General features: G+C 42.2%; 15 protein-coding genes and 2 long non-coding RNA genes across 34 annotated transcripts; 11 read left to right on the top strand and 6 right to left on the bottom strand.

Annotated features, from left to right (window-relative positions):
• Window positions 1-89,617: 89,617 nt before the first annotated feature.
• GATA6 (GATA binding protein 6) lies at window positions 89,618-111,167 on the top strand. Its single transcript, XM_055800719.1, is given in 8 exon segments — window positions 89,618-89,827; window positions 91,227-92,139; window positions 92,141-92,168; window positions 95,654-95,820; window positions 99,148-99,273; window positions 100,703-100,790; window positions 100,883-100,989; window positions 109,507-111,167. Coding segments are annotated over 7 exon segments (1,578 nt in total). The 5' UTR covers window positions 89,618-89,827; window positions 91,227-91,245; the 3' UTR covers window positions 109,675-111,167.
• Window positions 111,168-275,817: 164,650 nt separating this feature from the next.
• LOC114013840 (uncharacterized) lies at window positions 275,818-282,604 on the bottom strand. Its single transcript, XR_003557065.2, has 3 exons — window positions 282,522-282,604; window positions 276,378-276,536; window positions 275,818-276,135 (listed from the first exon to the last, which is right to left on the bottom strand). It is a non-coding gene; the product is annotated as an uncharacterized LOC114013840 (long non-coding RNA).
• Window positions 282,605-300,529: 17,925 nt separating this feature from the next.
• Window positions 300,530-340,555, top strand: RBBP8 (RB binding protein 8, endonuclease). 2 transcript variants are annotated; one of them, XM_055800716.1, is made up of 19 exons: window positions 300,530-300,629; window positions 303,792-304,012; window positions 309,207-309,249; window positions 312,939-313,034; window positions 315,005-315,117; window positions 316,916-316,991; window positions 320,016-320,185; window positions 321,602-321,703; window positions 322,769-322,866; window positions 323,508-323,635; window positions 324,754-325,639; window positions 325,720-325,846; window positions 329,277-329,374; window positions 330,135-330,249; window positions 331,166-331,336; window positions 331,935-332,004; window positions 332,978-333,074; window positions 337,371-337,512; window positions 340,048-340,555. In XM_055800716.1, the coding sequence occupies exons 2-19, from the start codon at window positions 303,901-303,903 to the stop codon at window positions 340,143-340,145; spliced, it is 2,742 nt and encodes a 913-aa protein (XP_055656691.1). In that variant the 5' UTR covers window positions 300,530-300,629; window positions 303,792-303,900; the 3' UTR covers window positions 340,146-340,555. The 2 variants fall into 2 exon arrangements, with proteins under 2 accessions (XP_055656691.1, XP_005243338.1); XM_005243281.4 differs by lacking the exon at window positions 300,530-300,629 and adding an exon at window positions 300,648-301,031.
• On the bottom strand, window positions 315,916-357,224 carry LOC114013832 (uncharacterized). Its single transcript, XR_003557055.2, has 3 exons — window positions 356,927-357,224; window positions 343,715-343,825; window positions 315,916-316,145 (listed from the first exon to the last, which is right to left on the bottom strand). It is a non-coding gene; the product is annotated as an uncharacterized LOC114013832 (long non-coding RNA).
• A 5,719-nt stretch (window positions 357,225-362,943) lies between these two features.
• On the top strand, window positions 362,944-444,576 carry CABLES1 (Cdk5 and Abl enzyme substrate 1). Of its 2 annotated transcripts, XM_055800717.1 has the most exons (10): window positions 362,944-371,019; window positions 407,047-407,118; window positions 409,406-409,498; window positions 416,303-416,380; window positions 426,622-426,721; window positions 428,221-428,377; window positions 429,169-429,272; window positions 438,946-439,052; window positions 439,983-440,190; window positions 441,786-444,576. In XM_055800717.1, the coding sequence occupies exons 1-10, from the start codon at window positions 370,496-370,498 to the stop codon at window positions 441,924-441,926; spliced, it is 1,584 nt and encodes a 527-aa protein (XP_055656692.1). In that variant the 5' UTR covers window positions 362,944-370,495; the 3' UTR covers window positions 441,927-444,576. The 2 variants fall into 2 exon arrangements, with proteins under 2 accessions (XP_055656692.1, XP_055656693.1); XM_055800718.1 differs by lacking the exon at window positions 416,303-416,380.
• A 14,112-nt stretch (window positions 444,577-458,688) lies between these two features.
• Window positions 458,689-521,730, bottom strand: TMEM241 (transmembrane protein 241). Of its 6 annotated transcripts, none has more exons than XM_027795162.2 (16): window positions 521,528-521,730; window positions 516,790-516,836; window positions 514,194-514,271; window positions 509,849-509,930; window positions 506,594-506,671; window positions 505,178-505,203; window positions 503,674-503,725; window positions 502,446-502,494; window positions 500,409-500,454; window positions 499,400-499,435; window positions 494,518-494,544; window positions 492,197-492,231; window positions 490,856-490,925; window positions 488,030-488,123; window positions 462,854-462,918; window positions 458,689-459,373 (listed from the first exon to the last, which is right to left on the bottom strand). In XM_027795162.2, exons 1-16 carry the CDS (start codon window positions 521,597-521,599, stop codon window positions 459,313-459,315), a joined length of 918 nt encoding a protein of 305 aa, XP_027650963.2. In that variant the 5' UTR covers window positions 521,600-521,730; the 3' UTR covers window positions 458,689-459,312. The 6 variants fall into 6 exon arrangements, with proteins under 6 accessions (XP_027650963.2, XP_055656478.1, XP_055656482.1 ...); XM_055800503.1 differs by having other exon boundaries at window positions 505,178-505,200; XM_055800507.1 differs by lacking the exon at window positions 462,854-462,918.
• Window positions 521,731-524,972: 3,242 nt separating this feature from the next.
• RIOK3 (RIO kinase 3) lies at window positions 524,973-536,617 on the top strand. Of its 2 annotated transcripts, none has more exons than XM_055800501.1 (13): window positions 524,973-525,267; window positions 526,277-526,398; window positions 527,241-527,386; window positions 527,517-527,621; window positions 528,148-528,257; window positions 528,976-529,119; window positions 530,000-530,127; window positions 531,280-531,468; window positions 531,924-532,083; window positions 533,116-533,196; window positions 533,285-533,374; window positions 533,724-533,831; window positions 535,325-536,617. In XM_055800501.1, the coding sequence occupies exons 1-13, from the start codon at window positions 525,070-525,072 to the stop codon at window positions 535,424-535,426; spliced, it is 1,683 nt and encodes a 560-aa protein (XP_055656476.1). In that variant the 5' UTR covers window positions 524,973-525,069; the 3' UTR covers window positions 535,427-536,617. The 2 variants fall into 2 exon arrangements, with proteins under 2 accessions (XP_055656476.1, XP_055656477.1); XM_055800502.1 differs by having other exon boundaries at window positions 524,976-525,267; window positions 531,283-531,468.
• A 2,611-nt stretch (window positions 536,618-539,228) lies between these two features.
• RMC1 (regulator of MON1-CCZ1) lies at window positions 539,229-554,230 on the top strand. Of its 2 annotated transcripts, XM_055800499.1 has the most exons (20): window positions 539,229-539,496; window positions 541,799-541,875; window positions 543,332-543,416; window positions 543,805-543,861; window positions 544,907-544,993; window positions 546,198-546,338; window positions 547,956-548,059; window positions 548,529-548,618; window positions 548,718-548,823; window positions 548,920-549,031; window positions 550,147-550,191; window positions 550,608-550,661; window positions 550,955-551,083; window positions 551,393-551,499; window positions 552,200-552,319; window positions 552,489-552,566; window positions 552,709-552,813; window positions 552,902-552,970; window positions 553,088-553,313; window positions 554,053-554,230. In XM_055800499.1, the coding sequence occupies exons 1-20, from the start codon at window positions 539,317-539,319 to the stop codon at window positions 554,130-554,132; spliced, it is 2,052 nt and encodes a 683-aa protein (XP_055656474.1). In that variant the 5' UTR covers window positions 539,229-539,316; the 3' UTR covers window positions 554,133-554,230. The 2 variants fall into 2 exon arrangements, with proteins under 2 accessions (XP_055656474.1, XP_055656475.1); XM_055800500.1 differs by lacking the exon at window positions 554,053-554,230 and having other exon boundaries at window positions 539,230-539,496; window positions 553,070-553,195.
• NPC1 (NPC intracellular cholesterol transporter 1) lies at window positions 554,146-581,348 on the bottom strand. Its single transcript, XM_055800498.1, has 25 exons — window positions 581,076-581,348; window positions 573,943-574,065; window positions 573,329-573,435; window positions 572,591-572,766; window positions 571,532-571,699; window positions 570,653-570,902; window positions 568,735-568,811; window positions 567,747-568,117; window positions 567,158-567,384; window positions 566,509-566,609; window positions 565,472-565,574; window positions 564,356-564,545; window positions 563,763-563,945; window positions 562,972-563,086; window positions 561,899-562,026; window positions 561,669-561,809; window positions 561,022-561,111; window positions 560,718-560,908; window positions 559,820-559,935; window positions 559,134-559,263; window positions 558,542-558,742; window positions 557,441-557,672; window positions 556,354-556,467; window positions 555,406-555,568; window positions 554,146-554,769 (listed from the first exon to the last, which is right to left on the bottom strand). Exons 1-25 carry the CDS (start codon window positions 581,154-581,156, stop codon window positions 554,687-554,689), a joined length of 3,861 nt encoding a protein of 1,286 aa, XP_055656473.1. The 5' UTR covers window positions 581,157-581,348; the 3' UTR covers window positions 554,146-554,686.
• A 6,097-nt stretch (window positions 581,349-587,445) lies between these two features.
• Window positions 587,446-638,697, bottom strand: ANKRD29 (ankyrin repeat domain 29). Of its 2 annotated transcripts, XM_055800925.1 has the most exons (13): window positions 638,511-638,697; window positions 635,845-635,939; window positions 628,550-628,848; window positions 624,005-624,146; window positions 615,760-615,870; window positions 613,853-613,951; window positions 611,502-611,600; window positions 604,507-604,605; window positions 601,443-601,541; window positions 595,548-595,646; window positions 594,990-595,085; window positions 593,831-593,929; window positions 587,446-592,251 (listed from the first exon to the last, which is right to left on the bottom strand). In XM_055800925.1, exons 6-13 carry the CDS (start codon window positions 613,931-613,933, stop codon window positions 592,168-592,170), a joined length of 756 nt encoding a protein of 251 aa, XP_055656900.1. In that variant the 5' UTR covers window positions 613,934-613,951; window positions 615,760-615,870; window positions 624,005-624,146; window positions 628,550-628,848; window positions 635,845-635,939; window positions 638,511-638,697; the 3' UTR covers window positions 587,446-592,167. The 2 variants fall into 2 exon arrangements, with proteins under 2 accessions (XP_055656900.1, XP_055656899.1); XM_055800924.1 differs by lacking the exons at window positions 624,005-624,146; window positions 628,550-628,848; window positions 635,845-635,939; window positions 638,511-638,697 and adding an exon at window positions 621,471-621,512.
• Window positions 638,698-638,873: 176 nt separating this feature from the next.
• LAMA3 (laminin subunit alpha 3) lies at window positions 638,874-761,941 on the top strand. Its single transcript, XM_055800349.1, has 77 exons — window positions 638,874-639,119; window positions 644,353-644,505; window positions 655,214-655,331; window positions 655,862-655,980; window positions 657,507-657,677; window positions 660,741-660,838; window positions 662,302-662,417; window positions 666,858-666,976; window positions 671,559-671,649; window positions 672,686-672,817; window positions 674,573-674,635; window positions 675,945-675,986; window positions 676,118-676,255; window positions 677,091-677,225; window positions 679,786-679,920; window positions 682,032-682,078; window positions 682,995-683,094; window positions 684,308-684,360; window positions 684,780-684,885; window positions 686,638-686,737; window positions 687,144-687,300; window positions 690,506-690,638; window positions 691,907-692,049; window positions 693,399-693,499; window positions 693,617-693,770; window positions 695,162-695,322; window positions 697,470-697,578; window positions 699,788-699,885; window positions 702,081-702,246; window positions 702,650-702,776; window positions 704,071-704,210; window positions 704,592-704,707; window positions 705,290-705,501; window positions 706,328-706,532; window positions 709,092-709,236; window positions 710,011-710,151; window positions 711,532-711,696; window positions 714,069-714,170; window positions 715,113-715,196; window positions 716,124-716,354; window positions 720,110-720,223; window positions 723,881-723,990; window positions 725,861-725,941; window positions 727,355-727,461; window positions 730,086-730,136; window positions 730,527-730,678; window positions 731,217-731,327; window positions 731,423-731,534; window positions 732,074-732,241; window positions 733,381-733,577; window positions 735,045-735,161; window positions 735,698-735,852; window positions 737,217-737,358; window positions 737,956-738,055; window positions 738,433-738,549; window positions 738,633-738,812; window positions 740,612-740,754; window positions 741,817-741,993; window positions 743,132-743,283; window positions 743,382-743,544; window positions 744,029-744,162; window positions 744,293-744,443; window positions 745,306-745,425; window positions 746,333-746,457; window positions 746,811-746,931; window positions 748,116-748,256; window positions 749,046-749,176; window positions 750,076-750,207; window positions 751,834-751,978; window positions 752,258-752,424; window positions 753,531-753,720; window positions 754,024-754,164; window positions 754,969-755,128; window positions 755,249-755,376; window positions 756,874-756,967; window positions 757,311-757,430; window positions 757,612-761,941. The coding sequence occupies exons 1-77, from the start codon at window positions 638,874-638,876 to the stop codon at window positions 757,755-757,757; spliced, it is 10,167 nt and encodes a 3,388-aa protein (XP_055656324.1). The 3' UTR covers window positions 757,758-761,941.
• Window positions 761,942-779,290: 17,349 nt separating this feature from the next.
• Window positions 779,291-816,880, top strand: TTC39C (tetratricopeptide repeat domain 39C). Its single transcript, XM_055798367.1, has 14 exons — window positions 779,291-779,686; window positions 789,334-789,382; window positions 790,888-791,016; window positions 791,956-792,070; window positions 795,529-795,883; window positions 797,226-797,394; window positions 804,594-804,687; window positions 805,519-805,626; window positions 806,152-806,261; window positions 806,944-807,067; window positions 809,457-809,554; window positions 810,495-810,599; window positions 813,559-813,597; window positions 814,264-816,880. Exons 1-14 carry the CDS (start codon window positions 779,541-779,543, stop codon window positions 814,351-814,353), a joined length of 1,731 nt encoding a protein of 576 aa, XP_055654342.1. The 5' UTR covers window positions 779,291-779,540; the 3' UTR covers window positions 814,354-816,880.
• Window positions 816,881-822,325: 5,445 nt separating this feature from the next.
• On the top strand, window positions 822,326-828,904 carry CABYR (calcium binding tyrosine phosphorylation regulated). The gene is given in 4 exon segments (XM_055798373.1): window positions 822,326-822,499; window positions 823,761-823,887; window positions 827,935-828,221; window positions 828,224-828,904. Coding segments are annotated over 2 exon segments (609 nt in total). The 5' UTR covers window positions 822,326-822,499; window positions 823,761-823,887; window positions 827,935-827,936; the 3' UTR covers window positions 828,548-828,904.
• A 1,181-nt stretch (window positions 828,905-830,085) lies between these two features.
• OSBPL1A (oxysterol binding protein like 1A) lies at window positions 830,086-908,564 on the bottom strand. Of its 4 annotated transcripts, none has more exons than XM_055798366.1 (29): window positions 908,415-908,563; window positions 907,623-907,802; window positions 902,918-903,040; window positions 898,204-898,289; window positions 896,002-896,076; window positions 894,775-894,886; window positions 893,577-893,662; window positions 889,885-890,029; window positions 889,067-889,134; window positions 888,942-888,986; window positions 887,851-887,924; window positions 887,709-887,772; window positions 886,649-886,750; window positions 885,104-885,229; window positions 883,866-883,947; window positions 881,132-881,238; window positions 860,413-860,575; window positions 852,018-852,171; window positions 846,912-846,987; window positions 844,270-844,404; window positions 843,857-843,954; window positions 842,944-843,126; window positions 842,337-842,444; window positions 842,156-842,245; window positions 841,779-841,905; window positions 838,376-838,492; window positions 837,471-837,594; window positions 834,914-835,004; window positions 830,086-831,261 (listed from the first exon to the last, which is right to left on the bottom strand). In XM_055798366.1, the coding sequence occupies exons 3-29, from the start codon at window positions 903,036-903,038 to the stop codon at window positions 831,159-831,161; spliced, it is 2,862 nt and encodes a 953-aa protein (XP_055654341.1). In that variant the 5' UTR covers window positions 903,039-903,040; window positions 907,623-907,802; window positions 908,415-908,563; the 3' UTR covers window positions 830,086-831,158. The 4 variants fall into 4 exon arrangements, with proteins under 4 accessions (XP_055654341.1, XP_055654339.1, XP_055654340.1 ...); XM_055798364.1 differs by lacking the exon at window positions 830,086-831,261 and adding an exon at window positions 831,268-834,001 and having other exon boundaries at window positions 908,415-908,564; XM_055798365.1 differs by lacking the exons at window positions 830,086-831,261; window positions 907,623-907,802 and adding an exon at window positions 831,268-834,001 and having other exon boundaries at window positions 908,415-908,523.
• Window positions 908,565-915,223: 6,659 nt separating this feature from the next.
• Window positions 915,224-934,905, top strand: IMPACT (impact RWD domain protein). Of its 2 annotated transcripts, none has more exons than XM_055798368.1 (11): window positions 915,224-917,008; window positions 917,672-917,800; window positions 918,567-918,619; window positions 919,598-919,660; window positions 922,682-922,767; window positions 924,465-924,593; window positions 924,879-924,976; window positions 928,650-928,723; window positions 930,236-930,326; window positions 932,881-933,015; window positions 934,704-934,905. In XM_055798368.1, exons 1-11 carry the CDS (start codon window positions 916,313-916,315, stop codon window positions 934,770-934,772), a joined length of 1,623 nt encoding a protein of 540 aa, XP_055654343.1. In that variant the 5' UTR covers window positions 915,224-916,312; the 3' UTR covers window positions 934,773-934,905. The 2 variants fall into 2 exon arrangements, with proteins under 2 accessions (XP_055654343.1, XP_055654344.1); XM_055798369.1 differs by having other exon boundaries at window positions 915,249-917,008; window positions 924,882-924,976.
• Window positions 934,906-942,836: 7,931 nt separating this feature from the next.
• On the top strand, window positions 942,837-952,148 carry LOC101914833 (histamine H3 receptor-like). 4 transcript variants are annotated; one of them, XM_027795187.2, is made up of 4 exons: window positions 942,837-942,988; window positions 943,424-943,694; window positions 946,240-946,406; window positions 948,721-952,146. In XM_027795187.2, the coding sequence occupies exons 2-4, from the start codon at window positions 943,448-943,450 to the stop codon at window positions 949,510-949,512; spliced, it is 1,206 nt and encodes a 401-aa protein (XP_027650988.2). In that variant the 5' UTR covers window positions 942,837-942,988; window positions 943,424-943,447; the 3' UTR covers window positions 949,513-952,146. The 4 variants fall into 4 exon arrangements, with proteins under 4 accessions (XP_027650988.2, XP_055654345.1, XP_055654347.1 ...); XM_055798370.1 differs by having other exon boundaries at window positions 942,863-942,988; window positions 943,385-943,694; window positions 948,721-952,148; XM_055798372.1 differs by having other exon boundaries at window positions 942,864-942,988; window positions 943,514-943,694; window positions 948,721-952,143.
• Window positions 952,149-954,102: 1,954 nt separating this feature from the next.
• LOC101914653 (histamine H3 receptor-like) lies at window positions 954,103-968,854 on the top strand. The gene is made up of 3 exons (XM_005243292.4): window positions 954,103-955,216; window positions 958,459-958,625; window positions 960,323-968,854. The coding sequence occupies exons 1-3, from the start codon at window positions 954,928-954,930 to the stop codon at window positions 961,103-961,105; spliced, it is 1,239 nt and encodes a 412-aa protein (XP_005243349.3). The 5' UTR covers window positions 954,103-954,927; the 3' UTR covers window positions 961,106-968,854.
• Window positions 968,855-1,050,563: the final 81,709 nt, after the last annotated feature.

The raw sequence follows: 1,050,563 nt of genomic DNA, 5'->3' as shown, positions 1-1,050,563 counted from the left end.
CCCAGAACATCCTTCCACAGGGTGTGAGGATGCACTTGCGGGGTTATAGGGGAGCTAATGTTACAGTCTATAACTTTCCAGGACAAGGAAAGGACTTTAATGTTGATTTGGTCTGGTCTTTTTCTTTCTGTCCGTCTTCAACTATCAAATCTAGGGCTGCCTTACTTTTTTTTCATGTGGCCTGTAATTTTGAGAGGTAATCGATGGAGGCATTACTGCTGTGTCTGGAATTCTTGGATTTGTTCTGTCCTTTCCTATGAAAATTATTAACAGAGGTGCCCTGGGGCTGGCAGGTTTTTCTAGGGAAGACAGGTAAGGGCTCAGCACATCCTAGGTTAAGCTCTTCCCAGTCATAACCAAATGCTAATTTGGGTGATGCTATGTGAGCTGCATTGTTGCACCTTTGCTTGAAGGGTAGATATAGCTTAAGATGTCATGGCAAAATACCGTGTCCATAGTAGCCAGCAGTGAGAGCAGAATGCAGTGCACCCATGACAACACAGTATTCTTCAGAAGTTAGTACATCTGGCTTTTCTTGAAGGGTAGCTAGCCTGAGAGGAGGTCAGTAATACCACAGGCAACCTGGACATAGACCATCGCATGATGCTTGGTACGCAGCCCAAACCTCTAGAACAAAGATGCTAAACAGCTGTGTGTATCCTTGGGTTGGTTATCAGTGGATTAGAAATGAGGGTATCTAAAAGGCGCCAGCTTTCAATGTTCAGATGAAAGTGTCCCTCCCCATGCTTTATTAATTTATTTCCTCCCAATACAGAAGGAACAGCTGAGGGAAGAAGGGAAGCTAACAAGCCTAGCTTATTTTGCTGCGTACTGTATATATGCAGCATTGAAGACCTCTGCAGACAGCTGTGAGTTTGGACGGGCGAAAAAAAGGGGGAGGGGGGGAGGAGATGGAGTTCTTTAATGATGTGTTAGGTTATTGATGGAATTGCTAACTTGGAGGAGAGCTGCCTGCTTGGACCTGAGGTGGGTAGCGTTACCCACAGTAACTGTTTGCTTGTGCATAGTTGCTTTTTATTTTATTGTTCAGGTCAAAGATACAGTGGTGGTTCTGTTAAGTGTGGTGACTAGCTGGGCAGAGCAGCATGGTTCTGCTGAGCACAGCTGCCAAAACTGTGGCAAGCCAAGGGAGAGTGGTTTTTTTATTAGGGACAAAAACGTGGTCTGACACAGCTTTCTTACCAAAGGGAAGGATTTTTCACTTCAGGAGGAAGTTTGGCTGAGAAGGCATTGGATAACTTTTTTTTCAGCTTTGGAGGAACTCCTGTATAAATATGCTTTCCACGAATATAGTAGTTCTGCTTCTAAGAGAGAATGTTAGTGGCTGTGGATGTGGGAAATAATAAGGTGAATAAAATGCTTTAATCGAAGTTAGCAAACACACCTTGCATGCTCACAGCCAGGAGCCATTTGCTCTTGGCTCATGCCATAAGGCAGGCAAAAAGTTGGGGGTTTTTTATAATTTTTTATTGCAAGTATTTCTGGAGTTTCCCTTGATCCTTTCCAAGCCATCAGGTTGTAGTTAAATTAAAACCTACCCTTTTCATTTGGTGGACACTGTGTAATGAGCTATTTGTTTGTGTTCCAGCTTAATCTTGGATCGTTTTGTTTAAGCGTTAAGAGCCTACATGTGTTACAGAGAAACTGTTCTAATCGAGTTAAAGAAACAAGTAGTCTTCTAACTGAGGCCATTAGACTGGCATTTGTTAGCTTTGGTTTCCATGGGTTTCCTGTCATTCTTTACTCAAGTCACTTAGTTCTATTTCCTCTCTTTCCTACATGTGAAACAAGAAAAATGCTGCTTGGAGGTACTAAAAGAAATCTGCTGGTGTATGCAAAGAAGCCTACAAAAGTATAAATGAGTTCCTGAGTAGCTGAAATGCCTCCCCTGCCAGCAAGGCGTACAGTGGTGTGTACCAGCTCAGTTTAGTGTTTTCCTGATGAAAAATTAAACCCCAGTACTAGTGCAGCCTCACAGTCTTGCCAAAGAGCAAATAGGCATAAAATGAACGAATATCTTCTACTGTCCAAGCAGTGGAAATTACTAACTAGTAATTATATACAAATGTGTATTTTATTATACTTAATAAGTAACCATTGATCATTATTTACTTACTAAATCTCTTAATTGAAGAAAGCTGTATTGAATACAGGCACTGAGTTATAATATTATAAGTGAGCTGGCAATGCCAGCTTTTTGGTGGCAGTGTTTTTCTGAATTCCTGTCTCTTGCTGATCTTGTCAGTACACTGAAGCATTTTAGTAATGAGACTCTGAATCTCTGCCTGCCACAGCCAGTGGGTGTCACTGCAAGCATTGGAGTGAGGGAAGAACAATTCTGGGGAGAAAGAATAAAAGTTCAAGTGTAAGTTGTTTTTTTGTTTGTTTTTTTTTAAAGCTAGAAATAAATACAGAAAAATAGATAAATTAAGTCCTTGCTTATTAACTGTGCAGTTGCAAAGATGTTTCTTGAAAAGGTTTTAAAAGGGTTTGAAATGCTTAGAAAAGAGTTTTTAAGTAAGTAGCCCTGATGGCCAAGGCCAGGTCCTCTGGTAAAAGTCATGTCAGTATCAACTTCTGTAGTCACGCTGGCCCTAAATGTCCACTTTCTTCCTAGTGTTGAATGTTACTGATCTCATGGATAATGTTGGTTTAAAAAAGCAAAACAAACAAGCAGAAAAAAAAAGAAAAAAAAACCCACACCGAAACCCAAAAAAACAACCACCCACAAAAACCAGAACAGGCTTTCCTTAAATCCTTTAAAACCACTTATATGAAATTCTTGGTGTTTGCAGACCTAAGTGCTAAAGGTCATTCTGACGCAAAGTGCCCACCTTCCCCAGACAGCTCGCCATCCCCAAAACCAGGCTGGCTCTGAAGCAAATGTCCTTTCAAGCCGAAGCTGGGAGAAGATGGGCTGGCTGAGAGCATATATGCACTCCACCTCCCACCCTCGCACAAACAAACCAGCCGTGCAAGCTTTGAACTGTTTACATGATATACATTACCTAACGGTGCCTGCACTTTTGGAAGGGCCTCTCTTACACAGGTTGTTGCTAAGGCCCGTGTTGTCTCTGCCTGTGTTATCATGAGGATGACAGTTTAAACAGGTCTTATCACTGTGTATTCAATCAAGGTTTATGAGGGCTGATAAAGATGTCACCTAGTTGCTTTGTGTGTTCATTAAAACCCAGTTCCCCAGTAGGACTTTGCTGTATTATGTTCTTTTTTCTTTCTTCACTGATTTTTAGCTATCTTCTGAAGAGAGAGGTATGTGTTAGAAGGGAAGGCGTCACTCTTACTTGAGTATTTCTAGTATTTTTACGGGGAAGAATTAAAAAAAAAAATAGTAGGTTGGTTGACACAACCCTATCTGTATTTAGTATCTTATGTTATCATAATTGCTTATTTAATAATTCAGTAAACTTTCTTACATTTAGCTTACGCGTGGCAGTAAAGTGACTTGTGTGTGCTGTATCTCCTGTGTTGTGTTGCTCCTGAAGGTAGCTCAGGAGGGGCTTGGTGCCACTCAGTTATGATATAAGTTGTAAATTGAGCTTCCATTACAGTCTTTCCTGATAGATGGAGACTGCGTATTTGCAATGCAGAAATGCAAGCATCATTGACTTACTCTTTTGGTTGTATGTCAAAGGTGAAGAAATAGGTAGTCATATAAAATGCATCAGTAATTTTCAGGTTATCTGGTTGTGATGAACAGCAATAGGATGTAGGCAAAGACTGTTGTCTCTCTTGTCCTGTAAGCACGTTCATTTCAAAGTGGTAGGTTCTTTTCTCAACCCATGTCCTTTTCCTAGCTATAGTTTAAAAGAAACATGTTGTCCTAATTGTATCTGATACCATGTCCAATTCTACAAGTCTTCAAAAAAAAAAAATCACATTTCCACAGTGAGCAGAAGTTGCTCGGTTGCATTGTTGTTGTTTAAAATTTGTTGTAAAACAAAACATATACAAGACCATAGTGAAAAATTGTTAGTTGCAGCTGTTTGCTCTATTTTAAGAGAGGGAAATGTCAAAGGAAGCTATTGACTAAAAAGGATTGGCAATATCTAACAGACTCAAGACCCTAGCTCAGGCACAAATCAATTGAGATTAAGCATGTAGGTTTAGGCTCTTTTGAAAAATGGGAAGAAACTGAATATTCAATTGATTCCTTAGATCCTCGGGTCATAATAAATTCCTGTTATTTATGCTGCAGCATCTTGGCGCGCTCTGCATCCTATGAACTTTGTGAATACTAATGGCTGTTGGCATTTCAGAAATGATTCTTTCACTTTGTTTACAATTTTGCTGCTACTGGCAAGCACTGGACTATCAAAGGCTTTAATGCTCTGCATGTGCGTTTCATAATAAAATGTTATTCTATGAGGATAATAACACTTACTAGAGATCAGTAATAAAATGAAAAACAGAGCCTCTCTACCATCACTTGTTAACACTTCTAATGATTGCTTGTTAGCGCTAATTTGTTATATGCTTCCATTTTAGCTCTATGCTGGCTGGCCTAAGCATGAGGCACTTGGATGCATAATATTAAGAATAGCTGTGCTGGCCTACTGATCTCTGCAATAAAAGCTACTGTAGCGTGATCTGGTCTGCTTTTTGTGAAATGTGTTGTATTGGAACCAGTTGTTGACCCCTGCCTTTATCAATTTGCTGTTTGCCTTTAAACAGTAGTCACGGTACTCTCTAGTATTAATTTGCCTGGGATTAAGCTATTTTGCCTGGTGTGCTGGTGTCCCTTTAGCCTTGACCATGAAATACCCTCTGGTCATCCAGTAGTACAGTATTTTTTTGAAGCAGGATTGCTATTTTGTGATGATAGGCTCCCTGGAACATAGCAAAGTGGAGTCCAGTGTGACCCTTGGATCTTGCAGCTTAGCACTTCATGAACACAACACTGCTTTCTATGTTCTGTTCTTCATTACCACTGCAGAAGGAGATGAGGGTCCGCTTCACTAATGTGTTGTGCAGACAAATAACAAATACAGACTTTGCTGAAGACTGTACACAGCAACGTACATATCTGTCTGCCTGCGCTTCTGAAGGAAACTTGCCTGAACAACTCCATCTTCCTTTCTGATTATCTCTAAGAAATCTTTATTCATATTTAAGGGGGTTTTTTTATCATTTTTTCTGTGATTTTTTTTTTCCTCGGTTTTTTGTTTCTTCTATCTCTTCTATCTGCTTGCCTTAGAAGTAAACAAAGAAGAAGTGGTTCTCAACCTCTTTGTTTTGCTTAAAACAGTGGACTATGGGCATTCTAAAACCATAATTGATTTGCCTTTTGGTATTTTTGGAGTTAAAACAGAAAGTGTCTTGATTCCAGCCAATTGCTGAGTTCAGGAAGCCTCATTCATTCAGTGAGCAATTTTGGCAGGGTGTGGAAGGGGAATCTGAAGTATGACAAAGAAAGATACCTTTGGAAGAGTTTCCAGTTTCTGTGCTGAAGTCCCACCCCAGACACATGTGCTTATACAAATTCTGCTAGATTGCTTGAACATGGTTGCCATCCAAAAACTCATCTGGCTTTGAATGTATGTTGATGTTTATTTCTTCACTTAAATCCAGAAAGTTTATGAGAGCAGAGTGTTAGGCTGAAACTGTGGTGATAGTCTAGTATAGAAAAAGAAACTGGCTTAAATATTGACAGTACCAAGAGATCCCTGGTCTGTTTCTAGCTAGCCAAATGGGAAGGCATTCTCAGTGCTGAGTAATTGACCTTTTTCCTTCTGTTCTTCTTTGCATCAGGCAGTATATTCAGTTGTGTTCACACAGCTCTCATTTCAGCCACACCTGGTATTTGTTCCACCTACGATTTCAAACCTTGAATATTGAGCTGAACAGAAAATACAGCTCGCTACCGTTCTTAGCATTGATGGTTGTCTTCACAGAGGGATCTTAGGCTGCTATTGCCCCATCCTTTGGAGGAGTGTCAAGAGGTATCAGAGGGTTGCAATTTCTTGTCCCCTTCCATATTGAGAAAAATTGGCAAATCAGAAATAAGAGGGGCCCTGTTATGGGAAGAGCAGTGAATAACTGCCTGTGCCAGCACCTTCCCGGCGCATGCTGCTGCCTCAGAGGGGGGTGCGTACAACACCGGCAAAAGCATGGCGGTGGCAAAAGCCGGTGGTTTGCTGCGGTGTGTTGTGTTGTAGCCATGACACCTGGTGATAGATAAATGTGTGGGGGCTGTTGCTATGTTGAGGTATGATTAGATATTTATTGGTAACAGCCGCGCTAGTCCAGTCTGAAAGATGACTCAGGCCTCTGCAGATGCTGTTGAGAAGACTTGCTTGCAAGTTTGTAGTATCTGTATGTAGGTTGGTATTTCAGACACTTGAAGACTCACCAGTGGCCAGCCTTGTTAGTCCAGCTCCTATAGAGAGTTTAGTAGCTCCATGCACTGGGAGATCGCCTGCCCTTTTCCATGAGGCTGTGGTAGGCAATCAGTTTTCTCAGTTGAAAAAGAAAAGGAAGAAATCTCCCCATCTGTCATTCTAGAGCAATTGCTTTCAATATTGCATGATTTGTTTGTTCCTGCCCACCAGAAATATTCAGGGATATACAGTGAACGTAAGTTTAGGGAGCAGGCTTTTTTCTTAAGGTATCTTTCACATATCTTTAAAGCAGACCTCAAAGACTGTTGATTGAAAACCGTTACTCTAGAGAACAGAATGGCTAAATCCAATCAAAGAGTTTATCCCACAGGTATTTGTGTACCTCCCTCAAATTTATGGAAATGTCGATAGCACTGATTTATTAACTAGAACCATTCCATTTTTTTCTGATTACCAAAATTACAGTGTGGGCCAGCCACAAAGTTTTGTTGTTGTGACCCTTATCCCCCTTCCCTGCAATGTTACTGCTACTTGTGCTAATCTAAATGTAAATTGTAGGCTCTGTGGGACAGGGTCTGTCCCTGGCATTTGAAACACCACCCTCCCTTCCTTTTGTGTGTGTTTTTTTATTTTTATTAAACATTTGTGCACGAACCTCAGAGCAGAATGCCTATCGCTTGCCTTATGTGCTCCTTGATGATTCCTAAATTCATGTCCTTAATTGAGACCACTCATGGTGTTCCTTTTCGACTATGAATCAGAGTATCTGCAACAAGCTAGCAGCACAGAACGTATTTTAAGATCTTTATGGTGCGTCCCACCAGAGCCTCCTCATTTCCCCTGTGAGCAGGAAAATTAATTGCCTGTGAGAGATGCCTGCTGATCAACGAGCTAGAATTGTTTGGGAAAAAGAAAAAAGAAATGGGTGGGTGGAAGGAGTTACAAAAAGCCAGAGAACACCCTGTAGTTGCTTCTCCCCCTCCCACGAAGAGAGGTCCTGCACCGGCACAGCTGTGGCGGTGGAGCCCAGCCTGGGAGAAGGCTTTTGGATGTGTAGGCCCCCAGCCATAGGAGGGGTTTATGGGTCAAACCCAATACCTGTATGTTACTCCATGTAAATAAATCATACGCCTGTAAAATACAGGCTATAGTTTGCTGCTGGGTCCTGGGGGATCAGGAAGGTAATTTAGCACAGCTGGATGCTTGTTCGTCTTCTGAATTGTTTTTACGGTTTAAAAGAACAGCTTCCTAAATTGCCATCTTATGAAAAAGCAGGGTGTGGGGCTGCACCAGAGCGCAAATGCACTGGCGTCACTTTAATTAAAAAATCTGCTCTCTCACTTACCTTCCAAAACATCCCCGTTCCCTCTAACGGAGGAATTTTTACCTAATCCAAGCGAGCAGCTGTTGTCTGCCAAATGGCCAGCCTGCGCTCCTGGTGGAGTTGGCTGGGGCAAGCGGTGCTCCCCCTCTCCCCTGCTGTGAACCGCTCTGTGTGAAACCCCTTCCCTCAACTTGAACTCCAGCAAGGAGTCCCTGCGGCACACGGAGACCGAGCTAGTCACTGCGGCAATAAATACTTGTTTACAAGGCGCCCAAAGACGATGCGAGCGCCCAACGTGATCTAAGCTGGGGACCCGTTGGAGATGTTGGGATGCTGAAAACTGCTGAGTTGGTGCTAACCCCTGTGCTTAATGGGCCAAGTAATTTTTTCACCACCACCCTCGTCAGTGAAAAAAAATAGGCTTTGGTGAGCCCATTGAAAGCTGTATAAATTATCTGAGGGGCTTTGGAGACTGCAAGTGTGGCATCAGTGCTAATTACAGAGATGCTTCATCCTCAGGCTTCATTGCTTTGGTGCCTGTGATCCCTGTAAGGGAGCGGCCCGCCGCAGACAAGGTGCTGCAGCCCGTGTGCTCAGAAACTGTGATAGATGGGCTGCAGGCACCTGTGCATTCAGCTCAGCTATCCAAGGAAAAGTGGGAAACCGGTTCTGGTGTTTGATCTACGTGGCTAGCAGTTGCAACCTGGCTACAAACCAGCAGTTGCTCTCAGCTGAAAGACTCGCAGATGCTGGCCAGCCTAAGAAAATGTTGTTGCGAGAGCAGTAGCGGTGCCAAAGATTTCGTTTCTCCTTGATTTCTGGTCTATAAAATGCTCAGGTATGTTCTGGCAGTGGGGAGCTGGGATAAAACAGTGTGGCCCAGGGTACATGGTGGACGTGGGCCCTTGTCAGATATATGCCCCCTATTAAAAATGCAAATTGATAAATAAACACTGAAACAATAGGGCTCTGCTAATCCTTTTACAAAGGGTAAATGGCTAATCTGACTCCCTAGCCAGGATGGCTGCTTCACCTTAACAATAGCTGCATTTATACCTTATGTTTTACTTGTAAACTGACATGTAGTGAATTGGAAAGGGTTTCGGCTCACCTGCTTGGTGGGGGAGGGCGGCTAATCCTTTCATGCCCTGCGCACTCGGTGAGCAATGCTGCCATTTGATCATGCTGAAGCAAAAAAGACCAGCGTGGCTCTGCCAAATTTTCAGCCACGTTAGACTCTGTTGTGCTTGTGCTTTAACAATGCTGTCAGTGTCTCTGGTAAGGGCAGAGAGAAAGGTCTATTCATGTCTTCATGTAGCGAGTACCTGAGGGCCTGACCTTCAGAGGCACTGGGCACCCCCAAGAAAGGGTCCTGAGCTCGCTGACTTTCAGTGACCCTGCTTTTCCTTGCTTTGCAAACGTATTGAGTCCTTGCTAATGAGTATTGGCAGCAGAGCACACGTGTGCCCATCTTCAATGGCCTGCTCCTGGGTGACGAGGCCATTGTGGAAAACCAGCAGGAATGGAGAAGGGTCCAAGCACCCTTGTCCACCACGTTGCCCTGATAGGGGACCAGGAGCTTGAGACAGAGGCTGTGTGGTGACTTAGAGAGGTGTATTGTTGCTAATGAGTTGATTGATAGGTGGTGCAGGTCTTTGCCTTGCCTAGCATTCATGCAGTCTTACTAGTTTAACAGAATTGCTTGTGGTGATATTGGGTAAGACCTGGATAGGAGTTTGTCCTCAGTGGCTACAGCTTCTCTTTCTTTCCTACATGCTTTTTTTTTGTTGTTGGTAGTGGTTGTTTGGGGGTTTTTTTCTCCTTTTCTTTTAATTAAGTCTTCAGCGTTAGTTCTGATCCAAGGATACGGAAATAAAAATTTTCTTGCTGTATTTGGTCAGTAAGATGTTTCCACACCCATGAGCCTGTTTGGGAATGAAGGGAACATGGACAATCTATAGCTGTAGGGCAATTTGATGCAGAACGAGGACCAAATAGACAAATCTCAGTAAGCAGCTGACCTGTGGGCTGCTCTCTTCAAAGTAACTGGCTTTATATTAGGATAGAAGAGGAAAATCAGGATGTTCTCTACTTTTTTCGTCCCCAGGGGGATTATATTTGTAATCTCCCAATGTCATGGGAGATTAACATCAACCTATATGCTTCCCAGGAGAAATTGCATCTGGCGAAGCAATTCATGTAGCTTGTATTTAAGGGATTCTTTGGAGAGGGAGGCAGGAGTAGTCATGGGCAAATGTGCTAGAAAGACACTGCAAAAGACTTGGAGGGTATTGGTTAGACATTGCTGGTCTGAGGTCTTCTAATAAGCATCAGCTCAAAGTTAAATCTGGCCAAGTAAAGGACGCTGTAGTTTTTGTATCTGTTAGCAGATTGAATTGCAGACTGTGAGCAGTAAGTTATTATAACTTAAAACCTACTAGTTCATAAAGACCTACAAGTTTGATTATTTTTTAAACACAGAATTTTACCTCAGTTATCTCAGGTTAAGAGTGCTGGTTCCTTTTGCTTTGGTTGACGAAGACAGAGCTGGCATGGGTAACACCAACAGAAGAGTTATAGATAGAAGCTGTTTCATTTCTATTTCTGTCTGGCAAAACTAAAAAACTCATACATGAACTTATTGGCCATGATTTTTATTAGAACTTTGAATCAAACTATTGAATTTGGGAATTCAGTATGTGGTTAATGAACAGCAAATGTAAGTACCTATATCTAAGACGGCAGTCTTACGAGATTTTAATACCTACCCCCTTGTCAATCCAGCCTCAAATACTAAAAAATATTCAGTACAGATTTTGAGGGAAAGAATTATTAAATACATGCAGGCAAGTGACCAAGTGGGGGTGGGGGGGGGGTGGGGGGGTGGGGGTGGGCAGGGGGAAGAGCAAAAACTACTCCTGACAGACTAGCAGGGTTGTTTCCTTTTGTAACCTAACCGTATTTATAGGTAGAAAATGCACATTCATCTTTCACAACTTCATTAAGCATTTATAGGATTTTAATTTCTATTCTCATACTGTTTGAGTTCTGCTAAAACTATTATTTAACATGGGTAAGGAACTGGCTAATAAGTCAATGGCAGTGACTTATGTGGGAAAAAGAAATAATAGATTTGAGGGAGTTTTCTTGGCAGAGTTTCATAAAAATAAATCCGGTGACCAAGATGCATTAATTTTTTCACCAAGCCTCAATGTAGGAGTATGATGACGACCCGGAATTGGAAAACGTTATCCATAAAAAGTGGGATTTGGATCTCCACAAGGAGAATGATATAATCACAGTAGCAGAAGTGACTTGAAATGTAATACTGCAGAAGATAAGATCTTGCAGTGTTTAAGGAGAAATAATAAATACTTTGGCAATGAACTGAAGCCGAAGGGTTCAGAGGAGGTGAAAGCGGGGTGCTGTAGTGAGTCACAGGAAGTTTGAGTTGGATGCGGCATTGGTGCAACCCTTTCCAGGGAAGAGAGGAGCACCGGAGTCGTACCACCGAGCCGGGTGCTGGTGAGAGAGACCTCGTGTGAAATGCTGCATATGGCTCTGGGCAGCTGCATTCGTAGGAAGAATTAAAGGAAAGAAACAGTCTGTGCTGCAAGTAAGTGCAGCATAGGGCTAGCAGAATATAACCAGGAGGGTGGAAAACCTGCTTTAGGAGAGGCTAAACAAGCATCGCTCACACTCAGTCACTACAGAAGGGGAAAGGTGCAGAGAAGAGTAACTGGAACTGAAGGAGAGTGAGTGTAAGAAAAAAATCAGTGAGGTGAGTATAAGGAGTATACATGAGTATAAATTAGCATAGAGCGCTATGAACTGCAGAGAGTTTAAGAGAAAATTCCCACCTTTTGAGCAGTGAGGCTCTGGTTGAGCCTTCTAAGATGAGCAACTTAGACAACCTGATGAACATGTGAAGTATTTAGTCCGTGCATTATCAGGTTGGCAAAGACAGCAGGCAGTCGAGCTGGCAGCGGGCAGGGCAATATTCATTCTAACATTGGCCTGTGTTTGAGGCGTCCTGAGGAAAGAAGGGCAGGAGCAGTCATGAGCCAAAGGCATTGTGCTGGAAGGGCGGAAAGATGTGGAGGCTTTAGGTCAGATAACACCTGTCTGCGGGCTTGGCTGCTCTGCCAGGAGACTGGTATCAGGCAGCTGAGAATAAATGTAGTCAAGTTTGCTAGATGGCAAGTACTTCCTTGGCAGCGGAGAAGAGATGCTTGTGGTAAGTGATGGAGGAAAGACAGCAGATTTTATTTCTATGTCCTTTCTTCATTTTGTGATCTTTTATAGGTTTCATGAAAAGCCTTCATATGTCTGGGCAAAGAAGGTATTCCTGCTTCAGTAGGGGACTTCAGTTCCCAGAAATGCTGCCTTAAATTTTGCAAAGCAAAGGCGAAATGCCTTGCCTTTCTTGTAGCCATCCTTCCTTGCAGTAGGCAGGGGCAGGAATGAACTCGTGAGTGGGTGAGAGCAGCAGCCCTCATGCAGTCTGTAGGGAGCTGTAAATCTCCATGTGGAGTAAGGTGACAACAAAGCACTTGTTGAGCCCATGCTTGAACCTCTGAGACCTGCAGTCTGCCCAGCTGATCCCCTTTTTGGACTGGGAGCACAACCACGTTGAAATTTTCTGTGAGACCCACAAGACTTTTGCTAAAAGAGCAACTGAACAAAGGTCAAACCCAGAAAAAGGAGAAAAAAAAACCAACAAGAAACTCTAAAACCTGTGGGAACAATCACGGAAGGAGAGGAAGGAAGAGTGTTTCCTGGAAAATAAAGAACCTCATTGAACTTTAAATTTAGGCCAGACACCCAGAGTCAGCCCTGTTATGTTACAAAAGCTTAATCCAGCAAAAATGGGGAAGAAAAATAAAAGTTAAAATGCTAGAGAAATGAATGATAATTTGCCTTTGTGTCATGCTCCTTGGCATACTGACCATGCTGTGTGCCACAGAGGGATGCTGTGTACAGTGATCCCTGTGACCAGGCTGCTTGGTTTCTAGATAGAGAAGAAAGGGGAAATGGGTGCAGAGAGGTGAAGTGCCTTGCTGTGGATCATCCAGGAGAGGAGGAATGCAACCCTGGACATGCAGCTGAAGCTGGCCTACAAAATGCAGTTGTTTGTCTGCACAGGAGAACCCCCACTCTGCAAGCCTAAGCACACCCAGTGCAAAAGTTAAAAGCAATCATGGGAGAATTTTTATTCCATATTAAATGTTGATTCACGTATGGCTGAAGCCACCGTGACCTGGAGGGGTGGTATTTGATCCAGCTCCAAAATTGACCTGTAACTCGTGCCAGTTTCCGTGCATGGCAGAAGTCTTCTGATGGAGACCAGTGGTGAAGGGTGTGACCTGGAGCCAGAGCCAGGTCCTCCTGGGGTGCCCCTGTGTGTGGTAGGTGAGTCACTCACTGCCTTTGGGAATAGCCCTCTGCACAGGCATGTTATCAGCACCTCCCTCGCTGAAGCAGACCCCAGGAGCATCACTGGTCAATCACTGCCCAGAGTTACGTGCACGTGTTCAGTTTCTTCTGCTTGAGAAAGGAGCAGCTGAAGGGCTTTAGCAAAGAATTGCTCCCAATCTGGTCCACACCAATGGTAAACAGCTTTTGCCTCTGATCACAAGTGGCATCAAAAAAGACTGTTACCTTTTTTACTGTTGTCTTTTGGTTTTGATCACTCAAAAAATAAGGAATATTTTTTAGGAAATAGATGGAATTTTAAATACATATCAGATGTTTAGGCCAGATGCTTATTGAGTCAATGAATCATTTGCAATTGAGAAATATTTGCTCTCTCCACATGTTACTGACATCAGGAGTGCTTTTGTTATGGAGCATATGGAGCAACAGGTCACTCTCTGAGCAATAGAGTGAACTGAGTCAGATTTTCATCAGCTTTCACTGGAGTGGATTCTCTGAGTTTTGGCTGTTCCATGAGTGAACCACGCTGGTCTCTCCTGGTCTCTCTCTCTCTCTCCCCCTCCCCCTTCCTCTCCCCCTTGTTCTTCCCTTTTATGCAGCTGTATATTTTTCTCAGGCTTCGTTGAACTTGGTAACTTTGAGATCAGTTTGTCAACTTTGGTTTGCCCAAGTTTCAGTTCCATAAGGTGCTAAGCCAAATACAAAATGGTGTAAATCTTGCAGCCAATTTGTGATCGTTAACATAAATGTGAGGAATTGTCTTGAAGTCTGTGAACACTGTTGGGAATTGGGACATCTGTGTCATCATCTCACCAGCAACAGTTCATGTGAGTAACCAATAATCACTATCTGATTTGTTTTCCCATACCTCTGGATCAAGGACATTATCTACAGAACCTCAGAGGTGCTGAAGTTATAGTCCATTCATATTTATAAAATATTTACAGGTAGACAGTTGTACTTCATGAGTTTATTATTATTGTCCTAGCCAGGGCTGTAGAGAAAAGCAACAGTTTTTGAAAGATACGAGTAGCAGTCTTTATCTCAAATTAATGTTAGATATTAAGAAGGTAAAAAGATCTTAAAATAAACTGTGTGTGGAGTTTAGTGAGATATCCACACAGATTCAAAATGTCTTCATTCCTGTGAGAAGCAAATGTACTTATGTGCTGCATCCTAGATGAAATACCATTATATTTTTTTTATTTCTGATCTACATGTTGATTTCCGTTGGTGGGCTTTGGGAGTCAGTAGGGCCACTACTCTTTTGTGCCACCTAACTGATTGAAACTAGCTGTAAAGTTTTGGCCAATATTTGTGTTCAGGTTACCAAGAACCCAACAGCCTTAAGGACTCTGGCAATGAGGAGAGTAACAAGTGTTGCGTTAATCTGGCTTGCTTATTGAGCTCGGTGGGTAGTTTCTTGATGCTATTTTCATGTAAGCGTTTCCCCAAACCTATCTGCCCAACAGGAAATCATGAAAGCGCTAGACATGTGCCAGCTGAAAATCCCTCACTGAAATGCTCTGGGGTTTGATATATTTCTACAGTAGATGCTTTTCTCTGAGCTCATGCATGAAGAAACCTCCCAGGCTGGAGCTGGACCAGAAAGGAGAAGCTAGACAATGTAGCAAAGTTGACATTTTGAAACTATTTCCACTTATTTAAGCAAATGTATTACCTGTTTGAATACCTGGAAGTACTCCAGGACTTCAACAGTTTGTAATTTTCTCTTGTCTAATTCCCCTGTTTTATTTTCCCAGGCCGAGTAGCTGCTGTCTTGAAATGTTCTCACTAGAAAGGCAGAGAAGTCCCCGGTTTTGCGCTGTCTTCGTCCCTACAATAGCAGGACTGGTATTGTGGTGTCGCTGCATTATGCCTCCATCCTAAAAGTCTGATAACGTTTAAGATTCAGGTCTACAGGATGGGAAGAAAGGCTCTGGGCTTTGGTGAGCAGTGGTAAGGGGGTCCTCATCTTGAGGAAAGGGTATAAAATCTAACTGTGGCAGATAGCTGTCAGCACGGGGAACAGGGGAATAAGGAGCTGCTCAAGGGGTCTCACTCTGGACTTTGAGAAAGGATAAAACCTAATGCTTCCTTAAGCAGTGGCCAGACACATTATTGCTTTGGTGGCAAGGGGAAATTGCCAAGGTGTGTGCTATTTAGAAGGGTTTAAAAGCAGCTTGATATATACACACAAGTGCTCTGCAGCATAAGCAGCTGTATTCATCTTAGTGTGTTAAGGGAAAAAAACAACACTGCAAGGGTTGACAGCTCCCCTTCCTTCAGGCTATAAACCAATTTCTTGTTGTACCTTTAATTCCCCTCCTCTCTCAATAACAAAATGATCCTGTTGGCCAGGTGCAATGTCAGAAAGTAGTCCCTGTCAAGCAAAGGCATTGGCCAATGCCCACAAGACTTTATTAAATAATGCAGTACCACAGCAAAATATGACAGAAGTCCAACATTACTGACCGCAAATAAATAAAACACTGGGTTTTGACCATAGGGAAAAAGTAGAGCTATGTTGCGCACAAATCTCTGGCCCTTGGCAGAGGCTGGGGGAAGGGAAATTTAGTTCCTTTCGTAATGTTAACCAGACCTGCTTCCTCGTCAGTGCTGAGCTTGCCATTTTGTCTTTTTGGAGTCTTTTTCCTGGAAGTGGGAAGTGGGAATCCAGCTGCAGGGGTCTAGTCTGCAACCAAGCATAGCAGGAAACATTTTTCTTCCAGCCTTCAGTATTTAGGGTTTCTTCTGTTTTCCCTTTTGCTCAGCGGCAGCCTATACTTCCCATACCTTTAGGGCAAAGCTTTAGCATCAGAATCCTGCACTCTGCTGTTTATCTCTCTGGATTAATAACGTGATTTTTTATATGCTTTCCTCCTCAAGTCACTTCATTAGAGGTGTCTCACATCTACCAGGTGGGAATGGCTTTGCCATTTTTTGTTTTCCTGGGGTTTTGGCTTCTTCATTTGTGAGGAAGGAATAAAGGGTGGGTGGGGACAAATGTTTCCGAAGAAGCCAGCTGAGATATGGGGGCAGGCCTTTTGCAACAGATTAATCAGATGCTTAGGGGACAGAGGTGCTTCAATGGACTCTGGTACAGTTAAGAATAGGTTCTTAATCAGCACCCAGTTTTGAACATTTGAACCAAGACCATAGGATAATGGCTGGATTATATGTCAGACCTAACTCCCACTGCCTTCCACCTCCATGTCAGACTGATTTCCAGTGGGTTTTGCACCACCATATGTTCTATAATTTTGTGTTCTTGAGTTTACATTTTGCAATGGCAGAGAAGTCTCATATGTGCCGTAGGGGCACTTTCCTATTGTGTTTTAGCTTAGCGTTCCTCATCTCAGCATGTTCCTTCATTTAGTTTCTGTCAATGAGGAGACGCTTTCCCACAGAGAAACATCTTCCCCTGCAGCTTGAGCCATGCCTGGGAGAAGGACATCTATCACTCAGTTTGAGCACAGCTCCATCCAGGTGATATTGGCAGACCAGTACAGCTATTTTCTTTACATGTCTGTTGATTATAGTTGGGTCCCACAATTTGGTGACATAAACCCAATCTCATTCATGCTTCTGATGTACTTGCCTGCCCTACTTTTCCTGTCCCTACCTTCACAGTCCTTGAAGAATGACATTCACCATGAGTCAGTATAAATGTAGCCTCGGTAGATCTATGTTCTTGAATGTCCCTCTGTATTTTTGCTCTTTATTTAGGATGAAATGTCCATAGCACTTAAAGGTTGAGCACTTTTGGAAAATAGAGTCCTCATCATATGCCTTTGCCAACATCAGAGGCCAAGGGAAGTTGCCTGATGAGGTGTGTAGGAGCGGTGAACTGCTTGCAAAATAGATGGAGACCTTACAGCATAACCAGAAAACAGTTCCTAGCCATATCAGTTTGCTTTTTTTGCTTAAAACTCCATTCCCTTTCCTTTCTAAGCCATTTGGTTATGGCACTTGATCTTCTCTTACAGTCACTGTAGAACTCATGAAGGTTTGTAGAGGCCACACTGGAGAAGTCGTGTTCTGTTTGAAAACCACTTTTATTTGCACTTTCTTTTAAATGGTATGTAGAAAATTATTCAGTCATATGTGAGGAGAAAAGCTATCATCCCTTGTAACCAAGCAGTTGAATGTTTTATATACCTGGGCAAACATGTTGTAGAAGCTGCAATTAAACATCTTTGTCTGTATAGTAACATCAAGTTTTCAACCTTCATGGCCGCTCATTGGCATTTGCAGAGCATTCCTGCATCATACGGCAACCTTTAGCCCAGCCCAGCACAGACCTTCAGCAAGTGCAAAATCTCTGCCAATCCTGTATGGGGCATATGGTTAATATTACACTATGGCTTAGCTCTTTTTTGTTTGGTTGGGTGGGTTTTTTGCTTTAAATGCATCCAAGTCCATCAGCTCCCATTCAGTATCAGCTTTAGGGCTGCCTGAAAGACTATGTTGATACTAAAAGACAAAGCATCTCATTGCAAGACAGTTGCACATAGGGTTCTCATTATTTCAGGCGCTGCACAAACGTTTTAAAAGGACAGTCCCTGCCCAACGACGTGCTCACCGGCTAAAGAAATGCAGCAGAAAAAGGGGCAGGAGGCAGCGGCACGAAGTAGTCTTGCAGTGACTTGGGTAAGATGACACAGCTGATGACTGATGGGGCCAGGAATAGGACCCAGAAGTCCTTGGACGTGTTGCCGCTCTCACCCACTACGTTCCCAGGGTGGATTGTTATTTTAAATGTTTGTGAAACATCTGCATGTATAAAAGAACAAATCATAAACCAATTGCAGTTTTACGCCTTTCTGTTCTGTCAGAAACATTGTTTTAGCACCAGGGAAGAAGGACAGAAAGATCTGTTAAACAACATCCCATGAGAAATATAAATCTGAGAAAATAATGTGGCTTCTTCATCCTGTCTGATTCCTGAAAGTCTCTCATCCCTTGTAGGATGGTATATGCTCGGTGTCCCAGTGAGTTCCAGAGGAGAAATGCTGTGCTGGGCAGGCGGTGGAGCCCAGCTGGGATCCTGGCAGGGCACAAGAGGGGGGGATGAAAGACAGTGGGTGTCCTAGCTGGCTTGCTAGCGTTTGGATACTGTCACTTCTTTTCCTGCAGCTTAAAGGAGACGAGGGCAGCTCTATGGGAAGTTAAGTCCCTCTCTCCCATTTCCTCAGCCTTGAAGGCAAGTGTTGCCATACCTGCACCTCCTTATTCAAGTTGTTGATCATGTGATGTTTCACCTTAGTGTCTGACAACTGTTTATTTTGCTCTTCTGTGCCCCTGGAATACAGCATGTGCGTGGTCCGATAGGCAGTGCTATAAAAGACCCAGACTAGGCACAATCTTTCATCCAGGCTTATAGCACAGGACAGACCCAGGAAGGCTAGGGACAAAGTGACCGCAACAGCAGGGGAGCACAAAGGGTGCTTGTGCCTTGGGAGGGAAAGAGCTCAGGTGGCCAAAGTGGTCGATGGCATCTGCTCTAGCGGTTTCCCCAGGGTGCCTCCTCATGCGGGGGCAGTGGCAGAGGCAGAGGCGTATGTCAGTCGAGGCAGTTCACAGCTTGCAGTACTGGGGCAGCCCCCCTTTCAGCAGCAGCTGGAGCTGACAGGGATATTGCTGAGACAGGAAGGCTTGTGTCCTCCTGCTGCCACCCCAGTGCAGGGACCCACCAACCTCTGGGACAGGGGAGGTGGCAGTGGCAGGTGATCACGCTTTGAATTGCCATCTGCCTGCTCCAACACTTTGGTAGCACCTTCTGCCTGCAGGTCTCTCGGTTCCCTGTGAGCACGAGTGACCTGGTCCCCACAGCATTCCCACTGACCTGGTATATTTTGTTCCTGCCTAACACAAGCGGGAGCTCTGGCCACCTCAGAAAGTCAAGCCACCGGCTTTCAAACTTATGCACCCAAACAGTGAATGACCCAAATTTAAGAGACTCTTTTGAAAATCTGATTTCTAACAACTTTCCGTGCAGCTACAGCAAACTTCTGGGAAAGTCATCCTCAGGGGCAGGCAGCCACATGTGCAAGGAAAAAGTTAGTGCCCTCCACGGGTAGTTTTAGCATTGAAAAATCGATGGTCTGTGAAGATAAATGTCCAGTAATGTTTCCTGCATCGTTCAGGAGTGTCAGCTCTTCAAGTGCAGATTGAAGCACTGTTGGGAGAGGAACTGTAAAAATCTGGCCAGCCTTTTTCCCCTCTTGCCCACTCCCCCTTTCCCCCTCCCACTGAACATTTAGGTAAGGATAAAAGCTGAGTCCAAGGTTGCCTTTTCTGGGACTTTTTTCTGTGAGAGTAAGGATAAAAGCTGAGTCCAAGGTTGCCTTTTCTGGGACTTCTTTCTGTGAGAACTTTGATAGGAAAGCCAACTAAATGATGGAAAAGTACATAATCTGAGAGATTGCTGAAGGGACTGAGGTATGGGGAAGTGAAGGAAGACAAACTGTTGGTGACTGGTGGTTTTTCCTTAATTTCTAAGTCATGGAGAACACAGAAGTCTGCCTGAATGTGACCATGCTCTAATTTAAAACATGAAGATGAGCGGTTAAAAACCGGGTGCCTAAATCTAAATGCCGTAAGTCTATAGTTAAGAATTTAAATAGAGAGGCTGCTGGAGTCTGTGGCAGGAGACCCCTTTGCTGCAGTGGCTTTGCTGGACTTCTGCTGGATTTTTACAAAATCCCTGAACATCTGGCAGCTCCCGCTGAAGTCTCAGTTAAAGTATTTTTCCACTTCCCTAAAGTGCTGAATTATGGACTTAAGAACCCAACTCTAGGCACCGTTTTTGTTTGTGTGAAAGATCTTGTTACAAGTATAATATAATAAATTGTACTAAAAAGATTTATGGCTTTTTTGCCTTTTTTTGCTAGTGAATAGATGGAAAAAATCAGATTTTCTTTTTTTTTTCTTTTATTTGATGTTTCTCAGTCAGTAGGGTTTGCACTGAGGATTGTGCTAGGAGCTCTCGCCTCCCAAGCTCTTTTCCAAACAAGGCTGTTTACCCTGAGCTGGTGGGCCCGCTTGAGCATGGGCTCTCCTGGCTCTGAGCACGCACCAAGGATGCACGGGGCCGTAGCTGGTGCTCTGTGCCAGCAGGAAGTGGTGACAAGCTGTCCCAGCCCTCAGAGATGAAGGACATGTTTGAAGTCTCCCTCCTCACGTCCTCTTCAGTTTTCAATCTTTCCCATCCGAACTGTGCCTGGAGTGCCTCAGCTCTGCCCGCAATGAATGCCATTTGAGGAAAAAAAAAAAAGACAAAATGCAGAAAAAAGCCTGCGGCCCCGGCAAATCTATGAAATCTTAAGGCAACTTTGCTGACAGTAAAACTTCTGCAGCTCTGGTCCCTCCAGCCAGAGCCATGTTTCATTATTCCTAATTAATAGCGAGTGGAGGGGTGGGTGAGTGGTGCAATAGGTATGGTACCAAAGTTCTGCTTCTCCCGACGCCTCCCCACCCAGTCCCTGCTGTCTCCTGCCTGACACTTTGTCCCACCTTTTGTCACCATCTGTACATGGTTAGCCGGAGAATGTTTATTATATAATTTCGTTAACTTTTGAGCTGCGAGCCTGCCTGTTTGATGTGCCCTCCTGTTAATGCAAAGCACACCATTACTAGTTAATGATCATGAACTGTCATCACAGTCACTTTGAAAAGGTGACAGTGATGAATGGAGCCAGCGGCTCCCAGGGAGGTTGATCACTGAATGGACAGTGAAGTTTATTTAAGCCCTGGCCTGATAATGGCTCTGCATATTTCAGATGGGTTGTTTCCACTCACTTCTGGGATAGCAGGCATTCCCAAAATGTCCACCCCTGCCCCCCATGTCCTGCTCTCTTACAGTAACAAAAAGTCTCCCCCCACTTCTGCATCTGATGCCCTAACTGCTTCCCCATCCCCATCCCCACTGCAGTTTTCCAGCCAAAAGGAGGGAAACCCCTGGGCAAAATTTCCTCCCAGCTTTGAAGAAAGGAAAAGCCCCTCTCGGAGCCATTTCCCGAGCACATGCCCACAGCTGCTCCGCAGGCTGGGGAAGGGGCTTATGCTCCGATTTAACTTACTGGGACTTTTCTGGCAGGACTGCAGCCGCTTGCCTAGCGTGAGGTCTTGGGGATGGAACTAAAAATAAAACCTGCATCTCACTGGGCGTTCCTAACAGGGGCTGGCAGCCAGCACCGGCAGGCCTCGGAGCTGGGAGACAGCCCCATGCTTTCGGGTTGGGAGGCTCAAGGTCCCAGGATAAACAAATCTGCTGGTGAGAGTGACCAGCGTTAGGTCAGGCTAAGGGTCACTTGAAGGTCAAGCCGCCCTGTAGCTTGGATATTTTGGTTGTGTATTTACCTTCCCAATAGGCAGGGTGAATTGGAAGGCTCACTGCTCCGGGTCGTGGAGCCAGGATCAATCTGCCGGCTGGTCCTGCGGGGGGACATCCCTGGGATATCCCCAGGGAAAGGCCCCCGGGAGAGCAGGGGTTTGGTGGCGTGGCTGGGGACAGGGAGGGAGAGGGCCTCTGAAGGGCAACTGCTTTCGCAGTAGGCAAAGCTCTGTGCGTCTGTGAGCAGGCAGAAGGTGCACAGGGTGGTTTATATTGGCGTAGCCTTTTGGTTTTCCTTTTAATGTATGCCGTGTGGGAAACACTGGTGGTAAAAAACAGACGTGGTTTTCTCAAGCTGTGTAAAATCTGAAGCTTCCTCACCTGACAGGAGCCCAGGTGGCCAGATTGTGCTGCTGGAGCCTCACATGTGCAGCAGTCAGGTCCAGCTTAAAGAACTGGAGACTCTTGAAAACCTGAAGAAACGGAGAAAAGTCCAAGACATTCCTCATTTGTCTCTTTCTGACTTTTGAATCTTTGGAAGGTCTGTGTGTCAAGATTTGCTGTGCAGCCAGGAAAGCTAGAAATGCCCTTCCTTTTTCCTAAGACGGAGAAGTGGAGATACGTGATGAAAAGATTCCGATAGAAGCTTTAGAGAAGACGTATCAGCATCCACTAAGAGTTGATAACTGGCAACAGTACAGAAGCTCAGGTGCACTGACCCTCACCCCAGTAATCCAGGGACAGCTCTTCTTGGGACTCTGGTCGGGGTGTGTTGGCCATGAACAAGACAGTGCTTTCTCTGGTTATCGTCATGATTTTAGCAGACAGTACAGCAAAGATACCTATGTGGTGGATGTCCCATGACACATACGGTGAATGTCCCATGAATGCCTCGATGTCCACCTTGTTCTCTCGGCTCACCCACTTGTCAAGGATGGTCCTCCTCTACCTCATGGGGCTCCCTGGAAAGGTTCAGAGGAAGGCTGGCAAGGTGAGATGAAGAAGAAAGGACTTACACATCCATCCAGAGAGAGCAAGTAGAACTCAGAGTTTTACTATGGGTGCCCAGATGAGAGGAGGGAGGGAACCGAAGGACACAAAAAACTGTGTTGGGGATATGAATGACTGTTGCAGCTTGGGTAGGGTCACAGCCTGGAGGGAGAGGGTTAGGGAATTTTTACAGACACACACACATAAATGCCGGAAACAGTTACACCAAAAGCATTTATTGCTACATATTTTTTGATCTGTTGTTCATGTTGGTCACAGGATGCCTGACGCTATTTGGGGGCTTTATCCTCCTCTGAAGGGTGAGAAGGAGCCTGTCATCCAGTGGTGGCTTCTGGATGATCTGCTAGTATAAAGTATTTGTACGGCATGACCAAAACCAGAAGGTGTTAGGTCTTAGTTACACAAGAAAATCATAACAGTTTAAGAAAGTAATGCTGTGTCTAAAGGTTAAACAATATCAAGCCTTACTGTCAAAGCAAAATAAGGACACTGCCACAAGGGAGGCACATTAAGCAGCCCATTTGTAAATTGGCATGGCTTTTTCTGGTAGACAAGTCTATAAACTACTCGCTTATATCTCAAATGGCAAGTTATCATGCACATTTAAGGGGTAACAATGGGCTTTTAGGAAAAATAAATCAATGGGTGGAATTAATGATCGCTTTCATTGTCAAAATAAATGTTTAAAGTGAGCCGCAGAGAGGGAGGCAAATTATTCTCATGAAGTTCTGAGGTTTGGGGGCGATTCCAGGGAGCTGCCCGTGGCAGGGGGCTGTCGCGCCCGGGCAGCGCGGGTGTTCACGGTATTTTGGAGCAGAGCCGTGTCCTTCAGAGGGAAAGCTCCCGGTCGGTGGTGTGCGGGGCGGCGGGAGGCCGTGCATCAGCAGTGGCACTGGGCTTCGCCTGCAGACACCTTCCTCCAGCCTCCGCAGCACAGGGACAGGGATGAAGGGAAGCCATCCTCATCCCCCTGTTGCCTCTTCAGCCCTATGCACCAAGGGGAGGTGACTGTCTTTAAAATTTGGGATGAGGCATTTTACCCCAGGGTCTGCAAACATTTAGACACAAAACTGCTGCTGTTAACTGCCAGCCCATTGTCTGCCAGTGACAGTTTTCTCTGAAAGTCACTTACCAGGGGGTGAATGTTGATTGAGCAAATGAGCACAAAGCTGCCGAAGCCGCTGGCTGCAAATTGTGCTGCTGTTAGTTTAAACAACTTGAATAGAAATGCCATTATCCGGGGAGAGCTGGGGGAGCCGGGAGGAATATTCAGAGAGCAAAACTTGCTGCCAGTGACTAGCACAGTGAGAGGGATGGAGCATTTGGCCTTGATGGAGATGTCGCCCTGGGTATGCTTATTGCACCCCTGCCCCTTCCCTTCCAATGTGATTTAATGCCAGGCTTCTCCCTCCCTCCCTCCCAGTCTTCATTGCTCAGCAGCATTGAACCTGTGCTCCCTCTTACCGGCACAGCCTAGCCAAACCACATACCACCAGTGGATCTGCTCCAGTCTCACCCGCACATCCTCAGCCCTGCACGCTCTGCCTGTTTATTTCCCACTCCTTTCTACAGGTTGGTTTATGCCTTCTGCAGTTGGTGTGCAGGCCAGCGTGGCTGGCTGGTCAGAGGAGCTCGCTGGGCTCTAGCAAAGCTGGGAAGAAGCTCCAGCTCAAATGTGGTTGGAGGGCATCCCCTCACTGGTGTGCAGAGAAACTGCCTTCAAGGTGGGGATCAGAGGGTCTCTGCTCCATGCAAAACACTCACTGACCGCCCACCGCCCCCCCACCTCCCTCCCCCCTCCCAGCTGATAGAAAGTCCATGGGGACAGGGAAAGAGAAACCCCTCCCTGTGCCATGGCTTGGCCACTGCCAGTCTCCAAGGTCTGACTCACAATGCCGCTAGTGTTAACAGACTTTGTACAAGAGCAGCTTCACCTTAGCTGTGCTTGCCACATCCTTTTCTCCAGGCCTTTTCCAGCCTCTGCCACCACAGTCGCAGCCATGAGTGAAGCAGTACCCTTGGCTCGGATTGACAAACTGGTTGACGAAGTGGGAGAAGAGGAATGAGAGCCCTGAGCATTCAAGGGGATGGAGGAACACTGAACCAAATGGAAGATGTGGATGTTGCCTGATTAAACAGCAGTGAAATGAACATTTAAGAGGGATGAAACACCTGATAAGTTAACATTTGTGTTAAATGGGTTCTGGTCTAAGTCCCCTGGCGGGGTAATTTGTGAGTGTGAAGCATTGTGGCTGCAGATAGAGGTGAGCAGGACACGTTATTCATATTATTTTCTCACTTGAATTTGCTCAGAAGTTGGGGATCTCCCTGCCTGGCAGCCCTGTGGGAGTAGCAGTGTCGGTGCCCGGTGTCCAAGTTCCAGGAAGAGCAGGATATTTGATTACGGGAGACAGACGCTGGTAGCTGATGGCATTAGTGCTGTTTTCCCAAGCTGTTGTGAATGCAGTAAAGCAAACACTCTATAAAAAGTGAAAGTCTTCAGCACTTCATACCTGAAGGGTACACCAGTTTGCCTTGCTGCAGGAGGAATGAGGCATCCCACAGCTTGTAGCTCCGTACCAACAGTAACAGGAGCTGCCGAGCTCCTCGTGGAAGCAAGATGTGATTCATACCTCATGCATAGTAAGCTCTAGCCACCAAGACCCTCAAGCTCTGGTTTGAATTAATCGCCTCCACCACACTCTCCACTCTGCCACATGCAGGACCACACCGAAGCCAACACATGGACAGATTTTTGGCAAGCGGCTGGAGTGCTGTGGCAAGGGACAGGGAGCCAGCACTGTCTCTGTCTTTCTCTCCGCAGGTGCCTTTGGGCAGCATCATTCTCCATGCAACGTGGGTGTGTTCACCAGGTAAGGTAGGGAGGAGAAGCTCTCCATGCTGGGAGAAGGGATGGCACCAGGGAGACCTTGCAAGCCCCCCGGGGTGCTTGCAGAGACTGCCATTTGTTTCAGCAGCACAGAGTAGCCATGGGGTGCAGCCTGCCGGGGCCTCATGCAAGTCCAGGTAAAATACTGCTGCTTGTTAAACACCCCTCTGCCAAGTATTGGCACCAGCCCTGAAAGCAGGGGGTTGCCAGTCTTCAAGGGTGGGTGCTGCCCCTCTGCTTGCTCCAAGACCTGGTGCTTCCCACAACATGGTCCTGATGCCCAGGTGATGGGAGGGACTCTGCCCCCCTGCCTTGCACCAAAGCATGTCGCCAGAACAACCTGATCCCTCTAGCACCAGCCTTCGCTCTCATGGCCAGTGCAATGCAACTGGCAAGAGGGGCCAGGGCAGCAGAGCCCACCTGAGTGGGAGTGACGGTCTGTGTGCTTTGGCTGGTGGGTCTGGACGTGGAAAGCATCAGTACAGGGCAGGTCAGGGGGCACCCAGTCATGGCTGTCACCCACACACAAAGGATCAAAAAACTAAAGAGCAAATTTTTCTGTGCTAGCAGGTAAAGCTTCCATGTCATCAGCAATACCTACACCAATAAATTAAATGAGTCTGGGATGTAGCTGGTTTATATCACTGAATTGCTAGCACTGTACCTGCATGGTCTTGGCACACACCAGTTACCACCCCACTGAGGTGAGAACGTTTCAGGTGTTGGCAGCAGCTGTGCCCACCGAGCATGTCAGTTGTGGCAAGTGTGTTTTGAAAGGCCCGAGAACTGGCCATACAGCTGTGAACTGCACTGGGCTAGTAGGCTTCGGGGCCAGGGGACAGCCCTGGAACATTTTATTTACTTACAGAGATGTGACCATCCTTTACTTCCCTGCTGCAGCATGGAAGGCACTCAGCACTCAGCAGAGCTTGGTCCCTGGGACGATCCTGCAGCAGGTAGGCAGCACGGCTTGGAAGAGAGCCCTGACTTCAGGGAAACTCTTTCAGGGCTTCACACCCTTCGGTGTTACACTGTGTTGGGTATTACCCCTTTGCTGCTTCGTCATCTTCCCAGAGCAGTCATTCCTCCTCAGCACTGTCTGCTGCAGCACCTCTGTGCCGTCCACGTCCCGGGAGCTGGTGCTCGAACCTTCCAGCACCGGTGCTCCCCTCTCCCTCATCCTCACACTTCATCCTTCTCCTGACGGACTGTCCACACCTACTCTTGTATCACCTCTTTATGAAAACACATCCCCTGCACTGCTTTTCTGCTCATGAGAGCCACACACAGAGTCACATCGTCACGCGCGTCGGCTGGCACGACCGCACTGACCGCTCAGGCAGGGGGGTGGGCAGGGATACATGCCAACACGGAGGTGTCACCCTGCCACCGTCCACACCGACACCGAGGCAGACAATGCAAAGTGAGTTTAATGCCGTTTTCGTGCCAAGGCCTTCATTTACACCTCAGCTAGTATAGGTGACACCACGTTTTAACAGCTAATTTAATCCTTTTACTTCTCATGCAAAGAAACGTCGCCAGCCAGGGCTGCCCCACACAGACCCATCCTCAGCCTCCTCCTGTGCTCCTGGAGGTAAAAAGTTCAGTGGGACTCTGTGTGTGAAGGGTTTTCAGCATCCCCAGCTCACCGGGGAAACGGGCAGTGTGCAGTGAAGCATCCTCAGGCGCAGGGATGAGAGCGTGCCTGCCCCGGGCTGGGCGGGTACAGGCTGTATGTAGCTCGGGTGCTGGACCGGTGGACAAAGGGAGCCGGTAAGGCTGCTGGGATTTGCGGTTATCAGCGGCTGGGGCAGGAAACATCCCACACCACAATAACCTCAACTCCACCTTATGTCAGCAAGCCCTACAAACAGAAGGACCCAGCCACGGGCTTTTGCACAGCCTGGTACTGTACACCGGAGCCCGCTCACATGGTGAACGGACGGAAAAACAACATGACTGGCCTTTTCTGATGGCAAGCAGATAAACCCTCGCTCCACTCAGACGGGTATTGTTTCCTTCCCACAGGCCTTCTTGCTGCCACCACAGAGCACACGATAAAGCTTTGGCTTTTTATAGGGCTTCTGTTTGAATTTGTGCTGATTTCAATGCAGTCATTCAAAATGAACATGCTTGGTGAATTGTTAATTCAAGTGCCCTGGAACACGGCAGTTAGGAAAAATGTAAAGATTATTATTAACCGGTTAATTCTGGGTACAAATTCCCACCGCCGCTTGCACTAGAATTTCTTCAGTTTTCCACAGCAGTTGACTTTGGAGCCAGGGCTGGCAAGGAATGGAGGGAATATGATCAGATGAAGAGAGCTGTATTTTTGGTTCTAAGGCCATAATTTTGGTCAAACTCTGCCAATATTGCTATTCTCCTGTCTGCTCCACAAGGTGGCTGGGCTCATTGCTCCAGCCTGGATTCCAGTAGAAATGAGAGCAGACATTCACATAGGCTCTGTCAGGTGCTACATCCCAACACAGTCACGTATGGCTAGAGACAGGCTAAGGCAGCTTTTAGACCTGAATCCTTGTGTTCCTTGTTCCCTAAAGCACCAACAATGAGTTCAGGTGTTCTGCTGAATTCTTGGTGTGTTAAGGCAGCACCCCAGGATCACCATCCTGGGATGCTTGCTAATATCCCCTCCCGGTGCTGTGGCATCCAGATGGCAGCCACACACCTGGGCACGCTCAGGCAGGAAGGGAAGGTGGGAAAACGCCCAACGCATTTGGGCAGGAGTTTGGATTTTTAGCTGGATGGTTTAACACAACAGCCTTTGGGGGAAAATGTAGCATAGGTACTCTAACTACTGACAGCCCATTTCCTTGGATTGCAGGAGTACGGGTGTTTGCCTTAATCTGTGCTTCCTACATTATTTTAAGGCTGAATGCTTTCTCAGGAAAAATAAATGGATAATAAGATCTTTGCAATACAGGCAAGTATTATTCCTCTCCCATGTACAGCTCATCCATAGCACTTTCCCTCAGTATGTCCTCCATGCCCTTGTCCCTCACACTCTGGAAAACACCAGCCTCCTTTAAATATTTCCTGAAGCCTGAGGTGACTTCTGTCACTACCATGGTCACATCTAGCTGTATGCATCTACAAGGAGGCGGGTTTCTAATCCTTCAGACCAGTTTGGATATCCATCTGTCGCATACTGCACAGGCTGTTGAGTCTTTTTTCCAATTCAAGTAGGTCTCTGCAGCTGGTCCATATTTTTGGGGTTGGTTTATCTGCAGCAGCTGTTTATGTTTCCTCTGTTTGTGAATTGATTTGTTTCCGCTCTGCTCCTCCTTGCCACGTCCACCACGCTCACTGTAATTCTGCCCACAATAAATTTTTGCCTCCCGTGAAGAGGTTAATTTTGTTTGACTGAAATATGCACTAGGAACATGGGAGTATCTCCCATGTCCTTGTAAGTCATGTGTTTCTCCTCTTGTCCAAAGCCAAACAATACAATACAATTGGAAAAGACACAACAGCCTGGGCTCCGATGCAGTCAGTACAAAGTCTCCGCTCCGTCAGCACAGGCGGCAGTGGTACTTATCAGTGTTCACAAAAGTTTGGTTTGCTGCTGCTGCTGCTGCTCTTGCTGCCACTGCTTGGTTGGGGGAAACAACCAAGTCAGCTTCACTGCACTGGGAATATGAAAAACTCAAGTGAGAAACAGTCCCCGGCTTGAGAAACTTGCAGTCCTGTTAGACAAGACAGAGGCAGGGAGAGGAGGCATGGGGAGATGGGGGCCAGAGCCAGGAGTAATTAAATCCAGGTTCCTGCTCACGAAAGACCCTCCAGGGCTCTTAAGTTGCCCACTGAACCAGACACTAACTCTAAATAGATCTAAATAGCCCCTTTTACTTGATCAGTTTATATTTAAAGCAATATTTTTACATTCCATCTTTTATTTTATTCTGTGCATTTCTGGCAATTTTGTTGGTTGGGTTTTTTTGTTGGTTTGGTCTGATTTCTTGCGGCAGCACTAACTCAATAAGCAGGTAAATTCAAATTGATCTGATGTCTCCCGGTTGTAAGGTCTTTCTGTGGACACACTGTGATCCACCTGAGGAATGGCTTTGCTCTGGTGTCGTCTGAAACTCTCAGGCTGGCATGTGCAGCTTGTGAAAGGTGCCAAGAGTCTTTTGCATAAGACACTAATAAAATTACACACTGTGACAATTGCTGTGGTTAGAGCAACATCTGCTTCCTCTGAAATATCACAAGCATGGAACATACCAGGCCAGAAGGGACAGACTAGGAAAAAAAAAAAAAAGGAAAATCTTCTATATTTAAAAAAAAGATACCCTTCAGCAGCTACAGCGTGTCAGTGGTATGTCCGGGCACCGAGGCTGGCCCAGCACGGGCGCATGCATGCCTCCATGCCGGGAGCAGCGTGCTGGCCGGCGCTCAGCCCCCCGGGAGCCACACATCATCCCTGCAGAGCCAGCTGCTGACTCGTGTCCTTGCCACTGTGCGGGGACCCCCTGTGCTGGTGTGGCAGGAAGACCCCGGCCAAGGAGCAGCATCCTGCGCCTTGGGTCCTCCGCTGCCGTACCAGCCTCATGAGCGCGTGGACCTGAAGTAGAGGGATTGTGATCAGCAACACAGAAACCTGGGATTGAGTTTGTTAGGGGTATATGGGCATATAAATGCCGATATAGATGCATGCAGACTCCAGTCTCGGGTTGGATTGGCTCCACACGGTAAAGCTGGGTCTATTTCTGTCTCTCTTGCAGTTTTGTTGCCCTCCACAGGAGGCACGCAGCGACTCCTCCCGCACTTCCAATCCTGCCCCATCCCCCAGGGAAGAAACGTTTGGAAAAGTTTTCAGCCTGATCCTCCTCCTCATTAAATATAGTACAAGCTTGCAAAGCGTCATCAGGATCACCGGTCAGGGAGCTGCACGTTTTGGTTCGTGGTTATCTGCAAGGTCGGAAAGAAGTACAGCCTGTGTTAGTGAAGGTTCTTCAGCTCTCATGGAGTTTAGACACAGAAGCACATGTTAAGAAGAAAAACAAAATGTGTTAGTCAGTCAGACTTAAACCCCTTCCTGAACTGCTCCCCTTCCCCAAAATTGTTCCTGCCATTTGCAGTATTGATAAAACAGCTACGTTCAATGGAGGTTAGCTTTGATGCAGGCAGGGAAGGTCAGTGAGCAACCTGCCACCATGCAGGGCTCCGAAAATACACTTCCATCTAAATGGAGATTTCCCTGGGGATCTTCAAACTAACAGCGTCCCACCTGACAGAGAATGAGGCCAGAGGATTTTCATGCTAAGAATGTTTTACGATCCTTTGTTCTTTTTTTCTTCATTTTCATTTTTATCTTTTCTTTCTCCCTTTCTCTCGCCACCCGCTCAGCATCACTCCTCCTTTGCTTTCAGTCCTCCCCCATGCTCTGTCCCCACTGCTGTGTGTGCTCTCCCAACCTTTTCCTTCGAGCCTCCTCCATTTCCACGCCAGACTGCCTTTGTTCTGACTGTCCAGGCTCCCTTTGGTCTCTCGGGCTCTCTCCTGCACTCCCTCACCCCAGTCCCCCTCTCCCTCACGCCAAGCCCCTGCCTGTCCATGGCACTGCTGGAGGCCAGCCCAGTGGGTGCTCCCTCTTCCACTGCCACGGCAGTGGCACCACATGTAGCAAGCATGGCAAGAACAAGTATTTTCTACAGCATGAGAAGGGGGAACAGGACGGCACCACACTGGTAACATCACTCATCACCCCTGGGGATGGGCAGCACCTCCCTCAGGCTCAGCCAGGCTTTAACTTGCCATGAGCAGCTCTCCAGCCCTCCTTACATCTCATTCCCTCTGTGTCCCTCTCGCTCTCTTCCCCTGCCTTAGTCCACGTCATTTCCATTGCAACCAGAATACGCTTGCCTTTTCTTTTCTTTAATGAACCCAGGCTGAAATGTGTCAGAATGGTATTTTTAGCGGAAAGCTTGGCAGCCTGGCAGCCCCTGGGCATTTTGCCACAGCGAGAAAAAAACGTGCATCGGCCCGATAAGAATTACAATGGGGTGCTCAGGGGTGGTGAGTGGGAAGCGCCCTGACTGCTGCCTACCTGCTCCGTGGGGAGAGAGAGGGTGGCCATGGGATGGTCCCCAACCCACACTTGCCCCCCATCCTGTGCCCTGCCGTGCAGGATGGCTTAATGCAACCACCCCTGGCCTCTTGTGCATGTTTACAGGTATAGCAGGAGGGCACCCTGGGGAAGCCATGGGATTTAAGTGGTAGAAAGCTGTCGCCTATCTGGAATAGGGGTATTTGCTGGGTGCAATGACACTGTAGGCGCTGTGAATGCAGCACCTTGTTCCAAAAAGTTGCCTTGATGAACGTAGCGGTCAAGTAAAGATGAGGAGGTCAAGCACAGTTCCCAGTATCATAGCCTGAGGGTCGCTCCTTTCCCTCTGCTTCATCCCTTCGGCAGTGCCAGGGCTGGGAGTGAGGTGGTGGCCCCCTCACAGACGTGGGGTGAGCTCTGGGAGATGGCACCATTTGCCCCAGTGTTGTGCCTGGCACAGCTTGCTTGGAGCTGTTGTCCACTGATGTGTCAGGCGAAATATTTGCAAGTGGGGATGGCCTGCCAGGGTGGCTTCCAGCTGCAGTCAATAAGCTGCTGTTGTGGGATTTTGATTTGAAAAATAAATATCACCACGTTAGGCTAATGTTTTTAATATCTAATTCCCCCCTCACATTCAAGGGTCTGCATCTTACTTAAAGAAATGGCAACAACATAATTAAATGTCCTGAGGAATATATGCAAAAATGCCTCTTTCTCCAAGCAGGGCATTTTGGGGAAGGAGGAGATCATATAAGCCAGTGCACCAAATTTGTTTATCTAGCTTCCTGATCACCCTAGCTACCTCTATAGTCAAGGAAGGGAGAGAAACTCCCTCAGGAAATATTTCCAGGAGTAACACAGATGCTCTAAATACTCTTCAAATAGGCCTATCTTTCCTATCAACACCTGAGGGGGAGTAGCTGGCTGGGCATATCAGGGACCAGCAGCTGTGATGACCTTTTCCAATCCACACTGCTCCAGACTTGCAAGGACTGGGCCAGGCAAGCATCATCTTCATCTCTGGACAAATGGCTCGTTGTGCTTCTGTGCAAAGTGGAATAATTTCAGAAGAAGCCATGCCTGAAGGCTGGTGGTGAGGATGTTTATTTGGTGCTGGGTATGTAAGGGTGGCTGGCTGCCTGCATGCATGTGATGGGGGATCCTATGCCTGGAGCACAGAAATGGACAGAGGGATCAGAAGAGGTCTCCAAAAGCATCTGCCCCAGAAGCGATCAACTATACACACGTTGTGCTGTGAAAGATGTTCTTACATCACTCTTAAGGACCCCCCTTACCATTAGAAAAGTTTTTTGCCCTGTCCATTATGAACAGGGGAGCAGATTTGTTCCCCTCTTCATCTATGAGCTGTTTTATGTAGCTGAGGATTGTTACTGCATCCCCATCAGTCATCTGTTTTTCCACCCAGTTCTTTCAGCTCTCATGCGCAGGTTGTGTTTCCCAGACCTGGGCTGTCCCTGAACTGTCTCCAAAGGGTCCACATCGTTCCTGAAACGCATTGCCCCAAACCAGCCACATTGTAACAGCAGCAGCATACCAGGACTGCACTGAACAAAAGTCATTTCTTTGTACCGGCAATGCTGCTTGTTATTCCTTCCAACGTGTTTTTTGCTTTATTACGTTTGGGTTTGGTGATTTAGAGTCTTTTCTACAGAATTGCTGCTTAACCAGCCATTTCCACTTGGTATTTGTTCAGCTGAGTATTCCTGCCTAATTGCAGATCATTACACTCTTTCCCACTGAGTTTTGTCACACCATTTCTCTAACTTGTCAGACCTATGTCTCTTTTTTTCCCCTTTTTTTTAAATTTTCAGTTCTGATCCTCTCTCCCAAATACCTATATCTGCCAGGTTTGAAGTTGCAGTCTATGTTCCCTCACGCTGTGAAAAATTATGCTAGGTAGAGCTGGGCACCAGCCCCGTGTCCTTCTCTGTGTCTCCCCTCTGACAATGAACAACCAACAGCTGCTCCTTGGACTGGGTTATCCAACCAGTTTTACATTGAAACTGTATATTTCTGTTTTGCTTGAAGATATATGAGGCAGCTCTGAAGGCATATGAGACAGTACCAACCCCGCCTCCAGACCATGCTGAGCAGAGAAGATGCTGCTGGCAAGGCAGCTGCTAGGATACCTTGGCACAGACACCCATAGAGCTTAAGGTGTTTTGCAGCTCAGCTTGGCCATGCTTTAAGAAGCCAGGTTTACTCCAGGTGTCTAAAGGGTGTATTGGCACCTGGGCAGAGAAGTGGAGCACCCAACCTTTGTACTTAGGTGCCTCCGGGACCATTAAGGCTTTGTTTAGGTACCCATGCCGGTTTGCTGGCTCCTGCTCTTGCACTGCAGCTCTCCCTGTTAGGCCAAAGGGCACAAACACACAAACTGAAATGATCCAGTGCTCACGTGTTTGGAGATGATGTTCTATACGAAAAGGGCTTTCAGTGTCCAGAAACTGAAATTTTTCTTTTGGAAAACTTCTCTGTCCAGGAAAATACTGAGAACTGTTATCCCAACTTACCGATGAGAACAAATATCCAGATACTGGAAAGGTCTGCAGCCTGCAAGATCCCAGCTCTCGAGCAGCTGCTGGATTTCAGTTACCATTAATGGCTTGTATTAAAAGCTTGCTCCACAAGCCAGGAGTTCGAGCTACTGTGAAACCTGCATCTTGCCTTCCCCTCACCCCTTCCCGATATTAAAACCTTGAAGAGCTGCAGCATACAGAGCAAAGGAGAAAGCAATAGGAGAGCAGCAAGGTCACACATCTGCTGCTTTCCACACTTTCTTATCTCTGACTCCACTGGCTTCAAGGTCTTTCTTTTCATTAAAACAGCTGAATAATTGCAAACTGTACACAAACTGACTAATCTGTGGCCTTCTGCCTTAGCCATAATATGGGGTGTCTGGCCAGGGGAGATGTTTCTTGGTGAGGCTGGGTGAAGGGGCTGAACAAATAAGTGACACTGTGCAAATGCAGCAGGATGATTTCCCTCTGCCACCATCCTTTGGGCTGACAAGCTGCAGGGCATCCACCTGGGGGAGAGTGGTGCCATCAGTGGTGCTGCTGAAAGCACTGGGATGTGACCCCGTCCCACCCACAGGAAAGGCAAGGCCAGCATCCAACCGACTTTGTGGACCACTGCTTTGGAATGACCCCACCTGTGCTGCTTCTGCTTGAGGTTTACTTCATTGGCACTGGATAAATAATAGGCCAGGGCTGGGAAGGGGAGCTATGAACGGGGAGAACTGTGGAAAAACAAAGGATAAGGCATGTTATGGGTGAGGATGCATTAAAAAAGCAAGCAGAAAAGGAGGAGAAAGTACCCTGAATCAACAGGTCTCTTGTACAGCTTAGATTTGTTCAAGCAATGCCAGCCTAGGCTGACCTCAGACCCCACTGTCTCTTGCATTTCTTCATGCCTCTGTCTTTCAGACAGTCGCTTCTCCAATCTGCCCATTGCACACACCCTTGCTGCTGCCTCTGTGGTTGCTGTACCTCAAACAGCTGCCGCTGGGATTTGAAAACCACACCTGTGGCCACCACCCTGCTACTCGTGGTGAAATTCATTAACGGCAAATCATTTGTCATAACAGAATGTAGGATGTAAAAGATCTGTTTCTGGTGGTCGTACACGGCTCCCTGCCTGGTCATTAGTGTTTAGCATCTGGGAATGCAATGATGTGGGAAAGCTAAGGGGTTAGCAAGTAGATGGGGGTGGTCTGTGCTGTGAAAAATTGTATGTGCGCTGAGGTAAGTGGATAAAGATGCTCATGAGGTTCCAAAGCTTTTCCTATAGGAATAGAAATGATTGTGAAAGACGAAAATCAGGAAAAATTGTGTAACAGGTGGCTACTGACAGCAGCAGCTAAACACAAGTGTTAGTAGTTTTAGTCCTTCCTATGTTATTTGTGAAAGGCTGCAAGATGCTGACCGTGCAGCTCTGTTGCCCTCCTGCCTAACGCTGGCCCCACAGCTTCTGCCTGCATTTTGTCCCTGCTGTGAGCCTGGCAGCTTGCCTTTGGTTGAAACACATCTACCAGCAAGGCTGCCACCCTTTGCTGGCACGCTGTTCATCCTCACTGGTAAAAAGAGTTCTTAGTACTCACGTAGCCTTCCACCCTCGCCCCTGCCCCCCACCACCCTTTTTTTAAATCTGGGTTCAATTCCAGCTATTTATATTGTGACACCATTTCCTTCTGAATTAATTTCTACCACCAGCAAGTCAAACCAGCCTTCTTTTAAAAAGCTGAACACTGAGAGATGGTGCCTTTGGTCTGTGTTTTCCTGCACATTCTCCACTGGTTTTGGTGGGTTTGGAAGTGTGGACACCAGACCAAGGGCCAGTAACCCACTAGCACTCCCTCCACTTCCCTGCTCTTACTTGGTGGGATCCCATTACACCCTTAGCAGCCTACCAGAAGAAGTAGGAACAGAGGTAGAGCTTTTTCATGCAACAAGAATGTACAATTCTCCAGGTGCATTATGGGTTTATTTTTTCCAGCTTTTTTTCTTTAAACATTGAGTCTTGACTGCTGCTGGAAGGAGATTGCCAAAGTTTCAAGCTGATCAGGTTTTCCTGCTATCTAGCAAATTTTCTCTTTGTGACAAGTTCTTAGATCAACATGCTGCTTATCTGATAAAATATTTACCAGAGACAACTCCGTGGCACATTGCCCCATCCCATGGTGCAGTTACTGTATCTTTACTCAATTGCTTGAAGACGATAGAAGATGACACTGCAAACAGTAAACAGCACTTTTTTAAAAAAAAGTAAAACCAAACAAAAAAAAAGATTGCCAATGTGCAGGTATTATCTGGGTATCATTCCATGTTTGAACAAACTCCCAGTCAATATGTACTAAAAAATGAGAAAAAGTTGACAAGACCTCTGGAATACCGGTGGAAGTGCTGTGGAGCATCCTGCTAGTCAGAGCTGGACCACTGTGGCAAAATTTGTGGCTTCTCCTAGACAGAGAAAGTTTATTCATGGATTACTAAGTCTTTTAAATTATCTTCCTCTGGGCCTTGCTGCTTGAATATTAGTACCTGTGGACTGACGCCCACTGGCAAAGGAAAAATAGAAGAATAAATAATATGCAAACTAGCAACAGTGACACTCAATATAACTGCAGGATATAAAAAAGCCTGGGTGGAACAATTATTCCTTTTGAAATTTCTAAACATATCATGCAAAAAAATTCCAGTTCTGATGGCACTGAATATATTGAAATAAATCATTAAGTCTTCTGCATTTCATGTGGAAGATGAAATTGAAATATCTTATTTCAGCATTTTTCTCTAAGTAGCTGTAGGTTCTATTCAACTGCTGCATTATCTTCAGCAAAGTGAATTTTCCTGGAATTATCCCAACAAAGTCCTCCAGATTATCCATTCTGTGTTTTAAAATAAGATAGCAATTCAATTTTATACTTTGGAGTGAAAATAGTGCAAAATTTTGTAATGGTAAAATAATCTGCAGAATAGAAACAATCATTTCTAACCACTACTAATGAGAAAGAACAATAATCCAAGTCTGTCAGAGCTGTTACACACATAACATACCTTTGATAAACCTATGGCTAATGCATATCTGCTGATATGGGTACAGACACATGCCTTTTACATATGTATAGCTTCAAACAGGCGGAGGCAAAGCCACCCTGACGTGCAGGACTCTTAGCCTCCCTCTCTTCTCTCCTCCTCACGTTCCTCTCCAAACTCAAAAGTCAGAAAAATACAGGCAGAGCAAGCGTGAGAGTGTCAGGGATGAGTAACCCTAGGAGTCCAAAGAGGTAGGTCTTTCCTGATGAACAAGGTGGGACTCCTGTGAAGATCTGAAAGGTGTCCCCCGTGCTCGGACAGACGATCCAGATCTTCCAGCATTTCCTCAGCGTCTGGCTTGGAGTGCTCGGCCTGAACAAATTGCCTTCCCACCCCCAAACACTTCTGCCCCACTAACAAATGATGATCAGCATTTATTCCAGTGTCCTCTGTAAGGGATTACAGCTGCCTGGGGCCTGAGGAAGCAGGACTGACTCCGCAGCCTTTCACTCCTCCTCTTGTTAGGATCATTCATGTTGCTGCAACACCTTGATGTCTGGGGACCTGTCGATCTCACTGTCAGACATACATACATGCAAAGGCAATGTCGCAGCCTCTGGGATGCTCATTATCGAAGTAGATACGATAGGGCAGAGGCAAGCGAGATCATGTGAAGTCCTCATGGCAGGTCAGATGTAGAAGTGAGCAACGGGACCAGCGTATCCACACTCCCACACGGGTGCCTGAGTTACTGGGCCCAGTTTTCCCATCCTTAGTGCCTTCATGACATCCATCTTCAATCTTCACCCGTGTGGTCTAGAACAACAGGCATTGCCCCTGGAAGACCTTGTCTTTTGGTTGCTTCCTTCTCTGACAGCAGTGTTCAGATCTTCACTTCTTGGCATCACCTGAGACATTTGTAACTAGAGTCTCTCCTTAAGCAGCATCAAACAGTGCTGTGCCTACCAATTTCATGTTCACCCCCTGCCCCAGTGTCCCCCTACCTCCTCTCTGCCCTCACAGTGGGTGCACTTCCAACTTGAGCCTTTCACCAGGTACTTCCTGCAAAGCAAAGCAGCAAGAAGGTTGTCCTGCGAAAGATAACGTTCATCATATCACCTGCTACTGACTACCTCACCTGTGAACTCTTGACAAGGATTTTCAGTCTGCAGCTTGCTTCTGGGGGAGCTCTTCCCCTTGTCAGAAGCTGTAGTGATGTGGAGCTGGCTGTCACCCAAGGCCTACCAGAACCTGCAGCCTGACCAGGACTAACTTCATGCAATGGTTCATTTGTAACGCTTCCCTGCCCAGCACTGGTATCTAAACTGGGCACTGTGGAGGAGGGTTGTTTCATCCTAAGAGAGCTCAAGACTGCATTGTGGAGTGGCTTTGATGGGTTTTAAGACATGTCAGAGAGATCACTGCAAACTGCAAAAAAAGATAAACTATGTCTTCCAGAAGTCAATGACTTCTTTCTTTTCTTCAGGGATTACTGAGGGCAGGGTCACCATCATGGTTAGTAGGGATTTCCATTGTCTGGTGACCCTGTGTCCTATATTTGTATCTGAAAGCACCCATAGGTCCCTGTGCCTGTCCTTCCTCCCTGCCTGTGCCAGTGCCTTCCAGATGGGGAAGCCCAGAGCACTCTGCCTAGGGCAGCAGCCAGTCCATCAATGCAGGGCACACACTTCAGCTGAACCGAGAATCCCGAAGACACTTTTAGACCAAGAACGTAACTTAGGGGTGTGGAAATGAGAGCTCAGGGTTAACGCAATGAGAAGAACTAGGCAGAGCGGACTCTTGAGATGGTATCTCAGGCTGTGAGAATATGGCTTTTCCTTGGCTTACATTGCCCACCCCTGCAACCAGAGTGTTGGAGACTGGAACTGCAGCTACGAGGTATGGTTTTCATTTTCACAGGGAAGATGGAAGAGGTGAGAAGAGAGACATCCTGATTGGAAACAGAGAGCACTGGGGGTCCTGGTGGAGCAGGCACAGCAGTGGGTGACTCCTGCAGGAAGGTCAGGAGGACATGAGGTGGGAAATCAAATCCCTCTGAAGTCACCCTTGCACTGAATGAGACCAGAGCAGAGCAAAATGGAGTGGGATGGAGGGAGAGGTGACGAGGGGTGCCCAAACAGGTTGTGTGGGACCTGACTGCCTGTGTGTGCTAGGATTAACCTCCTGACACCAGGCAGCTGGAGAGATGGTGAGGGACCCTGCAGACTAGGCAGGATCCTGCGGAGGCCTGTTAGCACAGCTGTGTGGAGACAGGTCTTGCAAAAGAGAAGCAGCTGTGGAAGTCAGAGAGGAAAGTCTGCATACAGACGAGGAGGGAAAGAAGGTTGGCTGTGGCTGAGTAACAGGTCAGGGAAACAATTTCAAACCAGGAGGACAAAGCCTGTGTGTAAAGTTACACATCTGTGAAGACATGCAAGAGAGAAATCTTGAGGTGATGTGCAGAGATGTATAGGTAAGAACATTGCTTTCTTAACAAAACCTGGGGACTGAAACCTCTCAGAGACTTCCCTACTCTTCTTCCACTGGAACAGACTCTGGTTTGTTATCAGAAGTCATCTGTCACTGAAGCCAGGCAATCTGGGTAGCTACTGCGTACAGTCGGAGTGGTTTGCTGCTGAAGATATAAGCCACTTTGAAAAGCATCTGCAGAAGTTAAGCAAAGGCCTAGAGAGCAAGAGCTGGTTGGGTGAAAGAGTATAAGTGTTCCTTTTGGAGGTATAGGCTGTGAGTCAGGCATCAGCTGCATAGCTTAGCGGTGGGTCAGAGGAAACCGCTTGTAAACTTCTGACTCAGCGTTTAAATAGTGCCGTGTTAAATGGGTCGTGAATTGACTCTGAGAGTCTGAATTTCAGCATGAGTACCTGTATGTGTTACCAAAAAAGGATTTTGAACCCTGTACCTCTCCTCCATGGAAAATTAGTTCACGTATTCCTTCCATACATAGCTTCAGGTGTCCATCTTTTGAACTGCCATCCAAGTATACGTACCCTTTACTGGAGCAGCAGCTCTGTGGTTTGTTTCAGCAGGCGTAGGATAAAATATGAGATGTGACTGCTGGTTACAACATCAGCTGTAAGGCCAAATTCTGTAAGATATTTCTGGAATGGAAAATGCAGAAAACCAGATCCTTGCAGAAGCTGTGGAAGGGAATGAGAAAACAGGGATGAAGAAGTGGTGTAAAATCCCTCCCTAAAAAGTAAGAGGTAAAGCAAGACAGAAAAATTATTTGTGGCCTAAAAATAAACCAGAAGAAAAACTTTGCAACTGAAGTGAGATTCATGCACTCTTCTCTCAAGCTGTGTTGTCCTGCCTCTGTGATCCCAATATGCTGCTTCACTCTGTAGGCTTGCTATTTTCTAATTCTTTCTTCTTGTGACTCCTTGCCTCTGCATAGCACCCTGTTCCGCAAATATTTAGGGGTGTGAGTTCAGTCATTTCCAGGGTGTTTCTTCAGAAAACTGCATTTCCAGATAGAGCCTGTGTCATGGCTCCTGTAAACAAATTATGGTTAAAGCTAATAATGGCTTTACAAAAATAAAACAATTTTTATTCCAGTTAAAAGCAAAGGTGTGGCTCTCTTGGTGTGGTTTCTTTTTTCCAAAGTCCTTGCAGCATTCTTTTGAGCCATAAATGTTGATCTTCTACGGAATAGCTGTGAACAAATGCAGAAGGACACATACTCTCCTGATCCCAGGGTTCATCTACGGTCTGTGTGGACATCATCAACTGGTACAGTATTTACATTCTTCCAAGGAGAACTGGACCCTAAACTGTAACTATAAATGGTTGTGATTTGTCTCTAGTTTAACTGGTGCAATTACTAACCATATGCTGCATTTTATACTGGTTTAAAGTGAGAAAGTAACTCTGGGCACATTCGGACCATGCATACTAACCCAGCCCAGGGCTAGGCATGTTTGGAAGGGGTTGTCACCTTGGACCCAAGGTGGATTAGACTCCCTCTGGAGCCAAGATGGTCCATGTCAGTCAGCTGTGGGATCTCTGCTCTGCAGTCTCCTGTGGTTCTGGGCCTGAGTTTGGAAGTCACTACTGGGCATGTAGCGTAAAATCATGCAAAATCACTTGTGCCAAAGAAGTTTAACCACGGGCTATGTGGAGGCCTTTCCATGCAGGAGACTTCTTCCAGAGTGATATATCCCTGATGAGCTCCTCAGCTTCTAGAACAGCAGATCCTTTGCCAAATTCATGTAACCTGCTTTAGAACTGACCCTGAGGTTTTCTGCGAACAGTGCCTTTTCTGCAAGAAGAATGGCTGCAGAGGAGCCTTAATTAAGTGGCTCTTTAATTATTTATTTATTCAGAGCACACATTCATTCACATTGTATTCGCTGAGCTTTGGTCAAATCCCCAGTCATTGTCTGTCTGCACACAAGTATTTACCTAAAGGTATGGGTTTAAACTGATTAACTCACACTGGAGCAAGCACCTATGTAGACACTGATATTGGCTTAATTCCTTACTCAGAAGTACTCTGAAGTTGGCTAAGGTCTTGTATGGATCCTCTTCTTTGAGAGTAAAGTGTTTGCACAGTGGCAGAACTCACCTTTACTGGGCTGTACAATGGCCGCGCTAAGCTGATGCAGCGCTGAGGTGCATGAAAGCAGCACCCCTGGAAGTGGGCTGGCTGCTGGGGATCTAGCCATGGAGGACCTCAACTGCATTCTTGGTAGTGGAGACTGGCTTTGTTCTTTCAAAGCTTCCAGCAAGACAATGCTGTTTTAGATCAAGGTGAGCAAATGCTGCTGGTCCCTTCCCTGGTTCGATGTGTTATTGCCCTGTCCTGGAGCAAACTCATTTGCTTTGCAAAGTGCTCACAGATGCCTGGAAGTGGGAAGGGGTAAAAACCCACCCCTTCTGACCCAGCTCCGTTGCTAACGAAGCACACGCACATATTTTCTGCCACTGGGGTTGCCTTCCCACTTGAGTGGATTCAGGCTGCCTCCCAAGTAGTTTAATCCTCCTCACCCACGAGAGAGACTGGAGCAGCAGCAGAAGCACCCAGTTTTATCAGCCACATTTCTTCCTTCGGCTTATCAACAAATGAACTCCCAGTTGGCTTTGTTTGACTTCTAGGGTTTATTGGATTTGTTGCTTCCCTTCTTCATTTTCATATTAAAGGCTAAGGTTGGGCTGTGATCCTGCTACTGTAGCCTGCAGCTCCTGAGCTGATACTACTGGTTGTAATTGCTCAGCTGCCTGATGTAATCACCAGGAGGTATATTGTATGTATGGCTACAGGCACTTCATATTTTCTCCCCAGCCAGAAAAAAAAAAAAAAAAAAGTAGAAGGAGAAAAAAAAAAAAGTCCATTGGCTCTAGGTCTGTCAATAGTGACTAATCAGGTGCTGTACAATTAATTATGAAGGGGTGTCATTTTAAAACAATTCTGAGGTGGGAAAGAACAGGCCTGGGCCCTTTACCTGCTGGCACTGTTTGTGTTGCTAAGCCAATCCAGGCTGCGTCCTCTATTTCATTTACCTTTTAAACTATTGCCCCCGCATAAGTAAACACTTTCTATAAAGTGTGTGTGCATGCATGTATGTAAGTGGGTGGAGGGTGATCTGGGAAACTCTCCACCCTAGAAAAGAAATTCATGATGGAGAGAAAAAAAAAAAGAGCAGCATAATTTGGCAGTAATTTCTGAAGAACAGTAGACGATAATAGCAGGTGGATGAAACAGGAATATCATTAAACAGTCTGGGGCTGAGTCCCAGTAACCAGAATTGCCATTAGATATGGAGGTGAGCGATGTCCCTGCAGTGCAAAAGCAACACAGCCTGGAGCGAGAAGCCCAGGCTCCCTGCCCTGGGTTCCCCAGCAGCCACCTGCCAATGCATCATGCCAAGGGGGCAAATCCCTGTCCTACCTAAGCTGGCTCTCCAAGGCTCTGCTCCTGGTGATGGCCGGCATCTCCCACCCACTCCTCAGGGATGAGGCTGCCAAGAGCAGGATGGACCTCCTCTTCTCTGTCCTGCTAGCAAAAATTAATTGTCCTTTGCAAACCGAAACTCATGCTTCCAGGCAGATGGCAAGGGAACTGCTACTGCCCAGGGCCATGCTGAGGACACTGCCTGGTGAAGTTAGTGTTGGGGGGCTGGAGGGGGAGAAATGTGTTCACAGAGATGACAAAACCTTTGGTTTTATTAGCTTAGTAGAAACAAAATGACAGTGTCAAATTACTAGTGTCAGTCCAGTTTGAGAACCGCCTTGCACCGAGACCGGGATCACACCTCCGGTGCCTATGTCTGGTACTTGGGGCAGCAGCAGAAATGGGCCGGGGAGGCAGAATGGATGATGCTGAGGGAAAGCCTCTGCTAGGACCAGCTCCTTGAAGATGCTGACTGCAAAAGATATCTTCTGGAATGGTTCAAAGGGCAAATGTCATGGGGTCTGGTAGGAAAAATTAGAAATTAGAAATACCCTGTCAAATTGTTTAGCAATCTAATACAGAAGCCCTTTGGTCAAAACTCCTGGCTGCAGTGCTTGCAGTTTTGCTCCACAGGTAAAAAGAAAAGATAAATTCCCATGTAAATGTGTATGCATATGTATTTAATGACATTGCTGTTCACTATAATAAATGTAGGATAAGATGGATTATTCTGGATAAACAATTTATTTACTAGAAAATGTATTTTAGAAGCAAAATGCCAAGACACAACATCTGGCTTGACCTTTTCAAAATCAAGCATGTTGACTTTTATTCCCAAAATCAGTTTTCTTCACTTTATTGGTTAACATTTTAAATTTTAAAAATCATTAGAGAGCACAAAACATTGGTCAAAATACACATATATTTTATTTAGATAGAAGACTTCTAAAATCTTATTAAAGTTATTTTCACAGCTTTGCATGTATCTCAGGATCATTGCTAGCAAATTCCTCCTTTCCCTAATCCTCAAAAAAACCACACTATGTTGGTTTTGTTAACAGTGAAATGTTCAGTACCCTTAACCTCAGTTTCCGTCAGCATTTTGATGACAGCAGCTACTGGATCCCTGCCACAGCATTTCCTTGCTGCAATGAAATGTGGTGGCTGGAGCTCTGTGTCAGAGGACTTTGAAATACGTGAGGGGGTTTATTTTGTTGGGGCTATACAAGGTAAGGGTTGCCATCCTGGCTTAGGTCAGTAGTCTGTTCAATCCAGCATCTTGATTTTGAAGCCTCAGGCGGTCTTGCACTGAGAGCATGGGAAACATTTCCAGGAGAAAGGGCTTTTACTTGAACCGTCCTGGACCCGGGCGGTCCCTGCAGGAGGGCACCCATGGCACCATGCAGTGGGTAACACGGGGTTATACAGCAAAGCAAAATTAACGGATGTAGAAGTGGAGGTTACAACATAAACATATGCTCAGATACTGGTGTAATGAACATAGTATAAATATTTAGATGTATTCCTACATCTAATTCTTAGCCTCATCATTCTTATGTCAAATGGTTTACAAAAGGCAAAAGTATATTTCAGTTGCAGGCATGGCTTCATATTTCTTCAAGTCAATTAAGGCGTCCAAATGTGCTTCACATCCGTCGGCCTCCACTTTGTAAGTGGTACAAACCTGTAGATAATTAAAGGCTTTTCGTACCAGTGACAGTAATGGCATTTTAGGCTGTGGATGGTTGTCCACAGCACATCTGTAGCTGAGTGTCCACCCTAGGAGAAAAGCAGCACCTGTGGCTGTTTGTTCATACATCTCCTATGAACAGACCATTGCTTGTGTCACATGTGCAGACATCACGTATGGGAATAATTAATTATGGGCTGGGATCTCTTTATATTAAGTGTAAGGGAGCACACTGTTCTCAGGGTGTTGCTGTTCAAGCACAGGTCATGCCGAGGCAGCATGTCTCTGACGCTCAGCCCTTGACCAGGTCCCCAGCCCTGCCTCACACAGCTGGGATGAGGACAATGAATTTCCCCAGGCTCAGTGCTGGCACGGCACAGAAACGTGCCATCCCTGGGTCCTGCGAGGGTCCTGGTGCCAGCACAGATGTGGAGTGGTGCCCCGTGGACAGGCCAGCGTCGTGCCGGTGGACGGTCAGGGACATGGTGATGTCCCCACCAGCCGTGCCATAGGGGCAAGGGGCTGGTGGGTCCCACCTTCTTGATATAGCCGCTGTGCCGCACGGCTGGCATCAGCCCAGGGCACCGTTTATTGTTTTGTTTCTTTCTCCGTCTGGTGCTTTTATGCAAAAACTGCCTAACTGACTCCTCAGGCAGGGAGGAGGAGCGGTGGCCTATCCCCAGCTGGCGTGTCCCCTTGCAAAGGGCACAGGGTGGGCAGGTGGCTGGGTGCCACCCTGCCACCTACAGCAGAGAGGAGCCACAAGGTATCTCCCTGGGGGCCCCAACTGGGCTGCCTGTGACGGTCCCAGAGCCCCACTGGCAACTGGGATCAGCCCTGTGCCAGGCTGGGAATCCCCCTTTGGCAGGGAAATACCTACCTGGCCGCTTCATAGTGTTTTTAAGGACAGCGAGGAGCCTTATCACATCTCCGCATCTGCCTCAGATGCTTCACATTCCAGCAATGCTCCGCCAATGTGCTGAACCCCACAGCATCTCAACAAAGTGGGCTCACTGCCTGCCACCTCAGAGGCTGGCAGCCTCCAGGCATGCGCCCAAGCCAAGGGGAACTGCCCTGTCCCTGAGGATGTCCTCACAGAGCTGACAGCAGGTGACACAGCCCTGCCCCTCACCCATGTCAGCGGGACCGAGCATGGCAGCCTTGTCCTGGGCGCAGGGAGGCTGGACTACACGCAGCCAAAGTTCAGGCAAACAGAGGGAAGAGGAGAAATGGTTTCCGAGCCGGCAGCACCGAAGGCCGCTTTGGCCACCTTTGGGCTTCACCTTGAACCATGGCCAGAGCGAGGGGCGCTGCCCACACAGGTGGCTCTGCAGCAGCAGAATGCAGCGGGGTATGCCTCTTGGGAAGCGCTCTGCTCCCAGAAGAGTAAATAATGAATAAATGCATCTCGCAGCATCTTCCAAAGTGCTGATACCTCTCGGTCCGGAGCCAGACTCTGGTGTTTCACTGCCTTGCTGTGCAGTGTCTGCACACCTTGTTCTCCACCTCTCTATCTCCCATATCTGTGCGGTTTCGGGGCTTCTTTCTCTTTAAGAGGAAACTCGGCGGAAGCCTAGCTATTCAATATTGTTTCGTATTATTTGGTTGTGAAACAATTTAATTTGTTTATGACTCTAAAGGTCAGATTTGACTGTTGCCCAAATTTCTAAAGAATAAAGAATGAATCAGGCTGAAGGGTACTTTGTGGCATGATCAGCTGGAGAAAGAGAAGGGGGCTACTGAGAATATTTAACTGGAACTGCAAGGCAAACTTACCTTCAGCTCAGGTTTAAAAGCCTAGTCAATCATTACACATTTTTTATTATTTACCTGGTACAAAATCCCCCCAGGAGAAAAAGCAGAAAAACTCACAGGCCACATTCTTTCAAATTTGTAGTAGCTTGCTCAGCTTTTTTTTTTTTTTTTTCCCCTATATCTCAGGACAGTTGGAGTGATATGGATTTCATTGGTGCCTGGATAGATGAGAAATAAGGTGGAAGCACGTTACGGTTACAGCTCCGAGCAGTGAACATTTGTAACAGTGAAGAGAGCAGGGACAGCCGGGAACTTTGAGAAGGAAGGTAATTCTCACACAGTCATCAGAAGACAAAGGTTGCATTTACACCTGGCCAGAAGGTTTAATCATCTACTATTTCCAAACATTGCAGGCTCACAATCTGTTGTGTCTGAGATCATAAAACATATCACAAACTGGAGACAAGAGACCTGGGACTTGATTGACCAGAGCTTATCTTTTCTTTTTCTTCCTTCTTATTTTTCACTCAATTTTCTGCCTCCCTCACACACATTTCTTTTTTTTTTTTCTTAAAAAATAAAAGATGCTTTGGAAAGGACTTGCTTTGATCAGATTATTCTTAACTGGTATAGCAGGAAACGTGATGCAAAACAATTCTGAAAACCAGGTATTAATGGGCAATTTTAATTCCTCTTTGCTTCACTCTGTCAAGAGCACTTGGGAGACAGATCACCTAGTCGCTAAAACCTCCCTCACAGGCTTGCGGGAAAAGGAGATTAATAGAATCATAGAATGGTTTAGGTTGGAAGGGACCTTAAAGATCATCTTCTCCCAAATTGTGGAAAAGGGACCAAAAATGGGATGTTAGCTACATTTTTGGGTAATATTACACACATTTTTGCAGTTTGGGTCTGTAGCTGGTTTCCTCTGTACCTGTGAGGTTGGCGAGGAGGTTTATTGAGCAAAATCAGGGACTTCCATGACAAAGAGAGGGTCAGGGAATGCTATTTCTGCTTCCTTCTCCCCACTGCCTCTGCAGGGTCATTGCCCTTCGCTGTCTGCCCATGGCCAGGCTGCAGAGAGGAGTGGGAACTTCATGTGGGTGGTGTTTCCGACTGATATTCCTGATGATCTACAGGAGAAAGGGTAGAAGGGCGATGCCCTGGCTCCGGTTTCAGTCTTGCTCAGAAGGGTTGTGCTTGCACCAGGGAGGGACCCTGGAAGAGATGACACCACTTTGCACCTCATTTGGGTGTTACAACTGAATTTATCAAAGCGCTGGGAGGAGGAACTGGCCTGTTGAGATGGAGGATTGCCCTTGCTGACTTCAAAGGGGGCTGGTTTAAACCCTTTGACTTCAGTGGGGTTTGAGCCCCTGGCTGAAGTTAAGCACGTGCTGTTGCTGGGTTGGGACCAACCTTTCTCTGTTTGGAAGGGGAAATAAATAGGTTCAATTTATTTGTGGAATATCGTCACCTACCTGATAATGCCTCTGTACGTTGTATGATTGCCAGATCCTTAACCTTCTCCACTCAAAAAAATGGAGTGGGAGCAATAAGAGGTTCTCCAGAAGCTCATTAATCAAAGCAGGCTGGAGGGCCATCTGCCCCTAGCACTGCCGGGTGCCCTCTGGGTGTCCCTTGCCTGGCTGGGGCTGCCTGCCACCTGATAACAAGAGTGGCATCTTTGATGTTGTTTAGGGCAGCAGTCATACACAATTGCATAATCAAGGTCACTGGAAAATTACACAAAACTTTGCCCACATCTATTGGGGAAAAAGTGAAGCACTTGCAAAAAAAACCACCCCAAACCCACATGAACTTCTGCTCATGCCACCAACATGCCGCTCTGTGTGCATAGCATGTACAGTGCTGAGCTGCCCTTACTGTATCCTAGAAGCATGGATGAAAAAATAATATCCACATGAAGGCAATTCAAAATTTTCTGTGGTATTCACATGAAGTCAGCTCTGTGGTTTTCACTCTCCTTCAGCTACAGTGTCAATTAGATAATGATGCTGTGCAAATACAAGAAGTAATAGTCATGCTCTGCATTGCTGAGTGCTGTCCTTCTGAGGATTTTAAGTCTCAAGGCAGCGAGTTTGGTTTCACATGCCCTTAGAGGCTATGTCTTTCCAAGGCTACTTTAGAGATACAGGAAACAGCCCAGTTGATAATTTATAAATGAAAATGAAAACAAGAAGAAATTTCAGAATTTATCTTCATTAAAAGAGATTTCTCGGAGAAATTTCTGTTATTCCCCCAACAATTTTCTATGCTAATAAATCTGTCATTGAAAAATAGAGGAACTGTGCTGGGGGGGGGGGGTGTCCCCTTTTTAGTTTATCACCTTTTCCTTCTCTCTTGAATTTCTTTTTTCCTTTTATTTTTCCAATTCTTTCTGTGGGAAAATGAAGGGCATGGAGATAGTATAAAGAGGAAGAACTTGTAGCATGAAAGAAGCCAGGGCTCTAAAGTGAAGCAAGAAAAAAAAATGAAAGTGTGAAATGTTTTCTTTTTCCCTAAAAAAAAGCTGAAAAAAGGCTCCTAACCCCTGATTGCCTTGCTGGCCAGGTGCTGGGTGGCAGGGAGGTGTGGGTCCAGCCCTGTTTGCCCAGCTGGACTGGCACGGACTGTGTTTCCTGGCTGCCCCCAAGCGTTACTGTTCCCTGTCCATTCAGTGGGGACGTCTCGGTGTCAGGACAGGGCCTTCTGCAACACCCACCTCTCTGTATTGCTTCATTGGAGAGGATGCTCCATACACACTGGTTTTACACCACTAAAATCTACATGCCACGGAGGTCTAGGTGGTGTTGTGCAAGACGTCGTGGTGCTGCTTTGAAAATCTTACTCCTTTAACTCGGAATTGACATTTCTGACTATGCCCTCCTGCAGCCAAGTCATTTCTGGGTAATTTGAGCGTGTCTCCTTCCAATTTCTGTCCTGTCAAAGCTCTTCGTCTTAAAGCCTCTCCCAGCTTCCTGAAGATGGTGTGATAACTGTCAGTATTTCTGGTCTTGAGAATATTATGGCAGAACTTTTTAGCTTCTCTTTCCATAGACCCAGGTAAATTAACAGTTTGAAATATCACCTGCTGTTCTGTTGCTTCATAGCTTCTAGAGTTCAGGTGTGCTAGAAACCAAGCCATGTTTCTCCTCGTGGTGGAAGGGCTCTTGTATTATTCTTCACATCATAAGTGGAATAATGGTTGGTGTCTGTCATCTTCACTTTAAAAGCTTAAAAGTTTAATGAACCCTTTTCCCCATTTTTATTTGAAAGGAAGTTTTTAGTAAAGGTCCACATTGCTTTCCTAGGCAATGTGTCACATCATCTAAAAGGCAAATTGTGCCCCTTAGTCAGAGCCATAAGCCAGATGGCTTAACTATGGTATAGGTGTTGAAGTGCAGGCACAATCCACCCTCTAGAGTTTGCATTGTGCTTTGGTTTTGCTTTTATATTGACACAATGGATATAAATCCTTTTATTCAGGCCACTGAAATTAAAAGGGTTGTACTGCTTATATAAGCTCTGAAGGGCACTTTGCTTTGTTTTAAGATAGTTTAAATTTCCATTGTCTAATTACATGCTGCAGTAAAAAAAAAAAAAAAAGATCCATCCTCGAGCTCATAAATGCCTGTGGGTACCCTTCCCGCGGCTGGCTTCCCACTTGACATCAGCTACCAGTGCCTCTGATGTCAAAAAAGAGTCACTTTCCAGTTTATTATAGGATAAAACTTCCATTATGACTGACAAAGCATGTAGGTCAATCTCTCCGAGAACTGCTGGTTCCTTGCTCAAGAATTTGATGGATATTAAACATCGTGGGTGGAAAGCAGATAGGAGCGAGCACACAGAGATCTTGTTCTCGCTTTATCACCAGTGTAAGAAAAACTGCTGCAGGCCCAAGCGGTGTGTTTAGCGCTTGTTTCATCCAAGGGTTGTTAAGCATGTTTAGCTCTTGAAGGTTTTCCTCGGCCCTCTGCAGTGTGGCAGAGGTGAGGGACTCATGGCAGGGTGCTCACCACGCTGGGCCAGTGTGCCGAGTCACCGCAGCCATCCCACGAGCAAGCAGTAACAACAAGCAGCAAAGCTGCTGGGTAAAAAAAGGCCACTTGAAAAATCAGATGCTCTGATCCTCACCATCTACAGGCCAGGCTGGGCAGCAAGTGCAGCCCCAGTGCCCAGACTCTCCGGGGAATGACCTTGCCCCCACGGGAAGGATGGCTTTGGCAGTAGGTAGCTGGGAGCTATGCAGAGGCAGCCCCACCACCATGTGACTGTTCCAGCCAGGAGGTACCTTTTTGGTGGGAATTTGCAGGAATCTGGCTAAACATGCTCCTGGCCCGTTGAAATAGCAGAGCAGCCACGGGGCTGCAGGCAGGGCAGGGGTCTGGAAAGGCAATAAATTCAGGAACTCTGCTTGCTTGGCGACTTTGTGCAGAGATGTAACAGTACCAGCTGGGATATACCCCTCTCACGCATACCTCGAGCATTTACTGTCACCCTCACAACGTTTCCTGGATCAGCAGAACTGCTCTTCAGCTATAATTTTTGTTGAAATATCTTGCTTTAAACCTAGAGAGCACCAATGAAGGCCTCAAATCTGTAAATCAGCTGCATTTTGGAAAACAAATCATTGCAGTGGAGTTTTGCCAAGCTAATTTTCTGTGCTCATTCATTATTTGGTTTTCACTTTCTGAGCTGATTTAAACAGACTGCTCTAACTGTACCAGTTACATCCCAGACATAAGCCTGATTTACACTTTGAAAATGTGAACTGCTCCATGGCTGTGTTTCCAGGAGAAAGAAGCGCTATGGAGAGGAATCGTTCGGCAACAACCATAGACCCTACAGACAAGAGCTTACAGGTTGCCTCTGCTTACCTGCTTGGGCTGGGGAGATGTTGTTACTGAAAGAAAAGCTGTAATCAATCTTTCCATGTGCTACAGAGAAGGTGGTGTCTTCCAGGGAGAAAACAAGACAGCTCCAAATGTTGTTTCCCAGGGGAAAATTAGAAGAGGATTAGAAGATACAGTGGAATAAACATCTATGAAGGTAAAGTTACACCTGGAAAAAGAGGTAACAGAGTCGATGTGGCATTAACATCTACAGTCTGGGAAATGGCAGAAATGTAGAGGTAGCGTCCGTGGCCTGGAGAAGAACAGGAAGAAACCAATGGAAAATCTGATAGTTATTTAAGTGTCAGTGTAAAACCCAACTCAACAAAACTGGGTCTTGATCCAGGATGTCTGCAAGAGGCAGTGTGAGATGATGTGATTTCACCAGCACTGAAACAGCATAAGCAGGGAAAGCAATGGGGTTTAGTTTTTGTCCTTTGGTTCGGGAGTTTTTTTCGTTCTGAGGTTTCCTGTGGTAAAGAGAGACAGATATGGTAAAAATATTACTTGATTCAAATACCTACCCTGCACCATTAATAAATGTTATTAACCTTAATTGTGTATTAATTGGAAGTCAACCTGTTAGAAAAACTTTCCCTCCCATTTTCAGGCTTCCTGACACTTTTTTCCCCGTGACTGGTTGAAATTAGATTTTTTAAATTACCATAGCAGGCCAGAGCATCACCTAAAGGAATTTTGTTCCAGTTACAAGCAAGGCAATATGAAAGCGGAATTGCTGTCATGCAGTGCAGTTTCCACCCTTTTTTTGCAATTCCTTTAAGTCTGTGTAATTAGACAAGCTTTGAGATGAACCCCACAGCCTCCTTCTTAGCTCATGTGAAAGCCTTTCAGGCTTGCTGAAAGTTATTACAATAATGCTATATAGGAATGTCAAAAAACACCTATCATTTCAAAGAAGACACAATTGTTTACATCTGTTATAAAGCTTTAAAAAAACAAAGAGCTTTTCTTCAAAGGGAAAATGGGTTTCCTTGTTGTTATTATTGCAGCATCCTTGCTTCCCCATCTTGGTGTACAAACAATATCACTGTAAAGGGAATAGGCATGTGCACAGAAGTATGAAATCTAGGACTGATATATGTATGTGGCTGAAAAAAGAAGCTGGGTATGTAAAATTCTCTGATTTCACATTTGTTCTGGTGTAGGATTAAGGAGATTTAAAATAGATTAACAGGTTCACATAAGAACAATTGTTGTAACTTTCATCAGAATGGTATAATTGATATCCTCTTTAAAACGGTTTGTGTTGCCAGAAGCAGAATGAAGAAGCCTTTGTATAAATTCACATCAAGTTACCTGTGCTAAGACGGCGTAGACCTTCACAAAGTGCTTGGAAGAGCAGCTGACGAAGTTGATGGGACCCCGTTTATTCCAAATTCTGTGAAATTTCAGGTACATTTCTCCAATGGTTGAATAGCAAGAGTGGATTCCCTCGACAAGCTCTTTTATGTGAATAGTAATTAGCAACGGTAAACACCCCACTTTGTAGTTTGAGTAATAATCACATTGGCCCAGATCTGATATTCCTACTGGTACTGAAATTCACTTTAATGAAGTCAGAAGCATGTGTCCCATCATACTTTTTCTACAGAGATGATCACAATCCCTCCTTGGTTATGTCCTTCCTTCAAGTGGATCCCTTGAGAGATTGTTATCTGCATTTCAATGCCTACTTTCCCCTTGCAGCTGTAAGCATTTGGAGCCACATCTTCTTAACATCTTCCTTGCTTTTACTGTTTCCAAGAAGTCATCCTGGTGAGATATCCAGGAACTGAATGTGGTGCCAGGGGCGTTGTGAGTTCCCCAATAAGATGACCGACTGCATTTTACAAGAGTAAGGTTGTGCAAGGATGGGCAGGACAGATGGCTGAACCTGCAGAACGAGTTTCAGCCATAAATGCTCTAAGCACCGTAAATGTTCAGTGGCTTTTCTTTTTTTTCTTTTTTTTTTTTTTTTTTTTTAAAGCTGAAATATATTTGGGAAGTACTTGTTCAAACTACAGACTCAGTCAAATATTAACAAGTGGAAACTGAGGGGGGGGAAAAAAGATACTTTGAAGGGCTCAAGCATGTGTGGGTTCTTGCTGTATTTGCCTAACTATAATCACTGGGGCCACACTTGCGACAGGCTAAAACGTTGCTCTGAATAGAAAGTATACCATAAGGGTTCTCAAATATGAAAGTGGGGCTGGAACAAAGAGCAGGCACCAGACAGACTTCCCCTGTTAACGATTACTGGCCTGTCACCCTGGTGCCAGCAGTCTCAGAAATCCCGTCGAGAGCAGGCGGCAGTATCTCGCCCAACGTGACCGGGCTGCTTTGAAACTCTGCCCACAGCCTCGCTGTATTCCTTGCTACCACCTCGTCACAGGGGAATGAACTTTATCTCTCTGCTTTTAAGTGTGTTTGCTTTAAAGATGATTTACCACACTTGACAATTACCGAATTTCCTAAATTCAGCCGGAGGTATTGTTGTTCTTATGTATCTTGCACCGTGCAAAGCAGTACCTCAGCCGCAGAGCTGTAAATCTCTCAGCATGCAGAAGGTCGCTCTTGACACACGCTGATGGTCTCCCAGTGCCACTTCCCTCTGCAGACCCACTGCTCAAGGTGTCAGCAGAGACATGAAAACCCAGTCTTGCATGAACATCAACCCACCATTGAGTTAGGACGTGTCTCACCGTCTTTGTCGGAAAGACGTGAGCTGCAGAGCTGGTGTGGCAGGGACAAACACACAGCTGGAAATGATCCAGAAAAAGTTTTCAAGCTTGTTTTTATTTCTCCTCCTTAACCTATATTTTAATCCTGTTAATCAATGGGGTAGCATCTCCAAAACAATAGATACACATCAGTAATGAATGTGATCCATTTGGTGCTAATGTGATTATCTTTAATTACATTGCTGCTGACTCAATTACTACAGGAATGCTCTTTCTCCACTTGAATGTGAGGCAATACAAAGAGTTATTGTTTCATTTATATTTTGTTGGGAAAACTACCAAAACCTTTATATTAGAACATTTGACAACCGTGTCAACAACATTGCCCTGGAACTGCTGCTTAATATTTTTTTTATTATTTGTTTTCCATATGTTCATTCTTTTAATCTGTTCTTATTAAAGTCCTCCATGTTTCCGTAATATTGTCATTGTGTTTCTTTTGAAGGAGGCAAGTGTGTGTACTGAAAGATTAGATTATCCTGTTTAAAAAAAAAAAAAAAAAAAGAGAAAAGGGAGAAATGTCTTCAAAATTAAGTACATCAAAAGTAAAAGTAGGTGACAAATGTTAATATTTGCAAAGTGCTTCTGCTTTGATCCTGCATTTCTATTTTTTTAAGAGCTTGACAAATGTGTCCTGTGGTTTGGCTTCAAACCTCTTTGCCTAGTGCTTTACTTGACCCACAGTCCATTTGATCTTCCACTTGTTTTTCCTTCTGTCCAGGAGGCCTCTGGACCTGATAAAAGACTAGTTCTTATCTTGCACTTGCTGCTGTTCAGAGGCATCATTTTTTATTTTTGGTTGGATTAGGTTATTGTGTCTGCTTGCTTAGGCAGTTTCTAAAGAGATATATTCATTTTGCTATTATTATTTGGGATGGGTCCCTTCCCATTTCCATGCCAGTAACGGCTATATCAGATCAGGATCTGGATCAGCCGATTGATTCTGGCACTAGATGTGAGGAAGAGGTGAAAGCTGGAACGGCTGGCTTGGATGGCAGGCTGCCTCTTCATTTCTACGTACAATTCCCAGGCATGTTGCATCCTGTACCTGAGCCTACTATTATTTAATGTTCTGACACTTTCAGAAGCTCTGGGAAGGACTCTTCCAGGTATAAGCATCCTATTGATCATCTTTGGTTTTCTCCCAAAGCTATTGAGCGCTGCTCCAGGTTCCCTCGCCTGCAACCCCGTAGTTATAACTGGAAACTGGCCACAGGTGGCTAAAACACACATGCTTCTACAGCCCCCAAACACCCACCTTAGTCTGCCCCCTCCGATCCCAACCGCCGTATTGTCCATCATGTGTCTGATCTCCTGCCTTCACTAGGCTGCTTGCATGATCCCAGTATTGCCCAGCTCAGTAAGAGCCATCCCACTGCCTGACAACCCGGGCAATGTGGAAGCTGCGTCTATGAATACTTACATTGGCCATAAAAGCCAACACGGCCTGTTCTATAGCATCAGCTCCCCCATTCTCCCTCAAGAGCCCCTGCTCCCAAGAAACTATAAACCACAACTGGGGGAAGTGGAGGTTTCAGCCAAGTAGGCCAGGAGGTGCAGCATCCTCCAGCCATCCCCACCAGGAACCACTCCTCCAGCTCCAGGCACGCGGTCACCTCTCCATGTCTTGTCCTTGGAAGCCTCTTGCTGTGTTAAAAGAAATCGACAATTAACCATAAACTGAAGTCAATGATGCCCACTTATGTGTCAGTCTGGGAAGCATCCCTCCGAATCAAATGTGCCCCCACAACAGGTTGCCCCAGGACTTTAGGTGATGACAGTGAGGTTAGCGTCATTTATGCTGCTATCAGGTTTCAGGAAAACACCTCTGCCAGAGCTCCCATGTGCTGTGGGTTTGTTTTCTGGTGATGTGTTTAGGATATCATTTACATTGCAGATATGTGGCTTCTCTGCATTGCACTCAACTTCTGTCCCTGGAAAAAGGTATTGACACAGTGAGATTAATTCCACTGCCGTTCCAAGAGGCAGGTATGTTTTGATTAAGTGTGAATGTGAGGAAAGAAGGGGAGCAATATTTACAGTGCCTTGCTTAGCAGGATGTTATAAAAGACCTCCGTGGCTGCATTTCTTGCCTTTAATGGGAGCGTGACACCTGCCAGCTCTGTTTCTCTCTCCTGCAGAATAGATGTGATCATGAACGAAGAAGAGAAGGTATGCAGCAAAGCAGACCAGGGTCCAGATTTTCATGGGTACAATTGCCTGCCAATTAAAAAAAACAGACCAAACAAAACCACATTAAAAATCCCAAGAATGAGGAAAACTGTGGTGATGGTACTCAGAGATTCAGAAAAAGCCTAGCTAGGTAAACACTTCATCACCAGAGTGGCCTCCTCTGTGTCTGTCTATCCCTCTCCATTCACCCATTTTTCATGCAGAGCTATTTCCTTTTGCTCTTACAAATATACAAATCCTTCTTCTGGCAGCTTTGCATCTAATACTTTACCCTTAATAAGGCATTTTGCCATTTGTGGGATGGCAGAATGCTTTTCTTCTGGTGAGAACTATTTTGTTTTCTTTAAAAAAAAATGGCACCAGGATTTCGCACCTTTCTTATTTCAGGGAATATCTGCAGCCAGATCAGCTATTACTTTCCAAAACTGTTTTCACAGGCATTTCCTGAAGACAGACTATCAGATAAAATGCTGACTTTAGCCTTTTCTTTATCCTCTGCGTAGGGTATTATTTTATTGCTCTTGTTTGTTTTTGCAGTTTCTTTTTCTGGGTTTTGCTGAAAACACTTTTGCCAGTGAATCAGGAGATTCAGTGCCAGCGGTATGTCAAAGAAGCTGTGCGTGTCTCTGCTGGGTAAGTCTCTGAGCTTGCCTTATGATTTATAGCCAAACTAAGTTAAACAATTAATCACAATTAAGGAATGAATTAGATGTGGGGAATAAAAAAAAAAGGCAGTCTTTGCAAGGATTCCTCTGCTTGGGGCATGCCTCTAATGGACAAAGGCTGTTGTAATGGGCTCTTATTCCACCTCTCAGTCTGCAGGAGTCCAAGTGGAGAGTGGAAAAAACTAATGCTTGGTGTTGTGCTGTGGTCCTCTCCACTGGCTTGCCAGCCTCAGGATGCCAGGAGTATTGTCTATCTACCTCAGAACAGGTCTAGTCAATCTTTAACTTAATTCAGATGCTTCTGAGGCTGGAAGTCTGCAGCTTTTCCACAACAGTTATCAGCAACTGACTGCAAGAAGATGTAATCAGTTACTCCTTAAGTACAGTGCTTCTTTGTGGGGGGAAAAAAACACAACAAAAGAGCCCAAACCATGCAAAATGGAGGATGTAGACTAATACATAATAATATTAACTGTTTTAATAAAAATAAAGATTTTTTCCTCACCTGCAGCCTTCTCTTATGCCCTGTCCCTGCACTGTTACCTGGATATATAGATTTCGTTGTATTTCCTGGAGTGACTTAAAGATCAGGCATAGTCTTTGTGCCTGAACACTGGTGTGCTCAGCAGCAATTGCTTAACTTGCACGAAGATGGACTATGTCATTGCTAAAAGGAAGGGTGTACATGAGTTGGAGAGTCGGGGATCCTGAAAGGCAGCCTCTCCAAGGAGCTCCTCTTTTCCTCAGGTGAACAACCTGCTGTTCTGTCTCTCTGAACTTCAAGCTAATGGGAAATGCATCTTGTAGAAGATGCGAAATTTTGAACCCCATCTCAGCAGCTGCAGCCCAGGGGACGGGATTCATACCGCTTAATTGAAAGTTAGATGTTCAATTTCAGCTAATTGTCCAGATTAAATCGTGGCCAGAGAGATTTAATGGCAAGAAGTGATTTAACCTATTTTAGTCTGGACCCTTATGCTAGGATGAAACAAGCCACTTTGCAGCGTTGCCTATTTCCCCATAAAAAAGACAGCTAACTTGCCTAGACGTGTAACTTTTGCATGGCCAAGAATCTATCCTCCAAATATTTCATATTCTTCACACATGACATGTCTTTAATAGATGATTTGTTCCTTAAACTTTTCTCACTCTCTGGATATTAGAGGAGGGAGAGGGCAGAAGCCTTATGCATGTACAGTGGGTATGACTGTACAAGTGTGTGCTCCTCCACAGCAGGCAGAAAAGGGGAGTGAGGAGGTTCCAGCATCTCTCCAAAGAGCTCTCCAGAGTGCTTGTGCTGTGCATGCCTGCATTACTGCTTCTACTCAACACTGGCATTTTGTTATCTCCTTTGGCTTTTTTGCTTGCTGCAACCAAACTGGCATCTCAAAAGTTCGATTCTGTGTTATCTGACCAGTGTCTCTTATAGTCAGGCCCAATCCTTGTCCTCGTTTCCTGGGTCTGGTTATAATATTGCTTGTATAGATAAGCTATGTAAGTGCATGCATGGGTTGACCCCCTCCATGGACAAGGACTAACTATTTGGTGTCTGAGATGCATTTCTGTGCCTCTGTGTGGTTTTCTGCTTCGGATCTCCTATTTCAGCCCAAACAGGACCCTGCTTGGTGGGAGGTTTCCCAGCACCATGCCTCAGACACAGCCTGACCAAAGAGGAGCAATGCCAGCTGTGGCCGCTGCAGAAAACCCCTGAGGCTGCGCTCATGTGCGCTGGCTCTTCTCGATGCCGTGCAATGTGGGGAAAGTCTGTCTTTTGCTTTTGCATTCAGGGAAGTGTGAGTGGCTTTTTGCCCTGGCTTGAGCAGAGCTGAGAAGCCTCCAGGGAGGATGGAATAGCAGGAAGAAAAGTACACGCAGCAGTTTGCAGAATAGAAACTTTTATAAGTTGGGGTGGTTTAGTGTTGTTATAACACTTGCCAAGGGTAGGAAATAATGCCTTGACCCTTCCCTAGTGCTTCTCAGACAGGTGCTGATACAGTGATGGATGTTACACACACAGGGATAAGGGGGAGACAGGAGGAGGGGCTCATTCTTTCCAGAGAAATAAGTCAGGTAAAAGGTGCAGATTTAGCAGGTCTAGAAATGCTAGGCAAGAGCAGGGAAGGATATACATGACAGAAAGCATGTTAAGAAGAGGCAAATGAATATAGCTTAAAAATAAGTAAGTAAGCAGAGTTAATCTAAAAGCCCAAACTTGAACCAAACTCACATTGGAACTTGAAGTTTGAATGTGCATAGATATCTTATATGAACTATTTTCCATTTTAAGGAAGGGGGGTCATTGCTGGGTCTGACCAGAATTGGCTTGCAAGGTGTAGCACCATGAAGTGTTTGGGCAAGATTTGTAGCCTGCCTTGGAACAGGAAATACTGGAAATCACATGAGAACTTGTGGTGGATTTTTAGTTCCATTTTGGAGACACAAGAGATTTGGTCTTGATCCAGCAAAACAAGTAGCTGTGTCTGACTTTAAGTGTGTGAGTGGCTCCTTTATTTTTGTGGGGCTAATGCAGAGGCTCAGCATTGCAGCAAGTATTACACAGGTAGAGAGAGACCCCACAAAATCCTTCCTTCATGTGGCATTCAGGCACTTGTGAAACATCCAGAATGAGGTGAATGCAACCATCTTGTGAAGTTTTTTATCACTGCAAGCTGCCTGGGTTTTCCCTTTTGCTCAAAAAGATGCCACTAATGTGAGTTATGCAAGTAAAACTAGTAATTTTAATTTAATATTGATCTCTCATGAATAGTTTGTTATTGCCTTCGAACAATTAATTTGTAACCAGCAGGGCTATCTGAACCTAGTGTATTATTTGAGGTACCTGCATATTAGCATTGGTCATCGACTGACCAAGGCAAATCATAAAAGTGATGAGGAAAGAGATTACCTTCTGCCTGTCCCTTCTGCTATTAAGTTTATCTTTCTGCTTGATGCCATAGATAGCAGGCTTGCTTTCAGCAGCTCTCGCCCACAGATGACTGGCGTAGGCAGTGCCCATCACCAGCACAGCCACCTTTTATGTTCTCGACCTTCCCAAAATCTGCCAGAATGGTGGCTTACAGGGCAGAAAAGCTGCTCTTGTGCCCACAGAGCAGGGCCATGGGGTGCTGGGCTCCTCGACGCCTCAGCCTTCCTCCTTGCTCCCTCATCTTCCCTTTGCTGCCTTCTGTTGCATTTGGAGCCAAGCAGCTTAAATGACCTTCATTTCCCCAAGCTGAGTTGTATAATTTTCCTCTTCTAGCTGACTTTGCCTCCTTAGAAATAGGCAACCGGTTCTGCTGAAGAGCAAGTGGTGGAGCCTGTAAGTGAGGGTCCTGGGCAATCTGGGGCTTTTATTCAAGGCTCCTGTAACTCCCTTGGGAAAATGGTCACCACAGCCTTTATTTTGGTGATTAATGTGGCCATAGCCAAATTTACCATAGCCAAATTACCAAAGCCAAACTAATTTACCATAGTTCTTTCTGCTCTGTGCCTGAGAGCTCTGGGAGTTTAGTATTCTGCCTTGTTTGGCTCTCCCATGGTCTTAAATGACAAAATAGCATCTCAAGGAAAAAATGAGGGTTTATTTTTTCCCCAGAATAAATAGTCTTCCATTAAATGTGTCTGAAAAATTCCAGGAGATCCTCTCTTTTTTAACCCATCACACTCTATCAACCCAGTGTTTTTTCTACTGAGAGCAACTGAGGTTTTCACATTCCCCATTTTCCCTCTTGTATTATTACCTTAAACAATGCCTTTTTGGAAAGCATACCCTTTCTGGAGGTGCTTTGTTAAAAAGCAAAACAAAAACACAAACCCAACAGCAAATAACAAACTTCCCCCAAATCCCCACAGAAACAAATAACTTTGAAATTGGAAAGCACTGGCACACGGTGCTTCTGAGCCCAGATGTTACAGCCCAGATAAACTACAGTTGCCCTCCAGTTGCTCTGTTGACTTATTTTTACTTTCCATTTGATGCTCTTCCATTGAGCCCCAAGGTTTCAGGCTCAAGTACCAACATCCACAGAGACCAGCTAGCTGGCAATGACAGACTGGAGTGTGTATAGAAATTATGTTTCCTCTGCTTCCTCCTTCCGTGTTTTGGTAATCTAAAAGGGCTCTCAAGGAAGGTGGCTACAATGAGAAAGGTGTATTAGAGACTATATACTCGTAAATGTGTAGGTAAAGGGAAGGTAAGAAAGACACCACTGAGCTGGAGCAGCTGGCGTGTACTAGGATGAGGGGTTTGGTTTTGGTTTGGGTTTTTTTGTTTTTCCCTCACAAAGACCAGGAGGTGCTGTTTCTCCTCCCTCAGCCCTCATGAGCTTTCTGGGAAGAAGAAAAGTAGGTGCCCCATCTATATAGTACCACATGCCCTTAACTAACCCTCAAACCTTTTTGCAGGGAGAGGACAGCTGAGCTCTTCCATTCCACGCATGACCCTGAAACTCCTTCTTTCCCTCCAGCTTGACTCCCATCTAATTATTTTGTGGTGGGCACCATCAAAATAACCATGCCATGAGAAGGCACCCTCTTTCACCACTCAGTGTTCATGAAGGACAGACAGATGGGGGTCAAAGGAAAAAAATGTGTAGTACTTTCTCATTTCTTTTTAAAATCATACATGACTCTTAATGTTACAGCTTCACCAAGTACTTGAAGACTGTGTTTATAGTCCTACCTTTGGAAGGACCTTAGGCCTAGTGGATTTATTATATCATTGTTTCTAGAGAAATTTCTGTATTTTAAAATATCCTCTGGGCCCATGACTATATAAAATGCTCAGACACTTTCATTGTATTCTGGTGACTATAAATATGTATTTTTTTTTTAACATCCTGCCACATCTGCGGTGTTGATATCACAGGGCCAATTTCTCCTGACAGATACTCCTGGGTAAAGTAGGATCATGCAGCACATACAATTTGTGTGGAGGCAATTGTATATAACTTTCTCTGCATTGTCCTACCAATGACCCCTTCTGTAATCAGGCAGAAATCATGCTCCTGAAGAGTGGGAGGTATTACTGCTTCCATGCTGGCCTGTTCCTGGGCCCCCACTGCACAGACATTGCCAACAGTAACAAATTGCTCTGAGTTATGTGCAGCAATTTAGTGATGTGGACTAGTTATTTATTAGAGAGAGAGCTGAGACACCAGCAAAGGGCAAAAGAGTGAATAAAAGAAAAATCCCAAATCAAATGAAATGAAGCTGTCTCGTCTAGCAGGCTTCTCACAAAACTGATCTCCCATTTCTCACTTCTGGATCACACCTTATTTGTCTAACAGGGGATCACATACACCATTTTGAAAGTAAACCCCTTACAAATAAAGCAATGTCCCCAGGGGCTGTAGATAAAGACTACAGAGTTGCACTAAACTGCATTTCCAAAGGTGGCAAATCCAAGTTTTATTGTTTCTTAAGTCAGTTTCCTAGGCGTAAACCTGGCTGCAATATTGATTGCCTTGCTCAGAGGCACCTTTCAATTTGAAGAAATGTCCTAAAGCCAAGGGACCTCCTCCCATGCACTTCAAAGGAGAAGGCAGCTCAGGAAGAGCGAGGGCCCCGTCTGGTAAAAGCCAGGTCAGCAGAGGCCACTGGAGCAAAGCTGATTGCCAAGAGCAGAAAGCCAGGCCCTGTGCTTGTTTCGACTTGAAATTCCAAATTTAACACCATGGATCTATATTGTGGACATGTCAAAAGTGGGAGAAGAGGTGTTTATGGTGACTCTTTAATGGTTGTATTGATGTGCAAAAGCAATGCCATTAGGTTACTGATCTGTGAAGAGAAATAAGTTTCACTCTCATTGATTCAATTCAGTTTGCCCAGAATGGGTTGCTTGCTTGCTTCCCTTCCACTGCTTAGCAGTCACCCGTATTGATACAGAGGCTTGAAGGGCTGGAGGTGTTCTGGACAGGAAACCACCAGCTCCTGAGGAGCAAAGAGCTTCACAGGCAGGAATGAGATGTAAGAGCAATGGTGAGCCAGACCTGTAAAGATGTGGATAGAAGAGTGGGTGGGAAGAGGTGTTGATGGGAATTGCAGGGCAAAAAGCAGGCTATGGTGAATAAACGCCTCTGTCTTCCCTGGGCCCCTGCCTGGGCACCAGAGCAACTGGATGTGCTTGTGTGATGCACCAGAGGTGTTTTCAGTCGGATCAGCAACAGTGGCACATATCCCTGGGAAGGGAGACCCCAGGAACTGGTGCTGAACTCTCTGCTTATGTTACTCTTCCAAAATCCTGCAGCACATTGTACAAGTGGCTTTCCCCAGGCTTTTTGCATGCAGCAAGAGCACCAAAATAGATGGCCGCTTTTTTAAATAGATATTGATCTGTGAATTCTGATAGGGAAAAAGAAATAAATCTGACCTTAATAGTGGCTACCAGCTGCTATTTGGATCTACCTAATCAGTGTGAGGATCATGTCTCCAGGATAAAGGTTTGCAATAAATAAAAAAGGAGAATGGCTTGATTCAGGTTGAGTCAGCTCCTCCCCAACAAAAACAATGTGCCAAGACCCTGGGCATCAGTGAGGCTTTCAGTTAACAGCTTTGGAGGATCTGAGGGCTGTATCTGCAGGGACTCACCGCTGAGGCTGCAAAGCTATACATTGCTCACAGGTTAGCCACCTGTATGTAAGGCAGCGGTTGTGCATGCCTTCCACAGGAACAATTGCTAGCAGACCACTGAAATTGTTAATTCTGTTTTAAAAAAAAAAGAAAGGATTTTAATAGAAATTTTCTTTTTTGCTGGTTAGTACAGGTAAGTGAACTCTTTCAATTTCCCTCTTTTTGCCTCTCCCTGATGTTTCAACATTTCCTCATCTCTGGAGGTGCACTGACCACTTAAAAGCAAAAATAGGTGGATCCTGGAAATGTTTCACTCACCAGAAAAGAAAAGTCCAGAGAAGAGGGAAGAAAACTTTTCCAGGTGTTTCACAAGTACAACTTCCAAAATCAGTTGAAGAGAAAATCCGGTGAGATCTGAAAACTGGAAATAACGCTGAAAGTCCAGCTCACCCCTGAAATGGCACTTCTCTTACTTGGCCACCATGAGCAGCAATGCATAGGATGCTTCTCCCCACTTCGTGAACACACAGTGAAAATTTATGGGAAGTTGCAGTGTTTCCAGTCCAACATAACGGACTTTAATGCTTTTTATTTTTATAGACATCAGTAACAATGTGTCTAGATCCACCCAAAACCCCAAAGCCAAATCAGCTTTGAGATGGAATGGAGGAATTTCATTTTTCCTCACTTTCACTGCTGGGACAGACAGCCTTCCTCCCTTATGAGGTAATCTAATTTTCACATTATGCTTTATGGGATATCCTTTATTTACCTAATGCTTTCCTGTCGAGTCTTTTCAGACTATGAATCTTGTATATTTTATATACACAAAGGTGACTTTTCCTTCCTTTAATGACCATGGCTTATCAGTGCAGGCAACCGATACTGGACTCATAAATATGTCACTCTTGGGTTTGCAGCAGCCCCTTCTGCCTCATAAGACTGTTCCTTGCTGTTTGCTCCTCCCTTTTGCTCACTACATCTCCGTGGCCCGCTTGTCCCCTCAACACTGCCAGACTCACCATTGGCTGGTATAAATAAATCACTGATTTAAGCTATAGGTGAAAATCATTGTGAAAGGAGTACGCAGAGGAATGTAGTACAAGGTCGGTGGAGCCAGCGCCTTCCGACTCCAATTAAATATTTCCTGTGAGTCTGTGCCAATTGTGCATCTTGTAAGAACATTTGAAAGCGGGAGATTGAACTCCAAGGGACCCTCTCGCCTCGAAACCTGTTTCCTGTTTAACAAGATTTAACAAGTACAACCAAACATGCACCATCAGCAACAAAAGTCATTGTAAACGGCTCCAATGTGCAAAGGTGCTGGGTTTCCTCTGAGCCCCAAATGCCTACCAACCCCGCCAGGCTGTCATGGGACGGCTGCGGTGGAGTGGCACAGTGCCCTGATGCCACAGGACTTGCATAGGCTCAGCCATTTTGCTGAGAGAGGTGGAAGGAAAGAGGGAAAAGGCAGTTTTTTCCAAAGGGGGTCAAAGCTTGTTGGGTGAAAGCTTCAAGGCTTGGTCTCACTCTCCCAGGAGTTTTCTACAGAGGATGTGACAGCATCTGCTCTGTGCTGCCTGCCTCTTCAACTTGAGACACAGCCTTGCTGCTTACGAGATGCCTCAAAGACCTCACCGTGGCTGAAGATATCACTGTGGTGCCTGGGGCAGGCTGTAGCCCAGGCTGAGCTCCCTGTCCAGGTAGCAAAGAGGCCCAAAGCAGACATCAGCCACTGCCAGCCTTTGGATGTGTAATCACATATGAGGAGACTGGTTGTGAGAGCCCCAGAGTTTAGGGAGTCCACAGGATGCTTGCTTCTAGCTGTAAATGCAGCAGTGACACTGAAAACATGCTCGCTGTGGCCAGGCACTGAGAGCACAGTGCTGCTTCCTAGAAGGTTATACAGCCATAGGAGACACCCATCCATCCACACAGATATAAATATATATATATATAAACACACACACTTATTTGTAAAAATATATATGCATTAAAAAAAACATGTCACAGCACTCTCCAAACTAGCCAGCTGCAACAAGGTCTTTTACCATCTCATACCAACATACTCTTCATGCCATCCCTCTGCTGCCTTCTCCTAGTCTCTCCTTATCCCAGGCATGTATTCCCTCTCTGCTTCTTCCTCCTCTCTCTTCCTTGGCTGCTCTCTCTTCATTGGCTCTCAGCCTCTTAACAGAACAGCCACAGCTGCACCTTATCTACATCAGCCAACCTGCCGCCCCTGAAGCCAACACACCGTTGTATATTATCAATGCTAATTAACCCAGCTTCATTCCTCTACAAAAATGTGTGTGCATAAACATCTATATACATCTAACTGGTACAAATTTCTGTGCACTATGCATGTAACTTACACTAGAAGCTCTAGTAGCGTATTTCCTGTACCTCTGTCCCTAGTTCAAAAGGCCTGGAACTTAGGATGAATCCTCCAGGTGCTTCTGAGGTAACAACAACTGGAGCAACAATCCCATCGATTTACTGCAAATCGTAGTGGCATTCGTACACCAGAAAATACACATTTGACCAAAGTTTCCAAGTGCATGGCCAGAGTCTTGCCTCCCTTCTGCAATCAGCGGCTCCTCCCACCTGTGCTGTCCCTACAGCAGCCAATGGTGAGGTCAGGGCCCTGAAACAAAGGGAGGACATGGGTAGACAAGAGCAGAACATGTAAAGTGGAGCTTAATGTGACAGAGACACCTCTGTCCTTAATACTGTTCATGCACTGCTGAAGACATTTCAGCCATGGATGTTAAAACAAGAATTATTTTCTTTAAGGAGGTCATGAACTTGATATGTAAGATACATTAAAACCAATTTTCTTATTGTCAGGGAGGAGGAGAAGCTTGGGAATTTGATATGGGCTCCTCAGCTACATGCTAAATGGGCTATCCTTTATTTGAAATCCATCATTATGGGATATAGTTCAGGTTCGGGGAGGATAGCACTTTTCTGAGAGAAGTCTTCTCAGCCTTTTCCTTGACTCCCTCAGCCATGCTCAGCTGGGATCTGAGTCCACCCTCTCCACCAGCTGTGATGTGTGCTGTCAAAACAGTGCCTCAAAGAAAGGTCTCTGCAAGTCCTTGTCAGTCACCCAAAGTGGAGATGTGCTGGCTTCCCTGCCTTGTGGCTGAGGAGCAGACCCTCCATCAGGGCCTCTGGGCTGGTTTTCCTTCCTCCACAAGCTGCCTGTGACTCTTCCTTGTCACAGGTTGGGGCGGTTTGTCTCTTCCCATGCACTATGTCCTGAGCTTAGCCTCTCCAGTGTCACCTGGGACCTGGCAGCTTTCCTGAACATGGATGCATGCACCAGCAGCAAGCAAGCTCAAACAAGAGCATTCAAACAGCTGGCCCGGTCTTTGCAGGAGCAGGTGCCCGAGGACCTATTCCTATCCCCCACACACCAACAGTCGTGACAAGATGGCAGCCGGCTGCTGAGCCGTGGCAGGTTATTTACATTGCCTTGCATCTGTCACCGGCCCGGCGCACACCCTGTGTCTGCGGGTGGTGAGAGATCAGAGAGGCGACTGCCCCGCATGGGATGCGGGAGGGATCTGTGGCCATGTGTGCTTAGCAGGTTTTACTGACCAAGGCTTTGCTGACCGCATCCATCTTGCACTGCAGCCTGGGCCACTGCCATGCAGATGTGGGGGAAGCATCGGAGGATGTTCCTGGACCTGCCTGCCAGGGACCACCAGGCTGTGTTACCCTGCCCCAGGCTTGCAGGCAAGAAGCCTGGTAGGCCATGTTTCTCCACAAACCCCCTCCTTCCTGAAAAACTGAGAAGGGAGCAAGGCTGGCTGTGCTGTGGCTGGTGCAAGCCAACAGTTCAGTCTGGGGTAGAGCTCGGGTCTGGCTGAGATGGGAAGTGCTCCCAGATCTGCTCAGCTAGGCGCAGCATCAGTTGTTGACACAAAAAGGGGGTGTGAGTCTGCTCTGGTGCCTATGTGCTGAAGCGTCTAGCTCCATCATCCTAAACTGACTTCAAAATCACATGTGAAACCAAGACATTGTACGGTACTCTGCTGACTTCAGCAAAGCCACCCATTCCTGCTGTCTCATCACCGCACAGGGGCCATGTTCTGGGATCTTGGGATCTGGTGCAGCAAGTGAGTTTTGGGGCACTTCTCCGGGGGATGAGCATGCAGGAGGAGAGTGAGACTCCTGCTTGTGAAACTGAGTTCAGACATGCAGCCTGGAGGAGACCTGTGCAAAGTGCAAAGCAGTGGCACGTGAGAAGACTGCACTTCATCCCCATGCATAAAAGGGCTTTGAATTACAGTAAATTTGTACCAATGGGCCTTACTAGAAATGCTTCACGCACTGTTAAAGCACACCACCACCTGTAAGCTGAGGCTGAGGTAGCTCCCTTGGTGTTACATGCTGCACACAGCCTCTGAAAGAAGCAGCTCCCAGCCTAAGGAACCCAAAGCCTCACTAGATAAGGAGGGAAAGCTGTTGTGTATTCCCCTTGTACAGATGGGAAACTGAGGCACGCTGCAACCCTGTTTTCTGAGAGTGTGACTTGGATTTATTCAAGGTCTCTGGAGCACAGCTGGGCATTAAAATCAGAAACTGTGTCTTATGTCTCTACTCAGGAGGAGGAGGGGATGAAGTGACTGGCAACATTTCCAGACAGGCGGTGGAGTGGATTAGTACAAAAGAGGATGCAGATCTGGGCTGTTCAGCTGCCAGCAGAAAGGAGGGGGAGTATGGTTAGGCAGCTGGTGGAGAAACAGGTGCAGAGAAGGTTTCCTGATAGCCGTACTGTCATCCTGCTTTGAACCCTTAGCTCCTCAGTAAATCTTCCCTCTTGGAACTCTCTCGTCAAAGTTTCATTTCCTCACGTTCCTAAAATAGTTCTCGATAAGCGACTTATCCTGCTGGTAAAGCCCTTTTGGTTACTTTCCTAGAAATCTATTTTCATGTTTTCTCACTGGGCTTCAGCTGCTTGCATTCCCATTTAAGAAAAAAATATTGGTGAAAAAAAAATATCCAGCCAAGGCTTAACACAACAAGAAGATGAAATATTTATGTTTAGCAGCACAGCAGGACCTTGTCTATCAACTGAATTTCCAAGCAATGCCATAAATTTATGGTGGTAGAACTTGCACCTAACCAGAGGCTCGAGGGAAGAAAATGTCAAAATAGGTTCTTTTGCATGTAAAGGATCTGCAGGAAACACAGACTTTTCACTTTCAGTGGCTTCTTGCAGGGCATTTTGTCTTCATGCTACAAGCAGTAAAGATGGAATAAAGCAGAGGTGGTCAAGCTGCAGTTTGTAAGGCACAAGGAGCCCTTGTGCCAGGCAGGTGCCCTTTCCGTGCTCAACTCAGAGGTATACTGGGGCTGCACTGGCATAGGGCTCTTGGGCAATCCCAGGTGGTGGGAGAAGCAAACTGGCAGAGTATACTGGGGCTCACTAGTATGTGAGTATCTAGTATCAGCTAGATGGCCTTGTAACCCTGTCCACATCCAGATCATGCCCACCTCATAGGACAGTAGTGGGGAATTGCTGCTATTCCCAAATAATTAACTACAGCCAGAACTCCACCCTCAGCCTTCTGATCCGATGGCATTGTGTTGTCCCACGGCTCTCGCCTGGAAAAGATTTTGACACAGCTATGAAAGCTTGCCTGGGGAAAAGTTGGGCATCCTGCTTTGTAGGGCAAGATCTTTCAGAGACTCATAATAATGCAGGAGCCCAGGACTGTTACAGGAATGGTGGTGCTGGAGGGAATAAAAAGTTTGTGGGTGGGGGGCACTTGGTTATTTGTGGTCTCTTTAGGTCAACCAGCTACCATTCCTTGGGGCAAGTGCAGAGGTCTCTGTATAAAAAGCTACAGTACAACAATGAGAGATTATCTTACTGGGATGGCACCAAAAAATGATGAAGAGTTGGTTCCAGAGTGATTTGGATGCTTTATGGTAGAAGAGTGGGTCATCTAAGGAGAGCTTCCAGGGAAAGAGGCTCTGATCTTAATTTGAGTGCAAAGCTCAGACAGCAGCTTTTGTAACTTCTAAGGACCAGGAAACCAGGTATCAGAACTGTTGGTTTCTCTCCTGAATGATTTTTAGTTGATTTTTAGTGTCTAACAACAGATGAAACAACTAGTGCCAATTCTAAGGCTGTCATTAGTGATACCTGTTTTCATGTGATGTGTCAGGGCTGTTTTGTGGGGTGAGAAAGACAGAATGAAAAATGAGCCAGCCCTACAGGCTGCCTGGAGCCCTTGGGACAATTTATCCAGCCTGTCCTCTGGCCCTGATAGCTTTTTCTCAAGGCAACCTCTTGGCACCCCAGATGAGCTATCCAGTGTTGCAACCTGCCCAGAGATGGCATTTCTTTCAGGGCTCCTGAGACACGGTGGCTGGGAAGAAGTTGCTACTTCCCGAAAGGATCAACCTTTCCAATGCTGGTTCCCTAACCATCCCAGATGGCAGCACCATTTTTCCCAGGTGACAGGCAAGGGACAGGCAAGGGACATGTGTGTGCACACATGCAGCAGCTCATGAGCACCTTGGTGTCTCTGGGAAGCATGGGAAAGACTGTGTCTAGCTGTGTGGGTCTGGCAGCTTGATGAGGAAAAGGAGGCAGCACCCAGCCCTCTGCTCCTACATCAGGAAGATCCAGGGCTCTTCTGAATGGAGACATGGAATGAAGTTCACAAGCTACAGCAATATTCCTTAATAGATAGGTCATCACGGTGTAGCTACCCCATTAGCAAACAGCATACTTCTGTTTTTCATTTACTTCTTCCCACTCAAGTCTGACACAAACAAAAAACACTGCCCCCAGCTTAGCCCAAAGGTGACCCCTGGGCAATACAGTCTCAGAAGCACCCAAACTGCACACACCCTAAACACAGACAAACATTTTTCTAGAGTCGAGAAGTCTTTTGTGTGGGTTTGCAGTGACTTACAGGCATTTGGGAGGGAATCAACCAGGAACCAAGACAGTAATTCCTCTAGTGTACATCAGATCTTAACAAAATAGCTCCATACTGTGCTTCAGCCTCTGCACTCAGACATCTGCCCTGCAAGCAGAAGCCTAGTTTCCCTGGGATCGGCGAGATCCACCATCCCACAGATCACCCTAGAAAATCACATTCTTTTGGTCTGACTACAGACTCTGGATCCAATCACTGTCTCATTCGGGTTAAGGGTATTTTCTCATTGCTTCTCACTGAGTGTCATGGCAGCACAAGAAGGCTTCATGCCAGAATGCACCTAGGAGTGATAATTAAATCATCTTAGAATTCCATTATTTCCATATTGAATATTTAAACATCAATGTTGTAAAATTTCCCGAATTACTAAAGCTGGGTTCCCTAGTGATGTGAGGGGCTCCTCACTGGTACCTGAATGCCATTAAGAATGTTTGTTCCCACTTGTCTTAACTCTAATAATTGCATCAAATTGATTTTAAAACAGTGAATCGGGAAAGTCTGCAGATATAGTTACTTTTTTGTGTATATTAAACATGCAAAATGAAGAAAATTTAGAGTTGTCAAAGCACAATTTCCAAACAGACTTGCATCATTAAAAAGCCATTTAGCTTCGTAGTTCAAGGTTAAGTTTGTTCCCAGAAGATGAGGTAATTTAGTAAAATAATAAAGCTCCCATTAAACAAACCCTGTAATAGAACTGAGCCTTAGCGGCTGCAAAGGAAGGAAACTGCAACTTCTGTCAAAGCACAGGGATGAGATTAGCGTTAATAAAGCATTCCTCACAAAGCAGAATGATAGTATGTGGGGGAAGGCACATCCAAATAGCTCTCATTTCCACAATGTTTCCTCTCAGATATGGGATTTTTAATTAGCCATCGGAAAGAAAACTGAAAGTGTACTTTCTCCTTCTCAGTTTCTCCCTGACTATTAATCTCTGTGCTGAAAACGGTGCCACCAGTCCATCTTATTGTTATTAGCTAGTGGAGACGTAAAAGGATTACATTCATATTCCTTATCGCAGCCCAGAGGTATTTCCTTTGTGTTGCGAGGAGTATTTTGATTAGTTTTGGCTGTGTTTGCAGGGAAGACACAGTTTATATTTTCCACAGCTAAAATAATTTCTAGAAATAAAGGTTCGTTCCAGCACTTGCCGGTATTTATTGGTGGGGTTTCACTGCTGAGCCACAGCCATTCCTTTTTTAACTCCTTTTGGTTTCATGACTAAGTTTGAGGCAAAACACTGATAGCGGGTTGTTCCTGGAGCTGGTCGCTGATTTTCAATGAATCATTTCTTTGAGAAATGCAACTTTTCCCCCCTGCGACTGCACTGTCCATTGGCAGATGTGGATAATCACTCATTTGCAGAGCCACAAGAGGTATTCTGTTGGGAGGGATCTCAGAGGATTACCCAGTCCTTTTTTTTCCTATGTCTTGCCTTCCTCTCAGGTGTTTAACCTCCTTCTAAGGGCACAGGTGATGGCAACTCTCTGGTGTACCTTTAACATTGTCTGTACCCTTGCTTCTCTAGTCTTCGCTGGTGGACGCTTAACATTGCTTGTACCTTCCATCTGCCAGCTGAGAAAAAAACCATTCCTTTTCTCTTTGCAGCAGACTAATTTATATAAATGAAGCCCGTTACCTGAAGACCCACTTACTTTTTCCTTCATTGGATAAGGCAGCCCCAAGATATTCAGCTTCATTCCAGACATTGCAGAGGTGGGAACTGAGCCTGCACAGCAGTTTTGAGGTGGAAGCCAATGCCAGATTGCTCTCACTTCTGCTTGTGTTCCATGGTCCCCTGGAGCCCAGGTGGTATGGGAGGACCATGCAGAGAGTTGTGCGGGGCAGGAGCCATCCTGTCCACCCCACTTCCCACCCACAGCCCAGAGTATGTGCACAGGCAGACAAGCAGTCACGACACTTTTGCTTTTCAGTAGGAAAAACTCCCCGGCAAATCTGGTCATGGCAATTCAGGATGACGCAACTCTGCAGTTCCCTGTGGCTTTTTACCACAAGGAGGGAAAAGAGTAATGTTCTCCTTCCCTTTTGCAGAAAGAGGATGTGGCAGCTGGGCTGACAGCCGACAGGTAAGAGCCATGGCAGCACGCAAAGCCCAAAAGAAGGTTTACAACAACCACTGCTGCTCGCTTGTTGCTGAAGTCTCACCAGACTCACCAGAGGGGGGAAAAAAATTATGGTACTTCACAGGTGTACAGGTTTTGCTTGAGGGAACTGCTGGGAACAGTAACTCACTTTTGGGTATAACAGAGGTAACACATGCACACTTTCCTGCTTGCAGTTGCTAATTTTGCATGACTAAATTAGCTTAGGAAACAAGTTTTTAAAAAGCAAATGCTGGCAAAGTTCCCGCTGGCTTAAGGAAAAGCAGGGCTGCATTCTGCTTTGGTTTATCTTTTGTTTCACTCACAAACCTGAAGTGAGCAGAAGGTTTAGGAGTGCTAACTGGGGTTTAGCAAAGTCCCTAAATAATTTATGATGACCTGTTTTGTTTTGCATGTGGAAAATGAAAAAAAAAAAAACCCAACAAACCAAACCAACAAAGGCAAATGGCCCCCTGATTCATGGATCGTTGTCACCTCAGACATTTCCTACTTTGGCAGCCTATGAATATGGCTGGAGATGAAGGATCAAGGTACACTTCACTGTGAATTTGTTTTCTGGAGCTGTTATTAAGCCCTCCAAGTGCTTTTACTCTCTACAGTTGCTATTACCCTAAACCATACAGGTCAGGGTTTCGCCTGCTGAAGTGACATGGGCTTATGTACAGCAGCCCCCAGGACAGCTTTGCTTTCCTAGCCACGCCATTGCAACATTTCACAAGCAGTGGCAGCCAGCCAGGACTATCAGAGATGCCATGTGCCACACCTCGGGGCTGTGGAGGCAACTGTTGGTACCCAGGGCTGACACAGGCACCTGGAAACTCAAACACTGGGTGCCCGAGCCACCCACAGCTTCTCTTTGTCACCCTATATCCCCAGTCTCCATAGGGTATGCAAGAGCAATGCTCCTGATGTAGAGGAACTTAGATACAGTGAGCTAACCATGTATTTATGGAAGGTCTGGAGCAGATTCCTTCCATTGTTACAGCCTATGCCTCAGAAGAGTCTTTGTCTACTGCAGAAATCTCCCTGTGCCCTACAATCCAGGGAGCAATAAAAAAGGTTTCTAAAAAACGTGGCATGCATAGAGAGCGGTGCTTGAAATTAAAACGAAGCCTTCAGAGAGAAAAGTGAGCTTCCCACTCTGGAAAAATTCCTGATCCCCAGTTTCCCCAAATGCCATGGCAAAACATTATTATCTTGACTCTTCTTATCTCTAGCATGTGTCATTGAAATGGCCTGAATGAAGTTGCTATTTGTAGCATGTAGCTCATGCAAAACTTTATCAATGAAGCCACTTAATTGCTCTTCTTTGGGGTATTACGCAATTGGCTCTTCTGTAGTAGTTCTCCTTGTCAACGCCAAGATCTCGTGACTCACTGTCAAGAGGGAGGCTTCTCCTTCCTGCCAGCTGTAACCAGCTCTCTACCGAGTCCCTGCCTGCTCCTTGCTCCTGCAGACCCAAGGACACCTCCTGTCTTTGTCGCTTCAGGTATGCATCAGGAGCCACCGTATTCAAATGAAGGTAGCAAGGTAAGGCCATTTCCTCCTTTAAGAAACTCTGCAGGATGGAGGTAATGGTAGATAAACTTCCTTATGCTGTTCATGAATATGGAATCGTTTATCATGTAACTGGGAAGTATCGCTTGGGTTTCATTTAGGGACTCTCTAGCCAATGCTGTGTTCCGAACAGATTCTAAAGTAGTGCCAGATAATGCTGTCACCCAGAGAAGTGAGCACATCATTCGTAAATGTAACCCTTACTGGAGGTTAACTCCAGGCTTGAGCCATTCTGCCATGAAACCTGACTGAGGAATCCCATTCACAAATGCGTGGTTCCCTCCCTCCCTCTCTTTTAGTTTAAAAGAGGTGCTTTAAGCTCTGCAAATGTAAAAAGTGTGTTCCTGAATGAGGGCTAGTATGAACAAGGTCCCTTAATGTCATGAAAATTAACTGTTAAACTGACTCCATGATGAGATCTCCTTCCAATAACACACTGCTAAAGCTCAGAAGCCCACTTCAATTCATGCTGAAGGCATTTAGATTTGAAGGTATTTAGCAGGCTGAGGATGGCAGAAAAAAACTGGAGGGGGACTGCCTTATACAGCCTTTTTGGGGAGGTTTCTGTAAGTGCCTGCTGCTGGCAGCTGTCAGGGATGGGATGTGAGGTGAGGGAAGTCTTTGAGGGCTCAGACCAGCATTTCTGTTCTCTACTTCAGATTTCGCGGGTGTCTACATGTTTCCATCCTCTACCATCTTTTTATGTTTACCTTCCTTCTTTTTAGCTTCAGGGGAGGCCCTCGCCTCCTCCCTAGGCACGGGGGCTACATAACACCTCTCACCCTTCATCAGAAGCACTGCGTGTTGTGCTATAAGCCATCTAGCAAAGGGTGTTTGCTTCACGTGGGCAGTCAAGCTGAAACAGCTTCTGGAGGGATTTGCTGCTTTGGTTTATACTGAATTTTATAACAGCTCATGATGTCTGCTCCATCATGGATGCTTCCTGATGGCCAGGCAGCTTCAGCATGCCCAAGGGAATGGTAGCTTTACCTGTGATGCTGCCAGAGCAGCCTTCATGTCTCACTCTGTCAAGGTCTGGCTGGCTTTGCCAGCTACCAGAGCTCAGTCTGCTGCACACCCATAAAGAAAAAAAGTCCAGGAGCTGTTTTTTTATGGGGTTGACCCAATCTGTCAGTCGATGAACCACCTTTACAAGATGCACATGATTGCACACCCACCTCAGTGGTGGTGGAACAGAGCCCAGCAAAGCTCTGCAGGGTGTAGATGAAATGTTCCTTGGCTCACAGTGAGACAAAAAGGTGATAACAGCAGCACCTGGGGAACATTCCCCTTCCCACCTACCACCACCACCTTCTCTCTCTCTCTCGAAAACACAAACAAACCAACCCAATTCGCATTTTCATAGTTGGGAGCAAGTGATTGCTAGATTAATGAGCACTGCTATTTATACCTAAATAATCACAGTCCTAAACAACTGCTTGGAGGCATCAGTATGGAAGGTAAGATTCTGGGCTATGATTTGAAGGGATTCAGGCAGAGCTTGTCATCAGAAGGAAGAAAACACATCCGAACTACATAAATGCTTCACCATATTTTGGACAAACTCAGGGAAGCTGGAAGAGAGATTTGTGAGCAGAGTATGCAGGCTTGGCTTGCTTACCAGAATATGCTGGCCTGAACACTCTTCAGAGCAATTACTTTTGCTATGCAGCTTCCTTTAACCATATTACGTGCCACAGCCCTGTCTGGGACCTCAGTGTGTACTGTACTACCCAGATCCATAGGGTGTCCAGCAACGTTCCTCCCCAGGCCAGTGTGTGAAGAGTCCTTGCAAGCCAGCTCTTCCCTAGCTGCCTTTGGCTGAGTTTCTGCAAAGTGAATCTCTTGGCTCAGTGCAGAGCTTGTGAGGCCACTTAAATCTCTCTGACCTCTTAATGAAGTTTTTAAAAGGTCTTCATAAATCTTCATCGCTAAGAATCGCTCAAAGCCCTGCAGGGCTTCTCTAGTGGCATTAACCACTAAAACAAGTAGACAGGCTCAGGTATATTTATTGCATTCATCTTCATTATTCCATAGGTTTTCCTTCTTTCTGGTCTTTTACATAAGCTACAGCCAGAAAAGGGAGCACAGGAGTGGGAGCTCTGAGCCAATACTGCCTGTCTGGTAGTTTGTAATCATCCACTGTGACTATGTCAGATCAGCCCTCTTCCTGGCAATGTTTTCTGTGCAGGCAGCAACCGTATGCTCATAATTTAGCCTTCTGTATTCAAATCATCCTATTGTTTCTTATTTGGAAAGAATCTGATTTTTGCCTTTCCTCTGAAAGCATGTCTCAAGTCCCAGCCTGAAAGTTCCAAACTGGATTAGTCACCTGCCCACCCTTCTATTTTTTTTGTCTTGGAATTTTGGCCAATTTTGGTAATGGCTTTTTATGAGTAGCATGAGTCTTCTCTGAAATAACTGCTAGCTTGATGGGTATGTGAGGTTTACTGGGAAAATACATTATTTAAAAAAAACCCCAAAACTGTTTACATACCATATATTGTGATCTCCAAAGTGAGTATATAGGTTCTGTATACTCATGTGAGTTGTTTGATACTTCACCTCAAAGGCATGAATGAGGTTCACAGACAAACAGAAAAATACTCCAGAGTACTGAAATCAGTGAGAGCCTGTCGTCCCTGTCTGATGGGAAGGAGTTTAGAAATGGCAGATAAACATGAAGTAGCTGAACATGGGAGGAAGTTTATATCTCACCATAGTTTGATGAAATGGTTTCAGGGCTAGTTCTGCAGACATTGAAGGACCTAAGGTTTCATAGAGCTCTTCAAGTGTTGCACATTCTCATGGTCCAACCTGCTCCAGTCAAGCTTGGTCTATCCCCTTCCATCACAAAATCACACCTTTGCAAGTCAGATGATTTTCAAGGGTGGCTTTTCATTAGGTATTTTGTTTATGCCATCAAGATACAGTAGAGTGCCACAGAAGTGCTCCTTCAGAGCCATTGTGACATCATTTTATTCAAAATTTATTTGTATTGCAAGAAGGCCTACTAACCTCAGGGAGGACTGGAACAGTGCATGTTGAGCAGAAGAGAAGCAATATGCTTGTACAGGCAAACAAGGTCTTCTCATTGAAAAGTCTGACACTGAAGTCTTAAATCTGTGAAAAGTACTGTTCACGAGTAACAAAATCTTCTAGGTCCCCTCCCAGTCTAGGTTAAGACTGGAAGGAATAATAATGGCTGATGAACATGGTGGAGGCTCAAAACCCAGATTGTGATGTGTAAGGTGAGTTACCTGAGGCATTAAAGGAGGGGTCCAAAAACCCAGCTGAATTGGTCTTTCTTCCATTGCCTTCAGTGGGTTCTGGGTGATGTCATGCTGTGATGTCGTCACACATGAACAAGTCAAATGATTGTTTTTAGTATAGGGAACTGTAGGATGGGTTATATGATGTACTGTGTTTTCTGCTCTAGAATGCATTAATTAATAATGTGCTAGGGACACACTTTTACTCTAATGTGGAGAAAATTAGATAGTATCTAACTTCCTGTGTGCTAAAGGCTATGCAAGTTTGCCCAAGTTCTTGCATACCTATATCCAAAAATTCAGATTGGGTTGTAGCTTTTGAGTCCTCAAGAGACAAAAATCACAGGCAGAGTACAGAAGAAATCAAAGGGCCACCATCGCCTGAGATCCACAAAGTGACAGGAAGTTGGAGAGATAAGAAAGGAGGTTTCAGCAAGTGAGTCATGGCCTGCGCTTTAAGAAAAGATGGAAGAACCCCTAATTCTGGCAAAATGACCTGACAGAAGTTCTTACTCAGTCCTGAATCACCTTTACAGCTTGATCCTTGCCATGTAAGCAAAACACATAAGGCTGTGATCAGAGACCCGCCCGGGAACACAGTTGAGGTGTGTGTAGGTATTTGTCACCCTATGGCCACACTGTTGTCCCTGGCCACATGCATGTTCCTAACCCTGTGTCCATTTAAGCCTTCCACTGGACTGAAAGTTAGCCACCTTAATAAATGCCTTTAAGGATATAGGCCTCCTGATTCAGCTGAAGCTTTGGCTACGCTGTGTTTCTCCATGATGTAACTCAGATCTTGAACTGCAAATCTCTAATGTAAATGAACCAGGCTGAGTAGGACAGCAATGCTGGCCCAGCACTTCTGTACCAGGGATTTGCAGCACAGACACTACATGGCTACAAAAACAGTCAGGAAAGGCAAAGTTTAATTTAATACAATGAACTATCACACCATAGTCCCATGATACGCTGCCTTTGGCAGCTGAGCTGCTGCAGCCAGCTCCTGCCACAGATGCTTGCTCCCACCCCTGGCCTGCAGTTTGTCACCTCCTCAGCTGTGCCAAAACAACCGCACGTAGAGCAGCGCTTAAATCAGAGCACTAAAGTGATGGAAGTTAAAAATAAACCATTCTCAGGAGGAGGACAGGGAGGGTTATTTTTAATTGTAATCATTTCAATGGTCTTTCTTCCAGTGTGGTCCCACAAGGAATTTCATTAACACAACAGGGAGAAGGCAGTGGATTGCCCTGGCACCAGGGTGACTCCTTCAGGCAGAAGAGTCCCTCCTGGCAGAGGGAGAGGATTTCTTAAGCCAGGATTGCACCAAGGCAAATATGCTGTAGAACTGCACCTTGCAATGTGTAGAATTGTGCCTTCCCTTCCTGGGTCAAAGTCAGACCCAGGTTTCCCAGACTCTCCACTTGTGATTCTGTCTTGTAGATACTCACACCTTTAATTTTAAAAAAGTATTGTATGCAAGCCACCATTATTATTATTAAAAACAAATAAAGAGACACAGAGGTTTCTTCCTGTTTTATAAACAAATACTCCTTACAATCATTCTGAGTATTAGTCTCCACGATTTGCTATAGTATGGCTAGATGTCACCCACTGAAATCTACTTAGATACAAAATGCATGGTAAACTGAGAATAAAAAACATCAGAAGAGATGGAAAAAAAAAATGTTATTTAATGAAGTTCGTTACATGATCAACAAAGAAAATAATTGTGCATTCCTTAAACAGCATCAGAAGTTTAAGGAAAAGCATCTGAAAAGAGTTCAAAAGGTTGCAGTGCAGCTATGATTTGGAAAACTGCAGAATAATTGAGCAACTTGCTTTTGTTTTTGTCTTGGTCATTTCTGTGCTTTGATAAGCTTTGCTGTGAGCGAGTGAGTGATATGTGCAGAGCCTTGGTCATGTCTTACAGTTCAGGCACCTCAGTGATTTGTTTCTGTTTGAGCATGAAACACATGCACTTGCATCCAAATGATTCTGCTATATTGCTCCAGAGAGGTGCTGTGCCAGTGAAGCATGTGAAATAAAAACAGCCTTCAAACTGCTGTCACATTTTGAAATAAGTAGCTAATTACAATTTTTGGGGTGTTATTAACATTATTAAATGTTTTCTGTAATATTGACTGAGTTCCAAAACACTTTTCAGCAAAATGGGGCAGTAGTTCCATTTCCAGCACACAGAAAAATGAAGTCCCACATCAATCCTACATCTCCTTTGGGACTCCTGATCCATGTGCAGGATCACACCAGTTTCTGGATGCTTGGGTGTACAGGCAGGGTTTAAATATAAATTACTAGACTCTGAGTATGTTTAGTATGTCCTTCAATTCTCTTCTAATAAATAGAGCCAAGGGCATAGTGAGTCAGTTTCGTAATTAGATGATATAATTGTCTCATGAACTCTGTACAAACTACCTCTTCTCTGTATTGTTTTTGCAGTGTATTGTTTTTCTTGAATAATATGGCACATATCCAGTTTATATTGCAGTCAATAAATTACCCTGGTTTATAGCTTGATGGTCCACAAATCTGACATCAACAAAAATAATTAAGTCATTACCCTTTTCAGTACTGTCAGTACTCATCACTTAGACCATTACATTTATTTTTAATTATTAACACATTTTCTTTAAAGAATTTTTTTGCTTTTTTTTTTTTTTTACGAAGGCATAACCACAGATGAACCACTTTGCTCAGCTTTTAACTAACTGGTGGTTCTAAGGTTGACACTAGAGTGTAATGATGTAAAGGAAATTGCGCTTTATTGCATTTTAATTAAATAGGTCAACTTGTGCAGGCCTTTCTCCAGCAAAACTCCCACTGGAGTTTGGTCCTTCATCGTTAGACTTTATTTACTTCTTAAGCTTTAGACAGCAGGTTTCTGCTTTCCTAATAGAGGACTGATAAAATAATTTAACCCATTAAATGGTGTATTTTTTGCATTCAGACTGACAGATGCCGGGAAGCTTCATAATGCTGAATACCATAAAGGATATGCGTTCTTGTCCCTTTTAGTAAAGTGTAATTCTAGGTGTGCTGGATCCTGCTTTTACACAAAGAGTTGGGTGGGTTCAAGGCAGCCTGTGAGCCAGCCCCAGCCTCTGAAACCCCGTGGGGTTGTTGGCCTCAGCTCTGTGCCTGCTGTGGGGGTATGGAACCAGGGCAGCACTTCTTCCTTGTGCTGAGGAAGAGCACGTTTGGGGGCCCAGCTGCCATCCCAGAGTGAGGGGGACAGGGCGCACACCCTATCTTCCAGGCAGCAAGGAGGTGGGTGGGTCCTTCTCCCCTTGCATTTCGCCTGGCCAGTGGTCCCCTCCTTGTTACTGCAGCTCTGGCCTGCTGCACTGACTTGCTGAATCCAAACTTGCATTTTTACTGTTTTCTTAAAAACAGTCACAGAGCCCTGAATGAGGCTGTCACCATCAGCCCCCGCTTCCCATCCACTTAGCATTTCTCTCCAGTTTACCCTCAATCACAACAAAATGGTCAACATATTCTGCTTTCACTGTAATGATGCTGGCTGTAACCAAAATGCCCAGACAACATGAAGGATTCAGTCAAAATACTCACATTTAACATTCAGCCAAGCTATTCCAGGGACAGTCCTGCTCATTTTGTCCAATCTCATTAAATTCAGGGGTCCTCCTTTTCCAGCTGAGGTTTAATTGTTTGCTTTCCTACTCTTTCTGTAGATTCATCTTAGTCAGCTTTATGCTCCGCTAGTCCAAATGCTGAGCTATGGTTGTCATATTTCTGTACAGAATATTTTTAACCTTCTAGTAGCTACAGTTCACAACCATTAAATTGTCCTCTCTATGCTTATTAGAGGAAACACTTGTGGAAGATGTGATTTGATGTGTCACCTTCTGGACCTCAGAGGCACACGTAGTTCCAAGCAGGCACAAGCAAAATACGGTTTTTTTCCATTTCTTACAAGCAGAAATGAAGTTAATTTGTTTGGGAAACTCCTGCTAAGGGAAATGTCATTCAACAATTCTGTTGAAGCTATCAAAAGCAAAACTGAACAGATTTGAAAACTTAGCACAGGTCATGGGCAAGCTTTGTGAGATTAGTAGTAACTATTTTTGTAGATGATAAGAACTAGAATAGAAGTATAGCTTAAATTCTGCTTTTAGGCTGAATTACACCCTCCCTCCAGTTCTATAGTGAAATATCTTGTTCTAGTTAGCCCCCTGTCTTTTTCAGTAACATTTAAAACTTTAAACTCAAAGCACAGACAGCAGTTTAAGCCAGTTCAGGGGCTGTTACCTTCTCTGTACCCTACTGACCTGGCAGAAAACAAGAAGTTTTACTGTGGTTTCTGGTGGCTGAGCAGGGACGAGCTGCTGCGATCTTGGCTTCTGGTCCAGGCGTGACAGACCTTTCCTACCACTCAAGGTGTGAGCCCATTACCAAACTGAAAGAGAGAGAGAAATGCAAAACCCATTGTCTGCCCTCTCAAGATTAACCTTGTTACTAATTTGTGTCCAAGTTGATCTTTTTCTTTAAAGGGTTAAGTAATTAGAAAACAGCGTGAAAATCTTTATTTTGGATAAAAGGAAATGTTTGGACTGATATGAGCTTTTTTGGAGGGAAAGAGTTTGGCTCTAGCATGGAAGCTAAACTTTGATTTATGTAATGTTACCTAAAACTGTTGGTGGTCTGTGGGGAGAGGTACTGCATAGGATGTCCCGTCAGGGGCATTTGGGGGAAAGCCAAAAATAGCTAAAGAAAAGCTTTCAAGCCAGCTGGGCACTACTGAGTTTCTATCTCCCAGCACTCCCAGGGCTCTAAGAGTCTGCCTCTGTTGGACTTAGCTGTGACACCATGAGATAGTACCGCTGTAGCTGCTCTTGTCATCCTTTCTGCTAGGGTCATTGGCCCCCAGAAGTAAGGGCAATGTATGTTTATAGGGCTGTGCTGGCCATGGAGCTGGGATCGGCCATCTCTAGTGTCCATGCGATGGCATGGCATCTGCATCCTAAAAAGTTGCTGTTAAACCTGACAAAGCCTGGTTACTGTTGTTAAGTTCATTACAGGAACTATGGTACTTGCTGAGTTAGCGCTGATTGGGTTTGTTTGGGACCAACAGCTTCCAAGCTGTGGCAGCAGAAGGCTCTGCATTAAGCTGTCCAAATATTCATCTAGGTTTTGGCACGGGATCTGCTTAAATTCATCTTGGTTAAGCTGCAACCATGACTTGAAGGGCCAAGTGGCAATTCTTGTTGCTAACCTCAGAACTGATCCATTAACAAGGTTAATTGCTTCAACAGGTATTTCCGTAGAGGTTTGTGAAACTGGCTTTTCATGCTTTGGTCATTATGAGCGAGGACAACTTCCAGCTGAATTAGTAGCATAAGACCATTTTAGGATCTGGATAAATGAGCAGAGACACAGAAGCAGGGCTATTTATAAGCACTGATTCACATGCACTCAAATCACTGTCAGGAAAACCAACCTACAGCAACATCACAATGAAAATGCACTCTGCAAAGTAAATAAGGTATGTAAATTTCTAGTAAAACTTTCCTTACGTTATTTCACGGATGAATATTACAGTTGTGTGTGGCTAAACTTACATTTGATTGTCATCAGTAAATGCTAAATGCATGATCCGGATACCATCCTGGTTACTGATGGATGTTAGCAGCAAATCCCTGAAGTTACCCTGTCATACTATTGCATGGTATTATGTTCAGTGTTTATTGAAAACACCTAGGTCCCTTTTTTTTTCTTCTTGGAAATAGTCACTGTACAGCCTGCCATCACATTGGTTTACTCTGAGGATTGGTTACTTCAGAAAAAGGCTGCTAACTCTATCCGTATTACAATAGCGGGGCGGGGGGGGGGGGGGGGGGCGGGGCGGGAAGAAACAAAACCAGACTAACATGGGGATTACTCCCCTCTGCTTTGCTACTACTGTGTTAGAACTTTAAATACTAGAACTGTTATGCCCGTCAAGGATGGTAAATTAAGAAACTGTATATCTAAAATGTATGTATGTAAAAAAAAGTAAGAAAGTATTACAGTGTGGAAAAAAATCCTTATGTATATCAGACTACACTGCTTCTTGCTTGTATTCATCTAATCGGAACTAAAATAAAGTCATTTGACTCCTTAAAATTCAGTCATCTGTGTCCTTTTAAGAAAAGTCAATAGTAGCAGTGGAACAATACATTATAGCCACCTAGTTATAAGCATCTTTCGGGACAATCGACTTTTTGATTGCTCTTTTTATTGTTCGAAAATACTGATGTCATTTAATAATTAATTATAAATTCAACGTGAACAGCAATAACGGCTGTACAAAACCAACCTTTTCCTAAAGTAATCGAAAAGTGCCAATTATTTGCACAGCCTCTTTGGTCCTGGAGGCTTAAGCGAAATGGATAAACACTGCCAGTGATTATATGAACGAAATGGAAATTGCTGTATTCACATGGCCAACGTATATATTTATACTTTTAACCGCAAATAGTGGGCTGTGTCCGCCAAGCCATTAACACCCAAGGGGTAGGGGGCGGGGGGAGAACCAAAACCAAAGAACAACGAAAAGTGTAAGAAAAGCAAGAAGGGAAGGAAGGCGTCGCCTCCTCCTCGGTGCATTAGCAGCATCTCTTATCTGTGGGCCGGTGGGATTGGGACCCGCCCGGCCGGGACCTGCCTGCGCGGCTCCCGCCGGGACCTCCATATATCAAATGAAGGTGGAGGAGACGGGGGGGCGGGCGGGCAAAGCAAAGGGGGGTACATGGTTTCGCTTGTCGGTGGGGCCCCACACGCCTCGTCGGAAACCTCCCCCTATGTCCTAGGTCTCTGCCCTACCTCCCGTAGTATGCTTGCACATACCTTCCGAGGCAGAAGCCATCCACCTACTTTGTACGGCGGCGAGGAGCAAGGCTATTAATAGGCTATCTAATTAGTCCGAGCTGTTAACTCTGAAGTCTCTAATTCTGTGATGTGGTTGTTTGGATTTGTTTTTCCAATCCACTAGGACTTGGGTTTACAGAACTGGTCAGACTTGCTTTGGAAGATATTATTTTAACGTTTTAAAACCAGCTTTCATTCAAAGCAGGAACAAAGTCCCCAGATGTTGCGCTTTCTCCCGAAAGCAGCAGCTGAAAACATTATTAGTCCGGATCAAGGGAAGCGTTTTACTCAGCTAAGAGTGCGAATTTCGGGGTTTGATGGGTTTGTTATTATTATTATTTATTTAATTTGGTCTCAGATGTTTCGGTAAAGCAGGTACATGGGAAGGCAAACGGTTTCTAAGGGAAAGGCGAGGGGCTGCCACGATGCCGAGAGGAACCGCATCAGGACCTCAGCAGGGACGCGCGGAACGGAGCTACTCCCGCAAAATGCCGCCGGCAGGACGGATTCATTTTGTCCCGCGGAAAACATTTCGCTGAAAGGTTTTGACCGGTTCTGGTGGTTCATTTTATTGCTCGGGCAGAGAAATAAGAAGGGAACGTTGCGCGGCGGAGTTTGTCCGGCAGGTTTCCATGCAGAAAACGAGTTTTCCTTCGGGGTACGGGGTAGTGGCGACAACCGGCCCAGGGAACACTTGGCGATGGGGATTTTGCCTGTGTGGGTGGGGGTTTTTTTAAGTGAAAAAAAAAAAAAAAAATGAAGTCTCTGCAACCTCTGCTGTGGGTTGGGGGCGGAGGCAAGGTAGATAGCTGCAGATTGGATTTGATATTGCTTAACATCCCTGATAAGGAAGGGGGAAGGTGAGGAGGAGCCCTGCTGCGAAGCGGTGGGGAGGCGAAGCGCGGCTCCGCCGTGCCCCGCGTTCCTCCGTTTCCCGCACTCGCCCACAACGAGCCCTCGCCGCCAGAAACCCCAGAGAGTCTCCCACGGGCTTTCCGTGTCCCACCCAGGAGAAGGGACCCCGAAAGCCTTCCCCGGCACCCCGGCGGGAGCGGGCAGGGACTCCGGGGGGGTCCTCCACTGCCCCGGCCCGGGACCCACCGCGGCAGGGAGGGCGCCGAGCTCCCCCCGCGGCCCCGGGCGGCGGCGGCTCCCGCCAGCCCCGCGGCCCTGTCCCCCGCGGCGAGGCGGCGGGACCGGGGGGAGCGGGGGAGGGGGGCTTTCCTTCTGGCCTCACCCTGCAATGAAAAATAATATATAATGTTTGTCACCGCAAGGAATACATGAAACGCAGCCCCACCACTTCGTGGCGTGGGCATTGAGATACTCGTTAATAAAAGCATCAAAATTAGGGCATTTTAGTCACCGCCCCTTAAAACCCCTTAAAAACAGAGAGAAGCAATAAAACCAAACGTTAGCTCCTCATTTTCAAATGTTTCAAATTCAAAAATTTCCTCTGTGTATGTGTTGGAAAGAGACAAAGTGCGTATGTGCCTGTTGGGCAGAAGCATCTAAACCGTAATCGTGTTTCTTAGGGTGCTGAGAGGGTCCCAGCTGCCTCCCGGTCACCCCGAGAGCCGGGGGGCATCGCCTCGGCCCTGCCCGCCCAGCCGGGGCTCAGCGTGCGGGTACCGCGGAGCGCCGGCTCCGGGGCTCAGGTTACACGGCAACAGGAGCCTCTCCTCCGCGCGTTTTGTTGATTTTAATCCTTTTTTTTTTTTTTTTTTTTTTTTTTTAAGGCTGAAATCATTAACCAGGCAGACTTCGGAAACTGGAGGGAGGGCAAATAAAAAGAAGCTGCAGATCATTATTAAAAAAAATATAACACCAAACCAACAAAAAACCACAAAACCCACACTCGTAGGCACCTATTGAATAAAAGTCCGTGCGGGCTCTCTACTGCCTGCTGCTCGTTTGAGCGTCAGGGGTTGAAAGACACCGTTGAAATCACCCGAAAGCACGACGGCAGCAGGTGACGGGGAGGCCGCTTACTGCAGGGGGGAATAACCGCCTGCCCCGCTCCCCGCCGCCGGGCACGGCTTCGACCGGCAGAGAGCCGAGCCACCGGTCGGGAGCGGGGAAGGTTCCCCGGAGCCGGGGCAGGGTGCCCTGCCCGGGGCGGGGGCAGCCGGGGGGGCCGGGACCCTGCCGTCTGCAGCCAGCAGACAGGCTGGGACACAAGCCCGACCTCTGAGCACACGGCAGCCCTTCGCTAGGAGTTTTGGGGAAAGAAAAGATAATCCCCCCTCATCTTTGTGAACCGGGGGCTTCCCCCCTGGCCACGGGACAAATCTGATCTGTCGTAAAGGTCACCTCCATCATGCCCTTCCCCGGCACATATAGGACCCTGCTGCTTTGGGGGCCGAGTTTCAATAGCCGCTACCCTAACTCCCGAGCCTGTCCCGCTCGGGCCGAGAGAGAAGTGATGAGCAGTGGCAAAGGCCCTTGTCCTGCGGCTGCTGCTGGGACCCCCCTTTCCCAGCTGGGGCGGGCTGCCTTGCCGTGCCTGCGGCGGGGACCCTGGCGGCGGGCAGCGGCGGGCAGCGGGTAAGCGGTCGGCAGCTCCCCGCTGGGCTGGGCGCTCCTGAGCGCTGCCGATGCCCTGATCGATAAGTCCGTTTCAATGTCACAGCCGCTGGGGAATGGAAACACTCCGTGTCGTGGGGTGGCCTTGATAAAAGTGTATTTTAAGTAGCGCGGATAAGCGAACTGGAGAAGGAAGGGGGGGAGCTGCCGGCGCGTCGCCTGTAATAACCGCTACGCTTATCAGCCTGGCCTAAACTCCCCGGCAGTTTCTAAAGTACATTAAGTTACATAAACATGGCTCGGAAAAGAATACACTCCATCCTGCGATAGTCACCAAAGTGACCCCTCGTACCGCCTCGCACCCGAGCCCGCCTCGCCCCCACGGCTGCAGCGCCCCGGGGGCACCGGGGCCCGGCCCGGCGGGCGATGCTCGCTGCTCCCGGGGCTGCCTGGGCCAGGGGACGGGGGGCGTGCGGCGGGACCGGGGCCTTCCCCGCCTCCCCAGTGCACCTCTGGTAAGGGATCAGTTTTGCAGAGACCCGGGAGTGGGGGAAGGAGCAACCACGCTGCGCCTGCACAGGGCTTTCCCCCAACTCTTTTCTGGGACGCTGAAGTGCCCATGAGGGAATTTGCCTTAACTGGATACAAAATCTATTTTTTCCCAGGCTGCTCCTTCCCTCTTCGGCCCCAGCTAGCAGGAGCGACGGTTATGGCGCTGGTACCACCGCCCCAGCGGTGCCTTTCCGCGCCGAGCATCCCCCCACCTGCCCGGCTTTCCTCTACAAAACCGCCCCTGAGCTCTCCCTGCAGATTCTCCCCCGGGTCCCTATCACAGCCCCGGGGCAGGAGACACCCGAGCAGCTCCCGGAGCCCAGGGGTGAAAGTTACGTCAGAAGGGATTTGGGAAGGGAGTGACGTCATGAAGAGTGAGGAACCGCAGGTTATATGATTTGAGCCGTTCGAGAGCAAACCTGAAACGAAAAGGAGTGTAGAGGAAAGGGGTGATTGGGAATGGTTTCCCACTCCGGTCCCAGTTTAAACCGGGTTTTCTTATCGAGTCTATCGGAGGAAATAAAACGAAACTTGTAATCCGGCTATAACGTAAACAGGCTAATCAGCGGTGAAAAAACCCGAGGCGCCTGAAGTGTAAAACACGGGTCACTTTGGAGCCAGGGGAAGAGGCGCCTGCCAGGCCAGCGCGGCGGTTCTTCCTCGCAACCACCGTCACCGCTCGGGCAGGCACCCCCGGCCCGGCCCGGAGCTCTGCCGCCCAACCCCGGGGGCACAGCGGCACCCATACCCTCCTCCCAGCCAGCAAAACCCACCGCTCGAACCCACCCACCCCCGGCATTTCCCTCATTATTTCCCACCCTTAGACGTGTTTGAAACAGCCTCGGGTTTAATTCGAGAAGGGGCATCCGAAAGACTTAAAAGAAATGCAGGGTTTAAAGCCGACAGCTCCCTCGGCGCTTTTCAGCACAGGAATTCGCAGTGGCAGCGCCCAGGCTGGGAAGAAGCGGCGTGGGCACCGACACATGTGCCTTCCCCTGCTCTTGTTGCTCTTCTGCAGGTAAAAACCACGGGAAAATGTTTTAGGTTGCAAGTTCTCGTCGGAAGGCACGCCGGGCGTCCACGGACAACGAATCGCTGCCCTCGCTTGCAAAAGCTTATTTTCTATTTAATATTATACCCACTAAAATACATCTAAAAGTAAAACAAAACAAAACAAAAACTTAAACGTGGCACGGTGACCAAAAGAACAGTATTATTTAAAGAGAACTGACAAGAAAGAAGTATCGCCTTTAATCATACAATTTAATAGGGAAACGGTTTCTCGGGAAAGTGGTTATTTTCCGATCAAACCGCTGCCGCGCTGTACCACAAAAATTAACGAGCACAATAAAACTTCGAGGTCGCAATCGGTCCACCCACGCCGGCACAGCAGATGGCTACAGCCAGAATTTTACCGTACTCCCAGCACTGCGAATTCTTCATCTCCCGTTCATCTTGCCTGGAAAGACCGAAAGAAAAGCCGTGCCTACCCCAGGAGCGACAGCACCGCGCATCAGCAGCTTTGGGCTCGGTTTCTGTCGGGAGGGCTCATGTCTGCCGGGTGCCGAGAGCCGGGCTCTGCTCTAGTCCAGCCCTTTGCCGCAGATGACTCTTTCTGTACAAACTGATGATGACAGATATCCAGCTGATAACCTCTGGTGAACGAAGTTATTTTAATTTCCAGTCACTTTCCTGCTAAGTACCATATCAGTTTGTACACAGCCGAGATAAGAGGGCCGGGGGGGGGGGGGGGGGGGGGAGGAGGGGGGAGAAGAATAAGAAAGAAACAAAGGAAAAATGCCTACTGCCTGCTGCTGGGGTGGACACATCCCACAGCTTGCTTTGGCTTCACCTGACAGTTGGGGCAGCTCAAGGAGGAGCCACATTTTTTTCCACTCGGATATCTCCGTTTTTAACGAGCGAAAATACGGAGATATGGGAGGGCTGGGGGAGACATTCACCTGGTTGCTTAGGGCGAGAGCCAGACGTGCATCCTCCCGGGCCTCAGGGGCCGTCCGCTGCGAGGCCGGGAGGCGCGAGGAAAAAATCCTTATAAAAGGTGAGTGTTCACCCTAAAGAAGATATTATCCGGGAGAGGGAAGAGTGTGTATTATCTCTGGGTTAAAAAAAAAAAAAAAAAAAAAAGAAAGAAAAGAAAAGAAAAGAAAAGAAAGGACTCGGGCATCTGTGAGGGCCAGTCCCCTCTGCTCTTCCCCGCTCCCCGAGCAGGGAGGGGGTCCCGAAGTGCCCCCCGCCCCCCCCCTCCCCTACCGGCTGGCCGCCGGGACTGGCACCCCTGCGGAGCTCCGTGTTTGTTTAGGGCTCGTCGAGCCCAATCAGGGCCGGCTCCCTGCAGTTTTCCGGCAGGGCTGCGAGAGGCGCCTCCTCTCTCCTTTTTATACATGAGCCGCCGGCAGCAGCCGCCGGACTCGCCGCCGCCGCTCTCCTCCGCCGCACTGGATTTACGCCCGCCGCGGCCCCGCGCCCCGGCCCCATGCCGGGCACCGGCAGCAGGTTTGGCCCCTCGCGCCGCCGTCCCCCCACCGCGATTTCCCTTCTCCTTCCCCGCTCTCCTGCTCCTGCCCCTCTGCCTCCGGCCGCTCCCGGAGGAAAGCGGCGCGGCGGCTGCGCCTGGCTGGGGGAGCCCGAGGGAGACTCTGGGCAAACATCCGACGCCGGTGCCTGGAACCCTTATCTGCCGGAGCCTTATCTCCCAGTTATCTCGCAGGAGGGAGACACGTATGTGGTGCCTATTCTCGAGGGGGCTCTGTGTGCGTGTGTCCTGTATTCATGTGCCTATATTTATCTGGAGAGCCCCGAGGCGGGCTGAGAGCGGAGAGCCTCGCCACCCGCTCCTCTTGCTGTCACTTCTCTGCGTCCCCTTTCGCTTTCTGCCCCTTCCCCCAGCGACCGGGCACCGGGGGCTCCTGTGGCTGTCCGGCCTCGCTCATGCTGGCGGCTCCGGAATGCGGCCGGTCTCGGGGTGGAGGTGGGGGGTGGCCCGAATGTTTGCGGGAGGGGTGCCATCCCCCAAAGGTGTGCTCGGGCTCGGGGCAGCCCCCCCGCCAGGGCTGCCGGCTGGCACCGGCCCCTGCCGCAGGCACAGCCCGCCGGGCCGGGCCCCTGCCCCGGCTCGTGTCCCGGCGCCGCCGCGCACACGTCGGGGCCCGGCCCGTGCGCATCTCCTGGCTCTCGGGTGCCTTTCCCTCCTCCTCCTCCTTTCCGTGACCTTGGGCTGGAAATAAGGAAACAAGCGAGGCGATGCGCGGAAAAGCTAACATCGCTCTCCGGAGAAGTAACCTTAAAGGGATCGCCTTACTAATTGTTTTCTCGATGGAACCGAGTCAAATGACTCATTCATTGAAATAACCATAGTAATAACAACAACGACAGCAGCCAGGGAAGGGGCTTTGGCACAGACCAGGAAAATATCCCTCTTCCCCGCTCTCTGTCCCCACGACCTCCCGCCCACCCTTGCCCCGGCGTGCTTCATCTTGGAATCCGCAGCCCGGGATGCGGAGGGAGAGGGCAGCAGCCCGAGCGGCGCAGGGAACAGGGCCGGAGCCCGCAGCCCCGTCCCCGCGGGATCGCGCTCCGCGGGGCGCTGCGCGGCCGACGGCTCCCGTCCCGTGTTGACCTGGGCTGCTTGATCCCATCCCGCCGGGGCGAGGGACAACAGCGCCGAGGCGACATGACTGATTAAGCGCTCAGAGGGTCCAGATAAGCCTTGATGAATCTCATTAAGGCAGGGAGACGGGCTGTCCTGTTTGCAAACTTTGTTATTATTATTTCTCTCTTCCCCCCACCCCCCGCCCCGCTCTTCTGTGTCCTCCTTCTCCGCCCTGCCCTGCGGACCCCCCCTCCACTCCTCCTCCTCCTCCTCCCCTCCTCCCCCTTCTCCATCCACACCCAGCGGCTAGAAGGGGACCTGGATGGCCGTGGCTGAAGGCGGCTGGTGCGCGGTGAAGCGGTGCGCTGCGGACGCCGGTGGTTCCTCCTGCCCGTTCCTGACCAGGCAGCCGCGCCCGTCTCCTCCTTCGCCCTCCTCCTCCTCCTCCTCTTCCTCCTCCTCCGGCGGATCCCAGGGCGAGCGCGGCTCCTCCAAGACTCCTCTGTCGGAGCCCGACGGCAGCCACCGGCCGGCCCCACCGCCGACAGCCGCCGCCGAGGGCAGGTCGCTGCTCGCCCCCTACGTGCACTTCGGGGCCCCGCATCCCTCCGGCCTGCCCAGCTGGGAGGACATCCTGCTCTTCGCGGATTTAGACCAAGCCAACAAACTGATCTGGTCCAGCCGCGGCCCCAAGCTGAGCGCCCTCGGCGCCGAGCAGCCCGAGGACATGTACCAGACCCTGGCCATATCGGCCGCCCAGGGCCCCACGCCTTACGACGGGTCTCCGGGCGGCTTCATGCACTCCACGCCTAGCTCGCCCGTCTACGTGCCCACGACCCGCGTGGGCTCCATGCTGCCCACGCTGCCGTACCTGCAGGGAAGCGGGGCGACCCAGCCCAGCCACCCAGGCGGCGGCCACGCCGTCTGGTCCCAGCCGGCCGCGGAGAGCCCCTCGTACAGCACCGGCGGCGGCTCCCACCCCTCGGGCCGCTTCCCCTATTCTCCCAGCCCGCCGGTGGCCAATGGGGCCTCCCGGGAGCCCGGCGCCTACAGCAACAGCCTGGGTGCCAGGGACCAGTACAGCCCGCTGGCCCGGCCGCTCAACGGCTCCTACCCGGGGCCCTACACGTCCTACGTGGGGCCGCAGCTCACCCCCGCCTGGCCCACGGCGCCCTTCGAGAACTCCATGCTGCACTGCCTCCAGGGCCGGGCGGCCCCCCATCCCAGTCCGGGCACCCAGCACAGGTAAGGCCAACCGCCGGGAGCGCGGGGGGCTGGCAGGGAGGGGAGGGCCGCCCGTGCCGGGGCTGCCCGCTGCCGGGGGCCCCGGGGGTGCCGGGGGGCGCGGGGTGGCGGCGGTGGGTCGGCCCCGGTGCGGGGTTTGCTGGCTGGGAGGCGCGGCGCCGGTGCCGGTGGCAGGACGGCGGTCCCGGGGCCGCGGCTCTTCCGCAGCGGCAGGGGCCTTCGTCGTGTGCGCTGGGCTGGGGGGGACACAGCCCCGAAAAACGGCGGTGGCTGGGGTACGGTGGTCGGGGCTGCAAACCCGCCGTTCTCAAAACGGATCGCCCGGTGTAAGCCTCACTTTTAATTTTCCCAGCTCCGTACGTTCCTGCTTTCCCTAAATCTGGCCATGAAATGTTGACAATTTCACTGCGAATTAACCTTATCTTGTCGCTTAGTGGAAAATCGCAGGAGCTAGCTTAGCCCATGTTGGATTATCTCGACTACAAACCACTTCGCTGCTTCGTAAAAAAAAAAAAAGCAGCAAAGCAAAACCTCGGATATCAACGAGAAACCCCGTTTATAAACTATTGTTAAAATACGGCACCTTCTGATGGAGTTTTACTTTCGCTTCCGAGGTGTCCCGTCTCTTTTTAAAATTAATTTATTTTTTAGTTTAGGAAATTCTCGGTGTCATTAAATTAATTGTGGAAGGGGAGGCTGAACTGCTGTGATTTAATCTGAGGTAGAAAGATTAACGATTATAGCAGCCTCTTCAGATTTAGAGTATGTGTATGTGTATATAAATACAGATGTATAGAGAGGTGTGTGTGTGTATATAAGTACATTTTTATATAAATGTATATTTATGTATGTAAATATGTATGTGTACGTATGCACACTCGCACACACACATTTGATCAGCATTTGCTTTAATCATAAACTACCCACCAGGTAGGTATATTTTATACACACTGGGATTTTTCTCCCGCAGTGCAGTGCTGACAAGATTACATTCGATGGCTTTTCATCTTTCTGTAGGGGTGTCCACAGTGCTCCTCCTGTCTCTCGATGGTACCCGGTGGATTTAGGCATTTTCAGCCTCCCATTTGGTGTTTACTAACATGACAGAGGGAAGAAGACTCAGTTGTAGTGGTGGTAGCAGAAAGGCAGAGCAAAGCCGAGAAGCCGCGTCTCAGGCCGACACGAAAGCAGAGTTTTTAACTGTATTTCCCAAAGTTACAGTGTAAAATTAGGTGATGGAGGAAAGGAATCCTGGGTTAGTGGTTTGTTTTTTTTTTTAGGGAGAGAGGTGGGGTTGGAGAATCTCACGGAAGGGAGAAGAGGGGCGGGGGAGAAGCGGCAGAGGAGGGAAGGAGCAAGGCGCCGGAGGAGGTTGGGGCAGGAGTGCCAGGCCAGCCCGGGAGGGGCACGGCAGCGGCCCCTTCTCCTGGGGGGCTTTCGCCCGCCCCTGCCCCTCCGGAGCCGCTGCCGCGGGGCCGAGAGCCCGGCCGGCCGGGACGAAGTAGGGGCCCCTTCCCCGCGTTTCCCTGGACAGTGCCGCCGGCCCCCGGTGCTGCGGGAGGGGGCAGGGGTCGGCCTCTCGGTGAGAGGCAGGGTGGGTGCAGGGGGGGCCCCATCGCGTTGTAGCAAAGCAGACGGGAGGTTTCTGGTCCCGCAAGACAAAATGCAGCAGCCAAGCTGAAAACACGCGTGTTCCCCTTTCAAATGATCATGTCAGCGGTCAGGAAAATCGTAGCCGCAGTGTATTTTTACGGCTAAGCATTAGACAGTGTGATGCGGCTTTCTTAACGTTACCCGTAGAGTTACTAAAACATTATCTAAAATTAAAACTTCATTTTGCTTTCCTTGGAGATAAATGTATTTCTCACACACTAAGGGGAAAAATATTTTAAAATCCCCGAGAAATATTGTCACGGCAGAATTTCTTTCTGCAGGCACGAAGGTAATGTTATAAAGTAAATAGCTGAGACAAATAACTGTTTAACTTTCAGCGTCCTTGAAGCCTTAAGCATTTTCCTGATTACAGCCTTCAATGGCGCTTTTAGTGCAAAGATTAATAAATCTTAGCGATGTGCTAAGAGCTATGAGCTGACCACGTAAATTGAACTGTGCTCTCTGGACTCTGCCGTGTTCCTGTTCGGCGCCTAATAATTTGCGAACGAAGGGAGGAGAGGCATGGCTTGCGGTGGGTGCGGGCCGAAAGGCCGTTTCTTCCTCAGCCCAGCGCCGCCGTGTCACCGCAGCCCTGTCCCCAAAGCTGCCTGCTGATGATAAGCTCTTTCACTTCACAGCGCAAAGTTAGTAAGTGAAACGCTAAAGAATAACCCAGTGATGAATTAAGGCAGGTAGCGGAGGGGATGGAGGAAGCAAAAAAAAAAAAAAAAAAAAAAAAAAAAAAATCAGTGACGAGGCTGTGAGCCTGAAACAGCCTTTCCCAGCCTCGACTCGAACGTTGCTGCAGAAATCCAAACACCTCCTTCTATTATTCCTGCACAATGTGGCACGCTATATGTAAGATCCGTATTTATTTTTTCCCCCCGAAATATGGAGAGGTGAGTCAGAACAAGAATATAAGGATTCGCATGAGTGAAGGTGTTTGCTTTTATAGGTGGGTTCTCTGTTTTTTGCCGTGCATTTAGACCTCCCCCCACCCCCCCCCCCCCGTGTTCAGTAGCTGTGGGAGCAGGAGGCAGAACACCGCATGTTTTTCCATTTCCTCTGTTTCCTACCAGCTAGCTCGAATCTGACCAAACAGCCGAGGTGAAGTGGTGGCTGTCTTGGCACACCAGAGTTCCAAACGCTGTCTCTGAGTCTGAAGTTTTACTAGTTGCGAGGCATTTAAAAGGGGAGTTGGGGTAAAAACTGCTTGCCCAGCCTCGACCCCGGGGAATATGGGCAAAGCTATCGCTCCTTATATCGCTGCGGCCCGGCTCCCAGGGTGGGCTTCGGAAGCGGGCTATTCTGGAGGGCAGCTACCTCCCCCTGCCCCCCTCCGAAGACCAGCGCAGCCGCCTCTCCGCCTCTGGGTACGGCGGCGGGGGTCTCACCCCTCCAGCGGACCCCGGGCCGCTCCAGCCACGTTCCGAAAGGCCAAATCCCGATGTGAGTGCGGTGCTGCCGGGAGTCGCCGCTCCGCCTGGCCGGTGCCCCCCAGCCTGTCCCGGGCAGCACCGGCTCCGCTCCGGTTTGTAAAGCAAAGGTTGCTCCGGAGCCGGCAGCGAGGCTGGTACAGTTAAAGAATTTTAAAAAGAAAGGAAAAAACCCAAAAACCAAAAAAACAACCAAACAAAAAAAAGATTTTGTAAAAAGTCACCGCATGGCCGCGATCGTGGCCGGGAATTGCTTTCCCGGGGGCTGAACAGCGCCGGTTGCCGGCTCGCCCGGGGCCGGTCTCCCGGCGCGGCGGGGTCGGGGCAGAGCTCCGCGGGGCTCCGCGCCCACCGGCGGCCGTGCCCACCGCCTCTCCCCTCTGCTCCTGCCCCCAGAGCTGCTGGAGGACCTGTCCGAGAGCCGGGAGTGCGTCAACTGCGGCTCCATCCAAACCCCGCTCTGGAGGAGGGACGGCACCGGCAACTACTTGTGCAACGCCTGCGGGCTCTACACCAAAATGAACGGCCTCAGCCGGCCCCTCATCAAACCCCAGAAGAGAGTGGTAAGTGGGGATGGAGGGGAGGAGGGGGGCGAGAGGAGCTGCGCCCCGAGGGACCCCCACTCAGCCCTAGCCAGCGGGAAAACGTGGACAGGGATGGGGGAGCGCAAGCAAAGCAAATCAGCCCGGTGATGCCCCCAGCTGCAAAACAGAACTGGGGCTCCTGACTGGCTTTGAGGGGTGACGGGGCTGGCAGCCCTCTGGGTGCTGCTCCGGGCCCTCCTCCGGGCCCTACGCTGGCAAAATTGCCCTCGGCCCCTGGTGAGCAGCACACCGGGCACAGGCCAGCTTGGCTTTTTGAGTTGATGAATCTTGGTGGTGAGGGGGCATCGGCGGCTTGAACGGAATTTTTGCGGCTGATGTTGGACGTTTCCAACAAAAAAAAAAAAATCAAGGTTGGAAAGTGTTTGTTCAGAGGGCTAGGAATTTCTCCAGACCTGCTTTGTTTGCTGAGAGCTCGATCCTTGGGAATGTAAGCAAGTTTTGTATATAATTCAAAGAAAACCAATTGTTTAAACAATGATAATAGCCTTTGTTTTGTTTTACTCCTAAGAAATGAGCAGCAATTTTTCTAAAAATATACTCCTAAAACTAGGGGGGGAAATAAATAATACAAACCAGAACCCCTGTTTATAACTCAGGCTGGCACTGAATAGGCAGGGAGAAAATTTAACAAGTGGGAACTGCACATTATGTTTAGCAAATCTGGGTGGAGGTCAGCAGAGAGAAAGAATACACTCTTCAGTAATGGCTGTTACCGCGTGAGCCACAATAAATCATGCCGGTATAATCCAAGCTGATGTTTGGACCCTTGTGTATGGAGACAGTGTATCAAACCCATCAGCCTTTCAAGCCCCTTTCAGTCACGCCAGCTGCTTCCCTCCGTGCCTGTTTTCCTAGCGTTAAAACACATCCCGTTTTTTATTTCACAACTGTTCTAATTTAATGCCCTTACGGGAGCGGGGGAAAACGAAAACCAAATGCATGATGATCAGAGAATGCAGTAAGGGCTCGAGAACCAACCCCACCTCTGCTTAAAGACCTTTCTTGTAAGCCAAAGAGTTAATTTAACTTTGAGACAGAGGTTAGTTACTGCTGGGTGCCCGTTTTTTTCTAGCTGGTTGTCCACTAAATTTCATGGCACAAGGTGTTACCTCATTACTGGGGACAAACGCAGCGGACAGGCCAGATCTGCCGCTTGTCTGGTGTAGGAGCTCGACTGGCCACGGCACCCTGGCCCAATGCAGATTTTGATTAGCTGATACCTGGCTCTGGCATTTCTGTCCTTTTTTTTTTTTTTTTTTTTTTTTTTTTGCTTTGATGGAGGGGTAGGGGTGAGGAGACTAAAACAGAGTCAAACCGCAGCCCGATTTCAGCCTGACACCTCGGCAAAATAACTCTGAAATAGCACTGTGTAACAATCCCTTCTGAGTATCCTAGCCACAACTATAAATCAACCAGGACTGTGTGTTCATACAGTTGGAAATATATAGGTGAGAAGGGAAAATGTTTTCAAAATGCTAAACATGTTTAGATTGCCCCGAAGTTTCTGATAAAATTCCTGCAGCAGAAAAGTCGTTTTGGCTTCAAAACATGCCAGCTTCCCCACTGTTTGTTTAGATACGGCAATGACCAAAAGCTATTGAAATAAAATAAATGAAGATTTATACCAGACTGCATACAAAAGAAAGGAAGATTAACAGAGTGAAATGTCTGACAGCATTTCACTTGCAAAGACAGAAAACAAAGCGTATGTGTTAGGACCAGCTTTTTTCTACCCTATGCATGTAAAACTCATATTGAATCGAGGGGCACAATTTGGACACTCTGTGTGTATGTATTTAATGATCAGGTAAAAAATTCTGTTTTCATGAGACCTGGCTTTTTAAGATTATATAGTATATGCATGTATTTCAGCCTGTATTACACTTGGCTGTTTTTTGGGGTTGTTTTGTTTGGGTTTTTTTCCTGAGCAATTAAAAATGGATTACTGATTCAAAGTTACAAAATTCGTATTTGATCTAGAATTCTTTCTGAGCTGTAGTGTAAGATGACAGCTTACTGCTAAAGAAACTTAAACTGATAAAATTCAAGAAAACTTGGTTATTACTCTAGAATATTCTTCATTCTTAAAACTTTTATTGGTTTTCCAAGTGGCAGGCAGCTCTGCAGTATCAAAGGTGACTGAGTTATGTCTAACAACCCAGCAGTAAATGATTCAGGAGGAAGGGCATTGTACCCTTAAGTTAGTAATTTTGGTTATGGGTGCTTTATAGTCAGAATAAGATTAATGCAATCCTTTAAAACTGACTTCTCCATGTAAACTTGTTCAGCTGCCAGAGACAGAGCTAGGCACAGATTTTTTTGTATTTTTTTTGACAATGTGATACTTTGAAAAAGACTAGATTTATGATGTAGCTGGAATTCTTTGCTTGTGATGAACGTAAAAGAGATCACTCATTACAGGGACTTTTATAACCCATTCACCTTCATTTCACATGTTTATGAGGACTGCCTTCACTGATGATATACAGCCTGCAGCCATAAAGCTCCGGGTTATACGGTTATTTCTGATACAAGGTTGCTTCATCTTGGCTCCAAACTCCACGGAAGAGTGTCATAAATGGCTTGTTTGCAGTGGGGACCTTGTTGTCACCCACAAGCTTTTCTGCTGGCTGAGGGGAAACTCTGCTCTGTAAAACACTCTCCCGAGGCATGTTGTTTTTCGCACAAGGGTAAAAGGGGCGATGATGAAAAGATCTTTTTACAAAGACGCTGCCGTTTGTATGTGTTACCCCTGGGACTCCCACAAAAGTTTTCCTTAGCTGTGGTGCTACTGAAGGCAGGTGATTAAAGCAGCTGGTTTTGCCAATGAGTTGGAAGTATTGGTGGCAGGTTCAGAGCTGCCTCCTTGCTCACCACACAGGAGAGAGTGTGCTGAACTGGCTGGAGAGGTGGCACAGCAGTGATGTGCCTTCTCTTCAGCTGGACGGAGCTGTAGTGGAGATGTTTCCTAGCTGTCCTGCTGGAGGAATAGCCAGAGCCTGGAGGTCTGAACAGAGGTCTCTGTGTCAGCAGCTCCCAAACGTGAGTTCTGCCTCAGCCATGCCTGCCCAGAATTGTAGACTCACAGTACCTCTTCATGTCAGCTTTCCAGTCTCTGAAATGAGGATAATCTTGATTTAACTCTGCGACATTGCTGACAGATGCTATAAAAAAAGCTCCTACCATCCCCGCTGCGTGTTAAAGTACTTCTTATAAACTGTAAAGACATAAATCATTCGCTCCTGCCTACCTTTTACATCTGTGTTTGCCTATGCTTGCCTTCAGCCTTCGTCCCGGCGGCTGGGCTTGTCCTGTGCCAACTGCCACACCACGACCACCACCCTGTGGCGCAGGAACGCGGAGGGTGAGCCCGTCTGCAATGCCTGTGGCCTCTACATGAAGCTCCATGGGGTAAGCGGGCGCTTCGCCGAGGGAGATTCCCCGTTAGCTCTGATGCTTCTTGGGGGAAGGGGTGGTCCTCCTGCTGGTGGGTGCCCGGTGATTTCAGGGGGTGTCATTGGGCTTCCTCAGGTCGGGGCAATGTTTCTGTGGATGCTAATGGTCTTGGCTCACAGTTTGAACCGTGGAGTTAACAAATGGTGAACAAAATGGATAAAATGACTGAAAAATGTGTGACATTAGAAAACGGTTATGCCATTTTAGCAAGTTATGCTTTTGACAAGCTATGTGTTTGCTGTTGTAGCTCTCCTGACAGACTGTACAAAGAAACCACCTCTGGATGAGTGGCAGAGGTCTTTTTTCAACCAGGATTCAAACCAGCTCTTCAGTGGGGAAAATAATCCCTAGAACTTTAATAAGACAGGTTTTTTACAGACAGACATAGCCATGCCAGCAAAACTTTAAATGTAATTTAAGCCATAGCTATGCCAGCAAAACTTTAAATGTAATTTCAGACACTAGTAGGCAATAATAAAGGTAGAAAGTAGTTCTATCCTGAATGTGATGGAATAGGTTTTGGGTGAGACTTGGAGCCTGTTATGCCTCTGTGAATTAAGTTACAGTCAAGCACAAGTGTTTGAAGAGTGAGGGCATTAGGAGTGATTGGGACTTGGTCTGGCCCTCAAGAAAAATGTAAATGGTATCACAGGTTTAAAAGTTATAATGATAGTAAGCATATGCCTGAATTGTCTTTCCCCAAACTTGTGCTATCATTAAGTTAACATATATTTTAAGCCGAAGTTTTCTGTATAATTATCATGATGACACAGAACACAAAAGTGATTTTTGAGCACATTTTTCCTATAAATATAAATTTGGATACTAAAAAGCTGTATCACAGGCAGAGCTGCTTATAAGAACAAATACTACATCTATTATGGCCTAAAGCTTCTGTCCTAAGACACTTAACTGACGATGATACGGTTTGCGTAGCTGGTTCACAGGTAGAGAAGTATTTTTTTCCCTCATATGCGTTCTTGCTTTCCATAATCAGCCCCTGGAGGTAATTCCTGACTGACTGGAATAAGGAATCAGAGATCATATAGAACCTGTCCAATTTAATTTCATATGACCTATGGCCAAATGATGCTGGTTTTCCCTAAAAGTGTGCTGTTTTTCTGTGGACTGACTGAGGTGTTGGAAAAACTTCAATTCACATCAAGAAAAACATTTCCCTGCTTTCTTTATTCAGCTAAAACTCTCCATAAAACAACCCATTGCTTTGCCCAGATGAAATGCAAAGTTTTTTTGGAATCAGTACTGTGACACGGAAAATTGACTCACTGTCCAGGCATTTTCAATATGACTATTTGATCTTATAGCATTGATATTAGACTACTTGTACAACTCTGTGATTGGTGTGGAAATGTAATTTTTTTAGGTTCCCCGACCTCTTGCTATGAAAAAAGAAGGAATTCAGACCAGGAAGCGAAAACCTAAGAACATAAATAAGTCAAAGGCATGCTCTGGTAAATATAAAAAGATAAGACAGTTGAGCTGCAAGAGTTTTTTTCCCTGGATGGAAAATATTTGTTTTTAATACCAATTCCTCATCTTTCAGGTAACAGTACTACTGCGGTTCCTATGACTCCAACATCCACATCTTCTACTAACTCAGATGACTGTAGCAAAACCGCTTCTCCCAGCACACAGACTGCAGCCTCCGGGGTAAGCCGTAAGCCTGTATCTGTATCTGTAAGAAGGCCGATCACTGTGCAATGTTATCACAGCTTTTATCTTATCTAGCACAACAATAATCTAAACAAACTTTCCGGTTTTGTTAGCTGATACTGGAACAAGATTTTTGGAGGATATTACATATAGCTGTAAACAGAACAGCAAGCTGAAGTGCTTTACAAACCTCTTAATTAAGATCTATATAATTTTTATGATTACGTTAACTACAGCTTAACCTCAGATGTTTTGTTTTGAAACGTTCAGGTTTTTTCCATTTCAGAGGTTTTCTTTTGGAGCAGAGACAATAAATCATGCCCAATTGAACCTTTCAAGAAACAATTGTGCTTGTACCCCTTTTTTTCTGAAGTGACCTGATAAGAAGTTATAATTCAATTCACTGCTGCTGTCATATTTTCCAAAAGCTGCTTTATATGCTTTATATCTCTATCTCTATCTCTACATCTGTATCTATATCTATATATCTATGCATTTTTACACATTATCCCAAATGACTGGTAAACCCCAGCAAAATGTTATCCTGCTGTATGAAGGGAAACGTGAAGGCTTTTTTTTAAACTAAAATGTGCACTTAAACCCCAACCCAGACCCAGCTGAACTCAGGCTGAGGTGCCCTGCTGATGGCAGCATGTAGGGGATCAACCCTCTCAGAGGGCTCCGCAGGGACAGATCTCAGCATCTGGCAGCACCAAGCTCCAAAGGAGCGCCAGAGGAGCACTGATCATCCCCTGCTTCAGTTCTGATCCTTATTTTGCATTATGTATTCAAACTACCTCAAACTTCCTTTCTTCACTCAGTTAACATGTATGAAAACAAATACTACCGCTAAAGTTGTGAAGCTTAATGTAGATTAATTTCTAACCCCTTGGCTATACATACCCATATCCACACTCACTCCTTGGGCCTTCTGTATCCTTTAATCTGCCACATCATTTCTTTGAAAAGCTTTCCTAAAGTGGCTTTCTCTACTCCTTTATTAATAAAAAGAAGACATTGTTTATAATAACTATTTTTCAATATGTCTCAGCATTCCCACATCCAAATTCCTTTCAATAGTTTAATTCCTGACGTACAAAGTTTCATTGTACGAGGGGAGGAAAAAAAACATTTTTAGCAAATGGGATTGTTCGTGGACTGACAGGGCCACCCAGTTTCAGAGGCACTGGGTTTTGGGTTCGGATGCTGCCAGACAGGGATATTGCTAAAAGGGCTTGTCTTCGCCATGAGAAAACCCTGCCAGTCCAATAAAATATCACATCAAAAAAAGAGAAACTAACCCAAAAATGAAGTGTTACTGGGTTTCAGGCTCCCCCAGTGAACCACTATGCACTGTCTTAGGTTGTCCCCTAATAAAATGCAGCCAAATTTTCCTTACATTTTCCTTACATTGCCTTAAGCGGGACTACCGATCCTGAGGAATGTTGTGAGATTTATATAATGGACAGAATTTGAAGCACAATCCCAGCTGGGGCCGAGGCTGCAGTGGAGGCTGTCGGCAGCACAGCCATGTGCTTGGGGAAGGAGAGACCGTATGAACGAGATCCCATGTCCTCTGTGCTGTTGCCTTCTTGTCTGGCTAAAGCCTGCCTTGCTTTCTGTGGCCCTTCTCCCTAGGAGAGCTTGTCAAACCTGTTATTAATAATCTTTATGTTATAATTTGAATAGTACCATTCATAATTTAATTTTGCCAGGTGGAGTTGTGTGGATACCAGAGGGGAGCAGGGTGGGGGCATGGTCTGTGAGCCAGAAGGCTAGTTGAGAGCGATTAGCAACTAAGAGCAACTCCCAGGGGCCCTGAGGCTGCTCTTAATTACATGGTGGCATCCCCCAGTGCCAGGACTTCAGTTGTCTCTGATTTTTCCATAGCAGATCAGGCTCGGAAAGGACCCTTGCACAAGGGCCAGGGAAATCTGTCCCCTTGTATCCAGCAGGCAGCACAGTAACATCTGCAGAGCGTTTTCCCCACCATGATTTGATCGGATGTGCCCTGCAATATGCAAAGCACTTGCATATTTCCTCTTGTGAAAAATTTCAGGGAAAGGAAGTGATGGAGAGGGGCTGTGAAACATGCTGAAGTGGGGAGGCCGCAGCAGCCACCAGACATAGAGGCATCACCCTAACTCCCTTCCAACCCTACATGAAGGGCCAGTGATCTCCCACCCCTGCACCCCAGCCCCATATGTATGTAAATGAGGATGGGGTTTGCAGGGGAGCGGCTGTCAGGACACGTAGTGGGTAGAGCCATATCCTTCCCTTGGGCTCCTGGCTTTGTCCAAGCACCAGCAATTCAATGGGATGAGGAGCAGGGAGCCTAGAGGTTGAAAGTAGAAAGCGGTGGCTCCCCTTGCCCCAGACATCTGGGAGCCTGACTACTAGTTGCAAAGGGAGTGAAATAATTTCTTATGGGCCTAAATCCTGTGGGAGGGGCTGAGCACTCACAAGGCCCATTGAAGGTGTGGGCAATGAAGGGATGCCAGCATTTTAAAGTGGGGCAGCCTGTAATCTGATCACATGCTGAAGCAAAGATACTCTTCTAAACTTATGTTTTCCTCGATTGTTTTTTCCTTTTTCCATTTGAGTTGAGCCATTGATAGCCCATACATAGAACTGTATTTATTCTTAGAACAGGCAGTGGTACAAGGTGAATAAACTTCTCCAGGCCATGTCAGGAGGGAAAAAACCCTCAGATGGATGAACGCAGGCTCTAATCTTTGGTTGCTCTAGGGAGAACAACATCAACTATTGCCAGCAGTCCTGGTGACGTGGCTGAAACGTGGGCACCTGCTGGAAGGGTGAACCTGGCTCATTCCCTGTGGATTGCACAGCTGGCATGGCAACTTGTTTTTGTTTTGCTCTGTTTTTACTTCTCCAGTCTTTATTCTGTGAAGCGGGGAAAAATGCCAAATTGACATTAGGCAGAGAAATCTGATGACGTTTTAGAAACTGTTGTGTGAAATTCACAGCAATGTTGTTGCTAAATGAAACAGAGAAAACGAATTCCTCTACTGGTACAAAAGCAATTTATTATGCATTTTATGGGAGGCTGCCAAAAGACTTCCCAGTTATGTAGAAATCTAATGGAAATGAAATTCAGCAGAATTCATTTGTGTCAGTAATACTCACTTTTTGCCCTACCTTTCTTTATCTCTTTTAAAGTAAAGAGGGGAGAGCAGAAAAAGAGAAGGGCAGCAATTACTCTTGGAAATGTCTTTGAGACTATCTGTTTCGAGACAGAAATCTTATATGATGCCAATTTTGAAACAGATTAGCAAGAACCCTAAATGTTGATTTTACATTCTAGCTGAGGTTTAAACATTTAAAAGATATGATTAATGAATTGCTGTGGGTGCAAAATTGATTTCAAACATCTAAAAATTTAGAAGTGTTTGGATCAGAGATATTTTGTTGTCCCATTGTAAAGGGGCTATTTGCCAAATTCACATCTGGATCTGGGATTTAGGCCTATTTCTGTTTTCCTAAGCACTGTAAGTACTGGGAGTCCTGTGTTACTAATGTGGAAAAGGTCCAGCTCCATGATATATGAAGTTGCCTTATGTCCCCATAAAAAGAAGATTTGGAGGTTTCAGGCAGCCTGCATCTGCATTTATACCTGCTCTCCCTTTGATGCTGCTGAAACTGTACAGAGAAAAGCTATGCAGAATAAGCTGCTAAAAGAAGGGCACGATCTGTAGCGCACACCCATCCATTTCCAAGCAGGGGCTCCAAGTAGTGTGATTACCAGAAGGACTTTATTTCCTTATTAGGTTAAAAGGCAGTATGAAAACTGCTGTAAAATCTGCTTTTTATGGCAGGACATGGAGGCTCCTTGTGCCTGGGCTGATGTCAGTAAAGGCTCAGCAGCACCAGGGGAGCTCCTCTTTCAGAAGAGTCTACTGTGCCCTTTGCTTCCCGTCTGGAGCTTCCCCAGAAAGACTGGAATCACACACCCTAGAGTAACTTAGGACAGTGGCCTTGCAGGTAAAATTAGCGCTTACTTCCCTTGGAGGTTTACCTGGAGAAGCAGTTCAGGACTGGCTCTTCAGTGCTGTAGGGTGGCGAGTGAGAGAGCTGACTGAAATGGCCTCAGCAGGTGGTGAGCTAGCAGGAAAATGCAGTTCTAACCATCCCCAAAATGCCTCACAACCTGGGCTGAATAATCTGAACAGCTTCTCCTGCATTTGCTTTCCTTTGTTTTCAAAAGAGGGTTCATGAGATGGTTAGAGGTCCTTTGCACCTTTTTAGGCAGCGGATTGGTAGGATATTCACGTAGGTTGTGGGGGAATCGGCCTCCATACAGTGTCTTCCAGAGTCTGGACAAACCAGACACTTGACCTCTTTAAAAAAATCTCCTAAACACCTGGTTGCTGGAATATTGAATGGCCAAGGGTCCTTCAGACTATCTGATGATAAGATTTCAGTGGGTATAGAATAATTTTGTAGCCATCAGGACAGAGTTCTGATGAGAAAGGCTCACCAGCATGGTTGGTAGGACTTTCACCTGGAAAACGGGAACACGGTGCTTCAGTCCTGGTATGAATAAATATTTATCTAAACCAGGTGGAATAAGATCAACAGGAGGCATGAGGAACATGGCAACCTAAAATACCAAATAGTCTGGTAGTCAGAGCATTATGCTGGGAGACCTGATACTCCATTTTAAATCTTCTCTTGGTCTCCTATCTCTTCTGCATTAGATCTCGCTCCTGGACAAAATAAGATGCTGCTTTCTTTTCCCCGCTCAGTTTCATACATTCAGTCATTCATTTTCTTTGCTCTGTGTACATGTATTCAAAAGAGGGCATTTCATTTTGTATCAGAGTGAAGCAATCCAGCTTTTTTGTTTCAATGGGGAAAACCAAGGAAAAAGAGTGTCTTTCGTTCTACCTAAAACTTCTATATCCATATGGACACTTATATTTTGTTTGGTTTTGTTTTATTGCCAAAGCAATAAAGCTAGTTATTCATACAGCCCTCGACAGCGGTGGGGTCATCAGCTTTCCCAAGCCACACTGGAAATTGCCTCCCTTAGGAAATTAGTGAAGTATTAATCACAGGTTTATGTTGCTGTAACACAAATGAGAGATTCAAAGACATGTAAACTTACATGTCAGCAATATAAAGAAAAAGATCAATTGGACTAGCAAGAAATGACAACTTTGTGTACTAAGAGGGTCACTAAATCAGAAAAAAAACGCTGTGGTTTCGCAGTGCTGAGATTTGCTCTGCAGAAAGCAGGGAGTGACAGTATTGGGAGAAAGTGCTCTTAATGGGGATGGCAATTATTGCAGGGGGGCTCAGACTGGAAAATTAAGGACTCCACCACAGTTTGCCACAACACGTTACATGCAAAAGAAGTTTTTGCAAGTGTGTTTCAGCTGCCTATGGTTATTATTTAAGCATAGCGAAACTAAACTAGACTAACTGAGGAGGAAGAGAGTGTCAGCTGAGACTCGGGTTACTACAGACTTAGTGTAATGTCCAAAATTCATGGAGCATTTGGAACCTGTGAAGTGGGTAGAGCAAAGGTCTATCTGATAGAGCAAAGGTCTAGATCGAGGCTCTTTGCCACCCACACCTGTTAGCACAACACCTTACCCAGAGCTTTGGCCTCTTGGCTGTGGAGATGTGGGGGAAGGCTGGGGGTTGGTGGTCCGAGAGAAGTTCCCTCCCCTCTCCCAGCAATCTGTGGTGGGAAGATGGTGCAGGAACTAGTGGGTAGAAGAAAGCAGGAGTCCTTCAGCCAGAAATGCTGGTGGTGTTTCCCAAGTGCTGGCTAGGACAGGTTGAGCAGGCTGGTTTTGATCTGCACGGGGGTGAATTTGGCTCCAGAGTGCTGACAGCATGTTTGGGTATGACATAGGTGCCTAAGTCCCCCTGTGGCTCTGGCTGAGGTCTCCCTGTGAGCATAGTGGACAGGTCCTCTACAAAAAGGCCATCTCAGAATCCCGCAACCTACCTGGGGGGTGCCCCATGACCAGCTCCTGCTGGTTTAGGTAAAAAGAGGAACCTTTGCAGATACAAACACAACTTTCTGTTTGTTTGGGAGGCAAGCTCTTGCCAACGGGCTTCATTCTTTTTTTTCCTCAGGAAGCTGACCTTCAGTTGATGATCTATCCTATTATCAGATTTCAGCAATAACAATAAATCCATTACCTTTTTATTGATAGAGCCAGCAGTTGTCAATTAGAGGAGCTTGTTGACTTCAGCAGCATTGCTCAGCTTATTTATTCCAGCTGAACAATGTTTTCTAATAACTAACTGTAACCTCTGTTGTCTTTCATCCCTTAAGCTGGGGAAGTAAGCACACGCAGGCAGGCTTGGGAGCAAAGCCGTGATTCAGCTGTGTCCTTTTCATGAGCTAAAGTTTGTTTTCCGTGCCTCACTTTGGGAGCTGCCCGAGCTGCCTGGATTTGTCCTGACATTACCGGGGTGGGGTTTCCAGCCCCAGCAGTCCTGCCCAGGTCCTGGCTCAATGGAGGCAGGATCCGGCCTTGGTTGGGCAGGGATGGGCAGTCTTCAAACAGGACGTGCCTCTGTGTCCTCCCTTCTGGGGTGCCTGAGGGAGGGGTAGCTGATAACCCCACATGGAAACGGCAGGTCCCTGCACCCCACCTTTGTAGGGCTGAATCAGGAAAAGGGTGAATTACACTTTCCAAGCCCTGAAAAAACAGGTAGTGATAAGATATTTGCCTACCGGAACAACAGCGGCAAATATGGGCAAACGGGAACCTTTCAAAGCAGCTCCCAGTGTTTTTAGCTCAGGCTGAGCAAACACTGCTCAACTCTAATTTAAATCCTTCTTCACCCATGGGGACACTTGGACTGTTAAAAAAGATGTCTTTTGTGCTAACAGCAGTTTATTTGATGTATTAGAAATAATAATAAAAAGCCTTTTTGAAAAACTGGGCTGATGCAAGACCAAAACCAGACCCAAAGGTTAGTGTGAGACCCACCTCATCAAATTATCTGTTCGTAGTCACAGGGAAAAAGAGTATGGGGATTTGCTGTCACTGATTGGCAATTGTGTATTTAAGGGAGTGATAAAACAGCTTTTTTAGGATTAGAGCTATTTTGGTGCTTTTCTGGGGGCAAGCAGTTGTTCCTTCCGTCTCTGCATTTCTGGGTAATGACTGGCAGAGTGGGATCCCGCTGGATGACTGGGTGGAACAATAGCAGTGATCAACCATTTTAACAGAAGTGAAAGAAAATATAGGAGTTTGGGTTATTTCAGACAAAAGTGACTGCTGGCAATGAGTATCTTTTTCAGAAGGTGAGGTTTGCCCTGGGTTAAGCATGGCAACAAGAACCTTGCACAGCACTGTTTGGAAATTACATTTGAATAAATGACGTCTTGCTTTTCCTATGTCAGGACTGCTAGCTTGGCACGGCTCCAGGAGAGCCAAGAGCTCTACTCTTGTAAAATGATTAAATATGTATACTTTTCACTTAAACGGCAGGCAGGAAGCTTCTGCAATCACAGTTTAGGATAGTCTTTTTTTTTTTCTTCTTTCTTTTTAAGAAATCTCATCCGAAGACTATCCATTAACAAGTAAATTAAGGTTTTAGAGCTGACATATCCAAGAGTTAATTTTGCATGAAGTCAGCTCTTAAACATTTCCTTTATCAAGTGAAAATGTTGCCCCTTCTCTGTCTGGCACTGTGAATTTTTCCTCTTTAGCAGATCTGCTCAGCCTCATGGAAAAAATGATCGTTCCTTTGTCTTTGTAACTCTCCATTTCACTGTTAAAAGAAATGGACTGGTTGCAGCGCAGTTCAGAAGTTCATCTTCGTGCCTACCGGGGCTCCCCTGCGCATTGTCTTGTGCATGTAGGTGGTGGAACAAAAAGACTCTTGATTCAAAGGCATGGTGTTTCTCCACTTGAGATGAAAAGAACACCTCCTTTAGTGGCCAGTCTTACAGGGATAAGGTAGTTGTGGCTAGCGTTTTGAAGGGTGAGGAATGATTTTAGGCATTTCATGGTCAAGGTACCAAAGAAGGCTGATATCCAGGAGGTGCTCCACACCTGCTGCTGGAGAACGGGGAGGTTATCAGGCTTCTTCCACTGGGGAAGCGAGGCTGTCAGTGCCACCACTTCCAGATTACCTTTTTGGTGTTGGCATTTGTGACCCCTTCAGTAGGGGGCAGTGGGACACATGCACATTACCTTCTTCATCGTGGTCCCTTTTCCAGGTTTTTCTGCACATCATGTGCTTTCTTTTCCACCTTGCTGTGAAGATAGCCATGTACTGGTATGCAAACACAGGTATCACTCCCATCAGCGGGGCTGAATGAGTGGGCTGACCCTGAGGGAATTTTTTCAGTTTCAGGATTTTGAGGCACAGGGGCAAGCAGAGGGGAAGCCCTGGTTTTCCACAGAAATCCTGGGATAGTGGCTGTGTCCTGAGCCCACCGTACTACTACTCACACCCCAGTGCGTGCGAAGCTCACCTGCTCAAGGAAATTTCTCTTTGCTCTTTCCCCCACTCCAGGGAAGCTCGTCGGTGATGTCTGGCCCGGGAGAGAGCACCAGTCCTGAAAGCAGCAACCTTAAGTATTCAGGTCAAGATGGGCTGTACACAGGAGTCAGCCTGACCTCCACAGCTGAAGTGACGGCATCTGTGAGACAGGATCCCTGGTGTGCCCTGGCTCTGGCGTGACCTGGTGTGAGAGAAGCTGGATCCCAGCGCTGTGCAGCAGCCCCCAGACGCCCGTGCATGGTTTCTTCTGCAGAGCAGTCATGGTGGCAGTGAAAGTACTGGCAAAGACCATTCCTCTGAAATTGTTTTTGTGCCTTGGCAGCAGAGGTGTTTTTCAGCCTCCAAAAGAGGCTCTGCTGAAGCATCCAGTTCCTCATCTATGCAAGAAAAATACACGGAAAGAACATGCCCACCAGGGGATAGCTAATGCAGCCTTATACGCTCTCTCTCTCTCTCTGAAAAAAAAAAAAAAAAAAAAAAAAAAAAAAAAAAAAAAAAGAAGAAAAGAAAAAAGAAAAAAAAAGAAGAGATAAATCCAGACTTATTCATAAATTTCAGAAATACATCCTTGACTTACCCAGCAGTGCTGCCTGTCTGATTGTATAGTTGTTTTCACTCTTTCATCGCCTTCTCCCTCAAGAATTTGGCAGGAGTTGTCAGTGTCGGGGAGGGAGCAGCAAAGGCTTTAATTACCAGAGATAGTAAGATGCTTTTTAAAGAGTGTCAGACGTGTGTACTGCTCGAGTCAGCGCAGATGTTTTGCACCGAACATTTGATGTCTTTGCCCTGTCGGTTCTCTCCTCCTGCACCCTCCATCTTCAGCGTGCCTTGCTCTTCAGAGCCCAGCTACGCCCCTGGAAGAAATCACAATGTTTGGTACAAGTCTCACAAGGTCCAGCTGTTTAAGGAGATTTTGGTTTTTTTTTTTTGTTGTTGTTGTTTTTTTTTTTTTGTTTAAAATATTTACTCACTTTGCAAGACTGAGATATAACTTTTAAAGTACACTGTGACTGGTGTTTATGAAAGTTCGTATTTTCTGGCTGAACTGTATAGAGTCAGTCAAAATTTGTAAACAGGGTAGCAATCCGATATTTTTCTTCCATATATACAATAATTTTTTTTAAGAAGTGCAATTTGCGTTGCAGCAATCAGTGTTAAATCATTTGCATAAGATTTAACAACAGTTTTTATACGAATGAATGAATGTAAACATTTTAACTTAATGGTACGTAAATAATTTAAAAGAAAAACTTAACTAGGCATCCTTAGGCTTTTTAGCGCAACAAAAACCCATCCACTTTCTGTATTTCCAGTTGTTAAAGCAAGAGTTTCAAAGAACAAGCCTTCTCTCAGGAAAATTGCCCTAGCCATTTGCTCGGAAGTGTAAAAAAATGCAAGTGCATCCCCAGGTGGTTTTTTTTTTGCCATTGAATAAGTATGTGCTGGAAAGAGACAAATCACAATGAAACTTTACTACCTAACTGATACATATGTAAATACTCCAGAAGATATTTAGGCATCTTGAAAAAGTAGGGTGCAATCTGTATAGTGTGACTGACGCATAGTTAGGTTGGTTTCCATTGGTTTTTAAGTGGGATGTCATTTGGAAAGTTGTTTCACCAGAGCTTTACAAATAAAAGGGTATCATTTTGGGATTTCCCCCCGGCCCCGTACACTGTGCCTTCTCCTTTGTCTCCAACGCAATTGTTAAGCTACATTAAAATCTTTGGAAATTTACTTGATAGGGGAACGTGTCTGATGGCTGCAAGGAAGTGCCTGCTCTGTCTAGCTAAGTCTGCAGTGCCTGTGGCTTTTCTACAGCTCCCCTCACTACACCTTCGGATGATACATAAAACTAGGGCTTCCGTCTACCAACATAAGCCCCTCATGGGCACACGGGAGGTTTTTCTGGTGAAGGTCTGGGGAACTGATCCCACGCCTTGTGAGGACTGTCATGGTTTTGCTTGACCTTCACACCATAGCTAAGGGGACTCACCCAGGTCCCCTGTGTGTGCAGGTATCCACCTGTCACCCACTGCAGTTGTAACTGCTGAAGGCTAACTGGGTGGCAGAGCCTGATGGCATTCTCTGGTGGCTAAAGATGAAGGGCAGCAAAAACTGAAGGCACTGCTACTGAAAAGACAAGATGGTGAATTTTAGCTACTGAGGGGAGTGGAAAACCTTGCCCTGGCTTTGAGGACTGGTCTTCTGCATTGCTCAGCTGATTGCAGCAAGACATACTGCCAGGTGTGATTTCGAGCTACGCTGGCAGTACTGTCAGACTGGGAAGCTGAGATGCCCAATCTCCGTACTGGAGTGTCTGTGGTGCATCTCTTTGCCTCTCTAAGCCAGACCTTCATTTGGTGTGAACTGGGACAGCTCCTTGGCCTCCAGTGAAGCTGTGCTGATTTGCACCAGCTGAGACCCTGCTCCTTGGTTTTCCAACCCTGGCAGTCAAGGCCAGCTCCTTACCCTGGGGGTGTTGTGAGGATGGTGGGATGAATACTGCAGCACAGCCCTCGGAGGGGAATGGCTTCTAGCAAAAAGAGGTGAAGCTAAGCCTCACCTGGGGTTTAGGCTGCTCTGGCCAGCCAGGAGTGGGGACCCCCTTCCTGGTGGGGCCATCATGCCAGGCTTGGTGCTGGGCCATCTCATGTCCCTACTCCCTGGGGGTTGATGCAGTTGGGTTCCCCAGCCCTGCTAGCCTTGGGGCCGTGTGGGCTTGGATCTCGTGATTTATAAAAATAAATCCCTATCTAAGTGCAAAGTGAGCCATGCAGAGAAACAATGGGTTTAAAAAGCAAAAGTTGTGGAGAAGATTGCGAGTATATTTCCTTTTGGAGCATTTGTTGGCTTAAGTGCCCTTTTCTGTGATTTTCCAGGGTTGACACTTAAATAGAATAAAAAGCTGTTGCTAACTGGTGTTGAAGAAAGTTCAGCCTTAGCTGAGGTTGGCATCTTTTTTTTCCGTTTTTTCTTGCCAGGGTGAAATTTGGTGTGCCACTCTAAAAATCCTAGTGCAAACTCACTGCTGGCTGTATCAGAGCTGTTCTGCTTGGAGTTACCATTAAACAGGACATTTAGACCAGCATGTCCCAGTTTTGGGCTGCTGACCCAGCAGGAAAAGTCAGCTGGTTGCTGATGCTCTAGCCAGCAGCCTGTGCAAGGCCATGTAGCTTTGAAACCTTGTGGCACAATTTAAGAGGGCTCCCAGGAGGCCCTGATCCCTTCTCAGAACCACCTTAACCCAGAGTCCGGCTTAGGGTGGTTCCTGCAGGTAATAAATTTTGCAGGGGGCATAAGACGATGTCCTATGTGAAAAGACTCCTCTTGAAGCTGAGTCTGAAAATGTTCTTTTAGACGATATCGGGGGGGAAAAAATGAAAAAAACCAAACAAGTATTTCATCGGGAAGGTGTTTCCCATTATTTCTTGTCAGCAAAACCATCAAGAATGAAATACTTTTCCTCCTTGTACCAGAAGCAGGTCAAAATCAGGTTTTCATCTCTGCAAGAGGCCAGAAACTGTAAGAACAGTGCCTTCCTACTCACCAAAGCCACTCTCCAAGTGTACTGATAGCTGGAGCTGCTACTGCTCAAGAAAAAAAGGTTTTGGGTTTTTTTTTTTAGTTTTGCCTTTTAGTGCTGCTGAGCTGGCACGGCTCTGAGCGTGTGAGCTGGACTTTGCTCTGGCTCATACATCATCAATAGCACTGATACTGATGGACAGCCTGGCCAGACGCTTTCCTCACTTATCCCTGTTTCTCTTCAGTGACAGCCCCTGGGATGGGCTGAGAAAGAGCAAAGAAAGAGTTCAACCATGGGTCTTGGTTAGCAGGGGGGCTGAACAAGACAGACTGACCCCAGATTGTCTCTCTAGTACCAGAATAAAGCTTCAGAGTTGACATTTGTGGAAACCCCTCTGCCCCATATCATTACTTGTCACCTTAGCACCTTTTCTCTGGAAACAGCTGAAATTAAATAGGCAGTGACTCAAGGCACCTGCTTCAGGCTCCTTCCCCAAGCAGTACACGAAGGCTCACACTTGTCTGGGTAGCCCCTCAAGAGCAGATTGCTCCTGTCCTGTGTGTTACCTGGGCTCCGGTCTTCCCTAGGTCTCAGGTTTTCTTTTAGTGTTCCCATCTCCCTCACCCATAATCACCTTGTTCCTGTTCAAAGTACTTGAAATAAGTTGAGATCCCTACTGTGGTTCCGAGTGGTATTTTTCAGCACGGCATCGAGGGTGTATACTGGCGTGGCATGAGTGCTGTGGAGGTACGGAGGGGTGCAACAGCTGCTGGGCTTGGGTTGATGACCTGGGTGAAGTGGTGAGAACTAACATTGGACAGGTTGTCCAAAGACAGTAAGAGGTGCCTGGCTGTTTCCAGAACCACAGATGGGCTTGGTTACATGTGGATGATCAGAGGGCAAGGGCCTGGGTGTGAAGTGAGGAGCCAAGGTAGCTGATTTGTTTAGTTTTTTTTGCTGCAAAGCTAGATAGAGCCACGTGCTCAGCCCTGTAATGTTTGCCATCTAGAACTTGGGTAATTTGCTGTCTGTTCCTGCATAAAAATAGTATAATTTCTGCTCCTTTCCAAGAGAAGAAGTGATTTAGGAGTGACACCCTGTCCCTGCTATCACAAGCCTTAGCTGAGCACAGGCTGCAGAAACCCAGAATGGACTTCAACTCTTCCTGTGGGCTCAGAGCTCCAGCGCTTCCTTATCCAGCTGTCCTGAACTTCATTCCTCACAGATCCTCCAGTTCCTAAATCTGTATACACTGGACATTCCAGGGTTGTGTCAAACACACTGAATTCAGTATTAAAATATAGGGCAAGGGTTATTGCAGTGGACCAGCGAGAAGGAAACTGAGGGCTTGAGGAGCAGTTTCAAGTGTCTTCTGCTCCACATGTTGCAAAAGGCTTGATTGGGGTCTTCATTATGTATTGGTAATGTGTTTTGGAAACACAATCTTTCCTTAAAGTTATACGATGAAAGTTGGTGCAATATATAGGAGAGGGGTATAGGATTTACGTGCTTTGGTGGACACGCAGTGAAACAAGTTGTCAGAACAATGTAGTAACCAAAAGTGCTAGTGTACTCCTTGAACAAATAATCAGGAAAATACTGAGTAGAAAGGAGTTAGGAGGTAATTTCACTTTGGGATGCTGCATCCAGACCTGGAATCCACATTTGAAAAGGAAGTTGAAAAATTGGCAAGGGTAGGGAAAACCACAGAAATGGTTTAAAGACAGGGAGAAGCATCTGGCCTTGACAAATTTAAAGACCACAGTCTGCTTAGGGTATCCAAAGGAAGACTAGAAGGTGACTGATGTAGTGAGTCCCTTAACATGGAGAAAACTGTAGCTGCCAACAAGCCTTTGACTTTGCAGATAAAGACATAACAAGATCAAACGGCCAGAAGGTGAAGCTGGATTACTGCAAAAGATAAGTTAACTTCAGCTGAAACAATGAATATAGTCAGCAATGGGAGTGAGAGCAAGGGGTGAAGATGAGTGCTCAGTCTGTTGATGCCTTTGCAGCAAAGCTGGCTGGAAGATCAGCTTTAGCCAACTGAAAGTGACTGGGTTCAGGACTGAGTAAATTACATCTGCTGCATCGTGATTTATAGGCTGGGTTAGTTCCCATTTGGTCTGAAACGGTATTGTTTTTTGGGATGAGACCCAATGCTGAGATCCTGAATTTTTGTCTTTATTAAACACCCCATGGCATTCTTCCTGAGAGCTGTGGTAAACACTGTAGTGCTTTGACCCAGTTTCAGTATAAGTAATTATTTTTTGCCTACCTAAAATGTCCTACTTCCTCTCCAAATCTGTTCTTCATCTTTATTGTTTCCTGTTAAGTACATCCTGAGTTCCACAGAAGAAAGCATTGTGTTTGGAAGTTAAACATAGAAGATGTGAAAATCTGTCACCTCTTATGGCATGGCACGCAGGCAGGGGCTGCTAGCAGCTTGCTGCCTTTGGAGAAGCAGGAAGGAGACCTTCTCTGTAGGCCATGGACTGCAGGGCTTCTGTCTGTGACCTTTTGAAGCTGTGAAGACCACAGCCTAAAGAATGAACAGAGGTGTGTGGAGCGTCTTACAGATGTGGTGATTTTAAAAACAGAGAGCACAACGATAGGTTTCTGTAGTGCACCAAACCCCAGCTGTGATCCAAATCCTACTTTTCTTCTCATGGGAATAAACAACATTAAAAAGAAGAAAATAAATGCTGCTTTTTGTGCCTTGCTTACAGAGGACTCAGTCTTGTGGCACGAGAGGAAGAGGATGTGCCTTGTCTATTTGGCTGGTCATTTATCTGACTCCTTAGCAGTACAGGGGAGCCCCAAACCAGCCTGGCAGGTCCTGGTGAGCGTCCACACTCGAAGGGGTTTTGTGTAAGCTTGGTAGACCTGTGTCTCCTTCCTCCTGCACCAGAGGCAGGAGTGGCTTTGCTGAGAGGAGAGGGGGTCGATTTGGCCAGGGGTCTGGGGAGGGGAGAGGGAAGAAGGTCTGGTGGAGGGGAGATCTTCTGTGCATCAACTTCAGCAACAGGGCCATAGCAGCATCTCAAGGAGCTGCTTGTGGGCAGCCTCTGCTCACTGTGACTCAATGTGCCTGAGGATCAAGAAGCTGAAACTGCCTTTCATCAAGCCTGCAAGAACCTCTGGCAGGCTGGTGACCCCCATTTTCTGTGTGTGTCTGTGTGTGCATGCACGTGCCTTCATTTTCTTAAAATTTGATCTTTTACTCCTCTGTCCTTCTTCTGCCATAACCCACACTTGACAATAGTTGTTCTGTTCTGCCTGAATCCAAGTTTAAAAAAAGAAGTGCTGGGATGACAGGCCATCTCCAGATCAGTGACAGCAGCGAGGAGCAGCACCTGCGAGGTCTGGCTAGACCCCCCTGCCTGGCACGGTGCACACCAGGGCAGGGGCACCTCTCGGGGTTTCCATGGCTTGGACAAGAAACGAGCCATACCCTCTGTTATTCACAGAATCAATGAAGTACACAACAAGGTTAATTTAATTTTATTTTAAACTATTGGGAATATTTCAGCCTAGAACAGGCTCCCCAAAACAGCAGTACTCCCTTTCTTATAATAAGGTGATGTCCTGTAGTTTCCAGCAACTTTGATTTGCCTTTTTTTTTTAATTATTTTTTTTTATTTTTTTATTTTTCCTCAGATCAAGGTGAAAGCCTGGAGACTAACGTTACTATTTTACCAAATGGGGAAAAAATGTTGCTTAAAAATTTGACTGACAAAGTATTTAGTCTTCATTGTAATCACCAAAAGGTTCCATCAATGTTTTTAAAAGAACTGTGGCTACACTCAGAATAGGCATGGAGAAATTACACTCTGTATACTTTAGCAACACTCAGAAAATGAAAAAAGGCAACTTTTCCCAAAGTATTGTTGGGATTAACTGTGTGCTAGGCAGAAGGAGGCCAGTGGCGTCTTTAAAGCTAGAGCTCCCACTTTATTACCCAGTGTTAGGCTTTGCTCAGAGTAGTGATAAAATTCCTGGGACTAAATGAAAGCTTTGTATAAGCAGGAAATTCAGGAAAAACAGCTTGCCTTTCTAAGTCTCCATGATCAGTTTCCAGCAAAAGTAAGAAAATTCAAGCACAGAGCCCAGCCAACTTGGGCTTTGTAAACAAGACACCGGTATCTTAGCATTTCTCTGTGGATCGGTTTATCAGGGAAGACGTGAATAGGTACTGACAGCCATGTGCTATACTCCTTCTCCAATGTAAACCAGTCCTGATCCCACTGCCTTTAATGGTGCATGCAGTTTTCCCTTGTGCATGTAGCTAGGGGTGTGAGCTGGACCACTTGTTTCAGGCTTGCACGACAGGGTCAAATCTGTCACACTGCAAACCCCTTTCTTATCTAAAGCAAAGGATTAGCACTTCTGAAATGAACCCCATATCAAAAACTCAGGCAAAAGCTGAAAGAAACTCATATTTACATCTGTTATGTACCAAAGCACTATAATATTGATGTACACTCTGCTCTCCCTATTTTAGGCAACCTAAAGGTGGTCAGGATATATCACTCATGATTCAATGTTCTCCGTCAATGGGGAAACCTATGGGAGTGAAATGTTACCTCTGAGGTTTCAACCATACACGGTTCTAAGAAATCTTAATCTTGCCTCTCTATCCCTGCAGATTTACACTGAGATTTTCCACATCTCTCCCAGGTCTGCTCTTGCTCCCCTTGCAGTCAGGACTGAAACTCCTTACAGCTCAGTGGCAGAGGTGAACTCCGATTTATAACGACCTTTTAAAGAGATGAGCCCAGCACTAAATTATGGCCAGCTAAAGCAGGAAAGGACATGGGAAGCAGCAAGCTGTCTGGTTCAATGTAAAAGCTGTGTTAGCTGCAAAGGTGAGGAGTGTGTGTTTGACACCTTTGTAATTAATAAGACTACCTAAAGTAGCCACCTAGATGAAGCCCCAGCCATTGGGAGGAGCCTCATAAAAGGCAGGAACTCAGGTTGTTGTTCAGGGGCTTGCCAGGTGCTAGAGGTATCAGGCAATCTTGGCTATCAAAAGCCCAGGCTACCATCTATACCTGGGGGAGGGCAAGTCGACCCCTTGCCATTGAGGCATCAGGCATCACACTCCCACCTCTGCCACCTAAGTGGTGGTGCAGGAGAGCAGTGCCCACCTGGGATGCTGCTGAGAGAGCTTGCACTCGGGGTCCAGAAATTCTGTCCTGAGCAAAAATGGCCTGTTTAAAGGAGAATGAATACTCCCCGTGGTTAAAAAAAAAAGGAATATGTGCTACCTACCCAGCATGGGTGGGAGACAAGCAAGGTAGTAACAGTCAGATGGAGCTCTGCTAATAAAAGACATTGCACCAGAAGGCAGTGAGAATATACCTTTTTAGGGAGAAGATTTAAGGTTAAAGACAGCTGCAGCACAAGAGAAAAAGTAGGATGAACTAGAAGCTGTAGTGTGATCAGAAGATCAAGTCTTTTCAGCAAAGGTTTTTGAAGAGCTTCCATTTCTTGTTCTCATTTCATGAGCTGAAGGTATCTGGTTTTCAAAAAACCCCTAATTTTCATCACAACCATGATCCTTCAATAGGAATATAAACACCTTGCAGAACATCTTTGGTTGAGAAAATGCTCTAGAATTTTTAGTTATAGCTTGTGTTGTACATTTTTTGATGGCAAACTTCTCAGTGGGGCTAAGGGAGATTTATAATTTGCCACACTGTTCGTTGCAATAATTTTGCAGTAATTTTGGCATGGGCTGCACTTGCCCTGCTTGCATCAGAGAATACTTACAGGCACCCGCAGACACTGTGGCTGTTGGCCTGAAGATAGCTGTCCCCACGGGACAGTCCTCCAGAAGTGCAGAACCTGGCCCACAAAGTCTGAACGAGTTTAGAGATGTATAGAGGAAAAAGAGCCCAGATTAAATGGATCTTCCAGGTACAGTAAATCTAGGCAAAGTGGGGACTTCACAAGGGAAGCAGGTGAGGTAAAAGCGTTGGGGAGTGACAGCAGCGGCTATCTGAGCTCTCTTGATCACCTAATCTCATTAGCCACGCTGTCTTCTGCCTCATCAGCAGATGAATGGGGGAAAGAGAAAGCTGCTGATGCTGTATTCCTGGGATGTGACCCTCAGCTGCAGGACAGCACCTGATCAGTGAGCCCCAAGGCTGTCTCAGCCAGCAGGCTTGGCCAGTGCACGTGGAGAGGGCTTCCCCGGCACTGCAGAGGAGGGGGGGTCACTTTCCAGCCACAGATATGATTAGATTTACTCCTCTGTTCTGTGTGCACTATTGTGCTTCTGTGAATTAAACGTGCAGCCAGGGAACAGGGCAGCATCCTTCTATTAATAAATACAAAGCAGATAACTGAAAGAATGAATGTGAGAGTTTCATTGTTTCAGAAGTTGAGCAGCGGACCTGAGGCATGCAGTATGTTTTTAATTAGCATTATTCTTTAAAGTGAGCAATAGTGAAAAGGCTCCTTGCGTTCTCTGATAGCATATTCATTAGCTAATGAACAGCGCTATTATTTTCTTTGAAGTATGCCCTGCTCTGCAGTACTAAAGTGCACAAGCTGGTTTACTGGTAAGGGTAATTAAAGGACATGTCATAAACACCACTGACGTCATGGAATATTGTTCTTAAACCGTCTTTCCAGTTAATTCTTCCACATGGAAAAACAGACGTTTTGCAGCTGACCCTCACCTGGTATCGAGCGTTCTTCATCTACCAGCATCACTGCAGTTTTGTGAATGCACGGCAGCAGAGGATGTAGTCTTGCATTTATGGCTTCCCATGACCATGAATTATATGCGTTTGAAAGCCTTTCAAACACCAGCCTTTGCAAAAGCCTCACTGCTGTGCAGAAGCTTTTCCACAGAACGGGCTTGTGCATGAGTTTCAAAAGAGAGCCTACACCTGTAACCTATGTTATCCAGAGGCAAAGCCCTGCTGGGGGTGGTGAACTCTTTAGAAAATAAGTTTCCCACCACACTTCCTGCACACTTACACCTTCCCTGAAGGTGGAATACAGTCCCTGGCTGAGCAACATAGATGGTACGTACCTTTCAGGTCTTAAATGGAGATCTACTGAATGTATAAGGGGAAGGCCAGGTAGGTTGGAAGAAGTGTAGCTAAATTATGCATTTCAAGCATACTATCTCTATGTAGATCTACATATGGCCTGCAAAATTTGGAGGATCTTCAGCACTGAACTATGAAAATTGGGAATGCTTTGCATCCAGCAGAGCTGCAGGTTTGTAAATGTTGTAGTGACATGTGGATGCATGAGGAAGCAAGGGACCATCAGCCCAGGTGGTTCCTTCTTGCTTGCTTTCCCTCCTTCCTTCTTCCTCTTTTCCCCTTTTTGTCTCTGTCTCTTTTTCTCTCTCTCTCCCTCTGTTTTATCCTGTGCATTTTGTTTTGTTTCTTCCCAGCTAGAGGGTTGTCTCCCATATATTTCTGGACAATTGGGGGACTGGAAAAATCTTTAAATCCACAGCACCAAATAAAACCACTTCCTGATTTTTTTTCCACCCCATTTATTACATTCCTCAATACAAGGAAGTGGTAGCCTCTCTTTGCTGAAGTTCAGGTAGTAGTATCATTCCAGTAACAGCAATAAGTAGGTCATAAAAATAGAATGAGTAAACATCTTCCACTCACACAAATGAAAAAAGATGCATACCAATAGGAAATAAAATGCAAACCACTTCATTCTAGAATATGACAAAATATTTTTAACCATGTATTTTAAAATTATATATTCCTATTTCACTCAAATATGACTGTTTCCAATGCAGATGACTGGCTTAATTTGTAATTTAAAGTAGTGGCCAAAATTCTGTTCTGATTATGAATTAGACCCACTTAAATCAGTATTTACTCTCTGTTCAAATGAAAATTATCAAACACAATGAGATATGTGCTGAGTTGTGCAGCCAGGGTACTCACACGCTTTTGCGTGATTACTACCCAAGCCGGAAAACACTCTGTCCTCCCTCCACCACTGAGATATATATAAGGTGGTGCCTATTTTATGGATCAACAGGGATGAGAAAGCCTCTGTAGTTTTCCTGAAATCTCACAGGAGTCATTCATAGAGAAGACATTTACTGGATATCTTTCAGGTGCCAGGCAATGTCCCAGCTGGTGGACTCCATCAGGATCTCACAAGCGCCAGGACATGGGCAATGGTGTGTAACAGCTTATATTGGTGACTTCTTGGCATGGTTTTGGTTGGGACCCCCTAGCACTTTCCCAGCTGCTGCCCATGGTTAGGGAACAGTGTTTGGCCAGGGGTGCTCCTGGTTTGGGTTGATGCCCCCCTGCTTTGGAGGGTGAAAGAGCTTAGGGGGACACAGGCTGTGTTTTGCGGTACTCCTCCTTTGACTGTTCCCTGGCCCATTTTGTTTCCCAGCATAGATACAGCCCCTGGGTGTGTGTCTGTGGTGCGTGTCTGTCTGCTTGTATGGAAGTGACCTATGTCAAGTCTGGTTGGTGAAGAAAGAAGAGGAAACGTGATATGAAACGTGGTGCGAGTGAGTCTTATGTGACCCTGAGCCAAGTCCTGCCTTAAGACTTGAGGATATTTTTTCATGAAGGCACGTGATTCCCTGCCTATGCAGTGTCAGCACAAAGCAGAGATAGGCCCCAACACGTGACTCTTTAGTGACTAGTTTGAATGGAAATGTGTGATTTCTGAACAGATTTATTGTGCAAGCAAAAATGTATTTGCTAAAGGTTACAGCAACGTATTTGCTCTGAACGCGGAGCTTGGGAAATAAGGACTGCCCCGTGTGACTTTTCATAACACGGTGAAATAAGGTTTGCAGTGTCAGATACCTGTTTGAACTCTGTTGTCCTCACCCCATGGTCTGCAGCAGAGGGACTGGGCAACGGAAGCAGACCGGGGCTGGGGATGCAGAGACCGCTCTGTGCCTCAGACTCCAGCTGCTATAGCCTTTGTGGATGTGGGCATAGACCTACTTACTGCTCAGATGGCCCTGAGGTCTGTGCCAGGTGTGGACAAACAACCTATATGCGCATTGCTCCCTGACCCTGCCAGAACAGTTCTCTGTACCGTGTGTAAGGGGACATAGAGGAGCTCCTTGGCCCACCAGAGTCCCTGGGGTCCTTCTCCAGGCTGTCCTTAAGCTCCTTTCTGCCACCTCCCTCTCAGGATAGCAGGGACTGAGGAGCTTCTGCTGATGAGAATCAGGACTCAGCCTTAGACATTTAATTAGTTATTATCACTTCAGATAGCCAAAATTATTACCTTTTATGCCGGAGGTATCGTATGTTGTATATTTGCATGGCTGGAAGGTTTTTTTTTGGAGTTAGGACTGGGATTCTGCTACTGGGACCATTATCCCTGAAACGCAGCAGCAGAGGAGCTGGGTCCCCTCCCTTCAGAGCTGTTTTGCAAGGTAGATTCAGGAGCACTTCCACTGACGGTAGCTCATAGGCCACAGAGTCTAGTGGGCAACCAACCATCTTGGTCTGAGAGCAGGTGTCCTGGGAGCATGAGCCACGTGGGTGGGTGGACAGAGGTGTCTCAGGCTTTTCGGTGAAGGAAAGCGAATGTGGAGTGCTCTTTGGGGAATTTTCACAAGTCAATATCCACCCTGTCTCTTTTCCCTGGTTTTCCTTTTTAAAGCACTCAAGTGACTGATCTGCAACCTGTAGACCTCAGTTTGGTTTGGAACTGCAGTTCAGATGCACTTGTAGACAAAAATTAAAAACCCCGTTATAGGCATGCTTAGGGTTGGCTAATACAAATAATCCTTTTGCCGGTGTGTTGAATCCAGTGACAGGTCCCATCACTCAATTTCCCTGGCAGAAACACAAGACTTTCTTTTGCTGATACTCCGCTGCACTGTTTGGAAAGAGAAACTCAGCCAACTGCTAAGTTACCTTGGAATTGTCCTTGTACAAGGGAGAATGGGGCTTGATTTGGTCTGGCAGTCTGCTAGCATTTGCTGCCATGGCATTTTTTTGCCAGCCTTCATGACACCAGCAAATGGAGAAATGCTGCAGCACATGTATTTACGGGGGTTTGTTTAGCGTAAAGGGTGTCTGTAGGAGTAGTTTCCTGAAAGGAACAACCAGAGCAGCTGACTTTTCACTGATCCTGCTGATAGTTCCTGCTTGAAATAAGGTTGCCCTGGTCTGGTGCAACATCACTCACCTCCAGCAAGGGAGTTTCAAACTGTTAGGAGACACTTAAGAGCTTTATAAGGAGTAACACATCCACAGGGATCCCTCTGCACCAAACGCGGGATCTGAGCACCGGCAGGCTCTGAAGGAGCTCAGGTCCAGACTGAACGTTGCAGTGGGTTTATGAAAGAAGTCGCTCAGCTCTGTACATCTTCAGACATCAGATTTTAAATCTAGTTCTGCATCCCAAGCCAAGTTAAAGGCAAACAAAGGGGAAATATCCTGAAATAGAAATCAAAATGTTCTCCAAAGTGCTTGTTCTACAAGGCTAGCAGGAGCAGCATCTCTATAGCTGTTAACTTAAAAACATGAAAATCAAAAAGCATTGTTGAAAACTGATTTAAGGGTCTGGGCAGGTTCAGGTGCAAGGCAGGAGATTGAATGTTTTGCCTCTTTGCCCTCCTCGTGCTTTATGCCTTGGAAACCTACCTATGTCTCTGCCTGTTAATGAACATCTGCTTTTGATTGTCACAAACCCATATATTTCAGTAAAATAAACATACCTGATCTCCACTTGGGAAACAGCCTATTGTTTCTGCTGTGCCAGGTTCAAGCATTGCTTTTAAATCAGAGATGGATACTTTTTTCCTCACTTGCCTACTAGTTACCTTTAAGTGCTGAATGACCCCAGCAGGAATAATGCTTCTGTGTTTGGGACTGGCTGCAGGACATGGACTGAAATGTTGCCTTTTCTTTGGTGTCTGATGTGTCCTATGCTGAAGAACTGTCTCCTGGGTATACCAGCTGTTGATGTTAGAGAATAAATACATCTTTCCTATCTCCCCCTAATTCTCTGATAGTCTAGCTGGTCACTGAACTAAATGCAGATGACAACAGTAGGGCTAAAAAGCATGGCCTTACCAAGTCCTGGTCATCTCACCTGGTAACTTAACTCCTGTCTTTACCGGAGCCAAGCAGTTGTTACCGTTGTGGCTGTCTACCTGTCTGTGAGACTTCATGCCTGACAAGAGCCCCAGAAACCTGCACAATAACCAAACGAAAAAAAAAAAAAAAAAAAAGAAGTATGTGCACAGTTACTATGAAAGCTGTACAGGGCAGGAGCTCCTGGGTTCCCAGAGCAGATAGACCTTCACATGTCATGACATGATGTTTGCTGCTTGGTGAGCTATTGATCTTATCACACAGTATGAAAATAACTGTTTCTACACATGGGAGAAGTCAACATATCTTGATTTCGTGTTGACTATTGGACTATATGGTGATGACCATTTCTAGCATTATTATGGTCTTGCCTTATGACACTGCTGACAGCAGCTGAGATTCCTCACCTTCACCTTTTCAGTCCTGGTTTCAGCTATAACTAGCTGTGAAATAATGGGGGTGGGAGTGGCTTTCTGCTCAAGAGGGTACAAAGTTCAAGATTTAATCCTTCTTTTTTGATACATTTATATATTTATTATGTTCTACCTAGATGGTAAGAAAGCATTTGGCAGTCTAATTGTGGGGAAAACTTCCATGTTAATGTACTGATTTAGACAAAGGATCCTTCTAGCCCAATACTCTGTTTCTAAAAAGGGTTACAAAAAACTGAATGCACACTTGGGAAGTGTGAAAACAGGGCAAGTATGTATAATGTTTTCCTTTAATTCCTTTGCACACTTTGACCATTTTCAGCACAGAATGTTTTGGACTTCCCTAGACATTGCAATTTATTTATGTAGTAGATTGCAATGGATCTTTTGTCCAGGGCTTGTCCTGTTCCTCCCCAGGCCCATGTAAACCATGTGCATCCACAGGGTCCTTTGACAAGAAACTGCACAGATCTAGCACCTGCTGCAAGAACCGCCAGCTTTGGCTTGTCATGAACCCAGCTCCTATTAGCTTCATTTGATGATCCCTAGGTCATCTCTGGAAAATACTGTGTGCAGCTGATCCCTGTGAAGACAATTCTGATAAATGACTGTCTCTAATGCCTCAAAACCCCAACAGCATGCTGTCCACATCATGTTGTCACTGCTTATTGGTATTTGAGAAGAGTATGGTTGCCTATATGCAGTGTTGTGTCATCCTCCAGAGGGGTACACACGAAGGCCATGTTCAGCTTGGGAGAGTTAGTCAACAGAAAATGGAGAGAAGTGGTTTTGTCCAGAAGGATGCCTGTGCTGCAGAACTGGCCTGTTTATGCACAGCAGGACTCTCTGGGATATCCAAAAGCATCAGGCCAAGAGTGCAGGAACAATCAGACTGTCCTACACACTGAACCTGCCCAAAGGCACTGGACTCACTGCTGAGTAGAGCAGTTGGCCAAGGGCATGCCATAGCTAGTGTGGGAAAAGTTCCAACTCTGCCTGGACAAAGTACCAGCCAAAAAATAGGATCTCTCCAGGATCCCCAGCTATCTCCTGATACCCCTGTTTGGGTAGAAGTGTATGTTGTGAAATTCTCTGCACCCCCTCTGTTGCATTGCAAGCTTGTAGCTCTCCTTCTTGTCTTACTGCTCACCAGTTTGTTCATGCAGGCAATTTCTGCTTTGCTAAAATTAATGCCATAGCTGTTCTGGACAAAGATCTCTGATTTTCGGAGTATTGGAGAGTTCTTCACCACTTCCCAAATCTAGACCAAATTAAGGACAAGTCTGTGCTCAGATGAGTGTTGTTCCATTCCTGTGCTCTGGTTTCCATGTAAAGATGGTCCAGGCTCTTTTCGAAAGGGTGGAGATGCCTTAGGCTCTGACCAACTGAGTTACCTGTGGGACAAGGGCAAATAAAAATATAGGAAGCCCATAGATATGTATTAACTGTTTGACCGCTGGTATCAGTATGGATCAGCCAGGGACTTGCTGGAGACATGGCCGCTGGTTAACCCTTCCTCTCCAAGGGGAATGCCACTAGCACATGGCTGATGTTGAGGAAGGCTGGAAGGGCTGTGGGTATTTGGTGCATGTAACTGCAGACTGGGGTTGAATTTGTTTGGGGTCATGATGACATATAGAGACACATATGGTCTGGGGTAGGGTCAAAACTTCTTGGACACAACATAGTGAGTGGCAAAAAAAATAATGAATAGACAGTATTCTTATTCAGGTTTCATTTGTGATCAGGATGAAAATGTGCATGATTCCTTTCCTTTTCCCCTTCTCAAGCACCTGCCACTTCCCATCACTTATGATTTGTGCAGCTACAAAAGAGACTGTGGAGTGGGCAGTGGGGAAATACTCTGCTTTTACTTATCACAGCGACTGAGAATAATTCACAGAATTATTCAATGAACTAATATTACTTCATGGTTCTCATTTGAGCAGCATAAGGTAAAGGCTAGAACAGCAGTGCTTACCTTCCCCTACCCCCAAAGGCAAATGAACCATTAACGCTGCAGTAAAGCAGCAGAGCAAAGGTGTGTTTACTGCATAAGGTTGGTCTCATAAAACTGAACTTTGCCCAAGACTGAACAAAATTGTAACAAAGACACTGCGGCAGTTAAAGACATGTTTTTTATAAGGACAAGTTATTTATGACCTTCATCTGATGTTTTATAAAGTTTTAATTTTGTCACACAACATCCGTTCCTTTCATGCTTTGGCAGGAGAGATGTGAGGGCATTAGGACAGATACAATAACCACGTTTTTATGCTTACTTGTTACCAAGCTACCTCCTCCCTTTTAAAGTGTTTTATGGTCAAGTTGCTCTATTTGCATAATTACTGCCCCATCACCATTCAATCAATTTTATGTGTTTCTCCCCCAAACCAATCTAAAATATGATATGTATATAAAAACATCACCCATGATCATACAGACTTCACATTTTGTTATTGCTTCAGGTCAAAGAGATATGACAAAATTACCCTCTGTTATTTCCCCCTCCCTGTCGGCTTCTTTCATCCACAGTTTGGAATCACGCAGTAGCATTGTTTATCAGCAATTGTCTTTTCTGCTGAGTGGGAGACAAAAGAAAATAAGTAATGGAGCAAGTCAAAACACAGCAAGTAACCATCACAGGCAACTATGAGAGCTGATCATTTTTACAAGCACATGGAATCACAAGCAACTGTGCAAATTGATAGGTTTGTCCCACAGACATCTGTGGTAAAGGCAAAAATATTCCTGCTTTCTGGGTAAATTCCAGACTTAGAAATACGTGGTTTCAATGAAATCTGGACTCCAATGACAGGAGAAACTTGGTGGCTCTATTTCACATCTTGGTGAAGTATTAAAAACCCCCTAAGCAAAACCCCTTAAGCTCAAGTTAGATGACTTGACTGACACAAGTGTCATTAGAAGCCAAGATGAACAAATTCTTCTCTAGGTTTTACGTATCAGTAAAGAAGTGTGACACAAGTCATCACTGTTACAAGTTATGCTGACCGGATCTTGCCACCAGTCTATGTGACAGGGAGAAAAATCAGAGATACTACAGTCATTGATAATAAGAGGTATTTCTTGATTTCTTGATGGCAGGAGTTAGCTCCCAGTTATGAATTATCATAGAATTAACAACCTAATGATATTATTTACAATTTTTTTTTTGCTGATCCTTGCTAACCTTTCATCCAAGGCATGCCACAATGGACTTGACTTTTCATCCCTTCTTAATGCAGACTTACTGAGTGTAAAAATCACTTCTGAACATTTGTAGGAGAAATGAAAAACTAGCTTGTTTCCTGCATAAAATAAAATACATCAGTAAGTATACTTATAAAATTTCTCACCTCCAAAAGATCCCAAACAGAGCCAAAAAAGATGTAATATCTCATTTCTGCTGATGAAATAATTTATTTTGTTCTCCTCAGTGTCCAAAGTGTCATGGTATTTTTTGTGTGTTTAGATTCAAACTTTTATGGATCAGACCACAGCACGTTGAAGTGAATGTCAAAATTCCAGCTGATTTTCACCAAACAGGAGTTTACATCTACTTTAATAAAAGGTTTCTTCATTCTTGTTGTTCTTGTCTGGGTGATGTAGTCCTCTGTTTCCTTGTGCTCTTCTTTAGCTCATTGTTGATCCAAACTCCATTATTTGCATGCTGTTAGGAAATAATCCAGTGTGTTTTAAATAGGAAAACTCAAGAAGGAAATGGAAGGTGAGCTGACTGCTATTTGAGGTTTGAGAGTAGGCTATTCATTACCCATGAAATTGTTATAGGTAAATAGCGATTTCTTTCAAACAACTTTCATGGCAACTGTTGACAGTTGCCTTCAGAAAAGCCAAGCCTCACCATTTTACAAATAAAGTGTTCAGTCTTATCCTGAAATGGACAGTATTATCAACAAGCTTCTTTCTTCAGCTCAATAAAAAAGGCTTAATAAAACAGTCTTTGTAAAAAACATACAGTGACAAAAGCAGCATACAAGCTAAGACAAGGTAGATCATTTGACCAACTCTTATTTGGCTGGAGACTTGGGATAGATGAGGAGTGTTGCTGTAGCATGTGCTTGTTTTCCCTCCCATAAGAGATGAAGGTGTGGAGCGACTGCAGATTCTCAAACATCTACCAGGAGATGCTCTGAGGCCTGAGGTGACAGGAGCATGTCTATTAATGAAAACCAGATAAAGCTCCATTTGAGCCGCTTCTTTCTTTCCATTGGTTTATTGATTTTTCAGTTGTGCAGTTTGTGCTGTGTTCTGGATGAATATACCCGTCATATTCATGTGAATATGAAGCTGAAAAGGGAAGCAATAGGACGATGTGCCCTGTGGTGGCACCAGCACCTTCCTGACTCTTCAGGTGACCCACCTGCTATCTTACAGAAGCAAGGCAGCAGCTTCGTTCCCTTGCCAGGCTGAGACGAAGCTGAAATGGCAATCCTGTGATTGAAAGCTGGAAGGATGCTGGGCTGTGAGGTTCTACCAGGGAAATGTTGACTAAGCATTGGCACAGGTTGCCTAGAGAGGTTGTGGTGTCTCCCACCTTGGAGATGTCAAAAGCTGTCTGGGCATGGTCCTGGGCAGCTTGCTCTAGGGGTGGCCCTGCTAGAGCAGAGGGGTTGGACCAGGTGACCTCCAGAGGTACTGTCGTGGTTTAACCCCAACCGGCAACTGAGCACCACACAGCTGCTTGCTCACTTCCTCCCCAGCAGGATGGGGTAAAAGAGAATAGGAAGGATAAAAGAGAAAACTTGTGGGTTGAGATAAGAACAGTTTAATTATTTAAATAAAACAATAAATAAAATAATAGTAATAATAATAATAATAATAATAATAATAATAATAATAATAATAATAATAATAAAATTGTAATTAAAAGGGAAGTAATAAAAAGAGAGAGATAGAGAAATAAACCCCGAGAAAGACAAGTGATGTAAATGAAAAACAATTGCTCACCACCAATCAGCTGATGCTCATCCAGTCCCTGGCCAACTTTCCCCCTAGTTTATATGCTGAGCATGATGTCATACGGTATGGAATATTCCTTTGGTCAGTTGAGATCAGCTGTCCTGGATGTCAACTCCTTGCAGCCCCCGGCCTACTTGCTGGTGGGGTGCTGTGCTGAGCAGACTCTGTGTAAGCTGCTCAGTGATAACAAAAACAAGCCCGAATTATCAACACTGTTTCCAGCACAAGTCTAAACCATAGCCCCATACCAGGTACTGTGAAGAAAACTAAATCTACTGCAGCCAAAACCTGCACAGATCCTTTCCAACCTCTGCCACTCTGTGGTTGTGCAAGTACTTAACCCAAAAGACCACTGCCTCCCCAGCTGAGCCATGCGTGTTCTCCCTCTTCTCCAGGCACTGTTTCCTACCACCTACCAATTTTGCTGGTGGCTTTACAGGCCTTCTGGGATCATGACAGTGTGCTCACTTGGTTGTCCCTGAAAGGCCAGGGTATCATACGCAAATCTATGCACATATAAAGACGTTCAAACAACAAATGTGTAATGCAAAGACTAATCTGTCTTGCAGCTATTTTCCAAGTGTAACACAAGTGACTCTGCTCTGTGGAGCCAGATTCTCTTAGGCTCCTGGGTGCTTTCTTGGACTACTCTTTCTGGAGGGCTAAGCTCATTGCATGAACAGGCTGTAACTCTGCACTTCCCAGGTTGTGGGCAGGGTCTCCTCAGGAGAGAATCCTTGGTTCAGGAAATCACATCCCCCTTCATGTGAGAAAGCCTGAGTTTGTTGACTTTCCCAACACGTTGCTCAGGCTATCTATTTACTCAGGCTTTTTCTGAACGGGTGGGTTTGGTGTGGAGGATCTTTGACATTTCCTTGTGCTTTCATTTCTTTGAGAGATACCCCTTTAAATGCTTACCGGTTTTCAGGCTTGACTACTCGTCCCTTATGACTGCTAATGAAACATGGTAGTTGCACAAAGCTGCAAAAATAATTAAAAAAAAAAAAAAGATAAATTACTCTCCTCCCCACACAAGTCTCTGTACCAGTTCTTTAGTAGTTGAGGGAGGAAACCAGACTTCCTCCTTCCCAGTGATGCCAGACGTTGCTGGCCTGGTCCCTGGCAGTGCCGGTGCAGGAAGCATCCCTCATCCTCAGACACTCACATCCTTATAGTCTGAGGGCAAGCTGGCAGATGAGTGCAGCAGGGCCAGCCTTACCAACAGGAATCTGTCTCCTGTGGAGCACTTTGGAGATCAAAAAGGTTGTGCTGCTATTAGCTGTGCTCCCCACCATCTGCAGCAAGCCAACGTGGGCCAAGGCAGGCAATCCTCCTGCCTAGGGAGAGGGGGGAGGAAGGATGGAGGGAGCAGGGAGAGGGAGATTTTTGGACTGAGCTGATAGCAGAATAAAATATTTTTCAAGCTGTAAATCTATTAGATAAACTAATCTCAGGCGTTACGAGATTCCAGATGAAATGCTGGAATATGCCAAGGTTCTCATTTTTATTTCCAAATGCTGAGTTAATTTGGATCCAAACTGAGCCAAATTTCGCCTTAGTGTAAGCAGGTGCAACTCCACTGGCTTGAACAAAGTTACACCCACTTACAACAGGGCTGGATTTGTCCTGAAGTGATTTAAATAGGGCAGAGCAGATCACAGATGTTTCCAGTGTTTCATCTTTGAACCATGAGCCACATGAATAACAACAACAGAAGTATTCTGTCTCTCTCACACCAAACCATGGCCTGGCGGAAAGCTCTGTTTAAGCACAAGACCTGATTATCTTTCCTTTATTTTGTTAATTTACTGCTGCTTTTACCCACTTTCTTTTCTTCCTCATCCTTGCTTTTAATCCTTTAGTTAATCTGGTATATTTTTTGTGAAAAGCACGCTACAAGAGTTATCTCTATTACACCTCTATGTCTTTCAGATTTCAGTGCAATTAGATATTGGAATAATACTTAGGTTGTAATTTTCGCTGCAATTTTTGTGGACACTGTGTTTTTCCTGTTCTCTGTATTATTTAAAATATAAGGCAAACTGTAATATTGGGAATATATATGCTTCCCACCAAAACCAGTAACTGTTACTATCCTGCACATTTGATAGTGAGGCTGAACATAGAAGCAAAGTTATGTAAAAAAGATAATAAATGATACATTGACTTGGCAACACTACTTGTTTTTAAGATAGGTAATAGGTATATAACCATAGATAGAGTGAAAAACAGTGTAGATACAACTATTGTCTTGAGGTGTTGGGTTTTTTGGGGGGAGCATCTTTTGGATAATTAATTTTGAAACTTATCTCTCTGTCTCCTACTTTGGGTTTTCCCATCACACCACCAAAGGAAGCAACCACCCTGCTGCCTCCAGGACACTGCTGAAGCCTGGGTTGGGCTTGCCATGTGGTTTTCCCTGGCCTGAATGGTGTGGCACCACGGCTCAGGTTGGAGGCAGGATGGTAGGATGGCAGGCACTGCCAGGAGGAGCAGTAGGGTCTCAGCTCCTGAGCAGTTCTCACAGACCCAGCAGGGGCGCTGGGGGAGAGCTCAGGCTCCATCTGGAGATCGGTATCACCTGGCTTTTATTCTCCAACCCGGATTTTCACAGCTCACAACCTCTAACTCTTCCTCCGTGCCCGGCTCGGTGTGTGCAGGACGGTCGTGTGTTATCCGCTTCCTTCCTTCATCGCTGCCTGCCACGGCACAGCCGAGGGAGCCCCGCAGCCTGCAAGGAAGGAAGCCACTAACCCACTGCCCTCTGCCTTCGTGGGAAACACTCTCTGAGCCTTAAATTGCACTTTTGCTGCCTGGGGGGTAGTGGGGAAAAAAAAGAAGTGTGTGCATTAAGTTGCCTATTCATGCCTGGTAACCACTGTGCTCTTCTGACCAGAAGGCCAGCTATTATTTGCATGAGTCAACATTTTTCCCATTTCAGCAAGTCTGTGAGCAGCCCCAGATGTGTTCAGCATTGCAGCCAGAGTGTCACCAGGTCCCTGCCTGCCAGTCATGGTGCACCCTGGGACAAACACCCATGCAGTCCAACGCCAGGGCAATTACGCTGCGCAGGTCTTCATTTCGTCTAACACTGATGAAGCTGTAACTGGGCCTAAGCAAAGGCTCTGCTCTTACCCATGGGAAATGGAAAGGTGCACTTGTCCCATGGGATGGAGGGGTGTACAGGCTGAGACCCTTTCTCTGCTCTGCAGTGTCTCGAGGCTCAGCTGACCCAGGCACCGCAAAGCAGCGAGGCTGGCCGCTCCGCTCCTTTCCACTCCTCCAGTCAGCACAGCTGTCTAATGGCCTGACTGGGTGAACTTTGGACATTTTCAGGGCTTTCAAAGGACACTCACTGTTAAGAAGTGAATCCTTAACATCTGGGAAAATCTAGACCTTCATAGAGATGCGTATGAGACCATCTTCTGGGTCTTCCCAGATGACAAGACACTCTTTTCACACTGTTACTCCAGTAATTTACTCCCGTTGAATTTCAAGCGATATAGGCAGGCTTGCTCCTGTGTCCCTGAATTGACAACAGGCTTTTCAGCAACAACAGCAGTTTTGGCTGCAGAAAGTACTTTAGGTCCAGGCCTGGAGGATGTTAAGCCTCATCTTGCACTTCCCCTTCAGCCATCCCTTTTGTTACTCGAGTTAATATTCTTGGCTAGAGCAGCTCATGCTGAAGGAAGAGGAACAAAACGTTTAGTCTTTTGAGTGATCAGCCTTACAGTTGTTGTTTTTCTCTCACTGCAAAAATTTTACCTCGTCTACATTCAGCATAGGACCTTGCAGGATTCATATCCCAGGCACAAATGAATCTATGTGCTTTTGGACTTCAGTAATACATAACTGTGCACGTGTCATATCAAATCAGTGGCTAAAATGAAGCAAGGTGGGAAAAAAATCCCCTGATAGTTGTACAATTTCTGGCTTTTCTTCCTATAAGTTCAATACACTTAAAATAATAAAAACTTAGAAGAGGCTGGGCAGATATTCAGAATATGATATTGATCTGCTAGCAGACTCCCCTGGGATAAGATTCCTTTAGAGGCATTCAGATTTTTTGCCAAGCTCTACTTGGAGTCTTCAGCCAGTGTCTGTGTTTGAGGGGAAATGTAAATGATGGGAAGTCCTTCCCAATTGGGATGCTAAAATGGATTTGACAGGGGATGGACCCGACTTCATTGTAGAAGCTTCACCATCTTCTTGACACTCTTTCAAATAATTCATAGTCTTGAACATTAAAGCAGCTTGATGATAATGATGATGATGATAACTTCAGATGAGCTAGTTCATCTGAAAGCAGTTACATCCATGTTGCCTGGGCAGGATGCTGATCTGGAGCAACATATGATATCTGCAACCCTGCTGTACAGCATCCCTGGTCAAGCAACAACTAGCCTTACCGCTTCATTTATTTTTCAGCCTAATAAAGCTCAGCACTTCCCAACTTTCATTGATTTAGAATAATTTAAATTATTCTAATAGATAATATAATTTATTCTCATGCTGTATCTTGCCATTTCCATTAATTCTTCTAGAACACTTAATGGAATAAGCTATTGATCTGTCAAATCTTGATTCCTACCTACAGCTCCATACTTCAGCAGCCCTGCTTTTGGCAGAAGCCTGGGCCAGGCAGCCTCCAGGGTTCCCTTCCAGCCTGGATGACTCTGACACAGTCTAATATGTGACTCTTTTACAACGTACATAGGCATCAAGCACCATGCAGGGCTTTTCTGACAACTGTGTGGGATTAGCTTTTGTCACATAGCACGTCTTTTGCACAGCTATTGGTATTTTTCAAGTCCATTGTATTAGCCATCCCCTTCCAAATGCAATCCCATCACCTGGCTTGGCCTCTGTGAAGAAATACTTTCATTAACATCTTCTAAATGGTTCGTACTTTTACTTCAGTAGTCACTGTCTTTGTAACTTTCAGGTAAAATCCTGTCAGCCCTGAAGTTAATATGCATTTGTTCTTGCTTCATTTCTCATGTCAGTATTACTCTTTGGGAGACACACAGGCTTTGGGGTCTTTGCAGTTCTTATTCAGTAGGTAGTGTCCAGTCACTGGGAAGGGGCTCCTGGCATAGGCAGGCAGGGTAAGGAGACACAGGGTCTCTCCAGAATACCCAAAAGTCAGTTTTAAAACCTGTCCTAACACACGCACACACACTGCCTTCTCCTTCATTCAGAGCATGCTTTACAGGCAGAGCAATGCTGTCCATCTCCCATGAACATGTGTGAAGCCTATGGCTGGATTTGCTTCCCCTTAAATTTGGCCAAAAAGAGCAACTTCCACTTTGCAAGTGTTCTGCAGGTGATGGGCACAGGCAGAGCGAGGAACACCTCCCAAGCAAAAGTGCTTGCTGCTGCCTCTAGAGCATGTGTGAACAGAGCGATGAATTCCCATTTCCTCTGAAAACAAGGCAAACTCTGCTTTTAAAAATAACGAGGTCTATTATATATGTGCACAGATATTCGATTTACTGATAAATAAAGATATATGTAAATCAGTAATACACAGGCACCAATTCTGATACTCAAATAAGGCTGTTACAAGTGAAAGGAGAATTTAATCTCATGTTTTCATAGATCTAATCTGTCCCGTTCCTCTGGTTTCTTTGAAATACACAATTACATGTGACTTAGTACAATTGGAAGACATTTATTACCATCATTAGTGGCTTGGGTTGAAATCAGCTGTGAAATTGTGTGCACATTAACTTGCGAAGAACTGAGCAAGCCAGAAACCCTGGGAATTTATTTTCTAAGTGGCTGCAGAGCTCTTTTACTGGAGACAGAGCCACCAACACACACCGCTGATGTGGGCCCAGGGGCAAGGGAAGACACAGAGGAATGGTCAGCCCCCTCACCCAAGCCCTCACTCATGGTTCTGCCCTGGGCTGAACCATCTTCCACCTCCCACCAGGCACAAGGAGACTGAAGGTGCTGGGGAGACATGAATCTTTATTACTTAAGACCAGTCAATTAATTCTGCAAGTGAGAAGGTAAATACAAAAAGACAGGCTAAATCGCTATTTTCACTTTAAGTACAGGTTTATCAAAGAAAACTATGAGGAATGGGAGAACATGAAAAAATCCCACATTCTCATGCATTTCAAGACGGCTAATGAGGCTGAACCTTCTGGGAGATCTTGAAAAGAGCATTATTCCACACTCTCGCTCAGGTCAGGTACCATATTTATTCTTATTAATTGTTAAAATTCCCTAATGTAGTCCTATTGCTGGCTGTGCTTCCTTCCTTCACAATTTATCCATTATGCTGCAGCACTTGGTTCTTCCAGCAAAGCTCCGGCAAGTGCTTGCCACAGGGAATTTTACCGTCATGATGCCACAGACAGCATCACTTGAGAGTACTAAAGGTGTGCCTGGATACACCCCGGCATAGACAGCTGCAGGGGTAGACAGATGAATTATTATTATTTTTTTTTAATAATCACTGCAGCAGGCCAAGCAAGTCACTTAGCAATGAGTAATTATCAAGAGTTGCTTTGAATATTGCCTATGGGGTGAAAAGCTAGTCACATACCTGAGCATTTTGCCGCAAAATCTGTTTTCTAGAACCTTTTCCTGCTTGTCTATACTGATGCCTGCAGCATCTGACAGTTCATTCCATGCCCATGCCATATCCACTTCTATCTGTTCTATGTCTCAAATATCCATCTGCTGAAAGAAAAAAAGCCCTTTCACTTTCTCACAAAGGCGTTGGGAGGGCAAATAGATTAAAGATTAGGAGACAGTGTGGATACTGCAGTTACTGGACCATACAAATCCCTCGGGAATAGGAGCAAGACATTTTTATAAGTTCATGGATTTGTAAAAAAATTGCTTGTCTTCTTCAAAAAAAGCTCGATAAGGAGGAGGCAGAATTTTCTAAGGTCTCACATTTATGTTTCACCTAATTGTTGGTAGTTTGGCAATGTTATTAAACAATGTTGTAGAAAGTTAATTATTTTTAGTCAAGCATTGTAACAGGGCAATAACATTTTCAACAAGAGATCTGTTTGAAAGGTCAGTGACCTCATATAAATTGATAAGCCTTTATAAATATCTTTCAATGCAGGTGGAACAATATTTGTACGTTTATGACAGAGCTATAGAGTTTAGCTTGCTCAAGACCATTAAAGATCTCATGTTTATAGCTGAACCATAAATGTCATCAATGCAAACTGTAAAACTATGCCCACTCGGGCTTGATTTTTTTCAGAAACAGCGTTGCTGGTTTTGAAAATTGAAGGTCACCATGAAAGCAGGAAGCTTTTCATGTACAGAAAAACCTGACAATTGTCTTAGTAAAGTTTGATTTTCTTTTGATTTAACTGAAACATAATTCCTGCATCATCTAGCTTTACACTTTCCAACGCAGAAACAACACTGTAACAAGCATCTTCTTTAGATTTTGGACTCCTGGAAGTAAGCTATTACATGATTACTTGAACTAGGAACACAGGAAATTTCTAACTTCAGTTTTCTCATGTACCAATATAATCTCCTGGACAGGTTTTGCTTTTCTAAGATGCCTGCTACTTATTGTGCCACTAACAGAAAGGTGAGGGGAAAGATATTAAATGCTCTTTTGCAAGGACATCCCAGGTTCATACTGTGTTTGGATTCACATGTGCTAGGTGATCAACATGTCAGGTCTTTATGAATGGAGGAGATCATATACTGAACTATCTCACTGATATTCTGCCTGAAATTTCAAAGCTAAACAATGTCTGTCTTTTACATATGATTCATCTCCTAGGAATTCATGCCTTCATAGCACCTTCTCTAAAACAGGAAATAAATATGTGTTGCTAAGCTACTTTCATGCTTTGAAAAATCCCACTGCCGTTTCCATTGTCCAGTTTGTGTTCTGAGGGCTGTGCTCCATCACAGGGACATTTTTCTCCCATAATGAATACCTGCTCTTTCTACCTTTGCCTTAATTTCTGGTGAAGGCAAAGAGTCACATAGATTCCCTGCATGTTTTGCATCTTACACCTGTGCCAAATGTGCTCTGGCCTCACATTGTGCCACCTGGCTGGGAAGTGCCCAAGAAGATGCAGATGATGTTCTCCAGGCATAGATGGAAATCCTCCAGGCAGCGAGGCACCAAGCCAGCACTGGTGACCTTATACTCCTTGCTGGAGAACTCCCTCAAGAACATGACAATGTCTGGGATGGAACACTTGATGCTCCAGCCAGCGCCAGTGCTTTTGCCTAGCAGCTGAAGTAATCTGCATCTCAAGGATCCACTCCCTCCATCTTTCCATCTTCAACTTGGCTGCATATAAACTTTATACAGTATACAGTTTATACGGTACTACTTCCCAGCTGTACCTCTTAAGAGTAGCTGTGTTTAGGTTAACCAGGTTAGGAGTCATAAATAGGAATAGCTAATGTGATTGTACAAGCTTCCCCCCCCAGATCCTGGTCAATATTGTAACTCTGACCTGTAATGCACTCTCCCAGCAATTCCAGTACTGGGTGTCTCTTAAGCAAACACGGCTAATCACTTCAACAGGTTGCTGACTTTTATGAATTGAATTGCATAGCAAATAGCTGTGCAGTGTGTACAACACTGCCAGACAAGAAAACAACATCATTGTGTAGGGAAGAATGTGCCCCATCTCAAGAGAAGAGCAAAAAAGTGTTATGCTACTTCTTTTAATAGAAAGATGTTACTTGGGGAGGGGGTTGTTTTTTTTTGTTGGGGTTCATTTGGCATGTATCTGAGAAGCTGGTGCTGAAATGATAGGTCAGACACCCAGGGAGCTGGATTCTGGGTCTCCATTTCCCAAAGTGGGCACTTGATGCTGAGTAATGTGTGACAGTGCAGTTGAGCAAAGGCAGATAAAAGCCAAATCCTACAAGACACTTGGCTACCTCGGCAGCAGCAGCCAGACGAAACCCTACACTGAACAAATCAGATGTACGCCAAGACAGCGGCTTTCTCCCAGCACCTAGCTGGGTTTCAGACTCCCCCTTTGCAGCCCCTCCCGGCAGCTCCCTTCCCTTCTACCCTTGCCTTGAAGGCTCAGGGATGCCCAAAGAAAGGCTGGAGGCTGCTGGGGGGAGCATGGCTCATGCCAGCCCCTCCATAATCAAGAAAGGCTTTAACAGCTAGGCTAATCCCCCGTCCAAGGAAACTTCGTATTTTATCAGTTCTGCCTTTGGCAACCTTCTTCCATTTCTAATTTCCAACTCTTGCCCCGGTTCATTTCCATGATTTCAGTCTTGTTGAACCTGAAAGATATTTGACCACATCTTTCTTGCAATATGTAGACTGGATTTACATTATAGTGATTCAGTTTTCTGTAGGTTTTGGCATAATTAGCCAGTCAGGCAAGCTAAACGATAGATTGCTTTCTACCATATGCTCAAAGAGCATCCAGCGCAGTTGGAATACTCTGGAAATAATTTCCTTGCAATTTTCAGCAATCTAATACAAATTCTTGGTAAATGATACATTAGTCACATATTACACAACATGTCTTTCTCTGATAACTTACAGTTCATTTTAACTGTACTAAAAATAGTGGTTATAGCCCTCATTAATTATAAAGATGTGGATACTAAATTGCTACAAAAAGCTTTCATGCCAGGAACTGCAGCTCCCTTGTTTGTGTTTGATGTCTGTATTATGAGACAAATAATGTTTCCTCTTCCAAAACCACAGGGTCTGGCCCAGAAGATCTGGCAAAACTCTTGAAAAAAACATTGGACAGATTGTGGGGACACACAGGCTTCAGAAGGGTCTCTGATACCTAGAGTTCATGAAGTTCCTCTCTCTATCCAGCTGCCCTGAGCGCTGAGGCACAAAGTTAGTGCAGGGAAAGATTGGGAGATCTGGGAGATCACCCCGTGACTTTGAAAAGGAGTCACCTACTATCCACAGCAGATCTTCCCTTTTCATAGTTTAAAAGATGGAGGGAAGGATAGGAAAGTTGCTGCAGGCTCAAAATGAGACTGAGAACCATCTGGTCTCTGTCTCCTACACTTGGAAATGGAGAGTCGGTTGCCCAAAGGCTTCTTACAGGCATATGGCACCCCATCTTCAAATCTCCCCTGGAGCAGCAGCGATGTGGCCTCACAGCACAGAACTGATGATGACCAAAAAGGCTACATCGAGCCCCAGGGCTCACCCCTGGTTGTGCATCACTGGCTTCAGCGAGGTCACGCAGCCGGACACTTGGCATTGCTTGTGGCACTTGCAAGATCTTGATTAACGCTGGAGAGAGCGCGACTCTGCAGGGAATCCCGTTGATTTCAGGAGGCTATTTTCAGCATGTGGGACCAAAGGTCATTAAAACTGGCAGCACTGTACTGAGGTTAAACAGCAATGTCCCTTCAGAAGAATTTTGTTTGGAAATCTATTTGCATCCTGTGGGAACACAGGCAAATGAGAGAGATGATATAAGTCTACAGAAAATGATTGGTGTGAAAATAGTGAATAGGGAACAACTAGCACATTTCTAGAATGAAAGTTACATTTCCACAGCAGCCTAAACTGACCTAAGACAGGCTTTGGCCATCCTGTCTTCCCCCACTAGGCTGGAAATCAAATTAAGAGTACCCTGCGGGTCTAGCTCCATGAAGCAGCTTAGCATGGAGCGGGATGAGCACCTCCTGAGCCTGTGTGCAGCTGAGGCTGGGACCAGGCAGAAGGGCAGGATGCCTTGGCGTTGGTGGGACCTGCCCACCCTACCACGGCAGGCACCAACACCCCTGGACAGCCGGCAGTGCAAACCCCTTGTCTAACACACCTGGTGTAAAGGCCACCATCAAACAAACAAAAGATACTTTTTTCCTGCAGTAATGCAGAACAAAATGGTGGCACTTCTTCCCCCTAGCATGTAATGGAGGCATGAAGTTTACAGGTCTGGGGAGGGGTTAGAGAAATTCAGGGAGAACGAATCTAGCAGCCAACTTCTGAAAACTGAGAAGTTGTGCTGGGAAAGTGTGGTTTCATAAGAGATCTGCTGTTCCCCATGTACCATCTCTTCACCCCTTTGGTGACGGACCAGGGAACTGCTGTCGGGACAGCTCAGACACTGCTGTGCTCACCGGCACCTTCTCCTTGTTCACTCTCATGACTCAGTCTAGTAAAGCATGCACAGAAATTTACTGTACCAGAAGAATGACTCCCTTTCTTGCACTTTTCTCCTTAATTCAGCTTCATCCTATGTGTAATGACATAGGGGTCTTTGGGTATGTGTAAGGTTTCACTGCAGTAGTCATACAGTACAAAAAAAAGACTCTTAAACTGATGCCATTACAATTTCCTTGCCAAAATACAATGGTATAAGCTGGTATAATAAGGCACTCCATGATTTATTGTGATTGAGGGCCAGATTCAGAAAACTGTCACTGCATTCTTCTTTGTCTCAGATTTGATGGATTTTCCTGGGTATTTTGGGGGTTTGCTTTTGTTTGGTTTTGTCACCTAAGTACAGTGGTGACAATTGCTACAAAATGCAGAATTTATGTCCTTTGAGAGGGCCAGTAAAATCAAAACTCTTCCCAGGAAACCTTTTTGTCTTCAAAACCCAGAGGCTCCAACAATGTTACTGTGGTATATTAAAATAGGTTAAGCATTTGCAAAACAGGACCTCAGACATTCACTTCATTAGAAACAGTCAGAAGGCACAGCTCTATCTCAACATGCAGTGCAAAAAAGACAATAATGCTCCAAAGCCCACAGCACGTAAACTGGTTAGTTAATGTGAGGTGGCCACGGGACATTCAAAACAGCCTTGTTAGTTTTGAATGGTCCCATCCCTAAACTCTTTTAAATGCCAGGAGTCAGCTAAAAGTTGGGCATTGTGAAGTTTTCCTGCAGCGAGCGTGAAGCTGAGCTCCTCCTGCTCGTGCCCACGTGCGGGTAACATTCCCAGACTCACTCCAGCAGCAGCGTCTGTGGGTAGAGTAGCATTGAGGAGAATTCCTCAAAAACTCTTGCTCAAGGGCCACTTTGGCTCCTCAGTCTCATGCTGCTCCTGCACTCCTGCGATGGCAGCGACTGAGAAGCATTGCAAAGCTGTTGCTGCATGTAGGCAAGGGATCTGCTGGAAGCGGTCAGGTCTGGAGGTCACCTTGTGGATAGGCAGGGAACAGTAGCCCAGAAGGATGGCCAGGTCATGTCCTCCTGTGCGAGCTGCAGCATCATGCTCTGTTAGATGGGTGCTACCAGCTCTAAAAGCAGGGAGGATCAGGGTTTTTGTAGAACACCTCCCGGAGGAAACTAAGTGCCTCTGAGGACTAGCAGGCAGGTGTTTCCTTTCTCTTTTCTGCAGCCTGGTACCAGCACATCAGAAGCTATTTTTCTTATGTATTCTTCCAAGCTTGACCAGATTAGTCTTTTCATCCAACATGCTGAAAATCACTTGTGCAACAGTTCTTGGGCTCAGCCTTTTATTCATCCCTAAACTATTAACCCAGACCTTACTGGATCTGTACCCCAACCTGTCTGAGAGCCCTGTCTGGGCTGGTAGCAAGTACACAAGGAAGAGGCCTAGAAATTGCAAATGATGTTGCCAGAACTCCTCCATGATTAGAACTATTTTCATACTTTCTGTGCTTTCTGGCACTGGACCTGTCACAGGACTGAGTGCCCCTCTCCTGGTTCAGCCTTGGACACAAGTTACCTACGATTTCTAAACACAGGCATCAAATAAGCTATAATCTGGGGAAGGAATATAAGGGTTCCCTCTTCCCCCAAGGAAAGATGTTTGTAGAGCTCCTGCTGTGGCCGTACCCACTCCTTTGTGTAGGAATGAGCCCTTTTTCTCCCCAGATGAGCGGAACAGGGAGGGTACCCAAGAGGCGAGCCACCAGAAGGATGCAAGAGCGGTCCCTGAAGAGCTGTGGCCTGGCAATTGGGCAGAAGGTCTCTCGTGGCATTGTTTGTGTTGTATGGCTGCTGGATTTCCCTTCACCGTAGGGCTTGTGGAGGCTTTTAATTTAGCACAACTGGCAAGGAGCAGCTGTGGCAGTGGCCATACCAGTTAGCAGTCCCTGAAATAAAAAGCTCCATACAACCTATTTTTGTTGACCGCCTTAGCTGACAGAAATCACAGATTGCGAATTATTTATGCTCTTGTCATAAGATGACCACTGCCTCTTCCCAGGCGACAAGTTATAAAAGACTCATTCAGCAATTTGTTGGCATCTAGTATAGCAAAATCAGTCAGTTCTAAGCTGGTGATGCTAAACTGTCATGGAAATGAGATAAAACTGTATTACGGGCAGGACATTGCCAAGTCATGTTATTACACTTAAGTGACAGCTCCAAAATGAACATAGAGGGGCCTCAAGCTTTTAAACCTGAAACTGTGAAATGGAAAACACGTATTCAGCTGTCTAATCCTAGAGAGCCGTAACTGAAAATCTGCAGGCACCCAGCTTCAACAGGTCGCTGTGGGGGTAGCAGCACTGTATTACTGACCTTAAGTCAGATATCTAAACTCCCTGGATGGAGGGGAGGTGGTGAATTAGGGTTTGAATCCACCTTGTGCCAGTACTTTCTGCTCACAGATGACTTCCAGCTCAGCATGGAGGTATTTTTGGACCATCCTCTGGAAATGCCTAGCCTTCTTCCCTCATGATGGGTTCAGTCTTAACCCGGAATGCTTCATTCTGGGTTCTGCCACTACTGCCCATTACAGGTACTTAATTTGTGGGTACCTAGCCCCTTGCTGGGTGTATCCTAAGGTTTCTTAACTGCACTGAGTGAACATTATCCCACAAATACATGGTTTTAAATAACTTTTTTTGGCCAGTTTTGTATCTCTCCTTTACTGACTTTTTGCAAATGATCCCCTGGCAGGCAAAACGACACATTGTAAGCATATATTGCAGATTATTCACACCACAATTCACACGCTATTCCAATGGGCCCTAGGGGGAAAAAAAAAATCTACTAGAGCAGGACACTGGGAAACTGTCCTTTATTCACTGTTAACTTCAGCGAGGGTGAGGCAGTCCAAAAGGCTGGAGAAAAGTCTTGTGACGTGCAAAACATTCCCTGCTGCTCGTTGGAAAAAATCTGCACTTATTAGAAGGAGTAAGGGATTCCTGACTGATAGAAGAACATGACTCTGCTCTCTGCTGAACTCTCAGCATTGCAACTGGTCTGCGTTTGAGAGTGAAAAAGAACTGTTTCGGAAGTGGTCTGAGACATACATTTCTTACTGCCACCTTATGCTGCAGCAGGAACTGTAGATTGCCTTTCTCCCTCACTTCGTTCTCTCCAATCCCGATTTCCCTGAGAAACTGAGGGACGTATAATGCCTCTTTCCATTTACCCCATCTATCAGACTATTATCAGTTAAAGCCATTTAAAGCTATTAAAGTTTCTGCTTTTACCATAACAAACAGCTTACTTTGTGAGCTCATTCATGAAAACGAAATTATTTTTAGAGGCTAATAATGACAGATAAAGTGTGTGTTATTTTCACTGAACGAAAAATGTCTAATTCTAGGCTTACTGGTGGTGCTTACGTCTGAGCTGCGCCTGGGCCACAGCCTCTGGATGCTGGTGAGGTTCCTCTGATGCCATGCCAGTTTTTCCCCAAGGGAAATTTGTTCTTCTTTTTAGGTACGAGCATCTGCCTATTGTGCTATTTATAACATATTTATTTCACAGAATCTAATTTACAGCTATAATGGCATTCAGAAACACAATGAATGAAATTAATGTATTTTCAAAAATACTTGAAAAGCTTTGGGAATGATAAAGATATGAATAAAGAGATCCTTGAATATGCTGCTGAAATTAAGTCGCATAAAAAATCACATCCAAATTCACTGGTTTCGGTGGCATTATTTCTGACTTTGATATTGATACTGGTATAAGCAAGAGCAGAATTAGGTCCTTGGTGTTTTCCAAAGTCTGGAAGGACATCACGCATAAAACTTAATGCTTTTCAGACTTTGTAGTTGCATACACTCATCTGAATTCTTCTTTTATAATGGCCAAGCCATTAAAAGGAGACCTTTTCTACCCCTCTAGCATGTAGCAGCATTAATAAATCAAATGATTTCTTGCGGGCCAAAGTAAGTTGGCCTGAAAAAAACTTTGTATAATATGCAGGTTATGTAGTTGTGATCTTCTTTACCCTAATAATATGCTTCTTTATACAGCATATGTAATAGCTGTTTAAAGAAAGCATAAAATCAATATTCTTTCAGAAGACAACTTTTTGGTTGAAAAGATGTAGCAATAGCCATGCATGTAATATAGTTTAACAATCTTAAATATTCCAGACAGGAAAAGTTTTTTGTCAAAGTCTCTGACAGTTTAAACTTTAAAGCTTCAGCAAAACTTTTAAACTTTTAAACTTTGAACCTGTTTGAACTTCATTTGATTTATGAATTATTAAACGTACCACTGAAATTCACCGTCTTTATTTTCATCTAGTAAAGATTTTTTGTTTAAAAGCTACAGATGAAGAGTGGGAACTAAGAAAATGCAGCCTGAGGAGATTATAGCCTTGTTTTATCAGAACAGCATTCCTCTCAGCTGTATAAAAAAAAACAAACCCACCAGTAAAATATTTAGAAGTGGGAGAGATAAAGGGCTGAAATTGGTATATACAAAGGGTGGGGAAAATGAATGCTAAACTGGAAAGCCGGATTAAGCAAGATTTTGAAAATTAGATACTTCTAAATTAATTATTTAACTCTTCCTTCACATCATCCCCTTTTTTTCTGTGTCAGGATTAGGAGAAGGGCAGCACCAGGTTAACAGTGTCTTTAACATGAAGTCGAGGGCAGTGGGAAGGAGGAAGGCATTACTTTAGCAAGTAGCTCTGGAGGAAACAAATCTCTGGAAAGGGAAATGCCCTGAATGGCTCCCAGCGTCCCATGCCAGAGTCCTGGCTGTAATTTATGTCGCTGTTGATGGGGAACCTACTTAAATCACGGCACTGAAACCATATAGGCATAAAATGGAGAAGGTCGGTGCCGCCGCTGTAGCAGTATTCACATGCTGCTTATCACAGCTCTCAGGTCTTGTCCCAGTGTGGTCTGGGCACCGCACAAGGATCTTTCCAAAAGCCTTTTGGAAAGTCTGCCCTGGAAAAGGCACCCAGGGAGCATGGCGGTAGTCTGTGCACAGGCGGCGGGTATTTATAGCCTGTGTCTGAATGAGTCTGTACAGATGCAGTTTATCTGGGAGTGTTAGATGCTGTCTGCATATTGATGATCCTTCGCTAGCGGGATAAAAGGAGAAATAAATAGAAGACAAACCTGCCCGTTTGCTATTTAATGAACTGCAAAAGTCTGCTTTGTGGGCTGCTTTGGGGTATCCTTAGCAGGGCTAGCTGAGTTCCCCAGAAAGACACTCACATCCCTGCCAGGAGCAGAGCTGAGCTGTATAACTGCACGGGCAGAGGGCAGGACAGCAGCACGGCTGCACGGCTCTCCTGCTCTCTTCTGCTGGGGTATGGTACCGTTGCGAAGGCAGTGTACAGCAGCCACTGGGAAACACGGGTTGTTCCAGCTCTCCTGTATGTCTTCCAGCAACTGTTGTCACAGGGCAATCACATTAATAAGGCCAAAGATAAAAGGCATAAAGCACATAGGGGAAAGTGAATGAAACTGGAGCTGCATGAACGCTGACATACCAAAACTTGGCAAACATGTAATGTCAACAACGTAAGTTACAACTGAGCTTCTGAACTCACAGCAAAAGGAATAGAAGGCAAAGGTAAAAATGGGGAAAAATTGGTGAAGAGGGAGGGCAGAAACAAGGTACTCCTCAACCCATGTGCATGCAGCCATTACAATAATCCATGCAGCATCCAGCATCAGGTTACACACTGAAAATAAGGTCTTAAATGGGAGAGAAACTAGATAGGTGAGTATTTTTCTCTAATAAGGAGCTTTTTGTCTGTCTGTTTCCTTATACCTTGTTCAGGATGATGTTGTCTTACATAGAAAAGGTGTAGTGATCCTACTTGCTTCCAGGTGGTGCAGAACATCAAGGCTATTCACCGGTGAGGTGAACAACACTGGGACAACGTACATGAGTAGACGCCCCATAGTGTGCCTAGGATGGGAGAATCATGAGCCTTGAGAACTGATTTGAATCAGAGCACTTCAATTTATCTGATGTCAAGTGGGTTTTACTGAGGGGCTGCCTTCAAAATAGGGCTACTTGAAATTTTTTTGCTCTGGAGTGTATTTGCTTAGAAATGCAAAAACCTGGAAGGCTTATGGATAAGGGGAACTGTAGAGAGGTGCAGAGCCCAGCTATGGGACACTAAATCACAGACAGAGGTCTGGACACCAGTAACTGCATTAGTTCTGTAAGAGCAATCACAAGAATTGGGCATTTGGCACACATTTGCTTACATTTCCTGAGCAGAAAAATAATAGCACCATTCCTTTGCAGTGCCAGATGAGTTTGCTCTTTTGTTCTGAGCCATGCTCTAGAGGCTTTTCCATAGCAAATGCATGCAGGGGCACTGGCTCAGGTAAATTAGAGAAAGCAACGGACAGCCTACTGCGTGAAGCCACTATGGCTGCATCCCCTACACAGTGGAAACTCAGCACCCCGTGACTCTGTGGTATTTCAGAACTGACCGACCCTATGCAGTCACCACCCTTCTGCAACACTGTTTCAAACACATAACACATGCTTGAATTCTGAGGACATTTTCTTGATTTCAGAGAAAATTAAATTGTTCAGCCTTACCGTGAAAATTAGGTGAATGGGGCAAGACTTCTTTCCCCCGATAGTTATTTTCACAGCCACTTGCATGTGGCCACGCAAGAGGACTGACATGATACACCATGGCAAGGGTCTCTGCAGCCATTTGTTCCATCACATTTCACTTGTGCTGTCTCTAGGGATGCACTGAGACAATAGTAACTCAAGATGGAGATTGGCTTTAAAATCTGCGTTTTCCTACAGAAGCCGAGAGATAAAAAGATTAAATAATGCCTGGCCCCAAAGCTCAGGAGACTGGCAACCATCTCAGCCCTCAGCACGGAAAAGCAGCTATCTCCCACCCACCCAGTCAACGCCCCTACAATGCATCCTGCGAGCAGGCTCAGGTACAAGGGGCTTTCTGGATGAAGTCATCACAGGTTTCTGTAGAAACACATCCCCTCCTATCCCTGCCAGCTCTGGGATCAATCTCTCGACCAGCAGTGCCATTTGAAATGTGGGCCTGTGAACAGCGATGGAGGCTTCAAAACCGAGCTGCTTGGAGCAGCAGCGCTACCTTAGCTATCTAAGGGTTCAGCAGCTCTGCAGCCGTGGAACTACTACATGCAGTTTTACCCATTGCACTATTTAAAAAATAAACTAATTGTCACTTTGGCTTCCCTGCAGCCTTTCTGTTTTGTGCACAGTTCGAAATTTCCATTGGTGCCCTGATCCAGCCAGGGGCTTTGAATCAGCTCCGTAGGAAATAGGTCAGTCCACAGAGCAACCTGGGCTGTAAAAGCAAGCCTGTACTTCAGGAAACAACCAGACTGTGTGTGTGTGTGTGTGTGTGAAGTTAAAAAAAAAAAGTAAAAAAAAAAAAGTCTTTGCTCTAGGCTTTTCTGTGAAGTCTGTGGCAAAACTCAAGGAAACCGTGTACATCACAAGCATTTTAAGAGAAATATTTAACAGTGGAATTTGTGACTCATGGAAATGCATTTTAATAGTTCTTCCCCAGCACAAAGGCAGAGGAAAACACGCAGCCGGGCAGGTAGAGTGGCTGCCGCTGGACTGGGCTACTCCAGCTTCTAACACACTTGAGCAGTGGCAGAAATATGGATAGCAGGGATTAGACAACACTGCAACGACTTGGGACTAGCAAGGCTGAAAGACTCTGACAACGTGAAGTTTTGACTCATAAAGGACTTTTTTTTAAGCTCTGAGACCTTTCACCTTCTGTTTCCTTTGCCGCTTGTAACCTTCTACGGTCTTCGAGGGACCCCTTCCAGTGCTCCCCCCGGGCTGTGCCTGCAGCAGAGGTGGTCTAGCGTGCCCGTGGGGTGCGTGGAGCGATGGAGGGATGGGGAAGCGAAGGGGCCAGCGGCACCCAGGGCTCCTCGTCCTCAGGGTGCGCCGGTCACATCCCCCACACAAATATGCCTGAATTTGTCCTTCAAAAGGGTGCGGGGGGGACACGCCAGGAGGGGCTGCGGGGGCCGGGCGGTCTCCCCTCCCTCAAGTTTTGGCCGGGCAGCCTCCCCCACCCCCCGCCCCCCTCTATCCCGCGAAGCATTTGAAATATTTCCACCCTGAAGTGGACCAGTTTCTCCCGCCACTTGTAGTGCTTGGCAAACAGCGGCGGCCTCGGCGGCCCGGCACATCCCGGCCCGGCCCGGGCGGGAGCGGGGAAGGTGGGTGCCGGCCCCCCCGGCCCCGGCGCCCCCCCGAGCACGGCGTGGGCGTGCGCCTCCCCCAAGTGTGTGTTTTGGATGAGGCAGCGCATCAGCTGCCTGGTATCAGCGCGGCGGCTCCGGCGGGGCGGGATGGAGCCTGAGCAGAGCCAGGCTCGGGAGGGTCAAGTACAGGTTGCTGCGCAGGAAAGAGCCGGGGGAGGGGAGCCTGGGTCACTCCTCTCTCCGCTGTCTCTCCCTTTCTCTTTTTCCTTTTTTTTTTTCCCTCCTCCCCTCCGTTTTTTCCCCCACTCCCCCCCCCCCCCCCCCCCCCCCCCCCCGGAGAAGGGGATGTTGGGACTATTCCATCAGTGTGGTATGTCTGTGTAAACATCATTAGCTCCTATGAGCTGACACGCTGGAGATTTTCATTTCTTCTTACAAATCGCTCCCTTCCACAATAAAAATACCACGCATATTAGGCTGGATATGTTCGGAGGGAAGATGGAGATGTTTATTCTCACTGCCTTTGATCTCTCACAAAGCAAAAAACGGTTTCGGCAGAAGAATCCCACCGGAGACGGGAGAGGGTGAGGGTCTCCCCGAGGGCGGGGGGGCATGCCTGTGGGCTGGGCGTGAGGGCAGGCCCGGTGGCCTCGCCACGGGCAGGATGCGCTGAGCGGCAGCACGGCACCAGGGCACCATCCTTACCATGGGGGCACCATTCCACACCCCCAGGGCACCAGCCAGCACTCCCGGGGCACCATCCCACACCCTGGGGGCACCATCCCGCACCTCCAGGGCACCATCCCGCACCTCCGGGGCACCATCCTGCACCATGGGGGCACCATCCTGCACCCTGGAGCACCATCCCGCACGCCCGGGGCACCAGCCAGCACCCCCGGGGCACCATCTCACACCCTGGGGGCACCACCCCACACCCCTGGGGCGCCATCCTGCACCATGGGGGCACCATCCTGCACCCTGGGGCCACCATCCCGCACCCCCAGGGCATCATCTCGCACCCCCGCCAGGCCAGCTGAGAGGCCCTGTCCTTCAGCCGGGCTCTCCAGAGGAGCCCAGATGGTCCAAGTGAGGCAATGCTGTCTGTGAAAAATCTGATCTCCAGAGTACATGTGGGAAAAAATTGCCATAACTTTCTTTTTCCCCCCTAAATTCTCTGGTCTCTGGGGTATCTGGCTGCCAGTGGGGTTACTCCACACAGGGAGCTGTGCACGTGCTCAGCTTGGCCGGGCTCCGCAGAGCAAAGCTGAGCCCTGCAGCGCCCAGCAGAGCCGAGCCAAGCATGCTATCTCCCTTGATCCACTCCTTATCTCCGGGAGCAGTTGTGGCAAGCAGGGAGCTCCGGCAGAGAAACTTCCCTCATCCACTTCCCCCTTCTGTCTGTTTGCCCTGGCAGCCAGACAGCACTTTAGTAACCAGCAGATGTCCACACCCTTCTTCTTCCAAAGCCCTCTTCATTTTGCTTGCCTTGATGCCTTGGTAGGCATTACTTGCTTCCCACTCCTTAGTCATTTTTCGGCAAAGGGGGAAGCCCAGTGGGGTATTCTGCACGTAGCAAAGATAAAACCAGTGAGGTCCCTGCAACTGATATTAACATTACAGGTTTGGAGGTAGTCCTTTTTTCACACAAAATATAAAAATGGGATAACGTCAAGGGGAAGGCAGTCCGAGAGAGGCAGGCCTTGGAGAACAACACTCTCAGCTGAACTGGGCTCTTGTGCTTTCTCTGGCTTGTGCTTTGCCCAGCTCACCAGGAGAAGGCAGCAACCTCCGTACAGCGTGCAGGAGTCCTTACAAACCTTTGCGGTGAGACTTCAGCCAATTTTGATAAGCCCTACATCCCAAAGGCAGTTTTGGTCCAGGGACCCACCCAGATCCCAGGCTCTTTGTCTCTTTCTAGTGGGCTCTGTGCACCAAGTCATACAAACAGCTGGGCCCCATGTAATTAAGGCCATCCACAGAGGCCAAGCATGAGGATGCTGGTCCAGACCCTTTTGTCCCCAGCTGTCCCCCCGTGTGTGAGCAGGCGGCAGGGCCGCTGTGCTGAGAGGTGCCGGTTCAGTTGCTAACACAGAGCTGGCAAACACCAAACGTCAGCCTCTTCCCTGCCACAAAGATGATCCCTTTCCAATAGCATGCATGGTGTGTGCAGTTCAAATCCATTAGTCAGACTGCATTGGGTAATCTTTCCTTTTTGTCCTTCGAAGTTTTCTTTTTGTACCTCAAACGTCCCCTCCATAAATCTCCAGGACGAGGGTGTGGGCAGAACCTCCCTCGCTCTGTGTCCAGTTTCCCCAGTTCATCGGCTCAGTAGCCTGGTAAGGTTGTGTCAGAGCATTCAGTTCCTTCCTCCCACTTGCTCTTATGGTGATTAATCACCGAGGGCTCAATCGGGGAGCTTTGTTCATCTATGATGCTGTCTTTTCCCAGGCAAACTGAAGTTATTTGTATCAAGAACAAGCTGTGAGAGGTTTTTAACAGGTCTCCACACATATATAGTTGTGTGAAGGGAAAATCCATGGCTGGGAGATGGCAGGCTACTACTGTGAAGGAGTACTACTGCTTTAGAGTCTACCTATGTATCCAGAGTTGCTTCATGGCCTTCAAGCCCCCAGTTTTAAAGAATCGGCTGAGTAACTCAGGATAGCATCGTGCTTAATAGGTGTCAAAAGTCAGAGGTCAAGCAGAGTTACAATTTTTCCAGTGTCTGAGATTCTAGCCCTCGCTCTTTGAAAACATTTTTATGCCATGTGATTGTAGTCGAGGGACCGATAGGCCTGGAGCCCAAATCATGACCAAATACTGAAGGAGTTAGGAATTCACATTTCTCAGCTAGAGATGAAAAACTGGAGCCTTTCTGTCCACATAGGAAAAAATGCTGAAAATAATTAATTGATTAGGCAGAAAAAATGAAGTAATGAATCCAAAGGTCTTTGTTGAATTCGTGTTATTCCTTTTATCCAAATAAGAAAAATGGAGATCTCAAAATGCAGTTCACTAACCGCAGAGGGGGAAATGCCAGTTTCCAAGTTTGGGGGATTTCTCCTTAAGCAGCCAAACTTGTGATTCCTTTGGTGTAATTTTTTTCCTAAAGGATAAATGTAGTAATTCCAGCATCACTAATACATTAATGTAGGTAATGCTGAAATTACTAGATTGTATGATTTCAAAACATCTAATTTATAAGACAAGATGGTTTCCTTTCCTGCTAGGGCAAGCAGAGTGACTTTACTAACCTGGCTGTTGCATGTCCCACCGTCAGTGTCAGATTGTTCAGCCCACTGAGTGATCCCACAGGCTGAATGCTCCTGCAGCAATGATAAGGTGTCAGTTTTTCAGTGCCAGACATCCATGAATGACATCGTACAGGAACAATGTGCCCTCATTTTTATCACCGGAACTGCCTGAGTACCTAAAAATTATCTTGAGTAAATAAAAAGGGGGGCTACCTGTATTCACTTTTTCTTGTGGCTTCTGCATTTATTTGATGTTAATAGCTTAACAAATAGTTAATTAGTAGAAGTCTATACTGAAACTAATTTTTTTAAGGTAGCATTGATGGAAAGACAATTTTTATTTCATGCATGCTGACAATCACATAAAAATAAGCAATAATATTTAGTTTTTCCTAACCTGGGCTCAGTGAAATAAGCTGTAAATGTCTAGCCAGAACTAACGAGATCTGATCTCAGCTCTGCAGTAGAATCACATATAAACAACTGTTTGATAACATTTGTACAGACCAAAGTTTCTTAAAACCATACAGAAAATAATTTTGAATAAAGGCTCTTAAAAAGCTCATAACTTGTTTGCTGACAGCTCACAAACAGAATAAGCCAGGCCCTCTAGATAAATTATTTGCAATGAATTCTTTGCTCAGATCTAGTTCTCCTCCTCCTCCTCAAGCAGTATTTTTGAAGTGAACAGTCACGGATTACTGGGATTTCCAGCTCCAGAGATCTGCGAGAAAAAGAATTCACAAAAATGAGTGCTTTCCCCCCACCCCTTCATTTTGTACATTAATGTGAATTCCAATATAAAATAAACATGCCTGTTCTAAATTGTGATAGAACAGGGCTCATCAGGCAGAGAGCATCTGTCGCTTCTGTCCCTAAATTAGGACTTGAATGGGTCACCACTGTGAACTCTTGAGGCTGTGGAAGGTCTTGTGGGCAGACTTATTGTGCTAGCCACAAAGCAAATTATACAGGACCAAGAAGGCTTTTCCCAAGGCTAGCTACCAGCAGATAGCTTAAGGAACACAAAAATTACAGAACATTCAAAAATTAAAGTGGAACATTTTAAATGTGATTTTTAAAAATTATACAGATATATGTCAAATATTAAATATAATCAATTTTTCTATGGATATATGAAAAATTTAGAGGGTTGCCTTCCAGTGACAAATTCCTTCACACCCAATGTCAGCTGCAGAAGGGCTGTAGTACCATTTTCCCTTTGTATTCTTTGAAAGCCTTTGGTAATTTCAAAATCACTAGTTATCTTGAGGTTTGCTGTGCGTACATTTTATTTTAATGTTTCCTGATTACAACTATATAAACGGCTCAGTTTCAGGATGTTTCTTCCTGGCACTAAGTTATTCAATATAACTGCTGGTTTTGAACTGCTTTTCACATGGTTGTGTGTGTTTCATAGTGACCCAACAAAAAACCCAATTTTACCCATGTAAACAGTCCAGTGACTTCACTAAATTTGGTAACATGAACTGCAGAGCATCCCACCACCGCCAGCTGTGCCTACACTGTGATCCCCTCTCCCTCTTCTTCCTTTGCCATGCTTCAAGTGGGGGCTGTCCATGTGCAGCCCCAATCCTACGAGCAAATGTGCTGTAGCCTGGAAAGCCAAATCATATGCTGTTTAACAGCTTGCTTGGCATGGCAAGATCAGTGAGATCATTCATTTATGGACAGAAAACCTCTGCCTTTCCCATGGCCCTAGATGCTCTAACTTCATGTTCTCTGAGAATGCTGAAGCCTTTGTGTCCCCTCACATCTGCACCACCTGGCATCCAGATGTGGGGTGCTTCCAGCTGTGTATCCTGTGGCTGTGGAGCTGGCAGAGGGAGCCCAGGGCAGTGCTGAGCTCTCTTTAAGTGATGCTGTAGCAGCACCGCAGACCTGTAGGTGCCATGTGAGAGACAGATGCTGCTAAGAACAAAAGGACTGAAGGCCTGACTCAGCCACTGCTGAGGTGCAGCCAGAAGTGGTGAGGAAATGTTTGCTTTGAAGACTCTGAGATGCAATTCCTTCCTAACAGGGAAGGGGACAAAACAATTCAAACTATGTGCAGAATTCAAGGCCAGAAGAAACCATGTAGCAAGGCATTGCTAGGCTATATGGTATATAACATCATCAGCTGCAATCAGCACCTGTGATAAAGGCCTTTTATATTGCTGAAATAGCATCATTGCATTGTGTTTACTCAGCAGGTGCCACCTGCAAACCTTAGGAACACCTCATTTGTAAGTTAAAAACCCACAAATAATAGGAAGAGGAAAATTGCACTTTTCCATATCTGCCCACCATCATCTCAGAGCAGCACCTGAGGTAAAGTATATTCTGCTTTAAGCAAGAGGAAAGAGTGCAGCATCCAAAATACCAGTGTGGGCTTTGCAGACTGGATGAGAGACTTTCTGTGTGTTTACATGCAGATGCACAGGCAGTCTGAGCGCTTAGCTGTACGTGGGAAAGCTCTCTGTTGCAAGTGGGTACCTTGAAATGACAGCCACATAGTCTATGCTCAGAGTCCTCTACAGAGAGCGTATCCCACTAATGGGGGTGTTTTCCTCCAAGACAGACCTCCTTACTTGCTCCAACTTTCAGAAGATGCCGAGAAGCTTGCTCAGGTATTAACTTCAGTTTGACTTCTTGGTGAATTGCCAAATTTACCACTTTGGTGCAATCGCTAAATACAATTTTCTTCCTACCATTTATGCTTTATCTTGCCCCTAAATGACTCTCTGCTTTGGTGTCAGATTTGTCAGGCTCAGAATGGAAACATAAGGTGGTGTCATCATCGTTGGTGGTGGTAGAAAAATTCTTGTGCACTTTGGAGATGACAAACAGGTTGCTTTTATTTTCATTAGCATCAGCTGGCAGGGCAATCATTATGTGGGACTGGTTACAGCATTGTCTGAAGTCAGTTCTCTGGGCCTGCATCTGGGTCTTCTACTTTGAAATGTCTGGCAAGACCTAATCGGTGGTGCAACTGTTGTTAGACACCCCGGATTTCTCTATTATACGATGATAATCGGTACTTTTCAGGGCAGGCAGCCCTTCAAGCACCTAAAAAAACAGCTGCTGGCTGATTCCCTCTGCTTGTGGGCGACGCACGTGCCTGCGACAGCCCCAGGCAGCCCTGAACCCGGCGCCGCTCCAATCTGAAAGACAGCCCTGCTTGGGAAGGTGTGACTTTTGATTTAGTCGTCCTGCCAGAGACAGTAAGTTACTCACTGAAACCGCTCCTATCCAAATTTCTCTCCAAGGTGTTATCTGGGATGCTGGCTGCAAATGCCAGCTCATGGAGCACTGTTCAGTGGTCACCCTTCCTCTCCCAAACTCATCATTTTTTCCCTGTAAAATTATTTTGCTCACACCTAAAGCTGTTTTAACATTTTAACCAGCTAAAGCGTTTACACTCCTTCATGGGAAGCAGGTAAATGTCATATGCCAGCCACACTCAGAGGTGATGTCTCCTCCTACTGAACCTTCCTGAGATGGCAGGTAGTCTGGGCAGCAGAACAATCCTGCAGCCCTGGGAGGCAGGAAAATGCCCCAGAATTGGCTCTGGGGCCATTTCCTACCAACCTGAGAGCTCCTCTTGTTGCTTCACTATATAGCTCTTAAGTAACATACTCCCTCGCGCATACAGCAAGCTGCCAAAAAGTGATGTCTGATGGAAGTGTGGCACACCGCTGTGACAGAATTGACAGGTGGGAATCTAGACTTAAACTGAGTTTTCACTCATTTTCAGTGATTTTTAATGCTTTTAATGACTGTTTGCTTGATTTGAACTCTTTGTACCCTGGGTTTTCATTTAGAGAAAGACGAGGATCACTTTTTCACGGGGGACAGGATAGGTGTTGTTACAAACTGCACTAGAGGATGCTGCATCACAGCTACTTGCTCTCCCTCCTGCATCAGCTTCTCCCTGTTCTCTCAGAGACGGCAATGTAATGCTTGTTAAAATACTGTTTCCTGGATGGTTCCAAATGTTTCTTCCTAGGGGAAGAAATACTAATATAAATGGAAAACATATCTTTAAATAAAACCCCAACACTTCCAGGCAAACAAACATTAAAACCTGCCACATTCAGTTACACAGACAATGGAAAAGGAAACAAAACAAAAGCATATACTTAATTTTAAGGAAAAATGTAGCCCTGTAGAAGGGCTGTAAGCTGTAAAACAACAAGGTATCTCACAATGTAGCAGTGAAGCCCAGGTCTACGTGGATTCTTCACAAGGGGTATGAAATGCCTCTGAAGTTAGGAATTTTTTTGTTCACAGCCCAGCAATAGTCCTCATCATTAAGTTTTTCTAAATTCTCCCAAACAATTTTATTTTGTGTACAATACAACCTTGAGAGCAGTACTGGAAGATATCTGAATGTCCAGTTCTCAAAACAAGATTTCAACATGCGTCATGTCCCTCCTTGGATTATTTTGGCCAAGGGTGACAGGATCAACCAGAATTCCAGGTTACAGTTCATTAGTCCACGACAGCTAGATTATCTCTGTCTGCAAGCGGGGCAATTCTGACCATATGCATTAGGATCATTAAAACATTTCCTAGGGTACTAGATGCAATTTTTTGTGCCTTTCAGCAAGAATAGAAGCAATTAGACCTGAGCTATAGGTGTAATCAGCCAGCTAAGCACCTAACAATTTATAAATGATGAATTCTGTCCCAAATACAAAATTTTGGATGTGTAAGAGAAGATCCTTTCAACTCAGGATCCTTAGAAATGCACCTTCAAGCTGGGCTTTTTCATACAATTTGGCTTGGTTTTGTGCTAGGCTGGGGAATCAGAAAAAAAAGTGCTTTAACATCTTCCTGAGTTAGTGAAACAAATTATCAAGAGCATGGATTAGTCACTGGAATGCTTTACTCTGGGAAATGGTGAATGCTCCAAAGCTTGACATCATCAGATCAAGGCTGAACATCTTTCAGGAGGGTTGTGTGTTGGACAAGAGAAGTTATTGAGATCAGCTTGTGATTATTTGTACGTCATAAGTAGGAATGGCTGACAAGGAACCTGAAAATGTGATGAAAATCTGCGAAAGCAGATTAGTGGGGTTCCTTATGTCATCTCACGGCGTAACAGAAACATTTTGGGATCAGAAATGAATGGAGTGTTGCCTGAAGAGTGGCTGAGTCAGTACAGCTATCAGCTCCCTCTCTCAGTGCTGCATCAGCTCTGTAGTGCTGACAGCAGTAAAAAACTTGTTTATTGATTGTCAAAGAAGTATGACTTGAATATGCAGTCTTCAAACAGTTAGAAGAGGAAAAAGATGATTTTACATCCTCATCATTCTGGCTATCACTGTGTGTAGCTGCACTGAGCTGATCCAATTACCTCTTCTGTTGTTGTTGTTAAAGTTGGGTTTTTTTTAAGGAAAATTACTCCCATCTTAGAAGAATTAAATACCATCCTGGAAAAGAAAATGTTGACTCAGATAAGGAAAAGGACTGCTGGAAACATCACAGAAAGTAAATTCTGCCTTTTATTTAACTCTTTCCTCCACATTCCCAGGGCAAATGTGAGATGAGAATCAAAAATATGCACAAATTACAGAAACTGGAAAAAGTGAAAGCAAACATGATGCGTGTCATTGAAAAATACCCTAAAATGTTGGAAGAAACAAACATTTTACTTTCCATTCTCCCCAGGCACTATTCTGCAAAAACAACACAAAAACATTTCAGCCTGTTCTAGCAATGACTTTGTAGGACTGACCCCCATGCAGAAAGCCAAAGCAACGTCTGTGGTTCAGATAAGACACAAGAAGTACTATTTTGAAGGCAGCCTTTTTGCACAGGATGAATCCCACTGTTTACGTAGATGCAGGCAGCCCTATCTAAGATGAGACAGACATTATAGTGCCGTCATAGCAGCAATGCTATGGCTGAAGATGCTCTTTCCTATTTCTGGGTTCTTATCACAGGTTTCGTTTGGGGCCCATTGTGCTAGGTATGGTGCAAACGCTTGCAAGTTTTTAATGGCCCTTCACTTATAAAGTGGGGAAGTTTTAAATATGTGGACAGTATGGAAGGATGGCACTTTTGTGTCATTTCCTGTAAGAGCAGGGCACTCAGTAATCAATGACAGAACAAAAAGCCGCAGAGTTAGACAATAGGCAACACATGGATTTTGTTTTAGCTCATGTAACTCGAAAACTCTAAAAAAAAATAATTCAGAAATTTCTGATTTCTCCTGGACTTAGTGGCTCATGCTGACAAATGTGCCTGGTGCACAGTAAGTGATGTGTTTTAGAGTCACACTTCTTGTTACCAGCATATCAGCTATCAAAGGCGGACTCATTTCTTCATTTCCCATGTGCAGCCAGATCACCTGAGCGAGATAGAGCTGAGGGATCTGTCCCACTGAAAGAAGTGGCCCAGGCTTTCGTGGCCAGAAACACAGGAACTGCATGGGCTGCCTGACTTCGGGCAGAGGAACTCACCATGTGCACCAGAAGCATACAAAGCAATACACAACTATCACAGCAGGCCAAATTTCCAGGGGTGCATGGCACCTCTGTCCACTCCAGGGGAGATTTATCTGTTGATTCTTAGAAGGTCTCAGTCTAGTCCTTTTTCACTGCTTTATAGCACATTGTGAAAGCCCACAGGACTACCCCATACTTCTCACTGTGTGTTTTCTCCATGGTCTTTGCAAATTCTGCCATCACTTGTGTCCAGAAGAGCATTACCCATTAGGTGGGTGGCTGAAGACAGGGGCAGGATTTGTCTCCTCTTCAGCTTATTACCTCAGGTCTGAGCTGGACTTGCACAGACCACGTTCATTCATGGGGTTTTTGAGACTTCGTACATCTGAATGGAGCCAGAAAACTCAAAATTTGGGGTCCAATTGTCATTTCATGGACGGAAATTACATTTTAGGTCTCAAGTGGAAGCTAATACTCTAATGAAGCTCTCAGAACCAAGGTAAAGCCCATGTGTGTATACTGTTATGGCAACATTCTTTACACAACATTTATGACTGCAGCTGTATTTTAAAGCAAGATGGGAAATGATTGACTGCCTCAGGTTCTCATCCCCATCCTTGGAAATGTGTGTGCAGATCCCAACCAGCTTAATGGACTTATGGAGTCAAGAGCTACACACCAGAGCCAGTTCTCAGAGGGTTGTACAGAGCAAGGCCAGGGTGCTGCTTGCTGTTAGCACTCTCCTAAATTCATTTTTCTCTTTTCATTTTTTTAGTCTTTCTCCTCCCACACCTTTGCCCTCTTTGCTTTCTGAACTCTCACAGATATTTAAACATTGGCTTTGGTACTGAAACTGGGCCCTGATCTTATGTGAAAAAACAAGGGAAACCTTCTGAAGGAATAACCTAAGTATAACACCAGATAAATTAGAAGTGCTCTCTGCTGTCATTCAGCAAAGCCATGTGCAGACAGAGAACTTTCACAGCTATTAAAAAAAATGTGCTATTCAGTGCAAACTTGCCATCTGGCTCCTAGTGCTGGATTCCACTACAGTGTGCTTCTTGAGATTACACTCATCTGCCAGCCTCCCCCTCGCCTCCCAAGGCACTTAGGAAGACTCTTCTGGGAATAGAAAGTGAATTATTTTATCCCAATCACCATGCAGCTAACTATACATGGTAATTAAACAAAGAGACATTCTCCTTCTGCCATTGGAGGCAAAGGTTTTCTTGCTAGTCATAAATAATGAGTGCTTCTCAGGAAGATGAAAAGATATTTACTGAATAAACTGGTATACTGTTATCACGCTGATGGCCAGGCAAAGATAATCAAGTATTAAAATAGAAAACAAGAGAAAAATATTCAAAGCTGGGGCTTCTTATGCCATCTTTCATGGATGCAGTTATTCCAGATGATCACAAGCATCTCTGAGCACAGAAGAGAGTGGGAAATGTTTATCTCCGATTTAAACAGCCACGAAGACGGTGAAGTCCACCAGGAATGAATGTGGTTTCTGGGACACCTCACCTCCTATGGGCAAGGGAGTAGCTTTATAATCCCAGTGGCCTCAGTAAATAGTGTCTTCTGTATAAATGTTTGCAGGATGAGGCCCTCCTAGCTGGCAAGGTGGGGAGCTTTTCTGTGCAGTTCCCATTGTGTGTCTGGGAAATATTAACATTCAGGCACAGGAAAGTGCTCTTGCTTGTACCAAGCACCGCTGACTTCAGCTGTGGGAGACCTGCAAAATGCAAACCTCCCCAAGGGCACCCACTCATTTGGCAGCTGTCCTCTCCTGTCTGCAGTCCCAGATGACTCACGCTCTCCTCACGCTCTCCCTGCTGCTGGCCCAGATACTCCCTCCAGGCTCCAGCCAGTTTGCTGAGCTAGAAATTCCCAACAACACACCACAGTTCATGCAGTTCTGACCCCAAATCTGAAATTCCCAGATGGTTCAAGCTCTTTTTTTTTTTTTTTTCTGATCTAAAAGTTTAGCTCCCTGATGATTCAAATGCACCCAGTCTTTTTTTAGCATGCATTTGAAAAGCCTTGATAATTTTCATTCACCTGCAACTCCAGTCTTAATGTCAGGGTTGCCAGCTCTAAATAACAAAAAAGGTCATGAGGCGTGCATGCTCACGACTCTGTCCCGCTCTGTAGTCATGACGCTTACTTGAAGAATATAATGAGTGTTTCATTTAGTCTTCTGGTTTTGGAGCCTTAGAATGAACTCAAGTTATGCTTCCAGGACCTTAAAAAAACCTAAACAAACCTCAAACCAAAGAGATCATAGATTCTGAAAAATTCTCAGGACTCCTGGAGCTTAGCATTCGGCTAACCATTCAGTTAACAGGAAATTTGAAATTCCTCCTTGGTTCAGCTGCTTCCTCTTCAAACTTAAAATGACATCACGGTTCAGGATCCCATCTTGAATCTGAAATGTGATGACTGCCCCTTGCTTGGCTGCGGGGCTTCCGAAGTTTTCTGGATCTACAATTTCTGATGCATACCTCCTAATGGAGTTATTCCCCACTGAGTCCTAAACTCTTGCTTGGGTTCCCAGTTGGCTCTGCTTACTCCCGAGACTGAATTTATCTTATCTCACATATGGAGGTCTCTACTGGCTCCTGATCATTGGTTCCTTTTCCTCAAGAGCTGACACTCCTCCATGGTTTTCGACTCTACTTCTCAGTCTGCCAAGTAATATATAGCATGTTATTCATAATTCCATAAATGTGTTTTGATAGACCATTATTCAGTATCTTTGGTCATGCTGATGTCACAGACCTGGTAGTCTGTCAGGCAAACAGTCTTCCATTTGCCAAGACTTTAATGTCTAATGATTAAAAACACATTAGGAGAACTAAATATCCTTGTATCATTTTGAAACTTGTCCCTATCTGGAGGATACAGAGTTTTATGGATTCACACCAGCTATAATTTTGGTCCCTGACAAAATAAACTGCCAGAACATGTCCATCATGTTAGTTTGGTGTATTTCTAAGCTCATTCTCAACATCATATTCAAACCACCCTTATCATTCTAAATCTTCAAGATGATGCTAAGAAACCACCAGCTTCCAAATTCTGCAAAAGAGAGAGCCCACATCTGCTTGATGTATTAGGGCTGGACTTAACCCTTTCCCAAGCAGCCTAGCTCCACCAGGCTTTACAGCCTAGTCCAACAGCCCATGGCCTGACCTCAGCTGCTGCTAAGCCCAGCAAAATGCAGTGACATGGAGTGGACCCCAGCTACAGACAGCAGCAAGAATGAAAAGCAAGCAGGTATCACAAGCTCTGGCTCCCGCTGAAGTCTACCCTCACCACTTGTACAGCTGACACCTTTCGGTGTCCCTTAGCTAGCTGTCAGCATTGCTGTTTTGGTGATACCCCTGCCTACATGACTATGTTGGGGTAGAGCAGAAACTAAGAGCAGAGACTAGACTGCTGATAGGCCAAACTTGGCTCTAGTCTAGTGCCCTATGATTCACTCCCACACCATTGTTGCCTATTAATAATATGCTTTTTCCAAGACACAGAAAATGAATTACTCATAGATAAGACACTGAAAATAAAAACTTGTCAACACTGTATATTTAGAAAGTGACTGTGGGACAAATCCAGGTCAGTCCTCCATTCAGTGTAGAGAATCTAACACCTGAAAGGATTTGCTCTCTGCAGGGGACAGCACCTGGAAGTACTCACCACCTTTTCCTCTTGCCATACATTGGCTAGCTGGACCCGTGGCTGCAACTTCATACGTAATTCCACAGCATGGACAACAAAGCAGACAGGTGAGCTACCAACATTTTTTACATTTTCAACATTTTCATTGTGCCCATGAACACTGAGTTCTCTGCAGTAAGATTGGAGTTTCAGAAGTTTACTGAAACCTTCTTGGTCTTCTGCTCACCTCTCTTCCTTCCTCCAATGCTCTTACACTCCTCGTCTCCTCCTCCAAGAGGACAGAAAGGGAAGCTGGACTTCTGCATCTTCAGCACCAGATGTCCACTGAACTGATGATTTTACCCAGTGTGTACAAGCGTTGCCTTTCAAATGCAGCATCTAAGGGACTGTTTCAGTGTCTCATGAGACAATTTTACTTCGAAGTTTTCAAGGCCAAAAAAGATGGGTTAAAAATGAATGGAGGTGAGAAAACAAAATATGCATATGTCCCAGAAATCAGCTGCTGGGACTTATCCTTGCCGAGATCAGAAATGACCAGTTGCTATCTTCCACCAGTCTCACAGCATCATCTCTGGTTCTCCAGTCTGCGAAAGATCCTTCTTTACATTCAGAAGCTCAGCAGCATGATGCTTCTAGTCCCACAGACTTTTTGGGCATCATATTATGGGCCTGCAATGTGGTTTCAGATATTAACAACTTACGTAAGCAGTTTTCCACTAGGTAGTCAACGCATCCAAGCAGGCTTTGCTTAACAGAACCTAAATGAGCTTAAGATGCTCTTTCAAATCTTTCCTCACCTTTCAGTACTGATGGGTACTGAAGCCATGAGTAATGTTCAGTCAGTTTGTACATGATATCTCCACCATTTCCTCCTAAAGACCTCACAGTGAGTGGGTGCCTCCTGACGTGGAATCCAACTCGCCAGCTTTTCCAGGGTGATGCACTAATGCTTTGATCCTGGATGTTAAAATGTGTATTTTGAAGGATCTGGTGGCCTGGCCAGGTACTGTGACGGGAAGAAATGCTGCCTGCAGAGTTACTGACAAAGATGTTTTTTCAGATGACTCCAGAATTTGTATCAGAATCCTTGCCAGGCATCACAACTCTATTTATTTTCATTTCAAGGTAGAAAATGATACAAAATCACCTATCCCCTACTAACTTGAATTATGCCAAGCTGCATCCAGGATTAAACTGAATTTCTGAGAAATCTCAGATCTGCATAAAGTCTATGCATCAAGACAAAGGGTATGTGAGCAGTTGTAGTGACCATACTGGTAGATTTTCTGGGCTAACTGTTCATTGAGATTGTGGTGGTGATGTGAAAATATCAACTGTCCCTCTAGACTGCAGCTGGGGACATATTTCAAGTCATTATAGTAAAGTATTAATGCTATTGAACAAGTAATTTGTAGGACTTCAGTGAAAAATCGTTTCTATGTGTTTTGTCTCTCCTTGGCCAGAAAGATGAACTGAAAATAAGGAAGGCAAAAAAAGGCAAGGAACGTAATCAGGGAATAGAGAACACTTCTTCTGAGGGAAGACTGAGAGAGCTTACTTAGCCCAGCAGAAGGAAGTCTGAAGTATAAATGTATAAATGCATGAGGTAAACATCGTGAAAGGAGAAAATCTTAAAATAAGGGGTAATGACACTCCTGATGGCATATCCTGCAGTAGGACCAGATCTTGAGTATCTCGGACAAGGCCAAGATGATAGGGTCAACTTCAGAGTCATTGTTAGGCCCAGATGTGCTGACTGCCTGAGTCTCAGCTGAACCTCCAGATATGAAGTGAGCCCTGCTTCTCCTCACTTCCCAGCCTGCCCATCCCTCTCAGCACAGAAAGCCTATCAGCAGTAACCAGTAGCTCTCTGTTCCTCGTTTCTGGCTCTTCAGCATCCCATGCCTTCCCTTCAGCATGAGTGCTCATGACTGATCATGACCTCACTAAACCTTAATATCCTGAATAAATATACAGCTACCAAATTAACAAATGCAGCCTGCTGTCTTGTTCTAGATGTGGCACTGAGGACAACTGATCACTCTGTTCAACACCAGGTATGAATCTTCCTGGCACATCCCATTTTGTTAAAAAGACAATGTTAAAAGGTATTTTGCAAGCATCTCTTCAGGAGCTATCAAGGTAGATGGTGGTCTGCTCAGCAAACAGTGTTACATCAGCGCCATTGCATAGTTTCCCTTTGTATATGATGAGAGATTGATTGTGTTTTGACATTATGGATTGTGATTGTGACAGCACCTAAAAATGACAGCTTGGTTTATCTCCCAACAATTTACAAACATTAATTTCATGATCATGCAAGAATGATGCTCTGTGTTTACCAGAAAATGTGAAAAATCCTTCTAAGAACAACATGCTATGAGTAATAGATTTCTTAGGAAACAACTAGAGTGTAATAAGAGGAGTGTTCCTGACATAAATGCAACCCCTGGCAGCTGTGTCCATAGAAAGCAATGGAGCAAGGCTGGGAATCTGTTTATTTACAAGTGAAGTGTCTTTCCAGTAACAGTGGGAACATTGCAACTTAAAAATAAAAAATGCACACAGAAACACCTTACTGGAATGTACTTTTAACTTGAACTAGACTGGGCATTCATTCCTGCTGCCTCTTTGATATGGCAATAAGCAAGTGAAAGAATGTTCACAGTTTATGAATTCATCTCTGGGAGAAGCAACCCTGAATCCCTTATGAAAAAGATCTGGTTTGCAGTGGGAAGTCCTTTTTGTCCCAACTACTATTAAGTTTTCTTTGCCTGGATTTTCTGCCCTTCTTATGCACCCAAAGGTCTAAGAGACACAGAGAATAGAGGGACTTTCACTTACCCATGGCCAGTTATATGCATGTGCAATATGAGCTCCAGATGCCGAGCTTGGGTGCTTTGGAAGGAAAGGAGATGCAAAGCTACTGCTTGTGAACTGACAGGGAATGGACAGCCCGGACAATCACAAAAAACAAGTCATACTAGGCACACAGACTTGTCATAAGTGGATATGAGTTGCTTCTGAGACAGAACTATTATTGGAATCCTTACTTGGGAAGTTAAGGCCTACAGCTGCAATGGTTTTGAGACACCTACTTGCTTCTTCAGTACCTATGGGCGATACCTTGGTGCCTCGACAGACTCTCTGTGGCACCCAAGCTGCTGTCAAACCCCGCAGATGTCCAGATACTTCAGATGTCTTGACATCCCTTATGTCCCTTGTCTTGCTCCATTTCAGGTGACAGAAAGGCACCTTCATGCAAAAGCCATCCTACAAAACCTCTAGGAAATTGCTGGTGATTTCTGTATTCTCAGCCAGTGCATCCATTCACACTAGCCATCCTCCCCCCTCCAGTTTTGCTTCACAGGATGGAAAACGGGGATGCCCTGTGTGGGCAGCTGACCTGGCTTAGTCTGCAGAAGAATTTCTGCCTCTGGGATTCAAGATGGGGGAGGTGTCATCTCTGACCAAGTAAACTACATCACATACTCAAGTCCTGTTTCTTGCTTCATTTCACTCTTTATTTAGGTCCATGGTCAGGTCTGTTCTGAAAACTCTTTACTGCGTGCATATGTGCCCCCTTTTATTACACATTACATATTTTATTTTTTTACATATTTTATTACATATTTATTATTCATTACATTAGTATTATGACTCAAGGGTAAACAGGAGAGACATTGTAATGCCCATGAATCTGAACCAATTCCCTTTGTTTTCATGTCATCCAATGCACATACTTTACTTTTCACATCATATGTGACACTTAAAATTGATGTCGATCAACTTTTCATATCCAGTGGCAGGGGAGGGCTGAGATCCTCCATGGTTACCCACCCAGACCTCCATCCCATGAACAGTGCAATAGCCTGGCCACGTGCTGTAGACCCAGCACATTGTGGAAACATTGACTTTACCCTGCGCACATGGCAGAGCACAGACATCTTCTTGCCTGCAGCCTAAGTTGCTGCCTGGATCTGAGGAGTACCCAAGGAAAGGAAGGTGGCAGGAACAAGCTGCTCCTGTCTCTCCCAAAACCTGCTGGGGGCTAAGTGGGGAGCAGGTGTGTGTGAACAGTTCATGCTCACAAAGGAAGCCTTCGTTACCATGCCCAGGTATGACTGATATTCACCTGGAGGGGTGTCTGGTAGGATGATGTTGTGGTCCCTTCACAGCAATGACCCAAGTAGCCCACCTGAGCACTCGGGCAGCATGCACAAGAACCAGGTTTAACACTGCCTTTGCCCTCCGCTGTCCGTGCTGCTTTGGATTACCCAGAGAATCTGACTTAGGCAGACCTTGGGCTTCTGTACAAGAGATAGAAAATAGGGTAATTTCAACTCTTACAACACAGAACCGATTATAACCTGAGTCTCCTGGTAAAGGCAGGGACACACTTTGTTGAACGCCTTACTTTTCCTTGGGATCCCCTCCCTCCATCCCAGGATACCTTGTTACTTTCTTTGAAACAGTTTGTATAGAGCGAGGGGATTTCAGGTTTCTGCTCAGTGGACTCAACGACTTCCAACTGCTCGCCGGGGTTTTGATGAGAGGTCGGTGGTTACGGGGTACCAACTGCTCCTTCTGAGCCAGAGCCCAGCGCCTTACTCCCACGGGGGAGCACTGGGGCTGTCACACTGCCCAGGGGAGGGGGCGGCAGGGGAGGGCTGCTACAAACCTGCAGTTTCATCCAAGGTAGAGCAGAAAAAAAGAATCTCTAGTGTCCCCTCTTCACGGTCGCGGTGCCGCCAATAAATTATTAATCTCGACGATTAATTAATGTTTCAAAGAGTGCACTAACGCAGTAAAGATGGGCTAGTTGTTGCAGTACCGCTTCCTCCTTGCACAGCCGCTGCTCTCCCCGCCGTGCCAGCCCTGCTCCGCCGAGCGCCTGGTGAAACCCTCCGGTGCGCGCAGGCAGGCAGGGAGGTCAGGCTTGTTTTGGCAGTTTCAGCTGTATTTATCCCAGATAGCAGCTGAATTTTACCAGTTGGTTTAGCCTTTGGTCTGCAAGAGACAAACTGTTATTTCACTGCTCTTTAAAAACAGCACTGAAGCCGCCGTTCGGAAGAAGGCGTGCGGCGGTGCGGAGGAGCAGCAGCCGGGGCCGGAGCCGTGCCCGCCGGGGCCGGCCGCAGCCAGGGCTGAGCCCCGCGGCGAGCGCCCTCGTGTGCCCACCGCGCCCGCCGCACCTCGCCCGGGGCTCCGCGCCACGGGTGGGCGCCCCCCGCGCCCCCCGCGCCCCCCGCGCCCCCGCCTCTGTCGAGTGTCCCCCGGAAAGGCGAGCCCGAGTCAGGAGCCACTTGGGAGGGCTCCTGAGAGCGGGGCAGCAGCGGCTCGCCCGCCCCTGTCTCCGCTGCCTTGTGTCCGGGCAAAGAAAATAGAAGTCAGTCACAGGTAAAGGCAAAATAAAGCCGTAATAAAGCCAGCCCCGCTCTTCAGGGGCAAGGAATAAACCAGGGAGTGTCACTCTGCTTATGAACCCGTCTGCTGGCACTGTGAAGGCTATCTACACGGTACGGTGGGCTTAATAGATTAATTTATAATTAGGTTATTATTAAGTTAGAGTAAAACTCGGTTTCATTTCACATCTCAGCCCTGGCCTTCTCAGCGCTGGTGCCTCCGTTTGCAGAATAAGAACACTGCTCATGTTTATGTTCTTAGGCTCACTTGAATTTGTTCACCTTGGGCAAGGTTTCTTCCGTCTGACCATAGACCTGCCAGCACACCCGTCTGGCAGGAAAAGGTATGAATTTTTGTTCTTATTAGCAGCTTTCATGCTAAAATCACAGCGAGTCAAATGCAAACCCCAGATATGAAATATAAATAACAAACAATGCCCAGATTGGAAACTTTCTAGAGATTACATTAGACCCTGGAACAGGGCCCCTGCTTCTGTCAAAGAAGTGTTATCTTGAGATTGTCAATGCATGCTTCAGGGTAAGAGTGACTTTGTCCCCAGAGACCCAAGGGAACATAACAAGTGACATCAGTCATATTTTGGAGACTGCAGAGCCTAGTGTCACTAAATGTCAACTAAATCTCTGTACATGGCTCTCTTCAAAGAGTCATTCCTCAAGTGCTGAAAGGTGAGAGGGGCTAACTAAGCCAATTAAAGAAACATTTACTAAGTAGGGGAAGGACACGGTGATCTACAGACCAGGTATACACCAGTCTATTTTGTTTTTCTTTAGCTTCCATCAAGCCCAAAGTGGGTGGGAAAAAATGTCCCTCTACAGAGGTAGGACACTAGTTGACAAAAGGCAGGAGGCTTACGCCAAAGCAATGGCCGTTTCTTTTTCCCCTAGAGCTGATGTTCTGTCTGTTCCACCTCAGCATTCCTCACAAAGCCAGAGACAACACGCCAGTCTGCCCAAACACAAAAATAAAACACCAGACAGGCTTCTTTGGGAAAAGTGGAGTTACATGTGAAAGAGGAATCGCAACTGGAAATTACAGGAATGCTAGCAGTCATGCCATCGGGGCAGATCCTGATCCCACTCACTTTATTGTAAATAAAGAAAGGACCCAGGGACACGCCAGCTATGGCAGCTCCTTATTAGGCCCTTTATTCAGAAGTCTGAGCTTTTTAGAAACAATTAAGTGGAGAGACATTTTATGGTATTGAAAACAAATCTTTGTATTTTCATGGTGAAACCAGTGTTTTTCCTTTTGCAGAAACTGACTCATGTAAAAAGTATCCACAAAGGCATCATGCAAATGTACTTAGGGATACAAATAGACTGGGCTTTGTCAATCCGTGCCCTGTCATTTACAGGCAGGACGAAATGCTGCTTCGGTGTAAGTCGATGGCGTAGTTTTGAGTACCACAGAGGGATGGAGGCAGAGATGCTCTTGCAGGTCTAGCCGAAGCAGTCAAAGAAACAAGCATTAACTGCTGCCCCTGCACTGGGGGATGCCGTCTCCACAACACCAGTTGCTCAAATGGAGGTTGTGTCTGGGCAAAGCCACCAGCTGGGCTCAATTCACCCCCCGCCACAGCTCAAAGTGGCTTCGCTGACTTCGCACTGAAGCCTATTTGCTCACCAAGTCCATTCACTTGGCTCAGCTGAGCACATGGTAATCTCCCACCCAAAGGCACTCGCAGAGAGGAGATAGGCAGTAGCATCTAAAATTAGGAAAGCCTCTTTCTGAAAAAGATCATGAGTCTGAGCTTTAAGGGAAGAATTTGCACACGACAACCTTATCTGGGATCTGAGTTCCAGGCTGTGCGTATCTTGGGTGTTGGTTTAGTTCATTACGGAGATAAGTCTAAGCTGTGAAGTTTGAATCTGGACCAAATTTCTCCATGGTTTGAAAGTGTCTGGCTCCATCGTTTTGGAGTGGGCTGGTCACTGCTACTAGGTCTTTTAACCTGAACAGCAGATACAGATGTAATAAGAAGAGAAATGAACATTAGGAAGTCACTGTAACTGCATCAGGCTGAACCCCCAACACTTTCCAGAGTCTCTTATTTATAAAGGAAGAAGAAATAGTAAAGCATAAACAATAACTGAAACAAATCCAACATTTCAACCAGCACAGTGCACTGACTATGTAGCCACTACAAATACATTCTGCTAGTGCAGGAAGTTTGGGACAAGGACAAGAGCAAAGGCAATTAGCTGTACTTGTTGCAGTTCTGAGGTATTTGACAAAATATTCTTTGATATTTGGAAGTATATAAACTGTTTACTATAATGAATCTGACAGCAAAAGCACGTTCTATGTACATATATATATATCTGTGGCAACACCACTCCACATTGTTGAGGTATAAACTATGGATTATACAACTTCAGGTGACCCAAGATAGGAAAATGGTAAGAGACAACAGAAGGACTGAGAGAGAAAGCAGAAAATATGGAGAGAGGTGGAAGCCAGCGACAGCCCTGTTTAGTCAGCACATGCTGTGAAAATAAAAGATAGATCTGACGCTTGCAGTCGTCTTTTCAAAGGGCCTTTCATTCTTGGGCCTAGGGAAAGTGAGCCCTTTGGGTGAGCAATGTGGATATTCTTCGGGGACATTCATAGAAAATTTGGCTTCTTGTGATAAACGCCTGAGAAGTTTGGCCTCAAGCCTACAGATGTTAAGTAAGAGAAAAAAAATTTATAAATATAAAGCATGTTCCTGAGCCTACTGAATTCCATGCAAGACCTCATCAACGTATCATCTGGCTTTTGTTCAGGCTTAGAGTCATTATTACAATTACTGACAAGAAGCTACTACCACAAAGCAAGGTTTTGCAGGTGAACAAGCGCAGCTCATCTTTTTGATGCATCTCGGCCTTGATTCTTCTTCCAGAGATAACTTTTTTATACAGCCATCTTGTTTCTCTTGGTTGACAAAAAAATCAGCTACTGTATATACTCCATACTACACTCTTCATCATGTTCATTTTACACATACATTGACATCATCCAGACTAGGTAGGCAAGTGTTTGGCTTCATTTTAAGAAATGTTAAAGTGTTAAAAAGCAGCTGAAACTGAAAGTATGCAGACTGGTTATTTTTTGACAGTTCAACAGTGGGTAAAAACATGAATTGCAGTGAAATAGCAAAATGAAAACCTTAGAGTGTGGAGAGGAATAAGAAGGCAAACCCAACCAACCTCCAGTACGACATGTTTCTCAGGACCATCATATTTGAGCATCTCATGGGCTTTAAACTTTTTATCCTCTCAACATGCCTAGGAGGTAGGTGAATGAAAGGCATGCATTTTTCAGGCTCTGCCCAGGACGTTTGTGGTTAGGATGTGGTTGAACCCTGGTCTCCAAAGCCCCCTAGCAAGATTCTCATCCCAGACCGGACTGCTCTTTGGGAAGGGGCAGCATGTGGGCTCTGCAGTGTACGTCCTGGAAGAAGTGAAGGCTGCATCTCACTGCTGCTTTTTACTTTAGGTTAAAGCCAAGGTGGAGGGAGCTGGCAGGAAAGCAAGCATTACGGAAGAAGAACTATTGGAAAGCTTAGAGAAAACCTAGCATGAGTATATAATATTTTTCTGTTTTCCCCGCCTGCATTTGAGGCAGGGCTAAGTGTTTCGGTCCTCTGTGCGCAGAGCTCTCTCCACGCTGCATTTTCCTCCGCAGTGATTTACAGACTGCTCTCCTCTACTTCATTCTCCTTCCCAGAGAGATTGCCAGTCCTGTCAGCATTATCCTCTCTGACACTTTGCTCTGGAAATATTTCAGGATCAGACATGCTTTCCCTGCTTTCACTGACTGTATTTCTGGAAGGGCCATCTACCAGACAACGTTTTGCACCCGAGCCTGATGCCAGTGCCAGAATAGGGATGAGTTAGCAGCCACTTAGTCTGCAGAGTCTAGTACCAGCCTTGCTCTACAAACAGTAGCAAACCTGAAAATCCAGGGAAACAGGAAGCCTCTTGAAGTGCGAACCTTTCCCTTATTCAGACCTTCTGGCTGCAGTTGCTGATGGAAAGGAATTTGCAGCGGGAATTGCAGATCAACCTAAATCTCCAACTAAATATAGCATTGCAGTGGTGGGGGGAAGGAGGGGAAATACAGCAGGGAGGGGGAGAACCAGGACTACTCTTTTGATACACAAAACCTATGTTGAGAGTAGTTAGGCATAATTAATTAGTGATGAGTTTTCAATAGCAGGGTTTATGTTTTTAAATTCTATGTAGAGCAAAGTTGAAGCAAGGGAGATTCTGTGTTCAAAAGACCTATTACAAAGCTGCACATGTTGCGAAAAGAGAACGTGTAAGTACTAAATATTACTCACTGAACAAAAATAAAGTGAATGAGTCATGATATTAAAAAATTCTATAAACAAAAGTTTCGAAATGCCTGGGAAGACTTAACTAATTCAATTGCTAGTCATTATGTTTCAGTCAATGTGGTCTTCCTCTAGCAGGCTTGAAAAACTAAAGGGATGCCAATGGGACCTTAGTGAAAATTGCAGAGGAAAAGCATGTAATACAAGAGCTAAGTGTGCACAATAATGTAATCTCTTCCCCACAAAGCACGAAACATCTGAATGATGTGTTTTCAGCTCTCTCATCCTCTACTGACAAACTTGCTTTGCAAGCAGACATAACCAAAATCATGGATTTCCTGCAGATATGGGGCAGGAACAGGGTCCAGGGAAGACTGAAGGAGTTGGGACTTTCATCTTAGCTTGTGTCAAAAGAATCAAGAACAGAAACACAGTTTTCATTTCAGGAAAATAACAGAGTAACACCTGAAATTGCTTTGCAAAGGTGTGATTTATCATTGATGTCCATCTGGACAAGGCTCACCTCTGTCTTATCTTCCAGTGTCAGTGCAGGATTTGGCAAGTGCTCAGATGGTAGTGAAGGTCCTGACTGAGCCTGAACCTCAGATGGCACTGTTTCAGGATTGAAAGACCTCCAGATTCTCAAAGGTGTTCACTGTCTCTTTTCGGGTATCTTCATACAACTTCTCCCCTCTGGTGTGACCTCACTGACCTTCCAAAATCCCTGTGTCCTCTTGGGTTGCAGTAGATTCATTCTGGAAGAGGTTTTAGTAGAGCTGCTGGGAAGAGCTCTAAAGTCCAGAGTTTCTGAAACACAGACCATGTCTTGACATATATATGACTGCTAAAAGGTACTTTCATCTGTTCCATTTCCATGTCCATTTAGGAGAAGGAAAGCTCCCTCAGGTGCCACATGGAGTCTAGGGGACTTGGAAGGTGAATGTTAAAGGTTTGAGCTAGTAGGCGTGGGCCAAACTCAGAACCAGCCCACCTTGTGCATTGCTTCAGCATTCCAGCTTGCCTTCTGCACATCACGCAAACATAAACCCTAACACCAGTGAGATACGTGGTCGGAATTACACTGGAATTGAGACCCATAAAATTTCCAGTGCCAGAAACTACAGGTCTGAAGTTCTACCATATGCAAGTTATTTTGCTGGTGATGTGATGCTCAGTATCTGCTACTGCACACTGGTTAATGTGAAGCTCAGCTTGACACAGTGGCATGAAATATAGCAAAGGTGACAAAGTTATCTCTGTTCTTCTTTATTGCCTGAATTCAGTTCCAGTGTTTGTAAGACAAAGAACAGTATTCCAATCACAGAAAAAAAAGATTTAATTCACTAGTGCATATGAATAATACTTGAAAAGACAAATAGTGTTTGCTTTAGTTAATATATTGCTCATTAGTGAACCACAATACAGACATTTTTTAAAAGACTGCAATCACCATGACAACCTGATAACATTTAGTCACATCATTTCCGAATATGATTATCCTCCTGAAAAACTTTTCTTTTTTATGAAAACAGAGGGCAGATTTCAAGTCTGTGGTCTGTTTTCAAGATAACCTGTTAGTTCCCTCTTTGAAAAGCATTGTAATACAGTGGGAAAATGGAAGAAGTGAAAGAAAGATATGAGCAGAAGAGGGGGATGTGTATTAAAATTGTAATCCCAAGTTCAAGGAAAATCTTGCTGTCCTACACTGTAAAACCCATACACATTTGCACGTATCATTTAGACTGTAGGTTTTACTTCTAATAGGATCTTCATCATCGTGCTGCAATCCCATGGTGGGCGTAGGGGTTCAGCGGCAGTTAGGTAGATGCCTGAATTCAAGATCAAAGGAGATCAAGACCTTTGGGGACACTCATCCTTGCAGGCCTTCAGGAGCACAGCAGAGCAACCAGCTGCTTAGTGTGAACCCACAGGATGCTTCTGGGCCAGTCCATGGACAGGACTCCTTGTTGACAGATCCCTGAAACTCTGAAAGGCTTGAAATGCCTCTGGGTGCTGGGCAACGGATTGAGTCAGGAGGGTGCAAAAAGTATTGTTGTACTAGAAAGAGTAGGCGGGATGCCTGCTTTTTCTACCATGGGCCATAGCTGGTCCAGGAGATGGTCACAGTGGTACACAAGGCACGGTGGCTGCGGTTCAGCCCCAGTGTGCGATGCTGACCCAACAGAGGCAGGTCAGCCCCCGGTAATTCCCTCCTGGGATGAAGAGAGGTCATGTTTCTCTGCTTTCCTGAGAACATTACCTACTTCATTTTCTGAAGCAAACTGCTTTAAGAGTACAGTAGCCTACGTCTGCTTGCAGCTAACATAGCTAAGTGACATGGCTTGATAAATAGGTTGAATTTATCGGTAACCTCTGCTGTCTTACACTGATTTACTATCATCATCTCAGGCACTGCCAAATTATTATTTTATTGGGAAGGAAAATAGAGGTACCACAAAGTGACACTTATTCCTAAGAAGAATTTGGCAGGCAGCCGTGATAAGAAGGACTCAGTGGCCTGAGTCTGATCCTCCCAGTGGGACTGCTGCAGTGTGAGGATTCCCTTACTAGGATACAGCGGGAGCAGAGCCTGCAGCCCCCCTTGGCTGGCGTCCGTGGCATCTCATTAGGTTAACGCATTTTAAATGAAATGTTTGCAAACTCCAAATGTGTGCAAACTTGCAATCGCCCCCATGATTAGTTGTGATTTCCTGACAGAAATTGTTGCAATTAGATGGTTAAGCACCCGTGCTTCTGGACCAGGCAAAATGACTGCTGGCAAAATCACTAGTCAGGAATCTGCAGAAAGCCAAGAAGATAGTGTGCAAAGGCTGTCGAAATAAATTTGGTCTAGAATCTGAATTAATTGAATTAATATTCAGGGGGGAAATAATGGATTTTTATTGTCCAAATTGATATAGATAAAGGAACCAAACCCATGACTTGAATTCAGAATGCTTTGGATTTAGGGAATTGGCTTGATTTGTGAAGACATGGGGACAGTTGTCTTGAATATATCTGACACTGAGGTTTTGCACCATTATTTCTGACTTCTCCTGGGCGACAAAGGGCAAAAATCACCCCTATACCTTGTTTTCTGGGGAAGCTGGGATGTGATTTCCCCGTTGACGGTGGTTGGTACTGGTGCAGAGCTGCACAGCCGCTCCAAACTGCTACCTCGCTTCATGCCCGCCCTGGCTTCTAGTTTTACACAACAATGTGTGGGACGGGGAGAGTTCATAAGGACTGTTAATAATGGAGGGGATACATAAGATCTTCCCCATTTTTATCCTGACTGCAAAACAACCCGATCAGGAGCTTGAACATGGGAAGGGAAACAGGCAAACAGTCTTAAGCAAGACAGTGCTGCCAGGGGTGATGCTGAGAGGGCCTTCAGGGAGCCCAGCCTGAAAAGCACAGACATCCAGCAGGCTTGGTGGGTGCTCTGCAGCGCTGCAGGTGTCTCCTGGGTGCTGGCTGTTGTCCCCAGATGGATCGTTGCTGGCATACCAAAGCACGCCATGCCTCCAAGCCATTTAGCAGACCGCCAGGGCAGCAGCTTTCTGTGGCAGGAAGAAAACACCTGCAAATAATCCTCTTGCTGTCTCTGCTTTGTGGAGAGAGCATGGCTCTGCTCGGATGGCTGTTGCCCAAACACAGGAGCACTTGTGGTGCGAGACTGGGCCATGGGGAGCATTTGCAGAGCCCTTGCCTTGGCATTAGCTGAGGAGATACCACAAAAGGCTGCAGACATCCAGGTGTTAGGGACTTTGGTTTGCCCGCAGTTGTTCTCAGTGGGATCACACTGCAACATGAGCACAATTTAACCGAAACACATTTGGTGTTTGTCACAGAAGGTGGCAGAGGGCAAGCAGCAAACAATGTGATGTTTCTACATTGGCTTCCCTCACAGGCTCTTGCAGGCTGCTGAAGCGAGAATTTCTTCCTTGGCACTGTACTGGGATGGTATTTGGGAGTGTGTGATCTAAGGCAATGCGGCTCCACACCAGACACCAGCCTCCCACCTCTCAAAGAGATGCTGAGCTCCACTTGGCCCTCCGCATGGTGGGAGTGGGGAAAAAGGGCTAAGGTTTCTTATCTCTTATTTCTTAATTGTATTGCAATATTGTGGCTGATTAAGTACTTGAAAATGACTCTTCATGCATTTTTGGTTTTGCGAGCTCCTTAGGGACAGGTTCTTGTAGCCTGTGTTGCTTTATTTCAGAATGAGTAAAGGAGTCTATGTTAAACTGCCCTTCAGGAATTACAATTATGAAAACCCCATAAAATTATTCAAAATGCCCCTCCATACGCTGTTAATGACACCACGCTAACCTTCTTCTGTTTTTAAATGATAAAAATCTTTGCTCCTGAGCTAACGATGAAGACCCAGCCCAGAACTACACATTTCATAGGAGTTATAAACTCCTCAAGACAAGTGGCTCTAATGGAAACAAAAACAACTCTGTAATGGTAGCAGGTGCAAAATGAAGCAGTACATTAAAAATAGCCTGGCTGCAATTCTCCAGTGGCATGAGTTCTATGTGCATATCACTCCAAAATAATCCATTTATCCTTTCTCCCCATGGTTACAAGGAGCCAGCTCCGTGCTCTGTATGCTGGGGCTCTGCAGGCATGGCTGTGAGAATTGAAGCAAAACCGCAGCCCGCCAGCCAGGCGCTGCCCTCTGCCTTCCTCTCAACATCAAAACCTTTTCCCTGGCTTCTCCTTGCTGCAGGTGGGGGAAGGACTTCAAGAAGGCAATGTGTCTCTTCAGCCTCTGATAAGTGCTAACTTTTTTTCAAAAAGTATAAGGTTAAGTTAATTTGCGTTTCGCTAAGGATGAATTTGGCTCTGGGACTGTTTCTGTTACAGGGTTTAGTGGTCATGAGCCACCCTGGGGTTTGGAGAGCTGAGCAGCTTCCTATGAAAAAAGCATATTTCCCCTTTAAATTGCTAGCATTTTGTGAGCAGAACCCAGCTTTCACAGGCTCCACCCAGCCTTTCTGCAACGTCTGTCTGCCATTTCTTCTCTAGACCCAAACCCTTACTTTGTCCTAGGCTTGCTTGCTTTCTTTTTTTTAGGACTACTTTTTGGTGTCATCTGGTGACCTCACAGGATGATTTTTTTCAGACTCAAAGGCGATGTCAGACTGAAATGCTGCCACAGTGCTAAAATCATGGAGCATCACTCTTTGAGCCCCTGGATCCACCCCATGGGCCATCACCTAGCCTCATCCAAGTGAGGCTTTCATGTGCCCTGTCCTTTGCTGAAGGATCCTCTGGGTCTTGGTTGGCTGCAAGGGTATTCATTTTGCTAAGGAGTGGACATATCTGAATAAAAAATTTTCAGGCAAAATGAAACCTTGCAAATAATTCATTCTCATGCTACTGTTTAGGCAACAGGAAGAGCTGAAAGACACCATTTTAATGTTGTTTATAAAAGCAGCCTTTGGAAGTTGAGTTGTTGATTATTTGTTCCTTTTTGCTTGGGTCAGTTCTCATCCCAGTCTGTTGGTCTCAGCAGACAAGGGTGTTAGACCAAAGAGAAGATCTGGAGTAGAGCAGCTGAAGCAAAGTCTTGCTCATTTCAGTGGGGACAGGGTTTGTTCATAGACTTCAGCATTTTAACAAGCCAGCTTGTGTCTGCTGATCAGTACAAGGTCTGTCAAAGCCGTGGATTCAGAGGATGTCGATGAAGTTCATCTGCTGATGGCTGAACTTTATTTTATCTGGATAAAAGTTTCACAGGGCATTTCCCAGCAGCTTCTGAGTTGCAGTCAGTGAGCCCAGATATATGAGGTCCTTATTGCAGTTGGTTTATATCGCCCATCATAAATCAACTCTTTTAGCGTAAATCAGCTTGTCACAGCTCAGTGTTGTCATGTATGCAGACCTGGGTGACTTGCTGTCATGAAGACTCTCCCATGAAACTGCAGATGCCCTGGGTGCTTGGGGGAACCTGCTTCTGCCCCTGTCCCAGGGGTGCACACAACAGAGCTCAGCTCTGGCAGCCCCCACTGAGCTGCGGCATCTCTCTTCCAGCAACTGGCTCGTGTCCAGGCCAGCATGAGCAAGTCACTTGTGGAGCTGCATGAGAGGACACTTTCACATGCTGTGGTTTACCCACAAGCAGCAAACAGCTCTTTTGCCTAAAATAATACTGCCTTTCAAAGCATGGGCTTCCCAAGCTGTTTGGAAGAGCAGGTTTCACTCCATGAACAATAGATATTCATCATGGTTTTAAGCTAGAAGATGACTCAGTGAGGGGAGTATTTTTTTTTTTTTAATATGACATGTTAATTCACAAGCTTCTAGGAAGCTAACATGCCAAGCCCCACAGGAAGGCTACTTTGACTCTCCAGTAACTGACTCTCTTCTGTGTGGGGCTGTTCTCCTCTGATGGTCAGACTTTGGCTGGTGAGCTCAGTGTTTATGATACCCTGCTGTGGTGAGGAGAAAAAGCTTTATCTGCCCCTCCGCTCAGGTCAGCCAGCTTTACCTGCAACACATGCACTTCAAATGCTCAGGGACTCCACAGAGTCTAAATCAAGAATTTATTCCATAGCACCAGTTTTAGCCTATCAGCACGTGCAGCCTTCTGGAGGCACCAGCAAAGCAACCAGAGATACTGGCCAGCATTTGGTTAGCCAGGCTTTATTGGCAGATGGTTAACATAATGTAGCCCTTCCCCATGGCTGAAGATTTCTGTAAGTTTGGAGGCCTTGCTCATATTCCAAATCCATGGTCTGTTTATATTTTCTTTGTCCTGAACAAAAATTGGCCCCATTGTGTGGGAGCAACACTGGAAAAGAAAAACAAGAAACATCCACTGAGAGAAAATGGATATTGTGGGAGCTGAGGAAATGCACATACTTTGCTGATTCCATTTTCTGATGATGTCAGAGTCAAAGAATATCTCTAAAAAAAACCCCCTCCACAACTTGGAATCAAAAGCTCTGTTCATCACAGGCTCTTGTTAAAAGAAGAAATGTAAACACTCTCCCTTGCCACCCCCCAACCTCCAAGAAATTAAATCTGGCTCCATTTGGATGGACCCTCAGATGGAATTGAGGGTACCCTCCAGGGAGGGAGGTGTTAATGTACTGGGGGAGGGATGGGGAGGGAGGACAGGAAAATTTGATTGTGCTATGTGAAATGCAGGGATTCAAGCTGCTGCTTTTCATGGAGGCTGAAGAAGGGCAGCCTGACACTTTACAGATTGGGTGTAATACACAGGAAATTTGTCCTTTCTGCCAGAGCAGTCTAGGGATAGGGCTACCCTCCCCCCCAACCCCGCCAGCCACTTTGCTTGGCTGGTAAAAGCTCAGGAGAAAAGGGTTAAATAAATGTTTGTGATATGATAAGGTGCTTGTTTATTCAAGGGATGACAGATTATTGGCTCCCAAGGCAGGGTTGAAAAATAGTACAAAGGAGCTGGCGTTCCCTTCACTGATGTGATTTCCTCCTAAGGTTTTGCTCTTTGGTAGGAACAATATGCGCTGGGAATTAAGAGCGATGACTTTATTTCAGACTGGAACAGGGAAACGTAAGAGCTGCTTTCTGGAGTCACTGACTCTGTTTTTGTTTTTGTGGGTTGTGCTTTTTGTTGTTGGTTGGGTTTTTGTTTTTTTGGTTTTTTTTGTTGGTTTTTTTTTAGGTTTTTTTTCCTTTCTGCTGAATTTCTCCCAAACTCTTTGGAAATGGGGTTATCTCTTGTGCAGGAGGAACACCCAGCATGGCAGGCTGACTAGAACACTTCAGATTAGGGGTTTGACCCTTATACTTTGTACATAATTTTCTATTTTATCACCACGTCTCTAAAGCTAGCTCCTGCTTCACTGCCCTTGGATAAGAGCTCAGGTCCTTGCTGAGTGCTGCACAGAAGTCAATAAAAGCTGGGCATTACAGTAGAGCTGACGGCTGCCAGAGGACTACATGCACATCTTGCAGACTGAATTTTCCTCTTGCAAAAATGCTGGTGAAATCCAGAGGAGCTCTCTAATTCGAGTGCAGTGAACAGACTGAGCCACAGAGTGCACCTGGCCAGGCGCCTCTGTGACTGTACCCCAGGGAGCGATGCTATTGCAGGAGCATGGGGCCAGGGCTTGATACGTCCCATGCAGTTAACCCTGAGGATCTGAGCTTTGAGCTGATCCTGGAGATGGCTTGTAGGTAAAGATAGGAAAGGTGCCACTTCACACCAGTTTCAGATGCCCTAAAATTGGCTTTCATTGCCCCTCTGGTGCGGGCTGGGCAAGCTTCCCCCTCCACTGCAAAATGTGTTATGCCAGGGGGCTGGGGAGGACCTTGAAGAGTAGAGTACCACACAGAGTCGGGGTACCCTTCTCTAACCAGGGAGCTGCCTGGGGCCAGTGGTGATGGCAGCAAAGCCCAGATCCACTGTGAGAGTGTCTGCGCACCACAGGGATGAGGGGATCTGGGTGACATCAAGTGTTTCCCATCACTTATGTCACCCTGAAAAGTTTGACGGCCGAATGCCTGCAGCACTGGGATGACACTCCATCAGTGCCATAGTCCAGCAGAGCTCTTCATGTTGAAACTTCACATTATTAGAACAAATACACATTGTCTGGTCACAACACAGCAAAAGGTGAGGGGAGAATTCCTCACCAGCATGAGACATGCGTGACAGCTTAGTGGCAGGGACAGCGGTGGAGATGTGGCTCAGCTGACATCAGCGCCCAGGCTGTCACCCGGAGGCGCAGCTGTGATGTGAAGCCGCACCAAGCTGGTCAATTCAGTGTGCTTCATATACCACGAAAGAGCAGAAGAGCATGCTAGCGGCTGCTCATTGGGAAAACCAGTTCCCATGATCCTGGAGTAAATGACAGTTAAGCCACACATTTGTTCTCAATGCTTGGATCTGGCACTGGATTCCTTTTTGAATGAAAACTATGCCAAACATCTTTTATAATTTTTTTTCCTCAAGCAAATATGCAAGCAATCCAGCAGTGGAGTGCCAGAAACATTTGCTTTCCTTCCTAAGAAGCGGGGTAAAGAAAAAAAAACCACAACCCACACATGCACACAACAAATTTTATTTAAAGGCTTAAAAGAGGCCAGATTACTTTAAACACTGGTAGGAAGGGGCTATTGAACTCTGCTCCTCTGTGTGTATGTGTGCATGTGCAAGGGAAGGGAGAGTAAATATGTAAGTGTTGGGGATATAGAAAGGCTTTCATATTGTTCAGTCCTTTCAGGTACTGCACTGCCTTGCAAATAAATACACATACATAAAAGAAGAAGACAAAAAAAGGGTAAAAAAAAAAAAAAAAGGGTCTAAATCAAACTTTAAGACCAGAACTAGGCTCTTGGAAGGAAAACTCTGACTCATTTCATGGGTAAACCCAGGAGTAAGCTATGGGAGCTAGCAGATCCACATGTGTCTTCAGTGTTGCAATAGTGTGGGCCCAAGCAGCAAAGAAACTGCTCCTAAAATCCTTGGAGCTGTATGCATTCATGGCAAACAAAGATCAAGCAGAAGCAGGGTGCAGGCTGTGCTAGAAGGTGGATTAGTGTTCAAAGGCTGAGGCAAAGGAGCGAGGAGATAAGGTGAACGGCGTCATACCAAAGACAGCTATTAAATGTAGTGGTAATCTGCTGAGCCACAGCCAAACAGAGCCTTTTTGCATTGTTGGATGTGAATAACTCAGGGACAGATGGGGGATGGGGGGGGTGGGTGTGGGGTGGGGGATGGATGGGTGCAGGTCTGTCTGAAAGCTTGTTCCTTAGCGTTTCTAGGTACATGAAGTTCCCTTCTCCTGTAACCTGGCTGGTCCTGTTAGACCTGCTTTGGTACCTGAGCCCACCACCTTGCATGGGACTCAGCTGAACATTTACTTTGGAAAGTATTTGCTGCTCCATGATCACTCAGGTATGGAGTGGGGGTCCCTACCCAGCCCAAAACCCCAAGGAAAAGGGGTCTGTAAACCTTGTTCACCCTACAGCTCCTCACCGCAGCCTCTGCTAATGTAACTTTCCTGTTCCAAACAGCATTTCATCATGAATGCTTGAATAATTTGTACTGGCTTAAATCTCCTTTGACCATCCTATTAAGATATTTCTTTTTAATTAATATTCAGTTATTAATATCGTAAGAGAAACCCCTTGTAAGATTTCTGCTACAATATTGAATTAGCCTCTATTTGGATCTTCTTTCTCTGTGCATCCTTGCTAGGTTTTATGATCCCGTTACATCTGCCTGAATGGTATTTTAACATACTTTCAGCCTCTCACTGTTTCTATGCCTTCCTCTGTGCTGCTGCAACATTTACTAGGACAAGGAAGCCAGATCATCCTAAAACCACGTCCTGTGCTTACTCCCACATCAATGCAAAGGCATCAGTATCATTTTAGCTATACAGGAGTTGTGCAGCTATTAACAAAACCCCTTTGAGATGCCCCTTGCCCCACAGTGCCCAATGCCCATGATGTTTTCATGAGCAGTTTACTCTCTGGTATGCTGTGGGTCAAGTGCTTAGGAAGGAACAGTGCCTATGTATCCAGGAGAATTGTTTGGTGGTTTGCAGCAGGTATTTCTATGGTCTTTTTGAGAGTTTCCCTCATGCTCTGAACTTGAGTGGAGAAAACACTTCCCCAGCTGGGGTGCAGTCCTGTCCCACTTGGTGGAATGAAGTCAGTTCACATCAGGGGCTGAACTGGTTTGAACAAACACTGTGAATCAGCCAGCTCTGCAACGTGTCAGTAGTGTCTGCCGACAGAAATATTCTTACACATGTCCTTCAGGACTTCAGCTGCCATTTATGTTTATCCACAAAAAAAGAAAGGAGTAGGAAGTTTATTACATGCGCATACCCGTGCCCCTACCTATACGAACAAATTATCCCAACCCAAAAAGCAACAGCTCAGGATGCAAACAATTTCTCCTGTACAGGGAAAAAAATATTGCATCAATGGGATTGCATATTTTTAGTTCCAGCGTTTGTTTTCAGGATGCTCTTTCAATTTGTGGGTCAGGTTAAGTCAAATATTTCCATGCAGTATTTCACAGAGAACAGACACCCCTCTGGCTGCTGAGTTATTTCTCTTGTCGGACACAAAGTTGGTCTTTGACCAAGCTTGGGTAACAGGTTAACAGAAAGTCAGGGGAAGGTCTTGTAGGATGCAATATTTCTTCTCTAAGAGACTATCTGGAACCAGGGGAGAAGGAGGTGATGTCCTGAGGCTGCTCTGCTGCACGGGCCTCACCATCCGTCAGGGAGCCGCTGCCCGAGGCTGAGCATCAGCCTCCTCACCAGGGCTGTTGCTGTCCAGCATTTGGGTGGATTCTGAAACCAAAGGCTTGCACAGGTCACAGAAAGTGATGGGCTGTAAACCCCAACACCCAGACGTGTCCAGGGCTGTCCTGCTGTTATGTGATGTGGGACCGGGCATTAAGGGAGCTCTTGACCCGGTCAGTCACCACATCTCCATCTCTCACCCCCACAGGGCAAATTTTCCAGCCCCAAGCACAGTTTCACCATTATCCTGCACCAGAAGTGCCCCACTGAGCGTGACACATGCCCTGTCTGCCCCTGCCTGCCGTGGCAGGCACACGGCCAGCACTTCATTTGCTGATCACTGTGATGGCTGAAAGGCCTTCCTCCTTCCTCTTACCCCCCACCCCTAGGGATCACATGCTGAAAGCAATGATAATTTGGTTGCTGATGCTGTTCGGCAGTGATAGGGATCACAGCCAGTGAGACTTTGATTAGGCCTTTTTGAAGACAAGGCGAAGGCTGCTGGTTACCACATCCCCCTGTCACCCCTAGTCGTACGGCTTCCTGGCACTGCCTCTGGGGCGATGCACAACCTCCGCTTCCCTGGCACGGCTCCCACCCCTCAGAGGTGTCTTTTTGCCCGGCACAGGGGTAATTCCTTCAGCTGCGGGGAAGCAGTGATCACCACATGCGGCCTGCCTCTAGTGCGGGGGCACTAGTCTGGCGGGATGCCTCCAGGCCCCCTTGCCTGCCAGATACGCACAAAGCTGCAGGAGAGCTAATGATGCCATAGCAGCCCCAACTTCTGGAATTTCCTGGCTTTTCTTAATCTTAACATCTCATTAGCGTTTATTCGCAGATGTATATCCTTGTTCTTTTCTCACACAGGCTGCTGTAAATCACCGCTGCCTCTGCTGCAGTCAATGCGGTTGCCTCAGAAAGGAAAGGCCAATTCCCAGAGGCAGGGGACCGCTGCCAGCCCCTGCCAGTGTCTTCGTCACTATGGCCTGAGGCTCCCAAGCTAATTGTGCCATCTCCAGAAGCCAAAGCCAAACCCAGCTCCTCATCCAAATCTCCGCCTCATCATCTTCACCAAACTGAACTCTCAGACCTTCAGGGACATGCCCATTGCTAGCCCCTACTTGGAAGAAGGGCCATCACATCACCTTTTTCAGGAGCAATAGATCTAGCCAACCTTTTGATAAATGGAAGAGGCTTTTGGCAAACATCCTTTGAGCTAGCAAATGCTTTATCTGAATGCAGAAATTGATCGTTAATATCATATGCACTAGAAAGGTGCATAACTTTATTTTTAGCTGAGTAGGAAATACTGAGGTTATTAGCATTGCTATTCAGAGGTTGAAGATCAAGTGGCAAACTGGTTGAAGTGTAAACAGGGCTGGAGTGAGATGAAATAGGGAGCATCTGTCTTCTCCTTATTTGTTCATGGTGATCACTTATAGTCAATATTTTTGCTATGGTGATAAAGCTGCATTTTAGAGATTTGTGGTTGGTGAATTGGACTCCAGTTATTGTTAGAATACAATGTTGTTCATGCATAGAATACAGTGTTAATTATTGCACCAAAAGTAGATGGTTCAAATGATGGGAAAATCTCTTCCACTGGAAAAAAATACTGTTTTTATAGGATTTCATCTCATCTTCAGCAGGAGGCACAAGTACTCAACAATGGAGCAGAGAGGCAGAGGCCTCGGAGACCTGATCGATCACTGCCTTGAACCACAGGTGATTCCTGTTGCCCATCTCTACATTCAACTTCCCAAAACATCCAAAAGAGCAAAGCACGAGCCTGTTACCCAAGTTGCCTCTTCCCCCCTCTGCTGCTGCTCAGGCTTCCCAGGATTTTGCCAGCCTGTCCCCTCAAACCCCTCTTGGAGGTTGGCCCAGGTACTGGGTGTGTGCGTGGCTCGCCATCACCTCACCATCCTTCCCTGTGACAGGGCCAAAGCTGTCAGCAGCACACAAAGACGCATCGGCCATCCCCATCTCTGGCATTTCCACAGGGGTGCAGACCCTCACATTGCAGCTCAGGCCTTGCTGCTGAAAACTGAAGCTCCAGAGGAGACATTTGTCCTCTACAGAGCTTTGCCCTCCCACCTCTACTCGCCTCTCCTCCAAGGCTTCCTCAAGGCACTGTAGTCTCACCCCGAGGCAGAAGACCCTCCTCCAACACCACTTCACCTTTGTGGAGGGTGACTGAAGCGCACCTGCAGGGAGGAGTAACCGTAGTGAAGTGGCTGCTTGCCACTGCTGTCACTGCACCCCTGAGAGCAGGACGGACAGGGTGTTTCACTGAAGGGCACCATGGAGGCGTGGGACCCTGGCTCTGAACCTGCACCCACCAAGAAATACCATGCTCTGGAAAGAAAGGTCAGCCCAGGACAGACCGTCACCCAAGCAATCCCCCGGCAGTCCTTTCCACCCCCAAGAGCTGGTGTGAGCTGCGTGGCCATCCCTGGCCATTGTGCCCAGCCTGGCTGGACACAGAAAGATGTTTGCCTCTTATGCTCCTTGGAGAACATTCCTCAGATAAAACTAGGTTCATAACTCAATGAAATATACTAAATTACAGGAAAGCTGTAAAAAAAGAAACCTATAAACCGCATGCAGATACAAGATACGCTGAAAGACACAACCATAATTCAATATACACCTCATAAGGAATCTTGCTGTACTTAATGTGTACAAAATATGAAGCAAATAATTACATATCAGTGTATATTTCTACAGGCTGTTTTGATTTGGTTTTTTTTTTCTCTTAGCCTGAGATGAAAGCTAGCATTACAGATTTATTCTAGTGGAAATGCTGATGTTTGTGTGAAGTGAACTCTTTCTTTGTTTATATAACCCTGGGTTTTCAGCTACTTTATCAAATAACTACCTCTTCATATTTGCTGGCTGGCAGAAAACCTTAGCTTTGTTCCACAGCTCTAGTTACAGTCGGGATGATACAACAGGCACGTGGTTAAGGGGATATTAAAGCAGCTAAAATATCCTGGGAGGGTTCCTGTCTCTAAAGGTGGCAAATTTTGTGGTGTTGGTCTGTGGGATAAATCTCCCACAAAGTAAGAAGGGAGAAGGTGGTTGTTAGACTCTTATTTGTACAACGCTTGCTCTCTTTCAGAGAGCAAGACAGTGCTCTTAATAATACAGTTTAATTTTGGGTCAGCCCTGAAGTGGTCAAGCAGTTGGACTAGATAATGGTCGTAGGTCCCTTCCAACTGAATTATTCTGTTCTATTCACCTTCTTATCCCTGTGCTGTGGTGTAGCATGACATGACCTCCCAAAGCAGGAGAAGAGGTTTTGCTTTCATACCTTTGCAGCAGTTAAGGACGGCGCTGCTTTTCATTGCCACCACCTCACTTAGGCACTAGAAAGGAGAACCTGTGAGGACAAGTAAAACACCTGTTTTCCTGTAGGTGATGTGAAATTCTGCCCATCCTCCCGAGCTTACTCCCTGTGCAGGTTGCCCTGCCGTACTGCTCACAACCCTACTGGATGCAGCCCAGTGTGGACCCACATTTAATGATGGGGTGAGTGCAACGGGCCAAACTAACAGAAGAGATGTTCTGAGTGCAGTGGGCATTTCTGGCTCACACTGCCCACCTGGCTAACACACATGTCCGTTCCATTCAGGTTACGAGGGAAAGTCTTACAGAATTGGAGCCTAACTTTTCTATGCAGCAAGTACAACTCCTGCAGCCTATTTTAAACAATGGATTAGTAAGCATTATCAGGGCAATCTTACAGCATTTTAATCAACATTTATGCAAAACCACCTTTCATGTGTATATATATCTAATTGCCACTTTTCTTACTGCCCCACTTCTTTCTGTCTCTGGTTAGCATAATTTTCCCATCTTCTTCTTTTGCCCCTCTAAAAAAAGAGGTTGCTTTTTTAATAGGTTGCTTACTAAAGAAAATATGAAATATTCTTTCCACACCTTGGCAAAAGTTGTCCAAAATGAAACAGTGGCAGGGTCATGTACATCCAGATACATCATAGCTGTAAGGGTAGCAGGAGAGAAGCCTGTCTGTAAGTGGGGGGTATGATTCATTTGGATAACAATAGAATCCACTGCCCTTTTCTACCAAATGTTTTTAGTTTGTCTCAAATAAGTCATTGTCTAACTTGTATTAATCTTTCCATCGCTTCTTGAATTATTGTTGGATATTTGAAGAAAATATTTTTGGGGTTTTATAAGGAAAAAAGATATCTGATCACGATCACTTCCAAATAACACTTAACTCCTTGACACAGGGTCAGCAGGAGGGTTCGTGAGTGTGTATGTGTGTGTGTGTGTGTGCGCGCGTGTGCGTGTGTGTGTTTTCTTTCTAATCTGTGAGCTGTTCCCTGAGAGACACATTGAGAACTGGGGCTTGTCTGCTGACATGTTTTACACAGCTGATCCATTAGGATCCTGCTCTTCCTAGCCTCCTTGGCACCGCTTTGATCAGCGACATGTTTAAAAAAAAAAAAAAAGAAAAAAGAAAGAGTAAAAGGCACTTCTCTGATCAGGAATCCCTCCCCTCCACTAAATCATCCCGGGCACTTTAAAGCCATAGGAACCACTGAGGGACCCCTCAGCTCTGCGAGGCTTCACGACAGCTCTACGCTAAAACATCCAGACGTGAGACAGCAACATCTTTTGCCCAGTGGCCTCTTCTGCCCGGCTCTGTGATTAACCTCTTCCCTGCCTGGCAGGGAGCCCCCGCCAGCCCTTGCTGCCACATCTGCCTTCCTGACAGGATGCACCCATAGGGGCTCGGTGCCTATCACACATCCTGGGCACAAAGGGCAAAAGGCAGCACAGCTTCACCTCCCTGCCTGCTTGCAAAAACTTGCCTTGCCTGGAAAATGCAGCTGTTGCAGGATGCTGACTCTCCCTTTCTATTGCGAAGCAGGGGGGTGTCACTTATTTTTGCTGAGCATCTTTCCAAAGATTGGTCAGAAAAGCATGTGGTACGGAGAGGGAAAAAGGAGGGAGGGGATGTTATGAACAGGGGTATGGGTACAGATGCATGCACTTAGCCTGCCACTGGCACCCAGACCAGATCTGTATGAAAATGTGATTGCAGAGATGAGTTTGCAGTACATCTCAGCCAGCCTAACAGCTGACATGAGGCATCAGGGGCACAGAGATTTTGCATAGTCTGTGAACGGTACAAAGAGGCTGAGTGGTGCTCTGTCCATGTGGGAGCATTCCTTGATGATGCACAGAGCAGACATAGCCAGGCTGTGGCCATGTCCATAACATAACCCCTTACAACATATAAACATGCAGCCAGACAAAGCCTCACCGAAGGGTTGAATGAGCCCCTGTGGGTTAATCCCTGTGGCCAATGCTAGGACTTCCCAGGTCCTGCTGAGCATAGCTGCTTGCTCCAGGACAGCTTCTACTTGCACTGGGAGGAACCAGATACAGCAGTGGTTGGAAACTGCTGACAAATGTCACCACTTTACCTTGTGACAAACCCTATACATGATAGACACCATTTCTTTAGCTGTTTGACACCACTCTGGAGTATTAAAAACCCAACACCTTTTTTGGTGCTTGCTGAAGGCACACATATAGAAATGGAGGTAGGAACACAGCATAGGAGCAAGCCCAAGAGGAAAGGGGAGACAGTTGTACAGGGGCCCAGAGGTTTCTGGCAATGAGCGAGTTGGTGACAGCAGCCAGGTGTGCTGCCACTGCTGTGACAATCCAGATCAGCTTCCCCATCCCTCCTTTTTTAATGTCCCTGAGCCTGGTGGGGTCTTCACCTCGCTCACTTGCTGGGCAACTAGCCAGTAATAAACCCAAAGAGCCTGTCTCCTGGCAGGAAGGGAAGAACAACTAACAAAATGGTCACCACTGCCTTCCAAGCCAGAAAGGAGTCTTCACTGTGCTTGTTTCTTGCCGCATTGACACCTCACTGGGATGGGGAGCCAATGAACCCAGGATAATATGGTCGTTTGAGTAAGTACTCTGTGGTGCTCATTAGCAGCAGGTATGGTGCCCTGGTGGTACTAGCACATGGTGGTACTGATTGCTCCCCCATGTTCAGGTCTTCAAAGTCAGTGCAGTTTGCAGTAGATGGAGTACATACCAGACATTGCAGAGATCCGGATGAGTTGTCCACTGCTTAAGGAAATCCCCTAAACCACAGCTCTAGCTGCTTCCCTTCTCCTCACCCATCTCAACCCCCTACACATTAATTCCTTGCCTTTTTTGAGCATTTTGCACTGACTTCAGTGATGAGAGGGACTTTTTGTCCTGAAAGTCCAGTGTGCCCTTTTTATTTGGTTTACAGAACAAATAGGGATAATGTGATGGAAGATCTGCTTTTGACAGGCCTTCTTGAGACTGCTATTTTAACAGAACAGAAGTTGAGGAATCACTGAAATGCGCTTTCTTTTTTCTGTCGCCCCGGTGCTGGCTCACACATTGCTCTGTGATTTCTACATCCACCAACTCTGCAAAACATCCAGCTCCAGCAACTTGTCTTTAAGGCAGATTTGACAGCTTACACAATTTTACCTTTGGCATGAGGCATTTGCCAGAGTTTGAAGGTGCTGTCATCTACCTTGTTTCAGGGAGGTTTTTCCATGTCAAATAGCGGTAGTAAGATATGCCCAATTGTTTGCATTTCACTTCAGAGTCCCTGCAGCCTGCAGGGGACCCCTAATCTAGGTCCCTGCCACCCCACTGTTTATCCTACAGGCCCTCTCTGACGTGGCACCTGTGTGCTTTGTTTGGCAGGCCAGTCTTAGTGGAGAATTTTTAAAAAAAGCACAAACACTCAGAGTCTCGGTTCACTTACACTTCAGTTCAGACCATGGCTGGAGGAGGATCTCTTCAGCTCTAGGTTTTCCTCACAGTATAAATCCCTGTGACTGGATCCCATAAAACAGTCTCATAAGCTCCCTAAGAATTTGTTGGGGTGCCAGGTCCGGCGTGCCTAGCCCTTGCAAAACGGGGTAGCTGAAAGCAGCAGAGTGAAAAAAAGCCAAACAAACACCTTAGTAAAAGCAAGGATTAAGGAAAAAAAAAAAGCCACATTAAAACAACATCCATTTTTTTCAGGCCATTTGCAGATAAATGACCTCCGTTCTTCTAATTAAAGAAAATGTGCAATTAGCTTAATCAGATCTGTGGGAAGAAAAGCAGTCGCCGAGTCTCAAAAGGCAGGTTCTGAGAAACTGCAGCCAACTTTTCCTGGGGCCGACTGGAGACACTACATCAGAAACAGCATGAGCCCTGCCAAAGCCTTCTTCCTGTGAAAAATGATGTTTCAATTTAGGCTCCTGTATATTGTTTTCGTTAATCTCCCTCTCACTTGCTTACTCACTTGATCTCTCTTGCTCTTTGACACTGTAGAGGCATGAAGGAGTATTGTCTTGTATTGATACGGGCATTGCATCCTAATTTCTCAATTAAATGAAGTTGAGTTTATCGTCTTAGTTCCCCATCAGCCTCCTTGTTCTTTGTACCTTGTGACCTGAAGATGGGCTATTTCATGATACTGCACAAAGGTCATAAGCATTAGGAGACTAGAAAACAGGACTTTCGTTCAGGAAAGGAAAACAGGACTTGTGCAATGGGAAAACGACTTGAAATCCTTAGCACTTGTGGGGGTGAAGGTTCTGAGAGGCTGTTGGAAATCCTGAGGAGGAAGCTGAGCTCAGAGATCTGTCCGTCCTCTCTACAGACAAAGTGGGAAACTGCAAATTGCAGGACCGGTTCACTTAACCCTTTACTGGGTGTGTTTGCCAGTGATCTCCTCTTGCTTATTCCGTAGGCATTCGAAGAATAGAAACCAGGGAAGGAAGGAAGGAAGGAAGGAACACACTCCACATAAGAAAAAAATAGCTGTTTTAAAATATTACCTATTCAAATAATTTTAAAGTCCAATCTTCTTCCTAAAAGCAGGGAAAATCTCTTTTAGTCAGGCAGAGTAAAGAGACAGCCCTACGACGATCTTGCAAACCCACAAATTGGGCTGCAACTGGGCAAATGGGGATACAACCAATTATCAGAACAAATAACCCTTATTCTGTCCATTCCTTACTATGCGTTTCCTAAGGGCATTTTCAAGTATGTCACGAGCCATCTCTGCAGCCAAGCAGGGATTTAGCTTTTCTCTGGATGTTGCTCCCAAAAAGTGAGAGAGGGATGCCAAGTCTCCCCTTGTTTACCCATGGAGGGTAGTGTTGGGCTCAGGGTTTGCTGGCTCTGCTGCAAGAGATGAAGACCATGTCACAGGCAAGTAACTATGGCTCCTGTTTGATGCTCTTCTACCAGTTTTTCCTGGTACAGGAAAAATACAGGACAGTTTTTCCTCAGTGTCTGGCCAGTAACCACCACTACTCAGCAAGTGCCTGCTCCTGTTCGTGGCCACCTGCAGTTCAGCCTGTTACCAATGTGTTTTGTAAGACCTGGGCTGACATTTCATATGGGAGCTTTCCGTGTCACCACAGGTGACAACATCCTGTTTTATCCATGTCAGACATCCCTCTTCTGTCCCATGGGAATGACTTTGACTCTTCAGTGAATAACTGGGCTTTGTGGAGAGCACAGCTCCACCTTTACACCTGTACTTGCAAGTGCAGGTGTGAACTGGAGATGTTGCACTAGTTCATCTGGCTGGTGACGTATCTCCATGACCTCCATGTGCTGGCAAAACTCTGGTTGCTCACACTGAGGCAGTAAATACCTCCAAAAGCAGACATTTTTTTCCTGATTCTGGGGGCATAATTTTTCTAAACGCTTCTGCCCCCAAGGTTTTCAATCTTTCTTATTGACATTTTCTAGAAAACACTTTGATTTTGAAATGTCTGTGGGATCTTTTTTCTTTCCTTGTTTCATATTTTTTCAAAAAACAAGTAAAAGCTCATTTTTTCAGCTTTGGACTGCATTTTTTTATTTGTTTACAATTTTTCACCTGAAGTTATATATGCAGTTCTAAACAGTAGAGGTTTCCCTGCTGTTGCCTGTGCTTTCTTGTTGCCTCCTATTTTTTTTCCATTGCTGGATAAGGGGAAAAGTCAGGGTTAAAAATAAAGATGGGGCCCTAAAATATCTCCAAACCAACAATAGGAAACGGATGTGTTTATTTTTTGGTTGGTTTCCAAAAATCCAAAGGAGGTAATACTTTATGTTAAAAATATTTATTAGCTCGGGTAATGAACACATTCAGATAAAGAGCCCGTTACCCAAAGTGTGAGGCAACAAATAAGCTAAACCTTGTCTATTTTACGTGATGTAATGAATGTTTCAGTGCATAACCAAAACCTCTTGACCAGGAGGGAATAATCTACAAGTTGGTGTCACACAGCTCTGTGTGCACCCATGCAATTGGGATGGGAAAAGCATTGCCATCCCACGGGATGGATTCAGCTCTGCTGTCACCTCTGGTCTCATGTGGGGGAAGCATGGGGTACAAACCAGGGGCTGCAGGCAACCCTTGCCCCTGATCTCTAGCAGACACCAGCCTGCAGGGAGGGTTGAGAGAGCAGGGTTTCTGCATGCATCGGCGGGTCCCAGCAGACCCCCAGGGATTTGCCTGGTGTGGAAGGGGCTAACAGGCTCCCCGCCAGCAGCTCTGAAATGGCGAGAGCTGGAGGCTGGCCTGAGTCTCTGAAAACCCCCATCAGTAACATTTCTGACAAGATAAATTGTTTTTTAAATGTGGAGATGACCTTGGTAATCAGAAATAAATCAGCAGGATAATTAAAATTGATGGGTAAGTCAAATCTAGAAAATTTATATACTAGAGCCCTATAGAATAGCTTGGAAATCCCCATAAGTCGGGTCCTGGCTGAAATTTTGGTCCCTTTGCTGTAGTAATTTAAACGTTTCTATTTACTTTGGCACTCCTCTATTCAGTGACTTGGCCTGATCAAAATGCTTTGATATGTCCAGCAAGAATAAAAATATAAAAGTTGAAGGGTAGTATCTTGGTTTAGGACAACTGTGAACATGAAATTTAATCATGGGCTTTGCAAGAGGGACTCTCTAGAACAGACTGGGGGGGAAAGCAATTAATACTGCATTTTAAAAAAAGAGCAGTCCTTCCTTTTCACTTTGCTTTTCAATGTCCTGTAATTTGGGCCAAACCAAACAGTGCTTACGCCACTACTGATGTTACAAGTTCATGTACCGCTGCTGATGTTACGTACATTAACACAGCAGTCACTGGAAAGGAAAAGCAAGTGTGATTTGTTCAGAACACGGACAAAAGAAGAGTACAGAATTAAGCCAATCCTCCCATTACTTTATTTTATTCCCTGCTGTTAATTGCTTTCTTGATACACCCTTACTTTTGTCCTTTTGACATGTAGACTACCATTACACTCCACAGCTACCAGAGTCGAAATTTCTCCCAAGACCCATTATCCCTTACACAATCTTAAATCTGCAGGCGCTGCTTTGACAGTCTTCTAAAACCTATTTACTGGCTTCAGTATAGTTACTCCTGCTTCATATCAGTGCAAGGAAAGCAGAGTCAGGCCAACTCTCTGATCTACTTGAGCCTGACATGTGGCTTACACTGCTTTTATATCAATCAAGAATTTGGCCTTGAGATCTCCATACTCTTAGTTTGACCCAGTGTTGTAAAAAAAAAATACTTCCAAATCTGTGCCTCTCTTTCCCCCTTTCCTTCATCCTTTCCAGACCCTACTGCATACATTTCATGTCTGCAGACTCACCCAAAAGTCCTGGACCTCTTACAGGCCATTTATTGCTTTCTGTTATACTTCATACTTGAGTTTACGCATATCTGCCTTCTTAAAAATGTCTTGGAGAGAATCATCAATTTTTGTAGGGCTGGTAAAGATTTTTTCACTGCAACTGCTCTGAAGTAAAGTTGGGTTTTAGCAAGAAAAGATGCTCTTCATAAAGCATGTCAGGGAGTAGTTTCTGTTTTCCATTGACAAACACAAATGACTGAGAACTGTGTATTGAGATTTTGGTCCCTATAGTAGTCACTTCGTTGCCCAACGTTCCTGCTTTCTACCAGGGTCCGTTCAATGCTTGAGTGATATCTTCAACCCAGAGACCTTCTTTCAAAAGCACTGTCTGTCACTGCCTGTTCCCAGGATCTGAGCAAGGAGTTTGACATGGCATGACATGACAACTCCTTCAGAAGTTATCTGATGGAGTTTCCATCTCAGTTTTTCTTGTTTGGGAAAATATATTTAAGGATTTAATACTCAACATGGGATAGGGTGGTTATTTTCTGACGAGTCTACTTGCAAATTTTTAAAGCCCTTAAATAGATAAAGGTTACAGTGCTTAACTTGGGCAGCGAGCTAACAAACAATACCACCAGTACTAACCAGCTGACAGGGAAGACAAACAGCCAGGCAAAGAGGTGAAGGACTGAGAGGAAGATATCAAAAGAATTACAAATTATATTTTTGGTATGTATATTGAAGATCATTGAAGATCAAATCCAGAGTCACGTAGGTGTTAGATATGATGCAGTAAAGCAAAGTAACTAAGTTCGTTGACATGTGTTAATGAATGATTAATGGTTAACAAAGAAGCTGGGAAACAGCTCAGGAAGAGTCTAGGAGACTTATGGAGGCACACCAGTGAAAAAAATATGTCTTTACTTCCATACGATAAATTGCTTTGATTCCCTGGTTTCCTAACATGAAAGACCCCATGAAACCAGTTGTGCTGGTGAGGAAGAACACAGCCAGGCCATATGAGTATGCTGCATCCAGGTTTGAGCCACCTAAGTATCCTCCTCTGAGCATGGGGAAAGACCCTTTGGATGGCACTCTGGGGAGAACACATCAGGCACCACCTCAGCAGAAGATCTAGCTTACGGATCAGGGAGCAGGGAAAAGGCCACGCCACATCTGCTGCTGCTGAAGGAGATACAGGCTTTTGGGGAGTGCAATGGGAGAGCCAGATGTACGAGACTTCAGTCGCCCACTGTGGAGGACCTGCTTTTTATTAGCAAAGTCATCATCTTGCAGAGACCAGATATGGGTTCAGCCACTGGACGTGCAAGGATTTGGAATTAGCTTAGTCTGCTGTCTCCAGAGGAAACTGCTGCCTCCGAGCAACTAATGAAAGGACTCTCTGCTTAGGATTTACCCATTTGTGGTCTAACCTTTAAAAATCATTAATTAAGTGTAACATTTTACCATCTTCTTACTGGTTTCTTTCTCTCTTACTACCCTTCACCATAATGTGAACTACATTCTGATGTCATGTGATTTTTTTCTGCACTGAAAAACTATGAAGGATTTTTTAGGTTGCTGTTTTTATCTTCCAGACACTTATCACTGTTTTAGGGGGGAAAAATGTAACAAGACTTCAAGCAACCCCCTTCCCCACAGCAATACCTACAGGTATAAATGCAGCTTATTTGGAAATAGAGCGTACAGCAATACGCACATACTAAGCAGTTCAAATTCTGGTCATGCTCAGACAGCAGTTACTGCCATAATTTTCTGGCTTTGCATTAACTCATTGAGCGGGAGCTTTGGCTTGGTTGCAGCATTTTTTCTTGTCTGGAAGATGACCTGGTTAATAGAGGACAAACGCTGGAGCTTCTCTGTTCTCTCTTCTTCCCTCTTGCATATGTACATACACATATTAACATGCTTATACATGTTTTCTGTATAGATAGAACACACACATATATAGTGAACACTCATATATACATATACATATACATATACATATACATATACATATACATATACATATACATATACATATACATATACATATATTATATGTGTGTGTATATATATGTATATAGGCACAGAAATGAAACCCTTTTCTAGTTCCAATGCAAGTGAAGACTTGAAGGGGCAGTCTGCTTCTCTGCAGTAGTCTTATGTGTTTTCATTTCCAGTAATGCAGCAGATGCCCTTAGATCATATGGAGGGGAAATAGCTACATCAGCTGCTTCTGGACAGACAAAATAGACTTTTGTGGCTATAATGTAATGTTTTTCTTGGAATGTATGTTGTGCCATAGGAACAGGTGGCATTACAGGCTCTTGAAAGAACATACTTGGAGCTCAGGTGAAGTGTTATCTATCAAAAACCTAAAAATGACCATCAGCAACAGCAAGGAAATTCAGCACATGCAAATGAAAACAATCAGAAACCTGGCTTTCACCCAAGCAACAGCTCATTTCTACTTCTTTTAGGAGTTACGCACAGACAGTGACCGTCGGCTCACACACGGTAAAACAACTCCAGCCTAAGCAGCTTTCCTAACTGTGGCAGCTCTTCAGGGTTCAGCTGCAGGTATGTTGGGTTGGGAGGATATTGGGCCAGCTCTGATGCAAGACGCTGCACTCGTAGCAAATCTCCTGTCCCTGCATGGGAAATGCAGAGGACCCAGAGAGCAGAGTGAGGTACCAGCCATACCTGCTCCCCCAGTGCTGACCAGGCTATTGGGGCCAGCTCATGACAGCAATGCTGCGTATGTGGCTGGTGCTTCCCTGGGACACTCCAGCAGCCTCTTTGCTGTCACGTTACACTAGTTAAATGAAAAAGGCAAATGATTTAAACACTGCTCCAGGTGTGCCATGCAGAAGTGCCTCATACTGGAACTTTGGACTTGAAAATAAATTAACCTGGGGGCATGATTTTCCAAGACTTGAGTTACAAAGTTCAGGAATAGTCTAAAACTGTTCATGCCATCACTGAAAATCACAGAAGTCAGAGACTGCTCATCACCTCATGTAGTAGTTTACACTGCTGCAAACAGGGGAAACCAGATGTAAAACACTTGACAATGTTGTAAAATGCACAGGCTGTGAGGGAACAGAGAGGTGGCATCTGTTGGTGCCGCTGAAGGTGGAGCTGGTCTCAGATTTGTAAGAGCAGCTGGAGGATGCAGAGAGATGATTTTAAAGCCAAAAAAATCTGATGGGCTGGGACTGTCACCGTTTTCTAAGGGTGGCAAGAAGGCTTCCCACTTCTTCCACACTGCCATTCTGGGAGTCTGTTTTCGGTGGGATACAGACCATTATCCTAAAAGGAAAAGAGAAACTCTGTCCAGAGGACTGGAGCGTCCCCACATGAGAAGGCGAGGAAAGCTTGGAACAGTAAAATGTTGTTGCTAATGACAGTTCTGAGAATTTAAAAAAAATGAAGTGGAAAAAAAAAACCTTCCATGAAACATTGATTAGATGCCAGTTCACATAGCTCTCCTTGGCTACTATGTATTATTTCTTTAAAGACTAATAGATCCTATTCTTGACAAGCGCAAAGCCAGGAGGTGGGATCTTGTCCAGTATTTTCATTTTTTAGCCCACAAGAGGCAATGATTGTATCAGAATATTATTTGTCTGTCCAAATCACATTCACTGTGTGAACCGCTGCAGAGGACTTCCATTCTCAGGAAAAACAGTTCTGCCAGATAGAATGCAGGAGAAACACTCCTTCTCATCCTGGTTAAGCCAGCCCAGTTAGGACAGAATCTCCAGAGCCAACTTTCAAATTTCTATTTACCATTTTTACCTGAAAACCTCTGAACACAGAGCACATTAGATCTGGGATACATGAAATAGTTGAGTGCTCAAACAGCCGAGTCACATGTATGAAGTGGTGAAAATGGTACCATGAACCTCAGGAGAAGGCTGAGGGAGCAGAAATGTGGCTAAGCACATCTGATTTCCCCCCACCTCATGGGAAACATGGCTTTCACTGCATGGTTTCTTTGAGCAACCAAAAGTCAACTCACATGCAAGGAGCTTTGAAACTGAATTAGGAGGTGTTTTAAGAAACATGTGGGAGACCTGTCGGACAGATTGGGTTCAAAGCTTCCATCTCAGTCATCCTATAAAGCCTCAGGGACTTCCAGCCCAGCAAAAGTAGCCCACAGAGATCTTCATGTTCTCAACTTGTCTTCTGGATGACATTAAAGCAGAGGCAGTCCCAAAAGACAGACACTATCCTTAGCCTTGTGCTTATCTGTCTGGGCACATTTTCTCCAGCACTTAGTGTTACCGTATCCTGACTCATAAGACTGGCTTTGCTTTTTTATGAAGCTACCAAAGGGTCCTGGTGCTAGCATGCATGTGAGTGTCCTGATAAGGGTATGACAGCGTGTGGGAGGCCAGAGGCGGGTAATGCCACTGGTATGTTGAGTGGGGAATTAGTTGTGTGTGTGGAATGACCTCTTCTTCCAAAACCTCTCCAAGGCAGAGGCCAAGGGAGAAAAAGCAGCAGTGACAGTTCAGGGTTTAGTCCACCCTACCAAAACTTTCCATCCTCATGAATGGAGCCATTCACTGGATTCTGCTTCCCATTTTGCTTCTGTATCTTTTTCATCTTAAAATAGAGAACTTCCTCTCAGGGGAATAACTTCTGCTGTAGAGCAGCCCCAGTGATGTCAGTGGAGTTACACCAAGGTTGAGGCTGATCCCCATCTCTCATTGCCAGCAGGTTTTCTGGAGTCGGACCTTGAGTAGCACAACTCTGAGAGGCTTTTGCACTGTTTTGGTCTCAGGCCGTTTCCTCTGAGAGCACTGCAGAAAGGATTAAAAAATAAAGGGAAGAACCCATGAAAATGTGGCAGTTGTTTCAGCACAGAAGAGTTTAAAATGGAACCACATTTTATGGAATATTTCACACACATCCTCCCCCTCCCTCAGATTTCAATGTTCCCTTTTCTTCTCTTCTCCCTGTTTTTGACATATTGCCACTGAGTGAAATGAAATGAGAAATAGCCAGGGGCTTGCTCTGACATTTTCTTCCCCACCCCATCCATCTGTCCACCCAGACTCTTCTCAGTTTTAATTTTTAATTTTTTTATTAGTATGGAATGGCAAAAGGGAACTGTAGGCTGTGTGTACTCATTTAATGTAACCCACCCATTCTGCTGTTCCTTGTCACCTTTCTTATCATTCCTTCAGCATTTATTTGGACTATCTAAAGCTGAAAAAAACCCCACCCTCGCCTGCAGATTCACTTCAGATTGACAGGGAGGAAAAAAATCTGGCCCAAACAACTGAGATCAAGAGCTTTATGACCTAGTCCTGCCTAATTTTGAGGTATTTTATATAGCAGAATTGGAAAGAACCAAGAGACACTTACAGCACATGTTCTGAAATACCAAGAATAACAAAGCAAAGGTTTAATGAGTTCCAATGTGTATGTCTGCTGTGAGTAATGATGCTTAATCCTGCTACAAAATAATTCCTTTATATGTTCTTCTGTTTTTTAAAAAATGCATCATAGCTGCACTGGGGTCATAAAAATTACGAATATGTTTTCCCATGGCATGAAGCCATAGCATACTGTAAGGCATTGTGCTGGGCCATTATACACAGCCTGTAATCAGAAACAAATGTATTAAGTGAGATGATGTGATGTTACATGAGAGAAGTGAAAATAGAGCAGGGAAGTGTGATAGACAGTGACTTGGACCACAGCATTAGCTCTGAACAGTCCCTTTCTCTTCAGAGATCAGAATCTATGCCAGAAGAAGTTGTGTTTCTAGATTCTGGTCTAGAAAAGAGAGTCTTCTTGGAAAAGGGAGGAAACAAAACTTGTCTGAGAACCAGGGTAGGCAAAAAATTACTGAATTTCCTATTCAGAAAGAGAAATACTGCTGTGCTGGTGAGGGTGGTTCTTTGTGGTGTGCATTAGCACAGGCTTGGTAGTGGTCTCAGAAATGCAAAGGAGCCCATCCCTCTGCTCCTCCAACTTACAAGCTTGTTGCAGGGGTCCAAATGTTGGCTGTGACATGGTGAGAGCTGAGACTTTGCACCACTACTGCTATTATCAGATTAAAAATGAAACTTGACTCAGATTAGGAGAACCAGAGCAACTCATTTGTCTATTTGACAGTGTTTATTTCCTAAAAAAATAATAATAAATAAATAAATAAATAAATAATTTTTTAAAAAATGCTGTTTGTGACAGCTGCTTTCATTTCCAGGAGTATACTATGACTTTTCAACATCAAAGCTGGATTTTAATTTATTGACCTAACTTTGCAGCACACAGAGCAAAAGGTCAAGTAAAATGAGACTCCTTTGGAAAAATTATAATCACTATTAAGAAGCATATGGGCCATTTGAATGCTCTGACACTTTATTTCCAAGCTCCTTAGAAAGGCCTTTAGAAACTCTTAAAGCTCAGCCACTTGCCCTGTTTGAGAGACGCACAGACTGGGCCGTAACTGCAATGTGCAGGTGAGAGCAGCCTTCACCCCAGCAGCAAAGTATGTTATGCTCCCATTTCCCAGGTGTCACAACCATGGGCTGCAAAACGAGAGCGGTGCCCAGAACGACCTACCTTCTATCCACTGACATTTCCCTGTGACGGCTGTCCATAAGCCGAGACCTCCAACGCACAAGGTTTTTCATCCAACTCAGGCAAAAGCTGTATCAGCCATAGATCCCCTGCAAGACACCATAATTAAAAAGCAGAGAGTGAGACCATCAAAACTTAACCATGAGGGCAGTAGTTCACAAATTATCTGGAAAGCAGATTGCTTGGACAATACTGCTTTCTGCTTTCTTTTTTCCTTAAAACTGCCTGGGTTTATCAGCTGAGTAGAGCACAATGAAGAGTACCAGAGGACCTGGATAAATAAATCCTATCTAATTATTGACAATTATCTTAAAGATTGTCCCAGCAGTAGTTCAGATCCACTTAAATCTGCAAGACAAGCACTTGCTGCTTCTACACCTTCTGTAGGAAGCATCTTGGATTAAAAATCAGTATCTTTGCAATGAAAAAAAAGTTGCTTAATATTTGATATTTTTGGACTGTGCAATACAAATGTGCATTTATGAATCACATCAATAAGCCAAGTGTCTTTATTGTAAATCCTTATGCAGCAGCATTTGCTTCTTTTCTACCCCTGTTTCTCCCTTATGAAACAGTATGGCTACTTTAAACCATAAATAAACACAATTAGGGATTTACCGTAAAGAAAATCTGAATGATGCCCTTTGCTGGTTCCAGTTAACTTCCCCTGCACACGGACAAATCCCCTTAGTGGATGAATCCCCATGCATCTAAAGCTGTTGAGATCCCCAAACACAGGAGGTAAACCATATGAGTTGCATTTGTTTGCTTTAATGAAATGATTGATTTATTGGTCACAAATTCCTCAAAAGCGTTTGTTTTTATCCTCTGGGTTCTTATCAGAGAGGTCCCAACATCAGTCAAAATCACGGCTGTCGTTCACTACGGCGCAGTGCAACTCAAAGGCTTTCCCAGCGCTCCCGGTTAGCGGGGAGCCTTCCCCTACCCGCCCCCAACCCCCCGCATGTTCCCTGCCAGGGCACAGATATCCCCTCATCCTACAGTTGCTTGCTTCCTACAATACAGAATAGAGAAACTTCAAATTCCTAGGTTTGAGGACAAGAGCCTTCCTAATGGAGCTCGAGTGCATTTGCAACACAATAGGTCATTTCTGGCTCGCCTGCTTTCTTTTCAGCTCATGGGACAAAAAGGGACACGCTTACACCATTTGCTTACACTGGTAGGTAAAGAAAACCCTAAATGTCGCATGAGTCACTTGCACTCAATTAATTTCTGCTTGTGTTATTTATTCACGTTTAAGATATGACTTTTTTCTATATGTGACCTTCAGCAACAGAGCTGATAACAAGAACATTACTTTGGAAAAATGAAAGGTTAAACATTAACCAGAAAAATAGTTCTAAGACAAACATTTTGGATGTTGTTTTTTTTCTTTCGTGTTTGGAAGTAACTTGTCACTTCCCCTCTTACCACCCTCCCTCCCACATATTACTGTTGTGCTGCTGTTCCCAATACTTGCTAGATGCAGTAAGCACTTGTGCCACCACATGATGGACTCCTCTCTGCCTACTATGAATCTGTCGGGTCTTTGAGCTGGGTGCAAGCTCTTGCCTGATTAGCCTCTTGTCAACAGTTTCTGGGCTTTCTCACCTCCTAAGAAGCGCACCTGAGAGAAAAGCCCCCATCACTATGCTCTGAGACTGGGGCTTAGCTCTGTGCTCCCTCTTTTTCCCTTGTTGCATGTGGGGAGTGAAGAAAGAAAAAGAAATATATATGAACTGGGGAAGAGAATAAAGGATTGTTTGAGCTTCAAAAACACTGTATGAGTTTGAAGCACTGTTTTTAGCAGATGTCTTTTTCCTCCATGACCCACAAGCTTCACTCAGGTATAACCGCTGTCCCCCCAGTTTGAAATTTATTCTACAGTGTGAGACAATTGGGACAGGGGGGAGGGTGTTGTGCTGCTTTGGTGGTTAAAAAGTCTTTATATAAATTAAGAAAGGACTGAAAACTGAAAAACACTCTCTGCCTTCAAAGCTGAGGGCGTATTTTACCTGTGCATTGATTTAACTTTTGTATGTGGAGACATGCTTGTTGAGTTCCATCTCTGCTCTGAAATTACTTCAGCTTTTCTGCTTTAAGACACTCTCTGATCTCAGTTACAACAACATGAATTGTAAATTGGAAAAAAAAAATCAATCTGTAAATCACTGCTGTTACTTCTGCTTCCATCCATTTTTTGAAGCCCAGAACATGGGACATGCATAGATTTTATTCAGTAAAACAGCTTAATTGCCTGTTGTTTGGTTAATTTGGGTAGCAAAAATAAACCACCAAAAGTAAAGATAAATGAAACAGCTAAGATAAAACCAAAGCCAAACAAACAACAACAACAAACTAAGTGGCTGGAAAAAGGTAACTCCTGCTCTGGGAGTCATTCTGGGTGCTCGAGGCTCCATCTCAGACCACAGCAGGATGGGGGTCCTGGGCTGCAGGGCTGCTGGACCACAGGACAGTGGAGGCAGCCACTAGCCCCCTTTCCTGCTGCCTCCCCTCTGCCCTTCCTGTGCAGCTGATGCTGTCCTCTGTCTTGGGGTTGTTCAACCTGTCCTTCACAACACAAACATTGCTCTACTGGCAGTATTTTGATCTACCCAGATTAAAAAAAAAAACAAACAAACTATAACTATAAACTATAACAAACCTGCAGACAGTCCCAGTGCCTTTACTGATCTTTAATACTATGGACTGATAAAACCCTGCTACTCATCCTTGTATCTCTCTGTTCAGTCTCTCAAGACTTGTAGACAAAGTGGTATCTTGTACCAAAGAATGACACCAGGTTAGACTATGCTGTATAAATAGGGATTTCCTTTCATCAGTTATTATTTTGCCATATTTCAATGTTTTATTAAATATCCTCCTGTCCTTTGCCATGGAACAAGGTAAACAGAAACCTCCTGGTCTTCTTCCTTGGGACCAATTATTATTTCATACCATTTCCTCATGTTTCTCCTTATTTATGTCTCCCACGAGATAATCTGTGCTGGGATAACACTGCCTCACTGGTGTTGCTGATGCAGCCAGTGCCAGAGAGTACCAGAAGCCTCCCAGCATAATTTCTTTGCAGAAAATTTGTAGCCAGGGTCACAGACCCACAAGGCAGGCTTAGCTTAAGGCAACTGGGGCCTAAGCTTACCACAGTGTGCCTTCTCCCAGCCCTCCAAGTCTGGCCCATGCCCTCTCCCCTTGCTCAGCTCCCCACCAAGCCCTGCTTCCCCAGACAATCCCTTCCTGTCGCCTCACTGGGATGGACTTCTTAATTTTTTCCTTAGCCAGCTCCCCTGGACAGACTCTTGGTTTCTCACTGACTTGTGCTGTTGAGGTTTCTTGGCCTAGGTCCCAGGGTTCCTGCTTTAATCCATCCCTTCAAAGAGATTTGGATGTCTGGATAAGCTTCCAAGCCTCTGGATGCTTATTCAAAGCACAAGGCTGGGGGCAAGGGGGAGCATCCCTGAAGGAAGCCAGAGACCATCTACGTACAGTCAAACATCCTTTTATTTTCTGAATCAGAGATACTTCCCCAAATCCCTCAACACCTGTGTGTCAAAATCTGCATTTACTTTAGTAAAAAGGCAAACCCCAGCCTGCACATCCTGAAGCAACATGACTGGATATTTAGATGTACAGATGGACCAGCATCCTGGCAGGGTGTCTGTTGCAGAACTAAAAACTGGGATTCTTTCTTTCAGGAGAGCTTGGGTATGTTTACATATCACTGGGTATTTTAGGGGTGACTCACTACAGAAGTCCCATTTGAAAACAAGAAGGTTCATAGTTTTGAAATGAAACACATCGGAGAGGTGTGAACACAGTAACAGATCACAAAAAAATGTGAGGCTGGATTCTCCAGCCCACAGGAGTCCTGCTGGGGGGCAGCCTGGGCTAGGGATCCTCTGCTGCAGCCAGCCGCTGGCTCTGGGAGCATGGGAAGGGTGAAGCCGCTGTGGGAGCTGGGCTCCGAAGGAAAACTCTTCTGTACCATCTATCCTCTTCCTCGCTTCTGACATTATGGATGGACTGAGAAAGCGCTGTTTGGAGCTATTTCAGCACGTGTTTTGGGTGGTTCTGGTCCTGGTTTGAAATCGTTGGCACCTGCCATGTAACTAGGCGTTTTCACAACATTTTGGCTGTACCCGAATTAGAAGCAGATTTCAGACCCTCTGGCATCAAACCCAGCATTTGCTCGAACCACAATTACTCCAGTCCTTCCCATTAGCCCCTCAGCATTCAAGATATGTTCATTCATAGTTTAGTTTCCTGCTCCAAATATGTTCGCTTTGGGAAAACTGATCTTTATTTTCCATTCAAATGAAGCCCAGTTGTGTCCTGTCCACCGAAAGAACATTCTGGCTTAAAGCAGCTTTAAGAAAACCACTATCTGATGTCAGTAAATCTCTGTCTATGCTATAACTGCTTTAAGTCAGGAAGCAGTGGGTGTGCTCAAAACAACACATAAAGATAAATATTTTCAGTGCCAGGAACGTGAATATATTTTGGAAGAAAACACGGGGGGCATTCTGTGCAGGAAGAGATGAAAACATGTCAGCCTGCGGAGCTTGCCAGTGCCACAGCACACACACGCCAGCTGTCTGGGGAAGCCACATCTTCAGATGGAGAGAAGGAGGCACTGGAGAGTCCTGGCCACAGCACACACGCAGAGTGCGTGGGTGGCTGCTCTTATTACTCGTTTCTTTGTCTTGCAGCAGAGTGGTATGTATTCCTCTGTCTTCTAGGAGGTGAAGGAGCACATCAGAAGACAGATCCCAGACCCATCTCTTTTGCAGGGATGGATGTTGAACAGTTCCTGGGGGCAGCAGAGGATTTGGCTATCTTGCCACGTTGCAATCCTGGACTCCCATGGGGACCTACCCTTGTCCTTTCCAGAGCAGAACAAGTGTTGTCCACAAACCCTTAGACGCTGGTCACACTTTGACCCTACAGCAACATGAAAGCCCTCAAGGAAAAGGCCATCTATCAATCCTGTGGGCTGACTGTGTGTCCCTAGAAAAGCCATTATAACATGAGATACTGGAATAATTCCAGCAAGGCCAAGGATATTCCTAGCCCTTGCCCAGCATGTGCAAGTTAAAAGGGAAGAGAGGTCATTATGCTCTGGTAAATGTATACCGGTTATCAATCTAATTTTTAATCTTGTTGCTAGTTTTTGTCTTACTTATAATGCAGAACAACAACAACAACAACAAAATTTGGAAGTATATATCACTCTGTTACTGGTACTGGAACACTCTTCTCGCCCAAGAGATACCATCTTTTGGACATTGCACTTGTAGGAAAGAGGATCAATCCTTTGATCAGTTCCCTACTAAAAGGCAGAACTTTTTTTAAGCCATGAAGACACACAAGGCAGTAAACTATCATTTTACAGGGTATTTTATCTCATAATGGTAGGCACATCACATGTATCTTTTACTAATGATGCTACTTACACAGCTTCTTTCATCTTAGAGTATCCCAAAGCTACTCATATAGTAAAGTGCTAGCAATGTGAATTGCACTACATATTTTGTCTACCATTCCTCAGACAACTTTTATTCTCTAACTGTCTTGATAATTCTTTTGGGAGGGAAGCAGGAGGCACATGGAGGACCACAGCTCTCTCGTCACTCCTTGCCAGAAGGGAAAAGGCAATGGCAGAGGGCGGCAACAAAGCATATTGCCTTAGTTTGGAGTCTGTCCCCCATGCTGTGTCATTGGGAGATTGTGTGGTGTTAGCAGGGCTGGGGTGGCAGAGTAGGAGAGACAGCACCTTCTCTTGTTCTGAGGAAACAGATGTCCCAGCAGTTTTCCTGCATTTCTCCTTAGGACACAGCCTTACAGACAGGAAAGCCATGATTGCGTACAGTCTCTGCCTTTCGAAAAGTGGATGGGGACGGTGGTACTTATGTGAAGCCACTGGGAATCCTGGCCACAGTAAATCTATTTTAAAAAAACCCTAATTATCAGAATAACCATGTTTTTGTGTGACCTTTGTACATACTTGTTGTCTCTAACGTAGTGTTTAAAGGCTTTGGGCAGAAGACCTCTGTGCTTGCCCTCTCCTCCATATCCAGACATGCCTGTGAAGCCAACTGCGTAAAACCATCATGGATTAGACGTCTGGTCCCAGAGCATCACACTGTACCCAGTATCTCCAGGGGAAAACTGATAAGCAAAAAGGCCCCTCTGGGCTCAGCACCTGCCCTCTGGCCTCTGTGAAGTCACCCATTCCTTGCTGAGCTGCAATTGCCTTTCCAAAGCCAGAGACAATACCCCATGTGCTTAGGGACACTTACGAAACCTAAACGGTCCAGCATAATTCTAGTGGGCACAGACACAGTAGTGGTCTGCTGCCAGGTATACTTATATACTCACATATATATTTTTGTTATATACTCTACCAGGCAGAGTATATAACAAATGAAAGAGAGCAGAGCTTTGAAACTAAGGTCAAGCAGTATGTTAAGACACAGAAGTTAGCCTGACTAAGTCTGGTTTTTCCCTAAGAGGGAGAGCAGAGTGCTGTCCCCCAGAGCCTTCTAACACTGAAGCTTACAATAATAATGAAATCGCCATGGGCCCAAATGTGCCTCCCACACACATCTTGGGTAGGAGCTTACCACACAAGGAGCCCTGCTGAAATTAATGGACTGTGTGTGGATTACAAGATGATATTTGGAATAACTGAGGGTGACCTCAGACATTTTCCCATTGTTGTTCCCACTGCCCATTCAGTGTACCTGGCTTTGAGTTTAACTGCACCTCTCCATGAGGAAATGAATGAAACCCAGGGAGAGAGAAAGAGAGGGAAAACCATTTATATGGGGAAGCATGGTGTAATGGCTGAAGTATAATCCTGGAAGACTTGGTTTCCAGCCTTGGCTCTCCCACTGATTGCTTCTGTTATTTGGATGCAGTTGTCCCATCTCAGCTCTATCCATCTGCCAAAAGGAACCTGTGAGTCAGGCATCCCGGGTGACTTCATGTCACAACACGCACAGCCCGGGTGATGCAGAGCTGGAGAGGAGCCCCTGGGATCCCACCACCCGAGCACTGGTCTGTGCGGGTACGGCTGCTGGAGGGGGTGATGTGGCTGTAGCTGCAAAGGAGGCAACGGCGGTGGCCTTTTCCTGTTTGCTTTATTCCCAGGGGTTATTTCTGGGCTGGAGGGAGGCTGCAGTGTGATGTCAGTGTGTAAACAGGGAGGTGAGTGTCGTCAGGGCTCAGGGGGTGGAGATGAAGGCACGTCTGGCTCCTCGGAGCCCGGAGCAGGAAAAAAAATCAGCACAGATAAAGAAGCATAAGGGAAATGGCAGTGGAGCCATGGAGGAGGCGGCGGGGGGAGAGGGAGAAAAAGGCTGCCGTCCCCATGCAAATTGTTTGGGAAAACAGCGCACCGCCCACTGTTAATTCCCCTGATTAAAAGCGCATTAGATTGTAGGTGTTGGGGACAGGCAGCTGTTTTCAAGGAAGCTCTGGCTCCATCAGGTCCTTCCTCACTGGGCAAGCAGCGGGTCTATCTGGAGGTAAATGTCAGCGAGGCGCGGAGCCTGCCGACGCTTGTCCTCCCTCTGACAGGCCCTGGCCAATGTCCTGCTGCTGAGGGTCGTGGTAATTTACGTCCCTTCTGTGTACATTAACTTATCTGCAGCAGAGCTGGCGGGGCTCTTTCAGCCAAGCTGTCTCCTCTGCAGGCTGGGAGACTTTTCCTGCCTGTGGGACCCGGAGCGGGGACCGGCTGCGCGCCCCTGCCAAGTTCCTGCGCCGGACCAACAACAACAAGCAGCGCCATGGAGCCGGCGGCCGCTCGCCCAGCCCTGCCAGCATCGCCCGTGCCCCCCGTGGACCCCATGTCCCCTGTGGCCCCGTGCGCCCTGGGGAAAGGGGAGCCAGGCAGCTGCTGGAAACCAGGGGTTTGGTTGTAAACCCTTCACTCCGACTCTCCTCACCGATATTATTCTGCTGTTGCTGCAACAGCTCAAATGGTTATTTATTATTCTCAGCTCCCCCAGGGCTCTTTCCCCATCCCTCCTCCCCTGCCTGATGTGGAAGGAAGCAACCTTCTCATGCAGGAGGCAGATACTTCCCACTGGGCTGCACGTTTTGGTGAGCTGGCTGGGGTTACTAACCTTCAGCGTCAGCTTGGAGGGATGTTGATGTACAGGTACAGTGCTATCAACAGCAAGTTCACTCTTAGCCTGAGAAGGTGAGCATCCATCGGTCGTGACAGGCAGGTGTGGAGGCACCATCTGAGTCTTCCTCTGAGCATAACTTTTTCCCATAAAGCAAGGTATTCCACTCACATCCACACGATGAATCTCTCTATCATCCCAACATACAGAAATGAACACATTTTATCATCCATCAGCTCTAAAGAAATTTCCCTGATTGAGAAATTTTGGGGGCCATTGCATTCAGACTCATTTTTTGTGTGATTGTTGCCTTGTGAATCACCGAGTCCTTATTGGAAACCAGGAAAGATGAAGGAAATTCTGCCCACTATACTCCTTTACAAATTCGCTACTATGCTTTACTTGTCTTCAACTAGGTTAGGCAATTACCATTGAAATTACCCATTACCATTCAAAGCCCACAACAATACTGAAAGCAGAAAGCCGCAGTGGCAGACCACATGGTTCAGCCACCTGAACCCACACCAGTTGACCCAGAAAGAGCTGATCTGCCAACCTAATAGCTATTAGGAAAGAGGGGGAAAAAGAATTGAAATCTGTTGCAATATCAGAAAATGTGCCCCCTCACTGTCTTTCAAGGTTTCCTGAATGACCCCCACCAGATGGCTTGCTTTGGTAGCTGCAAAGAGCCACTGTTGCATCAGAAAGCTACCTACAAGCTCTCAAACTGCCACAGGAATGCTGACAACCACAAATTACCTTTCTTCTTCACAAGGATTGAAAACTGTGTCTTCTTAGTAGCTATTGGCTTGATCTGCTGGCCCTGTATGCTTTACATGTACTTCTCAGCCCAGTAATGCTGGAGAAGCTAGTAGGTATGATAGTGACTGTGAGGAAAATTATGGGTGATTTTGTTACAGTCCCAAAGCTCTTAGTGAGAATTAAGCTACTCAAAATAAATAAAAAAAGGATCATGGCTGTGGTTACAAGCTGTATATCCCTGCTTTTGTTCTCCCCAGAAGCTGCACGTCACCCTTTACCAACTTGAAGCTGTGACAAGATGAACAATCCCAAATCAAGGGACAGGACTCACAGTAGTAACTGTGAAATACAAGACCTGTATTTCCTGCTGAGCAGTCAAATGTCATGGAGCAAAGACTGGGGAGAGAGGCCAGCACACACCCTCTCCGAGCATGACGCAGGGCTTGCAAGTTAATGCTGAACTCTGTGTTTCCACCGTTGCCACGCGAATGGGCCTTTAATTCAAGACTCCGTGCCTTCCATTGGGCTTGACAGAAGATGCAGATAGGAGCAGAGTACCTGGGAAATTTGTGTCCGTTGACAAGAGAGGAGAGCAGATGTCTCGGCTGCTGCAATACCCCAGTTCTGCAGCAGCAGCGGCATCTGCAACATCTGCAGTTCTACAAACACCTCAAGTGCTCCTCTCCACGGAGAGCTTGCACAGACTGTTTCTATAGCCATCACAAACAGAATGAGCAATTCAGCACTGTCACGTTGCATGGTTACCTTGCAGACAGAAGGGTGACCGTGCCTCTTTGCGTGTGGGAAAGGAAAACATCTTGCTGGTCTGTTCTTGCAAGTTTAGTTTTTGATGGTCTGTGCTGCCTGCCAATGAAGCATATGGGCTGTGTAGCAAAGGATATTGCAGTGTCTCTGGTTGTTAACAGGAAATTTAGAAAACATATTGACACATCTTTCCCTGGTGTTCAGGGCCAGTCTGAGCTCTCATCCTTACAGCCACACCTGGGCCCCAACAGTGGCTTCTAGTTAACAGGATGGCAGCAAATTTCATGTGTAAGAAGAACATGAAGATTTCATTTCAGAGCTAATGTGTATACTGTCTGTAGGTGAAGGCAGTCTTTGTGCACTGAGGAATTTCAGTGTCATATTTTCAAGCCCTTTTGCATGCTCTGTCTGGAAATACCAATTTCATTTCAAAGGAAACTCCACCTTTGCTGGGAGACACCATCAAAGTAGCCGGTGGCTTAGCCATTGTCTAAGATCCACTGACTTTTTAGGCATCCTGCTGCCCAGGAGGACCTGTAACCCAGTTAAGTGCCTACAGCATCTATACTAGGCCTGCAGAGAGTTAAGCACCTCAGTTGTGAAGCTATCACAACTAGTTTGGAAAAGTGCCTAGGAAAGGACTTTGACTTAAAGCTCTACATGTTAAAGACCTAGAGACTTTATGCCATGGCTGGAGGCAAGATCCTATGTTCACCTGAAAGATGAGAGCCATTTCCTGAAGACAGTCCTTTGTTAGAAAATGTGCTGGCAGTGAAAACAGCAGGAGAACCACTTTTGGAGTCTTCACACTGGATATGTAGGCATTTTTATGTTGAATGTTTCTTGTATCAAGCACTAGACCCTGGTTTTGCTCCTTCAGGACAGCTCTATAACTGCTGGGCAGGCACCCCCGTTCTCTCCTCACCTCTGTACTGTGAAAGTAGCTCAGTTTTCCTCCTGATTTAGGTCCCTCACAGGTTACACAAATAAAAAATTATCAAAAAGTTCACCAATAATTTATTTCATTAAATTACAAATGGAAGTTTCTCACGTTTCCATTTTTCCAACTACTGCCTTGTCTCTCCTAGCAATATTTTTCTTCCACCTCCCATGATGATTTGGTCTGTCTTGCTGGAGTGAACAAGTAACTCAGTCATTTTTCTGGGCTGACAGGGAAGAACTCCTCTGGGTATTCCTGGAAAAGCTGCATTACCCCTCAGCTTTCGCTTTGGCAATAAATACTGTAAGTATAGATGAATAAATTAGGATGGAATCCACCTATCTCTGATCTCCCTAGGTATAAGCATAAAGAAATTTGAATTGGAAAACACAAACCTTGCATAGTCCTGCATCCCTAACAAAGTTCTTCCTTTAAGTGCTGTATTTTTATTTGCAGTGTATGGTAGCACATGTCCTAGGCACTCATCTCTCAGATAGGTACGTGCACAGGAGTGCAAGCACTTGCCAAGGATACGTCTCATCATTTTTCTGTGTAACTTCATGAAATTCCTGGGGGGTAAAAAAAATAAATATCTGGATCATAGCAGGAAGGCTTCTATTCTGCAGAACTGCTTCATGTTTAGTGAAGATGCTATGACTTGATTTGATATTTGTGAAGTTCACTGTGCTGCAGACTGTGCTGTTTGCCACATTTTGACTGAAAACTCACAAATCTCTTACAAATTCAGGCTCTGCTTGTAGGCTTTCATTTTTAAATACAACTCAGTCAACACTTCCCTGGCTTTTCTGCATGTTCTTCTAAAGGTGAAAAGAGAAGAGACTGGGATTTTCTGTGGAAAAGCTGACAACTTTTTTCCATGTGAAGGACTCTCATTGTCAGTGTTTTCTGCTGAGGACAACACAAACACTTGAGTCATGAAGGACATCCCTTCCTTCAAGCACTTCCAAGTCATCATTTGCCTGTGTACATTACTATGTTTAAATCCAGTTTTATGAGTTTTACAGATGGGCAGGAACAGGGAGTGGAGGGTGATGGACACCCAGAGACAGAATAGAAATAGAAGGAAATGATCAACTTGGAGCCCAAGCAGACACGGACACATGTTTCTCTCTGGAAACCACTAGAATGCATCAAAGAACAGATTTAATCACATACAACTGAGTTTGAACAAGTGTCACTTGGATGCTCTTTTCCTGAAACTCCAGAAAAGATTTCAAAGTGGCTCTTTTGTTTCTCACTGAACACCATGCAGTCCTTCTGCCTGTCTTTCTTAAGGCAAAAATCACTGCCAAGTCATAGGCACAGGACATAACTTTACAACCACTTGATGCAAATAATTATTGTCAAGAAGGAGCAGTAGAAAAGAGCTAACAACCTTGCCTGTTTTACGTAGCTGTTTCCATGTATTTAAGTTTTACAATGAGCTTTAGAAGAGTATCAGTTAGGGACAGTGGCATAATTAAAATACAGAAATGCATATATCTAGGTATCTGTATGTTCGAGCTAGAGCAAATATAAATGTTATTGAAAACAAAAATAGTGCCAATGCTGTATGTTCTTCCAGTTAAATCAAAACTCCAGTTAGACTCTGTTTTCAGTTCTTACAGCTGTGCCTCCCAGAATCATGTGATCATACGACAATCTCAACTTTTCCTTCTTCATGTTTACAATGGGAATCTTGAAAATCTGTGCCTGTGGGCCACTACATCAGGATGCAGGGGAACAGGCCCATTCTAACGTTACTTTAAAATCTCCTGGTGTTTAAAAGAATGTCACAATCTGAGGTTAGAAATATCATGGTACCTAGCACCATTTGCTGATAAATCATCAATGTCCATGAAAGTTCATCTCCTTATGTTTACAGGCCGCTGCAAGAGAATATACTGAGCAACCCACACATTCTCTTCCCATCCTGTCTGTGATGCTCGGAGTCATGAATATCCCTTGATCAAGTCACACACAGGATGAGATACTACAAGACTGATTCTCACCCTTGGATTCCTTGTTTTCATTTTACTATAAAAGACCCTTATCCTCGTTAAGCAAGAGCAGGAGATCTTCCATCGGCACACATGCAGCAGAGATCCCTTTGGTTCTGACGGGCTTGTCAGCTTTCCCCACCTGTCAATCTTACCCAGATCCATTTGCATGGACCTGTTGATTTTGTGCACAGTACAGCTGAAATTTTAAACTTTCCAAAAATCATACAAAGAAAAGAACATTTCTGTCTGAAGTACTTTTATGGCAAGTTTCACAAACCCTTCCAATCACATTCGTAGTTGAAACACTGGCAGCTGGGTCTTTGTTGTTTTCTTTTCTCTCTCTCTTCTAGTGACATTGCCAAGCTGTGTTCTAATCTGGTGGGCATCGGAGAAATGAAACAAAAAATAATTGAAAGGCTTCTGGTAAATTTGAATTTCTCTGAGGCAAGGACTTGTGCTGTGAAGCAGTCAGAAATCCAAGAGCTCTCTCCCAGTGCGTGCACTTTGCCATCAAGGGGGCTATGTCATTTCTTTGAAGCAGGCTCTATTTTGATGGGCAAAACACCAGAGGATGACGTAAACCTCTAAGGATGATTACTTGGGTCCTGTGTCCGGCTTATTCTCAAAAAAATGCCTTGAAAATCTTTTAGAGCTGCTGCTCTTTTGTCTGTCAGCAATGAAAACAAGGGAGATGTTACTGGTCACAGAGCAACTGAATCAAAGGATAGGCACTGTGCTAGGAAAAAATTCCCTATGATGTTTTCTTGTCCTCAGTACAACTAGTCCACTTTTTTTCTCAGGAGGTCTTCAGATAGAAGTGCCAGCTTGGTGTACACTATGCAGGATCTAGACAATGTAGTGTGCAGTTTGTCTTGGCCTGACACTGCAAGGTTAGTGCACTCCTCAAGTTGTCTGTGGTCCTAGGGATGTGACCCACATGGAGCTGGCTGGCCAGGCTTCTGGCTGGGCTTTGTAGCTGTTAATGCACATTCAGGACGGGTAGTAGTGTTATATGCTTTCCCCCAGCACCTCAGGCAGCTGGATCTGTGCAGGTACAGAAGCCAGTAAGGGTCTTCACTAGCCCTCTGCACAAGGTCTGTTGCAGGGGTCCGAGGATTTTGACAGTCATGTAATGAAGCTCTTGGTGTTCTTGCCCTTCTGATGACAAAAAGAGGGAAAAAAAGAAATTGAAATGTGTCTGAGAATCATGATGTGTCATAAACCTCTAATCTTAATCTCTGTCTTTTCACGCAATAAGTCCTTGATTCTTCATAATACCCTCCTACACCCACCCACCATTCCCGTTCCTAGAACAAAACACCCAAATTCCCAGCAGTCTTGTGGCAAAGTACCAAGATCAAACTAATAATCTGAGGATTTTTCCACTTTCCCCAAATTATTCACAATGTGACAATTGCTGTATATAACAAAAAAAGTCATACTCATGTTAAAACGCTTGGGTTATGGTTTATTTATCCTATTTGATTCTGTACACACTCCAAAATTACATTTGTCATGGGAATATCTGAGCTTCTTGCAGTGATGCATTAAGAAATGTCTCCCTGTTCCAGCAGCAGAAAGTATGCAGGGGAAGGTAATCTGGAATTAGGCACAAACACAGATACAATACAGAAAGTCTCATTGGTACCAACCATGAGGAGCAGTAAGCTCAGCTCCTGGGAGAGGTAATTTAATTGCCTGCTACTGGTCAAGGTTACTGGACTGAAAAGTCCCTGCTTTCTGTGCAGACAGTTTCCATTCATTATCTAGGGTCCTCTTAGAGTAGAAGACCTTTGACCACGGCTTTATTCCAGAGCTTTAAGGCAAGCTTTTAGATTCTCTACCCAGACCAGAAGAACATGGAGATCATTAACAAGACCATAAACTTTGTTCAGATCCTGATGGGAGGCCATTCAAAGGAGTAGAGGACAAATATGACAAATCTGGAATAGTCTCAGCTGTTGAGGAAACACGGGACCACTTCCTGCACATGCAGATTCTCTGAAGGCTTTCTACATATTGCATTGCTGTAGCCTGGCCAGGAAATGGCACAGGCATGAACAGCTGGAGCCAGACCACTGACTGTCAGAGTGGAAGAAAATATTTTGACCAGCTCCAGGTAAAGTGTACATTATTCCTCCTAACCTCTTCAATAACCTCTAAATCCAAGAATAAAAAAGAAAGTGAAAACCACGGCACATTGCTGAGGACAACTCCAAGGAGCATCACATGCAGTAGAGAGAAAATCAGAAATGTTAAGGCATAGCATAACTTCCAAGGGATGTAAAATAATGAGATGTTCTTCTGCATGTATGTTGATGCAAAACTGACAATCAGTCGGGAGATAGCAGCTGCAGAGGAACATGGCTTTGTCAAACAAACACTAGTTCTGTTCAGCCCAACTTGATTTTCCTCTCTAGCAGGACATGGGTCTTTGAGTTGATGTCACATGTGTGTGCTAGCAAGGCTTTTGACACTGTCTTGTATGACAGTTTCCTAAGGAAACTACGAGAAAGTATGAGCTGGTCAAAACTATTGTAAGGCAGGGGCCAAAGCCACCGGGAAAACTCTGCTCAGAAAGTAGCTGGAAATAGGTCATTGCCGACTGGAAAGTTTCTTTGACTGCAGTTCCACAGGGGTCCATCTTGGGTAACATTTTTATTAAAGACTTGGAAAATGTCAGAAGGGATTTCTCACTTCTTGGAAGAGGCTGGAAACATTTTGGAAGGCTAGATTAGAATTCAAAAGATCTTTATACAGTGAATAGTATTAAGAAAAATATTATCAGTAAGGACTAAAGTACTACGGCTAGAAAGACATTCTCAGCTGTCAAAAAGAAAGTGGGGGGAAGAACTGAATAAGCAACTGTTCTACCAAAAATGAACTAGAGAATGTGGGGGACCACACATTGAGGGTGAGTCAATTTTATGAAACTAATGCAAAAAAAATTCCTCTAAATTACAGGGAAGGGAACACTTTATTTTAGACTCAAAGAAATCATTCCACTCTGCTCAGCACCTAGAAGGCACCTGCCAAAGAATAGTGTCCGTATTGAACAGACAGACATTCATAGAAGACTTGGACTGACTGAGGAAAGTCAAGAATAACCAGAGGTTTAGACAACATGACTTAGAGAGAAAGAATGGGGGAAAAAAGCATGGTTTAGTCCAGAGAGAAGATGTGATAATACTTTTCAAATATATAAAATGCAGCTGCAAAGAGAAGAGTAAAAAGGAAAGTTCCTTTTTTTCATTGCAGATAGAACAAGAAAATGTGAGCTGAAATTGCAGCTTTTTTTTCGAACATAAAATTAAAATTTTCTAATAGGAAAGACAGTTAAATGCTGGCACAGATTACTCAAACTACTGTATTGATGGTCAAGAGTAATTTGGGTGTTCCTCTCTCACAGGAAAATTGCAAAGTTGAGACTTTTCATTTTGGTGGTCCCTATGGTTTTGCAGAGAGCAAGGAATGCAAGAGCACCCTTAATCCATGGGAGAGACTGACCAGTGCTGGTGCATGCCTCTCACCAAGGTGAGCACATCTGATGCCAACTCTTCAAAAATCCTTTCTTCTGTCGGTATCTCCTGGGTCATCACTGGCTTTACCTTTCAGCAAGTAGCCTTAATCTATATATTGTTGTCATCCAGATAAAGTAATCTTAGTCACATTAGCCAAGCAGTAGCACCATACAGCAAGAAGGCTGATCAGAACTATCTGCCAACAATGCACATCATCAGACTAGCAGGAAGATATTGAATAGCAAAGGAGACAGAATTGATCAAGATGGACTTGATAAATGTAAGGTCCAAAGCAGAAACATAGCTTTCTGCCTCTAGTAGTCACTGGCATTTCTCCAAGGGGGACATTACCTTGGCCATCTGTTAACACTCCCAAGTGAAATAGGAGTATCTTCAGGTCAAGAGTGTAAAATGTTGGAGAAAGATGCAGGAGGATGAAAATGGATGGCTGTTTTCTATCTATTGGCAAGGAGAGATCATCCATTAATGCCACTAAAGTGGCTTCAGTTCAGTGTCCTGGTCTCAATCCAAATTGTACCATCTCTCGTGCTAATTCATATCACTACTGCGTAGCAAGGTACAGGCCATATTTCATCTTCCCATCAGTTCCTGGTCTGAGCAAAAGGACATCTATTCTGATCTACAGTATGCCTACAACCAATATATACTCTATACTTCTTCATCCCCATTGGATGGCAAGTTTTTTATACTGCAGATGTGTTAACACAGCTTAATTCAGGAGCAGCTTTTCTCACAGTTCTAGAATGAAATTGAAATACCCTGTTGGTAAACACAAATAAAATGATTCAATAATTGAAGGCCAAGACTGAAATCTTTGTAAGCACTCCTAAGCAATTCCTTAAAAAAGAGATCCATTATGCCCTAACCTGCACTTTGTCACCAGTGTTGTTCCACTGTCAAGGTAAAGAACTGAGGAATGTCTGCAGACTTGTTATGACATTAATCATATTAAACAAGGCATGTGAACAACATCTACAATTAAACTATAGCAATCAAAGGCATAGGAAGCATTTACATTTTGGAAGACCATAGAGGGGTATGTTTTACTTAGAAATCACAAAGGTTTTATCAGTCTGTAAGACAGGAACTATATACACTTCCTTCCTAAAAAGTAGCCCTGTCTCAGGCAGAATTTGTCTGCATCTCCAATGAAGAGCCAAAGAGTTCACAAGGCACTAAAAACTTGACTGTGGTACACAGCGGTACACCCTCTCCAGACCCTAATGAAGTGTGAACAGTCCAAACATATCTCCTAGTATGCACTTCTCTATGGCTACCAGAAAAATGGCCACCAAAGAGCCATGCTAAATATTTTTTAGACTCCCTGTACAGAACTATAATGCCTCCCAAACCGCTGTTTCACCACTGGGAATACTGATGGGCTGACATGAATCACTGATTGTAAATACATCTGCACTGAGGAAGTAAGGTTTTTTTTCCCCCAAAGGGTTTTGTATTTCTACGTGAGAAGTCTGAACGGTGAAGTCAAGATTCCTATCCAAATCTGAGGTTGCTTAGGAACTCCAGAGAGCTCAAGTTTGTACTTAGGGCAAATCAGAAAATGATACTATGCCACCCCACCTAGACTCTGATGACAACCAAATGCTCCCAGATTTTTAAAGTATTTGGCCCTTGGCTCTAACATAAGAACATCTTGAATATAAACCTTCAGTGACTACACACAGCAAAATCATTGTCAAAATACTGCACCTCTGGCTTCCAGTCATAAAGGTGATCACCCAGTATGACTGAAAAGTGCTTCGCATATTTTACTTCGCAGCATGTTTTCCAGGGATAACACTGTGAGAACTCATTGTTCATGTGCTGCTTTGGGCAACAGGTGAGACCTTACAAACAGGGCATGAAGAGTGAATCACATACATATGCTTGCACTTAGGCAAGCATCTGTGCAAGCCACTACTGAAACAGGAAGATTCATTAACTTTGCTGCTGGCATTTGTCTGACCTGTGAAGATGCTGCCCTGTTGCACCAGGTTTTGGCAAATTCAGAAGCCAGGTGTGTTAAAGGTTTATCGGCAGTGGCCTCCTGTCACCAAAGCTTTGTTTTTTTCTTTACTATTCTAAATAATTTTGAACGCACAGTGCAGTTACTAGTAATATTTCAAAGATGATAGTATCTTCCTTGGCTTTCCAATGCTTAAAAAGCATATAAAGCTGTAGATACTGATCTGGTGATTACAGCTGCCTTTGAGCCACAGGTCAGACGGACCTGCTCAGTGGAGTCACTGCTCTCTAGCTTCCCAGCTTCAAGGACACTACTAACAATCCTTCTTCTCGGAGGTTAAGATGGCCTACTGCCACTGTAAACACAAAATCTCACTTACATGGTTGAAAGATTAAATATCTGATTAAAATTTCTGGCTGCTAATTTGTTGAACTTGGCCATAGGGGTGAATTTGAACTACATGATATTCAATTCTACGTGCTCAGGAGTAGGGGGAGGAGAGGAGAAGGGAAATGTTGTATTTCGTGAAACAGCAAGGAAGTCACATTTCAGCTGAAAATCAAGACGGAAGATATGATATTCAGCCATGTTCAAAACAAGAGGTGAACTAAGTTTGGGCAGGTTGTCCTTGGAGCAGCCTCCATGAAGTGGGGCTCCATGCAACCAACCAGAGTGTCAAGTCACTGCAGCCACCTAATGTGCCCTTTTGAGATGCAGTGCCTGCTGCCAGCTACGTGGCTGTAAAACTTTGCCAGAGGCAGAGTTTAGGGATAGTCTGCAGCTGAGACTGAATTCAGCGAGGGATGTCAGGGGGTTAGATGAGGAACTTAACCTACCGCCTGTGCCCTGTTTCATCACACTTAGGAAATATCACTGGGGTTTCTGGTGGCAGATATATCAGTCTCCCTACCCCATTTCTCCAGGATTTGTCCTTCGTAAGGAGACCTGGGCAGCCCATTCCCTCGGGCAGAGTCCTTGAAGGATTTGAGGTGTGCCCAGCCAGCATCGCATGCTCAGAAACTTCAGACAAGTTCTACAGGTTATAATAAACTGCAGAGGATGGGCTTGGTCTTTTCATTACAAGGTCAAGGCAACTCTGAACAATATTTTTTTTCAGAGACAGCAAGCAACTCCTTCCTAACTGCAAATCTGCCCCTTGCCAAATTTCATAATTTGCTTGCTGCAAGCTATGTTAAAGCTCTGCAAAAGAAAAATGATCGGAATTTTTTTATAATGGGAAATGTTAGGCAACTTTAATATAGGAACTTTTGATGCTCCTATATTAACTCTTTATTGTTGTGGCTTAATTTGACATGAAGGTTTCAGCCTTGAGCCTATTACTATTTACTTGGAGCTGTTCTTACAGGACAGGAGCCTCAGCCAAGCATATTTCCCCACAGTTGTTATAATTCACATCGTAAGTATCAGAAAAAAAAATCACAATCTACTTATAGCAAGCACTGCAAGGCCCCCATCACTTCTGCGGCCAAAATTCACTGAAGTAGACATGCTTAAAAAACTACAGATTATATAAAAGCCATGGTTTTGTCCTGGTCTGTTTTACCCACACACCTGTGAAGACATGGTAGGGGATATGACTCCCCAAGCATGACTTATCAGCATTATTTTTAGCGTATTTTCAACAGTCATGTTCTTTTCAGACTCTCTTTTTGCTGCAGCCTTTGTAGAGAATTAACACTGCAACATTTACTCACACCAGCCACATTGTCTCTTTTTCTGTGCAGCCATGACAGAGCTACGTTTTCCCCAAATGTGTGCAAATCCCCAGCATATGTTTTATCTCTTCACATTCAGTACAGTGAGGATAGATCCTGAACAATCATAGCTCAGGCTGGGCAATGACCGATTTGTCTTAATTGGTCAGTGAAAGCTCATGGCATTGCTTCTGTTCCCAGCATCAGGTTTCATTCAACAAAGTCAATGAGACACATTCATGTACTTAAAGTTAGTAAGTATGTTTTTGAATTGGGGTCTGGTTGTTCTTCAGAGCAAATATTGATGTTTCTCCCCAAATCAGCTTTCCATAGCACATTTGTGCCAATAAATATTACTGCTCAAATGGGAAACAAATACACAAAGGTGCAAATACAGCCAAAGCAAATTAATTCAAGCAGAAACCCCTGGGCAACATTTTACTCTGCCACCAAATGGCTGCAGGCAGTGGCTGGGAGGGAGTCTGCTGTGCAAGTTAAATGGCATGAAAATTTCTAAGAGCTGAGAAGCCAGGAACCCTGGGGAGCCCTGGGGAGCCCTTTGCAGTCACTATGCCACCAGCAAAGCATGAGACCTGGTTTCTCAGGGGTTCAAAGCACTCAGAAAACTCATTTAAAAAGGATGTTATTAGGGACACTTGCAGAGGCAACCAGCACACCCTTGATGTTTGCCACCCACAGTTAAAACTGTCCTGCAAATGGGACAGTGTTGCTTATGGGTGCAGGTAGGTAGGTAAAGGCCACCTAGACATCCTTGTCTATTAGCTGGGCCACCAACAGAAAACCAGGGGCAAATCCCAACAGACAAGGCAGGGGGCTGAGCTTCTACTGCTACTGCTGCATAAATTTATTGTCAAAGTATGGTCCATAAACCACTTGCAGCCTGTAAATGCTTTTGTGGCAGTAACCCAACAGGTCGTTTCCATTGTGAACATCCTACTAAACTAAAAGGCACAGTTTTGCCATGGAAGCCCCAGCCGAGCATCCTACTGCTTAGGTGAATATTCATCAGCAAATCTTGGAGGCTTCCATTCAGGAAAGGTTTGGATATTTTTGTTTTCTTTTTCATTGGCCCACATTCTTTTGTAATAGTGGCATGTCCTGTTATATTTATCCCAGCAGTTGCCATACCCTAGCATGGCTGGACAAGCCTGGTCTTCTTTCTCTCCCAGAGATGAAAAAGACATTGGACTTTGCTGCCCGGAGCTCTCTAAGCAGGGAGGAGGAAACCTGCAGTGCAGAGGGAAAGCAGAGAGGCAGACTCAGCACCACACTTCTGAGCAAAATATGCAACTTGATAGCCCAGAAATGTCATTGGCTGGAAGGCAGCCGTTTACCTTTAAGAGTATTTAAAGTATGTTAACTACAGACCAAAAGAATACATTGTAAACACAACATAATAACTCTCTAATAGAGGAGAGAGGTTTTTTATTTACCTACCAGAGACATTTGATTATCAAGCAAAATTGCCCTGTGAAAAGAAAAGCACTCCATCACCTCACAGCCTCGAGTGCCAGCATACCACATGTAACTTTAATGTGGTCAGTATCTGTTTAGAGGTCACTTAAAAGGTAACTATTTCAAAAAATGCATTCATACAAACGTAAGTTTTAATGCCTTTTGTGTGAAATGCAAAAGTTGAGTCTTGAATGCCTATGCTCCTGAAAGATCATGTAGTATTTTTAGCAAGATTAAAGGGGTTAATCCTGGTCAAATTCCACTTTGAATACTTACACTCTGCCTACTTTAATTCTCCTGAAATTTCAGCTGTACATTGTGTTCTCCTTGGCTTTTGCCCTAATGTGTCAGCTTTACCTAGATATGAGTGCATTTCAGTAGCTCATTCACTCACGGGGCTCTCCACCCCAGCCCTCTCCACCCCATACAGCGGCTCCGTACTGCTCCTTTTCCCTCTTCTGACACAACTATTGGGGCCTTGTGGACCATTTCACAAGGACCTGTGAAAAGTCCCTGAACAAAACGGGCTTAGCCAGGCCTGATGCACACCAAGGGATGACATTTTGCCTTTATTTTATTCATCGTTAAGATACCCAGGAAACAAATGTGCTATATAAGTAGGAAGGAGCATTGCTATTAATATCAAGAAGTAATAGTTATATCTAATGCCTTCCTTTTCACTTAACATTTTTGGTGATAAAAGGATTCTAATTAAAAATATAAACAGGTCTTTCACTTTTTGTTTTATACTTATCTTCCACATGTGCTTGTAATAATCTGCCTTCTTGCCAACACCATCTTGTAAATGAGATCCATATCTCAAGGGTTTATGCTGGTTAAATAAACTGAATTCAATAAAACCCATCTTCAGATATTCCACATGTGAGAGTTATTACTACACTAACATGCTACTGTTGCTTCTGTTACCTAGTGTTACAGATGCATTAACTTCTCCCCTTTGCTTGAGTTATGCTCCACTGTATATCTAAGATAAGAAAATGGAGTGCCTGGAGTCTGTTCAGCGTTATCGTATAACAAACAGTGACTTTTTTATTGAAGGATCTCCACGAGCGATACATTTTTTATTGAAACTAATTCAGACGGAAAAGAATATTTAAAGATAAATGTTGAACTAAACTCAAAGTAAGTCGTGATGTTATTTGCCCCCTTTCTCTTCCCTTCCCTCCTCTTTGCCCCCAGCTGGTAAGCCTTGTGATAGTGTCACACAGGGCGGCACAACATTTCTCTGCAGTCAGAGCTCAAAGGTTATGGTGGAGTCTTATAGCTGCACCCAGTAAAGTTGGCATCAGCCTTTCCTGCCCCCTGAAATTCATTCATTTATCAGCCTCCTTGCTTTGAGCACCTCTGCAGTGCTTGCAAGCTGGGTTGTGCTCAACACAAACCTCAGAGGGAACCAAACAATTGTATTGGAGCTCCATGGCATTTCTTTTCTTTTTTTCCTGGATGACTTCTTCTAGCTGTCTGGCTTGAACTTCCTTGCTTGTTACTGCAAAACAGCCTGATCCACTGTGAGGAACTGAGCCCTCGATGTGTTTTCCTGACAGCACTTCTTTCTCAGAAGCACCCTCAGACCATCCACTTATCCAAGTAAAGCTAGACACCCATTTAAAAGTCCCTGCATTTCTTCTAGAATCCTTCCATTGTTGTTTGGAAAAGAGTGTAGTGGACATCTGGGTCTTATTCCAAAGTTAAGGTACAGAGCCCTCTTAGAGTGGAATCCCAAGAGAGGAGCACAAGGAAAAGATCAGTTGCAACCACTCTTCCTAGGTTCCCATGGCCAAGCCCCGCTTCATCTCCATTTCTCTTTTTATTGAGTCTCTCTCCTGTCACCTTCCCAGCAAGCAATCTGCTGCATTGCATCACAACCATCAGATGGAAATCTTCAGTTCATTTTGCAGGGACATGGACAGACTAAAGGCCCGACCCTGAGATACACAGTTGTTTTGATTGGCAGCAAAAGCTTAATGTCCAAAACGACTCCAAATGATGAATTAGGAATACAGAACCAAGGCTCTCTCGAGATGGCCACAAGGCAACTCTTGGCCTGAAAAAAAAAAATAATTAGAACGGCATTGCAAATAGCAAGGCTTCTTTTGCAACATTTATAGCAAGCGGAGGCCTCTCAGGGAAGATTTCCAGGAGCAGAGCCAAATTCAGAAATAAAAGCCAACGAAAAGAAGATTTACACCTCCCTCGAGAAGATAGCCAATAAGATTTCAAGGTGGATTTTGAGACTTTGGCTGCTGAACTACATTGCTCAGATTTTTCTCTTTGATTTTAATGAGGTGAACTAATGCTTTTGTTTACTTACTTGAATAATAATAATAACAGAAACAAATACCAAAGAAGCATCTTTTCTGAGCATCAAGGCCTCATTTCAGGGTTTCATCTCCAGCTAACCTCTCCTATTGGTTTGTATTTGCAAAAGCACATCCTGGTGATGGGGTCAGGGACACTCTGTGCTAGGCACTGTTTAAACCACATCGCATAAAGTCTTTGCCCCAGAGAGTTCACAATGTCTGGTTTGGGTAAGGGAACAGAAATGAAAAAATAAAAAAGAAAGGAGATAAACTAGAAGTAGCACAACATTAAAGTCCCATGTGCCAGTATAAATCACACCTGAGAGCCAGATGGGGATACTGTGTAGAAATATACACTCTCCTGCTTTAGTTCCCTTAGAGGGGTTTTTTGGTCCTATGAGCTACTTCTTGTCTTTTTCTGCAGGAGTATTATGTCCTCTTTGTCCTTCTTGCACCCTCAGCCACTTTTTCTTTGCTTGTTGGCTTGGGGTGCCTCAACTAGACTCTATTTCATTCACTGGTCACATGAGGAAGTGGAAGACTCAATGAATGAGTGAATAAGTCTGTTAATCAGGCAATTACCCTTTTTCCTCATAGGATTCATCCTTATCTTTAAGCAAATACTAAATCCAATGTCAGGAAGAAAAGGTTTCACACATCTGAAATTAAAAAAAACAAGACATGGCAATGTGTTTTTGCTTGAGACTTTATCTATTAAAGAGGAAATTACCTTAGGCTTCTGGTTTTTGCATTTGTAACTCTGAAAAATAAATATGAAACGATCAGAAAATGTTAACTAGCAGTTGTGTGAACAGCAAAGGCATCCTATGTATAGGCCGTGTGTTTTTGGAAAAAGTTCAGTGGCGCTTTGTGAGTGATACTGCTTTGAAGCATTGTATCAAGCCATATCTTTCTGGCAAAGCTCAGATTTTTTTAAGTAGAAAGCTGGGAATTCTCATCCAGGCTCAACAGCCTGTTGTTAGAGGGGGAGCTAAGACCTGGGAGGCACCCCCATACCGTGCCACTTCTGTCATCTGAGATGCTCTGCTGTGCTTCAGGGTAACAGGGTTTCTGACCAATGGCTGGAGCTAAGAAAGAAAAATATCTGAAGGCAGTGCACTAAAACCAACCTCTTTTGTTTGAAGCTAGTACTTGCTGAATTGGTTGGATGCTAGGTCTCAAGCTGGGAGGGGCAAGGATCAGTCTGTCTCTGTTCCCCCTTGCCCTGACAACCAGGACTGCGTAGACTCCTGCTCCAGCCCTCCCTTGGTGATTTCCTTTCCAGGCTGAAAAGCCTTGCTCACACACTTACTGCATATGTGGAAGTGTCTTCCACCCTTTAAGTCACCTACACTGCCCTTCTTGGGACCCGCTCCTCTTCTGCTCCCAGAGATGGAGGGACGATGCACACCTGCACACCACTCCAGGTGCAAGGAAGCCATGGCTCTGTATGGTGGTGGCACCACGACAGACACTGTTTCATTCTGTATGTTTTTCTTATTACTATCTAACATTTGATTTTCTTTTTTGATTGCTACTGAGCACAGGGCTGACTTTGTCACACAACTATTATAGCCCAAGATCTAGTTCACAAGTGATAACAACCTGGTCCTTAACGTTTTACATTTAATTTTCAGATAATTTGCTCCCATGCGCATCACCTTATGTTTATTTACACAGAATTTCATCTGTCACTTTACCATTTGGTCACTCAGTCTTGCAAAACCCTCTGCAACTCTTCACAGCCAACCATCATCTTACTATCCTGAATAATCTAATAACATCCCCAATATTATCTCACCATTAAGCCCCTTTCCAGATCCCATATAAATATTTTGGTCAAGGATTTTAGCACAGACATTCTGGAACTCCACTGATGATAATCCACCCTGCAAGTAAACCATGTTTTCTACTCTGTGCTTCCCATCTTCTAAGCAACTGTTTATGCATACAGGACCTTCCATCCCATGTTTTTTTCAGTTTCTCTAAGAGTGGATTTTGTGGTCTTGCAAAAAGACTTTTAAGAATTCAGTAGATTGAAACAATGGAATACCATTATATATTGACTGACTCCTTCAGAGAAGCAGGTTTTAATAAATAAGATTTTAATAGAATTCTAACACTAAACCTTCCCTTACAAATATCATGTTGACTTTTCCACAGTACAGCGTATTTATCCACATTTATTATGTTCTGTAGAGGAATGAAGGTGGGTTAATTGACATTGATAATGTACAGCTGTGGGCTGGCTTCAGGGCCGGCGAGTTGGCTGATGTGGATAATGCGCAGCTGTGTCTGGTTCCTGCTAAGTAGTTAAATAGCTCTAAGGGGTATGAAAGAGGAGCACTGGATGAAGAGAGACCTGGAAGAAACAGAGGAAGGAGAGAGGGCACCCTAGATGGAGGAGACATTAGAAGGATGCAGCAGGGGCAAGAAGCAGGGTTGACTGACCTGAAGAGTATGGAGAAACAGCACGAACAGTAGATGAACCGTTGAAACCTTGTGGGGGGGGATTGGTGGCTGTGCCAGGGCAAGGTGTGGGAGCTACTTATTGAAGTTAACCTGTTATGGGGTGGTAAAAGCCTTGTTGCAGCTTGATAGTTCTGAGTGCTGCAACAGTGTTCCTCATCATTGTTTCTACTGCTTTGCTGAAATATAGATATCAGGATCACTGGCCTGTAGCTCCCCCAAAATTCACTTGAAAAAAGGATTATTTTTTTTTGGTTAGCACAATAAAAATTTGGTGTTAGTTTGTCAACTACCAGTATTCAGTTGCTGTGCTAGTTTTCAGTGTGAGCTTAAACATCACAGTTTGGTTATTTCCTCCTTGGATTCCTCTACAGCCATTGGGTAAATACCATCTGGTCCTGATGACTTGGCATTATTCATTGTGCATATGGAGCCCATAACCTCTTTCACCAGCACTTCACTTAGAGACAGGTCCTCTGATGAGCCCCTCATAAATTAAGATCCCATTGTGGGAACCTCTCCAGTCTTTTCCACACCTTCTTTTTCGATGAAGCCTTACATTCCTGATATTAAACAATAATATATTACACTTACACAACACTTCTAGTGACAAAGGGTTCTTAATTTTGTTTAAAAATTTGCACAACAATAAATTCCATTGTGAATGAAAAGCAAAAAGGTGGGTGAAAATAATTTCCAAAGCCATTTACCTACCAAAAGGCTGCTGCTACAATGAATCTAGATAGGAAAAAAATTGGCATGTATATTGATTTTTATCTTGTATATATGTCATGGACCAAATACCATCCATACTGTGTGCAGAATGTGGGATCAGTCAGCATAGTACACAAGGTTTTCAAAGCTGACAAAAATCACTGTGATTTAAAGGCTAGTTTAAGTTTTACTTACATACTTTTATTTGCTCAAGTTACACCCCTCCATGGATCAGAACTGTGACAACATCTAAGCTGATACTGGTCCATTAAAATGTCAAGAAAACCCCTCCCTCGAAGGAGGAGAGGGGAAAAAAAAAAAAAAGAAAAAAAAAGGTTGTCAGCTTTCCCAAATAAGTGTAGAAATGATCTGGTTTGGAGCAGTAGAGGCAGTAAGTGTCACACAGCTCATAGTCACTTACTCAGAGGTTTCTGAATTGCTCATGATAAGACAGCATGCAAAGAGCGTGAATCATGAAAAGATCTAACACAGTTTCTAAGAACAATGCTCTTGAAATGTTCTTCACTGTTTAGACACACAAAATCACAGAAAACACCAAGACGGCTGTTAAGGAAGCCACAAATTTGGACCAAAATGCTACCCGTGCTCACTTAGGGAGGTGAATTGGTTGTGAACAGTTTATTTTTTTGAGGAATACTTTGTACTGAGTGATTCATGCCTATCGGTGTACATACTGTAAGACTTGTGCGCAAAGAAATGGTGAAAATTAGATGATGTGTTTTCCCAAGATTTGCTCAGAGCTAAAATCACAGAACTTGGTGGGACAAAAGCTTCTCTGTGTTACCAACACCAAATGCTGCCATTGTATCACTTTTTTCAAATGATATAAAAATTAAAGCCTTGATAAAAAGAACAGATTTTACTCTGTGGCAAATGACTCCTCCAGCACTGTAATATCTAAATGTTTCAAATAGCTGTTGCTTGCTAAACAGATGAGAGGGGAATAATCTGTTTCTGCTGGTCTGCTTCCAATGAGGCACTGAGACTGCATTAAAATATTTCATAGAAGCAAAAAACGTGCTATAGTCACACAGGTCCTTGGCTCCGTATCACTGTTTGCACTGATAATGCTTATGATAACACTGCAAGGTACCTCTCTGACTGTAAAGTAATGAAAAATGAAAACAATTATCGACTTCCAGAGAACTGGTGAGCTTACGTACTGCATAATACAGTAATGTATCGGCAGATAAGTTAGCATTTGGTCTGAAAAATTGTGAAACACAATGTTTCAACACTTTTCCCCTACTGCTAAGGGAGCTTCAGAGTCACAGCAGACAGTTTATTTTGAACATATGGAAAAGATGAGGAATGTCCTCCTAGAGATAACCATCTCTATAACCTGCAGTTGAAAGGATCTTCAGACTTTTTCCAGCTATTAGACATTACTGTTGTATATTAGGTGACCATTTCCCACATGTACTTTTTTATGTTTGGGGGGAATGAAGAGATGTTTAAGTGACTGAATACTTCTACGTCTCCTGCTAAACAGGTCTAACGTTTTCATGACAGGCTTAAAACTGGAACAATCTGATTGTGGATGTGCTAAATTTTATGGCATAAAACTGAAGGGTAAGTTACAACAATAAATGGCAAATTACTTGTTAATGAATATAACTTTTATCTGGTATCATAGCAAAGGAGGAAAAATGAGAAATAATTTCGTTCACAGTAGTGCTTCAGCTCTAAAATGCCTGACTTTACACTCCACCTTCATGAAATTGCTCTCTCTTGATTTAGACGTGATTCTTGGAAGCAGTGCTGATTTTTCAGGAAACTGCAGGCATTGCTAAAGGGGTAACACTTGACAAGAGGCTGGATACATATTATTTTTATGATATTTCGTATTGAGACATCCACAAGTATGTGTGTACATACTCTAAGAGTTGTGCATAAAGAAATGGTGCAATGTTCTGTTCTCACTGTTTCTCTGAGTTTCTTAAAACTTACACAATTTATTATGTCCATTCCCATTCAAATTCAGCAGTGGCAAGAAATCTTTCTATCTTTTAACAGACTAGGAGAGACTGCAGAAGCATGTTGAATACGTGCTTTTAGCCTGAACTTAAGGTTAAAACCAATCACATAGTTATACGTATCAATAATTTTCTTAATTAGTTTAGTTTTAAGTAATAACTAAACTATGTGGAAATGTTTAAAAATACGTTACAGCATTTTACACGACACATTGCAGCTTTATGATAATCATGTTGAATCATTGGTATGGTGAACTATCCTGGTACTATTTGCCTCAGCTATAAATATGGGTAGAGCTACCTGGAGTTCGATGGGAACTCTAAAATCCAGCCTGAAAAGGTGGATAAATCAGATTTTCCACCTGGAGGTCAGTGACAACTGTAAGCTGACAACTAGCAATACCCAAAAGAGGTGTCATAAAACTTGGCTGGTGACATTTGTGTGACCTGGTGCCAGAAATACACCCAGCACCAAGGTGCTCTACAAGGTCTCCCCAGGGGCCATGCCCAAGTAGCACAATGGTACTGATGTCTTTCCAGTCAAAAGTCCTGGTTCGACAGACCGGGTATGAGGAGCAGAGCACAGGGCAACAAAGCACCCAGTGAAGGCAAGCAAGCTATGCCTCCATGTGCTCCATAGTGCCCAGTCTAAGTGTCTGTAAGATCCGGCCCTTGGCAGCACATTGCCCCATACCATGGTATTTCAGTTTCTTTTTGTTCACAAAGAGCTGCAGACCCCTACAGTGCTCTATAAATAATATGTAATTTAACTTGCCAAGGACAAATCAAGTGTTTTAATTTCGCACTCTAACTTAAGATAAGAAAATAAACATGAGCTGCTGGGGAGTTCAGTAAACTTGCTCGTGAACTGGAGGGGTGGAGCGGAGGAGGAGCAAGAGCATGTGAAAAAACTTCAATTCAGTGGGAACTGGATAGAAAAGCATATACAAATTTACACTGCATATGAAAAATTCTAGGAAACCATACTGAAAATATCTGGCTATCACTGTACAAACCAGGAATACATCCTGACACACGAAATTGTATTTGCTGTTCCTAATCCAAAAAGCTTATAGACTCCAATTATCAAAATACAGTAATACTGATTCAAACAAAAGAAGAAAACTTCCCTGCCTTTCATTCCATCTTCAGGTTTCCCTAGTAATTGTTTATACTAAGCCTGGTGCTGAGGAGAAATCTGGTTGACGATGCACTGGCAATGGTAGGTTTTTAGGAGGAAATGCAGATTTATATGCTCTGACAGAGACGGTGATGCAAGAGCTCTGGCCGGGTTGCAACATATTAGAAAGACATTTATTGCATTGGCAACATTTTCTCTCTTTTTCTGGCAATTCACAAGCACTTTAGAACTCTTCAAGAGAAACAACTTCTTCTTTTCAGTCTTGATTCTTCTCAATATTTCAAAGACACAGGGAGTCATCTGGGGAGCTCTTCAGCAACCATACCTTTAACACCCATTTCTCTGTCCCATAGAGCCACCGACTGCATCTCAAACAAGTGGGCAAGCCTGAGTTAAGGAATACTAAGGATACCTAAAATCATGGACTCACAACATGATTTGGGTTCGAAGGGACCTTCAGACATCATGTAGTTCAACCCTGTTGCCATGGGCCTGGACATCTTCAACTAGATCAGGTTGCTCAAAGCCTCATCCATCCTGACTTTGAACACATTCAATGATTGGGCATCCACAATTTCTCTGGGTGACCTCTTCCACTGCCTCACCACCCCCACTGTAAAGTATTTCATCCTTATATCCAATATAAACCTACCATCTTTCAGTTCAAAACCATTGTCCCTTGTCCTGTCACTACAAGCCCTAATAAAAAGTCTGTCCCCATCTCCCTTACAAGCCCCCTTTAGGCACTGGAAGGCCACAATAAGGTCTCCCCGGAGCCTTCCCTTCTCCAGGCTGAGCAGCCTCAGCTGTCCCAGCTTTCCCTCACAGGAGAGGTGTTCCAGCCCCCTGACCATGTTTGTGTCCCTCCTCCGGACCCGCCCCAGCAGGTCCCTGTCCCTTCCAGTGCCGAGGCCCCAGAGCTGGAACAGCGCTGCGGTGGGGTCTCACCAGAGCGGGGCAGAGGGGCCGAACCGCCTCCCTCGACCCGCTGGCCACGCTTCTTCTGGTGCAGCCCAGGGTACGTTTGGCTGTCTGGGCTGCCAGCGCACGCCGCCGGCTCATGTCCAGTTTTTCATCTACCAGTAACCCTAAGTCCTTCTCTGCAGGGCTGCTCTCAAATAAATTTTTTAATCAATCAGTATTTTAATCAATCAATACTTGCTGCTACCTAAATCTGTTTCCCAGAACTGAATTCTTGTGTGAGATACCCAGCTGTGGCACCATTGCTAGCATAAGTGTCATTCCAGTTTTGCTTAACTAATAACCTCAAGTCAAAGCAGAGGTGAGTCCCTCATTTTTTGTTCATACAGATCACAAGTAACTCCATGTAATTCAGTGGATGCTGGGGACCAGGACGTCAGCAGAGCAGAAGGACAGGAGGATCAGCCCCATTGGCTTCCACCATGTCACTTCTGACATCCATTGCTGGGCTTTCAGAGGTAGACCTGCTGTCCCGACATCTAGTACTGGCAACATTTCACTGAACAGCAAGTCTGTTCCATTGTGCGCAGGGCAAAAACGGTGGATGGTTTGGATTGGATCACTTCAGGACTTTTGTGCTCATCAAACTGAGCAGGCATGCGGACTCTCCCCTTTTCTTATGCATTTCAGGAACATGATGGCATGATCAAAAGACTTAGACTTCCAGAAGTGACAGCAGGAAGTGACAATCTGTTAACTAATAAATAGTAGGGGCAGTTAGAAGCATGATGATGTAAATTATCTGAAAGTGCCTTTTCATGACACTGCAGTGTTGTCTGGTCCTGTCTGTGAATCTCTGCAGTAGGAAGCAGGAACTATCTCCAAAAGCATCTTCTAAACATTCCTGTTGTATAGAGTCCAGAAGAAAACCAGGGCATGAACTTTTAAGCTTTGCTTTCTTGGAGTAACCATTCTGAAAAAAGCAAGTTTTATTCATTGGGGCTGTACTTGATCACAGTATTGTGTCAAGTTTCATTAGCTCTGATTCCAGAGGATGATGCATAAAACAGTGAGTTTTTACAACTGGACAGGATTGGCTTGTAATTTTGGAAACAGTTGCTCTAAAATATTTTCTGCAACCACACAAAAAAGGGCAAAAGTGGAAAGGAGTTCACCGCCTGTCTTGCTTTTCAGATTTTCTATGTATTTGTTAGCAGTCTCCAGATAAATGAACACATCTAAATGATGCAGAAGTGCCTCATTACAAAAAGAAGTAATCACAGCGCTACCTGTCTTGGCCATTAGGTACAAATCATACCTAATAACTGGTGAAAGCGGTTTTCTCCCGCTCGATGAAGTGACAGAGCAGAAGTTGTTCCCCAGTTTTTTTATAGATGAGCACACACCCATTCTCCCTAACACTAATCCTAGCTTTCACATTGTATTAATCTGGTATGAGCCCTCACCTAAGGGTCTCACAGAAGCCAACGGATTTAAGTTAGCTTCAAAACATCCATAAGAGGTAGCTGTGGACTATATAGCACAGAAGCACCCTCCTCCTGAATGAACTTTATCCCCCCTGTTTAAAATATTTGGTGACACCACAGAGCAACTAAAGACAAGAAGGTATGGTTAACATCACCAAGCGAAGCTGTGGAAGATAAGCATGGGTGGATGTGTCTGCTGCTTGGCAAGTTCCTCAGGACCAAACTGTTTTGCCTGAAAAAACACAGTCAGGACCTCTGATTTAAGGCTTATGTGAAAGGCAGCACCAGAGCACCACAGTCCTTCCTAATGATGTGCCCGACCAGTTATTTGTTTAGCACTGACTCAGAAAAAAGTAAAAACCACCTCCTGAGTAATCAACCCCACATCCTGAACGATGTAAGTGTATAAATGCTCTGAGATTTCCCAGGAGCCTTTTTTTCTCAGTTTTAAAAGGTAAGGAGAAGGTGTCCCTGCATGAGGAATGGTGTGTATGAGCCCAGTGGCAGATGACCTGCAGGCAAGGGGGTGGATGAAGATCAGCAGAAGCACAACAGAACACACAGGATGGGACTTGGACCCATCCTGCAGCAGCATCTGTAGGGTATGACAGGCTCTGCCATGCACCCAGCCTGGGCAGCAAACCCCGTTGCCTCAGTGGGAGCCCAGCAGTGGGTCAGGAGAGGCAGGTGGAGCAAATGAAAACTCCTAGCCTACGGATGGGACTGCAGATCCTTGGAGAGGAACATAAAGTTTCTTTACACTTCAGTGAGTCTTAAGATATTAGAGCTGAAGGCACCTGGCATGCTCTGAAGTTGGGGTATTTATCCATGGAAGAGGTGAGGCATAGCATGACCCTGGGGGAAAGGAGTTCTGAGAAGAGACCATTTGCTATAGTGATAGCATGGATGTTGGCATCTTCTCAAGTGGATTGCCTTCCTTGTCCTTCCTCCCTGCTTCTTGCCTCTCCAGTCATCTCATTGCTATTCAGGATATCTGGTGGCCAGAAAACACCAAACACCTTTACATCGACCTTGCACAATAAATGGATTTGGGTTTTCTTGAGGGTAAAAGGGCAGGTATCGCTGTCACATTCACGTCAAACCACTCCTCCCACTAAGGAAAATCATAGTAAATGGAAGTTTCATAGAATGACCATGTCTTTATTTTTATCATTCAGAATACAGCTGCTTTTTTTTAAGTTTATATGGAAAATTTGTAATCTAATGGAAAAAAGTTAAACAATTAAAGAAACATGCTTTGAACACTTTCTAGCTTGTACCAGCAGTAAGAATTAAAGACCTTACATAAACAAAAACAAGCTCGGTTTTGTAGGAAAAAGGAGAAAACTTGAAATTATCTCTCTAAAAACTTGAGCTTACATTTGGCAAAGACCACTTGGTATATGGCCTATAAATTGGTTTTGTAAGATCTTTTATCTCCCAAGAGTCTCTACAGTTTCTGTAGTCAGAATCAAGGGCTATTTTAAGAAATAACTAAGTAGGAGGCAACTGTAAAACTGATGTAGTTCCTTGTTCAGTACGCAAACACAGTTTATTAACTTTTCAAAATATAAGATGATTTGATTTTCCCGTGGACCTCTTAGATGGTACCACAATGATTATTATATTCTTTAATTGTATTTGTTTATAGAGGACTACTTCCTAAGACCAAAACCTCCTCCATCACTACTGCTGCTGTACTAATTCTCTGTGTGCTTTACAGATGAGAGGATGGACAGGTTACGGGAGAAACACTAAGGCAGCATGAAGGAGACAAGAGGGTCCCCCAGAAGAGTTGCAGTTTTGGCATTGTCTCTACATTTTGTCATTATTTCTCCCACTGCAGAGTGACACCTTCACTCACTGGCCATGAGAGACATTACTCAGGAGGGTTAGAGATGGCAAGTACAGTTGCAAGGACAGAGCAGTTCCCTCTCCTGGGGCTGCTCTGACACTCTGACAGCTCTCCCTCCTGTTTCAGTCTTACTGCCAGCAGCATTTCCATGAGAAAACGCTGGTTCGGCTGACTGCATCGATTCCACTGAAAACGCCGAAGGAACCCACGGCCGCTGGCCAATCCCTCCCCCCCCCCCCTCCCCTGCACACAGCCTGCGGGCCTCTGTGCGGCCCCAGCACCAGGATTCAAAAAGTCCTGCACCACATAGAAATAGAAAATTTTCAACAGGGCAAAAGAATGTTTCTCTTGCTTTTATATTTCTAAGCATTGCATTTGGGGTGTTTAATTATTTAGAAGAGCAAGACCTGAACTGGACGACAAGTATCAGGTTGCTCAGCTACTTGGCAAACAACATAAATTTCAACATTGTCACAGCAATAAGACCAGTGATAACTCTCTAAATCACCAGTCGACTATTATATGAAAACCACTGTATCACAGATACACAACAAGACGTAATAAGCTGTGTATTACAAAAAGTCATGGTGGTTATTCTAAAAGAAATTAATCTATTCAGGTTTACTGTGTTGAGAATGTTTCATCCATCCTCTGGTGTGTAGAAGATTCCTCTGTGAATCTGTTTTCAAATCAGACTTACCAAACTGAAAATGGAATTCCTTCCCCACTTAGACTCTGTGGATTTTTCTTAATCCCTTTGGCTGTTACGTTGTGGTCTGAAACAGCATCTCTGAACTGCCTCACTGAGACTAACTGAATTTATTATATAATCTCATCTCCCGTTCCAAAAAATTCAAGATCAATCTCAAAGAGCAGTCCTCTGAACTTGGCAGACACTCGTGTGGGAAAGTCTTTAAACAAAAACAAATTTGTTTATGTACTGGGAGAAGGGAGCTCCGAAAGAAGATAACATACGTCGTGAGCCAACACTGCCCTCAGCAGCAGAGCAGGGGTGGCTCTCACAGCACCGGCGCTGCTGTGGGGCTGCAGCCCCTCCATCAGCTGCCCCCGCCAGAGCTGCCCCCCAGCTCCTGCTGGGCACCAGGGACCACAGGGTGGTTCTTGCATCAGGGAAGATGCAGTCTGAGCAGAAAATGGGCAACCAAGGATGCCTGGACAGTGGAACGGTTTCACACAAATTCACTTTGAGTCTATGGACCTCAGGGACTTTTATTTGGAACTTTTTTTCCCAAAATTAATTTAACTACATAGCACCATTGGCTTCCTGTGAGACAATCACAAACCTTGGGAATTTTTTTACTTGCAATCTAATCCCAGTTCTGACAGGCTACATGTCAAGTTTTCTGGATGGAAAAAAAGCCTACACCTACTCAGGGTGCCAGCGCAAGACCAATCCCCCAGTCAGTTCCCACAGAAGTGGTGTGTAAGGACTTTCGGAGTGTGCCTGTATGATCCGCTACACTGAGTTAGTTAGTCCCAGGGATTTGTACTATAGGTATTTTCCCAAACGTGTGCATTGTTACCTTTTTTGGAGAGGAGATTGAAGAAGTATGCCCTTGCTCTAAAAGCGGAGTCAGCAAGCTTTGTTTCACAGACCGAGCTGAAGCTGTGTGGGAAGCCAACAATGGACCTGAAGGACAGGGACGATGCTTTTGTAAATTGGTGGCATGGCTGAGAAAAGATGACCGCGTCCAGTGCTAGTGAGTGAACCTTTCATATTGAAACCATCACCCCTGGGTACCCACTGCTCAGCTGTGGCACAGAACAGCAACAGATGAACCGTGCACATACCTAGTCAGTGAGGCAAAGAGCAGGGCTGCACAAAGTAGTTTTGCTTACTTGGATTAGGGGAGCAGTATAAGTAGGCAGTGAGGGGTTTGCCAGCCCCATAAGGGCTACATTTGCTCCTTGCATGCAGGTGCCAAAACGTACAGCAGTTTCAAGGCTATGTAACTCAGCTATACACATGCCAGAGCAGTCACTGCTGTGATTGCATGGTAGAGATACCCTCTGTCCCACAGGTTATGTTTCCTAGCTGACCAGCAACAGTAGAGACATAATTTCTGAATGATGCGATGATGAGAGCTTAGCATAAGTAAGAATTCTAAGAATCTAAATCAAAATGGTCAAAACAGTCTAAAGTTTAATCTCAGGGGACCACAGCTTCTTCCAAATCTTCCAAAAAGCCATATCCTCTGTGGTTAGATTTGGCTTCAACCTCGATTGGTCTTCAGCCATGAGAGAAGCTGATCTCAAAGTGCTGTGCTTCAAGATGTAAAGCACAGGTTTGCCTGGTGAAAGACCTGCATGTGGCTGGCCCTTCAAGACTCTGTCACTTGATGAGCCCATGTACAATTTTGTGAGAATACAGGGAACTTTAACGTGAGCAAAATACAGGTGCCCCCCAAATCTAGCTATTCATTAGCACAGAGGTCCCAGAGCTTTGGAAGGAACCCATTCCAACTGCAAAGGCACTTCCCTAAATACGCATCCATCAGAGACAGAAGTGGAGCTGATGAGCAATGGAAGATGGGAAAGAAGAGGAAGCCCCACTACCATCTCCTTGCTTGGAAGAAAGCAGTGTCCAAGAAGCTCCATCTTACCATAACTAATTCAGGTGCTCTGAACATGACACAGAGAAATGACACAGCCAGGATGCCTTGACAAAATATCCAGTTGTCCAAGCCTCTCACCATTATTAGTTACACAGATACTCTCCAGATACCCCTGCAAGAACACTCCAGAGCCATAATCTCACAAGAAGCCAACACATGCATGTGCTAGGATTCATTGGACAGCACCAGCTGAAGATGGTACCTCTGCAAAGAAGGAGATAGCTTAATTAATGAATGAATAAAGCTGATGTGTGAGACTGCCACAGAAGAAAGGCTCAGTGACACCTTGTATAGTCAGTTGACCAACTTACAGAACTTGCATCTTCACATGGCAAATCAGGGAGAGGATGGAAATCATAGTGCACCTTGAAGTCATTGCTCAGGCGATGTGTTTTGTGCGGAGCTGTGCTGGGGGATGTGGCAGGATGGAGCCTTCACCTCAGCATGCTGCCTCCTGACACAAAGCATGTTTGGTTTGTGCTCCAGGCAGAATAAAGTGAAGCCTCGTTTCCTGCTGAATAGTAGTGCTTACCTTCCTTCAGGTGCTAAACCCTCTGACCTGTGGGGTTTGGTGCAGTCGCACCCTCAGCACACTTCACAGCTATGGGACCAGCATGGCTGGGGCCATGTGCAGTGCCAAGTATGGGAAGGGGCAAAAAAGTTCTTTTCCTGCAGAGTGAGGGGAAACCCAGTAGAGGGTTTACGAGAGTGTGAGTCACTGTGTGCCTCCTGCATGACTCGGGACAGGGCAGCCTCTTGTTCCGGGGCTGGGCAAAGTCACAGCTTCGCCTGTTATTATTGTTAGTCACAACCCCAGCTATACAAAGTCCAGTAGAAACCACACTTGCAAATGCCTCAACCTGAAATGTAAAATAAACAGTGGGAAAATAGCTGCTACTTACTTTCTCTAAATATACCCTGAGGCCAGATCTGCTTCGACTGAAGTCAAGTCCAGTTTTGCAATCAGCAGCAGCGGAAGTAAGATCCAGTCCTTTATTTGGAGAGATGTTAATAATCAAATTACAGTTTTAATTTGTCACCAAGACAGGGGTGTGATAAGACATTTTGGTTGCTGCTATAAGTAGCTCTGAGGATTGTCAGGGGTTGTTGTAGGTGCTAAAGACTTTGTGACATCCTGGCATGGTGAGGAAGGGACTCTGCGACTCTGGCATATGTCCTCACTAAGGGGAGGTGAAGAAATCCCTCTGGTCCCCCTCCGAACGCTGAGGAGGGACATAGCTGGGCCTGAGAAGCTGCAGGAGGAGTGGGCATAGAAAAACAGGAAGACTGGAAGCCATGGATCAGCTCCATATCAGTGATGTTATCAATATTTTCAATGACTCATCCATGGCTTTTTCGCCTCTGAGGTTTTTATGACATATTCACTTCCTTCATTACCATACAAAGATGGGGAATTTAAGCAGAAAAGGTGAAAAAGTGCTAAGTTAGGGAGTTAGATAAACATAAATATTTTTAGCTTTAGCAAACTCTGGGTCAAAACCTCCTGCACTCATGGACTTCCCCAATGTCATGGATTTCATGGTGGTATATGCTGGAGTGTGCTGGCAGAATGGGTGGTGCTTGCACTAGATGGCCATTTCCAGACAACTATGCATGTGTGACAAGCACATTTCAAATGCACCATGTCCTCCACTGTGTATCTGGCACAGTTCCAATTGCTGTGGTGTCACAGTTAAAGCAACGCAAGCATTTTGAGTTGTTACTGCACCTCACCTGAGGAGCAGGGCCATTCTACTGCACAGGGGAAGAGAAAAGAGGGAGAAAGTGACTGCAACATCTCCAAGTTTCAGCTGAATAGGTGCTTGGGACAAACTCTGGGAGGCATCCAGAGCTGGAAACGCAGTCACTCCCAAGAACACAGTTTAGACACAGTCTGTGTATCTTTTAGCACATTGCATATATTGAAAGTGAAGACTGGTCAGCTTTGTGATTGACTCCAGATAGAGTCAACTGAAGTTTAGCCAGACTTGTAGCTCTAATTCAGCCCTGACTTTGCCAGATACAACCTGCTGTTTGCACAATCTCTTAGGTATTTCTGCACTCTGCTCCAAAAGGGTGTATTAGCTAATGTGCAACCCAAGGTATGTTTGCAACAATGCAACCACAAGGATAAATTTTGCCGGAGCTGAGGCCCACTTAAGTGTTGCCACACAGGGTTCACTAAAGCTTTGGACTCAATCCTGGAACACTGTGCTTCAGCACGAGTACAGATGGACCCCCCTGCATTGTGCCAGCAAAGTGTCAGGGCCTCTGCAGCTCAGTTAATCCACAACCTGGATAAACTGCTCGTGGATAATTGAGAATTTATTGTACACCCATCTAGCACCTCTCTTTTACGGGAGGATAAACACTTCCCCATAAAAGTACTTGTAAACATGAATTCTACCATTATGAAGAGTCACATTTTATATACATTTCCTTGGGTGGTTTGGTTGGGGTTTTTTTTTGATTGTAACATGAATCATGCCTTTTACTGCATTCTGCAGTACAAACTTCAAACACTGTTGGAGTAGAAACATTTAACCAGAAGAGCTGAGTTCGCAGTACACGGCTGGTCACACCCAGACAAGTAAGGGGTGAGATACAAATCACAGCTCTTCAAAATGTAATCAGGGGAAAGCAACACCAGTTGATTGAAGGCTTAATTTTCTGCCCTTGAGCACTGTCCTCCCGATCTCATGTGCCATTTAGCTGTCAGATATTCTTGTTGGGACCTGGACAGCTGTATATGATGATTTACAGTTCTGTGACTGTCCACTGAGAAACAAACTGAGAAATATCAACTGTATATAAAAATATAAAATTAACAGCCTCAGAGGTAAAGGCTTTCCTTAATCCATACAATAATTTTGAACGAAAGTCAGTGTTGGAATGTTCCAGTACATCAGCTCTGGAAAATAAAGCTCACAAACAACAGTTTGAAACCCTCAGTGCTCATCCATAGAGCTGATGGAGTCTGTGCCTTCAGCCCCCGGGTTTCTGTGGTCCAGCTCTTTCAGTGACCTTGACTCTTTAGCTTGCATCTATGGCAGCTGGGACTTTTCATCACTGTCCATGCAAAGACCAAAGAGGACCACTCAACCTACTTTCCAAGTATGGCTGTGTGACCAGACCTCTCACAAGGCAAGGCACTAGGTTGCAGTGACACCCTCTTGCCCTCTTTCTTGCAGCTGTGGGGCTCCAGTAATCACTGTAAGGATGAGGAATTTCTGACTGTGATAATGATGTTGCATGTGTGACTTCTTTTGTGGGCATTTTATGATATCCTTTGTAGTCAGTACAATCTGATTGAGGATTATTTGCCCGTAGCTCAAGCACACACCCCTTATGGCTGAAAAAAAGACACTATGGATCCCAGCTAATAGGCTGAATTGGGAACAAAGCATCAGCTACCGGAACATGTCATTAAAACAAGGTTAAAGATAAAGTAATATTTCAATGAACTTGTGAAGGCATCCATGGTTTGTATCCCGTGATGCAACTGTGTAAGGGGGGTAAAAATGGAAAGGAGGGGAGCAAGAGATGATCTTACCGCAGTCAACAACGTTTAAGTGGTTATCCTGTCTTGGCAAATATTTCTGCTTCTTTTTTTTTTTTTTTTTTTTTCCCTGTAAAGGTATGCTTATCTAGCCATTGCTTCTTGCATTGAGGACAAGGTAAAGGGAGAAGACGCAAACTCTTCCCTAAGTACAAATTGTGATAGAAAGCTCAGAAACAGACTGGCAGTAGTGACAGCCGACGGCATGCCACCACCTGTTTGCAGCAAGACGGTGGTTTTAATTCCTTCTGTTTACTCTCACCACTGTTCCCATCCCCACAGAAAAAAAGAAAATAAATGCCTTTGCTATTTACAGTCTGCATTGAGGGCAGTCATCAAGGTTGATTGTGGCTTTATGGTTGCCAGCCAGCCTCCCTGCTCCAGCAGGTGCCAGGCACCCTGAATTACTCCCATCACACCCTGCTCGGTGGGGCAGTGAGTAAGCTGATGAATTCTGCTTATTTCATCTGGGAGGTAACTGCCTCCCCCTCTCTGCAAGGAACATCCCACGTATAATAAAGGTTTATAGTCAACCAGAGCAAGACTTCAAACTCATTCCTTCCAGATTCATTCATGATGAGGGTGGGGATGCTAGACTGCTTAGCAATGTTTAACTCAACAAATACTAAAATCTCCAGAGCAATGGCCCTTTATCACCCCTGCTTTCTTGAGATACAGAAGCAAAGACGTAGCAAGCATGTCCTGTCACCTTATGGTTACCAGAACTGAAACTGGATGCTAGGTATTTAGTAAAACCCGTGCTAGGAAATCAATGCTATATATTTTAAAAAATTACCCCAGCCACCTAACAAATTCGAAAGACTAAGGGACAGGCCTGTCATAAAAAAGTCCAAGTACTGCTCTGTGACATATAAAGAGAACTGTAACCTAAAAGACGTAGGAAGTGTTTGCTGGGAGTAGTATGTTGAGCTTTGGATGTTACACTTCAAGAAAAATGTGGAACAACTCCAGAGAGTGCAGGAACAAGAATGGTCAGAGATCCTGAAAACATGGATCAGCAAAGGAAAGCTGCATGGACTGAGGGGGAAAAAAGAACATCAAGGAAGAGAGAAAAACAGGCAACAATCTTCACACACACACATTTAAAAAAAACCTGCAAAGAGGAAGGGAATATTACATTATTATACACAAGTAATGGGCTTAAGCTGTCACCAAGAAGATGCAAACCGGAAATAAGGTAGGACAATGACAATGCGGACAGATGGCTGGGAGAGTCTGTAAGGTCTCAGTCATTAGAGATCTCTCAAGTTAGACAACATCTGTCAGCAAACTTCACAACTCTGCAAAAGAGAAGCAGTGTACCATCAACCAAGCTTTCAGGTGACAACTTTAGTTTTCAATCAAAATAAAGTAGCACACAATAGAGCTGCTGCAAGACCCTGAAGTGGGGTCATGGCACAGACAGCAGAAAAGTAATGATTTGTAGCAGATTCTCTCAAATGCTTCCACCTTAACAGGCAAAGCAAGGCAGCCTTTCCCTAAAAAGTTGATTTTTAATTAGTTGGGTGTACACCATATAGTACTTCAACCACTAGAATAGCCTCACATGTCCCACCCCACAAGGTGAGGAGTCATCCAGGGATAACTTAAGGAGATTGTTGTTTTAATACATCAAACTCAAGTGTATAATCTTGCAGATCTGAACCATTAAGCTGCACTAGAGCCATTATTGGCTATTACTGGCTATGGATGAAAAGAAGTATTTTATTTTTTCAAACCAAACAGCAGGTAAGACTATCATTGCATCTGAGAAAGATCAAGGACTCTCCATTGAAAAGGACCTTTTCCCATGTCCTCCAAAGAGGACTTGCATCCCTTAATGTCAGCGCAAATAGTCAAACAAGCTCTTGCACTGTCCTAGTTCACACAGCTGGCATCTGCAGTACGATTAATTTCTTCAAGCGTGACGCTGGAGATCACAAGCAGCTGCAGAACATGTTAGAGAAGTGAAACACCTGTGTTAACATCAGAAGGTCTGAATGGAAAAGGACCATACAGAACTGAAGCAAAACTTCCCATAAACATTTTCAGAATTTCCTACTTCTGACCACTCACAGAAATACTGGAGAGCAAGTGGCACAGCTCCCTCTGGCATGTACTCTCCAGGATTTTGTAAGCTGGAAAGTCCCACTAGGCGAACCGGGATACAAACAAGCACATAAAAGGAAATTGGGGGTGGGGGTGTGCGTTGTACTGCTTTATATGTTTCAACCGGTATACTGATTCACAGCTTCCAAAAATAAATTTTCAGAGGAATTGTTGAAAATTTTGGTTTTGCAGCCCAGAAATAACTGGTGTCAGTGTTTTCCCTTTCCTGAAATTGACCTTTCTTTTCTTGTAAAACAGTTCTGTGTATTTGATACAAAAAAATCATGAATCAATAGCGTCATGGTTTGGGGTAGTACACTGCAAGGCCCCAGCACATTTTACATCCCAATACTTATTAATGGCACACATTGGGCATAACTAAAAAACACTGATAGAATTTTACAAATAATTCTGAAGTTCTGAAATTTGGGTTTCTTACATCAAATACAAGGAGAGCCTTGAAGATGTGCCAAGAGATAGCCACCTATTCCAAAACTGCCAAGACTCAAGGGAACTGGACTGGGATGTGAGAGAGAACCATATTCCAAAAACCTTACCTGCACCAGGTTTCTTGTGGTCTTGAACCTATTTCTGTCAACTGCTAGGAAAGGGCCCTAAGGAATATGTGAGCTGTACCCTTGACAAAAAAGGTCTTGAAATCGACACATATCTGCAATATACTTCAGGCTATCTGAATCAAGACTTCTTTTTTTTTTCAGTGTGCCAGGGTGTCATTAGAAAATGAACTTGCTTCCAGTGGGAATGTATTGGCTACAAAAAGACAAGCAAACCAAAATGCCTGGTGAATTCATGAAATAGGAAAATATCACTCAACATCTATTGGAAAACTGTCAAAACAACTCCCTTAACATAAGCTGGACTTGCATCAAGCTCTCCAGTGTGTTCATGAAAGGCCACATAGGAAGGGGTCAGGCAGGAATGAAAAATTTGCTGACAGATTTGGGGAGCTTTGTACCAGGAGCTACTGCTCCTGGATGGTATCAGAATGTGGTATCAGGTCTCTTAAATGACAAGCATGCTCAGCGCCATTCAGGGCTTGCAAGACGAAAGACTGTCTCAGGTACTCTCTCATTTACATACTTTGAATTGCTTTTAACTTTACAGTGCATTTTAAAATTGCATTTTACAACTAATGGAAAGAAAATAAAGGTAATTTATTTGGAAACTGGCAGCTGTGCAAGAAGGAGAAAGCGTTGCCCATCCCACCTTGTGTTGCTTCGTACCTGGCTCTGGGAAGATCCTGGCTCATTCCAAAGGGAAGAGTCAGCGAGCACAGTGTTACCCAGCAGAGCTGCCCAGGCTGAGCCTGGGAGAGCAGTGCTGCCCAGCATGGACCTCTAAAGGGAGAAATGCTGCTGCGTTGTTTTTTGTTGGGTTGGTTTTTTTTTTTTCCAAGGCAGTCCAGAGTTTGTTAATTTTCATTTGCAGAGCATCGGGAAACCATTTCTGCCAAACTAATCAGCAGCTATCACCCTATGTTGAGGGATACCTCTAGACTCCTTTGGACTTGGCACCCTCCAGACTGGTTTGTCAGATCCCATAAATTTCAAAGAAATTTTTAAAAAAGGGAAAATAAAATAATGCCCTGCTGAACTTTTCTGTTTTGCTGTTCTTGTAACATGCATGAAACAGATCTGACAGGAGAGTTTCCTTCAGCTCATATCTCAGCAGTAAGTAGGGGTATGAGATTTTTTTTCTTTTATTTTTTTCAACAACCTTTACTAAAAATAACTCCTTTAAGACTGTGGAAGGAGATTTCCAGCCGTGTAAGTTCAGATGTGCCTGCGTTCATTCAGAAGGTTGTTCTGGATTTAATATGCACAGCCCTGTCAATACCGTGTTAAGCCCTCTGGCACCAGAGGGTCCAGGCAGTCTCTCTGTATTGTATCCCAACCCCAAGCATCAAGAGGGATGTAATCCATCACATCAGCTCTTGAACCAAAACTGTTGCAATTATATGCTTTCAAAATGGGTCCATTAACCTATCAAAAAGCATTTGAGAAGGGGTGTAATGTTGTCAGTTATTGTTCACGGGGGAGGAGTGAAGATAATTCTTATCTTGCAAATAGATTCATGCAAAACCAATTGCAGTTTGTGTTGCCCTAATTGATTTAACTCGTTTTCTATTCTATTAAAATTCCAGGGTAGGGTGTTCATACACACACAAAGGGTAATGCCATTTCCCAAGAGTGGATTAGAGGGAAAGCCTGCGTCTGGCCCACCACAGGAGCACAGAATCAACTCAGCCATAAAGAACAGAGCACGTTCCCAAGGAAGGCAAGAAATACCAAAGGAGATGGAAAAAGTGGCAAAGGTAGCGCTGTTCATTATAAACAGCAATGGATATGGTAGTATTAGTATTCACACCTCACTTAGGTGCTTCCGTACATCAACAGCTAGTTATAGGTATGTTGAGCTAAGCTGCACCCATGGCACATTTTGTTTCCGCCAGTTGGAAAGAGGCTGGAGAGGCCAATAGCCTCCAATAACCTAGTCATCCTCTTTGCAAACAGGATGACTCCCTGGCACTGAGAACAGTTCTCCATTGGGAAATAATTGCTTCAAGTACGAATAGTGGTTTGCTAAGCTTCACTGAAACAAAGGGCTCCAAATCAGGTAAGTCTGGTTACAAAAAGTTCAGAAACTTGCCTGTGCTGTTTATGAAGTGGGAGGTATGCCCTGTGAGCCCCCACTTTGGTGGAGATCTGGAAGAAGAGATAACTGTGATGGTGACACTCCTTACGGTCCCTGAGTATTCAAGAGAGGGAGTGTCCATATAATTTAAATCCCCAGCATGATGAGATAGGGAACCTTAGGAGTAAAGCCCTCTTTAATCAGGGACAACAGTCCTCCTGAATTAGCCACCCAAATGCAGTACCTGCAGTTAAGCAGTGTGCATACTGGTCATCTGCACCTTCCCAGGGTCAGGGCTCTCTGAAGTTTTCCCAGTGCTGGCTCTGGGGTGCTCAAAGCACTGACGGACCTGGGTCACTGTTCCCCAAGAGGCACAGGAGAAGAGCTGTCCTTGCACAATGCTGAGGGATGGCGCAGCCATTTCCGTGTTCCCTACAAAGCAGAGAAACCCTGGGAGAGCTCTGCTCCTTGCCAACACCACCCTCAGCTGTACCCAGACCCTGCTCAGCTCTGTGTCCCACAAAGAAAACCTGAGCTCCACTGGGTCATTTTGGACAACCCAGAGGAGCATCTTGGAAATTGAGATGAACACATTGAAGTCTCTGGCTTTCTCTCCATTGGCACACCATAGTGCACAACCTCTTCCCAGGTGACACCCCAACCTCTGCCATGACCAGCTACCAGAAGAGAGTATAGGACACAGCCTACACTCTCAAAAATAATATTATCTCCCTTCTGTGGCTCCCCCCAAACCAAATCTCCTGGTGACTCATTCTTTTTCATTGCTGAAAATATTCATCACTGTATTCATTCTGTTCTGATGACTTACATGCTTCAGAAAGGATGCTGCTCCAAAAATAATAGGACAGATTCTTCCTCTAATATTTGCAGTCTTGCAAGCCGCAGTTTAAACAGTGGAGCAGTAAAAATGTGTTCATCTTGTACTTTCCCCCAAAGCAGCTTGTACTGATCACTGCTGTAGACCTCCTGGGCTGCTGGAGGGCAGATCAGAGCTACTGGGGCAAGATTTCTTTCCATCCCTCTATCACCATGTCCTTCCCTGCCCATGTTGCAGCCATGAAGGACTGCATCTTACTTTTTCTTTTTCTTTTAATTATAGCAAAAGAAAAAAAAATACTGCTTTCTCTAAGATATTTTCATTTGCTGTGGAAAAGGGCTAGAAATACACACATTTGGAAAACGAAAGCTGGGAATCTCTTTAAATTCATAGTTCCCTTAGAAGAGTGGGACTGGTGGCTGCAGACTGCATGGAGCCTAAAGGCCAGCTCTGTACAAAAGGGCAGAGGCAGTTCCTGTATGTGCTCCATAACAGCATGACACATCGCAGGGCTTTTGGACAAAGGGATGTATTTTTTATGTGAAATTGTTCCTTAGCTGTATATTTCTTTGTCCTCTGCCCATGGGAATAATGATATCAGGCCAAGAATGAAAGACTCCTTTAAATTCCTCCATGCAAATAGGTTTGCTATTAGTGTTTCTTCCTGACTAGAGAAGCTGACAGGTTGAGGCAATACTAAAACCTTCACTGTAATGAAGAAGGGCACCTGAAGTCCAAATGTTTTTCAACACGCACAAATACATACTGTATTGAGAGCCACCCTTTCCAAAATGAGGGGGGGGGGTACGTTTACAGATAAAATATACTTTAGTAATTCCTCCCTGTCCTATAAACCAAATTGATAAGATTCAAACTAACATTTCATCTTAACACCACTAATACATGTGTGCGAGCATTCAGTTTATACTTTCAATGCAGTCTGTCAGATTAGATCTGTATACCTGCTACCGAATAACAAGGGTACTATTGATTTTTCATCATTTTCAAGTATTTGTTTTCTTCAGTTGAGCACATTCTATTTATTTTGGCACAGGTAGCAGTGAAACCAAGGCAAGAGACTTAACCTCTTTTCAGAAAGATTTAAGCCTTGACAGGCATCAGAGCTTTGTCAAACTGCTTGTTCCCATGGTGGTCTGCAACAGAGTATTGTCTGCTTATTACTTTATTCATTGTTCATTCGTTTAATTTTCTATTTAAATCTGCAGTGCAGAGTACACACAGAGGTGGTGTGCAGGATATGCAGCTACAGTTTTCTTCCAGAAAGGCTTGCGAAGCACCTGAAACTTGAGTGTCTTATGACCCTGGGGCTCAGCTCTGAGGCTTGGTCAGGTACCCACCAGGCACCCTCCATCTGGAGTTTTTGTCCTGCTTTATACTGCAAAGGCACCTATAGTAAACTGCAGAAGCAATTTTTAATATTATTTATACTCAGTAGGAGTTTAACTATGCCTGTTGCCAGGTGGATTTAAAACAAAAAGATCCCAAACTTGTTTGTTGTTTTCTAATAAAACCCACTATTTGACGATTACATGTTCTTCCAGTAGCAAGCACCAGCAGGCGATGCGGTTGCTTTCCAGCCGGACAGGAGCAGGCAGGCTCTGCCTGTGCCAGGCCATTTGGGGCTAGCAGTGCCCCCGGGCAGCGGGGACCACCCGAAGGCTACAGCAGCCTGGTGCCCTGTGTCCTCCTGCACCTAACAATTTAACAGCAATATTGCCCATGGGTATGCCTTTAGACACTGCTGGTGACTCCATGTATATTGTATATTGTGTGTTCAGATTTAACTGTAAACTAAGAACACCACACACACACACATATACATACACATATATATATATATTTGAAACGTCCGAACTACGCTGCCTGTGTTCTCCCTGCTCGGTGCGTACACGCACCTACAGTGGCACCTAGTGGGGAGTGCACGGGAGATGGGCACATGAAGCGGCCGCGCTGCACTGACACACGCTCACCCCACGAAATCCCTAGGACGCTTTTTTCCCCCTAGTTCTTCGAAAGCCCTTCCGGACTAGTGCGTTTTTTTAGCAGGCTTCGTGCTCGCTGCTGCTCCCGCAGTCTTTCCACTCTGTCGGGCAGGAGCTCCTGCTGATGCTCACATTGCTTTTGCCAGAAAGTCGCGGCCACACCAAGCCCTCTGCTCCCTGCTTGTGCACCCATCCTCTGGGACCGCAACCTTCTCCTCCATACAAGCTGGGATCCCTACCTGTCATCCCCTCCTCTTGTGTTTTCCTGCTGGATCTCCCTGAAGGAACCCATCTGCGTTTCCTCCTCCGGGTCCTCCTACCTTGACCTGGGCCTGACAGGTCTCTCAGGAAGGCAGGCGACCACTGGTGTTGCTTCCTGCCCTGTAGCTCTTGCTCCCGCTTTGGCCTCGGAGGAAAGGGCTGCCTCTTACCCAGCAAAGGACTTCCTCCACCAATTCCCATCGCCCTCAGGAATCTCATGTCCCACAATTGTCCCATTTTAGCTGAAACAGCAAAAGGCTCAACCTACCACTTCTCCCAAGGTCCACCCCATGTCATTACAGCATCTGAAAGGAAACACTGAAAAGACATGACGTTCTTGCCAAAAAGCATTTATCTTCTTACCATCTATACAAAAAGGACAACTCTCCTGAAAACCCTCCAAGGCTAGTCTCAAATACTGCAATCCAGATTAGACCTCCTGGTCATCCCAGCAATTCCGATGTAATTTCACTGACTATAGTTAGATAAATTGCTGCTCCAGTTTGTTTCTTGTGCTGTAGTCCCCCTGGTTTATATCACAGCAGTTAAGGCAAGTATTTTCAAGCCTTTAAGGCATCAAGGCGGTATTTTCAAGCTCAGCATTTCCAGCAAGGAACTGAACGATGGGCAGCTGAAGTGAATAGCCAGTCCTACAGGAGAGCTGGTCACGGACAGTTGTGCTTCCCGTGCAAGGCATTACACACTGCAGGTTTGCTTCTAAATTTGACAAGGGGCAACAGAAACACCTGCCAGGTCCCTAGGGTTATTTCTTGTCCCACCAAGGCTTTCCTAAACTTCTCTCACTCAAACTATGAGTCTAGTGAGAGGGTGTGGTCTTTCCTTTGGTTTACCCATTCATTTTCCATTATGGATGAAGTCTTTGCTTCCATCTTGAAGGAAACTTATTGTTGGTGACGTTGTTACCCTTCGTGCCGTATAGCCTGTAACCGTGATTTACAACCTGCTTCTAGCTGCACCATGATTCAGCTGACTTTTCTATAGAGCAGTTGATGTGAACGCTAAACCTATTCAAGACTAGCAGCATTTCTGCAATTCATTCAACTTAAGGAAACACTGGAAATTTATCAGGATGTTTTTACAGCCCCGGAAATTGCTATGGGACTCTGTCACTAACAAAAGAACAGAAATGGCTTGCAATTTTATTGCATTTTTTCATATGCTTTAGGTAATATAGGCCTTTGTGATTTATTCATTTTTTAAGTCAAACTCTGTCCTGGGATGAGAATCTGTGAGGCTTCCTGATCTTGTAATTTTATCACAAGCTTCGCCAATGTTTGGTGTTTTGCTTAAAGCTCCAGCTCTTGGAGTCACTTGGTTTGGCTACCTGAGAACCTCTGTTTTATGAAGAAACCAAAAACTAACTCTGCCCCTTGTAACTGTAAAAAGCAACCACAAAACATTAGCTATATAGCTGCTCACATGCCAGACAGCAAAGAAAAGCTAGATCTTGTGTTTAAATTTCAGGATGTTTTTACACCACTGATTTTGGTTTATGATTTCTGAATCTCTGAGTGCTGTTAGGGATGGTTATCTGGAAGAAAGGTGAGGGGGACAAGAAGCCATTTACAGCTTTTTGTCCCTCTGTTTGCAATAGCCTCAGGTCAGCTAAACACACCAGCTGAAATCAGGCTGTGGTAAGCAAGTCTGACCTAATTTTTTCCCTTCAGGCTCAGTCCTCACCAGCCTACAGAGGTAGGAGTCAGCAAGAGCCAGTTAACCACAATGTGTAACATGGGGCTCCTCTCCCTAGATGTTTGCCAGAGTAACCACACCCAACTGACAAGTCTTGTGATTAAGGTAGAAATTTTTATCATAGTTTGGAAAAGAGGAGCCTGAATGATTTATGCAGATGGCCATGCCCAAACCACAGATAGTACCGTGGTCCCAGGGCAGTACCTGGAACTCCACCAGTGGGCTTTTGCCCTTATCTCTGTTTCTGCCCTGACAGCACTGTGCTGGCTGTCAATCACATCAGCACCAAAGACCCTCTGGCTCTTCGCACCAGATATAGGGACAGACACAGGGAGCTGTGAGCAGCGGCCAGGCTGCAGGAGACAAGACATAGCGATATGCTCATGCTTTGCTCTCACTGAAGTCCCAGGTCTGCTCCACCAAATGTCCCATTGAGGAGGATATCCTTGTATTTAGCCAGCAAAGGAGGAAGGGGATCCCATTGCTGCCTTTCCCTTCCCCAGCCTCACCAGGAGCTGACTCACACCAGGGTATTCCTGCTAAGGTCACACAGGGAGTAGGTAGGCTGTGCTTCCCCTGCACATGCATGGTGAGTGCAGTGTCCCACCTCACCATGAATTTGCCCTCTGCACAGTGAGGTTCATTCAAGCACTGCAACCCACTAGTGAGGACAAGGCAAAGCAGCCTTAGCAGCCGTGGCAGGGAATTACATCATTTGCAATGCTGACCCAACCAAGCGCTCAGGAGAAAGGTGCAAACCACATGGCAGTTCTGGAAAGGGCACCCTTTCTGGTGGCAGCTCTCTTTAAAAATACTGTGCTGGTTTGGGCTGGGGTAGGGTTAATTTTCTTCATAGTAGCTAGTATAGTGTTGTGTTTTGCATTTAGGATGAGAATAATATTGATAACACACTGATGGTTTAGTTGTTACAGTCCTTTTTGGCGCCTGACGTGGGGCACAAAGGTTTGATTAGAATGTGCTAGACCAAATTTCTAACTCTTATTGCTGTTTACCTGTTAATTGGCAGGCTCCTGTGCTTGCCATGGGGCCTGCTTGCCTCACTGTACATTAGAGTCTAGCACTTGTTCATGGCTACTTTTTGCTTTCAGTGCTTGCCCTACTGCTGCACTGCTTATCATCTTACTTTTGTGTCTGGGAACATTTTGATAACAAATTTGATAACAAAAATGGCAGGTGGCCAGGGCATCGCTGCTGTTTCTGTGCTGCTGTACTGGACAGGCTGGAACTCCAGTGTGAACCTGAGTGGAAGGGACTGTGACCTGTGGGTGAGTCCATGTGGGACCAGGACACCCCAGAGCATCAGTGGCTGTGCACGAGGTCATGTGGGAGCATGTCAAAGCATGTGGCCATGAAAGAGCAGGTACACCCCCAGAGGGACTGCAGCTATGGGTAAAGCCATGCTGGAGCTGATATATCTCTGAAGAGACTGTGGCTTATAGATAAGGCTCTACTTTGAAAAGGTACACCCCTGAGGGCCTGCAGGCTGTGGATAGGTCCAAGCCAGAGCAGGGGCAAGGGGAGGAGTTCGTTGCAATTTTAAAACCTAAGGTCTGGTCCAAAGGGACCAAGGGCGGATATTGTAATGGAAATACCTTTAAGTTGTTGTAACCCTGGATTTGAGTCGCATGTTATGGGAGTTACTAGAGCAGAAACCACCTGAAGCAATGGAGGACAAGCCTTACAAGAGGCTTACAGCACAAGTGCAGCAGTGACTTGAGCTAAGCTGGCTTCGGTGCCCAATAACTCCATGCAACACACCACCTCTCCTGTCCTGACTGACCACCTGTCCTGGTTTCATCTGGACAGAGTTACTTTTCTGCTTAGTAGCTGGTGCAGTGCTGTGTTTTGGATTTGGTGTGAGGACAATGCTGATAGGACACTGATGGGTTTAGTTGTTGCCAGGTAATGTTTGTATTAAGTCCAGGACTTTTCAGTTTCTCAGGCCCTGCCAGTGAGACGGCTGGAGAAGCACGGGACACTGGGAGGGGACACAGCCAGGACAGCTGACCCAAACTAGCTAAAGAGGTATTCCATACCACATGACATAATGCTCACTATATAAACTGGGGGAAGAAGAAGGAAGGGGGAGGACATTCAAAGTGATGGCATTTGTCTTCCCAAGTAACTGTTACGTGTGCTGGAGCTCCGTCTTCCTGGAGATGGCTGAACACCTGCCTGCCGATGGGAAGTGGTGAACAAATTCCTTGATTTGCTTTGGTTGCCTGCACAGCTTTTGCTTTACCTCCTAAACTGTCTTTATCTCAACTCACTCATTTCCTCAGTTTTACTCTTTCAGTTCTCTCCCTCATCCCACTGTGAGGGAAGTGAGCGAGCGGCTGTGTGGGGCTGAGCTGCTGGCTGGGATTAAACCACAACAAACACTCATAGCAGTGATAGGAGGGTCAGTAGTGCTTTTGTTAAAGCAAAAATATTCTTTTAGAGCAGTGCATAGTAGGAAACAGCCTTGGCCCAAAGCACTTGCTGCAATTTAATGAAAGATGTTACAAACTGGTGTTGCATGTAAAAAGAGGGAGCAGCAGAGATAACAGGATCACAGTTTAGATAGTTATGTCTTGAGTTTCATGGCTGTGAATTCTTCAGGCTGGGATTTTCAAACAGCCTTATGTAGTTGTCTTACAAAAGGATGGACTTAAAAGAAAAGGTATTACCCTGTTTTTCCTGTCGCATTTGTACAATATCCATAACCTTCTGAACCCTTTACTCACATCCATCAGTACTCACTCCAACAGTGAGTCATGTTATGTCCTGCAAAAAGAAGGCTGCTTGTTTTTAAAACGTGTGGTTTAGTTTCAAAATAGCATAAAATCTTAGTTGCTGATAGAGAGGCCACAGTCAAACAAAAGGACCGATGGACTGGAGCTCAAAGAAATAAACGGCTTTTAGAGATACCAGACATAATTTTTCACACAGCATTCATTTCTGAAGACTTCATTATGTACCAATCTAAGTTTATACGTACCAAATGTTCTTGAGTCAGCAACACTAGCGGGACTGCCTTGTTCCAGTAGAACTTTTGTCCACCCTTATGATGGATTTTCTTAAATAAAAAGTCATCAATAACCATGACAGAATTCCCTCAGTGGACAGACATCCCAGCACACCATGAAGTTGTCTCTCCCAAGAAGCATTTCCACAGGCTTGAGGGAAATCATGAACTGCTTAGGAGGAATGAGGTTCGCAATGGTCTCCCAGCCAGCTGCATCACTGCTTGTGAGCAAGTCCTGGAGGGCAGCTAACGATGCAAGAGCCTAGCAAGGGATGTCAGCAGCAGAACACCTTGCCCAGTTGTGAATAGATGGGAGAGAGAGAAAGAAGGAATCAGAAGATAAAGGTGAAGAGTGGGGAAGTTAAAACTCCTCATGCTTATTGCTTATGGTATAACAATACTTGTGTCCAGAGCTCACAGAGGCAGTCACGAGTAAGCTGAAGGAAATTTCAATAAAAAGACCAACATGCAGCCCTGAAAAGCCTTTGCTGGGGAGCTGTACCAGTTAAGGGCAGTTAACATCTCTTACCAATACTGCCTGCTGTGTTGCATTAGTGATTGCACTACACCATCAGCGGTGGCACACACCAAAGGTTGGCCAAGGACCTGGTAAGGGGGTACAAGGTAACAACTGATCTAGAGTGGAGCAGCCACAACTTTTAAGACTGACCAGCCTGCCTCTCTGATTTTGAAAGTAGAAAGGGTTCGATTATATATATATATATACACACATATGTATACATATATATGCATAAATAGTCCAGAACTGTTTTGTGGCTGGGAAGAGGATTGTGCTCACACCAATGAGCACTTGGCCAAGAGGAGTCCAGCAGAGACAAGTCTCAAAAGAAGAGAGGAGTTGTTACAGACTATAATTACAGTGGAAATGGGCAGCCCTGAACCACGAAACACGAACTCATCACACAGAACAGCCTTTTCAGGTGGAGAACGATGTTTATGGCAGTCTTCCTCCAGCTGCCTCCATGCTTTACCCCTCAGGGCTCCTCACTGTTCCCTTTGGGTAAGTGTCCTGCCTACCTCTCTCCAGAGCTGATCCCTCCTCTCACATAAGTAGCATCAGCTCTCTGATAAGATAATCAAACGAAATGGCTTGTACTGGGAGGCAGCTTAGTCACCATTTTTTACAGAAAGCCACTGTTAGGGACATAACTAGCATCCAAACAAGCAGCCTGCTTTTCAAGAACTACTAAGCACCATGTATATGTCCTGTACATACCCAGTACATAAACATATATATATGTATACAGCCTGTGTATATCCTGGTTAATTTCAGGGGAGCTGTAGGTTGCTCCTCACTTTTGCAAATCAGGTCCTTGGGTACTAAGAATATATTTGAGAAATTAACTTCAGGCTTTTTTTTTTTTTTTTTTTTTGTTTTAATCTTGGCCATAAATTCTATCACTCAGGAGTCAAAACTCCATCTGCTCTAAATTTGCACTTGATTTCATGCACAAATAGCGTTCACACATGTAAGTCCTGTCATTTGTGTGCTCCCAGAGGCAATGCATAAATTACCTATGCACAAAACAAGAGATCGGTCAGCTTTACCTTATACACCACAGAGTAAGTGCACATCAAAAGGCATATTGTGTTCCTGGAATGAGAATGAGTCCTGGCATGGGTCACCCCCTCCATGCAGAAATGCTGCTTTTCTTGGGCACAAAGAAAATCCCTAACAATTTTTTTAAAAAATCTGCCAGAATTAATCTAGCCAGTGGAAGGTTCAGAAGGAGTCAGGGTTTGGGTCAGCACTAACACAGTAGATTTCACAAAGCTGTGTGAAGACTGGTTTTGATCTTAGAACAGACAACAATAGGTCTTCATTAGACATTATGCCCATTTTATAACACAGCTGTGAGAAGCAGTATTAAATACGTTAAAATACTTCTATATGATCAGTATAAATGGAAGTAAGACACATTTAACACCAGTTAGATGAAGACTATTGAACTCGGTAGAAATCACAGGGTTAACTCAGATCAGCCAACATGAAGTTAAATACCGAGTGCTCTTGCAAAAGTGCTAACTGCAAAAGTGTGTTCAGCAGCACGGTATTTCACATGACTCCTTTGGTCCCTCTTCTAGGTGAATTTTTGGTGCAAGATAAGTGCTTCAAAGAAATGGATAACTCTCTTAGACTGTTTTATACTCCAGTCATAATCTGTACAAAAAGCAGGATCATAATGAGAAGCGAGGGAGGAAAGACATTGACTCTGAGTGGATCTTTCCCAGATAAATAAATTAAAAACATAGTAACACACAATGACTACCACAGCTTGTAAATTAAGGGAGTAACTGGTGCATAGTGAGGCACTGATGTATAGCCTGGAGGAGGAACAACTTCATCTGAACTACAAACAATTCATTTAAAAAAAATACTTTGAAGAAAAAAATTGTCTCCAGACCAGCTTGTGAATAGAGCATACTGAAAGGCAAGCCTGATATTCCATTAGCAGCACAAAAATGGAACTGCCCCCCAAGTCTGGCATAAAAATTATTTTTTCTTAAAAATACAGCTGCTTTGACATCTCAAGTTAACTGCTATGGTGCTGCTTGGGCAGGCATGATGCAGGACGGTACACTGCTCTGCACCAGAAAATAGTGCCCTGCACTGGCACCTGAAAATTGTGGTGAAGGGACAAGGGGTGGATTGTGTGTAAATTGTCCGCTTCTGTTCAGTGTTGTGATGCTGTTATTTTGATTTTGGTGTGTGGAATTGGTTGATGTGAGCAAAGTTTGCATCGTTTGTGTGATGAATGTGGATTTTAAGGATAAAGCTCAGGCCAGCGCCCGCTCTGCAGGCAGAGGGCATCAGCTGGTCATCAGATAGCATCTCCGTGGGGTCTGTCTCCAAACTGAGACATCTCAGCTTTGTCAGAGCCACTTGGCTGTCTCTGAGCAGTGATACCCTGTGAGGTGCATGTGTGCCCAGAGGTCCTGTCATCTGGCTTTGGAAAAGGGGAAGGAATTTTCTTTGTCTTAATTTTCTCTGTCTTTCTGTTCCCGAGGACGAAGCTGAAGCCATCACCATTAAGCCAGCTGAGCAGGAACCCTCTAGTGACCCCATGGAAATGTGAGTCCTGGCTTCAGTGAGCGGTAGCCCCCACTCAGCAAGTGTGCAGACAACAGAGCTACAGCTCCACCAGAATAAAGGGGGGCGGAATGAGTCCAACACCTCTTCCTCCAAACTGGCCACAGCATTTTGGGTTAAAGCAACAGTGAGATTCTCAGAGTGGTCACAGGAGGCTAGGCACAGCCCTGAAGGCCTCCAAGAAGATCTCAGTTTCTAGATGTCTTTTTCTGGAAGTAATTTTTTATCCCCCTACTTCACAGATGCTACTTTCTTCCAAAATCCTGGGGCTTTTTTTCTCTTCTTTTTTTCTTTTCTTTTTTTTTTTTTTCACAAGGATAACAAGCAGCCCCATCTGTGGTTTCCTGTTACATTTAATATTTGTTACTTCTAAAAGATAAGGCTAAATGTTCCTTCAAGTCTTACTCAAGATCTGGACAAAGTTTCAACTGCTTTCAAAAAGTAGGTTTTGGCCTAAACATACTTCAGACCCGTGACTAACCTTAAGTCTCTTGTTTCCTTTTGCATAGGCAAGTTTTTGTGGGAGCTACTTTAACATCCAAGTGGCTACAAGCATGAAAGCCCATTGAGACAGAGCTTACAGGTGCAAGCTCTAGGAGTGCGTGTCCCAGCAGGTTTGTTAGATGGCCAGGAGATGCACACACATATATACAAGTGCAGGATGCAGCTAGGTAGTAGAACAACAACTTAAATCTCAGGCTTACACTCAGAAATAAAAACCAGAGTATAACAGGCAGAACTTGGCCAGATGCCTTCTGGAGTTCAATTAAGAAAGACTTTTGACAAAGAATGCTTCAGTATAGACATGTCTTAAGACTTTTTTTCCTCTATATTTTCAGTTGAAATACTGAGAGCAAATAATCTTTTTAATCACTTCCCTAACTTTATAATACACTGTTAACTTACACTGTCTCTGTGCTGGGAGCTCCACGTACAAAACTGATTGACTCCTCAATCATTAAGAAAACATGCAGTACCAGCATTAGTTTGTAACTTTTCAAATCTCGGCAGAGCTTGCATTCAACCTCTCAGCTTTTACTCAACTTTCTTGTCTTGTTTTTAAGTTTGTTTCTTTTAAACACAACTAAAGGAATCTACTCTGCCTCCTTCCCTCCTCAAAACCAGACTTTTGCATCAATCAGTCTCACTGGCACCTTCACCACTAGACTTCATACATTTCTCTGCTGTGACTGCAGACAAGTTCTTTAAAACAAAAACTTTTTAAAATATAAATTTAACAGCATCTGAAGGTTAAATACTGTGCAAAGCGAGAGAAGATAGTGACAGGAGAGCATTCAATCACTGTATAGTTTCTCATCGCAATGAAAGCATCCTTTGAGAGTCTGCCTAGGTGTTGTCTAGCTTGTATGATACAGTGCAGTACCCATCAGCACTTCTGTTTGGAAGCTTGCTTCTTAGAAATCACCAGCAGGCTCATTACTCATAAATCAGAAGAAGGCTTTCAACCAGGCCTGGGAATGTGGAAATGCTGCATGAAGAGGGAGTTCAGTCTGCTCTGCAGCTTTCAGACCAAGGGGCGGCGGGGGGGTGGCTTGGCTTCCTATCCTTGTGCATTCAATCAAGTGAATTGCACAACCATGTTGCTTTGCTCTATTTAATGTAATGTTTCCTGAAATGTCACTCGTGAGTAGTACAAGTTAGGATTGTTGGGGGTGTGTGAGGGGGGTCCACAGTCTCATAGTGTAAAACAAGCTATCTAAGGGAAAAGAGAAGACAGGAAGCTGTTCCTTCCATTGGATACATTGAAAAGTGCCTATGTATTCAAAATGTACTTTTTGTCCGTATAACACCAGGTGTGAGGTAGCTCCTTGAGTCTAGATGGGTCCCCACTGATTTTTAGGAGCCTTTTTCATGTAAAATATCTTCTTGCTGCAGCCAATTTTGCAAATCTTGACCTTAGAATTTGCAGGTAGGTGTTATTCTCTATTAATATTTAAGTAAGTCTCACCTAAACTGAAACACACCCAAGATAAGAAAACTTGGAGAGAGAAGTCTTGTCCTCAGAGGCTCTGGAGGTGCCTTATCCTATCCTATATCCCTTGGAAGGACATAGATTGAACAAAACAGATTGCTCAGGGTCTGTCTTTCTATATGATTTCCAAATCAGGAATTTCTGCAGATGGAAAAGACAACTTTAGTAAACCCCCTCACAGAATCAGGACTTTAGACTCTAAAGTTGCCTTTCCAAAAAGAAAAGTCAAGGCAAATGTTTATTGGTCCATTTTGGAAATGTATGTGTAGAGGCAAAAGATGGTCTCAAAGTCAATCAGCCCCCAAATCAATTCAATGTATTTCAGCTATCCAAGAGGTTCCAAAAACCTGCTGAGGCCAATGGGAGTTTTCCAGTGACACCAGTGCACTTTAGAGCAGAGCATTCACCTTTGGACCCAAAGGTAAGAAGCTTTCTTGTCCTTCTCTTACCTGCTGAGAAACACAGGGTCAAGTTTAGTGCTAGTGTAAAGAGATGTATGTAGCTGAGGAGCATCAGTAATTTAAAACATCTTATAACTGACTCCCACCTGGGAGGATTATGATATGAAATGCACTAGTGATGTCTCCAACCTCTTTTACTATGGAAATGCTGAATAAGCAAAAAGCAGTACATTGGGTAATAGCATATTCCAGAGGAAAAAAAAAAGCACTATTATTCATTCAAATCCATTAACTGTGTTAAGAAAGAAGGTGATTCATTCCAACTCTTCTCTACTTCACTACAAAGCAGCTGGTTTTTAATCATCAGGGATGGCTGTGCCATTGAAATAGAGACTGCTAGCTGGATAACCATAAAAACCTGCCAATTAATTAATGAACTACATATAGCCAAAAATAATAGTGCTTAAAAGCAGCTTGTCCTAGCTCTGTTGACAACGGACATCTGTCTGCTCTGGTAACTATGAAGAACTAGAACCTCAAGGACAAAGCATGTAATATATTGACTGATATCTGTGCATTTTGGAAGATTCACTGGCTGTTCCTTATATTCTTCACATGTTGAGATTCTCTGCCTCTCCATCTGTACTTCTATAATACCCTCACCCAGATTTTGATTCAGCAAGTTGCATTATTAGGGCCACCTCCAGCTACAGTTACTGTCAGCAAAGAGCAGTTGGGGCAAACCCGCTTCTAATTCAGAATAGCACAAAAACCACTATAGTAAAATCATGGAAATTACTACTAGTCAGTCAAAATGGAAAGTAATTGGGCCCCACAATATTTTTCTAGGTGTTCAAGTCATCTCCCAGAGATCCAAAATCCTTTCCTAGCAAAGTGTGCATCAACAGCTTATTTCATGTTATCTTTAACAGAGAAAGCATAAAAGAGGGACCTTCTGGCCAGCTCGGCTCTTTCTAATTATCACCCAGCCACAGAGTTGCTCAGTAGACACTGTGAATGTGCATAGTTCTTCCCACCACTTGCCATCATCATAGCATCACCACCATAGCTTACAAAAACTGTAAGCACAAACAAGACAACCTGTGTATTGTACACTCGATTGATAATGCAAAGTAGTATTCTCAGAGGATGAAAAAGGTGAAGCTGGGTATCTAACTGCTCAAACAGCTGCATCTTAAGTCTATGTGGCCAGTAATCTATCATGTTTCAAAGCCACCTACTGTTCTGCTAGGAAAAGCAGAGGTATTAGTAATTATTTTTCTGCAAATTCTACGTAGCTGGGACTATCTACATCTTCCTTCTTTGTTTGTTTATTTAAAACTAAATGCTTTGACTCTGACTAAGTTGCTGAGAATTAATAATGATACTACAGACAACAGTCAAATGTTATTTCAGTTGAAAGTATTTTTAGAAGTCTAAAAAGAGGCTCTGCTGGTTTTGGCTGGGATGGAGTTAACTTTCTTCATAGTACCTTGCATGGGGCTATGTTTTGGATTTGTGCTGAGGACAGTGTTGATAATACAGAGATATTTTTGTCATCGCTGAGCAGATTACACAGCATCAAGGCCTTCTCACCCCACCCCACCCCACCAGCGAGCAAGTTGGGGTGCACAAGGAGCTGGGAGGGGACACAGCCGGGACAGCCAACCCCAACTGGCCAAAGGGATATTCCATACCATATGATGTCATGCTCAGCATATAGAGCTGGGGGAAGAAGAAGGAAGAGAGGGGATGTTTGGAGTGATGGCATTTGTCTTCCCAAGTAAACATTATGCATGATGGAGCCCTGCTTTCCTGGAGATGGCTGACCACCCGCCTGCTGATGGGAAGTTGTGAATGAATTCCTTGTTTTGCTTTACTTTACTTTACTTTTACATGTGCACACAGCTTTTGCTTTACCTATTGAACTGTCTTTATCTCAGTTCTCACTTTCAGTCTTCCAATTCGCTCACCCATTCCACTGTGAGGGGAGTGAGTGAGGGCTGTGGGGGGCTTAGTTGCCAGCTGGGATTAAACCATGACAGAGGTGAAGATTTGTTTTGTTCCTTTGTTTGGGTACCTGCTCTGTGTATCAGTCTTTCTTGGTAGGTCTTTATTTACTGTCTCATGTCACTTCATTGCTACTGAAACTTCCTCTGAATCCATACGCAGGGGAGAATAAACATCGGTCCCTACAGCAAATTTCATTCACATGTACGAGAGATATTTAAAAAATGAACTCAAAGTTTTTTGCCTCTGTTACATTGCCAAGAGTTCTCAGAGACATTACCTGGATTAAAAAGACATCTGTACTGGATTTTTAAATATTTTAGTGGCAAAAGGTTAAACAATTTGGATTCCAGATGAAGGGAATGATTGCTGTCTGGGTTCACTGGTTTGTCTGAACAAGAACTGTCTTCAATGTGTTAATGAGAGACAACGCCAGGGTAAGACAGAGTAAACCTTGCATAGTCAGTGCCTTCCTGACCAAGGTACATTTTATAGCAAAATAAAGTGTACGCTGCCTTCAGCTTACTTTAAAAGCATAGTCCTGGTCAAGCCTGGGCTGGAGATTTCTTGAATCATAGTGTGTTGTTTGGACTTAAGTGATGGTTTGCTTCGATTTCAACTATTTGATTAATAGTGTCTTTATACCCCTTCCTCTTGTATATCAGGTGAAAAGACCTGCCGAGCAATATGGGAAAATGGTTTCATCAGGGACTGAGTAATACTACAGAAGCTAAAATTGTGTCTATTAGAGACAGAGTGTGAGTGGGAGAAAATGCTGTCTTCTATTTCCTGTCAAGCTCATGGTGGGACTGGAAGAGACCAAATTTCTCCAGGGAGTTTATTTAAACTGTGATACAAAAGTTCTTTGGAAAAGACGAAGGGACCTCTGACAGCAGTCAGCTGCTTTATTGACTGCTGCAGCAGGTTTGCTCTTGGTTTGAACCCCCAGACCAAAGGGTAGCTTGAATGAAGAAGCTGAGCTTGAGATGATGCTAGAACTTGGGGGGAGGATTTGGGGTGAAGGATGCTGGAGTTGACATGAAGTTCTGTGCTGCCCTGTGGTTAAGCTTGCAGTGTCAGAAAGCATTTTGCAGTGGACACAGTGGAACTGAATCTGTTGGTCTGGAGAGCGGTTGGCAGGTATGTTCTCCACGTCTTCACAAAGGTCTTGAGAAATGGCAAAAATGCAGTTTTACCACTAGCAGGTGCAAGAGAAATGCAAAGCCAGAAGGAAGCTTAGCTGCAAGTTTGTGGATCGTCCTTCCATTGTAAGTGATGATTCTTATTGGATCTTATTGGATCTCCAGCACCATGAGGACTCAAGGTTACATCTTTACTAGCCAGTAAAGTAGGCCCAGAGCTGTCGTCTGACTTCAACTTTCAGTCAAAACGTCTTTGCTCCTCACACTCACACCCCATTTCAGGGAAGTGTGGCCTTTCCCACATGTCCTCTGATGGGGACGGTCTTGGCCCACAGCCCTGAATGAGGCCTATGTGTTGTCTGCACAACTATCATGACCAAAACTACACAGGAGCTATGGTACTGGCTCAACACTACAGGCAGAGATGTGCCAGTGCTGCACTTCTGCCAGGACTCGGTTCCGTTTACTCACATAGATGTAACCTAACAGACATCGTGCAGGGTGACTGATGTACGAGGTACATGAGGAAAGCGGCCCAAAATAAGCAGTTTAGCCTCATTTCCAAGAGAAGTTCACGTCCTCTGTAGGCAGCCTGTATCCCTTGCACGTAGATCTTGAATATGTTGACCAGCAAGGTTAGAGCTGATGAACACCTTCAGTTCCCAGAAGCTTCACGGCAAGAAGAGCAAGGATGGGCAATGCAAACAGCCAAATTAGGGTTCTCACTGAGATGAGACCATGATCTCAGCCTCGTTAGAAGCCAGAGGATCCGCCCAGAAAAAACATCTTGCACTTGTTCTACTGTTTCAGCAGAAACCCAGGTCTTCAACCAACCACTGCAATCATCCCATGATGAAACTGAGGAGAAACTGTGCTTACTTAATGCCAGTTTTTATGCAATTACGTATTTTTCTTGATGGCACTTCTACTCAAGCTTCAGTTGACTGCAAGACAGCCCCAAACCTCTCTGCTGTTGTGGAGACCCCTGAGGTGGTAAGAATCTGAAGGACTGTGATACAGAAGAGCTTGAGGTGTGTGTTTCCAACTACAGGTTTTCCAGCGAATTATCAAGGTAAAAAAAATGTAATACAGCCTCACAGATGGGCAGGTTTAAGTTAACAGGTAGGGGACATGCAAAAGTGTTCCAAAATGGTATTTCCAGCTGAGGATCATTTTCCATTGTGAAATGGGTTTTTTCTGGAAACAGCTTGGAGTGAAGAAACCAACCACAGGAAGGACTATATTGTAGCCGTTTGTTTCCTTCAGACTTGAGAAGCTTGTGACTCTGCATGAAAGGCAGCAACAAACTGGATGTTTCCTGCATTTGGTTTTAGATGGCATTGTACTAGCTATTGCAGCTGGTCATTGAAGTTTATGCTAGTATTAGGTATGCAATCTAAAGTTACCATCAAAAATATCCAGGTACCGATTGCAACTTTTTCTCACAGTATTTAGGAATGTCCTGTCCTCACAGTCGGATCACCCCAGTTATTTTACCCATGGTCCTTCTAAGCACTTTGGAGTTAACTGTGAGATGAGAAAAATTCATACATCAGGGATGCTGTAACAAGTAGCAGACAATTGTATTTCGTGTGACATGGATGAGAGAGAAATCCTTTCAGAGTACAGTTATGAATGGGTCAGGAAAGAAAACCTTGAAGGTCATGATGCTGCGGTGTTATGTTTTGGGGGCATCAATTCAAGAGGTGGGAAAGGAGTGAAAGGAGAAGGATAATGAGCAAGTCCAATAGGTTACGCAGGTTTGTCTGACACAGGAAGTCAAGCTGAGGATAAGGCAGACACTCCAGCTGAAGAAGTTTTAACATACCCAAATTCAGTGGGTTTTGAAAGCACCAAGGGAAAGGAGGTTTCTAAGGAAAATACTTGAACTGTGTTTACAGGGCGGGATTTGCGTAAGTCTGAAGAAGTTCATATAAAGCTGAATCACATCGTCTGTGCTCAGCAGACGCTGTCAGTTGGTGGAAAACTGTGCTAGTGAGGGCTAGCAGGAATCTGGGAAACAGCTCTGTGCCCTTGAGATGGCACTTGGGGATCTCAGAGCAATGGAAAGTTTATTTTTGTTCACCAGGCCAGACTATTTTCAGTTTGTATACTATACACATCCATTATTGGTGTGCAAGGCAGCACAACCTGTATTGTTAGCAGATTTCTGTTCTTCCAGTGGGATGGACAAAGAGCTGACGAAAGAGGTTTTTACAAGTACAGGCATTTATTAGCATTTTGACAACTATTTCACAGAGTTGCAGCAACTAGCAAAATCAGCTGATGAAGCGCTAATGAAAACAAGAGTTGAATAATCTGAAGCTATTTCTTCCCATATGATGCCAGGGGATTGTGGGATGTTTTGTGGCATCGTTTTTGAAAGAAAGCCACATACTTAATTATCTAGGAGAACACTGGGCATCTGCTAAGCAAGGACATATGGAAAACTCAATATAATAAGCTGAGAGTGGGTAACCTAGTCGCATAGTTGAAGTCTCATAAGTAAAGCAGAGCAACTTGTGTTTAGCAGTACTGGAAACTGAGGTTATTCCTTGATGAGTAGTAGTATAGTGATATTTCTGGATTCAACCGGGATGAGTAAAACCCTTCACTAATTCCTCTCTTGTGTTCTCCATCCTTTCTGTGGCATTTTTGTAATCTTTCAGTGATCCCTTACATACAGGCTCATTTGGATCATTATTACACCAGGTCTTTTTAATCAGGAGAGAGGAGGGTGAGATAAGAGGATCAAGAAGTAAGTTGTCCTTCTGAACACAGACCACAAATCATGAGCCTCCATCTTCACCAAGAGACAGGAGGAAAGGCCAAGGAAAAGCAGCTAAAGGTCACAGAATGGTCCATTTTTCTGTGTAGTTTCACATACAGAGGTATGTGAAAACAGCTGAGGAAAGAATGGGTAAGTTATGTTTTAACTTTGGATTGAGCTCAGAATTTTGAACAAAAAAATCTACCTACCCTATTTATAGCTAGTCCTGTCACAATATTGTATGCTATTGCAAATTTTTTTAGCTGGCAATCGTTTTTAATAAATCAATGTGCAAGGCATCATTGTAATAAAGAAGTTATAATGAGACACAAAACAAGATTTTCTCTTGAGCTCCCTGTCCTTTTTTCATTGAGTCTCTTTTTCTCCTGTCCTATTAGAAAACGACTAAGTTTATATGCCCATATGCTGAGAGAATGAAATATCAGCATGCCAATGGAAAGCTTTTGTTCTTATGGACAATGTTACAGTGCTGGTGGCCTCTGCAGAAGATAGGGCTGTATTTTTTGACATACAATTACTGAGCCGCCACCAAAGCATAAAACAATGAAGAATTATCATATATTATGTATGGCAAAGCAGATTTTAGCTAGACATGGACTTAATCACCTGAAAAGTTAGCTTAGAAGCAGTTTTGCATTCACTCATGTGCCAGTAAGATTTGAGAGAAAGTAAAATGTTAATAAAAAGTGTTTTAATTGTAAAAGCAATGCATTTGGAATAAAAAGGACTTGCAAACTTATACACATGCAAATCTGGGTACTCCCCTTTGTGACTGCAAATTTCCATTAATATTAAAAGATTTAATAAACATAATCATATGCAGAAAGAAATCACTTTGCCCTGCAATGCAAATATTTAAAGAATGTAAGGCTGTGAACAGGCTCATTAGGGAGTTTAACTCTCTTAATTTGATCTACTTTGTGAAGTCTTAGAAATCTTACTACAAAAATGTGCTCAGAAAAATGCTTATATATAAATCCAAATTTCATTTCAGATATTCTCACAGGTTTGTGTTGCATTTCATTCTAATAATATTAACTCATTTTTTCTCTTTTTTCTGAATACTATGAAAAATGAGTGTTAAATTTGAACATGCTGCTAGCAAACAAAGGGCATGGACTGTCAGCTAAAATTAATGGTCAAAAAGCCACACTTTCTTTTTTGGTTTTTTTTGCATCACTTCCACTAACCTAACTTACATAAATAACCAACATTGATTGCATGCAGAGTTTCACTATCAAATACGGACCATTCATTGTTTGCAAACTACCTATAAGCAAGCAGTTTCATGAAGAAGTTCAACAAATCATTCCGAGTGATGTAAAAAAATTACTCCACCTTTTCACCAAAGTTTCATAATAGGGAGATGTCAACCTTAACAAATGAGTTTTCTCAATTGATGTGCACAAATACATGGGGGAGATTTCAGAGTATTAAAACTGAGTAGTATGCTTCTCGTATCAGGTTTCTTATTGCCTTTTTCTGCTTTGATTATCCAGATGACACAGCTCTCAACTGCAAAATATATAATGGCTGATGGAGCCCAGCAGGACACGGTCTTGTTGTACAAGATGTAAAAGACACCAAGCTTCTCACAGCAGGATCTGGACTTCAGTTCCCAGTCACTTCAGGAAGAAGGAACTGACTCCACTTCATGATAGAAATATCAGTATGTTTATGCTATTTCATTTCTTACAGACAAGCAATTCAACAAAATTCTGTCTGTATATAGAATTGGATCCATTTAACTAGAAATTCACTGTATGCATCAAAGAAGTGTAAGTATCTGTAAAGTGCATTAAATTTCAAGGTAATGATTACATGCACTAAACCCAGATCTTCACAAGCACAGCTCCGCTGATGACAATAGTTGCTTCAATTTTACAGTCACGCAGGATCAGAGCCAGACCTGGGCTGGTTTAGTTTTGCAGTGCCACACAGTCCTTAAGTGGGTAACCATGAACAAGAGGTGAGTTAGACAGCTAAGGGGGCCAGGTCACCTCCTTGGGGAGGTGGAGACAAGGAACGCTTTCAACTGCAGTGGTGAAAGGGTTAATGTTTCCCTGCCCGTGTACTATCAATGATTTTATTAACTTGTTTTCATTCCTTTTTTTTTGTTTTCATTTCCTTTTAATGCTGTTGTTCATTTTCAGTTTCCATTTTTAATATTTTTAATTCAGTTTTAATATCCTCCACAGGAATTTAAAAACAATCTACTCTTTAAAACTTAATTGTAGTGTTTGTTATTCCATAAAAATATATTTTACATTTTCAGATCCAATTTTGTGAAGTAATTGGATAATAAATGAATAATGAGAATAACGAGACCCTTATTAACTTTTTAGTCATTAAACCGACTTAACATTTTAGAAAGAACAATAACTTTTCCAATAACATTCCAGAATAGTGATTATAATTGTAATGCAGCAAAACAAATGTATAAAATCATGCTGTCTTTCTTGGATGGTAGGATGGAAATTTGTAATTATTTACATTTTCCACGACCAGCATAAACCATCAGTGTTTCTCTCCAAGAAGGAACTGTGCCCCCTCCCACTGTAAGGAACACAAACAATCATCTAAGAATTAGTAAGGATGATCACCCAGCAGTGCTGCCAGTCAGTCCTCTGGCAATGAACCTCCTCCTCCTGAGCAAGCAGATGAGGCATCGGTCAGTACTCTGAGTGCCTGCTTGGGGTTCAGCTGGGAACTCAGCTGGTAAATCCAAATCCCACACCTGTTTCCATGTCTGGAAGAAGGCTCCATGAAAGCTCAGGAGACACCACCAGCTCAGCTGTCAGCAGTGCTTCAGCAGCATCCCCGCACCAAGCACAAAGGGCATCTTTTCCCCGGTTTCCCTGAGTTTCCCTGGTGTCAGCCCAGGGCAAGAGGAGATGCTGGAAGTGCTGTAGGGAACCTGCCTCCTCTATCACTCTCCTAATGAAGATCTCCGTGCAGGTGCCTGGCCTGAGCTGGGCTGAGAGCTGTGGCATGGCGGGGCTTTCAGTGCCCAGGGGAGCCTGGCCAGCTGATACTGAGGGACACCTGCTCTTCTTCCCAAGCGTAGATGTGAGCAGAGCCGTCCTGCACCCTTGGGACCTCCCACACCAATTAATGCAGCTTATGATGATGGGGCCGGTCCTGGCTGGGGCTGGGACAGCCTCCTCTGGTACAGAACAGTGCAGCCCTACCAGGAGTGTCTGACACCACTTCCATCTACCTATAGAACTGTCCGCAGGTGGGACCTGGGAACGTACTGCTGTGTGGTTAAGCCTAGCCCTTAATATTGTTCAAAGTACCACTTGGGCACCTCACACCGCTTTACAACTTACTCAGGCCCATCTATCCATCATCCCCATCATCTAATGCTCTCTCCTTATGTTCAAAGAATCCAGGTGAAATCTGGGCGGTGAGAGACTTGAGCGGTGCTGTGAAGCCCCCAGATTATTTGTAACGCCTTACAATAACATACAAGCAGGTGCTTTGACAAAGTGTTGACTAAACTTTTCCTGTTGCTTGATCAGCTAGAAATCTATCAGTACAGAACATCTTCTGGCTGAGCAAGAGATATTTTCCAGCCTCCTCAAGCAGCCCAAGAGGACTGGGCTTCAGCCTGGTTTCTCATCCCAGTTCTCATCCCCCACGCTGCCAATGCAGTTCAAGGAGGAGGTTTTAAATGTGTGCTAAGCCTTAATCACACCAGTGATGCCTTTGAAGTCACAGAGGACTTAATTTTAAACACTGCTCTCCCACAGTTCTAAAATAGCCACTGACACCATAAGCAGCAAATGGCCACAGGGTTTCTCGAGCAGCACGGCATGCCCTGATCGTGTCTCAGGCAAGACAACTTTGGAGGAAAAGTACGATTTCAATGGGAGAAAGAGCACAGGCCTGGCTGCATGGGGCACTCCGTTTTTTATAGCCCAGTAAATGCAATTTATCTTTTTTTTTCTTGAAAGAAGCAGTTGCCCATGGGCTTTCCTTTTCAAGCTTAGGTGTAGTAGGTCGAAAACCAAGAGACAAAAAGGGACAGGTGACAACAATCTTGGCCCAGGACTATTGTGTTTGGCCCAGCTCTGCTGCCCCAGCCACAACACTTGGAGGAAGTGCCACACAAACAGAGGAAGCAGGATTCCGGCTGAGAAGGATTTAGTAACCGCATTACTACGCTCTAAGCACTGATGCCTGCAAAAGATAAAACCTGGGAAAAGACCTCAGGTTCCTACTCTTTATTGTTGCTGCCTGGGATTTAACTTGTATGTCTGAACTATGTACATATTTCACTGATTTAGGTGGGGCGCCATGAACATATTTATACGGGCTGAGACAGTGACAGGACTGCTGATGTTTACAGTAACAGGTTAGAGAGACTTTGCCAAAGCATTCTTAGTTTTTAAAATGATTGGTCTGACCCAGCTCCCTTCCCCTTTTCCATTGTTATTTTGTCTGCTGGATTTACGGAAGAAGGAAATGGTAAATTACAAGAAAAAAATAGCATTTATCTTTCCAGGACGTGTTGCTTTGAACTTGGATGATATTAACATATCAATCAGATTCAGTGATATGTTAAACAAGGTTGTCCCTGTTTTATGGTTCACCAAAGCTGGCAGTTGAGCCATGGCTTTGTCTGCAAGGTGGGCAGGGAGCTTAACTCCACCAGTCTAACTCCTTCACGTGGACATAGCACTGACACTGAGCACAGCGCACTGTTTATTTAATCTGAGTTACACTGACGCAAAATAGTATCCAATTTCATTTGGACTGAAATAAAGTCCAGTTTATAATTTAGTTTGGACTGAAAATTTACCCAGATGAAACTATTTGAATGCAGTGACTATGGCTGAAAATCTTTGAAGGAGGAAAGTGCAGAACAGGGAATATAATGACAGACTACAAACACTCTGTTTAGAGTGGTCTTGTAAGAGGAAATATTTTTGGATGACATTTCCAGTTCCCAATCAAAGCTTGGCCAATTAGATGGAAAATGAATTTAGGAAGGAAACATGAATTAGATTTTGATACAGATGCTAATTCCAAAACTTCACAAGGCTTCAAAGATTTGCCTGCTCCACTCTGCCGTTTCCTGATTATGGAATATTCATTATTTCACAATAACTCTTCAGGCTGGTGGCAGCTTAATTTAACTACATTGCTTCCTTTGGGGATGACTAGAAACTTGTTATTTAAGTGTTAAATGGCAGTACTGAACTGGATAGTGATTGGAACTGGACTGAATTTGATTTACTATACAAAGAAGCATGCCTTGCACCAACCTACTTCAAAAAAATGGAAGAGAGAGACAGTAAATCAAGTAATTACCACAGATAATAGTTCAGAAAGAAGTCCTACCCTTTTCTTTCTTGTCTTTTTTAGGAAATAAGACAGACATCAAAATGAAGAAATATATACAATAATTTTAAATCTCACTTGCTTCTGCGTTCAAATGACTTTTCCTCCCGTATGTAAGCCAACAGTGAAAACAGATCTTGCTAAATAAAAAACATGATAACCAAATAAATAATTTAATAAACAGTAACAATGCTTCAAAAGTAAATTAATCCTCAGGGATTTAAACAAATATAGACAATTTAACTGAAAGTGTGCATTTTTTCTCAAGGAATTGTAAGCTGAGAGCTATAGTGAAATCTTGATGTAATCATAACCATAGCATCTACTATAAATAAGCTGCACACACATTATTGTTGTTTGGAAAATAAATCCATCCTTGGAGAAGTACTTTTAGTTACTATTTTTACACATAGTGAAACTCTACAGTTAATCAGCAGACAGGTTTCACAAATACATTTTCAATACTCAAGCTTCCTATCCACATTTTCCACAACTTTTACATTGATGGGGTATTATAAACTAATAGAAAGGGAGCTACAGTTAAAAACTAAAGATGCCTTAAGGTCAAAGCTCAGGATCACAGCGTAGTAATAATTCTTCAGAAGTGGAGAGAGAGAAAACCCCCAAACATTCTGATTTAAGAAAACAAGTAGCTACAGAAAATGAAGTCCAGTTTCCTGTGGCTTTGTGTGTTGTGGTTGAATTATCCTGTGTCTAACAAGATGCAAACTCTGACTGAAACTTTTCCTATGGTTGAGGCATCTATCAGCTCCTTTTCTCTCCCATGTAGATTTTCTGATATCCAGTAATAATGTTTTGCTCATAATGAAGTGTTTCCCTCAGCAGAAAATTGTCAGGCCCCTCAACTCTGCTCGGCTACTGATTTTCACTAAACACAGAAGAAATTAATGTCGTTTCCTTCGTCAAATAGACTGAAATTAGTCAACAAATTCAAAAGTTATAGAGGACTGAAAGACAGGCGCACAGACTTCATGATGATAAGATTCATTTCTGTATGAAGGATGGTTAAAATTGCAAGTATCTTGGGTGCACTTGCTTTTGTCTCAGACCAAGTTTTCGCTCTCTAAACACCGTTTCCCCTCATACACCAATTTGTATAGGATGTGTATAGAAAAGGTGTGTGTTCTTTTTATAAGTACGAAAAACTGTAGTAATAGTGGGGGAAAGGAATCCAGCACAGGCAGGAATCCTCACACAGAGGAGAGTACAAGATCTGTGAAACTGCTACTTAGTGCAGGTAATTCTGATAACAAGGTTAAGCAGATAGTTTTTATAAGATTTTCTGGTTTGCTTTACTGGCAGCAGGAAACCAATCCTCTGAGGAGAGGAGAGTAATGGGTTGATGGTTTATGCACAATATGAAAAGCTTTTGTTTTGCCTGTATGAACAGAGTCCTGTCTCTGAGCCAACCATCATTGTACCAAGTTTCTAGCCTCCTATTCACTGAATATCCTGGGATAACCTACATCAGCAAAAATAAGGGCTCAAATAAATAAATCTTAATTCCACACTCTTCAGGGGCTCTCTTGCACTTCATGTGAACTCTTTAAGTAGAGAACAAGCTTTCTAGGGCAATGACAAAAAGGATAGTGGAGGACAGACCTTCTGCTTCAGCCTTTCCTTATGTCTATATTCAAATAGACAGTTATCACTTTGGCATTTTTGTCTTTCAAAAAAACATCTCCTTGCTCAGCTTTTGCCAGAAATGTAGGTACATCCACTCTCAAGAAAAGCATGTAAAAAGACAAACAGCTATATTTGCTTCTAAAAGTGCTTTAAGAAAACATCTCTGTATCAGGAATAAAGGCTGTACAGCCAAACCTTGCCAGCAGCTCCTCTGCTATTGCAGGGCATTAGTGGCACTGCCTCCCCCCTTGCTCTCCTCTCTGCCAGATCACCCCGAGTGTGAACGAGAACTTACTGTTGCATGTGGATGAGGCCTCAGAGACCTTCCATGACAAGACAAAGCAACACCAGGGTCTTATTTGGCTACTGAAACAATAATTCAGTGTATGCTTTAAAAATTAAAATCATCTGATGAATTTAAAGATGGATTTCTTCTGGTGACACAAACTTTTACAATGGGGAAGGATTAGCAAACCTGTAAGAATATCTCTTTGCCACAAGAGTTTCCACAATTAACTGAGTCTAACAGATTTTGTCTATGTTACCCAGAAAAAGTACTAGAGGTCATGCATATTGCAACTATGGTTTACCTCAGCCAGTAAAACCAATTATCCTTCACAACCCTCTCTCCATTTTTTCCTAGGGAAACCATTTCTTCTTGGACTTTTGGCTCATGGCATCTGGCTGGGAGCTAGGAATTTATTTGAAAGTCTTTTAAGATGAATCCTTAAGTCAGAATTAGCTTACACAGGGATGTAGAACTACCCCAGAAGAAACAAAAAGCTCTGTCAACAACTCTTTTCCATCCAGCTTTCTTTGAGAAAAAGGAATCAAATGAGCTAAGGAGAGTCTGCCATGACAAATTGGAATCCCAGGGTCCCAAAGCTGGACTCTCTTCATGAGTACAAGAAATATTTGTATTTAGGCATGCAAACCCTCCCTCCAAGGAATCTCAGGTGGCACTTGGGCCTCCATTCAGGAAACTTTAAAGAACATCTGTTAAGGCATTTGATCTTTTCTGAGATAACCACATCTTCTGGTATCTCAAACAGGGAAGACTGAATGGGACCTTTTAAATATCACCTACTTAAGCCTACTTGGCCCCACTGGCCCAGAAATGTCATGATTAAAAATTAAACCTTTCACATAGTTGCTGTCAAGGTTTTGAAACCAGTTGTTGGAAATGAGCACCTGAAGGGCTCTGCTTTTCATGTGCTGTCTGCAAAGAACCAGCCAGTACCAGTGCCAACCTCCATAGGCTTTGATGGTTCTCATCTGACTGGAAGCCCCTACCTCTTCTCCCTTGCTTGATCCACCTGGACTACCCAAGCCATGAGAGGAATCAGTCAGCACAAATTTTCCATGTAATTTACCTGAGATCTTAATTACCAGCCAAATCAAACAGCAGAGGGTTCAGGCAACACACAATCCACTTGGGAATTCACCACCTGCCTGGTTCAAAAAGCATAACCAAAACCACATTGTTTTATAGGTTTCAAAAACAGAAGGAAGATGCAAAACAGTAAGCATTTGATTGCTTTTGCTTCTAGCATACATTCTCTTGTAGCTGGATTTTAACAGAACTACTATGGCAAACTGCAACCTTTCAGTGGCTTAGATTGTAGCTTTGGGTCTATCCTCTGCCTTTTCCCAGAGACGAGACTGACAGAAATTTGATTTGTTCTGAGAATCCAGCCTATCCTATACAGTTAAGGACACTGTGGGAAAAAATCATGTAAATGTCATGGACACAGAAGGAAGAGACAAATTAATGTAACACAGACAACTTATTTCTGATACTACTTTGTAGTGCTTGGCTTGCAAGCTAAATAATGCAGTATTTACATGCAATTCCATTAAAGAAAAAAATGAGGGAGAGAGTACTGGAAAACTTCATGGGTAGTCATCAGGTCCCAAAAACTTAGATCCACAGCACAACCTATGATTTGGTGACACAGCAGAGGACTATTGTCTATGCCCAGCCACCGGAGGGAGATGAGACAGATCTTTACTGAGTACATTTCAAAGCTATTTGTTAGACAGCAAATGAAAGATGAAAGTTGGGAAAGCAGAGTTCAATCACAAATCACAGAAGAAAAATGTATTTTCTTTTTTGAAAACTCTGCTGTTCTTGTTCTCCCTGGCTTCTCTCTCCATCCCCACATCTGTTCCCACTTATTCTGCTCCCATTTTCTCACTGGGAAGCATCAGACAATCTTTACTGCAGGCACAAGTGTCTGTTCCAAGTGTCTTCGAGGGAATACATTCTTAGTCATGCTTGTACTCTACTGGGCGTCCTTGCTTTACATGCAAGTTCGGGTCCACATGTGTCCCAGGCCTCGACTCAGCAAAATACTTAAGCGGAGACCTCACTGTATAGAATTGCTTAAACTCCCAAATCTCTAGCGTGCATTTAATTTTGAGAATTCATTCCATTGAAGCTAGCAGAAATGCAGTTTGCCACTGTCTTCTACTAAGCTGGGGCCTGAGACCTACATATGGCACTAACAGCCAAAAAATGCATATTAATTGTATAGCAAATAGACATTTTTGTTTTAAAGAAATACGTGGTGGCATGAAAGGCTGTTATTTTCCCTATGCTTTTTCAAGGTGAGCTAATTAGGAATTTTCTTCCTCATTTTGTTATACACTCAAAACTCAGAACAAGACATTACTCAGGCTGGCTTGTGAGACTCCTGCCCAGTCTCTGAGTGTCCCTTGAACCAGGGAGAAAAAGTGAGCCCCTGGGGCACCCATGTTGGAGAGAAAAACTTCTTTCTTACTCCCTCACTGACCTTCCCCCAGGGAAGGCTGCTTACTCTCAGCCCTCTAAGTGGTTCAGGTATCCCTTACAGACAAAGCACACCACAACCACTCTGATGGAGGAGGGGGAAACGCCCCAAAACACAACAATGCCCATATTTACCTATTGCTTGTGGATAAATGATTATGATCCATGGCAGAAACAGAGAACTGGCATGGATGGGGAAACATCATTGTAAGACCAACAGGTTGCTGCACAAAACAATGACTTAATAGGCAATGCCTGTAAGCATTTGTTGTATTAATTAATTACAATTAACCTGCTTCAACTACTAGGAAGATTTTCATTCTGTTACAAATGGCAAGTGTTCAGCATGCAATGAAACAGCTAAATGTAGAAATCATCACTCAGAAAAATCATTGTTCTGCAAGAGAACAACATTGTTCTTAGCTCTTCTTTTTTAGGAGAAAAGGAGCTGACATAACAGGACAGGACAGTTCCCACTCAGAAAACATACATGCTCAGGCAAGCTGGAAGGCTGTGTAAAGCAGGCAGCTGTGGAGAGATGAGTAAGTCCCATCCATTCAGAGATAAAACAACTTTTTTTTTTTTTTTTTTTTTTTTTTACATAGGATAGTCTAATGTGGAAACTGCCAATCCTTCTCCTCTCACTACTTCTTTGATGTTCATTTGCTTTAAAATTTTTCCTCTGTGATGAACAACAGAGATTGCCAGTAAGTATTTGCAAGCTCAGCAGCAAAGCAGAAGGAACTGAGGATTTGTTGCTCAAAATGAATCCTTGAAAATGACTGTCTACAGTCATTTCCTCCTGCTTGCTTCACTGTTACGGGATAAAGGAAACCAAACCAAGTACGATGGCAATAGTTATAACAATAACTAATGTCTGCAAAATTTCTGTTGGAGGTTTGTAAGTGAACAAAGAAGCACTCTGAAAGGGATACTGAAGAAGACATTTATTTTTCTCACAGACCACATCTTTTTACTTATACGTTTTACTTGCAAGTGAAGATTTTCTACGGTAAATTTAAACGCTGACAAAATTCCCACAAGAACAGCCAAAAATGCACCTAAACTAGTACCCTGTCCATGAGGGTGGGATTCTTTGGGAGGAGTGCAAGAACAGAAACAGACTAATACAAGACAGTAATATTTCCTCCAGGCGCACTCCCCATCTCAAACCATTGCGTATATTGCACACGATGAACATAGACAACATAACCTGCTCCTTCAGAAGTCAGCCATCCTGGGGGCCCTCCTAGAATGACGTGTTACTTGGTCAAAGCAGGAGGGCTGGTGGTGGCACTAGATGGCACTGGAAGCCCTGCAGTGTAGGCATTTTAACGGTTATTTCATGCTTTACGCGCCATCTGGTGGTGTTACTTTTTCGTGAAAAGACTGGTTATGTGACCCTGTCACTAGCAACCACCACTTTTCACGGTTTTCATTAATTATACATAACCAGATATCAAAATACAATGCCACCAAGTTTTTCTAAACTGAATAGAATTTCCCCTCCTTTCGCATCGTACTTTTGGAAAGGAGTTCAACATGCAATGTACTTACCAATTCTGATTTTTGGCCAAAAACATTCGGTCAGGGAAAGTTTGGCTTACAGGCATGTATGGGCTGCCAAATGCAGTCTGCTGCGGGAAGCAACAGCGTTTCAATGTCCTTTCCTCCACAGCTCTTTGGCGTCTCCTTCTTTGCGCTTCCTCCTGAAAACTGAATCAAATAGGAAGGACAAATCAGAGAGAAAGCCATGGGAGGCAAGAACATGAAGAAGATCAAACGAACAAAATCACACATCCAACATCCATATAGTCTTCCAGCTCGCACACTCCTACCAACCCCCCACCAAAAAAAAAAAAAAACAAAAAAGAGAGAAACAGCAAAGGACTGGTCATGCTTTGCAATATTCCCCAAAGCCAGGAAAGCATCTGATCATCCTTCAAGATGCTGCACAAGAATGTTGACTCCCTAGCAAGGGTTTTCTTCTATGCAATTTTGTTGCAAACCTCCTCATTCCTGACTCCATTCTTAGCTTGTTTGGCCTGAAATGCTTTAGTAACAAACAACATTTTATATCCATAGAATATTCCTCCTAGACAGAAGAGTGTATTATTTGTGTATGTAAAATTCTAGGTTCTGCTTTGCCATTTCCTGGACAGCATCTATTGCAGGGTGTGTGTAACAGATACACATTAAGCTTCCCAAAAGCAGGCATCTCACATTTTGAAAGACTTTTGCACTACTGTAAAGGTTGGGGAGGTGCTTTATTTCAGTCTTGCTCCTGTTGAGGCTGACAGAGAAAGTTCCCTTTCACTTCTTTAGGAGCATGCAGTAGGTTTTGTCTTTTGCTTCTCTCTTGTAACCTGATGCTGCAACAGGACATTGCCAAAGCAGTGTGACAAGGAGGAGCAGCTCTGGCACTGGGAGCTGGTGGGTGACTGGTGCTGGGCCAGTAGCTGACTAAACCACTCCAGATCCTGGCTAGAGACAGGGCAGGGGATTCCACTGGTCCACCTTGAAAGGCAGAAGGGCTAACTTGTTCTTCCTGGGATTACCGACAGTGACACACCAAAGCCAAAATTCAGACTACCCTTGTATAGCTAGCCAACGATCCTTTTACACTGTTATCATCCTACATCACATCACCTGGGGGCAAGGATGCAGCCGGTGGCAGGTATAGGCCAGCACATAGGGTGGGCAGTTCTGCAAACTGCCAGACCAAGCAGGCTAGCCAGGGGAATTCAGAAAGGAGTGTGAAATGGTTGACCTACCTAAAAATGAATCCTCTCATACACATAATGAAGACAGCATTTGCATTAGAAATCCATACAGCTGCTTGGAAAGGAGAACGTTGCCCTCAGGGACAAATCCACTCCCTAACACCCAGCCTTAGCGTCTCCCTCATGCCTGGCCAAGGTCCTCCCCCTCATGAGGAAGAATCCTCCCCCCGAGGCGCCTAAGCAACAGTGGAGCAATCCCGAGAAGGCTGCTTTATTAAATTAAATGTCCTCGTGGGAGGATGCAATTCAGGGTTTTTTTTTTTCTTTTTTTCCTCCCCCTTTTCTTTTTCCAGCTGAAGTTCCCTTCTCAGAGAATACGAAGGACTGCTGCTTTTGTGTGGCAGAATTCAAACTGAACATTGTCTCTTTGTTCTTTTTTTAAAGTCAAGCATGCATAAAAAGTAACAGATTTCCAAAATCAGGTTGTCTTTTCCTTCAGATCTGATTACTCACTCCAAGTTCATCATTAGGATAGTGTAATGTGGATCCGTGTTTTAAGCAGGACTCCCCAGTGAAAACAATGAGGAGTGTCCTGCCTAAATTAATACCACAACATGTCCCATAGAAAATAAATAAAAGATAAATCAAGCCAAGTTAGTTTCATTTAGGCCAAATGTGGGAGTTTTGCCTTGAAGTAAAAACATAGGAATTTGGTCTTGTTCTGTTCTAAAAGAAATTAATTTAAGAAATATATCCTAAATAATCCAGATAGCCAAATGTTTTGCATGTAAGTAACCAGGACTACATCCCTGAAATACAGATGAGGATTCTTTGCAGCTTTAATACTAGGTTTTCTATATGAAATAACAGAAATTCTCAAATCCAATACTTTTTATAGTCAGCATTTTTTTACTTTAGCCAGTGTAAGCCCCTTAACAACACACTCATTTTGACTGTATTATTCTTTGTATGCTGACAATAGGACCACAAATATAAAACTTCTTTGTAGAAACCCCTTAGAAGGTCTCTATTTTTGTAAGGTAAGTGTTTTACTTGGTGAATCTGCCAATTACTTAAATATTGTTCTGTTTACAGGTCAGCTGCATGGTATAGTACCTTTATGGTCTGAAAAATGACTCTAAAAATAGCAACATAGGGCTTGGTGTTTATGATCACTTAGTGACTTAATAACAAATACTGTTTATTTAAGTTTTCTTTAAAAGCTGTTTTTCTAACCTCACGTAGTACAAATTCAGTATAGGATATAAAGGCCAAGCTATATTATCCCAGTATTTCACTGGTGACACCATAAATAAACAAAAAGCAGGTCACATCGTGATGCCCCTCTGTGGTTTCAGTAACGGGACTTTGCACTCTAGTCTGCATGGGTATGGACACCAGCATGGTTACTTCTAGACTGTATTTCAAACCTGGGTCCCACCACACGCTTAAGCTCAATTTCATTTCATGACAGATAGTTTGAATATTAACACTCAAAATGCAGGAGCTTCAGACAAGAAGAGATTTGGAAGCACAGTATTTCTTAGCCCAGACTCAAGCATGTGACAATCCATAGACTATGTTAGCTCATGGCAAATTATCTGTTCTTATGACCAAGCAGCAAAATTACATGGTCAATACAATACAGACAAGTCAGCCTAGGAGCCTTCTAAAAAGGCTGGTGTCTGCAGAAAGACACTACAGGGTATGTAGGCCACTGACCTATACTTTAGGGCTAGAACTGCAGACTCACAGATGAGAAAGTACATTTAGTTTCAGGTAGCTTTCTGGCTTGTGCTCCACCAAGTAAGGAAGATGCAGCCTATCTGACCCAGAATTTCCTGATTCTTCTCAGAGTAAATGCAATCTCTGCCTCTGTCTTAGGCTACATATAGCAAAAATGTAGATCAGTCAGAAAACTGACATGTAAATGCTCCTGACTGAAGCACAGGGAGCAGATTCATTGAGTAAATTCCATTTTTACTCAATGGCTAATTCCACCTCTGCAAGACTGTCCCCATTTTAAGATCATACTTTTCATAAGACAGAAAAGATAGTCAGGATGTCAGAAGGGCTTTCCAGCCTGCCTTTGTTCACTGTATCTTTGCAGCTCTTGGTAGATGCTGAGCAAAACAGCAACGCTTGTTCTGAGAAGGGAAAGTGTGTCAACAAGAGGCAGTGTGAACTTCTCTTCCTACAAATCAGTACTCACTATCTGTGTCGTACCATCTTGCACTTATATTGTTCAGATGGTTTACTGTTACCAAGGGATTTGAGTTGTTTTCATCTAATTAGCTTCAAGACTTTCTGTATACAGCAGCGTCATATAGAGTAACTTTATGATCCACCCGGCTGGGAGAGGTGTACAAGTAAAATTGGCACTGCACTATAGATTGGAAAACTGAAGGGAGGTCACACCTCACCTACTCATACTGTACAGAGCTCTTGTTTGTGTAGGTAAGGTCACTGATGTAGACTAGCCTTTAAACGACTTGCTAAGAAGAAAAATAATATCAGAAAAGGAAACAGAGTTACAAAGTTCTTGACTTTCCAGCTTTGCTGAGACCCATAACTTCTTTCTCATGCACTCCTCCAAAGATAAAAGGCACCTTAACTTTCTTTCACATGCAGAAATTCTCATCAGTATGAAACTCCAGTGACTTGCCTCACTGGCCTTTTAGGGAGTAAACACCTCTTCTTAAAAGAAGAAAAAGGTCAGATTTGTTAAAGACTTCACCGCTCTTCACGGCTTTACTCATGACTACCAGGCTGTTGCAATGTAATGACTCCAGGAGATAGGTCTACAGTCCTAGTGTTAAGGAATGCAATTTGAGCCTTTGCCGGTACAGACATGTCACTGATGCTACTAAAACAAAACTTGAGCTAAAATCTGTTTCAAGTCTTTACTTGCTTGCAATGGAAAGTTTGCTGGCAGCTGTTGTCATCATTAGCCTTGTGGCAATGTTTTTTTTCTGAAGTGTCTTGTGTCTTATTGAAGCTTAACGCTTGTTAAGTTGGGAGGGGACTTTGGGTGATCTGCCAACAGCAGACAATAAAGTGTTCTTTTCTCCTGTTGTAACAGAGTCATAAGTTTTGGTTTATGAATAATGGCAGCTACACACAGTAAATTAAAACACACACAAAAAAGAGGAAAACATGAGGGCTTTTCTCTAAGTAGTCCATTTAGCCCATTACAGGCTCCCCTAGGGTTTTAAATGCAATTGTAAAAACACCTTAATTTTTCACCATTAACTATTTTATTTTCCTTGTAGGCTGAGTGGGAATTTTTATAGCAACATCCCTCTCCAGGGACCATAGTGTTAGGAGCTTTGAGCTAGATTCCTACCACCCCACTTTGCCATGGCTCCCCAGACCAGCAGGGAAAGCTGTGATCTGGAGAACACCTCCTCCTCCCTGCCCAGCTCTCTGGGATGCAGCTGAAATTCATCACCTGCTTGTACACTGTCCTCTGATTTTACATACTCATTATGGATTACTGGGATGGATGGTGGTCTAGCTATTAAATATAGGTCAGATACATCATATCTCATAAACCAACAGAGTTGTATCTCAAAGTGTGCCAGGAAGCCCAGTAAAGAACCACTAAAGCAAATCATGCAGCCCAAAGCAGACTCAAGTACATTGGCCCCATGCAGTGAAGCCTACACACATGGCTTAGAGAGCTCTGTCAGGACCATGGGACCACTGCAGGACATCTGGTAATTCGTTGGCATAAAACATCAGAACCACTTAAGTCCACTAGCTTTGATACAGAGACCCTCTAATGCGTTCCGCAAGCAGATTGGGAGGTCCTATATAATCCTACAGAGTCACACAGTAGCCTCAGACTGTTAGATTTAAGTTTAGGTTCATTACCACACAGCAGGTCCAGTGAAGGCTAATCAGATTAAGATAATTAAAAAGCAACCAGGCATCTTCAGCAGAAAGAAAAAGACTAGAAGTCCAAGCAAGGAGTAGCATGTTTTGCCCTTTGATTGTGGTTTTTCTTGTTTGCTCAAATTGCCAGAGCCCTTGCAGTTACATGGAGAAAACATGGTCAGGGACTGGCATTGTTTTAGCAGTATGAGGAAATTAGACTGTAAAAGAAATCTGTAAGATTTGTGTGATTTAACACAGAGCTCTGTGGGTAGGTTCTGGGATGGAGATTTAGGTTAAATGGGGGATTCAGTTCCTTACAGTGACTCCAGCTCCTCAGGGTGACCTTGCGCCTGCCACTTCATCTCTCTCTGTCTTTTCTCTTCCTCCATATAACAGCCGTGATGATGGTACACCAGTGCCTTACCCTTTTCTGCCTCATGTCCTGGAATGGGAACTCCTCAGGCACTGAGCTGCTGGCATCTGCATGCGTGTGTGCAGCCCAGCACTGCGGGCTCCTAGTGCAGCTTGTCATGGCTCTTAACAGCAGCAGGAAGGCACACAGCACTTCTGTGTCACTGTGCAAGCAAACGCACAGCAAGGTTCACTGCCCCTGCCATGCTGCAGGTAGAAAGACAGCAGGCAATATCCACTTTCTGCACACTTAACAGTGTAAAGGGGATAATTGCCATACATAACTTAAACCTTATGTGTAATTCAACAAAGTGGAATTAATTATCTTGGCACTCGGCCTTGATTCTACTGCTAGCATGTATTATGAAACATACAAACATCATGGAAGTGTTGTTCTATTTGTCATGCTGTGTAACAGATCAGGGAAAGCACTACAGAACAGGAAGCCAACATCTTTCCTCACGCATGCTCTGCCTTAAGCAATCATCTCCTCCAGTAGGGATCTCAGGCAACAGCACTCCTGCTATTAGCAGTCTTCTGGTTACAGGGGGACAAGAAGCAGAGAAATAAAACTCCACCTGTTGTGCATCTGCCTTTCCTAAGCGGCCAGCGCAAGCAACTCGCTCAGTTTAACCCTGGAACCTCAGACCCAGCCAGAAGCCAGCTCAGCCTCCCTGAGGTCACTCACCTGGTAGTCTTTTGCCAGGTTCCCTGCGCTTGCACCTTTTCCTAGCTTTCTTTTGTGGTGCTTGTACATCTTTTGATCTTCCTGCATGATAAAACCAGATAATCTAATTAAAAAAAAATAAGAAAAGAAACAGAAAAGACAATTTAGCATTTGTAACAACAATCTCATTGAAATTGCTCTGGAAGGCTTGTAGCCTGAGCTTGCAGAGGCAGACTCCTCAGGCTACCAACAGAGTCCTTCCTCCTGTTCTGACCCAAACATTTACATAAAAATGGGCAGGTTTATCTCTTTTTTTCTCCTAGCATCAGGATTTTTTGAAAAACATTTCACACGTCAGTTTGTATTTAGGTATTGAGATGGTTAGCCTCCCTGATAGAAGTGCAGAGGTCCCATCTGAGCTGAGTGATCCCTCAAAATAAAGCTAAGGTAATGGCTGCTCAAAATTAGGCAACTGCCATGTTGTCAGGGGCAAAACATTATAAAAAGACCAGCCTATACGGCTGTCCCAAGATAGATATTATGTCCGTTTGCTTTTGAAGTGTCTCTAAAGCTCAGGTTGCTTCCCTCTGGTGCTACAGCTCTGTAAGCAGCAGTAGCATATGTATTTCAAACATCAGTCACTGCTGCAAGACAATGAACAAAGGCCCATGCAAAAGGGAGGAAAGAATTCAGAGCCAAATTCTCTCAGGTCACATGCCAGGTGAGATGACACCAGTTCAGGGCTGTTCACTTGTCTAAACGAGACCCTACTGCCATCTGCCCACATATTTCTATCTTTCCGGTGCTGTCACAGCAAGTCCTTCATTCTTTTGACAAAAAGCCACCTGAACTATTGTATGTGTATTGATTTGGTTGATTTGCTGCCTGTGTAATTCAAAGCATCATTAATCTGATACAGAAAGCACTGCTTGAAAGGGTTTGACTAACTACACTATCAAGTGTCACCCTGGGCTTTAGAGTACAAAAAGTACAGATAGCACAGACAAAAGGGCCATATTCAACCTGGTTTAACTCTTCCAACCTTCCTAACAATTGCTATCAGGTGATCATTCTGGAGTTGAATCAGAGGAAAATCTGGACCATGACAGCAACAGGAAAACACTGCTTGGATAAAGGTTTTCCTGATTTCTTAAGCATGCTGCTTGATTGATACTGCTGAAAATGCTGATGATTGGAAATATTTGTGTTAATGTTTTTTAGATATTGGAATTGTCTGGTTTCTCTGAAGACTGCAATATGCTTAGCAAAGGTACTAATCACTCTCTCCACACAAACAAGATTAATTTATCTTCAGGAAATGAATATGCAGGTTGCCTCTGACCGGTACTGGTGAACTGTTTCATAAGCAGTTGGTGGTAACAGTATAAACACCCCTGACAGTCAGTATATTTAGAGTAAGTAGCAGCAGGCATTTACTTCCACGAGAAGAAAACTTTCAAACTCAAATCCAAATTCTCTGTATTCTTGTCCAACTTCCCCCTTCCTGCACCCTGATTCGCACTTCAGTTCCTGTGTCAGCTGTCATCCCTGCTGTTCCTGTGCCTTCTTTCCTATTCACACCCTAAATGTCACCACTGGTGTCAGCTGCTGCCTTCTCCAACCCTGGCCTCAACAACACTTGTCAACAACTACAGCACATGGTGCTGGGTGCTGCTGTACAGGCAGCTCATCAGTCAAGTGATCTGGAGTGTGCTCTGTGCTCCCCCATGGGGCATTCCGTGCTGTCTATGCTCCCTCTGCTCCTACAACATATGCATATGCAGCCAGAAGTGGACTACTTCATTAGGCCAGCTGAAAAAGAGAGGATGCCAAACCTCTAAGCAGCAGTGCAATAGGCCTGCCATAAGCCTGAAGCAAAAGCTTGTCCAGCTTTACTGCCCTTGATCACTCCTGATATCCTTCACTTCCAGGAGCTCAGTCTAACCTTCCTGTCATGCTTGTGGCAGACAGAAACTCCCACGGTTTTACTGAAGTTAAATATTTGAATTCTCAGTAATTCTGGTGTCCCTTAAAAGAACCTTTGCAAGGCAATTCAATGCAGTAACTTTTGTCCCACAAATAAACTTTTTATGTTAAGAAGGGTATTTTGATCTGAACGACATAGACTAAATCCTGCCTAGTTTTTAAGCCAACAAGTTGGTGGGGAGTCAGTGCACACTTGAGCTTTCACTTTCTTTCACAGCCCACGAATGGGCCAAACATGGTCTAGAAACTTCCAAACAGGAGAGAGGGGGGAAACAAAGTGACTTTTTTTAGTTTTTAAACCAATTCCAGTACCTGTTGAAATCAACCTTGTTGTCCCATGAAATTCACTGACGCCAGAATTTTTTGTTGTTGTTGTTTTTATTCTATTCCTTTGGCTTAAAATCGTGAAAAATGCAAAAAAGAAAAAAAATATTCTGAAGAACATCCACCTGATATTGCTGGTAAACATGGTAGAACACCTATGACAAAATCCCACAACTTCTCTCTGTCACTGAATTACTCTTTCTCACTGATGTTAAGAAAACAACCTGGAGATTAGCCATTGATAAATGGTTTATATTTCCTCAGAATTAAGTTTCCCATTTTACGCTGCAATTCAGACAATTGAGCCCATGTCAGTTTGTCAGTAATGCGTGACAATAGTTTGCTGTAACAAATAGGCCATGTTCCAGTATGCAAATTCCACTTGCATTAATCCTTGTAGTGGTTTGTGTTGAAAATATAAGAGGCAGACATGATTGGAAAAACAACAAAGACATCATCTGAGCAGTAAGTCTGTAACTGTCCAGAATTCTTAGAAACAGCACTGCTGACACTGGGATGTCCCAGGGCTTCTCAACATGTAGGGAAGACTGGATCTTGGCACCCTAAAAAAGAGGATAAAGTAACTCACATGTGCTGATAAAATTCAAGAGCTGAGGGTTTAACCCCTGCTGCTGCAGTGAAGAAAGTGGAAGTAGCAGATTGCTCCTGCAAGGAGATATAACCCCTTCCTCCCCACCGCTCTCACTCCAAAATAGCCACCATCCATTTACTTTGTTGGCCTTTTACTGAGGAGCAGCTAGGTATCTGGCTGCACAGGGAAAGCAGCAATTGTCTGCATGGACAACGAGCACTTTCTGTCCCTTCCAGCAGACACATTTAGGAAGCAGGATCCTTGCCAGCCCAGTTTATAGAACAAGGGAACTTATTTCGTCCCTTGGTTCTGTGTGCCCCCGCAGAATAGAGACAACTCTTTCAAGAATCCTAAAACACCAAACCTAACAAAAAAGAGGAACAAATCAATGAAAGGAGAAAGCAAAACAGGACAAATTTTTCCCTCACCTACACTAAGATCATCGTTTCAGGCTGAAAAATATTTTATGCTCTTCATTGGTGAAGTATTTTGTACCTTAATATATAACAAGGAAGTGTGTTTAAATGGTAGCAGAGCCTAGATCAATACCTCACATGTGGTTTAACACTTTATGCTTTTGTTTCGGTGCCTTTTAAAGCATAACTCAAATCTGAGTCTCTGATATTTGCTCTGAGAACTAATCATATTCCTGTATTTGCTTGAACATGAGCCAGGAGCGAACTACAGACATGAGTGTCAGAAAAAAATATATGACTGGAGGTACATATACACTGTTTGTTCACTATTCCGTATGCACTTTAAATTGCCTGGGGTGGGGGAAGGTGTCATCCAAGATTTTCATTTAGCTCACACGTTTCCATTTACTGATTCAAAAGGGGTTTGTTAGACTGTATTCTTTGCTGTCTGTTAGGTTCCTATTTGCTGCCATTTTATACAGCATACTGTTTGGTCCTGACTGTGTATGAGTCAGCTCAGTTATAAGAAGGTAGGTGGAGAGTCTGTGTTTGGGCTAGGTAAGGAGAATGATAGTTACCCGGTTAGTTTTGGCTAGAAATACATTGTCAGGGTTTGTGTTTTTTCCTTATAAATGTGGTTTTGTTAATTCTAGATGGTGCATCAGAATTATTTTTGTCAGTGTTGCGCCAAAGAAAGAATGGCTTCACCGGTGTGTCTGATTTTACTTTTCCGGATGCATACATAAGAAAACCACATTGCTGATTTGCAAATATGAACACTCAAGGCCTCCACATTGTACAAGTAAATCCATTTTTATTACTCTAGATAAAATTCCAATTATTTTACTTTCAAAAAGACACCTATTAAAATGTGATTTATTTCCTAAAGAAGAAAATACTGGAAGAACTTGCACAAGGGATGGTAGGAAAGTCCCTTTTAGATACTTGAATTATATGGCACCCAATTCATTTACACACTTTATCTAAACAATCACCAGTTTTAGAGGAGATGCTCCAGGTCAAGCTTGCTGATATTTCTGCCCACTTTGTGCTAACCATGTAATACAAATGAATCTCACACATGGGATATCAGCAAGTTTCAATAGATTAACTTAGGTCTCAGCTATACAAGGTAACCACTGCCAAGTGGATTATGGAATGACATCACAGCTCACTAGTTAGTCTACTTTGAAAGTAGGATACACTTAGACTTACAAGTGTTAGTTCAGAAGGGACTAGGGCAAAGTAGCTAGAGCACTGCAAATTCATGCCTTAGCTTACTTCTCCCTAATCTTCCTCTGTCGGCCATACTGATGAAAGGTGAGATGTTAAACTGATTGCATTAAGCAAATCCAAAAAGTTGTCTGATCACTTAAGTTCACATTCAAATTAGAGTCCCTGGCTTAGTTTAGGTGATTAGGAATGCAAATTAATGTAAGTGGCTGTAGATTAATTTGGTCTAGCTTAACTGATTCATTTTAGAAGTCCTTCAACACTGAAATCCTGTAGTATCTGTTTTCTCAGACAGCATGACTCAGAATACTGATGAGCTATCAGCTGGATTCTGGTCTTGTCTTGGGTGGAGGCTCAGATAAAGGTGCCCTGAGCTGGCAGTCCAGGCACAACTGCTCTCTGTCAGGACCTTAAGGAAGTACCAGAAAAAATACGCCTTAAGGCAAATTCCCACTTCCCTTGGAATTTTCAGAAGCCCATAAGTACTTATGGAAACAACAATACCTACATTGTGTCTGTATTGTACTTCTTTTTTTGATCACTAGAGCATTGAAAATACTGTGGTGTTATGCACAGAACAATAACCACAATGCAAAAAGAAACTTGACCGGCATCATGTAAGGAAGAATCACTTCAAAGTTTAAATCTTTCCTGTGCAGGTGAAGAGTTTATGTTTTAGCTATACAGCTTTCCTGAGGGAGCAAAATAAATCTAACACAAAAGACATTGTTACATGACAACTACCTTTTCTGTGTTTGTTTTTTTAAATTGATTCCACCTCTACAGTGATAAACAAGGTGGGAATGAGGAAAATGTATTGTGCCGTTTTGAGAATTACCCCAGTAATGCTCTTACATTTTAGCTGTTCCTCACGGAAGTCAGGCCTCAACAGCATTCATACCATATTAAATAAGGTTTTGGTTGCTGTGCATTTGCTAGTTTTTCAGAATTTTGATCGCTTTCATATATTGAAAAGGTTTAAGCATATGCCCTCTCAGACATGCTACCACTGATGGCTTTGTTTTAAAACGAAACATAGGTTTTGTTTAAAAAAAATCCTGTAGACCCATCACTTTTATTTGCCAGTACTTCAGCTACCCTAATAGATGGATTGTGGGCTGTGCTATTTCTTTAGTAATTTTGGCTTAGAAGTTCCTTTTGTTGAAGTATGGAAGTTTTAAACCAGATTATTTCACTGATGCCTTCCACCAAAAATACCCACAAACACTTTCATTGGCAGAATTGGCTGACAATGGCAAACTTGGGTTCTGGGTAAATCAAGAAGGGGAGTGACAGCCTCTTTGCCATCTGTGAGAGTCAGGGCTCCAGCTGTGTGTCTCAGAGGAAGGTGGTCAGGAGCTCTGCAGAGACCTGTGCTGGAGTAAGGCACCACACCTTCTCTCATCTCCCACTACTCTTCCCCTCCCTGCCAGAAGCTACCTTCTACTGGGATTGCTCTGAAAGTAGCTAACCTATATTTTAAACAGCACAAAGAAGAAATACTGGATGAGGCATAAACCCAAGCCCCTCTGTTCATCCCATTTCAATAATGCTGCTGTACTAGCATGAACATTTTCCTTTTAAATCCTGAGAGTGCTGACAACAGGTTAAGAAATGAAGGTTTCTTACTTACACCTCTGTTGTAGTTGCTGAATATAAACAACTGACCATAGATGACAGAAGCTGAAGAACTGAGAGAGGGAGAGGAGATCAGATGAAACAAGTAGGCCCAATTCACCTCCCTGATAGGCTAATTTTAACAGAAATCAATTTAGTTCATTGTGGTTATGTCAAGACAAGTAACTGCTTGGACACTTAGGTGGAGACAGTGGATACCTGTTAGAGGTCACAAAATTGAATTTAATATAAGAAACAATGACAAATAAGACCAAAAACAAGGCTCTCAAATGTCAGAGGTCCTTTTATCTTCATACAAAGAGCAAATAAAAGGAATATGAGAAAAGAACCAATTTTTTTAAACTTATGGGTATCCATAAGAAACAGAACATTGTTAAGGAATTGGACATAAAAGCTATATAAACACCAGTTTCCCTGAGTTTTCTAAAGGCTACTTGACTGTCCTGAGAGTGACTGCTTTTGAAACAACAGCAGTTAACTTCAGATTCAGCACTTTTTCTCACAGCACATTGCAATTTCAGTATGTGGTAGCTTGCGAATTAGATTAAAAAGCCATTTTGGAGATAGACTGATGAAGCAAGACTGGTCTTATTCTATATATTCTAGATAAACATTGCAGCCTTTGATAAATTACTGTCATTTAGCCTTAGAAGCACTGTCAAAAGGACTAAATATGATGATTTCATTTAAAATGTTCTTATGATTCCTCTTTTCTGCCACGCAACACAGTACTTCAACACGTTTAAGACAAAAGGACACGTCTGACACATAGTGTTACCTGGCAGGCAAGAGGCATGATGGAAAAGCCGTACAAGTCTCCCACTTAATGTGTTTGTCCGAGCACACGGCATTGTTAAGCAGTATGCTTTCCTGCTCATTGCAATGGGATGCTGCTAGACATCTCCCATAGAATCAAATTCACCAGAGGTAGATGGTCACTCGATGACAGCCAGCCAGTGATCTGCTGGATGATGTGCTAAACTGATACAATCATGCTTATAGTTCAAGTCACAGGCTGAAGGTCAAAGCTGGAGGCTTGATAAGTCTGTGTCTTGATTTTCTGCTTTTATCATGCAGGTTAAAGCACGGTCCTGTATTCTGTGTACTGACTAGCACCACAGGGTGCTCAAATTTATCTTTCCTTCTTGCTTCAAAAAGCAAGTAGCTCTCAGCAGCTCAAGCTAGAAACATATACTGGAACAGCCATTTTTTCAAAAGATTCCTTGATTATTTTATCACACAAGAAAGGTAGCATAAGAAGATTAAAAATCTGGCTTCAGTAAAGTCATTAGCAAAGCTCCTTCTAACTTCAAAAGTTCAGAATTTTAACTGAAAGATATTAATTACAGAAGTCTGATGTTCTTTTGAAAAGTTAAAACCTACATTTACTTCCATCTAGTATTTTCCCAATACTCTCCTGCTCTTGCTGTTTCAAAGTACAAGAAACATGACAGACCAACAAAACTGTACGTATTGGAAGAGAAAATGCTGCAAGGAAATCCTGCTGTATGAAGTAACAGAATGTGGTTGGATTTCTCTTAATCTGAACTCTGGAGATGCTTAATAGCAAAGTGGCATTTTAAGTTTCTAACTGAAAATATCTTCTCAGTAACATCAGGTTTCAAACCAAAAATATAATTTCTCACTAAAACTTGAAGAACTGGAAAGCAACAAAAACATACTCTTTTTTTTAAAATAGGCCTTGTGAATAATTTTGGAAAACTAGTCTTTCTTCAGTAAAAGCTTGATTTAAACTATTATTACATTTAGCAATATGAAATACAAAGAAAAACCTAATAAGTTAAGAACATTTAAGCAAGCCTCCTGCAATAGAAAACTGTAGCTCCTTAATAAAACTGTCTGGTGTATTTGTAAAACAGCAGAAAAATGAGTGGTAGATAATTAATTTGGATTTTCCAAGGTCTTTGACAAAGGACTACAGAAGAGACTGTAAGTACAAGTTTAATCACCATGAGGTGGTAAAGTAATTCTCAAGTTTAAAAAAACTGAAGGCATAGAAGACAAAATAGAGAAATAAAATATCTAATTTCAGCATGGGAAAAAGTAATGTGAGGTCCCTGATATCCTATGCTTCCACATCTCCACATAGGAAGCCTGTTGCTTAATACAGTATCATCTGAAAAAGAAGACAAATAGCAGAAAAATATTTGTTAGTCAGATCCCCAAACAATTACAGCAATGCCACTTCTGCTTTATAACTGTCTTTATAGCAAATAGTCACTCTTCTGTAAAGATTAATTTCTACCAAAAAAAAGGCAAAGTAGTCCTAAATGTCTGTAAGAGGATAAGCTGCAATGTTTCATAATAATAATTCAAACCTGGTCAAATACAGGCAATAGACAAGAAGAAAATCCAATGACAAGGGATGTTGATACTTTAGTCAATGGCAGTCTTTTCTGAAATAAGTAATAATCACTCTACACAAAAGTGCCACAAAGGACTATCTGTAGGAAGGACTTTTTAAAATTATGCAAAAATGGAGGTTCCAGTCATTTATGCAATCTCATTCCACAGTAATCATTCAGGTGTAATGGTCTGAGGTGCTTCAGCCACTTTCTATTTTGTTTGGGGGTTTTTTTGTTTCCTTTCTTTACCACTCCTTTCAGAGAGCAGAAAGGAATGTTGGGATTTCCTAGGAATTAATTCTTCTCCTACACTTCCTCACAACATTCCTGTAGCATTACAGCCCATAGTGAGACCTCTCTACACGCAAAAGCTCACAAAACCGATTTCCCTTCTTAAATTACTGAACTGGACCAAATGTTAAAGACAGTCTCGAGAATTGTGGAGAAAGAGGTAGACTGACATCAAGAAGAATAACATGTCAAGGCTTTTTGCTCTCAGAGAAAAATAGCCAAGCTTTTGTATCAGGCTTACTCTTGTAGTAAGAATAGTGATAGTTCTCTTGTAATTTTATTTTTTTTTATATCCTGCCAATGCCCAGCCCTGCTGTCTTAGCTGAGATAAATGAGAAATTGTCGTCATTAGCAAATTAGTTATAACAAATTCTAAACCTGTTCTTGCTCAGAAAAGCATCAAAAAATACTTTAGGTTGCATCCTTTGGCTCACTTGGAGGCGTTTTTCTCTAGCTAGCCTCTAGGTCAGAAATTAACTGCTGCTGCCTCTCTTCCCTATCCAAGGTAGGACTTGGCCTATTTTTCAACATGCCCTTTACGAACCAACAGTCACCCTGTCCTTACAGTGCTACACAACCAGTCAAGAGAAGAGAGATATTACCTAACTCTGATAGGGGTGTGGGGGCATGTGTGTTATCTGAATTTGTTTGTGAAAGTACTGAGCAGCTTTTGATAGCTACGGGGAGGTATGTTGTAAACTCTCTGTAATGAATACTTGTAGACATGAATGTTTGTGCATACCTTCACTATAAGAACAAGTTGAAGCCTGCACCATTTAGATTGTCTTACTTTTCAGAATTGCACCTCTCTCAGCCTCTTCTCCTGAAGAAGATTTTATGTGATGATTGTATAAATTGGAAGAGTTCACAGATAAGCACTATGTGACTCTTCTTGACTAAGGCTGGAGATGACAAACAACTTATACTTTATTTTCAATTGGAAAACCATTTAGGAATAGGTTTGATTTGAAAAAGCATGCATCTGTAAGATCAATTTACTGCAAATTATATTTGAAATAAGAGACGATTCAGTACTTCAGATAATTATACTGCCTTCTTTAGGAGGAAAAGCAATCTCTCACGGTGAACTCCAAGCAACTACAGTATTTGTCTCTGTGGTATATGTATTTTTAGAACTGTAATGGGTTACAAGGCTGAGATCAACAGTCAAGTGATGTTTATCCAAGAATGTATTGATACATACAATGACTTCTTGTCCTATACCTTTGCTTTTTTACATACAAAAAAATTAAATTTCTGTAACATGTGGAAGTGACTATAAAAGCCTAATTTAAGGTCTCACCCCTGCCAGCAACCCTATGTAAGAAACCCCAACTGATGAGAAGCCCCTATTAATCTATAAGGTGTGTACATGGTGGTTTTGGTTTGGGGGAGCAAAAGACTGGAGAGGAGAAAATGTGTTCAAACTCTTCTTTAAGCTATCAAGTAAAAGGAAGAGGTACTTTTCAGACTCTAGTGTACAGTTAAATGCCAAGCCCAATGTCTTTTAAAGGCCCACCACCAGATTCACTGTAAGGTTCCAGGTTTAACAATGAGCTTAGGATAGAGGATATAAAATTTCAGACAATATCTTTTACGAGACCAGCTGACATAGCTGCAAGGAGTAGACCAGCTCTGAAGCACACCAGCCCTCCTTAAGTTTATTAAGCAAGTAGAACCTTTTCCACATTGTATAGTCTAACAGCTGTTTTGGGTGGTAAATTACCTGTGTTAATCAGTTACGTGGTTTATCCAGTTATGTGACACTCATAAAAAAAACTGCAGGCAGACATAGTACATTCACGTTGGACAAGGATCTACAGTTCAAGATGTAGTGCTTATGGAAAGGGCTTTGGAGCCTTTAAAAACTTCAATTTTATGTGGCACTAAGACTGTGGCATATCCAGAACCCAATGTCTCCATCACATCACCAAATTATTCAGTATAGCCTACTGAATCATCAAAACCACTTCCTGCAGCAGATTTTTTGTAAATCTCTTATCCAAGTACTGACCAAGCCCAGCCCTGCTTAGCTGTATGAAATCATAGCCTAAGGTGGTGTGACTGCAAGCAGAAACAGCATACATCTGTCATTTTAGCTCAGTTAGTAATCCAGTTGCCTTCTTCAGATATAAGCCTTCCTTTCAAGGCTGTCATAAGATGTAGTGCTATAGGAAAGGTTGTGTTCCTGTACTGAAATAATCTGAGTATATTCAAGTATCAGCATTTCTTTTACGTATTCTGGTCAATGATGAAAAAACTGCCCATGTGGCACAATGCTGGTTGAATTTGATGGTAACTTCTTGTGCTGACCACTTGTTGTCTAGTAACTATTATGGGTAAGTAAGAAAAGATCTAAAATCTGATAAATGATACCACTGTGAGGTCATTTTACGAACAAACGCTTTCTACAGTTACTCAGAGACTTTGACAACATTGAATAGAGCCAATTTTTTCAAGCCTGAGTGTTTAGATTTAGGTGCCTAAATAAAATACAAGGAAACCTGCCTAAGCATAAATTTAGCAGATTGATTGTATATACCCATGATAACATTTTGAAGTGTTAAACTTCTACAGCTCCTACTGATTTCAGTCAACATCTCTGACAGCCACAACAGGAGATCTGAAAATTATGGTCTATATTTGTATTTGAGAAAAAAAAGTAGTAAGTTTACACAGATGCAGGCTTCTGTTGGGGCATATCCTGATCTCTGCCTACAGCCTGGATAACTACGCTATATGAAGGACTGATGTGCAAGTATTCTCGCCCCCCAGCCATGTACAAGAAGGAGCGCTGCTGCTGCTGCTGCAGCCCATGTGCTATCGTAACAGGGCAGCTGCTGCATCTTTCAGAGAAGCAGGATGTTGCCTCACAAGTAGTTCCTCACAGTTATGGAAGCATGTCCCATACAATCCATGTTCTCTGACCTGTTTCATCTTGAAATATCCTGTGAAATAATTCAGGGTGAGCTTGCGCTGACCTAGGGCTCCACCAAAGTCATGAGGTGGATATTCCATGTGCTAGCTCCCAGAGTACCGTCTCCCACATGTAACAAAGCTATGCTGAATCCTATATATACAGTAGGTATACCTAAAGACTTAGAGCAGAACTGGAAATAAATCTGAATTAGAGCATAATTTGGGGTTTTTTTTAGCTGGTCACACTAAAGATTTGGTGTTATTTGACTATAAGAAACCCGTATAGTTAGTGTTACAAAAAAAAAGGTACTTTCTTTCCTGTTTCTCTTTGTACTTACGTTGGGCAAGACCTCTAGCCCAGTGCATCTGCATATAAAATGAAAGAAAATTTATAACAATAAGATCTTGCTACACTTAACAACGATGTATCATTCCCCCACCCCTCAGTAAATTATTTTGCTGGAGGCTACATCATTCTCTCTGAGTCGTATGTTGGGAGTTGACAGAGGCGTGAATAATTCACCGCGTATGAAGCCTCCCTGAGCCTGAGCTGAGCTGCAGCATGTTGGGCCGGCCTTTGATGCAGACTGGTTGGGCAGGTTCCTGGGCGCCCTGGGAACCGGTCTGACAGGCTTGTTATGCCAACAAATTCTGGTATGATTCCATGCTCTCCAGAATGCAGAAACCTGCCCAGCCAGTTAAATGAAAGGCATATTAGGTTATCCATTGCACATTGTATATATCTTAGGTGCAGCAGATCTCCTCTCGGCATTCTCTAGTGTGGTCCACAGTGGCTTCCTCATCTTACTTACACTTGAGGTTTATAGCTGGAGGGGAAGTCAATAGTAAATATTTATCACCCCGATCAAGAACAGAACTTTTCACAATTCAAACAGAAGGGTGAGTTTTGAAAGTCTTTCTTTAAAATTAATTTAAGATAACCTTAAGCAAAAATTTCTCTTATGCTTGAAGTGGTATAATGGCTATCTCCTTAACGTGTTTGAGTACTGCCCGTCTCTATAGCGTTTGTTGAGAGGATTTTTGTGAGTGCAGCTTTTTGACCCTTCTGTGTGCAGCTCAACATCATCTGCTCTGTTTGCAAGAGTATTTACTGGAGAGATGATGGTTCAATGAACTAAGCATGGGAGTGAGACAGAAACTTCACTGCCAATGACTTAGTATTTTGAGCAAGTCATTTAAGTGTTGCCTGTTGGTCTTGGTTTTTATAGTGTTTTTATAATCCATGTCTCCTAACAGCACTGTTGTGACAAGGCATAGTGCCATTACAGTAAAATGTGTGGTTAGTAATTCTTGCCAGTCTAACGTTTTGAATTGTTCAGTTTTATGGAGGGAGTTAATTAAACTTAGATTTACATATTTAGAATTGGCTTCATGGTAAGATAGGAAAAGTCATTCTTACTGCTTTCTTTCTAAATACTTACCAGAAATTTGCCTGTTTAGAATGAGTAACTGTGGTGGCAATGATCACAAAAAGCAGTCCTAATCATAAAGAGTAGGCAGAGCCAAAAGTTGTACCTGTATCTGCAACTGAATCCTTTCACAAGTTCTGTGTCAAATAAGAAAAATTAAAGAGTGTGAAAACAAAAGCTGTGGAATCTAGTAACTGATTAACTACTGGAGCACAGAAGTACTTGCTGAGCTGAATAGAAAGGAATGAAGACAGGTTTTGTCATGCCTGTTAGGACAAAATAACTCTTTAACTTAAGTAAATGTGAATCTTCTTGCCATAACTACATTTTTGAAAACATAGCTACTTCCATTTCCATGGAAATCTTATTTTTGTCTATCTTTCAGTGAAATAATAACCATTCTCTTTCATGATGTAAAAAAAAATAAATCAGAATCCCCAGTGGACCTAAACCACTAGACACAAAAATATCTATACAGGATTATGTAAGACTTCATGGTAGTCACACAACAGGAAGCTTCAATTATGGAGGTGTTTACTGCCAGCTGTTTTCAGGTTGATGCAAAAATGAACATTATTATTCTTTTGCAGAGTGCCAATAAAAAGGCCTCCTGAGCAGCTTAAAAATTCAATGAATAGCAGATTGAAATGACCTTGTCACTAGCAGCATTGTATCTGATGTAAAAATTTTTCTTCAAAGTGTGGGAAAATGGAAAAGAACATACGGAAAAATTTGTATGCTCAGAAGCTAAAAACATTCATTATAAAAAACATTTATTTTTTATCATTTCTGTTGATATTGTTATCAAGTATGGAAGGAAAACTTGCTAAGGAATAAACCATTTTCAAAAGCAAAAATTACAGCTTTTTGAACTGTATAGTTTACAAAGGGACTCTCTGTAGAACCTGTAAAATGCTACATGAGAGCTTTGATTTCTAAAGCTACACAATTTTAACACAGCACATTTTTTAAATTCAAACTAAATAAATCAGTTTTTTCAAAATACCTCTTGCCATCCTCTCTCTCTCTCTCCAGTTTCTGTGTTCTGTTTTATTTGGGGTCTCCTCAGCTGCTTTTTTCAGGGGGCAGGAAGGGCAGGGGCCATTGTTTGGGGATTTTTTTTCTGAAAACATAAGTAAAATATTATTTCCCATATGTTGTTTCTCTTTTGCTTGTTTTCCTGTCCTGAATTTTGTCATTCATTACAGTAAAAGGTAGGTGGCATGATTTTGTATGCAGATCTGTAAACTTTTACTTCAGCCTTCCAAGCCTGAAACAGCCTCCCAAGGCTCAGATAAATATGCATATCTACTCAGACTGTTCACATTAACCTGAGAAACATTTCCGTCTGCAGCCAACACAAGTAGATGCTGCTGCTTAGAGTCTGAGGACCAGGAAGACTGCACTGGGGTGCTGCAACAGCATCCCTCAGGTTGCTCCCCCCCCTCCCCCCCCCCCAATCAAGGCTCTCTAAAAGACCTGAGAGTTTCAGTGGAATATATCCTGACTGTTTTTGACTACAGATGAGAAGCAATGAAAGCACTCCAAAGAAGAGGGTTTCTTAAAGGGAACAATGTTACTGGCATCAGGGAATTTGATCTTGGCTCGATTTCAAAAGTGGCTATGCAAGCAGCTTGAGAAGAATCACATTCAACTAGTGGGGGTGATGGAGTGGCTCCTCCTTATTTTTCCAAAGAAAGCAACTACCTGTGCCAGACAGCAGTGGTGTGCTCTGTGTGTCCTCCCAGCTGTAAGAAATCATACCATTGAGAGGACTGCCTGTTCCTACACTCCCAGCTCAAATCCTGTTTAGGTAGCAGCTGAATTGTGCCACATGCTTTTATTTGCTACATCTGATGTTGGGCTCCTTTCATGTCCTCGTTGGCAACTGCAACATAATGTTCATTAAATGAACATGACTAGAGAGTTAAGCAAGATATTCTTAAAGATATCCCTAAACGCAGATCTGCAAGTCAAGGAGGTTGTGAGCACACTGGCCATGAATGTATATGTGCTATCTACTAAATATCATATGAATAAATTAGAACTTCACTATTATATATAGATATATATGTATGTATCTATTTATATATACAGGAAGAATGACACATTTACCATGGTGTTTAAAGCAATTCAAATATTTAAATTGGAGTTCCCCAGTGTCATTCAAAGCTGGTTTTAATCTTTACATCCAAATTTACGGTAATAGAAGTAAAAAATGTAAGCTTTCTACTAATCTCTTTTAACTTTATTCTGTATGCATATGCAGCGAGCTAGGTCAGCTTCTCCTACCTGAATGGTTAGAAACACTGATGCAGCCTCCGTACTACCTCCCAAAAAGTGTGTGTGTGTGAACTAAAGGCTAATTTTTATTTTATCTGTGCTGCAACATTGTAGTACTCTTACAATGGAAACTCAGTCATCAGCTGATTTGCTGGTAAATAATCCAATCATTAACAAGGAAGGCATTATCCCTAAAGTATAATAGAAAATCATCAGCTTCACATACTATTAGTAAGATTAAACATTTCAGACCAACCAGGTCTAAAGTGGGCTAGGATTAAACTAGATTCCCTTTTTGCAGAGTTGCTCATGGAAAAGTATTCTGTCACCTAGTTTTATGTGCTGTATTAAGGGTTATTTTGAAATCTGGACATGAGCCATGACACCATAGAAAGTTTCATATCTGTTCAAGTGCAACAATGGTGAAGCATTTTTCCCACAGTTTTATTGTCTAGGTGTGTGTGTTTACTCCTATGAGATGAATGAGATGTAGTTCCAGTTGGACAAGTCAGTTTAAGACATCCAATACAATTGAATGTGGAGTATCAGACTCTTCAGTAGTTTTCTAATATGTTTAATGAGCCAGGGATCTATCCAGTAATTGGTGGCCAAGTATGTGATTATGGGATACATAAAATCAAATAAATTTCTAAGGGAGACAAAGTTCAACTGCCGGTCTTAATCCGTTATCACTTACTGTTGAGTAGGTAAGATTAACACTATAGAAGTCAATGGATTTATACTGCTGTAAAGTTCAACGAGAGAATATGAGAATAAACTGCTCACACAGTTTATGGGGAAATAAAATGGATTATATAACTATTTTCCAGAGTGCTTCCTATAAATAGAAAGAAAGGTACAGTTTATGGTAAAATACCCGAATAATTGGCAAGAGGGCTGTTTTATTGCTACTTATCAGATTGTGTATATATATAAGACATCTCTTCCTCTTAACTCTGAGAAAATTACTACTTTCCTACACCACAAACTTTAAGATTATAGAAGTTTCAAAAGTAGAATAAAAAGCTGCCCACGGGCATTATTTAAGAAGACTAGTAGAGCGTTTATCATAACCTATTGTGACCATTTCTTCCATAACATTTTAGTTCTACCATATGTGTACTGATATGATAATGGATCAAACTTACAATGAAAGTAATCTGCTGCTGAGCTACTGAACACTGATTTATTTTATTTCAGGTGAAAAATAAGTGGCTAAACAATGGTGCGGAATGACCAGAAATGTTAACCACAAGCTTTTTCAAAATACTTAAAAACTCAAGGCACATATTTGATGGGAAACCAAGAGTATTTTCAACAAATTTGAACAACAGATGTAAAGCCTACTTAATCACAGGTCACTTTGGACTGTCTGATGGTATTTCAAAATATTTCAGAAATTTTGAAATAGTATTTCAGATCCCACTTTATTTACGTTGTAAATATGCCACGTTTACGATACTTTCTGGAGACTGGAGCAATCTAACAAGAGTAAAGTGGAACAGCTACTAACAATTACCAAATACCTGAACACCTAAATTTTTCATACTGCTATTAATAATCTAGAAAGCATGTGTTTGTAGCACAGGCCCTTGCAAACTGATCACCATTGTATCTTCTAATCACGCCACTACGCTGTCTCTGCAAGTGTTCCTATACATGCCAAAACGGTCCCATGGAATTGTGTTAAGGCAGAATAGGAATAGTGAAAAGCTGTGTTTTGCTTCTATTTCATTACTGAAAAGAACTACAAACTAACTGTCAAGGGGTCTATCTCACGGCAGGCAGCATGGTTGGTCCCAATGAATGAAAGAACATTGACCTGCAATTTTGGGCAAAAAAAATATGTTGGTAGAAGTCTCTAAAGTGACACAAAAGTTCAGCTGCCTTATGCCATACTAGTTATACGAGCCTACCGGTTTTCATACTCATATAAAACATTAAAATATGTCCTAGGGTGTTCTGCTGTATGCTAATTAACGACAAACACATGGAATCTGTTAAGATCATGGGGGCGGGGGGCGTTACAAATAAGTCTTATGTATGTAAAGCCCAGCAGTCAGCAGAAGGCAAATCCTGTGCAAAGGGTAGATCTGGCAGCACAGCCTGAATATTAGCAAGGCCACTTCTGCCCCAGCAGCGTATCCTGAAGATCTTTACATCTAAGCCAGCAAATATTTCTTTCAGGTAGGTTCCCCCTGCATGGGAAGCCTTTGTTTTAATCCAGGCTCTCTCACACACCCCTTGCTTTTCCATAGTGTTTTACGCCTGCTGCCACGCTTAACTGTGGCACCTGGCAAGGTCTGGCTCATCCCCTTGCCTTTCTCCTGGATGCTCTCTGTGGAAATCCCGAACGCCAGGCCAGTCACAGGATGAGGAAGAAGGCTGGGACAACGCCTGTCGGACGCGGTGGGTGTCTGAAATGGCGGAGCCCGCGGCACCTGAACGCGTGTCAGAGGCGCCAGCCGCCACCGCGGCCGGGCGGGAAGGCAGCCCCCGGGGCAGCAGACCCTTGCGGCCCCGCTCTCGCGAGAGCAGTGCCGAAGCCTCGCGAGAACTGGCCGGACTCCACCTCCCTCCACAGGAAAGGCGCTCGGCCCCGACGTTCCCTTTTCCCGCCGTTTCGCGCGGAGCTGCCGGCAGCCAACCAGGTAACGGCGCGCGCTCCCCTCGCCGCCGCCGCCTGGTAACGGCCGCGAGCGTGCCGCTCCCGCTCCGGGGACGGGTCTGCGCCGGCAGCGGGGCTTCCCCGCGGCCCACAGTTCCCGTGGGGCACGCTGCAGACACCGGCCCTCCGCCCGCCGGGAGCCCCCGGGCAGGGGGCGCGGCCCGCGCCTGCCCGGTCTCTACGTTTCGGAGGCTCCGGCCGGCCTGGCTGCCGCTCGGGGGAAGGGACGTGTGGGACATGCCCACCCCTTTTGCCGTCCGGGCTGGACGTGACACGCCTGGCGGGCGGCCGGGGTGGCGGGAGCGCGGGGGCTTGCTCCCGCCTGGCGAGCTCTCGGGCGCTGGTCATGGTAGGAGTTCTCAGAGCATCCCGGCGTGCCATACGAGTGAGTTTTCTGTATAGTGTTTGTGCAAAGAGGGAAAAAAAAAAAAAAAGACAAAAAGCACCTCTGGGCGGTACAGGAGAGTTGAGTTTGGATGAGCAGCTGATGCTCAGGCTTTTTGGTGGGGGTCAGGGGTTCAGGAATGTTTGTGCGCTCCAGAATCACAGAGAGGCCATGTGTGTCTGTCAGCGGAGTACAAATACAGATAAACAGCTTCAGTGCTTTATCGGTGCTAACTGCCGGCGCTGGTGGTGTGCGTAGGAAGGCTGTCATTTAGGAAGCTGTGCAAAGGCTTACGATGCCGAAGGGAGTTAGCGGTTGAAGGAAGAGGGATATAGAAATATATGTTTAGGTTGTTTCGTGAAAGGGTTGGTCGGGAGGGTAGGAGTAAAGCCCTGCCTGAGAAAGGCGCCGGTCGGGAGAGGGCTGGCATTCTGCTTCCTTCGCCCCCTCGGGCAGCTTCCAGTTCCCTCTCTGTCTGAAAGTGCCCATACATCCAGCTCAGGTGATGTTTTTTTCGTAAGGACTGGAGAATCCTTTCTTAGAACTGGAGACCGAGCTAATAAGCTGACATCACTGAATGCCTTTTACACCTGTGCAAATGCCCAGACCTGTCAAAGGCTCTGGTTGAGCACCTGTTTGGGGCACTCTGTTTGAAGGCAGGTTGAACACCTGTAGAAAGTAATGTGTCATTTCGGGATCTTGAAGTGGGTGAAGCTTGGAAAAATGTGTTGCTCCTTTTTTCCCCTGTTTGTATTCATTTGACATCCTAATCATTTGTGGAAACTCTGAGCAAGTTTGTGATTTTTTTTTTTTTTTTTTTTTTTCTAAAGCTCATCTTTGTGGAAAGAAAAAAGAACCAGAAAAAAACCAATAGGGACTGCCTTCACTAATTCTAGATTCAGATGCCCTTTTCTTTAGAATTATTCACCTGACATAATCAGATCTGAGATAGTGATAGTAAGTTTGTTGATTTCGCTCCACTAGCACTTGACAGAGAAAAAGATAGTTTCTAAAATACTGTTGTTGAAGGCAGAAAAGTAGAGTTTAAAAGATGTTCTTAATGTCACTAGGCAATCAGTTCCACAAAGAAGCATTGTATGATAGCTTGATGTGACTGTACACAAAGTAGAGCATTTCAGCTGCAAAGATGCGAGCAGGTTACTGTTCGGCTTCTGCTGCAGAATTGTAGGCTTGGCTAATTTGAAAAGGTAATTTTATTTTGTATTAAGGACTTCATTTAATATAACAACATTTGCTAACTTGAAACCAGGTATTGAAATGACACTGAATTTTCTATGGACAGAGTGTTAAAGCAAATGTGGGACTACCTATACTGAGTGTTCTGTCAGGTCCATTACTGTGGCATTTAAGTATCCTTATACTAGAGAAAAAAATACAGTTCAAGTGATCCCGTGTTGTTAGGAATAACGCTTTGTCCATTTACTCCATTATTTTTATTCTAAAGACAGCCAAACAGAAAGAAAAGTGACTTGCTTAAGACAGTGCACAGAGATAGGAGAAAGGAGACCAGAATCAAGGCCTCCAGGCCCTACACTAGGTCATGACCACTGAACCGAACATTTTATCGTGGTGAATCTAGGGGGCCAGTTAAATCAGCAGTTGCATTCAAATAGTTTTAAGTTACTTGAAGGCTGTCAAGATAGGGAGTGCAGCTTCTTAACTAATTGTAGACCTTGTATCATCTGAACTACAACTGTAATTTGTGTCTGAAATTTGAGAGTCAATTGCTCCTTTTATTTGTCTGTACAGACATTGTGGTTTGCTTGCTCAGACCGCTGCTTTAGGAATTGTACAAAACACCTTAGTGGGTTGTTTTTTTTTTAGTTGCTGTAATTTATATTACAGAGCAATAGAGATAGCTATGTCAGCCTGGTAATGACACAGCCCCTATTCAAAAATGTTTGTTTAAAATTGGCTACATAAAAATAGGGAAAACTTCAAATGACCAGTTTCACACAGAGGGAACTGAAGGACAGAGAGATTACATGAATATTTCAATGTTGGACACCAGTGCTGATAGAATTGAATCTTACCTTGGCTCAGACCCAGATCAGAGTACCATGATTCCTGTGTAGTTTACCTGAGGGCATCATCTGTGTTAAAAAATCCTTCAATACAAATAAGAATTATGCTGTGATAGTTCTGAGTTGTGTAGGGCAGTCTGGCTTGTAAGATAGAGCTATCTTACTTTGATAGTTCTCAAATACTAATGTTTTGAACATTTATAAATTTGACATTTCTCTCCTATTTCCTTTTCATCGGTGAGTAGGAATCATTTCAATGTAGAATCATGAAGACTTCAGGGGGATGTGAACTTTGCAGAAGGGTGTCGTTTGAATCCATGTTTATGTAAAGGATGTATATACACAAATAAATCTCTGATAAAACTTTTGACAAACACTTTTGGTAACAGCCAGATTTTGGAAGCATGGGTTGCTTCTGGAAAGCAGGATTTCTGTTTAACTGTAGCTTTACATAGGAAAAGAATAGAGACCTAAGCCTCTTAATCTAATTCTTAGTTGATAGCTGTTTAAGCTGGGGAGGGGGGAAGGAATTCTGTTAGTTTATAATTACTTGTAGCAAAATACTTAGCATCTTACACACTTTCAGGGTGACTGTCAGTATATAAGTACAACTCAAGTTGTACAAAGGATAGGCAGTAAGCTTTGTATTTCATCCATGGCTGCAAGTTATACTCTGATAAATGCAAGCATAAGTGTTGTCGATCTGTCATTACAGGCATACACCTGTCTTCAGAAACAGCTTCATAACTATGTAATTTAAAACTTAAAGTGTGAGAGTCTGCCAGTTCTGCAAATAAGTCAAGCTGGGAGCAGAAAAAAGCAAGATGAATGCATCTGGAGGAAGCTGTGGGAGCCCTAGTTCTGCAGAACCTACAGGAGATTTCTTCAAGGACTTGTGGTCCAAACTGAAAGAATGTCATGATAAAGAAGTACAAGGTAAATTGTTAAAGTTCGGGTTCACAGAAGGCTGGCTGCTACCACAGGAAAACTTTGAACCAAAGTACTGCTCAGTCTGCATGGAACTGAATAGATTTTTAATGTCTTATGCAGAAAGTTGGATGGATAATTGCAAATGATCCTTACAGACTGACTACCTAAGCCCAGTCAACAGGATTAGATTTAATCTATCAACAAGTATAAAGGATTTGCTAGGTCGGTGAAAAAAAAAAAGTAACACAATGTTACTTGGGATCTGTGTTTGCTTAGGAAGTATTTAAATGTTACTTTATCATTAATGGATTATGATTCAAAGTTTCCAGTTCAAGTTATTCAATGGAATTTTTTCTTTTCTCTTTGGTTTTAGTCACTTCAGATACAAGCCATTTTAATGTATTGTTTATTTTCCCTAACTTGTGCAAAATACCACTACAAGTTAGTATTAGAGAAGCATTTCTTCAGTTTTTAGCCTTCTAAATTTTCTCAACAAAATTTATGATAGTTGCTTATTCTTACATTATATTTTGTGACCTGTGATATCGATTTTGCTATGCATTGACTGTTAGTGTCTGTTCATTCTTCAGTAGTGCAGGAAATTAATAACACTCAAAGTAAAGATGAATTATTGCACTGTGTATTTATATTCTTATAATATTGTTTTACAAGTAATATTCATAAAATGCTTTGTTACAAGTACTTAATAAGAAGGTAACATTTTGTTCTACTAATCTTAAGTCACACAATCCATTCTTTTAGATGGAAGTAGAACAGTATTTGAATCTTCCAACAAGCATATCCTTATGTATGAAGCAGTATTTATTAGGCTGGAATAAAAGCAGGTGAGATTTTGTGAATTAAGAGCTTTAGTCATGCTAGTGGATCTTTGTAGCCAGACTATTTCCATGGCCTTGGTCGTTTCCACTAGCCTCTAAACAGTTCCAGGTCTGTTCATTTAGGTCCATTTATATCATCACTTCTTAATTGCAAAAAACCTGTGGGGGATTGTTTTATAATGTATAGATGTTTCATACCTGCCACTAAAAGTCTTGACTCAACAATTTGCAACACTGGGCCTTGACACTTTGTGTTAGTAATTAAAAAACAAAAACAAAAAACCAAAAACAAAACCAAACAAAAAACAAACAAACAAAAAAACCTATCAATTTGGCAACTGAAAGATGTACCAGATAGTAGCATTTTGTTATGTTAAAAAAGTACGCGTAACCATATGAAATATAACTTTATATTGTGTTTCACAACAGAAAAAAATCTTACTATTTTTTTTATTACTTTTTCTGGGTTTTTTTCTTTTTATTTGTCTTTTTTTAAAATTATTAATGTTTTTTTGGGGTGGGTGTGATGTCAACTGCAGATAAATGTGGAAGTACTGACAGAATGGGATCTGGCAATCTGTGGCATGTCTGAACAACAAAAACTGAACAAACAAAAAGCTCTAATGTAAAGGGTAATGTTAAGTGACCCCTTCTCTAGTTTCTTGGGATGTGCAGCACGTGATTTTAGAGTTTTGGTTTTCTTTATGCGAATGAAGATACTCTTTAGAATGCATGCTGGGTGTGGCCAGATAATTTTGCCACTAGGCAGTCTTTTTCATGCCTAGCCCTTTGTCAGTATGTCCCACACCGTGTTAGGTAAAATTAGGTCTTCCATGATAACATCAAAGACATGCCTGAAGGATAGTTAATTTTTTCAAAAGGTGGGGATCCTCTTATAGAAAATGGTACTGGAAGATATTTTAGAAACATCAAACACAGGCTTGCCTGGACTTTGCTTGTTTCTGAAGTCTATAAATAAGAATTAAAATTGACTCATGAGTTTCCAATCTAAATGTCAGCAAAAAATTATTTTAAAGGTGGTGGAAGGTGGATTAAGGGAATGTTAGTAGCTGGAGAAAAAGCTTTTTACATGTACAGTGCAGAATGTACTGAACACTGTAATGGTGGAATTTTTATTATTATAAATCCATGAAAAGTAGGATTTATGACACATGGGCTTGAAATGGTCAGGCATATTATACAATTTATGATATGTATATATAGAGAGAATTTAGACTAGAGAACACTTCAAACAGTTTGAAATTGATTTTATTGAATTTTTATAGTACTATATTGTAAAGGGTGTATTTTTCCACTGTTGGCTAAACAAACACAGCTGCTTATTCTTTTAAACTGATCATTTGCAAAAAATTCAGAATTTTGGCACTCTTCAGGCAAAATAGTTATCGCTTTCCCTTAAATTCATTATGTGACAACGGTTAGGACTCCTACAACCCAGTCTCCATTGGGCATGGTCAGCATCAGTTGACTCTTCATGGAATTCAGATGTGCTCAGCAACTAGAATAATGGTCATTAAAATGATATTTACTTATGTTTCCTACCTGCAGAATGTGTGGGATACTTGCGTAGTGCTCACAAATTAGAAAGGAATTTAATAATGCTGTTTAGAAAGTGACTAATTTCTGCAGGTGTTAATAGTTGCATCTAGTTCAAAATAATTATATGGATACTTGCTGCATGTAGGTCTTACTGGCGTGGTTCTTGAGGATGAATTCAAGCCTAAAGCTCTGTACTAAGAAGAAACATATTTCAACATGGCAATGTGAGGAGAGTTTTGTGTACAAGAAATAGCCAGTTTATTTTAAATTATTCCTTACCTCTGAAAAACTAAAGATACCAGTAGATAGGGAAAAAGCCTGTAGTCACAGATGCAGAAACAATTATGAGGGAATCGGTTGTCGTTGATAGATTGCTGTAGGAAAGGAAATGGCTGGAAGCTCCTCAAAAGTAAATAATTATCTACAGCAGGGCTGGAAGGGATGTTAGGAGGTCATCTAGCCCATCTCTATACCCTTAAGGTAGGTTTATGTCTGTGTCATTGTCGACAGAAGCTTGTCCAACCCATTCCAGGAAAACTTCAGCAATAAAGATACTGCAGGCTTTCCAGGCACTGTCAATTTTAAGAAAGTGCATTTAATGCATTTGAAATTTCATCAGAATGGAAACATCATAGCCATTAATTGAAATATTACAGGTAATAAGTTGCAAGCTTCATAAGATAGTGTTATCTGTTTCATTAATCTGCCTAATGATAGTTTAAAGAAAGTTTACATCACTTTAATGGGGACAGTGTCATTTACTAAAGCACTTATGAGCTCTAGTTAAGAGATTTATATAGTCTGCAGCTTGCCTACTCCACAGAAATATTGTGTGCAAGATAAAATTGAATTGGGAATGTACATAGTGTAGTACCACCTAAGTTTATGTGCTCACTACAATGTTAAATAAGGAAATCTGAAAAAGCAAAGCTCTTTAAATGAGTATGCTTAAACCTCCCAGTGCTCTGGAAAAGCAAAAGGGAGAGATTGCATGTGATGTAGTAATTCAATGCTCTTGAATAAATGTAACAAACTGGTTTCCTGCCTTCTCATTGCAGTCATTTGAATTAAGAAAAAATGCAGCCTTTAAGTAACTAGTTTGGTTCCTCCTGATTTCAGGTGAGAGGGGAGATAGTGTTACCTGTAGCACAGTACTGGGCCTTTTGAGCGCTGCCTCTTCAATTTGTGGCTCAGGTTGCCAACGTTACAATCCTAAATACTTGCTGAACAGACTGCCTGTTCATACAGGAGATGCATTGTTGTGCCGCTTCATTCCTTCCAATGGGCGTGGAGCAGCATTAAAAGCACGGTTTATAGGGGTTCTAATTGCAGATGCCTAATTGACTTGATGAATAGCAACTACTTAAAAAAATAAACCCTCTTTCTATGCTGATCTGCATGATAGAACACAACATCTCAGAGGTGTTGAACACTTAGCGATAAAAGAAATCTTGCTGAATTTCCTAATAACTTTTTTTTTTAGTGTCTGTGCATTTGTATCTCATTGTCTCACTGGCATCTTGTAGCAGTCTGTAGCATTCACTGAGGCTCTAGCTGGCTTGACTGTTACATTGTGAGTAGCCTGAAGAGTAAACCTTCTCAAGCAAGTTGTGTTCCCCTTTGAGCTGTTCCCAGTTGATTGTAGTAGGGGAGAGAAAAAAGAAGTCTGTTAACTGCCTTAACCTACATTTTCTATAGTAAGATGTAGTATAGGGTATGTGTTTTGGTTTAAATTCGAAATTGTCAGAAGCTTTCTTCAAAGTGTTCTGGTTTTGCAAGTTTATACTGTTAACCTAAATGACAAATGCTGTTGCAAGAAGGCTTACAAGACACCTTATGTTCTACCTGAAACCCGAAGTTGCTCCCAACTTTATATAGTTTGAAGAAAATATGACCTTAGGAAATTGTTACGTTACATGTTAAATGTTATACCATTGGAGTCTGACTATTTCTGACCACTTACTTAGAATAGGAATGGCTGGCTTATGTGCAGGTAGTATCACATAAATTTCCATAGCACTGCATCCCAGTTGTTAAGCAGTGCCATATGTAAAGCACCTTTATCTTCTTGTCCCTGCACACCCCCCCACCCCCCCAAAACTTTGCAAGCAGATTGGCTGGACTGTCATCTGGCCCCTTCTGCAGAAACCAACAGTTGTGTGTTCTGTGCAGAAGTAAAAAGGTTTGCAAACACATTTAGTATCGTGTGGGCCTTAGTGGGAGAAGGACTGCGGGGGAAATACTATTCCTCAGTTCAACCGTAAGATGTTCTAAAGAAGCTTTGGCTGAGAGGGCCTGGTAGCATACCTCCAATAGAGTATGTTGTCCTTTTGTGCTTTAAATCCTTGAGTCATGTATTTTTGATGTTTCCTTTATTGCATACACATTGTAATTTTTCAGTTCAGTGGTTGGATGCTACATTTCAAGTGTAGTATTACGCATTAATGTGTACACAGAACATATTTTATGCTACTTATGTAGGCATAGTCAATGGAAATATATTAACAGTGCTTGGTATTTGTGTGTGGTTTCTTACAAAGGTGTTTTTATACCCGTTTAAGTGGAAATCTGCTTGTTTGTTTAAGAAGTCTCTATTTCCTAGAGATATAATAGCTATATTTGTTTCCAAGATCCTGTAGAATATACTCAAGAGGTCCAGAATGAACCATTTTCTCTCCAAATTATTGATATTTTTTCTCTTTTGCAGATGTCATTGGCAAAAGGAGAGTTAGTTTATTGTTTCACACTTTTTATTAAAATCAGAATTCTGTAACATGTATTTTTTGCTTTCCGCTTTTCAGGCTTACAGCTGAAAATATCAAAGTTGAAAAAGGAAAGATGCTTGTAAGTACTCATCCTAATGATCTGATTTTTTTTAAAGGAGAATCTGACTTATCATTAATGAGTTGTAATTCTTGTAAGAGCAATTGAGGTTTCATGGGTTCTTCCTTCAGACATGTACAAAACTCTTCTCACTTTAATTCAGCTGAAGTCATCTAAAGATATACATAACTCTTTATAGGGTGTGTAAATTGAACACTAGGTTGGCCTTTCTTGAACAAGTAACTTGTAAGGTTTTCTTATCTACAGTATTTCTAGGATGCCTATCAAGATGTTGACGTTTCAAATACAAAAGATAATTACGGAGACATTTTAAAATTGAGGTTGTACCTGTAAAAGAGAAGTGACAGGACAACAACCCAACTTTTTTGAGAATTTTTTTTTGCTATATATTTGCCTTCAGTATCAGGAGGTGTGCCTTAACTCAGCTTTCAGTCATTAAGTAAAGATTCTGCTAATTTTCACTGAATTCTCATATTTTAAGATATGTGTATCGTCTTTTGCAGTTATTATTTGCTACTTATTTTTAGTTATGTTCATTAGAAGCAACCGGAGGGGTGGGAGAAATCTGAATTACAAGATTCACATGTCCAGTAGAATCACAATATATATTTGCAGCTTTAAAACAGCTCTTGTTTTCCTTCTGCTGACTAAACCCATATTTAATTAAATGATAAGTTATGCTAATGTGATTCTTATTTACATTTTTACTTTAGGTTTCATTAATATTAATGGTAATATTGTATATGACTTGTATTATGACTTGTGTTTTATAAAGTACTGTGTAGGAGGAAAAAAATAGATTACTTGATCTTTTTCTACTTTGGAAAACAATTTAATTATATTAGATATATTAAAGAAGTCAAACTCTTCTTAAAATTAGCAAAAATACTGCATATTTGCATTCCCAGCATTGCTGTCTAAAGTCAAAGTTACACAAGGTTAGTTTTAAAGTGCAGCCACAGCACTATCAAGCAGTTTGTGCTTTTTCAGAATTAGCATTTCTGTCATCATCTAGTCAGTTTTTTTCTCATTATTTCCTATTAGTTTTTTTAGTTGTCTCTTTTTTTTTTTTTTTTTTTAGTTACACTTTTCAAATTGTGTAAGCAGGAAACAACCCTCCCTTAGTCTACAAAAGTTAGGTCATCATGAGCTTTTTTGTACAATAGTAACTCAAGCAACTCTCAAACATTTTTGACAGTTATTCTCTAAACTCCCTGATGTGCTTATATTTCTGGTTGGGAGGGGAAAAAAGGTGTTCTTTCCGTAGAAGTGAATTCCCTCTAGTGGAATCAATCTTTCCTTCTCCTGTAACATGAAGTATGTAAATGCATTTTATAATGATACTGGCTTTTCTGCTATAATTTGATTGTACTACAGTACATACTTAACTTGCTGTCTACTTCTATAATAACTGTTCTGTAATTATAACAGTGACTCACTTCCAGCAAAATTGTTCTTGTTTCTTCTCTCTAGGCTTTTGGAAGAAACTGCCTTCAGTTTTATAATTCCTGTTTTGCTCTCTTCCCTAGATATCTTTCTGGATTTTATTTATCCTTTGTAGTGCTCAGACTCCCCTGGGCTTTTGTTTTTCTTATTTCAGTTAAGTATTGCCCAGATTGCTGGCATTTGATAATCCACAGTAGCACTTTGAGCCTGTACAGTATTGTGTGTACTCATATTTCAGCATCATACATGCACATCTCATCGGTGGAGGCTATAGATAATTGCTTACCATTTTGACTTCTGTCTGCATGGTGTCACCCTGATGCTTGCAGAGCAGGTGCATTTTTGCAGGGTTTTCTTTGCATTTTCTGAGGACTCTAGGCTGCAGAGAAGCCGCTAGAAGATAGCAGTGGCAGCTGAAGGAACAGTTCAGGATAGGATCACAAAATGAAAGATTAACTAATGACATCCACAACAGCATCCAGCTTATTCTGGTACCATCAGGATTCCCTGTATTTACCAAGCAATTCACCAAACCTATAGTAGCGTTTACAATCCAGAGTACCTATATGGCTAACATCCTGTTCCCTTGAATATGTACCTGTTCCTCAAGATCAAGATTTGTCGGCTTTTATATGGCTTCTTGTTCAAACTCCAATACTAGTAGAACACAGTGTGCTATTTGCAGCTGCTGTTTAACTGCGCGTAAGAGTTGAGAAATTATTACAAAAAAAAAAAGTGGCAACAGAGTTCAGTTGCTTATTTGGTCTGTTGGTGAATCTTTAGTCAATTGGAAATAAGAATTCATATGAAGTTTATAAAGATTTTGAGTTCCAAGTTGTATCATGAAATGCTATCAGATCATCCATTAGAATGCAAATAGCGTATGTGGTTTTTATGTTTTAAAGATAAGGTTTCTGAATACTAAGATTAATATTCCAGTATCACAGTATTTATGTTAGTAGATGAAATTATATTAGGTTATTAGATGGCTTTCAGTTAGCAAATATTTGGTGCTATGTTTTATACTTAGAGGCTCCACTTTCCTGGAAAAAATCAGTTTATCATCTTGCTATTTCTTATGTGTAATTCACAAATTAAGTAGTTACTTCACTTTTTAATCTACAAGGATGAAATCTTGCTGTTACTGTTAACTTAAGCTGGTGTATCATGAGTTGCTTCCACATTGTGAAATCTTAAATTGATCGGTTAATTTTCTAGATGATTAATATTATCAGTGATGTGACTGAACACATATCGAATGGTTTAATTATTGTTTGGAATCTTTCTACAATTACTACATTGTAGATACAGTACTCTTACATAGGAGGTCTTGTTCTCCTTGGTGCATCTGAATACCTGAGGTTTAGTATTTCAGACTTGGTAATCAGCTGACAATGAGCACCTTATTTTGTATCCCACTTCAGCATTGGAGCTAATGACTTGTAAATGCTAGGTCAGAGACGGTTCATTATGTAGAGTGCCTTCATAGCCAAAACCATCTGTCATGTTTATCAGGTGTATTGGAATTCTGGAAAAAAAAAACCCTCAAAACCAATAAACTATCAAACAAAACAGCCTCCCCCAAAAAAACTAGTTCCTTCTGCAGTTTTACCATCTTAATATGACATTTTACAGAGTTTAGATGAGAGGAATGGAGTATTAGTGTATTTAAATTTTATTGAGTTTTTTTTTTTTTTTTACAAATACTTAATGTCTTAGAATGATTAAAAGGTAGCTTGACAAAATACTTTAAAACTTCATATTTTAGACCTTCGGTAAGTTACATGAATGAAAGTTACATGAAAGAGAATGAAGTGATTTTTTTAAAAACTTTTTATGGCATAAACATCATAAAAATACAGACTGCTTTTGTCAGATTTCAAATTTTGCCATGGCCTGGCTGTACTTGGTTAATGAGCTGAGGTAACAGGATTGGAATACTTTGTCATCTCTAAGTGAAAGTACAAGTCTTACATGTAATAGCATGAGGGACCATTTAACTGTCTTGTATGTTGTGTATGCAGCTGAAAAGTGTGATATGAGTTAGGAAAGGAGCAGCTAGCTTCTAACTCAGACATTTCTAAAAATGTTCATCAGAAACGCTTGCTTCATTTATCTTCAACTTCATATTTGTGCTGCTGCTAATTGCATTTCCCAAGAAAATGACAGAAAGAATTCTCTATTGAAAGACTAATAACTGCAATTTAAAGCTAGAACTAATTGTTTTCTCTATGTGATTTTAGGGATGCAGAGAGGCTTGAAGAGTTTTATACCAAGAACCAACAGCTCAGAGAACAGCAAAAAGCTCTTCATGACACTATCAAGGTTTTAGAAGACAGGTGTAGTATCTTGTAGCTTTTGGGTTTGTTGTGTTTTGCTCTTACAGAGTAGCTCTGGATACTTCACAAGTTGTGATTTTTTTTTTTTTTTTTCCGAGTAAACCAGTCCTTTTCTAATACAATCTAAATAGTGTGTTTTAAAGAAAAGCGTAGAATTTAGATTCTTCTGACTGAATTAAATTTTTGTTATTTTTGAAGTGCTTAGCTTACTTGGTTCAGTTAAGATAAACAGAAGTTAAATACATGAGATTGGGGGGCAGACAGCCATTTTAAAACACATTCTTTCACATCCAGTTTTGTGGAGGTAATTTTGATATCAATTGATATGTAGTACAAGTACAAAACCCAAGGGTAAATTATATAATATACTTTGAAACTCGTGAAATAACTTACTAGAAATCTTCCATATTTGAGGGGGTCTTCTACCAGTTGTCTCTTTAACCTGCAGGCTTTGTCTTTTGCCTTCTTTTGGACTTAGACATTCTGATCACCTTTCCCTTATTTCTTGCTGTTTAATCTGATATATCAAACTAAAACCAATAGACATGAAATTACAGTGCACTACTTAAAATGATACCTGTTTTGTAAAGTGTACGTTAAATTTGCTACTAATAGTCTCTCAGAAGCTTTCTTGAGAACAGAGATCATTACATAGTACATTATTCTCCCACATTCTTGTGTAATCTCAAATTTTAGAGCTGTGATCCTCAAATTTTGCTTTCAACTCTTGTTTCTCTGTGAAAGGCATTAGGGATAACCTTGTAACTGCACATAATAAACTTCCACAACGCACAGGCAGAAAGACATTTACAGAGCGAATGGACTTCCCTAATCCCTTAGCAGATGAAGTACTCAGACTGTAGAAAACAAAAGGATCATTTAACGTGGTTTAATACATGGGGTTGATAATTCTGTGTTTATTATACAGTTAGTTAGATAAACTAGAATGAAGAGACATTTCAGTATTTTACTTTTTCTATAATTCCACAATATTAAAATACCCATAAACCAAGATGGTTTTTACTTCCAATATTCAACTGTGGAATTGGGAAGTTAGATGTTTTGTTTGGTTGGAGGGTTTGTGGTGCTGGTGGTGGTTTGGTTTTTGTTGGTGTCTTTTTTTTTTTTTTAATTCTTCATGTGCTAACAACAGCAATGCAGAACTCTTTATTAATTGGTCGCTTATTTAGCAGGCAAAAGAGAGTCTGGTTTTTACTTTGGTAATACTGTTAGCTTTTTGTTGTGTACCAGAAATAAATACACTTGTCACCTGTAAAACGGATACACATTACAATGCACAAATGAATGTGTCAAGTAAGATGGAGTAATTGTAACAAGTCCTTTTCTGATAGATGTGCTTTAAACAGCTGATCTAAACAATTGGAGGCAGTGGAGGTAATGCCTCACATGGACTTTTGGAGCCACTTCTAGTTACTGATGTCTAGATAAAGGATTTCACACTTGCTTGATTTGTTAGAGTGAATTTGCTGTTTGTACTTTTTATTTGATTACTTTGCTTAATGACAGTGATATATCAGTCTTAAATGAAGTCATAATATATTTACTAAAATGATTTGCTTGTTTGCATTTGCTTGTATGAACTGAATTTATAATGAATGGTAATTTACATTTGACAGGATTATTAGTAGGACACCTCACAAAGGCTTTCACTGGCAAGGTGTAGAATGCTCCGCTTTATTTAATAAACAATTAAGTAATGCATGTTGCTTTAGAAGTATCCAATACCTACAGTCATATATGCAAATGTTAGTATATGTAGTATTAGATAGTTCAGAAGTCTCAAAATACTACTATGTCAACATAGAAAACAAGAGTACTTAATGGTCTGTGTGGTTGTCAAGAAATTTTCTGTTTTTCATTGTTCAAAAGGCCAGTTAAGTGTGGGTATCTGCTTCACATATGGCAATATTTTCTTAAGAGGGACATTTTTTTTCTCGCTTTTATTGTAGATTAAGAGCGGGATTATGTGATCGTTGTGCTGTAACCGAAGAACATATGAGAAAGAAACAGCAAGAGTTTGAAAATATCCGGCAGCAGAATCTTAAACTTATCACTGAGCTTAGTGAGTTTTTACCCACAAGTCTGAAGAGAAAACATACTATTTTGTAAACTAGCTCTTCATGAATTCCTGTAACTTGATATAATTTTTGTATGGTGTGTTTAGTAAGCCCAAGAAGTTCAGTCAAGGGGATATTTAACTCTACATTCTGAAAATGTGTAACATACCAATTACTAGTCATTTGACCCACCTTCTTAGATTGTAGTGCTGATACTAAAAGTGAACTGATTTGTAAAATCTTGCAGTGTAAACTAGCTACTTTAGATAAAGTGTGGCTGCTTCTGTTTATTCCTACAGCTAAGACATAGAAGGACTGCCAGCTTTCCTAAGGAAACCCTGACTTCAGAAGTAACTGGTGATCACAAAGGAGCAGGTTCAAACAGAAGCTTCCTGGGTTTAGTTTGTGTCCTGTAGCTCGTCTTGGGAGTTTAACGGCAGTAAACCCAAAACCTTCACATAACCCTCTGAAGGCGTAAAGGAATCGCTTTATACCAGGCAGTTTATAGCCAGCTCATTTTGAAATCAGGAAGTAGTATATATGGGGCAGGAAAAAATAAACTGTTTGTTCTAGGCAACATGAGGGCCTGACACAACAAATCTCTTCACAGAGTTTGGGAAGATTGGTTGTATAAAGTGCTAAATAATACAGGACAGGATTTAAAAATGTTGGTGGTGTCTTTACCATTAACTAAGTATTATACCATTTAGTTGTCTTGCTGCATCAAGAACAAGCAGACGTTCAGTGAGATTTTAATATGAGAAATGAAAGACACAAAAAGTAGCTTTTCAGTGCTTAATACATCAATTGTTCAAGGACTTTTAATATTGGATATTTATATAAAAATGTTCTGAATCCTTGAGTTTAATGATTAACAACAAACAGGGTACACCCAATCTTCAAATAAAGCTCTGAGCCTTAAAAATCAAGGTGAGGCGTATTGGGTACAAATCTTCTTGAACAATGTCTGACACAACAGTAGCCTTCCATGGGTTTGGGTTGAGGTCAATATGACTATTTATGTATGTGTTTCCTGCAACTGGCAAAAAAGGTCAGTTAAGAATAATCCAGAGGTAAAATATACAACAAAAAATTAAGAACAAGAAAATAAACCTTAATCTGAACAGAAAAGTTGGGAGCTGTTGCTACATTGATGGTTGAATTTGATGATCTTAAAGGTCTTTTCCAACCTAAAAAAGTCTATGATTGTGTTAGTTTGAGGCAGTGTGGAAAAAAGGCTGAAGGTGTTGCAATAAGCTTGTGTGAAGTACAGACAAAATTAATTCGAAAGTAAGTAAAATAAAAAATTTCTGACTAGTATCTCAAATTCCAAAATATTTAACCAATTTTTAAGAAATTGGGTTTTTGCTCTTCTTCCCAATTAGCTGGTTGCTTCAGTGGCTAAAACCAAATTCTAATTACTTTATACTTCATAGGCTGTCTTCAATCTAAGGAAGCAATTTTGTCCATGGAGCTGTATGAGCAATTCATTCATCTTTACAACATGGTCTCACTTGTCATGTACATGGAGAAAAGTAATTAATGATTATGTAGAGCTGATATTATGATCCAGTAATTGTGACTCCTTTACCTTTTCTAACATATCATTTTACAACCTTTTTAATTACTAGCTTGAAAAATCATTTTGGTAAGCCATAGAGAGGGTGTATGGTATTATGTTTTAAAATTAGTTCTGTTTCCTTAAAGGACCTGACAAAATTAGATATGTTATGATGTTAACATGTGTGCATTGATTTCTTTTTTACCCCCGCCCCCCATCCCCCCCCCCCCCCCAAATTGCAGTGAATGAAAAAAACAACTTACAGGATGAAAATAAAAAGATAACTGAACAGTTCCAGCAATTGCAGAAGGAGTTGGAGTAAGTTTTGAAGATTTTTGCATATTCCCCCCTTCCTCCCCATTCGTCAGCAGTAATGTCTGGGAATATAAATACCAGATTTTAAATCTTTAAAACTTGGGTTTCTTCTTTTTTAATAGATTGTGGAAAAAATAGTCTACTGCCACTATAACAATATAAAAATAGCGGGTTTGTATTGTGCAAAATTTTTGCTTTCTTTTAACTTTGTGCATCTTTTTTTTTTTAAAAAAACTGAAAGAGGAAGACGAATTTGTCATAGAAATTCTGTTTGACTTCATGATTGTTCAAGATTATTTGGGCCACAGTGCACAGCAAAGCCTTATGTCTCATTATTTTATTCCTCTGTTGACTCTTCACCAACTCCTTCCACCTGGCTTAAGACTTTAGAAAAGTAGTTTCTCAGCTATTCAAGAAGTTCCAGGATCTTGCAATACATTTTTTTTTTAATAAAATTATGATAATTTTCCTGACTTTAATAAGAAAAAAAACATAGTAAATTTTGAAAGGAAATCATAAAAATAATGAGCTACAAATTGACTGTCATACTGTAATCTGATATGATAGCAAGAATGTACCATATAATGTCGTGGTTAATATGTGAATGTGGTGCACTGTGCAAGACAGGTAGTATTCCTTGTTAGGCTATGGTCTGCAATCTGAAACTTACCTCAGTCTTGCCGATCCGTGAATAAGTTGTGTGCTTGCATAGGGGGAATGGGACAGGATGTGTGGACTTGATATGCGAGGCTTTTTTTGCATGTAATTTTTTCTTGTCTTTGTCAGAAAGTAACTTCAGTAAAGGAGTAACACAACTTAAAGAGTTCAGTTCAAAATGACTGTGATCCTATTCCTTTGTATTTCTTGGTTTGTCTCCCATCGTTTGCACCTTCATTATCCTTTCTTCTGTATGCATTTCATCTTCTTGGAGTAATACGTTTCATGACCCTAGGAGTACTCCTTTTTAATACAAAGTAGTAACAAATTTCTGTATGCTTCCTCATGTATAATTGCTTCTCAATAATGGTTCCCCTATGCGGCCTGACAACAGTAGGAGGTGACATTAAAAAAATTGACACCAGACATCCATCCAAATTTACTAATTTGGTCCCCAGTCTTGCAGTTTAGCTTCCAGTGAAAATCTCTGGCTGCTATGTAGGAAAGTTGAGAGTGACCAATATAACACAAAGTTACACACTTTGAATGTTAGGTGGCCACTTAAATGGGTGCAGATTTGAGTGAATAAGCAGTAATTAACAGGGATGGTCCTGCTGTTTGTAATATAGCCACTGCATTTTGTTGTTTCAGTTGGACTATAGTCATGTTACTTTAGAATGAACAACTTACACATCATGATGTTATATTGATCTGTGTAAGGTAATGTTTCTGGTGCATCACATGAAATTAGATTTTTGCAATCTTCTGTATTTTGTTACCAAGGTTTAATATTTTAGAAAAAAAATTTATCTAAGGATCCTCTATAAAGGTGAAATCAATGAGGTTGTAGAAGAGTTGATTTATCTGATCCTTTATCAGATTAGAATTTCATTATCTATGGATGGAAATGGAAAGGAAATTTCTGTGAAAGCCTTTTCTGGGGTGTCAGATAAATGTTTCCAGGATTCAGAAATTACTGCATATATGTGATGTATAGTATGTATGGCAGTTTCTTAATTCTTGGTTTGCATGTGGAATGTATTTATAGTAAGCTGATTTGTCATAAGGCTACATGTGCCAGTAAATTTACAGAGAACTCTGTAACAGCTAACTGAAACTTGCAAAGTAACTGGATGAATGTATTGTTTTGCTGGGTTTTTTTGATTTGTGTCTTAAGATATTGTTAGTAAATGATATGGTTTTCCGGTTATGGTGCTTTCTTTGTAAATGTGCTAGAAAAAAGGAATCACAAAATGCCACATTCATCAAGGCTTCATCAGTGCACCAGTGTTTGTCGTGTTCAAAGCTAGCCATGGTAAAAAGCCTAACTGCAAAAATGCTGTTAGTCTTGAGCCAGGCAGCTTTCTACGGTTTTGCATTAAGTTATATTATATAAGATCTTGTAGTTCATTTCAATGCAAGCAGAAATATATTCATATTTCCTCTTCTTCCCTTAGAGCAAATCCATAAATCCTTCTCTTTTATAGTTAGGCAATGATCTTTTGGCCTGTGTTTTCTCTTGAGAGTCGTAAGGAAAAGTGCTACTGCAGAAAGATGACCAAGCAGGCTGAGTTAATTTCCTTGTGTTTTTCTTTTACTGCCTGTTCATTTCTCACTACCACCACCATATGACAGGTAGCAATGCAATTACTAAGTTAAAAGAACTGGATTTAATGCTTTTTGGAGAGAAAAGACGTAGTTACTTGTTATGCTAATTTTTATATACTGACTCTGTCAGCTTTAACGGCATGTTGCAGTGCGAAAGTGAACTTCATAATCAATTTTGTGTTTTACATAGTTTACATTGCTTTTTACACTCCTCTCTGAAGACCTTTGTGAGGTGAACAAGAGGTAACACTGGTGCTGTGGAGGAGGACTGGCTTGAATATAGTGCTGTTTGTTACTATCTAAAATTGTCCAAAAGCTTTTGTTTTCTATTCAAGGCAGTTAGTATTCTTGGGTTATGCAGGGACTTCCATACAGGGAGAGAGACATGCTAGTCTGTCCATTTCAGCATTCTTTCGTTCAAGTGGCACATGTTTCAGAGAACAAGCTAGAAACTCTGTAGTCCCTAGCTTCCTCCAGGGAAGAAGCCTTACATAGTGCAGTAGTTAAATGCTGCCTTCAAATGTGGAGAGCTAGGCTTGTATGCTGTTCTCAGGCTTCGTGGAGCAATTGTGAATTTATTATTAAGATGTGTCTAAAAAACTGGTTACTGGTATTACTTTTTACACACTGTGATGTTATTGAGATGGCTGTATTTTCGAAATTGTTGCTTTCTTGAGCCATATGATTGTCTTGCTTGCTGAAACAAAAGCTCTTCATCTTGTTGACATGGTGTTTTATTTGACCACCTAATTTGGTTTCCAGGGAGCGAAAGCAACAAGCAATGGAATTGGAAGAAGGAGTCATTCTGGATTCTCCAGTTCTGACTTCTTCATTTTCTGTGGTTAATCGTATGAGAAGAAAAAAAGAAAATAGGCATGTCCGATACACAGAACATACACACCCAGATTTGGAACTTGTGGAAAGCAACAGTGGTAAGAGTATTGTGGTTTTTAAAGTTAATTTCAAATATACATTTTTAAAGGCTAAAGAAAAAGATGATGTAGAAGTTTGATGGCAAAGGGTGACACTAAAAGCAAAAGAAGTCTTATGGTTTTTTTGGTTTGGCTTTTTTCCATTTATGCTATAATGCCTGAGTCAGGAGAAAAAATGTCTTCAGCAGTAGCGGTTATATCAGTTATATGCTCAACACTTATCTCAGCCTGCTACTTTTCTTCATCCATATACACGTGCAAATATAAGTTTTCCACCTGTATCTCGTCTGTAACTGCGAACAAAAAGTTAGGGTCTGAGTTCTGTGCGTAGCTATGTCACCACCTAGTGGAGAATTAAGTAAATGTTTTTTCACATTCAGCAATTATTCTGCAATTAATGTTACTAAAACTTGATAGATATCTAATTCTAGCAGCTACGTGATCTTACTTTTTCTAGTTATGATACACTGTATTTGTTTGGTGTCTAAGTCCTGAAGTATTGTGTGCATTCAATTTCCAAACTTTGTTCTGTAATGTCATAGAAATAGCCCTAATGTATTTTAACTGTGAGAAATATTTTGTGAAATAAGGGACTTTATGCTTGTATTTTAATAATACACAGGAAGTAGAATAAACGATCCAGGTGTTCTTGATATTTTAATTTATCTTGTGGAATTAAAAAAAGTATTCTAAATAATTAGATATATTAATATATTATAAGTCTTGACTAAAAGCCTCTTTTCAAGAATAAAAATAGCACAGCTGTGGGGTGAAGAGGGTGGGCTGGTGATTCATGCTCTTAATTTGGCATGTGTAATTTTAGTGCTGTGGACAGTTTCTCCTTTTCAAACATACCTGCTTTTCTCTATTTTCTGACTAAAAAATAGAACTACTAAATTAAACCAAAGTTGTAATACTTAAGAAATGATGTAAATACCGGTCACAGTCAATGGCTATGAAAAGCTGTTGGTGTCCAGATAAAGGATTACATAGCAGAAAGTTGGTCATGCTTCAGATTTTTTTTACCTTTTCATTATCTTAGCTGATGCAGAAAATTATTCCTATGGATGGTTTACTCTTTAATAGTTTTGTTGCCATATTAACAGGTCAAATATAGACTGAATACATACTTTTAATGTGGTCAGTATAGAAACTGATGTAGTCATGTGTCAGTATTGTTTTATGGCTGACTGGCTGGGCTCATACTTGTAAGAGAAAGGATTAATGTGAAGTACTTGTGAATAATTTGTCACAGTGATACCTCAGAATAAAAATAAGCAGATGTGCTTAGGTTACTGGATGTATTGACATATCAAAACTCATGTTCAGGTGTTTTTAAGATCAGGATCATGGTCTGTCTACACAAAATTATCACAACAGGATACCTAATTTCACCATATGAAAAATGTTTCCTAGAGTTTGGAAAAATTCCACTGTATTCCACACAAGTGAACAGTCGCCATGGAGAAGAGATACTAGTGGCAGATACCTGTGATCAGCAACTGTCCCCTGTACCAAGTGAGTGTATTAATAGATTTAGTTCTAATTCTATTCAAAATAAGACAAAAAATATTATAAAACTGAGGTTTCATCTCTTTAAACAAAGGAGCCAGAAAAAGGATTTTGTGTCTAATCACAGAATTGCTGCCAAAATGCCTATCTTGTAATCTCTGTCTGTATGCCACTAGATATATGATCTAGTGGCATAGCATCAGGGCATAGAGTCAAGAAATAGAAGCTCAGTGCAGCTTTTACTGCAGATATCATATAGTTTAGGCAGCTTACCCAATTGTCTTACACCTGATTTTCCAACTGTATAGGAGATAAAATATTCTAAGAACTGCACTTACTGTCTGACATGAATATGTAATGTTTAGAAACAGTTCTGTTAATTACTCCCTTTTTTTGCAATTGTGAATGTGTACAACTCCTAAGTCCTTCTTCATAAACAGTTCTTAGACAAGAACTTCTTGTGTCCTTGCTATTTTTTCTGTGAAGTGTTTAACTATAAATGACTGCGAGAATCAGCATTTTGGAATCTTTTGTGCGGTCAGGGTTGTGGTGGTTGTAGTTCTTGTACTTTCCCATCATATTACCTTGCCCCAGTTCATTAAACTGAGTAGTGCTGAAGTCCTGAAAGAAGGGAAACTCATCTGTTTGTTTTCCTAACGAAAACACAGGAAGAATAATTGTGTCACCTAAGAAATACACAACGCAGGTATTTTACTATAAATATACTTTATCATGGTTGTACATGCTTTTCTCAGACTATTCATGTTCTGCACTGGGAGTTTGAAAAGCAAATTTTACAATGACTTGTCTTTGTATTGTGATTTTGGGGAGTGTATTCAAATTGGAAACATTTTTCTGTGATAACAGCAGTTTGCTCTTTTATCAAAAATTCTTCTTTTGCCCCCCTTCTCCACTTACCACATAATTTTTATCTGATCCAGGTCCAACTGTTTCCATAAGTACCAATTTTAATTCATGATCTTTAGTTCTGTGTTTGTACCATCTGTATTAGTGAAGTAAGATACTATAATGTGTATGTAACTTACTGTGAGCTTCTTTCTACTTGTAAAGATAAACTGAGGATGGGAGGCTATCCTGTCCCAAAGCCATCTTTTAACTTGGCTGCAGTTGTTGCAGAAACAATTGGACTGGCTGTTCAAGAGGAATCTGTAAGTACTATTCCCAGAGTTCTTACATAACCACCTTTTTGTGCCAGTTGTTTTCAAAACCAGGATTTTTCTCTTTTACATTAAAATTCTGCAAAAGTGTTCCGAGTGCCAGTAAGCTCACTTCGGTTTGCTTTTGCTTACTCATTATAAAATTGCTCTATCAAGAAGAGATATAACTGTGCTGACCTGTCTGGGGGTTCGGGAGGAGGGTAGGGGTGTGGTTCCTGCTGTGTATAAAACTTCCAAGTTTAACTAAGACAGTGGACTAAATCCTTGAGTCTGCCAAACTCCCTTTGTGGAGTAATTAAGTCTAAGACACCATAAAAGATAATTTGGTGATGAGACTGGTGACTCGGGTGAGATTATTTCACATTTTTGATGGGCAGCTACAGTGAAAAGGTTAGCGTGCAGACTGGGCTTTTTTGTGTGCGCACATTTGAATGGTGAAATTCTTTAATATCCATAAGATTTCTTTAAAGTTGCTAGTCTAAATTTCATCTCTTTTATTATTTTTCAGTTTTGAATGGTTCGGTTTGAATTGGATCTTCAGAGTATTTATGTGCAAACCTAGCATATTTCTAATTTTTAATTTTAAGAGCTTCTCACGCTTCATTTCTTTGTTTTCCTTCACCACTTGCAAGGAGTCCCAGAGTGTATTAAGTCCTCCCTGCACTAATACTGTTATGAGCCAGGCCCCAGAGAGCATGCAGTCTGAAGACTCAAGAAAACATCCAGCTTCTGAATCAAGAAATGATGACAACAATTTAGGGTGTGTTTTCACTTGGTTATAATAATATTGTTTTAAGCAGGCTTATATGAAGTTTTAGTTTTAGTAGAATTTCAAACCTTCCAGCAGTTTGCTTTAGAAGTACAGATATGGAAATAAATATTTTCATATTATTCAGGCTTCTTTCATGTAAATAACATTAGAAGCAAAGGAACTGAATGGAAAAACTGTGGACTTCATTTTCAGACTTCTGATTTGGGCTTTCTATGTACACAGTCCAGTCCCTCCCTCACTGACTTCTTGTTATTGCAAGGTATCTTCTGAGGCCCATAAACCTGGAGGTCAGGGGCCTGGAGCTGGGGTAGGAAAATGATCATAAAACTTCTTTGCTGACTAGGTGTCATACCAATTGACTGTCGCCCTTCCCACTCTCCTCAGGATGTTGTGGTCTAAACTGAAAATTTTTTTTAGCTCCTATTTGTCATCTTAAATGTATGTTTTATTGATGACAGGTAAAAAACAGGCTACCTGAAAGAAGCTTGCACACGTTTCCTTCACTTGCAGAAGCTTTGAGAATCTGTTGCTATTTGAGATCTATGTCTATAAGATCTATACAAGAACCTAGATAGACTACTATTGCAACCATTCTCACTTTCTTTCCATTTCACTGCATTGAAAGGTAGGGAGGTCCTTTGGTAGAAGAGATTCCTAGGTAGGCTTAATTCTATCACAGAGTCACAGAATGGTCAGGGTTGGAAGGGACCTCTGGAGATCACCTAGTCCAACTCCCTGCTAAAAGCAGGTTCTCCTAGAGCAGGTTACACAGAATCACCTCCAGGTGGGTTTTGAAAGTCTCCAGCGAAGGAGACTCCACAATGTCCCTGTCCTCAGTTCTCAGTTGCATATGGAACAGAATTTCACACTAAAATGAAGGACAAAGTCTGCATTTTGTTTGCCTTTTATGGCTCTAAGTGCAACAGTACTTATTCCTAGACGAAAAATTTATTTTCTTTTTTCCTTCTGTTTTCAGTTAATACTAGCAGCTCTTGACAGCTTTAAAGCAGATCACTGATAGAAAACTTAAGTATTTGTACATCCCTTTCTCTCCTCCCAGCCCCCTGTGTCCACTAGAAAAATACCTCATCTCTCATTATATTCAGTCTTCCAGATCCATCTCAGAACACTCCACCACATGTTGACTGGGATTCTCGGGTAGCCTCTCCTGTTTTTGGAGCTTCTAGCAGTATGAAGAACACCACAAGTACAAGTCATGCCCCTTGTATTTTAGATTCAGGATTGAAGCCTAATCTCAAAACCAATCTCTTCAACAATCCTTCCAGTTCCAGATCTCATAAAAGTAGATCAAAATCTGAAGATGTTGCTTTTGTTGCACCACTGAATCTTGGAAAGGAAGTCAACTCAGTTATCAGCCAGGCCTCTATCAATAGGCAAGTGGTTGTGAAAAAGAATGCTAATGAGGCTGTAACGTGTGTTGGAAACACTTGCACAGCTAAAAATGAGGCGATCAAGAGTGATTTCCTTCTTGTACACCAAAAGCAGCTAGAAGGCAGGTGTGCTAAGAGAAAGAAAACTGAAGATGAGCAAGCAATTAGCTGTGAAAAAACATCCTTCAACAAAGAGAACTCTATACCCTTTCGATCAGATGTTCAGAATATTAATGGGGAGCATACTGTTGATAAGCCCTTGGACCTGTCTGATCGCTTCTCTGGAGTTCGTTGTCAAGAGAAAAAACAAGGAAGTGAGGAGACCTGTAAAAGTAGACTGAAACAGGTGACTCTGCATGATGTTTTTTCACAGCTAGGGAAGCCCATACCTGAAGGTTCATCATCCATTCAAAATGCCAACAATGAGAGCTGTTTGTTTGGCAGAGATTTACAAGACAAATCCTATATACAAGAGGCGAAGCTGGGTAAAACATTCCCAGATAAGAAAAAACAGATTCAAATGAAAGAAGAAGTTTCTCCCTTCAAAATTATACCACTTCCAAGTTCTGCAGAGATAGAACAGCTTTTTGATGATGTGAAGGTATGCTTTTCTGACTTTCTTCTCCTTTGAAATATTATATATAAGTTTTGGGAGATAGTAAAATTGCAATATGTTGTTAGGTTGCCAGTGGCCATGTACAAAATAGAAAGAAAACAAGGACAGGACATGAAGAGTCTGAACCAGCATCTGTACTTCAACCAAACCCTTGTAGACTATCAAAAAATAAAGCACTGCAAAATGAGCAAGGTAACTTGATGAAATGTTCCTTTTATTGCTGCCCTGCCCACATCCAGCTTGTGCTATGGTTCAACAAAATTTTTCATATCTTCTTTTCTCCTACTTCAACGACTTCCTCTGTTCTGCTTCTAATTCAGCCCTATTCTATTCAGAATTTCTCAAGATCACCCCCTACGTTTTCAATCTGTATCTTCCTGGCATGCTTTTGCCACTATATAATATATTATTGGCATTCAACTGTAAGCTCAACAGGCTAGGAATCTTGTTCTTTCTTGTTTATTTAGCATGGTTTACTGCAATGCGTGAATAACAAATACTGAAATAAAATCTCCGAGGTTTGAGTTTAAACTGTCAATATCAAATGCTTGAAAACTGTACTTAAGTATAAGGGTAAGCCATTTCATTAATATTTTTCATTATTGCTGATGATCTGTTAAAGAAATTTGTACCTTTTAATGATGATGAACAAATGCTGCCAAATACTTTTCCTAGGAAGAGTTTAATCATCTTTCCTGTTAAGTGATCCCAGTCTGAAAATTTAAGTGGTGTTGTAGAGTCACTGCTTCTGTACTCCTTAGCTGAGCTGTTAAACTGCATACTTTATTTAGAAATACTTACATTATGAATTTTAAAAAAATCTGTCATTAGTTGGTGTGGCCAGGTAGCTTGGCATCTAAACCTCTACTTCAGTAATAAATCAAGAGCGATCTCTGGAACAATAGCCAGATATTTTTGTGCTTGTTTGTACTTTAAGACCTGACTTCCACATTCTTACCAATCTAATTCTATAGTGAACCAGCTAGGGAAGCCACCCTGCTGGACCTGTTGTTTGTGAACAGAGAAGGACTTGTGGGTGGTGTGATGGTTGGAGGCTGCCTTGAGCATGGTGATCACAAAATGATAGGTTTTGATTCTTGGAGAAGGAGGGGAGTTAGCAGAACTGCTACCTTGGGCTTCTGGAAGGCAGACTTTGGCCTGTTTACGAGAGTGTGGGAGGCAGTCCTGAAGGGCAAAGGAGTCCGGGAAGGCTGGATATTCTTCAAGAAGGAAATACTGAAGGTGTAGGAGAAGGTGGTCCCCAAATGCCAAAAGGCAAGCCAGCAGGGAAGACTACTGGCCTGGCTGAACAGAGAGCTTTGGCTGGAACTCAGGGAAAAAAGAGAGTTTATGACTTTTGGATCAAGTCATCAAGGGGCAGGCAACTCAAGAGGACTACAAGGATGTCAGGTGGTTATGCAGGGCGGAAACTAGAAGGGCCAAAGCCTAAGCGGAACTTAATCTGGCTACTACCATAAAAGACAACAAAAAGTGGTTTTATAAATACATCAGCAACAAAAGGAGGGCTCAGGAGAATCTCCATTCTTTATTGGATGTGGGGGTGGGGTGTGTGTGGGGAAACAGTGATGAAGGAGGAGGAAAAGGCTGAGGTACTTAATGTCTTCTTTAATGGTAAGACCAGTTGTTCCTGTGGTATGCAGCTACCCAGCCCCTTGAGCTGGAAGACAGGGATGGGGAGCAGAATGAAGCTCCCATAATCCAAGGGGAAATGGTCAGTGACCTGCCATGCCACTTAGACATGCACAGGTCTATGGGGATGGGTGGTATCCACCTGAGGGTACTGAGGGAGCTGGCAGAAGTGCTCACCAAGCCACTATTAATCATTTATCAGCAGTCCTGGCTAAACAGGGAGAACCCAGTTGACTGGAAGTTAGCAAATGTGATGCCCATCTGCAGGAAGGGCTGGAAGAAGAATCTGGGAAACTACAGGCCTGTCAGTCAGACCTCAGCGCCGGGGAAAGTTATGGAGCAGATACTCTTGAGTGCCGTCACATGGCATGTACAGGATACTGGAGGGATCAGGCCCAGCCAGCGTGGGGTTATGAAAGGCAGGTCCTGCTTGATGAACCTGAACTCCTTCTATGACAAGATGACCCACCTAGTGGATGAGGGAAAGGCTGTGGATGTGTCTCCCTGGACCTTAGTAAAGCCCTTGACACCGTCTCCCACAGCATCCTCCTGGGGAAACTGGGTGCCCATGGCTTGGGCAGGTGTACTCTGTGCTGGGTTAAAAGCTGGCTGGCTGGCCGAGCCCAGCTGGTGGTGAATGGAGTCACATCCAGCCGGGGACTGGTCACAAGTGGTGTTCCCCAGGGCTCAGTGCTGGGGCCAGTGCTGTTTAGTATCTTTATCGATGATCCGGACAAGGGGATCGAGTGCCCCCTCAGTAAGTTTGCAGGTGACACCAAGTTGTGGGGGAGCGTTGACCTGCTGGAGGGCGGGCAGGCTCTGCAGAGGGATCTGGACAGGCTGGATCAATGGGCCGAGGCCAGTTGTATGAGGTTCAACAAGGAGCAGGGCCGGGTCCTGCCCTTGGGTCACAACAACCCCGTGCAATTCTACAGGCCTGGGGAAGATTGGCTGGAAAGCTGCCTGGCAGAAAAGGACCTGGGGGTGTTGGTTGATGGCTGGCTGAGTATGAGCCAGCAGCATGCCCAGGTGGCCAAGAAAGCCAATAGAATCTTGGCTTATATCTGAAACAGTGTGGCCAGCAGGGTTCCCTAGTGATTCTCTCCTTGTCCTTTGCACTGGTGAGACCACACCTCAAATACTGGGATCTATTTTGGGCCACTCGCTTCAAGATGGATGTAGAGGCGCTGGAGGCATGTCCAGGGGAGGGCAACAAAGCTGGTGAAGGATCTTAGAGCATGAGTCTTAGGAGGAACAGCTGAGGGAACTGGGGTTGCTTAGCCTGGAGAAGAGGAGGTGCAGGAGGGACCTTACTGCTCTCTACAACTCCCTGAAAGTAGGTTGTAGGCAGGTGGGTGTTGGTCTCTTCTCCCAAGTTAGAAGCAACAGAACAAGAGGAAATGGCCTCAAGTTGTGCCAGGGGAGATTTAGGTTGGATATTAAGAAAACTTTTTCACTGAAGTGGTGGCGAAGCATTGGAACAGGCTGCCCTGGGAAGTGGTTGAGTCACCATCTCTAGAGGTATTTAAAAGATGTGTAGATGTGGTACTTAGGGTCGTGGTGTAGTGATGGACTTGGCAGTGCTAGGTTAATGGTTGGACTCGATGGTCTTAAAGGTCTTCTCCAGCCTGAATGATTCTATGAGTGTCTTCTATACAGTATTAATACTACCTGATTTACACAATACAGAGATTTTTATTTGTGAGAGTATTTTATATATTGCATCTCTCATACAAATACAAAGGAGTGGTGTGCTCCGTAAGTACGAGAAAAAACTTACATCTATTTCTAACTCTTCAGAAAAAATATGATTTATACCAAATGAGCATGGTTTGCGAAAAATCAATCCCTGAACCCAAAGATGACTTGATAAAAGGAAAGCTGACTTATAATTTACACACTATATGATGCTGTTGGCAGCATTTTTCTGATTATCTGTCTTTTTTTTTCTCCTCATGTTCTCTGCATCCAGACCTGAAAGATAAACCTTTAGAAAACCTCCAGTGGAGCACAGAACCAGGAGCTGACCTTTCACAGTACAAAATGGATATTACTCTGATTGATACAAAGGTAAACTTGTATAACAAGTCTGCATGTTCTATGATACTGAAAAAAGCCTACAAAAGTAGTACCATGAACTTTATTCTGGGCAGACAAAACGCACTTTCTAACAAAAATCTACATTCAGCTCATTTGATATTTGTTTGCATTCATGAAATGCTTGTTTATGCATAGTACGTTACAGTTAACCCTAAAACATCTCCAAAGTCTAGTTGTTTGATAAGCTCAGTCAGGTGGCTACTCAATATGAAACTGATGTGTTTGGAGGTTGTTTTGTGTTTCTTTTAAGCAAAAAATAGTGTTCTAAGTATGTTACGAAAATGTGCAGAAAATAACTATTATCTTTCTTTGATTTGGGTGCAGGTTGGTTATTAGGATCTGTGAGAATTTTCCTGAAGTCTGTTCATTTTGTCTCACTTAAAGGCTATCTTAAAATCTTATTAATTTGACTGAGTTTTAATTTTTGTATGTTTCATTGTTACTTTTTATCTTTGTAGAATTTAACACGAAAGATTTGAAGGCATTTCTTGCCCGTCAAGTAGTGTAATCCACCAGATAAATGCTTCACATTTGAATTTCAAAACTTGTTACCCTTTTACCTAGACTTTGTCTTTATCATGCAGACATTACTGCAAAAAAAAAAAAAATCACAGAAAGTGTCCAAAAAGATGCCAGTAGCTGTTGTGAAAGTTTTTCAGCTACTCAGCAGTGGCACTGACTACACCAGTTAATTCTGAGTGCAATTGTTGTGTTTGCTTTTTTTATTTAGGGTGGTTCTCAGTCAAGAGTTGGAGAGGAAGTTGTTGATATGGATTATACATATGTTAGTGAAAGTGTGCTATTAAAAAAGAAGAATCAAGAGCAAAACCAGGAAAGCAGTCCTAGTAAGGCTTTTATTCTTTTCCTTTTGGTTTGCTTTTTCCTCCTAAAAAAAAAAAAAAAAAAAAAAAAAGTAAAGGGCATTTCTTTCCCTGTATGAATACATAGTAGAAATTGGTTTGCAGTAAAAAAGCACTGATCTATTTTTGTAGATTACAAAGATCAGTCTGTTTCCTAGTAGAATCAGTGGTTGTTGTTGCGGTTTTTTTACCTTTAGATTAAGAAAACAATAGGATTTGTGCTGAGGTGGAGCCAGTAGCTATGCTTTTACAGTGGTTGGAGTTAAATATTTAACCATATAATAGTTCTGATCTCACCTACAACAATCACTCTTACAACAAACAGCTTTGAAAGTTTGCTGTGTAATCATATAAGACTTTCTATGGGAAGACTTAATTTCATTTCTAATGACATATAAATAGTACTAGTATATTTAATATAAATCCAGATATGTTTATATCACATTTAATGTATGGTATGCGGTGAATCATGGCTGCAGGGCAGTGACTTTTAATGGTGTGTTTTGTTTTTCTAAGCTGTTGTAACTTGATCACATTTCTGTAGTTTATCTCTTACCCACAGAAAGTACTTCCTTCTGCTTGGATAACTCCCTAATTACAAGAACAAAAATTTAATGTATCCATTATTAAGGTTAAAGGTACATCAGAGTGATTCAGCAATTAATCAAATTTTAGAAATGGGATCCAGGTATCTTTATGAAAAATAAATTAGCATTAGCCACATTTGAAAGATTGACAGAGAAGTTGCAGAAAAAATAAATGCACAGCTGATGTTGAGTTAATCTGTACTGGAGCAGGAAGTAAACCTTAGTTCTTTTGTTATACTTTCAATCAGAATGTGCTTTCTTGACTTAAATGTTTGAGAGACCGATTTGGATGTTCATTATGCTTTTTGTAATAGGAGGAGGAAAAACAATTAATGATACCTTAACAGACTTGTTTGATCGGACAAGCCATGAAGAATATGAATCCTGCCTACTAGAAGATGGTCCTTCTGCTTGTGATGAAAAAGAAACTCTTCATGATGAAGAGCAGGATAAGGGAGTAACAGCAGCAAACAAGAAACTAAAGAGTAGGATTTTTTTTTTGCCTTTATTAGCCTGGTTAAACTACAAAAGTTGATTTTTAAATCAGCTCTGTTCTCTAGGAACAAATATGCCAAATAAACCATCAGTTCATTTTTCATAAATTCATGGGAAAACTTTCATTGCAAGGACATAACATAAACAAATATGAAAATTATTTTGATAGCTTATATTGATATTAGATGGGATATGTAACGGAAGTTAGCATAGGAGCTGTACAGCAGAGTGATGCTCACAGGAAACACCAGTATTTGGTTGCAGATTACTTGTGTCCTTTCTTCTCCTTATCCGAGGTTCTGTCAAAGATTTTTGCAGTATTTTGAGCAAACTTTCCTTTGCTATTTTGCTTATCTTTTTCACTTGTCTTGCTGCTGTTTTCTTTGTACGCCAGAAATGCTTTTTGATCACTGGTTCAATCAGTTCTGTAGTATTTTTAGTATCTGTTTGAATCTGTTGTCTCAAGCTGAATGTACATGGCATTTTTGTGTTTCTTAATAGCTGGCTGATAATTTCACAGATGTTTCTCCAGGGAGTCTGTTAACCTTATATAACACGTAATTTTTTGTTTTGCATGTATATTTACAGAACATGAGGATAAACAAGATAAGGCCAAGCAGAAAGCTTTTGTGGAGCCTTATTTCAAAAGTGATGAAAGGTAATTTAGCTTGTTCTGTATAGGCATTTTTAAGGTTCTTTATATCCTCCCTATAGGGAACTTGTTCTTCTGTAAAATAAACATGTTTCTGCATAACATACGAGTGGCTGAAAATGCACAGGTAAAAGTTCTACTGAATTAGATAAAATTATCAGACTAAAGCTGGGGCAGGAGGGAAAAAAAAAACCACATTGAGAATCACACTAGCTGAAGGGAAGAGATTGCCTCTTCTGATTTTTTTATAATTTATTGAATGCAGGATTTTATAATCCATGCTGTTTCTTACGAGCATGTAATCATGCATGAGTTTACAAGTAATCCATAGGCTTTTTGCTCATACAAATAAAAACCTTTCCTTCTCTAGTATTTTTGCCCCTTTTTCTAGGCAATAAATGAGTAATGTGTAACAACTGTACCTCTTAGTGCTTCCTCTGTCGTCTTTCAGTATAATCATCTCTGGTAGTCTGAATACCAAGCCCTTCAGTTAAATAGTTGTTAGCTTTTTTTTACTTCAGCATGTTTTATTTGTAGAGAAAAACATGTTTATTGTTTTGTGAGCAGATAAGTTGAAGAGAATCTGTTCTGTTCTTAAATGCCAACATACGTTCCTCTTGCAGAAATCAGTGCAAGCACAACAGTGTCTCAGACAAAATAAATATTCTACAGAAGATTTATATTTGGGTAATTTTAGTCTAGTAATTACTTCCACACTATGAAAAGCCATAATAATGAAACACACATATCGGGTTATGTAAAAGATCATACTACAGTTAAAAAATCATGGAACATGGAACAGGTTTAGTTACAAAACTAGTCCCATTCAGCTGTAAATGCAGTATGATTTGGGTTTGCAGGTATTTTCTGATATTTTTTTTTCTTGACACTGTCCGTCATTTTGTTCTACATGTCTGGAAATCTCCAGTTTTTAGAAGAAATAAATTTACTATTATGTGAAAATATTTTTGTTTTTCAGAAAGAATACTGTGTTAGATTTTCCTCATATTGAGGTTATTCGAAAAAAAGAAGAAAGAAGAAAATTGGCTGGCCATACTTGTAAGGAATGTGAAATAGTAAGTAGTGCTTTAAAATTTGGTCAGTCTTTCATTCTCCTAACTCTGCTAGCATCTAAATGCTAAGGTCCTTTGAAATTATGAATATGGTTGCATCATCATCAGTACCTACAGCAGCAGAAAAATAAGTGGTTACAAAAGTTGTTTTACTGATTTTGGGGGTTGTTAGTTTGTTTTTACTCTAGTAACTGCATATAACTTAGTCTTAAATTCTTTTGTGTATCTGTATGATAAAACCTTCTCACATCACAGTTCCAGTAAGATTTCTGCTAATAAAAAATACATTAGCTAGTCAAAGAATGACTACAAATTTCTAAGCTTTAGCTCAAAAGCTGTACTGACATTTACAGGTACTGGAATAAGTACATTTTTTAGGTCCTATTGTACCTCCATATATCTATATCTTGATTTGGGTTTTTTTCCGCCCTGTGTTTTCTGGGGTGTCTGTGTTTTCAGATAATTACACTTGCATAGGTGCCAATGTGTATATATGTGCAAATACATGCAAAAATGTTTACAATAGCACATTAAAAAGTATGAAATTTTAGGTTTCATGTTACATCTTCTTTCCTCCCTTTCAAATTGTTAAAATGCTTTCAGATACTTGGTATAGAGATAAAATATTGAAGTAATTACATGGGTAATAAGGACATACTTCATTTGGTCATTAATTGACTTCCAGGCTGAAGTTAATTAGGTGATGATCTAATACATTATGACTTGCCAGAAGAGTGGATTAATGACTGAATAATGATGGATTCTCTGGAATCTTTTCACTTAATTTCCACACCTATATAGAACCAACGTTTTTCATAGATTCTCGTGCCATTCACTTTATAGTCAAGTCACATTTATTTAGCTGAAGAAATTTATTGGAGTATATTTTTAACAAAACACATTCCTGAAAAATAGTTTTGGTAAAACTCATTAATAAAAAGAGTTTGAAGGAAAAAAAGATGTTGGAAAAAAACCACAAAACAAAACTAAAAATACCCAAACCTTTAGTCTCTTTCTTGGCCAGAGAACTGTGTGTTAAGTGTTTTAATTTCTTGTTTCTGTAAGCTACAGATCTTCTCCTCTTGGCAAATCCAGTTATTGTTACTTTCTGGCAAGTCAGAGTGGTAACTATGGTGTTTGGAACATTTACAGGCCTAATTTTACAATATTAGGTTTCTATGTTAAACTTCAGAAAACTTTTGGTTTGTTTTTTTGTTGGGTTTCTTTTTTTAAGTCTCTGCCATTCAAGATTAATGTCTTGGCGTGTGTGGAATGTTTGGCTGTGTCAATGCACCATCATAAAATTAGCTTTGAATTAAATGCCTATGGAAGAAGGGAGTATTAGACAAAGTGTAAATGTTGCTTTAAAAAAGTCTTGGCTTACTTATTAGTCATACGGCTTTGAAAAGTCTTCAAATTCTGAGGAAATATTTAGGGAGTGGGTAGAAATCAGTAGATTGTTTCTGGCCATGTGCTGCAAGCAGTATGAGTGGGGAGAGTGACCTGTCATTCTGAGACGATGTTATCTTCTGCTGATACCAGTCCTTTAAGTCCTTATCTTAAAACTTTGTCGAGGCATCTCAGTCACTTCTCAGTGTAGAACGTTTGATAAAGAGGCCTTGTTTTGGTTTGTTACGAGTTTGCAATTCGATCAGAAAAATTGTATGCAGAGTTATTGTAGCTTGTAAAAGTACCATTTGTTAGTGTGGTGATTAACTCTAGCTACACTTCAGATAAGCAGGAGAGTCAGATGATTTTATATACATTTAGATTACAGAAATTACTTTGTAAGTAACTTTGTGCTAAACCGAGAGGAACGTTTTAAGGGTTTGTTCTCTTTTTGAGACTGTACATTGTAGAGTTCTGTAAATAATTCTTTTACAGTGAAGACACTGCAGGATGAGACTTTGCTTATCTTTTCACATGGAAAAGCCTAACCTGAATTTTTTGTGTGGATTGAAAATGCTGTGGGTGAGATCAATCTAGAAAACAGCTGAGAGACTTTTTGCTGTTTAGCAGACATATGTAGCTTTCTCATTATGTGTCAATTCTAATAGATTTCTAAACAGGAAAAAAAAATTACTGGTTTCTTTTGAATACATGCTTAGCTTGATTACTGATTAGTCTTTTTATTTTCTGTTCCTACAAAACTACTGTATTTTTCATTGTTTGATCCTCAAATATTCCCCATCAATCATAAACATTTTAATTAAAAAAAAAAAATGCAGCACACAGCAAACTTCTAGCAGGCTGATTTCTAAAATTCCAGGCTATTTACAGTACAAACATAAGGTGCACTGTTAATTATGCTTTAAAAAGACTCAGCTATTATTCTATCTGGTTTACATAGATAATGTAGAATTCTTACAATTTTGTTGACTTAACACCATGTCGTTTCCTAACTTTGATCAGTGAAAATTGATGTGTGCTAGATGATAATTACCTGTTATTCTTCTTTCATTAGTCTCTAAATCTTTAACTGAGTGACACAGACATTTTTCCAGCCAGGTGTCTGAAGTCCATCTGCATAAGTGACCCTACTCTGACTCAACCGCCAAGCTACTAATAGCCACTTAAGTTCTGGTCTTGGCATAGACTTTTTCCTGTTTAAGACAGTAGCAAATGTTTTCAAACAAAGTGTCTCCAAATTCAATGACTGAAGGGGGTTCTGCTATCACGAGCGTGGGAGTATCCTTATAGACAACACATTTTGAAGAACCTTTCACTAGGGACTCATAACCGTTCCTCAATATTATCTATGGATCTGGCAGTTTATTCTATCCTGCATACCAGGACTTCGCAGTAGACAGACCAGTAATACGAAGTTTTGGGTACAGCCTGCTAACATCCTGAATCTTGACCAGGAGGCCCACGTGTTACTAGATCATTCCTGTACTAATAAGGGCTTAAAGAGCAGAATTATGTTCTGGTGTCACACTTTGTAGAATGGCAAGAAATATGAAATTATATTGGAGGAGAAGAAAGTGTACCTCAGTTTCATGCAGAGCTGCAGTTTCCACAGGCTATAGAATCACAAAATGAAATGAGTCTGCTCTTCCTATTTTGTGCAGTATTGTCACTGACTTTTTGAAAGCTGTAATTATTCTTTTTCTATACACTAATGAATAATTAATATCTCACAATTTTTTTGGAGGAGGATTTTTATGCCTATTTTAGACTTTCCCTGCCATCTAGTAGGAAAAAAGGAATTCACTAGTGTACTTTACGATTCCAAGTAGGTAGGTTTTCTGAAACACTACCGGTAGATGGGGACAGGAAGTAATCACTATTGACAGGTATATTCTGTTCCTTTTCTCATTACCTCAGTCTAGATCACTTTCCAGCTGATTGAATGAGGTTTTAAACTTGAGTTTGCCTTTTTGAAATATAACACTATCATTTCAGTAGAATTGTTTTACCACTTTTACGAGGGTCAGGTTTTTTGTGCAATCCAGACTGACTTGGCTTGCCACTTGAGGCAAACAGTGCATGTGCTTTCAAAAAATTTTGGCAGTCTATGGTACTGAAGTACAGATTGGTACTTAGAATCACAAACTAAACCAGTAGAAAACTGCATTAAAAATCCCTGTCTTTCTACAGCGCTACTCATGGCAACACCCAGCAAGAAAGTTTGGAGAATATATATACTATTCTTGTTGCAGCTCCCAGTAGAGCTGACAGGGATGAAAGAGTAGCTAGCTGATTTACTATATACTTTAGAGAATGCCCAGCTGGCAGATAGTTTCTAGAGTCCCAGTGTCAAGTCAGCTAATTAAACTAGCTCTTTATTTACTCCTAATTTGAGGGTGATTAAATAGGAAGTATTTTGACTTACGTTTGCTGTTATTACTGTAAAATACACTGGAGATAATTCTGTGGCATGATTTTGCAGTGCATTTATCTACTTTCCTACTTTATTTGTAAATGCAAGCTGAAACTTAGTTTTTAGAAAATTCCCATCTATCTCAACACCTGCACTACTTAGCTTTGTAAAATCAGTCACTAAAACTGTTGACATAAGTAATTGTACACATGCCTAAACCTTGTACCTATGGTATGTTAAAAGGTATAAAGCTAGCAAATTTGCCACCATAGATTATACTTATCTGTAAATTCAGTAAGCTTTTAGGATAATGGCCAGGTGTTTGTCATTTGGATAACAAATTTCTGCTCTTGGCTGTCCTCACCATTATTTTTAGATAACTGCGTTAATAAACAGTGATTGACGATGTCATTGTGCAAAGCAGTTGCTCTGTATGTATGAATTTGTTAACTTGGATCTTTTTTCCTAACATTCAGTATTATGCAGACATTCCAGAAGAAGAGAGAGAAAAGAAACTAGCTTCCTGTTCAAGACACAGATTTCGCTACATTCCTCCAAATACACCTGAAAATTTCTGGGAGGTTGGATTTCCTTCCACCCAAACTTGTGTGGAAAGAGGTTTGTGCAAAAAAGGCTTATGAAGGACTTTTTAAAGCTGACTTCCCCCCACCCCAAAATGGTTCCCTGAAGTTATCTCTAGTTCATAAAGCAGCCTTTCTCAACCTGTCTTGTTGAGGTCTGTTTACTTATTGACAGCCATTATTCTGAATAAATATGGTCTTTTTTTAGCAGCTGCTGTACTACTAGAAGGGAATATAAGGAAACTTTCTTAGAGCCTAGATAGAGAGGGCAGAAATAATTGGGATTTTCATAGAACTTAATTAAAACCCTACATGTCTTTGAACCAAAGCAAGAATTGAGTCAACAATTTGAGTCAAAGGCTGAGGGATTGTACTTACTGAGGCAGCACTGTTGATGTCTTTGTATCTTTAGAGCTCCATAGTACCACATGATAATGGAAATGTTGAATGTAGGGTGTGATTAAATAGTTTTTAATACATATACCCTGCTTGTTAGTGACACGCAAAAGCTGTTGGGCTTTTTTTTCCACTCTGCTTCACAGAAGATTGTTCTTTCTTTCCTAAATAAGTCTAGTAAATTCTAGAGCTTGGTATAAAAATGAGTTTTTACTAATGGTGTTAAAACGTGGTGAGTTTGTAGTGTACTGTATGTAGATTTCTTCAGAAGTGATGAAACTCTGAGGTAAGAAGCCCTGTGTGAACTCTGAGTTATATCTTTATTTGTTCATGCTCTTAGCTGTGAAGCATTAATCTTCACTTATTTTTATCTGTTCTAATAACAGTTTCAGGTCAGGCATAGGAAATGTCAGAGATGTGTGTGTCGTCTTGTGTGATAGTGTTGCAGTATCATCCTTAATCTTTCAGAATGGGGAGCCTTGATTTTTAGGGACTTAGCAATTTTCTTAGTGCAAATCATAGGGCTTAAGATATATTGAGTCGTGTTCATTTAAATTTTAAACTGTATTTCCAGGAAATATGTGTATTCCAAACACTGTTCAGAACTTTAAGCCTCACCTGCATTGTGGGGGCAAATGTCAAATTTGCTCTTGAAGCCCTAGTCAAGTTCTCCCTTCTTAAATATCCACGGCAAAGGGTTAGGCTAGTCACAGAATCTGCAGGCCATTAAGCTTCCTTGGGCTTGGTTAGGCTTCAGGAAAATGGTTCTTTGTTTTCCCATTAATATGTCTCTGGTATCACATAAGGAAAAGTAAATCCCTCAGTCCAGCTAGCCAGCACCTCAGGAGCACTGCTGAATTGCCACTTCCTTTGTGAAGTCTTTTTCCTCTCTTGTGTATCCAGTTAAACAGGGCATTTGGCTGAGGCTAATACATTCTTACTTTAAGTAATGAGAGTTCTCACCACTCTAGAACCACCTTTGGTTCTCCCTCATTATCTTTCAAGATGAACAAATCATAGTCCTTCCTCTTCCAACCTGGTTGCCTTTTACATGTTTCAGCCAATGAGAAAGCTGGTTTAAGCTAGGTACGTCCACTTACAACTTCAGAGGATTGAGATATCCTGTTAGGGAGATTGTTACTACACGTTTAGAATCTACTTGCAACCTTGTTAAAAATAGCATCTTGGCTATCTCCTTGTTTTGCTAGAGTGAGAGCTGTTCAGTTGTTAATGGTCCTCAACAGCATGTCAGAGGCAGGCTTGATCAGCTCTTTTTTGGTAAAAATCCATATTTACAAAAATGCAGCAGGAACACCAGAACGAGTTCCCATGATGAACAATTACAGCTGTCACTCTGAAGTAGCAGGGTACAGAGGATGTGTTTTCTACTTCTTACGGGTATCTTGAACCAACTGTGGTTTGCTGGGTTTCTTAAAAAAACCTGAGTTGCGTAGACAGCATTTTCCAACTATGAAGTAGGAATCTGCTAATCTCACTTCAGCGGATGTTAGTGCTGATGAGCAGTAATGGTTTGACAAAAGCCAGGTGCTGTAACTGATTTGCATAAAATGCTTACTATCAGTGTTAGCTAAATTGAGCATGTTATGGAAATTTTCTATATACTTTTCTTAACAGAGTGCTTTCAAGGTGTGTTTGATCTATAGGTTCATGTTTGGCTTTTTCCAGATTGACAAGTCTTTAATAAACAAGAATGCCCTCCAGGCAGAGGGGTATACTGTGTAACCCACAAAGCACATGTGCCTGAAGTTTTCTCTGTATGACTAGGAAATACATTTTTAAAAGTAATGTTTATTAGTCAACTGAATTTGCAGTACCTACATACCTTGTTACTCTTATGTAAAATCTTCTGTAGAAAAGGCGATGAAAAATGCAATTTTGGTTTGAATAGCTGAACAATTGATAGTTTCCATTCTCTTCGATATTATCTGTCTCTGTTGCATTACTATGCAGTCATCTACTAGAAAGCAGCTGAGTGTTTTTATTCATGATAATGTACCCTGGGTTCTCTAATTTTTTGTCAAGTGAGAACCAGTTGCCATAAAAGGAAAGAAAATTCACAAGTTATTTTTTGAGGGTAAACAAAAAATAAAACTTTAAGTTATGCATGTTTTTATATTGTGTTTCTTAACTCAGATTTTTTTCTTATTCTTTTAAGGCTATATTAAAGAGGATCTGTCTTCCTGCCAACGTCCAAAAAGACGGCAGCCTTATGCCGTAATGTTTTCTCCGAAAGGCAAAGAGCAGAAGACATAGGATAGGGAAGTAAGGCACGCCAACTTGAAGAGTATCTTTCCTGTCCTCGGATATTTATAGTTAATATAAACTTGAAATAAAGAACTGTGTTTTTCCACAATGATAGATAAATAGTTTCATTAAATATGTAAATTTTATAAAATTAATTTGAAAAGCTGATGTACCAGGAAAGAAAACTATTTAATGTATGTTTGTTTCATATTGTGTTAATACATTTTGTATTAATTTTCACACTTGTCAGACAATGAGTTTCACCTTTTTTTTGTGTCTTTGAAGTCAACAGCTAAAATTCCAGCAAATCCTGTATAAACTTTTTGTCAGTGGGTTGAAGTCACTGAAATCGGTTGTTCTTGCAAGGTCTAAATGCCTGTCAATGGGAACACAAATACAGATTTTGTAGGGTGCTTTTATGTTGCACTGGATTTTTTTTATATAGCCTTCCTCTTTTGGCAGTAATGATTATACCTACTTGTAATAAAGCTGTATTAAATATGAAACATATCTACTGTTAATAGTTTGGAGGTATGCAAACCATGTAGTTTAAGTGTCTTAAATTTTGGTGTTAAATGTATAGCACCATGTTTTCCTCAGTGTTTAAATTAGAACATCCGGTATTTTTTTTCTTAATTTGGATCTTAAGCATTGTTGTTTCTAAATTTGGATGGCAGCTATGCACAGAGTTGTCCTAGATGATGGCTGTTGCTGTCCACTAGATTATGAAGGATTCTCCATAGATATTTGAAACTAATATTTTGTAGCAGGGGGATATAGTATCATACTTGCGTTTGGGGAGTAAGAGCATACAGTATCATAGAGACAAGGTAATGCTTTTACATAGGTAAGCAGGCCAAAGATCACTATAAGATGCTTAGGAATAACGTAGCATTCTAGAATAGAATAAAATGTTCAAGCAGCTACAGTCAAGACTTAGGCTCAACCAGTGAGAATTCTCTTTAAAAAGAGATCATAAAGCAAGCAACTATTTAAATGCCTTAACCCAAAATAGAAGAACAGAAATTCATTAGAAGAATAGCCTTTCTATTCTTGTATTTTATATATTTGTGTGTGTATTTAAAAACTTGGTGCATAGGACCATGTAATTCTAGGTGTAGTTGTATAGGAGTGGCAGTTGGCTCTGCAGGTGGAGAGGTTCTGGCATATGCCTAAAAAGAAAACTAAACAAAAAATTAATTTAACATTAAGGAACACAAAATTCTCTTAGGTTGAAATTACAGGCCTTGTGGAAAAATAGAAGATGGTGTATCACTAGGCACTGTCCACATCCTACCTGCATAGTTGATTGATTTGTTTCACAGGGATCCTAAGGCATAGCAAAGGCATGAAGCCAAATAACAGTGAAAACTTCAGTGTTTCCCATATATGCTAACGCATGCTGACAATAACTGTTTACACACTGTATAAGTTCATTTCTTGGAGCAGGTAGTCAAAGAATCCCTCCGAAGGTAAGTCTAGTTTCCTGAAGATAACTTCAAAGAAAATTGACAAGTGCTGCCAAGAAGGTGGAATTCTTGCACGTATCATGAAAATTGTTTTAAGAAAACTGTTACATGCTCTGAATAAATATTTATCTATTTAAAAAAAAGTTGTTGACAAAGTAAGGTAGGAGGGTGCTTTTAACTAGGGAGAACCTTTACAAAGTAGAAGTTATGTCCACAAAAAGAAAAGTACAGGCACATTGAAGCAAATTTTCATGTGATAATCTACAAAGTAGGCTATATGAAAAAGTTTCTTGAATTAGTTCTTAAAAACAGGATTTATAATTATCAGAAGGAGCAAATGTCACAGTAAGTTAGTAGAATCCAGTGGTAATAGGAGCATTCAAAGGTAAGATGATGAGAAAAGTTGGGATTTTTGCAGTGATGTTCACTATGGGAGTGCCTGGAGAACCTTCCCTTGCAGGGCGTGTGGGCAGAGCTGTTGCAAACTGAAGGGGCAGGAAAGGGCAATGAAATGAGTGTCAGGAAGCTGCCGGGGCTGGAGCCTACTCCCATGGATTTGAAGAAGAAATTGCTGACCCCTTCACTGTGACATGGGACTCGTCACTTAAAGCAGCTTTGGTCAAGGAGCACAAAGTGACTAATCTGCCATCAGACTTCAAAAAAAAAAAAAAAAATAAAAAAAAAATTCAAGATCAGTGGAGCTGCAGCCTGATGAGTTTTACATAGTATTGGAAAAGTGGGCTAATCAACAAGAGTATAACCAACAAGATTTTCAGACCTATGGATAAATAGAGTGTGAAAAGACTTTTAAAGGAGAGTCATTCTGATGGTCTTTTAAGCTTTTTGAAAGTGAAAGCATCATCATCTGACAGCCTGTAGTAGAACCAGCCTGTCAGGATATAAAAGGAGAGGTTCTTTCCTAGATGACACCTGTTTGAACCACGACAGTGGGAGGAAATTGCAGTGGAGCTCTGCTAGGACCTGTTTCATTCAGCCTATTCCAAGTGTTGAGAAAGGGTGGAGGGCAAAGCTGAAAGTTGGTTAAATTATTCACTGTGCAAGTAGAACGGCAATGTAGAAAAGAAGGGGGGAATTTGCAAAACAGGAGGTAAGATTCGACGCCTTCACACAAGGAGTGTAGTGTGATAGATGCCAATAAAGTCATGAAGTGTGGAAGCAGTAAATAGGAAGGGTTGCTCACTAAGGGGCAGGAGGTTTAATTACAAGCAGAAAGGAGCGGTTAGATTCTGTGAGGATATTGCTGCTCCGCTAGAGGACAGTAGGGACCTGCTTTTGTGCTTAAAACAATAGAAGTACCAAGTTAGCCATTTTTTTTCAGTTGCCTGTGAATATTTTGATCTCTTGCCTAGCTGTTCTAGTGCCAGAAAATATATTTCACTATTGAGCTCAGACTTCATCTTGATAACCAAGAGATCAATTTTAAAAATCTAGAAACACAAATAGAGACAGAGTATGGTTTCCTTTCCAGAAAGTAAGAGAAGTTCCTATAGAAATACCGGAAGTCTGAGCAACTTTTGTGTACCAAAAAAGGTAACTGAATTTTATGTTTTAGAAGTTCAGTTAAAGATTTTTATTTGCTGTAATTTCTAATGGCAATTTCTAATTATTGCTTACCTATATTTTTAGCAAACTCTTGAAAGAATATACTTTTTTGTTCAGAGGAAATGGAAGGAGAAAGGGAGCCAGTCAAACTCAGCAAGGAAATTCTGCTGAAAAAATAAATTAGAATGTTATGTTCATAATTAGCTTTGGCCGTCTTTGTCCTCTTTATGGCATGGCAGCACGTGACCACAGTCAGTGGCGCTGTCAGAGGAGTGGACTGTCAGCTTTGAGCTGTTTTTTTCCACATCTGTAAGCAGTGAAGAAGAAGGGGAATTCTGGATAAAAACTGTAAACTGAAGTCAGTTCATGTCTTTGGAGGAGATTGGGACAATTGACTAAAACCAATGTTTGAGCCAAGTATTCATGTATGTTTTTACATGAAACCAATGCTCACCAGGTGAGGGGCCGGGGGGAATTTCTTCAAGTGTATTCAGGTATGAGCATCCAAATGGGAATCTCTGAATAGCAGTGCCTGTTGGGTCATACCTCCACCATCTGGCACTCCTGCCAGGGCAGCCACAGCTGTCTTCTAGTCTTGTACTTGTCTCTGACAGTGTCTGAGGATTCAGCTGTGTCTACAGGCTGCCTCTTCTCATTCTGTGAAATAAGGGAAGACTTAGCATAATCGGTGCTAGGATTTGTGCATCTTTTTTAACAGATAACACAGATATATAGATAATGCATTAGCCATGACTGAGAGAACCTGAAGGCTTGAAGTTTGCGTAGTAACAGCTCCCAAAGAGACAGTAATATCTAAAACTTATCCATTTGACATCATCAAAACCAACTAACCAACTGTTAGGATGGGTGTGGTTTCTGAAAGTCAGATTTTCTTAACTCGGATCCAAGATAATGCTCAAGGGTTCCAGCAAAGCTTTTTCTGGACTACCGGAGTACAGAGCATTGCCCCTGTTACTCCTAGTGATTCTTAGCGTATATCCAAGTTTGCGATGCTCAGACACAGGCATAGGCCCAATGATCATACAGCCTTCAAGTTGGTGGCTTAGTGTAATTCCCAAGGTTTTAAAGATGGCAAGTTGATGGCTTTAGCACATCCAGACTGCTATCTGTCCGGTCTGCAAACAGACCTCGGCCTGAGAAACAAGCCTTTGATCATAAAACTTGTCTTGAGCTGCTTGGAGCACAGAAGTCAGACAAATTGTTAAGATGTCCACAGGCCATCTGTGTTTTCAGCCCTGCCTGCAAGGCCAATTTGGTCATTGGTTGCTTTAATTAATTGTGCTTTTGAACTTTGCCTTTCTCACACAGAAAGAATGAATGGCTTGTCCCTAATGAAGCAGGAGGAAAACAATGTCTGTCCGCTGATTAATGGAAACTACTGTCAAAAAAAAAAATAATTCAAGAGAACAAAATTATAGGTGGGGGAAGAGCAGAGGAAGAGGCAGAGGGAGGGGTTGATACATCATGGGGTGCCTGTGGACACTTACTTTTAGAAATAATCAACATTAAAATCAGCCTAGCCTTGCCAGCTCTGATCTTCAAAGAAAGGGCTTTGCTGCATTCAGATAAAACAGTTGTGGGGAATTTAGAACAACAAGCTGATGATACCTTTTGTGTGTGTTAGTGCAGAAAGACTGCTTGGTCTGAACAGATTCAGCCTTTGCTTTGTTCCTGCACAGAGTGAGCGTAAAGTTTCCAGGAGTGTCTCAGTGTACAGGTATGAACAGGTAGCTAGGGAGGGAGGGAGCGAGCGAGACAGTGCAGAAATAAGCTCAAATTGTGACTTAACAGAAGATGGATCAAGCTTGCTTCATGCCCACGTCGAACGGTTTCATTAGATAAAAACTGAAATGTAAAGCGTTTTCCTCAGAATTCCTCTTGCTTCTTTTAGTCTGTGCTTTGTGTGCAGTCTTGGAGGACAATTGCTGTTCCTGTGTGTGAGCACGTGGAAAAATTTTGTGCTGTAGTTTGCCTTCCGTGAATTACTGTAGAGGTTACAAAGTAATGGATCAGCACAGGCTGGGTTGCTGTGTCTTAGAACAAGGGTGTGCTATAAAAATACACCATGCATTTTGACCATCAAATTTGAAATTATGAGTGCTGTACATACAGATAAATCTCTTCTCCCCTCGATGGTCATACTAATATGACATTTTTCCTGGGTTACAATTGTCTTCTGTCTCCTGCTTTTTAATCTTCTCCTTTTTAGAATACTTTTAGGATATACGTGTGGCTAGATATTAGGCATCCTGGGCACAGTGCTTGAGGTGCAAGCATCATCACAGCAGAGCCGTGTGGACACCCAGGTGGTTACTGCATCACCTTCATTGTGAAGAGCGGCACTGGGAGTCTCCAGTCAAGGACAGTGACATCTGTCTCCCACACTTGGCAGTGGTGGGAGGTGCCCTGTCCAGCAGGAACTTCAAGAAGAACATTTGAAGACCGCTTGTCCTTGGGTGGTTTTCGCCTGCATTCCAGCTGCAGCCACGAACAAAGCTAATCAGAGCCTCATGCATAGCCAAGGCTCCTTTTTGGCATCTTGTTAGGAAAATCAGTTGGAGCTCAAGGTCAACGTGGGAGAACAGTTTTTCATTGCAGACAGGAAAGCTGATTTAATCTAAAAGCATGTGTATTTCTTGGGAAGGCACCCCCCAAACTAGAATATGTTTCCGGATCAGAACAGTAGCATTTGGTACATGCCTTTTACACCGGTAAGTGGCTGTGCTTGGAACTAACCAACGCACAAGCAAAGTTGTAAATACAATCTGGTGACAGACATGGGAGATTCAGACAAGAAAAGTGAGGAAAATATCCCCAGAAATAATGGTAGGAAGAGTCCCATGTCTACCTCTATTCCAGCCATTTCTTCTCTGAAGATACCACTACCATGTGTTGATGACACATATTAATACATATTAACTACTGTACCAGAATAAATATAATATTAACCACAATTTGGAAATACAGAAGATCTCCCTTTTTTTTTCTTCTTATTTCCGAGTAATCGAGGTAGTGCTCCTTGATGTTCTTATCTAGGACTTTAAACTTCAGAGTAGAGATCAATTAGGTCTTTCATTTTTTTAATGTTTAATATGCACAACTTTAATAACTGTTTTGAATTAATTCATTTTCACTTACTTAAGACCTTACATCATGTTGTTTATACTCAGCCAACAGCTTCATGTGAAGGCTTTAAAAAAACTCGCAGTAGTAGAAAAGGCAAGACCTTTATATGCCTGTGCTCCAAAGACTGTAGGAATAGACAGGATGCTACGTTGTGGATCAGACACATGGGAAACAAGAAGCAGGGGAGACAGTATTCAGATACAGTCATCAGCTCAAATCCACGTGCTGATGAAAGCCACCCAGTTCCCTCACAGGCAAAATTACCAAGTGGATGAGTCTTTTCAGAACAGTTTTGAATAAAGTGAGAATAAAATAAGGCTCGATAAGAAAGAAATAACGATTTGGGGCCTCTGGGAATCTGTTACATGTGCTTTATTCGTGCCCTTGGGTAAATCAGTTGTGGGAAAAGATAAAGAGATTAAATACAGCCTTTGAAATTACATTCCCAACGACTCACCCTTCTCATTTCAAGAGAGCTTGGGAATTTAAGCTGCAATTGAAAAGAAGCATAAAATAAAATAAAATAAAATGCTAACATTATCTTGGATAATGTGTATCAGATAGAGTTTATATTCTTCTGATGTTGAAAAGATATCCTAGAAGAGGCAATTATTTTAATTCAAATATTCTTTTGCTTAAGCCAGTTTGCAAAAATACAGGTACTCTATCACACAAGTGTAAGGATGAATATAATCAGAACGAAGACAAACAGCTGCAAATCAGAAAAGCTGATTTCCTGTTTTTATTCCACGGAAACATCCAGTATCTCAAATTGTAGTAACATTCCACTTTGAAATAAAAAGCCAAAATTTTCCACAAAATTACATCTACGAGAATTGGTTTTGAAACATTAGACTCCTTAAAGTATTTCACTCTGTCCTAATGCAATTCAGTTTATATTGTTTACTGTCAAATTAATAGAAGCAGACAACAAACTCAAACTCATCATGACAACCCTCCCTGAAATCACTGTGCTCTTTATATGCATCTCTTAAGTGTTTTGCTTGCTGAGTATCAACTTAATACTTTTCAGTTTGCTAGCCTGCCAAATATGCTCCATTAATTGCTAATAAATTAGCAAATCGTTCAGACAAACCAATGGGACTTTGGAAGTTTAGTCCTAACCATTTGACACTTAAGCAAGGAAAAAAGGAAATACAAAAAGTTAAAAAGAATAATTTTTTAGCCATACTTCCCTCCTTGTCTCTTGGTCTATAATAGATAAGCACATGAAATTATCGGAAATATGACTCTCTCCTTCTCAAGCCTGTGTTGAAAGAGTTAATTGTTTAAGGGGAGGGGAGTGTCAAAAAGCCCTTTTTATTCCTTAACCTCTGATTATTGACACAGAGTATTTTCTTAGTGACTCTTGAAAGGTATTAAGCATTCCTGAGGAAGCAATTGCATTTATGTCTCATCTGCTCCGTCTTCTGCCTTAGTTAATGGAGAGCATCCAGCCAGGGGAGCCTTGGGTTAGTGGTGCTTACTGGTAAGCCACTCCACAAGGCACTCATCAAGACTTTGTAAGGCTCTTCTCCATGCTTAGAATAAGCAAAGGAGGCTTTTGTAAAAATTGTATCAAGGCGTTAGATGACCAAACACTTCTAACATAGTATTATGGAAGCTAAGATTTCATAAGTCCTTAAAGGGGATCAATACTTTTGAAAAAAGACAGGCATGTGCTGTGAAGACTGGTGGTCTCCACGCTGTACCAGCTGTTTAAAGTTACTGCATATATGATCTCCTCGCAGAAAGGGGTTCATTTATAAAAGCATTTATGTTCCTTAAAGCAAATGTGAACTAGCACTGAAACAATTTTTTAAAAAATGTATTTCCCTTTATGATGAAAACTATTTCCAGTTCAGTATATATAAAAATGGATCTCAGGGGTTTCTCAGAAGAAATCTTCTGCAGAATCTGTTTATCCTAGAACTGAACCGGGAAGGACATGAGAATATGAACACCAAGACTCAAGGCATTTATTACCAAGAGACTACAAATTATCTTTCCAAATGGGTATATAAACTTGACATGACCTACTCTAGGAGCTCTCACCCGTGTCCCTGTAACACATGGTAGCTCTACTTACATCAGGCAAAGACACCCACAAGCTGTAGTAAGCACTGAGTCATTCTCCTAGAGGGAGCTGCCTTCAATGTACAGTTACAAGATTTGCAGGCGTCTCCCAAAGACCAACACTTCTTCTGTCTGCCACTCTAATTTGCTGCCTAGAGGTAGCACCCTGCTTTAATCTGCCTAACTCTTCCAAGTCCTAGGTGTACGTACCTTTCCAGGAACAAAACTAATGCTTGCCTGCCAAGGCTCATCATCTGCATTCCTTGTGGCAAAATGTTTTCCTCAGCAATTTCCCATTTCTCTCACAATTCTGTATTCAGGCTTTTGGCTCAGAGTAACTTGAAATGTTTTCAAAAGGGGATCTTGTTTCAAAGGGCAAGAGATTCAAGGTGCTCTGAAACGCAACAGAGTTCAGCAACTGGAAAGCAAGGTGCTGTAATTCACATCCCATTGCAAGAAGCTTGACTGTAGGTTGGGGCACTGCCAGAGGGCAACCCACGTGGAGGGAGTTTTGTGTGACGGTATTCTGTGTCCCCAGAGTTTGAGAAGCATGTTATCATAAGGATGCCCAAGACCCCTTTGTCTTTCTGGCCTATTCTACAGCCACTTTCAAAACTCACCATCTGGACAACCCTACTCTGGCGGCTTTCCTTCGGCCATCATACAACTGGTGGCTGTGGAATCATACATATCAAGTTGGCATACTGTATATTAAGTCTTAGTTGCCTCTTTTTCTTCATCTTTTACCGCTCAGGCAGAGGGAACTGCATCTTTTTTACATATTTGTGCTATATACTAACCAAGAATAAATCATGCAAGTGGAAAAATATAAGGAACAAAGCATAGAAAAATAAAATAATGTGATTATGTCTGTGGCTGCTGTTCCCATGGACCTCAAGCAGAACATCTGCTGCTCTGCACATCTTTCATTCTTTTGAAAGGTAAAAAAAAAGCTACAACGTAAAAGACCTGACGTTCCTTGGCCATGGCTGATGCCGAAGTGGAGAATTTTCCAGGGAGGATCTCCGAACTGCCCACTCACTAGCCTATTCAATTTTTTAAGGCTTTGGGATAATACAGGCTCATTTATTGTGCAGAAGTGGCCTGCATGTAACTTCATATCAAGGAGGTTTGATGATTTTTCAACACATGAAATTCCAGGATTTTCCTGGCCTACTGACAGCCCTTCTGAGCTCTTTCTCTTTTGCTACTTACATGTGTGTATTTAGGTATTTTGTTTGTGTTTTCAGGCCATTGCCCTTTCCCATTTTCATTGCTGCAATGCTTCTGAGGGTTGTGATCTCACCGCCAAGCCCACAGCTGCTGCAACACTACAGCTCCAGCCCCTACAATCAAATGCTTGCATACATCTCTGCGTTTACCTAAACAAAGCTTTCAGAATAACCTGGGACGGCAAAAAGCTTTCTGTATGTCAGACCTAGTGTTGTTAAGTCATATGACAAAAGGCTCATGCCCTGACACAGAGGAGCACGAGGCGTGACAGCAGGTGGGGCCACCCTAATAACCTCTCTGGGGACACACGTGGGCTGGGGCTGACATCATCAGGTAAGACAGAGGGAGAAGCTCTCCTGAGCACCTCACAGACTGGGGGTGGCACGCTACGGGGTGCAGGAGAACAACACCTGGGGATGGCACAAACTTATAGGATGTCACAGGGAGGAACCAAAAGTGGTGAAAGGGAGGGATCGTGGTGGTTTGGGGAATAACAAGTGTGGGAAAATTAGGGGATAAAAGAGGCCAGTGGCTGGTCAGGTCAGTACACTTGTCTGGTCGTGCCCTGTGTTTCATTGCTGCTGTCTGTCTTACCTGCTCATTAAACTCCATTTCTAACTATCTCCTGGGTAAGGGGGTCCCTACTGTTGCTGGCAGGCAAGTGGGGTAGATGGCTTGGGAGCCAGGCATGAAAGCGGAGATAAGCCCAGGCCAGATGCATGTGTGACAGCTGGAGGAGCTGGCTGCCAGCAAGGCCATTGGGTCCAGGCCAGCTGCAGGGGCAACTGTGAGGTCTGGAGTCCAATGTGAGACCCGTCTCTGCACACGCATGTCTGTCTGTCTGTCTGTGCCATGGGAGATGCAAGCACCCAGGGCCAGCCACCTGTAGACTGGGTGTCCATGGCCAGTTACTGGAGGGATCCGTAGCCTCTTGCAAGGGAGTCTGTGTGCTTGCAACTGGAGTGGAGCTGGGGCCCTTGGGGGCTCGTGTCCCCCAGAGTTGCCAGCAGCTACTGGATAGATTGGGTGTGTGAGGACAGCTGCCATCCACATGGTGGGTAGGTGTGGATTTCCCAATGGTGTACCTTCATCCTGATCAGATGCAGAGGGAGACAGGACCAGAGCTATTTGGGTTGCTTGAGCAAGTGCTGTGTTTTCTGGGTGTGCTGGTTTAGACTGGGATACAGTTAATTTTTTCCGTAGTACCTTGCATGGGGCTATGTTTTGGATTTGTGCTGAGAACAGTGTTGATAATACAGAGATATTTTTGTCATTGCTGAGGAGATTACACAGCATCAGGCCTTCTCTGCTTCTCACCCCACCCCACCAGCGAGCAGGCTGGGGTGCACAAGATGCTGAGAGGGGACACAGCTGGGACAGCCGACCCCAACTGGCCAAAGGGATATTCCTTACCACATGACACTACACTCAGCAATAGAAAGCTGGGGGAAGAAGAAGGAAGGGGTGATGTTCAGAATGATGATGTTTGCCTTCCTGTGTGACGGAGCCCAGCTTTCCTGGAAATGGCTGAACACCTGCCTGCCGATGAGAAGTGGTGAATGAATTCCTTGTTTTGCTTTGCTTGTGGCTTTTGCTTTGCCTATTAAGCTGTCTTTATCTCAACCCACGAGTTTTCTCACTATTACCCCTCTGATTCTCTCCTCCATCCCACCAGGGGGACAATGATTGAGCAGCTGTGTGGGGCTGAGCTGCTGGGGAGGGTTAAACCACGACATTGGGTTGTGCTGTGTGGCCCCATGCACACAGGTTTTGTGTGTGTGCCTGTTGGGAATTCATGCGCAGCCTGGCTACAGGCCACCCTTACCCGTCGGGCTGCTGAGTCCAGCACCTCCCAACAAGCAAAGTTTCATGAACATCAGAATAGAGTCCCCACATCCAGGGTCTGCTGAAAACAGTGGGGATAAGTGACCTGAAGTCTGGTATTAAATGAGTTTTAGAATATTGGGGTATCTGAATGAAGGATTTCTCTTAAACAAGGAAGATTTACAGACACATGGGGTCTGCCTGGTCTTTGCTGGCGGCTGCTTAGGGATGTGTATGGGGGAAGTAATTTCTAACTGCTGCACTGTCACCTCTAACTCAGCGCCTACACAGAAATAAGAGAAAGAAACTATGGAGGGAAAAACTTGAAGCTGCAACTAGTGCAGAGTCTGCAGCTTCTCCCATTGGATTTCATTATTGCAGGGACATGCCTCCAGGATGGCCGTGCTTGTGGGTTTCATTCTCCCATGCTGCGAGGGATTATACAGCTTCCAGCACAAGATCATCACCTACATGACCTGGGGCTGCAGGTCCCTCCTACTATCCAGTTACCAGGCATTTTCCAGTAAGTGAGAACCCACTGGGAGGTGTCAGTGATAAAAGCCAACCTGAGAAGAACCCTCTCAGTGTCAGCATTGAGAACACTAATAAATCATTTAGCCCAGCACTTCTAAATAACAGTCCCAAAGCAACAATATTTACATAAGTTTCTCCAGCTCATGCACAGATGGCCTCCTACTGCTTATGCTGCGAGAGAGCTCTCAGCGTAAGCAAGAAGCACCCTGAATGAGAGAACAGCTCAGGTTATTTATGGGGACAGTTTGCATGCTTAGCTTCGGGGGCTAAACAGTGCAAAATAAAACAGAGAGTATTTCCTATGAGTCTAGGAATTCTGACCTGTTTCTAAACAAGCATCTGTTTGAGCATCAAAACCATAAACAAGCACAGGAAAAACCTTGTGAAAGCAGAGCAATGGAAAGTTTTCAAAACCTCTTTAAAATCCCTGAGAGCCTTTAAAATTTCTGAGATTCTTTTAAAATTCCCTTTCAAATTCCTGAGACGTGGTATCAAGTGGAAACATCACCTTGGGACTTGCCAGGACAACTGGCTGCGTTGGCTGTGGTGCTGCTCGGAAGAACTGATCCACTGCCCAGCGGAGCAGAGATGGCATGGGGGATGCCTTGTGTTCTCCCACCAGGAAAACAAAAGACAAGGTGAAAGCAAGTCAGCAGTATTCACTTGTCTGCCTTCTGGTCCCAAGTGAGACAGTTTCACTTTACAAGCATTGCTAAGTGTGAATAGCTGGCCCACACTCACTTTCCCCCGCAAAGTAGCTTTTTTAAGTACCTTTTTTTAAGCTATGTATTGATACGAGGCGATCTTGTCACATGAGATGCACGCACAGTTAGGGCTGTGACACGGCCCTGTGCTGAAGGCTTTGGTTGCAGCCTTACGTTGAAAAAAAGAGTAAGAAAAAAAATCTTTCCTCATTTCTAATGCTTTCCATGAAGTAAGTGATGGCCAAAAAAAAAAAAAAAAAAAAAAAAGGAAGAAAAAACCCAGGAGGTAATAAACATGTCAGTTCCAGAGGGCTGCTTTGGAGGTGTCCTTGGGGACAAGCTTGGGTTTACCTGGTCAGGTTTGCAAACTGGGCAGCCAGCATCACTGGGCCTCCTCTTTGTATTGTCACCTCCCATTTGCTTCTGTGCGGGCTGTGCTCCTGCAGGCGGTTCAATAGGCAGATAGCTCACTTAGTCGGAGTCCTACCTGCAGGGTGGGCATGGGCATCCATCCCTGTTTGCATCACACCGTACTGACATCCACCACCTACGTGCAGGTGTGACATTGCTACCACAAAGCAGGAACATCCTCTGCCTCAGAAAAGCTGTACCAGCAGGAGTGTGGAGCACATCTCAACATGATGGTCCCTCAGCAGAGACCACTTCTCAGCCCCCACTGACATTTTCAGCTCCCAGATGAATGCGAGTTAGGATTTAATTCCACCCAACAGCCTCATAATAAGAAACAGATTAAAACCTGGAGGAGCATACTAATTTAAAAAGCCATTACACCAGAACAGTGAATAAGGCACTAGCTCCGTGGAGTACGGTAGAGAAGTAATCCCAGCCCAGAACAATACCATCAGGTGCCGATATCACCGTGTGACTTTCCTTGCAAGACTTGTGTCCCATTCGGCAGCACTTTGCACAGCTGGGGCTGGGCCCTCCTTTGTCCAAGACACTCATCTCCCTGGCTTGTGCCTGTATCCCCAATCTCCTCTCTAAAGCCAGAGTATTTTAACTTTGCATGATCTCTCTTCTCTGGGACTGGGGGAAAGGAAAAGATACATGGTCCCTTGTCTCTCCCCTTGCTCAGACATGCAGTCCCCTTGCCCTGGGAAAGTTACCTGAGACAGCAGAGTCACCATGAACATGGGGTCAGTGAGTCACAGGAGTCAGGGGAGGAAAAGAAGGAAGCTGCTGTACACAGGCAGATGGGCACATGTAGCTTCCAAGGAGACCAATGTAGGAAAAAGTGTATGGGACTCCTGCTACCCCTTCTGTGCTGCTGCCCCCCCCATCCAGCAAAGTTGCAGTGCCCAGAAGGATTAGATCAGTGGGGAAATCAGAGTTAACAAAGCAGGCATCCCTGTCCTAAACCACTGATTCCTTGCCCCAAAGTTGAGTAGCACCGAAAACCTGACAGCATGTGGCAACAAGCATCCCCCATTGTTGCAATAAGGGGCCTTAAAGAAGAGAGGAGACATGGAGGAGAAATGCACACTTTGGGAGAAGCGAGCAGGCTTGGAGAGGCACAGGAGAAGAGTGGCTTAACGCTCAATCTAAAGGAGGCTGAGATGGGACTTCAAATTCAGCTGTCTAGGAGAAGGAAGGCTGATCCCTCAGTTCCACGCTATGTGGCAAAGACACTCTAAAGTGACTGAAACAGCTGGGTGAATGTCTTAAGAAAAAGAAAAAGGATCTCTCTAGCCTCCACTTAATATACAGTCTGCTCACTCAGCAGGCAGACATTTCTGGTGCAGGGATTTACAAAGCACATATCAGGGAAACGAACAGTGAAACATGCAGGTCAGAGTGGGTGGTCAATACGGTGACCCAAATGCAAAATGGCCTGGCACTATCTGTTCCACATCATTGCACCGAGCATTTGTACATGCCGCATGGACGGCCCTCCTCACTGAGGGCCAGATCCTGGCAAAGATCCCCTTTCCCCGTACTGAAATTTTAAAACTATAAGGCAGCTCCAAGGCTTGGTCCATATGTCAAAAATATAGTCATGAGAAGAGCTGCACATCTAGTAGGAGCAGAGGTCCACTAAACCACAGCTGTGACTTAAAGAGTATAGATGAAGACCCAGGTAAAGTATAGCAACCTGTTCTTTGCACCATACAGCATTCCAGCTTCCCACAGTTCGGAGATTTCTGCACCAGAGGTTATGTCTGGACCATTGTCTGGACGTATAGCTTACTCACATCCTCCATGGAGAAGGGAGGCTTGTTCCCGTGTGAAATAAGCAGATATCCCAGTGGAAGTACTAATGAGCAAAACGCCTCCGTGGGACAGCGTGGTCTCACATGCCACAATGCTGAGGGTTGGGAGCATCCTGCCACCCTGTCAAAGGGTCCCAGCTTGGAGCTTGCTAAGGCTCTGACTAGGTAATGGTATCCCCGTGCTGGGCGTTAAAGGAAATATTTCCTTTTTTTCCTTTCAGACTGTGTTGAGGTTGCCTCTCTGCTGTGGGGCTGCCTTAGCAATGCTTGCTCATGGCAGGCGAAATCCAAACCTCTGATGAGAAGTCCCTCCTCAGTCTTGCTTTAGGACCCACCTTCCTCAAGCAGCGGCAACGAGCTGTACACCCAGCAGCAGCTTGAAGCCGGGGAGAAGGAGCAGGCTGGCCAGCAGAAGCTGATGGTGTCCGCATTGCCCTGTGACCCACCTGGAGGTGCTGGTGGACCTCAGGAGGTGCGGCGCTCAGCAGGAGAGCGGTGCTGGTGCTGCCCTTGGGGCACTGCTGTTTGCTGCTGGCTGAGCGAATGTTGAAAGCATAGACCGTTTCCATGAAAAATCCTCAGGAAAAGCGATCTTCTGCCACTGTGCCAAGGAGGGGGATGCAATCCCTAGGGAAGCTCTGCAGGCAGCTGAAGTCTGTGCACCAGCCTTGACTGGCTGGTTTAGGCCAAGCCGGAGAGGTGGAGGCCTTCCTACAGTTCCTTATCCCCTCGGATCGGCACGTGCATGGCTTTGGACACAGGCTTGGATCTGTGAAGACTAAGATTCGGTTTTAATCATGTCTTTAAGGGAATATAACAAAAAGACGTGAGCATATTGGTTTGAGGTTTGAATACCTAATGGAGCAAATACCAACCAAAACCGCAACTGCTATAATTATCCACTGTGTAACAGAGATTTCAGTTCACCGTCACAGTAATTTAAAAAGTAAGGCGTTACCTGCATGTAAATCATAAGAGTATTTTTTAAAAAGGCAATAATCCTAGAACAATTTGATTTGCTCTAGTAACACGTTCTGAAAGTCAAATTTCTACTTATTTATAGACAATAAAAAAGAAAATATTATGCCTGTTTTCATGTGGCAGACTTAGAAAACAAAAAACCGTCACAGGAAAAGCATTTGTGATGGAAAATTACTGTCCTCTCCCTGGGACAGCTCAGCCTGTGAGAAAGAAAGGGAGGGCAAAGATATATTTTTATATATATATATATGTATTCATTGATATATATGTGTATAGACTCTGCATATGTCTTTATATGTATATATTTATATAGAGAAGCAAGAATCATAATTTCAGGAGAAACTAATATGAATATTTTTAGTTAACACAAGAAGAAATAATACTGTTTCTTAGGCTAGAAGGGAGCAACATGTGCTCCACAAATGCACACGTCCTTGGCTGGAGCCCCAGACATTAGCAGTTTTAGTGATGGTATGAATGAAAGGCAAATAAATCCAGGCCCTGGTTCCCACCACCACAGCTCCTAGCACGTGTCCCAAAGACATGAAGTGCATCTGGGTATGGAAAAGCATGCACAGGGGCCTAAGCGCTTCCCCAGCTTTCCCATGGGAAGACTTCAGGGGGGCTATGGGCTCTATAGGAGCCTTATATGCTGCACTCCATGTTTGTGAAAAGCAATTATAATGTCAATCATAATACTTGTCTTCTTTCTGTGTAATAAAGAGCATCCCTAAGAGAAAGAACATCTCATTCAAACTCCTTTGCTCTGCTGCACCCTGTATTTCCCAAGCTTTGTCTAAGCCAATCCCAACAAACCCCGGCACCAACCCCCTTCCTTCTCCATCTGCCTCAGGAGCTCAGCACTTCCATAAGCAAAGCCGTTGTCAACTTGCATCCCAGAAAATCAGCATCCAAAACCATCAGCTGGTGCTTTTGTAAATAAAAAGGGAGGCCCATTGGATAAAACCCATTGGAGACTGGGCAGATGCTCGGCGCCTGTGCGTGTACACATGCACCGTGCCACCTACCTGGGTGGATGAGCAGTGGGCACTGAGGCAAACTTCACACGCAGTGATGCCATCCAACTTATGAGGAAAAAACCCTCCACCAACTCTTCCATAAAAAAAAAAAAAGAAAAAAAAAAAAGCCTTGAACAAACCAGCCCCAGGCCATTTCAGCCAACGACAAAGCTAACAAGCAAATCAAACAGAGAAATATCCCAGCAGACCTCAACTGGCTGAACAAACAAACGGAGAAACTCAGGTTCCAAAGAGCAGGGGAGGTGGATTATGAAACAAGATTTTTGATACAAAAGGAAGCTTACAGCTATCTCTGGTGATTAGACATGGAAGAGAAAGGTCGCTCTGGGTGTCAGACCACACTTCACACACACGGAGGTTATTCAATCAATATTTGTCCTGGAATCACATGCAGCGGAAAAATTTTCAAGTGAATGGTCAGCAGAATTTAACGCTTGTATTCATTCATGTTGTGCTCTTGGATGCACATGTGCTTTTAAATCTAGCACAACCTAAGCTTCAGAATCCAGCAGGTTTTTAAGCAAAATACAGAAAAACCTTGGAATGAAACACTCAATTTGTATAAGCCTTTCAGTTACATCTTTGGCAGGACAGAGACCCCTCAACTATGATTTTAGAAACAGATCTGTGGTAGGAGAGAGATTATTTGAATCTCCATGTTCTGGACCTAACAGGAAAAATAATTTAGTTAAGGCTCCAGAAAGACAACCCTGTCCACAGAAACCTCCCTGAAGCAGAAGGGAGGGATTTATTCCTGCCATCGTTGTGTTCCCGGGCCATGATGCTGCACTGGCATTAGAGGTTTTATTTAGGGTCATGGCAGTAACAGCGGCAAGATATAATCCTCTGATGAACAGACAGCTGTTACCCCCTGCCTTCATGAAAACGATGATCTCAGGTTGAGGATATTGTTGCCTTGAATCATCATATTTTTATTTTATCCCCCCATGAATTTGCCACAGCAGATTGTTTGCTTATATTCGGATCATGAGTTCATGAGTCTTTTTTCCCCCACCTGGCAAGAGTTAAAGGAAATTTGACCATAGGGGCCCTAAGCCTGGACTTTAGAATTTGGCTGCAAATAATGATGATTAAAAACACAAACAAAACAAAACAAAAACAGACAAACCCCAACCCTCTTGCCTAGTGACTTAATGACAAAACACACGCAAGGCACAGCACAAAACCCAGTTCACTTCAGGTTGTGATACAGCTGATGAGTGGCATTCAGATAACTGTCACAGGGGCGAGATGCCTCCCACTCCTTAAAACAGTCGTTTTGTGAGACTGAAGTGAGCTATTAGCGCTCTCTAGGATTGCATAGGGGTTAATTGCAGATGCACAGGGGATAGCCTGGAAGAGGAGAGGAGAGGAAAACTCTATTCAGCACAGAGAGTTACAGAACAAAGGCAAATACAGAGGCAGGGTGGCTGCTTCAAGGCAGAAGCTTTCAGGGACAAGTTTGTTTTAATAGCCTAGCTGGAAATTCACTGGAAAAACAGCTCCATCAGCCCTGGTCAGGAAGAGTGAGGGCAGAGATCATGTTCCTCTGGCAGTCTGTCCTGCCAAAGCAGCCGTGCTCCAGCACAAGACAAAGCATTGCCATATCCTGCATCTGATGTGCTTTCTTCCTTGTGCAGCTAATGCAAAAGAAAAAAAAGCCTCTGAGCTGGTCACACTGCATTAAAGATCACTTTGACGGACTTCAAACAGCCTGCTGAAATCATCCACTGTGCAGACAGTCGCTCTGCTTCCAGGGGAGGTGCTTTGGGAGGGCAGAAGGGTGAGTGGGGAGTGCTGCCCAGGTCAGGGACCACATCTATGTCCAGGGGAAACCCTCTCTCTCCACATGGTGGGTGGAAAACTGGCAACTCCCGTGCTGACAGGGTTTGACATAGCACTGTCCTGGGGCATTCATGGCAAAAATCAGTCCTGCTTCTCTTGCAAACCATTTCTCTTCCACCTGCGCACCTCCTCCCCTCTAAAAACACTCACCCTCAGGGCAATGCTGACCCACATTGCTGCTGTTTGGGGAGAGGAAACCCCCTATTCAAAGTGGGGCATCCTGATACAAAACAAGGTTTATCCTGTAAATGCTGAACAGGGCTGGTACATTTCATGTGGGGAGTTGCTCTTTCTAGGTTTCACCCACAAAAGGCTCTTGCATTTATATTTCCTAACACTTGCAAGGGAATATTCGAAGTGGAGAGGGCAAAGAAAAACCCTTCATGAACATGATCTGCCCCTTCCAGAGCTTTGGCCCTCAGTCTGTTTGGTACTGGGCATTACAGTGTCCTGCCTCACCGCATGCTGTCCTCTGGCTCTGAACTGGGGCAAACCTGCACAGAGTTGAGCACAATTAAAATGATGCTTTGCTCTGTAATATATTTCCTTAAATAGCCACACACTTGGCCTAAAATGTCTTGGCTTGATGCCCTTTAAGATACCAGCTTTGGAAACAATTGCATACTGGATTTGAGCATTTGAAGTTCTGGAACAAATGACCCTACCTGCATTTGTCATCTTCTTACCTTTATGAGCCATCGTCCTCCTGCTCCTCTCTGCAGTCCAGATATGCTTCATACAGAGTGATAAAAAGCAACATATCCCTCACTTATCTTGTTCAGGCTGGCAAGCAAATATTCAAGGCTCAAGACCAGCAGATGGCTATTCAAACAAATTCACATCTTATTGAGTCTACAAAGGATTAACACACCCATGTTTTCACTGTGCAGTTCTCCTGTGAGCTGTAAGGGCTGTTGTAAAGACAGAAGCTGTGAACGGTTGTTTCCAAGGGCACAGTATGATTCATGATATATTATGAAATATTATATTTGGTCCACTGAAATGCTGATTAGGTGTCAGGCAGTTTAAAATTCCTGTACCTTCTTAAGAACAAAAATAGGGGGAGATGACAATGTGACATTGCTGTTCAGAGCAGCATGAAATTTAAACCAGGAAATTTCTTGAGATTAGAGAGAGGAATTTCAATGCTAATTGAAGAATGGCAATTTTCTTTCTCTATAGCCTGTTCCTCCTCACTTCTTTTTCTCACAAACACACTTTCTACCCCCAAAAGTAAGCAATCACTCAGGTGAAACTTTACAGGGAGGTGGGACCTCATGGCTCCTGTGAGCTGCTGAGGTGGCCTGTAACACTAGCACCGCACAAACCAGTGTCGGCAGCAGATCTCTCCTGAAATACGCTTCAAGTTTCTCAACACCAAGTGTCAATCCTACCACATCACCACCAAGACCTTTTCTTGGAGGTTTTTGCCACCGCCTTAAATCTAAATGTGTCTTTGGAACCTTTAGGACTTCTTGGGGCCATCTCACCATCATCTGCCCTGAGCATGACAGGAGAAATGACAGACACAGACGGTCCCTATGCCTTTCACATATGGATGGCTCACCCTGGACCCCTCTCCACACCTCAAGTGAGGTGTAAGGGGAATTGTATTGATGTTACAGCATCAGCAAGGGAAGCCAGGACTATGCCAGCAGAGACAAGATACACATGAACCAGCACTGAGAACAGAGCTAGAGAAGACTTTTGAGCAGTGGTTACAGGAGGGAAAAGATCAGGACTCAAGACACAGCTTTGACATCCTTGTTTCATTTCTTTCCACTAGAAAACTTTATTTCTGGACTCATAGTATGGGATGGGACAAGATGGGACCACACCTGAGGTTTCATTTACATCTGTACCCTTGATGTATACAGCCCATCCAATCCCACTAAACCGCATATTTCCCCCAATTTACAATCTTGCCTTGAAATTCAAGTCCCAGCCTCCCCGTAACTTCCATTCATTCATTACCCGCTGGCAAAGAGCTGCAGGTTAAGTTCTGCCTCCTTCATATCACTGACGGGCATAATGGCTACTTTGCTGGCAATTTTAACAGCTTCAGGTCAAAAATAAAGCACAGATACATTTGATCAGCTTCAGTTCAGGGAATGAACACTCAGAATACTGATTCAAAGAAGTATTCAGCTAGCTGCAGCAGTCGCTCTGGTCTCTGACTGACTGGTCAGACTGATGCTTTTTTTCCCCAGAACCCCTGCTTTTCAAAGCATATTTGAGAGACTTTTGAAGTTCCAGGGTTTTCTTCTGTAAGCATTGCTCCTGCTGCAGGTCAATATTAAGGCAACATAAAACTCTTACAATATAAAACACAAGACCTTGTTTTTCAGAGGAGATAATATATTTAAGGCAAATGTTAACATAAAGCCAGACTTTAATATGATCCCTCACAAAGAATAGTACTTTAATCCATCAGTAGTCCCATTAAAGCCTTTGGGATTACTCCTGCAGTATGGTGCTTTTCAAAAGGGGCATAGTCATTAGGGTGCTGCTCTGGGAAGTTACACCATGGTTGCAAGGAGGGTGCGAACAAGCTTTTACTACTGAGAATCTACTCGTTAGTCCTAATGATGGTTTGAATGTGGCTGATTGCATCTTGCCTCACTGGCAGAGTAGAAAAGAACTCTTTCAATTAGTTTTGAAAATCAATTAATTTAATCTGAATACTGCAGAATACTTGATATTTACAGAATATTTAGGTTTGTGCTAAACCTCAAGTTTTTAGCCAGAAGCCTCTGGCTTTCAGGCAGCTTGTTCCCATAGGAACCCAGTCACACTGGCATTATGGAGATGGCTAAAACATTTCCAAAAACAGCTACCAGAATAATTCTGCTATGTATTCCTTCTACTGCTCCAGTTTGAGTGTATGGATTATGTCTTATTATATCTAGTTGGAACTACATCCCCACAGGACAAAGTGAAATACAGACACACACACACGCACGCACGCACGCACATAAGCACACGTTCATATATATAGAGAGAAAGCCCAAACGTTGTTAATTCCTTTTGGTGTGTATTTGAGCTATTTCTTTTCTTTTCTTTTTTTCTTTTCTTTTTTTTTTTTTTTTCTTGAGGGGCTGGCACAAAAACCAGCAACCTCCAGAGAGTAAATTAGAATGAAACCATTCACTTTTTCCTGTGGAAGAAGAAGGAATTACTACTGCGTCAAACTTCCCAAAAGAGAAACCTGCAGATGCACCAGATATATACCAAATGCCATGCTAGGAAAGCTGTACCCTCCTGCTACATTGCTGCTTCGTTCAGTTTGCTTTCTGGCCCCTAAGTAAGTTTTCTTTTGTACTGAATTTTAGAATGGATCTGACAGATTCTTTCCAGCTCTTATTTCTTTACAGCTTAATGGATTTATCCCTTCCTTGAAGCTCAAGCGGGTTTGTATTTTAGTCTTTTGATTTCAATGCTGTCTCTCTTCCCTTACTTTCTTCTACACTTGAATGCTTCATTTATTTAAACAGCCTCATTGATCTCAACATGAAGATTATTGCACCAAGGTGCTATTCAGCTTGAGCAGAGACAGCAGAAGACTTTCGATCTGTCTTGCCAGGGGATTGCCTTTCCATTTATGTCATTTCCATATGTTGCTTACAAAACTTTCCTGAATGAAAAACACTCACAGGGGAAATGTATCCTGTTTAGACCAATTTTTAGCAGCTTTAATTTCTATTGGATTATGTAAAATGTGCATGTGGCAAGTTATGGTTATTTGAGATCAGGTTGAGCTGCTGTTCTCCCCCGCCATGGCAGCCAGCTGCCCCGGCAGACCCCAGTGCAGAGCTGGGGCACCCATGGCCATTCCTCCCAGGAGCGCGGAGGGCTGGACTCCCTCCCCTCCCAACATGAAGGCAAGCAGGAGGATTTGAGAAGTGCAGGCAGCAGCCCCACGTGAGCACCAGGGCAGCAGCCCAGGGCTGCAAGGAGCCTCGAAAGACCTCCGGGGGGCTGTGGTGGGAAGCCTGCGACCTGACCCAGCCTGCAATGAGACCCCCTGGCCAGGCACATGCCAGCATCAGAGGCATGCAGCATTTGGCAGCTCAGAGGTTTTTGGGGGCAGCAGCTGCCCATGATGCCCCACAGCCCGCAGCTGAGGCTGTCCCCACATCCCCCCCCACCAAGGTCACCACCATTCCACCTTCCTTCTCAGCAGCTCAGTTGCTTGTGCCAGTTTTTTTGGCCGCCCTGGGACAGAGGCAGAGCTGATCTGGCTGGATTTTATTACATTGCAAATTTGCTAGTGGCAAGTATTTTCCTGGGAGTATTGCTTAGAGGATCCAGGCAGGACCCATGCCTCATCCTGGGGGCAAGGAGAAGTGGCTGCAGAGCTCCCAGACCTCCATGCAGGTGCAAGGGTTTTATTTCTCCCCTCTGGTTGCCTGCTTTCCACACTGGCCCACCATGAGTGCTACCCACCAAGGATCTCCCAAAGTTAAAAGGGTTCTGAAACCTTCCCTGAGATTTCAGAGTGAGCCAAGTGCAGCAGTCACCAGATACCACATTGCACGCAGGCTGAAAAATGCCATTGAGCCGAACCCAAAACTCCAGCTCCTGCCGCCAAAGTTTTCCATTTGCCTCCCTCATTCCCCTTGGAGTCACACACCCAGAATTTAATATTTTCAAGAGGAAAAAAAACCCAACCATCCTTTGAACCTTTTTCCCCTCTTTTTCTTGGATATTAAACATTTCCAGTCAAGCGGAACTTGTAGGAGAGTCTCTGAAGTGAAACACTGCACCAGCACGTCCCTCCAGGAACTTCAGATGCTATTTATTTAATGCTTTTACTCATAGAAGACCATGTCTGAGAAGGTGTCAACAGCGTTTTCACCCTCACCCGGCTCCTCAGTCTGACTGTCCTGTGAACTGGAGGATTTTCCTACCCTCGGCAACCAGCAAAGTGAAGGACTTGCTCACATGAATGTTTCAAAAACCTGCAGCCTCTTTTAAAATTATCCCAAGGCGATTAAAAATTAACAGATGCCATGACGAAGACAGATGTTCTTCCAGGCCTTCCTCTGAAATCTTAACGTCCAGTGACTCTGTACTTGATTCCAAATTTTCTCAAAATGCTAAAGAACAGGACAAATCACAGCTGTCACTTAACAAAAACCTTAAAGAACCTCTTTTTAGCAACCAGTCGTTCTGTGCTACTGCAGTTACAAGTTGCTTTTTATTTACAGCACTGCTTAAGGAGATTACCAGGCAGACAGGACATTTGCCCATTCCTCATTTAATAAAGACTACTCTATTTTGAACCTCACGCCTATGTTAACTTATTATGATACTGCAAAAAAGAAATACAAAATCCTGATTTCACAGAAGAAAGCTGCAGCAAGACAAGGACAAACAGAGACAGGGGTTGTTTTCTGTACAAGTGCCCACAGTTTTTGTTTTTCAAGGGAGGGAGGAGCTATGTGGCCCTGTTCCCATTTAATCGCTCCAGTAGAAGCCAGCAATAGCCACATTCCAGTTGCAGTTCCGACATGGCCACCTTCCTTGTTTTGTCTAGTTATCCCACAAGCTCACAAGGCATGGGAGAGCATTTTAGCAGCACCCAGTAAAACAGAGCTCCCAGTTCAGTGTGGGTCTGTAAGGGATCCAATAGCATATAGAGCAAACAAACCACAGCAGCAACAACAAAAAAACCTCAAAGCCAGCTTATGTTGAATGAGGAACTTTAAAAAAGCATGCAAAAAAAGTGTGAGGGGGAATTCATGTCGGATGTGCACGCCCTCAGCCCCCACTCTGCCCCCCGTGTGTTTGCATCAGTCCCAAGGTTGGTATCTTTTCCTCCTGCAGCTCCTTCCCTCTCCACATCCTAACAGGCTGCTCCCTCCTCTGCTCCGCTTGGCTGCTTTGCACCCGTGGCCCAGCAGCTGACTCCCCAGTGCCTCAGAGCTGCTGGGAATATCCCTCCCACCACTCCTGTAGGTCTGGGGACTGGATGTGCTCGGCCCGTTCAGCAAACGCAGAAGGCTGAAGTTCGCTCCATAAAGATATATCCTCATTGGCAGTTTTAGCTGCTAGGCAGGAGTAAGTCCCTAGCTAGCATATGCAAGCTATGATTCAAAGGCTTAAAACTGGACAGAGGTGGGTGGATTTTGACAGAAAGGGCACCTCCTCCTCCTTCCCCAAGCCCCACCTCAGAGACAGAAGCCCACCTCCTGAATTCTTGTCTCGGTCTTGGGATGCTGGGGTATTTCAAAGGAAAGGTCACAAGAATTCCTAATGTGGGTGAAGCAATGTGTTTTTCTTCGTCTTGCCCTTGGAGACAGCATAACCATTTTGACCAAAGTTTTCCAAAAAACCTTTGGCCTGAATTGGATCTAGCATGGATCTAGCAAAGGAAAATGTTAAGTGTTCTTAATAAATGGCTGTTGCCACCAGCTTCACCTAAAGGTACTATTAGTTGGAGTAATGATATGGACGCCAGTTTTGACTTATCTAGATTGCCCTAATTTCTCCTAGAGACAAACGACTATCGAGCTGGCTGTACCACCCCTATGCGCACTACTAGCTTGCTGCAGAGCTCCGGAACCTTTCAAGGCATGCACAAACATCACGCATGCCACACCTCTGACATCCAAAATAACTGGCAGGTTGGGTGCCCTGACCATCCACACCTCAGCTGATCTGCAAACACACCATTTCGTCTTCGCTGAGGGCACCTGCTTCTGCACGCCCTGCCCTGCCGTCACACACATGACTCCAACTATGATGTTAGGCAGTCACAAATCTCCCACTTTGCCGCTGCCATAGATGAATTTGGTTTTACGTTAACTTGGTAGTGTTGGCACCTACCCTGGAACAATGCAAGCACACAAAGCTAGGCTCTTCATAGAGTGGCAAGTGTGGACCTACACCGATCCAAGGAACGCTGCTCTTCAAACAAGGGGACACTCACAGTAGTGTCAAGCTTTTACATTCAAATTAGCAAAGGCAGACCTCAGCAAATAAAACACTGAGGCTCCTGAAAAATCACCAAAGGGAAGCACAAGTACTTAGCATTTCTGAGAATCAGGCTAAATTTACAACAGACTGAAGGTTAGGGCCTGGCACCAAAACAGGCTTTGCTATCCAGACGCAGTGTTAGTCTTTTGTAAAGAATTTGTACTGTCTTTATCCAATTTCCATTCTTAACTGTGGCTCTCACTGAAATGTGTTCAAACTCCCTCTACTTTTTTTCTGCCAGACACTCCTTCTAAGCAGAAGGATTACTGATTTCATATTCCAAGTCTTCCTCCAATGTTACAACTGCTTTCCTCTTTTGAAGTGCAATTTGCTTCTGAAAAGTGACTCTGGGAAGGAAAGAAAAAAGCATTTATAAAGATTGCACACTTCTTGTTTCTCCAAAGTCTTGCACAGTAAGAGTGCTCACAGCTACAGGAAACCTGTTCGACTGTTGGGATCTGATAGTGACATCCATGACCACCAGTAATATCAACTAGTGCGCAGAAGCGTTATTATCAGACTACATCTTTGCTGAACCTTGCGTAACAGCATTACCTGACTGATTCCAACCATCAGAAAACAAGCCTGCCAAAATTACAAGAGACAATTGCATTTATTTTTTCTTCCCCTAGCTGCCTCGGTCCCGCAGCTCTAACAAGTATCAGTGACAATAAGAAACTTGTGTTTGTCACTAAAGCAGGCAAACACTGTGCTGAGGCCATTCAAGAACTGGCCTGGTGACTCACGCTGGTGACTCACAACTGGTTATTCCTGCAGAGTTAACTCTCAGTATAATACAGATCTTGCCTCTAACTCAAATTCCAGGTGAAGTTTTCAATTCACCTGCAAAGGTATTTTTAAGCTTGACTTGGCAGGCGGCTCAGAAGCCCAGCTTTAGCTCAAGGTCTGGGGCCTCTTGGACTGGCTCTTCATGTCCAGCTGGCCGCACGCTCGCACTGCAGCAGGACTGCCCTCATGCTGAAGCAAACCCAAGTCAACATGAGGCTTCTGCACTGGATGAACTCTCCTCTAAAGGCAAGGTACTCGGAGGCACCGTTTGTCCAGTCTCACTTCTCAGACTGGCAAATTGCTGAGCTTTCGTTTTTGTCCCAACTCCCGCCAAGCTCTCTGATCTCTTTAAAGCCAGCCTCTCCAGTCACCTGTGTTAATGGGCCCCCCAAATTCCATGTTGTCTCCGAACACCCACAACTGATGAGTCTGTCTTCTAGTTCTTGGTGCACGGGGTGAAAAAGCCATCGTGCTCTACCACTCCTATTACCACTTGTCATCCAACCGTTTACATAAGCCCGTGACCTCTGAAATAAGAGCATTTGCTTGTACTTGGGTAGAGCTGGTTGGTTGGAAAAGAACTCGGGAGAGGGAAATGATTGAAAAAGCAGTGACAGAATCAAGCTTCCAGAATATGTCTTTTTGGCTTTCCTCCCAGGTTTGCTATTTCCGCTAGTCAACCACTGGTTCCCCATCAAAGAAAAAAGTTTCAACCAGCAAAGTCCATTTGTGTAATATTTCCACATACCCTCCAGCAGACAGGACTACTATAGCATATGTAATCATCTATAGCTTTGCTAAGCACAAATCAAAAGGACATAAGTAGCTGGAAAAAAAATTCACCTTAGGTTGTGCACATTCATTTAAATTTGCTACTAAATGTATGAACAGGTCTAGAGAACCTGATATTCCTAACATGCCAATTATCTTTGTACTCTGGTACCCCACTCGTTATCAAAACCAGCTTCCCTTCAGACTGAAAAAGTCGTACTTTTCTTCTTGCATGTGGCTTCCTCAAACAGATTTATTCTCACATGCAGTAGGAGGGATGTTTTAATCCACCATCAATGTAATTTTTGGAAAAGGTGGTCTGTGCAGACGCAGTCGTCCCCAGAGGTGGCTTGTGCATGTTAAGACCATGGGCATCAGTTTAGGTCCACCGAAGTAGTTAGGCTGGTGAGCACAGACACGCAATTTGCAAAGGTTGCGCTGGTGACAAGGTGAGCTCAGCTGAATGAGCCAAGCTAGCAAAGACCTACAATTTATTCCTGACCCCTCTAATTCTGATGCAAGGAGGTTTGATAAGCTCAACTGTTCACACAAGCATTCCTGACCTCAGAGATAGTACAGTAAAAAATCAGGTGCCAAAAAGCATCTGGATGCACCTGTGGACGAGGTGGGGGGTAACACTTTCCTCTGGGACAGCTCTTAGAGGAGCTCCAGAACAGAGGTGGTGGCTCCATTTAAAACAATGCCTACAACAGACTAAACTACAGAGGTTTAACCCAACACAAATAGTTTTGTGAAAGGACTACACACTTCTGCATGCATAAAAATTGTCCAAGTTAGACCAGCCTCTGGAACCCCACCTGGCATTTCGGTGGTGGTTCTCCTTCCCAGACCTATATCTCATGAGAAGCTGGATTTGGAAAATATGCTCCAGGATTCAGTTGCCATAGCAAGTTTTTAAGCTCCAGAGAAAAATACACACTGTTTCTGCTTCCCTCAAAGATGCAAGAGGAAAAAAAAATCCCACTGTATACCTTTCTCGGCTGTAATGTGGGAGGCCTGAGCTTCATGACCTATCTGCCATCTAGTAGCAGTCCTTGGACCAGATGTCAGCATCCAGTGAACATGCTCTCAGGCTACAGAGCTGGGACATTTCTCTGTTGACCCAGGAGCCCTCCTCCAAAAAGTCCTGAATTCTCTTAAAAGTAGTACTGTCTGAAAAGGAGCATGGAGCTCCTCCACAGGAGCTGAGTGCATCGTTGCCCTGACACCAGACAACTCACTGGCTTCCACTGCAGGGATGGGGCCTCTGGGCAGAAACGGGCATTGCCTGCCCCATCAAAAGGGGGCAGCAGGCCTGCAATTCCTCTCCAAAACAGAAGTTTGAAGGACACTGCAACCATGGAGGTACAGAGCATCCACCCAGCAGGTGGGAGCTGCCAGCTGGGCTCTTCTCTGAAGAGGCGAGTCTAGCACTCAGGCCTACCCACTTCCCATCCAAATGATCCATCTCTGACATGCCACAGGGACAGGCACACCAGTGCCCTCTGTTAAGCCAGCATCAATGTAAACCTCAAGAGAGCAGACTGAAATGAGAATGTCCATCTCAAAATAGCACTTACCTTTCTAAGAAGGTGGGATCTGGGAAACATCCTTGTCCTCCATCATTTCCTCTTCCCTTGCTCACTGCTTCCTGCCCAGGATGCTGCCCATACAGCATCCTTACTACATAAGGAGCACACCCCTGGGACTTGGCCCATTAAAGTTCAGGTTTTGTGGCACTCAGTAAAGGCCAAACATTCAGAAATCAATCCGAGTCAGAGAGCTCCATTCTAAAGTCTCTGAATGCTCAAAAGATCAATTTCAAAAAGATCATGAACCTGGGTCCATAGCCTCCTCCGACAATAGGATTAGGTTCCCCTTGCTGATCAATCTTTTTTAAAAATCAAGTTAGCACGCTTTTGATAAAATTGTAGGGGACATTACGATATTTTGTGAGTTTGGGATGGCTTGTAACTCATCTGCCAACTATAACCGGACTATAAATACAAGTCATTGTAATGTTTTATGAAGAAGGTGCACGTCGCTATCATGCAACAACCATATGCTCTGCTGTTTGTATGGATCTGTTATCCAACCCTTATATAAGCCGTTGATGGAATTATCATCGCAGGACACTTGCAGCACGGTTGTGTGATCAAAGTAAAGTGATGAAGAAACGAAGGAGCTTTGTGCTGAGGTGAGACCGGCCACTCGCCATTCCCAGCCGCAGCTGCAGGAGGAGGGAACGTGCAGACCCACTCAGCTGCACGACAGCCATAACTTCGGAGAGGACAGGGAACACAAATCTGGGGCTTGGGCTACATAGCAGAGGGCAAAGTAAATAATTGCACGTTCTGTGGTGCAGGGGAGAGGGCAGGGTCGGGGAGGAGGCTGAGGGAAAGGCTGGGGGGGCTGCTTTAATGGTTTAGGGAACTCGTGCGACGTTGCCTGCACGCACCCGCCCTGCCCGGCAGCAGGCCGCCCGGGCTGCGCCCCCCGCCTCTCCCTGCTCGCCCTCCGGGTGCCCCGGGCACCGGCCCCCACCCGTGAAAAGCCGCGGGGCAGCACCCCGGCCGGTTTCCGCGGCACGGCTGCATCCCGGTGCCGGTGCCGCAGCCGCGGGCGCGCCGGGCCAAGCCGCAGCCCCCGGGTCCGGCGCTGCCGGTGCCAGGCTCCGACGGCCATGTGCCGTGTACTACGGGCACAGGCTCCACCTTCCCCGGCTCCCGCCCGCCCCCACGCATCCAGGAAGGGAAAAAAGAGGAGGAGGAGGAGGAGGAGGAGGGAAGGGGGTGAAAGGGAAAAAAAAGAGAGCGAGGTTGAAAGGAGGGAGCTCGCCGAGACCCACCCTTCTCCCTCCTCCTCCTCCTCCTCCTCCGGGCTGCTGGCCGGGCTTTTGTTTTCCTCCAGCTCCCCATTTCCCACACGTGATTGCCGTGTTATTGCACAGGGCGCTCCGCGGCGCGGCTGCACCTATAAATACGGAGCGGGCGGGCGGCGGGGGCCCGGGGCAGCGCGGCGCGGCGCGGCCGGGCGGAGGGCACCTCCGCGTCACCCCCATGCATCCCGGCGGGCCGACGGCACCCGTGCCCCGCCGCCCGCCCGCCTAAGGGGGAGGCAGCGAGAGGCAGCGCCCGGCCAGCGGGGAGGGGGGGGGGGAGCCGACCGACAATGGCGGCGGCCGCCACCGCCGCCAGCCCCGGCAGTCCCGCCGCCGGGCCCCTGCCGCCGGCGGAGCCCTGCCCCAGGAAGGGGCCGCCGCCGCCGCCGCAGCCGCCGGCAGCGCGTAGCGACCCCCGCCGCAGGCAGGCCGCGCTCTCCTTCCTCACCAGCATCTCCCTCGACGGGCGGCCCCCGCCGCCTGGCAACGACGGCCCCGCCGCCAGGCCCCGCCAGGTCCCGCCGCCGCCGCCGCCGCCGCGGCTGGGCAGCCCCCCGGTGGCGCCCGCCGAGCCCCCCCGGGCCCAGGAGGAGGAGGAAGAGGAGGAGGAGGAGGATGCCTTCGCCGCGGTGCAGGTGCCGGCCGCCGCCTTCCTGGGCGCCGCATCGGCGGGCAGCCGCGGCCGCCTCAACTCCTTCACGGCGGGGGTGCTGCCGGCGCCCTTCGGCCGCACTAGCCCCCAGGGCCCCGCCGGCGCCAGCGGAGAGCTGGGGCAGCCCGGCCCCGCCGCCGCCTTCGAGCTGCAGCGGTCCCGGTAAGCCGCGCCGCGGGGATGGTGGATGCGCGGGATGCGGGGATGGTGCGCGGGAAGGGCGGGCGGCGGCCGGGCGGCGGGGGGCGGCCGCGGGGAGGCCCCTCAGCCGCGGGGCGGGAGCGCCGGTGGCGCGGAGCCTCCCTCCGCCGGGCCGGCCGGGCGCTCCGCTGCCGCCTGGCCGGGGGGAGCAGCGGCAGCGGCGGGGCTGTGCGAGCGTGCAGGGGCAGGTCCGCCGCGGTGCAGCCTCCCGGGCTGCGACGGCCGTGCACGCCTGGGCGCGAGTGCCTGGAAGTCGGGCTCCCGCTAAGCCGTGCGGGCGGCAGGCTGCACAGCCGCTGTCCCTGGCGGCCGCCGAGCGCGTCTCCCGGCGGTGGTCACCCCTTCCCGTGGCGGGTGGCGGATCCCGCCCGCCCTGCTGCCCCGCTTCATGGGGCCAGCCCTGAGCCAGGCGCGCCGCAGCCGGCTCTGTAGCCCGCAAAGGGGAGGGGGATCTTTGCGTCGGTGTCCACGGATCAGGGTGCACACGCGTGGTGTAAGCGGCGTCTCGCTCCCGCCCTAAATAAGCTCTTTATCTACAAGCACTTCGTGTTCCTCTGGGTTGTGCCTTGCCGCCGGGTACTTTTTGCCTTCTAATTCCCAAAGGAATAACCTCACCTGCTTGAAACGCTGACACTTCTGGCTCAGAAGATGCAGTCATGTAAAGACGTACAAAGGCATATGCGTTAATTGTTCCACGGGTACAAAATTATCTTCCTTCGTTTCTTCAACAGCATACTCGGGTATCAAAGTGGGTGGGTGGGGGGCAGAGAACCGGGGAAGAAGCTGGAGGAAATGACTGCTCTCCCCAAACTCACATCGGGCACCACTCCCACATTCCCCATTTGCCACACTCCCTTCTTGTTTCTCCCTTGGACAAATAGGTAGACTTTGAGTCACATGCTATCGCAAGGCTTTATAAGGGTAATTGAGCGTAGATTGCTCTAGAAAAATCCCTTTCTTAACCAACCAGCTTGGAGAGATTGGAGGTGTTCCAGGAGAAAGTTGTCTTAGCTGTGTTGCCCCACCGTTGGTTGGTTGGTTTGGGGTTTTTTTTCTTCCATCTGGATTGTATTGGTGGCTTTTTGAGCCCCTTTTCAGGTGCTGTGCTAGGGAGCCCCACCTTCCCAAGCAAAATGCCTGCTTGTGGGTTACCACCCATCTTCTCTCCATCATGTGTCTCTCAAAACATTTCCTGCAGTGACAACCCTCTAATTGCGCCGTGGATCACCGGCACAGCAACGTGACACACACACACACGTTTGTGCATTTTGGTCTGTGATGTGGTTCTGCACACTGCTGCCCATGGCCTTCTGAGTGAGAAGTCACCCACAGACCACGATTTTGGAATTCCTTTTTGCTCTTGAACTTCTTACTTGTTGGTGATAAAGTGCTTGGTAGTACACTCTTAGTGTTCAGGAGGCTGGATTCTTCTCAGCTTTCCAAATCAGTTTACTATTGATGCAGGATTCCTGTGTTACCTTTCTGGATTTCCAAGGATCCTCCTGTTTCCTTGCTTGCATGCTTTGATCCTGCACTCAGTTCTGGGAAGGATGCTCAGATCTCACCTGTATCACCTTTTCCCTCAGCCTTTCCTCTTCCCTGTCATTATTTTCCCTTGCCCATGTTTGCCACTCTCAAAATTTTTCCTTCCACAACCAATACTTTTTTTCTTTGTTACATGAGAACTGTGTGAAGTTTAAGAGGCAAAGGTAATTACTGCTCTTATTTACACCCTAGAAGTCCAGCATCATGCAAGTTTGGCCATACTGCGAGCATGCAGACAGGCGGAATGGATAGCCCAAGTCCATAGCAAGGGAGGTCACCTAAGAAATCCTTGTCAGGGTGCCCCTCCAGTGCTATAACACCCTTCCTTTGTGCTGTGTATTTTCTTGTGGTGTAAGATGTAAGGAAAGTGCTAGTTTTCTCATGCTCTTTTATTTTCTTGAGTGCTAGATTCAGCTGTGGCGGAGACCTTGCATTACTCCACTAACAAGTGTGAGGCTCTCTATTGTAGCACTTGCTTACTGCTGGCACTGGTGCAGGAGAGAGCTCTGGGTTATGCCCCCGGCTTTGCTGGCTGCCGTGATGCTGTACATGTGCAGCCTGGGGCAGATTTTGGCCTGCCTTCAGTTGATTTTTTTTTCTGTTCTGGAAAAGGTATGTATTTTTAAACATCAGGAATGGACAGCTGCAGACTGTGGAGGTTGTATCAAGTGTTCGCTTCTCATCATCTCAATGAAAAGACATGGTAGGGGCTCCGATTGCTGGGTTCACTCTTGGCTGCACAGAAGATAAATCGCAGGCGTGCACAGGGCTGGCACAATCCCAGGAACAGAGGGTTCGAGCAGACCTGCTGCTGCTCTCTTCATGGAGAGCGAGGAGCCAAATGCCCAGCATGGGGCCTGCCCTTCTCGGCATGATGGGGTGGGAGTCAGCAACTGCCCAGAGACAGGCATTAATTAGCTCACCTGAAGTAGGATGCAGAGAAGCAGAGAGGAGAATCAGAGATTTTTTTTCTGTAGTTCATGTGGGCCTCTTGCTGTGTCTCCTCCCACCCTTCCACTCCTTGCAAAGGGCTTGAAATTGAGTTTGATGCGATGTTTGACAGACTAGTCCTCTGTGCTGAGAGGTGTAAGTTACAGCGTGAAACCTTTTTCTGTTACAGTATCAGGCAAGACAGGCTGCCCTGTTGTTGTTTTTATTTAGTTTTCAGAAACCATTGTGAACATATAATCAGAGTTTCCCGGCTTTTTTGTTTGTGTTAGCAGTTTGTATAATTGCATACTAGTTTATATTTAACAAGGTTATCATTAATGTGGTTTGGGTTTGTGCTCTATGTGTATTCATAAGAAACAAATGATATAAAAAGAGAACACGGAGCTTCTAGCTGCTCGGAGGCTAGTATGTAATTATATGTAAATGGAAAAAAAAAGCACGCTTGTTCAGAAGTCAGCTTGTTGGTGCCAAAGGCTCCTGTGCTCCTGTCTGGTGCAGAAAAGAGTTTGTTTCAGTTTTGTGATGAATGGGTGGCTGAGGGCAGGAGGCGCTGGAAACTGGGGCCAGGTTCTGCCAGGTTTTCCTTCATGTCAAATTATAATTAATTTTAATAGCTTCATGTTAGTGAGGAGCTCTGTGGAACAAGGTTTCACCAACACCGGTTTAAAACAATCTCAGATCCTGCAGATTAGGTGATGGTCCCAGGTACTTGTTTTTGTCTGCCTACAGTTCTTGTTGCCATAGTTTTCTTTAGGAAGAATACTGCTGTTCCCATATGCGAAGTTTCATTTTCTGTGTAAGCTCTTTTCCAGCGGGCCAGCTGGTTAGAAACGAGTGCATGCTTTTTTGTGGGTGGTTGTTTTTGTTGTTTTTTTTTCCTAAGGAATAAAATCAGGGATTTGATTTGGAGTTTAAACATCGCTTACAGTTGCATTTGTCTGTGTCGTTGTGTCAGGCTTGAAGGCAGATGGGCAGGAGAATTCCTTCTGGGAGCAGCTGGTGCTGGGAAGGAAGCAGGAATATCTGCTGAGTAATCACTGGGGGGAGGTCCACTCAAAAGGACATTGAAGTTATCATGGTCCAAATAGATTTTTCTTCCCAATTTATTAACCTACAAGATTAATCTCAGTTATGATTAGTAAAGCTTGCCAAGATTCTTTGTTTCTACCCGTTAGAAAATACAGAGTTGTGTAAGGCCTCCATACTGATCTTCGGGAGAGATGCAGTGAAGGGAGATGCTGGAACGGTTGACTTGCCTGGCTTTTGTAGGACTTGCAAAGTGCGATGGGTTTTTAGCACTGAAGGAAGCCTCCTGGATGTTGCTGAGGAGCTCTGAATCCACCATTTAGTTTCATGGTGGAGGGCTGAGAGGTCAGAGCCTGGTCCTCCACAGCCTTGGGCGGGCGGGCAGTGCAGGCGGAGCCCACCCCACAGAAGATGCCTCCAAACTGAACATGCTGGAGACAAAAGAAGAGTCTCTCAGAAACAAGTGTCTTACAGGCAGAGTCTTGAAAGAGGAGCAAAACAAAGAGCTGGGGGCACCGTCCACCCTGCGGGGTCATCCCAGCATCAGGAGTTGGCTTGTGAGCTGCTGGAAGCACATCGGACCTTTTGTGTGTGATGGAGACTGCTATTCACTGAACCTAAAGCCCTTCAGGCAGCCTGAGTTTCAGAATGAGGTGGACAAGAATAGCGTGAAAACAGCAATTTAATGGTCTGACAAGTGAATGGGAAGTACACATGCTGAACTAAGTCTTTTCATAGGTGTGTGACCTTGTATACCACTGATGATTGCTGCCTGTAAAGAAGGGGATGCTTACTGACTTCAGCTGTCACTTCAGGAGAGTAAATGGCCTTCCTGTGCTACCCTGAAGAGAGGATGTTCAACAACAGGGTTAAGACTTGGGTAGTAAGGGGTGTTTCACTAGTTGCAACAGCGTCCTGCTCCATCTCTTGGGGCAGGTCCCTCCTGGCCTGTTTTCAGTGCTAACAGGCTCCGTGTAAGGCTTTGATGCTCTTCCTAATAGCTGCCACTCCACCCCAAGTTGCAGGCTGCTCCAGGTGTCCTGGGAGAGACACTGAGTGCACTCATGCCCTTCGGCACCCGCACGCTGAGAGGCAGAGCCCTCATGGTTTCTTCGAATCATGCAGGAGCAGTCGCTGACTGCCGGTGGGCTGTCTGAGCTGTGCAGGTGCTGAGCACGGCCACCCCCACATCACACTGACCAGCATCCATCACTGTTGGTCTCTGCCTGCCTTTTCCCTTGTTCAGGGCACAGGTTTGTGCTTCCCTCTGCTTCCTTTGAAACTTGTGGACATGTGGTCATCTTCCAGATTTTATGTGAAGTTGACCAGTGGTTCAGAAGTCGCTGCAAAACAACATTGCATAGCAATGGACTGCAGAGGTGCATCAGCCTTGTTCTCTTTATACACAAAGCTTTTAAAAACAAATCTCGTGGAATTCTGCTCTGGCATGTTGTAGGCTTTTATTATACTACTTAGCAAGCATCTCTGGCAGATAAAAAGGTAATATTCATCAGACAAGGAAAAAAACCCTTTGCTGTCAGTTCTGACGAGGAGCTGGGACAGAACGTAGTGTTCATGACTACCAGGGGATTAATTAGACGCCTTCACAGAGGCACAGATGCTGAGAGGGAGCTGCATCTGCCGAAGCCTCAGAACCCGCCAGGTTTTGGAGTGAGACGGTCTTGGAGCTGGATGGGTGAGAGGGCTCAGCTTGGGTGGGTGCTCATTAATGCCTGTGAGAAAAGCTGAGCCGGTAACACGTGAAGAGTCGTGTTTGTGTTGGCTGTCTTTGCTGGCTGCCAATTCCAAGCTTTCGATGTCCAACCCTCCCTCGGGAAGTCCCATAGCTGTACCGTGCAGGTGTGTAGCTGGTATGCAGTGACCCCTCATTAGCCATCAGGAGGGTGGAAGAGTGAGACATTTCAGCAGGTTTGCTTATGTGGTTGGGGCATTTCTTTTACTTGAGCTATCTTCTTGCCCTTTTCTTTACCAGCAAAGCTCCTGTGCAGGCAGCCAGACCAGCCTTTTTCCTTAGGAGCCCGCTACATGGCTTTTTGCTGCACAATATTGCTGCAAGCGTCTTGAAGTGATGAAAATCAGTAGAAACCATGTGACTCACCAGCCCTCCAGACCATCACAAAAACGTAGTTTGGTGGTAGATAGATAGGGTAATGACGAATTATAGTTTGATGACAGCTTTTGGATAGGAAGTATGCTTTAATTTGTAATTATTATGACTTTGAGAACACTTCTGGTAGAGTTACAGCTTGACTTTGAACAGTTCAAAACAACTGAAACATGAATATGAGATTCCCAAGTGAAAGGAAAAAACCCCAACCCTCTAGTAATTCTGTAGCTTCCTTGTTTCAAAGAAGTAAATACCAGGTGGGCTGCCCAGAGGCTCTGTAAAGTGGTGAGTGTGACAGCAGGTAAGGTGAGCAGCAGAACCAAACTTTGATTTTTTTTTTTTTCTTTTTTAAAATTTTTGTCTTCCCAATATCAGTGTTTGTAGTCTCTCAGGCAAGTTCTCCACCATAAACATAAAGGCTCATCTTCCTAATTTAACCTAAAAATACGGGAGTTTGGTTTCACACGTTGGGACTTCTACACATTGAAACTTCTATGGACACGAGGTTGTCCCGGGATAAGTATGGGAAATCGGATTCTGTTTGCAAATAGGACAAGCTGGTGCCAACAGAAATCTATATGCGAATATCCACAAAATTCACCTCTGGACTACTACGCTAGTACCTCTGAGGGTGTAGATCAGTCCTTTCTTCTGACAAAATCTCTCTTCCACACCCAGAGTTGCTTTTGATGGCTGTGGGGCTGCCACCAGATACCAGGCTTAGCAGCGCAGCAGGTGCAGCGAGACACAGAGCTGGCTCTTCTTACAACCCAGCTAAAGAGCCCCTTGCCAGTTTGCTGTAGGAAGTACTATTCCTAGAAAATGGAAATGACATAATTTGGCATATGGAGAGTATCTGTCTGCCGGCCTGCAGTTTGCAAATAACACACTTAGAAATTTAAAGAATGGTATTTGATTTCATAAGAAGGCCTTAGCAGAAGTTTTGTTTGCTGCAATAGTAGGGTAAAGAGCTTGGCAAATTAGCTAGGAGAAGAAAATTTCACCTGTGGCTGGAGAAAACACAGTGTGACAGTGGGCCAGTAGGAAACTTTTAGGACTCTCAGGGTTTGCTTTTCAGGCTGCAATATGCAAATTTAGAGGAGTACATATTTAAGGAACTGTAAGGTTCCTCTACAGGGGCTACTGTGTTATATTCGTAGCAGCTGCTTTCCTGTCATGAATGCTAAATGTATTTTCTATTCTCATGATCTATTTCAAAGTCAACATTGCTCTTAGCAGCTGTATGTCAGAGCGTTTGCCTAAGGAAGGTTTTCTATTGTGGAAAATTTCAAAGTGAATGAAAAGTGAAGCAAAGGCTGCCTTCCTTTCTAGCAGAAGTGTTTTTTGTTTTTTTTTTTTTAAAGCCTTTCATGCCATACATGAATATAAAGGGCAAACACATGTTCTTAGCAAGTGGTTGTGTTTTCCTTCATGTTGTTATAGATTAGGCTAGCAGTGTTTGGAAACTGAGGAAAAAAAGATACACCCAAAACAACTGAAATGTGTTTTCCCCTACTTGTCTTGGATGACAGAGGAAGCTATGTCCTTTCTGACCTAGGATCCTGCAAAGCCTGAACTGTACATTTACATATGTATAAAATTATACACTGGTGCTTGATTTAACTGAGTAAAGTTATGCTAGTAAGTAAATCTTGGCAATATCAGGGACTTTACTGTATAATATTCGTGGGATTAAAAAAAGAGAAAACTAGAGAACTTTAATTATAATAATTCTTCAGACAACGATGGATTGCATTTTGGTGCTTCCACAGATAATCATACTACCAAGGTAAATATGATTAGGTTTTCAGATCTACATGCTGTCAAGTTAAATCAGACATAGGCACATCAGTTTATGGGTAAAGGTACTCAAAAGAAGGATAAATTTTCCTGCAAAAAAATAGCCCCTGATTTTGTGTTAAAGGGAAAAACTGTAAGGTGGGTATTATGCTGACTTCTTTCTGCACCACCTCATGCAGCTGGAACTGAGCTGCATATAATGACCAGGGATGAAGCTCTTCAGCTTGCATTTCCCTTTCTTTGGGCTTTGAGTGGGATGTTGAGCACCAAGAAGTCAGTAGTGCCACTCGGTTTGCAACCTGCTTGCGTGCAGGTAACTTTTTTTCCAGCCATCCGCATGCCATCAGCTGTGTATGGCTACACCAGACATAGCTGCACATATGTGCACATATGTTTGTGTAGACACAAAGGACAGAGAAGCCATACTGGGATGCAGTGGCAGTGCCCCAATGCAGCCTCAGCAGGTACCAACCACTAGGTCTGTTGCTGTCCTTGGAGTTGAGCTTGTGCCTTCTGCAGTGTGGGAAGGCTGGTGATGGTCATTCTGTCCTCTCCCTTCCTTGGGACATGATTTCCTTTCCCATTTCAGGATAGAGAAAGAGCCACTGCAGGTACAGGGTCAGCAGCTCCCAGTAAGGAAAGTGGCTGGATTAACATGCAGGAGGCTCTAGCATTCCCAGCATCACTGTTCCTGGTGGGTTTGTCGAGGGTGGAAGTGCGGGGAGAGGTCCCAGCCCTCCAGCAAAGTTGGATCATGTAGAGATTAATATACCAGAAGCGAAGAGAAGGAGGTAAGAGACTCTGAGCTGTCTCCCTGTCTGACATGAGGTGTACATAGAATCATAGAATCGTTTAGGTTGGAAAAGACCCTTAAGATCATAGAGTCCAACCATAAACATGACACTGCCTAGTTGACCACTAAAAATATGTCCCTAAGTGCCACATCGTGTTGGTGTGGTGGCATGGATTTCAATTTCCTCACAATGAGAGGATCAGATGTTACGACCGTTGCTTTTTACAGAGATAACTCACAGCACTGGGGCAGCCTGTTCCCCACCATGGCTGCTAGCAGAGAATCTGATTGTAACCCCAGCATGGTGGTGTGCTCTTTGAAGGGTGCAAGCAGCACAGCTTCACCAGCCTGCTTCAGAGGGAGATTTGCTGCATTTCAGTTTCCTGGGTGCATAGTGCTGGAGGAGGGGGGAGCAGAGCATCACTGGCCCAGGGACCTAGGATGCCTTTGCCACTCAGAGAGGACTGTTGTGTCACTTGGCAGGATGGCTGGTTTTATCCAATACCCCCAGCATATGTAGGGACAGAGAAGGCGGAACCAGGAGATGAATGTCACGTAAGGCCCTTTGCCTTCAGACCTGCTTGTGTTGCATACATACATTTCTGTGTACGTAAATACAGTCTGTACCTGTGGTTCAAGAATCTCTCGTTACTCCTTTTCACAGAGGCGTGGGCTAGGAACCTGCGCTTCCCACCTGGCTGTGCTCAGCCTGTCTGAGGAATGTAACATCAAGCAGAAGCTAGATGTCAGCTGGGGTCTGAAATGTGTCTTGGAAATGTCTTACTCTTGGGTTTTTTTACTCACCAACTTTATTCCTTGCATTTTGTTCATCATACCCCTCTCAGACAAAACTTTTTTCCTGTATTAGTACCTACAGATCCAACAGAAAAGGAGATTAATTTCCTCCTTTTTCTGTTGCGGTTGCAATCAGCTACACCTAAGCAAATGCGAGGTGACAGAAGGATTTTGCCCACGTGTCTGTGGGGTGCGGTGGACTTGCACAGCAGGGAGTGAAGTCCTGGTTAGGTGACAGAGCTACGTGACAAGGAAGACTCCATCTTGATGCCTGGGATGTGGGAAAGAGTCAAGCAGGCTTGGTAGTTACAAGCAAACATCGTAGTTCTCCAGATTTACTTAAGTGAATGATACTGTTTCTGACTGTAAAATACAGAGGTGTTTTTTGGGTAATGGGAAGAGTGGAAAAACAGCTTTCAGATGCTGCAGTGCAAAGTACGGTTTAACTGCTTGGGTAGGTGAGTTGCGCAGGTGCTGCAGCAGGTTATGTAAAAAGGCGTGGAAAGCTCGCCATCTGCTATTAATAGTCTTGGAAGCATGGTCTTTAAAACACAAAGGTATAATTACGTTTTCTAAAATGGAGTTCACATAACCTCCTGTCTTCACCTCATTGTGTTTCTCAGGAGCCTCCTGTATTTTATAAGGCTGTTTTCTTAATTAAATCAAACCTTTTTTATTTTCAGTTGGTGGTGTTGACCGTTTGTAGAATGTCATCTTTTGGCATAATCTATTGCAGAAGTGGCAGCTAAAAGGTGATTACTTAAAAAGGCAGAATTATTTACAGCAGAACAGAGTGCCACTGTCAAGTATCTCCATCATGACCCTTGAGATTTCTTTGTAAAGCCTGTATTTCTCTGTGTGCATGATTCGCCTCAAGATAAAATCCTTTTCTGTTTTAGGAGGCACTCCAGGTACTGCAGAACTCAAGAACAGCCTCACAAATAGCAAGTGTCTGTGCACATGGATTTTAAGGAGCAGACTTTATTGTCCAAGGTTTTTTGCTTCTGTTTGATTTAAATAGATTATTATAAATATTGGTTTCTTGTTTGTTCATTAGTTTCCTTATTGACATAAGGTTATTCAAGTCAAAGAAAGTGCTAGGGTGTAACAGGGAGCAGAGTTTGAGCAAATGCATTTAAAAGTAAAAAATGCAAATGGTATGAATTTGCCAGCACCCTTAAATAGGCATTTTCAAGGTGATATTTTCTGTTGCTGTCCTCATGCTCTGTGTGAAAGTTGCATGGATGATGTGAACAGAAATGCGTGTTTCCTCACAGTGAGTTTTTGAGCTCGCAAGCTTCCTTCTCCTGGAAGGATGTAGCCTTGCAGCAAGAGCAAGGATTTTGTTCATGGTGTGGTACTGATGCTGTGCTTAGTGCTGTACCAAGCTCAGTTATTCCTCCATATCCCTCAGGAGCTAAGCCCCAAGCCCACAAACTGTTCTGTGCAGTAGGGCAGTGCACAACAGTGTGGCTTGTAACTGGGATTTACTCCTTTGGGGAGGATGGGGTGGGAGCAGAGAGGCTGGAATGAAAAAGCCCTTGTGAGCCACTGTGTGTTTGCAAAGGTCGAGGCATCTGAAAATGAACGAGCTCTGAATTAATTGCAGGGTTGCTCTGGTACAAATGAGAACAGGATTAGGCCTGTCTTTTCTGTTCTAGCTGCAGAGGTAATACTTTCAATCTGCCAAGCGATTGCATATCTCAAGTATCTTACTGGATAAATGAATGTGATATCAGCAATTGAGGGTGGCATGGTTGTTCATGTCACTGACAGTTGTCTTGCAGTTGCGGTTCTGTTTTGTACGATCCCCAGGAATATTTCAACAGGGTTATGTCTGGGTTTATTTGGTGTGTATCACTTACATTTGTTAGAAGAAATGCAGCTTTTGAGCGGTTCTTGACCCTCACATCCATGTTCCCAGGATGTGGGGTTATGCTAATGAAGACCTGAGTTCACTTCTCCAGCGTTTGTTCTGAATTAGATGTCAGTCTTGTGTTATTCCAGCTAAAGAGAGCGGAGCAATCGAGCAATTCAAGCTGGGATTTTTGAAGAAGCCTCTGAACTATGAATTCTGAGGAACTCTTTGAGCTCCTGTGAAAAATCTCACTTTGAAAAGACAGCATGTGCTTTTGCTTTATGGGTTTTCACAAATTCTGCTTACCACAGCGTCCGGACATGCCCCCATTTGTACACTTGTCCTTCCTGGCATTTTTTTAGGGAGCGGGTGGGTGGCATTGTGTTAATTGTGGTTCTGCTTTTATTGAAGTTAACAGCACACCTCTGGTTTAATCACTGGGTCAGAGAGCTTGCTTTGTGCCGATACATCAATAGAAATGGATACAAATGCTATTTGTAAAACTTGAAATGTGACTTACGAGGCCATGGCGCTATTAATCCTTTGCATCTTAGCCTGTGGAGGGATGTAGGCCTTAAGAAGTAGAAAACTGAGGTGCAGGCTGTGCTTTTCTAATGCAATGTGAATGTAATTCTCTGACTGCTCTTCAAGCTGTAGTTTCCAGCGTGAGCGTAGAATTGGAACAAAAAAGACATCTCAGAGGCTTGGTCAGCTCCTTGCCTGATGTTCCCATGCCATGCTGTGGGGTGATGATCGGTCCCACCAGGCTGCACTCCTTGTTTTGCACAAGCTGTTTAAACATCCAGCGTGCTGAAACAAAGCTAAAGAAGAACCACCAGCACTATAAATTATTTAAACCTGGAGCCTTTGCAAGAGAATTGGGCCTTCTCCATCCAGAAGGGCCGTGCCCATGTCGCTGAGCAGCATGGCCCAGCAGGAGCGGGTTGGTAGAGCCAGAAGCTTGATGCTGAGGACCAGATGTCCACGCTGCGGATGTTCAGACCAGCTCTAGCCTGGCCCTGTGGCCTGGACACCCAGCAGTAGTTGGAGGACAGGTGCTGTGCTCCTGCAGTGTGTCACCTGGCCTCCTGCCACTGGAGGGGAAGCATTCCTGTTCCAGGGCTGCTCCATGCTGCAGAGAGCAGCACGTTGTAAGCGGGCATGGGCAGAAGACTCGCTTCAAAAGCGTGTCTCTGAGCCAGAGCCAAGCATGACGGAGGTACGCCTGTAGAGTCACAGTTCCTTGTTCTAGGACAAAGGGATTAATGATGAGCTAATTAAAATTTATCACACCCTTCCTTCCACTTGGGTTAATGCAGTTTTTGTTTGGCCCTGTGAATTCAGGTGCCTTCTCCCTAGTCACTTCCACTAGAAATTACTGACTTCCCTTTTTCTACTGTGGGTTTAAAAAAGGTACTGTAAGGAAAATATTTTATTTTTTTGATTAATGAATCGGAGCACTGGGCATCTCGTTTCTTTTTACTGATCCATTGTAGACTTTCTAAATCTTAATTTCTACATGTGTTAGATTCTGTGAAAATGGATTATTTTTTTTTATTACAGTTATTCACATCTTTCCCCTCTGTTTAGTGGAAAAGGTGAAAGAGGAAAACCAAAATTACAAAATCCTGTATCACATGTTGATGGCAGTTTGTGAGCTTGATCAACGCAGAGGTCTACTGTCATATCCAGCATGGTTTTACCCTTGCCCCATGCTGTTTTTAGACACAGACATGCAGTGGCTGAGGAAGTAGTGGTTTCTCTTCACGATGTCTGGGGAGGAGGGCTCATTTGTTTAATGAGAAGAAAGAAGAAAAAAAGCACTTCTGTACAAAGTATAGCTAATTTCACTTTCAGTGGAAGCAATAAGGCAAGATTTTGCCTGTGACTCCTATGGAAGTAGCTACCAAACGAGCTTTCGTGTTGGGTCCCACCCAAGATTTGCAAGAGGGGAACCGCACCAGGGTTTCGCACAGTCAAGGGTTACGCTTCTCCTCTGGCCTGCTGTCTGTGCTTCTCACGTGCACGTTTGTGTTTCTCCCCTTTCCCACCCAGATGCAGGCAGCGTTTGGAGAACACATCCATGCATGTGTCTGCTCTGACCCACCCAAGCACAAAGCCATCTCCCTCTCCCCTCCACATTAGACAAGCTCATTATTGTTCAGGTCTGAGGAGGCAAAGGATGACGGAAACAAAACAACACAAGTTTTGTATAATTTGGGGGGGTTCTGCTGCTGTGGGGGCCATGGCCCTCATGTAGTGGCACTTAGTTCATACTTCTTCCTCTGCAGAGACTTGTGGGAGAAGGGAAAGTGCTGTGGGTGCTTGGGCAGTGGGAGAGATGGCAGCAGAACTGCGTTTTTGGTTCCTTTGCTGGATGGATTCTTTGTAAGGTGCTGCTGCTTCTAGAGGAGAGCTAAAGGCATATAAATGTCCTGTTTTCCAAATAGCAGTTAGCAGATCCTGCCCAAGAAAGGAAATCTTTCCAGCTCTCCTTACTGCTGTGTCACAGGTAACTGAATGCTGCTCTGTTAGCACTTGCATCCCCCATTTGACTTGTTGAACTTGTACAGATGGTTTCCTGCTTTTGGGATCAAGCATCCTGATAACCACTGGCAGGAGCGTTGCTGGCTGCGCCAAGGCAGCTCCTGTGGGAGAACCTGAACATTGGCTGTGGGAGAACCTGAGCATCGGCTGCAGACCCCTGGTTTGCTCCCCTCCTCACTATCGCTGCTGCCTCCTTACACCCTCTTGCTCTGGAAAGCTTCACTGTGGGCACAGGGATTACTTGACCGTTCCTTTTGTTGCTGACACTGTTCTTGCAATCTGCGAGGCTGTGTGGCACCTGTTGGAGCATGGTGGGATGGCTGGAGCTGTCACTGAAGGCTGTAGAAATGCTTTACTTCAAACAGTAGCTGTATGTCCACATTATATTTGTCCTTTTTAGTACAAGCAAATATATTTATTCTGTATTGATAGCTGTATTTATTCTTTATGAGTTGCAGGGTTAAGTTTTTTCCAGTTGCTAAATCACAATTTTTTTCTGTCTAGAACAGCAGCGGTTCTATTCCCAAATTTGTTTTTCAATTTTTTAATTTTTTCTTTTTCTTAAAAACGTTCAAAGCATGCTATGCTTGTTGTGGTTAGGTGCAAAATTAGTTCACATATAATAAAAACAAGGGAAGGAATTAGGAAGGGGAAATACTCAGTTCTAGGGCCTCTTTTTCTGTACCCCTTCTGGCAAAATACAGAGAAAATTTGTGTGCAAGCAAGTTCAAAAGGATGCTTAACAGTTTGTCTCCATACATTGTAGTATTGTCGTCAGGATACTATTTTCTGTGTTTTGCTTACTTACCCAGATACTACTTTATATATAATTTGAAAGCTTTAAGTTACCAAAAATACATTGCAAAATCATATTCTTCCTGAGCTCCTATTTAAAGCCAGAAGAAAGAGGTAAGTATTTACAGATAACAAAATGTATTGTTTTGGGGAGGAATATTATTTCTTTAATTGCCTGTCTGATACCCGCCTTGGAAGATCAAGTATCTTTGGTAGCAGCTTTGTGGTCTATACCCTGTTTGCTTAATATCTGTCATAAAATGATGTAACTGGTACTGGCGTAGGTAAGACCTGAGGTTGTGTTCAACTCCCTGGTTGGGTATTGCAAATGGAAACTGTTGTGTATACATAATCCCATTAGGCAATATTGTTGTTCAAAATACCACCACCACCCCTTTTTTTTTTTTCTTTCCCCTCTCACAACAAAGCTCCTGGGTCTGCGGTGAAGTGTTTTGTGACACATTTTTGAATGGGCCCTTTGCCCTGCTTTCAGTTCTTTAATGCAAGAAGCTTTACCAGGAAACAAGAATCTCTTTCTTCTCTGTCTGTGTTTTTTCAGCTTGGGGCTGTGATGCTGAATATGCAGACAGACACACAAGTCAGATGATCCAAGATGTGTGGTATTATAAGGTTAGCAGTTTCACACGATGATAATTCAAAATCTGTATCGGAGTTGTTAGGTCTGCATTTAATGTCTATGCCATCTAAATGTGTCTTAATCCTTTTTAAAAGATAGACTGCTGTGTGTTTTCACACCCCCCCCCCCCAAGGCTGTTCTAAAGTAAATCTTTTGAAAGAGGTGATTAGTTTGAAACAAGTATTTCTAAATTGGCTGTTCTCATTGATAAAGAACTGTATAAAAATAGAGCCTGATCCTGCAAACACGTGCAGACACATTCAGTCTTACTCTCCCAGGTAACTTGCTGCATTTGGCTTATAAAGTCATTGCCTAACACAGTCAAAGTGAGCGGTTTTGTAGTTTCATTTCAGCATGAGCCCCATCAGCTGAGGTTTCTGCAGAAGTGCATCATTAGTCATGCGGTTAGTACCTTTGTTAAGAATATTGAAGTGCATGAGTTTTTGCAGGATCAGATCAAATTATTGGTATAGGTGACTTTTTTCCAGTTATCAGTCTGGTATATTTTAAAATCTTGGAGAGAATGTGCTTTGAGTGGTCACCTTTGAGATGCTTCTGTAAATGAATGTGTGCAGTTAGTTTTTGTACTATTAAAAGCTGAATATAACTTGTTGCAGCCTGGGAAATTACTGGACACTGAATCAGTGAAGTCTGTGACAAAACCTGATTTTTATCCACAGTGGTGGCAAAACAAAATTTTTTTCAAGGCATTTCATGCTTGATGTTCTCCTTTATATGTTTAGCCTTCTAAGGAGACATGATGAGCTGGTGTCAAAATTTTCTCTAGCTGGTTTTCTGTTGAAGTTTTTTGTTGTCAGTCTGATGCTGCTTACAGAGCGGACTTTTCTGCCTGGAGGTGCCTCTAGGTGATTCGGGGCAATTAAAGGGAGCACTGGCCAAAACCCAGAGGCTAGCTGAAGCAGATACGCTCACAGTTCCAAGATTTTATTTCAAAACCCAAATTATCACCTTAAACTGAAATAGCTACTGGTTTAAGCTGGCACACAGGTCTGATTCTGCTATCATAAAACCCCAATTTTAAGCTTTTTCAGCTTGCAGAAATATGTGGCTTTTTAGATTGAATGGGAGTAGGGGAGCCAGATCCACTCTTACCTGCTTTCAGGGTCTGAACGATTTTTTTCTTTTTTTTTTTTTCAGCATATGCAAGTGCCTTCGGCAGAACTCTGTAATCATATTTGAAAGGTAGCATATGCATGCATATCACGCTTCTGGCTTGGGGAAATGGAGGAGCAAACAACAGATACTGTGAGCTGCCGTTTAGCAGTTTTTAAGAATTTTAGTGTGTTTTTTCATGATGGTTGGAAGAACTAGCAACATTTGTAAATCACATGATCCGATAAAGGGTCTCGTCTTCATCTTTGTTGCAGAGGAAATTGTTCCAATATTGCCAACTTCAAAGTCTTGCCATGTATGATGGAGGCTTTTTGAAGTTGCTGGACTGTTGGGATGAGGTGGAGATGCTCAGTCTAATCTCCTTGCATTCTTTTTGACAAAGTTGCTAACTTTCAAGATCAAAAAGAGATTTAAAAAGATGCAGCCTTAAGGACTTACATACCAGAAGGCAAAAGTAAAACTCTTAAGGATTCACACCAATTTATAAATTTTTAATATGTTTTAGCTTTGTATTTGTTGTTTAAGTGGATAATAGACAGAGTCACAAGTCTCTCGTGCCTTCCGCTTTTGGAAGATCAGCAATGAATACTGGAGGGACTGTATGCACTTGTAGAGTCCTCGCATATATTTTTTCATGGAGATAAGGCTCTCCAAAAAATGCCGAATACCACCATGGAAGTGGTAACAATTGTCCCCGTGATGATGTTGCTTTTAGGCTGTGTCTTCGCACCGCTGGTCAGGGGAGGATGCAACTTCTGAGGCCGATGTGGATACAGCACAGACAGGTTGGGGCAGCTGCAGCACCTTGGTACCAAAGCATCCCCCAGAAGTAGGGGCTGTCTGGTGAACTGCCTCTGTGCCAACATCTCCCGTAACAGCAGCCAGGGTAAGGCAGATGTGAAACTGGAAGACAAGCCAACACACCCTGATGGATCAGCAGTGCGGTTCCTGAGTTCACAGGAGGAGGTGTAGAGAAACACAAGGGGAACCATGCAACCTTCTGACTGTTTAACTTTGTTTTCACATCCTGTACCCCTCCAGTGGTATTTGTGGGAAGGGTCTGGATATGGGGACCCCCTTTGTCCTCTCCTCCCAGAAATTTGTGGTACTGAACTCAGTCTGAGGGACTTCAGATTTTATTTTTTTATTGCTCTTTTTTTTTTTCCTGCAGTTGCCTCCTATTTGGAATATGCCTTTCACCTGTGGACCTGACCTGGTGACACTTGCCCTTCTCAGCAAAACCAGCTGGCTGCTCTGGGGTGTGCTCAGTCCCCAGCAGGCTGTTAACCTGTCATGGGACAGGGTGTCATCTCCTGCTGAGCTGAGGTGTTCAAATGCAGTACAGAGCTTTTCCAAAATTACCTGTTTAGCACAAATATGGGGTTTGTAACGGTGTTTTATGGTCTCACTGGGGGCACTGCCTGTGAGTAGCTCATCACCAGCTCTTGCTGAAGGTAGCCCCAAGAGCAGCCACTTGCTGGGGTTAGGGTGGCTGCAGGGCTGACTGCTGCCCGCAGTCCTGGCTTCGGGGTATGGAGCCAGCCGTGAAGTGTCTGCTTAAAATACCTGGGCTTGGATGACTTGATTTTCGACAATAACAGAATTACTGGCAATAGTAAAAGTACCTTGGAAACCAAGAAGTGGCACTGCAGAATTGTCACAGTGTGTAATGTTGGAGTGGGACAGAGAGGTGCTCCTTGTATTTGTGACCCTTATTTTTAAAAATTTCTCTCCCAGTTGTTGCTGTAGTCTGGGAATTGAAATAAGGTCATGTCTTCTCCCAAATTTTCCTGAAATTAGGCAATGCCACGGCCAGCTCCACAGTCCCTGTGGAGCTGGACGGAGTTATTGGCTGTAGTAGCTTGGGAGGTTGGTGTTACCGAGTTCCCTTTCAGCACATGATTTTCTGTCAATATGTGGTCTGTCAGATCATTTGCCCATTCAGTCAGAGGTCAGAGTGGATGTCTTCCAGACATCAAGATAAATATTTTTAAAATTAAAGGCTTGATTCTGTGAAAACCTTAATGGGTGTTAAGTTATGCTCTGGAGTACTTCACTGGGCTTAAAATGGTAATTAAAAATAAAAACTCAAGAGTGAAAGTTGTCTCTGCACAGGACTTTGCAGCCCGGTGGAAGCTGCTGCTCCAATGCTCCAGCTCCCCAGCAAACCCAGCAGGGATGGGGTGGGATATTTGCAAGAGTAAAGGAGGGTAAGGCTCTTTTGTCCATTTTCTCCAGGACAGGGGAGAGGAAAGTACTCCTGTTTTTACTTTATATGTAAAGGGGAGACCAAAGCTTTCAGAGGAAATACAAGTTTGGGAAGGGGAAGCAGCTGTTTCCTTCTTCCTCCCACTTTCCTCTCACTTCGCTGGCCCTCCCCCATTGCTGGGGGGATCTCAAAATGCTGTGGAGATTTGGGTTCGAGGCTTATTTTGTAGTGAGATGTGTATCGGGAGACGGGTCGAGAGGTATGGCTTTGTGTAATTTCTCTTCTGTTTGTGTTAAGCACGGAGCTGGAGGTTCCTGAGCCCTGCCGTGATGAGGCTGTCATGGGGTGTCAGCTTTTGTGCAGCCTCAGGAAATGGCAATTTCATTGACATGAAAAATAATGTCTCTTGACAGTTCTCGTTTAAGCATAGGATAGATAATTTGGTGTTCCCCGTTTCAAAGAGTCAGTGCTCTGAGTTGCTCAGAAAATTGCCATCCTTTAGCAGGAAGACTTGCGGGTTTTGGGGTGTGTGAAGCAACGTCCACACTCTGCCTGCAAAGGAAGCTTAAGCTGGCGGTTCGAACGACTGTCACGTTGGTCTTCTCACTTTTTTTTTGCAAATGCATGTGGCAGATAACCGGGAGAACTAAATTCAAAGTGACTCCTCATGTGAGAGGTAGGACAGCTCAAGAACACACGGTACAGGCTAAATACGAAGTTTTAGTGATGCCTTGGTACAACATCACACTGTGGCCTGACGGGCAGGGGGAGAGAAACCTCACCACCTTTAAGTGTTTGGACCACTTTGCAAAATACTTTGAAATTAATATTTTTTCCTTTTCTGTCCTCTGCTGGCTTGCCTGATGGCAGTGGCAGAATGCCTCCTGCTCCTCCTGTGGCTACAGCCTGGAAGGAGCTTCTAGAGAATAAAAATGAGGGGTAATAGAGGGTAGAGAACAACAGCATGGCCACGCTTCGTATGTCATCTGTGATGCCTAACAGAGCTTCTTTAGTAGAAGAGATTTCTTCACCGCTGTCCTTGAATTAGTGGGGAACAAGCCTACGAGCAAAAAGGTTTGGATAAGTGAATATTAATGAAAGCTGTCATTAATTATTGCCAGAGCAGACTCTGGGAGAATTGGGTTGCATTTTCAGTGGATTTAAATATAACTTTGCTTATGCAGTACTGTTAAACATTGTTGCAGTATGTCACTGAGAAAGCTCATTATATTTGCTATATAAAGATTATGAATTTTGGGGGTGGGGGATTAAAGTTTTAGCAGCAGTTGCTGTCTTTCATGTGGTCACAACAGCAAACTGTTAAATGTGGAGAAGAGGGGGGAAGCTGTGGGTAAGCCAGATTTGCCGTCTGCCTGGAAACACAATATTTAATGCTGTTAAGCCAAACAAGAGGAAACTCTATGAGCTTTTTTTCAGGAAGCAAAATTTTTCAGAAAGGTGACATGTTCAAATAGTAGGAATTGTTTTTTTTTCCCTGAGTCTTTCATATCATATGTGCAGATGGATATATATGTGTGTGTGTGTATATGTAACAATAAGAAAAAAATTTCAAAGTGATACATTGGCTTCAGGCAAGTCAAAATGCTCAGTTTCCCACAAAACCTGAGAATTTTTGATTTTGCTGGGAGTAGTGGCTAAAATGTAAACAGAATTATTCTTTTTAATTGTAGTTGAGTCAAAACCCAATACCCAGTGACTAGCAGTGCCTCTGCCCCTCTGTGTTGCAGTCTGTGTTCCTGATTGCTGGAGTTGCTTGGCATTTTCAGCCTGAAAAGTTTGCCCTTAGGGCTGTGTCATGCATTTGTTAACTTTTTTTGCTGTTGTGAACCTAAGCATGTCCCTTTGGCCTCCTCGTTTCTGTCAGCAGAAGTCTGAGCTCGGTGCAGGGGAAAGCAGGTCTGCCCTTGCTCTCAGCATTGGTGCGCCGGGGTATGGCCAAGGGGGTTGATGTGCAGACACTGTCCTGCAATGGATTTTGTTCACATGAAGCAATGCTTGCTTCAGCAAGTCATTTGCTGGCCTCAGTTAAAGCAGTGTCTGCAGACTGAGAGCTCTAATTGGACACAAAGCACCTGGTGTATCAGTGATGAAAAATAAGAAACGTTATAACTAGTTATTGTACAACTGATTTGAAACCACTGCGTAATGATGGTGTGTTTGCCATCAGCTTAGGTCGTGAAGCAGCTTTACTGCAGCTTGGAAAATTAGGATCAAAAGCAGTCCTCTGATTAAAACTTCAGCTGTTGAAAGCTCTTCAGAGAGGAAAGATGTGTGAATGCCGACGTATGGGAGAAATTAAGCAGTCTGAGTATGCATCATTCTTGCATGTAAAGAAAATTGTTCATTGAACCACCATGCTAGCTCATTTCTCAGAGCCGCCCTATCTTAACAAAAATAAATGAAACATCAGAACGATCTGGGAGTAAATTGCCTAAAATACAGTCTGTAACGGGTCAATGTATTAACATATTTAGTATGAATTTAGTAGTTTCTGTGGACATGCAGTTGTTCTGCATGTACCAATGTCAGCCTGCAACAGCAGTTATCTTGGTTTAGATTTAGGACTTTCTCCCACATTTAAAAAAAAAAACAAACGTATACTCTATCACACATTTATCAGCAGTAAAATAATTTCTCTCCAAAAAAACATCTGCTTTGTGATATCATCAGGAATTGGTCTCCTTTTCCTCTGCCCTTCACTATAGCAGCATGATTCCATCAGCCTTAGGGAATCCTGTGAGTCCCTTATGTCCTGCCAGGAGGTTTTTAAACACCAGAAAAAAATTGAATGTTTGAACCCATAAAGAAAAATTATTAGGTTCTCTTTTTGCTGCCATGGTGTTGCTTGCTTTCATCTGCATCAAGTAGAAAAGCATCAGCAGTGCTGGAGGTGTGCTGTTGGGTACCTAAAGACTGAATCTGGTCAGTATTGGCCGCAGGACTATTTGGCATCTGTCTGTTGAGTGTGAAGGAATCCAACCCTGTGACTGTTTTAGATGGATACTAACTGGCTGAGTTGAAGGTGCGGCCTGTAGCTGCAGTGGAGAAAGGCTCAGGGACAGATGGGAGCTATGGGAGCAGCCTCTGGGATGCAGGAGCAGCAAGTCTGGGGCTGTGATTTGAAGATTGTTTGGGGCTGATCCCACTAAGGACAGCAGGTCTTTTCCTCCCTCACAAAACCCAATAAAAGCTGATCACTGATTTTTTTTTTTTTCCGCTTATGTGCTTGTTAGCAGGTTCAGTTCCCTTACTTGCCCGGCTGCAGACCTGCTGGCATGATGCAGGGGGTGGGTAGCTGGCTGAAGCAGCACAGTGCCTTTTGGTCACAGCATAAGCTTATTATCATAAATGAGGCCAGTTTAAACCAATTATGAAGCTGTAGTTTGCAGGAGGTCTGCACGGGGGTTGACCTTTACTTCATTTAATCTTATTTTGGTGCCAGGGTGTTCTGTGGTGTCTAAATGTGAAGTTGTCCACAAGGGCAGTTTCTCTGCATATAAGCCTCCAGCTGGGGGCTATTCTGCAGGTAAGGTACCAGAGTTTGATAGATCTTAACGGTGTTCACTTTTTAAAACCTTGTACCCATCTTAGACAGAATTCAGTGTAGTGTGGGTTGGCATCTGTTTAACTGATGTCTGTTTACACCCGGCCCCAGCCCACTTTTGTGTCTTAAAAGTGATGCTGCGTTGAAGTAAGTGTTGCCTGTTGTCTGTGACATGGATGTGATTTATGGTACTGAGAAAGGGCCATGATTACGGTGAATCCAGCTGCAGCTGCCTGCTCCCTTTGTGGCAGCTCCGTTAGCCTACACACCTACAAGGCATTTGCTCAGTCTTGGAGAGGAGTGAGGAGCCAGAGAGTTATGGAAGAACGTAAAATCAACTAATGAGACAAACAAGCAGTGGCAAATATGACATAACCCAAGCTCGGAGGTTAGCATGAGCCTCATACCTATTCAGAAAATTGCCATGGGCTCGGCTGGAGAGCAACAGAAATGCTCCTGGCGATGAGTGCGGCCGTGGCAGTCACATTCCCTTGCCTGTTTATCTATGTTCCCCGGCTGCAAGGCTGATAGGAAGTGCTTCCTGATCAGCGTGATAAATGGAATTTTGCATGATAATTATGTTTACAGCAGGACAGATGTACTAATAACACGTCCCCTAAAGACTTCAAATGAGCTATAAAAGAACCAAATCTCTGCTGAAAATGCTGGCAGCAGTAGTATTAATTGTGTAAGTTACAGCTGATAATTGTCTTGTTTCATTTGAATGAGGCAGTCAGCTATTAATGGCTTGCGCTCTGTAGTACTAAAACAGCAGACTGCGCAAAATTTGCCGGTCTGGGTAATACAGTTATATATTAGCAGTGCATCCTAATGGACATACTCTAGTGGTTAGGGAAGGGAAGAAGTGTTACAGTTAATTTCTAATGCTGTTTCATCTTTTCTATCAAAATACTTGCTTATGTGCCTTCAGGAAGAGAACTGATTTTTCTTATCTACAAATTGTTTGATGTAAGACAATGCCTGCAGTAAAAAAAACAAGCTTTCTTTGTGGTTATTGAGGACTGAAATGGAGAATGACTAATTAACTGTCTTGTTCCACTTATCCCTTCTCACACTGTTGATGTGAATGAAAATCTTACCCTTGTTTTCATGTGTATGAAAGATCCCACTGTTCTGCAAATCTGTTACAGGGCATGCATAAGTGTGCAAATGCAGAGATATACATATATATAATATAGACATGACCTGAAAACCTGTTAGAATAAGTTACTAAGCCTACTTTTTACGATAGCAATAAAATGAAGCCCAAATCGGTGATCATACTAGGTATTGTGCGAGGTTTACAGTTAAATAAAGATCTTGTAGGTAACTAACCAAACTTAAAACCCCGCTGGTCCAAATTGGATTACTTTTTGTGACATCCTAATTCATTTGCATTCCCAAAGCATGTTTCATTTCATCTGTGGTAAGTTGAGCTGCAGATAATATCCCAGAGGAGCGCGCTTCTAGCAGTCCTAACCCACATCCTTTCTCTGGTTGATTAATCTGTAAATCCTTCAAAATTTCTCTCCTATGCTATTGCATCAAAGTATCCCTGATAAAACATGTGAGCAGAATCCTGAAATGTGTTCCCTTTAGCATGAGAAGGATGCTTTGTGTGTTTCATTAAGCAATACTTCAGGATTTTTTTATGGGGAAACAGGCAGTTGACTTTCTAAATAGCGCAAGATGGGTTCCTTGGTTAGCAAAAGAGAGCTGATGGCCTGGAAGAACTGCCTGGAGATGCTCTGTAAAAACTGTAATGTTCCTTGTAACCTTTCATCAACTTAATCCATTGCTAATGAGCTGCATGTTCATTGCAGTTCATTGCAGAGCTTTAACATTGCCACTGAGTCAGATGACAAAGTGATTTGTTTTAAGTTATCAAGAAAAATCCTCCGACTGATGGAGGATGAGGCAGTAGCGCAACTGTGAAAAAAGTCTCAGCCTCTTGTGTCTAAAGGGTGCCGGTGGAAGTGCAGTGATATTGAGAATAGAAAGGAAGGGGGAGACCAAGAAAACGGAAAATCTTTGTTAGCTTACATCCGCATAGGTTTTATCCTTATGCCTGCTTACCCTAGGGAAATGTTAATGTGATTGATTTGTTCCAGGCAGATAGCAAAGCCTGAAATACCGAATCTATCAATTTCTGCATTGGCTTAGTGTTTTTTCTTCCTAAAACCATTTTAAGAGCGCATGTATTTGAACAAACAAAACACCAACAAGAAAAAATACCCCCCAAAAAAGGGTCTCTGCTAAAGAAGAGGTAAGTAAGTTTTTACATCTATAGTCATGGCATTTGCCATCCAAAGGTCTATTACTCTGCCTAAGCTTGTACTTGGCATAGCTACAGTTGTAGTCCCAACACTACTTCTGCCAGACCCTTGAAATCGCTCAAAGTCAGGGTACGGCACCTCATCTTCAAAAGGACAGGCCCCTGCATTGGCCCAGGTTCCTGTGCCAGGTGTTTTTCAGGTCTGGTGCTGTGATACACACCTCTGCTTCCCAGATGTTTGGGAACAGGCACCTGGGGCAGCCAGCTTTGACTGCTGGGAAGATCTGGAAATGTTCAGTGGTGTCTTACACCCTTCTAAATGCTTTGTTAGTAAAGCTTATGGCAGTCCCCTTTGACAAGGCAGAGGTCCATCATCAGATGTGGGAGTGTGGAGGCTGTCCCTGCCTCTGCTCTCTTGGAAGCAGAGGAGGGAGATCCAGTACAAAACTGCCCCTCCTGGGACTTTACTGTCATTTTTAGACCTTTTCGTCCCCACCTCCTATGAGTACAGGTTTTCAACTGAAGTAATGTACAGGGCATATACACTTGCCATAGGCAGCTTAACATAACATTTCTGTTAACAATTTCTTTGTGATGGGAAGGGCTGGGTAGCTCAGATCCTCCAGACTTCCATAAGGTTAGGGTGTGAACCTGTTCTCAATTAATCATATCTACGAGAAGATGGGTTGCAACTATATTACTAATGATTGCTTTATCTATTTGTTTTCTTATACGCACTGTAGATTAGATCAGGTCAAGGGCTCAAGAGACATTTGAAGTGGGTCACTGTGACACTAGGGGTAGGTCAGCCAACCTGTTCCTTTCTTCACTGCGTAATAATGAATGCAACATATCTGTTGGGTGTGCTGGGGAGAGACTGAACGCGTCAGGAATCATCACTGGAGTTACTTAGTACAGCAATCAGTGTGCTTTAAGAGAGCTGCCTGCTCTTGCATCTGCCTGAGCTGCTGCCTCTGGTTCTTCTGGCATGGCATGGCTGCATGTGGAGATAGTGAAGATAGCACTGGTATGGGTGAACCAAGGCAGGGGAGCTCACTGAGTATGTAAACATGAAATTTGGGTCTTGAGGTGCCTTCTAAAGACTAGCTTTAAAAACTGGTCTTAAAGCAGCCCTCTAAATTGCACTTTGTTGGCCAGATTTGTCACTATGAGATGCTTCTTATTGCTCTGGTAATATAGAATATCAGTAGACCCAGTCTAGCAGAGTGCGCTGGCAGTTTTCCTCACTTTTGATGTGTTGATGAAACTATTTAGAATAGAATACAATAAAATATTTCAGTTGGAAGGGCCCTGAATGATCGTCTAGTCCAACTGGCTGACCAAAGTTAAAGCATGTTATTAAGGGCATTGTCCAAAATTTTTGGAGGTTTTTTTTCCCCCAAAACTGATTGAAAACTGGTATCTCAAAACTGGGTATTTGCTGGCCACCAACTAGTTGGCACCCAGAAAAATTCAGTCCGCTAATAATTAATTTACTAAGTAGAGGACTGCTCACATTACCAGAATAAGCATTATTTCTGTACATCCGATAACGCAGCACTTTGACAGTATGTGGGGAATACAAAAGGCTCTACAGTTAGGACCTTTTCATGTCTTCACATCCAGCTGTTTCTGGGGTGGCAGAGCAGTGTGTGTTCCCCCAGTGAGTGAATGGGGACAGTGCCCTTGGAAGAGGCTGTTTGCAGTAGAGAGTAGGGGAGATGCTTTCTGAGCCTCCAGCCTTTGCCAGTTGCAGTGTGTGCTTCTGGGGAAGTATTGGTCCTGGGAAAGGCAGCTCCCCAGCCTGCAGATGTAGGCTGCGTTTGCCAAGGCAATACAAAGTTCATTAGGGTGACTGCTGGGTTGTGAAAACAGGCAGAGAGGCTTCTTGGCAAGCTTCTCTAAATACTGGACACTACTGTACCCCCATACCTTAACAGTGAGCAAATGATACAGCTACACCACCAAATGTTACCAGTATTATGAGGATCTCTGTAATACTTGCTTACAGGGAGTAGGGAGAAATGGGGGTTCCTTATGGAGATCTGATCTCTTAAATGTCACCCTCTAAACCGTGGTTAGTCTTTGTATGTGTACCTGTGATAAGCTGTACTATCGTGTTCGATTTGTAGCTGGTCTTTCACCTTGAGGATCATATGAACTAAATGTTCTGAATGGAGTAAGCTGGTTTCTGAAAACATTTAAATTTTTAACAAAGATCTGTGCCAGAAGAGAGCAACCTGAGGCTGGAAACATGCCAATTATGATATGCGATGCTGAGCAAGGGACCTCAACAGAGAGAGAAGAAAATGATCTAATCCTCTGCTACTATTTGTCAGCCCAGAGTCCAGTAACAGGAAGATGCTGTGTGCAGTCACAGTGGCAGGGACAGAGGGAAAGAGGGAGGTCGTTTGCTTTTCCCAGGGTGATTATGCTGGCAGGCTCCAGGATCTGTCCCTAGTGAGAAAAGCCGGGAAGAACTGACCCCTCTCTTGTGAGCCCCATGCCCAGAAGCTCACAGGTAGTTCTGGACAGTAAGGATCTTCCTTTACCTTAATAATGGATCTTGTTGTACTGTTTTTGAAATGTGTCTCCACTATTGCAAATACATTTTTAAAGAAAAGCATAAGCAAGTTCTATATTTTAAGTAGGTATGTCTTTTTGTACTCAGGTGTCTTTGGCATTAAAACTGACTGTGTGAACTAACAGGAAAGAAGGCACTATTCCCTGTGGATGTAATAATACTTATAATTGTGGCACTGGACTGTCTTGCATTATCACAGATATCCAAAAGTATACCCAGTATTGGATATCTAAGCTATCCAATATTTGACGTCTTTGAAACACACGAATTTTTGCCTGGAGCTTTAGCAGTGCATGTCCAGGGAAAGGAGGGCATTGATTCCTGGGTATGTAATATGATGGTGGGAAAAGCACCCAATCCTGAGGGAATCCATAGCAAATGTGCCCAGAACTAAATCTGAAGTATGCACCAGTAAACACTCTGCCACCACCTGTGCCAGCATTCATATCTCGTGCATGAAATGCCTCATGCTAGCTTTTGCTTGTTTGGTTTGGTCTTTATGTCCTGCTTACATAGGGGACTTCCTTATTTCCATCAAAAGAACTTTATCTAAGCAATTCACAGTGTCTGGGATATATTTTTTTTTTAGCAATGAGATTTACGAAGTGCCTGTTCAGATCTCTTCTAAGTCCACTGTTAAGATGTGAGATTGAAGGATGTGTTTTTCCATAGAGCACATGTGCATCTGCAGGCAAGACAGGGATATGAGGCTGGGCTGTAGACAACCTAAGAAGTACCACAAATGAAAGAAAGGAAAACAGACAGGAAAAGGCAGCAGTTTAAATTGCATTGTTATGTATGCAGGCTGGAATTAAAGTCTTTTTTATTTTCAGATGACTTAATAGTGCATATATGTGTTTCCATGTGTTATGGTATCTACTGCATACAGCCTTGACTTGCAAGTGAGTTTCTTAGTTAATTCCAGAAATTTGGCTGCTCTGAAATACAACATTACGGGATTTGATACTTTAAAACCTGAACTTACACTGTGGCTTACCCGAGTACTTGATTTAAGTGTTGTTTCTTCATTTCTTTTCTTAGGAATAGGTATCCTTAGGATGTGACATTTAAGAGCAGTGTTGCTTGTGGACAGACCTAAATATTTATTGGTTTACAGTGCACAGTGTGTCACGCAGAAGCCATCGAGAAGCTGTTAGATTCATGTTGATCAGACAAAGGCTGTTATGGTGTGAGTTTTACTGTAGAAAAAAGACATAGAGGATTCATGTGTTCTTTACAGTGCTATTGTATCTGCTTTGGCAAGCATTCTTGTTTTCATAAAGACAGATGATTAATCTTGTTGTTTGCTCCTTTGCTAGTTTTGAGTGTCTTTAATTAAGCTGGTGCCCATTGATGTCTTGCCATGAATAGATGTGTTAGGTTATGAGGTAATGGCTGTTCTGAAAAATTTAGCTGTGGCAGTGTTCAGGCATACTCAGAATAAATCACTGAGCACAAAGCTTCTGAAAGCTATCATGTTGCTGCAGTCAGTAAAGTGAAGACAGTGGATTTGTAAATCATCAGTTACAGATAATACAGGATGTAGATTTTAGGTGCTTCAGGATCTGAGAGAGCTCTGCTGTCTTTAAATGAATCTTACTGAATTGCAGCTGCAGCTCCTCATTATGGCTTGGGTAGAGCCAACCGTAGGAGGGCTGGGCGCAGACTCAGCTGCCTGCAGAGGGAAGGTGGTTGGTTTCAAACAAGATCTGTCTTTAATGAATTGGGAATACAGCTGAGTAAGGTGGAAATGAAAGGGCCCTCAAAATCAACATATGGTGGTTACTCTTCCATTCTCGCTACACTCAACCCTGGTTTTTTTCTTTCACTAGAGATTTCGTATCAATGCCTAATTTTGAATGCATTTCCTCCCAGAATCATGTCTTCTAGCAAGAGTAATAATTAATGTATTGAGTTGAATTGTGCAAGACGCTAAAAAAAACCCAAAACCCAGTTCTGCCATGCATTCTGTTTTTCTGTGTGCATGTGTATACACATTTACTCTATAGAAATACGTTGTCAGTGAACAACTTTCATCTCAGCAGTTCTGGTGTAAGTCCCCTGCCTCTTCACAGTGCTGGTATTCCTGGTTTTGTATTTGATATAACCAGACTCAGGTGATCCCTCTGGGACATTGGGACAGAGCCGTGCTAGAATTTTGTGGGCCATTTGAAGGATCGCACGTGTAAAGCTACATAATTGCTGAACAGAGCATTGTGTTGCATTGCCATGCTCTGAAAGGTCAGCGGGATGCTTCAGTATTGTCAGGTTGATTTCCTTCGTTCTCTCCTACTTCTTTCTTTCTGTACTGATTTGACAGGAGTATGGTTTGTACACACACAAAAATAATCCTACCTTCGGAATGGCAATGTAGGTACTTTTTACACTGAGATGTTACGTGCAGACAGGTCAGCAGGCGGCAGTTTGAGTGCTGTGTATACTGAAGCTTCTGCCTTGGGTATTGCAGGAGGAAGAGGCTTGGAGAAGGAGCTGGATGGCAATAGTAGGATACTCAGTGCAAGGGGGAACATCTGGTTTGGGAAGAGTCTAGCATGGAGGCATGTTTATGCTGTAGCTTTCCCCCATCTCCTTATTTTCTGCCTGTCTTCCTGCTTACCCCTGAAGGTTTATGGAGACCGAGGAGCCATTTGGCTGGTGTTTAGTCTTTTAACTGTTGCTAGCTTAAGGTGTGAAGGTCTCTCTCCTTGCAATATGTATCCCAAGGGGAGCAACAGCAAGTTGGGGTTCCTGCTAGCTCAGCATTTCTGCATTGGAGACTTTCCTTCACAGCCCACTGCAGAAGGCTGTGGTCTTAAACCATGTTTGCATCCTGCCTGCACACAGGTGACAGCTAAATGGAGGTGTCTTGGTATGTTCCCTGTGTGTTTGAGTTGGACTGCTGAATTAACAAGGTAACCCATTTTCAGCATGTGCCAGCTGCTTCTAACTGCTGTTGTGGGTAGCCTCACCAGCAACGCTGTGCAGCTTGGAAGTCCGGAATGGAGTTTGATGTCCTTTGCAGAGAATGGCTCCACTGCATAATTATAGTAGCAGGCAATTAAAAACTGCTTTGTATCAGTTTGCGTAGCTCCTGGAAACTCTCTTTCCCTTAATAATTTTTAATAGTCTCAGGGTTTGTTTTTCCTGTGTTTGTCTTCCTGTGATATTGGCAAAAGATAGGAAGAAAATGAGCTTGGACATAGGAATCCCAGTAAAAACTTTGGAGGGCGGGCGAGAGGTGACTCATTAGCAGGTCTTTCATCTGGGTTCAGGCTGGGTCGTGGAGTCAGGGGTCACCAAGTGAATGGGGATTTGTACACAGCTGATGCCTTGTATAATATTTCAGAAGAGTGTATTAATTGACAGTGGCTTAGTCTGGGTGTTTGGGCAGAGGCGTACAGCCAGCAGGCTGGGGAGGAGCCAGGGAGAATTGGCTTTGAGGTTTCCCCAGGGTGGCGAAGGGGCTGGGGACAGGGACATTGCCTGTGTCTGGCAGCTCCTTGCTGACTGCTCCCCTGGCCCAGGAGAGAGCCAGCAGCTGCGTTTCTGTTTATACCCAAATCCACACTCCAAAGCAGTCGGGGGGGAGGATGGTAAATGTACCTTATTCAAAACTCAAGAGTTGCTTGCAAGATATGTTTGTGGCCAGTATGTGCTGAAGAAACTGAATTACTGAACAGCCATGGTTTGTTGTGCATTGTAGACCAAAACTATGTTAATATATGTGTGTATTTACTTGTAATATGTATGTATTTACTTTTAATCTTCCTTTTTTTTCCATTCTAGCACTTAGAAGCCTAATTTTAGATCTCATTGAGTACTCTCCTTGTTTTCCTTATACTGTTCAAACCATTTTGGTGCTGGAAGGATCATTATGAATGAGAAGACAGCCCTAGGGGTTGATGTTCCAGTAGAGGCAGGATCAAGGTGAACCTCTGCCTGGTTTGACCTATTGGAGCTGCACATCCAGAGCATGTTTTGGTAACTCCCCAGGGAGTGTTTGCAAAGGACTGGGGTTGCTTTTGGGCAACGGAAGGTTGGCTTTTGGGCAAGAGCTCCTCTCTGAGCCTGGAGCTGGCACCTTTCAGAAGGGTAGATGGATGGCAGAGGGAAACCCCCTACCTCTAGGCAGACCCTGAGGTATCCTGAACTCATTCCTCACTGCTGCAAATTTTATAATTATTTTCTTTCCACTCCCCTTGTGTACGTATCTAAGGTAGTCTTCCTGTCTGCATAGGAGACACCTTTTGTGATGAAGGCACAGTGAAAATAGAGAATTCAGCATTTTCCAGTGCCAAGCACTCTTGTGCTTTTCTGGTGCTCCCAAGCCACAATATTAGAAATGCGGTTGTGGCCAGAAGGTAACAGCCCCGGTATTTCTGCCTCGTAGCTCTTGTTCATACACATTCATGTTCCCTGGCCACCTGCAGGGAGGAGGTGACCCAGTGAGCATGTGAACTACCGACAGCCTTCAGCTGCTGAAATGGCTTTGCCCTCCCAGTTCAGATGAACAGCAGTCATGGATCCATCATCGCTGCATCTCTGAAGGCATTCAGTTGTCCCAGGCAAAATGGAGAAGCTTGTCCTGAGGGACGCTTTTGTTCTGGGAGCCAGCGACACCCGTGCTACTGACCTCAGCTGTTGTGGGCTTGTAATCTTAACAGAAGCAGGGGGGATCTACGCCCACAACTTTCACCAAAATTAGGCATATTTGAAATGCAGCTTTTTCTTCCTGGTTTTGTAGCTGTGCTGGAAAGTCATTACACATAGATTTATTTTTCCTTATCTCTTGGATTATCATCGGCTTGCTTCCTTCCTTCCTGGGTGAATTTATCCAGTGTTCTGATTACAGCTCCATTTTTTTTATCACCACCTGTCTATGGTGCTTAAGATTTTGTACATTTAATGTGATTGACCTGAGTATTTTGCAGCAGTTGACAGTGGTTGGTTATGGTGAATCTTTTTGCAGTCTACTCACTTTGGCTATTCGAGGTTTTGGTTACAGACCAACTTTATTTTATTTGTCCTTTTATTTTATTTTCTTGTGTGCTTGTATTTTAGTTCATATTTGGAGCTAAGCCACATATTAACCTGACTTTGGAGAGAGGAAACAGACAACATTTTAGGTTTCAAGAAACTTCCAGAGGTTCAGACAGCTGGTCAAAGATACAGCCAGTATGCAAACAGGGTCATAAATATCTTAGAAAACAGCCCTTTAAAATACCAGGACATCAAATATCTCTTTGGTTTCTTTCTTTGGGCTGGGCTTGGAATTCAATTGTAGGTTATTGGTTCTTTCTGGGCTCGTATAACAATTGCGCAGGGGGGAAATGGGAAAAAATTATTTTACATAGGTGTTTAAGGGAAAGTGGTATTACATGATTTTAAAACAAAAAAAGTCCGTAAGTTGCATGAGTCTGTGACCAACAGTGTCCTACAGGGGCTGATTGTTAGAACTAGGAGGTCATCATCTTTCCAGAGCTGAACTGCTTTCTTCTGTATGCGTGGGGAGAGAGGAGTGAGTTTGATATACTTAGGATGTGCTGGTTAAACTAGGAGGAATTTTTTTAAGGCTTTCCATGAATTAGGAGAAATTAACATTTTTAGTGAAACATCTTTCATTTTGTTATTAAGGGCAATTGTATTTTAGTATGTGTTAGCTGGCTGACATTTACTCTGCACAAGTTTTAAAGGATTTTATAATGAAAATGCATCTGCCTAAAGACTTACCCCAAAGCCTGAATCCTGTGTGAGTCAGATAGTGCTATTTTGGTTTTGTCTGCATATACATTTCTTTAACAATAGAAGGATTTTCCCCTAATTATTGCTGAAATAGGACATTTTTTATTATAAAATGGCTTTCAACACAGCTTTACATCAGAATTATGGTGATGTGTGATAGAAGTGTTTAGGTTACTTCAGTGCAATTGTCTACGTATACTGGCTGCTATACCATGTTAATAAATTTTTGAAAAATAGCCCTTTTAGCAGTCAGGGCTTGTCTACACAAATTCTTTCCTGAAGAAAGAAAGATGATAAATTAATTTAAATATTAAACACCAGTTGAGGCAATTAATTTTTAATTAAGACAGTGAAAAACTGGTTTTGCTTCTATGCCCTGGAACACCCTTTCAAAGGCTTTGCTTTTCCAAAACAGTTTTTTTTTTAATGTGTGTGGCACAGGATGTGACTTTGTTCACAGCAGGTAGGTTCATTACTTGGCATTTCTGGTATAATATCCAGCTGTGAGAGCTTATAAAATACTGGTATTTAGGTCATCTTAATTAGACTTCAAAATAAAGATTTAAGATAAAGTGGAATAATTGCACATACTTCATTGCGGCTTGAGCTGCTTCAGTGAAAAGAAGGTGTGATTCCTGGGTAGTATGAACTGATTTCAGCAGAATTGCTGCAAATCATCCTCACCAGTGCTCCTGTGATTGTTCAGGGAGCTGAACTGATTAAAACTAATGATTTTGGGGAGAGGTGAAAGACATAGTAGCTTTCAGCTGGGTTGAGTGGTGCTGGACTGGATATGCTTGCTCTCATTGCTGCTGACACCAGCACAGGGAGGGGATTGGGCTGGGGCAACCCCCAGATGTATCACTGCAGGCTTCTGGGTGACCTATGCTTCTTCATTACTGGTGATTAGGGGGAGGTTATCGGCTTCCTTCCTTCCTTCCTTCCTTCCTTCCTTCCTTCCTTCCTTCCTTCCTTCCTGGACAAATTTATCCAGAGTTGTGCATATGTTCACACTAGTTGAGAGGGAGCTCAGGTATCAGTGCTGCTCACCCAAGCTTGGGTGAGCAAAGACCTTCTCCCCCTTCGTTGTGCAGACTCACTTGCTGTGTTGGGTCCCCAGGGAACTGCAAGATCACTATCAGTGAAATCAGCGTGAGCATTTTTGTGCCAAGAGGGGTGGCAGTGATTCCCATCCAGCCTGTGTTGCATTTGAGGTTAGTAGGCAAAAACTGGGAGGCAGCGTTCCTCATGCTGTTCTTAAGAAGTTGAGACCAGCAAGGGAAGCCAGAGGAATTTGAACAGTCAGAAGGCAACTGGACAACCAGCTGATGAAATGCAGTTGTGTGTATTTCTGCCAGCCAATGCGTTTGCCTTAATAACATGCAAATGCAGGATCTTGAAACCCATCTCTGCAAAGCCATTGGCAGTGTTGTTGAGGATGGGGCATAACTTTGGGCAAGGAGAGGCTTGGAGGGGGGTTGCAGTGGCGGCTGGAATATGCGTCTGGTGTTGTACAAGTGCCCTACGGGTATCTGAGAGGTAGCTAGGGGAAATACTGTGTGACTAGTTTGATAAAATTAGTACAAAGAAGGTGGCAAGGTTGTGTCTCTTGGCTAACAACATGCAATGTGTGCTTTTGGTGTTGCAGCATCACAGGATGGGAGGGTACTGTCATTTAAGTGTGTTATTAAAGCTACTGACGTATAAAGAGCTATTAAAAAGCAACAGGTATTGTCTGCTAAATCAGTGGTGCTGGAGTTGAGAATTCCAACTTCTGTTTATGGACCAATGTAACTGAGAATGGAGAGGGAGCTCCTCCCCATCTGAATTTCTCCCTGTGAGAGCATCTGCATATCCTCTGACTGTGGATAGGGCCAAGGGCGTAGGAGACAGGTGTTTGGTCTCTTCTTCCTTGTCTACACCAGCAAGTTCAGCAACCCTGAAAAGCACTTTGTTTTTTCTTAGCATTTTGAAGGTGTATCCTATCTTGCACCAGATCTTCTAAAATTCTAGTTTAGACAAAGCCTGAGGGGATTTAGGTTTGCATATTTTCCTAAGAGGATTATGCTTCACACTTAGTTGCTCTATAAATTGTTTGAGGGGTTTTTTTATGATTTTCTAAGTACACCAAAAGCCACATGCACATTCAAACAGTCCTTAAATGTGTTGTCTGGGGGTTAGTGATAGAAATATTTTGTTTGAACTGGTAGTAAACTGAATCGCTGAACCTGAGGGTTATTTTGAACTGTAAAACATTCTGGTGGTAATCAGATTTGCAGCACGGCTGCAGGAGCAGTTGTAGCAGTGCAACTGGAGGGGCTAGCGAGTTGCAAGGATTAGAAACTGCTTACACTGGCATTAGAGAAAACAATTTATTGTGAAAATAAAGCCCAGGAATAAATCAATGAGCACCTTTCCAAGCATGGGGGTGCTCTTTACACATTGAGATTCTGGAAACTCTTTGCTTGCAGATCAAGGCAGTAAGGCAGCTCGGTGAGAAGGATATTAATGTAATTGGGGAAGAAATGGTGGTAGCCTCTGAGGACTTTTATCATTTAAGTTCATACTTACTAAATCACTGGCGAGATACTGTACACCTCAGCAGTGGCCCCTGGGGGTGATGGGTGCTGCCACTCCTCGTGCTAGCTGTGTGCTGCAGCATGGTGCCTTTGCTGCACTGGCTGTCGCAGCTGCTTGACACCCACTGACGGAGCAGTTTTGATGATTGCCAGCTTTATTTTTGATTATGTGCCTGCGGGTGGGCTGTATCTTATACATTTATTTTTTGTATTTACGATGTTTTTTGGAGGGCTCGGTGCAGCTCTTTGTTTTGTGCTGTTGTTGGAGCGTTTGGAGGTTGTGCATCAGCAGTTGCTGCTGAAACCAAGCTTGTACTGGGGCTTCTTCCCTGCCCACTAGAAGAGTTAGAAAACTTGAAATGCCAAGATTTCCTTACTTCATTTCACTGAGGGTAGAGGAAGGATCTTACTCAGCTGTAGAAAACTCCTTTAAAACAGGATTAAACTTACCTGTGCTGCTGACAGGGATGGCCAGAGTTGCCTTTTAAACTGCTGGTTTGTCCCCACTGCTGCCAGCTCTACCATCTTTTGTCTCTCTTCAGTCACTCCTCACGGGAGTGGTGGGATGGGCATCACTGAGAAATGAGTGGCATTTATCTGGTAAAAAGAGCAAGGGGCAAAGAGAAGTGTGTCCTGTGGCAGTGTGATAAAATTTACGTCTGCATTATTTTATCGAAGAGCTGTACTTGTAGTGTTGCAGGCTATATACCACAGCAAATGTGGGGCTGGTGTTAAGTGGGTGTTAAACCCTTGAAGGAAGGAAAACCTGAAAGCACAAACTAAGGAGGAGCTGTTGGGAAGTTTCAGCTCCTGTTTTGCTGTAGAAGCTTGTATAGAATAAGTTTGCTTCTGGTTGGGATAAAATAGATTTGGTAAGATAAGCAGAATGGAATAAACCTTATAAATATCCAAGGTGTGGCTTGGCTAGTGAACGGTGGTTTACGGGCTTTACTAAGTAAGACCTCTGAGGACTTTCTCGTGCCCTCTAACCAACGGTGATGTTTTGTGTTCTGTTTTCCCTGCAGACGTCGGTTGATCTCCCAGCGATCTTCTCTGGAGACTCTGGAGGACATCGAGGAAAACGCCCCACTGCGGAGGTCATTTTATTTACTCTGTCTCTCTGGTTACTTGTCTCTAAGGCATGTGCGTGGACAGACTCACTGTTCCTTCCCATGTTGAAAAGTAGCTGGGTGTTCACATTAAGATGTTCTTCATAGTGGGTAAAGGTATTGAAACCTCACGCACTGTGCAAGGTGGTAGGTGACATGAATTACACGTTCCTGGCTTTAGGTTATTAAATAAAAAGTCAGGTTTTAAATAAAATGTCAGGAAGTGAAAAGTCAGATTTGATTAATAGAAGAGTTTAGTTGTCACTAACATGAATGACTAGCCCCTAACATATGTAGTACCTTTGAAAAGTGAGTACAGCTGGTTTAATAAAGTAAGCTTTTGAAAGTTAGTATTTTTACTATCATTTTTAATGGATTTTTATTGTTTGTTTTCTCAGCACATGCAGTCTTATTTTGGTAACCAGCGTTACTGGCTTTGTGTGTTGGCTGGTAGGTTTGTGACTGCCACCTCACTAATAAATCTGCCCCCATATTTGTTGTATCAGCAGCTTCAGTGCAGTTTTATTTCTGCATCCAGGAGTCCACAGCTTCTCTGAGGACCACAGTAATTAGTCAATAGGCAATCCCCTGGGGTGATGGAAAATGGAGCAACTGCCTAACAGTTCAGAAATGGACTGATGAGTAATCTGACCAGTGCATGGTATGCTTTCAGGTCAGCTGTTTGGCGAGGCAACAGCTTAATTTTGCAAGTCTCTTTATCTTAGGACCTGTAATTCAGCTGGTTCGCAGCGGTGTTTAGCCTATAGATTTGTTTATCCACTTGCAGATTGGCTGTCTCTCCCCACCTCGAAGCAAAGACTTAATAGCAGAGGCTGTACTAACTGGCCTATTACCAAGGCTTGATTATTTCTACAAAGCTTGCTGCTGAATGCTTGCCAGCATGTTACGGAGCATTCTCATAATTGATTCAAACATGTATAATTGGCAAAGATAAACACGAAGTATGGTTTGCAAGGCAGTATTTTTACTTGCTAATTTGCAGAATTGGTGGTAGAACCTCTCTCAGTGGTATTTTCCCGTGAAGAAGCTAACAGAGCTAATTGCGACCAGACGGTCAGGGAATCTCATGGATTTTACTAACAGGAGGAAGGCAGAAATGGCAAAGCAGGGGTCCCTGTCTTGGGGTGCATCCCTGCAGCATGATGGCTTTTGGGTACAGCAGCAGGGACTGGCAGTCCCTGGTGGCTTGGGACCCGTAGTCTGTGGTTTTAGTCCCACAAAAGGACCTGTGGGAGTCGGGAAGCTGCTGAACTCTGCCGATGCATAGGAGAGGATGGAAAAAATAGGTTAGGGAGGCTCAATGCAGACAGACTGTGCTGGTTCTGTGCACCGGTCGAGGATGCTTGTCCCTTAGCTCCCACAGATGACGCTGCAGCTGCGGTCCAGCAGCCCTGGCTGCGCACTGAGCGCGGGAGGTCTCCGATGCCTGCGCGCTCCGCCGTGCCTTGCAACAAAACAGCACTGAGATGAAACAGAGAAAGCTTTCACATGTGCTGTGGTTTCAGCTGATTAAAAAGAGCAAGGCTGAAAGCTGGGGGGAGGATATTGCTGTTTGTCTCATTTCTCTTCCTTCTGGCAATTTCTTTCTCTAACTGCAATTTTAAAAGTGCGTTCAGATGTAAAATAGAATTAAAGATTAATGTTTTGAAGAGTGATTTTTTTTTTTTTTTTAATTTTTCCCTGAGGTAATTTATTTTATTTTCAGGTATTTTTGTGCTGTCAGGAATGTGAAGAGTAATATTTAGAGTTAAAAATAATCAGAATTATCTTTGCAAATGAGAGATTTTAAATGTTTCTGAAATTAAAACAAGAGAGAACTTTCCTCAGTAGCCCCTTTGTCAGTAGCAGAGGACTATACAAATGTGTGGGTGTTGGTGTGGTGGGAAAATCGCTTATTTATCAGGTTTTATTTTGGTTTAATTTTTTTCCACTGGAAGCTTGGGCTAAGCTGTCATGGCCATTACAGGAAGTTTTATTTTGCTGAGATTTTGTTATGATGTGTTTTTTTGCATGAAGGGAGGAGTGGTGGTGCCTTTTCTTACAATTATTTTAAATATTTTTTTTTTATTTGAGCTGTCACATTTCCAGACTTATTGTCTTTATTGTTCTTGCTGATTCCTAACACAGGGTGACTTGAATCATTTGTCTTGTCTTTCCTTCCTGCCTTTGTGTAGACTTCTTGGCTGTACAGCAGAGAACTGAGTCCTTTTCTTGTTTTCTCTTCCCCCCCCCCTCCCCGTGATTTATTTTTCAGATGTCGAACACTCTCAGGATCACCCAGACCAAAGAACTTCAAGAAGGTTCATTTTATCAAGAACATGCGGCAGCATGATACCAGAAATGGCAGGTACTGTGCATGCAAAGGCTGCTTCTACAAAGGCAATCCATGGGCGCGAGGGGGAGGGCAGGGTCAGCATCCCTGTGCAAGAGCACAGCATGCCATTGCCGCTTACTGAATGTGATGGACTTTAAAATAGTCTGTGAAGGTGCAGGCTGCAGTGCATGCTCCTTCCTCGAGGGAAGTACGAGTCAATGGAAGTGCTGGCCCATAGATTTTTAAGACCTGTGTCTCTTTCATACAAATACCCTGCGTGAAAGGAAAACGTGCGGTGCTGTCAGAGTAAGCTAGGCATAATCTGGTTGTTTTTCTTTGAGGGTAGTGCCAGGTGCTAAGTGTGAGAGGGGCACATGGCCAAACGTGCCTGGAACAAGTTTAGCAACAAGTGAATGATACTTCAACATCTGTTAGTGGATACAAAGTGCTGGCTGGGTAACGCGCGGCTGGAGGTGGCTGTGGCAAGGTGAGGAGCGGGATCCTTGTCTTCAGGGCAGACGCAGGCAGAGGGGCTCCTGGGGGATGTGCGAGGGGTGCAGCTGCGGCCGCAGCACCCCTGAGCTGGGACCTGCACTGCCCAGATGGCAGCCAGAGGCACTGGTGGGACCTGTACAGCAGCGGTCGGCTGGGACTTCACGTACTGCAGAGGTATGGTGCCTGTCGTCATGCTCCCATCAGCAAAATAGGTTCTTTATTGCAGTATCATCCAGCTCGGAAGTGAAACTAGCTCCTCCCTGCTTATAAAGAAGACATCTGCCCTCTGTGCTTTTTTTTCCCAAGATAGTTTCCCCATGTGCCTTGCGTTTTTATTCTTGTCCTTCCAAACCTGAATAGGTTTGCAATAGCCTACCTGAACAGGTTGCATATAGACCAAACCCTCCCACTGAGAACTGACCCATGCACGTACCTGTTCGCATACAGCTGCCATGGGTGTGAACCACGTACGTTCCTGTGGACCAGCTTGTGCGTGTAGCCTGTGGTTTCCATCAGACATGGAATGAGGTCAATAGAAATTGTGACATTATGTTTGAACCACAGGTTTTATGAATTGAACTCTGGTAGGTGTTACTTGGCTCAAGCAAAATTTTCCTCACATTTGTTCTCAGACGTACAATTAAATGCAGTGAAAGGTAGTAATCAACATAAACGTTGCAGAAGGTGGGATGACGGCTTTTTAGAAACAGCTCTTACAGCAAACAAACGCATACAGAACTGTTGACTGTTGTTTGACTAGCAGCTGATTATTGTCATTACAACAAATACATGTGGAAATCAAATGCCGAAAAGCAGCCCTCTAACTTTAGTCTGTTTTTTGCATAAATAGATGTTTGCTCTAGGAATTTCTTACAGCACAAAATACTTGTAAGTTATTATGCAAATTCCACAGAGAACGAGTAATTTCTGAGATGTGTCTATAAAATACATGCATAAGCCTGATAGAAACATTACCTGCAAAAAAATGAATAAATACTTGATTCATAAACTCTTTTCTCTTATCTTTTGCAAAAAAGTATTTGTAGGATATATGCAGCATTTTATCTTAATTCATAGATCAGCCATTATGTCTGATAATATAACTGATTTTTTTTGCTGAGAAGACAGTGCGAAAGCTTCTGTTATTCGACCGGTTTCTTATCTTTATTAGCAGACACAGTTTTCCAGAATATTTTCACAATCATAGTGAAGATCTCTTAATCTAGCATACAGATACAATTAGCATATGATAGACAGTTTTGGAAGTGCTTTTCATCCTATGGACAAAGAGCCACAGTAGTATTAGCTAAAAATAAAATGCAAAGTCAATACTTTGTGTCACCCCTAAGGCCAGCTAAGTCTAGCAATAAGTAATGTGAGCGCATACCTTGTTTTTATGAGAGATCTGGGTGGTGTTGCAGTTGCTGAAGTTAATAGGCATTCTGGATGAAAAGGACCTTGAAGTTCAGGTGGATCAGCTTTATGTATTCATCGTAAAATCAACAAAGTTTTTAAGTACCTCAAGACATTTAGAGCTGGTGTCCTCCCCAGTGACACAGAGGAGCCACAGGTATTGGAGTGGATAGAAAACCCTTGTGGGGCTCCTTCCCATGCCCAGGACCTCGTCCCAGGCAGCTTGTGCACGGTCGTGCAGAACACAGGTGGTGTGCCAGGCTGCAGTTGGGCTGTCTGAGCTCTCTGCAGAAGTCCTGACCCTTCTGTCACAGCATGTCAGCCTTTCACTCAACTTGAGGAACCCAGCTTTGAAAGCATCTGTCTACACAGGATGTATTTTTGAATTGTGAAGTTGATAGCTGGGCTATAAAATAGCTAGCGCTTTTAGTAATTGTTTTACTGGCTTGTGACTGACAGTGAAGAAAACTGCAGCGTGGATGATAGCTCAGGGCACCTTTCTCTGGTAACTGCCCTTATTTGTGGCTTTCAACCTGTAAAGTGACATGTCCTTGTCCTGTGGTACTGAGAGCTCTTCCCCCTCAGCCCCAGGGATGGCATGTGCTGAGCAATGATGCTCTGGGTCCAGCCTTCAGGAGTCCAGCAGCAAGGCAGGACTGGCTGTGGGAAAAAGAGTTCAGCTATTTAGCACAGAGGAAAATCACCTATACACAGACCGCAGCTTATCAGGCAGTCCTTGTAAAGCTTCCTGTTGATGGTTCTGGGCACTGGTTAAACCGGTTTCTTCAGATTTCTAGGACATGGCTTATTAAAGGAGCTGGAAAATTGCGTTTCCTAGATTGTATTATCAAAGCACTCTTGTAAAATAGCACAAAATTAATTTTCCCATTAAAAGACAAAGACAAGTCAGCCCTGACATACAAATTAGCACACGTAGCCACCGGTGTGTGGTTTTACCCACTTTACTCAGCATTATTGGTGCTATCTTCCCTTACTGTGAAGCAGATTTCCTATCTAGCAGTAACAGGCCACCAAAGCAGCAACCTGAGCCAGCTGAACAAACAAATTCGTGGTGAGAACGGGACAAGAACATTTCTACAGTCATCCTATATAGCAGATAAAAAGCAGTAGAACAATGCTCCTCTCCCACCCCCATGCCATTGCTTTCTTAATTTTTTTGTTAGCACACAGATCTAAGCCCTTGTCATTGTGGAAATGCACACACATGTACTTTTAAGAGGCTGACTGTTTGCATTGTCCTCACAGTTGATAATTACTCTCAGCCACCTTCCCATAGCCCCAGCTTGGACTTGGGAGGATCCAAAATGATGGCTGCTACCCAGGCAGCATCCGTGGTTTCTGTGTACACCTTTGCGTGCAGGGCAGCAAAGCCCTGGTAGTCAGACATCATTGGTCAGGTATGAGAAAAGCGGCTATAGTATTCTGCATGTATATCACGTTGCCTGATCACAGCCTTTTCAACATAGTCAAACCTAGGCAGATGCTAAAAACCCCAGACATTATTCTTCTTCAAGCTAAGCGAATTCCTGATTCTGTTGAGCACCTTGTGCTCAGTAAGGTTTTTTAGTTTCATAACATACACCTCCTTAAAGAAGTAGGAAGATTAGCTTTTACAGTCTCAGACAGTTGCACATTGTCAGAGCTCTCCTGCAAAATAATGGTTGCTCTGCACCATAGTAATTAGTACAACTTCTTGGTGAAATGTGATGATTAGAGAGTTAAAACCTTTTCAGGAAGTGATTTTAAACACGTCTAGGTGGCACAGTGGCAGTCAGGGCTCATAAACCTGCTCTGACTCAAGCTGCTTCTGATGTCGAAGATAACTCATTCAGAGCTGCACATGATCATAGATGCCCTTTGTTGAAGAGTTGAAAGCCAGGAAAATGCTTTTCTCCCATAAACAATAATTGGATTTTCTTGACCAGCAACGGGCTTCCACCACACCTTCTCCAAAGCATACTTTACGGCAAGTTTCTGGACTTTCTGTCCCAGCAAGTCATTGCAGGCTTTCAGAATTTTTTTCTTTTCCTTGCCTGTCACCAGACCTCTAAATGAAATGCTGTTTTATCCCTCGGTGTTGAGCTTCTGACCACTGCCTTCCCTGCTTTTCTTCCAGTCCAGCTCCTAAGGCTGTTTTGCACCAGCTTCCTCCAGCAGCTCTGCAGATAAGGTTTTGTGGCATCATGGCAGTGGAGGCAATGGGCTCCTCTCCTGCTCAGCCTGGGAGATCTTTATGTAAAGAGAGTCCCTCAGTTTATGGAAAGAGAGGCAATACTTGGGTCCCAAGAGAAAGAAGTCTGAAGAAACCTGAGGCTGGGCTGGGGGCTTTTTATTTACCTTCTGGTCTGATTTCTTTCTGATACACAGAGCAAGTTTTCCGGGGTAACTTCCCACTGTTGTCTTTGCTTGTGGACGTAGAAGCACCATTGTTTTTTCTGTTCAAGTTTTAAGAAATGAGGGGGTTTTGTGTAGGGCACTGGTGGAAGAGCTGTATTTCCAGAAGCAACCAGAGGGACTGGAGGGAATACGCTTAGTGCGTACCATGGTTTTCCAAATTCAGAGATGCTTTCTGATGTCAGTCTTGAAACCTGTGCCAAGTTTCATACATCAGCAAACAAGGCTTCCAGTGAACAAGCAAGCTGTTGTGAGTAGCAACCATTCAGCAATAAACAGTGGCAAGCACAAAATTAATCATATGCCAGGTTTTTTTGCTTGTAGATTGCCTTTCTCAAATGTGAAAAATTATTCCCCCCTGCTGTATAACTTACTGCTGCACCATGACACAATCTTATAGGATCTGAGATACTTATCATTGCAGCATTCAGACAAACGATGACATCATACTTTATCTGCTGCAGGATAATGTCCTAATGCTGTATGCATGTTTATTATTAGAAACCCTCCTTTATTAAAGGACAAATACCACTTTGCTATTAAACATGCTTTTAAGGAAGAAAATAGGATTGCTGTAACAGAACGATCCAGGAGAAGGAAAATTGATCATTCTGCATTTTTCCAAGCATTACATGCAGCAGCTCTCTTGGGGTTCTAAACCTTTTCCAAGAACGATGAGTAAGCTGGTTCCTTAAGGAAATAGTGTTTTAATAGCAGCGTAACTGCTACAAGATTTATAGATGCATATGATGGTGTTCGAACAGTCAGGAACAAAACAGCTCACTAGGGGTTTTTGCCCAGTTTTGCCCAGTGTAGGACAAAGGTTGAAAAATTCAGGTGAAATCCTCACTTACAGATCTGTGGCACACAATGTCAGAAAAACCAATGCTGGAGAGCAGAGCAAGGAAGTGCAATAGCCCTGACAAGCATCCTGGCAGTAGGTGCTAGCATTTGGACCCAAGTGGAGATTTTTAGAAAGGCGAAACATTAGTAAATTCTAACTCTAATCAGATCAGAAGATGGCACAAATTGCCATCACTGTGTCCTAGATGAATTCGAGGGGATGCAGCCTGTGGGCCAACTTTAGAGGGAAGGAGGGTCCTTTTAGTGTGCATTGTACAATTGTCAGAGTCCTGAAGGTAATAAGGAAAGAGGGTATATTTATAAACAATCAGTTATTTATTGGCATTTTTTTATGTCTTACATCTTGATCAAGCTTCTCTTGGCTTCTTGCTAAATCTGCATCTCCCAAAACTATAATAATGTACCTATTGGCAGTTCATGCAGTTTTATGGAAAGTGGATCTTGACTTCAAGGTGGTTCTGATGTTGCTGAATGATTATGTCAGAGCTTCATGGCTGAAGGTAGCAGCGTGGCTGTAAAAGGGATAGGTTACTCTAAGGTTTGATTTAATGCCACACCGTGACTTTGCAGATGATGCAGAGATTTGGAGACTGGTTAAAAATATAAGGCGTTTGCTGTGAGTGGCCTGTATTCTGAGATAAGTTCTGTGCAGGCAGGTACTGTATGCTTTCATGTAGCCAAATCCTGAGCTACCTGCCTATAAGGAATGAAGGCAAGCCATGCTTACGGGAGGTGGGATTCATCCCTGACCGTTAGTGACTGAGATAGACGTGGCGCTGGAGGAGAAGGGGCAAGGAGCTATGGGATCTGTGCCTGTGTCCCAGTCGTGTCTGAGTGTCAATGTGACATCATAACCAAGAGGGCTGGTGTGGTCACTGAGCACAGAGGCTGGCAGGTCGTCAGGGCTGGGCACTGATTTGAAAGGTAAGACTGAAAGATGTGATGTTTCTATCTGCCATCTGTGCAACTGCTGAGGCCACTGATACTGCCCAAAGAGGCAGAAGGGTGATGGGGAAAAACTGGAGAAGACTCAAGGAGGAACCTGGAAAACAGCGAAAGGATCTGAAAGCTTAGGATAATGGCAAATTTTGACTTCATCCATGAATCAGGCTATTTCAGGAACAAGAAGCTGAAAATCAAGGGAGTCCTTTGGTTTAGCAGAGAAAGGCCATGACCAGCAGCTGGGAATTCTTTGTCCAATAAAGCCAACCACAGAGTCGTGGTGTCTTACCAAAGGTGGTTGGTGGTGTGTGTCACCTGGGTTGCTGCTGGGTTTGTCTGTTTAGTTTCAGCCATAGCGGTGAATTGTCAGAACAGCCTCTTGCCTTTCTGGGTGAACTCCTTCCACAAGAAAAACACCTCTCCTGGATTCCAAGTAATGTATTCAGTTCTCCCTAGAAAGTTCTGTAGAAGGGATGCAAGTCCACTACTCATTCACTATGTAATGTATGGCACAGGTTTCAGCACTTCTGTAGAGACTCAGTAGCATGATACCCAACCTGTAAGATAAAAAAAGAAGAGGGACAAATCATCTGTGATGGAAGTTTTACAATTATTAATTCCTCAATGGTAACATCTGTTGCTTTGCTTATTGTGGTGAGATTTTTAAATTTTAGTCTTTGATTTCTTTTATTTTCTTTTATATTTTAGAATAGTCCTTATCAGCAGCAGAAGATCCTTCTGTAGCATATTTTCAGTGCTGCCATATCGAGACTGTACCCAAGTCGGGTATGTATATTTATACACATACTACATAGTCTTTCTGGGCCTGCATGTAGACCTGATAACAGACAACAGCATGATGGAGGCTAATGCTTTTACATATCTGCTCTGAGAAAAGATAAATGCACTTAGATATATTTACCTTGTGGAACATTACCAAGTTAAAACTGCAGCTCTCAGTCCCCAGGTTATTTATATGTGTTGTGGTATCTTTGATTATTTCACTGGAGAAAATTCCCCTCTGAAATCAATGTTCTTGAAAAATGCACTGTTTTTATCGTTTCTTTTGCCTTCACTCATCTTCGACAAAACAAGTACTCTAGACAGCACAATTTTTATTTTATAAGCAGTCTTAGCTTTCTCATTCTCTCATGCAAACATGATGCTACTGTATCTAGATTCCCAGAACTATAGAGTAATATTTGGATGAAAACATAATAGCCTTTTAGTGTACATTTAGCCATTGGTCAGATCATTCAGTCAGTGAAAACAGATTATTTTGGCCCTAATGCCATATAGGCTCTGGTTCTGGTGTAGGCAACATCCGTGGAGCTGCCTTGCATCCCTTGATGTGCTGAGACACTAGACCTTTGATAGAAAAGTTTATTCAGATTGAAGCAGTTCTCCAAAGACGGAGAAAACTTTTTGCTATTCCACTGAAACCGCAGAAGTGGAAGAAACTGGCTTTGGCTAGGGGACATTGCCATGCGGGCTGTGGGGCACGGTTTGCTGGGTGCCTTCAGAGGCTCAGCACAAGGCTGGGAAGGGCAGTGGTGGCTGGCGGCAGCTCTGTGCCCCTGGGGCAGAGGAGTGTGGAGCGTGGCCACTGCGGGCAGCTGAGAGTTGCCTCTGGCTGGGGTCATCTCAGCGCCTACAGGGTGCAGAATTTGGGGAAGTATTCAGCTGATACACTGAGGTGGGTTTGAAAGACCAACAAATCGTCTGGAGTCATACTTACCCAGTGCATAAAAGATGCATTTGGCTTGTACTTTGCAGCCATATATTTAATTCGGGAAAATGACTCGCCACAAGCTGCTTGTGCATCTGTAATTCAAAACAAAGGGAGATTATTTTTAATGCACAAAGGAAAGGAGGCACCTTTGTAGGAGAGTTGACTTGCTGTCGGGTCACTTGCAGTAAATTTTTTCCCTTAAACTGGGATGACACGTCAGGCAAATTATTGACTGGCAGCTTTGTTCATTCTTCTTGAGTATACTGTCATTCATTTATGGTCATTGCTCTGTAGAAATGGCCTCTTGATTGAAAATTGAGTATATTTTGAAATGCTGATGACTGATTATACCTTCTAAATTACATCAGTAACAAGTCCCAGCTGCAAACCTAAATTTCAGCATGTAATACCTTGTACCATGCTTGTGCATTGTGCAGCAAGAAGGGCATGGGATGAGAAGGTAGCAAGTGCTAGTACAAAACAATTCAGCCCTGTTCCCTTTGCTAAAAAGGCAAGATTTAAAAAAAAAAATGCCCTCTGTGTTTCTTCCAGAGCATCAGAGGAAGAGAGAAACAATTCACTGGCACCTCCTTTCCAGGAACAGCTGGTGCAAAGGACAGATGAGGCAGTGTAGCATAAACTGTAGCCACTCTGTTCAGGCTGCACAGTGTTTGCTTACTTCGTTGCAGGTTGGATGTGTGGTAGGAGTGGGAAGAGACACTGGTACTCTTTTGAAGCGCTGTAGTGACGGCATCCTTTAGCTTTGCTTTCTTTGAATCTCTGGATTGCTTATGTCTGTCCCTAGGCAAGATGTCCTGGTTTATGTTCTGTAGACGTTACTGAATAGTTTAGGAAAAGAAAAAAATTGTTGTAGGGAACCACGGGCACATTTGCAATCAGACTGGAGTAAGCCCTGGCAGGAGCGGGAGAGCGGGGTAGATGTGCGTGCAGGGGGGACTATTCCATGTGAGAGGAGCACATGGTAGAGCTGCTGCTGCTTCTCCACCTCTGCTCTGACTCAGGGCACTGCAGCCAGTGAGGAAATCTCCAGGCGCAGCTGTGTTTTGGGGAGGCTGCCAGTCTCCATTGTATTGCAGGCAGCACAGAAGAGCTCTACTGTATCAATGCTGGCAGCTAAACTGCACTAACTGATCCATTTTAAAAACCTGTCTGAAGGCAGTTCCTGCAGTCACAGCTAAATTCTGTGTACTTGGCCAGGGGTGGATGGGTCAGCATCGCCCCTTACCAGTGAGGTGCAAGCAGTGTACTCTAGACTGTGGCGTTTTCCCACCCCTTGTGCCAGGGTCAAGCTACAATAGCAGGAGCCCTCCCCAAACCCCCATCTAATGTGAGGATTAGAGAGTTTTTAAGTGGTTGTCCAAATACAAATGGATGTCAGAGGTGCGTGAGGAGGATAGCCATGGAAGTACATGACAGGATGATGTTTGAGCTGTCCCCTGGAATATATTTCCCAAATCCCCCTTCCCAGCAGCCGGGCAGCTGGCAGCTTACCGGAGCGCGGCTGGCAGCAGGCTTTGAAGGGAAACATACTCCAGGGTGGCACAGAGGCTGCTGGTGCTGAATGGTAAGGTTTTCCCCCTGCAGTTTCAGAAGGCTGGTCTGGTGGTACTTGCTGGGGCTGAGAAGGAAGGATGCCATGTGTCAGGGGAATTACTTTGTCTAGTTTTCTCTGTTAGAGTGAAGAGAAGCGAAAAGTGCAAAGCAAAGAGTGACATGGTGGGGAGAAAGAAGTTGTGAACAAAGTAATCACTAGAGTTTTCTGTCATCAGAATTTTATCTGTACCTTGTATCTGATGGAAATCTAATGCTTTAGCTTATAGTGGTTTTGTGCAAGGGAAAAGGGGAGAGTTAAAACTCAATTGACAAAGGTTTTGAGATGTGTTATCTCCTGCTGGGAGGCAGGTACTTTTGTGCATCTGGGCCATCAGTTCTCTCCAGGTCTGACTACCTTAAGATTGCCAGTATCTTTGCTGGTGACATGAAGACAGGCACAGCTTCAGCTGTTCCCATGGCCAAGAGCAGGGTAATGGGCAGGACCAGAGCTTGCTTTTCTTCTCCCATCTAGATAAGCAGAGCAGCTGTGAGCGCAGACATAGCCAGGTGAAAGCAATGTAAGGAAGGCTATACTGCAGGTCAGGAGCTGAAAGAGGCACTGAGCATCTTGCCTGCTGGCTTCCCATGGCTCCCAGTATCCTACAGCCCAAAGTCATAAGTCCCTACACGGGGTTGAGTGGTGACTAAGGGCAGTGATGAGGGGGTTGCCCTGCACTGAGGGCACTGTAGTGGTGTCATTGTCTCTCTTACTAAAATAACAGACACACACACAGAAACTCTCATTATCATTGCAGACTGATCTGCAGAGGCAGGTAGCACCTACAGGATCCAGCAGCCCTGATAATGTCCGAATGCTTGGCTTTCATGATGTTTTTGTAAAAGACCAAGTCATTGTGTGATGCACAGGTTAGAGGCAAAGCAGTTCAGGTGCTAGTGGTGGTACTGCAGGATAGGTTGTACAGTTGCTACTCTTTCTTTCAATGTATTGGAAATTTTCATGGCTAAAGGGTGTTCATGATCTGAATTTTTCTGCTGAATAAAATCTTGCTCACCTGTGAAACAGGCATGCCATTACCACACAAGATATTTTGCGGTAAAGTTTTCAAACAAAATGCATACATGAGGAGATGCAGCAGTGACTACTGAACCTTTTTTGCCATTGTGGAGAGGCATTTGTGCTTTGTAAAAATTGTTTTTCCTCTCCTTTCTCACCATTCACTGATGTTATACTGTGGATCATGTTGACACCCCAGTATTCTCTGATAATACTTACAAACTTGAAGCTTCATACATACTGTTATAGTAATACTATTCTTCAGTTATTTAAACATAATACTTCAAAAGATGGAAGAGCTACTTTGTGAAAGGTATTGAAACTGGATTTCTGGCTCAGCATCTGCTTTATATCTTTCTTGAAGGAGATGAGAATTAATCCACATGTAGTTCTGCAGATAGGCAGAAAATGGGATGTAACGAGAGTTACCAGAGTTGTGCTTTGTGCAGCCCCTGAGCTGCTGTGGTGCATACCTCCTTTGTCAAAGGCCATCACAGTGGAAGCTCACAGCAAGTGGAGTTGAGCCTTGGTGCTGTTCCTCCTTCAGGACAGGGGGAAATGCCTCAGGTCACGTGTAGCAAATAGCTGCCCCACCACACTGTGCTCAGCATATGCGTGTACAAATGCATGCTGACCTGCTGGAGACCCTCAGAGGGGATTTGTATCATGGTAGACCAGAGTGGAGCTGTTTGCAGATGGATTAAACAAGAATTGAAGGAATTACTCATTTGGAGATGGGCTCCAGATGGCTTGAGGTGAATTGGATTTCAGCCCTTTGAGACAGGAGCTGGGGATCAGACACAGCAGATACTAGCCTTTTAGCCATTAGTCAGGTCATGCTCCAGGGTCTAGGGTCACTGCACATGTCCCCAGGGAGGAACTGTGAGCACTCCCTGTGCTGGCTGCAAGGGAATGTGCCTGCAGGTTTCTGCCCACTGCACTCCCCAGCACAGTCTGTGCAAGGGCATTCTGTGGACCCTCCGTGTGGACCCAGCCAGGATGAAGAAGGACCAAGTTCAGCTCTGCCTCCAGGGAGCTACCCTGGAAAAGGCAGATTTCCTTGGCAGGGGAAAAAGGGAACCCATTCTCCATTGCTTGCCTGCTCTTGGAACTTCCCTAGGCACCACTTCTTCAACTTCCAAGGAGATGGTACGACTCTGACAGTCCTCATGGATGTTGTCAGAGTTGCTCCATGTGGCTTGCGGAAAAGTGCTGCATATGCTTGCAGCCAACTGAGAGCAACCCAGTTCTCACTAGAATTTTAAGGTTCGAAAAAGGTGATGGCAGTGTCTGCCCATCACTGCTAGAGGTGTTATAGAGGAGGATGAAGGTACCATACTGTCTTTCCTCCAGGAAACGAAAGTAGCGCAGTTAGTTGGGTTTATGGTTCTGTTGTGGTGGTGTCTTTCTTTCTTTGGCATGCATCGCTGCGGTTCATAATTTAAAAACGTGTTTTTGAAAAGGAACTCTTTAGGCTTGTTTTTGTTAATGGCAAAAACATTCACAGATTGAAATGATAGCTATTCTGATGTTACTTAGTTTTGTGATGTTGTAAAAACCTTTTAAGAGCTTCCAAGTTCCTGTGAAGTCCTGCCCAGACGATGAATCTCAAGGACCTGGGGCAGGAGATCTGGTGGTGTCGCTCTGCAGATGTGGCACTGCAGCACGGCTGGTCTTACCTTCAGCTCTCAGCCACAGGGCTGGCAGTGACTGACTGCCATTGGGGCTGGACGTGATGAGCTACAGAATGGAAAATCCAGAGCATCCCATAGTACATGTCCTTATAAAACCAGCCAGTTCACCTCATCTTTTATTCTTCATGTCACTGCATTAATTAAGTGGTTAGAAACTTACATGCAGCAGGCATAGCTGCTGAATATTGCTGTCTTTACAAGAATATAGGTATTCATCTGACTAAACTTGCCTCCAGTTAAAGGAAATAATGCAACATGAGTAACTGAATGGATAGAAATCCAGGAAATAGGCCGTTCTGAAGTAAAAGCAGTAAGTCGTCAGATAAAAAGAATTGTGTCCTGAGAAATGCTACAAACCAGCTTCATCCAGTTTCCGAAGATAAATCACTGCTGAATTTAACTTTTAATTTAACTAAGTGCTGACCAGAATACTAGTAAGTTCAGTGATGCTGAGAGCAAGAGGTTCTCAATACCATCACCCCAAATAACATGTAGCCACAATGATCAACGAGTCCATAGGCAGGCATTCCCAGTGGCCTTTGTTACCTAAACTGAAATCTTTGTTCATCTTCAGTGTTTAAACTGAGTAAGTCGTGTGCAAAATGAAGCATTTTGGTGAGGTCTTGCACGCCGCACCCCTGCTGTCAGTTACGTGGCAGGTCAGGTAACAAGCATTGCAGTGAGTGTGGAAAACAGGAATATTTACAGAAGTGAAAGCCTCTAAATTGCTATAAGGATAGTAGCAATAAGCACATAGCAAAGCAGGATACTCTGTTCTGCCCTTCCGATTAGTTACCAAGTTCCTCACAGTTCTTCCCCAACAGATTTTTGTATGCGAGGCAGTTTCGATTAAGTCATCAATCTCGAGTGCTTTTCCTGAGCATTTATCATTCTGTAGGCCTGGGGAAGAATAACTACCTGGTTTTAGCTGATAACAGGAAAACCGAAATAGCCCTGCTTTTCTTTACCATTGCCCATTTTCTCTCCTTCTCCCAAATTGAACAAAAACCAAAACCAAGTGCCTATTAGCTTTACAGAAAGACACATAAATCTGGGTTCCCCCCCCCCCCCCCCCCCGCCCCCGCAGGACTTCTCAAAACTAATCATCTGATGTATAAAATTTATAGAGCCACTGTTGCTTATTTGTGTGAGTTGCCTTCTTCCATTAGATTGAAATTAAACAATAATTCTCCAGAAGCTAATAGGTTTAAATTTTGAACTTTTACTCTGTGTTGGGCAAAACATCAGGACAGAGTGCTGACACCTGAATATGTTTAGAGAGAGAAGAAGGGTACTACTGGCCCATTAGAGCCATCTTTCCAGGAGTTTTTCCACCTCCACTCCCTGTAAATTGCCACTGGAGTTGTTCTAAGCAGCGGTCATGGCATTAGGAACTGAAAGCTCTCAGTCAATTAAAGCAGGCAGTCTCAGGCAGCAGGAGATCAGCTGCTGGACTGGCTGGCAGCACGTCTTTTCCAAAGCTGTCACTGTCCTTGTCCTTATAAACAGAGATAATAAGTAGAAATTTACAGTGACAGGTAAGAACAGTATCTTTTCTTTTTTTCTTCTTTTTGTTTTAGAATAATTCTCAACAGTCAGGAATCACTAAGCATAGAGTGACAAAAGACTTGCATCTCTAAATAACAATTACCAGATTCCTTTTTAATAATCTTCCAATAAGCAGAAGGCTTTTTCATGTATCTAGAAATCTATTTAATATTTAATGACCTCCTAAATTATTCACAGGTTAAAGTGTTCAGCTGTTGCTGTCATTTAAAGAGCAAGTGCCCAGCAGGAGTCTTGCATGGGGCTTTGTAGATCACGTCAAAGCGTAACATTTGATTCATTAAAGAAATGTTACACTTCCAAAGGTAACAGCTTCCAACTTACAGTCTGTTTATCCTGGCCTGACTAATAAAAGGCACAGTGAGATTTCCTGTTCTGATCCTTATCTACCTGCTCAGTAAAACTTTTCACCATCCCACAACAAATCTGGGATCTCAAGTCACCTGGTACTGTTCCAAGAAAATCTGTAAACTTTGTTGGGTGGAGAAGCTTCTGGTTCTTTTCTGCAGTCCTGGATAACTAAAACATTATGTTTAGTCTTGAGTGTAGTTTATAACACTGCTCAGTTTTCTGGAAATGGTGTGCACAAATGGAATATCTAGAGCTTGACATTGATGTAAGTCAGGGTAAGTCCCCAGACTTTGTCAGAAACTGGGATCTAGTATTTTACCTCCTAAGGAAATGTCATCCCTGATCTTCTTTATTCCTTAAGCTTTCCCTGTTCCAATAAAGTGAAGATAGTAAAAAGACGTTCCCATGATTTATTTTTGCTTTTTGGTGTCTGCTTGAATCCCTTGAAAACTTTGTTAAAAAGCCCTTTTGGAAAATAAAACCAGAAAATAAAAAATAAGGAAGGGGAGGAAAGAAGTTTTCTTCACTTGAAAGTCTCTTTGCATTCTTTGAAAGCACCTTTTACCACTGGATGTTGGTATGTGCAGTTCCTCCGTCCTATCAGTGATCTAAATAACTTAAACACAGTGAAAGCTTGATTATTGTTATTTGAACTGCTTATCCTCCATATGCCTCTGCCGCATGGGGCCCACTGACTGTGGTGCCACGCTGGGGGCATGTATCCTGAAGAACTCTGCAGTGGTGGCTGTCAGTGCTGGTGCAGTGGCTGTACCCAAACAACCATCCTGAACTGTTCCCCAGGCTCACCCATTTGGAAAGGGCAAAGTGGAAGTATCCCCAAGGTCTTCCCTGGTTGCTCTTGGTGTTTTGGGGGTGTAGGGAGGAAGCAGCTGTGCCAGGCAGCCCTTGGGCTTGCTCTCCCAACAAGAGCTTTGCTGAGGCATTCGTGAGCTTTTCATCTGTAATGGGAGGGAGGGAAAAAGATCAAGGCTTGTCCTGCAACAACTTGATAGAGAACTCAAAAAGGATACAGTAAAGTTGCCTGGGAATTTCTTATTAGGTGTTCACCAAGGTCTTCTACCAGTGAGAGGAGGATGTGTGTAAGCCAGGATGAGCCTTTGCATTTATATGCAGATAAGAAACTGCACATTGTTTAGTACCGATTTTCCTCAAGAGGGGGAGTTCAATTATCTGTTTTATGGACAGGTTTCTCTCCAAACAGTAGTATTTTATTACTCTGTTTTACAACACAAGCAATCATACACTACCTAGAAATGTAGAGCATACATAGAGGAGGGGAAGACGTGAAGTAGTCCTTGCAAAACATCTAGGATGAGGGGGAATGACTGCAGTGTTGTTCACAGGGTCCTGAAGGTAAAATCTTCTTTAGAAACGTCAGAAAGATGGGAAAATGGAAGCATTGATGTCCATTGATCTTCAGCTAATGTCCAGGAATCATTCCCGTGTGTGCTCGCGCGTGCCAGCTGACCCTGCTCCCTGAGCACTGATTTCCTTTCCATCCCCAGAGCTGCTCTTTGTTTTTTAAAAGCTGCTGTGGCGACTCTACAAAGAGTGCTGGATATTCTTTTGATGCATTATGGAGTTATCTATCGTTGTCTGTTAATTATTACGTGGAGAAATATCTCCGTGACTTGTTTTCAGAGTCGTAATGGCATTATTTCTTACTCTATGTCTGTAAGGTTTTGATTGGAAGGAAGCTGAACTGTTCTGATATTATTTCAGGTAATGCAGATATTTTCATTTTTTTGGGGTTGGGATGTTTCTCAGGTTGTGTGTTTCGTAGGTAAGACCTGCTGAAATGGTTACTATTTGGCATTTATCTGTATGAGAAATAGTTCCTTTAAACATGTTCTACACAAGAGCAGAGAGGCTAATCCCATGCTTCTGACAGAGGGTTATTTTTACATAATTATTTGACCAGCCCCTCAGTAACATGATATCAGGAAACAAGAACGATAATGTGACACTGTGCTAAGTGAGCCCTAGTCAAGAAACTAAGAGCACTTTGTTGGGATTAGGAACTTGATACAGTCTTTTCCTTTGTTACAGAAGTATGTTTTCCAGCAGACAGACATGTTGCATTTTTCCAGCAGTAAGATACATGATTTACTGGGCACTCACCAACTGCCGTGTTTCACAGAAATAAAATTCGTGATAGGTTGGAAAGGAAAGACAAGGGAGCAGGGTGTGCAGACACAGTAGGAGACAGCCCAGCCCTGCCATCGGGTGAAGAGCCTGCAGGGCTTCTCCCTGCCTCAGTGTCAGCATCTCTCCCACAGTTTTAAGCACATGATTGGACCTCAGCAGAAATCAGCCAGGAAAATATTGCGAGATAAATATTCTGGAGTTGTGTACAGCTGTCATTTCAGAGTGCAGATTTGCTTACAGTCTTTTTTTACCGTCATTCACACTTTGGTCGTGATGCTAAAGCATAGGATACAGCCTGGTTGTCTCAGGCATCCGGCATTTACCTCCAAAGTGTAAGATGCTGAGTCCTTCTAAAGTAGATCCCCAGGTTTCCATCCTGAGGTGATGGGGAGCTGGGTTTCTCCTGCCAGCCTCCAGCAGGAGGGTCACTGGGCTTGGACAGTCTCCTGCACTTGGAGGAGCAGGAATCCCTCCTGGAGGCTTTCGCTGGCAATTACCTCTGCCCAACGGCATAGGGGACGTGGGTGTGTATCCTGGGACTGTCTGTCTGATGGATATATGGCAGTCAGCTGTTCAAGCTAGACTGTTGAATCTCACCCAAACCGTATATGACTTCCAGTTCCTTCCCAGTGCCAGGTTTCGTCAGAGACATCCAATGATGGAGAACCTTAGGTGTGGTGTGAGGTTCAACCTGGTACAAGGTGAGGGTTTTCGCTGGAATGTATTTTAGACAACACAAGTACTGCCCGCTGGAAAAGTTGTCTGGTCTGTGCTTTGCATTGTCCTGTTTGGATTAATGCTGCTGCCTTATTTCAGCATTGGGTGGTAGAAGGTGAACAAGGCATGTGTATTAAGAGCTGTTTCTGCTCTGGTTTCTGTTTTCCAGGGATGTGAAGCTGGACAGTGGACGCCAGTGCCATTCTACTGGAGTGTGTCTGAAAGAGATAATTGGTCTCGAAGGTGTGGAGCTTGGAGCAGATGGGAAGGTGGGGATGCTTCAGTTCCTACTCCCTTAGGTTTTACGTAATAAGGGAAAAAATGGTTTAACTAATAACAAGCACAAATATAAACACAAACTATAACACAATAGCTAAATCGCAGTAAGCGCAAACTGTAAATGAGCTTAGCAGAAATTCAGGAGGACTGCCCAAGCTGTCAATGCAAACAACTCTATCTCCTTGAGGAAATTTGCCTCTGGCAACATCTGAGTCTGTAAAGCATTACTGAATCGTGCAGCCTTCCCCTGGCTCTGTCAGCAGGTATCACTGCAGAGTATATTGTCAGAGGCTTGAAAATAATTTCTGGTGAGAGCTGTAAGCTGTAATTCTGTTTGCTCTCAGTTTTATTAAATAAAATAAATTTTGCTTAACAGTGTATTTTTCCAAAGAGCAGGAAGACAGTAGTACAAATCTGATGAGTATTTCAAAATCCAAGGGTGCATTCACTTGAATAGAATAAGTTATGAATCTTTAGGGAAAGTGGTCCATTCTAGACAATATATAGGGGAGAGACAATTTAAATCATAAATGAAAACATTTTTTGCTGAAAGTCTGATTTACTTTTTACGGTTCAGTTTACCCAGTCTGCTGTTGCATCTGGATTTAAAGGCCCTAGGTCAATGCTGCTTCACATGGTATGCTCACCTAACCAGGTGCCAGGCCAGACCACAAGCTGTAAATTCCTGAGGACAATCTGGCAGCTTATAAAAAAATGAAAGCTCATGTTTTATTTGATACCTGTTCTGACCTCCTCGTAAACCAGTCTAGAGTCTGAGACTCATTTTTTTTTTTCTTCAATATAATGTTATTTTTGGAAAATAAACCTACGAGAAGCAAGGCGTAGCCCATTCCTGGCCAAGCATACAAGCAGAGAATCAGTACGCTCTAAAAATAATTTTGTCACAATTTATTCATTCACACTTAGTCCATGTTGGGAGGTAGTAAATGATCTTCCACAACCATTGCTATAAACTGGAACTCACTTATGACACCAATAGGACTTTGCCAGACAAAATCCTAAAGGAGAAAAATACCAGAGAAAGTGCTTAAGTTTAGCATCATTCAAGTGACTTGCATCTGGCAGCTCTGTGCTGAAGGACCCATAGAGATGATGCTGTTTCAGTAGAGAAGCAGCTGAAATCTGCTACAGAGAAGGCCTACTGAAAAAAACCCAACCAAATTGACATATTTTTAAATCTGACCCTTGAGTAGGATTTCGTAAATCCAGTGTATTAGAGCTTGTGTGTGGGGGTTTGTTTTGTTGAAGAATTAATGCCTTTGCAAAAGCTTTTTTTGCGTGGATAAACTGACTGCACTGAAGCAAATGTAGGTGACTGGTGTTTATTCATCTGTACCTAACTATTAAATCCAGAAAATCCTCTGCTTATTTGGCTTCCCTTGCTTCCAATTGAGATGCACCAAACACATCCTGCTGTGGCTGAGCTGAGCTGAGAGTAACTGTCTGTTGATTCTGACTTTCTTTTTAGACGGTTTCTTATACACAGTTCCTGTTTCCCACCAACGCTCTGGGAACTCGGAGGAATACGATAGACTCCACCTCATCCTTCTCCCAATTTCGCAATGCAAGCCATCGTAGCCTTTCTTTGGCGAGAGCTAACAGCACCCAGGGGAGCATTGATGCAGGTAACTTCCAAAGAAGCCTTTTAATATCCTTGGGTACCCTGGTGATAGGCAGTTATTATGAAGGACAGACACATGTCATGTTTTAGCATCCTCTTTTGCTTAAATTAAACAAAAGTCTCATGTTGTGGGTGAAACACAGCTCATTCCCTGTTTGTTTAGCAAAGCTGGCTTACAGATGATGGAAAGTTAAGTAAACAAGACTGCTGATGGTATTGACAGCCCCTGATGGCACTCGGCATGCCTCCTCCTGTCACCGGCATTGTTTGTTCTGCCTGCGTCAGGCTTATCGTTATGTTCCTTTGCTATGGAAAATTTACAGTGGCAACATGGTAGTCATAAGCTGAAGGTGTAAATCATACTTGTGACCTTTATTAGGCTGGAAAGGGCTGTGTTTACAAAACCGGGCACAAAACATAAGCCAAAGCAATATATGCTGAAGGTATTTTGGCATATTAAATGAAACAAATCAAAACATCTGCATAAACACGTGAAAACTTGTTGCCAGGGATAAAAGTCATTGTGGAGCTTTATATAATTTTGCAGTTCTCTAAGCCCTAAATTCACATTGACCAGGTAATTCGTAAGCTGTAGGTCCTCTACATCTTTGCAAATTGTACTAGTATTGAAATACTTTTGAGTTTTCAAGATACAGAGAAATCTTTCAACTCTTTCAAAAATCTTGCATGAAGATCACCTTGTGTGTTATCTATGAACTCCTTTGCCACTTGTATTAACTCCAGAGATTCCTTGATGTAATGAATTCCTTTCTTACCTTTATCATCGTTTTATAGGTAGTGACCTGGGAGACTTTGTTGAATATGACCCAAATCTTTTAGATGATCCCCAATGGCCATGTGGCAAACATAAGCGGGTTTTAATATTTCCTTCATATATGGTAAGTGATATGCAAACTTAGGTGTAGAACAGATATGTTTTGGTAACGATATTTTGAAGGTCGAGGTTACGTTTGGCTGTATTTTAAGAAGATTATTATTAATCTACTAATAACAGCTGTTTGGAATGCTTTGTTCTAAATGACAGTTACTTACCAGGACATGTGAAAACAAACTCGTAGAGGTATTACAAAAGTAAACGCTTTTATTACTGCTGTATTTCATAAATGCTTTAGATGAAAGGCTTGTTCAAACAATGCGTTCATTCTTTCACATTCAGAGGAAAAATTATACTTCCTCTAATTGGCATCTGTTATAAAACAGGAGGATGCCCATTAGGGTTTTTCTGAAGTCATGAAGCTGCATTGTGTTTTGATGCTTATCATTCGCTCCTCAGAACAGCACTTTGGTGTCTAGTAGAGCATTTGTTTCCCAGGTATTTATTTCACCTTGGGATAATCCTCCCTTTAATTGTAGCAATTACGAGCAGAGCCTGTCTATTTTGCACTGTATCCAAACCTGTAACAATACAGACTTGTAACTGTTCCTTGATCAGTGCTCTAACTCGGCGTTTTCTGCGGTGAGAGATTTCTGTAGCCTTTTTTCGGTTGCACCAGGTCTGGAGACTTTGCTGTGCTGTTTTGGCAGGACTGTCGCAAGATGCGGTGCCGTCGTATGCATGTAAGCATGAATCTGTCTGAATTATACATCCAAAGTAGTAGCAGGCAGCAGGGAAAAATTTGGTTTTTCTGAAGTGGTGACCTAGCACTCTTACCTATATACAAATAGGATTCGCCACACTGGGATGTAAAGTGTCGTCCATGCTCTCTCTGAACTTGCAACAAAATATATTATTTAAGAAACTGTTAAATTATGTAAAGATATGGGCTTTGTAGGTTCTGTTCTGACCCCACCCTGGTCTTTATTTGATAATAGGGTTCTTGGGTGCCCCTTCTTCAAAATAAATGCACTTTTGTGGCTTCTGTAGGTTGAAGCTTATCTCCTTGCTGGCAGAAGTGTTCTGCCTGTTGCACAGAAAGGCTTAATTGAGCTCTGGGGCTGTGTTTGTGCTGAATTTGCAAATGGGAAGTCCGGTGTGTCCTCTGCTTTCTTTCAACCAGTTTTACTTGTAAGGGTTGGCAAGTTACTTTTTGGCTGCCAACCCACAAATTGTCAACCTTTTGGCAGCTACATCTGGGTGGGAAATTATTTGTTGGGTTTTGATATGGTTATTATCGTGTACAGGGGACTGTCTGCCCTCAAAGAGAAAGGCATTGTTAACCAGCATCCAAAGTAAACATAGCTTTAGGAGACGTGGTTGTGTTTCCAAGGTTCCTCAGGCTGTGAGCGTCTGCCAGGCAATCCAAATCCTCTAGGATCACCTGAGATCTTTGATCCCTTTTCAACTTGGTGTTGAGATGGGCATGGTTGGGTGAGTCAAAATAGAGCAGCCAGGGTAGCGTCCTGCAGGGCAGGTCTCTGCCCAGGAGTGGGTGTTCCATGCCCTCCTTTTCCATGTGCGGGTTAACCACAGCATTTTGAAGTCCGTATTCTTACTTATTGCAAAAAGGAGCTGTCTGGGGATTTCCACTGTGACAGAGCTATGACTACATACTTTAGAGGTGAAAAATGGACTTCAAGGACAATTGTTAAAATCACTGTCATCGTTTATCTAGAATACATCTGCATTGCCAGGTGTCTCCCTGCTTTTTCATTTTCTCTAGGGGTTGGTTATTGCTGTGTCTGCAAAAATGTCTTATTTGACATTTTGGGGTTTTTTTCGTGAATTTGCCTTCCAGCTGTCACTTCTTCAGCACTGCCTGAGGGTCTGCAGCCCTCCTGTCTCCCTCTCTGAAGGCGTGCACTAATCTAAGAAGGATGTAAAGTGTTCTTTTGTTGGTGGGAATCCGGGCATGTGCCATGAGCTCTCTTGCAGGAGCTGCACAGGTTCGCAAGAAACCAAGGACTGGGTGGTGGTTCTTCAGTGCTCAGCTGAGAGATTTCACAAGGGGCCAGTGCTTCCTTCAGCTGAGAAAAGGGAGGAAAGGTAGTGCAGGAGTGTGCTCGGAACTTGCAGGTTAAACAGCATTTTGCAGCTCGGGCTGTGGGTAAGGAGGGCTTGTGCATCAACCTGGTGAATATACAGGGCCATCTTGGCTATGTAGGAGACTTTACTCACATCCATATTAGACTTCCCTCACTCAGCTGGCGTTCCTCCTCCCTGCAGTTCACATCAGTGCAAACAGGAGCATAATAGGCTGTAATTTCAAGTAATTTTCTTCTCCAAATATAAAAATTGTCATATGCTGCAATTAAAGCAAATTGCAGTCTGAGGCCAGTAAGAAACCTGTGTTTTTTTCCTGACCGTGCACAGCCATCGCGGCAGTGACAGACCTCTGCCAAATGACCTCAGAGCTGTAAAGCTGCTGTACACAGATTGAAACCAGCCTCTGGTCCTGAGTGGAGTATAGCTGTAATTACCGCCTCTTGCAAGTGCCAGAGCAGCTGAGAGTGGCTCTGATGTCAGCGCTGAACATTTTTTTGTGTGTGGAGAGCTGCAGCTTGTAATTAAAGTTTTGTTACTTGGCCAGCATTTAGCATTAATGCTTGGCAGCTGCGAGCTTGTAGATGTTCCCTCCCCCCCTCAACCCTTATGGGTGTCAGAGCAATTAATGGGGGGAAGGTGTGCGAGAGGAACGGGAACACGTGGTGGTGCAGATGAGCAAGGTGGGAAGCCGGGCTGCGAGGCTGACTGTGGGATAAAGCTACGTGGACAGATATTACTCCTGGGAGCTGGCTCGTGGTTTGCAGGCCAGGATTTCTCCACTGGTAACACTCAGTTGAGGTCTGTGTGAATGTTGCATCAGTAAACACCGCAGGCCTTATCCTGAGGCATAAAATGGACAAAATGTGTGGTCGGTCTTGGATTTTGCTCTGAAATAACTTGCAGTTAGCACAGGACACATTCCCTCCATTTTTGTGGAGCCTGAGGTTGTTGTCACTGACGTGGGTTTTATAGTCATGTAATTTTACCGAGCTGAATTAGTCCTGACTTGCAGAGGATTTTTAACTGCAAGTCCTCAGCTGTTTTCAAGGAGTAGCTGAGCTTCCTCATTGAAGATAGCTGCAGGGAAGGAGGAGCACTTTGGTTTTGGTGTTTTTTTTGTTGAGGTGAAATTCCTGGCTTCAAAGAATATACACTTCACTGCCGCATGTCTGAAAGTAATGCCCACAAACAGCCTGTCGGGATGATTCTGAAAAAGCAGCTTCAGTACTTTCCCAACACAAACTCTATGGCTTGTTTTAATTGTATTAGTCATACTTAAATTCTGGTCTACCCTGGAGAATTCATTTCGCTTAGTGTTGTCTTTGTAGGAGAGTCTACAATCTCTGCCGCAATATAAACAGTAAGAGGTAGAAAAATTTTATGCTGGGGGGCAGGGGAAGGAGGGAAACATCATGTCATAGTTAACAGATGTCTTCCTGGCTGATACTGCTAAAACAGGAATTCTTGCAGATTCTTAAATCTCTCTAGAATAGGAGCTTTATCTACCAGACAGAGCAGTAATTTCTCTGCTAGAATCTCATGTCAACCAGCGTACATCCAGACCCGTCAGTGCCTCTCTGGCCTCCCTGCATTCTTGCCAGCAGAAACAAACTCCTTCCATGCAGAAGGAGAAAACTCACTCTGCAACAGAACTGAGGCTGACCCTGCAGTCCTGCTTTTGTTGGTAACACAGAAACACAGGAGTGTGTTAGCTGGCTGCTATGCTCTGCTGAAACTTGCAGCAAAAGAAGAAAAGGCCAGATCAGTAGCTTCTTGACTTTGAGTGACCCTTCTGTAATAACATCCATGCAATATCCATCTATCCATGCCCAAGGGATAGACTTGGAGATGGTTTGGGTACTTAACAACAATTTCAGTGTATTGGTTTAATTATGTCAAAACAAATTGACGTCTCTACACCATCAGTAAAAAAATGTGTTGCAGATATCTGCAGTGCTCTTGCAGCGGGCTGTCAGCCTGCATTTGCCAGGTACTGCACTAGTGTCGAGCACAGCCAGGCTGCATTATGAAATATTAGTCCTCCAATGTGATTTTAAAATTAGAACTGCTTGCTGCCCTGGCCATGTAGTCTTAACAAAAGCCCTGCATGATGATATAGCGCATTCAGTCTCTCGCTCTCCTGTTCTGTCCTTCACGAGGAGCATCAAGGTCAGGAGTACTTTGCTACAGCCAGCGTCCTTCGGTGCTGTCACCCTATTCTTCAGGCTGCTTCCGTAGCTGTAAATCAGGCATCTCCAAACTGCTTTTTTATCAGCTGCTGACCTTGTACCCAAAAGTCTCAGGGAGAAGAGTATTGTAGTGCTGGTATATATTCATATTTAAACCCTGTGGTCTATGCTTTTGATGCTATATTTGGCTGAGACTCCAATAAATGACTATTTTGTAACGGTAGCACACTGTATTAATTGAGGATGATTCCAGTGTGTTAACCGTATAAAATAAACTGGCGCCCTTCCATGCGCTTTAATTCACAGAGGTAGTTTTGAGATTGTTTTGTGAAATTCAAAATCTTTCAGTTTAAGATCCTTGAAAGTTAATAACTTTGTAACAACAGAAACACTTTCTTTTAGTCTTCCTTTTCCTTTTTTTTTTCTTTTGGGGTTGGTTCTTTTAGATTATAAATAAGGAATTGCTACCATTTTCCATCACCATTTTAAGTCTCTGCTCTATCAGGATTTCCCATATATATGCATCTTGAGCCATAACTATATAAATTAGGTTGCTGACAGTTTATAACTACATAGCTGGTCACCTATAGTATGCATTAAGGTACCCAGGCAGTGCAGTCATTTGAGTATTTTCATTTGTTATGTGGTTGAGAACTTACCACTGACCTACTGAAAGTCTGTTAAAGGCATCAGTCTTCTGTCTGCGTTATGTGAAGTAGGTTTTTCAGGGGTACACAGTAATGACAGCTGAAGAGAGCCTATCATGTATCTTTCGTTTTATTCACCTATTCTATTCTGATTTTATCCTCCTTAAGCAGGAGATGCAGGCATCCAAGGCTAGATCATCTTTTACTGGTAGCGTGCCAAAGTAGGATTTATTTTCAACAATATTTCATCTTGCCAGTCTTTCCAACCATTTCAGGCATCCTTCCTCCTCCTGTATTTATGAAACTATATATACAGCTTTCCTATGAGAAAGCAGCTGCTTGAAAACGCTTGTGAATAACACACAAACTAACCTCCAAGTTCAAAACTGCCAGTCATGCAAAAAAATGTGTACAGATTTTGGCCAAAGCATTCATCATGTTCTCCAGGCATCTGTCAGCTACCATATATCAAGGCTTTCATTTGTCTTGTGCAACTTGCATCGCCAAACTAAAATACTCACGCACAGATTTGTATACAGAGGATGTGAACGGAGCTCATGAAAAAGTATTGCTGAATACTGAAGTGAAATGTGTTTTGTGCAAATAAGCTGTGAGAAACAAGACAGATGTTTGTGGATGACAGAAGCTGCAAACATTCGAGATTAGAGTATGAGACAGTTTGGTAGTTCCCAGTGCCTTGCTCACGCGTCTGACAGTTCTGGGAGTGCAGGGTGCCTGCCTGGTAGGGAGTAACATTATGTATAAGAAAGCATGTTTGGATAGAAAAATGCTGTGCTCCTTTTAGGGGGAAATATTTGCAAACCCTTCATAAAATTTGGGGCATCGGTGTTGAACAGTTCTCCTACACAGGCAGTACCAAAATTGTTCCGGACAGACAAAGATCCATGCCATTTACAGTCATGTCTTCTCAACATGGCATCTTCGTTTGGGACTCGCAGGCAGCTCAAGTGCAATGAAATGGCCTAAAACAGGGAAGCGTGAACACTGAGCAGGGAGCAGGCAGCAAAGGATGAAGTTAGGTCAGAACCCTTCCATGTCATATCCCAGCTGGTCCTTGTGGGTCACTGGGCCACCCCAGAGGTTTCCTCTGCTCCATCCCTCGTGGGCAGGGGTAGCAGTGAGTGGGGGGCTGCTGCTTGGTGCCGAGCCATTTGCAGAGTGCAGGAATTGCCCTGGGCAGGAGCAGGGTCGGGGACCAGGATTTCATGTAGCCTCATGAGTGCTGTGCCCCAGCCCCAGCGTGACAGCAAGAGGGGTGCTCGAGTACCTGGTCAGAAACAGCTAGCAGGGGTGACTCATTTGATCACTCAACAGACACTAATACAGCGTTGCTTTTAAGTTACCTGTCAACAGATACTCTTTTATTTTTGCTGCCTGCCTCTGTGGTGGTCAGGGTTCCACATGCATGCATTTCTATAGGCAGCAGCTGGGCAAACAGGGTCCCGCTGCCCAGACAAAGTCAGGCTTCTGCAGCAGTTGCGGGGGTGGGGGGAAATCAAAGCTGGGGGGTGGGGGTGGGGGGTGTGCGATGGGATGAAGATTCTTGAGAATAAGGGCAGCTAGCTGAGCTCTCCAGCATGGCACTGACAAGATGAGACAGCTGCCTTAGAGCCAGTGTGTTCAAACATGCTGCCGTTACCCTGTTACATGAATCAAAACCAGCACGCACCAGCTTTCATCTGGATTTCATTATTGTGATTTATATCATAGAGACTGTTGTCTCACAGGAAACAGCAGTATTCAGGGTTGGGGAGGAGAATCTTATCAACAGGACAAAACTGATAAATCTCTGCAATTAAAAATAGCCGTACCTCCTTAACATTTTCAGTTTTAAGCCATCTGCTTAGTCTCAAGCCTCTAAGTGCTTCACTTTAAAGAAAATTTTTAAAAAGCGCTTTTCTCCTTCTAAAGGGAATTTAGCTGAATTCTGGCACTTCTCCCACGGGCTGGAGGAGTCCCAGGTAAGACAGACGGTGCCTGCAGAGCAGCTGTGGGGAAAGGTGCGCCCCGGGGGGTGCTGCTGCTGTGCGCCAGAGCCCAGGGCTCCCTCCCCCTCTGCGCAGTCACCCCCAGAGCTGGAGTCACGCTGGCACCTACTTGTTAGACACGAAGATGACTGAAACTTGCTGTCTGGCATAATTTCTGTGCAGCCCTTACAGCTGAGTCTGGAGGATGGTCAAGGTCCTCCCTCCGCTGCAGTGCCCTTTCCGCTGCAGAGGGGTTTCTGTCCTTTGTGTGAGGTTCCTGTGTGATTGCATCCTCCTCTGTGCAAGGGAAGGTGATAACCTGGAGAGAGCCGAAGGCAAGTCTGCCAGAAAAATCCATGATGCTTTGAGGGAGATAATCAAGATAAACCTAAAGAGCTCTGAGGTAATGGAGAGCGAACAACAGGCAGTTAGGTTTGCAGTGAAGCATGAAATAAGGTGTCATGTAGCTTTGCACAGGAACACGGAGCTCACTCTTTCGAGGATTGCCTAAGACATCCAGAAAATGCTGGTAGTAACGGAAATCATCTTAGTAGTGGGTAGCCCTTAGATGCTACTGAGCATCTCTTGACTCTGTAAGAGCAGCATCGACCGATGTTTCTGTACTTTGAGTAGCAGATGGTGCTGGTCTAAATTATGTTATGTGGCTCGTTTCAGTAGTCCTCTTGTAACAGTACTAAGAGGAACCCTCTTAATAACACATGAAACTCCAGCATATCTGTGTGCCAGGTGAGATGAAGCACATGAGAAGCTGTCTGCAACGACGTGCATGGGTGCGTGCTTAGGTCCAGCCAACCTCTCCGAGATTAAAACCAGGCAGACCCACATATCCATTTGAAGCCTTTCGCTCCAACCCCAGGTAGGGCAAGGTTTCTCCTCCCTGGCTTTTCCTCTTTTATTCAGGCATGATAGCACATTGCCTGCATCAGCATCAAGACAGCATATAAATTTTTAACCTCAGTGGCACTGCCGTGTCTGCCTGGACCCAAGTTCGAGCTTATCTGTGCGCATGCAGGGCAGCAGAGGTGGCTGAAGAGGGTTGATGTGGCTTCCTCCTTTTTGGTGGTTTCTGGAAGCTTTTCTTAATAGGACTGAATTTCCTTAATAAATTATCCTTTTTACTGAGCAAAAATTGGACTAGTGCATAACACGTTACTGTGTTGGAGGGGACTCACAAGCGTTTATACACAGGACAGCAGCAGGAGACTTGTGTGTGATGTGCCCAGCAGAATTACCTGCTGGGATGTAGTGGGGAGCAATTTATCTGGACAGATGATGCTTCTCACACTGCAAATCAAATAGCAGTGGCTCACATTATAAAACATGTGTATGACCGTAACAACATCCCATGGCAAGAAGTTGTGTTTTTCCTCTCTGTTACAGTATGTTTACCTCAAATACTGCTGTGCGCTACTCAGGGGAAACACATGCTCTGCTTTCTTTTAAATTACTGTAATTATCCATTATTTCAGTTTCGTGTTCCCTTCATGCTCATTTTGGATCTAGACAAGAACAATGTCGGATAACAAGAGCTGTCAGATTGCTGTCTAGAGCCGTTACACTCTCTTCTCCCCAAGCCGTTCCATATACTATTTTAATTATTAAAAAAACCTGCAAGCATATGCTGTCAGCCTTCTTGGCTGATTCAGATTCCCATGGGGATGTAATACAGCGATAAAGGCATAACACACGACAAGTGTTTTGCGTGCCTTTTTCCACCTCTTGTTGTTCAGCGGTGACAGCCCTTTACTATAATATAGGTTGATCATAAACAGAAACTGGAAGGGAAAAACTACTTTACTGGAAGGAGAATGCACTGCCCTGCAGACTGCTGCTCTCCCACTGCCCATGCTTGAAGCTGGCTGGGAGCTGGGTGCCTGGGGACGAGGTTGTCCCCTAGCTGCATAAGCTGGGGCTCTTCTGTGCTTCTGTCCAAGGGGCAGAACAGCCAAAGCCAGGAAGAGAATTGACACATCCCCAAAATGAAGGTTGGTTTGGTCGGCTGATAGATTTCGGCCAGGTGAGTGGTGACAGAGAATTTGGGCAAAATGCTACCAGAACGAAGACTGAGGGAACAAGAGAAGTGCTGTGTATCTGTAGATGTGAGCGCTGGCATTGCAGTACTGGCCAGGAGGACTCTGCTATTTGGGGGAATTATTTAGGTTGTGATGAAAAAGAACAGGACGCTCAACATAAAGGAAATAGACTGTATGCTTGAAACGTTGTCCCAGCTCAGCGTTTTTGTCCACTTACTGCCTAACTTATGACGGCATTACTATCTCGCACTCTGCTGAATGACCTGCTGCATAGGCTATTACCGTTTTATCACAAATGCATGCTATGGCAGTGAAGAATCTGTGCCAGTGGTTCCTTTGAAGAATCATTTGGAGAGAAACTGACAGTATGTCCCAGAACCGAATGGAGATATGCACACAAAATCTGGTCATCAGATCAGTTACTGTGATTTGGTTTTGTTTGGGTTTTTTGTTTAGCAAGATGTCATCCACCTACATGTAGCTTAAATTCACTCTTACGGATACTTGGAAGATCTTGATGGGGTATGTGTTGTTCAAGGCTTGTGCTGTACAGTCATCTCAGATTTCAGGTCACTTGTTCTGACAGAGCAGTCACAAACAAATTGTTGCCTTAATTCAGACTTAATTTTCCCCTCTACTGAAAGCGCTGGGACTGACTGGCGCTTGTTAGGTACTCCTTGCTTTTGGGAATTGAGTCATCTTGTTGGTTACAAACTAAAAGAGTAACTCTCTCTTGACCATGTGTTACAGACCACAGTCATAGACTACGTGAAGCCATCAGATCTCAAGAAGGACATGAATGAGACTTTTAAGGAGAAGTTCCCTCACATCAAGTTAACCCTTAGTAAAATAAGAAGGTATGTTGCAAAGCTTGGTAAGGCTGCAACATGATGCATCTGTCTCACATTTCAGTGCAGTTGCTGCCATGTATGAGGCGAGACACAGCACTGATTGATCTTCAGGAGCCGTGACCGGTAGAGGTGCAGAATAAATCAAATGATTGCTTTAATTAGTGGGCTGAGTAAACAAGATAGGGGAATGTACAAACACGCATTGGTCAGGTGTCAAATGCAGCATATAATGAGATGAGGATGCAAGCTGGGCATGCACTATACTAAAATACCCGGAAAAATAACACAACAGTCTCTAAACTCATGACACTTAGCTTAGAAGGAGACTGAGGAAAGAGAAATGCTGACTTTTGTGCCTTGTCCAGAGAGCATGGCCAGAAGCAGAAGCAGTGGTCAGCTTCACAGCAAAGCTGTAGTATTTCATCACTGTTTCCAGGCTAGCAGGCTCAACGTACAGCTTCACTGAAATAATGATAATTTCATTTGACCAAAGTGGCCAGGATACTGAGTCATGTTGCTCTGTAACCAGAAAATACTGCAGTACGTGGAAAGCCTGTGAGTCTGGATTTGCCCAACCATAACCAGCAGCAAAGCTCCATATAGAGCACCAGCAATCAAGCTGTTGTTACTAAATAAATTGTGTGGAGCTTAAGACCTCTGATGAAATACTGTTACTAAAAATGTCAGAGCTTTTCAGTTGCTTTTGTAGTTTGACACAACTATGTGTTGGGGGCAGTGAGGGGGAAGAGTGAGGTCAAAATGCACCATGAAATGTGTACCCAAAACAGAGCGTAAAGATACCTGCCCAGTAAATTACGTTTTCCTTTTCTCCTCCACTTGACTAAGCAGGAATCTATGAAAAGATGACACTTGGGATGAAATGAGAAATGTTTTAAGACACAGCTCACAGCATACTTGTCTGGTCTCTTTACTCAGCTTGAAGAGAGAAATGCGCAAGCTTGCTCAAGAAGAATGTGGTTTTGAAGAGCCCACAGTGGCCATGGCCTTTGTCTACTTTGAGAAGCTCGCTCTCAAGGGGAAGCTGAACAAGCAAAATAGAAAGCTTTGTGCTGGAGCCTGTGTTCTTTTAGCAGCCAAAATTGGCAGTGACCTCAGAAAACATGAAGTCAAGCATCTTATAGATGTACGTATCCATAGGTTACCAGTGTTCCTTCTTCGTGAAGTGCCAGTGTGTGCTCTACACAAGCCCGCCTGTCAGTAGTCATGTTTTCCTCTAGGTTTCCAGCTGTACAGCCAGCTAAATACGTTTTTTTTTTTCACATTTGTATGGAAGTAGTACTGATCAATGTTACTGCAGAGGCGAGGGAAGCTCTTTTGGTGTGTTTGAAGACCCTGGTGTCGTATACTGTGAGGTCTGAGAAGTATCTGACCACCATTCTGTCAGTACAAGTTAAAAGTTAACTCTCAGGAGATTAATTTTGTTTTTAATTATGTTTTCAAGAGTGCCAGTAAGGACTCTCCTTTGAGAGGTAAATGCAGATACTAATTCCAGAGGGAGTCTAATAGACTACCAAGTTTGTATTTCTTTCATCAAGTTAAGCTTTTGGGAAAGAAAACTTAAAAGAAGTGTTTGCATTAGAAAACCTCACCCCAGCGTATTTTTTTGTAGAGTACAGTGTTTGGTCTTTCACCTACTTCATGTGAAAGAGTTAACAGGGGGGAGCGTTGTTCCATAATCCTTCACCAGCACTGAGATACCAATCTGATTTAATGCTGCAGAAGTTAGGCAGGTAGCTGAGCACTTGGCTACAACCAGCTCACTCAGTTCAGGAGACGGGAACTTGGTTGGGGGCCAGGACTGGACTCATGCCCTTCTGCCACAGTCACAGAGCTGGGTTGACAGTTTGTTAGAAAGCCCTCTGAACAACCAGAAGAAAAATCAACCCAGTGGGAGCTGGAAGATCTGGCCTCTCTTGCTATCCTGAATCATCATTCCGTCCTTAAGACACATTGAGCTTTTCAGTGGACCCAGTGGGCAGAGAAGTAGCAAGCCAGGGAGATCATAAGAAGAGGTTGTGGGGAGGGGGGCTAAATATCCATGAACAGCTGCTTGCCTACTTGTAGCATCCGAATCCAGTGAAAACAGCAGAGCAGATGGGAGGTTTAGTACGTTACAGCAGAAAGCCAACTATAAAACCCATTTCATCCCCCTTGAGGAGAGTAGTTTCTGTTACTAACTGTTCTTAGGGTTGTTGAAGATGACATCCTCTGCCTCTGAGGTATTAAGATCAAATGTATCTAATTGCAGCAGAAATAATTTTCCCAATAGGGCGTTGTAACACAGACTGATGCTGAAAGCAAAATCAGTGATTTCAAGCAGTGCAGGGAGTTTGTGGGCAGTTAGGAGGTGCATGCCTTCCATTACACAAGTGATTTCAATGTTTGTGTGAAGCCAGGAGTTCCCTCTTCCTGCAGTGATAATCACTGTGATCATTAGGAGATGTATCTGCTGGAGATGGAATGAGTGAAATGATGAACACGTCAGAAATAGCATGGCTGGCTGAGCTTTGCGTTCACAGTAAGGAGTCAGTACATCCAGTTCATCCCGCTCTCATTTTCTAAACCTAGAGCCATGCAAGGCCAGCAACGCAGAGGTTTAATGACAGCGGCACGCACGTTTTGAATAATGTTATCTTTAAGAAAGCACTAGAAAGTCAAATCCTCATTCACAAAGACTTTTTTTCTTTTCTTTCTTTTTCTACTTGTCTGTCATTGCAGAAACTGGAAGAGAAGTTCCGGCTGAACAGGCGAGAGCTGATCGCCTTCGAGTTCCCGGTGCTGGTGGCCTTGGAATTTGCTCTCCACCTTCCTGAGCATGAAGTGATGCCACACTACAGACGCTTGGTGCAGAACTCCTAGCACTGGCTGCCCTGCGGGGAAGGGGCTCCCGACTGTTCCCGCTTGGCTCTCCTGAGCCACAGTTACTACTGGAAATGCAACATCAGACTCCTAACGCTTCACTCTCTCTCCTCAAAACAGTTTTTCTGGCAACATATAGCAAACACTGCATCAATGTAAGACTCTCAGCTTGGACAAATTCACGTATCGTTACTTTCTCAAAGCAGGTGAAGACTGAGCTGTTGGTAAATGGTTAATGTGCTGAAACTGGGTGGCGACTGGGCCTACCTGTGGGGACTGCAGCTATAAAAGGTGGCAAAAATTGGAAGGGCAGCCTCCATGACCACCCCTCTCTCCATCACACAAACCCTGGAAGCCCACGTGAGTGCATTCTCATAGTGCTTTTTCTACAGACCTGCTGCAACTTCCAAGAGGACTTCTTAAAGTGAAAAAGCTTTTAAAGAGGATATCTTCACTGTGTCAAAAAGAATGTGCCAATCTATTTTTGTATCAGCAATTGAAAGTGCACTTTTTCCTGTGGGGTGTTTGTGTGTGTATCCGTGTGTGTGTGTGTGTGCGCAACACTGAACTGATCTCAGTCCAGGTGGTTGGCTTAGCTGTTTCCAAGTGCATCAGTTACCGATGGTGAAGATCAAGGTGACCTTACGTGTTTACTTCTTGAAAAATGTAACTACTGGAAAAGTGTTAAATGGGATCATTTTTGGACACTTGGTTTTTTTATTCTCTGGTCTTTCCAGCATTGTACCTTTGAAAGGATTACACCACTGCTACTATGAGAGAAGGATCAGCAACTGACTTTAAGTTTTCAGTCACGTTTGTGATAAAGATGAAAGCATTAGTATGAGATTTCCATGTCATGTTTTTTAAAAATATTTTGTGTTAAGCCACATGCGTATTTTTAACCTTCGCACTTTTCCCACTGTGGAGATGGTTAGACTTGCACTCTGTAGTGTTGTATTTCTGTGCTCTATGTTAGAGTGCGTAATAAGCACATTTATTGTGCTCTATCTTAAAACAGTGTTTTATTAAAAAAAAAAAAAAAAAAAGAGTAGGGCTCAGCAGTATAACAGGTGTCTTAAGGCTCCAACAGCAGGGGCATCAGCTATTAAACTTTTGGTTTTTAACAGAATTGACTGTGCAAAACCTAAAATCAGTGCCCATTGAAGTTAGAGGTCCAGTTCCTTTAGACTTTTCAGTACTGGAGTTTTACAGTAAAACTTCTTGCAGCTTCCCTGCTTCTGACTGGACACCCAGAAAGCTGGAGAGTTTCATCCAAGCTCCCCAGTGCTACATACACACTAAGCTAGCGCCATGCTTACGGACATTGTTCAATTGCTGTTATCCTGTGGGATTACACCCCTGTCCAATCTTCTCCCACGCTGGTTCACTTAACAAGCCTTGCCCTTGACATGCCCCACATGGATCTGGTAAAGTCAAATATACTTACGTTTATGGTAATTATATAAAATAAATAATAAACTCAGCCGTGAGACTTTAGCTGAAGCCTTACCTTTCTTAAGTTTGGGAGTGCTTGCTCAGAGTATGGAAAGGGCTTGTGAGCAGATTGTAGAGAAGTGGGACATACCAGAGGATATAAACACACTAATGCTTACTTTCTTTCGCTCTTACTTTAAACAGTTTTATTATTTCCTTCAGTTAGGCCAGGAAACATCCAGTTTCTTTACCAGCTTTGACTCCTTTAAATTCTAGTATGAAAAACACCTGTGTATGATTGCTCTACAGGATCTGCAAAGGTTACTCATGTCAGGACAAATGGGAATTCGTTTGATGCTATTGCTCTCCCTCCATTTTAAGGGGGAGAGTGACTATGGTAGCTTACAGTTACTATTAATACTTATCTAATTACTGATATAGATACATTCCAACAGGAATAGGGAGGAGGGGGTAAAGAGAAAAGCCTGCACTTAACCTCCCCAGTGCAACACCCCAGGCCGCTGCATCCCACACGTTGTTCAGCCAATTGTGGAGCTAGGGGAGGGGAGCCCTTGCCAGCAGCCTGCTCCCTCCTCCTCCTCCTCTTCGCGGCCCCCATGCAGCCCAGGGACAGAGGATCCACGAGCCTGGAGCATGCCTGATGCCTGCGGCTGCCCTGCCGGTTTATTCAGTCCCAAAAGGCAGTGTAGTTGACCTACAAGCCAAAACGGTCTGCGGGTTTGCTAGGAGGGCTTCCATCCTTGACTGCATCCCTTTCCACTGAAGTCGTGTATATACGTTCAAGATTTGCTTCTGATTGCAGAGATCTGTTTCTAATAGTGACCACTCAAGGCTAAGCAGAAGCTTTACTTTTCTATAAAGGCTTCTACCTTTTGCTTTTGAGTCTTGATTTTTTTTTTAATGTTGCTTTATAGTATTGCAGGGAGAAAGCAAATTGTGATTGCAAGATGCAGACTAAAGAATGACAGTCTTACAGTAGTCTTTAGAGACGCTATTGAATCATGCTGTCACATCTTTTGTCTTCTGTGCTGCTACCCAACCCTGATCTACAGTTTACACAGATTTCTGGGATGAAATCTGATTGCTGGAGACTTTCTGCTTTTTTTTATTGTTCCTGTTGTTTTGGGGGCGGGAAAGGGTTTCAAAGTGATGTTCAGTTACAGTTTGAATGTGGAATAAACACTTAAGATGTTGATTATGTTGCACTGTTCACTTAGGAACGTATATAAAGCCATATGATGCTAGGTCTCAGAGCACAAAGCTTGGTCAGTACAATTATGGTTAGGACAACGGGCAGGATTTGCCCCCCTTTTCTCCTCAACCCTGGGAATTCAGGCTGAAGTGGTAGAGGAAATCTGTACCAAACAAAAACCATGTTGATTGTTTTTCCTTTGTCTTACATGGTAATGAGTGTTGATTTACAAATGATTTTAGGTTCAACTTCTAATAGTTTGGAAAAATAATCCATTCCATATCATTTGTTCTGTTTTGAAATTATATACTGTACACTCTACCATGCAGAGTTTATTCCTTTTCTAAAAAAATAAATAAAAGTTTAAAAAAAAGCTTGGAAAACCCAGACTCTTTTCCACCAGTGACAGTATGTAAAATGATTCAGTTCGCTCATCTGTATGTGCCTAATGGCTTTGGTTTTGTCTTCCTCTGGGACATAAAGCTGCTTATTAAGAAGCCAGTGGTGGGGTTGCCCAAGGGCCCTCGCCATCTCCTGGCATTCATCTCCCTGCGGAGCCCTCGCTATCAGGATGTTTCCTCCAGCCAAGATCTTGGAACTTCTTCCCAGACCATTCTTTTGGGTTGAGTTTTTTAAGCCAGTTTTTTGTAGCACCAGCTCCTCCTCCTGGAGCTGCCAGGCCCTGGTTCTCCCAGTCCAAACCATCAGTGTGCAGAAGGACAAGGCACAAGCAGGCTCCTCAGCATTGCTCGTGTCTCACAACCCCTTATTCACTGGAGATTTGGGATATGTCATTTTGCTTTAGTCTAGGTGGTAGTAAAATTTACAACTGGCTGCTGTACCAGTTGTAGTTCACAAGCAGCTGCTTCTGCTTGGGAGGTTGAAAGTTCAGTTTTAGACATTTATGTGCCCACACACCCAATTATCCACCACTTGTTGGCATTCAAGCCGGTTTTTTCCACCTAGGACAGCCATTTATTGTGCATTTTCATTCCACATTAATGAAGATACGCAAAAGGTTTGGCTTCCTACCTCCACTCATCACTGTCTGGGTTCTCCAGAGACCCTCAGCGGTAAATCATATTTGGGGCAATATGAACATTAGCTGGATTTACACAGAGCCCAGAACATACAAATATACAGAAAAAAGCTTTTGGAATCATTTTCCAAAACTACTCACTTAACAGGCAATGGCTTCTTTGGGTTAGTCTATAACATCTTTAAATGATACGACTTCAGCTAACTGCTCCAGCCTCCTAAAATAGGAGCCCACAGCATGTGTCTTTCCTGGAAGCAGTGAGTAGTTTGTTAGGAGATAGTAACACTCTCCCACGATGTTAAAGGAGTTTGGCACGAGGCCCCACATTAAGCATTGGAGGGGAAAAAAAAAAAGAAAAAAGGAAAGGTAAAAAGTAGTTTAGCGAGGTGAGACACTGAGCAATCACAGCAGCAATGCCAACATCACTGGCTGAGACTGAAATCTGTCCCGAGTTACACCTTTGGGGAGGGAGGGAGGGAGGGAGGCAGATTTGAACTTAATTTGTTCATCGTCCATTGTAAACCTTGTAGTGAAGAGGAGAAAAAAAAGAAGAGGAAAAAGAAGCTTCAGGAGCATCCCTTCAAAGTTGCACACAAGCGTAAAGGCCTTTCTGAGATCCCAAACCTGGCTTTTTCCCACCAGCCCCACCGATCCCACACAGCCAGAGCTCCCTGCCTCAGCCCCAGCCTGCTGTCGGGATCCGCGCCGGGGAGAGCTGTCGCTGTAAGAAGAGACCTTGCCCAGCCCAGACCCCAGCAAATGCCAGGACCAACAGCGAGAGAAGCGACACATATTAGTCTGCTGCTGGGAAAGAGCAGGAGCTCTGAGCCTTGAAATGGCCGGTAGACCTTCAAAGCAAGGCGGGGGGGGGGGGGGGGGGGGGCGGGGGGCAAGCAGTGGCAAACACTTCCCCTAGCGAGAGCTAAATATTGGCTATTATCATGAATTAATTTGCCTTTTCTACATGTTCCTCTAACCTGTCATACACCCCTTTCCATAGTCCCATCATCTTAACCCAGCTGGGACCCTTGCCTCTGCTACACTGATATGCAGATGCTCCAGGACTTAATTTCTCAAACCAGAAGAAGCCTTCTAGTTGGCAGTCAAATTTCATTGGCAACTGATTTACAACTTTTTAAGCTCATGTCAGTATTTCATCTAATGTGAAACTGAAATCTTTCCTCTATGGAGATTTTGTGATGGGGATGTTCTCAGCAGCAGCTACTAGTCTTAACAAAGTTCTGGCATGTAGTTTGACGACATACTAAAAGAAGAAAAGAGAGGCAAGAAGCTCCAAGAGCTCCCAAGCACAGTGAAGTGTTGCTTTGGCTAATGTCAGTGGGTATGTCCACCGAGGAAGAAGCGGTGCAAGCCAGGTTTTCAGAACCACTGACATGAGACCGGAACTTCCCTCATTTTCAGTTCAGCAGCAGGCATGAGCCAGCCTTTATACGCCTCCCTCTTTCCTGCCAAGCACATACAGACACCAAGGGCAAGTTACCTTCTTCCTCGCTGCTTCTTCTACCAGCAGCTGGAGGGTTGTTACTTTCAGAGCTGACTGGGAGAGCAAGAGCATGAAGAGGCAGAAGGGCTCATTTACAAACCAGTATTAACCGCCCTGTGTTCACAAACACAGCCTGGGTTACCAGGAATGGATTCTGTTCATTGATTTAGGAGAGGGAATATTGGGATTTTGGCTTTGTTTTTAGTCTGTGCTTTAGACAAGCTTTCCTTCAGGCTGAAGCCTTGCAGCAAGGAAAGATTTGGAAACATCTGGACTACTGCAAGCCACCTGTTTCTCCTCTGTTACCACACCAATTATTTGTGTTGCCCACACGGCTGCACTGCGCTGAGTTTTTACAAAGGGCAAAGGCATTATATCACAGCATGAGAACAGCAGGCGCAGCATCAGCTTTTAGTCCCTCACACCAGAAGTCGAACGGGTCGGGTCCCTGTTCTGGTCCCTAAATCTCTGCCCACCTGTTTGTGTATTAGGAACCCCTGGGAGTGCACAGGTCTCAGCTCTTTCCCCTTCTCTCACACTTAGCCAATCGTCACATACACACAAATTAAAATAAAAGGCAGATAAGATGGCAAATCTCAACATATTTATAGATTGCTAAAGAAAAAGCAAGCTTACCAAGTGGTAAGCACAAGAGATGCATTGCAAGCTGGTCTGCTTCCCCCTCGCAAGGAGCACACAGGGCAGCCCTGGCTGGTAAAGCAGCACACTCGTGATGTCCTCCCGACCCCTCCACACCTCAGCAGGGCCTTGACTAAACTGCCATTACAGATGGGGAGGAAAGATAATGCACCAGGAATAGATTCAGAAGAACGCAGAGCTGAACAGTCGGGCAGGCTGTGTGAGAGAGAGAGGAACAGTTCATGAAATTATAAATCTGCAGAAAACAATGGGAGCGTGTGGTTTCTGGCAGTATTTTCTGCTGGCAACCAAAGAAGCCTGGTTGCATTTTTTTTTTGTTGTTAAAAAAGATAAAAACCTAATGTAGAAACATAGTAGCTGTAAAGTGTTAAAAAGATGGATAAAGAGCTTTTATTTCTAAACTGCTCTCAACCCACTCAGAGCAAAGATGAATTGTCACCATCTGAGCTGGATTAACAGTCTAGACGGTGCCCCAGTCCCTCCCACTTGCTGGCAGCTGGATGTCCCAGCAGCACAGCACACGTGAACACCCCTAAGTGGAGGTCTGAACCCCAGACACCTTCCTCACACCACCCCACATCCGTGGGTGAGATCACAGCCAGCAAGGCAACTGACTCCTGTCGATTAAACTGCCATGTGCAGCCCCTTTTAATCGGGAAAGCTCTGTCTTCAGTGCAGGGCAGGAGTGCGCAGTGGGCCTGGTTCCCACCTGCATACATTGGCTGCTTTTTGGTTGCACGTTGGTGTCAGACCTGGCTGTGCACCCACTCACCACCCATCCGGCTTTCCTTTACGGGGAAACCCACAGTGCTGGCAAGAAGGGAAGCAAGGGGCCATCACCACGGTTGTCCACATGAGCATCCCTAGAGGAAAAGGGATGTTAATCACATGCCCACCTAAAGAAAGGAAAATTGAAGCAATGATTACCCACTCATCATCATCATCTTCATCATCTTCATCATCATCTCTTCTTAAGAAAAGGACCTCTCCTCTCCCACACTAGCTGTGAGAGGACTAAAAGTGTGCTGAACAGCGTGCTTGAAATGCAGTTATTAGCAATCTTCCTTCTGCCTTCAAGGCCAAAAGTGAGCTGTTCAGAGAGGGCTAGGTCTGTGCTCCGACCTCCTGTGATGCAACCCACAAGCTACCTGCACTGTAGCTCCTCATGGAGCACAAGCATTTTAACAAAACATCTCAGTATGATTTAGACATTTCACATGGACAAAGCCCAACACATTTCCAAACATCAGCAGGTTGTTCCAATTTCAGTCATTTCTAGTTGTGAGCGTTTCTTCTAGCCAAAGCTAGACCAACTCAAGCTTATAAGCAATCACAGGGCATTTACATGCACACCTTTCAAAAGCCCGGTGTGCTTTTTGAAGCTCAATATTTAATGCCTGCTCCTGGAGTGACATCCTCCCAGCTATCTTGAAACATCCTCCAATGAGCAGCAGAGACTGGACACCAATCAACAGCTGGGATATTTCCATGGGCAAAGTTTACAATGCACACAAAGCCAACACCAGAACTTCAAAGTGCTCATCTCCCATGACAACCTGAGAAGCTGATTAACGTTTTCTGAATCCAAGACCCTGCAAACTGTCATCTGCCTTCCAGGGTGACCTGTGTATCATCTTGTTTCTGTACAGGTTGGAGTTGAATTAAGACAACAATCTACATAGAAGAAAAAAAATGACCTTTCTTTGTCCAGAACCCAATCTTTTATTTCCTCTAATCTGAGAAAGAAATACCATGCCAAGTTAGACCTCTACCAGTCAGTGGAGCATACAAGGTAACTACATTCAGATGTACTCTCTAAGGAACATTCAGATATCACAGTTTAAATTACAGATCATGTAGATGGGTTAAGAACTATGAGATCTTGTTTCTTCTTTTATTCCGTGTTAGGTGCTTCTCACTTGACTGCTGCTGTTTAGCTGTCTGTTTCTTTTTCTTTATTATTTTTTGGTTCACCTTTTATTATTTTAATAAATGCAAAGATAAGCAGAAAGAAGCTGGTGCAGTGCTGGGAGTTGTGTCTGGCTAACTCTTTCACACGGTGCATCCGGAGCTGCAGACTCCAATCTTCATCTGATTTATTTTAAAAGCCTGCTGTGTCCATTAATGGAAAATTGGACTCTGTTCAGGCTGTGATGGTGTCCATGGACAGGAAAATGGAAAGTTTCAGATTAAAGCTGCAGGAGGCCAGGAAGAAAAATATCTGGTGAATGTAATTGATGGTGGCAGCACAATTATTATGCACAAATATTAAAGAAATGGCAGTCTGTGACCCAAAGCAGAGCCTTAGTTAGAAAGATAAAGGAGGGTAGCATGAAAGTCTGCAAGGAAGGCCATGGGCTGAGAAATAGAAATATTCCTCACCAGCAGGAAGCCCAGACACTTTGCAAAATCGATCTTTTGAATGTATATGGTACGATATCTATCACTGTGATGTTAAATTTGCTAATCATCCAAGTTATTCTTTCCTTAATTTCTTAAAGATCTGAGACGTAGCTGATGACATTTGAACTTCCCCAGTTCACTTTTGTACTCATCACTAGGGTTGAAGAAGTGGTAGGAATCTCAGGGACATCGATCTGTAGTTCATTAAAATAAGCAGCTGAGTAGAGGGAAGAAGTCATGGTAGCAGCCTTTACTGGAGACCTTATCAGACATTGGAGCAGCCCATCAAGGTGTGTGGAAACCCATCTACACCTGGGTTGCTGCTGTCCACGGAGCAGAAGCGTGCAACTGAGCTTAGATCCTAGCAATGGGGTTCTTAAGGGGAAAAATAATAAAAAGCTGGAAAAACAAGCAAAATTGCTGCTCTCAAACCTACTGATTAATTTAATAACAATATTGTCCTCATATGATTTGTTTTGCACTTAGCAGTGTAGCAATAAAGTAAAACAAATATTTATTTTTAGCGTAACTGTAACTATGGTTATTTATATAAGACTACTATAGAATATAGGAGGAGATGAAACCAGTATGATGAGATGGAAGCATAATGGATTCTACACCAAAAAAACCCCACCCCCAAAACTTCAAAACCTTAAAGAGTGCTTCGGCTGAAATCTCATGCCATGGCCTTGCTTTATTGTTTGCTTTTAAACCATTACATGAAGAATAATGATAGAATTCTATAGCAGGAATGTATTTTTGGAGTGGTTCCTATAAGTCCAGATAGACATATCTCCAGCCCATGAAAGAATTTGTCATGAAGTGAGTTCATAAAGTCTTTCAGTGAGACCAGCATGAAAGACATTGGCTCTTCCAGAGTATGTTCTCTTCCCTCCTTTCCCTAAAAAACAGGAACGCTTGCAAAACCCTTCCAGTCTTTACCTTTGGATGAAGTAATTGAGTGGACTGGGAGCTGGTGCAATATAATATTCCATTATTTCCCTCTTCCCAGCTGAATTCACAGCCTAAGACATTCCCATCAGCACAACCATCTATCTAAGGGAGCTGCATCTAGCCTGAAGCCCGTACAAAGTGAACAGAGTATCACGATTGATTGAAAAGAAGTTTTAATTTGCATCAGTGTTAAAGAAGATGTGGTTTATTAACTCACAGTGCAGAACACGGTAGCACACCCAAGTTTCCCCTGGTCTAAAAACCTGTGCCCATTTTCCCACGACCTGCTGAAGCCCCACATGCTGGCACTGAGAGGTTACACAATCATCTCAGCTGTCTCCCACTGCATTTGTGCCTTTAAAACTGACTTTCCATGGTTTCAAAGAGGAGTTTGAACCAGAATGGTGCCCTCATGTCACATCTTCAGAAACAAGAAGAGTGAAAAACATGAGAGAGATTTTGAAGGGAAAGGGGAAGTTAGTTTCTAGCTCTTACACCAATTTCTGTAGCAGGAGGTTAAGGGTTCATCTGTCAAAATTTTCAGTGCCGCTGCCTTTGCACTTCAGCAGTTGCTCTGGTGAACTACACTGCTTTTCTCCAAAGATTTCTGAATCACAGAGGGTTTGTTTTATGGGTTTGTTTGTTTGTTTGTTTTAACCCAAAAGAAAACAATACAGTTGAGTTTTTTCCATCTGAGAGGCTGCGGTAAGCAACTTACCCATACAACACGGCTATTCACAACACAAGCCATTCAATTCTTTGCTCAGCAATTTCAATATTCCACTTTGAATACAGCTGAGCCACATGAAATTCTGTTGTGTAAGGCTCTCCTTGAAAGTAGAGATTTATTTTCTTTGGTTACAGCTCATCAAGTCTTGAGGCTACAACCATCTGTGTTAATCTCTGCACAGTCTGTTCTTATTCATCATCAATAATAAGCCCAAGGAGCACCCATGCTGAAGACAGTATGAACAGACAAGTATAATAAAGAAATAAAAGCTGCCTTGCTGAAATTTTTAGCTTCTGTGTCTATCCTACATCCTAATTCTTTGCATATAACTGGAGACGTTAAATGAGAGAAAACAATTAACTCTGTCCTGAAGGAGCATAATGTTTGAAAGAAAGTTCAACTCCATTTTCCGAGCAGCCATCACTGGAGTGATTTGCAGATCTCAGTCTTTGGCAGTGGGACAGCCAGAAGCAGGATGGCAAAGAGAAGCAGCTGAATGCTGTTTTCTTCTGCCTGCTAAAATTTATTGTGTCTCTTACGCTACAGCTATTGGGGTGTTCTCCCCTATGCTGAAGTTTGCTACACAAGTACACCGGGTCATTCAACTGCTCGCAAGAAAGATCCAGGGCAATGCCTGCATACAACTTTACCTCTAGCTTGATCTCCAGTAACACTGAAAAGGGGTTGGCACGTCTGTCACTCAGCTTAAATGAAGAAACTCACTGGCCTGGTCACGCTAAGCACCCCGGGCAACATGGTGATAACCTTTTTGCTGGCACTGGACTGCCCGCAGGGCTGTAGACTTACGGGGATGGAGGGTCTAAATTAAAATGTCTTCTAATTGCTCTAGCCTGAGTGAACTTCATTTGCTAACTCGTGAACTTGTGGAGGTAACTGGCATGTAGGCACAGGGACCCCTCCACTGAGAAGGCAAAAAATAGGCTGATTCCTAAGCATCAGAAAGGGAGAGATGACTCCTTGAAAGAAGTTTTCCATGCCTTGTTTGAAGCCAAAGCTCATTCCTTGGTGTCCCAGAAGGTGCATGATGGAGAATGAGCAAAAATCCCGTCTGGTTCCCAGCTCCATCCAGGGCTAGAGGGGACAATTAGCAAGGCTGGCTTAGTCTCCACAGCTTTCAAAGGAAGGTCTGAGAAATATTTGCCTTGCGGTGTTTCCCACCCCAGTCAACAAATATTTTCCGTTTTTGTGATGTGACTGCTAATTACAGCAGCTTAGTTCTTACAGTGGGCATTCACAGATCTCCAGAAGATTTCTGCTCACCAACAACTTCATGCTTGAACCATAGTCCTTTTAGCAGAAACTTTAGCCCTCTTGTTAGTTTATCTGGTCTTAGTGATACTCCTTCTGCACTTAGGTATGGCAAATGGTGTTCCCAGCTCTCCACCTTTCCTTTCCATCTCTGTTGCTTAATGACTTAAGGAGCATAATTCCAAACACATTTCTCAATGTGAATATCCATTTCCTCCAAACAACATCAAGCCTTCTCCTTATCAGTTTCGAAGAGGTTGTGCTGGAGGCTTGTTTTGTTCAGCCAGCTTGCCTCAGGCAGGCACTGTTCCTACACAGTATCACAAGGCACGGGATGCCTGCAACTCCAGCATAAACAAACTTGTTGGTGCACCAGCTTTCCTCATTGGCAAGGGGTGCAGAAATCAGAAGTTTAAGTGTAAACACGGATCAAAGTCCTGCAGGAAAATGGGCCTTACACCTGCTTCCCAAGAGGTATTGACCCTCAATTACTTGAACCAACATTAAGTCTTAGGGTAGAGCAACCACCTCGTCACCAGCCTCATCTGTAAAATGCAAGTTTGCCTCCCTCGCGAAATGACATTTGTGGGGAGTCAGGAAAGATACGGGACTGCTAATGGCAAACAGCATGAAGAAAAGTTTGAGCACTCTCAGTTCCTGATGTTACACAGCATCTCCTAACAGTCACGTCTGTGAATGCAGTCATGGGATTTCATCCATTGCCGGGCAGGAGTGTTCAGAGAGGCTTGCGCCCATTTTGCTATATTCTTCTATATACAAGCTTCTCTATACAGGCAACAAGCTGGCAAAACTGAACAAGTTCTGAGCTATATGTTTTTAAACCTTAAAGACAGAGCATAAGAAAAAATATACTAAGTATGCTTTCAGTGTGGTTTTCAAAGAGATTTTGTGTATCATCAAATCAAGAACTTAACATGCCAGCTGGCTACCCCCACCTATTCTGCAAGCCAAGATATTCATTAAAAGGTAGAAGAGCACTGTGTGACTGCTTCCCATCCCAGACAGTAAGGAGGAGGTACACTCCCCACCTCAGTGATCAAGAAGAGACAGCACAACCTTTTCACCAGCGTTCTTCCAAAACATAGTCAATTTTTTAGCAGAAATCAAGGCTTACACAATGCCACTTGCAAAGCATAGTTAAAAACGGGTTAAGCTTCTCAAACTGGGCAATTAATGTGGAAATGGTTACACAGTCTTCTTCATGGGCTCCTCTAATTCTTTTTGGGACTAAACAGACATGTATTTGTAATATAGCTTAATAAAAAGAACCTATGAATAAGCAACACATTTTTCAGCAGCAACTCTCTCCCCATTTTATTATCTTCTGGTACAAAAGTATTTTGGCTTCAATTTTTTTCAGTCCTGTCCCCAGTCTCCTTCCCCATACGCAGGCCTTCTTTTCAAACAAAATGAGCCTGTCCTTGTGTCTGTCCTCTGGAACAGGATTAAAGTTTCACACTGAGCCTTTTGCCTGGTTCACAGTAGCAGATGATCTGTTTGAAAGCTGTTCATTCAGCTTCTGCTCTGGGCAAGACAAATTTGCTACAGAGTTTTCTTCAACCCACCATCTCCTTTAGCTTACAGGCAAAACAAAGCTGGAAGAAACCTTTCCTCAGCACCCAGTACAGCTCCCAGCAACTCACTTTTCTCTAGTACTTAATAAAAGCATCCTTTTCAAAACGTGTCAAATATTGACATCATGTTTTTTGAATTCTTCAGATCTTCTTGTTTGAATGGGAAACAAGAATGTAAATATTTTTACACTCCTCCACCAACTCAGACATAGGTGTTAAAAAGAGCAATAATAAATCAGAACTCTATCCCTTACAAAGCATTTTAATAGGTCCGTTGCTTTTTTAAAAAAATAATTTAAAAAGCTCTTCCTATTGCTTTTTGCTACAGCCACTGGCTCTGCAGATTTTCAGCTTCAGTGTTAAACTGGCACTGAAAGATTGGCATAGATTCTCTTCCAACGCAAAGCACGAGCCACACAGCAATAAGCAATAATAGAATTGCTTCAGTGGTAAGCATCAGGTTCATTTAATTCATTTAATAACATTTTCTGCTGGAAGCTATGCCACAGCCTCCAGATCCAAAGATTGTTTTTGAAACAGCATCTCGCCTGCGTTTTAGTAACCCACTTGTAGTCAGCATCCAGCAGCTTTGCTGCTTCAGTCTTCTTTCGATGGCACTTGGCTTTAAGTAGAGGCTTTTTATCATGAAGGCCAGCCACACATGTGAGCCTGACTTTGCAGCATATAATACAAGCCTTTCCCCAAACCAATTACTTTGGGAGAAAAAAAAAAAAAAAAAAAGACATTTGGAAAATAAAAGTGTAAGCAAGACAAGATCAAAAGCGTATTACGTGATTCAGGACCATCTCTGTCAGAGCAGTTTAACCAAAACCAGTAGGTGTGAAAACGGCATGACAGGACAGTCTCCAGGGACCTGCTGCCTCTCAGAAAGACCAGCACACTCCCATTTCTCTCCCTAGTCTCACATGCCGACAGCCCAAGAACTGGGGAGTGTTCAGACTGTAAGTTCCTTAAATGGCAGATACTGATAAAACCAGAGGTTCTTCCACCATCGAGCTACAGACCCATTGCTTTGCATTCCAGCATTAATTGGTGTTGTGTCTTTGCAATGCAAAGGAACTCCTCCTTCCTCAGAGCTGTGTGTTTGTCACTTTGTATCTTTGACCTGAAAAAAGGTCAATTAGACATAAATAATCCACCCTTGCATATTCCTTTTCTAAATTACTGAACGTAACTATTCACTAGTCTTGCAAGAGCCATCTTGAACTTCTGAGGTTTTCTGCTTCCAAGATCATTACAGCAACCCTGAAGCGTGTTTTTAACCATGCAGTGTCCCTGCTTCCGAGGCAGGGCCAGATTAAAGATCAGGCTGTTGCTTCCTCAGGAAATCACATTTGCTCTGCCCCATCCCCTCCAGCCACCAGCCTCAGCAAGCGACCACTACCTTCCTGCCCTCCCCACGTTTCCCCTCCGCTGTGCTCACCTCCACGCCGGGGCTGTGTGCTGCCAGCACCAGGGAGCCCAGCCAGCGCCTCTCTGTGTGTCTTCTGCCCTGGGTGCTGCTGGTGGGAGCGCACCCTTTCCCAAGGGCAGTGGTGGGGAACCAGGGCCTTCCTGTGGGTGCCCACCCATGGCTCACCTTCAGATTTGTGTGGCAGGCCTGCTCCAAGCTGCCAGCTGAGATGCCGCCCTGGGGCTTTTGAACTGCTGCAGCTCTCCATCTCCAGGCTGAAACCTCCAGCCCAGCACACACGTGTTGACAAAGGCACCACTTGCTCCAACAGCCAGAAGCCCTCCAAAGGGCCTTCTGTCCACCCCCTGCCCTAGAGCGGGACCAACCCTCTGAATGCTCGCTGCTAGCAACGCTCCAGCAGCCCTTTGCTCACAGGCACACCCACGGGGGCAGCTGCCACAGTGGACCCCAGCTCTGCTATCATCTCTACCAAGGCCTGAGGAAGAAGGAAGCCAACCCATGCCTTTAGCACCTTGAGACAACTCTGAATATGCAAAGATGGATTTTGGAAGACCCTCGAGCTCCCCTTCCACCCTACTTTGGGTCTTCAGCAAGGCTGATGAGCCTCACGGTGGTCTGCAGGCATCATCCTCACCTGAAGTACATCAGGTTGGTTCAGAGGGTGCTTTTTCTTCCCAGCCATGCTTGACAGAGGAGCCCAACTCCACTGTTAACTCTGCTTCCTTGATTTGCTTATGTGGCAATCAATTTAAACCTGCAGTATTTTACTTACATCAAGCAGAGCCTTACAAATGCAAGCACATTGCACTAAGGCACAAAAATGAAAGCAGAAGCAAACAGCTCAGTGTTGTTTAATGCATGAAGTTACATAAAATGGTAGTGGACTTGCTATGCAAGGAGATTCAGCAGCTGCAGAGACTGATTTTGCCCAGAGCCCAGGCAACATAATGCCTGTTCCAGCCAAGCAACCTTCCTGCAGCCACCCCAAGCATGCCTTCTGCCACTACGATGCTACAGCAACCCTGGTTGCCGATTTGGCTACTGGCTTCCCACTGAGACCACCCACCAGACAGCAAATGGTTGTGCTGGGGTTTGGTACAGTGCTACGAACAGCACAGACACGAGAGAGCAAGAAAAAAATATCCAGCCTGCAGCCTACCCTTGAAAGTTATGCAAGAAGAGAGGTACACGATGAGCTTTTCCCACAGCAAAGGTTCCAGCTATGATTGCAAAACTTCAGCTATCACACAGGAACTCTTACATGAGGTCTCCTAGGGTCACTAGTCACTTCAAAATCAGCAGAAAGGTAGCATGGCAAGGATCCTATCATATTGCCACGTCTGGCTGGCAGAACTAGTTCTCTGTGAAAAGCCAGCATGCTGCAGCCATCACTCCCATCACTAGCTGAAATTACAGACAGGAAGGCCACGACGGTCCATGGCTGTGTCTTGACTCACCAGGCATGAGTATGGGCTCAACTCCCTGTGCCATAAGGCTCATGTTGGTTTCAGGACTAGTACTCAAGCTGAAGCACACGCTCCTTTCATGCTTGTCCCTCTCTCCTTTTTTCCCAAACCTGAGTTTTACCACCTGGCAAGAAAATGGCTCACTCCAAACTCAAGCCACACCGTGACCCAACATATGTGAACAACATACCAGTATAAACAGGCCTCTTGCAATTAATTGTAATAAGCGTAGGTACACCGCAGGCCAGAGTACTTCTCTGAATTCTCTTTTTTGAACTATAACATTTTTTTCTGAAAACTAATCTTTATGTAAAACTCCCCAGCCATAGAATTTGACTGCAATCCTTTATAAAATTTACCTTCTTTTTAAACTACGGTGTTTTATTTGAAGTTAAAATGTAGCCACACTTTAAAACCCAGGTGGTGGAATTTGTCAGTATGAAGCAGATATGCCTCCGCTACCTGTAGCCCTCTAAAAGCCATGTGTCCTTTCTAGACTAGTTTCCATCTACAGAGATAAGCACTTCCAGAGGGTCTTTCATATTAACACAGTAATCTATTAAGGAAGAATCATCTCTGTGAGAGCACCCCTCTCCTTCCATTGACTATGAAGGAAACTTTGTCAACTTAGGTTAAGGGGCTAACTTTAGGTATCTAACGTCACGGAAACAAATCCCTCTCCTCACTGAAGATTTGTTATCAAGCTCCTTTTACCACGTAGACCTTCCCCACGACATTATCAACTCATCATTTAATATTACTTTCACATAGATTGCTTTCCCAGGCACTAATATAGCAAGACTATGGCTGGTTTCTAACAGCCATTAAGCAACCATAAATGAAATTATTTTAAGAACTCTTGAGATTAATTGCCTTACACTCTTTATGACATTCATTCAAGGTTCATAATCTTTGTTGCCTCCTGCAATAATTTAAGAGACAAACCACTGCTGGGAACAGTACATGTTCCTCCACCCCCTCCAGCTGACAAATATTTGCAGAGTTCAAGAGAAATCTCAGAGAAATGGGAGAGGAAAAAAAATGCACAAAGAGCCATCACTACAGATATTAAGATTTATTGCTGATTTCCCCATTTTGCAAAGCTGTCAAACCACCGCTGTTCCAGAAGGGGATTACTTCCAGAAGCCCCATGGCCTCAGTCACCATGCCAGTTCAGACGACGTGACTACAGACCTGTGTGCAGCAGCTTGCTGCTTACAGAACAGTTGGAGACAAAATCCATCCTTCCTAATCCTGAATTCATGGCAGGATCTGGGCTTTGACATTGTTTGGTACAACCTGCTGTCAGCTTCCAACAAAAAACTGGCGGCATCCAGTGAGGAATGCTGCTTTTCCGGAGTTCAGTTCCCTGTGCAAGGAGCTGCTGCTGAGAGGTTCTCACACAGAGCCATCAGCATGAGGCACTGCTGTTTTTCCTTTACCACATCAATCAGAAATAGTTTGTCTTGTGCTTTGAGGCAAAGGCTCCTAACCATCCTGGCAGCTATGCTGCTCTCTTACCAGCACTATTAATAGCATAGTTGTTCTTTCTTAATAAAAAACCAAAAGGTCTCTTTCCTCATGTTTGGTTGCACTTCTTCATTCTTGCTGACGCGTTTTATTCATGGCAGGGTCTCTAGGCTGCAAGTCAGCTCTTTTCCAGCTGGTGAGATCTGGTTCCTCTTTATGTGCCTGTTCTTTCAGTGTAAACAAGCAAAGCTTCTCCAACTCCACTGATCACAAGGCTGTAAACAAAGTATACCACAAATTTAGCATCAGGCAAGTCCCTCTACTTGATACAATGCCAAACAGCACAACATTAAGACAAAGGCATTACTTTGTCTAAACATTGTTCAACCTAGAGACAGTAACCCAGGTGATTTTTTCATTCATCTTGCTAAGAAAAGGCTGAAACCAAAAATGTCTTATTTAACAGGTCTCATCAGAAACTACCCTTCCTATATTTTAGGGCTGATGGTATTAATGTGAAAATACACATAGAGAAATCTAGATAGAGAAGGTTGCACCTAGTTATGAGAATTGCTGCACACCCACACACCAGCAAGAATTGGAAAGGAAGGCAAGAGAGTTTGAACCTCATTAGGTTAATGATTCCCCCTTGCAATTTCTGTTTGTGTTCTGTCCTGAAAACTTGCCACTTGACAAAGTCAGGAAGAGATGTAAAGCCTAGGTTCTGGGGACTGATAAAATTGGGGAAAACAATTTTGCTCTGGGGACATCCCACTGGTCTAAGGAGGCTGAGAGAAATTAATGTGTCTGCTTCTCTTTGTGAGGAACCTGGTGAAAGAACCCACCCCAGACAAAATGGCACGTGTGCCCAAGTGCTTCCTTCCTGTGCTGCTCACAGCACAGTGGTGGCACTAATGCTCTTCTCCAAGACTCAGGCTAGAAGCAGGGCTCTGAATCAGGATGAATGGTTTTACAAACAAAACCATTCACTGAAATAAGCTACCAACCCACTCAATCCATGCAATAGTTAATCTCCAAATCTCCTCTGTTATCTGTCATAACTGACATACGATATCGATCATATCCTACTGAATATGGTAGGACACCGACTCTTCTCCCCTTTTATAACAGTGCAAAGTTAAAGTGTACTGACCTTTCATCTTAGCCTCATGGCTTAGTTAGCTTACGAAACAGAAAAGCTCCTTAATGAACTTTATAAACAGAACGAACTTCTGTTAAGTTCATTTGTAAGACAGCTTTTTTTTCCTTGGGGAAAAAAAACCCACATGTAAAGCCTGAAAGCTCTCTGGTCTGTAATAGCATTACATTCACTTAAATCTTTGCTTTGGTGAGCTGTTTTAAAAATCATATAATTGCCTTTGTTCCTGAGAGGAACAAACATTGTATAACAATACAGTATCTTACTATTACACAGTAAACAGCCCTGGAAAGTAGATGCTACAGACAGTCTGCAGACAGTCTGCAGAATGTCCAAAGACAGATAGCTTTGAGTGTGGAGTTACCAACAAGGAGCAAAGGGCTGTGAAGGCTGCAAGCTTTTCAAAAAGATCTAAAACACACGAGCCTGTTCACCTGTAATCACTAACAACCTCAGCACTTTTCTCTGGAGAGAGTTAACCCCGATGTCTTGCCTGGATTTCAGCCCCAGTTATAAACATACCCTCTACATTAATTCCTTTGGAAGCTAAGGCTGGATAATGTATTCTTTATCCTAAAGAAAAAACTCCACTGCATATAGACGACCTAAAACCAATAAAGCCTTAGATATTACTCATTTTTTTTCCTCATTTCTACAGTTGTGTTGTTTTCCACAAAATTTTAACGCAGACTTTGAAAAAGAAACCTCTCTCTGATGTATGCTTCTAAAGATTAGACTGGCAATTCTGTACAAGAGAGAGTACACTGCACAGCCTTGTTCTGTAAAAAGGTGCCTACACCTGAATTATTCTTTAATATCTTACGTCCTACATCAGAGAAGAACCCCTTTCTGAAGGACTTGAAATTTCAGGTATCCACATGCCCATGCAACCAAGATTACTAGGCCAATAGAAACCATCATCATGACTTCAAGATGAAGCAGAGCAAAATACATGGCTAAATGTCAAACCTTGATTTACCTTCAATTTACCATATGGCAAATCCTCCAGCTTCTGTTTATTGTGGGGTGACAGCTAACTGCATTTGCCCATCACTGAGAAATTAACGTATGATATTGTCCATGATAACGCTGGAGCAACACTAAAAACCACAGTGCTTAATGATCTCATGAGTGCTTTGCACCTGCTGTCATCTAACAAACTATTTCCAGAGGTTTGCTGATAAGCCAAGGCACTGCTGATGCACAAGCAGTAACAGAACTCAAATAAATAAATAAATGGAATGGTTACCTTTTTGAATTATGACAATCAAAGCATAACAGTGGCCCAAGGGCTAAAGCAAAGTTTCTTTTAAAGGTACCAATGTGTTAATCATTTATATTACTTTCAGTGCATATAGGGCATGTAGTATGTGTGCAGCTATATGGATCCATGTGCTCACATTAAAGCAAAGGTACACATGATTTTTTAGTGTATGTGTCAGTGAATACGTACATATTATGAAAGCCTACCTCTAGCACGCACATGACAGACCTGCACAAACATATGTAAAACATGATGAAGACTGGCAAGTTAATGGCCTAGGCTAGGAGTGTTGTAGATGAATCTATATTAGTTTAGCCTCTTACACACATAGGATACATAAATGTAATCCTAGAACTAAAAAAAATAATAATAATACACATTACTTATTTCAGTATATGAGATTACAAGTGCTTAACATATATATAGGGATGTATATTCACACATTTGTGCATGGGGCTAGTTTGAACTGAGATTCTCCTTCCTGTAACTTCTTTATCACACCTGGAAGAAGAATATGCTAATTCTATTCAGTGCAGAGCTGAATCTTTAGGATAGCAATCAAACTGTAAGGGGGGAAAAAAGGAAGTTTAAAGCTTTTCAAAAATAAACAGATTTTTATTTCCAATAACAAATCTGTCCTCAGAGATATATGCCAAACCCTGTATTTAGTTTTTATTTACATGGCAGAAGCATTTAGGAGCATCAGCCGTGGGCTGGGATTCCCTTTTACTGGGTGCTATACAAACACAGACCAAAAGCATGGTCTTTGTCCAAAGGCATTTGCACCCCAATCCTTTATATCACTACCTAAAAAATTAAGGTTAGATGATTTGTAATGTGTGGCCACACATCACAAAAGCCAGATACAGCTTCGGAAAAAGTTTATTATCATTATTTTGCTACTATTTTCATTTTATGCATTCACAGTACACACCGTGTTAGGGAAACTTGAATGCACTGTACTGGTTAAAAAGATGTTGTCACCAAACCATGACTCCTGTGTTTTATTCTCAATTCTGCCACTAATTTATAGCATGACTTTGAATGGGTCATTTATTTGCCTATTGCATCCATTTGTCTAGCTGTAAAACATGCTGAGTGAATTGCGGTGAGGCTTAATGTCCAAAATGTCCATGTTCTCCCACAGAGGCAGAAGAAACACTCTTGTATTTGTATTACTGTACTGCATCCATCATTGCACACCTGGTTCTCCTTACATGCAAAATATTACTGGCACTAATAAAACCTGACATTTAAAAAGTATTTCCACATGAAGCACTGTGTGGAAATTCATTTTTATTGTTAAGAAAAAAAGCTCATGTAGGCACTTACCAAGAAATCGTTAGTACATTGGCAGTCATGACAAAGAAGAACGGTGATAAACTAGCAGTGATAACCTGTTAAATTGAAAGGAAAAAACCCAACAACATTGTGAACCTGTGATACCACAAATGAAAACTGAAATACTTTTGCTGAAATTAGTTATCTGCAGGTGCAGAATTTTTTTTTTTTTTCTTCTTTGTTTTCTTAACCATTAGGTGCAGTACTTGAAATAGATAGTCAATGAACAGGGGAAATCCAATGAGCATATGTTAAACAGTGAGACATTGTTAAATATCGAGCTTCCACTCCTGCCCAACCGTACTCCTGATGTGCACACACAGACTACATAAGGGCACCTCCTTACCCCTCTGGTGCATGGGAGGTAGGCCAGAAACAGCAGAAAAAGACCCAACAGAGAGGGACACAAGAGCTATGCGGCCAGCTTAGGGCAGGAACCTGGCTGTGCAGCATTGCTGGGAAAGCACATGCAGAACATGCTGCTCGTGAGGCTGGGAAACCAATGGAGAAAACAGCATGACAGTCACACATCGCAGTTCAGTTTTGACTCCTACAGAACCCGGGACACAGCAAAGGCAGGGCAGGGAACCAGAGCAGAGGGTACCTTATCACACACACCCCAGCTGCCCTGGCCTGGAAACCTGCTAGCTTTTATTTGCTAACAGCAGGCTGGGGAGAGCAGTCAGATTCCAGGCTTGAAGCGCCATATATTTCTGAGGAGAATGAGAGCTTGAAATGTGTTTGTGGGTATAGAAAAGCTAAAAAAAGGAATAGGGTTTGGGGTAAAGCACAACGCAACTTCAGCAGGTTTATATTACAAATCTTTCATTACACCAAGGTGCCCTGGGCAGAGAAGCTGAGGCAAATGACTTTATACTTTCATAGTACTGATCCCAGGAACAGCCAGGTCCTGACATACAATGGTTTGTAACAGATCCCTGCCTCAACAGCTACGGAGCTACCACATCTGCAGCCTGCATGCAGTTTTGGACATTTTGTTGCCAGATGGATAATGTAAAATGGAAAGAGTTCAGAGAACAGTGACAGAGTCATTACATGGAAGGATTGATTTTCAGTCAACAGTTAGGATAAGCAATGCCTGTGGGAAAGGAAGACTTGGTAGTGATTTACACATTGGGAAACACAAGCACTGAGGAATGAAAGGAACTATTTAGGATAATACAAAATTGCCCAAGGAAAAGGATGAAATTAAGAAACAAAACATTTAAACAATTATCAGTTAAGATTTCCTAATCGTTGTTTGTCTAGTTGGACTCCCAGGGGAGAGAGCAGAAACTTCATTCCGTAATCTATTACTTGTTAAAACCCTACTACATGTGCAGTAGGGAAGAAAATGCCATTTTAGAGTAGACTCTGTGCACCAGAGCTTGCACTGACAGTTTGTTAGTTGATACCCACTACATCGGTTACGGCCGCATTTTAAAAGGCAGGTTCTGAATCTGCCTGGAGTGTAATCAGTGCAGGATCACAAGCAGCAGCGGATGAAGAAGAGATGGCCGTACATCACTTCTCCAGCCCCACTCTAACAGTTAGCTGGACAGAGGACAATAATCTTAACCTGGCAGTGAGACCTCGCAATGGCAGCAAGCATGACACAGGAGTGGTGGTACTCGATGGGGATTATACAGTGAGTAACTCCTCTGGCTTATTTGGGGATGTTCTCTACTTCAGGGAGATTCAGGCATACAGATTTCTTTTTTCTTCCTAGACATTACAATAAATCACACCCTGACTGTTCTCCATTTGCCTATAGCACAGACATCTTGCAGAGGGAATAAGGCAGCAGATGGACTTGATCCAGGAGGGATACCACAAGACTGCAGATCCACTCCATGCCTGCACAGCAATCAGCTGCTGTTATCAATACAACCACAGACATACCTCCTGATACAAACTATTAATTTATCTGACTTAATCATTTGCATGCTGCTTATCACAGCAGTGTACAACATGGGCAATGCAGTAAAGCTTGAAGCTAACTGAAAACATGAGCTCCCACTCTGGAGGACAAACAAACCTACATACCAGCCCTACTCCTACAGCCTTGTATGTACACACACAAGCAAACATATGATTATGTAGATGCAGCCAAAACAGACTGACAGAAGAGAAGGAGAAGTCACAAACTGGGAGTTACTCTTCAAAACTCAAGAAGATGATATTGCAACTGTCCACATTCAGGTCACACCTTGGCCTGTCTCAATGATAGTCATTTGCAGCCACAGAGAGCTGACACCTACTCCAAACAGTGGAAGCCAACCATGCAGGAGCTGAATCTTTCATGGATTTTACTTAAATACAGCTCCTATGATAGATATCCGTCAGTTCAACTGCAGTGCTCTAAACAAATATCCAGATCTTGTTCTAGCAGTCTGGGTTCTCCCTTTACACACTGTGCAGCAGCTGCACCGAGCTACAGGAACTATTTCTCATTTACATCCGTGTGAATGATTTTAGAAATAACTGCCCTGAACTTATATCCAGACAAATATTCTGGCAGGAGTCTATTATAGACCACCCAGCCAGGATAAAGAGGCAGATGGAATATTCTACAAGCAGCTGGGAGAAGTCTCATGATGGCTAGCCCTCGTTCTTGTGGGGGACTTTGACTTACTGGGTATCTGCTGGAAATACAACACAGTGGAGAGTAAACAGTCCAGGAGGTTTCTGGAGTGTGTGGAAGTTGGTAACTCCCTGACAGAGCCAGTGAGGGAGCCAGCCAGGGGAGATGCCCCGCTGGACCTGCTGTTTACAAACGGGGCAGGGAAGGACTGGTGGGTGATGTGGTGGTCAGGAAACATCTTGGGCATAGCAATCGTGAGATGATAAGAGTTTTTTGATTCTCAGAGAAGCAAGGAGGGAGGTCAGCAGAACCCACTGCCTTGGACTTCCAGGGGGCAGACTGCGGCCTGTTTAGGAGACTGGTTGACAGAGTCCCTTGGGAGGCAGCCCTGGACGGCCAAGGGGTCCAGGAAGGCTGGACATTCTTCAAGAAGGAAAGCTTAAAGGTGCAGGAGCAGGCTGTCCCCATGTGCTGAAAGACAAGCTGGCAGGGAAGAAGACCAGCCTGGCTGAACAGAGAGCTTCAGCTGGAGCTCAGGGAACAAAGGAGAGTTCGCCACCTTTGGAAGAAGGGGCAGGCAACGCAGGAGGACTATAAGGATGTCTCAGGGCTACGCAGGGAGAAAATTAGAAAGGAGAAAGCCCAGCCGGAACTCAGGCTGGCCACGGCTGCAAAAGGTAACAAAAAATATTTTACAAATACATTAGAAACAAAAGGAGGGCCAAGGACAATCTGCATCCTTTATTGCACGCAGGGGGGGAACATGGCCACAAAGGCTGAGGGAAAGGCTGAGGTACTCGGTGCTTTCTTTGCCTCAGTCTGTAATAGCAAGACCAGCTTCCCTCTGGCTGCTCGGCCCCCTGGGCTGGAAGGCAGGGACAAGGAGCAGAACAAAGTCCCCACAGTCCGGGAGGAAACGGTCAGTGACCGGCTGCTCCACTTGGACACGCACAAGTCTATGGCGCCGGGTGGGATCCACCCCGGGGTACTGGGGAGCTGGCAGAGGAGCTTGCCAAACTGCTCTCCATCATTTATCAACAGTCCTGGCAAACTGGGAGGTCCCAGAAGGCTGGAGGTCAGCCAGTGTGATGCCCAGCTACAAGAAGGGCAGGAAGGAGAATCTGGGAAACTACAGGCCTGTCAGCCTGACCTGCCAGGGCAGGTTATGGAGCAGGTCATCCTGAACACCATCACGTGGCATGTCAGGACACCCGGGCGATCAGGCCCAGCCAGCGTGGGGTTATGAAAGGCAGGTCCTGCTTGATGAACCTGATCTCCTTCTATGACAAGATGACCCACCTAGCGGATGAGGGAAAGGCTGTGGATGTGTCTCCCTGGACCTTAGTAAAGCCCTTGACACCATCTCCCACAGCATCCTCCTGGAGAAACTGGGTGCCCATGGCTTGGGCAGGCGTACTCTGTGCTGGGTTAAAAGCTGGCTGGCTGGCCGAGCCCAGCTGGTGGTGAATGGAGTCACATCCAGCCGGGGACTGGTCACAAGTGGTGTTCCCCAGGGCTCAGTGCTGGGGCCAGTGCTGTTTAGTATCTTTATCGATGATCCGGACAAGGGGATCGAGTGCCCCCTCAGTAAGTTTGCAGGTGACACCAAGTTGTGGGGGAGGGTTGACCTGCCGGAGGGCAGGCAGGCTCTGCAGAGGGATCTGGACAGGCTGGACCGATGGGACAAGGCCAACTGTTTGAGGTGCAGCCAGGCCCAGTGCCGGGCCCTGCCCCTGGGTCACACCAGCCCCACGCAGCGCTACAGGCTGGGGCAGAGCGGCTGGGAAGCGCCTGGTGGGAAAGGGCCTGGGGGTGCTGGTCAACAGCCAGCTGGACATGAGCCAGCAGTGTGCCCAGGGGGCCAAGGTGGCCATCAGTGTCCTGGCTTGTATCAGAGACAGTGTGGCCAGCAGGACAAGGGAGGTGATTGTCCCCCTGTGCTCAGCACTGGTGAGGCCGCACCTCGAATGCTGGGTTCGGTTTGGGCCCCTCACTACAAGGAGGGCATAGAGGTGCTGGAGCGTGTCCAGAGACGGGCAACGGGTCTGGTGAAGGGTCTGGAGCACAAGTCTTACAAGGAGCGGCTGAGGGAACTGGGGTTGTTCAGCCTGGGGACGAGGAGACTTAGGGGGGACTTTATTGCTCTCTACAACTCCCTGACAGGAGGCTGTGGGCAGGTGCGGGTCAGTCTCTTCCCCCAGGCAACAAGCAACAGAACAAGAGGAAACAGACTCACGTTGCACCAGGGGAGGTTTAGGTTGGATATTAGGAAAGATTTCTTCACTGAAAGGGTGGCCAAGCATTGGAACAAGCTATTCAGGAAGGTGGTGGAATCACCATCCCTGGAGATGTTTAAAAAATGCGTAGATGTGGTGATTAGGGCCATGGTTCAGTGATGGACTTGGCAGACCTGGGTTAATTGTTGGACCTGATGATCTTAACGGCCTTTTCCAACATAAATGATTCTGTGATTCTATGGTTCCATCTTAGGCTAATGCTAATTTATTACATAAAGATACACAATATTCATTACTGACCATGTAAACAGGAACTAATGAAGGATGGCAGCTCTGGTATCTACAGAGCATTCTTTTCTTGATGCTGTTCTCCTGAAAGAAACTGAAGTGCTGTATTTGAGAAGTGACACAAGTTAAAGTTATGTCACCCACTCCCTTGCAGAGTCCTGTTTATTAGAAACTTGAGAGAAGGCCAATAGCAAAGAAATAGGCATTTAAGAACCCTTCCAAAAACAGGCCTTATCAAAAACAATACACCATTCTACTGCAATCATCCCAAACCTCTGCAAAAATGCAGGCTGTAGCCTTTTGGACTATTACAGCAGAACACTGTTGTATTTTTGAAAAATTATGTAAGAGTCTCTCAGTGCCAAGGAAAAACAAAATGTGGGTTGGAAGAGCACATGAAGTAAGCATGTGTAAGAAAAAAAACAAAACCAAAACAAAAGGAAAACACATTGTTTAAATGTCCACCTTTGATTGTTTAGCTAGAAGAGGAATACATTTAAAAATTAAAAAACAAGTTTTCAGGGAAGCTAACCATATAATTTATTCCAGAGGAATAATCTAAAGTCTAGGGACATAGTTTAGAAGGAAATCTTCTTTTAAGTACATTTCAACATTTTCTGAAGTGTTTTAAATGCATATTTAGTTTTAAAAAATCCTACCTACATCGATGTTTTGAATGTCTTTTAAAAAACCCAACACGTTAAGTGCCGTAATCTTTCTTCACTTTAAAGGTCACAGTTGTCCTCCTAGGCATTCAAATGCCTTAGGAAAAGGAATGAGCTTGCAAGACAGAAGAAAGCAAGTAAAAGGGCAAACTGAAGTTAATGATTTCCAAATATATTTTGGTGCTGAATGTTTTAAACTAGGAGGTGGAAAGGAAAAATTTAGTTAGTTATAACCAGCATATTTTGAACAAAGTTCCCCAAGATTTTGTCATACAGTCACTAATTCTACCAAATGATACAGACTGGATGGTTGAACCCCAACAGTTTTAGGAACATAGGAACATACACTCTGCCTACATACTTGCTTAAAGGTACTGTGACCAGACAGTACTGCAAAAGCTATGTTAAAAAACATTCATACCATGAACATTTCTACAAAATTCTGACACAGCTTTCAGTGATTAGGAAAAAAATCCAAGTGTAGCATCATTTAACAAAACATTTCCATGTGAGCTGAAATTGTTCCTGAGAAATCATTTCAAACCCTTCCTTGCACACAAAAAAAAAAAAAAAAAAAAAAAGAAAAAATACTGTTTTTTACAATAAATCACTCTAATGTGTCACTCCATTGTACCGTGGAAACAAGACCTATTGAAAGAAACACTTTATTAACATCTATTTGCCTTCATCTCAACTATTTCTATAGTTCCAATCATTGAGCGATTTACAAGTAATTTTAGAAATAAACAAAAATCTTGGTATTTCAGACCATGTCTATTATCTCAATCAAACACAGTTTCTAGCTCTTTACAATGTGTATCAGCGTTGAAGGAAATAAGTATGCCCTTGTGATGGATATCTACCTGGGACGAGGCCAGTGCCTAGGAGGAGAGTGGGCTAATCTCCTCCACTGCTGGAGGACATAACTTGCAGAAATCCATCAGCTCAGCCCAACTTACCCTAGATGAAACAGCTTCTAATGTAATGCAGATAGCCTGCTTGAGCTAGGACTGCAGATCCCACCAGGAAGGAGAAGAAAGTTTAGAGCAGCATCACCTCAAGCACAGGGAGAATGCTGCAGGACTGCTGGAACAAAGACTGGACCTGAATAGTTAGGTAACAAAACAGAACAGACAGTACTTCTTTACATAAATACATAAAGTACAGGGAATAAACAGGAATCAGCAGAGAAAAAAGAGGGCAACCCAGCCCTGTGGCTCGATTATGCCACAGAGAAGGGTCTTAAAACAGCATCTTTTTATGAGTTTGTACCAGAAGTGGGGTTGGACCCACCTAGAAGGGGTGGGACAGCACAGAAATACATTTACTCATCACCTACAACCTGGTCCTTAAAGAGGGAAACAAAGCTTGTGAGATCCTTGCTCCAGTTTCTAAACAGAAGCGACATATTTCAAGGAGATTCAGTGACAGGGAAGACCTGCTCATTGTAAACACCGAAACAGAAACAGACAAGGCTGAACTCACTGTACATAATGACCATGGACATCTGAAAGCCCTGGGGTTTGTGCACCAGAGAAATCATGACCATCAAAGATAACTCATCAGAGGTTGATAAGGCATGAACTATGGTACAGCTTTAAGGAAGGACCATGAGGAATCACTTAGGAGGAAAAAAGTCTGTGTTTCCTCAGTGGTGAAATGCCTGTCTGAAAGGCTAAGCTTTAGGTACTAGTATATTGAAGCCTGGCAAAGCAGAGGGATGTGGGGCTCCAGTGTATTAACACACAAGAAGTGGGACAGTCAGAGGTTTCAAACTTCTTGGTTAGAAGAAATTCCCAGATTCAGTTCCTCACATAAAAGGGTGAAAACTTCAAGCATTCCCATCATTCTGGGAACCAAATACAGGCCTGGATTCCATACAACATCCTGCACACATGTCATTTACATTTAAGAAGATGTTCTGAAGGACAACGCAGTGCCCAACTTCAGGATCCAAAGAGAAGAAGGGAGTCAATTCCACAGGTCCAAAGTTTGCTCCTTATCAGGCTGAATTACTGGCAACAAGAAAAATTATGACATAGTTGAAGTGCTGGGTAACAGGCTAAGATCGATAAAGCAGACGTATCCTAATGTGTGGAAGAACTTGTTGCACACTGGGGACAAATCCAGCACCTAAAAGCACTCTTGCACAGGTAAAAAGGAGGCATAGGAAAGAATGTGCTCTCATGCACCTGCATCTGTAAATTTGCTTTAGTAATTCAGGAGTGGAGGGAGGCACTATTAACACTAGCTTTAAAGAGTTCCCAAGGAACTTTGATAGACAGACCACTACACAACTCATGACATGAATGATCTCCTCCTTTCTCCTCTAACCAAATTATGATCAGACAAGAAAAAATGTTCAGAAGAGACAGCAAAATTTGTTTCATAAAAGTTGTTTTAAAAAATTAGAAAAAAAAGAGAAAATAATTTGAAATTATAAATTAATTTAGAATTAGAAATTGATTTAGTATAACAGATAACAGAACAAAGACCGGAGAATTCTTTGCTGAAGGATCTTAAGAACAGGCAAGGTCACTGCTGAGCCAGCTTCCCTATTGGATCTATTTCTTGACCACAAAACATCAGAAAATTCTGGTAATTCTGACATGTGTCTTGAAGACAGGAAGTGACATCCTAAGGGTTCCCGGTACTTGAAAAAGCAGAAACGTTGATCCTGGGAGATACAGAAATGCGAGATTTTGCATTCTGTGCTGCCTTGTCTTCTCTGCAGACCAGCTGTGGTTTTCCCACAGCCTCTACAGTGTCAATCTTGATCAGTTCAAACCAGCCAGCACCGGCTAGATAAATGCGTCATTCTTGACGAAGCTGACATTGATCCCTTCCATCCCTGACTTCACAATTACTTTAGAGAAAGATTTTTCAAGATGTAAAATCTGGCTGTACATTTTGAATATCTAGCATTTTTGAGATATTCAGGAACATGTTTATATAGCCAAGAACATGGATGAGGACATTTTCAAAATTTAGATTCCTATTTAACCTTCCTATCTGGAATGGAAAGATATGGGGGATTTAGTCCAGACATGACCATGATTTGTTAATATTACAAGTATTTTTGTACATACCATATAAAAAGTATGTTTCCTCTCATTCAGTGTTAAACTGTTAGAAAGTTAAATGTCATAGTTCTTGTAAGTGAACACAGAATACTTTACAAAAGTTTTCCTTAGTTTGTGTACACAGAGTCAATCCTTGTAATCTCACTTTCCCAAACTGCCAAAACCTTGGTCCTTACAAAAATGCATCTTTTTTCCAAAGACAGTGTTTTGAAATGGCTCATCAAGTTCACTCACTGTTCAAAATAAATCATTCTATTTATCATGAGGTCATCTTCTCAAAATATCAGGAAAAAGCTTCTGATGTACATAACCTTTGTTTTCATTCTACTGGTGGAATTAAAGCAATGCCAAACTCTTTATAGATATAATACTTGTTTTGTCCCTCTTCTGCATGTTTTAACCAGCTGCTAAGATAATCATAAAAAATCGCCAGGGAAATGGATCACTGTTACTGCCACTGAAAAGAGCTACATCAAGATAATCCAGTACTACCAAAAAGGCAAAAATGACAGCAGGCAAACATGAGTAACAGCACATACTCTTCTGTTTCTTGAGGGAGGGCCACTGAAACAATTCCCCAGATTTCAGAGTTATCACTCTTTTGTATATATGTCTACCTGACAGTAAGCATTGTTCATACATGCACACAAAATCTTGTGTCAGGTATGGAGTTGTAGTAAAAGTTAAACAAAAATCTTCAGAACAGAAAAAAAGGAACAGTTAATCTTTTTCTGTATTCTTTAATTCACATGAATTTTCTAAGCTATTAACACCACTCCTTATTTACATACATTCTTCATCTCCGCTGGGCTACAAGCCATTTCTATCTAGCTCTCTTCTGCTTCGTTACATCCATATTTAAGGCAACCAAACATTGCTAAGTGGGTAACTTCTCTGCACCTTTGCAAGAATACTTCGATTCTGAGAGATCCAGCAGCTACAGAAACAGATGCACAAGGCATTGCCTAGGATAGCCCAATACATGGAAGAACACTGAGGGACCTGGATCTCTGCTGGTTAAACCCTGACTAAAGTGGTCCAGTGTGTACTGACAAGCCTTTTTGAAGCAACCCAGCCTTGAGAGAAGATCTTCATGGGGCAGGTGCTGACTGTGAAGTTTCACAAGCTGCAGAAAGTCAGCAACGCACAATGAAAGGCACCAATGATCACCAGTAAGCTCACAGATTGTGGAAGGGTGGTACCGTCACTGGAAACCTGCTATAAGTCGGCAGCAAAAATTCCTGCTAAAAATTACAAACATCGTACACATCCTCCCTCACAGGAAAGACAGGACAGGACTAAAACTAAATTCAGGTACACCCAGATTCCTTGCAAACTGGGTGGGGAAGACATGGAGAAAAAACAAGAATATACTCTTTTTCTCCCATGGTCTACAATCAAAATAAAGCGCTGTTAACAGCTGCAGATACTGTGCACAGGAGGTCTCTTCCATCCTGCCCAGTATCTGAACGAATCATGCACACAGAACCAGACCAAAATTAAACTAGCATTAACTGTTTAATTTCAGGTCAGCTTTGGGGATGATCTACCACAAAAAGAAAAACTTCCCCGGAAGCTTTTAAGCACACTGCCTATTGCAATGAGAAGGCTTTCTGTGCAGTCTGGATCAATTCTAGAAGCTCAAAAGCGTCTTGTAAACCATCTTCAAAGTGCCAAAGCCAATCTCTGGTTAAAAGTGATACAGCAAATGCAGGCAAAATTCCTCCAACCAACTGTCCTGGAAAGTCTCTTTCCCCTAGATGCTGATTCAGTTGCATTAATCAACATTAATCAACAACCTGTCAGTTTTCAATTTTGTTCTGAGGGTCTGTTGTTACCAACTGAAAGACAACACAGAATCTGCTGTTTAACCTAATGGCTTCAGGTGATAATGCAGCTCCCTGAAGGAGCTCTACTAATAAATCCACCAAGAAGGAAGGATTTTAAGCAGACACACAGCTTTTCCCAAAGAAAAGTAATGAAGCTTTAGCCTTGAACCACCAAAACAATGGCTCTTCCCAAAAGAAACAGCAATACCATAATCCTGCCTGAAAAGCTGAGCAGCCCAAATATGGGAAAGAAACAATCCAAAGTGAAATACGATGGAGAAAGAGGGAAAGCAAAACAGGTTTCATTTGCAATCTGCTCATTAGTTTGAAGGTAACTTGAGCATGTCTACTGCATTCCCCTCACAGCCTGACCAAAGTGCAGACCTGCCCTAAGGGTTTTCATTCCCTGACAGACTTAACTGGAGACTGTCAGTCTATGAAATCAGTAAACAGTGCAATGAGCTTGTGCATTGCAGCATACTTAGGTCCACATTGATCATAGGTGGACTCTGCTCAGCTCTCCTGAAGGAAGAAAACCCTTTAACCCTCCCCAATGCACATGTTGTTACTTAAAGGATAGCCTGGTGATGCTGGCACCATGGCAACAGTGGCACTATGGCAACAGTGACAGCATCAGCAACTTCATGATCCACACAGCTTTGATCCAGCCACGCAGAAGTTTTACCAGCTGCTGTAAATGTCTTTGAGATCCTTTATTTCATATTTGCCTAAATGCCTGCACAGATCTCCAGCTTCCCTAAAGCAGATTTTTATCACAGGACATTTTGGTCCCTCTCTTCTGCTCATTCCTTATATTTTATTCCTCTATTTTTTAAGCATTATTAAAACAATAATGGTAAATAGTTTGGGTAGGTCTCTTCTCCCAGGTAACAAGTGACAGGACAAGAGGAAACAGCCTCAAGTTGCACCAGGGGAGGTTTAGACTGGAGATTATGAAAAATCTCTTCACTGAAAGGGTGGTCAAGCATTAGAAGAGGCTGCCCAGGGAGGCAGTGGAATCACCATCCCTGGAGGTGTTTAAAAAACATGTAGATGGGGTGCTTAGAGACATGGTGTAGTGGTGGACTTGGCAGACCTGGGTTAGACCTAATGATCTTAACGGTCTTTTCCAACATAAATGATTCTAAATTCTAGGGGTTCTTTAAGAACACAATTACTTCTGTGTATTGTGACACAAAAGCTGCCAGTGTTTAAACATGCCTTAGCAGTAACAGTCATATGCCTAATGATACTCATAAAACTTGATAAGATAACAATAAATGAAAAACTTCTAGTGCAAATGAATCTATCTGGTTTCATAGCAAATAACTTCTGACCCATCTTAAAATCATCTACACGTTGTGCTTAAAACATAAAACATACTAAAAAAATGAGGGAGAGGGTAGATCAAATGACAAACACAATTAGCAACCTGCCTTCTAAAATGTTTTCAGAACAGAAGCAGTATAAATGCTCACCTCTAGCAAATTCATCAGAAATTTTAAGGTGTTTTTTTTTTTACCTTATCAGTGCTCAAACCAATAATATCTGTATTACGGAGGAGTACTTCTATTCATCAGCTTTTCAATTGCTATAAGAAAGGAGATTTCTTAATTATCTCTCATATGCATTTAAGAAGGCAGATAATCCTCTGCATTTCTATGGTTAAATACTTGTATGCAGCTCCATTATTTAGAGAATAAGGTATCCATCTTCTACTTTCTATTGCATTTATGAAGATTCTTGTCAGTGCTGCTTTTCATACGTTCTTTTAGTTTCCAGGATACAATGACCAATACAACCAAGATGCTGATCCTGGGAGGGCAAGACTGAAGCAATAGGTGGTTGTATCAGCTTCCTTAAAGTCATTCAGCATCTTGTCTGATCACATTAATACACTGTCAAGGATTAATGTGCAATCCTTTCAGATTAATAGGCTACAGTAACTATTTTTCTAACCCAGAGCATCATGTGAATGCCAAAATAATAGCTGAATTGTGGTTGAATTCAGCATGCTTTTATTCCTCATAAGACAAAGGTAGCCAGGCTATTGTTCCTGCACTGTATGCATCTCATTAGCAGTTTGGCTGCAGGAGAAAATGAGCGATTAGGGGATATTGAAGCTGCGGTTACTAGGTCATTCTGGGACCCAGCTGTGTGCCCAGCCCCACCCTGCAATGGAGAAAAGGCTCAGAAAAGTCCAACTGCCTCTTGCCTCTGAATCACTTCTGGAGAATCCTCAGCCTTCACCTCTTTAAGGTATGTGGCACCTGTTTTACAGCTTTCAGCTATACGAGTATTTAATGCACGCAGCTAATGGATGTCCTTTCTGATTCTTGGCAATACCTTAATTTCCTTGCTTCTGCACTGTCCCTTTCTGTTTTTTAAACCTTATAAGAGCCACCACAAAGAAAGGTACAGTAACAGTCTATGTTGCAGAGACACCTTCCAATGGTTAAGTATAGAAAGTAAAGGATATGCGGGTTACTGATTGTGATAAACAGGATTTGTGTAAGAAATTTCTCCTCTAATGAGAAACAGGATATCATGGTCATATTTACAATAGTTAGATATGAACAAGACAAGACTCTTTTCAGAAAGGCCTAAATCTATAAATGAATAAACATATATCTATCTATATATATTCACACATAAACACATACTATATATAGTATAGAAATGATATATAAACATACATCACTGATGAGACAGGATTGAACTATTACAAGCACATTATAATTTTGCTTTCCTACAAAAAGTGAAAGATATCCTGAGACACTGTAAAGAAAACCAAAACTCTTTGCCCCTTGTAAAACACTAGGATCGGGTTGAAAATTATGGTAACTATTTCTTTTTGAACATCAAGTAGCCACTCCACCCTACCTTCACTCAAACATAAACATCAGACTTTCTGTCATCATGAAGAGAAAACCAAAACAAGAAGTATTTGCCCTCTGCTACTGGAGATAATGGCCAAAACATAAATTTCCCTTTCTCGTGGCTAATGAGGACTTCCTATGGCCAATGGTGGCACTTCACCAGCTAACTTCAGCCTATAGAGTGGTTATAGTACAGAATTCAATTTTAACAGTACCTCTGTTCATATTTAAATGTTTCTTTTAAATGTGACCACTGAAAATATAAACTAGATACTGTTACTACTCCCAGTGTTCAGTTCTGTATAAGGAGACAAAGGGAAAACCCTGCACAATCCATGTATGTTCCTCCTGAAGCATGTTTGCTGATATGGAAACACTATCAATCATGACTAAAACAGGTGTGTGTACATGCACCAGACTAAGAGCATCTGTTTGGGTCAGTTCTGAAAATGAGAGGCACAATCCATGCAGCTGAAGCTTTGTCAAGGAAGGACAACAAAAGTCATTTAACAAGGGATAGAAGGCTTCTTTAGGCCAAATAACTTTTTCTTTGACTTTGCCAAAAAGTGCTTTGCTCATTCTTGCTGCTACAAGACTGTCAACTGATGCATGTATATTTGACCAAAAGCTGAAACATATTTGTATTTCCAGGTTACACCAAACTTAATAGCCAACACCTCCCATTTCCTGTAAATGCTTTGTGCATTATAATGCTTACTGTACTTTTCCTCTGTTGTTTCAGCCTGTCAAGGAGTCTCTTTTCCTTATATTCTGACCCAGAATTACACTGCTCCTGCCATTTAGTCTCTCCCCTGAAACCTCTGAGCTCAGAAGTTGGCAGGGCAATGAGATTCATCATCTTGTTCTTATTTTATGAATTATTGAATATTTGTGTAATGGAGTAAGCATTGCAATGGCAACGACAAAGGCAGTGAAGTGTTTTTACCTATTAGGATCACAGACACCAGCTGGAGTGGACCAAGGGTTTGTTTAATCAAGTATTGGTTGACCAGAGAATTCAGGAGAATTTATGATCATCCCCTAATGCAGCAAGTCTGCAGTCGATGTGCACATCAGAGAAAAAGAGGGATTTGCATGTTGACCTTGGCTGATACAAAACTTACATCCTGTGACATGCAGTTTATTAATCTTTCCACTTCTGTCCTAGAAAGATTTCCACATCATGTCTGCTTCTGCTGAAATGCTAGCGACTCAGTCACTGAAAGCTTTTGAGCAGATCTGAACCTGTAAAAACCATACACCTCTCTTCATTTTTACTCAATCAATTGTCTCAGTATGACCTTCTGTTTGATACCCTGAATTTTCCTGGTCAGTAATATGGTATACTGTGTTAAAGAATTATTTTTTCTATCCCATTTGAAAAGTATTGCTTTTCATTTTTGGGGAGCAGCCAGCTGTTCCAACACTCTGCTGCTGAAAAATACCGCAATAAAATACACTTCATCTTATGTTAAGCTCCACATGAGCTAGCCTTTTGGCATTCCAAGTTACTCTTCACCTCATCTAACCCTTACAAGATCATGAAATAGAGATTACCATAAAGAGACAGAAAAGGCTGATAACCCAGTTAAGAAGACCACACTTTTCACTGTCACACTTAAGCAGTGAATTTAACAGGCTAACTGACAGTTTGCTATGTATATCTGGCACAAAAGGAGTTGGCTCCTTGGGAAAGACCAAGCTCAGGTTCTGTCTACCTCTATCTTACTCCCAAGTGCTAGATGCCAGCGGGTGGGCCAGTAGCCAGATCAGGCAGGAACTGTTACTGTAATTGCCTTGCAGTATCAGGACCTCTGACTAAAGGCGAAAGAGAAGGAATTCCAAACTTCTCATAGGTGGATCATGACCTCCCATAGCAGTGGCTCAGTGGTGACTCACCTGGCATCCAGGGAAGAAAAAAAAAAAAAAAAAAAAATGGCTGGCTCCAGCAGGCAGAGTGTAAAGTTCCTGGCAACTGCGGTCCATGAAGAAAAGGAAAATTGACTTGAGGCAGAACACATTCCAGGAGGCAGAACACATTAGCACTGTGGTGGAAGACAGTATTTTTAAGAACAGACCCCTTAAGTAGCTGTGATAATTCTTCAACGTTTAGCTACTTTGTGTGCACCACTTCATAAATTTTACCAAAGACCAAATTAACCAGGCTGATCCTTTCAATCCCTGTCAGTTTCTTCTCTCTCAAAGCACAAGAGAACATAGTTCAAGGAACCATGACTTCTGAAAGAGAGCTTCAGCAGTGAGGCGACTAAGGCAAAAAACTGGGGCCAAAGGCAGGTATGTTACAGGCTACATCAATGAGTTTCCATGCGTCACAAGAACTGAATGTCTTTTGAAAAGTCACGTGCTTAAGTGTTGCCCTATACCAGATAACAACATCACAAAGCAGACCAGAAGACTGACAGCAAAAAATATACCCTGAGCAACCTAGGAAGCCAACAGTGAACATTTCCACATAGACACCAGGTAGGTGAACACCAGCCCAGCTGTGTACTCTGAAGCCACCTCCACAACTGGCTCAAACGACCCAGATGGGGACTGGCCCATTGTGCCAAGACTGATGATATCTGGAATACCTTGCTGTAGAGGAGGGTGCTGGGTAGGATGCTGCAAATGTTCTCAGTGACTGCTCTTTCCATGCTAGATTACCTGAAGGTCTCACGCTGAACACTGCAGGTTGAGGCCATTGTCATTCAAGACCTGTGCATTTTTTGAGTGCAACTTCAAACCTCTTCTTGCCCCCAGAACAGATCCTATGCATGCTATTTATTTATACATGGAATGGACAAGTGTTGCTGATAGGGTTCAAGGACATTGTCAGAACCAATGAGGATGCCTGCCTTAAGGGAAATATTTTAGTAAAAAGCAATATAACGCATTTTTCCATTGTTAAAATCTATAGAAACATGTGAAGTGCTTACGTTCCTTGTCAGCATTATCGGATGTAAAACATTTTTCTGTCATGACTACTCAGAACTCTGTGGAGGATATCACTAGAACCAAAAATAGCATAGGAAACTTAGGGATGCGTAATCAAGTATTTTTTAAAAATCTGTTAGCAAAAATAGCAAGTTTCCATCAACCTCTCTCCTGCATGACACAGTTTTGGTATTTCTGTGCATGTATAAAGTCCGTTTCCTATTGTATTTCCCATCTCATGACTCCTTTGGGAAAACCTAATTCATAAACAAACAATTCCCAGACCAGATAACTAAATCTCCCTGCTGACCCCGTTCCGTACAACCTAACAATAATAACAGAGACTGCATTGCCATTCTCTGCTGTGTTTATGCTGTTTTAGTAATGATGTAATGGAAAGAAATTAACATGCTATTATTATTATTATTATTATGCTAAGGACTGCAAGGAAGAATTGGTATTATTTAAGATTTTATTTTTCCATTCAAAAACAAAAGCCTTTCCAGGGCTTTATAACCATTCACTATTACAAAAGGTCAAAATATTCCATCAGAAACCTTAAAAAACATGATACTTGAAAAAATGTTTTTTAAAACATGACCACAGCTAATCCATTTTGAGCAATGCCTTTTATAAGCAATGTCACAAGGTTACACACTTGGCCCTGTGGGCCTCAGCAGGCCCTGCGTGTCTCATGCGTGGGAAGTTGGCGACAGAAGTGACTATAGTTGACTATAGTCTTTGGCCTCCCGTTCCCTCAGAAAGGGTGGGGAAGTCTCTGCAAGAAGTCCCATTCCCTTCTCCCCTCTTAGGACAACCATCCATAGTAACACACATGGAGAGAAAACTGGACTCTGCACTCTTCCTGCTAGCCACGGATAGGATGAGGACAGTTCAGTCACCTGAGACTAACTGATGCCTACGGGATTCCCTGAGCACCATGTATTTCAGGGACAGGACACAAGCCATTCAGTCTGTCTCCCCCACAGCCCTATGGCTGTTTGCTGACTTTTGTTGAAAGTCAATATCTAATCCTTAAACAGGTGTACAGAGCGGGAATGAGAAATGAACACACCTGAGATTTTGCAAAAATTGGTTCTGAGTTGGGGAGGGACAGGAAGAGGAAGACCCAGAGACCTGTTTGAGACAGCAGCAGCTCTCTAACATGAGACCTTTCTGAAGAGAGCAACCTGGTGGGTGACATCAAGTGCCTATCAGAGAGGTCAACGATCAGGTTCAAGATTTGTGAGGCTGCCTGGAGACATTTCATCCATGAACGTTTTTAAGAATCAAAAAGGCAGCTAGCGATCCCAATCCTGAAAAGAACAGGGAACCGGCAAGGGAGAAGAATGTGGCTATTTTTGCTCATTTTTGGAAGCCTAGCCTTAGCTAGCTTTCAAACCTTCTACATTAGTATGTTATACAGTGCACAGTTCTCCCATATAATTTTGGCATTTATATTAGTACATTGGCAATGGAAACAATTTCCGAAACAGTTGTCATTCTTTTGTCTTCTCTTTGTCAGATTTACGATTCATGTCCCAGCCTCAGCTCTCCATATGTAAGTAACACCAGGAGACCAAACACAAACATGGGAGATCAGGAATCTGTTATGCAAAGGAACTAATGAACCTGCATCTTCTGCAGTTCAAAATTCTGTTGATTTGACAAAACCTATTTTTAAATTGGCATTTTTCTACTGTCAAGTATATAGAGACGGTTTGTCAAAGGTAGGGGTGAAAAAATACCTTCCAAAGACATACTGCAAGCTAGTGGTTCTGCTGTTAGCTTTATGTTGAAAAGAATGAAAATACCAAATGTACATGATGCACTTCAAATGGATATCATGATGGATAAAAAGAAACAAACAAACTCAGAGCATCTCTCAGGGCTCAATCTATGAATTAATGTCTGCTCAGACTGGATTTATTATATTGAGCACAGATGAGTTGTCCTGCAATACTACCCTGAAGTCATAACACGTAACTTTATGTACTTATTTGTGTGATCATGTCCTGCCCAAAAGCTGTCTAACTGCCATTTTCAGTGGATACACAACTGCAGCCCCACACAACACCTCTTAATGTACATATTAAAATTTGCCACTACCTGAAGGTTTAAAATCTCCGACATTTCTCAGCTATTCTTACAAGGCAGCTTCCTTAAATTGCATTAGTGCCCCAGGGAGCCTGTGCCACTTAGCTTAGCGGTTGTGTAGCACACAAAGGAGTTGTTAGGGAGACTTCTTCCCAACGGTTATATGGTATAATTAGTGTTGGATGCTACAATGTAACTATCAAGCTGTCTCCATGGAAACCACCCAAACCCCTATACTTTTAAGGTTTCAGCAACTGGTCTTTTTTATAGACCCTGAAGATGCAGTTAAGAGCACACTGATTGCCTTATGTGCTCGTCAAGCTCAGCTGAGACACATTTTCTTTTCTAAGATATTTGCATAGTCTCCATGGTGACTCTCAGGAATCAAATGTATGTGTCAAGAATGAATGTACATATTTCACACAGTGAGAACCAACCACAAATCAATAAGGATTTTTACCATTTTTAATTATCTTTATGCATGTGTGTGTGCATATCTGCATGCATAAGAGTACACAAGGCGCGCAGAAGGAAGAAGCTCACTCCTACTCTTCTGAACCCCTTCCTGGCATACTTGAAGGCTTTAGGGTCACAGAAACTCCCTCTCTCAGATTAGGGGTGCACATCAAACCACACTGGTGCCACGGACAGCACCTACCAGCAGAGTCCAGCCAGGCCTAGCACACAACTCCCCCTCTTTCCCAGGGCTTTGGCTTGTGGCTGCACAATTTTTCCAGGTTGGGTGAGCAGAGATGTTGAGACAGCCTTGCATGCAGCGCAGGATCTTTGCCGAATGAAAACACACTGTGTTTATGGAACTCCAGTGGGAGTATATGACATTTTTGCTTTAAGCTTTATGAGGTCCAAGCCAAGAAAGCAATGTGATTTTCAGCCAAGAGTCTCAAAGTCACTTTTGCCTAAGCACAGCAGCAGGCAAAGACCCTACTTCAGTCTACAATATAACCAAGTGGGCAAGTGCCAGATAACCAAACACATTCTTGTTCTGGTTATGATACACGTATAACATTTTAAAACAGATTTTTTAATCCAGAATCCTCTCCCATTAAGGCAGAGATGAACAAGGAGAGCCATTTGCTTCAGAAGCTGCCAATGGCAGGGCTCTTTTAGAGTGGCACTTGTTTCTGCAAGTAAATAGCCCTCAGAAGAAGAAAGGAACTGACATTCTGGACCAGAATATTTTATAGCACTTGCATGCTCAGCAGCAACGGAAGAGGAACTGAAAGATATACAAATAGGAGTGCATGTTTTAGCAGAGGCTTTAAGACTGCAAAAATGTGGAAAAGCATGAATTTGTTTTATTTTGCTTGGTTGGTTTTCCCCTGGAATTAAAGCAAACAAAATTCTCACGTGAACTGCTATCTGTGAAAGAGAGGTACAGTGAGCATAACCAGGCTAGGAGCCCCAGAAGACTTGCAGTTGTGGCCTCTCCATATTATGAAAACCAGGAAGAAGATAATTTCTGCTTTAATAAAAAACATCAGTACTTTTCCAATCTTTAAGAGGGATATAATCCATTTTTTTGTGCTGACATGAAGATGAATCTAGTCTATCCGTTCTCTTCAAGACACCAGGGGGACCAAAGAAGCAGATACACAGACACAAAATAAAAAATCAAAGACTACAGGAGGCGTTCTGAATAGCTGTTACATATTTTGAGGGAAGATTAAAACTGCTGGAGTGTAAGTACAGTGGGCTACAGTTAGTTTCACAGGACCCATGGATAAAATACTCTTTCAGACAGTCCTGCAAAGTTACTTTCACCATGTCTGGCAGTCAGCATTAAACATAGGGAGACCTGGGGCAAACACTTCTGAAGTTAACAAATGAGGAACCAAAGCAGCTGTCAGCAGATGCTTTTATGTATCAGGGAGCCTCCAACACTGTTCAGATACACTAGGGATTACACAATGGTGCATGGGATGGCCACACAGAAAAGAACTGCGTACTCCTGGTGAGATCTATCTAAATTTTCTTCCAACTAATGCATATGAAAACAATGGTTTACAACCATGATGGTGAAATAAACAACTGTATTTCAGTTATCCAACTTCATTTCTTCAGATGAGGGAGGAAGAAAGAGGGAATCCAAAATCCACTGACCTTCCCATCTATTCTTCCTTTTTTATAACAAGCTGTCTCCATAGGTTCGTGTTTGAAACAAGCTGAATTCCCTACAAGTTTATTGGGATAACACAAAACATGATGTGGGAATATGAGTTTTTAAGTAACCAGTATCTTCCTGAAGAAAGTTCTGAAATATCATTTTTCCCTTCTATTCATGACTTAAATTATTTCTGCTGCTTAACTTCTAGAGACTCTAACAGGTTTCATCATCAGATAGATTGGCAGCCTTAATCTAAACAAACTCACTGACAGCGCTGTTTGAGCTCATTAGCGTTCTCACCAGATGCTTCTGTCTGTATATATAAGCATCTCCAGTTTTTCTTTCCAGTACATGACCCATGATACTAGCATAGCTTTCAAATTCAAACAAGAAATCTCAGTACAGCTTCAAATCCTTGCTCTTCTGGGGATTAAATCTGTGCAAGGCTATGACGAAGCATTCCATATTTCTTGGGCTTCTTAAGAGCATTTTTTTTTTGTTGTTTTACAGATCACTTTAGTGACTTTTTGGCATTTCTCACGAATCCATACAGATATGACTAACACACACACTATTTGCTTTCACAGCAATAGTGCAGCGAGCATTTGTCACTATAAATATCACACAGGACTATACACACAGATGAAACATGTGCTTCGTCTGTCTCTGCACAAAGCAATGCTTTGACATGAAAGCTGTCAGAAATCATTATGGGGAGGAATTTTAAAACCTCATACATTGATTAAGTTACTGCAGCCAAAGTAAGTATCATAAAAACAAGTTACGACCCAGCTCCAGTTTTTAAGTGAATGAAAAATTAGAGGGCAGGGAGGCCAAATATGTGGGCTTCATAAAGAATTCTCCTTGAATCTGGAAAGCAGGCCATATCAGATCTCATGGTTAGTTTATTGGTCTCTTGGCACTTAACAAGAAACGAAGCGGTGGCAACAATCTCAGCCCCAGCTCATCAGTCACATAGGTACAAAGCATCCAAATGGAAAACAGATTTTCTGATTCTCTGCACCTCCCTAGAGGCTTGGGTTGCTGTCGGAGGACTACAGCATTCTCCTTTCTTGGCTCATTTGCAAGATAAACATACTCTGGCCTCAAATGCTGCTCCTTTCCAACTGCTGGTGAAAACTCCAGTCAGTCTGAGAGATTAAGAGGATGATCTAGGGCACTACTCAATCCAAGAAAAATGCTCATGTGGGAACTCAAAGCTGTTGTTGTGACCAGAGGGTTTTTTTCCACTGGATCTCATTCTGTAAGTCCAGATTCAAATACTTCCTATCTTTATTCTTTATCCACATTAACTTCATTTCTTCTTCTTCTTTTTTTTTTTTTTTAAAAAAAAAAAAGGGAGTCACACAGATTTTTAGAGTAGTAGTTAAATACTGCTTTTCTGCACTTATGATGACTTAATATGTGATTGAGATAGCCTTCACACCCAGGCAATGCCAGTCTAGATCAGTATGGAGTTTTAACACTTCCAAACACCTGCAGGAAGTAGCGTAAGTGATCAGATAGATAGGACTCTTCTTAACTACCCCATACATAAATTTATAGTTCCTTATAATTACAAGATATATTGTGAGAATTTTATAGGAGCTGGTTGATCAGCCCCTACCCTTGTAGGCAAGCTCCAGTTCAGCTCTTGCTTTCTGCCTATCTGTGTCTGTCTCTGCAGTCTCTTTTGATCTCTGTTCTAAAACTGATGTATAGTGTTTCTGAATCTTTGAAGTATTCACTGACTTCTAACCCAAAATCAGCTGCATTTCAGCACTTGGAGAAGCAGTTCCTCCATGCTCCTCATGCTGCCTCAGATGGGCATGACTGAGCCCTAAAATAATTCTTACAGCAAGCTTTAAAACACTAGTGAAAGACATTAGGGAAACAGCTAGTTTTGATAAAATTATTAGTGCTACAGACAGACCTCATGTCCTTATTACTCATTCCCCTCTTTGAACGCAAGACATATAATTTGAGCACTGGGTTAGAAGCTACAACAGGAAAAGGACTAATTTGCCCTGTTACAAAAACCTTCCTAAGCAAGATAATTACACCATGCACATGAACAAACACAGACTTTTAAGGCTGAAGAACAGATTAAATTATCACAGTGACAGGGACAAATTTTCAGTTGCTATAAAGGCACATAATTTCATTGACAACAGTGGCTAGAACAAACTTTGTCTAACTTATGTCTGGAGTTGGCCAAACCCCCACAAATCTAGAAACCCTTGGACTTTGGTAAAGCTTTGATCCAGTCCAGACTTTGTGGCTCTGATCCACCTCAGCTGGGAAGGACCCAAATCTGCTTAAAATAGATTTCACAACACATCTTTGCCTGCATTTTTTTCCGATAGGTCATAAATACCACACGTAGAACCATTTCTCCTCATTCACAACACCTACCAGCAGAGCCAGCTATTCCCATCTCCAACCCAGAATGTTAAAAAAGAAAAAAAGAAAGAGGCAAGAGCAAGCTTTAATCACTTGACTTGCTACCAAGGAGCAAGAAGAAAGCTAAGGTACTAAAATCTGCACAGTCAGAATATTTGGAAGAAATTCAAACTGCTGAGAAACTCTATGTGACTTGTACTGTCTGGAACAGCTTGCAAAGCACAAGACCAGCCATATCACTCCCTTCTTGTTATCCCCAGAAAAAACGAAGACTCATTTGACTACAGTTTCTAAATAAGCATATTAGGCAAATCTACGTGGGTTTCTTTTTTTCTTGCAAGTTTCATTCACTGTCGTAGGAAAGCTGTGATCACAAACTGCATAGGAAGGTTGTGGTTTTCAGATGACCTGGCTGAGGGTGAGGAAAGTAAAATCTAATCAGGGAAAAGGAGTTTGGCAAGCTCTCCTGACTGCATTTACCACTGATAATTTAACAAATGAGCTGTTAATAACTTAAATCAAGTACAGCCAGACCCTAGATCCACTGATCATAGGATAATTCCAGTAGGAGGGGACCTCACGAGGTCAGACTGGGTTGCCCAGGGCTTTGTCCAGTTGGGTCTTGAAAACCTTCAAAGACAGTCTTTGTGCCCCTGCCTAACTTGTCCTCAGGGTTAAGAAGCTTTTCCTTACACCCAATCTGAACGTCTTATCTTACATGCACACACCAACACACCACTGTGAATAGGCTGGGTCTGTCTTCTTGGTAATTTCTCCATAGCTACTGGGTGGCTGCTGCTTGTTATGTGCTCCCAAAGCTGTCTCTCTTCCAGGCTGAACAAGCCTGGTCCAGCAGCTGTTCCTCACAAGGCAAATGCTTCAGTCCCCTGACTTTCTTGCCAGCCTTCTGCCAAACTTGCTCCAGTTTATCAATGTCTTCCCTGTACTAAGGAGCCTAAACCAACGTTCCCTATTCCAGATGTGGTCTAACAAGTGCTGAGTAGGGGAGCATGATCACTTTCACAAATTTACTGCCTATGCTACTATTAGTACAGCCTAGGATACTTTTGGACTTCTTGGCTGCCAGGGCACACTGCTGGCTCATGTTTGCTTTGCTGTCTATCAAAATCCCCAGGTCCTTTTGTGCAGAGCTGCTTCCCAGCCATCCAGTCTCCAGCCTGTATTATTTATTGCCAGGGCTCTTCCTTCTCATGTGCAGGGCTTCACATCTGTCCTTGCTGAATTTTGTAAGATTTCTGTTGGCCCATTCCTCCAGCCTGTCCAGGTCCCTCTGGAAGGCAACCCTGTTCTTTAGCATTCTTGACTAGTCTTCCCAGTTGGGCATCCTTTGCAAACATGAGTACACTCTAGTCATTAAAGATGTTAAACAGGATGGGCCCCAGGACAAACCCCTGTGCTACTCCAGTTGTCACAAGCCTCCAGTTAGAACAGGAATCATTAACCTCTACATTTTGAGCCTGATCGTCCAAGCATTTTTTCACCCATCTAACTGTTTGTCCATCCAGACTGTAACAGTCTAATTTGGATATAAGAACAGAGTGGGAGATACGATCAAAAGTGTTGTTAATGTCAAGGAAATTGACATCCACCGCTCTCCCCTGTAATGATAATGGTGGGAGTTCTAGTACTGAACTTCAGGGAACTAGTTTTAACTCTTGGCTCTGGGAAGACACACTGGAAACAGCTGGTGCACAGACTCTCAGAAGGAATATTCTTCTCCAAAACTTTCTTTGGAAAGTACAGATTTGTATTACTGGGATTGAATAGGCCAAATCCTTAGCTGCAATAATCTGCCCAGTTCCATTAAATTCAGTCTACATACAGTATTTGATCTTAGCTAATGATCCTAGCTTATTATGCACTGATATTTGTTGCCTCAACCCCATGTACAGGTTGCATAGACAGGCCCTAGGAGTGTCAAATAGGAATAGCGAGGGAAACTAGAGAGGTGTAGAAATTCCTCGGTTTGCCTGGGAGAAGCACAGATCCGCTGTGTTCCTGTGACAGTCTTTCTCTTACCTTTGCAAGAAAACTCCATGCTGCATATTGCCCTGATGTTGTGCTGCTTTTTAGCTTCACTGTGTGCAACATCAGAAAGAATCCCAACAGTCCACTGCAAGGGATGGGGAAAGCTTGTTAATAAAGGCTCTTAATTTCAACTAAGCAACCTCAAAGGCATCTTGGTTTTCCTAATGCAGAACTGCAGCATTAATCCCATTTGGAGAAAGGTGAGTGGTGGACAAAGAGCTTACGTTACGTCTAGTACATCTCGGGTTTTGTTCAGTCAGTGACTAGAGTCTGAGTAATGTAAGTCTGACGCTCTCATGGCTGGTCTCTAATGCACTTGCATAATCAGAAAAGTAGAGATTATTAGAAACATGAGGTGAAATATTAACTTCAAGCATTGAAATGGCTCTGAATAAAGGTAATGCTAATTTCAACAGGAGCCACACATGTTCGGCAACTAACTCACTTCAACCTCCACAGAGCCTTGAACTGAAAAAAATAACCATGGGGAAGTTTCTGCCTGAAGCTTTCAAGCTGTTTAAACTTCATGAAGCCTAAATTCCAACTGGGAAGTCAAATACATCTCTACTGTATACCAAATAGACAGATGACTCAGTAATGCTGGGAACAGAAGACTCCAAAGATCTCTGCTATTAAGGGAATTTTGATTTTTGAGTCATATAGGAAAGTAGTCCCCAGTACTCCTGTAGCCAAGACTACTCTTAAGGAAACTGTTCCACATCTCACTGGACCTCACAGAGCTTATAAGTTTTAGCTCTGGATTTTGTTTCACTTGTAACATACTTACAAGCCACTGGTTGTGAACCAGTGAAATAGTGTAAACCAGCAAGCAGGGAATAGAAAGGGACTTCAAAACATGTGAGGCGCAAACTACTGTATGGCTGGTTGAGAGGCATAAGAGATTACAAAGTGCTGGGGAAGGTGCATGGGAAAGGAGATAGGATCAACACAGCATACAGGTGGTGAAACAAAAGGTGTCTTGGTATTTGAAGAGAGTATGCTGTTCTGGTTAGTGATGCAATGCAGTTGGTCCCCTCTCTGCAATAACAGGAAAGGTGGAAGATGATGACTTCCTAGGTCAGAAGTTCCATGCTGGGCTCCAGCACCTCATCCGAGTGCCATTCCATCCTCAGTACAAGTGGCAAAGGTGTGTCAGCCACATCTCAGTTACAGGTGGTTTTGATAAACCAAACAGTAGGGCAAGATAACTGCCCAGGTCTAGAAGGTAGGATTTCTTTTACACTGAGCCATAACACGAGTCCCCAAAGGAATAACTGCTGTGCCTGAAGCCAAGAAAGTAGATGCTGCTTTGATGATAAAAGATAGGCCCAAACTCAGCTCCCTGTTGCAGAGGATGAAGTGCTGAGCAGTACAGCATTCCACTCTAAGAAACCAGTGAGTTCAATGAAGCAGCATTGCCCAAGCTTTGGAAAGTCCAGTAGCTGGCTTAAGTTCATTCCAGGTCTTCTGCCCTGCAGAGAAGGGCTTTTAGTCAGAGTGATTTGAAGCTGTTTAGTGTTAATTCAGAGATAAAAAGTGAAACAGCTAATTATAATACCTGAAATATTGATGTCACAATTAACGTCAGTTTATTTCATTAAATAAACAGAGCACTTTGCACCTTACTACTTGCACAGGTAGTAGATTTAGCTGCATCAGTTACCCTTACTTTATATTGTACAGGTTTTCCTCCAAATCCTTTATGTCTACAAAGACACTGGATTACAAGATGTAGGAGAGCAACTGAGATGCTTGTTTCTCCATCTAACTATTCCTTTCCACTTGCTGTAGTGTGCACCTACCTACTATACATGTACTGAAGCTGGGGCAATGGAAACAGGAGGCTACAACAGTGGTAAATTCTAATGAAGTGAAAGAGAAGAGTATCTGGGCTAGACAGATATACATTATTACCTGCAGTTAGACCTTGCCTTCAAGAAGAAATAGATTTCACCTACCTTCCATGGAACAACTTATTCATTATTACCTAATTGCAAGTTACTTGTAGCGTGGATAGTCCACCCTTGAAAAAAGCCACTTTTGTACCAAAAAACTGTGTACATGGGGATATTAAAAAATATTGTTAAATATTTTCCCTTTTTAATGGAAAATTTGGATACAAGTAAGAAAATCCCTAACAATCAGGAAATATTTTTGGCATCAGTTAGCATGAAAATATTTTTTTCCCCTCTAAAACAAAAATACTTCCATTTGGCAAAAGACTGGAGGGGAAAGACAGGAATAATTTTTTTTTTTTTGAGATAATTAAAACCTATAGGAAACATTTATGTTGTCCTGTGAGAACTACACTATTAGGCAGTGAACTTTTGCTACTCAAAATAAAGGAATGCTTGTTAAAGCTTTTCCCTTTTACCCAAAAAAAGCATTCTGCCAAATAACCAGATGTACAGGCAAATAAATCCACGTACACCCATATAACGCTGAAAACTAATACTTTGTAATCACCACAAACAGCAAGTTTTACAAGGGCTAATCTGACTTAAGAAGCATTTGAGAGATGCTATTTATCAAAGCGTTGCTACCTTAGTTAAAATTATTTTACTGGTGACTGGGAACTCGCCTGATCAGAATGCACTCACTCAGATAAAAACACATATACTTCCAGCACATTTGAATCTCGGGCCTTCAAATGCATATCCACCGATATGCAGAGACACATATTCTCTGCAGTTTTACTGGTTTATGGCAGCAGAAACTAGTATAACTAAGGTTTTGCACACACCAAAATTTTTAACTGAGAGTCAATGGCATCTCTTATTTTGAAAACATTCACATGTCCTGTTAAAGAGGGGTTACCTGGCGCAGCAGCTGCTATGAAACCTGTAGAAGTACAGGAATGGAAAGTCCAAGGCACTGAAGAGATCACCTGAGGGACAAAGTAATACACTCAGTGGAACACAGGAGAAAAAAATTACCCACTGTTACAAGCAGGGGAACAGCAATTACACGAACATTACTAGTTTAACATTCCTTTGAGCCTTTACAGCTGGCTGACTTTTCATTTATGATGCTTTCCACATTTCTAGCTTGTTTAATGATTTCTCTCTGACCTTGCTTCTAGCCAGTTCCTGCCTTTGGTTGAAAAAGGGGAAAGGGATACATAAGAGTATTCTTTGCTAGTATACAGAAGACCCTGCTTAAGCAACATTTGCCAGTGGGTATGCATGCATCATATCCACTTCTTTTATTATAGAGCTTGTGATAGTTCCTGCTGAAGCAACAGGAAACACAGACATATGTTGGCTGCTTCCCCGTCCGGCATTTGAACTCTGTCACACAGAGCAACTTGAGATGTTTAAAAAAGTTCTCCCAGATCCAAGTAGAGCTCTTGAATACTTGCATTTCCAGGAACCTGGGCCCTGATTGCTCTTGGTAGCAACATTCCCAGGGGTTCTCCAGCTTTCAGGCTCTACAGATTTGGAGGAAACTCCATCTTCCACTTTTTGAAACATAGGACTATTTTGCCTTACTTGTCTTTCTGTCCTAGTGGGGGAATGCCTACATCCACAACATGCACCACCAGGCAAAAGGTGGAATTTATGTTTATTTAAATGGTTTTTCCTTTATTTTTCTGACTGAGCAAATGTATAGTGAAAGCAACAGATGCTCATCTTTATCCTTCTAATTATTAAAATACCAAGATGAAAGGAATATTAGCCACCATCAAATATTCAATTTCTCCATCTTTAGCCTTCAATTTTTTGATACTTCAAATCCTGCCATGGGCTCAAGTGATAAGATACATCTTATGAAAGCAACAAAACAAAATCTCTGCATAGCACTGAGGGCAATGCAGAGAAGAAAACTCAGTTCTATATGGACTTCTGGGACACTGCTCTGAAGAGGACACACTGACCTTGGGAATCCTTGTTATTTACCATGTACCACCTCAAAAGCAGTTCTTTGTTCTTTGTCCCATGCTGCTGCTTTGCAAAGGGAAGCTAAGAAAGGTATTAGTAAATATGCAAATTACACAGTGTTATATACCCCCTCTCTTCTTCCCATCGAAGTCATATTATTGGTCATATTCCTGTTGAATTCCAGGGCTAAAATCCTAAGGGTTTGGCCTCTAAAAATATGCATGGAAAGGAAAGGCAATATAGAAATCTAAAAAAGGAAAAACTCAATCAACTTTACCTGCTGGATGGGATGCAGAGGCCAACAGCACCACACTAAAAAATAAAAAAAAAATATTTTCATACTACAGAATTTATGACATGGCCTGTAAATGGACAGTTCTGTGTTTGTTTTTTCATGGTGAAACTTATTCCAGTTAAGCAGAATAACTGAGGCATAAGCATCAATTAAAAAAAAAAAAAAGTTAGTTGGGAAGGAATTGCCAGGGTCACCCAATACAGTCTCTCATCTGAAGCACAACTATCACCAATATTTGATCATGTCCTCTGTGACTCTGTGATAAAAATCCAGATCTCAAAAACCTCCCAGCATGGAGATTCCACATCTCTCTGAGTAACCTCTCCCAGAGCCACTCTACCCTCCTAGAAAAGAAATTTTTCCTGATGCCCTGTTTCTAGACCACCAAAGCTGCAATTTATGGTGGTTGTTCCATATTATACCATGAACCACTCCTTAGAAGAGTTTGGCTCTGTCGTCTTTGTAACTCCCTTTCAAGAAAGTATAGGCAGTTTTAGGTTGCACCTTCGTTTCCACTTTGTCAGTTTCTACCAGACCAGCAACTTCAAGCTCTCCTTGCAGTAGCCCATGTGCTCTACATCACTAACAATGTTAGTAGCCCTCTGCCAGATCTTCAGTTTCTCAGCACCTTTCTTGAACTGGGAGGCCCAAAACTGAATAGAGTATGACAGCTGCAGCTTCAGCAACGTTCATAATAACTTCTCTCAATCTGACAGCCACACTCCTAATGTAGCCCAGTACATGGTTTGCCTTTATTTGCCATGCACATGCACTACTGCCTCATATAGATCTCAGCATTCACTATTACCCCCAAGTCCTTTTCAACAGACCAGCTGTTCAGCCAGCTGCTGACACCACTGAGACTGAATCTATAAAGAACTGTATTTGTGTCTAGACTTGAGTGTCTTTCTGTCCGAGGATTGATTTCAGCTGTGTACTGATGTCCACTTTATAGGGATGTACATATATTGCATGCAAGAGTCAAATATAGTCTTGTGTGTGTGGCTGTGCATGCACTGCACATTCATGCCCAAAATGTCAGTTAAAGATAGGACAAATGTGCAATTAAACAAGTTTAAAAAAAAATGCATGAAAATAAAACTAAGTACTAACCCAAATGGTGCACACTTTTCATAAAGATACAAGTGAACAAGAAAATCAGTTGTAATGGTTCTTTACCTGGAGTATCACTTAAGATTTCCGAGGTCCTACAAAGACTTCATCCTCTGAGTTTGCAGTATAGGATTTACAGAGCCTTTTTCAGTGCTACTGATTCATCTGCTAAACTTTTTTTTCTCCTATTTTTCTCATTCCATGTTATTCCCAAGGTTAGAAGGCTACAGAAACGTATTCTTCCATTATAAGATGGAAGAAGTATGCATGTCTCCAAAGCAGAGCTACAGCTTTCTCCAGTTACCAACAACAAACATCCATGACAAACACAAAGGACAAAAGGGAGAAGGAGAAAAGAGTATCTGGAGAAGTCGATTCTTGATAAGCAGCAATCACTGCACTTACAAAGGTAAAAAGACATTCATTAATGTCATGAATGCTAAAGCTAGGCAATTTTCCCTGGCTAATTACCAGTGAATTTTACAGTTCACTAGACGCAGTAAAGGCAGCAAAGTGCCAACCCAACCAGCAGAGGAATGAAAGCCTGCTCAATGAAAAGTTAAGGCAGAGAAAGAGCTGGAAGTGGTTCCCAACACGGTGTTATGGCCAGAACACCGAACTTACTGTATATGAGCTACACCCAGTACCTGCAGTAGTACAGTATCATCAGCACGGTGCTTATACCAGGCCAACTCCCTTCTCCAGTGCTAAAACAGTTACCGTTTCCAAGCCTGCTTGCCCTCAGCTGGTCCCAGTTCTCTATGCAACCAGGCTACTGTGCTTCGTGGACTGCCTGCAGCATGCTTTGGTGAATCCCAGCATGATTTGCAGAGGCACTGGTAGCAAACACAAACTGCAAAGAGCATGGAAATCCCATGGCCAAGGAAGCCTTGGGGGGAAGCTTGTCACCGAAACCAGCCGCGGAAGACAATGGGCTGAAGGAGGAAATGGGTCATGACTGACAGGCAGGTGAGTATTTTAGGCTTAACGTTTTAGACAATGTCTTTGAAAGGCACCAGCTGGTACAGTACGTTCACATTGTCAATATTTACATATGTTTTTAAAAAGATGTGGTTGTCACAAAGATTGTAAACAAGGCAAAGCAGATCACTTACAGTAGGTAATTCCCCCCCACCTCTCCTCCCCACACACGCATGCTCTCCCTGCATGGGATGCCAAGGGGAACTCACCATAAACAGGCCCAATTCCTCAGTTTCCTGGTAAAGAGAAGAAAGGAAGCAAAGGCCTATTGCTTTTGACTAAATAACAGAGAAAACAAGATCCTGGCGGGGCAAGTGAAACTGTATCAACAATGATGAGAACTATGACTAAGCGGTGTTTCTCCACTTTGGCTTTCTGCATTATTAATTTTTAAACAAAAAAGCAGTGAGACTGGGAAATGCTCAGACAGAAACTTCCTTCTTCAACCAAAAGGAATTGATAACCCTACCAGACATCCCAGGTCTCAATCCAAAGAAAACACAGCAGGGAAACAAAACCTTCTTTGTGAAGTGCAAGGCAGGTTAAGGCAAATGGGTTAGATGCCATTAAAGCTGTACTGTGACTCTGCTCTCAACAGTCCTCAGTAGAAAAGACATGATGATGCTGTAAAACCAGATTAGGGATTCAGAGGTTTCCAGCAGGACAGCCTGGACATCCAGCTGCAGCAAAAACAAAATCCCTGTGCCGGATTTCTCTGCTCCTCCCCTTTTCCTCTGTACTCAGTACTGAGGGCTGGGTCACCTGTGGTTTTCTTTCTGGCTAAAAAGAGGTTTTGTCAGCAAGAACAGCAGTTTATGCCTGCGAGGTGCCCTTTCCTATAGCAGAAAATCTACTGCAGCTTTTTTAATTCACAAAAGTGACAGATTAGCAGCTTTTACAGAAGCCAGATGTAGTTCAGCTGCACAGGGTAGAGTCTTTACCACACACCTTTGTCAGTGCCATTTAATTCACCATTTGAAACTCTCCTGCTCTAAGTCTCTTGTTTCCTCACCACTGACTGCTAGGCTATCTGGTGTGCCTTTCTGAACAAATATCATACAGTGGCAAATATTGGGATGTACTGAAACTTTCTTCCAGGTTCCCTACAAGAAGTAACACATCTCTATCTGCCTCAGCATAGGAGAAAGTCCAAGATGAGCCACGACCCACTTCTAAGGCACACTGTGTATCCCTCAACATGCCAGGTAGACATTACTGCCCCTCCCCTCACACTACCCCTTACCAGCTAGCTAGGGGGGAGAAGTCTGTCTCCCTCCTCGATAAAAAGTGGGGAACTGAAAAGGAATAAAAGAAAATGGAAGATTACTGGGAAAAACACTAGGAAGTAGAACTCTTACGCAGAAGTCGGAGTGCAGGGAAATACAAAATACTGCAGTAAAAAAGGGTGGTGGGAATAAGACTGGAGGATTAGAGGGAGGTTCCTGGAAGTACATTTCCCCTCTTCTTCCCTGCTCCCTGCCCCACATGCTTAAACACAAGGGAGATGGATGAATAGGATGGGGTTGGGCACTGAGAAGCAACATCACCCCTTCTCTGCATAGCACAGCTCGGCTCTCCCTCCTACACTTGTTCCTGGTCTGGCTCCCTTTTTAAAAGCCATTGAATAATCATGCTGTAAGTGATGAAGCGAGAAAAATGCCACCCTTTCAACATCTGCAAACACTTCTTCAGATCTGTTTTGTTCTGAAATGTTCCTGTTCATGTACCTTTGCTTAAGATGTTCTATCCTCCCAAATTACTCCAGATTTTAAAACAAGAAACAGTGCATGGCATGTAGGGACAGCACACATTAGGAGACACTGCTAATTTCAGCTATAACTCTGGAAGTGTCCAACAGAGCCAGTACAGTTAACGTTTCTTTTTCATCTAAACATGTATTATTTTAATCTAACATATTGGTACATACTAATATCCAGTAGCTCGAGGCAGAACTCTTCATCTGCTCTATCCAGCCAATCTCTACACTCAGAGTACAACTGTGCTTTTGTACTGAACAGAAACACTTTGAACAGCCTCTATTGTAACAAACCTATATATTTTCCTATATTTTCCCATATATTAGGAAAAATTTCTTCACCAAAAGAATTATCAAGCACTAGAACAGGCTGCCCAGGGAAGTGGATGAGTCACTGTCCCTGCAGGTATTTAAAAGACATGTAGACATGGTGCTTGGGGACATAGTTTAGTGGTGGACTTGACAGCATTAGGTTTATGGTTGGACTCGATGATCTTAAGGGTCTTTTCCAACCATGGCTGGAATTGATTCTAAACACTGTCTGGCTGCTTTCTTTTCCCCACACAGCCTCATGTCAGCTGCCTGATCTACATTAGAAATAAGGAGCTATGAAGACTATTTGTAATAGTGCTAAGGAGAAAGTTGCACTGATACCACAGTAGCAAGCTCCTTCATAAATCATAGAATGATGCTCGTACAGACAAGACCACCTGTACACATTAGACTGTCCTGTGGTGGAGGTAGAACTGGGATCCTGTCATGGCCAAAACAGTCCTCAAAAAGCCCTGAATAGAGGAAGCAGCACATGCCTTAATGTCTGTTAAATCACAAAATTTAGCGCTGGGCACCCTCTGACAGGGCTAAGCATACATTTACAGTGACTCTGACCCAGAACTGCCTGTCAGGAGTTAGCACTCATTCAGAGAATGTTCACAATAAAATGCCCTCTACGCAGTGTGATTTAAAAACGCTTTTGACTGTTTTCCACCGGAATTAAGCTTGTGCAATAAAGCTGTGTGTACACATACATACATACATAGCTCTGCATAGCTCTCAAACACGCTGACCAGCTCCATCCAGATTTGGGAAGTGGCAGGCATCTCCAAGATAACTACATGCGCAGAGATCTCACAAAGAGACAAGCCCTGCCAGTGCCTTCTGCAGCAGAAAGATTTCAGTCCATGAGACACTGGAGGATCTTCACTGCAGTGGCATGTCCTGAAGGTTGCAAACAAGGAGAGAGCTTCTGCCAAATATCACACCCTTTCAAACATCAACAGTTATTATGACAAAACAAAACTCTAAAATAAATCAGATGCCACTTATCCCATTGCCCATGGTACTGTTTTCTCTAGGCATGATAAGGTCCAAATGCTATGGACTGTGAGCTTCTCTAACACATAGAAATATATACACACATCTATGGACACACAGACATATAGATATCCACTGACCCAAGCCAAACAAATAAGCATCCAGTCTTCTACCTCCTCTAAGCCACCTGTTTTCCAGCAATTACTTTGCACCATCATCTCACAAGCTACACTGACCTTTAAGGCACTTAATGGTGAAAATCTTTGCAAGCTTTGATAACACATTTTTGCTTTTAAGCAGATGCTGAAAAAAGCCATCTTCCACTTCGCACTATTCCATTGTTGTTTTCTTCTTGTTGTTTTTCTTTAGTAAAAAGAACAGTTTTTAAACACATACCACTGCACCTCACAGTTTCTTAGCAGGAAGTTTCTCCCTTTCAAAATCTTCTAAATCAATAATCATACTTTCCATGCAATGTGGAACTCCTGCTCTCTGCTGGACACAGCTTCACAAATTTCAAAGGATACCATCAACTAACAAAGCAGGAACCCAGCCCTGGCTTTTCAATCTAAGCTGCAAAATTCAGATCTTCAGCCAAAATCTGAATTTAAAGATTCAGGCCCAGATGCAGTTTCAACTGAAATGACAACTGACAACTACAGTCAGGCAGGTGCCAAATGAAAAATCAATTGATTTTACTGCTTGCTTCATGATTCTCCCTTCAACACAGACAAATAGCTGCAGCTCATGCAATATTTCATGGGTTATTTTTGCACACAGCAGCATATTTGCAAGTTCTGTGGCTAATTCTTCAAAACAGTTTCAACAAATACAACTATCTTCTTTGAGTAAAACTGATTTGCTTTGCAATTCACAGTAGATAAAAGACAACCACTGACTTAAACAAGAGCCTACTTCAAGCAAACTGATATTCAGGTGTTGTCAATGTGACCCTGGTGAATAGACACTGGGATCATACAAATGCAAAATCAAAGGCCCACATTACTTACTTATGGAAATCAGATATTTACTCAAACTAAGATAGAAAGAGATACAAAGTATTACCATGTTGATGATGCTCACAAGATAAATGGGAACTGAAGTAACTGTCCTGCACTGGTGTCCCTCATATGTTCCGCTCAAGGTACTTTAATGTGCTCAGACAAGAGCACACATCCAACTAATTAAATGGACAAGAACAACTTTTGTTATGCTTATTTCTAATTTCTGCTCTCTCTTTCATTCCTTTTGACCATCCTTTCCTAGAACTTAGTATCTGTACTCCATAGTGTTCCCATAAAACTTCAACTACCGTTCCAAGAAAAGAGGTCAACATATACAAGACGTGATTATGGGTGGAGGAGAATCTAGTAAAGTCTCTATATGCCTTACTTCAAATAAAGCCTCACAAAAATCTAGTGGAAGCCATGTACACCAAATGTTCTGGCTTATACGGCTCTTTGAGGAAAGGACTGACTTTATTAAAATGCAGGGGTCTCTGGTCAGTGACACAGGATCCTTCACTATGAAATAACAAGTCGCTTTTATATCTCCAGATCAGAAAAACAACTGAAAGTCTGAATTACTCAATCCCATTAACAGCACTCTGAACAATCAGTTATTGCTCATGTTTTTTACATGTCGTACTTTTGTAATCACTACCTCCCCTCCTGGCAATTTTGTACAAGTTTTATTTTCTGAAGTGGGGGATTGCCAGGGAGTTACTCTGTAAATATTATTTCTGGAAATGATAGATCACTTCTGCACATGGTTGTTAAAAAATTCATAATTAACACCTCGTTACCTCCCCAGGTGAATATTGGCATGTCCACCTATAACCAGAGCCAAAAAAATTCAGCTGCTAAGCCATTCAGCTTAGCACTATTCTTTCAGTGAATGTCCTGCTAAATAAATACATTTAAGTAGTGGTAGACATGAGTTACCAAACAAGCCACAGTTGAAAATGAAAATATATACCACATAAAACCAGCAGTGGCGTATCAAAGGCTTATTCATTTTACCTGAATACGTAGTTGATGTACTGTTGGTCCAGGTCACTGGGAGAGGAGGGAAAGAAAAAGGTGTTCTTTTAGTAATGCCATTCATTTGGTGTAAGAGATCAGCATATTAAGTAGTATTATAACACTGTAATATTACATAATATTAATATTATATAACATATGACACAATGTTATGATTAGGTAATACAATTATATGCATAATAACCATATTGATCAATATTATATTATCATTATATTGATCAGCTTATTAATTTACACATTTGCATATTATTTCTGTTGTTACTATGTCATTGGGAGTCTCATTTAAAGTGAAGATAAAGTGAGACTGACTAAAATATACACTCCTTAAATAAAGACGGAAAATGGTTTTGAAATAAATGAGCTTATCCATATTCTATACACACATGTATTATGTACATATATGTAATATGCAGCGCCAACATATCCATCTCCATCCATACAGACCACTGCAGATTATAGACACTGTGACCATGTAATGCCATCTGCTTTCAAAACAATTATTGTCTGACTGAAGTTTTAACACACACGTGGAATTAGTGCAAGGTTTCAAGGTTTTTAAGGTACTCAGCTATTCCAGTCCTGTGGCAAGGCACCAGCTGCTAAACACTTTTGAGACCGTGTCACAAAGGCAGACACTGACACACTCAAACCATGCAGCTTTCAAGGCTAACACAAACATCTTAGTGCCCATGCCAGTAATTAAGGGTTCTTTTTCCAGAACTGAGTCATCATCCTTTGATGATACACTGTTCAAAACTAATTTAGTGTTCGAGTTAGCAGTATAACTATCAATAACCACAGGCTATTGTTATCAACAATAAATAAGGCTCCTCTTGTAAAAGAATTCATTAATGATTAATCAAGAGTGGCCCAGCTCACACTGGTAATGCAGAGATCACTACAGTTTACCTGACTACTATGTAGATGTGTCTCTAACCCTCTTGGATTGCAATCTCTTTCTTTATAAAAGAATATCAAAACACATTACCTTAAAGAGCCAGGTTTCCATAACTTGTGAAATACTTTGTAAGCCCCTGTAATTGAAATGACATGTGTAATTGCCATAACATGCAATCATTCTGACAAACAACGACTTGTTTGGCTGTGGTACCAGTAGACGTGGAACCCCTCTGAAATAGTTTAGCAACATGGCACAACAGATGCCTAAAACATGAGTAAAATGAACCTTCACTTCAAATTAATGGTTTTCAAAGTGTTGCCATCTCAAAGTACTATCATGCTACATCTTTCTATTAGTCGTTCTGACGAGACATCTCCTAGGTCACAGCAACTACAAGGGAGTGTCTGTGTGTCTGTAAACACATGAAGAAAAGCGTTACAGAATGGGTTCTTCAGCCCACCCCATTTTTTTGGTAACCTCTATGATGTGTTCATCTATGTAGACCCCTACAGCTGTTGGCTCTGAGCCATCTTTCCTGTTCAGAGTTCTCTCGGCTCTAGAGTCTCCAGGTTCTTTACATTCTTAACCTACCCACCTCTTGATTAGCTCCCATTTCTATTCTGTGAAAGGCTTTAAGCACTCAAGGAAGGAACAGTATAGCTTCATGCTCTATTTTTTCAGACCCTTTCTTCAAGGCTTTGTTGGGTTTTTTTGATTCACAGAGACAACTAGAACATGAAAAGCAAATCCACTAGGACACTATGTAATAGATGTCCTCAATTCTGCCTCCATTAGACAAGCTGAAAGGTAGAACACGTCCTTTCTCTCATGCTGTCTTGATTAACTGTGCAGTAAGTTAGTTCAACTGTTTGCTCTTTCTTGTACATCTTTATTGTCAGTTGATAGGAAATCTAATTATACAAAAAAAACCCCAACAGTCATATCAACAACTTTCTCTCAAAAACAAGAGAAAATGAAAGATGCTGTATTTTAAACATAAACATTATGTTGGCACTTCCTACACATTTCAAGCACACAGAAGAGGACTCCTGAAGATTCTCTAAGCGGTTTTCCACCTCCATGGCCTAGTACTGCTTTACAAATGAGACCTTTTGGCTTTGAGAAAGCAATAACATCACTCCTTACAACAAACAAGTATTTGAAGTGAAAAATCCTTAGCTTTTTGTTCTATCTAAATGAGTCAGTGTTTACCACCTAACATTTCCTAAAGGAAAAAAAACCAACTATTTCTTATTTATATGTTAACAGCATTTTAGAATGGTATCTCTAGATCTCCCTAGACTCAAATAGATATAAACACATCAACTCTGCCCTGAAAATTTTAAAGTATGAATAGACAAAATAAAGAAGGAATCATCCCTAATTTGCAGAGAAGACTTAACATATGAATGAGTCACTCACTAAGTCTATAGGACAGCTAAGAACCAAATACAAGTCCCCTATTATCCAGCCTACTGCTCCAAAAGACACAAATCTCCTAGTTTAAAATTACTACTCTTGTTTTCTTCAGATTTTCTGGTCTGACCTTCTAGCTTTTCAGGGAAGAATTATGATTTACCTAAATCCATGTTTAGTCTGAAAAAGACAAAAGAAAACATGACAGGCTATGCAACTGATTGTTAAAATTTTTACAAATGCATATGATTGCATAAAACCCCCCCAACACTTCAACATCCTTCATCTGGGAGCATATTCCATGATATTTTAAAATATTTTTGTCAGTTTTTAAATAAAATCAGTGTGAGCAATAAAGCTCTAACTACAAGTTATTGCTTGGGTTTTTTCATGTTTCTTCTCTCCTCCGGAAGAGGTGTCTCTTAGTAAGCAATCACCAAAAACTCCCAGAAAAGCTTAGTGCTAATTAAAATTGTATGTGCATTTTCTCATCCACTGTTAACTGACTGCAATATCTAGTCTATTCTGTTGCTGTTTTCAATGTAAAACCTATAAAAGGAATGCACTTTTTTTATATTTACTGAGCTTCTTCATTCTTTCCAAGTGTTTCCTTTATCAAGAACCTCAAATATCAGTAACTCACAATGAAGCAGATTTCTCCAACTCATTTACTCTTCCTAATTCTTTTTCCAAAAGAAAATGACTTACCAACACAGATCAAGTGAATTAGAGCCCATAAATAACCGTTTGGATCAAACTGCAATAAAGAACATTTACATAAATCAAAGCACATTCATGTAAACACATGTATCACTAGTTCCGTGCAGTTAGCTTCACAAAGCAAGCGCAGTGAGTGGGAGCTATGCTACAAAGAAAGAGAAGACCACTAAAGACTAGGAAGACTGAAGTTTTTCTTGTCCTGCTTAGAGACTTGGCATGTGCCAGTTACCCAGGCTCTCAGCTAGCATTGGCAAGAATAGTTCTATTTCTTTCAGGTATGTACAGCATTTTAAACAATCTGAGCATACAGACCCCTGTCTGTTTAGTCTTATATTCTTGTATTGGCTGTCAGGGAGGGGCAAGAGAATTAGAGGAACGTTGCTAGGGTTTTTGTCTTGTTTCCTCTCCCCCCTCAGCCTCTGCAGTAGCTAAGCAGTCTCTCTCCCCAAGGCTCCAACTAACCACAAAGTATCCAAAAGAGTGCTTTAAACAGACACCTCTCAGCAAGGTAGGCTCTCTTCACAATCAATGGGGAAAAATAAACATTTTTGAGAGGAATTCACCTGGCATATTTTAGATGTCTGCTTCCAGGGCAGACTAATTACACACCAGAAGTTCCTCCTCTGTACCATGGACTATGAAGGGAACTAGTGCAGGTGCAACACTTCTGACGTCTACATTTGATCAGATGCACCCAGACAAGGTCCCAGATTCATCCCACCTGACTTCAGATATTAACTAAAGTATTCAAAACAAGGAAGTAGCCTTCCTAAGTCTCCAAAAGAGAAAAACATCTCCAAGTAATGTATCTTTGCTGGACCGAGTGCTCCCTGGAGGTACCTCCTTTCTTTCTCCTGTAGCTACAGAAGCGTGTAAAGTGATTACAAAGCTAATTTAGGAACCTCCTGAAAGTACATGCAATTAATTCAAACCTAAGTGATTTAGTCTAAGCCCTATAAGAAGTTAAACTGTGGTTTCCCCAGCCACCACTTTCACTGAAGAGCTGTGTGTCCACACTGCTCAGCGGTTTTACCATGGTAAACACACCAAGCAAACACATTAAAAGCAGCTAGACTACAACATAGCGATAGGCAACATTTACAATTCCTTCACAGGAATCCCACCCTAGCTTACAAGTAAAAGCTGCATCCTTCATATGCTAACAAGATGTCAAACATCAAGGTTTCACTAGAGCTGCTTACAAAGCAGAGCTCACCTGTGTGTCACATAAAGGAAGGCACGCTGCTGCTACCAGGAGGAACAGAACGCTGCAGAGGGAAAAAAAAAAAAAAAAAAAAAAAAAAGAAAGACCAAAAGCTTGTCACCTGGATTTGTACTCTCAGCAAAGTATAGGCAATTCCACTTATTTTTAACTGACATTTCATTTGTTTAATTTTTATTCCATATTTAAAAATTAATTTCTGCCACCAAAATTTAAGTTTTACATCATGCATTCTGCATAACTCATACATGGCAAAGCGGTATGAGAAGAGAAGCAGCTCAAAACATCTCAGCAGTGATGAAAACAAGTTTTTGGTAGGGAATATTATTCCTCACTTGCCATCTGGCTTCCCTACGCCACTTCAGAAAGCCAAAATCAACAAATTTCTGGCTGTGAATAGCTACCAAAAAGTTCTTCCACTGTGGTGAATTGCCTATTACAACAATTCCAGCAGAGGTAACTCCGTTAAAAGTGATGGTGTAACTCCAGAACACAGAGCAAAGTGGAAGTGTGTGGTATTACACTAGAAATGCCTTAAGGACAGCACAAGTCCTTCCCTAGTCCACCAACTTGGATTAAATAAATTTTTAACCTGTGGCTGAGTCAGTATTTCTACAGGCTACACTGAATACACTGATGCGGAATTTCTGTGGACTGTCACTGTTAATAATAATAAACATTTGCTCTTGCAGCTTACTTTTCTGCTCTCTAGGGAGTAGGAAAAGGCAGAATGGAGATGATAAAAACCCTGGTATCCTTGACAACAATCCAGTGGTGAAAACAAGGCCACAGTAAATCAGATAATGGAAACAACAGGGAGAGATTAGGAAGATGGTGCCCCTAGGTACACTAAATAATAACCTAACATTTTCCACTTTAAGTACAGCTAAAAGATTACAGAATGTGGAGGACAGCAAATATACATTCTTCAAGGGGATGGGGGGAGGGGGGGGGCAGGAGAATGAAACTTTAAATACACTACTGGCTGACTTCTGTTTGTCCCTTTCTGTCTCCTCTTTGAAGCCTAAACTAGGTCCAATGAGGGTTGGTAGGTTGTGTAGCTTAATATGGATGATTTTCACAGACTGGATATCACTCGCCTTTTCTTTCTCAGGAAAAGTATTTTTAGCCATTTTCTATCACATTAATTATCTTTCTCTTGCTGTTTCAGATTACCCACTGGAACTTCAAACCTGGTTTCCATCTGCTTTCCAAAAACATTCTTACAAGCACTGCTTTGTTATTCAGGAAGACTGGCCTTCTAGCTTTTTTTATTTTCATAAGGAAAAAAAAAAGTATCTATTTAAGCGACTGTAAAAAAAAAAAGAAAATACATTTAAAAAATGTTTAATTATGCCTATGTTGCAATGTAGGCTCACCACCCATGGGAATGTGCCTTACATTCTTCATTGTTTTGGTGTGCCATTATCTGAAGCAAATGCAGAAGCTGGAGCCAAAACAAGTCTGAATCTGAATCTGAGCAGTTTTAAAAGCTTACCTACAGACTTTCAGATGAGAGGTCTGCTGTAAAAAAGAAAGTAAGATTAAAAAATTTAAATTTAAAAATAAAAATGGTGAAATAGTGCTTTCTCCTTCCAAAACCAGGAAAGTGATGACAGCTGATCTAACCGCACTAAACACATTGAAAAATCCAACGAGCAACATTCAACAGCCCCATTACATTCGAGCAGTGCTTCGCACATTTAATTTGAAAAAAAGTACCAGGATTACAGATTAGCCTAGTTCAACCTGATTTATATTTTCAGATTACTTACCAGCAAGTAAGCCAAAAACCAGACATGAACTTTATACCAACTTGAACTATACCAGAACTGGGTATTGTACGTACTCAAATATTGAGCATCCTTAATTAATAAGGTACTACCCCAACCAAATCAGTCTTGGTCTGAACTCATGAGAGTTTCCTGATCCTTTGGTGCAAAATTATTCCCCAGAAGCTTCCCAGAAAGACCTGTGTTTGCATTATCCTTGTCCATAGTGTTGGCTTTTTTTAAAGAGAGGAATCAAGCACTTGAAGCTAAAAGGAAAATATGAAACGCTTTGACAGGGACACTAATCAGAGGACAATGCCACAGGGACATGCCACGGTACACACTGCTATGTCACTTAGGCATAACCTCAGTGACCTCTTCAATTTTATTAGGAGTAGCAAACATGGGGCCATTTATTTGTCTTCTATATACACAACAGATGTAATGAATGGAAGATCCCTTCCAGGGCAACCCAGAGGCCACTGTAGAAACAACTTTGTGATGAATGATTTCCCAGTGTTACCTCACACAGCAACTCTTTGGTCAATTAGAAAAGCATTTCACAGCCTAAAAAGAAGGATCCCCAATGCAGTTTGTGAGAAACAAACCCAGCTCTTACTAAAAGGCACAGAAATTATTCTCCCAGCTTCAACTGGTCTTGGGATAGATTCTCAAGCATTCAAAACAAATCAAAAAATGCGCTGTTCTTCCTGCATTTCATGTGGAGATGTGATTTATCTATAATTACACAATACTCTAAATATATTACACTGGTTAGATCTAAGGACCCAGTCCTCCTCCCTCGCAGCTCAAACAATGAGATTCTTACGTGAGGCATGAGAGAGAAGGGATATTAACTTTTAAAAGGAAAAAAACAAGCAGGATCAAGACAGTCTCAAAAATGCGATCACACTGGTGATACACATTGGCAGTGTTTCATCAACTAAAGGGGAAAAGAAAACATCAATATAGATACTTGCCAACAGCAAAGCTCTCTGGGTGTCATTAATGACTAGCTATCACAGCAAGACTAGAAAAGCACATGGCACTAATGCCCATATTAAAAGAAACCAGGTGTCTTGTAACAGGGCAGTTTATATCACAGGAGGTACCTTGAATGTATCTATTAATAGATCAATTACCTCTTTCTGCACAAACTTCTGGAACCCACAGGTTATAACTTCTGCCGCGTTGTGCACGGTGAGGAACACCGGGATTGGCTGCCGTTGGGAGAGAACAAAAATGTCCAAATCAACCCGGAAAAGTCACACACATAGGAAAGGGCACTCCTTTTAGGGACAGCTGTCCCACATGTTTGTGGTTTTGTGTTTCGTTTTGTTTTTTAAGCTGTAAACCTATGCCACATCTCCTAAAAGGGACTTAGACCTATTCCAGTCACTATTACACGGCACAGGCATCTTTAAATGCTGACCCTGCTTGCTTCTTCTCCCACTTTTGAGTGCTCAGTTGGTTTGTTTGTACACAGTTACCTCAGTAAGATTTGCTCCAGGTTTCTGCCTCTAGTTTTGCCTCTGTTCAAATATCTGCAGCCTCCACAGTAGACAGTTCTCATTAGTCTTCCCATCTCTGTCTACTGGTACTATGAATGCAGTGTGACTCCTAGCAACAGAATTACGGGCAAGATAATTTTAGGTGATTGCTTTCAATTACTGCTAGGAAGAGCTGCCTGATATTAGGGTAGATTTGTAATAGTTCATACACAAGCGATGTTGAAATCATACCCACTGAGGTATCTGGACACCATCCCAACATGAAATCATTAAGAAACAAACCTCAATGATAAAAATAATTAATCAAACACCCATTGCCCGAGGCAAACCCAACCAGAATTAGTGGTTCATAATACTTCCTCCAAATCAGATCCATGGTGTCTCAGACAGTTGAAACAGAGGCAATTCTCTGCCTCGATTAAGATAATCTAAGGACTAAGGCAGTTGCAGGAAGCAGTATTTCCCCACTTGTGTAGAGTATTTAAATCACATGAGTAGAGAATGAGTTAATTTCTCAGTGATGTCCATGCCTTTAAAGTATCAGGTGATATAGCAGCAAATATCTCTTAAATTTGACTTTGCACTCAGAAATCTGTGTTTTCTGGATTTTTTTTTCCTTCCCATAAAGCCAGATAAGCATCGCTAGTTAAACATTTTAAGTCATAATGACAACTGGGGTGGATCCATAAGCACAGCAGTTACACCAAGATAACTTTTAACACCTCTAAATTAGCAAGGAATGAAAACCACTCAAACACAACTGTCATGAATTTGTCAGCTCCAGCTTCACTGGTTCTGAAAACCAATTCTCAACCCTGTTGCTGGACAACTGAACATAAAACCAGACGTATCTGACATAAGCATCCTGAGCCTGACACAATAATAGGAAATACAAGAAATAGCCATACACAAGGAAAGCTGACAGCAGAATTTATGTTCTTCCTTTTGTGAAGCCGATTTGTGGGGATTTTTTTTCCTCCCTCCCTGCTTTTGGCTCTTCCAAATATGTTTTGGAGCCAACAATGGCTCCAGTTTGCCTAGCCCGGTTAACCTTCTCCATATGTCTATTGCCTTTGATGTATTTCCTAAATTTGTGAGTGGGTTTAATGCTTACAAAAAGAAAGGTTTACTGGTTGGGCAAGCAGGGTGAATAGACTCTGTACAAACCTCCCCTCACAGCTCTGCATACTTTTGTTAATGCATCACAGTCCAGAGCTAAGAGTCCTCCTCCAGCTCCAGCCCTGAACTCCTGGGCAGGGGAGACTGCCAGCACCTCTAATGAGGGGTACAAACTGAGATTAAGACTGTAGCTCTGCCAGTATACAGGAGTGTTTGAAAGTGGGTCTCCTTGGATTTGATCCAAAAAGTGCACATTATTTCTGCTTTAGGAATAAACCCACTTGATTTGAGGTGAGCCAACTCAGGTATGCGTTCGGGAGTGTCCATTTTCCTTCTGCCTGTGCCATAGAATTGTTGTGCACAAAGTTACTGTCAGAAAAGCTTCTATGTAGCACTGAATTTAGCCCCAGCACAGGGCACTACATAATAACTATGGCCTAAGCCTACTTGCCCTTTCCTCCTAAAATGGCCACAGAATTAGGCCTCTAAATCCTTACTGACATACAACAAAAAGCCATGCACCTCAAGAAAGATTTGGGATACAAATCAAAACCATTCACAGCCACTCTGCCACTCCAATGCACCTCACTCTTGAAGGACCAGAGCAGGGACAGGAGGGAAACAAGGTAATTTACCAGATGACAAGGAAGTAAGAAGAAATAGCAGAGAGGATGTGATTCATTCCTTCACCTCCCAGGTGAGCAGGCAGAAAAGATGATGCTGCCAAGGCTTTATTGTTGTTTCCAGGCAGGGCTCTCCTTAGGGATCTTTGCTGAGTTTACACCAAAGAAGCCCAATTGGAACTTGCTTTGACAAGGAACCAAGAGGAATTAAATGCAATCACCCTGAGACAGAGCTAATCTGAAGGCACGGGGCTTCTGAGCACATGACTGTGCTTTCCAAAGATCACTTGAGTCCAAGATGAAGCCCCCAACCTTGTTTGTGAGGACAGAGATATTCTGCCCTTTTCTGCCCTACCTCTCCACTGGGATGTTGAAGAGATCACTACAAGCAGAACCTTGTAAAAAAATCTCTTTTGATCCTCCCTGTGGCTTAGGGGCTGGCAGGAGCAAGCTGGCTCTGGACTTAGATTAAGATGCATTGACAGAATGCAGAAGGGAACTAGTGCAGAATCTGGCCTTGCAGATGGCATAACAGCAGTAAAACACTGAGTTTTAAGAATTCACATCACAAATTCTCTTTTTTTTTTTTTTAGGAAAGACTGTATCACTTAAGTAAAAAGCATTCAACTTTAATGAAAGCAGATTTGATATCCTCTAAACATTTGGTAGGTTATTGTGATTCAAATAGATCATAAAACTGATTAATCTAACACTTGCCATAATCTCTTTCCAACTTTCAATTTAGTTTTTCAAATCCAATGGTCTCCATCCTTTTTCTGGAAGGATTTCCCACAGATTCCACAGCCCCACTCCCCCTTTTGCAAAGTTACAGCTAGTAACTTCTTCAGCTTCTTCCCTGCTTGCACAATTCAGACCACAGAGGATCTGTTCTGCAAAACACTGAGTACTCTGGAGAGATGCTGAGTGCTTTGGACTGTCACAGATGTACTTTTTCATACTGCTCTACACTTTGTAGGATTGGACCACTGCTCTAGCACCGTTAACAGTGTATGTATTATTTAAACCCTCTTCCCTTCTTTCCCCCCAACCCAGGGACAGCATTAAATATCTGTTATTAAGGTAACGTGCTTTGCTTATAAAGTAGAGGTAATAAAGAACTGGTTTCTATTTGTGCATTGCTTACCAATCTAGACAGTGCCCTAGAGCCAGCATAAATAATGCCCACAAAAAGTACTGAAGCAGGAAGCCACGACAAGATTTCAGACCTGTGGAAACAATTAAAATACCATTACTTTACCATATTCTGTTTACATGCAGTCAGCAACAGTTGCTTGCAAGGAATATAATAATATGTACATATGCACATGAATTTCAAAGATGTCCATATTAAATTGATTGTCTGATTGTTCAGTATTCCACCCATTTACTAAAGAAGTCTGAGATAAAAATTAATCACTTCACTTAATCCCAGATAGGAACTACCTGTAGATATATCTTCTTTCTTTTAGTCTTTCCCTGGCTCCTCTCTCTCTAAAATTGTTTGCAATTACAATTGCAATTCACAGAAATTACTCCTATTGGTTTTAAGGTAATTTCAACTAATTTCCTTGATGTGCTTTAAAAGGAAGAAAAACTGACAAATGAAGGCATAAAATGGTACACTTGCACAGACAGCACACATTTTCACTATGTACAAATACACTTGCCCACCCACACATTCATTTCTCAGCCAGATTTACAAAGACATTCTTCCTAAAGATCAGATTGTCTCTGTGGGAGCCTATCTCTTGAGATTTCCTAATGATACTCCTTTGACTAAGCCAAACTCCCAGAGGCAGTTTGACAGCTAATGGAGGAATGAAGTCATCAGATTGATCTGATTATTTTTTTTTTAGCCACGATTATTGCAGTAGGGTCAGGTTTCAGTTCTGGAAGAGGGCTTCAGAATTTGCATTTTTCCTTTTTTGACCTTGGTACTTAAAGGGAAAAAGGGATGACGTAGGTGGTAAATTTCAGAGGAAATAATGTAAGATTTTGAGCAAGGGAAGAACGGACTAGCAGTGATCTACAGGCCTGATCCAAAGGCTTCCCAGGACTGAAGATGCTGCTACCCCCGTTTGCTCTTCCCAAGCTTTGAAATAAAGTCAAGAAAAGGTCAGCGAATAATGCTGGTTCTCAAAACAAAACCAAACTGCTTGTAGTTCCTTAATTTGAATTACACTTCCAACTAGCATGTCAGACTTCAAATGTAATTATATGTATCTCTACACTACCACATTTCATGGAAGAGAAGAAAAATAGATCACTAAGCGATGAAATCAGAACACTCCGAATGAAAATAAAACATGTGTAAATATTTGCTCTGGGTTTTGGGGTAGTCACCAGCATTTTTTATAAAACACTGTTCCTTTTAAGGTTATTGACTTCAACTGGAATTTCATCAAGACCAGGATCTAAAACTGTCATGCCTTATTACCAATGAGTTCACATCAGACACCAACAAAAATACCCCCATCCTATTGGAACTGCAACAAATGGAAGAAAGGAAGAGTGAAGAAAAGAAAGGAGGGTTGGGAAGATGAAAGGGACACATAATGAAAACTGAATTTTCATTTAAAACATAAAAACAATCACTCTTTCATGTTCTGCACCACTAAATTCTAGGAATCCCAAATATATCTTCATCTCCAATGCAACACTGAGAAGTGTAATGGAAAAGGACTTCAGATGCTTTTTCCATGATGTAAGGGTAGAATTTTATGCTGCCGAGTGGGAATTTCAGGACTGAAAAAGAAAGAATGCATGGATGTTTGATGTAACATGTCAGCAGCAACAATCTGTCTGATATGTAAACCAATTAGTAGCTTCTTATGTTGGCAATAAAGCGATGTACATGCAAAACAGGAAAGCTCAGTGCCATAAAAGAACTGATGAGTTTGTGGTTGTAGGGCTAGATCCAAAGTCCAGTAAAGTCAACAGGTAGGTTCCCCTAAACCACACTTTGGAGCTTTGATTTAAGCATGACTCTGAGCTGCTGCTTAGCTGTGGGGATAATTCAGCACTATGAGAAATGCCAGAACACACAGGACTTATGCGACTACAAGGGTTAGGCAGGAGCTGGGTGGCATATTGCAGCACTGGAAGCACTATGCAGATGCTACACATATTCCTCTGTGCTCCCCAGAGCCCTTGTTTTGGATACAAGTTTTGCAGACAGTCACCACGCAACAATGACAGTGACAGAGTCCATTACAGCTGGAGGTACTGGGGGAAGCAGATGAAAAGCAGAATATCCACAAAATCTAAGAGAAATCACTCTGAGTAATGTGTTTTTATTTTGTCTTTATTGTGAAGTTGGGATTCCAGACTTTAGACAAAGGGTGATGAACTATGTGTAGTAAAATAATTCTGCTGAGACACTTTGGGATAACCCAAGCTGGCTCAGAAAGCATATGAGATCAGTCCACATGACAGAAATACTGAGACTTTGCAGAAATAAGCAAATGGGTGGCAGTTCATTATTTGAAGCATGACAAGACTGGGGACTCGATATGGTATTCTTAAGTATCCTACACATACACAAAAGAAACAAGCCAACAGATAGATTTAGAGACCAATATTCTATAAGAGTGTAGAAATGTTCTTATCCCAGTGGTAGGGTGAAGAAAAAACATCTTTGGAGAGGGAAGGACCTTGAGAGGAAGTGGTAGACAGAAGCTTTGACACATTATGTTTGTTTGTTGGGGAAGTTTTTGTTCGGTTAGTTTTTTGGGGACGTTGGGTGGTGTGGATTTTTTGTTGGTTTTTTTTTTGTTTGTTTCTTTTTAATACAGGAGATATATGCTACAAGCCCAGTTCAGCAAAGCATTAAAGCATGTGCCTAATTCTTCTGAAGAAACACAGGTTTAAACTCATGCTTAAGTAGTTGGCTGAATTATAGCCAAAACACGTCAATTAATTCTGGTAATTTCATTCGGTCTATTCTTCAACAGGCATTCTGTGTTAGCTAAGACGTTCCTCAAGATTTATTTTAAAAACTTTTCCTACAGTGTACTGACATCTAGTGGCCTGAAGCCTCCATCGTCAAAAAACGAACTAATTTTTCACCTAAACTTTTGGAAAAAAACATCCTTTTCAACAGCAGAAACTGGTTCTTGTCCAGTATTTTTTTAATGTCTTCCAAGCTTTTGAGAAATTGAAAGCATATTTTCCAAGCTGGGAAAAAATATTCAACTTCTTTCATATTTAAAGCAAAAGTAATCGTCTAGTGATGAAAAGTTGAACTAAAAAGGATGTGACTGACAGCTGTAATTCCTTTAGACTATTCTGTGAAGACAAAATCTGCATAAACAATATACATTTGATAATAACCTATATATCAGTAACTGCCACTACAGCAAGGTTTGGACCCTAATCTTGTATCTACCAATATCACTGGCAGCTTTTGCACCAATATCCTCGTTTTATCTACACTGCAGATGAAAGACAGGAAGTTAAATTCTGTTTCCATTTACAACTTCACTTCAGTTTCAGTGGTAATGTAGTCACTTGCATGGACATGAAAACAGAACATTGCCTGGTTGTTCTGACATACATGCAGGATTTCATTCCAAACGAGGAGATTCAGTTTTGCAAGCCAGCCAAACAGAAAATTCATCTGTTGTCACTTGCTAATACAGAATCACTGAAAAAAGTTACATAGCATGGAACTCTGGCAGTCACATACTCCAATCCCCCCAAGCTCCAGAGTGAAGTCACATTACTCAGGTCATTGTCCAGTCAAGTTTTTAGTATCTCCAGAGTGGAGATGCAACAATTGCTGTGGGCATACACCTCCTAAATTATACCATTCTGCAAAATACAGATATGCCACATTCCATACTGCAGAATGGATCCACCTGAGCAGAGTATAGTCTGCCAGACAACTCTTCCTGAGTTGCTGTCACACTCAGCTCAAGCAGATGATCTTTGTCTACAGAGCATCTTTTTATTTGGAGCTTGATTATTATATCAATCCTGTACTGCAACGGCTGCTCTTGCTGTGCAGTTATAAATGCTAGCGTTAGGCAAGGGTGAATGATTCCCATTTATGGGACACAGGTCTTACAGAAAAAGGAAGATCACATTTGTGGACTTCACTGCACTGACATTTTGGGAAAGGGTGCGTCAGTGTTGTTAACTAACATTATCAAGGTTTCTCTTATAATACAGTAACATAATCTAAGGAAAAGATGTGGATAGATAGTTGGATTAAGTTATCCTTACAGTTTTCACTAACAGCTATGCTTTTTTGATTGTCTTATCAAGGTTAAATTGAATCCACTTTATATTAGTATACAGTTAAAAGTGCGTGTCATTGAACATTGATTAGACTACAACGTAAGATCTCTCCCACACTTGTGAAGCAGAAAACACACACACACAGACTTATATTTTAGCAAGTTAGTAACTTCCACAACCAACTTAACTACATCATAAGCCACCTACAGAAAACAAGTATTTAGCAAATACTGAAAACCCTACAGTACCTTGAACACAAGTTTATCTCCACCCAGCCCAACTTCCAGGAGATGTGAAGCAGAAGCCCACCCACTAACGTCTGCCACCTGAAATAGAAGCAAAACAGCTTGTTTGTTCTTGTTAACCACGTGGAATATAACCTTAGAATCCACAGAATTTCTCACAGCACACCCATGACTCTAGTTATCTATTTCTCTAGATTACCAGGGATGCCACTATTCCCCTTTGAATCTCTCATTTTTGTGGGCCTTCACTTTTTCCAAATTTTCTAATATTCTGATGTTTCCACTCCCATTTTAAATGTTTTATAAATTACCATCAACTACAATTACCTTAGTCATCCTACCAAAAACCCCATTTTATCATCTCTCCCCACACAAGGCTTAATAATAACAATAATAATAGTGATGTTACAGCCACGATGACCTGAAAATCAAGCAAGACAAGGTTTGTGACAAGAGATTACTATCTTTTCATACATAAACTGTTACTGTTTTAACAAATAAACATTATTTCAGAATTCAAAGACTCACTTCAGCTGAAGTAATAAGCCCCAAGGATGACGTGTGTAGTCCTCACAGTTTCAAACATTAGCTCTAGGACTTCCCATGGTTCTTCATGCTGGGCTTAGATTAAAAACTCCCTTGAACTCAGACTGCTCACACACACACACACATTTTGCGTAGCAGGCACCACGTGAAGTGTCATCAACAATAACATCATTATGCTGCATGAGCCTCTGATTCAGAGACTCTAGAGAAAACATCTTTACAGCCAGATAACCCTGCATATAAACCACAATACTGCAGTTTTCTCATTGAAAAGGTATGTAACCATTACATACATTCTGCATTGACTTACCTTACCTTAAAGGTGTTCCTTAGTCTATTATGGAGCTAGTATGTGAGGCCTTAGAAATGCTTGAGGATAACTTAAAATCAGTAGTGATGCACACTGATATTTTTTAAGCTTTTAAGTAAGTTATTAGCTTCCTTCTTCCTTAAGCTAGTGGTTTTCAGAGAGGTATTTCATGTTTCTTGGGTGAAAATCCTTAAACAACTACCATAGTTCAGACAGAGATACTGTATTGCAGTGTTAAATCACATTAACATCTGTAACAGGTATAGCAGTGGTTTTATTATTCCCATTCATTGCAATGCATTTAACCAGCTATTTAAAATCTCTCTCACACATATGCAGAATAAATAAATATTCAGTCTATGCAGTATTACATACAGTCGGACAGTGTCAGAGAAGAGCAAGCTCATTGATTCAATGCTACTATCACAGCTCACTTCACCTTTTTTTAAATGAGGAGATATGAGAGCTTAAAGATAGCCCTGATGTTTGCTGCAGGCTTGACCGTGCTCTACTCCAAGCAACTGATTAATTCCCACAAGTTTATTGTGAAGAATTTCCTCTTGTCTCAGTTTTAAGGTCAGAAGTTAATAACACTTTCAGATGCTTACCACTATGCAACATAGTCTTAGATTGTATAGGGAACAAAAATAATGACAACAAACAATAACAGCATGAACTGAGAATAACATTCTTTTCCTCCTTTGCTCATCTGTCATAGCTCTAAATGAAAGTGTACCTGAGCCACTTAATTTTTAAGGAAAGGTCACTTTTAAAAGCCAGAACTTTTGGAAAAATATTAAGATGCTGAGATGCATTTCCAAATAACAGAAAAAGGAAGTGAGTGTGGTAACACAGATACCATAAGGCTTGCCACTGCAATATGGTTTTTACTATTGATTTACCACATATTTTACATACCCTGCTCAAAACCCTTTCCCAAATGATAAAAGGCTTGTCCAAGAGAGACTCCATGTGTGTCAAAACCGAAGAAAGCATATTTAACAAAGCTGAGTACACTCAAAGAAAATGGAGATTCCCAAGGCGATTATTCCTAGAGTTGACTGCATTCCTGGGGCTGCAAGTCAGGCAAAAATATAAGCCATGCCAAGCAGCAGTAAAGGAATTCAAGATATCCAGTGTCTGCAGATTTTACCATTATCTCAACAGAAGAAATGGGGGAAGTCTTGACTCTTAAGTGGTCAGATTTTCACTAAACATCTCACAAATTATTAAAGGCATTAATGGTATATATGGATACTTGACAAAACATTATATTTCTCATGATAAACATTAAGATATGACAGTGACTTCTGATTCAGAGTCACAACAAAGGCTAAGCATGAAAATAAACAACATGGTATTTGTGTATGCCTAAAGATGGGTTTAAGGTCGGTTTTCATTAGCACAGTAAAAGACTACACCACATCTGTACTTCACCCATGAGTGCCATCTCCAAAGAATACAGGCTGTGCTATAATTGCTACTTTCCATGCTGAAGCATAAGACTTTCAAAAAAATGAGAAATGACGGAGTCTATATCTTAATTACATCACCACCATGATGTTTAAAAATTAACCAAGACACATTAATGAATGTTTTACTAAGGCTTCATCAAGTAAGCCCTCTAGACAGCAAAAGCCAGTAATAGCAAGAGGTATTAAAGTTTGCTTCAGCATGGAACAGCAAGACATTTACTCATTAAAGTAATTTTTTAAACAACTGTATCCTTAAAACAATACTTACCCTTGAAAAAGGGTAGGGTAGGTAAATTTCAGGACAGACAGGACATACTGGAAAACAAATAACAAATTAATGGACATCAAACACCTACAGCTTATAACATTAACAAACAATCACAAGAGCAACGAAACACACACACAAAAAAGTTTCTACCAAAATAAAGAAAAAGAAATTCAGTAATTTCTCTTCCCATGCCAGAACTACTGGATGCTGCCCCAGTCACTGTGGAAGGTAGCAGACACTAAAGTACACGGTATGGAGTGGACACACCGAACGATGGAGAGGCGGCTACCTCCTGAATTGCTCTCTCACTTTCTGAGCACACTCCATGCATCACACTGAATGGGAGAAGGATTAACAGGAAGAAAAAAAAAAAAAAGACACAAGCCCTTGTCAATTAAAATCATATCATACTACAGAGGCAACGACATAGGCAACTTTTGGCAGAATCAAGACCAATAATCTTAACACCATTGTCTCCACATAACTAATCTATCTTACAGACCTAACATTCTGTTTACACACCATTTTGTGTGAAATATTAAGCGGTCCAGAAAGCCCTTTGGAGGTGTAATATGGGGTGGGGCAAAGCCTCTGTGTCATGGCTTTAGCATGCTTTGTCAGGGTCTGTGCGTATGGATGCTAGTGTCTTTCCACACTGTATACGTATATATGCAAGTATGAGGCACAAATACATATGCCTTTCAATATGTTTATCAGGACCTAACAAGTTCCTGTAATGAAGTTCATAAATACTGTCACTGCAAAGGAAAAGAATGACTGAAGCTTCCTCAGAGGAGAGGAAAGGTACCTGCCATTCCTTCCAGGAGCCAGCAGAAGCTGTCAATGGTAGAAGGAGAAGCTGAAAGCTTTCAACATAGAGGAAACTGTGCTGAGCACTTTGCAAGGTGCAGGTTTTAGATGTGAGGGATGTTGCTAAGAAGCTGGCATCAATATACAGTGACAAGGCAGGTGGATTCACAACAGGTCATATCACACACACACCTGTCAGAACTGCCATGTGGGTTTTAAATGAGGATGATATACCTGCTCATGTCTATAGCCCCACTTGCATTTACATACCACCTGTAACAACTGAAAGGTCTGTATTCTGGGTATTTTTAACTTTACTACAGTAAAAACCTCGACTCAGGTTTGCAAATGGAGGCCCTATGTCAAAGTCCTTCCAACATCTTCTCAAGTACAGTTACGTCAAGTTACCTTTTGCAATGCACAGAATCACAGAATCATTTATGTTGGAAAAGACCATTAAGATCATCAAGTTCAACAATTAACCCAGGTCTGCCAAGTCCATCACTGAACTATGGCCCTAATCACCACATCTACGCGTTTTTTTAAACACCTCCAGGCATGGGCACTCCACCACCTCCCTGAGCAGCTTGTTTCAATGATTGGCCACCCTTTCAGTGAAGAAATCTTTCCTAATATCCAACCTAAACCTCCCCTGGTGCAACGTGAGTCTGTTTCCTCTTGTTCTGTTGCTTGTTGCCTGGGGGAAGAGACTGACCCGCACCTGCCCACAGCCTCCTGTCAGGGAGTTGTAGAGAGCAATAAAGTCCCCCCTAAGTCTCCTCGTCCCCAGGCTGAACAACCCCAGTTCCCTCAGCCGCTCCTTGTAAGACTTGTGCTCCAGACCCTTCACCAGACCCGTTGCCCGTCTCTGGACACGCTCCAGCACCTCTATGCCTTCCTTGTAGTGAGGGGCCCAAAACCGAACCCAGCATTCGAGGTGCGGCATAACCAATGCCAAGCACAGGGGGACAATCACCCTTGTCCTGCTGGCCACACTGTCTCTAATACAAGCCAGGACACTGATGGCCACCTTGGCCCCCTGGGCACACTGCTGGCTCATGTCCAGCTGGCTGTTGACCAGCACCCCCAGGCCCTTTCCCACCAGGCGCTTCCCAGCCGCTCTGCCCCAGCCTGTAGCGCTGCGTGGGGCTGGTGTGACCCAGGGGCAGGGCCCGGCACTGGGCCTGGCTGCACCTCAAACAGTTGGCCTTGTCCCATCGGTCCAGCCTGTCCAGATCCCTCTGCAGAGCCTGCCTGCCCTCCGGCAGGTCAACCCTCCCCCACAACTTGGTGTCACCTGCAAACTTACTGAGGGGGCACTCGATCCCCTTGTCCGGATCATCAATAAAGATACTAAACAGCACTGGCCCCAGCACTGAGCCCTGGGGAACACCACTTGTGACCAGTCCCCGGCTGGATGTGACTCCATTCACCACCAGCTGGGCTCGGCCAGCCAGCCAGCTTTTAACCCAGCACAGAGTACGCCTGCCCTAGCCATGGGCACCCAGTTTCTCCAGGAGGATGCTGTGGGAGATGGTGTCAAGGGCTTTACTAAGGTCCAGGGAGACACATCCACGGCCTTTCCCTCATCCGCTAGGTGGGTCATCTTGTCATAGAAGGAGATCAGGTTCATCAAGCAGGACCTGCCTTTCATAACCCCACGCTGGCTGGGCCTGATCGCCCGGGTGTCCTGACATGCCACGTGATGGTGTTCAGGATGACCTGCTCCATAACCTGCCCCGGCAGGTCAGGCTGACAGGCCTGTGGTTTCCCAGATCCTCCTTCCTGCCCTTCTTGTAGCCGGGCATCACACTGGCTGACCTCCAGCCTTCTGGGACCTCCCAGTTTGCCGGAACTGTTGATAAATGATGGAGAGCAGCTTGGCGAGCTCCTCTGCCAGCTCCCCAGTACCCCGGGGTGGATCCCACCCGGCGCCATAGACTTGCGCGTGTCCAAGTGGAGCAGCCGGTCACTGACCGTTTCCTCCCGGACTGTGGGGACTTTGTTCTGCTCCTTGTCCCTGCCTTCCAGCCCAGGGGGCCGAGCAGCCAGAGGGAAGCTGGTCTTGCTATTACAGACTGAGGCAAAGAAAGCACCGAGTACCTCAGCCTTTCCCTCAGCCTTTGTGGCCATGTTCCCCCCCTGCATGCAATAAAGGATGCAGATTGTCCTTGGCCCTCCTTTTGTTTCTAATGTATTTGTAAAAACATTTTTTGTTACCTTTTGCAGCCGTGGCCAGCCTGAGTTCCGGCTGGGCTTTCTCCTTTCTAATTTTCTCCCTGCGTAGCCCTGAGACATCCTTATAGTCCTCCTGCGTTGCCTGCCCCTTCTTCCAAAGGTGGCGAACTCTCCTTTGTTCCCTGAGCTCCAGCTGAAGCTCTCTGTTCAGCCAGGCTGGTCTTCTTCCCTGCCAGCTTGTCTTTCAGCACATGGGGACAGCCTGCTCCTGCACCTTTAAGCTTTCCTTCTTGAAGAATGTCCAGCCTTCCTGGACCCCTTGGCCGGCCAGGGCTGCCTCCCAAGGGACTCTGTCAACCAGTCTCCTAAACAGGCCGCAGTCTGCCCTCTGGAAGTCCAAGGCAGTGGGTTCTGCTGACCCCACTCCTTGCTTCTCCGAGAATCAAAAACTCTATCATCTCATGATTGCTATGCCCAAGATGTTTCCTGACCACCACATCACCCACCAGTCCTTCCCTGCCCTGTTTGTAAACAGCAGGTCCAGGGGGGCATCTCCCCTGGCTGGCTCCCTCACCGGCTCTGTCAGGATAATGCATGATGCAATCTGGCAGCTCTCCTAGCCCCTTTCTGTTCAGTCCCTTCACTGCTCCTTGCAGTCTTTCAAATAAATTGTATTATCTCTCCCTACAAACTCTGCTTCATGACTGGACTTCAGTCTATTTCTGGGCATCCTTAATGGCAACTGTACCTTGGAACAGAAACCAATGGCCAACGCTGAGATGGCATTTCATGTTCACCTCCAAAATGCTGCTTTTCTCTAACTCTCCTTCAGGAAATTCATACCCTAATTGCTTCACGAACATCTTTTATTTCAGAAATCTGCACAGAAACACAGACCCACTCTCTGACAAATAGGACAGCAAGGAGTGGTTACTCTATCTCATCCTCCCAGAGAGAAAAAACTACTTCAAACTATGTTTAAACTACAAAATCTTGTTCACAATGTGCCTATCTTCAGCCTGCTTCTCCCTCTGCTTAGGCATTTCAGCAATACCAACAGGCAATTAAGTTGCACAGTGGAAAACAGACTTCTTGTCGTTAATTTTCAGATTAATTAAACTGTCAAGAGTGTCCATGGAAGCTAATACTTGTCTCACCACCACGGTAACACTTTGAATATTTCACATTTTTCCTTTGGATACTCTGTATTATTGTTCCAGTTGACAGATCTTCTTTTGGGATGACTGTGCATTCAGTGGTCGCTAGACACCCAATCATGAAATACATTCAGCATCACCGATGCTTTCAAAGCAGCGTAATTTCTGGCTCTCGAGCTAACGTTTCATTCATTTGAACAACACGATGCCCACCCCTGTACTCTCCTAAGTATGTCAATATGGGCACGTGTGTGTCGTGGGAAGGTACAGGCGGCAGGCACTGAGGAAACCAAGGGGGGCAGACCCAGCTGTACTCGCCGTGTGGAGCGCAGCCCCGGGCGGCGGCGGCGGGCCCCGGGGCTGACATGCCGGGGGGGCTTCACTCGTGGGACAGCCCTCCTCCGGGCTTGCAGGGCAGGGCAAGCAGAGGGCACGGTCCCTCCTCCACGTCCTCCTGGGTCCCCGCTTTTACCTCGCCCCACCAAGCGCAGCCCCCGCTCCCGCCACAGCGGATCACCTACCCAGCGCCCCCGCACTTTCCTCCGCCGCGCCCGGCCCCTCCGAGCCCGGGGCGGCTCCGCGCCCGCCCTCACCTTGTTGGTGAAGCAGGAGGCCAGGTAGAAGAGGCAGAAGGCGAGGCCGCCCGCCGGCCTCTTCAAATACATCTGTCAACGCCCGCTCCGCCGCGAACGCCCCGGTGCGCGGGCCCGGCCGGCGGCGGCCATCGCAGCGACACGTCGCGCCGCGGCCGCTCCAATGGGCACCGCGCTCCCCCGCCGGCCGCCGCCTCCTTAAAGGGCCGTCGCTGCGCCCCGCGGCCGAGCGCGGCCCCGCGGAGAAGGGCGCGGTGCGGGCCGGGGAGGAGCTGGGCGAGAGCCGGCGGCGTGCGCTGGCAGCCCAGGCAGCCAAACGTACCCTGGGCTGCACCAGAAGAAGCGTGGCCAGCGGGTCGAGGGAGGCGGTTCGGCCCCTCTGCCCCGCTCTGGTGAGACCCCACCGCAGCGCTGTTCCAGCTCTGGGGCCTCGGCACTGGAAGGGACAGGGACCTGCTGGGGCGGGTCCGGAGGAGGGACGCAAACATGGTCAGAGGGCTGGAACACCTCTCCTGTGAGGGAAAGCTGGGACAGCTGAGGCTGCTCAGCCTGGAGAAGGGAAGGCTCCGGGGAGACCTTATTGTGGCCTTCCAGTGCCTAAAGGGGGCTTGTAAGGGAGATGGGGGCAGGCTCTTCAGTAGGGCCTGTTGCGATAGCACAAGGGATTATGGTTTGATATGAGGCAGAGATATGAGGGAGTATTTTTTTAAATGATAGTGGTGGAACACTGGAAGAGGTTTCCCAGAGGGGTGGTAGGTGCCCCATCCCTGGAAGCATTCAGGGTCAGGCTGGATGAGGCTCTGATGGAGTTCAACCTGATGGGAGTTGAAGATGTCCCTGCTCGTTGCAGGGGGTTGGACTAGCTGACCTGTAAAGTGCCCTCCAACCTGAACCACTCTGATTCTATGATTCATTGGTGATATGTAAACTATAAATATCCCAGGGAGGTAGAGAAGCAGTGGGAGATGTGCCCTGACTAGTCACCGTCACTGGGTATTCTTTTATTACAGCCTAGGTAAGCCTCTTTCTTCCCAGATCTGATATAAACAAGACAAGGCCCTGTCTCTGCAGTTCTCACCTTGGCTTTGCTTGGGTAATGCAACGTACAGGGCTCTCTGTACCCTATTTTTTAGAGGACAGAGCAAAGCAGCACAGATAAGGAACTGAACATGGCCTACGCTAGGGAGTGAGGGGGGGCACTAACTCATAGACCAGAGGCCAAATCTGGCCCATAAAATGAGCCTGTCTAACCTCTTGTGCTTAGCCTCAAAAGACAAAGTCAGCAGAGCCCAACAGCTGAACAGTCTCTACTGCACCACTGCAAATTCAAGAATTTTGGTCCATCAGATGCAATCCTATCCAGTTTGTAAGGAGGTGGCCCAAAACAGACGTCAGATTTCCAGCACTGAAAGGTTTGTTCCACCCAGGCCTATGGAGATCACTGACATGCCACTGTAACAGATGTGGTAGAGATGGCACGGCAGGTGATACAGCATTTCCCTTTGCAGAGCATGTGTTTATGTAAGCATGTCAAATGTGTATTTTGCAAACAAAGGTATACTTTGTATTGTGCCAAGAATTCAGCCTGTAAAGCTTTAAAAAAGAATACGACAAGTTTACAGACATCTACAAAGACTAATGTAAGCATGTGATAAGAATACCTTTGACTTTTTATTTTAGCAGAGTATCCTTTTAATGCAAAATATTACAGTGGTATTTCTCTTTGTGGTTTTTTTTGCAGTATTTCTTATTGAAAGTGGGAGACTTGAACGAAGACAATATATCTTCCTACAGCAAAATGCACAGACATGTGAATTCTTGCAAGCCACTTACAGTGAGGGATTAAGAATGAAGGTACAAATTTTTGCTGATGTTTATCATGACCAACTTGAATTACATATTAAGTAATTGCTATGTAGCTTTGGAATTATTTTGAGTAATATGAAGGGTAGTTTCTGCTCTATCTAGATTTTTAACTGTGTTTGTTAGGCAATGTGAATGTGTGGCAAATTATTTTGTTTACATGTCGTTTTGTAGATTACTTCTTAATGTAATTCAGTTCAAACCTTGACCCATTCATATAAGAGGTCACGGGATCAAGGCCTGATCAGGTAATATTTAAGAGACTAATACAGAAGACTTATTTCTGATAATGAAAAGCTGAATAAAAAGGCATAGGATTATTAAGTCATTGTTAATGCCTTTTTGAATCAAAAACTACCCAAACCCATTTTCTTAATCAGTGCTTGTACAGCTGTGTTAAAACAATGATTTCTTGGGGCAGCAGGACATTGCTTTGACATTCTGCTCATTTATAAAACTGATAAATTTAGCTAAAGATGATTGAAGGGGCGTGGCAGCAATCTTCACACCCCGAAAGGCAGCTGCAAAAGGAAAGAAATTATTTCTGCCAGGGCTAAGAGGCAGAGAGGATAAGAACCACACTGGTACCACATCACCAGACAAAGCCATACTAGCACTTGGCAGGGCTAGGTTAATGGTCGGACTTGATGTCATCTTAAAGGTCTTTTCCAACCTAAATGATTCTATGATTTTGTAATGCCTCCATGGCACACACCTGTGTCACACCTGCAGGTTGTGTGCTGCAACTTGGGTCTCTCCCTCTTCCGAACAGCCTGCCCTTTAGTTGGGGACTTTCTGCAATAACAAACACTGGAACAGGTTGTTATGGGAGAACGTTAATGTCCGTCATTGCAGGTTGTTAAAGACAAATTAGATGGACTTTGGCCAACTAAGCTGATTCTTGCAGGGCTGAGAGTTGAGAGTGGCTTTTACTGGGCCTGCCCTGGCACCAACGGCTTTGCTAGATGTGTAACAGGGAACTTACTCTGAGCAGGCTGGGGGTGCTGCAGGGGCTGTATGACCCCTGACTGCTTCTCCTGCAGCCAGCCAGCTTCGCTAGGCTAGTTTTCTGGTTGTCACTGGTGGCCGTGATGGCACATTTGTCTATGTTTGCAGATACCTGCTGGTGAGCCAGGCCTGGGGAGGTTTTCAGGCATCACTTCTTTCCTGCTGTGATGCTTGTTTGACCAGACTGGAAACAGTGACTGTGTTGCAGCAAAACACTATCCGGTTGCCCCAGTCCTGCACATGGGGCATTTTAATCACAGTACTATTTCCCAGATAAATGTTACATATAAAACTGAGATGTAACAGCTATCAGATCACACACGAAGGACCTGATTTTGTGTTTACATTATTAATATTAATATTTCCTATTAATAATATACAAAGATTATATATAAACGTGTATATATATTTATACAACATTATTAATATTAATATTTAATATATTGTGGGATCAGGATCAAATTAATTTGCTCGCTTGTGTTCCCCCGCGCCTTCCCTCGGTTCCGCCGTCTATCTTGCGGTGAGCACCGCCCCCGCTGCCATCGCGCTCCACCCGCTGCCGCCGCCTCCACTCGCGGGCCACGCCGAGAGCCTCCAGCCCCCGCCGGTGACCCCACGGCCACCCCGGTGACATCACCGGAAAGGCGGGTGCGGCCCTGTGCCGCCGCCCAATGGGGAGCCTGACGGCAGCTGACGGCAAGGGGCAGCGGGGAGAACCCGGAAGGTTTGGCAGAGGGAGCGTCGCTGCCCGGAGCAGAGCCCCCCCGCTGCTGTTGCTGCGCCGCCGCCCGCCATTGCATGCGCAGATGGACTCGGTCGGAGTCGCCGCCGCTCCCGACGCCGGGCCGGGCCCCGCCTGGCAGAGCAAGGTGAGCGCGGGCAGGGCGGAGGGCGCGGGCGCAGGCCCGCCGGGCCTTAACGGCGGCGGCCGGGCGCTGCTAGGCCCTGGCCCTGGCGCGGGCCGCGGTGTCCGGCACCCCGTGGCCTCCCGCGGCACCTCGACTTGCCGGGGCCGTCCAGTTACGGCCGCCGCGGGCCTGGGTCCCGGGAGGTGGGGGAGGACAAAGGCATGTCGGTGCACGGGCACCGTCTCTGGGCGCCCGTCGCTGACGGCAGGGGGCAGGCACGGCGGTAGCTCCAGCCCGTCTGCCCCTGAGCGGGCTGAGGCCGTCGAGAGCACGCTGTGAAGTGGTGTCAGCAAAACAAGGGTCAGTTATTCCGTGAGGAGTGAGCTGCGTTAAGGCAGGGTATGGCACGGTTTGCTGCTGCCGGCAGTTATCTTGGTGAAGGGAGCTGCTGTTGGACCCTGATAAATGAGTTCCTCCTCTCCAAGCACTGTTGCTGAGCAGGGAATTGGGTCTAAGTGAGTTTAGTTATCAAGGAGGTAGGCAGTGAGTCACAACTTGGTTGGATTTGTCATTTCCCAGCCCCCGCCTCCCCAAGCAAAGTTGTGTGCATGCCTCTGCGTTTTCCAGAGGCTGTTTGTGTTGGCTGCCCTTTTAGGGTTCTAGAAATGGGCGAGCAAGCTGTGCATAAACTATTACTGTTGTGTTATTCCAAGAGAAATTTTACATAGACTGTGTATGCTCGTAAGCAGACTCTCCTGGAAGGCCCTGCCCCTGTCTTCAGAGGGTACTGACAATAACAAGCCAATGCTTTTTTTTCCCCCATTAGTAAGTGAACATCAACATCCTTTCAATCACAGTTCTCCCGATTGAGTTTATGAAACTACTCTTTGAGATATTTTCTGTACTTTAGTTCATCATAATTCCCTAAGTATGGAAGACAAGCTCTTATAAGATTACATGAGCTTATTTTAGAGCCAGTGATAGCTAATTACCCTATTGTGTTGCCACTGAATAAAATGTTTATTTACAGTGTCCATGGGGAGCCCCTAACACAGCATCAATATCCTGTTCCCTTGCTGAGGTAATGAGTGAACAGCTGGCGAAAGAGCTGCAGCTGGAAGAAGAAAATGCTGCTTTTCCTGAAGTGGTTGCGTAAGTTTAAGTCCTGGATTAGTTCACAACTCTCCAGAGTTGTGAAGCCATCCTTCTGTCTCTTGTGTATTTCTTACAGTGTGCTTAATAAATCATGATACAGTAAACGCTTTGCCTAACTCCGCTTCTTCAGGCCTTTTTCAGTGACGATGGTTTCCCCAGTTAAAACTTTTCCTTAGTTTCTCTCCTCTGTCACCCTTCCTTCTTGATATTTTCTTTGCATTGTTTTGAGTGCTCTAAAACAGTCCGTAAGCTGTGTTTTGAGAAATATCAGAAACACTTTTTTTCTTCCTTTTTCAAGACTTTTGTTAACAGTGTACAATGTTCTTTCAAGAACTGTCGGGTGTATCACCTGTATCTTCCTAATACTTGGAAGCTCTAAACATAGACCAAGAGCTTACTAGTTCTAAATTTATACAGATTTTGCCTACAGTCTTTTCTGTGAAGCAGAGCAAAGCAGCACTCTTTGGTTGTTGGGGATTTTCTAAGTTTTTATTAGTTTGTTTATAAACATATTTAAATATATATATATATAGCTACACACATACACTTGTATGCCGCCTTTCGCTTTCATAAAGGGCATCTTAAAAACAGGGCTTATTACAGAATGGAAGGTGAGTAAAAGTTTAGCATTTGCATGGTAAAGAAGTGGCAAAGAGAAATGAAGTCATGCTCTATTAATATTTAGTGTTGTCTGGGAGGGGGGCGAACAGTGTAGATCCACTAGTTTCCATGCAGTTCTGCATGAAATCTTTTCTATGAGTAATGAAATGTTACAAAGAAACATTTCTGTTTAGGTTACTGTATTTAATTTTTTAAGTTTCTGTTTTCATTTTGCATAGTGTTGCTGAAGGACCATTTATTACAGGAGAAAATATTGATACTTCTAGTGACCTAATGCTAGCTCAGATGCTGCAGATGGAATTTGACAGGGAATATGATGCACAGCTTCGGCGTGAAGAGAGGAAGATCAATGGAGATAGCAAAGGTACCCTTATCAGAAGAAGTATTTTTTTGCTTTGGAGATATTCCTGGCACTCTGAGTAGGGTGACAGAGCTGTGAGGAAGTAGCAAACTGCTGATAATCGCGGACATTCTTATTTGTTTTGTTTCTCCAGTCTCTATATCCTTTGAAAATTATCGGAAGGTGCATCCCTATGACAGTGACAGCTCTGAGGATGAGGTTGATTGGCAGGATACCCGTCATGATCCTTATAGAGCAGGTGTGTGGCAGTTCTAAACAATACAGTTTCTTCAGTTAATAGACCTAAGAATATGACATAGTTAAATTAATTGTATTTAACTTAAGGAGACATGCCAGTTGTATGTAAAATCAGGTCACCCAGTTGGGAGGTGTTCTGCAGGAAGCTGGGCGGGTAACTTCAGGATAATGGTTTGGCGGCTGAATCTAGCAAAATAACTATTATAAGTGGAAAGTATTGTGGGATTTCTGTGTCTGTCATCTACATTTGGCTAGGGGCACCTGCACATGATAATTGAATTCCTGTCTTTAACACATCAAAAACATGTCAGACACCCCAGAGAAGATGTAGAAGTCAGTCATAACATAGCAAAAGCTAAGCTGTCACCTTTAGGGTAAGAGAAGACTGCATTAAGATCATAAAATTTGAAGCATTTTATTCTGTTTAATAAATAAAATTGTTACTTTTGTGGCATTATGGAACCTCCATGAGCATTAATTAATGCTTGTTTAGATATAAAGTGACTTATTTTTCTCACTGTTGGCAGATAAACCTACTACTACACCAAGAAAGGGCTTCATAGGAAAAGGAAAAGACATTACTACTAAACATGATGAAGTGGTATGTGGAAGAAAGAACACTGCTCGTATGGAAAATGTAAGTGAAGACTTAGGGAAACTTACTTTGTGTGTAAAACTTGAATGCTGTAATTCAACCAAAGAACTAATGCACGTCCATCTGTGCTACTGTATACAGTGCTGATTATTTTCTTTTTCCTTTTTTTCCATTGGATGAAAGCAATGCAGTGTTTGGATTAGTTATTCAAATTGGCAGTTTGAATTCTGCAGGTTTTTATTTAATAATAATTTGTTCATGACCATGATTCAAGAATCTGCACAGAACTGTTTTGGCAAAACATAACTATCAGCAAGTTTGGTACACAGGCAAATAAAATACCAAGACTGTTTTTGAAAAGCATAGCTATTGTGTAACCTAATTTTTTTTTTTTTAGGTCATTTTGCCTGATGAGCCAAGTAACTTATTGTCAGTCAATTGTTTGACTTGCAGATTTTCAGTCTGTTTATACCTTCTGTTTTCTTTCATGTAAGTGGTGCAACTTCTGCTGATAAGGAAATGCTGCAAGTGCTATTTTTACAGGATGTTAGGTAATCTCATATCAGTTTGGGAAGAACTTCAAGTTCTGTGTTTAGAGCAATATGTTTTTTAACATAGTGACAACAATATACAAAGTAGCTTTCACATAGGTCCTAATTGATCCTAGGTTTTTCCAAATCAGAACGAGAAATTTCTGCTTGTGCCAACTTCTGGTGTCTGCTAGTAGCAATACTTAAAGTTCTGTTACTTCTACTTGTAGTTCGCACCTGAATTCCAAGTTGGGGATGGAATCGGGATGGACTTAAAGTTGTCAAATCAAGTCTTCAATGCCTTAAAGCAACATGCCTATTCTGAGGAGCGTCGTAGTGCAAGGCTCCATGAAAAGAAGGAGCACTCCACTGCTGTATGTTTTTAATAAAATCTCTCTGTATACTTTTCATCTTGTGTAACAACTAACACTGTTTTGGTAATTTTTTGAAAAGTTTCATTTTTAGTAAAACAGTTAAGCAATACCATGTTATCATTGCTGAAGGGGATGGTATCAGCCAGCTCCTACTAGAAAAAGGCTGTCTGTATTTGATCTGCATTACTGTGAGAGCTGTATCAAAATAAGAGCAAGCAGTTGTCATTTTTTTCTCTTTATCTTTCTAAACTTGGCTCTTAATCAGCTACAGTGAATTAACTGTCTAGAAATTATTTATAGAAACCATCCAGAGGACTAGTTCTCTGCAGCTGAACCATGTGGCTCCAAATATCTGTCTTCAAAGCAGGTTTCAGGAAGATGAAATGACCAAGTAAACTCTTAATTTAATAACGTAAGAAGTCAGTTGATAAGCTTTATGGGTGAGTTCAGAGCAGGGCCTCTGGTAATTCTTGCTATGGGCTTCTTTAAATTCGGGTATTTATTGTTACTGATATAAAAGGAGTATAATATTTGGGATATTGTGATTCATGATTTGTAAAGACTTCTTAAAAGCACTGTAGAAAGTGCTCTTGAGCCACAGTCTGTACTTTGTGGAACTGGTAAAATACTGTATGTTCTACACAGCTGATAAGGTACCTGAGAGTATTAAATATCAAGATGATGGTGCTGGAGCACTTCGGCTTTGCTTTATCTGTTCTTTTGGTTTGTTTTGTTTTTTTCCTTCTCTCTGTCAATTGAGAATGCTTTTAATACATTATTCTTTCCACCTAGTTGAACACTTGGGAGATATAAATACTCTAAACTTACTGTAAAGCAAATAATTATTTTAACAAATTGAGTATTGATTTCTTGGCTGTAGGAGAAAGCAGTGGATCCTAAAACGCGTTTACTTCTGTACAAGATGGTCAATGCTGGGATGCTGGAGACCATCACAGGCTGCATCAGCACAGGAAAAGAATCTGTTGTTTTTCATGCATATGGAGGAAAGTAAGTATATTGTTTGTTACTGATGGTAGCTTTAATACCAGAGATGGTTTAAAAAAGCAGAAACTACAACTGTTTGCACTTTTTTCATTCTCGAGGCATACAAAAAAGTTTGTATTTGTGTATATGCAGATAATAATAAAATTTGAAAACCAAATGGTACCAACCATAAACTGAAAAAAAAAAAAAAAAATAATCCACACTTTCCTCCTTGGAGACCATTTAATGAACACTAATATATCCACTATAGCTTTCTGTGGAAAAATATGTACTACTTTTTTATAAAAAGTCCTGAGATTTTGAGGAACTCTTTCCACTGACTTGCCCTAGGCTACAGAGCTATCATGATGATCATAGGCTACCTGAAGATGGTCTTTCCATACAGATAACTGTGTTATCAGCTCCGTGTGTACAGGTCAGCGGAGGTGCTGCTTGTTACTTTTGGGTTACCTTGAGATTAGTGTTGGGGTGCTGTTTGCTTTGCAAGTCATGCAGGAGTCCAGTTTTAAAGATCACCGTGCTGGAAGGGTTGTAGTACGTTAGTAGTGATTGTAGTGCATTTAATTCACTTTCCACTAGTGGTGTTTCAAAAGGAACAAATAAAACCCAAATACAGTTAATCTATTTGGAGATGTTGAGAGAGATGTAAGCTGGGGCGGGAGGGGGGAAAAAAGATGCACTCTTTTTTTGTTGTTTTTTTAAATTGACCTTTGCTTGAGCGATATTCAGGAGTGTTCTTTTGCTCAGTATCATTCAATGGGCAACATCTTTGTGGTGCTTAACAAAACATCGATGCTACCATTATTGTTCTAATGTGAGACCTTTTCCACTTGTAATTTCTTGAAGCAGGTACATCTATTAACGGGCAGGGCTGTTGTTAATATTTTACTTAAATGTCATAGTTAATAAATTGGCAGATGGAACCTATTTGATAAGCAACATACAATGAAAATGCCAAAAGCCAATCATTCATATATAAGCTTAATCATATAATCTTATACTCAACTTTAATTGGTTTCCTAGTTTGATAAGTGAATCGGTTCTTTTATATTAAAAATTGCTGTATTTTGCAATAGTTAAGAACAAAACCACCATGCATTTGCTTGTAAAGATGAGAATAGTTAACTTTGTTATATATTTGACTTTTTCTATGAGAAGTGCATCTGAAGATAAAGTTATACCTCCAGAATGTGCCATCAAAGTGTTTAAAACAACTCTTAATGAATTCAAGAACCGTGACAAATACATTAAGGATGACTACAGATTTAAAGATCGCTTCAGTAAATTGAATCCACGGAAGATTATTCGTATGTGGGCTGAGAAAGAAATGCATAACTTAACAAGGTAAAATAATAAAAAAGTGTAGTTGCCAAATGCCTGTCAGTTTCTTATTCTCTGTTTAAGGAAGATACACTACATCTGGGTAAAAGTTTAAATTGATTTTTAGGCAAACTGGCACGGATTGAATAGCACTCTGGTTTCTTACCATGTAATGAATGGTCAGCATCTTCAGTGATTCAGTGGCAGAATTTACAAACCCATGAAGTTAACACGCTCTAGCTACAAAAGTGATCAGTTTTCAGTGAGTGTTTTTAGATCCACTTACAGCTTTGATCTGAATTTTCCTTTGCGAAATACATATATTTATTCGGTTTTCAGCTCTGACTCTTTGACTCTGGATCAGGTTTCTTACACACAGCTCTCTAAGATTGGAAATGAAAAAGCAGGAACTAGAACCATAGGTGTTTTGGCATTTTTGTTTTGGTTTTCTTAATCAGTATCTATTTTCTGATCCACAGAATGCAAAATGCAGGAATTCCTTGTCCTGAAGTGGTTATCCTTAAGAAACACGTCTTGGTTATGTCTTTTATTGGCCAGGATCAAATCCCAGCTCCTAAACTAAAGGATGTAACACTTAATAGTGAAGATATGAAAAAGGCCTACTATCAGGTTCTTAATGTAAGACAATGCTGATTTCTCCTCCAATTCTTGGTTATATTTTCTTTTAGGCAAAAAACTTGAAGGACAAATCACAATTTATTTACTTTTCAGGATGCTTGCATTGCTTTCAAGATACAGAGTCCAAAGGCTTATTGCTGCTGTTTAATGTGTGACTTAGAATAAATAAAAATTATGCACTAAAAAAAAATTTAAAAAATTTGAATCTTAATCTGAATGGAAAACATGCTGGAATTTGATAACATATTTAGCAGCAGAGGAATTATGAGCAAGTAGTCCTTTTATAGAAGCAGTATGTGGTTTGGAAAATTCTCTGAAGTCTTCAGGGTTTACTGACTACTTAATTTACAATGCTTAAGCACTCTCCAGTGGATAGCCCCCTCTACACCCTCCCGTATAGCAAATCTAGATATCAGAGAATAAATTATAATATAGCATAATGGATACTTTACTTTCCTGTTATCTGCTGTAATTGGTTCAGATGATACATACCTGCGAACTGTCCACTCACTATTACATTATAGATATTAAAAAAAACCCCAACCATCCAAAAATCCAGCTTGATAATATGAATGGTCTGTGTCTCAAATCTTGAGACCAGTAGACCAGTGCAACTGTGTTTCAAGTGTATGTGCATACTAGTTAGGATTAAGTATTTAAAACTGGGAGACTCATTTCCTGTGTGACGGGTGAGAATGACAGGTATATCTAGAGAACATGTTTATCTGTCTCATGCACTTGGACTGGTTGGCAGAGCTGACAGGAGTTTACCAAACTGATTCTTCTGACTTGCCAAAGCTAAGCTCAGTGATAAAAGCTTAGTTTCCTGGCAGTTTTCCAAAATTGTGATGCTCTGTATGGAACTTCATTGAAAAATTTGAAAGAAATGCTGTAAATGGGGTGGGTGACTAGGGAAGGGTGGAGGTTTTTTGGGTGTCGTTTGGTTTTGTGTGTGTTGCATTTTTTTGTTACGGTTGTGCAAATGACAGTTACTTGGGGTGTAGCGTACTTCATTAATTTGTTTCCTTGCAGATGATGCAACAGTTGTATAAGGAGTGCAACCTAGTCCATGCAGATCTGAGTGAATACAACATGCTTTGGCATGATGGGAAGGTGAGCTTACTCTTGGTGTGGGAAGGAAAGGTTTAATCTAATATGAAATGTTAATACCCAGTGAATTGCTATCTCTCTGTGACTACAGGTCTGGCTTATTGATGTTAGTCAGTCTGTGGAGCCAACCCATCCTCATGGACTTGAGTTTTTGTTCAGAGACTGTAGGAATGTTTCACAGGTAGGACCTCTGCATTTGACAGTCTTCTGTTACACTGAATATTTTCCAAGATAGTCAATTCAGAGCTAACTGAAAGTCAACCAATATGTCTGTAAAAAATGATCACCACCACATATATATGATTACTCTTGAGTATTGCCGATACTGATGGTGTTCTTCTTCGAAAGGGATAGTGTGGGAGAAGAAACCAGTACCACTAGAATTTAAAACTTTCAGTTACTTTTATCTGTAAGTCAACAAAAGCAAAAATGTCATTTTGACTAAATACTGTAATTGTAACTTGGGGAAGGAAAAGGAATATTTTGTTTCATGTAGTAGGTGTTTAATGTATGCTTTTTGTATTGACCAGTTCTTCCAGAAAGGAGGTGTGGCAGAAGCGCTTAATGAGCGTGAACTCTTCAATGCTGTCTCCAGTTTAAATATTACAGCTGATAATGAAGTAGACTTCCAAGCAGAGGTATAGCTTTTTCTGTTGTCTTAACATTTTAATTTGGTTAGCCATTGTAATACCTTAATTTTCAATGTTTAGTCTGTATGATTAGCATTTGTGAGTATAATTTCAGCAATCATTCTGCATCTCTTTTTCAGAACTTGATTATTTCAACCTAGTACAAGTATTTTTAGAAACTGAGGTTGACAGACTTCTCCACCCCCTTTCCTGATCCCCCTTCTCCCAAGTATAAAAGGCTTCATGTTGCACATAATTGCTTTTTTCACTGTTAAGGAAAATTTAGTGACCTGTTTTAGTTTAAAAGCTAGTTTTGTTGTCTTTCCTTACATAGGTTAAAGGTTGTGCAGAGAAACAAAAGCTGGGTTAAAAATAATAATTGTTCTACTGCTTATTTTTCATGTTTTAGATTTTAACTGACTTTGAATTTAAAGTTTAAGCTAACATTTTCAACTTTCAAGCCTAAAATCTTGCTAATATGGACTAGGAATCTTCAGTCACCTTTGGCTTTTAATTTTAAAATTTTGGCTGTAACTCTTCAAGGTGTGTGTCGTGATATCAGACACTTATAAAAAATGTGTTGTCAAACATGCCACATTTACTAACTAAAGTAAAGGCAACATGGCAGTTCTACTCTACTTGATTCCTAGTGACAATGTAGGTTTATGCTCGTCCAGCACGTAGTAGGTGGGAGCTTTAAGCTAGTTAACTCCTGGGGCAGGTCCTCAGAAAGAGATAAAGAGAATGCAGTGTCACTGTTCCGTAATCCTTATGTATCAATTAATCAAACAAAACCCAACTCCCTCACTGACTGTGGTGTGAGCATTGGGGTGGGGGTTTGTTGTTGTTTTATGTCATCTTTCGTGCTTATAAATTTTATGGGAAAGACTTACATGGCTGTTTACATAGAGGTGAATTTGAGCAGCCCATCCTTAAATTTCAAGACTTTAGTCACTAGTAGCTAAAATTAATCTCCCCTAGAATACAAGAGGAAGTAATCCAAACATCACAATCTGAAATCAAAATAAGCTACTGTACTGTGTTACTTTGATTGCGTAAAACATTGAGGTGTAACTGTCTTCAGCTTTCACTGTTAAAAAAGGTTGCAATGGATTTGTAATCTTAGTATTACCTGGAATTTCTCTAGTGCTGATGGATTGGCAGAGTTACAGCAGGGGTGTTTAGAGCTGGGGAGGGGGACGCTTCTATACTTTGAGGAATACAGCTGAAGTCTTAGAATCATCCAGGGAGTCCTCCCTGCAACTTGTGCGTTTCAGTTACACAGCATGAAACTACAGAGAGCTGCTCCTTTTACTTTTGAGAACAGATGTTTCAAGCTGTGCTTCCAAAGTATGTTGCTCCACACATGTGACTGAACCATTGAAATAGCATATTGTATATACCCGGTCAGTCATCTAAAGCTACCTTTTAACACTGTTCAGAAGCATTCTGGTGCAGGTATGGTTTTATGATTCAGCATGGGTTTATTTTTGGCTCTCTAGATCGAAGCTTTGGAGAAGATGAATGAAGATCACGTGCAGAATCACGGAAAGAAACTCTCAATGTTTTCAAGCGATGGAGACCCACCTATATATGATGAATAGCACAGAGTGTATAGCTGCTAATGAAACTAAAAACAAATTTGCTGCTTCTAACTATGTTGGTGCAGTGGTAAATGACAACTACTGATGTCAAGAGAGAGTGGTTGACTCTGAATACCAAAATGGAAAACACCGTGAGCATACAGTGATGCCTCAGTGTTTGGTTTTTTTTTAACTTATCCCACCCATCAGGCTGGCACTGTGAGAATGGACTGTCACTATTGCTTTGGATGGTCTGACAACTTACCAGTTGCCCAGTTACATTAGACTAATGTAACTGAGGTGGTCATATTTTGCATGATTCAGAGCTTATATGTTTCAGTTAAAAAAAAAGATAGATTCTAAAGTACTTAGTGGGAAAGCACAGTAGGAGAGTTCCTTTTTTTCTTCTTCCCCCTGATACTTGAAAAACTAATTAGAAATTGTGTGTGGACACAATGTCAGTGAACTTTCCATCCTTCACCACAGGCAAAATGAAAAGTCAAACTATGTGCTGCCATCACATGACAATTTAACAAACCAGTGTCTTTATATATGCAAAAGTCTGAACCTTTTCATTTGAAGTACATGGAAGGTGGCTCTTAACTATCTCTGTAAATACAATTGGGTGTTACATGAGAAACAGATTTGAATCTAGCCCGCAGAGGACTTCCTTGGTGATGTGCCAGGCAATCCTGTTGGCTGCATCCAAGCAGTGTAACAAAAGAGTAAGCTCAGTTAGCTTCACTTTGTATATACAAATGGCTCCAAGAACTCAGTGCAAGGAAAAAAAACCAAGCAAAAAATTCTGTCATAATCCTGTGTCTAAATGAAATTCTGGGTAGAGCATCAAACACCTCAAAGTAATCATAGACTATGAAAACTAAATATTGATTGTCATTATTTTTAGATTAAGCTTTTTGCTTTAAGTGCAAAAAGAGTGCTCACATTTGTCTTTCTCATGCTTTTATTCTTAATGTCAGTTGTCTTTATTTTACAAGTTCTAAAAATCTAGCAAGGTGAACTGATGTAGTTTGGTTTAGAGTTAAGAAATTCTGATCAACTTTTTTAACTGATTGCTGTTTCTGATGCTGCTCTTTATCAAGCAGAATACAGTGTTGCTACATATGGCATTCTCACAGTGTGCTGTGAAAGTGATTTTTAAATATTTTTTTGGTTGGAAAACTGGTGGTGAAGTAAAAACTTAAGATCTTGTTGCGGTGTTCATGTATGGTTCTTTGCATTATACAGGCCTTCATTGATCCTCAGTGCTGCACTAAAGCAGTGTAGGGGTAGGACTCTGCTACTTCATTATAACAATAGAAAAATGACTGTTTTGGTGGGTACTGCATTGACAGTAGACAACGACCTTTTTGCCAGTTTCATCGCAGTACTTGAATTCTCTTCCCTTTTCTAAATTGGACAACTGTCTTGCATTTACCCCTTCTGAAATAAGTCTCCAAAAGATGCAAGTTCCTTTAAGTTTATTCCAAATTGCTCCGTGAAATAATCACCCAAAATGACGATGTCGGGAAAAGAACAGACTAGGTACTGAGATGGAGGTGCTACAGTTACCTAACCCCTTCAGGAAGACTAAAAGCTTCTGTTGTAAAATACAGCCAAATCTCCTTCAGAGGTGGTGGCTTTTAAAAAGGATAGTCCTATTCTAGGCTTATTACAAGTTTCAATACTCTAACATTTCTTAGAGGAAAAAAATGTCTCAAATGAGTTGCTTGTACCTTACACTGTGCTTGTCTAAGAAAGATGCAGATTGTTAAGGGTATTTGCATCAAGTGAGAGGAAGAGAGCAGAAATGAGGGGAAGTGAGGGGAGGAAGTTTTGTGAACTGTCATTTGAAACAGAGGCACTTGCTTGTATTGTTGTGCTTGGACTAAAGTCTCAGCTATAAATTTCTTCTAAAAACTGTCTAGCACAGATATTTTTTTTTTTTTAAAAAAAAGACACCTCACCCCCATCCCCCCACCCAATAAATGAAGCTGTGGTCGTCAAGTCTGTCATTTAAAGCTACTGGGCTCCATTATGTCATCTAAACATCTTTTTCACTTCCAGCAGAAAAACTGGCTCAGGAATTTGCTTTGAGATTTTAAGGCATCTGGGCATGTTGTGAAGTAATTGAAAATGAGGAAGAAGTTGCTTAAACAAGCATTTTCCTGGACACCTTTGAAATAGGATGTTCTAGGATCATTATTAAGCAAATAGAATCTTACAAGTAAATGACAATTTTTCATTTTTAAGCCATTGGCATTATTAACTTTTCTGATGTTATGACTATTGTAATGACCAATTACTATCACAGTAGTTTCAAATTGTGTGTTTATGTATGTGTCTGCTGATTTTTCCCCCCCCCCCATGTACCTCAGTTTCTACTGTCTTAATATTCCTGTTGCAGTGGTAGAAAATGCTTGGTGTCACTTAGGGAAGTAGGAGAACATTGAATGTCAGTAACCTTTCTTAAATTTTGACCTTGGATTAACGGAACTTCTGAAACATGCAATGAATTTTGTATTTTGCAAAAAACGATAAACTTTTAACGTACTTTAAATACTCTGGGAGTCCTTGTCCTGTATAGTTAATATAGAATTGTTTGGTGACACAGGAGGGTTCCACAGAATGAATAGCTTGTTGTAATTCCTAGTTGTGACTTCAGTTTCTCTAGTCTGATGTGCAGCTAGACCAACTGGGTAACAAGTCAGCAAGCAGTCGTTTGCGTGATACTGAGTTAGTATTTGGTACTGAAACTCCTATTTCTCCTCTATTCAGTTGTGCCATTCCAGTCTAATCAGAAAACTTGTAAATGGGTGTGGTCTCAGTATACCCCCACACCCTTTTTTAATATATTTATTTTATTTCCATTCCTAAACTAATAAGCAAATATATAAATGATGTTCTCACACAATTTCTAATTTATACTGTAGGCTTTACAACTAGCAAACTAAGGTGGTAGCCAGTTCTTCAACCAAAAAAACCCTGTTGCAAATTTGTTTTCCGAGCAGATATGCATAAATGCTGAGGAAAAACCTGGACTTTAACTTCAATAATGCTTTATTGATATTGTTCCTGAAATCAGACTCTTTTCAGAGTATGGTTTCCCATTCTGATCTATTGTACTACTAGCCACTAGAAAGCAGTTTCATGGCCCAAAGCAGGATCAGTAGTGAATGCTTTCAACGTTGCTGAAAGTGTGGACAGATTACGGCAGAGCTCTGAAGCAGTTGGTTCTCTTTCCCCCACCTAAAAGTCTTGGGTTTTGTTTATGTTTGAGCAAGCCCAGTAGAACGTTGGGCCAAATGTATTTCTCTTCTGTGTGCCCGGGCTCGGCGTGCCGCCCCCCCAGGCTGGCGAAGCCACCGGTGTCGGAGAGGCCCGGGCCGCACCGCACCGCGGGCTGCGGCTGAAGCGCGGCCCGTCTGCGGGTAGGGGCCGGCCGCAGGGCGAGCTCGGGGCTGCCGCCACCGCCTCTGGTGCGTTGCGGCGTCCCTCCGGGCAGGCTCCGGCTTCCGACACTCGCCCGCGGGCAGCCCCCCGGTGCCGCCGTCCCGCGGCCTGAGAGGCGGGGCGGGAGCGGCGAGGCGCGGGCAGGCCCCGCGGGGCGGGCGGCTGGGCGCCTGTGGCCGTGGCGGGCCCCGAGCCGGGCACCTCTTCCCAGGGGGGCCGCCCTGCCCGCGGGCGGTACGCGGAGGAGGCGGGAGGCCCGGCCGCGCCGAACGGGGGTACTGCGGGGGCGGGGGCTGCCCTGCCGCGGCCCGTGCCTCGCTCGGCGGCCGGCGCCTTTAAGGCAGCCGGTTCCCGCGTCACGTGTGAGGGGAGTGTAAACAGGAAGCGGCCGGCCGGGAGCGGGGGCGGGTTCGTTGGGGACCGTTTTAGCCGGGCGACCTGTGCCGTGAGCCGCCGCCATGAGCCGCGAGCCGCCGCCGGGGGAGGAAGAGGCGCCGGCAGGAGGAGGAGAAGAAGGAGAAGGAGGGAGAGCGAGAGCCGGGGACGGCGGCTGCTACCTGGCGCTGTGCGCGCGGCCCGTGCACTTCGAGAAGGCCAACCCCGTCAACTGCGTCTTCTTCGATGAGGCCAACAAGCAGGTGGGGGCGGCGGCGGGCGCTGCCCTCCTGACAGGCCGCCGGGCGGTGCTTGGTGACCCGCGGATCGTCCCCTGGGAGCTGTGGCCCACCCCCCGCCCCGGGGCTGGGAGGGGACAGCCGCTGCCTTCTGTCAGCGCCGAGCACCCCCCCCCCCCCCCCCCCCCCGATGCCGTCGTGGGTGCCGGGGGAGAGGCAGCGGCCGCTGGGCTCCTCAGCGCTCCCCCCTCAGCGTCCCCCCCCCGCCCCCCTTCAGCGCCCCCTCAGCGCCGCGCTGCGGGCCGGGGTGGCGGCTCCGGGCCTGCTGCCGCCGCCCTTCCCGCCGCTGCTCGGCTGCCCTCCGAGGCGAGGGGTCTGGGGGCGCCCGTGCCTGGGCTTGGCTCCCCCTCGGTTGCTGAGCGCCAGCCTGGCCGTGCCCCTCCTGCGGGATCTCGGTGGGGCGGGGGCTGGCAGCGGGGCGCTGCCTCAGCACCGGCCCTGTGCTACAGACCGTGGAGAATTTTTTTCTCAAGTGCATCAGCATAGATTTATGAGGTTGAAACACCTGCCTTTACTCTCACTGCTGTAAGGTCTTCCTAGAGTTCTTCGGAGTCAGTACTCTTTCTTTCTGTTCCAAATGTCCCAGCATTAGTGGCAAACTTTGTCCCTTCACTGTTAGTTTCATTTCACCAATTATTTGTTCCCTTTTCAATTTATAAACTCAATATATTCATAAAAAATAATATTTGTATCTTTACTTGTGGCTTGGACCTGAGTGGATGCAAAGCCTTTCATTTCTTGGCCTTCGTTCTTTTAAGTGTTTCTCCTTAATATCCCTATGGGCCTCCGAGTATTCAACCTAATATAGCTAAAGGATCCAGAGTCTGTCATGAGGCTTATATAGATGTGGATACATTCCGCTCTCTAATTCTTGTAGCCATTCAGGGACCTCGGCATTCACGGAATTGAAACATTCAAGCTTTCTTGCCTGTGTATATGGCAGGTTTACCATGTGTGGTGTGGACATGATCAGTGGCATATTTGGAGAGGGGTCAGTATTACTGGGTTGTGTTTCTTACTGTTGCACTTTGTTCAGAATTATTGGTGTCCTTTCTTTTTATAAACCATAACCCTATACTTATTTAAGATTACTTAAACATGCCTGTCAGGAGACACTATATCATAATCTGGATTTGATATAACTTCCCAGAAACTGGTTGTTAAGAGCTCAGTTGAAAGAAACTTAATTTCAACTGTAAATTTAATTCTCTGTGTTTTCTTGCTACTCTAAAATTGTTTAGATTCTGATATGTCTCTAAATCATTTGTAACCAGCATTTCAATGACAGTTTGCCACGTGAATGGTCTTCCGAGAGATCTGTCCTTGCTATCTTCTCATCTTGCAAATATTAAGAGAGTGTTGCCTTAATTTTCTATCTACATCAACATTAAAAGTAGTTAAACTAAGTATTCACCATTCTAGTAAGCCTGTGGACTTGTTTGCAATTTATGGTCTTGACATGTATTCCTGCATAAGCACGCTGCGCCAGTAGCATGGCTAATACTACAAAACAGTATATCTGTTATTCTGAGACCCGATCTGTGTGCCTAGTGCTTCTACACATACAACTACAAATAAGGCATCTGCCTGACTTTATTTTTCTAAGCCAGTTAATTTGTAACAGTATGGCAGTATGCTTTTTTTTTTAATGTTGTCTTATTCCAGCTCAATAAATGGTATAGCTCTAGCGGGTTTTATACCTATCTATGTGCAGTTGTGCTAAAGGAGTTCTTTAAGTTGTTAGTGCAAGCTGGCTGAAACTTTTTAGGTACATGCAAAACTGCAGATTACTATTAAACTATTCCTATCGAATAACATGTTCTGACTTCAAGCTTCTGGATCACTGAGTTGCATCTCTTCCCAATCCCCAGACTTATTTCCTTTTTGTTTTAAACCATGCCCTGATGTCTCAGATACTTACAGTAGTACGTGACTTGGGAAAATATGAACGTATTTTTTAAAAAAAGAAAAGCGAGAGGGAAAAGCTTATACACACTTTGACTCTTTTGACTTGCCCAGTAGTTCAGAATATGCCTATGAGACTGTTACAGTACCATTGGAAACCTGTCGACTCTAAGTAAACTTGGAACTCCAGGGGAAGGAATTGATTATTTACTGAATCTCAGTATGAACTAACTGGCAGACCTGTGTAAGAACAAAAACTGTGTTTAGCAAAAAAGTAAAAGGTATGGCTTATAGAAAAGACAGCACGTTAAGGTTATGATTTTGGAATAAGTGACAGGTATGTTAAAAACTTTCTTCATAGGTTTTTGCTGTTAGATCTGGTGGAGCTACAGGAGTTGTCGTTAAAGGCTTGGAGGATAGAAATCCCATTTCCTTCAGGTAAGACACCTGTGTTGTCTTGGGATAGAATTCTGCAATCTTAACATTATGTGGGACTTAGTCCTGATCTGCTGTAATTCAGGCATAAAACTTATAAGTAGTTGTGGTCATCTTCTGATTTTGTTCTTAGACATAATCTTGCAATTAAGATGGCATGCTTTGCCCTCATGAATTTATAGTACTCGGGGGGTGGGGAGTTGCTAGGCTGTGTGTTGGTTTTTTAACTGCAATGTTTTATTAAAACATGGTATATATATGAGAGAGTGTGGGGATTCAAATTTGTGATTACTACAGCAGCAGTGACTTCCAAGGATGGAATTTAGCAAGTTAAACAAAATGCAGTAAACTTAAATGTGTAGAGAACTGTAATTTCTGAATTTCATGCCTGTGATTCAAGCACAGCATTTTCTACAGGTTTTTGCGTTCTGTTTCTTGTTTAATCTAAATTGGCTTCTTTTATGCCTTCTGTTCCTTGAAGAAACATTTTTTTGCAGACTCTGATAACTGTACTTTGAATGAAACTACATTGTGTTTAGAATACCATGTTATATGTGCCTCTGTTAAAGAGTGATGGCTCTTTGAACTCTACTGTCCATATGTAAGGAAGTAGTCTTTTACTCAAAATCTTTTAGTTCAATCCAGATATGGATGAAGCAGTTTGTAGTTGAGGGGTGTTTTCTGTGATCTGTCAGGTATTGCATAGGACTTGTCCTGAAAGTTGCTATTTTTATTTGACTTTCTTACTACCCTTGTCACAAATCCTGAGTGACCTGAAAATACCCAGTGAACTTCAGAGGTTCTGCAGTTTTCCTGCTTGAGTATCTGGCCCTTTCTTTGTCTGGACTGAACGATGCGTACTTGAAGTAGAGCTGCCTTATTCTTGCCAGTTGTACTGATGCTTGTTTGGCAAGAATACATGTATTGTGTTTTGTTTTGTTTTTTTTTAAGTGGAGTGAAAACAGCCTCACTCTCCCTTTGACATCAGAAATTCTTCCAGAGGATGCATCCTAATGGGGAAGTGGGTTATGTTTGTGTCCATTAGCAGCAGTTCTGGAAGTAAAGGAGCTGACTGGAGGATGTTGGTGAACTCCAGACTCACTCGGACAGAACTGAGAACACAGGTTTGGATAGTCCCACAGTCTTCCAGTTTCACACCATAGGCCAACAGAGCTGAGCATTTGCAATAACTTCAGGTGCCAATTTGTGCGACCTTACCCATGTTTTGGTAATGGATGTGTTCAGGACTTCTGAAGAGTGAACTGCTAGTATCTTCCAGTATGAGTTTTGAATCCTGTGCGTGACAGACACAGTCATAAGTATAAAAGCATTTGCATTACTCTTTTTTTTTTTTTTTTTTTTCTTTTTTCTTCTTTCATTGTCTTTTTGAGGGTATATTACAAAGTTCTGTAATAAATTATTTCAGACAATATTTTCGTAGCTTTTTCTTTCTGTATAGGATGGAAGACAAAGGAGAAGTGAAGTGCATCAAATTTTCCTTGGGGAACAAGATACTGGCTGTGCAGAGAACTTTGAAGAGTGTGGTAAGAAACCTACACCCTGCAGACAGGGAATTGGAGCTGGAGATCTACTACAGTACCAGAGTAGAAGCCTCTGAGACAAATGTTCAAGAGGTCTGGTGGCTAACAAGAGCTGTAGTGAAAGTTCCTCTATCATCCAGAGAGGCTGAGCAGGCAACATTGTTGTCTTGCTAGTGTCATGGTTTTAGAAAAAGTAGAGGGGGGGGGAGCCAACTTCAATAAAGAATTCCCTGGCAGGGAATTCCAGGAAGTGGAATATAGTAAGTCAAGTTTTTCGTCTATAGATCTCATCCAAAATAATTTTATAAACTAATATCTATTCTTTTGTATTTATGTACATATCTCATCTGTGCTCTGTAATTGCTAATACCCTTCCTGGACATTTTTGCAGGATTTTTTGAATTTTATTCCAGATAGCCCTCAGCTAGAATATACACAGGAATGTAAGGTAAGTTAAATGTCCCAAGCTTATATGCTTAAGTGAAACTCTAATGTTAGTTACACTACTTACAAGAGAACTAATTGAGATGCCTTCCAAAAGTAAATGAGATACGTAGTCACTGTAACCTGTCTGAATCGAGGTGAACAAACAGGTATTAACGATACTATAAAAAAAACCTTCCTGGTCCAGTCCTGTAATCCTTTCCTAGAAAGGACTGGAAATGCTGGGGAGTCAACAAATGTCCAGGTTTAGAAAGGAGAAGAGACAAAGTGCTGATGATGCAGAAACAGTGAACAGTAATTATAGTAATGCCAGATATGTTAATGTGGATGTTTTACCCTAATGTCACTGGTCAGTGATAGTAAGCTATTACTAGTTTGCAAACTATGTTTGGTATTTTTAAACAAACCTTCTAATTTTTTGATGATTATTTTACCAGAAAAAAAATACTGTTGTCATTGTTTGGTGCTTTCCAGCTTTTAACTAATATAAATTACATTTTGGAGTAGTAGCATGCTAAAGTAAATTTTAAGCATCTGATTCACAGATCCCTTTATTGCTGTAGACTTTAAAGCTGAAGTACTCTGCTTTGTTATTTAGGATTATGTGTCTGAGTACACCGTTCTAGCAAAGCATTTATGGTAGTGTTCTGAGTGAAGTTGTGGCAAATATTTCCACTTAGCTCTTAATTTCTGTCAACAAAAGGAACCTGCTTTTCATGTCAGGAATTGGTTGAATTTGCAGTATGGTTTGAACCAGAAGAACTTGGTTGTGTTTAGGGTGAAAAGAAAATTTGACTGTGTAATAAACTTGTATATCTTACATGCTGCCAAAAATTCAGGTCATACAGTAGTTGTATTCATACATAGTTTTGGAAATCTTTACAAAGTAGCTGATATGTGCTGGGTGTCTAGTTGACCAAAAGTATTAACTCCACGGGTTGGGTAACTAAATTGCCTTTGGTCTTGCGTTCTTTGTTTAGTAATTTTATCTTATCTGAATAGTTAATTTTTCCAAGTAAAAGAGTGTTTGTTTGCTTGTTTGTTAAAAGACAAAGAATGCCAATATTCTAGGATTCTGCTGGACAAGTTCTACAGAAATAGTCTTCATCACAGATCAAGGAATTGAATTCTACCAGGTAATATGAGTAACTCCTATAGGACATATTTAGAGATTTGAAAATGTTAATTTATGACAGTATTTTTAAATTTCTTTTTTCTAGCTCTCTAATTGAGAAAGTGCACTACTAAAAAATGAAGTTCTGCTGCTTTGTTTGCAGACTATGATTTTTATTTTTTGAGAGGAATACCTTTTTTAGGGCAGAGGGAATGTATCATTAACAGGTTATTTAGCACAGCTAACAAAGGGCCTATATAAATGAGTAATGAATTAAGCCTTGACAACTCTAGATTAATAGATGCTCCTGGCTTGTATGGAATGAGTATTTACATCTAATGTGAAACAGCACTTCGTGCAAAACAAATCAGCATTGGTGATGATGTGTGCGTGCTTAAAACATAGCAAAGAACAAAGAATTGACTAGATAGCTGCCAATTTGTAGAAGCGTATTGCTTTCTCCTGTGTTGATCTCGTTGTCTGAGTTCCTTTGTGTTATGTGTGATTACATTTGCATACAGTTTTTCAAGAAGTCTAATAGCCCTTTCTGACCTTTGTGATGAGAAATATAGACTTCCTCCAAAGTTGTGCACTTCCTAATAGTTCCAGTCCTGGAGCTAAGACCCACTGTTTCACATTATTATTATTACTAATAACTAATACTAAAGAAAGGAAATGAAAAAGCAGCATTACTTTCTGCTCATTGAAGGGGAAAAATATATTTGGCACATAATGGGATTATGAATGTCAACTCTGCAGGTAAAAGGATGAAATCAAATAAGTGTGTTTTTGAAGAGAATTTATTTAAGCCCTTAAAATGGAGAGAATCACTTTCTATACTCTTAGTTCTTAAAGTAAAAGATGAAGGAAGCTGGGGAGTGAAGGCAGCAAAGATACTGTAATAACTTTTTATTAAAACATCACTAGTTTTGTCAGGCTGGGTGGTTTTTTCCATTATGGAAAGAACTTATACCCAGACCTGCACGAGCAGGAAGACACAGCACTTTTCAGTTCATTAGAATTAGAGGAGAATTTGATGTACATTTCCTTAGCTACGGTAAATTGGGACCTAAGCTGTAGTTGCCAGGTTTCTGATTTTTAATTCTAGCACTGTAAATGCCCTTGTACTTAACTGTTTCTCACTTAACGTTTCTATCTACTGTGTAGTACCACTTATGCTGTTGGAATCCTGATGGTAATAGAATGCTAATATTCTGTGTTTCCAGGTATTACCAGAGAAGCGAAGTTTAAAACTTCTGAAAAATCAGAGTATTAATGTCAACTGGTACATGTATTGTCCAGAGAGCTCTGTTATTCTTCTTTCGACCACTGTCCTTGGCAATGTCCTGCAGCCATTCTATTTCAAGGTAAAGGGATGCATTCCCAACTTTTTATTTTGTGTGTTTCCTCTTGTTAGGCTGCTGCTTTACTTAAATATTCTACTACTTTCTCTGGATTTCTTCCAAGAGGTGCATGTGTTCACATCCTTGTATGACAATAAGCAAAGCACAAAGTAGAAATCTGTAAGGCAATTCCTGGGTGATGGCTTAAAGTTAAGTAATTTGCTCTTTCTTGTGTCCTCTTTGGAAAGAGGTATGCTGGACACTTGACCTTGAGAAAGGAAAATAAATTAGCGACCCAGTATTTGACAACTTAAGTATGTATTATTTACTTTGAATATGGGCATTTGTACTCTGTAGTATGATAATAAAGCAAAAATAAGGGCCTTGTAATTATAATCACAACCTTCCAAATGTGAGTGGATGAATTTGAAAAAGAAAGAAAAAGGTAGTACTTAAGAAACAACTGTTACCCTAAGCATGAGAGGGCTTTGTTTACAGTATTTATTTTTCTTGGTGTTCTTCCCTGTGGACAACACTTCAGGTTACTGGGAAAAAAAAATTTCTTTTGTCTTGGAAAAAGCTTGTAGTGAGAACAGTTTCTAGTTTTAAGTTATTCATGCAGTAAGATGATATAGAAAATGAGGAAAAAAACCTGAAGCATTTATCTTGGTTCTATCAAAGGATTACAAAGATTTCTGTGGTAATCTAAGGGAAGAGATTAAAAAGAAGCTTATTCAAATGGGTTTCCTGGTTTGCATTGCTTGTGTGTAGGGTCTGTACTGGATCCTGAAATGATGTTCTTGGGTGTTCTTAGGTGGCTGGGTGGAACTTAGTAGCCTCTTGGAGTTTTATTTTTAAGGACTTAGGTCATCCTTCCCTCTCCTTAACATTTTGTGTCAAGTTGTAGCTTGAAGCTAAATAATTTTTATTTTGTGTTCAGAAGGGAATTTTAAGATTTCCTGAGAGCGGTACTGTTCTAAATAATCTTTGAAAACAGAGCTCTAGCAAAGGAGATATTTCTGTAGTGTTCACACTTCATACACAAGAATGCATTAATGAGAATGGGAGGTGAAGTTCAGAAGCAGCTTTGGAAACTGAAAACTTGCTTAAACATAAATTCCATAGGATAAGAGGAAGAGGAGAGAGGAAACCTTGGGCAGGAGCAGGGATATGTTCTGAGCATCAGGCAGATTCTAGAGTTAGCAGGGACAAAAGGAAACCGACTGGTAGGTGGTACTGATATTTTCCGCTTCCCAATAAACAGTTATTTAAGAGTTGGAGCATATACTTTGCTGGAAGAGAGTAAGGAAGTTAAAGAGAACTGCTGTTTAAGATCTTCAGGCCAGTTGTAAATGGGACTTGCATACAAACTTCTCTAAACTTAATTAAAATTAAAATGTTTTCCTCGTTGAAGCTGATGTTATAAAATCAAGATGATAAAGCTGCTAAAATTATAACAGCAGAAGTATGTGTTTAGAATGAGACTCTTCTTAGGGAAGTGTTGAAACCTTTCTTCTTTTCTGCTGTCACCATTCATGGCCTCATGAGGGTGCTGGTGATACAGCATTTGATTAAAGGTTACTCCAGCCCTTTCTGTTTTACGTTTTCACAATTACTATTTTTTTTTCTGCTGTTTAACAGAGTGGAACAATGTCAAAACTATCAAAATTTGAAATCGAGTTACCTGCAGCACCCAAGTCGTCCAAGCTCAGCCTTTCTGAAAGAGACATTGCTATGGCTACAATGTATGTAACTAACTAAGCCTTTCTTGGAAAAGTATGACAGTTAGGGGATGCTGAGGGAAGACAAGAACATTAACATGGTTACACTTGTTTCTTGTTTTAGCAGTACTACTGCTTTAAAATGTGTCAGTTTCTGCCTTGAACAAAGCATCTAAGCAAGTGTTGGGGCAAGGTGGGGAGGGGAAATAAACTGAGAAGTCTTACCTGAAGTTCTTCATTAGTACAGAAATGTTGACGATGTTTCATTTGTGAACTGATATGTTAGTAGACTTGTTCATAGATGCCTAACTTGCATGAGTATAGGCTGTGTGTTGTGATTTATCAAGTACTGTTTTAGCCTTTTGCTTTTAATTAATTGATTACCTGACTTAGGTAGTCTCCCATCTTCTTTTAGTATAAAGTGCATGGCTCTAACAGACTAGTAGAGGAGCTCTTATCTGAAAATAATGCTTTAATTCTGTTATCTTGTTAGATATGGGCAGCTTTATGTTCTCTATTTGAGGCATCACTCAAGGACTTCCAACAGTACAGGAGCAGAAGTAGTCCTCTATCACTTACCCAGGTAAAAGCAGAATGAAGAGCACTAGTGACAATTTACATGCATGTAAGAGACATGTTTCAACAAGACTTACTGACCAGTTCTCATCTCTTGTTTCCCTAGAGAGGGCTCCTGTAAGAAGACACATATTTTAAAGCTGAACAGAACTGGAAAGTTTGCACTAAATGTTGTGGATAACTTGGTGGTAGTACATCATCAGGATACTGAGGTCTGATTGAGTTATATTGTTATATATATATAACTGATTTAGTTATATATTTAGTGGTAAAACACACTTGTGAATACTGATTTCTTCTCATTGCAGACTTCAGTTATATTTGACATCAAGCTAAAAGGAGAATTTGATGGGTCCACTACCATCCATCAATTTGTACTTCCACCTCGATCAATACAACCCTATCAAATACCTGTAGCAGGTAGAACTACTACTAACAAATATCCTAACCCTGTTACCAAGATTATGTAAATGTAACAGCTGGCATACAAGAGTGATTCAGTTTTTAGGATGCTGGTTGCTAACATTTCTGTTACATGTATTTAGGAGAGGGTGAGGGAGGAAAGAAGGTAAGAAGGAATTTAAACAAATCTGTATTCCAAGCTTGTGCCTACCACAGAAATGTAAGAGTTGCTGACTAGAGTGCCAACTTCCCCTTGGTCTTTGCTTTTACACTTCAGAGTTGGTTATTTTCTGGTGTAGGTGGCCACAGCTGTAAAAGCTTGTATGTGCTAAAAAGCACTTCATGATTTTCTGGCTTAAAAGTCATGACTATTTAACTTCCTGAGTCACATAAACTTGATTCTAAGCTTGAATTGTCTTTAAGACCAGCTTTGAAGCAGTGCTAATTAGAAGCAGTGCTAAGCTCAACATTAAGACTTCAGTACTTTGATGCTTCTTGGATTATCTTTCTGTTCTCCCATCCTAGAAGAGTAGCAGATAATTACCCTCAATCTGGAAGTAGCTAGAAATAGCCTGCGCATAGTTCCACTAGCATTTGGCAGAGCAGTGTTGTTATCTTCATAGAAAATAAAGATGCTTCTATAGAAATGATTGTACCTTAGAACCCTAACATCTGAATTTCAAACTCACTAACAGTAAGCATCAACCTGTAGGCAGAGGTTTATATTAAACCTAAAATTATATTAATCCTAAAAATTAGGATCAGAAAGTACAAACACATCTTCCCTTTTAAAGAAACTAAAGTAATTACATACACAGTAATGGAGTCTTATATGTACAGTGTGTAGAATTATAGTACTAGAGATGGAATACTTCTGCATGCATGATAGCACTTGGCTGAAAAAGCAGCCAATCATGTTTTGAAGAATGTTTGCTTTCTCAGTGTCAGACTTTCTTTGCTGATGATGTGGCTACATAAATGAGTATATCCCTTCTGCCTGTGTGCTGTAGGACTGCTAGATGTGTTACAATCCATACTTGCCTTTTCAGTATAAGACTGTAGTTCATATCTTGTTTGGCAGCTTTGCTACACCGAGTAGTACTATTCTTCACCTCATGTTATTTTTTCTGCAGGGCCAGCCTCTGTGACAAGTCAGTCTCCTGTTCCATGCAAACTCTGTATCCTTTAAATACTCCACAAGCATAAGAACCTTAGAATGAGGCTTCACCATGTACCAAGCATGGAAGAAGCTAGCATTTGTTCCCTTGACCCATTAAATCCAGCTTTAGCTGATCATGCATATTTAGACAAAATAGTATGCTTTGTAAGAGACTGTAAGGCTTTCATAGTTGTAAATATGGAAATCTACTACAAGACCACATTTCTCTGTCATTTGAGAGACACGTATGAAGTTACTGAATAGGTATACCATGAAATTGAAGACATAATTTCAAAAATATAATTCAAGACCTTTCATTTACTTTCACCTTTTATTGTAAGTATGGTAATGAGATCCACCTCCACACAGCACTATGAATTCAGTAGCAACAGTTTAGAATCAATGTTAATATGGATGTTTAACTTTAACATTTAGATTCTTCTTCTTGGATTGTCTTTCAACCTGATATTATCATCAGTGCAAGTGAAGGTAAGTGGTGAGCTGTTTGACTGCTGTAATTAGTGTCAAAGGGTGCTAGTTTATACCTTTGGTGCACGAAGCAGCTTAAAACAGAGTGACTAAGCAGATGTACCTAGTAAGATGACTATTCTCAGCAGTGATAACTGAGGATGACCATATCTTTACTACAACTTTTCAGCCATAATGCTGCTCTAAGATAAGTCATAATCTAGATGTGTTCGCATTGAAAGGTGGAAGGAAGAGTTGGATGTCTGGGCCATACCGTATCAGGCAATTCACTTTTTGTTTTACCCCAACTCAAGGTTACCTCTGGAGTCTTCAGGTGAAACTTGAACCTGTAGTTAACCTCTTGCTAGATAAAGGAAAACTAATGGATTTCCTTCTCCAAAGGAAAGAATGCAAAATGGTTATCCTATCTGTGTGCTCTCAAAGTAAGTCCAAATGCTTTGTCTGTATCTTGCTTATTTGTAAATACTCATAGAAGTTAGCTGGACTGTTCTTAGGTTTGAGATGACCTCTGAAGCTAGCCTGGTCCTTGAAGATGTCATTTGCCTAGACTACCCTCAGTCCCCATTCTAAAGGAATTATTTAACAGCATGAAAGAATTCAAGCTTCCCCTCATTTAGTTAAAACACATCTGACATGACTGAAAGCATTTCTTAGAGTAGAAATCACCTGGGCAACATTAAAGCCCCTGGTTATTTCTCCTCATAGTTCTTTTTTTCTTCTTATCTTTTCAGTGCTCAGTGAGCCAGAAAGGGGATCACTGTCTGTGATTGCAACTGTTTTTGACAAACTGAATCATGAATATAAGAAGTACTTGGAAGCTGAGCAAAGCTATACTATGGTAAACCACATTAGCTACAGCAGCTTACAAAGATAGGATAATGCTATTTGCATTTCATGTTGCATCATGAAGGCATGCTCTTTTGACTTAGGAAATTCAGGCCTATCCCCAGGTCCTGGCTGCCTCAAGCTCACAGCAGGGAGTCTGCTGTGCAAGGTGCACAAAGACCTTAGCGCTCTGTTGTGACAGGTGCTGCACAGCTTGTCTCCAGTGTGATAAGTAACATACCCCAGTGCTTGAAAGCAGAACGGGGGTAGAAAGTCAAAGCAACTCAGCATCCCTAACTATCAAAAGTAGTTCCCAAACCACTGATTTCATGGCACACTATACCACTGTACAACATATGCAGCCCTGACGCACCTCAATTACTTCTGTTAATGTCTCAAGTTCAAGCACTAACTCCTAGTACAGCCACATACTAAAAATCCTTGTAAAGCTGAGGGCCTGTGTCGACATACTGAGTCAGCTCCTGGCTTTAATGTATTATAGCACCTATGTAAAATTTTAAAAGCAGTTTTAAATTTAATACAAAAGCCCAAGCTGAACAGCATGCATCCAGTGTAACACAGCCAGAGAGCTGACTTTGCTTAGTAAAACATGCTTACAGTGATATTGCCAGTGAAAAGTCTCTGTAGGTGAGACTTACTAAAACTGTTACTACAACACTAGTTTTCTTTTAAAAAGGCTTTTCTCCTTGTAGGTGGTAGAAGCAGGCCTGAGTAGAAGTAATCCACTCCTGAAACGTCCAGTCCGCACTCAAGCAGTCATTGACCAGTCTGACATGTACACACATGTTTTATCTGTATTTACAGAGAAGAAGGTAAGTTAAAGTACTAGTTTGGCAGCAGTCTCAGAGTAGCAAACCTGACTGCTTGAAATACCCTAATCCTGACAAAGCCTTCTGCAGGCTATTTTGATGCCCATTCTCACAGGTTTGCATTAACAGGAAAAGATACGCAAGTTCTACCTAATGCTTTTTTCTTGTCCAGGAAGCACCTCACAAGTTCACTATAGCAGTCTTAATGGAATACATTCGCTCTCTTAACCAGTTCCAGATTGCAGTTCAGGTAAAGTACTTGCACACCAAGTATATTGCCTCACTCCGTGAGGTCTTGGTCATGTGTCTTAAGTCCTATACAATGTTACCTTCTAGATTATAAAGACTGGTATTGAGACATACCTTTGACGGTCGTCTTTCTGCATTCACAGCACTACTTGTATGAGCTGGTCATCAAAACCCTTGTTCAACACAACTTGTTCTACATGCTTCATCAGTTCCTGCAGTACCACGTGCTCAGTGACTCAAAGCCTTTGGTATGTAAGACAAGTAAGTTCCTACAATAAGCTAGTGCTGGAGGTGGGAAACATCAGAATTTTAAGATTATTTCTACTTTTGCCCTAGGCTTGTCTGTTACTCTCCCTGGAAAGTATTTATCCTCCTGCACATCAGCTCTCTCTGGACATGTTAAAAGTAAGCATTTCAGACTATAGTAACTCCATGTTTACATGTCGGTTAGACTTGTCAAACAGCTTACCTGACCAGTCATTTGTTACAAGCACAGTCTTACAGCTGTGATTGACTTCACAGAGACTTTCCACAGCAAATGATGAAATAGTGGAAGTTCTGTTGTCCAAACACCAAGTTTTGGCTGCCTTGAGATTCATCAGGGGTATTGGAGGACACGACAGCATTTCAGCCCGAAAATTCCTTGATGCAGCAAAACAAGCAGAAGATGACATGCTTTTCTACACTATATTCCGATTCTTTGAACAAAGAAATCAGCGGTTGCGAGGAAACCCTAGTTTCACACCAGGTAAGCAATAAGGAGTTGGATTAAGATACCCGGTTGTACAAACACAACTAAGTCTTGTTTCACTTCCAGTCCAGTTGAGCCTATACAAGATAAAACTCCTCGTGTATTTTAGCCTCTCTCCAAAGTTAACTTGTCTTACCCCTTTGTATACCACGCCCAGGAGTAAAGAGACCAAGGCAAACAGGAACTTGCAGATTAAGCTAACCTGTTTGGCTTGCAGTTGCTTGCACTGCTTAGCTTAGTAGAGCCATTATCACCAATTAGTGCTTTCTCCTGAGGCCAGAAACTGGGTCAAGAAACCTTTGAGTTCAGTCGTTCATTTCCAGAGACTGAAAAAATTCAAGACCTGTTTTATACTACACTTCCTCTTACTTTAAAAATGAAGCGGAACTGCTTGCACGGGCAACATGTTCATAATCACCAGACAGTCTGTAGGCACAGAATCCTACTCCAGGATCTTGTGTCTTGACAGTACAAGAACTCTCACGGATATGAATCTGCTCGTTAGACACAGGAACTAGTTGAAGCATCTGCTTTACCACAAAAGAATACTTGTCACCAGACTGGAGATACCTCAATATTCCACTGCTTTAAAGTTATTAAAATCCTTTAATGCCTTTGAGTAAAGATCTAAGAATTAGTACTTACAGATTAAGTTAAGTGAAACTATACAATCTTGCTTCTCAGTTGGAGTTTTAAAGTTAACTTTTTATTTTGTTCCCCCTCCCCCGGCCCTTAGGTGAGCACTGTGAAGAACATGTCACCTTCTTCAGACAAGTTTTTGGAGAACAAGCTCTCATGAAGCCTACAACATTCTGAAAGACTCTTCCACTGAAATGTATAAACTTAATTTATTGCATTTAAGTAGATTTTTGAACTACAAAATTACTATTTTATAATAAAGTATATACAAGACAGTTTGGCAAATAGTACTAAAAATATTACAACTTGTGATGGCTTCCCCTAAAAAGACAAAAATTGCATTGACCTGCATTTAAAATTAGTGTCAGTGGTGTAGCAGTCCATTCTCATACATGTCACCTCTGTTTCATTGACCAAAAAAAGCTATTCAACTCACAATACAGCTGCTTTAGGTTTCTAGAAGAAAAAGATGCAACCTCTTGAAAACAGAAGTGTTTTAGTAATCTTGTTAACACATCTAGTTTTAGTAATACTGTTACATGAGCCACACTTAGCATTTCCTGAGTTTAAAGCTATGTCCAAAGCTGCAGCTGGTATCTTCCAGTTGAATCTGTGCAGGAGTCAAGTCAGTGGTGGTTACAGTGTGACAGTCATAAAACTTTGCTGCTCTTCAGTTCTTAGGAAGAGTCAAGCTAAGCCACAGTTCAGAGTCCACTGAACACTGTTAAAAACTAGAAGTAGAGGAGTCTCTCCCGTTCCGTACCTCTGGTCCTCTCCTGTGCAGCACGCGTTTTAGCTTTATTTACTGATGGGCCTGAGAGACAAGACAGTTATTCTAAGTATGAACATTACAGCAGATCAGTCAGACAAGAAGCACACGTAATCTTAATTGTCTAGGTCCAGCTTAACATTGACGAGACTTCAGAGACATGCTTCTGCTCAGCTGCAAATAAGTGTCCGCAGCACAGCGGGCAGTAGATGGATCCCCATCAGTCTTAACCCCCCCGCCCTGCCCCATGAGGCTGTGTGAATCTCCAAACAAGAGGCAGCATTTGGACCATCCTTGCTGCAAAGGAAGATTGCTTCTGCAAGTGCAGAAACAGTGCCCCACAGCAGGTGTTTTTGCTTCCACCCACCATCCTGTCCCTAGTTTTAGAGACAATCACGCTGCTGCCCGTCGGGCTGCACAGGTCTAGGCAGCCACCTCTGAAGGACAGCACAGTGCAACCACACTAGACAGGCTATGGTTGCTTCAGTTCAGTACACCTGTAACAGTGAGCTTGCACTGCCACCAGTTAACCCTTGCTTTCCCACAGACTGGCTACTGAATGAGGCACATGCAAGTACTGCTTATGTTTGCAATCCTTTCCATTTGATGGAGAGGAAGTGTCCACAGGTAGCTAGCTATTTTTCTCTGAGGTGTGTTTTAGAGCAGACTGTCAGGTCTTACCTATGTAACTTAGCAGAACTGGAAGAAATATTAGTCCATGTGCTGCTCCCAGCAGAACCATAGCTAGATACATCCTGAAGTAGAATATCTTGAAGATCTGAGATTTGGAAAAAGCCAGTACTACAATTCCTCCAAATTTGGTCAGTGTGATACCACTGAAAACCTGTCAAGAAAAAGTGTTGAAGTGATAATTACATAAAGCCCTACTTATTTGCTTAAAGTTTTTAACATTTGCTAAAGTTCTTTTGCGATTTGAGGTTCCTATATGCAGTATACATCCTTCTCTCGTTAGTTCTTAGAACCAAATCTAAGACCCACTCAGGAGAAGAGTTCAACTTCTTGGTACCACTAGAAACTGACACCACAGGACAGCATCTAATCAGTATGACTAGAAGTTCATTTTAATATGTACAGCCACCTAGGTGTTTTTTTTAACTTTATGAATTTTTACTTCAGGCAGACACAGATAACTCTTACCTGAAGTAACTTGTGTTCCAGTGAATTCCTTACCCGACTTCAGTACCTGCATCACCTGCACAGTCTATTCCAACCCCACCCTGGTCACTTATCTTAGTCTTACACAACAGTACTGCCTAAATACTGAGCCCTGCCTTATGTTCCCAAAGCTCCAGAACAGCCTTTCCTAGCCACTTCTGAGTAACTGGAAGAGAGAAGCACTTAACCTTGAATTGTCCCAGTAAAGTTTAATCCAAACTACCAGTTCAGCTAAAGCTTTTAGCTTTGTTCTCTATTAGGCAGTAGTAACATCAGACTAAAAATAGACATCTTGATCACCCCTGTTATTAGTAGAAGCTTAATTTGACCTTTTAAGAGTTTTAAGTACCCCAAAAAAAAAAAGGGAAGGCTATCCTTGTGACTTAAGGATATTGGTATAGTCTGTAAAGTTGTGACAGCCACTCACTTCCCTGCTGTACAGTAGATACTTACCGAACTGCCCATGTGAGACAGAGCTTCTTCTGCACGCTCTACTCTACTGCCCTTAGTACTAACGGTGAATGCCCTTGTCACATGACTGCAGAATTCCACAGCAATACCACAACTCTGGAGAATGAAGAGAAACACACATGAATCATTTAAATGAGCACTTTGATGGTTCTAGTAGCTGTGATCAGTCCCCAGGATTAAAATGTCATTCGCAGTTACAAGCTCAGCATTTACTTGCTTTCTAGAGGCCACCACAGGTACTGTACAGCATTTTACCATTAGTAACAGACAATGTGATTAAACAGGAATCACAGTGCAAGATTGTTTTGGAGGACAAGTTTCTTGATGTTTAAGCAAGCTGGCTTCCGTATATAGTGCATGCAGTAAACACCGAGATCAGTTTACAGGTATTAGCTGCAACAGCCCTGCTTTAGAACAACACTGAACACACATGCTGATTTGATACTATAGAAGTTCTGCTGATTAAACAGCTGGCAAACCTTAGATTTATCTAGCAGTTAGACTTGCATGAATGTACTCCTAGATTTAACATGAAGAAAGAATTTACTCTCGTAACTTCCTCAGATCTGCCACAAATCTCTGGAGAGCAAGGTAAACCAGAGCACCAGCACCCAGCTGTTACTTACCAAGTTTTGGAGCATTTCACCAAGGCACTCTGCACAGCTGGTTCCACCCTTTTGTGCAGGAACAATACTGGTGCTAGCACAACACAGATCTACTTTGCAGAAGCGCAGAAGCCATGACACTAACTTATGTCATTTACCCTAGGCAAACAACCCTCTGTTGATATGCAACAGCACCTGGCCTACACAGCAGCAATCTAACTGTTGCTGCAGAACAGGAGACCACCACCAGATGCAGTATCACTTACAGTTCTTGCTCTATCAGTATTAGGACTGATCGTCAAAGTAAACCTGTTTTCTACAACTATCTAGATGTATCAATATAGCTCCACTACTGTTGCAATGCCTGTCAAAGTTCAGTAGAAAATACCACTCGGTATCACTTATAAGACACACAGAACTGTTCAAAACTTGGAAACAGGTAGAAGGATGTCTTGTTAACTTACCATGACAAGATTTACTAATGAAACTGCATTCAAGCTGATGCCCCAGAGCCACATCACTCCAAACATGTTGATGATTATCATAGCAATAGTTATTGAAACTACAACAGCAGCCCATACTTCAAAACCAAGCAGCACAGTTGTCACCAGAAATATTGATCCCAAGGAGATGCAGAGGTTAAAGACAGCATCATGCACAATTGTCAGGTATTGTTCGTAGAAGACATAAAACACACTGTGGAAAGAAGAGACATTGTAGTTAACCACTTTCCTTGTTATATTAGCTTCTGTGCCAAGAATAAAGCAGTTTCCTCCTTACAGAAGTCCCCAACAGGAACTGGCTTCCTAGCATCAGTGGAATGACTCCTATGGAACACTGGCTGTTACACAAGTCTTCGCTAAAACTTCAAATAAAGGTTGTATCTGGAAGTCAAGGCAACTCCCACACTTCAATATGGGCAGCTACAGTAGTTGCCAGAAGGCAAATAGGTGCTCAGATAGATTGTGGTATCTGCAGGAACTACCGCAGAGGGTCTGAACTGATCAATTGCACAGTGGCACCAGGACAGATAGGATCCTTTCAAGGAAAGGCATCAGTAGTTCAGCTGTACAGATACCAATTGCAACTCAATTTCATTGTGTTACTCTTACAGAGTCTCCAGTATGTTAATCATGCAAGCTTTAGATAATGAGTACTTCACATCACTGCTGCCTTGGTTTAAATAAGTTATGTTTGAAGTAAATACATTCACATTACTGCTTGCAACTATTCAGGTCAACATATCTGCTTAAGTCAGAACAACTAAACCCTACTATGAAAGCTAGGAAGTGCCCAAGCTGAAGCCAGAGCTAAATGGCTAGTTCACCAACTTTGTAGTGAAGGTCTGGTTTCTTGATTTAAGTTAGATGTCGACCACAGTAAAGAAAAGTTAGTCCTGTGGATGTAGGTTGTCTGTCTGTGGTTTTATAGACGTTCCAGAATCTCTGCATTACCTTCTGTTAGACAAAGCTCAAGACTCAAGTCTAAGATGTTACTAGCCAGTGCCTCTTCTCAGTTGCTTAAGTTGAGTATTTGTCACTAAGGCAAGAAAGATCTAGGCATACCTGTAAGGAAACACTCGGTAGTTCTTCTCTTTGATGCCCATGGTTTCAGTAATGTTATCTGCTATAAGCCGAGCTTTCTTCATAGCATCAATAAAATCAGATGATTTTTTCAGTACAGTATGGTAAGTCATAAAATAAGTAGCTCCAACATCAGATTTGTTGTTTATGAAGTTGACAGCAGAGCTGTATGCAGCATGCCCTCTATATAAACATAGTAGCATTTTAGACGTTAATGTCAGTGAGCACCATTCAAATTTATTAGCTTTTCAAACTTATAATCTTGTTTCTAATGACTTGCAAAACCAATAAAAGTTTCAGAGCACATTTCACAACTACACAGGATATACTAGAACAGACTGACTATAGAACTTTCTCTTTGTATAGGGGGAAGCTGCTGTTCCATTTAGTTGATTATGCATTTGTTTTACCAGTTTTGTTTCAGAAAATGCTATAGAACAGGCGAGATGTCAATGTTTGCATGCCTTTTAGAAGGACAACAGATACCCAACCTTGCAGGCATGAAAATCACACTTCCAGAGCAAGTATCTTTCACATACTGGTCTAAGCAAAATATATAGAATACAGTTCTTACCCTTTGCCACATTTAGGATTAGGGTTGTCCGATAGGAACATTGGCAAAAATGCCATGAAGTCTTTGCCCTGTGGTCTCTGCTTGCCTTCCTGAGTCAGTGGTCGACAATGAACACAGGATGGATCAGTGACTGAAGAAATACAGGAAAAAGGTCAGCTACAGGTTCAAGTATTCTTTATCACAACACTAGTAACTTCTGACCTGCAATACTACAAGATGCAATTCCTTAAAAAGGATTTTCACTGATGAAATAACTCATCAGCCCTGAAATTCCATGTAAAATTTGTAGTCCTTTGTTTATTACTACTACAACAAGTGTTACCAGAGAACTCCGTTACTTGTGCATTATCTACACTAGGTCTAATGAGAATTATACCAAACCGAAGGATCCAAACAAAAATAAAGCATTATGTTTGCGTGCTTTAATGAAACAAGCAGAAGGATAGAAGTTTTTGTAACAAGTTACCTTTTGAGTAGTCATGACATTGACTGCCTAGGTAGGCTGTCTTCAACCTGCAGCATTCTAATAGAATATTCAAGTTCATTCAAACAAATTAGAAGGCAACCAGGAGGTGCCTGCTCACAGTAGAAAAAGCTGTTCACCTGACTCATACCATGATAAAATATTTCAGCTGTGAAACTCATAAACCAAGCTAATCTTCTAGCAACAAAGTGGATGCCAATACCTGAAGCATTGCAGAACCGTCCAGTGGTATTGTAGACTCTGCAACAAGATGACTGCGGCTTCACCCAGTCAAAGTAGTCGTCAATCCAAGATGATGGGGCATAGCCTATCCTTGTGCTAGTGAAATAATGTAACATACCCATCATCAGTACTTTTATGTTTCATCATAAAACAGATGGAACACATCCCTTGATCTCTCCAGTGCTAATTTACAACCATGTCATCTCATTCTGGTCCAAGCTACTTGCTCTCCACATAGTCCCCTGCTCCAGCACCCCATTCAAGGGCCAATCTTGCTCCTAACACTGCAGCTTGCAAACAGCAGGAGCTTCTTCCCTGCCTTCAAGTTCTACCACCAAGCTCAGCTTTCCATGCCCCTGTCCATTCTATGCCACATTCTATTCCAGATATTGTTGCCTCAATTTTCAGCCTTCAATTAGGCTGAAGTAAAGCCACTGAATTACAGTGGAAGGAATCAAGAAGAGACTTCCTTCATTTGTTAGCTACTGAACTCCAGGTGCAATTCCTGCTTAGCCTTGCTAGGCTAGTTTAGCCACCGAGTTTAGACGCTGAGCATGCAAGCTGTTTTCCAGGAGAGCCACACAGAGGTTTTCATGAGTTCTCCTTCCTACCATTCCCAGATTCCTGGAAGGATCAAGCCCCTGTTGCAAACACAAGTACGTCAATATATCCCACCACTCCAGACAGATTTTTTATCCTCATTCTAGGATATCGCCACAGCTTCTTTCCTTCCCCTGGCTCCCAAACCCACAGTACAAAACAAGTACAACAGAGTTAGTTGTACAATCAACAGCTGAGTCTGAAATAAATTAAAAGGACACACTAGTGAGCTACATCTATTCCATGTGACTATGCAGAGAAAAGCATGAAAGACTTACTAGCTACCAATTTCAGCAGCGTTGAAGACTTGCTGGACAAGTGAATCGTTATTACATCCCATTCCACCACACACCATGTTCTGCCCTTCCAAAGAGGTGTAGTTGTGCCCTTCTTCTAGGACAAAGTAGACAGGAGGACCTGCATGCAGGTACTTGCCAAGCTGGCTGAAGTAATCTATTACATAGGAGTCCTTAAAGGGAAAGTTTTGAGTTGCTATTACATAATGTTGAGGTAGTACAAGATGATATCAAGATTTCAATTCAGCCACAAATTGCTGAAGAGCAACAGTATCTTAAGACTTACATCTGGCATTGAGAGAGACTGATCCAGTCCAATTTCTACATTGTGTATAACTGCTGTACTGAATGACAGAACACCCACAAACACTGCTATCTGCAAAAAGCAAATTCATGGAAGTGAGTACTGAACAGAAACAGCAAGCAATAGGAGTAATTTCTTAAGTTAACAGGAACCATGCAAAGAGGCTCTAGTTTAAGTACGCTACTCAGGTCTTAGTACAACAGAGTTCCCTTTGGAGCCATAAGGGAAAATTTATACTTAGAAGGTACCTGTGAAAGATATGCCAAACGCCTTCTGTAAATAAGTACAGTAACCTCTAATAGAATCACAGATTCAGCAACAACTCTAGATTAATGGAGCGTAGGAGCCAACGTGTGCCAATTTTTTTTTTTACATACATCTAAAGTGATCTGATAGTCAGTAATGCAAGTCTGTGTCTGGGCTTTGGACAATCCAAGGTCAAGCCTCTATTTACCAGAGATACTCTTGCAGTTACAAAAGCTTATTCCAATACTCATGCTGAAAGCAAAAATATTAGAAGCTTCATTTGTTTCATTGTTGAAGATTTTTCTTCAGTATTTAGACCTCCAGGCTCACTGCACTTTGGCTCAAGTTTAGATGCCTGCCTACTTTAAACAGAGCATACATACTACTATTGGTCTCATCCAATCCTTAAGCAGATATGGAGAATACAGGTTCTTGAAGAACAGAAATAAGATGCTCTCAGAACGCTGGACCCCACTCGTTTCTTCATTGCTTTTGATGCAACACAGAATATCCAGTCTATTCCTCTGAAAATGGATGAGATGCCAGATTTAGTATGGCTCTGCAGAAGATGCCACCCCTGTTACATGGCAGTTACAGACGCATTTATACCTACCTCTTGACGCTTAATATCCAAGCCCAGGAGACTTACAAAGCAAGTGACTTGAAGAATAAAGTCTATGAGCACAGCCATTCCAGCAAAAAGGGAGAATGTGCGAACTGCTGGCATCGTAGACAGTGTCCCTGAAGAAAGTGACCCAGTTTGTTAAGCAAGCTCCCTTCTCTTAAAAAGGCATGAGTATTTTCTAGACATACACAATTTAAGTGCTAGCCTTAAAGCAGGACAAAGAATCATTCTCCTCAGAGTAAAGCAAGCAGACGATGTAAGCCTGGCTATGGCCGCTGTCTTTGACCTCTTTGCACAGACAATGTTGGTCAAACAAGTGACTAGCTTTAAGACATTTCTCAGTTTCAAAGTCTTGTGCAGTCTAAGTAGGAGTAGTTAAGGACTGCTGTCAAGCAAGATCTTACTTCAACGTTAAGCCACTCAGTGTAAACTGAACCAATGGCAAATTGCATTCCAGGTAAACACTGCTATCTGCAAGAAAAGCAAATTCGCAGAAGCAAGAACTGCGCAGAAACAACAAGTAATGGAAGTAATTTACTAAGTTCAAAGGAACCATGCAAAGAGGCTCTAGTTTAACTATGTTACCAAGGTTTAGTACACCAAAAAAATATTATGAAAGAATGCCAATTCATACTTGAAGGACAGCAGCATAAGATCCATCTCTAACACGCTGTTAGAGTGAACCTCAAACAGATCTGTTTTAGGGGCATTTTTCCAGGCAGTGGCAAGACGACTGAACGCAATATAGGAGTTGGTAATATACCAAATGTCAGGATGCACCAAGGTCAAATTTAGACTGGTCGGTTACGGCAAAAATCAGTAAAAAGCTCCAGCCTTTCAAGCTGAAAATCTTGACATATTCAGAACTAGATCTTTTTAACTGCCGGTTTCTTAAAGCACTACAGTGCCTATCCCTAGCAAAGGTCAAGTTAAACTTGATTATAGCAATGAACAAGTAAACAAAGCTTCCTTGCTTTAATTTTACATTTTAGTCTTGCACTTGTTCTTGCAACATGCAGATATGATAAGGCCTTTATCTTCAAATATTGAAGAAGTCTTACCAAGAAAGAATGCCACAGTCTCCGAAAAAGATGAGAGAAACATACTGGGTGCCACATCTCCCAAGACTCTACCAATCTGTTTATCCAGAGTTTCACCCTGAAGGCGCTCATCTCTCTGTTTTAAGGCAATAATTTATTGGAATTAGGAATCACACAATTTAGGAAGTTATTTCATATGGCGTAAAACCCCCAAAACCTTTTAAACATCTTTGTTTTCACTGTATTAATGTGAGCTAGATAAAAAGCAGATTATCCAATACAAAAGCAGCATGAACATCCCCTGCTGCCTTGCTTCAAACTGGACTTGGAATACAGTATTAAGTGCAGTAATTCAGCCAAAACTACACACTTGCCAGAGGCAGAGCCAGTTTCAGTGGGTTATTGAGCCTGTCAAATTAGAAAGCTAATTATCCATCAAGGCTTATGACACCAAGTCCCTGGTCTGAAGCATGTAGTTTAGTCCATGATTACTGCTCACAATACACTAAAACTACAAGTGATCAGAGAAGGACATTAAAAATATTATTTGTTTGTACATCATCAGTATGTGGACCACAAACTATGTTAAATGAACTTGATTTCAACCAGCAGTAACAAACAGCAGAGACTGTCAATTTTTTTGTGGAGGTGGAATGTATATAATCTCTGTTCTAAGACCACTAGGTGCCCTGTGAGGGTCCAGAGCTGTTCAGACTGGGCTGAGCACTGGAATGCAGGAGACTGACATTTGAAGCCCGTTAACTTGGAGAAGACAGGCATGTTTAGAAGAATCCGTGTGAAAGAATAGATACCTGAAGTGTCTGGACTATAATGAAAATGTTGTCCACCCCAATAGCCAGCACCAAGAAGGGAATTACTTCTATCACAATCAGTGTCACCGGGATTCCAAAGTAGCTGAAAATGCCTATAGAACATGCCACTGAGCTCAGTACAATCAGGATGCCTGCCATGCCCAGGGAGATCTTTGAATCCACCTAAAAAAAAGTTGTAACGACTGTCAACCAAACCGGCATCATCACATAGAAGATAACAGCAAAGGTAACAAGCCATATTCTCACATTTACTGTAGTTACTAGAAAGTTTACTTTTTCTGGTTCTTTTGAAGATCCAGACTTTTAAAAAAACCCACCATGAAGCTACAAGCCTTAAAGCTGAAGTTAACTGCACATCAAGTGAAAACACTTATTTGAGGCTATGAAGCACACATGAATTGTCAAGTATGACAAGGCTAACACTCCCCCTCCAGCTCCTGCCCAACGAGGACTCAATGCTTTAAGATTGAATATCTTTCCAGAAGGCTGATATTCAAGTCACTTAAAGCTAAGAAAAACTAGTTAGCAAGCTGTAGCTTCAGTGTTTATAGATATGAGAACTACATACATACCAGCAGTCTTCGACAGCTCTGGATATGTCCCAAAGCTATGGAGATGTACATAAACATTACAATATAGCTTATCAACACAATGCCAATATCACTTTTGCTTTCGCGATTGATTTCATCTTCAATACTCCGTTCAGCAGAAAATGATATAGTTAAATTTGGATTATCATAGTTCTTCAAAAAGTTAATAAACCTGGGGGGGGGAAAAAAAGTCAGTCACACTTTAAAGGATAAAGCATCTTGTATTAGAAGTAACATAAAATTGCCTTAACCAACTTCCAGGTATCTGTGCGGTACAAAACTGTGCTGCAGCCAGACTACTATTGAGGGACCTTCCTTGTTTTTAAGAGGGGTGCTAGCTACATACCCCTAGAACTCTTAAGTACTAAAAATACACTATACTGAAGTAATTTCCATGTTCTGTCCAGAATTTGAGGACAACCAGGTATCTTGCATAAGCTATTTCAAAGCCTAAGTGCAATTTTCCTCAAAGCTAGACCTAGAAGTACATGCATGAAATACGACTGTGGTTTGCTTGCAGACCTGAAAAATTTATTAGCCCTTACTTCAGCTCTCCTAACTGAAGGGATGTATTTGTGACACAGGTAGACACTAGTTGTACTTAATCTCAGACTTCCCGGTACAGTAGTTTCTATCCAAACTGTTAACCAGAGTAGTTGGCCTGTGCAAGCCAACATCAGCTCTTCAAGACAAAGCGGATTAAAGCTTTAGGTCCTCATCTGGAAGGAAGAGGTCTTTGAAGTTTAAAGTTTGAGAGTTACAGGATAATGTTAGATCTTTCCATTGGCGGTTATCAGTCCGGTAGATTGAAAAGCCTACCTTTGTAATTCTAACCAAAGTAAAATATTTCAGAGCTACTTATCAGCAAGTACTACCGGACTAGATGGCCACTAACAAGACTAGAACTTATGGCCTACAAAGCAGATGTAGTATGCCAGATAAAGTGAACGTCTTGGGACTGGCATAGTCCACCCTTAACCTGTTTTGCTGCCTCAAAACACATGTACTGAGAAACTAATAGTACAGGTGTTTCATGTATCCACATTCAAAGCTGCCCTAAGTAACGTATGCATCTCAGAATACAGGAAGCCTACTTACTCTTTTTCCCATGCCAAGGCTTTCATTAGCTTTCTTGAGTCATTATAGTAGTTGTTGACGGGAAAAGTAATAACAAGAGCTGTAGCATTATTATAGTTATCATCTGTATAACAGAAAAAAAGAATTGACAGGCATTATGAAATGCTAGAGCTTATGTTCTAGTATAGGCTGATACAATTGAGTTTAAAATTAGTATTGTCCACAGCAATCCCATCCCTACAACTCCATTAAATGGAAGGTTTAACACCACCAAGTCCTGCAACACACTACTGAAATAATAGAAACTGATAAGCACTCCGAATTGTATTCACTGTTTACCATGCTCATGGTACTCCAACATTAAGTTGTTGCATGGTTAGACAAGGGGCTACTCTATGCTTATGGCTTTCTATCTAGTAAGAAACAGGATGTGGCTTCCCTAATCACTGTGCCTCTCTTACATACTTAGGTTTTGTTTTACTCAATGCAAGTAAAACCCTACAGTTTAATCAAGAAGGGCTTGCCTTCAAAGGCTGGTTTAGTACATTTATGTTTGATGTATCTGTCAAGTTATGTTTAATTGGATAAACTGCTTGAATAAAATTCTGGCTTTAGAGTAATTATGGAAGGATTTCCTCTTGAACACCTTACTCTTTACTGTTTTGTCAGATCAGTGACAAACCTTTATTCTAAATCAAAAGAGCAAAATACATGCATGTCCTAGCAGGTCAATTTGAGATACTTCAGGTCTTTACCTAGTCCCCCAAAACTAGGGATCCTTTAGCTGGCCCAAAGCAGACTGAACATTTGCATACTTGTCAACAGGACAAGTATGTTCCAGTAATAGGCTGCTTGTATTTTGCACTGCCAGAGTAGTCTGCCTCCAGTCTCTGAAGAGTTATTTAAAATATCCTTACTTACTGAAATTTAAAAGAACTCCAGTTTCTCTGGAGTACCTTTAAACGCATGCGTTAAATGAGAATGCACCTTTAGGGCCAAAGACGGCACACAAGTATGTACTCTCAAGACTTGAACTGCAATACTGTGTTGCCACCTACCATCATATCCTCCCAACACCAGCCATGGGAATACAGGTCCACCAAATGTTCCTAAGCAGGGATCGTGAAGCAAACTTGTGTCATTCAGTGATGCTGGAGCCCTAAAGAGATCAGCAGCCATAACCGTTAGCTTCTGCTTAAAACGGAGGCACAGCACCACAGGACATAAAAGTAAAAAGCTGTTGTAACTGACTATCAAGACAGAAATTAAGACTGCTAGTGATACATAGCACAAGGGCAATGTTTGCTCTGAATTTAGATACAGTCTTAAAGGTCTCTTCCTTATAGCTTTTAAGACAAGAAGTACCTTCTACCCAACTGAACTAGAAACTGAAGTGAAAGCTTCGCAACCACCTTCTGTTACAGAACTTACTCCTCAGAACAATCTGAAACATGTTTAAGGTAAACCAGAGCCAGTGTCTGCACCAAACCAAGTGTAACTGGAAGTCCAATTAAAACATAATTCCTGCTAAAGTACTAGAACACAGAAACACAGGCAATTGATACTAACCTGCAGTTCCATGTAGTATTGAGAGTTTAAAAAGGGGTAAGAAAAGGTTCAAGGGAGTAGTGAGAACTAGCTAGTTTTGTTTGCCAGCCAGATCTAGTTGGCCAACAGTTTGGAAAAGCATGTGATCATACTACGTACCGAACACAGTATAAGAAGTGAGTGTGGTAGTCTGCATAGACAAAGAACTCGTCTCCAATAACATGATCTAGAACAGAATGACTGTTCTGAAAGTAGTTGAGTACACTCAGTATAGTGCAGTTGTTGTTGTAGGGAGCAAGAGGAGCCAGGCAAATGTCTTTCAGCATTACAGTCTCATTGTCAAAAGAAGCAGTTATGTTGACAATAGCATCCTGCAAATCCAAAACCTTGGGGGGGGGGAAAAAAAGTATAGTTTAAAAGCAGCACAAGAAAGTATTTCTGTTGCAAGACAGGACTTAAGTGCATATACTATATTCCAGTTTCCAGAGACAGTGGCACATGTCAACAGAAGCACATTGCTAGACCTATTATTTCTACAGTCACACTAAGAATACTTACAGGGACTTAGCTTGCAAGTCTACTCTAACAAAGATTTTCAGCACAAAGCTTTTATGGCAAGACTAGGATTTTGAATATGAATATCTAGTGATTGCTTTGATGGACACATGGTGTTACAGATGGAAGCCAACTCCATATGGTTATACCTGTTAGGTAGGTTTAGGTCTTTGCTCTTGAAAGTCCCAGTTACCTGATGGAGAATCTCTTTGGTGAGCGGGGGCCCAAAAGGTGTATCTGCTCCTGAAGGGTAAGGTGAATAGGTGTCTGGATGGCTCTTTGGTGCTTGAATAATAAGTTGCTCGGTACGAAAGAAAGGCCCAAAGTGTGTGTCAAAGTACTCCTTTTCCTTGCGAGCTTGGCTGCTTGGGGCTGACCAGAGGTCTACAGGGTTTGTAGTTGCTTTAATATATACAAAGCCTGAGCAGCACATTGCTATGAAGACCACAGAGAAGAGGATAACAGGACGTGGATTTCTGACACAGAAAGCCCCCCATGACGTGAATGTCATCCTTAGACCATTTTCAAACCTTTCACCAAGCCTTTCACCACAGGTAATTTTCCCTGTAAGAGAAAGAAGTCAATGTTTGAGAAGTCAGTTAAGCAGCTTTTGTGACACTAGGAAAGATAAAATTTTATTCTAGCTGTGTTTGTAGTAAGCACCAGAAGCTATGCCTACACTGATGGTCAGACCCAGAGACCAAGCCTTGACTGAGGTCAAGGGGGCAGAAACCAGCTTGTACCTAACACTGCCTCACCTAATGTAAGACCATCTTTTGACAGCAGTAGGCACCGCAAATAAAGGCAGGAAGCAGCTAAAAGATAGGTAAGATTAAGATGAACTGCCTCAGCTGCTACACAAAGTCAACTACAGTTCTTTCATGGCATGCTTTGAATGAATACATAGATGGTTAGAACACGATCAAATCATTTTGGATTCATGTTGTCCTCCCTCTGCCCCAGCTACAAAGCACTCCAGAACTTTCTCTAATAGAAAGTAGGTCCATAAACCATGCACCCAGGGCTTCCAGCAAAATAGGGTTAAGTATGATTCCAAAAAGAGAGACAATTACTAGAAGAAATAGAGTCCTGTAAGAATGGATAAGGTCTAACAAAGCTAAAGCTTCAGAGTCCATCCACAGGAAGGCACCGAAGCCAGCTTTCTCTTATTCAAGACATACCATTGTCACGATGGGAATTCACAGAAAAGGCTATATTGCTGTCAATTGGTGTGTACTCTGAGACAAAGTGCCGCCTCCTGCAAGACAGAGAGAAAGCTATGTTACTGTAGAAAGGGGAGCAGGGTAAGAGTAGAGCCCACTGCTAGTAATAAATTTGATATTTTACTCCTCCAGAATCTAGAGGTGCTGTGTTCCCCTTGCATCTATTCACTCAAGAGCAGCAATCTCCAGCTTTATGATCCTTTGGAACAACTTGCAGCCATGTTAGCAGTCTTAAACTTTTCCAGCTTGGATCAAGCATATGTTCTTTATGCATATTTAGAAGATCAGTAGCATTAACAGCTCAGAATTTTTAAATTGATCATAAGAATGATAATATTTGCAAGAGATTTCTAGATTAGAAATATTTTATTTCAGTCAAACTGCTTGAGCTACACCTACTTAGCCTGAAGAAATGGCGAAGCAAAGGAAAAGGGCAGTAAGGTACATTTTCTGTCCTGAAAGACAGGCAAGTTATAGCACAGAACACTCATGATAGACCTATATTGCTTATACTCATTCCCAATACCCAGGGCAGGAGATAGATTACTGTGAGGAGGCTATTGAATTTAATCGGATCATGGCAACTGTCAACCACATCGCAAACACCCCTACCATTTAATGTAGTTTACTATGCATGTTGCCCAGTACCATAAGGCTACTAAGCATGTAGTAAGCATGTTGTACTCACTATCCCTTTCCATGCAGGTTTAATTCTTATTATACAGCAATTTCAGATTACTGGTCATAACTGACTAATATTGAAGTTACACCAAAAAATACTGCCATACTTAAGGATATTAGGGAGTGGAAGCATCTGGAAAGTGTTATTAAGAAATAATATGTTGTCACTGCTCTGGATTGCTAGCACACCCACACCCAAGCATTTATAGCTACAGCTACTAGTGTACTTCACTAGCAAGTATCACATAGCACAGAAGCTGGCTTGCTGTCCCTTACTTTTCCTTAGCTTCCTATTCTGGAAAAAACTAAACAAAAGCCGACCTTCCAGTAACTATAGCATTTTGTAAATTATTCATGACTTAGTTTGCAATAGGGCAGTGATTGTTTTGTTCAATTATTAGTCCACAGAAACTGCTATGAATTGCATGTGGCTGCTAATACTAGACCTTGCTCTTGCAGCGGTCTTGAATTGACTTCTTACAATCCCATTACCTTCAAGTCAAACTTTTAGTGATTCTTTGCCCTCAGCCACATTTCCTGGCAAACTGAAGTGTTAAAACACTTTCTCTGTTACTTCTGGCTGTTACATGTACAGCATTTTACTGAAACACTGCATGGGGTAAACGGGCCTCTCCACTGTTGGCATTTTCCAGCTCATTCCAATTGCAACTTAAGGAACAAGCTATTTCAAGAAAACAATATGATTGCATTTTTAGTCATATGGGTTCTCCAAGACATTAGTTTATTACTGTACTGACCTAGTCTTAAGCATTGTAAAACCCCACAGCTTCCAAAGAAGTTTGACATTTGAGTATGAAGGCAGTTCACCGCTCCTAGAAAGCAGTGCTTTGAGGTTACCTTAATGCACACCAGCCAAGAACAGACACAGCTGAACTGAGACTTTACTCTTTACCACAAAGGCTTAACATCTATCAGATGAAGCAGATACATTCCCCAGACTTCTACATACTCAAGATCTTGCTTATGAAAGTTGTAGGTTTGTGTATTTGACCCTGTAACTGGGGATGTTATGAGTTACACATCAACTAAACTGTCTTCTTTACTCTCCACCACATTGTTTTAGGGCGTGTCCCAACACCTACAAGTATAAGCATCTGCTATAGAACACAATTTTCAGCTGGGTGAAGAAGTAGAGGAAAAGCAAGCGACTCAGAGCTGAGCATTTTGATTTTACCTGTAACACCAGACTCCAAAAACTAGTGCAAAAAATACAAGTAGAAATCCCATGTAGGAGATCCACATTATGACATATACAGCATCCAAACCAAACAGAAGCCAAGGAGCAGGCAATGGAGGGGGTTGAGGTTTTGGACCGCAAACAATTGAACAGTCCTGACAGCTGCATGGTCCTGTCAAATCATCCACAGACTCATTACAGCCTTTGGTAGCATTGTTCATAGGTTTCATTCCATGGACAGGAACATCTGTGACAAACCACAAGTTACAAAGCCAGTTTACTACCAAGTAAAAATTCAGATCTTCAACAAAACATTCTCAGTTAAATGAGTTAACCCTTTATATGAAAGCTCCTAGCCTCTATATAGGGCAGCTTTTCTTTGCCTTACAGCTGAAGCCACCGCTACCTTTTCCATAGCAGGTACCAACTACTTACGGTTGTCTACTGACTGGTCATGTTTTAGAACACTTCAGTCTGTAAAACCAACAAGCAAATACTTTTATCATCCCGGCAATGATTTGTTACCCCCCTCATCTGTTCAGATCATGATTATGTGCAAAAGTTTCCTTACAAAGAAGTCCTAAAGAATCAGGGTACCACCCTAGTTTCCCCAAGGAATACAAGCTATCTAGTTGCCTAAACTCAGTCCATTGCTTAATGAGTTTTGAGATCTATACAGCAATAAGCTGTAGACAAAGTAAGCATGAAGTACAACTTCCATGCAGAAACAGATTTTTTTTTTTAATCTTAAATTGCTTTGAAAGTCTCTGACTGCAGATATTTATAGCTGGGCAGCTGTTCAGCAGACCAGTACACTAGCTATAGTACACAGCCTTTAACAGAAGCTTCAGAGGCAAGGAGTGTTCAGTTTCTTACCTGAAAAGACAGGAATAATGCTGAAAGGAGTTTGTCCATTGTCTTTGCTAAACATGTACTCAATCCAGTTGGTTGCATTGCAGTCCTTGACATCCTTCCCACAGAGCAGCCCCAGTGCTTTAACATTACTTGATGGAGCCTCCACATCTTTGCAGGCATTATACATTGCTAGGAAGAGTAAACAAAGACAAGAGTCATAAACCAATGTTACTGTTGAGTGAGCACTACAAGCACTTCCAACAGTTACAGACACACCAAGTTCAAAGAACATGCTTATAGCTTTCAAGAGGAAACATCCTAACAATAGTGGAATAATGTTTTCAGTTGTATTTAGAGTATGTAAGGTTGCAGTGCTGTGTAACAGAGTAGGCCTTACTCTTAGTCCGAGTAAGTCACCTGAAGCTGCGTTACCCTAGAACCTACTTTACTGTTTGAGGGGGAACAGCACTTAATATAAGGTTCCATTCAGGGGAAGTCATGACAAATATTTAAGGTACTTTTGACCTCTAGGCCATATATGACTTTCAAGTGTCTCATAACTTGACTAAATATCACTGCACAAAGTAAACAAAGACCGAATTAATGCTTCAAGCTTGCTATAAAACAAAAACACAACCCAAATTTGTTCGTTTTTTGAAAAAAATCTTTGGGTTTGACATAGGACTACAACAGTCCATTCAAGAGCAATGAGTGCCTCTTAGAAAACCACTGTAGTGCACTGTGTACAAACTTTACTATCATATACTTGCCAGACAGTTTCAGTATCAGGTAGGCTTTGGACATTCAGTATTTGGCAACAACTTTGTTTTTCTGAAGTTAATGTCCAGTACGAGCTGCGTCTTCAAAAACACTGTTATTAACAGTGTCAGTGTAATGTCTCCTACCCAAGCAGAGGTTAGTGTTACAACAATTTCAAGGGGGACCTACTGGTACCTATTTGATGCCTCAAACTTTGAAAGACGGTCAAAGAGATGTTTCCCCCCCTCTCAGTTCTTCCTGAGAAAGCATTGGTCTTGTTACCTTGACAAAAGCCTAGGTAAGTTAACACACTTTACTCACCATTTGCAAAGTGTTCTCCAATAAAGTACTGCAGCTCTGTAATGCTACTTTTGTTCTCTTTTGAAATTGGATCATCATAAGGTATGGTGCTTGTAACATTCAAAAAGTCAGACTGATTTGGACTGCAAGTCAGTTCACAGAAGAGGTTTATCAAGTTGTAAAAACATGATGGACATCTGGGTAGGAAAGTCAACAAACAGCAATCAGATTAAGAGATAAAGATGGAAGGCATATTGATCTAATGTACAGAGCAAGCATAAACATTCTGTTCAGACTGACAGAACAAAGTATTTAAATTCTGCAAGTTTTTATCAGCAATACAACATTAGTTGGCACTTAAAATTCCTCAATACTCCATCAGTAGCATCAGCTTCATTCACTAGCAGAACTGCCTACCTCAAACAGCAGACACAAGTAGAATCTGAAGGAAAACACAACTGCTGCTAGCAAGAAGACTTCTGTTAGAACAAAAAACTGAACAGTACTTTATGTCACTCTGAAGGCTTCATTAAAAATACAGTAGCTTGAGACTAAGGTAATGTTGATTCTACCAGCAAACTGAACCCAGACTGCAAGTAGTTGTTTCATGAAATTAAAGGATAAGAAAGTCACTCCAAGAGCTTGCTCCAATAAGCCTTTAAATGAAGTTACCATCTTTTCTACAGTCTGCTTAAACAGAGTCTTATGTTTTCTTATTGCATTACAAAGCTATAGTTGCTTTGCTATTCATTAGCATACCTGGAGAGAAACTGCAGAGGCAGCTGCAAGTTGTTTTTCAAAGTCTGAAGCTGATGAACATCACAGCAAGTGCTAACATTGCCAAAGAATAAACCTGGACAGAGTTCCTTAAATGAAAACAATAGTGAGATTGGGAGTGGAGGAAGGAAAAGCATGTTTAAGACTTCAGAACTTGTTATAGGTATGGGTTCTGCTTCATATTTCAAAGACAGTAGCTGTTGCTGTGGGAGATGCACAGAAAAAAAATAAATCAGTCTAGCCAATGAGATTTTTTAAAGAACAGGAAAAACCACCACATTTGGTTCAAGGCATCACTTCCTTTTAAAAAGCTCCTTCAGATGATCTTTAGTCACCAAGTTCTATATATAGAATGATAATGGAAGGTTATGTTTGTGAAAGCCTGTAATCACATGCTAGAGACCTCTCATTTCTGAACAGTAACTGAGGTGTACTACTCTCATACAGCTGGGGCTATGAGCTACACTTGAGAAAACAGATTATCTGTTCTTTCATCAAGTTAAGACAAAAAAGCTAAAGGTCATAGCACAGGTCCAACAGAACACAATAAAGAACTCCAAAGTGTAGAATTATTTTCAGCTCCCAAAGAAGCTCACCTGCATTAAGTCATAGCCATCCTCTGGTAGTGCTATTGGTGGTCCATCATAAGCACAGTTGTATCTCTTGTCTCCAGAAGCAAGTCCACATTCTCCATACCAGACACACGATTGTGGAAGTACCTAATCAACATGAGATAACCAATTTACTGCAAGAAATAGTTGCCATATTCCTCTGCTACTGTAGAGTTTATGTGCTACCATTCCAAAAGTAATTTGCAGTCCAGATTAGGTAACTTCCTGCCAATTTAAACATCAGCATGTACTACATAAAACACCCATTAACAAAAGCATGGATTTTTTGACAGGTTGCACATCACCACCGATCTCCGGCTCACCTCCCCACCTTTCCTTGCCCAGTCTACAAACATGCAGTACACTTTCTATAGTTAAGACCAAGTATAAGAGTTAAGAAAAGCCTAAATCAATACTTGAAAAGCATCTCAAATATTCAAATATAAGGTGATGTAGAAAATGTGTTCATGCAAGACAATGCATATGATTAGCAGGTTAAATTGTCACTTTAGAGCACGAGTCTGTATGTGGAGAGAAGTATATTGTTTATATGCATTGTATCAGTTCTTCCTGCCACCTTTTAATCCTTCTTGCAAACTCAGTCACAGTGACAGACTGAGGAAGTAGCAGCATAAAGAGGATTTTGAAACATAACTTCACAGCTCTGCACTCACCATAGAATGCCATATATTGTCACAATCTCAAAGGATGCTCTCCACCACTTTCAAACTTAAGCATACAACATTTAAATGGGCTTACAGTGCCAAGTAAATAAAAGCTTCAAGACTGATTTTGAAGCTATTTCAATTTAAAGGACTATGGAAAAAATCAGAAATCTCTTCATATGTATAAAATAAACTGAAAAAGGCTAAGAGCCTCTTGCAAACCTTGTTTTTTGTCCAGTGATACCAACCCCAAGACATCTGAAATCCTAAACCAAAATATTTATTCTGAAAATTAAAACATTTAATACAATAACAAGTTATTTACAGCAAAAGCTTTAAGACAGCTTCAAGGTTTTCCTGTGCACCTGGGCTACAAGTAGAAAGCAGACTGCACAAACATCTACTACACTTCTGCCAGCTCTGATCAGAAGTTTGCATGGTACAGGCAGAGAGATAACCCACCTGTTTTTATCTCCTGAACAACTTTGACCTAACATTTTCAGAGAAACACCATATGCTTACACTGCAGGGACAGACTGCCATGCTTTGTGCTTGACCATGAATAGCACTGTTTACTGACTGGTGAAGCCCCTGAAAAGCTGTATTCAAAATACTCAAGAGCTACCCAGAATTATGCCTCCACAACATCCATTTTGTTCTGAACACCACTAACAGTTCTTCAAAGTACATCAGTAATTTTTATTTATTTTTTTTTAAAATCAGGGACAGTAACCATCAACAGTTTACCTGACCCTGTTTGAATTGTTTCCCCATTAACTTAACCTAGACAACATGGCCCAATTCAAAGTTACTCACTATAAGCCAGGTCCATAAGTCAGTTAAGTACCACCCATCCAGATCACAATCTCTTTTGTCTACTCTTGCATTTCTTTGAACTAAACCTATAACCATCTGCTAAGTATCACCATAATCTTACAAATTAGAAAGCACCCCTTAAGGTGCAAAACACTGAGTGTTTAACACCAGCACAAGCCAAAAAGTTAGTCTCCAGGTTATGGGAATTTATTTACAGAAACTACATTGTAAATTTGTTCATGTATCAAATTAATCTACAGACATTAACACTTTTTGATGCAAATTTAGAAGTCACTGTCTTCACCTCTGCTTCCTCATACCTGTATACCTCAGTGCTACTAGCAAACAATCTATAGTGGGAAAAGAAAATTAAGTGGCTGTATGCACAAGTGTCAGAAGAGACTTAGTCATCTCCTCAAGCAGAGCAGATTCACTGTTATTCCTGCAAAAAGGCAAAGAATTTTTAACTGCTTACTACTGCCTGTGAGAAGAGAATTAGGTATTTCTTCAATATCAGGCTGGCTTCCATGTTTAGTCTAGAATAGGTTATAATCATACTTTCCAGGAGCACTTTCCAAACAAGACTTTCTGTGCTTCATGAAATCTTGTTATTGAACACTTCATTTTTAAGTCCCACAAAGTTATCAGCCTACTCCTTTCAGAAAGATTTAGCTTCCTCCAAAGTAGAAAGTGTGGGAAAATAATGCAGTTACCAGTTACAAAAACGAAAACAAACACAAACCAGAAACCTCACACTTATCAGGGTACTTCTAGCACAGAAAAACTTCAAAAATGTTACTGCCTGATTGGGTAGCTGAACTTTACTTCAAAAAACCAGAACTATCTGTATTTCAAGGTAACACTTCCTTGGTTATAAATGTGCAGATACAAAATAAAATACAAGCTGTATTGTCTATAAGTTTACCTACAAAGGTTTTTTGCCATCATTTTCAGGACAGAACATAAAGCAACTTACTTGTGTATGACACTTGGTCAGGCACCAAAAAGCATTCAGCTAAACACACAACAAAATAAAGCATGATGAGGCATTTTGGACCAGTGTTAGTTTACACCTGTAATGTGAATAAAGAACTTGGAACCATATTAGCGAGGTTCCACATCAATAAAACCTATAAAGGAAAAAGTAACATGTTTATCACTCAGGATTTCAGCTTGTTTAGAAAAGCTGAGCAAGCAAGTTACTTTTAACTGCTAGAACACTTACACCTAGAAGTGCAAGTCTGAAAGCTCCATTTCAGTATTAACACCAAGAATGCAGATTCAGAGACAATCTAAGATTGGGTATTTATGCCATGACCTAGCAGGATCTCACTAATAAAACTCTGAATTTGTTTTCTGAACTGGTAAGCTTTGCTGATCTTTGATTTATAGTGGTTGAATCAAGTCAATAAGCCTAAAGACACCAAATCAGTCAAAGACAGCAGCCTAAAGTCACCAACATAGCTCTCGGACATTAACAAGTCAATAGCATGTTCATCAGTGAGTCAGCCATAAAATATGGGAGAGGGCTGGTCTCCTAGGGTTCAGACGCTATTCAGGGATACTACAAGTAACTAAGTAACTACCCCATTACCCCTGATAAGATATAGCTAGAAGTTCTCCCCCCCAAAAAAACGTCTAGTAAAAGCTAGCTTTACAGAGTAAGACAAGTACTTTGCTCTTTCCATTCTTTCAGAAGAACATTCTTGCACTGGTAGGAAAAGAGGGGGGGATGAGGTAGGTGTAGTTTTAAATAAGTCCTAGTTAACAAAGCTACTGCTTGCAGAGTCAGATTTTTCAAGTCACTTAAGATTTGGGTGAACAATCATCTTTCTTAGACAGGCGAGAGCCCTTGTAGCCCCAAGATTAACAGCGAAATGCTGTGTTGAACTCAACTGCTGTCTGAATAAGACAAGATACTCCATAAGACTAACACAGGGTTGAGTTTGGGTTTGTGATTAAAAAAAAACCACACATTAGTAAGTGTTCCACATTTTAAAATGGCTCTTTCCTAAGTACTTCACAGAGCAATAGCAATATAACTTTAGGCTAAGGCTGCCCCCTCCTGCCCCCAGCGCAATTTATGAACCATATGGCAGTATACTAACATTAGCCTTCAATACATCCCCAGAGTTCAGAAAAGTATATTTCTCCTTCTGGTAAACTCACTCTGAAGAGATATTTCACCTCAGGTCAGAGCTCCAGGAGCCCTAATAACAAATTTGCACACAAACAAGTATGGACATTTCACAACTACTAACATTCTACAAAGGTTCTGTTACAGCTTTCTGGTTCTCAGGCATTATAATTTGTTTGCAAGAAAATTAGCATTCCAACAGATCATAAACACATTTACTTCAGTCGAAGTTTCTTCAATTGCATGTTGAAATAAATCAACCTTCAATGCTTCCACCAACATTAGCCATCACCAACAACGAATATGTAGCTGTCAAACAGACAAAGAACAATGATGATGTTGTATACAGAAACAGCAACTATTTGTAGTGTTGCAAATACCAGATGACAAGTGAACATTGTTCGGCTCTCCAAATTAAAATTAGTAATACATGGAAGAGGCAACAGCATCAGATACAGCTGTTTCTCCTTCCTTCATCTAGAATGGTACATCTGGAATCTTGCAGGGCAAGAAGACACCAGGAAACAGCATACTTGCCTGCTTGCCTCCCCACCCCCACCCCCCCATGCCCCCACTATCTAGTCCACAACCCACTTAATAGCTGGTATTGCCCACTGGATTGAGAAACTGAGTTTGGGGAAACAACACCATGTTACCCTTAAAGGTAACACTAGTTTCTGGAAACAGGTGACCAGGTCAAGTTTGCAACCTGCCCCTGAAGTTACATGTTAACTCACAGTCCTCCCTATGACAGGAGGTCCATGGACTACAGGAAACTTCACAAGCTTAATTCTTATTCCATCTCTTTCAGTGATTTGTTCAGAGGCAGCCAATTCAGAGACAAGCTTTGCCTGCCAAACCCCTCCTGTTCCTTTGCTCATAGGTAAAAGGGACTGTTGCCTTTCAGACAAAAAACCATCAGTAGCTGCTTCTGGTCAGACAAAGCCAGCCCCAGTTTTGGAGCTACCCAAGCACACTCCACATATCACAGGAAGGCCAAGTAGGAAGGGAAAGTTTCAATAACAGCAATAGTTCAGTATCTGTGGGAGTAAGCTGGTGTTAGCTGACAATGACTTATTGGAAAAAATACAGACCTACTGCATGCATGATCAGAAAGCTCAGGGCTCCTAGCTAGCAGCTGTCTGCAGCTAAGGCCATCTGCACAAAAATCTCTGATGCCTTGCAGGGGAACAGTAATACTGCACAACACTTGTTTTGTCTACTGCCCAGCAAAATACTATGCAGTTCTACCAGTCATTCCCTTCAGTCACCTCTCCCCTTCTAAGACAGCTTCCTCACTTTCCATCCAGAGAGACTACAAACAAGTCACTCCTGATTTTCCAGGAAGTAACTTAGTGAAGTGGTTACTGTCTTGTTCTGAAGCTACACTGTCATCCCTGCCAAGCAAGCTGCTCCACACAGTCATTTCAAAACTCTGTGTCCAAGGTCATGAAACTGAACACTGCAGGCCACTTGGCAAGTCAGAGAGCAGCACCTGCCATTAACATCCTCCCGTAGGATTTCAGAAACTCATATATATCCTACAGCTTGGGAACCCAGCTTTCTTGTAGATAAGAAATCTGTGTCCAGCCTTGCTTACCCACTAACTTGACAGCTTGTGGTTTATACAAGGATCAATGAAATAGCTGCCATTAAGCACAAGAGACCCCACAGTGGGACATTCACAGAACAAGAGAAGTTACAAGACTTCATCCTCCTGTAAGTTCATATTTAGAACAGGACTAAGGAAGCCAAGATTTTCAATGTAATTCTTGGATGGCATTAATGGGTAGTTAACCATCAATTAGTAATGGGTTAGCTGGCACAAATCTTGCATCATACACTGTTTGGTGTTAAAGGTACATGCTATACAGACTGAAGACTTCAAGTTCATTGTGAAAGTGTACCTAACAGAAGGATTGCAAACTGAAACGTGACTCTACTCCACTGACTTCAGGTTCACCTCCACAATGCTTCTCTTCTGCAAGCATCTAATACTATATAGGCTCAGCCCAACTGAAAGACCAGCATCTCTTTGAAAGATAAAGGTCCACTTTGTGTAGTGTTAGTCTGAACAAGAGTTAACACCAAAACCCCTCAAATTTTGCCTTTACTTTTGTAAAGCTGAAACCTGCATGGTTAAAGTAATTTTACAATATTTACTTATGAACCACAAAGCCACATCCTCTGCAAGGATCCCCTAAATCTTAGGGGAACTTGTTTCAAGCTCCTCTAGCTCAGTATTCTTCTGTCATCTAAAGGAAAGCATTTTGTCATTTCCTTACCAGCCTAGGACACACCTCATTGCTACAAGATGGTATCTCCCTCCAAAAACCTTACAGAAAGGAGTGTTGGTAAGCTGTGAAGTCCAGTGCCTACCCACCTGAAGATCATGAGTCATTACTAAGCAATCAGCTTCTCCAGTGGTAACAGAGGAATGAATTCCTAGTTCAAGCTCTTCAGAGGTTGTTTGAGGAGGACAGGAGAACATCAGCACACACACAGGATGACAAATTTGTGAGTTTAAAAAGGGTTAAGCATAGAGCTTGACCTAGAAAGTATGTTTCCAAGTCTGTTAGAAGGAAGCGGGGAAAAAACAAACCACCAAGGCTTACAAGACACTCCTGGTTTCTCCAGAGGAGTGTGGAGGCATTTCACTCCTATTGGACTACAGCACAAACAGCACACGACTGACAAGAGAGAAGTGAAGCTTTTACAGTACTTTTTTCCTGGAGTATCAAGAAGTCCAACTTACTCTAGTCATTAGTTTTAAAGGAAACATGTAGTCTTCATACTGACACATCGATAAACAGCAGATACTACTACACACAGATTATTACTTCCAAGAAGCTGTCACCCAGCATAATAAACACTCTAAGCAAACCGAACCAGACAGCGAGGACATATGGGAGCCTCTGCACGAACATGTGACTGTGCGGCCACTCACATGCCCAGGGCATTGCATAACCAGGGCACACCACAGGAACGCGGCATCCCGGGCAGCTGCTGCGTGCAATAGCGGGGCACTAGGGCCGGCCAGAAGTTGGAGCTCGCTAAGCCCGAGCACGCCCGCTTTGGCGCCCAGGTGCTCCCGGGCGGGCCTGCTGTGTCACCGGGCTGTCCCGCACCCCCGCCTCGCCCCGGCCCTCGCCCCCAGCCCGCCCGGCGCCAGCGCGAGGAGCGAGGGAAGGGGAGGGAGCGCCCCACCGGGGACGAGGGGGAGCGCCCCGGGACCACTCGCCCCCTCCGCGCCAGCCCCGCGGCCGGGCCCACACCTGGCGGCGGACGGGACAGCCGCGCCCCTCAAGCCGGTTTCCCCGCCCGGGAGACACCCGGCTTCAGGCTGCGCGGAGAGCCGCCGCGGCTCCCCCCAGCCCTGAAGCACCACGCGGGGGGATGCCGCCCCCCACGGCGGGCACCCGCCGCTCCCTCTCCTGCCGACGGTGCCAGGAGGCCCGGCGCCCCCCACCGCAGGCACAGCCGCCCCGCGGGGGACTCACCCGCGCCGGCGACAGAAGCAGGAGGACGAGGACGAGCAGGCCGAGGCCGCCCCGCCCAGGGCTGCCTTGCGGGCTCCCCATGGCGGCGCGGGCAGGAGCGCGGGGGGCCGGCAGAGCTCTCGGCCACAGCACCGAGAGGAGGCGAAGAGACAGCTGAGGAGGAGGCGGCGGCGGGCAGACGCGGCGGCGCAGGTCCGGAAGGGCCGCTCTCGCCAGGCCGGGCGGTGCTGCCAGCCCCGCCGCCGGCCCCTTCGAGGAGCGGCAGGGGGGACGCGCCCGCCCGCCGCCGCCAACCGCCGCCGCCGCCCCGCCCCCGGGCACCGCCTCCCCCCGGCGGCGGGGCGGGACCGCGCCTCACGCCACGGCCGGGCCGCGCCTCGCCTCAGGGGGCGGCGGGGGCGCTGCGGGCGCGGGTGGGGGGGCTCGGGCGGGTGTCGGTGCTGGAGCGGAGCTGCGCCTTTGCGGAAGGGAGGCTCCCGCCTGGGCTGCGCCGGCAGCCGAGCAGCGGCTTTGGACGGGCGCGGAAAAGTTCATCAGCGTGTTAATTTTGCTTCAGAGTTACTAATTGAAAAGTTCATCAGCGTGTTAATTTTGCTTCAGAGTTACTAATTGCTGATTTCCACGCGTTGGGCTCCGATCCCGCGCGCTGTGGCCGTGCAGCTGCCATGCACGCCGGCTCCCCAGCGCGGCACGTCGGGCTGCTCCCGGGCCCCGCCGGCGCGGCCGCTGCCTCGGGCGGGCGTCAGGTGGCCGGGCCGCTGTGGCGGCCAGCAGGTTCGGGAGCGCTGGTTGCAGTCCGCCGCTCTGTTTGGGGTCTGTTTGTGTGGAATCTGTTCGGGATCAGTTTGGGATCCGGTGGGGAGGAAGCGTAGCACAAGCTGGGTGCGCCGCAGCCTCCCTGTGGTTTCGCCGCCGCTTTATCGCCTTCACGGCCCGGTACCTGACAGCGCGCTGCTGGTATGAAGTATGTAATTTAGCTGATACTGCCGTCTGCTGAGAAAAATGCAGGCTAGTCTTGGTGTCACAGCTTCAGGGGCTAACACGTTGGCCCGGGATCTCTAGAGGGTCACGTAGTCCGACTTTCTGCTGAAATCGGAATCCGGGTAGACCAGGTGGCTCAGGGTTCTTGCACTGAAGCTCTTCAGAGATGGAGTTTACACAGCCTCTTTGAACAAACCGTTCCACTCTTTGACCGCACTTACAGTAAAATTTTTTGCCTGTATCTAAAGAGATTTTCCCATGTTCCGGCTTGAGCCTGTCGCCTCCCCTGCTGCCTTGGTGGCCGCCTGAGAAGCGTGTGGCTCCCCCTTCTCTGCATCCTCCTGTGTGGTAGCTGCGGGGAGCAGGAAGATGCCCCAGGAGCCAGCTTTCAGCTTACGGCTGAGCAAACACAGCTCATGTACTCCAGCAGCCCCAGCCATCGTGGTAACAGTAAACTGGACTTGCTCCTGTATGTCGGTGTCTTTTTCTTTTTTTCTTTTTTTTTATTCTGGGGATCCCCCACCTGGGCACAGCACTCCAAGTCCCAAAGACAGGGGAATGACCCCCAGCCCTTGGCCTGCTGGGTTACCCCCTCGCTGATACAGCCCGTTGACTCATGTTCAGCATCTTGCCCTACCCAGCCACCCCGTTCTTTTCTGCCAAACTGCTTTCCATTCAGTCACTGCCTAGCTTGTACTTTTCATGGGATTATTCCATCCCAGGTGCAGGACTGTCATTTGGCAAGTGCTAAACAAAGGTAGAGTACCTGAAGTTATATTGTGTTTTAATGTTCATGTCATAAATAAATAACTTATGCAGCACTATGCAGCATGATCCTAAAAACAGGGAACCGAGTTGCCACATTTTCTAGACACTCCACGTAAGCAGAGAATGCATGCAGTGGGCATAGCTCGCATAGCTACATGTTAAAAAAATGCAAGAACCTTGTTTCAGTGCATGCGAAAAAGGTGAAAGATAGCAAAACTGACTGAAGAGAAATGGCATTTTCTTCCTGAATGAAGTACATGAAGAAGGAGTGATTTAAGAATCAGGGCTGAAGAACCAATTTATAATGTTGCAGCGACAAATTCTGCCATAAACTAATTAAGTCCATAACCTCACACTTTACCACCTACAGTATGAACAGAGAGAAGAGGTGGTATTTTAGGATTTATCTGAATCTCTATTGAATATCTGTATTTAGATGGCTATCGAAAGTCACACTGTTATTCCAGTGCAGTCCCCCAGAGAGTGCTGCCTGTTTGCACTCACAAGCTAAAGTGGAGTGGTATAGGTGTGAAGACTAACAAACACTAATCAGACCAACCCTATCTTTGGTCATAGAGACTTCTGAAATCTCGTTAATGGCAGGTGTGGAAACTCAAAACACGTATCTGTTTTTATGTTGCCTCTGTACACTGGTAGCCAGCAGACCAGAGCAGGGTAATCCTTCAGTTCTGCTTCAGCCTTTGGTCTTCGTCGTGGCTGCATGCCTTATTGAGGGGGTGGGGATGCAGAGCCGTCTCTAGCAGCTCCTGGGAATTTAAGTGTAGTTGCATGAGCGTTATTGATGATAAAGTTGGCACCGTTGACTATGTCATCTTGAAGTTCTCTCTTTCCTTCTGGGTAGGGAAAAAGTAGCCCTGAATAGTTAACCCAGATCGATGCTGCCAATAGCTCGTTGCCTTGTCTGTGTTACACATGGCCCAAAAGAGACCACCCCCACTCCCAACTGCTCTTATTGAAGGACATTTATCCAGTTATGTCTTATAAGGTTCTCTTTTAAACCCAGGATTATGCACAGCTGTTAGGGACCACCTGCTTGGAAGGCTAATGGGGAATACTTATGGCAGTTCTCAGCAGCATATTCAAAACTGAATTTTGCTGCCCGAGAGACCAATATTAATTCATCATGTAGGGTGTTGCTTGGTGCCTCCATCACACCAAACAAGTCCTTTAATTGTCCATTAGGATCAAATCAGCTTGCTCCCTCACCGGCTACCCTGAATGGTGTAAAGGTGCCTATCAGGAAATGGGTGAAATAGCTGCCTGCTATGTTCTGTTCTATGTCTTTGATGGAAAGCTCTGAGCATTGTCTTCAGAGGTGTAGGCCTTACTGTGTATCCATCGCTTTACTCAATGCTGAAATGAAACCTGTGTTGCCACTTCTAGAAACTCAGGCACCTAGTGGTAATGACCTGGAAATTTTTAGGTGGCAATCTGTCTGAAGAATTACTTCTACATACAAATGGAAACACAGTATGCGATTGCTTTGCAGAAAAATCAGTTAAAATGTCCATTGCTCTTTATTCTCCATAATTTATTATGAACCTGTATTATTTCTATTGCGATAGTGCTCAGAGGCACTTGCAAGAAGTGGGAGCTACGTTAAGCAATGCCCTGCACCAGCACATGGGAAAGCGGGACATTCTCTGTGGATGTCTTGCAATCTGTGAAGACAAGCTGCAACAGGTGGGTGAGAAGTTTCATCCAGTTTCTCACACTTTTTTTTTTTTTTTTTTCAGTAGAGCCTGTCCAAACCACTATAGCTTGCTCCAAGACTGTTTTTCCAGCTAAACCAGAATAATACTTGTACCAAACAAAGCTGGTGTTTCCTATTTGGTGTTGTAAGCAAAACATATTCTTTTCATCAGCTCATTTGTCAGCCTTCCTCACCTGTGGAGGCCTGCTTGCCTTTTAATTATACACGCTCCAATGTACCTGTTACTTTGGTCAGATGTTCTTGGCTTCAGACTTCCCATGTGGGGTCAAATCAGGCAGAGGGGGCTGACAGCAATCTGCCTAATGCTGCCAGTACTCAAATAAACATGTAGTATGTCAGGTGATGCTGAATCAGGTCTTTTTATCTTTTCATCTTTGTATCTGCCCTAGTGTATTTTGATGGCTGCTTTACCAACCTGTGTCCCTATCTAACCTTAAAAGTCGTATAGTCACTCTTTAAGATCACATCCTTTCTGCATTTATTTTTGAAGTCATTGAAACTTGTTCATTTTTATTACAATTCCGTGATGTTTTTTATTGCCTAGCAGCAAAAGCTTGGGACTTGAATTCAAACAATTGAAAGTTTGTTCCAGTTTAGCTACAAACTTGCTGGACGATCTGGGCAGGTCCCAGCCTCTCCAGTGCAATTTCTTCTTCTGTAAAGTGGTGCCAGTTGCATGGCAAGATGTGGCCCAAGAGCTCCACACCCAGGTGTCAACCAGTGAACTGTTGAAGGAAAACACTATAGAAATGCAGCTTACTGTAGCAGTCTGGAGACAGGCTGCACTTGTTGCTGTGAGCAAAGAGGTGCAGTGTGTACCTGTGCCAGATACTGTACGTAAGCACTGATATGCTAACACATTCAAGGTCTGACCTATTAATGGCTGTGTACGGCTCCTGGTTTGCATTAACGTTGGTTGACTGAATCCCTGTGAGCACCATGCTGCCACTTGGTGAGTAACTCTGGGTTTGCTGTCGAATTGGAGAATATGAGCAGAACTGTCATAGGGTCCCTGACAGTACTACCAAAACCTGACTTGGCAGGAGGAACAGGAGGTAGGTTTACCAGCTGCAATTCACCTGAGGAACAGCCTGTTCATGGCTGAACTTGAAGACTTTTTGTCAGTTTTATAACAGTTTTCCCAAGTGAGTAGGGTCTGATGCAGTAATATGGCCAAGGGAGCACCTGCAGAAGCTGTTCTTGGGGTCTCCAGAAAGCGGAATAGTTTTTCTTCCCCTTCATGCAGTCCAGATAAGAAGACCACGAGGTTATGGTATCACTTTTCCAAGGGGATTACATGAGCCCATCCTCATATGCTGGATACAAAGTACATATGCATACATATATACATATATCCCACACAAGAAAATATCTGTGCAGTACATATAAAATTGCAGTCTGTTCCATGCCTGTGTGGTAGGTTAGTGTCATATTCCATCTGTGCACCCAAGCCAGCGAAACATCTGCCATAGCAAAGAGTTGCGTCCCTTATTCCTTCCTGACTTAGTTGTGTTCACCACTGGCACATCCCTGACTGCTCTGCTAATCTCTGCTCCCTGGCAAGGTGCAGCACTATGTAGCCCTTGTGCCAGCTGTGAATGAACTGACTTGACATTAAAAGCTGGACATTAAAGCGTTAGTCCATTTTAAACGCCTTGTCAACATTGTGAGAGCAAAATGGATTATTCAGAGACGACTTAGGTATGTGCCTCAGATTTCGATTTGCTGTTCAGCTACAGCCACAGTTGCTAGGCATATGGTCTTGTTATTGATCCCATGAGAGCCAGCATCTCTTTAAATCACTGTGGAGATAAAGCAAAAGTTGCATTGATTCATATATTTTAAAATTAAGGAGGCTATTATGATCATATAATGTTGGTTCCTGCATATTGTAAAATTTCATCCAGTAATTCCTGCATCAAACACAAAATGTTTCAGGTGAAACACATCTTGCAGACTGAAAAGTAATTTATTTTTTTTCCAAAACTCAAATGATGAAGGAATCATCTCAGCAATTTGTTTCAGTAGATAATTATCCTTACTCTTGAAAATCCACAGCTTGAAGTTTGAATTTGTCTTGTTTCCAGCACCTTGACATTCTTTTGTTACGCTTTCATGTGCAAAATTAAGGAGCCTTTCACTACCAGAAATTATCCTTTGTAGTGATTTAGGCCATGAACAAGTCACAGCACTTTCTCTTGATATTCTCTGAATAGATGGAGATGTATTACTGAGTTGTGGCTGTAGGAATTTTTGACAATGACTGAAAATGTAGCTCATCACAATAGAAAATTGTAGGAATAAGGCAAAAAGTGTGGGACATCAAACACAAGGTCAAAAATACAATTTTCAGTGTAGACTCTTTCCCCCATTATGACGCATAATCCACTGCATACCATAATAAGCGTATCAGCAGGGTGTTGACTTTTTTTTAACTGAAGTAGGTCAGATCAGTGTAAAGATCAGTTTTACATTTAGGAATATAACAAACCAAGACATGTTTGACTAACTGAATAAAAGTATAGTCTTATTCCTTTGGTTCCTAAGTTGCTTTTTATAATCTTCCCTTCAGATCTGACCTAATGGATGTTAATGTCAAGGGGAATCTCTCAGTGATGTCTGTATCTTTGAAACAAACCTTGTTATGTCATGCTAAATTACATTTTCCTGTTCCTCAAGCCTGTGCATTGGCTTTATTTGTTTTGTGAATGTTACCTCATCTGTAAAGACCTGGAAAATAATAAAAGTATAATCAATCAAGCGGAATAGAGCAAAGTTATCTTTACATAAATAGGAAATTAATTATGGTATTCTACAAAGAGAAAGAGTAGACTGCACAAAAGGAAAGAAATATTGAAGTATGCAGAAAAGGTAATCTGAGTAGTATATTAATTTTTATTGAAATGATAGTATGGGAAAAGGTGTTTTAGCAAAGCAACATTCCTGTTGCAGAATATTAGTCTTACACAGAGTTACATAAATTCATATAAGTGTTATCAAATGCATAAAAGGGCAGGTCAAAAGAAACTGTGGAATTCAGAAAATTATGAAACTATCATATTTCCAAGGACCAAATGCAGAGCCACTGTGAGAAGGCACAACTCCATTTAGTCCTGTGTGTGTAATACAATATTCTGTTGCTGGAAAAAAGAGCTTTGTGTATAATCTTTGGACTCATAGCAAACGTTAGCATTTTAACACTGCTGACTCAAGGGTTCCAGACAAAGGCAGTATTTTTATGTCTGTTCAGTGTTCATATTAAGTGAAGTACAAATGGGCCGGGATTTGTGCTACCTCATTCTCTGTACAATTCTGAAATTTCTGAGACAACATGAAATTTGGTTTACTTATGCATTTCCCAATAGTCACCATAACTGTCTGAAATAAAAGCATGAATTTTCTTGCAGTTAGGCTCTGACTCTGAGGCAAATCACCATCGTTGTTAAAGTGCATTAAATATGACTTGCAGCTGTTTTGACCTGGTGCTCTCGTCCTTTCAGCTGTTTCAAACTAAACAAACGTGCATGGGTCATTAGTGAGATGGTTTTGCTCCAAGTGAAGAACAGCATGTGCAAGTCAGGAGGTACAACATTGCCTTTTGTATCACTACTAAATAGATGTTCCTGCACGCTGCACTGCAGCGATCAGCTTAAATGAAGAGCTCTGTGTATTTGGGACCTCTGAGGCTATGATGCTGCCATATCACTTATGGGATGCCACTTCTCTCTGCACCCCACAGGCCTCTCCTTGTGTTCATCCCCATCACACAATGGCTTGATACTAGTGAAAGAAAAATGCTGTATACTTTTCTTTGACTCATTAGTGTAGCCTGTTCTTGGTTGCACATCCTTTGTACTCACTTGCAGCTGAGGGGAAGTCACCAGGCTATAGCACCTGAATAAATCCCAGGTGGAGAGGACAGCAAGCTGGGCCCCTGGATTGGCATGTGCAGAGAGGCAAGCCTAAAAGCAGCGTGCTAGTGGAGCTGCTCTTTTGAGGGGTGCAAGATGGATATATACACATATATGGCACTTTTAGGGGAAAAGAAACCCCAAAACCCAGTTTGGCCTGTTATCTTGTCCCAGTTCTATTTCACATCATTATATGGTACCTACCTTCATCTTGTAGTCTGTGAAATGGATTTGGTGCCCCTTAATTTCTAATCTAAATTTACTCTTGTCTATTGACATGAGCTGATGAACAGCTGCTTCATTTCACTGGTGTGTGAATGAAATAATCTATTTCTCTGCCTCCTCCAGCAATGTACCTTACAACTTACAAAGGTAATGGTGTCTGCAGAGCACTTTGAAAGCCTTACACAAAAGGCACGACAACTATGCAAAGAACTACTGTCAATATTAGTGAATCACTTCAGCCAGGAAAGGAAAGCAAGTTTCCGTTTTAGAACAACAAACCATAGATTATTTACTGAGCACTTTAAAGATAACAGCAGCTACCTAAATATTGAGCGTTAATAAGGTTCCTTTGTGGAAAGTTAAATTCATGGTAGAGAAATGGTATTGCAATCTTCAAGTCCACCTACAGGCAGAATAAGCACCTTTTAGTTACAGGGAACCCAAAGCTAAGACCAAACCCAGCCCTCTCCCCAAAGGCTCTGAGGTGAAAGATGTGCTCCCAATGGGAAGGTTTCCATGCCTAGAAATCCTGTGTTGGCCTTTGCTGAAGCTAGATTCAACTTCAGTCTGAATGGGGCAGAGAAAGACTTTGCTGCCAGTTCTCCACCATGGAGCCCCCACCTCCAGCCTGTGTGCTGTATCAGCCTGTACTAATGAGAGCAAGGAGGGAGCTACAAGCCTCTCCCTTCGACCTGTGCTAGCCTCACATCTCAAATTTTGTTCAGAAATAAGAAAAGCCAGTTATAGCCCAATATGCTCTGTAAGGGACACAGCATCCCAGGTGTTCTTCGCTTGTTGCATGAGAGCCCCAGCTACGGTGGCCAGTCATGGAGGCAGCTGGACACAAGACTTGGAAATTCCTGCTCTAAATGGTGGGGAGCAGATATACATCTTGCCATGGACAGGCATAGTTTAAGCAGCAGCTCTTTGCTGAGTAGCTGCCCCTTTGGGGTGAGACCACTCACAAGAAAATACACCTGACAGAAAGGAAAGCCCACCTGCAGATACACAACACCTGCATGTTTTTGTCTCAGCTTGCTTTACTTCTGCTGTCACAGGACCACTGCTGGCTTGCTCTGCTATCAGGGAAATATAGGAGACCCTCATCAACAGTGGATGCTTCTGCATTTTTTAGGAAGATTGCTTGATGTTTACAGCCTGTCTGATATAAAGCGTATTTATGGCTCACCCAGCATGACTACTGAAGATCCTCTAGTGTTTATCCTCCTTCTTTACAACCATGAAAGTTTTTTTCATCTTAAGAGTGTGGTGGTTCCCAGCTGTTGATCTGAAGAAACTTGAGGGAAAAACGATTAATATTGAGGCCAGGTTGCCTAGAGTCCCTCTAGCATTCTCCGAAACAGTATGTTCATCCTCAACCCACTGGGGACTCCAAACAAACCTATCCTCTCCAGAGTTGCTTGTTAAAGAAGTTACGAGTCCAGTCCCATGCAATGCTGTGAAACATAAGTTCCCAATAAAGCTCTTGAGATTTCTGCACATTCAGTATTTTTTAGTCTTTTGCAGAACTTAACCCTGGATACAATCATCCACTAAGCATCTTGCATAATTATTTGGTTCTGTAGCAGTTTGTCTGCAAGTTTCTGTTAGGCACAATATTATTTTAATTTAAAAATATAGCAGCATGAATTACCTAAACAAATAGATTTTTCTGGTGCCTCCTTATATTGTTGGAAAACTTAAAGCTTTCCTTTCTAATGCTGACTAGAAATTGAATAGCAATGCCAGCTTGCAAGCAAAGGTACACCCACTTCTGTTCTCTTCATCAGAACCCTGACTTACTACCTAACTTACTCACAAAAAGAATAATTTTATGATTTGGTAATATATATGGCTAATTTGCACTAAGTAAACGACATTCATTTGTGCTAGCTCACTAAGAGATTTTTTTTAAACTCACCGAAGCAAAAGTGCAACATTTCAGTTGAATCCTAGACTGACATTTCTTAAGCAGGTAATATTTTATTTCCTTATGATCTTCTCTGTCTTCAACTTCTAAAGCAATTTTTCAGTAATTTGCCAAGGTTTGAAGACGGGTGAAGTGCCTGGATTCATGTACTGAACTAACTTTATATGTTAACTCACTGGAAAACATTGTTTGATGTTTTTTTGTCTAACAGGACATAGTATATAGTGTTTATACTGCAAAAATTGCTGTGTTTTAATGGGGTGCCTTACAGCAACATGGTTAAAACATAGCTCTTCACCAATCATCTACAATTTGTACTGCCTTCCCCAGACAGGCACTAGTAGCATGTCTAAGCATCTCAACCACAACAAAGGCCAAAATTGTTGTTGAGAGTTCATTTTCCATGCCTGCATTAGTTGGTGGACCTGTTGGAGTATAGCTACGTGTAACCCTCTCACCAGCTGTTGAAACACCTGTACATTGAACACTTCTCCATTAACTCCTGTCACAGACCTGGGGAACAAGTGCATTGCATAGTAGCTGTGGGTACCTATCCATAGTGTCACACGTATGCGTATGCAGAACATACATATACCACTTGTACAGCATCCTTGCTGTTGTGCCTGACAGCTAACTTTCTATTGTACTTGTGCCAGTGAATGATATGCCCTGGTTGGTTTGCTCAGTAACCAGTCCTCCCCTATCCACAAAAATGCAGGTATGTAGACTGTAGGGTTGGGGATGGATTCCCATAGCACTGCATACACACTGCAAAATGTTATCAACTGTGTTTCTGTGGCTGAACGGATTGACAGATCAAGATGCTACAACTGACAAGGACATCTTGCTTATTGTTTGGTTGTAGCTTTTGGCATAATTTTTAACACTCCGGATCATTTTTATGGAGCTTCATGCAGTAGCCAAAACATTACCAAAGCCCTGGGCTGGCAGGAGGACTTTTCCTGTTGGATGTCGCAGGTGAGATCTCACTTCTAGCCCCACGTGGCACCTGGAGGTAGAGAGGAATGGTCTGAGCTAGCAGTGTCAGCAAAGGGAGGGCAGTGGCACCATGGGGCTGCTCCAGGACCAACTGCATCCAAACAGCTGTGAGATCTGGGCGTCCTTTTGGCACAAGGGCTGAGTGCTCCCAACCCACACATGCGCCCTGAGGTACCCGTCACAGGTGTGCAGCCACGCCAGTATGGGGACACGTGCCTGAAACGGCAGGACCACTTGCACATGTGGGGATGTGTACACTGCAGGCATGGAGGAGCAGACATCGGTGCTGGCCTGGAGCACAGGCAGAGCTGCAGCGCAAACGCAGCTCCCAGGCCAAACCCTGCTCTCAGTCCTGTGTTCAGTGATGCCAGGCAGAGGCCCCAGCCCATGGGAGGACCTTGTGCATTCAGGGAGCGTGTGCTGGAGAGGCTAATCAGTTCTACAAACTGTTCCAACAAGACCTTCTTGGGCAACCTAGGTTAACTGTCATGCTACTGTGGTCAGGGTGCTTCTCTGTCAAATGGCATTTGCTACAGGGCTGCATTAGCTTTTTCTTTGCTTTTCCTTTGTGCGAAGCAGGCGGAGGATGCGTTCATTTTTTGTTAGTTCTGCTGGCAGTTCATTTGCCTGGAACAAAAAAACCTGAAGGTTAGCAGAAATGAATTATTATTTCCAAAATATGGTTTAAAAGCATTAAAATCTAAAGAAGATTGTACTGGGCATTATAATGATGTGTTTTTTCCAGTGTTGTCTCCACCACTGCTGGAGGTATCTTAGAAATCACCTTTCAGTGTGCAAGTCTCACTTAAGTCTTCAAAATAATCTCAGCCTGGGGTTTGAATGGACAGTTTATCCTGTGATGACTGTTCAGGCTAGATGGTATCTCTTGGGCTCCCTATACTTCTACCCCAGAAGTAATACAGAGCATAGCTGCTGATTTTTTGGGGGAGATGAGGCAGGTTTTTAAGTACTGAAGTCCATAAAAATCCAAGGAAAGACTTCAATTGCTGTGAAATAGTCAGCGCTGTTCTGTAGGATTCATAATAAAACATCAGAGTTTGGTCTTCTGTATGTTTTGAATATAATTTTGGTAACATAAATATATTTATAATGAAGCTCCTTCTGAAAATTGGTAATTCTGTCCTGCAAATGTACTCTGTTGTGCCAAATTGCATGTTATTAAAAAAAAAACAACACAGTAGAAGAGGTTACAGCCACAGGCTTTCTGATACTGCACACCCTTCTGCTGCAAATCACTATCAGTAGCAGAAAAATCTCGCACGTTGCCGTCAACAATCAAAACAAAATGCCTGTTAACACGAACCACTGTGTAAGAGGCTTTATCTCTGCTGCCATCAAGTGGAATGACACAGAAATAACAGGCACAGGTTTCACATTAAATGACGAAAACTTTTAGAAGGGATGTGCTGGATTACTTGTATTATAAACTTCCATTCACGCAGTCATAAACCAGAAGTAAATACCAGACCACCCATTCACCAGACCAAACCCAGCTAGACATCAAATACTAGTGGCAAGTAGTTTATAAACACAAGCCAGTGGAAGACATTTTCATGGAAATTATCGAACATGTAATGTTAAAACACTTTATAGAGTAATACCACGACAAGTTTTCTGCAGAAAAGTTGCTGGTATAAAAGAGTATTCAACTATTTCAAGAAACTAACAGATTTACTGTAAGATAGGGAGAAGATGCATGTAACATGGGATATTTTTTTGCCTTACCAATGTGCTGAATTCTAACCAAGTTTTCTTATCAAAGGCACCCCCACACACATTTCTCTTGCTGCAAAAATATCCTCCTTACACATCTGTATGGAGATATGAATATAATTTATGGCTTATCAAAACAGCAACAAGATCACCCTTTCCCCAAAATGCAACCTAGCTAGCCCATTGCTAGGTACAGTTAACTGTGGTGCTCGGGTGTGAGTGCATGGTTTGGTTATCCTCAGACTGGTGTAACTTCACAGGAACCAGCATCACCAGTGGCACTGCCAAGCATCCTTATAGATGCTTGTATATGGAAATGAGTAGACCAAACAGTGGTGCTTCTGGCAAGGATCAAGAGACAACCATGGACCAGCACAGAAACGTGGGCTGCCACCACCTCTGTGGCACAAATGGTTCCACCGCTCGGTGCTCCCCACCTGCTCCTTGCCCGGGATTCCGTGCCAGGGCATACCTTGTTCCTCAGGCATGGGTCCGCTCCTGCTTCGAGGAGCAGTGCCACTGTCCTCGCATTGCCGCTCAGGACAGCCGCATGGAGAGCAGAGGTCCCATTCTAGAAAATACCAATGGAGATGTTTGTACTGTGCATGGGAAGAAGGCAAAAGGCAGTGAAACACAAATGTTTGCAAAGAACAAAACTATGAACAAGAAAGAAGTAACACAGAAGAGATTAGGTCATCAAAGGTATAGGGTCTGATTTAGACAGGGTGCTGGCAGGCTAGTGGGCTATGAAGGAGATGATTTTAAATGCTTTAATAAAAATTAGAGTCAAGTTCACTTTACCACAGCAATATTTCCTTTTAAAAAATACCCTTGTCAATAGATCAGAGGTAAAATGAACACAGCACTTGCTTCTGCCTGGCAAAACCAGCCATTAGGAAGTGAAACAGAAGTGCAAGCAGTAATGAACCATCTGTGCATTTTATCTTCTTTCTCTGATGATTAATGGTCTCAGTGTCAGACAGCTGAATAGTGATTTTTTATGGCTGGCCTTTTGCTTGTGGCTGCAAACTGACAGTTCAAATAAGTGTGGAAGCTATTTCATGGAATTAACAACGAAGTTAATGCCACCTGGATTTTCACGTACATCAAAATTGCCAAGTAGTTGCATGCACAGAGGCTATCAAAGAATGTGATTTATAGGCACATAAAATTAGATGAGCTATTAAAAAGCAGCTTCCAAATATCTATTATTTTTCAATTAACTTTTTGAATTCAGGGGAAAACAACATCAAGTAGATAATCTGCTCACAAAAGATCTCTTAGGATACTATTTTGCTGACTAAATGTAATAGAGGGCAGGTTATAATGCTAAAAACTGCACTGTCGAGGGCAATCCATTTACAGTAGAAATAAAATCAGATGACGAAAAGCAGGATGATTCCTTCTATGACACAATGGGCTTCCTCATTCCAAATATCAAATTCACAATTTTGTTTAGAAAGATTGTGTGTGGCATTAAAGGCTAAATAAGATAATTTCATATTTCTCTTGACTTTTTTGGGCTCAAGCTCCTTATTGTCTTGCACTAGCACAGTCATAAGTGTCAGGTCTTTCATCAGACCCTTTGCCTTCTTGTGTTTCTGCCTAAAAATCTGTGTTACACTACTAACCTTCAGCAGGCCAAGTGTGGGAGAGAATTTCAGCAACTCTTCTATCACATTGTTGTACCCTTTAATGGCAGCCTTCAGTAAAGCAGTGGTACCATCCTTTAAAAGAGAGAGGAAGGTCAGTTCAGTTGCTACCAACAGTTTATCTGCATTCCCCTTGGCTGGAGGGCAATGCCAGCTCTTCCCCACACCTCTGAGAGGAGAGTCCTCTCTGCTCATCATCTTTGAGGAAGCACCTCCAGAGCATATGCTGCCGGTTTTGGGGCACCTGGAGGATCGTTTCTCCAGCAGGTGAGAACGTCAGGGTAAAATGAACTAGTTACACCATATATCATCTTTGTCTCTCATTTATACGGACATTTCCATTCCCTTGTTCCAGAAGTTCCCTCCTGAAAACTGGCCCAGAAAACTGGCAAAAAGGGACCCAGTGTGGGACTTCAGAGCCTGGCAAACAGGACAGACTCCAGGGACACCAGGCCTCCATTCAGGCAGACTTGCGGCCTCAGGGAAAGCTAGGCGGCATTCAGCTGCAGACAGAGAGCAGGAAGAAGCACTACTCACGTCCCGCGCGGCGTCTCGCTCAGCTCCCCGGAGCAGCATTACTCGCACCACTTCACTGTGACCCATCTGCGATGCAATCCACAAGGGAGCCGTCCCATCCTGCAAGCAAAATAAGACTGCTAATGGTTTCACTTGGAGACCCTGTGCTCCCTGGTATCTTACTGCCCAAGTCTGCCTACTGGAATGGACATACTTCAATTCCTTTTTGAATTTTTTTTTTTAATTGAATCCTGCATCACAGACATATGCAGAATTGCTTCCAAAAGCACATGGGAGCTCAGTGTATCAAGTCAGAACTGCTCCGGTTGTGGAGTAGAGGCACCCTTGGCTGCTTTGTTGGCCAAACCCAGCACATGTGCGTGGCTGTGTGGATAGTTGAAGCCCTTTGGCTTACCAGCTGTGCCTGAATTACATGGGGAAGTTTGAAATATAAAGGCCAAAGTTATCCTGTGTGCTTTGAACTCTAGGTGACTAGATGTGACAGAAGATACAGGCAAATCTCAGCATGCATGGGGAGTTTCTGCAGCTGGGTCCCTGTACATATGGAGTGGAAGTTGTCTATGAAAGCTAAGTAGCAACGCAAGATGCTCATCAGCTTTCAATATTAAGTAACATTATCCACCCTCAGGGAATCTGGTAAAAATGTCCTGCCTTCCAGTGATGGTGAGTATTTCACAAATTTTATCTCCAAGAACTCCAATAGAAAACAAGGTAATTAACAAGGACTCCAGCATGGAACAATCTGGTTTGGAAAAATTGCCCTATGCAATCATTATTTGAGCAGAAAACCTCAGAAAATAAAATGCATATTCAGAATAAAGTAAACTTTGTGATGGATTTCCATCTCAAAGGCAAAGGTGAGTTAAAGCACTAGAATAGTTTCTCCCCACGATTAGAATTTAGTTTTGTGTCTTTTCCTCCTTTTGCTTCTAAATGGCCTGATTCTCCAGACGACAGGAGGACTCCAGCGGTTTTGTGGTGCCAAACTGACTCTCGTGGGCCTTTAACAAAAGGCTCTGCCTGTACGGACTTTAACATAAAAGCGAGGCCTCACGTAGCAGGGTGCTGGCTTCTGCCTTCGGCGCTTGCCAGCTCCCCTCACCACCCTCAGCAGCCCGAAGACTTGGCAGGAAAAAGGAAGACAAAATATACTGGGGCTTTCAAAAGAGCCTTAATGAGAAGTTTCAGAAGAAAACAGCTTTTTACTTTAAATAAGACATTTACACTTTGATCAAAGAAGCAATCTCTCTCCTCAATGCCAGCTGAAGATTCATATGACTTGCTCATGCAAACCGAAAAACTGTTGTTGAACCAGTTCTCTGCTTTCTATGGGCTAGTGACTTAATCCTTTGGAAGAAACAGAAAAGTTATTTCCCCCTTTGATATAATATTCTGATCTTCCTTTTTTTTTCTGATACTGAGAAAGAGCAAATGCACATCCTGAGATCTTTAGTCTTCTCAAATGGTGAAGAACAGGATCTTTGCCCACTCTTGTATCATTTCTCTATAAATTAACCCATTGAAATTAGTGACTGACCTCATTCTAGTATATGTCCTGTTAAAACAATGAGTGTTCTTTGTGATTAAAAAATAACAAAGGCTTTCTTGTATATAGCATATGTGATGTTAGCGTGATGGCAAAAACTGTCCTGCTCCAATTTATAATGTTTTCCCTACCAGTAAGCTGACACTTCACATTTTTTCTAATCTCCCCCCACCAGAGGGCTCTAGAAAACAGCAATAGGGGCGCTGAAACAGCTGATAAAATTTGGAAAACATCTGAGAGCAGCCTACGCAATTTAATCTGCATGAAGAACCAATGCTGCACAAATCCACACTTCTATTTATGCAAGAAATGCAAGCGCAAGCACAGCCCACAGAATAGAACATCTTTCTTTCACTCACAGTGAAGTTTGTAGGAACAACTCTTATTTTCAGGTATAAATGAAAAGGAGCAGAAGGAAATGCAAGTGTTAGGTAACATCACTGTTACCATTAACTCTTCTTAATAGTATTGCTGTTCGACATCATCCTCAGTATCTCAGTTACAGGCTAGATGCAAAAATACATTGTGGGAAAGAATGACTGCCTTGGAGGACTTAGCCTGAAGAGAAGAAAGATGATGAAGTGGATGGTGGGCTCACTTTGACTGTTGTCAGCTTCTCTCTCTGAAGCAAGCAGCATCCAACATGCAGCTTTATGCAAACGCAGGTAGTAGTTATGTGGAGTAGATGAGATTTCTGTCCATTTTCATGTTGGTATATAGTGCAAAAGAGGTATTACATTGTACTAAGAGGCCACATGAGAAGTCCTGTGTAAATAGATACTAGGGCTTGGAGATGAGTCAGGAAGAAAGTGAGAACAGAGAAAGACACAGTTCAAAAACTGCTTTCCTTTCCTTGTCCGTCTGCCCACTCAGCAGACTGCAGACCATTACATTCCTAGAACAATGTTAAATAGCCCATATGTTTTTAATCTATGTTTATTTCCATATTCGATTACAAGATATTATATATGGACTACATCATCTTATATCCAGCAGCCAGCAGTTCCAAACATACTCTGACCAAAACTTCTGATGCTCTTTCTCTTACCCATTAACTAATGACTGCTTTGTAGCTTTGAATCTCAACATTTACTTGACTTGGAGTTTTAGAAAGGGCTAGACTAGGGTGAGAGGTGAAACACCCCTGGAATTCCCAGTAAGGGTTTCCAGGAACAGGAAGCCCCTACTCTCAGGCTACGCAGTCATCTCCTCCACTGTTCTGCCCATTAGTCTGCTCACCACCACTACACCAGCTGAATTCTAGCTAGGAGCAAATTGCTTGCTTGTCTGAAGTCTACACTCTTTATGGGTTTACGGGCTTATATATATACGTATAATTGCATATCATGTGTTAAGAAAAAAAGCATGAATTTTCAGAGTGTTTTGAATCTGCTTAGCCAGTCAGACTAAAGTCTGCTGGGACACAGGTTGCCAAAACAGTGTAAAAATAATCAGCAAGTAATCTTCTCGCTTAGCTTTTGAGTTGGAAAGGCAAAGAAACATCTCCCACACCAGGCTTCAGACACTGCCCCCAGCTCTGTCTAGACAAAAGGATGACAAAAGAATTCCTGCCTGGCTCCGCAATGTCAGAAAGAACAGCGGGTGGCTAAAATCCAAGAGAAATTACATTGCCAGGGAAGAAACTCTCCAGGAAGCTTCACTATTCAGTCTTGCAAGAACTGAGCTGAAGGGCCTTCACACGGACAGCTAGAACCATCTGAGATGCCCTACAGTGTCAGGAGCACTCCCGTGGAAATGGGAGATGGGACACAAGACAGAAGGTGAACTGGTACCCACTGCAGCAGCAGGAAGAGACATACAAGGCAGATGCACATGCCCAGACACATGAATTAAGCCCCCAAATTCACAAGATAGAAAGGAAAACATGGACACCATGAGGAAGGAGAAGCATGAACTCACACCTGGCACTCTGCAGCCCTGCAGTCAGTGTTATGTTGCTTAGAAAAGTTTCCTACAGGAGTGAGGGCAGTGCAGTTTGTAACTGACAGCAAGAGTCATTTGGCATCGAAACTGCCCCATCTAGAGCTACATTCCTCATGACCAACATGCCACCTTCGAACAAAGTACAAATTTGTTTGTTAGTAGGAAAGAGACTGAAGTCCATCCAACCATTACTTTACTAATTAAACAGTAAAAATGTTCCATTTGTTAAGGAAATGTTTCAGATTACACTGCGCCCAAATACAAATGCCATGGATTTATCCAGGCATAATCTTAGCAGGGATCGGAGGTACCCTGAAGCAAAGTAAGCCCATCCTGCCGGAGATGAAACAGAGCCAGAAGGAACATTCACAGTCAAGTCTTTGCCTCAACTAAGATTTTTAAATGCTTCATGAAACATTATGTTGTAGAAATTGGATTAGAGTGCTAAAAAAATATTGTCAGAAAGAATTAGCTGGTGCATTAGAATTGTGGTTAGCAGAATGCCGTTTTAATGGCAACATAAATCTAAATTTAGTTTAGATTAAAAAAGTTAAATCTAAGGCTCCCCAACTTTATTTTGACTGACTCAAAAGGCATTAAAACACACCTTGGTCTGTCCTACATTGATCTTCTAGCCTGCGTCAATTAACAGGTTGTAACATTTCTTAATTTTGATGTTGGGAGACAGTGTGGAGGCAGCCTAGGAGCAGCTAAAGCATCAGTCCAGTGAGCAGCTGTCAGCACAGCTCTGGTGATGGAGAGGTGGGGGGAAAGGCAGCAGGAAAATTACTTTAGTTTGGCCACATAAAACCCTAATACAGTTTCTTTACATTACAAGAGCAGCAAGGAGGCTACACAGACCTACAGATGCAGCAGAAGTCATATAGATCAATCTGTGCTGCCAGGCTATGATTTGTCAGGCTTTTGGTGTAGATGAAAGGAAATACTGCAAATACGTGGCAAAGCTCATCACATGCCACGTTGTCCACTGTTATTAGAGCTTTCACATTAATTTGCTCTTGCCTGCTGATTTTTTACTCGGTGCAGTTGGTGATCACAGCCACCTGGCAGACATACATGACTGATTGCAAGGACAAGACCTTATCCCATCAATTTAAAATGTGCAGTGAAGACCCAGGACAGCTACCTTGCCTGCAGGGTTTCAGCAGGCCACAGAAGAGGCTCTCTTAAAGCAGGCAGATTCCTGGGAATCCCTGTCTCTAACCAGACATTTCTATGTGTTGGGAGTAAAGCTTGCTGTGCAACTCCCACATCTGGCCACTCAAAGCAGCTTCTAAACGTGCTGTTTAAGCACTGATTTTAGAGTCAAGAATCAGCTAAACAATTAAGGAATCCTTTCTTGGGAACCGAGAGAGCTTTTTTATACATCTCTGTGCACCGTGTATGCTTATGTACCCCATAGTTAGTTTAACACCTAGGAAGTCTCTTGCAGCCTTATCTAACACTATAAAGTGATGCAATGTGGATCTAGCCCTTAACCCCCTAGCAGGGACCTCTGAACCAGCCACAAATCTAGCTCACACATATCATTTAATGATCAAACAGCAGTCCCACTGCCTACAGAGGAGCTAATTTCATGCTTACAATTGCCGCTGGTAGTATGTGTTTGCAGGATCAGGCCCACTGCAGTGACTAGCTGTAAATGGGGACAGCAAGGCTTTCCACATCTATCAAGAACTTCCAGAGATGAAGGTAACAGCCAGGCTTGAGTTTCAGAGTGCACAGGGATAACACAAAGTAAAACTAAAAAAAGTAAAAGTAAAAGTAAAAACTCTTGTCAAAGATCAGCTTTGACACTGAAGCCACAGTACTGAAGGCCTGGCGATTTCAATATACCAAACCTAGTACTGTCTCCCACTAGACTTCCCAGATTTTCTAAAGCTTTTCCCAGGATTTTCAGAAGAACGCAGGGATGTGGTAGGCTATGTAGACCCTCACAAGCAACTTGGTGCAACAGAAGCAGCCCAGTAGTTACAAGTGATAGTGCAATGCCCTTACATCAACATTATATACAGCTGGAGGGTTTTATTTTGATTTTGTTTGCTCCCTGGCCCAAACATGCATGTAGTTAAAACTCATTCAGAGGACTGGTGAGTGTTTGATCTGCCTTCATGTGTAAGCTCAACTGGTGCAGACCTAGAACAGAGCTTCCAGTTTCACTTCTTCAGAAACAATCTGGTCTGCACGCAAAAAGAAATGACTGGGGTACTCGCATCGAAACTGCATTTCCAATCTGAACTAAAACATGAATGCAGGCACAGGCACAACCTGCCTTCCAGTGAAACACCTCCATGGGAACCTGATGCCCGGAGAAAATTCCAGTGTTAAATTTTCTTAACTGCAAAAAATTAGACCCCAGCTCTGTTCTGAAGTGTTGAGCTCACCTGCCGTGGCTGGTTAACCTTTGCTCCTGAAGAAAGCAGCAATCGGATGACATCCAGATAGCCTCCTTGTGCTGCCAGGAAAATTGCAGAAGCTCCGTCCTAAGAACAGATACATCCAGCTTATGCTGTGTTGAAATGATGCCATTATTCCACACAAAACCAAACCAAACTGAATCAGGTTCTTATTTTTAAGCCATTATGCCATGTAACAGCAGATATACAGTCACGTTCAAGAAATAATCACCAAAAGGCAAAGTCTGGTTCATAACAAACTATGGTAACATTTTCATTCAGATGCACAAGTGCTGTCTTCCATCATACATCAAAGCCAAGCATCAAGCCACCTGGGTCTGGAATACTAAGAGTCCAGTTCACTGAAGCACTGATCTACATAACTAGAAATTCATTCCTGTATAGTAATATAGGTTCAGTTAGCTTTTATATGTTCATGCAGAAGTGTTCTGCTACATACACACGGTGAAAACACATTCAAAGACTGAAGATTCCAGCACTGAAGTTTGCCCTTGAGGCTCAAGTAGTAAGTACTGTGCCATACTGCTGTGCCACCCCAGCAACTACCATGCCACTGCTCTGGCACATCTTGTAGAAAAGACTTTACCTGTAATACGATAATGTAAAAGTAGCACATGCTAGACAAAATATCTCATAGCCCTATCAGAAACCAGCATTTTCCTGCAAAAAGCTTGTTAAAGAACAAATTGTGAACAAACAAGGGATTTCGTTTTTCCTCAACATTTCTCGTGTAGACGGACTTCATAAAAACTTGTTCCTTTAAACAACAATGTAAAAAAGCATTTTTTCTATGCTTTCATGAAGGTTTTTTGATGAAAAATTTTCAAACAGCATTATAATCCATCCAGCCAACTGGAAGTGGAAATCTGCATTGATGGTGGGACAGGTGTTTACCCATCCTATACCCACAACACTCAGCACAGAGCATGCTAGGGCAAGTTTTCCCGGGAGGTGAGACTTTTCCAGTGTAAATAGAGACGTGAATGAACCCCTTCATTGCATCTCAGATGAGCAAGTATGCATCTCATACCATCTCATGGATATATTTATCACAAAATACAGGGCATTTTAGTGGAAGCCTGTTGTTGACCTTGTTGGCACATCGCTATGTTGGGACCAAATGCTGCTGTCTGCTGAGAGATACTGCTTACCTGCTCCTCTTCCTGCAAAACTCAGCACAGACTTAGTGAAGCATGAACTGAATATAGTGCCCCTGGGACTGAATTCAGAATGTTTGACCTTGATTTCAAGAAAAATGTCCTGGTAAACAAGAGAGGTGTCTGCTGGCACTACAAATGCACACCTCTGGGCCCTCTGAGGGGCTCTTTTCTCCAGTTGCTATGCAGGTATACAAAACAGGGTGATTGTATCACATCCTTTGCAGGCTTACTTCAGAGACAGGTATAGTGATAACTCTTCCATTTAGAAAGTAGACAAGGTCGTGCAATATTAAAAGAGCTCTTTATTGTAGCATCAATCAAGATGGCAAACCTTGGGTTCCCAATCACCCACTTGATTTGAATTGATGCTGTAATGAGAAAGCTATTTTGAGGCTGTAACATATTTTCATAATATTTCACAATATGTAACATATTTCACAATAAATACCATTTAGTTAGGGTATTCTCTCGTCTTCCTTTCTACCCCTCATGTGACTCAATTTAACACATCTGTCTTGATGGTTTTGAGAGGACTACCCAAACACATGCTCAAAATCCCTCTCATTTAGCCACCTGCTAGTGAAACTGCCAGTCAGATACCACTTTGCAAATGCAGCTTGGCTATGTCCCACTAAAGGACCCACGCTAACACTCATTTTCAAGAGATTTTTTTTTTTGTTTTATTAAGCAGCTGTTTCTGACTGGTATTGCCCAGTCGCTGTGAGCAATAAAAATACGTCTCTAAATCCAATTGCAAATATTGCTCGTTTCCAGGAGTGAAAACAAGGAAGTTATTTTACTGCCTTCACTTCTAGGTAAATGTCTGTAGGTGTGGCAGGATGGCTATTTTTAAACCAAGTGGCAGGTAACCCCTGGGATTACGGTGCAGAGGTATGAATCACTGCCCTCAGATTAGAAAGGCAATTACTATTTGCAGAGCAGCAAGGGTGGAACACCCTGCTTCAGAAATACCGAGTGAGGGCAGCACAGAAGTGGGGATCCCCTGTGTGACCAGTGCACAGCCTCCAGTGCACTGGTGGCTTCTGCAGTCACCAGCCCTCAGCTGCCATGCACACTTGGAGGAGCTCTGAGTGCAACAGCATCCTGCAGATCCAAAGCCCATGGAAATGGCTGAAGAAGCTTGTCCCTGGGGAACAACTTTCCCTTTGTCAGTCTTGAGTGCCCTGGGGTAGGAAAGAGTGGTGGGAAGTGAAGGGAAAATCTGCCACTGGTTTCTGTTGAATGCTGAAAAGCTCAGCTTATTTCCGTCTCTGTTGGAGTAAATTAAACCCAGTGCTTCATTGGCTCAGTCCAGCTTTCTGAAAAGTCAACTAAACAACATCAGTTGAGCTATTTTAACCATTCCTTGCCCCAAACATTGGCAAGCTAGAGATACACAAATAACATAATTTTAACTGATTTTTTTTGTAAAAAAATAAATATATTTAAATATTTTAACTTTTACTACTCTTTCTGGCAGAAAACTGGTGAACTGATTCTCTAGTACCTCAGGGGCTTTATAGGTACGCACCCCTCTGTCCGCAATGCAAATCATGGTAGAACATGACATGGTCTTTTGTTCAAGGCTAATGGATAGCACTCACCTAACCCAGATTTGGTACATATTCTTCATACAGAAAATGAACCAAAAGGCAGAAAAAATTCTTTTCTGATTTTGTGCTGCTTCTCCCAGGATCACGAAAAACAGACAGTTAAAAAAATTCACATCTTAGGAGAGTAGAGTACTATAAAACCACAACGTTTGGCAAATGCTTCTTTGTGCTGGAGCCAGAGTATCTGCTGTTGTCCAAACAACAGCACATTTGTTCCACTACTAGTGTTGTCAATATTATCTGTGTCAAATAACTCACGTAAAGTTGATCGTGAATGTTGGCACCGTGCTTCAACAGGGTTTCCACTACTTTTGCATGCCCATACTGACAAGCAGCTAGAAGAGCAGTACCTCCATCCTGTGAAAAAGCAAAGAATAGGTACACTCAGGCAAAAGGGCAGGTGCTGGACTGAGTATCACCATGAAAAAAATCAAATTTTAAGGCTTTTCAGAATTTGGCTCACAGCAGTTCTCTAGTGACCACCTACTGAATCTTTCATAATTTTAGTTCCAAGTCTTGCCACAGGAATCTTTAAACTTGGCTCTGTCACTATAAACATTTTTCTCCTGAGGTTTTTTTAGTGAGGGACAGGAATTAAGAAAATTCTGCCTTTTGTTTCTCGTCTTCTGCTTTCCCACTAGTAGCTTTGTCCCCTTCACAACTCCAAGCTTCTCCATGTTTCTTCCCTTTACAGCCAAATCCCCCACTCCTGCCAAGCTCTTCCTGCTGCTAAAGGACAGCACACCTTTCCCCTGCTCCAAAGCCTACTGATCATCTATTCTTCTTTGGTCAGAACCTCATGCCCTGTCATGTCCTGCCTCCCACCTGTTGACTGTTGGCCTGAAAAAGAGTAGGGAGGATGCATTTGAAAGCATGGTACCTAACTGTGGAAATGTGTATCAGACTAAACCCATGACCTTCAGTGAAAGCCCCATTACTTCTGCTGAAGAAGTGATCCCTGCAGGCAGGATCAACCCCAGGCAGTTATAGTTGCTGCACTCCACCACTAAAGGGAGACCTAGGCACATGCATCAAATCCTGCTTGTAGAGATGCTCCCTTCGGACACATCTGAGAAGAAAAATTGCTCAGTGTCACCGGCAATTGACTCCAAGCCAGCTGAAACCACTGAAATAGCAAATGTGGGTCTTGCCATCTTAAGTGCACTGTGCCCCACTTAAAAATTGCCAGTATTTCTGACACTGACATGGAGAGGGAGTTCTTATCTATTCTCTGGGATGGCACCGTGCCATCGTGCAAGGATGACAGAGACCCCAAGTCACCCACACCAGAGGTCTTCTTTCTCCTTCCCTGCCTTCTCCCAGTCTCAAGTCCTCCCACCACAAGATAAGGTACCTAAAGTATTTCAGATAAATGGTTTCTAGAGCTGTTATTAATGTGTGCAAAAGATTGTGTTTACCCTCACCTTTGTTCTCTGAAACAGCTCCAAAGTTTTGTCTGAAATTTTCCACACAGACAGATATCCATAAGAGAAGTTACAGCTTGAACGGTCAAATGGTTCTTTTATAATGGGAAGTGCCAATCAAATTTATTAATTCGTGGTGCTATTTCATGCCTATAACAACCTCATGAAAACTCAGGCTCTGACATGACTGAGCTAACCTGCAGGGACTGTCTATAGCTACTCTCAAAACATCATGTTCACCTTTCCTCCCCATGACATTGAAAAGCAAACAAGGCTTGAGCGCCAGCAAAGTCACAGATGTGAAGCTGTTATGTGACAGTCTAAGAATTGCATATTAATTCTGGATTGTTTGATTAAAAATAGTGTGTGAACAGGTCAGTGGAGTTGTTACTCTATAGCTACAATGAGTCATTAGAATTTCCTGTTAAATTAAACTACCCTAACTTAATAGGAACTGCCGGAACAAACCACAAAAGCAATCACAATGGTTCCTGGATTAAAAAACACCTTATACACACTTAAGACAATGGCAAAAGCTAATTGCTTGGTGAAACTTATTTCCTGTCTCCAACCAGCTGAAAGCCATTTTGCTCGAGTAGTGTAACCAGAGAGTACCAGACCAAAGGGCTACAAACAAAACCCAGATATTTTTAAAGACTCTTTCCCTGAAGGAAATGGAGAGAGAAAGGTTAATAAGGTAAAACCAGCAAGTGCGGTATCTGGATGGGAGGTCCTCTGTGGAGAGGCAGGGAAGAACAAGTTTTAGGAAGCTTAAAAATACTGAGATTCCCTGTATAGAGTGTAAATACACATGCTCAGTTAGCTGCATATGGGAATAGTTTGTTTAATGCTTTATGGCCTGGGTTTTGTTTTCTAAAATTCTTGTGTTCTCAACAAACTGCTGTTATTTTAAGAATATTGTTTGGTTATTAACATAATTTCTGGAGGGAACCAAATGACTCATCCCCATTAAAAGGCAGGCCTGCAAAGCTAACCACAGTTTGCACAGCAGAGCTGAAGCCCAATGCTTGGAGTCCAACCGTGTGATCCCACCTTGGGAGATGCCACAGCCTGAGGTTTAAGGAGGGAGACACTTTTCTCAGGATATGTCCAAGTGTCTCGAAATGGGGTTCCTGACCAAGTGTTTGGTTAATTCCAGTGAACAGTTTTAGACAGATACATTTCCAAAATATACCATTTAGATCTTTCAGACTAGAGTGACCAAGATTCCCAGACCACTCTGGTCAGAGTCCAGGGATCAGAAAAAAGCGTTGAGTCGTCCCCCATTCCAGCTGTCCATCCTGAATCAGGTATTTACTGGGTCAAAAAAAATTTGGGTAACAACTCCTTGTTGGACTCAAAGATCTGTCCCTGATCTGGAAGACAAATGGGCTCCAAGGCCTGCTCTACTGTGTGTCTCCAATGAAGCTGAATACATTTAACAGAAGAGTCTGGGATTCATTTGCACTCTCTGGGTAGGGGTACCACTGTGACAAACAGAGATAGGTCCTACTGCAAGAAAGGGAAGTTGGGGGCAGGAATCTTTTCCACTGACCATGTGGTAAGACAGCATTCAGTTAAATCAAGGAATTGTCAAACATTGTGAAAGTCCATGGTTTCTTGGGAGGAGAAAAACTCAGCACCCTCTCGCCCCTACTGAGCTTCCATCTTGCTTTTTCTTACACTTTGTTCCAGCAAGCTCTAGCTGGAGACCCCAATGTTTTACAGGCCATAGGGAAGGCAGATGAATCATGGCAGGGGTGGGGGGAAATGTAGTAAATGGCAGAGTTTTAACATCCCTTTCAGCCATGTGATTCCCTCTTTCCTTTTTGGCTTCAGCTGAGATGAGTAAAAAGCTGAAGCAGCATCTTTGGTACTGGCAAGCCTCTTGGAAAGTCTGAGCAGGGCAGCAAGTGGGAGCAGGGACACATGAGCAACCACAGAGGCACTTCTGGGGCGATCGCCCTTCTGCAGTGGTCAGAGTGCTGGTGGTGCAGCTGAGAGGAGGCCACATCACCTTAGGTGTTTATTGCTCGGATGCTCTTTCCCTATCACAATGTAGCTTTGATTAACCCTTCACTGCAAACCCTTACAGCTCAGACAGGAGCCAGTTCTCTCAACTACCTCCACAAATCATTTCTGAAACCATTTTTCCCACCCCGCACAGCCTGCCCTCCCTACTGGCGGCACGCACAGCAGCTGCCAATCTCCCGTGTAAGCACTTGGAACAGCAGCACCCGGTAAGACCGCGCTGCCTGGCGCAGACTTCCCTGCTTCTTTGCCTACCTCCTCCTTCACCTCTGCCATCATCACCTGAAAGTAGTTTTGAATTATTTGGTGTTTTATCATCTCTGAAATATGCTACAAGGGAGGGGAACTGATCTTCTGCAATCACTGCCTGCTGAAAAATAGGCTCTGACATACTGTTCAGCCTGCAGTATTGCTCAGAAAGTGTGGCACCATGCAAACCCTTTTAAGAACCCACATGCTTGTAACATGTCTCATAGTAAGAAACAAGAACATGTTTCAACTTGTGATGCATACTTCTAGGACTGTCAGACTGGAACAATGGAGAAGAATATTATTGAATCCTATGCATTTTATAATAGATAGATAGATAGATAGATAAGATATAAAATAACCTTCAATGGTACTATTTATTCTCTTTACAATATCAGCTATTATTGCTAATTACTTTATTATGCTATGTCAGAACAGGTTTGCTTTGACTGCTATAGTGTATATCAACTCTAATAAGGGGTAACAACAATTGAGTGCCTATATTAAAATAGTTCTCCAGCATTTTCATATATAAGTAACAAATGTAGTAATTACAATTTACAGGAAAAAGAAGATGTTGTGCTTTTCATTTCCTTGTTTTAAAGTCTCTGTTTCCTAGGACACATTCTATTTGCCATGTCTTCATTTATAATAGAAAGTGTTTTGCCAATTGATTAATTTTGCAGTGCCCTTTAAAAACAGACAGGATCAGCCATATCTTTTCCAGCATTGCTCCCAGCTGAGTGCCTTAATTGGAAAGTGCCTTATTTCTGACCTGAAAGGGCATATTGTGTCAACTATATTGTTTCTGGGGTTTGGGGGAGGTGGAGGAGCCTGCTATCTTAGTCCCCTGTTACCAGAATGGTGGTTTGATGGAATAATTCCGAGCTATGAAAGCCACATCATTAAATCAGAAAATTGAACTGATACAAAAACATACTAGAAGGCCAATGGAAGATGCATACTGTCAATGCAGTAAGTTCTCAGTGGTGCCTACTGCTCAGGCACACACTGCTGCACCAAGTACAAGTTAGTTTCCCACCTAGCCTGAGTCTAAAACTTCAGGAGGTTACCAAATCCCAGTCTGGAAGCTGTAAGCACTTGGACTCCTGTGTCTATATCCTTGTTTCAGAAGAAAAGCTGCAGTCCCCATGCAAGGAATGAAAGAATGAACGTGGCAAGTTCCAGGATAGGTCCCAACATTGATGATGAATCTAGAAAAGCCCTCATACTCCTGTTCGGAGAGAGCAGGCCTTTTCAGCAAAGAGGACATGGGCTTGAAAGCGAACTTCAACTTATTAAACCAGTGTCACTTGGATCTTGCACAGATTAATTTTAACGCAACAATCCTTCGTTCAGATTCCAGGAGCCTTTTCAGGCTCTATAGCTTGTGTCGTACTATGAGTGCTGAAGTGGCTGATGCACCTCCTGAAGATGTGATGAAAAGGAGGGAGTTCTTGGACAGGGATATTTGATGCTACTGGAAAATAGCCTCACATACACACTATGTATCAGTTTTTCATGCTATGTCCCTTGTGAGTTGGTGTTGTTGGATGGCCATCTCAACTGGAAGTGGCAGAAAACTGGCCTGGAGAGGAAGAGCAACCTGCAGCTTAAAATATACTTAGGACTAGCACATGGGCCAAGGCAGGTTTAAATTCAGAGGAAGAGGCAGACAGGAGCATGAGGACTGGGAGCCAAGTTTCAAGGTGAGCAATAGTAGTCCCCAAACCTGCATTTGTCCAAAGACGGGAGCCATCAGGAGTGGCTGAATAAAGAAGTATTTTCTTATCATTTAGATCTTTACGCCCTTTTATCTGCCCTAATGACTCACATCAAGATATTTTGCATGCTTGATAAAGGATCATATATTGTCATGAAGGATCAGACAATTTCAAGCCTTCTTGGATTGGTTCACCTTCTGGGCCAAGTCTTGGCCTCTTCACAAACTCCTAGTTCTCAGGCTGTGGAAAGGTTTGGTGAAAACATACTTGCTCCCCTAGACAGAATAAGGTACTCAGGCTCTGTCTTCCCTCCTCACCAAGTTTCCTCCCTTCACCGCTTTCCTTCCCTCTGCAAAAACACTTGCCCAATTGCCTGCTGAGCTGCAGTGAGTAGTCCAGGCTCTTCCTACGCCTGGGACACCTCTCCTCCTTCAGCATGGCTTTGGGGCCTTTTTATAGACCAGATGACTCAAAGGACAGTGTAAGTTCACTCGCTGAATGCAAGAGAAGATAATCCTTCTGAATCTTGCTCTCACCTATACCCTGAAACAAAAGGCTGAGAAGCAACCCTTATTTTAACGTGCAGCTTCTCCCAATAACTCTGTCCTACATGAGATTATTCAGCACTTTAAAATCCAGCTGTTGTATTTAACATTGCAACCTCCTGTGTTGCCAGGTTCCACGGCTGCACTTCATGTTGTGTTAAACAGCCACAATTTCATTCATATTTTTGAATTTACTGATTGCTGCTGTGGTCAGAATTGCTTACCACAAGCATAGCTCCGTGGGGTACCCGAATCCTACTGTATGGGCATGTGTTGACTCTGGCCACAAAACCTCAGGATTTTTAGTCCCAGGAGCATCAGGAGTTGAGTCTCTGATGTTCTGTCAATTCTCTTAGTATTTAAAGCCTATATTTCCAGAAACTCTGGAAAGCAGGTAAGAGTTGAGGAAATCATTTGAATCACAGACTATATAACATCTTCAAAAACTGGTTACTGTGTGGTAAAGAACTATTCCTTCTTCTTCAAATACATCACTATCGCTCCCAGGGTAAGTGACTGGCAAGTGTCCTTCCCAGATTATGGGAATGCTCCAGAATATGGCCAGCATGTCAAGGACAAGAATATTTAATGGATATACACTGCTTTTGGTTCTGTTTGCTGAAGGTAGAGGTGCTAGTACTGCCTTGGGCAAAGAAATGGAGTCAATATACTGCTGTAAGTGATGAATTGCTGTTCTTGATGCTGTTTGCCCCATAAGGGGTGATGAACCAGACCAAGGCTCTGCTGTTTGTGCTTTTGGCTATTCTAAGAAGATTTTGAAAAAGGACCTGTCTGAACAAAGATACAGAAGCTCTGACATGCATTTCACCTTCTTGTCACAGATGGGTAAAGGGGAATTTGGGGAGGACTGAAGCCATTGTACTCTATGTATCTTATGGTGGTATGCAAAGACATCCTAATGTAGGCAAAAATTTCAGTCTATGCAAGTGAAGTACAAACACACCTAAAATGGGTTCCTACCTAACATATACAAAAAGACCCTTTGTTCTTATGTTGGAGGATGGTTTAAGAAGAAAGACTGGTATCACTGTCAAGGGAATGAACTTTGATCAAGTTATGCCATTAAGTTTAGTAGTAAAAGCTAGTCCCAAGTTAATATTTTTACAATATATAACATTACTGATATTACTCAGAAAACGTTCAAGCGAGGAAATTCTTTTATCATCTTCCTGCTGCCATGTCATGTTTCATGTGAATAGGAAGAGATAGCCTTGATTTTCAGAATGTATCAGCATGCAAAACCAGACCCATCATCTTACTTTATTCTTAAATTCAGTGGAGGCTCCAAATTCAAATAGAAACTTCACTACATCGTTGTGGCCTTGCTGTGCAGCAAAGAACAGAGAAGTTGCACCTGACTGTAATGAAAAAATGGATTAAAAAAAAACCCAAACACATAACACAGTTGACTGAAGTATACACATTTCAAATGAAAAAGTATTGAGCATAATCATTTGAATATCAGCTGAAAAGACATGACGGTTTTGAGGACCGCAGAGGACACCTGGTACCTCAGGTCAGTTTTCTTCCCATTATACCAAGAAATCTGTTCAGCATCATACATTTGAGTAAAATCCAAGTTTCACAAGGGGCTTCTGCACAGAGTTTCTAATACACATCTCTTAGGATTCACTCACTTCTAGCCAGTCACCAGATAGGGAAAGCAAGCCCAGAGCAAGAAAAGAACAGTCTTGCACAACAGAGGAACAGCCAATTTGAAACCAACCCCTACTCCATCTGCTACTACAACCTGAGAGAAATAGGAGCATGCGATCATTTTGGATCAAGGTGTGGAAAGACCAGGGAGGTGGTTATTTAGTACAGCAGAGTTCCAGCTGGCTTGGCTCTCCACTGACAAAATGTGACTGTTGTTGGTGTAGTCTCATCCTCATCTCTTGCAGCAGTATCTCCCCATCCAGCCAATCCCTGCAACCATGACCAGCCCTGCAACTCGGGCTTTTCTGTGACCTCACCGAAGAACTGAAATCTCACACTTTATACTAGTTGTATAAAATACTGTCATTAACATGTGAGTAAATCAGGACCCAAAAAATGAATGTCTAAGCTTCTAAAGGCTGGACAGAAGGAAAATGGGAAGGGAAGGGAAGGGAAGGGAAGGGAAGGGAAGGGAAGGGAAGGGAAGGGAAGGGAAGGGAAGGGAAGGGAAGGGGAAAAAGACAACAAGCAGGCTTTCTTGATCTCTCATCCCATATAAAAAGTGTAGGAAAGGGGGGCTACACATTAAATTCACTCCAGTGCCAAAAGCCTTTACAATATCATGCAGCACCATGAGGCCATTTCAAAACCCCCTCTCCCAGAAACATTTATGGGGCTCTCACTTCCCCAACCTTCACAACAAGTTCAAAGAATGAAAGCAATGGTTTGAGTATGTGGATTTAGTTTCAGAACAATGCCATTGGTCTTTAGGGCTTAAACTTCATCTGCTTTGCTTCCCGTCTGCAACAGAGTGATTTTGGATGATTTCAGTCTTTCTTTTTTTGTTGGCTTGCTGAATCAGTATGTCCTGAGTGATACTCAAGAGCAGCTCCATAAAACTGTTCTCAACATTTCCTTTTGTTGCTGCTTTTCGAGCAATATTTACCTAAGGGAAGGGACATGTTTAAATGCATGTTTTGTTGGAACAGGACCCCATTGAAAGACACTGACAATCATGGTTAGAGCAAGTTTAGACCAGTAAGTGCAAAGACACTTATATCATCGAACATGGCATTCACTGACTCAGTAACTTGCAGATGTCAGCATGAGATTAATGCCTGAGTTCCAGGTAACCAAGGATGAGAAACATTGGCTTGTATTGTTAAAGCAACAAGCATACAGCTGTCCTGTACTGCCTGCTGCCATCCTGTGTTACTGCATAGCCTCCTTAAACTGCTCTGCTCTGAAGACCAGTACAACTGTCACTGTCCTGGAGCAATTCTGCCCTCTGTGTAGCCAGCGCACAGACCAGAGTGGCTGCAGGTACTCCTTACAACCATTTGGGTGGAGTATGAGAGGAAGGAACTTTCCCAAAACCTGCTGCTGATACTCCTTCCACAAGCAAGCATGTCATGGTGTGAGAGATGCCCTGAATGCAAAGCAGAGATGCAGGGAAGGGTACAGGTGGTTAAGGTGTGTGATTGTTGAGATGAACTGGCTCACACTAGGAGGCAGAAACTCCACGGCATAATAATCCCTGGTCTAGCAATGGCATCCACTCCATTTTAATGACCAGACCTTGCAAATCAAAAGGCAAAGGACTTCTCCTTATCATTTATCCCATCCAGAGAGCTGTAAATTACTGTGCTAATAAGTAAACTGCAGCTGCATAAATGGTGTAACCCTGGAGGGTTAAACCTTAGATATGACTGCCCCTCACCAACCAGGTGTACTGGAAATATTTGATGAATTACTTATAAGTGTACCTCTGGCATCTCCTTTTCTATTATAATCTCCAGACATCCGGTTCCTTGATGTCCTCAGAACAGACCCTGTTTACACAAGTACTGCACAGCAAATGACAAAGAAGCAACTGGCAAAAAACAGCACACTCTTTTATTATTTGTAATAAACCACTTAATCCATCCCTGTTTGAATGCAGAACTTCTCCTACCTCTCTCTGCAGATTGATATCTGCTCCTTGCAACACCAGTTCCCGTACACAATCTATGTGGCCATAGTAAGATGCCACCATCAGAGCTGTTGTGCCAAGCTGGGAGTAAGGAAAAACAAGTCAGTACCTTCAACAGACACCTCTAGCAACAAATCAGGCTGTCTGGAAGAGAGCACCTATTTTGAAAAGCTGAAGGAAGCTTGTAATCACTGAAAAACTTGCTATAATTTAAAACTTACTATCAAGAATACTTTGAAAATGAGCAGTTATAAAGTAAAAAGTTACAGACTTGCCTGCATTGCTAAGGCCTGACCATTCAATAAATGGGTATGCAATGACTTCACCTTTTTGTCCCAAAATAAGTACCGCAAGAATAACAAGATTAGTTTGCATTTATACACAGCATTTTTATCACAGAATCCCAAGGATCTTTGCATCATTTTCAGAAGAATAACTTTAAACACAGGAGCTGAGTGACTCAGCTGAGTCATTTAATTCTGAGTCATAGTCAGGAGTAAGGTCTGGGTGATTTGAATACTAATTCCCTATCCAAATAACAAGAGTAAACTCACTCTGTGACTCTTCACATTATATGAAAGAACTTTCCATACTAGAACCATGCATTCAAGTTTCCTCAGTACACCATAAGGTCACTGCTCCAGCAAACCAAGTAAGACAGGTGTACGGACAATACATGGAAACCACATGCATAAAGATGAAACCCATCCTTCTAAAACATTCACACACACACCAGTTCAAATTAAAGAAGGAATGTGTGACATTGCAAAAAAGAAGCATGCAGCCTTAATCGTATGAAAATATTGTAGTCTAGAAAATCTGTATGCTTGATATAATTAATAAGTCAGGATATTTTACAGTGCATTGCAGAAATTCTTGACCACAGTTAGCCTTCTTTTGAGAAAAAACAAGCAATAGTGGACCGTATTTCTTTACTCTGATCTCTGTCCTTCATGCCCCCATCTGAACATCCCTCCCTCCCTGTCAGAATGACAGTCATAGCAGCAGCTCCAGAAGTACTGCAGGACACATACTTGCCTACAGGGCAAAAATGAAATGAAAATTAAAAGATAGGTTAAAGTCAATGGGCTCTTGCACTTTGAAGGTATTCAAACTGAGAGAAACTGTGGCTGGTCCATGTTTCAGGCTGGCCTGTACAACTCCTAGTAAGTCAGTTCCAATGCCAAACAAAAACCTGGGAACTTCTTGACCTCAGTTTTCCCCTCCTATTTGCCACAGCTTAGTACTATCAAGTATCTCTCCATATGCTGTAGCAGAATAGGAAGACATCCCCATTATCTGTGTTTTCAACCCTTTTCTAATCTCAAAACTAATTTCAACCCGTGCCAATTACAGTAAGGAATCCCCATGGAATCTAACTGTCATGTGTCTGGGCTCCTCTTTGCTTGGCAAGCTTACTGTGCCTTCATGTTAGTGCCAAGTCCAGGAGACACTGGGGTGGGGGAAGAAGAAGTTAGGAGGCCAGCAGTTCTTGTAATTATGAGGAGCTCTGCTAGCTGACAGAATCATTGCTACCTGGGCTTGGTTGAGTCGACTCTTCACCGTGATCTATTACTACAATGACATTTCCTTGCAAAGAGAAGCCCGAGGTGCTAGGATCAGTGTTTTAAATGTCAGCACCACAACTAACTAGTACACATTTTTGAGTGCTGGCAAATTCCTAACCCCTTGCCACTGATGTAAATCATCACTCTATTTTACCTTGAGTTTCAAACTTGCTTTCTGACAAGAGAAAGTTTTAAATCATCCCTAAGTGCCATAAGACCCTCAAATGTCTCATGTTAGATCCCTGCCGCACCCTGTGCACAGTGGTCTATGGAAAGTGATGTAAAATCAGTGCCGTGGGTGTAGGTGCATTGTGTGCATACGCTGTCTTTGCAGTCCACATCTACTCGCCCACTGTTCAGCAGCAGCTGGAGGAGAGCCAGGTTTCCTTTTCTCGCAGCCCAGAATGCAGCATTGGCAAGTGGTGTTTCCTTCTGGTGGGGGGAAAAAAAAAAAAAAAAAAAAAAAAAAAAAAAGCAGAATTAAAATACTTTGGAAGATATCTTGCACAAACACATACATGCAAATTCTGCATTCAAGCCAGGCAAGTTTCAGCTTAGAGTGCTGTTCTTTCAAAACCAGAGCATGGAAGGGAAGCTAATTTAATTTCTTTGTGCAATTAAAGAGACCAGTCTTCCTGTGCCACCTCTTGTTGTTTCAGGTCTTGCCTGTGTCCATGGCAGCCTATGTCTCTTAGCTTGCTCTGCAACAAGAGACGACGATGCCAGTCCGGATCCACAGGGAAACATCACAAAAAACAACGTGCTGACTGGTACCTCTAACGTCTGATTCTGTAGTGGGGCTGGGCACAGTTAGAGAGGCTGAATCATCCTGCTGACATATCCTGCTGCAGGACATCCTCCTGGGTTTCAGGTTAGCTCTCTGCCATCTCCTTCTTTTCTGCATATGAAGTCCCAATACAGGAAAAGTATTCCTCACGCATCTCCCATACTGTTTGGTCTGCCTCCTCCATGAAATTAACACCCTGTAACTGTGGGCATATAAGATATCTCCTGGGTGATGCTAGGAAAAAAAGGTTAAAATCTTGCTGTCTATAGACTTACAGATTCATTTACTAGGTATGCAAGGCAATATGTAAGGCAAAATTAGGAAACTCTGAAATCTAGATAACACAGGCCACTGTTAAACAAATTGGTAGTAATATAATACTCTCTTGAGGCTTTCTTAGTCCTAGAAACAATGCCACCGTGTGACTTCTCCTAGGTAGGAGCAAATTATCCCTGCCCCAGCATAGGAGGAGGGCAGCAGAAAAAGATGCGGACTTTGCTACTGACTCCTTACGCAGTCCATGCAGGCAGCTGCCAGAATGCTGCCTTGCCAGGTAAGCACCGTGATGGGTAAGTGCAGAGGGGAAACAACACTGTGATGGCAACGGTACGTATCCTAGAGCAGGCTCATGCCACTGATTTTTTAATAAGGTCCAAACCCACCAACAGTTCAGCAAAGCCTTGTTTCACTTATAGTCATCTTGGACCAAAACAGTGTCAAAAACACCCGGGGGCCTTGCTCTCTGGTGAATCCTGCCTTCAGGATAACCCAAAGACTGCAGAGTGGACGTAAAAGTCAATCATTCCGCTTCAGAAAATGTAGTATACACTTCTCTGTCTTTAAATGTCAATGCACACTTGTGATAGAAAACCAGGACTGAATGTTTTTATGGTTGATACTTAAAATGCACACATAGAGCAGAATCTAAATTATTTCCTTGACAGACATGCAGGTAATAAACTTCGCAGAAACCAGCAGACACAAGATCAATCCTGTACGAATCTCTTGCAGATCTGTTGCACTGAGCACTTTCCATGGGTTGCATTTTTAGTATTCTTAGGTTGGAAAACTGGCAGCTGTTAGAGACGAGAGAAGTTTCAACCAGTCAATAAATTATAAGGCACCTCCTTATAATTATAATAAACTGGTAGTGGTATTTCTCGTACCAGCACACATAGGGGCAGGAGTCTGAAAATTTTAGCAAGCACAATAAGCTAAAATTTTGATCTTCCTTTTACAGCTAATACATTTCACCTGATGAATCTGCAGATAATGTTGATCAAAGTCAAGCTAGCAGTTTATACCCTTCTTGCTGGCAATGCAGTAGAGTTTTCCTATCTTTACCCTTACAACCACTAAAATTTTATGTAAAAGCAAACAATTGACCAAAACACACAGTGGCCCACGTTGCCCTTTTTGCTCTGATTTATTAGGCAGATATTTATTTTTAGAGCTGGTAGTTAGGAACATTGTCTTATTGTCTTTATTATTATGATATTCTGTGGCAAGCTATTGCCAAAGAATTATATTTAGATGTTACAGAATGGGAAATCAAATTCCTTACCTTTTATTGTCTCACTCTCTCCCTTAAAGTTTTAGAAAGCTTTGGGGTATGGCAATATATTCATACAGGGAAAGATTTATTTCATTTAGCCCAGTTTTCACTACAAGGGTACAGTAGCAATGTGACTGCATTTTATTATGTCTATCAGGCAACAGCTTTATTGATCAGGTAGGCAGGAAGTAGAATCAATATTCAGGAACTCTTTACACGCTTTCATCAATTTACATGAGGAGAGAACTAAGTTGCTGGTGTTACTCTAGTCTGGAAGTAGAAGTCCAAAGTCTTTAGCTTTACCAGTCATAAATTCCTATCTCTTCCCTCCACACACCCCCCACCCCACCCCCCCCCACCCCCCCCCACCCCCGGTAATTCCTACAGTAACCCTCCAGCAAATTTGTCCTCATACCTTGGATCAGACCCAAGGAATAGCAGAATGCTCCATTGCATCAAAGCCATGAAATCAGATTTTTCCCAGTGGTGCTTTTTACCCAATCTGGAATGACTACTGTCAGTGCTGGCACTTTCCCCTTGTGCCCCTGCATCGCTGGGAATTCCTTGTATGAAAGTACAGTATACAGCACACTCAGACCACCAACCACGTAGTGATTAGATTAAAAAAGCAAACACAGATCTGAGCTATTTTACTTGCTAAGATGAATGGAATGGGCAAAATCATTCAAATGACCTGGGCACCCTACAAGGACAGCCTCAAGGAGTACCACGTGGCAATTTCTCTTCTGCTTTCAAACCTAGAATTTACACATCTGTGCTCTTCATTTTCAGGTGATATCAGCAATGCTGACATCACTGGTAGGCAAAATGTAAGATGCTATTTTAGGAGTAATAATTTGATTAACTGAACAATTTTTGAGCGATAAGTGAGTTTTAAACCACAGGATGTGACATAAGCCTTGACTGCTGTTGTTCAGTTATGAACTCAAACCTCTCTCATCAGATACTTCTTAGGGAGAGGTAACGTGCAATTTCAAGAGATTAACTGCATATAATTTTAATGTAATTCTTATTATAAAGCTAGCCTGCTCCTAAAGCCTCCTTAAAGTAAACAATTGATCCTCAGCATTGATAGTCTGGGAACACAACGTAATAAATGTTTGAAAAAGTGATTAGCTAATAGCTGTGGTGAAAATGACGTGTTTCATTATGTCATTTGCTCCAGCATCAGTAGCTTTCAGGATACAATTTCCTCTACTTCATCAAGATCTCTAAAGCATTATTTCAAACTCTGGCTGTGCTATTAATTTCATTTGTTTATATACTTTTACAAGTGCCCAAAGATGGAAAGCTGGCATTATATTCATGCTATATTCACACCAAGCAAAAATACTTACTTAAAAAATGGCCTAAAGGAAAATATATGTTACAAATCTGGCAAGACCATTTCTGTGCAGGAATGCAGAAAAAATAAAACGTGATAACATATTTATGAGTGTCATCTTAGGAATATTGAGGGGGAAAGTATCAGTTAAATGCTGTGGTCAGTAGCTCCTGCTCCCTGCTTTACCTGTGATGAGCTGTTTGCAGAGAAGTGGGTCACTGGGGTAAAAGCTGAGGTGCAAGAGTGCAGTTCTTAAACAGCGATCTTGAAGATGAAAGGAAAGAGGCAATAGGCAAAGAGAAAGAGAGGAGAAAGGGAACACTACCCTAACAGCTTGTTCCTTTCACTGTCAAAATGCAAGAAAATTCCCTTTACTTTCTGTTTCTAAGTAAGTCTTAATGGAAAGGAGGAATTGGGTAAAAAGTTTAAGAAAAAGAACTGGAAATCAGGATCAAGCATGATATGATGGAAAATGTTAGTGGGACTTAGAAGGAAAGAGAGAGGACTTTATTAGATAGCAATATATCTCATATATAGGATCCTGGTAAAATAGAAAGGCTGTTCAAGATATAAATGTAAGTTGGACAGGCAAAAGCTGGTAGAATAAGAGAGGATATTTGTGTGTATAGACAGTGAGAAAGAAAGATAAATGCTACCTCATGGGTAAGTAGGATAATAAGATGGAAAACATGAATAGACAGTGGCAAACAGAGACTGTAGGAATCCAAGGTAAGTACACAGTCTTCTGAGTGAAAGAGAAAACGCCAAGCAAAAAGACACGGAAAAGAGAGAGAAAGCAGAGGGAGGTGGGGGCTGCAGTTCTCCAGAGCGAGCTGCCTTGAAGGGGGAGTACTTGAGGGAACAGAAAGTAAGAAATAGGGCACAAAAAAGGAGCTGAAAGTAATAGAACAGAAAAGAAGACCTGAAGGACAAGGTAAAAAATCAAGGAGGCCAAAAAAGGAGAAGGGGGCAAGAAGAAGGGGCTGGCATCACCAGGAACATGGGGTTAGCATCCATTAGGGTGGATCCTTGTAAGGGATGAAGGGGGGAAAAAACTCACTGAGGCAGAATGGAGGGACAGAAGACACTAAGAATGGGGGTGGGGATGGGTGAGTGGAAAAGAAAAAAAAAAAAAAAAGCAGGTATGAGACCAATGCAGGACCAAAAAGGGGATGTCCACAGAGATTTCACCACCCATTGTAAGGCTGAGCTGCACTGTGAGCAAAGGTACCCTGCTTCGGTGAAAATTACATGCTTCATTATGCCATTTGCTCCAGCAATGGCAACTTTCAAGATACAATTTCTTCTACTTCATCATGATCTCTAAAGCATCATTTCAAACTCTGGCTGTGCTATTTATTTCGATTGTTTATATACTTCTACAAGAGCCCAGAGATGAAAAGCTGGCATTAGGTACATCGGGGCTTTAACTGCAGGTGGAAACCACCTGCTGTACCACCATTGAACTAACACGGTGCCACCGCAGCACCAGTACTCCTGGAGGGGAAGTTCCTTGACAGGATTGAGAGGCAAGTAAATGAAATAATCCATCAGAGAAAGCAATGCAATGCAAGCAACACAGCAAAGGGCTGGCACAGAGCTGGTGATCAATAAGAGAAGGGCAAGCACAGCATCCAGAAAGCGCATAACTGGGAAGATGTACATCTAGCATAAATATTAGCATCAGCAAATTGCTCACTGCTCTCCTTGCCAATTCATTTTACTAATCCTGTCCTTAGATCAAAAAAAAAAAAAAAAAATTTCAGGCGATCTTTTAAAAATGACTGCTCTTGCATGGGTTTGGACGAAAAAAGTACAAAAAGTGACAGGAAGTGCAGGGAGAGAAGGGAACGAACCAGGCTGACTTCAGTTGCCACCACAGCCTGAAACGGAGAGCACGGACAAACGATACCTCCTAACTATTACACAACCAGCACCAGCAGAGATGATCAGAAAAGTGGAGAGAGGAGGCTCCCGACTGCACCAAAACCCACAGCACTGAGCCTGGCCACCCTAAAGCCGGCGTAAAGCTTCATGGAGGCTCCCGGTTTATGTAACACTATCCATCCATCCATCCATCCTTTGGGGGATGCCAGCTGGGGAAAGCACCCGCTCCATCAGCTGCCACCGCAGCGCACCCGGGGCACCCCACAGCCCGAGAGGGAGGCATGCTTCTCTTTGCTTTCCCCCTGCCCTAAACCGCCCTCGTTTTTCCTACAAAAAATAATACATCGATCCCCAACTGCAAGAACACGACGGAGCATTTCGCGGGCTGCCGGCACAGCGAGCACAAAGCGGGAGGCCAAACGCGCGTCCCCCCGCCCCTCTCCCCACGCCCGGCTCACCTTGAACGACATCCTGCACATCGCAGCGCCCCGCCCCGCGCAGCCCCGCCCCGCGCAGCCCCGCCCCGCGCAGCCCCGCCCCGCGCAGCCCCGCCCCGCGCAGCCCCGCCCCGCGCAGCCCCGCGCCGGTCCCACCCGCGCCCACCGGCGCCCCGTGCAGCGCGGGGCCGGGGCGGGGCCGGCGCCTCCCACCCGCATGACTTTATGCTCATGGGTTTCTGGCTGCTATTCCCCTTAAAAGTTTTTTTGGAGGAGGGGAGTGTTATTGTTGTTCTTGTTGTTCTTGTTATTATTTTCACTATTATATTAATTATTATTATTAATTATTATTTATTATGTATTATTATTATTATTGTTGTTGTTATTACTATTAATTATCAGTACTATTATTATTACAATTACTATTACCATTCCTATTACTATTATTAATAACATATAATATCTGTTATTATAATCATCATTGCTATTATTGTTATTAATGTTATTATCATTATTAAACATTGGCAGCCACGACTCCCCCGCAGCCACCCGTACCCCCTGCTCCAGCAGCAGCATCCCGAGAAGCAAAGACTCCCAGCAGGGACTCGCACCGCTCGGCCACTGGTTCAGACCTGTAGGTCAGGCCTCTGCCGCTCAGGAATAGCACCCAAATGGTCCAAACCCCAGGCACACCCACCGCAGCCCGAGCTAAGGCCACCTCCATGGCACCTCTTTTGTGTTTCACAGCCTTTGCCCTTCATATCTAGGAAAAAACTGCTAAAAGGCATCGCTGGGAGGATACCCAGGCTGTAGCTGCACAGGCACGTGGGGGCAAGTGTTCCTTTACCTCAGGTGTATCTAGCTATCACCAATGCTATCTCCCATGGGTGATGTGCTCTGATTAGGAAGACAGTAAAAGTTCTTAAGGGATTAATTTTGATCCTTTAGAAACGAACGACCATAAAGCTAATAATGCATGTCCTGTTTTGCCTGGCTGCCGCAGGTTTCATTCGAAGTCTGCGTGATTATCAAGCAGGCGAAACAGGGCATGCTCTGGTGGGAGATTCCTGAGTTTCTTTGCTCTTGTTGGTTTAGACTGAGCCCTTAGGGATTTTCTTCTTTTGATGTGCACGCATAAATCCTATTCACGAGAAAATTATGTGTGTGCATTGAAAGTACTTGCACTAAGATCCAAATAGTTTATTCTACAAATCTGTGAGTGGAGGATTTTCTGCAGATTTTTCCCCTGAGGCAATATTCATCTGTGCATGCAGTAAAACAAACTGTAGGCAAGCAGATGAAAGCTGCTAATGGCGTAAACTAATCTCAATATATGGCCTAGTGTGAACTTCATCTTAATTACTGAGAAGATCGAACAAATGTGGATGATCACTCTGATTTTTTCCTTAAATTTAAAAATACTGAATAAACTCAGTAGATTGCATAGTTACAAGTGATCCTTGCTCTGATCCAGTTGCACAGTGATGTTTGCTCACTGACAGGAAAATATTACTAATCTGCACACACTCCCTGCCTCACCCCTGGAAAATCCCTGTATTTATTCAATCTATTGGTAATAACATGCCAAACATTTCACATTCATCAGCCAAAACATTAAATTTTCTGACAAAGAGAAAACAAAGAATTCTCTGGATGAACAACAAAAAAGGAGACTAGTGCAGTACAGGTTTTTTTGGGTCTGTTTGTATTTTAGATTTCAAGGGACAAATTTGAAGTGCCTTTCTCAATTTGCCCACAAAATCTGAAAACCTATGTTCAACTGCACATAGTCTCCTGTGATTTTGCTGTTTTCATATTCAGGTCCAATAATCTGTCAGAACTGTTGAATACAGAAATACATATATAAGGTATATTCTTTTTTGGTGACCATTTGGAAGTTCATGCCAAATGTTTTCATTTAGAAAGTATCTTTTTTGGTGTATATCTGTATCTATTGTCACACTCAAAATCTTGTTTAAATGCAAAGGGGAAACACACCTCATATATATATATATCTCTATATAAACAGAAGAATTTATAATTAGTATAACTGAACCTTAGCAGTCTATTATAATCACTATAATTATTACTAGAGCAGATACGCAGCAGAAAAAGAAAAAAAGTATGCAGAAAAAAATGCAGAATTAGTAATACTAGAGGTAAAACTTATACACACTTCCTAGTTTTTACTCCTTTTCCTGATGCTGTCCTCACCTTTCCCCTCCTCTGCCTGGTCCTAAAGTCGGTGGTTTCATTCTGGTGGTGGTGGTTTGGGATGTTATGGTGAGCTGTCAGCAGCTGGAGCTGGCTGCTGCAGGGAATACGACGTTCACGTCGAGAGCTTGTTCTTCCCCCCTCTAGGATCTGCATAGGGTCGTTTTATACATTTGCTAACATGTTTTTACCTCTTGCTCTTTCTTCACTGGTCTGCAGCTCCCCATTACAACCAAACTGACTACACATGGTGGCTTTTATGTTTGTTAGATACTATTTATTAGTTCATTTTGGTACCCCTAAATCCAGTTTTGTCCAGCTCTAGGTCTGCATTTGTGTACCTGACTATCGGCGAGTTGTTTATAGCTGTAGGGTCACCAGTGCCAAGCTCGTGTTCCGCCTCTTATCATCCCAGGCCACACGCAGGTTCCCTGCATCCTGCACCACCACTTCTCAGTCACACCAGGTCTGCATTTGTCTGCACTGAGGCAAACAGAAGTAAACCAAATTACTCATAGACAGAAGGGCAATTAGAAAAACTGCTCTTAGGGCTAAACCATGTAAAACAAAGTTGTGGGGAGGTCAAGAAAAGTTTGGAGAGAGCAAGCCTGACAAGCCTCACTCCTGAGGCCTTGCAAACTCAGTGCCTGTTACTGGAAGTGGTAATACTGTATTTCAGGGCCACACGGTTACGCTGCCCACATCTTCCCTATTCTTGATCCTTGGCAGGATATTTAAGATTGTGAGATATTTAAACTGGTTGGGATTTGTTACCTGTTTGACAGAACTCATCTGCAGGGCAGAAGGCTGTGTTCCTATCGCCTAGTATTTCATCACAGTGATTATTTCAAATATCCTGAGTCATGGTGTTTTGTACAAATCTGAAGGCTACCTAAAATAAATTGCTTTTAAAAGCTAATATGGCCATTCTGTGTAAGTCACAGAGAAATCTCATCTAAGCCAGAACATTTCAGGCACAGCTATATAGAGAGAATTAAAAGAAGTGGCACAAATTTTGTGTTAGTCAAAACGTTCATTTGGAGATCTCCATGCAAACATCTACAAGTTTTTATGCAAACACTACATTCATTTACATTTGCTTTAAAAAGTAGCAATCAACAAGCAAATACATGTTTAGAAATGTCAACGAAGAGCAATAGAAGTTTGCTTGCTGTGTATGTAAATAACATACACTGTAACTATATTTTAGCCAATTATGGTGGTCAGCATATGGTTGTAACTTCAGTGAGCTCTTCTGCCCCCATCTCAAGAACCTATTGCTAAATTTGACCCATCTTCTAGACTCCAGAGCTCTTTACTGCAGGGTGTATCACACACTGCATCAGCGTAACTGAGGAGATACTGCACTGACAAATATTTCTGCACTAACTTCTCATTCCCTGTATGGCTGCATGTCCGCAGTGTTGATGCATTTGCTTCTAGTATCACCTGTATAAAGACTACTGATGGGAGCCTGTGACATTTATTCTCTGATTATAACTTATTTTTTACTAGTGTCTTACAGAAGGTGGAGATCTTACTATAATGTTATTGATTTCAGCTGTATCTGCATTGTTTTCTTTCCTGGGACATTTGCTTCCATCAATATTTAGTTCTTCAAATATTCAAAAAATGTAAATAGGTTTGTATGCTTTCCCAGAAATAAACTGTTTTATACAATGATTAAAAAGAAAACATAATTTAAAATGTAAATTGGAGCAATCTTCAGCAGTTTCAGTTACAAATTTTGAAGCCTGGTTTTCCCCAGACAACAACAGGAATATATGCCTGGCTACTGTGAAGAGCAAATTCTATTCCTATTTTACTAAAGGTATAAATCCTTTTTGCTTCTCCAGTTCCCTCTGCATAATTTAAAAATCCTGAATCACTGCCTCTTAGAGGACTGTTGTGTGTTTCTGCCTATGACCTCCTGTGCAGGGTTGGGCAAGACTTTGTGCCAAAATCTTAAAAAAAGGTTTCTCACTTTGCCTTCCTTACATTCTCTTGCCTTATAACTCAAAATGCAGACACCCAGGACAAAGGTTATTTTTGAAAGTATCAGCAAAGGCTTTTGCACATCAGTTTTTGTCAGCAAGATTCAGTATCAGCATGCAGTAAGAGAGGAGCTCTAAAACTTCTTTGTCTTTCCTTGTTCTCCAGACCCTTTACGTTGCTAAAATCACTCTTGATCTTGGCTGCACTGCACCGTGGCATCAACCAAGTTGGCCAGCTTGGACACCACCAGCAATTCAGCTGTGCCAGCATGGACATCCGAGTAGACCAACAAATCCATCCACTTGGCTAGCTAAATCAGTTCATGCTGATCTCTCTGGAGATGTCTACATTAATGTTTTAGCCTGGATGAGGAGTACACTTCTGAACTGAATCTCCTGATTGTCTCCCCCTTACTGTGCTGTTGTTCTTATTGTGGAGGGATCTTGTACTATGCAAACTGGATCCATTTTGAACAGAACTCGAAGAATTTCTCCAGGAGCAGACTTGGTGGACTGCAGCTGCAAATGGGTATTCATGTCCTGGGATTGAATAACTGCTAATCTGAATTAAAGCAGACACACAAATCCAACCTGAAATGGGAACAATGTAGATTTCAGGTCCTCAGGACCAACTATTTGCTCTACAGATCCACTCCTGTTAGTCTGCACTACTTGCAAATGCAGACAGCCTGTGTTGTCCAAAGTAGATTGCTACTACTGCCATAGCTAGTTTAAATACCTCTACATTGCAATGCAGTCTTCGGTGTAGAAAAAAATGCCTTATAAACTGTCTGGTACAGCCATTTTGGCCCCCTCTCCTGCCTGAAAAGTAGCCAAAGTCTTGTGCCACTGCTCCTTCGCCTTCCCCTGTGTGTGTTCTCTCATCCAGTAAGAATCTGGGAACTTTCAATATTTGCCCAGTACTTATAGATGTCCTGCAGTACCTACAAATGAGCCACAAAACACCTGGAAATCCTAAGCCTGCCCATTGTGATTTACTGTAGACTTCATGTACGTGTGCTCTATCAACCCTCTATCAGGACACAATGAAACCAGCCTTTTCAGGGTGCATTATGCATAGGCAAATGCATGGTACAGAGCATGCACAATAAATGTGATACTTTCCAAGCATGCTGTATTTGCTGAGCACAGCTTGTGTCATCAGCTTGTACCTGTGCAACAAGAGCGATACACCCTGGAGTGCCTGGGCATGCTCATGCCCTGTATTAACCATTCCTAATCCAGCATGCTATAACACCTGGGAGTATTCCTATGCCCAAAGGGAATCCTCAGCTGCTTCTTGGTTGCAACTTTAAATGCCTTTTGGCTCCTTCACAGGCATTTAAGGTTGAATATATGGGGTTTCTTCTTTAAATGAGAATAGCACTGCTCATGTCATCTGAAACACTTGAACAAGCGGATAAAACCTGCCATGTGTCTCAGGTGGATTGTAATTTATGTAATTAGCTAACCCTGTTTTGCAAAATTCTAGGACATTATGAGGTGAATATTAATTTGAGTCCCATCTATTATTGTTATTCCAACTGTCTTTTAACATATTTTTAGATAATTACTTTCAAAAGGAGGAATGGTGACAGATCAGAGAGGTGTTTCTAAATTAGTTTGGCGAACTGATGTTTTACTTCCAGCATTCTCTTGTGTGTACAAGGACTCTTAAATCATGAAAATGCCAGTACACTTCCATCAATGTGTCACTGTGAAAATGCATAGGCACTCACACACACTAGGTGCCATGCAGTCTTTGCTGCTGAGGTGGTATGTAGTCCCCTAACTTCATCTATTTATGAACAAAAAGGATGCTGTTCATTTTAAGCCAAAATGTTATTCTTTCTAGCACGCTACAGACAAAGATTTCAATAACATTACTCCAGGAAGATCTGACACTTGAGACGCTGAAATCAAAAAGTCCTACCATACAGTGACAACTCCTAGGATTAATTCATAGGTTTGCATCATGTTAATTTGTGCTGTGATGTCTTTCCAGTATATTTGCACCCTCTTTTATGAGACCTGTTTCAGGCTCTGGGGAGCACTTATGTGTGACTCTTTAAGGACTTCGACCTAGATGTGTTGATTTCTTTGTTGTAGAACCTATTTTAATTTGGCAATGGAATATTGCAAAATTCAGAGAAAATTAAGCTATTAATTGAGTGACCGTCAATTTTGCATTACCAGGAACACTACAGTCTTCAACTTGTATATTGCACTTTTTGTGTTAGGATCTTAATTATTTTATTTGATTTTTTAAGTCATACTGGTATCTCTGTTATACAGGTGGTAATGCCTAGGTAAAGGAAATTGAACAATTTTTTCCAAGATCACATAGCAAGCTCATAGAAGGATCGGGACTAGATTCTTTATTTGGTTGAAACATAAACCTCTGAAAAATATCATCTGCCTATATTCCATGTAATATGTTGGAATTTTACTACTAATTCAGTCCCAAAGCCAAAGCACTAGTTGTACAGTGCTCTCTACATGCTACTTCCACTAAGTATACTTCAGGCTTCTTAACTAGAGTGCTTTTTTTTGTGTCAGAGAAACAAATGACTATGCTGTGTACCCTGAAGAAAGTTGTATACTGTAAAGAAACCACAAATTCACATTACAGCTGCTCTGCTAACATCCATCATTAACTCTATCTCCATAACCAGGCAGTGCAAGGTCTCTTGTGCACCTAGCACAAGACATACATTTCATTCCCAGTACTTCATGGGAAAAGTGAAACAGCTAGAAGTTCCTATCCCTTAAACAGCACTGCCCCTGGAAAAAAAGTGTGCTACTTCTACCTTGCTGCAAGAGTTGCAGCAGAGATCTGCTTTGCTTAATAATAATTTGAGTTCCAGCTGCTTCAAGCTGTGTAACACAAACCTCTGTGGGAAACAGCAATCCATTCTGACCACCTTTCATCAGATCCGTTCAAAGGCAGAGCTTCCCATGAGAGCTTTTCCTATGACACTTGACTGCTCTGCCTTCATTGCTGTCCTTAAACAACTTCCATATAATAGCTGAGAACAGATTTAGCAATCCAGAAAGTAAGTCTGTGAAGTGCTGGCAAAAAGAAGTTCCTCCCAATGGCTGGCCCACGCTATCCATTCCTTTCATGCAGGTGATGGAGCTTGGGGCTGAAGCTTCAAGGGTTCGTACTGAGTTCAGGCTCTGACGAGTGCCTGTGCAGAGAACGATGTTTTAAAGAGTGGAAGAAATGAATGGTTGGTCTGTCTTTTCCAGAGTTATAGCAAGTCAGTATATCTTTAAACAGTTCGTTTTTATGCATTTATTTCATTATGAAAGAAGCAGAGCAGTCATTTAAGAAATGCCCGAGTTTAAATAATGTAAACAACAGGAATATTGTAGCAAGTACCCTTCCAGTTAATGCTGAAAAGATGGGGTATTTCCAGCATGTTATTAGCTTTCTAAAATACATTGTATTTTTTGCATTACCTGAAGTTGATCCTTTTACTAGACTGAGAAGTCTTGAAGTTTGCATTATGACTGTACTGGTGAAATTTGTGAAATACTGAAATTTTAGAACAATTTAACTAAAACTTAGCTTCTGACATATAAGATCATAATTAATCTAATTATTTCCAAAAAAAGAAAGAAATGATAAATGTCCTGCAAATAAATTGTTATGATCATGCACTGTTAGTTAATTTAATTTTTTCTTGTTCAAGAAAATGTATTTAAATCATCAGCAATAACTTCAATAAAGCAGTATATAAACTAAAAGATTTTCCATCTGGCCTATCATTTATGTTTATCTTTCCCTTGCTAAACTGTAGCATAACCAGCTACATGGCCTGTTCCTTCTTTTTATAATATTTTAAAAAATACAAGCCTATTTTACTAAAACTACTAGATAATTTACCAAAACTACTAGATACTGTATAAAGAATGTACTTTGAGTTACCCTGTATTTTGTGAGGTATTCTTAGAAATATCTTAATATGATAATAAGGGGAACAGTAAAAATTACTTTAGAAACAAATCCTGCAGACTTCTTAGAAAAACTGTACCAGATATTTTTGTATCCCATAAACCTTTTAAAAACAGAACGGAGGATTTACAAAATTGGACCTCAAAAAGAAGAAGTTCATTTAATAATAGAAATAGTCTACACAGCGCGTTCATAACTGTATGGATTCATCCTTCTAGGGAGCTGTTACCTTGAATCTCTCTTTTCACTCCATGTTTCTTTTGCTGAGGCCTCCCATGATAGGAAATTTCACACCAGATTTGCTGGTATAAGCTGGTGTAAGGACACCTAGCTGCTAGGGACCCTGCAAGTGTTATTAACGTCCTTCACATGGACCTTTGAACTGACGCCTGGGCTAGTGACCCAGGAATCAGAGAGACGTTAGCATTGTACTTGGATAAGTAATACAGTGTAATTTCTGCAAATTGTCATTTGAGTGTTTCAACGAATTTGCTCTCCTGTTTCCTCTTTCCCATTTGTTCCCAGCAAATTAACGCTTTTAGCCACAGAGACTAAGTGATGTGTCAAGGAAGTCAATGAAAGGACTACAGCTACCATCTAAGACTAATTTCCAGTCCAGTGTAAGCACCACCACGCCATCTTTACTTCAGTGTAAATGCCTTTTACTGCTGAACTTAAACATCTCTGTGTTAGCATCCGTACAGGTACATCAGCCTTTAAAATTTTTCATCCTTCCCCTCTCAGTCTTGGAATTTTGGTCTCCTGAAGTTTTATTACTTCAAGACAGCATGTGCAGATTGTGAATCTGTTTTCTTCATCTGTCATTTCCTTTCCCTGCTTATCATCTATATATATTGATTTTATGACTCAGCCTGAAGTTAACTGTTTACCTATTTTCCATCTACTCAGCCAGAGAGCAGCCAGTGAACCTGCATTCAGGTGCTTCAGGTTTGCATGTTTTCTGATTCTATGAATGCCAAGTAACTACTGGCTGATGCTGGTGCAGATAATGAAAACGGCTGTTTGAGTCCATGGAGAATCTAAAGTTGATGGGCAGTGAAGCTCTTGAAATATAAAGGCATATTGAAATGGAATCATATCGTGGCCATTTTTTCTGGGCACTGCTTGTAGATTATTGTATATAACTCTACTATGGGAGATGATGTGAGCCTAAGAACATGCATGATCTATCCCATATGCTACTAGGGGTAGGAAAACCGACTTATTATCTAGGGCAGGGGTTCTCAAACTTTTTAACCAGGGGGCCGGCGCGCGGATGCAGTGGCAGGCAGCCATCTGCAGCTGCTTGGTTTCCCCCCCAACCCCCGGCGGGGTGTGTGTGTGTGTGTCTGTAAATACCGGGGGCCGGATTGAGGACCCTGGGGGGCCGTATCCGGCCCGTGGGCCGTAGTTTGAGGACCCCTGATCTAGGGTTTGCTATTTTTTTCCCACAGTATACAATTGACTCCTATTCTTGTAAGTGGAAGTTTTGCATATGTTCACTAACAAAGAGAAAAAAACCTCAATATAAGAAAACGGGCCAAATTCTAGTTATCTTCCTAAGCCTAAGTAAACAGATTCATTAAAGGGGACACACCTCATTAGCGCTGCACAAGAACCACAAAACTGTTCTGTCTTTAGCACATAAGCTTAAGATTCGCACCATCTCATTCCTGCAAGACATTATGAACAGCAGAACCATATGGGTTTGGTTATTTATTGTCTGTCCCAAAAGCCTTGCCAGAGGACAACAGAAGCCATTGAAGAGCATAACCTCCAGGGTCCAGACACTCTGAGATGTCTCCCGAGGAGCTTACCCTGCTCAGTAAAACTCATCTAGTAGACTGTTTTCATCCTCACTTGTAGAGAGTGGAGGTCCTCAAAAGAAAGGACCTCAGACCTTGGGCTTAGGGTAAGGATGATAGGACATAAGCAAGTTTGATAAGAGTCATCTCTGTACATGCAAGACGGAAACTACTTACGTTGCCAGGTACAAAATTTGAGTTACTGGCTACAGGTCAGTCAGTTCAATTTCTCTGTCTTATGCCTTGCTGGTCAGAAAATCAGTCCCCTCACTGAAAAGAACAAACTTGGCTAAAGAACATAGGGGTACAACTGTATGATAAAATACCCAAACGACAAAATAATATTATAGCAGCACTAAGAAGCTAGCACTATCACATCTCCGAACAAAGTGTCTGATAATTAACATGGCTGAAACCAATTGTTATTAACAACAACAACAAAGTCTTTGTAAGAGTTACAACTTAGAATTATAAATCTCTCTTCCATAGAGAATTTTGATAGTGTATTATACCTGTGTTAGGGAAATCTATAATTGTGCTTAAAATAGCATAGCAAAGGTATTCTCCAATAAATTTTGTGAACATTCACGAGGGATTTGTTTAAGTTTACTATCTTTTCCAACTTCCAAAACCAAAACCAAGTAAATCTTAATGTTCTTGAACTGCAACTGCTTTAAATCTTAAGTCACATTTGTCACCTGATCCGAAGCTGGAATAAACCAATTTAACACTGGAGTCTCCTCAGTTTACACTGCTGAAGGTCTGGCTTCCTACCACATTTAAATGTAGCATTCTATTTAAAACTTAAGAACTTGATGAGACTATGGTCAGGCTAGAGCTGAGGTTGAAGTAAATCTGAGGCAGTGTCTAAATCTGTGACAGCAACACTGCCTAAAAATACAAAAACCTTGCTGAAAACAGATCCCAGAAAAAGTACTGCCTTATTAATACAGATCAGATCATAGAAAACGCTTACAGAGAAAACTATGAAATTCAGATGTCAATCTAATGTAACTAACAGTTTCAAAATCTGTTAAGAGCAGTTTACAAATAAGTGGTTTCCATGAGAAGCTGCTCGGTGTGCTGTGGCAGTGAGTCTGTTTATATCTGCTTTCCCCCGTTATGACGGACAAAGTAGCAGTAATAGCACTGATGTCACTGATGTCAGCAAATAAAAAAACCAGGATGTGAAAAAGAGTATAGTGAGTAGACATTTTATTTTTCCCCAGATGTTTGACCAACAAGTCATTGGGTACTGACCAAAGGGAGCACATGCCTCTTCACAAATAATCAGGCATTATATGACCAAGACTTGTTTTCTTCTTTTTGAACTTTAAGTCCATGAGTGACTCTATAAAAAAGTACAGAAAACCAAGAATAAAAAGGAAATCCATTAAGAAGCAAAACAATAAAGTGGGTGGATTTTAATGTTACCTATTAGGAAGTTTATTCAAGTAAAAAATCCCCAAACAAACAGATACATCAGGCTCTATAGTCAATATAGTGGAGAAAAGTCAAGTGTAACTTGCCTAGGGAATCTTAAGTTAGCTGTAGCTTTAGCTGCATTCCCCAGAGTGTTCCTCTTGACTTATTCTTTGGAACTGGATGCCAAAGAAGTTGTGTCTCACTTCCAGGGTTTCCTTAGCCCCTAGGACACTCGTGAGTAAACATACAAAGATCAAGACTGAGAGGGACTGGCATGGCTTCTACACACTCATGAGGACTCATGTTTTTGCCTTGAAAATGCAATTTGCCTCCTCCCAAATGGGGAAAGTGTTGCAAACTACCAAATATTCACCTTTCCTCCTCTTTTGGATTCGTGCTTCTCAGCAATATAAAGCTAAGTCCTGCATCAGCCACCCAGGCATTTTTAATTTTTTTGTCCACAATCCCATCAAGTCACGAGTACTCACTAGTAAGATGTTTGTAGCTAGAACATTTCGAGAGAGACCTAAAAATCTAAAAAAATTGCATCTAACATGTCATGGACATGGAAAAGCCTCTAATGAAATTTGTTACTAGTTGTGCAGTCTGCCAAAGGTATGCATTCAGACATCAGGCACTAGAGGAGCACAGCAGTACTGTGAGGCGGTTCAGTGAGCAAGTCCCCTCTTACATCAAGGATCACAACTTAGCCTATCTCTAGTCAAAACATTTTTATTATTATTATTTATTTATTTATTTACTTTTTTTTTTTTAAAAATGTAATGACTGGCCTGATGCAGCGGGTTAAGGAAAAGTCTTTCATTAACTTTTCTTATTATGTTACGCAGCAAAGACAAACATGAAGTATCTAGGACAATCAAGAGCTACTTTAGAAGATGGCCGTTTGAGTCAGCCAAAAACGAGATGCTTCACTCTCGTGAGTGAAATGATCTTGTGATGAGAAATACCGTGAGAAACCAGCCAAATTAGATGGCACTATTTTAAGCCTATACAAGAGTGTATTGGTTCAGGGTTGAGCTATGACGAGAATGTGGCTACAGATGTTGCATAAATATTTTGAGAGCCCTTGGAAGGTGAGAGAATTCATAGTGGTTTTTTATTATAAGAATAATTTTTATTAGAAGAATAAACTCAGGAAGCAGAATGTGCGGGAAAATCTTGGTATATGAGGTTCGTGGCTGACTGAAGAAAAGACAGACTTGATATTAGGCTGTAGAGGGATGCTAAGTAAAATGGTAACTACTAAACCACTATGCAACAAGCACAGTTGCATAGTACTGCAACATTATGGAGACAACCAATCATGAAAAAGCTGGAAGAGCATCAACTCAGATACCTGAATCCTGTGAGATGGTAGGACAGAGAATAAGAGAGGCTCCAATTGTATGGATAATAAGATCTAGCAGGCACAGTACAAGGACATTCAGAAATAGATGGCCTGTGAAGAAGGATGGCATCATCCTAGGGTGTACATCCAGAAAGAAACAAGAGAAAAGAAATCAACAAAAGGACAAGACAAAAGTGCAGTTCTGGATAATTGAGTTCTGGATTACACTAAGCGCTGTAGGCATCTAAACTGTTTCTGCTGGCAGAACTGCATTTTAGACCTTGGTCTTAGCTTCTGTGTGCCTCTATTTCAACTATAAAGAGGATAATTTCTCTTTGGCAAAAAGTGATGTGGTAGGGTCCTGAAATACTGTGGTACAAGAAACTCTGCAAGATGCAGAAGATATTGTCATCAGAAGAGCAGACCAAAATGATCTTAACAATGCATCCTTCTTGATGAAATACAGTGAAGACATAGGGCCTGCCAGCACATAAATGTACACTGCAGCATTTTGCCGTTAAACCAGAGCATGTGTGAGTAGCCTTATTTTAGTCTAGGTGTACTGCAAAGATCTGTTAGTAAAACTAATGAAAGTTTACTTATAGACACAAACTGAATAACAATCATGGATCAGCATTTATGACAGGAGATGATAAATGCCTTATTTCCTTGATAAAAACACGGAGCCTAAGCTGAGCTTGAAATGTTCTGGTTGAGTAGTAACGCTCTAAGCTACAGATGTGCCTAACTGATCACAGTTTTGAAGGTGAGTTCCAGTACTTTGCAGAAAGACTCTTCCACACACTAAATCTTTAGGATTGGCTCCAACATAAATGCCAGATATGGAACTTTTATGGGAGGGCAAGATGGTCAATTTAATCTTTAATGATCACCAAGTAGAGACTCAGATCTATCTAACCTGAGAGACTTTCTAGATACCTGCTAGCATACTGGTTTTCAAAGAAAGAGCAAACTCCCCCATCACCTGGTATGGCAATGTGGAAAGGTGAATGTGGTGCCTGCACAGGAATCATAGGTTTTGTTCCTACCTGCTGTGCAGCTCATGCGGTGCAGTTCACAAGTCCTCATACGTGCTAGTTTTGCTGCTCTTAAGTTCTGGGGTGCTTGGTGCCACTTTCCCCTTCCTTTGGTAAATTATATTAAGTAGGATCTAAATATTACCACTAGTATTACTGAGACTATTTTTTCATGTTCTCATTTTCACTGCAGGTTTCTGGTTGGTGAAGTGGATATACCAAGTCCTAAACATGTTATGAAATGGCAGGATGAGATGAGATGAGATGAGATGTGCAATACCGCACATATCAGTAAGATAACAAAACAGAGAAATGATATCAGCAAGGCTATTTTGAAGCAAACATTCTCGACCTGAAATTTTAAATCCATTCTTAAATTAACATCTTTCAAACCAGAAAGTGCAAACACAAGAATGATCTGTAACCACAGTAGTGTAAATGCCTACTAATGTAACATAATGTTTATGTTAAAATAATACATATCCAGAAACACTTTCAGTTACCTGCATTTATTCACTAAAGTGCTCAAGCAAGAAACATGGAAAGCAAACCTTATAAAGGCTGAAGGAAAAAAGGAGAGGATTTACTGGGTGGAAAAAAGGGTCGGTTACCTGGAGAAGAGTGTTTTCTGCAGAGGGTCACTGTCGTGCAAATGCTGATTGCTAAGAGCTGCCAGCTAATAAATTCTTATCTGTGTTTCCGGAACCTGTAATTACAACAAAAGATGACATGAGGGTAAGATGAAGTATTATCCCATGAATTATTGATACTGACCTTTTTACAGGATGGAGTTCTACATTAGATAGGGTGAGCTGAAGCTCAGTAAAGTAAGTACTTTTCTGTGGGTGTCTGCTGGCTTTGGATTTGGCCTAAAATAGATTAAAAAAAGGGTACAGTTTGGAGATTTGCATTCAAGAAAAAATTTCTCACACCTTTGAGGGGGGGGAACAGAAGAATTTCTTCCTCTCTTTTTTTTACCTGATAGGCTAATTTTCTTAATCTTTGCAAAGTTTCATCCCTGTTTTTAACTTTTAGGAAACCAGATCCAAGAACATGTCATTATTTTACTGAAGTGTTAGATTCTTGCTCATATAAGCCATATTTTCTCATGTGATACTTCCCAGCATATTCACTGATACTTTTGTTTGAGGAAGGACATGTGTTTGTGAGCAAGGGGTACACTTTTTGCTGTGCAACCTACCAAATAGCTCACAAGAATCTTTTCTTTAAAGTGAGATCGCAAAGGATCTACTGAGGCTGGATTCCTTACCTGAACTATCCATAAAACTAAGCCAGAAAAAATTGTCAGCTATTACTCTACACAAAAGCAGTCAAAGAAAATTTGGAGCAGATTCTAGTAGACACAGGATTTAGCTCTCCATCTCAAATTCTTAGTTTAGGCACTTATTTTCTATACTTTCACAGTACATTCTGTGATTTTTTTAAAGCTTCATCAAATGTATTTGAATAACCTGGTTTATGTTCTGCTTATTCTCCTAGGCTCATGTTTCTCAGAAAACCCTTCCCAAGTGCTTATTGTGGAGACCAGGGACAGAGGTGCAGAAGAAGAGTTCAAAACTCAAAACACAGAAGTGCTGCTTACAATACCCACACATGCAGAGGAAAGGGAACGCAAGATGTGTATCTAAACCAACTAAAGGTTATTTCTTTTGCATTTGAAGCACTCACAGCAAAAGATGTCTTGGCAGTAAAACTGACAATCCCACCATCCTGAGTCCAATTTGTAGGAATGTACAGGATAACTGGAGTAAACTAATTTCCCCAAACGTTGTGCAAGACAGTAAGTTTCTTTCTGGTTGAAGAGGAGAAAATCTTTCACGGCTTGTTGGATATGTACAGGAGCAACATCTTTCAGAGCTTGCTAAATGAATGTCCAGCCTGGAGATACTCTGACTACTCTGAAAGAGATTGTGCATGATTTTATAATCTTCATAATAGTAATCTTCATCAGTTCCTCTTAATATTGTGCTTTATAATGAATTTCCCTTACCCAAGCATTTCTTTTCTACCAGGAACATGCTCTGCTCAGCTTTTATTCAATATGATTTAATTCCTCTAACAATAAAGAGTACAAGGATGGCAATTTAATGGATGTCAGGCCTTTGTAAGAGCTTGCTTGACCTGGACTTAAAGGCCACTTATGTTAGATACTTCCAGATATCCATTGGTAAAAAGTTATATAATCCAGGATATACTTAGGATTTAACAGGTTTTCAAGAAATAGGTTGAAAAGACCAGTGGATATCCTATCTGATAGTGTGGCATTTTGTTTAATGGAACATTTGAAGATGGTGTTGCTTGCTTTTATTCAAACCTCTCACAGTTTTTACGAAGTAGAAGCTATTGTAGGAAGGGACACGATGGACACATGCAATAAGATAATGTCCTTTCCACAATGTCACTGTTGGAAAAGGAGAGTATTTTTAAGTTGCTCTAGAAACTGAAAGCATTTATGGATATAAAAGCCAAATCTGATATATTTGAATTTGCAGCATGCTACATTTATGACAGCCAACTTTTATTATGGAGGACTCAAAAATTGTCTCCCACAGATATGTCTTGATGGTGTGCTAAATCCACAGTGGCACAAACCCAAGGATGCCAATATTTTCTTGTAGACAGAATCAATAGCTTGTGGCTGGCACTTCCTGAAACAGTACACCAGGGATCTCCCTTGCTAGTGCTGTGTAGCAAAGCCCTCATAAAGTTATGAAGTACTTTGCTGCTAACATGAATCACTCTTAAAATATTATAGGTCTGTGTATCTAACCACATTTTTGAGTCTGAATCCCGCAGATTTTATCAAGAGAACTGAACACGATGTGTGAGAGCGTGTGGTGGTAGAAATGTGAACGAGTATGAAACCTACGATAGCAATGCCCTTAAGCAGTGCAACTCCTGATACAGGTGACATGCTTCCTAGGCCTCCTTCTCCCTCCCCAGCCTCCCCCTCAGCTTCTGTGTTATCCAAAGCCCGTGCCAAATCCCTTCAAAAAGACAGGAGCTTCATTGTCTGCCCTGGATGAGCAGGAACACCCACCTCACCAGGAGCCAAGAACACTGGCTGTGCATTGCAGGGGGTGGCCTGGGCTGCCTGGTTTCCAGCAGCCCAGAGCACTGAAAATCGCAAGAGGAGCAGCGACCGCTGCAGCGCGTTTGCGCGGGGTGTCATCCCAAAGACCTGCAGGCAGCAGCGGGGTTTACCTGGCGTGCAGATACCCCTGCTGGAGGAGAAAGCTGGGAAACCTTGACTTACCTGCCCGTGTGTGACGTGACAGGTCGCGGCTCACGAGGGTGGGATGCTGATGCCCTGAGGCTTGTTCAAAGTACGAACCCGCGCACCTGCCGAGGAAGGGCAGCATCAGACATCAGTTACCTGGAAGGCGCGCACAAGGGGGGCGGCCCCCCCTCCCGCGCCCCGTCCCGCTCCCCGCACCCCGCACGCCCGGGGGGCGCGGCCCGCTCCGCACGGCGCCCCGCTCCGGGTCTGCCCTGGCCCCGCCCCGCGGCAGCGCGCGGGCAGCCCCCCGCCTCCTCCCGCCGCCTGCCCGCCCGGGCCGCCCGCCCACCGCAGCTATAGGGCCGCCCCGGGGGCGGCGAGGGCAGAGCCCGGCGCAGGATGGCCGCGCCGCCGGGCTCCCCGCTCCTCTGGGTCCTCCTGGCCCTCTGCGCCGCGCAGCCGGAGACCCCCGGCTCCCGTGGGACGGGGCTCAGCCTGCACCCGCCGTACTTCAACCTGGCCGCAGCGGCCAGCATCTGGGCGACGGCCACCTGCGGGGAGGCGGCGGGCGGCGGCGGGCGGCCGGAGCTGTACTGCAAGCTGGTGGGGGGGCCGGCCGCCGCCCCCCTGGGGCGCGCCATCCAGGTAACCGGCCGGGCCGGACAGGGGTCGCGGCGCCGGGGCGCCCTTCGCCTCGCACCCTGCTCCTGGCGCTGCGGCGCGGCGGGGGGCGTCGGCGTGTCCTCCGGGGGCGTCCCGGCCCCTCCGGGGGTGCTGGCGGCACCGCGGGGTGCGCCGTGGCGTTTTCTCCTGCTGGGCGTTGCCGCAGCCGCTGAGGGAGCCGGCGCGGGGCGGCGCTGGGCCGGGCCGGGCTGAGGCTGCCCGCGCTTCACCTGCCCGCAGGTGTCCGGCACCTTCTGGAGGCGCTCGCAGCGGCGGCCTCGCCTCGGCCCCCGCCGGTGCCCACGGTGCTCCCGGGGGTGCGGGGGCCGCTCGTCCCGGCGGCGGCTCGGGGAGCAGCCGGGCGGTGCTTCGTGGCCTCGGCGCTCGGCCCGCGGTGCGCTGCGCGGTGCTGCTGCCAAGTAAAGCCGTGAGCCGCGGGCGAGGGCGGGGGGCTGCGCCGGTAACCGCTCGCTGACAGCGGGCATCGCTCCGGGGCGGCGGGAGAAGCGGGGTCCGGCCGTAGTCGGGCGGCTTTGAGGTGTTTTACAGGCACTAAACGTGGGGCTCGGCGTCCGTGCTGTGCGTTGCTCGTGAGAGGGATGCAGAGGTGCCTTGGGGCTCTGACAGGGAGCCCGAGCACGCAGGGCAGCGAGGGTGATGTTCTTTCTTAGCGTGGTGTGAGATGATTTCACACGTTTTACTGCCGTCTTTCTCGTGACTGGCGCAAAAGATAAAACTCCTGGCAAAGGGTTAATGGAAATATATTATTTTTTTTTTCCTTTGGTAGAAACTTGTATAAACATGCCCATTAGAGAGTATGGAAGGAGTAACAGATGCACCGAGCTCTGTGATGTACTGCAGTGGGTGTTCAGTATCTGTTTGATCAGAACTTCGTCAAAGGGGGGGACTTTCCTAAAGCCTCAGACCTTCCAAAGTTATTTCATTTGTATTCTCTCTTGGTGGGAGGAGAAGAGAGCCAGAATGAAGCTGCAATTTGAAAGGGATTTCAAAAGCTTGCAGTCTGCTTCCTGACTTCAGGCAGTACAGAAGGAAGGCAAGTAAGTTTTTAGCCTCTTGGAGGAAGGGTTAGAGTTTCAAAGTCTTGTGAGATGTTTGTATGTTTTAATGGTGGCATAACTCTTAATATCTGGGTTCAGAAGAGATTGCAATGGATAAGAGAGGTTTTTCTTACCATTTTGTAATGGGGATAGATGTTCAAGAGAGGGAAAGAGGACTGAGAAGGTACCGCATACTCCTTGTCATGAGCCAGAAGTGAGCCTGCAGCATCACGCAGCCTGCCTTCACAGTTCATTAGGCAGCCACAGCCAGCAGCGTGCTTTGCTCTGAACTTCTCTCTGCCATGCCTCCCCATGAAGTTTCAGTTTACCTTACATTTGTGCAGTGCCCTCTGTCATAAAAATCTCGAAGTGCTTTGGAGATGCTTACAGGCAGAGTAACGGACAGTTTTACTAATAGGAAGACTGAGTCACGCAGGGGGTATTCCTCTTGTTAAATATTTGCCTCACAGGTCCTAGGTCAGAGGGCAGTTGTGGTTCATGCCTGATTTGAGTTCCGAGAAGGACTACTGATAGCTCAGCCCTGGCACAAGGAAGCGTGTTGTGCCTTTTATAGCATTTGTGTAAGCACAGATACAGCAGCGTCTCTCTCCAGTTTTAACAAAGCCCCATTGAGATACATAACATGAATACTTCTGTGGTTTACCAGTAGCTGTTGTGTTTCAAGAAGAGTTGAAAAGCCTTTCAAAAGTCCAGGGAAATCCCACCACAGAAAATGCGATAGCAGCACAATGTACATGTTATCAAGCTACTCCACCTCACAAATTCAAAGACACTATAAATAACAGAATCTCTTCTTTCGTGGAAGATTGGAGAGAAGTGCGTTAAATTCTTGCAGAAGCTGAACTTACATGGAATGATTTAAAATCAGCGTAAGTATTCACATGTTGTTTCTTAAGAGTGTGAGGGAAGGTTGTGCAGCTTTTATGTAAAGTGATAGGTGTAATAGCCACCTTGTCAGGCCAGTTCAAGTTAAAGAAATGCCATGCACTCAAGACTCTCACTTTTGGGGTCTCTACAAGGCTGGATTGCAGCTATTGCTCTATGAATTAGGGAAACTGGAAAGAAGGTGCGGAGGGTGATCGTCATTTTGTCTGACAAAGGGAACAGACAGCTCTGTTGCCAGTGCTACCCCAAGCACTGAAAATAAGGCAAAGGGAGGAAAGCAGCACCCGTTTCATTTCCACTGCTTTGTCATTGGCCTCTCTTTTTCAGCTTGTCATTTGGTGATGTGTCTTTCAATGAAGCTTGTAGTACCTGGCAAATCCAGAAGGAGCATTTGGAGGTTGTTTAAAGTTCTTCTGCAAGGTGATGGGTGGGGCAGTTCCTTCGTGGGTGGCTCAACTGCAGCTCTTAAGGCAATGCTGGACATACACTGTGGAAAGCTGTATGTTTCCCTTATTTAACACACTGGCAAGTGGGGCAATGACTTAGTAAGAACAGTATTGAGTGAAGAGATGCATGGCAGCATAAAATATTTCAGCGACTGGTAGATAAATGGTGTGCTTCATTTTGTCTGCCAATCTGCTCTTAGTGATGTGCAGGTGTGAACTAAATTTTAACAGTATACCTGCCCTGCTCTGCCAGTGGGCGCAGAACTGCTAGGTGTTAAAAAGCAAACAAATCCTTCATTGTTGTCATTCCTATAACTTACAGGTGAGACATTTTCATCCCTGAGTGTCTCCAGTCCACACCGGTGTATTTCAGCGAACTTATTCGCGTAGTTCAGTTTTCTCCTTCACTCAGGAGAACCAGAGGAAAGGAGGGTAACAAGGTCACCAGCAAATGCACACCTGCCTGCCTGATGAACTGCAGCCAAAATCAAGTCTCCGAGGCCCAGTCTGCTGGAATGGAGATGTATCCTGTAGCAGAAAGGCTGAGCGTGGTGTGCCTGAGATACTGCCAGTGGGAAACTGGGAAGGCTGCTCTGTCCAATAATTTATTTTCTTTCATTTTTTGTTTTGCTGCCTTGTTGGCAGGGTTGCTGGAATGTACTTTAACTGAAACTCCAGATGTTGCAATGAAATTCTTTGAATTACGTGCTCAAGAAGGAAAAATATGGTATCTTGAGTTCAGATCAAGTACTCTGTTACACTGAAATCGCATAGGTGTGTGTAAATGTAACACGTTTAATACTCAATTCTGCTGCTGCAGCTTTTCTTTGAGGCTGTTTCCAGATCGGAGCTGGAAATGCTATAGCAGCAACTCTATATTTCCAGTCTGATCATTGTTGACATGAATTTAGATCTAAAGACCATGTTTCATGCACATCATAAAACTATTTGGGGAATAGTTACACATATGTACTGTTGTAACATATTTATGTCAGAACTCCAAGTATGCATTTGTCAGGAAAGATGTTCTGATGCGGTGGTAACTGCAGTTGCTGGTGCATGGATTGAATTTTCAGTGTATTGATTTTGGAGATAGTGACACAATGTGCTTTGTTGTCACTGCAGAAACTGGCAATGTTGCCTGTAGCTAGCATAGGCTGATGTGGCTGCTGCAGAAAACTGTATCTGAACTTAGTTAGTGTCCTGGCATATTGTAGTTTGTACAAAAATCAGCCAAACCATCTTCTCTAAGAGAGCTGGAGGAGAATCATGTTATAACATGATCCCAGATGTAGTTAACCAGCCTATGTACGTGATGATTTAGTAAGTCTCTAAACAGTTCTTTGAATTCTTAAGAGTTAACCCTCAGCCAGATTGACACCTTCAGTGCTGAATCAGAACAGCTAATGGTAGCCATGTCTTCTGGAAAGAACATCATATTCTGGTCTTTCTAGAAAAGCAGGGTGAGGATGGAGCCATTGCTACATGCAGATACTGAAATAATTTCTACTGATGCAGAAATATTCAGTGAACATCTATGTTTTGTATTTGAAGGACACAAGATGGTGTATTTGTATCACATGAGAATGATGGAGTAGTTTCCAGTCCATTAGTAACTATAGCAGATGTTAAACAAATTCTGCTAGAGATAAACATCTTAAATTCACCAAGCTTGCAAGATTGCACCCAGGAAGAATGTGAGAATCCTAATGTTATTCCTCTGTTAAAAGTGGACAAGTATGATTGCTCCAGTTACTTTACACTGGTTAGTCTGGCAGCAGTGACAAACAATATAACCATTAAGGGGGGTTATTCAATGAAAATGGCATGTTTCTGCTGGGGTTCTACAAAGATCTAAGCCTGGCACAGTTTAGCATTTTCATTGATCATCACCACCCGGTGACTGGGTAAGAAGTGAAAGGGACACTATAAAGGTCCCTTAATAACTAATGACAATGCTTCAACACTAATATTAGTGGACTGTAAAAATGCAGTTTCTTGAAGATAGTAATGCTGCTTTTGGGGCAAGCCAAGATGCCAAGTTAAGACACAATTAAGTTTCCTAAAGTTTATGCATCATTATTGTACAGAAGAGTACCGAGAGCTTTAGAAACTATTAAAGAGAGATTATCGGGGCATCTCCGGAGTGTGGCTTTAGTTGTGGACTAGGAATTGGGTGGTAACTTCTGCAAATGAAAATACAATGGGATTCTTTAAAGGGAAACCTAGAGGGAACAGTCTGTAGAATCCACTGCATTTTCCATGAGTACATATTGTTCAGAAGTCTCCGATTCACCATGTATTGTAATAGCAGGAAAAAAATGAAAGCAGTATTTTAAAATTGTAACACCAAGCATAAAGGCAAGTAACAGAGTATTTTTAATGGTTTTATTAATATCAGGCTATGTGCATATGTGGATATTTCACAGTCTTTTAGGAGAATTGAGGATTATTTGTTTGTTGATCTTAATTCAGTTTTAAGAATCTTTGTTTCATTAATTTCCTGCAGACACAATATAGGTAATTTCACCAAAGTATCAATACATTCATTAATAAAGAAAGACTGACTTACTGCAGTTTCCTTAAGGAGGTTTCTGAAATTTTGATTTGTAACAAATTTAGTGTGTTTCAGGGTATAAGTGTGTAATTTAATCACCAGGGGAATAATATACATTAAAAATTACACTATATAAGGAGAGAAACAAAATTAAACCCAATTTTTGATCAGCACTCTAGTTCAGAATCTCAGGTAACATGCTGTTAAGATTTCAGCTGAGACTGCCTTTTTAATATATTGTGTTTCAGGGACAGTTTTGTGATTATTGCAATGCTGCTGATCCCAGTAAAGCTCACCCGGTAACCAATGCAATTGATGGCACAGAGCGCTGGTGGCAAAGTCCTCCTCTTTCTATGGGCTTGAAGTACAACGAGGTCAATGTTACTTTAGAGCTGGGACAGGTAAGTGCATGAGCTATTGAATGAGATTTGATAATTTCTTGCATTTATTTTTTGCAGGCTTTGCAGTTGAGAGAGGTGTTTGAACAGATGATTTTAACTTCCAGCGTCACAGCTTGTCTGGTTTATGTCCTGTACTTTTTACAAAGTTAACTTCATTAAAGTTGTTGTTTTCCTTCAGGAATTTTGATGATGTGGGTTCTTGCCATTGGCGTCACACAGATTTAATGCCTGTGCTTTCTTGTACAGACACTAACTCGTTAACGTGAGGTTACAGGGGGGACCGCTCAGTTGAAACTGGGGCTCTAGCTTCCATTTCATATTATCCTTTTCTGTGGCCACAGGGAGAGATAGAGATTTCATGATCTCTTACCACACACACGTTTTGAGAATAATGTTTGGAGTCTGCTTTTGCCTTAGGGGTCCTTCTGGTTTCTCTATCATCCAGCAAGATCTTAAAGATAGACAGAAAGATACTGATGACATGGTCTAAAAGGGAAGGGACAGCAAAACCAGCGTAATATGAATTAGTAATATGACAGTAACATGAACACCCATATTTCCTCTACAGGCGATGGGCAAATAGCTGACAGTACAGCCTCTGTATCTGTATTTAAGTCATAGGGATGGATTCTCAGCTGCTGTAATTGGGCACTGATCCAGTGAAATTAGTTACGCTCTGCAAGTTCACACCAGCTGTAAATATGTGACTATAAATATATGTTGGGGGCTGCAAAATATACGTATGCATATATATTTTGGACAGTGGTAACTGTTTTTTGACTGATTATATAGCACAGGATTTTCTGAATAGGCATTCAATTTAGTGGACAGTAAGAGGAGGAATGACAAAGGAAAAATGTTTCTTTTGAGGCTTATCTGCCATTTTATTGGGGATTCAGGTGCAAATTATTTTACATCTTCTGTTACGTGCGCTTTTAATGCTCCTGTCCCTCACATGACTGGAATGGCTCTCATTTTGAGGATATCTTCTTTCAGTGTTTACTTTGGTACCAGTTGGAAAGCGACTCTGGACTCTCTCAGGGAATCCCAAGACAAAAGGTCAAAATGACTTCAGGTCTTGTGATCAGGAAGGAATCATTTTAGTTGGTGGATGGTTGAGGGTTTAGTGAGATTAATGTGATTATTTTTTTTTATTATTATTTTTTACTTCATGAACATTATCTCAGATCTGCATTCAGCTAGTTAAACCTTAATCTCAGGATTTATTTGAGCTTGAGATTCACTTTTGACATTTTGCGTAGTACTCTCACACCCCAGATTCATGATACTAATAATGAAGAAGAAAATTAAATACTATGACAGTTACTGTGCCTGCTCAAGGAAACAGGTAAACACTGAGACCCCAATGCACCTTACCTTATTTCAGTGTCCTAAAAATTAAGAGCTTAGCGTGTGTTAGTTATGCAGACTTTCTCAGCAGTTGACAGAGACAGAAGTTTTCAGAGTGCAATTCTCCCTCCAGTGAGCTGAAATGAAGGTTTTGGTTTTTAAGGAAAAATAAATGTTCTTGAAGTTAGATGTGTACCTAAATACCTTGCAGAACTACAGGCTATAATACTGAAAACATAGTAGGGATGTAGTTTTTCTCACTGAGTAGTTGTCCTTTATTTTGACACAAGGCATCTTTTTCTGCAAACAAAATATAGAATGTTTTTGCATGTGCAAAACACGACAAAGAGTAAGGTACATAAGTGTGCAGGGAAGCAATGGATGAGTTGTAAGTTGGTCATCAAATATTCACAATTAGAGGAAGCAGAACTCAGTGCAATGTCAAAAGCTTTTAATTTACAGTCTTCCTGCGATTATATCTTTACGACTGAGGACGGAGTCCCAGTGGAGCCTTTTGCCATGGTCTGATGACAATACTTAATTGAATAGTTGCACCATGGTGGAAGTTTGAGTGCACACTGCCACAGAGTTGGAACAGAACACGCACCTGCTGCTGCTTCCCTTTCATAAGGGCTAGGGGTGATTTTGATGTCAGAATCCTTTCAGGATGTTAAGTCTTTCTGCTAGAAAAAAAGCTCTTTTTGCTGTATTTGTAATATGAGAAAAAGCAAAAAACCTTAAAGCAAAAGCCCTGCTTTACTTCTCTTTCTGACTTTCTGTACTATAGTTACATTTCTAATCAATCACAGTCCTTCTGAATAATAATTATAATGTTGATCCCTGAGGCAGTCTCTCCATCCTGTTAACATACTGTGGCTATTCCTAACTTGTTTAAAATACTTGGATCAAATGAAGTCTCATTTATTCCTTTAATTGGTCCTGATTTTCCCAGCGTGGTTTTCAACATATTTTAAACTTCTGAATCCAGAATGTCTGTCTGAAGTTCATTGCCCTTCCCCTGACTCTTTAGATTGCCTAATTTTAGCAGGTGTGCCCTCATCTTTGGCTTGCTAAATGCTCAGCAGATATTACAGTAATACTCCCCCAGGTATTTTCCTGAACTCTGTCTTCAAAAGGAGATGAAGGTTAAGGATAGTGTGATATGAAAAAGAAATGTCTAACTGTTGTACGTAAAAAAGCATAGTCAACAAATTTTATTGTTGCTTTTAGTTACACGTGATTTTTTTTTTTTTTAAACTGTGTTTTTATGGCAATAATATAGTGCTGAAACACTGAGGCTCAGTGAAGTCTTGTGCACTAAAATGTTGAGTAGTTTTTATGTAGTGATACTATTAGTCACTGTTGTAAACTAAAGGCACACAGTGGAATGTAATGTCCAAATTAGTAATTTTGTTAGGGAGGGAGGGAAACAACCATAAATTTAAGATAAGTGGTATGGCCTGTGGATGACTTTATGCTTTTATGTTATCTGCCGATTAAAGCATGTAAATATTCTGTAAAAAAGCCTCACAGTTTGGTAGGTCTTCTGAATTGCTTTTATATGGTAGGTATTGCTTATGGGATTAATTTTTTTTATTTGGTAGCAGTCCTCTATGTCCATAGCTTTACAAACAACATTGTTGTTGAGAACATTAACCAGTTTTGGCTAATTATTACGAAAAACATTTGTTCTTAACTTACAAAAGATTGACATAATTTCTTAAAATGTGTCTGAAGTTACAGTTACTTTATATTTTACAGAAAAAGTTAAATTATCCTGTAGGCCCTTCTCCCGTAGGGAGATACTATCAAGGTGATGGGAGATTTATCATAAGCTGCATTGAACTGGGCTTCCAAAACTAGTCATTGCATTCATTGTGCTTGACTACTGAAGACTTTATATTACCAATGACCTTGAAATTAGACCCAGCTCTGGGGTGGAATTGCATAATCTCAATAATAATACTGAGAAGCCCTACGAATTAGGGCACAAGAACCACGCGTAGAGCTTCTGCACTCCTGCAGAACTGCCTCCAGCAGTAAGACAGCCTTTCCCCTGGAACCCCTGCACAGCTCTGCCCCCGCAGCAGCCCCAACCCCTGCTTGGCTTCACACTGTGGAGAACAGGGTCTTTTAGGCCTGGGGAAGGTACAACATTGTCCCTGCAGTACCCAAAAAAGGGGATCCTAACAGCACAATCTTGCGTTACTTTGTATTAGAGAACTCTGGTTCTGAGTATTTCAGTTTTTGCAGGAAACTTGATTTGGGATCACACCACAAATCATGCCACCAAAAAAAAAAAAAGTCAGTTGATTTTTGGCTCATACCACAGTAAGGTGAATCTATTTGTGAACTCTAGATTAACACAACTTCAGCTGATCAAATAGCAGCTGCCTTATAGGAGTTTCTAGAAGTTGTTACCAGGTAATCACACTCCATTTATTCCTCAGTCACACCACGAGCAGCTCTTTCTGAGCTGAGCTGCTAGCCTTTGTCAAGGAAATATTTTAAATACATCCTTTCATGCTCATACATTGACTACATCTTAATAATGTATTAAAGCTTTAATTAAAAGTAAAAGTTTTAATTAAAGACCTTTTGAATGGCTTAGCATTTTTTCTGATGTTTGCGTTAATAGATTTACGTCATTTGCTTTAAAATGTGTTTTTGATGTTAATTTGGTATTTTTCTCAAAATATACAGAAAAAACCTTGCAAGTCTTACTCTCCTTTGCTTTGCTGGCTCTGTCTTTCTCTGGTTCTTCTTCTGCATCCTTTTAGGAAGGTCTTTGTGCCCACTCATCGATCTTGCTTCCTTCCAATGTCTGTGCTTATGCCTTTTCCACCTTCCTTCCCATGCTCGTTCCTGCACATTACTTTCATTTTTCGATATGTTCTCCTAAACACCTCACTTTGCACTCGGTATAGTAAAAGCAGAATCTCTGCTGATAGCCTCCAACCCTTTGCACTTCCTTGTGTTTCCTTCCAGCGCTGACAGTACTGCTGTGTTCTTTTTCCTTTGGGCTGCAACGCTCATAAGGGGACATCTCTCTCTTGGGCAGCTGAGGTCTGAATCGTACAAACTTTTTCCCATATGAATAGCTTCAGTGTTCTGTGAAGAAATAGGCCATATGTAAGAGATAATTATGAGCACTGAGTTGGTCTTTGTCCAAATCCCAGTGGAAAAGTGGCTGCATGAGAAATTTTAGGATAATAACTGACAATCATTGATGTATTTGCCTTCAGCTTTAAAAAAAAAATAAAATCAAGGACTGATTGAATCTTGATAATGGACTACCTTCCTTCCAGAATACTGCCTGTGAAGTGTGGAGAGCATCTCCCTTCTGGTCCTGCCCATTGACTGATAGAGAAAAGACTGAACGCCTCCAGATGTGTCAATGAGGCATATTCACAGGCACTGACTTACATAACTAAATACAGTTTTTAGCATCAGTAGGTAGTTAAATGAACAAAGGATATGAATAAAACTTGTATGGTACTAACTGAACGATGTTGGAAGTCCTGTGCTTATTCCTGGCTTCTGCACTGCAGTCTGTGAAGCTGGCATGCAAGGAATGACTCTGGCATGCTGTGCAGTGGGAGCCTCTCCTGTCACTGTTGATGCGTTGTTAGTGTTGCTGTGTATACCTGTACGCAGTTAAACTGGATGGAATACATGCAGTGTTCTCAGATACTACCCACATGGGATTTTCCCCTGTACCTCTGCTATAGCTACTTTTCCAGGTACCCAGAAGAGTAATTGGCAAATGCCAGAAAGGCTGGATCAGCTCTCTCTGGTTGGCATTTTTTAATATTACAGTTTCATCTGCAAAATACTGTTAGGAGTGTTTTAAGTCTTTGGATCTGCAAGGCTGCCTCAGGTCCTGCTGAGATGCTATTGAAGAAAGAGGGTGCTGACTTCTTTGCGACCTCAATAAATCAAAGCCTTTAATTTTAACCAAAGTACATGGGATTTTTATTTCATTGAAATAGATTGTTACTTTTATGGTTTAGTCTTTGATAAAAAACAATGCTCAAGACCTTAAGGCTTCATGACATTAAGAAGCTAATGGGCACGCACATGCCAACACTGTGCAATCCGTTGCATTAAGGTGTGTTCTGGAGCTGGTGCCAAGCTCAGTTCACACTTCCTTCAATCCCTTTGCTTCAACCCACATCTGAGAATTTTAGTTTATGTACTGAATGGTCATCAGATTTCTGCCTCTTTCTCACTTTCTTTGCTAACATGTTAATCAAGTAGAGAAAGTTTGCATGTCTGCTAATGCTGGGCAACTTTTGCAGAGGTCCTTCAGTGCAGAGACTTCACTGTCTTCTGCGTAATGTACAGTGCCTTGCCACAGTGTCATTATTCAAGAAAATGTCAGAAGCCTAGAAGAACTGTCATATGTGGAGGGAATTTTTGATCGTGTAGATATATCTGCAAGTACAATGCTGGAAACAGCTGTTGTCTGTACTTCTGCAATTCAGATTACATGAAGGAGGATTCTTGTGGTACCTTTTTGAACACATCTATAGAGATCTATAGAATGCCTCGGATAGATAGTCTGCCTGACTTTAGTTGTGTTCTTGTTATTGCCACACTCCGGGACTTTTTATTCTTCAGGAGCAAAAAAGGGAGAACAATCCTTTCGTACCTACAAGGGTAGCACACAGCATGGCAGTTGTTTGCAACAGTGTGTGTTTTTCTGTTGTCCTGGTTTATGCGCAGCACTTAATTGTCATTTCAGTGTTTTAGTATTCAGTTTTGAATTTATGGTGGTAGGAATGCAGCAAAATATGTTATACTTCTGTATATGCATATCTAACTTTCTTCTTTTTGCTTATGTATTTTAGGATTCAAAGAAATCTTGTAAATTCCTCCATATAAAAATTGCTTAAACTTCTAAGGAGAAAATATAGAAAATATTTTAAAGTAGTCTTATTGCAATTTTTAGATTTCTCATGAGGATGCAATGGGTCATAGGAAGTTTTCTTTCTGTTGGGTTAAAATAAGTAGTGTGCGGGCCATTAGATATCATGAATATTGTATCATCATCAATAATGGTACAATGTGATTCTCAATCAATTTAAATGAATTCTGTTAATACAATCTTAAATTCGCCTGTAAGGGCTTCTATAGAAATGTTTCTGTCTTTGTAGTGTAATATTGGTAATTTCTAGCTCTGTATTACAGTTTCCATTTTTAGATGAGAAAGACAATTTGCTGATTCTGCTGGATGATTTTAAAAATCTTTATCTTATTTTTTGTGAATCTTCCAGGCCACTTCTTACAAGAATATTTCAAATCTGAACAAGCTTGAGTGAACAGGAAAAAGTCACGTCAATAAGAAACTGGTTAAATTCCAGCTGTTGACAATCCATCAGGTTTGATCCATGCTGCTAGATTGCAGCAGGGTATGGGGTGAGGACATTTACAGGAGTACATCCTCTTTCACATCTGCATTTCCAGAGTGGATTGGCTTAATTGCTGGAAACAAGATGCTGTTTCTACTTGTAAACTTATTTCTTTATTCATGTAAGGGAATGGTCAGAATCTTGATTAAGCCATATTTAAGATTTTTTTATTGATTTTTTTTTTTTACTATTATAGAATTGCACCAAAAGAACAGTTATTTTTAATGCTTACTTACATTTTTAACACTCCTTTTGAAATATTTTTTTTAATGAAAGGAACTTGACTTAAAAGCAGCCAAATAAATATTTTTTTCCAAAAATGAAGAAACTCCCTTTTTTTTCAAAACTGAATGATAGAAGAAAAACACTGCTTTGAGTTTATTATGCCTTTTTTTCAGGCTAGGTCTTCTGTCAATGCAATGGGATCAAGATTTAAATTAGTCAAATGCAAGCTTAGAAGATGTGATTAAAATTGCTTTTAATGATTGCTTTTCTAGGTCTTATGTCAGCAAGGTTACTCTCTTATCTTTAGTTCAGATTTATTTGCGAAGCCAAGGATTATTTTTCTTCTGTTGTTCCCTCATCAGATCTGGAGACAGATGGTTCATCAGCCTGGTCAGTATTCAGTCATAGTGGAAATCTGGATTTTCAGGTGGTATTCAGCATCCTTGATCCAGGTCAAAACCAAATAAATCATTGGCACCCAAATGAAGCCAGAAACAGAACAGATGAATAGATGATAGGATTAGTGACTAAGTTTTGGTGAGGTATTGTTATTAACTAACACTATTTTTTTTTTATCAAGACCTATCCCTTTCCCCTTTCTGAATGTGACTGTACAAACCTGAGAAGTATTTCAAACTATGAGATGTAAGGAGAGCTGCATGTGAATTGAAGCTTTTCATATGCAGCAGTAGTTCAAAGTTGCCATGCATTTTTTTCTTCCATTTTGTGGTTTGAGTGGAAGCATGCAATGTGTGGTGCTGGGGAGACAGTTCTTTAAGCGTTGGCAGACTTGCAGAGTTCCTGATATAATACACATATTGGACAGTACTTCAGCTTCACGTGCATTGAGTAGTCATAGGCTTAAACAAATTCCACAGCTGCATAGCCGACGTGGCATACAGGTGTTTGATGGGTGCCACATGCTGATTCAGCTGTGTTACTATGGTGTGCTCTCATTTTGGCCACTTTTTTCTTTAGATGCTTATGAAAGGTTATAGTCCAGGGTGACACTGGTGTGTAAGTGAGCTTGTCTCATATTTCTTCAGCACTGTGGAAATGGAATTCACTGCTACTATTTTGCTCACGCTTATGAGAAGGTATCACCTGTTGCGATAGATGAGACGAGACTGGCTGTGTCAGCACTTTGAGTAGCATCTGAGTAAAAGAACATAATAACTGTATGACAAGCTGAAGCAGATGTCATCTGCTTTTTTGGGGAGTAGATATAAGTCCTTGTAATGATTCCACAACGTGACTACAAGCAGTGGTGCCCTGGAGAAGGCAAGGCCTTTTCTATATGCTTCTTTTGTTTTCTCTTGAGCTTTCTAAACAGTTTGGCTTGATTAACTCTGTATCAGCCAACACACAGTGTTATCCACGCTTGTTAACATGCAAGTAAGGATGGGACTCCCAAAAGCCCTAAAACACAGGCTATTGCCTGCCCAGTGCAAACCTGAACAGGACAATACCCCTTGAGAGATTCAGCTGGCCAAAAGCAAGGACATGAAGCACTATTTTTTTAGGAATTTCAGAACTGTTGTGCTTTCCTGGGAGGATACCAGTCTTTGCACTGAATGGCCATACTGGATGACATGGAACACCTGTATGGCCAATATCCCTACTCTGAAACTTGCCAGTCAAGTAGCGGGAGTTACTTAGGCAAAGAGTATCAGAAACTCAGCAAGGGCAACTCTTGCCCCAGTCCCCAAAATATTCACCTATTTCTGACAATCAGTGTAAAGACTTTCCGTTAGTAATTTAAAGGCATTACTCCACCTGTGCAGTCATTGTGCATAGTTGTGGGTTCTGTCATGGTTCTGTCAACAGAATGGCTGCCACTACTTTGCTTGATACTGTTGTCTAGTTAGTCAGTTTCCACATGTAGATACTGTCTGGCTATTTAGATACCTAATTTAGTATCACAGGAGGTGAAGTTGGTGGTTGTTGTGCTGTGTTAAGCGAGCAGGATAAATTCCAACACTAACATGAAAGGAGTTTTTTTCCCCAATTTTTTCTCCGCTGACCTAGGTAACCAACATTCAGCAAATCAACAGTTTCTGAAATATGTTTTAAGGTACAACGACACTTGCTGCAGCGATGACTTGGTGTGTATAGAACAAGCAGTTGCCCTGGGTAGTTGTACATACTGCACTAAATGAATGCCCGATGAAAAAGCTTCATTTTTTTTCTTCTGGGCTGTGAGGTATTATCATGAGAGCATGCTCCATGAAGTGCCTGAACTCCTCCAGTTTCTCTGTGAGAAGGGTTTACTTTCTTATGTGAATATTTTTGATATCTGAAATGGATGTGTGAACATTGAGGCTGCTTGTAGGTGTATGATTGCAATGTGCATGTAGCCATGGGATAGGCATGTGCAGTACTGGTTAGGGACAAATATTTCTAGGTATCTGCTCCACTGTGTTGTTCGCCATTTGAATCTGGCTCTTGGTGGCCCCAGCTGGCAGCTGAATGGGCCAGTCATGGCAACAGTTGCAGTTCCCAGTTTGTGGTTGGGAGCTTGTATGCACTTGTGGTTTGGAGTCTAATAACCTGTGCAAAGTATTAGCTCCAGTGTTACAGCATTTGTGATGTTTGAGCAAAGATAAACTACGTGGGTGTATTTGATGTGAGGGCTCTGGCAGCAGTTACTTGACAGAGCGGGGACTGTAACTCACTGCCATCCCCATCAAAGTGAGAATATCTTGCAAGCAGATGATTCTGGGTTGAAGTTGTTGAGTGGGAAATTCTAGTGCAGGTTCACTTGAATATTGACTGTACTTCAGTATTGGATCACTTTTATTGCCAGTTTATATCCATGTTGTGGTTGTTTAAACTCTAAATGACCCTTAGAATCAATCTGTGTTCAGTCTTTTGTGTGGAGGTAATTTTACTATCTGATTTTTATGACTATGGGCTATCCCAAGAGGCTTACAGTAAGATTTCCTTTCTTGTCAAATCCTTTTTTTGCTGTGTATGGGAGCTTTCTGTCTCTGTGGTCTATTGCTGTGACACATAATGAGCACCTAAAGAAGCCAGATGGGACTCTTGGCCTTGGGAACCTTGAGCTGATGAAGCTCTTTGAGCTGTTTCAGACGATGAATGAGCTACAGTCATAAGCATCTTTCCTGTGTTATTTGATATCCACAAAACTCTGGTGTGGCTTGCTTCTGCCACTTGAGAAGTCTGTTAAGTGGCAAAATTATCTAGAAATATTCTTAAAGTGAGGGAACAGATGGCTATAGAATACTGTCAAATGCAACCAGAGGATTCCCAGTGTAAATGGTGTGTGCGTTTTCTCTTACATCACTGTGATTTTCCTTGACTACAAGAACAATTATGTGATTGGAATGCAACACAAATGTATGAGGATGCTGCAAAAGTATCTTAGTTCAATGATGTGTTGAGATGCTGACTTTTCAAAGTTAATACCCGTAACCCACCCAAGCAATTAGTCATGTGCAAAACAGAGCTGTTCTGAAATGTAAGAGATGGCATTTAACACATCCCTCTTGCAGCTTCCTTAATATGTTGGAGCACGTTGCCAGGTAAGATAGCCAGCTGAGAATCTGGCCTATTATTTTAATGGGAATGAAACTGAAGAGGATAATCTTCTCACTTTACACCAAAGAAAAGGTGTTTATTGGCATTAGTTTTGGTATTGCAGTACTTTCCTAGAGTTCAAAAAGTTCCTGATAAGATCTATGTATTTCTTTTACCAGCTCTTCCATGTTGCCTATATTCTTATCAAGTTTGCAAATTCTCCTCGTCCAGATCTCTGGATCTTAGAAAGATCAGTGGATTTTGGAAGAACTTACACTCCCTGGCAATATTTTGCTCGTGAGTATCAATTTTGTGTCACTTCTCTTTGGTGGACAGGTTTCTTTAACCTTTCACCTAGTAGCAGCAAAATCAGACTGTGGGGCTCACTGAAGATTTCAACTGCAGTGAAGACAGTGAATGTTGAATACATTTCTCTTGTCTTAGCTATCCACAATAAATTAGTTGCAAGAGTGTAACTAAAAATGAGTAAGATATTTTGAAAGTATAATTCAATACATAAATATTTTTGAGTCTGTTGGAAATTTTTGATTTGTTTGTCTTGGGTTTTGGGTATGTCAGAACTACAGTGTCCTTCATCCCATGGAACCCCCAAGTTCCTTGCAGAAATCAAAGTGAAATATAAATGCAAAACCTTGGGGTACGTCCATAGCTTTTTTTTGTGATGGTATGATAAATATTGTGCCATGTCTTGTCAGTCACAGGGGAGAATTTACCTGGAAGCACAGGGGATACTTCTTTGTTAGTTTAAATTTGAACAGTAATGTTTATTTTCGCATATAAAAATGATTTTGTTCTTACTTGACTAGACTCCAAAGCAGATTGCTTGGAACGCTTTGGAAAGGAAGCTAATCTTCCAGTGAGGAGGGATAGCGATGTCCTTTGCACCACAGAGTATTCTCGCATTCTGCCTCTTGAAAATGGAGAGGTAAGTGCTTTTAGAGGTAATGTGTAATGCTGGAAGCAAGCAGCATTGGTTTCAGAAATTTGCTGTTTCAATAAAAACCTAGAACTGGAAGTAATTTTTCAGCTATGACTGCTTGAACCTACATTAGTAAGTCCATAACCAAGCACTTAAGTTGCTTGTGAGATTTTTGGAGGGTGAGGCTCCTCCTAACTTTTACCCTTTGGGGGTGAGGGCTGCTCAGAGCCAACTGTGTTGATTTTTATCATAATTTAGGTACCTCACTTCAACCATATGCATTTGAAGCTGTTGACCGCATTTTCTGAACACTTCCAATGTATATAGCAGAGCTTACTGCATCAGAATTGCTCATGGGATTAAAGGCTGTAGAAACCACTCAAGAATAAGTAGCTATTTAAGAAAAGAATATATAAAATGCTACATGTTTGTAATATAATACATGTGTTTTGAAAATGTTGCTTTGATTTTAGCCATTATTACTTGCTAGGCAGAAGCGTGGCTTGTGTTATCTGTATGAATGTTAAACTCCTGGCTGTGCTGGTGGTTCTGCTGACATTCTCCTTTTACACCTGATGTGGTTAGAATTGAGATCTGAACTCCTCAAGAGTTATCCAGAGTTTTGAGCATATGGATCTGGAGCTGTAGTTTCGTATTAAAGTAGAGTTTGGTTTATTAACATATCTGTAAAATTTTACTAATAAAATATTGTAAAGAATAATTCTCATGAAAGAACACTGCTGGTGCCATCACCTATTATGTTCCTAAAGGAATTCTGCTGCTATCAGAGCTGTCACCATTCCCTTATGTGCTTTGGATTATAGCAGCCATTTGAAAATAGAAATCTATTATCTGGTCAGTTATAAATAAATGAAATTCTCATACTCAGTCCTGTATACACACGCTGGATTGTTAATAGAGATTCATGAATGCTAAGCTACTGGCATCTGTTTCTTTAAAAAAAATTAAAAAAAATTACTGGAGCCCCTGTTTTGAAAGCCAGATAAACCTGCTTTCATGTGAGGGGATTTTCTAAAGCAACACTGTGTACTTTCTTCCATTAATATGCTCCCAGGCACTGGACGTGGTAACAATAATATTTTCCAGGAATGTTTGTGCCTTAACCCAAAAATAAATGTGCTTTGGGAAAGAGCCAAGACCTGATGTTTTTACTCAGGCAAAGCTCCCATTGACACTATCAACTGTTAATATAACTACTTGCAACTATTCCTGTTATTTTTTTAATATTAAAAAATGTACATTTTGTGTGTTATACCTACTGTTTTCAAAACAGATAGAAGCACTTTTGTTTCCCAATGTGCCATATGAGTAATGAGAATTCAGGAGGGTCCAAGACTAACAACACTATTTTTCCTGATGTCCTGGCTTCAGTATGAAATGTGTAGTTGTTACTGCAAACATGCTTAGAAACAGTAGCAAGTTTTTGGTTTCTCTTATTAGTTTTGCTCTGTGTTGCTACTGACACTTGCAGTTGAAATATTTTAACAAAAATGTGCTTACTTCTTTGTTAGATTGTAGTATCTTTGGTAAATGGTCGCCCAGGAGCAAAAAACTTCACTTACTCCCCTAGTCTTCGAGAATTCACAAAAGCAACAAATATCCGCCTTCATTTTCTCAGAACTAATACGCTTCTTGGACACTTGATATCAAAAGCTCAACGAGACCCCACTGTAACCCGTAGAGTAAGTACTGTTTTTGCTGAGATATACTCAACAATCTTACTCAGCGTGTTAAGAGACCAAAAAAAGTGATCTAGATGTTTTCCCTTTGCAACGTACTAACAATTGAAACTTAGTGACCCACCTTTAAATTTGCATATTTTCTCCAGGTTTGTTTGAGACAAGAACTTAATTGGGTCAGCGTAGAGGGCAAGTAAAGATTAATAATTTTGTAATAGACAGTCTTCTTTCCCTGTTTTCAAATACGGAAGGAAGTTGGGTGCCTCATAGGGAGCTATAAGGAGCCAAAGCGGAAATCTTCTAAACTATCTTACACAGAACTGAGGAACTGAATATCCTCAGCTTTATTTGACACTACTTTCCCTTATTTACTCAAAGAAAGATTTTCAGGAAACAGCACCTGAATTTCTGAAGGAACAGAAATCAAAGGGCATACTTAAAAGTTACTGTCTTACCACAAATTGTTTGAGATGCCTAGGTGGTTTCAGTGGATTTTGGGCTATTCAGGAGCTTAGAAGCCAAAGTCCCACTCCCATTCAGTGGGGGAATGTAAGGAAATACAGCTCCCTCAAGGGAACACTGCATAGAAATTCATATACTTAGAGAGATTGCAGACTTCATATTGTATTGTTATTTTTAACCTTTTCAGTTAAAATGAAGATTCAGTAACAATTGGAGGAAACCCTGGGGTGAGGCACCACACAAATGTTTATGAGGGTTTCAGCATTGAAAAACATAAAATTATTCCAGTTACTTGATAGCACTCCTATTAAGTACCTTTATTGTCTTATGTAAATTTTAAGATGTTGCTCACAGGCAGATGTAAAAGCAGTATTTAGTTTTCTTGGCAAGCAGCACAGATTTAATGTAAGAATCTTCTGATGTTATCATAGCCATGGGATGTAGGCTAAATGAATGAAATGTCCAGTGTTTTATTAAACTGTTAAAAGATAGCGCAAGTTTTTATTGTGGAGACCTTCAAAGTCTAGGAAATAGTTAATATTCTTAAGGAAAATCTTTGTGTTAAACTTCCTACAGAAACAGATGAAAACCAGACCAGTTCTGTTCTCCTATCCAAGTAACTGCCTGGCTTCTCCTGTTAATGGTTTAAGTTCACAACACACTAAATCATATCAAGTATATTTTATGTCTACACTGTGGCAGTTTGGCCTGTTAATTGTTTTGGCCTATTAATTGTTTTGGCCTATTGCTAACTGCTGTTTTGACTTATTACTGAGCAGTGACAGTACAGCTGCTGTTGGTACTAAGCATGGCTCTGCAAAGCTCTATGAAACCATAGACCAGGTTGTGAAGACTCTTACACCTAAAACTACTGTTAAATATGTTGGCAAGAGTCACAGTGATAATTTCTAGCTGTGCCGACAACACTGGAAGCTTTTACTTTTAAGTTTTACTTACAGTATGAAAATGATATGCACAGTTGGAAATGAACGTGTATATCTGAATAGAGAAGGCAAAAAACATTTCCTTGTCTGTATATCCCACCTACTGTTCTTCACCTGCCTAGAGCAAAGAGAGCTAGTTGGAAAAGCTCTCTGCCTTGGGGAAGCACCTTGTCTGTGCCGGCCAGCTCCACCTACGTAAAAGGAGAGAGTGTATATGCAACTGAAATTAATCACAGAATGGTTGTTGAGGTTGGAAGGGACCTCTGGAGGTCCTTAGGTCCAACTCCCACTGCTCAGGCAGGGCTACCTAAAGCCAGTCGGCCAAGACAATGTCCAGGCAGCTTTTGAGTATCTCCGAGGAGGGCGACTCCATAACCTCCCTGGGCAATCTGTGTCAGTGCTCAGCCACCCTCCCAGTGAAAAAGTGTTTCCTAATGTTCAGAGGGAACCTCCTGCCTTTCAGTTGATGCCAGTTGTCTCTGGTCCTGTCACTGGGCACCACTGACAAGAGTGCAGCTCCGCCCTCTCAACACCCTCCCTTCAAGTGTTTATACACATTGATAAGTTCTCCCCTGAGCCTTCTTTTCTCCAGGCTGAACAGTCCCAGCTCTCTCAGCCTTTCCTCATAGGAGAGATGCTTCAGTCCATTCATCATCTTTGTGGGCCTTTGTTGAACTCTCCCCAGTATGTTCATGTTTCTCTTGTACTGGAGAGCCCAGAACTGAACACAGCACTCCAGGTGTGGCCTCACCAGTGCTGAGTAGAGGGGAAAGATTGCCATCGGGAGAGTCCTACCACCTACATACCACCTAGAAGGGATGTATTGTGAATGGATTGAGCACAGGACATATATCTGCAGGATGTTCTGACCATTTTTCTCTTCATCCTCCAGTGGCATTAAATATCCCTCTTTAATTTTTCTGGGGCTGCGTAGAGACCAAAGTTTACAGCCATCCCTTTGTTCTGCCTGGTGCTCTAAGTGAGACGAGGAAACAACTGAACTACAAAAATATATGCAGAAGTTACTATTGCTATGTATACAGTAATTATATTTTCATTGAGTTGAACCAATTAAATTTTATCTTCTGTTGCCTGGGTGCCTGCAAGGCATGTGGATGAGATACAGAGTGGTTCAGTTTTGGGTCAGAATTTCAAATCCAGCTTCAGTCATGAGTGATTTTGACCAGGCTGGTGATTTCCATCTTTTTCTAGTGTTAGTGATCATGTCTGACTGAATGGGGAGACTGCACTGCCCAAACCAACATGTCCTGTTTGTTGACCAGACCACAGTCTCACAAATTGATGCTTTGACTGTACTTTACATCTCCATCCTCAACCTGGCTTTGAACAAGCTTTGGGCTTGGGTACTGGCAGCTGCGTAGCTGCTGGGGAATTGAGAACTAGAGCGATATGCCTTTGGTGCGAGCTGCACAACCCTGTTACTATCAGGCACCCCATGGGTATTGGCTGTGATTTGCTGGTACTCATACTGAGATACAGGCATCAACAGAGTTTTGACCATTGGCTGCCTGACTTTGACCCTTTGTAAAGTCATGTCTTTAAAATTCTGATAAGCAAGATTTAACAATCTGATGTTGATATTTCTGACATAATACAAGTAAGTAAAGACCTATACATACTTATTTTGCTTGTTCCATAGTATTACTACAGTATAAAGGACATCAGTATTGGTGGTCGATGTGTTTGCCATGGTCATGCTGAAGTATGTAATGCAAAGAGAGGTGAAAACCAATACCAGTAAGTAAGCTGAACATAACATTAATTTAATAAGAGGAAAACAATACATGCATGTTTTCAAAAGACCTTTTTTATTATAAAATTTTATAGTATTACAGGGATTTTTCATTATGTTTAAAAAAACATAGAATCTGCTAATGATTGACAAGAAAACATTTCAAGAGATATTGTATGTGAAATATAATAATAATAAAGTCTTTACTTAGATTTTTTAATTTTTAATTGAAATAAGAGTTTGGCAGATGGAATAATTTCTTAGAAACTCGGGTCTTTTTGGAAAACATGGGTTGATATCACCTTCCCACAGCAGGAATTAGAAGCCCATCTCAAGAACAAAGTGAACTTCCTGGAGATACTGACCACTATAACTGAGCTCAGCCAAGATCCAATGACTTTTGATCATTACTAGAAAAAATAAAAACAAACCTGAACTAACTGTTCCTTTTCCCTGTTAAGTTTGTGATTTCCATATTGATTTCACAAGGAGTTAGATCAGGGTCCTTGGCTTATCTGCTATAAGGAAGTGACTGTGAGTAATTAGGCTGTCTAAAATGTATTTTAAAAGCCTGGTTTTAAACCAGCTGTTGCTCTTATCCACAGTGGCATTGAAGCAAACTTTTATCAGGACAATGCAATATTTTCAGTTGTGGTCTAATGAGAGTAAGTGGGGAGATGGGTGGTTCCTTTCCAGATGTCTATGCTAGAGAAAATTACAGAATGTGTGAAATCTACAGGAATAGGATGGTTATATTAAAAAAAAAAAAAAAAAAGTTATTGCCCCTTGGTTATTAGACTATACAAATAAGAGAGGAACATTGGAAAAGGCCTCTCCAGTCTCAAGGTCTTTTTCTTCCTGGGATTCAGTTACTATGCATGATAGTAAGACATAGCCCATAATGAAAGCTTGCCCTTCAGTAGGGTATTCAGCTAAATAAAAAAAATGAACTACATTTTCTTGATGAATAGTGTGCACTATTTTAAAAATAATAAGATAAAGTTATGATCTTGGTTTATTAAAAACACGAATAAAATTATTGTAAACAAAGCAAAATGAAAAAGTTATGAAGGCATGCATATAAAGGTGATAAATATTTTGATTTACTGTACATCAACAAGCTTGAGCCTTGGAATGAAACTAAATTAGGATACATCCTAAACTGTTATCTATCATCTTGATTTAATATTCTAGAATAAAGTTTCATAATCCAGTCTATTGAATCCAATTATAAATGTTCTCTATAAGTAATCTGTGCTAATAAACTCACAATCACATGATTAAAGTAATCAACCATGAAGAATTTTAGGAAAGTTCCAAAATGTTATAGTATTACTATTTGACCTCTTTACGTGTGAGCTTAGGTCCTGTCCTTTTCACGCTAGGTGTATGTCTTGGACTGTAATAAAATTAAGAAAAAAACCTTTAAATCCAGCTTCAGTAGAATAAGAGACTTTCATTTCCTTAGGTTTCAGTGCAAATGTCAGCATAACACTTGTGGGGAAACCTGTGATCACTGCTGCCCTGGATATAATCAGAAACAGTGGCAACCTGCAACAGCTGGGAGCACAAACATATGTGAACGTGAGTAGCCTAAAAGATGCTAGGTTAAAAGGGACATTGACAAGAGGGTGGGAGTTAGCCATAGCACACGTGTCCATGGAACGTAACTAGCACACTACATGTTTTAACACCTTTTTTCTGTACTGAGAAAATTCTTTCCATACAGAAATGAGGAATAGATGATGCAGTGAGTATTATTTATGTTCTTCTCTCATACTAAACAATGAAAATAGTCATTTGTGTGAGAATATTACATGAGGAAGCCTTCTTGTACTGCGTTGAGAGTCAACATCTGTCCCCAGTCATAGCTGTCTGCTGACAGATTGTGGATCCCCCCAGCAGAGCAGAGGCTATAGGCATCCTGTACAACTTCAGAATTTGCTTTCCCATCACCCAGCCTCTCGGTGCTCAGATTGCAAAGAGATTGCTCAAGGCTGCCACAGCTTACAGGCACTTGAGCTGCCCTCCATTCTGCTGACCATGTGTAAATGGGCACAAAGGTATACCTGATGGGAAGCCCTGGCAATTCCACACTTGCACCCCTTCCTGTGCTTGCAGTTGGAAATTTGGAGTGCTTTAGCCCCACAGACTGAGTAGTCAAGCTGGAGAAATCCACTGACCTTTCCCCCACTTCCACTGTTGTATTAGGTCTGGCTGAGCCCCACAGCAGCCCTCGCGGTGCTGCGCTTGTATGGGTAGCTGGACTGGCGGTGATAACACACGGGTGTTCTGACTAGTGCTGAGCAGTGCTCGCACAGCATCAAGGCTGTCTGTCCAGCCTTCCTCCATCTCCCCCCACCACTAGGCTGGGGGTGGGCAAGATCTTAGGAGGGGACGTCACCGGCACAGCTATCCCAAAGTGACCAATAGGATGTTCCATATCATATGGCATCTGCTCAGATAGAAAAGCTAAGAAAAAGGAGGAGGAAGGGGGGACGTTCATTATTTACAACATTTGTCTTCTGGAGCAATCACTATGTGGACTGAAGCCCTGCTTTCTGGGAAGTGGCCAAGCATGGCCTGGTGATGGGAAGTAGAGAATAACATCTTTTGTTTCCTTTGCTTCCACAAATGTGATTTCTGCTATAGCTTCATTAAACTGCCTTTATCTTGACCCATGAGTGCTTTTTCCCCCTTATTTTCTTACCCCCTATTCCACCGAGGAGGGGAGTGATAGAGTGGCTGGGTGGGCACCTGGCATCCAGCCAAGGTCAACCCACCACACCTGTGTTTCATTTTTTTGTTATACAAAATAACGGCATGGACCCTCTTTTGGTGGAGGGGCACATACTGTCACACATGGATGTTTTGCATCCTTCTAGCAAGAAACCAAGAGTGTGGTACAGATATCTGTTGCCATCTCTGTACACATCCTGTTCTGAGCAAATGTGTTGCCAGCCTGCAGCTTTCTTTGTCTGGCCTTATTTATTTTCCTTGTCTGCCTTTCCTGAGAGCAGCATAGCCAGTGGGTACAAACCGTTAACAGGGAAACCTTATTTGAAAGCCAGAGTGATGCACCTATATAATCAGTTTGAGGAATAAAGAGGTGGCTTGTTTAACCAAAACTGCAGTACTAAGAGTGAGTATTGGGGGTGGGGGAGGAAGCTGATTAAAATGTTTGATAGAAGATAAGCATGTTGGGACACAAATTTTGGACAATATTTGAAACCTCATTTAAATTCCCCTCTTTGAAAGGAAAGCATTTTCTGCCAGGAAAGAGATAGACAAAGAGCATAAATAATGTCATGGTTTTAGAAGATCATCTACAAGATTCTGAGCCAAAACAACTTCGCTTCTAACTACCTCTGAAGAAATACCCTTTTTAGTATGGATTGCTCCTAGCAGTTTGAGGTGATTTGTTGAGAGCATTTGCCAGGTGCAGACCTCTTTTCCTGGCAGCAGGTAGTGAAGGAATTAAAGCAACCTCGTTAAGCTTCCTGGAAGCTTTAACTGAGGTTCCTTGAGAGAAACTGATTGAAAGAGATTGGTGGAAGCTTGTAGGGATAAACCCAACCTTTTGCTTTGAGTTTCCCAGTACCGTATGCATCAGCAGATGGCCCAGGGTGGTGAGAAGATGCTTGATGAGGTAGAAGGGGGTTCTGTTTCCCTGTGAGAGAAAATGCTATTACTGTAATCAGAGCAAATAATTTCCCACGGCTGTTAGAAGACATACTTGCAAGCTGTAGCTTACAGATGCTTTGGCCCTAGAGGAGAGGAGCTTTTATTTACATCATAAATACTTTCTTTTTCTTTTCTTTTTTTATTAATGTTCTCTTCTTTCCTTTTCTGACTTGGTATCTTGAACCAGCATCTTATATGTGCAATGTTTTATTTTCTTGGAGAGTTATATGCATAAAAAGAACAAAAGATCTTCACAGGCTATCAAACCTGGTCAGGGAACCTAGTCTCAACCTGTCTGGTTCCTGTCAGCAGACCGTAAGGGAACCTGATATCAGGCCAGCACCCCAGCTGTGTTGTTGGTAGTGTCTAGGAAAAGGTTTCCTTGCCCAAAGCTGTTGAGACACAAAGACATAGAGGAGACACAGCAAATGATCCAATTTCCCTTCTCTTGCCTGAATGATTGTGTAGCAAGGCATGGAGAATCAGTTGTCCCTGAGTTGTGCTCCCAGTTATGCCCCATACTTGGAAGAGAGTTTGGAAGGATTATCTCCCATACACTTCCCTTGTTGTAAAGAAAGGGTCAGGACCCTTAGCTTCTGTTTTGAAGTGCTTTCAGGAACCCGTTGATAAGGGTTCCTGATACTTCCAGAGTATCTTATCAGATAAGGATACTTCCAGAGTATCTTATCCCATGGTCAAGATGAAGGGAGGATTTCAGGATTTCCCTAAACATGAAGTCATATCTTTATAAAGTCAAAACTTCAGGAATTTCGTGGGAAGGTTTCCCTGGGGTGCTGGAATATCTATCATTAAAAGCTCACTTAACACCCAGATGCTTGGGGAAGCCTTTTTTGCTTCCTGCATTCTTTAAAAAAAATTTCCCGTTGTTCCTTTCCAGCGAGGAAAGATGGATCAGATAAAAAAGGACAATAAGGTAACTTTATGGCAAACCCATGGCCCTGTCGTTTGATTTATTCTGTTTGCTTGCTGTTATGGTTGACTTCTACTCAGAATTATGTTATAGTTCTGGAAGATTTCAGTGAAGACAGGCAGAGCTTTGCATGACCAATGGGAGGAGATTAGTTTTAACTAAGATGAGATACACACCTCCATCACCCTTTACTCAAACTGTATTTGCAGGAACTAAAAAAGTGTGGAGCTATTTTTCAGATCCATCCTCTTCTGCAAGCAAAGCATTATTGGGCTGGCTCTAGGATTTATATTGCTAGACCTTTTTTGCCAAAGGTAAAACAGCAAAGGGTTTTGGGGATTTAGGTTTCCCACCTTGATGTAAGGAGGTTGATGAAGCCAGCTGATGCCTGTATAAGGCCACAAGTGGATATATCAGTGGATGTATCTCAGATGTTTTTGAGAGATGAATTTCCTAAGCTGAGGCATCTGTGAGGCTGATGTGCCTGCAAGCAAAGCCTCATAGATACTTCTCAATCTCTTCTGAGCACTGCAATATTAACAGCTGTTCGAAGGAGTTAAAAGTGTAGCAGAACATGTGTGTAGAGATGGATTCAGAGCCACTGTGAGTTCAGCTGTTACTTTTATTTGGCTTAACAGAAGGCAAAAGTAAAGGAAAGGAGCTAACCACAAACTACCTAAAGTAAAATGTATCACAGCTGAGACTTTAAACAACCATATACTGGGGAAATGAGTTATCTCAGTCACCTAATTCTATCCTTTTCTAGATAATAATAGTATATTATTATTGGTGGTGGTATTATTGTTACTCATACCATACTTTTTGAATTCACAATTCTCAAGAAGTAGGATGAACTCGTGCTTAAAACTTCTCCGTTCAGAAGACAGCAGCTGGGTAAATGTATAGCCAAGTTTGCTGGTATATCTGTATCTAAGCTGAGTATGAGTTCTTTGATGTAGGTCTTTTTATTCAAATGTGTATATCTTATCTATAATTGTTTATTTTAAATAAAGATTTAGTGCACATGCTTGAGCCAAGATGTATTTTGAGGCATGGAAAAACAGAATAAGCACTTGAACATGTTTTTAGTAATTCTAAAAAACTGCTGAGACCATTCTTCTGGAGCTTCCTTGTTCTGCATTTATGCATAAATATGTAGTTTTGAGATGGTACAACTGTTTCCTCCTCTGACAAGCCTAGCAACACGTTTTCTTCATGTCTACGTGATCTTACCATGTTTCTGGTATGGAAATCCAGTTATTGACAGGTAAATATGTGCGTTTGAGCATACTCCAACATACCTGAGTATATGTATACATTAAAAAAATCTAAGTTTCTTTTTCACCTCTGCTACATTACTAAAATTCTAGCATAATAAAGAAAGCTGACTTGGGATATTACTTTTTCAGCCTGCAATTGCCATGGACATGCCACTGATTGCTACTATGATGCTGATGTTGATCAGCGCCGAGAAAGCTTAAACATCCATGGGTATTATGAAGGTGGAGGAGTCTGCATTAACTGCCAGGTAAAAAGGTCGTTTTGGTCAGTTTAAATAAATTACATTTGAAGAAGGGCTATTGAAGTGGGACTGTGTCTACACCAGCAGTTTAGAGGCTGACCAGTCTCAATAGCTCAATTTCTCTGGTGGTGTCACTGATGCTCAAAGCAGGGAAACAGGTGTCTGAAAATAATTTACATTATACAACATTGCTTATTACTATATAAATTACACATATAAATTGTATTTGTGCTTAGTCCTGAGTGATTCAAATAAAGCTACACAATGCAACAGTTAAATCAACTACAAAAGTTCCCCTTCCTGTTATTACAAAGCCTGCCATTTCCCTACTTAACCAAAGGAAAAAAAATTAACCAAATAAAATTCCAGCTCAGGCCAGCTGGTTCTTTACTGCAGCAAAAGACAGAGGGCTGTCCCTCATCAGCAGAAATAAAGGAGGCTATAGGCTATACCAAGAAGGAAGCTTATAGATATTGAAGAAGCACAGAGTCATAGAAGGGACCTCTGGAAGTCATCTAGACTAGTGCTCCCCTCAAACCAAGGCCACATGCAAAGTTCTATCAGGTTGCATTGAGAAACATCTGGTGGAGTTCTGAAAACTTCCAAGGATACAGATTACACAGACTCTGGGTAATCTTTTACAGCACTTAATTGCTCTCATGGTAAAGAGATTTTTGTTACTGTTCAGTAGGAATTTCTCCAGTTGCAACTTGTGACAGTTAGCTTTTGTCCTTTTGCTGTGCATCTCTGAGAAGAGTTGGCTCTGTCTTCTGTGTGACATCCTCTTAGGTAGAGAAAAACTACCATTAGACACCTCTAATTAGACATCTCCTTGAACATCTCTTCTCCAAGCCAACCAAAGCCATTCCCTCAGTTTCTCCTTACATGTCATGTGCTCCAGCCCCATAACTATCTTAGAGGCATGGTTGGATTGAATCAACAAATGTAAATTTGGAATCAGAGACTTTATACTGTATCTGTCATTAATGGATAACATATTCTCGGAAGGAGAAAGAATGTCTGTCATCCTGAGTAACTTTTGTTCTGCTCTGGCTAATTACTATCAGGAAAGATCATACAAGGCTCTGATCAACTTCGTCTAATCTTGGACTTACCTCTGCTTTGAGTGGGATTGAACTACCTGACCTCCTGAGGTCCTTTACCATCTGAATTATTCATTGGCTTAGTGATCTCAGGGTTAAATACACCCAGACTTATTTGGAAATTTGTCTTCCTTTTGTTGTCAAGTCATCTGAAGTATGACAAACAACTGACCAGAATGTAATTCAAGGGGAAAATTATCACCAAGCCTATGTTCCTATGAAACCTATGCATCATGATTTATGTATTGCCATGTTGTGTATTTAAAAATACAGCTGCATTTAAGCAACAAAAGAAAGGAAATATCCAGTAAAATTTATAGGGTATGTTTTCCATTTTATAGCCACAATATAATCAGATATTGTCCAAAAGGCAGTCAGAAGACAGTAGAGTTATTTTTATTAGCATGAGAAGAAGAAATGTTCTTTGTCTTCTAATTGACTTTTCTGTGCAGAACTTTATTCATGCAGTCTGGTAAGACTTATCATGTTGGTCTTTCCTGTCAGCTCTTTGTTCATGTAAGAACATTTCTCTTATATTGCTTCCAGGATAGAAAAGAGCAAAATTAATCTAAATCTGTGAGTCTCGGTTAGATGACTGATACTAATTGTTTGTAACCTAATTTTGTGGAAGTTACGCTGATTAAATAAGTTTACCATGAATCTAATTATAGCTCCCCACCCCGGATAAAGCACATGGATTTTAATTTACTTTTTCTGCCTGTGTCAGGGAAAAAAGTGTTGGGAATGGATGCTTAAATGAAGAAGAGATAGAATTGAAATGTTGCATACAAAGATACATTCAATTTTTTTAGCATCTGGTAAGAAGGGAGGTCTGAAAATCACAGTCAGACCCCCTACTCAGAGCAGGTCTAATTAGATCAGGTTGCTCAGGGACTTGTTCAGTCAAGCCTTGAACATCTCCAAGGATGGAGATGCCACAGTCACTCATGGCAACTTGTTCCAGTGTTTGACTGCCCTCATGATAAATTTTTTTCCCTAATACCTGATTGGAGTTTTTCATGTTCCAATCTGTGCCTGTTGCCTCTCATCCTATTGCTGTGTACCTCTGAGAAGAGTCTGGCTTCATCCCTTCTGTATCCTCCGATCAGATAGCTGTAGGTAGCAGTAAGTTCTCCCTTCTCTTCTTAATGCTGAAGAGACCCAGCTGTCTCAGCCTTTTCTTGGATGTCATGTGCTTTGGTCCCTCACCATCTTGGTGGCTCTGCCCACCCCTTGTCCACAGCACCAGGTCATCTTATCACAGAGATCAATGAAGTTGATTGGCATACTTTGCCCTAGGTAAATTTATGTTGAATACGTCCAATCACCGTCCTCTCCTTTATGTGTTCTAAGATCACTTGTTCACTGGATCTCCTTCTCCACCGAGCAATGGGCCTAGCTTTTCTTTTGCTGCTGCTGTACTCCTGGAAACCTTTCTTTTTGCACTTCACCTCCCTTGCTAGTTTTAACTCCAGCTAAGCTTTGGCTTTCCTAACTCCACTCCTGCATGTATGGGCAGACTTTGTATTGCCACCAAGTAGCCTGTGCCTGCTTCCACCTTCCATGTACTTCTTTTTTGAGTTTGAGATCAATCAGGAGCTCTGTATTTATCTGTGCTGGCCTTCTACCATACTTGCATGATTTTCTGCACATTGGAAAGAACTGTTGTTGTCCTAAGGAGGCTGTCCATGAGAATCAACTAGCTCTCCTGTTCTTTTTTCCTCTCTAGGCCAGTTTTAGGTAAGCAGATACCTGAACAAGCCAAAATCTACTTTTCTGAAGACCCAGGACTGTATTTCTGCTGTTGGTCTTGCTTACTTGTCTCAGGATCTTGAAATCCACAGTCTTGGGGTCACTGCAGCTGAGACTGCCCTCAACCGTCACATGTTCTTCCTTGTTAGTGGGTCTCAATTTGGATGGAACATCTCCCCTAACTGGTTCATGAACCTCTATATCCAGAAATTGTCTTTGATACTTTTGAAATAACTTCTGGATTGCTTGCACCCAGCTGCATTGCCCTTCTGGCAGATACTGAGGTTGTTAGTCATCCACGAGTACCGAAGCTTTCCCTAGTTCCCAAAAGAAGGCTTCATTTGCCGCCTTGTTCAAGCAGTCTGTAACAGACACCTATTGCAGTATCAGCTGTGCTGGTCTGTTCTCTGATCCCCGCCCTCAAGCTCTGCACAAGTTCATCCCCTGCCCTAAGCTCCAGGGAGAGGCCCAGGCACTGTACAGCCCACACTGGGAGAGCGGCATCCACCTCTGGGAGCTCTGTCTGGGGTGGGGCCTCTGACGTGCTGTGGGAGTTAGCACTGGTAGTCTCCAAAGAACGTGCCCTGCAATGTGTTGAGACCGTTGCTGCACAATCTCCAAGTAGCCCTACACAGTCTTGAGCAGAGATGGTGGTCCCCTCTGTGCTCCTGCCATGCTAAGTGCTGCAGCAACCACTGTTGTTGTCTGCTGTGTGATGCGAGCATCATCTTCCCTGATCTCGTGTCAGCCTTTCCTAGCAGCTCAGATCTGAAGGTGCTAGAGGAGGCTCCTGGCAGAGCTGGAGACGGAACCCAAAACTGCTGTGCAAACTGAGAACCCCAACCATGAGCAGCAGCCAGCCCCAGCAGCATCCTGGGTGCCCTGCTCATGAACTGCCCCACCAGCCCCAAGTGCTGGGTCCCTGCTCAGCCCTGAATTGCAACATTTCCTAAGGAGGAACTAAACAGTGGGTGGGAGCTGCTTTGCTTGCTCCAGGGCAAAGCTTCCCCCTCCAGTTCCCTACTCACGAGACTATGAGCTCTCCAGGATGCCTTGTGACCATGATTTACTCAACCAGTGCATACCATCGGAGCTGCATGCTGCTGCTGCCCCACCGCAGGGGAGAGCTTTGCTGCAGGAGTTGAAACACACTCAGGACTGTGTTCAGAGGGGTGTTACATGGTTTTGCTGTAGTTCAAATTACGATATGTTTTCTGTGTGCCTGAAACACATGTTTAGAGACATATACTTTTCTAATGGAAGATCTGCTTTGTGCTGACCTGACTGATCAGGTTTTGGTTTATTTTGATGTTGCTGATCTTAGGCATAGAATATTCAAAAAAGTAATATATAGTATGAGGGCTAATTTATGATGCAGTTCCCTGAATGATATATGCGTTATGATAAGAAAATACCATAAAAAGAGAGATGTGACAGGGAAAAGAGATTTTTTTCCCCTATATTTTTTTTTAATAGCTCTTTTTTATAATGGTTTAAAGATAAAATTCAGCTGCTTTATGTGAGAACACCATGCTACAGAAATCTGTAGAGGACAGGTGGATAAAGAACACCAAATGATGAGCGCGGTCTTTATTGCACCCATATTCCATTTTTCTCCTGTGCTGATCCTTTCTCAGTTGTATATAGAAACAGGGTAAAGGATGTTATTGTTTCTTAATTCTTCCAAATTTCCCCTTATATCTCATATTCTCCTTTTGTTTTATATTACACAGCATAACACAGCTGGTATTAACTGTGAGAAGTGTGCAAAGGGTTACTATCGTCCTTACGGTGTTTCAGCAGGAGCTCCTGATGGCTGTATACGTGAGTCCTTCTCTGTTAAGTATCTTCTCATGGTGGTGGCGTGGGGAGGGGTTGGCTGTAATCAAGGCATGGGACGCATCCTTTGGGGAGGAAAAATGGTAGAGTGACCAAAAGATGTTGCAGAGCAACTGCAAATGATTTTTTGTGTTCCTTTAGACCCTTTTAAATGTATTTGTATTAACTTATGTGTCATATGAGCCTAAAGCTTCAGACTAGCAGCAGGACAATAAGAGGAAGTAAGCCACAAAAGTCTTCTGAGGAGATAGGATCATGTAAGCCTGGGGTGCTGCTACACACACCACAGCGAGGAGGCCTGACCTCTAGGAAGCTACTCTCATTTCCTACCCTCATGACCTTGCTTCTCTTTGCTCTTTGATGTAGATGTGAGGTATCCTTTGGCTCTTGGTCACTTGAAAAATTTATTCTATAGCTCAAATGGTCACAAGGATCACTACTGTTTTATGCAGTGCTGAACCTAACAACTAATAAATGATGCAAGAGGATAATTACTAATGTAACATTTGAAAAAGAAGACCTGAGTATAGGTGAGAGATAAGGGTTGAATTACAAACAGGCTGAAGGATCCTTGTGACAGGTAGGAGGAAGCTATGGTTTGTTGTGTTTGGGTATTGAAATGAACAAGAAGTCAACAGCTGTGACGTGCTACTAGAATGTTGGACATGGTATATAAGGAAAGGTGGATGGAGCGTGGTGCTTAGCCTAGACCATGAAGTGAAATGAGTGGATGCCACAGAAAAGGTAGTGGCTGCAGTGCTGTGGAGTAATAACATGCAGCTTTCTGAATTAAAAAAACCTAAACAGTCTAAGAAAATAACATGGGTCTTACTTCCAAGGGGTATCACAAAGACTGGTGATATAAAGTACTTGGAAAATATGTAACAGCGTGCAAATGTTAATTCTCCAAATAATGAGGCATTCACATCTGCAAATCTACTATTATAATTCCATGGTGCACTGCTGTAAAAGGCAAATTAATTCTTTTCAAAGGAGTGCCTAATTGCTGATACTTACTTAGCCTGCAGTTGTAACTCGGAGCGTGCAGAGGGCTGTGAGGAAGGGTCTGGCCGCTGCTTCTGTAAGCAGAATTTCCAGGGAGAAAGCTGTGAACGCTGTGCTGCTGGATTCTATGGTTATCCATTTTGTGTGCGTAAGTATTCAAATAAAAATGCCTCTTTCCTGTGTTTTAAATTTCCATTAAAGAATTAACAGTTTCTGGCATTTCAGCTTCATACGTTTACATTTGCTGATAAACCAGTTGTCATGATACTGAAGAGTCTGATTTATTTTACAAAACAACAGTTACTTGAAAATCAAATAGATCATGCTGCATTCTTACAATTCTGAGTTCATTTTAGACATCTTCATCATGGCTACAGCCTCTCTCTCAGTAAGTCATGAACTCTAGTCCTATAGCCCTAGACAAATTGTTTAAATGTGTCTCAGGGCCTTTAGGTATAAAGAGCACTTGGACTAGGAAGTGGAACATGACCGTAGTGAGAGAGAGGGGAGAAAATGGTTATGTGTTCTCCTTAATTTGGGTGGATTTGGAACTTGCATCCCTGATAAACAAAGCTTGTGGGCTTTCAGAGGATTCTAAAATAAACAATTCTAAAATAGTGCCTGTTTAATGTTGGAAGGGCTCTCCTGGCAGAGCATAAGGCTCTCAGCTGTGCTCTCTTACTTCTACTGGACTGCAGATAGGTGTAGATATGTGATTGAAGGAAGGATTCCAGTTTGTTTCAGATTTTTTTAAAAGTGGTTGAAGGAAAGGTGTTTGTAAATCCAAAGGAAACAAACGTATTAGAAAAAACGATGTGATGTAGAACTGCTGAGTGGTTCCATTTATTGAAAATGGTAATAGATGCTATCTAATGCTATTGACTAATTGAAAATCAGATTCTTACTTTAAAACAAGGAGATTAAATTTAAGTGTTGGGAATTCAGAAATTTAAATGGTTTCCCCATAAACAAATTATATATAAAATAACTGAGAAGAAAATGTAATACCAGGATTGTGTTGGCTGCATAAAAGCTTGTGACTCCATGAACAAATTCTAAAAATGCACCAGTGGAATGTTTTGTGCCTTCAGGAGAAGAGAGTTTCTGACAGTTGAGAAACAAGGTATTGTTCTGGAGCAAGAACTGAGGTCTGACTAAAAGAGAGGTACTATGATGCAAATGGAAGAAGAGGGAAATCAATGCAAAACAAAGGGGGAAAAAACAGTGTAAAAAGTTGAATGTTGTTTGAATTCAATGGCTGTGATAGAATAAATCCTCTCTGTACAGTGCATTCTAGATTATCATATCTCATGTATCCTCTTGTTTGTAGTCTAACATTTTTTATTAAGTTCAGCTCAGGTAGATCCTGATCTAGGTGCCACTGATGTTTGTAGCTCATCAACTTTGGATCCCATCTTGGTGGAGGAATGTTTGTTAGGATGTCTTTCCCATTCCTAATATGGAGGATTCTCAAATAAAAAGCACCCAACATGTCATGAATTCTGGCAGTTCAGGTAGTGAGTGATAATGCCACATAGCAGGAGACGGACCTTCAGCTGGAAGCAGAAAATGTGCAATAAATATGGAGCTCCCTAGATAGGTCTCATAATACTGTCTAACGTAAGAAAACTTTCTGCACAAAAGGGTAGGGAGCCAGAAAGCAACCTGGTAGCATTTCCAAATGGTGTCTGGTCTTTCATACTGTTCTTTTGAGATGTCTGTACCTGAATTGGAGATTAAAAATAAAGTGTTGTTCGTAACTGAAAGAAAACTAAGCTAAAGTTGGTTACTAGAGTCATGTGAATATCATTCTCTTTATATTGACAGGAGGTGACTTCGTTGTTTGTCATTGAAATGAATGTGTCTGCTTCAAATACACCTCATTGTTTCTTTTGTTTTAAAGATACTCCTGTATATCCTTTTACTTCTCCAAATCCAAGAGATGCTGTGGCTGGTGACATAATAGGCAAGTTCTTGGTGGTTTTTTTTCCCCATATCACTGTTTTATCCCATGTTGCTATTTTTCGTTGTTTCAGTGGTGCCTGCTCTTTCATGGAGATTTATGTAGTAATTTTGCCACTGTTGGTATTTATCTTTCAGAGAGCCTTTGTTCTTGCCAGAAGTTCATCATAGTGTCATGTTCATATTAAACAGTTTAGTGGGCCAGTTCCAGAAAGAATTATGGATCAAAATAATTTTTCCCAGCCTCTGGCAAACATCTGCAAAGGCTGACCGTCTTGTTTGGTGCTCTTATGAACAGATCCATCAAGACTTTCTGACATGTACAGCTTTCTGACACAACAACTGCTGCTTTGTGGTGTAAATCTCTTTCTTAAGGCTAACTAGCCTCTGCCTCTGGACTGTCCTCTTGCACCTGGCAAATTGTACGTTGCCCTTGGCAGTGAAGGACTTTGATTTCTAAGAGAGCTACACATTTCTTATTTAGCCCACTGCAAAGCTGCCTGAAATCCATACGATTCCCTCAGTGGGCTTATATTTTTTAGTATATGTTATTATACTGCAGTACAGAGACATCATCACAGCTAGCACTTAATCACATACATTCTTGTAACACACTTCAGAATTAAAAAGCCTCAAAATCTTCTTCATATCCTAAAATCAACATTCTTCCCCTTTATTTCTACTAGCTTTACTAGAACTGGAGTTTATGTTGGGAAATGAAAAAGTGTTTTCTTCTGTGAATGTAGCAGACACTGATATCTAAGCAGACAGTACAAATCCATGTATTACAAGTCTCAGTTGTTTTCTTGAAAGTGTCTGCAGTTGCCATCACAGCCCACAAAGACTCAGTCTCCTGTACCACTTATCTCCTTCGTATGGCATCCAAAATAATTGCCCTGGTAGGCCTCTGGGTATGCTGTGTCGCACATCCCCTTCTTTCACATATTTTTAAAAGGAAGAAGAAAGAAAACTCCAAAGAAAAATGAGTAAATATAAACAGGAGAAAACAGAATTTGAGCTTTTTACATTTGCAACAAGTATCATCTGAGTCTGAAGGCATAAGAAAGGCAGCTGCCTCTAAGTGGAAGCATCTGTGTCTGTGGAAATTGTAAATCTGTGCTGGCAGGCTAAGCACAATTACAGATTATTAATTTTTTAAATGAGATTTCCATGTGAGGGTCATACAAATAGTTTTGTTGGTTCAAGAATAATAATTACTTAGCACTGATCTGTTTTTCTCTGCAAAAATACAAGGAGTTGCATGATTTTTCTGCACTAACTTTGTTCCTTTCTCTGTTTTCTTTTGTAACTAGAAGGTGGCTGCAAACCAGGGTATTTTGGCCCCCAGTGTCTGCGTAAGTGCCGTAGTTTCTTTAATGTTTGGAGCCTGCTTCCTGGTGTAAACGCCAGCCATTGGCTTCCAAGTGTAATAGGAACTTTAAGATCGTAACGCTGCAAATGTTTTCTTTACAAATGTGCTCCTCAGCGTGCCAGTGCCACGGCACAGGAGTGCTGGGTGGTGACTGCGATGGAAATACCGGACAGTGCAGATGTCGAACTGGATTTTGGGGTTTTTCCTGCGATGCCTGTGCAGCTGGGTATTTTCATTACCCCTTCTGCCAGGGTAAGCCAAATGTTCCCTATCAGTAAGCGTATTCACAAAATACAGACCCAAGTTTTATGCTGAAGGATGAAGTTCTTTTGCCACAGAGATTTCATAAGGGGCTCTCCCAAAACTCACAGAAGTTAAAGAAGGGATGATGTGATGAGGAGAGATTTCTATCTAAAAATTCCCCTATTTCCTTGATTTCTGTCTGTGATGCAACTGTCAGACTCCAGTCTGGAGCTTCATTTAGTAACATTAATGAAATTTAGAATGCCTTTGGGAACATTTCTATTACTTACCCTTATTTAAAAAAAAACAAAACAAATTTGTGTTTAATTTGGGTTTACAAACTTACTTTGATGCACCATGCTGCTCTTTCTAATCAATAGTAGAAAACTGACTGTTTTAAAACTTTATTAAGTATTTCTGTATTGTCTTTTTAGGCATTTTATTAATGCCTCCCAGATGAGATTGTAAATCCAAACCATAAATTGTTTCATTTTAGTCTTAAAAAGGACGGAACTACTTTCAATAGCTAGCATACTACTTGGGGTTGATAATCAGACTCTGAGTGAAGACAGACCAAGTGCAACACTGATATTGAACCCAGTAGTTACTTCAAGCCAGATTCTTTTGCTCTTTCATTAAGCTCTCCCTCAATGCTGAATTATTACTGATGTGGGCAATCAATAAAAGCTGTTGTGAATCAAAATAAATCTGAAGGGAAGATTTTGGTCCCGTTGCGCATGAGGGGATTGCTTTTTGGTTTTTGTTTTTTTTTCTAATTTCAAGAAAGATAAAAGAAGAGAGCCTGTGAAGAGGCTGCCCCTGAAATGTCTTTTCTCATTTGTAGTGTGCGAATGTAACTTGGCGGGTACCCAGCCCGAAGTCTGCGATTTTCTTGGGAGATGCCTTTGTCGCTCAGGGGTGGCTGGACTTCAGTGTGACAGCTGTCAGCCAGGCCACCACTCATTCCCTGCCTGTCCAGGTAAGGCTGCCAATTGCATGTACAGCATCAAACAAGCCCTTGAAAAGGCAGACAGGAGTGTTTTTCAGATAATGTCTTTGCGGTGGGTGAAGCATTGTTCACAGCAGTAAATGGGCAAGGGATTCTTGTGCCCTACAGTGAAATCTTCATATATTCTAATTCTCTAATTCCAGGGATGTTTCCATAGTAAGGGAGAATTATATAGTCTGTATAGTCTGTTTTCTCACAGCTTGGGTGGTTTTTTTTCATGGTCAGACTGATATAGCCTCAGTCAGCACAGCTGTCTTACTAATAACCAAAGGATTTGAAAGCTGTTTTCACATGGAGGCTTACAGCAAGAGAGCATGCTTGACTACTAAAGAACTGGCATAGCAGAGCTGTGAAGCGCTAATCTACTTTTGCAGAGGCTCTTTGTTTGGTACCTTGTAAAATGTGTGTTCTGTAAATCTGAAAATTAGAAGCTCCCATTTTGTCCTTCATGGTGATTTCTCGCTCATCTTAAGATCGTCCGACAGACACCAAGCCAACCTGTGTCCATGTGATCATGAAATATGAAAGATCTCCATGGGATTTCACCAGTGTACCTGCCACCAAGCTCTAGGCTGCTTTTTACAAGAGAGGGAAACCAATGAAATACAGCCATGAATACCATAATGGTCTTATGTGTGTATGAGGAATGCAGTAAGTCCTACCTGGCCCCTAAGTTTTGTCTGCCTTTGCAGAGAGAGGCCCTTAATCCTTAGTGAATTTTACATTGAGAAAGAATACAGAATATTGCTGAGTTCTGTTATGTGCTTTCCTGTGCAGCTTAACAAGATTTATGTAGAATATTATGATTTACTTTCTTCTATCTCATGATTTTTGATTGTTGACTATGGCAGACTCCTTCCTTTTGGACTAATGTACTTGTTTATCTCCTGTGAAAGGACAACAGAATTCTTTATGCCCTTGCAAAGATTTTGTGGTACCAAACACAATGGGTGGAATGAAGAAATACCACATGATGGTGTCTTTATGGTCTGGAATAGATTAATGTTTTCTAATGAAAAACATAAAATCAGGATTCTGCATTGGTACACACTGTTCAGTGGTTTTAAAATACTCTAACCATTTCTTTTTTTGTTAGAACTGAATCAGGTAGCAGCCTTAAGGTAAATCAAACCTGTACTGAATACGTTTGAACTTTTAATGCCAAAAGCTGAAGAGAGACATGAAAGCTTAAAAGGCGATGCAGAAATAAATTGTGAAAGACAGATAAAAATAGTTGAAAACACAGTCAGTGGGATTACTCAAAACTGCTGCCGTTTATAGCTTGTTCTGTTAAAATAAGCTGCCATGGGTTTAAACTTGAACTAACGCAGCATGCTGCAAGCTGTGGTGGAAAGTGAACAGCCCAGCCTGCTACTCCAGTTTGGAGCTGTCATCTTCAGGGGGGAAGTAGATCTATAACTTTTTGGCTGCTTCAGCTAGAACTGATATCTCTGTTCTTACCTTGTTGAACCCAATAGAAGCTTTACTCAATAGGAGTGATATCAAAATAAAGGCTTTAAATGAATCAGTATTACTAAAATGAGGAGAGAATACAATATAATGTTCATCTAGGGGTGGCCTCTAGTTTAGGTGATGTTTTTGTAAGCTTCAGTCTCCGTATTTCTCTTATACTAACTTCCTAGGAAGCCCAGTGTCTTTACAGGCGTCTTTGAAGTAAACACAGCAAAGTCAGATGTCCTTGACTACAGCAGAAAGAGGAACCAAAAGGGGGAACCAGGAACATGAACACGGAACAGAAAGACAGTGTGTGTTTTGTATTTCTGTCAGTCAGCCATTTCTGTCAGTCATAAAATCCTTAACTGCAACACTTTGGTTTGTACCTGGGGGCAGCTGGGATTCCCAGCTGGGTTCCCATTCATGTACCTATAAAGTGTGACCCTGTGTAATGTCCAGCATCGTTTCAATAAAATAGCACATCTTATCTTATGTGATAGAGCTGTTAGCCTAAATTAGTGGTAACTCCAAGAGAAGTTTGTTGTTATAGTCTGACAACATGCCTTGTGTATTACATGCAAATTGCTGCAGTACACTAGCCTGCTTGTAGAATTAAGGTGTCAGTAGTTCTTACTTTGTGCATCATGAACTTGTGCTTGTGAATCGTTACAAATAAGCTTCTTGTTAGCCATTAGATTTAGCCTAGCTTTGTGGCTGACGTTTCTCAGAGGTTATTTTTTAAAGATGTTAAGTACTTCTCTCATGTGGTGTTCTTTCCATTGTAAGATGGATTTCTGTCCCTTACACTGTTTTTTTGCAAGGCATCAAACTAAATCTCTGAACTGTACATTATAGAATTGCAGTAAGAGCCTGATTATAAGTGGTTGAGGAGGCAATTGCAGTGTAAGCATCTACTTCAGGATGTTTATTTTTGGTGGTAAATTTATGGTTCATCTGGTTTCCTCATGATTGCTTTACATTCAAAGGTAACTTTTTTGGCAATTTCTGGTTTAAGTAACTGCTGGTTTAGATAGGTACCTGTCAGGCTAGTTATTGGGGTTTTTTTTCTGTGTAGAATGTAACTGTGATGCTGTTGGCTCAGTGGAGAATACATGTGGTCCTGGAGGTCAGTGTCTGTGCCATAGTAACTACGCTGGACTTAGATGTGACCAGTGCGCTCCAGGTTATTACAGCTATCCCAGCTGCTTGCGTGAGTAAAAGCCTTTCCTCCTTTAATGGGGTTTGCCTTCTTATTTCTGCAATACAGAAGAAAACAAATTTTCTCAAATATATTTCCATCTAAAACTACTTATGTTACCATGATAGTTTTGTTCCATCCAAAGCCGGCAACAGTAGCACTGCAGATGGCTTCCTGGCAGGCACACACTCTGGTAGTCCTCCCTGGCACACCGTGGCTGTTCCTGTGCTGATTGGGTTAATGTGAGCATGGCATGTGAGTTTGGCCTTGGTGGAGTTGTATCTCTTTTTTAAAATATGAAATCTACAGCTTAGGGTGGACAATGGGCATTTACCTTTATGAGTTCTGGCTCACTTAACTTATAGAACATAAGCTGTGTTTCAGCTGGTTTGGGCTTCTGTATGATACACTGTCCTGTAAACTTTTAAGTACATTAGTGTGTGCTCTTGACATGTGCCAACACTGCACCATAAATTCTAGTCTAGAAGGGCTTAACTCTATTAATCTTCCATCACATCAACAATTTTTACTGCCTATGGGAATCTGTTGATCAGGCACAGAGTGTGAGTATAGGTTTTTCACATCAAGCAGAGGGAAACCTGCAGGCTCTGTCCTTAAAATCAGCAAGTTACTTGATCATTATCAACAGGACTGCTCTTTCCTAGAAGTCAAAAGATTAGTGCTAACTAAGGAATATATCCTCAGAGTTCTGCAATTACTGGTCACCACAACCACAGCAAAAAAATAATCTGACATGTTTGTTCTCTTTCTTTGGGAGACTGTCTACTACTTTACAAAAATAATTGTCATTAATCTTTTCACCCTTAGACTCTATATGAGCAAGGATTAGTTCCCTAGGCTGTAGCAACATTGTGGTTTTTTTTTTTTTTTGTGTGGCATTATTCTTATTTACCCTATGTGTATAAATCATTGCACAAGTGCGACCTTACATAGGAGTCTGAAACAATAGGACTGTTGCATGGTGTATTTCCAAGCTTGCTTCTGGCCTCCTCTGCCCTCAGATCCAAAGGTGTGATGGGCATATTTTGCAACCATATTTTTAAGTGCAGGTCTAATTACAGCATTTGCCTTGTGCTTTTTGTTACCATAAGAAGATCAAGAAAGCAGGAAGCCAAACCCAAGCCTGCTCTTAGGATGGGACAAAGAAGTTGAGGAAGATAGATTTATTACAGTTCCAGATAATCCTACCTGTTTCTGTCAAGAACAGGGGAAGAAAACAATGGCAAGATGGTACAGATCACCTCAAACTCATAGGTTCCAAGCAGGGGTGAGGACCCTGTGAGTTATAGCAGGACTTTGTGAGTTATTTATTGGAAAGAAAAATGAAGAACACTTTATAGACAAATAATATTCAAAACCACTACAGTACTAAATTTTTGGAAGGGGGTTGCTTGGTACCTACAGGGTGAACTCTCCCACCCCGTCTATGTTTGTTGTTGTGTAGCCTGTCAGTGCTCTCCTGACGGTTCCCAGCATGGCACGTGCAATTCCTCGTCAGGGCAGTGCAAGTGTCAAACGGGCATCATGGGGTGATGGTGTGACAGATGCCTTTCTGCAGCTGACAGTTTCCCCTACTGTGAAGGTAACACTTCTGAGGGAAAATCCTGTTTTGGGTCGCCCCTGTTTTTGTTGCAAGGTTCTCCAGGGCAGTCTGCTGCATGCAAAGTTTTACAGAAACCCAATGAAGCATGGGGAGAGAGGAAGGGAGGGACACACCAGGAGCACATATTAGATGAGCTTGTTTGTCATTCTGTATGCTATTTCATGAAGTGAACTATAAGAGTAAAGCCTTTTTTAGATGATGGCACAGGAGCGTTAAGAAAATGTCTCTCAATTCTGTAGGTTAATGCTATATTTTTCCAAGTGACTACTTTGCATACCAAACCAAAATAGTCTAAATCAGGCTAAATACACATTTGAAAAATCATTATTAAAGGCTTCTGCTGGTCTTGAAGTTTAAAATTCTTGAGTCCCTCCAAGGTAATCATACTAAAAATCTCTTTCAAACTCACACCTGTTACATTGTACTTCTGCACCACTACATTCCACAGCTCTGTTTTCAAAAGATCTTTCAATGTGTTTGTTTTTTTTAATTTCATAAGGTGTCAACAGTGAATGTGACCCTTCAGGCAGCATTGGCTCTCATTCTGTAAGTATTCTACCACTGCAGCTAACAATACATGTTAATAATTCATGTGCCTTTGCTGAAAGCATTCACTTCATTGCTCAAGTCCTGAAGCCTGCTCTTAGACCATGAAAGAATTGCATGAACTTATTTGCAGAGTAAGAGTGGCAATAAACTTTGTGTTTTGTTCTGTGACCATACAAGTGCAATTAACTGTTGAGGGTGGGAGGTTTTTTAATCTTTATATATGGAATATACGTACTGTTTATATCTTCTTGGTATGATAGAACACTAACATATACATCATGTATGCATATAAACCTATCCAAGACCGTCTGGTTCTGGGTTGCAACAGGCCATTTCAGCATCAAATTATTCTTGAAAAAAATATTATTTCTTTGTAACTGTTGCTATTCCGCTATTATTGTTATTAATACAGTGATAGTTGTAATTGGTAGTATATTACCAGAAATCACAGTCATTGCCAAATGTGTGGCAAAGACCTAGATGGTAAATCAGACCGATGGAAGAAGTATCTATATAGGCTCATGTATACTGTTATGTGTACCTTCCACCAATAATGGAAGGAGTAAATATGAAAATTAATTATTATTTTAAAGTAAATTTGTTTTTTAAACTTTCTGCAAAACAGTTAATATTTTAGAGCAATTCTAATAAGGCTATAAAAGAATTGGAAAGTACATCCATTGAGGCATTTAGAATAAATTAGATACAGAAAAAATATGTAGGGTGGAACAATCCTGTGCTGATAGTATGAGACAAAAATCTAAGAAGTCTGAATCAGCCTCAGTTTCCACGCATCTGTAAACGTCGGTAAACAGCCTGAGCTGTTAATAATAATAGGTTTTTCTTAGTACTAAAGAGCAGTATGTTTTTTTATGAAACAGATGAACCCATATTAACTCCTTTCTGTCATTAGGGCTATTGTCAATGCCTTCAGCATGTTGAAGGTCCTACCTGTAGTAAATGCAAACGACTGTACTGGAACCTGGCCAAAGAAAACCCTGAGGGATGTACAGGTATGGCTTCATGACATATTTCTTCAAGTTACAGAATGTGTTACATTCCTTTGAAAGTCATCTTTTTTTGCTGTCACCATCTTTGGTGCTCAGTGACTTTCACAACTCTGGTTAACAGCGTGGGTTTTGTGCTCCTTAATTGTAACACCAAATCACCCATGATACCAGCAGTTACTTTTAGAAATTAGACCATAATGTAATGAGTGCTTGCTAGTGCTGGACCAAGGTGTGCTCTGAGTTACAATGATGTGTACTTCATCCAGCCCTATGGCAGTTTTACTGGAGTGAGACGGGATTTCGGCCCTTAACACCAAAACCAGAATTTGGCTCATTGTTTTGAGAAAAAGACACTTTTTCGTTTATTGTCATCTCCTAGCTTGTAGAGGAATGAAAGGCCTTCTTGTGGCCTCAGTGTGACATGTTATAGATTATGTTTATAATAATACTGATCTGTTTGCAATTTTTAGTGTTTGCTAACAGCGAGTGTGTGTTTTTCAGGCAGATGATAATAATAATCTTAAAGATTAGAAAAGATTAAGATAAAACTCTTTAAAGATTTTTTTTCTTCCCAACTATTTCCTTTCTGACAGGTTCTACCACAACAGCCACCTAGATAGGATGAGTAGCCTTAGAGCTGATACCAATATCATTGAATCTGACTCTAAATCTCTAAATAATACACAGTCTAAACATCTCCTCAGAGATTAATTACCGCACCCTTTATGTAATTAATCTTTTCTGCCTTCAGTCACAGAATCAATACAGGGTTTCACCAAACCTCTAAGTCACTGTAGCTCCTTCCCACAATATTTACTTCATTTATAATTCATATGGAGAGTTGAACTGGTCCCAAAGTAGCACTGCAGAATAGAAGGGTGCAGTCAGGCTGGAAAATGCTGTTTTGTATCAATTATGTGAATGTTGCTAAGAAAGAAAAGACATGTAAATCCAAACTCAAGACTGTTTTTGTTAAACAGAAGTTAGAACCCTTTAAAGGACACCAGTAAATTACACATACATGGAAGTCCTCATTCTTTCTTTGCTTTTTCTTCTCACCTTGTGCCAGTATCCTTCTGCTGGTCTGAACCTTCCAGAGTAAAATCTGTCTTGTGGCACTATGACTCAAAATTGCAGATTCAGGGTGGTGGGTTTTTTTCCTGCAAAGTATCTTGGAAAGGTGAAATGCAGATTGTCTGTTTTTTCATCTGTGCAGCATGTCAGTGCGATGTGAGTGGAACACTAAGTGGAGTCGGAGAATGTCAGCAGGTAAAGTGAAATTAAAAGACAGACATTAATTAAATTGATTTTTGTAGAGATAAATTGTTGTAACATTTGGTAAGGTAGAAATGTTAGTCCTGACTATTGCTTTTGCACTTGAAGTGTTTGGTTTTATACAGCAAAGAAACAGTTTTATACATAAATTTTATATATCCTAGGAATGTATAAAAGATGTATACATTCTAAGGATGTATGACATTTCTGAAAATTTTTCATCATCTTGAATTTATATATTTTCTAATCTGTTCATTGCAGATGATAAATGACTGAAGTTATGTCCAGATAATATTTTTTGTTGAGATTTGAATGTTTTTCCTCTTTAGAATTAGAGGGAATTCAAAGTATTGAGAGATTAAAGTTCTGAAAAAGGTGCTGAAACATTTTTTATGAAATTGTTTTCTTCACAGGAAAATGGCCATTGTTACTGCAAACCTAATGTTTGTGGAGATTCCTGTGACACTTGTGAAGCTGGCTATTATGCTCTTGAAAACAAGAATTATTTTGGCTGCCAAGGTAAAATGAATAAAGGGCATCTCTAGTAGCACATTTGTACTTAGAACAAAATTTGGTAGGCTGTATTTTAAAATGTGGATGTATCTGTTGAGTCACTTGTGTGCACAGCATTTTGCACTACTGCTTGTAATTGCTTGTAATCCATGTAACTACTCCTTTGCCTTCCAGAGGGAGAAACTACCAACTGTAGTTCCCAGTGGGGGTTTTGTTTTGCTTTGTTTTTTTGTGGCTCACTCATGAAGAAAAGTGTTCCCCTGAGTTCATTGTCCTTCACCTGCCTTCCAAGGTGCCTTATTTAACACCACTTAGTGCCTGAGGCTCCTCTGCCAAAGCCTGCAGTGAGGTCACACAAGGTGCTGCTGAAACTGCTATCTTATCAAACAAGATAACCGGGAGTCATTCCTCCTCTCGCTCCTCCCAAGTTGTGGGGCCAGGGATGATTGATTTTCCTGCAAGCATTACCTGTAAGAGTGGTAACTGTCTGTTCTGCTTAGCAGTTCTCTTAAGGCCTGCTGCTGCAATAAAACCCCTAAGATGTTATAACAGATACTAGCTTGATTTTTTTTTTTTCAGGTATATTCGTGTACTGCTTTGACCCAGGGCTAAATGTGTTTTCAAGCAGAGGCAGATGTAGCTGCAGAGAAAGTGGTCCTTCTTCTGAAGGATACTTGCTCTGCCATGTGTTTTGAGTGGCCCGGCTGCTTCAGCAGTTCCCTTCCCTCCTTGTCCCCTCACTGTTTAGGTTTGTTAAAATTATCGAAAGCACTTTCACTGACTTCAGTGTGCTTTACAGCTCTTCAGGGCCGGTGCAGAGATTTATTGTTAAAGCACTGAAGTATGTTGAACAATCATTTAATATGTACAAAGTTAAAAATAATGGCCACTGTATCAAACGAAGCTTTCATACTGATGTGTCAACCAAGGAGCTAATGAAAGGGATCTGGTTTCACAAAGGTGTCAAGTACTTTAATTATCCTTGATTTTAGTGAGATTACTGGTGTTTAAAGTCTTAGAAAACAGGATGCTTTTATGCTATGATGTAAATATGTGATTAGGAGCTTTCAACCTTTCAATTCAGCTTGAAATTTTAAACCTAGGCATACTTGTTCCTTAGTATGATGTATTATACCTCGTTACTAGAGGTGTCCTTTAGTTTGTGTCACAAGTCCTGTCTCCTGTAGAAAGTCATTCAATATTGTCGTCTAGTATTGGTTAAAAATATGCATAAGCTATTATATGAATATGTATGTTCTTGTTGTGTGCAATTTTTGTAACATAAATTAAATATTGGGGTACCAGACTCTGAAAGACTAACATTTTACAATTTTGCTGTTAGATTTTGGTTTTGGTTTTGGTTGTTGTTGTTTTTTGCAATAATTATTCATCATGATATTGCTGTAGGAATTCTGACTTACTAGCAAAACATTTCAATGAGTGTTCCACAGAAATGTAGTCCTGCATTTAGTAATGTGGCATGGCTTATTACTTGTGATTTTTTTTTAAAGTGACTTTTGTCACATTCCAAGGAGAAATAAAGAAAACAACCGTGAACATGGGAGGCCAGAAATAATTGCAGCTTATACATGTGTGTTATCATGTGTTTGAAAGTGAGGGGAGTTGAGTCTGAAGGGCTCCAGAAGGAGGAAACAAGTCATTAATGGTATTTAATTAGTGGAAGCGAGGTATGTTTTCTGATAACTTTTATCACTTTTTTTCTGATGGGTTATTTGATTTCTGCTCTTTGCCTGACAGGCTGCCAGTGTGATGTTGGGGGATCCCTCAGCCCGATGTGTGCCGGGCCCTTGGGTGGCTGCCAGTGCAGGGTGCACGTCGTAGGGACGGCCTGTCAGGAGTGAGTTCATTTGAAACTGCCCACAAGTCCCTTGCTATACTTCCGCGTGAGATTCTGGATGTGTTGATAAATAAGCTGGTAAATTGTATTAGCTATTGATAATAATTTTTCTGTGCAGTTTTCTTCTTTTACTTTAATAAGATTTTTTAATTTGTTTCCTTAAATAACCAGTATCTGTTTTGCAATAGTATTGCATATGTATCTATACATCTATCAAGAGTTATATAGGAAAACATGTAAGCTGGAAAACCTTCTGGAAAGAGAATTCTTATTACATCCATCTTATTAGCTGCTATCAGGATTCCTCAGTAGTCAGTAGGTCACCTCCCTTCCACTAATTTATGCTCTTAGATGTAGACCATACGGTGACGGGTAATTCTTTGTTGTTTTTTTTTCTCCTTGAAAGGCCTGAAAAAAACTACTTTTTCCCTGATCTGCACCACATGAAGTTTGAGATTGAAGATGGTATTACTGTCAATGGAAAGGAAATTCGGTTTGGCTATGATCCTCAGGAATTTCCTAGCTTCAGTTGGAGAGGGTATGCGCAGATGTCCTCTATACAAGTAAGCTGGTATTTTGCTCAAGGCTTTGAGGAGAAAACATAGGTGTGTGGTATTTATGTCTCTACGGTACTGCTATGTGTGTGCAAGGTCATGTAGGAGCCAGGAGAAAGGGTGGGATCTCACTAATCTGAACCCTTTGGTGCTGTATCGCTGTTTGAATTAGTGAGTGTTGGTATTATTGTAAGATAATTGCTTGTGCAAACATGTGTTCTGTGAGAAATACACATTTTGTTATCTATTTAAAGAACAGAACTAATAGCTTTAAAGTCTATAATACTAAGTGCAGAATTTCTTGTCAGGCCAAGGACAGCAGAAACATAAGAAAATTGATGCTTGGCTAAATAATTTGAATTAAACAATTCTGTGGCAGACTGTGTCCTTAAGATTTTCATGTACTATCACAGTACTGTCACTAAAGTCCTCTTACACTTGCAACTTACATTGGGCGAGGAAGAGAAAGACAACTTTTATTAGGAATGATACCTTCACATTAAAGCAAACAGGAGAATGTGTAATTCAGTAAGGGAAGCTGTGAGCAGGAGCATATTGGCAACATTTATTTTAGCCTTATGACAGTCTACAAATAAACTAAACAACAGCAGAGGGAATAAGTAAATCACAGGGAGAAAATCACCATAATTTAATTGTGTGAGAAGGCACCTCTCTGACTTTGGACTGACAAGTGAACGAGGATTTAAAACAGTATGTTTGAGCAATAAATGGGATTTCCTTACGCTTCTAAAAGTAGTGTTCTGGTATTGTTGTGGCCAGCCTCTGTAAGTTGTCCAAGGACTAATGAATCACTATAGACTGAGGCACAAGCACATAACCATTGCATAAGCATAGTGATTTCCTTTCTGTTCTTCGTTTTCACTCTTTCCTATTTGTTCTTTTGGTTGTTTTGGTTTTTTTTTTATCCCAGAGCTCATATTTGTTGGATCTTCAGAACTACGCCACATTCATAAATGAAGGCAACTCTCCACTAGCTCAGATTTCTTAACTTCTGATTTCTAACTCACTGCTTTTTGCATTTCATATCCAGTGACATTTATGAAGAGGTAGTGAAAGGTTTTAGTCTCTAGTCTTGCTAAAAGTGCGGATTATTTTGCTTACCTGAATAAAGCTTTTCACTCAGGTAAGAAAGCCAGCTCCAGCCCTCCTTAGTTAGATCCTTGCATAACTGAGATAGATAGTCTCACACTTTTCATTTCAAGGAACTTTTCTAATTTTGACCTAGCTTTTATGTGTCTTCAGGACCCTGAAAAAAGCCTCCTGACCTTTATTTTGCAGAAGACAAACAGTGTTAACCATGTCTACCACACACAAGGCTAGTGTAACAACTTTTTGTTAAAAGAAACCATTTCAATACAATTAAAAATTTTCAAGGTGAAATGAATAAGCTCTGTGTGACCTCAGCCCTGTAATGCTACCGACATGAGTGTTTCATTATAGACTGAGAAGCTGACAGTCGGGCTCAGATTTTAAAGCAGTGGCCAGAGTGGCCTAAGTTTGTGACAGAGGTCAAAGAACAATTTCTCCCCACTCCCTGCCTTTGCTTGAATCCAGACACCAACATCCCTTCCTCCCTCACTTCTCACATCCCTCTTTCTCTGCCTTCACTGTGTCTTCTAGATGCTCCATAAAATCTTAGAAACCATTTTGATAAATCTCCTGAAGCATGTTTATTTCTTTTGCCTTTTCTTTTTTGTTCATATCTATTTTTCAAGTGTTCCCTCAGTGCCTGTCTTACCCATGTGGTATCCTTCAGAAGCTGTCCTCCATTTAAAGCAACACTTGTAAAATGTTGCCTGCTTGTCTGTATTTTCCATTCTGGTCCACTGCCCTTCTGCAGTTACCTAGATTTTAGCTATGCAGTCTCTCAGCTATGTAGATCGCTCAGCTGGGCCATATGTCTATCTTTGCTTTCTGCTTTGCATTTCTATTAAGAAGGCAGATGTCTCTGTGATGATGATGACAAGATTGAGGAATACACATTCAGAGAAGCATATGGGAGCTGGCAGTCTTGCATTTATTGTAGCTTCTAGGAGTAAGAGAAAATGAGGCTTTGTGCTCCTTTCTCAAGTATATGGAACAGAGAAAACCTTTGTGCATTTGGGGAAACAGAATAGACCACAGCGGTGGGGAGGTCACCACACAACAGGCATCTTTGAAAGGGCCAGTCAGTTGATTGTGTTGGGTGAACTGGTGGGAGTGGGAGCTTTAGTATTTAGGATGAAAAGAAGGAAGCCAAACCCTTGAGGTTGCACCATTTCTTATTTTTCCTGGTCCGCCACCAACCGCTGAACATGTCTCTGCCAGTTCTGTGGCTCTGCAAACTAAATAATGGGGTCTGTGTGAATGCAGCCTCCTGTGGGCTCAAGAACTGCATGGCTCCAGAGGTTCAGCTCTAGGGCAAAGACGCATGCATGTTATCACATCTCTAAGAAACTACAGGATGTGGTGGAGGAGCAGAAGTTTCAGTGATGGTCTGAGATGTCTGCACGCTGTGGAGCGTTGTGTATGATCTCAGACTAGGATCTATGGTTCTGGCCTGTTCCTTTGGAATCCAGGAATAGGAATGACTCGATACCATATGCCTTCTTCATGGCACGGGAGAGGAGGGTAAAATACTGTCCATGTGTCAAGGTGCAACATCAACACATTAGTTCAGCTGCTCTGTGCCTTTATGGATAAGCTATTATTCAGTAACAGTTTTATTTCACAGGAGGTTTTGTTCTATATTCTTTTGTAAGCTGCCTGAGGCTTTCTTTTCTGTTATGGAGTTTGTCTTTGCCGAATGGTTTTTCTTTCTCTGGGTGCTAATAACAAATAATATACTTTCCTTTCCTCCTTTTCCCTTTCTTTTTATTTTTCCCAGCCAGAGGTGGTTGTGCCTATCACTGTGGCTTCCCCTAAGCTCTTCCACCTAGTCCTCCGCTATGTCAGCCTGGGCTCAAAAAGCTCTAAAGGGAAGATCTCAGTTGCTGAGGGAAAACATTTTGGCACTAATTATACTTGTAAGTGAATTAATTTTCTCACTAGGCTTGCCTGTCTTCTGTCGTATACCAACATTGCCATTCCACTATATACTTGTTTGCATGTGCATTTTTCTTGTAGGACTTTAGTATGGTGCTTGCATGGCTTCTAACTGTTCCTCTGTTCAGCACTTTATGGCTGTCTTTGTTTATTAACTTCCATTTTTCAGAATGAAGTGAGGATAACTTTGAATGTGGAAAAATCAAACCACTACTTATTTCGCATTATCCTGAGGTATATTAACCCTGGAGGTGAAATATTATCTGGTCGCATATCTGCTTGTCAATCTCAGCCTGAAACAGGTAGGTGCAACTCAACAGTGCAACAGATCAGATGGATGGTAGGACAGAGGAGCCTTTTCAAGATGCACCTAAGTCCAATTTGTAATGTCGCTTAAAGTGCATCACTTTTAACAAGTGTCGATGCTTTTGTGCTTTCCTAATATACATTGGAGTGTAATTGATGTGGCTGTGTTTGCATGAAACCCCTGCTTACAGTATTTGTTTTTTCAAATGTTTGCCAAACTCTGTACTTTCAGTTCTGCACTTGGAAGCTCTGAACTGTGTGTTTTATGAAGCTTTTAAAGAAGGCTAACAGCACTTATTTTGGTTTAGTTGCCTTTAATATTTCAGTTTAAAGGTGGCTTCTGCCTTCATTCCATGAATAACATTTATTTAATGATGAATCCAACCTACCAAGTTAGCTCTGATTACAGACCTCAACAGCATGTGATGCCTTTTGGGCCCTGATAAAAGATAAGTACTCCATATCCTTTGAATGGTAGAGGCATACCAAGCCTATATGCAGAATTATCTTTTATTATGCCTAACCTCAACATACTGATGGGAGATAATGGAGTTTAGTCATAGATCCTTTTAGTAATTATGAGGAGACAAAACTGAAGACTTCACAGATACCACTCAGCAGAGTGGCAGTTGTTTGTGGTCATGCCTGGCTTATATTGCCTGGCAGGCAGGGAACCAGCTTTTGCCTGGGTCCAGGGGCTTCAAAGCGGAAACCTTTAATATTCATAACAATTGATCCTTATGACTTTTCTTTGATAAAACATACTGCAGCTACATTTCTGTTCTACATCATCTCTGCCCAGAAGTTACTGTCAGTTGCTATGTGTAACTAAACATCTTAGATGCTACTGAGAACCTCCAGTATCTGAAATATTTGGCTGAAAGTTGCATGAGAACAGGCCCTGTGTGAGCTGAACACATTGTGAGTCAGTGCAGAGACAGGTTGAATGGAAAATAATGGAAGGGGAAAGTGAAGAAGTGAGCATTTCAGAATATTGCAAAACTGGCCGTTACAGGGGCAGAACTCTGCTTTTCTGAACCAATTTCCCCAAGACTAGCAAGAACAAAGACAACAACCACTGCATTGCTCTGTAGCTTACTGTGTGTGCTCAAATGCACTGTTAATATATACTGACAGAAAAGCCTTGATCAACTTCTCTTAGACCAAGTTTAATGGATGAAGTGATTACTACAGCATACTAAGCAAGTAGGGACATTTTACACAGTCCCTTATTTCATTATTTGTTTTTTTTTCTTGCTGGCAGGGGCTGCTCAGAGCAAAGAGTTTGTCTTCTCACCCAGTAAGGAGCCAGCTTTTGTCACAGTCCCAGGAAAAAGCTCCACAGAGCCTTTCTCACTGGTTCCAGGCACATGGACCATCAGTATAATGGCAGAGGGGGTCTTTTTGGTAAGAAAACAATTGAGGAAAACAAGTGCTTGAAGGCTGTCATGATAGTATTGCTCTGGAGTAACTTGCTGGGAAGAACCCTGCAAGCAATTGAAATTCAGCACCAGTGAAAAGAGTACAGCAGCAGAATAATGTTATGAAAATTTACAGTTCTGCCTCTGATTTAATTTTTTGTCTTCTCTGACTTTCACCTGCTTTAGTTTTCCTGTGCTTACAGACTTTAAGTCTATCTGGAATCTGTACATTCAAAGGATAAAGTAATACTAACTTACAGCACAATTTGTTGAGCATAAATGCTCACAGAATTTCGTAATTCTTATACATATCTTTATGTCATATCTAAAGTTTGACTCATCCACAGGTGACCAAGGCCTTAGTTTCTTAACAAAGATTCTTCAGAAAAGTATTACAAGATGGGCTGTGTGATTAGAAGGTCATTTTCTAAATGTTTTTATCCTCTCATCACTACTCTCAGTCACTGAAAACCAAAAATTTTCTGACAGCAGTTCTGAGAATTTGCTATAAAAAGACAAATTGTTTGAGGTGATCATGTATGAAAAACCTTAAACATGTATGGTCACAAAGACAGCATATTGAAACTCATATATATCTTGTATAGGGTTAATAAGTAGCCAGTATCTTTAGTCATTCAGCCTGGGGCTCTGTTAAATTTATGGAATACCACATAAAATGTTACTAAAGAGCTTGCAACCATATTTCTTGCTGACAGTGACAGTACTTATTGTGCCTGGGTTTTTATTTTTACTAATACCTCTGAAAAGGAATTTATTCATGATCTTAGCCCAACATATTCTCACAATACCAGTTTTTATAAGTAAGCTCTAATATGTTAATTTAAGTAGGCGAGACAGAGCAAAAATACACCAGCTTTTGAAGCACAGCTTAATAGATTACATGGAATATTTTTATAGTCATCTGGGATTTGTGAATCTCCCCTGTGGAGTCACAAACAGTTGAGTTGTGTGCAATGGGGATTGCACTCATAGGTGAAAATCACGCTCAGCTGGCTGTGTGTGACCAAGTTGTGGGGAGGCTCTTTTATGAATGCTGTCTTGTACAACACGTGATGGGAGAGTGCCTTCAGAGTTACCCTGCTTACAGGGCAGCTGCCTTCGTCCCATCCCTATGAAGATATAAATAGAGTGAGGGGGACACATTCTGATGTTACTGGCCCATGTAACAACAAAAAAATTCCATGTCTTGCAGATATCCTCTGTAAAAATTATTTATGTGGTTGGTTTTGTTCATTGCTGCATTGTGAAAGGCTAGAGATGTTCCTTTTGTAATTTTCTATATGATTTTGCATTTGTTTCATTCTTTGTTCTTAGGATTATATGGTGCTGTTACCTCGTGATTACTACGAAGCATCCATCTTGCAGATACAAGTTACAGAGCCTTGCACCTACTCAGGATATGCTTCAACAGAACAGTCAGTATATATGCTACAGAATAAACTAGCGCCTAGCAGTATTGTATTATTATCCGGCTGCACTTGAAAACAATAATAATCCTGTGTTTTGTTTGTTGTTTTTTTTGTGCATGTAAGCTGCTTGCTTTATCAGCATTTGCCATTGGGCACATTTTCCTGTGTCCTTGGTTCAGAGGCAGTGTATTTGAGACATGGGGGAGAATACAGAAGAATACCTGTGCGACAGCCAACTCCTGATCAACCGCTGATGACCCATATCAGTGGAAGAGAGGTCAGATTCCTGCCTGCTAATTATGGTCCCGTCTGTACTGTTGACTATAAACCTACGGGACTAAAATGGTTGCAGATTTACAGCTCAGGATTTGCAGATCTGTAACACATCCCTAAAACAGACTCTGTGCCAAGTTCTGCATTTTATACAGAACTGTAAATGGATCAGTGGAGGCCAATTTATAACTGACTAGAGTAGACATTTCGCTCTGACAAAAGTATTTTATTAAATAAAAATCCCGCTGCTTTAGGCATACTGGCTTGTTAAGCATACTGTTTAATTGCAGCAGAAATGACATAATGGTTTGTCAGCAGAAGTGGTGTACGTACATCACTCTAAATCTCTAAGCTCTTTTTTTTTTTTTCTTAAATAGCTATACTTATGTAAAATATTTGCTTTACTAAAAAAAGAAGCAGAAGCAATTATGCCACTGCTGTAGGTCCATTGAGAGAGAAAAGTATGTTTTATGAGATGAAAAATTATGCTAGAAACGTGTTTGGTAAAAATAAGGTATTTTATCAAGTACATGATAATTACATGTAAAGTGATTATGCCCTCTATTGGGGGTGCTTGGATATTGCTTTTAGAAATATAAAATGTAACAAGAATATTTACAGGCCACAGGCCCTGGTGCTTCATCACTGATGCATGTGCAAAACTTGACTGCTATGAATAATTACAGTGAAGTCAAGAGGGGTGTTGACAGAATTACTTACATGTTTAAGTGTTCATAGCCAAAGGAAATATTGAGAAAAACAGTTTAAATTTGAAAATAATTATATAGCCAACTGTAGCAAAAGCATGTATAACCATGTAGCTTTTCATGCAACTGCTTCGAAGTATCTTGCATCCAATATTGTGTTGAACAATTTGTGCAGGTAAATTAAAATTCGATGCTTCAGAAAGTGGCATAGGCTGTTTGTTGTTTGCTGGAGAAGGTGCTTTCATTTTTTGTAGGGAATCGATATACAGCGCTGCTGTAGTCTGGAAATATTTTTTCAGTGGAGAAGTAGATTCAATTTTTATATGTTATTAAAGATAGCTTAGAGATGAGAGTGGCAGTTTTGTTGTACCATTAAAGTTTCCTTGCTGGTACATTCTGCTGGGGAGAAGAGAGAGAATAACATACGCATTTCCTAGGCTTATTTTAGAGCCTTCCTAGAACTGTTATAATGGCAACCATTTCTTGAACTTGGTTGACTCTTATTAGTGGATGAAGTGATATTTCTAAGCATTGCTTCCATTCTGCTGGATGTCATTTGCTGAGACATTACAGGATTAGCCCTGGACTAATGCTGAATGGCTGGCTTGCAGGGCAGGAAGAGGGAGCTTCCTGCAAGAAAGAGAAAGAAATCTAACAGCTTTTCTCTATTTCAATGATCTTGACCTAGGTCAATTTACAGATGATCATAAATGTTCCTCAAGTCGGTCGCTATGTTCTGATTTTTGAATATGCCAATGAAGAGGATCAGTTATATACTGCTGAGGTAATGATACATAGCCCTGGACCTGTCACTGAAGGCAGAGTAAGAATATATAGTTGTAAATACAGGTAAGAATTCCTGAAGTAACCATTAAATGATTAAATAAGCGTTTGGGATTTAATTATACTTCTAATGTTTTGGAATCCGTTCTGTAGATTGTTTGAATTTTAGTGTGATTTAAAAGCAAGTGCATGATTCTGTGAGTATTGTACAGATTTTTAATTCTCTCTGTGCAATCAGCTCAGTGAATACTGCTACTGCTTCAGTGAACTGTGTTTCTGTACAAAGGTTACTTTTTTATATGCATTTATAAATCCTTATAAACTATTAATCTCCAAGTCCAGTGGGAGAGCATCACTGTTGTTGGCTGCAGATGCCCGCACTGTTTTTATTTAGTTAAAATCGTGTCCAAGGGTTTTGGCTATAAAAAATGTAACAGCCAGCTTTACAATATATTCCCACCGTTTCTAACAAGATCTGCTGAAGAAGTATAAAGCCGTCTGGCATTCTGAGTGTAGCCATCTTCTGGCTGTTAGGCTGTAGGCAAGGTCTTCAGCCAAATGCTTCTTTGACCTTGTTGTCTACTGAGGTTACTGCAGATGTTGCTGCTCGAGAGATTTTGTCTGCCCTGAGGGAGATTGTCTTTGACACTTGAGCATTTCAGCTTATGATTCAAATTAGGATTGTGAACATGCAGATGCTTGTACCCTTGGGAGAGCCTACCCAGTGCCAGGGGACTGCAGATGTCTGTCCTTCTTTCCCGTGAGCCAAGTGTTTGGCAGACTCGAGGCTTAGGGATATTCAGGATGAAATTGCCCAGTAAGAAAAATTCTCATCAGCACGTTTGTGATAACAGAGCAAAGCTATGTGGAACAGTGACTTTGTCAGGTTATTGCTGGGGAAAGCTCTTATTTTAGCCTGTTAAAACTTTGAGCCCCATACTACTTGCTATAAATCTTCCATTTTATTGCCTTTTTTTCCCCAAAAACACATTTTATGGGCCAACGTTGAACATACTTGTTTGTTCATGTGATACACTAAGAACTTGCTCATGAAGATACAAAGAAAGCCTGTGCTACTTCAATGTAGCAATGCAGAAAATCCCTTTTGTGGCCATTCTGCATGAAGCTAATGGTCACGTTGCAAGTAAGTTGTGTGACACCTAGCCTAAGCTGGAAGCTACAAGTCTCTTCTGTTAAAAATTGCGTGAAGAATTACATAGTGAGGTACATGCAGGTAAGAGTCACTTGTATAATCAGGAATATATTGTTCCAGGCCTTCTGACAGCTCTGTAAATTTGATTATTCCAAATAAAACATCGTAAGAGCATAAAACATTGCAAGCTTCCAACGAATCACAAATAAGGGACTTACATTTCTCCAGTCTTAAATGTCCTTAGCCCTGAGCTGACCTTATTTCTGAGCTGCGCTGTAAACAAGAGTGAAAATTCCACATTCTCTGGTTCATAGCGGAGAAACAGAGAAACAGTTGTGTAGTGGTTACAGCTTCTCACCCATGGCATGCTGGCTGGCACAGCTGAGCAGAAGTGCAGAAGAAAGAAAAGAAATTTTTCAAATTAAGAAATTATTCAAAGACTTTAGCGAGAACTTCCTCCTAGCATGTATTTTCCTTTACCAAAAATGCACAGCCCATCTAAGGTAGTCAGTAAGAGGCAAACCAACATTTTTTTCACTTGTACTGAGGAGTCTCTCAGTGTACGGAATAGCTTCCTAAAATCAAGGCTGGCCCGACTGCCATTGTGTGGTGGGAGCTGCTGATCCACACCATCAGTGGCACGTGGCAGTAGTGGAAAGCAGCAGCCGGTGTGTGCTGGCACCTCAAGGAGCATGGCCCAGGCACAGATGTAACACACCATGTTACACAGCATGGAAACCTCTACAGTTGGCATGTATGTGTATCTTTGTTCACATCCTACTTAAAACAGTAGCTCAAATGGGTATCAGAGCTGAAGGTCTGGAGGTCTGGGTAGGTCAACCTACAAAGGACAAGTAGTATTTTGTACGTGGTACATCCTTTGTCTCACTAGCGAGGATACTGCATGTTCATCAGTGGCCAAAGGTAGTTACTGACGAACCAGCAGGGTGGATAGGCACCAGTGGTGAGGCTAGCCAGAAGCTAGGCAGCTGAGCTAGGCAATAGCCTCAACACAGGGCAATGCCAACACGCTCATTTTTAAACCTGCTTTCTGTCTTAGTTTCCTTTGTCGCAGTGTTGTAGTTGATGACAGGAATCGCATTGCAGCCTATGACCTTCTGTCAGATACAACGATACATATTAAGGCATCATCAATTAATTTTCTTCTGGTAAGTTTCTATTTTATTTTCCCCTTTTGTAATACTCATTCCCTGAGTGGGTAAAGAGACACTGTATGGTAATGTATGAAATGATGTATATTAGATGCTTGAAGATGTTTCTTTATATATACTCAGAGAATACTGAGGCAAACTTGATCAGTTCCAAAGACAAACAGAAATGTGGCTTTCCTGGAAAGAGTTTGTACAACTGTCTTGTGCTTTATTTCAGTTCCCCTCTTTCTTTTCTACATGTAATCTTTAAATGAAAAATCTTCTGGTAGCTTTTATACTTCATGATTTTTATAATTTTTTTTCCTTAGCTTTCACTTTTTTTAATCCTCAAAACCCACGTGGGTTTCTTACTAAATTTGGCTAATAAATGCATTCATTTCAAGTATCAAATGCATTCATTAGCTATGTAACTTTTAAATATTTTGAATTAAAAGCCTTCGCTGACCTCTTTTGGCCACACTAGGAATACATTTTTCTGTATACAGTTTTCTTCTGTTTTGTTTGTTTTCCATTTTAGAAACACAAGGTGAATTACAGAGTCGATTAAAACCTAGAGTTGAAACCCTGCTATAAACGAACAGTAGTTTCATGGAAGTGTTAGGATTAACAACCAATATGCTTTTTCCATGTCATGAGGCAGTGTTCAGTGTGAACAAATACCATTCAAATTGTTAGCTCCCTGCAGTGATTGCTGTGCTAGCAAGATGTGTATCCAAAAAACGTTGGTTGATATTGTTAGTTTGTATCTCCATATGTGGAAGTCTCTTGTGCTAAAAAACTCTTTGTTTTTTGTTTCTAAATTCCAGTTTTCATTCTCTGAAAAACTTGCTGCAAGGTAAATGTCAGTATTCTCTTGAGATACAGGAACTATTTCCCCCATGTTGAATGTAGAGACTGTACTTAGCAAAAGATAGAAAGAAGGGAGGAAAGAGCTACTAGTAGTTAGACACTAATCATGGAGTCATTGGCACCAGCTTTGGGGTTAAAGACCCTTGTGTGACCCCCTGTTATGTAGAGGAGAGAGGCAAAGGGGAACCACCTGCGATGCTGGAGTTCAGGAATCTGGTCTAAATAAAGGGGAAATGGAGTTCTTGAGGTCAGCTTTCAAGAGAGGCTCTTACAACTTCATAGTCTTTATTGCACGCTGATGCATACAAGCTCTCTAAACCCAGACCATGTTTCAGACTAAATTTTTGGCACTCATATAATGCAGTTCAAAGCTTCAGAGACTACCTTGTTCTGCAGGAGCCCTGTGGGTCCTAACATGCAGGACAGGCACAATGTTTGCTGCCCATGAAAAGGAACTTTTAGCACTCTGCCTTCTAGCTTATAAAGGGTTTCTAGTCCCTGCTTGCTACTGCTAAAACACAAGCTCTGATCCCTTAGGACCTGCTTCTAAGCTGAGTCACTTTGTACATTAGTGAGTTCTCCCTATGCAATTGTTATTTATATTAATACACGGTGCTAGTTATTTTATACTTATCAGGCATCTTTATTTCCTTTTCAGATAGTTCATGCACAAATTTTGTGACCTGCACTTATGTATTTTATAAATGTAGGTAGTATGTTTTATTAGTGCAGACTGTTGTGTCTACCCATAAGCACTCCAGTATGTCCTTACCACCATGGCTACAGCAGGACTACCACAGCTTCATTTGCTCATGTCTAGTTTTAGTTTAAAAAAAAAAAAATTAAAAATCATATGCAGTCTTTTTTGGCTTTTAAAATGAGCTCTGAATCTACTGGGAGAAATCCTGGTGTCACTGAAACTCACTCCTATGGACTTTGTGCAAGCAAGTGTTTGTGCCTGCATTTCAGAAGGTCTGGGAATTTCCCCAGTCCAAAAGTCTCTAACACCACAGGTGAGGGCTTTTCCCTTCCACCTCTGTATGCTCCTTGCCTAGCTTCTGACCCCATGAGATGGTCTTCTGTCATTCCCATTGCCATACATATACTTAAGTTTTAATTTATTTAACTTCTGAACAGCCAGCGCTCACCTGAGAAGGACAGAGAAAGGCAATTCAACACGGAGGCATTCAGGTGCAGGCAGGTAAAGGGATCCAAAACCTTGTAGGAAGTGCATGATAGAACATGGCTTTGAGCTCAGGTCTCTCCATGCTAAAATTAGGCTTCATCTGTCCCGTTCAGGCCTGGCCATATTATTTACAGTATTAATTATTAATTGTGGCTTGTGCTTATTTTTCAGCACAAGGTTTGCATTGTATCAGCTGAAGAATTTTCTCCAGAATATGTGGATCCTAAAGTACAGTGCATAGCTGCTTACAAGAGTACCCGTGATGGAAGGTAACTTGCTTGGTTTTATCCTTCATATTTTCTGAAGAACCTGAAAGGCAGAGTAAATGGGATTTTAATTCTTTGCTGAGTTGATTTGTAGGCCACTTTTGCAAAGTAGTATTTGTAAAAAAGCTGAAGTGTTAGTGTTAATCTAGACAATATTTGTGCAGGATTTTGTTAATACTAGCCTCTTCCTGGCCATTCTGAACTACTGAGTGCTGATGTATTAGAAAACACACATCTTTCACTTGCTGTCTGGTACGATAGGTGGAGATACATTGCTACTTTGGTGGCCTGAAATGCTTACTGCTCCATCTGGAGTTTCATTCTACTGTTACTGCTTCAGCTGTTCAAAAATGGCTTTAATTTATCATTAGGTAGGGGATGTGACTGCCCTTTCAGACACAAATCCACCAACTCAACTTGGCAGTATCAAACTACCCAACATGTAACCCCCCACTTCACAAATAAGCCATTCCCTTGGGCCCGTATAATAGGTGTGCCCTCAGCATTCATCCCACACAGGAGCGCCAGGTGATCCTTCTCCTCCCTTCTACTTGTATAGGACCAGTAATTAGAGCACTCATATCCAGCTTGGTTGACCCATGGCTCTTCTCTTGTTGTGGAGATCTGAACTTGAACTTCCACTTCCCCCAAGTGGTCAGGTTTGGGTTCTGCAGAGCACTTGCTGTGTCCTGTTGAAGCTGTTCCCCTCTCCGTGTATTTTATTCTTTGGGCCAGACAGGAACAAATTAGCTTCCAAATTAGGGAGCCCACATTTCAGTTCTTGTTGCAGTCCCCAGGATGTCCCTTGTGATGCTGCTCCTAAGGCGTTCTTCCTACTGATCTGGCAATGGGAAGGGCCTCAAAATAAAAGTAAACATCATTTATAGGACTTTGGAGGCAGAAAGAGTTGGTGACTAGCTCTAATAGTTATCCAGACAGTAGCTTCTAATATAATGGGTGAATTGAAATAGAAACAGAAAAATCTGGATAGTAAATTGGATAAAAGCATGTGACTCTACTTGGCTTCCAAGCATGCATAGCATTGAATCTCAGCTTTAATTCTCCTACTCAGAGTATTACAACTGAGAGCAGCTTTCTGAGACTGAAGGTAGTTGTCCTTTACTGCATTCCTGGGCATTTATATTCTGAGTAAAATGGGAGAAAGAGGCTGGGTGGAAAACATGATTTAAAGTAAAACTAATGTAGAAATGTGTACCCTTTACTTTGGTTTTGTGTTTTGGGGGGGGTTTAATCTCTTGTTTTATTTGCATGGTTTACTGTATGTTTATGTGCTGTTATTAAGACCATTATCTGGCAGCATTTTTGCTTTCCTGAAGGTGTTTAGTGTTCACCAAGATGAAAGATGCGGAGTCTTGGCTCAGTTTAACAGTATTACAAGTGGAAGCTGCATGTGATTTCCCACACAGGCCTGGCAAATACGTCTCAGTCCTGGCCCTGAAATGTACTTGCCGTTCCAGTTCTGGGCCTGTCTTGAGCAAAAATTAATCATCGTCTGTTGAGTACTTACAAACAGTGAACAAATACTTGCAGGAGACCCCCAAAAATATTTTTTCCTGCAGTCTTAGAAAATACTTCTCTCAATCAACTTCTTCAGAATTAAATATACCAAGGAAGAAATAGTTAAGCACAGCAGTGCAGGAATAAGGATGCTTTCAAAGGAGCACTGTTACTTATTTTGGCACCAATTCTACAAATATTTGAGTGTATACTTAACTAAGTACTTAAGTAGTTCCATTGACTTCAGTGGGAAAACTTGCATGCTTAAAGGATACACCTATGTAAATATTTGTAGAACTGAGAATTCAGTATTAGTAGAGATTCTGGTGAATGTAACTAACTGGATTAACTAAAATTTAATTTTTTAACAGTCTAAGTTCCCTTATGTTTCATCTTCCTTAGCAAATCCTTTTCATTGAAACTGTTCAGATTATGGAAATTTTGAGTGAATAAAATCAGTTAATGTACATTTTCCCCTTTGTGAATTAAATCCATACCTCTTGTTTTCATTTACTTTCTGATCATTTCCATAGAATCCAAAGAGTAACAGGGGTTACTGTAGCATTATTAATTGTAATACAGTCTAGTATATTGACTTGTGTGAATCAACTGCTTTTCCTTTTATGATGCTTAAGAAATTCTCCTGGCCCCAAGAGTACTTACTATAATTCTGTGTTTAGTGCAACATGCATTCCTTCAGTGTACGAAACTCCACCAGCAGCTTTGGTTTTGGATGCATTCAAGGATGGGAAAATTTCTGAAGTACCGAGAAATATACTCTATGATCCACTGAGTGTCCCTTTACCTTCTGACTCAATTAATGGAGTCACCTTGACACCATTACAGGTATCTCATATTTTGAAAACTTTGTTTCCTAAGTCACAAAGTATGTTCTTGGTAAAGCTAAATAGGTGAAACCCTTTAAGAGAACCAAAACCGAGTGATGTCATATGATCAAAGTGTTGCAGACTGAATAAGCCACAAAGACAATATACAGAAAGAGAAACAAAAATGCCAGCTTCTTTCTAAACTACGCAGTAGTCTGTCACAGACTGCAGAAGAACATTGCTTGGCATGCAGACAGATAGAAGCATGCAGTTGTAATGCCATATTCTTTGAAGATATTTAACTTGCTGAGAGATGCTAAGCCCCCTCTCTTTCATTGCAGGTAGGTGGCACAGAGCAGAGCTCATAAACCCAAGAATATCACGAAGCAAATACACTATCAGAGCTGTTCTTGTTTCTGCAGAACCAGATTACCTTGAGTGGCAGAGTGCCCCACTTGGGCAGATATGTATTTGTGGTACATTTTTATCAGCCAGCATACCCAGTGTTCCCTGTGCAAGTGCGTGTGGATGCGGGACGTGTGTGGTCAGGTAAGCATCTGAATTTTATCTAACTCCTTTCCTTTCTCAGCATTTTGGCATATGGAGTTGTGGTGGGTTGACCCTGACTGGATGCCAGGTGCCCACCAAAGCCACTCTTTATCACTCCGCTCCTCAGCTGGACAGGGGAGAGAAAAATACAATGAAAGGCTCCTGGGTTGAGATGGGGACAAGGAGGTCATTCACCAAGTACTGTCCCGGGCAAAACAGACTGGACTTGGGGAAATTAGTGTAATTTATTACCAACCAAATCAGAGTAGAACAATGAGAAATAAAACCAAATCTTAAAACCTCTTTCCTTTCACCCCTCCCTTCTTCCTGGGCTTAACTTCACTCCCGATTTCTCTCCCTCCTCCCCCTCCAGCAGCACAGGGGGACGGGGAATGGGTGCTTCAGCCAGTCCATCACACGCTGTCTCTGCCGCTCCTTCCCTGTCACACTGCCCTGCTCCAGCCTGGGGTCCCTCCCACGGGAGACAGTCCTTCACGCGTCCTTCCCCCAGGCTGCAGCCCTTCCCAGCCTGCCCCAGCCGGGTCCCTCCCACGGGGCGCAGCCCCTCAGGCACAGCCGGCTCCAGCCCGGGTCCCCCGTGGGGTTACAAGCCCGGCCAGCAAACCTGCCCCAGCCTGGGCTCCTCTCTCCATGGGTCCGCAGACCCTGCCAGCAAACCTGTTTCAGCACGGGCTTCCCACGGGGTCACAGCCTCCTTTGGGCACCCACCTGCTCTGGTGTGGGGTCCTCCACGGGCTGCAGGTGGGGATCTGCTCCACCATGGACCCCCACGGGCTGCAGGTGGGGATCTGCTCCACCATGGACCCCCACGGGCTGCAGGTGGGGATCTGCTCCACCACGGACCCCCACGGGCTGCAGGTGGGGATCTGCTCCACCATGGACCCCCACGGGCTGAGGGGCACAGCCTGCCCCACCGTGGGCTTCACCACGGGCTGCAGGGGAATCTCTGCTCCGGCGCCTGGAGCCCCCCCTGCCCCTCCTGCACTGACCCGGGGAGCTGCAGGGATGTTGCTCTCACATAGTCTCACTGCTTTCTTCTGCTGCAGGTGCCCAGTCTTTTTTACCCCCCTGCTGCCTTAGAAATGTTATCCCAGAGGGCTACCACTGTTGCTGATGGGCTCAACCTTGGCCAGTTGCAGGTTCATCTTAGAGCCAGCTGGCACTGGCTCTATTGGACACAGGGGATGCTTCTAGCAGCTTCTTACAGAAGCCGCCTCTGTAACCCCTGCTACCAAAACCTTGCCACACAAACCCAGTATTTTTTTTCTTCTAGGTTCCTTCAGTGCTTCGTTCTGTCCTCATATATCTGGCTGTCGGGAGCAGGTGATTGCAGAAAACCAAATTGAGCTTGAAATTTCTGAACCCAAAGTCTCTGTTACAGTGACGATACCTGATGGAAGAATGCTGGTTCTGGTATGTTTATTGCATAAATACACTTGGAAATGTTATTCTCAGTTTCACCATTCATTTAGAGATAGATGCAGAGATGAAAGCCAAACAGAAAGAATTTTTGCAATGTTGTGTTTCAGATTTTTAGGATCTTGTGCACTGCTTCTGCTTTATTTTAAATTTTTAAGATACTATACACCGGTTTTATTGTATACTGCTTGTAGCATCACAGCTCTGGGGGGAAAGATAAGGAATATATTTTCCTGGTTTTTTTCAGTTAAAATGTTAGGGGTTTTGAGAAAATCCAGAACACATAATGAAGCAACATTTAAATATATAAATGCCTTAGCTTGTGTCTTTTGCCTTTCTCTGAAATGTACAATTTAGCTTTCTTATTGTTTTAAGGAAAATGTCTTAGTTGTTCCAGCAGACATCTACAGTTATAAAATTCTTGACAAAAAGACAGTGGACAAGTCATTTGATTTTATCAGCCAATGTGGAGGAAACAGTTTCTATATTGAGTAAGCATCGCCTTCTAAAAAACTGAATGTTGATAACAAGCTGGGAATTAATATTACTTTTACTCAATGTTAAAGACAGATGTATAAAATCCCCATCATTGTGCTACATTAAAATGCTTTTTATGGCTTATGCTGGCCCATTAAATTCCCATGAGTCATTTTTCCATGACTTTCTATTGTAAATGAAATTTAAGGTTCGAGCTTTATTGCTCATAGTACAAAAGAAGACAATCTACGTCATCTTTCTGTCTTTGGTATTTCCATCTTTGGTGTTTGGTATTTTGCTTGGCATGTCTGAACTCATATGACTAATATACACACTTTCTTTGAAAAAAATCCCTTACCTGCATGTTCAGAGCCATTCACCACTAATTTAATTAAAGTATATCCTTGAATGTGTACTGATGCCATCCTTATGTCAAAGAACTGCTTGAAAAACAGGATCAGTGATTTATTGAACCACTGCAAAGCATGCTTTTGGGAAATAACATGTTACGGGAAACACGTTGTTATTCCCACGTAATGGGAAATAACAATTCCCAAGTGCCAGTACTTACATGATTTATATTTCAATTTAAATAGCCCAGAAGAATCGTCGGCCTTCTGTAAGGACTCTGTAAGGTCGCTAGTGGCTTTCTACAACAATGGAGCCCTGCCATGTAATTGCCATAGCGCAGGTGCCACGAGCCCTACTTGCAGCCCCCTGGGAGGACAGTGTATTTGCAGACCTAATGTCATCGGTCGTCAGTGCAGCCGATGCCAAACTGGCTATTATGGATTCCCATTCTGCAAGTGTAAGTACATGCTCAGACTTATTCAGCACCTGACCCAACCTTTTAATTCTCTGATTTTACTGCATAGGTACCTCAGCCTCAATTTTCTTTATAGGGCTTGATCATATGAGAGGCTGGTTGAGCCATCTTAGATTTAGCATAGCATAGCTTTCAATTTAAGGCAGAAGTAACTCAATCCCCTTAAAGCACACATAGTTCACGATGAAGTGTGCCTTCACATGTGTTAGTCTGATCAGCCTTAGTAGTCTTACAGCAAAACTGGTTAAAATCCATATTGCCACTCTTTCGGTCAAGTGGATTTTTCTGCGCTGACTGCACACATCATTTCCATGTTAATACTGTTGTATCCCAGTTTACACCTTCCAAGATTTTCCACAGATAATCAGAGACACAGCATTCCTAGTTTCTCATATTCTGTTGTTACTCTTTTTAACATCAGCAGATTTATAGATTATACCAGCAGTCCTCAGCTGCCTTCCCAGATACTATACTTGATGTTTATAAACATTGCTTTGTACAAGTGGTGCCCTTAACACCAGAACTATTTGTTGCTTAATCCTTGGCAGTTTTGGGAAGTGATTAATAATGCTTGTGGGGAAGTTAACCAACCTGTGAAAAGAGCCAGGCACTACAGCTACTCTTTGAAACTACTGTTAGAGTCACATAGTTGGTTTCCATGACCCTGAGCTTAAAACTAGTGACAGAGAGAAAAGAATTATGTCCTTTATACATAAAGGTTGTGCGTGTTTTTTTCATATGCAAGTTTAGTAGTTGATCATTGTCAGTTGAGAAGTGATTGATTTGTAGAACATTTTCTTTGACCTAGTATGCAACTGCGGGCAGCGTCTTTGTGATGACGTGACTGGGAAATGTATTTGCCCTCCGCGAACTGTGAAACCAAAATGTGAAGTGTGTGAGAAACATTACTTCAGCTATCACCCTCTTGCTGGCTGCGAGAGCTGCAACTGTTCAGAAAGAGGAGTTGTTAATGTGGCAAACCCAGAATGTGAAAAAGCTAACGGGCAATGCAAGTAAGTTTGGGTTATCTGCGTTATGATGCACGAGTGGCTTGCCTCGCCATTCTTTTCAGGTATTTGGAGGGGATGTGGGAAACTTATGATGATGGTCAATGCGGATTTAAGCAGCACTTGGTGATAGTGAGGACTCGGCTGTTTCAGGGATAACACCTGCAATATTTTAGTGGAAACTTGGTTTATGCAGGTAGCTAATGGTGGTATTTAGGACTCCTGGGCTTGCATTCTGTTTGCTGGTGACTTGACGTGTCAGTCATGGTAAGTCACCAAATCTCTGTCCAGCTTATGTGACTTATCCGATGTCGGTTAGTAGCAGACCTCAGATCAGAGCTCCTGACTTCTGGACACATACATCATTTGTGATGGTGTACATGATTTCCCGCATTCTTAAAACTTTGCAGCTGACCTTTCACAATCTGATGTCTGGATTTAAGTCCAGTTTTCAAGTATTGTAAAGCTTGAATGTTTGCAATGGATTTTGAGAAACTTTGATGATCTGTGCTGTGTTTATGGAAAATACGGTTCAATTGGAGCCATAGGTGGTAAATGCTCTTAAAATTTTGCTTTCTGTACGACATATGCTTATTTTTCTGTGGCTCGTCATGCTGAGATGAGAATAAATTCTTTAGTTTTAGTCTCTTATTTATATCCTCTAAAACAGGTATAGTATACTCCCGCAACCATAGGGAATGATCTTAATTCAAATGCTATCATATTAGTGTAGTTGAACATTTCTGTTATTTCCTTGGGGAGATCAAGTCCTTAAATAGCAAGTACGAATACTTGATAGCCAGTAGGTTGTGTAAGGCCAGGATTAGTTCAGTTTGATTGGTTTGGCTACATTAGGGTCCTAACAAAGAGAAGTTTGTCCTTCCTGCTCTGACATTAAGCCTGTGAATATGATAGAGAACACTAATTTTCAGAGAATGCTTATATTATTTCCCAAATTTAAATTATTTTCCTAAGTCTGTCCTTTTCATATGAAGTGAATAATTGTCTTATCCCAAGAGCAAAACAGGAATCTGTTTATATTTCAGAGTTGGGGTTCAGGTTTAAAGTGTAGCATATTCTGTAGCTCTCAGTCTGATTAATCTCCACTTTCATTTTCCCCATACAATACAAAATAAAATCAAAATAAATACTATACAAAATTAAAGCAAATAAATAATTCAGTCAGATGAGATCTAGTACTTCAAAGAAAGGACTTAGCACATTTCTACTTGAGTAAAACTGAGAATAATTTTTACAGAAATAGTCACATTTTTCCATTTCAGTGAAAATCTGTATTGCCTGATTATAATGGTGATATTTTTCATGTGCAGCCTGATTGGAAATATCAAAGAAATGATAGCTTTTTGGTAAAAAAATTCGGAAGCAAAATTTGGCATTCAGCACATACTTTTGGACTGATTGCTGAAGTATATAGCTAACTACTACATTCTGATTAATACTTTTCTTTCTGTGGATTACACGAAGTTTGAAGTCTCCATCCAGCGCCAGTTATCTGTGTATGTAGGGTAATGTATTCAGAGATACTCTGAGAAACCTCACCCATTGCTTGGTGACTTGAGTAATTGCTTTCATATATGATATGAAGTGCTGTCTTTGTCCTCATACTTCGACTGTTCGTTTCCATTAAATTCATAGTGTTAGTTCACATATGAATTTGGTGCTGAGATCCAAAGGAGACTCCACCACCAGCTTGCTAAGATTTTTAAAAATTATGTTATCACAACTAAAATGTAAAGATGTGGATGGTGGTGGTGGCAGACATTCTTCATCAATGGATCCTTACTCTCTTGAAAACTGCTTTGGGCTGGTACAGACAGTTTACCAGCATAGACAGGAGGAAGAGGCATCATCAAATCTACATTTTCACTAGTTTTATCAGAACTGTGCAAGTTTGTTGTAAAGGTGGGATGAGGTAGCTGCTGCCATAGAAAGCTGTTCTCTTATCTCAAGCCTTGTTCATAGTTTGGTATTGTTTTTTGTACCTGCTGTACTTCAACTAAACAAATTCAAGGTATTCGGCCTTCACTGTGAGCAAAGTGGATTTTATCCTTTGTGAACAGTTGTAAACTAACCCAAGCCTTGTGGCAGGTTGAAGTCCCCATAATTATTCATATGCCTGGGATTCTCCACCTTTTTGTTAGCAGGTGAGTGCCTTGAGTAATGCCCAGTCACATCCTCCAGCTATAAATCTTCCAGCTCTGCTTACCTATGTTCAACATCCATGTTCCACACCTTGGTGTATAGAGAGAGTAGTTCTGTGCTGCAAGCACTGCATAGCTGCAGAAGTCTAATTCTGTTGTGAGCATTTATATCCTTCAAAATCAAATTAATCTGTAATCACTTCCATGCCTATTTAAAATGTCTCACTATTCAAATCTGAGAACAAACTAACCTGCTGGTCTTTCTCCATGGAAATCATAAAGTTGTGTCATAGCCATGCAATCACTTCAAAGATCCACCTGCCTTTTGTTTTAATCTTCCCTTCCTTGCTCCATTCGTGCTTCCTCTATTGACTCCCTCCTCTGTGTGTGTTTATTGATAAAGATGCAAACCGGGAATAAAAGGACGACAGTGTGATCAGTGTGCTCCTGGTACTTACGGTTTCCCACACTGTGTGCCGTGTAACTGTAACAGAGCTGGAACAGAACCAGATGTTTGCGATCCCCAGACAGGAATTTGTCACTGCAAGGTCAGAGAAATTACTTCTGCGTTCATAAGCATCTTTTTGCACATCAGTGACTATTTTGTATTTAATGGGGTGAATGTAGTGAGTTTATCATAAAGTTTTCACTATAAATTAAATGCAACTGTACAAAACCATTACTCTTGCAGTATGTGCAGAGTTTATCATGGTAGCAGTTAAATGGCATTTTTGAATATGTAATTACGTTGGTTGTACAGGTGGTCTTAGGCTTTGCAAGGTGTTACAGAGCTGCAGAGTAGATGTCCATCGATTCACTGCAGCAGTCTGTTCCCTGCACAGATCCACTTTATGCATCTGCATCTTGGCTTTTGGATGTTAACCAGGTCCCACGCTTTTTTTAGCCATATTATGTCAGTTGACATTTCACCACATCATTATATCCAGGAAATATTCTGTTCTGATATGCATAATTAAATGTGATAAACGTGAACTTTCAGAAGTGACCTTTTATATTGTAGGTTTGGAAAAGCCAGCAGGAGGGTTTTGGTAGGGAAGTTGCCAGCTGTCTCTGACTAATGGTTATTACTCAGTGGTTCACTTTATAAACTAGGAAGACAGGTCGTAAGATAGTCTCCAAGAAGTTACTTTTATTTGCATTTGGAATATGGTGTATCCAGACAATCACACATTTCCATTCATGTTTCTGTACATTTAAATAAATATTCTTTCAGAAGATTTGTTTTATGTGCAGGAGATTTTGGGAGCCTCACCAAAATCAAAAGAAAAGCGCTGAGATTTCTTTCAACTATGCCTTAACAGGAGAATACTGAAGGTGCAGAATGTGACACTTGTCGACCAGGATCCTTTTATCTGGACCCTTCTAATCCCAGGGGATGCACCTCTTGCTTTTGTTTTGGGGCAACCAGCAGCTGTCGCAGCACAAATCGTCGTAGAACCAAGGTGTATCCGATAGGTTTTTTCTTTGCTATTATGAACCTACATCTATTCTATTAAGGAAATGCCAGATTTCTCCCAAAATTAACAATGTATTTTATTAGTTTCTAAGGATGAGAAATATCCTGCAAGCAATAGTGCAGATTTAGTTCAGCCTTTCAGCAGAAATGGTCCTTTTCACCTGTTTGTTTACAAATTACTAGTTGGACTGAAGTTGAGCTGGCCTTCCATTGCTTTATCTTCAGACACTATTTCAACATTAAAGGCAATGATCTCCTTCAAGATGCTTTGATAAGCATGTGTTTCATTTTACATGTCTATATAATAGATGCATTTTGAAACCTAAGAAATGTGTGACAGATTCTACAGAGATTGTAATAATTGTAAAAATTATTTTTCTTCCCTCCCTATAAAAGAGACATGACATCAAGTGTGAGAGAAGAGGGAGAAGCTAGATTTTTAGTAGCATAAATGAATGGTAAGACGGTTGAAGACCAAAAAAAACCCCAAAAAACCAACAACTGCCTGAAACAATGAAAGAGAAAGAAAAAAGAGAAGCAGAGTCCTAGAGTGATGGGTGAGGAGTTTAGTTTAGGCTTGGACTTAGACTAGTTGCAATCCAGATTGTGGCACTTTACTGTCTACAAGCAAAGGATGAAATCTGGCATCAGTGAAGTTAATAGCAAACTTCCATTTGCTTTAGGAAGATTTCCTCTAGTGGCCATTTGTCCTCACCAAAGACTGTTTTTGAAAACATGTCTATCTTTTCGTTTTATTGCTCTGGCCAGCCAAGGGCAACCTACCACAGAACTATTCTGGTACATATGCATTACCCTTTCTTTCCCCCAGCGTAATGATAAATAACAGGATGTATGGTCTTTCATGAAATAGCAGCCACGAACATAAAACATATATTAATGAGCCAAAATATTAGGCTACATTGCCTGCCTCTTCAAAGTATCTTGCCATGTCCCTTCCCTCCCAGTTAACCTACCACAACAGATCCACACTCTGTCTTTTATGTTGGTGTCCTCGATTTGATTTTGGAATGGACTTTAAAAAGCACCTTAAAATTACATCCTTGGGTTTGTGTACACAGTTCATATTCACCTCCAGAAGGGTTATGTCTTCACATGGCTGAAGATAGAATTTAGTTTGCAGGTGACAAACCACATTGCTGCATTCCAAATAGCTTTGGCACCTCTGTCCCACTTACACTGTCTTTTGAGATCCTTGCAATATCCATCCTGCAAAGACTTTAGGCTGGCTCTGAAGGGGTTGCTAAGGGAATTATAGAGGATAAACAATTTATCCTCATTACTTGGTGCTGGTAAAGTTTAATAAAGGATGAGACAAGCTTCTATTTCCTTTTTGTATTTTCATTAGTTTGTGGACATGAGGAACTGGCGCTTGGAGGCAGTGGATGAAAATATTGACATTCCAGTCACGTTCAATCCAGTCAGTAATAGTGTAGTGGCTGATGTTCAAGAGTTGCCTGCTTCAGTGCATAGTTTGTACTGGAAAGCACCACCGGCTTACCTGGGAGAGAAGGTAAATGACACCTAACTCACCTATTCTAATAACATTTATTCATTTTTTGTCAGCATCATTGATAAAAGAGTCTCATTGTTTTTCTTTCATACATTTCTTTCTCTTCCCTCACAAGATTTTTGTCTCTTTCAGCTGTCATGTCAGGAATCACAATATTTTACTTCTGAGTACAATGTTAAAATTATATCCAGTAACACATTATTAATCATCTTGCTTGGTGCCAGGGAGGTCTTTATGTGAACAGCATGGTCAGGACCTATGGTTCAGGGAGCTGATACCTTCAGCTGCTTTTCTGAAACCCAGAACATGCAGAGCTTCCCAATATGCCTGAGTATCCTTTAGACTCCCTATAGTATCTCCTGGGCAGATTTCCAAACAAATAAAAAGTGCTCAGTGGCACACAAAACCCCCACCTTTTGCTTTCGATATGTTGCTTGGGAAGAGCAACACCTGGTTTTCTAAACATCGTGTTCTTTGAACTGCTTGCTGCTCTTTCTACTCGTGCATAGGAGCAGTCTTTTGCTCACATTAATACCTTCGCACTGACCAGGGGGACTTTGCTAGCGGTGGCTTGCAGGCCAGACCCCCAGGTTCTCCCTGTTTGGAGCTCTGACAGTGTCCATAGTTGCCAGCCAGCTGTAGGACACAGGTGTTTCAGATGCAATCTTACTGTCAGACAAGTGAAAACAAATGGGATAGACACCAGAGCATTAAAGATAGTACTTTTGTAATTTTTGAAGTTCCTCTTAGTCCTCATTTTAAAAAGTAGAGAAATGTTTGTCATCCTTCTTTCTTATGCTCAGAGGTACTAAACTTGATGTTTAGTTAGGATGCTTTTTGTTGATGTTAGAGAGGTTCTTGTTTCAATGTCTACAAATTATTTTCCAAAGAAATTTGATGTTTAAGCGTGTTATCTACTACAGTGTCATACCAAAAGGACTTTTGTTGTCCACATAACAAAACATAGGCAACAACCCTTTTTAAACATAGCTATTAAGAGCAGTGCTCTGAGTTTTATGTTCCATGTCACAGTATCTAACTAGGCATGACTTGCTTTTATTTACAACGACAACACTGTCACTGGAAAATAAATCCTGTACATATAGAATACAGAGGATAGTTTATAACACCAATATTTTCCCATTTAAAGAAAAAAAAAAGAAAAAGCAGTAACATAACAGCCTGTCATATGGTGCAGTCCTATAATGTGCATTTAACAGGAAATTAGCTCTAGTTTGAGTTTTCTTGCATTTGTAGGCAAAAAATAGCCAATGTTCCAAATGATGCTTTTGAAAATGCAGTTGGCTGAAGGTAATAGCATTAGTTATGAATCTGTGATCCAAGGAAAAAATTTAGTACTGAGATGTCTGTGTTTTCTTACATCAAAGTATATGGAAAGGAGTAGATTGAATGCTGGTGCTTACCTGCAGAACACCAAAACCTGACAAAGCAGTTTTTCCTCCCATGTCAAAACCAAGTATAAGCTATAAGGGCAAACAGCAAGGGGTGCAAAGCAAAGTACTCTATCTTTGGCAAAACATCTGATTTCACCTAGTACCCACAAACCTTCTTTCTAGACTCTTCTTGGAACAAAAACTGTGTAGGCTGTTCCTGGAGCTCCCTTTCCTTTCAACATGTTTTGAGCTGAGTCACGCATACAGAACCCAGGGAAGCTATTTGTCAGATGATTCAAGCATACTTGCCGAAGTCTATTCTGGGCAGCAGCGTGTATATTTGGTTGGGTTTGAGACTGCATGTAGTCTCCTGTAGTTGAGCCAAAAGAAGTGTGGTTTCAGCTCAGCCTACAGCAGAGGTCTGTTTACAACAGAGCTGGTATCAGCTGATAGCAGTAGGAGTCCCGTCCTCCAGAAGGTGGAGCAGAGCTTTCCAGATTAGATTAATTTTGTAGTAAATTTAGAAAATGCTGGCCTATGAAAGCCACCTTTACACATGTGTTATCTGACTGCTCCTTTTTACCTATGGCTGTCCATAGGGTTCACTACCACTTCCGTTGTTAGTCTGACATCGGCTCTTGAGGAGCCAAAGCTATTCTGTAGGGTCAGGGGAAAAACAACATTCGTGTGACTATGTAACTTCTCCATGACACAGACGGCATGATCCCAAGTATGGGAAAAACCCCCTGATGCAGGTAACCTTCCAGAGAACAGTAATTGCTCAAAAAGTGATGTCAGATACACAAAGTAAACAAAATAGAAATTAATTTATTCCAAGCAATACATTTTTTCAATTTTGTCTAAAGAACAAGGAATAGATATATTACAGTGCTGGAAGATGGGGTAAACTTGAATACAAAGATTATTATCAAGTAGTAGCGCAGTAAAGCATCTCTGGTCTTGTGCGTTTTGTTACAGCTTTCTTCATATGGTGGCTTCCTAAGTTACCAAGTGAAATCTTTTGGCTTACCTAGTGAGGGCATGGTTCTTCTGGATAAGAGACCTGATATACAGCTAACAGTAAGTTTTGAAGTATTATTTTTTCTTTAGAGCAATATCAATACCATGATTTCTTATGTTACCTGGCAATGATGGCAAATTTTGCTCCTGTAATGTGCTTAACTTTTATAGCAACTTGCTACATTTCTATAATAGTGATTTTACTGCATTTTGCTCAAAGCCATCAACAAACCTATCTCTGTTGCCAAAGTAACATATTATTAAGCTTAACTGGCTTGAGAGCAAATAAACCAGGATTTTCTCTGTAAAATGCACCTGTGAAAAAAAATAATAATGCATTGCACACTTGTCAACAAGTATGACCTCAGCTCAGCAAAATATGCCTTGGATTCCATGTGTAATTAATTTCATTTTCTGTGAGAATTTTCTTCAGCATTAAATTAAGCATAATTATAAGGCTTCGAGGGACTGAAATAAAAGAGCATTTTGCTTTCACATATTTTTAATTCAGCCACTTTAGGGCCAAAATTGTAATCTTTTACTGTTTGTTGAAATTCCCAAGGTGGTAGTTTTGTTCCTTCAGACCATCAGAAATATTAATTTGGTATTCTAGGATTCTTGTTGGGAAACACGCCTCATAAAGTACTACAGTAGTATCTGAAGTTGTTTGTGCACTAGCATACAAGGGAGAGTGTTTGAAAATGCAAAAGCATTTTTACTTGAAAATAATAACTAGTTCCTGTGAAAATTGGTCAGCATTAATTTAGTTCTTTGGTGGTTTTTTTGGAAAGTAATAGGCAAAAGCAGTGAAAACCCCGCTGACACGGGAACGCAGTGCTTGCCATGCCACTTTGCTGATAAAAGGACATTGTTTTCCTAGTATTACTTGGTTTTTATCCCCCAAAGAACAGGATTAATGTGCTTCACCCAATTTTATGGCAACTGAACACTTCACCATAAAAAGTAGTGAAATGGCAATGTTATATCCTCCTTCTCACACAGGGCCAGCAAATGAAAGTTGTTTATATGGATCCCAACAACCCACTGCCTGACCGTCAATATTATGGCCGTGTGCAGCTAGTTGAGGTAAGAAATGAAAATGGAATGGCCTTCCCTTTGCTTCACAGTGGACATAAAAAATACACAGCTAATATGTGCAGAAATTCCAAATGTTTGATATAATGAGTATAAACTTAAGTACTGTAGTCCTCAAATACAAACAACATTTTTGTTCTCTCTTCACTGACACATTGAACCTAGGTTCTGGTTCACGCCACCTAATTTTATCACCTCTAAGTTAGCCATCTTGTCCAATTTAGCCCTTAGCAGTCCCTGCAGGGCCAGTGGAGTAATACTGAACCAGTCATCAATGGAAGATGATTCATTGCAGCTCCAGACTGTACTTAATAGGAATGAAATGAACTGTTACTTGTTTTCCTTGGTGTTTAGCTACCCAGTTTTGAATGGGCGTCCAACATTCAGACAGGTGAGCTTAGCAGGTATTATTCCTACCTTAAATCTGTGCTCAGAAGGTCAGACTGGGTTATTTATTTCTGTATCATGTACAGGTCAAAAAGATGTTTCTTTAACATTGTCTATTAGCAGCAAGAAAGCATGTGAAGGCAGCCCACAAAGGCTGGATTTCTAGGACTTTGCTTACTCTTAATAATAAAAGCATTTTCCTCCACCCTTTTATGATTTGATGGGTAATACCTCAAAGAAATTTGTTTGACTGAAGAACCTATATACTGCTTCATTTTTCAATACCTCAAAGCTATAGGTACCTTGCAAAGCAAAGGGTCCATCCCTTTTTACACTCGTTATTTCTTTTTCCACCTGTTCCGTGTTTATGTTCATTATTTTCCTGACCTCTGTTTCACCCCACAGCAATTGGCACTATAGGGGTCTGTTCCATAGAGTTTTTCCTCCCTTTTCCTGTCATCCTGTCTTCTTTGCAGATACTCTTTTTAAGAAGCTGAAGGGCTGTGCTCATTTTGTACCCTTAACATGCAGGGAAACTTCAGGCATGCCAGCAGCAATAACCTTGTGTCCAGAGAAGAACTGATGATAATCCTGTCTAGACTGGATGGCTTACACATCAGAGGCCTTTACTTCACGGAGACTCAGCGATTAACCCTTGGTGAGGTTGGGCTGGAAGAAGCCACCAGTACAGGAAGCGGCAGCATTGCCTACAGTGTAGAGACATGCTCCTGCCCTCCGCAGTATGCTGGTGACTCATGTCAGGTAGGAAGCAGCTGCCTGCATACTGTACCATTACCTTCTGTCTTGCCTACAGCTATACATACTGGTTTAGTTAGAGGAACAAGCTAGTTATTAATTAAATGTGCTTCTTGTAAGCATGTGCGCTTTTGATGGCTCAGGTACTTTCACTAAGAAGCACTGTAGGATTATTCAACTCGTGATGGCTTTTGTGGAGCTGTGAATGCCATTTTACGTGTGTGAGGCACTACAATGCGGGTTTCTTCTGTGATGCCCTATGAGAGGCTGAATAATCTCATTAGATGCATACTTTAATGGAAGAAAGGTCAGAATTGACTTGATGAAAATTTGTGAGACCCCAACACTGGAGAAAATTCCTGGTGTTCCTTATTTTAGCAGGGTCCAAGGCAAGTAGCCTGAACCTAGATAATTCTGGATACTTTACTGGTTTTATAGGAAAATGTTTGAAAGATGAAGTTAACATGTTTGCAAAAAAAAAAAAATGGAGTTATTTTTATGAAAGATAATGTAAACATTGCAAAGTAACACTGTTACCTGAAGAATGGTGGAATCCTAGCCTCAGTTGTATATCCTGTCGCTGATGCTGTTCCTGTAGCTGTAATTCTTTTGGTTGTTTCCCTGCTTAGCTTAAAGCTTGACTATCTATTCCCATGGATAAGCACCCAAGGCAGCAGAATAAAGTACTGGAGAGATAAGCAGAGTACAAAGTGCACAGAATATGAGGAATTATTCTCTCAGAAAGTGGTTGAGGGTTACCATAAAGCAGCAATTGCTGCACTAACCTTGCAAATATTTTTGAAATGAGAATGAAAGAATAATACCTAGACTGGAGCAGCTGCAGAGAGGCTGAACAAAACATTTACGGCTGGCTTATGTCTCATGTGTGCATCCACTACTCAGGGCAGCTATTTATCATCTGTCGAATACCATTTTGGAAATATTTCTAAAAGCTTATTTTTTCACACATTTGATGTTCTGTGCCACACGCAAATTGACAAGCACTGACTGAAATTCCTACTGCCACCCCATTGCTTTCAACATACTGCTTTGATAAATGAAGCCGCTGGGTTTTTTATATAACCTGGTGGAAATACATAGCCAAAGGAAGTGATCAAGACGCTCACCTGGGTAGTTTGTAATGTTTATGCAGCATTACTCAGGCAGTGATTTACTGCTGTAATCACCTAGCTTTGTCTGGCTGCCTTAGGTGGGGAGGAGGTGATGCCTGCCACACCTCGACTTAGGTATATATTGAGCTACAGGAACTGCGGGGTTATTTGTTAACCTGAAGAACAGTAGTATGTGCTGTACAACTTGACTCACATATAAAGTTTAAAGGTGGGGCCCGTCACAGCAGAGCCTCATTAATCTGAGTCAGAAGCTGGAGAAGAAGGGAGAGTATAAGAGAACCAAACACCTAAAGGACAGCAGCATATGTTCACACTGGAGCTAAGGTAAAAGGATGGCCCAGGTGAAGAGGCCAAGGAATGCAGGATGGCTGGTTGTCACGTTACTAGCCTTGGGGCATTGTTTAGCACAAGATATGCAACAGAGGCTATGGTATCCTAACCTTCAGGAGGGGAGTCAGCAGCAACAAGTTCAAAGGGATTTTCACCTGAGACAGGTAATTTGTTTTTTTCCCTTGCTTGCTTCCTTCTTTTTCTTTGTTTTTAAATGAACTAATTTGATAACAAATTATACATTACTTAATATAAAAGTAATAAGGTTACTCTTATGTCTCAAAGTACTTTGCTAACAAAAGCGTGTGCCAGAAGTTTCTTTTAAATTGCTGTTTACTTAAAAACAATCAGCCTGAACTCCTGAGCACTTGAAAGTGCACAGTTTTATCTTTGCATGGAATCGGTTTTTCAGGATCACAAGTGCTGTTTCAGAAACAAAGTGCCCACCTACTCCAAATGTGTTGTTTTAAAGACAGCGTAAATAGAAAACCAAAAAGATGTACAGATTTTTTCCAAATGCATTTGGATGCATCTTTAAAATGAGTGATACATTTTGCTCTTCAAAAAGAGACTTTCAGTAAATAAAAGTTATATGCATTAGAGCCTATATTTTACTTAGTCATGCTGTTTAATGTATTTCAGGCACTGGTTTCTTCAGAAGTTGTGTGTATTGGCTCCCTGTTGTTCAGGGAACATATTCACCCTTTTAAAAATGTATCTGAAAAGTTTTAAATGCCTTTTCTAAATTCAGTCCTTGCTCACACTGGAATCAGTATTAAAAGCTATGGATTATATTTGTATTCTGAATTTATTTATTTATCCCACATGTAAAGAAGGCAAAGGTGCCACTAGCAACGGTTGTTTAAACAGCAATAACTGAATATTCCTTTTGGGATCAGCTCTGGAAGAGTGAATTTTTTTTCTCTGGCAGTTACGTGCTTGATAAATTCACTGGTTAATCCTGCCCCTGCATAAATACTTGAACCTCAAACCACTGGAACATGGTTTGAGACACCATCCCATAAACCCTTTGCACTTCAGATTTGTCCCATCTGTCTTGGTGGTGCAATTGCTGTAAGAAAAGATTTATGGCTTTAAAGTTCAACTGTCACTTATTTTCTGAATGTTGTCAGGGCCAGCCCCTGACCGTGAGGTAGACTTGAGGTATAGGTACTGTGCAGAAGTACGTTGCCAGAGGCAGGAACCTGGGAGATGCTGGCTTCGTGGGGAGCACAGCTTTCTCCCCACTTCTATGCAGCCTCTGATCTTCCTTGCACCACACCAGCTTAGTTACTAGTGAAAAGGAGCTGGGAAATAGGAGGGATAGACTGATGTCCGGTCATTTTGGATGTGGTTAGTGTTCCAGGAGTACGCTGAGCAGAGAACGTGGACATGAATTTTTTAATTGGTCTGTGTACGGGAAGGCTCCATGCCCAGGAAGAATTCCTCGTATTTTCCCTACCCTTGTGCTTTCCCTGCTCATTCCAAGGAAGAACCTGATTTTAACATATTAGTTACTACCTTCCTGGTGTAGGATAACAAACTCCATTTCTCTTGCTTCATTCATAATGTTCTTCTGGTTCAGCTCCCTATTTAAACCCAACTTTGATCTGACAGGCTGTGCTCCTGCACCTGTGCCCTCAATAGCTGAACATTCTTCTCATGCTTCCCAGGTCTCCATGGCAAGTCTGTACTTAGAAATTAGACTGCTTTATGTTTTGTTGTATCACCTGGCTGTGTCTAAGCATGGCTTTGTATAGCTCTAGGTAGACTTATTGCAGACGTCATGATGAATTAATGTAAAAGGTGTCTTGCTAGAAGTATTTCCAAGGAATACACCATAGTTAAATTGATATCAATATTTAATGTAACCACTAGCTATACATGAGATTTCCATATGTTCTTCTTTGAGAACACTGTAGTGTGAATTTATATTCAAATCTTTTTCTGTCATGTTAAAATTTTGTCATGTTAAAATAAAAGTAATGTTCTACATCTTTGTACATAGCCACAGAAAATGTGGTTTGCTCAGAGGTTAGAGTCAAAACGATGAAATCTCCACTACCACAAAGTGTAGAGCACGGGGGTGGGATGAAACTTCATCATCTCCATTAATTTCTATTCACTGCATTAAAATACTTATAATTTAAACAATATGGGCTTAGAAGAGCTTGCAAGGAAATGTACACGTCCACTACTCCTTGGAAATGGCAATCAATTTCAAAATACTCTTCCCATAACCTGTAAAACATACTTTCTGCACTCACTATTTTTTTTTTCTCTCTGCTTACCATCAAGGAATGTGGCCTTGGATTTTACCGTGAAAATAAAGGATTATTTACTGGACGCTGTGTTCCCTGCAACTGCAACGGAAATTCAAATAGGTGTCAAGATGGTACTGGAAAATGCATTGTAAGTAACTACTAATGTTCAAGAAATGAATTGGAAAAAAAAGGAGAAAAAACATTTAGCTTACTGCAGTATGGACTATATAGCACTGTTAAAGTCCAAGCAACTAAACATAATCCTTGTATGTCTCATTCTCTATATCTTGTACTGTAATGAGCCCAAGTTGCATGCACTTACATGTATGTTAAACATAACTGTGAGTGATGAGAATAATTTCTGATCTTTTTTTTGTTTTCTTCTTTCCCTTATGATTTATATTAGCTCATGGTATAAAATGTCATGAAATTAGTACATATGTAAGTGTTTGCAGTTATTTTTAATAAATATGGGTCTTACACTGGCATATGCAGTCCTTAGTTGTACACATATATACTAGGGTTTGCCAATGCTGGCAAATAGCATGTTCATGCATAGCATGGCCTTTGCAGAATCCCTTCTTTAATCAACATCAGTAAATCTCCACGAGTCTTAATTTACATCTAGATGGATTAAAAAATATTGGAAGAAACAAGACGAGATAAAGGGGATAGAAGTTAGATTAATTAGAAAATTTCCACTGTTACAGAAGGTAGTGGGACAGATTTTGCTCCCTGGCCCAGCAAAGCAGCCTCATGGGAGTGGATCAGCCCTCATAGCAATGGAAGTGCGACATTTGGCCGACCGTGCTTCTCCAGCTTATACCCATTGATGGTTTGAATAGTTTGTTCTGAAAAATTCCTGCTTAAAAACTTTTCACTAATTTTTCACTTACTGTGTAAACAAGAACCTTGTCAACACCTTTCATGGTCTTTCTTCTCTGTTATTTCTTCCTTGTTCGCGCTGCATCCGTTCTGCCTGCGGTGCATTCCTGCATGTTATGTCATTCCCCCCCTCCCCCCCGACTTCGTCTCAGCCAACGCTCTCGCTTTAATGGAAACTGTAAAGCAATTCAGCACATTCCGGGGGATGACTTACAGGCTACTGCTTTGGAGAGGCAGGGCAGGCCATGACAAGAAAGAGCTGCAGCAGAGCTGTAAAGATGAGGAGATTTTACTTCATTTCCAGATGAAAATTATAAAGGACAAAAATTGCAAATTTCACCTTTACCTCATGAAGTATGTGATTTAGGTTTCTCTTTATCCCTTCCTTCTCACAGCTGGATTAACTTTCAGATAGATAGAGCTAAATCAATGCTTGGCCCTGGGACAAAATTCAGGATAAGCAAAGTCACCCAGGATAACGTGGTGGAAAATGAAAGCCCAGAGGGCCTGTATTTCCATCATGAGCCTCTGCCTAATATGGAGCAAGTTTGTCTCTGTAGAGGAGCCGTGGGACAAAGTCCTGTTGTGGTGCAGAGAAGACAAGGAGGCTTCCCTGTCCAAAGTGCAGTGCTCACTCGCTTGCCCTCCTTCTCCCTGCTCCTCACCTGAGCACGGGCCCAGTGCCTCAGCATGTCAGCATCGCTGCCATGACAGCCTCCAGAGAGGGCTTTGTGAGCCGAAGCCCAGGCTGACTCCTTTCTCTGTGGCAGCAGTGCTGTGCTCCCCAGCTCAGGCGGTAGCCATCCCACTGACTGCTGGTGGGAGGAGAGGGGTGCAGTGCTATACTGCTGAAAGAGGAGAACAGTGAGGGAGGAGGTGGAGAAGACAGAAAGACTGGTTCTCATGTGTAGGGAAAAGCCAGCCCTCTGCCATTAATCAGGCTTTGTGTCCTTGTGGTCCCTGCCTTTCCTCCTGAAAGGTGCGTTCCCTCAGCAGCAGCGTGGTGCTGAGACTTGCTCATCCCTTGACAGGTTGTTTCATGTCACATAAGCCCATGTACATAGGTGTTTCTGTTGTGGCCCTGGCACGCTCTGCTATGGCGTCCTGATGCCATATGGGTGCGTATGGAGTCAGCTGAGAGTTTTCCTTTCAGAGTTTGCAGTGCTGGATGGTTTGGAGATGCTGTGACCCCAGGGGTGTCTCTGGTCCTGTGAAGGCTGAAGGAAGAGCCCCGAGGGGGCTGCTGCTCTGGCTGCGTTCCACTGTGCCTTGGGAACTCCCATCCTTATATGCCACGTAGTTAAAGGAAACTTTCTTTGCAGTTATGGAGTTGCTTCAGTTTCTATAGACAGAGTGAGCAAAACAAAAAGCCAGGAACTAAACTTGGGGGGGGGGGGGGGGGGGGGAGGTTGCTCCAAGACGAAACCAACACAAATATTTTTAAATACATCTCTTTTACTCTTTTTGTAGTTTAATTTGTTTTTCAGGATTATAAAAGCTGACAGTAATTATTCAGAAACAGTCTGAAGTTTTCCACACGACTTTTGCAGGAATATATGCACCAGCTTTTGTAGAGGCTGCCTTTTAAAATGGTTCCTTTCATAAACGTAGTGTCTTCATGTTACTTTCACTTCTCTAGTTCAATGTCCCGTATGTGAACTAGAGCTTTTCCTGCTTTCCCAGAACCTTTCACAAGTGAGCCACAAATTTAGTTCTTCAACCAAAATGAAAACTAATTGGAGGTTACTACGTGCAGAGGCTGAAGGAAGGGCTGTTGACGTGGTTGAGGGAGTCTGGGTGTGAAGAAATGTAGAGAATGGAGTATACAAGGAGATGGGAGAGACAGAACTGTTTCTCATTTGTAGGGAAAAATGCCCCTCTGCTGCAAGTTATGGTAGTAGGGCCTTCAACCATAGCCCTAAGCTGTCAAGGTCCCTGAAATGCAAGTGTTACTTGCTCAGTGACTGCTTCCAGCCAATTTCCCACTTTCTTTTATCATCTTTCACTTTATTAGTACACCCTCAGCTCTGTGGGATGTTGAATCAGTCTGTTGCACACTGAAGGAAACAGCTGTAGAACTTGGGAATGTGAATACCTCTTCAGTGTTGGTCACATGGAATTTTTATGGCTGCTCAAGATTGTATTTGAACAATTTCTACTTTAAATTAGTATTGCTTTAGGTAATGCAAAAGCAACTTCTTTATTCTCTCCCTGTAATATATAAATTTGTGTGACAATTAGACAGCACCAGGAATAAGAATGTTTCTAAAATAAGATATGATTCCCAACAATTTTACAATGGAAAAAGTGGCTCAGTTATACTGGTTTTAATTGTCTTCCTAGCCTTTGTTTTCATTATTTACTCCATAAATACAAATAACACATACACTGGAGAAAGTACATGAAATGAAATTCTTATCTGAATCTACTAACAGAAATATTTTACATTAATTTAGTGGGATTCTTTTAAGAATGTACTTGGGTTCAATTGATTGCGTGCTTTTAAATGATATCTGCCTTATAATTAATGTTAAGATGCAAAATTTAAAGTTTAATTTAAACATATTGATTTTTAATTGAAATATCAAGACAGAGAGAGTGCATTAGTAATTCCTTAACAAACTATGCGTCTGATTGAATTTCTTTAAAACTATGTTTAATGCTGCTTGTTTATTGATGCTTTTCCACAATAATGACCAAATTGTGGTTTCTACAATTGCAGAATGACTGGAACCAATTTATCCTGGTTGGGAAGGCAGTTTGGCCATAAATGTTTGATTATGTGGAAGGGAAAGAACGTATCCTCTGAGTAGATTAGCTACTTTTTTTTTTTTTTTTTTTTTTTTTTAATAATCATAAAGCCGTATTGAGTGGTAAAGAACTGTTAACTCTCTTGCTTGTCTCTCTCTTCCTTTTGAAGAACTGTCAGTATAATACTGCTGGGGAGAAATGTGAGCGCTGTGAAGATGGTTATTTTGGAGATGCCACTGAAGGCTCCTGCCGGGTGTGTCCTTGCCCCTATACAAACAGGTACAGTAAAAAGTAATAAAAAGTCAAGCAGGGGAGGGGAAAAAGAAAAAAAAAAAAAAGAAAGAAAGAAAAAACCTGCAACCAAACACCAATCCCTACTACCATAGGAAGATAATGATCTTTTCCTGTATTCTGATATTGCTCAGCATAGTGGGGCATCAGACCCATTTGAGGTGTGTTAGACCAGCAGTAACTTGGTAGTCTGTCTCACAGCACTGCCTTTTTTAATAAGTTGAGTATTCCCATTCTCACTCAGTTTCTGAACCACAAAGGCACACTGCTCATCACCTGGGGGAGCCCCAGGCAGTCGCAATGGGCTTATGTATAAAATCATGTTGAGAAATATAGCGTGGAAGCCTTTTCCCTTACTGGACATATCCAGAATCTTTCTTGTTTACTGAAATGCAAGATGTAAGTTATCTTTAGTCTCACATTTAACACCATTACTCTGGGTAGGAGATAAGTGACAATGATGAAACAAGCCCTTTATATGAATTCAGAAAATTTAGTAAGATGCAAAAATAATATAAAAACGTTAAAGCTTTTCAGCATGTATCTAGATTTCTGAAAGTATGGTTGCTCTTCAGGTGGAAGCTCTGTTTGAAGTACAAACATACTGAGCTAAAAAAAATTAATTTCCTTGGATCTAATGAGGTTGCCAGGCTTAAAACTGGGCAGTAAATTGCATTTTGAATGTGTGGTATGTTTAGCCACATTGTCATCATTGGTCAGTTCTGAAACCTGAAGTCTGTTAAAAAAAATGAAGCTAGAAATTGCTAAAGGCACCACATAATATTTGCCAGGTGCATTACCAAACACCAAGTAGCCTTAAGTAGGAGATTTGCACCATCAGAAAATGGACAGGTTTTTCATTTATCAGAGAACTCTGTGACAGATCAGTTTTTGACAGCATTGGTCTTTTCTGCAGGTGCTTGCCTGAGGCTGACTGAATATATTTTTAGTCATATTTTGCTTTAAGAATGCTGAAATATCTAGGGAGACCATAAAACTGCGGTTTCATAGCTGCACATTAGGGTGGTAAATACCATTCCTGACATAGGAAATGCACCCCACCTGGCATTGTTGGAGTTGACAATTTTCCTCCTAGTCAAATTATATGTAATTCTTATTGCAGACATCTTTGATGCACAGACTTGCTTTATCCTGCTGTTCATAAATTAAAAAATGGAAATAGCAAACATGCCCTATCCCTGCTTCACCTCCTGCCTTCTCCTTCCCAGACATTGGCCAAAAAATTTTTCTCCCAGAGAAATTTGAATCTAGATGGGTCTGCTAGAAAGAGCAGACAAAAATGTTCATTGTGTTAACCAGATATACTCTAAAGCTCCCCAAAATGGTGTACAACTCTATTCTGCCTTGGTTAAAAAAAAACAAAACAAAAAAAACCCCAAAACCAAAACAAACACCAAACAATAGCTACATTAAAATATCGTTTAATGTTTCCATCCATAAAAAAGAAAAAAAGCTATCTAAGCAGGAGAACATATTGTCTAGCACAGGCTATTGATTCTTGCCTAGTAAGATAAAATAGCTACCTAGACTTGTTTTATTTTACAACATCACTATTAAGGTTTATTTTAGGCATTCCTTTGCATAGTGAACTATTATAGTCGGTCAGTCCAGAGGGTCAGGAAATTATTATTTTTTAGTCTAAGGAAAGAATTTAGACAAAATATATAAAACTTCAAAGAATTAGTCACAGCAGTTTGTCTAGAGGCAAATTAACTGAGAAGTAATTTGGTGGTATAAAAACTTTTAAATCTGAAAGTCATTTAACTGAGCTTAGCCTCTAGAGAGCAAAACCTATTTGATGATCTGTTCACAATAATATTTTTGCTTCTTCTCAAAGATTTGCAACTGGTTGTGTCACAAACGGTGAAGAAATACAGTGTCTCTGCAAAGAAGGCTATACTGGAATTCGTTGTGAACGGTAAGTGACTTGTTTCTCAAGACCATGGCTTTTGAGGGACACCATAGAAGGAGGTGTGTGCCAATATATGGACGTACACATATGCATAGTATGCACACACTTAAGGAGTATCTATTTATATGAACAGCTGCTATAGCGTGGTGCTATAGTGTAATTCTAGAAGTAAACCCAACACTCCCTGGAGAAATGTAAACAATTATTCACAGACTATTTAGTGACTACACAGTTTTTACCAAAAAGAGAAATGTCAGCCTCTTAGCCTAAGTGCCCTGTGCCTTGCCAGGATAATCCTGTACCCTTTCTGGTAATAATGACTCCCACTTGTTTTGTCCCTTTTCGAGTTAAAAACGTTTTTCCGTTTTCTGCAAGGTACCTGATGATGCTTCAGTGTTCCTAGTTATCCAACAGCAACCATATAATAAACATTATACACCATACCCTTCATGCCAAATCATTCTGATGTGTTCCACACGTGGAGCATACAAAAATACAATGCCAAAGCCATCTCTTTTGCTGGAACATTGCAGCTGTTTGGCAAAGGACAAGAGGAACAGCATGGCAGTTTCAGGCAGACAGAGGAAGCTATTTCACTGAGTTTCAATTTCCGGGAGAATTTAAGCACAGCGGAGTGGTGTTGTCTGGTTTGGAAACCTGAGGCTAATAAGTCATAGCTCACCTGAAGACAGCACCTCCAGTAGGACGTTGTCTTGTGCTTTGAAACTGTTACCTTTGACATCTAAGCTGCAGGTTAGACGGATTTTTCTCTTCCAGATCTAGCTGTACCTCAGCTGCTCATCATGGCCCTTTGATCCTGCATTGCCACTCCTACAGATCTCACAACAGGGTGACTTCTAGGAATATTAGCTAGCCAGTCTGGACAATATATTTTATCTATAAAATATTCAGAGTTCACTCACACAGAATACTTTGCTGGCAGATGGCAAGAGGAGGTATCACCCAGCAGAAGGGTGATAATGTCATTCAGTGCTATTGCTGTTTGAAATCTCAACATGTGCTTGCAGTATGATCCTCCTTAATAGGTGTTTTCTGGTGAGATCACAGACCAGAATGGTGTGGTTTGCTGGATTAAGCCTTGTCAGGGTCTCTGTGTATGTATGTATCTGTGTATATTGTATTTTTTCAGATTAAGTGAATTATTCCTATATGAGCATTGTGGGAGTTCTTTTATTTTGAGAAAAAAATTCTGCAGTACTTGGAAGGATATTTTTAGCATAGTGCAGAGGATACTTTAGGCCAAAAATATACTCTTTTTGTCTAATTCAAGACATGAACTCAATAATTCTTGAAAATTTCTTCTGGAGAATAACTAGGGGGTTTTGTATTTTACAAGGGAAAGTATTTTTCACAAAAGTAGCTTCAAATATTTAATAAAAATTACTTCTATCTCTTTAGATGTGCTCCAGGATATTTCGGAAATCCACAGAAATATGGAGGCTACTGTCAGAAATGTAATTGTAATAATAATGGACAGCTGGCTAGCTGTGACCACCTGACTGGAGGTACGTGAGGGCCTATGAACATGAAAGGGGGTGTTATCTTCTCTCTGGGAAGCAGAGAAGGATGGTACTCTAGATAAATTGAACAGAGGGAAAGATCTAGACTTATAAGAAATGTAGATAATTTTTAACAAAATGTAAGTTTTCCTAAAACACAACATGATGGTAATAGAAGGGCTGTCCTGAGTCATCAAGTTTGCTCCTCTAAGCCATTTTATCATGTATTTCCCTTCATAAATACTACCAATTTTATTCTGGTTTTCTGTTTCACTGGTATATTTTTAAATGCATTATGGTTCCTCTGATTATATGGTTAAGTCATATCTTACCAGTCTGTGTCACAGACTTAGGAAACTGAGAAGCCTTAATATGCCTTTTTTAAATGTATTTGGGACAGATTAGTGACATCTTCAGAGTCTGCATCAGGCAGTGCCTTCATAGGTATCCATGCTAACTGTGTTTACAGTGGAAGTTAGGACCTGAGTCATGGGGCTGTTTTATAAACCCTGCTACATACCATTCTGCCATCTAAGGCGTCCCTGATTTTCCCAGAATCAGTCACACATGTACTCCACTACTAGTAAGCTCTTATAAGAATATTATACCACTGGCATGCATTTGTTGTATCTGTTATAATCCTGAAGTAAAGGGCCTGATCCAACATTCCTCAGACCATCTTTACCTTGATTCACCTCAGTCCCTTGGGATACTCATTTCTATTCAGAAACACATAGGCCACTGCTCCTGAAAAGGATCTTGATTTTCATTCCCCAGTAAAATTACACTTTTCTCTCCCCATAGACAGCTTTTCCTCCTCAGATATTAGTAAAGTGTCAAACTAACAACTGACATTCTCATGTTACTCATTTCTCTGCACTGCTGTTCATACTGCATTCAAGGAGCTGCAAGGATCACCTTTGTCACAGAAATGAGAAAAACAGCAAGTGATGTGAACTGCTGTTGGCAGCTGGTGCAATTTTTCAATAGCTAGTTCTCATTTCATATTTCATCATTGAAGTAATGCATCTTTATTATATTTATACCTTGTGTGGAATAGATCCAAGCAGTGTTTGATGTTTTATCCTTTCTTTTTGAAGCAAACGTTTGCTAGGACAAGCTAATCCAAAAGGCAAAATTCAAAAGCCAGTTTGTTGACAGTTTGTCTCCAACTATATATTCTGATCAGCTGTCTCTTTTCTCTGCATTAAGAATAAAACCTTCTGTGATCATCAGCACAGCATGTTCTATCAGGTTTCTTGTGCGTGATGTCTGGCATTTGGCCAGACTTTTTCATTTCACCATTTCTTGGCTGACGTTTTTTGTGCACAAGTTGTAGCAATAGTTGCATTTAATTGGTACTTCACAGTGACAGCTGAAATGTGTCTGGCGTTAGCTGATTACACAACAGCAGAACTGCATGGGTATTTGAATTACAGAATAATTTCCTTAGTTGTCTTACAAATATATGTTTTGTGACTTGTCTCCTTTTGGCAGCAGCGCTCACTACCAATCCCATTTAACTTCCTGATGACTTAATGTGCAAGTGCCAAAGGAAATGGCACAGCTAGGCAGTTTGTTCCAGGCTGTTTCATGCTGCTGTTAAAGCTCAGGTCTAATTTTATCACTGTAACATCTCACAGTTGCAGGCTGTTGTTGACTCTTGACAGCAACAGCTTATACCCGGAGTGCATCCTTTTCCTTCAGAGTAAAAGACATGCACAGCCCTTTTCATTTTCCAGAGGAGAGGAGGGTGACAGTAGGGCCAAGCCTGTAAAAGGGAGTTGGGCATCAAGATGGGGCGATTCCTGTCCTATATGGTGGCATTTTTAGGAGCCGGTTCCTTTCCTGCCTCCTAGAAGTTAGGATCCCAGGATATTACAATACCATGTGCACCAGGAAAGCGTTAAGCTTCTTATAACAGGGTTTGTAAAACAAACCAGCACACTGGACAGGCAATCACTTGTGCTAGCTTGTTGTAAAGTCTGAGGGCAATGTTTGTTGTACACCACCTGCAGTCCAAGCTCCATGCCTTGGAACACATACAGTGCCTCCTTCCATGCATACACTATGGATTTCTCTCAAGCTTGATTAATCTCTTAATCTTGCGAGCTGTGACAGGTATGAAGAAAAGCCATAAACATTTCTCAGTTCCTTGTGGGTAAGGCATCCTTTGGGGAATCAGAAGCTGTGGTTTGAACATGGATACTGAAGTAGATAAAGGGGTTTGAACCTATGTCCTGGGTAAAATGCTTTAACAGTGTAGCCTTGGCTCCAATCCTGGTGGTGTTATTCTAGGCAAATTCTAGTAATACATTCAGCATATTTGATGTGAGAGAGCCTTCTGCTGCTACCCAAGTAGCATATATTGGTAGGGGAGAGCAGTTTACAGTCAGTTTCCTTCGAGGGATGAAAAAGGTGTTGATCGCAGCAAGGCATAAATGGGAGCTGAATGTTTTGGCATGCTCAAGCTTTCTGGGCCTTTCAGCTTGTTCATGGTGGGTATGGATTTATGAAAGGGCATCACCATGTTTTAATGGCTGGTATCCTTGAAAAGTGAGGGCAAGAAAGTCAATAATACTATTTCTATAAGAAAACTTTGGTTACTAATGACAGTCTTGTGATTTCAGAATGTTTCAATAATGAACCAAAAGATGTGGATCCCAATGAAGATTGTGACTGTAAGTAATAAAATAGAACTGCACTTACATTGCCTTCTGCTTGTTTTGGATACATACTGATGACTCTTGTAGGGGTGGCAGAGTTTGAAAAGGACTGAAGGTGTCTTGTAATTAATCTTTTAAAAGCAAGCATTCAGCCAAACACTCAGAAAAATGATAAAAGAGGTGGTCAGCTAGCCAGATATGAATGAGGCCTCCTCCTAATTTCTGGCTTTGGTCACTCTCCTTAATACTGTAGCCTTTGTTGTTGCCTTTATTCTTCAGGTGGCACCAGGTGACAACTGTCAAAGTGTTTCCATTGCATCTTGTTTATTAATGTACTCAGCGAAATATTCTCTGCACCAAATATCAATAATACGTATTGTTTTCCTTTGCTCATGTTCCTTCCAGCTTGTGATAGCTGTGTAATTACACTGCTGAAGGATTTGAGCACAATAGGTGACGAGCTTCAGCTGATTAAGTCTCAACTGCAAAATGTCCATGCGGGTACCCACACACTGGAGCAGATGAGACGTCTTGAAACACGCATCCAAGACTTAAAGGTAGGCATACAGAAACAGAAGAGTGGATTTCAGATTAAGCAGGTAAGAGCTGAACCTAGGAACTTATGCCATCTTTTTGTCAGCTTGCAAGGAAACATACATCAACTTTTGATTTCAAATACCAGGTGCTGACAGCATGGGGCTTCACCTGTTAGAAGACAGAAGTTTTTATGTCATGCTCTGAAAGAGAATCAGTATCTCTGCTTTTTCTGAGGCCTACTTACCCTGAAAGCCATCTCCTTGATTTTTCCCTATAGCTCTGCCTTTTTCCAGCACTTCATGTCTCTGCATTACCAAAAACCGCCAACATTCCAATTTCCAATACCAAAATTGATCCTAAAAAATGTTCTGTGGTTGGAATAGCAGTTGCTATATACACAGATAAAAAAGCCCAGGTTTTGGGCAGCAATTGGTCAGCCTTCATGTCAGTAATGCTGCTTTTATTTACCTTGGGTAAAGATCTAACCCCATGAATTTTTGCTTTTTGTCTCCTCTGTGTGAGTGATGTATTGGAAATATTGTTTTCCTTTCTTTTCAGGTCTTATTGAAGAATTACCATTCTGTTGTTCGTAATCAAGGTTCAAAGGTAGATGAGTTGGAGACAGAATTCATTAACCTAAATCATGAAGTAAATACTCTCCAGGAAAAGGTGACTTACTAAATCAATTTCAAAATACACATCTCTTGATAATATGCATGCTGTATCAAGATATTTTTAATCTAATCTGTTTTTTCCCTTGGTAGGCTGAAATGAACTACAAAGCAGCAGAGAGATTATTTAATAATTTCGGCCAAACTCATCAGAAAGGAAAGAATTTGGTTTCACACATACAAATAGTTGTCAACAATATACAAGGTAAAAATAGTTTCTAACTCTATAACATGTTTTGGTTTATGGAATCTTTTCAGTTTATTTACAATATTCTTAATTAAGCATGAGAGGTTTCATTAGAAAACTTTATAAATCAGAATTTAGACATAGCTGTGGAATTCACTCTTCCTATTAGAAATCTAATATATAATGCTAGTTTAGGAGCCTGCCTTCCCGATGTAGTGAATAGGGACAGAGAAGCTTTACCACAGGGACATTTAGAGCAACAAATTTACTTTCATCTGGGTTGCTATCATAGGCTCTTTAAAGTTAGAATCTTAAAATTATCGCTGTGAACTTGGTCATTTGGGACAAATTTCAAGCCCAGTGCCATCTTACTAGCTCTGATTGTGTGACATGGGATGCTTTTCAGCTTAATACATTTAATTAAAAATGGATCTGCTTCATTAAGGAATTCAGGAATAGGCATGGGGTTTTGGGGAAAAAACCAGGCCCTGTCACTTGTGTATTTTGCATACTCTTGAGCACATCTTCTCTCTTGACTTTGACAATACATTTTTCAGTGCTCTTGGAACAAATAGCTGGTACAAATGTAGAAGGTAACAACTTGCCCTTGGGAGATGCTGCCAAAGAACTGGCTGAAGCTCAACGCATGATGACAGAGATGCGAAACCGCAATTTTGGCCAACTTCAAGCAGAGGCAGAGAAGGAGCGAACAGAAGCTCAGCTGTGTAAGGGCTTGTTATTTCAGCTTCTTACTCTCAAGATCGACCTTAAATCTGAAGCATTATTGGTTGATTGGGATGGAGTGCAGGGAGGGGTATTTTGCAATGTATCCCTGGGATCTGTAGCAGTCAATAGTCAACAGGAAAGTGATAGTTTTGGAGTGGATTTAAAGGCATTTTTAGTTTGTTACTGAAGAAACAGAATTGAGCTGGGGGAGAAACCCAGTAGAACTTTCATAACAAGATCAGTCTCAGTAAAATAAAGATGTAACTGATCCTAATACACTTACGCAGTGCTTCTGTGTATTGTAATCTATAGGCTATGGTACATACAGCTATTTTAGAGAAATTACAGGTGTAATTTAACAACAAATTTTCAAAAGCTGCTGGAATATTCCAAGGGTCAGATCATACAAAGATTAAGTTTAGAAGTTCTAGTTGCACTAGTTGTACTTCTTTTTATGTTCTCTGCAAGTGTTTGACTGGGGCATTCAGAAACCTGATTCCAGACGAGACAGCAAGAACAGCAAAGTCACAGGCTTATCTCCTAACCAGGGGCATAGCTGAGGAATGTGAAAGACCTTACAAGTGATAGTAATTTCCCTTAACTTTGGACTTTGATAGCTATGTCTAGAAAGTAACCCTTCTGTATCCTATTTTGTAGGCAGTGAAATGGGCACTCTTAAGAGTGTGATTCATTTGACCTGTTTTGTTTCTACCTTCTTCGAGATTAAATGTGCCCCTCTCTCTCTATTGATTACAGAGGAAGCTTTGGTGACTAGCACAGATGTAGATGTCCACATTGTAGATGAAATTTTTGGTGAAATTGTGTTTGTTCCATATAAGAAAAGAAAATAATTCAGTGTTTGCAGATTGACTTCATCCTTACTTAATTTAGAAAGAGCCATATAAATGTTTATTTGTGCTCTGTGTCTGCAGCAGCAAACCAGTGAGCAGATTTGATCCAGTGAGATGCTGAATAACATCTCTGCTATAGTATCACTGAAATTAGCACTGCAAAGGATGCTCAGTATTTCAGATAACCACAGCTTTCTAATACTAAATGTCAAGCCCTTTTGAAGTAAGTTTGTTCTGGTTCCCTTCTTCTCTGAACAAAACTTTTATTTCTGGTCCTGATACTGCAGTACTGGCACGTATTAAGAATGAACTACAAAAGTACCACCAGGAAAATCATGGGCTTATTAAAAGTGTGAGGGATTCATTGAATGAATATGAATCCAAAATCACTGACCTTCGTGAAGCTCTGAATGAGGCGACGGGACAAATCAAGCAGGCTGAAAACTTAAACAGAGATAATGGAGTCCTGTTGGAAGACATCAAGGTACTGTTGGGGTTCAGGAGAAGAAAGTTAAACCTCAGGGCAGAAGAAGTACTTTTGATTGCTGCTTTTTACCTTGCAAAACCAAGTAGCAGTAATTCTTCAGACTTTCTCCAAGGTGCCTTTCCATCTTTTGATATATGTATGGACAGGTATAAATGTAGTCTATGCCCACTTGTGAACTGTTTGTGTGACCAGGACAGTATGACCCAGACATAGCTCTGATGAGAGCAGGGAAGGAGCGTCTCTGCCTGGTACTTCTTTTCAGCTGCCACTGGCCTTTTTGTTTCCTATTCTAGATCAAATTCCTGATGCTGGTGTATTTTTCGTAGTGAGTTGCTTAAAGTATTTGTTTTTAACAGCCATGAAAGACTGGAGCAATAATGTGGGCAAGACTGTTAAATTATTTGGGATTAATATTTTATGGAAGTGCTTCTGTGATCCTATCAGAAAGGTGGCAAGAAATAGCTGTCATTTCTGAGCAGTGCTTAATTTTTAGAGCTGCTGAAATAGTACAAGAAATAATAAATAATAATTTATTTATAAATGATTATTTAATATATATATAAAATAATAGTTTGCTGCAGGACCCATTCTTTTAAATTAATTGTGGGTTTGCTGAAATACATCACTGTTTTAGCACACTTACGTCTATCCAGTTTGCTAACACTGCTCGAACAAAAGAATTTCTACATTTAACTGTCCTTTTCAGTATTTAATTATACCTTTATGTGCATGGACTGTACAATATGTGTGGCACATATCTATGCATGGTTGTTTTAAAAGATGGACTCATCTGTACAAGTCATAAATCTCCTGATACACTTCTCTGGTAGAGAGAGATTTGACAGATTACAACGATAGAAACCCAACTGAAGAGACCTAACGCATCCTTACCTGCAACACCACTTGTCTGGCTGTGTTTGTGGTGTGCCATTGCCCTAGGGCTACACTGTGGATTGTCACAGGGCTGCTCTAGACCAAGGAGCTTCATTCCCCTCAGAGCTTTCAAGAGGATAAGGTGGTGAGAATTCACCCCCCCCTTTCTGGTAAGATCCCCAGATGAAGGGATAGCGTAATCATTTTATTTCTGCCTTTGAAAGAATGCAAAGATCAGGGTAGTCACCAGGGATCTGTTTTTAGTTTCCAGGTTTGAGAGATCAGACACTTAGATGGCCTGCCCTGACAGTTCATCTCAGCTGACCTGTACTACTTTTGCTTTGAGTGCTAATTACTGAGCCACTGTAGGCTGCTGCCAGCTGTATGCTATGCTACTGCAGACTCCCAAGTTTTCTCACCCTTCTAATCAGTAGCATAGCATTAGTTCCTAAACAGTATAGGCATCTGATTAACAAAGTGATAGCACCTTTCATAAATCCTACTGCAAACTAGATTTTAGGTAGATACGGTTTTCCCTGCGTCTCATTTTTAACTCAATCACATGGTATTCAACCTTTTATTTTTCCTCAGAAACAGATTGAGGAGACAAATGTACAACAGAACGGTATCTTGGATATTCTGAACTCTGCCCGGTCTTCCCTGACACAAGCTAATAGTGTACTTGGATTATTGCAAAAGAGCAAAGAGGTATAACTGACATTCTTAAATTAGGGTTTAAAATCCCACTATCTTGCTGTCACTGTAATGGGTAGCATAGCTCAGTGGCTAGGACAACAGGCGTATCTGGGCCTCACCAAAAGGGAAGGGTCTCACAGCCTATCCTGGGTGCGAGAGGAGCCTGCCTACACAGGTTTCTGTAAGAGCAGCTTGTTGAGGGTTGTGGTGTCTGAGCTGCAGATATCAGAGTTTGGGAGAATATCTGTGAGACATACCATAAGTGATTGTGCTATTCTTGTATTTCTTTCTGGGCGATTGCTTTAGCCACTGTCAGAGACAGGATACCGGGGTAGAATGGTCTTTGGTCTGACTCGATTTTTACCTAATGGGTCTGGAAGCATAATGTAATGACTTAGCAGTTGTTTCCAGTAACTTGCAGGGTAAGTTGGAAGGGAATTTTTTTCCCCTTGATCTCCTCTGATGCAAAGTATATGCAGTACTGAAGGAGACAAGAACAAAATCATGCGTGTATATATAAATACACTTTTTTCTTTATAAACCCATAGGAATATGAAAGCCTGGCTGCTCAGCTGGATGGAGCAAGGAAAGATATGAATGAAAAGCTGACAAATCACTCCTTATCAGCAAGCAAAGAACCGTTGGTGGTGAGGGCTGAAGAACACGCCAAATCTTTGCAAGACTTGGCAAAACAGCTGGAAGAGTACGTTGCCATTCCTGTAAATGAGCAATTTTTGTACATAACATCCATGGTTGCAATGCTCTGTCTGTAACTTCACTTGATTTAATGGCCATTTGCAAAGTTAGAAAGAAAATCAGTTTGTTTTTTTCTGCTTCTTCATGATGTACAGATGTTTTCTTTTCTTTTTTCCCCAGAAACCAGGTCTTCCTGTATTTTTCTTGGGTTTTTTTTTCCCCCGGAAGTGAGGACTCCCATAATACACTTTTGCATTACTGCACTAACACTTCATTAACTTCTTACTAACAAGAAAAAGCCCTCATGTATAGAGTGGGAAGATGTTTAGAATATGTCTGTCTTAGTATTATTTCCTGTACTCGTACTCAGGGATACTTTTATGATGTCAATGAATTAGGGCAAATAATTGGAAGAAATGCTATCTTGGCAGTCTTCAGACACAACTGTTTAGCATTAGTGAGGAAAAGACTTCCTATAGTTTTCTCATCTTTCAAGGAATCTTCTAGAAAGGCAAAAATATTATAAACTTCATTTGAATCAAGTGTTTCCATGGTAAAGTAAAAGTAATGGAGAGGGAATTATGAATGAGGTTTTGGAGGCCTTCTACAGTACATCAGAACAAAATTTAAAAAGCGAAATGCTGATTTTTATTTTTCTTTGCTATGTAAATTGTTTCCATTTTGTCAGTACACCAACTAGAAACTCTCAAAAAGTTAGATTAAAAAATACCTAACTCAGCTGGAAAATTCTTTGCTAAAAAAAAAAAATCATCTATTTTTTGTTAGTTTTCAGAGTGATTTTTTTTTCAGTTAACAAGACACTGTTCTCATAAATACAAGGCGGCTACTACTGGGCAGTTGCGTAGCTCACAAGGAGTAAGTAGAAGAGATTTTGTGTGTTGTTTCTGATTCCAGAGCTCCTGTACTGGTTCTTGGGGAAAACACAAGAGGTCTTGTAGTTGTTCCATCTTGTGCCCCATGTGCCACTCCTGCAGGATGTTGAAACAGCCAGAGGCGATCTGGAAGCTGCAGTTCTCTGAACTCCCTGAACTGAAGTGTATCTGGGGGGCTGTGATCGAGGTGGCTTACTGACCTTGTGTCTTGGTGCATTCTCCCTATCTTAATCATGTAAAGACTGCTTTGGAGACCCACAGTTGTGCTTTTCCGCACGCTTGAACTTATCCCATCTTCTGAAGAATTTTTTCATATTGGTATGCCTCCCAGTGTGATTTTTTTTGGAATGAAATTACAGATCTAACTGAAAAACATTTTCTGTACTGGTGTTACTTAGAAAATACTGAGTTCAGGTCTGTTCAGAATACTTCTCAAAGTCTTTGCAGAACGCTGCATTTTTCACCCTGTTTCCCACAGAATAAAGAACAGTGCCAGGAAGGACGAGTTGGTAGGCTGTGCTGTGGAAGCTTCTACTGCCTATGACAACATTATTAACGCCATGAAAGCGGCAGAGGAAGCAGCCAGCAAAGCTGGGAATGCAGCTGACTCAGCTTTATCGGTAAGTACCCATAAGTGGCCAAATGATAGTAAATTTGCTACAGCTAGATTTATTTTATTTTTTTAACTGTCAGAGAGGCACCCAAATCAAAGAGCTCTGTGTCTTCGCATGCCTTATTTGTCTGTGGCCATTATATGAGTTCCTATTCTTCATGTTCATGAATTAGTCTTGTTCAGTACTAAATAGGCTGGGTACCGCCTCTCTGATGTGGCTGTCCCTATGAATACTAACTGTTCCTTTCAGTGCAAAATAAATAGATCTGCATAAGGCAAGCCCAGTAATCACTGAAGGTGATTTCAGGTATTCTTTTTTACTTTGCACTAGTCATACCCACAAGCTCTTCAGCAGAGGAGTAGCATCCAACAGCTGTGTGCTAATAATTTCTTCCTAACGCCCCAAAAATTTCTCTGAAGTTTGCTGAAGACCAAGGCTGTGTTATGCTCAAGTTAATCTTGCTAACTGTTGCTAAAGATTATCTTCACATGAAATCTCTGCCCTTGTAGAGTTGTTTTTTTAAACTGGATTGGGCTATCTCTTTTACTCTTTAAATTTTAATATTATTAAAGCAATCTTACAGTACCATGCTTCTGTTACCAGACTGTGAAGAGAGAAGATCTATCAGGAAAAGCTGCAAGGTTAAAAACTGAGAGCAGTACTCTCTTGAATCAAGCACAGGAGACTGAAAAGACATTGCAAGGTACCAAGAAAATGATAGTAGACGTGTTGGCCCAGCATGAGAAGCTTTCATTGAACCAAAAATTTTCACAGTTCAGCAAAGCTCTGCAGAACATATTTAACCAGAAGAGGCTAGTTCTATTATAATGGGACCTCTTGTGATGGTTTTTTCCAATGGCAAAAAGGCAAGAAAGTAGATTCCCTACTTCTGCTATGCTATACACCTTTGCAGTAGCCCTGTCCAGCAAATCCTCTGCCTTGTACTTGTTTTGCAGTGCACTCAATGCTCAGCGGCAACACGAGCTGTGCAAGAGTGCAGGCTGGTGCTGTGACACCACCTGTCCAACAGGAAGGTGGTATTTTGTTTAAAATTCACACAGGGCATTCACTGTTTTGCAGCTATTGGTCCAACCCTTGGAGACATAAAGCAAAGACTTGATGTCACTGATGGAAAGAAGAATACACTGCAAATTGATCTTGTCACTCTTCAGAATAATCTCAATGGGATAAACAGAGGTTAGTTACTTACTGATCACTTCAGTTTTGCCTCTTTCATCTATGACTATAAGAATCTGCATATGCATTTGTGTGTGTTTCAGATGATATCGACAGCATCATTACCAATGCAAAGGACATGGTAAAAAATGCCAAGGATGTCACAACTAATGTATTGGATGAACTGCTCCCAATGCAAGCAGATGTGGAAAAAATGAAGAGTACCTATGGAAGCGTACAGAGTGCTGGCTTCAGTAAAGCACTGATGGAGGCAAACAATTCAGGTATTGCAGGAGCTATCTGAGACTTGCCAAGTCACTGTTAAGTGAACATTGTCAGTTTTGCAGCAGAAATATTAGTCATCCAGAAGTTAAGCACCTAGCCTAAGCTAGTGTTCTGAGCTTCCTTTATTGCCAGTAGAAAGGGACTGGCACAGCAGAAGATGACTCAGGCCATCCTGTAGTATGTGTTAAAAGGTGATACCATGGCTGGTGTCTAAAGACTTGGAGGCCAGTGACTAGCAGGGTACCCCAGCGTTCAGTGCTGGGTCCAATCCCATTTAACATCTTCAGTAATGATCTGGATGAAGGGACAGAGCATACCCTCAGCAAACTTGCTAATGACACAAAACTGGGAGGAGTAGCTGATACAGCAGAGGGTCATGCTGCCATTCAGACAGACTTCAACAGGCTGCAGAAATGGCCTGATGGGAACCTCATGAGGGTTCAAGGAGAAGTCCTGCTCCTAAGGAGAAACAGTCCCAGGCACCAGTGTATGCTGGGGGGCGGGCAAGCTTGAAAGCAGCTTTGCAGAAGAGGAAGGTCCTGGTAGACAGCAAGTTATACATGAGCCAGCAATGTGCCCTTGAGGCAAAGGCTGAAATGCAGAAGGTTCCCTCTGAACATCAAGAAACACTTTTTGATACTGTGAGGGTGACCGAGCACTGGCACAGGTTTCCCAGGCAGGGTGTGGAGTCTCCATCCTTGGAGATATTCAGAAGCCATCTAGACATGATTCTGGGCAACTGGCTCTAGGTGGCTGTGCTTGAGCACAGGTGTAGAACAATATGACCTCCAGAGGTCCCTGCCAACCTCAGCCACTCTGTGGTTCTGTGATCTTCTACTGCACTGTCTAGAAAGGGACCTAGACAGTTAGCTTAGGCTAGATGTCTGTTAGCTGAAAGTAAAATGCATTGCATAAAGCATGCATTGAATACAAAACAAGCGACAATCACAATCCCAAGAAGCGTCTTTTTTATCTTTTCAGCAACTTTGTCTGATAGTCAAGTGAGAGAAAACATTTTGAGTAAGATAAATACAAGAGCTAGCCCTGCATGTTATTGCAGAGGCATAAGTCATCCCTGCAGTTACAAGACCAGCTTAGAAGTCATATTTAGAAAAATAATAGCTCTGGATTTCTTTTTATCTGCTTTCCGTATCATAGGATTTCAGTCTGCTAATACTTTCAGGCTATTATTTTGCAATCAGTGGAGGTGAAAAATTGTTTCCTGTTTTAATGAAAGTTGAAATTCTCATAGTATCTCCTTTTCTCCTGAAATAAGCCTGCCCAGATACTATAAGGCTCACTACTGAATTGTGCTGGCTAGCAACCCTGACACAAGAATACAAGACATGCCCTACTTGCTCAGGCCAGTGGTCTGCCTGCTGCAGTATTTACTCTCCAGCTGTGGCAGCTGGAGACGCTACTCAGGGAATGCACATAAGCCTGACCCCTGTCTGTTGTACATTATCCTCATCCTCTCCTAGCATCCACAGTCACTGAATAATAATGTTAGAGAGCATATCCCTGTCTGTTCTATTTAATTTTTTCTTCTGGACCTTCATTTATCTAACACATTTTTGGAAGTGCTGACTCTGTCTGCTTCTGCAAATACCTTTGGCCAGAAATTCCAGGAGTACAACATCCTCTGTATAAACTGCTAGTATCAGTGAGGGCTTCCTAATAATGTAGCACTAATGAAAACAGTTCCATCGTCACCCTGCTCACTGCTTTTCTGATAATCGTGTAGTGATACCTGTTTTCCTCCTCCTTTCTATCAATGATATTTTTTCTTTCATTGCAGTAAAAAAATTGACAAACAAACTTCCAGATCTGTTCAGCAAGATCGAAAGTATCAACCAACAGCTGATGCCACTAAGCAACATCTCTGAGAATGTAAATCGCATAAGAGAGCTGATTCAGCAGGCAAGAGATGCTGCAAATAAGGTCTGTACTGAACATTGCAATCATGCTTGACCTCGGTGGTCTGGACACACAGCAGTACTTTTGTTCCTCTTTCTCTTTCTAAATAATTTTGTCAAAATATGTGTGAAAGACCAGACATACATGTCATTCAACAGCACCACCCAGCACTTCAAGTAACTGTGATGATGGGAAGCATAATAATTTATACACAAAAATGAGTGGATGCAGCAGCATCCTGCTCCATCCTCCTCCCACAGGGCTTTTTTCCCAGGGCATCTCTGCAATACTTACCTGTACAATAGCCTTTTGCCTTCCAAAGTACGTTGTGGTGGCTTTGGCAGCAGTGGCAGAGTCAGCTCTGCAGCTTAGCGGCAGGGCTGTTCACCCACACATGGCCAGTTGGACGCTGACACTGCAAAAGAAGTTGTGTAGCCATGTGTTCTTATATCTCATAGCTGCCCCAAGATGTTATGAGTTGGCTACTAGCACCTCCTTATTAGACTGTGCTTTCTCCATTTAAGCAGCTGCTGTAGTTGGTGAAGGGGTAGCGTGGTCCCTGAGAAGCATCTCTGAGATCATCACAAATAACCTGCAGTTAAAATGGATAAGAGAAATCTGTGACAGTGATGTAAATAGCTGTAATAGGATGTGTCTTTGTTAATATCAGAGATGCATTATAATTTCCAACAGATAGTCAAGTCCAGCTAAGTGAAGCATCAGGATGTGTATGCTGACATCTAAATAATGCATAGGCTTGCTCTTTAGAGCTGCAGGGCACATCTTTCCCTGTCCATGTATTGAAGGTAACAATTACTTGACAGAGGCATGGCCAGGGTTGATTAATTGATGTCTGGACTGAAAAAGTGCTGTGTTAAGTGATAAGTATTGATAATACAGAATGCGGTATTATCCAGTCTGTTTCCTAATTATATTGTTTGGTAGCGTCAGAGCCTGTAGTAACTAATGGCTATAACATGACTAGGATATGTAATAGGATACTTTGCAACTAAAGACAACAGTGAAATAAATAGGAGTAGTAGCAAGAGATAGTTATAATGGACTGAATTTTGTTTTTCTTAACAGGTTGCTATTCCTATGAGGTTCAATGGCAGCTCTGGTGTAGAGGTTCGACCTCCAAGCAACCTTGAAGATCTGAAAGGCTATACTTCACTTTCTTTCTTTCTCCAAAGACCTCAGAGAAGATTAGACACCCCCCAGAGGGCATCAAATAAGTTTGTACTGTACCTGGGTAACAAAGATGTAGGTATATTTTGATATTTAATCTGATTTTTAGAACAGACGATATGCTTTGAGAAACAGATGGGAGATGGTTTATTTTAACTGAAGGTTATAGCTACTGTTTGGCCCATTTATTTGTAATTGCCATTATGTAGTGCCAGAAGTGTTTTGTTCGTTTCTCCACCAGCAAAGTAACTTGTTGGCTAACTGACTGCTTTGCCCTTTGATGCTTTGCTGTTTGGTCCTTTGGAAGTTACTTCTCTGGCATAGATACCATCACACAGTCTTGTCAGAACTGACAGTTTCTGCAGCAGTCAGCACAAACTCAGAGCTTTGACTCTTCCCACAATATAAGTCACTGTGAGTTTCTCTGTCGATTAAAAAAAAAGTGATCATTTCAGTTTTAAAATTCAGTCCCTCAGCTCTTAATTTCTTTCTCTTCTGAATATGCAGAATAATACAGACCTGCTTGTGCATTAAGGCTTGCTCAAGCACAGTCATTCTAAAAATTTCCTGAATGTGGTCAAACTATGTATTTTTAAGTCTTCTTACTTGACAGCAGTACGGTATCTGTAGTGAGTCTTGTGGATACACAGAAAGCTGTTTAAAGGTAGTTGTTCTACACTGGATTTCAGCTTTTTATCTCCTGAATATCTGCCTGGGATATCAGTTGTCAGCATTTTAATTGTTAGTTGTGCAATATGGTATGTTGGAGAAATAAAATGTGAATTGTTTGGGAAAATTACTGCTTCCAGTCACCTCAGCAGAAACTATTGTCCTTGACTGAGTGCTGTTCCAAACATGTTTTTTATTTCACAGATGTTGAGTCTAATTTTTAGTAAAGGTGTCATGTTTTCATGGCTTTAGTTGGGAGATGTTACAAATGTGAAAATTATTTTAGCTACTGTTGTTATAAAAATAAATAGCCACACCAGTTTTCAATTAATTTATAGCTATATTCACTGAATCAGTGCAACATACAAGATTACAATTTTTTCTTCCCAGAACTGATAAACTTAATAACAATTCTCATCATTAGGTGAGTAGATTTTTTTATGACTCATGCACAGTATGATGGTGTCTCTAAGGAAGTGCTGCTGTATTATACCCTCATTAACATTAATCATTTATTAATGATTATTTGCTTTGCTATTCTTAGGCTTCCAAGGACTATATTGGTATGGCTGTGAAAGATGGTCACCTTACTTGTGTTTATAACCTGGGAGATGGCGATGTAGAAATAGATGTGCAGTCATTAGTGACTCAAAGCGAAACTGAGGAAGCTGTTATGGATCAAGTTAAGTTTGAAAGGTATATGACCCACAGTGCACAACAATCTTTTCCAAAACCTGCTAAGAACATCTTTTATTAGTGTGATGTGACATTTTGCCTGTCTGTTTTGGTTTTAGGATTTACCAGTATGTAAAGCTGAATTACATCAAAGCAGCAACATCAACTTCTCCAGAGTATGAAAGCCCTTTGACTGCAAGCAGTGGAGGCAGTGACACTCTCTTAAACCTTGATCCCAGCACTGTTGTCTTTTATGTTGGAGGATACCCACCAGATTTTAGGGTACAAAGAGTTGTTTAGTCTTTTAAAGAGATTTCCATGTTAATCATTCTGTTGTTCTTACAAGTAAACGTTGGAACTAGCAGTCTTTCAAAAGCTGTGTAAAAGTTTATCCATGTCAGTAGGAATAGACAGTATGTAAGGAGATGCTGCTTCCTACAGAATCTGTATAGCTTGTAGAATGCTAAAACTCAAAGCAGGGAGTATGATGGTATTTCATCTGCCGAGGACAGCGTGAAACCTGTCCAGCCCAGCTAAGTGCTATTCCCAATCCATCCATATGACTCCAATTTAAATCATGCTGCAGTACCCCTGGAGTGGTATCAGATGGTTTGGATATTATATAGAAAGATATAATAGTTTTGTGATATTTAGAATGTCATGTTCTGTGTCATTATTATTTGCAGTAAGTTTTAGCAGTTATATGTCAATGTAAAATTTTGTTGGCTGATGTTGACGGAGTGTTTTTGATGACACTATTTTGCAGCCTCCACGTAAGCTAGACTATCCTCATTATGAAGGCTGCATTGAATTAGACAACCTAAATGAGCATATTATCAGCCTTTACAACTTCAAGAGGACTTTTAATCTCAATACCACTGAAGTGCAACCCTGCAGAAGGTATGATATAAACACAGAAGTGTTTCACAGTTCTGTAATTTTATCATTATAAAATTATAATGACAGTAAGTCCATGAAGTAATAGTTTTTGCTCTCATATATTCACATCTGTGACATTCAATTATTACAGGTATAAAGAAGAGACTGACCAAAGCTATTTTGAAGGCACTGGTTATGCCAGTGTCACACTGAAAGAACCAAATACCCTCAGCGGGGTACGCTATGAGCAGACAATTGAGACTACTGCAGATGAAGGCATCGTGTTTTTTGCAGCAAATGGGGTAATTCATGGAATGCTTCTGTCTGTTTTGTTGTCCAAGAACCTTTTTTAAAACTTTGCCTACTTGAGAACATGTTAGATTTACTAATAACTGTGAGGAAGTTTCTTAAAAGTGTTATTTTCATGTGTGTGGCAGTTTAGTAGATTCTGCTGCATGTTTAATGTCATACAGTTTAGTTTTAGGTAGTCCTGCAAGGAGCTGGGAGTTGGACTCCATGGTCCTTATGGGTCCCTTCCAACTTGAGATATTCTGTGATTCTGTAATGGCTACTGAATATTCACATTATGGAGGCTGAGAAAAAAATCCTTCCAAGTAGTTCCTCCATTAGGCCATGCAGAGAATTCAGAACTGAGCGTGGGCAAGGAGGATGTAATTTGAATTGAACCAATTTTGAAATATTGCAGTCCTCCAAAAGTGGAAGTGCACTCTTCCCAAATCTAGATACGGGTGGTAACAGAGTAAGGAAGAATCTAGAAAATGACATGGTGCCTTATACCTGCAAAGGTGCTCCAAACAGCAGTGATGCTACTTATCTAATAATATTATAGGCATGTTTGCAATCACTGTGACACGTTCAGGATAATTTCTCAATGCTATAAAAAGTCAGTAGACGTCTTGAAATGACAAAAAGTCCTCTAGAGATTTGGAGAATACATTTGGAGCTGCTGCCAGATCTGTTTATAACATTTTAAAGTAATTATGGTTGATTATTGTAAGTTTTAGTCTGCTTTGTGTTATCTTTCCCCTTCAAAAGCTTTACTGAAGCAACTAGATAGCTTCATTGCAATTAGTCACATGACAGTGAAATATATATGAAACGTTGGCAGTTTAATTGGGTTGGTGTTTGGTCTTTTTCTTGCAGGATCAGTTCATCAGCGTGCTCATTAAAGATGGTCATACTGTTTTTAGATACAAAGTTGGCTCTGAGCCTCCAAAAGAAATAGAAACCAATACAACTGTAAATGATGGAACATATAAACAGGTATGTCATCTTAAACAATCAAGTGATCATTATTTGTAAAAATACATGTTAGCTGAAACTAAACCCCCTGTTGTAAAGTTTAGTTGTGAAGTTTTCCTTTTGTGTTGAGACATCAAGCTGCTGGAGATTAGTTTGGACATGTGAAAATTAATCTTTCTACTGTGCATTCCTGTGAATAAGTTCAGTTTTAACAGAGAAACCACCAAAGAAAAAACACTTTCACAAAGCAATGCTTTATTTAAAGAGAGCTGTGTACCTTGCAATTGTTAATGTTAGTTTAATATTTAGATAAAGTTTTTTAACCAGCTGAGAGTTTATTTCTTCAGGCCAGGCTGATCTTTGCAGACATCATTTTCTGTTGTTGCTTGTCTACTTAGCTTCAGTCCGGCTGTTTTGAATCACTACCAGAGTGAAATCATAGACATTGTTAAAACCTTTGGCTGCCATGTTGATTCTCCCTTTTCCCCTTACTGCATCTCCAACTAAATAGTATAGGTCACAGGGTCTGCTGGAGGGAATCTTTATGCCATACTGGGTGAAGTTCCCTCCAGCCAGCTGATCGACCTAGTCTTTGTATCAGGCAGCAGCTCCGGAATCTTCAATTGCAAATAGAAGGCAATATTTGAGTCCTAGGTGAGGTGTATTTGTAGGGCAATCTTCCTGAGGAAAATAAAACCTCACCTTGTATTTGGATAGTAGAGTGTTTTCCTTAGGCATTTACTCTGGCTAAATGCCCAGATTTTGCAAAGTGCCTTTAAACTACTGCAGTTGTTCTGGATTTAAGTCATTAGTAAATAAAAGGAGAGGAAAAAACCCTCCATTGTGTCCTACTCTGTGGGAGTACATTTAATCTGCTAAATTCTGGGGTTTCCTCAGTGAAGTAATTCTTATTATTCACCTGTTTCAGATTCATTTGGTGCTTGCCCGAAGTAAGAATACTGTTCACGTTAGTCCTGATATTAAAGCCAACATAAAAGTCTTCCTTTTCACTAAGTACTACTTAGGTGGAATTCCACCTACTCTACGGGAACGGTAAGTAACTATAAAAAGACTTTTTATACACAGGGTTTGTATGGAAACTCCATCTAAACTCTTTCGTTAGGCACTTTTTTTCACACTTTGTTCTGGGTGTCTTATGTAATATGAAAATAACCAGCATATAATGCATGATCATAATCTGTGATTTTTGGCTAACGGTGGGACCTCTGTTGGAGTGTATCCTGAAGATTGGGTTTGATCAGCCTGAAGTATGTGTGTGCAAGAAAGATTGCTTTTGTTCTGTTTTTCTATTTCTTATATTGTCAGCATTTACAGGCTATTGTAATAGTGTGTGCTTTGAAATACCAGGCTACTAAACTCTTTTTCCTTGTACTCTCTGAAACCAGCTTTAATATATCCACACTTCCATTCCGGGGCTGCATGAAGAATGTGAAAAACCCTAACACTGCATCTGTTATTTTTGACGAGACTGTTGGTGTCAGCAAGAAATGTTCAGATGACTGGAAGGTAACTAACAAAACCCCTTAAAAACTTCTGCTGGATTTCACGGAGTCTGGTCTGTCTATAAATCCTGGACCATTATGTTTTACTTAGATCAAAAATTATATTTGGTTAACATGTGACGGTAATAAAAGAAGCTGGGCTTGATATAAATATATGGAAGAAAGGAGACTCCACCCCTATTGTGATAGCTTGCTCCAGCACATAGTCCACCTTCTTAATCAATACTGTGTACAATTAAGAATTCATATTTACCATGTAAACTTGTTGGCTTCCAGTTGCTGTTATTGATTAGGCCGGAATACTAAGTTACTTAATACTATTCGGGATCTTTCCTCTCTCCAAGGTGCTTATGCTTCCTAATTAAATGACCTCTCAACCTTTTTTCTTGAAAGAGCTAAAAGACACTACTACCACTGAAGTCTCTCATTCTAAGGCTATTGCTCCACTCATCTGATTGTTTTATAATTACTTTCTGTGCATTCTTGAGTTTTGCCACATTCTTTTTAAAATGGGACAAGGTGACATTTCAGTGTTGGCTTAACCAATGCTGCATGCAGAGATGAAAATTATCCTGCTTCTACTTACTGCTACTTACATGGTGCATGATTCCATTTCCCTTTTTCCTATGGCACTGCACTGAATGCTTGTGCTCGCTTGCTTTCCCTTTGTGGTATCTAAACCTTTCACAGATCAATTTCTTTGCAGGTCATTTCCCTCCACAAAGGATCTGACCTTCATTCTTCATCTGTATCTGTATAACTTCTCATGTATTAAAATGTGTTTTGTTCAAAAGGGCTCAGGTGTATTCTGTCCTATGACTTACACTGTTTCAGTTATGTAGCTCATCTGCACAGCTCTGTACTTATGAGCCATTCCTCCAGCTGCTTACTTTTACGTCCCCAAATGTGAAAAGTTTCAAAGCCATCATGCCGATGTAGCTAGAGACGAACAGCTGATTGTACTCGGCAAGCCTCACCTCCCTTTGGAGTTTCTCAGATCATAATTAATGCTGGTGAAGCCAATTCAGTCAATCTGTTCTGTACTGAAATAATTGTACTTGCAGTTTGCCTTGTGCTTGGTTTTGGCTGGAGACAGTCACAATTATGTTGAGTAGGGCAGTTGTCCCATGTTGCCATTTCTTCTGATTAAAAGGAGAATCATTGAAAGCATTATTATCTCTTTTTCAGCTCGTTAGATCTGCAGCTTTCTCCAAGAAGGGAACACTGAGTCTGAGTGCGGCAGGTTTCCCATTTCCCAAGGATTTCCAAGTTGGCTTTGGCTTTCAGACCATGTCATCGACTGGAACACTCTTAAATTACAATCTATGGGTATGAAACATGTTCCACTTAGAATATGTGATTGCTTTGATTTCTGAATCAGTCATGCCTGTTTGTGACTCTGTCAGTTTGGCATCAGTTTGTGTCCTAAGTCTCAGGTAGATTCCTGTCTTTTAAGCCAAGAAATAGCTATTAGAATCATCTTTTGAGCATGGCATCTTGCACATCATAAGCCAGAGAAACGCATCCTGGCAATTTCTTCACTGGACCAAGAAGCAGTTTGACAAGTAACTGAACTTTGAACTTGAGCCTTCTGCAGAGTAGCACATGCACACTTAACACCACCATCCCAGTAAGATAACTGTTGCCTAATACATTTGGCCGAAAATTTTCCCAGCAAATACTGGCATTCTGCCCACACAGAAATGTTACCACCCGTGATGAAATATGCAGAGGAAACCGGTTGATTTTGGTTATGTTCCCTCAGAAAGCAGGGAAGTTCAAGCAGAATCCCATTCTTGCTGGCTGGAGGAGTTAAGAAATGAGCACACACCAGGCATTTGAGAAGTGGAGAACTGAATCCTCTGCTTTTTGTAAAAATAACTTAAGTATTTAAAAAAACAGTTTAGTATTCAGAGTGCAGAGGTATTTTAAAACAGGAACTGGGCTAATCATTCAGAATTTGGTTTAATACCTGGTACTAAATGACTGAGAAATGCAGTTTTAGTGTAAGAAAATTTCTTTGCCAGAAGAGACCACTAAGAACTGTATTAATGGTAATATCAAGGCGAACTAAAGGCATTTGCAATTACCTGATCGTTTTGTGGGATTCTTTTATAGCCTAATATTCTTACCATCTTTCTGAGACCTGGCTCTGTAGTTGCAAAGATGATAGAGAAGGAAATCGAACTGAAAAAGAAATACGAAGATGGGTCAATGCATTATGTGACAGTAATAAAAACAGACAACACGTGAGTTCAGTTCTTTATCTGATTGTTTTATGTTTTGGTTGGAGAAAGAAGATTAAATTTTTTTGTGACTTGTTCTTTTGGTACACTGCTAAAAATGGCCTCTGTTAGCAAAGGATACTGAAATAACGAATCAAATGGAGATTTTTTGGTCTATGAATGTCTATGTCAGTCCCTGTGATGTTTCAGCTGTACACCTGCATGTCTTTTATAGATTTTTATAGACACTATGCATGTCTTTTATAGATAGTGTGAGTTTTGACTGTTGCTCAAAGCTGGAGCTTTGGAGCTCTTCCCCTTCCCATAGTTTTTACATATGTTACTGTAACATAGGTGGTTAAAGGCCCAGGGAAGAAGCTAATATTGTGTCTCCTTTTTCAATAATGATCTGTTATGCAGATATTGGAAAAGACAATATACTGAAAGATTTTGAAATCATATTGATTTCTTTGGAACACATAAAATGACATAAATGTTAGTTGAAGTGGAAAGCTTTGAATGATTTGCTATAACTTTGGGTTATATATAACTTAATATTATCTGTACTAGTTGTTGCTAACATGTTAAGTGCACCATTTTGACACAAAGGATGAAATCCTGTCCCGTATTTGTCAATGAGAGTTTTTTCATGAATTTCACTTGGATCAGGATTTCACTGTAGGATTGAAGTACTAGTTTCAACTCTGGCTTAGTATCTACTGCTGAAAAGCAGAGCAGTTTCCTGGCAGTCAAAAGAGTACATACTAAAAAAATCCCAGAAGTAAGCTAATGAAACTGTACCATAATTACAATGTAACAAGAAAACACATCTGTCAAATGCTTCTCTCTTTTTGTGTATATTTCATTTAGGTTCATAACTATTTCTTTAGATCTCATGCTTATTTTTATTCATGTTGTTTCAGAGTACATCTACTGGTTGATGATGAGTCGGTAACAGCATCAGTTGACCCTCTCAGAGCACAGGCATTAAATGAACCTATAAAATTTGGTGGAGATAATTTTGAAGGCTGCATTTCAAACATCTTTATAAAAAGGTATTTGGCCTACAAAAATTTCTGTTGCATGCATTTTATCCTGTTTTCTTTCTTTAATCATATTAAAATAACTTTTTGCTAAATTGCTTTTCTTCTACATGTGCAAAGCTTTCAAGAACGTGTAACCTTGCTGCCCCCAAATATTCTTTCATTGAGGTAGACTATACATGGTATCAAGTTGTAATTAAATCTGCTGTTCAGATGTAATGGGATTTTAGTCTGAATCATACCTGTTTAGTAGTCTTTTAATCAAAGAATGAACTCAACATGGTGAATTGCAGTGTCCCAACAAGGCATCCAAAAAGATCTGCTAGGTTGTATCTTCATAGCTGCACAGGGAGTCAGACAATGAAATGAGGAAAGCTTACTGATAGAACCAAAATGGGTAAACAAATGAGAGCATATGTATAGAAACCATGTGCCTGATTTATGTTGTCTGTTTTTTTTTTTCACGTTTATCTGGTTAATAGAGACATCTTACAGGCAAAATTTACAAGCAAAATCAGGCATAAATATGTTCTTTAAAGGAAAGCATTCCTCAAGTCACAAGTGGTGTCCTAGTGGGGCTTTGTTTTAGCTAAGTTTTGACAAATATTTATACATGTGTAGAGTTTACAAAAAATTGTGTATTTTGATTATCATAGACTCACAGTATGGTTTGGGTTGGAAGGGACCTTTAAAGATCATCTAGTCCAACCCCCCTGCCATGGGTAGGGACATCTTCCACTACATCAGGTTGCTCAAATTATATCTTCATTTAAAGCACTGCAAGACAATTAAGTAACCAGTGTATTAACTTTCCCATAAAAAAAAAATTGGAAAATTGCTTTTAGTACAAAAATAGATGGAGAATTAATATTGTGGCTAGTGTGATTGAGTGAATGGAGAACTGGAACAGAACTGAAGAAGTTCAGGTTCTGCTACCACTCTTCTCATAGAAAACCAGGGGCAAGGAGCTTCATTGCTTTTTCTACTTGTAAAGTGTTCTGTAATTTACTGATTAGCAGTGCTGCATACAACTTATGAAATTATAGTATTACTTAACATTATTCTTTATACACACAGGATGTTGGTTTTGACAGTCTTTCTGATAATGTGGTTATAATACTAAAGCTATATATTAAGTTGTGATGGGCTTTGCCCCTTGACAAATCTCATTAAAACATCTTATTTAAGGAGAGGGTGAATCACTGAGTTAGCAGGACTTGATGTTGCCATTTTTTCTTGATCTGCCACTGGTTATGCATAATTAACCAGCAAAGTTTTGTAGTCTGATCCAGAAATCTTCCTCAGGCAAGGCTGCTGACATTTTTTGCCCTTTTTTTTCAATGGAATATTGGTTTATTTTGAATAGATAGCTTTCAGCAAAAGATACTTTGTTTAGAAGAAATGCAAATAAAACATCAGAGTTTTTCCATAGCCAAAAAGAAATGGGCAGAACCAGGACAAATACGAACTTTTTACAGTATCGAACATATATTTTTCATCAAAAAATAAAAATCGATACTTTAATGTCAGGTCACTGGGAAATCTATTTTGTACAGAACATAGTTTTACAATATGTTGTTGATTAGGCTAAAGAAAAGGAATGCTGTGTCACAGCACTTACTGCTTTCATCACTCTAGGTCAGGACAGCTCCCTGAGGTTCAAAATCTTGTTAATTATACTGCAAAGACTGGTGTATTCCTTGGAGTGTGCCGCAAATACAGGAACCTGGAACCAATGCTGCTGAAGGAATTTAAAAATCCTCTCAGGCTTAAGGTGCTCAAGGTATGCTTATTTTTACTGTCATCTTCACTCCATATTGTCTGTACAGCCATGGTTTATAGAACTGAGATTCAGATGTTATTATTTTCCTTCCATCTCACATCTGAAGCAAGTTCTTCCTGTGTTGAAGTTGCATGCTAAACCCATACCTGTCCAGAATGACAACAACTTCTCTGCCATTTAGAGAAGTCTGTTGACTGCCTCAGGTGGGGACTCTTAAATGTGTAGATTGAAATGTTTTTCATGTGCATGCATAGTAAATGTTTTGGTTCTGTCTTACAGGTACAGAATGAAAAATACCTTGAGTATTTGAAAACCACTAATGTGCAAAACCAGCAAAAACACAACTTACCAACCCAGCTAAATGTCAGCAGTGAAGCGTATCTCCTTGGAAACATCCCCAACAGTTTCATATCCTATATGTTTTCTCCACCGTCATCTACAGACAGGTAATACAAATGTTATATGTTCTCCTAATACTTGAATTGTCAAAACTGCTGGAATCTTTGGGTACTAAAGAGTTAGGATTTTCATCTTGCTTATAGGGTGTTGTGACCCAACAGACTTCCCACCTCCTACTCAGAGCGGGGAATCCACTTCATCACTTACGGGCCTGGGTGGTAATCACTAGGACTCACAGTGTGATTAATATGATTACTTTAATGAACACCATAAATCAATGCCCATGAGCAAACTTCTATCCCTTGATAATATTATAATAAGCAACACACAGGAAAGTAAAGAAATAGCTACAGAGTTGATCAAAACATTATAGTAAGCTACAAGCGAAAGAAAGTAAATAGACACAATGACCTGCTCAGAGGGAAAGCGCAGTGTGACAATGATAGGGAATTTCAGGCCAGCTAAGAGGGAGCTCCATAGAGCGCTCTCTGAGTTGTGAGATTTTATACCCTTGCAGTCACGTAGGCTTCTTGTAGAGACAACTTCGATAAGCAAGCCTTTTTTATCAGTTTAGACACAACACAAAGGTGTTACAACACTGGCTGTGTGTTCCCCCTTAGCTGATAGATAGTTTTATCTTTTGGGTTTTGTTCCCATTGAGATGCAGGGTGTGAGCAAGGCATTGTTATCACATATGCACAGTAGGGATCAAGGGACTCAGAAAGGGAGAAACTTACCCGGCCTATGCCCTGTCCTGCTCCTCTCTTATGGCTTCAATGGCAGTTTCCCTTCTTCAGCACACTTCTTTGTTGTTTTTTCCAAATAGCAGCCTGAACCTCACATGGAGCATAACAGAACAGTGCTTCTAAAGGTTCAGGCATATTTTTTTCTCTGCTAGTATTTACCCAAACTGAGTAGATTGACTTGGATATGGTGGAAAATTACAGTGCATATTGATGTCAAGTTCTAAGCCTGAATACGTCAACTTTCATTCACGTTCAGAAATGCAGGCGTTGTAGAACCCTGTGATTCCACCCAAAAGCTATTCTGTGTTTCACAAATCAAGTTTCACTGGCATTTTTCTGGAGTACAGAAAGAATACAAGAATTAACAAAATAGACCTGTATTTGAATATGCTTACTTTCCTCTACAGGTTACTTTTTTCTGTAGATGTACGGACTCGATCATCAAGAGGATTAATAGTTTACATGGAGGAAAGATCTGAGGGCTCTTATATGGCTCTCCACATTTCTAAAGGACGTTTTGTCTTTTCACTTGGCTCTGGAGGAAAACGAATCAAAATCAAAACCAGTATTAAATACAACGATGGGCAATGGCACACTGTAAGTAATATGGCATGGGACCATGATGAAACCACAACTAGCATTCAGCCGGCACAGCCTATTGAATTTTTAAGGCATTAGAAATCTGATTTTGGTCATCTGAAGTTAATGCCGATGCCTGAAATTTCATGTGGTTGACAGGCCTCTGTTATGACGCAACTTATAGAGACTGATGGTCCCAGCATGTTATTTTCAGTTTAAATATTTCAGCAAAATGTGGTGTTTAAGTTAAAGTAAAAAAGGCTCTAGTGGCTTTCATTGGCTTTGGGGTTTTTCATTCTGTTATGTTTGTACCCTGCAAAGGTGGTCTTCAGCGTAGATGGGAAGGATGTCCGCCTTGTTGTTGATGGTCTAAGGGCCCAGCACGGAAGATTAGCAACAAATTCTGCCATCAACATTAAGCCACCAATCTACGCGGGAGGGCTGCCATCACTGAAAAGACAGGTAAGTAACTGACACATACACACACACACTCCTTGTGCTGCACTAATTACATGTGAAAGTGTTAATATGCAGGATCTCCATGCTGAAAAGGTTTGGGGGATATTTCCAAGCACCAAGTGAGCACCATCTGTGACTGGTGTTTGCAGTTGTTCAGATCTTTTCCTCACTTGTTCATACAGATCTCAGCTGGATCCATATTTTCAGCGTGTGTTGCTGAGACACTGATGACAACTGTGTACTCTTTTCATTTCTATTCTTTAAAAAATAGAAAAGACCGAAGTCACATTTGTAATTCCACTAATACCCTTTTCCCACAGAATATTCACCTCAGTGGACTAAGTGATAATCTGTAAAGAAGCAAAGGAATCCTTCTCATTAAGGAATTATGAATGTAGAAGTGGATTTCAATCTGAAATATGTCTGGTTCATATTACTTTAAAAATTGGACACTTAATCATGCAGGGCATTTTATAAACCCAAATGTAAATAAACAGCCTTTTAGGAAGGGAAGGACATACTTGAGGTTTCACAAATCCTGTTGTGTTGTTGTTTTGACACATCATTGGGAAGTATCTGTTCTGCAAGCAGGAGTTATGTTAACTCAAAATCAACTGTTACTTTCCTGTTTTAAATTCTTTTTAAAAAAATTTTGGAATACCTTTTCACTGCATCAGATACGGGGTTTAGGTGCCTTTAGTGCCAGCTGGCTTTCTACAGTCCAACAGTAAAAAAGAACTAATGGGTATTCTTGCTAAAAAAATTGCCGTCATGCTTCAGCATTCATGTTTTGAAATATGCTTTCAGAATATACCAATGAACAGTTTCAAGGGTTGCCTGAGGAATTTGAAAATGAATGGAAAAGTCATGAATGCACTTCAGCAAAAATATGGTGCACTTCCATGTCTGGATGTTCCCATGGATACAGGGATTTACTTCTTTAATGAAGGGGGCTATATCACCATTGGTAAGCTGTGTAGAGATTATGGTATATGGAATTATGAAATATGTGCATGTATAAAGATTATTTTTTTTTATATGGTTTTCCAGTTACCTCCTCCTATGGTCGTTGTTTAATTCTCCACAGGTAATTTGCTGACAGGCCTGGATTTTAGGATTGTATTTACCATTCAGCCAAGGAGTCCAACAGGTGTACTCCTCCATGCTGGAAGCAAGCAAGACAGCTACTTGACTATTTACATGGAAGGAGAAAAGGTAAGTACAATCTGTGTTTCCATTTCAGCTGTATTGACCTCACGCAGCAGGGGGAATTCTGATCTTAAACTCTGGACTTATATATGTTACAACATTTGCCTGTAGGTATAACGTTAAACAACTTCCTCAGAGTTGTTTAAAATGGTCACATGGAAAATTGAGCATTTAACCTGTCTCTGTGCCTCCATTAGCAGCTTCCATTGTTTGCACACTACTTTGCACATGCTTTCTTCACAGTGGTCAGCAGTAGGGCTCAGTCGCAATTTTCTCAGGCTTCTGAGCCTTTGCAAAAACCCGCTGGGGTTTTGGCCAAAGACTACAGAACTCTGTGGCTTATTCCCACTCCCGTGTCGGTCATCATGTGGCTGTACTGATGCTGCTCCATAACCATGTCTGTTATACAACTTGAACAGTCTTGTCTTGTGTTAGCACCTTCTCTAGTTGATGGGTGTGCCATAGTGGTGATTATTATCGCTGTTGCTTTTTCATAATGTAACAGCTTCAGAATGAGAGTCTTGGACTACAAAACTATTGTGGTTGCTGCTGAAGAGACAAATAGAAAGATACCAGTGCTCCACAGAACCTGCTATCTCACAAAAAGGTTTGAACTCGCATGAGTCTAAGCTTCAGAAAGCTCAGCTTTGACCTTCTCTTCCCAGATTAGGGAACTTGGTGTTATTATTTATCTTGTTGTCATCAGTTAATTTCCCCCAGGTCACTAATTCCCATTAGCACATGGAAGCAGGGGCAGCACCAGCTGGGGACTCCTTAAGGGCAAGACTGACCACTTTTTTCAGCGGTAACTGAGATTAATGCTGTCTGTCAGTGTGGACAGGATGAACCAGGAAGCAATAAAAGGCCAATGGCACACTGTCAATCAGGCTGATGGGAAGCAGACTCAGTATATCAGTTACCTAACCATTACCAAGTTTGTCATAACCATCACACCAAACAAGAGTTTGAGCGGAAGATGTTGAAGAAAAAAAAATTCACTTACAAGGAATGAGAAGCAAGATGTGAGAAAGCACAAGTAGATGCTTGTTCAAAATGTCATCATAAATAGTCAGGCTGCAGGCTTCATGAGTGAATTATGAGTAGTCCAAAAGTGTGAAAGGCCAGAGATTTGTGTATTACAGAGATTCTCTGAGGAGATGCCAAACATGTAGATGACTACTTTGGGAAAGGAAGGTGTAGTAGGAAAGACCTTGTCTGAGAGATTATGTTGAAAGAATTAACCTAATTTTTTAAGATTGAGAGGGAGAAACAAAGGTATGTTTTTATGCTTGTAAAATTTGTCAAATATCCTCTGCTTGGATTCTATTAGGGAAATTTACTTTCCTCTTGGAGAGGATAATTTCTGAAATACATATACAATGACTGTGACTCTTAAAACCAGGGGAACCCCAGCCATTACAAGTTCAGTAAATGACTTAAAGTTCTGTATTTTTCTGTTGCTCTTTGCTTGGCCATGGTAACTTAAAAGATAACCTTTTTTAGGTCATTGCTGCTGGAAATAGTGGTGCTGGAGAATTCCAGACATCAGTCACACTTAAGCAACCTCTGTCTGATGGACAGTGGCATACTATTGCAGGTACGTTGTACATACCAGTTCTTCTGAAACTTTGAAAGAATGGTGGGCACAGAGCACTGCAGCTCCAGATTTTCATTAATCATTTCACTTCTGTTTATTCTCAGAATACTTTTTAGAACAATAGAAGTGTCTTGTGTTAATCCAAGGCTTTACATAAGACAGTTTTTCTGGGCTGTATTTGGCCCCAGAGTACCTAGATATGTTGATCCGACTTCAAAATAAAATAAAATCTGTTTTTCCTAAGAGTTAAATTTCAAGGCAGATGCTATCTAAAAATACTGCCATATCTAGCTGATTCTTTAATGGGGTGAGAAAGAGTACTCATTTACCTGCTGCTTTGCAGTCTCTCGGAAGGAGAACATGGTGCAGCTAGAGGTGGGCACACAGAGTAACTATACCAGTGGACTTCCACCCTCTCCTCCTAGACGTCTGCATCAGCCACTCTACTTTGGCAAAATTCCAGGTAATATTATCGCTTCTTATTTTTTCATGTACCTACTGGGTTTTTTTCCTTCCCAAAACAAAGGTCCTTTTCATGCACGTAGTCCTATACCATTCCTCCTCTTTCAAAAGCCTTGCAATAATTAATGCTTTTTAAAACCATTCTTCTTTTATTAACTTGATCTTTACCTTGTTTTTTGTAGCAAATTTGGATGCACTGTGGCTTCCAGTTAAAGACCCATTTTTTGGCTGTCTTCGGAATATTAACATCAATGACAAACATGTGTCCACCAGAAGAATTTCAGAAGTTCATGGTGTAGTGAGTTTGCATGGGTGCCCAGCAAAGTAACTTTGCTGTTCCAGTAGTTTACACACATCAGGCTGGGTCTGCTGAAGTACTGTGTGAATTTGTGCAACATGGATTCCCTTTTTGCTGATCACTGTGTCACTATAATCAGACTGGTTATTCAGAACAGCTGGTGAGCAAATGCATCCTCTGGATGTGGACTGTGCCAAAGCAAATTAAAAGTATTTGCTTCGATAAACTCCCTTTTAAATGTTATTGATTTCCAAGGTAATCCATTGTGCCTTTTGAAATATATGCAGAAAATATTGTATATACCCTACTGGGCCAAATTCTGCTCTCACCTACAACAGCATAGACTTGAGTAACTCCAGGGTCTTAATTTTGGAAATTTGCTTTAATGCTGGTCATCTTGAGAGCAAATTTGATCCACTAATATAAATAATTTTATAAAAATATAAATCTCTGTGGATTGATGTTTATACAGAAATGTACATTAAAGTTAAAAGTAATAATAATAATATAAATGGAGTTTGAAGCACTTTAAGGAATGAAACTCTGGAAGTTTGTTACAATGCTAGGAATTCTGGGGCCAAATAAATGCAGTACACTCTTAAAACCTCTCATTTTCTTGTTTGGTTATTTTAACCTGGTGTTTCTTTTATGTGCTTTTTACAGGCTGCTAAATCCTGCTTGCTTTATGCAGATATTTCTGTAGCTTTAAGAAGATGATTTGCCTGAATAAGCAGGAGTCTGTGATCTCTGCTTATTAGAATCTTGTTGTGGTTGGTTGACCTTGGCTGGATGCCAACCCACTCAGCCACTCTATCACTCCCTTCAGCAGAGCAGGGGGGAGAAAAGAAGATGGAAAAAAAATTGTGGGTCAAGATAAAGGCAGTTTAATGAAGCAGTAGCAAAAGTCACACGTGTGGAAGCGAAGGAAAACAAAAGATGTTACTCTCTACTTCCAATCAGCAGGCGACGTTTGGCTACTTCCTGGGAAGCAGGGCTTCAGTATGCATAGCGGTTGCTCTGGAAGACAAACATTGTAAACAACAAATGTCCCCCCCTTCCTCCTCCTTTTTCTTAGCTTTTCTATCTGAGCAGATGCCATATGATATGGAACATCCCGTTGGTCACTTTGGGATAGCTGTGCCGGTGACGTCCCCTCCTAAGATCTTGCCCACCCCCAGCCTAGTGGTGGGGGGAGATGGAGGAAGGCTGGACAGACAGCCTTGATGCTGTGCGAGCACTGCTCAGCACTAGTCAGAACACCCGTGTGTTATCACCGCCAGTCCAGCTACCCATACAAGCGCAGCACCGCGAGGGCTGCTGTGGGGCTCAGCCAGACCCGATGCACTGGTTATATAAAAACCTCAGAAAGAGAGTATTTTTTCTTGTGATCTTCAGAGCCAGAAAGCTTTTTCTGTAGGCTTTGGGTTTTTTTCTGATTAAACGAAGAGAAGTTATATTAGGAACAGCAGTTGCACCTGCTACAGTTACATAGTGTAAATTGCAGGACGAAACCAGCAAAACTGTCACCTTTGACATTCAGATCTTTAATTTGTACCTGATCATGACCCGTGGTGGTGGGCAGGGTACCATTTGCTTTATTCTTCTGAATACAGGGCTGAACTGAATAGACTTAACATAGCTGCTTCTACCACTACCATTCAGAAGCTGGGTTTTTTAATATAATAGTTGGGTTTTTTCCATTTCCCATATGACAACACTCTTTTGCAAAATTAAAACATTTTCTAAGGCGGGTCCTAGGTGGGAGTAGACATTGATGCGAACAAACCTTCCTTACCACTTAATGCAATGTTTGCTCCCACCTTCTGCTGCCTTCTTGCTCAAGGTGTAGCAGCATGTCCTCTGTGGGTTTGGAATGAGGTGTAGCTGGATTAATAGAAGAAGCCAGATTAATAGCCCATATGGCTTTGGTCATTAACCCCTTATTCAAATATTGGCAGCTTTGCAGGATGGCAAAAGTGTCAGAAAGGCATTCACACCAAATTTTCTGTTGCTTTTTCTTCATGGCAATTCTGCTACAGACAAATCTATGTCCATGCAGAGTTTTTTCATCTGTAGAGCTCTTTTTGGAGGGAATGGGATGAAAGCATACTGGGGTTGAGGCCTCTGAGGGGGCAGAGGATTGGCACATAATGGCAGAGCCCTCCCTCTCCAGGTGCTCTGCAGAAAAAGCTTCTCCTGTATGGCTGCCTACCACGTGGGACAGAAACACCCATCAGCCCTGAGGTGATGGAGTGAGGAAATCATCTTTTCAGATAGCAACAACTGAATCTTTTCCATGCGTAAAGCCCCCTGCCTTTGAGGTAGGTTGTCAAATATTCAGGTGACCAAAACTGTAGAAATACTCAGCTGATTTACTGGCCCTAGTAGGCACTGAAAATTTCCACATGGAGAGGAAGAACAGTTAAACTTTATCAAGCAACTCTCTAGTAACATTTCATATCTCATGGCCACCAGACTGCTCTCTGAAGATGTTCCCTAGTCACAAAAAAGCCTTTTCCTTCTTCCCTTTCCCCCTCAGAAAAAGCAGACATGGCAAAGATTTTTACATCACAGCCTGGAGCCGGTCCTGGATTTCAATTCCCTTCCATCTGATTTGATTTTATCAGAAGTAGTTTTAATGCTGACAAGAAGAAATGAAAAATGCATAAAGACTTGAGTAAATCTAGTTATAATGATTATAAAGTATTCATTCCAGTACAATCCTATGGCATAACAAAAAGGTAGAAAAGTCTCTCTGGTTTTAGGGATCCTGGTGGTTATTTCCCCCTAGTTTCTTGCAGTTGTATTGCTTCCATAGAGTCAGGCTGTCACGCATTGTTGGGACGATCAATGAAAGCCAACTAGAGTTTCAGGTTTTGTACTTTAACATAGATAAATCTATATCAGGCTGATAAACACTTAGTAAAAGGGGTTTTGATCCTGAAGAGCCAGTGGATAATCTTTACATGACAAAATAAGTTGTCCTGTTTAGATTATTCTGATGAAGAATCTTATTACTGAAGAAATCCACATGGACACTGAACTGTATTTCATGTATTATCTGTTCTGTGCTTAGAATATTCTGAATTTTCTCACATGGGAAACAACTGCTGGAAAACAAGAGCCTGAATTTTCAAGTGTTACAAGTTATGAATGGTAGACGTAATCTCAATTGTAAAGATTCCTTCTCTTCAGGTTCACAAGGAAAGATCTTTGTTATATATAATAAATAATTCCCCCAATATATTTTTAGCAGACCAGAAGTGACTAAATCTTGGAGTAAGATTAAATGTTATGAGAATAAACAGCGATGTGAGCCTTGGGTAAACACCATGTCATGGGGTCTTTCTGTTACAAGTAGTAGTTCCAAGGGTTTCACCACCCAAACGTTGCCATTTGACAGTAACTTCCATCAATTATTTACCTCTTTCGGCTATAGTATTTCAGGTGGACCCCCAAATCTATCAGATCCTGTGTTAGAATAAAAGTAACTCCCACAGAAGAAACTTGCCTTGTAATTTTTTATTCTCTAGTCATCTTTACGATTTGCTATTCAAGCCTTTATGTAATACTAATATTTTCAATGGTAAAAACCTCTCAATTCCACTCATCCTTTCTGAGCCTGCTTTATTACTCATTGCTTGTGTTCAAGGGTACAACGGTATTACAGCGTAGATTTTGCTTCATTCACCTTAAGATTAGAAGCAATAACCAAAGAAATGCACATGTTAATGTCTGCTGGCAAGATTTTGCTATATGGTTTGTACCTCTTGAAATTCAAGCTTCTGAGGAAAGTTTTGAGAAGTTTAATGAAAAAGGATCAAATACAGTGTTCGATACACTGAGAGCGCATGGCTAAAAAACTCGTGCTCTTTAACAGTGTGTTTAGATTGCTGTAACGGCTCGTCAGAGTCCCAAATCAATTACATAAGGAGAGCAGAAGATTTCCTCTCTAGACTAAACCACATTGGTATTGCCAGTGCCAAGTCTGTCTCTTGTCTATATTATAAGTATCAAGGGCAAAGGGTTCTCCTCCAGTTAATTTGGATTAGATTTAATAGGATCATGTTATCTGAGGTGGATGACACCAAGGTCTGTGAGTTCCCATTTATTATAATTACAAAACGCAGCCAGATTAATGGGAGCTGAAAGACAGTTGGGCAGCCTAACACTGAGAACTGCAGGCAAGTAAGTGAAATAGATCACAGGGCACTGTAGAAAAAAGCAAATATACACACACACACGAGGAAAACATTCTTCCCTTTAACTGCTTATGAATGCTACTGTAACTTCAGTATCTAATAATAAGAGCTTCCAATTAAAATGTCTTAACAGTCTTCCCATACCTGAGCTTGAAGGGTCTGTACTTTTGCTACTGTAGAGCTCTTGTGTACAACAGAGCCATTGACCTTTCACTCTGTCAGCAGCCAAATTAATTGGGTGAGTTAACTTTCTCCAGTTTTGTAACCACTTCTGCGGAGTCATCTATGAGCCATTTCATTTTCGCTCTTCCTCATGCTAGTAGCTTTGTCCCTTCTGGATTCCTCTATTTGGGTACTTTTCTCCCCTCTGCTTCCTTGCTGACCTTCATAAAAGAGCCTGGAAAATGTGGTCGTACTGAAAACGCTATAAATGCATTATGGCTTGGTAATGAACTCTTGCCTCACTTTTTGCCTCTTACCATTCTCTTTGTGGTTTCCTCTTTTTTTAAAAAAAGTCTCGCATCTTTCTCTAATGATACAAGACAATTTAAGGCACAATGGTCCAGTCTTCTGTAAATCTGTCTGTATTTTCTAAAAATATATGGATGTCCTTGGCAAAAGGAACTACTTTACATTAAAGGGGATAGTGCCATAATACAATGTTACAGCTTCACTGAAGGCATTAAGAGTGCAAGGCATAAGCATAAACCTTGTTTGTGCAGCTGGCCCAGACAGCTCAAAACTGCAAGAGGCTGGTCATTGTCAGAGCTGCAATGAAGCATCCTCTGAGTATAAAGAACAGCAAGCAAAGTAACCAGTGAGTCTTTACCTTCTCTCTGTTGGTTTTGGGGATTCTCTGTAACAATGAAACCAAACTATGGCCTGTTGTTCATATCATACTGTGTCTCCTGGTTTGCAGCTGATAGTATTCCAAATATATAAGGTTATTTTTTTTAAACACACTCCTATAATTATTTTGCACCTCAGGCAATTACTTCGTTTCCTACAGGTTGTTCCAAATGTGAAGCATATGTGAAATGTTCCATGAGATGCAGTTTCTTTGTTAAGATGTCACCCGCTCGTTGATAAAGATTGAGCACTGCTGCATTGTTACACAGAATAAAAAGACAGATAGTTGGCATCACGATCTTTTGTCTCTGTTCAGTTATATTTAAACTGGGAACAGCAACAGATTTCTCTATTGTGCAGGAGCCTATGTCTAAGATTCCTGTTGCAGGAAGACTATACACTGGTAAGAATGAATAATTACATTCATAGGTATGTCAGTAATTTATAAGTTAATATGGAAGAAGAGTGTTAGAATTTAAATCCAAAAAGAACAGTTCAGATCTGGTGTTTGAAGCCTGAAGACATAACAAAGAAAATAATTTTAAAGGATACAGAAATAAAATGGCTCTGCATCCAGCTCTTGCTAACACAGTTTTAATTAACAATGTGTTAATAACATAATGAGCTGAAATCTATTGGCATGAGATATGACTTAATAGAGAATTTATAGTGTTAGGTACAGCATCTGCCATAAATCTTAATTCTAGATCCTTCTCATTACTTTCTGATCAGAATTACTGGCTGGATTCTACAAACCTAGAGAGTCAGTAATACACCCAGAAACCAATTCCTCTGGCTAAGGCAAGGGTCTCAACTAATAAAATTCACTGAGAACAAGGTATCAGATCAGTAATAAAGTTCTAATTTTCCCTTTGCTGTACTCAGTTAAATCAAAGGTAATGACGTACCCCTGGGGACAGTAACCTAAGCAGTAAAGAAGCTGAAGGCCCTCTGGGCAATTCTCCAAGAAAACACTTAAGTGTGATCCAAAGTTCCGTCCTGAGTGGAAAGATCTAACCGCTTCACAGGACTTCGGCTCACACACCTTATCAAAACATGCAGAAAATCTTACATACAGTTTATAAAAAATGTATTCTAAGATATTGCCAAGGTTTCTAAAGAGTTGTTATTGCAGATTAAATCTGTTTGTTATGTAATAAAGGGCAGGGGACAGTCTCCAGAAAACCGAAGACAACTCTTTCTACGCAAATACACATAAATGGGAACTTTACACAAACACAAAGGGTATTTGCATCAGCAATAGGGGTGGAAGCAAGGAGACCACACAGATAAAGCGTTCTGCCTGGTGTCAGTGGTGATGGCAGTGCTGCGGAGGGTGGTCTCACCCCACCTCTGTGAGCCAGTCAGCCTGAACACCCAAAGAGCCCGCCTGGGCTCGCCCCTTTCCCATGCCGCTCGAAATCAGAAGTGACTGCAGTCATCCCACTATGCCTTTACCAGGCTTAAAGGAAAGAAAACCCTTCTAGAATTTTCATTGTCCCTGCATGCAGAACAGTAGGACCAAATTTTGAACTGATTAAGTTGTATTTAGTCGGATTCTTGTAACTTGACATTGCCATGTTAAAGAAAGGAAATGTTCCCACTGCTGAGCCACTTAAAATAACATGTGATCACTGAATCTATGTATATTGCATTTATCACGAAAGATAAAATTAATCAACATGACATATATACTCAGAACAAATTTAATTCAAAACAGACACCACAAAGCCACCAATGATCATCATTGTTATTTAATTAAGATGGAATGAATAGGTTAAACCTTCCAAAGAGACACTGAATGCCATCGACAGAATAAAGGCCAGGTGCATGGTTGGTATAAATCAGCATAGCTTTATTGTTCCTGGATTTGGGCTGATAGGAGAAAAGGTTCAAGACGTGTTTGTGTAGCTTATTGTTTGTAAATGTTGGGAACACAGTTCATAGATCTTGTTAAAAGAACTTTGCTACAAAGAATTAAGAATATTTCAAATCACTTTCTGTGAAAAACTAATGGGTTTTTTTATCAGCACAAGAAAAATGCCTAAAACCCAGATGTCTGAGCCTCGAGGATGGGTAGAAAGAAAAAGACTTTACAGCTAAGAAGGAAAGCTACATAAGAAAAAGCAAGCCTTAAGACTGCTCAGAGAGGACTTACCCCTGCCAAGAGAAACGCCTACAGCAGAGAAGCTAGTTAGAAACCGTGATGTTAGCTTGACTGGACAATTTCAGGGTGCGTGATCATGGCAAGGAGCCCAGCCACTGCTCTCTTCCAACCCGAGACTCGATGCTACACTCCTGGGCAGCTCCTGCATGGCATGCCAGGTGCCCCAGCCCCTCCACAGCCCAGCCTCTGCCTGCTGCAGGGCTGGGGGCCTGCCTGCACCCCTTCCCCTGTGTTGCCCTGGGAGGGAAGCTGGGGGGAACAGCTTTTCTCACACTTCACCTCTCCTCTGGCCAGTTGAACTCACAAATCTCTGTCTGTGATGGGGACATCAGAAAAATGGTGGGCCAGTCTGAGCACATAACAGGAAGGCAAACAGCATGATGCTGCCACTCCTGACCCCTTTTACTTTGCTCTCTGACCCTTTTTCTTTTGTTTGTTGTACTTACAATAATGTAAGGGAACATCTGGACTCTAGTGACAGCAAACCAAATTTGCATGTATATAGCAGATAATTAAGCACGTGTCTATCTGCAGCTGCAAACAGCAATTAGTCATAAGATAGCTTTCCACACCCCTTCCTGCCTATTCTTCTCGTCCCCTCACAGGGCCCTCTCATGCATCCAGCTCCGAGAGGCACTGAGCACTGGCCTCCCTTTTATTTGTGAAGACAGTTGTACAGATGAGCTTAAACCAGGGGTCCTCAAACTACGGCCCGTGGGCTGGATACGGCCCCCCAGGGTCCTCAATCCGGCCCCCGGTATTTACAGAACCCCCCGCCGGGGGTTGGGGGGGAAACCAAGCAGCCGCAGATGACTGCCTGCCACTGCATCCGCGCGCCGGCCCCCTGGTTAAAAAGTGTGAGGACCCCTGGCTTAAACCCTTCAATACAACTTTGACTAGGATGAACTTGTCTGATATATCAATTTCTAGTAGAAACTGCTTTCTGCATAAGATACGATGCAAGTGACCCAAATCCAAACACGCATATCTGCATCCCAGCTTAACTTGGGCTATTAGCAGGTTTCGTTCCTAGTTCCTCCTTTCCCATCTGAGGAAACTGAGCTCTGGAGAGTCGTTTCTGAACACCGATATTTTCTAAGGCTGACACTTCCATTGCTGCAGTTGCCCAGGGCAAATACTGGCTTCTCTACTCCCTGCAGCTATAAAGAAGTTTCCGTTTGCCCAATGGTTTCCACGCTAGGCCTATGAAGGGCATATTATAAAATCTTATCACGTCAAGTAAATACAGATATCCTACGCCTGCCTTTTCAGTTGTAGAGAGTCCACTGGCAATGAAGCCATAGGCAGCTTTTTGTCGCCTACGATAGGTGTCCTCATTTCTCCTGTAATAGAGTCAAATTTTCCAGGCAGCTAAAAGAGAAGTTGCTCAGGGCTGCAACCAAGAGCCACAAGAGTCTTTTACAAAGCACAACAAATTTCTAGTTTGGTAAAAACCAAAGACTGCATTGGATATTCCCCAGAGGATTTCAGCCCCTGGCATCGTATCTTTTCATTTATCTGTATGCTAAAATGGAGTGTGGTAATAGGGCAGGCTTCAGCTAGGACAGCCGCAAGTTGGAGAAGAAAGGGCTGGAGTGTGATCAAAGGGACCGCTGTGCCTCAAGCAGGGATTAGATTCGATTGAATGGCTTCACAATCTGGACAACAGTGATAATTCCATGTGGCCCTTTGCATTTGCTCACTGTATAAGTGAGCTGCCTGATCAAGGCTTTTGTTGAGGTAAGAGTCTCATACCTACATAATGATCTCTGCTGGAGAATTCCTGTGCGTGTTTGAAATAATGTTCCTGGGGATAATTTGCAACATTTCCATTGGATTTACTTGTGTGTGTTAATAGTATGTAGCCATTCCCAGCTAGAACAAATTCACACAAATTGCAGAAAGCATTTCATCAGGTAGTCATTTGAAAATAAAACTTGCAGCTTTCATAAACATATTAAGGCCCAAAGGCATGTTTGAAACCAAAAGTCTGCTTTAAGTATAGGTAATATGAAGTTTCCTGTGCTTCAGTGGGGAATACCAATGTAGGTTTTTTATGAATGTCCTGTAACAACAATGCACAAAACAACCTTGGCTGGCACCAACAAGCACTGTAAGACTGTCACATGCATCTGCATTTCAGGCATAGCTGTGAGTATGGGAGCACATTCCACCACCAAATCCAGACAAAAATGTTAAGGGTTTCACTATTAGGGTAGGTGAACTCATTATTTTTCATTTGGGACCCAGAGAAAGATAAAAAATATGTGGACCTACTTGATTTTAAGCAAATGGAAAGGCTAGACAGACTTGTGGGCCTATGAAACTGGCCAGTAGCGCTGTACTTGCTATGTAACACCTACCTGACTTCAGTAAGACCCACAGCATTTGTGAAGTAGCATGATTACTCATCTCACAACTTCAGTTGTTTAAAATCGGTTATCTAGTCTAGGCTCGCCTTCTATAATCAGAGGAGGGGGTTAGTTACTCCCAACCAAAATGACACCCGCACACCATCTTAAATAAATGCCCTAAGAGGACGAGGCAGCAGCTAACCTAGCTCTGTGCTCCAAGCACGAAGCCTACTGAACTAAGTCCCTGAAGATGGATGTAGCGCTTGATTAGACTTTAGTCCTCAGGAATAATTTGACCACCTTACAACCTAGCTAGAGAAATACCATTGTGCAATGCTGTCAGCAGGCCTCAGTGAAGAAAGGAACAAGCCACAGGGAGCTATCTCCTACTTCCAATTATAGGGAAAATTTGTCATTACAAATGCTTTTGTCACTCATCTTTTTCAGTATTGAGTTACTCAGTGTGGTTAGATCCTGGCATCTCCATATTCCACGCTGTGACTCATCACGATGATAAGACAGTGCTTGGATCTGTGACACTAGGTTTGCCAGCATTTCTTCACCTTATTTTTCAGGTTACCACTGCAAGAAATCTCTATTGAACTCATTGCTTTTGAGATGAGCCAGACACATTGGTGGGATCATATTTTTTCCTAGTTTCTACCTTACACCAAGGAAACTAACATATATGAACTATTTTCTTCAGTGCTTTGTATGACTTGAAGCTTGGGAACCTAAGAAGAAAATGTAGGCTGGACCCCAAGTGAATGGTGCATAAAATAAAGAGGTGTGAGACAGAATGTGTATTTACTTGTACTTGTGTACTTGCAACCCCCCTAACAATAGGTAAATGCAAGAGCTATTAAAATGAAATGAATGGAAGGAAAAAGAGAGGAATGTTTGCTGGATGAATTGCAGTAGAAAAAAGCATTTGAGAAAAATGCTAATGGAATGAAAAATGGGAAAGTGCACTGAGAAAATAGAAGATGATTTCTCCTTTTGCTATGCCTGGAAGAGGTACTCTGAAAAAATGGCCTGCAATAAAAGCATGGCTTTTCTCATTGTATTATCCTGGTTATTGCTGTGCGTAACTCACAGTGGCTAAAATTATGCAACTCGATTTAAGATGCTTGCCTAGTACGTAGCTCTCAGTCTCACAAAATGCTGTTGGTAGAACAATAAATAGTGACTCAGTACAGAATAAGTCACCCACTATGTGGTTTTACAAGGCACTGTGCTGCTTAAGGGCAGGAGTGCTTTCAGAATCCAAATACACTTTAAAAAAATAGGGGAGTTATTTAATTTGTTATTCTGCTGTTACTTTAATGAAAATCTTGTTGCTTATTAAGATTTGTAAGTCACCCCTGTGGTTACCATTACATGCACACAGAACCTTCACTTTGCCATCTCCCTTTATCTGCAATGCAGTGTTTCACTTGCCAATCTGCCACTTCCCATTGTGGAAACTGATCCTGGTAGTCACTGCTTAGAGCAATCTTTAATTCTCAAGAGCGTTTCCCAATTCACATACCTTGATTAACAAGTGTCCAAATAGGAACATTTTATAAACCAAGTCGGACAGAGTACATATTCCAAATAAATGGCCCAAATTTCCAGAAGTGGAAGAGTGGGAAAACCTAATGGTAACCAAAAAAATCACTTATTTTAGAGAACAGAAACCTTGGTCAACAGCATGCTGCTTATTTCATTAAGTACCAGGAGATAACACATACATTCCTGGTTTTGCTTAGTTTCATTATGCAAATGTCAGCTCAAAATCTACTTGGTCAAGCATCAGCTTCCAGTCTCTGAAATTCTCTTTTAAATGTCAGCTACAGAAAATAACCTCACCAAATGACAAATGTATATCTTTTATGTCTGCTTTATAGTTTTACACATCAAAATGTGAAGAAGCTTGCATTCATTTAAATTGACAGTCCATACACATAAACTAATGTTTATGACTATAGAACAACAAATTAAGGCAAAGACGAATAGAAAGGAGATTATTTAAGCACACAGCTCTGTTTAGCTGTTACCTTTAAATAACGCTGCAACCTGAGTGTATATAAATATACATACTGCCTGAAAACACCCTTAACAGAGGATCCCTTCACTTTAGGTTTATACAGACACGATGGCTTTTCTTGCAAATTAGATGGTTATCTAAATTAAATGGTACAACTAGTTATTCTCTTGAGTGAGCAGCAAAAGTGTTCAGACCAAGGCACAAGTTTCACAGCTGAAAACCCAGTATCCAGAAATAAAAATTTTGATATCTGGGGTAGCATCTGTCTCTCAACATGGTTTTTAGGCTTTTTTCTGTCTTACAAGATACGCTGCAGATCATACTGCTTCTTTCAAAAGCCAGTTGCTGTGTCTGTGTGTGCAAGCCTCAGAGAGGAGTTTTGTAAAGAACAGAGCACTATGTTCCAGACAACATGATTAAAATCCCAAAACATAAAGAACTGAAATAATCAAGGACAAAGATATCAGTACCTAAGATAGCGTATATGCAAGGGAAGAAGCTCACCATCTTTGTAGGCATGCTGTCATATACTGCTGACAGAGCTGCTCAACTGAACATACTCTATGTGGTCTATTCCAGTTACAGAAAGTCAAGATGCTTTAGTCTGAGGCAGTTGTAGGCTACTGAATGCCTTGATGTAGCACAGTCACCAATGTTCATGCACAAAATTATTGTGCATTACAATCTCATCAACAGATACGAGAACCAATGCATGGACAACTTAAGTGGCTTGCTGAAAGACACAGATGAGGCAAGGTTTCCTCATATGAGAGTGACATATGACTACCAGGTAGTGATGATATCTTAGACCTTGAAGTGGGGCTCCCACCTACAAGCCTACAGCAACAAGAAAATGCGAAAACAGGACAAAAGAAACATCTGCACAAGAATCCACTGTTTGCAGCTTTTACTAATTCCAGGACAGAGATTCACAGCTCTGCCATGGCTGCTTCATAACCTCCCCCTGCCTCTCAAGCTGAGCTCTTGGATGCCTTTAATACCCAACCATCAGCCCACCAGGTCTTTCTTTCACGCATTCCTTTGTGTTTAACTCAACTACTGGTCACTGCAGCTGTAATTATCTTTCAAAGCAGACTGTAAAGTTAGGCCACGCAGGTATGCCTAGCATCCTCTAGATGATTACCTGAACAATCTGTCTACATAAACTTGTGTTTTGTGTCACAAAAAACTGTTGTCAATGGGCTTTGTTGACTTTTTTTGTCACTAGAATTTTAAACCAAATATTTCCTGCTCTCAGACTAGGGGAAAGAAGGGCAAAAAGTGCAGATTTGAAAACTGAAAAAAAATGTGACATCTAACATGGCCAAAATAAAACCTCTGTAGCTCAATAGAGTCCATTTTTGTAGTGAAGGACTGAGGAATAAGCAAGTGAAAAACGTTAAGATGCTAAATATAAAGCACATATAATGCCGAAAGTCCCAAATGGAAGTAGAAAAATACAAGTGTTGCTGATGCATAATCATTAAATAATCTAATTTCAAATTGCATTATACATCAAACTGCTTGACACCTGTGAGAAAATATTTACTGCTGCACTAGTAAAAATAAGCTGGAGCAAGATGTTATGTTTCTTACATTCCAAACATTTCAAAATACATCCCACAGATTTTTGATCATTTTAGATTACAAGGACTGGAGGGGAGCACTAACACAAAGGGCATTTATTGAAGCTGATATGTTTGCCACAGGTTATCTACATCCTTGCTGACTACTCATTTCTCATCATAAGTTTGAAAGTACAAAGGCATGTCCACAGTAACTGGGCAAACGATTTGTTGGCAAATGCTGTACATATAGTTAGATACACATGTATGTAGATAGAGGAATATAGAGAGAAAAATCATAGAATCGTGGAATCATTCAGGTTGGAAAAGACCAATAAAATCATCGAGTCAACCATTAACCCAATAACAATAATGAATAAAAAAATAACTGCCAAGTCCATCACTAAACCATGTCCTTAAGCATCACATTTCTATGTTTTTTAAGTACCTCCAGGGATGGTGATTCCACCACCTCCCTGCGAAGCCTGTTCCAACGCTTGACAACCCTTTCAGTGAAAAAAACATTTCTAATATCTAATCTAAACCTTCCCTGGCATAACTTGAGGCTGTTTCCTCTTGTCCTGTCACTCATTACCTGTGAGAAGAGATTGACCCCCACCTGCCTAAAGCCTCCTCTCACGTTGTAGAGAGCGATAAGATCCCCTGAGTCTCCTCGTCCCCAGGCTGAACAACCCCAGTTCCCTCAGCCGCTCCTTGTAAGACTTGTGCTCTAGACTCTTCACCAGCCCCGTTGCCCGTCTCTGGACACGCTCCAGCACCTCTATGCCCTCCTTGTAGTGAGGGGCCCAAAACCGAACCCAGCATTCGAGGTGCGGCCTCACCAGTACAGGGGGACAGTCACTTCTCTATTCCTGCCGGCCACACTGTCTCTACTACAAGCCAGGACGCTGATGGCCACCTTGGCCCCCTGGGCACACTGCTGGCTCATGTCCAGCTGGCCGTTGACCAGCACCCCCAGGCCCTTTCCCACCAGGCACTTCCCAGCCGCTCTGCCCCAGCCTGTAGCGCTGCGTGGGGCTGGTGTGACCCAGGGGCAGGGCCCGGCACTGGGCCTGGCTGCACCTCAAACAGTTGGCCTTGTCCCATCGGTCCAGCCTGTCCAGATCCCTCTGCAGAGCCTGCCTGCCCTCCGGCAGGTCAACCCTCCCCCACAACTTGGTGTCACCTGCAAACTTACTGAGGGGGCACTCGATCCCCTTGTCCGGATCATCGATAAAGATACTAAACAGCACTGGCCCCAGCACTGAGCCCTGGGGAACACCACTTGTGACCAGTCCCCGGCTGGATGTGACTCCATTCACCACCAGCTGGGCTCGGCCAGCCAGCCAGCTTTTAACCCAGCACAGAGTACACCTGCCCAAGCCATGGGCACCCAGTTTCTCCAGGAGGATGCTGTGGGAGATGGTGTCAAGGGCTTTACTAAGGTCCAGGGAGACACATCCACAGCCTTTCCCTCATCCACTAGGTGGGTCATCTTGTCATAGAAGGAGATCAGGTTCATCAAGCAGGACCTGCCTTTCATAACCCCACGCTGGCTGGGCCTGATCGCCCGGGTGTCCTGACATGCCACGTGATGGTGTTCAGGATGACCTGCTCCATAACCTGCCCCGGCACCGAGGTCAGGCTGACAGGCCTGTGGTTTCCCAGATCCTCCTTCCTGCCCTTCTTGTAGCCGGGCATCACACTGGCTGACCTCCAGCCTTCTGGGACCTCCCAGTTTGCCAGGACTGTTGATAAATGATGGAGAGCAGCTTGGCGAGCTCCTCTGCCAGCTCCCCAGTACCCCGGGGTGGATCCCACCCGGCGCCATAGACTTGCGCGTGTCCAAGTGGAGCAGCCGGTCACTGACCGTTTCCTCCCGGACTGTGGGGACTTTGTTCTGCTCCTTGTCCCTGCCTTCCAGCCCAGGGGGCCGAGCAGCCAGAGGGAAGCTGGTCTTGCTATTACAGACTGAGGCAAAGAAAGCACCGAGTACCTCAGCCTTTCCCTCAGCCTTTGTGGCCATGTTCCCCCCCTGCATGCAATAAAGGATGCAGATTGTCCTTGGCCCTCCTTTTGTTTCTAATGTATTTGTAAAAACATTTTTTGTTACCTTTTGCAGCCGTGGCCAGCCTGAGTTCCGGCTGGGCTTTCTCCTTTCTAATTTTCTCCCTGCGTAGCCCTGAGACATCCTTATAGTCCTCCTGCGTTGCCTGCCCCTTCTTCCAAAGGTGGCGAACTCTCCTTTGTTCCCTGAGCTCCAGCTGAAGCTCTCTGTTCAGCCAGGCTGGTCTTCTTCCCTGCCAGCTTGTCTTTCAGCACATGGGGACAGCCTGCTCCTGCACCTTTAAGCTTTCCTTCTTGAAGAATGTCCAGCCTTCCTGGACCCCTTGGCCGGCCAGGGCTGCCTCCCAAGGGACTCTGTCAAACAGTCTCCTAAACAGGCCGCAGTCTGCCCCCTGGAAGTCCAAGGCAGTGGGTTCTGCTGACCCCACTCCTTGCTTCTCCGAGAATCAAAAACTCTTATCATCTCATGATTGCTATGCCCAAGATGTTTCCTGACCACCACATCACCCACCAGTCCTTCCCTGCCCTGTTTGTAAACAGCAGGTCCAGCGGGGCATCTCCCCTGGCTGGCTCCCTCACCGGCTCTGTCAGGGAGTTATCTTCTTCCACACACTCCAAGAAACTACTAGTGTTTCCTCAGAAAATCCTTCACAAATGTATCTGGTTTATGAAATGGCTTCGCGTACAAATGGAAAATTCAGGAAAACTGGAGAGACCCTCTAAAGTAGATCAGCAAAAACAGTTAGAGGTTTAAAATGTATGGCCTGCTTGTGAAAGGTCAAAGTGAATGGGTTGTTATTTGTTCTAAAAAGTGGAAGACTAATAGGGCCCCAATCAAGATCCCCTAATGTAGAAACAAGGGTATTGTGTGGCACAAATAATGTTTATATTTTCCAATTTGGGCAAGACAGCCTACCTCACCCTCCATACACAAAACTATTAAGCTTGCATGTTTTAATTTGCTATTACCCTGCTGCTTCTATGACAAAGATGCAATCAATTGTTTTAATTGCTCACTGGAGCAAGAACAAGAGGGAAAATTAATTTGCAGACTCTTCATACTGAAAAGATCTTAAGGACACTTAGACAAAGATTTGTCTTTTACAATCCACATGAAGTTGTTCTGACTCCCCAGAAAGGACTGCTATAGAACTGGTAGATTTCTGGCAATCACTTTGGGCTTTACATTTCATGCTCTCTGGCAATACAGAGCAGGTATTTTTACAACCAAATGTAGATCTGAACTCTGTAGGATGTCATTCCTCTGAAAGCAAAACATTTTAAATTGGCTCTTAAAAATTAAGTAGGATAATCATTTTGTGTGGAAGTTCTTCTGATTAATTTTCATAAAGAAGGCCAGCATGTGGCTGCTGCCTGAACAGAGCAGCTGTTAGTATTTAATACTTGTGTATTCCTTTGTTTTCTCCGGAACTGTGTGCATGTGTTTGGCCATTAGCACATTGTGAGAAAAAAACCCCAACACTAAAAAGCTCTGTCATTTAGTATCCTTTATATAGCAAAAATTATACACCTTCATATGCTTCAGTAAAAATAACTCTGTGTGACAGCACATGAATTTATCCATTATATGACTGATTATATATTGCGTCCAGAGCAACAATAAGTGTGGATAAAAATAAACATCAAATATAATCAAAATATGAAAAGACATATGAAATTGCTGCTACTTGCGCCGTCTCATGTTCCGCTTTCCTTTTTGAATTTCCAAAAACTTTACGTGCTCTGACTCAGCCATCTGTGTGATTCCTCTGTGCAGAAATGCTGCAGCGCAGCCCTTGTTACAGACTAGATGAGAGCAGCCATGAACCCGAGACCGGGACAGAGACTTCAGTCACCTTCCATCTGATAGCTCTCCATACATGAAAGGCTTCCTGTGAAAAACAGGCAAGGAAACAGAACACTTGTGAGAGGAATGGGTAATTGATTGTGGAGTAAAGTCCACTGCAGCAAACAGTGGTTATTCTTCTAGTTGTTATTACTGTAACGCCCTTTAATCAGAGGAAAGGGCCAAAAGACTCAATTTCAGTATCCTTGAAATAAATACTTTGGATGAAGAGGCTCATTGAGCCTGTTTTGTTTTACCAGGCTATGTATGCATACTCCTTCTCTATTGACAGAACAGACCTGTCATTTTGATAGTTATTTCATGTGTGTATCCTTAGGCAGTGTTTAGCCCTTAAAATGACAATGGCTATCAATAGGAAAATGTGAAGAGCCAGCTCTGAAGATTGTCTTAGCTTTGTAATATTGCCTAGTTGCTGTGCTGTATGGAAAATGCATGATGATAACAGATGTAGAGCTCACCACTCATAAATATTTAAGTGACGAGACACAATAGGCAGGCACTTTCATTGTTGCAAAACTCAGAGGTACAGTTTGAGGCACAAAGCCCAGGAACAAGTGGCTTTAGCTATTTAAAAAGTACATTTCCTTAGAAATGTACTTGTGAGCTTAATGATTTTTTTCTTACCAAGTACAGTACGCTCAAAAAAAGAAGATACTCCTGTTAATGTATTTACTAGCTGTTATAGGCCGTCACCAACACAGTTAAGACCCCTCTGACAGCTGGTGAGGAGAAGATGGCTATAGCCTAGATCGTAACAGCCCTTCATAACCACCAACGGGACTGGACCTGATATTTAGCTAGAATAGCAAATCCTTGAAAGGAACTCATAATTACAGAAGCAGATTATGCGGGTTTGTGTCTGAGATTGAAAAAATGTGGGAGATGTCCTTATAATTTTAACTAGTGTTTTCAACATTTAATACACATACACAGTCACACTTTCTGCAACACAGAGGAAAAAAGTTAATTCCGTTATGAAGGATTTAATTCTACTTAAATGAGCAGTGATTCTAACAATTGCTGATTAACAGATACTCTAAATCCACTGCTGAAATTACTTCTCCATCTTAAAAAGTGTAAATTGCACCAGGCTTATTGAGGAGTTCCAGGACACAGGTAGATTTTTGGAACAAGATAGGTAAAAAGAAACCCAGGAAAATCAGATTTAGGGAACTGAGACAAAAGCAAGGGGTTAGATTGCCTCCTCCAGACACAGAGGAAAAGGGTCCTGGGGCAAATGGGAACTAATTTACAGAGTATGAAAATGATATTAAAGAAAATATGAATATAGGCCTCTTCTTAACTCTTTTCTTGCTGATGCTTTAGATAATTTGGTATGCTTTTCTGTAATAATTTATTCCCTGCTACTTCAACTTTTGCCATTGTCTGTAACTTATGGAGTTTATAGTAGAGCTAAATTCCAAATAGATTTACAGAGGAAAAACATCAATGAAAACCAATTTTCAACTTGGGGGACTGGTATGTGAAAATGATGACTTGCAGGACTTCTCCCTGTTAGAAGCACAGACAGGGTAGAAATTTGGAAAGCACGTCAAGGCGGAGAGCACTTGAGTATTGGAAGTACAGCTATGAACTACAACAGCAGTGTCCTGAAAAAAAACCCCAACAAACAAACAACCACCACAATTCTGTATTTCTTACAGAATGTGAATATTGTAGCCACTTTATCTTTCATCTGTCTAACAACTTCTGGGAAACCAGAGTAAAGGTCTTGCAAATTTTAGACCAGTTAATTTATTGAAAGTACAATTCTTGTTCACCATCAGTAACTTTATTGATCTTGAGTAGTTACAAACCAGTCACGTCAATCTGTTTTCATGAGAGGTAGCATAGGCCATGGGTTCTTCAACACTGCACTGCAGTAAGCTGTGAGGCCAAGGGACCTCACAAGGCTAGACACTGACTGGCCCCTCTGCTGAAATTGGTGGCTGATAATTGCTTATCATACTGATGATAGTATGCTAACAGGAATTAAGGAAAAAACCAACCAAGACAGATGCTCAGTGTTGGTAGAGTGGGAAATAAATACAAGCTTTGATCAGCAAATACAAGTCATCCACGTAGTGCTCTGCTCACTGTGACTTCCTCACTCCCCTGGCCATTTTTACAGGCTGAATCAGCGGTACCACATCCTCCATATGAATCAAACTAACTATAACCCATAACAAGACCTCATCTGCCGTTACAGAGCAGGCAGGGAGACTTACAGCCCAGCTGATTTCAAATCCAGGTCTGCAGGAGCATGCAGTATAAAACTGCTGCTGCTCAGCTGTTGGAGTCAAGCTACAGTTGTCATACTGCTTCATTACTGGTGTTCATGTCTTATTCCTCTACTTGAGCACTTGAAATGCAGTGTCATCCTGCCAATATTTTCTGTAGATTTATAGCTGTGTTTCTGGGGAGTTCATTTAGCTATTCGCATCTTGAGTTTCAAAATTAATAGCTAGCTACCAGATAGTTATAAAAGCATTTGTTACACAAAATAGATTATCAGTGCCAGCCCTGAACAAGGTCTGAAGCAACTGGGTGCTAGAAAGATCAAGAATTCTAGCTCCTTGTGCACGGGGACAAAAAACTGCAGAGAGCACACAGCCCTGCTACACTATTGTTCAAACACAGGGGCTAGGAGTCTAGCTTTGGAGAAATAGAGTAGGTGTTTCACAAGGAATTTGGCTCTGCTGCTCCTGAGATATGGTACTTGGAGGTAGGAGTTAGCCTTCTCTATGGCAAGTTCTCAGGGAATCCATAAGACGATTCATTGCTTCTTGATCAAATTGACCATATATGACTAAGGGAAAGGATATTATAAACCACTCTGGCATGAATCCCTGCCCACAGAATTCTGCATAGAAGATAACCTTATAGAAGTAATATTTTTAACCTGGAATGCAGTGTCTTGCACACACCTGAAAGACAACGAAGTGGAACTGCAACCTGCAGCTTCCTTTTAGCAAGGCTGCTTGAATTTCTGGAGTCCAGATTTCACAAATAACCTGTAAATATATGGGAGAACATGCCATTCCCCATTCACGCTGTGCTGACTTCCTGGAAGCCCTTGAGGATTTTTAGGCTGTGTAGATCATGCTGTTTTGGAGATGTGCGTTGCAACAGAAGGCATGTTCTCTTTAAACACCCCTCTGAGTATCCAGCTCTGCTCAGTGAGACAGAGGGGCTGGGAATCAGCCAAAGGGCCCAAATCACAGCAGACAGATTTCAGAAGCCTCCTGGCATTAGACAATTTCACCTTTCAAAAAGTGTCTCGGGAGTTTTTTTACAGAGTATTTCACAAGGCAGAGGTAGGGATTCCCATGAGACACGTACAGAAATATTGCTACTCAATTCAGAGGAAGGCAGATGTTTTTCTTGAGAGGGAAGAGAGGTTGCTACTACAAGTAGAGTGTGGTCCTATTCTTTGTGTATGCTAGCAAGTGTCGGGGGAAGTCTGATCCTTAAAGTTTCACAAGAGCAGCTGGAGCACTGCCCTAGCTGGCTGGAAGCAAACCCAGGTTTTAGGCAATAGCCTTTGTCTTCACCAAATCTAAACACGGCACGGAAAGCTGCTTCCTGCAAAGGAGGCTGGAACCAACGTGGGTGCATTTCCAGTGTCCAGGTACTTGGCCGTTTTGGGTTGGAACGGATACATTTGCACATGTGTACGTTCCCACCCGCCCTGTGTTTGGAAACACCTGCCAGACTAGCCCATACCTGAAGCACCAAACTTGCAAAATACTGATTTTTTGCTGTCATCACCGCAGGCAAGTACACATTGCTGCTAATTACCGTAGGCGTCAAGAGTCAGGGAGTGAATTCCTAGAATACCAGTTTCCTGGGCTCGTGCTGCGCAGGTCACAAAGTCACCATTGTACACATGAGGAAATCAGTCACTGTGCTACTGACCGCGGCCACCGACCAGAATGACTTAAAAAAAAAAAAATCGCTTCTTTGAAAAGGGAAAGCTGCCTTATCAAAGGACTTCAGTGCTTCACACCCACGGCTCGGCTGCGGCCCCAGCTCCCGCACCCCACCCGTGAAAAACCCCAGTGGGTTTTGCGAGAATCGGAGAGCCCGCCCGGCGGGAGGGCGGCCGGCCAGCTGCCGCCACCGGCGCGGCGCGGGGCAGAGACTCCCCGAGGGAACACACCCGAAGGGGGACGGAGCAAGCGAGCTCTGCGCACACCCTCCGAACCGGGCACCGGCGCCCGCCTCCCTCCCGCCGGGGCGCGCCACACCTTCCCCGGTGCCAGGGGGACGGCGCCCGCGGGCAGAGATCCGACAACCGCGGAGCCGGCAGCCAGCACCCGCCGCCCCACCGGGCGCCGCCGCCGCCGCCGCAGCCTCCCCGCGGCCGCTGCAGCCGGCGGCCCCTCACCCGGCGGCCGCGCCGCCCGCCCCCGCGCCTGCGCGGCTCCGTGGCGCCTGCGCGCTGGGGCGCGAGGCGGGCGCCGCTGCCTTTGGAGGACCTGCGGGCGCGAGGCGGCTCGCCGCAGCGCGGGCGGGGGAGCGCGGCCTGGCGGCGGGCGCTGCGTGCGCGGCTCCGTGGGCACCGGGCGCCCCCGGCTCCTCCCTCCGGGCACGCTGAGGCAGCGCCGAGCCGCCCGGGTGGGCGGGTAGGTTGGTAGATAGATTAGTAGGTGGGCGGGTAGGTAGGTAGGTAGGGGGGAGTCGGCTGGGTCCCGCTGCCTCCTCATCGTCATGGCCGGCTCGGAGCAGCCGCCGCCGCGGCGGGAGGACGGGGAAGCGCCGCTGCCCATCGAGGACGCGGAGCTGGCGCTGGCCGGCATCAACATGCTGCTGAACAACGGCTTCCGCGAGTCCGACCAGCTCTTCAAGAAATACAGGTAGCCCCGGCCGCCCCTCCGCCGACCCCTCCCCGGGCGCCTTGCCCCAGCGCGGTGCCGGGCACCCCCCGCCGGCGGCGCCCCGGCCTCCGCGCACCTGTCCCCACCTGCGCGGCCGCGCCTGCCCCGCCGGCCCCTCAGGCGGCCTCCCCGGCGGGCGGGCGGCGGAGCCGTGAGGCGCGCAGGGCCCGCCGCCCCGGGCGGGAGGGTGGGCGCGGGCAGCCTCACCCTGCCTGGCTCCCGGGAGCGGGGGGGTCGGTGCCCCTGGCTGCCGCCTCCTGGGGAAGGGGCGCGCGTGGTTCACCCTCGTGGCCCTGGGTGAGGGGCTGCGGATCCGCTTCGCGGGGTCTGTGCCGGGCTGCAGGGCAGCGCGCTGCGCTGGCGGGGGCGGTGGGCTGCGGCGGGGGGTACCTGTCGCCCTGCTGGAGGAGCGGGGAAGGGCTGGGCGGGGGTCGGCGGGGTCCCTGGCTGGCTGTGGCTGCGTGTCGCCGGCGTGCGTGAGTAAACACACACGTGCGCCTGCGGACGGCGCCTGGGGCTTTGCGCTCCGATGCGCCGATGTGAACCGTGAAGCCAGCACAACGCGTAGCCGCAGGAGGTCCTTGAAATGCTGCTGTGGCTTATATTCAGGCTGTGAGATTATGTTCATAATCGCAACGTGCATCGTGCCTAGGTTTGTGTGTGAGTAGTCATCCGGTAGGCATGGTGTTAACACAGCTTCGTAAGTCAGTGTTAAAGGAGAGATCGCCCATACCTGTGCTTGCTTTTTGTCTGAGGGCTGATGTCTCCCACTCAGGCTTGAGCTGCTGTAATTGCGCATATGTTATAAATAATTAATATGCACTATACTGCTGTTGTCTGTATGATTAAAAAAGATTTTGGTTGACTTAAAATAGCACTTCATTGTGGTGGTGTACTTATGTACTTACATTTTATTTACAAAGAGGATATTTGAAGGTAGAGTGGATGGAGTGAGACAGATTAAGAAAACACCCTGTAATAATAATGGAGTAATAACTTCACTGTGTACCTGCTTCAGTCAAATATTAAACATGTCATTCTGTTTTTAGTGTATAGTGCTGCTACATACACGATACTGTTGTGTAGAACTAACTGGAATGTTGCAGGTGACAAGGTCCTGAATCGGCATTCCTTACATGCATAACGTGCAGCTCACATTCATATGAGGTTGCAGCCTAAGAGTTACTTATTTCTTAAACCTGTTGTAGTTGTCAGTTCTGGGTATCTAAGGAACCTGTGGTTTTGATGGTTTGTTTTTGTGTTGTGTATTTTTTTTAAGGTGCCAGTTAAAGATCGCTTGATGAGGTTTCCCCTCTGCTTTTGTTTTGTGCCTTTGCTTTCTCTCAGTAGTGTGAATCTGGAAGTAGTCTAGTAATTCTAAATATGTGATACTTCTTATATTGTTACGAGTGCTAGGGAGTAAAACTGTTAAGATTGCTATTTTCCAAATGCAGTTTAATTGTCCCTTGAAAGGGTGAATGATGATTTCTTCTGCAAATTGTTCTCTTGGTTATCTAGAAGGTTTATTACTAAGGATTTCTTAAACCCAGAAACTTACCTACTTTTTTTTTCCCCAAGTGTGGGTTTTTCTTTGTTTGATATTTATCAAGAAGTGCCATTAAGTTGTGTACTGGTTGATCTTGGCCTTTAAACACTACCTGCGAGGAATAAGTAAGGATTTCTGCATTATATTGAGTGGTTTCATGATTCATAAATCAATAATCACCGTCTTGGTTTTAACATGACTGTGAAAATCTCCAGCGCTGTCTACCTTATCCCGAAATTCGTAGCAGAGTTCCTCTTGCTGTGAACTAATAGACATCTGTTGAATTGCAGATTAGCTGTATGTTGAATCTTTGCATTAGATGTAGGAGAGAAGATACAGCAAAGTATGCTCAACTTTCTATAAATTTGGATTTTGGTATGCAGTGACGTCCACTTTTTCTTCCCAATGGTTTCTGATTCTATACTTGCCTTGGGTGCATTCTTCCTACAAGGACTTAGTAATGCTATTACATGTTTCTTTGCATAGAGTCTGAAAGGGTATGTTTTTACTGGTGTATGCTTGAGATTATGAAATAGGACCCATCCTAAATGGGACTGGTAAACCAAATGAGCAACTTTTGGAAGCTCTTCGTAATTTAATATGGATGTTTGTAACTTGAAGCACTAGAGCTCAAAGATGTCTGACAAAATGCAGCTTTTTGAACTTGATGTGTGTTGTCTGTATTTTGAGTGACCTTTTATAATAGAACATGTTAACTCTAGACTACTGCCTATGCAGGTATTTTAGCTCTGTTTCAGAAGCTTAAAAGTTATCAGATGAATCGTAGAAGCGAAGGGAGGAAAAGAAATCTTTTTTCTTATGGAAACTGTTTAAGAACCTACAAGACTATTTGGAAACTCAATTAGTCAGCAAAACTTCAGTTTCATTAGCCACATCACTTAAACTAGTTAAGTGTTTCTTAGAAACTACTGGGTTTGCTTCTGCTTTTGATTAATATTTTTCTTCATTTTCCATGTGAAGGATATTGTGAAAAATTAATTCGGATCAAGGCTGCTATCTTTATGGGACAGTAGACAGCCTTGATGAGCCTAAGGACAGCTGTCATTCCAGAGTAGGTAGGATGTGGTTCGTTCTTTGCTCTTCAGTGTTTTTGCAACACCAGTAAATCTTGGCTTTAAAGAGTGGTGGTACTTTGAAGTTATGGCCTATGGAACTATTGTTTCTGTGTAGGGCATGGGAGAGTAGTAGTTTATATTTTTGGTGTTTAGAGCTCATACATACTTATTTAGAACCTGAAGTCAGATGAACATGTCTGTTGTGTGTTCTATTCAACATTTAGTTGGAACTGCTTTGATGATCCCTGTAAAACAGTTCAGGTGTAGTGTGTGACTTGTTTTGTTTTTAATTATACTTGAGGGAGGATATCAGTGTTTGAAAAAGCGATCTGCAAGTAGCATCAACATTTGCATAATCTTTTTTGTGGGTGTTTTTGTTTTTGTTTCTTTATAAGAAGCCCAGATCCTCTACCTGCTAGTGGTGACGACTTTCTGAACATGAAGCAAAACCCAATGGATTTAATACTTTTGTAAATCTGCAACAGACGGCAGCACCACTGTCTTTAATGCTGTGATTTTGTGTTGTGTTGGGTCCCCACAGTGCTAACTCAATTTAAAACCGTCAGGTATCAATCTTTCTATTCAGCTTGATCAATGCTGACACCATCCCAGTTTTCATCGGTTTGAATTTTGAGTGGCTGTGAAAGCTGCAGGAGACATAGAGGTTAAGAAAAGACATAGGCATTGGAGATGGAGCCCACAGTCAACCTGTGGGATGTGAACTACCCTGACACTAGCAACAAATCTGGAATTGGAGTGTTGTTTTTCCCCTTCTAGCTTTGTGGATTCCTAAACATTTAGGAAAAGAAGAAACTGTCAAAAGACCTTTTTTTTCTCTGCTTCTTAAGAGCATTTACAATTCAGAAATTATTTAAAAACTTCCTCCACCTAAGAGAAGATAGTGTCAAATAAAATCAGGAGCTTTTTAGCTGAATGTTGACTCACAACATAAAACGTAACATAAGGGATATTATCTTACAAGAAATCTGACAATCCTCTGTCTCCTACCAGGGAAATGTTTGACTCTGCATGAATGACACTTCTGAGAAGGCTTGATAAAGTTTTCAGTTTGCATCTGAATGAAAAAAGAAATGATGCAAGATGGATAAATATAATGTATATAATAAGGTCATCTTGAAAGAAGAAAATGATGTTGTAGAGGAAATGTGATTCTAAGACAGAATCTTTAAAGACTTGAAGAATAGTGTCAGTGTAGGAAAACATGCTGTACAACCTGATAGGGTAAAGCAGAACATGGAGAAGCATAGAAAGTTGGAGCAAATGGGAAAGTGAGAAAAAAAGAGAAAAACCTGCAATTTTTAAAGTTATGATATGTTAAATTGTATATGTATTAAGACATACAAACTTCCATAGTGGACCAGAAATTCCATTGTGGGTAGGTATTTCAATGTAATATTACCAATCTATAACAGTATATCTGGCTCAAAAAACTTTTGACCCAAATACAAGTTGAAACAAGGTGACATTAAGCTGGCATGGGTCAGCAGCTTGGTTATAGTCCATGTATGGGCAGTCTAACCACTGTTGAAATTCTTGTTTATGGAGTTCAGCAAAGGAACATTAAAAAAAAATTAAGTGATATAGTAGTTGTTTCAGTAGCTTCTCTAAAGATAAGGACAGCAGGGTGAAAACTGACATAATTGGGGGAGAAGGATGATGACATCTTCATTGGCAGTGTGAGAGCAGGTCATAAGTGCCTTGGAAGCAACCCTGTGTGCTTTTGGTTTTTGCAGCGGTGGGCAGATGAGCAGCTGCTAGATGGATACATAGAAGAGTTGAGTTATGTATGAGGGAGGTGATTTTTAGCAGCAATATTCTAAATGTATCCCTTTGTAAGGGAAGATTTCATTGCTTAAGGCTAGGCAGAGCATGTTAGTAGTAATAGTGATGCACATAACTGGAAAACTGATGCTGGTTTTATGTGGATAGATCAGAAAAATTTTAAGTATTCTACAATTTAAGTCTTCCGAGACCTGGGTACATAGTGATGATCACATTGAATGCAACGCTTAGTTTTGTGGCCCACGTGACAGAGACAGGTCTTGTTGCCAAGAGAAGTGGTGAAATGGTAGAGGGAGGCTGGGACATCCGTTTGGCATAAGGAACAAAATCTGGTGGCTAGAAGTCCGAGGGAAGATGACAGGAAGCTTAACAAAAATCTGATTTAATAACTCTGATGTTAGAAGTCAGATTTGGTGGAGATGGCAGAAGAGGTGTGATAGTAAGCGGTTTTATTTTAATGTTGAAGAAATCAGCTCTGAAAGATACAGATATTGTAAAGACTTTTCATGCTTGCTAGTGCACCCATGCTTTGATCTATGTATGGGTTATATTTATTTCTGCTTATTTTAAAATAGTTGGTAGCTGCTTCTATTTTTATCTGTGAACTTACCTGAATTCTTCATTTTTCATTAAGCTTTACTCTCCCACTCTGGAGGAAAATAATTTGTTTTGTTTCAGCTTGAGCACCACTATCAGTATTATGTAGCAGTGCCTGTAAAAGTGGGGAGGAGATGCTGGCAGGTTAATTACATTACTTAAATTTGAACCTGAGCTAGATGGTAGTAGCTTTAGAAGCTGATGTATTTGGAAGTGAAATCCTATCATGGAAATGGCTGTAGAAAAAAAGAAGATACTGTGGAAGTAATTTTTCTTTTGATGTGCTTCAGTTCTCATTTATTTTTTTTATGGTAAAATTGGGCTCTATTATCTCAGCCTTTTTAAACCAAGGCTTAAAACCTTTGAATGTTATCATCATGTGTGAAAATGGCACCTGGCAAACACCTTTCTTCTGAAAGCGAATTAACATCTTAAAGATGTGTCATGAAATGAGGTGAATTAGGGTTGTTTGGGAGGAGCAATGTCTCTCATAACACCAGTTTATATACCTGGAAGAAAGGGCTACACCTTATGACTTAAGTTTAGTTTTATGTTCCAACTTTTTTGATCTGTAGAACCTTTTACTGTGGAATCTTGTAGAAATGGTGTTAATAGCATGGTTTCTTGTAACACAGGTATATTCTGAGTCCTAGTTTCGTGGGTGAGGTACAAACAGTATTTTACAAAATATGTCTGGAGACTGAATTTTTGAATTAAGTCTTGAGATTTTTCTTTACCTGATGGAGTTTATTGCTTCAAAGTAGTGAGGACAACCTGGGCAGTGCAGTGTCCCAGTGTTCATTTATATTCAGTTCCATAACTCCTGTCAACATTAATAAGGCCATTGGTTTGCTGTTAGTATTTTGTCAAGTGCTGCCTCATAGTTTTTTTTGGGTTTTTTTTTGTATCTTAACAACTTTTTGGAATCTGTCAAAAGATATAAAATCATGTCTGGTGCTGACATAAGTTCAAACATATAAGGAGTTTAAGCTGAGGGTTATTTTCATGAATTGTGCTTTTTCTCAGAAACTTACTGTCATTGTTAGTCATGCGTTGGTGTTTACTGGGACAGTCGTGTGCCATTGCAAACTTTTTTCTTAGCTTTCAAGGAAAAGATAACTCTAAACTATTGAAGAATTTATCAGTCAATGTAATATTCACAAAGACTGACCACTAAACACAGTTGTTGTTTAAAATGGATTTTAAACGCTGAGATTACCTCAACAAATGATCTTCCATAAATTTCCACCTGTAGTCTGTACCGAGTGACTATGTAGGAATGTGATAGAAGCATTCCTTATTTTGTTTAGTGATGACACAAACTCTGTGTGAGGAGCTGCTACAGTAAAGTTTGTCATGTTTTGTTTGCCAAACTCCATGGTCTCAACAGAAGCATCTCCCAGACATAGTATAATGTTATGCACCATGTTTTCTTGCTTCAGGGTCCTTATGTGCTACAGCCCATATGTGCTGCAATGACAATGCTTTTTATAGACAGACTGAAAATTAAAAAGAATGAATCTGCAACATTTCACCTCATGTATTGCAGCTGGTGATAAATTCAGAAGAGAATGATGTTCTCAAGGTTTTTGTTGTCTCATCTTTGAATTGTAAACAAGGCTAGCTGTGAGTATCTGAGGGCAAGTAGGGAAGCAGTTTTGAAAAATCAGTTGAAAAGATAAATATTTGGGGAAAAAACTCAGTTTTACTTGAAAAATATATGTAAAAATACTTGGACAAACTTTCATCACTTGTAACAAGTGCTTCAATATCTTTCGTAATATTGGAAGAGCAATTGGCTCTCAACTGTAACTAGCTGGCTCGTTTTTTAACATTGTGATAAAATTTACCAAAAAGAAATAAAAAGGTTTTTGAAATATATATTTAAATGTTCACACACTATGTGCACAGTTAAGAAGAGGTTCTTAAAGTCCTGAAAAGAAAAGAATTTTTTAAAATTTTTTTAATAGCGTATTTTTTTAATTACTATATGTATTGAGCTGCTGGAACAGCATATATATGTTCTTTGATTCTCAGCTGCCTTCCTGTTTATTCAATTTCAGTGGTTTCACTCCCAAACATGGTCATTATTCAAGCTGCTCTGTTTGAAAATACTGTTCCCATAGACAGGAAATCAGTTTATCTCTGAAGCTGATGTATTTAATTGTTTTTAAATCTGCAGTAACTATTTCTAGGATCTCTTTATAAATTCATAGAAAATGAAAAGTAGTCTAGAACTTAAAATGTTTTCATATACAACACTTACTATTAATTCTATAATTCCACAATTTGATTTGTATTTACGTTTTGCTGATATGAATGCACACCTTTCTTGTCAGGTACTAGGGAATACTTGGATGCTACTTTCTTCTGAGAGCCAAATGCATATGTTGCTTAGCTTATTTGATTTACTTAACACACATTTCAGAGGAGGGGAAGAAAACCCACCTCATAATCTTAGTCCTGTTGTGCAAAGTTCTAATATGAGTGTAATACTTACCAAATTTACAAGTAAATTTTTTACAGGTGCTCGGATTCTCAAATTTTAGCTATTCTATTAAAATAATTTCTTTGTATCTGTGCATGCTAGTGAAGTAACATTTTCACTGCGAACGGAAACTTAATGTTCAAGAGATGTGCTCTAAGGATCTTGTTGAGAAGTGCAAACCTAATTACCTATTTAACTATTTCTTATGTCATCTATTTTTATTTTTCTGGTTGTATTCAAAGACTTGTGCTTGAGTACTTTTAATTCACTCTGATAAGCAATCTTTCTCTAACCGTTAATTTTCTGTTCTGAATGGCCTTCAGTATGAAAGATTGATTATCTAGAGATGCTTAGCTGCTTTCCTCCCCAGAGTTGCTTTCTTTCTGTGTATGTAGATCTAAGGAAGCTCAAAAATGCAACACTTGATTTATTTTTAGCTTCCTTGAAGGTATGATCTAAGTGTAACTTTGTACATAAGGATGTAATTTCTTGTGCTGATCTGTTCTGCAGTTGTAGATCCATTAGGTGTTGATAATGTAGTAGGTGTGACCTTGAAACGTATGGTGAAGGTTATGTGCTGCAGTGTATGGTGGTAGTACTGGCTGCTGAATGGGTCCCACATGCCTCATGAGTTGAAAAGTGGATTATGAGATAGCCATGTGCCCTCTGCAGCAAGAGTTCATGCTGAAAAGTGTCAGCTGCAGCAAGTATAACTCGCGTAGCTGAATTCTGGTGCTCTGTGTAACACAGCTGTTAGTAAACAGTCCAGGTACTGAATAGCAGAGGCATATACTGGCAGCTGTTCTTTGGCCGGCCAACAAATGGGAAGAAAATTATTCTTCTCGAGAAAAGAATGAAAAAACGGTGCAAGTTATGTTGAACTCACATTTATATGTATATCCAGAATTGAGGAACATATATAAAAAGGGAAGGTTCAAACCTCCTTTATCCTCCCTGGTTTTCTTTCTTTTTTGTTCATGTCCTTGCTTTTATATATTTACGCTAAATCAGAAAAGGAGGAGGGGGTATGGGAAATATAGATTACTGTCTTAAAAAAAAAAAAAAAAAAACCCACAAAAACCCAAAGTCTTGTATTATAATATGGGTTTAGTACTGGGAATATATGTTGTAATAAACAATATACTACTTTCTCCATATTTTTCAAATGTCTGTCCTATTTTAAAACTCTCATAGGGTGCTTGCGAAATTAAGTTCGAAACAGCATAATTACTGTGCTGTAGCAATACATGTACCTGTAGCATAAAGGTTACCTCTTCTTAAATCCTGGAAGTCAGTGTTTTTATATAACCTGACAGCCCACTGCTGAACAGTGGGGATCAGTGGTACTGCTGAGATCCTGAAAGCTTTTTATTTTTTTTCAATTGCCTTCTGTGTGATGTCACTGGAGCTTCATGGTCTGTGTGACTACAATAACCCTGAAACTTGAAACCTGTCCCATATATTACCAAGATTTTGTTTGCCTGCATTTTCTGTTCTAGCAATTGATTTCACCCTTTTGGAATACTCCAGCAAACAGAATAGGTGAAGCATCTTAAAACCATTCTACATAGTATAGTAAGATGTAGTAAGATGTGTTCTGGACTTGAAACAAAGCAGCTATAAACATGTAAGCTTTGTAAGAAATTTGTATTTCCAACAACTTATGTTATGTGGCATATACATTCTTTTAAAATCTGAACAGATTAACTTGAATTTTGATAGAACTTGTTAACATTTGTCTGCTAGGTCAAAATTTTAGTAATGGATTGCAAGAGAAGAGTAGAACTAGCAGATTTTTAATTTTCTGTAGCTCTTGATTTTTATTTTTATTTTACCTGCACTGAATGTATATTCATGGCAGTGATTTCTCTTAAAAAACCCAAATATCTACAGCTTGATGCTTGAAAAATTTTTTTAAGATATTGTTTAGTGAAAATAATGAAGCTTTTGGCTTTCTGTTTCCATTATATCTTGCAGAATGATGTATTTGTAACTTGATACAAAAAAAATCCAAGATTTGTGTACGGATGTATAAGTTAAAATAAAAAATGCAATATTGATCTTTACAATGGGACATATATGCAAATATAGTTACTACATTTTGTTTTCTTTACAGAAACCATAGCCCATTAATGAGTTTTGGAGCCAGTTTTGTCAGTTTTTTGGTGAGTAGGTGAGAGCAGAGTATACATCTGTTGTGCTTAATGTTTGTATGTGTATGTATTTGTTCATAATGGTGGATACTCTAGCTTGTTTCTTTTTATGAAACTTAAATTTTTCAAATTTTTAGATTCTAGATACATTTAAAACAAGTCATGTTATATAAAACTTGTTTACTCATGTGGTTTAAATAGAAAGTAAAGGTTCTGTGATTCAGCTTCTCAAATGTATGAAATATTTATGTGTTCCATTAAAAGAGCCATAATAAAACCCTGTCTTAAGTGAGCAGTAGAGGTATTATTAAAATAATACTCCTAAATGCCATTTTCCTGATAGCTTTTGCTGTTGAAAACTTTTCCATCATACTGCCAAGTGAAAGTTGTTAATTTGATCTGTTGACATTGCTTCCTTTTTAAATATACAAGAGCTGAGGATATTGATTGACTAAAGAGTCACAATGAGCAGGTTAGGCCTGTTAAATGCTTTTCTTTTTTTATTGTATTAAAAATTAGAATACATTATGTAAAACCTGAGCAGGTGTATTAGAAAAAGTTTGGATCTTGCTTTTTAGACTGTCCTTATTCTGACTTTGCTGCTTAACCTTAGATCGCACCAGAAAATAACTATGACAATACTCCTTTTAAAGACAGAATTTATTATAATATGCCAAAAGTAGGTAAGTTGTAAATGAAAATAATTTGAATTCTCTTTAGTGTCTGTAGACTACGCAATATGGAAAAATATATTGGTTAGGAAATCTCCTGAGGCGCATGCTTGCTTTTAAGTCAGTGGAAAGGAGAAAGGAAAGAAGGAGAATCTCTCAGCCTTGCTTATTTGAATTGATGCACTGAACCAGTGCAACATCACAGTGCAGCATCAGTGGATCTTGAAAATACTTTGCTTAGCTACTGTTCTAAACATAGCAGCAGCACTTCGTGTGCCTGTGTCATTCAGAGCTTTAGTTTAATAAAGCATCAAGAGAATAAGTTACTTGTCCTGAAATTCTTTCTAAATTGGCTCAGCAGTAGTTGGAGTCTGATGTGATTTTTTTTTTTTTTCTTACGTATGTAGGAATTGTGATTATTATTTTGAAAAATGCAATAGCTGTTACTTGTTACTGACTTTGGAGGCCTGTTATTTATATGGATGAATTATATAAAAGGAGTACCTGCACAGATGCGAATCATGCCTTAACATAAGAATAGTTGAAAATTATATTACTTTTTCTTCCATTTAATATCATGTGACAGCACATTCAGTTTGACTGTATATGAAGCTTCAAGGTAAGGGTTTAGGACTTAATATGTTCTGATTTGTCCTGAAATTTTGGTAAAGCTTGTTTGGTATTTCTGTGTAGGTATGTGTATTGATGTGTGTGTGTATTAATACTTCTCTTTTTTTTTTTTGAAAGTAAGTTTTGTCAAGTTTTTATGAAAACTTTTTACTGTCCTGTACCTTCTGTAGAAATATTTGTGATTTTTATCATTCAAACTTGTTTGGTTTTTGGTAGAATGCCATGATGACATTTGAAGAAGAGAAAATGCAACTGGCATGTGATGACTTAAAGGCTACAGAGAAACTTTGTGAAAGTGAAGAAGCTGGAGTTATAGAAACAATCAAGAATAAAATTAAAAAGAATGTAAGAACATTATCTATAAAATTATGAATTGTGTATTGGATAAGTATTTCTGGAAACTTCCCTTCTGTCATCTTTGTATTTTGAATGGATGATTTTAGCTATGTGAAGAGCAGTTGAGATTTATAATAAATTTAGAAATTAAGTAAAATATTTTGCTTGGATTTCCTAATTATCATAAAGTACTCGGGTAATTCATCAGCAGGTTTTGTTGGTGTTGGTACTTATTTTCCTAACACTTCAAATTAGCGATGTACTAAAATCATCTCAGGAGCCTTGTAGTCTGTCTTAATTCAGGCTAACTTTAATTCATACATGCTCTAATAGTGTTCAAAAGGTGTGATGTTGAAGCTGCAGAGTGCTGTGTGCCAGGCATATTTGTTGGGAGTTTTCCTTCCTATTTTAGATTCTTTTCATTCTAAATAATGAAGGAAGCATGCAGATTGAGAACTAGTTAAAGTAGTAATACAGAAATGTCCAGTGAGTGACCTGCCTAGTGTGACATAGCAGATCTATAGCAGAAAAAGAGGCTGTTTCTCTTCACTATTTAGTTTACTTGATAACAAAGTATTGAACCTAACATACTTAACTCTGCTCTGAAGAAGCACTGTGTTTTCCCTGCCACTTGTATATACCCCTTTCTGTGCTCTTCCTAATATCTTTTAGTTGCATGTCTGATGCATTTAGGAATAATTAAGTGAAATGTAAATCTGTTCTCTAGTATATGTGTAAGATTTCCGTATTTATTAAGTAAGATCTTGCTTGATGATCTGTGAGAGAAATTTTAGCATAGTTTTGCACTTCAAAATGCTGAGTTAATTTAGTAGCAATACTACTACTTGTATTTAATTCTGGATTGTGTAACTTGCCAGATTTAGACTAGTATTATGTATTATCTTTGTTAATATTTTTCTGTGCTTTGTGTTTGTATAATCTAAACAGGTTGATGGACGAAAATCCACCCTATCCATGATAGATCGTCTACAAAGACAAATAATTGTAGCAGACTGTCAAGTATACTTGGCTGTGCTCTCATTTGTAAAACAAGAGTTATCAGGTATACTGTTGCTTTAATATTTAGATACATTTTTTGCATTGTAGCTTTTTAATAAAACTTGATCATAAGGTGGCAATATGACTATCAGTAAAGGTGATTGTTTCATAAGAGCGAGCACAGTTCCATTTGAAACATTCCAAGATTAGTACACTTGCAGAGGTTATACCTTTGTGTAGGTAGTAGTATCATAAAATGAGTTTGATTGCTACAGGTTACAGCTTCCTGGTTTTTTCATATCAATAATCCTATTCAACTGATTCTCTTTAGCTAGGTTGGCATTCTTTACGTGTCCCATAGAGGCATTTGAGGAGTTGGTACGAAGACGGGTAGCATTTGTATGCTTTGTGTGTCCTGCAAGATAAGAGGCTTTTAAGTCCAAGCCACTGGGAAAATCCTAATGTCCCATATACATTATGTTCATGACAACTCAAGGAGGTGACTAACTTCCAGTGAAAGTAATTTTAAATGAAGTGTGTTGAAGATGGAGCTACTAAATCAGTTCTTATTCTCTGGTCACCGGAGTGTGTCCTTGCATTCCAAAGAGGTTAATCCTGTTGTGTTGAATACAGACCTCCTTGTCTCAGCTGCAAAGCTGTTTCTAATGTTCTCTTGCGTTCCTTGATCTCTTGCGTAATCTTAAAACATGCCTTCATCCATTTCATTCATAGAAAATATGATCAAGGTCGTATACAAAGTGAGCGCATTCCTAGGCTCTTACCAAATCAGTGAAGACCAAGAGATGGCAGTCAGACTAGCTTGTCAGTGAAAACCCTGCTGCGAGCTGGAAGGAACCAGGGAAATAACATTCAGATTATTTAAAATAACACTTAAGACCTTCAGTCAAGGACATAATGCTTTTTGTGATCTGCAGACTTTATTTCTTCCAGGCCGTGGCATCAAGAATATGTTTGGCTCTAGCTAGCAAGAATTCAGGGGATATTTCTGTCTGCTGTGTGTGTAGTGCTGCGGGGAGGTTTTCTTAAAATTTTTGATGCAGTTCTAGGTTTTCGCTTGTGGGGGTTTTCCTCCCCGCCCCCTTTCCCTGCAAGCTTTTATTGAGGATGGTGTCTGTTTCCTTTCTCTCTTGTCTCAGAGAACTGCAGTGCTCTGCTACCCACTTCAGAACATGCATTGTATTTGGGTTAGCCTACTGAGTGAAAAATACACCTGAAATCTGTAGTTAATATTCCAGGTGGTTAAATGCCACTTCAGTGACTGCTAGTTGCTGAACTATTGCATCTATTGTTTCAGTTTATTATCTTCCTGATTATGTATAAACATCTTTCTTTTATATTGTGTTTCTGTACAGAAATAGTAACCAGATTATTGAAAGGAGTAATTTAAAAAAAAAAAAAGGCTTTCTCCAGAGGCAGACAAATATTTCTAATCAGTGGATGAGTAAAAAATGTCTTGTGTTTTTCTTCCTGGAACAGTTTGACAAGAAGCATATGATGACATGCAAGCTGCTTTCTCATATGCCTCACACATTTTAGATCTTATTTTCCACCCTCGTGGATGTATTACAAATTATAAATTTATACAAATCATAAAATTAGCAACACAGCAACTTATATTAGCTTCCCACAGCAATATTGAACTACCTTTTCTTGATATTTACCACTGCTGTTGTGGATCTGCCTACTTTCAGAAGTTCATGGGGGAAATCAGCTCAGTGATTGGGCTTGATTTAATTTTTATGTTTAAAAAGTCAAAGTCATTTTGATTTGTTAGATTGTTTTATCTTAGTGTATTGAATCTATTAGGGTTATGCTGTTAGTGAACTGTTAAATGAGAGCACACTGATGGAAGTAAAGCCTAAAACTATACTTTTTTCCCACATTGTATCCTTTCGATTTGATGCACGCATCAGAACACATTAGTTAGCTATTAGCAGAAACACTATCTGTAGGATAAGTAAAATGTGGGTTTTTCCTTATTAGTCTGCTGCATCGCTGTGCATTGTTGTATAAACATTCATCTTGTGGTGAATGAACCACATAACTTTTAAAATATTCTGTGCAGCCAAAAAGTGACCTAATTGCTTAAAACTGAAGTAATGTTAGTTTTGTAGTGCAGCTGAATCATGGTAGAGGTTTACTTTTTTTATTATAACGCTTTAATGTGGAGGTCAAGATAGAGGATTAATTTTTTAGTACTTTAATTTCATGTTGACAGAACCCTTCTGTCAAAACTGAGAATACAAATTCTACAGTCTTTCTCAGTGCATTTTCTTAAGACTATCAGATAGCTCCATCCCCTCTTCATACAACAAGAATCCAAAAAGAGGTAATCTAGTCTATGATGGTACTTTGCCTAGATGATTTTTTTGTTGTTGTTGTAATTGGAAGGATTTTGTTAAAGATTCAAAGGCTTATGAAAAATGGTTTGCTATTAAAAGCATTTTGCTTTTCTTTGACACTCTGCACCTGTTGTGATCTAATTTTGGCATCAGTTAAAACACTGATCTCTGCAAATTTGTTGATACCTGTTTAGGACACTACTGCTGTAACCATGCTTTTATTTTCTCTCATTTTAGTTAACTCCTTTTGTCAATGCAGTTCCTAACTCTCAGAGCTCCTATCAGAGACACAAGTGCTGGTGTCTGCTTTTACAGTTAATATGTACAAGTAAATTCAGTGTTGTTTTCTGTTTACCACTTACCATTATCCAAGGATGTGCCATAATCAAGATGTGTGGCTGTGTGAATAGGGAAGTAGGACATCTTCATCTTTTGGTGTATTGTGCCTTTCTTTACCCCCTGTAGCGAGGGTAATGAGACTGAGAATTGCCTCATTTTCAACTGAGAATGCCCCAAACCAGATTTTTAGGGAAATGTAGGTACCCAGCTTGCATTTGAAATTGAGAAATTTAGGCAACTGAAAAATGTTTTAAAGCCATAACATTTATTCATTCTTCTTTTTTTTCCTATGATTTTTTTTTCTTTACTTGTAAGGTGCTGTGTTTGTATGAGGGGCAGGGAAATTACGGTGTTGAAAACCTTATTATATAACCCAAAGGAAGGAGCTTCGGTATTTTTCCATCAACTGTCTTTTAACGTTATTTGTGCTTAAGAGATGTAATCTCTTCCTAGAGCTTTGCTTCTCTCTGTCAGGCAGCCATTTCATCTCTATTCTGTAGTGGAGCAGAATCCAGCATTGAGTTTTTTCATTTCTCTATTTCTTTCTGACAGTTGAATTGCTAGACAGTTGAATTGCTACACAGCTGAAGGGAAGTCCCTTTGTATTGCATGCTGTTTTAAAGTCTGTGGTTGAAAAGCGTTTAAGTTTGTAGTGCCCAGTATAACAGAACTCTTTGAGAGGATAGTAGCTATTACAGAATCCTTTATAGAACAAATTAATGCAAATAGAGCATCCTAGGATTTGTGAAATAGCATTCGCTAGTTAGTATGTTCTACTTCTGAAATATGTCCTTGAAACACTTTTTTCCTTGATTTTTAGCATACATAAAAGGTGGGTGGATACTCCGAAAAGCCTGGAAAATTTACAATAAGTGCTATATGGACATTAATACACTTCAGGAAATATATCAGAAGAAAACAACTCAGGAATCCTTGACTTCTGATGCTGCAAATGATAATCATATTGCTGCAGAAGGTGTAACGGAGGATTCGCTAAACAGACTGAAAGGTGCTGTTAGCTTTGGATATGGACTTTTTCATCTTTGCATATCCATGGTGCCCCCAAACCTGCTCAAAATCATCAACCTGCTGGGTTTTCCTGGAGACCGCCTACAGGGGCTTTCTTCACTGATGTATGCAAGTGAAAGTAAGGACATGAAGGCCCCTTTAGCTACGTGAGTAGCTATATTGAAATGCTTTGGTAGATAATTTAATACTAAAAATAAGTAACTGGAAAAAAGTCAAAACCAAAAAGTCATGTTGCTTTAAAGGAAACAACAGCAGGTAAAATAAACTTGTAGTTTGTTGTTTAACATGCCATGTTTTAGTAAATTCATCACTTCGGAGTGTATGAGGTATCTCTGCTGTTAGTTACTTACATGTATTCGAGGTTTGCTCTTCACTGTATTCTTCAGTACCTGTTATTGTGATGTCTATTAATTTATATGCCAGCAGAATAAATAAAAGCACTCCTTGAAGGCTGAGTAGATTTACCTGAGTTATAGTCTCTGGTATAGAGAGCATACCGTGTTGTATGAGTCATTGATCTCACTTAGCTGTTTATCCTTACTAACAGCCAAATATCTCTTCCTGTGTATTTTTAGTTTTAGCATCTGAGTAAAATGAGTCTTTTTGGAAGAGTATTTTTTGTGTAGCCTTTTCCCCAAGCCTTTGTACTGCATTCAGGTGGTCTTATGAGGCGAAGGGTTAGCCAGACCTAATTTAAACTGCCTTCATAAATGGGTTTATTATCCCATTATCTCCAAATCAGTGCTTTTATTACTGGACCTACTGCAGGTACCATCAGATGTCATTTTTGAAACATTGACAGGAGAGCTAAAGTCTCTTCTGTTTGAGGAGAAGAATCAGATTTCTGATGGGTTAAGAAAGGTTAAGATTAAGTGTTCCTGTTGATTTGGGGTTTTTCTCCTTTCTGGGGAAGAAAAATGGTATTTTTGGAGGTGTTTCCTCCTTCAAATGGTCTTGGAAATCTTTGTGCTCTGCCTTTGTTTCCAGGAGTGATGCAGGTCATATAGATGTCTGTTCTCCTGAACACTGGATGTGTTTCTTTTTGATACTGATTTCAAGTGTGTCTGCTGATGTGTGTTTAGTTTTGTTTTTTGGGTCATCCCTCTGTCATATTGTGTGTCATGTCCTGTGTGTCGTCAGTCGTCCCCGTCCCTCCCTGCAATGAACAATTTGTTTTCAGAGTCTTCCTGTCGGGTTTTTATTTTCTGAAATCTAGAGTTCTAAAGGCCGAACTGCTTTGATGCTTTGAGCTTGATTGTTACCTTACCTTTGGGTCATGTGCACTGAATTGTATGTTCAGGTGCAGTTTAGGAGTACGTTGCTGTATAGCAATAGCATTGTTGTTTGTTTTAAAGCCAGGTTGTTTAAGAAAAGATTAATATCTTTCTTTGTCTGTCAGAGTAATTTAAAAAACTTGCCTGTGTAGGATGTTATCCTTCAGTCTCTGTTTACGAGCTGTAATCCTTTTTACTCTTATGTTTCTTTTAGATTAGCTCTTTTGTGGTACCACACAGTTGTCCGTCCCTTTTTTGCCCTTGATGGCAGCGATAACAAGGCAGGATTGAAAGAGGCAAAAGAAATTCTTGCAAAAAAAGAATCTGCTTATCCAAATTCTTCTCTGTTTATGTTCTTCAAGGGAAGGATACAACGATTAGAGGTATTGCATGTTTTCTTCCTTTTGACAGATTTCTCTTCCCCACCTTTTGTTATTTTATGTTTTTCTGATGTGAATAAACTGTGCAAGCTTCAGCAAATTGTGAGTGAGAATATAGTTACATGGGAAGACAAGAAGAAAGGATTAACTCCTTCCCAGTTTCAAGTTCAGGACAAATCTGCTCATCCACTACTTCTATCTGAATTAATGGCACTTGGAAATTCTTTTTCAGTTACTTGATACATTTGTAACTCTATGCTAAAAGGAAGTGCTTTTGGCCACTCACGAGTTTCTTGTGGTATAAATAGCTATTTCAGTTTTGCTTGTCAAGCTAAAATCTGAGTGTTATCTGCTGAGTACATAGCATTTATCTTCCTCTTTTCATTTTATATATTATTCATATACAGCTAATTCTCTGCAATGATTTCCCTCAAATAACTGCTTTTGCTTTTAAGAGGTCAGACCAGGATGTTTTCTGTTGCTAAGGGTGAGCTCTGACCCAAGCAGAAATGTATTCACTGAAAATGTGTTTGTGAATGCTGTTGCAGAGTGTTATTCAAACACTGCAGCAGCTTCATGAGTTTTGGCTGAGTACTTCTTTAAGAATCTCTGATAATACAAGATGGTGGCGAGTACTTGAAACTATTCAACTCCTACCTGCTGCTTTCATCAGACCAGAATATTTCCAGAGCAATTAGATTAACAAGAAAATCCAACACAAAAGCACAAACCCAGAATGTTCAAACTCTTCATCTCAGCATCATAATGAAAAGAGCTAATCCAGATTTTAATATTTGATGGTTGCTGTTTGCTAGCATTTGCAATTACCTCTCAAATACAGCTTAATATTTTAAGGGAAGTAGCAACAATAATAGAACAAAGCCACAGGCTTCAGTGGCCTATTAGATTTTGCAGGTATATTCTTGCATGGGCTTTGGATGTTGTTTCTCCTTTTTTTTTTTTACTGTCTTTCTGAAAGAAGAGTGCATTTGGGGAATTCCACTGGCACAGGCAAGCTGTCAGTCTTTGAGAAGTACTGCTGTTTTCCAAGTAGGAAAGATTTTAATGGTCTTTGTTCAAGTATATGCACATTCCATTCTTACAGTAAAAATCAAATTTGCTAGGAATAGCTGCACAATGAATGCAAGTGCAGTTAAAAAGGTAAATATGTTGACTACCAGAATGTCATCCCCCCCACGTTTAGTGTAATGAAGAATAAAATTCAGCTGCTTTCTTCTGACTTGCAGGGCAAGCTAGGACAAAAGCGTAAACATAAGTTGTCAATAAACAGTATATGTTCCTATGTGTAAACACAGAGGATAGGTTTGGGATGAATGTCAGTTTTGTGTAGTCAGTCCATTTCTGGAGTACCATTATGTTTCAAAGGAGAGTTCTTAACACGTTGTCTTGTAGTATTTGTGCATTAAAAGATGTCGTATATAGATACCGAAGTTTAACTCCAAGTGAAATAGTTTGTGTGCGAGACAGTGTGGCCATATTAACAAAGTTAGTTAGCTTAGGCAGGCAAAATCCTGTGTGTTATGCTGCGTAGCTGGAACTTTAGTCAGCAGAAAGCTTATTGATTACTAACAGGAATTACAATGTTCCTTTGCTATTCAGGTATTTGTTTGCATGAACCTTTTTCCATTCAGCAGCCTCTTTCCCCTGCCGTCATTGCTTTAAGTGGTACCATATCACTGAGGCTTTGCTGTGTCTAAATGCTTTGGTTAAATGTGTCTGGCTCTTCTGTAGACTCTTATGGATTTACAGGCTTCATTTATTCAAATGTTGTTGGCATCATAGTAAAGGCAGATATGTGACTGGTGTGCAGAAATCCAGTGCAGCTCCCCATGCCACTGCCACTACACTTATGGTTACATGTCTCAAATCCGGGCATGGGTCTTAGAGCGTCCGTTGTCCGTTCTGAACCAGAAGTGCATACGTACTCTATGACTCAACATATTAATTTATAATCTAAATGTCAACCTCATCTCCAAGGTGGGTGAGGAGAGCACTTGCAAAGTCTGGGGAATGTTTAAATGGTCTTCCTTGAAATTGTTAATACACAGGTAAGTTTAAATTCCTTCCACCAGACATGAGAATATTATTTTCAGATGGTTTAATGAAATTGGGAAGTCTGTGCTTTAACCTATATCCACTTAAAAGGGTACCTTGTGCTGAAGCTTATAGATTTTATAGTCTTCAACGTCTTATCTTCTAACAGTTCTGTGATAACATTTAATTGTACATAGATGAAAGGCAGCTTAGACATTGTTACACAGAAGAGCTTGTGGAAGTTCGGATCAGTAATGGTCAGTGTAGGTTTTGTATTGGAGCCTACTAGCACTCAGTCCATTGGATTTCTTTTATAGCCTTTGTTCCTGCATATGTTTTGGGTATGTTTCAGCTGAGCTGATGGTATATTCAGCTTCTGTTAGCAAGTCTGCATACACCTGTATGCTATGTGTGTATGGGTTTTTTCTATGGAGAAAAGAAACATATTAAGAAGCATAATTCAGCCATGGACACTAGAGGAAAGGGAACACTTCAAAAGACAGAAGCAGTTAATGCAAGACTGGACAGTGAGACACAGATCTGACAAAAGAGAAAATTGCCAAGGAGATGGTAGTTGAGGAGAAAGGAAGATTTCATAGTGACAGTGCTGTGAAAGGCAAATGAAGAACATGTAACTGCATAATGCTTCGTGCACCAAAAAGCATGTATGAGTATTAGTCAATAAAAGCCTTAACAGACTGGTTTTCTAAGTGGCAGCCTTAACAGGTACTCTAAATGTGGACCAAATTATTTTTCAACTTTTTTCCCAGATTCACATTTTTTTGAGAAATGAAGTCTGAAAGTGTTTGGAGACTATTGAAATGAATGAGTTAAGGGAAAGGAGAGGAGGATGATCTGGGAAAGCTGGAACGAAAGTGCACCAGAAAGTTAAAGATTGCACTGGTAGGCTGATCAAACGTGCCCCCCCTCCTCCCCCAAAGAGGTGGTTAAGAGACTGCGTATTGAAAGTAGTGGTTTTCCTGACTTCTGTTTAATTCACTTGGCTGTTTTTATGGGCATAGCTATTGCTGTGCTTGACTTAGGATTGTGTGGTACATATTCCAGCCTCACAGGTACTTCTATGTGAATGTCTATTTCTATCTTTGAAATACTTTCCACTAAAGCTGGTAATGATGTTTCAAGTAAGTTGAAGCTACTAAACCCAAGTGAGAATAATGTTTTATACTCATGCCTAAAGGGTACTTAAAAAATATAATCAGTATAGTAGCTGCTGAAACCCACTGGTCTGAAACCCAGTCTAGTAATTATGTTAGTTAATAACAATTTACTTTGAAACTGTTACTTAAAGTGTTGGAGTGTGGCATCATGGCCAGTAGTGAAAGGTAGGCACAGTCGTAGCATGGTAGAAGGTAGAGTAAAAGGTGGTGGTCTAAATCTTAGATATTTCTGCTTTTCAGCTTGCAATTTTGCTTTCTCTTTTTTCTGGTTTTCCTAATCAGTAACACTTTTTAAAAAATTCCACCTGCTTTTTTAAATAGTACAAATCACCCCACTTAGAAATAGTTAAATAGATAGCTTCATATGGAGAGTGGTAAGGGTATAAAGCCAAAATAGTGTTTGACAAAATTGTGAACTGGGCAGGGTTGCTTCTCTTTTGGAATGGAGAGCGGACTCTGGGTATGTATACATAAATGACAAGAAATCTCTGGGGCTGGGACAAAAACCTAAGGCTTGATCTATAGAGTTCAGTTGGTATAGGTGCATGTTAAGAGTGAAGGAAAAAGTACCAAATACTCCAGCTGACAGGCAAAGCAGGTGTGCTACAGTGTGTTTGATGTGCGGGCTGGTGAAAATATGCAGTGTTATTGCAGGCTTAAATGTAATACTTCCAAGTACTCTTGCTTTTTTAGTTACCTTTTGTAGACATCTTGGTATCAGTGGTATCCTTATTTAGAGGTGGGAGGGTATGGCATGCAAAAGTAGCCTGAGGGCAAGAGTAGTAATAAGCATTGAAAAGTCTTAAATGAATTTTCTGGAATGAAGTCATAATAATGTCTTAAGAAATTTTCAGGGCTTGCATAATGTCAAGGTTTATTTTTCAGGAGGTCTGTTGGTTCCTCTAGTTACTTGTTCTAGGCTATAAAATACAGAAACCTAGTTTTAATATGTTTTGATTTTGTGGCATGTCTAGGGAAAATTGGTGGCAGGGGGTATTAAGGAATAGAAAATACAGGCTTTGAAATTCCGCTACAGTGTCCTCCAGTGTAAATTGTCCCCTTTTAGATATTGTTTGCTGTGTTCCTCTTAATTACGAGCATGATGACTCAAAAGCTTTACAAATTCATGGTGCTGATCAAGAATAGAGAGGTCCTGGGAGAGGGAAAGTGTCCTGAGATTTCAGAAGAGCTCTGCAGAGGTGCGTTGGCTCAGGAAACTGCCTTAGCTCAGGAAGCTCTGTAGATGCATAGTCGGTGAATCACTGTGTCTTTGTTTTTAATCTGAAGTCAAGAAATGTAAGATTGTGATTTTCGCATTAGCTTCAATAATCTTCTTCATGGTTATGTAGGTCTGTATAGTAAACACTTTATGAATTAATCTTTTTTTTTGTCTTTGTATTGTATCCAAGAGAGACATGAGTGATGCCTGTTGAAGGAATTACAAGTGTGTGTGTATATATATTTTTTTGAAATCTCAAAAACATCAATTTCAGGTGACAGCCGTGAAGTAACACTTGCAGACTCTTGGGACTTGATAGTTTGTTTCTTCTTTGAAAGAGTAAATGGATAATAATTTATTTTAAGAGTTAACGCTAAGAGTAGAAAATCATGTTTTAGCATGTTGTCGCAATCCCTGGACATGATTGAAACTACAATTATTAAGGAATGTCTCAGAAACATACTTTACTGAACTTAGTGCTTAAACTTAAGGCAGATATTAAAACGTTTGAGAGATCTAGACAATTGGAGAAATGGATTATAGAAGATTGACTATTCACCTAACTGATCTTGTGTATTGCTAGGTGGTCAGTATTTCATGTGGGGCCCCAGGCTGGTGTATGGCATTGCAGGCAGTGATGTAATTGCCATTAGTCATTGCGTGGAATAACATGTCCTACAAATAAGTGATTTATATTTTCATATTGTTTTTAGGTTTTTAGAAGGCAAAGTATCTTCACAGAGGACTAAATATTTAGATCTTTTTTTTTTCTTGCGTTTTCCTCAGAAAATCGGTTTACTGCATTTCTAAACTTCCTAGCTCAAAGATAAAGTTCTAAGCTGATGTTACCTGATTTTATTTTTTCTGTAAGACTGGGCTCATTGCTTTCTAGGAAGTCATGTTGGGGTGACGCAGCATCAGCTGAGTAATGTGTAGTATAGAGAATGTGCTGCTTCAAAAGTAAACAAGGTGTATGTTGCTGGAGGCTCCCTGGTAACTTTAAGGGCAAATACAACTCCCCTGTCTTTCTGTGTAGTATATGCTTCTGCTATGCCAACAAGCATTTAGTCTAATTGCTGTTCTATTTTCTAAGTGTACAGTGTTTATATTGGTACAGCAGTGGATCCCTTTGCTGGCATTTGCGCTGTCTTGATGCAATATATATGATTTACAGTTCAATTGTTACTTAGCAAGTGAAAGTTCTCCCTGGTGAGACAAGAAAGATCTAACAAAATCAGTTTAGAGCGCTGTGTGGTTTTAAGATACAACGCTGCAGATTTCTGCAGGATTTTTTTAATTCAGTTACGGTTGCGTAGATGACAGATTTGCATTTACAAGGGTTTCTTTTACTTAAAAGATTCTTCTGTTGTATCAACGCAATTGTATGTGAAAATAAATATAGGAACACTAATGAAGTGGGTATAGGTCATATTGGGACATATAGTGTGTCTGTATAAAACTAATTAAATGTTGATTTGCATCCCCCTCTTTGTGATGAGTGTTACGGAGAAGTCCCATGCTAGACTGCAGAAACTGGTAATTAAGGTAGTCAAAAGAGCTATCGTTCAAGTTTTTTATAAAACAGTCAGCCTCTTTTTGCTAAGCTGTTGGTAATGAGTTTATTAAAATGTTTTTTTTTCCTCATATGTCGTCTTTCATGTCATGCAGCATTTATGAATTCTCTATCAACTTAAAAGTTTAAATTTTGCTTAAAGTTGTTACTGAGGGATGTGGAAGAAGGTGAAATAGTTAAAAATAAAATTAAATATTAAAGATATCTTTATTGTGCATAAAGTTAAACTTTATTGGCAGATACTAAAAATAAGACTTTTAAAGGTGGAATGGTCATTAAGAGTAGAAATGAGATTATTCAAAAGCTTACTGCACAAACACAATTAATTTAGGTTAGGACTTAATAGAAAATAGAAGGAATGCAGCCAGTGATTTTTAAGGTTGAGAGAGATTCTGAACTGGCTGTAAGTTATTGCTGATCATTACTACGTTATTAAACTCCTCTACTATCCCCTTCCCTCCCTTTTTGAACTGGTGTCCTACATTTCTCTTTTAATATGACTTTTAGAGTGCAAGTTTCTTACCATATGTTTTTAATTTTTACTCTTGTACATGGTAGAACTGATTGTTAATACTTTACAAAGCAAATGCTTTGCATTGTCTGGAGTTTCATTTAAATATTGAGTTGCTTTGTATTGGTGATTTTTACTTTCCTTGCCTCTTATAGGTCAGCTTTTCTCTTGTGTTTTGTATCATGAATATGAAATACATGGAAAAATGTTCACCATGGGACCTCTTTAAGATGCTTGTTTGTTGTCGTAAATAAAGGCGTTCTCATAATTTGCCCATATTTCCATTCAGAAGTGATCAGGTCAAGAAAGCTGGGAGGAAAGAAGCTGGCCAAAGGAATTGCAATATAGAGCTGGTATATTGAATTAGTATTAGCTCTTCTTCAAACGGTTAGCTTTATGGTGGATTTTAGCTCATTTAAAATAATCTGGAGTCTGAAATGAATTTTGAGGTTTTCCTCTCGGTGGGATGTTGTGCCTCCTTCATCTAATGAAACCAGAGGTGCAATCTGTAAGACACTTCATTTATTTTTTTTTAACCATATAGTTATTTTAAATACCTGTTAACAAAAGTCTGAATGTTCTCTTTATCAAAATCAAATTATCCAAAAAAATACAGATTTCGGGCATCTGAATATTTTTTTTTTTTTCTTCTCTCACATTTCTTAGTGTCAAATCAATAGTGCCTTGACCTCATTTCATACCGCTTTGGAACTTGCAACAGACCAAAGGGAGATTCAACATGTCTGCTTATACGAAATAGGTAAGTTGGATATGTTTAATCTATAAATAGCTCACTTTCAAGTTTAGACTAGCAACTTCAGTGAACAAAGTGTGTTGTGTTTGGTTTTTTTAAATTAGGATTTTAAAAAAGGGTTTATAATACTAGCCTTTTGTCTTGGATGGGCTATGGTGATAATCCTGTTGTCTTGTTTGGGCAAGTAGAATTCAACAGGTTTTTCTTTTATGCAGATATAAGGTGATACAAAATCAGAGAGCAGACTGCAGAATCAAGGGCAAACTGTTCACCTACAGAATATTATTAAAAATGAGGAATTAATTAATCTGAATTTGTCTGTGGAATCACCATTTCTGTGCCAAAACCTAATAGGTCTGTTTCGCAGTTTGCAGGACCTATATCTATGAGTCGCGATATAGGCTGTATGTTCTTAATTTGCGTACGAGCCTTTATATTGGAGAAGATGCTTTGCGTCAAGCTTTAAATGTGACTCCTTAAGGGATCTTGTCACAGTGGGGAAGAATAAGGGAGAAAGTAGTACCTTTGTAAGTTTCAGCCTCTGACAAAAATATGGTATTATTTAAAAATAATAAAAAAAGAGCTTTTAGTGTCTGTATAGATTTGTTGTTGGTTTGAAGTAGATTCATTATTTTGTATGGATTCTTATAATTCAACATTTCCCAGTGAATTTAAATCAGGCTTTAAATGTATGTCATCAATTTGTTTTATTTTTAAGTTTTCCAGTTACTGTTGTTAAACTAGCTCCAGCTCTCATAACAGACTCTGTTTCAGTAATGTTGACACCAAATTTGAATTACCGTGCTTTCTCTGAAGTTAAATTAGTCTTGCTTTTAGGTTGGTGCAGCATGATAGAGATGAATTTCAAAGATGCGTTTGAATCCTTTGAAAGGCTTAAAAATGAATCCAGGTGGTCCCAGTGCTACTATGCTTATTTAACGGCAGGTGAGTATATTCACTGTATTAGATAAATGATAAATCGGTGATGTGGTAAGGTTTTGGCACTGTTTTGGTTTTGGAAACTTAGTAGTGTACATCGTGCCTTCCACACTGCCTGCTGCTTATGCAGCTTTATGCCAGAGTTCACTTAGATAATTTCCTTTGTTTATATAATGTACACTTGCATGCGTGCACACGTACATGAATGTTCCCCTCCTGCACCCAATGTGTTCTGATTGCCTGTGTAGTGACAGGTCATATAATAGTGTATTGCAACGATTAAATAAATAAATCCTTAGAGGTTGGGTGATACTAGTTCCTTTAATGGGTATGAAAAAGAAGTATTGACTTGTTAATGATCACAGAGGTTACTTGGGAGAGTTGGAGTTTGCATGTTTTGTCAAATCCCTGGTCTGGATCCTTTCTGGAAGTGAGTGTGTTTTTTGCTGTGACTGTATGGTATCTAATCTTAATTCTTCCTGTTTCATATCCCAGTAGTGTTAACACATTTTTGTTTCTGTGTTGTTACAGTGTGTCAAGGAGCCACTGGTGATGTCGGTGGTGCTCAGAATGTGTTTAAGGAAGTTCAGAAGCTTTTCAAAAGAAAAAACAATCAGATTGAACAATTTTCAGTGAAAAAGGTTTGGTTTAGCTCAGGCTGACTTGTTTCAGTACAATAATTACACTTGGTAATTTTATTGAATTCTTTACCAGTATTTATTTTTGAAGGATGTATCTGTTTTCTGCTGTGTATAAGAATTAGTGGGATGGATTCAGATGGGAAAACAATAGCGTCATGTCTTGTAAGAGCCTAGCAAAGGAAATGTGAATTAGCTGTTTGCTTTACAACTACAGTAATTGTTAAAGATAAAAATACATTATATTGTAGTTGCTTTAGTAATTTTCCTTCTAGCTTAGCCTTTTTTTACTACTTTTTATCTTGTCTTGTTTGTCAAAGCCTTAGTTGTTTTGAAAGCTAGGAGTTGTCCAGGAAATATCTCCCACTGATGATCTTGCAGATGTTACCATTTCAGCATCCAGTCAGTGTGTACTTGGGATTGTGAAATACAGTAAAACAAAACAGACTGCATACAAGGAAGCATTGGTTGTGGTCAATATATAAGCCTTTAAATTAATTGAAAGATTTTGCTTTTTAGTCTTAACATCTTTAAGCTCAGTTACTGTTGACTTTATTTTCATAAAATTGTTGGATGCTTTCATGAAACAGTTAGAATTGCTGTTCGTGGTATAACTTGTGAATAATACTGTGTTCCCTATAAAGGGATCAATGACAGATCTCCCCTCTTTCTCCCCGCCTTGCAGGCAGATAGATTTAGAAAACAAATGCCGACCAAAGAGCTCTGTGTCCTGGCATCCATTGAAGTATTGTACTTATGGAAAGCCCTTCCAAACTGTTCCCTCTCAAACTTACAGCATATGAGCCAAGGTACAATATTATTCTTTATTTGTTTACTTTTGTAAATGAGGTGTGTAATTTTCTTCTGTTGCACGGAGTAGCTGATTGTTGTAGCATGAAAATTTAAACTTACGTGCATGTGTCATAGCAAAGCAGTTTGAGTAACAAAAAAAATATGACCCATTAAGATTCAGCTTAATGCTTTATTTTTACCATTTTTCTAGGTTTTTGGAAGTTTAACTGCCTGCTATGTATGGTCGCTTTTTAACCAGTTACGTTTGCCCATTGTTTAAAACAAAATACTAGCATGATAGTTACTGTCCAAAGTCACTAAGCAGAATTTAACTCATTTAAACCTAGCTACAAAATAATAAAAAATAAAATAAACCTAGCAGTTCGTTTCTGGATGTCGGCTCTCTTCTAAGAGGCTATATGTAGCTTGTGAGGTCATCTATCATACAAAGGTTCTGTTTATCTTGGCCAGTGGGACCATCTTAGAGGTGAAAGGAGCATTTTATAGTTGCCTCTTTCTTAGGCTCCAGATGTCTTTGGATGTATGTCACATGAAGTTTATTTTAGCAGTGTTTATCTTGTTTTCAGGACATCCAAGTGATCAGTCTTGTTTGCATTCTGCAAACAATTTCAAGTTGGTTTATTTTCTAAATTAGCAGGTAATAAAAAATGTCTGCCACTGAGATACTTCCCTTTTTCTGTAATTGTGAAATTTTGGGGACTACACAATTTTTATGTTAAGCTAGAAAACCACCAGTCTTTAACTTGAGAGTTAGGACTGGTTGTGGGATTTTGTTCTGGTTTTATTTTAAGATAATTTGTCTATTTAAATTGTGTGTTGATAGCGGGTTACATTCACATCCTTAGTTTTCTAGTCCCAAAGATAATGCTGAAGACTTTAAAATTAGATTTACTTTATGTAAAAATAAATTTTGGGAATTTTTTGTCTGTCATTTACCTTCAGAACAATAAACTTTAGAGGTTGTAAAGAGTATGTAGTCCTGGTACATTCAGAAGCTGTGATCTTCCTTGTATAAGCTTCTAATCAGTGGTTCATGTTTCATTGTGAAATAGCAGTATAGATTGAAATTCAGAGATAGACTTTTTCTAGGTATGACACAGACAGATGTGTCTGCATTAGTGATCCCTGGTTTAAAATTTTCTGCATGAGTGTTATTGCTGTGCCTTATGTGTATCTCAAGAATGATGAGATGGTAGAGGATTTAGTTTTATATGTATTCGCTTCCTCTTCTCTTGAACACTTGGAGTGTAATTTGCTGGGGTAAGTTTCCAGACTTCCTCAGGGCTGGAAGTTGACTTACAGCAATTAATTTGTATCCACATGTATCTCTGTAAGTAAAATGCCAAGTAAATTGAGACTTGCAGTACAAGTGAGAGTTGACAGCCTCATGTGTTGTGTAACATCCAAATTCTTCATGCAGCCTACTCTTAGTTATTCATAGGCGGCTTATTTGGGTTGTGGATTAACTGTGTTCTGAATGCAGAGCTAGTTAAGATCTGGCAGGGTTTAGGAGATGAGGCAGAATGTGAAGTTAAAGGAGCTGCTGCTCCAGGTGCAGCAGTTCAACTCCTTTTGAAGCAACAAAAAGCCCTGCAGGTCTCCCTGTGCCCTGGCCTTCCTGGAGGGGACCATGCAGGCAGGTGCAAATGGCTCGTCATGGAACTGGCCTTGATTGGACAGAGCTGGTGCTAATGAGTTTGATCAAAATGGAGCCTGATAAATCTAGAGACAGTTATGTGCATTGTGATTCAGGTCTTTCTGGAATCGGAGCACCTGTCAATTTAGGCACAGTCTGTCCCTGGATTGTGGGCCAGCTAAGGTCTGGCAAATAAGCTTTATCCTCTCAGCACTGAGAACCGTGATGCCAAAATACCCTAGTCTGGGTTAAGTCCAGGACAGATTTTTGTGTGTCTGTGACTTGGCTTCAGTTCAGAACAATCAGCTTTGTCTGAACTACTTGCCCTGTGCTCCTTGTAACTTGGACTATATATTTTTCTTTCAGTATCTGGGACAAACCAGTTTCCCATAACAGCAGGAGGTGGTGATTATTTCTTAACTTTACCTTTTAGTGTGTATTTCAAAGACCAGTAGAGGAATGGATTCTCCTCTCCTCGTGAGAAGAATGCACCAACTGCCTTTGACTTCAGCCCATTCATTCCTGTTAGGAATTGTTCTCATGAGTGACACATTACTTGATGAGGTTCACATAAAATGGGTTGTATTTAAAAGAAACCAAATTACTTCGATTTATATTAATGTTCCTAGCATCTTTTTCTGGTTAAATTTAATCATCAAACTAAAAGTCACCATAGACCACAGTTCTTTTATAAGGAAGGATAAATAAATCAATCCACCTTGTTTGTTTACTGGAATCTTTTCATTAAGCTTGTCAGGATGTTGATGATTCATCGGCTGTTGGTTTGAGGAATTTGCTTCTTGGTGCCATACACAAATGCTTAGGGAATTCTGAAGATGCTGTTCAGGTAAGTTGTTAAATGATAATTTACACCAGTAATCCTATTGTATGAATTATTCTGTTGAACAGTAAGTATTGTTGAGTAAGAGTGTTAAGCAAGCCATTAGTTTTCAGTGCTATTTATCATTCTGTTTTGTTAATTCCAACAGAGTATGTCAGGTTCTTTTCAAATCTTCTGGTTTAGCGTGTCTTCATTATGTTCTAGGTAATTGGCTCTGTTGAATGAACATGGCAGCTAAAGTGGCTTGTAGCAGCAAGAGTTAAGGGGAAGCTGGGAAGATGAACGGGCAAGTTCTTGCTCTGCTGGATTTACTTTGTCCAACAAAGAAAATTCAACTTTCTAAAAAAAACCAAAACTCTGAGACTGACCTTTCGAAAGCATAGATTTGCTGCTTCACCTCCAGACCTATTAGATACTGAGAGGTTTGTTTATCAAAGAATAATTTTGCCACTTTTGCCACTGCTCCAGGATTTAATCTGTAGGCACAACTTTTTTTTTCACCTCCCTCAAACAGAATCCAATTCTGTTCCAATAAGGAACAAGGGAGCTGATGCTGGCTTTACATCTTTTTTTCTCTTTTTCTTTTTTTTTTTTTTGGTCTTTTCTCAAGCATATCTTAAGTAATCTGTGTACTTCATCTCTGATGTTAAGATCTAATATGTTTTTCAATATGAAGTTGGAAAACTCTTGAAATGGTCAACATATTTACTTGGTAAAAAATCCAAACAAGTAATTCTGCCTTGATACAGTAGTTTTGGTAAAAATGGCTAGGTCCTAGCTTAAAGAATCTCTACCAATGGAAACTGTTAATGTATTCTCATTTTAGCTGTGGGCTGATTTCTAGTGCTTAATGTTGAATTGTACTTCTGGATTTTTTTGAAGTATCAAACCATCAATTTTGATGTATTACTGCAGTCTTTTCTTTTTTTGTCTTTAATTTTCATAGTTCTTCCAGCGAGCTGCTAAAGATGAAATGTGTCGTCAAAACAACTTATACGTCCAGCCATATGCTTGCTATGAACTTGGCTGTCTTTTGTTAGACAATCCAGAGGTAATAGCATAGCCTATTTTTAAACTCTTAAAATTAAGGTGGGGAGTCAAAATACCACTATACAAACAATGGATCAAAGTTTATAGGTGATAATAATGTATGTTAAGTTTTAAAAATTCGGTTTATACCTGCTGTAAAGTAAGTTACTACTTTGTTGTTGTTTTTTTTAAACCAAGACATACAATGTGTGTTAGGCGACAGTCTGAATTTTTCAATACCGGGAGCTGTAAGGACATTCTGAGGAGCTTAGATAACACTGCAATGGCTTGTTTTGTTGTTACTGGGTTTTATTTTTACATAAAAACCAGAGCCTGAGTCTTGGATTCTTCAGGGCCGTTGTTACCTTCCTGATCATTAGTGGTGTCTTTCTCTAGCAGTACAATGAACATGCCTGCAAACCTACAGGAAGCAGTAAAGCAAGAATTTTGATGAGTGTAGCACCACATTGTTTTGATTATTATTTAATACTTTACTGCAGAAAGCACCAGAGACTTGACTTTTCACCTCTCTGATTGTGCCATGATGCGCATTTTCTCATGTGCCTTATAGAAACAGCAGATGGAAATACTGGGGTATGGCAATACTTCTGTTACTCCTCCAGACGCAAAGCCTTCTCTCCCTCTTCACCTCCCTTAGTGTTCCTGCTGCTGGTGGCAGCAGAGGCGTGCCAAGAATGCCTTGGGTAGGTAGGGATTTGTTGTCTGCAGGTGGTACTTAGTGTGGTGAATGCCCAGGATCCTTATATATTTGATTTCCTCTTGGATGCTATTCAAGCTCAAAGTTTACCTGTATTTATCCTCTCCAAATAGAAATTGATGCCTTCCTAAAATAGCTCCCATGTTTTTGGGATCAAACTTTTATTTGGAATGATACGGTGTTTTTCAGAAGTCTTTACTTTGGGATTATTTATCCCCATGCTTTAAGACTGGTGTTTTCCTAATCTTGCACATCATTGCGTTTTGGGAACCTAGCTGGACTGAGGGCACACATACGATCATACAGTTTCATTGTAGGGGATGTATAAGTAAAGTGATTTCAGTCATTTAAATTCTGTTAAAGCTGCTTCTGTTGGCGTTTTGGCTTTCACTCTGACTAGTGAAGTTTTTGTTACTGAGGATGAAGATGAAAATAAACCACCTGGCTTTCAGACTGTCCGCATGGCTTGGTTGATGATACTTTTGATTGTTCAGGTCTTTGTATGTGCCCTGCCTCCTAGGGAGCCTAGAGAATCTTAAACTAGGGCAACTTCTGCACCACTCTTGGTGCTGTTTCCCTCCTCAGACATGTAATACCACTACTTGGAGTTTATGCCACATTGCGTGGTGCTTCCTGAATTAGATTGCAAGGTAGGGGAAGCGGTTACAGGGTAATGACTTGAACCTCCACATCACTGGGTGTTGTGTAGAAAGTAGTTGGGCTGATAGTATACCGTATTCTTAAGATTCTGTTTTCAGTTGGTTTTGATCTTGTCAGATTTAATAATCTGAGCTGAACCTTCCCCTTAAAGAGGGAAGCAAAGGAAAATCTTTCAAGAGAAATTATTATTGTGACAAAGGACAAAACTAGAAAACACTTTTAAAAATAATTGTTTTTTGAAAACCCTGCTGCCCTGTGACTTGGAACTGGGCCTTGAAGCCTGGTAGGGAGGTTTGAGTCCATGTTCCTGCTGCCTTTTTTCCATGTTCATATTTACATTTCATTATGTCACGTGTCTCTTAACTTTGCTACCCACTACGCCTTTTTGTAATCTGAAGATTTTGAGAATGTGGGAGCAGTCTTTCCTTCCTCCCTGCTGCTTTAAATGTAGTATGTGCACACGGTAACTGAATGTGGTTAGTGTTGGATGTTTGAGGACTGAGCAAGCCTCAGCTTGCGGCTGTACTGAGAAGCTGTGGTAGTGCTTAGTACATTAAAGACATGCAGGAAGCTCCCTGTCCTGGCACTTGGGCAATGGGGAGGTAAATGATGTTTGACTTGAATAAAGGGGGATGGGATAGGGAAAAGCAAGAGCTAAAATTCCAGGTGAGTGGATGCTGTTTTATAGAAAATTCCATTTCCTAGCTGAGGTGTCATGCGAGAGCTCTGTAATTGTTAAGAAAGAAAAGGGAACAGGATTTTACAAATCACATCTGCCTGAGAGGCTGAGCATGCTGGAGACCTGAGTAACAGATACGGATATGAATATGCATTTTAGTATAAAACCCCCCATGCTGTTACTAAATTTACTTTGCTTTGACATTATTCACCATTATGTGTTTGGTTTACCATGTCATCTGAATCATCTTTGTTGTTTTAAACTTAATTCTAATCAAGTTCTTCAGGATTTGAATATGGTTATGTCAAGAAGTTTACAGGTTGTTTTTTTTTGTTTAGATTTCTTAGACACTGAATGTAACTTAACCAATATAAATACATATATTCATATTTTTCTGTCTTATCAGGCAGTTGATTATTTATTTGTAAGGCTTAAAATAAAAAGGTACTGCATGATAAAAAATAGAACATGAGCTTTTTGGTAGTAAATATTAATCTGCAAATACATATATTTTCCTTAAGGGTTTGAAATTGAGATTTCTGAAACAACTTTTAATGTTTAAAATCTAGTAACTTACTTTGTAGATAAATGGCTTGAACTTCTGGTAAGAAACAAAAATTACTCAATTAGTCATTTATCTGTAGCTTCATTTCTTTCCTCATGGATTGTAGCTCACCATCACCAATAGCAATGTGCATTTAAAGCAGTAATTTCTCCTTTTCTGTAGAAGACAAGAAATACATAATACTGCATTTTTTTAGGTGCCTCATTAGTATTTCTAGTTTGCTAATTTGAAAGGGTTTTGTCTGTTGGATACCTTGTTTTCAAGATAAAGATGCTATTCTGGACTGACCAGGCCATATGTTTAGATACTCTCTGCAATGTCTGCAATGCATTTCTAATGCAATATTTGTCTTTTTGTAGACTGTGCCAAGAGGCAAAACCTTACTTCTCCAAGCCAAGGTAAAAACTAAGATACTTTCAGATTTATCTTTCAGATGAGGGCATTTGAGAGGTTGTGGTTTTGGGGGATTTGGGGCAGTGGGAGTACAGTTAAGTGTCGGTTTCCCTCACCTGTAATCTACAACACTGTCATGTAGATATACATTAATGTATATGATACACATTTATGTATATTATGTAGATATGTATTTCTAGGTTAGTCATAGCACTTAGCCCACACTAGTGACCTCTCCTGGACTGTTAGAGCCTTGCCAAGTGTTTCAATTAAGATTTGGCTACAGAAAGTTTGAAAATAACAACTCTCCCCTCCTTGCCTCTTCCAACTGGTTCCTGCCTTGGGCACGTTGGGATTTTCTAGAGCTTTTGGTCTTGCAGAACTTGCCAGGTGCTGTTTAACTACATGGGATCCAAACAGCATGTTGGAAATGGAAGCTTTCTGTTCTCTTCACCAACTTGAAATTTCTGTAATAATCCTGTTACTTGGGGTTATGTAGGGATATTGCAACATCCAATCTCCAGTTCACCTCTTTCCTTCGGTCTCTTTTGTAACGTGACTTCTTAAGCATGAGTAGTAAAATTATCATCACGTTGAAAAGTGAAGGAGGCTAATGGTTACATGGTTTCCTTCTTTATTTTTTTTTTCCTTTTCTTTTATTTTCTTCCCAGGAGGAATTTACTGGCTATGACTTTGAGAACAGATTGCATGTCCGCATACACGCAGCCTTAGCCTCTCTAAGGGAAGTAGTTCCACAGTGACGGACAGGAAGTCTTGTTATCCGTTCCCACAGTTTCTGCACTTTAAGATGAAGCAGAAGGAAAAGCTGTTGGGAAGACCAGCTTTTCTTCTGAAAACCACTTGTGCCAGAGACACTTTCCTAGTATGGTCAGAGTTGGTATGGCTTAGTGAAAGATTACAGTTTTAACTAAAGGTAAATCAACCAGGAAGGTTAAGTGACCTTGTGTTTTCAACTCTTCAGTTTTTATTTTGTTTAAACCAAGCTGAATGCAATTGTATGTACGTCTGTGGGTGAGCCTAAATAAGCACACATGATTTACTTCAACAATCGTGGCAGATGTGGTTTTTAATTTTAAAATAGGTCCAGATCTAAAATATGCCAAGGGGAGAGCTTCTGGTTTGATTAGAATGATACGATAAAAGTAATTGGTGTAAATGTTGAAGTGGGAACAGTCAGAACACTTTTTTTTTTTTTCCTTCTATTTTTCCTCCTTTGAGCACATCGGCTAATGCACAGGAGGAAGAAAACTGTTCAGCCACAAAAAGCAAATCTTACTAAATTATAGTGGCTTATGTCAGTGACCTTGTGATGACCGCTGTGTGAATTTTAAACCTTACATCTCCTTCCATTCTTCATTCCTTCCCTCCCAACCCAACTCCTACCTGTCATATAAATTATGTCAATATTTAGGTACATTCTCTGCTTCTGGTACATTCCAGCAAATACTTAACTTTGACATGCAGTTATAGTGTGGGCAGTTCTTTTTTCTGCTCTTAATATCCTGAATATTATGTTAAAATACTTAAGCCAGATACCGTGATTTTCATATTTTTCATTCAAGCTGCCGCATCTTCATTGCAGTGACCTTTAAAAATACTTTAAAAAAACAACCAAACAAAAGACAAAACCAAAAATCTGCTTTGGTGGTTCTACCATAACTATGGTATCCTAAGTCTCTATATGGTATTCCAAACCTGTGGTGTTAAAATACTGAAATACCTCGGAGAGCTTAAAACTTTTATCATGACCATATAATTGTTAATACTTGGCCATCAGTGTGTTCATCTATAGTTTTTTTTATTACTTTTGCCTGTAATATGTAGTATCTCCTACATTCAGGTAATATCATATTCTAGGAAGGTAAATATTTTTTTAAAGAAGCTTATGAATGGAAATCTGACCAGAAAGTTAGTTGAATTTGTTACTTTGCAAAGCTAAGAAAACTCGATATCCTTGAAATAGTTATCTAAAAGCCTTATCTTTACTTTGGTCAGGTTGCCTTAAACAATTCCTTAGCTTAAACTTTTTTTTCTTTACCTATTTGTAGAATATGTTGCCAAAGTTTTAGACCTTGCCCACACCTAACCTTCATTGATTTGCTTTTGAGGTTGAATCTAAAGCAAGACTGATATGGAGGAGCAAAGTAATGTCCTATTTGGTAGGCCAAATGAAATGGTTGAGACACTTCTATTTCTCTCTAGAAATATACACCATTCCTGCTATGAAAGGCATTCCTAGAGCAGTTAAACACTTCTGTTGCAGTTTGTGAAGGAGAGGAGAGACACTTAACTCTTAAAAAAGCAGTTTTATTTTTCTATAATCTAGGTGTGTTACAGGTAGTACACTGGGGTTTTTATTCAACTTTGACAGTAATATTGAGTCATGAGTGTTCAACCTTGTTTGGTCAATCCAACTAAGTTTTGACTAGAAAACAATGTATTGTGTATATAGTGACTGCATAGAATTCAAATAACGATTTTAAAAATGGGCTTTAATGTACTTGAGATCTTATTTCGTCCTATCTGACTTTTAATGTTTTGCAAATCAGAGAGACAGTCCGTTCTAGGGTAAATAGCTAGAAATGGTAGTTACTGACAAAGTTCCTTTCAAACACACTGCTTAAATATAATGTGAGACTAGGCTGTTCAGGACACAAAGCACCTGCATGCGATTTGTGTTGGGATATCTAGGGTCTACATACTTGAAGGTAGCTAGCAAATTGTAGTAAATTTACTAAAAGGCCTGTTGTTCTCACCAGGCCAGGAGCGCGTATGGAAAGACACTATATATTCATATAACAGTTTAACTCTGTGGAAATTGCAGCTTTTCTGTGAATTTAGTGAATTATCACTGAAATAGCACTATCTGTTTCTGTATTTTTTTTTTTCCTCCCCTCGTAGGAGAATATCCTACGTTGTAAATGTCAAAATTATTTTTTTATGTTAGATTGTGCCTGTGAAGAGAAAAATTTCAACGGTATTTTCTGTAAACTGGTAAGTTTTTATACTTTGGAACTCGGAGGCATGGTCTAATAGCAATAATGGAATATGCATCTTGCTAGTTAATATGTTAAGATTATCTTTACTGGGTCAGGTATTTTTGTTGACGTTGATGCAGTTTCTATCTCAATATGACTCATTTCAAATAACTAGAATTTTTAGATGTCACAAGGTGGCATATTTATTGTGATGTACTGTAAATGTTGTTAATTTACAGAACTTGCACTTTTATATTTCTGAGTAAAATTAAAAGAAATGTGGACATGAGTTTTGTTCCCTTGCTCCTCAAATTTGTCTTTAAATTGGTGGCCTCAAGCAAGATGATACTAAGTACTGGGAGAACTTCTGGGATGTCAAGTGACTCTGTAACCAAGTTTTTCTAGTCAGCAATTACCTCAGGTTTTGTTCTTCCAGTATAATTACAGTCTCCTGGTTTAGAAAGTGAGTTACATGTGTCATGCTGAAATTAACCATAGAGTGAACAAGGTTTAAGATGTTTTTAAGACATCAAATTTACTTGTCCTTCATTAAAGAAAAGAACCACACACAATTGTATTTGTTGTATTCTTACACTTTTGAAAAATGTTTATCATTTACTCTAAAGCAAGCACTTTAATTTCTTCTCAGACTGCGAATGCTTGTTTCATATTCTAGTTATGCTTTATTCTTAAATAAAATTCCCAAATGTTGTATTGAATTCCTCTTCAGTTTACAACAATGTAGGTGTCTTTCCAGCAGTTGATCATACTCACATTTAAAAACAGCTCTGTAACTGTTTGAAGTTTGAACAGGGGGAAGCGTTAGCTTGATACAGGTAGAGCTATACATGGTGTTGTGAGAGTGCTGGTTGAACCTGTCAGTGGAGTGAGAGCAGGGTAGCCTATAAAGGACATTCCTTTTCCAGTCATCATTACAAAATACTAACAGTGGTAGCAATACCTTTCCTGAAAAATTACGCAATCCCAAACAAGCATTATTAAAGCGAAGGTTAAGAAGTAAATTTATACTTGACTGTCTTCTAAGGCAGTTGGGCAGCCAGTAGCATCTGACTGGCACGCTTATCTTTGGCTCAGCAGGCATCCTAGAACACAAGTGGTAGACTTCACTGAAATTTGGGAGTAAGGACTACAGGTATATTGACTGATCCTTCATCCTGAAGGAACTGTATGACAAATTTTTATATAAATTAGGAGTTTAGGAAAAAAGGCAGCACAGGGAGTTGGTTTTGTGCTAATTACAGTTTGAGTAGTTGCTTATACGATACTGTCTTGCATCTGTACTCTTCCGAGGAGAGGTAGAAAAATACTGCTTCAAAATCTACTTTTATCTGGACAAGCAGACTTACAGAAGATGGAAATATACAGGCAAGCTCTAGTTCTGGTTCATTTTGACCAAAGAACAATGAAAATACGGTATTCTAGACCAAGATTCAACAGGCATGAGAACCTGCTGTTTCTACACAGTTATCTGTATCTATAGAGAATACTTCTAATTCATGCCAAAGCAAGTTCCTGTATGAAATTAGCTGGTGTACAAGGTACACTAGAAGAAAGATTGGGTCCTTTTACGAAAGGCTTACTTTATCACAGTGTTGCAGATCTGTATTTTCCCTGAACTTCAAAACTTGTTCAATTAAACAGTTATAAAAGTGTGCTGATGCTAGATGGCACAAAATGATACTCCTGCTCCACCCCCACCCCCGCCTCTTATGAGACAGGAAGAAATTCAACTTGAGGCAGGCTTTCCAGAGTTAAACACTGAATTATTTCTGTTTTTTACCACACTTCTATGTGTGTTTGGGACCCCAAAACTGGACCCAACATAGGTTAACAGGTTAGGTGCATGTTAGAGTTGCATATTGCCTCCCTGCTTCTGCTCAGAATCTCGATTAATTACCCAATTCTGTATTACAAATTTTATGTATATAAATTTTCATGACCTATTTAGCTGCTGTGTTTTGACCGCCAGTGTGTTTTAGCCACGGGGAGTTCATGTTCAGTTGCCTTACTGTTAGCTAGCCCTCGTATTTTCATTGCTACTTTTTTGAAAATGCTCTTTACCTTTTGATGGGACTTCTTCCAAGACATTCCAATCAAGTAATCTGCTAAGCTCCGCAGAACTGGCTGGTCCTCAGTGTTTTTCAGTTGTTTTTTGGCAAGCTGTGTTTACCTATAGGAGATGCCCAGAAGGGTTCCCAGGTAAAGGGGTTAAGAGAAGGAAAAAAAGCTAGTTTGAATTGAATAGTTGAGGGGGGAGAGAGATTATCAGGCTTTGCCGAGCAAAACCATTACTTAACAAACACCTCCTAGTCTTTCACTAAAAGCAATTTGTTTACTGTATTGCAAAAAAGATAATTGTACTGCTGGGGCATACACTTCTCCCCACTTGTAGCAAAGGCCCCAACAAAGGTAAAGACAAGAGTCAGATATGTGTGAAGATACCTTAAATAAAACCAGTGTATTGTACCTTTGGTAGGAAAAGCAAGAAGGTTTTCATGCAGATGAATGCAAAAAGCCCTACTTGGAATTCTACTGAATTGGCAGGTAGAAACACAAAGATGGTGCTTGCAAAAAATGCAAGTCCTCCTGCCTGTTTAGCTGAAGCTTTGAAAGAGATTGCAAGTTAAAAAAATTAAAACTGAACACACCCCACATGCCCCCAACCAGTATGTTTCATTAACCTGTTGTGAACTCTAATGATTCAATGAAGTGGATTTTTTTTTTTGGCAGAAAAATAAGGCTCATCTGGGACCTTGATATGCTGAACTTCAGTCCAATCTCTTACCTTCTTAAGACTTTAATGTTGTCTGGAAGCTGTTACTTCTGCAGATGGGGCAAAGGATGGTAGGACAAGGTAGTTACCCTCAATTGGGCAAACTGCTGTTAGGCTGAAAAGCTCTTCAGCTTGGGGCCAAAGGGTAACTAACGTATGGAGTAACTGGTACGCTTGGTATGATGGATTTACTCTAGATGGCTTCCAAATACAGCATTCAAGTTCCAGCACAGTGAATTAGTTTCCAGTCATATCTTTCCTGTAGCTCTTCGAAAGTTTCAGACATGCAGACTTCCTTGTTAAGGGCTGAAGCCTTTTTAAATATTTAAGGAGGTTTATGCTTCTGTTACCTCTGATAATAAATTTTTCTGTGGTGTATGATATCTGTACTTAATCATCTTTGAAGCTTTTGCTGTGCAGAGCTTTGCAGACCTAGAATTTTGGAAGTTTCCAAAAGAAGCAAATTTAGAAGTCCTCTTCTGGTCTGTATTTGTTAAGGATGGTTCCAAAGTAACCTTGCGACTGCCTTTGCACCCAGGTATGTTTAACGCCTTTATGGCTTCTCTATGTTCTCCATAGTAATCTGAAATTTTGATTTCTGTATCTCAGCTGTAGAGATACAGATATATCTCTACATATGTCCTTGAAGTATATCTTATTCTTTCTATAGGATAGCTGTTCTTCCTAATTTCATAAGTCATAACATATTCCTATTTAACTTTTTTCATATTATAGTATGTGTTATCACTCTTGAGAACTGATGAGTTATTGTGAGAAGTTTTCTTAATGAGAAATTACTTGCTAAGGATCCTTTTATGGAAGAAGCATTTTGTGGTGAGTTTACTGTTAACATACTTTCCAGTAAACTAATTTGAAAGTGATACAATAGTCTGTTAATTTTGAATGACCTCTTATGAATATGTTGATTACTAAAGGAAGCTATTGTAGATAGTCAGAATGTTTTAGCAGCAGCGACACTTGAGTCTTCAGTACTGTAGGAATTCCTCTTGGGTTTTTATAGAGATGCAGACATCCAGGAATGCAAGAGCAGGTAGGTAAATTATGGTTTTCCAACTGTGATGAAGACTGAACTGTAGCTTTGTTGGTGGGTAAAAGTTTTTATCCTGTGGCAGACTCCTGATCATGGCTTGCCCCCATGATCTTCCTGCCTTCATGATCCTCAGAAACACAGTGGTAACCTTCAAAATACAGCACTGTACAGTTACTTTTCTTGTGCTTCTTTTATTGGAACAGAAAAATATGTGTGTATCCACTGAAAGTATGTACTGGAAAACAAAAGTTGTCCCTGAGGCTGTTGAGGTTTGTTTGAAGTTTTGCCCTTCCAGTCATTAGGTTCTGCAGTATGAATGGAACCATATTAAGGAATAATCTTGTTGTTCTTTGGGTGTAGCTGCTGTGGCTGAAGAGATTACAGTCCCCAGCCATTTGCTGTGAGCTGTGAGCTCCTGCCAGAGGTCACTGCAGAACATCGCTTCTCGGGTGCTATATTTCGTAGTCTGTTATGTCAGTTTAAATCCCTTGGGTGTTGTGTGTCACCTATCTTAAAAGGCCAGGCTGTGAACCAGGGGATGCGTCTGTGCACCCAGCTCCCTGGTGTGGCTAGCAGAGGGGTGGGGGGGATGTGGCTGCAGCCTTTCTGCAGGTTGCAGCGTTGGATCTTGTGAAGTCATCATAACCCAAGACTGAGCACAAAGTTACATTCTTCCTGTGCTGGCAAGAAATGTCTCTGGTTTGGCTGCCTGCTGCTAGCGAGGAAAACTGGTGTTTCAGCAAAGGCAAAACACTTTTCTTGAAGGTGTTCTGCATGTGCTGCGGGTTCAGCCAGATAGGTGCTTGAAGGCAAAAGCTGGTGGCAGAAGCAGGGAGGGGTTTCATGGTGGTGTGGGAAGGGAGAAAAGGCAGCAGCGCAGGGGGTGTGAGCTTCCCCTGCGCCCTGTGGCAGGCAGCACCCACGGGTGCTCAGCCTCGCCCTCGCAGCCCTTGCGCTGCTCATCCTGAGTAATGGTAGCCACGACACTGTACTTTGGTCTTAAAAGACGTTATTGAGAGGGTTATAAATAGAGTTGTGCTCAAATTGTTATGTCCGTTAAATGCACCGGTTCTTGTGTGGCAGTGGCAATCAGGGTGTTTATTGCAGGAGAAAAGCTCTTTCTGGTAAGTGGCAGTGTCACCTGGCCGCAGAGTGCTCTACTGCCCAGAGGTAAGTTTTAATCATGTATTTTTGCCTCCTACTCCTTCCTGTAATCCTTTATGACCAACAAACTTAATGCTGCAGACACTGCTCAAACCTGTGGGTGATGCAAGGGCACTGTGACCATCCCTCCCGGCTGGGTGTGGCACCACCCTTGTACAGATCTGTTGGTGGGAGGCCAGGACCAGGAGAGAGCAAGTAGGGGAGGGGATGGATGAGGAGGAGAGAGGAGGAAGAAGTGTCCTGTAAACTCTTTGTTTGAACACGAATGGCCGTTCTGGCTCATTGGGTGCTTTAGTGGACCTTACCTTTAAAACAGTGAACCCAGGGCATGGGTTTGAATTCACATCGTGGTTCCCTAGTTGGCTGGCCACCTGCCGCCTAAACGTGCAGAGGGGAAGTAAAGGATTTGGTCACTGCAGATGGTGGATATCCCCTTTAAGTTAAAGGAGTGTTTGGGAAGGGGTGGAGGAAGGCTGTTGATGGCGTGGCAAGGGAATAGCAGCTGTGATCACACTGTTGGCATTAGACACCACGCTGGAGTGGGGCAGATGCTCAGCTGAGGTTTTCTGTTTGTCTGTACAGATGGGAAACTGTCAGCCAACTTGAGAGGGTGAAGATGCAGTCTTCAGTTTGGGCTGCTTGTTCCACACAGCCTCAAGGGCCTGCTCAAGGGGGTGAGCTGGGCTGCCATAGAAGACGACCTGGACAACATTGCTTAGTGTTTTGCTCTATTTCCAAGAGCTTGTCGCCTTCCGAAAAGGTTTGTTCTGACTGGTGCTTCATCTGAAGAGCTGAGCTGTTTGAGAGTGCTATCCCACTGCAGCTTCATTTCTGCTTTTGTTTTCAGGGCATCCAAATCTGGATATAACAACTGGTTGAAAAGTTTGAGATCATTAGCGGTAAGATGGTTGCTGTTTGTTCTTTCAAGATATTTTGAGATAATGTTCTAGCCTGAATGGATGCAAGTAGTTTTCACTTACGGGTTGCATTCCATCTGTGTCTAGTCATGTGAAGGATGCACATAGGCTATGGGCTATCAAAAAGTCTGGCATCTTCAGAAAGCACTTGATTCTATTTAATGTGGAAAGAATTAGTCCCCTGGATGCCGTACGTTCTCCTTGAGTATAGAGAGCAGCCTTGATGCCTTTAGTCATTCTAATTTTAAGATACTGCAGTGTGAACTGTCACCCTCTAAGCAGATAGTGACTTTCTGCCTACGTATTCCTTGTAAATAGATATTGTATCTCTTTGTTTATAAAAACATTATTTAGTTCTGTGGGATGCTGATTCCTTTGGGAAGTGCTGGGAGCTTTCAGCTGCTCCTTGGGTTTGGCTGTAAGACCTCGTGCCGCCTGCAGGTTGTGTGGGACCAGTGATAGGGGTGTGTTGTCTAGCCCACGGCCTGTTTGTATTTGCCCTACTGGTTTGGGGCTCCATCATCTGGTTACTATAAGGTTCAGCAGCTTCAAATATACCTTTTATTCAAAAAGGATGCCTAAGCTGGGTTCCAGGTAACCCAGGAACCAGCCAGCATTGAGACAGCCTTGGTCTGTAGATTGAGAGCTATACACTAAGGTAATTACAGCAATGAAGAGAAGCCCCAGCTATGAACAGAAAGTACTACTATCTTATTCCTAGCTTAGGCTCTCCTCTAAAAAAGCTAACCACTGCCGACTTCAGCACTTGAAGCAGTTTCCTTGTAAAAATGACTGGTGGATGTTGCAGTGCAACTTGGCACCGAAGGCTGAATTTTGGTACATTTGCAAATGTTGCATTGATGATACTACACAGCAGGTTTTGCATAATCATGGAATAACGGAGTAGTTTGAGTTGGAAGGGACCTTTAAAGATCATTTAGTCCAACCCCCCTGCCCTTGGCAGGAACATCTTTCACCAGACCAGGTTGCTCAGAGCCCCATCCTACCTGCCCTTGAACACTTCCAAGGATGGGGCATCCACAGCTTCTCTGGGCAGCCTGTCCCAGGATCTCATTGTAAAAAATTCCCAATATCTAATGTAAATCTACCCTCTTTCAGTTCAGAACTGTTGCCCCTTGTCCTGTCCATGCAGGCGTTAGTAAAAAGTCTTAGTCTTTTTTAAAGCCCCCTTTAAGTATTGAAAGGCCACAATAATGTCTCCCCGGTGTCTTCTCTTCTCCAGGCTGAACATCCCCAACTCTCTCAGCCTTTCGTCACAGGAAAGGTGTTCCAGACCTCTGATCACTTTCATGGCCCTCATCCATGTCTTTCATCCGCTGTGGATCCCAGCGCTGAACACTGTACTCCTGGTGGCTCTCAGGAGAGCAGAGGGTCAGACCCACCTTCCTCCACCCACTGGCCATGCTTCTTTTGATGCTTTCTGGGCTGTGAGCACACATTGCTGGGCCACACTGCGCTTTTCATCCACCAGTACCACCAAGTCCTTTTCCAAAGGGCAGCTCTCAATCTGTTCCTCCTCCAGTCTTTATTGATACTGGGGATTGCCCCAACTCGGGTGCAGGACTTCGCACTTGGCCTTACTGAACTTCATGAGATTTCATATGGGCCCACTGCTCAGGCCTGCCCAGGTCCCTCTGGATGGCATCCCTTCCCTCTAGTGACTCAACTGCACCACTCAGCTTGGCCTCACCTGAAAGCTTGCTGAGGGTGCACTCAGTTTAACTCTGTCATTGATGAAGATATTAAATAGAGTTGGTCCCAGTGTGGACCCTTGAGGGGTTTCCACTTGGACATTGAGCTGTTGACTGTAGCTCTTTGGGGGCAGCCATCTGGCCAGTTCCTTATCCATCAAATAGTTCACCCATCGAACCCATCTCTCTCCAATTTAGCGGCCGGGATGCTGTGGCAGACCATACCAAAGGCCTTACAGAAGTCCAGGTAGATGGCTTTGTAGCTCTTCCCTTGTCCGCTGGTGCTGTCACTCCATTGGAGAAGGCCACTAGATTAGTCAGGCACCATTTGCCTCTGTGAACTTGCCCTTGCTGGCTGTCTTTAATCAACTCTCCGTCTTCTGTATGTTCTGATGGATCTTCCAGGAGGATCCGTACCATGATGTTACCAAGTGTGGAGGTGAGGCTGGCTGATCGGTAGTTCCTAGAGATCCCATTACAGTTTTAAAAACAGGTATGATATTCCCCTTTCTTGGCACTGGGGACTTTGCCTGACTGCTGTGACTTAAGCGTGTTGGAGGGTGGCTGCTTAACGCAGCAGTTTTCTGTCTGAATGCCTGTCAGTGGCTTGCTTATTGTGACCTGACCCCTGCATGTTCACCGGTCTCTAATACAGGTCCTTCTCTGACCCCTCTCTTTCTGTGTCATCCATCCCCGACTATAACTGTGTTATGAGAGGCGATGATCAGAGAGGAATTCCTTTGCAAGCTCGAGCAAGGTTTCCTCTGGAGTCTCCTGCCCACAGTGCCAGCATGGGTTTTGGGACTGTGCACCAGTAGGTAGCTAGCTGGCTTGTATAGCTGCAAGGGAGCCTTTCTTTTCTGTGGCATTGCCTGATACTGACACTAGATTATAAATGGGTATGAGTTGGCTTGGGATGGCAGTCAGACTAATGTTTTTTTTCAGAGAGGATTTAGCTCTATCATCCTTTGAGTTATGGCTCTCATACCTCGTCTAGTCATGACTTCAGAAAAAAACCTCAGTGCTGAGCTATGATGATGTATTAAAGACATCTCTTCTGCTACTGTGCTGGTTTTCTGTATTGGCCAACTCTTGCCCATCATGATAGAAACCAAATCTCTTGGTTTGTTGGTTTTTTTTTTTTCAATGCTGAGGGTTTTACTAACCATGTGATGAAACACTCTTTTCATCTTCCAAGTACTCCCGTGTTCCTCCCCGATAACTAATCTAGAGGCCATTTTTCACTCTGTATTTAAAACTTGGTCGTGTCTTACCCTGTTCTTCACTTCATTAACGTGTCAGTTCAACTACTCGAGACTCTTGAGGAAGCTAAAATATCGCCATATATGCATCTATAATAACTTCTGTGGATCCAAAGAGAGTTCTGAGGTATTGCAAAGAGGAGCTGTACTCATCCAGCTGAGATATCTGATGTGCTTAATGTAAAAGGTTTAATCTCTTAACCCTTCAGTGTAGCAATGTTTGTGGGCAGGAGGTAAGAACGTAGCCATTACTGCAGGATCAGGAGTACCCTTGAGGCTTCCTAGGTTTTGAAGTGCTCTCTGAATTCTTATTTCCCCCTTATTGATAGGCAGGGAGCAAACCCCCTCCTTAAATTATTCAGTCTTTGCAACCCGGGAAGCCTCATAAATGTGCTGTAGAGCATCTAATTGAGCTGTTGTTGAAATCACTCTTATTTCAATGGGAACAGTTGCTCATGTATTGCCATTATGTGCTTTTTACCTTGCTGAAAATGGGAATGAGGGACTGGAAGAGAAGACATCACAGTACACAGACACTTGGTTTTCTGGAGAGCCTAAGCAGAGGGACAGGTGTACTGACACAGAAGAAGACCAGCTCCTTGAAAAACCTGATACTCAATATAGCTCCAAAGTAACTCAGTACCCATCAATTGCCAGTTCCATTGCAGAAAGCAGATCCTGCCCTGGATCTGATGGAGCTTCATCCCTTCAGGGACTGGTGTACATCCCTGCTAAGCCTGCACAGCTTGCTGCCCATGTGCTATGTAACAGTGATTCTTTTTATTCTGTGAGGGATGCGGCAGTGTGCAGACTCTTTATGAAGACTCTCAGTTCTCAGAGAATGAACTTACACCAGTAGAAGGTGCTGCTGAAGATGATGCTGCCGTGGAGGCTGTTAGGTCACAACCAGGAGTGCCGAGTCAGGGCCCTGTAGCTGGAGAACTAGGGCCTGCAGATGGACAGGCTCATGTCTCAACAAATGATGCAAATCGAGGTCCCTCAGTCCCCTTTTGGGAAGAACCATCACCTCTTTCACCATCACCGACTCCTGAAGATCCATTGCAGGCTGTGCCTCCCTGCAGCAAAGCTGAGGTTGCCTCAACCACTGAGGTTGCATCACTGTGCTGAGATGATGAGCCAGTTATGGATGCAGAGGTTCCACCTTACGTAGAGAGCAGTTTCCAGAGAAAATAATCATTCCCTTTGTAGACCAAACAGCTTATCTGTTAAAGATTGAGCAGCCATTAAATGCATACCAGGGCTTAAGTGCTACAACCTTAGGTCCATTGGATGATGATCTAATGTGCCATCCTGAGAGAATGGAATCTACAGCACAAGTGGAATCAGCTGAAAAAGTTTGGTCAGGTAAGAAAGTTTGGGGTCTTTGTGTCATCTTCCTGTTCCAGCTTCTAGCTTTGCAGCTTCATCTGTGGTCATTAAATGGAAAAGCATCTATGTCAGCGCAGGGCAGGGTAGAGATGACTTCTAAGAAACTACTGTATCAATACTGTCTGCTTGGCCCCAGTGCACGTGTGTTAGATCTACTGCCATCTACAACGTCTGTTCCAAAAGATGTGGCTAGCTGTGGGCAGGACTTCCCCAGGCAAACATACAGGTACGAGTGATGGGAAGGTGCCTATCGATGCCAAATGGTCTTGCTCAAAACAAGCTGGATTTTCTGAAACAGGGTTAAGATACCTAATACGTAATAACACGTGCTCTGTGGCTGAAGAGAGATGACCAGCTGGAGGCTTTGTTTTGATTCTCCTCCCTTGAAAGTTCTTATATTACAGCACTGACCTAGGCGGTTTTCCATTAGAAAAAAAAAAATACAGTGGTGGTTGCCTCTGCTGTCTTGAGCTTGGTGAGTTTCTGTAGCTGGACTAAACACTTGTCACCAGTTCCACAAACAGCAAGAGTGCTGGTGCTCACCTTTCGTGGTGAGGCTGTCACCAGCATCTCTTCCCTGTGGTGACACGTGCCCAGCTCATCCCTTGCCCAGCTGGAGAAACCCTCCACGGTGGAGCTCCCCTGCCCTGAGTCTCCCTGGTACTGCAGAATCCATCCCAAGCCCCAGGAGAAGCAGTACAGCTGAGGTTTCAGCAGAGCATTTTGTAGAGGAGAGCTGAGCTTGGGCAGATGTGTAAATTAACATTGGCTTTTCTTAAAAAAAATCAAACTTTTAGGGGAGTTTGACAGACTTCGGTTTCAGAAATACCTGGTAAATACTTTTCCAGAAGAGCCTCTGCTCTGACCATAGAGAGTTTTACTTTTTCTAGGCTGCAGGTGTTTTGTCAGCCCCATACCAAACTGCTAGGCCAGCTCTCTTCTCTAACATGCTTGCTTCACCAAGTGTAGCCATGTCTGTTTTAGACATAAGGATTTACAGTTTACAGAATTCACTGCTCCTGATTCCAGCGCTCTTATTTTTGTATCTTTGTAGCCATGGTATCAAGTGAAGCGGGACAGCTCCCTCCACATTCTAATGTGTGGACCTTCTGTCACCTAACTGACTTGAGACCAGGTCAGAAATCGCCACCATCCGTCTCTCCTGCTGGAGCTGGTGTTCCTTATTCCCAGTCAACCCTCAGCCTTCCCTGGAGGGAAGGTCATCAATGTGGTCAACTGTCACAAGTATCTGCTCCAATTTCTGTGATGCAAGAAGAAAGCAAGAGAAGTGCTCCACCTTTCATTTCAGTGGGTTCTAATGTTCAGAACACACAGGACTGGGGAAACCTATTCCTCGCCCTGCTGTCTTCGCACAGCAGGAAGCAGGTGCCAGGAGATTCACTACTGTCCTGGTCTCAGGTGCCAGGCCTGCTGTTGAGGAAATGGATACGGCAAGCCCCAATTCTAATTCTGCAGAGGAAACTGCAGTGAAGCCATGCACACCCGGTGTTTTCTCAGTTGCCATCCCTCTGGATGATGCGATACCTACAAAGAAACGCTTTCCAGCTGATGCTAAGCGCCCAGGTATAAATGCTCTTGCAGAAAGCTACGGCACCACAGGACAGATCACCATTACTCCAGGTCCTCTTGCCAGGGCAGGGTCCTGAAGAAGTAAGCTTGCTTCTTGCATGGGTCTTGCAGAGGGAGATGCTAGCGTTTGGATTTTACTGCTAAAAGCTTAATTAGGTTTAAGATCAGTGGTTAAAGTACTTGTCATATATACCAGGCCCAGTGCCTTCCTCTGCTTGTTACACTTTGCAAGTAGTAGTACCAGTCTTGCTCTGGTTTTAGCCTAAAGTAACAAAGTTTTTAGTCTCATATTTACATACGTCTTTATGCCTGCAGCCTGACCTTTCACCATTTGTGTAATATTCAGAATGGGACAAAATACCGTCACCTTAGAGTACACTTAAGTAGCAATTAAAGTAGTTCTTGCTGTGTATTTTCTACTGCGTTCATGTTATTTTTTTAAACAGGTTGAGATGAGAGGCTGTTTGGACTTCAGGAACAGTTCAAGAGGAATGGAGTTTACACTGTAATAAATCAAATAATGCAAATGCTCCAAAAAAGCCAGCAGTTAAAATGCATGGGAATGCAATTCTGTGTTCTCCTAGCACAGCACAACATCCTGAATGTTGACTCCATGTGAATTACGACCACTGATAAACATCTGTTGCAGCTGTTTCACTTCTTCACTGTGCTAACATAATGTATGCATAAAGCCCAATGATTCTGACAAACTACACACAGAGCCGAAGTTAGTTCCTTGTAAGCAGGCATAGTCTACACTGTTGAGGTTCTGTTCCAGGAAGGAACTGTACACAAAAGTCAGGAGCAAGAGGACAGTCCTACTATCAACTAAAGGAAAGAATTATTCTTGCACATGGTCAAGTCATTCAAACTAGAGGTTTATCAAGGAGGACAGCTGAGGTTATGCTTCTTGGAAGGGGTTACAGAATAAAATCTGTTCTTATGAAACAAGTTGCTCAAAACAAAAGAAGCAAAGTTGATGTTGTGTAGAGGTTTCCCCTTCTTGAACCTGGGGCAGGGCAGGAAGGACCTAAATGCTTTGTTTAGGAAGAATGAGCACTGGGTGTTCATGCTGTGTGACCGGCTGAAGCACCGACCCAACAGCTAGACTTTCTACAGCTCTCGGACTCACAGTTGAAGTTGCACAGGAATTAAGACAGGCTTCAAGAAATTCTGGCCAGAGTCTTGGATTGGGGGCAGAGATGAGGCTCCGAGAGACAACGCAGGTATTCAGTTTCTGCATCTACAAGTCCCAGTGAGATCTAGGCCCTCACTCGAAAGGCTGCCGAAGAAAAGTCTTTCCCTTACCTATGCAAATAAGCACTGGCATCACTACCTGGGTAATTCTAGTAGTGCACAGAATAAAAATAGAAAGTATCTTATTGCCTTACTAATGGTTGCAGTAGTCTACCCTCAAGCCTCGAGCTGCAGCCTCACTGCATATCTTTAAGGAGGAAGCGCTTGGCTCCCCAGCCGCCCCCCTCCCATAAGCAAACTGTTCCTGCTTAGGGGAAAAGAGGTCCCTGAAGCACAGGAAAGCACATTGCAGCAGCTTTTGGAGTAGGCTTGCTCAGAAAGGGTCAGCACTGTCAAACACCACTCACTTTAGACTAGATGCAAGAAGTTTTGAAGCCTTTATTTAGTAGCAATTAAATTATTTAATTAACACTAATCTCCAGACAGCAGTTAAAATATTGTACAAAGAGCAGCTTGCCCTCTAGAAGCTCTGTACACAGTTCAATATAAACTTACACTCTAAGATTGAATGCACCCCACTGAAAAGGGGTAAAGCAGCTGTGCACAGGAGGCCTCACTGAGGTGCTGTACTACCTTTGAAATGCACAAGACTTCCTCCCAGGGCATTTGCACGGTACAGACACCGGTCCTGTGCCCCCTGCCATGTTCTACCCAGTCCTGGACTGATTAGGTTCTTGCCTTTTTGCAGTGGTGCTGGGCACCAGAACTTCTAGTGTGTGAAACAGGTTCTTTTAAAACCTGTAGTGTGCAGTTCAATCAAATCTGTAGGTTATTTAAATGGCTCTTAATTCCTTAAACCATAAGGCTGGTAGCAAAACAGGAGAGCAAAATTCAAAACACACTGCACAAAACATTGAATAAATACCTCTGAGTAATGTTACCAGCTTAAACAACTGCATTAATGCTCCAGAGACAGGAACGCTTCTGGAATCTCTGGCCAGGATTCAAGGGAGTTACTTTAGTAAAAGAAAAGTCACTTTATGAAAAAATTACATCTTTACAAAAAATGACACACCCTTCTTCATTTAAGAACAGAATATTGCAGTTACTGTGTGTGCTTTGAAACATTCCCTTGTCACAATAAATAAAACCAGTTTTACTTGTGCCAATGTTATCTATGAAAGAAAGTATTCACAGAACAGCCGAAGGTGTTCTATTGCTCATACACCACAACCTAATACAGGTGTACTCGGCAAACAGGGCAGCTTGAAACCATGGCAATTTACTTCATCCACACAGGACCCACCATTGGCCAGAAAAATCATTCCCCAACCTATGGGACTGCAGATCGTGTACCACCAGATCTACTGCGGAGATGCTTAATATTCCACTTGATACCATGTCAGTTTTTTCAGGAGATAAGTAAAATAAGGGAAAACATTAAAACAGATTAAGACTTATTTGTATCAGTCACAGGCTCCTTACTGCATTTTAATAAATATCGGGCAAGTTAAAGTAGTTTCTGTCCCAGTAGTTGCCAGAATAAAGCCAGTCCTGTGTACCAGTATAGGGATTGGGGCCTTGGTGGAACCATCTGCAAGGAAACACAGCATGTTAGTGAAGCTGTTAACACACACTATTACAGAAGTTCAGAACTGCTTTGCTGCATCTTCAGCAGTTCATTGTTCAAAGTAATTACTGTGATCACAGAACCCCTCTTGGTTTAAAATTCACGAGTGAATTTGAAGTTGTCTTCAGCGGCCAGGATCTCCCCATTCGTCACACGACTTACAATGTCTCCTAGGGGAAATTACTGACACCAGTGTTTTGTCGCTTGAAGCAGTCAAGACTATCACATAAAAAAGGGCCGGTACAGTTTCAAAGCAGTTGTGAACAATGATTTTGGCATGCATAAGCAGTAACAATTTTTGCAAGACATGTAAACACCACAAGCACTGCAGTCCTGAAAACAGAAAAACATTATTTCCCCTTGGTTTTTAAAGCCTTGTTTTGCAATGCACTTAACTCGGACCAAGTGTAGATGAAATCACCCACAGGCTGCAGGAAAAGGCCTGGCTTATTACAACTTAACTGTGTTGCATTACGCTGTTAGCCATGGGAGGCTCAATCTAAATGCCCAGAAATCTGATTCCACCTGCCAGAAGTCACCTGCACGCTCTTGCTAAGCTGGTCGTTGGTAGAAACGCTTCTTTCCTTCCCTCTCCCCTCCTACCTAATCTGGAGGCACCGTGTGTACACGTGCACTGCTGACACCTGCATGTGTACGTAACCTTTTGAGGGGGGCTGTGTATCGGAGGTAAGGTATCTGTAAATAAGGTGCACCCAGAAGGCCATACCGCTGGCAAGTTATCTCAGTGGTGAGTACAACCCTGCCAAATCACCGTGGCACGGACATTTGTCCTTCCTCCTCTCGCACCGCTGTGTCTGGCAGTCCTGCAGCCCGTTGCCGAACGGCACTCTCGGTTTGGGCCCAGTTACTCCATAGTCTGCCTCAACAGCACACACCGCACAGTACCAGACCTTTTAGCTTCTTGTTGCATTTTGCCAAGCCGTGTTTGTGGCACGGATCAGCTTGCTGCAGGCTACTTCTCTGCTTAATATGCTCCACAGCTTCCTTTCACCTCCTCAACGGCCACAAGAGCCAGTTCTTTATGTGCTTCACTGCAGCGAACACTCAAATAAATCATGCGTGCAAGGCAACCCATTTTAACTCGGGTCTTCCCTTCGAGGGTACCGTAAGCTTTCAGAACAGAAATTAAAGCACGTTCGGACCAAATATGACTTGACCTTTTTAAAAAGCAAAACCACAAAGGCCACCAGTATCACAGCGTCACATTACAAAGCAGGGCTGCTAACGGGTAAGTCTTCCTTGGCTCAAAAGATCTGAGATGTGTATCAGAAGAAACGCCTTGTACCATCTTCACGGTGGTAAACTGGACAGTCGAATGCTTAAACGGTTCTCCTGCTGTCCTGGTTAAATGAACCGAAGTCAACAGGAGACAGAAGTCATTCACCCCTGGTGCTGCACGTGGTTCACTACTGCATCACCTCCACGCAGGACAAGGCAACTATTCCGAAGTAACTGGTGTGTGCGCCTGTGCGTGTGTCTAGTTCACCTGAGCTCCCAGGAAACGGCAGCTCATTCCAGAGTGCAAAGCCAAGCATTTGCCGAGGGGCAGGGCTGTAAGCGCAGTTACCTCATCTCTCAGAGGAAGGAATTGTGCCACCCAGGACCTCGCTTAGTGTGTCTTTGACACTTGTACAGGTCAGGGCAGTGTACCCCTCCTCCAGTGACAACCTACTTCAGCAGGAAGGGGAAAGGCGATGGGAAAAACTCAATTTGAGGAACATAGGAGACCCAAAGGAATCAGATATTGCAGCCAGGTAAGTGATAGGAGGAGGAGGAGACTGATTTTCATCAAAAGCAACAGACCACTACTGTGTTTCAGAACTGGACTAGTCTTTTACCCAAGGTTTAAGACTCCTGGTCAGTCTCTAAAGCATTAAGTGTTCAACACAAATCACTTCTTCAGAACCGCCAAGACCCCGCTTCTCAAGTGGATTCAAAATAATGAAAAGAATCAATAGGCACTTTGGATAACTGTCTGACGAGTGAGGAGCTCTACTAGACAAAGAAGTCTGCTTTTCTGTGGCAAGAAAATGGCAGTTACATCAGAGTTTATATTACACCGCAGATGAAGACCTATGGTTCACTTTCTGGGAACAGGTAGGACAGCTTCCCTTCGCAGTATGCATTTTTTCCCCCCAAAGCACAACTCTTCCTACACACTTCACATTCACCCTTTGGAGGCAGTCACACCTGGCATGCCAACGAAAGAGCTCAGACACTAGGAATTTTCTGCCATAACTTTAGAATCCTGGAAAAGAACTCTTAGAAGATATCCCAGGCAAGTACTAAGCAGGTCTACAGTACCTGCACAACAGCAACTGAAGAACCTTGTGAATGGTTTCTGCATTGCTCTGAGTTGCCCTGTGGAAATTCCCCAATTTCCAATACCAACCTCAAGGTGCTTTGAGCTATACCTTAAGCTACTGCAGGCACCTGGAAGAACACAATATAACGAACCCTTGCTTTGAAAACACTTGGTGAGGGCTAGAACCACTCTGAATTCAGGAAAGGAAGAGGGAGGCGCAAGGCTGTCCAGCACTTAACACATTTACTTGGAAGCATTACAAAGATGTTATTTTCCATCAGTCTCGGGGCAAACAAACCCAAACACTTCAGAAGAGCAGGCACAGGAAAAAGACAAAGGCAGACATGTCCAAACCTGGGACTCTGGGATGATGGGTGACTTCATTTGAGAAAAAAAAGAAAGAAAAAAAAAAAAGTGATTTATAGTTACAAACAGACATTTTAAAGATACTTAATCCACAGTGTCTGGCTGTCTTAATAGCTAGTTGACAGGGAAGAGATGAAGCTTGCTTACTTTTAAAGAGTTTAGCCCTACCTTTTTTTTTCTGTGAAGACACCACCAATGTTATTACTATACTTTTAAATAGACCGTGTCTGGTCAAACTAGACTCATTTCATGATGTTTTCAGTTTCAACTTGGCTTGTGTGTAAGAGCTCCCAACTGACTCTCACCTTACAGTAACAACAAAAAAACCCCAAACATCCTGGCAGATCCCTTGTAAGCTAACTTTTCCCTTAGCTCTTCCAACTTCTGTAGTTAGCAACCCTCTCAGAAAGACGACCAATGACTTGGATAGCTGGGTGATACAAGTTTTGCACTGACTTTAAGAACTGTACACAGTGGGAATTGCAGTATTGTCAGCAGACGGCAACTGATCTGAGAAGTCACGGCAGTAAGCTATCAGGTCCACCGGGGGAAGCATTTCCTCCTCTCTGTGGCCGAGCATGCAAATTTGAGGCAATTACCAATTTATCAGCAAAAACTGTCCTTACAAGCAGCTATCGGTGGCAACATCTTTTTCGCGTCAGAACCAAGAGGTGCTCAGGAAAGACAACACAGTTTGTATTTGAATACGGGTGTGCAAGCAGTGAGGGAAGGAACTGAGACCAGCCCTGATGCTTCTCCCTGGAAGCACTACAGCCTGCACATACAGCAGCGGTACTACCAAACCTGAGGATGCCAGCTCTTCGTGCTGACACAACACTGCACGTCACCGGCGTGAACTGGCAGTTAACCTGAATATTCAAAACCTTTATGTAATAACATGAACACAGAAGCAAGCACGCTAACCTCGTCTTCCAGTCTTCCTCTGACTTTGAACGATTTTTGCGGGCAGTCCTTTGTTTTTCTTCTAGCCTCTTCTTTTCTTCACTAGCTAGATCTTGAAGGAATAAAACCACACAAATAAAAATAAAGAGGATGTTAAAGTGTAATATAAGACAGGGCCATTACTCCATCTGAGCCAGCAAATAAATACGGGAACTAGTAGAAGATGTCCGTTTAAAAAGCTGCCTACATAACACAGAAGACTTCTCGTTGAGTCTAATAGCGACGCCAGGCCAGCTGTGGCACAGGATGAAACTGCTAAATACATGTTTATGCTTGTGGCCCGAGGACCCTGAAAATGTGTTTGCTGTAGACAGCAAATGTGAGCTAGGGGAGGTGGCATACCTAGAATTTATTTCAGTAGGGAAACTGATTAAGATAATGCTGGATTTACTTCAGAAGTCTGACCTCCTGCTTCTTGTTAAGGTTTGGGGTAAATTGTTACTAGTGCCCAGTCCCTGGGCAATAAGGGTTTGGAATATTCATTTCCAAACCACAAAGAATTGTCTCTCTGCAGTATCCCTTCTTTTTTTTTTGTTAACACACTAAGATAGCACAGATCACAGACCTCAACAAGCAGAGCAGTTGCTTCTGTTTGGCACAAGGGATGGTCAGAAGGTCTGAGGAGTAAGTCAGACTAAGAAGCAGATTAGGTGAAGGGCGATCTCTTTCACACCTGAATCCTCGAAAAGCATTTCATAAACATCACATCTTAGAAAGACATAGTTGAGAGAACCATTTTTGAAGACTATCAGCTGTTCCCAGTTACCTTGCCAGCTACTAACACACTGCGTATTACCAGTCTATCTGCTAGAGGAACTTTATGGTGTTACTACAGAGCTGGGGAATATGGCCCGTTGCAGATAGCGTAACTGTTTGCACTTCAAGTTTAGACAAATTACTGGGGATGCTCTGAACCAAGTACATCCATCCTGCTGGCCACAAAAGAATCACACAGGCTGGAGACTGGTTGTGGGAATTCACTGATCTGCTTTTTTAAAAGTTTCAAATAAATGGTTATCAGCTTCTGTGAAAAAAAAAAAAAAAAAAAAGCACAAGTATAATTGCACTGTATTATGCCTGTGTCACTGTTTTTCGTACCTAGACCTCAGAGTACCTATCAGATGTGGTCACAGCCATTGCCCTATTACACAGGTGAAACTGAATCAGAGGTTTCATGACTTACCCCAATCACTAAGCAATCCAGAGAAAGCAAGAGCCCCTACGCTTTTAGTCTACAAAGCTGGCCATCCTGCTTTAATACGCAAAATGCCAAAGGAGCAAAAGAGGGCCAGGGGAAGGCTGTTCCACACCGTATTGAAGGATTTAACACCGAGTCATGTGTCAGAATACTAAGACACTTTTCACTCTATGGCATCTACAGTAATAATTTCGATGAGGTTTCCAAGAAGTACACTGTCCCTACTCACTGGAAATCTCATAATGCATTTCTAATTCACTATTCCAGGACAACAGAAGTGTTCAACTCCCAGTGAAGAATGATTCTGTATTAACTATATTTTTTGGCATTACAGTTTCACTTAAATATTTTAGACTGTATTTCTCAGAACTGGTATATCAAAATACTTCTTTTGCATCAGGCTAACAGAAACAGAAAACTGAAAATTTCACAAATACTCCCTTTCGATGCTCAGAGATTTTAGTCTTAGGCTAGTTTCCACTTACAGGGCTTGACTACGGAGCACAGCAGAGGGCCTAAAGCTAAATAAATAGCATAGCATCGTGAAGTTTACGATTCATGCTTACATGGAAGATCATAAGCAAGGAGGTGGCATGGTGGGCTGCTGGCCAGCAGCTAAGCACCCACAAGCCACTTGTGCACTCCTATCTACTCCAGTGGGTTAAGGGAGAGAATCAAAGAGCAAAAGTGAAAAAACCTTACAGGTCAAGGTAAAGACAGTTTAGTAAGTGAAAGGACAGAAAAAAAGGAGGAAACATTGATGCAAAGGCAATCACTACCTTCTACCAGCAGACCTGTTTCCAGCCAGTCTCCCAAGCAATAGCTGCTTCCCCCTGACACAAAGAATTTATTGCTGAGCATGATGTTACGTGGTTGGAATATCTCTTTGGTCAGTTTGGGTCAGCTGTCCCAGTTGTGTCCTCTCCCAGCCTCGTGCCAACCCCAGAAACAGAGGGCCTTAACACTGTGCAGATGCTATTCGGCAATAGCTACAACAGTCTCGTGTTATCAACACTGCTCTGGTCACCAACGTGGCCAAAACGTTTGTCAAACACAGCACAATATACGGGCTGCTACGAAGAAACTCCATCTCAACCAGCCCTAGTACAGGTGGATGACATACCTTTCTAGAAGTTTACTGCAACCTGCAGAAGGCTGTACTAAAGAGTCACTGTCTTGCAGCATGGAGGAATGTATCTTTATGGGAAGCTACTTACTCTAACAGTTCATCTAACAGCTTGAATGTGGAATTTACTTTTTCCCCAGTCCCTCAGTTTTAGCATAAAATATAAAACCACCGTTGCCAATAACTGAAGTTACCTATTTCTCCATTTTCCATGGCTCTGATATCTGGTCGTAGCCGGCAGTCAGTTTTGGGAATGACACTCTCCATTTCTTTGTCCAACTCATTCAAAGCCATAGCAAAGCTAGTAAAATTATACATCTGAAATTCAGAGACAAAGATAAAATGTGACTTTATGATGTCTCTAGCTGCTAATCTTAATACACAAGAAAGCTGCCATCTGAAAACAAACATCCAAGCGCTTTTTTATTATTTAGTCACTCAAGATAGGAATACTCAAGATACCAGCAAATCTGCACTGTCAGGCAGCGTGTAGGTGATCCTTGGTGTTTCTGTTTAAGCAGGCCAGCATCTAATTACTCAGTGCACTATTTCTCTCTTATCTTCTTTTTCCAGTCCTACTGGTATTTTCCCTATCTCTGTAGAGAGATTCCCCCTTGATTAACCCACTGAGGGCACTTTTTCTCATTCCAATTCTTTGTCTTTCCAGTTGCACACATACCCTTGTATTCCACCCACTGGCTCTCAAGCTCCACAGCCCTTCATGCACCAATGCACGCTATGCAGGCTCTGCATCTCCTAGCAAGTACATGTCGTCAAATAAAGCACTTCAGAAGAGACTTCTCACAAGGTAGGCACCTCAGCAGGGGGAGCAGGGTAGAAAGGAGAGGTGGGGAAAGTCCCCATACCACTAGCTACACGAAGCGTCCTGTTTTCCAGAGAAATACCACTAACTCTGGGGTCATGCCTGTGGCAGTCATCCTTCCAACCCCCCATTAAAGAGTTACAATTGTAGTGGGAAAGTTTGTTGCAATAAACAGGTGAATTGAGACTTAATGAGAAAGACATCAAATGGATTTGTTTTGTGTTGAACACAGTAACAGGATAGCACACACTTTCAGTAAGCAGAAGCATAGCTGACCTGTGCTGAATTTGGAGGTCTTGGAGTTATCTTCCATAGCAAAATACTTCCAGGAATAACATACACACTCTCAGAATCTGGCAGCGGCATCTCATCTGGGTCCTCAGTATTGCCCACCTAAAGGCAGCACACAAAGACAAGAGGAGGTCATAAACCATCTGGAGTCATAAACCATTTACACCCATTCATTTCAACACTGGAACTTACGTAAAATTATTTCCTTGACCAAAAGTAAGTAATTTCAGCAACAAAGAAAGTTTTCTAGATGTTTGGCAAGAAGGATAACAGCACAAACAGCGCACTCCCAATTCTTTCACAATGGAAGACTACCAGCAGTTTCCTGCATCAATTTCCTCATAGATATAATCTGGATGTTCAAGTGTTATGAAATGCCAATTTTTCCACCACAGACATGTCCCGTTTCCTTAAACACAAGCATTTCCATGCCTGATATTTGACTCCATTGCTGCTTCATTAAAGCTGAAGAACAGAACTTACATTCCTCACCCTTCCACATCAAAGGAACACCAGCACATAATGCAAACGCCGCCTTCAGTTTGTGCACGACAGAAAGCCCTACGCTACTGCTCTTCGCTCAGAGGAACCTGCCTTTCCATTGACCACTATACTACTGAAACGGCAAACTGCAAAGGTTAAATGAATACCCCAGATTAGCCACTTCTTTTGGGAAGGGCATCCTACGAAGGCAGACATACACAGCCTGAAGCAGCTGCAGGCACAGCACTGTGACGTGGTTTTCCCAGAAAGGGAAAAACTCCACCCAGGGGTACAAGGGCAGTAGAGAATAACTGGTGGTCACAGTGTAGATGTGACCTGAAGTAGTTCTTAAGCATCACCCTTTTTACAAACAGCTTTAAAGCAGCTGGGGCCCAATGCTGCTGACGCTAATTCTGCCACACAAGCCTATGTTACAATACTGAACTAAAACCAGCTAGACAATGAATACGGCTCTCCTAAGAAAACTTGGTGTCACTAGCACAGCTAAAAACAGCAGCATGTTTCAAAGACACTGGAAATGAAAGCTGCACTTAAAGGCAACTAATTCTTTGAATGCTTTGGCTACATGCCAACTGCTTTAATCCTGCTGTTAATAAGCTTTGATCTCTGATGGCTGCATCAGATAATACAGACTGATGTTTTAGCGCAGAAAAATCCAGTACCCAAACTGGTCTTGGTTGAGCTCTTAGAAGATTCATGTGTTACTCCTCCAAGAAAATTAGGAAGTAGTAAGGATTCCGTTTCACTGTGGAGCACTTGGGTACAGTGCTTTTAATAACGAACAGGTCGCAAAGTAACCAGAACAACATGCAGACCAGGTTCAGTCCCTCAGCTACTAGGAAAACAAACAGGGCTTTTAGTTGACTACATCTGAACTGTGCTGGCAACCTGCCATTCTTTCCTTTAAAGGACACCAATCAGTCTTTCAGAAATAGGGAATTTGAAGCAGAACAGGTTAGAAATATATACTTATATCAAAACAAAGACACTTCAATACCAGACTGTCAAACTCCAAACCAACTTTTATAGAAATGCTACAGTACACACTGCAATTCGTGCTTGCTGGATACATAATCTTAAAAATGTGGTAAGAATTACAAAGAACTAGGTAAAAAGTGAATTTTCATGTGCTCTTGCCACAGTGATCCGTATTTTATACTCGGCACTACTCAACCTCTCAATATATTTCTAGCAGGGTAGCAAGTGACTTTGCCAAAGCAAGACTTCTGGTGTCTGTAAAAGAGGCAAATGTGAGGGCAGTAGCTGTCGCCTTACATTATGCTCTTCCATACATTTGCACTGACAATTCGGCATGAAATGCTTGGTCTTGATTAAAGAAGGCTCCAGTTCATTCAGAGCAGAATCACCCTGGTGTAACCCCAGGTTTACTGTAACTCTCCTGATGTTGGTAAAATACCACCTTAGCATACATGAAGGTTTGCCTAGCTCCCTGCAAAATTATTTTAAGTTTTATCCCTAAAAAAAATCAAAGGGATTTGGGGGGAAGATCCAAGACAACTTGCAAAAAGACTTGCATCCAAGCAGGTCCCCTAAAGGGAGAAGAAGTGATTATTCATTAGTAGCAATGCAGCACAAAGGAATAGCTGGAAAACAACTAAATAAATCTGAAAATTCTAATTGGGAGCAATTTGAAAGGCCATGTACTTTCATGCCTGAATGAACCTTTCACTACCATGAAGGGACAAACCACATCCAGACATTATGCATGAGACTTGGCTCACTTAGATGCTCAAAATTGTAAATAACAGCCCCTCAAACACAAGGCGGCAGCAGGAACATACTCAACAAAGACTACCCGATTCATAAGAGTGCACTACAAAGCTTAGAGTTTCCTAACACAGAAATAGTTCTATTAAATAAGTAGAAAAAGCATGCTTTTCTGGAGCCAGAGCAACATTGCAGCTTGAGCTTTATGCAATAGGATGCTTCATTTTGAAGTGAAAAGCAAGATCCTTCTTAAGCATTGTTGGAAAACGCAAAGTGGTAGCTGAACAAAGATACAGGGTATGTTTTTCTTTGCTCCTTCTCCCTAGAGCTCACAGGGTCAGACTAGAAGAGAAGCAGTAATCCCCAGTGCTTTAACACTCTCCTGATGACAAGCACTGGAGCAATCTCACATAGAGCAACAATCTGAACCTGCTCAGGAACAACTGCTTTCAGACTTCTCTGTCTCTTTTTCTCTTAAGTACAAAAATTACCAACATCCAAACCAACAAAAAAAGTATCTCGCTTCCGTCAAAGAAGAACAGTCCCTGGTTTAACCTACTATGTGAGTGGTTGTTCTTCATCAAGCTGTATGTTGCCACATTCACCTTAAACAAAAAAGATACTGTTGACCAGAAATCTGGAAGAATTAAGAAAGAGGGTTTTTTCCAGAAGGGGGGGAAAAAAAGCAACTGTGGAGAAAAAACAAAAGCAAGCATTTCTATGGTTGTGAAAATTTAACAGCAAGCAATACACAAATTCCTTGTAAAAGCTGGAAAATATGATCTTCTATCAAGATGAGAAACTAGTCTATCCTGCCTCTAAGAGTCCAAATCCTCTTACTAGGATACAAATATTATCACATATGATCAGAACCATGGTCCAACCAATAGCCATGTGATTTTCTGCATGCAACTTGGGAAGAAAAGGCAGGTATATAGACCAGTATTTAGAAGTATCCAGTTTTGGGAAGTCTGGATACAAATCCTTGAGAGAGAAAGCATTTTATCCCTTAGTGCTGGTACTCATCCAATCTGTTTTGTATCCTACCAGGAAAGAGAGAATAAGTGAAAAGAAATCTTAATGCTCTTAAATGCTACTAAAGTATTTAGCTGTGTTATCATACTTTTGAGATACCACCTCTTTACGTGATTAATACCTGTTTACCACTTTTCTTCTCTTCTGCATTCTTCTTGTCATTTTTTTTGTAAGCTTCAAATGTAGCTGGGTCAACGCTGTACAAACACTCAGTCCACTTCCCGTACAGTGCACAAAGTTTCTTTTTGCTGCCAAAAAAAGACCACGTTTACAAAGGAGCTTAAAGAGATTTAATGCATCATTTCAGACAAAAATATTTAAAAGAGCTTTTGAGAACAACTCTCCAAACTCCATTGCTGGTGCTACACAATCCATAACCTTGCTGTTGCAGGTTCATGCCCTTGACAGGCTATGCAGTTCTACAAGACATTCAGTTCTACAGCTCCCATCAGAAACAGAGGGCAGCCAATTGTTTCCTACTAGGAATGAAGCTGTTACCTTTTGTCCTGAATGTAGCCTTCAACTTTGTGCAGCTCCTTCCCAAAGAGGCCACAGGGCTTGAAGCTTAGTACACATTTCTCACCAGTTCTAAAGGCAGAACAAGAGGGCACCAATTACTTCCAAATGCTTTTCCTTTTCAAACTGGCAGCAAGTGAAAGCACTCACACTCTTGACTTACTTATGGTTAGTTATTTCCACATTTCCATACTGCTCAATCCAAAGTTTGCCCACGATAATGTTATGCACACAGCACGTAGGATTCGTCCACGTGTAGGCTTCATTGTGTCTAAGGGAGTGGAATAAAAATTAAAATACTGTATCTTTGTACTGGATGTCACTCCTGCAACAAGCCATCATCTATAAATCACACCAAGTCTTGAAACGGGCATGGCAGTAAGTCAGGAAACCCAAGAATTTTATTAACCTATTGCTACCAATTTTATCTGTTCCTTAGAACAGCTGCTTCAATGCAGTCACTGTTGCACTGAATGACACAAGGAAAGCCAACAGCACCCTAAGTGTGCTAGTCTTAGTAGGACTGACATCCAGGTGTCTGCAGAACATACAAGCCCCAACTACTGCTACCATTAGCATGCAGTATATTAAAAGAAATGATGGTAGTTCCTTTCATCTTCTCACCCCCTCCTCCCCACAAAGTCATCTGCCATCAGACATTAGGATGTGGGTGTTAGACACATCCATTCCTAAGCCACGAGACTTTACTGCACACTAATCGTCATGGATGTGGGCACTTGTGCCTACGCAGTTATTGTTTATCAACTTACTCAAGAAGCTCCAAAGTCATTGTGCCTTTTGGTTCCGCTTCCACACTCTTGCCCCAGAATTTCAGTTTAGGATAAATTGATCCATGAAACACAAAATCATTATGTAAGCCTTCAGCATAGAAAGCACTGATTGGTGGATGATGGCTAACTTGCTCCGAGAGAAGTCTAAATCCAAGATCATCTCTGCAAAATAAAGATTACCAAAAACATGTATCTACATATCAAGTGTAGTGAAGCTGCAGTTCTTTTCCCCAGAGTGAAGCAGATTGGACCCATGCACAGTTGTACTCAGTGCAAGAGTTAAAACTCTAGGACAAAACAAAAAGACAGATCAACTAATACATAGAACATCCTCATTCTAAATAACTGAGGCCATAATGTAAAAAGGTAACAAGAATTACCAAATCTGATCAGACAATATGTTTACTTTTGATAGTGACCTCCTCCTTAAAATGTCACATAAAAATCGGCCAAACCCTCATCTGAGAGAAAAATCTGCTAAGTCCAGCTACATACTATTAGTCTATTAGCCTAACGTTGCCTATTGGTATTCTGGACACTCATATAATGAATATCACAATTCCAACACCTCCCTTATGTACCGTGCATCTTTTCATTCAGAATTCCATTCAGAAATTTTTCAGAAGAAAAGTAATTTTTGTAAAAAAACTTACATTTAAACCTGGCAAACTTCCTTTGACTGCTCTGAGTTGAAAAGTTAAGTAGTTTCCCTTCACTGGAAGGTGCATGGCTGAACACCAAAATGCACTGCAAGCACCTCCAGCAGCTGCTAGGAGAACGGGTGGAATATTACACACCAACGAGCAGTCTGCAAGCCACCTGACAAGTCTAATGAAACATCCATTACACAGAACATCACTCTCCACTTTCCAGTGCATTTTCTGTTCACTACCTGATCAATTCATAAGTCTCTCCAAGCAATGGGTTGAATGGCTTCCCTGTACGTTCCCACTGCGAGGCTACAGCAGACACAGCAAACGCAGCAACACACTATTCAAAAGAGTAAGAGTACAAAGTTAATCTCCTGAATTTTAGACTTTATCAAGCATCAACAGCAGCCATGGTATTGCAGAATGATTCTTCTGAAATAGCTTAGCAAAGTTCTATTTGCAAGGCAGAGGAATAAACAATTTTCATCAAAAGCCTTTTTTAGGCAAGCCTTAGGAAAAGCAAAACTTTCCCAGATAAGCAAAACTAGGTAACGAATAAGAGAATCTGACATGCAGCGAATTACAGGCGTTTCTCCTATAATAAGACTATCAATGAAGAAAAAAGAGCTAGCACAAATTAGTGCACTCGAAGTACCTGCATTCGCTCGGTTGTGCTGGAAAGTGAGCTGGCTTTGTGGATGAGGTATGTATGCTCCATATACTCTGTAAGTCGCTGTAGAAAGCTCAGTGGCTCATTGAATATAACCGGCATTGTGATCTTGGACAACTCCTGAAGCACAAATGAAATTTGTGTTAAAAACCAAATGATTAGATACACTGGCCTGCAGTAACCCAAGTGTAATTGGCTTATTACAAAAATAAATGATACTCTTAGGGCTAATGCAATGTGCTTGACCTGGCTCTGCTAATGCTGCAAAGAAAAAACCCTGTATATCCCTTATGAGCTTGATAAGCTTATCTGTGTTGATGTTAAGGCTACTTTTAACACAAAAAGAAAATCAAACTTCAAGCAAACTAACTTCCTATCAACAAATGCATTAAGAAGGTGAGACGAAACAATGGAATGAAGTATTAAGGACCCTTCTAAAGACAAAATTATTTATCACTCTTAAAATAGCTATAGGCCATCTAATTACTTAAACACTATTATCTTTTTTGGAGGCAGGTGGGGGCAGGAGGATGAGAAAGGACAGGGCAACATGGTGGCACAGGAGTAAAAACATGGATTCTGTATTCTGAAGAAAAAAGGTATTTTTTGTAACAGGAATAAAAATGTAAAAGAAGTCCTATAGCTTTGATGCTGTTTATTCTCTTTCCCAGTTTTAAAAAGCATGCCCTCTGAATGCACAACATAGCATGTTCTAAACTGCCTGCAGTAGCAAACTGAAAGCATATATATGACCATTGGCAATGTGCGCAGTAAACAGTACTGTTCTTAACCATAATATCAGCATCTGGCACTAACAACTTGAGCAGACACTTCAGCACAACTCACTCCAAGTTCTGCCGAACCCTCCCTTCAAACTGCAACTTCTGTACAGCAATTTCTGCAAAGCAGAATTAAGACCTTTGTGGATATTTTTCCTGCACACACCTTATGCAAGACAGGTGTTCAATCTACTCTTTGTATCTTAAGGTTACAATGCTTCTCTGCTAAAGCCACTGTGAGAAGCCTCAGATACTTCACAACAACTCAGGAGACTTGGAGCTGCTGAAACATGCACCCCCCGGCATTTCCACATCTCATTGCTTGGTGCTGTTTCTAACTACAGCATGAAGAGGAGGAGAAAACAACAGTGACTAAATATACACTTTCCTTTCTGTAGGCTACTGTTACAGGCTGATAAGAGATTTATCAGCAGTAAGTACTTTCAACCTACTGCAGGATCTAATGGAGAGAAGCAATCTTCTCAATTCACCCTTAGCTGGAAACAGATTAGCTGCCAACCAGCTAACCTCTGATCTGGCCACCATCTGGCCAGTAACACCATGGGGGTGGGGGGGTGGGGGGGGGGGAGGGGAAGACAGAGATACTAAGGACAAGGGAGAAGAGCAAAATTAAAGTAGCTTTTTATGTTTGGTTTGGTTGGTTTGGTTTTTCACAAAGTAAAAATAAAAAGAAAAATTGCTACCTCGAAGTACTTTAAGGGTTAAAATCGAGAGACATTTTCAGTTCCCCAGGGGTCAGTTTTGAGTCCAGTCTTGTTCAACATATTCATCAATGACCTGGCTGAAGGGGCAGAGCGCACCCTCAGCAAGGTTGCTGATGATACAAAACTGGGAGGAGTGGCTGATACACCAGTGGCTGCGCTGCCATTCAGCGAGGCCTGGACAGGCTGGAGATGTGGGAGGAGAGGAACCTCATGAAGGTCAACAAAGCCAAGTGTGAGGTCCTGCACCTGGGGAGGAACAGCCCCATGCACCAGTACAGGCTGGGGGTGACCTGCTGGGAGGCAGCTCTGGGAGAAGGACCTGGGAGACCTGGTGGACAGCAAGCTGGCCATGAGCCAGCAGTGTGCCCTGGTGGCCAAGAAGGCCAGTGGGATCCTGAGGTGCAGGAACCTGGCCAGTAAGTCGAGGGAGGTTGTCCTCCCCCTCTGCTCTGTCCTGCTGAGGCCACACCTGGAGCGCTGTGCCCAGTTCTGGGCTCCCCAGTTCAAGAGAGACAGGGAACTACTGGAGAGGGTCCAGCAGAGGGCTACAAAAGGCTGAGAGAGCTGGGCACGTTTAGCCTGGAAAAGAGAAGGTTGAGAGTCAAGACTCTCTAAGACTGGAACTTCTCAATGTCTGCAAATATCTTAAGGGCGCGTTTCAAGAGGACAGGGCCAGGCTCTTTTCAGTAGTGCCCAGTAACAGGACAAGGGGCGTCGGGCACACACTGCAGCACAGGCAGTTCCACCTGAATATGAGGAAGAACTTCTTTACCTTGAAGGTGACAGAGCAGTGGCACAGGCTGCCCAGAGAGGCTGTGGAGTCTCCTTCTCTGGAGACATTCAAAACCCACCTGGACATGATCCCATGCAACCTGCTCGAGGTGAACCTGCTTTAGTAGGGTGGATTGGACTAGATGATCTCCAGAAATCCACTCCAACCCCAACCATGCTGTAATTCTGTGAATATTGCTCTGACCAAGTCTTACCTTCTCAAGTTGTGAAAGGAAATAAAGCATAAGCAGCAAATTTAAAAAAAAAAAATTATCTCCCCAAAAAGTTTTATTTTGGGCTTCAAGTGAAACAAGTACTTCACATCTTTTATCATAGCTTTCTGATTACCTACCATTCCAATGCATTTTCTTAAGATACTCCAGATACTGAAGTCATTTCTGGAAAACATCGGAGATGGCAAGCTTGTTCTGAGGAAAGGAACGAAAGAAAGCAGAAGTAAGAAAAGTTTTCCATTACTAACCATTACTAAGAAACCCAAATAATCTTTCTGGAAAGTGACAGTTTTCAAATTTTTAAATTAATTCCCAAGGGTTTTTTACAGTGCTACTTTGAAGAACTTAAACTGTTTTACCTACACAGAAATCTGAATTTCCCCAAAAACAGAATTAGAGCCATTCCCTTCGTTTTGCATAAGTGCAGTGGAAGAGAATTTCTAAATCAGTTATTGAAACAATATTTTCATAGTGGCTATTTAGTTGTGTCTTTGTAAGAAAAAGTTCTTTCTGAGTAGGTACATCAGTATGTTCACTACATCTGAACAGATTTGTGGGTTTGGGATTTTTTTGCTAGTCACTTGTATACGGACAACAAAAGGCCATGAAATTTATTGCCCGTATTAAAACCAGCCCTCAGCTACAACAGAAAAAGCAGCATCGTTAAAGAAAAGAAAAGAGAGCAGCCTGTTCTACAGGAAGCTGATGTATTCTGAAGCAAGTCTTAAATGTACTTTCAAGACCAACATTTAGGCTGAGTAATGCAGACTGTATTTCTCAGCTTTATGATAAATCAGGTACAGATTTCATTCAGTTTTCTTACTGCTACTGACCAGCTAAACTATTAATCCGATATACCTATAGAAAGGCATAAATACAGCCAAAGCCCTTTGTCTACAACACTAAAATCTGTGTTTGGCTCATGAAGCTATTACCAATGAGAAAAATTCTCAGTAGATAAGAATCACCTACAGCTCAGTCAAACTGCATGAACTGTTTGATTTTTGAAGTTTAGTTAGCTGTCTGAATGATCACGTTGCCCTCCTAACCAAGGAGGTCTCTTCTCTGGTCAAAGCAACTAAAGCAATACCTTTCCAGAGAGTGCAAACAGGCTGTAGCTGCCTCCTCCACACCCCTTTTCTGATAAACAGAAACACGGTCAAGAGAAAAAAAATAACAGAAAATCAGCCTGAGTAGTGGTTAAGTTGTTAGTTTCAGTAGCCCTGCTTGCTGTGTTGCCTCCCATATTTATCTGTTACTGAAACACCTTTACCAGGGCTGATGCTTCAGTTTTCAGAAAGAACAAAACCAAAAAATGCTCATATTTTAAGGAGCACCCATCCAATCAAAAACCTAGCCATATGCCTGAGCTCCTCACAGTACCAAACTGTTTTGTTAGCAAGTAGCTAACAACCTAACACTGAATTGTTTTACTAGGCTCCCATGCAAGGGATGAGTGTGTAGGAGGATTTCTTTTAATTGACAAACATGATATCACTCACTCCCTATTCTGATTTTCCACTGATACAAAAGTATTTCATGAAACAGATAATCTTGAAAAATATGAAGTATAAAATACTTCTGTGGATGCTTTGATACAAATGTCCAGAAGAGGACAGTGTCCACCAAGTATTCAGTCTTACCTTCATTTGTAGTGTTAACTTTTTTCTGTGTGTTCTTTAACAAAAGCAGTTAGCAGAGTGGGAATTTGTGTTTAAGTAAGCCCTTCTGCATATAAAACACACTGATGTGCCTCTAGTTTTCTCAAGTGTATACATTGTTAAAGTTTGCTACAGTATACACATTGCTTTCCTTTCACAACAAAACTTAAATTTCATTAAAGTTAACATGTCCCTCTGTTCAATTTGCTTGCTTACTTGAAAGCTATCATTCAGTTTCATCCATATTTCTTATCTGTATCAGCCACACCTGATATGAGAGCCAGTTCTTTTCCCCACAGAACACACACATACTGAGGAAACAAAGCAGTTTTAAGCCACCGAGAAAGATCCCAGGGACAAGTAAGAACACGTGGAAAAATGACAGGCAGCCAAGACCTGAGGCCTACTAACCTTGACATACTCCCTACGATTAAGGGTAAGGTTTGTGAATGCAAAAATTTCCTTCCAGATGTCAATTTTAGAAACGACTCAGGAAGTTAATTATAGCTTTAAGTGACAAAAACATCTGCTGGAATTTCTGTGCAGTAGAACAGATAAGATGTATTTAAGAGCATTCATTTTAACAAAAACACTTGTCCAAAGCGTTATCTATAGCATATCAACTGTTACAGGAATCTTGTGGGGAAGGAGAGGCATATGGTGTGAAAAAGGCATGTTTAGCTTGTTCTTCATCTGACCGAATAACCTCCTGGCTCGCAAAAAGTTAAACCGAAACACATCTACATTCTGAAAGGCCCCCAGTCAGCGGACCAAAGGGAAAGCTGACTACGAAACCTCAGCAGTAAGAGGTAAACAGCAGCAACAAGTGGCTGTTAAATGTTGACAGGTATTAATAAAACATTTTTGTGCAAGGGTCTTTTGGGGTTTTGGTTGGGTGGTTGGGTTTTTTGGGTTTTGGTTTTCTTTTTGAGGTTTGTTTTTGTGTGTGGGTGGGGTTTTTTTGTTGTTTGGATTTTTTTGGTTTTGGTTTTGGTTTTTTTTATTTGGCTCAAATGAAACAGTTCCCTCTTAAAAAGAAGTGATTTGAATGCTTCCGGATTACTTAATGGACTATTTTCCTGTCTCTCAAATTCCCTCCCAAAAAGTTTTCAAAAATTAAGTCCACTGTCAAAATACTCTATGAAAAATCAGTAGGATGGAAACTACCTTAATAAAAAAATCAGAATAAGGTAAATGGCACTGGTTCCACCTATATTTATAAGTACATCCCAACACTTTAAATTCCTTGGAAACAGCAGGCTTATTCCTACATCTCCAAAACCACCCTCCACCCCCACCCCAACCCTCCATTAAAAACTGACCTCCACCTCCCTGTGCAAAACCCTCATCGCTCAAGGGAGGCAGATTAGAGCTCAGGTTTTCTAGATTAAGGTAAGAAATAGTCTTCTTTATACTGACTGCTAAACAGTGTTAGGTATTTTCACATGCAACCCAGATGGAGATGCAGATCCTCGGTTCATCTGAGGAATCACAAGAAAGTATCAAGACTTTAAGCAAAGGACATCGATCTAGGCTATTCTCTAAGTGACTTGTTTCCATGTGGCTAACACAAAAAGAAGTAAACAAAGTTACAGCAAACACAAGGATGTAATCACAGAATTAAGTTCTGTCAAACTATTCTGACCCCCTCATTTTGCACAGCATCAAGAAGTTAAGGTGTCTGCTCCAAAAAGGACGCAGGTGGCATCACAGACGATGCATAGTTGACCACATGCTCTCTAACTAGCCCCAAACCCAAAAGAGGTACTAACTGGAGCCAGCAGCTCCAGGTAGCTAACACGGTTCTGAAGTCACATCAAACAGATCCCATACCAGGCCAAGTATCACTGCCACCAAGAAACTCAGAAATGAGCCTAGAAACACCACACAACTCCCATTCCCTGAGAAGGTTCTCTAGGAGGTAAAGTTTAAATTGGCTGAGCTCTGGGGAAAAACAGTTTGCATCAATATCTTTGTGGACAAATCCTGATGTGTCACCAAGGTGCCAGGTAAAAAAGCTTGAAGTTACAGCTCAATCTAGAACATGTTCTGTAGCCATTTAGTCACATAAATATAACCACACATACTTATCTACATGCAAGTCAGATGTTTCCACTTTTCTTTAGCAGTATATTATTAGCTAGCCAATTTACACATTCATTTTACGCCAATACCCCATACTCTCTTTACCACTAAAGACATGCAACTCAGAGGAACAACTCATGCACAGGTACTTGCTTATTACTTTTCATTCCCCTTTACAAAATCAGCAGATCTTAAATGCTCCTCCAGTCACCGGCTGCCTACAGTTTGGACAGCGTAAGTGCAGCAATATGGAAACCTGCCAATTTTTGGGTTTTTTTGTAGTAAACAGAAGATCAATTTCTGTTAAAACTCTTAAAGACAACGCATGTCAACATGCATCACCATTTTCTTGCGGATCATGAATTGCCTTTCTCCTCATAGTTTCCTAGGCAATGAATGCAATTCAATGTCCACCTTCACCTAGTGCTTCTCCCCCACCCTTGAACTTCCTGCTCTAATTAGGAAAGGCACTTAGCCAAGGCCATAAATACCACCTTGCTAACAGCACAAGAGTGCAGAGCAACACGCTTAGTCAGCTGCTTTATGTTACCTTCCCAAACAACCCCATTACTCCACTCACACCCTCATCTGCACGCCCTCATCTGCCTTATTCTTTGCCTACTATGGGAGGGATACACATGCAAAGGTTGAACCTTGAAACATCAGGTCTCTGGCATTACCACATGCTTCAACAGTCACTGCAATTTAGCTATTTAAGATACCAAGTAATTATGCGTGCCTGTTCTGCTTCTGTAAAATTGAACATTAATTTCCTGTTTTTACAGAAGTGTGGTGCCCCCATCATCATTCTGCATATCCAAAACACTTCCAAAGTAGTCTTTTTGAAACATGCTGAAGTCTGGCTTGATCTGTAGCACAAACTTTATATTGCCCTTTCACTGAAACTCGAGAATAGTGGTGTCTATTACATCTCATTAACTCCAGACCTATTGTCCTTCTTTATCAGCAAGGAAACAAACAAAAATGGATCATTTGACAACACAAAATAAGCACATAAAACATGGATGAGGACTTTTAGAATAGGACTCCCTTTGTTCATATCTGAGTTTCTGATGCCAGGCTAGCAATATTTTTCACTCATTCCTGATACCAACGGAAGGATCAAATGACTGGAAATTAAAGAGGCAATAGGAGGCATAGGTCATTAAAGATACATGAAGGAATTAAAATCCACATAGATTTCAATAAGATCTATTAAAAGCCAAGTGTGTTCATTTTTACATAGCACATTATATTTTATTTTCACTTAATCAGAGTTGATCATCAAAAAACAAGATGCAAAGGAGCATACTAGCCTTGGAAAAATATTCTTTATAAAATCATAGCACAACCAACTACTTGTCAATCATTCCTAACAAAGTTTTGGAAGTTTTCACAGTTAGCTTATCAGAGATTCCTGTGGTCTTTTACTCACCATTAATGCATATTGTAATACCTTAAGAACAGGCAACATCCTACCTGTGTTTTTTGATCCCGTTAGACAGCGACTCCCCACTGCCACAAACCTTTTCTTCAGACATGCTTGAAGTTATTGTATCTTTTGAATCCATGCTGTCCTCCAACGAGTAGGCTGTTGTTTCAAACCCACTTAATGATTTTTCAGATTCTGAATCTGCAAAAGAGCAGGTGCATGTTAATGAATCTACCGCCTGTGCTAGACTTCAGTCACTAACAGATCTTCTTTCTTTGTACAAAACTGAAACCTAAGTAGGCTGCCGTGTTCTGATGACAGCATCCATTTGGTAAGTAACTAGTACTGCCACAGACCACTGCAGCTCTGTATCTAGATATAAAGAGACTGCTTGACAAGCAAGAACACAATACATTAAAAATCACCTAGCAAACAGAGGCAAAATTTGACATTCTCACTAAGCTGAAGCTACTACAACTTGCTTAGGAGAAGTGCCAGTGTCATAAAGACACCAGTACCTCACCTAACTAAACACAGTTACCTCAACATTCAAGTATTGACTCCTTCTTCTATATAATATTTCACTTTGGACTAAATTCTTACGACAGTCACTGCTGTTCAGCAACCTTCACTTCCCACCTTACAAAACAAGTATCAAAGAACAGAAGGAGGTATCACACACGGTGTATTACATTAGCCATAAAAGTCCCAGCAAAGTCAAAACGATGAGCTCTCCAATCAGTAAGATAAACTTTGTACTCTGGAAGGTAGGTTAATAGTGCAATCCACAATCACATCTAGAACTAAAAATAACATTAGTGACACCACTTTATTTCCAACCAGTGTTTTGGTCAGGTAACACTTAACCAGCTCTGGAGAAGAGTCGGTCTTGCCCCAAATCAGAAAGTAAAAATTTCTTGGCAAAAGGCTGTATTTTTGTTTCATGTTTTTCTTTCATAACTGACAACACTGTGAAAGGATTATCCAATTGCAAGTTCCAGGAAGCAAAGGAACGACTCAAGACAAGTAAAGATGCACCTTCTATCCCATTTGGGAAATCCTTTAGCAGAAACCAGGTACAACATCGAATGGTAAATAGCTTAATGCAAGCCTCACCACTTCTGAAAAAAGTGAACAGAAACTGCAGCAGACACCATTCCAGCTACGTACTATTTCTTTCAGCATATGCTCCTGCTTTTGGCTGCAAATACCCAGAGAAACAATTGCAAGATTAGTCATTCTCTCACATGCTGATTCTAATTCAAAACTAGTAATCAAAACCTGTTGAAGTAGTAGTCCATCCAAAAGAGTATCTCAGTCACAGCTGTCCATTCCCAGGTGCTTTCCTGTTTTCTCTTAAAAAAACCCCAAAACTATGCCAGCAGCTTCTCTACAACATGTAAATTATGTTTGGTGAAAGGGACAGTGATAAGAGGATTTTCTACTACATCCACATTACAAAAGGGTCAAGAATAGGATAAAATCCTGATGAATGGATGGCTGTGCCACCATGTCTCCATCCTCTCTAGAGTGAGATCTAGGAGCATAAAGGAAATCTTTCCTTTCATCAAAAACATCCATCCCTACCCTCATCAAGACAGTACTGAAATTAAGCCAGTTGCTAGGGAATGAAAAAGAACTGCCAGCTGGTGCTGAGGATATGCTAAAAAAGTGGACTGGCACTCCAGAGAATCTTCTCACAAGTTTCCCCATTTGTCAGTCTAGTTCTGTGCCATATTATGATATAACATATCAAAGCATTAGTTTGGTGGTACTATATATAACAAGTAGGATAAGGAGAAGCATTTTTACTTGTGGACAAGTCTGTTACATAAAATACAGATTTCTCCAGAGATCAGGAGCCCAGGTAGTCAGGAAAACACTGTTGTGTATCCAAATATCAGAGAGGCAGAGACACTCTAGCAGTGTAACACGTGGGCCTAAGCATCCTGACCACAGGGCAAGCTATAAATCTCTTCAAGGTGAAGTATTCCACATCTCTATTGAAAGAGCTGCCCAACATGTGGTTATCATGACAAGAAATGCACGAAGCCAACCCAGTAACATAAAGCAAAGCGTCTGCCTCCTGTAAGGTTCCCTTCTTCTGTACCATCCAGCGCTGTCTTGTTTTCAGACAAGAGTCACAACACACAAATTCCGTCAGTCTGAGTTTCTGCAACAGGCCTAGGACTGCACAGGCAGAAAGGGCAGAACAGGTAGGCTGCACCAGAGCTGCTGACCACCCTCTGATACGCTTCTCAGTATAACCAAGGATTTTTTACACACATGATCAGTTCTCCTAAGGCTGACCTTACAGTGCCGAGAGGCGATTCTGCTGGACTGAGCTCAGCACCTGGCAAACCTCTCCAGAGCTGTAGACGGTGACCAGCCAGCCTTCTCCAGGGCACGTGCCTTGCTTAATACAACAAAAGCATGCTATACAATAAAGAACAGTAGAAGAATGAATCCGGGCACTGTTATAAGAATCTGCTCCCTAGAGACATCTCTCTGATCTTCCTGAGAAATTGCTCTCACTGAGAAAGTACGTCTACACCAGCTCCTGCCAACGATCTCAGTCTCCAATCCCTCAACCTCAGTTACCTCCTTTGACCCAACAAGCTTAACAAGCCTTGCGTTTGTTTAGGTGTCAGAGGGAACAAGCCTAGTATTGTATTGTGAGCACAGACCAACAGGCAACTCAGCCTGAGCTCTTTCCCGTGTACTTGCAGCTAACTCTTTTCTGAATTAAGATTTGCATACTCCCCCGTCACTGCAAAAAAAGATTTATATTCACAAGTTGCTACAGAGCAGCTGTCAAACAGATGACTAGAAGAAAATGAGGTGGATTTTTTTTCTATTGAACTTAAGTGGGTGTGGGCTGAGGAGAGGGGAGAAGGAATAAGAATGCCTGTTCAGAAGCCAAACTTTTTAAGTGATCCTGAGACACCACCAGGCTGACTAGGAAGCTCTCCAGCTCATGAAACCTGAAGTGTCAGGGTAACAGTAAAAACACCGGCTACATTTTGCAAGAGTGGAAGAGCAAGGGGAAACAGCGGAAGCAATGACAGAAACTTAACTCAAGGGAAGTTCATCTCCTATTGCAACAACTGGTAAATCTTCAGTTCCAAATAGAAAAGTTTGGCCAATGTATTTGATTAACAAATACACCTGAAAAAAGGTAGTGTTTAACCGCTAGCAAGGTTGGGTTTGAGTTCTGACCAGGTGTTTCCCATCCCTCTCTGAGATACCTGAATTCATGCTTTTAACTATATTCAAAGCAAGAAGCCCACAGGCAGCACAGAGGTTGTGGAGCATTTTTGGTAGCGTTCAAAAAAAGCCCTTGACAAGCTACCCTAAACATGGAAGGAAGGGCAGTAAGTTTCTATGCTTTTTGTACAACTTTTAAAGTGAGCTGGTAACGGGAGACAAACTAGGAAGTGAGCAAAAAGCAAAAGAACTAGTCTACTACTTCTCTTGTACCATTTAGAAGCATTCTTTATAAACAGCACCCGTTAGTGGTACCTAACAGCTCAAGCTTTACTGTGACAGGTTAGCTTTAGTACAGTCTAAATATTCCTCTAAACAACTGCTTTTATAGTAAGATTGCATCTATGTAAAACCATCAATACCCCCTTTGATACACACAAAAGCTGCGTTTGCAGAAAATCCCCACCTCTCAGATAAAACCTGTTAAAAAGAAAAATTAGGACAGTTCTAAGCTCTTCCCAAATTGGGTATGCAATTTGCATACAACCAACAACCAGGGAGCCTTATCTGCGAGTACCTTCACTCTTTAATTCTTGACATGGTTAGCCATTTTTCAGCATTCTGCACATGTATTCTGTTTCCATATGCTTCCTGAGGTCTGTATTCTTAATCAAAGCTAGTAACTTCCCTAGCTCTCTAGGAGATGCCATTTGTCTTAGAATGTTTTGCTACTTGTTTGGTGCTTCTTCTCTTCCCCAATGCTCCCCTGGCCCCCATCACCTGCCTGACACACACCCCCCACCCCCCGATCACCATAAAAGAGTTTGACATGTTAAGCTTTCAATCCTGAAACCAAGAGCTCTCCTGCAATCCATGCGTTATCGAGTTTAATTACACGTTTCCACCACTCCCATGATGAGAGGATCAGCACACCAGGAGACACTGTTGACCAACCTATTGCTATCAGAGTTCAGATTAATAACACCCTTAACTTTACAGTTCTTAACACTGGATACCATGCTTCAGTAACACAAATAACTCCCATTTCCTGAAGGTTCTTCCTTTCATGTCCAGTGTCTACTGCTCTCCCCTTGCAGGGACTTAGGAGTTACCACAACATTTTGAAAGCATTGATAGTCAGTAGCACATCACTTAAAAAGAGGAGAGAGACTTGAGAAAATAGACTACTACTTCAGTAAGCAATCTTACCACGTTACAAACATTTTTTTCACCACAGTTCTGGAAAAGAAAGAGGATATTTCCGTAATTGTATCTACAATTTCTACACACAGGACCACAGAACAGAGACTTATGAGTGACCAGTTTCATCTATGCCAACATTAGCAGGCAGTATAGCTCAGTTGAAGCAGATTTGCAAGCCAAACAGATAGTGCTGATCACTGGACACTTGAACTAGATAAATTCCTGGTGGTGTTCTCTTCAGATTAGCTGTCCAATAGCAACTGGACTGTATCTTCTGATTCAGCTTCATTCAGGAGCCTGGTTGATGCAATCAGATTGCTCTACAAATGTGAATCACGTCATGGTAAATGGGGACAAGTAGCTGCTGCTGTGAACATATCCTTTCTAATACACTTGTTCCAAAACCTGTTTGAAAATTCTTGCATTGCACTGAATTATCAAAGCTAGAAATACTTTTTTGGGGGAGTAAACATGCAGAAGTGTCTAATATGCAGACAACATTCTTTTAAAAAACAAAACAAAAAGTAGCAGTGGCTTCTTCTTTCAACCTGTCAAGTCAAAGCTAACGATTCTTCAGCTCAAAGTGCAAGCCTAGTTATGCAATACTCTCACTTCTAAACTCACTCCTACGTTGGAGATTTAAAAACTCAGAGAACTGTAGCTAGAATAAGACGGTATCCTAATAAAAACACTCTCAAAGCAGTGGCATCTTCCCACTGACAGACACTATAACTTGTCACATCACCCTGTTAAAATACATCGGTGTTTGCTCCATCTCCTATAAAGCCTAGTAAGATAATTCAGGGATATGACTATTTATCCAAAATCAGTATCATTTCACTTAATACTATCAGACTGCAAATCAAGTTTAGCAAAAGCTTTGAAGACAAAGTCCTAGTAGTTTAGATTTCTGGAGATAGAAATTTTTAGCTTCTGACAACTAGGCCTAGTCACTGTGCTTTCTTATAAAAATGTTTATGATCGTATTCCTGTTTCTCAATAGCCCAAGAAAGAAGACCCACATTCCCAAATTCTGAGCCAGTGTCAAATATTCCTGACCCCCCTGCTCTCACTGTATCTTGTCATACAGAGATAAGAAGCCTTCTAGCTGAGACTCCATAGACATGGCAGAAAAGCAAGAAAGTATTACCAGGATCCCAGTGATCAGCAAAAAAACCCCACTCCAAATCACACCCACAAAAAACTAATTCCTTTTGTGCTCAAGGTGAAAGTCGTAAAGTGCATCCAGCAGCCAGGAAAATATGTCACATTACCCCTTCTCTAGCCGCACCCCCTCAATCACAAATGGCCATCCTCCAAACACATGCCTTCAGAGACAGAGAGGACCCTAATCACTGCAAAGCACTGAATGTTAACAACCTACAGAAGACAATCTAACAGATGCCTGATGAAGTTGAGAGCCAGTCAAGAAAGTGAGTCTGTGCTGGAAAATTATTTCAAGTACAATAAAGATGAATTTGTCAAGTAACTTCTAATGGAGAAAGAATTTACATATATGCTTTATATATGTATATATGGAAAAAACTGGACTTGTGCAAAGCATTTGACGCTGTTCTTCATGACATCCTCATCTCTAAACTGGAGACATATGGATCTGATGGATGGACTGCTCAGTAGATAAGGAATTGGCTGGATGGTCGCAATCAAGAGTTGCAGTCAACTGCTCAATGTCTAGGTAGAAACCAGTGATAGGTGGTGTTACTCAGGGGTTGGTATGGGACGGGCACTGTTTAACATCTTTGTTGGCAACGTGAACAGCAGGAATGAGTTCACCTCAGTAAGTTTGACAATGACACCAAGCTGTGTGGTGCAGTTGACACACTGGAAGGAAAGGATGCCATCCAGAGGGACCTTGACAGGCTTAAGAGGTGGGCCCGTGTGAACCTCATGAAGTTCAACAAGGCCAAGTGCACGGTCCTGCACATTGGTTGGGGCCAGCCCAAGCACAAATACAGGCTGAGCAGAGAATGGATTGACAACGGCCCTGAGGAGAAAGACTTGGTGTTGGTGGATGAGAAGCTCAACATGGCCTGGCAATGTGAGCTTGCAGCCCAGAAAGCCAACCGAATCCTGGGCTGCGTCAAAAGAAGCGTGGCCAGCAGGTCAAGGGAGGTGATTCTCCCCCTCTGCTCCACTCTCATGACACCCTGCCTGCAGTGCTGCATCCAGCTCTGGGGCCCCCAACATAAGAAGGACATGGACCTGTTGCAGCAGGTCCAGAGGAGGTCCACAAAGATGATCAGAGGGCTGGAGCACCTCTCCTACAAAGGAAAGATGAGAGAGTTGGGATTGTTTGGCCTGGAGAAGAGGAGGCTCTAGGAGACCTTACAGCAGCCTTCCAGTGCCTAAAGGGGGCCTGCAAGAAAGCTGGAGAGGGACTTTTTACAATGGCACGTAGTGATAGGATATGGGTAATGGCTTTAAGCTGAAAGAGGGCAGATTTAGATTAGATATTATGAAGCAATTCTTGATGGCAAGACACTGGAACGGGTTGTCCAGAGAAGCTGTGGATGCCCCATCCCTGGAAGTGTTCAAGGCCAGGCTGGATGGGGCTTTGAGCAACCTGGTCTAGGGGGGGTGGAACTTCAAGGTCCCTTCAAAGGATGTGTGTGTGCACGCGCACACACATATACTTAACAAGTTTCACAGTTACACATACCCACTTGATGCAATTTGTTTGCAGCTTCACCTGACAAAACTACCACCTCTCCCACCTAGAGAAGAGGCTTTGGACACTTCCATTCAAGAAGATTTAGAGACTGGTCAGTTATGAGATGTATAAACTAACAGTTCTTTAAAGCTGAGTATTCTCTCATATACACAAAGAAAGCCTGGCTGGAGAGACTACGTTCCAGCAACACCGGATAAACAACTGTTCTCAGCTTTGTTGCAACAAGTGAAAAAGCCTGAGGCCTGCCAGCAGAATTGTTCTTTTGGTTCTGGTTGAATAACCTGTTTCTAGCGCTCCTCAATCTCATCTTGTCCTTGAAGGCTTGATAATTTGCTACTGCACCAAGCAGCAAAGCCTGCTGTTGATCCACTGTGTTCCTGTGCTAGTGCTGTACTCGAGCATAGACTCCACTTTGGTTGTTTTTATTCTTTAAGTTGTACACTGCAGAACACCTACCAAGGATTCTAGGAACACTGCCTTTCTCACCCACCAGAAGCATCAGACAGTTAAGCTCGCATAAAAAGCACCCCCACAGCTGCTCATGAAGTATGCCATCACAACCTAATTGACTGCTACAGTTAGATTATGTTCACCCTCAAGCTTTTCCAGATCCTTCATAGTGGTAGACAGCTGTGTGCTGCGGGATCACCCAGTTAGAGTTATTGTTGAGCTGCACTATGTACAGCCTCTCTATACAGATGCACATTGTAATCATCTTACGCAGTTCAGTTTTCCAAAATCACTATTTTTGTGTTTTGCATGTGATAATATGAAAGATACTAAACTGAAGAGCAGACAGAAAAAGAAAAGATATTTCAGAAATACACAAAGTATTTTGATTCATCCTTTTCTTCCACCTGTGACACTTAAGGTAGACAAAATTGAAACAGAACAAACCTCATTATCCCTCAAAACTAGGGATTTTTATGGATCAGTCTTAACAACAAAAGAAAAAACATACACCACCATGGAGAAAGTGAGTCAGAAGGCTACCAGATACAGTTACATCCACTAAAATAGGAGCCTTAACTTAACTTTTGCTATTTAAAAAAAAGGGCGTAGTCACCTAAGGAATCAGACCTTTCATGACCGCCCCGTGGTTTTATAACTTTTTATTATACTAAGGTAAACTAATCCAATTCTACAGCCGGACTCAGGCAAATTTTTAGAGGCCCACTCATAAAGCACATGAAGCATTCTCCTAAAATTAGTTCCACATTAGAAAGGCTGAGACTTCACTTAAAGTGAGACTGTTCCCACCCCCCCACCCCCACTGCATTCACCACAAACATTCACCACAAACATGACTACACACTCACATTCCAAACATCATTACTTACCTGAAACAGCATCATAGAACTGCTCTTCACTGATGATGCTAAGAGGCGGAGACCCCTTAACCAGAGACTGTTCTAGTTCATGGTGTTCAGTAGCTAGCGTCTCTAATGCTTCTGACAAGATCTTGTTTTTCTCCTGCTCATGCTCCAGTTTCAAATTCCTCACCTATAAGTAGATACATGTATGAATAAAATCTCATGTCTCTGGAGAATGTGTAGCTGGAAGCTGTTCAGAAAATAAACTCAAATAAATAACTGGCAAACAGCTGGAACTGAAAATACATGGATTAATGAAAATATTACAGTATTTTTGTGATGAAAATAAGGTTGTTACTCAGCATTTTCAGCAGTTGAGAAATCTGACAAGCTCTGAGGGTATAAACCCCAATTCCACAAATGAATTCAAGCCAAGTAACTAACTATACCTTAAAACTGAGGGGAAATACTTACAACTCTATTTGGATGACCTTAACTATGGAGTTAGCGATTGGTTTCTACATGTACCAAGCTCCTTGTACTAGTCTGCTCTAATTTGGGCTGAGCAGCATCATCTAAATTGAATTACAGAGCAAATGTGAATGCTAGCTACAAATAACTGCGACTGAACTATGAGCTGAAAACATTTAACCCTGAGGATTACAGAGGGAGGTTAAAAAAGACATTCCTCTACTAACTGATTTAATGTCGATATAAACAGCCCTCTCTCCCCGCTCCCAAAACAGTTTACAGAGGAGGCAGAAGATGACAAAACAAACGAAATTAAAAAAAAAAAAGTCGTCCAGCCACCAGATGGTGGACATTTTTTTTAAGCCCACACAGGCAATCAGCTCCAGAGAGGATGATGTTATCCACATTTTGAGTCCAGGACTAGTAATGGGAGAGCAACATGTCCTTCCTATTTCCTCTTCATTTTTTTTTTTGCTCATGCCTTCCCACCTCCTCTTTCTGCCAGGGGAGGGGAGAGGATTGGAGCTGAAGGCTCAGGAAGGGCCTCCGAAGCCTTGCTGGGCTGGGAGAAACGTGCTGCTTTTTCTCCTTCGGTTCCTAAACCACAGCCTCTTCTCCTTCCTCCCTTCCCGTCCCTTTTCAAAAGCACCCCAACCCCTGCCTCATCCTCTACCTTACTCTCAAAGGTCAGTTTACAATGCTGATTCTCCCTCCACTAAGAACACATGAGGACATGACAATCTCTTGGAACAGTTACAGGGACAACTCACACATATACCAACATCACCTTTTTGAATCTGATTTAAGAACCATGGATGTGTCCTATCTGGTTACATTTTACATTACAGCTTTACTTTGGAGGCTTCAGCCCCCTGGGTTATAAGAACCATTCGAAGAGTGGATTTGGAGTTTGGCATAAATGAGGGGGTGCAAATTTAGAGGCTAGGAAGGAAATACTAAAGCAGATTTGCCACTTCCAGAGAAGAGCTGCTATGCTGGCAGTACCATATCGTCTAGAGAAAGATTTGTGAAAGAAGTTTTCACCTCCTCAGTTGTGCCAAACACTGCATCAGTTGGTTTGGTTGCCAGGTTCTAAGAGTAAAGGGGCAATCCAATTAAATGATAATTACCAGAGTATAAAATTGGGTTGCTAATTGAAAGCAATAAAACTAATAAGTCACTTACTGTCTAATAGTTTTACCCTGAACAAAATGAAAGAAGTCTGGACTAGTTACTGTCACTTTCATTTAAAGTTCATTCCAACAATACCAACAAAGCCAATTACTGCAATGTTTCACACACATCAGACACACCACTGCAAAAGATCTGTTATTAAGCAGTTTCTGCAGGGGTTACATTTTCTATACTATCAAGTAGTTAAGGAAATGCCCATTTAGAGAAACAGCATCAGTATTTCACTCTCCTGAAGGAGGGGAAAGGACTGAAAATAAAATGGGACTTTCCATTCTTATTAAACAGCAAAGCAAAACCAGTAATTAATGTGCTATTTGCATTTTTTTTGCAGTATTGAATTAGATGCCTTTATGCTCTAATGCTCTGTTTTGATAAACTGGGTGGTTTAAATCTTTACATAACACTTATATTTCAATATTTAACAGCAAATTGAAAAAAAGTAAAAATGTATCTGACAAAACCCAGATGAAGCTTTTTTTCCACATCCCCTAAAAGCACAGTAGTATGACTGAACAAGCAACAACAAATACAGGCTTAAGACACCACACCTCCCTCAGAAAAGTCTTTTATGACTTTAAGGTTCCTCTGCCTTATCATAATGTAAAGCTATTCACAACTGTAGAAGGTATACTAGAAGTAAATTCCCCTTCTGGAAAATAAACAGCCAGCTTTACAGTAAGGTTCACTCTTCTGTGTACTTCCAGGCTTTCGAGTTGCCCAACACTTACTAGTACAGCAATTACACACTACTAGTAGGTAACAAAAAAAGTTTTTCATCTGTTACATAAGGAACATGACACTAGCCAGAAGCTAAGGAAAAAAGAAAACGTGTTTAAGTTTGTTGCCTGTAACTTTTGGGATGTTCAATTTTTTTTAAATGGGGGTTCATTGTGTTAAAGCATTAATTCAGTACTTGGGGTGGGAGACGAAAAACCAATAAAAAACTTTTGTCAGCAATACTGAGCTTGTGGGATGGACACACACACTCCAGAGGGCCAAGAGGCAGCTCTGCGAATCTGTACAGCCTAGTACTCCGTGAAGGGTAAGAGTTTACACCAGCAGCTCTCTGAAGGTAGCGGTCTGGAAATACTGTCTGTAACTATACTACGTCCTTAAGCACCAAAACAGCTCCACAGTGACAATGTGAGAACTCGGGGGGGGGGTGGGGGGGGTGGCTCTACAGCCACTATTTGACTGATTTCACCTCTAGAAAAGCAATGCTTGCAGAGTTACTACAACCTCCACGTACTCTCTTAAAAAAATACAGATATCACTGGAGAAAGAATCTTGTTTGAAATAAGCATACTGTTTATTATTTTTTTTTAAACACAAAGCAGCTTTAAGTGATACCACCCTTTTATCACCTTGTCTTTTATTATTGACAAGATATATTTCCTAAACCCTTGGAATAATTTAACTGTAAAGGCAGGATGCTTTGGTTTGGTTTTTTGTTGTCCAGGGGGTGGGGGGTGGTTTGATTTGTTGGGGTTTTTTCCCCCAGAACCACACACTCCTTTCTTCCAAGCTTAACAAGAAATATGCAGGCAGATCGGTACTATTTTCAAAGCATAAGTTTATTGAACAACATAATTGACCAACTGAGTCTCAGGTTTTACCAAAATTTAAGTAGATTGCTATTACGCATAATTTTGCCACACTCCATTTTTCATTCACAAGATTTGACTTATGATTAAATTCTGAGGTTAGTTATTCCATCTTCCCGGCCACTCCACCACCATTTCTGGAGATTAAACTTCAGCTTTATTCCTTCCCAAAGTTTTTTCTTCCCCGTCTTGTCTTACTTCACTGTCCCAACACAAACACAACTGCAAGATTGTAGAAGGACCTTCCAGACTAGTTTTAAAAATGCTTATTGACACAAAACCTTTAGGATCTATGTATAAAGCAGGAAGACAAGCATAAAACGACAAAGAAAACATTCTCTTTCAGAAGCATACGCATTTCAGTCTATTTAACTGGACACACACAGACCAACATTTTTCAGAGGAATATCATGAAGTTTGATTAGCTGAGTGCACGAAGTTGCACTAGCCAAGTTCTGCACTGTTTTAGACAGTGACAAATACTTATGTAAGGTTGTAAATATTACACCAAAATGATGCAGGTATCAGTGTATACACTGGATATAGCTCTGGAAATGCAGTCTGAGCACACTCAGGAAAGTATCAGAAGGGACATTTTATTGACAGCCTGCGTATGGCTGCACAGCTTGGGATACAGCTGTGGTTTCTGTACCTTTAGTAGTGGTGCCTGAGCTGAGAAAGAGACAGATGGCAATTCACATCATACTGGGTTCAGCTCCTCATCTTCCAGCTATGGAACAGCTGTCATCTTTTTGATCCCTGTCACTGGTCCCCACAATGCCAGTACCACCATCAGCATTGTAAGCTTTCCACTGAGCTCCACAGGGATAGTGCCACAGAGAGCTCTAGCAAGCCCAGCATGAGGCCAGCCAGGTTCCCGATCTTCAGCTGGTCAGTCTTCCTATCTCACCCCCTTGTAAGGAGTTATTCTGCACAAGAGCAATTATGGTTATCAATAAAGTTGGGCTTGTGCTTGCACTATCAGACAACAACAGTGAAGATCCATCTTGTTGTAATCTCTAAAGAGAATAATATTATTATGGTAAAACTTTAGGGTTTTAATTGCTGATGGAAACTATCTAGCTTTGTCTCACAGAAGTGTAAACACTCACTCATTAACCTTACAGCTATAGACACGGTTATAGTCTGATACACAGACCTACCAAGATTTCAGTATCTAGGTCAGTGCAACAATTCATTTTTTTTAAAAAAGAAACACTTCTCCACTGAAGAGTTTTGATATCCATGTTCTGGTAACTGGTTTCATTTCTGGTTTAACTGAAAGGGAATCTGATTCCAACAGCTTCCCATAAATATTTGAGTCCTTCAAGCTGCAAGCACTGAATTGCAAGTTTAAATGGTAAAATTATTTTAGCAGTTAGACCTTTATTTCTTTTTTCTAAAGGAATGCAATAAGCTATTTGAAGACACTTCTATTGTCCTTCCATGCTGTTAGAAATCCTGCTAAGCACAAGAACATGTTTTAAAAGTTAACTCCTTCAACTGCATATTACTAGCAGAAAGTTCACATGCCTATTTCGAAATATCAAAAAGCTTATCTGTGTGAACAGACACCAGGCCCATTTCTTTCTGTACCCTCAGCTTCCATCAAGCAGATGGGAGACCAGCGACACACACCAAAAAACTATTTTCCTCTTTTTTTTTTTTTCCTTCTTTTCTTAAAGCCTGAAGTCTTGAACTATATTGTCATAGCCTGTAACAAAGGCTTCCATCCTGAAGACATCTCAGTACAACACACAAAATACTTGCTTTGTTTGGTACTGGATGCTTTTTATTTATTAATGCCCAACAACAGTGGCACTTTTGTGGGGTAGGAAAGGGTCACACCACTGTATGCCCAGCTAATAAATCATCATCCCAGCAACATGCTATTGCAGCTGCAAGTAAATCCTAAAAACAGTACATAGCAAGCAAGGCATAGAACAAATACAGACACCTCAACAACATGTAGGGCTACCTGTCTTTAACATCAGAGTAGCAAATTAAAAGGCAGCATACCTTAGCTCTAGGTTCTCCTGGACTGAGAGAAAAAATTCTAAGACAGTCTTCACAACACTGCAAGGTGGTTTAGTTGAATTTCACTTTCAAAACCATTCAACTTCAGTGTTAGGAATCAGAATGCCCAAAATATGCAGACTTTCAAGTTGTAGGAAGGAAGAACCACCTCTTTCACATAGCAACCACCAGAGGATCTGAAGCCAGACTCTGCCGGAACGTCAGTACGCCGCGTACTGATTCTGCTCTGCAGTAAACTGAGTGCAGGAAAACAGCCTATGACACTACCTCAATGTCTCTGACCACTCAGAAGTGGGGTTGGTTTTCAAAATGAATGGCTTTGTCCAACTGCCACAGAAATTCCATCCTCCCAAAAACGTCACCGCTTATGGGATGTCTGCCACAAAGCACAGACACAAGGTGCAAGTTTTCAGTAGCAAGCTAAGGGCTAGTCTAACACCTGGCTGGAAATTAACATGTAACCAAGGGATGAGAAAAACACTGCTACAGTAGAATTGACAGTTTTCTGTAGGTATCTCCCGACATTAAGAAATGTAATCCTGCTTTCTGTGATGACGTAAATGTCAATCAAACCTCAGATTTGTTTCACACTGTATCTATTTATACGAAACTGTTAGTTTCCAGGGTCAGATACTCCAACAGGACATATTATCCTGCAAGACAGGACCTACAAAGCTCTGTGTTGTAACACATTACACTATGGAAAACTATTCACAGGAAGCACTGGGAATCCAAAGTGAGGATTCTTTCCCTTCTTCTATGACCTTCATACCAAATGAAAACCCCTCCCAAAACATCTGAGGCAATCAGCGCAAACCATAACTTCAGTGCAGTTTGATATGTATTCTATTTGTCTATTCTAACAGACAAGCTCACATTGCTGCAGTTTTGCTGTTAGTACAATACAGTCCCTATTGCTAGCGTCTCCTTACATAAACCAGTTCTTTGTGATGACCAGTTTAAACCAGTGCTGAGTAAATCTGTTATTCTATTACATTTAATGTAGAATGAGAACTACATAGTTTCAAGAAGTCTCAGGTCTGCCTCCATGTCTTGAACAAAACCTGCCTTTTCATTTCATCATGGAAGAAATGTAAAGACTTCGAGTATCTTCCACTAGGCATCTCTGTTTAGAAATTGAACAGATCTACGTATTTTGTTAGCTAACTTTGAAGCATGCTTCTGCAGCACTAATTCTACAGAATATGCTTCTATGAAAAAGTGCTTTTAGATTTTCCTACAATAGCTAAGTTGTTGCTTAAGCTGCTGAAGTGAAAACTGAAACCAGTTGCTCTCACATGGAGTTCTTATAGTTTTAACCACATCTGAAATTTAAGAGAGGAAGTTTTCCAGAAAGAAAATAAAAAGGCTTGATTTTTACTCATGGGACTAACTCCCACTAAGCACTCATCAGTACATGATGTTAATGTGTATCACCTGCTTTTTTCCTAACAATCCGTACCTTAAACAAAGGAACAAAAGTTTCCCTATGTTTCTTTGCAAGCACACCTCAGGTATTTGAAGCATTAGGGAAAGGAACAAGTGCTTTATGAATACTCCTATGACATGTCATAAAACTGCAAATGTGACACTGCTCACATTAAAGCAAAAACAAAGATGCAATCAGTTTCATGAACACATCGCTAGATTGCTAAAGCGTGTAAATATTTCATACAAAACTTTTGGAGTTCTCATCTGTTTACACACAGGCCTTTCCACACAGTCCCCCTGCTGACTCACCACTCCCCACCACCATCAACCACAAGAAACTTGTGATGAACATCTTAACATGCTGTAAGGCCTTGTATCAGAGCTCTTCATTTGCTGGAGTAAACTAGCTCTTGTCAACCTCATCATAGCCTTGGCTCACCCCAGGGCACAGAGGACTGATCCCAAGAGTCATGCTTTGCTTCAACCATTGTTTCTTGCTTAGGTTTTCTCTCTCTCTGTATTATAAACTTACCATTTACCTGGCTGCAGAAATCTATCAGATCTCCAGTTAAAAATAGAATAGTTAGATAGCACTTGCCAGTGACTTGAACTACTGTTAGTGCGACTACTGAAATGTAAAACAAGATGTTATCAGTTAATCAAGGAGGTAAGCTGAGCTCACTGACGACAAGTAAAGGGTTACTTACTGTATCACAAGACAGCATCAGTCTTCATCTCAGAAGTCTGGCCAGCTGACTACAGCTACAGCATCAGAGTACCACATCTTACTGAGATCATCAAATTGAAAAGCAAACAAAAAACTCAGAAGGCTAACGTAACATTTTGCTTTCTTTCAGATCCATATACAGGATACATCAGCACTAAAGTTCCTTTTTGTACAAAGGCTGAAAGACTACCATACATATCTATTTGAAGTCCTGGTAAATCTACTCACATCTCAAAGCCTATAGAAGAAATAAAAGGCTTCGTAAATCAAGTCATAAGACTCTGCCTTAATCATTCTCCAGATGAACACAAGGACTTATTGTTAGTCAACTACAAATGTTCACCTCAAAAGTTTAAGAGGAGGAGTTTAGCAGGGCAGATTTGAAAAGGACACATTTCATTCTTCTGAGTACAAAGTTATAATTTCTCTATATCTGACTGACTTAAATAATAAAATTCTGGTAATGAAGGACCACATATAATCATAAAACTTAAAAAGACAGTGGAACCACTGCCAGAAGCAAGAACCAAGCTATCATCCACACAAAAGAAATTCAGACTTTAGCAGGATCACACCAACACAGACAGACATCAAAGTAGCAACAGAACTGCTGTTCAAGAGGAGAGCTGGAGACGCTGAGAGCAGTCAGTACCCTTCTTGCAACATATAAGTCTATTCTAAAACTCCATGATTCAAGACTGCCTGGATTAACAGTTTCTAAACTATCCACATGCTAGGGACAAAGGCAAGTTTGCCTCCCACCTTTCCCTAAGACACTCACACTTCCTTCTCAACATGGACCTTGCTGCCTTCCTTCCCCTCTCCTGTTTCCACATTTGGCTATGTCAAAGTTTGTTTATTCAGAGGCTGATGAAGCACCGCAGTTTTAACCAGTGGGGAATGTTGTAGTTCTGAGCCAAGAACCTGTCTAGAAGCGCAAGAAAAAATTGCAAAGATTTCAGTTCTGGTTGCAGATTAGAAGGATGGTTATGGCTTAAAAGCTTCGGTTTAAGCTTTTTTTATCAGAGAAACTGCTTTCTTCAAAGTGATTCTGCACTGGTCAAGACTTCACAGAGTTTTTCCTGGTTTGTTTCTGAAGTAAGACTTAATGGCAATTTCAAGTCTTCTTCTTAGAGACTTCCTAAGTCTCTGCTTAGGTTTGAAAGCTGCAGAAGTTGCCAGTTTCCAGAGTGCATTCTGTCCCTACTCATGTTCCAGTATTATAATAATGATCAGTCAAGTATCAGCAGTTCAAACAAAAAGCCTTCTGATTTTGTTGTTTTCCATTAAGTATTGTTTCTATTCTGAGTAAAGCTGAAATTAAATATGGCTGCTATTCATGTTTGCCAATAGCTTATGCCAAAATAAGCTGAGACTGAATGACATCAGCAGCGATGTACATGTTTGGGAAGATTGTTTCAAGTTGCAGAGCTACACTATTACCAGAAAAAAAAAACATCTCTGCCATAGCGAGATTAAGCATCTACTTCTTCAGAGGAATGTGTCACAAGTAACCTTACCCAAACTAAGGGTCTCATTCACGCTGATATATTACACTAATGCCAACAGGACTAGAACAGTATATTGCTGTCTGTTTTCAGATCTAGTAAGGACTTTTCTGTGTCTTTTCCCTTTGAGAGACTCAAGACATCTTTGAAGTTAACTAGTCCCACAGACAGAGAGACCAGGCCTTAAGATGCAGGGGTTCTTAAAAACACACACAGGAAACATTTCCTTTTTATTCTTAAGGACTGTTTTGAAAAGAGATTTTAAGGCAGTTTTGCTCTAACTACTTCCTTTAAGTATTTTTTGGTATACACAACTGATTTCTTTGATCAAGCCCTTTGTATTCTCTCCCCCACACTTCTTCCCAGTTGGATCACAGCAAATGCATGTGTATTAATGTTTTATCTTTTGAAGCAACTGTCATGTTTTTGCTGTTTTTGTTGGCTCTTAGTGACTCAGAGTGAAACCAGCTTCCTATTAAAAAAATTAACACTTCTGAAGCTGGTTGTCTGTTCTTCAAGCTCCGTTATTGGGATCCTTGTTAATTATTCATGAAAAATAACTGACAAGTTTTATTAAAAAGCAACTCCAAAACAAACACGCAAGCTGTATAGTTGTTCTGCATTTATGGACAACTCAAATGTCTTATTTGCTAGTTTTTATTTCATTCTGGATGCTAACCAAACCAGTTAAAAATGAAAAAAGTTGAATGTCTACACAGGCCAGAAGTCAACGGTGAGTTTCACAATGCAGTGCTAGAGTTCTGATCTCCAAACAAAACCCACCTTGGAAAGCATTCTCACTTGCTGTTGCCCAGAACATGCTCTTCTCAACTTTCCAGTGTTAAAGAATCAGACTTCACAGAGACACACACATGCCAAAATCTCACCTATACTTCAGATTTTAGGAGGACTTGCAGCATTAAGGAGTTTGTCTCTTCTTAGGGGTAAGGACAGAACAGTGTCTCAGAGGAAAATTGTCCCTAAGCAGGCCACAGCCAGCAGACATCAGCTAAGCCCTGGGCAGGCTGATAAGATATTTCCTGAAATTAGAATATGTCATATGGAAGTTTGTCCAGCAGTTAGGCAGACAGATAACCATGCTTTGGGCTACTGAAATCCAAACAAAAAGTTCACCACCTCAGATCAAATTAGCAAAAATACATTTGCATACTGTGAATGAGATCTGAAATACTGCTGCTCTGTTCTTATTTTTGTTATAAATAATTGCTAGTCTCAAACCACTACCGTTATCCCTACTGGTATATTACAAGGAGACACAACAGAACACCCATCATTGCCATGCAGAACAACTAGATAATCCGAGCATTCAAATTCAGTGGAACAGATCTTCTCTCTTCATGAATGATCTCAACCACTTTTGCCCTTATCTAGTGGTGGCTAGGTTTTGGGGGGGGGTTTGCTTTGTTTTTTTTGGGGGGGATTGTTTTTGGTTTTACTTCCTCTCTTGCAAGAATGCAGTATATTACTCACTGCTACTCAGGCCCCCCTTGTGCAAAAAGTAACTAAAGATGAATTGAATAGGTAGAACAAGCCCACTTCTCCTGGAAATATATGCTTAACACTGTAGCAAAGCTATTTACTGATAAATCAGTTTATTACTCCCAGATAGGCAATCCAAGTAGCATCTACATTTCAGAGGAAGAAGTGGCCCTAGCTTAAACTTCTAGTAAGCTCTTTTATGAACTTCTCCAATAAAATCCACTGGCTTCTAAAATAAAACTAGAAGGTAGATTTGATAAAAGTCTAAGGAACACCAAGAGTTCTCCCCACGCCAAGCTGAAGCAGGATCTGACAGCCTGGCGTGACATATCTCTTTTTAGCATCAGTAAATTATACGTGGGAGCAAAGACAATAGTAAAAAAGCACTGACCATATGTTATCGCCTGATCTGTGGAACATGGTTCACTGAAATTGTCTAGAACTACTGGACAGGACTGCCTGGATGCAGTACTGCATGGATGCCTGAGGACTGTTCAGGCTAGAGAAGAGAAGGCTCAGGGTGGATGTCAATCTATATAAATACCTGAAGGGAAGGTGCAAAGACAACACAGCCAGGCTCCTCTCAGTGGTGCCCATTTACAGTCCCAGAGGCAATGGGCACAAACTGAAACACAGGAGGTTCCCTCTGAACATCAATAAACACTTTTTTTACTATGAGGGTGACTAAGCACTGGCACAGGTTGCCTAGAGAGGTTGTAAAGTACCCATCCTTGGATGTACTCAAAAGCCATCTGGACACAGTCCTGGGCAACCAGCTCTAGGTGGCCCTGTCTGAGCAGAGGGGTTGGACCAGAGGACCTCCAGAGGTCCCTGCCAAGCTCAACTATTTCCATTTTTTTTATCCTGTGAGATTACAGTTTAGCCCTTAGCCTGAAATGTGGTTTCAGATGGAAGAGAATACTGGTCAGATAAAACTAGATTTCTGCTATCCATAGGCACAGATGCAACTGTCCAAAGTTTCAAGACGTCTTAAAGGCTCAGCCAGCTCATTTTCATCTCAATTTGATTTGTCTGACCTTGCAGCAAAGTGTTTCACTGGAACAATAGACAATCCAATTTGCACGCACAGCACAGAATGTTTCCACAATTGATAATCTTGTGGGCATTTCCAGAAAGGTACCAGCTACTGACATATATGGATTATCACACTACCTAGAGGAGCTATACCATGATCTCGACAACTTAAGATTATTCCGCACCACAGTGGTAAAATGCCTGTGTATGGCTGTGCCCCGTTAGTTCATGCCTATCTGTTCAAACCCTACCCTCCAAGTTCCTGCAGATGTTTCCAGACAAGGCAAGAGTAGTTTTCTTTTCCCTACCCTTTCTCCCACTATAGCTTTTGACTCAAAAAATAGCAACACTATTAAATTATGAGATTAATAGGAAACTGTATTTCTAGTCACGGGCCAAATATCTGAATGAGCTTATGTTGTGGAAGCAGCGTAGTTTTGTCAGCAGAAAACTCCCGCTGCCAGATGAAAAAGTTTACAGTCTGCTTCTGCGACAAAACTATTCTCTTCTAAACTAAGGAACACCCCTATGGTATGATGTACACTGCAGACTTCCTTCAAATAGGCATGCTTTAAAGCCATTCTCAAAATCTCCTAGTGTACCCATGGATCCAAGAGTTACCACACTGATGTCCAAGTTTTAAAATTAATAATGTAGCAGTGACAAGCATTAGAGGAGGGAAAACATTCCTATTCAAAACCACTGATAAGTCTACATTTACCTTACAAGCGGCTTAACATCGAGCTATGCAAACAGAGTAAGCGCATCACAGGTGTCAATTCCCAAATGCATTCCATGAAGATGACATACTCAGATGAGGGTTATTCTTACATCAGAACTGGACATCCTCTTATACTGGACTCTTCAGGATATTCACAACAAATGGATATGCTTTATTCATAAGAGGCCTTCTATCTTACCACTCCACTCCTCTGCAGCAACATTCAGCTCAGCTTTTTACTATAAATGGAGCATCATTTGTTTTGTGCGTGCTGATCAACTATCCTTATAGGATTATCACAGGCCTGCATTTCCCCCATTTGTACATAACACTGAATACATTTAAAGTATATTATTGTTGCATTTAAAAGGGGGTGATGTTAAGAACCATACAAGCACTCTGGAGAAAGAGGTTACTAGCGTTCCTTGATGACCAGGCCTGGCATGTACCTTCAAGGAAAACTGTAATATTAGTGATTAATTTTCAGTACAAATACTTTCTAAGCACAGCCCATTTACTAATTCTGGTGATAACCTCAGTGACTCAGCAGCCAGCATTACACTGATGCATTTCTTTACGGGACAGCACAACAAGCAGAGATAACACGGTCCTGAATATTAATATTAAAACAAAAAAGCTTTTAAAGTCACTGGCTGCGTGGAGGAGAGATAGAGGCCATCAAGTACATGTTCGGTTCATGAGATTAAAAATCAGACAAGAGGTCAAATTCCACAATGGCTTACCTCTATTACAAAATGGTATCAGCTCTGAAGAGTTATTCAATAAACAAAGTAAAAAAAAATAGTTTTGGATGAAAAGCCCTGACTGTGGCCAAGTGAAGTGGAAAAAAAAAAATAGATAACACACCCTCATACTAGTACTGTCTAAACAGGAGATCATCCATTTTATTCTTCATAGCTAGAAGACCCCTATATTTCATGTAACCAGAAGTGACTAAAATACAACAACTAAAAAGACAGCAAAGAACAGCAGAGAAGTAAGTTTAGATTGAGTCAACATGCTTTATTCAAGGAAAGGCTAACACAACTGCACATGGACAGCCTACTAAGCCATAAAGGCAATAGATCTGAAGTCATTGACATTTAAGGAAGTCAAATAAAACACACCAAAAATCCCACCACATGGTGAATTTAAGATGATTTGACAACAGCTCGGTCAAGCCTTAAGTTACTTTTGCTACTCAGAGACAATGCATTAAATAACATCATACAAAATGTATGGGTAAAAAAAAATTAAATAACTTATCTCCCTCAAAAGCAAGTGTTAATATCCAATACTGGACAGACTAAATGAAGTTTGTTTTACATGTGTAGACATAATTTTTTTAATTATTATTCTAAGAAACTAGCTTTTAACAGCTTTACAAGGAAAAACGGCATTCTAAAACCCCTAAGTTTAAAAAAAGAAAGGTCAAGAAGGAAAAATATATCTCCAGTGAATTAGTAAATGTGTGTGACTGCAGTTACAGAGCTCAGCATTCTGATGTTTTATGCAGCTGGGAGACAGACCGCTCAGCCAAACTGCCGCTGCAGTCATGTATCTCAGACACTAGCATGCAAAAATCCCTGCGAACAAAGTTAACAAGTATGGTGCTATGTGCAGAGGTTCAGCCTTAAATCCTGGGTTTTGCTGCTTCAGTTTTTTCCTGAAGTGTTAACAGTGACACTTAAGTGACAATACACTGGCTGTCTGGGAGCTAGCGAATTTTAGAACTCTGCTGTTCATCCATTCTTACAAAACACATCAGATAGATATTAAGCAAGAACACTGAAAACGTCCTGATCAGCTTTGCATGCCATTATGAAATCACAATGAAACTAGAAGAATAAAAGTATGTACCCTTCCCACTCCAATTTGTTTTCCAAGCATGAAGAAAAAAAAAAAAAAAAAAAAGAGAGCAATACCTTCATAGCAGTAAGTAGCAAAAGAAAATTTCCACATTATGTATTTTTTTGTTCCTCTATTAGCTTAGAGACAGCAGCACTGTTTTTCAAATAGTAATTCTGTTTTCTATTAACATAATTTTTATCTGAGAAGCTTACTATAACAAGTACTATTCTATTAAACTTGGTTGCTGCTTGATCTTTCCCCCCTGCAGCCTCATCTAAGCCCCTTTTCTCCGTGTTTTTGCATTAAAAAGTAAAATCCCCCAACAAGTTGTAGACAACCTCAGAAGTAAACCTCAGAATGGGAGCTGCAGAAACACAGTGAGAAGGAGTCTCATTTCAAACTAATATGTTTTTACACTCTGTTTCCCCAGAGGCCCATAAATGGATTCCAAGTTAGTTTACATAAGGCTGCTTAACAACTGCCAAGAAAAAAAACACACCTACAAGCCAAGCTTTGAAAAGTATTAATCCACTCTGGAAAGTGCAAGAACAGGTTAGCAGTGTGATTCAAATTGGGCAATACAGTACTGAGTGGAGAATGCCTTCAGACAAGTTGTGTGACCAGCTTTCATGTAGGCTTGTAGAGCTCCAAGTCAGCAGCAGTTTCACTGTTGCTAGATATTAGCACATAACTTCGAATATAATCTACTGGCAACCATATCACCAGCTACAAGGAAAACTGTTAACTTCTGAAGTACACACTCTTAAGGAAAAAAAAATAACAATAACACAAAAACCAAACCCCAAAAGTTGGGACCCTGCTGTGCTAAAAAGACCAGTAGCATTCATCTTTTGCCCTACAGTAACATCCAAGTGTCATTGTGTCAGCCAGGACCGTCTACCGTTCAGAAGCCTTCTGTATACAGCACTTAACCAAGGATCTTATTGACTGCTTCAAAATTTAAGTATTCTGTCAACACACAATACCCTTTAATAAAAGAAAAGCAGTAATACTTACTTATTTTTCCCCTGAATGGAATCCCAGTACTTGTTATTTTAACAAGCTTCTGTCTAAGCTGCTGCTTAGCTTCTCTGCCCACTCTGGTGACCTATTCAGTCTTGGCTGCTCTAGGAAAGTCTTTCAAAAAAAGTTATGTTCTTTAACTCCCCTATTTCCTAGACACTTTGGACTCACTAAACTGCTTCCTTTACATAGTGCTGATAAGGACAGTGTCTTCACAGACATGTAGTTCGTTTTCTATCTGCAAGCCTGCAGTACAGTGGCAGAAAGAAAATGCTTCCAGAGCAAGAACACTATGCCATCTGCAAACATTTAATTATCAAGTTCTTCTGATTTGAATAGCTTCTCTTTAGAGCTTTAGTACATATGAAAGACACATGCATATACAGCACCCAAAAATGAGCACAGCAAGAATCATCAAGGCATGACTAGACCTGCCACCATTCTAGTAGGAGAAACCACCTGCCAAATGATTTTCCTGTCGGTAGCTTTGTTCTCCCACATGCCATGCATATACATGACCCGTAACGCATTATATTTCATGCTCTTCTGTGTAAGGGAAAAATACCAATCTTTACCTGGGCACCTGTTTGAGCACAGAGAACCTTCCAATGAACTTGTTACTTTCAAACAAGATTAAAGGTGCACTAGGTATTTCTAGGACACTTCTACTCATTTGGAGGGGAGGGGAAGAAATAGGGACAAGTCAGAAATGCATACAGCCAGCACAGGTTTTCTTGGTGCAGACACACTTTTAGTTTCTCAACAATTATCAATGATGAGTGCAATTATCAGCTGTTGGAAAACACTCTCCTTTCCCCAAGTTTGCAAGTTGAACAGTGTTTCAGTTGTTTGGGGCATTGCCTACAGGCCTTGACACACTGAGGTCTCACCTTGATTTCCACTATTTCAAGCAAGAGCTGCAGAACAGAATTGACAACAGAATTGCTCTGTTGTGCTCCAATGATTGAAAGAAAGCAAAAAAAAAATTAAAACCCAACACCAAAAAACAACCAGAAAAGGCTGTCATCTGTTTCTAAGCTCAAGGAGAAAAGAGCAGAGAAACACAGGTACTGGTGCCATGATTGAGGGGCTAAAGACTCTATGGTTCTAGGTCTAGTACAACAGTCAGCCATGACACCATCCCCAGACCTAACTTTGAAATCACAAAATTAACCTCTTTCTTAGCTTCCCTGATTTTGAGTCCCTCATCCCTCTTCATCTCTCCCTCCCACACACCGAAGGCTCCCTAGACCTTACAGAGATTAGCATAGCTGACTGCATTACCAGGTGGCAGAAAAAAGGACTGCTGATGGACTCCAGGATTTTTCTAGACAGATTTGCCCAGGGTGCCCATATCAATAGTTTTCCCTTGACTGCAGGGTGTCATCACTGCTCCCCTCACCTCCACATGGAAACGTAACAAAAAGTCTTATTAAGGAGTCACCTGGACACAGTTTACAGGCACCTTCTTCATTCACAATCCAGTAAGGTAGTAGGTCTAAGTTTAACAGCCACACATGTCTCCCAGACCACAAACCAGACACATATTAAAAGACAATTATTTGTATCCCAAAGAGCATGCATGCATTCATTCACAAGAACACACACAGCCACATCTAACCCTCGGACATTCAATTACATTTCCAAAAATTATGAAACAAATTAAGGCAGTACACCGAACTCCTAGAGATTAATATTTGCTAGTTGAACTGCATGCATTTTTTTATTTATAGTACATCAGTTATATATGCAAGAGATAATCTCTACCATGGCGTAACCTAACTAAACTCAAGGACTATGACCCACAGCATTTTGACCTTAAAGTTTCTCTAAAAGTGACAAGCTTAATTTGTTACGACAGATTCCCTAGTTGAGTATAGAACCCATTTAAAACAAGAAATGAAGAAACCTTTCCTGAATCCCTTGTCTCATTTGCTGAGGTTTTTCATCAGCTTGTAAACAAATGCCCTTTTCAAAAACACACACACCCCCCACAAAAAAAAAAAAAAGGAAGGAATGACACTAGCTACAAAGTAAGAAGATCAAACAGACTACAAATGAAGTCAGTTTACAATTGTTATTTGTTCTAAACTCATGCAATGTGAGCTTTTAATTTACTGTTAAATATAACCTTTGATAGTAAAAGTGAAACTTAGAAGAGTCAGTATACTCATCAGCATGCTTTATCTAGCATTAGTTAATGAAGAAGCAAGTTTAAAATAAAAATAAAGCTGATTCCTTTAAAGAGTACCTTTCATACAGCTTCAGTGCTGGCAGCTCAAGTACTGGAGATAAATGTCAAACTCAGCCAGAAAATCTAGCAGAGATAATAGCGTGCAAGAAACCTTGTGTTAAACTTCTCCTACAACTATATAAAAATACTAAAATCCAACTGCTCTTGGAATGCAGGTTCTGGTATCTGCTAGACATAGTACAAGGGAAGTCCTGGTTTGCAACAATACTTACTAACCTTGTGCCAAAGTCACTGCAGAAAACGTTTCGAGTGGTACTATCTCCGACACAAACGCCTCAATAAATGTTCACATTAAAGCAATCGAATTATCTTCCTTTTTCCCCCTCACATGTTTTAACTGTTCGGCAAGAAGTATCTGCGCTCATCTCCGCCTGACTCTGAAGGGTTCATCCCAATGTCAAGAGAAAAAGCCACCCAACCACACGGAAATGCCAAACCCGGTCCCCCGCGCGCAGCACCTACCGCGGACCCGGAGTCGTGCGGCGGCAGCAGCGGCGGGAGGTGCCGGGGCGCGCAGCGCGGCGGGCGGCCCCTTCACCTTGCACCAGGGCGCGCAGCGCGGCGCGGCGCAGGGCAGGGCCGGGCAGGGCGGGGGGTGGCGCCCGCCGCGCAGCCCGCGCCCCGCCAGGGCCGGCGGGTCCCGCCGAGCGCGGGGCACGGAGAAGGGGCGGAGGAGGCCGACCCGAAATAGCGGGGCGGGCCCGCTCCCAGCCCGGCTAAAAATGGCCCGACAGGCCGAGCGCTGCCGCCCCGCCCCGCCGCCGGGGCCGGGCCATCCGCCCGCCGCTCATGGGCCGCGGCGAGTCCCGCAGCCCGCCGGGCCGCCCCGCACGGAGCCCCGCCGCAGTGGCCTATTTTTGGAAGCGCCGTCGCCGCTCCCCTCTGCGGCGTCGCAGCAGCTCCCGCCGAGCGGGGCGGCGAGGTCACGCCTTCTCCGGCACGGGTGGCGGCCAGCACGGCGCTGCGGGGACCCCGCTCCCGCAGCCGTCACCGCAGCGGGCCACAGCGCCCGCCCCCGGGCGAGGAACCCGGCCGCGCTGTCCCGCAGCCGCTCGCAAGCGTCCCCGCCGCCGCCGCGGACAGCGGCGCTGGGGGAAGGAGCGGCACCGGACAGATGGAGCGTTCCCCGGTCACGCTCATGCACCATTTCTAAGGCAAGCGGAGGAGGCTGGAGCTCGCCGTCTTTTTTTTTCCTCTTTAGTGCTGCATTAGCAGTTCCATTTGCAGGCTGCACGCTTACGCTACAATTTACACAGCGCAGCAATGCGCAATGCTAAACAAAGAAGTTTTCTCTAAAAGACAAAGCATGTTCGCTGGGGTTATCCTTACGGAAACTAGCAGCCCAGCCTCCCCTCATTAGTCAAACAGTGGCTTCTGGTATGCTGACAATCTAAGTTAGAGGGAAAAGAATTCTCCTTAAAGTGGCAAGATAAAAAAGGTACCAAGAAGCTTGAGAAAATGTTCGTCCTAGAGGGAACCAGATTTCACGGGACACATACACTACAACTGAAAGGTCTCACGGAGCAATTAATTCCTCTCTACTCACAGGAAGCCCCCGTAAGACAAGCTGCAGTCAAACAGTTGCCTGGAGACAACAGGACAGGCAGGAAAGAAGCTTTTCGACAACAGTTGCAGAGTTATCCTTCCTGAAGGTCATTCAGCAGTTTCAAGTCGACAGCAGCCAATTATTGCCAGAGCATTCACGGAAGTTGGTCCCAAACATTGACAACACCTAAGCCTTAACTTCATTATTGAGGATCATGATCAGAAGAGAAACAAACACTAAAGATATATATATTTTTTTTAGAGTACTTTACACAAGTGTTTTTATATTAGAGTTTGATACTTATCAACTTGGAAGGAATATTAAAGCATTTAATTGGGGTCCTATCACTTGTCAATACAGAACCCAATATATTGTTTTTGTGATGCCAGCAGAACTGCAGCCTAGAAATCAACACTGAATGGCAAAAAACAGGGCCTTTTCTTACAATGGACAACAAACCCAAATGCTGTGGGTTCAATAACAGTAATGCTCAAGGAACATAACTTTTTGGAAAGGTTCAAGTCTTAGGAAGAGATTGCTGCTGTAATTTCCCTCATGAGGTTATGGCATCTTTAAAAGCCTATATTACATTCTGGAATTGCAATAGTTTTAAGTTTAAAAATATCAAGACGCAAAACTCTCCACAATCACATTGCCTTGTCATGACCAACTGATCTCACTAGCTATGGTGGAAATTTGAGTTCACACCTCAGCCTATCCCTCTGTGCTGAAACCTAGTGCTTCCAGATTAAAATAAGGCCTCTACAACACCTACTGAGACTGTTCAAGTTCAAGTAAGGTGAAATTACAATTTCACCATATGTTTTGCCATACTCTACTCTGGAAAGCTATTTTAGTCTGGCTTGAAGCAAGATGCCAACACAGTTAAGGAATACTAACTAACACTATACACCCACTGTTGTAACAATTTCCCCCTCATCCACAAATGGAACTGTCAACTTTAATATTAGATTTTCTTAAAGAAAAAAACCCTCACTGTAAAAAAGCAATGCTTGTCCCACTCTGCCAGAGTTTGACTCAAGCAAGTCTAGAAGACTCGTGACTGAAGACAAGAAGAATTGGAAAGGAATGAGGGGGGAAAAAAATGTATCTTAAACCAGCCCTAGACAATGGAGCCAGTGTTTGCAGCTCACTGTTAAAGAACTGGAAGACTAACAGCACCAACACAAACCTCATTTTGAAACAGCGTACTGACGACAACAGAAGCCTAACTAAGCGATTACTGTTACTACAATACAGGAAGACAAGTTTATTCCACGGACTAAGGTATCTTTAAGAGGGGAGAGAAACACCAGATATCCTACCCCATAAATTAATCAGTTTGACATACATTCGCAAATTGAAGCATTTGCATGATGTTTAACACCATACATTTGTCACTGGGAAAGCCAAGTTCAATAGATAGCATTTGCACACCCACCAAGCACATGGTCTGAAAAACAAATTCAGAAGCAGTATTGTTCAACAATTCAGTTAGCCAGTACAAGAAAAAAAAAAATCTCAACATTTTAACCTTCAAATCAGCAAAGCAACTGCCTTATTGAATTCAAGCATTCAGTTTGAACCTTAGAAGCAGTAGTTTGTAAGAAAAATCTGTGTCTCTTCTGAACACTCAATAGTAAGATATCCTTTTGTAGAGGAACTTAGCTACTCTTTCTTTAAAAGCATGAGTTTTCATCACATTCAGCATGCAAAAGGACAGCTTACCAACAATATGAAGATCTATGTGTTTGCGCATTTATTTTTGTAACAGGTAAGCAGGGAACTAGCAAAATATACTAAGCCATTCAACCCTTTATAGACTCATGCAGCACAATACATACCCCTTCTTGCTTTGCAAATAGGTTGAGGCAGTCAGCCAGGGCCTCACATGTTTCCTGGGATACTTCAGAGACCACATCAACTTTTTGCAGGAGGGGAGAAGATATTCCTGAAAGCACAAAAGATTAGTAGCATTAGGGGGACACTGTAAATTGCAGGATTCTTTTAATTATTTTTTTCCTCCAAGTAATACAGGCATAACATTCATATCCTACAGGAAGGCTGGTGAACTGCAAGATCTGTGTGAGGAAACGGCAAGGAAAAGTAGCACCGAGGGAACATAAGTTCTTTCTTTTGCATTCTTTCCCTAGTACTGGTATAAATGGCACATGAATGGATCAAGTTTCTCTTTCAGCATGGCTTAGAAAACAGAGGTAGTAAGCTATGACAGCAACACACTGGAAAGTTACTAGCAACAATCTCCTTTTAACCACTTTCTAGATCTAAGAGCCTCAGAATTGCCAGCTGACAGAATTCAAATACAAAGGAAACTGCACTGGTTTAATGTAAGTGAGAAATGTAGCTCCTTTTGCCTTCTGCCACGGTATTACATAGAACAGAAAAAATTTTCCACAGTGCAGCTGGAGATTTAGGTTTGAAAAAATAGATGGAGACTTACAAGTGCACTGATCAATAAAAGGGGAAGGAAATCTTATTTTAGTGGACTCATCTTCTGGATAAGTAGCACTGCTTGCAGGGCAACAGTACCTCACATCCTGCCTTCTGTGACCATTTATAGCAGCAGCTACATGCCTAGAACCAGCAGAAAACCATGATAACCCAATCAGCCAGTAGAAGTTATTTAATATTTGAGTTCATCTTTGAAGATTTATGATGTGCAGCAACTCCTCAGAAGTCATGCAAACTATTCTCTCAGGAAGCATACTTGTTACAATTAAAATAAGGGTTCATTTAGAGGCCACAGACTCCAGGATCAGTTGACACCATTTAGTAACACAGGTGCTTCAAGTTGATGTCATAACAATATAGACTAAGTAGTCTGGCAGTGACAGTTCTTGAATATTTTGCAACTTATACTGCTCATGCAGGACAAGATACAGTACATATCCACACACTAATTGGTGTCTGATACCACATCTCACTACTGACTTAGGAATTAGGAGTCTCTACTTAGAGCAGCTATCAAGAACAGCTAGCACCTCTAGAAGAAGGGGCAGCACAGTGAGTCAGTACAGGTCCTAAGGTAGCCTTTTTTATTACTCAAAAGCTTTTAGGAGATGTTCCACATGGAAGAACATTTAACTCGAAATCTGCATTCTTCTGGAGCCAGGGGAGTCAAATACTTTAAAGATACCACATCAACCTAATGTGAGAACTGGGAGAGCTGCAGCAGTTCTCTCTGTTAAGACCCACAGAAGTTGCACATGAATGTGGAAACAGTTCACTGACCTGTCAAGTCACAAACATTCATTAGGATGAAAACAGGAACTTATGCCTGCTATTGGCCAAGACTAGCGGTTTCTAGGAAAGAGACAGTATCTGGTTTTGCTTTACTATGGGTTTTGGTTACTCAAGCTGTGTATTTCTTGAGAGTAGTGAGTATCCTCACTAGTTCTTCAGGTCAGCAATATGGGGTCAGAGAAGCTGCCCCTACATCTACCCAAGAGAAATTTTTCCACCTCATACTAATTTTCAAACTGCTTTTTTTGTGACTAATTCAGATTTTATTGTATTATTAATTACAAAGGCTTCCCAATAAAACACTCATATGTATTATAAAACCTTACTTTTCTTTATGAAATAAAAATTCGGTAAGAATTCAGTTAGTGCAAGATATGTTAACATCATGCAGTAACTTACACAGTAGCATATGGAGAAAAAGCTGGGGTTAGACTCCTTTTGGGAGGCCACAGGGATGGAAAAGGAAGAATTTTTTTCCACCTGAAACTTGTTCTGTTACAGACTAGGATTTGTACAGATAAACAACTTGTTGTCTAGTTTGAGCTTCATAAATTTTAGTCACAATATGTAACTAGGACTCATGTTCACAAGGAACAACAGTTACATACTCTTACAGAACTCCTTAGTTTAGTACATGAGCAACTTGTGTACATGTTTCAGACATTAAATGAAACCGGTTCTAAACTCTTAACAGCCTGATGCCTGTGCTATTTTTTGGCAGTTATGCTTCAAAAATCCAGGTACACATCGAGATTTATTATATAGAAATGAAGCCCAAGAAGTTCAAATCTGGCATAAAACTCACAGAAGTCTGTGGAATATATTCCATCACACCATGGCTCCAGTTCCTTGTATAGTTTTGTGATTTCACTTCACATCCTGTCTATCATGCCTCAGCTTTCATTGTATTTCTACTCACTACAAGTTTTTTTTTTTGAGTAAGACAGCTAGCTCTTTGTAGCTGTCAGGGGACACTTATGCTCTGCAATAAGCTACCAACTATAGATTCTTTTTAAACCTTCAAAGCAAACCCCTATGTGATAGTACTCAGTAAGCACTGTATCTAATGGCAGTTTCACATTTGCAGCCACAGAAAGCTGCTTTCAATAAATGTACTTATTAGTCATTTCTCCAAATCTGAAATCTTAGTTCTTAGCAGTTACTATAATGTTACTTTATTTGAAGCTTTTTCAATGAGGAAGAGAATCCTATATTTTCAAGCTCCTGAAAATTTAATTTCAGATTAAAGCACATGCTGCTTAAAAGAAAATAGTTGCCTGCTAACAAACTGCATTTTAGAAGAATAAGTTTTACCTTTTGCAGCATCCAAAGATTTAACCATTGCAAGGAAATCCGAAATCTCTTTACTGAGTCTTTGTTGGCATGCTTGTGCTTTCTGAAAGACAGCAAGGATAGCTAGTTCAGAAATGCCTTGTTCCGAGGGAAGTGTATGTTTATTCTCCATCAACTATATTGAAATGTTTAAATTTGGAGAGCATTAAAACTTAACAAAGATTCCCAGTGACAGATACATTAAATCTGAAAAAAATTACCTGAAGTCCCTCTAAAGTCACAGAAGCAAACAGAAGATTTATGCACATTATATGGCTGACCAGCTTTTGTTTAAATTAGCATAGCAAACCAAACACCAAAGGATGTTGGATGTACCACTTTTGCATTTCCTCCCCTTTTTTATTAAAAAGTTTGAAAACCCAGAAGAGCCAATGCTTGTTCTTTGACAAACCTGAGGCCAAAAGTAAGCAAATGCATAGGTTAACTGATGTACAGCAAGTACAGTGACATGCAGGAATACACCCCAAGATCCTATTCCAAGCCTGCATTTGAACTTGGAGACAGTTATCTATTAGATAATACCATCTTCTTCCATAGGCTGCTGGGAACTGCCAGCACCAGCTACCTCCCGTCTCTGTTCTGCCACGAACCACTTCAAGTTCTTGTACCAAAAGGTATGGTACAAGCCACTTGGAGTTCAGTCTCATGAAGATTTTTGCATGGCAGTGTCAACTTTTCCTTAGAGTAAAAGCTTTTAGAAGTATACGTGTGGCAAAAAGCAAGAAACAGACTGAATGCTCTAATTATCAAGGAAGACTCATTTCCATTGCAGGTCTCTGCGATCACTGTACAACACATCTAACGTGACCTGAGGTTCATTTCTAAGCCATTCCATTGCCTGCTTTATAGAGGTAGAGATCGCTGAAGGGTATTTTTGTTATCCCGCAGTTTTGGTGTCACCAAATAGAGTACACAAGGCTCCCTCTCCTGGCTGAAAATCTCAAGCAACTGTCTACCTTGCAGTAAGTGCTGGTAAAACTGAAAACCACAGCCCTTTAGCTGTAGATTAACATAATTTTACACATAGTCCGAACAGGAGTACATGACAGTAAGCAGTACAAATACAAGCAGCACTTATGCATCCATGGGACAAAAGAATCATTAATTTTAGCTGAAAGTACACTAAAGCATTTCAACACACAACAATACTAAACTGCAACAGCCTAGATGCACGAGCCAAGTATGTACTTGAGACATACTTTCAAAGTATCCTGTAGATCTGTAACAGATACTGTATCATCTTCCTCATCATCACTACTCAACTGTTCTTGTGTGCAGTAATGAGTGCTATAAGCAGAGTGGTCTTCTATTGCTTCCAGCCAACTCTGAACAAAAAAACCCAGAGTTAATACACATTTGAAAGGTCATCCCCAGAAGGCAACAGCATACATGCAAAAGAAAAAATCAAAATTTTCGATTGATGTGAGATATTAATTAGTAACATGAGACATCTTAATAAGCAGAAAATAAGATTATTAAAAATGGTTACCTGTATTGAAGATGAGATACTCTGTGGTCAGACTGTCACAGACTTATCTGATTAAACTTTAAGCACAAACATAACCCACCCCTCAGCCTACCCAAAGTCACACAGAAAAAAGTTGCACCAATTAAGAAAAGACTGTAGGGAATGTGTTCTGCATCTTTGGTTTTCCATTCAGACAGCAAGATCCCTGTGACAAAGTCTGCTGCCTTATGTGTGACAAACTGTTTACAAAACCGGAAGCGCTATCATAATTAAGAGGTAGATTATTTTCTTGTTCATTACATCAGAGTGGCAGAGTTTGGCAGGGACCTCTGGAGGTCATCTGGGCCAGCCCCCACCCCCACTCGCCCGCTTCAAGCGGGGCCACCTAGAGCTGGTTGTCCAGGACCGCATCCAGATGGCTTTTGAATATCTTCAAGAATAGAGACTCTACAGCACCTCTGGGCAACCTGTGTCAGTGCTCGGTCACCCTCACATTTTTTCTTATGTTCAGAGGGAATGTCCTGTGTTTCAGTTTGTGCCCATCGCCTCTGGTCCTGTCACCAGGCAACACTGGAAAGGGCCTGGCTCCATCCCTCTTTGCACCCTCCCTTCAGGTATTTACATATATTGATAAGATACCCCAGAGCCTCTCTCCTCTAGGCTCAGCAATCCCAGCACTGCCAGCCTTTCCTAGTATTAGAGATGCTCTTGTCCCTGTAATCATCTTAGTGGGGAGCCCAGAACTGGACGCAGTACTCCAGTTGCCTCCACCACTACTTCATCATGTTAGTACAGTTACAGAAGCACAATAGTAAATACACTACAAATAACCCTAAAAAAAAAAAGTTATGCTCTTGTTTCAGGCCCATCTTTTAAGAAAATATAATTAAGTCATCTAGGAGGATGGCTAAGAGTAGAACGTACCATTAAACACTTTTGTTTAGGATAACAAACGATGAAAGAAAGTGCAACAGAAGGAAGTTGCAATAGAAATTTACCACATGGAAAAGAAAAAGAGGTACTTAGACTAAGAACATAATACAGGCACAGACCTGGAAAACAGGGTGGCAATAATTCTAAAAAACAGAATGACAATCTGTCCATTTTTGCTATTTAGTCCATAGTCATGCTACAAGATTCAGTATCTGCACTTACGTTACCAAGTCCTGGTGATCAAGATACTGAACCCACTGCTAATGCATTCACAGCAAGTAGTACGCAAATTATTCATTACGGAAATTAGATTTTAAAGTCTTTGATGGAGAGTCATTATTACCTCTCTAGTCTGAGAAGGAAGGCTATTTTTAGGAATCTTGAAACGATGAACAGTGTCATCAAAACATCTGACAGAAAAGAAGCAACTGTCTGTAGATTTTACCTAAAGCATTGTGGAGAAAACACAAAATTAGTATAATGAATTAGTAAGAAAAGAGAACACTTAGGAGTAACCAAGGAGGAGAATTACTTCCAAATCACATGGTTTTGCTTCAGTTTTGACACAAAATAACTATTGTTTACAAAACCTGGTCAGAACAGTTTTGCAAAGTATGCTGTCTTGCATTTTACATCTTGAATGAGAATACAGAGGTTATGTCAAAATACTACATTTGCACCACTTGATTCAGGCAAAAATCACAGCAATGGTGCAAGACCACCAATATTAAGGAATTTGTAGATACGGGAAAGTAAGAGTGACTTTTCATGTATTAAGCGTATATATAACTGTAGTTTAAAAGAACTTGTTGTGCCAATCCACTAGGACAGGTTTACTTCTAAAACAAAAAGTATTGAAATGATTCTAAATGCATTTTCCTTACACACTTCATCTTCCTTTGTATTATAAATGACACCTGGCCTGTTTTTCTTCTGTCCTCTGTTCACCCCTTCCAAAAGGAATACCCACAAGCATAATAGAATTTAAGAAAGTTTTCAAAAAATCACCTTCAGAATTGATCATCTCTGCAACTTGAGATCAGCTTAAGTTACACAACCAGTCACAAGTAGGCAACGACAGCTACAGGAGGAACTAGAGCTTTGCTATTCTGTATCACATGCCCCAAACAGTTGTTTTGCACAACTGAAGAGGCATGGTTTTAGGAAGCCTTATGTTTGTTTAAATCTTGAAGACTTTAGGAAGAAGTGAAGGAGCTTTATGGCCACTTTACATATAAGAATACTTTGCTTGAAAAGAACTAGCATTTTTTTGCAACACCACAAGCTTTTTCCCTTTTTTATAAACTAGGGATGCCTACCAAGCTAGCTGAAGTTTTCATTGCCTAGGTATGGACTACCATGATACAGAAAAGCCAGTAGACAGAAGTAATTTCACTTCCTACCGTGCAGACAGCTTGTGTCAGATGCTTGCATCCCTGACGATGATCATTATTCACTGCATCAGCTCTTTAAAAGAAAAAGAGATTTAATAAAGTGAAGACAGGAATTCAAAACGCTTTTCAGAAATTTAAACACAGAACTTACTGTCTCCGATACCAGGAAAGGACTCCATGTTCTAGAACTATCCAGTAGAGTTTCCAACCAAAAAATCGTGAGCTCTAAAAAACCCAAAAGAATTGTAAAAGGCCAGGTAAGGTTAACAGCTGAAGAGTTAGCTTGAAGGCTCTTACATAGAACTGGTAGTCATTAGGAACACATTTCAGGTTTTACATATCTTGGTGATCACAGCAACCTGAGAATACTTCACAATTACAGTGCTATTCTCGTTTTTGGAAATATCTAAAGACAAAAGTGCTGTTGAGCCTGTTATTCAGTTAGAACTTAAATATTAAATATTAAAATGCTGATTTTTTTAATATTACAGGGGTTGTTGATCACCACAAAATTCTACATTGTAAAAGCAAATAAGAAACAAAAGACACTGGGATATCCAAATACAATATTTTACCTTCCACAAGCTTTAGTATATAGTCCTGGTTTAAAAACAGTTTCTTGTATTACAATTGTGAGTGAATACCTAGGAAAATTTACACTGAAGAAAACTTCAAAGATTTCATTAAGGAAAATAAAAATTAAGTATTTATGTAGAAAAATCGAGAAACTTTTTTGTTTAAGCAAGGAAAAAAATAACCACTTGAGTATCAGAGCAAAACAAACTTGAAACAACCATTTGATTGACATCTTCCCTCAAAGTTTTAAAATTTCCAGAAGGTGGAGAACTTGTGGCAAAACATTAGCAATAGATTATGAAAGATATTATATTAGTCATAGATTAAAGACATCTATTCGGGAAAGAAAAAGAAACAAAGCAAAACCCATTTTGCCCATCACACAGACAAGGAATACAAACTAACCACAGTTAAGCTTTGCCACAGAAATTACCAAGAAATGGAGACTTTAGGGACTGAGGTTAAGGTCAGAGTGCCATGAATCTAGTAACTGCTCCACCCAGCCAGCCCATCTACAATTTATCCAATATACCAGACTAAAGTAATTTAACAAATGTATTATTGAAAAGTTCCATCATGCATCAGTTCTTACTGAAGGGCAGAAAAGCACATACTGACATACTTTGAGATTTTACAAGCTATTTTAGAACAGGAAATAAGGCATACCTTCCATAGGAGACCTTCATATCGTCTCAGAGGTTTGTTGATAACCTGCATAGAAATTAAAGCTCATGTAGGAATAGCTCCAACTAGACAGCCTCGGAATTTGAAGTGGATATAAAAGCTCCTACCTTTCCGGTTTTACCTCCCAGTATCAGTTTCATTTCGGCACCTTGGGCTAGATCACAGGGTGTCTGATCTGTTTAGTAATCAAGATGGGGCATGAGAATTTGATGCAAACAAACCTAGATGTACTTAACTTAAAAACAATCTGACACTCTGTTTACCCATTAAAGTTTGGTCCCACAAGCATCTACATTTACTAGGAACTGGGGAATATAAACTCCTCAGAGGCAGAAGACTAGAAAGGCTCTGAACTTTTGTGCACTGAACTGTCCTTCAGAGTTCTACTTGCCACAGAGAGGCTTCTGCTTTTACTTGAGATTTTTATAGCTGAAGAGCTAAAAATTAACAGTTCAGAACACTCACAAATATCAAGACAGAGACGTTTTTAATCAGATGACAAGTACACAGTTTGCATAACATCCGAGTAAAGTTCTCCTGGATTTGCTCCCATTAGAAGCCACCTTCTGAAGAGTCACTTTGTCTGGAGCACCTCTTCAAACTTACCACTCCTTCTGTTACCTGTGTTCAGTGTTTAGCATCAAGAAAACAAGTGTCAGACACATTTCACGGTTATGACATACAGCAGGTAAATTTTCTAGGAATGGGTAAGTTTGGAAAATAACAGCATATATGCTAAGTATTTTGCTACAGTTCTTAAGTCTCTTGCAATCTGGTCAGTGTTGGGCTTCTTTTATTTGTGATACAAAGCTTTTAAAGCACTGTAAGATTTTCCCTGAACACTGAGTGATAAGTAACATAGCTTATTAGATGCTGTTGAATTTGTCTCCTCTTAACACTTTATGTACTTTCATTTGGTACTTACCATTTTTGTTTCTTATTTTAGGATCTGCTCCATTTTTTAGAAGTTTCAATGCACAGTGCTTATGGGCACGATATGCTGCACAGTGCAATGGTGTGTTCCCCATCTGATCTGTACAGTTGATATCAGGTGGTTTGGGTTTGTTCAACTGGGAAAAAAAAAGTTTTGCTTACTTATTATTTTTTCTCCCCAGGTGCCATGTTCATTCTTTTGAAAGTTAGCTTTTCCTAACTACGATGCTTCAGTGCAGATCTGGCAACAAAGAGGGCATGTAGCAAGTATTATGAGAAGGACAAGGACTACAGCAATTAAGCAAGATGTTTGGCTAGAGTAAGGAACTTCTCAGTTTTTTGTTTGCTATAATCCCTTCTGCTGCACAACATGAAACATTTATCCTGGTCAGCTGCACAGTGCCAGAGAGAGTTGCCCAGCAATATGAATGACTGAACTACAATGCTAGAATGGTCCTGTATGATTCTACTGTCAAAATTTACCATTTCCTCTAGAAGACTCCCAGGCACAGTCTAAAAGTCAGCACAGGCCAGTGCTAAATCCTGTGTTGTCACCCTGTTTCAGACAGTAAGAACTTCATACAGAAGGGTGGCAGGCTTGCCAGTCTCAGTGACAGAGCTATCATACACCATTTGGAAGCTCCTAGTACAGGCAGTCTGTTACACAAACAGTTCCACTGCACTCTGAAGTCTAACTATTGCGGAAATTAAGGTTAGAGCAACTATGTAACAGAGGAAACCCAAGTTCTACCTGGACATAATATGAATGTTTTGAGAAGCTGTCCTCAAAGAGAAGGGTCATTAAGCATGACACTATTAAGTGCCCTAAAATACAACACTTCTACTCAGATATATGGCTACTGGATGTGTACAAGGGGGTTGGACGCTATGATCCTTAAAGGTCCCTTTCAATATAAACCATTCCAAGCCAAATGGGACTACCTTAATAGAAAGGCTATGCTACTGTTAAGCAGTGACAAGCAGTGCATGACAACTTTAGAGAAACTCGATTTAAGCCTTCTGCATTAGCTATATGCTATCTTAAGAGAAATTACTCATAACAACAGAACACCCATTGGAGCAATTCAACGTAGCATCAACAGTAACCACCTTAAAAGTGCTTCAGTAATAGTCAAATAAAGGATAAACTCCTGCAGCTGTTATTTACAGTTCAACTGAAAAGAGAACACAAGTCAAGAACAAACAGCTTGGGGGAGTATAATATCATTAATACTGAGGTCAAATACTTCCTGAGGATTCCTAGGTTTTAGCTCTTTCCAACCAGTTGTTTTACATCTGCCTTATCTCTGCCTCCTGACTTCTTGCCTCCAGACCTTTTAAACGGCACGCCTGTGCTTTCAGCAGCTTACACCATATTGTAAGTATTTTGAAGGAAGTTTTGTGCATTGACTCAGTGACATAAAAAGCTCTCCAGTCATTTCAGCAAACGTACAGTATGTTTTTGAGAACTCTTAGGAAGAACACACTAGTTTTGGTTCAAGTAGACTAAAAAGCTTGGGTTAAGGTTCAACTACTGAAGGTCTAGCTTTTAATAGCAAAACACAAAACACACTGGGATCTTGTAAGAATCTTGACAGAAGAGACACACAAAAGCCAACGCTATCATTTGACTTAAAGAAACTTCAATAGAATGAGCAGTTGTAAAGTTAAAGTGCATGCTGGAAAAGGAGGGAAAAAATTAGATCTGAAGCGCAATTAGAAAGCTTAGAGGAACTGCACCGTTAAATTATCTCTTCCAGACAACTGTGTTACAATATGCAGTACAGTTTTTTGGTAAAAATAATCAAGATAAAGGAGAATTAACAATAAAAGGGTATCTTTCAAGTAAGTGGCACACTGTTCCAAAAGCAGGGCAGTAGAGACTAAATTCTGGTGTGTTAGGTCTCAATAAAAGCAGATGTAAGCAGCCAATGTTTCATGAGTATAACAGTCTGCTAATAAAAGATACACTAGGAGCAGAAAGGCCTGAAAATCAGTAGGTAAGTATGAGGAATTCTCAAGACAAAGGGCAGCTCAGAGAGCTACACCAGCTCTCCACAGAGGTATTAACCTAAGGGTAGGAAAGTCATGAAGGTTTACACCACAGAGCTGTAAGTGGAAAAAGTTCTTTGGACTTCCTCAAGAATCAGCGGAAGTATTAAAATTGTAATTCAACAGTCACAGGTCCAAGCACTCACTGAGGGATTCCAAGAAACACCTGTTATGACTTAAGAACTGCCTCAGGGTCAAGAATGTGATAAGTACTTTGAAAAGTTTTAGAGGTCAACATATATCTGTCCTCACAAATACAGATCTCAATGATACAAAATATTTTAAAAAATCACTTAGAAACTAAAACATTCACAGGAACAGTTACATGTGCATGCATGGTTACATGGTACATGAGAAAAAGCACAGCTCTTTAATGACAGACTTCTATGAGGAGTCACCTTTTTCTTATTTTTTCTGCATCAGTTTAATGCTTAGTCAGCAGGCATGCAACAGATGTTACAAGTTATTACAATCAAGAACAGATCCTTATGCCAATGTATTAATTGCAATTAATACAATCATACCAGTGAATTAACACACTATTTTTCTACATCTTATGTACTGTGTACAGCTCTGGTTCTCTCTCCATTTCAAAGAGGACAGTACAAAATGTACAAATAAGAATTACAAGGATGACCAAAGATTTAAAAATTTTCCATGCAAGGAGGAGTTAGAAAGACAAGGGTTCTTCAGACTAGGAGAGACAAATTTAGAGAATGGAAATAACAAATTTTGAATAAGTGTTCACTCTGTCTTCTAGACAGAAAAGAATTTCAAATTTCTCAAAATACAAATCTCTAATTTGTGAATTTTCCAGTAGAAGCAAGCAGAAGTATTCAGACTGATTTGATGTCTTAAAAGGTATTATTACAGGTGCTAACCAGGTAGAAAGTATTCCACACTGCATGTCTTACTTCCAAGGAAACTCTTCAGGACTCACAAAAGCCTGAGTTCAAGCACTGAGACCCTGCTTCAAAACCCATCTGGATATGGTCCTAGGTCATCTGCTCTAGCTGATTCTGCTCTGCAAACAGGAATTGGCACCCTCCAGCCTCAATTCTTCTTTGATTTGCTTCTCCAATAACCTTTCCACTCCACGGTATTGTTCAGTTTGAATTACTATGAGTGTGCACATGTGCACGTAACAGCTTTCAATTCCTGCTCAGCCTGAAATTGTGTTATGCACTGAATTTGATGTCGTCCATTAAAATGGATGTTGACTGTCCATTAGAAACTACAGAGACTTCAGCTGCAATGGGTGCTAACGACAAAAGCTTACTTTCAAGATTTAAAATAGGCCGTACTATAGTGAAAACCTAGGCACCCACGACATTAAAGTATCCACAAAAACATAACCAGCTTACACCAGTAGATCTAGAACTGCTATTTACAACTAACTGAGGAGTATTTAGAAACATGAGAGAAGCTAAAAAACATTGTTTTTCAGTCTCCAACAGGAAGGCTGGAAAACCCTTGAAGGTTTGGCACTTTACCAATATACCACAGTCCACAGCAGTAATATTCTGAAGTCACAGCCCTTTGGAATGCAAGGCCTAATGTCTTATGTTGTTACATTAGCATTATGGCTTGAACAACTTCACACAAAAGTATTACAAGTACTTGAATTCTTACCAAGGCAGTCAGCTTCCCCATTTCCCCCTCTCTTGCTGCTCCTAAGAGTTCTTCTTCCAGTTTCCTTTCTTGTGTCCTTTCCACTGCTATTTAAAAAAAACCCCAAATTTAAGGTCAGTTTCAATGAAGTAGCACATAAAGTACAGCATTCAAGAAACTGTATCAAACCAAGCGTTTCCAGTATTATCCGAGATGGGTATAAATGAAATATTTATTCAGAAAAGTCTACGTCAGAGCAAAAATATGTTCAATACATGTAATATTTGACAAGATATGTAAAAGTGTATACACACGCACATATATATGGTTGGTTTTTTTTTTAGACACAACCCAACCTCACTCCCTTTAAAAAGCAAAAATAGGGGAACTATGCAACATCCCATCAGATCTTCCCTGTGTTCTTTTCAATTTCTCTTCTCTTCCTATCATCCTACAGAAATTTCATTCTTCTCTAACAATTCAGCAGATAAGCAACATAAAGGACTTTTATCTGTAACTTGCATGCAGAATCAGAAGAGAGTTCACTTTTCATATACACAGTCTGTGCTATTGGACACAGAGCTTCAGCAGTATTTAGGGGTATCACATAATAATACCAGGAAGCAACACAGTTCTTGAAATCTCCAAAAATCTAAGCAGTGGGCATATGTAAATATTTGGACACAATCTCACTCATTTTCAATACCTGTAAGGCAACAGAGCAAATGTGGGGAAGGGTTTTTACTTTTTTCTCCTTTTGACACAACCTGTAAGATTGCAATAGCAAGTCCTAAACTTGATCCAAAAATGGGCCACCTTTGAAAACTGTTCAGAATTTTGCTTTTTAATGATTTTGTTGACACAAAGTCACTTACTATTCTTGAGTTTTTTCTCTGCCAGTGAGCTAAGGCTTTGACTGCCATATACCATTCAGAGCTGTACCAAGTATTACCCCCAAGAAGGCTGAAATTGTTACTTGAATAATGCTATTGGCATTCAGGATACTTAACTCTCCAAGTCACTTGCAGACATATTGTGGAAAAAAAAAAACTTCCAACTGTCAGTACTGCAGAGAGGAACAAAAACCTATGACTTTTTTCTTTCTAATAACCAAATTTAAAGCGAAAATTCAATTGAGCTTCAGTAACTTGCAGAAGAAAATCAGCTTTTAGAATATACAAGTGTTGAAACAAATGAGGTTATGAACTATTAAAGTTACCTTCCAACATATTCCTTATGTCTTTATCATGAGTAACTTCTTTTGCAGTCTCTCCACTCCCATTAACAATAGAAGTATCAGCATTGTGCTGCAAGAGTAACATCACCACCTCCTGGAAAACAATTTGAAAAACACTGCTTATCTATGTCTGTTACAGCAAGGCCACAATCAGGCTTTCCAGCTACTGACATCCTGTAAAACGAGCTGTGTAACGGCTTCTCACCATGGCTGACTTACAAAAACAGGAAGGGATGTTTTAGAGATTGAAGAGTGGGACTAAGAGGATTGCAACCTTCTCTCTCACATCGGTCAGGCTGAAAGAACTAACAAGAGATTAGTTACAGCTGAACAGGCCCACTCTGATTCAAAAGCTGGTGTACCTGGTGTGAATGCTGAATTTAACAGATAAAAATAGTACAGTTGGCTCTTTTGATTAGAGACTTTAAGTAATCACTCCTTCAGAAGGGTGAAGAGGTTATCCATTGAGGCAGTACTGGTTTGGGAATGATGGCGGCACGTGGGGGAAAAATCAAACTAGTCTTACATTATAGGCCTATAAAAAGCTCTTTAGTTCTAGTTTTCTATAAAGAAACAGCACTTCCAGACATCAAATGGACCAGTGTGTCCTAATTTACAGTTTTTAGCCCTCCATGTAAATTTCTTTTGTAAATATTGTTTCTCCTAACTAACTGCATCTCTACTCCTTTTCCTGTGTCAACCATACCAGGCACAAACACAAATTAATATGTTGTACTTTAGCAGCTGATGAGAGATCTTCACCCTGGCTTCCACACGGTAATTAGCACCTGCAGCTAGAGGTAGCGTTATGCTTCAGCAGTTTCTCTGACACACAGCAGAAGCAGAACAGAAGCAACATCAGTTAGTTACAGAGCTGATAGCAGGTTTTTTTCCACTGTAGCACTCAACTGTGTATCTTTCTCTGCCAGCAAAATCTTTGCCAACAAAAAGCTAAAAAAATATGACAAAGAATACAAAGGAAATCCATGGACCAGTATTCTCCCATCTTCAAGAAAAGATATTTGTACCATGTTTTTGTTTTGGACAGTTATACTAGCTACGCAATGTGCCTAGTCATTTGAACACGCTGTACCAAAACAGGTAAATAATCTTTAGACACTGTACAAACATGTTTTTGAAATGATCTTATTGCTAGTACTTCTTTAATAATTCCAAAATTGAGGCTTACAAAAAGGCAACATATTTTACCTTACGTCCTGTGAAAGCTGCACGATGGAGTGGAGTGTCCCCCATGTCATTCAGCACATTCACGGCTGCACCAGCCTAAACAGCAAGACCAAAAGATACCGAATGTCCTTCCAACAAGAACTACACAGTTATTCCCTCTGACTGAGAGGAAGGGGAAGACAGTACAAATCATATCAGAACTGTAACACAGCCATCCTGGAAACAAAGATACATTACATATACAAGCTTCATAACCAACATTCTATAAACTGTTTCAAAAAGGAAAAGCCTCCTGCATTTTTTCCAGGTATCCCTCTCACTTTTAAGAATGTGGTATATGGAACATAAGATTAACACCCGGGGCAGGGGGGGTGTTGGTTTGGTTTACATTTATTGGGGGTGGCTGGGGAGTGGGGTTGTGTATTTGGGGGTGGGTGGGTTGGTGGTTGAGGGTAGGCATTGGGGGAAAAAAAAACAACTTAATGAAAGAACTGCAGTAGTACTGTATAACAAGCATACATATATTATTACATATGTACACACAGTAGCACCAGCCTCCTGGTGCTCCTGATTTAGCAAGTGGTGTTGTTCTCTCTAGGCACCTATTGCTATTCCTTCACTTAGAGTGAAAACTTCCATTTCAGCATTAAGATGGTACCATCTGAAACTTAACCTTTCTTCTCCTTTCTCTCTTCTGCAATCTTTGTCTTGAATCTCCTTTCCTTGTCTTATGCAATTTCTCCAACCTGTACCTTTTATCTGACAGGACGACTGATAGCTGCACTGCACAGACACTGTTCCAGGAAACCAATAAATCCTATCCTTCTTTCTTTCAAGATCTCTTCTACACTGCTTTACTTAACCTCTCAAAGGGTCAGAAAAAGGGCAGGACATATTTAACTATCACATATGTTTACATCACATAATTTAGCCAGGTCACTGCTGCCTGCCTAAAGTTAAATAATGAACCTGACCAGTTCCAGAGCTCTGTTTCTGATAATACCTCACTCGCTCTTTGAGCACAAAAATCTAGGCACAAGTACACAGACACAACCTGTATATGCTGGGCTTCCAGAGGCGCACAGCCTGCTTTATTATTCAACTTACTCTTCAAATAATACTCTATCATGAGCCAAAGTTACATACTCTTCCAACTCTGGAAGTGCTGATAAATGCATTAAGTGACAAAACTTTACCTTTTGCTTTAAGTAGCCCTCTTGGATTGAGAACAGCATTATCTACTAAGCAAGCATGTAGGCTAGAGAAGAACTTCTCAAAGAAACTCAACTTTATTTCCTGCTTTAGAGTCATGATAATGGCTGGTGGCCTTTATTCTGAATGAAATTCAAGGTTAGATTAGCTACCTATGTGTTCGAGGCTGTTTAGCATGTTCCTTCCATCTGCAGCAAAATCTTTCAAACACGAATAGGGTATAATACAGTTAGGGTTGAAGCTACTCTGAGAGCTGAGGGTAAAAAAAAATAAACTCAGAAACAACTGCAAATGCAGTGCAAACATGGCTATGAAAATACAAACAGGTCAGCTTTGACAACAGATGTTCACCATTTCAAAGTTCATTATTTCAAATACATTAGAAAGAAATCATGAGTCAAACTATGTTAGCTCGTGCCTGGAAAGAAACACATACCGGTTACTTTGCACAGAATTCTGGACATACTTCTATGCACAACATAAAGGTAGATAATGCAGATCATTTTGCATTTGAAACACTGAACTGTCTTGTACAACTCAGTAAACGAAACTGCCTAAATTATATACTTTATGTACTACAGTAAGCAAGATCAGGCCCTTGAAGCATTTGCATTATTGACAAAAGCTAAGACTTCCATGAGTGCATACCTATACACATTTTTAATTCCTACATTTGGGTGGTTACCTAGACAAACACACATACCCCATGAGAAAGTCAGATAAGTACTGATAATTGTAAACACTGTTCAGATTAACAACTGTACACTACTGTACAGACTTCCAGTGTCACTATTTTGGGTCCTTGTAAACTAGGCTGATCTTAATACTGCAACTATTCCATTCCTTAGTTTTAACAATCAGTTATTTCCATGTTACATGCAGATAAACTGTAGGAGTGGCTCTGCCTCTCTACAAAGCCACCTTTCTTCTATCACAAAAACCTGAATAAATACCGTTTCTAGCATAACAAAGAATTTTCTGCCTTACACACACAGGCAAGTAGAAACATACCTTCAGCAAATCCTCTACCACAACAGCATGTCCAAAATAGCAAGCAAGATGAAGAGGTGTCCAACCCATATTAGATTTACTTCTACCTAAAAGACAAAATAAGTAAATTAAATTTTGTCACACAATACAAAAAAATCTTGTCATGTACTTAGATGATCATTCTTCACAGTAACAGAGGAGGCAAGGAGGCTAGAAACATCAATACTACTCACGTCATCAAAATTACTAAATCAGGATGCAGTTTGAGAATGTTAAGATTCAAACCTACAAAATATTCCTGAAAGGAGAAAGTCATGTAGTCTGATGGTAAATAAAACTTTTGTTTTCATGTAATACTTTGTTCAACAGTAGCAAGAAGCTTCAATTACTTTCATTAACTATGAAAACAGTACATGCAAGTACACATTTTTCTCTTGTTTAATCAAAAACCTGTTTGGTTTACCTGACTCTTTTCTACATACAAATGAGAGGTAGGACAACCCATCTTCCAAATAAAGAATTTTTTAAAAAAAAACAAAAACCCGGGTGGGACAACTTAATGTTAAGACATTTTTTGTTGTCTTGTGCTCATTTCATTTTCAATAAAGATAGCCTTTCTAAGCATCATGATTTGAAATCTTTGTGCGCTGTAGAACTCATGTACCACCTACAGCTCTAAGCCTTTGCAGGAATGATAAGCGCAGGCACAGAAGTGACCATGCAAAGAAAACTATGATTTATGATTCAAAAAGCAATTAACATGCTCTGTAAGACTGGCTGTACGAATGAAATTCAAGAACTGTCCTACAGTTGCTTCTTTAAAAGCAAGACACTAAAGCATTAGAGATTACTAAATTAATAATGCACAATACAATTGAATATTAGAATTGGAATGTATTAATCTAAGTTGACGTGCTTTGTTTTTACTAAGCAACAGACCTACAGCATTGTAAGCACCACCTAAAAGCTATCACTTTGTATTTGGAAGAAAAATGAAAACAAGGCATTTGAAATTGTTTTGAAATTACTGCCACAATTAAGTTTTCCCCTTTCATGTATCCCCAAGCATTGATACTTGGAACACGCACAATATAAGTTTGCCCTGAGGAGACAAGCCACTAGCATAAGGAAAGAGAGAACTGCTGAGAGTCTTGCAAGTTCATCACTCTTTCTGCTCTCATATTACAAATTAACATTAGAATGTGGTTCACAGCTGAAATATTTCTTGTAATTGTTTCCAGCTAACATTTTTGCCCTTTATTTTTGTTACTTTTTTGTTACATTTTGCCTATTTCTTTTGTTACTTGATTCTCTTCCTTTTCAACATCTTCTGTTGTTCCAACCCCAGACCTAATGTTTTTCCCTCATCCCAGTCTGGCCTACAACAGAGTTCCCGCCCTATGCGACTGATGGGTTAAAGTACCTGAGAAGATAAATATTTTGTGGATCACCAACTCTGGGGCTGCTTATGCTGGATAACATACCAAATGGACGTCATTCAACCTTCAGTCTAGTAAGGAAGAAGGTTCTTTCAAAGAACACAGGATAGGTCCAAGTTTCACTGGATTCATCCAATTAGCCCAAGACATCATGAGTTACAGCACTGACAAGACAATACTGCTGCCAAGGAATTCAGTCACAGAAAAAAATCAGGATCCCATCCAGATTTTTAGTTCTTACTGGATAAAGTGCCAAAGGCCCTTGTTGTGCATGCACTCTGAATGTTTGCATTTCTGATGTTAGCTGACCAGTTACTTCTCGAGCTCTTGAGGTGTTTGTTACTTCTCTTCAAGTAACCACAAGTGTTTGCGCTTTTTTATTATTATTTTAAACCAGGACATCATTACACAGGGGAGAATGCAAGGACAAGAATGTAGAACACACACAAAAAAATTTCCCCTACCCCTCCAAACCAGTTCTTTGCTTTGATGCCAGTTAACTTCAAGTCTCAAGCATTACTGGTTTTTTTCAGAGAACAGAGACAAGCTAGGCAGTTATTTCCTGGTTGTGTTCTACTAGGCTACTGTGCAGTCATTCAAATGGATATTTTGCCATAACACTATTGACCATTGATCTTATTTTACAGTTTTCTCACTTTGCAGAGTCCTAGATATTCTATTTTCTGGTATTTAAGGAGAATGAGCCAACATAAACAGCCTTAGAAAACATAATTGTTTTGGATGAAACCTGGGTTTAGTGCTGTTTTAATGTGAATACCTTCTTTTGAAATCATTGAACTGAGAAAACTGGAAATGGAAGTTCACTTCACGTGGCTGGATTCTCATCAAGCAAGTCTTGCTTATCTGCAGCTAGAATCCAGTCACAACAGTGCAAGTACAGGAAGCTTGGATTTATTTTCTCCTCCTTTGCTTTGGCTGAAATCTAGATGTTTGGGATCACTGTTGTCAGACTTCATACTTGTAAACCTAGAGCACAGTCTCAGATATAAGCTCACCCATGGAAAGACAAGATAGGTTTCACAAGATGTTGAAGGTAGGCTTTGACACCCAGGCACATCAATGCGTCGGACTTACACACTCCCAAGGCACACTCTGGGGGAAGTTTACACTACCTCCAGTACAGCCTCCCACCTGCTCCAAAAGTACTTTATTCCAAGCCAAGTGTCACTGCCACATCAGATGCAAGTCCTGAAGGAACTGCTGCAGCATTGAAGACATTCCCCATACCCTGACTTTCTAGGGACATCTACTTATCCAGAAGGTAATGACAGAAGGACAAGAGGCTGTAAGGAAGAGAAGAAAGATTGAGGGTTGCAAAAAGTTGCAGTCTACAGCCTGTATTTTAGTTAATCATCATGTGGTTATGCAATTACTATCTGGTAGTGCCTAACAGATCAGGTTTTGTAGCAAGACGTAGTGCTTTTACTAGTGAGGAGGCAGAATGGCAGGGGTAGTTACGCTGCAGATTGAGGCCGTTTGGCTTGAAATTGTCTTAAATCTATTTCCAATGGAGTACTCTACAGGAGCAGAGTGATTGAAACAGTCTCTGAAGAGTGACTGTGGAATAATAGAGTTTTAACTCTGAAGTTTCATACAACCACAACAGTTCCCAAGAGAACACTTCAGCTACGCTTTGCATCCTCTAACATTTAGAGGAATCAGAACTTGGAATTTATACATAGCGAAGTCTCTGCTGTTCATATTCACAATTATTTTGTTTAACCTGAACTACCACCAGCACGTTCCCTCTAGGTTCCTACACCTCCCACTAGCAAGCATGTATTAGCTGCCTGGCCATGTACTGCTAAACTGGAAGAACAGCTAAGCACCATGTTTCCTTTAGTCAGCTAAGTCTCTACTATGCTGCAGACTTTCACAATACTAAGACTTGAGTTTGAGCATAAACGCTGAGCAGAGACCAGTTTGCTCGACATAATACAGGACTGAAGATTATGCTTTCTTCGCTTCATTTTATGTTTAAGAACACATATGAGAAGCTCTGAAATCTCTTCTAAGCACAAGACATTTCAGCAACTTGTTTGTGGGTGTTGCATATATCTTTAGGTGCTTTCATTCCAATTGTTTGGGTACTACATATGCTGTCATGAAAATTTGCAAAGAATATACTTGTGAGGGTGGAGGACTTCAGCACCATCAAGCTCTGTCTAGTTCCCTTTTAAATTGTGAACTAGCGCAGTAAAGATGAAGTGGCAAGGGTTTGGGATTTACAACTTGTTTTGCTGAGGTGAGTACATTATCTATTGGGAAAACACAGACGTGGCTGAGTAAAACAAAAGGATGAGTAAACTGATGATTAAGAACAAGACTTGGGGAAGGGATAGAGCTTGTTTAAAGAGCAGTGAAGCCTGTTATCTAGGGCAAGGTGTTCCCTCTGTCATGGCTGAGAAGAAGCCTAGTTGCTCTCTCCCTTCTCCTTTTTGCAGTGCTACTTAACAGTTAAATGCTGAACAAAAATACCGACCTGTACAGAAAGACTGGGATGCACATCCACTTTTTTTGAAGCAACCAGAAACACACTCATGTAAATAAAGAGAAATATAAAGCTACTAAAAGAATAAAGAAATAGGGCAGTCTGCAATTGCTAGCAAGCTTGCAAATGCAGCCCCAGTTTGAAGTTTTAATGCTCAGCAAGTTGCTTAGCTATAACTACTGTAGCTATGCACATGCAAAACTTCAGTGTTGGCCAAATACTTAGATAACTAGCAGTTTTGCTTTCTTTTCCCAGGTAACCTAGTATACTGCTAATGGTAAAAAGCATATATTTGTCTCAACCATTCCTGCAAATGCCAAGAGATGTAGCTGCTCCTACTACATGATAATGAAACATGGCCTAAAAAAAATAAAATAAAAATCAGAGCTAGCAGAGCACAAATAAATGACCTAATCTTCTCTGCAGCCCTGATGGAAGCTCTTTACCTCCCCTGAACCATGCCCTCGCATCTGTTTAGTATTACAAGCTCTGAAATTGGCATAAGCATGAATACAAGCAAAAAGAGGTACTGATTCTTTGTCTTTCTGACACTTCGGGCCTCTGTGAATTACTCTGAGGTCTTCTAAATTACAATTATCTGTACTCCACTTTTATGAACTCTCCCCTATGCAAGTATGGCCTTTATTCACAGGGTAAAAGCAGCTAAGTGTTTTTTATTACTCTACTGAGCACTCCAAAGAAAGCAAGATTATACTATCAGCAACAGTTTCACAGCATGTGGCTTTAACAGTGAAATTACGAACATTTGAGGAGGGCTACTAACCTTTACAGTTGATATCAAAGTTTATTTCTCCTTTGTCCATGGTATCCAACAGCTGTTTAACTTCTTCAGCATTTCCATTTCTAGCATCATGGAGAAGCTGCTGTTCTGCTTCAGTACTCATCTCTAATAAAGATACGAAAGAACGAATTCTGCAATCTCTTATGCTGCTATAAATTATGGCTTAACATTACGTCACTTTTATCCGTTGTTTAATACTAACACTGGCATGAGAAAGCTAATTATTTCCTCTGTGGAACACAAGTAATGTGCAAGCTCTTTTCAACAATCCAGCACTTCATCATGCCACTAAGAGGCATTAAAATGCCTTATACAAAGCAGTTAAATAACAAAATATCCATGCTTTCTTGTTTCTCAGTTTTCTAGGTTCTAAATGTGGCTTGGGAGTTTGGAATGTATGCCACAAATGAGGCAAGCTTTCCTACAAGCATAACTAGTAAGCACCTACTTTTTCCTCATCAGGTTTCCACCTTTACCCCTAAAGGTTAGGTTTCCAGAGGCAAGGAGTTAAAAAAATAGTAATTATGCATGCCTATTAGCCCAAGTATTTCTTCAGAATTAATTGAGACTTATTTTGGCTGCCAGCCCCAGGGAACAGAATCTGTTTTCACATGGATGAATTTGCATGGAGGTCCCAGATACCCATCAGTGACTGGTACTATCAGTGCTGAACTCAGATACCTGTTCCCCTGCTCCTGCCTTGACTTAAAGGGGAGTCAAGACAAACAACTTTGTAGATTTGACCTTATCTTTAAGAAACACAATAGTATAATATAAAGAAGTAACAACTGTAAAACATCACTAGGTAATGCTCATCTTACCATTGCTCTTGAACTAAAAAAAAAAAAATAAAAATCAGTATTTACATCTGTCAAGAAGGGAGAAAACAAATCCTGTTACCATAGCTATTTTTACAGCTCTTTATTGGACAGGGAGCCTTAGATCTTTGGGCAAGTGACACTGCTACTTACCGCGTCTCTTGCAGAATACAATTATTAGGCGATATCTTAACCAATCTTTTTCCACACTGACAGAATCACAATCTGAAGTTGTTTTGCTGCTTTTTAAATGTTATTACAACAACTAGATCCAGACGCAACACAGCTCACCACAGGCAAAAAAAAAATTAATGTCCTATTTAAATACACTGCTTCTTGACACCTCTTAAAAGCAATTTTAAAAGCAGCCTCAAAAGATTGTGCTGCAATACACAATTTATTGCTGCTAAAAGCAACAGTAAAAGAAGAGGTTGTCCAAATTTAGTGTCTCCAGTTTAGCGTCTTCCCATGACACACTAGGTCTACCAGATCGTGCAGAATCTAGGCTACTAGTCAGATTGTTGCAGAGATCATTACTGGCCTCCCATAGTTAGCTCTCCTATACCAGCAGAAGTTTGATTGGTCTCACAAACTGTTTACACCCTGCTGCATTGGTCAGGCAGCTTGACCACACCACACACACTCATAGCTGAAACATGCAGGGAGCCCTTTGACTACTGCAAGATGAAAAGCCACTCAGCAAGAAAAGAGACAGTGAGAACACTGGGTAAGCAACAAAAAGCCTGTAACAGTGACAGATCTTGTAACATTCAAGACAGAGACAGAATCTAGAACAGGACAGACTGCCAAAGAGCTAACAATAGAAAAGAGTTTTCCCCTAGCTTTCGCTCAATCAGCAAAGGGAAAGAGCAAATCTGTTTTCCAAGAATTTGACAGGGAGACTAAGCAAGCCCTTTCTATCATGTTTCAGAAGAATAGACTGGATCAGTCCTTGCAATCTATCACAGACGTGGGATACAAATGCCTTCTCCAGCAGTGGTTATAGACAATACTCCTGCTTGTGCCAACTTTTCAGTTTTACTACCAAAAAAACCCCCGAACAACAAACCACCAGTACTAGTCCTCCTTCTAGTAATCCTTCAAGCCCTGAAGCTACCTTCTACTTTAACAGGAGTCTATCCACTTGTCCAAGGCAACACAGCACAGTTTGTTGTTACTGGGGCAGACCAAAATCACGTATGTTAATATATTATCAGTCTGTAATACTTTCTCTGAGGCTGAGTGATATTGTTTCAGGGGCAGACAGAGAATGCAAGCACTGAGAATCATACAGCTAAGAGGATAGTTAGAGCTCATTTTGCTGGTCTGCCCATCAGCAATGGGGGTGGGGTGTGTATGGGAGCAAAACTCATCTTTTGTTTTCACCCCCTCCCACACACTATTTCTTTAGCAATCTCTCAAATGTCTCAGATGAAGCATGCTCCTATCATTACCCTGTATCATTTGTCAACATCCCACATACACAGCAGGTATGAATAGCAATGCACTTTCAACATATTAAGAACCTGCAGTTTCCATCTGATATTGATGAGAAGGAAAAAAAGGCTGCTTGGGAAGGGAACCAAGAAGCTGATCCAAATGCACAACTCTTGTATGCAGCAAGCGCAGCTACACACATAAGCAGAATCTTAAATAGCTTAAAATACACAGAAAGCTGAATCACTGTGTAAAACTATTTGCATGATTTTTCTCCCCCCAAATAGCCATCAGGTTAAAACCACCAATTTGTTTACACTCTTACAACAAATATTAGCAGTAGAGTGATATGCATAGTAACATGGCTAAGGAAGGTCTGTCCGCCTCACTGGTTTAGTCTCAAAGACTTTGCTGTTTAGGCCAACCTTCCCATTTCAAATACACTTTGTAAGCTTGAAGCATGCAATGATGCGGAAGAATGGCTGGCTATTACTCAGTTAGAAGGATCACTCACATGAAAACGTTCCTACAATCCATGCTGGAAAGTGGAACTGCATGCAGTAACTCATCAGACAAGTGATACAGAACCTGAAGTTTTCGCTAACAAGCTAAATAGAGTGTCTAAATGAAGCTGGCAGCAAAAGGGCTCTTAACAGGACTTAGCATAATCTTGAAAATACAGTTTCAAGCAACAGGATTTGCTCTATAATGGAGTTGAGCAACCATCAGCAGAAGTCTGAGTGGCAAGTTTAGAGTATGGAAAGAAAATGACACACAGGCACTCAAAAGCTATGTGCTTACAACTCAACTGTACTTCCCACACCCGTATTCCCCTGCAGGCAAGTTTATTTAATCACATGATGCACCACCAAAAGAGCTCCAAAATCCTCACCCACTAGTTTTGAGGTAGCGAGCCAGACCATCAGCACTGAGGGAGAAACTTAATAGTTTAGTTTGGATTTATTAGGCATAAGATACTAATAGCAGGTTAATCTATATGAATTGCGCTGCCCATATGCAAAAGCTACTAGTCACTTAAGAGAGCTGACATGTTCAGTCAGTGGTGTTGCCGCCATTACCTTACTCCTTTAATCAGCTAATATAAGTTAAACTGCCTTTCACAGTCCATCTTTACGCTTTCTGTTATTGAAAAGCTTGTATGGTAGTCTCTACAGTCACTGATATACCATGAGAAAACACCACAAAACCAGTATTTAGTGTCTCCTATACAGCTGAGATGTGACTGCAAGGCACTTCCACTGAACTCATTAGGACTACTGGAGCAGTACTTGGCTGCTAATTGAATCTTATCCTTTAAGAAGGTATAAAAAATAGCATTGACATGCTCTGCTTTTATCTTCTTCTATGAGATCTATGCCAGAGTGATCTCATGCTATTACAGCATTTGTCTGCACACAGAGGTTGTTTCCAACACAGAGTAGAGCTCTCAGGTTAGTAATCTGCCTGCATGCCTGCTGAAGGGAGTTTTGCAGAATGCTTAATCACAGAAGGCCACCTAACAGCTGATCTACAAACTACCAACCTTACTCAACCACTAGGAGAGAGTCCAAGCCAAAAAAGGTGCTTTTCTTTCAAAGCAGTTTACAAAGACCTAAAGCACCATCCCCCACCACAGGGCAGCACAATTGATAAGACCCAATTGCTTTTGCTTTGGGTTCTTCTGCTGAGGCCTCCTGCCACGTACACATCCCAGAATAACAAGAATACACACTAAGCAGAAGGTGGCTAGTTTTCACTCTGCCACAGCTTGACAAGTGGCAATGCCAGTATTTGATGTTAAGGTTCTGAGTCAGCAGCCACTGGTTGCATAGGAAGCTTTCTATTTGTGACAAATAGTAAGACTGGTAAAAAGCACAGCACTGGCTAGTATTTCAAGAGATCTCCTTCCAGCAATGAAGACTAGATTCCTGTAGAAAAGGGTGATACTCGCTCAGGAAGACTTCTTACACGTCCCAGCATGCACACGCTATGATGTGATGCTTTTAAAGGAGGAGGACAAAATGCACTAAAACCACACAAACAGACAGAACCTGTCTACAAACCCACACAACACACTGCACTGACAGGAGCTGTTCCAAGAAGAAAGAGTTGCAGTACTAGAAGCATGAGTGATGTTATCTAAAAGCAGTTATTTCAAACTTCCAAGTAAAGGATTCTAGAAGTTGAACTTGCTTCTGTAACAGTTTCATGGTACCTCATGTGCAAGAACCACCTTGTCTAAAAATCAAGTTACTGCCTGCTCAGTAGCAATTAACACAGATGCAACAACACAGTATCAATTCAATACCATTGCCAAGGCAATAGGTAAACTAATCCTCATTCTTAGGCATCTCCTGGCTGTTTGTGCTGCACATAGTTTCTAGTTCTGTTACATCAAAGACTTTCAGCCCAAGAGCTCTGAATAAGCTTACCACAGCTAGTGTGAGATCCCACCGGATCAGCAGGCAAGCACAGTGCCAAGCACCGAAGAACTTCAGCAGAGCCGCTGGAGTTCTCCACGCGCTGGAATCGGGCAGTTCGTTTCCGTACCGGTAATTAAAACACTTTTTTGAGGCGACAGGCCCGCGTGTCACGGCAACGGCACTTCTTGCCTACGGGAAAGGTGCGCTCAGACCGCCGCACCGGCCCCCGGCCGCGGCTACGGGGCTGCTGCAGGGAGAGGGAGGAAGAGGAGGAGGAGGAGGAGGAGGATGGGGGGGGGGGGAAGGCCCACCCGCGCCCCACAGCGGGCCCCCACACCGCTTCCCAAAGGCCAGGGCTCCCCCGTGCCCGGCTACCGAGGCTGCCTCCGCTTCGGCTCCTCAGCCCCGGCCTCCGGGCCGCTCCCCCGCACGGCTGGCCGCCTCACGCTGACCGGCTCCGAGCGGGAGAGGCAGCGACAGCCGCACCACACCCCGGGACACGCTCCTGGCAGCTCCGAGGCCGAGACGACGCCTGAGGCTGCCAGCGAACCGGGGTCCCGCGGGGCGGGCGGCCCGGTGGGAGCAGGCACCCCCCTCACGCACCGCCGGCCCCGCAGGCCTCTCCGGCCCGGCCGCCCTGCCGCGCCCCTCGCAGCCAGCTCCGGCCGAACTTGGCGCCCTCTCCCGCCCCGCAGGCACGGGCGGGCAGCGCCGGCCCGGGAGCAGCCCGGGGAGATGGGGCAGCCAAAGGCGTAACACGGGCAGCAACAAAACAAACGCCGCGGCGGGAGGACGCGTCACCTGCCGTTCCCCAGTCCCCGCTGCGCGCCGCGGAAGAGTTACGCGGGCTGGGCTGGGCTGACCCGCCGCCAGTCTCGCCGCGCCGCGCCTCACCGCTCCTGCCGCCGCCCGCCCCGCTGTGCCGTACGCACCGGCCCCGCACGTGACCGCCGGCGGCGCCCCGGCAGCGCGGGCCGCTCCCCCCCCGCCGCACGGGGCGGGCGAAGCTCCGCCCCCCTCGCCACGGCCCCACCCCCCGCCTCGACCACCCCGGCAGGGCCGGGCGGCGGGGCCGTTCCCTGTGCGCGGGGCAGGTCCCGGGGGTTCGGGGGTCCCCGGAGCTGCCGCGGGTCTTGCGCCCGCCCCTTCTCTGAGAGGAGCGAGCCCACACCGGGCGCCGGCGGCCGCTCTTCCCAGGGAGGGACAGCGATGCCTGCGAGCCCGGGGCTGCCTGGCCGGCCGCTCTGCGCTCGCTTGGGTTCGCCTGGTGGGTCGCGGCGCCGGCTCCCCCCGCCCTCAGGGCGCCCCGGCCTGCGCCGCTGCGGAGGGGAGCCGCGGGGCGGAACGGAGAGGCGGCGGGAGCGCGGGCCGGCCGCCACGGGGGCGTAGCGGCCTCGGGAGAGGGCTGTGAGGGTGCGGGGATGGTGTGTCCCCAGAGGGGACAAAGGGCCTTCCCGGGAATCCCTTCAGTCTCATACACAAACGTGATGCGAGTAAAAGGGAATTGTGAATACGTTACCCTCCTGAGAACAGCGTGGCCAAGAGTAACCTAAAAAGTGAGAGGAACTGGGTACTGCTGAGGACAAAAAGCAAAGTATTCCCTTCCTTCAAGGCCCTTTGGCCCACCGCTCCTTCCCAGCTGTTTGCCCTGCCCTTATTTATTCTCTGCTACACGTTTGCTTGGAGCCAATAGCCAGCACCTTGTTTGTCTGCCTTTAGCATCTGAGAGGGGTTTCACATCCTGAAAGCTCCCACAGTGCCTCTGAAATCCTGCAGGAATTTATTAGGGAAGCTTTGTGCTGTTGAGGCACAACCAAGTCTGTCCCATATGCGGGAAGGCTGAAAAGGCAGGGCGGGAGCTTGAGGTGCTATGAGAAGCTATCTCAAAAGATGAGGATGAAACTTCTGTTCCAACAGTGGCCAAGTTTAAACCTGAGCAATTCTTGTGAAACGCTTGAGACATAAATAACGAGGCACGCTTCATTTTTCTGTATTGTCTATAACTACATATATTTTTGATGTTTTAAGAATGAATTACAGAAAGAAGAAAAGGAACGCTTCAACACCTGCAGAGATAACACAAATTTATCATGTTTGGACTTCTGCTTTTCATTACTAAAACAAACTTCTAAACTTCAGTTAAGAGATCTAATTCCAGGGATGCTTCAGCAGTAAGTATCTGCCAGCTGAGAGGCTGCTGTGAAGGGTTGCATTGGCTTTTTTTCCTTAGGAGCAGGTCTTCAAGTTGCTGTCCTGACTTTCAGAGGACTAGCTGTTTCATTGCCACATTCATCTTCCCTTATGCTCCTGGCCACTGCTATCAGTCTGTCTAAGCTTCTTTCCCTTTATTTCTTCCTCTGGCTTCTGGCTTTAGGCAATCTTTCACAATGCATAACTGCTTTTAACAGCCTCACAATAAAATCAAGCATCCCTCCCTTTTCCTATTTTGTATTGTATTTTACATACACAAATACTATATGAAAATATTTATATTATTTCCTCATATTTATTATAATCTTTGTAATAAAATGTAAGTATCAGCATCTCCCTACTCTGCAACCTGTTGCAATGCAGCACAGAGTTTATAGCACAGAGCTTTATCCTGCAGCCAGTCAGTTACCCTGTAGCGCCCTGTTCTGCACCGGGGAGTAAGGGCAACACATTGGGAGGGATGGTGCAGGGTTTTTTCTCTGAATCTCATTAAGGAACACTTGACAACAAATGATGTAATAAAATTTCTCCTCTAAAAAGACAAAATGGAGATGAGTAATACAGATAGCAGATAAATCTTACACCCCTTCAGATTCCTGCAGCATTGGACTGACTCTGGGTGGACTTATCCCACAGCACACTGCACAGGCCCCATCCATAGAGGGAAGCTCCTCCTTGGTCATTCAAGCTTTTTTAATATTCTTACATGAAAACAGCTATTCACAAAGGATGTTCACATGAGAACTTCTTGCTGCACTTCTAGATAAAGGCAAGGTCACGCAGGTGGTGTAACCGCCTGCACCAAGTAGGAGCTGCCAGCAGGCTCCTCTGAGAAGACGCTGGTGGAGTATGTCTGTCCTGCAGCCAAGGAATTTGTGTGTCACACCACAGGCCTGATGGCAGCACAGCACAGACCTGGACTTGCTCGAGTTCACTGTACTGTGGATCACTGACTCCTGGATGTACAGTGGTCTGGTTAGGATCACTATACTCCACCTGCTTCCAGCATCTTCAGCGTGCCTGTTTTTCACCCATATTTGGCCTCCTTGCACATCCCAGAATAATAACCCAGTGTGTTTTGAAGTGTGGAAATAAAAAAAAAACACCATAGTGTTGCTGATATCAAGGGTTCTTTCTGTTTTGAGCGTATCTTTTATCCTTCTTTTTCATGTCTTTCCTGTTTCAGATAACCTGCTGAAATTAGTGATGAAGCAAGCATGAAACACTTCCATGTTAGAGATGAATGCACTGGTAAACAGCCTCGTAGAGAATGCACTGAACTGTTCTATGATTTTCACAGTATAGTATATTTTACACCCTCTAGCATTCTGGGATGGGGCAATGGGGCAATATGACTGCTGGATTTGAAGCTGTAAGGCCATAGCGCTTCCTGAGGAGAAACTTAGTTAGGGAGGGGACTTCTGCTGGGTGTAGCACATAGTCAACTAATTGAATTCATGGCTGCAGGCAACCAAACCCTATGACTAGAAGTATTTCACCTGGAAATTTTGAAATAATGCCACTCTTCATTGCCATTACTTGAAAAAAAATAATCACGTTATTGTGGTTGATGTCATCATTAGCAACTATACAGGCCAAGATGCTGACCTTTTCTCATTTTGAAGTACCATTCGCAGCTGAGAGAAGACAAGTAGCACCTCCCTACACCCCTTTCTGCCTCTGCACAGTTCACTTAGGTTGCTAGTGATTTATCCAGGGCTGAACTAAGGAAGAACTTTTGGAAAACATTTCAGACTTGGAGACAGACAAGAATTACTGGGCATTGATGTTGTTATCCCCCATGAAACGTTACAATTTTATTTATGATACAACTCTTTATTGTGCTGACACTTTGTTTTCTTCCTCTTCAGACTAGAGCATACTGGTCAAATTTGAGATATACAACTTAGCAAGGGAGTATATACAGGGAAATGGCAATTGGAAGTAATAAATGATACATGACAGGTTGCATGTGTTTTCATGCAGTAAAATGTTTAATGACTGAGTGTTCATTAACTGACCAATGGTCATGGGACAGAAGCTCAGTATTCGTTCCTTAGTAGCTTGCATGCAGCCCTGGTGCACTTCTTGGGAAAGTTGCTCCTCAGCTCTGTCTGGAAAGCAGTGCAAGCACAGGCTCTTATCATATTTCCATACTGATTTTTCTTACTAGACTGGCAAAAGAAAGGCACAGGAGAATTAACTAATGTGCGCTGGCACTTTCAGGCATGATTCCTCTGGATCTTCTCCCTGGATTACCAAAAGCAACTTCCAGCGAGTAATGAAAGCAAATTTTCATGTTGTTCTGAACTACCGGCACTAGGAATTTTTACAGATCTGAGTCTATTGCTGATATTTATTTTATGCTTTGCAAGAAATAACCATGTAATGTGGTTAATTTGTAGATCACAGAATCATGGAATGGTTTGGGTTGGAAGGGAGCTTAAAGATCATCTAGTTCAAACCCCCCTGCCATGGGCAGGGACAACTTCCACTATACCAGGTGGCTCAAAGGCCCATCCAGCCTGGCCTTGAACACTTCCAGGGATGGAGCATCCACAGCTTCTCTGAGGAACCTGTTCCTGTGTCTCACCACCCTCATAGTAAAGAATTTCTTCATAATATCTAACCTAAAGCTACTCTTTCTCAGCTCAAAACCACTATCCCTTGTCCTATCACTACGTGCCCCTGTAAAGAGTCCCTCTCCAGCTTTCTTGCAGGCCCCCTTTAGGCACTGGAAGGCTGCTGTAAGGTCTTCCTGGAGCCTTCTCTTCTCTAGCCTGAACAACCCCAACTCTCTCAGCCTGTCTTCATAAGAGAGGTGCTGTAACCTTCTGATCATCTTTGTGGCCCTCCTCTGGACTCACTCCATGCTGCAACAGGTCCATGTCCTTATGTTGGGGGCCCCAGAGCTGGATGCAGCACTGCAGGCAGGGTGTCATGAGAGTGGAGCAGAGGGGGAGAATCACCTCCCTTGACCTGCTGGCCACGCTTCTTTTGACGCAGCCCAGGATTCGGTTGGCTTTTGGGGCTGTGAATGCACATTGTTGGGCCGTGTCAAGCTTCTCATCCACTAACATTCCCAAGTCTTTCTCCTCAGGGCTGTTGTCATCTATTCTCTGCCTAGCCTGTATTTGTGCTTCAAATTGCGTGATGGTGTGAGCCAGATTAACTAAGATTAGGAAGGCTTTTTGCTCCTCAAAGCAGCACTGAAGCAAGCTCAGGCAGTTTCTGGAGGTATCCTGTAGCAGAAAAGAAAAGAAAAAAAACCAACAACCAAACCACATACTAGAGAAGACTTCATTTTAACATGCCCTTTTTATCTGAATATAGGTATGGCAGGAGAAAATGTAAGAATTCACTGATCCTTTTCTGCCAGGAGGCTCCTAAAACCTGCTAGCAGTTACTACTTTGTAGAAAAGCTTTTGGATTTTTCTAGCTCTATAGAAGACAACTGTACACTGCTATAGCCAGCACAAAACTGAGTTGTGGCTAAAAGAAATGTTCTTAACCAAGGTATGAGTCACCTGTACATATACTTCTCCTTAGCCTTACCAGCCATGTAGTCTTAGACCAAGATTTAGGCTTGGTTAATCACTTTTTTGTTCTTGTGATTCAATCCGTTTGATTTGGTTTTAGTTCCAAAATGATAAATTAGCTGCATGTGGAGAGTTTTTAACTATGAACTTTATAGCTAATTTATGTCAGTTTAGATTGCAATCTAGCAAAACACATCACTGTGAAACTGAAACCAGCTGAAGTACTTCATGTTTAAATGTATATATGCTCCTTATTGGATGACCCAGATTGAGATTTACATTGGATGTAGAGTAGAATGGGAACATTAGAGAAAATTGTTGCCGAGTTACTATAGGAAAATGCTCTCATTGAGCTATTAATTAAGATAAAGTTACAGTACGAGCAGAGCATCAGTAGAAGAAAATCCTACTCAAAACCGAGGGCATTAATAGGTAGTACATGACATGACATTGTCCTTATTTGGTCTTAATCTTCCTCTTTTTGTAAAAGAGAAGTAGCAAATTGCTACTTGAACTGTTGTATGCAAAATCAAGCAGGGTTATTGACATTTTATTCTAATGCTTTAGGTTTTCTGTATTTCTTAGTTCTTTATTTTTCACTTATTTGTGACTCAATACTGATATATCTTTCTGTGTTTACATACTGTGCCTCTATCAGAGTCAACAGTCAAAATCTCATCAACTCTAGTGAAGTTAAGATTTCATGATGTATGCCTTACATGTGATTCTTAGTCACAGATCAGAATTCTTCACTCATATCAGCTGTGGTGTTTTATTCCTAATCAACATTTAATTTGTGCTGTCAAACTCTATGCTGTCTTCCTAATATAATTTATGTAACACTTTGTTATGCAAATCTAGATTTTTCTAAGGCTCGGATCATTAAGTTTTAAAAAAAACCCAACACTGGTGGAGATAGAATAATTTGCAACAAATAAAGCCCATATGAGCTGAAGTTATATACACAGGGAGAAGGAGCCTCTTCAGCAAGTTCCTTTTTCTTAAAGTAAGATAAAAATGTGGCTATTTACCTCCTCCCTCTGGACAGACTTGGTAGTAGAATGTAAACAGTATTCAAATAAATGAAAGAGCATTTTTTATTTTTTTTTTCCTTCAAAACTGCTGATAGCTTTTACATGCATTGCATTTAAATAATATTCTTGTTTATGCTTTCTGTGTAAATACCGCTTCCTTAACTATGTGAATATTAGCTGTATCTGGTTTAAGCTTTTTGTGCTCTAGGATTAGATTCTGGTCCCAGAAAGGCATCAGTAATTACCCAGTGTATTATCTTGCCCTGAAAAGACAGAAAAAACAATTCACATTCCCCATAGTAATTGGGACCACTTAATGACCTTGAGGGTCTTCTTTTGATTAATTGATTTGATTTGAGCTTTAAATGTTTTCATTTGCTATCTATAGTTCACAAAGACAGATGGGCCAAAGGTTAGATTTAGTAACTGTCAAAGGTTAGTTTTAGTAACCATTTTAAATATCAAAGTTCATGTACTGCTGTGCAGAGTATCAGTTTGGGAGATGCTCACCATAAAGAACAGCGAGGTTCAGTTATGTACTAAAAGACCTCAAATATTTCAGTAAACTCTACAGTCAAAACTAGCAACTTATAAAGTGCAAGCACGATATAGGGATTGCTATCAGAAAGTTAAAATATGTCTTGCAGTTCTCTCTTTAAATGTATAAGGCAATTTAATATTAGAACTAACAGATGCAGCACAATCTATTTTAGGTCCTTGTAGATTAAAACTTTGTTATGTTTTGATCAGAAAGAAAGCATGTGTTCAAAAAAGCCCTCTCTCAAATTTAAGTGGAATATGTCGCTTCGCCTTTAAAATGTGCATTATTGTCATGTTCTGAGACTGGGTATATTCTTTTTATTATTGTTTCTAAAATAATTAAATGAACTCTGTCCATGACACTGAAGACAAAGAAGCCTCACTGATCCTGGAAAAAATTACCTTTCCAATTATCACATATAGAACAACCTTTAGTATTTATTATCTCACAACAGGAGAGTTATGTATTTAGCTGTATTGGTACTCAAACAAGATCAGGATAGAGCTTTATTTTATTTTTTCAATTACAACTGTTTTCAATTACAACAATGGCACTGTTGGCAAATGCTTATCTTGGTAATCACTCTAACTCTCAAATAATTTCAGCATAACTGCTGTGTAACCAGTTGTTCTCCATCCTGAATATATGCAGCTGATAATACAGTGTTGGGTTTGTCTATGCTCAGTTGCATCTTGGGGTGTTTTTGTTACTGTTTTTTGTTTTTAGAACGTTGTGTACTGTTTCTGAACTCTAATCCTGTTATCCAGAGCAGGTGCAAATTCTCCCAGCTTTTGAGAAAGGGGAAAACAAAGATTACCTTTAATTCTTCACAACTCTGTCAGTATAGAAACACATCGGAAGAAAACATATGAACTACAAACTGCAAAAAAGGTGGTACTCGTACTTTTCACTCAAGCAAAGAGATCTTTCTTGATCAGTGCTGTTCTCCAAAAGAAACGCATAAAACTTGCCAATATTAAGTAAATGAACTGCATTTCTGTAACTGTAATGAAAACTGCTTGAGCACCTATGATTTGTTTTCAATCCTTTTTAAAAAGAAATTATACAGTTATAAGAATGCCAATTGTTCGAGTGACATAAATGCAAGGTAAAAATGACTATTTGTAAAATCATCACTGAAGTATAACTGCTTACACATTTTAAAAGTAGAATTAATGAATAAAGCAAAAAAATGTAACGAGTAAATAAAAACCTCTTGATTCTGCAGCAAAGCATGACAGAAGTAGATTTTGTAACAATTTATTAACGCTACATCTTGAGCAAGTTATATAGGCTGCTTACTGACAGGAGTAGGAGAAATGTTGAATTTCCTTTACTTGGGACAGCAATTAAACCTAACCTGGGAACAAATTTATGACTCGAGATCACGCGTTCTTTCAGAAACACACAAGAATGGTTCAGGGGAGCTGCACGGCAGGCAATGGGGACAAAGGAACAGAAGGAGGAACTACCCCGCTTGTCCCTCAGGAACACGGGCCACAGGAAGGGAAGGCCGCGGGTGCCGAGGCAGTCCCGAGAGAACCGGAGCCGAGGGGCTGGGCAGGGAGGCCTGCAGGAGACCCTCACACAGAAGTAGCTGATGCACGGACAGGCTTCGCCATTTCGCCTCGGTCCGGGAGGTGCCAGCCGGGGCCTGCCCAAGCAGGAGCCGCGGCCCTGCCCCGAGGCTGGGCCACCACAGCCCGGCTGTCCCGGCAACACTCTGCGAGCGCCCCTGAGCAGCCGCCTCTGCCCTTCCGACCCGCTCGCCAGGTGGGCTCCGGGACGCAACAGCGATCGCACGGGCACACCGACCAAAGAGGGCCCGGACAAGCCCCGCGGCGGCGCAGACGGACACCCACCCGTGCGCCGACACCCGCCGAGCGGCTGCGCTGCGGCTGGCCCGCCGGGGCACCGTCCTGGCGGCGGCACCGGCCGCAGCGTCCCCGCCGCCCCTGCGCAACTCCCCCCGGGCGCATGCGCACACGGCCTGCGCCGGCACCGCCTGCCCTGCCCCTCCTCCCTCAGGTGCCCATGGCGGCGGGCGACGCGGAAGTGGCCCAGCAACAAGTGAGCGGCGGCGGGGTGCGGGGGGCTGCGGGCAGCGGCGTGTGTGCGCTCGGGCTGGCACGGTCCTGCCGGGCCGGGCCGGGGGTCCCTCGGGCGGGCAGTGCGAGAGCCCCGTCGCCGGCGGTGACTGTGGCTTCTGGTGAGCGCCGGCCTGGCGAGGGGCGTGGGCAGCTTGGCTTTGTTCAGGCACCAGCGGGTGACTGCGTATGGGCGCTGGCGCCCCATTCTAGGTGTTCCGTTTCTAGGCGGAAGGCGGCCCTCCGTTTTTTGTGGGGCTCTGTTGGGTGGCTTCGCTCGGTTTTACCCCGTAAGCGCTCGCACTCGGGGTGTTTCCCCTGCGGAGGGGCTGGGCCACCCCGGAGCGGCGCTGGGCTGCGGGGGGTGTTCTGGCAGCGCCGCCACCCTTTGCTCACCTTGTCACCGCTGAGAGTTACGGGATTAGCCATGGAAATGCAAAAGCTGGTGTGTGCATGGAAGAGCTGAGCAAAGGTCACTTGTGCTGCGAATCGGGACTGGATCCCCAATATTTGTGGCCTTCCAGTGCAGTGAATCTTGTCGCGCCTGTAAATAAGCTGTAACAGAGAGAGCCTTAAAACTGTGATCGGCACACAAGGTTGTGGCCTTTGGCAGGGTTTATTGACTTTTCCTTAATGCTTTTTACAGATTGATGAAATTGAAGCTCTTTCATCCATATATGGTGAAGACTGGTGTGTTGTTGATGAAGATGAAAAAATCTATTGCATTAAGATAAATGACTGTCTGGATCAACCAAAATGGACCATCTGTTTGCAGGTATGGTGATGTTAAGGAGTTTGGCACACAATTTGAAGTTGAACTGATTCAGGCAAAATCTTGTGCCTGCATGAAACCCTTTTAAATAGGATTTGTTGTCTGCTCATGTGGATTAAGGAGCTTTTCGACTGGAAACTGGCATAGACTTTCCAGTGATTATTCCTGTAACTCATCAATGTGCTTGTGATATTTTCAGTAGTTACATATCCTAATTCCACAACTGACAAAAACTTATTTCAGTGTTTTTCTTCAAAGGCTAATTTCTGACATATTTTTTTACATTGACTTTGTGCAGGACGCCTCAGTGAATCTGCTGCAATTGCTTCAAATTTACTTTTATGGAAAGTGTGGATATGAAATGAAATTCGGATCAACTTAATTGAGTAACTAGCTACTTTATGTTTACAGAACTGAAAACAGCATTTGCTTTGTGGAAAAAACACTGAAGTGTCTTACTTATGGATGTGCAGTGCCACTTAAATCAGTCCAGTAACCATGTATGCAGCTTCTTTCAAATTTCTTTTGCACTTTATTTTGCATGACACTTCATCTGTAAAAATTGCACCATGAAATATAATACTTGTATGCATTACCATTGTTGGAATCTGCAATACAGATACTCGGGTTTTCTTGACATACTGTAACAACATACTGAACTATTTTCTTCGTTTGTGACACTAATAGTAGTCCTAGTGCTGGGCATCAGAGTCTATCAGTAAAGCTGATAGGAGTAGTCTAGTGAATACTTACCCTGAATTTCTTTCAGGTGATTTTGCCACCAGGATATCCAACTGCAGAGCCACCTATTTATCAACTAAAGTAAGTGAAGTTTTCTTTCAAACATATGTGGTTTTTTCTGTATTACCTCTGTTAACTGTTTATGGTATAAGTTGAGGTTTAGATAAGATGACTCCTTGAGTTAAAACATACCAGGGATGGGGGATGTTTCCAGCAAGAATAGTCTGCTCTTTTTCCTGAGTTAGCCTCATGGAGCTCCCTGTGACAGTTTGCTCTCTTCCCTCAACTCTATTTCTTGCAGCATTATTTTGTGGCAAGGCAGCAGTTAGGCTGTGGAAGGTATGGTGGCTGCTGCCTGTTGTGTTGGACCATGATGTCTCAGTGCTTCCTTGGGTGTACACCCCATGTCTGGATCTTTGTTTCAGATTGTAAGGCATGCTTTTCATTTGAGCACTGACTCTTGTTGGGATGGAGCCTGGCATGTGCCATCTTCCTATTTTCCTTCCCTGCTCTCCCCTTATTGCCTAAAATGTAAACGAGATGGGAATGGAGACATGTAAGCTGATTTGGATGATGGAGGGACCTGCAGAGCATGACACACAGCGTTATCTACTTTTTGGTCAGCAGTATTGACAAGGCAGTGCAAAAGAGTGCTGGTAAACTTGAGGCAAAGTTTATAGTTTAACGTGAGACCAAGAGGGTACAGGTACAGAACTGAAGGGTCATTCTAAATATAATAGATACTATGGTGCTGAAGGAGTTGGAAAGGTAAACTAATAATACATAAGATGGCCCTGAAGTGACAGTGGCCTACCATGAAAAATGATTCCAGCTTTTTTACCTGAGATAGGAAAAGGCAGCCCAAGTTAGGAGTCTTGAAGGAGAACTGGGTGATCATGCTTTTACCAAGATATTTACAACTGGAATCTTGTTAAATGAGAATGATTGACAATATTATATTTTTAAGGTGCTTGTCACATTTCTTTTAAAATGTATATTTGTTGAGATGTTGGAATCAGCATATGGGCACAATTTTCATTGTATTTCTTTTCATTCTAGTGCCCCTTGGCTTCGGAGAGAAGATTATATGGAACTAGCAAATAGCTTGGAAGAAATATATGTGTAAGTTAGACATTTGTGAAATACAGTAAAAGGAGACAATGCATTTTCAGTTTCTTGCCTTTCTCAGTGTATGCTTTTGAAGTACCTGCATGAAATAGCAAGTTTCTTTTATAAATCTAACAGGTAAAGGTGCCATTTGTTTAGTAAGCGTTTTGCAAGAACGAATCATGTTAAACTGACAAATTTGATTTATGTTGTTTAGACCTGGTGTTCTGTAAGGATAGAAGCTTCATTTTGACTCCTAATAGAATAGACTCCCTTTAGAATCTATGAGATTGCTTATGAATTGGTGCTATGAAGTATGAGATTTCTGCATCTGTTCTACATTTAAATGTTAAATGGCGGGATGTGGAAACATTCGATCATGTCTTAGAGTGCATAAGTGGCAAAACAGTTTTTCTTAAAAGATAGCTAAGGGATAAGTAGGTTTTAAAACAAATTAAACATATGTAGAATCTATTAACTAGAAACTAACATAGCGGACTGTTTACTGTCACAGAGTGCATTTAACAACAATGCATAATGAATGCAGGAGAATAAAGGGAACATTTAGAAATACTCAAATTATGTGTTTCTGAATTGGTGTGAAATTGGGGTAGTAAATGTAGTAATTTTATATGGTTTACTTAATTCTTCAAGATCCCAAAGAGAATATAAATGAAATGAAATGAAAATACGTCATAAGGAAGCACAGTCATGCCCAAAGTACTAAAATCTGAACATCTCGCACAAGAGATGTTTTTTAATGCCATAAAATAAGGAAGAGAGCACTTAGCTTGCATGCGAGTTTTTGTCTAATTGCTCAGTTACTTTGATTAACTTGGGTTTCTTATCTAATTAAGCAACATGTAATTTAAGCAAGTAAAACTGCATTTGAAGTGTTTAAAAATGCACAAGGATTGTAAATGAAAAGTTCTATGGGGTCCTATTAACTACCGTTGTTCAGTGGAACTAAAAGGGCAGAGATTGTCCTTATCTCTGTCCAGATTCATAGGATTTGCTGGAGTTTCTACCAGAGGTAGAGCTGCTGTAGGTGGTTCTTCAAATGTCCTGAGCATCTTGCACAAGTTGCCACATGAGGACTGTGAGATGGAATAGCATGGTTGTGAAGCAATTTTCTTTTCTTTTCTTTCCCCCTGCAGTCTTGTAGGCTGTTAAATTGTGCTAGTTATACGAGTCCCTTGCAGCTCCATTCTGTCTGTATCAGTTGCTGTTCAGAGCCCTCACTGGTCTGCTGTCATCTTCGTTTGTTCAGCAGGAAATGAATATATTTGTACTTTAGGCCGTGTATGTCATTTTAGACTTTAAAAACCTGGAGTAGTCACTGATATGCACAGTGTTTGTAAAAGCCTTTTATCTATCCAGTGTCTAAATAGTTATCAAATAAACAAAGGTACTTTGCATCATTTACATTGTGTGTTTCACTAGGTTTCTAGTCCCTAGTGATCTAAATTATGTAGTTCTGCAATGTAAAACAGTATGAACTACACTGTCAATCACTATATTCTTAAGGAAGTGGAAAAACTGGATAATTACAGATCACAAGTCTGTTGTAGGAGACCCAAAACTCTTAAAAACGTAGCAAATGTTTGGTTTGTTTTTTGTTTCTTTTTTTTTCCGGATATTCTTCTGGTAAAACTTTTATTCAATAGAAAGCTTTGTTTCATGACATAGACAAAAATGACAAGAAAAACAGCAACATAGAAAGGTAACCTTTCAACACTGAGTGTAATTTGCGAATAGGCAGAAACTGAAATTGGGTGATAGCTGAAGAAATTGCTATTTACTTATGCAAAACAGGGCAATCTTATTAATTGTCTTATCTCTCTCATTCCATCATTAAAACAAATATAGTTCTTCATGTATTGAAGTACTGCTTCCGTATGATAAGAAGCAACATGAAATCAGGATGTTGAATTGTTCTGGATTCTGTCCAGATTTTGAAGAGAGCGCTACAAGGTTATAAATTCCTTATTTTTGCTTGAATATTTTTCTTAACATATCTATATTTAGATGAATTTCTGATTGTATTCAGCAGTAGTGCTGTATACATTAAGCAAAGTAAGCGTTTTCAAATGTAATTTTGTTACTTATATGTGCTTACATGGTGCCCCAGATGGTGGCAGTAAGAACAAAATTAATGAGAAACCGTGAGTTACATACAACCCTAAATCTTTAGTTTTGTTTTTGAGGCATATTAAAATATAATTGCAAAGACAAATTTTTAGGACACCATTTCAAATATATTTTGTTTGGGTCGTGCTGCACGTTAAGGCAGCATTTCTTAACTCTGAGTGTGTGCATTAAAAATGTATTCATCCCATCCTCCCCCAGTACTTTAATACACAGCTGTGCCCCCCGGCTGAGGACTACTAAACCTAAATCCTTACCTCTCTGTCCTATAGGACTGCTTGTTACCCAGACTCTAGCATATCAGTCCAGTGCTTCACTGTGTCGACTGCCACTCACTATCACAGTCCACTGACATCAGCCTCTGCTGTGCGTGCACTGGCTGCTTGAGGGGGAAGAGAAGTGGGGTTGTTCCAAGGAAGAGCCCACTCCCAAACGTGAAGGGAAAGAGCCCTCAGCCACAGAGCATCTGAAGGAGCTCACCACTGGCAGTACGTTTTGAGGAGAAAACTGATCTGAAACAAGCTGTAAGGCTAAACATCCTAGCTTAGTATTCTTTTGAAAATACTGAAGACTGGCCAGCTTCCTTTTCTCACAGTTGCTTTCCCTTTCCTTAGTGGTCAGAAAGCTTCTGGCTGTTCTCCAGCAGTAGTGCTTTTAATGTTGTTTTTTTAAAAAAAGCCACTCACAGAAAAAATCTATAATGATGCTGATATCATGTGTTTTACCCAGTGAACTACTGAGACAGAGCTCTTCACAAGCCCATCTAAGCTCTTTATGTCACTAGATTATAATGGTCTGTTTCTGTGTGTCTGAAATCTGTATATGGTGTACTTTTCAAGTGAAATCCACAAAAATTATTCTCTGTTCACTGTGAGTTTTAACTTCCAGACAGAACCTTGGTGAAAGTATACTTTATTTATGGGTGGAGAAGATACGAGAAGTTCTGATAGAAAAGGCACGGTCATCAGATCAAGGTACTTCAGAAAATACACAGGTTTTTCAGTTTAGTTCTTGTTCCACTGTGAAGTAAAAATTCATTACAAGTTAAAACTTTATGCCCGGTTTTGTATTGGATCTAAATAACAGAAAACAGCAGTCTTCAGCATCATGGCTCATTGTTTTACCGTGATAGCTGCCTTTTTTGAAAAGCGGTAGAGGAAGAAAAGGAGGTGGGTGGGTGGCCTCAGTGAACTAGAACAAGGTCCTCAGTTCTCTCAGGAATTAAATTACTTGTGTGAAAGCAAGAGTGCTGCACACAGGTACATTATTCATTGTCCTCAGTTCTGCAAAGGGATTATTCATATCAATACTTAATTTCTGGTGTTAAGTGCACTCTTGGGGGATTGCAGTTAGCCTCAAGAGAAGATAAACTTTGGTGGAATATGCAGACAAATAACCAAGTATTCTATCTTAGTTGCATTTTACTATATTGGGATGAGAAGTACATCATCACTAGAGTTGCAGTCATTATTCTGCCCTTACTTTTACAGTGACAGAGTTTGTGTAAACTCACAGTTTGTCTTTCAGAAAGTGGTGGAGTTTTCTTGGTGGTTTTTGTTTGTGCATTAAAAAGCTAAACTGCTATGAGGTGCATGAGTGACATGCATGCATGCACTTGTGGCAAAAGGAAGAAGTATTTTTCTGTGTTACGGATGTTAGTTTAGTCCTATGAGGAATAAAAGACTGCAGAGGAAAAAAAACAGATGTATTTTCAGTGCTGCTTCATAAGGTCTAGTTTTAGTCTTTCAATAAACAGTGCATTTTGTTGCTACATCACAGACATTTAAAAACTCATTTTTCATTGATGTGACTAAAGGAGTGGATACTGAGAAGTGCAAATTTTACTGACAATATTGGAAGTTTGTTGGGTATTTTGACTTCAGCTTGTGGCTTCTATTTAATGCATGTAATGATTTTTCTAGGCCTTTTGAACATGCTGTATCACCCCTCTGCTTTTTCATAGAATGTACCTATGTTCTAAGAACTGCATCATCACTGCATCATAGGCCCTCTAAATAGGAAACTACTTTGTGATATATTAACTTGTCTGTATGGTAGATTCCCTCTAAATCCAGTTGCCAGAGCACTGACTGTGTGCGATATTTACTCTTTTCCTGTTGACTGTTACTTTTTGTGTGTCCTATGAATGAAGTAAAATAGGATTTTGGGAATCCTGGAGTGCTGGAAACTTGTCCAGAGAGATGTTTGAAATATAAAGATTTTATAGCTTCATGAAATAGCATTGAACATCAGGTCTACATTTTTCCCCAAATGACCAATAAAAGACTGGAGTTCTTGTGAAATATCAGATTATTTTGGACTCTAAATTCAGACTAAATTAATGGTAGCACTGTAAAAGCTTAATGGAAATTAAAAACATTATTGTTCTTTTCTTTTTAGAAATACTGTTAATTAGTATTGAAACAGAAGATACTGTGCAAGGATCCTTGCATGAGTATTGTATTCTAAACTCTGAGGAAGATTATAGCTAATACTGGACTAAGAATTTCTGGGTTTTGTTATAATTAATGTTATCATTCTGCATTTCATAATTTTTAACAGTAAATTGATTAGAACTGAAAAGCCAGAGATTTTTGAGAAAAAGAATTTAAAAATTTGTCTGGTCTCAAAAAAGATAATGTAAGACATTCTACTACTTGTATCTTAATAGATCCAGATATTAAGAAAACCAGTGAAGAAGTTGATGAAGATGATGGAGATGATTTTCTCTTAGACTATCAGCCCATTCAGGAAGAACAAATTAAAATGTTAAATTACATTACATCTGAAAATCAAGAAGGTAAAAAATATGTCCTTGTTAATTCTGATGAAATAACTTGGAAGGGAGAGGCCGTAAGATGCTGGTTTTCTGCTCAGCTTTTGAGTAAAATTACTAACATTAAAATTATAATAAAGATTAATAACAGTCATAAAAAAACCCAGCATATTTTTGGTGGTTCTGTATGTCATCTTACGTATGTTAACAAATCCATTTGTTGAAGCTGAGACATGTTTTACTTACGTAGCCATATGCAGTGTTCCAGTACCTTTAAAAGAAAACAAACTCTTCCTTGTTTGTGATCAGTAGATGAAGAGCTGCCATCCATACATCACGGAAACCCAATTACAGATCGAAGGAGTACTTTCCAGGCACATCTGGCTCCTGTGGTAACACTCAAACAAGTTAGTAGAAATCAAATCTGCTCTTTTTGTCTGTACTTTGATCTTGAAAAAGTATTACTGAAAAGCCAAATACGTCTATCTGTCTTTGCTAATATTGTCTGAGTAGTCATCAGTTTCTCACTTTCATGATCAGCTAAATAGCTCTAAATATCATCTCTGCAGTGCTTCCTGCTATTCTTTACCATTATGTGCATTAGATGTAAAAGAATAATAAAACTGAAATTTGACTTTTGGATGTTGGCAAGTTTTATCATAAGATATTTGGAAGCTGCTGAGTCTACCATGTGTTACTTAGAAAATGAATTAAAATGAGTTTATAAATGTTTTCTTTCCTTCAGAAAGGAATTCAATTGAAAAATACACTTGGATAATGGATAAGTAAATCTTTATCAAGACCTAAGTTAGAGGGGTGAGCATGCTTCTAGAGGTGTATTTGCCTATAGCTAGAAAAAATCTTAGCGCTAGTTTTCTCTTGCTGATCCTTGGTGTGTGTAGACCTAGGCAGAGTGCTAGAAAAGGGCAGATACATTTTGTTTCCCATCATACTTCCCCTCTTTCAGCAGTTTAACACAAGGTAACAAAAGTATCCTTGTGTTTATATTACTGATTTTTCTTTTTTCTATCCTTTGAGGAATTTGTCCCATTGCTTCTTGCACCGGAAATAACTTTTAGAATTCACAGCATTGTATGAAAACATGCCTTCCAGTGTTTGCTGTGAATCAGTTGCTCATAACTGTTTGTTGCACCTCTCCGCTTTCTCTGTGCAGTTACATTTTTCTAGACATCTGTCATATTTTATAGACCCTAGTTTTCTGTTTTCCAGGCTAAAAACCTCCAGTCTGTTTTGGTACATGTAATGTATGCTGTAACCTTTTTGAAATGCAGATCAGAACCGTACACAACAGTGAAGATACAATCACTCCAAGGGATTTATAGTGGTGTGAAGAGTTCTTCTGTTTTCCATATTCTTTTCCTAGTAATATCTTTCAACTTACTTTTTTGACCGTTATTGAGCACTGAGTTGGTGTTTTAGTAGTAATGTCTGCTGTAACAGCAAGATCTATTTTTGCAAATGCCAATAGCTGGTTTGGAATTACTTTGTACATCACTTTGCATCTATTAATATCAGTCTCCTTTGATCTGTTTAGTGGGGAAACTACTGAACAACTCATGTTTTCTTGTAATTAACTGAGAGTTGAACCTTGAAAGGATTTTCTTGTTGCAGCCTACCAGTTTGTGCTGCAACAAGGCTTTACCGTTGGTCAGATTCTACTGTCTGTGCTGTACCTCCTTCCTCCAGAGATCAGACCACACCGCTGCTCCTCCATCCAACCCCTCTCCCGTGCTCCTCAGGGCTATTTAACCACTTAGCAGAACGAGCTACACCTGCACATCATCCATGTCAATCAACCCACTGCCTCTGCGGCAAGGCCACAGCTGCATGTTATCAATGCTAATCAACCCACTGCCTTCATCCCTCTACAATTTTCTTCTTCTTTTTATCTAATTCTAGCTTTTATTTTAAGAATTTTTGGTAAGGGATCTTGTCAAATGCTTTTTGAAATTCCAGGTAAGCTAGATCTACTACATGCTCAGTGATTCTGAAAGAATGTTGGCAGATTGACAGGGTTTTGAGGCATATTTCTGTATAAAAAAGCTGTAACATTTTAAGTTGTCCATAGGTTTTGGGTTTTTGCTTCCTCATTAGTTTGCCTAGTATGGACATAAGACTTTTGTCTTTAGTTCCCTGCATCCTTTCTGAAGTACCTTTGAGGTTTTGGTATTGCATCAGTCATCTTCTGCTGCAGAAACAGTTTTAACTGGTAGGTTAGATGCCTTAGCTATAGTTCAACAGGTTCATACTCCCTCATTCCAGTGAAAGCTAGCTTCTTTATCAGCTGAAGAGATTAGTATATGCCCGTAATACTTCATTTGCATAATCTATATGCTGCAATGATATTCATTGATATTTTAGGACAGATTGCTGTGTAAATTCCTTTATTGAGTATTTTTAATAGTGGAACTTAACTTCCAGTATAGTTTTGAATAATGGTAGCCAGAGTGGTACTGTAATTACTTAACAGAATATGTTACTATAAACCTTATGGGGCAAAGAAAGTGATTGTCATATTTCAGGTAGCAGGCTGTATTTGGTACCATTGCTTTTTCTTGTCTGAATTTGTCTTATTCTGACATTTAAAATGTCTGTGAGTCTTGGAATTGACATTGATTTAGTAAGGTAGCACTGAAAACTGATCTGTTTAAGCATCTTCTGTCTTTTATAAGGAGGTGTGTCACTGACATGTAGAGAATTATATCCCTTAATTCCCTAAGGCAGGAATAACAGAGAGGGGAACAGGAGAAATAAAGGCTCAGGAGCTACAACAGGAAAAAAGATAAACTGTTGTTTAGTTATAAGATGTGTGTCTTGGAGGTTCGTTGCTAATACAGATACATAATGAATCTTTAAGGTATGTTTTTAGGAGCCTGGTAGCTGACAGATAAGTAATGTCAAAGGTGATGATTATTTCATATGCCTTGTACCCTACGTCCATGTATTGAAATATATTTATGAAAGTGAATTAAGTAATATAAGTTGTCTTTCTTCAGTGTTCCCCTTTAGGGGGGAAAAAAAGGAGAAAGCATGTCTGAAGCAATGTTCTCCATTAATAAAAATTTTTCATTGGGGTATCTTATATTTGAGGTGATTTTTATAAGCTGAATTTCTTCCAGAAAAATTGGAATTAGCATAGTATAGCTAAGACGGATATTAAATATGTATATTGATTACTCCCCAGAGACGTTTTTCTTTGGAGTGGAAGGCGATTTACTTGCCAAGCATGTTTTCCCAAATGTTTCAGTAATGTTTTGCTCAAACTAGTATTAATTTTGTATTATGTACCAAAACAATGTCTTGATCAAAGCTCTCCTTTTGCTAGACCAAATTGGAAAGGATTGAACAATTGCTAGCTTGTTTAATTAGAAATGGAAGATTAACTGATACTGATAAATGTTTTGAACTTGGTGGTACTTAGGAGCAGAGAGATGTCATGGTGGGAATATCTGTTTTCTGGGAAACAGTGACACTTCCGGACCCATAATAGAACTTTTTTTTTAGTATTATTTCTGTGAAATGGAAACTCTGAAAAAAGGTGTGTTTGTGGAAAAAGGAAAAACTCAAAACGTAGTAGAGCTTTCTAAACATCACATGTTTTTTGTGAAATATGTAAAAGCAGTGTGTTTTTATGTTTTACATGGGAAAATGTATATCAAGTTTTGTTACATTCCAGCTTAATGTTATAGTTCAAAAAAGTAAGCAGATGTAATTGTTACTTAATGCTGATTAAAAATCTTTTCTAGATCTTACTGCCTCCCTTGTTTTGTAAAGTGATTTGACACCTCTACATCTTTAGCAATTACATGAATGTACACAATGCACAAATGCAAGGAACAGCTGTTTTCAGTATCCCAGAAAAATTATTTAAAACTAGCATGAGGGTACAGAGAAGTTGCTTCTTGAGTTATTGCTCTTAAATATTTAATTAATTTTATATCAAAGTGTAAAACTGTTTCATTATGGTATTAAGGTGGTGATGTTTGTTTAGCAGTGATATTGAGATGGTGTGTATGAAATCCCTGTTATAAAACAAAACTTATTTCTGTTTTCTTAAAGGTAAAGAGAGTTCTTGAAAAATTGAATGAGAGCAAGAAAATTGCAAGTGCTACCCACAACATATATGCATACAGGTGAGAGATGAATAGTGATTTTTAAAATTTTTTTTTTCAGTGCTCTTTGAAAAATGAGTGCGGGATGTGAGAAAAGTAAAATTTCTTGCTATTAAATCTTTATAGGAGTAGGTTTCTTATTTGTATGGTGAAGGTTTTAGTCTTTATTTTAAACTTGAAGTCAAGAAAGTAGATCATATAGTAGTAAATATGTTAAGATAGTAAAGCAGCATTAGGAATAAAAAAAAAGACTAGAGGTGGATGTGAAATATGTTGTTATACTTTGTTCTGAGTGTGAGCATGGAAATGCTTCATCATCCTGAACTAAATGTGTTTTCACTTGGGCAAAGTAACTTTTTTACCGGCAACCTTATATTTAGAAATAGCTGAATATTTTTAGTTGATACAAGAGTTGAAACAGAAAGCCTGATGCAGACATCTGACATATGAAGTTTCAGCTGTGAAACTTCAGGGAAGATGAGAAACAGGTAAAAGTGAGTTTCGCAGTGGTCTGTCTCTGGCAACTTTTGTGAGCATAGCTTGCATGAAATTAATTGCTCTCGGTCCAGACAGTGATGCAGATTTTCTGAGGAATGTAAGTGACAGTAAAAGGAGCCTTTTTCATTACTGGAGGAACCAGTTGTCTGAAAAAGCCCGTATAGACGCTGATCCATTCATATGCATTCTGGCGTGATCCTAATGAAATATGAATGAGACCAAGTGAAAGCTTACTTTACCAAGAAGTCTACCTAAGTAAAAGGTTTCTATAGAGAGGGGGTTTCTGTTATTGCCAATGATGATCTGGTTTCTTTCACTCATACTATCTAAATAGATTTCCAAAACGCAACAGAAACATAGTTTCATATTTGTCATCTAGTACCAGAAGCCTCTTTGTCACTGTGTCACCTGTGGATTAACCAAGTTTGGAAGTTATGAAATCAATTGGTAACAAACAGTAGACCTTCAAGCATTACTTCTGGAAATTTAGACCTGGGCAGCTGTCCTTTATATCAAACAATATACCCCAAAGTTTCCTGGAGTGCCTTGTGAGGAAGGAGGTGGCATGGAGAATCTAAAGTTGAACTTCAGTAATAGTTTCATGCTGCTGCTGAAATACAGACCTAAGTAATTATTCATAATATTTTTGTTCGAGTTCTTCCAGTTTGTGGTTGTGTATCATAATTCAAACCTGTATCTGGTAGAGTTGGTTTCAGCTAGGCATAATTATTAGGTGAAAAACCTAAGGATTTTTCTGATTAGGGATTTTGCACTGGTAATGACTCTGGAGTTAAGCTGAAGCAGAATTAGCTAAAGCCCATGTAAAAGCTTCTCAAAACTTGTTCTGCTGTACAGAATAAGTACTTGTGGTTTACCCTAAGCCTCATCCTGTTTTCATGTAAATGTCCTTAGTAGAGAAGTAGAATTGATACACATGCCTATACAAGATCTCAGACTTCATTAATCATGTCAACATGTCAGTTGATTGACTTTTTTAAAATCTGTTTTGTTTGGGTGGGGCTTTTTCTTTTTAAGAATATACTGTGAAGATAAGCAGACATTCTTACAGGATTGTGAAGATGATGGGGAGACAGCAGCAGGTGGACGTCTTCTTCATCTTATGCAGGTTATCAAAACTAATCTTTGACTTCTGGAAGTCTTGAACAGATTTTAAAAATCACTAATATATAAATAAACTTGTAGAAGATTATTTCAGTTATTGCTCTACCTGTAACCAATTAGAGGATTACTTTCTCAAAGGTGAAAGAAAACACACAAACTGTTGCATTTCCAAGTCTTGGATCATAGGAAAAAATAGTGCTTCATAGGTGCAGTAATAGTTTGAATGGTTTAAAAGATAAGTAAATTTTGATTCCTATGCTTACTGTGTGGTGTAAGGTATATAGAAAATGAAGTCTGGAAGAAGCTGATTGACAGAATGCAACAGCTGACCTTTGCACAGCCTTTCATTTGTTTTCCTCAAATACTTGTAATAAAAAGACACATTTGATCTTGCAGAGTAGAGCTGCAATTGCAAAAGGTAGTGAGAGTGAACGAGTTAATTTTTTTTTGATCATTTAATATGTTTCTTTGTGCTGTTTCCAGTTGTGGGTCTTACTCGTACTCACATATATCTCATTTTTCAAGTGTTGAAATGATAATCCCTTGGCAAATTTGCTACTAAATGCGAGTTGAAATTGATAAATTTTGATTCGCTGGCATGATACAAGCCCTAGTAAAACCATAAATAAAATACCATAACTACAGGGGACAGCTGGGTATATCTTATGCAGTGCCTCAAGTCACTTAGCTATATCAGCACACTAATTATTTTTTTTAATTTTCATTTTTAGATTGATGTCCCCTTTACAACAGGGGTTTTCTAAAGGTGCAATTTTCACCTCTAGGAAAACATTAAAATAGTTTATGGGCTGATTTCTGTATGTTCATAGGTCTCGTAGTTTTTCTGTTATAAGCATCTATGAAATATGATCTAGGCATGAAAACGAGATGGTTTAATACACTTAATTGTTGCTATAGTTACAGTTTTTCTTTTGCAATAGAAATCTTATCTTGTTTCAGATAAACCTAGCACTTCAGTCAAGATAGCACTTTCCGGTTACAAAACCCCCTGTATTTTAGATTAATTCTTTCGAACGTAGAGTTAAAAAATTTGCCAACTGTCTTTGGCATCCTGTTTACTGTGAACAGTTGCTATACGTAGACTTTATGGCCAGTGTGTAAATGTGGAGTAGAAAATGCCTGTCAAAAAACCTGCCCCAATCCTCCTTTCTTTTTACATTATCCTTTTTAATTTTAAAATTCTAAGAATATTTCTGTCTTCACAAACAGTAATAGAATCTTCTAATAGTATTGTTCAAATTAGACAAATATATGTATTTTTCTCCTTAATGGAGTTGATGAATAGTTGTTAACATGCCTCATTGATAGCGAGTTCTTACGTGATTTTTCTCACCTCCACCAAAGCGCCATGATACCTTGCAGACCACCGTGGTTTTGTTCAGCCTTATGTAAATAAAGCTGTGTTTGCTCCGTCTGGCTCCAAGCTGTCTGTGTGCATTAGTGTAGTTGCTTGTAAGTGAAGACCTTCCACAGAGATTTCAAGATTACTTCATTTGAGGGACAGATTCAGAATCGTGGTCACTAACCATGCAAGGCTAATTTGAGCAAAAATGCTAACTAGTGATTGTCACTGCACATTTCCATGCAGTAACGTATATCTTATATTTTGACAAGATGTGTGTTTCTTTCTGATTCTTAGTTGGCATTCCCTGTGTTACTAGTGTTTGCTGATGATGGGGGGATCTTGAGGAAAGAATTGCTGTAAGGCGGAATAAATGCCAGTTTTCAAGTCTAGTCAAACCACTTTTAGATTTTGTGAAAAGTAAAGCTGTTGAAGGCCGCCTGTGTTTCTTGCCTTCAATTCCAGTAAAAGAAATCACCACTTCTGTTTAACTCTGTGAGCAACAAAATCAAGTAGAGTCTTAATACACAATTATTTCATGTTACATGAACTCTGTGTATGCCTTTTTGAGCTCAGGAAGCAACTGCTTGGTTGTAAGGGACTAGGACTCAAACCTGGAAAATGAAGAGGGTTTTATGTATTATCTGGGTGCCGTTGCGAAGTCCTCCTGCACATTGCAACAGTACTAGCTTATAGCATTTTAGTATCCATGTGTATAATGCCTGTCCCCTGGCTCATCCATCAGCACTTCCAAAAATGTGGATAGACAATCTGCTTAGTGTCAGAGGCTCTCTGGAAATAATAATTCATCATATCAAAGAATTATAAATGTAACTCGATAATTTTCCCTTTAAGTCATGCCTAAAGTTTGTGACATGTCGATGAACAACTGTAGCACGCATGAGATAGCTTTGTGCCCTTTCTGAAGGATATTGAGTCATTTTACTTTGAATTTACCTTTAGGTAGGAGCTTGGAGATGGAAGCTTACCACAACTGCGGACTTGTTATTGTTTGTTACCCTCTGATAATGTATGTGTGACACTTACCTGACTGAGTTCTTAAAAATGTGAGATAATAGACTTTTCTGTTTAAAATTTGTGTCAACAGTAAAACTAGTTCAATGGAAAAAAACCAAACAACCAACCAACCAACAAACCACTTTTATGTCTTCTTTTCTTTTCTTTTTTAAAATAGATTCTGAATGTCCACAATGTATTAGTTGTGGTATCCCGCTGGTATGGAGGTATTCTCTTAGGACCAGATCGTTTTAAACATATAAACAATTGTGCAAGAAATGTACTTGTGGAATACAACTATGTACCTTCAGTGGTAAGTTTCTGCCACTTAGGAGGACGGCATTTGTATGTGAACTTGTGTAAATTGCCACTGTTAAGATGAAGCCAGAAGAAAAGTAGTATAACCTGTGGTGTTCTCTGGTTGCTTTGATGCATTGAAAGTGTGCATAGGATCAGTGGGAAGACTCCTGAAGAACTTCAAAATAAGTTAGTGACCTGATTTCTCAGTGTGAGGTGTGCAACAGAAGGGTGGCAGCAGTTGGGGACATTGATCCAGAACACGAATTTGAGGGTTGGGGGAGGGTGGGAGGGGGAAATGCCTCTTCCTGTGTGTTCAGAAAGCTGGAAGCTGCTGCTTCTCTTGCTTACCTGTTCTAGTGTGTAGGCAGACTGATCCTGGGAATCACTGTAACTAGAAGGCATTTTAAAAATTGAAAGCTTTGTTAGACCCAAAGAAGTTTTCAGAATTGTAGATGATAGACACCATTTAAAAAGAAAAATGACAACTAGAAGAATTCAAACAAAGTAACACTAACTGTTACAGAAAAGATTACAGGAAAATGGTCCAAGGGAGCTTAGATAACTCGGGTGACAGAAGTTCCAAATGTCTTTAAATGGCATTTTACTTCTTAAGAAACTTAGGTCATTTAATAGTCTAATATTCTTGTTTTAAGACAGTAGGGAATAATTACTAATGAATACTTGAAAAAGTATGCAACTGTCAGTTTTCCTTTTTATATGAAAGTATCAAAGATTGCTGTGGCTGAAGGCTGAGCATTTATTCCTCCTACACTTTTCAGTTACTTGCTTTTTGCATTTTAGAGGCAGTTTATCAATGTTCTCTTATTTGAAAGTGTTGCTCATAAAATGAAACTAACAAGATTTTGAAGCATTTACCCTCACAAAAAAGTTTAGTCCCAAAAATTACACTTTTCTTTTTTCCCTTCTATTTTTAACAACTTAATTCAGACTCTATGGTGTATTAACAAAGGTATTTTGTTACCAGTGTTCATCAGAAAAATAACAGATGGAACTGACAGTAATTGATATTCTAGTACCATAGATGTGGCTCTTAGTAAAAGTATTCTTTTAGCGGAGTTCAGACATCCTGTTAGGGTCAGTTTCCCTCCCATGTGCAACAGGTAGAAGGGAATAGGTTAAAATGTCCCAGATTCTGGCCGATGTAGTGGCAGATCCCTTTGTCTTTTTGGGGAGTGCTTGGAGTGAATGCCTACTGAAGAAGAGTCTCGTTTTTCAGAATTGGCAGTCAGTAAGCTGACTTGTGCGTAAATGTAAAATGCATTACAATGGTGATCGTTGATCCAGCAAAACTGGTAAAATTTTGTTTTTCCCAGTGTAGGTTTGTTTCACTTAGGGAAGCAGTTTTAATATATTGGTGCGCGGTGTAGTGTAGAAGTATTCCTGTACTGGAAACCTCTTCCTTGAGTGGAAATGGCTTAGATTATTTTTACATTATATGCTTCTGTTGCATAGCTCTCTCTATAATTTTATCGTTGCTGAAGGCAGAAGTTTCTAAATAGCAAGATAAGCAGACAAATTAATGAAACTGGATAAATATAACACAGTTCAAAACTTTCATAAATCTCAGTGAACTATGAACACTGTTCATATTAAAAATAATTCTCATGGGTGACTTTGAGAGAATACTCACAGTGTGTAAGAATGCTGTTTAAATTTTTAAATGCTTGTTTTTCATTTCAGGAAGAATCATCTAAACAAGCAGGAAAGAGCAAAAAGATAAGGAAGGACAAGAAGAGAACAGAACACTAATTTATTTTTTAAAACTATAAAATATTATTTTCCATGTATTTATACAAAGAAAACATGGACACTATTGCCTTATCCAATACAACAGACATTTTGTATTCAAAAAGAATTCAATAAAGCTGTAGATGTATTTTAATCTTGTTCTGTGATTTCTTTTGCTGTTCTTAAGTAGAGCTTAGGCAGAAGTTTTCTATATTCATGTGTGTTTCATAACATGGAGCTGAGTGCATTGCAACATCTGGAACCCCTTCCACACCCCACCCCCTCCCTCCAAACCATGGTTGACTAATTTAAAATGTTCTCTATTCCTGGGTTCAAACTCAAACACCTGTTTTGTATTAGTAATTGAATTCCCTAGTTTGTTGCATTGAGGGTGAGACTCATAGGGAGTCATTCATAGACCAGGTCACTTATGAAGTTTTAGATTTTCTGTACTTAAAAGGAAAGTGTGTGGCCTTGGAGAGCCTGGTCCTGTCTATGCAGTTCTTGATCATACTAGATAGGGCATGCTTGGTGACATAAGAAGGACTGAACATGAGTGACAAACTAAGAAACACAAATTCCTTTGGAATTTCTTTGAGGATTGTTCTGTGGCTGTCAGGACTCTAGGAGCCTGTTGAAAAGCTGAGAATTAAGTGTTGTGTAATGAAAGAAACCAGTGATTTCAACAAAGAATATGGGGATTTTGAAATTGGATGGTTACAGCTAGTAGCGAACATCAGTAAACATTCTGAAGTGACTTCCATGGTGTAGAGTGAGGAAAAAACAAAGTGTTAACGATGTGATCACAAACACTTGAATTTTCTACTCTTTTATTAATACCTTCCAGACTGTTCTCTAATGCATTGCAAAATAATTAACAGGACCTTTTGTCAGTTAATTGTTATGTTGCTATTTAGATTAGATGTAAATATTCTTTAACATTTGCTTGCTATCTTCTACTTGGGGAGTATGGACTTTAATGATCCATTGGACTTTTTTTTCTTTTTCTCAAGTTAATTTCTAAACTTTGTGATCCATTAATTACTAGCTGAGTCACAGGTGCTTTCTTAGGTCAGGTACACCTTACATAGCTCGTACAGTAATGGCAGGGCAGTGACTTTTTTTAATGATGTTTCTCTAGTGCTTTTACAGAGTTCGGAGGTGTATTTGTAAGACTAACTGATTTGCCCACCGGTTCAGTATACGACTTTTTGCCAGTATGTTTTTATACTGAACTGTTCATTATAGTTCTCTAGCATGGGTACCCCAGAAAACCTTTCCCAAGGCATCTAATCAAAGTAACTACTCCAAAGTTTGATAGCAACAGAGATATTCCTTAACTATTTCAGTAACTTGATAAGTACCACTAAAATTCATGACTTAAATTTAAATTTTTGGTTTTATTGCTGATTCTCTGGAAGATAGGTTCTGCGTTGATTTATTGAAACAGTTTTATGCAGTTACATGACCTTGTCTGCATAGTAAAACTTCTGGGTTAAGCCTTAGCATCTGCACTTGTGATAAAAAAATTGCATTCCTCCCAGGGAAGGAGATCCATGTATTACAGTATGTATCGGTCTTGCACTTTTTGGGTCATACAAGTATTTCTTGTTCATAGTTCGTCTATCTTATGGGTAGACTCTTTTAAAGTAAAAATTATGCCATTCACTTCCAGTACTTTATTGACTTAAGTATTCCAAGGTTTCTGTTGCTTTTATGAAAGTTTGAAATTGTAGCAATTACTTAATATGGGAAGCAGGTGAATTGCAAGAAGTTCTGCTGCAGCTGCCCAAGACACAATTCCATTCATGGAAACACATGTTCTTCTTCCAAAGAGCATCCTCTAAGCTTTGAACGCTCAGAATCAACAAGGGATTCTGAAGGTCTGAAATTCTGGGTGTTCAGTCTGAGGTATGTGAAAGCTAGGTGTCTGGTCATTATTATTATTATTCAGAAAGTATTGATCCTTGCCCTCAAGAGTCTCATGTTTCAGTATGTGTCAGCAAAAACTAAAACCCCAAAATTGAAGGAAGTTGTTGATAACCACTTTCTGCGTAAATGAAATAGACAATATAGGTTATCCAGTTAGTGAGCCAAATGAATCCCCATTCCTTAAAATGGCTGGAAGCAAACCATCAAAGGGGGAATACGTATTTTCATGCAGTTTCTTTCAGAGACAACATGAATTGCTGGCTAGCTATCTTGCAGACATTTGGTTAGAGAAGCTGCATTTTCTTCCTGGTTTTCTTTGTGAGCATTCCTAAGTTTAAACTTCCCTTACTCTAAGAACAAGTTTTCACTTTCTTCTTTCAGAAGAGTTCTGCGCTGCAGGATTTTGTCCTGTCCACCATACCCTGTGGCCTAAAGAACCCGTAATTCTTGCTCTTTGATTATTAGCTATGTTTCAAGGAGGGTGTATCCCATCACTTAGTTAAATACAATTGTTTCTGCTTTGTATTTCAGAAAATGTTAGAGCAGCAGTGGTTGTTACGTGTCAGGATCAAAAAATTTAGCACTATGAGCAGTTGAAGTCCTTGAGACGTCGAGTATTTTCGTACTGGGACTGGTAACCAAAGGACACAAATAGCCTACTCAGTGTGTAGAGCAGAGCGGCAGCAATCACAGAATATTTTGATCCCCACATTTTCATCATTACCTATAATGCATTTGGCTTGTTAACAAGTAAATCAGGAACTTAATTTTTTAAGAAACATCTATAAAACATTTTGTTTCTCTTGGTGGGGGAAAGAGGTCCCCCAGAATCTGTGGAAGAAAACCAGTCAGCCTATTCTTACAAGCAGCTGGCTTGCTTCCTTAGTCACTTGTGCTCTGAGGCTATAAACCATTGCTAAAAAATAAAAAAAAAAATTAAAAAAGTAGCAAAAAAATAATTTCAGATATCTTACAAAAAAAAATATTGAAGTTATACTTCATATTATTTGTGGAAGTTGCAAGTTCCTGTAGTCTAACAGTCTGACCTTGGATAGGCTGATATCTCTGATGAAGTTTGGGTGTGCTTGTGAAGCATGTTGTTCTGAAGCCAGTGTGTTGCTTTTGAATGGACTGTTAAGTACTGACATCTTTTGTATCTGAACTATAGTAATTTTAGATTGGTGTTCCTTGTTAATTAAAAAATGTAAAGAGAACGAAATGGACAACTACATGTAATCATAATAACCCTGTCATTTTGATAACTAACAGCCATTTAGTTTTCATGTTGCTGATGTAAGTCGTCATTTTTTTATGTTTGGGTAAGACAGATATGAAGAGACAAGTTGTAACACTCAGTGAGTGTCTATGCAGAAAAGAGAAAGATTTGCCTTTTCTGTTAGGTATGTGTCACTGTTTTTGCAGGTTTCTGTAGTGAAATGAAGTTAAGCAGAAAAAGTCCCCGTGACGGTGGGAAAGGAATGAATTTTTGCACTCTGTTATCTGAAGTGTGCTGACAGATCTGCTTTAGATTGCGCACAGCTTCCTCCCCTACCAGGTAACAAGGGTGGGACAGCTTTTGCCTTTGAGTAAGTTGGGGACACAACTGCTATAAATGCATTATTATAAGCACTGATATTCTAAACTCCTACTGCTAAACAATGTAATAACCTTATTTATCGATGTAAGTTATGGTGGTTTAATATTTTACTGCCAGTTAAATATTTATAAATAAGGATCTAGAAAACTGTATTGAAAAACAGCTGAATCAGAATGGAGCACCAGTGGTCTTCAGTCCAGAGCTTGATGATGCAACCCGATGAGAAATCAGATTGCATTAAATAAATTACGTGTATGTGAACTAGCAAGTGGGATCCAGCAAGGGAGATTACAAAAATGGCTTGCAACAGCGCTAACTTTAAAAATAATGTCCAAACAGAATATATGATGTTAAACTGAAGCAGCAGTTTTAACAGTTTTTATTATGAAATACTGTATATTTGTTTAAGACAATATAAACTGTATACATATCCCCTGCTTGTGGAAAAGTTAGAGAGCTGATTACAAGAAGAAAAGGTTTATAGCATTAATTCATATCTAAAGTACAGTTGGCTGTCATAAAAATGTATCTGTGTAGAATCAAACACTAGCAGAAAAAGGTAGATTGTGACTTCTGCCACTCTGTCTTACCTCTTTCTTTTACAGTTTTTGCTTTATTCTTCAGGAAATGAATCAGGAGTGTGTCTGAAACCAGATTAGCTGTTACAGGACTGCAGTCTCCTGCAAGGTAGTATCAGAATGATTTATTTTTCTTTGTTGCTCAAGAGCTGGAGTTTGTATCTGGTCTGTGATCAGGGTATGTTGATAGCAAAACACCTGCTAAAGAGCTGCCGTGTGGTCTCTCTTTAAACAGACTTCAGATAGAAAAGCCTTAATGAACTCAAGACAATTGAGCCATGGAAAAGAGCTCCTGTCATTCTTAAAAGCTTCTCTTCAAGAGTGGTGATGAGACAGAACATTTAGTCTAAATGTCCTATCATATATCTGGAAATCTTCCATGCTGGAATATCGAAAGGTCACTTGTTTTTAAAATCTATTGCCCTTAACTTTTAAATTGAAGATAATTCTCTTTCTTAATTGCAGTGTAGTGATTCTGGACTGTAATTTATTAATATTGCAATCATTAAGAAATAATTAATATTGCAATTATTAGTTATTAATTAATGAAGTATTAATTATTAAAATTGCAATTTATTAATATAATAAAGTCTGAACACTTTAATAAGCAGGTAATTCAGGGTTGTGCTTTTACTGTTTGTTTAATATCTGGGGAAGAAGAAAGGGAAGAGAAAGCTGGAAAATTGACTTGTGGATCTTTTTGGTATATTAATCTGTGCTATGTGTTTATTGTCTAGCATGTCTATTTGAATGAAAATTCCATCTTTTTATAGGGTTATCACTGAACAGTTCATATACTGCCCTGGCAATAGCAGAAAATCAGCAGTTTATTATCTACTTCAGATATATTTCTAGCTAGACATGTGTTCTAGACTGGTTTAATCATAGTTACAGCCACACAAAAAAAGTCTGCTAAAAGCTTATGTAGTGGATCTTCTATTAAACTTCACTTACACTACTGATGTTTTAAAAAAACTTGCTGACTGGTGTAGATTATGTTCTGGATGTGAACAGATTAGTTACGTGACATCATGACTTGTGCAAAATATGTCTGTAATCTTGGATGTATATTGACAAGGCACATGTGTAGCATCCATATTTTTAGGTGTCCTGCAGGCTTTCCAAGCATGGTGTGGAAGTTAGGTACCTAAGATTTTGGGAAACATAGTTAGATCTAAGTTAACGTCAAGAAGAAATGTTGAGGGAGGGAGATGGAAAGGGATTAGGTAGCTATATGCTCCTAGCAGGCACCCTAGGATTTAAGCCATTTGGCAAGGTCAGCTGTTTCTCATGAGAAACAGTGAAGCTGTTGAGTCTCCTCTTGAGACTGGAGAGTATATGGGTAGGGTGTTCAGCTAGGATGAATCCTGTCTTCAGCTAGATTTTGGAGGCTGTGAAATCTGGCTTCATTGCTTCCCACATGAGTTATCTTAACTAATAGATTAAGGGTACTTTGGAGAGCGTATCTTTCATTCTTTTCCACTGAAATACTTTATTAATTAATGCAGAATTACCTTCAGATTTTGAGAAGCTCACTAAGCATTACCTTCCTCTTACTGCTGAAGAAACTAAAACAAAGACTTCAAGTCACAGATTGAAAAGTCACAAGGTGGGTGGGTGTGGGTGTGTCCACTTGGACCAAAAGCGGAGCTCAGAAATTCCAGGTTCCCAGGGAGCTCTATAACTGCTCAACTTTATTGCACTTAAGATGATGTCTTAATTCTTGCAGCAATAAATACACAATATCAAAGAAAAGCAGGGAATTCAAAGTGATACTGTATTTTTTAACTTAACTGCTTAGATTCTTCTTACCTTAACAAGGTATAGCACAGCTGTTATATGCGTGTACTAAAACCTCAACAATTTATTGCATGCTACAGAAGTGAGAATGTAGGATGTGGTCATCGTATCTTGGAAGACATTGTGTGGGCAGCCTTTTCTAAGAGGAGTAATATTCTTCTAATTCAGTTCCTCAGCACTGACTATTTTGGGTTAAGATGCGAACCTTTCTATTTAAACTTTGTAGAGCAGCTTGAGGGAGAAGAAGAGGGTCCAAAACATTATACTCACTTCTGCAAAGAGCTGTAATTGCACCATGCTAAGGCGCAGTAGTTGCAAATGACATCAGTAACTTAACTGCCACTGTAGCTTTAATTATTTTAGCATAGATTCTCACTGAAGAAAAAAAAGTGTAACTCTTGAGTAAGGGTTTTGCAATTAAGAGGATCCAGTTAAAACTACAGTTGCTACCAACAGTGGCTTTCAGCCTCATGGCTTGTCTATTTGTGTGTTTTTTACAAAACTATTCTTTTGGAACACAGTTTTGATCTGATTTTTCTGCTTTTATAAGAATTTTGAAGACTTTTGGTCCTCATGGGGCTGTTGAGAAATTTTAACAAATTCTTTTCTTCTGACACTAGTGGCTGTGCATTGATTCACCATAGACACCAGTCTGTAGAAATGCTGCTAGGCCATTCAGGGACAAGCTAGGAATCAAAAGTATATCCAAAAGTTTCCCATAGAAAAGAATACTTAAGAGCTTGGGTCTTCCCCCTTCTTCTGCAGCTGAAAAGGAGGGATGTCACTGGGATGGAGAAACCCATTCCAGAACCCATCCCTGGCTGAGGGCAAGCAGGCCTCATGTCTAAAAGAAAACCTTTTACATACTATTCTCTAGCATATAGGATCTGGTGCAGTTTCTGAGCTCCCACTGACAAAGGTTTGCAGCAGGTGTATCGTGTGTGTGTGTATGAGCTGCCCCAGGTTCAGTGCTTCTTTCCAAGGGATTGTCACTTTGAATGCACAGGAATGATCTGTTGCTCTCGTGATAGGTGAGACCAGTCAAAAAGGACTGCTTGCCTTAGGTATGAGGAACAAAAAAGTATAACTGGGACATGGTAACAGTTTATCTAGGATCCATGATTTGGCAGTATCCATGGCAATTTTCCTGCTTTCTATGGATTTGGATACAGGGTAGCAATAACACAAGGACTGTTACCCTCCTTGGAGGCCTATAGGAGCCCTGTAGTGTCTTTTATTATAAAAAAAAAATGCAGAAGCAGAAATTCTGGGGGTAAGATGACTGTTTGGAAGATGAAGTGGAAATAAAATGATCAAATGTCACTTCTGGTACCATATTGGCACCTTGGGCCACAAATCACTGGAGGAGCACACCGGCAGTGTATTTTCCCCATGTTCTTACACTCTTCCTTAGGCTACAGGCAGTTGAGACAGACAGAATACAGACTTGTCTGAACCCTTAATTTGACCTCACATTTGCTTACCACTTGATTTTCTTTTCAACCACGTAAGAGTGTGGATCTCCAAAACTTCATGTAGATCAGCTTCAGTATTTCTAGGAGAAGAAAGTCTAGTGGTACTACTTAGTAGTTGTTGCCGAAGTGTGTTTTCTACGTTTCTAGCATTACCTGGAAATGAAATAAAGCTTAAAGTTGTAATGGACATGCATGCTGTGAAGATATTTGTATGGATAATAAACTTTTGCATTTTTTGTACTGCTGCCATTCAAACGTTTAGTAAAAGCACTTGGCAAATGCTAATGAATTTGTTCCCACAACAGAACAAACATGACAGCCAACATTTTTCAAATTTAATGGTCTAAAATTAGACACCAAAGTGCTTTTAGAACCCATAATAAAAATGATTGAATTTTTACAACTGTGGAATACTCACAGCTCTCTGCAAGTGGTTTCATTACTCATACAAAATATAAGCACTTGTGGAAGACGCACAATTTCTCCCACCAGTATGGAAAGAAAAGCCTTGTCCTATTAAAGTTAATTGCCAAGCACTCATTCACGTTCAGGGAGTCAATATTTCATTCCTTGGTTCTGGGATGGCAGCAGCTGATGCTGTGTCACTGGGGCTGCTGCTAAAAGTTTTGAAACTAATTTCCACGGCAGTTTTGCAACTGATCTCTTCGGGTTGCATTGTTACTGGTTAACTGCTCTGGTAAGTAACTGTATTTTACTTACAGCATAGCAGTTTTCAGCCCTAGGTTCTGCGGAAAGAGGAACAGCGGCAACAACAAGAAAGTTGACCGTGGCTTTCGTGGTCAACAAAAAGATATAACATAATAGAGAGGGACTACAGACTTGCTGAAATAACAAGTATGAGATTAGAAAGTAGTTTAAATTCTCATAAAGATATATACAGGGTTAAAAAAAAATTAGAAAAAAGTTGTTATCCATAGTGCTAGTAAGCAAAACACTTCTTGGAGGGAGGGAGGGAGGGAGGAAAGCAAGACAGAATCTCAAATCAGCCCTCCTGACCTCCCCAGATAAGGATCAGGTTGCATAAAACCCCTGTGTTTTAAAATATGAAATTGAAAACCTGCATATTTCTTACTAGTAATTCTTTTAGAGATACACATATTTTAAAAATCTTAGGAAAACTAGATTTATCTAGCATCAGAACCTTTCAACTTTTTCCCCTCCTGAGTAATTTTTTTTTTTTTTTTTTTTAATGTTTTTGGCTCGTTCTGTACATGGTCCTTTGAATCTCAGCCTTTTGGATAACTCTGCCAGATGCAATTTTCTCCCCAGGCTGAGCTGACCTGGATACGCAACATGCACAACAGCAGCGCTGAAACCCCGCACACAGCGGGCAGCTGTAACGTGACTTTGCCCACACAGCCCCCGAGCTCCGAGTTTTCGCTGGGCGTGTTGGTGCTGCTGGCTTTCCTCATGGTGTTGCTAGCTCTGGTCACCATCCTTGGGAACATCCTGGTAATCCTTGCTTTCATCATGGACAGGAACCTCAGGCACCGGTGTAACTATTTCTTCCTCAATCTTGCCATTTCTGACTTTGCAGTGGGTAAGTCACGGCTGTGGAGGCATGTCCTCTTGGTTTCCTTGGAATCTTAGGAGAAGCAACGGGGTTGATTTTCTGGGTGGTTTCTTCTAAGAGAGCTGTTTCCCGGCTGTGTGTCTAGGGGAAGAGTAAGGAATGGTGGAAGCTGCGTGAAGTGTTTTAGCAGCCTATAAGTTTTCAGAAAGAAACATATCCTTTATCAGGTAAACAGGTAATGTTTAATGTTAGTGCTTCAGGAAAAAATACTGCTGTGCGTGAATCTATGTGGAATAACAAAGAATGGTGGTTGGTTGTAAAGAGTCTTGACTAAAGTCTATATAGTCAAATAAAATACAGCACTTATTACCTGGCAGATCTTGCATACATGGTTGATATCTTTTATTTCAATTTGCTCTCACACAATACAGATAATCACCTGAAGTTTGCAGCTAAATAGTGATGAATAGTATTTTTGCTGTGCTTGCTCTGTCTAGAGTCATACTTTAGAATATATGTTTGTATAGGTAAACAAAAATAACAAATCAAATAGTTTCTAAGAAGTTTGATGTTATACATTTATACATAGGGACCCATCTTATCTTGAAACTTGTACTGAGAAAAAGTACAATTCAAACTACTGTGATGTGCAATTGCAGACTGATGTATTGCAGTATTCTGTGAGGTATAGCGTCTCTGGTAAAAGTCTTGGTTAAATTATTGAGTATGCAGAAGGATGATTTTGAACAGGTGTGACTATTTCAGTAAATCTATATTCTGACTTCTCACATCACAACAAAATATTTTAAAATTGTTTTTATTCTACTTTTTTTTTATGTCTAGACATTTTAAAAGGATACTAGAAGAACAGAATAAACTCTTCTTCAAATTTATTGCCACTGTCAGAAGTTCTGTTAGGGGTACAGCTACTAATAGTTCAGTCCTTGTGATGCCCAGATCCCCTTGTATAATGTTCTGATTCCTTCTCCCATACACTCAATGTCTTCCAGCTTATAACTGCCTTGTGCCACAGAGCTCTTGCTGCCTGCTGTCCAGCTAATGTACACAGGAAAAACACAGAGCAGGCAACAGAAAACCAGTGGACACAGTGGTGTTCTGTCATCTGGCTCACAGTCTAGCACATCTTGAACAAATACCAGCATCTAGCTGAGAAGTAAGAAGTAAACCATGTCCTCTGTCAAAGAAGGAAGTAGAGCTTGCCTGGCATTACTTAACTTCCACAAATTTTTGATTTGTGATATTATGTGTACTTGAATGTCTAGGTTTTCATTCTCAATTTGGTTAAAAGCTTTGCATACTTTAAAGTCAAACTGATTTGTATTTCCGTAGCTACGTAATTTAGATTCAGGGTATACCTAAATTACCTATTTAATTTCTGCTTGATCCTAATTGATAAAAGCACACATTTTCATGCTTGCAGAGCCTTTGCTTATTCGTTTAATATATGTAATCAACCCGGTTTTGACCTTCAACAACTTTTGCTTTATCTCTGTGCTTCTGGACCTATAGCTGGATTTGAATAGAGATTTCTTCTTAGTAGAGGGAGAATAACAGGAATTGTAATATTTTTAGGGAAATGAAACTCTCAACATTCTCTTCAGTACCTGTTACAGGAGTACTCACTATTATGAAGTAAATCTAACGTTGAAATGATACTCTTTTTCCTCCCTTGTGAATGTTAAAATTGATAATACAAATTTTTACTCAAAAGAGGAACTGTTAGTTGCTCTGCAGATGCAGTAATTCCATTTCATTATGGCGATGACACTGTTCTCTGCATTTCTGCATCATAGCAAACCACACCACTAGTTCTTCAGCCTCCCCTAGAAATTCATTAAAATGAGATTATATTGGCACTTTCACAACATTTAGATTTAACAGCCTAAATCTAGATAGCTATGGGTGTGGGTCACTCATGTCTGTTCCCACTGCTTGGTGTGTTCCCATAGTTAATACCCTATCAGCTCACCACTGAAAAGTGGTTATGATCAAGAATTATGATGAGAAGAAATGTTAGACAGTTAATTAACTGTTCAGCTTTTGTCAGCCTTTTGATCATACAGTTAAAAAACTAGTCTGAAATTCATATTGTATTTCTATAAAAGTTACTTCTGGAGCACTTTTGGACACCATGTCATGCTTTTAAGAGGATAGAAGCATAGCAGTTAGACAATTTATTGTAGAAAACAGTCAGTAAATTACAGTAGCAGGGGAAAAGATGTTTTTTGTTTGTTTTAATTTCAGTAGTTAATACAGAACAGTATTTACTTCAGCAGGTAAAGTCAGCTGCTCCTTCCTTTAGGAGTTGATATAAACAGGAGAAGTAATGATGATAAACAATAAACATGGTACACCTTCCAGGTACTAATTATAAGAATGTTACTGGTAATTTGTAGTGAAGTGTTCATTGGTTGCCTGAGAATACAAAGCCTTCCACATGGCAATTCTAGTCAGTATTGTGCTTTTATCAGATACCACAGAAATGTTTCTATGCTTTCACGAGCACTGCCTGCAGTGCTGGCTGACATGTGCATCTGGTTTATTTCCATAGGTGCGTTCTGTATGCCTTTGTACATCCCTTATGCCCTGACAGGGACGTGGCACTTGGGAAGAGGCCTGTGCAAGCTCTGGCTAGTTATGGACTATCTCCTGTGCACAGCTTCAGTGTTTAGCATCGTCCTTATCAGCTACGACCGTTTCCTGTCAGTTACAAAAGCTGTAAGAAGAACATTTCTAATTATTGCTTTATATATATATTTACATTTCTATAAAACTCAGAGCGTTCATGATTAGCACTAGAAGCTAAATACTCCTTCATTACTCTACCATTTTTTTTTTTTCCTGGAGAAACATTGATGCTTCAATGTTGCATTGGGACTTAAGATAAGACGATGCCTTGCCTATGATTTCCATGTTTCCTTCCTGCCACCTGGATTAGAAATTGCTTACATTACAGAGAAGGTGGGAAAGTCCAGGTTCAAAAAGGGCAGCAAGAGTGTGAGGAACTTGAGTTTTGGTTGTTAGAAGAGTGGTAACAAAAACTAGGTTGAGTCAAGGATATGCTTAGGCTTGAGATAAATTTTAGAAGGAGTAGAGGGTATGGAGAGAGATGTGGGCTGGACTGACTGAAGATCAGATGAGGATCTGTGTTAGCATAGGGGGTGCTACCATGTGCTGCCAGCGGGCAACTGGGGGGCAACTAATCCCTCGAAGCAGAAAAAAGATTGAATCAAAGTATGCAGAGATGGAAGAGGTGTTCCTTGAGTATTATCATTCTTCTGCTTCAGAAGATATCTGAGAAATCCAGTGGTAAATATTATCACTCACCATTTCTGAGCTCTACCTGGTGTTTCGTCCAGGTGAAAGACGATCAACATCCTTTGGTTTTGATGAGTCTTCTAGCTCAAGCGACATAGGCTGTGTTAGATTGGGAGGTTCTTATTTTGAAAGTGCTGATACAATGCCTAATCTCTTTCTCATGTTGTGCTTGGTTGTTGCTGTTGTTTTTTTTTTAAAGCTAAATGATAAAGTATGAAAATGCCTGTATTTAAGAAATAATAATATTGAAAAATATTAATAAACTTGCAGAGATCAGAATGTGAAAAATGTAAATTAAAAGAGCCTCTGCAACCCAGCTGAGCTCCACGTTCTTGTGCATTATTGATGGTCTTTGTTTATGTGATCACATTCTGGTTTTCTCCTTTAGGTAATTAGGATAGAGCGTGTCCAGGAGTGTGTAACATAGGGCTGTTATCCAAAGAAAAGAGATCATGCTTCTTCATGGACTTCATGGATCCACATCTGCCTCTGCTGAAAACCTAGCCTGTGGCCAGGGGCCATTTCAGACATAAATATTTGTGAAGCTGTCCTGAGCTTCCTGTTTTCTGCTACTAAATTGAGATGCTTGTGGTCTTGCAAAGAGCTGCAAATTCATTATTGCAGAACTGGAGCTGTACTCTCACCCAGTAGGATGCTTTAAGATGTAGAGGAGTCTGAATCTTCAGGCTATAGGTGTTTAAGACAAGAGAATCTAAAATAATGTGTGTAACACTGCACTCCTGCTCTGTTACTAGTCCATTGGGTCATATGTGGCTGTGAAGATACCACTCATTAATATTTGTATAGCATAGAGATGCTATGCTAATGAACAGCCTAGGAAGCTGATGAGGAAGGTAGTGGTTCTGGGTCTGAGTAAAGCCTGGGATGACAAATGTTGAACAAAATTGTCCAGCTTCTCATTAACTGATCACCTTGTGCTCTGAAAGATGCAGGGGATGAAGAGCTAGAAGTATGCATTGCACATACTGGCTGGGCTATTTTAAGGACTTTTTAAAAAATCTTGAATTTCCTAACTTTACATGACATGATTTAATTCTTAATATTTTTTTCAAAGAGGTATTTATGGCTAGAGAGTAAAATAAATTAATGTAGTCTGGGTAGACGTAAAAACGTTAAGGTTTGCAGTAATGCAATGAGCTGTTTACAAGGTAAAGTGAGTGTTAAAACAATGTTTCAATAAAGTAAGGGATGTTAAAGCATGTGTGAGATAGAATTTTCTGCTATAGCAAGGGGAAACAGTATTGAAAATGACATTGTCTAGTGTTTGCAGTCTCACATGGTGACCCATCTAATATAGAAGGCTTCTGCTTTTGCCTGTGCAGGAAGGGAGTGCCCCAGCCGCTTTCACTCTGCTCTGAGCCTGGGCATTTCATGAATCATAAATTGATTCCTTACCGCTGCCTTACTGTGGTGGTGGTGAAAACAAGCCATGTCCTTTCACACCTGGAAGCCAATCAGTAGTTTGGCCATCATAATTTCTGCTCCTTTCCAATCCCAAGTATTAAAATCAATCACAGAGCTACTGTATTTGATGAGCAATACTAACAGAATTTTTCAGGACCTTATACAAGTGAAGATGTTTTAGGTGTCTGGGGAATTACAAAAAAACATATTGTATTTGACTTGCCTATGTTTTTTTGAGGTAGTTGTTCCAAAATGTCTTGAGTATGTGACATGTTCTTTTCCTTCGCAGGTATCTTACAGAGCCCGGCAGGGAATAACTTCCAACCCTGTCATCAAGATGGTGGCCACCTGGGTCTTTGCCTTCCTTCTCTACTGCCCAGCGATCCTCTTTTGGGAGCACGTGGCCGGACACAGCGTGGTAGCGCCGGATCAGTGCTACGCCGAGTTCTTTGACAACTGGTACTTTCTCTTGTGCGCGTCCACCCTGGAGTTCTTTGTGCCGCTGCTCTCGGTGACCTACTTCAACGTGCACATCTTCCACAGTATCCAGAGGCGCCAGCGGCACGGCAGCACGCAGGACTGTGAGCCTCCAAGGAGCAGCAGCTTGTCCTGGAGATTTTGCTTCTTGCCAAGGCCAGAAGCATCGTCTCAGTCGGAAGCAGAGGACAGTGTTTCGTCATTAAGAAGGTCATGGAGACCAGCAGTGATGGCTATCCGCCCATCTCCAACACAAACCAGCCCCACAGCTCTCAAAAAGGACTTTTCTGTTTCTTTCCGTTCAAGAACTGGGTCAAAACTGCAGCAGGACAAGAAAATAGCAAAGTCGCTTGCCATAATTGTGTGTGTGTTTGCCATTTGCTGGGCCCCGTACACTTTACTGATGATTATTCGTGGGGCCTGTCAAGGGAAGTGCATCCATAGCTCCTTGTATGAAACAACCTTTTGGCTTTTGTGGATCAATTCCTCTCTGAACCCATTTCTCTACCCTCTCTGTCATATGAGGTTTCAAATGGCTTTCATGAAAATATTATGTCCCAAAAAATTTGCAACATTGAGATCATGCAACACATCTTTTTTTTAGAGTTAAAATAAATTAACTTACAGATAAGGTTCCTCTCCTCTTTAGTGCTAATTTTTCACATGTATCTTCAATAGAAATAGAGAAAAAACTTTTGTTTAGTAATGGCATTAGTTAAGAGAGCAGCAGAGGTATGTATTTGCCTGATTTTGCTAGTTTTCAGGATCTTGGTTTTGTTTTTGCTGATACAATGCCAGGCTAAACACCATCTAGTGCAATGAAAAGAATAACAAACTTTGCTGGATGTTCTTCTTGGTTTGTGGGTTTGAGGTATCTTTTTGTTTGTTTGTTTTTAACTTTTTTTTTATATAAAGCTGGCACTATGAAAGAACTCTTCTATAGATATCACCATAGAGATTCATTGGAGCGAGATTCCTGTTTGTGTGTGTTGAGTTAAAATAAATTTATGTCCTATTTGTGAAAGTAAAGCTATCAGTGAAGAAGCAGTTCTGCTCTGTTTTTGAAAGGAGCAGTACAATTTCATTTTAAAAAACATTATGAAGACAAGATAGTGTCCTGTAGTCATAATTCCCACAGTGAGCAATATGCAAGTGAATGGATTGCCTAATCTGGCATATCTGTCCTTTTCCAATTTTAATATAGTTCATATCTGGTGTTGCAGGATGCAGTACACATTGTTAGTAATTCTGGTTGATTTACAGAGGAAGAAAGTTTCCATGGTAAAGGAATTTCAAGATTGTTTATCAAAATTGTCACAGGCATAAATGGTTGTTACTCTTTTCACCAGTGCTGTCTTTTCTCCTGACAGTGGCTGCCTCTTTGGTCATGCTTAAATGATGTTTAATGCCAGATCTGTGCAGTATTTGATTTCCTAAAAGGTAGGCTGGGCTTGGGCACCTGATCACATTCCTTTTGAATTAGCAGGGCAAGCAATACAGAGTTCATACTGGATTTATGATTTTGGCTGGCTGTGCGAGAATAAACAATACCCTCTCAGGTGTAAAGCTTTGCAAGTGCAAAGATATTCCATCAAAACGTCTGGAACAAATTTGAACTGACAGAGTGATTTATACACTAGGTCAGTTCTTTGTGTCCCGTTACTGTGACATTATATGGATTTTCTCTGCCACTGAACCAGTATCAAGCTAGACGTTTTCTATCACTGAAGAGGGGCCATATTCACTGCTTGAGAATGGGATTCACAGAGGTCTGAAAGTTGACACAGAGGTGTCTTAAGCAGCTTTTAATAAACAAAGCAGTTGAATATGCAGGGCTGAAAGCAGTGGGTAGATATGTTGGAGAAGGCAATGGAGCTTGATTATAACCCATTCCATGTACTAAACTTTCTTACCTTGTGTTGTGTGTTGCAACTCGCCCAGAAAGCTTTCATGGATGGGTAAGTAAGAGTCGCTGGTTAAACATTTTTTCCTCTCCTTTTACATATTTTTTTCCTCTTTGTATGTAGAAATGTATGAAATATGGGAAGAGAAATCTAATGCACAGAACAATGACGAGCAATAGTCAATTTATATAGTACTTTTAATCTAATTTGAAATTGGCTGTGGAAGTGTTGCAAAAGCAGAGTACTCCATTGCAAGCACATTTCAAATGCATGTAAGCAGCTTAATCATAGCATAAAAGTTGATGGCTTTGAGGAGCTAAAATGCTATTCTGTTCAGAGGTCTGGAACGGAATGCTTCTCTTGCCAGTTTTCACACTGCTGGAAGATTATCTTAGACCATTCATTCTTGTTACGCTTCCTTGCCTCACATGGATAGTGTTAGGGATTGTGAGCCTCGTTGCTAAGAAAGGTACAGCTTCAGGGGGAGGTCATTGATTCAGCACAGCTGAGGTGCTGGCATAGATTTTGTGGGGTTTGTTTTTCTGTGAGGCTTAAAAAACCCAAACACACGTGCACATTTAAAACATTTACAGAATAGCTGGTGTACTGAATAAACATCTGTTAAACAGGGAAGCTGAAGGTGGGCCCCAAATGGAGAAGTATGTGAGTTGTCTGCTTTTCTATCCCTACACTTCTAGTGTGAAAATAGAGTTTGCATTTTATGATTAAAGAGTGTGGTGTTTACTTTGGGAAAGTGCCCTACAAAATTGACTAGGTAAACTGTATCCACATTTTGCAGTGCTGGAAAACTAGTTTGTCAGGGAGTTTGTCACAGAGCACAATGTGCAGCAAGTTTGAAACTGCATAGCGAAGCTACTAGAGATCAATGTTTTTGATGTTCTATATCACACAGACAGTGTTCAAACTGTTTTGTCACACCACTCTTGTACATTTGAAGAACTTTACATTGTATTTTTCTAATTGTTGAAAGTTTTGCTTAATGCTCCCAGGATAAGTCAAGCACTCAGTTGCTGTGCTCACAGCATTAAAGCTGTCTTGTTCAAGTGGCATCCTAAGTCTTCCCTCTGTTGGACATTTTGCAGGGTTATGGTAAGATGCTTGTTCAGCATTTGTTCTTGGGCATACTTTTCATGCACTGACACATGGAATTTGCTTGCCAAAGCAATTTCCAATCCAAGTCTCTCTGTCCACTCACTCATCCATTTCACCATTTCATGTCCTTGAATTTTCTTCTGCCTTTGCAGACATCCAATAGGTCTTGTAAATACAGGATGACAGTTAGGTTTAACTCAAACCACAGCAGTATTTTTCTAACCTGACCCTCTGAGGTCTTAAAAAAAACCAAAAAACGAAACACCCAAATAAAACATAAATGTTGGCAGAAATTTTGTTATCATTTGTTTGTTTCTGAGACAAATATGTGACCCTAATGATTCTCCTAATGTCTGTCTCCGTTATGTTAGGCTATGGTTTTCCTCCACAGGAAGGAAGGAGAGAGCACTTAGATTCCTCCCTCAGCCCCATGAAGGCCTATGATTAAAATTTCAACATTTGATTTATTCCTTAATTTTAAAAAGCAAATTAATACTCTCCCCTTGTCCACTGATCTAGTCACTTTACCAAAGAAGGCAATCATTGCTCAGGCATGATGTATCCTTGATAAACCCGTGCTGACTGTTTCCACTCACCTTTTCCTCCCTCAAATTCTCACAAGAGGCTTCCAAGAGGACTTGCTCCATTATTTTCCTAGGGACCAAAGAGAGAAAGACCTTTTGCCCTTGTGGCATCATTTGAAGACGGTTTTAACTTTTGCCTTTCTTCTGTTGTTGGGAACCTCCCTTCATGCCCATGACCTTTCAAAGAGAAGAGCCTTGCAAGAACGGTAGCTGATTCTCTCAGCTGCCTTGGGTGCAGGCCATTGGGTCCCATGGACTTTTATAGGTGAAGTCCTCTGAAGTAATCTCTGCCTTATTCTCACCTGCTCTTGACAGGTCTCCTCCTTTAACTCATTCACTAAGCACAGAGGAAAGGGAGACCTAGTTAGTGAAGAATAAAGCAAAGAAAGCATTGGGTACCTTGTCCACAACTGCTGTCACTGGATCACCAGCCCCATTTAGCAGAGTGCCTACATTTTTCTTGTTCAGCATTTTACTGTTAACGGGGTGGCTGAAGTTCTTCACGTTGTTCTTGTGTCCTTTACGGGCATCAGTTGTAGGTGACCTTTGGTTTTCTTAACATCATACTTATGTGGTCAGACAACATTTCTAAATTCCTCCTTTGTAGCCTGTCCCTTTTTCAAACTCCTCCACACTGCCTTTTTGCGTTGTAGCTTCCCTGGTTAGCCAGTGTCCTCATATATCTACTTGTTTTCTTGAAAATTGGAATGGGCTTTTCTTGTGCATAGAGACTGCTGTCCTTACAGGTCTGCAGGTTCCCTGAGCTCATTTGCTCTCAGACCTGCTTCCCATGGGATCCCACCTACCACTTTCCTGAATAAGCCAAAGTCTGCTCACCTGAAGTCCGTGGTCTGTACTGCTACTCTCCATCCTCACCCCCTTTAGGATCTTAAACCCCACTAACTCATAGTTGCTACAGCCAAGGCTGCCATAGGTTACACATACCTAACCAGCTCCTCTTCACCAGCGAAGGGCTGATGGAGCTGTGTGTTGCCCCTGCCAGCCCATTCAGTACTTGTGTCAGAAAGTTCTCCCTGACACTCTGCAGGGATTGTTGACTGCTTGTACCTGCCACGCTGCCCTTCCAGCAGATGTCATGAACACAGAAGTCCTACACAAGAAACAGGGTCTATGATCCAGAGGCTTCCTTGACTTGCTTAAAGATGACTACTTCATCTCCCTCACCCTGATCTGGCTGCTCTGCAACACACTCCTGCCACTCTGTCACCCATATCACTGGACTTGTGACTGCACAAGGAGCTCTAGCTCCTCCTGGGTGTTTCCTCAGCTGCATTTGTGCATGTGCACCTGAGGCAGCTGCCTGTTTGCCACATTTTATCGTTCCTGAGGCCTCTTCTGTTCCTGTTGCCCCATACCTTTTGCTTTAATTACTCTTTATGATGTATTTCCCTTTGTTCCCTAAGTCAGGATCAGAGCACTGCAGCCTCTCCTCCGCACATCTTGTCCACCCTCTCTTGCTTTGTTTCTTGCCCTACATCTTCTCAAGCACCCATCACTGTGGCTGCAGTCCAAAAAGCTGGTCGTGGGGTGTGCCGTGGTGTTACGGAGCTGGTGAGCTGCAGGCATGAGTCACAGCCAGGGCCTGCCAAATTCTGTGCACTCTTACCAAAAATAAATGAAATTGTGATGAGGAAGGGATATACCTTCTCAGCCCTGCAAAAGGCTATGGGTTTGGCACTTTGTGGAGTGGAAGCTTACCTGGAATTACTTGGGAAGTGGAGGATTAGATGGGCCACGCTTGTAAAGTCCTCCAAAGTCCAAGTATTTGGTTTGCTGTGCCTAGGGCTGGACTTGCTTGATTAGGATGAGTGGGACTTGCTTGATTAGGATGAGCTGAAAATGTATTGGTGATGCTTCTGCTATGCATAATGATTTAAAATGCTCTGTAACCAGCAGCATTAAGAAATACACATCTGCTCTTAACTGTAAAATTTAGTAAGTGGTATAGCAGCAAGTGCAACAATGCCTATATTTTACTGTAAGAGAAATAGAATTGTAATAATTTAAATCCTGTTGACCACTGGGGAAGTGAAAATGAGATCTGTTTTTAGCTTCAGCAGAATTCAATGTGTAAAAATGCTTACACAATGCAAAGTGCTTGACTGTTAGAAGAGTTGTTTTCAGACTAACTTTTCTGACCTCAATAGATAAGGATCAGCATTCAGGAGACAAACAGATAATTTATGTTGAAGTGTGCACTTGCTGCTGCTTATGCGGTGTCATTTTATAGATTTTGTTTTCAGGCCAATAGGTGCATTCAGATCAAAGAACATTAAAGACTTCAGGCCCTGGAAACTTGTGCTCTGTTATTTGGATACTGTGAATTTTTTTGGATGTGTCAATATTCAGCCCAGCCTACGAAAAGACTTGTCTCAGCCTTTTGGATAACTCTGCCAGATGCAATTTTCTCCCCAGGCTGAGCTGACCTGGATACGCAACATGCACAACAGCAGCGCTGAAACCCCGCACACAGCGGGCAGCTGTAACGTGACTTTGCCCACACAGCCCCCGAGCTCCGAGTTTTCGCTGGGCGTGTTGGTGCTGCTGGCTTTCCTCATGGTGTTGCTAGCTCTGGTCACCATCCTTGGGAACATCCTGGTGATCCTTGCTTTCATCATGGACAGGAACCTCCGGCACCGGAGTAACTATTTCTTCCTCAATCTTGCCATTTCTGACTTTGCAGTGGGTAAGTCACGGCTGTGGAGGCATGTCCTCTTGGTTTCCTTGGAATCTTAGGAGAAGCAACGGGGTTGATTTTCTGGGTGGTTTCTTCTAAGAGAACTGTTTCCCGGCTGTGTGTCTAGGGGAAGAGTAAGGAATGGTGGAAGCTGCGTGAAGTGTTTTAGCAGCCTATAAGTTTTCACAAAGTGTGTTACAATGAAGATTATAACTAATATACGTATACATATCTGTTATGAGTTATAATGACAAATGCCTCCTTTTCCACATAAATACTTCTAATGTTGTTTCAGGAAAAATGAGCAATTTACTGTATGTGAGTACCAATCAAAGGGAAGAGGTTGTTTGCTAAAGTTTATGATTTACCTTTGCTCCTCCTGTAAGATTGTTCATCTCACACTTCAGAACATCCTTATATTTGACAGTGTAACTGTTCTTATTCAGCTATCTGTGGCATGTCCAGGTAAATTAATAACTTCTCCACACAGGGTATTACACTATGACAAAACATTTTACCACTATGACTTTTTACTGCCTTCAGCTCAATGCAGGTTATAGATCAAATGGATTGTTTGATGCCAGTAACAGCCTGCTGGCATCTTCCATCTATTTTCCTTATTAGTCCCCTCTTTCCAGTGCCATTGTAGAAGTCCAGGAGAGCTGGTGCCTGGAGGTGCCATGGGTCCAGTCCTGGTGGCTGGTGTCAGGCAAGGAGGTAGAAGCCTGACTGCCTTGTCAGCACTCCATCAGGGTTCAGGCCAGGGAAACAGCCAGTGCATCAGAGAAAGCCTGACAAAACCATGATCTTGTGGCAGATGTTCCAGCAAACATCTTGACTTGAGGCTAGCAAGGAGGTATTTCTGCACCAAAGGGCTTTCGTATCAGGACAGTCACGGAAACCAGTGAATCACGTGGAGGAAAATAGCACTCATCAACCTACTCCACTTCTGGCAATACTGTCCCTGCTAACTGCTATTCCTTTGTCAGTGCTGTGTAGTGAAGTGCATTAGTTTAGTTTTAAAGATTTCCCTCCATTTATGTAATTTATAACCTGTGTGCCTAATTCTTGGGCTCGCTCCACGGGGCAGAAACCAAACGATGCGTGTGCTGGAGCCTTTGCTTTCCTGCTTCAGGCAGGCAATTTGCTAGAGCTGCCATTGCATTGCACAGGACTTCTGCAAAAGAATGTTTCTCCTAGTTATCTTACAGTTTACTCAAGAGATTTAAATGTCTACCTCCTCCATCAGTTCTTGTTTCTGGCTGGTGCCTTATAGAGTCTTAAATTCACCAAGAGGAAATGATTGGTATCGGTGTTATGCTGGCCTATAGACCATATAAATCTAAGACACTGCCTCTGGGATCAGTCAGAAAATGCTTTATTTTCTGAAGCTGCTGTGGTATTTTTTAAATTTCTTAGAAGGCTGTCATCTTTCCAGGCATGTGAATTGTGTCTTTTGCATCCACTGATTAGGAAAAAGGAGAATAGTTGCAAATATAAATGCTTAAAACCTGGTTTTTGCATCTGTATTCATAGCTAAAAGCAGTCATTACTTTTTGACATGGTGCCAAACATCAATCCCGTTGAAGTTGATAAGAGCAGTAGCTGTCACCGGCGACTATGAAAAATGAGTACTTTGTACAAAAGGATGTCGCCTGTATTTAAGGTGTATGTTAAAACAAGCCATCAGTATTGAAGGTTCTGTATGCTTTTCCCTGTTGACAAGACCGTCAGTGCATTGCCCAGAGATTTATTGTCAGTGGGCCGTATCAGCCTAGATATGCTTAGTAACTTCTAAGATCTTGATGGACATATTAAGAAAAGAATAATCTGAGGAGTTTAAAATGGATCTTGAAGCTGCATGTAGTTTTCTGTTTGTCTCTCATAGATCAGCATTTTCAGGAATGTAGTATCAGATATTGCACCATACCTTTGAAATCATATTAGTGGTAAAATGAAGAAGTTGCTGGCTTAAAAATAAACCACAAACATGACTTTCTTATAAAAGTACTTCAGTGGAAGTCCTTTTTGACAAAAAAACAAACATAACAAACCAAAATATAGTTCTGGAGTTAATCTCAGCTGGAGAACAAACATGAGATTAAAACAGCTGGGGAAGGGGAGAGGGTTTCGTACCTCTGCTGTGTCTGCTCTGACACTGGTACAAGATGTTTCCAGACACCATGCAGAGTGTCTGTCCTGGTTTTGGCTGGGATAGAGTTATTTTTTTTTTTCCTAGTAGCTGGTACAATGCTGTGTTTGGGATTTAGTATGAGAATAATGTCAATTGCTTTTAGCTGTTGCTAAGTAGTATTTATATGAAGTCCAGGACTTCTCAGTTTCTCAGGCCCTGCCAGCGAGAGGGCTGGAGGGGCACACAAGCTGGGAGGGGACACAGCCAGGACAGCTGACCCCAACCCCAATATCCCATACCATATGATGTCATGCTCAGTATACATGGTTCAGTGTACTTATATATGTGTATACAGGGAAAGTTGGCCAGGAGGGCAGATCGGTGCTTGAGGACTGGCCGGGCATCAGTCAGTGGGTAATGAGCAATTGAATTGTACAATTGCTTGAGGTTTTGTTATTAAGTTTTATTCCCCTTTCTCTATTTGTTATCTCCCTTTTCATTACTTTCATTACTAGTAGTATTATATTTTACTTTTTTTCAGTTATTAAACAGTTCTTATCTCAATCCACGGGTTTTACCTTTTTCCAGCAGCTGCGTGGTACTGAGTTGCTGGCTGGGGTTAAACCATGACACTGTCCAACCTATTGCCTCTAGCTTACACACACTAACCGATCTCACAATAATAACCGACATTAGCAACATCTGTAGATGTGTTTTGGGGGAAATTCTAACACAGATAAAAAACTAGAGTATACAGTGATGAGGTTACATGTTAAAGTGCAACACAGTGCAAATATGCTGCAGCACTGATCATATACCTTTAGAGACTCTTAAGTTGGTTAGACTGCAGTTTTCTTCCTCAGCAGATCGTTCTTTGCTGATTTACCTTGAACTTATTCCCAACAATCAGTATATATAAATTCACTAAGATTTAATACATAAAGTCACTGTCAGATTTCATGAGAATGTAAGAATTCTGTACATAAATTACATATTCACCTTAATATATATATTTATTTTTTTAGCCAAGTACCAGAATAGTGTCTCTCTCTGCTTCCAGGAGTACCGTTAGCAATCTATATGAACCATATGGTGTCTTTGTGGTTGCTTTCCATAGGTGCGTTCTGCATGCCTCTCTACATCCCTTACAGCCTGACAGGGAAATGGCACTTGGGAAGAGGCCTGTGCAAGCTCTGGCTAGTTATGGACTATCTCCTGTGCACAGCTTCAGTGTTTAACATTGTTCTTATCAGCTATGACCGTTTCCTCTCCGTTACTAAAGCTGTAAGTACCCTGTTTATAGCTTCTCTGATTTTGTTGCAAGATCATTGGAGGGTTATATTCACCAACCATTCCCATGTTGGTGAGTAAAAGCCCAAATTTAATTGAGATAATAGCCCTCAAAAATATGCTGGTATGTGGAAATTATTAGATATTTGCAGCTAGATGTGGTGAGTATCCTGCACTGAGCATGCTCCAGCCCAGAGCCGGTCAAACAGGGCTGTTCTCACGACTGCTGCTGCAGGTTGCTGTTGTGCTACTGCTTGAGGGAAAGGAGGATGAGGGGTGAAAAGGGTAAGGCAGGAGGCTGGTAAAAAGGGGCCAAGGAAAGAGGAAATTCAAAATAAGCTGGATTTGGGTTTGGACCTCAAATCAGGCATGGAAGGAAAAGGCAGTGGGGCTAGGGTAGTGACCTGAAACATGGTCCTGAATGGTCCTGGAGAAGATTGGGAGCAAGAACAAACAGGGCAGAGAGTAGGACAAGAAGCAGACTGCAGCGACTGTCTGTGGACATGTGGCAATAAACTCCCCTCAGGGCCTGGAACAGAACCCCAAACTTCAGATACACTTATGTCTCTGCTTTCTGCAGAGCATCCCACACACCATATGTGTGCTTTATCTCTTGGTTCATGCTAAGGATGGAGGCCAGCATTTCTCACTAGCCACACAGTTAGCTTGAGTGGCAGGGAAATGTCAGGGAGAGCTAAACATTCCTACCCCTTGGTGATGTATGAAAGTGTCAACATAATGTTGTATGAAAGAATTTAAATTTTATTTTTGTTAATTATAGTTATTTTTCTTCTAATAATCACCTTTTTATTACATTTTACTATTCTATGTTATTTTGTTTCATTTTAAGGAAAAATTCTGGGCAATCAAACACCAAAACATATCATATGTAAGAAACATTACACTGGAAAGCGAAAGATTCGGTATTTACAAAGCACAAAATTCAGAGCACAAATTAATTAAGACCTATGGGCATTTGTATGATAGTCCTTAATGACATTAACTCAACCTTTTGTTTTTTCAGTTGGATGTCTAAGCTCCCAGAATTACATGTTCACCCTGTCCTCCCGTGAAAGGGATGGAGCAGGATGTGAGATACTATGTATTTGTCTGTTTGCCACATGTAGTGGAAGATATGTACTGGCCCTGTAGTGGGGGGAAAAGGGATGATTTTGTGGTTTCATCAGCTAAAGGCTGCATTGCAGAGCTGGAATCTATTCCTACCTCCTCATGAAGTGTGCAATAAATAATGTTCCCAAAGGGGGGTGTTAAATATGTGACACATTTTCTGTTGACCACTGTAAGGCATATAGTCCTACTTGTAAAATGCTGTAAAAAGCAATGCAGTTGTCATTGAATGAGAGTCATGCTCTGAAAAACTATACAATGTTAATTATTCTGGCACTTCAGGACCACAGGTGTCTCCAACAGGGCATACCAAATTATAGGTACTGATGGATGATCACATTTCATCACCTGGACCAGGACCCTAGCACAGTTACATTAGCCTATAGAGAGACACCCCTATGTTATGCCAACACCGATGAATTAAACATACTTGGATGAGCTTCAGCCGATCTGTGTATTTGCAGCTCTAAATTACCAGCACTCTGATGAGTTCCTCTCCTGCTGCTTTTCTTGGTTCTAAAACTTATCTACAGGTGTGACCACCTTCTTTTCTTCCTTCGCAGGTATCTTACAGAGCCCGGCAGGGAATAACATCCAACCCTGTCATCAAGATGGTGGCCACCTGGGTCTTTGCCTTCCTTCTCTACTGCCCAGCGATCCTCTTTTGGGAGCACGTGGCCGGACACAGCGTGGTAGCGCCGGATCAGTGCTACGCCGAGTTCTTTGACAACTGGTACTTTCTCTTGTGCGCGTCCACCCTGGAGTTCTTTGTGCCGCTGCTCTCGGTGACCTACTTCAACGTGCACATCTTCCACAGTATCCAGAGGCGCCAGCGGCACGGCAGCACGCAGGACTGTGAGCCTCCAAGGAGCAGCAGCTTGTCCTGGAGATTTTGCTTCTTGCCAAGGCCAGAAGCATCGTCTCAGTCGGAAGCAGAGGACAGTGTTTCGTCATTAAGAAGGTCATGGAGACCAGCAGTGACGGCTATCCGCCCATCTCCAACACAAACCAGCCCCACAGCTCTCAAAAAGGACTTTTCTGTTTCTTTCCGTTCAAGAACTGGGTCAAAACTGCAGCAGGACAAGAAAATAGCAAAGTCGCTTGCCATAATTGTGTGTGTGTTTGCCATTTGCTGGGCCCCGTACACTTTACTGATGATTATTCGTGGGGCCTGTCAAGGGAAGTGCATCCATAGCTCCTTGTATGAAACAACCTTTTGGCTTTTGTGGATCAATTCCTCTCTGAACCCATTTCTCTACCCTCTCTGTCATGTTAAATTTCGAATGGCTTTCATGAATATATTATGTCCCAAAAAGTTTGCAACATTGAGATTAGGTTCTTTCTAGAAGGAAAAATGAAAAAAAAAAAAAAAAAAGACTCAAGAGGAGCTGGATGAGGATGTAAGTAGCCACAGTTTGAAATCAGAATTAGTCTCTTCAAGGAAATTAGTTTGGTTAGAAAACCTAGATAAGCCTTCATGAAATATGTCCTCCTTCAGACAGACATGCAGGCTCAATTTTGTGTACTTTTTTCCAGCTATTTCAACGGGCCAGTTAAGGGATATTCCCTCTGTCTGTCTTTCCGTAGCAGTCAATCCACATTATCTTCATTCTGGTTGTTGAAGATACTATCGTCAATTGCAGTACAACTTACATTTATGTTCATGAGTGGTAGTAGTTAAAAATACAGTAAAGGTAGGTATTTGCCATAAGGTCAATAGTATTCTAAAATTATTATCTTCTCTATTGTATTTCTTTTGAATAGTTTGTAGTACATTCAGAAGAATTTTTTTCCTTATCGTAAAACATCCAGTTAAGCTATGACTTTCGTTGTCAGGCACATAGCAGGATTACTTCCTTTCACCAAGGATGTTCAGACATCAGGGGAATACAGGGACTATTTTAAAAACTCAAGTGAAGGTGTTCTCTGCTGAAGATGTTAATCATGGGACACAACATATGAACAGAAAATAACATAATGCAAAGAAAACGTGAAAGGAATATATAACTTTTAAGAAAAAAAAACTTAGCGGGAAGAATCTCAATGTTGATATTTTTAAAGTTTTTAAATGTTAGGAAACACTGATGGGTAGTCAGCCTTTTGGGAATAAACTTGCCCAAGATTCAGGTATGAAGTGCTGAGGAAGAAGGTTCGTTCTTGAACAGGCAGATGGAAACATAAACATGAGTTCAGTGTCAGGAGAATGATGGCCAGGGACACAGCCCTTATTTGACTGTCTAATCACTAATAATAAACTGCATTATGACAAATACAGCAAGAAGAAGTACTTCTGTTGGCATCGTCTCCAGACAGACCAGATAATTTTCTAGCCCAACCTGTTCTTGTTCCACTGTCATACTCAGCTGTTGAGGTGAAAAGTTCTTTCCTTCTACAGACTCTAGCCCATCATAATTTCCTTTGATCTTTTTTTTTTTTTTTCCCCTGATACATTTCTTTTTGGACTAGCAGAATCTAAAATGTAAACTTCTGAAACCTATGGTGTAACTGGGAGGTTTACAAAAGCATATTGGCTTTTCTACCTCCTCTCCAGTTTTCTCTGAATGCACTTCTGGTTTGTTATTTAAACTAGATGCAATCTTTTTAGGTGATGCCTAAACAGCACCTAGCATTATAGGATCTTGGCCAATGAGTTGGGCTTGTAATTGCTGCTAAAATTCAACAGATATATGCAAAGCAGGTCAGGACACAAAACACAGAAGTCCACTACACCCATCTGTTTTCTTTAAGTGCAGCGTGTATCAGTTTTACCCTGCAAAGCTTTTGTCATTCTTCTAAAATGCAACCTGTAGAGTCAGTAATGTTGAACATGTGCAAACAAATACTTTTGTGTCAGCTTTAAGAGCAAATAGCTCCTTAATGCTTTATAAGACATGCTTTTGATAGTGTTAGCGATAGAGAGTGAAAGATCTCATTCTGGTTAGCTTATCAAAAAGATACCTACAAATTTAACTCATTGCCTTGTGTAGATAAGGACACATACTCTTGTATCTATGACATGTTATGGGTTTTTTATTGTTCCTTTTCCTTGCTCCCATCTTTTGCTTGCTTCTCATACCAGCCTGGTCTCTGCCAGAACTGGTTGGTACAGGCCAGAACAACAGCTGAACGCTGGCATCAACAGGGACTCCTTTTTAAACAGCCTGAGACCTCATGAAGTCTGCAGCAGTGCCCTGTGCAAGGCCTAGGAAAAGCAAGTTGAAGTAGTTGAACCAAGATGCCGAGCAGACACTAAGCTCCTCTGAGGAGCAGTGGAACATGTAATGCTGCCTCCATTTGGGCTTGTTAGAAGTTGACAGATAATTACTGTAACTGGACAGTGCTTTTTGATGTAAACTTGGTTTTGGGAGCGTGGGCAGATATTTCAGTAATACCTCTGCCTTATTTCTGGCACCCTTTGCAACTGCACCGGGAAATAAGTTGGGAATCTAGTTGCGCTTGTCTCCCTCACTCTCTGTGAGCTATTGTTGGTAGGAGAGAGAAGGAAGAAAGAAGCTGATGGGCAAGAAAAATGGAGTGTTTTAGGTGAGGGGCTAGATTAGGTTTTTTTTATTCTCCTGATGTAGAAGTTATTTCCAGCAAAGAAAGACACAGGATCTCTCTACATTGTGCTCCTTATCCTTCAGCCAGGCAGCAGAAGTATTGGGAACTGTCAGAGGGAAGGTTTAGTCCAAGAAGGTTCTTGTGGACCATGAGTCCCTGTGGAAGTTGCACAACTAAGCTGCACTACTGACCTAAGTGCTGATGACATAAAAGTCTCCTTACACCTGATCGGAGCTCATGGTCAGTGCAGGTCCCGCAAACCATGTCATGGGGTCCATGCTGATGAAAGGCATCACTAAGGGCGCTGGTTAGAGGGGAAAGTGATACTGCTGTCAGTTGCAAATTTCACTTCTCCCTTGGATTGACAGAACCGTAAGGGACTTTTCACATAGGCATCATTTGGTAATTGAAAGTGCCCAGGCAAGTTCCTGACTTTCTTACACATTAAAAAAAAACAAACAAACAAACAACTGTTTCAAATTACCAGAGTAAAACTTTACTTTGAAGTACAGAATTTACTTGAAAATTGCTATGAAAATGTGTAAAGAAAAAGCTTTTATAAACAAAATTCAGATGTGTGTCTAAGAGCAAAAGCTAAAGTTGAATAAACTGTCATGCTTTTTAGGAGGAATCTGTCTGAATTCTGGAGACATGGCTTTTTAGTTTAATTACTGAACAACAGCGTAGTCATTCATAAAATATCTTCTTTGGGCTCTGACAAAAGAACTGATGAAGAACCTCTTGCTGAGCAAATCTTAGTCAAGGACAATTGAGTTTTATTGCTGTTTGTGTGAGGGCCTTGTGGGTGTCCAATAGTCCTTAACTGCCACAACCATCCTCAACTGGACTCCCACCCCTGACATCAACCTTGGGCGCTAGAGCACCGTTGGGCTGGGGTGGTCCTGGCTTGAGCTACATGGGTGCCTTTAGGCTGCTCTCAGCTCTGCCTTTTGCATCTTTTTTGATGTTTTGACTGGACTTCTGAGATTGGCCTTAGACCCAGCTTGTCACCTCCTGTTTGTGTCATGTTCTCCCCCAGCCATACCTGGGGAACTGAAGTCACCTATAGTGGCATAATCTGTGGTATCACTTGTCCCTCAGAAAAGGAATCACACGAGTAGAGCAAATCCAGTCTGATCAGGGGCTCCCCAGGAGGTTCTTAGCTCTGCCTGCCAAGCATCTTTTGTCCTTTTTTCCCCAAAACAATTCCAGATCCCACCCTTTCCTTTTATTTTTTTTATCAGTGCTATCCTAATACTTCATTGTTGTATCAGTCTTCCTTTCAACTGCATCCTTCAAAGCTGTTTTTTTTTTCCTTACAGTCTCCCCGTTTCTCATATTCCTACAGTACCTGGTTTCCCATTTTGCATCAGGTAGTTCGTGTTCCTCCATATTGTTGTAGTGTCCATAGATTTGCTGTGACACATATTTCTGTGTGCCCTGCTTGAGAGTTCCCTAGGGATATTGGTACAGCTTTTCCACTAAATCTATCACAGACCTGTTCTCACTTACACCACCTTTTTCTTTCTCATTTCCTGTACCGTAAAAGCATCTTTCTTTTTAAGACATCTACACAGAGTTTGAAAAACCTGTTGTTTAGCAGTCTAAGACAACTATAAATACCTCCTCTTACCTTATGCAAACTTTGCAAACTTCACCAGTCGTAGCCTAATTGCTGTTAGGCTGGTGTCGTTCTGGGGTAGAACACAGGGTTCTTGCACATCATCGCTTCAGAACAGGTCTCATCCCTAGTATTTCTAAAATGACACTGCTGCCTTATCTCACAAATGCCAAAACCTAACAGCCTGTGTTCCCAACAAATACAAACAATCATAGCTGATTCCTTTTGATGTTGTGGAGGTTCTGGCACAGTATTTTGTAAGGGTTTTGAAAACTTAGGTTAAACATGATGTAAAATGCAAAATTTTTATTCAAGACAAAGTGTTTAAAAAAATAATCGACCAAGATCAGAAATGAAGACACTTTAAGCAAAGAAACACAACATATGTATCCAGACCAGAAAAACCCAATTCCTCTTTGGTCTTGTTTTCTACTTGTGTGCATTTAATTTAAAAACAATGTTTTAATCGTAGTGTTAATGAAGTAGTGTTACACCCCTAGTGTAAATAGGGTGAAGTGTTCTATAGTAGAGTGGCTGGATTTGTATATGATAAAACTGGAACAGCATCATATGTTGAGAGAGGATGAAGGCAAAGTTCAATTTTTACTGTGCAGAATAGACTGCTTTCTTGAACAGAGGGGAAATGAAAAAAGAGACTATCTCCTTCCTTACATTACTAAATCTAGGTATTGCCCTCTCAAGACTTTTCCCTTCAAGCCTTTTTTTCAGGATCTTTTTACTATACTTCATGCTGTATCAAACTTTCTTGCCTTTAGATGTTTGCACAGTGCTCTGATCTTCGTTCGTTTGTGTACTCGTTTTCTTTCCCTGTTAAACAGCTCTGCCTGACATTTGTATCTTGGGTGTGCTTTTATTTTGGTAGGAACTCTCCCTTATCACTCTATCTTTAAAGAAGAGCATTCGTTAGACCTATGAGTTGCAATGAGACTTAATATAACTAACAGTGACACTTCACTGATGTGCTTTCTCAAGCTATGGAAACATTAAAATATCAGCTGCTCCCTTTCCCTGTTTTCTGTAGGACAAGGTACAATGATTTGTTTGTCCTCTTCCCACTGGTGTCTCTTGGTCACCATACCTAGCTCTGACCCAGGAAGCCACACGACCTCCCCCTGAAGCTCACATTTCTCACTCCTAGGAAGGAGGACAGTCTCACTGCTGTGTACGTGCCTTGTAAAGCAGGAGGCCAGCTTTCCCCAACCATCTGCAGTGCCAACTAAATGAGAAGCTCCTCCAGAGGGTGATTTAGAGGAGGGGTCTGACTTAATCCCCTGAGACAGCAGTTGAGAGGGCCCGTTCATCCCCGGGTACACTTGTGAAGGCAGGTGCTGTGAGTGCATCTGCTGCTTTTCCTTATCATAGCTTCTCACAGAAGCCTTAGTTTTGGCATTTTCCTCTCGCTGTTCCAACTGAGATGCTCCTGCAGGTGTCACTAGTGCTACACGGTATTTTTAAACCTTGCAAATCCGTGGGTTTTTCAAAAGGTGCCATTTATACGCACAATCCTGTATGATATGAATATGACACCGGCATCTTTCTGCTAAAAATTACACCGAATGTGTTACATTGCATCTAATATTTACGAAAATGTTAGAGGAAGGACTTATTACCCTGGCAAAGAAAAGAAGATTTTAGTCATGCAGATAATCATAAATCAGTGCAGGACTTCTTCCTAAGTTGCCCTGCGCAGAAATCACCCTGTGCTCTGCATTTAAAGCAGAGCCTTACATCGCCTGTGGAAGAGGAGAGTCCTGCTGAGCTGAGAGCAAGTCCTCAGCCTTGGCTCATTGAAAAAATGTGCCCTCTCCTCTGATATAAAAGGCTTTGTTCTCACGATTTCTTTAAACTATTCTAACTGCGGAGTGCTGCTCTAAAAGCTGTCCCATCCCTCCTACCCGTCCTGCTGTGGCTGCTGCTCCCGGCCCCGCAGTCCTGCCCCACTGCTGGCCTGGGCGAGGGCTTGTGCAGCTGCACAGGACAGTCAGTCTGTAACAATTTTCTGTTTGATTGGTTAGTTTAGGGTGAATTTATCACACAAGCACAGAAGCACTAGCTGCTGGTGTAACAGAAGAGGTGACAGCTCTGCTTTTGTCAGCAGCTTGCTTTTGGGTCAGCTGAAAGCAGTGATGAAGGCTTTGGGTATCGGTACTTGGATATGTTTCTCAGTCGTTTTCTACAGATCAGAGCTTTAGCCTGGCTGTCTTGGTAAACCTCCAGCGACTTTAGCAAAGTTGTGCCCAACTAGAATGGAGTCAGACTTTGCCTGATCGGTATGGTAGACAACTTCAAGGGGATCTGCTCAGCTGGGCTTTTGGGGCAGAGGGGCTTCCCCAGAGGGACAGATCTCAGTTCCATTGCTTTCCCTGGCACGCCAAGGGCCTTAGCAACTTTAGCTCTTTTGTATGGGGGAAACTGCCCGTAACTGTTGAAATTAGTGTGGTTTCCTGCTGAGACATTTACATTCAACTTATTCTGCTGCTTTTGACAGCTGACTGCAAGTACAGTCAGTCCTCACGTATATACAAAGACAGTGTGTCAGTGCAAATGCCTGTGTTATAGGACATGAGCCAAATTAATTTCTGGAATAATGCCATGGAAGTTAATGGGTATAGCCTCTGGAGTTTAACTGTTTGCATTATTTGTATTTCAGTAACAATTTCTGGTGTATGCAGATCAATTAATTTCCAAATTGTTCTACTATTACTATTTCAGGCTAATTAACTGTCCGGCTTTTCTGGCATTATACTGACAAGCACACTGTTTATTTTCTGTTTTCTGTCTGTGGGTTGTTCACACTGGTTACCGTCAGAAAGCACTGGTTAGTTTTTTCATTATTATACACCAGGTTTCCTTTGCTGTCTTCTGCCTGGGGAGCTGCCCCTTTGCACCAGACCACCGGGCTACGTGTATCCCGCCAGAAGCAAACAGCGCTGGCCTCTGACTCGCCTCCTTTGACAGCCTCACAGCTGGGGTTGCACCCTTCCTCTCCACCATGCCGGAGGAACAGGAAAGAGTCCTTTGAGGAGCTGTATGTAAATGCTTGTTGTGTTTGTTGGGGTTTTTTTATAAGGAATGGCAATATTATCTTTTGTAATATTCTTCCCACCTAATATGCAGGCTTATGTCTCCCTTGCTACTTGAACCTGTACATATAAGAGACTGAAGAAAGGAGAGTTTGAAACAAAATCGAGGCAAAAAGGAGCTTTAATTTCCTTCAGAGATTCTTGCCATGTCCAGAGCTTAGGCCCTGCTCTCTGTGCAAATTATTTCTTGTGAAGTCACTAGGCTTGTTGCTCCTTGGTATTGTGGGAGGGCACATAAGCACAGGGAGGAAAAGCAGGAGGCTTGGATTAAACTTACTGCAGCTTTTGAGCCTTAAAAGAGAGACCTGAACTCCATTAGGGAGCCAGCATGGAGAGCAAATCACCAAGGTATTAGACCTGCAAAAACATTTGATGCTGAGCTGAGGAGCCGCTTTGTCATTTAAAACATATAATAAACCCACGACCAACTCGGAGAGGGCAATGAGTTTTCAGATTGAGTCAAGGAGGTTTCTTCTGGTCCCTTGCTGAGCAGGACAGGGCTTATTAGGGAAAAAAACTCATGTCCAATTTGATTGGGCTCACAGGCTGAGATCAGTGGTTTTACTGACACTCGTATTGATAGGACTTTGGTTTTCCAGTGACACTGGGAGTTGGGAGGAGAATGACACCAAAACTGTAGCTCTGTTTGAGGGGTGTTTGTGTGCATTGTTCCTGCTGCACTGGGATGCTGGAGCCAGTACTATTGGTCAGCTCCAGGGGAGTTTTGCTACTCCTAATTCAGCAAAAATATTGTTTACTTTTTTTAACTTTTGACCTGGAATATTGAGCAATAAAATGCATTTTATGTACCAGTGCTCCAATGGATAAATATACATATTTTTTTGATGGATGAATAAAGGACACATAGACTAGCATATGTAGACTTCTGGCGCATCCGAATGTAACTTGTTGAATTGCTGTAGTTCTGCTTGAACCACACTGATCTTGAAAGGTAGAAAGGAAAAGCCTGAGCCGAATGGGGGATGTAAGGGAAAGTAAGTAGTTGCCTATTAAAACAGCAAACAGGCAAACCCCCTCTGGTTTAGGTAAAGATCTTGAGCTGTATCTGAATGTCTCTTCTCTCATAATTTCTTAGATGCTGTGAAGGACTAACTGAAGATCAGCTGAATCAATTACCACAGAGATACCTAGCAGACTTCTTTGGATGTATTTTTCATGAGAAATGGAACCAGCAGAACAACAGGTGTGATTCAGTGTTACGCTATATCTAGTTCTGTGCTGAAAAATATCTGACAGGTTAAATAAGGTCTCTCCCTGCCTTCCCCTCCCCTTCCCCTCCCTCTGCCCCCCAATTTGCTAGAATTTTAACTAAGGGCCTTTAAAAAATGATGCTAGTAACATGGGTGTAGTTTATTATATTGCTGGGTTTTAAAAAAATATTCCTGTAATTTTTTTCATGTCAGCTGTGTAAAGAAATATTCAGAGAGGGAAAAAAAGTGAGCTGGACTTTTGCACTGCTGATAATATCACAGCTTTACGGTCATGTCAGGGAGAGGGGACTACCTCACCCACAGTGGAGTAACTCAGCGTCTCTTGGCAGTGATTAGTATTCCTGGAGCAAGTCTGCTTATTCTTGCACTTGAGGCCACAAGTGTTTGTGTAGGCTGTTGCCTCCTCTCCCTCTCCCTGGCCCTCCCAAAGCACAAATCACCAGTGTAAGAGCTCCCGTGCATGCTTTTTGGTGGACCTTGCGGTTAGGATCTTTAATCTTGGATTGTCTCTCTTTCTTGTTTTAGGCAAGACTTTGCCTTGTCGCCTTTGACTGCCCTGCATAATTCCTGCCTCTCCTTGGCTTTTACCAGTTTAGATTTGTTAATTGAAAGGAAAGCTGCCACCATGGCACCTGAAGGGATGCTGGCTGAGCCTGTGGTGGGGAAGCAGCCTGCAAAAAGAAGTGCTATGCTTCAGACTGCTGCAGTGGATCTTGCCATCAGCTGTGTTCTGCTGACAGTCAGAGCACTTAGTATCCAATCTAGCTTTTGTAATCAGCAAAAAGGACTCCACAGCTATGAGATGAATTTGAAAGACATGCCCGGCCCCAGAGAGAGGGCAGAGATGTAAGGCAGGCAACATGGCACCATGCCCAGGAGACACCTTTCAAGAGCTGGGTACCCTGTCCATGGGGACCTGGATGGCCCAGCTTGCAGGGGCCCCAATTCTAAATTATCTTTATGTGTCTAGGGCAGGTTTGCCTAACTTAAAATTTGCCTTGGGCTTATGAGTTCAAAGCTGGGCAACGTCCTCTGATGCTTTTGGGTTTTCACTATATTTCAGGCTTTACAAAAAAATAACTTTTTTTTTTCTTGCCTGCAAACTTATGTTCAGTTCCTGCTCCAATTACACCCAAAAGGTATACTTACTCCTCTTTAATACCTCCAATTAAGCTACAAATGCTGTCTCAGGAGGTTTCCAGGCTATAATCTGTTTATTTACTGGTCAAGAGTCAGTGTGGTTGAGGTGTTTGCTTGAAGGGCGAAGCAAAGAGACAAGGGCCAGCATGGAAGACCTCTGGCTGAGCACACACTTTGGCTAGGTCCTTATGCTGTCCCATCACCCCTGTGCTGTTGGGGTATATGAAAGTGCTGCTGTCCCTCTTCTCTGCTGAGCCGTGAATTCCCACCACCCCCACCCACCACCCCTTGCAGTGTTCAGGGTGGTTCCAGTAACAGGAGCTGCTAGTCCTTTAAGGTCTCTTTTCTTTCCTTATTTTCCTTCTCTCATCCTTAATTGCCCTGGACATCTTTTCAGTGCTGGGGAAAGCAAAATTCTCTCTCCATCTGTGTGGTTTTGTTAACGGAGCAGAAAGAAGAAGAAAAGCTACCTCCTTTAGTGACAGGAGGAAGTACAAGTCTACTTAACACTGAGTAGGGAAAGTAAACTTTCTCTGGAAAATGAGGTAAGATTTGAAAAAGAAAGCAGAAGACTAGCTGCAAGCCTATTTGTTTCATAATAATGGTGACAATGGTGCAATGTGCGACTAAAACCCCACCGAAGGAAAATGAAATGATAGAGTGAAGCTTCAAATAATGTGGAATGCATTCTTTACTCATAAAAACAAGCAACCCCAAAAAGCTATGGTATCATTTTATTATTCCTTTTTGTAGCGGTCCCCAACCTCATAAATGACAGAGGGATCCCCAGGCTTAAAGGATGTCTACAATGCAGAGTGTAAACTCTCCCTGGTGTAAACTCTCTCTGAAGTTTTAACCTTTACACGAATGCCTTTGTGAAGGCAGCTGTGTCCCACAGTCAGTCATGACATTTCTAAAACCTCACAACTTTTTAATAATATAAATTTTATACTTTTATTTACATACTTAAGCTTAATACATATTGATCAGATTAATGCTTGATACAGTGACACAGGGAGTTTAAGTTCTTTTATTTTAAGGTCTTAGGTGAGGTAGGAGTTTAATGTGATTTAAGGATTTAGATCAGTAGGAAATAATAAATTGTCTTTAAATCTTTAACGCAGCTTAGCTGCAGCTTTGCAGGCTATCCCTCAGACATCAAAAATTTTAAGGCTTCCTCATGCAACAGAGTTTGTTTTCAAATCGAGCATGTTTCATAGCTATACATATATAGTTATACATTATGTCCCTCTCAAAGTGATCTATGACACTGAAATGGACTGTTAACCAGAGTTTGGGGTTTTCCCCTCAAACATTCATGAGTTTAGGGATTCTGTGAGTAGTTTTCTTACAGCTTGGTCTTGCAGTGTCACCTTTGTAGATATACTGTACCGGGCGCTGAGCAGAGCCTTCCTGCTCCACATCATTTCCAGCTTCCATGAGAGTGCTCCGCTGAGAGAAGAGGCTGAAGGGGGATGTAGTGCCACTTTATATAACTGCAGAATAAGTTTGGCTGGAGTGGGCCTGTGAAGGTCATTTCGTTTGACAGGGAACACTTTAAATGTGCAAACAAGTTTTACCTTGGGGGTTTTTTTGGTCTTTTCTTTCTCTGTATCAGTTCTGATTCTCCAAGGCAGTGAAAGCACAGGAAGTACGGTGCTACAATTCACAACTGTTTTCATGTTTAAGGGACTTGTAAAGAAAGACAGAATTTGCATGGTGGGGAATGTTTCTGAGGTGGTGAAATGGGAATCACGATGCATGGGATCCACCACAGTGTGGTACTTACCTCCTCAGAACACCCTGCCCCATCAGAGTGAGACATAAAACAGGGGCTTTCACCGGTCCAGGGCACTGCCAACAGCCAGCAACATCCCCTGCCACCTCACACCCGGCCTGCCACTGCTGGCAGGCCCTATTTTATTGACTAGTTCACATAGGTAACATGGATATGCAAAAATAACAAAAATAACTAGATAACGTAGTCAGTGTCTAGTGAAAACTGGACACTAAAGGTGGCAAATGTTAGAAGCGGTAGTGGACATAACATGAAAACAACATTTTCCCCCTGTTTCTTTCCAGGTTTTTGCCTCCATTTGCTATGTCAGTCTCCCAGCCTTTGTGCACCTACAGAGTACTGTGAACCATCCTAATTTCTTTCACAGCCTGGTCAGCCTTAATAAAGTTTTGACTGAAAATGCTATGCCCTGTTACAGTGCTACAGGTGGGGAAACCAAATCAAAATGTGGGGGAGTGCTTGACTCTTGTCCAGCTGTTTTAACTGGAAACAGAATTGGACTTTTTGTATCTCCTCTTACTCACAGGGGAAGTCAGTATTCATGGCTAGTAACATCCAGCCTATACCTATACCAATAACTATGTATTGCTGCTGGGCTTTTTTTCTATTCCTACTTTTATTAACTTATTCATGTGATAAATTGTTTTAAAGATAATATTAATAGATATTAAAATACAGGATTTTTTAAATAGAAATTATGTGAAATATTATAATGACCCATGTATATCAGTTTTCAAGTAACCTTGCATTTAATTGCCATTTTGCAAAACTAACATGCAAACCTAATGTTAGTTTTATGCTGTATTTCTTAACATGATCTAATTTGAATAATTTGATTTGAAAGTCAGTTCAGAGCACGTGCTTTATGTAAAACATAGTGATGGTCTTTGAAAAGCACCGAGTGGGAACTAAGGAAATAAAAGACAACTCCTGCATGTCTGACAGTTCCCTACTCTCAGGTCACTTTGTTGGGCCATCCTTTCTCGCATACCCACTGCTCATCCTGAGATGTAATTAGCTTGCTGTCTCACAACTCTTCTTGGAAACCTTTGTCTGAGATGCAAAGCTTTTGCAGCTCGTTTTCCTTCAAACCTAAATTCACTCTTGACCACTTTGTATGCATAGGTTCTGTGGCAGTGTAGTCTTTTATTTTAGATACGCCTCCTCCCCCCAGGCTGCTTCTCACAGACACATCCCTAGTCAGCCACCCCTCATTAGGCTGAACAGCCAGACATCTCACATCCATTTTCCTGACCTTCCTGCTGACCTCTCTGTGCCTCTTCCAGCTGGAAGGTATCGCCCTGAAATGTGGGTGACCAGGATTGTATGCAGTTTTCCATATGGTATCACGTGGGCCTCGTGCAGTGACATGAATGCTTCCCTGTTTTTACTGGAAATACCTTCCCTGCTGCCCTCATAGTTACCTTTAAAAAAAAAGAAATGGAATGAGTCTGGCAAGGTCTACCTTTAGTAAACCCATGTTGCATTTTATCCCATATTGCTTTTACCTCTGCATCATTAATTAGATTCCCCACAGAATGCTATTTTAAAGCCTAGCAAGCTACTTAAGTGGCTCCAATAAATCTGTAAATATGGGTCAATTTTTTCACCTTCTTAATTGTAGGTCATACCTTTGCTGTTTCCCAATCCTATGCCACTGTCCACAACTTGATTGCTTTAACAAAGAGGTTTGCTTAAAAATTCATATGACAAAGCTGTCCTAACTTAAGGCAGGATATTTTCTCATCCTTCCTATTTGAACACGCTGATCACCTCTGTCTTAGGGAAGCTGAACATTTTCTTTGTATTCAATATTCATTCTGGCAGACTTACCTGCACTTTTGTTCTTTCAAATCAATGACCTAACTTACAAAACATTTTTGCTGTGTTTCCCATTTAGTTTAAGCTGAACCAGTTTGTAATAACTTCATAAAAGGTATTTTCTATGATCAGCTGTCTTGTACAATGCCTTTAGTACGAATAGTATGAACCAAATCAAGTCTAGACTGTGATCATCTCATGTTTACTGAACAAAGGTTGCTGAGGCTGAAGATACCTGTTGGCCATCCCAGCTAACAGTATTGCCAGACCATACTGCCATACAAGCACTTGGTTGCTAACCTAGATCTAAGCTGTCAGTGTTTGCTAAAATAACATTTCTGACAGCACTTACCTCTTGAGCAACCTTAGTGAGATTGCTGGGCATAGCTGAATGTGGTGGTGGAATTCAGTGGCCGATCATTGGAAAATGCCTTTGTCACTCAACAGTGATTTATTTTTGTCCTCAAGCTCTTCTTTTATATTGGTATCATCCTTCTTTCTTATTATGGCTTTCTTCTTTTATAAGTGCCTTATAAATTTCAGGTTATTTTGTAAATTTCATGGTGAAATTCAGTGGTATCAAGAACAAAAAGAAAACCCCCAGCTATATTAATCTCAGGAATAATACTCCATGCTTTGAAATATGCCCTTGCTGTGGATTTCTGAAAAATCAGCAAGGCCAAGCATACTGTATAAACTGTGCTAAAAGTGTTCTCAGTTTCAAAGCGGGCTTCTTTTATTTATGGTTCTGATTAGCTGTTAGTCAGTTTGGGGACACAGGGAAAATTTGGGAAGAGTGGAAGCCCATAATGAATGGCCAGGAGAGCGCATTTTTCTAAAACAACAAAAAAAACCCAACCAAACCACCCACCAGACTATTCTATAAGCAAATGTGCCCAATGGAGATAGTCCAGACAACTGCACCTGGACACCACCTGGATATAATTAAGGTCCCAGAATGGAAGATGTGTTAAACTGAATGCCAAAAAATTTAACACTGTCTCTCCTTTATTTACCTGCTGTAAAGGGTTGGCATATTGCTCTGTGCTAGATAGTACCATAGCATGGACCCATAGAGCTTTGGACACCTCTGAGAAAGACCTTTTTTTTTTTTTCTTTGGCTCTGCCTGTGTCTCTCTCTATATGTGTTAGGTTTTCACTGCTTCTTGACCCTGCAAGGAGCAACAAGGCACAAAGGGTATTGCTGTGGTTTACACTGGCTGCGCAAAAATTCCTTTGGGTCCCTCCTATGCTTATATCCATGGGATGGGCACAGTCCCTGTGTGTTTCCAGTTGTCCTTGAAAGTGTTAATTCTTAAAACAGCACTCACCATGTTGTTTCTTTCTCTCACCCATTACTGTCTGTGTTATTTATTTCTCAGTGTGTCGTTCAGCACTAAACTTCAGAAACACTAATTTCATGTGCTGCCTTATTATCCTGAAGTGGAGAAAGCACAACAAAGTTTGCACATATTTAAATTTGGCCTATTCAGAGACAGGTTGAGATGAAATGTAATGCTTCACCTGAAAAAAGTGAAGGGGAAAAAATTAAGTTCAGCAATGAAGAATATAACAATCAGTTGGTTAAAAGCTAACATAGTGCTTCGATTAAATGTTAAAAATCTCTGTTGAAACAGTATTAGCACAGCAGGGCTGTGAAGAGCCAGAGGTAAATAATGACTCAGAGCAAATAGGCCTCAGCAGGAAAAAAAAAAAAAGGTATGTTTCACCTCACTGTGATCAGAAACTGTCCTCATATATGTTCAAAATTACACCTAATCTCATGATTATTATCATTACATGTGACCTTGCTAAGTTCCTATAGTAAGAGTAAATGTGAAAAAAGCAGTATGAGTGAAGACTTTCTATGTATTATTTTGTTCTATTAATTTTGTAGAGGAACTTGGGACAGTAGTCTGTTGCAATAGAGAATGCAAAGGGTGGTTTGCTCCCTGATTGACTCTTATATGGGATGCTCCAAGGGAGGGACAAAGGGAGAGGCATGAAGTCAGATATTATCATAATTTGTGTAACTGGGAGCTGGCAGACAAGCTGGACTAAGATTTGGCTGTTACAATTACAGAACGGTGCTTTATAATCACAGAATGATCTCTTCCCTGCCTGAAAAACTGTTAACACTCTTGGTATGTGATAGAATAAAATAAAACCTGTAAATGAAGAGCATCTCAGCCATTTGTGACTCCTTCTCAGCCTTCAGAGATCCTGGAAGAAGTGGGTCTTGAAGAGAGATTTAGGATGGTGGGTCAGACCTATCTTGTCTCTCTGATGTTAGATTCAGTATTGTTCTTCATTAATGAAATACATGTTAATAAATAAATATATGGTGATATGTATATAAGAGCAAGAGCAATGCTAAAATCCCTGCCAGTGTGCAAGGTCTTCTGGTACCTCTCTCTCCTTTGGGGCTTGCATCTCCCTGATGCAGTGTTTCGGTGATTCACCTTGGAGGAGCTGGGACCAGCTTGGGGACACAGTGAGTGACCCACATTGTGGTGGGGAGAGTGTGCTCCAGGAGGAGGGATCAGCACAGAAGAAGGTGTGAAAAAGAGGGAAGTGGGAGTAGTATGTTGTTTTTTGTGGCTCAAACGGGAAGTAAAGCAGACAGAGGACAAGGGCCTTTGGTAAGAGGAGGGCAGGCGGAAGGGGTCTGCACTTTGGGAAGCTTGGCCCTGGCACAGCAAAGGACTGTAAGGCAGGAGGTGGACTTGAAATGAGGATCAACATAAGGAAAAGGACAGACAGCTACAAAAGTGTCACAAAATCCGTTTTGAATAGAGACAAAAAGTAACGTGCATCTTGGATTTTATCTTAGAAAAAAGCTGATGTAAACTACATAAATTATGATGAAGGACTCAACCATATAGAAATGTTTGTGTTCTGAAATAAATTTGAAATGACTGTATCCTAGGGTACAGACAATGTCTATAGGGCAGGAAAGAGGGTGGTGGTGTTGGGATTTCCCCCATCATTGGGAATAAATGCCAAGCATCCTCACATATAAGTTGTCTGTGTAAAAAAGGAAACCCATCTCCTTTCTTTGTGTGGAAGCATGGCTCTATTCTCAGCCAAACCTTCTTGATACAAGCGAAGTTAGAACAAAAGAGTATCAAGCCGACTAAAGAAAAAGAACACAGGCACAAATAAGTCTTGAAATATATATATTTGGGCAGAGTATGAATGTTTAAAAGACATTAATATACCCTCTGAGAGATGAGGAAAGGTTCTGCCATCTCCTATTATCTGGCTTAGTAGGCTGAATAAGTGAATAATTCAGAGAGCAAAGTTTCTCCAATGAATGAGTCACCTAAACTCCAAACTATTAGCATGCAGCCAAAGCACAGTGAAAAAGGAGAGTTCATCCACACTGGTTTTAGTAACTGCTCCACTCAGTGGGGAAATAAATCAGTTTTTCCTCAGTTAACACAAGATCTGAATAACCATCAATTCCCTCCACAGTATCTGCAGCACAAATGGTATCACAGATGCTTGATTGTGGATATAAATTAGCATATTACGCCCATAGGGGGACGCTAGATGATGATGGCTTAGTAGCTGAAGCCTGCTGGCCTCTGGGAAAGTGCAAATGTAATGTCAGATGACTCAGTTCACCAGGTGAGCAAGAGGGGCTGTGCCTCTGCAAAACAAAAAGGTGAAAAATGAAGACATATTGTAGAGCTATGTCTTGGTTGTAGATCCAGTGCTACCTAATATCAACACTTAATGACATTTAGAGGAAGGAAAAGCCCTCAGCACCTTTGAAACTTAAATTGAGGAGAAGAAAGGATGGAGAAGTATCCGTGTAAAATGCCACTGCTCAGATCTTTCACCTCACCTATTGGCCCCTCCTGGGGAAAGGGATATGACAACTACTTAGAAATCTTATTAGTTAAAGAGAGTTGTAGGAGCTATCTGTGGAAATTCAGGCCTCCATCTACAGAGCAGTATTAGTGACTGAAGATCCTGATATAGTTTAATAGCAAAAGACAAAACGGGGTAGAAGTCAGCAAATTTGCGCATTTTTGCTGACAATAGAGACTTGGGGAGACTACAGAACTGCTATATCATTATCTTGGTGCCAGACCAAGATGGATCTGGACTTATTTAAGACTTGTGAGTTATTGCATACGTAAGCAAAAAATTTCAAGTTCCCCACTTGGGGTGTCATGAGTTTGTGAAGAACTACTGGGCTAAATATACCTGGAGTCAATAGTATTGTGACAGCAAAGAGCAACAAGCGATGGACTTTACTGGCATTGCAGTAGAAGCCCATCACAGCTCCACTTCTGGGCCCCAGCAATAACAAGGAGCATCAGTGCGGGACCAAACCAGGAGGGGGGACCAAAATCAGCACAGCACTAAAATTCACCACAACAGCCCGTCTGGGCCACTGTCTTCTTTCCTGTAGTTATTTGCCTTATTGTACCTCCTCACAGCAGGTTTTCCTCCTAGTCTTTTTTTCATTCCTGTCCTTTTTGTTCTTGCCACCCACATTTTTTCTCTTTTACAAAGAAGAGTTTGATTCCTATAAATCTTCCGACACTCAACACCTCTCTCTTGGTGGCCTGTTGTTTGTGAGGCAGCATCTGCACAGTGCCAGGTGGGATCCTTTGTCAGCGATTGACAGGAGATGCTGCTGCTGCTGCTGCTGGTAACTATTACACACATGAAAAGGAAGGTGATGCAGAAGCGAGGTTGTTAGAGAACCACGCGGCTCTTTCCTCATGTTGGGAGGACAGGTCTACAGATTTCTCCCTCGTTGCTGCCTGCCAGCATGGAGCTGTCAATTATCGCCTGTGCTTTGACACCCTAGCAGCAGCCTGGCCTCCCCCTCCTCGGCCATCCCTGCCTCCTCTGCTGCGCAGAGCTGCTTCTCCAGGTTAATGAGGTGCTGGTGTAATTTTGGCGCCCACCTCTTGTGCTGACAGCTGTACCCTGGCTCCAGGAGTCCTGGCACATTACCATCACTGTTGCTGACCCAGGCCCCTTGCTGGAACTGCTGCACACCTAGCAGCAGCTGGTTTCTCGTGGGTTTTTCCCTGTTAGGCTTTGGGAGGAAAGGCAGCAGCAGTAGCCAACACTGTTAAACAAGCAACTTGGGTGAGAGGGTTTTTCTAACAGGCAGGGTCAGTCCATCTTTCACTGCAGCTGCTAATGAGGGGTGGAAAAGTGGAGTCTGTCCTCCTTTTTCTTCCTTGGCCTCCATGCATGGAGCAGTTGTGGGTGCTCTGTTGATGTAGTAGCATTCTGATGAGGACAGGGAGCACATCCCTCTGCCTGCCTGCCAGGGCAGCCAGCAGTGGTAACTACGAAAGCAGCAGTGGTAAAAAGTCATTTTATCATCATGAGATCAGTGGAGGGTATTCCCCAGAAGGGGAAGTTTTTCATGTGCTGGGTGTGCATCCACAGATGTGCCTCTGGATTTGGCACCTGTGCAGGCCCTCCTGTGCCATCAGTCACCTGCTGGCGCCGTCTCATCCAGCATAGGTCTGGCACTGCTTAGGTACCCATAGCATCCCCAAAATGTTCACTGCTAGTGAAGAAACCACCTACAGGATTTCTAGAAAGCAAGTGATTCTTGGGAGGCATGAACAGGGCTGGAGCATGGCTGGGGCAAGGGAGATGTCCCAGGCACTGTTCTGAGTGGCATACAAATGGGAGAAGCAGGCGATGATTTGGAGTGACAGTGCAACCTCCTGCTATAGTAGGAGGCCCTAAGGGGACCTGTCCTCCTTCAGGGGTATCGTGTGGTCGGGGGAGGTGGCCATACTAATGCCCTGCCAATGTCTTCAACCTGCCCCAGGGATAGAGATCTTACAAGAATAGAGTTCCCCTTCCATGGCTTAAGGTTGCATGGGATGACCTGTAGCAGCAAATGTTTAATTCTCAACTAGTTATTGATTAATTTTTTTTTCCAATTCACTGACAGTCCTGAATGACCCTGGAGCTGCTGGGAAAGCTAGAAATAAAGCTACTAGTTACCTTAATTAATGATGTTTTTCTTTCCTCTCAGGAACCAAGGAGCCACTTCTCAACATTCATGGGTCATGGATTCCTCTCTCAACAGCCATGTAACTTTTTTAAATGTTAAAGATTTGATATCTACAATGTACCGAGGATGATGACATTGGAAAGTGGCTTCTCAGGTAGTTACTCCAGTCCTTGATTTTTAATGCACAGGCAATGACTCTGGTGCTCAGAGCCCTTCTCCCTCCTTTATGATGGCATTTTTCCACCTGATGAGTATTTTTACTATTATAGATCTTATGAGAGGAAAGATTGATATAGGCTTTATGGTAAATTACCTTGAAGCACTTGTAATCAGTACTGTTGCCAGTAAATTCATATGCTTGGAAATACTGGCATGTTGCCGTGTAAGGGATCTCGCAGGCAAGGGTGATGATGAAGGGCTGCTTTGTAGCGGGAGAGCTGAGCTGGCGCAGCCGCAGAGGCATAGCTCACGGGCAATGGGATGCGCTTCAGAGGGAGGAAGGTGAGGAGGAAAGGACACTGAGGCTGAGCTAGGGCTGCCCCAGGCACCGCTAGTGAGTGGAGACTACTGCCTGTTAACTTGCCTCCTGTCACTCCTTCACAGGAGCTTTTGCTAGTACAGCTAATCCTGCTCTAGGGATTTACCAGGAATAAAAAACAGGAATAAAAATGTCACTGCTTAAACCAATGTGGTTCCACAGATAGAGGTTTCTAGTGCAGACTTAGCCTCAGGTCAGTTTTGTAAGGGTAGCTCTTGTCAGCGTTTACACTAAAGCTGGACTGTTGGGGGGAAAAAAAAGTCTGAGAGGTTGCAACATCACCGACCCTTTGATTTTGCCTGTTTCCCAGTACTCACTAGGTTACAGTGATGGGCAGGTATCAGGACAATCACAGCATTTGTTTTTTGTTTTTTTTTTTTAAAGCCCCTTGATTATGGTTGAAAGATTTACAGACACACTCGTGAGATTTGAAACAAGGAGGAGACGGAAAAATTACACCAAGCCAATTTTGCTAATATGAGGCTACACCCCATCACTTTTTTGGCTTTGGAGGTTAGCGGCCAGGGGCATGGAGGTAACCTTCCCCTTCCAGAAATACCCTCTCCTCTGTCACCAAAATATTTCCGTCTGCATTCTTTGTGCAGTTTCTGTTCCCGAGTCCCCTGGTTGAACCGCGACCCTTCCTTTTTGCTTGCCTTTAGCAGCGTGCAGGTTTGCTGCGGGAAAGCGAGACCTGTATTTCCCGTAAGGCTGCTGTCTCACCAGCCTGGCTGTACTTTGCACATTTTTTTTTTTATTTTTTTTTTTTCCATAACGAAGGCAAAGCAGCCGCCCGCTCCCAAGTGACGCCTGCAGCAGGGCTTAGGCGGCTCGGCTGGGTGGCCGCGGCCACTGGATGTCACTGTTGTTCCGCGGAACCCCCGCGGCAGCCGCCGCCGGAGCAGAGCTGATGGCAAGGGGTGGCAGAGCACAGCGCAGATTTTCACACCCTCTGTGGAATCTGCTGCTTTTAAGTGGCTCCGAGCAGTCCCGTCTCACGCAAAGGGTCCGCATGGATGCGGTGGGTGTGGGGTATGGATGCTATGGGTGCCGTATTTTGCAAGCTCTGAGACTGTGCCCTGCTGGTGCCATGCGTTGTTTGGTGATAGAGTCTGCTCCTTACCGATCTTGGAAGCAAACCCTGACGAAATCTGCTGGGTACAGGGCAGAAAGAGCTTCCCTGAAGTGACAGGTTTGGGCTGAGGACCACTTCAGAACATTCACAGCTTCTTGGCTCACAGCTTGCGAAAATGCAATAGGCACAAACAGTGAAGAAACGTGGCAACAAATCTCTGGCCCAAACAAAGCCTCTTCTCAGCTGGTCCAGGCCAGACAGCCAGCAGCATCCCCCAGCAGCAGCTTTAGGGTGCCTCTGACTTTTCCTGGGGCTGCTCCCCGTGCCCTGTGCCTGCACTGGGAGCGCTCGAGGGCGCCTGCAGCCAGTACAACGTTAGGCAAAGCTGTGAATGCTCCTGCTTTGTGTAGGAACAGATTAGGCCCCAGCAGGCTCTAGGACTGGAGAAGCAGAGACAGAAGTAATTTTCCTTCTCTTTCCTTCCTCCCCAATACTTGTGCCGAACACAGGCCCCTCACGGATGAGGATCAATTTGTAGATCTGAGAGTCCAACACAGAGCTGTTGTGCTTTTTTGCTTCAGGGAAGTTTTTTTGCTCCCAGTTGCCAGTCTGACTTTAGATTAACTCTGTAGAAATGTCAAGATTTGTCTTCTTGTGTGAAATGTCCTACCTTTCTTAAGGTATAAAGTAGGCACCTGATGTCTTCCTACTAAATCCTTGTTCTCCAGCTGATGCAAAAACTTCCAAAAGGGGATAGTTAAATGGTAAGAAAATACATCCATACAAACTAATTATTTAAATAAAACTTCAGAAAGGCATAGGCTTTCCCAGTACCTGAAGGAAAAACATTCTGCTGAACAAGATAAAACTTTGCAAAGGAACATTGCTCCTTAGGAGATGTTTATTTTTCCTTTTAACACATTCCCTCTCACTGGAGTCTTGAGCCAATAAGACATCTATGTGACTAACTTCAAGTCATTTGGATCTAATTCCCTTGGGTTTCTGCAGACAAGGGACAGTCCCATGAGTGACGCCCAAAAGTGATCTTGATTGTACTTTAATAGTAGCAGTGTTAAAAGGAGCAAAGAAGATGATACGGGAGAGTGAGGAAACAAACCTTAAGACAGAAAAAGTGAAGCTGGCAAAAAGAAAATTAATTGCTGAAATTCCGTTACTAGAAACAGATACTGAAGAAAGCCTGGAAAACATCCAGCACCTAGCAGGTGGCCTAATATGTTTGGTTAAACTGTAATCTGTGCACAGTGCAGGCATCCCCCACTTAGTGTTAATCCCACAGAAAAGCTCCCATGGCATAATGACAGTCAGGATATCCCAGCCCAGGTCTAGAAACAACTGAGCCATTCCTCAATGTGTACCCCAAATGTCTTTGGAGGAACCATGACCTTCCCGGGCCCCATGTCTCTGTGCTCAGCCAGAATGGGACCCTGGCTGTGGCAGGCAGAAGGGGCAGCAAGGTACTCAGAAGCAGTGGCTCTCCAAGCCTCTGCTAGTGCTGCACTGCCCGCAAACCTTACTGTGAATCTTGGAAATAATCAGTACTAATGTTGCTACTTGGCCTGTGGATAAGGTCTAACTCTTCTAGATGGCTGGGAGAAAGGAAAAGTGAGCCCTGTCTGTACGGGTGTGCCCTAGGGGATCCTCCCCCTCACCTGGGGACCTCTGTCCCCAGAGAAGGATGCTTTGCCCCTTAATTTTTGTAACCCAGGAGACTGCTTGAATCATGATGGGCCACTCTAATATGAGGAAATATCCAGACTAGTGACTTCTTAAGCTTTTTTCTCCTTTGATCTTTTCTTCCTGGAGGCATTTATTTGATCTTGGAAGGACCTTAGGGCTACAGTCGGCCCTAGCAAAGATACGACAGAGAGCAGAGGAAAGAGATTTTGAGTCTTTTTTTCCGACTATTCCCCTACACAACACAGGCAAAATATTGGCATATCTCTCCCAGGAGCACAGGAGCAGGTCATAGCATATCTGAATAGAGAGAAACTAAGTGATATTTCTAGGATAAAAGCAATAGGAAAAGGTTACGGCTATGAGGGGTAAGATACTCCTCTAGAAAGTACTACGCAGGTCTGAGGGGGCTTGGATCCAGGAGACCTGACAGCCTGTGTAAAACTATGTAAAGGACAGCTGATTGCTTTGTTCCTCAGCTCCCCCCCCCATGACATATCCCCTGCCCCTTCTCTATTTAGCCCTAGCAGGACTGTTTTTTCCTGTTAATACAGTGATGGACCGAGGGGCTCTCACTTTCTGTTGGAACCACTCGATGGGACCAGAGTGAAATAATGAAAATAATTTCTCCATTTAAGCCAATAAAGACCTATCTTTCCCCTTTAAATACTGGTCTTGGGATTCAGTCAAAATGCCAGATTTCCAGAGTTACCTGCTAAAAATTAAACATCTTCTCTGGTCCTTTCTTCCTTCTTTGAAGTAAGCTTCATCTGCATACCTGGCGTTTGCATTGCCTTATTAGAGGAACCAAACGGTGTCCATCTGTAGACACGAAATATGGAGGAGCCATTTGGGCTGCTGAAGCGCTTCCCTCCCCTCCCCACACTCATTCCTGAAAGTGTTAAACATCAGAGAGAGATTGGATTCAGATACAAATGGAGAAAAGCTGGGGAAAGCAAAATAAAGGACATCTTTATGTTTCCCTCCCCACCAGCTGTAGCTAGGGAAATAAAGCAAAACCAGACGGACTCCAAAATCCAACAACTGAAAGGAAGGCATGAGTGAGGCAGCAGCTTGCACTCCTTCCCCCATTACTCTGCCCATCCCAGCACTCCCTTCCCCCCCTGGCCACCTATTTGCCACAGGCAGTGACAGCGAGCTGGGCAGGGCAGGGATGCTTTCCCCCGACTCTCTGTGGAGGGGAATGCCCTGGCAGTGCGTCTACACCACATTGCTGACAATCAGTCAGAAACTGAAAGTAAACAACTTATTTACATGCATTTTAAATACCGCTCGGTGCCCGGCAGTCTGATTATTTTGAAAAGTGGGTTAAAAAAGTCACTGTAAGGCAAGGACCTCACATACATACCAAGCTCCAACCCTTGGTGCATTAATATGGCTGAGTGGAGATACTAACATAACCTTACCTGTAATGGCATGAACACACCACTGTAATAATTCATTTAGAATGATGACACCTGAGACCTAATTTAAAACTCCTAGATGAATACTGTTCTCACATTCAAACCCCAAGGCTGCTGCAAACATACCTAAGAAATCCTAAGAACTATAGTGAGCCTAATTGAATTGGACTTAAATGGACCATTGAGGTGGCCTCACAGACCTCTGGGGAATTTATATTGTCTATACCGTATCAGAATCACAGCTTGAACTGAATAACGGGTTACATCCAATCATGTTACTGTAACTCATGCTTGAGGAAAGGGGGAAACCTTTTGCTATCAGCAAGGCTGTATGGAAAACAATTCCAAATCACTTTAAACCCGGTTGGCAACTACTTTGCCAATTATGGAGTCCTTTGGGAAAGGTGTGTGCTAGGGCTCGGGACTAAATGATTTATGTCAAGCGCCCCAGTCCCCGGAGGCACATACAGGAGGCTGGAGAGGAGGTGCTTGTGGCTAATTATTTCTCCTAAGAATACTTTAGCAAGGTAATTTGCGCTTGCAGATGAGTCACTGCACACTGAATATAACACAGAGAAAGCAGAGACTTCAGTGCTGCAGCACACAGACAGATAAAAGGGAAATGAACGAGATCTTCAGTCCTTAATCTCATATGCAAAACCTCAGCCCCCGCCGCCCCCTGCCTGCCCCCCTTCTCCCCCAGGGGCCCCGCACCAGCGGTGCTCAAGGGGGACCACATCCGAATGCCAAGCAGAGCTTCATCACCACGCCTAATTACAGAGAGGAGCTGAGCCTTTAAAAGGCTGATGAAAGTGTGCACTGTCAGTGATGGTGGTGCAAATCTGCCAGGAGGGAAAAGCTTGGTGGTGCAAATCTGCTGGTGGATGAGCACACGGGAGGGAAAAGCTCAGCAAGCAGAAGCAAGTAGCATCCAAATGCCTTTCCAGCATGTCTGCCTGTGCATCCCCTTGGTGCCCTGGCAGTGTCTCTGCTCCTGTTGTCTAAAATCTCTTCACAGGTGCACTGTTGACACTGCGTTATAATTTATGAAGCTGCAGATGCCTGGAACATGTAATTCATTTTGCAGATGGCAAGTGCAAATTTTGCTGTTCCTCGCATGGCACACACTTACCTGTTAATAAAAAAGCTGACCTCACAGATCCTGGCTACTCTAAGAGAGGTGTAGCAAATCCCTTTTGGGTGTGTGGCTGCCATCAGGTAAGGCATAAATAGCATTGGTCTTGCAAATGATTCAAGTCTGATTTCAGGATCCCCATTGCCCCAAAGCTCCGGGGTGTGAGTTTTGGGACTGACTCAAAGCAGGGTGAATTTAGGTCAGAACTTTGGGGTCGATTTGCAGCTGAAGCACACGTTAGTTGGTTGTGCACTTTCTGAACATTGCCTCCCATGCCTCCCAGATTTTCAGCTGATTTTAACCCATATCATATAGTTGAAATTGATTCAGGTCCTCTCATTCATGCTGGCTGAGGTGCTGGCTTGGGATTTCAGGACCAGCGAGAAGATGGATTTGTGACAGAGACAGAGCTGCTTTTCTTGATCAGGAGTTAGTAGAGATGCTGACACACTCCCCTTCTGAAAAATGCGTTTGTGGTTGTCTGCTGCTTTGCAGCAGCTGAGAAGATGAAGGAGTGCTGAAAGTCCCAGTGGAAATACCACTCAAATCTTCTGAGCCCAGATGGGTGCACAGACGACCCATGAGCCCCAGCTGAGCCCAGGGCTTTGCATAGCAGATGCACTGGTTGCACTGGTGCCTGCTAGCATGTGGGTGAGTAGTGTGCCACCAAGGATGCAACCTGCAGCTGCAGCACTCTGCATGGATCAATCCGCAGTAATAACCTGGGAAAGTTGTAAAGCACCTTTCTTTTTTCCTGCAGTGGTATAGGCAATAACACAGCTGTCATAGATGGAGAGGGGCCAATGGATTTGCTAACCCATAGCAAACAGATGAGTTGTGAAATACTGAGTAGCTAAACCAACTGGCTTCAAAACAGCAATCCGACCAAATGTGGCTCCTGGGTAAGTCTAGTTTGTCCAAAGGATCTGTGGACTTCTAGTCTGCTCATGTGACAGCCTTTCATTGGGAGAGCGAAGCAAAATCCATTCTTGTTGACCCAATTAAGGCTCGGCTGCAAGGAACAGCTACTGCTGAGAGGCTCCTCTCTCAAGCACCAGCCGCAGGGGAAAGCCAGTCTGATGCGGGCTGCCAGGGCAGCGAACGTGCAGCGCTAGCAGGCACCATAAACCTGTGGCTGGCACTAAAGGCGTCTGTAGTCTGTAGCATTCTGGGCTACATATGCTGAAGCGAGCAAGCTCCAAAGAGCCTTCAGCTGAGGTGTGTTTGGGTTTTTCACTTTTCTTTGGACATATTTGAGCCTGGGTTTGAAACATTCACATTGTGCTGAAGAAGATCGTGACTCATGATGTCTATTAGAGGAGAAGATGGGAAGCAGCTGAGGGGCAAAACACACAATCCCGTTTTTCCTGCCCCTGCTCACCCTGTTTCCCCTGCCTGCTGAATCTCTCCGGAGTGCAGGAATAAGACCCTGGCTTAGGTTAGTCTCATAAAGGAGGCAGGACATGCACTGCTTATCCCTTGTGGATTTAAGCCACTGAGAAAGTTGTGCTGGAGGTTGTCACCTGGCCAGCTGGCAGGGTGCTGTTCTCTGCCTGATTGCTTCAACCCCCTGGTTTCTTGGGCACTAACCTGCCCCAAAAGCCTGCCTGCAAGAGAGCAGCCAGAGCACATTCCATGGGGAGTGTGTGCCGAACGGGGCACTGGTTCATCAGAAAGTCCTTCACTTGCTCTTTTTCTTCTTTCTGATCCAATTCCCTTGAGTCTTTTCAGGTGTGCTCACCATCAGCCACACAATCCCTGCCACAACAGCTTAAGAGTGGTTCTTTCTGTCCCAGCTGATGAGAAAAAACATTATTCTGCAATGTGGTCAAGATCTTCCAGGTCTTTTATTACCCAGAGAAGGATCACAGAAAAACTCACAACTTTTTGTCTTTCAGTACAGGGAGTTTACAGCTATGTTATGCAGATCTTTTATGCATTTCTTTGTATTTTATTTTTTTATTCTTCCCAATCTCTTTTAAGCTCCTTCCCCTTTGCACATCTGAGCTTTGCTGATCACAGAGGTCAAACAGATTGAAAACATGTGTGCAAGTAAAGTGGCTTCACCTTTGACCTCAAGCTATTCCTCCTTGGGAACATTTAATTTGCTCTAACCAAATGTAGTTTTATTTTAATGGAATGCTCTTTGCCTGAGGCAAACTGTGTGGAAGTCCATCAGATGTGTTTTCATTTTACCACTTTGTAGAAAAGTGTATTAATCCATTTTGCTTTACATCTGGAATTTTTTTAACACAGCCCTGGGATTTTACTCTCTATCTGCAGCGCTATGCATGGCTCCTGTGCAAAAAACCAGAGTGATATGAAATGAAATGGACAAAGAGGTGTGTTAAGAACAAAAGTTGATCCTGATTGCAAAGGGTACATTTTTTCAGCATCCTGGGTCTATACATTTCTATTTCTGGTAGGTCACATATTTTCCAAAGATGATGCTGTGTGTTATGCCAGAGTACAGAGGATGTGAATATTTGGCTTATAACACTACCCTGAATCCTTCTGGTGAGGTGAGGTAAGCTTTATATAGGGATCAAGCTGTGGCTACAGCTCCTCATTTTCAGCTTGTGTCTCTGTCATTTAATTCAAAACACAATGCAGAAGATGAAACCATTTCAGATTCTGTTAGGGTTTTGATTGTTTCAAAAGTCTTACACATTAGTTTCTCATCAGCAGCTTCTCTAAGCCATTTGGAGCAGCTTTCAAGCTGCTATCCAATGCATTGTGCATAGCCCGTGCATATAGAATCATAGAATCACGGAATCATTTAGGTTGGAAAAGACCTTTGAGATCATCAAGTCCAACCACTAACCCAGGACTGCCAAGTCCACCACTAAAGTGTGTCCCTAAGCACTGCATCTACATGTCTTTTAAATACCTCTAGTGATGGGGACTCCACCACTTCTCTGGGCAGCCTGTTCTGATGTTTGACAACCCTTTTGGAGAAGAAGTTTTTCCTAATATCCAATCTAAACCTCTCTTGGTGCAGCTTGAGGTTGTTTTCTCTTGTCCTATCACTTGTTTCCTGAGAGAAGAGACTGACCCCCACCTGTCATAAGATCCTTACCTGCAGTAAGATCCTTCCTGAGTCTCCTCTTCTCTGGGCTGAACAACCCCAGTTCGCTCATCTTCTCTTCATAAGGCTTGTGCTCCAGACCCTTCAACAGCTCCGTTGCCCAGCTCTGGACACGCTCCAGCACCTCAGTGTCTTTCCTGTAGTGAGAGGCCAAAAACTGAACCCAGTATTTGAGGTGCCAAACACAGGGGGACAATCACTGCCCTAGCCCTGCTGGCCACACTATCTATGATACAAGCCAGGATGCTGTCAGTCACCTGGGCACACTGCTGGCTCATGCCCAGCTGGCTGTTGACCAGCACCCCCAGGTCCTTTTCTGCCAGGCACTTCCCAGCCGCTCTGCCCCAGGCCTGTGGCGCTGTGTGGGGCTGGTGTGACCCAAAGTGCAGGAGCCAGCACTGAGCCTTGTTGAACCTTGTAGAACATCTATCCAGCCTACCTGTTATTAGTATAATAACCAGGAGATACAGCTACCTTTAGTTTTACGGTTTTGCTTTGTAAGAGATAATTTCCAGCTCATATAATCTTTGTTGTTAGCTGTCTCAGCGTTCTGATCCTGCCACCTCTCATTTCTGGGTTGAGTACTGAATTCAACACAACATGACAACCCAACATGAGAAAGCTGGAGTAAAAGTTATCCCCTGACAGACCAGAATGACAGAGCGAGTCTGTGCCCAGGCATCTCCGTTTGTTTTGCATAGTCCCTACAACCTATGTGGGCAACTTGCTACTGGAAGGAACGTCCCTCCCCTCGAAATCTGAAAGGATGAATGAGCCCCTGCATGGCTGCAACATTGTCCTACTTTTCCACTGTGCTTCCACTTAATAGTCTGCTGTCAGAGGAAACTATTTCAGTACTATTGCTGTCTAGAAAAATACAAAAAGCCGTAACAGCAACAAAAAAAAGTATGGTGCGTAGATATATAAAACTATATATTTCCCCCTCTTGTGGATCCAAGGAAGGATTTCCATAGTTGCAGAAAAATAGAGCCTACTGAGGTTATTCATTGTGAGAAAATTCAGTAAACTGTGTGTGTAAAGGTTATTTTTTTTCCATTTCTTCTGTGCATGCATCAATTATTCCTCAACAAGATCCATTTTCTGTCAATGGGAATATTATTCCTAAGTATTTGTTAAACAGCTTGGACAAAGCATTTTCAGTCCAGTGAGAGGTTCACTTTGGCTATTCACTATTCATTATTCACGGTGTGTGTGTTCACATAAATCATATGGTATTGTCTCTGCTCCTTACTTGAATAACTCTAGTTAAACAGGAGACTAATGCATGTTGGAGCACACATGGTGAATAGCTAATAACCAGGAACATGTTCTCTCACTTGCGCCTGTACTCAGCAATAACCAGGGCTGTCTGACAGCATGGGGCAGTGGGACCCATGATCTGGACCTCCCAGCTGCAAAGGCCTCTTTTCCCCTGGCTGTGACACTGTGCATGTGCCATACAGGTCACTCTGGGTAGTGCACCGTGTTGCTGTGTGCCACGAGACACCACTGTTTTGCTCAGCTGGACCTGGGCCTCAAGAACCCACATGAGGGCTGTACCACAGCTAACTTCTCAATACAGGAGGAAGGAAATAGGAATCTTGCTATTTAGGTGTCAGGAAACAGTAAAGAAGCACAGGACAAGACCACGGTCAGCCCAGCCCCTCACACTTTACTCTTGTTGGAAATCCAGCTCCCACATATTGCGGGTCTGATGCAGAGGAACCACATGGTGCCATGGATGTACCTCCATAACAAACTGCAGGTGTGGTTTTAGCACAAGGAGAGGAACCAGTGCCAGATGCCAGTTGACCAGCATGACTATCAGTAGCCTTGAAGGTGCACTGCACAGGCTTCAACACCCACTGGCAACCAGGGACTCGGGTATGTGCCCAGTGACTAGCTTGGAGGTTGGACAGCTGCAGCCAGACTAGACAGGCTGTGCGGTCATATGACTGTGACCATCACCTTTAATGTAGAAGGAAAAAGCATCCCTGCATGTTTCTACTTCTTACCACCCTTATTCAACCTTTTTAGGCATGTTCGTTTGTGCCTTCCATGATCTTACACTTGCCTTACTAGATTAAAGCTGGCAGGCTCATGGTATTACCTCCCCCAATTTGCTTTGCATCCACATCCACCGCTGATGGTGGACCCCATCTGAAACCCAAAGGTACCTCTAAAAAGATGGTGAGTATACTTCATATACACCATCACAGTCACTGATGAAGAAGTGTGCTTTCAAAAGCATCTATACTTATTTCTCTGTATTGACATCTTCAGTACATGCACTAGCATATGCTCACCCTCCTTGTATGCTGCGCTAATCCCTCTCTCCAAAGGGACCGAAGGCACGTGTTAAAGCTGCTAGGGCTCATAAATGCTATGATTAAGATGAAAATGTGTGTGGTGGAGTCATTGTCTGCTAAGCGACTCCTTTTCCACGTGCTACTGTCTGATGTTGGTCAGAGTACTTCTGAAGAATGGATACCTGTATGAATTTAACCCTTTGTCCCAGAAAACTTTCAGAATTCAGGGGCAGTTTACTGAAGTACCATTTGTGGCCATTCAAATACATCAGGTGACTTACAGCTCACAGGAAATAACCAATTGAATATATCACTAGGGATATGTTGAAAATAGTGTAAAAATAGTTTGTACTCATCAGCTAACGCATCTGTCTGAAATCTTCAAAATGCTGGTAGGTTTGAGGAAAAGGATAAGTATTTTCAGCTGTTGTTTTCAAGAAGGTGAGGTGGACCTGCCATTGCAGGTGTCACTAGGGAAGAGGAGAAGGTTTGGCTGTGGTCCCAGGTGATGGTTTGACCCTGGAATCATTTAATCTCTTCTGGAAGTTCATTCCATTACCAGATACCTTCAGCCAACGGTGGCGGGTTTGCCATCACAATGTCTTTATAGTTTTAGGGGCTGCGTAGCCATAAAAAAAGGTTTTATGCCTCCTTGTTACTTAGGGAGCTGGTGGGGCAGGACTACATTGCTGTCTTGCTTTTGTCTATTCATAGCCTTGTGCTTTCCCATCTGCTGACTGCTTCTGCCTTTTTAATTTCTCACTGGGGAGACTACAAGGTCTCTTGGTGCTGGGATCATTTTTCCTCATGTGTTTGCAGTGTCTAGCATAACAGAGCCCTGATCTCTGCTGGTGGATACTAGACAGTCAGGAAATACAAACAATAAATAATACTCATTCCTGCTGCATTGGTCTACCTGTGCTATAGATCAGATGGAAGAAGGTGGTGCTTAATCTTCTTACTGTCAGGATTATACTGGTATATTTCTGATAGAGAACTTTTAAACTACCATACAGTGAAAAGTCGGGAGGTCTTTTGTAAATCATACTGTACTCGCGTATAAACATAACTTAAATCAAGCTGATGAGCAATACTCTCAACAGGATAAATGTCTGATACTGGATTTATTTCAGATCTGTTTACACAAAGGATTGATGACGATCGATATCTGGCCTCCAGATGAGTGGGGAACCAAAAATGCTAGCCATCAGCTGAACTAGGCCACTTGATGTCACTATTGCTTGACAATGTACATGTAACTCTAAGAGTATAAATGGGGTAGGTTCAAAAGAAGAGCGGGACAGGGGGGTTAAAGAAAGCCTCTGGGCCACCTATTTAAAAGGAATGAGAAAGGTATACTATTTAGGAATGCACATAAATTCTGCTTCTGTACATTTAGCAGCATTAGTGAAGGGAACTCCCTTCCCTTCTGTACGCATGGCTGAAAGTGCTCTGCTGTTTGAGAAGGATTCATATGCTTTTTGCTTGCTTGCTGTAAGAACAAGACACTTTCCTCATCTCTCTGACACATCTGTGTGAAAAGCACTGTGGTACTGGGCAGAGGGCCCCTCTGACCCAGTAGTGCAGGCTTATATTAATTTACCATATGCCAGGTAAGACTGGGTCCATAATGATAACTGTGAAGCAGAATACTTCTGTCCACTGCCCTAAAGCTTTCTGGCTACCTGGCTGACTTTTAGAAAATGCAGCCTGGGTTTCTTTTGATGAGTTTGGGACCTCACCTGTGCAGTTGGCAGAGGAAACATTTCTATTTCCTTACTGCAGAGATTTCACCATTCAGCGATTTTGTTAGTCACAGTTGAACCAGTAAATTATTTATCAAAGTCCATGGTGAATAAATATCTACTACTTTTACCCACACAACTTCATCTAAGTCCCATGGAACCGGGCAATGAGTTTCTTCTCCTTTTGAAAGGCCTGAGGTTACTAAATAATTCAGAAGCTTGTCTCCTGGCTGTGATAGTAAGCACAGCTTTAAACTACCTCAAAGTGCTTTTTGTTAGGAAATAAGCTATACTGGCCACTCCTTTTTCTTTGTCTTCTGGTAATCTGGGTGCTTACTTGGATGAAAAGTAGGTGAATGCCTTTGTGCATGAAACTCTGACATTAATTAGAAAACAAATTTGTTCTTGGAAGGACTGAAACCACAGGCAGTTTGTGTTATCTCTTTTTTGGATCATCCTCCTCTATGGAGAGCTCTTGGAATTGTCCTGTTTAGGAGGAGCTGGAAGTGTGCTGTTCTTGCTGTGAATATTTGTATGTTATCTGCTGGGAACTTTTAACTTTCTTTTTTTTTTAATTAGCAATAATCAATTAACTTTTTCTCTGCTGTTGGGACTCTCCATTGAGCAGTAGTGTTAGTTATAGTTGTTTACATGTCTCTGATTACAGGTGAGGGACAGAGACAGGCAATGTCTAAATTACTTTTATTTAGACTCATAGGATGCCCATAGGTAGGATTTACCCCACATCTCCTAAGCCATGAGCCAAGTGCCTTTACCATGGGGCAATCTTTTCTTACTCTTAGGGAAAGTAAACCTTGAATCTCACTGCGTCTCCAGCAGGTGCTGTTTCTTTCTAAAAGAAGTTCAGCATCACAAGAAATGTCTGTAGGAACCTGGGTTTCTTTCTTTATTTTCACTATTGAAACCCTGCGTGGATGACTACAGTACACAGGTGCTATCTTTCTTCTTCCCAGGGCAAAGGGAGATGAACCCTTGCAGGATGTGTGTGTGATAATTTATCACTTCAGCAGCTTGAGGGCTCCCATTCCTAAGCCTGAGGAACTGACTCAGGTGTCTCTTGGCCCTTCTTAACAAAAGACCAAGATACAACATTGAATAGGTTTTTAAAGCTGAGGTAATATGTAGTGGCTCCACTGACATATCATTGGATCATCACTAAAAGTAGCGATGCACTGAATAAAAAATCTTATATTCTGTTTCCAAATCTTAGTCCAGGCATCACACTTTGTATGAGCTGGAGAACAGAGGTGAGATCCCAGCTGTCACCTCAAACAGAAGTGCTGAGGACAGGTCTGTGCACCCTTGTGGCATGTGGCACTCTTAGTGTGTTAGTCTAGTTAGTCTAGTTGGCTCATGTTAGTACAATCATAATTTACATATTAATAGTGCTGAGCGACTCAGAGAGACACGGCAGAAAAGACAAAAAATGCATGAAAAATACCCTTTCTGCTTAACACTGCATTTTTTGCACAAAATATTGCAGCCTTTGAGAATTTTAAACCACCCTAAAGAATTTAGTGTTGGGGCAACTGTTCTTTACTAATTCCTGTAGCTTGCTTTAAAAATATCAGTAGAAAGGCTTTTTTACTCCATTAAGGTACATATGTTTTAAGAGTAATTTCCATGGACTCCTTATTAATTTCTATAGCTCCCTGTTTAATTTTCTTTTTTTCATAAAGAAGATTGTAAAACACTAATGTGGTTGGTCACCAAATTTCAGGGATGTGTCATGGCATCTTTAAATGAGTTTGCTTTCATTTCATTCAGTCCGTTCTCTGGCAATCTCCAACCAACTGTACAAGAACAGAAGAAAAGTCTGAGCATTTAAACTGGATTGTGAGTGGGAAGGAATTGGAATAGTCTTTAATGAGCTGTAGCAGTTTGGTTTTACTTCTCCGACGGTCGTGTATACTTTAAGTAAAAGAGCAAACTGAGCATTTTAAGATGTCTCAGAGTCACCCTATCATTTTAGCATTACCTGGGCATTCTAGTGTGCTCTTCCATTACAAGACCATTCTGGAATTGAATGGTCAGTGATGATAAACAGTGATAATAGATTACCGAGTAGGGGGAAGGTAGAAGATATTAATAAGGTAAGATTTTTAATTAATTTTTCAAGTTAATTAAAATGTCCAAAAGCACAATAAAACTGCAGAAAATCTGGCAAGGGAATGGCAGCCTGTCTGATTAATGCAAGTCAACTGTCTTCTGAGGGTAATAGTAATAATGATGAGATTATGGATATGGAAGAACCTGCTAAAGAGATATGAGATGCATGTGGAATACAAACTGTGTCCTAGTTACTATTTTATGGTGCACAATGGATCTTATTAAGGAGGAATAGCAGTAAGAATTACCACTGAATTGCTCTATAAAAGTATTGTGTAATTAACAGTGCTGCACCATCAGCCTGAGTGCTACCTCCCATTGATACTCCATATCCTCCATCTACTTTTAGTTTTTAAGTATGGGAGTTTCAACTGCAGTGGCAGGCAGCTTGAAAAACATGTTGCCTTGTGCGTGATGACACTCGGAGAAAGGGAAGCAAGTGCTGAATTGCTGGTGTGGAAGATGATATTGCAGAAGAGACTAGGAGGAACTTTCACAGGTGAGAGTTTGTTACTCCATTCCCTCAGTGAAAATAACACTAAACCAAAACAGTAACAATAACCATGACAGAGAAAGTAAAAATACTTCCTTTCTGTTATTCTTAGTCTAATGAGGTTCCAGTTTTGCAAGCATGTGCCCCCCGTCCAAGCATAAAAGAAACTCCACTGAGGCTGGTGCAAAAGTGGTGAATGGGATTCACTGATGGTTATTTTTTCCCAGCGTTAAGTTTCCTATTAAATATATATATGTAGTGAGCCTACTGCAGCAATGCTCTAGGCTTGGCTGATTGTTCTAGGCAGTCTCCAATACTATTGTATTGAAATTGAAGTATTGTAATGTATTAATTAGAGGCATCAGTACCATACAGGAGAGGATACTTGTATACTTCTGTCCTGATGGAAAAGAAGCAGTCAATATAATTGGAAAAAACATGCTGTTTCTAACCCAGTTTTGCAGGTCTTGAAGTAGGTAGTTCACTTAACTCTCAAAGAAATAGCCTTGCTGTTGAAGAATAGATGTTAGCCAAAGCTCATACGCTTTAAGCTTGGCCCATCGTTGCTTTTTATAGAAAAACACAAGCTGCTGGCTGCAAAGCCAAACTCTTCAAAATTAATATTGAAAGACCAGTTCGACCACATATTTGGCCAGATCAGAAATGAGATCTGAACTGCCCACGTGTTTCAGGACTTTTAGAGCCTGAGTTCTGATAGAGTGAGCCTGTGCTCATAGTGAATTGCTAGCCTTTTTTCTTTTTTTCCCCCCCTAGCTAATTTTTCAGATTCCTGGCTAGGTTATGCTATGTCCTGTGTTCATTTTATTCAGTTTCTTTCTGTCAAGAGCAAAATTCTTAATTCTATCTTCAGTGTTTACCCAGGCTGCTCTTAAAAATGTAAATAGTATCTGGAGGATTTTAGTCTTGGTGAAATAATAAAGTAAAAGCCTCCCGTCTTGAATTCTGAGTAGGCTGCATCACCACATGCAAGAGAAATTGTTGCTATAGATTGCCTCGTTATTAAAAGGGGAGGGTGGGGAACAGCTAGGAAGGTTTGAAGCCTGTTGATGTAAAACAGAACCAGTTTATAGGGAGCTGGCTGAGGACTGAAGTTTTATAAGGTGCACTTTAAACAACCATGCAGTGTACTAAAAATATCATAAAAACTATAGCTTCTAGCCACAAGTTTCAGAAAATGCTTAGTGGCAAAAAGAGAAAAAGCTGCAAGATATAGGGCATAAAGAAAATCTGATACGCAGAATGGAGGAACATTTAGGTCTGGGCTTTTGCTTCAGGCTCCAGTTTATTGCAAGCACAAGAAACACATAATGTTCAGTGGGACAGTATTCATCTCCTTAGTAGCAGAAGTATATAAATGCCACAGGAGAGGAGTTGCAAAACGTTCAGTATCTGAGGCCAATTCAGATCTTTCCACCCTCTGCAGATCCCATTGACATCACAGAGATGTTGCCATCCATTCTGCTGTTCTCTTGAGACTGCGGGATTCATCAAAGCAGCCAAACTGCTCAATGCTTGTCAAAGCCATTGCTCCTTCACTCCCATTTAATCAGAAAAACCCTGCCTGCAGGGACTGGGGTGAGCGGTTCCCTTGCTAAGACCTCTGGCCAGCCACACTCCCTGAATGGGCCGCCCTGCCGCTGGAACAGCAATGGCCCAAAAAGATGGTCTGCCATGTCACAGGCTTGGAAGTCAGTCCTGAAAAGTATTCCCAGAAACCAGCCACTGGTAATGTTTGCACCAGGGTTTTCCAAAGACTTCTTTGCAGCTGTTTGTCCCCAGCATTTGCCCAAAGGAGCGGTAAGTGTTGGGCAGGTTTGTTTGCATCTCATGTTTATGTGTAAATTGGCCTTCGGAACTGACTGCTCTTGGAAACAAGAGGAGAGAGGGACTGGAAAGGGCAGAAAGGTTGAAATGAAACAGGAAAGCTTGCAGGGATGTCATGCACATTTGCTGTACTTACCGGGGCATTTTAATGCTTCATTAGAAGTGCATGGCATGGCCCTGTCAATCACAGGATTTTAAGGGGCCCATCAGAGACATCTCTCTGAGGCAGAGTACCTGCCTTGCCCCCCTCCTGGCTACACACCATGTCAGAAAGGTATTAACACACCACTGATCTATGACAAGAGCAAACTAAAACATCCCAGCGCCAGCTCAGCTGTGCTGCCTGGCGCATATGAGATCAAACGAGGGCTCCTTTCCTTCCACCCCACTTCTGGAACCAGCCACTCCATCTGATTTAAGGAGAGGGAATGATACCTTGGTCTGCAGTTTCAGTAACAAATCCCCTATGGTGGTTGCAAGGCAAAAAAATAGTTGTTCTGAAAACCACCGCAAGTATGCTTTTTTACAGGATGTAAAAGCCAGCTCTTAAACACTCCTCTCCCAGTCCCCACTTGCAATAACAGGAGCTGGGATCAGGCATCCTTTCTCGCAGTGATTAATAACTTGCTACAGGAGGACTGCCATTAAAGGGAATGAGACAGCCCACCGAGCAAGGCTTTCCTCTGCGGGAGGGAGAGCGGCTGTGTCTGCAAATCGTGGCAGACACTGAACTTCCCAGTTTTCTCTGCTGCTCAGGCAGTCAAATCTCCAACTGACATCCCTCACATCCTCAGTTTATGGCAAACATAAAACAGGAGGCCATTTAAAAAAAATAAGATAAATCAGACCCTAAATTTAAATTGTGCTGATATAAATCATTCATGCAACAGATTGCATTTATTTATTGCCTTTGTTTGCAGCACAAGAAATCTGTTAGATGCGCCTCGTAGAATTCATAGATTAAAAAATAAAAATCCTTACAAGATAAAGGCTTTGTGCCCAAAATGCAGCACTTTCCTATTAAAACCTTTATTTGTCTTTAGAGGGAATATTCTGGCACTGTTTCCCCCATCATTCTCTTCCTCCTTCTCACCTCTGAAGTTCCTTCCCAGTCACAGGGATGCGTTTCATGCTCCAGCTCTGGCAGCTCATAGCCCTTCTGATCTCAGCTCCAGCCTGTCTCCTGCCCGACAAGCTGGCAGCTCTTCCCCCAGCCTGGAGGAGACCTGGCAGCAGCCTCACGGGCAGCAGAGCGCTGGGGAGGAGAAAGTGACCTCGTATCTACTCTTGGGACCAGAAAGAGAGGACAAAAGTTCATTTAAAAAAATGTTAAGTGGGACAGTCTTTCAAAGACCAAGAGTCACCTCTCAATAGTGGGACATCTGGTGACATTAGCTGAATTTTCATAAAAGCTCCCTATGGCCTTTTTAGAAATAGAGCAGGTTTCAAAAAGAAAGAAAGAAAGAAAATACAGAGCCCTATGTATTGGTGCTGATTTATCTCCCTCTTCTGTCATGAGGTACTGCTAAATCCAGCAAAGGATCTTAACTTGATTTTCTTCTCCGAAACAGGATAGATGGCTAGTCGTGAATGTATGTTGCTCACAAAGATGTGGTTTTGTCCTGCTTTCTTTCTTTATTTCATTATTTATTGAGTAAGATAATAGCTTATGGTACTTACACAGAGCCAGCTGTTTGCAGGATGCCAAGAGCAGGTGGTCTGGGAGGCCTCTGATGAATTGCAAAAGACACTTACCAGCTGCTATCGCTGTGTGAAATGAGCAAACCTGCAAAATCTTTATTTTCAATTGGATTGTACTTTTAAGTAAGCAAGGGAGACAGCCAGTATAACTACAGACCATGACCAACAACCCACATAAAGTGTGTGCAAACACAAATGATTAATGTACCAGGATTTCAAAACATCTAAAACGATTGAGTCAGGTTTAATGGGGTACATCAGAGGGAAAGGGAGCAGGAGGGGATCGGTGAGAACTGGAGAATGCATGGGGCAGGGGGGGGAGGGCAGAGCTGCAGGGCAAGGGGCTGCTTACATGGAAAGAGGAATAAGGCAAGAAGGAACTATTTGATGAGTCTTAATAGTCTATATTGGGTTCTTAGCAATTCCTATATTTTTATTCTGTCTTGTAAACAATGATGTTGAACTTGAAAATTTTTAGGGTCTTTTCCCTTCTTTCTCTCATCACACCCACTCTTCTTTTTTTTTTTTTTTTCTTTCTTTCTTTTTTTTTCAATTATGTAGGGCACTCTTGTGTGCTGCCTCACCAGGGCACAATCCTTTGGTGGTAACCACATTCTCAAATGGTCACCAAAGAGATGCAGGGATAATGGGTTACAAAGACAGACATTAATAAGGTAAGATAAGAGAGGGGAGGTTTATTAATTTTTCAAGTAAAGTTAGGATGCCCAAGGGCACAGTAAAACTGTAAAGAATCTAGTGAGGGATGAGAGGCCTAGCTGATTAATGCAAGTCAGCTGTCCTCAGAGGGTGATTGCAATAATGATGAGATTATGGAAGAACCTGCTGAAGACAAATGAGATGCATGTGGAATAAAAACTAAGTGTCCTAGTTACTCTTTTGGAGTGCACGATGGATTTTATTAAGGAGGAACAGCGATATAAATTACTGCTGACTGAGATGCCAAAGCGAGGAGCTGGGCTTGCTTTGCTGGAGTTTCTTTGCCTGAGATGTAGCACCAACCCAGAGTGCCTTGCTTGAAAACAATCCAAAAAAAACATCGAAAAGTTAAATGGGGGCTTCCTCCCCTACTGCAAAAGAAGATAATATTTCTGCTTGATCCCTTTGATGTGCCTTTCCCTTTGCTCCCCTGCTTCCCCCTTCAGCTCCATTACCTCATTACTTCCCTATGCTGGGGCGGATAATTCAGGGCTTCCCAGTTTGTCCCAGGAGCCCTTACCCTGTCCAGAAGTGGCTCTTCTCCAGGCAGCCCCACCATGAACTGCATGAATAAAGCAACGTTTCTGAGGGCAACAGTTTTTTCCAGGCTGCCTTCCTTCCTTTTCTGACCTACCATTCCCATCTTCTCATTCCTTGCCTTTTCCGCCCCGTTCAGTTGCTGCACCTATCACCTTGTCCTTGGTGTCCCCAACTTCTCTTATCACCTACTCTGGCTTTTTCCCCTCTCTCCTGAGTGTAGTGCTGCCTGCCAGTCCCATGCAGGTGGACCCTGCCACCAGCGACCACCACCATGGCCTCCTGGTGCCTCACTTCCGTACAGTAACATGGGGACCAGAGGCATGATGATCATCATTTTCATGGGTGCTTGGGAGGTGATCAGCATGCAGAAGAGTTGGTGGGGTAGCATGTCCTCTGCAGCACCTAAAAGGTGTAGGATTAACTGCCTGAAGCGGGAGGGCAAGGGATGGCTTCCAGATGCAGGGGGCTGGTGAGCCTGCGCCGAGTCACGCAATGAGAACCAAAGTGTGATTATCAGAGTGGTAACAAATGGCACAATATAGTCTCTTGTATAAATTTTCCAGGTCCTCTGTTTCTTTACAGTGTATTAACTGTCCCTAGTAACAGGAAATAAGAAATTATAATATTGACCGCTTGTGTTACAGTGCAAAGTCAGCATTTCCATTAGAAAATCTGTTTCTAATGGGTTTGAGTAATACGAAAATGAACTTTCACTTCAGGATTAATCCTGGTATTTAGAGGTCCCAGCTGGACTGCCTTTTCCCCCCTACAAAATTCAGTAGATCAGTCTGGGCACTATAAGGCTTTACCAACTCCCCACAGTCCAGAGCTCGCTTTCTCCTGCATACTTTCATCTTCCCTTTATTGTCCTTGTAAAGTCATGATATGGTCTTCTCATCTCTTTTGCCTCGATGGTTTATTTTTTTTAATGCATGTAAGTAACTACTGGATGTCAAAACAGCCTTTTCTCCCACGGTCTAAATATTTAATTGCCTGATAGATGGGCATTTCTGTATTATTAAGATGGTCTAAATACATATTTATGCAGCCGACAGTAATGACTTCATTTTAGCACCTCCCTACATATATATTTACATGACAGACCATAACGTTCTGCAGCGTCAACCCCCATAAACCTCATTTGTGACACCCTGAATCTGCTGCGGTTTGTGCCCAGTGCTGCATAGCACAACTTTACGTGAGGATCCCCTCTCACTGGGGGAGCCGTCACTGCCAGACAAATGGAGAATGACGTTATAGAAAGAAAATGTATTTTCCAAAGGAAAGGAAAAAACAAAATCGCAAACATATAAAAATAACAGCCCTAAAAGATCATGTAAGTATCGTGCCTCTGATTCCCAGTAGCAGATGTTTCGGGTGTTGAAACTCCCACCAGAACAGCTGCAGGAATGTAGAATCACATCTGGACTTGTGACGGGGCTGCATCATTACCCACCAACAGCAAAACAGCCAGATGCTTCCAATTCATTTTAGGGACAGAGCTTAAAGTTTAAGCCCATGAACATCCCCTGCTTTACAACCACTACTTACCGTTAGCCACAGACGTTCCTGGATGTGTCACTGAGGTGGTGGCATGGACCAGTGTGTGGCTGAGCTGCGAGCAGCACTGTAGCAAGGTGGCTCATCAGCAGCTCCCTGGCATGAGGGGCATAGCTGGGGCAGGGGTCTAGGCTGGCTCAGGGCCACCAGGGCTGAGCTTTGGGAGCTGAGGATGATCTCTTTGGCCCCAGAGAAGGACAGCGGAGGTATTGCTGTGGTCAGTTGACACCGCAGTCCTCCGTGGGCCCTGTGCCCTTGTGATGCCTGCAACACCCTTCCTCTCCTGCCTCTTTCTGCTTCCAGCAACTGTTCAGTGCAAGCTGCATGCTTTGGGTTAGTGCTTCACATGGTGCTGCAGGACATGTAATGGGAGAGTACCTCAAATCTAGCACCAAAGGCAAGCAAGGGCAGCTGGCTTGGCCCTGAGCTCTGGTGTTCATGTCTCCTGCCACCCCTCTTTCCCTGCACCAGCTCTGCTGTGCAGAGCAATCTGTGAACTGAAGGCTTCCCCACCCAGCAGCACTCACACTCGTGTTAAAGCTGCTCAGAATGACGAAGTTTTTCCTTCGCTCTGGCTCCTCGTGTGAGTCCAGACCAGGACTCCAGCTCCCATTGCACAAGTAGGTCAGCTGAAGATGTTTCCTCCATGTGATGGTTACTTGGGCTGCCGAGTACCTAAAGTATGACTGATTTGGTTGCTCTCTAGCAGTGTTTTTCCATCTCTCTAATGGGACTTCAAACTCAGTGGTGACAGCTGGATTGTGCTAGTTCATAATTTTATGGAGGGTTGCTCTTACTTACCTGCCATACCACATTTCAGCACCAGCTGATGCCTGGCAGTGGTTAGCCCTGCTGCTAGGATGAGAGGACAGCCTTGTCTCCCTCGCTTCTGACTTGTCTCAGTGGGAGCACAGGCATAGGCACAGACAGCCACTTTCTCCAGCCTGATACTGAAGAGCAAAACAGCCTTAAGGCGTAAATATACAGCTCTGGTATCCATATCTAATTCTGCACAAAATCTAGAGTCTGACCCTAATCAGAGGTAGGTACTGACCCCTGGACCACTAGGACAACTCAGTCAGACAGTACAGCTTTCATCACATTGTAGTTATTAATATGATAAAATATTATTTTTCATGTAAACATATGTAAATACATGAAGATGATTAGTGACATGATTTGCAATAAAATGACTGATTTAATCAAAGCTTGTTACTACACAACCAAAGGTCGTACATTATCTTAAAAAAAAAACCAACCTCATACAAAACAGAAATTGGTAGTGCAGGTATTTACCACAACGTGCTTGTCCGTTACCTTGTTGTCACCTGCCTATAGACACAGACTACAGGAGAGGCAGCAGAAGGTTCTAATGTGGCTTCTAAAAGGCCTACAAGAATAGCACACAGACTCCAGTTGAGAAATGCAGCCAAGACTGTTTAGCTAAGCTTACCAGTGTCAAATGGTTTAGAAAAACAGACATACAAGCAGATGGGTTTCTCCTTCTAGGGTGGAGGGTTAATTGTCAGTGAGGTGAACGGCGTCCATACTCTTGCGTTGAGGAGGAGACATTGGATATTGTCAAGCAAGATCATTTTTAGAGGAATTGATGACAATGTTTTGCTTTTGAAAAAATATTTCTAGTCTGCAAATTGGAACATCCCTCTCCCCAGGGAGGGGATGTTGTGTAGTTTCATATTGTTTTGATTATTGCTGATGAATGTATGTTAGGGCAGTAACAATAAGGTTTGATAGGATTAGATAAACTTCGGGTACTGCTGAGAATGTCAATTGCTCTCTCAAATCAATCCTTTTAGTTAAGATCTTCCCTTCTCACCACCATCGTGTGAGGATCAGGAGGAGGAACACAACAGCACTTGAATCAGACAGAAAAAGGATGTGGCCAAACCCTCCCTGGTTTTCTGTGTCTGTGGTCCCCAGGAGTGTGGGCTGTCATGTGGGAGAGCTACTTTTGGAGAAGCTCTGTGGAGATGGGTCTCCAGCCCATGCCACCTGTGCTCCTCTGTCAGCTTGAATTTCTGTGGCACTCACTTCATCTCTGTCTTTTGGGGTTTTCATAAGCATTTGCCTTCATAGCTTTACTAAAGGGAAGGAAACGTTTGGAGGGAGGTTCCTCCCTTTGAATGCTGTGAATCCGCAGTGGTGGGATGAGCACAGGGTGTCCCAAGCCCAGTGAGGGTTGTACTCACCCTCCAACAGGCAAATGCTGCTCTGCTGCTCTTCAGCTTCTGAAGGAAAATTGGGAGGCATGAAAATCCAAAAGTGTTCACAAGCGCCTCTGAAATAAATTACAGAGTGTAAATTCCCCATGACCCAAGGCTGTTGTTGAGGTGGCAACCACAGCCAAAGCAGGCCTTGCTTGAAGATATCTGCAAGGTTTCTTCTGAGTTCACCTATAAGTGCAAATCCTTTTGCTGCCTGTAACGTTCACTAAAGTCACCATCTCATTGCATAGAAGCAAAATGATAATATAGAGCAACTAATGAAAACAAAGGTTAAGTACAATTTCCCTGTTTCCCAAGGGAACAGATTTTTTTCAGGAAACAAATTTCTGTCTCCGTGTGAGAAATTATACAACTTTCTTTTTTTCCCTTCCATAAAATCTTATACAAAAAATTTATACAAAAAAAATCATGAAGAGGAGGAACATATTAAAATACTGTCTATTTGGTATAGAACATGGTATTGTAGACTAGAGTACATGAAAGAAATCAATAGCTTTGTTAAGTGTGAAGTTCATAATCACACTACAGACATACCTTAGAGAATATATGCATTTTAACTGTCTTTGTATAAAACCTTCCAGGGAACTGAAATGATAATAATTAATCATAAAATTAATACTTAATTTATAAAGGGCACAGTATGCCCTACTCTCCTGCAGAGGCACTTGGGGTGATAAGCAACTGAAAAATAGAATTCAAATAAAAATAACATTAAAATGAAGACAAAAAAGTTAATAAATAAAGTGCATATGGAAGCACTACAAGGGGAGGAAACATGTGCCACTGCAAATTCATAGGCAAAACAGAAAAAACTTGTCTTGCTCCTAACAAGACTCCCATTTACTTTGGTGGAGCAGAGACAGGGATATCACTGAGAGCCTTAGGAAATCATCACGTGCTGCCTTATAAAACCAGCAAAGACATCCATCTTCCATCAACTGAAAGCCTAGTGGGTTTGTGAGCTGGAAGTTTCATTATGCTTTGTAGCCACCAACAAACCTTACTAAATGAACTGAATGCCGCTTACTGGTATGCTCACTGACTTCTTCAAAATCAATTCAAAAGAACTAATAGGTGTTGACTTGTCCCCAAGTTTATTTATTTCTGTGTCTGCTAATTCCACTCTTTATTATAGCTTTTAGCATTTTCCTGGTGCAGAGGTCAGGTTTACTGGTCTGTAGTTCCCAGAATCACCCCTGCAAGGCTTTCCTAAAGACTGGTGTCAGAGTTCCCATTTTTCAGTCCTGTATTATGGAACAGGACTATTGGATAAACTGTTGTTCAAACTAAAATCAGTTCTGATCAACTTCATATTTGAGTTCTTTTGGAGCTTTTGGATAAAAAAGAGAAAAACACAAAACCCTACCTCCTGATATGTTACAATTTGAATTACTAATTCAATCTGAAATATCTTCACTGACACTTTTTTTTTGCAATACATCTTTCAGTCTCACTACCCATGTAGGTTTACTGTGGTGTGAAAACTTCCTGGTTTCTGATGTGCATGCTAATACAAGTAAGTCACTTAGCTTTTTGTGATGTGCTTGTCTTGACTTTTGATCCCATGAACTTGCTTGGAGGCTTTCTGCTTTCTATAGAGGTAGATGCTCCTTGGTCTTTCTTGTATTGAATTAGTATATATTATATTTTAGCATGCATATATATATATTTAGATATATATTTTATATTTAAATGCTCATATTCTGGTCTATTTCCTCACCTATGCATGAATTTCCTTTTTTTTTACAAATGTATTTTTACTCATAATAATTTCCTTTATTGTAACATTCATCCACGTTGGCATGTCTGGATCTTTTGGAGTAATACGGCGTTAACCCGAACTTCTGATGTAGAGTCTTTAGGCAGCCTCCACAACAGCAAAAAGCATTTTGTCTATTTTAGCAGCTCACTTCGTTTTGCTTTAAATTTTTTCCTCATTATTATGTAGCTGTACTTTTAAAAATCAAATGTTATTTAGTGTGATTTGTTAAAAATTTTTCCTGTGAAAGAAAAAGACATTGAATTTGAAGGCATTATACTCACTGTGACAGGGACACAGTTGCATCTTGAACCCTTTTTGAAGTCCAAGTTAAACTGCAATTTACTCCTCTTCTTCCAAGTGCTCAGACTAGCTGCTCCAAGGAGGAGCTGTTTCTCATGTCTGAAAATCAGCCCGTGTGTTACAACTGACTCAGAGATGTAGCATGTTTATGTGGGAGCATCTGATCATTGTATGCCTTCACAGATTTGTTAATCTCCCTTCCTCAGCAGGTTGTGGAAGACTACAGTTCTGCACTCCTAACATGCGTGGAATTCCAAGCCACATTCCAAGTTATTTCTAAGATGATGATTTACTCTTATATTGTCTAATACTTTAAAAAATAAATCAACGCCTTGACTGAGTCTCCTTTGTATCATAACATTACAATGTCTCACTGATCACCTTTACACCCCTAAATTATAGGTGTGAATATAGGGATACTTCCATTTTAAACCAGGCATTTCATCTTGTCCATCCTGGTTTTTAGACTTCTAGTATCTGTTTGCAGTCACTGATACATTTGCAGTGATCTAGTGATCACTATATCTGTAGTGATCTAGTCAGTCTCACATTAAATAGTTACTGTGCTTCACTGTGGATTTTTTGCCTTATTGCTGTTCTAAAGTGTGGAGTTCTTGTCACTCCATCACTACAAAACGTCTCTCCCCACACTGTGCCCATCCAGCTCATGTTTTTTTCCTATATTGGCATTTTTTTGAAATCTTACTTTTGCACTCTCTCATATAAAGGACCTGACAGCCCTCGTCAGGTCTTTTTTCTCAGTGCTTCATTGGGCAGAGAGATGTCCTGGGCACAACAGCTAACACAAAATCCACAAAATGCCAAATGAGCTCCATGTCCCACTGGAGCTGACCTCAGGGATCTCCGTACTCTTTCAGCAGTAGGTCATGGTCTTGGGAGAAGTAAACACCTACCAGCCTGTTGGAAATCCCAGAACTTGCAGGATATACTAGACAACTTTGATTTGATGCTTTACGTCATCCTTTGGAAAGCCACAAAGTATATTCATATCAACTGGTGAAATCAAATAGACCTTTTTTCTTTCTTTTTTTTTTTTTTAATGGGTTTTTTCCCTCATATTTCTGTACTTCCTCCATAAGCAAATAATGCCCTAGTGGGACATGAGAATGAAGTCAGAATTTGCAATTGTGGCAGAGAAACTATTCAAAGTCTATAAATAAATATTTTTATTGCAACAGTGCCGCATGAGCCAGTACTTTCTGAAAACCATATTCACATCAAGATGGGCTGGGGGACTATGTTCAGTTACCGATGATGGTTACTTGGAAGTGTTTGACTGGGAGATGTATGCAGCCTTCTCGATATTCTTATTCAGTTGTGTAATTCCAAGCCCTGCAGTGTTGTTATCCCTTAAGAAAACTGCTTTCTATTTCAGAAGCACCAACTCTGAATGTTAAATTGAAAGGTGATAAAAGAATCATAGTGGTAAAATCTGCACAGTTCTACCCTCTTCATTATACAACAAGCTGATTCGGTATTTGCTTCTTTACATTTTCATGCAGATATAAAAGGCTACTTTGGGAAATCTGTAACACTATTATTAAATGTCACTGAGCAGAGCTGAGTATAGAGATGACTCATCCTCAAAAGATTTGATTTAAGTGTACATTGGCTTCCCAAGTGGTGAGTTCTCTTTTTGGACTATATCAACCACAGTGCCCAGATCTAAAATGTAAGGACCATTCACATCAGCAGGAGTCTTTCCTCTAGATTCAGTCATCAAGATCTTAGTGAGAAGGGATACTCTAGAAATTTTAGTATTGTTTGTTAACAATAAGTAATAATTATCCATAATTCATAAGGGCCAACTGAAAAATCAGGCCTTGTTGTGCTGTACCGCACAGACAGTGGAATATAGTCTATGTCATAAATCTATGAAAACAAGCCAGATACAGTATTGCCAAGGGATGTGGTCCACCACGAAGATATATGTCATGGCAATAGTAAATGTTGTGTTAGTTCAACTTATTTTTTAATAGGTAAAGAAAGACATGAAAAAGGAGAGAGAATTTTGAAGGAAAACAGGATGAAAGAAAGGACTAGGAGAAGTAAGATCGATAGTTTAGAAGTGAAATGAAGGTAGAGAGGCTAGAGGATGGGAAGAGTGTAAATGTTGAAGCCATCAGCCTACAGTCATGACCAGTATATGACTAATCAGAATATTCTGCCAATAAATTAGCTAAAAGTCCTTAATTTCAACAATATTAATCCAGAATGGCCTGAGAAGCCTCAAGTGCCAATGGATTGCCTCAGGTATTATAGATAACACTTTCCACACCCCTGATGCAATGGCTTCCCGATCAAATAATTCTCTGTGTTAGATAGCAGTCATAGGGAATTACATGAGGAAAAGTCCACTTTTAATCAATTATGTGGCCACATTTGAGCTTTTCAGAACTGTGGGGTGGTTTGAATTTGGATCTAGACTTTAAGGCATCCTGTGGTTCTAGGAAGAAAAGCTTGATTTGTTTTGATGTTTCAGTGTTATTTAAATTACGGACTTACACTGGAGAAGTTTGACTATGAAACTCTAGTACAAGGCTAGTGAAATGGGAAATGTATATAACAGTCTGATCTTCCTCCCTGTTACAGGTAAGCATAAATGGTTTGCATGAATAGCTAAACATTGCTCAGTCATTGCTCAGTAAGGAAAGGAATTTTCCATCTTACCCTTTAGAATTCAACATCAACATTTACTCCCACTTTCACAAGCTGCTTGAACAATTATTTCTATTAAGAAAATAGATTTGAGACTCTGCTACTTTGGGGAACCTCTGTATTAACTTGCTTAGGTTAAGGGGCTTTGCTGGCAGTGGATCTTCACAGTAGGATATAGTTATTGCACTCAGGGACTCCCTGCTTTTGGTAGATAATGCAGCATTATGGCTTCTGTCTGCCTTGTAAAGTCCAAGAGACATCAGGGAAGGAAACAAGGAGAAGAAATGGGACAATGCTGGAGAGCTGCTCCCTTGGATTCAGTGGGAAGCACAGAATAAATTAGAACAGCTCTGTTTTCTGTAATTTTCACAGTGGGTTGGACACGCAGAGTTGCTGAGGATTAACACCTGTGTTTCTGCAGTAGCAAATCCTCAGGAGAAGTGTCACAGACTTTGATAGAGGTGGAAGCAGCAGAGTTCTACAGAAACCAAAAGTCATCCCCTGGTAATGTTTTTGATGCCTCAAGGATTTAAGAACAATGTTTTTCTCCCTGCAACAAACATGAATTTTAGGTATCATGGATGCATGGAGGTGCTATGATTCTAGCATGTAAATATGGAGGCATGTGTTTATGCCTATAAAGTTTTAAAACCTTAAAATGTATTTATTTTTGCAGTTATTTTCTGGGAAGGAATACCTGTAAAATAAAATGGAATTGTAGGTGACAGAAAGACACCACTCATTGACCAACTCCCTATGGATCGGTGAAGTTTTAAAACTGTGGGTAAATTCCTCAAGTTCAGAGTATCTCACAGAGAAGGTGAAAAATGTCTGACAAGAAGATGGATATAAACCAAAACTGGCTGGTGGCCTGAAAATCCTCAGGGTTTTGAGATATGTGATAGTGTCAAGAACACCTTTCTGCCTTTCTGACCCCAGCATACTGCTTGACTACCAAGGAGCCCTCACTACGAAAACCACCACCTAACTGGATGACACTGTACCTGAACTTCGTGTCTGCTCCTTTGAACAGAGGGTGTTACTTGCTTTCAGATTTCATTCCATTTCCTACTGTGCAGAAAAGACACTTAGGGATTTTGTCCTGTGGTTCACTTTTGTGATTGTCCAGAGCCATGCTACTGTGTGAGGATTTGGCAAGGTACTGGTGGTGAAGAGTCCAAGGACAGGACAGCTTGCCAGACAGTGTCTGCTTGGGATGAACAAGAGGTGGGAGCTTATGAGGAGTGTTTTGAGAGAAATGGAAAAGATGGGAAGGAGACAAAAAAGCATTTATAAGACAAGTTATAAATACAATATATGATGGTAGTAGAGGCTATAGGAGTAAAGGTGGAACTTCCAAGAGAAAATTAAGAGGCAGAATGAGATGTGGAAAAGACAAGAAAAAAGGGAAGGTATGCTACACATCAGGCCTTAAAATGTTATTTTTCTCTCTCCGTCACTGAATCATTTCCAGTGCATTTAATAATACAATGGTTGAAATCTAATACACTAATTGGACTCGCTGTAAGACCTTGTGGAAAGATTATTAAAGTCCCCTGGTTTTGAGCACTTCAGTTACATCATATCAAATGTGGGCAGAAAGGAAAAAACCCTCCACTTCTCCTGTGCAGCGTTAGTGATATATAAAGCAAAGGAGAATCAATTTAATACATCACCACTGCAATGTGAATTTCTAGAACCATTGAGCTGAAAAGTACAATCCCACCAGTCTGGCACCATGAAAATGAAAGTTGATGTCTGCCTGGATCAATTTTATCATTAAAATAATGGCATCACTCTGGGCACAAGATTTAAAGCCTTCAAGGCTTTGGGGCAGACACACTCAGTAACCTACATACGAAAGTAGATTGATTGAGAGTGGCTGGAACATGCACATAAAGCTGACGTTTTTACCCATCTGGGCCTTTATCAAGACTGATAGGCTGAAATATTGTCTTTCTGAATGCTCCCACCGCTTTCATATGTAAGCTCCTGGGTTTGCATTACTCTTGAGGCTTTCACAAGGTGTATGCATGGTACATCTGATATGCCACCAGATATGTCTTGATGGTGCAAAGAAAATGACCTGAATTCATCCCCCACCTCAGAAGGGACAGATTATTTTCACTCTTAAAACCTCTTTTTATAAACAAAGCAATCTAGACACCAACAGTAAACATTCTGAGAACAAACAACCTTTTGTGCAGATAAAATCTTTGGGCATCCATTGCCCAAACTTGATTATACAGGACCTTTTACCTAACCCTGGCAAGTGATACACCTAGCTTAAAACCTGCAAATCTCTGGCCCCTCTAGCTTTGCATGGAGGTGGTACCATTCAGCAGACATTTAGAATCACAGAATCATAGTATTATTTGGGTTGGAAAAGACCTTTAAGACCACTGAGTCCAACTGTTAACCCAGGTCTGCCAGGTCCACCACTTAACCATGTCCTTATGCACCACATCTACATGTCATTTAAATACCTCCAGTGATGGGGACTTCACCACTTCTCTGGGCAGCATGTTTCAATGCTTGACAACACTTTTGGAGAAGAAATTTTTCCTAATATCCAATCTAAACCTCCCCTGGTGTAGCACAAAGCCACTTCCTCTCATCCTGTTTCTTCTTACTTGGGAGAAGAGACTGGACCCCACTTGCCTACAATCTTCTATCAGGGATTTGTAGAGAACAAAAAAGTCCTCCCTGAGTCTCCTCTTCTCTGGGCTGAACAACCCCAGTTCCCTCATCTTCTATTCATAAGACTTGTGCTCCAGACCCTTCACCAGCCCCGTTGCCCATCTCTGGACACACTCGGCACCTCCATGTCCCTCTTGCAGTGAGGGACCCAAAACTGAGCACAATATTCGAGGAGCGGCCTCACCAGTGCCGAGTACAGGGGGACAGTCACTTTTCTATTCCTGCTGGCCACACTGTCTCTAATAAAAGCCAGGACGCTGATGGCCACCTTGGCCCCCTGGGCACACTGCTGGCTCATGTCCAGCTGGCTGTTGACCAGCACCCCCAGGCCCTTTCCCACCAGGTACCCAGCCGCTCTGCCCCAGCCTGTAGCGCTGCGTGGGGCTGGTGTGACCTAAGTGCAGGAGCCACTTAAACAGGCCTTAGCTTAAGCCTGTTAAGGCCCTAGATTGAAATAAAGCAACTTGTTGGTAGTTAGAAGTGTGAAGAAAAGAAAGTATGGCAGTGAACTGAAATGAACTTGGGTTCATTTTAGGAAGTAAACAAAGGCTAATGAAAACGCTCATAAAGAAGAAAAAAACTTAATATGCTGTTATGAAAACATATAGTAATTATGAACATTAACAGCATTAGAGGATGGTGCATAGAGAATTGCTTGGTATTTCCCTGAAGATAAAAAGCCATCTGTGTGCATCAGGAATCATCATTTTTTGTTTCTCTGGGGTAGACGATGATATGCAATTGCTAAGCCTCCATTTACTATATACAAATGTTACTCTGTGCAACAGTGGCTGTCAGAAAGTGTTCCACACATAAAGGCAAAAATCAAGTGCCTAATAAGATAGATTCACAAGTTACCATTTAGGTGAACAAATCTAAGGAAAGCAAAAAAATTCAAGTAAATTAAGTGAATTCTATGGAATAAGATGCTTCTTAGCAAAATTTTCTCCTACTTCACTCCAAAATGTCAACAAGTTCCTACAGTATTTGAAGAAGTCAGGAGATACAGCTTGCATCACTGTGACCTTTGATTCCCAGTGATCAAGCCCTGCTTTGGTAGTCAGTAACAGCTGCTGTCGACGGCTTTGATGCTGAAGAGGAGACCACTTAAGATCTTGGTTTTGATCTAGCTTTTGCCATTGTCTTCTGATTACTGGCTCTTCCTTGGAGTTGCAAAATGCAAATGCCAGTTTTTGGCCCAATGTGCCCAATGTTATTTACTCATGAGAAACCACAATCTCAAATAACAAAATGTTTGGTCGAAAATTATAAAAATGTTCAGTCTGTATATTTTTAGAAAAAAAAGGACTTGTTACTGACTGAAAAGGGGAAACTGTAACTTACACCAAATTCTAGTATTTTAATATTCGGTTTTGTGTCCCAATGAAGGAGAAAAAATTAATTATCATTAAGTGAGGAACTAACTCAGAAAGGTATAATTTCAGGAATGCCAGCATTTTCTATCAAGATTGCAAACATTCCCAAACTGACATATTTTGATTAATAAGGCTGGCTTTGTGCATAGGTTTGCTCTGATGTTTTTTCATTCATTCTACCTCTTCTTCATGTATTGCTGTTTGCTCTGTCTTTCTAGGTTATTAATGTTGTTTTAACTTTTGAAAGCTCCAGTCTAATATCATTTACAACATACAACAAAATGAAAGAGCATATGAGTATGCACTAATGTTTTCACTCAGAGCAGGAGTGTAGTTTTCAAGAAGGTCTCCTGGCCACCTGTACTTACCACAATCTGGTTTCCATCAAGGAATGGTTTTCAAGAAAGCAAATTGGATTGCTTTTGAACCAAACTGAACCAGAAACACGGGTGCTTTGGCTGCTAATGGGATTTTGGGGCTTTGAATCAGACTAGAACAAAATGCATAGGACAAAATATGCTACACAAAATGAGAGATGAATACCATGGCTCTTGGGTCCCCAGTTCTGACAGTTTTGCTCTGTGGTTACATACCTTTTGTGCCAAATTACTTGCTAATGTAGTTTACTATGACCCAATCACCTTAAAATCCAAGGAGGGAAGGCAAGAAGAAAATATGCATACATGTACAAAACCAACTGAGATGTAAAAGAATCATTATTCATATTGTAGGCAAGCAAGCAAGCTAGGAATAGTTTGTCTTCTGGTTCACTGCTTAGAGACCACCCACTAGATGACCGGTACTTCTTTTATCAACTGTAAGTTATTACTACATTTGAGATGGTGTCAGTGTGGGACTATTGAAACAGGAAACATCTTGATTTGCCATGAAGGTTAATTAAAATTATCCTGAAAAATATGGACATAATTAATAGTTTTCCATGTTCAGCACACCTGTTGGAAAAACACACTGTCCAATACATATATTGACAAATAACCCAACGTGATCACTTCAGAAGGCTAGAATGGAGACTCATTTGTTCACATATTAAACTGAAAAGTGATCATAGGAAAGTAACTGTGAGTTTAGAACTGTCACCAAATAGATTAATTCTCAAAAAATGACCCCACATATCCCCTTTTCAATGAGCAATTAGCCTGACTAAAATGCAAACTCAGAGGGTCAGAAGTGAGAACATTATAATTGTTTATTTACCAACGGTCTTGCCATATATTTTTGAGTGTTTTTCAGTGCAAGAGGTGGCTTGAGAGCCTCTAGGGGCTGGGACCATATCTTATGTTCCCAGTCAAATAATTATTGGGCTCACCACATTTTATAAGTACTTATGAATAGTGAAATGGTTTTAACGTGGAGTGTTGCATACAGTCTGGGTCATCCCCGTTCAAGATGGGTGAACTTAACCTAGAAAATGTACTGTAAGGGGATGCTGTGATGGTATGAGGAGTGGGGGAGCTCTTCATAATAGAAAACACCAGAAGATTTTGGCTTGCTTATGCTCAGAAAATGAAAGCTGGGAGGGAGTTAAACACAAGAAAGGACTTTCACAAAACTAGACGCTGGATCAGCCCTTTAACAGTGAGGTCAAAAAAGCCACCAGACTGGAAGATGGCACTTGATGAGCTTCTGAAAGGGGTTTTCAGACACTAGTGTCTGAGAGAGCCATGGGCTAGAGGTGATACACCAAGAGGTGTGATCCACTCCCAGCTTTCTAAACCTGTTCTTTATTTCCATACACAAGGCCTGTTTAAACTGTCTGCCCCGGGAGTAGACTGAGAAGCTGATTCTGGCTTCCAGTCACACACTGCCTGCTCCAGGGAGGAAACGTTGTGTGAGAGACTCAGCCTGCTTCTCCACCACAGCATCATTTTTTTGAGCAGTAGTCAAGTGAGAGTTGTAGATCAAATAGTAAATTATGATACTACTATAATAATAGTAACAGTGGAGCTGTTTTATACATTTATAGAATCATTAAGCCAAATGGCAAAGAAAAATGAGTCTCAAACCCAGCTGGTCAGAGTAAGCTCTTCCAGGTAGGAGTGATCTTCTTCATTCCACTGTGCCTAAAAATGGTCTCCCCTTTTGGCTTGGCCTGGCACAGTATCATACACAACTTACAAAATTCCATATTGACACCACCAGGACTTATTTTCAGACTGTCTTGCAATTTTCTATTGGAAACTTTTTGCAATTCCCCTTTTCCCTTTTGAACAAATAAGCAGATATTAGTTGCTGAAATAAATTTTTTAAATTTCAAAACCGGTCCAGTTCACTGTTTCAGCTGACTTCCATGCACAAACAAATGTAGAGTCATTTTGAAATCTACATTTATCACACATTTCTTACAGGCAATTTTCTGACCCCCCAGAAAAGCTTTTTACTGCTTTATACATTCCCCCTGGATATTCAGCTGTATCAGTTGCTATTGATGGAGTTGTCTGAGTTTCTTTGAAACTGTGTTTTTTGTCAGGGAAATCTTGCATTCTAGATCTCTATGCGATTTATCCGAGATGCTGTCAAATTAATAAAGTTTCACTTTAGCTGCCAGAAAAAAATCTATGTGGTGGTTATCCCCATGACGATTTAACTAGTCGTTGTGTAGGTGGTGATAAGTGAATAGAAAAGGGGGCAAAATGGATCTCACACAACATAGCTTTTAACCTCATCTTTTCTTTCAAGCTGCTCTGGCCTGTGGCCTGTGGCCTTTTCATTTCAGCTTGATTCAGTTAAGGGTTTCTCTTCTCTTTCACGTCCAGGGAAAAAAATCCCCACAAAACAGGTCCATGTATCAGGCTGGTCACCTTTGTAGCAATTATATTTTAATGCCATTCTGGTACCAAAGCCAGGCTCTGCTGGGTGCTGTCACGGAAGTGCTAGCACCAAAAGGGGAAAGACAGCTTTTCCAAGCAATTCAGTATTTCTCTGCCACTTTTGTAATGTCTCTCACTCTCTTAGTTTTTCCTCAGGCAATGGGACTGTGAACTTCAGAAATATGCAAGTTTAATTCAGCTGCTAATACTGAGTTTAGCTGCTTCTGAGATTATTTGTTTATGTATTTGGAAATGAGTGTATGCAAAAAGTTCCCTATTAAATGCCCTGACTGTAAACCCTTCATCCACAGAGTAATTATTGCATGTCTGGGACAAAGTCGATATAGTCTATTACTGGGTTGCATTAAAACCAAGAAGGAAAACTTAAGAAATTAAAATGAACAGGTTTTTTTGCCCCCAGAGAATGGGAAAAGCTTTGCCAAAATGATTTTTTTTCCAGGGAGTTTTGTATTTTTTTCATGTATAAAAGCATGAAAAAATGCTGGTTACCTTTCCTCAGTAGCCCTAGATATTTGATGCAGTTTAGTCTGTGGACTATTGGTATAGCTGAATTAAATCTATGACAACTCAGGGGCTGCCTGAGCACTAATTGCCAAGAAACATTTTTCTCTTGTCTCCTGTGAGCTGAAGGAAGAAAACGGTTTCAGTCATTCCAGCTTGAGGCTCAGGGCAAACCCGCAGCTCCGCTGCAGACTTTCTGCACGTGCAGGACATGGGAAGCATCTTAGGACCCAGGCACACAGCTCTCAGCCCAAACAGGATTTTTCAGAACTTGTGATGGTAGCTTTTTGTAGCATCCAAATGTCTGCCAGTGAAGGTCCAAAGTGGCCAAGCTCCTGTCTCTGTAATCTCCCAGCAACAGCATGCTTTTCCTTAGCTTCCCTTGTCCTTAGGTCTGAGCTGTATCTGCAGCCCTGGGTTCAGTGACCCATGCTTCCCCTGCAGCAAAGGCAGGATCTCAGCACACTGGGGGCTGAACGAGGTCTGCAATGGCCTGGCAGAGCTGGCCTCTCCTCAAGAGATGTCAGGGCAGTGTCCAACCTGCTCCAGGATGTAAGCATGCTACTTCATGCTACCAAGAGTTTTTTTCACCCTCTTACAAGCCCAAATCCTCAGCTGTCTCCTGCAATGGAGTGCTGGAACCTCTCTGAAGACTAGTGAGAATCTGCTCCCTCTTGTGCAGCACTGCTCAGGTCCCTGGGGGCAATCTCTGTACCCTTTTCTTGGCTGCCTAAGATGATTTGAACTGTGACTTTTACCACCCGGTGCAGTGCCCTGTGCATGGGGGTGTGCACATCTGCTCCCTCTCCATCCTGCTGTGGGCATTCCCTTTTGCACGAGCTGCACCTTTGACATAAACTCAATGAGTGAGGTGTTTGTTGGAAGAAAGACCTGCATTCAGGGCCATTCCTTCTTGAGGGACACTCCTTAAGATTAGGATTTTCTCTCTCTTTGAGACCTGACTTGTACATAATTACTCCACACTAAGTGGGACCCGCTTCTCCAGGATGTAATGAGTGCTCCTGTCCCCCTTCCCACTGCCATCACCTGGTCGTCTCAAGGCTGCTTCCAACTTTTCTCTGGCAGAGGAAGGGATTACTCCTCTGTCTCCCCCTGACAGCTAACACTTTGGAAAAGCAGCACAGGGAACAATGTCCTTACCACCCGTGCTGCTCTTTGAGTGGCCTTTATGTAGTGTCCAGCTTGCTGGCTGGCACTCAGAGTGCTTTTTGTGTTGAGTCATGCAAAGAGGAGAGGTGTGGAGAAATGTCTGCTGCATGAGCAACAGCGGGGCTGATGCATGAAATTGGTGCCAACCTGCTCAGCTCTGTCAAGAGGAAAAGTGCTCAAGGGCAGCCCTTCAAGGCTCTTAATGAAATTAAAACTGAAGATGTAGACACTTCTGTATAGAAAACTCCTAAAGGGTTTGAGACGGGAGCTGAGACATGGTGACTGGATGATCTAAATGTGGGATTTTGGCACTGATAGCTGCAGCTTTAAAACATTGCATGATTTTTTTAATGGGCTTAGTTTATAGATCTTGCTGTAATCACAGAATCAGAGAATGGTCAGGATTGGAAGGGGTGTCTGGAGTTCATCTAATCTACGCCCCCCCCCCCCCCCCCCCCCGCTAAAGCACGTTCTCCTAGAGCAGGTTGCACAGAATCATGTCCAGGTGTGTTTTGAATGTCTCCAGAGAAGGAGACTCCACAGCCTCTCTGGGCAGCCTGTGCCAGTGCTCTGTCACCCTCAAGGTAAAGGAGTTTTTCCTCATATTCAGGTAGAACTGCCTGTGCTGCAGTTTGGGCCCATTGCCCCTTGTCCTGTCACTGGACACCACTGAAAAGAGCCTGGCCCTGTCCTCTTGACACTCACCCTTAAGATATTGTAGACATTGATAAATCTCAGTCTTAGAGTCTTAAGTCTCAACCTTCTCTTCTCCAGGTTAAACAGGCCCAGTTCTCTCAGCCTTTCCTCATCGGGGAGATGCTCCAGCCCCTTAACCATCTTCACAGCCCTCTGCTGGACCCTCTCCAGTAGTTTCCTGTCTCTCCTGAACTGGGAGTCCCAGCACTGGACACAGCACTCCAGATGCAGCCTCACCAGTGCAGAGTAGAAGGGGAGGACATCCTCCCTAGACCTGCTGGCCATGCTCCTCCTGATGCCCCTCAAGATACCACTGGCCTTCTTGGCCACCAGGGCACACTGCTGGCTCATGGCCAGCTTGCTGTCCACCAGGACTCCCAGGCCCCTCTCTGCAGAGCTGCCTTCCAGCAGGTCAGCTCCAGCTTGTACTGGTGCATGGAGTTCCTCCCCAGGTGCAAGACCTCACACTTGCCTTTGCTGAACTTCATGAGGTTCCTCTCGTCCCACCTCTCCAGCCTATCCAGGTCTCACTGCATGGCAGCACAGCTTTCTGGTGTATCGGCCACTCCTCCCAGTTTTATGTCATCACCAAACTTTCTGAGGGTGTGCTCTGTCCCTTCATCTAGGCCATTGATGAATAAGTTGAACAGGACTGGACCCAGTACTGACCCCTGGGGAGCACCGCTAACCACAGGCCTTCAACTAGACTCTGCGCTGCTGATCACAACCCTCTGAGCTCTGCCATTCAGCCAGTTCTCAATCCACCTCACTGTTCGCTCACCTAACCCACACTGCCTGAGCTTACCTGTGAGGACATTATGGGAGACAGTGTCAAAAACCTTCCTGAGGTCAAGGTAGGCAACATCCATTGCTCCCCCCTTGTCTACCCAGCCAGTCATTCCATCACAGAAGGTTATCAAGTTGATCAGGCATGATTTCTCCTTGATAAATAAATCAATGTTGACTACTCCTGAAAACGCTCTTCTCCTCCACATGCTTACATATGACCTCCAGGATGAGCTGTTCCTTCATGTTTCCAGGGATGGAGGTGAGGCTGACCAGCCTGTAGTTTCCTGGGTCCTCCTTGCTCTTTTTGAAGACTGTAGTGACACTGGCTTTTCTCCAGTCCTCAGGCACCTCTCCTGTCCTCCACGACCTTTCAAAGATGACGGAGAGTGGCTTGACAATAACATCTGCCAGCTTCCTCAGCACTTGGGGGTGCATCCCATTGGGGTCCATGGATTTGTGAGTGTCAAGTTTGCTTAAATGATCTCTAACAATATTCTTCTCAACCAAGGGAAAACCTTCCTTTCACCAGACTTCTCTTGCCTCCAGGGTCTGGGAAACCAGAGGGCTGGCCTTGGTGGTAAAGACTGAGGCAAAGAAGGCATTTAGTAACTACCTTCTCTGAGTCCATCAGCAGAGCACCTACCTCATTCAGCAGCGAGCCCACATTTTTCCTAGTCATCCTTTTCCAATCAATAGGGCTGAGGTACTTTCACATGCTTAGGGACCTTCACTTTAGGGCTTCGCCTCCTCACTTGTAATATGGGAAAGTATAAAACGAGGTGCTGTATGGGATTGCACTTCCACAGCATGGTAGGAACAGAAAGTGAAGAAAGCATGTGAGATGGTCAAAACTAGGGAAGACACAAGCAGGGAATGTGAGGTCAAAAGGAACTACTTAAGGCAGAAGATACGAGTGCTGAGACCAGAGCTACCTCAACAGCGGATTTTCAACTTGATTTGGTCTGTGAGTAAATCTCACCCAGGCTGCACCAAGATGCAAGATGTCTCTTAAAGTCCTGCAGAGATTCTATATTTTCTAGCATCTTCCCAGTCTCCTGGAGAACAGCTGCTGGTCACTGTCAGAGTTACCAGTCCTGAAGTCAACATATAGCAGCTGCCACAGTGCTTTCTGCAGAACGCTCCTCAGCAAATTACCGAGTAGACCTTCACAGAAATTAAATTGCTGTGGCTTAGCCTGTAATGTAATCAATAGTCGCATCACTGTGTTATGTGGATGTAAGTGTCTGGTTGCTGAAAGATTATCCAATACAATGTGGTTTAGGTTTATATGTCATTATTTAATGATCATTAGGCCCCTAAGGATCAAAAGTTACCTTAAAAGTCCAGCTGCCAGTGATGCTGGAATATTTGCCTATCACATTAATGAATGACTGGTGAAAGTTTCTACATCTAAGGACCAGTTTAGAAATCATTTACTTTCAAGTTTTCATATTGCAGGAAAGTATTCTGTACTTTTTTTTTTTTTTTTGTTGAAATTCACCTGCTGGTGATGGAGCTAACAGCTGGCTGCATGTGAAGGGTTCAACAGAGTGCTAATTAAAATCAATTACATGTTGATTGACCTGCCTTACCAATAAAACATCCTGGCCCACTTTGAATGCCTCATAGATCTCTGCTGGGGCTTGTCTGTAGTGGGCATTTGCTTTTGCCCTGCTGTAGCTATCACTAACTCAAACCATTATTGATTGCACACCAACTTTTACAATTTGCTCTGGTAGGATGTTCTTGTGTAGTCCTGCTGGCATGCCAGCACTGGGTTGAAAGATCACCCAAAGAAGGGGGACTGGCTTTCTGTTTTAACGAGGTGGAAGTTTCTGTTGATGTGGGTTCTTCTGGCGAGTTCCTAATGGTGTGATCAATGGCATGTAACGAGCACAAGGGTGCAGCAGTCTACACTGCGCTGCGCGATGCTGGGTTTGCATAAGTACTGGGATTTAGGTTTTTCTGACCCTTCTACCTTATTTTTGATGAAATAAGATTCAAATTTAAAGAACAGCTTCTACCTCTAAGGACCTCCTGAGGCAAGTAAGTCCTTAACTGTTTACAGCTGCCCCTGCAGCCACTGCCACTGTCAAGGGCAAAGGTTTCTTTTGAAATGGTTTTGCCTTTTCAGACTTCATTGGTAAGTGATGTCATGTGAAATGGCAACTATGGCCTTCATGTATAGTGCAGGGAAGCAGACAAATGTGAAATACGTATGTCATTTGTGTACTTCTGTTTCTGCAACATATTTTCTCTCACTGACAAGTTTTAATACTTTTTAACAGATACATTCGCGTTCAATTCTAGCTGTAAAGTTCAGATTCAGAGCAGGACCTGGAGTCTCTGAAGCATTCTCTTTTGGATCATACTAGGGATTTACATTGATATTATCTTGATACAGTGAGACTAATTGCAGGGTGTGTAGAAAGCATTTCCTTTTACCAGCGCTTCAGAATAATTCAATGTACTCTATGATAACTATGAGCATCTTACTTTCCTTCTTTATAACATACTGCTCTAAGTACAGCAGTTTGCCTGTTCCTGCACATCTCCATGTGCTCAACTGTTCCATTCTCTTTGGTTCCTTTCATACAGAAATCACATCAGACTCCTATTCATCTTGTTTCCTGCCTCTGCTGTATCCTTTCAAAAACTGGGTGTACAGAATGCTGTAGCTGCAGCATGAGCATGATTGATGCTTATTGTGGGACTGTGTAATCTCTACTTTCTTTTCCTCTCTTTAAAAATCAGGATAGTATTCACCTATTTCTCTTTTAAAGGCAATTAAATTCTGAGCAGAACTTTTCATTAAATGATCAACAGTGCTGCTTGGGGACTTCTCCTTAAACATCAGCATAGCTGCATTCTTCATGTGCCAGTACAAAATGCCTGAGGTCACACTACACAGTCCTCCATTTTCTAGTGTCAGATATTAGCACTTAAAATTTAACAACTGATGAACACATTTTGCAATTGGCTGCATTTCTCCATTTTATTCTCTTCTTGGATTTTGATATCCCTGGCAGGGGATGTAGGAAATGAAGGAGACAGTCCTTCAGACTGTGAATTATCCAGGAGTAACAATAAGACCTGTAATGGCTGTGCATTAGAGGCAGAGGAGAAGGAGACCAACTAGGGATCCTTTTCAGTCCAGCAGTTGAGCAACTCTATATTTATCCTAAATGTAGAAAGATGTGGATTTTCATTTGATGTGATGAAAAGGTGGATGTATTTGGTTTACACGGCAAAGTTTTGGTAGCAGGGGGGCGGCATGTTTGGCTTCTGTGATAAGAGACCAGGAGCTGCCCCCATGTCAGCCAGAGTTGGCTCCAGCTGGCTCCAGGGGTAGACACACTGCTGCCCAAAGCTGAGCCCGTCAGTGATACTGGTGGTGCCTCTGTGATAATGTATTGAAGAAAGGGTGAAAAATGCTGCACAGCATCTGTGATAGTGAAGAGAGAGAACAATGTGAGAGAAACAGCCCTACAGGCATCAAGGTTCATGAGGAAAGAGGGGAGGAGGTGCTCAAGCTGCTGGAGCAGATTGCCCTGCAGCCCATGGAATAGACCACGATGAAGCAGGATGTCCCCCTGCAGCCCCTGGAGAAACATGTTGAAGCAGATATCCACCCTGCAGCCTACAGTGGACCCCACACTGGAGCAGGCAGACATGCCCTGAGGGAAGTTGCAACCCATGGGAAGTCCAAGCTAGAGCAGGCTCCTGGCAGGAGCTGTGGCCTGCACAGAGGAGCCCACACAGGAACAGGTTTTCTGGCAGATACTGCAGCCCATGGCAGACCCACACTGGAGCAGTCTGTTCCTGAAGGACTGCACCCCCTAGAAAGTACACACACTGGAGCAGTTCTTGAAGAACTGCAGCCTGCAGGAAGGACCTGTGTTGGAGCAGTTCATGAAGGACTGTATCCTGTGGGAGGGACCCAAAGCTGGAGCAGGGGAACAGCATGAGGAGGAAGGAGTGGCAGAGATGAAGCACTATGAACTGACTGCAACCCCCATTCCTCATTCCCCTGGCACTGCTCAGTGGAAAGGAGGATGTAGAAGAGTCAGGAATGAAGGTGAGTCTGGGAAGAAGATGGTTTTAGTTTTATTTTTTATTTCTCACTTTCACACTCTATTATTAATTGGCAATACATTAAATTAAACTTCCACAAGTTGAGTCTGTTTTGCCCATGACAGTAACTGCTGAGAAATCTTTCTGTCCTTATTCTTGACCCACGAGCTTTTCATCTTATTTTCTTCCCCTGTCCTGCTGAGGAAGGGGAGTGAGAGAGTGGCTGGGTGGGCACCTGGTGGCCAGCCAAGGTCAACCCACCACAGCAGGTAATACACAAATACCTTATAATTAAACTGTAATATTTAACCATAGTTGTCTTTCTATAGATGAATATAGACGGACTTGCCATACGCTCCTGGTCAGCTTCCTTTCTACCTGATCTTGACTGAATGACCAAGCACAGGTGTAAGTCAGAGGAGACCTTCCTTATATTTCTCTTCTTTTCATTCTGACCACATTATATGAACCCATGGTACATGAACCAAGCACAAAAACTACAGTAGTTAGAACTCTGAAGGGCTTTAGTATTGCATTAGTGAGCTTCACTCCCCTTGGTATAATATAAAAATGGCAAAGATGGTATGGAATGAGCATTTTTAATAACTCTCCTAAGTGTTCTATTAACTGCCGTGTATCATACAAATGAGATGCAGAAACTAGGGAAGCATTTTCAGTTGCTGAGTAAAAACAATTTAGGGTGTAAATGTACTTCCAGATCTGCACATAGGAATCCTGCCAATTAGGCTTCTGTTAATTTTAATTAAAAAAAAAAAAAAGTTTTAGGGGAGAAATTTGTGACACAACAGTTCTAGAAATATCCTTGTATCTAGTCAGTGTGCTTTCAAGGCTAAGAATAGCCTGCAATCTGTGCCATACTGTAATGGCTGACGGTCACCTCCCTGTGTTGAACAGAAGTGAGGCCTCATGCTGGCTCTCCGAGATGTCTTCTGTCCCTAGTTTTCACCTGAATGCCTTCAACCTCAATATCTGAGACCTGTCAATGGCCTTAGAGAGCCTTGATCTTCAGACACATCTGCAGTCCCTCACAGGGGCTGGTGGAACCAGCTTGGAGTGAAATTTCTAGGAAGATTTTTTTTATATATATATATATAAAATATATACATGTCTATGTGTAGAAAATGCTTATGCAGCTAATTAGAGGTAGCTATGACATTTTGTGGCATGTTGATATAATGTCATTAAAGTGAAAGGTCTGTCAAACACCTGCTGCTCTCTGCGACCTCCTACCTGGCAGCACTGCAAGGACAGAGATTAGAGGCATGCACAGCAGAAAAGCTGCTGTGTGGCATGCTTTTATTTCAGTCAGTGTATGCCACAAACAGCACAAAATACTGTAATCTTTATTGTTTTCCATTCTCCTTTAAAGTCCTTGGCGATTGTATTTCCCTTTGTCAGTACATTGATACCATTGTGAAGAGGGATGATACTTCTTAATAATATATCTCTCCCCTTTGCTCTCTATTTTCTTATTTGTATTGGGAAAAATGGATTAAAGAAGTGCATTTTGCTTAGGAGGCACAAAAATTCATGACTATCCTGATCTTTTTCTGGAAGGATCAGGGGAAGACTTGTACATTGACCTACTATTGATTATCTCTTTCAAAAATGTTATGCAGAAAAACCTGTTAGACTTTCTGTATAAAATCTGACCTTTAATAAAAGGCTAATCATGCTCTAGAAAATAAGAAATATAATGTTTTAAATAAGAAATATAATGTTAGGTACCAGTGTAATCAGGAAAACCACTGTGTTGACCAATGTGAACGACTGTTCTGAATTTGAAATAATAAGAACATAACTGCAGATGCCAGGATTATGGAGTTTATACTGCTTGGATATTTCCTAAGGATCACCAAAACCTCCCACCAGATCTGAACTGGGGCAGTGGGCAAATGCATTTCTGACAAGGAGGAATTTTTAGGGGTTGCATTTTCCTGCTCACATGCTAGGACCGGCTGGGCAAGTATCTCCTTGACAGTAAAAACATACACAATGAGATTTCTTGAGATGGATCATTGGTCATCATATAATATGTCTTGATGTACCTGGTAAATGGAAAGGATAAGCATAGGCTACCATCTAGTGGATACATTGTAAAATTATTACATTTGTATTTAGCCTGTTTTGTGACTTGAATGGCTAAACCAAAGAAAATCAATTCACCTTTTCTGTGCTGAAGTGCCACCTGAAAGCACTCTGACCATGTATGCAATCAGACTGATTTTAAAAAATCTTGCTGTGCTTTCTTCTGATACCTCAAAGCAGCTCTGCTATTCCCAAAGCTAAAGGAGATGAGGCAGATAATACCATTTTTGACAGGTGTCCTTATTCCTCATTCACCTGTAGTAATAGGATATGAGCATACAGCCATACATTAGTGTCTGTAAGGCAGTGTTAGGGTATAAAGCACAGGGAGAGGTCCAAGACAGACAAAATAGAGGAAATAAGACATTTAACTCGAATATCATGGTGCATGTCTAAAGGCACGATGTGAAATACCCAGTGTAATAGTCAAGACTCAGCAATCGCTAAGGAAATAGTACCAAGTCCAATTTTGTTCGTATCTCCACTATATCCAACTGACTTCAGTGCAGTAATTTCTAACCTGAACTGCCATGCTTGCCTCTGGAGGAATAAGGCCTCAGATGCATCTTGATATACTGATGTACCTCTATATACACTATGCTCTTTGTGCAATGTAAGAATAAATAGTATAAGTCATGCAAATTGTGACTCCCAACTCTAAACTAAATTGGTTTAATCATCACTGCAACTGGACAGACAGAAAGGGAATGGAACTGCTAGATGCAACTACATGTTTTTGTTACTCTGAGAGCTGCAGCTCAGCTGTAAAGGACATGGTATTAAATGCAAAATGTATGGGTAAAGAGCTGGGGACCAGGTTCCTTAGATGAAGATTCTGGTTACAGAAAATACTTGCATAAGAGAATGAAAGATAAACACAAAAATAGAGCAGCCTGGTCTGTCAGGCTTGTGGATTACACGGATGATGCTCTGTTCTGATCAGATGATGTTAACTCCCTGTGATAGTGGCTTCAAAATCGTTTGTCATTGTCTAATGACAATGAGACAAGACAGATCTATCCTAACAGGTATGTCTAAAAATCAGTTTCTTCAACAACGGAAATATGAGCTGGTCTGTGTGTCAAACCAATTTGTGCTGCCTGCTGACCTACCTTGACCTTCCATATTGGCACAGAGAATAAAGGGTGTGTGCTGTGGGATGAGCACATGGTATGTGCCTCCCTGCAGGGATGTGCTATGAGCTGAAGCAAGTGTTGGGAAGGATGCTGGAGCCTCTCTTTCTCTCAGCAGTGAACTGGTATTGGGGCATGGGGACAGAAATTGCTATCTTTATGGACCTGTAGCAGTTGGCTGTTTCTCTGAAGCAAAGATGTAGGTTGTGGACATGACAAGCCAAATCACCAGATATATTCCAGCTAGCTTTAAACTAGCTGTCTCCAGTGCTGTTAGCAATACAACCGTGTGAGCACACGGTTCAGTATAGGTATTTACCAGCTATTTTTCCACTTAGCTTTTTGGGCAAGTTATGCCACTTCTGCGGTTCCAGTTAACTGAAATGAGCCTAGGCAGTCACCTCTATATTACAAATTCTTTCCTAGATGGATGGTAACCATAATAACATGAAAAATACAGGGTTCATATCTACCTCATTAAATGTGCCAACAGCTGCTTTCTTTAACTCATTACCTGTGTAGCTTTGGACTAGCCTGGCTGAAGGTTTCTCAGTCTCTTGTAGCTGTAGCTGATTTGACAGCTCAATTTCTGTACCTAAGGAGACATACAAAGCAGCAGAAAGAGGATGTTGAAAATGAAGCTTCCTCACAGTCAAATTCAGGTGGACAGTTTAAATTCTGCCAGCCTGGAACAGCAGTTCCTCCCTAGAGGTAGCAGCCTCCTCTCCCGTCCGTTGGTTTCTGGCTGGAAGCTGGAATTGGAAGGGAAGTCTTCTGGCTGCATGATGTTTCCTTCTATCTGTTGAAGGCAAGAAACAGCACAAAAAGCATTAGGTTAGCAGGCAAAGTCCAAATCAAGAATCCTTCAAGCTGAACAGTAGGATGTAGCAAATACCAAGGCCTGAGGTTTATTGTTAAAGCCCACGGGACTTGGTGACAAGGCACTGAGACTACAGAAAAATACAAATACATAACAAGAGTTGTGGAAACTCTCCACCTCTGATAAGGTAGAAACGCTTCACTTTTACAGACTTTTATATTTCTGCTCCTCAGAAACCAAAGAAATCCTCTTCTAGATTTTTATAATAGCCTTTTTCCAACTTATCTTAGCCCACCAAGGTCATACCAGTGAAGTTTGGTTCCCAAAATAACGTTCCTAACTTTCATAAAGTGTGCCCAGGTAGCATATTTTTAGATAGGTCTGTCCAAATTGACCTTCTGTAGGAGTCTCTTTTCCATGGGTCACCTGTTGCCTGTTACCCATCACAGCAACAGCACTGTAAGAATAGGCATTCCTGAACGAATACTGAGAAAAAAACATTCCTGGTTTATAGAGGAATAGGATATGATTACCTCTGGTGGTTTAGCTACCTTATTATCCAAAGAGTAAAAATTATGCCTAGTGCTACCAGAAGGATTCCCAAATTGTAAGAGAAGTCTTAGTACATCACCAAAGTTCTGCAAAAATGCAAAAATTAAGAACATAATAGGATTTGTACATATGTGAGCCGTTTTTTTTCTGAATTGCCAATGATATCTGAATCCTTATAATGCTTCTCCAGAAAAAAAAGCTGGTACCAATAACTGCAAACTTCTTGGATTCAGTATAGTGGAGGTGTAAACATGGAATAAGTTCTCAAAATTCAGCAAATCAAGGATAATATATATCCAGAGGACAAATTTTAGTGAATTGGGATGTTTTGTGAGAAAGATGTGAATAATAAAATTTACTGGCATGGAAAGGAGCTGGAGACTCCCCAAGACAGCAGAGCTGAGGCACAGCAGCTCATACATCTCGGGAAACGAGGAGGGAAGGACAAGGTGCTGAAGAGGCAAGGAGGAGAAAAGAGCAAGACTCTTTATGCTGACACGTTGATAGTGAGCTTCCCAGAATGGAGAAGTTTTCTTCTGATCCTTTTACTTAGTCTGGTTTCTGTCTGCAGTTATGAAGATCTACTTCTCTTGAATAGACATTTCTCTCTGCTTCTGCAGTTGAATGTTCACCCCATGGTTGCACCAGCTCACAGCCATGTGCTTATCTCTGTTTTGGAGAATGAAAACGTTTTAAAAGCCTTTCCCCCATTCAGTCTGTGTGACCTTGCATTGAGCAGAGCTAAGCAAACATTCAGAACAAAATCCAAAAGTGAACCTGAAACCTGCCTTTGCATTTTGTTATGGACTTGAAACTGAATTTTACCGTAAGTTTTATGAGCCTAGACTGAGCTGGAGGGGATCTGGGCTGATTTAAGGTTTTACAGGGAACCATTTGATACTCAGAGGCCTAATGTGAGTTTGGCCTGAAACAAAGCAATCCTTGGCTGACTTCAGTCAATTGAATCCCATATCCAAGGTGCAATCCAAGGGCTGTGTAAACCTGGGGCAAATTGAAGCTAGCATGTGCACGCATTCACGCGCACACACATGGCATCAGCACACATCACCAGATTCTACACGGGATTGTGGCTCTGTTGAGGAGCATCAGGACGTGTCTCCTGAAGTACCACGCCGGAGCTGAGCACGCTGGCAGGATCTGAGGTGTGGACAACTAAAGCTCAGACTCTGCCCTTCTATAAACAAACCCCTCACTCTCTGTATGTTTGTGGAGTAATAGTGACATCCTGTGGCCAGTCCCGATTAGTCCCAAGCACGGACAGGCAGTTTATTCCAACCGGTGCTAGACCCGAGGACCTGCTGGGAGAAAGGATGAAGGCAGAGCTGGAGAAGGAAAAACTCCATCCTTCCTTAATCCAGATGTTAAATTTCAAAGGAGAGGAAAGAGTTACAACACGCTTGCTCTTTAGTCATAATCCAAACATTATGGCCTTTAGCTAATTTAAATGTAAAGTGATTTTAAACATGCTTTCTGAAGCTCAGCATAGAAATGAATACCCATGGGAGCCACTGGGTGTAGCAGCTGAAAGGGGGAATAAGGGAACTGAGCTCGGAGCCTGGTGGAAGGAGAGGCCACCAGTGAGGTGGGAGGCAGGGATGTCTGAGACCATCCTCCAGAGCCTTCTGAGATGATCCAAACAAACCAAGTACAAAGGTACAAGCAGGAGGTAGCACTGAAATGGAAGAGCAGTTTCATTTCCCAAGCACACTGTATTTCGATGTTAACAGGCATGGCCGTGGCATTGTGGCAGGTTCGGTGAGGGACGGCGCTTTTTTTTTCTTTGCAGTTGACATGTTCTTGCTCAAGTACGGAGGAAATATACTGCCAGGTGAGTCAAGTATAACACTTGCCCGGAAAAGAGAAAATTTAAGAGGAAAAAAAATAGGTGTAGGGCAGCCAATAAATTGTCAATGAAGAGAGAAAGCAGGCAAAGAGAGCAGCTGGCTAGAGCCCAGCAGAAGAAACTCAGTGCCTGGGAGACCAGCTTTCTGTGCTACATTATTTCAAAAGCCAAGGAGCCACTGGAGTTCAAGGAGAGAAGGAGCTGGACAGCCAAGGTGACTTTTCTTACTAGTACTCTCATTTTCATTGCCTAAATTATGGTAAATCCTGTGATGTGGCAGAGATGCTGTTCCTGTTCTGAGGTGTCCACTGGCATTGTTTGGTGCCTTGGTCAGTGTGATGCAAGGCCAGCCAGACTCAAGGAAGCCAGCTAGACAGAAGGAACACAGTGTGATGTGGGATTATGGCTGAGTTGAGTGGCGGAAGCAAAATATAAATAGGGAGACAGTATTACAGAGAGAAAACAGTTTCCCATAGTACAGAGGAAAGGAGTGGGGAAGAGGTGGAGCTGTGATGTTTTCTAGTGATCATGGCTTCCCTGTAGAATTTAATTATCCAAAGATATTTCCTGAAGTGCATAGGCTTGTTATACAGGATAGAGCTCATGTTGTATCTGGTCTTTGAGAGAGAACATTCACTCCTGCAAATATTTGGTTTGCATTTGGACCCTACAATGGACTGGTGGATATAAAGTCATGCCTTGACACTGGCTTAATGTTCAAGTACATGTTTCCTACTGGGACAGAGAGCTGTTTCATTGGACAGCTGACAGAAAAAAAATGGTTTTAGACTACTCTCACAAGATGGACTGAATTGTAGTTGACAGAACTAGTCTTCCACCTTCTTTTCAGATAGCTGTAGAAAGCCACAAGTGTCCTTTTGTGATATCAGGGATCTGGTGGAGAAGGACCATTCCCCAGAACAAAAAAATAAGCAAAAATTTCACAGAGAGACATTATCTACAAACCAATCAATGTCCCTGGTGGCTGGCACAGCAAACTGTGGGCTGATACACTAGGCTGTAATTCAGTGTCTCTGAGAAACAGAAAGACCAGAGCAGCTGAGGGAAGAGTCAGTGAGGTAAAACACAACAGATGCAAGAGCACTACTAATGTGGCCCTGAAACAAAACAGCTACCTGGAGAGAGAGTTTGGGGACTGAATGCTGACTAAAAGAAGCCAGGAGCTGTAAAAAGTGAAACAGGCTCCTGTTGTCTGGTTCTCTGCCCATGCTCTGAGAAGCAAGGCTTTACGCGTTTCTGGAAAATAAAAGGAACTATATCCAAAATAGTAGATCATCATGATTTTCTCACCCTAATGGGGACAATCCACAGGGCCTTGGCTCTGAGCTCACTGCTTGGGCAACAGCAGCTTTAGTCTGATAGATCAGCAAAATCTCTGCAGTAAGTTTTTCATCGCTGCTGATTCAGTGCCCTCCAAATACCTGCCTCTCATCACTGTAGCGCACAATTCCTGAATTAGGTAGTGGTGCCAGGTATTGTACTCTCCCACTTGCTATGCTCTGACTGAGTTTGTAGGCCTTACTAACACAGAGGTAAAGGTATTAGTTTTCAAGAGTGCAATTCTTTGATCTGATCAACTTTCTCTATCAGTCCTTGCCCCCTTTGCTGTAACTCTTTCCTGCTGCATCCACAAACTGCTGCTTCTGTTGGAATGGTAAGAGACAGGAGTCTCTTCACCAGCCACTGGAGCTCCCTCCACTTTCCCAAAGCCCGAGGTTTACAAAAGCATCTTTCAGGATCCCTCATGCTAGAACCAAGTAACATGCTAAGGTGTAGGCCTCCTCTTGCTGAGATTTTGCTTTTGTTTGACTGGGGATGTAGTACATCCCAGGCTTAAAATCAAACATTTGCTTACAAAGGACAAGTGTATGCAAGTGGACCATGCTTGCTTATAAATCTGATCTGTGATAAATATTGTTGCTAAACAGATCACATCACAATAAAATTCTGTGGATCTCTTCACAATATATAAGCATAGCTGACCACTGACATATCAAAGATGTTTAGGAGGGGACAAGTAGGAGGGGACGAGAGTTAAGAAGGCCTAGAGAATCAGCTTGTCCATCCCTTGAGATCCTCACATTAGTGGAATTGATGCAAGATCCTTTTTTTTAGGTTTTATCCCCTCCCCCCCTTTTAATATCTCTCCCTCTCCTTCCTTCCTTCTGCAGATTTCAAGATCCTTTAAGCTGTTGTGAGAAAGAACAGGGTGGTTATTGCCTCTGTAAGCATATGGGCAACGGAGAAACTCTTATATTTCATGAAGTCCAGTAAAGTTTAAAGATCTGCAGCATAAAGAGACTGGCATTTCACCTATTTGCCTTGTTCTGCATCTCCTTTTCACTATGGCCTTGGGTTCCCAGCACACAACTGCCTCCCTACCAATAACTTTTCCTCCCAGAGCAATAACGCGTAAGTGTATGTGTGACCTATTGATCCATGTGTGGCACAGCTCACCTGCCATATGGTCCATGCTAGTCCTGAACTATTTACAATGTAGCTGTGCGCCTCAGGCTGCCATGGTGCATCTCTGATGGGCCACACTGAAATCCTTGGAAGTCCATAACTGAGTCTCTGCTTTGGAAGAACCCTCTTCCTCAAAGTGTCTCTTCCCTTTACCCAACTCAGTGTTCCCAAACTGTTTTGTGCTCCTTGTCAACAAAGGGATTTCCAGGTCTAGGACCCTCGCTGTTTTGGAGCAATGGGCAGGGATGGGGGAAACCCTGGGGGAAGCTTGGCATGGACGGTCAGGCTGGCAATGACCTCAGAGCCCTGAGAATAAATGTCAAACAAACATTAATGCCCATTAAATCTAATAAGCAATTAATTCAAGTAGTCATAAGTTTAAGGCAGTACTTTCTTCAAATAACTCATTACCATCATGCCCCCACGTTGGCTTTACTAATGCAAGGTGATGGTATCTCCACCTAGTTTTCCCATGGAAGCTGGTGGAGCTATGCAAGAAAAAGCTTGTTCCCAGGCACAAGACATTTCTGGACTCCACAGAAGGCAGAGGAAGAACAGCAAGAACAGCCTGGTGAATGTCTTCATTAGGGAAGTTTCATGAAGCGCAGTCACAGTGCTAGAAACACACATCTGACATTGCTTTCTGCCTCAGACGATTCATTGCTTCCTGTATGATATCTGGAGCACTGAAAAAGTACATATTAGAGCAAGATGTGAAATCTACCAATTCTGTTAAGGTTAGAAAAATTCTAGCTGAGCTGCAGCAAGAAAACAGGTTGTTAAATGCCAGCTGAGGCAGAAGGTTTTGTCTCATTGGAACTCTACTTATTCCATGCTTGAGCAGCTCTTGCAGCAGCAGGAACCTGAGTAAACCTATGTATACAAAAGACAGGCTTAGTAGATATTAAGCTGGCATTCATTTATTGGAATTCATTTTGGCTACTTTTCCTGTTTCTCTCCAGGAAGCCTTGCTGGTGGCAGGTGGGAGTTAAGATAGCTGTATTTCTGATAACTGCATCACTTACCTATAGTCTAATGTGAAAGATTAAAAGGGACACTTATTCACTAGCACTAAAAAAGATGGGGTTTTTTTTAAGAAATTTGGGCTCCTTTTTGGTATTATTATTTTTATACCCTGAAATAATGCTGTGTTTTATTCCTATTTCACATAGGAAAATTAAACCCTGGGACGAATGTATTGGTCCCTGGAAGGCAATACCTGTAAACAAATTAATACAACTCAGGCCTGCCTCCTCTACATTTTGTTCCTTTTCTTGTGCAGCCTATTGATTGATTTACCTTAGGGAAGAGATTCCTCTGACTCAGATACTAAGCAAGTTCTTAAGGAAAATATCAGCTTTAAAAAGGGAGCAGAAGAAAGAGCAGCAGTTGCAAAAATTGCTAATCTTTCATTTGCAGGAGCCACTGAACATCTGGATAGTATGAAGCTCCTTTAACCCCCTGAGTGCAGAAAGAATTAGCACCAAAGGGCAGCCCATGCTAATTCAGTGCCATTAAACTTGTATAAGCTAGAAGAATGTGATGTTATACTTCCATAGGGCCATATGGATACCACTTTGCACTTTGTATCCATCAGAGGGACTAACAAAACTAGTTCAGTACTATACAGTATTGCTTTTAGAAAGATAAAATAGCCTCTGTGTCTTTTTATTACACACTTCATATTACACAATATTACACATGTCTGTCATATCACATCTTGGAACCAACCTACTCGTTTAATTATATGTGGAGAGCTTGCCTGCTGACACGTACCTTCTGAGCTTCCATGTTCAGAAGAGCAGAAGGGTAAATACTGCAATAAAAACAGAGGTTTGATTTATTTTTTTTTATGATTGGGTACTCTTATTTTTTTAAGGAACCTAGCATTTTATTCATACTGCTGACTAGAGACTTTGTTTTCAGACAAGTCTTTATCTTATGTCTCCAGCATTAAAATATGACTTCCTGCTAATCTTGCTGCTCCCTATATTCACCTTTGTCCATAACAGAGTGGAAAGCATAGCACGTCCCCTGGAGCCCCTTTCAGAGCTTTCATGTTACCTTCAGTTAAGCCCTATTCTAGTTCTCTCTCAATATCATCTTTCCAAATAGTGAAAAGTGAATAGACGTTGCTTTCAAAGTCAACATTCTGTATGCTCAACAATAACAATATACTTAACATTTTATAGTGACTTTCATATGTGGATGTGAAACTGCTTTAACAAAGACAAATTATTTTTAGGCCATTGGCACAAAGGGCAGACATGCACAGAAGTTAAGGCTGAGATTTTCAAATTAACCCCCCCCTCCCCCACCGCGACGAGCTGACAGCCAAGACATGCAATCCCAAGTAGCTCCTTTGCTATGAGTTGGTATAGATGTATTCTGATGGAGTTATTTTGGGGTGTTACATAGCTGTAACTTAGGTAGGAATAATTCCTAGTATCTTACCTTTTAAATGACCTGAAAGATCAGCCAGCATGCAACATACATCTTCCAATATATGCTTTCATGTGTTAGGAAAATTAAAAAAAGGTTTATAAACTAGAACTGAACGTTAAACACAATAAACCAGAAGGGGAACACTGCTTACAAAACACCCTATTTCAAACTACATGTAATTATGCAAAATCCTAGTAATCCTTATCTTCCCCTATTGCTATAGGAAGCCTCCTCACTGAAACTCTGACTGCATGGGAAGAAGTCTCTGGATAACTCTTTGGAGAGTCAAGGATTGCCAAACCCCAGCTTTTGGAGTTCCCTGGGGCTGGGGGTTTAGGTAAGGACTCCACACTTGGATCGAGCCTCAGGATGTGCTTGTTTTCTCTCCTACAGTGGTGAGTCAGATCAGATCCGACTCGCAGGCTCAGCCTCCCGCTGGGCAGTAAAAACACCGCTCTCCTTTTGGGTCTAGTTTCCAGCTCCAAAATAAACACAGAGAGCAGCCAAACTATGGTAAAAAAACATCTAGAATGAGCACACTGGGTTGTAAGGGGGATGTCAGGAGGCTGTCGCTTCAGACAGTGCACCCTGCCGAAACTTCTCACATGACCTTCAGCATACAGACAGGTCTCTGCTCCCGTCAAACCCAGGAGAAATGTTTGTACATTCCAGTTAATTGCGAAGCTTGGCAGCGGAGCAGCAGAAAACGACTGCAAAGCACAAAAACATCACAGAGTCATGGAGTGGCCTGCAAACTGCACAAGCTTAGGGGGTCTGAATTCAACACATCCAGGCCCAGTTCAGAAGCAACCCCCCCCAAATTATGCCAACCCCACCCCCTGAATTATACCCCAAAAAATCCCAGAGGGGGATGCTAATGCTATTTTTTAAGGGGAAATGAGCCTAAAGAATACAGCCTTATTTCTTCCCCTGGATTATTTGTGTGCATTGTCAGACTTGCCATACAGCCCTGCCCTCTAAAGCTGTTTAAAATAATACACCGTATTGTTGTAGCATGAAAGGTAATTCACAAATCCCAGGGGAAAGATGTGTGACTCCTTTAGCGGAGGGGCTCTCAAAACTCATCCATCACCTTTGTGCTTCTAGGCTGCACCTCACATCCTGGAAGGCTCCCAGAGCAGGCTATGCTCTGTTAATGGTAATTATCAAGGTGATTGCATTGCAAAGGCTCAGTGTCTCCTTTTGAGCTATGTTTCTCTGAGGTGAGTATCCAGCTAAGATACTCAGTCCCACAAGAGTTCATTCCCCGCGTAGCTTACAGGCTTCACTGGAAGGGCAGGCTTTGGTGCTGGTATGCAGAGCAGACACCTTTTTTGTGACCACAGACTACAGAGAACTCAGTGATTTCTTTAACAGTGAAGGAGAGTTGACATGTAAACCACAATGGGCTGCTTTTTTTGAGTGAATGCTCCATGGACTTAATCAGATTCTGGGTTTGTCCATAACAAGTTCAATAGTTGCTATTTGCTCTTAGATCCTCAGCTTCATTAAATGTAAAAGTTTCAGCTTTTGCCAGCAGTTAGTTGCATCTAGATCTATAAAGGCTGTTCTGTCTCTCTAAGATGAGACATAAAACTGAGGTCTCCACCATCTGTGGTCATTAAGGATCCCACGGCATGCTTCAAAAGGTAAAGGTGGTAGTTTTCATCTCAGGATCAAATTGTAGTCTGAGTAACTAATTCTTTCCACCCTAAAATTCACCCTGAGCTTTTAATATGAGATATAGTGGTTTCCTTCAGTGTTCATACTCCAGTGGTGGACTGCTAGCTGGCAGCCACATTCTATCCCAGAAAATACAGCATTATAGCAGTGGATTAAATGATTAAATAAAGTGTGCAAGTACACACTTGTCCTGTTGGTCACAACACAACACAGACGGAGCCTTTCTCAGCATAGTAACATACACGCGCACACACAAGCATGTAGCCCACTCAGAATTGCAAGGTTTTAATTCTTTCCTACTTATGATATTATAAATCTGCTATCTTAAAGATCCTGAGCCTTCACTGGTCAGCAGAGAGGCAAATCCCACTGGAAAATGGATAACGTTGGCTGCAAAGGGAGAGCCATTCCTTTCATGTCTGGAAGCAAAAACAGTGTGTAAAAGCAGACTAAATTATCTACCATTACCTCAGTAAAGTGTTTTTAATTTACTGCCATGCTGGATGCAGAACATATACATGACAGAAATAAGAAGGACTGTATTTGTCTTGAATGTGCTTTGTGTCCCATAATGCAATGCATTGAATGTTTAACATCCTACCATAATGTTTTGGTTGACTTTTTTGGAATTCCTCTAAAAAGGGGATACATTTAACCCCAAGGTACCTGCTACTCCTCACTCCTGTTCTAAGCAGAGCTGAAAGGCTGTGTCACTTGTTTATTTCAGTACATGTTGCAAGTACTCAGGCCCCTTCCACCAGTTCTTAATCTATGGAGAACTTCATATGTATTAGCTCTACATATAAATTATCTGTGCGTGGACCAAATCCCTGAAATAGAAGGGAAGTTCATGGATAAATGTCTGGCAAAATAGACACCATAGATTGCAAAGTACATGGAGAGTGCACTTGATTAAATATGATACAATTATTTGCAGTTACATTTCTTTTTAACTCTGAAAGATGGAATGGAAGATGGACTACTTGTAGCAGAGCATGGAAGAAATCTGGACATTGCCTAGAGTACAGACCTCTCAGTAAAAGCCTACTAAAGCTGAGAGGTCAGTGTCTGCTTTTCCGTCTGCTTTTGTGGAGAGTGAAACTGTAGGTCTAACCATTGGAAACAATTTTTCTATAAACTTCAGTTATTCGTAATACAATAATTCTTCATATGGGCTATAAACTTTTGGTTCCCCTGTATTCCAAGTTGCAAGATTGAAGTGAAACTTGGCAATATTCTGTCTGTTGAAATGAAAAGCCCTAGGTCAGATTCTGATCTCCCATTGGCCTTACACCTGTGAACTGGCTTTGATGGAGTCACTTTTTACTTACTCCAGCATAAGCAATAACAGAATCAGACCCTGCATATGCTTTTTATTTAAAGCTGTGTTCCAGATGTGTTTATGTAAGCTGTTTTCAATAAAATGTGTGCATTTTAAAATGTAAATGGATTTTTCTTTAATTATAACCATATGGACTGTTATTAAATTTTCATTTTAAAAAGTGCAGATATAGCTAGCCCAGCCATACCAAAGTGTCACAACGGGTTCGCTTGACCAGTGTAGCATTCACGCAGCACCCAGGCAAATGCAAGACTCTTAAAGCTAGAAAAGACAGGGCAAAATCTGAGATGGCATTCTCAGGCTTTGAAGTGTGTAAGACTGTCCCTTGGAAAACTGTGATTCTTGATATTCCTGATATTAGAGTGCCTCATCCCATTGAGGTACTTCCCTTACCCCTTTTCAAGTGGAGGCAAAAGAAGTGCAAAGGTGATTCAGCATATTCCTGCAAGCTGGGTGATCACTCCTACCCGGTCCTTTTTTTCTGTCTTTGCGGCAAGTGCTCAGCACTCAGCTTCTTTACAGATTCAGCCTGCGACTGGATGCCTTGAACCAAATCAGCCCTCAAGAATCAGAGAGTTATGTGGCTGGATCAGTCTGACGGAAGAATCTGTGCATATCTGGGGGGCAGGTCTGAAACAAACGCATTCCTCCCCCCTTCCTTTCTGCCTCTATGCTGCGGTACCTCATGCTGAGCCTCCGGGAAGGAAAGGTCAGCCTGCTGCTGCCCCCAAACCAGCAAATGGCTTTGTGCACAATATCAGCAGTGGTGCTTGAGGGGATGAGACCTCTCTGACTCTCCTGCTCAATAGTGCCTGTTCCTGGGGGTGCCTGTACCCCACACAGCCTTTCGTGCATCTCCGCACCAAGGGGCTGGTTCCCAGCCCAGGCTGAGGGGATTGATTTTTTGCAACGATGGAAAAGTAGGAGCAAGTAAAAAAGTTTTGATTGATGGATATTCCATTTGAAAAAGAAGACAGATTTGTTAATGAATAAATGTTTAAGAGAGAGATGTCAGTTTTGATGGAGTTTTCCATGTGATCTTTCTGAAATGAAGCATTTCGGTAAAGTAAAAGAAAATTCACTTGAATAGCTTCTTCTAATTTCACATCCACATCTCCATGGAAGATATGCCTGGTATAGTCAACATTATGCTTATGTTTTTCCTTGGCACATTTTGACATTACTGAATTTAAGGTTTTCCACTACTGTTCCATAAGAATTTTTTTATTTATTATCTTTATATGAGTGTTCTGTTTGTCTATTCTAAACAACTATTTCCAAGTGCAGAGATATCCTTGAAAGTGAATTTTACCAGCCAAACCTGATAACAATTTGAAGTTCAGCTGTGCTTCTGTGCTGTAAAGATGCTTTCTTCCTTGGATAACTGGAGAACACAGACTGTGCTTTTCTCTTACCATTGTTATTATTTTCTCACCCCTTAACTTTCCATGTTCTGGGTACGCTGGATATTTATTTTTGACCTGTGTCATCTTCAGACTACAGCTGCCAAGGGTAGGGAAGTTCAGTCATCTCAGACTCGGACAAGTTAAGAATGTTTTTTCTTCTGGACTCAGTTATTGAAGGTGCCTGGGTCATATTCAGCTGTGTCCCAGTAATGTATGTCAAAGGCAGGATGCTCACACAGAACAACCACACTGGCCAGAGTGCCCCTGTGCTCTCTTGAGAAGGAATGAGTTTGATACACAAAGAAAATGTCTGTTCCTGGCAGTGGAGAACAGCCTTCTGCACCATGGGGCTCAGGCTTTCCCCAGACCTTCCCAGGGCTGCGGTCATAAATGCTTAGTTTGGCTACACTGTGGTGTGTTATGAAGATGTGAAAAGTGAGCTAGATGGCTGAGCTGCCCCATCTGCATTTTTTTTAGTTTTAAAATTTAATAAACCCCCATGTGGTTACAATTGAAAAAAATTCCATTAATGTTCCCAAAATGATTCATATCTAAACCAATATGTATATTAACCTCCCATCCCCCATCTCTAGTGAACAATAAGATAATTTTTTCCATTGAATCAGTAAAAATCATTAAATAACTTATTACATCATCAGTCCAAACCATGTACTTTTACTTATTTTTCTAACGACTAATAAATTAAGTTTACATATTAATGTCTTTATATGCATCAGGGAAGAAAGGGTGGGACATGTGAACAAGGAATCTAAACAGAGATTCTTTCATATTTTTATATATTTTAAATAGAGGTAGGTGTTTTTGTCTGGAGACCATATGTTCGGTTATTTTTTTAACAATCTGTATGTACATTAAAAAAAAAAATATGTAAGTGGTATGGCCTGCTACAGTGCGGGCTCCTCTGGAGTTCTGGTGAGGCGATCTAGATATGAAGAGATGTCCAGATGCAAAATCCTTTTCCTCCAGGGATATGTCCCATTATTTTGATCTTACCTGAACGGCACCAGTTCCATAAAGTCCGGCATGTGCTTTTCGGGGAGCAGCGGCAGAGCACAACTACCATCAAAGGGCTTAGCAGCGTCAGTCTGGCTGATGGTATGGGATGAAAGGCTCGTGGGCAACTTCACAGCACCAGTGCTCTGCATGCGGACACGCCAAAGCTTTGTAGCATCAGACAGGATCAGTTCTTCAACCCCAGAAGCTTGAGGGTTGAGGGAGGGAGGGGTTCTGCTGCACTACCAGTATTTAACGCATACAGCAGGGCAGTTTTAATTTCATCCAGTCTAGACAGTGATCAGTTTGCTACAGAAACAATATCCCTAGAACAAAATGGCACTCCCAGCTGCAGAAAAAATGAGGCAGCCACCTTTGAAGTCATCCTCAAGCCTGCCCCATAAACAGCCTGTCTGGAGACACAGTACGTCACCAGGTTCATCTTCCACCCCTCTGGGAGTTGTGTGTCATCACCTCTGCAGTGTGCCTAAACCCCAACAAGGGCTCCTGAGTCTGTGTGTGCCATGTTGCAATGTGCAGTGCTGCTGCCAAAACAGAAGACCAGCTGGTTTATTCATTTTACACAGTGCAAAAATGTTATTAAACTGCACCATACAGATAAGTACTAGAAAAATTGCTAGGTTATTTTTTTTTTCACATAAAATTAGCCAATTTGCTCCTGTATGTAATTGTAAAGAATGCAAAGCATCCCATTCAAGTGATTAACCTCTTAGTTAATAAAAGCAACAATTGCATGTGTATAAATAATATAATAAAAGGAACATTCATATCAAAGTAATATAGCTCATACTATCCTGCTTCTCTCCTTAATTAGTAAATAATTCATCAAATTCTGCAATGAATTGTGCTCCCACCCACATTTCTTCACCCAATTATAGTGAAATAGGAAAGCAGGAGTCTTCCTTCTTTGAAAAGGATGTGATAATGAAATTGTTCAATAGTTCTTCTCAGCCCTCTGCTAGTCTAAATTAGTACTTCCTTGGGCATACTGTTTCTTTTGTTCATTTCTTCCTTGATTCATTACTTTTTTTTTTTTTTTGATTGAAGATATCTTCTATGTTAAATGTCATTTTACACTGGCATGCTTTAAAAGAAGTATGTTCATCACAGTTTGTTTCCAGCAGACACAAATGAAATTAATTCTACAGTACAGATGAATGGTAGTTCTTGATTGCCAAAGTGATCCTTCGTGCTTTGGATTGCATCACACGCAAAAAAGTAAAAGAATATTATAAAATACAAGATACGAAAGAAGATGCATAAGCAAGCACTTGTAAGATCTCGAATTCAGAATTCAGCCTGTCCTTGAAACAGTATCATGTTGAAATAAGATTCTGCATTAGCTGATCAAATTCTGTGTCTTCCATGGGATCTCTGCTCGACTCAGTGCCTGAAACAACAAACAACTAGCCAGTGCTGTCTTTTAGCTATTTGGTGTGTGTATGTACCTAACAACATTCAAATCCTGCTCAGAAGACAGAATTCCTCATCTCCTTGTGGACTTGTTTATGGTACTCCTCACTGCAGCACTGGATGTCTCACATCGTAAGGAACTTATTTTCACAACACTGACATAAAATAAGGAAAGACTGTTGTCTGTGTTTTATGAATGGCAAACAAAGGCACACAGAAATGAAGATCCGAAGTATTCAAGAATTTCAAGCCCTGAATTTGAGGTATCAAGAATCTGAGTTTTCTGAAGAATCAATGTGTCTTTGTCTATATGAATACATATGCCCATTCTACATATTTTGTGTGCGTATGTGGATATGTACACATATATTACAGGAAATGTTGCATCTATTCTAAGGATTACTCTAGGGTCCTCAACAGTGCTGAGTGCTCTGATATTCCCAATGGGACAGGAAAATGAAGGTCCCGTGAGAACAACTGTTGCTGAGCCAGGCTGCCGGCACCTTGCTGGGAGTCCACGGCAATCATGGGAGGAAAGAGCTCCTGGGAGCTTGCATCGGGCCCCAGCACATCCACGCCAGGAATTTGCAAATTTCAAGAAAATCCTGGTTGATCTTTGGCTGGACCATGCCTAGTGGGGACCAGATCTTGAGACATGAAGCTGCTAAAACCTAACACTTCAGAAGCCTGGCGCTTCACCGTGTTTCAAAGGGTTTGTGTGGTAAACCACCTCCCATTGAAAAGGTCCCACCCTGCTAAATACCAGATCCCTATTTGGAACCATAAGGCTTTCAAAACTCAAAGATAAGACTACCAGAATTTTAAATTTGGGAAGAACAATACCTTCATTGGTTTTATAATGTAGTTAAGAAAATAACTGAAAAAAATTGGCAAAGATTTTTAAAACCAGTCAGCTTTGGTATTGAAAATTTCAGCAAAAATGGCTGGGTATGGCAAGTTAATAAGCAGGCACTTTTATTTTTTAATAGAACTATATAACACATGAGGCCACCAGCTTTGCTTATTATAAGGTCATTATGGAAACTATATTTAGGGAGCTATATTACCATTTGCTTTATTTTTCCATGTGGGGAGGTAAATTTCACTGTAGAAATAAAACAATGAAAAAGTGTTAGCTAGTGTGTGTTGTTGTTGTTGCTTTTTTACCTTTATGTGTAAGCACTCTAATACTTAATGCATTGTAAGTAATACTTACTGCATTGTAAAACAGATTTTTTCCAGAGTCTATTTCCATTTACTTCGTATTATACTCACTAGTGGATACTGGTACTCAAATCTGTTCTTGAAGATTTCTGTTCTTGAATCGTGCACCATGTTGCACGATTTGAACTCAAAAGCCCCCACAAGGATTAGAAGAGACATATTGTCCTCTTCACTCTCTCTGGAGTGTCAGCTTTATTTTTGCTTGTTTTAAAAAGAAATCTCTTAGTGTTATGATAGCAAAGAAAATCTGAAAAAATATGACCCCCAAGTGCCAGTGGTGTCCACCTGAAAAAATAGCTGTGTACTGTGAACTTCCACACTCAGGCTGCTAAGTTCAAAGGCAGCTAAATCAGATGCTGGTTGTGTGTTTTTTTAAATGAGGTTTTTATTGCTCCTTAAAGCAAAGGTCTGCTCTTACAAAGATCTATGCTATCTGCTTTGATTGACTATTCTTTTGGATAATCCTTTATCATAGCACAGAGGTGCTGAAGTAAGGATTTTAAAAGAGTCAGATGTCCATGGCTGACGACATGAGTCCAGAAGCAGGCACTCTGAGAAGGACACACAAATGCACTTTGAGAAAATCAAAGGTGTGGTCAACACCAAGGACTCCTTGTGGGGAAAAGCAGGTGTAGTTTTCCTCTGTAACTGTGGCAGTGTGGAGCTCTGTTTTGAAGGCATCAGCTTCTAATCCATTGTTTTTGTAAAGGCTGTGAGTAGCTTTTCCAGTATGGAAGACTGGGTCTCCAATTCTTCAGCAATTCCGGTGACACATGCTGTTGTAGATGGTACAGGATTTTACTGGTTTTATCTCCTGTAGGCTTTGGGCAAAGATCATTTTCATCACAAAGCCGTGCTCAATCTCCTGGGACAAAGGCAATGCCAGTTTTCGTGGTTCTGTGTATTTCTTGTAGGCATCATTGAGCTTGGAGCAAAGGTGTAGTCCTCTGAACCATCAACTCTGACAAAATCAGTTGCCTCTGTTTCCCCATATAAAGTGAAATGGCACCAATAAAGCACAGATAAAATGACAGCTTTTGAAACACCAAAGAACATAGTGGAAGACTTGCCACATTGCCTTACAATGACAGGGTATAATATTAGAGATTATTTTTTAATGAACATATGACTCCTCCTCCCAAATAGTTGAATCTAAAGCCTGATAAATCAAAGTATTACTCACCAGACAGTGAAAAGCTTTAGTCAAAGGAATTTAAAGATGTGTTAATTAGTCAAAAGGAGAGTCCATACAGTCTTGTAAACATTATAGGAGAAACCTATTAAAACCAGTGAACAGATATTAATTGAAAACGTATAAGAGCTACAGAGTTCACACAAAGTGCATCTCATTTGATATGAAAGCCTGTGTATATGCAAATCCAGTAGCTAGCAGATTTGCTTGTGCCTGGTTTCGATGCCTAGCTGTGAATAACCGAAAAACGTTCTCACATTTTGACGGCATATCTACTAGCAAGCTGTTATATGCTTCATGGGTATGAAGTGTAAAATAACGGGTGAAGGGCTGCTGGACTTCAGCAGCAGCGTAGAAAGGCTGCACTGAACACTGAATCTCTTCTGAGATGGATTTTTTTTCCCCATCTTCCTCAGGAAAGAGGCTGTGTCAAGACACTGAAGTCTTGTGCCAGAATTTGGCTCCTTTCTAGAGTTAGGTTCACGCATTCCCAGATTTCTTTCCTGTGGGAGCTGGAGCATGAGGATCCTGTGAGCTCAGCTGGAGTAAGCAGCTGGCTATGGGAGCTCAGGAGCACTGCTGGGTGCTTCTTAAACTAGACGTAGGCAGCTACCAAGGAAAAACATCCACTTAACCATGCTTGTTTCACAAATAGCATCTCTGGGGAACTGAAGGTAATCCCTCAGGCGTCTCCTTTCCCCCATTCACAAAGCATCCACCTGCCTTGCTTCTGTTTCGAATGACAAATTCAGAACAGCCTCTGCCAGTTAAGGGGGAGGAATAAACAATCAGTCAATCCCAATTATTAATCCTAAACCCATCTTTGGTCCACCCTGTGGCCCTGTACCATCCTTACCTCCCCTTGGCTCTGCTTTTTTTGCCCCTAACCAGCAGGTACTACCCCTTAATTGTCCTTAAAAGGGGCTCCCGGGGACTGTCAGACAGCAGGTAGCTCCAGGAGGGACGAGCACTAGCAGTACACAGGGAGACATCTGGGTGCCTTCCTGAAGCATAAATTTGCCGAGTTTATTTCCTAATAGCCCCTTGTTGCTCTGCAGTAACTTTTTAGCATGTCTGAGCCCAAAGACCTGGATTCACCCACCTCACCAGTGTGGTGCCTGTGGGCTCTCCACGGACCCAGGGCAGAGGCAAGCCCCAGATGGCCATTCACATTGCAGCGGGCTTGAAATGGCTCGTGGGGATCCACTCTCTCCCTCTTATTTCTTGGCTGTAGGGAGCCTAAGGTGCCTGTACTTTGTGGCCTCATATTAACTAGGTTTAATTACAGTTCCTCCTCCTCCCCATTCAGCCCAGCCTTCCAGTGGCAGCTATGCTCTCTCAGCTCAGGAACAACCAACCATTACTTTCCCTATCTTTTTATGCAGCAATAGTAGTCCTAATAGAGTCCCACTCTTCCTATAAAGTTAGAGGCTCCTGCTCCCCAGTGCTCCCTCCTGTATGTGCCTTTGCAGCACAAGGGTCGCTGGTGGCTGGAAACATTCATACAGCTCCAGTTGTGGCAATGGCCACGCTGTAATCGTCATGTCTGCATGCACACACAGGTTTCTGGAAGCACTTTGGAAGCTCCTTGCTTATCGGACTAAACCAAGTAGGTGAAGAGGGAGAGCAATGTTGTAGCTTTTCCACTCCAATGACTTCAGTATTAAATTATATTTCCTCTATTTTCCCCAGTGCTGAGATACGCATATCATGTCTCTAGACAAATCAAATGGTTGAATGGCAGTTAGAATCTTAGCTTTACTGCTGTTGCAGTGTCAAATTCCCTCATCTTTACTGGCCAGCCAGTGAGTGCAGGTGTGTCTCATGAGCCAGGAGAAGCAGAGGGGCTGTGTCCCGGTCGTTCTCTTCACCCTTCCTGGCCTGGATTTGAGCCAGCATCAGCTCTGGTGTAAATTATAGCAATCCCAAACCAGGCTGCAGCTGCTCAAATGCCAGGTTCCTGTGGAGTCATGACCAGCCAAAGTCCAAGTTGTCCACCCGTGTACGATCTTACCTTCTAAACCTCAGCAAAGGTCTGCCTAAGTTGTTATACAGGACTTATTCTGTCCATGGATATACCACATCAAGGAGTAAGTAGGGAGGCACACCATTTTGATGATGCCTTATGGTAAGTAAGTTCTTCCATGGCTTAGGAAGAAGGCAATAGTGTTTCTCATTCAGGACCAACCTGAGATAGGCTTTCCAGGCTGTGGTGCCTTTGGTACTATGCATGGCTTCAGTGCAAGCTCTGTGGGTTTTGGCAGAAGCTCACGTCTGAGCTAGAGAGCAGGTTACAGAAGCAGTGCTCTGCAGCTCCAGATTGCTCCCTGGTCACCAGCGTTGAACAGGTAGCTGATAACAGTATCTTCTAAACCCACAAACACTGTTATATGACATCTCTTTCCTCCTCCAAGGATTCTCTTTTGGGAACATGTTCTCATCAGCCCGCTTCAAATATCAGCCCTTTGCTCCCCATCACATATCCTACAGGTACAAGTATATGATCAATTATATGATGCATTTCTTTCAAATTTCCAAAGTCCAGAACAGGGACTACTCAAGCAGCCAAATCCAGGAAGTGTTGAGAGCACAACTTAGTTATCCTGGAACTGATTCAAAGCTCTGGAGATGTACTGCACTGGCTTACCTTAGATCCAGAGCTGGTTTGGCAATCACCATCCTCCTTGCTCTATTTGTCCATCAGGAAATAGGTGTTACAGTTCAGTACAGTCATAAACACATCATTACCAATGGAAAATTGTGTTGGCAGTTTCTTTTATACCCAGCCAAATTTAGACAAACGGAAAGGTCAGCTATGCAGGCACTGGTTTTACATATGTGCATTAATTACAACACAGTTGCCTTTTGCTATTCATTTCATCTGCTAAATATGTATGAATTTGAATGAGAAGAAAGACGAACCATAGAAAGACAAACAGTAAAGGGAAGCCAGGGCAAACAAGGAATGGGACTGGTCCTCCCTTTCTGGACCACACACTGGAAAAGACTCAAAAGCCAATTGCAGGCAATGCGAAAAGTAAAGAGAAACATATCCCATGTCAGCTACAGCTTTTTCTGTAAAGCTTTCAAAGGAGAGCAGGTCCTAGAATTGTTTACTGGGCTCAGCTCCTTGGAGAACCCCTGCATTGGGGTTTTTCCCAAGGTCTGTGGGTTTAGACACTCCAGTACATTAGCTGCTTCTTAACTATATAGCTATGCTTTTGAGCCAAACTCAAATTTTAATTAGTCCAACAAATTTTCATTAAGCACCATGACTTTTTCTCCCACACACTTATTGGGGATACCTGGCCTTTGTTAACACTGAAAACTAGGAGAAAAAGAATCCTGAACAATGTAATCAGTAAATTCAGAACATGGATTTAGATTCATGTTTGGATTGAACTCTTTTGTATATGAATGTGTTTGAAAATCAGGCAACATAAAGTTAAGTTGTGGTTAAGAGACTGAATACAAGTTTCATTATTACAGCCTGCCCACTATTTTTCTCATAGCTGTATTATAACTGTGTACTTCCCTGACAATGTAGTGCCCAGATACCCTAGGCAACGGGACTTTCACTGTAAGACATGCACCACAAAAGTTGTCAAAACCTGTCCATTCTCTTCCCAGGACAAGAAGGACAAATGCTGTGAAAGACAGAAAAGGACACAGCTTCCCTAGGGAACACCACGTAATGAGCATGTACATTACAACCAGACTCACCGAGACTGAGTTACTGAAGTCTCCCAGCTACGCCAACCTCCTTCTTCAGCTTCATGTACTACCTCATGGTCTTGGGTTGTGGGAGTCCCCATTGTGCCCATGTAGTTAAACTCCTTTGGTCACAGGAACCTTGTCCAAGTAAGGAGAGCTTTCTGGTATGCCATGGGTCCCGAAAACTCCTGAGCCAGGGACCTCTGTCCAGGACTGTAGAAAAAAACACAGTACCACTTAAAAGAAAATGGTTGTGATTTAGAATTACAACATTAAAAAGTACACCTTCAGATGATTAATACAAAGAGAACTCTATATAGTTTATAAAATAGATTTCATTATATACATATGAGAAATATTTTACATAGAATAAGCTGCACAGCAGGAGGGTACCAGAAGGTTTAGTGTAATTAACTTGATGGCCTTCTCTTAACTTCTAGTCTAGGTTATGTGTGGAGGCAACATAGATATTCTCACCTCTGCCCGTCCTCTTTCTGGTCTTTTAGTATGGATTACTCAACCACATGGCTTTACTAACTGCCTGGGTAGACCTTTCATAGAAAGGCTCAATTATTTGTCATGTGTTGGATACCAGTATTGACTTCTAGAGAACATGGCAGAAAAATGGCAGTGAGCTGAAGGCTCTTTGGCAGGTAGATAGTGAAGCAGAGCTTCTTCCTGAAACTGTTCTTGTCCCTTTCAAGCTATCCCACAAGAATCCCAGGTAAACCATCAAGTCCACAGCGAATACAAATTGAGCTGTGCATTTGTAGTAGTCTAGTACAGAACAAATTAGCATGGATTTTCTCTAATCCATCCATATATGTTGCCATGCATAGGGGTGGGCATTTACCCCAAGAAAGGTGGAGTATCAAATTAATGATTTCTCTGTGCTTTACACAGGTATAGTAGCTTTAATTCCTTGCAGAACCCCACAAGAACTACACTGATAAAAGACTAACAGGAGGTGCTTAGTCAATGAGCTGCAATTTGGAGTTTCCTGACAGTGTGATTCCTGTAGCCCCAAGAATAATACTCACTGTGTGTACATAAGCAATAACATGATGCCTCTACCCTGTTGTCTGTAGGTTGCAATTACTTATATGCTCTGCATCTTGCTAGTCTTCTTTTAGTTAGCGTATTTAGTGTGCTTGTAAAGGATAGGCTGAATCCTGATCAGATACTTATTTCTGTATTATCACAAGCAGGTGGGGGGGGGGCTTGCAGGAGAGGTAGTTACGAGTTTCTTGAAGTAGCTGATTTGAGCCAAAGCTAAGTAACCATACGAGAAGCTACTGACCAGCTGCAAAAGCACGACTTAATTAGAAGGGAAGATTTGGACGTTACATGCCTTCCCTACCTGTTGCTAACACACTGATGTGAGTCAGAACCAGGTAGCAGCACTGCGATGCCAGCACATCTTTATATGCTGTTCACATTCCATTGCAACTTGTCACCATTTGATATGGCATAATGCAGTGTGACTAATTTAATCAGACGTGAAGTGCACTACAGCAACACATCGAGACTGAAAATTTAAAAAAAAAAAAAAAAAAAAAGAAGTTGGGGGAAAACTAAAGCTTTTGCCAATCCATAGTTGGATTATTTTTCTCAGCTGGAGGGCTTCTTTTTCTGAGCTTGGTCTTTTCTGTTCTGACCTTCCAGCCAAGGGCATGTGTCAGGAGGCTTGTATTTCCCAAAGGCAGTGACACAGTCTATTAGGTCATATGAGCTGGATCATCAAGCCTTCGTCCACCTCAACTTCTGGGCCACCATTCCTTGCCCACCCCTGCCTCCCCCAGCGGTAACTCATGATACGATGCCCTTGCCTTTGACAGATCGGGAGGGAAAGAAACATTTTATTGCTGAACACGTACATAGCAGAGCCCAGAAACTAAGCAAGCTTACTGTGGTCTGGTGCTAGTCATTTAGTAAGTCTGCATTTAATTAGCTACTTCTGAAATATGACATGGAGAAAACACGAGATTTACCAGTGCAGCTGGATTTCTAACTCAGGGCTTAGCATTGTTTTGTTTTAAGGTGATGATTATAATCATAAATATCAAGACAGCCCATGTCCACAAGAAATTCATCAAGCTTTCATTACTTTTAGAAAGTATACCCACACACATACACTTTGGACTATCTCTTAGTCTGCAGGCAGGCTACCATTCACAGGCATTAGCAATTTCCCTCTTTCAAGCACAAAGTGACGTTTGTTTTAAAAAATAAGACAAGCCTTTCCTTGGTTTAGTGCTTTTCTTCAGAGCTGCCTTTTCTCTTTATACAGCACCTAGGACATGGAAGGCCTTGGAAAAAATCACTTGCCTCCTCTTCACTGTAGGCCTGGAAGTTTTTTGGTTGTGTGTCATGGTCCTCAAAGAGTTGTGAAAGGGTCTCAGAGGAGTTCACAGAGTGCTAGAAGAAACTTAAGAAACACTTAAGCTAGTGAAAATCTATGAGCTAGTTGGACCTAAGGGGGGCTGTAGAAGGGTCAGGTAGTCCAGAAGGAAGACTGTATTTTCACAAGATCTGGGGAACAGTGCTATTACAAAGAGAAGAATAAGCACCTACTTCAGTTACTGCAGCAGGCACTTGCACAGAACAAGACTGAAAGAAATCTGTATGATAAAATATATATTACAAAGAAGTAAAAACTATTTATTCTGCACTTCTTTTGTACCTGTACTGAGCATATCTCAGCTAAGGGAGAGATTCACTCTTCCTTCCTTGCCTCTTTGAAGACCAAAGAAACATTTCCATGCTGTACTCCTTTAAGACCCAAGCATCATGCACAGCTTTTCTGGGCTCTCTTCTCATTTCATTAGGCTTGGAAAGGCTTTGGTGATTGCAAACGAGAAGATGCTGTGCTAGCTCCTCCTCCAGTGGTTCACTTACTTCTTATAGCCCTAGTCCCCTCTATCTCCCTGTATCAGTGGAGATACCTTTGTGTTTCTAGCT

The sequence above is a fragment of the Falco peregrinus genome, chromosome 3, assembly GCF_023634155.1.
Source record: "Falco peregrinus isolate bFalPer1 chromosome 3, bFalPer1.pri, whole genome shotgun sequence".
In the NCBI taxonomy this organism is placed as follows: Eukaryota; Metazoa; Chordata; class Aves; order Falconiformes; family Falconidae; genus Falco; species Falco peregrinus.
The sequence above is the reverse complement of the archived record's forward strand: the minus strand, read 5'-3'. Positions and strand labels throughout refer to the sequence as shown.

Coding starts and splice junctions, on each gene's coding strand:
- LAMA3 (XM_055800349.1), top strand. CDS start 638,874: ATGGCCGCGCCGCCGGGCTCCCCGCTCCTCTGGGTCCTCCTGGCCCTC. Junction 731,328..731,422: donor TAAATACTCTCCAGGAAAAG/GTGACTTACTAA, acceptor TTCCCTTGGTAG/GCTGAAATGAACTACAAAGC. Junction 745,426..746,332: donor ATGATGGAACATATAAACAG/GTATGTCATCTT, acceptor CACCTGTTTCAG/ATTCATTTGGTGCTTGCCCG.
- OSBPL1A (XM_055798364.1), bottom strand. CDS start 903,038: ATGAGTACTGAAGCAGAACAGCAGCTTCTCCATGATGCTAGAAATGGA. Junction 887,925..888,941: donor ATGAAGGTCTCCTATGGAAG/GTATGCCTTATT, acceptor TGGGTTTTTTAG/AGCTCACGATTTTTTGGTTG. Junction 843,127..843,856: donor GAGACTTATGAATTGATCAG/GTAGTGAACAGA, acceptor TTTATTTTGCAG/AGATGATCTTGGATTTAGAC.
- RIOK3 (XM_055800501.1), top strand. CDS start 525,070: ATGGGGAGCCTGACGGCAGCTGACGGCAAGGGGCAGCGGGGAGAACCC. Junction 528,258..528,975: donor ACACTGCTCGTATGGAAAAT/GTAAGTGAAGAC, acceptor TTCTACTTGTAG/TTCGCACCTGAATTCCAAGT. Junction 533,375..533,723: donor ACTGTAGGAATGTTTCACAG/GTAGGACCTCTG, acceptor TGTATTGACCAG/TTCTTCCAGAAAGGAGGTGT.
- IMPACT (XM_055798368.1), top strand. CDS start 916,313: ATGACTCGAGATCACGCGTTCTTTCAGAAACACACAAGAATGGTTCAG. Junction 922,768..924,464: donor GGCACGGTCATCAGATCAAG/GTACTTCAGAAA, acceptor GTATCTTAATAG/ATCCAGATATTAAGAAAACC. Junction 930,327..932,880: donor GTCTTCTTCATCTTATGCAG/GTTATCAAAACT, acceptor TTTTTAAAATAG/ATTCTGAATGTCCACAATGT.
- RBBP8 (XM_055800716.1), top strand. CDS start 303,901: ATGAATGCATCTGGAGGAAGCTGTGGGAGCCCTAGTTCTGCAGAACCT. Junction 325,640..325,719: donor AGCTTTTTGATGATGTGAAG/GTATGCTTTTCT, acceptor ATATGTTGTTAG/GTTGCCAGTGGCCATGTACA. Junction 332,005..332,977: donor TATTTCAAAAGTGATGAAAG/GTAATTTAGCTT, acceptor TTTGTTTTTCAG/AAAGAATACTGTGTTAGATT.
- RMC1 (XM_055800499.1), top strand. CDS start 539,317: ATGAGCCGCGAGCCGCCGCCGGGGGAGGAAGAGGCGCCGGCAGGAGGA. Junction 543,417..543,804: donor AGAGAACTTTGAAGAGTGTG/GTAAGAAACCTA, acceptor ACATTTTTGCAG/GATTTTTTGAATTTTATTCC. Junction 551,084..551,392: donor CCTATCTGTGTGCTCTCAAA/GTAAGTCCAAAT, acceptor TTATCTTTTCAG/TGCTCAGTGAGCCAGAAAGG.
- TTC39C (XM_055798367.1), top strand. CDS start 779,541: ATGGCCGGCTCGGAGCAGCCGCCGCCGCGGCGGGAGGACGGGGAAGCG. Junction 792,071..795,528: donor TGTAAAACAAGAGTTATCAG/GTATACTGTTGC, acceptor CTTGATTTTTAG/CATACATAAAAGGTGGGTGG. Junction 804,688..805,518: donor TGTCTGCTTATACGAAATAG/GTAAGTTGGATA, acceptor TCTTGCTTTTAG/GTTGGTGCAGCATGATAGAG.
- TMEM241 (XM_027795162.2), bottom strand. CDS start 521,599: ATGTATTTGAAGAGGCCGGCGGGCGGCCTCGCCTTCTGCCTCTTCTAC. Junction 516,837..521,527: donor CCTCCTGCTTCACCAACAAG/GTGAGGGCGGGC, acceptor TTTGTTTTCCAG/TATGTCCTGTCTGTCCTGAA. Junction 514,272..516,789: donor TACCCTACCCTTTTTCAAGG/GTAAGTATTGTT, acceptor CTTCTATTTCAG/GTGGCAGACGTTAGTGGGTG.
- ANKRD29 (XM_055800924.1), bottom strand. CDS start 621,491: ATGTGCAGGATGTCGTTCAAG. Junction 611,601..613,852: donor ATATCAATCTGCAGAGAGAG/GTAGGAGAAGTT, acceptor TTTTCATTACAG/TCAGGTGCAACTTCTCTGTT. Junction 595,086..595,547: donor AGCGAGACGCCGCGCGGGAC/GTGAGTAGTGCT, acceptor TCTCTTTTAAAG/GATGGTACCACTGCTTTACT.
- LOC101914653 (XM_005243292.4), top strand. CDS start 954,928: ATGCAATTTTCTCCCCAGGCTGAGCTGACCTGGATACGCAACATGCAC. Junction 955,217..958,458: donor CATTTCTGACTTTGCAGTGG/GTAAGTCACGGC, acceptor TGCTTTCCATAG/GTGCGTTCTGCATGCCTCTC. Junction 958,626..960,322: donor TCCTCTCCGTTACTAAAGCT/GTAAGTACCCTG, acceptor CTTCCTTCGCAG/GTATCTTACAGAGCCCGGCA.
- CABLES1 (XM_055800717.1), top strand. CDS start 370,496: ATGGCGGCGGCCGCCACCGCCGCCAGCCCCGGCAGTCCCGCCGCCGGG. Junction 429,273..438,945: donor TAATATTTCCTTCATATATG/GTAAGTGATATG, acceptor CATGTGTTACAG/ACCACAGTCATAGACTACGT. Junction 440,191..441,785: donor AAGTCAAGCATCTTATAGAT/GTACGTATCCAT, acceptor CTGTCATTGCAG/AAACTGGAAGAGAAGTTCCG.
- LOC101914833 (XM_055798370.1), top strand. CDS start 943,406: ATGCAATTTTCTCCCCAGGCTGAGCTGACCTGGATACGCAACATGCAC. Junction 943,695..946,239: donor CATTTCTGACTTTGCAGTGG/GTAAGTCACGGC, acceptor TTATTTCCATAG/GTGCGTTCTGTATGCCTTTG. Junction 946,407..948,720: donor TCCTGTCAGTTACAAAAGCT/GTAAGAAGAACA, acceptor TTTCCTTCGCAG/GTATCTTACAGAGCCCGGCA.
- NPC1 (XM_055800498.1), bottom strand. CDS start 581,156: ATGGGGAGCCCGCAAGGCAGCCCTGGGCGGGGCGGCCTCGGCCTGCTC. Junction 571,700..572,590: donor TGGAGAACACTTTGCAAATG/GTGAGTAAAGTG, acceptor TACTCTTCCTAG/CAATGTATAATGCCTGCAAA. Junction 568,118..568,734: donor GAATTCCCATCGTGACAATG/GTATGTCTTGAA, acceptor TTTCTCTTACAG/GGAAAATTACCTGTGGTGAA.